This window comes from Labeo rohita, chromosome 14, assembly GCF_022985175.1.
Source record: "Labeo rohita strain BAU-BD-2019 chromosome 14, IGBB_LRoh.1.0, whole genome shotgun sequence".
In the NCBI taxonomy this organism is placed as follows: domain Eukaryota; kingdom Metazoa; phylum Chordata; class Actinopteri; order Cypriniformes; family Cyprinidae; genus Labeo; species Labeo rohita.
Genome location: NC_066882.1, coordinates 12,769,377 through 13,922,809, shown reverse-complemented (window position 1 = coordinate 13,922,809; position 1,153,433 = coordinate 12,769,377). Strand labels below are relative to the sequence as shown.

Sequence of the window (1,153,433 nt, the reverse complement as noted above, 5' to 3'; positions counted from 1 at the left end):
AATCGGTCGGACCAGCAAAAACATTTGGAGTATTATAGACTGCCAAAAGTTATAACAAATCAAGGAGAAGAGTGCCAGAAAAAGCGTTTATGGTTGGCCAAACTGAATCTAGATTTCTAGGGCAAGAATCTTGACAACATTCATGTTTGTTCTTATCATTTCCGGTCAGGTAGATGAAATATTAGGTTAATATCTTAATTAACACTGCTCGTACATATCTTTACCACCTATTAACTTTAGTTTGTCAAAATGTTGTGCTTAAGTCCTTCTTTATATGATTTAGCAGCTTCCACGCAATAGACAGCATAAATTAGCAGTACAATGTATTCAGTAGTACATTAACCATTCAATCCATATTGTAGTCTACATCCGAGTATCACCAATATGTCCGTGCATCTGGGTAACAGACCAAATCGTGAAGTGGAAACTCTCTATTAAATCTTAGTATAAAGTGTCATCATAGCATATATGACCCTGGACCACAAAACCAGTCTTAAGTCGCATGGGTTTATTTGTAGCAATAGCCAAAAATACATGGTATGGGTCAAAATTATTGATTTTTCTTTTATGGCAAAAATCATTAGGAAATTAAGATCATGTTCCATGAAGATATTTTGTAAAATTCCTACTGTAAATGTATGAAAACTCAATTTTTGATTAGTCATATACATTGTTAAGAACATTATTTGAAGAACTTTAAAGGTGATTTTCTCAATATTTTGATTTTTTTTGCACCATCAGATTCCTGATATTTAAATAGTTGTATCTCGGCCAAATGTTGTCCCATCCTAACAAACTATACATTAATAAAAAACTTATTTATCCAGCTTTCATATGATGTATAAATCTCAATTTAAAAAAAAAAATCCCTTATGACTGGTTTTGTAATCCAGGGTCACATATTTCAATATGTTATGAAGCAAAAACTAAGATTAAATTATTAGGGTTGCCAGGTTTTCACAACAAAACTAGCCCAATCGCATTTCGAGGGGGGTACACCAGTAAAAATTGCGTTTCGGGGGTAAAATACACCTTTTGGTAAAATTCACATTCCAGGGGTTAAATATTATGGTATTGAGGTCGCTTCAACCCACGGCAACAGTGTTAATGTAGCCCCATTCCACGGGAAATGTGGACTTGGCAACACTGATTACAATACAGTATTCATAATTTGCATTTTATTAGACAGTCATATTATTTATTTATTTTTGCCAGTCTGATTAGCCTACCACAGACATGGCACGCTTTGCGACAATTACTAACGGTTGGCGGTGGCTATTGAAAAGAGCACGTCGCTGTAAATAAATCGTATCTGTCGCACGATTCTTTTACAAACTCAACATAAAATATTGCATAATATGATTATATCATGGAAAACATGTTGGAAACTTGCATCAATGCAGTAAATGTATTATGTCATGAACTATTTTACACAAAAGGCGCATTCAAACATCTCCTTTGTCACATTCAAACAGGTGATCCCTGGTGAAAAAAACAGCATATGCTGGTAGGTATGTTTTGATGCTGGTTTAAGCTGGTCCTTTGCTGGTTTTTGCTGGTCATGTTGCTGGTCAAGGACCAGCATGAACCAGCAAAGGACCAGCATAAACCAGCAAAGGACCAGCTTAAACCAGCATCAAAACATACCTACCAGCATATGCTGGTTTTTTCACCAGGGATGGCGACGCTGGAGCAGGTGGACACGGCATTTAACTTTCATTATACATATATTATGAACCAACATGAGCAAATAAGGCAGATTTTATATCGTGTACTTCGGAGGAGTGCTACACCAGCCGTAAAACTTCCAGCAAGATGTAGAGGAATGTCTAGGTATTGTAGATCTCCTTGTTTTTATCACCCTAATCCACAATGATATAGTCATATCCATACGGCACCACTGGAGGGCAGTAGTGACACACCTCAGCGAAATAGATTTAACAAGCAATTTGCTCTCTCTTCTTGTACATCGTGTACTGCTTTAAAGCAGAAAGTCTGCCTGTAAAACACAGACTACCTGCTCCACGTACACGAACCGGCGAGTTAAATCCTGGGAACTAAAACAAACAGCTTGGAGGTAAATTACAATGCACTTTTGATGTGCTAACAAAAGGAATTAATTCACATGCGTACCTGTGCAGTCTGCATCATCCTGCCTCCTTGCAGAGCTCCCAGACTTACTGAATTTTCGCCCTCAGTCTCATGCAGTCACTGTTGCTGCAGGCTCACTCTCAATCTTTCTGCGTTTCGGCAATGAAATACAAGCAGCTCTGAGCTTTCGCAAATGAAAATAGGCACTGTTAGGTTGTTTTAAATCTGAAACCGTTACGCCTCAGTATGGATCTGGGTCGGTTTATGTGCATATGAATTTTTAGTTCTTTAATTTCCTATCATAGTCTTAACAGGTTAATATACATAAAGTATACAACATATGTTATTTTTCATAGCTGACATACATAAACACACCAGCGCAGGTATGTGTCTAGAAATAGAAACGAAAACACAAAGGCACATATGAATATGGCATATCATAAGGTGCAGTGACATTGTGAACAGCTTGGTTGAATTTTCAATGACATATGTTTTTATACCTTTCATACCTTATATGCTCCTTGTCTTGTATTATACTAAAAATGAAATGAATTATAACGTTGCTTAGAACGTTTGGTGATATATCTAGATTTATTATTTATTTTTTTATTACTTTTATTTTTCTTCACTTTTTATATGATGATGGTTTTCACACTGCATTTTGTCTTTTTTTCCCCACTGTGTACATAAGAGAAACGTAGAGATTATTTTTCCAGTCTTTATCTTTGCTGTACATGATTTAAAAAACATGAGGGTGAGTAAGTAGATTTTTATTTTGGGCTATTAAGTTGTATTAAGTAATAACTGAAATAATTACAGTAATGAATTTAAATATTTTTACAATTAGTGATGTTTTCCCGCTAAAATACTAGATGCTAGAAAGAAATGTGGCTTCCTCTAGTATCGCATCAAGATAAGTGCTGGTGTCTCATATGATTCCAGGTATTGTGATAAAAGAAACAGGATCCAATATAATAAGCTTTCTGTGGGGTATTTTGAGTTTGTGCTTTGATCATTTACCTCAGGCTTCTAGTGAATTAGATCTCAGTATTGCAGACGAGAGAAGTGTTTTGAGAAAAGATACGGCTGATGAAGATCACATTTAGACAACTGACCATGGATGCGAAAGAGATAAACATCAAGGTGAGTTTTACCTCCTTCCTCCATGGAATGCTTTGTGGCTTCGCGTGGTTGTTTGTCACAGATGTGGCATCTTTTGTTTCAAGATGAAAGCCCTGTGTTTTGCTCTTTTGTTGGTTTCTCAGAATAGATGCATTTTGTATGCTTTCAGTGTAATGTCTTTCAAGGTTTTTCCTTATGATAATTTAAAAATAATATAGTGTGTATGTCTTTTTAGATTTCATATAGCTTAGTCATGCGTCTGGTCTTGTTGGAGCTCAAGTGGTAGAGCAAAACGCTAATAATGTCAAGGTCATTGAGTTTGCTTCTAACGAAAACAAACTGAAATACACTTATTAGGTCCCTTAGCACATGTTTATATGCAGGAGTAAATTAGTAGCAGACAATAAAACTTTTACCAGCTTTATTCAGAAGGAAGTTGCTGGAAAAACACAAAGGAGCGTTAGATTACGTAAATGCAATTTATAGAGCACACATTTGCTTGGATGAAAGAATTGATTGAAACAGTCCCAGACCTGCAATTATGGTGCTAGCAATGTCACTACTTAAATATAGCCGTGTGATATGTGTACAGTGCAGTTCTACACCACATTAAATTCACATAACAGCTTTTAAAAAGGCTAATTTTCAAAGTTCTAGAGGGACTTGCTTAAGCGTAAATACATCGCAAACAATAGTTCATAATATAAACATGCAAATTACTGTAAATGTATTTATGGTAATGTGGTTCCTTATAATGCCTCTCATCCACTATAAACAAGACAAAAAAGGGCCCTGATAAAGGGTTAGGTCATGCAGAACTTCACAAGCAAAAAAACAAAATCAAATTAAATCAGTATTAGTCATAATGTTCTCTATTGTTTTGAAAGGTCTGCATTGAATATGTAGACTACAGTAACTGACCATTTCCATGCAACAGTTTCAGTATCAGCGCAGGTCAAGGACAGATAAAGACACTGTTTATTGAAAAGGACAAGTCTTACAGAAGCAGCCATGTTTGTAAGAATATATATATATATATTATATGTATTCACACATATATGGGTAGTTGACATGAAACGATTCCTGCTTTGTGACTTCAGAGATTCCATCTAGCACTGTTTTACACAGTTAATTATATAATAACAGTTTTTATAACCATATTAATTGAGAGACTAATATTCCATGTGGTTTCAAAATTAATATGCTCATAAAAACGACATGCATAATAATTAAAGAAAAATGCTGTTGAAAATAGTCTGAGAATGAGTATTGAAAGCAAAAAAGTGAAAATGTGAAAAACAGCACCTTATGCATTTATATGTAGTTTAACCCTTCATTTATATGCAATTTAAAAATCTTGATGTTGATTGTTATTGGCAGAAAGAATGGGGCATATGTAAAAATAATACATTATATGAAATAAACCCTAGTTTAAAAAGAAATGTCTTCCATAATGTCAAATCAGGACATGACCAAGTTGTCTACACTAGGTGCCGACTGGGTCACTCAAGACTTAAACATGGGTTTCTACTGATAGCTCCTCCTTTACGTATCTCATGTCAAATTTCTTTGGACTGACATTTTTATAATACTAACAGAAAATAATTTATTTGTTTAAGTGGAATATTTTGCAATGTATCACTTGAATGTACAGTTGAGGTCAAAAGTTTACAGAATCTGCAAAATGTCAATTATTTTACCAAAAAAAGAGGGATCATACATGTGATTATTTTATTTAATACTGACTTGAATAAGATTTTCACATGTAGTCCACAAGAGAAAATAATAGTTGAATTTATTAAAATGACCCTGTTCAAACATTTACGTTTGATTCTTAATACTGTGTTGTTATCTGAATAATCTTTGGTTTTTCAGCATTTTTGTGTATTTGAACCCTCTCCAACAATGACTATGATTTTGAGATCCATCTTTTCACACTGAGGACAACGGAGGGACTCGTATGCAACTACTACAGAAAGTTCAAATACTCACTGACGCTTCAGAAGGAAACCCAATGCATTAAGAGCCGAAAGGGGGTGAAAACTTTTGGAATTCATGGTAAATTCATTGTCGTCTGGGAAAAAGTAAGTATCTTCTGTAGCTTCTGAAGGGCAGTACTAAATGAAAAAAAAAATGATATTTAAGCAAAATAAGAAAAATGTACTCATCTTCATTCTTTTCAAAAATTTACACCCCCTGACTCCTAATGCATCATTTCTCCTGAGTCCCTCAGTTGTCCTCAGTGTGAAAAGATGGATCTAAAAATCATTCTTGGAAAGGGTTCAGATACACAAAAATGCTGAAAAAACAAAGAATGTAGGACCTGAAGGATTTTTCTTAAGAACTGTTCAGAACAAACAAGGTGCCTCGTGAACAACTATCACTAAACAGAATCAAGTGTTGAATGGGGTCATTTTTATAAAAATCCAACTATTATTTTCTCCTGTGGACTATATGTAAACTTCTTTTATGTTAATAAAAGATCAGTACTAAATAAAAAAATTACATGCATTTTGTGTGATCCCTCTTATTTTGGTAAAATAATTAACAGATTCTGCAAGATATGTAAGGTATGTAAACTTACGACCACAACTTTTAGATTTTTAGCTGTCAAGTTCAACTGTTTTATATAATAACTTAAAATTTTATGGATTGTGATGCTGACCTTGTGTTTGTCATGTAAATAACCCCCATGCTAACATGCTGTTAAAAAATTAGTAAACAAACATTGATTGTTATCCATCAACTACCCATACATAATATAAAAAAGACAATTATGACAGTGACCCAGTCACCAAGGATGAGCTAATGTTTTGCCTTATTTTAACAGATTTTTTTTACACAAAGAATGGAAAAAAGCTAAGCGTGTATGGGACATGTTGTACAAATGAAGCTGGTCTACGCATACCCCTGAGCAGCATAGCACCACCGGTTCCCTCCGGTATCTTTAAATTCGTCCCAGCATTCTTGCTATCCACCAGTTGCAGGGCATGACAATCTGACAGATGACCCGTCCTCCCTGGTAATAGTAGGGATACGGCCAAAAGCCGCCCAGGGGCTCGTGGTATCGCCGACAGTAACGGTACCCCCGACGACAATACTGGCAGCAGTAGCCCTGCTCATCTAGGCTGTTGTCCAGCTCCAGCCCGACTTCTCTCTGCAAAGAGAGTGAGTCAACAGGGTCAGAACCGCAGCCAAACAATACCTGCAATCTCACTACAGGGCACATGACTGATGGCTTGATTTTAGCAATAAAAAGGTGCAGCGCTCTGAAGGGGGAATGAAGAGTGATTATGGGGTGTAGACACGCAATGACAAAAAACCCTGTCATGCTTGAATATGTCACAAGGATCAGAGTGGCATTTAAAGTAGATGGTTTTGATATGCCAAGCCAGGGTATCAGATATGATATAATGCCCTTGACCTTTCCATTACGCCGCCGGTGGCATCGCTTGGCTTTAGCATCTCTGATTCAAGTCCCTTAACCCCGCTGCCTGTCCGTTCTCAGTCACAGCGAGTTTGACACTGCCAGCCACCGAGATAATTACACTATTTCTTTCATCCCAGCCCTCCCACTCCCGTAAAAGCGCAGCACTGGTGCCTCGGTCCGAGCAGCGACCCCGGCCTCATTTCGGCTCTGAAATGAGAACCCTCCCCCATGCGCTTTCATGCCCTCCTTTGACTTTGGCATCAAGCGAATGGCACGTTCACACAGCAATTAGCGGGGTAATGATCACCCAACAAGGATCGGTTTATATGCTCTCGCAGGCAGGGTGTGAATTGGTGTAAGGGCTAAATGAAAGCGGAGTGAAAGGTAAATTGGGTAGAATTAATGGCCCTTGGCCCTCTCCATTGTGATCATGTACGCGTGCCCTCTCCAGATTACCCAGGGCTGAGTGCCATGCCTTTGATCAGCCGCTACAACGAGATGGGTTCCGAGAAGTGCCACTTAACTTTCTATCTCCCGTAACTGTTGGAGCAGATAGCACCCTCGACTCGCACGGTTTCATTTGACTGCCTTTCGATCTCCCCAAGCTTACGACGCAGACAATATGACGTTATCCGTCTGATTAAAAACACTGTCATGGACCTAGTCACCTCTGCTGATCTGCATTAGATTGGCAGATGAAGCCGTATCTCTCCAGGTTGTCTGGCAACGTTTCAGACTTCCTGTTGGGAAATGACGCAAATGGACGTGAGGGGAGAAAATCGCTTTGCCCGGATGGAAATGGCATCTAAAAACGGTCATTTGCGGTGTTTGCATTGTATAAACAGGTATATTATTATCATTATTGATCTTTTTGGGCTTGAGATGAAGCACGGTGAATTATAATGTGCCTGTGCATGTGCGAGGGAAGATGCATAATGATGTGCATTTCTCCTCTGGAGTCCCATCTCTCATTATGTTCTCCATAAACGGAGCATGTATGAGTTTCATGAGCTTGCTATGCAATGATGAATGGAGTGAAAATTGCATTCTTCTAATGATTAGACTAGTGCAAGAAAAAGCAGGGTGATGCTTGTACTCTTTGATTTATTACTCTCACAAATGCACGAAGACAATTACTGATTCATAATGTTTGTCAGGTTTAGGGTCAAGAGTGTTGAGACAACAATTCATTTTGGAAACGGCACAAAGCCTGTCACTGTAGCACTGTTTGCTTTATCAGACTTTCACAGAAAAGCCCCCTGCCAGGATGAAAGGTGGATGTTATTTGGGAAAATAAGTTTTTTTTATTTGTCGAGTGAAATGATGTGTGATTAGGATAAAACAAACAGACTATGAATGGTATTGTTCCGCGGAGGTATATTAATCAAACTGATTATCCTTCTTCAATGAGAAAGTGAGTGTTAATAACTTCATGTTTGAGACTTTATGTCAGCGAAAGGAAGTGAAGTACTCTGGGACATGATGTCAGTCATGCATAAACTAGTAAGAGTAATTAAGAACAGGTGCCTATAGCTGACTGTAGCGTTTTGTATTAGCATTACAACGCCTGTCATGTTCTCTGTTATGTTTAGCATTACAGCCCGTAAAGCGTGATGTAGTAGCATTTAATGTGAGGAGGTACGAAATCTCCTCGTTTATTATGGCATGGCACATCATACAGTTGATTCTCAACTTGACACCCTGTGGATTTACTTCATAAACCATGATTACTGAGGGGAAAATTATCTTAAACTTCACACTATCTTGATGCTAATCAAGACACTAGAGAGACACTTTTTCCCAAAAGGATTTGATTGATTATAAAATACATTTAGAGTAAAATTCTTCATGCATCAAATGATTTTTTCAGGACTGTCAAAGTTAACTCATTAACGTCTCAAACATAATTAAATACGTTTAACACGCTATTTGTTTATTTATTTATTTGAGCACATTTTTTTAGTTCGACAAGCTACATATTGTTCTCTTCTGAAAAGTGATTGGGACATATGGAGCAGATTGGAACTGATCGGAGTGCACACAAAAAAAAAAATCTCTTGTGGATGACCCATCTATCAATAAATGATGGAGAAAGTCTCCTTTTAGAGGTTGGTTATTTATAAATCAATTCAGACGTGTTGTTTACAACAAAAGTGAAGCATTTGCATTCATTGTATGGTGGAATTTAATTATCACCGAAGCTGAACGTTCATCGAAATGTTAATGTGAACACCTGCAGAGGACTGCATTGTTATGCTTGTACGATTACACTCAAGTGTGAAGAAAGTTGTTTTATTAATTTTTTTCAGATTTGTATTTCTGTGTGTATTGTTGCTTGAGGTCAGTAAGCTAAATAGTATATACAGGTGCAACTCAATAAATTAGAATGTCGTGGAAAAGTTCATTTATTTCAGTAATTCAACTCAAATTGTGAAACTCATGTATTAAATAAATTCAGTGCACACAGACTGAAGTAGTTTAAGTCTTTGGTTCTTTTAATTGTGACGATTTTGGCTCACATTTAACAAAACCCACCAATTCACTATCTCAGGTGTATATCTCAAAACACCTGCAAAGGTTTCCTGAGCCTTCAAAATGGTCTCTCAGTTTGGTTCATGGGGAAGACTGCTGATCTGACAGTTGTCCAGAAGACAATCATTGACACCCTTCACAAGGAGGGTAAGCCACAAACATTCATTGCCAAAGAAGCTGGCTGTTCACAGAGTGCTGTATCCAAGCATGTTAACAGAAAGTTGAGTGGAAGGAAAAAGTGTGGAAGAAAAAGATGTACAACCAACCGAGAGGACCGCAGCCTTGAGAGGCTTGTCAAGCAAAATCGATTCAAGAATTTGGGTGAACTTCACAAGGAATGGACTGAGGCATCAAGAGCCACCACACACAGACATGTCAAGAAATTTGGCTACAGTTGTCGTATTCCTCTTGTTAAGCCACTCCTGAACAACAGACAACGTCAGAGGCGTCTTACCTGGGCTAAGGAGAAGAAGAAATGGACTGCTGGCCAGTGGTCCAAAGTCCTCTTTTCAGATGAGAGCAAGTTTTGTATTTCATTTGGAAACCAAGGTCCTAGAGTCTGGAGGAAGGGTGGAGAAGCTCATAGCCCAAGTTGCTTGAAGTCCAGTGTTAAGTTTCCACAGTCTGTGATGATTTGGGGTGCAATGTCATCTGCTGGTGTTGGTCCACTGAGTTTTTTGAAAACCAAAGTCACTGCACCCGTTTACCAAGAAATTCTAGAGCACTTTATGCTTCCTTCTGCTGACCAGCTTTTTAAAGATGTTGATTTCATTTTCCAGCAGGAATGAAGATACTTTCCAGAAGGCCAACAATTCACTAAAAATGTTTTTTTTATTGGTCTTATAAAGTGTTCTAATTTGAGATAGTGAATTGGTGGGTTTTTGTTAAATGTGAGCCAAAATCATTACAATTAAAAGATCCAAAGACCTGAACTACTGTGTGCACTGAATTTATTTAATACACGAGTTTTACAATTTGAGTTGAATTACTGAAATAAATGAACTTTTCCACCACATTCTAATTTATTGAGATGCACCTGTATATACTATTAAGCTAACTGACACCAAACAACAATACACACAGGAAATACAAAGCTGAAAAAAATTAATAAAACAACTTTCTTCACACTTGAGTGTAATCGTACAAGCATAACAATGCAGTCCTCTGCAGGTGTTGAATCATCAATGCAGCAAAATTTTTTCTGAACTTTTTCCCAGATCTGTGCCTTGATGCAATCTTGTCTCTAAACTCTACAGGCAGTTCTTCTGACCTCAGGGCTTTTGCTCTGATAAGCATTTTGAGTTGTTAGACCTTTTATTAAGAAGTCTGTGCCGTTCCAAATCATCTTCATTCAAATGAATTTACTACAGGTTAACTCCACTCGAAGTGTTCCTGAGCTAAATTTCAACTGTCCCAGATAAGGGTATGAATACTTGTGCAATTTACTTATTTCAGTCTTTTAATTTTAATAAATTTGCAATTTGTCAAAATACTGTGTTTTTGCTTCGTCATTATGGTGTATGGAGTGTAGATTGATATGTTAAAACAGTTTAACATAAGGCTGCAACATAAAACATGAAAAATATGAAGGGGTATGAATACTTTTGCAAAGCACTGTATAAGTGTTTTTTAAAGTTGTCTTCCCAATAATGCTGGGTTTATCGCATGAACCAACCAGTCATATCCAATCATACTGCAATGGAGGCATTGTCTCACGTGACTTTTTTTTTATTTTACTTGCCGCGTGTCGCTGTTGGACAGTTTTAGTTTAGAAAAAATAGTGGTTTATGAGGTTTTTTATGTCATATTTTGTTTTTTAATTTTATTTTGAATTTTTTTCTCATCCATTTTTTTTTGCATGTAGAGCACTTATTTTGTGGCACCCACAAAAACAGCTAAACCTAATTGTTACACGTTATATTTCCTTATAAAGGACCTATACTGTACCATGTTACCGTATTAATTTAACATGACTTACAAGAATTTTAGAATTCTACGTTTGAAGTGGATTCATCTTCATCGGGTCCTTGACTGCACAGTGCATCTTAAGTTCAGATGGACGTGGGGAGACAGGTTCAATCAGCAGTATGCAATCCAGAATGCTTTCAGCCAGGACGTGGGGTCACGATGCCTACCATCAACAACTGCGGCAGGCACACGAGCCTGAGATTCGACCGGACCCAATCATCAGAGGCTTATCCTCCCAATGTAGGTCAAGGACCATGATGCAATTTCTCAGCGCAGCCAGATGATAGTTATTCAGTTTGAAAGATATCCAGAGCTGTGCTGGCACACAACGCATCAGCGTGGCAGGACTGGGGAAAGGTCAGCCTCGTATATCTCAGGCCTTCTGTCACAGGAACTTTGATGATTATTTATAAAAAGTGCACAACAGGAAGAGACCTGTAGCAAATATGAATTCCCTCCTCCAGCTGCAGACGTCTGCCGGTGGGAGAGCTAAAGAAGGGCTTGTGTCTAGGATCCTCTGAAAGGTCTGGGATATCTGGCTTCCCAGCAGCATCTACATGACTCCAGACTCCAATTACCGGGAGCCACATCCCCTCTGACGTCCACAAAAGCCTTTGTTATCGCTCTGCCCACAAACACAGCCTGCCAGTGCTTAGCCTTGGAATTGGCTGGATTGGTGTGTATTAACCAGCTGATAGAAAGAGAGGATTTCAAAAGGGAAAGGTGGTTTCATCTGGGTCTGCTTTAATTATACGGTACGTTGCGGACCGTGTTGCTGGATGAGGTGGGCAGGCAAGACGTTCCTGGGCCTCTGCAGATAAATGTGCCTTTTTTCCCCCCACCCCAAAGTTCTTTCTTTTCTCAGTCTTCTCATCTCTGTGCTTGGAGGCTAGAAGTCGCACGCTAGTTGGGGAGGTGTATATCGTAGGTGTGCGAAGCATTAGTGCGTGCGACTTCAGGATAATTAATCACAGAACATATGCTTCGCTTCACGAACGCAATAAAGGACACTCTTTGGCCGCCTGATTCTGCATGCCTTGATAATTAAGGCATGATTAATACATTTATCTATTCATTAATGAGTGACCTTGGGAGACTGTCTTTGTACATCACTAACTACATAAGAGAGGCAAGGAAAAATTGTGCAAGGCAAACTTGCTTCCTTTGAAGGCTAAATATCCCTCTCCATTAGCTGTAAGACATTAAGGGAGTCTTAAGTGAACTGGCCTGATTTAAGCAGATATATAGAGCAATTTCAATACCCTGTGGTCCACATGGTCTGTTTTAAGTTCGGAAAGGGAACTTCGATTAATGAACGATTTATACCAAGACTATCCGGCTCAAACGCAGTTTGAACACGTCTTTTAGCTCATACTTACATAGTCGTTTACTGGTAACTGGTCCATGACGTCCCGGGCCTGACGTGGACCTCTCGCCTCCAGCTCTGGGGTCTCCTCCACATCCTCTACATCATGGAACTCAGCGTCTGCGTCATAGAGGGAAAAACGAAACGCTGAAAACTTGCTACTACAAAACTGATATCATGAAAGGCCTCTTTGATCTTCCTTAAGAACATAAAGCCCTCCTGTACTTTAATGCCCTCGTTTGGAAACACAGAAGTTGGTTTGTGGCAAAAAATGTTCTTCAAACATAGTGTATTGTGTCCATGATTAGTTAATCAGTGATTGCTTGGGACATTTCTGGAGCTTTAACCATGATATTTGTTTTTTTTTTTTGTTTTTTGTTTTTTTGGCTTTCTACTAAAGGGACGTACAAGCAAACAGTGGAGAGCAAAAGAAATTACAGACTTGACTCTTAGGTTATTCTGAAACCTTATTACTAGGGTTGAATTGGATTTCGAGGCGGCAAAGCCCTGTTTGTAACCTCTGAGAGGAGATGGGTGGATCCAGTGGATGGGCAGATCTTGGCAAATCTCCCAGATCTTGGAATTCAACAGGAATGTTTTGTTGGAGATTGGCTCTTCAGCAAGGATCCATGTCTGAGAGTCCACCATCTGCATATCCACTTCATCAGTCTCACTCACCTGCAAAAATAATGTACATTTTAATGCCTACACAAATGCATTTTTACCAGGTTATAGATAGTGATGCATGATCTGATGCAGATACTACAAAGGCCAGTATTGCCAATATTTCTGATAACAGTCAATCACACCTATATATTATTATTACAGTATATTATATATTATTATTAGGGGTGTAACGATACACATATTCGTATTGAACCGTTTGGTACTCATTATAAACCAAACGATTCATTCGAATAATCCTATTACAAAATAAAAGAGCTTAAAGTGTGTGAAATATAATGTTCTCAGTGCCACTGTGCTCAACAAGGTAGCCCAAACGAAGTAACAGTCAGTGTGATGTCTGCCCCTCCAACCCCCAAAGAAAAACACTCTACTCCAGTAGGGTTGTGACGATGAGGTAGTTCCAGAGAACTCCCTATCCTCCCAATACGCAAGCTGCATAGGGCCCCCGAAACACCAGGGGGCCCCTTTGCTCTCAAAGATGATTTATTTTTAGTTTCGTTTTCAAGACAGATTCGAGACAGAAGTACACACAGACAAATGTGTTTCATTCATTCATTCATTCATATACACGCATCCCCCATTAAAGCAGGTACTTTTGTATTTCGTTTCAAAACTAAATCTTTTGCCAACTTCTTGTCTTTCTCACCTCATTCGTCAGCTCGACTCGCTCTCCTCGTGTGATAAATAAAATCCGACTCCTGCTGCTGATCTGAGATACGACTGTTGTTTGGCACAGTGCATTGTTCAAAGTAAAAAACAGATCATACTTTATGATGTTAGTTTTAATAACTAATTTTTTTTTTTAAATCAAGGAAATTTCTCTGGCATTTCTTTCTTTTTGTTGTATCAAAAAACGTACCGAACCGTGACACCACTGTGTCGTATCGAACTGAATCATGAATTTTGTGAACCGTTACACCCCAATATTATATATGACCCTGGACCACAAAACGTGCTTGTAGTTATGTAAGGGTCCATTTTTTGAAATTGAGATTTATACATTATTTGAAAGCTGGATAAATAAGCTTTCCATGGTTTGTTAGGATAGGACAATATTTGAAAATCTGGAATCTGAGGGTGCAAAAACATCAAAATACTGAAAAAATGGCTTTTAAAGTTGTCCAAATGAAGTTCTTAGCGTGTATATTACTAATTAAAAATTAAGTTTTACTATATTTGCAGTATTAAATTTACAAAATATCTTAATGGAACATGATCTTTACTTAATATCCTAATGATTTTTGGCATAAAAGAACAATCGATCATTTTGACCCATACAATGTATTGTTGGCTATTGCTACAAATATACCTGTGCTACTTATGACTGATTTTGTGGTCCAGGGTTAAACATTACATTTTAGTATATTAAACACAAAATGAGTTCCAGTAGCTTCTAATGTTATCAATATTGCTTCCTCAGTATTTAAAGGGTTAGTTCACCCAAAAATGAAAATTTTGTCATTAATTACTCACCCTCATGTCGTTCCAAACCCGTAAGACCTTCGTTCATCTTCAGAACACAAATTAAGATATTTTTGATGAAATCCAAGAGTTTTTTGACCCTGCATAGGCAGCAACGCAACTGACACATTCAAGGCCCACAAAGGTAGAAGGGACATTGTTAAAATAGTCCATGTGACATCAGTGGTTAAACCTTTATTTTATGAAGCTATGAGAATACTTCTTGTGTGCAAAGAAAACAAAAATAACGACTGTATTCAACAATTTCTTCTCTTCCCTGTCAGTCTGCGACGTGCATTTACGACAGTACCACAATGCTGCTTGTAAACAAGGCACAGTGCATCTGGGTTCTACAGAGAAGAAAAGTATTCTCGTAGCTTTATAAAATTACGGCTGAACCACTGATGTCATATGGACTATTTTGATGATGTCCTCACTATCTTTCTGGGCCTTGAACATGGTAGTTGCATTGCTGTCTATGCAGGGTCAGAAAGCTCTCAGATTTAATAAAAATATTTGAATTTGTGTTCTGAAGATGAACAAAGCTCTTACAGGTTTTGAACGACATGAGGGTGAGCGATTAATGGCAGAATTTTCAACTAACTCTTTAAATTTGTGCTAAATCGTCTCATAATTTCCATACACTGCACTGCACCAGAGGTCAGACGGCCACTGAAGCTAAATTTGGAGTTAACAACAATTATACAATCAGTTTAAACTTTTAAATAATCTGAATCGTTAAACAATCATCATACAAACCCATCATAATAAATAACCTAATTTACGCTTTAACGTGAATGATGATTCTTTGTCACAGCCTCTGGTTAGTGCTGCAGTCTCTGTTTAAATGAACGTCATGAGTGAGTGTCAGCAGCGTGAACGGTTTACACTGTTCATATTTTTCATTTCAAAGCCTATTATAGGCATTGATTTTTTTTTTCTTCTAATAATAAAACTACTAGTTTAACAAAACACTTAGGATCAATATTTGTACGTGGAGATCAAGGGTAAAGTATTGATACATTAGTTGTGCTTTCAGCCCATATGGTTTGATTGAAACTGACCCAATTCTTTTCATACCCTCCAAACAAATTTCTGCTTGTCAGTTTATTGCGCATACAGGCATGCAAAGTCTCCTTCTCACAGCTCAAGCAAGATAAAGCTGGAGTCTCTGCTTTATACTATTGCCTTGGATCATTTCACTCTCTCTCCGCAGGGAACAGAGAACTAACTGCTGACCATGGCTAAAATATTTAATTTGACCTCTCTTAAAGACCATAGCTGTACCTTCTTGTGAAACGCACTTATTTCTTCCCTAGCTGTGAAAAAAATGCCCTTTTCTGCAGGCACCGGTGGTGTTGCATTTTAATTTGTACAGCAGTCAGAGTACAAAAATATATCTGACTTTAAGATGACTTTAAAGTCTGTCTGCTGTGTTGGTCTAAGGAAGGACTGACGTGTTATTCAATCCTCGGGGCGCATTAAAGTAGGCTGTGGTGCATCCACCCCGTCACCCATTATACAACTAATTATACAACTGATATTAGTGTACTTAATTTGTTAGTTCTGCAGTTCATGAGCTGTTAAGTAAATTATTATTACTTAATGATAGCTATTGTACGTCAGTTTGATCTAATTGAGATCTAGAAAACATCTTTGGGTAATGTAATCACATGAGGTATATGTTTGTTGTGCTTGTAGTTATGTGTAAATAGAAGTACAAACAAACTCTGCTACGTTCCCTTGTTAATTAGCGCAGAGACCAGAGAAACGGCTCACATGACAAATATTTTTACAAGGTGATTTTCTCCCAGTCTAATGCTTAATTGCACATTAGTTAAGCTTGATGTAGAATCCTGAGGCTATTGTCTGAGCTGCTATCATTTATATTAGATTCCCCTCTTTCTCTTCTATTTGCTCTCCCTCTCAGCCCTCTTTTTTTTTCATCCCGCTGCTCTTGTTTTATTAGAAGTCATTTTTGGTGCCGTTTCTTGTTTGTTGGGAAGTGACACGGCGCTGACCTGTAGCAGTTCCAGTTCCGCCTGATTAAAAGCTTCACTCTTTGCGCCTTTGAGACAGTTTCTTTGCTCCGGCCCCCTTTCCCTCAAATCACGCTAAACTAATGATGACTAGGAGGACAGCCTGCATGACTCAAGCGGTGGAGGATGCTGTTTTAGCCTAAAATTAAAAAGAGGGCCAGCGGTGCAAGTAGACCGCTTTAATTGGCCATCTTGACTGTTCAAGCAAAGCGTGCCTTTCATACGGGTAAACAAAGGTTAGGGCACTGATCCTACAACATTTCATCACATTTTTGAGAAATTAGCCAGATAAGTTCAAGGGTGGGTTCTCTTGAGACATCTAAAGGTTGCAAAAGAGCCACTGAAGGGAAAAGAGCAAAGCTGAATTATGTCTCGACCAAGGGGTCAAGGTTTGGCTGAATAGCATGGCCCAGTTAGCATGACCCCTGCTGGTCAATGTTGAAATCACACCATCAAAATGCCTCTTTCTGTACCCAATGGTCATTAAAAAGAAGCTTTAACCAAACATATAAATAATAAGCATTTCATTGTATCATAGTAGTTATTTTGGAGAGTTCTGAGGGCATCAATTTTCTGTGGCTTTTCTGTGGTCACATAGATGGTATCTACACTACCAAAAGGGGCTTGGTTAGATTTTTATTTTATTTTTATCTTTTTATTAAGATTTTTAAAGTTCCACCAAGGCTGCATTCATTTGAACAGAAATAAAGTAAAACAGTAATATTGTAAAATATTATTATAATTTTAAATTTTAAATTTTCTATTGAATACACTACCAGTCAAAAGTTTTTGAACAGTAAGATTTTTGTCTTCTGCTCATCAAGCCTGCATTTATTTGATCCAAAATACAGCAAGATTTTGAAATATTCTTTCTTGTTTTTTATTTGAATATATTTAAAATCGAATTTATTCCAATGACTTCAATGCTGAATTTATAGCATCATTACTCCAGTCACATGATCCTTCAGACATCAATCTAATGTTCCGATTTGCTCAAAAAACATTTGTTACTGTTATTATGTTCAAAACAGCTGAGTAGAATTTTTCAGGTTTATTTAATGAATAGAAAGCTCAGAAGACCAGCATTTATCTGAAATAGAAATCTTTTGTAACATATATTTGTTATATATGTCTTTATCATCACTTTTGATCAATTTAAAGCATCCGTGCTAAATAATAAGTATTAATTTCTCTCTCTCTATACAAAAAGTTTCATTAATTATACTGGGCTTTTGAATGGTATAGTGTATAATGTTACAAAAGCTTTTCATTTCAGATAAACGCAGATCTTTGGATCTTTTTACTCCTCAAACAATCCTGTAAAGAAATGTACTCAACTGTTTTAAATTTTGATAATAATAATAATAATGCTAATAATAATGTTTTTTGAACAGCAAATCAGCATATTAGAATGATTTCTGAAGGATTATGTGACACTGAAGACTGGTGATGATGCTGAAAATGTAGCTTTGACCACAGGAATAAATTTCATTTTACAACACATTCAAACAGAAACCAGTTATTTTAAATAGTAAAAATATTTCAAAATATTACTGCTTTTGCTGTATTTTGGATGCAAATAAATGCAGGCTTGGTGAGCATAAGAGAATTCTTTAAAAAAAAATTATATATTTTATTTCTGTGAGGGCAAAAATAAATTTTCAGCTGCCATTCCTCCAGTATTTAGTGACAAATCATTCTAATATGCTGATTTGATGCTCAAGAAACTTATTAATGTTGAAAACATTATGAATTTGACATAAATATTTTGTTACATTATAAATGACTTTTAATTGATTTAGTGTGTCATTTTTGAATAAAAGTATACATTTCTTCAAAAAAAATTACTGACCCCAAATATTTGAACAGTGAAAAGTTCAGATGCAAAAGCCCAAGTGCTGTCTGAAAATTTCATCTAAAATAATATTTTAATGTTCAGTTATTTCCCTTTAATGGCAATGTATAGGTCCTTTTCTGTGCAATTAAAGTAAAACTGCTGGAGTAAAAATTTTAGATGGCACTAAGAGGCCTTTGCATTTGAACTCTTCATATGACTAAGGTGATCATTTCTTTTAAATAAATAAATAAAACTAAACTGACCACAAACTTTTGAAAAGTACTGTATGGCTAAGTTGATGATTTCTTAAAATAAAAAAAGCTCACCCCCAAACATTTGAACAGTGCTGTATTCCTATAAGGTGATTGGCTCAAAAAAAATTCTGTCCAGAGTACCCATGAGCGAAATGCAGAATTCAAAGCATGTTCTTTCCAAAGGATGCCTCTGAGATGAATAGGAATAGGAAGATACTTTTCTTTGGACTAGTCCGGGGGTTTTCAATTTTTTAATGCCAAGGATCTTAATGGATCCAAGAAATTTAATGCCAAATAAAATGACTCACTTGTGATGATCCCTCTTTCTAAAATATAAAAACAGCTGTTTTGTCTTCTTAAAAATGTTTACATTGTAAAGAGAGATCAACACTTAAAAAAAGGGCTGTGGAAATAAAAAATGATAACGTATTTTAAAATAAAAATGATCTTGTAAAAAAATATGTTTTTTAAAAAAATTGTTTTTTGAAAGCATATCTTTTCCACTAACTCCCCTGCATCCTGCATCTCAGTTTGAAAACCCCTGGACTAGGCAGAATAATTATATAATAAGTAAGAGTATTTTACACTAACATAATTAATTCATGACTTAATGTAAACTTTTTTTTAAGGGAGGAAAGTATAAATAGCAATGACGAATACGGGAAAGAGAGGGTGCACAGAGGTAGTTATCAAATTTATCCTAAGACTCAAGGGCTGTGGGGGAAGACAGGCCGTGATTTCATCGGAGACATTTGGGCAGTTGGAGACCAGTGGGAAGTTCAGGGATTACCGCTTTCATCATTTCCCAGACTGAATAAATTGAAAATGGTAAACAAACTGGCAGCATACAATTTCTGCTTGTCACCTGGTCGTGCTCACAGGCTGCTTTATTTCCTTATCAGTGGCATGCAGTTTCTCCTCAGCCAGCATTGTTTTGTGGTGAAGCGTGTTAAGGCAGCTTGCTCTGGGACCACAGTCGCATGCCCTGCGGCTCAGCTGCACTTGGAGCTAATAATGTGGATTTTAACCTCTACTTCCTTTACATGCTCACAACCTTGGAAAGAATGGCCCGCTCCTCTCTCTCTCTATCGTCCACGCGCAAGCGGTCCTTGGTTTCAATAGCATCCTGATTTATCTCAGGCCTCCATGCTGGTATGTATATAATCAAAGATTTAGAGAAAGCAGGAATGTAAATAGGCAGTTAGCAAGCCTAAATAATTCTGTCACCTTCGTGTGAAGCCCACAGCTTGCATTTTTAGCATTTTACACTCTTTAGTCTGTTTATCCAATAAATGAGAGATCATTTGTGCGAATGTTCTCCTGGTTAGCTGCGTCTTTATGGTAGAAACAGCTTGCTCCATCTTGCACCATGTGTCCCCGTCCCCCCCTCGAGAACCAGGCGCATTGCGCGCTCTCTTTCTGTCTACCCTCTCTCTCTAGCCTCACTGCTTCAGCCCCGGCCAACTCTGATTGATTTCACATCTGCGAAATAAAGCTTAGCCGAAAAATCTAATTAGGTTTCACAATGAGCAAAAAAAAGGGAGAAATGGCAGCGACATATGGCGTTTGCTTCGCAATTAGTATCTGTAAACATGGATTAGACATTAAAACGATGAGGGAGAGAACATGCAGGCTGTTTCTGCCTATAATACCTTCTGTTCCAAGAGTCAACTTGCGACAACAATAGATCATTGTGTTTTTAACACAAACCAGAGAGGTGCGACACTTTGCAGCACTTCCTGATTTCGATATGAACTGCGACGGAAAGAGTTTAGCGCTTTCAAAAACCGCCTGCCATTCTCAGTGACACCGATAAATTGGATGTTTGATTGATAGAATTTCGCCCATCACTCTTGCCGAGCATCACAGACAGCCATTAGAGCAGGAGAACAGAGATGAATCACTTCAGCCCTGAGTCAAGTGAAATTTACGGAGCAAACATCTTCAAATACCATTTTAATGGCTTACCTTTCCCAAGGACCCCTCTCTCTCTCCTTAAGGCTATTTGGGCTGAGGCTTCAGAGGAGATGATTAAAAATTAATATTAGTTCAGGATTGACGGCAAACACCATTTGATGTGTGCCACAAAGGGGTTATGGGATTGTGGACTTTCGGACGGATTCACGGCCACAGGAGACCCAAGTTTATACTTTTGTGGAAAATGCTGGAGGGGATGATGAGACGGTGGGGGTGGGTTTGCTGGTTAGTTGGATTGCGGATAAATGGTGATGGTGGAAGCTAGTTTCATTTTTCGCAAAATTCATGATGATTTTTCGTCCTGTTTTAAGGAAGCAGATAGCTGAAAGATGAGAATACCTCAGCATCGATCATCTTTGAGTCCAGCTTGGGCAGCTCCTTGGTTTGAGCCCTGACGTAGCATCTCTGGTGCTTGGCAAAACGAATGCCCGTGATGCCCTTAAAAGACATAGATGTTAATGAGATTGACTGACAGTTCATTCCACGATTTGGAAAAAAATCAGCATTTGACCTCAAATACTCTCACAAAACACCCCACAGCCTTTTCAGTGCAGCACAGATATAGCGAATGTTATATAACTAAAGCAACGGGAAACATTTCCCAGCCAATTCAAGATTATTGGTCTACAGCCCCAGCCAGTAGAGAGGTATACCGCCAAAGCCATGATTATATGTAGGCAAAGCCCATTGATTTGCAGCACTTATGGTCTGTGTTGCGAAGCTAATCTGTTTGGTGAAGTGAGGAGCTTTTTTCCTGAAAGCCACAGCTGATGGTCTGCCATACAGAATTTGTTGCTTTACACTTGAAAAGAGAAAAACCCATTTTAGCAGGAGCATCTGAAGAAAGTTCTTTACTGTCTGAAAGTAGTCTTCGAAGGGAAATAAAGGCTATCGCGTTACAGACTCTTCACTCGGAAGGATAAAAACAATATCCCCCTGCATTCGGGAATACATTAAGTTGCTCTCGTTTTGCCGTTGTAGCATTAGGAATGTAAGAGTGAGTGCGACGCCGACAAAGCTGAATTATTTCTGCAGTATTAACGGAAGAAGAATCATGCATTCTGTGCTTTTACAACTTCTGTTAGACTGCATACTAACAACTGTCATTTTCACCTAAGCTCACCGGTTAGTAAAGAAACGGTTACAAGAAGAATGAAAAGTGCATTGTTTGTGCCGAAAATCATTGTGACAAATTGCTCTTCAATTTCTGGTAATGGTTTGCTTTTGCACGCAAGACGGACCTATCTTCTGATGAAATGCATTTATTGCTGAGCCTGGTCAACTGGAAAATGGAGAGACTCTTCATTACAGGGATAAAAAATAGGAAAAGAATGTCATTTAAGAAAGAGTGTTGAAGTACAGCTTTGCCATTAGCCAGATTAAATGTGTGCATGCACTGAGACAATTATTCGAAAGGAAGCACCGAATGATGCAATTGGCAGAGAAGGCAAAGGAGCGCTTCTCCAATCATTGGCACATTACTTGTACATAGATGCCCACACCTGTTTCCACCAGTTATTGGTGTGAGAGACAACAAATACTGCTTCCTGAATGCAGGTGAAGTCGAGGGCTGGCGCTAAACCAAATTAGCACTGAACCGAATCGCTCGTAACAACATTACTAGATCTAAGATCCGACTTAATCTGTGTCTGGGAAACTGACCCTGGCAGTATACTGTTTCTGTATTAGGGTGTTATAAACGGGCTTTGACTTTGTTAAGAAATTCCCTATGCATCTTTGCCGACCTCTTGTATCATCAAATGGGTGGTAAGATAGCTCATCTTGTCTTCCTGTAGGACAAACTAATCATTGTTATTCTCCACACTGATGGACAGAGACGGTGATTATCGGCAAAATCATTTAAAGCCTTGCTCTCAGCCGCTTTTGTAACTGTTTTTTACAAGACTACAACGATTGGAGAAAAATGTGCCATTTGTACATTAGGAAATCCTTTTGTTTCTAGCTCTTTTCCACTTTGTGTCCACCTCAGAGTAAAAAATGTGAAAGTCACACTGACAAAGTCAAAGTTATAAGCTGTGCAACTGTCGCATTTGCATAAGCAACCACTCAAAAGTTTAGGGGTCTGTAAGATAATTGTTTATGAAAGAATATTTTGGTGCTTAAGAAATATTTCTTATTATTACCAAAGTTGATCATAGTCAAATTTTTGATACCATAGAATTTTTTTATTCTTTAATGAATAGGTTTTAAAACAACCCAGGCTCATGAAAATACCTGCCTCTGTATATTTTTCTGCAACACCGTAATTACGTACCTTACTGCATGTTTTGCGGCAGTTTCAAAGTGAAATGTCCAGAGAGTGGCACTAAAAAATGTTCCAAACGTGACCGTGGCATGTTTTTAATGTTATTACAGCTACGTATTGCTGTGTTTTTATTACGCTGCTTGAGGTATGTATTGCAGCTGTTTAGAATTAAAATATCCAGGGAGTGTCGCTAAGTGTTAATGCTCTATCGTGTTGGAAATATCCCCTAGAGCAAACCCAACCCTAAACCTAACCGACAGTGTTAACAAATGCAAAAGTGATATAAAAATGCATGTTGATGCAGCTGTGCTATTTTAACTTCCTTATGCGGATTTGAGCTGTTTTGTCGAACTGTTGTTTCACTGGGTTTGTACCGCAGCTCTTCATCACTCAAGTGCAACGCTGCAACAAGTGACAAGCGTAGCTACCAAGCAAAATTACTGATTTAGAAAACTCATGCACATGAAGCTGTATATGTGATGACAACCTTCTAATGTAAGAGTTTTTAAATCACAAAGGATGTTAAAATAGTTTTATAGGTTATAACAATATTCTGCAAGTAATTGTGTGAAAATTAGGCTTTATTATTCAAAAGTCTGTACCTGTAAATCTTACTCAGTTTTGCATAAATGTATATAGAGGCATGTATTTTCATTGAGCATATGTTGTTTTAAAAAATGCATTTATTGAAATATAGAATGTTTTATGACCAGTGATGGGCACGTTACTTTAAAAAAGTAATTAGTTATAGTTACTAGTTACTTCTCACAAATAGTAACTAAGTTACATTATTATAAAAGTAACTAATTACCAGGGAAAGTAACTATTGTGTTACTTTTTAAAAATGTTCAAATATGTAAAATAACTTGGATGTCCCCAATATTAAATATGGTAAATGAATAAAACATTGTACACTAATCTGCGCTATTTTAATGTTGCTGTGGGACAATGTGAGAGACACCTTCCAGTAATGCCTTCATTGCCATCACTGTTTATTATAATGTTACATTTGATCAATTAAATGCAACACTGTATCATAAAAATTTTAATAGAAATAGTAATAATACTAATTAATAAAAAAAAATCTTAAGACCCCAAACTTTTGAATGATAAACAGTGATATAGGCAATGGTTCCTGGACAACAACAACAATAGCTAAATAAATAAATAAATAAATAAATAAATAAATGTAATGGAAATTCACTGGTACTCTACCTTGTATTGCACTAAAATAAATTACTGGAATATTTCCTTTCCTCCTGCTGAAGGACACTTTTGGGTTCATAACACAGTCTACGCGATGTGTCTCCTTGGCTTTCTCTATAAGCTGCTGTTGTGGAATTCTCATCATTACTTTAAAGTTTCTGGAGGACACTCAGAGTACTTGTCTAAAACAATAGAGAAAGGATTTTGCTTGTGTTTCTGTTGGCATTACCACTGCATTTCCATTCATGGGCTGTAGCCTTCAGGCTCTGTGGAGATGGTTTGTAGTTTTAGTGTGTGTAATGACTTGCAACATCCCTCCTTCACAAAAATCAATTCCAAAGTCTGCCCTGAGCCAGAAGTTGCAAGAAGTGCCGAAGAGGCCTCTGTGCTCCAACTCCCCTTTCATTTATATCAACATGTGATTTGAATGATTTTACCTATTCACTTGTTTTCTGGTTTCCCATGGCAATGCCTTGAATGAAACTAATCTCTTTTGTGGCTTTGCTCCACTGACCATAGTAATTTAGAAAGAAGATGGGGCCAGCAACAAGTGTGTCTGAATGCTGATGCGAGATGTCATCGTTGCCAGTTTGCTTTTGCTTAGCACAGTGCTTTTCAGAGATTCAATATCATCAGTCTGAGAGAAAAAGAAAAACGCTCTGTCTGTACTTTGACAGCAGTTCCTAGGCTGAGACTCGGGTTGCAGGAATGTGAGCTGAATCTGTCAAATCACAATGAAAATATTTCACATGTATGTCATAAAGCCTTACATTTTTGAAGTCATGCACCTCCAGGACCTCATCAGTGCCGTTTCCCATTCTGAAAATCTCGATGCGTTGAGCTGGATAGATTTCCATCATGCTCTCAGTCTCCATTCCATCCAGTACAGCTTTATACTGATGATCATATACCTGTTCGGATACATACAACCAAACATACCAAATTAAAAACACAGTGGCAATAGAATATACGATCTGCAGCAATACCATTTCCCATATAAAGCTGATTGGATTTCATTGTGTGAGATAAAACATCAAGTGGAATCTGTAAGCTAAAATTGAGACTTTTTTTTTCTTTTAAAAGGATAGTTTATCCCAAAAATAAAAATTCTGTCATTAATTACTCACCCTCATGTCGTTTCAAAACAGTAAGAACAGAAATTAAGATATTTTTGACGAAATCTGAGAGCTTTCTGACCCTGCATAGACAGCAACACAACTATCACATTTAAGGCGCAGAAAGGTAGTAAGGACATTGTTAAAAGACATTGTTTATCGTAGATGATAAAAATTCATTTACACGTTGTCCCAAAGATTTTTGTGCTAAACGCAAAATAAGATATTTTGAAGAATGTGGGTAGACAAACAGTTGCTGGTCCCCATTTAATTTAATAATATAAATTATCAAATAGATAACGTTCACCAGAAAAAAAAAAAAAAAACTCATTCAGGTTTAAAACTACCTGAAGGAATTGACAGACAGATAATAGACTTTTCATTTTTGGGTGAACTGTTCTTTTAATGTTAATAAAACAACAAACCACAAAGAGAAAAATCACTCACCACTCTTGAACTTTAATAAAAATCTGTGTACAACTGTACAAATATACCGTATAAATATATTGTGTCTCACTGTTTATATTAATTTAATTTCTTGAATGCTACTACTAAATACATACTGTACCTGAAAAATAAAGCACTGTTTGTTTTATTTGTATTATGTTTATTTGTAATGTGTATCTTTGTTCTTATTTTTTAATAGCATAGATAAAATAATGACAAAGATGTTTATCTTCGCTCACTTTGACCTAAACATCTTCTTTTTTGTTATAATGAAAGGCTTTGTTTTTAAAAAAGGGAAGTTAGTTTGGCTGTACTGCTCAGTCAACATGCAAAATAGTAAAACCAACATGAAAAAGAATCATAATAAAATCGTGATATTTCTGAAAAAATATCGTGATATGACATTTTTGCCATATCGCCCACCCCTAGCTAAGAGCTACTGTTTGTGCATAAAAAACCCCTCAAAACCATGACTTTATTCATCAATTTCTTCTCTTCCGTGTTGGTCTTTGATTCTCTAATTGCATCTCATTTTGGAAAAAGCTCTTTTTTCTCCACTGAAAGTCAGTGGGGTCTAGGATTGTTTTAGACCCAACTGATTTTCATTGTTTGGCCAATAACAGTTTTCAGAATATTGTCTTCTTTTATGCTCCACAGAAAAAAGTAAGTTATAGAAGTTTGGAATAACATGACATCATTCTGTAAATGATGACAGAATTTTTATTTTTAGGTGAACTGTCCCATTAATATCAACACTGTTTATCAAACCTTCCCAGTTCCTTATTAACACAAGAATCATATCTTTTGTCAAAGCCAGTCAGTTTGCTCAGGCTGACAGGCAGCATGATTACGACCTCTATTAGCCGCAATAAGTGCGCTTCAAGTAGACTCACCAAATGTCTGATTATCTAAGGTCTCGGAAGGATTTTATGACTTTTCCCGTTGCCAGGCCTCGCAGCATTGCTGTTTATCTCAGCGCTTTCTTAAATGCTGTTTTTGGGCATGCATGGGTGGCTCCTCTCTGTCTACAAAAAATGATTCATGCCCACCAGCCAAAAACCCTGCTATTAATATTTATGTGTGTGTTGTGTTATGATGAGAAATTACACTGCTGAGCTCACCCTCATCTGTCTCAGTGGCAATTCTGAGTAATATGTTATGCTTAGACATAAGGCAAAAGATGCACACACACAGATATAATACTACATTAAGATTAATGTCACAAATCAGCGTGTTTTCTGATTATTAAAGTGCTTTATGCAGTGTAGCATAGAGCAGTAAACACATCATTTAATATCGACTTGTTTGTCAGCTCTGTTGTGGAGAGGGTAATGTATTGAAATTAGCTTGAAAGTAACTTCTGCACGGATCTGCATTTGTATTCATCCATATACAAAGAGGAAGTTATCTAAAGACGTATGTGTATGAGTGTGGCGATGGCAGAACTGATTGGACTACAGTGAATTGTAAAGAGAACGAAATACATAATATTCCATTACTGAGAAGAAGTGGGGAGATATAATGCTTGTATTAGTGCTTCGTTTATTCCAGCATTTCGGTGGGGTGATTTTGCTCTTTATTGATTGAAAAGACTTTCAATCAGTCAGTTTATCACACAAAGCTATCATATGTCTTCAAAAGGTACTTTTGCACTCTTGTTACAGCTCTAGTCTCCATTCATTTTTATTACATAGCTACACAGAACTGAGTAGTTGAGAATATCCAGAAATTCTCCTTTTGTGTTCCACTGAAGAAAGCAATACGGGTTTGGAACGACATGAGGTTGAGTAAATAATGACAGATTTCATTTTGGGGGAACTACCCCTTTAAGAACATGATGAAGAGTTAATGAACTGGGTGTCCTGTGAAGACCTTGTCAGTGTCAATTCAGCTTGAAGCTACTGCAGGCGTTCTTATTGATTAAAATCGCACAGCTTTTTAAATCCCCATTCCCTGTTCTTTTTTTGGTTGTTGTTGCTCTCCTGCATTATGACAGACCTTCCCCTTTAGCATATTTAACCTAACTAATTTTGTCTACCCTGTGCTTTCTTATTCAGGTTACCTGAATAGATGACAAAAAGGCTAGATATTACAATAATGATAATGAAAGTAAATTAGCTCTCAGCATTATGGCAGAGTACTGGAGTTCAAGGCAAAATATGGAGAAATGTATTCATTAGTGCTACATCATGAAGATACCTTAAGCATTGCATTGATTCGTGTGATAAAGTGTTTACTTCTTCAATTTTCAGACACTCAAAAAGCCTACACTCTTAAAAATAAAGGTGCTTCACGATGCCATAGAAGAACCTTTTTTGTCTAAATGGTTTCATAAAGAACCTTTAACATTTTTGTGGCAAAAGAAAGTTCCTCAGATTATAAAAAGGTAAGAAAGAGATGGTTCCTTAAAGAACCTTTGACTGAATGGTTCTTTGTGGAACCAAAAATCGTTCTTCTATGGCATCACTGTGAATACCTTTTAAAGCACCTTTATTTTTAAGAGAATACGGTGATCATGCTACTTGCCTGGCAGGATTAAATATTATTTGATTTAACCATCTTCACGCCAGAATTTACACACAACATATTAAACGTTTTGCAAATAATGGACATTATTACAATATTAACAAATAAAAATAACAGTTTTAAAGGTGTTATTTTAAGGTGTTCATTTATTGTGATTTTAATTGCATAATAAAAGCATACAAAAAAAGCTTCCTGACCTGTACATTAATTCAGATTTCTGTTTACTGAAAGAGAAAAATAAATAACTTATTTTTTTAAAATGTATAATGTAAAATTTTATTTGACCCAATCTAATGTCTTTGAATTATCTTCATTTTAGAGACTTTCTGAAGAAATATTGATATAAGCCAGTTATTCTCAAACTTTTACTTCAAGGCCTCCCACATAAAGTGGTTTTCTGATTATTTTCTTGGCCGATTTCCTTTTTTTTTTTTTTTTTTTTTTTTAAGTGTGACCTGCCCATACCGATTTTTGCCAGTTCCAGAACTATAATTGACAGCATGTCCAAATGAAAACCCTTTGTTTATGCAAAAAAAATATTTACATCATAAAAATGTATTAAACATTACATTTCTTCCAATCTGGACTAAATTACATATATTCTCTATAAATGCATTTACACAGCAAAATTTCAAATGCATAAATAATTATAAAATAAAAATTAGGGCTGTCAAATGATTAATCGCAATTAATCACATACAAAATAAATGTTTGAGTTTGCCTAATATATGTGTGTGTACTGTGTAATTATTATGCATATATAAATACACACAAATTAATGTATATATTTAAGAAAAATATGTTATGTACAAAATATTATATATAATATAAATTACATAAAAATTAAAATAAATACATATACTTGTAAATATTTCTTAAATATAAAACTCAAACATTTATTTTATTTGACAGCCCTTTAAATAATTATATAAGATTAATAAGATATGTTGGGAAAAATGCAATGATACTTTTAAATATGAAACCAAACCACCAGTAGGTGGTGGCAAATGACTGTGAGTCATTTAGTCATTCATTCAACCGATTCGTTCAAAAACGTGGATTCATTTGGTAACAAAACACCGCTGTGTTGCTCGAAGACAGGCAGCAGTTCTGTTGTTGTCAGCAAAACTGAGCAAAAACAGTCAATAATGTCTAAAATGTAAGTCACTTAAAATGAACTTCGTTTATTATCGTTTATACTATTGTATAAAATCAGTGTCACATTACAATCGTGTTGGTATTCGGGGAAAAGTTGTGCTTACCTGTTGCTTACCTGTTGCTTACCTAATATGTTACAAATATTAAAATTTTTTTTTTTTTTTTTTTTTTTTTACTGCAGTATGCATCTTTAACTTTCTATGAGTTTATTTGTTTTGATTTCTGCACAAGTCTCTCTCACATACTCACTCAAAACGGACCGGCTCGGAATCGGCAGACTGACCGGCTGGGGCGATCATGTGGAAAACCGGCTAATTCCGGTCCCTGGCCGATCAATTGGTGCATGTCTAATAAAATCATATAAAATTAGCATGTCTTTTTTTTTAATGCTAAACAACTTATTTTTAAATGATGATCAGGTGTCAACCTAGTTGAGAATCTCTTTATTAATTTTTTTAATTGACTGACAGCCCTATTTTTAACATATGTTTTAACTTGACTTGTACTTCATGTCACTATTTCCTTTTTTTTTTTTTTTTGCCTGCAATATTGATTCGCTTAGTTGGTCTCAAAACAGCAAAAAATAGCTGTATTACAGGACAGAGAAAATGTAATATTGTATCCCTGGGAGATCATAAGAATGTACTGGCGAGTTCAAAGTCTGTTCATGATATATTGTTAAAATCGTCCCTAGAGCCTAGGCCTTGAGTTCTCAATTCCTGCCAAACTCATTACTTTATAGAAGAGGCATTTGAGAGGCACAGTCTTTTGTTTACATTTTTGCAGGTATGTCATGTGACCACCACAGGAGCTTTTCAAGACTTATGACAATCTACGCACTGAGAATTCAAGTAGATTACCAATAATCTACTTCCCGGTGAAGCCACCTGGCTTCAATATACTTCAAGTATTCATGATAGATAACACGTGGAGGACTTTTCAGAGTTCTCTTGTTTACTTATTTTCATCTACTGCATGTCTGATCTCTTAGGTGGCCCAGCATACAGAGACTCTCAGGAGAGACCCACCCTGAGGAGAATTAATAACAGACAAGGAAGCCAATGAAGTCTGAGAGTGGTTTGCATCATCGTGCCCTACTGGTCCCCTGAGGATGCACGTTAAAGGTCGTCCAGACACTGTCACAGGTGAGTGGAGGAGAGAGGCTAGTATGCTCATGACAGCGTGTCCCCTTGTTGTCCTTAAGGGCCTAGAGATATGACCGCCCGTCAGAGCGCAACATGATGGCTGTCATTCAGAAGTGAGACGATGACTTCACTTGTGTCCTTACCCTGCTGAGAAGAAGACCTGAGACGAAGCAGTGTCAGCGGCACCGCCATGGAGTGCGATAAACTCCGGTAATTGAGTTGTTTTTCAGCGTGCGCCTCGAGAATATCTATATTCTTCTCAGAATTGCTATTTTATTTCTGTGCTTTATGGGTTCCTTGTTGTTTAAGGTGTACAAAGCGAGTGAAAAAATCCATCAGACTGGAGGGCTGACAGATGCCACCCAAAGAAATAAACACTAACTGGCTTTCAGTTGCTGCTGAAATATAGTACTTTGACGCCGGAAGTGTGAGTGCAGCTGTAGATTTAGCACTGGTTCGGTTGCAATACGTGAATCACCTGCAGGGTGTGCGGTCGTCTCTTCCCCTCTGCTTCTCTTCGGCAACCCTGCTCTCCACACGCTCCCTGCACTCCCGCGAATGATGATTTAACAACTACTATTCACATGGGTGGTCACATGAGCACAGCAAATTCCTCCCCGGGGTTGAGCTCCCTTCTGAAATGTTGTTATGAGAGTTTTTTTTCTTCCTCCTCCTCTGACTTGCCTATCTCTGTTTTCCACATTTTTTTCCCTTTATTTTGAGTGAAAAAGAAGTACATTTTTCTTAGAGATTCCAAACGAACACAGCTGCAACTGTCACAACAGCCCCCACAGCAACACTGCCACTTTTACAACTTCCCTACTTTCCTTTGGTTTCTTCTGCCATTAGGAAAATTAAAGACACCCTTCATTCGATCGACAGCTTGGCTTTCATCTCATAGAAAAGACGAAGTGACACTAGTGTATGAGCTATAATGAAAGCTGGATTCTTTAAAAAATGAGACACCCTAAAGAAGAAAGAACGAAAGAAAGAAAAAAACTCCAGGGTATATTGCTGTAAGATGAAGATCCCCTCAGGAAATAAGTTCTCCAGATCAGTTGGAGACAGCAGTGCAGATGGCATTCACATGTGCTCAATGCATGTCAAAAGCCACTGTGTGAGCTACTGTGTAGTTATTATTCTAGGAATTAAATGATATTCTCATTTCAACGTGCGCTAAAGATAACAATTCGCCTATTGATGGGCTCTTCATTACCGCCCTGATCAGGTCTGACTCCATTTTATCTGCCCTGAATGGTGCAGATAACAGCGGGTTCATTTCCATCACAGGTTCATCTCTATGAAATGCAAATGGTTTTCCTGTTCCATTTATTTCTGCCTTCAAAAGCCTCAGATATCAGGCATTAGCCGCAGACCGCTCACTATGTTTGTGTTTGGTGGGGGGACAAAGGCAAAGATTTATTTATTATTTTTTTTGCTGTTCTGAGACAAAGGAATTATGGAAGCAGACACCGATGACAAGGCTTGTCAGGCTGTATGACCATTACAGTTAAGATAAATGCGAAGGGAATGCTTTCAGGGCTGCCAGATGCATTTAGTACAGCATCTGGAGATGTCCGATGAAGACAAGCGGTCGCTTTCCCGACAGTCATCTGTTTTGGAACGGGTAAAACGATGGATCGCTAGCTAATATGCTGTTATGGTGACATTTATTCCTCAAGGAGTTTAGGCTTTTGCGCCATCCACTTTCTGTCAGGTTATAGTTTATAGTTTTTGAAAGACCTCCAGAAGTTGGTCTGCATCTGTCTAAATTGAGAGCTCTTGATATCTTTGTAGCCTAGCAGCTACGTTAACCCACAAAGGTCCTGTTAAATGAAAGGCCCAGCATCAAAGGCACATATGAAAATAATAGATACCTCAGATGAAATCTTAGAACACATGCCGTGTAAATACACAAGCTTGTTATTACGGGATGTTTAATTACAGTCGTTTACATAAGGAACCGAGGCCAAGAGCATCTTGTTTTGTAGGGCTCTTTTGTGCCTCTTTCAGTTCTTATTATAGCTCTGTCAACAGCAGAGTTAAAATCAACTTTTGCTTCACCCGAAAGCCACAGCTAACTATTAAAAATAGAAGTGAGCTCCCTTGCGGACATTTTGGATGCAGAACAGAAGGGGTATGAATCACTGCTTGTCTATAACTAGCTACGTTTAATGTGCACCACAAATAATAAACAATAGAGAGTGGGCTGGCACTCATCGCAGTACAAATCACATTAGTGGATGCAGAGTGATGCAATAATGCAGAGCATATTTCTTAACGCTAACTGCGTGCACTCTGATGCAGACAATACAGATGTAATTACTCACACGCCATACTTCACTGTAAATTGTTCAATTGACTAAAAAATACCTCTTTATAGCAAGAAACGGATTCTCTGTGGAATTTTAAATGCATAATTGCAAGCAATTATAGAGAAGGAATTCTAGTAGCTCAATTGTTTGAGAGCTGCAAGCTCATTCCTCTATATTTATACTCTAGAGGTTCACTGAGAATTCCTTCACAGGCGAGGGTCTCTCCGTGAGGGGAGTGCGATGACCCACTTTCCCCGCCCGGATCCCCTGCAAGTCGCTGTCGTTTGCCACGTATGACCACCTTGCTGTGGTTGACTCGCATCTGCAGCTGCTTTTAATTTGCTGGGGCACCCCGGTCCCTTTCTTCAGAGCCAACGCATACATGACTAATCGCACCAGCCATTTTAAACAACTTGAGCTCTCACTGGCGATAAATCACTTTGATCTGAGCTACTGTGCGGGTAATAGAGCTATGTTCAGGAGGGAGGGGAACCGCGGAGCATTGGGAGCAATTGCGTTTTCTCCCTAGTCAGCACGCAATTGTAAGGCAGGCTCAGGGACTGGGACACTGCGCTTTGAATCATTGTTTGCTTTTATGATCTGTTGAAAATCAACAGGCATGTGCCGTTTAATACCCTTCTGGTAGGGCTAACTCACCTAGCTGGCTTAAAAAGTGATATCAGAGTCATAAAACATGCACGTTTTTTGTTATATTTAAGCATGACATAAGTTGAAAGAGATCAACGTGCATATTTGAATGTGTTTTGGGACACTGTTATTCTTTGCAGGAAAAAAAAAAACGTTTTTTTGCTCTGAAGCTTCCAACAGTTGTCCCATAGGAAATAAAGAAAGCCCTTTCAACAGGACGAAAGAACATTTTCAGGACATTGGGTGATGCAACACTCCCAAGCTTCTGCTCTCACAACCATGATTGATATCTCTGTGCTGAAGGGTGGAAACAACTGATGTGGAGTTTATAAATAAAACCTCCAAGAGGTGACAAAAGGACCTTTCCCAAGAATACTGGGGAGTCTCACACTTTTTTTCTTCTCTCCCTCCTCTTCTTTCTCTTATTCCTTTGCGAGATTTGAGTGACTGCTATTGGAGTGAAAAACACACAATGATTCCTGTAATTGATTGTTCCTTTGAATGGCCTCGCAGTGTAAGAATGCAGGCCAATCTTCCGTCATAATAGGGTACAGGATACTGCATGAAATATTCATCAAACGCTGTTCAAAATGCTGGCACACTCTGATTCTTCTTTGTGAATGTAAAACAGATTTCACATAGAAAATATGGAGCTAAATGCCCATCTAAGAGCTGGGTTCAGAGGCGTGTAGCCGCAAAGGAAGTAACCTCTCCTGCTGTGGGAGAGGACATGATGACCCCGATTGTTACTCAGACTCACTAAAAATGACTAAATTGACTGAAGACATTCAATACTCCAGTGGCTAAGTGGCATTCAGACTGCTCGTGAGAGCAAACGCTCTGTGTTTTCAAGCTTTCAGATGCACAGGATAATTTGATTAACAGCATTAGCTGCTAATGAGAAGAGAAATGTAGCTTGGCTGAGGAGAACTATTAAGAAGCTGTTTTCATTTAAAACCATTGATTAAGGTCCAGAAACTACAGGTTTTCTGAGAGACCGTCTATTTTAGTCCACTAATTTGCATGAAAAGGTGCGTAGCAAATGCAAAATAACTCCGCTATGTGTAGCCCACACAACATCTTGGATAAATCTAACAGAAGAAGCTTAAATTTTTAGGCCTAGACAATGGAAAATTGTGTTTATACAACAATTTCCCTCCTAAAAGCATTTGTTTTGTAAGCCTCGCTTCATTCATAGCAGATCTCATAGGAGCTCTTGTCTTGAAAGCAGAATATTACTTATCTGACACTTCATCCTGCAACGTGGCAAGCAGGGAGACCTGAGGCAAGCGTTGAGGCCAAAAAGAGCTTTGGAATCGCTCTGCTCTTAAAGTGTTTTTCAGGCATTACTGCTGCTGCAAAGCCCCAGTGATGGGAGTCATCATGTATCGCTCGCATAGTAACAACATTCTGGTCTCTGTGCTTTTGCCTTGGGTGAACTGAGGGGCAGCAGTTTATTTTGGTCTCTAAAGCCTAGCTCAAGACATAGATCTACATAAAAAGGATTGGAACCAAAGCTTGCCAAGTTTTCCTACTAAGGCTTTAAATGTAAATGCGCCAAAAGTTGTGATCTGAAGGAACGGCTTAGTAGTGGACAGAATAAAAATCTATAAAGACTGCAATAGAATATGTCAAGGCATTAGTTACAAGTTATTATTGTAAGCTCCTAATGTAGTCAACTGAGAAACTTTTCTACATTTTCTTGTATAACGGTTCCACTTTATATTAGGTGGCCTTAACTACTACACTGTAAACAATTTGTTGAGTCAACTTAAACTTTAACCTGGCTGCCTTAAAATTTTAAGTTCAGTCAACTCAAAAAAAAATTTATTATTAGTTAAAATTTATTTAACTTGAAATGTTAAATTATACTAAGTGACAACTTAGATATTTGAGTTGAATCAACTCAAAATTTTAAGGCAGCTGGGTTACTTACCTATCTGTTAAGTTTAGCAAACACAAATATCTAAGTTGTTACTTAGTACAACTTAACATTTCAAGTTGACTAAACTTATTTTAGGTGACTGAACTTAAATTTTGAAGGCAGCAGGGTAACAAATTATTTTCAACAAATTGACTCAACAAATTGTGTCTTTTATTTTTTACAGCGTATGCACTTACATTTAAATTAGGGCTGTCAATTTAAAACGTTAAATAATTAGTTATGAAAAAAACAACGTAATTATTATATTTTTTTAACGCAGTTAACACGCTGGCCCCGCCCCCAGACCTGTACGTCATCTTGTAGTTCATATAGTTGACTGTTGACAAATATGATGCAGGGCAACAACTCCATAAAGCAGTTAACCCTTAAAATTCAAGATATTGGTGCAAAAAATGCCCCTGTATGTGTTTTGTCTCATAATTATATACAGTATATCACATGATATCACACAGTTAGCAAGAGCAATATGCTTTTGTCCCAAATATCACAAGCTTGAATGGGATTGAATGGGATACAACAGTTCAGTAAACAAGAAGTTGATATTGTGTTATATTGTAAACACAATATATGTTTTTGCTCAATTTTGCAGAGTACATATTACTTTAGCAGAATTGTTGCACGTCTCTAGTTTCTGAATGAATCCACGTTTTGAACGAATCATGTGAACCAATGATTCAAAGGCCCATTCATATAGAGCCATTTACTTCATTCCTGAATGAATCAGCCGTTTGAACAAATCGAATGAATGAATGAACGACTCATAAAGATGTTTACCACCGCCTGATGGCAGATTTCGTTTCTTATTTAGAGTATAATTTCATTAAATAATAATAGTAATAATAATAAAACCATTAAAGGGATAGTTCACCCAAAAATATTAATTCTGTCATCATTTACTCACCCTCATGTTGCTGCAAACCCTTCTTTTGTGGATCATAAAAGAAGGTATTTTGAAGACTGTTGCTGTTTTGGTTATCAATGACTTTCATTGAATGAACAAAAAAATATTGAGATATCTTCTTTTATGTCCCATAGTTTATGTTAGGCTGTTGCAGCCTAAATGTTTGTGTGTAATAAATTTTATGTTGAGTTAAATAAAATATTTCTTTCTAAAGCTACAATTTGTAATGTCTGCTTGTAATATATATCTGCAAATATAGCTTTAAATAATCTTTTGTGGGTATTTGAGTCAAAATTATTTTGCAATATTAATTGATCAAAACATCATGTAATTACTTCATTAAAAAAATGTAATCGACTGACAGCCCTAATTTAAATAAAACATTTGATACAACTGTGTACATGCATGTTTTTACATTGTACTTGTATTTTTAAAAATACCTGCATGTAATTAATCTGTAACTAATTTCTGTAATTACATTACAGAACAGAACAGTTGCACTGTTTACCCACTCCTTACACCTTAACCCACCCTTAAACCTACCTACCAAACCTGTCCTAATATAAAGTGGGATGAAATTGATAAATCTATTAAGAATCTGCTATTTTCGCCAAAATATTGCATTTGCATGTATTTAGTAAAATATGGTCTATGTAGCACTACTATGTAGCATGATTAAATACACAACCTAACAAGTATAATGCTTCCATAAATATTCTTCCTTTTCATTCCTGTTTTCTCATATACTGATTACGCTTTGCATGAAGTAAATCACAGTGAATTAGGTTTAAGAACATGTATCTTTAGCGTTGATGATCAAGTGTTTGTACCCTCGCTTGCTATTGGCTCGCGCCTCTCTTGACAGCTAGTTTTTTCCGGTCTCATGCAGAGCAAGTAGGTTCAGAGCTTGGAGGATTGTGTCAACAAAAAAAGTTCTCAATGCCGAGATGGCTTTGAAGTTAACAGCGGCAAAAAGGTGTTAACCGTTGGTGTGTAAATTGAAACACAGTCTTCCACTTACTGAGGGTTTCAAGTGGATAAAGAAGCAGAGAGCTCTCTGAATGTCGTTTTATCACATAGCACATGTAATGTATTATACATGCATCCGGCTATTTTTCACATTCCCAATGCAATCAGCTTTCTTTTAATGTTTCATCATTTAGCCTCATTAAAATCTGTAAATGATGTGCCCAGTTATTAAATGATGAAGAGTTTCAAAGCTTATTGAAAATAAGCTAATACTCTAAGCCAAGCTTTCTGGAGAGCCGTATTCAGTTCTAACCTTGGCGTGCGGAATACATCTGTGTTTACTGCAAATAGCGACACTGTCTGAAGGTTTTTTAAATGACTTTCTTTCAAGAGGTAAATTGACTTGATTTCGCTGTCTGCCGTCAATGCCTCTATAAGCAGAGAGCAAAATTATAGACCTAGGTAGAGCACGAGCAAATCAACACCTCGTGTTTACTCTTCTTACAGACTTTGCCTGTGTCATTAGTAGATGAATGAGCTCCACATCGCTGATGAAAATCATTTCACATTCCAACAGCTTGTGAAAAATATCTGCAAGGTCAGTGGTGCTATTCAATGTACCTCATCTTTGCTGTTCCACCAATCTGATTTCCCTCCCACTGAAAGCTCAGTGGTGAGGAGTGAGATAAAAGATTGACATGTTTAATTATTCAATAATGCGCTAATTAAGCTTTTCGTGCATTTTGACTTCTTTATATAGCTTATTAGGATGCAGACATGACACTGTGATTTGTGTTTTCTGGAGCGATTTATCTCCTCAAGGCTTTGATGAGACGCCACACCTATTGCTTGATTTTATTTCCTTTCTGAGATCACCCTAGTGGTTAAATAAAAAAGACCTGTCTGGACTCTTAATGCTTTCAGTTTTTTACTTTATTCATAGTTTTTGCCTTGTGATGAAAATATATTTTTAATTAGTCAATATATTTTCATATTGATGTTTCCATCATACTGTTTTATGCGCATTTTGAAGTATTGCATCAGAAACGAGTAATGGAAACGCCAATCTCAAAAATAAAAAAAATCCCTTAATTTGCAAAAAGGTTTTTATGCTCGCTTGAGGTCATTTTTGAAATGTGAAAAAGGGTTAATACGAATAATGGGAACTGGAAACGCATTTACTGAATTTCTCCATGTGCATCAAAACAGTCATGTGACTGCGCACTATGGGACGGTATAACCTGACTAACCCATGAACCGATCTTGTTGCACAGCATCTGAAATGTTATGGTCATTCTTAAATGCCCGAGCAAAGTCTGTCATCAAAGTATTTCTGTATAATTGGCTCCCAGAATCTTACACGACTGCAGTCCCAAACAGCAGGAATCCACCACAGAAAGCAAATACCGTATTTATTTTGTTTCGTCTGCTTGCTCTGAGGCGCAAGTAATTTATAATATATTAAAACTGTTATATTCAGTCTTGTCTCCTACTTTTCTTAGTAATATAGTGCCAGTTTATAAGGGAGTGACGATTTTGTTGTCTTAGACTTGTTGCATAGTTAAACTTGCAACTTTGGATGGAAACCCAACTGTAGTCTTATTCTTTTGTTGTGGTGTTGTGTTTTTTTTCATCATATTTTCTTTTATTTTTTCCATCTTGTCATCAAAATCCTTGTAAAGACTCCAGTATGGTTGTGTCTTCAAAACAACCTGAACATATTCCAGTTTCTTAAAACATTAAACAGAACTGTAAGTAGTTCATTGTTATGTGACAGACAGACGCTTCTTGTTTTCTGTTTCACTTAAAAACTGTGGCAGATTGTCTCATATACAACATGTGCTGAAGAGATAAATTATGCACTGATCAATTTCAAGGTGTCTGTTGGTTAGATTGCTGCTATGTCAAGTGAAAAGGCTAGCTATGTGATGTTTTATTTACACACTAGGCCTATTGTCATCTTGATGATTTTCTCGGTACCATGCAAATGTCATGCTTTCAGCAGGTCATGAAAATCTCATTATTTGCCGACATTACGAACATTTTCCTATGCTATAATTTTGTTGTTGATGATTTAAAAGACATGACGCTTAACAACATGCCAGCCCCCAACTAGCATGCAGGTCAATACTTTGCATGCATTGCCTCTCTCATTGGAAATCTTTCAGCTCCCACTAGGAGATGTCAATCATCTTAGTGTTTAATATTTTATCACTGAATCAAGCAGGATCCCCCCAAAGGGCTATTAACTCTGACTGACTAACAGAAGCACATCTGCTGGGGTATGCTGGGAAACTACTTTTGATAAGTGCCACATTGAAGCAACAAAACAACAACCGGTTCAGTCCAGTAATGTCATCACATTGATGGGTGACTGAGTCCATTTTTAAGCTTGTTATATAGATAAAATTCAGAAACTGATCTCATGTCAAAATGGGAAGTTCACCTCGACTACTATTCACATATCAATGACTGTGAATTTAACTCCATATCTGGTTGACAGATTTAACCCTTAATCCATTTGAAATAATGAGGCACATTCTGTGGATCTGGGTGGTGTTAAGAACGGTTTCAAAAAAGATAATCTGATGAAATCTACTCTTATGTGAGAGAGCTGTGTGGCAGGACTAGTTCTTGGCACCCTGTGTAGAATCGAAACGGGATGTGAAAGCTCAATCAGAATCTAAATTGCGCAAGAGAAAAAGAACTGAACTCTGTTCTGTTCTCTGATTTTCAGGGGACGACGTCTTAATGGGAAAGAGGAAGAGGCAATGGATGGTAAAGGAAATGGGCAGCACGTCCATAATGAAGTGGGGAGTATTTTATGTGTGTTGCTTGCACAGACCAAGAACATTGTGAATCTGTATTTGTCTAATGTACTATTTGAGATTTCCCAAAATTTACTGAGGCTAATATGACTTTGCTGTGGAGCGGCTGGTTATGTATAGATTTCAGTCCGGCTGTTGCCAGAGCAACGAATGACCAGTGACATCATGCAATTATTTTTCCCCTTTCTTATTCTTTTTTTCTAATTTGGCACATCTGAAATAGGTGTGAATCATAATAAATAAGAGAAAATGTCTAGTGATTCATATGCAGTAAATGTGATAAAACGAATAATATTAACACAAATCATTATTGAAATAGTTCCAACCTAGGCTTATTGAAAATACATGACTCTATATACATTTCTGCAAAACTGAAAAAACTTACCTATATGTACGAATCACTGCAGTTTCCATTTGAAATTAATACTATTCCTTTTTGAAATTCCTTTTCACACACATTATGATTTACAGGTACAAAGTTTTGATTAATAAAGCCTAATTGTTACACAATTACTTGCAGAATATTATGACTTCAAAACAATCCTGCACAATTTGAAAACTGATACTCTTGAATGCTGTTGTCACATATTTAGCTTCATATGGATGAGTTTTCTTACTCAGTAGGTTTGCTCGTTAGCTCATGTGGTATGGCGAAGAGCTCCGGTACGAACCTCGTAAAACTGTTTCGACAAAACAGCTCAAATCTGCATAAGGAAGTTAAAATAGCACAGCTGCATCAGCAAATGTGTTTTTATATCACTTTTGCTTTTGTTATCACTAACGGGTAGGTTTAGGGCAGTGTTGCCAAGTCCACAGTTTTCCCTTGGAATTGGGATACTTTAACACTGTTGCCGCTGCTTGTTTTTCATGTCCGTGGGTTGATGCGACCCCCAATAAAGTAATATTTAGCCACTGGGATGCTTATTTTGCCAAGGGAACCCCACCAAAAAATGTGTATTTTACCCCCTGGAATGCAATTTATTTATTTTTTGTTGTTGTTACGGGGACCACCTCAAAACATGAGTATTAGTATGAGTAATTTACTGTACTGTAATTCAAGCAATGCTTTCTAGGAAATTAATTCTCTCTCTAACAGGCTTTTAAACCTTCAAACTAAAGGCTTCGCCAAACCAGCATTCAGTTCTTTTTCCACTAACATTGCTATTCAGGTTAAAGTTAGTATTTCTTTGAAATGTGATACTTACTTATAATCAAATTTAAAGGGGGACTTTAAACGAATGATTTTGTCATTAATCACCCCCATGCGAAACCCGTAAAAGTTTCATTCGTCTTCAGAACACAAATTAAGATATTTTTGATGCATTCTGATGGCTCTCTGACCCTCCCATAGACAGCAATGTAATTAATACGATCAACATCTAGAAACGTAGCAAGGAGATCGCAAAAATAATCCATGTGACATCAGGGGTTCAACCGTAATTTTACGAATCTATGAGAATACTTTCTGTATGCAAAAAAAAAAAAAAAAACACAAATAACGACTTTATTCAACAATCCTTCACACTCACCCTAGCACCAGTATTCCCTGAACACGAACAGCGTGTGCTATTTTGAATGCTTGAATGCTTTGAATAATTAGATAATAATTACATTCGTAAAATTACGGTTGAACCCCTGATATCACATGGATTATTTTAGCGATCTCCTTGCTACATTTCTGGATGTTGATGGTGGTAATTACATTGCTGTCTATGGGAAGGTCAGAGAGCTGTCAGAATGCATCAAAAATATCTTCATTTGTGTTCTGAAGACAAACTAAGCTTTTACAGGTTTGGAACAACATGGGGATAAGTGTTTAATGACAAAATTTTCATTTTGGGGTGGAGTAACTCTTTAAATTACAATTCTGCATCCTCAATTTAGTTGTGAATGGCACACAACCATGTTTGTTGTTTGAAGTGAAGCTGTTAACAGAATCCATTAAATGGCTTTTTGTTTATGAATTAATAGTTATGCTAATTAGATTTCAAATCAATTGAATATGAATTCTGTCTTTCTCTGATGTCATTGTTTCTGATATAACAAAAAATGGCAATAGACTTATTACCTCTGCACAGGCTCTCATTTTTCTGTTCATAATACTTAACAGGAATCCAGGGCAGTGCCTGAAAACATATAAAACACTTCTACAGTCGTTCACAATCCACCTGAGAGCCCCTGACTGGCTAGAGCGGATGTGTCATGTTCCCCTGCCTCTGCTTTACAAGGGAACAGTTTGTTTCAGCCAGGTGGAGGTCAGAGACTATTGCATCAGCCCGGTAAAAACACAAGCTCATAAGTGAATAAATGAGTCTGATGAGTGAAATAAAAGAAGATTGCAGACCCGAAAGCACCACCCGTCTGGAGGGGCTTCCAAAGGCAGCTGCTCGGATTGGCCGGTCTGCTTCATTACTGTAATTATTTTCCCACAAGATCTGAAGACCTGAGGATTTTCGACATGTAGAGAGAAGGGGCAAACAAAGATTTGGCCTATTTTATGAGCGCTTTCAGAAAGCAAACAGCGCCGCCATCACGCCTTCCTGGAGTCTATCCATCTTTCCTGCAAGGAGGCCGACACGACAGCCCCAAAAAAAAGCCCAGTTGCTGGACACGGCCTGTAAACAAACCTGCTCGGGGGGGCCGTTCTTTGCCCGGCACCTGCCACTATTACTGGAGAGCAGGTGCAACTGTGTTCATTAAGATACACATCAGGACACAGAAGTCCTTAAGAGCCGGTTGGGGGCACATTTTGCGAGGCTGCCTTGCAAACACAACATAGCAACAAGGTGAGCGAAGTAATTTCAGCTTGAATAATGGGGGGCGTCTCGTGAGCCTGACAGACGTGTGGGGCGAAAGCAATTTCACAGCACCTCTCCGTCGCTGCTCGTGTGATCTATTCGAGGTGTTCGCCGACACCGCGGTCAATATGACAGACACCGGTGGTTCGGGCCTGATAAGGTAGCCTGAAAGAACACGGCTTGGGTGCTGCACGTGCGTCTGTTAGCCACGGTTCCTTAAGAGACAACGGGCATTCAGAAAGGTCAGAAAAATAGATGACATCAGCTTAGTGCAGCAGATGTTTTGGGATAAAGGGCAGCAGCGCTACTACGCGTCTCATTTTAAAGGCATTTGCTTTAAATTCGGCAATATGACAGGCGTCTAATCCCACAGGAGCCAGTAGAACAATAATTAGGACATGGTAAACATGATGGCGGCGTTGGACAACACGCAGTCGCACAGTCAGACGCACACACGCCCATCTTAAACACATAGTAGCGTTGAGAATGATGGCTAACTCTTTATCTTCCCTAAGCTTCTGTAACAACATATGTTTGTAAGTAATTAAAAGAAGTTCCCAAGCGGTTACTATGTCATATTGAAATACAATATGGTGAGCAAATTACCTTTCCACAGCAGTTTATGCAAAGCTAGACACAGGAGACCGCTTTGCCTCTCCCTGCTGCCACATGGAGGGATTGGCAAAGACAATCTCCTGCTCTATTGATGTATTGACTTCTAATTAGTTTGTCAGGAGCTGTACCTTTTAAGAGCATGGGAATAATTGATGATGCCTTACCTAGCAAAATAAGAAAAGCGGGAAACATTTCATATTTCATCAAGTCTAAATAAGGGGAGGCGGGGCTTATGAAATATGCAGTGTTGGTTTGAAATATTCATATCTAAGCTACAGAATTGTGATGCCCCGAGCTGCAATAGTTGCACATTCAGGTTTCATTGTTGATGTCAGCACTTGAGGCGTACTGTGTGTGTGTGTGTGTTTTACACACATTGCTTGCCTAATATTTCCCCCTGACTGCTGTTGAGAAGAGACCCCCTAACAGTTGGGCCTATCATTGTGTTTTAAAGCACCATTATACTGGTCGTTGCTGGATATCAGCAACTACACAGGCCTTAAGTTAGCCGACTGCAGCAGTTCGAGACTGTGAGCCCTCGCTCTCGATCTCCACAGCCCAGACTTCCAGTGTCATTAAGCCCATTACATGCCCTGTGAGAATCTTCACTGCTTCTGCAGCTCAAAGTGATGACTCCTCAAGCAGGAGCGTGAAATATCTGATGCGGAAATTAGAGCGGAGCTTCAGCAAACGCGTTAAAAGAATTGGTTGTTAAACGAGTTACATCCTCAGGAAGAATTTATGCATGACACGGTATAGCGAAGCATAAGGTTTGCATGTCTGTTGACACCTCGGTATTGACAATTACTTACACTCCATCCATTATTGGGTATAAACAAGAATTGAGGAACTATAATGAATAATATCTATGTTTTGCAGTTCTGGTTATTGTAGCAATCTTATTATGAAAAACGCACTATATATTTATCTATTCATTCTGCTGTTTTCTCCAACTCACTGTGATGTTATTGTTTATGCCAAGGAAATCAAGATTGGATTCAGTCAGTTCCAAGAATACTAAACAGTGTGTGCAGATGTTTCTGTGCCTTTCATTTCCATTCCACGATTGTTATTCTAATCATTTCCTAATTAATCCACAACCAGGCACCATGCTCAATAATATCTCTTGGTCTCCACAATAGATTTGGATTTCTCTTACCTTCCCAGGGCTTGGGCTCCATATATATCTCAAGCTGAAGATACATAGGGCCAATACCAGGAATACCACACTCAGAATGATGGCGGCACACTGGTAGGCACGATACCTGGCCTTTCTTTCCTTCTCTTTCCCCATCTCAACCTATAAACAAAGTCACATTATCGTGCATTTGAATATACAGTTGAAGTTTACCTTGCAAAATCTGTGAAATGTTAATTATTTTACCAAAATAAGAGGGATCATACAAAATGCATGTTATTTTTTATTTAGTACTGAAATGAATAAGATATTTCGCATAAAGGACTATTACATATAGTTCACAAGAGAAAATAATAGTTGAATTTATTAAAATGACCACATTTAAAAGTTTACATTCTTAATACTGTGCTGTTACCTGAATGATTCACAGCTGTGCTTTTTAGTTTGTTTAATGATAGTTAGTTCATGAGTAGCTTGTTTGTCTTCAGGTCCTACAAATTCTTTGGTTTTTCAGCATTTTTGTGTATGTGAACCCTTTCCAACTATGACTGTCTAAAAAGATGGATCTAAACATCATACTTTCAGAAGGAAACACAATGCATTAAGAGCCAAGGGTGTAAACTTTTGAACATAATGATGTGTACTATTCCTATATATATATATATATATATATATATATATATATATTTTTTTTTTTTTTTTCATTTAGTACTGCCCCTCAGAAGCTGCAGAAGATACTTACATGTTTCCCAGAAGACAAAATAAGTTAAATTTACCCTGATCTTCAAATTTAAAAAGTTTTCACTCCCCTGGCTCTTAATGCATAGTTTTTCCTTCTGAAGCATAAGTGAGCATTTCAACTTTCTGTAATAGTTGCATATGAGTCCCTCAGTTGTCCTCAGTGTGAAAAGATAGATCTCAAAATCATACAGGTCAGTACTAAAAAATAATAATAATAACATGCATTTTGTATGATCCCTCTTATTTTGGTCAAATAATTAACATTTTGCAGATTCTGTGTGTAAACTTTTACTTAAACTGTACATATGGTGTGATTTCATGTAAAGGTTTCACACACTGAACATATTGTATGCACCACAATACTCAACGAAGAAAGAAATAATCACATAGGCAATTTGAATTCTTCCGAGATCAGAACAAAAGGTCACATTTATTAAAATTGTCCCAAATTAAAAGTTCGTCTGTTCGATTAAATTCCCGGAGCTTATGGCCGCAAATTAATAAAGAGAGGCTTTTGTTCCGGCTGGGTTCCAGGAGGGAGAGTGTAAAAGCTTACTATTCACAGTGGTGTGCTCTGCTATCTCTCAGGACATGGCCAATCAGAATTATGAAATATGGAGGAACAAGCTTCAATTAGCCAACGTCTCTTGCTGAAACAGAAGCTTAAAGAACAGAAATAGCAGTGGTGACTGGGGGGCAGTGGTTATTTAGAGCTTACAGCCCAGACCTCTATGAATGCTTATGGTTTCATGCTTTGAAGAAATACTGAATAATGCACTTTATTATAATAGTAATGTTGAAATGTTGGTGTGAGGTGTCATTTAAATTAAATAAATCTCTAACGAAAAACTAAAAGGTATTTAACACTGTATGTATTGTATTTTAAAATATGAGTTAAAAATGACATATCATGAAAATCTGACTTTTTCCGTGTTGAAGTGCTATAATTGGATCCCCAGTGCATCTACGAACCCAGAAAACGTGACAAAAGACAACCCACTAACTTTGTTTTGGCAAACCTTTATCTGCCAGCATGGTAAAAAAAACTAGCAAGTTAAATTTCGGTCCCCCATGACGTAGACAGGGGATCTTATTGTAATATTACCGCTCCTTAATCTGCACGTTTCCACCCAAGGTGGTGCCATTCTGGTTTTGCAAGCGACAACAGTGTACCAGTTCTAATGCCATGGCAAAAGTTTAAGCAAAGCATGCTTAGTGTTTTGTCATTGGCTGCACTGATGAGCACAGAACACTATTTAGAGTTGCAGCCTCAGATGAGACAAGGGAGCAGTGGATTTATTAATTGATTTACTATATTACGCTGCTGCCACACAGAACTAATATAAACATGGGATTTCTTTCCCATCTGTTTACCTTCACAGATATAACCGACTGTTTTTGTAACTCATGTTTTTAACATAAACTTGTGTGTATTTGACAGTTTAAGCGCAATAAGACATGAAAGAGAACTTAGTTTAGCCATGTAACAGCCACTTTCTGTGCGCATGCTTCAGATGTGTGCGCTCAAAAAACGTATATCAGACTTTTATACTAATATGGTTTAAAACGCATGATTTCAGGACAATAGACATGATAATGAAAACTAAACAGATGTTTTTTGGTATCTGAGGTACAAGCTGTAAAGGCACAGCTCTACTCTAGAAAAGGGGGAGGGGAGCATCAGCTCATTTGCATTTAAAGAGACATGCATGAAAACAGTGTGTTTTAGCTGCCTCTCAAAATTCATTTTCAGATTGATATAATAAATGATCTGTGGGGTATTTTTAGCTGGAACTTCACAGACACATTTTGGGGACACCTAAGACTTGTATTACATATTGTAAAAAGAGGCATAATAGGTCTCCTTTAAAATGTGAGTTAAAAAAGGTTTCCTTCCTTTTGGCTTTTTATGGATTGAGGTAGCATTTTTGAGTTGGCAAGTAAGCAGGCTGTTATTATTAGCACTTTGAAATAAAAAAATTTTTCCCAAAACTGCACATGTCCAGCCAAATTTGCCAAAATATCCTTAAGCACTGTATATCCTTCAGTCTCTGAAATATTTTCTACTTTGCCAAGATATCTGGCTGGACCAAAGCCAACACTGTTTTTTCTGATTATTTTGGTGCGGTCTGTAGAATGGAAAGCGCCAGCATCATTTCTTTCACTTTGTGACAGAATAAATAACAAAATGTGGCAGACTTTATGCAAAATAGTCAAAATGCGGCTTGCGAGACAACGTCTGATTTATAGAGCAGCCTGCAGCTCTGAATAATTTTATTTGTGACAGAAATTGTGACAAGGTGATAAAAAACATCCGGGGCTTAAGTCCCAGAAGCCCACCCCTAATATTGCCCTTGGTGGTGGCTCCTGCGATTGTACTTTATCTCACAGTTTAAGACCGATATCAGATCATGTCATTGAGGATTTACCAGATAGATATTCTTGAAAAGTATGCACGCATATAAATGCACTGAATAAGACAGTTTCACATCGAGTTTGTCATGTGCGCCCTGTTAAAAACATCAAGGCATAAACCCTCTCGCTACGCATGACGGGAAACAGGAGGACAAACAATTAGAGAAGCCTGAAATTCCTCTAAAGAAGAATTTCCCCTTGCATGAAGCAAAAATGCGAATAGAGACGGAGCTGAAATCCAGAGGTTGCATAAGCAGTGGAAACTTGACTGGAGGACAACGTTCCATCTGCTCGGAATACAAATGGCTCTGAAAATATACCGACGGCTGCCAGCAAAACAGTATTAAACCGGTTTAAGGTTAAGAATCAGTGAGGCAATTCTGCTGTAGCGGGATTGAGTCTGAGTCTACAGTGATGAAGGGAGCCGAGGGCCCCCTGCTGATGAGAGAGAGTGACGAAGGGCGAAGAGGAGAAAGAGACAGAGCTGGAGGGAGGGTGCGAGAAAGGAGAGATGAGAGAGGAAAAGGAAAGAAGTTGAAAGAAAGGTGGAGCGAGAGAGGGAATAAGAGAAAAGGAAGAAAAACAGACGCAGTCGACAGTCGTCCTAAGAAGACCATTTTCATCTGAACGGATAAAACGGGAAGAATCCCCCTGTAATGTCTGTTATTTCATATCATTGATGGCCATGGAGATCTTTCTTCTTAAAAGAAATTGCACAGTGTTGTACAATTGCTCAAATCTATATTTATCATCACCAGCTCTATGCTAGACTGAAAGGGTATATTAATAATTCTCTGTTGTTACATTATTTTTGAAAAGAAATCCACCCACTTGATTTTCAGCAGAGCAGGCATATGATTGTATACAATGCTGAGAAGATGATCTTGATTACTTAATTGTAAATCATGTGGAATAATTTGCACAGTAGTAAACGTCTAGCCGTACAGCCGTGCAGAGCGGCGCTCAGCTGGAGAAAAGGCATAGAGTGCAAGAAAGCAACTCAGAAAACTAAACACTCAAAATGCCTTGCAGTCAGAAATAATTAACATTTTACCCCACCTGACATTCACATATCACAACCTTTGAAAAGAGCAATTTAACACAAATTAAAAATCAATCTAAGATTGAGATCTTCCACATATCAAACCCTCTTTACTGAAGCTTTTTAGCATTTAAATATATATATATATATATATATATATGATTTAGTTGTTTTATATTTATACATTACAGAGAGAATCATTATTCCAACTGAATACTGATTTTCTCATGAAGCATTGCATATTTAAATTTTGAGACTTTTCCCCCCCCTTCTTTATAATTTTGTATCATATAAAAAGCTAGTAATACTCACATCTTTGCAAAGCACTTGTTGACTGCTGAAGTAAGGGTTACTCTCCATAACTGCAGCTGGAGCGAAGATAATCTACTCTTGAAACCTTCTTTCACCCAGATGTTCCTCTCACTGGGAACTTTCTTTCCACTGGTAATTTGGGAACCTGATCAAGAGGGAGGGTTCCTCCTTCAGATGGGATGGAATGACTGTAACTACTGTGGTTCTTTTTTTTTGTACACAAAGCAGATGTCCTGACATTCATCTGTGAATGGAGATTTCGCTGAGGTGAGCATTATTAGTCGCTCAGATTATTTTAAAGTTATTTCAACATTCAATCATTCACAATCTAATTCTGCTTATTAATTCTGCTATACATACTTGGTCATTATTAGTAAGAATCTGGAAATGTGGGTTTCAGGTTTACAAAAACAGAACTCGGCTGCTTTTCTTTGCAACATAGCAAGCAACTTTGGACTTTGCAAGCAAACCATCTTTAATAATTAATTGCACAACAGCGTATTCATCAAATGCAAGCACAAGTATCAAAAGCATTAAGTTTCTCATGTTATGAATGTTGACTAACAAAATCAGTGTGAAAAATTTTGCTCAATATGATAGTGGTTCTTTTGAGCTGTGTCTCTGAGGTCTCCACTGTGGATAATGGATAAAAGCTGTTATATTTATAACCTATAGCTTCTGTTATAACACTTCTCTTAGAGCAAAAGCAGCTGACCTCAAGATGTGAGCTGAGATTTGAGGTGCTTGCATACCTTATATTATTTCAAGTTTGACCCAAGCCATTTGGAGAAATTTGACCCTGACTTGAAAAATCAGACATGATGAGTACTTTTACTTGAATATTTTACAAGGCCATCTCACAAAGATGAATGTGAAAGCTCACTGGAACTTACAAGAAGGACTCTGTATGGCGATCAGTCAATGAAATGGTGGGAGACTAGTGTTTAGGCTAATATTTGTCTGCCAGCTTTTTGCAACCAGCTTGACTAAATCTTTACATTCGCACTGGCATTTTCATTTCGCATAACTCATCTGTAAATCTGTTTCAACAGAAGAGCTGGGCTCCCATTGAGAGCCATTCCAACCCAGCGGCGCTCAGGACAGCAGAGGAAGGCTTTCTGAGCCATAAAAAGAAAACGTAAACAACACTTCGGAGAACTGGAATGACATTGAGAGGCCAAAGAAAACAATGTGAAACACTCAGCCAGTACAGAAGATCAAATAGGAGATACAGTAGGGTGATTAACTTGAATTTCTCATTTGCAGTCAGACAGATAAGACATAACTGTTAACTTAACACTTTCTTTTCACCAAGGTTTTCACCTTATACACATTAATGATATTTTTCAGATTTATCAAGCTTATCATCACTATTTCCACTGTTGTTTCATGCACTGTTATGTGAACCGTAAGCTTGTGTTAATGTTAATTAATGGGAACACAGACCACACTGTTTCTGAGAAACCGTCAGTTACTTGCCATCTGCAAACGCTTGCTTGTCGATGCCAGGCACTGTTATGCTTCTCATGAAAGTAGTAAAGAATGCTAACTTAAAGGAGAAGTCCACTTCCAGAAAAAATTTACAGATAATGTACTCACCCCCTTGTCATCCAAGATGTTCATGCCTTTCTTTCTTCAGTCGTAAAGAAATTATGTTTTTTGAGGAAAATATTTAAAGATTTTTCTCCATATAATGGAGTGGTATGGTGCCCAGAGTTTGAACTTCCAAAATGCAGTTCAAATGCGGCTTCAAACGATCCCAAATGTGGTTGTAGATGATCCCAGCCGAGGAAGAAGGTTCTTATTTGGCGAAACGATTGGTTATTTTCATTAAAAAAATACAATTTAAATCTCAAACACTCGTCTTGTCTTGCTCTGGCTGAACTCTGTGTATTCTGGTTCAAGACAGTTAGGGTATGTTGAAAAACTCCCTCAACTTCAAAAAATCATTTCAAAATCGTCTTACATCACTGCAGAAGTACCGACACAGTCTTTGCAAAGTGAACATGCAAAGAAGATCAAACACCCTTAACAAAAAAGGTAAAACAGCGATATATGGCGATTTTGAAGTTAAGGGAGAACATAAGATGGGAGTTTTTGACATACCCTAACTGTCATGAACCGGAAAAAACAGAGTTCAGGTTATAAATTGTATTATTTTTATAGAAATAACCGATCGTTTCGCTATGTAAGACCCTTCTTCCTCGGCTGAGATTGTTTACAACCGCATTTGGGATCGTTTGAAGCTGCACTTTAGCTGCATTTTGGAAGTTCAAACTCGGGGCACCATAGAAGTCCACTAAATGGTGAGAAATGCTGAAATGTTTTCCACAAAAAACATAATTTCTTTACGACTGAAGAAAGAAAACCATAAGCATCTTGGATGACAAGGGGGTGAGTACGTTATCTGTAAATTTTTGTTCTGGAAGTGGACTTCTTCTTTAAGTGAAAAAAAGCAAAACTGTTTACTTAGAATTGACTCGCAAACGTTTTCCATGTTTGATTGTAAAGGGAGCTTCATTTGGTCATGATGAAGCTTTGCTCTCCTACTCAACTCCATGCAGCCCAAAAGCCTCCTCTTCTCATCTTCTCTTTTCTATTGCCAAGGCTGCTTCTGTCAAAGATTCACAAAAGACACCCACACACGCTGCCAATGGAGACCACTACGAGAGCTTGCTGTTTCTAAAAGACTTGGCTGGAGTCACCTGGTTGTGTGATGAAGGGCAAGGAAAGGGGGATGTGAAGCTCATCTCTGGCCAACAAAAGTGAACCTATTAACCGCAGAATACATTTTTCAGGAGAAAAATGCAGGAGAGGAAAATAAGCATATGCAGTCATAGAAAACGATACACTGTTCAATTTAGCACACACAAGATTGAATATTACAATTTTACTTTGGATGAAAGAAATGACGAAGCAAGATTAACAAGCATCTTTCACTAACCTAATAAATAAAGGCATTCAGATGGAGACAGGGTCTTTTTTAATTGAATTAATTGCCATTAGAGTCTAATTGGCATTAAAGCACAATGATGGTATTAAGAGAGCTCTATGAATCAGATTTGTCCATTATATTCCTTGAGAAGAAATGTAGGTCTGGAAGACAAGAACAGGTACAGTCTGGCCCCAAGGTCTGCTAATTGTATTAGATTTCTTAGAGCAAGCAAAGTGAGTCAATAAATATTTGAGGGATAACACTGATTCGGTCTCAGCGGAGAACCTTTGAACCGGCATGCTGGAAAACGAATAAATAGAGTCAAGGATTACAGTGTTGCAAATCTCAAAGTTAGCGCAATCGTCTCCCGCTCCTTACCTTGAGGGAAGAAAGCTGTGCGCTGTGGGATTTTTGCAATTTCTTGCATGGTGGGACAGGTGTATTTACTTTGGTAATTGTATTCCTTTTCCCAATTCATAATGTGATTAAATATTAATGCCATTCAGAGCAGCAGAAAAAGCAGATCTCAGAAATTATCTAGGCAGCCATAATGCAAAACCGTTTTCTCCCGCTTCCCAAGTCTTTGTTATTTTATGAAAGTGCATTGCAGCAATCTGGATAGCAACTCTTTTTCACCATCATGTAGGTTTGCAAAGGTGGTCTGTCACATATAATGGAAAGAAAATAACAGCCTTGACATTTTATCTCCGAGGGCCCTCAGAGTGCAATCACAAAGTATTTTACTTTAAATGTTTTACTAAATCCAATTGACATGTTTTCCCCAGCCGTCCCTTAATAAAAAGCAGATGCCATTGCAAATCAATAGCAGTGTTAATTGTATTTGTACAAACACAAAATACAGTATAGAGGCTATGGGTCAATTGTAATGCATTCTCATAGCTAGATTAGCCCAGAGACTGAATTATTCATTAAATCATTTTAATGCAAGCATTAGAGCACTAAAATATCTTTTTTTTAAGAAGAGTATTAACTTTTACTGCAATGCACTCTTAATTTAATGTCACCTGAGAATGAGTAGAGGGGGTAATTTGGTCGTTTTAATTAGGGATGTAGTTCAAAATAGAATAATGACTTTATTGAGTTTTATCTCACCTGCCTCTTGACTTACTACTTTATGCCCTGAAAACTTCACACTAGCTAACTATTAGGACAGTGCGTTCCCAGCTTCTACACAGACTGCACCTTTAAGATTAATAAGGCGGTTTGGATATAAGACTAAAGAATGAAACATTATTTTATATTTTTAAACTGCTCTACATAGTCATTATAACTCAAATAGACAAAATTGGAAATATAATCAGCCTTCTAAGGCAAAAATGAAATAGTTTTAAATACATTTAAAAATATTACAAATAAATACTGTTACTTTTTTACAGTTTGTGTAAGATTTCACATATTTAACCTAAACGTATTGTCCTTTATAATTTATTCTTCCTGTTTAAATGTATTTTCTTGCCCTTTAAATACATCTTGTCATTTGAAGGTTTGAAAAAAATATATGTTTTTAAAGTTTGGGATCAGTAAGATTTTTATTTTTATTTTTTAAAAAGTCATTTTTGCTCATTGAGGCTGCCTTTACAGTAATACTGTGAAACATTATTGCAATTTAAAATAGTGGTTTTCTATTTTAATATACTTTAAAATAGAATTTATTCCTGTGGTGCAAAGTTGAATTTTCAGCATAAATACTCCAGTCTTCAATGTCACATGATTCTTCAGAAATCATTCTAATATTATGAATTATTATCAGTATTGGAAACAGTTGTGCTGCTCATTTTTTTGGAATCTGTAATAATTTTTTTCAGGATTCTTTGATGAATAAAATGTTAAAAAGAACCACATTTATTTCAAACCAGAATCTTTTGTAACAATATACACTTCAGTTCAAAATTCGGTGTCCGTGTTGTTTTTTCTTTCATTCTTTCTTTGGAAGAAACTAATACTTTTAATCAGCAAGGCTGTGTTAAATTGATTAAAAAAACCTGATAGTAAAGACATATTGTTCTATTTTGAACAAATGCTGTTCTTTTGAACTTTTTAATCATCTGAAAAAATTATCACAGGTTTCAAAAAATATTAAGCAGCCCAGCTGTTCCCAACATTGATAATAAATCAGAATATTAGAATGATTTCTGAAGGATCATGTGACACTGAAGACTGAAGTCATGGCTGATGAAAATTCAGCTTTGCATTACAAAAATAAATTATATTTTAAAGTATATTAAAAAAGAAAACTGTTATTTTAAATTGCAATAATATTTCATAATATTACTTCTTTTCTGAATTTCTGATCAAATAATTAGTACTTTGATGAGCATAAGAGATGCTTTAAAAAACATTAAAAATCATACTGATCCTTTTATATGGCAGCATACATTTTTCATAATATTTTTGAATGGAGATCAAACAATGATTTGTTTGCATAACTCATAATCACGGCATTCATTTTTATGTTAATGAAAGGACTTCTTTGCAGTCTTTGAATTAGCAGTCATATTTTGCATGCTGTACCACGCTGATGAGAGTCTAAATATTAAATATGTCTTTTCTACATGACCAGTGTCCAGAGGTCACAGCGAATGTCCAAGCCCTTGTAGTTATGGCTCGTCATGCAGAGCACTGCGGGATCCAGGAAGAAATCCAAACTCTCACTGCCTTCACTATCAACACCCCACCCTGCCCTTAGGCCAGGCACCAGATTTTTCATGTCAGCTGGCACACACCTTCGTCTCATAAGTAGGTGTTTGACTTTCACAAGTCTCTCTCTCTATCCTGGCAAATGGACTCTTTGCCAAGGTTGCCATATCCTTGGTCTGTGTGGATGTCAGTTAAACATGCAGATTTCTCCTGCTTCACATGGTAGGAATTCCCATTGGGCTTCTATCAATGCTGCTGAATGTCTAATACAAGTTTAATACAAGTTTTTTTAGAGCAGAAAATATCCTCCTAATGACTTCAATTTACATAATTACTCCTCTAGTAAAGACTCATATTAGAATCAATGTGAAAAGGCAATTTCACATGCAAATGTATCTTAAATGGTGAGAAATGCTATTGATAGGTTTCCACTGATGACGAATGAACATTTGAATTTAACAAAATACTGCAACACGTTCAGCGCAAAAAAGCTGTTAATAAGTTTCCCATATATAGTAATATTAGCACGGTCTCTAATTAACTGTATGATATGTTAAATATATACTGGCTTAGGCTGCACTTAACAGTCTTAAATGGTTTAACTCGTGCTTCAGGCTTTACTTATTTGTAAGTGTCAAAAAGACACAACTGTCATTGAAAGAGAGATTTCCCAAAGCATCTGAGCTGTATTTTGATCCAAGTACCGCAAGGCATTACTATTAGTGTGACTAAAAACCTATTCACTATAGGTTAAGAAAGTAAATATTAAACTGGAAAAGAAGAGCTTCTTTTGTGGTGACATTTTCTGAAACTAAATTCGTTCAGAGAAAAACATCTATGACGACAAGTTTTTTTTTTTATATATATATATATATATATAAAGAACAACATATTCAGGTATATCTACATATTTATATGTAAACTCATAATACACACTACCAGTCAAATGTTTTTGAACAGTAAGATTTTTAATGTTTTTTAAAGAAGTCTCTTCTGCTCACAAACCTGCATTTATTTGATCCAAAAATACAGCAAAAGTGGTAATATTGTGAAATAACTTTTTACTATTTAAAATAACTGCTTTCTATTTGAATATATTATAAAATGTAGTTTATTTCTGTGATCAAAGCTAAATTTTCAGCATCATTACTCCAGTCACATGATCCTTCAGAAATCATTCTAATATGCTGATTTGCTGTTCAAGAAACTTTTATTATTATTATTATCATCATCAATATTATCAATATTTAAAACAGTTGAGTCATTTTTTTCAGGATTCTTTGATGAATAGAAAGATGCAAAGATGAGCATTTATCTGAAATAAAAATAAAATTAAAATTAAAAAGTAAAATAATAATATAATCATAATACAATGATAATAATAATAATACAATTTTAATAAATATAAATTAATAAATTATATATATATATATATATATATATATACATATATGTGTGTGTGTGTGTGTTTTTTTGAGCAGCAAATCTGAATATTAGAATGATTTCTGAAGGATCATGTGACTGGAGTAATGATGCTAAAAATTCAGCTTTGAAATCACAGGAATAGGTCAAATAATTTTAATTTTAATTCTTTAAAAAATTAAAAATCTTACAGTTTAAAAACTTTTGATTAGTAGTGTAGTTATATATATATATATATATTTTTTTTTTTTTTTTTTTTTGCAAAAAAAAAAAAAAACTATATAAATACTGTTTAATTAAATAATTTTTATGTATAGTGTTTTTTATTCTGTTTGGCGACGTTAGTGGCACAGAATTACACACTTTAACTTAATTTAACGTTATTTACTAATGATGAGCTTACTGAAACATGTGGACTGAGGAATTATACTGTAACTTGCCGGGTTACTTATGATCTCAAACTCTTTGTTCTGGATTTCATTTCATTTTTATGTTTTATCAGACATTTGTTCCTAAGGACTCTTAAGGTTTCCCATGCCATTCTTTTTTAAAAAGTGCATCCTTATTAGGAAGAAGAAAAAAACATTTCAACTTAACACATAGAGAGAATATAACATCATATCAACACCTTTTAAAACTAACACAAATTAAGCCTACAAGAAACTTACTTCACGGAAACACTTGTTTGATCAGTTTAGCTAGACTGTCAGTGGTGTAGTCAAGAACATCTGTGGTGTAAATCACAGCGCGGTTGGCATCCTATCTTACTCGCACTGTATTAAAAAAGTCACAAATACACCATAGGAGGCTGCTGAGTTAACACCTACATGAACAAAAACATGACATAGATCCTGGTTAATCACCTAGCATACCTAAAGAAAATATTCTTTTTAAAACAGCATTATTTTGTTTCTGACAAAAGTTACGGCAAACCCACATGCACCAACAGACTGCGCTGTGGTGCTCTTGCAAGGATGTTTGAATACCGTTTACAACATTTTCCCATCATTTCCTATCCATTCTCTGTCTCTCTGCAGCATTGTGAATGAAAATGGAAAAGGCCGTTTTAAATAAAGAAGTATTTGATGCAGACGCACAAAGCATCATAATCGCAATGGGGTAATGAAAGAAAACCAAAATACTATGAGTTTTCCTGTGCTCTGCGTGCTCATGTGCATTTCTACAGAGGAACAAAGTAATCCACAGTCTTTTAAATAAAACATTCCTCAGACCCGTGTGAAGAGGGCATCTTCTTTTGAAATATCTCTAAATGTCTCCAAATAACAACAGACACAAAGACTTGCGAAAGAATTTCAAATTCAAATATTTTTACTCTCGACCCAAGATCAACCCACTTTAAAGCCTTTCCCTGATTTTTAACCTGTTCTTCAGTGAACAAATGGTTCAAATAATTCGATCACGTGTACACAGAAGATAGCTGAAGTCCCTGCCCTTGATCTCAAGTCATCATCTCCATCATTCCGAAAGCATCATGACCTCAACATGAATGAAGGCTGCTGTTTACAGTATGAATCTATTGAAATGCGAAGCTGTGAGATGGGAATAGGACGCCAGGGATGGTAAGATTAAAAGCTATTAAGTATTGGCATGTGAACATTAAATGATCAGAACAGATGTTTTAGAAGCACTTGAAAGAAAGTCATAGAGAAAAAAAAGAGGAAGAAGATTGGGTACTGGATTTGCCTTAAGGTTTAAGAAATGGTATCAGACCAAATATACTGTATGTATTAGTTGGTTTGAACTTTGAAGTATTTAAACTACACTGGTATCTCAGATGGCAGATAAAGCACTATTTAGAGTCATTTCTTTTTACATTTCGTTACTGAAGGATAGAAATATATTCTATCTCATTGCAGAAGAGGTTAAAGGGGGCATCTGATGCAAAAATCACTTTTACATGGTGTTTGCATATAAAGGTAATTCTATAATTTTGGGTACATCATATACGTGAAGAATATTTTTTATATATTTTCATCGATATAAAGCCCCAAAACTTAATTTTCTAGTACACAATTATATTTTTCCCAATCACACTACTACATGTTGAAAATGTCATATCTTTTTTTCAAAAATGATGTTTATATCACATACAACCCTGGTATTAAGCTGTCCGATTTTCTAAAGTTGCTCGTTCTACTCTGCATTTAAGCATGAAAATGACCACAAATATAAATTAATTTCATAGTTTTGGCTTCAGTTAGATTAGGTTATTGAGACATTTGGCTGTGCGCTTAAAAAATAATAAGTGTTTATTGTGATATAACTTGTTTTATTTGTGTCCGAACAACCATTGTCAACTAAGTTACCCACTAGAAACCCCCCCTCAGAAAGGTATGGTTTGTCCCATTCTTGCAAAATTTGCACAGTATGATGATATTTCCTCTAGAAGCACATGGATGAAACACTAGAAGTTATTTTCTCTCTCTTTCCCCTAATATTGGTTAAACTCCCTGTGTCAAGAGTGCATTAATTGACTGTCAACAGTGTTACACACTTTGTTAACAATTTTTAGCAAGACAATTTAACTAAAACTCGATCTATTTCTAAACATACCATATGCTCAGCAGTTCTAGGCTTCCATGTTGAGTATAGGCCCAAAACACAAAAAATGTAGTAAAGTAAAGGTAACATGGTGGACAGTAGCAAACATAGATGGTATTTTATGCGCATATTTCTACAGATCACCTTTATTTATATAGCACTTTATACAATATAGATTGTTTCAAAGCAAAGGTCATGTTTGGGTTTTTGGAAAAAAGGAAAACTTTTATCTTCACATTGTCAAATTCTAAATGTAGGGGAGCGCGGGCCACAACCTAACACTTTTTGAATCTCTCAGTTTGTGTAAATCCACGTGGGGTTCAGAGTATAATTTTTTATTTACACACTTTTCTAGTTATTTTCACACTTGTCTAGTACAAATATGTAGCTTTGTTTCATAATTACAGTGTGTACGTTTTTTGTTATTTACCTCAAAAGAAAGGAAGTGAAAAGTGACAACATGCCCCATATGTATGTGTATATTGTAACATGTGAGGGGCACATTGTAACATGACCATATGACAGCTTAAAATGTTGTCTGATCGAATTAAAAAAATATTCACGACAAAGTAAAATATTTTGTCAATAAAATAAAATTATTACATTTTTCAAATTAAATAATGGCGTTTTTTAAGAATGAAAAAAATGTCTAATTTTTGAGGTTCACAACGAACACATTGCAACCATGCGTGGGACGGCTATGATCACAAAACACAGCTATACAGTATAGTTCAAAACAGTGTGCGGAAATAGATGAAACACATTCAGAAAAACACTTCCCTCCCTCCAAACACAGCTCTCATAGAACACGAGACACATAAACGAGCCAAAATGCTTTACATTTCTTGAAATAATAATTTCTCAACATTAAACACTGATTGTCAGTCTTTATTCACCTGTTTCTTGTGGTTTCTCTTTAAAATCCATAAAATTAAATAGTGAAAATTACATTGCTACTGTCATAGAAAAGCATAGTTTAATAATAGCGGGGCAGATTGTGACGCAGTGTTACAACGTTTCCCATCAGCGTGACTGGAATATAAAAGTGGTTAGTGTCTTCTGATGGTTTGCAAAGCATTAATAAACTATCTAAACTGATAAATAACAGTTTAACACTATTTGTCATTTTGAATGAATACTTAAAACTGAGATGAAAAACTTACTTTAGCCAGAAATGTACTTTTACTATGGTAAAATAAATATTCAGCGATATCTTCAATAGGCTTTTGAATTTTGGCGCACTTTTTTCTCTGTATAGTGTTGCTATGACAACTAGTAAACGGCGTACATTTGGTTAAGCTAGTGTGTGTGGAAATATTTAAACCACATGTTACAACTAACCCAGCGTTAGGTTGTGCCCTCCGCTCACCCCTACCCTAATTATAGAATAACCCATAAATATGTGTTAGTAGTGTGTGGACACAACCAACCTATAATGATAAAAAATGCATTTATTCCTTTTTTTAATCTCCAGAAAACCTAAACAGCTGTTATGATTTTCTGAGCAGTATGACATGACCGACGTCAGAGCCACTGAGGACGCAGTGGATTAGTTTTGTTTTTGATGGTAACGCCACCAAATACACAAAAAAACAGAAGAGAGGGGCAGGGTGAGCAGTAGCTCATTATCATTTAAAGAGACATGTCCCGAAATGTGTCACTGTGAACAGAGCTGTTTTTGGCAAGGTAAAATGGATGTTTTACACTACCATTGAGGAATTAAAAAAAAAGTCTGTTGCAGACATTTCATAAAGACGCTAAATAAAAATCTAATTTTCTCCTCCAACTTCAAAATTGTCCTACATCGCTGCAGAAGTACCGACCCAGTGTTTAAAAAGTGAACGTGCAAAGAAGGTCAAACGCATTTGCTTAAAACAGTGACGTAGGACAATTTTGAAGTTGGAGGAATTGTCCTCAAGAAACAATTTCTTTCTATCTTACGACTGAAGATAGAAAGACACGAACAATAAAACAGTAAATTATCTGTACATTTTCGTTCCGGAAGTAAACCTTCTCCTCTTGTTAAATTAATGAAGTCAACCAGGAAAAAAAACAAACCTATTATCTTCAAGGCTTTTCAGGCAATTCTGTGTAATAATATCACAAAAATTGTGGTTTATGAATTATTACTAAAATATTCTGCATCATAAGGGTAACTGGCTGATCATTAAACTACAACTTTTGCCTAGTCTTTGTAATAAATTTTCTAAGGTGAGATTGCAATGCTAAGATCTTCATTTTCATTTTGCTGACTGCAGTGGGTTTAGTAATTGAGTCTTTTAAAGTGAGTTATCCAGAGCCAAATTGAGGGCTGCACTTTGCTGTTTGAGACACTCCTGACAGGACTATTGGTTAAATGAAATATTCTTATTTTCCTCAGTCATTCCTGTGCATGCAAGAAATCGCAAACTGTAAGTAATTGCATCAAATTCTGATATTTTCTGTCACAAACAAAACAGATCTCCTCACCATTCAGTGAAAAGATGCAGCAATCAACTTTGTACCTGTGCAGACGGATAAAATGAAACACAACAGGAATAGAAAACAAATCATGTATAACAAACATAATTTGCATTGCACTGGGTGTATAATACCCTTCAAAAGCAATATAATATATTCACCTGCACTGCATCCAGCCAAATTTCTTTTGTACTATAGCAAGCCTAATAATTCTTGTCTGCCTTGGCTGTAACACCAGGTTTGAGTGCATGCTCTGATTCATCATCATTCATCTATATAATAAATGATAGACACATTTTATAGAACTGACTTATTTACATTTATTATGTGGACGTCATTCAAAGTGAGGTGAGGGAAGAATGGACGTCAGTTTGCCTGAGTGAAATTAATTAAATTTGTCTTCTTGTTATCAATGGGACCAGAACAGCTTGCAAGGGCGTAAAAGTCTTTTTTGCTTGGAAGAGTGAAGTTTAATTGGCAAAGTTTACCAGCCATATTGACGTATGGGGGACATTCTGCATGACAGACGCTTTGTGAATCAATGACAAAGAGTATGTGCATGTTTGGAATATTTTGGATAGATTTTACATTTTCTTTTATGATTTCTCATACCGCTTCGATAGACATGATGCGATAAGATGGCAAGTACAAGCTATTTGTCGGTCCAAGCTGAACGTGCAACTGTTGTGTGACCTGATGCAACCATAGGCAATCAGACAGTATTTATTGTGAAATGCCAATTTTGGACCAATAAAATTTCTAAGTGGGCAGGGCTATAGTGCGATGCCACAGAAATACAAACATGGTCATACTACAGTTGGTTGCTAGTCAGATATATTGTCTTTCTATTTTGAAGAGGAATCTGTTTTCATGCTGCTAGAAATTGACATTCTGCAAGGAAAATACTTTTGTATATAAACTGGAGCAGCGCATAATCATGAACAAGGTGAACAATTATCAACGCATGAATGAAACTCACCCAGAATGCTGACAGTTTCCATCACGGTTTTCCATGCACCATTATCTCTCTCCATGTGGGAAGAAACGGATCATACAGAATAGTGAAATTAACTTCTCCTCCATCTTGCACTCAACTGCCGCATCTTGCGGGAGATGGATCATGTGAGATCCACTGGCTGTCACTTTCAGTGGTAGTCGCCACGTCGCATAAACTTCTGGATATTACGAGTCGCTGTTGTTCATGTCAGAAGTCATGTCCTCTATTGAAAATGAATGACTTTGGTCGTTGCACATCTATGGAATTAGATTTGTCCCATTAATATTGGACGTAACTTCAAAAAACTAATGAAAATCTAAAATGAAAATTAATAAAATGCCTTTGAAACTGGAAAAAAATAAATCACAGGCAAATTTTGACTTTGATTAAATGGCTGGAATCAGAATTTTATGATGGATGAATTTTAGACACATGTATGATACTATAGTCATTTGTAACATCACAACCTAATTATCCCTTACAATGAAGAAAAAGAGCATTTTTGTCCCCATTTACCATTATCAGAAATAAAAAAATATTCTCAGAAAGCACTGGACATGACATATTATATTCAGTATTACTATAACGTAATGCAATAAACCTCCCTAGACTCATTTTCTTTTGCGTTTGATCTCTAACGCAGACAAATACTATTCCTAAAAGCTTTTGTAGTATAAATAATGGCATAAGATACTACAAAAAAAAAAGAAAAGAAAAAAAAAGTATTTTTTCATGTGATTACATTGTTTAGAGCAATAATAAAATGTAAAAAAAAAAAAAAAAAAAAAGATATTTTATTTATAAGTTATGTCCTATGTCCTCAGTAGAGGACATCGGGACTCAATTTTTGACATGAATGAAAATGCATAGGCAAACAATAGAGTCTAAACTAACAGAATGATTTTATATACCATTTTTCTTTATGCAATCCTGTGTGTAAAATGGCCATAAACGGGTTGACTCGATATATACAATGTATCTATAAACTAAATCTAATTTGCATATTAATGTGTTTTTGGGGCAACATAATGAAAAAAGAAGTGTAATAATGGGATAATAACTGACAAGATTTTCATGATAATATATAATATTTCATAGGAATATTGAAATATAATTTCTTTCTCTATTCATTTTTTTGTCTTTCCCAAAATGTGTAATAAACATGCTTTTAGTCCCGGTGTATGAAATCAGCGTCCTGTTTTGTAAGTCATATTTTGATTTGGAACCCTATAACATTTTCCTGAGATGTTGATTTATGACAAAGATTATCACTAAATTAATATTAGACATTTTGAAGACCAAGGAGATGGAGTGGTCATGGTGAAACATCCAAACATTTAGTATCGCTGAAAAGTCCTGAATGTGCTCTGTACAGGACATCCAGACTTAAAACTGTGGCATGTGCAATCTCAGAGAAATTCACTAAAATATACTGTCCTCATTAAGGATGCAGGATCTCAGGAGGTTATGTTGCTAACACGAAATTGGAAATGTTTAGAGATTCTCCGTCACACATGTAAACAACACAACACTGACGTGTTCACTTCCAAGTCAGTAAGCTGTCAATCATCAACATACCAGCCAATGAAAACATTCCACTGCTAGCCCCGCCCCCATGACATATTAATGGCACCAATCTAATTCCATACACATCTATATGAATGCTACTTTAAAACAAAAGCTCAGATTAATATCTAAAAGATAACTTTTATTGCTTGTCATATCTGGTTAGGACACGGAGAGGGTAACAACTCTGTATTCATGAAGTAATTTAACAACTCTGTATTAATGAAAGAATGGGAAAAATACATGTAATACAGTCTAGAAAATGGAAAGACGGTGCTGTTACACACAGTCCCAAGTTATGATTTGTCATATTTTATTCCAGTTCATCAAGTGGGGTAGACAATGCTGGGCTGAGGTGCTGCCAAGTCCTTGAGAACTCATTTATTTGATGGCTTTGCTATTTGATTGCCCTTATGTAACTTCCTAACCTAATTTACATAACACACTACATTAGTCTTGGACACAGGCACCCTGAGTAGGTGCATAATTAGCCTTGTATCAGTCCATTCTGAGTTCTATTTCAGCTAATCACTCTCTGTATTTTGTGAGAGAGGGAAAACCATTATGTTTACATGCTGTAATAGACCACCATGGTGGTCGCTCTCGATTTGAGAAGATATCTAAAACATATGGACAAATTACTGCTACAGACAGTTAACGCAGATAAACGCCTTTTCCTTCAACATAATGGAACTACAGTACTCCATAATTGCACTATAATGAGACAAATCCACAAACTGGCAAATGTAGGCCCATTTTTTCCTCTATAAAGTATAGTTTATGATTTTAAAATTAGTTTATGTATTAGGTTGTTTTTGTAGATGAACATACATATACATACAAATAGACACATATCTACATATCTGTACTGTATATGCTAATACACATAAATTTTTTAGCATGTCAAATTGCTGTAAAAGTATTATGATGGAACTGCAGGGTGTTCATGAGATGAAGATATTTTAAAATAAAAAAATATTGAATTATTAAAACATTAAATTAAAATCTCAAAGGTTATTTTAAGTAAATATTTTAGGTCAAATTTGGTTCTTCTGGCAAAAAAAGTTTGTGAATCCCTGACTTACAGTGTTAATAAATTGAACCTCACTGTAAAGTGTAATGAATATTTAATATTTGCATATTAATATTTAATGACTATTTCAAAATCGGACACATTAAGATTTGCTTTTCCAACTTAGCATGCAAGGTTACGTTTTCAAGAACCGACATGCTCCTAAATGAACAGAGTAATAAGTAAATTATGTTAACAAAAGTGAAGAACTAGATAGGTGACACCAGCACTGCTTGAGGATGCCTATGAAGTTGTGCCTATTCAACAGTGAATATGAGCAACAGATGCGAATGGTCAGGAGAGAAGATGATTTAGCCTCTCTGGCCTTAAAGTGGAGTAGAAACAGATGGAAGACTCCCTGACTCTCCATGGGCACTGAACACATTAAAACACCTCTAAGCCGCAGATGCTTTAACGCTACCTGTGGCGCTGAGCTAAATGTCTCTCGTTTGAGCACTTTCTCCTTGAGTTCATTCCCCCAGTTTCCATTTCCTCCCTGGTCTGTCTCATCTAAAATTATGCATGGTTTTTGTTCTAGGATTTTGCTTATGATTGTTTGAATTTTCCATTATGTCCAGGTGATGGCAATGTTTCAACTGGCTGTGACCAGTGTGTGCAACTGAACTGCTTAAGGCATTGTAAATATGAAGTCTGTTCCAAAACTGATAAAGCCAGTCCACAGCTTCTGTTTACAGCAGGCTTAAGCACTGACATATGTTTTGGAAATGAACATCTGCTGAAGCAAGTGTTAATCCTATAGACAGCCTATTTGACACCCAGGAATCTCTGATATGAAGCATGTTCCCCAATTTACCCTGTGATCCGGCAAACTGGTTTTCAATAATATGCTGAACTTCTAAGCTCCGCCACACTAAATCTATTTATCTGGTCTAAAACGTTAAGCAAGGCTTTTTAGGGGCCATATCTTACAGATGACAAGAGGTAAATCTTTAATCATTGCACTTAGTGTCAGCAGATGCATCCCTACTTATCTATCAAATCCTGTAGATTTGGGTGCCTCAACACTGATGTAACACTCTGCCCTGATGAAAGGACCTCAAGATGACGGTATTTACATGAATGGCAGAGGAGAAAGAGGGCGGCTGTGGTGCCACCATGTGGTGTATGGCTTGTCTGAAGCAATCTTTAGTGGAAGAGCTTACTGAAAACCATTCGTTCTGGCCCACTTGGGATGGTTGTCACAATTATTTAGCTCAAAACAAAATGTCTGAAGCTTGCAAAATAGCTGGTTTTTACTCCATGCTCCACAGTAAATGGTTCCGTCAGAAGAGAGTCCAGACCGCTGGTAAAAACTATTCTACTGAACTCCAGTCCATCAAATTAACATCTTGAGAGGTGAAAAGCTGTGTGTTTTCAACAACAAATTCTTCAAGACATTTTTAACTTCAAAACATTGCTTCCAGCTAAAATACAAGTCCTCATCTATAATACTGCTCTCTTCTAGGGCTGCGACGATTTAAAAAAAAAAAATCCTCGACTGTATCCTGTTGAAAAAAACAGCATATGCTGGTAAGTAGGTTTTGATGCTGGTTTAAGCTGGTCCTTTGCTGGTTTATGCTGGTCCTTGACCAGGAACAACACCAGCAAAGGACCAGCATAGACCAGCATCCCAGCATCAAAACATACCTACCAGCATATGCTGTTTTTTTTCACCAGGGACTTTGCCCAAGTCCAGTAATCGGCAAAATAGCGGAAGTGGTGCATTCCACATATTAAACCTATTTAAAATCATAATAAAGCATAATGCTATTAAGAATTAACAAAGGCAACAATTTTATTAAATAAATATATGCGATACAGCTTTAATATACGCGCTTCAATTATTCACATGCGTGTAGGTTCTGTACATGCGTGTCAGAGCGGCTCAGTTCACAGTAAATACTCAACAACTGTTCTCATTTACATGTGTGGAGCGCATAGATTGTAAAAAATATGGACGTAGTATCCACGACGTCACCCGTAGGTTTCTAAAGAGCATTTTTGCGGGAGTTGGCCGTCGCCATCTTGGAATCGCGTCACTGCACGCCACTCCCAGATAATCGAAAATGGGCAAAGAGGCGGGACGTGGGTGGAGCTGGTTGCTGAAACCATGCCCGCCTAGCGCGACGGTGGTGACAGCAGTGGCAATCCACCTGTCACTCAAGTGGCCACGCCCTAAATTACGCAGAACTTTAAGGCTTAATATAATTTAAACTAATGAGTTATAAAAAATCACCCCCCTTACAGTTGACATGAAGGGCACAATTAGCTACATAGACCAAAACTCCATCTCTGCATGTTGTTGTGAGTTTGAGTTTATTATAACGTTCATTCGGGAACGTAACGTATGCTGCTTCATCAGATATGTAAGGTAAATCATTTATTAACCTACGCAAACACACCCTCACTCTGAGTGTACAAGTTTTGATGTCCACATATTCAAGAAGTTACAGTGGCTGTAGCATTTCTATTATAAAGAAATGACCAAATATTAAAGATTAAGTGGACATTTGAATTAAATGTTGTTGAGTCAATATTCAACCGATTAGAGCGCACAGTAAAGTGTAAAAACCATGTCAGGCCGTTGGCGCCTTCTGCAGGCATTTGTTATAATGCGTAATGCACATTAGCTCTATTGTTTGTAATACATTATGTATTGTAACAGTTTTGTTCAGTAAAACCATATGATAACTTGCTTTTGATACTTCATTTGAACTAATTATATTATTGCTACATTTTAAGTCATTTTAAGTGCTATTGTTCGCTTAGGTCTTTTATTCATATATATATATATATATATATATATACACACACACACATATATATATAATATATATACCAAAATAATCATTAGTGACAGCCCTACTGTCTTCAGTGAAAAAAAAAATATATATTAATCACCATTGTCTGAATCATATGCACATGTTAGCCACTGTTTACAAGTGAAAACAGTCCAACACAGTTACTGTTAAAGATGTTAACTGATAAACTTGTGGATTATTGTGATGTTCTATCAGCTGTTTGAACTCTCATTCTGACAGCACCCATTTACTGCAGATTTGTGAGCAAATGATGTGATGCTAAATTTCTCCAAATCTGTTTTGTTTTTGGGTGAGCAATTCCTTTAAATGCTGCCTGAAGATTGTACATTTGTTTTGCTTACAGCAAACTGTATTGTAAATCTGAAACTCGAGTAATTAGGGTCACGGTAAAACTCTGTTTTGGAACAACACAGAATTATATAACTATTTCCTGTCAAAGCATTTCTCTAAACAACTACATGGCTAAACAGTGCACGAGACTGCACAGAGTCAACATGCAACAATAGAGAGTTAGTAATGAGATTGTTGCTATGGCCACAAAATGCTTTAAATAGTTTGAAAGAAAAGGTTTTTATGAAGAATATTTTGTGGCTTAAGAGTAAAAGAACCATGTCAACTGACCCATAATTACCTTAAGTTAATTTGGCCTTTTAATGGGGCTGTCACTGATTAATTGCGCAAAGTTTTCCTTTTTAGTTCAATGGCACAGAAGTTGTCCCTGACAAGTGATTTATAAAGTGAAAGAAAAAGACAAAGTGGAACACCAACAGCTCTAATAACACAAGGTTTTAAGCTGAAATGTTGTTCATCCTTTGTTCACAGTAACATTTCACTATTTTCTTGGAAACAGATCACTTCTCCAGCAGGTGTGTAAAAACTGCTTCTGTGTTCGGCCTCTCTTTAGAAGAATATGTTTGACTCTGGCTGAACATAATTCAGAGGAAGACATTACTCACTGGTCACTATTTTCTTTCTAAATACAGGCTATGACGTACAAAATATCCATTATTCTTATAGTCTGCAGGGTCCTGAGTACAAATAAACATAAGAGAGGCTCATTATCTACAGTGCACATAATGAAAAATAATTTCTCTGCAAAGTCTTTTACAGCTTGCACGATTATTGTGGAGAGCTGATCGGCAGTTTTATTACTCAGTGAGATTCTTCATCAAATTATCATCACTTCAGGGCTAGGTTGAATACCACATCCTGTGCTCTCATTTTACTCTTTGCATTTTCTTCATTAATTGTAATAAAGCATACAGTGACATACATTACCCACCAAACTATTCCTGTGCTCATCAGCTAAACTTGATTTCACTGTAGACTGTAGGCTAATAAAAAGCCTGTGATTTCAAACAGAGGTTAAATGGTCTTTTAGAATGTTAAAAAAAAGCAGCGCAGGCAGCGCTTTATTAGGAAATTGCAATATTATCACTTTAAAGATATGCTGAGGCGCTTATGTGCAGCTTGCCAAGATTGAAAATGCACCTTATGCTATTCAATATGTCTGGAATGAGCTTGTACATCCGTATTTTAACTGCGGGTATGCTTGAAAATGGCATATTATCAGATATAATCCCAGAAAATAAAAAAGAAAACACTTTGAAAAAGCTTATTCCATTCAATCCAAGGATCTAAAGACCATTATCTGAAGTTCATCAACTCCATTCTCGCAGGCCTACTCTTGTATTAAAAATAAATCAATACGCTCACTGAGAATCTGTGAATTTTCAGCCCAAGCGCTGAAGTAGCAATCAGAGAAATAATGATGAAGAAGTCGGTGGAAATATTGTAGTCCCTGTCTGCTGTCTAGCACTTCCTATTGATTTGGATCCCCACAAACCAGAATGGGCGAATGTGTGAACGTCACACAATGGAATCCATCTGTAAGCGGTACAAAAGACAAATGGAAATTGCCGTACAGTATTCTCGATGCTAGTTCCCTTATTATTATCCTGTGTAATTCATTCAACAGGATTAGCCTGACCGCATTCATTTTCAAGGCTTTCTGCTGAGGCACAAGCATATACATTCGCAGTCATCTTTTTTTGTGATTAATTTCAAATAGATTTTTATTCTTTTTGAGTTTCGCATCTTTGGCATGAAAAATAATGTCAAATATAGATTGAACTCATCCTAGTCTGCAGTACTCCAAGAGCCATTTTAATCATGTTCTTGACAGTCGGAGTAAATTGGATGAGCTGGAGGCTTGGAGATGATACACACAAACTGTGAAGGTCACAGGCAAAAAGCATGTTAGCACTGAGCTTTGATGTGCTCTAAATTTGAGTGAAATTGACAATGTTTTCATATTCAGATGAACGGACCTTGTCAGTGCATACACATCTATTACCGTCACAAAACATCAACCAAATTCAGTGCTGCTGCTGCTGCTCGCAATGAAATAACACTTTCAAATAAAGTTTAACGTGTGAACTACTACTCGTATTCTTTGTTTTCACACCACGTGTGACTCACTTTTTGAGGGCAAATACAAAAGCCAACACGTCTTCCTAACAGCATTCCAAGAAAAAAAAAATTGGATGAAACACTGTGTGCCTGCAGCTACAGAAAAATTAAATAAACAATATATATATACCGAAATGAAACAAGGTGCATCCAGCAGCTGTTACCGGCGCCTTCAATCTCTGGAGAAGATGACCATCTGAGTGGTCAAAGACACTTTCTCAGCTTCCAAGTGATCCACGGAACTATTTAATCATGTCTGGCTTCACCGTGACAAATTGGCACGCAGCGATTGGTTTGGGTTTGACTACTTTAACCATATGGTGGATGGTGATATACGTGGCAGTTATCATGCTCTGACTGATGCCTCCAGAAGAGATGATTGCTTCATTTAGCCAGGCTTTATTGTTGGGGGTAGGAAGGGTGGACGCTGGGATTGTGCGGAAAGGTAACGGTTTATGGAGGCTCTGTGTGTGGCAGTGCACCTGTGGCTTCAGACAGCCGTGAAACCCTGGCTGTATGAAATGGACATTTTCCCGGGCTTTACTTAAAGAAAATGTTAAACCCCACTAATTTAGTCATACTGAGGGACAATTATTCTAATTACAAAGACATATAATGCATACAGTGACTATATCCACAATAGACGCTTTAGTCAGAAGCGACCAGTTCATTAATTAAGCAACTTTGTGTCTGGTGTACGGAGGGTATTGTTATCCACAGCTGGATAATAAAAGGAAGGAATTATTCATTAAACTATTATTCATTCATTGTCTTTTCCCCAAGATGACCTAATATGTGAAACAGGTCCTAATTATGAGGCACATGATATTTAATGGCTAATTTGTACGATGATATGGACGTTGATATTAACATATTGTGGATTAGTCATTGCCAAAACCATGTGGATATGTGGCATTTACAAAAATGTCAGCTAAAGGAATAAACAACCTACTGTGTCTACCCCTTTCACAGCGAAGCACTCATTAGCCTGGAATGTCAGTGTGTGTGTGTGTGCTTACAGTAATCCACAGCTTTTACTCAATGAAGGCACAAATTATAAAATGTTAATGTCCTCTGACTTCAGCACTTGTGGCAAATGATGGTAATGTAGGATATCATTTTGGAATTACTAGTATATGCCAGGAGTGAGAATGAAAGTACACACCACTGACTAATTTGTTCATTAAATTGGCAAATCTAATCACATGGTCATTAGTAATGTGTGTCTGGAAAGGGTGGGCTGATTTTACGACACCCTGTTGCTCCGAGCCAACGACACAGTATCAATGCTCATAAATTGGCTTATCACATTAGGTATTAGCAAAATTAATCTTTCAAACTATTTGTTTCATTAATTATCAATTGGCCTTTGAAGTTCTTCTACAGAACATGTTTAAAAATAATCATTTGAATCACTAAAATAATTTTAAAATAATTATTTTAATTATTTTATTTTGTGAGAATGAAGATAATGAGGAGGGAGACGAGAGACACTAGCATAACTACACAGAAAATTAGTTATCTGAACAAATTCGTTAATAACAATTAATGCTGTAGTTTTTTAAACTTTACAATTGCCATGAACAGGCTTACTTAATTAGAATTTAAAGTTGTGAATATCTGTTTTATTATTATTTTTATCATTTAAAATGTTTGCATTCCTTGAATTGGTCAGCCAACATTCCAAGAGTGCCTTACTTTGTATTATACCTTGGTCTGTCTGAATACTTGATTCTGATTGGCTGGCAGGTATGCATAACCGTTTAATGCACAGGTAGTTTCAAATCACCGTTCTATATCAATGCGCTGCTTAAATTAATGCACACAAACATATACACGTCACTCGCACAGAAAGAGTGAGCAAGAGAGATCAGATTCTGATATTACACACAGACGGAAATTCAGTAGTACCTGAACTTGTTGTTAACGCTGCCCACGACTTATAAATAAAATATATCCCTTGACCACAAAACCACTCATAAGGGTCCATTTTTTTTTATTTATACACAATTTATACATCATCTGAAAGCTGAATAAATAAGCTTTCCATTCATGTATGGTTTGTTAGGATACAACAGAGATACTATTTGAAAATCTGGAATCTGAGGGTGTAAAAAAAAAATCAAAGTACTGAGAAAATCACCTTTAAAGTTGTCCAAAAGAAGTTCTTAGCAATGCATATTAGTGATGAAAAATTAAGTTTTCATATATTTACGGTAGGCAATTTACAAAACATCTTCATGCAACATGACCTTTACTTAATATCCTAATGATTTTTGGCATAAAAGAAAAATCAATCATTTTGACCCACACAATGTATTATTGGCAATTGCTTCATACTGGATCGCTACATTATACTCCTCAGCAGCGATGAGGTAAAAAAAAAATTGCTGTCTGAGTAACTAAACTCACAGTTTCACTGTTTTTAGAGAGAGACACGCAGACAGAGGTAATTTAACTGTCTCTCTCTCTCTCTCTCTCTCTCTCTCTCTCTCTCTCTCTCTCTCTCTCTCTTGAAATCGATAATTAATTTCAATAAATGTTGTAATTAATTAATTCAAATAAACGTTGACTCACCGCACTTTCTCATCTCTGTGTCTGATTTGAAATGGGCAGAAGGCTAAAGCTAGCCATAACCGATGCAAATAACCACCATTTTAACCCTTCCATTCAAATATTGCACTAGTGCTTCTGGTCAAACATCATGAACAGCTTTAGCTTGTCAATGCTGACAAATGGCCATAGTATAATCGGGTTAATGCACAGCTAGCTGTGCATTAAATGATTTTAATGCACTGATTTTAATGCACATTTATTACACGCCTCTGTGGAATACTTGTTTCTGATTGGTCAGTCACCACACTCCAAGGTATGTTATTCCCTGATAACAACTAATAACACAGGATACACTAATACTGGAAGTATTTTTCTTCATGGAAACTTTGCGTTTGGCTGACTAATAAAATTTAGAATTAAATTCAATATTATGAGTGCAATTACTTAATCCTGGTATCGCTTTTATATATATAACTAATTATAAGATAGCTAACAAACTGGTACGATTTTGAAACACTTTGGTCTTTTCGTCTTTATTGCCATAATTATTTATGTGGTGAAATTTTTGTGTAATAAGACAGCGTACCCCTAAAATGTCTGTCTAGTTTGAACTTTAATTTAATTTGCTAGCAATGCCTTTCTTCATGGATTTCAACTTAGATCAGTGTTTTGTGTCTAATTATTTACTTTTGTGGCAACCAGCTATGTAATAAGCGCGATAATGTACATCCAGCTGGTTGTTATCGCATATAACAACTGACTGGATGTACATTATCCCTTACTTAATGCACAGCTAGCCATGCATTATCCCTTACTGAATTTGCTTATTTGTGTTTGCACACACAGCTTCAGAGGTTGGGATTTTTTGGTTACTCTTTCTGCAATTTACATTGTTACGCCAATGGGTGCCAACATGTAAATGTCTTTATGAGTGAATCACTGAAACATTTATTAAACCGATTCATTTAAACACAAAGATTTATTCAACACTGCTTGATTGTGCAGTGGCTTTATTTGTAACTATTTTCATTGGATCAAAAATAATCAAAGTAACTGGCAAAATGTTAAATAGTAGGTTACATAATGTTAATCCTTTCTTGAGCTACTTTATAAAAGCAATATCACACTCAAACAGTAATAATAACTTGAAAGGTAAAAGGCAGCATATGCACAAGAGAATTCCTCGGGGAGGCTGTTATGTAAATCAGTATTGATCAGACCAAACAAGTGCAGTATTGCTGATAATAATGCTTACATACACATAAAATCATGATATGCCCATGATTTCTAAAAACAAAATTAATGATTAATGACGCATCAAAATCTCTCTGATCACTAGCTTATAACACTGGTCAATTTAGTAAATCAATGAAACAAATATTGTAGCATCATATAGAGTAGACTATGACCATTACAAACATTTATACGATAACGGTTTTGTTGCATCTAAAATATATTCACCATCTATAACTCCATTCTCTCATCCTTCATTACGACAAATTTATTTAAGGTTTGTTGATCACTTTTTTGAGATACTTTATTCATTTTGACTTCTATCAATATGTTGGTGAAATTTCTTTGTATTAACAACAAGCAAGCTTGATAACAGACGAATGTGACACTGGAAGCTGATTGGTTTGAATGGTTATGCATTTTGGACGGAAGCTTACATTGTTGCATTGACTGGTGAGTTTAGTAATGGCAAGCGCTTTATGCTACCAAACTCCTTTATTATTCATACAGTGATTAAAAGCTTGCCTGGGTTACTGCGTATGGGGAAAAAAGCATAGATTTTTTATATTCTCTCTCTCCGTCCATCTTCTCATTTCAAGGATGAGGCGTTTGGTTCTGGTTTAGATTGGACACCTGTATTTGTTGGCTGCTGACCTGATAAAAAGGGGTTTCAAAAGAAAAAGTTTGTATTCTCGTCTCGAGGCGATTCTTGCCCTAGCTCCAGACGATCTGTGGGCTATATTGACTTTGTATTAGTTTTGAAATGGATGTACAGTTGCCTAACTTTGCTCTACCTTGTTGCAAAGCAAGCGTACAATGTATTTTACTCTGTAAATAACGAATCATTCTTTGCATATAATGTGGTTTTTCTTCTGACAGCAAAAAGAGCGATACTATGACGTACGTTACCTTTTTTCCTCTTTGGGTTAGATGAGAAAGCCAGATTTTTCTGTTCTGGTTAAGTCAGCTCCTGAAAATTCATTCCATTAGCTTTGAGATTTAGTATTTTCATTTGTCAGTGCAGAAAAGCAAATAAAATAAAAAATACATTTATCGTGCTACATTTATGCCGCTTACTCAAAAGACAAGTAAGACCTGGACTGATGATTAATACCTCCCTTGGGTCACAACACAAGGTGGAGAGCCATTTCATATTAATGGCATCTTATGGCCATGTGTGAGGCTATTTCACGGCCATTTAAAATCACTCCAGAAGGTCGATTATATTTGTTGTTGCTCATATCCATAATTCATGGAGGACAGGGACCTCTTTTGACCAGTGTTTATATAATGTCTTTGAACACCTCACCTTCTCCCTGATCTGTATTCTTCACCACAAATGCAATTTGTTTGTTTCCATTCCATTTTTGTTAAAATGCCACTAATATCAATTACACTGGAGATTGTCTAGCATCTGCCTGCCTATATGCGCAGTATAAAGACTGAGGCAGACAGAGAAGAGGCGTAACCTCTAAGCACAGGATATCTAATTGCCCCGACACTGCTAACACTGCTGGGGCTCATTTGAATGTTTGAGTGAAGGAGTAATTAGACCTATTCATTTGCACACTTCATTTCTAATGCACCTTTTCTTCGCTCTCCTTTATCACTGTAGGGAAAGAGAGAGAGAAACAGAGTGAAGAAAGTTACTAGCTAAACTCATTGCCTCACCTTGTCAGACCAAATTTCACCCTCATAGTTTATTGAGCATGCAGCGCCTGAGATGTTTGCCCTTATACTGCTAGAAACAGACAGGAGTCTGAAGCAACAATACAATAATGGAGCTCAGGTGTGTGTTCATAATGATACCAAAAACCTCAATGTAAACAATCTGACCTGTTTTTCACCCAAAATGAAGTAAAATGATACAAAAGCTGAGCAAAAGATTAAAACGAAACCCCACAGGCTTTAACTGAGAATATTAGTTTTAGTATTTCACTTGAATATTTAGAGGCACATATGGGTGAAGCATGAATACATGACTCTAGTTAGCAACATTAAAGCCCAATTGGATTGCAAATATGAACCTGGGAGCATGTAATTACACAGTTAAATTCAAATGTTTAATTAGATTACCATTTTGTTTGTAGCACATTTGTGAGAAAGAAAACATGGTAGCGTTTACTAAAAGCAATTCCAGTTCGTGATTTCTGTTCATTAAAAAAGTAGTTGCAATATCTGAGCAATGGCCTTTCTGAACGAATCTTTCATTATCATTTTGATTCAAATAATATACGAACGTAACATTTTTTCTCATAGAGATGTTTCTCAGATTGCTGCCTGACTGTTAACAGCATGTTTTCGTATTGTGATTGTGATTCCGGAACTGAAAAGAACCACGTTTTGGCCTCGCACAGCCATGCCGCTCTTTTGATGGAGCAGTCGAGTGGCTGCCGCTTCAGATGTAAATAGACCGTCTTTCCATGGCCCATACTGTCTGACTTGTTGAATGAAGCTATGATTTAGGCTACTAAAAAATAAACCTTAGTTGACTCCCATTCGTAGGCGCTGCCAGGAGGATCTGCCATTTATTCCTTCGAAGGGGTCACTTGTATGTTCAATAATTCATCCGGCATATGTTCAGCTGTCAGTTAGAGCGCTTTGATCTCGCCTGGCCTGTCTCTACCGCTGCCATCAGTTGCCTGTGCAATCATTGTCATACACATTAACACACAGGTTGCATCATCTGTGTGTAATTTGCTTAAATCTGGCATGTATTACTGCATTGATCCGGTGTTGTCTGTGCAATCACAACACCTTTAAAAAGACTGGGTTTGACTACATGCAGAGTGTTTTTATAAACAGCCCGAGAGTGATTTTTTTTTGGAGCAAGATATGAAAAATGAAAACAAACACATGCTGGAATAGTAGAGACACCCTGATGACAACAATATATTCTGACTGACAGAACCCTGCATGTAGAAGAGGGAGGAATCCTCATAAAGGAGTAGTAGCAGCGTCAATCTGTCAGGGTAGCAGAATCAGTGCCGGGAAATCAGGCATATGGGGGCATATTTGAAGTACGGGAGTGCTGCTGAATTAAAATGTCTCTAAAAATACCTGCAGAGAAGGTGAAAACAACAAAAAAACTTTCTTTATAACAAAGACCAAAAATATTGGGAATTTTAGAGATAGCAACACATCGTATATAAAATATAGGGCTGGGTTTTGAGACAAATTTCACAATTTGATTCGATTCTTATTCACAAGCTTGTTATTTGATTCGATTTCTGCTTCAATATAGATTATTCTGGATATATATCAGGTACAATCAGTGTTAATTTTTACAGCAAATTTTGATTTAGTTTTAGTCAGTCTTTTGACTAAAATAAAATTTAGTTTTAGTCATATTTTAGTCATCTGAATTGTTTTAGTTCACTAAATATCATAAGATTTTAGTCAACTGAATCTTCAGTATATTTAGTTGGCTGAAATCTAATGGGTTTAGTTACAGTGTAATGCATTTATTAAGCATTTCTCTAAAATTACCGTTGGTTTGTATTAAATAGGTTTGTATAGGTTTGATATTAAGGTTTACTCAAGATTTTTAATCAGATTTAACTGCTGTGACACGCAACATGCATTTATATTATTAATAATTAAATGAAACCACTTCTCATAAAGAAATAAGAACATGGTCTTCTTTTCAATGAAATGTCAATTGTTATATAAGCTAATTATGCATTCTTTATAACAACTTGTTCACCACATTCTTCATTCTTTCAAGCAGACATATTTATTTCTCTAAATAAATTTAGATTAATCTTTATTAGGGCTAATAAGTGATTCGGTCAAGAGCAGTGGGTGATTTTCTGTCTTTAGTTTGTTGCTTGATTAACATCAATGCCACAGACAACGGCAACTAAATTAGGCTGCTGTCCCTTTAAAACAGAACGCACGGATACAATGTACTGACACACATCTGATATTCTCCCAACTGTTTAACTTCACCTAAAACGTTACCGAGTGTGTATTTCTCCGTTCATTTTTTAATGTTTATGAGACGTGCAGCTTATGTCCTTCCAGATACATCAGTAGGCTATGATATACAGGGTTGCCAGGTTTTCACAAAAAAAAACAACAAACAAACAAACAAACAGCCCAATTGCTTCTCAAAACTAGCCCAAAGCTAGCCCAATTGCATTTCGATGGGGGGGTTCCCCATTAAAAATGGCATTCTGGGGTCTAAAATACACATTTTTGTTGGGGTTCCCCTGGTAAATTCGCATTCCAGGGGCTAAATATGATGTTATCGGGGTTGCTTAAACCCGCGGACATGAAAAACAACCTGTGGCAACCCAATTTTGCGGGAAAACAGCGGACTTGGCAACACTGACAATACAGTTAAAATGTGCTCATCTAACCTTTTAACCACGCAGCAGATTCGTTCTGAATGAATTTCTTCAAAAGATTTTCATCACAGTTTTGTCATTTAAAAAGAGTTTTTGTTTAATGCTGGAAGCAATGGAACCACTTGTGAGAGAGCTGCCATCTGATTTATTTCTTAGCATAAAAGAGGACAATTGTACAAGAGTAATACCAAATTATTGTTTTAAGTGTGAAAACATAGCAGAAGTAACACTGACATTCAAAAACAATGGACTTGTTACAATGTTCCTGAAATAATCAGGTCTGCACTTTACGTTTTCATTTAGTAATGAGTGAATTTTTGTTAGAAAAAGAGCAGGAGAAATACCATGCAAGTTCCTCAGAGCCAACAAAAGCTATGAAAAGAGTGACACTTGCATGCTTGTTGTCACCACTAGAATTACCTACTGTAGCCAAAGCACAATAAACTCATTTAACCTCTTCCAAGGCCCATATTTACAAAATATAGACTTCTGGGAATCCACACTCTGGTCTCAAGAGATCCAAAAGCATCCAAAATGTTCTGGTGTTGCTAGAGGAGGAGTACAGTGAGAAGTGCCTGGTCCCTACAGTGACGTTCAGTGGTAGTAATGCTCTTCTATAGGGATTTATGAGTGGTAAAGGTGTGAGGGAGTTGTACTTTATCAGTGCTGTCATGAATTCACACACCACTGTGTGATATAATACAAAAACTTGAAACAGAAGACGTTACCCTCACCTCATTCCCTGCATTGTTGGGCATTTTTTCAGCATAACAATGAAGATATTCATTCTCCCAAGATGAAAATCCTTCAGTGGACGTGTATTTCACTCAATCTTAACGCTCTTGAGCAGCTGTGGGGGATTCTGTAGAGACGAGCTGAGCAACACTCCCCATTAAAAACCAGGGCATTTAAGGAGGTTGTCCTCCAGGAGTTAAACAGGATAGATGTGAAAATTTGTCATGAACTTGTACACTCAGTGCCAAGAAGTGCCAGAGCAGTATACTTAAAGATCTGGAGGACATACTAAGTACTAAAATCATATATATTTGCTGAATTAAATCTAAATCTATTGCATTTCTGCAATCCTTAATTTAAACAAAATTGGCTAATTTACTTATTTTACAGAAAATATTGGCATATATTTTGTTGTTTTTATTACGTATGTTTAATACATCTTTCCCTGAATTATATTAGCAATCATTAAGAAAATACATCTTTAATATTTATTCAGAGGGGGTGTAGTCATTTATGCTGTGCACTGTAAATGAGAGTCAGTTGGTACTAAATTACTGTAATGCTGAAGGTTAAAATTAACTGATTTGTATACAAATGCTTAAATTACACTTTAATGCCAAAATGGCATTTATTGTTTGAATAATGTAATAAAATTGACAGAATTTGAAATCTGAGACTTTGTTTCATAGTAAAAGTAACAAAGCACAAAGCTCATTGTGATTTATTGTATGGAAGGTGCAGTACAATGTTCCATTCATTAACTGAAACAGGCTATAATCAATTCTTTTGAATTTACGAATCGACATCGTTTAGTAAAAATGAGAATCGATTAAATTTGAGAACTCTATCTTTTTTACCCAGCCCTAATATAAAGGATATAAAAAATAATTCCCTTGTGTTTTTGATTGGATATAATCTGTATGCATTTCAGTAGGTCAATGTTTTGCTGGTTAACATGGTCCATTTAGCCCCTACTGGTAGATTATGTAACTACATCATTCTTCTCTACACAAAATTTGCTCTATTGACAGGCATTGAAAAATAGAATTAATAGAACTGTGCTCTGATGAAGTAAACGTTTTTGAGCAACATACAAATAGTTTTTCATTATTATAAACAGATGAATATATGTTATTTATCTGGTGTTTCTGATATCACAGCATATGAACTGGCAATATAGTAGCAAGCCAGTGAAAGAGGATTGTTGTGATGCCACAAAGCTCTAAATTAACTGGTCACATGACATTTCACAGCTTAAGTGATTGGCTCACAAACAGTGCCTCTGAGATGTTTCTAATATTAGTGTAGATATGACTGAAAAAAAGCAGTCTAAAACGTAAAATTGGGTGATTAGGAGTATGCTCATATTTACAGTACCACCAGATAGTTAAGGGCAGAAAGCTAATAAAGTTACGTTGCCATGGAAACACCCCTCACCAGTACAAATGTCTAAGGAAGGGAGGAGGAGTGTGGAAGAGGAGCTTGCAGAGCACCGTTTCTTTCTCTCCCGTTTCTATGCCTCTCTCTTTTGCTATTCAAATCTTTTGTTATTCAGTTCAAATCAGACTATGAAAAAGTATTACAATGCACAGAAACAAAAACAACAGTAATGCAATAAATAAATAAATAAATATATAAAGGAAGAAAGACAGAAACTTCCAGTTGCACATTTACTCGCTTGAAGCATCTTTTATTTTCTTTTAATTCTACATGTAATATCTACACTATTTAAGTATATAATCTCTGGTTGATCAGCCTGTGGCTTCACTACCTACTGGGAAAAAGACATTTGTTTCTGTTCATAAAAAGCCCCCTTGGTGAAATGCAAACAGTGTTGGCCAGGTGTTTTGCATAGTGTTGTATAATTGGGTACTTTGTGTGGGGTTGATGAATTAGATAATACACACGGAGGTTAAAAACCCTAAATCAGTGCCCAGCCCAAATGTGGGGCACACCTGTGTGCTTTCTAAATATACCTGACACACAAAACTAGGACCCCGATGCAGACTGCCACAGCTAGTGGGCACACTATAAATCTGCATGTTGTTTTGACACCCCACTATCGCACCCCAAGAGCGGTTTAAGGAAATACACATACACACACACACAAAAAAAATCATATTTTGATTAATTTAGTCACCTATTACAATAGAGTAATTTCTTTCCTGGATTTGTGTGATTGCAAAATCATAATCCAAACGGAATGAATGCAACAATCAGTGGTCATTTCCATACACTTATTTCCCATCATCCTTTTTTTCCAATTGTCCATTCTCTCATTGCTTCTCTTGTTTTCATTAATTAACAGGCTGTCCCACTTCACACAGCCAAGCTTAATCAAACTAACAATTAGCTGCAGGCACTTGTAGACCCTCTGATTGATAGCCACAATCCTTGGAGTTTAATTTGAGGGATTGAGTGGGTGCTTACCAGCGCTCCAATCACCCTCAGGGATGTCTTCACAAGGACATTTCAACTGTGATGTGTCAAATTTCTGTCCTACATTTCAACTTTCTGAATGCTGTTAGCAGGTTTTCAAAATGAGGAGATTAAAGATTTTTTAATAGTATATGTACATGCATACATATTTCTGAAAGACGCTCACCAAGGTTGCATTTATTTGATCAAAAATAATCAAAGTTGAAAGCTGAAAACGGTCTCATATTTTTGTGGAAAACATGATACATTTCAGGATTCTTTGATGAATAGAAAATCCAAAAGAACAGTATTTATTTGAAATGAAATCTTTTAAAACATTATAAATGTCTTTAGTGTCTGTTTTGATCAATGTAATACATCCTTGCTTGATAAAAGTATTCATTTTTTATTACTCCAAACTTTTGAATGGTACTGGATCACAGTTTTATACAAAAATATTAACTGTTGTCATTGTTGCTAATAATAATAAAAGTTTATTGAGCAGAAAATCAGCATATTGGAAAGATTTCTGAAGGATCATGTGACAAGTACAATGGCTGCTGAAAATTCAGCTTTGTCATTACATTATAAACTACATAATTAAAAACAGTCATTTTACACTGTAAAAATATTTTCTATTGTATTTTTAATAATAAATAAACATATATAATTATAAAAAAAAACAATAAGATGTTAATAATTCTAGTATAAACTACCAGTCACCAAGCTTGCATTTATTTGATCCAAAATGCAGCAAAAGCAGTAATATTGTGAAATATTTTTAAAAATATATTTATTATTCAAAAATATATTTTAATATATTTATTTAAAATTACTGCTTTCTATCTGAATATATTTAAAATGTATTCCTGTGATTTCAAAGCTGGATTTTTAGCATCATTACTCCAGTCACATGATCCTTCAGGAATCATTTTAATATTCTGATTTGCTGCTCAAAAACATTTATTATTATTATTATTATTATTATTATCATCATCATTTTTTTCAGAATTCTTTCATGAATAGAAAGATCCAAAATCAGCATTTATCTAAAATAACGTTATTTTGTAACATTATACACTATACCATTCAAAAGTTTGGAAAAAAAATTCTACTCAGCTGTTTTCAACATAATAATAATAATAATAATAATAATAATAATAATAAATGTTTGCTTTTTGAGCAGCAAATGAATATTAGAATATTAGAATGACTTCTGAAGGATCATGTGACTGGAGTAATGATGCTAAAAATTCGGCTTTTGAATCACAGGAATAAATTACATTTTAAAATATAATCAAATAAAAAAGTTATTTTAAATAGTATTTTTTTTTTAACAAGTGTACTGTTTTTGCTGTACTTTGAATCAAATAAATGCAGGCTTGGTGAGCAGGAAAGACTTCTTTAAAAAACATTACAAACTTTTTGAACTTACTGTTCAAAAACTTTTGACTGGTTGTGTATATATCATAAAGAATAAAATGTATTGATCTAATTACTTATCATATATGTAGTAAAACATTTGTTCACTTCATACAGCCAGTAATGGAGTTTGTGGCCCGAGTATCTACATTTATACTTCCCTCCATATATTTTCTACATCTCTTGTGGGCCCTCAAAGCATACCCTCTGTTTAATAAGACATAATTTTCCCTCAGCAAACTGAGAGCACTTAATGTCAGTATAAAACTGTGTTAGTTTAACAGCTGTCTGCACAACAATGTGAATGTGCCCAAAGCTTACACCCTCCCCAGCCAAGATCCAATCAGGGTGGAAAGGGATATGAGGACATGATGCATCCAACATGTCTTAAGACAAAATGTCTTAAGAACTGCTTCAAACCCAGCACTACTTAAGACATTTTGTGATATTTCATCGACCTGTTGCCCTGATCCCAACACAAATTTTCCTCACATTTCGTTTTATGGAGAGGTTTAACAAGACCTTTGGACAGAACTAATACATTTTCTTTGAATCTAAGCAGCCTTTCAAAAGACCAAATAAATAAATAAAATGAATAAATAAAATACCTTTTTGAAAAAAATATTTTCAGGAGCAAGAACTACAGCATAAAAAGCACAGAGCTTATTCTTCATAAGTGAGTAAAAAAGTCTTAATTTTTCAAAACATAATTTTAAGTGTGTCATGCATTTAAGTTCAGATAACTGCAACTGCAAACACGCAGCTTTTTATTTCATAAGACATTAATTGATAGACTTGAGTTGTGCAGAATACTTGTGGATTATTGTGATGTTTTTATCAGCTGTTTGGACTCTCATTTTGACGGCACCCATTCACTCTCCACTAGTGAGCAAGTGATGTAATGCTAAATAATGCTAAAAAATTTCTCCAAGTCTGTTGCAATGAATAAACTCATCTACTGGATGAAGGAAGGGTGAGTAAATTTTCATTTTTAGGTAAACTCTTCCTTCAAACGTGTATTTCTAACAACTCTTTAATGGGTTTCTGTCTATATTCCATTCCTAAAATTAGGTGGTATCCAAATGTCAAGTCTCTTAATGCCAGGGCTATTATTTCTTTTGATTGAGTCATTGTTCCAATTCGAGTCCCTCTGTGAGAACGGCACGATCAAGACGCATTTCGGTGACAGAGGTAAAACTTTTTCTCTCCAAACTTGGTAATACAGAGAGATTAATGTGGCAAATCCCAAGGGTCTACAGAAGACTCCGGCATTGTTCCTGACGATGCCCTTCTCAATCCTCGCATTTTTGAAATTTATTAGGGGATTTGTATTCTTAATGACACCTGGCCCTTGCCACTGGAGCAATGTAAATAATCCCATCACCCTGCCCAAACTCATCAAGCGTGGGCTAATCCCTTGTTTAAGGCAGTTACACTGGCTCCACCCATTAATTCCTGCTTCATAAGGACACAGCTTTGCATATATTACACCGCTATGATCTGGTGAACGCTTCCAGCGCGTCTTGAGGAATTCGCACAAGCTCGGAAAGTCAATGTCACTTCCACCAACCGCATAAAGACCTCTGCCACATGATATCAAAGAGCCTGCTAAAACATGCACTTTTAAGTTTAAAACTTCCCATTTGTGACACATCGGTATGAGGTTCAGGCGATGGGATTTGTGTGTTCTGAGAACACAGAAGTTGGATTTAGTGCCAGAGACCTCTGGCGAACAGCCAGACAGAGAGAAAGGAATCAGAACAGAGTTAGCATGTGTGTTCCGTGCTTTGGGTTTAATACGTCCTCCCCGATAAGGAAACAACAACTAGTAAGTCCACTAAATATTATTTTCAAGGTCAAGGGGTTAAAGCTGTCCCTGACGTGGGTAAATCTAAAAATATTCCTTACATAGCGCAATATCTAGGCTGAATATACTATTGGAAGTGAACATTCAGCTAACCCAATAAAGCCTTAAAATGTGTTTACATCGAAAGAATTGAGGCCATGTTGTAAAACTGCAGAAACGCATATGCTTCCTTATAAAAGAAGAGTATCTTATATAAGTCCACAGCACACCAATTATAGACTAAACTACTTTCAGATATGGCAAAACAGACATTTAAACAAATTATCTTTGATTTATGACAATTGACAAGGATTCAAGACAAATGTAAAGCCCACATGAATGAGATCTCTAAAAGAAGAAAAGATCAAACATTTGGCGCTAAGTGTTCTACTTTTTAAAAATGCCTCTATGCTCATCAAAGATATGAAATGCTAGCACAAAGCTTTCTTATTGTATGCAGGTTTAAACAATGTTTTTTATGCCTGTTCAATGAACCATACATAGTTATTGCACATGCATCTGTGGAACAGTCCTTAAAGGCTTAGTTCACCCAAAAATGAAAATTAAACCATTATTTAAAACCATGGTTAACTTGTGTTTACCATTGTTTAACTATAGTAACCATGTTTTTTTAGTTGTATGTGTAGTAAAACCATGGTTAATTTTCATAAAGTCAACGACCTATGTCATCCGCCCCAAAACGGATTCAGTGTACACCAGTTAACACAAGCTAGAGAAAAGTGATTATTACGTATTAAATTTGGATATTTTTCTTACAAAAACACATCGATTCGCTACAGGAGGCCTTTATTTTTCCCCTGGAGCTGTGTGAGGCACTTTTTGTTATGGATGGATGTGCTTTATTGGACTTGTTTTGGACTGTTAAAAAAAGAAACACCCTCCTGCTGCCATTATAAAGGAGCCAGAACAATTTTTAATATAACTTTGATTGGATTCAGCTGAAGGAAGAAAGTCATATACACCTAGGATGCTTTGAGGGTGAGTAAATAATGAGCTAATTTTCATTTTTGGGTGAACTAACGCTTTAAGATACTAACAGTTTACAGTTTACTAGCAGTTTATTTTAGATCAGTATGCACTGAATCGTTTAACGTTGAGCATTGCTGTTTGAGCTGCATGAACTAAAGTTGAAGAGTGAATAAGCACCAGTAAACAGAAGTGCTTTTATTATATCATGTGCTGTGTCAGTTGGACACAGTTTTTAAAACAAATCTACTACTGCTGGAGGATATTTTCTCAAGTAGGTTTTCTTGCACAGTCTGTAGCACTTTAATGAACCTAATTCATGTAGTAAGTAAAGTTTTGAATGATACAGTCAACACATCATTGAGCAAGGCGCCAAAGGTATTGATACGCTTGTCAATACAAAAGGCCATCCACTGTGTTCATTTTTAAAATGTTGTTTTCCCAGGCTGAACGAAGAGAGCATGAAAAATGGAAATTGGACGAGTAATTTCAATGAGTTTGAGCTGGAGCCTGGTCAGAACTCATTAAGAACCAGAGAAGGTCTCCAGCTTTACGCTTTAATTAAGCGTCAATCTCCTCCAAATTTGATTGCGGGAGACATGCCATTATGTGCGGCTTGTCATATTATTCCTCTTATTCAACAATGGAGTTTAAATACGTCCCTTCACCTGTCTCGCAGTGCCGAAAGTCTTGCCACATGAGAATGGATTACACAAAATGAACACAGTACTGCTTCACTTGAGTACTGGCAGTACTGAGAGGTTGTGCACATCTCTCGCCTGAGTGTTCAAACTCCCTGAAAGATTAAATGATAGAAAAGCGAGAGATGAATCTTGGGGCTAGGAGGGAGGCTGGGTGAGCTTGATTGCCTAGGAAATGTGCAATGAATATATCAATGATCTCTGCCACAGCATCCCACTAAAAGATACTGCTGGTGAATTTATGAGTCACGAAACATTCAGGATAAGCTCACATTAGAAATTGCACAGACTGAATCTTAGCTGGGGAAGTCTGAGGCGTTGAATACTACTGGCATGAAGGAAACAGGAAACATTCATTACTGTAGCAGCAGGTAGCTTTGTTTTTCATTAACATACACGGATACACTGCAATAAAACGGTGCTAAACAAGAATAATAAGACTTTCTTTAAATAAACAAGTTTCAGCTGTACAGTGAGGAATAAAAATGGCTTGTTTTGCATCTCAGAGCTCTTTCTTTGTGCAAAACCATGCTGCGTTCACAAACAGTGCATGTTAATTCCGTTGACCTGTTGTATTGGTTAACCCCTAGATTTCTTTTCAAGTTTTTAATTTGTGATGAAATGCAAGTTCTCTCTCGTCACCTTTCCTCATGAACCGGAACACACAATCAACACCTTCGTGCATACGGCTGCCTACCCCAAGATTTGCCATCTGTTCACAAAGCCTACAGAAAGGAACAAAAATTACACAGAGACTTTGTTAAAAAAAGAGATCAAACTAAAATTACAATCAGAGATGCATTCATTACCATCTGACAGGTCGTGGCACAAAGCGTAACATTAGACATCAGACTATTGTCATTCTGCATTAGTGAATGATTATAATATGATATAGCATTAAATCAAAAGCGTCGCTTTTTGATGAAATACCTAAACATAATAACTGAGCTGTGTCCCGGCTCTTGAAGTCACACCTTGATTTTGTCTGAAAATGATAAAGCGAAAGATAACAGTCTCAAACTTGAGCTTCTCAGCCATGCAGACGGGTGGCTTGTCAGATCTCAAGCCTGTCAGAGATTCATCCGAAGTGACAAGGTCTGGGAGAGCAGCGGAAATGAGGGCACTATTGAATTAGAGTGTCAGATATGCTGATACACACACGGGCGACTAACTCGATTTCACCACCAAAGTCTCCATTGTTTGAAAACACATTATTATTAATGAAACTGCATTTTACTGAAAAGATGAAAGGAAAAACGTATCTGTTCTTGGGTTTGTAAAACACTGACTAACAGTGAGATATTCCAGACTGAACTTCACTCGACCAGCTGAAGGAAAAGATTTGGGTTATTTGAAATAATCAACATGTAAATGTTCAACTGAAAGAATATGCTGCATTTTCTCTGTAACAATGTCTATTTATTCATAGGAAACCTTGAAAACGGTAACATCCGTATTGAGCATGAATACAGTATAAAACACTTGCATTCCTCTCCTGCAAGGATTGAGTTTATTAAGATCCTGTCACCAGGCCAACTTGAACATATACTCAGGAACAGTGGTTACTGGCAGAAAACATTTATTATTCCACACCTATCATTTCACATTAGAGTTAAAAAGTAAGATTTTCCACCCATTTTCTGAATATTTTCAATGCTCTAAGGACAAGGAGAAAGTAGCTACAGCATAGTTTCTGATAGTCACCTGTATACTAAAATGATTTTTTCTCCTGTTATGGAAAGTTTCTTATAGAACAATGCCGAGTTTGCAAACAGTAATGATGGGGGGGGTTGTGGGCGGAGCTTATCTGGTTGCAGAATGACAGTTTTCAAGTAGCAGTCTTAGGAGCGATGGAATAAAAGAATAAAAAAAAGCTGAGTTTATATTTCAAAATTCTGACTTTATTCTCGCAATTCCGAGATAAATCTCACAATTCTGATAAGAAAAAACATTCTCTCTTTTCCCCTCGGCTCTGGCTTTTTTCCCCCTGAGAACTGACAAACCTACTATTGTTGCGTTAAATTGAGTTTTAAAGTCCGAACTAGGAGATATAAACCTGCATTTGCGAGAAAAAAGTCAGAACTGTGAAATAAAATAAATAAATGCTATGTAAAATGTTAATAGTAATAGGTTTAAATGTTATGTCATGCTGTAACTGTAGGTCTAATACAATGCGTCTCCTTTGAACAGCAAGTGTGAATATTATGTAGACATATTGTTTAAATCAAATGTATGAGTAATCATAGCAGTTTTCATTCACAGTCCGTCCGTTTAAACATCTGCGTTTAACTTCAAATGGTGTCTTTGACAACAGTATTCTATAAAATTATTTGCATTCCGATTCTGACATCAAAAGGCACAAATATTGTTTTATACATTACAAATATAAAGTGACGTAAAATTGTGTCATCTACTATGAATTTTCATAGTTTCTATTGCAGAGACTATTGCAAAATTAATGCTACAATAAAAAGAATTCATTTTATAAGAAAAAAAGTCAAATGTGAAGGTAATGCATGTCGAATCAAATGATAAGAATGGTGGATTGGTGGTGATTTGTGCTATACATGTATACAAACACATAACATAGACGTATAACTAAATGCTGTTATTCTTTGCTGTATTGAAATACTAAAAGTCAATTAAGTTAAAAATGAGTCGGACTCACTTAAAGGGTTAGTTCACCCAAAAATGAAAATTCACTCATTAATTACTCACCCTCATTTCATTCCAAACCTGTAAGACCTTTGTTCATCTTCGGAACAAAAATTAAGATATTTTTGATGAAATCCAAGAGCTTTCTGAGCGTGCATAGAAAGCAACACACCTGCCACGTTCTAAGTCCCAGAAAGGTAGTAAGGAACTCAGCAAGTATTCTCATAGCTTCATAAAATTACGTTTGAACCTGATGTCACATGGACTATTTTAATGATGTTCTTACTGCCTTTCTGGGCCTTGAACGTGTTAGTTGCATTGCTGTCTATGCAGAGTCAGAAAGCTCTGGGATTTCATCAAAAATATCTTAACTTGTGTTCAGAAGATGAACAAAGTACTTACGGGTTTGGAACAACATGAGGATGAGTAATTAATGACAGATTTATTTTTAGATTTATAGATTCATTTTTGGGTGATCTAACCCTTTAAATCCACAGTGATCATTAGAAGTAACGTCCCAAAAATGAACTTTGGCACCAAGCCTATAGGAATTCATTTCAATGAATATCTGAATACCAACTAAGAGATTCTGTGGCTGAAAGAGTTAAACCTTGTACTCTCTCTGCCATCCATATGGCCACGGATCTCCAACGTCATGTTTTATTAGGGTCCAGTGGTTGTGAACACAAGTCAAATAAAATGAGATAAACAGTGGGTGAGCACAGTGAAATGAAAACGCTCCTCAGCACACTGTTTTAGACGGCATCTCTCACCCTGTTGGCACAGAGCTAATTCTCAATCTTATTAAGATGCTTCCTGCTTTCCACTCCACATTAGACTGAAGAAACAAGCAGAAGAGCTGAATAGCCTCTTCTTGATTATGGAAATAATTGGTCCCATCTCCATATCACAGAACCTCACTCACGGTTGTATTCACTGTACACGTGCTTCATCAACACTGTGTTAATGCTGTGTCGTGGCAGATAATGTTGAATTATGCAGAATGTAAACACTTGAATCAGGATTCACAGGTCTTTGCAAGAGTGTTTCACAATGCACTATGATTCTGCTGCATTTTGGTATGTAATGTAATACATTTATAAATTCAAGTTGTTTTTTTTTTTTTTTTGAGTGAGCGCAGATTTGGACTAAATATAATAATTTAACAATCAACCATGGAGAAGCTCACCCTGGTCGACCACTAACCTAATAACTGCTGGAGATCTTTCACCATCTCCATGGACCCTGGGGTTACAGATCTGGTTCTGAACCCTATTTAGGGGGTTTAACCCCCTGTTCTTTCATCTCAGACCCCCTACAAATTAGTAATTGCATGTGCACCCAAAAAGTCTGTGATTATGTGAATTCTTTTCATGTTTTATGGAAACAGCAGCTGTACTCAGCTTTTTTTTTTTTTTTTGGAAATTAAATTGCAGTCTGAAATCCTCCCCCTTCCCCTTACCAGTCATTAAAAAGTTTGATATTTTAAGCAAAGTGTGCTGCAGAGTTGACATATTTTTGTAAGCCAATCCAGAAGTTAGAATCACCCTGGTTCCTCTGAGAAAAAGCCAAAAGGATTTTTCCATTGGCTTTTGGATTATTGCAAATAAGCTCCGTGGAAAGCTAAAGTTAATGATTCTTAAAGTTTTGTTCATTGTGATAATCTCCATAAACAAACACAACTTGAATGAATTTTTAAGCCTAAATAGAATTGCCAGAAGAAAAAGGATAAATGTCAGCTGTAAACTAACTACATCATGGTCACATGACTTCCCAACAACTCTTTCAGTCTTTACTTAGAAAACATTTTCACTAAAAGTTTTAAGAGCTTAATTACAAACACAGTGAGGCTGTAAAAGCAGACTAGTGAATAGATAAGTTTATCTGTTAGGGTGTGAATTTCTTGAGTTTTCAGGCACTTAACTAAAAACTTGTTCAAAGCTCATTGACTTCAGGATGATGACACTGGAAGTGCTAAAATGCTAACTTCTCCAAGTTCAGGCCTACAAAAATATGTCATCCCTGCACCAGTCTATTATCCTTTCCCTTTTAAGGGGGCTCAGGCCCCCTAGTGGCAGATCCTGGCATAGACGACATTCGCCTATAGGGCGGCACTGTTCTCTATAGGCCATACAACTTGTATACACCTTAACCTATGCAGATAAACATGGAAATACTTCAAAGTTTGAGATCACTCTTTTAGTGAAGATAAACCAAGTTTAGTTAAAGTTGAATATATTTTTATTTTGAACTTTTACTTAGTTACTTTATTGAACTATGCTTGCTTATATCATTCTGCATACTTAATTAACTAAGCACTTTGAAGAATTATTTAAAACTAAAATGACAAAAAAACTTTCATCTTCCACTAATGCTAAAAGCAAACCTGACGAATTTTAATTACTTATATATTCATGACTGTTTCATGCTTTTTAGGACAAAATATAATCCACATCTACTATAGCCTAGCACATACATATTTCTTTTAAAGTATTTAAGAGTGCACTTTCTCATGTAGAGAGATCTCTGGGTGCACTGCAGGTTTTTTTTGGGTAACTCTCAGCCAAAAGGAGTTACAGTACATGCATGAATGAATCACAGAACAATGCAGTTCTTCTCCAAGATGTATGCCGTTTCATTTTGTGAGCATATAGATACTTCATGCACTCATGCCGAAAGTACTTTAACTCTGAGCTGCTGTCAAAGCACTTTCATTGTGTGCAGATAGCAAAATAAGCTATTTTCATGGACAGTTACCCCAGCTGTCTCTACAACAAGCCCAGTTCTCAAGTTTTACATCAAAGATCACCATCATTACGCTAACATTCTTTCATACAGCTCAATTTTGTACAGGAAGATTCACGTATACGGATTTATAAGCACCGTACAAAGACATGAGGAGCCTTATTTGATCCGAGTCAATGGTCAACTGTGAAGGACTCTGCAAAGGAAACAAAACTCTCCAGTTTTCTTTTGTGGGCATAAGTGCTTATACAAGGACATGAATAGACTGGAATTCTTGATTGATTCTATCTTTTACTTCATGCCATTTATTCATCTCTGTACTATAGTTTATTTCTTCAAGATTTGGAGGAATAATACGCTATCACATGTTAGAGTAAATATGCCTCCATGTGTTTTTCTGGTCTGCAGTAAATACTTCAATAAGGTTTGTGCCAGCTAAGAAATGCAATGTATGTTTGGCCTTTGTATGCTTGGCCTTTGCATTGAACTCCACTCTTGACAGTCTAGTGTGATGCAGCTATAATTCTTAGTCAATCTAGATCATTTTATGCAATTAAATTAAAGATGTGATCTGACTTCACAGAAGAAAGTAAAGACAACAGAAGCAGCAGAGACAGAAAACATTGTACTGAATAGAATAAATGTACAAAATACATACAGTTTACATACAAGTCAAAAGTTTACATACAGTGGGTATGGAAAGTATTCAGACCCCCTTAAATTTTTCACTCTTTGTTATATTGCAGCCATTTGCTAAAATCATTTCAAATTCATTTTTTTCCTCATTAATGTACACACAGCACCCCATATTGACAGAAAAACACAGAGTTGTTGACATTTTTGCAGATTTATTAAAAAAGAAAAACTGAAATATCACATGGTCCTACGTATTCAGACCCTTTGCTCAGTATTTAATAGAAGCACCCTTTTGATCTAATACAGCCATGAGTCTTTTTGGGAAAGATGCAACAAGTTTTTCACACCTGGATTCGGGGATCTGCCATTCCTCCTTGCAGATCCTCTCCAGTTCTGTCAGGTTGGATGGTAAATGTTGGTGGAGAGCCATTTTTAGGTCTCTCCAGAGATGCTCAATTGGGTTTAAGTCAGGGCTCTGGCTGGGCCATTCAAGAACAGTCACAGAGTTGTTGTGAAGCTCCTTCGTTATTTTAGGTGTGTGCTTAGTGTCATTGTCTTGTTGGAAGGTAAACCTTCGGCCCAGTCTGAGGTCCTGAGCACCCTGGAGAAGGTTTTCGTCCAGGATATCCCTGTACTTGGCCGCATTCATCTTTCCCTCGATTGCAACCAGTCGTCCTGTCCCTGCAGCTGAAAAACACCCCCACAGCATGATGCTGCCACCACCATGCTTCACTGTTGGGACTATATTGGACAGGTGATGAGCAGTGCCTGGTTTTCTCCACATATACCGCTTAGAATTAAGGCCAAAAAGTTCTATCTTGGTCTCATCAGACCAGAGAATCTTATTTCTCACCATCTTGGAGTCCTTCAGGTGTTTTTAGCATACTCCATGCAGGCTTTCATGTGTCTTGCACTGAGGAGAGGCTTCCGTCGGGCCACTCTGCCATAAAGCCCCGACTGGTGGAGGGCTGCAGTGATGGTTGACTTTCTACAACTTTCTCCCATCTCCTGACTGCATCTCTGAAGCTCAGCCACAGTGATCTTTGGGTTCTTCTTTACCTCTCTCACCAAGGCTCTTTTCCCCCGATAGCTCAGTTTGGCCGGACGGCCAGGTCTAGGAAGGGTTCTGGTCGTCCCAAACGTCTTCCATTTAAGGATTATGGGGGTCACTGTGCTCTTAGGAACCTTAAGTGCAGCAGAAATTTTTTTGTAACCTTGGCCAGATCTGTGCCTTGCCACAATTCTGTCTCTGAGCTCTTCAGGCAGTTCCTTTGACCTCATGATTCTCATTTGCTCTGACATGCACTGTGAGCTGTAAGGTCTTATATAGACAGGTGTGTGGCTTTCCTAATCAAGTCCAGTCAGTATAATCAAACACAGCTGGACTCAAATGAAGGTGTAGAACCATCTCAAGGATGATCAGAAGAAATGGACAGCACCTGAGTTAAATATATAAGTGTCACAGCAAAGGGTCTGAATACTTAGGACCATGTGATATTTCAGTTTTTCTTTTTTAATAAATCTGCAAAAATGTCATCAACTCTGTGTTTTTCTGTAAATATGGGGTGCTGTGTGTACATTAATGAGGAAAAAAAAGACTTAAATGATTTTAGCAAATGGCTGCAATATAACAAAGAGAGAAAAATTTAAGGGGGTCCGAATACTTTCCGTACCCACTGTACACCTTGCAGAATCTTGCAAAATATTACCAACATCTTACCAACATAAGAGGGCTCAGATAAAATGCATGTCGGTTTTTTATTTAGTACTGACCTGAATAATCTATTTCACATAAAAGACGTTTACATATAGTCCAGAGGAGAAAATAATAATTAAATTTATAAAAATGGCCCCATTCAAAAGTTTACATATGCTTGATTCTTAATACTGTGTTGTTACCTTAATGATTTTTTTAGTGATAGTAGTTTATAGTTGTTTTATTTTGTCTTCTGGGAAACATTAAAGTACCTTCTGGAGCTTCTGAAGGCAATACTAAATTTGATATTTAGGCAAAATGAGAAAAATGTGGCTGAAAGAGTATTAGGAATCAAGTGTATGTAAACTTCTGCACAAGGTCATTTTTATAAATTCAGCTATTATTTTCTCTTGTGGACTATATGCAAATGTTTATGTGAAATATCCTATTCAGGTCAGTATTACAGTACATAAAAAATAACATGCATTTTGTATGATTCCTCTTACTTTGGTAAAATAATTAACATTTTGCAGATTCTGCAAGGTGTATGTAACCTTTTGACCCTCTATTTAATAACTGTTAAAGCGACACAGAACATAAAAACTTTCAGAAATTATCATTTTTTAGAAACTCCAGATCATTTCCAAAACACAATGAAATTTCAGTTTCCAAAATTTCAAGTCATTTTGAAAATCATTGTGATATTCATGTGCAGGTAAATGAGCCAGCTTAGGTGTATAAAACACTCAAGCAAAAACTCTCCTATGCATAAAAAATGAGCTTTTTATAACTGAGCTCCTCAGTCAAGACAGAAATGGTACAGTTGGAAATTTCCCAGTGGTACAGCACTTAAGGGAAGCTAATTCTTCACACCTTATTTGCTTTCCACAACTGTATTTTATCTTGGAAGGCAAATATAATCTGTGTTTACTGCATACTCAATTAGACAAATGTACTTGTTTTAGCATGACCAAATTAAGAGATATTGCAATTTTCTCCCATGAAATGAAAATATTACATTCATCTCATGTTTTAATTGTTGAGAGGATTATAAGAATAATGACAGCTTCTACATTCTCTGAGAAAAAAGGTACAAAAGCTATCACTGGGGCATTACCTTTTCAAAAGGTACACACATAGCTATATGATCGATTTTGGTACCTTGAAGGTACATATTAGTATCTAAAGGGTACAAAAGTGCCCCAGTGACAACTTTTGTACAACAAAATCACATTATTTTAACACAAGGTGACTATCCATTACACAGAGAACTCAGTGACGGGTCCTCGTTTATTGATCCAGATCTGTTAAGTTATGCAAAAAAACGTTAAAAATAAAATTTGCTTGATCACAGAGACTTGAATGCACATCTACTAATGTATAATGAATATGTTATTAAGATATAAAAGAAAAGTCTAGAAATTCTAAAAATAAATATATATTAACTCACTGTTTATAGTGTTTTTATTATTAATTAATTTTTGCATTTTATTATATAATGCCTTTGAAAATTCAGGTCAAATGAAGTAATCCCAAAAAACACTTCAAAAATAATTATAAATTTGGCCAAAACAATGACATATTTTTGAAAATAATGATTAATATGTATCTTCAAAGCATTTTTTTAATTATTATTTTTACTTGATGGTTACACCACATGACATTTTAGCACCATTACATCACATTACTTGGTTTCAAAATGTATGAAACCAACATACATATGAAAATGATTTGTCATTTATCCTTATATAAGAAAGGCGGATTGCTAAAATTTATGACATCCCATTACTAAAATATGGATGTGAACATTAAACACCAAACACAAAGAAAACAGCCTATTTTAGTTCTGAGCTCCCTAAAGCTCAGCTGTAAAAAGCAAAGCTACTTCATGCAAATATCCAGTTCATTTCAATTATGTAGCAGGTAAATAAAACGCTCATCTTCATTTATTCAATAACCAGTCAAATGTTTCATAAATATGAATGTGTCATGCTGCATCAACTAACTAACAAACTGAATAATACTTTCCCACTGTTAATATATTATTCTATCCAGATATGTAGAAATTTGATTTCCAGAAATGTAGCAAGCATGCAAACACCTCACCGCAGAGTGTTTATACATGTGTAGGCATATAAAAACCAAAAGAGAAATGTGAAGCAAAGACAGAGGCAGAAACAGAGAAATGGGGTGCAATTTCAAATGAACGTTTACGGACATAAAAAATCAGTGTCATAAATCTAAGCGTTCTATGCTTCTGAAATGTAAATGCACCTGTCTTACACGGCTGACACGCAAGGAGCCACCGCAGTCCCTGATGGAGAAAGAGAGATAGAGCGAGCGAGGAGCCTGACTGAGCCATCATTCAGCAGCTAGGATTCGCCCCGGACATCTGCTGCAGAGCTCAGGCTGAATGAGGACATCTCAGAGCGAAGCTGTGTAACAAGGCCTCCAGTCAGCCAGCGTCTCTTGCTCCCTCTGAGCAGTCTCCTCACTTCCCCGCTGACTGGGGGGCTGGCTATGCATAATGCATGGTCCACAGGTCCTGGTGCATGTCACAGGTAGCCATCAGCCACACTGAGGTGAGCGGCCCAGGGGATTCAGGCAGACGGCCACTGACAGGGGGTCTGTTCATTAAGCAGCAGATGCCAGGGTAGGTCAGGGTGTTACCCATTTAAACGCATCACGGATGAAGCCTACGGGGAATCGGTGTTTGATAAGTTTGGTGTTTATTGAGTTGCCTCACTTTGATGTTTTGGTGAAACTGATTTGAAAAATCAGAATAACAAATGATCATTTTGCATGATTGTCTAATATGGTCTTGCTTGATAAAATGTCTTTATTTGTATTGGCATCAATTATTTAAATGCATTATGTGCAACAGTGAACAAGGGACAACCCTTCCTGGGATTCAGCAATTCATTTTTGTGTCCTCTGTAGAGGACATTTGTAGCTTTTTATTTGTTTATTTTTTATACATGCCACAGTTTTATAGTTTTAGTATTGGTGTCTCTTAAAGGCACAGTATGTCATTTTTGCAGTTAGAGGGTGCATATTCAAAAAACAAACAATAAAAAAACAACGAAACAAAGGCGTAGTCTGATGACACCACGATTGAGTCAAAGACTTTATGAAGACTGTGTACTCCTTATACTTATGAATGGAAGAAAGTGCAACAAAACCAGCTGTGAAAAAGCCCCACCTTTTAAATGAAAGAGCCAACTGTTGATTAGTAAAGTCATCGTGTCACTGCAGCTGCCGTTAGAAACTCCGGTTCCTATAGAAACAGGCAGCATTCCCAAACCCACGCTCATGACTGGGCATGCGCATTGGCTGCTCTGGCCTGAAAAATAAGCCTTTTTAACGATACTGGGAGCATAAGAAACAACACTTATGAGGCAGCTGTTGTCAGATTTCATTGGTGATTTCAAAAACGAAATTTAATTGTAAAGCTGGTGGACCGTTTGGAGAGTTTTATGTTTCCCCATTCAAAAAGATAGGAACTGCACTTGCATGCCGAGAGGGGGCCGAGTGAAATGACTTGCCTTATAGGGACTTTGATTGAGTGTGGAATCATGGGAGTTGTCGTCTTCATCCCCACAGCTGATACAATCTGACAGAACTTGGGTTCAGCTGAAATCAATGGAAGCAAAACGAGGCTGTTGGTGTGATTGCTAATGAGAGACTAGCGCAACGCACGGTTCGAAGCAGCGGAACTTTTATTATGCCACAGTCGACCGCTTCTGCTATTCCTGGTCATGTGCATGTGGGGTAAAGCAGCACTATTTTATCCTACCTAATCTTATGACAAAAACATACCTGTGGGAAATTTTTCGCAAGATGCGAAATAAGTACCAATAAGTACGTATCACTGCAATTTCCAACAGAAATAATGAGGTGGTAAAACAGCAAGCATTTGTAATCGTTTTCGTACACAGCTATGATCACAGCTCCATATGTTTCGCTTTCCAGATGTAACGAGCTTGCTCGGTAGCTCAGCCGGCATAGAATTGGACTTAGGATGTGGAATCCTTGGGTATGAATCCCGTGAAAATCATGACTCACGGTGACAGAGCGTTTTTAAAGTCACATTTGCTTTTGTTCATACTGCGGGTAGATTTAGGTGTAGTGCAGAAGGTGCGTTATTTTAAAACGCCACTCAATAAACATATCAAGACGAAACTGCGGTGACACGTAAAAAAGAAAAAAGCACATAAAATGTACCATAAGTACATTCATCTGTTCCTGGGGGAAAAAACAAACAAACACTCTTTTAGTGCCACTCAGTGGACATTTCACATCTAATATTTCAAAATGCACATGCAGGTACGTATTTCGCGTGTTGCGAAAAAGTTCCCACAGGTACGTTTTTGTCATAAGATCAGATTGGTATTATCATACCAGATACTAGGTAGTATTGCAAGTTCTGTTATAATGCTACTCTTTCTAAGTTTTCTACAAAATAAAACCGGAAATCGAGGGTGTATGGTATAATTGACACATGATGCAATGACAAGAGACAGGCAAACTAGTTCAAATTGCGATTAGGAGAGGGGGTAATAATTTGGCAACGGGTCAAAAATGGACAAAACACCAGACGTAATATAAATTAACATTAAATACATTAAACATTAAAATTAGACCTAGGATGCGGAATCCTTGGGTAGGAATCCAGTGAAAAATATGACTCATGATGAAAGAACTTAAAGATGAGAGATCGAAAAGCAAGTTAAAACGGCATGATTATGATTGCGTTTTTACGTCACATTCGCTTTTGTTCATACTATCGGATAGATTTAAAACATCACAGAGACATTTCAAGTCAGATTAATTTTAATTTCAAGTCAGTTAATTAATTTTTATTATATAATGCTTTTGATAATTAAGGTCAAATAAAGTAATCCCAAAAAAACACTTTAAAAATCATTATAAATTTGGCCAAAAATATGTTTGACATTATTATAAAAATAATGATTAATATCTATATTCAAATTTTTTTTTTAAATTATTTTTACTTGATGGTTACACCACATGACATTTTAGCACCATTACATCAAATTACTTACTGAAAATGTATGAAACCAACATACATATGAAAACAATTTGTCATTTATCCTTATATGAATAAGGTGGATTGCTAAAATTTATGACATCCCATTACTCAAAAAGGGATGTGAACATTAAACACCAAACACAAAGAAAACAGCCTATTTTAGTTCTGAGCTCTCTAAAACTCAGCTATAAAAAAGCAAAGCTACTTCATGCAAATATCCAGTTCATTTCAATTATGTAGCAGGTAAATAAAACGCTCATCTTCATTTATTCAATAACCAGTCAAATGTTTCATAAATAAGAATGTGTCATGCTGCATCAACAAACTAACAAACTGAATAATAGTTTCCCACTGTTAATATGTTATTCTATTCAGATATGTAGAAATCTGATTTCCAGAAATGTAGCAAGCATGCAAACACCTCACACAGAGTGTTTGTACATGTGTAGGCATATAAAAATCAAGAGAGAAATGTGCAGCAAAGACAGAGGTAGAAACAGAGAAATGGGGTGCAATTTCAAATGAACGTTTACGGACGTAAAAGATCTGTGTCATAAATCTAAGCGTTCTATGCTTCTGAAATGTAAATGCACCTGTCTTACACGGCCGACACGAAAGGAGCCACCGCAGTCCCTGCTGGAGAAAAAGAGATAGAGCGAGCGAGGAGCCTGACTGAGGCATCATTCAACAGCTAGGATTTCAACGAGAGGACGTAATAATTTGGCAACGGGTCGAAAATGGACAAAACACCAAACGTAACAAGCTTGCTAGGTAGCTCAGCCGGGATGAAATTAGACCTAGGATGTGGAATCCTTGGGTACAAATCCAGTGAAAAATATGACATGATGAAAGAACTGAAAGATGAGAGATTTCAAGTCAGAACTGCAGTGACACGTACTTTACAAAGCAAACCTTACATAAAACATACCATATGTACGTTCATCTGTTCCAGGGGTAAAAAACGAACATGCTTTTACCACCATGCAGTGGACATTTCTGTGATATAGTCTCTGAGGTAAGATGCTCACGTCAATCAACTATTGTGGGAGCGGCCTCTGTCAGTGTGACGGCATCTGAGAATGACTCGATTTGAAAAAGGGGACATTATTTTTACAGATTAATTAAAAACCACTGCATGGATTTTTATCATTATAGGGTAGATTTGTACATACACTGCCAACACACATTAATGTTCAAACAACACGTAAAAGTAAACTTTGCATCTGATGAACCCTTTAATGAATAGAAGAGACATATTCAAAAGAACAGCATTTATTTGAAATAAAAATCTACATTATAAAAGTCTTTTGTGCAATTTAATGCATCATTGATCAAATTAATTTATTTTAAAAAAAATATTACTGCCCCCAAACTTTGAACAGCAGTGTGTAATTGTATTATTTTTTTTCTTTTATTTCTTATTTATGAATGAAACTACAAAACCATTAATGCTAAAATTCTCTAGAAAATAAATACTTAATATACAAACCACAGGAACAGTATTTGCTTGGAGTGATTACTAGTGTATGTCCATTACCACTACACTCAAAATGAAGACAAGTGTGTAATCTCTGAGCTTTATAAGGAATCTCCTTTGTCTGTCTTAGAAGAATGAGGTGCCATTCTTGGTGGGCCAATTAAAATGATGTCTATAAAAATATAGCATACATTTACCCATAAATGCACTTCGAACAGCACTGTTACACTTGTACTAATAATTCCACAGGTAATTCCACCTTCTGCACATAAATTTGTATGCACCTCTCATAACAGTACAAGTGATGCAGTACTCTTTTCACAGAGCATTTTAAAAGTGTCAGACGTTTTCAGCAGAAACACGTTTGCCGGTATGTTCTACCTCCGGCGTGTGTGCTATTTGAGGGAACAGTGGAACACAACCCAAAGCCCCCTGTGTGAGTCCAATGAAATAAGCATGATTTCTTTTGGGCGAGCAGACATGTGGATTGGGCCATGAGGAAGGTAATGCTGTTAACTCCCTGGCCTCCGCTGAGATAGAGACAGCATCTGCTGGACAGATAAAGGCATCAGTCACAGCTGGGCTCAGTCCCTCCAAACCCCAGTTTTGGCATTTACTCTATCGATTAGGATCCCAAGAAGCTGCAGTCTGCTGTGATAAGAGCAAAATGGCCAAGTCTTTGGAAACGGGGGGGCTTACACAGAGCACAGAAATATTCTCTTTGGCTTGATGTCTCATCTCAGCAGATAAATCACTGCATTGATGTGACCTGGCCCCATTCAGCCACCAACTTTTATTAGCTTCTAATAGGAATGTCATTTGAAAGAGACGAATCTGACAGTTTTTTTTTGCTGAGAATATGTGAGGCTCTGATTTAATATAACCATCCTCCTGTTTTCATAACACAAGAAGAAAGAGGAGAAAAAGCAGTTTCTCTCCTGCTCTCTCGATCCACTTAATAGGAGCCAGATGGGTCACTGCCGTTGTGCAGTACATTTTGTCCTCATCCCCATCGTATATGTCTGAATATATTCTAAAGAGGGAAATCATATTAGTCATTTTCTTTTATCACAACAAACTGAACATGGGGTGAATTTTAAAATAATTTTACTACTTTGCTTCAGGCAGATGTTGCCATTTCCATGTACCTGGGAGCTTCTAACATGAAAATATATATATATTAATTTGTTAATTTAAATATTTCATGTATATTTCCCTTTTTTCTTCCAAACTGTTTAAACTAAATATGCATTCTTTGAAATATTGTTTTCATTTATTATCAGTTTTTTAGAATTAACTGTGTCCACAATCCTTTTTCTATCTCTAGTCTTATCTAACAAAACCCATGTTTTAAAAACATCATCCTGCAGGAAGTGACAATGTCTGATAGGAAAAAAACTGCAAAAACGTAAGTATTAGCATGATTTGATGACTTATTTGTAGCATTAATAGATTTTTCACATTTTAAAACATTCCATCCTGTCTAATGAAAACACATAAATTGATATCAAAAATGGTTACAAAATATTGAAATTAACTGTCTAATTATGTCTAGTTGTCATCATGCAAACTAACACCTAAACCCTCAGTGAGCAATAGATTTACTTCAGCTTTTTATTTCCAACCTGTCCATTTCCTAGCTGGTGTGTAAATAATTTAATCGTAAACGTAATAATTAATACAGTTTAGATACCCAAGCTTGACCTCAGCATATTTCGGAAAGCCTTGTATATAAACACTTGCATACATTACGATAAAGACAAATTAATTTTTAACAGTATCCTTTTATCCTTTTAAGGTACTGAATAACAGGATTGACCGAGAGCACAGCAGAGACTCACAAAGCAAAGGCAAAGCAGAAGAAAGCCAGCCTCATGTTCACAGCAACTCATCACACACATCTCTGGTAGGCTCGCATTGCAATTTCACAAAACACATTCATTCCTCTTTCAAATCGTTCTGCCGACAAAATGTCACATCTGTATACAAAACGAAAACGATGCAAGTATTTTAGTGAATAGAAAATTGCCGGTATCTCAGTGCTATCCTTCCAACAGTTGACATGCACTCGAGGCTGCTTAGATACTGAAAGCATAATGTCAGGCTCTGTAGAGAGAAGGTGATTGCTCTGGAAAACAGGAAGATGCACAAACCTATATGACAAAAATCACATTTACTATGTCACGTCCCTATTTCACCAGTGGAAAGGGTGTATTTATTTTTTAATGCAAGTTCTTATTTGCTTTGGTCTCTGTTGAGTGAATTCCAAAACAGAATCTAGAGAAAGATTAATAACATAAATTAATTTGTAATTAATTAATTCATGTATTTTAATTTTACTTAAAAAGAATTGCAAAAACACACTACTGTTCAAGTGAGAGGGTGGTGAATTTTTCATAAATGTTTTTGAAGGAAGTCTCTTATATAAGCCTGCATTTATTTGATTAAAAAAACACCAAAACAGTAATATTGTGAAATATTCTAATTTAAAATAATTCTTTCCTGTTTTAATATAATTTGAAATGTAATTTATTCCTGTGATGACAAAGCTGAATGTTTAGCTCAAGGCTTCATTATCACATTTTAATAAGCCAATTTGGTGCTCCAAAAACATTTCTTATTATCTTATGTTCATTCGTGTTAACAGTTGTGCTGCTTAATATTGTTTTTTAAAGTGCCTATATTATGGATTTTTGAAAATTACCTTTCATGCAGTGTGTAACACAGCTCTAAGTGAATGAAACTTCCTGCAATGTTTTAAATCTGAAAGTGCTCCATGAATAAAGTTAAAGAGTCGATATCGAGTCATGAAAATTAGTTGTTTTAAAATGACTGTTTTAAGCTGACGTCAACTTGAAACATTAGCATACTGCCCACCCACTTCTTGTGCATGCAGACCTGGGAAAACTTGAATCCCACTACCTCAAACACCATAGCGGATTCCTGTGGAGATGATGATGTGCTCCGCACTGTGAGGGTAAATCTGTTAGGGTATAGTTAGACTATGTCGAAAAACTCCCAACTCATTTTCTCCTCCAACTTCGAAATCATCTTACATCGCTGCAGAAGTACTGACCCAGTGTTTACAAGGTGAACGTGCAAGGAGGGTCAAACGCCTTTAACTAAAAAAAGGTAAAAAAGCGATGTAGGTCGATTTTGAAGTTGGAGAGGAGAAAATGAGATGGGAATTTTCCGACCAACTCTACCTGTCCTGAACTGGAGAGCACAGAGTTCACATGAACATTGCAGAGCTAGACAAGACAAGCATTTGTGTTTACAAAGTGTATAAATATTAATTTTTCCAAGAAAACTTTAAGAAAATGACTGATTGTTTCTCTAGATAAGACCCTTATTCCTCGGCTGGGATCATTTAGAGCCCTTCGAAGCTGCATTGAAACTGCATTTTTAACCTTGAATCCATTGAGCACCAGTGAAGTCCGCTATATGGAGAAAAATCCAGGAATGTTTTCCTCAAAAACCATAAATTCTTTGCGACTTAATAAAGAGAGACATGAATATCTTGGATGACATGGAGGTGAGTAAATTATCAGGAAATTTTTGTTCTAAAAGTGGAGTAATCCTTTAAAAATTCTTGCTCTCATGTACTTTGTAGCATGCAAAACACGTATTTAGTTGTGTGTGTTGTGGTCACTCCACACAGCTTGTAGGTCTCTGGCTAACTGGATAACAGCAATATCTGTTCTCTCACAATTGTCTAGAAATGTGTCGTTGAATAGTGAATGTTTGCCATTGTTATTACTTAGAGTTCTGATAAAGATTAGAGCAAACTTTGGTGTACACTGCAGTGCTGTATCAATACGTTTCTGCATTAGGCTAACGCATAAACCATGGCTGTTTGGGTGTTTACCACTGAACTGTGAGTTAGAGTAATGGTGATTGGCGTTTCGTTTCCGACATGTGCTGCATGCAGTAGACCAATCACAACAGACTGGGTCATCAGACCAATCACCGCATCACCAATCACCATCACCATCACGCAAAGGAGGGGTTTAGATAAATGATTCTTTGAGCGACTAGTCATTGAGCAAAAAGGTAAAAATAAATACATATTATAAGACAATGAAAGTGTTTTGACCTTGTATGCATTTCAACCTGTTGTTGGGGATGCTCAAAACCAAAATGTGACCTTAGACCACAAAACCAGTCATAAGAGTCAATTTTTTGAAATGAAGATTTATACATCATCTGAAAGTTGATGTATGGTTTGTTATGATAGGACAATATTTGGCTGAGATACAACTAACTGAAAACAAGAATCTAAGGGTGCAAAAAAATCAAAATATTGAGAAAATCACCTTTAAAGTTGTCCAAATTAAGTTCCTAGCACTGCATAATACTAATCAAAAATTAAGTTTTGATTTATTTACAGTAGGAAATTTACAAATATTTTAATGGAACATGATCTTTACTTAATATCCTAATGAATTTTTGGCATAAAAGAGAAATCGATAATTTTGACCGATACAATGTATTTTCGGCTATTGCTACAAATAAAGGCCTACCTATGCTACTTATGACTGATTTCGTGGTCCGGGGTCACAAATATAAACTTTTCATAATCCATAATAGGGGCACTTTAATAAACCATGATACTTTTTTCCAGGATTTTTTGATGAGTAAAAAGTTTATAAATTTAAAAACAAAACACCATTTATTTAAAACTGAAATCTTTTGTAACATCCTAATTATGATTGCTGTCACTTTTGAACAATTTAATGCATCCCTACTGATTAAATATTATATATATACACGTCTTATCTTATGTCTTACGGAACCAAAACTTTTGAACACATCATTTTCAGACAGATTTCCCCAAACACTCCTCCTATCTCTAAACTCTTGAACGTAGTGTATAATAATGATAAAATTATTATTATCAGCACTGGTCAGACAAACAGGTAGTCCTGCCCAAACTCACCCATTGTTGAGTCAATGTTGTTTTATCGCTTAAACCAACAAAGGCGATTCTGAAAGTGCAAAAAAGGCACAATATTTCCACTTCTCTGAGAATTAAATCTATGTATGGCTGCAAATTAAACTGAAATAAGTATTCTGTCACGGAAAAAAAATGACACACATCACCTTTAATTAATTTAGCCTATTCTTTATCAGACATATGCAGACATTGAGATTAGTCAGAGCACAGAGCCAAGCAAACCACAGCGACCACAGAGCAGCTGGGATTTAAGCGCTTTGCTCAGGGGCACAACATTAGCGGTCAGAGGATTTGCCCAGGGCAAGATATGAAGCTGGACCTTTCCGCTGGCTCATGGTTGGGAGGTCTTACCACTGATCCAAACACCCCCTTTTTTTATAGGTTCAAAGTGAATTTTGAACTGTTCATATTTCATTCTCACAGGTGTAAATACAATTCACGAGATTGTGAATTCCAATTATCATCAGCGGAAATGTAATTCACGACAGGCTGGAAACCGGAGCAAAAGCTAAAACAGCTTCCCATATCTCTCTCCCCAGGATTCGCCTTCTCGCTGAGTTATGACCCAGTAATAGTCGGGCTTTGTGACGCACTCTAATGACCAGAGAGTTAGAGCTCTGGAATGATCTACGATATTACAGCTTGGCTGCTTTCAGTCTCTTTAAATATCCTGGATTTACCGATCAAGTGGTCCATAGAAAAAAAAAAAAAAAAGGTAAAATATCTCTATGGACAGTATCATTAAACTAAATCAGAAGCGCTGATGACAGGTTGCGTGAGTGAAGTGCAGCCGTTTTCCCAAAAATCCACTTTCAGAGGCAGAAGTCCGTAGATATAATAATGGAGATTCCCCTCGCCCTGGTCTTGTTTACCATGGCTGGTGGTTTCATTGGAATAGCATGTGATTAAGGCGGCCGATATGTGCCGCCACGCGAGGAGTTGTTTGAAAGGCAAGCGAAAAGTTGTTGTTTGGCAAAAACTAGCGAGATTGCCGGCTGCCTGGGGAGTTCACAGGGATCAATACAGCAGGAGTGACAGCACCAGACTTGATTAAATGTGACTGCTACATCTGGCAGCCGTGGCCATTACTTTCCCACTGCCATTCCCTGGGGTCAGGGAGCATGAAGTGACAGTGCCCAAGCAAACCTCCATTACCCCTTTTCCCTGCCCTTACAGGTAGCTCATAGACATGTCAGTAAAATAGTTACATACTCTGGGCTACGGCGCAATCGAGCGCAACAATCGCTCGGCGTGTTTGTTTGCACGTCCGTGGGGGTGTTTGCGCGACAACTGTACGGATCGCGTGAGATAATTACAAAGCTGCATCCCAGTGCCACTGTGCATTAACATTTGCTTTGTGAAATATCTCCCCTCCATCACGGCTGAGCGATAACGCTCGTATCGGAGACAGAATGACATTAGAACAGTGACTGAGGTTGATATTGTTAATCTCCTCGCTCGACACACGCGCCATGCGCGTTCACAATGGATCAGCGTGAAATCAATCCAAAGGGACCTCTATAATGGTGACACACAAAATGCTTGTAAATTGAGAGTGTTTTCAGTCAGAGGCGTAGCTCCAGATGGAGCTCATGCGGTGTTTAAATAGATGCAACATGTGTGGCACCCCAGTCAGTAAATGCAACCTGCTGATACCAAATCACTTCAAGCAGATTAAAGGGGCCGATGTCTTTGCCTCCGTATGAACGTGCGAATGACTATACAGTCATCACTTCTCAAAAGTCGGCAGATTTCCATCTAGTCGCCGGTGGTTATACCGCAATGAAAAACGATCAAACATCAGACATGCAAATTGTACTTCTACTAGCAATGTGCCTGAAGCTGAATACTTTACTCGGAAAGGTACAAATAATGGCTTCTAAATGAATAACGAAACCTGTAGAATGAAAGAAAACATATTTCATTCTCATTTTATTGTGTGCACCTTGACAACATTCAGCTAAGATATATCATACTTCGTTGTTGTTTTTAGGGATTTACAACAGTTTTAAAAGGCCAGTCATTATTGCATTTTTGATGACTGCCGAAGAAGAGAATAAAATAAAAATAATGCCCCAAGCCACTTGTCACCATCTACTGGCATAATAACATGCTGTTATCCTTCGGAACCTGTTACAACGCCGATACTGTTACTGACAATAAAATGTGGCATTACTATAATTTATTATAATTTTATTTTTCAGTTCATCTGAATGGATGCGCAGCATACCTGTATTTGACGAACTATAAACTCTAGTGTGAAGGCACACGACTAGCCGTCGCTTTGTCTCACACACACGCAAAGAAAGATACAGAGGGAGAGACTTGCATACCATGCAGAATTGACACGCTACATGTATATGACATTCTTTACTGTATTCTTCTGTCAAAATAATGGAGCTCCTCTGGAATTCTTCAGCTTTTAAGAACTGCCGGTTTCTCAGGTAGTAGGCGGAACTAATGCACAATTGGCTGGCACTCACCTATTATCGCCCCTGTTGTGATTTCAGCAAATCAGTTCGAGCGAATGCAGACAACGTGATTAATATTCATGAACCCAGCAGCTCATTAATCCTTAGTGCGTTTTATATTATTATTAGTAGTACAATTTATAGTAGTTTTATTTAAATTATCATAATGTCATATTATAATGCTTGACTGACTGATGCTAAGTGTACTTTTCAGATATTTAAAAAATGGTTCCATCAAGGTTTATATATGTATAGTATTCAACATTTAAAGTGGGTCAAAACCTTTCATCAAAGTTGTCCTAAAACCAAAACCATACCCATTCTTTTCTTAGGACAACTTAGATGGACTTTTTTTGATCCACTTCAAATGTTGACTGCTATATAATAGTACATCAGATAGTACTTCATATTATTCTGTTGAGTAAACAAAAAATTTGTTTTTAATTAATGTCCTTAGTACCTTTCTGGGCCTTGAATGTCTGTGTTGCTGTCTATGCAGGGTCAGAAAGCTCTCGGATTTCATTAAAAATATCTTAATTTGTGTTCCGAAGATGAACGAAGGTCTTATAGATTTGGAACGACATGAAGGTTAGTAATTAATGACAAAATTTAAATTTCTGGGTGAACTATTCCTTTAAAACTATCAATGGGCTTTCCATTTAGCTCTGACACACATCTGATTCAAGCCCTGCCCACACCAAATTCTATCCAAATACAGATATAGATAATACTGATGCATACTGATAATGGCTTCACTGCATACCCATAACTACTACAGAGCATCACATGCCATACGCATCTGCTGAGGTTAGCATTCAGAACATGCGTAATTTCAGTAAAGCAATATTGCATTGTTTTTCAGACAGTGCTTCTTTGATTGTTTTTTGATTGTTATATATTCTGATAGAACTGACCCTCGTCTCATATTCATATCAGGGCCTCAAGTGTGAAATGAGAAATGTGCGGGTTACAGACATTTCTCAGAGACTTGTCCTCTTTTGACTTCAATCCTGTTTGAACTCAATCAGGAAATATTCAAATGCATGCTGAGCAGCCTCTGGCCACATCGGAGTTTCACTGTGTTTCAGCGTGATTTTACAGTCTGCGTTGCAGCTGTTGATGGCAGTAGAGCACCTGCTATTGAAGCATCAGCTGGGGGGAAGAGACACACACGGACCGTCTTGGAGTTTCAAAGCAATGGGAGCAAAATGAGCTGTTTATTACGAAGGTGAAATCTTCACGAAATGCACGTCTCAATGGAAAACCTTCCCCTCCCCCTTGGCTCTGCAGTTCTGCTGCAAAACTATTAGTAGCTTCAGAAGTCAATACAGAAGGAGCTCAGGATAAGGTGAAGAAAACACACGGCTTCATGACGTCAAGGATGAAATTGTCTTTTAAAGTGAAAGAAGTGCACTTCACCACTTGCATTTCTAATAAACATTCTAATAAAAGTAATATATTCTGTGGTACAATTTTACAAAAAAGGTTGAAAATATACATTTCTTGCTATTAATCGATTCTCAGTTTGATAAACTGATATTGATTCTTAAATCCCCAATCAAGTTTTTGGTCTATATGCTGTTTAGTTGAACAGTATCTGTAGTAAACATCCCATCTAATAAATTGTTATAATCAATATAATAAGTATCATGTTGGTGGTCATGAATAAACACCAGTTTGTGTTGTGACAGATCACTTCAGCCACCTCTTGTCTATACTAGTTAGAGCATGACATAAATTTGAATAAACATCAAAAGGCATGTTGAATGATTCTGTACAATTTACAGAAATGTGCCATGCCTCATACAATCGCTCAATCAGTGTTTCAACCATGCAAAGATGTCAGTAAAACAGCTTGTAAACAATGTCACATAACGTTAAATTAATTTCTAGGAAAGACATTCATTATTCAATAGTTAGCCAGAAAAACAAAGCCTAGAGGTAAGTACTGCTAAACATATGTGCTCTATTACAAATAATTATGTTGACTTAACCAGTTCTTAAACTAGCGTTTATTTTTTGTTTAATTTATTTATTTTGATAAAAAAGTTTTTATGACAGCCAGTTTAAATGTTTATATGTAAAAAAATAAATAAATAAAACAAATAAAAAAACTGAAGTACAAACATAATTGTTAAACAATGTTTATTAAAACTGATGTGGACTTTAAATGCTCGTATACAATCAGTTCATTTTACCATGTAATATAAGAGTAATATACCAATGGACAGTATTCCCTGTATAATTTAGAGCATTTGAGATTTTTTTTTTTTTTATCCTTGAGAAAAACTGTTGTACTGTACCAGATATAGATTCTAAAGAACTTATATTGAATTGAATCCCAAGCTGTGAATGAAAATCAGATTGTGAATAATTTGTGTTAATACAGTACAAAAAAGGCTCTAGATAAAAAGGATAAAAAAAACAATGAAAATAAATAAATAAATAAAACTTGTATGTATGCATGTGTGTGATACAACATCAGAAAAAAACTAAACTTTACTATTTTTGAATTTTTCAGATCATCTTTCATCAAAGCTTGGTAAATAATGGTCACAGAGATTTACTTTAAACTTCATCAAGCTGATTGCTCACTAAAAACTCCCACAGAGCATTATTTCAGGCCATTTTAAGTCTTATTTTGAAGTAAAAAAGTGTTTATATGTAAATGTTTGAGTTGTTTACTTACTTTTTTTTAAATTAGTCTTCCCATTAATGGCATTATATTATTCATTCAGACCGATTTGCAAACGCAGACAAAGACAAGAGGCAGGGTTTATCACATGAACCAATCTCAGCCGAACATAACCAATCATTTCCAATCATATCATGATGGAGGCACTGCCTCCTCTCATGTGACTCCCCTATTCATTCTCAATTACCCCCCACCAATCTCACTACACGCTTTAGGGGGTCTGTTAAAGGGGTTGCTAAAAAGAACATTATTTTGTGTATTTGGTGTAATGCTATGCGTTTATGCGGTTTAAGGTTCAAAAAACACATTATTTTGTTGCTCCTCTCTGCCTCGCCTTTCTGAAACACATCAGTTTTTACAATCATCCTGAAAAGCACAGTGTGCTCTGATTGGCCAGCTATCCAGTGCGTTGTGATTGGCCGAATACATCAAACGTGTGACGGAAATGTTATGCCCCTTACCATGTTGTGATGCCGTGCGCAACAAGACAAGAACAACAACAAGAAATAAAAACCATTATAAATGAGGCATTTGTTGCATCCAGTGGGGACATAATTACTGATTATAATGACTCATACTGTCTTTTTACGCATAGTGTTACGTTGCATCATGCCATGTAAACATAAAACCATGTCTGCATTTGTAATTGTAGAAACAACAAACAACAAGTAATGCTCTATACTGCTCAAAACTCACATTTGAATAGTCAGTAGCAAATTCTTTAAATATGAAAATGTACTTACAGGCTGTGAGTCAGAAGTGCCAGAGTGTCCTTGCAAAGTTGGAACTGTCCCACTTTATAGAAACAGCCTTTGTGCACAGTCGGGACTGTAGGCCAATCTCCCAGGTTCAGGAAACAATCCTCCATAAAATGCGCTGTGCATTTTGTTGTAAATATAACTTAAGCACTGATTTTATTAGTTGTGTACTCATTTGGAAGGCCAAACTAAGTACATTTGCTTTTGCAAGGAAACACAACATGGCGGCGACTGCAACAATACTACAGCGAGAATAAAAGTTACTCCTTCTTTCTTTGCATATACATTTGGGCAGCGTTATGCAAATCTTTCCACAGAGTGAGGGAGATTTGTGGGGGTGTATTTGAATAAGGCATTTTAGGAAGGCGTGGCTGAGTCTTAAAGAATATCTCTTTGAGTTTGAGACCTTAATATTTGCAACTTCACAGATCTTATATATGCACAAATACCTTGTAACACTCCAAAGACAAAGAAAACATGAAATCGCATCATATGACCCCTTTAAAACTCAATGGGCTCCGGGGAGGCGAGAGAGATGCGGGCTCCCGCTGTAACTTTACCTGCTGGTGTCACTGCTGGACAATGTTTCTTTAGAAAATTGAGTGATTTATACACTTTTTAAAGTTATATTTATACATATTGATTAATTAAAAGAGCGTTTGTATTAACATGGAGTGATTGTTGCACTGGTTGCATATAAAAGCTGCAACGCTGCCTTATGGGATGCCACTGACTCTAATTCTAAGGTTGTCACCCTGTTTTAGCCCATTTCCTCAGGAACAACAAGACTGCAAAGCATTTTAACACACAATTTCATCTAACTGTATCTGGTAGCACACTCCACATCGCCGCTCACCGACACCCACAAGGATTGTGAAAGCAGCATATGGTGTTGCACCGCTGATGAACGCTTGCTCTCGCTACATAATACCTTTTACAACAGCGATGACAAGCTGCAGACTCAGCTGCTGCGGGTCATCAAAATGATTCACGGTGAGAACGATCCCATTTAACCTCTACCTCAAAGCTAGCGTTTCCGAAACCCGCTTCCCAAGTCTCACCTTTCTTCACCAATCTCGCACTTTTAAAGCACTCAACCCCATGGCACAGGAAGTTTAACTTATTTTAGGTCCGGCGATGCAAAGGACGAGAGTGGGCAGCATCTGCCTGAGAGATGAACTTCACCTGTGTGGATAAAAAACACACGCAGTAATTACAGAGCAACTGCCTGCAATTCTGCTCAAAAAGCATTTGACAGAAAAGGGTAGATGAGGCCGTTTTAATTTTGCAGGATGTTGCGGAGTAAATAACTCGCTGTAAAACAGCATTGATGCAGCAATGTGATGGTTCAATTTCTCTTTCCTGAGTGTATCTCACGTTGCTCACTCATGAAGATATTAATTAGCATTATCCTAATGAAGACTGCATTCTTTGAACATTTAAGCATGCAGGTGGAACGATGCAGCCAAATGAATCCTTCTTTACTTTAAAAAAAAAACCATCTGGAATCTTACTGGCCAACATTTTTCTGTTTTAATCATTCTGTATCTGGGACATATATTTATTTATTTACATGCAACATAGCTATAGATATGTTTTAATTACACTATAGCTATAACCTTCTTTTTTTTCTTTCCAACAGGTGTGAAATTAACCCTAGGACCTCCATTAGAGTGGATAAGATGTTGTTGTCTGAGTGGGCAGCCCGGCTCATTAAAGTGCCATTCTTCACAGGTTTGTCATCACAAACAAATCAACACCAAGACTGCTATATATTGATAAACAGTGAGTTTTCAGCATATTCATCTCATTATGAATCAAAATCAAAAATCAGCTATAGATATATAAGGGGTGCATTTCCTCTGAGGAGGCAGTGTCTCCTCAAAATATTGGATGAGAAAAACAATCGTAATACAAAAATAATACAAAATATAACATTAAAAATGTTAAAGCACTAATTTTTCTAAAAGAAACACTGTGTAACAGTGACACCAGCAAGTAAGCTTACAATAGAAGTCCGCGTCTCTCTCTAGCCTCCCCTGAGCCTATTGAGTTTTAACAGACCCCCCTAAAGTGTGCAGTGGGTTTGGTGGGGGGTAAATGAGAAAAGAAAAGAAGGAAGTCATGTGAGAGGACGCAAATGCCTCCATCATGGTATGATGGATGGATGTGACTGGATATGTTTGGCTGTGATTGGTCAATGCGATAAATCCCGCCTCTTGTGTTCGTCTGCATTCACGAAGCAGTCTGAATGAACAATATAATAGTGTTAATGGGAAAACAAATAGTTAAATAGTTATAAATAGTTAATTTATAATAATGACCGCATTCAAAAGTTTACATACACTTGATTATTAATACTGTGTAGCTACCTGAATGTTCCACAGCTGTGTTTTGTTTTGTTTTTTTTTTGTTTAGTGATAGTTGTTCACGAGTCGCTTGTTTGTCCTGAACAGTTGTTCTGCCCGCCGTTTTTCAGAAAAAAATTTCAGGTCCCACAAATTCTTTGGTTTGTCAACATTTTTGTGTATTTGAACCCTTTCCAACAATGACTGATTTTGAGATCCATCTTTTCAAACTGAGGACTAACTGAGGGACTCATATGCAACTATTACAGAAGGTTCAAACAAGCTGTGGATCATTCAGGTAACAACATAGTATTATGATAAACTTTTGAATGGGGTCAACTATTATTTTCTCTTGTGGACTAAAAGTAAACATCTTTTATGTGAAATATCTTATTCAAAATATCATGCATTTTGTATGATCCATCTTATTTTGGTATAATAATGAACATTTTGCAAATTCTGCAAGGTGTATATGTATACTTTTGACCTCAACTTTATATTTATATAAACCTATATTTGCCATTTGTTTCTGTCATAAACATCTTTTGCACTGGCTGAAAAAACAAAAAACAAACAAAAAAAAACAATAAAAAAATACTTAAACCTTTGCAGTCCATCAACAATTTGTTTATTGCCCTCTCTTTGATCTTTTTTACTGCTATCCATTTTGCATATACTCTACAACACAAAAGCTTGAAAGGAATAAGGAATTTGTTGAATGTTTCAAGAATTATATAGAGAAAGAAAATGAAACACAAAGCTATAAAAGCAACACTGCATCTTGCAGAGGTGAGACACACAAATACTGAAACAACATCAGCTCATATAAACCCACCAACAACTGGTTTTCTTCGCCTCCCGACTATTTCCCAATATTCCTCCAACATCGGAATTAATAGCAAGTTATAAAATCTAACAACTCCTCATATGAGACGTGTAACACACGCACTAAAAACCAGGTCAACCTAGATATAACTGCAACCATAAATCAGAAACACCTCTAAACCGCACTGATTTATATGATGGATTGGGCTTTCTGCACTGAATGAGATGGACTAATCGCTAATGTTTTAGAGCAATATTTATGAGGTCCTGTCAGACCAAGTTTGATTTGTAAACACGGGTGGCTGGTGTGGAAGCAGAGGCCAGATTCAAACGGGGTGGAGGAGATATTGTGTGATGACAGGTGAAAGCTACACAGTCTGATCAAGCTCTGTCTTATAGAAAAGATCTGCCAGACCGCAAACACGCTCAACTGAGAACCAATCCCCTGCTACACGGCAATGGTGAGCTCAGCTGATATGAGCCTACAGCCTTTTCTACTGCCGCTCTATTCAGACGTCTGCCATTTCCAATACACAGCGTCACAATGAAGAAACGGCTTTCTTTAAAGTGGAATAGGACACAAAAGAATAAAATACAACAGGACAGAACAGTCAGATTCAGCAGGAGAAGATCATGATGGAATAACCTGTGTACAAAAATGACAGGTATTATGTAGCATAGGAAACATGAAGAAAAAAACAACCAGAATTACTTTTGCCTTCAACATGACGAATCTAGAGTGAAAAACCTGCTTTAAATAGCCTGGTAATGACATAAAATGAAGGAAACTTCAACTAGTCAACTATTTAGATGTCCCATTTTTCTATCAAAGAGGGTTTTGCTTTTTGCATGTCTGAACTGGTGAAAACAGCTACATTATCATCTGTCTGAATCTTGTCTGCTCTGACGTGAAACATTTAGCGACCGTGAGTTACTTGGCGGTTTTATTTCTTAATTTAATATGTCTCGTCTCCCCCTCCGCAGATTCCAGGTGCAGAAACACAACTGCGGTCCCACAGCTGGGTCCGATACGGTGACGGACTGCCACCATGTTCTGCACAAGAGTGATGGCGCAGACGTGTCGCTAGGCATAATGTTTTTATAGACGCCTTGGGAGGTGAGAACCTTCTGACAGGAGAATGCATTCAACTCGACATCAGATCCCCAGGCTCCGGCAAACAGCTGCTCCGATCACCCTAACGCTGAGCAGCAACACCAGTGTGTCTGGCATTCGCCTAAAAATATAGTTTAATTACACAAGCAGACCTCCTTTGGGATAGCGAACGCTTTTAAAAACGCCTGATTGCTGAGTGAGAGTATTCTCGCTCAATTTAGAGAATATGTTCCGTGCAAAATCTGAGCGTTTCTTTTTTAATAGAGTATTTATTCGCATGCTACTGGCAGGGTGTCTGCTCACACCCTGGGTACTGGATATGGGATATTAAAGCTTTTAAATCAAAAGTTTTCTTTTGGATCCCTAATGAATTGAAGAACATCAAAAATTAATGTTTGGGAAATGTGTTACAATCGCCTACAACCAACACATTTAATGTAAAGTAACAGCACTTTTAATTTCCAAAATGTTTATTTGATGGGTTTAGGGGTCTGACACATCAAATTAAAACCTAAACTCCTTCAAAGCAGGTCAAAATAAAATATTTAAAAAGTACACATACTAAGAAGCAATTTACATGCAGCTTATAATTAGAAAATATTTTATTATATTATAGTAGATGTTTTACCAGCGGCCAAATATTAATAAACATTATTGTAGCCTCATAATGAAAAATGACAAGCTTTTAAATTCATGAAAACTGTTCTACATTTGCTCATTCACCAGTATTCTGGAAAGAAAACATTTTGTAATTTTTATAGAAAAATACTGCACAGTAAATTCTGCTGTGCTAAAGTTTTTTTCTACTAAAGTACAGGTTTATCGTTGCATTATATGTAGTTTCACTGTAAAATACTATCAAATTAATGATTTTAGGAAGTAAAAAATATGAACTACCATAAAAGCAAAAAAATGTAAAAATTAGCATTCGCAGATGTCCGTTTCACACATCACATAAAACTATACTGTTAGTTACGTAAATAATTTAGTTTCCTCCTATTTTTGTTATCAGTAATGTACATAACAGAGATTTGTGTTAAATTTAAAAAGAGATTCTGTCATTAATTACTCACCCTCATGTCGCTCCAAAAACCCGTAAAACCTTTATTCATCTTTGTAATACAAATTAAGATATTTTTCATGAAATCCGAGAGCTTTCTGACCCTTCATAGACAGCAACACATATGACACATTCAAGGCCCTGAAAGGTAGCAAGGACATCATTGAAGGAGTTCCCTTCCAGAACAAAAATTTACAGATAATTTACTCACCCCCTTGTCATCCAAGATGTTCATGGCTTGCTTTCTTCAGTCATAAAGAAATGTTTTTTGAGGAAAAGTTCACAGTTCATGTGACATCAGTGGTTCAACCGTAATTTTATGAAGGTACAAGAATAGTTTGTGCAAAATTAAAAAAATGAAAAAGTTTCTTCCCTTCCGTGTCAGTCTTGCACAGTTAAACCACATGGATTATTTTACACAGGGTAACACATGACAAAAAAACATTAAATGTACCACATTAAATGGATAGTTCACACAAAAATGAAAATTCTGTCATTAATTACTCTCATGTTTTCTGTTTTACCACTTGTATTATTACAGTGGTTGTAAGTACATTTTAAGGTACAAAGATTTGAAACACTTATCACCATATTTTTATGTTAAATTACCATTGTTCTGACAGCGCAGAACAGTCACTAATAAAGCTTTTACGACTGTGCACATTTCAGCTAATTTGTGCGATTACAGGCCCAAAGCATCGACTATTGGTAAAACCAGCCAGCTAGTCTGTACAACCATCTTGTGTACACTTTTAATTATAATAAAGGTGGTAATGAACCAGCTTCAAACCAGGAAGTATTCCATGAAGGCATATAGAAATTCACAATGCATCCTTTGTAGTCTCTTTTCTAGAGCTGGAATTAGCACTTTCATTAGTGGAGATTACAGTGTGTTTGTTTGAACTGGCTGGGGTCACATCAAATAATATGTTTGTTTGGAGTAGAGAGGGCTAGGGCACAGGGGAGGAAGGGTCCTAGTTATGAGGAGCAGCGCTTATCTGCACAGCAAACACCCTGAGTGTATCAAAAACACACACATACACAATTTAATCTAGGTTTAATCTAAATTTAATCTAAGTGCAGTGCGACAGTGCTCGCTTGTAAACAAGTCTGTCCTCGGTATATTAACATTTAAGCTGTATCTGTCCTCGTCTAAGGCATCTAAGGGGTAATTTCCTCTGCTGCAGTAACACACCCGGGCTTTACACATCAAAAAGTGACTGTAATATTTGATCGAGCCCCCCCACTGAGACACATATGAACATATTAATCTGCTGGCATATGTCTGATTCTCACAAAGCACTGGATTGTAAGGTCTTTACAAGCTAAGCCAAGAATAGGATTAAATGGCTGAGACCATTTGGAAGTCTCAGATCATATTAACTTAAGTATGGTGGTCCCATGACTGCCATCTCTGCACAAAAAAATAAAAAAATAAAGAGAGAAAGAAAATGGCATTATTATATCTGCGTATGGAATACAGAAGAAGCTAATGTGACAGGTAATATTAAAACCGACCCTATTATTACAGGCAGGAGCTGAGAATCCTGTTCTATCAACCGAACGATGGTGATAGATTTTCCGCCGCTGTCTTTGAAAGTCACTGAGGAAATTACCCGTCTCACATTCCTCAAGTATTTTCATTTGCAAAACATTGAGACTATGCGCCTACCAAATCAAGGAGTTTGGGTGTATTCTCTGATCCACTGAAAAATATGCTGAAAAGCTTGCCATTACTCATTCAGAAATTGTCCTAGTTTTTCATACAGGACCCCTTGAAATATGCAGCACCACATTTGTTGGCTTTTTACTAAAAACCTCGCTGAATCAGTCTCAGTGCACTTTTCAACACAACCCCAGCCACAACAGAGAAGGGGGATAATGCACGCTGAACTTTCCCTCATTCAGCCGTATTAATTAATATAACTGGGTTTGAATCTCATTTTCAAGGTTAGACAGTATTTCCTTCCTCTGCCTGTTCTTAAAGTACGAATTCATCATTAAAATGACTCAAATATTTTTAAATAAAATAGCTCGGAGAAAGCATCACACGGCCCTATTTCTGCATTAGAAGAAAACTGATTCACACCAGAAGGAAGGCACTTCCAGATTCAGCTCTCTTTCCCCACACGTTGGCTCCCTGAAGAATTTATTAGACGCAGCTTCTCTAACAGGAGGCTCAAGCGACTCCTCCTCATTGAATTATAGAGATCATTTCCCATTAACCAATGTAATTAAAAGCAAAAATTCAAGGGCTCTCTCAATGTTAAGATTATCACTTCAAAGACAAGCTGTTGACACACTGGAAACAGTTAACTCCTTAATGAATGAATCATGAGGGTGTGATGTGGTTGGAGAGAGCGTTCACTCCCTCAGCCAGACCTCACTCGTCGTGGTCACCATTAATACAGCGAAAAGAGCGCTTTAGTGTATCTGAATTCCTCCTGTGTAAGAACAGACAGATCAGTGTTCTGCGATAGATCAAGCACAGATCTTGGGCATGGCCTTGATATCCCGAGCAATTAGGGCGGGATTCGGGGCGTCTAATCAGTTTCTTAAATGCAGGAGATCATTAAGCTCTCATTATCTGTGAACGAGGCTGGAGAACACACAGGACGTAATGTTGAAGAAGATCAAAAAATGCACACAGTCAGAAGCTGCGGAGTGACTGCATAAAAGCAGGTCTGGCTCATTTTATTCATTAATGTCTTTAGCCAGCAAGCAAATGGAATTCATGAAATTAATTTATTGAAATTAATTCCAAATGCACTCTGCACCATGGTGATTGCATACCACCAAGGGCATGCGTTTTGGTCCTGAAAGCCTGTTATGAAATTTTCATTATTTAATAAAATGTTCTTCAGCCTGTTGTATGTAAAAGAGGAAGCATAAGGGCCCTCGTTGCGAGACGTACTGTGCTTCAATGATACTATTCATAAAAAAACCTGGTAAACTTGGGAAGAGATGTTGAAATGTTGCTAAAACACAAATCAAAAGAATATCATACATTTCTGCACTCATGGCAATGAGAACGTATATGTTCTTTCTATCTTCGACAAAGAAAGTGTAAACGGTAAAAGCCTTGGGACAGTTATATGAGCACAGATTGTAAAAAAAAATAAAATAAAATAAACTTGGATGTAGTGTCTGTGACGTCACCCATTGGTTTCTGAAGAGAAATTTTGAAGCCCAAAGTGGGCAGAGCCAGCCATCGCCGTCGCCGCACATCACTCCTGGATAATCAAAAATGGGCAAAGGGGCGGGACGACCACACCCACCTAGCGGTGATGACAGCAGCAGCAATCCACCTGTCACTCAAGTGGCCTCGCTCTTAATTATGCAGAACTTTAAGGCCTAATATAATTTAAACGGATGAGTTATATATAAAAAAAAAAAAAAATTCATCCCCCTCAAAATTAGCTGTATAGACCAAAACCACTTTTTGTACCAGGCTGCTGTAAAGTTGGGCATTTTAACATGGGGGGTCTATGGGATTGGCTCCCTTTTGGAGCCAGTCTCGAGCGAATTGCAATTTTAAGTCACTTCCGTGTTGGTTTCAAGAGACCAGAGGTTGCTGCTTGATTATGAGACACTCTTCAAAAAAAAAAAAAAAGATATTTGAAATGATTTTATTTTAAACATAAACCTAAAATCACCAGTAGGTGGCGTCAAATAACTGCATGAGTGAAACATTGAGTCATTTATTCAACCGATTCTTTCAACCGGCCGATTGATTCAATAACGAAACACTGTCATGTGTTGCTCAAAGACGCAAAACAGTTGTACTGTGGCTTGGTTTCGAACTACAGTACGTTTGTTGTCGATATAGAGCAAAAACAAATTGTGTGTCTAAAATGTAGATCATTTAATATTAAAGGCACAATATGTAAGTTTTCGCTGCTAGAGGGCACATATTCAAAACAAACAAAGAGCCAAAGGCGTAGTTTGATGACGCCATGATTGTGTGCGGAATCATGGGAGTTGGAGCCGATGCAATCTGTCAGGACTCGGGCAGAAATCGTGTCCATGGATGAGCTTATGTATTAAAGACTTATTAAGGTCACTGTAGTACAAAGCAGGGTGGGGCTGAAAGTCATGGAAGCAGGAACGAGGACGCTGGACAGCGCTGTTTTATGTCTCGGTGTATGCGTACACTATCTGGTGTGTGTGTGTGTGTGTGTGTGTGTGTTTTTCGATAACGTCAAATCCCATTTCGTTTAAACCACAATTCTAATATTATTGTAGACGATATATGTCACACACACCAAGCAATGAGTTTTTGACAGTATTTTTTTGTGTGTAAACTGAGGCTTGTGTGTACAGTCTACACACAGGTTGCATGGAGTCATTCATCTTTCAACATCTTCGTTTAATGTACAGTGGCTTCTGAATGCATTATTGACTGGGAAGTTGCCAATGGCAACCACTGCTGACTGTGAGATACAGAGAACCCTTCAAAACAATGTAAAGAACTACTGCTTTAAACACATACACATCAATGAAACAGACTGCAGGTGTCCATAATCTGCACTCATCTTTATGCCAGCCCCTCTAAGTCATGTAAGAGATCAGAATGAGTATTCTTCACCTTGGACTCCTCTACATGAGAAAACAGCAGAGGAAGGAATAAATACTAAATTGATTTTGATCAGAGAGACTCTCGTTATTTCTGTCCCACGGCTAAAAGACCGCAGTATAAAAGAGTCGCAGAGTGAAGGAAAGGGACTCATTTGGTGGAAAAGGGTTTCCAAGTGAATTTGACCTATCAGGCAGCATTTAATGAGCACAAAGTCTGTGGGTGATCAATATGCGTACGTTAATTTAAAATTTTAAATAGAATCTGCGCGACGTGTCTTCCATTAACTACAAACACACACAAAAGAATCCCGCCATTCCTTAAAGAATGAACCTGGCTGATTAGATGACTTTATTCCAGGTGAAATAAGCCTTTTGATTAGGAGCAAAGTCACTGATATATTTACAGTTAGGGACTGAACTGCCCAAAAAGCTCTTAATTGTTTATTAATGAGATCTTAATGAGCTCATTACAATTACAGAGCTTTTTGAAACAAACTAAGATAATAACTGCACATGAACAGATGCATTAGCTTGGGAGTTTACTGATCATTTTCTTCAAAGAACCCATGATTAGTGATGCCAGACACTGCTGCAACAAGACAACTAGCTTGTTATGTGAACCTTTGAGGACAAAAGGAATAGTGTAATATGTAATACAACATACAGCTTTATATCTAATGGAGAGAGCAGGGCTTGTTGTCACATAGGGAAGATGAACACAAAATAACTGGCAGACATAAGGACAAGGATATAAGATATGATAATATATGATAATATTAATTGAAATAAGAATTAACTGTGTTCTCAGTTCAAATTAATAGTTCAGTCGCATTTGCGATTCATTGTGTAGTGTAGAGAGCTTCAATGATTATAACTTTGTGAGATTGCTATGAACTAAGATGAGTGACAGCTTTTAATCATTTTTAAGGGAGTTTGTCAATAAGATATTGATTTCATACAACAGTTAAATAAACAAGAAGTTAATATTAAGTGACTTACATTGTCTGACTATAACACTATTGCCTGATTTTACTCTATTTCGTCATCAGAAATAGTTTGAAACAAGTCACAACTGAGCCACTGCACATCTCCATTCAAACACAGCGGTGTTTCGTTTATGACTGAATGTGCGTTTTTAAACAAATCTAGTGAGTCAATGATTCAATTTACCATTCATAACAACAGTCACTTGCTTTATTCCTGAATGAATCAGCCATTCAAACAAATCAAATGAATTATAGGATTCAGTAAATAAATCAGTGACTTGCCGCCACCTACTGGAATATTTAGATTCATTTTTAAAGTATCTTTTCAGTTATTTAAATCATTTAATATTTCTGTATTTAAAATGTTATATTTAAAACATTAATCTCAACATGAATTTATGAATTGATGCTCCTGAAATTTTGACTCTGCTCTTACATTTTTTAAGTTAGGAGCACAAGTGCTGTGTTCCTGAATGTTCATGAATGTTGGATTAGGTCAAGTTGTCACACCAGTTTATTATTTTTGATCTCCTTTTAACATTTAATTCAGCTGTAGAGAATATTAAATGGCAAGCACCATTGTGACAATTTACCCCACACAGGGTGACAACATGTCCTGCACTACAGTTTCAAGGATGATTTCAGTAAATGCTGTATGATGGCAGGCTTTATGACACCTTTTATAGTCTGTTATGTTAATGTAAAACTAGGGAAAGTTTTCAAAATATTTGTTGGATAAAACAGATATTATTATCAGATATCTTTTTGTTTAAGGAATTGCTCTGAAATTTAAATTTAGCTAAACAACCAGTAAGTTTATAATAAGGTTCATTAGTTAACATTAACTAAGAATGAACAATACTTCTACATCATTTATTAATCTTAATATTAATTTCAGCATTTACTAATGCATTATTAAAATCACAAGTTGTGTTTGTTAACATTAGTCAATGCGCTGTGATCCAACATGAACAAACAATGAATGACTGATTAATAAATAGTGTAATAAATGTATTGTTCATTATTCATTCATGTTGTTAACATTAACTAATGTTAACAAATGAGACATTGCAAAGTGTTACCGAAAAACCTATAATATTAAATAGCAGGCTCAAATAGGGGGACCCATGTCTTGTGCTACATTTGTATGGATTTTTTTTTTTAAGTTTTAGATACAAAGGGGTCATCGCATGCTAAAGGGGTCATCGGATGCTAAGTTCACTTTTTCATGTTGTTTGAACATTTATGTGTATTGGCAGTGTATGTACAAATCTATCCTATAATGGTCGATTTTTTACCCTATAAATCGAGCCATTCTCAGATGCCTGTCTGTGTGCCGTCACACCGACAGAGGCCGCTCCCACGATAGTTGATTGGCATGAGCTCTTACCTTAGCCCAGCTGTCACAGTCCAGTAACTTTCCTTGTTTTGATGCCAGAGCAGGGATGTAAGTTAGACAAGAATATCTCCGATTGAGAGATTGAGGTGTTGTGTTTCTGGATGTAATAAGGAACATAGTGGTCGTCATTTACTCCCAACATCTGAGCCGCTGAAGATGCAGTAGATTACGTTTGTTTGTGAAGGGAATGCGCATCCCAATCTACATATATTCGTCTATGTTCGCGCTAATTATTCCTGATCCAGCTTCACTTACAGCAGAAGTGTGTATAAGCGTTTTTTTTAATAAATCTTTGCCTTTCCTTATAATGTGGTAGTTAGGAAGTTTAGCGGCTACATGCGCCTAATGTAAACAAGACCGTCTTTCCACAGAGAGAAGAGGGGGTGGGGTGAGCAGAGCTCATTTGCATTTAAAGGAACAACCCCTTAGAATGAGATGATTTTTGCAGAGCTGATTTTGGCAAGGTAAAAAAGATGTTGTTTTACAAAACCATTGAGAATTTTTAATCAAAGTATATTAGAGACTTTTCATTAAGACCCTAAAGAAACATATCAACTTGTGGAAAATGGGCATCCGATGACCCCTTTAAGAATCCTGGGCTATATTTTTAAGAATGATTTTAATTTAATGGCTTTGTACATTACATTGGTTTACAACTTAAATCCAGCTTAAAGGGTTAGTTCACCCAAAAATGAAAATTCTGTCATTAATTACTCACTCTCATGTTGTTCCAAACCCGTAACCCTTCGTTCATCATCGGAACACAATTTAAGATATTTTTAATGAAATCCGAGAGGTCTCCGACCCTCCCATAGACAGCAAGGGTACTACCACGTTCGAGACTCAGAAATGTACCAAGATGATCGACAAAGTAGTCCATATGACATCGGCGGTTCAACTATGTGAAGCTACGAGGATACATTTTGTGAAACAAGAAAAAAAAAAAAAGGACTTATTCCACATTTTCACCTCTTACCTTAGGGACGCACGTTCATGAGAGTACCCCGACGCATACAGTTGAACCACTTATGTCACATTGACTACTTTGTTGAACATCTTGGTACTTTTCTGGAACAACATGAGGGTAATTAATAACAATTTTCAGTTTTGGGTGAACTAACCCTTTAAAACATGCCCCCATTACTTTCCACATGCAGTGTACCTCACACTTTGCTGATTCATCTACACAGGCTGAAACTACAACAGAACTCGAAACAGACACTTTCAGCCTCATAGTGTCCAAGTGTGTCATCCTTATGATTGGTGGAGCACTGGCTGGTAAGTACGACACCCTGACAGACGGAACCGACGCTGCTAAGGTCAACAGCAGCTTGATGTGCTCTGTCCTCAAGAGTTCCCAGAGCACAAAGTGGATCCAGCCACGTCCCAACTGACCGCTGTGATCTCTGGCCAAGCGGCGGCTCCCTCTGCCTGATCAGACGCCGCACCTCTTGTTGAACGGCCAACTGGCCACTTTCCCTGCAATCCAAGGCCAGGGCTCCTCCTGCTTCCGTATGCTCTCTCTTTTTTTGCCTTTTGATGGCCGCTGACCAGCCGGCCGTGTCTGTGCCCTGTCAGAGGCAGCCATGGAGACTAGGATTAAAGAGATTTTCCAAACGAGAACGGCTGAACATAATCACTTATAATCTCAAATTCTGGGCCTCTTGATAATGAAATTGGGACGCTTGTTGGCCGCGACGGCCGTCCCTTCGGTGTCTAATTTAGAAAGTCGGAGCGATTCTACGCCTGGCAAGAAACCCCAGAGGTCGAAGAGCCAGAATGGAAGGCCGACCGCTAGCCACGTGACCATTTAGTTGGAAAAATGCCTAATAGCAACCTTCAATTTAGTCGATAAAGGTATAATTATTGATCTGCACAGCTGTTAGGGGTGTGGATAAAATGGAAAGCAGAGGAAACCGGAGAACTGCCGCTCAACGTAATGGAGTGAGGGACAAAGTGGGCATATTAAATCAGATCAGGCCAAAAAAAATAATTCAGTGGCGCCCCATCGGACGCTGCGTCTCAAGCTGTCCATCTTTTACAAACTAGAAACAGTACTCTGTTTAATGCGGTTAGTCCTCCAGCGTGCATGCTAAGTCTTCATTTACAAAAACTCCCGGGGCTAAATCGGTTCTCACATATGCCAACTGATGTGAGTCACCGACCACATGCGAGCGCTCGGAGAAACATGTGACCTTAGCGCTTTCCAGTGACCTCTGTTCGGGTAGCCATCACCAAAGTAACGGAGACTAAAGGGTGAGAGTGGGAGGACTAAACCGGGTAAAGACCTTCCAGACTGTCAAAGGTATCGATATCTGCATGACAGCCCCGGGTTGGGCCCCGGGTTGCTGCTGTACTCGGAAAGGAAAAAAGAGGCAAAAAAATTCATGAAGAAAGGCTATGTAAGAAGTAGAGGTGTGAAAATTAAATGTCATTTCTTGACAGCGGTGTCAGAGAATGGTGGTGCTGGTGAAGTGTGACACGGGATTGTTGGCTGACAAGGCAAGAGGGGGGGAATTGTCAACATTACCTCCTTCCCAGCATGCACAGCAGAGTGCGGGGGGGAGCGAGGGTGAGGAACGCACCCTCCACATAGTCACATGCTCCAAGAGAGATGAAAAGAGTCTCTCTTGCACTCCCGCTATCTCTTATTCTCTCTATATATCTCTCGCCGTCTGCGCGCGCGCTGACAACGTCGGTCAGACTGCAAGATAAACAGAATCAGACTCAGAATATTTTCTGTAATGTTTATATTTAGTTGAACACACAGGGAAAAAAATGCAAGTTTTCCATCTACAATATACTTGCAAGCGCACTAGTAAGCCATAAAACCCGTAGCGAGATAAGAGGCGTCTCAGTCTCAGGCTGGATTGCATCGGTTGGCATCAGGTTGAATAATGTGGTGGTGTCTCTCGGAGGTGTTGCTACATGCTAGATACTAAAATTCAGAGATTCCCTGTCTGTCTTGACCTGCTGTGTCTCCATGCAGAATTGATGTGACTTTTACCGTCTCTTCGCCGCACTGCAGCCGAGCGATAGCCTGACTTTCCTGTACACTGTGGTTTAATTAAGCCGTACTCCACTGCGCTCTTGAACCTTCTCCGCTTTAGACAGGATGACAGGGATGATCTAAAGCGAGTCTGTTAATTAAAGACACGCTCCCTGAGTTCAGTGTGGGAAGTAGTATGTGTATAAAGGACTAAAACTAGGCTGTGTGGCTTTTGCGTTTCTTTTCGTTTCTTATAATCAGCATTGTTATCAAAAGGGATAGTCTGTGGGAGTTTTCCACCTGCTAGGGGACGGAGTGGGATTCAGGAGAGACGACAAGCATGAGTCGCGACGCTCCTGAGACGGGACGGCTCTCTTCTTGCTTTCAAAGATATGCTAATAGCACCCAGGCAGCACCTTGATGTCGTGCCTCGCCATCACTTCCTCTGATGCGTTGCATGCCAATCAGAGGCGAGCTTGGCTTTGATCAGCGGGCCACATTAACTGCCCCGGCTCGCCAGAATGGCTCCACTCAATTACAACTAGAGAAGCAGCTACTCCATTACATCCCCTATTCATGAATCATTAATCTGCAGTTATGGTCAATATGGGTTATCATAAAGCGCCAGGGGGGAAATGCATTCAATTGCTTCAGAAAGGAATCTTTGGTCTCAAATCTGGACAGTGAATGACCCTAGAATTCAAGAGTATAATAAAGAAAAGTGTCTAGTTTTCTGCTTTCCCTTAATAATCCAAAGGAAAAATTACTTTTTTATTAAACATTTCAGTCACACCACCATGCCTCAAATTATATGAACTTTTATTACTATTATTATTATTTTATTATTATTATGATTATCATTATCATTATTCAACCTAAGTGAACCTTATAAAACAATAAAAACATAAAATAGCAACAACAGCATTGTCAACATACATAGTTTAACCTAAGCCAACCTTATAAAACAACACATAATAACGCATAATACTACTACTACTACTACTAATAATAAAATTATTATTATTATTATTATTATTATTAATTTATTAAATTATTTTTTACTTATTATTACAACATTTATATAAACTTATATGAATTTATTTTTATTTATTTTTATTACTTTTATAATTTATTATTATTATTATAGTGTTTAACCTAAGCCATAAAACAATAAAATCACATAATTGCAACATCATACTACTACTACTACTACTACTAATAATAATTTATCATTTGAATAATAAATAATTACTACTACTACTACTAGCAGTAGTAGTACTATTATATTGTTTAAACTAAGCCAACCTTTTAAAACAATAAAAGCCTATAATAGCAACAACAACAAAATGTATAATATTAAATAAGAAGAATTTATAATTTTAATGTATAATAATAAAAATAATAATAATAATATTGTTGTTATTATTGTTATTATTATTATAGTAGTAGTAGTAGATTGTTTAACCTACACAACCTTATAAAACAATAAAAGCATATAATTGCAACAACAACAACAACAACATTATTAAATAATAATAATAATGTATCATTTTAATTTACAATAACATTATTATTATTATTATTATTATTATTATTATTATATTGTTTAACCTAGCAATAGCAACAACAATATTGATATTAAATAATAATTATTTATCATTTTAATGTATATTATTATTATTATTATTATTATTATTATTATTATTATTATTATTGTTATTGTTAGTAGTAGTAGTAGTAGTAGTAGTATTATACTGTTTAACCTAAGCCAACCTTAATAAAAGCATATAATAGCAACAACATTAATAATATTTAATGGTAATAGTTTATCATTTTAATGTATAATAATAATAAATTATTATTATTATTATTATTATTATTATATTGTTTAACCAATATTATAAAACAATAAAAGCATTATAATAATAGCAACAACAGCAGCAACAACAATATAGATGTTCTAACAATGATAATAATTATCATAATAACATAACCTAATAATTACAATTATTACTAATATTATTTTAATATTATAATTATAACATACATTTTTAATTAGTTTAGTTAGTATTTGGTGACTAAATCCAAGACAAACAGGTAAACTACTGTTAATAATAAAGTACTAATAAAGAAGTACTAATAAAGTGGAGTACAACAGTTTAGTACAATTAGAGTCTATTGGTTGACCATTGTCCATGTACTTATGGATACCTGAGAAAACATAAAAGGCTAGTAAAAACACCAAATGGGATCTGACAAGATACACTCAAGAAGGCCTCCATTGAAACATTGTGTATTACTCCCCTGTTGTTGGACTTTATGAGAGGACATATCTCTGTTCTCATTCTATGGAAGGTTTTGTTTGGTCTATACCCCTGATCCTGCTGGGCTTGAGTGGGGACTATTTTTATTTGAATTCTCTGAATGACACAAAAATGTCTTTCAAATTCTCAGAACCCAGCTGTGAGGATAGAAAAGAGACAGTGTCTCTTCAGACGGTCACTAGTTCACCTCGATAATGCTCATCCTCCTCATGACTTTGGGTTCCTAGAACCAAATAAAAACTATTTAGGACTGCTATTTTCAAACAATTACTTTAAATACAGTACACAGAGATAAGTGCTATAATCATTCCCAAATCAATGCTTACAGTATGTATGTGCTTTAATTTATAAAAGTCAGTCCCGCTGTGCGGGTATATGCTGTTTTTCTTTTTTTTTTTTTCTGGGTGAATGACAAAGGGCAGGCAAGAAGCTTTCTGGAAGTAAGAGAGCAGTGACAGGAGGCATGTCAATGTCGTGAAGAGTGTACTTGACAAGGAAGACGAGACGAGCAGGAGGCAGATAGACAGCGAGGCACTGGAGCAGAGACTCTCCAGTCTGAGCCCCCTTAAAAATATGCTAAAGCCCCGTTCCTCACTGGCTGCACACGTGTCTGCTTTAGCACTTTCTTCACACATAATGCGCCAGAAAGACAGAGAATACACACAATGAGGAAGAGGCAGAAAAGCAAAGGAAATATAAAGCGAGACGAGGGCTCGTCTACGGGTAATATTAGGGAAAATTAAATTGATGAGTTCATCTCGGGCTCATTATTGCAGTGATGAATCAGATTGCAGGCTTCCCTCAAAGGCAGCTTAATGACTTGGTGACACACATCAGAATGACTTGTCTTCCATCACGGCGTCTTGCCTGGCTCTGTGATGTGCTTAAACAAAATTGATAATTACTAAGTGCTTTTATCAAAGTAATGAATGATATCAATGAGAGGCCATTTATACTGTATTTTGCATGTTCAGTCTCATGATAGGTTAGAAAAACCTGCTGTCAAAGTTAATGTGAATTGCTGGTTGTAATCCATTTTACGGCTGCATGTTAAAAAAAATAAAATAGGATATTGATTGACAAATAAATGTGATTCGGGAATTGATGGTAAAAAGTTAATGTTACATATCAGAGCGCAGTATGAACTAATGAGTTTGCTAAAACGAGGCTTTTCAAACTGGGGCCCAGGTGAATAGAACAGAACAGAATAGAATAGAATAGTTTAGAATAGAATAGAATAGAATAGAAATACTTTTAAACATTTAAAAGCAACAAATAAACATTTACTAAATGAGATCACTTTACTAACTTTATAAGTAACAATATTAATGTGTCATTATGATTCATAAAAATGTCAGAAATCATAGCATTATTTTGGTCTATAGATAATTGTAATTAACAAAAAAAGAAAACTGCATAATAATAAAAAACACTGTTTATAGATTGGTTCTACATCATTATCATATTCATATCAGTGTTAATTTGATATTATTTATACAATATTACCAATTTAAAATTGAAATATTTATAAAAAATATTTAGAATTCACTTTTTATTTTCAGATTTCATATTAATTTTAATATGAGTTTTTAAATTAAAAAACTTACATTTAGTTTTATTAGTCTATTTATTTTGTTTTAGTTAGTCATGTTTCTTATTTTCAGCACTTCTCATTTTTATTTAAGTTTTTCAGTTAATATTTATATTTTATTTCATTTTAATTTTAGTTTTGGTTATTTTGTCATTTTTTATTAGTTTATTTATTTTGATTAGTCTAATTATTTTTTTTCACAAAAGCAACGTTTTTAATTTTCATTTAAGTTTTTAAACTAATATTTATTATTTATTTTATTTCAGTTAACAAAAAACTTTTTTAATGGTTATAGTGTACAATAGGAACACTGCTTTATGGTTCTTGTTAATGTTTCATTATGATTTATATTTACAAAAAAATAGTCAGAAATCTTAATGAAAAAAAAAAAAAAAAAAAAAAACCCTGCATAATATAATTAAAAAAAAATGTTTATACATTGGTATAAACAATTTAAATTTTTGCTATTTTGACATTTTTATTACTTTATTTATTTTATTTCACTTAGTCACCAAGGCAACATTTCTTTTGACAACAGTTCTTCAACTAATATTTATTTATTTTATTTCAGTTTATTTCAGGCAATTTTTAATGGCTTAAGTTTACAGTAAAAACACTGATTCATGGTTCTTATTAATGTTTAATTACGATTTCTAAAAATTGGTCAGAAATCATGGGACTTTTTTAGTCTACTGACAATCTTAATTAAGAGAAAGAAAGCTTTATTCATACAATATTATAGAACCTTTTTAAAATACTACTCTGAATTACTATTTTACTACTCTGAATTAGTATTTTGAACACTACTCTGAATTAACTTTTTATTTTAAGATTTTACATAATTTTTAGTTTTTAAATTAAAAATACATTTAAATTTAAATGTTTATTTAGCTTAAATTTCAAATGTTAATATTTCAACTTCTATTTATTTTAATTTAATTTTAGTTATTTGTCATTTTTATTTGTTTATTTAGTTTTAATAGTCTGTTTAGTTTATTTCAGTTAGTCATCAAAGTAACATTTCTTTCTTTCTTTTTTTTTTAAGAATTATTTTTTGGCATTTTTGCCTTTATTGTATTGGACAGGCCAGATATGACAGGGAGCAAAGAGGGAGAGAGAGAGGGGCATGGGATCGGGAATGGTCCTTGAGTCGGGATTTGAACACGGGACACCTGTAGCGCAAAGGCTTTTATTTATATATATATATATATATATATATATATATATATTTTTTTTTTTTTTTTTTTTTTTTTTTTTCAGTTTTCATTTAGTTTAATTTTTATTATTTTGTCATTTTCATTAGGTTATTTATTTATTTTATTTTTTTTTTTTTAATTCACTTAATCACCAAGGCAGCGTTTCTAATTTTCATTTCTCAGCTAATATTTATTATTTCTTTTATTTCTCTTAACAAAAACCGATTTTTAATAGTTTTAGTTTACAATAACAACACTGACTCGTGGTTCTTGTGTAGGTGCACCTTTTGTCTAACTTTAAGCACTTGAAAACAACATGTATTTTACAGAAACTACAGCTTTTCCTGAGAAGCACAATCACACACTTTAGAACGTTTACAAAATGATCCCTCTGGCTCCTGGATCCAACACACCATCATCATCATCATCATGCACACGTTCAATCTGAAGCAAGATGGCAGCATGACTGTAATTACAGTTGATGTTCTTGGACCATGTCCCACAAAACACAACCCTCCACCCATCCTTCTTCAATCCCCTCTCGTTCTCCTCCCCTCATTTGTGTCTCTGACGTTGTTAATGCCTCGCCGCTAATGGGGATGGCGTCTATTCCGGCCGGCCTTAAAACTTCTGTCTGCCTCCTGTATCCTCTTACTTATCCAATAATGAGACCACATAAGGCGGTGTCTCTATTCATAATGGAGTCAGCGGAACTGTCTTGTGCTGTGTACACATCATAGGAGACAGTGGTAATATTAAGAGATAGATCTAATTGAGAGATGATTAGGGCCTTGTAGCTGACGGACTTAAGAAGCCATGAAGCTCTGTCTCTCTCAATAACACGGCAGTTAAGGAGTCTACGAGGACATCTGAGGCTCCAGACAAGTTATGTACACTCCAAATGCACACCCAGATACAGTTATTTAAAGCACCAGCTTTGGGGCAGTTAATAGTTTTGGTCTTTTGTCTTTCCTTTTTTTTTCTTTTCTGAGTGCTTTGTCTCAGATAGTAGTTGGCTCCATCCTGCCATTATCTTTCTTTCAGAGTCAATCACGTGAAGTCATTTGGCTGTAGACGTTTGAGTGGCTTATTTGAGGATGCCTCTAATTTCAGGAGCAGATACATCAGCATGAGCTGCAGGGTAATTACTGCACTTTGAGCTTCTGAGGGTGCTGGGATAATTCACCTCATGTGATAATTGGTACTGTACATCCTTCATACCAAGAGCATGATCACTATGATCCCCAACATGCGAACGGGTCAGTGACATGTAAGGATGTGCATGATAACAACAACACATTTTTAAAAGGAAGGAAAACACATATGCCGTTACTTAGAAACGTACTCACTGGAAAATGTTGGTTTCATATTTTTCTGAAATACATATATTACAAGCCATTTAAAAATTATTTTCAAAAAAAGTTTTAATTTAATGATTTAAGTAGTGCAACCATCAAATAAAAATAACATTTTTTGAATATGTAAAGGGATAATTAAAACTCTGTCATTATTTATTCACTATCATGACTACAAAAGAAATGTTTTAAAGAATGCTGGTAACTAAGCCACACAATTGAAGTCAATAGGAATTATTCTTTTGTGTTCAGTGGAAGAAAGAAATGTATACAGGTTTGTGAATAAATTACAGGAGGGTGACAAAATTTAAATTTTTGTCTGGACTATGCCTTATATTCATATGCCCTATATCTCATATTCAAGGAAAAAATGGAGTTTTATTTATTTATTTATCCAATTAATAATTAAAAAAGATTTTTTTATTCATTTTGTTAGTAACTCTACACATGAAATAATAAGAATAAGCCAAATTACGTAATATAAATAATAAATAAATAAATACTGTTTATACCATGGTTCTAAGTCACGATCATATTCATATCTGTGTTATTTTAGAAATTATTATAGAAATAATATGGATTTTTAAGAAATATTTCTAGAATTTTTTTTAATTAACTTTTACTTTTTATTTTCATATTTCACTTTAATTTGAGTTTTAGTATTTTATAAATAAAAAATACATTTTAGTATTAATATTTTGCTTTAATTTCAGTTTTAGCAAGTTAATATTTCAACTTCTATTTATTTCATTTCAGTCGCAAGTTTTTCATCTATGTATATTTTATTGTATTTCAGCTTTCATTTTTTACTTTCAGTGTTTTGGTTTCTATTTATTTCTATTTGCCTTTACCTTATTATTTTCATTTTATTTTCAGTAATTTTAATATTTTATCTATTTATTTTATCCAGTTCAATATTACCAATTTTCGTTTTTCAAACTAATATTTATTATTTATATTATTTCACTTAAAAATGATTTTTAACAGATACTAAAAATAACAGATTCATGGTTCTTGTGTAGGTGCACCTTTAGTCTAACATTAGGCCCTTAAAGAAAACAATTTTTTTTTTTTTTTTTTTTTTTTTTTTTTTTTTACAGATACTAAAGCTTCTTTTTTTTTTCAAATTATAATATCAGCACAGTCCTCCTGATATTTCTATATTTTTTCAAACAGAAATGAAAACTTGCCTAATGTATTCAAGTCATTGTATGTACTATCATTTTTTTGAGGTCCATGTCACTGACCCAAATACACCAACAGTGAAAAAAAAAAAAAATGCACACACACATACATACAGACTTTGATCTAGCAGTTAGGCTCTACTGACTGAGTTAAATCACTGAATACATTTCCTGTCACCTAGAGGCCCAGATTTGCATTATACTTGACAAACACTAGGCCCCAAATATCTGCTGTATCTCTGCTATTAATCAAAAGACACAAGAGGTTCCATGAAAGGTTTATTTGCATTCAGCTAAAGCTCCCTCAGCATAGCCCGTGCACCAGGTCCTTCACTGAATTAGTCTGTGATATCATGTGAAGAAGGGAGGCAGGAGTTGTTAAGTGGACTGACTCATCTCTTTATAAATAAGATGTTAAGGGTCTTCTTAAGGAGGTGGAGGAAGGCCAGTGCCTGGCCGTGGGGACACAAACCATCTCTTGGCATTGGAGCATTTGAAATTGACCTCCAGCGCACCTCTGCTAGAGCAGAGCGGGCATTTAGCAAACAGGCGATCAATTACAGCTTTTTAATTGGACGGCCTTTTAATGAGGCTGCCGAATGCGGGGAGCTACACCTCTGTCAACAGAGGTCTCACATAAGGGTGGTCCCCATCACAGCTGTGGCGACTTACTGGACTTACAGAACAACCATTATGCAAAAAGACACAGTGGCGCTTAAAGGAGCCGTTGTCCTCATGGATGCATCCTTTATCAAGCTACATTCTCATCCCCTTAGGGACCTTAAATTGCTTCAGTACGTTTATGGCAAAAGCCCTGTGATGGAGAGTACTGGGAAAAATCCAACAGCACATCATTTTTACATTTATTGCTGCTCTGAACTTTGCTAAGTTCAAGAATTGAGCTCAAGGTGTCTTTCAAAGACCTTACTCAGTGGTCGTGTCAGGATGCTAACCCTTTTTCTGTTACTGATGCTTTGATCACTCACTAACGTTAAACTGAAGAAAATGTATCTCTTAAAGATTTTGGTGTATTGCTTTCATAATATAAGGAAGACACAAAGACATTTCTGACAGTCATCATTACATAAAGGAACAGATCACCCAAAACAAAGGTCTATAATGACAACTCTCTGAAGATTTTAACATGGTAATGGATATGACAATGTTAGTGTATGTCATCTTGGCGGAACTGATCTGCTACGCTGCTGAATTGCTGCTGCAAAGCAAATGCAGGAACTTGCTACTGCCAATACATACTCAGATACAGTACAGTATTTAAGACATACTGTTGCTGCTAGCGGTGTAACGGTACGTGTATTCGTATCGAAAATTTACGCATATGTACTTAACAAATACAGCAAAAAAATTGCGTTTTGACAGTCTTTGATGTGGCATGGCAGATCACTGAATAAACACCTCGGAGAGCAGCTTTGGGGACCCTTATAAACACCAGCATTGACTAGAGTGGCCGTAATCAGCTCCGGTGGCTGTGTCGGAGCTGTAACGCCCCACAGACCTGTGCAGTGTAAAAGAGGAGCATGAGTTAACGCTATCATTCCTTCCCTTTTTACTACTACTTTTAACACGAAATAAGCATGATTGAACATCTCAAGCCTCATATAATCGCTCAATCAGTGTTTCAACCTCAGAAAGACGTCAATAAAAGTCACGTAGCTTTCATTTACCTCAGGAAAATCACTAGTGTCCACAGCTTATTAGTTTGCTAAATTAAGTGTAGGGAAGAGCATTTTGTTATATATTAGACTGTCCCCTGGTTTCACAGACAAGGCTTAAGACTAGTCCCAGAAAAAAAGATAAGTCTGAGCTGTTTCAACTGAAAGAAACTTGCACTGATTGATCTTAAAATATATAAAACATATCAATGCCTTTTTTTTTAAGGAATGTTTATAAAAATTACTTAAATGTCATAATTGAACTGTGGCCTAATCCTGGCTTAGTCTAAACCCTGTCTGTGAAACCAGGCCTATATTCTCTTTATATTTTACTATACCTGTTAGCAATGTCTTAATTATTTAATGTATGTTCAATGTGCAATTTACCTTTGCATAGATTTTTTATTAAGATGAGCGTTAAGACATATATATATATATATATATATATATATATATATATACACAGAGAGAGAGAGAGAGAAAATACAATAAAAACCAGCAAACAAACAAACAAAACAAGTTATATTACAATATTATTTTTTTACATTAACATTACATTTTTATTAAGTTTTTTTACATTAACATGATAAATATTCTAAAACTTTTTCTGGCAAAATTATACTAAGTAACTCTTTAAGTGTGTTTATATATATGTTTAGTTTTTCCCCCTTCTGTACCGGAATCATACCAAAACGTGACATCAAAACTGAGGTACGTACCAATCCATCATGTTTGTGTACCATTACAACCCTAGCAGCTGCACAAGTAGCATATATAATAACCTTTAGCAGATCTAAACAGGTGGAGCTGGAGGGTTTCAGAGGAACTCTGAAAGCACACTGCAAAATGCTCTAGAGAATGCTAGCCAGCCATTTAAATGTAAAGCTGCAAGCTTATTGGCTGCGTATGCTGCAGGAACCAATCAACTTGTGCCAAGTTTCACGCTGTGCATATTATTTTTTTGCATTAATGACCCATCAGTCTGCGCCATCTAAAGTTTCATATGAGAACTTGGCCTTTCTGTCACTATTTACTTAGTTTGTTGTCATTCCAAACTTGAATGATATTGTTTATTCTATTTTTAAAAAAAATCCAATTAAGAAGAAATGACAACAGCAGCATTGAATGCAATAATAAATATTTTAGATACATATAGCATTACTTTTGTCAGTCAGTATTATTTAAAATGTTACTATTATCATTATTTTAATATTACTAATAATAGATAAGTATTTATTTAAGTAATAAGCCTATTTTATGGACAAACATAGTTACTATTATTAAATAATAGGATTATTATTGTTACTTATTATTGTGCTAGTTGATGATTCAAGTTGATGACTTTCTAACAGTCATCATAAAACCATTATAAACTGCTTTTCATTTGAACATCATAACTATTACTAAAAAGAAATACAACAAAAACATTGTAAGTATAAAATAATGAAAACAATATGACAGGTTTGGTATTCTTATTTTTAAGCACTACAAGTTTCTCTCCATCCATCTATGAGGATCAGTTGTTCTTACAGAACTGTAGATACAGGCAGATCCTAGTTGGCTCGTCATAAAAATTGCTGTATGATTCTTGGATTGCACTGCAGATATTTCTTTCCAGGTCAATACACAAAGATTTTCAAGCCGAAAACCTCCGCATTCACTTTTTCCATTTAAGTTCAGCCCACCATTGGTTTTATAGCCTCTTTAAAAGAGTTTTCCTGAAAAACTGCTCATTTCATGAGGTTAATTACATCCGAGGCCATAAAAGTAGGCAATGTAATTCAAAGTCACCGACCAGTGTCTGTCTCCTCACTCATTTTTAAAAGAAAGTACGCCGGTCTCCATCACGCCAAACGGTAATGGATATGGACAGCCGTATTTGCATAGCTTGACTCTGAGACTCAAACTAAGCAGATGAACAAAGAGAAAAAATGTAAATGTGCCGCACTTAAACCAACTCTTCAGACCGCCAAAGTTAAAGCTCTGGCCTCATCTACACTTGACCAAAAGAGCTTGAGCATTTATTTATTTAAAATCAGCCTGAATAAATGGCGCCCTCGCTTCATGTCTATTGAGCCAAAAAGTTAAAACCACGGAATTTCCTTAAAGCCATCTACACACCGGATGTTTTATGGAAGGTTTAACAGTAAAATGTAAAAGGCTCATTAGGTGCTTCTCGGTGCCATTCGGCTCTTATGGGGGCATATGCAATTCATATCTGAAGTGCCACGCGCCGTTCAAATAAGACAGAGGGAATTATGCCAGGGACTCAGTCAGCAGTGTTATTAGGCTGGTTCCAGAAAACTTTTTTTAAGTAGCAGAAGAGTCGAATACTAAAGAAGTCTCGCTAGCTGGAGACAACGGAGGCTCAGCGCGCTCTCATGCCTTCAGCCCCGGGGCATACCGGGATGCCGAGGGTGACTGCAGGTAAACTGATAGGGCACATCATTACCATCCCCACACACACCCCTGTGGAAACCGAACCAAAGCATAAGAAAAGGAGAGCTTCGGCTTCCCATCTGCAATTCAGATGACCCTGCCGCTGCCTGGTTTGTGGGCGCAGAGGGTTTGTGTTCGCGCCGTCACGTCTGTATCCCTCGCCCGTGTGCCGCGAAGGTGAGTGACAGCAGGTGGGGATGTGGACCAATTAAACGCAGGCTGTTTGGTTTGATGAATGTCCCAGTCTGGTGGGCTTGGCGAGAAGCACAGGTGAGCAGAGGCAATGTGCTGCCCACAGCTGTCGCAGTGAATAAGAGCAAACATACTGAGGAGAGATCAGCCATGCCGCAACACTCTGGAGAGGCGGTCTGCCTCTGTCCCGTCTCAAAAACTCTCCGGCTCCCTCACCTGTCTCTCCCTCTCTCCGTTCCTTCGGCAGCCTTATAAACATTGACAGTTATGCTCCGGCGGTAATGAGTGCGGTGTAACCGACTGGCTGGGAGCTCCACATTCGTTCCCCCGACTTCGCATGGCAACCGGAGGAAATGAAACCGCTGCCAAGCGTAAGGAAATAAACTCCCGCTTTGACGCTTTTTCATCAAGTGCGAATTACATGCTAGTCACCGCCCTCTTTAGCCCGTGACTCGTCGAGAAAGGAGATGAACACGTTACATATGCAGTCATTAAGCTTTTATGTCGTCTGTGGCACAGCAGGGGGGTTCGCTCAGATCAGGTACAGTGTTTGCTCCGAAAGCCGGTTCGCGTTTTTCCCCTTTTGCCAGGCTCGGCTGCTACGGATGTCTGCGCCGCCTAAAATAAAATTTCAGAAAACAGATTTTCATGCAAATGGAGGACATTAAAGTGAGCAAACAAAGCACTCAGGGAGATCTACTGCCAAAAAAATCTTGTCAAGGTAACAAAACACTTTGCGAGCTTGGAAAACGCTTTTGTGCCGAACGAACGTCAGATCTTAGAATGAAAGGCTCAGATATGCAAGTTAACAGAAAACTAGAGAGTCTTGACAACACAGACTGAAACCTATCACACCTTGCATACAAAGAGAGATAATAGGAACTGTAGTTCAATTTCATCACTGCCTTAAATAAGGAGAAATTTTCTGACACTATCAATCACTTACAGTACAGTAGTCTAGTTGTGTGCCATTACTTCCTCCACAATTCACACTTGAGGAACAGCATGATTTTCCCTCCTTATTTAGTACAATTATTTTTTTAGCCCATGGTCGCTTAGTCATGTATCTGTATGAAAAAATCTCGTTGCACTGACTGATGTTATTGACTTATCCCATGCAGAATGAGGGCCTAATTATATTTCATGCCATACAACACACAGAGATATTTTCTGGCAAAAACTTCAATGCGATCTTTAAAAGAAAACCCCTTTTTGTACAAAATGATGCCTTTAATGCTTTAATGTAATGCAGCCATTCTACAGAGCGCTATGTAGATCACTAATCGTTATGAGGTGAGAAGGTGAGAGTAATGTGCTAATTTTGCACTTCCCACTAACAACAAATGTTGAAAATAACACCATGTGGTGGATTTGTGGTCATGTATCCCACACATTTATTACACACACACACACACACACACACACTGATGCACTCTTTACAAACAAACCATTATTTTTAAGCTCTACATTCTAGGAGCAAAAAAGGGGATGGAATACAAACGTGCTACTAAATACTGTGCAGTATTTACATTGCATTATACTATTCTTTTTAAAATGTATGCTCAAAAGAAAAGCATTTAACTATACTAATACTACTACATTTTGTTTTACAAAACAACAGTAATACTACAGCACAACTACAACTACTATTTGTGGCTGTATTTATGTCTTTACGTTTCAACTTTAAACCACATAGCTTTATTTGGACAGAAAACTGTAGGGAGACATTAAAGGGGATAGTTCATAAGTCATGTTACTCTCATGAATGCGTGTCAAAAACTGAAGTGGAAGAGAAGAAATTGTTGAATAATGTTATTTTTGGTTTTTTTTGCACACAAAAAGTATTCATAACATTACGGTTGAACCATGTCACATGGACTATCTGAACGATGTCCCTACATCCTTTCTGGGCCTTGAACGTGGTAGCTGCGTTGCTTTCTGTGCAGGTCAGAAAGCGGATTTCATCAAAAATATCTTAATTTGTGTTTTAAAGATGAACAAAGGGGGGTTGGATTGACATGAGGGTGAGTTAATAATGACAGAATCTTAATTTTTGGGTGAACCATGCCTTTAAAGGTTTATGAACAAGTCTCAAAACAAATTTGGAAAGATGGTTGGCTCATGTTGCATTTTCAAATGACCATTATAAGGAACACCAGCCTTTACTGCCACGGAGCCACGATGTGAGCCACTGAAAACACTGGATAATGAACTGCTTGCGTGTAAAAGAACACAGTGCCGCACTTGAAACACACGGTACACAAATATGACGGTTTACTAAGTACCTCGGTTTTAACGTCACGGTTCAGTATGATTTCGGTATAGCAGGGGGAAAAACTAAAGTTTATTATTATTATTTTTTTAAATAAACAGTGGTTTAGTGAACAAGTTGAGTATGCTTTAAGCTACAGGGAGTGCTTTTACATTACAAGGTTACAATGAACAACTTAACCCAAAGTTAAATTTAATTAGTATTTATTTTTTTATACAATAATCAACACTCAACTCAAAAACTTGTATGCAAACATGCAAATTGCACATTAATGAAGTTTTTAAATTAACTTAATCAATTTTAGCATTTTTGTTTGTTAAAAACATTCAATTACACAGTGGCCGACATAACATGTTTCATAACAGATTAATTTAAATAAATATTAAATAATTATTAAAGTAATGTAATGTAAAGTAAATATAATGAGTAGCCTATACAGTGTAATATTTCTCAAAATGCTTTTCTCTAGACTTAATTTTTCTAGTTAACTAATGAGCTGTGGACACTGATGACTTGCTGAGGTAAATTAAATGCTACGTGATATTTAGTTTACAAGCTGTTTAGTTGACGTCTTTCCGCGACTGAAACACTGAGTGATTACATGAGGCATGAGATGTTCATTCATGATTATTTGCATTAAAACTAGTAGTAAAAAGGGAAGAAATGATCGTGCTTTGCCGTTTGAAAGGACCCCAATTTACACTGCACAAGTCAGACTCAGACACGGGAACCGGAGATGATCGCGACCACTTTAGTCAATGCTTGAGTTATACCAGCACGTTTCTGAAACGTCCCAGAAGCAGTGTTTATACAGCGATCTGTCATTCCACAAAGACTGCCAAAACGCCATTTATTTGTTTGAATTTCCTGGAGGGGGTGGGGGGAATGCTGTATTTGTTTGGTACACATGCTTATCGAACCAAGAGACCTGTAATGAAAATTTTTGGTACTAATACGTGTACCGTTACACCCCTAACTGTGTCATATATTCGTCAATGCGATTCTTACTCACATTTGGCACTTGAGAGTGTTCATTTCAGATCTTGGCTGAGATACTATAGATATGCCGCACACAGTTGCTAGATGACGCCGAAAATGTATTTAAAAACACATTTCTGATTCACATGGGTCATATCCCTCAGGTTGAAAAATGTGGCAATCTGGCAAACATAGCAAATCACACAGAGAAATAAGGAAAAATCACATTCCCTCAATATGCATACATACAATATGAAGTTCAGATGCAAACGCCTCTAAAAGCTGTTTGAAATTTTCTTCTAAAATTAGCATTTATTCACAGGCTCCTATGTTTATGTTCAGTTATTTCACTTTATTGGCAATGGAAAGAACCTATTCACTGCCATTAAAAATGCTCATTTTAGAAGAAATTTTCAAACAGCACTTACAGGCTTTTGCATCTGAACTCTTCATATACTTCAGAAACAGCACTGCATGCCGTTCCGAAATACAGGCAGGTGTTGATCCCCAATGCAGCAAATCAAATTGGATTTCAGGAAAGTACAGTGTTCCTCATTCTCCCTCACCTGCTACTCGACCCTGGGGTGAAGGTTGTTGGCCAGTCGTCGTCTGACAAGCCAAATCCCCTTTTCTGAGCGTTTGTGTCTACACACTAATCAGCATCCATTAGCGAATGCAGGGAGCAAAGACCGGCTGGCCTAATTTATGTGAACAGCAACAACAAAGCTTAACACAATCCCAAGGTGTCATCAAAGTGATCCATCTCTCTGGCTAAACACCTGCTGTCTGAATGAAGTCTCTCAGGTCCCACGGCGCGGCTTTCGAAAGCAGGAAGCCGTGTCAGCGGGAGTGAAGGCGCTCAATTCGCATCACCTACACTGCATCTGTCAGGAGTCTCTGTACCAGTCACGACCAGCCCTCACCAGGCTCTCAGAGCTCTAAACATTATTTAATATAGGAAATATTGATGTCAGAGGGAAATAAAAAACAATTGCACAATTCCGAAAAAAGTAGTTGGTGTGTATGCGGCCAGGCGTGGGCAGGAACAAGTGTATAGAATTTTAATATGAGGTCTAGCTTATCTATCTGTGCTTGTTTTCCTCCCATCTGCTCTGACCCGAGTTTGCAGAACGCAGTTGTGTTGGTAGGAATCCGAGGCACTGATTGCTAATTACAGTACTTGCTCGGTTTGTATGGTAACATGTAGAGGGGACTTTGCTGGCGTTGATTACCCTGGGGAAGTGTTACATGTGCACTGCCCCCTGGTGGTTCAATTCAAAATCCATGTCCACTGTTTTTGTATTTAACACTCCTGATTGTTGGAACATAAACTGGTGACTTCAAAATCATAATTGTTAATTGATTTCTGAATATGCCTTATGAAAAGAGAAATGATCTAAAAAGAGAAAGCAGAAAAGATTTATTTCATCATGCCTTTTGTGAGATTACAGCTCAAACACTGCACCCGGTGACAGTAATAGCTTTCGAGAGGAGATGATAAAAGCTTTATTATGATATAGACAACTAACAAAAGATGTCGGGGTTCAAAATATATACACCAGTCATAAAATGCCCATATTTGTTTCAGCGCACACAGCATGGAATTTGTTGCTCTGTCCTGCTGCTCAAATGCTGTTGACAGCAAGCAAGCTTTAATCCAAGAGAGTAAATCCCCTTCTATTCCCCATTCATGCTCCTTCACACATGGGTGACTGGCAGCTGCTTTTGTAAATAATTATAAAGTTCCTGGCAGAAAGCGATCATGTGTTGGAGGCATGTCTGTTCGGCCATGTATCAGAACCTCCCTTTTACCCAGCAGCCCCTTCATCAACAGGTCTCTAAGTGCACTGCGGCTTTCAATATGTAATAAATGCTTGTGCGACGGCTGCTGAATAATGACAAAAAAAGGCTCACTGTACAACTGGCCAGGAAAAAAAAAAAAAAAAAAAGAAAAACATGAATATGCATGATGTTCACTGAGGCTCGCCTCTATGTCTCTAGCTGAAAACTAAATTATTTACAACAGTGATCTCCTGACACAGCACTAAACGACGTGCGTGGAAAAATGTAGACATGAATGCAGACAAAATGTCCTAAAAGCAACAGCTGATATGTCATAACACTGTGCATTAGTGGGATAAATGGATTTAATAAATGATTAAATAAAGAATTATTGCAGGATGTAGCCCTGCATTTTATAATATTTGAGAATACAGATGGCATTAATGTTACTTTTTTGTTTTTAAAACATAAAGCATTGAATCAGACATTATACATTGCGAGAAAAAAAAAACATTTCTTGCATGGGGGCACAGATTAATGTTGTCACACCTGTTACGGTTGTGGTATGCTAGTCACAACAACTGTCACTCTCCTGTGAGACATCCACGGGTGTCAAGATATCATGACAAGTACTTGTCAACAAAAACCAAAATCTCTTTCCATCTCCTTCCCTCTCCATCTAGCAAAATAATATATATATAGTTAACAGCATAGCTCACCAAAAATTGAATACTGTGTTGCCGTTTACTCAGCATCATGTTCCAAACCTGTGTGAGTTTCGTAAGTATAACAAAAAGAGATGTTTAGCAGAACATTCATGCTGTTCTTTTCTATATAATGGATGTGAAAGGAGTAGTTCTCTTCCAGAACAAAGAATTACATATAATTTACTCACCCCATTGTCATCCAAGATGTTCATCTCTTTCTTTCTTCAGTTGATAATTATGCTTCTTAAGGAAAACATTTTACAAATTATCTCCATATAATGGATTTCAATGGTGCTCCCAAGTTTGAACTTCTTTTCTAGCAAAACGATTGGCCATTTTCAAAACAAATTGACAATTTATATACTTTTTAACCTCAAATGCTTGTCTTGTCTTTCCGATGCGCATGTGTAGACCGGGTCAATACAGTTAGGGTAAGTCGAAAAACTCCCATCTAGTTTTCTTCCCCAACGCATAGACAACACATGCACATTGCGAAGACGAGACAAGACAAGCATTTGAGGTTAAAAAGTATATAAACTGTCAATGTGTTTCAAAAATGACCAATCATTTCACTAGATAAAACCCTTCTTCCTCTGATCTTTTAGAGCCATTTGAAGCTGCAATTAAACTGCATTTTGGAAGTTCAAACTTGGGGGCACCATTGAAGTCCACTATATGGAGATAACTCCCGAAATGTTTTCCCTTAAGAAACATAATTTCTTTACGACTGAAGAAAGAAAGACAAGAACATCTTGGGATGACAAATGGGTGAGTAAATCATCTATACATTTTTGTTCTGGAAGTAGACTACTCCTTGAAGTTAATGATGACATTTAAATTTTCATTTCTGGCTGAAGCATCACTTGAAATCTCACTGCTTAAATGTATTTTTAAATATAGGCTGCATACTTCTGTTTAAACATTTCTCACCTCACCTTCTCAGCAAAGAACAAACTCTGCCAGCTTCCAGCAGCTACACAGGAACCACATTCACATTCTGACGAGACGAAGCACATGCTTCCTCTCATCGGAACCGCAGCGCACACCTGTGCGTCTAGTTGTGTGCATCCACGAGAGAGAGAGAGAGCAACTATCTTCAGGCAGTCTCAGTTCACCTGACGCCTCGCCGGAATTAAATTACCACTTGGCCAAGGAGCCGGAGCCGAACAGTAATGAACTGTACTCGTGCCATATGTACCAGTTATGAAGTCAAGATTAGCCGGACGAAAACAGGGGCCGCAGTGATTCGCGGCGGAATTAATAAGCAGAGCCCTAATAGCCCAGCAGTAGCAACATCTGAGCCGTGACTGGCTCTGACAGGCCTCCCCGTGTCGCTTCATAGATGTGTAGCCCTTTTTTGCTGCGAAGCAGGTCTCATTTAGAGAGCATTTCAATAAGCCAGTTTTAAAAAGATGTGACACTCCAGCTTTTCAATTCACATCTGCTTGCAACGCTATTTGGTATTTGGGTGCATTTCATTCTCACCCTTGGAAAATAAAGGCGCTATTTCTGCAAATACAAGCAGAAGCATTTTCACATGGGAAATTGGGAGTACATTACTGCAGAAATGTGTCAAATCCAAATATGGTTAAATTGGAACATTTACATGTTCTCATCCAGGACACAAGCAGATGGTTGATAATTTGTGTGGGTAAAAATATACTGACCTTTAGGAATACGTCGTACACCTTTCTGACCACCGCTGAATCTAATGATGTCTCAGTTAAAAGGCTGTTTTGAGGTTTACCGCTGATCTTCAAGTATTTGAATATTTTTGTACTATTTAAATATAGATTTATTTATGTATGCAAGCACTGGAGGAGACATTATATTAACTAGAACGCTGTAGCTTTTCTGCACAGCACATACATCATATCTGAGTCATGATGTGTTATCAAACTTTACAGAAGAGCAACTTTTAGCACAAACACAGAACTTGACAACTTGAACGTTTGACACTGTAGCATCCTACGGTCTACTCCATTGTGCCAAATCAACAGCATGCTGAGGGATTTCTGCTACACTCAGTGTGCTGTTCCTGTTACTTTAATAAATCTTTCATAAATCTGCAGGGTCTATAGCTTTATTTAACAGAAGCTGTTAAAAAAAACAAACAAACAAACAAAAAAAAAACAGCCAGTTGACTGAGGGGTCACTGGATGTAAAACTCACTTTGACATGTTGTTTGAACAAAAATGTGTGTTGGCAGTGTGTGTACACAACCACCCTATAAAAGATAAAAATCCACCCAGTGGTATTTTTTAATCCATATAAATAATATCCCTTTTTTCCAAATCAAGCTACTCTCAGCGTCTTGGCTGTGATGTCACATAGACCAAGGCCGCTCCCACAATAGTTGACTGACACTGACGCCGGAGCAGGGACGTAGACAAGAATGGCTCCTAGGCGATGGAGGTGTTTTGTTGTTGGATGTAATAATGATCATAGCAGTCGTCATTTACTCCCGACATCTGAGCCGCTGATAACGCAGTGGATTACTTTTGTTTGTAAAGGTAAATCTACCTAAATGCGCAAAACCACTTGCCGAATGAGACCGGATTAAAAAAATAATACATGTCCAAAAAATGGATTTTGAAAATGGAAATTTATTGAAAGTGTGTCCATATTTCATTTTAAGTTCCTGTGTCTTAAGTTGGTTGTTTTTAAGCTTCATACAGTTGAGGTCAAAAGTTTGCATACCCCTTTCAGAATCATTAAAAATGTTTATTATTTTAAAATAAGAGGGATCATACAAAATGCATGTTATTATTTATTTAGTACTGACCTGAATAAGATATTTCACATAAAAGATGTTTACATATAGTCCACAAGAGAAAATAATAGTTGAATTCAGTTCCAAAGTTCACATCCTCTTGATTCTTAATACTGTGTTTTTACCTATATTATCCACAGCTGTGTTTTTTTTTTTTTTTTTTTGTTTAGTGACAGTTGTTTATGAGGCCCTGAACAGTTAAACTGCTTGCTGTTCTTCAGAAAAATCCTTCAGGTGCCACAAATTTTTTGGTTTTCCAGCATTTTTGTGTATTTGAACCCTTTTCAACAATGACTGTATGATTTGAGATCCATCTTTTCACACTGAGGACAACTGAGGGAATCATATGAATTTACTACAAAAGATTCAAACGCACAACTGATGCTTCAGAAAGAAACAAGACTCAATAAGAGCCTGGGGGTGAAAACTTTTTGAATTTGAAGATCAGGGTAAATCCAACTTATTTTGTCTTCTGAGAAACATGTAACTATCTTCTGTATTTAAAAAAAAAAAAAAAAAAAAATGATATTTAGGCAAAATAATAATAATAATAATAATAATAGTACACAATACACATCTCCATTCTGTTCAAAAGTTCTCACTCCTGGCTCTTAATGCATGGTTTTTCCTTTTGGAGCATCAGCGAGCATTTGAACTTTCTGTAGTAGTTGCATACCATTGTTAGAAAGGGTTCAGATACACAAAAATGCGGAAAAACCAAAGAATTTGTGGGACCTGAAGGATTTTTTGAAGAACAGCAGGCATTTTAATGAATTCAACTATTATTTTCTCTTGTGGACCATCTCTAAACATCATTTATGTGAAATATCCCATTCAGGTCAGTACTAAATAAACAAGACCATGCATTTTGTATGATCCCTCTTATTTTGGTAAAATAATTACCAAATGCAAACTTTTGACCTCAACTATATGTAACATTTGTCTAATTCTGCTCCCTACTTCCATATGTTGTGAATCAACATATTGTTAAAGTATATTAAAAACTCTTACCAACCCCAAATTGGAACACTTTAACTTGCATAAATGCATTAAGTACATAAACAATAAGAAGGTGGCTGTTTTAATCTTATTCTAACAACTTTAATACTTACACATTTTCAGCTTTTCATGCACATTAGGGATCTCTTTTAAAGACCAAAAATAAGAATTTGTCTTCATATATTTACACGCTCATCCTCTGATGATCAGAGACTTAAGAAAACAACATTTAATACTAGTTGATATAACAAGCCGCCTATGCTCACTGATTGCATTTGTTAGGAGTCACACGGAAATCTTACATCTAACCTTGCTAGCAACAAATGTGAATCTTAACAGTGTTGCAAAAAATTTACTGCATTTAAGAAAAAATAAAAATTATATATATATATATATATATATATATATATATATAATAGTACAATTATACCTTGAATGTTGTCAAGAACTCAGCAACATTGATCAAGATTATTACTGTTGTTTATCCAATTCTATCCTACCTACAGTCATGGACAAGGGGTTAACACGCGCTCTGATATATTGAGCTTCAGGGATTTCACACACCACAAATCATGTGTGTTATTCTTCATACTTTATGTTAACTGACACAAAAGTGGTTTTGCTAATTAAGTCTGCTTGTGAATTATATATGGCTCGTTTTAATCACTACCGAAGGTGTAACTCCCTAAGTTAACCTTGGTGCTCTGCAACCTCTGACCATGTGCACACCACATTTATTCATAGTATTAAACACATATGTGATATTTTAACTATTTTTTTCCCTCCCACTATTATTATTTTGCTCAGAGGTGTCAAAATGCACTGTCAAATACAGAGATACGATGCAGTTATGTTATGCTTTACATTCATTTGCTTCTAAAAGATGCAGAATGTGTGAAAACTGAATTAATGCAGGACTTGCAGTCATATCAATCATTAATATTCTGAAATAGCGACAGTAAATGAGTTAATAAAGCATGCTTCTGCTTTAAATAATAAAAGTACATTAGATCTAAAGACATTGCAGTAACTACAGTAAAATTTAACTGTAAATAATAATTATTTTGTTCGTATCCCCCTGAGTTTTGCTATTTTAAACTAATGACTAGCCGTCTACATATCACCTGACAATTGTTAGTAAACTCTTGTTGATAGAGGCTCATAAAGCAGCTGCTCTCTCTGAACCATAACATATGGGTTGCCCCAAGATCTCAGGAAACTGGCAGTGGATATAGACAGGCTGGTATCAAAATTTAGCATTAAAACTGACTCCATCTCTGATTAGCTAAATAACTGGATTAAGGACTCAATGGAGGCATAACTACCATAATTATTTGTATGTGACCTTAGAGGACACCATGACCTTCTCATCCTTGGAAGACGAACAAAATGTGTTGCTTTCTTTTTCCAATCTATTCTTTCCCAGTGACTATTAGGTAGACATTGCGACTGCAAATGGACCCAGTGAATTAGGAAGACCAGAATTAACTGCATACATCTACATCGATATGTTCTTCTGATAGTGCAGCAGAGACAGTAATGAGTTGTACTGTCTGTCATGCCATAGGTCTATTAAAGAAACTATTTATGGGTTAGTGAGCACTGGGGACAAGACATTAGGAAAAAATGCTTTGTAAACTGTCTCTGTAAACCAACTTTCTTTATAGCAGACAAAAATATGTAGCAATGACATTTAATAAACCCACAAATAAACAATGTGCATGATATTTTCATCCTTTTCAGTACAAGGCTACCCCAGCTGTCACAATACCTACACTTATATACCTTCTGTTGTACTGTTTTTATTACACCGCATTCATTATTTGATAGGTGTAAATTAGCCTGTTATGAGCACAAGAGACTAACAGAAAAATGTTCAGCCAAATGTTCTTTAAATTTGGTCTTCGAACATTTCAAGTCAGCATAAAAAAAAATAAAAAAAGCACACACAACTGATCGTCATGTTTGTATTCAACAAATTCATCAGCTAGAACTTACTATTAAACTGTCTGAAAACAAGCAAATATTTGTCTAAACACATGTTCTGGATAATACTAATGGCTTGCAATAGCATTTGTGTCTGTTTCCCTAGCATTAATGTTGAGTGTCTTTGTTTGCAACGTCGCATGACACATTGCATCATTTATCACTGCTCAAGTGCAAGTAATTTCTGTCAAATACATAAAGTGATATGTTAATAACATTGCATAACACCCATGCTCAAAAGACCAGCATTGTTTTATGAATACTGGTGCTCTGGATCTGGACAAGACTAGTTTTTCTAGCTTAACCATCTTTATTAGGAGAACTGCTGGCTGAAGTTTTGCTGCCAATAACAATGCTTGTACAACTAATACAACTTTAAAATTTAACTGTACAACTTGAAGGCAAACATAGCTAGGTGTAGTGCTTGGGTAAGAAATTGGACTTTTATTGTTAAAATTTGATTGCGACATCTCAATACAAATTATTAGAAATTAACATGTTAACATTTTTTTTTAAGGACCAATTCTCCCTATTAACTAATCACTTTTTAACATGCATATTACTAGCATTTAGGCTGTTTATCAGTACTTTTTATGCACATAGGCCATGTTCACACAGCAACAGAATACGTTAGTCAATATCGTATTTGAGTCCTTAATACGTTTATGTTCACACACAGTGCGGTTATTTACGGGTGTGACAACCGTATTCTATAACCGAACTCACCTTGTACATTTTCAGGACTCACAACCGCATTGTTGGAACACATGCGCTGTGTGAACGGAACCAGAATGGACAATATATCAGGCAGTGATTTTGAAGGCTGCAAGGCAACTCTAGAAACAGTTTCGGACGGACTTCAGAGGCAGCCGAACGTGACGCCGTTGCTAGGTTACCTAACGGTTAAGTTGTAGATTTTGTAGAAAAACGATCTATAAGACCATTTCGCTAGATGTAAACAACACTGGTCCAGAAGCACTTCCTGTTGTTTTTTATTTTTTTTTATTTCACATATACAAATACATCTTAAAGGTGCTAATGTAACATTTTCATCCAGTCAAATGTTATGTTGCTTGTATTTTTTTGTGATGTTTGTGTAAAGTAAAAAAAAAAAAAGAAAGAAACAGGAAGTGTATCAGGACCAGTATGTTTACATCTGACGAAATGGTCTATACAGTTAAATATAAATGCCTTAATAATCCATAATGACCTCAATGTCATTACCCACTGAAGGTCTGTGCATGGGAGAAGACGACTGGCAGTTACTTTTTGCTTTAAAAAAAATAAAAGCACTGATGCAAGTAATATTGCAGAACAGGTCATTGTTATTAGTGGCTGTTTCGTTATTATTGGTAGTATATTGTAAATATTATTATTCACTACTCATTTTATTAAAAACTATTATTACAAACAATATTATTTATTATGCTTTTTACACTATTACGATTCAAAAGTATGTCATGGTCAAGATCTCATCTATTATATAAAGTAACAATTTTAATTTCACCAGAATATTTTTATTTATATAGCCTATATGACGCACACGCACAGGATTGTGGGAAATCGAAGGCAGCGAAGGATACATCTATGCTGCCTTCAAAATTCCATCAGAAGAAGGTACGTGCCTTGATGCCTTCCTGCCTTGGAATGCTGCCTCCGAAGGTAGCATTTTAGAGCTTTCGGACACAGCCAGAGTATTCAAAAAGTGACTGTTAGCTGCTGTGTGAATGAGACATTTCAAGACTTACACCTGTAAGTAAATGCGGTTGTCAATCACAAAAACTGACAGCGTGAACGTAGCCATATTAATGTCCTATTCCACATGATCATATTTTAGATCCATTAAACCTACCCCATACCTAAACTTAACAACTACCTTACCAACTATTAATAACCAGAAAATTATGAGTTTATTGGGGGAAAATTCTTAAATAATAGTGAACAGGTGTTCCCTAATCTAAAGTTAAAGTTATTAACATTTAATGTTTTTTGAAAGAAGCCTCTTACGCACATCAAGGCTGAATTACTTCAATCAAAAAGCCCATTTCCGCCACTGAATAAAAAAAATTAAAAAAGGTAATTGTTACTTTTCATCTCAAAATTCTGACTTTTTCTCATAATTGCATGTTTATATCTTTCAGTTCTGACTTTGAGATTTAAACGACAAATTGCGAGTTATAAAGTCAGAACTTCGAGATGTAAACTTTTTTAAACTATATAAAATTTTATATATAAATAATATATAAACTTTATTTTATGTAATACTGACATTGTTACTCGCAACTGCAAATTTATATCTCACAATTCTAAGAAAAAAAGTCAGAATTGCAAGTTTGTCAATTCTGAGAAGAAAAAAAGTCAGAATTGTGACTATTTTTGTGACTATTTTTTTATTCAGTGCAGAAACAAGTTTTAAAAAACAGTAATATTGTGAAATATTACTATTTAAAACAAAGTTTCTATATTAATATATTTTAAAATGCAATTTTACCTGATGTCAAAGCTGAATCTTGATCCTTCAGAAATCATTCTAATTTGCTGATTAAGTGCTCAAGAAACATTTCTCATTATTATCAATGCTGAAAATAGCTGTTCTGCTACATATTTTTATGGAAACCGTAATACATTTTTTTCAAGATTTTTTGATGGATAGAAAGTTCAACAGACCAGCATGAACCAGCCTGGAAATCTCATGCTGGTATTTTCAGGAGGTACACTATACTAATATCCATCCAAATATAACATTGGGTTAGGCAGTACACATATATACATAGGTGTAACGGATGGTGAAATACATTAATTATAAAATAGCGAAAGCTGCTGTGCTTTTCCAAAAAAAAAAAATCATCTTTAAAAAGGTCTCTGCCCTCCTTCTGAATGGTAATCAGATGTGCAAGTGTGACAGAAATGTTCAAGCCCCATGTAAAATCAGGGCAGGCTTAAATTATTCCACTTGAGCATATTTAAGAATAAAAGCTTGTATTAGCTTAGATGTGAGCTGGAAAGACATGTTTGGAAACCAGCACACCACCTGATACCTACAACAGGGCTCCAAGCCAACACAGCTCATCCCCTCCGCATGAGGAATATAAAGACATCATTACAGAGCGAGAGAGATAGAGAGACAGATGCAGCCTTCATCCATTCCCTTTCGAATCAAAGCCAATTTCTATTCCTCCTTCACAGTGGCTTGTTGCAGAGAGGGCCATTACTCCAGGAAAAGATGTGCACCACCTCCATATCGCACTGTCACTCTCTCTCCCGGCATAAAAACTGTCCTAGGCCTGACAACTGCCTCTCTACTAAGTTACAGCGGCGTGTTTATACACTGTTTCGGGTTGCAGCTGTCACTTGAAATGCAATATCCAATTTGATTCAATCTATCGGAGTACCTGACAACTGTCTGCCTTCACTTTAACTTAAAGCTCTATTTAGCTATTGATTTATCGTCCTTTTAATGGGCCCCAGTCGGGCCCTCAGCATTGATTAATGCTGCAAACACCGCAGGTGAAAATTTAAACTTTGTGCAGTGTAAAATAGGATATTTGATGTACGCTGTGGGACAAATTAACACTGTCCGATGAACAAAAATGTTGAAATATTTTAAGGTCATAATTCACTGGAAGATTTACTCCGAAGCGCCCCCACAGACGAAGGGATGCACCTTTCCAGACACCCCGCGGGTTTGACTGATGACCGTGTATGATTCAGTGGAGTGGGAAAAAGTGACAGCGAGGCTTCACAGTAACTGGGTAAGAAGTAACAGGCCTTACCTGAAGATAATACATTATCAGAGACATCACAGCACTGACTGGCAGAGGAAAGTCTCTCTCTCTCTCTTTCCAGGGGAAGATTCTGGAGGCGAAGGATGCAGTGATACAGCATTACTAAGTGAGCTCTCTGAGGCAGGCAGTGATTGGATCTTTAAGTGACTCTGTGGTTGAGAGTCTGCTCGCAGTCAAACATTACCCCGCTATCCTATTTGAAATGCCACGGAGGATATTGCGAAGGGTGCAGGTCTGCCAAGATAAGAGACAGGAAGGTGATGACGCTTAATTATCGTTTTGTTCCCATGCAACGACGTTGACTAAAATACACACGTTTACACATGCATTCACAGGCTTTTCAGCTAAACTGTGACAGTAATGTAATGCAATGCTTCATGCTGGCAAATATTCTTAAGTACTTCATGAGTAATCATCACGGTAAATGAAATCGTACTCCTCTTTGATCATCCCCGAGCGAAATACAACTTCCTACATACATTACTTTCGAGCCACGGGAGTGAATCACAAGGCAGCTATATTTTGAATGAACCTCACCTTTTTTGTAGGAGTCAGACGGCTTTGGGCTGATATTCTCGGTTTTGGATTTTGATGCGAGTGAGTGTGCTTTCGAACACAGTCGGGAGAGGAAAGGAATACTCCATTACAAATGGGTTGATTAAGTGCCCTCTGCAGAGCGGCGTAAGTGGCCTTGTGCTAATACAGATCCTAAAGCTCCATCTCTCTCCCTCCGCCACCCATTCTGTGAATGCTCCCAAAGACATTTGTCTCTACTCTCATTTTCTGAAGAGAAATGATTTCTTTCTCTCACTCTCTCTGTCCTTTATTCGTATCTCGGGCCGTTAAGTAGTGAAGCTGCCGGAATTTAGAAGCCATTTTGTATTCACTCCGGCTGGCTTATGTTCGGCTGAATGCAGATCTCTGCCTTCACTTCTCAAAGTCGGATACATTCATATTCTTAATAGAAATGATTACGGATTCAGCAGGAATCGGGGCTGTTTGAATAGGCCGAGCTGTAGGCCGATTTTGCCGTCAAAGAGAACAGAGGAGATCAGGCTTTATTGTCAAGACTGACAAGATTAAGCCGTCTCAAAAAGCTGATGAAGCCCAGGATGGCTCAGCGGGCTGCAGGCCGCATGGAGAATCAAAAGCGTAAACAAGAAGCTGACACTGATGAGGACAGACTGTTTAAGAGGAAAGGTGCATCAAAATAATCATTATTGCAACTTGTACAACTTGTACCATATCAGTAGCCAGTATCTTAATATTTTTTGTAAATTCCTAAATTGCCAGCAAAAGTCTAAGGCTGTGTTTACACTAGTGCGTTTTCATTTTAAAACGCATAACTTTTGCTACGGAGACGTGTTTTAATGTAAACGGACCAAAATGGAGAGTGGCTGCCCACATTCGCTCTCACATGCTCATTGTTGTACCCACAGATATGTATAAGTAGATGCCCCATTCAACCGCTCCAAGCACGTAGATGCATCCGCCATCTAAATAATAGGGCATCTACCCATACATATCTATGGTTGTACCCAGAGGTGGACTGGGACAAAATTTCAGGCCAGGAAATCTCACACTCATCCAGGCCTTCCCATACACCCACAACAAATTTTGAAATCATGGACAATATTTTTTGTATGGCCATCATCATTATCACATAAAAAGTTTAAATTCCTAGGCTAAGTATTACATTAGGACCATGAGTTATTGTTTCATCTTGCCTAAATTACTATTATCTTGCCTAGATTACTATTGTCATAACCAGAGTTTTACTACAGATACCATGGTAAAACAATATAGTGTGGCAAAACCATTGTTAATTTGTGGTTACCATAGTTTAACTAACCATGTGTTTTTGGTTTTATTTTTAGTAAAACCACGGTTAATTTACTTAAGGGTTGTGTTGTTGTCTGCCTTATCTCCCTCTAAACCTGTTTTAAAACAAAGTGAATATTTGTCTGCTAATTCCTTCTCTTTACGATAGCCTGCTGAAAAAAAAAAAAAAAAAAAAAAAAAAACAGCTAAAATCAGCCTAGGCTGGTTGACTGGTCTTAGCTGGTTTAAACTGGAAGTAGCTGGTTTTAGCTAATCTTCCAGCCTGGACAGGCTGGTTAGGCTGGTTTTAGCTGGATGTTCCAGTTGGTCTCCCAGCCTGACCAGCTAAGATCAGCCTGGAAATGGTCTAAAACCAGCCTGCTGACCAGCTAAAACCAGCTAACCAGCTTAGGCTGGTTTTAGCTGGTTTTTTTTTTCAGCAGGGTAATTATGCCCTTTTGTTAATTTTGCAGTAAATGACTGCTACTGCTAACTTTTGCTAGGAGTTTAAAGTGGTCATTGGATACAAAGTTCACTTTTACATGTTATTTGAACATTAATGTGTGTTGGCAGTGTATGTACACATCTACCCTATAATGATCAAAATCCATGTAGTGGTTTTTAATTAATTTGTAAAAATATATATATTTTTAAATCTCTGCAATCGCCTTTCCTAATAACGTGCAGGTTGGCAAGTTTCACGGCTAAACACGTTAAATGCGGCTAAAGTAAGCAATCTCTCAGAGCACAGCTCCTCACTGCACAGAAAGAAGAGAGGGGTGGGGCTAGCAAAGCTCATTTGCATTTAAAGGAACAATCCATCAGAATGGGATGATTTTTGCAGAGCTCATTCTGACAAGGTAGAAAGGGTGTTGTTTTACACTACCATTGAGAATTTTTAACCAAAGTATATTATAGACTTTTCATTAAGACCCTAAAGAATCATATCAACTTGTGGAAAATAGGCAATCGATGACCCTTTTAATGCTTAACTAAGTAAACAAAGACAAAGTACAACAGTACAATTTTAGCGGACGTGTGAATGCGCGGGGCATGCATGAGGTGAATTGCATTGCCAGTCAAGACTAACCGAATCACAATGTAGAGTTTTATTATTAAATGACAAATTCGAAAATAATCACTTTAGTACATTCAGCAGGTAACTAAAAAAATAAATAAATAAAGAAAGAAAGAAATAAAGAAAGAAATAAATTGTAGGGCAGCAGGCCAATTGACTGCCAGGCCACCGGGAATTCTACCGGCGCTCTCGATGGCCAGTCCGCCCCTGTTTGTACCTCTATAAATGGACATGTGACATGCATTTTCGGTTGTGTAGTGTGGACAGAGATCATTTCTGAAACACAGTGAAAACACCAGTGCAGACAAAGATCATTTTCATTTTAAAACACTAGTGTAAACATGGCCTAAAATAGCAATTAAAAAACTATGAAAAAAAGTGCACTGACAAATGTGCAGTTGGTAAACTAAGACGTTTCTAATGGGTGAATAATTAAGTATTTTATTAATTGTCATCATAAATCCACTGTTAATTGTATTAATTATTCATTAATTAATTAATACATCAGTGTAGGGATGTCCCGATCAGGCCACCGATCTGAGTCTTTGAATATTGAGTATCTGCCCATATCGAGTCTCGATCCAATACTTGCCATGTTTCCCATACATTGATTTATTTGTGGCGCCCCACCACAATATCAAAACTGACCGCCACAAATAGATTTTTTAAAAGGCTTTGACTTCATTGAATAAACATGAGCGCTGCACGTTTCAAAATCAAAATACACTCACAGATTATAAGTCTGTGGGAAACGCTGCTTGCAGATATAAAATTTTAAAAAATAAAAATAAGTGTAAACAATAAAATGCAGATAAGGTTAGAAAGCAGAATGCCAGTCTCTCATTTTCATTTATTTATGTATTTTATTATTTTTACTACATAAAAATAATAAAATGTATAAATATAAAATAAAGGGGCAGACTGGCCACATATATAGGGCTGTCAAATAATTCATCACATTAATCGCATACAAAATAAAAGTTTGAGTTTGCCTAATAAATGTGTGTGTACTGTGTGTAATTATTATGTATATGTAAATACACACAAATTATTGTATATATTTAATAATATGTTATTTATGTACTACATATTTATTACATTAATTTCATAAATATTATAATAAATACATTAATCGTTTACATCAAAGTCAGACTGTGATATTTTTACTATATATATATATATATATATATTTATACATACATATATTAGTCAGGCAGGGACAATTATATATATATATGTGTATGTGTGTGTGTGTGTGTGTGTGTGTGTATGTATGTATGTACGTGTACGTGTACGTATATGTAATTTAATTAAAAATAAAAAATAAAAATCACAGTCTGACTTTGATGTAGTCAGGGGAGAATGTAAGTTGATTGCATACAGCAATAAACTTACATATATGATATTTGTAATTAAAATGTTATTTTAGTCAGACAGGGACAATTACCTGGTCAAAAATAGAAACCTGGTGCCCGTCACATGAAGCTGGTATAGTGTTGACAGCTCTGTTGATTATAATAGGAGAGATCTAGTTTTGTAGCACCACACCAGGCTCTTGGCTGTCATCACAATCAGTGGGCCTCTTGTTTCCTGCCTGCTGTATACAATATGTTTGTTTATAATTATATTAATTTATGAGAAATGATTCACAGTCTAGACTGAATCAATCAGAGACTGGATCTGGACTTCAGTAAGCTCATTGGTGACCTTTGATACAGAGTGAATTCAGACAAATTGGGTCACTTTTTGTTGATATGACTGAATGCCCCAATTTACCTGAATTTGTTCTATTGTCTTTGACATGCACTTATTAAACAGGTCCTTTTTTTGAATATGAGCACAACAAATTTTATCCAGATGTAAATTATCAGAATGAGGTCCTTTTTGACCATTCTGAAATGGAGAAAAGTCTATTCATCACCAAAATGAGTGGTCAATCCAGTTGAAGACCATGCTTAAATTATTATGATTGAAATTATGATTGTGTGCCTATGCATTTAACATAAGTCCATATTCTCTGCTGACAGTTCACTAGTAAAGATTTTTATGGGTATATTATATCAAGAGCGCAGATATTTACAAGCTGTGTTTTTTTTAGATCCAGTAAGCACCCTCACTTAATTTCAGCACAGCACTGTGAGATTTCCACCAAAAAGAAAAACTCTCATTTCAGTCCTAGAGCTTAGTTGCTCTGTTAATAGCTGTCACTTTTAAATTAATGTGGATATTAGTGCAACAGCTGTGAGGCTGCAGCAGAATGGAAGTCGGAATTACAACAGAGCCAGACAATGACCTAATAAAAACACAGCTTCACCAAAAAGTCCCCAATAAAATCCCCTCCAATCCCAAAGTGTTTATATCTCTAGGCTTCAACGGCCTCCCTCCCCCTTGTGTTTGTGCGTTCTTTTGACGAAAGCCAAGATACAGACTACGACATTAGTCGAGAATCTCTCGTGCAGTCACATATATTACGTTTTAACGGTGCAGCCATGAATCTTGTTCAACATTTTCATCTCCAATGCAAATACAGCCCTGTGATCGTTCATCAGGCGAGCGTCTCCAAATGCTTACTGCTCCCGTCCGCAAGCATTAATATTTCATCTCGTGAACAAGTCTCGCTTATGAGGCAACACATTTTCATTCTGCTGGTTATCTCACACCGTGCTGGAATCAGGACAAACGCTCCCTCCATCAAATACACAGCTCTTTAAACTAGACCTGAATTGCGTTCTTTATTCATTTGGCGAGTCAAAGCTATTTTGCAATAATCCACACTTCACTTTTTAACGGTTGCGTTATATTAAGGAGGATTGGACAGAAATACGTGGTTGGATGTCTTCGCTCTGCGGGTCTTCATATACCTGCAGGCATTTGCATTTAAAACGGTTCAAAAACTTTTTTGAAACTGATAGATAGAGAGTGTAAAACTCAAACCAACTGTTTATTGTGGGTGTATCGTGTTATACAGCGGAGTCCAAAACCATGATAGCACTATGAAAATCTGGGATTCAAAGATTTCATCTCAAACGTCTCATTATCCCAAAATAAACCCCACCAGTGTGCTAAACGAGAATGAAACAGAAATAAACACAAGGAAATATTGATTCGAGTTTAAATATTTTATAATACTAACCTTATATTACCTTAAAGCTACAGCTAAGAGTAAACTAAACCACTAGAACTTACAAAACATTTGTCCTAGCAACAACATGAACACTGCAACAACAGAACAGTAATAATTGAGCGCGACAACACATAAAAGTAGTGCCTGTTTGAGTGGAATGATATACAGCTTTGCTATGGACCATGACAAATATTAGGAAACCACCAAATATTAGGAATCAACTATTCCAGAGAACATACAGTTAAGGTCAAAAGTTTACATACGCCTTGCGGAATCTGCAAAACGCTCAATGATGCTTCAGAAGGAAACATGATGCATTAAGTGGGAGTGAAAACTTTTTGAATTTGAAGATCAGGGTAATTAAACATTTTCAAAAAAGTGATATTTATGCAAAATAAGAAAAATGTACACATCTTCATTCTGTTCAAAAGTTTACACCCATGGCATAATTTTAATGCATAATTTTTCTTTCTGGAGAATCAGTGAGTGTTTGAACCTTCTGTAATAGTTGCATATGAGTTCCTTTGTTGTCCTCAGTGTGAAAAGATGACCTTAAAATCACAGTCATTGTTGGAAAGGGTTCAAATACACAAAAATGCTGAAAAACCAAAGCATTTGTGGAACCCGAAGGATTTTTCTAAAGAACAGCGGCCAGTTTAACTGTTCAGGACAAACAAGCTATGGATCATTCAGGTAACAACACAGTATTAACATCAGGTGAATGTAAACTTTTGAACAGGGATTGAACAGGATTTTTGAATTTTATAAATTCAACTATTATATTCTCTTGTAGACTATATGTCTTTTGACCTCAACTGTATGTTAATAATGTCATAATCTTACTTAATGTTATCATATAAAATCCACTAATCAAATCACTGATTATGTGATCTCCTTTGTGTAAAAGGGATACTCTTGAATCTGAAGATTTTTCCACAATCTTATGGAGGTCATGTAATCTGGAATACTTTAAATACCAAATCTTAAGAAATTTCTATTTATTTTTCAGTTCAGATTCAAAAAGAGACATTTCAGACACTGTATATGTACACATATTCATGTTTGAAATGCTTAATACTACACCTGTAGAACAAACATCAAAAGACATACTGTTGTGCATTTGCATTGTGCTGTCTCAGACAAACACCTCAGTATAATGAATGAAATGTAATTAAATTCCTGCTCTTAATCTTGAAGTGCCAAACACTCTCTGGAGGTTTTAGCATTGCTTGTAAAGAACCGTGGTGTAATTGAATGCACCTGCTTTTATTGACAGGCTACACCATTACCATCTGATCATCTTAAAGCGACGGAGCTTCAGCTACAATAACGCTTGCAACCTCTCACAGAATTTACATGAGTCTTAACCCGAGAGACGTCTTCCGTCTCTGAAGCAGGTGTTTGGTTGTTGAGTTATTTAGCGTGTTACACCCAGACACGGTTTCGGCAGGCTGTCATCACACTGATCGGCGTGGCATTACCGGCCCCGCGGTAACACTGGGTAAAAACTGCCAATGGCGCACTTTGTCGATCCCCCCTTAGGGCCCCATAACTCACTTAGCAAGTTGGCTGACAATTTGCTAAGAAGCCAAGCACAAAGGAGACGATATAGCCTATGAATGAAAGTGAATTAAAACATCAAAAGCACACCTGATCAATGGAAATGACAGGGTATTTTGTATTGAATCCATGTAGGGTGAATGTTCACAGCACTTGAGTGCATAAGGTTTAATATTACTGCTTCTTCGTCTTTTTTTCCCCCCCAGCCGAAAGTAGAAGCCTTACAATACATTCCTGTATATGGAGTAAAGAGAATCTGAAAATGAATGGTACTGCCTAACTCTCTTTCTAGGGAACCCAGAGTCAATGAGCTCCCTTCAGAATGCAGACACCTGGCCCAGTAATGAACCGCAGCCCAGAAGGGATGAGCTTAACTGGAGCAGAGACTTACAGTGGAGCCTAGCGAGGAACTGTGTCATCCATTGTGTTACTATAGTGAGGAAGCAGTGTTATATCTGTATCTATGTCTGTATTTCAAGTGTTGCTCACTGGGAAGCCTTTTTTCCCCTCACTTGATTATTCTACATCTATTCTCTAAGTGAATAATCTCTAATCAGCCGGCAAAAACGGTCAGAGCGATATTGCATTTCAGCAATGCATGAAGTTTGAGGGTCAACTAAATATTCAAATGACATGTCTTTTAATTCACCACATCTAATCTGATAATGGAACTCCAATTGTGATTTCACAGCACCACCACATTATATCTCTTCGCCGGAGTCTATTAACAAAGCAGAATAAGCCACGTTATTTCACACATATCATGCATATGAATCCGCACAGATTTAAACTCATTACAATTCACCGGCACTTAGGTATTATCTCACGTACGTATTCGGGACCGTCCGACGGCGGGTTGTTTAATGTACCGGAACCGTACGTTACACTCTCCTGCTAATTACGGAACAGTTCAAGGTGACACGGGGGATTTGGTAGGAAGGACGGGGGTGTCAATTCCTCATTCAAGCTGCAATTAATTAGGATGTCACATACTACAAGTGTCCTCAGTCTCATTCCTCTTAATTGATGATTGATAAGGAATTTTGAGAGGAAGCAGATCCTATTTAATGAAGACTGGCAGCTGTTATTTCAAGGATATAACCGATCCCCGCGGCCTTCCCGAAGGTCACGCGGCTCTAATATGTGGTAATTAGGAGAGGTGACATAAGGTCAGCGCCTCAAGCCAGGATCTTTAACTTCTAAAGAACACCCCGCAGGGGTAAAACGACTATCACCTCTATGTAATTTCTCAAGTCTTTGGCTTCATAGCCGCCGCTATAATGACAGCTATGTCAAGCAACAGGCTTTGAACTGTGAGCTAAGCCAATCAGTGCTGCAGTGGCTCGTTTGAGTGCGTCTGATCTCCAGTCGTGGAATTAAAAGGCTAAGGTGAAGACAAAGATTAAGTGAGCTATGCAGTGCCAATGAGCATTTGGAACAATCGCTATCGAGCACACACATGCGCAAATCCGCATAAATACAAAACACACACATGTTCGCTCCACTGCAAATACTCCAGCAGCCAGACGTAAAACCCGACTAAACTCCTAATGACAGTCTCCAAGCAGATTAAAGCTCTCACACCCAAACTCAGCACGGTGCTGTCAGCAGACAGAGGGTGTTAATCAAGGCCAGGCCGAGGCTCGCTCTCATCGGCTTTTATTCCGGAGAGGGTGGTCAAGTCGGCATCGGCCTAAACCTACAGCGGGATCAACGGAGGAGACAAAGAATAATAATTTGCTTGCGTTGGATTGGCTAGCTCGCAAGGGTTAAACATGAGTGGATTAGACATCCAGCACACATCCGTTTCCATACTGTAATCCTCTTAGTGCCCACTCCTAATGTGTTTTTATATCATTCCTATCTCTCACCGAGGTGAAATATCAGATTAGTTACCCAGCTTTGAGTATATCACATTACATTCTTATCTAACAGCGAATGAACGAACGTGAGGGAGATGAGCGAAAAAAGACTGAGGAGGCCACGCCACCTTTAAGAAATACCTGCAAACGAGCCCCTCCCACTCATCTCCCTCTCTTTTTTTTGTTTTACATGGTTATGAGAGTTAATCTCTAAAATAGGTGATTTACTTATGATCCCCAGATTTACTGGTGGATTAGGCTCCCCTGCTCCTTTGTTTACCAGCGCTGGCAAAGATCACCCCTGAATTCAGTGAAGTGGCAGCATGCAACACCCTGGGATTGTTTGTGTATCTATCTGTACGTGTGCATGTGCAGATATTTCTCTCTGATGTTCTCCATAGGAAAAGCTGCACAGAGGCAATTCGGCCTTCCTCTCTTGTCCTGGGAGCCCACCCCGAGGGCAGAGAAAATCAGCCAGCCCGGAATATGCGCATGCAGCACGAAGAGATTAGTTAAAGCATTTACTGCAGCTCAAAGCCAGATTTAAAATGCTACGGTATCTCTTTTTCAGTCACATCTATCACAAGCGCCACCGTTTCAGTAAACAATGGCAAACGATGTTGGCCTTTCGCACCCACAATTTATCTCCTCTGATGGGGAACAACTACTGTTCTGGCCTTTTTGATCAAAACCTGAAATCTCTTTGGTCTCAGTGAGGGAGTATGACTGAATAGAAACAGCCGCAGTTGATGTTAAAACAAAGACTCTGGCAGATGCTACTCAGAACGCTCACACTAAAATGATGTGTCCCTGAGCGCTCTTGTATGACATTTTAGCTGTGAAAAGGAGCATGTATATAGCGTGCGTGAATGCGTACGACACTCGGTCGCCTTGAAATACTAGGTTTCTAGAAACCGAATTCATCTTCTGTGTGTATTTGTGCACACGCCCACACGTACTTTCATACGAGAGTACAGGTCACCTATTCAACAGCCGCTCCCCTTCCTACTCAAACTATAAGCTTTGAGAGCTCATCCTGTCAATTGAAACTTCCTAATAGATAAATGCACAAACATGCACAGAAAACGACTACTCACATCTAATATACATGCCATAATTTATTACATTTTTACAAGTGGACACAAAGATCTGCTATAGCTAACAACACACCTTCTTCTTCTCAGCATATTGTTTTAATGCAGTCTCGTGTAGCCAGACCTTCAGACTGACCGCAGGTAAGGTCTGGGAACCTTGGCCACTTTGAATGGCCAAGGCCCGCCCAAGAGGCCATTTGACTGACAGGTAAAGCAACCAATCAAATATTGTTTTGTGCCACGTCATGTTTAGGGGCGCGGAAATGTCGCCACAATAACAGATTGGTGTGTGTAACACTCTCTGACGTATTTAAAAGATTTTATGGCACAAACTTTAAAAATTTCACATGCTTTTGAAAATCAAACATTTTGCTGATCCTTATAAGTGCTTGCCATCAGTTGTAAACACGACGGCTTTCTTGTTTCGTGAGGGGGTTTGGCGCCACAGCATTTTTGTGTTCAGGTGGAACATTAAAGAAGGCCATGTACACGTCCCGGAAATCCTGTATAATCCAACCAATCCGATGACGACTTTGAAACTCCTGAAGTGTGCCATATCCATCAGATGTTCTGCCAGTGGTCCATGGGCGTGACATCTGACGCTGACACTAGTTTTAAAGAAGCCTTCACTCTTAAAAAATAAAGGTGCTTTAAAAAGTTCTTCACAGGGATCCCACAGAAGAACCATTCAGTCAAAAATTCTTTAAAGAACCACCTCTTTCTTATCTTTTTAATAATCTGAAGAACCTTCTTTCACCACAAATAACCTTTTGTGAAACAGAAAGGCTCTTCAGATGTTAAAGGTTCTTTATAGAACCATTTAGACAAAAAAGGTTCTTCTATGGCATCATGAAGCACCTTTTATTTTTAAGAGTGTTACAGAATGTTTTTTCAATGTTGATCCAAAGCTGGCATCATTTGGAGTCTTCACAAGTACTGGAGTCATCTGTAATTATCGCAAAGGCTGGATCCAAACTGGAGACAGGAAAGCAAAAGGTGAATCACACCTGTTGTTTGAAAGAACAGCCGTTTTAACTTCTATTAATAATCGCTATTGATGTCGGAGGAGAGAGAGGCAGAGCTTAGCGTGTTTTTAGCATCGCATTATTTAAGAAAAAAAATCAATACGAGTACTCTGTGGTACTGTTTTATAAGGAAGAGGCTTAAAAGGAGTTATTCGTGTGTCTGCGAGTTCTTAGAAAGTATTATGTAGCAAAATATCATAGTGACACAGACATCAACCTTACAAAATGTCACTACAATAATTATATCAAATCAAGGATTCCTGGGGTGCTCTGTCTCTAGAAGGATATAAAAACAGCAGGGGATGTCTTTGTAATCTCCAGTGATGCTGAGTTTGACAAAATATCTCGTATATTTGGAGTATATTCTAGGATGAAACGTTGACAAAAAAGACAAAGAAACACATCAAAAATTTAGAGCTGTCTCTCTTACTGCATCCGTTCACAATGGGCTGTAAATAACGTTTTTCGTTGGGTAATACGTTCTGAACTATTCTGTTGCTGTCAAAAAAAGCATGCTGTTTGGAATGCCAGACGAAATTTCTCTCCTTTTTATATTGTGCTGGTGTATGTGTGCGTGTGTGTTCCATTAGACTCTAGCTTTGGGAAAATTACATACGAACAAAACAAATGTTGACACTGAGGGAATTCTATTCGCCTGCACAGCCCACACGTTGGGACCCGAGGGTCTCGAAACCCTGTGATCCTCCCTTGTCCCTGAGGGATGAGTAAACATTGGCTGCCACTGATAGTGAAGGAATTCCCATAACCTGAGGCCATCCCATCCTCCCGTGCGCACTAATGCCTGTTACCTGCAAAGCCAGATAATGAAGCCAGCAGCCATCTCCGGCACAATTACCTTGCGAGAGCCAATGTTTACGAATGCACTTTGCCCCGAGGATATGCCTGGGTGGGGTGGACCACCTCAGATAAAAAGCAGGGGATAAAAATAGACAGATCAATCCAGTAAAAGCCAACCCACCACCACACTTTGACCTATTCTTAGTGCACACATGCACAATGGGACTTCCAACCCTCTTAAGGAGCAAATATATTCATGCACGCTCTATCTGCCTGCATTATCAAGTCAAGCTATAAGCTAGTCTTGCTTGTATACCGCTTCTACTGATCAAAGCTTAACAAAAATCTCATACGGAGAGTTTGCAGAGAGGAAAAGAAAGAAAAAGAGAGGGGTAGAGAGAAAATGGAAAATACGTACAAAAACCACAATCTGCTCAGAACAGACTTTTCAATACTGGATGTGCAATTAGCGCACACTAAACAGCATGCCATGCCTCTCAGAAGCTATTTCCTTAATCCGTACAGCGGGGAGGAGAATGATCCTCCCAAGAAATGAAATCTCTATATCCCTCCGTTTGCAGTACAGCAGCTATCTGCATTGGAAACTGTCACCTTCTCATTGGCCCTTAAAGCACCTTAATCGCTTCAGGCATTATACGGGCTAATTTCCATATTAATTTCTTTCTTCTCCGCCTTTCCCTTTAATTCTCGCCCTGGCGTGAGCCTCGTCCAATGGCGGAAGGGCAAATTGCATTGCGGGGTACATGTGTGGAATCTAAAAAGTCAGCCGAGACACCTCTGAGAACAACGCTCACGTAAACAACACAGAAGCCATTTATAACTCTCCTTTGGGGTAGAGGGAATTGGATTGACAGTAGTCCCGGTGGACAGCTACCTTTATTGATATCACAATCCAGATAGAAAAAAACTGCAATTCCTTGTCACATCGTCGTCTGGACGGGGGAGTCTGGCGGGGCCTGGTTGGCAAAACCTCCCCGGTTACAGCACACTACACAGAGCTCTTTTCTGCCAATGTTTGTCTGAGCTCTCTCATGGGCTTGTTGTAAGCTGTTGTAGACAGCAAACATTATGAGATGTGGAGGGAAAATATGAAAAAAGGGAAAATTGATATATGTGGTGGAGTGTGTAATACACCTATATCACCTGTCCAATATTCTGCAACATCAATATTTGCTGCTGTGACAGGGGTCGGCCCTGATTGTTGCATTTAATACATTTTTAATGGCCTCTTTCCTGAAATGTAGCTTTTTTTTTTTACACTGTAGGTACATTTTTGGAGGGAAAGGGGGGGGCAATCACTAAAATTGCCAAAGCTTCCTAGGTTAGTAGCAATAAGTCTTTGAAGTAAGAGTTGTGCTTCAAGCACTAAGTAACAAATAAACTAGACACTTACAAACAGAACTGCATATTCCACTACAATTATTTCGATGAAATAGTCTCATGGCTGGCAGACCAGCTGTGTAGTTATTGGAATTATTTTATCTATTATTATTTTTATTATTGCAGTCTATTTTTGTGATATTTAATATTTTAGGTTGCTTCCTAACATTGTAAAGCCTGATACATTAAATAATAGTCAACAAATCATATTTTTTTAAAATGGAGCAGTTTACCCTGCATATGCTGATTAGGTATGTTTTAAAGCATGGCTGTTGGTTTAAGCTGGTTTAAGCTGGTCCTAAGCAACTAGCTCCTGCTCAGAACCAGCTCATGACCACCACATGACCAGCTTAAACCAGCTCAAATCAGCAGCCATGTTTCAAAACATACCTAACCAGCATTCTTCTTGTTTGTTTTTTTTTAAAAAGTGTACTGAACCTTTAGACAAACATATAGCAGATTTACATTTAATTTGTCACTTCTACTAACTCTTAAAAAGATTATATTTAAAGTTTTATAATCAAAACTCAATCAAAAGGCAATACAATGATTAAGAGACATGCTAATAAACATTAATCAAAAGCCTGTTGTGTTATATTTGATACAAACATGTGTGACTTTTTAAAATATATATCCTTTATAAAAATTAGCAGCAAAAAGTCATGTGTTCCACAACCTGAAGGTGGACATTTTTAGCATTATATACACTCAACGGACTTTAACTTAAAAGATTACCTAGGCACAGGGCATATTGTGTGCATATCCACCAAATTTTAGATTATTTTATCATTTGTCTTCATTTCTGTTCATGTATCTAATATGACACAATTGGCTTCATAGGGTTAAAACGTACTTACAAGACGTGACGCTTCCTGCCTATGCGAAAATCTGACTATATAATAGCAAAACATGGTAAATGAGAACAGTTTCTCTCTGCTTGTGCGTTTATACCTTCACATGTCATGTCTTCCGTGATGCTTCACCAGACAGCACGCTTTTTTGTTTTTCCTTGTGTAAATATATAGACGTGTCACATTATAATAAACGATTAAACTTGCACTGTTGGCCTCTCATCATCCATGTTTGATAATTAATATACATGAGGAATGGCAGGTCCAATGAGCTTTCGGTGTGGGCGTGGTTACGCAAAATTACGTGTATTCGATTTCGGCTGCTTCCTGTAACACTTAATGCGATAAAGCACCAAACATCCCTCGATTATGCAAGATTTGTCAAATACACAAAACTTTCAGACGTTTTCGTGTAGAAATATAGAAACACTTTTTATTAAATACTTTATGTACTGCTTAATGCAGCGCTTATATGTACAATAATGTTCATAAGCCTATACTAATATAACACCACTAAAGTGATGTCTATATTTTTTATGACACAATATTGCCATTAAGATGACTTTAAGTTTATAAAACATGAATTTGTAAGCCTTAGGAACTGAAAGTGTCATCATCTTTGTCACCAGTTTGAATCCGGCCAGTCATAAAAAACTGTCTCATCACCATCAGAGCTTGTGTAGCCGCTCTGGAGAAACTGCGAATGAGCCAGCCAATTGCTCTCAAATCACTCTAGTGGTACATTTATGACATACATCACAGTGACATGGCGTTGGTGGCATCTCAATTTGGATGAAATTTCTAACCAGAATGCACTGCTTCAAGTCAGATTGCAATTGGATTGTCGCATTAAGTCATAACACACCTGATATGTAGCATTTCATGGTTAGGGCAAGTACACTATAACTTTGAAACATTACAGAGTGTGCTTTCAAAATTTTTCAAATGATCTTGTGGTTTTCGGCAAAAATAAATTGAAAAGTAGACTAGGTTTTGTAATGATAGTAAGACATGTTTTATATAACAGGTGCTGTTTGACCCTGGTGTAAAAAACATATCAGCATGCATTCAAGAAGAACTTTGTGTGATTAAATAGGCTGATTATATAAAGCACTCAAAACTAACACCATCACTGAGAATAGTGTTTTAATTTATCTAACGATTTCTTCTGACCTGTAAGAGCACATAAACACGCTTAGTTCCATTCAGAGCGATGACTTGCACTCTACCCAATGCATCCTTTTTTTCTGTGGATTAAGCTAACAATTGACTGGAGAGACTGAAGGAGATTTGCAGTAATATGAGGGATAAAGCTGGCCCAGCTACTCAAAACTATATATTTAGATATTAGATTAGACAGCCAGATTTAGAGAAGGAAAATAAACAACAGCAATATGTCATTCGCTGGTAAGCCCTTGTGAATAAATACACTTGATGTCACATATGTTCTCTGCACATACTGTCAAGCTGTGCCCAAGACCATTTCAAGTCTGTCCCCTGTTTTCGATGAGACTTTCACCACCCACTGGGTTTCATTTACCTGAAATGATCTAAAGAGAACACAAAGACACACAGGCGCACAAACCTCCTTTACGAACACACAAAAAACGTCTGAAGTGCCCTAATGGCTTATACGCTGCTAATTTGTCTTGACTAGAGAACAGCTGTAAACACACACCCAGGGGGACAAGGCCTGATAAGCTCTCCATCCTGCTGATGCTATCAGACAAAGGGCTGCCCCACCCAGGGCTGCACATTTCCAGGTGTTTTAGCCTACATGTTCTGACATCAATCAGACCCCAGGCTAGAAAAAAGGATGAAAAATAATCATCGAATCATACTGACCATAGAACAGGTGACTCCGAAGGCAACGAGAACAAACCGTGCCGTGCTACTGTACGTTTGAGTGGTTATGATTGTGCGAGGTGGTCTTTGCACTTGTGCTGGCTGCTAAACAAAGGCCACTGATTTCTGCATATAGGGGTAATCAGGGTTGGAATTTCAGCCTCTCATGGTGTATTGAACACATGATTATGCTCATTGTCTGGGTGGTGTGAGGTGAGGAAAGAATGCTAAACATTAGCGCACAAATGAAAAATTAGGAACTGCAGAAACTGAGCCTTTCAAAGTCCTTATCATTTGATGCTGAAAGCCAGTGAACTTATGAAAAACGGTGGGTCTATTCCGGAAAGGAACTAACGTTTGAAATCAAATGTGATTTTTGTGACTTCTATGCTGTATTACATTCAGTCAGGAGGATGTTGGAAATTCCAAACTGTTATCGCCAACCATTGCCTGGAACGCTCAGAAGATGGTGTTTAAGGACACAAAATGGCAGGTTTTGCAGGTGTTCAATTGTTTCGGGCTCAATTCTCAAAGCAACCTAATTGTGTAGGATACAGTGCAAGCTTTCAGTTGCTTTACAGGTGTAAAATTATGACTCATTTACACTCAAAGGTCTCTCCAAACAGGTTCAGAAGTATGTCATGTAGGAACTTTGACTCTTTATATATGAAGAGTTTATTTGTAAAATTTTGTTTGTTTTTTGTTTTTTTTAAATCATGTTGTTTTTATTATGTTATCATGTTGTTATTGTGTTTTATTGTCTTAGTTAGCTGTATTTTTTTTTTAGTTATTTTTACTGTAAATCAAAACAACCGAACTGCAGTTTGGTTGAGATTAACTGGAATACACAATAAAAAAACATGATTTATATAACATATATATATATATATATATATATAGCTTATGTTTGTAAAAAGTACACACACTCTTACACTCTTAACATCAATCAGGCAAGTATTATAACATGATTTAATGATAATCATTATTTAATGATAGAACTTTAATCATTAGAATTAAAACTTGTTAACCATGTATGAATGCATATTTGTCATTTAACTGGCTAACTTGTTACTAAATATATATTGTTGTCATTCAGTTTTTCTGTAAATAAAGGGGAAAAAAGCTAACAATAATACTGATAAGATAATAATAATGCTATAAATTCTACTAATAACAATGCAAAATGTACTAAGGACCACTGAGCTGCTGGATTCATGAATATTAATCAAGTTGTCTGTGTTTGCTCAAACTGATTGGCTGAAATCAAAACAGGGACAATAATAGCACATTACTTCTGCTGTCAAATACAGGTACGCTGTGCATCCTTTGAGATGAATTTAAAAAAATAGCACAGATTGCTTGACCAAGAGTGAAACTTTGAAGCGCTCAAGAAAATATCCACCTATTTCTTCCCGTAAGAATGGGCACAGCCATTTGTAAATTTTATGGTTCTGGCTTCCGGTCTCATCCATGTTGAGGAATTTTTAGCTGTACAAAACAGCTTGTTTTGCTGCTTGATATTGCAAATCAGTGTGTCTTACCATATTATTTTGATGTATTATCTTAATTCTGAGCACACTGGTTTGTAGTGCAAACAGTTTTACCATTTACTGCACATTGTTATTTTTCTCACTATTTCCCTATAGAGGATAATTAACCGGAAGTCTTACCCATAGGCTTACTTCCCCGTTGAAGAAAAAGGTGGATATCTGTGCTAAACTTATGGTGAGTAAAATCTAAGAATTTATTAGCCAATAGCTAATGTTAGACATCATTTAGTCGCATGCGAGTGATTTATTTGCATTGTAGAGGGTTGACTCTAAATTCTAACCTAGTACTAACTATAGCCTAAGTCATTTTATGGGCTCTTCAAGTACAGGTTACCCAAAAGTTAAAATTTAGTTTTCTTTTGTGTTCCACAGAAGAATGAAATGCATACAGGTTTGATGATCACATAATCAAAGGAACAATTCCTTTAAGAGTATTTTGACAGAATTCAAATCTCCATTGTTATTAAATTATTTCAGCTTTCAAACTCATGCCATCAAGAGGTATGTATTAAAAGCCATTACGGCAATTAGAGAGACATGAGTCTTACGGGGATTAAATTTGCCATAAAGATGGTAGAACTACATGTATTAATTGCTATCTAAATGCTGAAATATTCAAATTAATCTTGCATAAACAGAGCACAGTGCTCTTAAACACGTCATACTAAAAGCAAATGGGATGTTGGGTTACTAATTATTAGTCTCAATTGCAGCCGTCATAAGTTCCACAATGAAGTGTGAATACAGCTCAATCTTGTTTGGGCCTAGAGTGGAGTGAAATCTAATTGGTTGCAGCTGTGCCGAGTGCCAGTTACAGTGATGAATCCTACGACGTGACTGGCACCACTGTGTACATTTCATCCCTTGAGTATTCGCTCTCCAGCTTGTGCTGATAGCAAGTCTTTGACATTACGGGGCCAAGCTGGCCATATTATTTTAATCATTTCAAATGACTAATTGCTAATTTAGCGTTAATCTAATAGCAGAGTACAAGTTGCCAATCTAAATACATGCAAATGGTTTGTTTTTCAAAACTCATTCAATTTTGCACATGATTGCAATGTAACTCACAATAAAAATGAGATGTCTTCAAAGTAAAACATCTGACACAATATACACAGTCGGAAAAATGATGACTAAAGCAAACGGTTTTCTGGTATTGTGCCAGTCTTTACTCAGGCTATGTAAACAGTTGCCAACAACAGTTAACAGCAGTTTCATTTCACACTATAAACAATTTTTTCTTCCTAATGAAATCTTAAATACAGCCATCGCTAAAACCTCTCAACGCCTTATAATAGCTTTCAGAGGTTCCACTGGAAACAGTTGTAGTGTTTAAAGCAACATGTTAATAGCATGTATCAATAGTTAAATAGTCTCCATCCACTTGCACTAGCTCTGGCAGTATGAAAAAAGAAGGCTAAGCTGGAGAATTATTCCTGTGTACCTTTTACTGTCAATAAAACATTTAAGGATACGCTTCAAGGTCCTCATCAGCAATGCAGGGTAGTTCAGCTCAATAGACCAAATCTTTTATCATGACCTCTGCTTAGCAGTTTGTACCAGACACAGCGAGGGGCAGGAGATGCTAATAGCGCTCAGTGAGTCTCTCAAAACAACACTCAGTGTCCTAATAAATATATGCATACAAAACAAAAGTAAAATTTTTCGATACAAACACAAACAAAGTACTAAAAATGAATCGTCTGCTATTCAAATCTCTTCTCAGAGTAAATAACACGCCTGCCCTTTGTCGCTCAATTCCACCAAGAGACAAACAACAAGCATTTCAATATCGAGAGCTCCATCGCTGATGCAACAGTGCCCTCCCAGCTTAGCAGGGGGGCTCAGATGGAGAGAGGATGTTTTAACACAGTGTATCAAGGCACGGATAGCAGGGCAAGGCAACACTGAAGATGGGCCTGTCAGTCATCTTGCTGCCTGCTTCCAGCCATGATCATTAGAGGAAATCAAACGCCTGAAATACACTAAGATGAAGACCATAATGGAGCTGTCCTCTTTGTAGCCACATCCAGCCAAAGAAAAGGCCTCCATCTCGTCTGAATTCGAATAAATAACGCTCTCTCTCTCTTTTCCAGCGGACACCTGAAGGTTTGAGTCTTACTGAGCACACATGCTATTCACTGGAAGATAGGTTGCTGCACACTAAGGGTAATAAGGCAGTAACATATCGGCCGAGCTCAGATATTCCTTTCAAAGTGAGCAGAAGGGACTGGCTATAGAAGTGTGCCATGCTTTAGCAGCAACATATAGCATCAAATCAGTTATTCTCTATGTACTGTGGAAAGTGTTGGCTCAAGGCTTGAAGCAAAAAAGTGTCTTAAAGAAGTTCAAAACCACTGCATGATTGAGTGGCTCCCACTGCACAAAGTAGCTTGGGCTGCAGCCTGTGAGCACCTTTGAGCTGCTTTACTTAGCAATTCACACAAAGGGTCCTAGCAGTTAGAGGGGTATATAGCTAAAAACACTACAGCAACTGTGCTAAGAAAGTATTGTTTACATACAAAAAGAAATCTGGACAACCAGATAGCCGGAATCTTGTCTTGGTTTTTCCCACCTTACTAATGTTTTACTTAATTTCCAAGAACTTCAAAGCACTGGTTTTGCTATGCGATGTTATTAGTTGTTGAGAGCCACTGCTGCTTTTTTGATGCAGGGTGCATTTTACACTGGGCTGAATCCATTTTGGCTTTGATGGTCATTTCTGTTCCATTACAACGAATGAAACACAACAAGATTAAAACCATCGTCCATATGCATCATTTACTATTGCAGAATCAAAACCGCCAAATGCTGTTTTCATATCACAAAGGATTCTAAGAATGAAGGAAATCAGAAAGAAAAGCTTAAAAGTAATCAACAAATTCTTCATTTGAGCATATTTGTAACAGCAGTGCATGCAAGAGCTCAATTTGTAGCGTAATGCATTCTGGTGTGTGTTGACATTGCCAAAACAGCTAAATCTATTAACCTTGATGTCAAACTGAAGGTGTGCATCAAAACCTGTGAGCTCACATGATAACAAACAACTTGTCAAGCAGGAGTCCATTTGCACACACACAACCTTTCCCTTAGAGTTTTATTGATGAAACACACCAGAGCTAAATTTTAAAAGGCTAGAGGAAAAAAAAAAAACAATCATCCTCTTTCTACACCATTAAGAATTTATTAAGAGGATATAACTAGCTGTGAAAATACACCTTTAGTATCTTGCCTGTGCCTTGGAAGCTAGGCAAGTTTCAACAGTCAACAGAACAATAGTTGACAGCTGTCCCTAAAGCATTGCAAGCTGGAAACAAACATGAACTGGAATATTTAAAGATGATGACATCTGTGCTTGCTCATGAATATGACTGCTTGAGAACTTGCACGGCTGTATGACAAACAAAGAAGCAATGTCTCTGTGGTTAGTCAACCTCATATGATGTATTCAGGCATTTCAAGTGAAACTTATGCAATGGCACAAGACAATTAAAATCTTATGGATTCCACCCTTCAGGAATATACAGCACTGGTTACTTGTATCAGTGTTTTCTTCACTAACTAACCAACTATATGTATATGACCATGTTAATATGTAATCTTGTTAAAACTTTTTTGTTAAAAAAAATTAATTATATGTTTGCACGTTTCTATTTGTAATTTTTCAATATGCATGTCTGAGCAAAACCAAATACACAAATAAATAAATAAACAAGCAAACAAAAAAACTACTGTCTTCATATCTGAGGTGAAAGTAGTGTCGGCCGCTAGGTGTCAGCCTTGTGACTTTAAACACGATTTACCCTCAACATGCTGTCATGTGTGCACATGACTCCTCACTCTTTGTGCGTTCATGAGCCAGATACTGAGGAATCTAAAAATATAAAAAAGGCGCAATATCACCTATGCTATTCTGACAAGGATTATTCAGTAAAAAAGTTCACTGTAAGTAATCAAAGTAATTATTATTATTATGATTAGCTCAATCTTATAGCATTTCATATCATGTTACGCCCGAGCGCGCCTCTGTTTCTCTGTCTCTGTGTGTTTGTGTGTCAGAGAGAGAGAGAGTGAGAGAGGGAAAGAGAGAGACAGAGAGAGATTGATATGTTGTGGTCGTCATCTGTGATGGGAAAAAGAGGTAGCTCCCTGAAAGATTCGCAATTAGCGCAGATCCAAACGCAAACAGTTGTGTTTACATTGCGCTCCCATTCTTAGGCATGTATGTAATTAATATTTCGTACCACGGCTACACAGCCAATAAAGAACATACTTAATCACTAGAACTAGCGCAACACGTGAATAACCTTTAATATCTTATTACATCTCGTACAGACTAGCCTAGTAAATAAATACGTACTTGCCAAAAAGAAAACGTGTTAGGCGTATTATGACGTGGCTACTTAAATTTGACAGATCTAAAATTAGGCAGCAGCATTAATATCTACTATCAAAGAACACAGCTGATATTCTGTGTGCGAAAGGGTTCTTCCTGTCAGCGGAATAAATAGCTGCACCTAGCGGCTTAGGTCAAAAAAGTATCAACTTAATTTGGAATATATTGAATATAAATCATTAAACTCATCATTATTATGATTAGCCTATTTTAAATTAGGGTCAGCGTAAATCTAGACAAAATGATTAGTTATGTTGAGAACAAAAATCGCGGAAAAGTTTGTGGAGGAAACCATAGCAACAGCAGACCACTGGAGAGCCTTCCGTACTGATAATTATCGAATGAAACAAATCAAATCAAATATTTTAGCTTTTTTTTTTTTTTTTTAATTAATAATGGATTTATTTTGGAAAAAAATATATAACAAGAACTTGGGGTTTTGTTTAATAAGACACGATCTGTGCTGTGTGAACCTTAAATAATTACTTACGGAAATTACTTATAAAACGGTGACCCTCCCAAAAGTCAATAATTGTACTGACACGCTGTATGTTCAGACATAACTAGAACGGATAACATACACTGTGCGTTGCATGAACTAGAGCTAGTTGGCCGAGTTCATAGCGGTAGTTTTGCCCCACCCACCAGCAAATCCAGCTCTCCAGTGTAACCTCTGATTGGCTGTGGGGATTGCGGGTCCTGAGACTGAGCGCGAGACACTGAGCTGTGCATTCGACAGTATGCGCTGAAGATGCGCGCCGTGCGTTTACCTCAGTGAGCCACATTTAAGAACTATATCAAAAACTATTTCGCTTCATCCAGAGGCTGGATATTTCAGACCGGACGCTTTTATTACGGCGAGAGGAGCCCAGCTGCACTTGCAAATGCTTGATTTTTCTTCACTTATCTTTTCTCAGTGTTTTATACGGATTTAGTTTCATTCTTTCTGGACTAAGGCCAGCTGAAATACCTTCATACAAGAAATTGACGCTTGTTGAGAGAAATCTTCAGTGGACAAGGCACCCACCTCTTGCTCGACTGGGAATATCAGTGAATTGTGGACTGGACTGATATTTTATTAATATTGTTTTGCCATATTGTTCCAGTTTTAGAGATTGGACTGTTTTCCGTTTTTGTTCTGAAATTGGAATCTCTGTGGTTTCAGGTGGATATGTGCATGGACATAAATGCGGATCAAGGAGGAGACGTCCTAACTTCACATTATTATATGGATTGATTGGGCATGAGCGATGTTTTAAACTCAATTTCATTCCAAGTGTTCGTCACGAATCATGATACCGAGAGCAAATATTTTTGAATTGGATCCTTTCATTCATTCACAAGTTGAGGACCTTCTAGCGGACATTTAGCCTGCATTTTTACTGAATATTTTCTTTCACTGGCTCAAAATGGTCGGTTTACATCTCGGTTACCCTGAATTACGCAAATGTTCCTGTTGAAGCCATGTTTTTCGTTCACAATGTTTTCACATTCACTGTATGAAGAATTATTCACCAGTTTTCTTCGTATTTTTTTTCCCCCGAAATAATGCAAGACATGGGTGGCCTGATAAGATTTCGATAAAGTAAATGGAAGTTATCGACTGCGTAATCAGTAAGTCAGATGAATTTCATCGCACATACAAACATTTTCGTTCATTTTAAAGGATGCCTACCAGACTGTGATTTTATCCCTTTGACTTATTGGGAGTTTTTTTTTTTACGTCCGACCGAAGTTTAAATGTTAATAAAAGATCATGCAAATGAGCGTGTGAAGGCAGACATCAACAGGTATAATGCATTCCAAGGACATGGATTTCGTACAAATGTTTTTGTGCTTTCTCTTGTGCTGGACTGGAGTCGATGCCGTTTACAATTTGAAATACACCGTGGAAGAAGAGCTGCGGGCAGGCACAAAGATAGCCAATGTGACGGCGGACGCAAAAAATGCGGGTTTTGCACTGGGAAACCGACAGCCTTACTTGCGGGTTATCTCCAATTCCGAGCCGCGATGGGTTAATCTGAGCCCCGCCGGACTGCTCATCACAAAGCAAAAAATTGATCGGGACGCTGTTTGCAGACAGACACCGAAGTGTTTTATTTCGTTGGAGGTGATGTCGAACTCGATGGAGATCTGCGTGATTAAAATTGAGATTATCGACGTAAACGACAACGCGCCCCGCTTCCCCACCAACCACATTGACATAGAAATCTCGGAAAATGCCGCTCCCGGTACCAGATTTCCCCTAGAGGGGGCAAGCGATCCGGACTCCGGGAGCAACGGCATTCAGACGTACACGATTACCCCTAATGATATTTTCGGTCTTGAGATTAAGACGAGGGGAGACGGGTCCAAAATCGCAGAACTTGTGGTGGAAAAGACTTTAGACCGAGAGACGCAGTCTCGCTACACGTTTGAACTCACAGCGGAGGATGGTGGAGACCCCCCAAAGTCTGGGACTGTGCAACTCAACATCAAAGTCATTGACTCGAACGATAACAACCCCGTTTTCGACGAGCCCGTGTACACTGTAAACGTGATGGAGAATTCTCCCATTAACACGTTAGTCATAGACTTGAACGCTACGGACCCAGACGAAGGAACCAATGGCGAGGTGGTCTACTCATTCATAAACTTCGTCTCCAACCTGACCAAACAGATGTTTAAAATCGACCCCAAAACAGGTGTGATAACAGTGAACGGCGTTCTGGACCACGAGGAACTGCCCGTCCACGAAATTGACGTACAAGCCAAAGATCTGGGTCCAAATTCAATCCCTGCCCACTGCAAAGTGATTGTTAACGTAATCGACATAAACGACAACGCGCCAGAAATCAAACTGTTGTCGGAAAACAGCGAGATGGTAGAGGTGAGCGAAAACGCTCCTCTCGGATATGTAATAGCCCTGGTGAGGGTCTCAGACAATGATTCGGGAGCGAATGGAAAAGTGCAGTGCAGACTGCAGGGCAATGTGCCTTTTAGACTCAACGAGTTTGAGAGCTTCTCTACCTTACTTGTTGATGGCCGTCTCGATAGGGAGCAGAGAGACATGTACAATTTGACCATTCTAGCCGAGGACAGCGGGTACCCTCCGCTCAGAAGCTCGAAATCGTTCGCAGTGAAAGTAACGGATGAGAACGACAATCCCCCGTACTTCACCAAGCCACACTATCAAGCCATGGTGCTCGAAAATAACGTCCCAGGTGCGTTTCTGCTGGCGGTGTCCGCCAGGGACCCTGACCTGGGCATGAACGGCACGGTGTCCTACGAAATCATCAAATCCGAGGTGCGGGGCATGTCTGTGGAATCTTACGTTACAGTGAACTCGAACGGCGAAATATACGGCGTTAGGGCTTTTAATCACGAAGATACGCGGACCTTTGAGTTTAAAGTCTCTGCAAAGGATGGGGGAGATCCACCTTTGACCAGCAACGCCACCGTGCGCATCGTCGTACTGGATGTAAATGACAACACACCTGTGATGACCACCCCGCCCCTGGTGAACGGCACCGCGGAGGTGTCCATTCCTAAAAACGCTGGAGTTGGTTATTTGGTTACACAAATAAAAGCTGATGATTACGATGAGGGGGAGAACGGAAGGTTAACGTATTCAATTTCAGAAGGAGACATGGCATACTTTGAAATAGACCAGATAAATGGCGAGGTGCGAACCACAAAGACGTTCGGGGAGAATGCGAAACCATCCTATCAAATAACCGTGGTGGCGCACGACCACGGCCAAACTTCTCTATCTGCCTCTGCCTATATTGTCATTTATCTCTCTCCCGATCTCAATGCACAGGAGCAAATCGGACCCGTCAACCTGTCGCTCATTTTCATAATTGCCCTGGGTTCTATTGCAGTCATCCTCTTTGTCACAATGATCTTTGTGGCAGTCAAGTGCAAAAGGGATAACAAGGAAATCCGAACGTACAACTGCAGGTACCCAAACAATTTTTGATACATCTGTTTTAAGTTACACACAGCCTAGTTCAGTGTGCGAATTATTCACTAATCTTCAGAGGGGTCGAATATTTAAAGGTATCCGTAAAAAACAAATAGAATCAACAGAAGGCCTTACCATAAAAGTCAGATTGCGCTAAACACTTGCTCAGGGGCAGAAATTGCGTGCGCCTGAGGTGGTAACCATAGCAACAGTACGTTGCTCCAGGTCTTTCCCTAATGTCAATATGGAATATAGATATAAACATAAGTAGGCCTACTGTTTGTTGTATCGTATTTAACACTATTTATCAAAGATTATTTACATATCATAAAACAACAGCAACAAAAAGATCGTTTATTTCAGTCATTTTAACTAATTGACCATTTGTTAGGGGCGCCAAAGAACAATTTGTATTGTGAGACACATAACCACCTCAAAAATTACTGACTGAAATTCCACCAAAAATATTTTTGTTTTTACTTGTGGGCATTCAGGCCTGACTTATTGGGTCAGACCTCACCAACCCTCCCATAATTCGCACCCTGGTCTAGTTATCAAGCATATAATTATATTCTGCCAGAAATGAATCAATACCCAGACAGCATACAATGACTAAGACATAAAGAGAGAGCATGTTTGATGTGTATCTTGGCTGTGCACGCGCTGTGTCTTCAACTCTGCATGTGCTTCAGGCCTTGCTCTGCTGCTGCCATTGCTGATAACAGAAGCAAAACAGGAGATCATTACAGTTGTTCATCATGATTATTAAATTAACACTATCATAAATATTACTTAAAAAACATTTTTTTTTGTATTCATAAATTATGATGAAGCTACATGAGCTTAAAATAAATGTATGGGGGGGAAGAAACTAATAAACAGCAGATATAATAGCAAAACCAAAACAAATATTTTACACCACAAAAAATGTTTTCATCATCCTTCCAGCAATCTTAACTAATCACAACAATTTAGCGTTTTTATCTGATTTAGTTCAACTATTATAATTAAAATCAAAGTGGGAAAAATACATTGAGCTTGAAATTAATTGAACTTAAGTACAGTGTTTTTTTTTTTTTTTTTCATTTATTTATTATTATTTTTTTTTAACAGTGATATTGCCATTAAGACATTTTTAAAAAGGGAAAAAGAAAAATAAAGCTAAATGATAGAGTCATCTAAAATAAGGGAAATCAACTTGCACCATTGGTTGATGACTGAAGAAAAAGCAAAGGCCTTTCTTCATACACACCATCTGCATTGAGACTAGTGTAATTTTATGACCTTTAAAATACTATAAAACTATAAAATATTGACTTGTTGCTCAAATTTGGAGATTTTATTTATGGTTTGGCAACATATTATGGTTGTGATCGTAGAGGTCACTATATCAAAATACAATAGCAAGGCCATGGCAACCAAATGTCTGTGGCAACGATCACACTATCATAAAAATAATTACACTCATAAAAGGTAAATCATGCAAATGTATAGCACGGTAATAGTGTTTGACACATGGTGTGTAGGGGAGAATATTATTTTGTTAATCTACTGTAATGTGAATACTTATCAATCTGTAACATTGGCCACTGGGTTGATTTCCCTCTGCTACATTACCACTCAACATTTCCATATAAATTGCTTTTTGCAAATTTAACCTGAAACCATTACCATATTTTTACCTCAAATTGTTGTTGACGTTTCTGTCTTGTAATGCAACAGCATACAGTAAATGATCCATCTTAGCAGAGATGTATGTAAGTGAACATATTCAAGATGGTTAGGCACGCAGAATATCAACCTTGCCGTGATCGGAAGATGGTTGGAGATGGTCTCTGTTTAGATTGCTGTTGTTAACATTTATTTTCCTCTCCAGATAGAAACCTGATGGAGGCTTTCAGCTCTCCCAACAGGGGGTTAGTGAGAGTGCTTTTTTTTTTCTTCAGCTGTGCTCACTGACTTTCCTTTTTGGCTCATCTGAGATTCTTTGGATTGTCTTTACTGTGACGAGAGCCAAACACATATGACCAAACAGACCATAGAGACATGTGTTTATGAACACAGTTAAATAAAAGACCCTGGTGCTGTTGCAGTTTAGAGAACAAAAACAAATGATTTTAATAACACAACACAGACAACGGCATCTAATAATATTCATTACATAATTAACATCATACATAGAGTCTAAATCTCTTTGCATATATTTGCAATCTGCTTTGTCACTGTATCTTTATTGAAAGAAACAAGCTCACTATTACTTCAGTGTCAAATAAGTACATTTTTCGACCAGCTATTAAGCATGCCTTGGACTGCCTAACTTCTTCGAAAAAAAAAAAAGCTTTTAGATGCCTCCTAAAAAGATAAGGTCCTGCACTGTTATCATTTCTCTGAGCCAGAAAAAAGTAAGGAGCGGGGAGACACAGGCTGAATCCAAATGAAAAGCACAGAAAGAGGAGCTTTGTGTTGTTCAGGCAGTGCGGGCGTACCATTAAGCCCAAGCCGTACGTTACGACGAATGTGTGCCCTTCAGAGGACATAAAAAGAAATAAGTGTAAGATTGTTTCAGGCTATAAGATCTAATGATCCTCATGGGGAAAAGTGAGAGGGGTCAGTGGGGAATAGCTAAGACAAAGATTGTTTACTACTACACCAACTCTCCTTATGAGCGCTCGAGTTTATGTTTAGATTGCAACCTAAGCATCCTTTGGGGCAAGATCTCAAAGTTTCTCATTTACTGTGATTAGAATCAAAACCCTCAAATCAAGTTAGCAGTAGCCACAGAGCATAGCTCTGAGAATTGAAATTCACAACCCACCTGCCAGCGGGCGTGTTTGTAACACAAGCGAGAAAAAGCAGACAAATGCGGGCTAAGCTTTGAATATTATTACTTGTGCTCATGATGACGCTTAGGATCAGTTGTCGCTGTGTGTGCTTTTGTGGTTTGGCATGTTTGCATTGTGTATGTGTGTTTGTGACAAGTCGAGCCGCCGAGCATGGAAATGCAAACAAATGAGAGACGTCGGCTCCATCGGCGGCCGGAGGTCGCTCGAATGTGGCCGGTCTCCATTGAATATGGGTCTGGCACCTCAGCCCGAGCCAGGCGAGGACCTGGCGCCGGCTGTGCGTGCAGTGAAGAAGGCAGAGCACTGCTTTATTGAGTCTGTTCAGTTTCTTGTACCTGCGCAGGGTGGCGGAGTACTCCTACGGCAACCAGAAGAAGTCCAGCAAGAAGAAGAAGCTGAGCAAGAACGACATCCGGCTGGTGCCGCGGGACGTGGAGGAGACGGACAAGATGAATGTGGTGAGTTGCTCGTCTCTCACCTCTTCGCTCAACTACTTCGACTACCACCAGCAGACTCTGCCGCTGGGCTGCAGGCGCTCCGAGAGCACCTTCCTCAACGTGGAGAACCAGAACTCCAGGAATGCTGCACCCAACCATGGCTACCACCATACCTTCACAGGGCAGGGCCCTCAGCAGCCTGACCTCATCATCAACGGCATGCCGCTGCCTGAGGTGAGATTTGCTCCAGTCTGCTCCATCCTTCAGCCTGCCACGGCTACCAGCGGCAAGGGAGGGTGGGGTCGAGGGAGAACTGTCGCAGGGCCACTAACCCAATCTGCTTACTGATAGCTAGCTGTTACTTTTACTGGAATTGGGGTGATTTGTGGTTGTTTTTTTTTAAATGCAGGATAGGAAAGTGGAAATGTGGTTTCTTTTAACTAAGCCTTCAATGGTGCTTACATTTCCGTGCTTACGTGCATTATGTGTCGGTGTTGGAAACCTAGGAATAGTTATATTAAAAAAGTGAGCAAGCCGTCATTGGACAGTTGCCAAAGTGGATTATTTGGCCACCTCTGTTTCTGTGCTCTCTTTTTCATGCTGAGCAAAAGAGCTGTAGCCTGAACATCTGCCAAATGCACTGACCTGGCTAATCGGCAGCGCTGCATGTAATTTCAGGTGCAACCATTAAGACCAATCATTACCGAAACAACAATTTGCGCCTAAGTTCTCGATCTCCATGGGTGGCATGCAGTGGCTTGTGTTGAATATCTGAAATGTAAAGGCAAAGTTACATCTGTTTGCAGTAGAGTTACACACATCATAAGCATTTATCACTATGACAGTAATGCAATCAACCAATCAGGTTGCTTTAAGACCTGCATTCTAAACTTTTTATAATGCATCTTATTTGTAAATAATAAACATTTTTCAGATTCAGAAGAGAATGATTTATCATTTAGAAAAATGAGACGATCATAAAAATTTTGTGTTCTGTTTATTTATTTAGTACTGCCCTGAATAAGCTCTCAAATTTCAGATATTATTTACACATATTTCCAGGAAAATTTATGAATAAATAAAACTGAATTTACTCTACTGATTCTCAGTTCTTATGATGGTGTAACTTCCTGAATGAGGAAGTGTACACTGTTGACAAGGATGATCAGTTTCACTTATTATTTAGCCATTTGGGAAATAAAATATAAATGTGTACTTTAAATTCAGTGTAAGTCGCTTTGAATAAAAGCGCCTGCCAAATGTATAAATGTAAATGTGTAAGCACTTTACACAACTTATAAAAGGCAGTACTAAATAATAAACACTTTATATATATATATATATATATTTTGCAAGGGGTATGAAAACTTATGCACTCAACTGTATACTGTAGTGTCAATTATAGTGGTATGGCTGTTTGAATTGTCAGGCGGTACACAAACAGACTGAGCACACAGAAGGAGTTTCACTGCTGGCAAAATGAGATGTTAAATTTGCACCGATCCATTGATTGGCTGATCCAGCACTCTTCGTTGTTTGCAAAGCCAGTGGAAATCAATGAAACACAGTTAATATAGCTCTAATATATTAAAGCTGTCACCAGACGCTCAAAGTTGTATTGGAGATATATTCAGAGAGAAACTATCATCTAGTAGGTCAGACTGTACAGAGGTTAACATAAGACTTAAAACTGCATGCTGGCTGGACAAAGGAATTACGGTGTGTAACAGCAAATGTAGTAGCTAGGCATGGTAGCGTAATCCTTTAATAAAACTACCTAAGCAGCAGGATTAAAGAACATCTATTTTTCTCAGCTGATGAAAAGACAAAGAATTAAGGGAGGGGGGTGGTGTGGGCTGAATAAGCCTGTAGATTGAGTGTGATAGTACAATGAACTCTAATGCGAAGCTTTGTTGTTTCACTGCAACATTAGAAGAGGGAGAGTGAGAGAGTGAGACGGTGTACATATGCATCTTAGTGTCAGATGTCTGGGCCGAGCGCATTTTCCAATTTCATATAGGCCAGTGATTGGCCTGATAAAGGTGTGGGTTTATTTGTATGCTGGTTTCATCATGCGCGGCGCTCCACCTGACATTGACAAACATCCCTTTGACCACGTTTCTGCATATTTCTTCACTAGAGGCCAAAGACGGGCTGACTACAGACGGCCATATCCTTTTCCCCTTTGGTGTGACATTTAGAAAATACAGTGGCTTCCCATTCAACATGCTGTATATGAAAAATGTTGTCAGTGTAATTACGCATCCATTTATGTGGGGCACAATCAAACATTGCAGCTGTTAAATGACCGATAATAGCTCTGTCACGCATTACGAGTCTGGGCTTGGAAGCGTTTGACTCTACAAGTCAGGGTTTCCCAGAGGTCTGCTGAGGACACACTGCTTGGTACACAGTTGTGATTAAGCGTGCATCTCCTTGCCCTGAAATATCAAGGCCTGAAGGCTGTTTTCCAGCGTTTCGTGATTCAGACTTGATTTTGAGATGTGGCTTGTTTGTTTACTTTACAGTCCCAGTTGGAGCTTATACTCGGAAAATGTATGTTTGGAAGAGTGCTATGCCAATTTTTCCAGCAGGAGAAGAAATATTGCATAGTTTTAATTAAAATTACACACTGCCGGCTTATTGATAATGAAAGTAATCTGATAATCTAGATAGCGGATGCACAACATTTCATCCTACTGATATCATCCTTTTGCAAAGCACAGTGTGAACACACAGAGCCCGACACAACAGCAGTGGAATATAAACACCTAACACCGTAAGATTGAAAACTATTGTCTGAGATTTATATTTGTTAATTTAACAGACGTTTTCATCTGAAGTGGTTTGCAAATGACTATTACAATAAAGAGAAATTATGCAATACAAAATCTCAAGGTACTCTCTGAGATCCTTGCCAAGCCAAGATAGGCAGCCAAAAATAACGTTTACATATACACAAAACCAGTGCAAGTACCAGCACAGTATATGCAACATTAAAAACATTTACAATTCATTGACTCATCCTCCAATACCCGACTAATGGATTTAAAATGTTTCAGAGACACCAGATTATGTATCTTATTAATGCTAATGTAAAGTCATTTATTAATGCTAATGTGCTACAAAACATGCAGGATTGAGTATGAAATATGCATAGGCAAGAACTAATAAAAAAGTTAAATTACAAATGCTAATATATAAACAATAAAGTTAAATATATAAAGCGCTAAAACTAGTTTGTATTTCAAGACTCCAGGTAAGCTTTGTGTTTGTGATACTGACTCTCTGGAGATGGTTCTGTGGTGCCAGTCTCTGAGGAGTCAGACACATTGTTTTCAGGAAGCCGTGTGGTTAACCTATCTATGGTTGTCTCCAAAATAAGGTTCAGGCCATAATAGAGATGTGGCTCTCTAGCTGATTATACAAGATCAGTAGCGGTTCCTGCAGCGTAAGCATACATGACAGCCTGCTTAAACTAAAATGAGGCTTCGCTCTACCTGTGACACTCATAATAAGCAAAAATTCTACCAAGTATTGATCTGCATTTCGTTAGTGCTCGGAGAAAGCGTCCTGCTGCTTTATGCACTGAATGTTTAAAGGAGAGTGTGAAGAAGAAAACGTAGTTATTTTACTATTTGTATTTTCTGTCAGAGAAAAACCCTCTTCAGTTTTGGAACAATAATTTAAGCACTGCTCGTCCAGATGCTAGCATTCTGCTACCAAAGAAATTAGCTAATAAATCCCACTGCTAGCATATGGTACTCAGATACAGTTTAATATTTGCGATCAGCCCGTCAGTAAGGATCTGTATATTTGTTTAGATTAATCTCATATGTACCATAGTGATACAGACGTATAAACACGAGAGTTGTCTTTTCATTATAACGAAGCAAAGCTTTGTGTTGATATTACGTTAGCCCTATTATCCAGGTTGTCAAACTAATCAGTAGCATATCCGTCATGCACTTACAGCTTCACAATAAGGCACGTTTTCATGTCACTTTGATTATATAATGCAATGTCACACCACATAAACATAATATACATTTACTTCATCTGCTGCCAATCATTTTAGCCACTTAGGACTGCAGTTAGTCTAATGTTCAGACTCCATTTCTGAAAGAGTGGCTGTTGAATACATTAGCCCTTATTAATGTAGTTAAACCTTTGTTGGAGAACTTTTTGTTTGCCAGACCCTCAGAATTACCAGAGCTACATTATCTGTTGTTTGCATATCACTAATTGCAATTACCTTTTTTTCTTCATGTTTGCATGTTTACAATAGCCCTGCAGTCCTAAAACGTCATGCAAGAATTTTAATTTCTTCTCTATCATTTCCATTATTTTGTAGCACAAAATGGCTTTTTAAAAACCATTTGTTTCACCTTTCAGGTCAGGGTTTTGAAAATGTTTTGACTTAACTGAACCGCTGGGGTTTTGTGTTTCTCTGACTTTCGTCAGACTAAGCCAATTAATCATTCTAAATCCCATACACGATAAGGTAAAGGCCACAGCATGTTGCCTCCCTGAAGGGCTTTCAGAAAAGCTTCACTGAACTGGGCTGCTCTGATGAAGAACTTGGATTTTGCCACTTTCAATTACGTGGGGAATTAATAAACAGAAAGAAAGAGAAGTAAAAGAAGTGCAGAAAAACAACACAGACCGCCAACTACACCTAAACTTGAAATATTTTTTATCAACTTGAGCTTTTTCCGTACTTTCCTTTATGTTATGTGCCAAAGAGCAAAATAGAGACAGTACGAGAGATAGAGCAGGAAGAAAAAGGATAAGGAAGTGAGAGATACGCCTTATCTCAAGTACCTTGCGATGCGTTCTGATTGGATTCTGGCAGATGAAGATGGGAGTTTTCAAAGGAGGTTATATTTGTAAGCCACAGACTGTGCTGGCATTCTGCCTTCAAGAGTCGCCTACTAACAGGAACATTTCCGGATCTAATAAAAGGGCCACAGTTCCATTATAGTACGAATGTTCAACCGTTTGCTGAACTCTGTCGTTCAAGCGAGACATTATTAGAGCGATATAGTCAAGCAAACTCATTTTGTTTCTCGTTTACGATAGCCTGCAGATGAGGCATTCATAGAGCCTCATCTGGAACGAGGAAAAACCCCTAATGCTATCTTTGTGACTTCAGTCATGAGCTGACATAAGCACATCAAAACGCACAGCTTTCATTTAATGTCTGCTCTCAAACATTTAGGACAAAAAGCTGACAACGTAATATCCCCATAGTTCACAAAAAAGAGAGCTGTAATATGAAAGCATTTCTAAATTTTGCAAAGTGACAAACTGGAAACAGAAGACAAATTGCATTTTTTTATTATATAGTGTTGCATATTATATACTGCTTCAGAGCTGCTAAACCATCTTTTTTGGTTTAGACATCTCTGAAGTGTTTTACTGTAGCTCTGTAGCTGAAAATATAAAGTTATTTCTTCAAGTTTAGATATTCTCACACAACCTACAGAATGATTGACTAGAAATTAATGAGTGAAACAGAGAGAGAGAGAGAGACAGAGATTGAGAGAGAATGTATTTTGCAAAAAAAGAAGCATGTGGACATTATGCGTGTTTCATAAGCTACACATCTTCACTTGGATTGATTAACTGGAATGGTTATAAAAGTATTTTATAGTTTTTCCCACTGTTTCTCAAACTATTCTATTCAGGCTTTGTACATGGCAGAATGGTTATTATATATATTAAGATCTGTGCACATTCATGTTTGGACTTTTTAAATTATCTTGCAGGTTAACTTTAAAAAAAAAAACAGTTGGAGAAGAACAGAAATTTTTTTCACACTTTTGCAAAGTAACACATAATGTGTGATATCGCTTAGATCAGGGCGACAAGATGGAACCTGTGAAAAAGGACTTCTGATGGAAAAGTAGCTGGGCAGATACAGATACAGTTGAGACCCACAAGAGAGGAAAATAACTTTATAAATGATTTTCTCTCTCTCTTAGCCTCATCTCTCATTAACACAGATTTAGCTGCCAGCACTGAAAATGCCTGTGGTTAAATTAATAGGATGGGAAAGGTCGGCCTACATTCTCTAACACAAGGCGTTGCCACAGGGAATGACGAACAGACAACTTTCTACATGGTTTATCAGAATACTAGTGTATGTGTTCAATTATATAGAGAGGGTAATGGACAAGGTGCACATTTTTTCTTATTTTAAGCTGCAGATAATGTGTAATATTCACAGTTACATGTGTAGTACACATGTGTTTGAAAGTTGTATGTGTATGTGCACTGACGTGAGCAAATACAGAGCACAAAGAAAATATGAGAAAATCCTAGTGGGTGCTATTCAAACTGGTGGGTTGTATGTGTATGTGCAATCAGATTTGTGAGAGCAGATGTCCTTCCAAATATTTTTATACCTACTTGCCAATTAAACTATCAGGGGATCTGCACATGGATAGACCTTTTAGGGAAATTGAATATCTATTTAACTCTCTGTTTCTTCACGTTCAGTAATTTGCATTACAGTATAAACTATGTTGTCTGAATCATTTTCAAGTGGGAGGCTATAAATGTGCCCAAGTACAGAGGTGGAACGTGATTTTTTTAGAACATGTTCCTTAGTTAAAGACAATATGTAGTGTATTCAGTTGATGGCCAGTTATTCTGGATGTTAACAGGATGTTCCTAACCCCAGTAGTATAGGATACAAAAAGCATTCAGGAGGTATAGGAAGTTCCTGTGGCATTATGACAACAAAAGAAAAGAATAGCCATTATAAATATTGTTTTCCGAGGTAAAAAACAGAGCGACCTTTTGAAGTGGCCAAACTGATTTTTTTTTCTCTACATTTCCGCTGTTCCTTCCATGCCAAGGACTGCATGCATAATTATAAATTGGATATATGAAAGATAGAAGTAAAAAAGAAAGTTTACCATAACAGTTTCTAGCTTTTTCATCTCCACAGTTATACATTACAAAAGCCTTGTGCAGTTTGTTAGAATGTGTGGTATTGCCTCTTTCGCTCCTTTATTTTCACAGATTAATATCTGAACGTGTAATTGTTTATGTATTGATCTGCGCTTGCCTCACTTTGCAGCATCTAATACAAACTTCTGATGTATCGAGTCAATTACATATCAAGAATTCCTCCTTATTTCTTGCCTCTGCTTTTCTTATATTTATGAAAGGAAAAAGTCTTTTTTGAGAGAAATTGCATCATATATCTGCTGAGATTAATTTCTGCATTCACTGGGTTTACGAGAGTAAGAATAACCAGCCCCTTTGTGGGTCTATTGGCAACTGGGTTATTTGTCTAGGTAGGCAGGGTGTGCTGAGTGTGTGGTGAGGTGGCTTAATGAACAGCGAGATTGTTGGCAGGCAGGCCGCTGTATAGCTGTAGCGCTGAGAAAACAGCAGGCCAACATAATTGTGCATTGTTCAGCCATAGAACAGGAGGCAGAGCATGTAATGAGCTGTAGCACCCGCTCACGTCTTTCCTAATGGGCTATGACCAGGTTCATCCTTCCAGGGGCCTTAGCCACTCCAATCATCGCTATCGTCCATTCCCCCTCGACTCTCTTTCAAAGACCCCAATATCCCCCTTCTTCCTCCCTCCCACTTCTGGCTGTTCTTTGTGTTTGTCTTAAAGGAGAAGTCCACTTCCAGAACTTACAGATGTACCCCCTTTGTCATCCAAGATGTCGTAAAGAAGTTATGTTTTTTGAAAACATTACAGGATTTCTCTCTATATAGTGGACTTCTATGGTGCCCCGTGTTTGAACTTCCGAAATGTAGTTTAAATGTGGCTTCAAACGATCCCAAATGTGGTTGTAAACGATCCCAGCCAATGAAGAATGGTCTTATCTATCGAAACGATTGGTTATTTTATACATAAAAATAATACAATTTATATATTTTTTAATGTGAATCTTGTCTTGCTCTGCCTGAATTAGTTTTTTCCGGTTCATGACAATTAGGGTATGTCGAAAAACACCCTTCTCATGTTCTCCCTCGACTTCAAAATCGTCCTATATCGCTGTTTTAACATTTTTGTTAAGGTCTTCTTTGCATGTTCTCTTTGCAAAGACTGGGTCGGTACTTCTGCAGTGATGTAGGATGATTTTGAAATGATTTTTGAAGTTAAGGGACAAAATACGATTGAAGTTTTTCGACATACCCTAACTGTCTTGAACCAGAATACACAGAGTTCAGGCAGAGCAAGACGAGCGTTTAAGATTAAAAAGTATTTTAATTGTATTTGTATTTACATGAAAATAACCAATTTTTTCGCTAGACAAGACCCTTTTTCCTTGGCTGGGATCGTTTACAACCATATGTAGGATCGTATGAACCGCATTTAAACTGCATTTTGGAAGTTCAAACTCTTGGCACCACTGAAATGTTTTTAATTTCTTTACGACTGAAGAAAGAAAAACATGCACATCTTTTAAAGGGACAGTTCATCTGTAAAGGCAAATCCAGTCATTGTGTCGCTTCCAAACCTGTATGATTCTGTTCTTCAAAGAAAGAAACTCATACAGATTTGGAACGACATGTAAATGAAAGCCTTGACACGGGCCAACACGAATCTTGAAAACAAAGTTCAAGTTTAGTGAGAAATATGTTGATGTTATTTGCAAGATGCTGTGAGAATTTTCCTCTGGCTTGTTTTTTCAAGGGGTTGGGAAGGTTTGATCCTGTTTTGCATTTTGATTGCTCAAGCCTCCTGCATAAATGGGATTCCAGTAGGCCTACTTCACCGATTTGTTGTTTCTTGATGTTTTTTTTTCTTTTACCTGAAAGCCTGAGACACGCAGAGCCAAAAGAGCCTGAAAACCCAACAGACCAAAATAAACATCAGCTAGTGAAAAGCCCCTGAAATTGAATGTCTATAATGCAACAGAAAATGCAAAAACGATTTTAAGCTGCGCTTTTTTCGGAGACCACTCCGCAAGACACAATGGAAGTTTGCTTTGACTCTCTCGTCACGTCCAGCGTTTGATGTCCTGCAGCCAGAGAGCCAAAGTTAATGAATGAGATCGGTGTGTTCTGATTTGCTGCTCTGTTTCTGGGCACTGGGCTCTCAGCAGGGGCTGCAGCCTCTCTAACCACATTCTGACAAGACAGCTGCTCTGAAAGAGAGAACGATGAAGAATGTGAGCGAACGAGAAACTGGTTGAGGAGCATCGCTTCTCGACTGTAATGATATGGATTTAATTTGTCCTTGGAGGTGCAGGTCACTCCAAAGACGTGCGTTCGGCCGCCTGAACTTCTGAGACGTCGTTAGCCTAAAGTAAACCGACAGAGCCCGTTATAGCGACAAAAACCTACAAAAACACGCCCCTCGATCCACGAGTTGATCTGTCACAAATATCGCTGGAGGGGGTGGTGTGCGGAGGGGTGTTATTCTCTGTTGGTCTCTTGTTTATTATGTCTTGGGTGTTTCATATAACAAATGGAGAGAGACAGTTTTCTCTCAGGGGTTCTTAGCTTCTCCCCACAGAGCGTGATTAATTGTTATTGTGGTCTATTTTTATGTCGTGTCCTGAAATACGAAGGTGCAGGAGAGGTAGCTTGACAATGTAGCTCGGGGCTCTGGCTGACAGTGTTTGCTTTATGGTATTTTCATATTTTATGGCCCCTGCTGATTTAGTTACTTCAAAACATTGCTCGCCATTAGATAGAACACAGGTACTGGCGAGCCCTTCGTGCCATCGATAGCCCCACGGTCCTGCGCATGTTTTATAGACGTGCTAATGCACCGCCGACAAGCGCGGCTGACAGATTAGGGGACGTCGGAGACTCTTCAGGACTCTCTTTCATCTGTCCATGTCTTAATAATGATTACTCGACAGGCTTAAGACCAGCTTTGACCTTGTCGTGCCCGAGACAACTCACCCTGGTTCAGAGGAGCGCCTGGGGTTTAGCTGCTAGAATGACCATGCTGCCAGGACGGAGACACCGTGGGTAGGCAAACGCTCACAGATAGCAGAGAGATGTTACCTGGGTGCTGCTTACTGGGCTGGATAAGGGAAATAAAGAGAGGCAGGGAGTGTTTCTAATTATAACACTCCAGTCACAGTGCTGTGGTGGGCTGTAGCTTGCATGAGCAACCGCAGAAAGCTGACTTTTGGTTTAATTTGGAAGACTAGCAATAATCCAGACTAAATCTCTTAAAGCTGCAGCTTCCCCTCTGTCGGATTAAGGGGCAGTCTTAAAAGGATAAGAGCTGCTTATCAGTGCTTTCCTCAACACTTCCTAGTGACTTCCAAAAAAAGTGTATATATGAAACTGGATACAGTCAGATAATGTGGCTATTTATTAGCGATTATGTGTCACGTAGAATACGCAGACATGGAAGAAACTACTGAGATCATGTAATATTAGAGCGAATGAGTAAAACAAGCAGTAGCAAGCTATTAATTCCTAAGGCGGGAAAACACAGTATGTTAGGAAGCTTAAAGCTGTTTTCGGTTTAACAACGTTCTCTAAATTTCCTCTAAATATAAATCCGTTTCCATCGGTCACATGTAACCTAGCCTCTTGCAAATCAGTAGGACACGTTTTGTCTCTGTGTTACTATTCAGACATTAATATTTGACTGTTTTTTCAAGGGATAATCATTTACATTTACACTTTTGTCATACCAAAATCATGACTTCTGTCTCTGAAAAAACAAAAATCTGTCACACTTTTAGACATTCAAAAACAAAAACTGTTGGCCAAAATGCTGTATAGCTTCAAAAGCTACATCTACAACAATTAATGTTTAAAAAGTGATTTTTGTCCCTATAAACAAAGACAGTGGACCCATTGACTTCTACTGTATGGACCAAAAACATTGAAATGTATACTTTTATGTCAGGTTTGGAACAGGTTGCTTTAAGTAACTCTTAAAGGAGAAGTTCACTTCCAGAACAAAATTTACAGATAATTTACTCACCCCTTTTTATCCAAAATGTTCATGTCTTTCTTTCTTCAGTTGATAAGAAATTATGTTTCTTGAGGAAAACATTTCAGGAATGTTCTCCATATAGTGGACTTCAATGGTGTTCCCACGTTTGAACTTCCAAATGCAGTTTAAATGTAGTTTCAAATGGCTCTCAACAATCCCAGCCGGGGAAGAAGGGTCTTAACTAAAGAAATGATATGTCATTTTCGAAACAAACTGACTATTTATATACTTTTTAACCTCAAATGAAGGTCATGTAAGAAAGGGAAAAAATCTGCTATTTTTAATTGACCATTCCTTAGTTATTGTTGCAGTGTCTGACAAACAATGCCGCTCTCACGCTACACAACATGTTCTAACGCAGTAACTGACAACATGTCGACAGACATGACAGAGCAGGTTACTTCTGGTATGAAACAAGGTCTCAGCTTTAAAATGTTTTTATTTTTTAAGAAATTCAAACAATAAATTCCATTTTGTGGCTCTTTGATGTGTTGTGACAAACCATTGTATTGCCTCAGTTCATGCAGCACACGTGAACCGATTGTCTTTTCATATTTACTTTAAGCACGAAATGTACATGAATGAAAATCAGAATGTATTTTATTTCCACTGTGGAAAGACATCAATACACAACATTTTTCAAGTTTACGTCCACCTAAGTTAATCTACTCTCCTGTCTGATTTGTTTGTTGGACAGAATAGCAGATTCTGCGTTATGATTGGTCAGATTGCCTGTCAGTCAAGCTGTTTGTGAAGGGTCAATTAAACCAGCATATTAATTTCTTAATAGTAAGGCAGTAGAATAAAACCCCTAAAGGTATGTTTTGAAATATAGAGGTTTTGTAAAATCATCCTTTTCTTAATCCCAGACGCAGCTGTTTTGCTACGCCTGTATTTATTTATTTATTCTTTATTTATTTTATTCCAGAGAATGGACTGACAAGTGGATTGACAGGAATGCATATGTACAGTTTTCACTTTGAACATAATTCTTATTCGGAATGATGGCAAGACAGCTGGAAGTTTTATTTACTCGCTTGATGTAACACCGCAAAACAAACATTTGTAAAGTGGATAACTCTTAGATCTAGAAGGAAGTTGGTGAACAAAGGCTGCGGTTGTCATTACTTGAATTATTTATCTTCTTTTTTCTTTTTTTTTATTTCGCAGCAGCGAGGCACAGAGCAAAATGCGAATGCATCCAATTTGAGCCTGTTTGTTTAAAGCGCCGTTAATGAAGTGTTACTTTTTTCTGTTTTGTTTTTGGCTGTCTCACTGTCAGGGCTGCTAGGGGAACAAGCACTAATCCAGCACGTCATGATACGTGTTGTTTGAAATTGCATGAAAGCGAGAGGCTGCCATGTGTCTCACGGGGGTGAAGAGTGAGAGAAATAGGACTCCGCAGGGGCAGAGGCACAGAGAGCACAACCTTTTTCGGTCTAGAAAGCGAGTATCCAGTGGGGAGACAATCACTCAGGGAGCAATGCAAAAATAGAGGTGCGTGTGTGTAGATTCTTGTTTACAAGGTGACACCTTTTTAACCTCCTATTAACTGCATGCTCCTGAGAGCATCTGTTCTCCACTGGGAGAGGGACGTCACTTGATTCTATCTCTCTGAATTCACCTTAAAGTTACTTTCTGGATGTTAATTAGCGAAGAACCCAACCACACCGGTCTGTACAGGTTTTCAGGTGCGAACCTAACTATATACATGGCCAGAAATCACAAAGTATTGGTTTTGTATGAACAAAAGGAGAGATAAATGTTCTCTATCTCTCTCTAGACCTAACAGTCTCACTGTATTGTTTAGGCTGACCTCGGCTCCAGTCTAACTAATGATCTCTATTAAAGCAGGCCTGTTAACCAGGACAGTAATTATGTCGCATTTATCTGAGGGGCTGTTTGCCAGTCTTGGCAGGTTTGTCAAGCCACACTCTCAGTATGGGAACTATAAAGGTAGACAATTGATTGCGATAATTATAATGAGAAACAATAAAGAGAATAACAAGGATTATACTCATTAAAAAGTAAAAATCGCTTATCATATTAGTGCAGTTTCTTGGCATATACAGACAAAATTGGAATAGATATGTGGAGAGTTTTCAAATAAGACAAGTCAAAGAACGAAGCGGCGTATTTTGTGTCAATAATTACCTGCTACTAAAATCTCCATCAAATCCCCCGTAGATGTTACAACCCCATTTTAAAGACTCATTTTCAAAAAATGTCTTAAATTGCTTATTAACCTACAGCCTGGGACCCCAGGTGTCAGATCTCCTCTGTTTCTGCTAATCAGGGGAAGTGCTATTTTTCAAAGCTCGAACTGAACAAAATTGGAGCTGTTGGAGAACTCTTAGGTTGGCATTATTCTCGTGTAATGAGTGTAAGAGAGCCCAATTATTCCACTTGCCATCAAAACAGAGGAAGATTAACTCTTCTCCACTTTGACACTCTCCAGCAGTACTATCTTTTTATAGATGTTCGCACTGTTGATCTGTCTATGCCGCACTGATGTTATTCCATTTTTTTTGTTCACAGCAACCGCCGCGTGTGCGCATGTGTGTGGCTTTGCGATGCTTTTTAGTGCACGATAGCTTCATCAACAAGCCTGCCACCTGAACAAAAAACACAAAGAGAATCCTGCAGCTCCTATGCAAAATGGCTACGACTTGTCATCCTTCTCTGGAGAGTGGCATTAAAATGCTAAATTAGAGATACAGCCACGCTGCGCCTACGGTGGGGGAACCATTTTTGCCCAAGCTTAGCTTGAATCCCGGTTAAGTGTTGGGTTTTGAAGCTTAAATTGTCCAACTGCAGAGGGATTTCACCACTTTGCTTTTGAAAAACATCTTGTAGATTAAATGGAAAGGCCACAGTTGGAGCCCTCTGAATAAATAAAAAGAGTCCAGCTCTATAGGATATCACATTTTTTATCAGCCTGCATGAAATGGAATTGGCTGCTAATCAGGAGGAGCCGAATAACAAGAGATGAATAAAATGATGCGCCGCTGCTCTGACACGAACACAAACTCGCACTGAATCTGAACAGACACACAGATATGTCAGGTTTCGAAAACCGCTGTGCGTGAGGAAAAATACATAGACGCACACCTACCTAGATGGCTTTGATAAGAGACAATTACCACACATTGTTTACTGCGTTAGACAGATGATTTCAGCTGTTCATTTTGAGGATGTCAAAGTGGCAATAGTTTAACTGACCCTACATCAATGCCGAAATACAAAAGCGATCTTTATCAGCACGAATGCAGATGTACCAGGCCGTATGCTGTTGTTTTTTTTGTCCACGACCCCCTTGTCACCCTCCCCCCAAACCTGTTTAGGCCTAAAGACGGTCTAATACAAATTAAATTAAAGAAAGTCTGCACAGATAATCCTGGTGTGTTTCAGCTGCTGTGGCGGCGTGGGGTCAAGCCCGCAGCATCTGGCCCTCCTCGCCACAGCAAGCCCACAAGCTGCTCGGCTCTCTCTGGGAGCCGGAGCAGAGCAGCACCCCTACTGGCCCACTTAGGAGTGTGTGTGTCTGTACACATGTGGTTGGGCCCAAGATGTGGGAATGTAAAACAAGGGTGTGAGCCTGTCAGCTCACATGTAAAGTGAGCTGCCTCTTATGTGGGTTTATTTGTTTGTACAGTGTTAAAGGAGTGAAGGAAAGGGTGTTAAATAAGTGTCACTGTGCAGTGGGGAGAAGAGGTTTTGAAGCAAAATTCTAATTGAAAAGCTGAAGAAATGCATGCTCGAATTAGCCCCGTATATCTGTCGGCAGTCCCTCGTGTAACGCAACGGTGTAAGGGGATGTTGTTGTGCAGTGGTGATAGCAGACTGTCAGCACCCTGATTAACATCTGCTCATCGGTCTACAGATGAGCCACTGATGTGTGGCAAGGTAAAGCGCCGCTCTCGATCCGATGCTGACAGCTGCTGAAAAAGGCCATTTCAAATATTAGAAGCAGATGTGTCCGGCGTGGCTAAATCTGAGCGCTAACTACTCTTACAGTATTGCATCATGAATTGTGCTGATTGGGTCAAGCTTGTTATGATTACAGTGGAATTTTATCCGTCCCATCTGTCTGTTAGGGCATCACGAGACCATCCAGACAGTACTACGTCTGTCGTCCAGCAGCGCATAGTATGGTTGAGAAGTGCAAAAGGGCATAAAACTACAACAGGAGGTGTTTAGAGGAAAGGCAGGGTTTGTTGTGTTTTATCACAGTGGATTTTCTCACTTTTGCTAGAAAAATGGAGAAAAACATTGCATTGTAACAAATGTAGCCAATTTTAGTGTTGAGTAATAATTAAAATACAAATATATTTGTGACCCTTGGAAACAAAAGCAGTCTTAAGTAGCACAAGCATATTTGTAGCAACAGCCAAAATACATTGTGTGGGTAAAAATTATACATTTTTCTTTTATGCCAATAATCATTATGATATTAAGTAAAGATCATGGTCCATGAAGATATTTGTACATTTTCTACTGCAAATATGTAAAAACTTAATTTTTCATTAGTACTATGCATTACTAAGAGCTTCATTTTGGCAACTTTAAAGGTGATTTTCTCAATATTTTGATTTTTTCACATTCTTAGATTCCAGATTTTCAAATAATTGTATCTCAGGCAGATATTGTAACAAACCATACATCAATGGAAAGCTTTCAGATGATGCATAAATCTCAATTTAAAAAAAATACCGTTATGACTGGTTTTGTGGTCCAGGGTCACATTTACATTTAGATAAATATTAATGAGCCAAGTATTAGCAGATCAGCTTTTTTCCAAATTTATATTGACCCTTTTTAACAGGACTGTAATGACGTGTTTCAACTGTCATCAGCATCGTAAATCCTTGAAAGTTTTTTATATTTATATATATATTTTTTTTAATTCTACACATTTATAACACTATACTTTATATTATATTATCTTTGCATCAAATTACAAAAAAAAACAAAAACTAGTTAATGCTAATGCGAGGGTGTTTCTAATGCAGCATCTATGGGAGGGACAGTAAATTTGACATAGTTCTCTCTTCTGACTGCCGTTATCAGTCTCTCTCAGTTTTTTCCTTTTGTTGAAAGTTGTGAAAACACTACCTGGAGTTTTTATTTTGCTATTTGAGCAAATGGGAATGCAAAAAATATATTTGTGGTACTCACTGCTCTCGAAGTTAACCTAACTAGGACGACTTCTGATGCTGAGAAACCTTGAAATGTGAAAAAGGTCCATTCATATAAAGTCATATTTTCAATGTGTTAATGTAAGACTCTCAAATCCATTTAATGGGATAGTTCACCCAAAAATGAAAATTCTGTCATTAATTACTCACCCTCATGTTGTTCCAAATTAAGATTTTTTTGTTGAAATCCGAGAATTTCTGACTGTGTATAAACAGGAATGCAACTGAAACATTCCCAGGCCCAGAAAGGTAGTAATAATATTGTTAAAATAGTCCATGCGACAATGGTTCAGCTGTAATTATACAAAGCTACGAGAATACTTTTTGTGTGCAAAGAAAACAAAAATAACTTTAACAATTTCTACCTTTCTGGGTCTGAGAGTTTTATTTACATTGCTGTTTATGCAGGGTCAGAAAGATTTCTCAGATTTCACCAAAAATATCTTAATTTGGAACAACATGAGGGTGAGTAATTAATGACAGAATTTTCATTTTTGGGTGAACTAACTTGAGTCTGTGTCGTCTGTGCCAGCGTCACCTCAAAGCGTTTAGACCGCTTGCTAAGTGCTACACCGTAGCTCTGGAGCCTGGATCTGAAGCCAAATATGCGGTAAACATTGTTTGTTTGAATAAGTGGGAAAGGTTGGAAGGATTAGTGAAAGATGATGAAGTTCCACCTGCACCCTACCGCGCCGCTTCCTGTTTGCACATTGCATCACATTGCATTTCCACGCACACCTTCTCATCTGTTAGGGATGTCAATAAGGAGATGTCAATAAGGAGGCTGGCTCAATCCATCTAAGAGAGGGAGGGGGAAGAGAGAGATGAAAAGACAGAGTGAAAAAGAGAAAGTGCACTTGAGGCAGAGACAGACAGGGAGTATATCCGGGGAGACTAAGAGTCTGTAATGAGTTGCTGCAAATTTCCATCCACAGGAAAAAAAGCCTGGAAAGATGCCTTTGTGCCTTGTCATTGTGAAGAGAGGTGCTGTGCTTTCAGCGGGGGAGGCGAATGGGCTGAAAGTGAGGGGGGAAGGGGGACGGTCTGTTAGACATCTCAGTACGCTGACAGATATTTGGGAGAACATACCCCGAGATACTATGTCATTATTTTGGATCAAAGTGTCAGGCGGGTATATGATTTACACTCATAACAAAAGCAGCATCCAGAATGGATGAGTCGGCACTCCCTGCTGGAGCCCAGTGCTGGATATTACACTGATGTAAAGGTGTTCACATCGCTCATCTCTACTCGCGCCCGCCGAATGAGTCTCTGTGTGTATTAGTGAGTGTGTCTGTGTGGGAGAGAGAAACAGAAAGATGCATGACTATGGTGTAAAATGGCTCAATGGTGCTCATCCTGAGCTGTGAATATAACAGGCGAAGCACTCACTCTCTTCATGTTCAACAGTGCAGCTAGAGCTGTTTGGCAGCCATCTATCTTTCTTTCTATCTATGAGCAAACCTCTAATTTTAAGAATGAGCAAATTTAGCACCATTAAAAATGCTAGATGCTACAAACAGTGCTGCTTAAGGATTTTAATTAAAAGCAAAACCTAGTTATATTATTATTTTATGATATATTTATAATATTTGTGACCCTGGACCACAAAACCAGTTGCAAGTCGCACAGGTATATTTGTAGCAATGGCCAACAATATATTCTATGGGTTAAAATTGTCGATTTTTCTTTTATGCAAAAATTAGGATATTAAGTAAAAATCTTCCATGTAGATATTTTGTAAAATTTCTACCTCAAATATATAAAAAAACTAAAAAAAAAAAGATTAGTAATATGCATTGCTAAGAACTTAATTTGGTGATTTTCTCAACATTTAGATTTTTTTAGATTTTTTTTTTTTTAAATAGTTGTATCTCAACCAAATATTATCCTATCCTAATAAACCATACATCAATCAGGTGATCTATAAATCACAATTTCAAAACATTTACGTTTATGACTGGTTTTGTGGTCCATGGTAACATTTATGATTCATTTACACAACAATTCAAAAGTTTGGGGTCAAAAAGTACTCAGCAAGGATGCATTAAGTGACAGTTATTATTAAAAACAGTTTTTTAAAAAATAAATGCTGTTCTGTTGAACTTCCCATTCATCAAAGAATTCTTAAAAGTATCAGTTATCAATATCAGTCCACGAAAATATTAAGCAGCTGTTTTTAAGTAAGAAAACAAAGACTCCGCCTGAATAACCTGTGCGTGTCACATCCATTTATCTACAAGCTAGCGAACTGGCATTGGTTTGTACATACTGTTATTATCTTGCATCAGGACTCTCTTTTTCCATCCCAGGTGAGGCCAGGTGGATACAAGGAGCTTTTTGAATGAAAGGAGTGAATGTCTTTTAGCCCAGGCATTTGAATTAGAATAACATCCCACAGGACTGACTTCTGTTAGTTGCAGCCATTTGAGTTTCATTAGTTTCTATGGCTAAATTATCCTTTGAAAATGCAACATGATATTCAAGGCCCCCCACCCACGCACCTCCACAATCACACACACACACACACACACACATACACCTTCTCTTCTATTATGACCAGTCTGCTTCCTGTAAAACATCCAAGCAGATTGTGAATCTATGAAACACATACACAGACACACTGGAGGTCGAGAAGGATATCGTAACGTCGAAAGAGCTATATATAGTGGACAAAGTATCTGATCAATTCCCAAACACCACAGGCCAACAACAAACAACCCAAGTATTCTTGTAAAAGAGAAATATCAAAGTACACACATGGATACACACACACACGCACACGTACAATACAGTAGATCAGAAAGGAGTGTCAACAATATATTACAATAGCATGACCCTACCCTGCAGGAATGCAGATAGGCATGACAGATAAGGTTATTTAAATCTTTTCATCATGCTAAAAGGCAGAGAGTTCTGACATGCGATGACTGTATGAATTATTAACATAGTTGCTATTAATGTATGCATAATTAATCAAACACAAACTGAATGAAGCTTATAGCCCTTAGTATATGTAGATCGAGTCTATTACAGGATCAAACAGAAGGGCATTTTCTTTCTCCCTTCTCGGTTAACGGTGCAGCTGTTGATCTGGGAAATACCCGTTCCTGCTTTCGTTGTTTATGAGAGCGTTGTGATTGTTTTCTTAAAGGAAATATATCTGCTGCAGTTTGCAGGAAAAGCAACTCTGAATGAATGAGGTAGGAAAGCGTATTGTGTTTACTCATTTGTAACACACTGTTTCGTCCCCATGGAGCGCTGCTTTAGTTAGTGGAATAATGCGAAGCCGGGTATACAGATGTAACCGCAGGATGTTGACTTAAAAATTATTCCTTCACCTTTATTTTGTGCAATTGTGTTTTTTTTTAAATACAAATTGCTTTGGATCAGCCGGGTACAAAAGTAATAAATACAATAACATATAGCCAGTTTAAACCTCCAAAAGTGTTTACCCTTGGAAATGGTTCCCTTTCATAATAAGATGGATTTGCGACGGGCCAAATTGAGTTGAGTGTGAATTGACAGGTGATGAAGTGGAATGATCTCGAGGATATGGCAGCTTATTTGTCACATAGGCTCCCGTAGCGATTGATTTGTTATAATTTGTGTTTGTAGGTAGCCGGCCACTATTAAACGTCAACAAGTCTTCATATTCATCACGGCTCCTGCCGAAGAGGCAGAAATAGAAAGCGTAATCTCATCCCGATGCCAGGGCGAGCCTGAGGCGCTCCTTCACCTCCCTTTATACCGCCGAGCCTCCCTGAGGGCTCACAAGGTCTGGAAGAGAAGGGGTTGGGGTGGGGAGGGGGGTAGAATCTATAATCTAGCAGATGGCAGAGGATCTATGGGAAATTCTATAATCAGGGGTTGGCAACCTAACACCGGGCTGAGGAGCGCCGTGTTTCTCTGAGCTGGGGAAGGAAGGATAAATCCACTCCTACCAGGTGCGGAGATGGAACCGCGGTGGTCCGTTCCTGTCGTCACGGGTGCCGTGCGGAGAGGCTTAGAGATGCCGTAGACCCACCAAAGAGATGGTGTGGTAAATAGAGAAGGCTTTGAGAAAGTAGGAGGCAAGAAAACAATGACAATAAAAATGAAGGAAGGCCTGCGTGTCGTAGAGTGAAGAAAGGGAAAGTGCGTGATGTCTGTGAAGAGCGACTCCATGTTGAGATTGGCATTCAGTTTGCCGGCGGGTGTGAGACTCCCCTGCTCCATTCACGCAGTCAAACGGCACACGCAATTTCTCTGCAGCCACACTGCAGCACTACATTTGTAGACATATAGACATCTCCTAAGCCTCCGTGGAAAATGCCACCCTTGCTACAGGCTCATTTCTGCTCCTATCACTAAGCCCCGCTCAACAAAGCCTGTCTCCAGTTTTGCTTTTTTTAACGAGAAAATAGCTATGCGCTACCTGCCTTTGCCTCATGATAACCTCTCCCCGGTAAGCTCCTTGTGGAAGGAGGTAAATAAACAACAGGACTCATTATGAGTACCGATTTCCTCCCAGCACTCTGGGGACTGTGTAAATATGCCTTAAGATGACTGAAGAGTCAGCTTCCAAATAACGCTGAGCACCAAACCGCTATTAAAATGAGTAAATGGAACAGTTGTATTTTAATTGAGGTCTTTCATATTGCTTTTTTTTTTAGCTCATGTAATACATAATGCTGTTTTAAAATAATTTTTATTTAGCCACAGCATTTGTATTCAGTGGAAGCGCAGTGAGAATGGTTTTCCGCCTCTGACTGTGACATATTAGGAGCATTTGAACTTTAGTGAAGTTGGATAGAAGAAAAAAACAACTCGCTTGATCTTCAAGACACGTTTTTTTTGGTCCCCAACCACTCCTTAAAATGAAATAAGAAATGCTTCAAGCCTTAATTTAACTGCAGAAATGAATTAAAATCAGATTTAATAGGCATTTTATCTACGGTGCTGAAAACAAGGGTACAGTCTGATAATTATTAATCGCTGTGATAGCGTGCAGTTTGAATTACTGCGTAATTTGAATGTGTACGGGCTGATGTATCGGTCTTAGAAAAGATAATACATAAATTGCAGCAGAGGTGTGACAAGTATGTTTTTTCCATTCCTCTGCCACCTGAAGAACTTCTGCTCCGCTCGCTCGGTGCATCTGGCCCCCGTACAATGAATGCTCTCACACCCAGACTACGGAACCAATTGTCACGCTGAGAAGAAGGCAAATCAAATCTCACAGCGGCAACTAAGCGAGGAGATTGCTTTTCCTCTCCGCTGGCTGAAGTTGGACGAGTTCGGTGGGGTGGGTTGTTGGGGTTAGAGGCTGCACGTTAGAGAAAAAGAGAGAGAGAGAGAGCGAGAGAGAGAGAGAAAGAAAAAATGAGGTTAGGGTCTCGTTTACCACCCCCTTTCCATTACTTTCCTCTTCGGCCCTTCCGCCTTTGTTCGCAGAGCTCTTAGGGTGTGATCTGGCCCACCGGACCCTCAAGTATGTGGGAAGAGTACACAACAATAATTAAGGGGATAGGGTGACACCGGCCGCCAAACTGGGGCCGCTCGGATCATAACAACACATTGTAGAACCTGATTAAGTAGCCATTTGTGGCAGCTCGTCTGTAGTTTAAGCAGCCCTCATCTCCGAGCCTGAAACCCGACCTCTGTGAAAGAAATATTGATAGCCCTTATGATTTGATGGCGGTCAGCGGTGTAGGCATACAGTACATTACTTTACAGGAAGATTGCTGCTAATGCATGGAAGCTCTCTGGCATAAAGACCTCTAAGGGCCAAGGGCGCCTCTTAAATGCCCTCTGGCCATCAACCTGAATTAATGAAAAACACAAAGGAGCATTGCGCAATACAGTTGATATGGGTGAAGCTTACTAATTATGATGATCCATTAGCGAATCATCACCACACATCAATAAATGCTTTTGTTGTGGAATAATAGCACTTATCTATCACGTTCTTCAAAGAACGTGTTGATATCTGCTCGAAAATACGCTACGGAAGCGCGTTTCGTAATCTCCAGCAGAGAGAAGTCTCTGTGGAACAGCAGCCGCATTTGCATAACTGAAGCTATTACTCCAATTAGCCCACTCTGATATAAGCAGAGAGATCAAAATGTCAACAGAAGGAAATCTGCTGAGATGACTGAGCCTGCATCATCGATAGCGACTCTTCTCGTAAAAGGGTCAGCGATCCGCGCGGCGTAACTGCGTTTCAACAGGGCTCTCATTTGTTTTAAGTGTCACGGCCGAGGAGAGCGAGAGCAAAGCTTCGTATGCGCAGATACACGAGAAGGACAGCCAGGAATCTCGCTCTCCCAGCAGAGCTCGGAATGGCGCCGCTCAGAACCAATTATGGCCGGCCACACGGAGGCAGATCATTTGGAAATTTGTATACTGTCTTTTTTAATGAAGCTTTCCCCTTGTTACTCAGTCCATTGCTGTTCATTAGTCTTTTTGTGGACGACTGTGGAGATGGAAAGGCTCTGTAATGAGTTCTCACAGGGACTAAAGTAGAGCACAGGTGGCATAAAAAACAAAATTCTCTGCACACATATATATATTTATACACCTGCCCTGTTGGAGTACTGAAATAATTGCTCATGCCCATTACTTTGATATTAATGGAGTCAAGTCGGACAGGAACAAGAAGGCAAATAACTACCTTGTGAGCTGCTACGAGAACAAACAAGAGTATGTTCCAAATTGAGGTCTGCTAATATAATGTTAATTAAAATGGCTTTTTACAAATTATCTCCTTGATTACTATGACTTAAGGTTTAATTAGAGCCACAGCAAACACCCACACGGGCAAGAACATACACACACGCACGCAAGAGAGCGTTAACCTTCAGTGGGTCCAGATTTCACCAGTCCAAAAATCTCAATTAGACGCCTGGTCAGCCGTCACTTGTAATTAAAATATTATCATGCGTGGAGGTAATTAGAGAGTGCGGAGGTGAGACGGTACGCAGCAGCTAATTGACTGGTGATGAAAGAAGGTCTAAGGTGGACAGTGATGAGCATTACCACACTGTTAAACAAGAATGAATTTTGAATGAAAACTGAAAGTATGCGATTCAATAAATCCATTTTGAAATTAATGCCACTAGCATGTCAGTTTCAAGCGTGCACGGTTGTTGACACACGCACATAGGGATTCCTCAGTCACTGTTGATATACACAGATGAAGGAAATGCGCATGTGTTTGGGATCATAGATCTTTATGCAGAGTTATTCCATCTGTGATTATGAGAGCTTGTATCTGTCTCCCAGCAGCTAGTCTGGATGTCCCTGGCTGGCGGCATAATCATTGGTCGTGTTGCACTGTCTGCATTAACCTTCTTATCGTCTGGGTGACTGCTGTTGTCAGGGGGGCTGATGGCTAGACATACCCCTGGAAGGAAGCCACTGACTTCGTTTTCTATCTCGGCTTAGAATCAGCCGAAGTTGAGGCTGAGAGAGGAGGCAGGTTTCTACCCATGGAAAATACCTGAATGTTGAATCTAACTAGCCAGTCAGATTACAAATTACAATTACAAAACAGCCAGTATTTTACTAAATGTACATAAGGAAGAATATTTGTGACCCTGGACCACAAAACCAGTCATGAAGGTGAATGAATTCTGAATGAATAAGCTTTCCATTGATGTATGGTTTGTTAGGATAGGACAATATTTAGCTGAGATACAACTATTTGAAAATCAGGACTCCGAGGGTGCAAAAATCTAAATATTGAGGAAATCGCCTTTAAAATGGTCCAAATAAAGTACTTAGCAATGCATATTACTAACCAAAAATTACATTTTGATATAATTACAGTAGAAATATCTTCAAGGAACATGATCTTAACTTAATATTCTAATGATTTTTGGCATAAATGAAAAAGGTATAATTTTGACCCCATACAATTTCTACAAATATGCCTGTGCAACTCAAAGAGTGTGGTCCAGGGTCACATTTAAGTATCATTATATGAACCAACAGAGCAATAGTCATTAACAGCAATAATTATTTACATATTTGCTTACCAAATATTGATCAGATTTGATGGAAAGTTTGATTCATGGAAATGAATAGAACTTACAGACGTTTAAACCATTTTCTTAAGAGCATGTCTTAACGCTTTCATTCCTGCAAGTCACAAAACAAAGAGGATTGTGAAATTAGTCATGCTGTTAAAGTCTGTGCATAATTCATGACTTTGCTTAATTTCATAACACTCGCAATACCACCACAAATATACTGCAAATACTTGAAATACAAAACACAGTGCTACTGTGTACTTCTAGTCATTTATTCAAAAAGCACTGCTTTCCAGAAGACTCTGAAGTCTCTTTTTCAATGTGGGTCAAAGAGTCATCATATGCAGATCATTGAGGCCTTTTCATCTGCATTTGCAAAGTTAAAAAATCCCCTGGCATGCTCTTAATTTCCTTCCTCCGTTTATTTATTTCTTTGAAATGTTCATATTAGCATCCTCAAAAGTGGTGTGAGGAAAAGCAGCACTCGAAGAGAGGAAACTTTCTTCTCTAACCCCGAACCCCTCCTTCTACTATTCCCCTATCTGGCTTAATGACATTTTGAAGAGCGTGGTCTGACTAGGGATGGTTTTGTGGGTGGGGGGAGGCTGGAGGAGTGACGACAGGAGCAGACTCACTGCAGCAGAACAGGCCACATGTGCTTAGAAAGAGAATGGGAGAGTTTGCCTTTGAAAGCCCAGGCAGCTAACTAGAGTCTTTGTGTAAAATAACATTTCTATTGAAAGGCAATTACTGGTGACATTATTTTGGTTGCTGCATAATTAAATTCATTTTTGTTCTCTCTCTCTCTCTTTCTTTTTCCCTCTCTCTCCCTTTAATTCTGTCTCTTTCCCCCAGACGGAGAATTATTCCATTGACTCCAGTTATGTAAACAGCAGAGCACACCTAATTAAAAGGTATGTCTTTATAAAGCAATCAGATTAACTTATCTTACTCATTTTGATGCATTTGTAAAGCTGTCATATCATACTTCATATTTTAGAATGAGACCTTTTTGCATATTAATTTTAATGGAAGGACATACGGTTATAGTACAGTACATTAGAACATCTATTTATCTTACAGAAAAAAAACTCTGATATGACACTTAAATGGGAGCCCATTTTCGTCACTGAATAAAAAAAGTAGAAATTGTAAAAAACAAAAAAGACTTTTCACAGAATTGTGAGTTTATATCTTGCATTTCTTAAATTTCACAAAAAAATCTGAATTGCAATCACAATTGTGAGAAAAAAAAGTCAGAATTGAAAGATAAAAAGTCGCAATTGCCTTTCTTTTTAGTTTTTATTAAGTGGTGGAAATGGGCTTCCATACTTTTAAGATGGCATTTGTCATAAAAAAAAAATTAAAAACAAAGTTTTTGGTTCATAAATCCGTCTTAGGGTTTGGCCACATACTGTAGGCAAGATATTAATACTCAACATGTTTATAAATGGCCAGTGTTAAGCTTTAATAATTCAGTATCATAAGTGATTAAGCACATCCTCATCGAGTAGTTCTCTTTTCTTAGCCAATATGAATAATTCCATCAAATCCCTGCAAAAACGTGTATACATATTACATGTTAGAGAATATTAAAGCTGTAGCCCAGAGCGGAGGCTTGGGCGGTTAAGCTACATCCATGTAGATGTTAATCAGATAGCTAAATCTACAAGAATTTAAATCCTGGAATTGCAGAGGATTCTTCCTGAGTACACACAAGGAGGGCTTTGTAATGCCACGGAGATAAGGAAAAGGTAACCTTATTTTGCATTGTGGAAGAAAAGCGCAAGGACAATAGATCCTTTGTACTGGCAGGACTTGGCCAGCATTCCTCAGTCCACCTAAAAGGAGGCTATTGACTGACACGGAGCATTGGCATGCAGACATCCCTAATGAAGGTCCTCGGCGCCTGGGGGCCCGGCTGCGACGGATGTGCACTGCCTCTCTTACCTGAAGCAAAAAACATTCCAGTTTACCTCAGTACTGCATTTTTCAAACCAATTACAGCAATTTTATCTTCTGAAAAAAGCATTGCCTATGTTTACATAAACAAAGAGTATTCAAGTGTCGGCTGTTTGGCTCTGCGACACTACAAAGAAATCCCCTCCGGAGCCTGTGGGCGAACAGACTGGGACAGGTGCAATTAGACTGATAAAATCAGAGGCTGCACTACCACCATTGCAGTGACATTGCTAGAATCCTTCTCCCTCTCTCTCTCCCTCCTCTCTTTCTCCTTAGAAGCGGCTACAGAGATGCTTTTGTCTATGTATGTCAGTGTGTGTATGTGTACGCATGCGTTTCTGATCCTCGCTGTTGCTTCAGAGGCAGAATGTGTTCCACTGGGCTAACTATCAAATTAAGGGAAATCAGGCTTGTGCACTGCAGCTGTCAATTGGCAGCTTTTTCCCGCCTCTCGCTCTTTTATGTCAGTGAATAAGGGTAAAGAGGGAAAGCACAATTTGCTCAAATTATTACACCTCTACTTTAAAACTTCTACAAACGTATGTGAACAAAATAAGCTCTCCTTAAATAGACAAAGTGACCTGAAAACCCCATGAAATCGAATATTTGTAGATTTTTGTCGACATTTAAAAGTCTTTCTCTTCCAGGAAAATGAACCATAAATATTGATAGATCTTGTATGCAGGGGTGTAATTCAAGATGTCTGCCTGTGCTGTTTTTTTTAAGATGTCACATTATATATATATATATATATATATATATATACAGTGGCATGTGAAAGTTTGGGAACCCCTTGCAGAATCTGTAAAAAGGTGAATAATTTTAACAAAAAAAGAGAGATCATACAAAATGCATTTTTTTATTTAGTACTGTCCTAAGATATTTTACCTAAAAGATGTTTACATATAGTCCACAAGACCAAAAAAATTGGCTGAAATTATTAAAATAACCCGCTTGAAAAGTTTGGGAACCCTTGGTTCTTAATACTGTGTGTGGTTATCTGGCTGATTTACGACTGTTTTTTGTAATGGTTGTTCATGAGTCCCTTGTTTGTTCTGAACCGTTAAACTGAGCACTTTTCTTCAGAAAAATCCTCCAGCTCCTGCAGATTCTTTAGTTTTCCAGTATTTTTGCATATTTGAACCCTTTCCAGCAGTGATTGTATGATTTTGAGATCCATCTTTTCACACTGAGGACAACTGAGGGACTCAATGCATTTAGAGCTGGGGGGTGAAAACAGGATGAAGATGACTAAATATTTCTTATTTTGTTGAAATGTCATTTTCTACTGCCCTTCGGAAACAACAGAAGACACTTAAATGTTTCCCGGAAGACAAATTAAGTACAATTTACCTTGATCTTCAAATTCAAAAAGTATTCACCCCCCAACTCTTATTTGTTGGTCTGTTCCACAGACAGATAGCTGAAATGATTTTTTTTTTTTAAAACACTGCTGCATTTTTTTTTCTCCCTCAAGTCATTCCAGAAGGTGAATTACATAGAATTTTTGCTCAAAATGTGAAGTTCCAAAAAGATTGAAAGTATGTAGTAGTAGCACTGTTAATAATTCCTTACATTTGCATCATGTTATGACTTAAGTGTTGGTCTGCTCCTCAGACAAAGCCATCAAGTCATATGGACCATTTTTAAAATACTTTTTGGTCATTTTGGACCTTAGTCAATTCATTTTCATTATAGAGCAGCAAGGATATTTTTCAATATTCACATTTTATGTTACACACACAAGACGAAGTCTTGAATGTGTGCAAAATGACAGTTTTCATTTTTGGGTGAACGATCCCTTTACTGCCTCTACAATCAACAGCTATACAAGATGTTTTTTCTGACATAGTCTATTTAAAATGTGGAAACTTTGACCACAGCAACACATAAGAGCTCTGCACAACCATATAGCAGTCACCCCTGATCCTTTTACCCCACCATATCAGAAAGTGAGAAAAGTCTCCTCTTTTCAGCTTTACCATCTGTGCGGCTAAGAGCTAAATAAAGCGTAACACTGGGTGGAGAGACTGAAAGTATGATGAAACCAAAGTTGACAGTTAAATAAAACTTTCTTCCTTTCTCTCTTGTCTTTTCTACTTCACCTGGCTGTAGCACGTCAACATTCAAGGACATGGAAGGAAACAGTCTGAAGGACAGTGGCCACGAGGAGAGCGACCAAACCGACAGCGAACATGACGTTCAGAGAGGGCACTACGCCGACACAGCTGTCAACGACGTGCTGAATATGACCGCACCCCCCAACAACTCGCAGCTACCTGACCAAGGTAAGACAGAAAGGTCTCGACTAGCTTAAAACATCCCGAAAAAAAAAGTATCAAGGCATAGCTTCGCAGGCAGAGTCGGCCTTGAGGCGCCTTGCTAATGCACAGGCAGCACTTCTCTTCCTGGCGTGTCTTTGATACCAGCCCGGGAACATTATTGACGGATGTGATCCACGTCTACAGTCGACTGCAACACTTCAGATCCAGACCTAAATGGCAGCAATTAGGCTGACAAAGGTTGAAGGTGGAAATCTACATATCACGCAGTCTCCTCATGCATAATTCACGCGGATCATTTAGCAGGGAATTAATGTTGATGTTTCTTTTTTTTTCGGCTGCCGTTAAAGACATCCGGTATGTTGGCAGGAGTCAGTAGGAGGTCATGTTCACTCTCAGCTACTGCCACTCAATGCTACAAAGTTATAGAGCGACGAGTGGCAGCACCACAGAGAATCAAAGCGCGGAGAAGACCAAAAGAGGGCTTCGAATGGTTTTATTACACCGATTGTTTTGTGTTGTCATGCTCAATCAGCCTTTGATCTGTGTAATTTAGAACAATGGAACACCTCCAGCGGCCGCTAATAGTCAATAGCGAGAACTCTATTCTTGTCGGATGGAAATTAGTCAACCAATTTTCTGAATTACAATGAGAGCTTGACATTTGCTGAATAGAAAGAGAGCAGAATAAAGAGCATTTCTGAGGGAGGCGAGGTCATTAAAATCGGCAGGACGGTCTCTCAGATTGGAGTTTAAAGAACGTGAGGCATTGTGGGTTGCCTGCGATGTGCAAAATCAAGCCTGTCTGTGTCTGACTCATAGTACTGCTTACAGATCTCAGTGTCTTTTGCTCGGGGAAGAAGAGCCTAATAAGAGAGCCGAGGAAGAGAAAAGACCGAGTTAACAGCTATAAAATAATTTAGCTTGTTCTTCCTCATTGTGGTTTTTTTCCCCTCTGTAAAGCAGGAGCCTGAATTATGTAGAATTGGCAGGTGAACCAATTAAGATCTCATTTGGTCCAGATCGTGTGCTCTATGGCTAATTCCAGCAGGCTAATTAACCAGTTTGCTCTCCAGATGAATTGCAAGACGTATGGCTACCTGGCAACCGGAGAGGATGAAACTTCCTCCCATTTACATTTTATATGTAAATGCGTCAGATGCATCAGCAGATTTGTTTGTTAGGCTTGCCGTGTTGTCTAAGCTATGGAAATGGCTGAGAGGAATTACAAGCCTCTGGCTTTCCATGATGGAGATCTTTCTGCATTTCTTACACTGCCAACTTCCTGTCAGCGTATAATTAACAATGATTAGCGAGTCTCATGACTACAGTTTAAGCGGTTGTAGACGTCTCTCTGTAAGAGAAATGCATATGTAGGACTCATAAAATGCATTCTGACAAACCCTCCAGCTCGGCACTCACGTAATTGGACACAATTAGAAAAATGTACACAGAGAATGTTACAAGTAGATGAAGCCTTTCCAGGTCAGCCATTTTATCATTAGCAAAGCTCTTATCTGCTCATGAGCAAGCAAACATTGAAAATAAAGGATAGCAGATAAGCAAAATGAGCAGGCACTTCAACGTCGCTGTCGTCGGTTTTAACCAAAGCCATTAGACGGTGACAAGTATCAGATACTAATGTCATTTTGAGGCATGTCTTCTATCGTATTATTCTGCAGCAGCTACAGGCCCTTTGTCCCCAATGAAATGCAAAGCAGTGGACATACAGCTCTCAGTGGAGTCTTTATCCACAGCCTGTCTGACAATAGTTCTTACATATCCAGAAATATAAGGTAACTGATTGACCTTCTGGCAGCTATGAGGTTGTTAATCAATGGTTTATGTTTTTGTCTAAATCATCAGCCTACATTATTTCATTATCTCCTACATTATCTCAAAGTTTACACTGTTGTGATTCATCTTGTAACTGCTTGGTTTTAATCATGGCTTAAAATGCCGCTGAAAAAGCAGGTGGGCGCTGTTGCACTTTGTTACTTGCTAAAGTTGCTTGCTGACTCACTGACTCAATTGGCCCAAACACAAAACCAAGGTCGAGAATTTCAAAACCGAGGACGAGACTTCAGAAACCTCAGGTAGATTTGTTACTGAAAATTCTTGTTACTGAAAAGTGTTTGCCAACCTTATTTTTGCGTAAAAAGTGCTACGGTAGAGTTCGTTGTTAGTGCAATAAATTTAGACCTTGACAGAATCACTGAAAACCAACGTGAGGCAGAATTCCCAGCTAGGAAATAGACACACTCATTCACCAGGACACTGAGGCATATAGCGGTTGTAGTGGGAATACCTCTGATCTACCCTTTTACTGTTCTAGTACAGTGAAACAAGCTTAAACTGCAATTGCCAAAGGACATAAACAGAGAGTCTGGATATAAAGACTCTTCTTTGTTTCTCCGTTTTGCTTTTGTTTTCATGTTTTTTTTTTCACCCTCATTCTTCCTGGAAACAAACAGAGGCAGGAAGTTGAGGGATAGCAAGCTCCCTCCTGTCTCGTTCCCCAGGCTCCCGCGCAGTGTAAATGTTTATGATTCACGCAGCTCTTTGAAAAGGTAACGTTTGCACCAGGGACCCAGTGTTACCTCAGATTTAAAATGGCTCCTCCCCAATTTCTCTTTCCATTGTGAGATGGAGTGTGAGAACGGGGGGAAAAAGCCCTCTTAGGACTGTGGTCTCTTAACACACAATACACAAACACTTCCTCAGGGGTGTTTCCTTCATAGCCTTTTATTCTATTACCAGGATCTATGTCTATTTCCTTCAGCATGTGCTCTTTTTCTTTTAAGAATACACCAATTTATACTGGCTTCTGTGGCACGAAACATCACACTTATCTGGAGATGGTGTGTCCTTGACAGGAAATCGTGGGAGACGGTGGTCAAGAGCCAAGACTAATGATTGCATTAGGGCAGAATTACCTACAGTGCTCAGTGAAACGGTGATGAATGGGTTACAATGTAGACGTCAGAGCCTGAACCCTTCCCTCTGTGTTTAAAGCCTCCCAGCTTTGAATTATACATCAGTTTACTAACAAAAGACTCTTGAGGATGATGGTACCCATTATAAATAGCATATTAACGTTAAAAATACTTCCACGTCCCTTCAAGAGCATTTATAGGCCCGAACCAATCTGTGAACCTCAAGGATCGACTGTTGATTTTGTTTGTTCTAGGCCAGAGGTCTGGTTGAAGGCTATTTGTAGAGTTCCCAGTCCCACCAGACAAAATGACAGTCACCATTAAGCTCTTCTTCTCCTCTCTCTTTTTTTCCCACCCCCCAAGGAGATTGAGGAGCTTTGGCAGCTCAATTTGCAGCTGCTGAGTTCCAGCATGTTCCACTCAGAGTGTCCCCGACCCCGGGAGTCTTTTATTCATCAATTCCTCTGTCCCCATGGGCTTGTATCTCCTCCCATGCCCCGGGATTTCACACTCCCTCCACCACCCAGTGCCCCATCAGCAGACTCCGGCTTCTAATTGATTTTGATGAAATTGATAAAAGAGTTTCCCTTTTTGTCTCCATCACCCCCCATGGACCCCCTCCCACCCATCACAAACCCCTCCTCCATAGTCACCCTCTCCATCTCTCCAACCCGCCACTGGCAAGATCTGTATACGTGCCCGTACTGCTCAACTTCCCAGACAGTTTTTCTCATATTAAAAGAATAGACAAGTATAATAGTTTTTGCTCTGCAGTCTCACCCCAAACTTTTAGTTGAACATTTTTTTTTTGCGTGGGGGTCTCTGATCGCCTAATGCAAATGCTGACAGATGTCAAAATGAAGACAGGAACAGACAAAGACAGAGAGAGGACTCAGAGTCAGGTAAGCAGGGTGCAGAGAGCAGGAGAAATGATGTCTTTGACAGTTTGGTGCGGTTTTCTCTTGACTCTGAACTGAACTGCAGCCTCAAGGGTGCATCATGACAGCTGACTTCCCCTAAAAAACTAATATTAACATTTGACTGAAACAGACATTAAAGGCTCACTGAAATTCTGCCTGTTATGAGACATGTAGTTATATTAAAAGCTATATTATTGAGATTTTTTTTATTTTAATTACATTTGATAAAAAATCCACACCTGTTTGCCTTTAACGGGGTCATCGGATGCGAAGTTCACTTTTACATGTTGTTTGAACATTAATGTGTGTTGACAGTGTATGTACACATCTACCCTATAATGATAAAAAACCATGCAGTGGTTTTTAATTAATCTGTAAAAATAATATTTCCTTTTTTAAATCGAGCCATTCTCAGATGCCTGTTGGTGTGATGCCACACGGCCGCTCCCACGATAGTTGATTGACATGAGCGTCTTACCTCAAACCCGCCCTAAATCAGCTGTAACAGTCCGACCTCATTCGTGATCCAGCTTCACCTACAGCAGAAGTGAGTATAAGGGTTTTTTTTAAGAATCTCTGCAATCACCTTTCCTAATAACATGCTAGTTAGCAAGTTTCGCGGCTAAACGTGGCTAAACAGACTCGTCACTCCACAGACAGAAGAGAGGGGCGGGGCGAGCAGAGCTGATTTGCATTTAAAGGAACAATCCATTAGAATGGGTTGATTTTTGCAGAGCTCATTTTGACAAGGTAAAAAGGGTGTTGTTTTACACAACCATTGAGAATTTTTAGCCAAAGTATATTATAGACTTTTCATTAAGACCTTAAAGAATCATATCAACTTGTGGAAAATGATCATCTGATGACCCCTTTAAATGGCTAAGTGCAGTGTTAAAGGGATAGTTCGCCCAAAAATGAAAATTCTGTCTTTAATGTTTTTCCTAATCTGTAAGACCTTTGTTCGTCTTCGGAACACAAATTAAGATAGTTTTGATCAAATACGAGAGCTTTCTGACCCTGCACAGACAGCAACGCAACTACTTCATTCAAGGCCTAGAAAGGTAGTAAGGACATTGTTAAAATAGTCCATGTTATAAGGCTACGGAAATACTTTTTGTGTGCAAAGAATACAAAAATTACGACTTCAGCAATTTCTTTTCTTTTGTGTCAGTCATAAAATGTTTCAGTTTTGTTGCTGTCTATGCAGGGTCAGAAAGCTTTTGGATTTCATCAAAAATATCTTAATTTGCATCCCAATGATGAACAAAGGTCTTACGGGTTTGAAACGACATGAATTAATGACAGAATTTTCATTTTAAATTGGTCAATGAAATGACTCATTAAGATGTTCGAGAAAAAAGTGTTTTGAAGGTATGAGATGAAAAATGTTAATTATGATGATAATTAAATTTCAGTGAAAACATTTTGTTAAAAAAACATGACAAACATAACACTGTATTAACAGTTCACTAACAGAGAATTTGAATAAGAAAAATCTAAAAAGAATACTGTTGTTTTAAATAATCTAATCTTAAATTTAAATGTAAATAATGTTTGAAAAATGCTTTTATTTTTGCATATATTTTCAATGACTACAATTAAAGGACTAGGATTAAAAAGAAGTAAATAGAAATTAACACAGGCTGTGTATGATGCATTCTTGTCTCACAAAAACAAGCTAGGTGGAGCGCAGCACATTTGAACAGAATGTGTTTTTGGCCAGGTCCATCTATGTGTAAAACAGACTAGCGATTAAAAAATAGCACAGACAGAGTGCCTGTGTGAACGCCTCCTTAAACATGCTGTTTATTTTCCTACATTCAAGCGTTTTTCTCTCTATAAGGTGTCAGAGTATTACTGCAAGGTGTTGGAGCTTAGCTCTGCAGCGGTTACCTTCACAGCATTGTGTAAAAATGAGGAAATTAATCGTGTTTTTATTCAGAGCTTTCACGGCATACTCTGGCAGGTAGGCCTTGAGGTCGTTCTCTTTGAAGGTGTGCCTTCCTCTCCAAAATGCGAAAAAGATCTCATACAATCACATAACTCTGAATAGCACTGCTCTGCCTTGAACCCCCAGTCTCCAAAACCCTTCTTCTGAATACTCGGAATAGGGTTTAATCAGCTCAAGAGGGGGCTTCTTATCTTTCTGCACTTGTTATGGGTAGCTTATTGAACATATCAGAGGGGGAAAAAAGGAGCGGTTCATTATTTCTAGGGCTGGCAATGAGGCTGATGTATCTCATTGCGAACCCTCGGTTGACAGCTCATTTTCCAGACAATCCTGGCTTTGATTCATGGAAAGTGAGAAAGAGAGCGGGACGGTGAAGAAGAGAGGGCTCAGGATTCCATTGCTTATTCAGGACCGGTGCTTGTGGCTGTGCGTTAATAATCTCCTCAGAAAACAGGCTGAATCCCAATTGTTTGTTGAACACGTATGTAACTGGGTGCAATTCTGCGCAGATAGGAATGCTGGGAGATTGGCCTCGTGCTCAACACAGAGGAGAAGATTAAGGTGAGGTAATGTGCTGTTTGATAGTCACGGTGAGAAAGAACCGCTGCTCTTCAATCTCAAGTCAATTTGGGAGACTGAAAGGAAGGAGAAATGAAAAAGCGTGCATCTAAGGGTTAATGAGAGAGAGATCGTAAAATAGGAAAAGCATGGAGTGAAGGTTTTAGCTGGATAGACGGATGGGTCAGCTGAAACGCGGCGCCACGTCGTCTGCAGTGTGCCAAATTGCGCTATCCTGATTGATCTGTGTTTTTGGAGAGTTTTCTTTAACTACCCTGGATTTCTTGCCCACCCACCTTTCATCCTCATGTCCATCTGTTCCGTACCCTCTCGGCCCTTTCCGACTCGTGGCCCTTATCCAAACCCACATTACTTTCTCTTGCACTCATGAAAATCCACAGGTAACAAAGCCCAGGGGGGGAAAGCGTCCTCTAGGGTGCAGAAGGTAAAAATGGAGCTAACTACCCCGCATCCCCAGCTAGGCTCTAACTGGAACGTAACTAATAGTGAGGTGAGACAAAGTCCATCCCAGTGGAGGGCTCTTGTACCCTCTCCATGCGTAATGGGCTCATTGTAACAACTGCTACTGGGGAGCACTGGTCTCCAAGTAAGCATTTCTTGTATCCCACCCCAGATTTTTCTACTCATGTGGGGCAGAGCAGAGCTCAACAATTAGGATGGTCTGCTAGCCAGCGCGAGAGATTTCTGGGCCAGTTGACAGGAATGTCACATGTGCTGTTTTGCCACAAAGTTTACATTTACTGATTTTTACATCCATTTCTATGCCTTGCAAACGTTAACATTCGTGACCCTGGACCACAAAACCAGTCTTAAGTAGCATAGGTATATTTGTAGCAATGGCCAAAAATACATTGTATGGGTCAAAATTATTGATTTTCTTTTATGCCAAAAATCATTAGGATATTAAGTAAAGAAAACCTTAAATATATCAAAACTTAATTTTTGATTAGTAATATGCATGGAACTTCATTTGGACCACTTTAAAGGCATTTTCTCAGTATTTAGATTTTTTTTTGCACCCTCAGATTCCAGATTCCAAATATTGTCCTATCTTAAAAAATGTTTAAAGATGACGTATACATATCAAATTGACCCCCTAGGGTCACATTTGGTTTTCTGAGATTTATTCTATTTTGTTGTTGGAAATTATGTTATGAAAACGCTTTTCCGGAACATAAAAAAAAAAAAGCTTTGGTAAGTTAAAATTATAATTTTGAAGTCAAAATTATGACATACTAGGTACATTATTATGAGATAAATTTGTCAAAATTATGACAAGGTTGAAATTGTGAAATACAAAGTCAATTATGACAAATCATAAGTCAGAATGCGAGTCAGAATTGACAAAACTATCAAAAAAGAATAATTAGGATCAAAATTTGACGTCATAATTATGTTGTAGTGCTGTCAAATTATTAATCACGATTAAGTGCATTGAAAATTAAAAAAAGTTTTTGTTTACATAATATATGTGTATACGGTGTATTATTTCTTTATATTTATTTACATATTTATTATGTAAATATAAATACACACACAGATGTATATATTTAATACAAAATTGTTTATATATAAAATATTTTGATTTACAAATATTATAAATTATATATTAATATAATATTTTTTAAAAATAATAAAATGTTTAGAATTTTTTTAAATATAAATGATTATTCGAATAATCACGAATAATCATTTGACAACACTAAATTTGTTATAATTTTTTTTATGCCATAATTATTTATGATTTATCAAAACATGATTTTTTTACGTGTTAGAAATGCTCTTCAATATTCTGTTGATATGTTACATTTTCATGAAAATCTTACAAATACATATAAAAAAAATACATTTCTAAAAAAAAAAAAAAAACAATCTTTTCTCTTGGGGTCAGTGAAATTGTTGGCAAGGCCAGCAGAAGAAGAAAGAACAAAAAATCCTTATTTTTGAGCCCTGTAGGGGTCACATAAATTGCAGATCACACACCGAGAACTAGGAAATTCATCCAATCAGGCGAAATCTCATCAGTGCCGATGCCGAGCTAAACCAGACCCTCATCCTCAGAGCCTCTCTGTTTGACGGGATTGGATTGGACTGTGTAGCGAGTGCTGCCAAAAAGTGAGCTGCGATCGGTGGGCAGGCGGTTTAATAGACGGTAGGATGAGATCCCTGCTGGCACAAAGCCCACAGCACCCACAGCAAGCCCCACTCAACTCCATTAACTCCCATTAGAATAGCTCAGCTCGCTTCACTAAAACTCGACATTCCTGATCCACGCTTACGGACAAAACTACACGCGTGTCCACCGAAATGCGCGCTGATTAAAAGAGCGGACCGCACTCACAAACACACCCACGCTTATACAAACACGATAATCTGTTGCACACCTTATTTACTTTAGCAAATGTCAATTGTGTATTGCATTTTGTTTCCTGGACCGCCGGGGTTCACTCACTCAAGGAAAGATTACGAATAAACTCTGCAGCGGTGAAGGAAGGAAAAAAAAAAATCAGCTGTCTTCTGACAAGTACATTGTACCCGGCAGTTTTCTGTCCAGAATACAAAGAGACATTTATCACTGCAGCTGGGTAGAAAAGAGAGAGGGGGGGTGTGAGTGAATGAGAGAGAGAGAAAAAAAAGAGAGGAGAAAAAGATAGAGGGAAAATACAAGGGAGAACCGGCTGCTCTGTCACTGCGGCAGTGCGAGAATTTCTCTTTTAACCCCCTTTATAATAACGCAGCATGCATCTGAGTGCATAGAAGCTCTCCCCCATTCCCGTTTCCTGCTATATTTCCGGATTTGTCTTCATACAACCCATTACGGCATTCCATTTCTCCCGTATTACGACTCGTGCTGAATCGTAACAGTAAAATGACGCCTCCTGCTCGTAATTACAGCCATTGCGAAAAGGTTAAAACCCTGGGCTGCCGGCCTTTCTGTATCCTGCCACTCTGATGTATATTCATTTGCCCTGGTGTAAACATGAAATGATGGGCTGAAATGCATACGCACACGTAATGCAAACATCAAACAGGCAATGACTGACAGAGTTCACAGGCATGCCTTCATCTCCCCGCTCCTTCATCCTTCTGTCCTCACTGCATCCTCCCTCAGCCCATTGCAGATGATCTCAGTGGGTTAAAATTCAGTTCAGTTTCCCCCTGCATAGAAATGATTTCAGCCGGGCAGATTATCAGCTATTGATGAAAGATTAAAGACAGGAACTGGTGAGCGAGATCAGTTACGGCCACAAACCCTGGGAGCCTCCCCACCTTGCCCAAAGGCTTCATCTCTGTATAAAGTCAGCTTCACAACGCGGAAAACCTTAGTGAACCTTTTACGTGCAAATACCCTCCCTTTTTTCCTCTCAAAGCGGTCAGCTCTCCCCAGAGCTTAAGCAGCCGTTTTCCTCAGAGGAAAAAAGACAGTGTGGTGTGCATTTTGAGTGAGCCACTGCAACAGACTTTGTTTTCCTCCATGCCGCCCCTACGGTCTGTTTTCAAGGCTTCCAAAAAGTGGAGATTGAACTCAATCACTCTATCCTCTGGGTAGCCAATTAACCTTCATGGTTTTAGGGCCCTTGCCCCCAACCCCTTAAAAAGGAGGATAAAAACTAATGGGGGAGGCTGGCTGTTAAGTTTAATGGGAGACAAGGAGGCCTCAAAATGGGTTTTTTAATGATGCTCCCCTGCTCTCGTGCACTATCCATTAAAGAGTAGGCTGGAATGGGCTGCTGCACTGCAAGACTGGAGATCAACACAATCAAACGGGCTAAACATCGCAGCAGGGGCTCAGACCCTTTTTGTCTTCTCATGTCAAAAGATAATATGCAATCTTGCTCATTATTTCTATCACATTAACATCACAAAAGTTCTAAAATGCAGTCTAATAGGTCTCCATCCAAATCTGAGCTGTCACTTGCATGATTCGCATTGCTGATAGATGTCTCATTTAATCTCTGGCCGTTATGAGATCATTAGCCTTCATGTTGAGATTCTCTCGTAGGCTTTGTGATCCTGAAGACTGCTACCCTGTTGTGAAATACAGTAAACCACAGTTACACATGTATAGATGTAAACAAAAAATGTAATAATGGGAACTAACCTCATTCTCATAGCTTGGGGTTGGTAAGATGATGGTTTTGAAACAAGTATGCTACGCTCACCAATGCTGCATTTATTTGATCAACATCACAGTAAGAAAAGCAATATTTTGAAATATTATAGTTTAGTTTTCTGTGTTAGCAAACCTGAATTTTCAGCAGCCATTACTCCAGTCTTTAGCATCACATGATTCTTTAGAAATCAATCTAATATGCTGATTGTTGCTCATAAAACATTTATTATTGTTATCAGTGTTGTAAACATTAAAGGGATTCATTAATTTGTCATTAATTACTCACCCTCATGTCGTTCCAATCCCGTAAGACCTTTGTTCATCTTGGGAACACAAATTAAGATATTTTGGATGAAATCTGAGAGCTTTCTGACCCTATGTAGGGTTAGGGTTAGTCCCAGAAAGATAGTAAGGACAATGTAGAGCTGGGTGATTTGGCAAAAAAATCAAATAAAATAATTAAATCTCGATTTTTTACTATTTTGAGCTAGTCAGATTGAAAATGTAACTACAACATGATTCAAGTAACCTTCTTTATTAACCCTCTATTTAAAGAAAGTTCTATTCCAAGTGCACAACACATGAAGTTGTCAACTTGATGTAAATATAAAACACTTTGGTAAATATCTTTCCAGAAAAGATGCATGAACTGCAACTACATCTTGTACAAACTTGTCTTATATATATTATATGTGCAGAAAAGTTCTCAAAAGTCAAGGTAATTAAAAAAATTCAAAATTACTTAAGTTATAACACAAGTAGACTATTATTAACTATAAATGTTCTGTAAAAACAACGAACAGCAGCTTTCAGCCTGTCATCATGATGCAAACATGAAATATCAGATACACAGTAGTAGTTTTTCACAGGTTTTATATTAAATTGCACTGCTTTTCCATTGTTTATTCTATGTAAACGTGGACACGTTTGACTGTTGCACTCGCGCCTCTTGCAGCGTCTCATGCATGAAACGGCATTCTAAAAACATGGAGCTCAAGTTCAAAGAAGTTCACTCCCATCTGTTTGCATGTTTTTCCTATTCCACTGTCTTTGTCAGCACAAAAGTGCTTGTGTGAATGGCGCATGAGCACATCACACGTGAGCAGTTGATCACATGTACCGTCATGCGGTTGGATCGTTCTTTTCTCTTTACTGTTATCATTGGCGTATTGTCAGTGTCTAACGTTTGGTAATTTTTCTATTTTAAATTGCGATTCTTTGATTTCTAAAAAATGACATTGTGGCAAAACATTACATTCGGGTTAATCGATAAAATCGGAAATACCGCCCAGACCTAGGACATTGTTAAAATAGTCTATGTGACATCAGTGGTTCAACTGTAATGTCATAAATAATAAGTAACGTTCGGCAAAAACTTGGATGCAAGTCATCCTCTCTGTCAAGATCTTCAGACACGTTTATAAAGACTGAAGAATGTATCTACAGCGTGCGTCTCACTGACCCCAACCTTTTGAAAAAGAAAAAAAAAGGAAATAAAAAAAATTAAATAGAAAAAAGTGGTTCAGAAGTATAGTTCTGCACCATTTGTTTGCATATTACGATTTTTGAATAAAATTCATACCCTTTTAAGTGTCATTCAAGCATCCTAATACTTTCTGCAGCCATTTTATAGCATAAATCCAAGCTGCCCACCCCTGCAGTCCCGCACCGCCCCAGCTGAGCTGGAATTGTGAAAGAGCACGAGAGGTGACTGGGGACCATCAGTAGGGCTTCTTAAGACTAGTGGCTTTCTCTGTACTCTGTCTTATTCTTCTGTCATGGATAAGGGCATTTAATGTCACGGCCCTGCATGTGGCCAGGAGTGGGCACCAGGGAAATCCAATTAACTTCAGCCACAGCAACACTGCCCACATTGTGCCTTTCGCAATCCCACCCACCCCTCTGGCACAACCGGGCGCCTTCCATCGCCAGTGACCCACTAACTTCCTTTGACTCGACTCGAGTCTGACATTCGCCTCTGCTGTTTTTCGTCTTGTTTCTGATCTCAGGGTTTTCACTGAGGAATACGCCCCACTGCTGAGCCTCTGCTCGATGCATGACTCATGCTTTCTTTAAGGTAAGCTTTTGCAGCATATAGATGAGCAATCACATATGTCCCCTCCCTACCGTCTGGCTGCGACTCAACGCAAGGTCTGCTGCCATTTCAGCTGCAGTGCCGCTCCGCCTGTCAATTTTGCTCAGTACTACACCGCATTTTGCGACGGTTGGCGAGAGCTGCTGTTTTTGGGCATGTGGGGAGTGAAGACTATTGAAATACTAATAAAAAGGGAGACTGTCCATAGGGATGTGAAAACAAATCGGGGTGTGGCGTCCCTGGTGAGAGGCCAGACGGTTACCGACTTGCACGGCTATAGTGCACCTGGACATGGGTTTCGATGCTGCGTATCACCTTGGTGGTACAATAAGCATCAGGTGAGCCAGCAGGGCTCCTCCTATTGGCTGCCAGCTCCTGTCATGCCGGGCAATGATGATATGACGAGAGGAGGGGGCTCTTCTGTTGCAACCGTCTTTATATGCGTAGGTAAATCAACTCTGAAAAATAAAGACGAAATGGGACGTTAACAAGCAGTCAGTCTGTGTAGAGTCTCCCTGAAAAGATAGAATGTGAAAGAAGGAGAGAGGCACAAGAGGCACGTGGGAAATAATGAGGGAGTCGGTTAAAAGAAAGTAGGCAGACGCAGAAAGACGCAGGCTTGGGGATGAAGAAGAGGGTGAGAAACAGAAGAGAAGAGAAAGACAAAAGAATGAAAGAAAGCGAATGAGATAGGCCAGCTTGAAAAACAAGATAAAACGGAATATAAAACGCATAGCCGAGACTGACACAGTGAACATGCCTGAATGAGAAGGCACACTGCATTAATTATGTAACAGAGTCTATGCAAGCAGGCCGCTCGCACGCGTCTCACAGGGAATGACAGTCTGGAGATATTAGTATTCGGCTGACGCATTTGGGCCCAGCTGTTGAAGAGAAGACACATTGATTTTAGGCACTCAGGTTGCATTGTGTCCAGGTGCGTTTGTGTCAGTCTTAGCTTGACAGGAAGAGGGCATCGGCTTTATTCCCACTGAATAAAACAAGATGCTTAAAAACAACTTAAAAACATTTCACTAGCACAATGGGAGGAAGATGAAGAAATAGCAGTCTGTGGGAGAGGAAGTTAAGGTTTTTAAGGTAACTTTTGGGCTTTAAATAGCCTCGTCTGCTTTGGTCAACCCATGAATCATTCAGTTTTTGATTATGCATATATAGAAAATACATTATAGGGCTGGGTTTTGATACATATTTCACGATTCAATTAGATTTTGTTTCGATATTGGTTATTTTGCACTGTAGGTACAGTACGTGCCAATTTTTCCAAATTTAATACATTAACATTGAAGTGTAAAATTAACTGATTTGTATACAAATGCTTACATTTTACTCAATTAAGTTTTTATAATAATAATGTTACAGCTGCATAATTATATTTGTACTCCAGTTCGTTTTTTGTAATATAAACATTAAAATGGCTGTCAGAAAAACGTGACAGACTTTAAATATAAGTGAAACATAAAAGAGCAGTAAAACTCATAATGAATATGATATATGGTGCATATATTTAGCAAAATGCTCTTCTCCAGAGTTAATTTTTCTAGTTGACTAACGAGTATATGATCATCGAATATGTTTTTTTTTCTTATGTAAATGTGACAATATGTGACATATTGCTTACAAGCTGTTGGAAATGAACAAATTTGAAATCTGAGAATTTGTTTCATATCAAATGTAACAAAGTATAAAGCTTATTGCGATTTAGTGGATGGGAGGTGCTACAATGTTCTGTTAATTAACTGAAAATAGGCTAGACTAACTGAGATTTAAGAATCAATATGGTTTCGTTAAAATGAAAATCAAATTGAAATTGGGGAAAAAAAAAAAAAATATATATATATATATAAACGTACAAATTATATATACTACCATTCAAAATTTTGGGGTCAGAAAGATATGAAGACATTTGTGTTACAAAAGATTTCTATTATAATACTATTTCATACACTTATTTTCTGAATTAAAACAGCCGATTATAATGAGTTAGGCCAATATGTTTTCATTTTTTGAACTCAAATTTTATGCAAGCATTAATTGAATTAAAAATAAACTTAGAAGTAAGGTCAAGTAACAGAGCAAGCAGAAGAAAAACTGTACATTCATCCACCCACAAATCTATTTTTGCCACCCCTGCCCTGAAGCCAGTTACATTCTCTAGGCTGAATGCTTTATGAATAGCAAATAAAGCCCTAATAGAAGAATATCTCATAGGCTTGCTTCAAGTAAAGAGACTGGCCTGCAGATTTCAGAGGGGTTCACTGACTTCGGCAATGTGGTTCTCACAGATGATTTAATTCACTGCAGCCAGTGAGTTTGCGTCCTCCGTTCCACTCCCCCTCCCTCCCCACCCACCCATCCAAACCCTCAACCCCCAAAGCCCAGCCCGTCCCCTTACAGATGTAATTTACTGTCTGCTTTGTCCCTCTCGCTCTTCTCAGACTCAAGGGTTTCAGAGTAAATTAGCTACATTGCTCGGTCAAGCTTAAACACAGAATGCCGTATTTGTAAGAGTATTTAAAGATGTCCTCCACAAACCAATCCTTTTGGAAAAGAAGCGCCGGCTATTGCGACTGGCTGCCTTAGTGTGCGTGCCTCGGTGGCTGCCAGATCTATGAGTCGGGCTAATTTTGGGGCCGCCATTATCAAGAGAACTCGGTGGTTGAGTACCACTACAATGGCCTTCTCTGTGCTTTTGTCCAGAGCTAATGAGCTAATCTGTAATTTCCAAACCCACAGACAAAAATCCTGTTTTCTGTCAAATATTTCCCCATGTTTTATAACAGTGGGTTCTAAGAGGTCGCTTGACCCTATGTTAGCATGCTATCTACTTCTCAGGCCGTGACACTATTCTGAGAAGAGCTATAAGGGTGCAGTGGCACGGCAACAGGGAGATGACGTTGGTTTCTGGCTTTCCTCGAGGGACTCTAACCCTTTAGCTTAGTTCAACTACACATAGTGGCTCTGAAGCTTTGGTTTTCTATATAATAAAGAGCAGAAAACTGGAAGTTACCATGGAAAGCATATATCCTTCATAATCAACCTTTTAATATAATTTGCTAAATTAAATCAATTAAAATATACTGTAAACAGTCATGGCTAAAATATTCTTAAGATGACTTGTGCACAAAATCCACGTTTTCCCATACGGCACGGCCATTTGTACATTTTTTGAGTCTGGCTTCCAGTCTCATCCGCGTCCAGCTATTTTTAGCTGTACAAAACAGCTTGTTCTGGTGCTTGAAGTTGCAACTTGGTGTGTCTTGCCATATTATTTTAATGTATTATCTTAATTATGACACACTGGTTTGTACTGCAAACAGTGTTACAGTTCACTGCATATATATATTTATTTCTGTAAAAACAATATATATATATATATATATATATATATATATTATTTTTATTATTATTTATATAAATTAACTCAATAAATAATGTACAGAATTTGACATTATTACTACTTCTGCTTTCTAGTAAATTGATATGTGTATATATATATATATATATATATATATATTTATATATATAGCTATTCTATTCTATTAGGAATGTGCCTCTTGAAAGCAGATCATAATATTTGCTGGTCTTTTGTATCAAAAAGAATGAAATCCCAGACCGAGTTCATAGTAAATGTTGGCAAGCGATGGATCACAACAGGAGAATATAGCTGTACATAAAGTGCATTTGTAACAATTATTCAGCAATGCTGTTGCAAACAAATAAGGCTACTAAACCATCTCCCGCCATAAAGTAAAGAAATAGATTCTACCTGTGTGAAGCACATGCTCAGCTCATTATCACAACATCAAGCAGTCCATTTGCTAGCCTCCACCCTCCTCTTTCCCAACATAAAGCAGCTCATTTTTGCTTCAAAGTGATTCATAATACAGCATCACGATGTCTTTTTCCCTCATGCCGTTACACAGCTGTTAAGCAGATACTGTTTGTACCAATCTGCGGCTACCGCATTGTTTGTCAGCACCAGTTTAGAAATTCATTCTTTAACTAGGACCAGCCACAGAGGGTCTGACGAGGCGGGAGGAGAGGCGGGGAGACATATTTTGGAGCTGTGGCACTAATTCACACAAAGGCAGCGGTCGAAAAAAACACAGATATAAGTTGAGCTGTCAGTGCGCGTTTGAGGCTAAAGGACTGCAGATGGCTTCACTGAGGAGACTGGCTGTCAGACACACTTACCAGAGCAGGATAGACCAGACCCTGATTTACTTCCTGATAAATTGACTGGTACTAATGTTAAGACACAGAAGCAGGCACAGGGTACCCTTGATTTGCCATCCGTGTGACAGTCCTTAACAAGGCTAAGCAGCGAGTATAATATCCTCAATAATTAATATCCGAGCCAAAGGAAGACGGAGGACGTCAAGGTCACTTTCCTGTATTGAGGGGAGAAGACAGAGAGAAGCAGATGTACAGGGGTAAGACAGAAACAGACTAATTTTCCGAATGGTGTGAAAGAGGGAGGGAGAAAAAAAGGGAAAGACAGGGAGCGAGCAGATGGAGTGAGAATGCTGGAGAGCTGCTCTAGATGGCAAGGTCTCTGCACCGAGTGCCGTCTTCGTGGCTCAGTGACGCATCCTCCTCCACTGTTTGTAAAAACAAGACCATCACACTCCATCTTGTGGTCCCGCAGGGCTGAGGGCTCGCGGCTGATTTATGGTGCACAGACTGAATTGCCTGGCTGGGATGACAGCAGCACTTGGACTCTCCCTCGTGGGAAGCCCCCAGCGTCTGCCTGGCTTGTCTGAGCCTGTGCATGGCAGCTTGCGATAGTGTTAGAGTGGAGACAAGGTTCCCAACATGACCCCCATCCTGGACGGACGTGCCACAAAGCCACCCAGGACCTCCCGGCCATTTCCTCTGCCTGCAACGAATGACGTGAATGAGATGAACGATGCTTGCAGAACGTCACATATATCCAAATAAACCTGACATATGGTTTAATGGTTCACCAATTACAAAGAATAGGCAAGCAGAAAGGTCCGTAGATAATAAATAATAAGACAGATAGATATATAGATAGATCTTTTAGTAGTAGTATTATTACTACTACACATATTTTCACTTATTTTCTCTCATGCCAGTGTTTGCCCTACCTGCAGTGAGAAGAAAGAAATAAAGTGAGCGCCAAACTGATGTCTGCCCTCTCACTCCAGCAGATTATTTCTCACAGGAGCCGGCTACAGCTGTATTGTTTCATCAGTCTACGTGGAACAACAATAGAGAGCAACAAACAAGAAGAAAAATAAGATTTTTGAGGCAGAATGTGTCTAAATATGATTTATACGATCTTTACGCTGAAAACTGCGTCAAAACACGTTCACGTTTAATGTAGTTAATCTTTAAACCGATGCATCATTGTGTAGCTCAGACCGGTTTGATTTATTAGAAACGTCTTGCTTGTTTCTTGGGCTGTTTCACCTTGTTCCTCAAAGAAATGACGTTCTTTCCCCGAGCCCGTAAATCCAAAGTGACTGAATAGTGTCACTGTGAAAACCGCGGGGCCCTGTGGTTGCAATTATATCCCCAGTCGCAGAGTGTGTTTGAGAGGATGTGAGTATGCCCACTTTCCCTCATATACTCTCTGAGCCCGAGCCTATTTAAACAGGTACATTAGCGGCATTTTCTCCGGCCCTCTCTTCCATTACATCAACACTGCGGACCTCCAGCGCTCGTGCCTGTTTTTTCGGAGAGAAAAGAAAGTGCGTTTTCCAAGGAGAAGCATAATAGCTTCCAAACAAGATGAAAGTCTGGCAGTGACACAAAAAATGTTCAGAATTTTTTTTCCAAATTAAAAGCCATTCCTTTTGTTTTGGGTATGCAACACTCAGCCCACCCACAAATTGAGCTCATTTAGTCATATTTATAATAACAGACACTTTTAATGAATTAAAACCCCACTTTATGCAGCAGCATTGTGCAAAATTTAGAGCTCAGGAAGCGACAGACGGTGAAATGTACTGATTTTCTGCATTTTAAAGAATACAAAGATAATGAATTCTGGAAAATGAAGTGCTGCATGCTTAAATCTTATCCATCCAAACTTTTTTCTAGATAGAAAGTTACAGTTATACAGTTACATCCCTGAGGGGATAGTTAATGCATTGTGTTCCTTTGTTCATCTTCAGAACACAAGTTTTTGATGAAATCCAAGAGCTTTCTGACCCTGCATTGACAGCAACGCAGCTGACACGTTCAAAGCCCAAAAAAAGTAGTAAGGACATCATTAAAATAGTCCATGTGACATCAACCGTAGTTGTGTTGCTGTCTTTGAAGGCTCAGAAAGCTCTTGGACATAATCAAAAATATCTTAATTTGTCCTCCAAAGATGAACGAAGGTTTTACGGGTTTGCAACGACAAGAGGGTAAGTAATTAATGACAGAATTTTCATTTTTGGTTGAACTATCTGAATAGAGCACAACCCTGTTACTGGTAGAGAGCAAAGTGCAAACTTTGACCTGCCATGTCTACCTTCAAACTCGCCGTGACCTCTGACCTTCGGTCGCCGGGGCTAAATAAACGAGCTAAGGTTCATTCTCCACCTCATTAGGGGGCAGATCGGAATGGGCTTCTCTCATGTGAAGTAAACTGATTTTGTTCCTCTGCGAGACAGCAGCGGTGGGTTTTTTTACAAAGACAGCCTTTGCATTTCAAGTGGCACTATTTATTATTCTTCAGCCTTGCAGAAAGCAGATTGCGGTACACATATTTAAAACACCTTGTGCATTCTTTCATCCTCTCGGTGCAAAAATGAAACCCCAATATTTCCGATACGTCAGCACTGCTGTGGGACTTTCATCCTTGTGACATTTTTCATAAACTCGGCGCTTTACTTACAAATGTGGAAGAGTGAGAAAAAACATAGAAGCTTCCGCCTCCAGCCAAAGCCAAGACCGTAATTAGTAGGCTTTAAATCCTAGACAGCAAATGCTCCCTCTGACATAGTGCTCTGGACTGTATTTTAAGTCTTTTCCCGGAACTGATTGGCAAGCGTATTTTCCTGATGACTTTGAATAGACATTCTCCGTAGGAGGGCCGTCTGCCTTTCACTGCTCTCTTCTGCACAACTCCAAGATCAGCTGCATTGAAGCTTTAATTGCTTCATTTGTTGGCATTATATTTCTATCTCTCGTAGGGCAAAAAAGATAGGAAGAGATTCTTGTTTTGTCAGGGGTCGACAGGCTGTCATGTCTTACTGCAATTTGTTATGTGGTTTGCACAGACCTTTGAGAGAAACATCTGTGAGTTTTGTGGATAAACCACTGACAGGATGTGAGAGAGCTGTTAATGGCATTCTGCTTTCACGGCGATGTAATTTACAAGAGAATCGCTCCACGGGAGACCCCCTAAAGGACCGAGCCTGAAAAAGACGACAACATTCAATGTATGTACGTGTCCCTCTCGTCATAAGGAACGGGAATTGGAAAATGCGCCCATTCAAGAGGTGAACGCGATTTGAATCTTGTTAAAGTGCCTCCTATTGATCCGCAGGATGCAGATAAATCCATGCTTCTGCAGAAAAGCAGATTCTTATGAAATGAAAGGAGGAATTCTGGGTAGGCAGACTGCGCCTTGGCAGGTGTGGTGTCCTCGGCAGTCGCTCGCTGTATATGTGGATAATGGTGAGACTCACCCTTGTTGCTATGGAGATAACATTGACTTTTGGTGATGAAAAGCCCTTTCAAGATGTGGACTTGTGTGTGTGTTCACAGGGCTTGGTAATTACGGGCTAAATTTGAGCCACTTGAGATACCGTAGTCGATCCAGAGCTTTACTTTCCAATTTATTTTTTACTTTTTCAATTTAATTTCTCCATTCTCCCTGCTGCACGCCCGAGTTTTAGTATGAGGAACCATGCACGTATGTGGGTGTGGATGCTGCTGTCTATATATGTGGGTCAAACCCCTCTCGTAATGCACCGAGACACAGATACACAAACACACGGGAGTTCTCATCTTCTCACATGTGCCGGACATGCAGGAGATCTGAAGTGTCCTCAAACTTCAGTCGGTAATCTGTCAATCTCATCAGATCGCATTTTAAAGGAGTGACAGATTTGGCAGCTGAGATCTTCGAAAGCAACGCTCCAATCTTTAAATATTGATTCAGGGCCCAAAGCTGTGTTGTCCCTCAGAGTCCTGAAAGAGCAGGAAAAGCAGATAATTAGTGATTTTAATTGGATGATCCGTCAAGCTCAGAGTGCCAGATGTAAATGTGTGAATCCTTCCCACAATTTTTTGCTGTCACTGAAGGCTACAAGTGTGTAGCAAGGTCTCAACCCTTGGGCTGATTTACCAATAGGGAAGCTGACAAAATGTGTCAACAAACATCTGTGTGGTAGATTCCCGGGCTATTTTTTATTGACGGGGTGAGAACCTGTCATGCAACGAATCGTTTGGTAACAATTAATCAACAGTAACAGGTGTCCACTGGCTTAATACTGCAAGCTTTATATCAACATTCATCAGTGTGACTTTAGAATGTAATGCTTAAGGAACACACATATATACATACTTAATATCAGAGATTTTAAAAATCACTATCACATATATACTGCATATAACAAACATCGATCTATCTGTCTATCTATCTATATTTTTCACTTTATAAAATTATAGTTTATAGAAAACTTTAGTGAAAATAGTTTAGAAAATGGTAATAAAATGTGACAAGAACTCAGAGTTAAACTTTATCTTGATAATGTCAGATAACTTTGATAGAAAGGCATGTAATGGATTACAATCACCCAAAAACATACTGTTAATATGACAATATAAGTCTGTGGTGTAAAAAGGTTGCATTAGCAATTAAAGAAAAATCACTTAAGCAAAACATGGTCAGGTCAAAGTGTATAACTTGACAGGCCAAAAAAAGCATCCAAAATAAAAGTTAATGTTTGTGCGTGCACTGTCTATAGTTATTATTTATATATAAATACACACACACATGCATGTATATATTTAAAAAAAAATATATATATATATATATATATATATATATAATTTAGATTATATATAAATGTAAATAATTTATATAATTATAAATTAACATTTTTCATCTATATACATGTATGTTTATATATATATATATATATATATATATATATATATATATAATAATCCAACTAACTAATAAACTACACTTAATATCACTAATTTATTGGTTATCAGCTGTAACATTAAAAATGATAAGTTGTATCGCTCTTGATCTGAATTTTTATAACAGTGAATCCATAATTCTTCTTATAATTGCTCTTATTTATTATATGTGAGCGGTGCATGTGAAAACAGCAATCTGAGGAAGCGATTTTGTTATGCAAATGGCATTTGTGTATATTAGCAAACATTTAAGCAGAGAGAGTGCCCTTGTCGTGCTTGTCTAACCAGATGGCCAATAATGAAATATGTATGGAGTCAAAAGGACTCACGCAGAAAGCTGTTTTGGGCTGACTGCTAATAAAAAGAGAGCTGCCTTGATTATTACAGATGCATCTCTTTTAAATAAAAGGGAAGAGAAAGAGGCAGACAGCTCCTCAACTTGAGCGAGAGAGAGCTCGGCTTTTTTGTTGTTATAATGATACAAAAAGCAGCTTGAAAGCCCTTCCCTCCAACACAACAAAGGACAGATCTGTATTAATACTGGCTCAGACAAATCTTTCTTTTTTTAAACTCCACAACAGCTTTAAAACATCATTACATATTTATAACTGCCAGCTAGATGACAGAGACGTAGCACGATGTTCAGCATTTAACAATGAGGCTACTTTGCCAGTGTCCCTTACTGTGAAATCTCTGATTGCACTGTCTAAACCCGCTTTCATCAAGCCTGGCAACAGAGTGAAACAATTACTCACGAGATGGGGATCCACTTTGATTTAGCAGTGTTCTTTTTAAATGCTTTATTAAAAGGTCCTCGAAAGTTGTAGCATTAAAACTTGTTGAAGCAGCAGAGCCAGTTTACGTAAAAAAATAAATAAATAAATGGAGCGAAGCTCTTCTCCATTTCCAGCTCTGACATGTGCTGAAAAGATGAAAGCTCCAAAACAAACTGTGCCTGAAATCCATGAAGAAAACCGCAAATAAGCAGAAGCTGTGCAAACGGCACAATTTAGCCAGCAAAACTAACTCTTACTTTCTCTCTCGCTCTATCTGTGCAGATCAGTCAGAGGGTTTCCACTGCCAAGATGAATGTCGTATCCTGGGCCACTCGGACCGCTGCTGGATGCCCCGAGTGCCGATGCCGGCGAGAGCGAAGTCTCCCGAACACGGCCGCAACGTCATCGCCCTGTCCATCGAGGCCACCACCGTGGACGTACCTCACTACGAGGACTGTGGCACCACCAAAAGGACTTTTGCCACCTTTGGCAAAGACGGGCCGGACGAGGAGCGGGCCGAACAGAGGGGCAGGCGGCAAACAGCGGAGCCGGCCGTCTGCAGCCCCAAGACCAACGGCACAGTGCGCGAGGCCGGAAACGGCCGGGAGGCCGTCAGCCCCATCACCTCCCCGGTGCACCTGAAGAGCCCCCAGTCCAAACCGCCCTCCACCTACAACACGCTGAAATGCCGGGACGCAGAGCGCATAGCCAACCACAGCCTGCTGCGGCAGCCGGAGGGGAAGGACAGTGAGCCGGCCATGCGGGAGATCAACACGCTCCTGCAGGACGGCCGTGAGAAGGAGTCCCCCGGCAGCAAGCGGCTGAAGGACATCGTGCTTTAACCGGCTCCCACGTGTACACAGAGCGCACACACTACTACAAGCGTGTGTGTCGACGTGTGCGTGTGTGTGTATTTGTGTGCTTTTGCGAGCGTCGAGCCGAACGGGCCTGGAGAAGGGAGACACATGTGCAGCACAACGTATTCTCCAGAGACCGAACAAACTAAGCTGAAAATGTGTCTGCGAGCTCAGACTGTCATCGTGGCTTGGTAGTAACAGCAGCGCTTGTACGTTCGTCGCAATCGTCTTTCCGCAGTGGACAGGCTGGTTACTGTGTGCTGCGTGACACGCTCCACCCTGCCCTCACGTCTTACCCCTTAGAGGAGAAAGACTTTCCAGTGCACCGCTGGTGACACCCGAGTACAGTCATGCCTTGTAGACTCTAAAGAGACTTCTAACTTTCTTCTAATGCCTTCTTTGGTATGCAGTTTTCGCTTCAGCTGCCAAACCGCTCACTGTTCCCGAAGAGGACGTGGGTCTCTCCGACGCTACAGACGGCGAGACTCTTCCCGTCTAACATACAAGCAGTCCGACCGCGCAGTTCGATTGCGGGAGAGCGCACAGGAACACTCCTGCAGATCTCATTTCATTTCAGTGGCTTCTCACTGGCCTGATAAGACAAGCTTTCTCTGTTTCCCTCAAGACATTCCAATGTCAGCAAACCATGAGGTCGTTACAGTGCTTATTTTTTATCACAGATGGAGCTAAATGAAGTTGCGCTATCAGCTCAAGCTCACCGAAAAACTGGAATAGGGAGAGACCGATCCCCCAGACTTACAGCCAGATATAAATATATATATATATACGGATAAAAAGAAGGAAAAAAAGAAAAAGAAAAAAAAAACACATCAGACTTGTTGCTTTTGAAATCTCCTGTGCCCTTTCCTGATTGTAGCCAGTGGAGCGCAGTTTACTAGAACTTCGTGCTCTGGTCTTGTACTTTTTTGGATTTTGACTATGGGGCTAGGATAGAAGGGGTCGTCACTTACGTCTTGCTATGTGAAACTCTGTTTAGGGTTTACTACTATCATTTTTAATAATCTGTTGTTATGTGACAATCCCTTTAATGTTTTGTTGCGAAAGTAAAAACTGAAAAAAATAAACATTGGTGTTCAACTAAAGCTACAGTAGCGTTTGTACACAAACACAAAAAGGAAAAAAAAAACATATATGCCAAAATATATTTTATAAATAATTTAAAATGTATAATGAGAATATTTAATGCTGTGTAGTTATTTTATCAGTAAGTTATACTTGAAATTAACTGGCTTTTTTTCTTTCTTTGTCCCCTTTTTATTGACTATGTTATTCCTTTTTTTTATTTTTTATTTTATTTCAACTGATCTTGAATTTTTGTTCACTGTGTTACCCCTGGCAATTGTTGATTGCAGTCTACCTTGTTGTAAAAGAGTTTCTTATTGGTCAGTTCTTGTGCCATCAAGTTTCTGTGTGGGCAAAAAAAAAAGAAAAAAGACAAAAAAAATGACAAAAAAAATCAACACCAACAGTAGTGTGTCAGTACAATGAGCTTAGAGTGAGATAGCAAAAGAAACCAAAAAACTGCAACAAACATTAAACTTTCAAGATAACAGGTTGTTGTTTAATCTTAATACTCAAGTAAGGGTAAGAGTAACACTACCATTTCCAGTCACTCAAGGCGGTTCCACTCATCTCTGAAGTGTTTGAGAGGCGCTAAATGGATATAAGTTACATGTAAAGCAAACCCAGATGCTCTGAGACAGACTTGCTTTGCTATCTATCATCAAGTACAGCCCTCCATTTTTACAGATCATTTAAGAACGCTGTACCAAGCCCAACCAAACAAGTTTATTTTTTTCTGTAAAAGAATGAGAGAGAAAAAAAGAAACCTCCAGATTTGGTGGAATTGCCATAGCGGGGAACGGAGAGAAATTGCAAAATCAGTTTCTTTGCAATACTTGTTTTATAATGTGGGAAGTACAAACAGCAGCAACGTGTGAAAAAGATATAGATCTAGTAGCTGAATGTTTTTTGCTGGTCTCACCAAACAGCTTCTGGCAACATGAAAAACGGAATTATCACTGAATGTATACTGCAGCTTATTATTAAACTATTAAATGTTCTCCACTTTGTCTCCTTGTCTAAATTCATCAGTTCTGCATGTTTCCATCACACTCTTTTTAATTTGCCATCAAATGGCTCATAATGGAATAGATCCGCCTCAACTGGAGAGGAAGAGAGCGAGACGGCATTGTTGAAAAGTAATGAGCGCAACCCGAGTTCAGCATACAGCAATTATCCTTTCTTAAGCGATCTTTTGTCTTGCCATAATTCATTAAAATCTATAATGTGATATGAATATCTACTGTTAATTTTCCTCGAAAGTAATATGCTAATGCGCGTGGCGATGGCGGCTGCAGCGATGAGAATCAAATGAAAATTAGTTTCCGCCACGGTCCGATCCGAAGGCCTCGCTACGGAATCATTCCGCGACATCATTTTGAGATATCCCGATTCTGACTAATTGCTAAAATTAAAAACGACAGCAGGAAACACACCTAGCGCTGCCAAATAAAGCAGTCGTTTGGGAATCATCCAACTGAGGAGTGTCAATTTCAAATGGCTGGTCGTTCTAATTTGCTGAAGTGGATGATGCACGCAACTGGCCAAGTACATCACTACTTGGATTCATACCCAGTGCAATTCAATGCTACTTATCTGTCAAAACAACAACTGACAAAAGATCCCAAGAGAGGGGCGCTCCCGTCACAACTTTTAGGCAGGACCGGGTCCCTTCGCAAAACTGCCAACTGCACTATATTACGATGTTTTAATGGCGTTCAGAATCGGGGTCACTCACAGGACATTACTTCTTAACCCGAGGCTTTAAAGTCAAGCGTCTAATTCGAAAAGGCTTGTAGGCCTCATCATTAGTTCTGCAAACAAACTCAGCGTAATGACCAACAAATGCGTTCTTCCTCCGACTGCTAAATCTGTTCCAATGGCAGCGCACACTGCTCTGAGCTACAAATGAATTATAAGGCATGCCCAAATGAGCCTCGTCACCTCATGTTTAATTACTCTGGATTCCTGTTGGTCAGGGTGAATTCATCCCATTATACAGAGATTTATCTCAAAGGTTACCGGGACGCACATCCATCCTATTAATGTTTCAATTATCATTTTGCCAAATGGTGGAAGGGGGAATCAGAGAACAATTTAAATGATTTATTCCTGACACCGACATGCAAAGAAATAAGAGCGGGAGGCAGGGAGGGAACAAGGGGGGGGAAGGGTGCTACTCTATTCCACCGATACAAAACAGTTTGTAGCTTATTCCTTTGAGTAGGCCCCTCAATCAGTTCCAGCCATCTCCATTCCTGAATTGACCTCATTCTATCAAAAGGACCGCAGCTGCTCCAGCAGCGGGGAAAGGGCTCATTGTGACCCACTGTTTATTCAGGCCAACCTCTGGGACCAGTTCTGTATCCCATATCCACCAAGCAATGGCTGGAGGGCAAACTGAAAAAAAAGGACTAAAAACATTTATCTTTCAGATTCAAATGTGAAAGATTTTATGTTTTTTATTATTATTGTTAATTAAAAAATGATATCAAAACCAACTGCTGTGCTTAATAATATAGACATACCATTTGCTTTAGCCGAAAAGCACTTGGACTGTCAGTACGGTGCTATAACCCAGTCACCCTGCTGTGCCTTTTGTGCAAGTGCATTTTGGGACAGGGCAATAAATCTCAGGGCCAATGTTCTTTCTTTATACTCTTAATTTGGATGCTAATTGTGGAACACATCATGGCATAGAGTTGCAAATAAGGACTGGGCCACAACGGGTGGACTAGCAGCACAGTGAAGGATGTCTTAAAGGGACATCAACCCAAAAATGAAAATTCTGACATAATTTACTCAACAAAACCTAAATTGTAACAATTGCAGATTTGCAGACTTTTGCAGACTTACTGTTGCGAGTGATTTGATAGCTTGTATGAGGAATAAACTGTAGTTTAATTCATTAATACATTAAACTTCACAGAGATTTAGAATTTGATACTTTTTTATGGTTCATTTCTTTACATTTATTAGGGCTTTCTCACGCACATGAACTGATAATCTCCTTCACTTTAATAGCAGTTACAGAATGAGATAAACATGAATAACCATCCAAATGCTGAAAGAAAGTGTACAATTTATTAAAATCTGTATCCTGTCTTATAATCACTCAGTGTTTCAACCCACGGCAAGTCGTCAATATCACGTAACGTCAAATTTACCTCAGAAAAACATTCGGTGACCATAAATTCGTTAGCTACAAAAATGAACTCTAGAGAGGAGCATTTTGCTGACTATATGCACCATATAACATTTGTTATAATTTTTGCTGTTCTTCAATGTTTATATTTATGTTTGAATAAATCCATCAAGTTTTTATGACAGCCATTTAAATGTTTATATTTCAAAAAATTAACTGGAGCAAAAATATAATTATGCAACAGTAGCTGTAATATAAAAAACTTAACTGAGTGTATTTTAAGCATTTGCATACAAATCAGTTAATTTTAACCTTAATAATAATGTAGTACCAACTGACACGTACATTTTAAAGCATTAGTTGAGAGATTGGGCATGTACTGTACCTAATATATAGTTGAAGTCATAAGTTTACATATGCCTTGCAGAATCTGCAAAATGTTAATTATTTTATGAAAATAAAAGGGATCATACAAAATGCATGTTATTTTTTATTTAGTACTGACCTGAATAAGATATTTCACAATAGTTTACATATAGTCCACAAGAGAAATTATAAAAATGACCCGTTTCAAAAGTTTACATACACTTGATTCTTAATACTGTTTTCCTGAAGAACAGCAGGCACTTTAACTGTTCAGGACAAACAAGGGATTTATGAACAACTAGCACTAAACAAAAAAAAAAAAAAAAAAAAAAAAAAACACAGCTGTGGTTCATTCAGGTATTAAGAATCATGATATTAAGAACCAAGAGTATGTAAACTTTTGAACAGGGTCATTTTTATAAATTCAACCATTATTTTATCTTGTGGACTATATCTAAAAGTCTTTTATGTGAAATATTTTATTCAGGTCAGTACTAAATAAATAAAATAACATCCATTTTGTATGATCCCTCTTGTATTGGTAAAATAATTAACATTTTGTAGACTCTGTAAGGTGTATGTAAAGGTTTGACTTCAACTGTATATACAAAATAATTTATAATGAATTGGAAATTGAATCAAATCGTGAAATTTGTGTCAAAACTCAACCCTAATATTTATCCACTGTATCATTTCAGAACACTTTGAGTACAGCAAATACTGTATGAAAAAATTGTTTTTCTGTTATCTTTAAAACTCAAAACCCACAGTCCCAAATTATTTTCACTGTAAAGGCAAGAACTGCCTTGTGTTTTCCACTTAAGAAAAAATCATAAGGGTTTAATCAAGTAAATAACGACAGAACTTTCATTTTGGGTGAACTTTCCCTTTAAGACTGGCTACAGGAGGACACACTATAATAAACTCAGTGGCTGGCTCTGTCTCTGCAACACTCTATCCTCAATAAAAAAACAGTGTCAGATTATTTACCATCAGCAGTGTAGGATATTGTCATTTTAAGTGCGTGTGATATACTGATGTGCTGCTGTGACCGGCTACCTTTCTGGCCTAGACACTATGGCCTTGTGCAGAAGACCAAGGAGGACTTGTCAGGCAGATAATGGCCTCTCCTAAAGATCCACACCTTCAGGCAAGGCCATTATCCTCACCACAGGAGAGTAATCGGATCGACCTGAAGCCAGCACAGAGCCTACCTGCATGCAGTCATACAGCCCATCTGCATGAGGTGCAGGGATGCCTGGGGTGCACAGTAGGCTAGAGGAGGAGTGCCTCTGTGCTGGAAGGTCAGACTCATTTGAAAGTGAAGAACACTGGGAATTGTGGTATTAACAAAGAACTGAGGAGCCCATGTGTGATGTGAATGAGGATACAAATCAAAGGCCTAAAGAAGCAGAGGTGACTCTTCGTTTGATCTATTGTCTGACTCACAGAGCTATATATTGGCTTGGCCTTGCGGAGCGTCTCGACAAGGAAAGAACCTACACCTGCACAAAGCGAGGACTAAACTTAGCCGTGATTCAGATCGGATTTCTCTATTCGTGTTAAGTGCCTCCTGTGCTCTTCTCTGTATTCATCTTATAACTCTGAGATTCTTGAGGGGAAGGATCCGGGAGTGTGAATTGCAGGAAGTCAGAGTTCATTACAATAGAGAATAGGGTTATGGATTTACAAGTTGCAAAACAATGGGTCCAAAGAGTATGGAAGGAAGGAAAAGATTGTCTGCCAGGAAATGTACCCATATAATGTGGCCAATACTAATTCAATCAGTTGCTAAACTGTAGCCAGGTTTGAAATCCAGTGCCAAAAAAGATCTGCACACTGTAAGGAGATGACTCGTCTCACAAGCAACATCACATATGCCAGATTTTTGCAAACTGATGTTCACGAACCCTTAAAGCCTTTTCACACTGAACGTGAAAATTTGGCGTGAATGTTGGGCACGATTGTGCTTTTGAATCGAAACAGTAGATCCCTATGGAGCTATTCACACCAGGCATGATCATTCGCAACGCGAAAAAAAGGCGAGGATTCTTTTTTCATCCTATGTGACAATTTTTCCCCCACCGCTCAGCGATGAAACGGGCTGTCCAATTAGACGCAAGCTTAGATCACATGCCCAGAGCAGCTGCTGTAGCACAAAAGAGCAAAGGTGGTGACGCTGTTTCCAAAACCAGTGAAAATAAAATCATTTCTATTAATTTTCCACTGAACTGTGTGATCTGAAAAGCACTGTTTGGTCGGCGCCACCTAGCGTGCAGGTGTGAATTAGCAGAAGGAGAACGATCGTTTGGCACTTGGTGTGATTTGCCTCGCTTTTTCGCATCATCCTCAGTGCGAAACGGCCTTCAGAGGTCCATTTTAAATGGTTCAGTTGAAATCTCCTGAACTGTGAATAAAAATATACATATAACAAAAATAAAATTACTAAAAAATAAAAAATAAATGAATGCAGCAAGAGAAATAGAGCAAACATGAAATTACTGATGTTTTCAATAGATGCAAAACTCAGAACTAAATAATTGGGTCGTTTTCATTTTATGACATTTGAATAGAATTTGAATGGAATTGGCCACTTCCCACTAAAATGACAGAAAAAGAAATTCATCATAGGCCATGCATTCTAGGAGATTAAAGGAGGAGAATTTACAGATAATGAACTCACCCCGTTGTCATCCAAGATGTTCATGCCTTTCTTCTGTCGTAAAGAAAATTGTTTTTTGAGGAAAACATTTAAGGAATTATCTCCATTTCTTCCATGAAAACTCTTGGAAGATTTTAGCATGGTAATAGATATGACAATGTTAATGTATTTGGTCTTGGTGGAATAGATATTCTATGCTGCTGCTGAATTGCTGCTGCTGTTGGTTATTGCTGTAGTTGTAGATTATTGTTGCTGCAAGCAAGTACAGGAACTTGCTACTGCCAAAGCATATGGCGATACGGTGCTGTGACTATTTAAGACATACTGACATACAATAGCATACAAAATAACCTGTAGCAAATCTATACAGGTGGAGGGATTCAGAGGAACTCAAAGCACGCTGCTGCGAAAGGCTCAAGTGAATGCCAACCAGCCATTTAAAGGTAAAGGTTCAAACTCACTGGCTGTGTGCATGACGTGAACCAATCGGCTTGTGCCAAGTGGTATGATGCTGTGAATATCATCAGTTACGTTAACACCCGTCAGCCTGCGCCATCTAGAGTTTCTTGAAAGAACTAGGCATATAGTGGACTTCAATGGTGCCCACGAGTTTGAACGTCCAAAATGCAGTTTAAATGCAGCTTCAAAGGGATCTAAATGATCCCAGCCGAGGAAGAAGGATCTTATCTAGCGAAACGATCTGTCATTTTTCTAAAAAAAAAAAAATTATATACTTTTTAACCTCAAATGCTCATCTCGCATAGCTCTGCGATGCACATGCGTACTCTGTGTAATCCGGGTCTATACAGTTAGGGTAGGTTTCAAAAATTCTCATCTCATTTTCTCCTCCAACTTCAAAATAGTCCTTCATCGGTGCTTTACTTTATGTTGTAAAGGGCATGTTCACTTTGTAAACACTGGGTCGGTACTTCTGCAGCGATGTAAGACGATTTTGAAGTTGGAGGAGAAAATGAGAATGAGTTTTTCAACATACCCTAAATGTATTGACCCGGATTACACAGAGTACACATGCGCATTGCAAAGCTAGACAAGACGAGTGTTTGAGGTTAAAAAGTAAATAAATTTAGATTTTTTTTTTTGAAAATGACCGACCGTTTTGCTAGATAAGTCCCTTAATCCATGGCTAGGATAATTTAGAGCCCTTTGAAGCTGCATTTAAACTGCATTTTGGACATTCAAACTCGCAGGCACCATTGAAGTCCACTATATGGAGATAATTCCTGAAGAAAGAAAGGCATGAACATCTTGGATGACAACGGGGTGAGTACATTAACTGTACATTTTTGTGCTGGAAGTAAACTACTCCTTTAAGCATTCTTTTAATTTGGTCCAAAAATGTTGAATTTATAAACATGATGAAAAAAGAATGAATACAAATTCTTATAGGGAGTAACAAAAATCCATCAAACTTTACAACGTCAGGCTTTGTTTCCCCTTAAAACTTTCAAACTTTCAAAACTCAGCATTTGTCTTGAAAACCTGGATTTTGTCGTCTTGTTCAAAATACAGTTATGTAAACTGCTTTGAATTTCAATTCATTTTAATGCTAGGCGTACTCTATAGACTCGAATCGCAATTCTGAAAGTTTTCTTCTTCAATTATAAATTCCAGTTCAAGAATTTCCTGAGTTTGAAAGGAATTATTTATTTAATTGTGAATGGTGCACATTGCTAAAAATATTCAGATATATAGAAAAAACCCACAAGACTGCAAAGTTGAGAGTGTGGGAAGATCAACTAGAGTCTGCACTAATCCCATTTCCATAGTAACAGCAACTTTTCTGATTGGATGATCCCTCTTTAGGATGATGTGTAGGTGTAGTATTTTGCTAGGAATCTGACAATTAAAACTGACTTATTGTGGGGCCCACAAATTTGAGTTTTTTTATCTTTTAAAGCTGTCTCACAAAATTTTAAAAAGAAAACCCAACCAAACGTGACTCTGCAGGGCTGGATTCATCTACAATAAAGACATTCTTCAGTGTACCAGGCTAACCAGTTACACAGATACGTACCTATTTGTAGCAATGTAAAGAGGTGAGAAGTTATTCTAGCGAGGCTAAATGCTCAGGCACATCATTAAGAGAAGCATCACAGGCGAATGTGCACTTTGTTTACACACGAACAGGACCTGAGGTCGACCATTACCGTCAGTCACAAGGTTGATTAGCCCTTCCATTTCTCACCTACCATTACAAATTTGACAAACGCTGCCTCATCTGTATGTAGTCCCCACAATATAACCCTAATCAGCCCTGCAAATGAGAAATGACACACTGTTTTGTGTTTACCGCCGGCTGCCCAGATTCATTGTGGCACCGGGAGGAAGCCACCACACAGTAATTGGGCTAAAGGCAGACAGATGATATCATAACCACGCCTGATTCCCTGATAGCTGTGACTCCCTCAGGCTCGGCTGTCTGAGAAAAGTGGCCTTTAGAGAAGCCAGTCTTGAGCTGGCGTACTCATTGCCTGACCCAAGCTACTCCTCGCAGTCCAGGGCATGTAGGACATGGGCCAGAGCGCCTAGAAAACAGCTGCCAATGCCCCCTCTCGAGAGGACAAAAGAGCCGATAGAAGAGCTGGAAATTAAAGACTGGCCTTTCACAGTCTGCATTATCCTCCACGCCAGTCGGGGTGAAGGATCTCTCCCGCTAGTCCGGCGGACGTACTGTATGGATGGGGTTGATTAGTTGACCTAACTTTTTGCATGTCAGCGAAATACTACAGCAACATATGTCACACGCTTGGTATAATCTGAAAAGAGGAGAGAAGAAGAAAATTGAATGAGAGGTGACTACATTCTCCTGGCAGCATAAGAATAGATGGCAGATACGCCAGTCGGCCTTATACAGAGAAGAAGAATCACACGCTAAAAGAACAAGAGCACCTGAGGCTTTTGTATTGACAGGGATCGAATGATCCTGTGAGATCTTTTTTCCGTCTTCTCCATTTGAATCAAAGCTATTATGCTCATTTTTTTCCACGGCCAACAGCCTTTTATATAAACCCAAAAGTGACAATGGAGAGGGCTGAAAATTGATTGGGACTATTCTTTCAACATTACAGTAATTCGACAAGATGGATTGCACTCTCAAGCAAGATCAGAAATGTGCAAAGGTTGGCTAAAATCACAGAGGCTTGTCATGTAACTGTCTCTCTACATTCACGGCTGCTGTATGCTTACAGGGAGGATATAGATTCAATAAGAATATCATTGAATTTCCTTTTATTGCTTTTCATTTGTATTTCCAAAACATTTGTCGCTCAGAGTTTGTTCTACAGTGCCTTGCGGAAGTATTCATACCCCTTCGTTTTTTTTTCACATTTTATGTTGCAGCCTTATGTTAAACTGCTTTGCAAAGCAAGCGATATAAATGCTTCTGAGCTAAATGTCAAGTGTCTCAGAAAAGGGTATAAATACTTATGCAAAGGAATCATTTTCTAATAAATTTGCAAAGTTGTTACAAACCTGTTTTGTGCTTTGTCATTATGATGTATTGAGTGTAGACTGATGTTGGGGGGGGGATAGTATAAAGCAGTTTAATATAAGACTGCAACATAAAACATGAAAGAAAATGAAGGGGTATGAATACTTTCGCAAGGCACTGTATATATTTCAGGTTAGTTTTAAAAACCTTGTTTCAAGGCTATTAATTTTATATAATCTTAACATGTGTGTGTATATATAAATATATACTTGTTATTTTGGATGAATTTAGCTTGTATATACGTATATTAACAGATTTATTATGAGCGTTCATCTAAAAAAAAACAACAGTAACCTAAAATACTGCTATAAGTTCACACTTTCCTGGAGCAAGTTAGTTGACAGCTTCTAATTCTGTGTAAATGTGTTCAGATTACCATTCTTTCCTTCTCCTTTGTGCAAATGAGTCATTACAGCCATGATGACTTGTATTAATAGCTTTTCTCTCTATGTTCGAGCGAGAGGTCTTATTTTAGATGAGGTTTATTACACATCTGTGTGCCATAGTACTGGTAACAAAGCCAACATAATTCACACCGCTTGGTTATACTTCTCATTAATTACACTGTTCATTACAAGGGGACTGGGGTCTAGAGTTGGCCCAAGGTTAGGACGAGCCCAGGGTGTACGTGATACAATGCGGAGGTGAACAGCACTGGGTTGGGGAGATTTGGATGGCACGCAGGGTTTTTTGGCAGGGTGTTGGAGCATGTGTTAATGGCTGAACACCAGGGATAGCTTATGTTAGGAATGATTAGTATTCACTCATCCTGAGACTAGATTAAATTATTAACACACCTGCATCTAAAAAACTACACTTATTTTGCATTTCAACATTTGTTTGAATAATATGCATAACAGATCACACTGTCATTTTTATGTTCCTAAATTATGGTGTCATATAAAACCTTGCCATTTCAAATGCGAGCATGTGACTGACTTAGGACCCTCAAAGCAATATCTGCATGCTTTTATCGTACAGTACTAATCTTAACCAATCAAGTTTGATGTTAGCCTGTTGCTATGCTAACAATGTGATTCTCTAATAAGCATAAGCACAAATACTGGGGAGTCAATTTTAGTTTAACAGATTATATTTTTCTCAACTCATCCATATGAAAATTTTAATAGAACTCATGGCAAGCCTAATTCTGCCTAAACAAAACGAGGTATCTTATCAATACTTCTCATTATGGAATGAAATATAAGATATTTATAATTAACGTTTCTCAACTCATCCACAATCTTAAATGTATTTTTAATGAAGCTCATTGCAATGCACTCTGGAATTGCATAATTCACAAATGCTAAATGCATTTTTTCCTGAAACAACATATCTTGTACTGCTACTACCTTTTGGAACAGGGTTTGTGTCAGGAACAGTGATGGGCATGTTACTTTAAAAAAGTAATTAGTTATAGTTAATAACTGAGTTAGATCATTATAAAAGTAACAAATTACCAGGGAAAGAAACTATTGTGTTACTTTAAAAAAAGTTCAATACATCAAATAACTTGGATGTCCCCAATATTAAATGTTAAATGAATGAAATGCACACTAAATAGAATAAATTTTAATATTGCTGTGGGACAATGTGAGAAACTCTTATCAAATTCAATAAATTATTGTAAATTTTATCAACCCTCTACAGACACCTGAACATATTGTTTGTAATTTAGTGTTTTTATAAAAAAGGAAAAAACAAAAAATAATACTGTTAAGATAACAAAACTACTACGAATTCTGCTACTAAAAACAATATAAAACGCACTAAGGATAAATGAGCTGCTGGGTTCATGAATATTAATCACGTTGCCTGCGTTCACTTGAACTGATTTGCTGAAATCAAAACAGGGATGATACTAGGTGAGCGCCAGCCAATGAGATTGCTGTTTGCATATTAGTTCCACCCACTACCGGAGAAACCGGCAGTTCTTAAAAGCTGAAGAATTCTAAAGGAACTTTTTATTATTTAAAGTTCTATTGAAATTTTGCAAAATTTGTAGGCAGCTTACTAGATCTTTAGACCAGAGACATGCATTTGATTGTTCATTAAAACAGACAACGCTGTGAATGGGCTCTCCACACTACAATGACTTTTAAAGACCTCATGATGCTAGAGCTCAAAGCACTCATCTGGTCATTTTGATAAAGATTACAATGGTTATGCATGATATAATGAAATAATGATTTTCTCCCAGGGCATTCATTTTGTGGAGGGCAAAGTGAAAACACGGAGCATACTGAGCAAATATTTCAGCATTTTGTTATAAACTTCCTGAGGCAGTAAATATCTCCCTATGGTGACCCCGTTGCCCTGAGAAGAGTAAACTCACTGTGTTCTTCCTCAACATCTTGAAGTCTCGCGCCAGTGGGAAAAGCATTCTGCTCTCCGCAGCCAAAGTTTCTATCGCAATGTTGAACTGCTGCCGATAAGCCAGGAAGCTCAAAGACAGAAACCCATCTGTAGGAGAGCTGAATGAAGCAACAGGGATAGAGAATATTTTGACAATGCCAAACAAACAGCTTCTCAGATTTAAACAGTAAACAGATGAAACACTGGCTTGCCCACTAAGATTCATATGCTCTGTCCAGTTTGTTTTCTAATTAATTTTCTGGTTCCAGCCTCAAATGCAGCATTTTTTTGCTTTCAGCTGTCTTTTAGCTTTGTTTCACATCCAAAGAAAATGTTCAGTATCAATAGGAAGCGGTTCGCTTTGATGCTCAGCTCACGTTGGTTTTGGACGAACTAAAAAAAAATGCAGATTATGTTGCTAAATAATGCGATGTGACATAGCCTGGTCATGGCACAGCAAAAAAAGCAAGCAAAGCTACACAGTGGGAAACTTTTGGCCAATTTGTTAAGACAAGAAACATTTAATTATTTGGGAAGCGGCCGTTTGACGTCTAATCTTTACCTACAAGACAAATCGCCAAACTCATTCGTGTTACTGAGGAAAACAACTGAAAACTAGAACGAAAGGAAATTTGCCATCTCATCTTAGATGCATGTTTTTTCCCCCTCCTTCACAATTGCCATGTCTCACTGTCATAGAATAGCCAGAACAACATCATACATGAGTGCAAATCTATAGCAAGATTAAACCGACGTCTCCGTCTCCTACAGATCACGCATTTCAATGAACTGGTCCCTGAATCACAAGCTTTTCATCACAAACTAAAACTTTCCACTTTCTGTGGCATCTAAACAACATTCATGGAGATCTTGTTCACTAATCAACTCCCAATCAGACATTAGCAATGCATGTTTCTCAAGTGCAAAAACCAAGTGGGCAATTAAAGGACAGGAATTGTAGATGCCAGAGTGCACAAGACAATAACACGCACCTGTTAACAAGCACTTAATGGTTTCCTTTCTGGTTTTTGGTTGTTTAACCATTAGTAACAAACTTAATTTCTAACTCTTTTAGAGAGTTTATTGTATTTATAAATGTATAACTAAAAATTCATAATATTATTAACTAACACATTTAAAAACGTAATAATACATGTATAAATCAATATTAACCAGGATTAATAAATGCTGTAAATGTACTGTTAGCTCATAATACCAGATGCATTAAATAATGTTAACAATTAATTGTATCCCTTATTTAATATAAACAAGCACGACATGGGACTAAAGAAATAGAATCTAAACTGTGCGTGTATATAATAGATTTGTTTGTGCATAGTTTAAATTACGTTAATAACAATAAATTGTACTACAAATGTAATATGCCTTTTGCTGGCACAAAATCTGAGATGGCTTTTAAATCAAAATGCATTTAAAGCAACTGTAAACACAAAATCACTGACAATTAACAAAAGGAATATATTTCCATGGTAACCCGCATGAATAAATGAGTAATATAACACAGAGCATTAGTGTACTTTGCAAGCGAGTGTGCCAGAATGGGATTAATTCCATTTGAGAGTAATATTGTGGTCGATGGAAGTCTCTGCTGAACTGTGTGACATCGCACTATTTAGTGGTGCATGTTACCTTTGTTTTCTCAGTTGTTAATTAAAGGTGGAAACAAAAAGCTGAAAATGAGCCCAGAGCTCAGAGGACAGGTGTACGGAGTACAGCGGGAGGACTAAATTGGATTTTGTGTCTCCTGAGCCTGACTTGGGAAGATCATCAGAGGTAGGGCTGTATTAAAAAGAGAGGAGATAGTTGCAAATTATACAGCAGATTACATTTATAGCTGTATTGTTGTCAACTAGTACACAGAAAATGCTGCCTCCCATTAGACTGATGTTTATTTGTGCTATGTCTAATATTTCAGCAGTGGCTGTCTCGCAGAAGAACCACGAAGGTCTATAATCCATAAACAACGTTGCCACCGGGACATTTCCATAACCTTGTAGGGTATGGAGTCTGCCATCGGTTCACAGTGACTGAGAGCCCACTCTGCGATGTTTATTTAATCACGGTGGCCAAATCATATGCTAAATTCAAAGCATCTCAACCGCCAACACAAAGGTCACAGGTTCAATCTACAGTTTGTGGGAAGCGGGAACTGTAGAGCTACTGAAATCACAATAATGCTCTGCTGCTATCGCGCCTGTATTCGCATCACTTAACTTGGAGTTATATAAGGTCCCTACAATTGCTTTCATGACGATGGTAAATAACTGCAGTGGAGAAGCGTGTGTCTGCTGAATCTCCTCATTCAACTTGTTTAAAATGAACAGGAAGACATACCTACATTCAGATGACGCAAGCGACGAGCGAGTGCGTTTCGATGGAACGCTGCAGTGCCATTACAGTGGACCCTGAGGGGATTATGTGATCTATGGCCACTGGGTTTCAGTTTGCTCAGACACAGGAGCATCAGGAAAATACATTTCACTGGGCCACTACAGCAACCGATTGAGAGGAGCAATTTCCTTGCTTGGCTGAAAGAGAAAAGATAAGTGGAGGGAAAGGAAAAGCAAAAAGGCATGAAGTCACAGGGATCTAAATGCAAAAGCATTGGATTCAGCTCAGCCAAAGGCAACAGTTTATTTCATCTTCCTGCACTCTGAAATCTAGATTTAAGATGCTGTCATGTCAAAGAAAACGGAACACTGGCCTGAGAAGCAGAAGCTTTGCGTTAGTGAACGTGTACGCGGCGCTTGCAAACATAATTATGATTTAACAGACAGAAGGTGAGCTAAATCAAACTTCATGTTGTAAAATCACCATCAAACGTCTTGCACAATAAACAAAGCAAACATGATTATAATGTGGTCATATCAACAGGAAAAAAATACTGTAAGACAGCCAAACGCAGCTGTTCTCTTTGAAATGGGCTACTTTATTTCTCTACTTTCTTATAATGAGGTCAAACGTTTTCATTTATGTCATTCACGGTTATATTTAAACTAGTGTTTAAAAGAGTCAGTAAGAAATTAATACTGATATTCAGCATTGATGCATTAAAGGGTTAGTTTCCCTAAAATGAAAATTCTCTCATTAATTACTTACCCTTGTGTCGTTTCAAGCCTGTAAGACCTTTGTTCTTTTTCAGAACGCAAATTAAGACATTTTTGATGAATTCCGAGAGCTTTCTGACCCTCTCTAAAAAAAATGCTGGGTTAAAAACTAACCTAGTGCTGAGTGAAATTTGGGCAAACCCAGCGAGAGCTATTGCTTAAAAATTACTATATTTCTTGCTTAAAAACAACCCAAATAAGTTGGAAATTAACTAATTAATAAATGAACATTTATTAAGTTAAATAAATATTACTTAAATATTTTTAAATTGCTTATTAATAAATGTTTACCTTTTGATTATTGCTCATGCCTTTACAAATGCTGGGTTAAAAACAACCCAACTTGGGTCATTTGGCAACACAGTGCTTGGTAAATATTGGACAGAACACATGCTGGCTTATTTTGACCCAGCTGGTTGGGTTAAATGTTTTTTACCAAACATGCTGGGTTATTTTATTTAAGTCAGCTATTGTTTAAAAAATATTATATTGCTGGTTTAAAATGGACTGGAAACGTACACAGAATTACTAGAGCCAACAGCAATAATCAAAAGATGAGCATTTATTATTAAACAAGAACACATGGACAAAATACAAGACAAATTAAATTTATCTGGGTAAATACAGCATAGTTTACAATATTACATACATTAAAACTCATTTAACATGCATTTTAGACATAAATGTAGCACTTAGGGTGGCATTTTAATTTTAGTGTATTCAAGCGTTCTCTGTAATCACTTTTTACTGCTGCTGTTTGCCGAGGTAACTGCGGACTTTAGATTGTGGCCGCACATTTCACTTGTAGCTGAAAGATGCTGTGACTGACTCCAACCTACCCATAAACAAACAGTACTGACATTAGAGAACATATTTTAACATCAAATTATTATTTATTTTATGCAAGGCAAAAGGCGTTTCCATCTGACGCAGCTGACTGACATCTCGTCCTTTTGTTGTGTTGCATAAAATAATACAATTAACAACACAGTAAAGACGTTATATATGAAATAAAATGTATACAAACCTTTATTTCACTGAAGAAATGCACCAAATTAACAGTGCTGAGAACTGCTCTCTCCTGTAGAGGACTCAAAAAGTAACTCAGTAGCTGGATTGTTTCGTCAGAGACAGGCTCAACCCAACGGTTGGGTAGAAAGAAATAACCCAGCGTTAAAAATGACCCAGCAACTTAGTTACAGAAAAACCACCGATCACCTGGGTTAAAAATATTACAAATAACTCAATAAAATGACCCAACAAGTTAAACCCAGCATTTGGGTTAAAAAAATAACCCAGCGCCTGGGTAAAAATATTAAAAACAACCCAATAAAATGAACCAATAGGCTGAACCCAGTATTTGGGTCAAAAAATAACCCAGCATTTTTTAGAGTGTAGTAACTGTGTGTCCATAATTTATATCCTATTGTGGGTTCATTTTAAGCCAGCCATATAGTAAGTTTTAAACATATTTGTCCATTTTGTCCATATTTCACCCAGTGCTAGGTTGTATTTAACCCATCATTTTTGAAAGTGTAGACAGCAATGCAACTGACATGTTGAAGATGTAGAAAGGTAGTAAGGACATTGCTAAAATAGTCCATGTGAAATTAGTGGTTCAGTCGTAATTTTATAAAGCTATGAGAATACTTTTTGTGTGCAAAAATAAATAAATAAATAAATAACAACTTTAGTACCACATACTCGTGCATCGCTGTCTATGCAGGGTCAGACAGCTCTCAGATTTCATCAAAAATATCTTAAATTGTGTTTTGAAAATGAACAAAGATCTTATGGATTTGGAATGACATGAGAGTGAGTAATTGATGACAGAATTTTTGGGTGACCTATCCCTTTATACAAAACAAAGGAGACAGACTTTTACATTGTTACAAAAAATTCTTTTGTAATTTCCTATTCAACAAAGTATCTTGCATCATGGAAACTACAACAATATTAAACAGCACAACTGTTGATAATAAGAAATGTTTCCAAATCAGCATATTAGAATGATTTCCGAAGGATCATGTGACTCTGAAGACTGATAATGGCTTCTGAAAATTCATTTTTTTTAAACATTATTATACTAGCAACATTGAGTACATTTACTTACACAGTTATTACAACGTAGCTACAGCAGATTTTTGTGTAGTCGATATTTCCTATATTCCTTACAGAAACCAAAATAGAGAGGTGATGCAAGAAAACACTAAAACAAAACTTTATGACTAGTAGGCATTAAAAAAAGTGCATACAGTAAACACAGTAAGACTACTAATTGCACCTGGGTGACAATGAACTGTTCACGCCTCCTTGGATTAAGGACAAAAGCCTAACACGAGCATAGAGACTTCACCAATCCGAGCGTATGCTCTCTGAAGCCAAACCCATTCCATCTGTTTTTATGTGCCACCAACCACAGGCCAGCAACAGGGAATGAGGTGTCCTGCTGACGTTGCCATGGCAATCCAATCTTTCCACCGTTCTCAGACCAGAGTTAGAACATACTGTACTTGGGCACTGGCTCCAGCGTTATAATCTCCTCTGACACACATTCAGGTATAATGTGGTCGGCTACGGCACCTCAGAACAAGTCTGAATGCCTCCACTGCCGTGTTTTCAGCAGCGGTGGCATTCAAACATAATTGTGTTCGCCCCGAAAGAAGCAGAGCAAAATTTGTCATGAGGATAATACCTACAATAATAATGATTATTATGGAGACATCAATCTACAGAATTATACCACAGTCTTTCCTTGGAGCAGCACACTTTGTTTTGGAAACAAAGGGTGCTGTGCGAGGCTGATGAAGGCCTTCATTATAATTGGTATTTGGAATGATTAATGTATACCTCAATTAGGAAAGTGTATGGGACCCACTATAGAAAGCCGTACACGCAGGCTGCTGGAAGGAATGGGTGGTCTCGCCTCTCTCGACAAAACTCATTCTGTCACATCCCATTGTGCTGCGAGAGAACGGCTTGCCGCCTGCTCCCTCTGATTAGTTATTTATTTCGTTTGCGCAAGACTGCATTTATTTATTTATTTTCGTCTGATCATTATTTTCCCATTCCGTAACCATTTCATCAAAAAGATAATTTATCTCTGCCCGCTTTAATGAAGTGATAATTTGGCGATAATTAACATAATCTTGCACCAAAGCAAATTTGCCTAATGACTGTTGTTTTGATAGTCAGAGTCAGAGAAGGAGGGTCCGAAGCAGTGAGGCAGCGTGCCAAATTTTGGGGAAAAGTGCCAGGAGAATCAGAGTGAGACGAAGAGGGGAGCTTCGGGGACATGTAACTTTGTGACCTTAACTCTCTGGAGTGGCTAGGAGACATCAGGCAATTGATTGGACTTGTGTGAGTGATGAAGGATTTATAGGTCACCCGAATGCCCATTTCCCCCGCACAAAGTTTGAGATAGTTGAAGTACGAACTTGGAAGTGCATGATGATAAGAGAAAGTGGGAAAAAAAGAAAACAAAGTTATAAAGCGTACCCTTGGCGAGTGATGGTTTGATGGATCATCAGGTGAGGACGTCTGAATGAAGTACTGTCAGTGACATTTCATTTGTGTGAGATATAATCTTGGTCTTTCTATCGGCTGATATTTAGCTGTTTCATTTCCCTTTCCATTTCCATCAGGTCAGATTAATTTTCTTTCAACTCTGCATCTAAAGCTCTCTCATTACCTCGGTGCCCATCACAGAGCTTATATCGTCCACTGCAGGAGCTTTATTGACCTGATCAAGGTTGGGGGGACGTGTGAATGCATGCTCCTTTTTCTGATTGCCTTCAAATTTACAAGCAAGGCTGAACCACCAATTGCAATGTCCATTTTCCACAAAGTGGACATGGTGAGGGACATTAATGATGCCATTCAGAGCTGTGGTTTCATCAGAGAGGCTCGGAGCAGAGACCATAGCAGATCACAGCCTCAGATAACCGCAAAGAGTTATCTAGCCAATCAGCACCTTCAATGTATGCAAGCAGCTTTTCAGTATTGCGGTCTTTGTGCTAAACTGTTGTGCAATAAATTGATTCTCTCAGCATTTATGATGTAGATAAGGCTGTTGCCTTGGACTTTTAAGTGCCTTGGATGAATTGTGTGATTCAAAGTCAGTTTTTTTCAGGAGTCAGGAAAGTCAGGAATCAGCCACTGTTATGATTGGCTAACGTCATTGCATAGGAAATAGTATCAGCACCCACTCACTATTGCATGTGAGTGTTTTGACATCATAATAAAAAAAATCATTTCCAGACAAAGTATTATGGAATAATTTACTTACAGTTTGAGATGCAGCTGCAGTCAGATCTACACTCTCAGAAACAAAGACACAGTACTGTCGCTGGGGCGGTATCCTAACGTACAAAAGTGAAAAGGTACATCTTTGTACTCTACCTAACCCTAAACGGTACATATTAGAACCTTAAAGGTACATATTAGTACTTTGAAAGTACATATTTGTACCTTTTCACTTTTGTACCTTAGCGTACTGCCCCAGTGACAGAACTGTTCCTTTTTTTCTAAAAGTGTAGTACTGCTTCATCTTTCAATGTTGATTTTTCTTTGTGAACTCTCCATGACACTGTGCCTCGTTTATAAAATAGAATGCTCCGATCAATCTTCAAACACGATCCAGGATGGCATTAAAAATAACCTATCCACTTGTTCTTTACGCTGGGATCCTTCTGATATCTGTACAAAGACACAAAGAAGCTGTTTAAACTAAACGTGTCAAAGCAAACGTTCTTTCACTCCATTGGTCCTATTGACGAGAGACGCAAGCTCGTGGACTGTGTCAGAAAGCGAACACGCATGTGTATACTGTGTCCAGTGCAGAAAAGATAGTGATTGCAATTTCTATTTGCTTTTGACGCGACGCGACACTCGCATTTAGCGTGTCAGCCATTATGCTACTGACTGCCAGTGGGCGGGGCCTATGGTGAGACGATGACCATTTGTCAATGTGTTGCACTGGAGGCGTGTTTATGCAAATGTTTGTGCCCAATGTGATGTCATTTTGCACCTCAGATCAAAACGAGCCATTTTTGGAGCTTGATTAAATAAAGGCTTTGGGCTTTGTTTATAATGAGGAAGACGTTTTAAGCTATAAAACGTGCAGGATGTTTTAATAGTACAAGAGCTCTTATATGCCAAAAGATCAAGGCAAATTTGATTTCTCATGTCATGACCCCTTTAATATAGTTTCTGTCCAAATTTATGGTGTTACTTTCAGTAAAAGTCCGGTTATTTTATTGGCTTGTGATTTTTTTTTTTAATTCAGTAAATGATTGAGTTAAATTAAAAAGTCTTATAAAATTACTTTATACTATTTAATAAAGTGCATCCAGAATTTTTTATTTAAGTTTCAGCCCAGAGTTTTCATTTCGGTGCATTACTAAAATTTATAGATATAGTGCACTGTAAGTCGCAATTAAAAGAATCAAAATGACAATTTGTGAGAATCTGCAAGACGAAGTCACAATTACGTGATACAAAATTGCATTTTGTAAAAAAAAGTAACATTGCAAGACAGAACATTTAGTCACAATGGAGGCTTAAAACCACAATTGGGAAATAAAATAGTCGCAACTGTCTGATTTAAAGTCAAATTTATCCAGCTTTTTCTTGCCGTAAGAGTTGGCACAGTCATTTGTAAATTTTATGGGTTTGCCTTCCGGTCTCATCCACGTCCAGCTATTTTTAGCTGTGCAAAACAGCTTGTTTTGCTGCTTGATATTGCAAATGGTTGTGTCTTACCATATTACTTTAATGTATTATTTTAATTATGAGCACACTGGTTTGTAGTGCAAACAGTTTTACTGTTTACAGCACGTTGTTATTGTTCTTGTTATTTCCCTATAGCAGCTAATGAACCAGAAGTCTCGCCCATAGGCTATTTTCTGCGTTAAAAAAAGGTGGATATATTTTCATTGTGAATTGCAATCACAATTTATGAGATTTAAAATTACAATGTGCAAAATAAATAAAAAAAATCAAAGATATGAAGTTGCAAGCTTTGTATTCTGAGGTAGAAATGGTCTTTTATAATTGTCTTTTACATTTTTTTCTCTCTAAAAGTAAAGAAAAAAAGTACTGAGTACACTTTTACCATTCTGAACCTTGTCAAAACGTCCCTAACCCACACCATTCATTCTTCATTTGAGTCATGCCAATTTGGTCAGTGTGGTTAAACAGCACTTTGAAACACAGGCAAAATGCTGAGCTTATCTGACCTCCCTATGGAACATTTGTCAAAGATGATTTTTCAAACATTTTGCCTGTGTCTCCTTCCCACAAATCTCACCGCCCGCCCCATCTCCTCTGACTCCCTCCATCCTTATTTGCTCTCATTCCTTTTCACAATGCAGGTGCATACAGCTGGCTGAGCAGGCGAATGTGTCTACTGTCCTTGCAACGCTACCCACTCACATTTCATTATCAACAGCCCTTCCATCATCTACTCATATTGACCCTCCTAGTGAGACAAATACATTCTCTATGGCAGCAATAAACTTCTCATGGAGAAACCTGACAGCACCAACTACAATGAAACAAAGTAAGCAATAACGAAGAAAAAAGAAGACAGGACAGTGAGCGTTATAGAAAGTAAAAAGAAGAGATCGGGGGTTAGGGACAGAGAGAAAGAAAGGAGGGTGGCCCTGAGGGGGAGGGAGACAAAGCACCAAAAAACAAACAACAAAAAAAGAATGAATGGGAAAACCTGGATCCAAAGGCAATAAAACAGACAAAGCAAATAAAACCTTATGTTTGAGAACACTGTTGACCAAGGGGCTTTAAACGCATTACGGTCTGTTTCCTTGAACCGTCTTTAGGGTGGCGCAATCCAGCGTGTTGCTGATTGTCCTAAAGACAATGGTGGTCCCCATAAATGACCACCAATTTGTAAACAGAACAATGGCATTCCTGCCAATCTCACCTTGCAGCACCAGGCAGCCAAACTGCTTTCAAAAAGTCTAAGTATCAATTAAGAAGCTTGCAAAGTTTGCGCTGTAAAACAGACTGCATATTTAAACAGCTGGGGATCAGCTCCTATTAAACAGGCTGCCATCACCGCAGCCCCATTGTGCTGGTGTTTAGAAGATTTCCAGCCGGTTGGATGAGCAGAGAGGAGGGGATTTAGTGGAGGAAAGTATCCGTGCTGTAAAATAGCACACACATTGTAAACTGTGGAGAATTTTACTGCATCTCATTCAGGTCAATCCTAAAAAACACCACAAGATAAAAAAATAAACAGTCGAGTTCAAATAAAAAAAGATGACTCAATCAAACATCAAACATGCAGTAGAATGGAAGCCTTGGCTTTGTTATTAAAGCATATTGTGAAATAATATGCTTTATTAACAAGGAAAAAAAACCTCAGAGGATTTCAAACTACCTTGAAAACTGGAAGGAAATGGGATGAGGCACAACTTGAAACCTTACAGTTAATTGAAGCTTTATGAACTTTGTTCAAAGATAGTGGAGGAATGTTTTTCCACAGGGAATATAAAGGTCCCGTACAATTTGATAAATCTATTCTTCGCTGTCTTTAAATAGTCTATGAGGAAACCATTTTAATTTGACCTCCAATTTCCTCTGTGAATCAGCTCCTGTGAGAGTAGTAAGTGTTTTTTTTTTCTTAAATAAGTAATGGTGAATTGATAAGAGGTCTGAGGTAATCTTGAGTCAGATTGACACCTGCCCACAAATGTGGCATTTGCATATCTAAATAATCAATACTAATAAATGTATCCGTTGATTCATAAATACAGCAAAAATACATAAGAAATGGAACGAAATTGATTTGAATGAACATTTGATTCAAATTTTTTAGGTAATATACATAAACACACACATTCGCGTCATGTGTGATGTTGAAGTTTGGAAGTTTATATATATACACTGCCGCTCCAAAGTCTCTTATGCTCATCAGGGCTGAATTTATTTGATCAAAAATACAGAAAAACTGTAATATTGCAAAATGTTAATACAATATAAAATAATGTTTTTATTTTAATATACTTTAAAATATTTTATTCCTGTGATGCAAAGCTGAATTTACATCAGCTGTTACTCCGGTCTTAAGTGTCATATGATCCTTTAGAAATCATTCTAGTATGCTGACTTGTTATTAGAATTTTCAATGTTGGAAAAAGTTTTTTCAAGACTCTCTGATGAATAACAAGTTAAAAAGAACAGCATTTATTCAAAATATAAATCTTTTCTAATAATGTAATCTATGCTATCACTTTTTATTAATTTAAAACATCCTTGGTAAATAAAAGTATTAATTTCTTGAAAAAAAAAAAGAAGAAAAATGTACTGACCCTAAACTTGAACAGTAGTGTATTTCGTTAGAAAACCTGTCTATTTTAAATAAATGCTGCTCTTTTTAACCTTTTGTTGAATAAAGAATCCTGAAAAATAGTATTACAGGTTCCCAAAAAATATTAAGCAGCACAACAGTTTTCAACATTGATAATAAATCAGCATATTTAAATGATTTCTGAAGGATCATGTGACACTTAAGACTGGAGTAACAGCTGATGAAAATTCAGCTTTGCATCACAGGAATAAATTATATTTTAAAGTATATTAAAATAAAAAACACTATTTTATACTGTAATAACTTTTTACAATATTACAGTTTTTTTCCAGTATTTTTGATTAAATAAATGCAGCCTTAATCAGCATAAGTGACTTATTTAAAAACATTAGAAGTCTTACTGATCCCAAACTTCTGAGCTGCAATATATATATAGCACTGTCAATCGATTAAAAAAACAAATGAATCGCACATTTATTTCTGAAATTAATCACAATTAACTTTACCTTACCTTAAAGTTTTTAAAAATAATATTCAAATTAATGCAGAAACAACAAAATCTATTTTTAATATTTGCTAAATATTTATTTTTATGACTGAAGGTGAGTATCACTGATACCAATATTACTTATTACTTATGTCTAAGAAATATTTTTTTTTCTCTAATATTTAACCATTGACTATAGCCATACAACATTACAGTATAATTAAGAGCTCTCAATTTTAAAATTTCTTTTCTTTTATTTTCTTTTGTTCTTTGATTAATAGACATTTAGGCTATTTGGCTGCTATTATCTTAAGGGCCGCCACTGCTGAACGTGGCGTAGATCTGACACGCATGCTCGTAGTTTCATTCGCGCTTTAATATGAAATGATACTGACTACAGCATGCACCACCACATTTATAACGAGCACAGTATATCGGCTGATAGGACAGTCAGGTAAATTCCTTTTTACTGATATATGGCCTGGCAACATCTCATCTGACCACTCATCTCATTTGTGTGTGTATATATATATATATATATATATACACACACACACACACATACACATTCTTGATGTGCAGTAGGCAAACACAAAGCAAACCCACTCTTTGATCAATTTGATTTTCCTATTTTACAATAACACAATCATACATTTTCCTTGTTGTAACAATTCTACTCATCAATTCTTCATCATGACTAATTTCAGCATTGCCTTTCGCATTAAAACATTGATTATCATTTCATCCACCCCCCTGTAACCCCTACAGCAAGACAAACAGCTCATTCATATTTAAAGGCTTTTCAAAAGCGATTACTTAGCCAAGGGGATTTCCAAGTTAAACTGGTTAGATAATGGGATCAGAGACTCATCTATATTCACACAGTACAGCTCTAACACCAGCGCACTGTTGCCAGATTCACAAAGGCAAAGCGTCAAAGCGTTTTCACAGATCTGCGCCTTATAAATGGATCAGTTAATACACAAGTTGTATTAACTGACTGCTTCAGAATCAACATCTTGATCATATATTGGCAATCAGGTTCATCTCATGCCTGCAACTGATGCATACAGAGTCTGTAAAGCACTAGCGGAAGGTGAGAAAATAGTTTGGGGAACGGGGTAAAAAAAAATGCACAATTTTTCTCATAATATACTTAAAAAGCAACATCAAATACAAATGCCTGGTCTAGAGATGCACACAAGAACAGTGATGCACATTTGTAATTTAGAACAGCTATAATCAATCAAAACTTTAAAAAGTGTGAGTTTTTAGGATTTTTATGTTTCTAAATATAAAAACAACAGAGAGCAATATTCAGCATATGAAACATTTTCCTGGCTACTTTTATGGATATCTTTAATAAAAATGTGAATACTGTGCTGCAAAATGAGACACTGGAATGGGGTGCATTATTAAATCTTTGTGTGTGTGTAAAAAAACACGTTCATACATGTATTTGAATTCCAACTTAACCCTTGACACAGTTTACTACTATAAATGTGATGCATTACCACTTTCTGCATTTTTCTTGGCTCCCCCCTCTGTTAGGAATACATTCCCTGTGACATTAATATTAATTTTTGTTATTTTAACAAAGCTGGCAACAGGCATGCGGTGCCCTATGTGAGATGCATTTAGCATCAATGAAGACTAAGTCAAACAGTCAAACACTGGGGAAGAAGTTGACTGTTTTCTTCTCATGGGTTCCATAATAATGAGACGATGGCACACCAATGCCAATTACAATGAGCCTCAGACAGATGCTTTTCACCCCAATAGGACTCCACACATCAGTGATTGTCATGGATTGGCACTGCATAAAGCCAAATAAATATACATATATTACAAAGCTCCTCAAATGACATGCCAAAAATATATAGGAAGATTTAATTCCCATGAATTAAGAAATCATTCCCTTGTGTTATGGCCATGTTGTACTAATTCACCCCCTCATTTTGATGCATTTGAAACGAGGGAACTAATTCATTGTGGCCATGGTTTACTAAAACAAGGGAACAAATTAAGAAAAAGTTATGAGAACAAACTTGCAAGTCAAATGCGTGGACTATTTTAACTGCCTTTCTGGGCCTTGAACGTGTCAGTTGTGTTGCTGTCTATGCAGGGTGAGAAAGCTGTTGGATTTCATCAATAATATCTTAATTTGTGTTCAGAAGACAAATGAAGGTCTCACGGGTTTGGAACATAAGGGTTAGTAATTAATGTCAGAATTTTCAATTTTGGGTAATCTGTCCCTTTAATTCATTGCTGCAATTTAACTACAAATGAAGAAAATCGCAGATTATGGCCGTGATTATACAAAAATGAGGGAAAAGACTGTTAATTTGTGGCTTAATTTGTAAATATTTTTTTTCGCATATCATGTGTGGGGCTCTGGAAAATATATTAAATCAAACGCTTGGGATCAGTCATTTATTTATTTATTTTTAAATTAATGAATACCTTTATTTAGCAAGAATGCATTAAAGGAGAAGTTCACTACCAGAACAAAAATTTACAGATAATTTACTTACTTACCCCCTTGTCATCCAAGATGTTCATGTTTTTCTTTCTTCAGTCATAAAGAAATTGTTTCTTGAGGAAAACATTTCAGGAATGTTCTCCAGATAGTCTCCATAGAAGAGTCTTATCTAGTGAAACGATTGTTTTTTTGTTTTGTTTTGTTTTTTTGTTTTTTAAATGTTAAAAATTTGTTCTGGAAGTGAACTTCTCCTGTAAATTGACCATAAGGGACATTAAATACATTTATAATATTACAAAAGACTTCTATTTGAAATAAATGCTGTTATTTTGAACTTACTGATAAAAAAATGCTTCCACAAAAATATTAAGCAGTACAACCGCTTTCCACATTGATAATAATAAGAAATGTATTTTGAACATCAAATCATCATACCAGAATGATTTCTGAAGTATCATGTGATGCTGAAGACGGCCAACACAGGAATAAATTCTCATTTTAAATGATATTAAAATAGCTAAGTTATTTTAAATTGCAATAATATTTCACAACATGTTGTTCTGCTGTCTTTTGCATCAAATAAATGCAGCCCTTGTGCAGTAAATTAAGAAAGCAGGCTTGTGGCAAGGACGTTTATTACTTATCCTAACAGTGGTCAAATTTTACACAACCCTTTGATATCAGCTCTTTTGATTTGTAACAATAGAAACTCATTTATTGTGCTGGACTGAGCTGAAAAGCCAGCAGCACATAGCAAGCAGGGGTCACAACTGCTTTTAAAGGGAACTGTGAGTGTGTCCTGCTCTAAACACTGCGTGATGAAGTCAAAGCGAGAGCACTAATGCATCAGCAATCAGCCTAGAGGGGCTTGGCACATCATGACTAAAGGTTACAAAACACGCCCGGTCCGTGCTATAAACTCTATAACCTTTCAAAATAACACAGCAGAGAGCGGCGACAGGCAAGCGGCTTCAAATCGCCTCTAATTCACAAATTTGTATTGCATTATAATATGTTCTACTCTCAACTCGCGCTCGCCTACAAATGATGGTCTTCGGGGTGAATGGGCTCTGGTACATTAACAGTTAGAGTGAAAGCAATCATGCCGCTCTGGACAAACTATTCAGATGCCGTCCACAGCTATACAGATATATATATGAAAAGAATTCGTCAACCATCAATATATAGGGCTTCGGGTAGACTGGCATGTAAACGGTTGGAAAATTACAGTGTTTATGAAGAACTGAGGGGCATTGCTAAACCACTCTATATACAGTATATGACCTTGCGGATTATGCAACACGTATGCAAAAGGAAATAAAAGCTTGTACTCCAAACTCATTTCATATCTCGCCAAAGTAATCTACTGTGGAAATGCAGAAAAACACCAACAACGGCGCACAGCTAAAACACGTATGGCTGATGTAGCCTTGAAAATCATTTAAATAATCAGCCATTTTCATCTTTCATCTCACGGCGTCTCAAGCCGCATACATCTCAATATGGAGACGTGCAGGCCTTTTAATCCTAAGATCAGACATGTATTCAAAATGCCTGGCCACCATGTGATGGCTCATTAGTTGTCCATTAGGCCTACCTACCTGACATCAAAGCTGCCACTTTATTGGAGGAGCTGAAATCAAGGGCCTGAATAAGCCGAGCGTCCCTCAGTGCATTGGCTATATTCAGCTTATTCTGAGCAGACCAGCTTTGTTGTCCCGTAGTGACCTGAATAGGTAATGAGGTTCTCAGACTAAGGCCCACGAGCTCTGCAAAGGATGTGGGCCTAATTTGTAATCTGCAAGCTGCTCACAGAAGCACAAGCCTGCCCATTTTCATGCAAACACATACAAACACACATGCCGACGTCGCCTTACGCCCTGCCGCCGAGAGACGCAAATAGAAACGAACAGCCGTACAGACGGCTTCCGAGAGACTGACTTGTGAATAAAAAGCCTTTCTGCTAAGGAAAAGACACGCCGGGTAAATTAAAAGGGAAGTTGAAAGGTCCCTGGTCTGACAGCTGAGATTGGGTTCAGACCAAGGACTTGCCCACTTTGGGAGTGGTGTCAGGCAGGCGCCAATAGGAGCCAGGGGATCGGAGAATCATTTCTTTCTGGCTGGTATTCAGGCTGCATCAGCGCTGGGTACTCTGCTGCATGGACCAATAAGATGAAACTGTGACCTGAATTAATTGGCCCTAAGAGCCGATCGCCAAGGTTACTGCAGGAAATCAAATAGCGGAATGCCACAGGAAGTGCTTTGTTCAGAACACATTCCCACAGGTCACTCCTGATGCCATGGTGATATTAATGACGGCGTTCTGAACCAGCATGTGAAATATTTATCCTTCTTTCACATCAAAAAGCACAGCCAATGCCATTATGGGGGCAATTATTCAAAAATCTGCTCTAGGTGGTCTCAACAGTATCCACCACTATTGAATAATGCATTTCAAATAGTTCATCTTGTCTTTCTGCTTTGATCTTTGCATTACTTTTTTATATTGACAGTGCTAAATGATAACAAAGGCTTAAAGGAATAGTTCACCCAAAAAGTTTGTCATCATTTACTCACCCCCGAGTAGTTCCAACTTTGTTTTTTTCCCCCTGTGTTCTGTAAAACACAAAACGTATGACTTTGAGTTTTACTGCCACAAAATAAACATCATAAAAGATTTAAGATAAAGTCGCAATGTTAAAGCATATGTTCGTAATAGCCATTTTACAGGAATAAAGCCAAGATGCTGTGATGATAAATGTAACATGCATGTGATGATTTAAAGTAGTAATACTGAAAATAAAGTAAAAAACCCAACATTAAAAACAATTTCAAGACTAAAAATATAACATTAACTAACTGAAATAATGTAGAGGATGACTTTAAAATTAGCATCAAAAATAAGCAAAGTTCACAAAAAGATTTTTAATACTTGTTCAAATTAATAACAACTAAATTCTTGAAATTTTCTTACCTAACTTATTTCCATTTTGTTCAGCCCACTTTGTAAAAATTAATTGCGCTTAATCATTTTGTGTTGGGAGTACACAAACCATTTTTGTTGACACAACTAACTGAAATGTGGATGTGTAGTTGCTTTGCATGCAGCAAGACTAAATCAAGTTCAATTTAACAAATGTTTTGTTGAGCCAATTAAAGATTATTTGTTTAATTAAACTTGTTTTAGTCTTGTTGTATGAACCTAGCGCTGTAACATTAAGTCATTAAAATCTCACTATGCTTTTTATGAGAATAAAGTCAAAGGTTTCAGAATAAAATTCTAACATTACATGATTAAAGTAGTAATATTTTTTTTAAAAAGTTGTAACATTGAGAATCAATTAGTTCACCCAAAAATGAAAATTCTGTCATTAATTACTCACCCTCGTGTTGTTCCAAACCCGTTAGACCTTTGTTCATCTTCAGAACACAAATTAAGATATGTTTGATGAAATGCGATGGCTTTCTGACCCTGCATAGACAGCAATGCAACTTCGTTCTACGTCTGTACGCCGACTCCTGCTTTAGCAGCACCACACGTATGTGTTGTGATACTCTCATTAACGACTGACACGTGAGAGAAGTTATTTCTGTCTTCTTTGTATAATATCTTAATTTGTGTTCTGAAGATGAAGGTCTTACGGGTTTAGAACGACATGAGGGTGAGTAATTCATGACAGAATTGTCAAGTTTATGCAAACCATCCCTTTAATGTAAAAGTCAAAATTAATTATTAGAACAATTTCAAGGTGTAGCGTTACAAGTATGAGGTTAATATTTTGAGAATAGGCTTTTTATGAGAATAAAGTCAATACTAGAAAAATGAAGTCCTAGTATGATGAGATTAAAGTCATCACATCACATCAGCATTTCTTTGTTACTGTTCTCAATAGGGAAAAAATGCTTGAAATACAAAAGTATTGTCTTTAACCTGTAATTGTTTTGAAAATAGCCATGCTTTCATGTTAAAAGCATCTTGAAAGAATGCCTCTTTGATGTTACTTGCTTACAACTCTATTCTCAGAATATTTCAGTGCATAATGCCGTAATGCTATGACTTTATTCACGCAAAAGGCTTATTATTAGAAGCTACCATGCCAAGAATCGTTTGACTAAAATGTTTATTAGTTTCAGTGACACGTGTTCCTTCATTCTAATTCATTTTTCATTTAATATCACTAAAAAACCCTCTGTTTAGTTTGTTTTTGGGAAGGTTAAAACATTGGTGTTCAGCATATTGTTTCAGAAATGCAAAATATTAAATACTGAATTTTAAACAATTAGGTTGGTCTTACGTTAAGTTTAACTTTAAGAAAAGAAGCATGACTGTTTGAAAAAAGTAAATCTGATAAATTAATTAGTTTTTAAAAGAGGTAAATTATCTTTAAAATTTCTTGTGTTTGAATCAGATTCAGTCTAATGGTAAGTTTACCCAGATGGCGCATCTTACCCACTGACTCGGATCAACTTACCCTCACCCTGGGGCAAATTGACCCACAGGAACACTTTTTTATAAAAAGCCATATTTTTGGAACCCTTTGTCATAGATACATTCAGATAATTTAAAATGAAAGGGAACATCCTGAAATTAAAAACTTTCATTGTACTTCTGCATCATTTTCTCTTCTCTTGAAGATCACATAAGGAAAAAGTGGCTAACCCACTCTCCCCTTCTATGATTTTCAGCGAACTTAAGCTTGCCATCAGGTTGAAAAGATTGTGGTAAAAGGATGGTGGAAACATAAAGCATAAAGCAAAAAGCATCACAAACTGAACAATCAGGTCTTATTTGCTCGCTGTGTGAATGGGAGTAAAACAAGTTAGATCTCTGGGTGGAACTTTCAGGTGCTCACAGACAGCATACAAACTGTTTGTCAAGGACGTTAGCTTATGGTCAGTTGACTCACTAATACAAATCCGTCTCTGAAACGAGTGAGTGATAATATGTGCATGGCTGTCATTCAGTGTCCGCTTCAACATCTCAGAGGCCATATGGCTATAGATGGCATATTCATATATACGTTTCAATATGATGCACATCCTATCCTTACAATGTTTTTGCCAGCCTCGTTTTACTGTTTTGACAATAATGAGATGGATATGGATGACTCATTACTGAATACCTCTACACACGACTTCACGTCTACCATCTGCATCTCGTCCTGCGGTTGACTGTCATCAGATATAGAGCCGCGACTTCAAATGTTCGATTTCAACGCCGAGGACGCTGAAGGCACTCTTCTACTGCCTTTTAGAAGACTAACGTCTTGCAGTTCTGCGAGGAAAAACACAAGCAGCGCCGGCAGGTTAATGAGACATGTGGAGTATCTGAACATGGGATCACACAGAGTTTTTTTAGCTGACAACGGCAGAGACACTCCTATCAACAGAGGTAGCTCTGTAATTAAACCTGTGCTCTCTTCAAAATGAAAGCCGCATGCCACACGCCATAATTATACATTAAGCACTGCCACCTGGGAGTTCCTCGATAAGCAACCACTTTTCCCCTCATTTTATTCCATATTTAGGGCATATTCAGTTTGTTTGATGAGAGATAAATGGTGTGTGAGGTTGTGAGTCTGATTGGGATGTTATGTGCCGCCGGCCCTGATTTACCTATATATTTGTCCCACGCTTTGCATTTGCACCACGTGAAATGATGGATAGTGGGGCTAGAGCCTCAATGACACTTGTATACTTTAGCCTGTTCAACAGGTAATATGATGGAGAAGGGGAAACGGAAATGACAATCACAAAGCATTCACACTAACATTTAAGTTTGACGTCAGTAAGATTGATACTTTTATACACCAAGGATGCATTAAACAGATCAAGTGTCAGTATACTGCCACATAAAAAAAAAAAAAAAACTCTTTCAAATAATTGTATAAATAAAAAACAAAAAAAAAACTTCTTTATCCCATTAATGAATCTTGCAAACAATAAAATTTAAAAAATAGATGGGTTCCACAAAAATATATTTCTTGAGCATCAAATCATCATATAAGAAAGATGAAAATTCAGCTTTGCTATCACAGGAAGAAATTTCATTTTAAAATATATTAAAATAATACCAAAAAATTACATCAAATAAATGCAGCCCTGGTGAGGATGAGAGACTTCTTTCAAAAATGTCTTTCTTAAAATAATAATAATAATTAATTAATTAAATTCAATCTTACAGACCCCATATTTTGGAAATGTTTTATAACATATCCAATCATATTCTAAACCTGTGGAGGTAAATAGGGTCCAATAAAATCAGTTTCCCCCCCAGACTCTGTTTTAATGGTTCAATAAAAACATACAAATCAGAAAGCATATCTAATTAAACTTATTAACTACAATTTAACAGCAATTTATTCAACAATTAACAAAAATACATTTTTAAGGCCCTATGAAATACATTTATTCAGTTAATTTATTTAACCAAATTCTATGTTTCCCAGAGTAATTTTCAGGATTCCATTTTTATTAAATTTTAATAATAAAAAGAATCTCTAATTAATTAATTTATAAAAAAAATATTTATTATTAAAAAGTATTATTATTACTATTATTTTCAGAAATACTGTGTTGTGCATTTATATTTTTCTGGTAAATAAATTCTACAAATTCTTGAAATTGAGATACATCATATGAACGCTGAATAAATAAGCTTTCTATTGATGCATGGTTTGTTAAGATAGGACAATATCTAGCTGAGATACAACTATTTGAATATCTGGAATATACATATATGCACATATATACTTATATACTTATCATATATATATATATATATATATATAATGTATGTATATATACCCATGCTACTTAAGGTTTTGTGGTCCAGGGTCACAAGTGACAATGAAGTGATCATCAGAGCAGTTCCAGAGATTGTGTTTATGTGTTCATGTACTCGTATATTAAGGCAGCAGAGGCCGAAAACAAAGCGAGCGTCAGGCGACCTTCAGTATGTGTGTAGTAAACAAAACCGTGTGTCTGCGCCATTTATTCAGAGACGTGCAGAACATGCAGGATTCCTATTTAAATAGCATTTTTGCAGCTTAATATTCAAAGATACTTCATATCATGTTTTGATTTAAGTGTACTGACCTGCTTTTGATTAATTCATCCAAAATTTGGCAAATTCTGTGACATTCTGTTATACAGTAAATTCTGTTTTTATGACTGGACTTCCAGCCTGCAAGAAATTGTAGAAAAATAAGAACAAAAAATCACATTACATAAAGAAATCAACATCACTCTTCTGCAATTGCAAGAGACAGCCAAATTATGAACTATTTTGAAAGCTCATTGAAAGTATTAGACATGTAGCGTTGTAATCACTTTCTGTTATTTGACAGGTTATTTGAGAAAACCGTGCTAATTGTACTTATAATTTAACAACAACAATTTAAAAATGTAGTGTCTGGATTTATGTTGCTGACAGAGTGAAGACTTCTTAAATGAAATAGCACACATTTATAGCTGTTCCTCAGTGTGGTGTCATAGGTCAAACTCTGCTGTCTCTGACTGTCTGCTGGTGGATGTGATTTGCTCAAAAGCCTCAATTTTGCCACAAGGCTTGACGCCTGAGTCCTGGGCACTCTAACCTCTGGCTGTATCCTTCAAGGCACAGTGACACTCCGGAGTGGGGCAGGTCAAGCACTTTTCAAGAACAGAGCACATCAGCCTGACAAGACTATCGTCACCCTTGTGTACCACTAGGTCCTTAAAAGGTAGGTTTTCAAACTATACCAATTACTGCAAAGTATTCTGCTTTTGTAAGAACTCCAGGGCAACTCAAGTGTATAAAATGTTGCAAGTTGTAGGGACAGATGGTATTGATCATACCAACCAATTATTCATGTCAGTGGTCAGCAATTGGATGTCAAGAGATTGTACACAGTTCAACTGGCTACTAGCTGCCCGTCCAAAACCCAGCCAAGCTTTGGTTAACATCCACTGAGAAAAGAAACAAATTCATACTATTTTCCTTTGAATCGTTTCTCAAAAACTCTAAAGACAGAGATTTTCTTCTTTTTGCAAATCTTAACTGTTTAACCGATTCCCAGTTTAACAAAATTAAAGTAAAAAAAGTTGCAACGATACTATAGCACAACGTCATCAAGTGTGGAACTGACGTTTTACTGTCATTAGAGTTATACTGCCATTACCATAGTAACACAATGCTTCAACATCAGTAGAAGTTAATTAGGTTTATACAGAAAGAAAATAAAATTTCCGCCAAGTGAAAATAAACACTATTAAGGTAGATATCAACATTTATTGCTTTTTATAGAATAAAGATCATTTTTGTCGTCACGGTCAAAGATCATTGTGACAAACGTGAACAGCATAAATATTTCGCATTAAACACAAGAGAATTCAAAAAAAGAGAGATGTGTGCTAGCTACAAAATTCAAGCACTAGAATGAGTAACTGTTATTTATTATTTATTCACCCTCTCATTATTATCCATTATTTACTCTTTCATTATTATCTATTGTTTATTTACTCTATTTACCTTTTGCTAAAACCGATGCACATGCAGTCTGACTGCCATCATGGTACATTTGTATACGCTGCCGACCAAAAGTTTGGGATCGGTACAATTTTTAATGTTTTTTAAAGAAATGTTGCATTTACTTGATCAAAAATATAAGAAAAAAAGTAACACTGTGAAACATTTTTACAATTTAAAATATGGTTTTCTTTTTTAATATATTTTAAAATATAATTTATTCATGAAGCAAAGCTTAATTTTCATCAGCCATTACTCCAGACTTCAGTGTCACATGATCATTCTAATATGCTGATTTATTACTTTTGTTATCAACGTTGGAAACAGTTGTGCTGCTTAATATTTTTTGTTAACTGATATTTTTCAGGATTCTTTGGTGAATAAAAAGTAAAAAAGAATAGCTTTTATTCAAAGTATAATTTTTTTCTGACAGTAAAAGTCTTTTCTATCTCTTTTTTTATCAATTTAAATCACATATTTCGTGAATAAATGTATTCATTTCTTTCAAAAACTGTAATTTAAATGGTAGTTCTGTTACAAAAGATTTCTATTTTAAATAAATGCTGTTTAACTTTTTATTTATTAAAGAATCCTTAGAAAGATATCTGAAGGATCATGTGACACTGAAGACTGGAGTAATGATGCTGAAAATTCAGCTTTGCATCACAGGAACAAATTTCATTTTAAAATATATTTACATAGAAAACAGTTATTTTACATTGAAATAATATTTCACAATATCACATATTAAAAAAAAAAAAAAAAAAGCCTTGATGAGCATGAGAAATTCTTTAAAAAAAACATAAAAAATTCTACTGATCGCAAACTTTTGAACAGCAGTGTATTTGATTTGTATTTGCGTCTCTTTGTCGTTTAATTCATTCATTCATTTGCAGCTTCCTTTTTTTTTGGTAAGAAATCATTTCACCTCCGATCTTGTACCTGCTGACTCTCTGTTGAGATGTTCGCACTGCTGTTGTTTGTATAGTCATGGTCCAGCCACTCCATGCAATCCCTCTTTGCAGGCATTACATCCTTGTTCAATTTAGTTTCCTTGTCCTCCATTCTGCTTCCTGATTTGTAGACCACTTCCTTGCTTTTCCTGAGCCCTGTCAAATCTCCAGAGAGAGGACTTATTATTGTTGATGACTGCTTTCTTGGGCAGACAGATTCCTCACAGAATGAGGCAGGCGAGGTGACAGTATCAGTACATCCATCCATACTGCAGCACATACCACGCTTACGCTTTCCCAGTTAGTCAGTGAAACAAGTCCAGCATACCTTGTACTGCCTCCAACTGTCTCCAATGTCAGGCTTCAATTCTAGTAGACTTGGTGAGCTTCAGCTTCTTCCTTCAGGTTGTGATCAGCACAATCTCAATTACTTGTAAGGCCCTCAAAATGGCCCTTTAATGAAGGTCTAAAAGTGCTTGAACAAGTTCCCCTCTCTGGATGAGCCATGGATCTGATGTCCGTATACTTGGGTAGATCAGTCTTCATGCTGTCATGGTTGAAGTCATTAAGGAGAAAAGTCTGACAGTGCAAAGTTTCCGTTTGAATAAAGGTGAACTGCAGTTTCTGGGGAACTAAACAGAACTGCAAAAAACTCAAACATAGCAATATCTGAAAGAACTACACAGACACTTTTTTATGTTACTTGAAAATCAGCCTTACTATTAGTTGCCTATAAATATGGAATAGAAGTATTTTAATATAAAAACATACCACTTTAAAATGGGTAGGTATGTACTTCAATATAAACAAAAGAGTGAATCGGGCCGATGAAGTAAAGGCCTGCAGTAGATAATTACATATTCTAGGTCTGGAGAGCAGTGACTGAAATCATTGGCTATATCTCTGCACCAGCTGTTGTTCATAAGAAAACACATGCTGACTTTTGTTTTCTCCCTGAACACTGGGTTATGAGTCACATTAAATAAAGCAAAATCCCTGCTGGCCAGGCTGTCCTGTATAAAAAATACTGTTTTTAGCCATGATATGGTGAAACAAAATGCATTTCTGTGCTTAAACCTGGACTATTCATTTCTATTATTAGCCACAGTAATAGTAGCATCTATAGTGTGCTGTCATTTTGGCATAAATATGAAAATTCTAGATGATAAGCAGATAATTATACAGTGGAGATCAAAAATGTTAATCTTCATCACTGATTTTGAAGGAATATTTGCTGTCACTATATAAAACTGTCTGACTAACATGTTTGACAAAATAACCAGAGAATTAACAAAAACTTTAATTTTGTGGAAAACAGAATGATCAAAATGAGAGAGCAGTAACCAATGTAACACAACTAATACAACTAAAATTTTGGAGGGTTACAGCGGTCAGAAATTAGTAAGAAGTGAGAGGCCTTTGCTTTGAATGATTTCAGCACATCTGTGGCCGCAGGATATCACTAGTTTCTCTGACTTCACTGGTTTGATCTTGTTCCACTCTTGTTCCACTCTCTTCCATTGTTTGGTAACTGTAGTGTATCCCATCAAAACCCAATAAATTAAACTTGCTTTCATCACTAAAGTGAAATTTGAACCAGTTCTCCTCTTTCCACACAACACGTTCCAATTCCAGCTGCAGTGTTGAACCGAATCCCCATTGAGTGCCTACGCATTATCCTGTCATCTCATTCATTTGAGTTATGTGGATGACCAGCCTTTTTGGGGGACTTAAAGGAATTAGTGTCATTGTAAACCTGCAATATTCAAGAAATCACAGATTTGGAATGATCAACTTCTCTTGCAGTGGCTGAAAGGATCATCGCTTTGGCTTTTATTTGGACAGCCTGCTGTCATAAGGGCTTTAGTCACCTTCATGCAATCTCAGTGAAAATTGGAGGAATTCTGCCAGTTAAATAGGGTTTGTTAATATATAATTAAGGAAATTAGCACCAGTTGCTAGATTAACACCAATAACTTGGAGGTATCTGTAAGTGTTCTCTAAATTTTGATCTAATTTTGAGTTCTTTTTCAAACATGGACCAGAAAACCAGTCATAAGGGTACATATTTTGAAACTATACATAATCTGAAAGTTGAATATATAAGCTTTCCATTGATGCATGGTTAGGTTTGTTAGGATAGGACAATATTTGGTTGAGACACATCTATTTGAAAATCTGGAATCCGAGGGTGCAGAAAAATCAAAATATTGAGAAAATCGCCTTTAAAGTTGTCAAAATGAAGTTCTTAGCAATGCATATTGCATATACTAATCAAAAAGTTAAGTTTTGACATATTTATGCTAGAAAATTTACAAAATATCTACATGATCTTTACTTAATACCCTAATTATTTTTGGCATAAAAGAAAATGATCATTTGATCATTTTGACCTATACAATGTATTTTTGGCTATTGCTACAAATATACCCCTGCTACTTATGACTGGTTTTGTGGTCCAGGGTCACATATCTCATTTAAGTTTTTTATACTGTGCTTCAGAATACAATTAATTTATGAAATATGCTTAAAAAACTGCCCTTCTACTCCTGTTATGATAACTTCAAATAGGACTTGGATAATTCCAATGTTTATTAGGGCTGTCAGACGATTAAATTTTTTTAATCTAATTTAATCTAATAATGAATGGGCTTTTGAATCATTAATTCACCTGATTCGTTCAACGTGGATTAATTCAGAAACTAAACACCAATGTGTTGCTCTGAGACATGCAACAATTCTGCTATGGCTTTAAAGGTAATATGTTCTCTGCAAAATTGAGCAAAAACACAATATTGTGTTTGAAATATAACACAATATCAACTTCTTATTTACTGATCTGTTGCATAAAGTCACATTTAAGCTTGTGATAGATCGGGACGACACCAGCACTCGTGCCATATTGCTCTTGCTGCTCGTGTGATATCGTGTGATATGTGAAATATATAAATATGACTATGAGACAAGACATATACAGGGCCATTTTTTACCCCAATACCTTGAATTTTAGATTTACGGAGCCCTGCATCATATTTGTCAGGTCAACTATGACATATAGGATGATGTACAGGTCTGGGGGTGTGGCCAGTGCGTTAAATATTTTAATCACGTTATTTTTTCATAACTAATGTTTATGTTCAGTTAACACGTTCATTGTTAGTTAATGCATTAACAAATGTTAACTAATGAAACTTTATTGTAAAGTGTTACCAAAATCTCTAATATCAGCTGATATGGCACCAATAATTCAATCCTTACATACAAGAGAATTGTAGTATTATTTAAATGCACCCTTGATGATTCTTGCTACCATTCATAATTTAATAGCAATGATCAAAATTAAGCTTGAAATGCTTTGGTACTTTTGGTCACCCAATCAATCAAGGCCTGTCAGCAGAAAGCACCATCAAGCAAAAGTCATCCATTTATTAGTATTCTGAGAGATGCTTGTAAAATACATTGATTTGGCATTGTCATTGCAATCAAACCTTTGCACACAGCCTTTGAAGGATGACAGCAGAAAAAATAAAATGCCTGAAAATATGCTGCACTGCCCCGCATTAGATTATTTCACTCATGGTTGCATTTACACTGGCCATTGTTGACCTTTTGTTGGTGCACTCAACCACATGTGACTTTTCTAATGAGAGTCAGAGGGACAAGGCCATTCTTTTGCTCAGTTTCCTTTTTATGTTCCTATTTCACCTTACTTGACTTCAGTCATACACCAACAATTTATCTGCTGACACTGATCCAATATAACCTCTATGGGGAAGAAAGACGAACTTTGGACAAAATGGTTTCATCAAAGCCAAAGGTTCGCCTCAAGTCACACTAACGCAATTGAAGCAAAGAGACTGTCCAGTACAGATGAAACATGATGTCATCTCCTGTCAGAGAATGCCCTGCCTGTAATTGAAGAATCATCATGGTGAGCAATGCAGGGCCACCAGACCTTCTAGGTCAAGCTACACTTGGGTCTGAAACCTCTTCAAATGTCATTAAAAGGTCAGGCTGGACAACGTCAAGTAAAAGTTTGACACTCAGAGACAAAAAGACATTTATCAGTTTTTAGAAATGTTAGGTTGGCTTATGGCATGTTTTCCTTTCGTTTGAATTACAAACTCTAAATCAGTAAAAATGACTCATGTATCGCCACATGCTGTCTAATTTGCGTTAGCTGCAAATTCACTACAGAATTTATGTGAATAATGTGCCCTCAACATCTGAGAAAACTGAGCCACCGCACCAAAAAAAAGTAAAACAAAGCAGTAATAGTACAATCTCTCTTTTACTTCAGGATTAAACTTCGGTTATTTCACATTTCAAGGCCAATATTCTTGCAGTCCATAACTTGAATTTCTTCATCCATCAAAAGGCACAACACTTAAATGATCACACAAACAAAAAGCAATTCTTTGTCATGAGTCATTAGATTTCAAGCCATTACAGCTACCCTGAAAAATACGCTCTCTTTCCCTGAGTCAATAAAGTACATATATACAGCGCCAAAGGGTGAGTTAAAGACTTAAGGGCACTCATAAGCAAAGCAAAAAGCTGTGAGTGGTCAGTACAGTTGACTAAAATCTCATTTGAGCTCCCAATGCCGTGTGGCTTTGCCCTTTATGCTCCCGTGAATTCATTTTCAAGGGCAAACTTACTGCAAATAATTCATCTCCCAAAACATCCATCAGTCAGGCTCCAGCTCAAACAACTCAAACCTGCCTTTCATAAGAGAGAAAAAAAAAAAAACGACAGAGGTAAGAAAAGAGGCCTCATGATGACTATAGATTGCGTGATGCAGTCTTCGAAAGTGGCAATTTCTCAATAAATGCCGAGTGGTGATTGCTCCAGAAGATAGAGCTCTAATGAAACCCTCTCCTTGCAGGGACAATCAAATCTTTACCAGAATTAATCTAAGAAACTGGCAAGACGTCCTGGACAAATGCTAGTGTGTTTTTGCATGCGCCATCTGTGCTCCAGTCATTTGTGATCTTCCGTTATTTGTGCTAATTGTCCTTAGCATTTTGCAATTATTACCTCTTACATGTTTAGCGAGGATCTTCCAAGCATACAGTCTTCTAGCAAAGCGATGACTCTTTTGTCAGTTGTCAAGGCATGAGCTTAGAAACTAAATGAAAATGGCTTCACAGCAAATTTGGTCCAGTCATCAATGTGGTTCACCAAACAAGAACCGACATCCTTCTGTAATTGATGCGTTTTGTTTTTCAATCGCTCTTGCAGACTGTCTCCGTATCTATTTTTAATTGATCAGACCCATCCCAGGAGATTTGTCCATTAATCATTTGATGGATCCGACAACATGGCAGATATCCAGCTGGAATGGAAAGACAGCTTCAGAACGTAGTTATTTTTACTAAAGTTGGTCAGCAGAACAAAAGGACAGTGCTCATCAAATCCATCTTCACAGTTTTCTACTTTTAATTCCAGTTCAGTATAAAAGGAACCTTTTCCCAACCACTGCATTACAGAGTATAAATACAATACGTTAAAACAACTAAATTTAAGCCAAATGTGGTAATTAATCATAACCAAATAATAAACGGATTGCACTTCATAGGCAGCATCTGAATACCACACATCATTTCAGATGTGAGGACAGAATATGTAACATAAGACAAGTTTTCCTAACTGCTGAGAAAGTTTCATTTTTTCCTCTGTCTGTGGTACGTCTTTATTTAATTGCAATAGCATACTCAAAAAAATCATGCACTTTCAAGACCAACTGAAGTGCGACTGAAGATTGCTCACAATTATAACTTAAACCAACCCTAATCCACTATGCATGTACTAATTAACAGAAACAAAACTGTCTGACAAATCAGAATAACAGCTGTTTAGGAAAGAAGTGTCACTATAACAACACTATTACCGATAAAATACTAATGAGACAAATATCTCCAAAACTCCAAAAATGGTTCACTTTAATTTTTCTACAGCATTCCTAAAACTTATACTACTGAACTGTCAATGAGGATTAAGATTTGGTTTGAAAAGAGTCACCCCTAAAGTGTTGTTACTATTTATTTCTACTCATATTTATAAAAAGCACTGTAGCATGAAATTACGCACAGATAAATGTGCGATTATAAGTAATAAGTCCTACTGAGAAGGATATGTGTGAAAACATTAACATTATTAAACATTCACATCGCTATTTACAGTATATTTGCATATGCGCTAAATTAAAATATGTAAATTACTTGCTTTTTACAAAAAAAATGTTTCAAAAGCATGTATGAGCTGACAAGGTGCAGCTTTGAGTTTGATGTTGCCTGCATTATCCATGAAGGATACTGTGCATACAACATTGCCATACTTTGATCAATAATTATAGTGTACTTTTGTAACTGTTTTTTTATGGAAGACCATTGCCGCCACTGAATAAAAATTTTTAAAAATCAGAATTGCTTGTATCATGCAGTTCTGAGGGAAAAAAAAGTCAGAATTGCGAGATATAATTCACAAAATTTTCTCAGAATTACAAGTTCACAATTCTGACTTTATAACATGCAATTGCAAGTTATTAAGTCAGAAATATGAGATATAAACTTGCAATTCTGAGAAAATAGTCTTTTTTTCCCTAGGAATTGGACAAAGTCAGAATTGTGCGATACAAACTATACAATTCTGAGGAAAAAAGTCAGAATTGTGAGTTTATATCTCACAATTTTCACTTAATTTCTCACAATTGCAAGTTTATATCTCCCATTTCTGAGAAAAAAAGTCAAAATTGTGAATTTGTATCACGCAGTTCTGAGGAAAAAACTGCGATATATTTTTTACAAAAAAAATACTATTTTCTTATAGTTATGAGTTTATATCTTGCAATTCTGACTTCATAACACAGAATTTTGAGTTGTTAAGTCAGAATTGTGAGCTATAAAAAAATTATTTTCCCCCTCAGAATCGGACAGAGTTAGAATTCAAAGATATAAACTCGCAATTACAAGAAAAAAAAGTCAGAACGGTGAGACAAACTATACTCACAAAAAATAATATTTTCTCAGAATTACGAGTTTATATCTTGCAATTCTGACTTCATTAAACACAATGGCAAGTTATTAAGTTAGAATTGTGAGATATAAACTTGCAATCCTGAGAAAATAGTATTTTTTTTTTCTTCAGAATTGGACAAAGTCAGAATTGGGAGATAATAATGATTTGCAATTGTTAGAAAAAAAGGTCAGAATTGAAAGTTTATATCTCGTAATCCTACTTTATAAATCACAATTGCAATTTCATGTTATATCAATCAAAAAATTGATTTTTTTTAAAGAATTGTCAGATAAAAAATTGCAATTACCTTTTTAGATTCTTTATTCAGTGGCGGAAACAGGCTTCCATAGTTTTCACATCGGGAAACACATGCATTAAAATGCTGTCTAGGCAAGATTATGGAAACTTTCACCTCTAAAAAAAAATATACGAGTTAAAAATAGATTCATATATTTTTGTATAACTAACTTTTTTGTAACAAAATACGGTAGCATCATTGTTTAAAATGCTTGCAGAAAGCTTGCAGGACAATATGAGCTAACGCATGACAATGCTGACTACACTGTTGCATGGATTTTCTAGATCGCTCAAGGTCATCTATTATTTCCAGAATACCATCAGTTCATTCCAAAGGATGATTCTGGCCTCTTAAGAGATGCCGCAAGATATAATAAAAGAATATGCTGATGAGGGGGTGGCTGGGGTTTGTTCACAAGCTTTGGTAACTGGTTGGTGAGGTAACCTTTGTCAGCAGGGGGGAGTTGAGGGTGTGTTTGTGGGGTCAGAGCAGAGGCCAGAAGGTCAGACTAGTTCCACAGAGGATTAAAATGGGTAAACAGAAAGCATTAGCACTGCTTTGTGCTGTAGTCTCCCAAGAGCCTCCCGCCTTTGAGAATCTGTGCTCATTGTCCCTAGGCTTGCGGGATGTCAGGGCTAAAGAAGACAGGGGCAGCGGGGTCAAGGGAAAGGTCAGGCAACTTTCTAAAGCCTGGCTGCTCGGAAAGCCCCCGCCCCGTTCCGAGGTGGGGGGAAAAAGGCAACTGTTGCTATGCTGCGACGACTTGGAATATTAAAGCTACTTATCTTGACGCCCCACGAACACAATGACAGCTTGGAGGGCTTCTGATGCATGCTTGATACGCTAATCACACCCTCTCCCCAGGACCACCTCTTCCTCTCGCCCAGCCTCACGTCCTCTCTGCCTCTTCTGCGCACACACGGAGTTTACTTTTGAGTAGCATGCTTTGTGTCTGTGTGTGACAATGTTTATTTTATTACATGGCTGTGAGGGACAGCTCTGCGTCTGAGGCCGTGCTCCCATCACACACCTCCCCGTGCGTGTCCATCTGTGGCCCGCTCTGTGCCGGAGAGTGTGTGTGGAGCAAGAGGGCATGTAGCTGAGCTTAATGACATCCGTGAGGAGACAGATAATGCCAGAGACCTTGATTTAAGGGTATTCAGAAGCCTAATGAATATTTAATAGCATGAGACACAATGCATTCCTCTCAAACTTTTCAATAGTATATAAATGAATACAATTTCCATGATCAGTTATTGTGAATTCCTGTTAGACCAAAACCAACTACAGTGCTGAGCATTTATTTCACAATTAGAGAATCACGCAAGCTTAAATTAAGCATAACTCTTGAAACTCTTGAGTCAATGCATTGATTCAGTTGAGAACACAAGGGAGTAATTCTCTCTTTAATGTCTCGTCTGAATCTCTCATTCCCCTTCATTTATGTTAACCTTGATATGCAGGAAGAACCGCATTTGAGGAAAATATATATGCTCTCTGTTATAGTCTAACATTCAACATGTTTTGCAAATTAACCTTCGACACTTTGGTTATGTCCTTAATGGAAAAAAATGTGAGAGCAGAGAAAACAGTCTGTTCATTTGAGGAGAAAATTGCAACACATTACCTAACTCCTGCAATTTTGTATGGTACTGTACTTTAATATCGATACTCTGTTCCGAAACCTAGTGAGAGTCTTATGGAGACAGCATTTTAAGGCCTCATATGTGCCCTCAAGCTCCAAAAAAGTAGACAACTTAATTATGTTGCCTCTGAAGAAACCTTATTTTGGCCAAATTTTTAAAACAGCATCAAATGTATCCTTTGAAAAAAATCTATAGCAAAATGCACTGCGACTTCACCAGTGAAGGGAATAACGGCATTATAAATAAACTATTTATTGTTTCCCCGTTACAACGCTGTTACCGTTACTGACAATAAAATGTGGCATTACTACAATTTATTATAATATTGTTATCATTTTATTTTTCAGTTCATCTGAATGGATGCGCAGTGCACCTGTATTTGACGAACCATAAACTCGTGAAGGCACATGACTAGCTGTCGCTTTGTCTCACACACATACAAATACAGAGCAAGAGAGCCTTATATACCATGCAGAACTGACGCGCTACATGTAAACGATATTCTTCGTAGTATTTTCATCTCTAAATAACGGAGATCCTTTGGAATTCTTCAGCTTTTAAGAACTGGTGGTTTCTCCGGTAATAGGCGGAACTAATGTGCAAACGGCAATCTCATTGGTTGGCGCTCACTTATTACCATCCCTGTTCTGATTTCAGCAGATCAGTTCAAACGAACGCAGACAATATCATTAATATTCATAAACCCAGCAGCTCATTGTTATTAGTAGTAGAATTCATACTAGTTTGTTATCTTATCAGTTCCATTTTTAGATCCCCCCCCACCCTTTTATAGAAACAATTACAAACAATATGTTAAGCACATAAGTTCTAAGTTCAGTCAACATGACAAATATGCATTCATACATGGTTATTCTAATTACTAGTTGTAGTAATTAGAATAACCATGTTGTAATTGTTAAAATTGCTAAGTTGTAATTGCTAAAATTGAATGCTAAATTATCATAATGTCATATTAGAATGTATGACTGACTGATGTACTTTCAGAAATGTAAAAAACTGTGCCATAAGATACTATATATAGTATATCAGATATTTAATATTAGTCTGGTGAGTAAACTAAAAATTTAATTCATTTAATATTGGGGGCATCCAAGTTATTTGACATATTTTCATATATATTTTTTTAAAGTAACACAATAGTTACTTTCCTTGGTAATTAGTTACTTTTATAATGATGTAACTCAGTTACTATTTGTGAGAAGTAACTAGTAACTATAACTAATTACTTTTTTAAAGCAACATTCCCAACACTTCACCCACAATGGTATCTTTCATAAATAAAATCATTACAAAAGATGTAAAAATTAATTTATATATTTAAAAAAAAAAACTAATAATGCAACATATAAATAAATTATTGGTCACACTTTAAGGTCCAATAATAAACCATTAACTACGACTTTTGCCTCAGTAAACTCCTAATTTGCTAATAATTAGTAAGGTAGTTGTTTAAATTTAGGGAATATGGTCATGCAGAATATGTGCTTTATAAGTACTAATAAACAGTTAATAATAGGCATTCTTAATAAGCAACTAGTTAATAGTGAGAATTTTCCCCATAATTATTTATACTCGATATGCTTAAGTATAGGAAGCCTGTTCACTGCTATCATCACTTGCCTTATCGTCCCTGTTTAAAAAAGATTCAGCCGAGTTACTAAGATGAATAGTGTAACCTTCACAGTATAATAGATATCAACAACAGAGGTACGATCGATTGCTATGATTTGCTGATTTTTCCGCTACATGTCTTAGTATTCTGATGACTGACATTTGTCCATACCGTTGTCATTTCATGTACTTGTTATCAAGCTGAAAAGAGTCCTATCAATAGCAGCACTTAACAGCTTCAACTGACCTTTAAGTGACTCTGTGTGGTGCTAACTTACACTGGCCTACGGGCTTCATCAAACACATTGTTTGCTGGTGTTCAGTAATTTCAGGCTACAAGAGGCCCAAGCACAAGCCATTTTGATGCTTACTGTGCAACCAATGATGGATTGATGGATCAATTTGGAGCTCATTCTCATTTAAACTGAGGAGGAAAGCAAGGCTCTTATGAATCAATATGCTTTAATGATTAATAGAGAAGGAGTGGAGCCGCCTGGTTATTAATGTGTGCCCCTTTTTCAGCCAGTGGCTGTTATATGCCATTACACCGCAGCCAGTTCCAATACTCTGGGTGATTACAGTGGCCGGCTTCTATTTTTCTCCGAAAATAAGCAGAAGATGGTTGAACTTTAAAACTCTCGAGTAAGATTCACATTTGCAACTTGTCTAATGTCCAATATGTAACATTTTCAGAACACTGAATTGTGTCATCACGATCTGGCAGCGGTCCTGAAGGACAGCTGTATCCACCGAGTGCACATTTGATTCATCGGCCCAGCATGCAAAATGCATCCTCCTGCATCGCATTGCGTACGCTTGTGTCTGTTCCCATTAAATAAACATGCAAGAGATAATACCTCCAAGTCTGATTGCTGCTAGACCCATGTCTCCACTGTATACCCCTCGATTACAATCTGCCTGTCTGTAGGCTCAATATTGCATTGTTCCAGAGTGTCTGCCTTCACTGACATCAAAACGAATAACAGTCATTTGCAGGGCTGGCACTTAATCTTGCAGACAGATTGGAGGAAATGAAATTGTACTCCGTAACAAAAAAAGACCTTTGATCATAGAATTCGCTGCCTCTTTCTTATACAAAGCGCTTCTTTGTTTGATTGTAGCAAATTCATACACTTGCAGCTCCTCACCTCCCCCCTGACATCCTCATTTGATATGTTATCTCTTGTTTTGAGATGAAGGCGTTGTATTGAGTGTGTACATGCACGGTGCTTGGTGATACTTCCCCTCATGTAAGTCTAATGCGTTCAGAGAGTCATTACTCATACAGTGTGCATGTATAAATGTATTCTTCCTCATCTGGTAGATGAGGTGGCGTGCATAAGCAGCAGGTATTTCAGGTTAACTAAAACCAGAGTAAGTTTATCTCTCTTGTATAGTTAGTGTACAGTTGGTGTAATCTCATCAGTATTCATTGGAATTCTTGTGAAATATTTCCAAATACAATTTTTGAAAAAGCACTGAAACGATCAATACTCAACATACCGACAGCACATAAAACAATTACATTTAATATCTTTACGAATCCCCTGATAACTGCTCAGTTGGACAGTTTCTGGAATTTCTTTAATTTATGTACATACATTTAAAAAAAAAGTATTTATTATTATATGGGCCATTCTACAGAATGGGTGCAAACTGCTGTCCCGCAACCAAAAAAAAACACATTTAAAAAGCATTAAAATCTTATTTATTAAGATCCTTCTATTATCTGTTGAAACCCACAATAAAATATTAGTAAGCTTGATATTTATAAAATAATCATTTATTGGGTACTCTCAATTGGGAGGTGGATCTCCCAAACCCTAACCCCTAAATTTCAAATTATATTTAAATAATTTTTGTTTTTTTTTTCCATTGTTGTTTTTAAAAGTATCTTCGAAAATATCTTTAAAAAATATATATTTATTTTATATTTTCTTTGTAAATTATGAATCTTTATGTACAAAATGTCATTTCACTACTGAAACAATGTATGTTTTAGTACATTGGCCGAGACCAATTTTAACTAAATCCATACATTTGTAATCAGGAAAAAATTTCCCTCCTCTCTCATAGCAAGGTGTGAGTAGATACGTCTCATAATTTTTAGATAAATGTGTTCAAAAGTCTGAAAATTCTGTGTGTAACTTTAAGGAATGTCACTACTGTACACACCTTTTTTTTCTTTCTTTTGCATATAAGCATGCTTTTTTTTAGGAGGTATTCCATAACATTTAGTTTTTATAGATATACCACTGTTCACCAGCTGTGCTAGCTAACCATGTGCTGATTAGCATCTTTGAGCTAGGTTCAAAAGTATGACATCTTTCTTTTTTGGGTGTTATCCCACAGAATTGTCACGTTTAGTATGTTTTAGTAGTGTTTTAGTATGTAAGTTAAAATTCTGTAATGTGGTTGCTGTCACATTGCATGAACCACTGGAGAACACAGGAGTATGAACTTCACAAGAGCAGTCTTTATTAGACCAAAAATGCAAGGGATACAACTCAGAACAAAACCAGCAACACAGAATGTAGATGTTAGACCAGACGCTAGACACAGGGAAACACAGGGTTTAAGTAAAAGAGACATAACGAGGCTGAAGAGGGGAACACAGGTGATTTACATAGAACTTAACAGGACAGGAAGGACCATATATGAGCATAAAGAAGTGGGAGGGAAAACAAGGACAAGGAGCACATGGAACAAGAGGAATCCAAAACAAAACACACATAACAGTCCTTAGGCGTGACAGTTGCTACCAAAGTGTTACAGTCGCTACCGAAAATGTGCTGTCACAGCTGAAACATAGGATGTTTTCTTAAAAATAAAGTATACTGAATTATCTGAACCAAAAAATAGTTTTTGAATTATCTGAACCAAAAATAGTTTTTGGTTCGATGTATATTCAAACTAATTAATTCTCAACTTCAAAAATCAATTTGATCATATTTTGCCTTTTGCAAAAAAAATTGGATTCAAAATACAAATCTCATAAATTACACTTGAAACATTGTTAAAAATTTAATTATTATGGATTTACCTCTGAATTGTTTTTTATAATAAAATAGCAAAAAAATATTTTTTTCAATCTAGATGTAAGCAAAATCTTAATAGGTCAATATAACCCTTCTAATTCTAAAATTATTATTACTGTGTTTCTTTAGTGACAAATTAGGGGAGAGGACAAATATTCCAAAACTTTTTGAAAATATGAGAATTAACTGCACAGTTACTAGAAATGTGTACCTTGTGTACAATTTTCACACATACACATTTTTTGGAAGAAGTTTCCAACTCTGACTTTGGACCAACTGTGTAGAAAGGCCCATATACAACTGTTTCTATTGCCACTATGTAAGTCCTTTTTGATAAATCTGAAATGATCTCAATTGTATCCTACTAATAGAGTCCAACTATCCTGAAAAGTCTTTGACAGTCAAAGTACATAAAAGCTTTACAGCCAAAACCTCTAAATCTAGTGATGATAGCTATTGGAACAACATTTTTTTACATATTTCAATGGCCTTTACGGTTCACTTGCACAAGTCAAATAGTAACTCTAAAGTCTAACCACGTATAAATGCTATTTCTGCTAAAACAGAGCAAGCTCTACCCTGTGGTATCATTGAGACTGGCTCTTTACATACACTGCTATCTGCCTTGTTACCTTTCCTCTTTAGGGGGCATTAAAACACTGTGCCTATCAGTGCATCCCGCTGCCATTATTTTTTCATTGAGTACCTGCTGCACAGTTGGTAATGACATTTGTATGGCTCCATTGCTTTTCAACCTCATTGCCCTGATGATGATTCTCATTATAACTCCATCTTCCTCTGTGTGCCTCCGAATCAAAACATAATGCAAATAAATCAGACAAAGCCATCAATAACAGCTTAATATGCACATCTTTATCTAATGAGTGTTTGACAGCTGAAAGGCCGGGGGCTCACGCAGCCAATTATGAGGCAAGCACCTTCAAACTCTCAGCTGAAGAGGTGAATCCTTAAACAGAATGAGGCGAGTGTCTGTCTGGCTTTACTATCAAGCAAAGGGCATAAATTGTTAAACTGCATTTAATCTTCAGTGAATGTGTTTTGTTCTATACAGAGCTTCAGTCACTTCTTTTAACACAACATCCATAATAACACACTATAAATAGTGTGAAGCACTTTACTTCTTCATAAAACAACTAAAGACTTATCCGACTGGATAAAGCAAATGCAAAAATAACTAATATATGCACACCTGTCACTGCACATCATCTGAATTGTATATTAATACAAATGAATGAATAATGCTAATGAGTTGGTACAGAAATCTTTATTGATTATAACTAATGATTAGGGCCCTATGATTTGTGATGTGGAAAAGGCAAACGGAGAATCCAGTCATAAAAATGGAATTTACTGTATAACATGGAATGTCACAGAATTTGTCCAATTCGAGATGAATAAATCTAAAGTAGGTCAAAGTGGAGTAAATGGTAAAACTGTTGGCACTACACTCTACAAAATGCTGGGTTGTTTTTTTTTTTTGACCCAAATGCTGGGTTCAGCCTGTTGGGTCATTTTGTTGGGTTATTTTTAATATTTCTACCTAGTTGCTGGGTCATTTTAAACGCAGGGTTATTTTTTTTTCTACCCAACCGTTGGGTTGAGCCTGTCTCTGACCAAACAACCCAGCTGCTGAGTTACAGTCTGTCAGAGCGCGGGCTTTTTGAGTCCTCTACAGGAGAGACCGGTTCTCAGCGCCGCCCATTTGCACTTCCTCAGCGAAATAAAGGTTTGTATATATTTTATTTCATTTATATTCTTTACTGTGCTGTAAATTGTATTATTTTATGCAACACAACATAAGGATGAGATGTCAGTCAGCTGCGTCAGCAGTGATTGTTTCGCAGGATGGAAACGCCTTTTGCCTGGAATAAAATAAATGGATTTTATTCGTTATTGTGCTGAGTTTAATCTTAGAATATAAGTACTGTTTGTTCATGGGCAGTTTTTGGAGTCTTTCATGGCATGTTTTAGCTACGAGTGAAACGCGAGGCCGCGGTCTGAAGCCCTTCACCGGCTCAGATTTCGCCAACACACCGGCATGAGAATTAGTGCAATTTCGGTAAAAAGCAATTACAGAGAATGGTTGAATACACTAAAATTAAAATTCTATTTTAAATGCTATATTTTTTATATCTTGTTAAACGAGTTCAAATGTATGTAATATTGTAAACTATGTTCTATTCACCCAAATAAATTCAATTTGTCTTGTATTTTGTCCATGTGTTCTTGCTTAATAATAAATGTTCATCTTTTGATTATTGCTGTTGCCTCTAGTAATTCTATGTCAGTTTTTATAAGCTGCAGTCCATTTTAAACCAGCAATATAATAATTTTTAAACAATAGTTGACTTAAATAAAATAACCCAGCATGTTTGGTAAAAACATTTAACCCAACCAGCTGGGTCAAAATAAAACAGCATGTGTTCTGTCCAATATTTAGCCAGCGCTTGGTTACCAGACACATTAAATTTACAAATGGTCCACTGTTATGGGAAAAAAAAGGTGGATACGTGTTCATGAACACATAAACAATCTCTAGAACTGCTCTGAGAGTCACTTCATCAGCATTTACAGTTTTGTTTGAGAGAAAAAAAAAAACTATTGTTATATCATGTACAAACAGAAACTTCACATCAACCTGTCAAAATAAAAGCTCAGTTTAACTTGAAGAAACTGTGACAGAAATATATTACTTAATGTAATGATAGTACTACTACTACTAATAAAAAGATTATTAAAACATTATATTTTAAGGAATACTTACCCAAAAAAATGTTCCAGAATTTATTTACCAAAAAAAAAAAAAGTAAAATAAAAGTAAGTACACAACAGTATTATATATACATATATAAATATATATATATAAAAGAAATAAATAAAAAACAATAAATTAATTCTTTATAAAATGAATTAATTAGACATACATGATTACTGATTTGATTAAAGAAACCATTAAATTGGAATCTATAAAATTAATGGAAAACAGAATTTGGTAAAAAATAAAATTTCAGAAAAAAATAAAACATATTTCGTAGGGCCTTAAAATGTCATTTTTGTACAGTTTTTAAATTGTGAAAGGTCAATTCCATTCTGAAATGAAATTATTACTAAAATATTCAGAATTCACTACTATAATATTCTGAACACAACAGGACCTGATTCTCATCTGATTTTCTCTGTATTTTATCAGTCATTAACACTTATTCCCCACAAAACCTTGTACCCTCAAACATTATAGAGAATAAAATGCATATTAAAATACATATATAAAAAGTATATAAGAACATGTATCCTTCAAAGAAACACTACTGTGTCCTGATAAAAATAATGTTATTATAATAGCATAATAACAAGTTCTATTATTATTAACTAAAATAAAATGCTACCTTTTTTAATAATTCCAAGAATTAGTGACAAATCAAAATGTTTACTGAACATTGGCGTCTTTAGTTTAGTCATAGCGCTGTTGCCTCTGGGAAAGAAAAAAATAAAAAATACCCAGTCTGCTTTATGCATAACACTTTCATTTTTTTGTTTTTATACTGTGCTGTACTGCATTGCTGTTGTGCACTGCACTCCATTGAATAATGCATTGTATTGTATTTTATTGTATAATGTTTGCTGTTCCATTGTATATATCATCAACATCTTGGGAGCAATTCACTAAGACAAACTCCTGGCAAATAAAGTCTTATTTTGTCAAACTGCTAACACTGTTATTGGGAACAGAGAAAACATGAGACTGGCAACGGTGTTCATTTACAGCAAGCATGCAATTTGATCACATTTAATGTAATGAGTCTAAGATGGCTACTCTCACTGCCAAGAACACGAAACCTTGCAATACTCTGATGTCTTATAGCGTTTTAAAAAACATACAGTATTAAACTGTTCACTCAAATGTGGTACATGGTAGAAGAGCAGACTGAAGCAGGTAGTGTAATTAGGGGATTCACCACGCGTCTGCACTGAGGGAGGGATGACTGTCATTTGTTGTGATATTCATGCTTCAAGTAAATTATATAGTCTCTTTTATTATCAAGCTTCTTACTTAGCTGGTGAAAAGGAGCACACCATAATCAAAGCCTGCTGATTGCACTGTATTTATTGATGAGCGTAAATCTGACTATAAGGCCACAAAGTAATTACGCTGTCATTCTTAATGAGCTTCCAATTTACACCGCCTGATTGCTAGCGAGTAAAAAGTATTGTTTTTCTATAGCATTCCATAGACTGCTAAAATGAAATATCTAAAAACAGATTATCAAAAGACAATCTACTGTATTTATCGCTGTTAACTAATGACACCTTGTAAATAAACATGGTTGATGAAAGTAAATTGTTTAAAGAGAATGCCTGTGGGAACACTGCGCCGTTTCTTGCACAGAAGCTACGATCTTTAATCTGATCAGCGGCCCTTAAAATAATGAAAAAACGGCTGAGAGAATGAGCGCGGGAGAAAAGTTCTGCTGCGTTGCTGATTTGTTGTGATAAAATTTAGTCTATGAGTCAATGCCACATAAATGATTTAGTAAGCACCGCTGGCTCTCACGCTTTGACACATTTTATTAATTTTTATAATTATTATTGCGAAGACAGAGCCAGCAGCTGGCTGGGCGAGGTTTCGTTATTGGAGTCTGAGCCCCAGAGACAGAGACGACGTAATAGGGAAACAGTCCCTAAACGAGAAAGCGGCCCACTTCGCCCCCCACCTGTACACCCACCCGCTCATTGACACCCACAAATCTCTAAAGAGGCAATCATAGCCACTAGCCCTGAACGGACACGTACGGCCATTTGTCTTTCTGTCATGGTCCGCTCCAGCGCGCCACAGACGCAGGCATGCCAATACTTCACCTTACCCTGACCTTCCCTTCCACACAACACAACAGCCAGAGCGGCGGCCAGTCATGGAGTACGCTCATGAATAAAGAATGACTGAATTATGGCTGAGCTCTATTTGATTTGCATTAAACTATCATCCGCAAAATAGCTCCTCTCTTTCGCTCACGAGGGCTCACAGGCATACGGACACGTGGTGCGGAGGGAGTCTGAATAATGGATATATCAGATATATCAGGTTTACGTTATCTCATTTAAAAGTCAAAACCGAGCCATGTCGCATTTCAGAATTTAGCATTTCAAAAAGTTTGAATGTAACAATTAACGGCTGAAATGTGTGCAGGTACGTAAATAAGCAGGTAAGTAAACGAATAAATAAATATAAACATCATTTTTCTTCTTAGTATTCTTTTTTTTTAAATTTTGTTTTAATGTATTAATTAAATTTGAATAATCAAAAAGCATATCTAATCAATTAATTAATAAAACTTTAACAATGTAATTTTTTTTACTACTTTTAATAATATGACAATATTTTATTAGACTTTTTTCCACATTAAAAGTCTGTTTTTTATTATTATTATTATTATTATTATTATTATTATTATTATTAATGTATTGATTTATTACTATTAATTTATTATTATTATTGTTATTTTGTTTTATTTTTTTTATTATTATTATTATTATTATTATTATTATTAACTATTTTTTATGTTTTGGATTTATTTTTTTATTTTGAAATACATATTTATTTTTGGTGGTAATCAAATGAATGCATTATATTTTGGAATTTCCTTTAAATGTTTTAATATTCAATATTTTACTATTTACTTTTAATTCCTTTGAAATCTAATCAAATAAACAAATTACAAATATTATTATTATGTTATTATTATTATGATATAATATTATTATTTTATTTTTAAGTGCTGCCCAAAAGTTTTACAGTCACAATTAAAATATGGAAAATAAAAATAGTTATAAAGTTATAAAAGTTATAAGTTATAATATATATAGTTATAAGTTATAAAGCTATAAAATAAGGCTTTTAATAATTCATTATTACTATTTCAAGACATACATTCTACTGCACAATAGTAATACATCTACAGGGTATCTGTAGGAATTTTAAAAGCAATTTTAAGACCTTTTTAAGACCTGCACAATAAAATTAATACCATATAAGCAGGGTAGGGAAAGGTCTATGATAACATATTAAACTGTAAAATGACTGTAAAAAGCATGATTTACAGTTCAGATATAGGTTTTCACAAAAACAAAGTTTAATAAAATGATAAACTAATTTTAAGAAAAGGGACAAGTCAAAAATATCAATTACATTAATTTAAACAATTATTATTAGGGCTGTCAAATGATTAATAGCAATTAATCGCATACAAAATAAAAGTTTGAGTCTGCATAATACATGTGTGTGTACTGTATGTAATTATTATGTATATGTAAATACAAACACATTCATGTATCTATTTAAAAAACATTTACAAGTATATGTATTTATTAAAATTGTTATAGAATTTATATTATATATAAATGTAAATATGTTGTACATAACATATTTCTCCCAAATATATACATTAATTTGTGTGTATTTATATATACATAATAATTACACACAGTAAACACATATATTAGGCAACTCAAACTCAAACTTTTATTTTGTATGTGATTAATCGTGCGACAGCCCTGATTATTATCAATTTGCGTGACTCCTAGTTGAGGGTTCCAAGTCATCTTTTCTTAACTGAAGCAAATTAAAAATAATATGGCTTGGCAAATTATATGTTTAAATGTGTTCTTCTGACCATCCAAATAAATTAATACATATGGAAAAAATGGTGCAAATGCCAGTAATTTCCCGAGCACAAACGTAAATCATTTGAATACTCTCCTCCTCCCATAAATTTTGTGTCTGAAAGGGAAACTCCTACAAATGCATATTCAATAAGGTCAAGCACAGAAATAACTGTGTCCACGCATTTTTCAGCACTAATTCTTCACTGTGCATCTTTAGTAAAACCTGACAGTACAATTTTAATGCAAGCTGTTAGTAAAACTGGCCCTTGAAGTTTAATGGTCGCATTAAGCCATATCGCAATTCTGGTCTTTCCGATCTAATGAAATCATAATTAAGACTTTCTTTTACTATTCAACTGACTTTTTATGGCCTTACAATTTAAGGACCCACAAGTTCTTCAAATCTCAAAACTTTTATTTAGACAAGTTGTCATGAAGACTTTTTAGTTCCTCTGCGTATATGAAACAAGTTTTCTCAAATGAAAAGATGAAATGCTGGTGAAGTGACTCTTAGAGAAACTCTTGAGATAAAGTCAATGTGGAGTGTCCTCAAAAAGTCAGACGGCAGATGCTGAAAACACAATGAACATTGCGCATGCTAAAGTATGTATAGTATGTGTAGTACAATAATTACGCCACTCAGAAACACTCAGAACATAAAGACTTCACATTCAAATAGCAGTCTTTTGGCACTTCAATTTTCACAGGCACTAATCCATACAACCTTACTTTTCATTTATTCATCCAAATTCTTCGAAATTCTTTGACAATCATAGAGCCCTATATTTATCTATACATAATGTATGCAGTGTAAATATATCGACACAGGCTTGATGTGTTTATTTCTCTCCAGCAGATAGCTTCATGGCAGCTGTCACCTCACAGCTGTGTCAAACATTCCCCAGCCTCATCACCACATGTCCACTTTCACACACACGGCCCAGCGTCGCACATTGCCAAACTCCAGCTCCAAGTGTGATATTTAAAGGTCACATATTGTAAGAGTCGCAGGGATGTGCGGTCAGACTCGCTGCAATTGCATTAATTACCATGCCGCTGATCACCACAGGCTTGGATGGGGAACAACATGACTCCTTCCAAAAGCATTTTCATTATGATGCCTGAAAAAAAAAAAATCACGCCAGGCTTCTTCTTCTTCTTCTTCTTAAAGAAAAGTACCCTTATTGCTTCTCCAGACCGATATGACAAGCTTTCGCTAATTTACAAATGCACTCCTACTCGAAACCCCATCAAAAAGCGATCAAGTGACAGCGCAGCACTACGTTCAGTAACTGAATGTCTAATTAACTCAATGCAAGGCATTTCTGGACTGGCTATCACACGCTTCCTGCGGGCTGCGATGCATCGCGCTGACCTGATTTGATTGCGCAGGACTATAATGAGCGTCTTAATGCCCCACATACATGCGACTTCCCTCCCCATCTCTGGTCCTGCAACGGGGCACTGAGCGCCGCAGCAGTTCCATGCATCTGCAATCAGGCTGACAGCACATGGTTGATGAGGGTACGACTAACAACCTTCCTCTTGCAGATATTCAAAGGTTAATTTGTTTCCATTAATGATTAAAGGGTGTCCCATTACCTTAACACGGCTTCTAGATGTTTGGTAAATGTTAATTAAGAGAGCTAATTCAGAGTCCTGTCGGGGATGTGCGCATGTGAGACGTGTGGGGGTTTCTGGGAGCCCCCTCTGTCGAAACAACAAAAGTGAATGTCTCTCAAGTCCCCGTCTACCAAAATAGCATTGTCTGATATCAATCAGTGAATCTCGCCTTGAGATCCGAATGACAATAGTTGATAAGAACCATTGTGTATGACTCTTTAAGCCCACTAGCTGGCATTGTGCTCATTCACATTCATTTTGCTAATGAGCCGGTGTAGGGATGGCCTGTGCATCTGCCTGGTGTGGCCTCGTTTCACCACAGTGCAATAAAAGGAGAGAGTTTTGATGACAGAGGCGTTTAAGTTGAACATCAACAGGTGGGCCGCTATTCAAAGCACTGCAGAATGCTGCGAATTGTGTGAACGTGCAAACATCTGCAGAACACAATCAGTTTTAAAGTGCAGATGGGAAGTTCTTGTGTGCATCACAATCAAGTAGCTGTTTTCTGTTGCTGCCAATACATCAGACCATATTTTTACTTAAGGGCGAAAAAACAGGAAAAAAAGAGGCTATTCTAAAAAGACATTTGCTGGAGTGTTTTTGTTTGTGCTCATACCAAAGAGTGTTTTTCCAATCTGTGCCTCTTTCGACAATTCACTTATAATAACTCAATCTAAATATCCCTGAGGCTGATGGGAATAACGCTTTTTAGTTTTTACTAAAGATGGCTGTCAATCGATTCAAATGTTTAAAATAAATCTCATATTTTTTTGTGGTTTGTAGTTTTACATGCATCACTTCTATGTACTTCAATCATTAGATGTTTGATAATTAAATGTGCTGTACGTTTTTTAACACCACACAAAATGTATTTGAGAGTTATCACTAAAACAGATGTCCTTGGAAAGAAGGCAAGAAAAAAAAAATCACATCTCTGTGACAACCCTAGACTCTAGAAAAAAAAATCAAAAAAGAGTCAGGGGAGCGGACTGTGCTACTTTTAATCAGAAAGGCTGAAACACTCTCTGTCTGTCAATCATTTTGAACATTCAGGTTTGCTGATATCGGAGTGTGTGGTGGTTCGGAGACCAAGTTGTGTGGTTAAAGACAGCATAAATTTTGCCACCATAAACCCCCCCCACAAATACAGTCAAAAAGAAATTAAGGCTTTTGAGGAAACCATTCTAGAATTTTCCAAAGGGCTCTACATGATCCCAGCTGAGGACTAAGGGACATGTCTAGTGAAATGAGCGTCCTTTTTCTAAAAAAATATATAAATTTATATACTTTTTAACCACAAATGCTCGTCTCGCACTAGCTGGACCTCACGCGTTACCTTTTTGAACTGAAGAGCATGAAGTCATAGACGTGCATCACAGAGCTAGTGCAAGATGAGCATTTGTGGTTAAAAGTATATATAAGTATACCCTTATTCCTCAGGTGGGATCGTGTAGAACCCTTCGAAGCTGCAGTGAAACTGCAATTTGGACCTTCAACCTGTTGATCCCCATTGAAATCCACTATATGGAGAAAAATCCTGGAATGTTTTCATCAAAAACCTTAATTTGCTTTCGACTGAAGCAAGAAAGACATGAACATATTGTATGACATGGGGTGAGTAAATGATCAGGAATTTACTTTGACAGCCAAGAAAATAATAAAATACATGCATTTTGTATGTACGCTGCACAATGAACATCCAGGTCAAGGGTCACAATGATACAGTAGAGCAGGGCTATCACTTACATTTACTAAAAACCATAAGTAAATAAGAAAGCTACACAATCTTAGCAGATTCTTCCCATCAAGGGGCTGAGGTAACCACTCGCAGTTGTTGTCTTTCTGACAAGCTGATTGTTTTTCTTTGCCTTCTCTGTCTCTCTCTGTGGAGGTAATCCTGTCAGAGGAGAGCGCCATTGAGACAGCAGCAAACCAAACATGGTGGTGACAATAAACAAAAGCAACTATCAGGTCAGAAGACAAAACCAATGACAAACAACAACAAAAACAGGACAATAGTGTGCTTATGTGAAAAGAATCCATTGAAATTCCATTTGAAGATTTGATGGGTTGGGTGCAAAAAACATGAGGAGAGAAAAGAAAGCGTGGTCCACAAGCGTGGGACTTTCAGTGTTATCCTCTGCTGAATTACAAAGTGCAGTTCCTTCCTGTGATCAGTCAGCCCTTGGCAAAACTGGCACGGCTTTCTCCTGCGCTGGGCCCTGGGCACTCTGCCATGATACAAAACTTACTTTGAACCAAACAGCTGTGGGCAGCAGGATTGATATAATATTTAATGTATTAATTACATACACAAAAAAGGGCCATAGCTAGACAGCCTGTCTTTCATGCAAGCAGATGAGCCAGGCGTGTAACTTTAATTTATGAGCCCCTATTCATCCTCCATCTCTGTCCGTTACACTCATTAGTTTGCATTTCCTGTCCAACATCCCTGAGAGAACGATAGGCCATCACACTGCTTCCTGACAGGAAGTACTTTTTGTTTCTTCAAGGACAGATCAAAATTAAACAACGATATGGACATATATACATGTCCGCTCATAGCTTACACAACAGATCTGGTAAACGCTTGATAAATCTCCACGAATAGCATGTGTCCTTTCAAACAAGTCCCGACTCCAGCTATAATGTGATGTATGTCCTTGGTGCCATTGCACTCATTTGTTTTTCTCATGTTGCAGTTCCTGCCAACAAACATACATCAAATTCCATTCGTACATATTACCTGTCTCGTACAAACACAGAACATTCACTCGCTCCACAGGGTCAGGTGCGTCTACACATACACTGGCCAACATAAGTAGCTGGCTTTTCTTTCAAAGAAGTGAATTTAACTTCTGCACAAAATTGGAACATCACATAAAACATCAGCGAATAATCACTGTTTCCTTTCAACGAGTCAAACATAATCGAGAACAAAATCATCACTCCTTGATAAATTAGCACTATATATCACTAAGAAAAAAAGAAGTCACTGAATATAATAATTTTCAAATGTAATAAATTACTTGCGCCTCAGAGCGAGTAGACGAAAGACAATAAATGCAGTCATTGCTTCCGAAGGCGGATGCCTGCTGTTTGGAAACACAGTCATTTAAGACTCTGTTCTGGAAGGCAATTATACAGAAATACTTTCACGACATACTTTGCTTGAACATTTAAGAATGACCATAATAACATTTCAGATGCTGTGCAATCACTGTATTTATGTGAATAGTGGGAGATGGAAATGCGCTAACCGAATAAATTTCTCCATGCGCATCAAAAAAGTCATGTGACTTCGCACTATGGGACGGCAAAACCGGACTAACCAGTAGACCGAGCATGACTTTTTTGATGTGCATGGAGAAATTTATTCGGTTACCGCATTTCCATCGCCCACTATTCACATAACTACGGTGATTGTATCTAGGACTAAACAATATACAGAATTTGTCTCAATTTTCAGACTTTTGGGGATATAACATTTTAAATTAAATTAAATTAAATTATTAAATTAAATTACATTTTTACAATCAGAGGAACCATCATATAACCAAATAGTCTGTAGAATATTTGCTTTCCAGATGTAAAATATCTCCCCCTCTCTCTCTCTCTATCTAAAGTAAGTATTGAACACGTCACCATTTTTCCTGGTAAATTAAAAAAAAAATCACCAGATGTTGATCCTAAGCAATCCATCCATACAAATAAAACAAAACAAATAATTTTCCATTCTAACAGGTTTATTTTCTTTTTCTGAAACCAACTGAGAGTTTCCTTGGCTGTGTTAGGGATCATCGTCTTGCTGAAATGTCCAGCCTTGTTTCATCTTCATCATCCTGGTACTGTAGGTGTTGGGTTGAACCAGCTAATACTAATTTCCACTGACAAGAGGCAGTATTGCTTTCTAATTAATGACAGATTTCAGCTGGTGTCTTGGCTTTCCATGCCTTTTTGCACCTCCTTTCTTCATGTGTTCAATACTTTCCCCCATGTCATTCCATTTTATTACACATAACTTAATTTAATTAATTAATTAACTTAATTTAACTTATGCGCTTTGTTCTCTTCATATGTATAGATGACTTGGGTTGTTACTGTCATCTGGTGAAAATTTCAAGTCAACAGCACCTCTGTAAAAATATTTCCTAAGAAAAATGGCGACGTGTTCAATACTTATTTTACCTGCTGTATATATATACAGGGCCTAAAATTAACACTCGACAAGCGCCGAATGCGAGTAAAAATTGGTGTTAGTGAGTATATGTAACAGTGTCAGTCACCAGTTGGCGGGTAAAACTTTTACGAAATATAACAATGCAACGTAGTAAGAACAGCCAGATTCGCTGTTTCTGACGCAAGCAAATAAAATAATGTTTTCCGAAGACAAGATCCTTGTGATTAGCTGTTCTGTGGATGCGACAAGTAAACAAGCAAATCTAATAATAAGATACAAATGGGCTGATAAGCAGTGTGATGGCCAGCTTGTCTCTACACAAGGTTCTAACAACTTTTACCTGAGAAGATATTGCTGCTTCATTTTGGAAGATTAACTTTTCCTTTCTTTATTCTTCATAACCTGAGAATGTGGCGGCACATACCTGGGGTTACGATGCCTAAACGGTGCAGCAAAATATAGTTTGAAAGGTTGCATGTTTGGCTGTGCGCATATGCTGAGCTACTTCAGACAGCTCACTAGTAGCGCTTCAACGGACAAAAACACATACAATTATCAAAATGCACAGTTTCGACGACTTTCTTTGTACACATAGTCTTGCATGAGATAAAAAATCTTAAATGACCGTAAAGAGTTTGACCTGAGACCGTAAAGCGAAACCTAAAATCATGTACATTAAATGTTATATATTTCAAAGCCTATTAAAATGCATTTAGTCTAACAGAGACCCCAGTAGCAGTATTGGTATCAATACTTACTAATTAGTAAAAAGATGCCATTAACTTACTAATTACTAATACTTACTAATTAGTAAAAAGATGCCATTAACAACATATTTAAAATATACTATCTTTATGATGTTTCTACAGTAATTTGGAGGTTCAGTGTGAAATTATTACAATATAAATATGCGATTAGTCATGATTAATTACAGAAAAATTATTCATGACCAGGTAAAAAAAATAATAAAATCAGGCCGTTACAAAAAAAAATTTGGCCAGTATTTTTAATTTTTAATCATGTCACCAGCCATTGGCAGGTGTGGCAAAAAGTTAGTTTTAGGCTCTGTATGTAAATATATGTATAGATATATATATATAGAAATTTTCTGTTGATTTTCACTAAATAAATGGAAGATATTTATTTTCATCTATACATATCAATATAAAAACAAACAACATCTTCCTGTAAATACTGTTATTAAAAATGTAATATACACAATATATGTTACATTTAATATCCCTTGACATATGAAAAATATCACAGAAGGACATTCATGAATATTTTTGAGTGATGAAGTAAACAATTAAATCATTATACTGAATTAATTCAATGAAATTTGAACTTATTCATGGAAATGAAATCTCTCTTACAAAGCTAGTTGAAAATCTATGAACCATTTTTTTAATGTTCTTATACTGAGTTGAGAGACATGAAATGATCATGAAACTAATCCAAAGACAAGGACTTCAGAAACTTCAATATATGAAGCAAAAAGTGCATTAAAACCATTCCAATATTCACAATTTTGCTCACTTATATAGCGCTGGTATCATTAAGAATATTTAGAGAGGATTCAACTTATTACCCAGCTCTAAACACAGAACTATAAGGAAAACATTAAATACTCAAACACCTTCAAGCATAGCACAACATGAACCACAAGCTTGACTCCATCTTGCGTCATTTTTTACCATTTCTGTCAATAAAACTAGCAAAAAGCCAAATACTGTTAAAGCCAAATAAAAAAGGGAGTACACAGTTCAGACCAATAACAGATTCTTCCATTATACTGATTCTGTACTTAGAGGGGACGGATTGCCTTAAGTGAAAAAACAGAGATTTCTTTTTTCTTCACACTATTGCTCAACACACATACACACCCGCTCTCTATATAAATATATAGATATATAGTTGCTCACTGGCAACAAGTTTTCTCAATAACAGATAGATGCTGTTGCTTAGCAACTGCTGTGAGGCAGGCATGGCTTGTACCTGCTCCTTAAGGCAGACTCCATCTTGTGTGGTTCTCTTACATCTAATTGGTCAGGTGGGTAAAGACTGAGCATGTGAATAACCGCCTTCCCCATTGCAGTCAAGGTCTGTAAATGACAGGTAGCTCCGACATTATTTTAGCATTCTGTCTGTAGAAATGTGCACAAATACACTGCTACTGGCGTGAATAAAAAATGACAGCGTAAAATATGGAAGACATTTATCTCCCAGTAGAGAGGTCCATAAATCCAGTGCCTAAAAGTATCTCGCGCTGCAACAATACATCAAATTTGGCTGGCCATCAGTCCTGATCATTAAGAAATTAATAACTGCGTAAATTATGTTGTACGTTCTACATGGGCTGCAGACGTTGACGTAAAGTTTGATTTACTGTAATAAGCTCAGCTGGATGAAGAAAGGAGAGAAAGTCAGGTTGAACAAGACACTGAAGAGATGACGTACTTTTGTTCTACTTCTGATAATGTACCAGTTACATAGGCAGAAAAGGGTTTATGGATTTAAAGCTATTTTGGTACAATGTTTGCTTTTAATAATTCAATTTCTCAAAACACAGCTCAGCCTCATGCATTTTCATTAGAGGGAAAGCTTCAGAGTTTCATGATTTCCCCCCTACTTCCCCCCCGGATATCCCAGATTGAAAAAGTAACTCTAATTTTAATATGGTTTCTGGCAGAGAAGCGACTGCCCTTTAATTTTTCTGCCCTTCTCACATCCAGTCCTGTGGTCTTCTGAAATCACTCTCAGCTGGAGAAGACAGAGATCTATCAGTCTGAACAGCTCATCCGAACAAAAGGCAAAGAAATACGAGTTAAGAGGGAATATCATTGCTACAGTTCAGAGAATAACCTTGAGGTCATGTGACAGATAAATTATTCCAATGTGTCCCAACTGCGGTAGATTATCATTTATATAGATAAGAAGTGGGCGGAATGTTCTTCAAAAATTCACCTTTTTTCTTTTAAGGAAGAAAGTTATACAGGTTTAGAACAACATGAGGGTAAGTTCTCATTTTAAGATTTAATAGGTCATCCTTAAAAGACAAGTTCACTTCCAGAACAAAAATTGACAATTTACTCACCCCCTTGTCATCCAAGATGTTCATGTCTTTCTTTCTTCAGTCTTAAAGAAATGATGTTTCTTGAGGAAAAATTTCTGGACCGCTATGGTGCCCCGAGTTTGAACTTCCAAAATGCGACTTCAAGCGATCCCAAATGCGGTTGTAAACGATCCCAACCGAGGAAGAAGGGTCTTATCTAGTGAAACGATCTGTTATTTTCATTCAAATAATACAATTTATATTGTTTTATAATGTCAAACGCTCATCTTGTCTTACTCTGAACTCTGTGCATTCTACCTCAGGACAATTAGGCTTTGTTGAAAAACTCAGACCGTATTTTCTCCCTCAACTTCAAAATCGTCCTATATCGCCATTTTACCTTCTTTGTTAAGGCTGTTCGACCTTCTTTGCATGTTCACTTTGCAAAGACTGGGTCGGAACTTCTGCATTGATGTAGGATGATTCTGAAATGATTTTTGAAGTTGAAGGAGAAAATACATTTTTTTTTTTGAAGGAGAAAATAGAAAAGAAAGAGTTTTTCAACATACCCTGTCTTGAGCTAGAATACACAGAGTTCAGGGAGAGCAAGACAAGATGAGCGTTTGGTATTAAAAAGTATTTCAACTGCATTTTTTAAATGAAAATAACCGATCGTTTCGCTAGATAAGACCCTTCTTCCTTGGCTGGGATCGTTTACAACCGCATTTGGGATCGTTTGAAGCCGCATTTAAACTGCATTTCGGAAGTTCAAACTCGGGGCATCAAATCAGTCCATTATATGGAGAAAAATCCTGAAATGTTTTCCTCAGAAAAACACAATTTATTTACAACTGAAGAAAGAAAGACATGAACATCTCGGATGACAATAAGGTGAGTACATTATCTGTAAATTGTCGTTCTGGAAGTGGACTTCGCCTTTAAGGCACCTTGGCATCGTGTGTTGGCCACGGTAATGTTTCCCACGGTTCTCTTATAGGAGTATTTAACACCTCTATGTTTTCCCAGGAATCTTTGATGAACAGACAGTAAAAAGAAATCTTCGTGCCATCCCAAACACCTTCATCATCACTTCTGAGCAATTTAATGCATCTTTGTGGAGTTAAAAGCATTAATTTCTTTAAAAATATATATAATGGATATCTCGCTGACCCCATATTTTTGAACAGTAGATGTGTCTTTTAATTCTTAATTACTCTTCAACAAGTTGTGTCAGAAAATATTCTTAGTATTCTGATGTTAACAGCATAGCTATTTAAAAATCTCACTGAACTCTGGAATCTTATTCAATATTCATTAATGTGAATGCTCCCTCACTACAATAGTCTCTGCTGGTAGGCCCAAGCTGATCAATAATTCAACGCTATATTGGTGCACTGACAGCCAAGCAACACATTCCCATACTTTTTTTCCTGACCTTACCATATCACCTACAAAATAATCCAACAATAAAATATAAAATCAATTATTCTTTGAGCAAGTGCATCACATGCATTATACATTGCCTTAAATATACCAAATCACAAATTCAAAAGAAACCCATGGATGTTCTTGGAAAACATTCCACATCTATCTATTTACAGACTCTACATACAGAATTAACATGCTATTGAAATACAAGACTTTCTTCTTGCCCTTTTAAAATGCCTCTCTCTCACATACACACAAACATAGGTACTCACTCTCTCATACACACATACACACTAGGAAATGCTGTGATGGTGGGAGCCCAAGGGAGGCTATTTTATTTTCAGGTGCTGCAGTGATTGTGTGGGTCATCTGTTGAGTCTAGCTCAATGTCAGCCCCTCCAGGAGAAGAGAGGAGACTCAGGCAGAGCTGAGCAGGGTGGCTGATCACTGACATCTCAGGCCGCATCTCACTCTCCTCTCCACAGGCAGCCAGAGAAAAAGACCACAGCATTTGTGATAAAAGAGGCATTCAGTTGAGAACACCAAAGACCTAATCGGCAAAAACAGCCTTAAGATTGCTCCCGATCCCAGAGGGCAAAAAAATGTTTTTTTGAGAGAGAGATAGTGGATTTCTGTACCCCGCACTAATATTTTTTATTTATTTATTTTCCTCTTGACACATCTTGAAAGAGATTAGGATCCAATTCAATTAAGTTTTATCTGGATGGAAAAAAAAATTCTTGGAAAAAAAAGACAAGAAAGCGATCATGACCGCACTTCAACAAAGCGTTTCACATACTGGGATCACAGTCATGTTTCTGTGTTGCAACAAAGTGGATTTACATTGCAAATCAAAACCCAGATGGGGTCGATTTTGCATTTTAATGCGCTTCCTCTGGAGAGGAACTCTGCCACTCTGACAAGTTTTGGCTGCCCTGGTTTGCTTCCTAAACAACAACCTGTTCTCGAATGGAGAGGAAATGTAAAGAAAGCACCACACTTTTTTTAAAAGAATCAGGTGCGGAACAATTGAAAAAGCAAGAGGATGCCAGCGCTTTATTCAACTTTTTATCAGAGCCTTTTTATCCATCCACTGCAAACACCCATAATTTGACTGATAAACACATATGAAGAACAATCAAAGAAGATTCTGGCAAATCAATGTTTAAGGCTCATAGCGGGCTCACGAACAGCTAATATACAAACGCGAGCATGAACCAGTCTCGCTTTTGAATAAAGTGTACTGTATTCAAACTATTGGAAGAAATTTCTTTGTAGAGCCATTGATTTTCTTCTCTTTTTTGTTTAGCCAACCTTGAAGGAGTCCACCAACGATCCCAGCGAGAGGCGTTTTGTTCATTCTGAATACATCATATTTTCAGCGGGTTCAAAGGTCTGTAGTGCACCGTCTTAAAATAACAGAAAAAGGATGCATGCGATGCGCATAGCCATTTTCGCAGTACTCCACAGCTGTAAGTATTATGCATTTAGATGAAAGTGTTGCGGGAATCTTTTGAGGAGAGAAACCGAGCAGCGTTGCAAACCATCGGAGGTGATAAAGTTCATGCGCCAGGGCTAAACAGAGGAATAGACAATAAGAGTATGCTAATAACGCTCGGCAAACGGCAAACCCACCAGGCATCTCTTCTGGAAGTGCTGTCTTGCATGCGAAATTGTTGATTCGAGTGTTTTTAATTAGAGTCACAGTAAGAGGTGAATTTTTTAATTTCACATCAGGCTGCAAACGTCCACTTAGACATGGCTTCGCAGGTATGGACCCTTTCAGAGGGGATATTATTCTTCGAGCAGTGCTGCTTATGAGCACCTCATCACTATTTAAGAACTGCTGAAGAGGGCATGGTGAGTCTTTATTGCCTACATCCCGCTGTCATCTCTGCATTTCTGCGGGTCATCGAGGCTGCACGGGGGAGCGTGATTAAAACACACGCTGCGGGGTTACGGCGGGTCCGCTCGCTCTACGACGCTTTTTAGAAGAATTCGTAAGTGTTTGTAAATGATGAAACAATACGCGGCGTCTGTCGGAAATGTTGGAAGAATGACAGGTTGTCAATTAAAGTTCTCGTAATCACCCCTGTCACGGAGCTGCCAGATTCCATTACAGCCCCTGCCAGGACGGCGGAGTTTTCACGTTCTTAATTGCGCTGCTCATTTGAGGAAAAAATAAAATGTTTTAAGCAGAACATTGCAGCTAATGTTTTAATTGTGTTTTTATCTTGAGCATCATAAAAAGACAGAGAGAGACATCTTCTCCTGGGAGAGCCTCAGCTGGCAGTATTCTCGAGACTCTGTGACAGCATTAATGAATGACAGATGTGTCCGTCGGATCAAAGATGCCCTAATTTATCCGATTCAAATCTCTCAGGACGTGTAATATGCAGATGCGGAGGGAAACGAGCTGACTGTCTCAATATACCTTTCTCCTGAAAATTAGGTGCGAAATGAAGTGGACGTGTCGAGCTGCACTTCGCAACACGCCTTTCAAAAACGCATGGTCTGCTCGAAACTACTGCTAAAAATAGGCCTTTTGTTCTGATCGTGTCGGTCTTTGTATCTGTACAACCCTTCAAGAAGCTCCAATTTAGCTACCTATCATTTATTAAAAAAAAAACTACTCGTGAAATATGTCTAACAGATGTCCTTATTCTCACGCAAGTAAAGAAGCAATCATTGGTACTAACGTCGTTATTCCAGAACAGTAACACTGAGATGATTTACAACGCACATGGTGCATAACTCACCAAATTTCCTCTCTGAACTTCGGTGAGAGAGTGGACAGCCACAGCAGTGCTTTCTGGGTCACAGCCTAGCTGATCAATGAGCGTGGATAGAAATTTGGGACTTTGGAGACTGCAAATGTAAGCAGCTCTGACCCACTTACAGAGCCATGTGGGCAGTAAAAGGGCACGGAGATAATGAGAAACTGGACAGGCAGTGGCACTGCACAGCATGCAGATGTAGGGTGAGAGATTGCCACTTGCTGACAGGTGCTCCGTCACTAGACAGGCAAATCATGGCCTGCGGTAATCTCTGATTGGCACTTAATGAGCAAACGTCACTGACATGAAGGCCACAACCTTTGGTTGCAAAAGAACGTCTTGGATTGGAAATCTGAATTCATTTAAAATGGCTCCTTGAAAATATCACATCCTTATAGTCAAATAATACACAGATAAAGTAGGAATGCATTGATATATTTTGTTTGTTTCATCTTTATCAGCCAGAATTAAAAAAAAATTGCATTATATTTTTAGACAGTATAATAGAGACATTTCAATATGTATTTTCTTTTTTAATAAACATTACAATTCCAAACTATACTGCCAAAGCAAATTAAAGACACTAGAAATAAAATTTTAAAAACTACAAGTGAATTTAGGCATCACAACAATCATTTTTGGATTTGCTACAACTTACTTTAAAAAAAAGATAAGAAATGAAGATAATACTATTCAAAAGTGTGGAATCAGAAAAAAAAGATTATAACTGCTTTAGGAATCAGTAGGATTTTTAATATTATGCTCATCAAATTTTTATTTATTTGATTAAAAATACAGAAAAAAGCAAAATTATTTGACATTATATATTAGAGTTTTCTATTTTAATATACTTTAAAATCTAATTTATTTCTGTGATGCAAAGCTGAATTTTCATCAGCCATTACTTCAGTCTTCAGTCTCACATTATCCTTTAGAAATCATTCAAATATGCTAATATATAATCAATGTTGAAATTTTTGAAACCTGTGACACTTTTTTCAGTATTCTTTGATGATTAAAAAGTTTAAAAGAACAGCATTTATTCAAAGTCTTTTCTAACAAAGACTTTTCTAACAATATAATTTTTTATCAGTTTAACACATTATTGCTGAATAAAAGTATTGATTTCCTTCAAACAAAGAAAGAAAAAAAAATAGTAACGGTAGTGTGTATTGTTACAAAACAAATTTTTTTAAATAAATGCTGTTCTTTTTAACGTTTTACTCATAAAAGAACATCACGGGTTCCAAAAAAATATTAAGCAACACAACGGTTTCCAACATTAATAATAAATCAGCATATTGGAACACTGAAGACTGGAGTAATGATGAAAATTCAGCTTTGCGTCACAGAATAAAATGTATTTTTAAGTATATTACAATAGAAAACCACTATTTTAAAATATTTCACAATATTATAGTTTTTTTCTGTATTTTTAATCAAATAGCAGAATGAGCAGAAAAGACTTAAAAAACATAAAAAATCTTACTAATGCCAAACTTACACATACACACACTGTTCTTTATGCATATGCAATATTCAAATGGGTATATATTAAAAGTCACCGGTTTAATGCTAAAATGCAGTCTGTCACAGTTAAAGCGACAGAAAAATCTATTCCACTATGCGTAAATGTTAACAGTTCCATTATGATGTGGTCGTGTCTCATGAGGACTGACTGGATATGAGAACGTATGATAAAGACATAATTGAATCGGGCCCCTAGTGTTCTGCTGTAATATAGGGACCTAAGTAATATATTCCCATCCAAAACCTCTTTTAAATCAGTTAAGCCTCCGTAAAGCAGGTCGTCTCAACGTACAACTCAACAAATGTCTTCAGGTCTACCTGGCTCCCCAGCACAGGTGCCAATGCTTTACAAAGGCTTTGTTGAGGGCCTCTCCTCTTATCTCCATCCAGTCAAAGAAACCAACAGCCGATCATAGCTCACGCATTCACACCTCCTGGCATGGCACCTAACATTTGACTTAGCCCTCTATGCCTTATCAAATGTCTCATTAGCATTCCCTAGCCATAGCACTTCATAAAAGGAGCTAGTAATTCCAGGCAGGCTCCCGCTGAGACGACTTCTTCCTTAGCCATTATCAGATCCCTCGTGCCTGCGTGGAGTGTTCTCCCTCCGTCTGTGACCTGCAAACTGTCTGGGCTGGGTTTACCTCACTGCACTGCAGCCATGCGCCTCCACTTTACACTATCCATTCATCAGAGCCGGCCGGAGTCTCCAGAGTTCAATCGTGATGCGACAGTGTTGGGAATCTGTGGTGAGATCTGTGTGAAAGCAGGGATGGAGACGTAATCATTCATTAGCGTATTGAGGTAAATTCACAGGATTTTACACGTAAGGCCTAAAATGATTGATTGCTGAAGAATATGTTTGCATCAAAAGCAGTTAAATGTCACTCGGAAGGTTTATTCCAACCAACATTGCATGGATTATATAAACAGGATTATCAACATGCATAGGCAGGCAATGTGGCTCTTTAGGGCATACGTTTCCACGATTGGATTACACAGGCCTGTTTCATATGCAGGGCACACATGTCTCGAGCAGCAAGAGGCAAGACGCAGGGGTGTTAGTTGATCGTTGGTGAACTGTAAGTATGTAGTGTGCATGGCGATGAGCTGCACGTGAGCCAGTGCACATCACCAGTGATTATATCAGTTACTTATAAAGAAGGGAGCAGCACAGTGACATGACTTTTAATGGCTTCTACTTACTTAACTTGAAGCATTTCAGTCTTTCAACTCTCACAGTTGGAGTTCCGACATAGCCGCCGACCTTGGCTCTGACTTCAGTACTTGGAATCCTTCTTTTTACTTCACAAGTAGAAAAAGCAGAGCTCATTTTCCTTTTTTAATACATCTGCTTTCCTAACATCTCATGAGATTTATACTTTCACATGTTTCTATTTTTTTCATTCACAGAAATTCATTTGCTATTTCGCCGATGGTCAGCCGTAGATGAGGTTCGGAAATTTTTTGAAGCTCTTCGCTAATTTACTTGGTGTTTGGCGATTTAAAAATGTAACTCAGCAGTAAAAAATAACCCTGAAAAACACATTAGATTGCTTTGAAGTTTCAAGCTGAAATCTAAAATCTAAGAAAACACATGAATAAAATAAATTACGTCACAACAGCTGTTTGTTTTTGCTTTTACAAGTAACGCCCCGTAAACAACTTCTTACTGACCTTGTTTTTGAACCAGCATGGGGGACACTCACCACTGCTGATTGCTTCACTTTAGATTATAACAAAAGTCTCAGTCTTCACCTTAGAGAGAATTAGTTCACTCCTAAATTAAAATTCCCTGGTAATTTACTCACCTCATGTCACCCAAGATGTTCATGTCTTTCTTTCTTCAGTCGAAAAGAAATGAATGTTTTTGAGAAAAACATTCCAGGACTTTTCTCCATATAGTGGACTTCAATGGGGACCAGTGGGCTAAAGGTCCAAATTGCAGTTTCTATGCAGCTTCAAAGGGCTCTACACGATCCCAGCCAAGTAATAAGGGTCTTACCTAACAAAATGATCTGTCATAATAAAAATGTGTATGCTTTTTAACCACAAATGCTAATTTTGCACTAGTGGTTAGTTCTTCCTTTGTGTACTCCGGTTCAAAGAGGTAGTGTACCTTAGCTGGGATCACGTAGAGCCCTTTCAACCTGCTGATCCCAATTGAAGTCCACTATATGGAGAAAAATCCTGAAATGTTTTCCTCAAAACTTTCATTTCTTTTTGACTTAAGACAGAAAGACATGAATATCTTTGATGACATGGGGTGAATAAATTGTCAGGAAATTTTAATTATAGAGTGAACTAATTCTAATTTAAAGGGTTAGTTCACACAAAAATACAAATTACCCCATTATTTACTCACCCTCCAGGCATTCAAGGTGTATATGCCTTCCTTCTTTCAGACAAATCCAATTGACATTATACTAAAATTTATCCTGGCAATTCCAAGCTTTAGAAGAACATAGATGGGTGTTTATCTTCATCAATCCAAAACAAGTCCAATAAAGTGCATCCATCCATATTAAAAAATGATAAAAATGTTTTACACGGCTCTGGGGGATGAATAAAGGCCTCCTGTAGCAAATCGACGCATTTTTGTAAGAAAAATATCCATATTTAAAATGTAAGAATCACTTTAATCTAGCTTGCGCCGACTGGTCGTACACGGAAGCAGCTCCGGGCGGATGACATACACTGTAAAAAACAATTTGTTGAGTCAACTTAAAATAATTTGTAACCTGGCTGCCTTAAAATTTTAAGTTCAGTCAACTCAAAAAAAGTTTATTCAGCTTGAAATGTTAAATTATACTAAGTGACAACTTAGATATTTGAGTTGAGTCAACTTAAAATTTTAAGGCAGCTAGGTTACTTACCCATCTGTTAAGTTTAGCAAATACAAATATCTAAGTTGTTACTTAGTACAACTTAACATTTCAAGTTGAATAAACTTATTTTAGTTGACTGAACTTAAAATTTTAAGGCAGCAGGGTAACAGATTATTTTAAGCTGACTCAACAAATTGTGTTTTTTTATTTTTTACAGTGTAGGACATTGGTGTTAAGCATGCGCTGAAGAGTCTGACACAAACCAACATTTGTTTAAAGGAGCAAGGGAAGCAAAGTTTCCTTACTTTAGCAAAGGAAAACGAAAGGAAATCCACCAACATTTTTCTTTACAAATCCGTGTTTTAAACTTCTAATTCGAAACCAGTGCTGTGTTTAGCAATGCCGCCATCTTACGTCATCCACCTGGAGCTGCTTCCATGTACGACCAGTCGGCGCAAGCTACAGTAGATTAAAGTGATTTGTATGTTTTAAATATGGATATTTTTCTTAGAAAATGTTATTATTTATTTATATTATTTACCCCCCGGAGCCACTTGAGGCACTTTTATAATGGATGGATGCACTTTATTGCACTTTTTTTGGACTGATAAAGAGAAACGCCTGTCTATGCCATTCATAAGCTTGGAAGTGCCAGGGTAATTTTTAATATAACTCCGATTGGATTCATCTGAAAGAAGGAGTCATATACACCTAGGATTCCTGGAGGGTGAGTAAATAATGGGCTACCTTTAAGGTATAATTCATCCAAAAATGTCTGACATTTTTTACTCTCTTTACCCTCTTCACCCACCTTTCTTCTGTGGAACACCAGCATTCTTACCATATTACCAGCATTATGGTAATTTACTACCATTCTTCAACATATCTTCATATCTTCTGTAGAAGAAAGAAAGAGTAAATGATGATATTTTTATTTTTTTGGGGGATTTATCCCTTTAAGTCCCAGGATTTAATTTCTAATTATTTACTGACCCTAAAGGGAAAACAAATATACTCTTGTACTTTTCTGTCATTCTGGATTAACAGTTCATACGAACAATCGCTTGTATAACAGTTTTGAAAGAAATCACAATGTGACTTTCATACACACCTACATATGGTTTCCTGCCTATCAACTAAAAAATGTAGATTTAGAAAGAGAAAGATGACGATAGAGATGCCATTCATCTTTAATCGCTTGTGCGCACATGGCGACGATAAGGATCAGCGATATCAAATGAATTCCTCGTTATTTCAGTTTTTTAATTGGGTTCAGTTGATAAAGGAATCTGTTATCTAAGTAGGAGGATGCTTGTGTCTCTGGGCAAAGACAGACGGATGTAAATCGTCGAGAGCAAACATTGTCTCATCGCTACAAGAACGATTGTGCTCGACTTGAATATCTTTTCTTAGACATCAAACTCATTACATGCTGAGGCACCAGACTCAGAGCAACAATGTGAGCAGATCCCTGGAGTTCACTACAAAGGGCAAGAGGAGAAATAAGAAAAATAATAGAATACCATTCAAGGGTCAGAGGGTAAAGTGTGAAGTGGTCTGAAAGCAATCAATCATAGCAAAGGCTCCGCTGGGTGAATCTCCACGGTGCCACCGACTATGATATGCCACGAGGACTTCGCTTTGCTCAAAACAGTCTGCCTTAATTCATGCACAGTCATCAAAGCGGCAGCTGATTATTCCAAGCAATAATTTTCCATTTGATAATGCCATTCAGCAGGCCTATCTCATGCTGCTCAGCTAGCAGGCGGTCGAGGCAACAGTCCCTCATACAAGATACAGGCACTTTATTCAGCTAATTTGTGGCACAAAAAAAAAATCTACAGATGGACTCTATCCAGTCTCAAAATGAATTCCTTTGAGGAGGCCTATTGATCCTGTCTTTTTCTACCCTATTAATGACGCTTTCCCTCACTGCCCTCATGTGGGACGACTGCTGCAACTGATGGAGGGGTGGAGTCTGACAGCCTATAACTGGAGCTTCCAATGCAACTCATGAAGCAGGCCTGGATCCTTTTATGCACAATGACATCTGAGGAGCAAAGTACGTGTGAGAGGGGAGGTTAAGGGGCGCAGCCAGACAGTGCTTTAGCTGTGAACAGTCTCAGTGTAATGCTCTGCTGGGTGCATCACAACAGGAAGAAGGAAAGCACCAAAGGTCATGATACCACAGGGAGAGGACAACAACAAGTCAGAAACCAAAAGCAGCACTAGAAAGGCTGGACTGTGTTGCTGACTAAATGCAGGAAGGGTGAAATATCTGAAACATTTTGATGCGTTCAGCTGTTCAAGAAATAAAAGGGGTCCTGTAATGAAAAATTGAATTCTCCTTGATCTTTTGGAGCTGAAAAACTCTCAATGTACCATACACATCATCAAAGTTTTAGAAATGAAAAAGACTTCCTCAGCTCAGCTAAATTGCAAAACGGTTCTTTCCAAACTTCATTGCAAGCAGCTGAATACATTAATATATGACTGACCACATTTACACCACCCAGTAGTGGTGGAGTAATGAGGAGGAAGTAGGATAGACACCATTATTCCAAATCATCAGAAAATTATGACGCTATTATTGGCTTAACGCTAACAATTAAAGTAAAAAATGTGACCTAAATATGCACCTAATCTTCAGATTTCCAGCATATAAATGAGCAGCTTTCATTTATTGCTATGAAACTCACAGTACAGTATATAAACATAATTCAGCATATTTCTGAGGACTGTTTAGTGACTTCTATCACAATGTGTATGTTTAGCGAAGATGTTATTTTTGAAAGATGGAGCAGAATAAACTACGTTGAGCCTTATAGAAACCATAAGTGTTGTTACATATTTCACTGCAAATAAATCTTTAAGGCACAAGAGGGAAATGAAAATACAAATTACAAGAATTAGAACATGTCTAGAAGCAAAAGTCCTCCACAAAATAGGCAGAAAGCAAGTTTGTACATTCAATCACACAGTGGTCACAAGGTGCTTTGTTGGTAATAATGTAAATTCCTCATACTCCAGCTAAAACAGATCAACAAATCAAAGAGCAGTAGTTCTGTGATAAAAATGATCCGACGGTATAGTAAATACTACTGAAAATCAAATGCAATTTCTACATGAAAAAGTTAGTTCAGGCAATAACCTAAAAATACTAAGTAAATTTTATATTGGTACTTAATTCAAGTTTGTAGAAGTTAAAGTGTATAAACATTATAAAATTAAGACCTACTCAACTTTTCTGATACTGGGGTTCCCATCATGCACTGGGGCATGAATAATTAATAAGGTTGTTTTTTTTCCTGTTTTCCAGCTGTATATACATAGTTTTATAAGTGTATTTGTTGATAGATTTAGTAACTTGAGATTTTGTTACATCTGGAGCTCAATTTCTATTAAAATGACACATTAATGCTCAAAAATGAACCACAGAATGTTACCGTCATTGTGTATTGTGTACCAAGTATTGAAGTCTCTGTGTTTGGATGCGCGCCGCTTTACTGATTATATAGATATGGTGTCTACATGATAGCTTTTGTATAATTTACTTGGATGTTTCTAAGTAACATACACTTTAAAAGCATAGTTTAATTAGGTGCTATATTAAGTAAAATCAAAGTATTGCCAAGCAAACTTTGACCAAGTAAAAATTACTCAAACTTTTACTGGCCAAGCTAAAGTTACTTACTTTCTTTGTTAACTTAGGTAAGATTTTACTTAGTTATATAAGTGAAATTATATATAATTACGTAATATTTACTTTATTTCTTTATGAATATTACGTTCAATAGTAAGTAGATTATACAGATCAATAGCAGTAAAATTTAGTTTTTTAAAGTTAATCCTACAAGTTTTTGTTTTTCAGGGTACTTACATTCATACATGCCTTTATGTAAAAAACTAACGCAAATATATTGTAGATCAGAAATAATCTTGTTTACGTCTGCACATTTTGCTTTGCTGATTTTCTCTATATAAATGATTTGATTGTTTTTCTTGATTGCACTGTATCTAGTACTTGTCTCACAAATCTGTGCCTTAATAGGCTATGAAATTTAAATCACAAAACTAATTGAGGGAGAAACATATGTCTCACGTCACTCATATGAATATATAGTCAATATGTTTCTGTTTTAAATGAGAAACATCACTGACATTGCACAAGCAGAATTCACAGGGGAACTGATTAGTTCATACACTGGAATGCTGCACATTACAAATGTTCTCACAGTATCTATTTGTTCTTTTTTTGGCTAAACAAAGATTTAAAGAAACTTGGTCAAAAATGGGATAATTGCTTTTGCAGAGCAGCAGGTGCTACACAAAGCCAGGAACAGCACACTGACCTATATTGTTATTACTAAACACTAGAACATTTTTTGTATTAAACAACTTTCTGTGACTGCTTCTTAACAATTATATACTATTTTTAGATTGTAAAGTAAGTGCTGAGTTCTAAAACATCATGGTTTTATTGTACAAAACCCTCAATATAACCCCTACAATTAAACCACTAAAGCATATTTTTTTAATTTTAGATAATTTTTTATACAACTGAAACTTTAATGAACACACTAAAATGAATGTTACTGATGGCAAATCTCAGTGAACCTTAATTGGTTTTGAATGCCTGTCATGCTATTCTTCAAACCCTGCAAACATTCACCAGAAAGCTGCCTCTTATTTCATCGCTCCAACACTGCTGTCGGTGATCTTTGGCCAGCATGAGTCAACAGTAATTTTTTTGGAGAGTAGTAGTTTCCTCCATGGCAACCCATCCAAACAACACTGTAGTGAACTTCCAATTGTAGAATGATAAATCATAGGTGAACACGATGTTATTAAGCACTAGAGCAGCCAGAGGCAGTTTTTACGTAGCGTTCTTTGTGTCTTGCCTGATTCTATGTCATGCCCTTGAACTGATCGTTTCCAGACGCCCACTCTTAGGGAAAGTAGCAGTAGTCCTATGTATTTCTGTTTTCCTGACTATGTGGCCAGATGGAGGCTCAAGCCTTCAGAATCCTTTTGTAATCCATTCTCATCTTAGCCTCCACTATTCTTATTCTGAAGACCTTTGAAATCTCTTTTGATGGGGCCATATTGCACTTGAACACAATTCTGTGCAGAACAGTAAGCAAAACTTGTTTTTCTCCATATGACAAATCAAAACAAACTCTGACTGGAACATGTGACTCTTATTAAAAGGTTATATTTAGACTATTTCCATTAACGACTGACTGTTTAAACCATATGTTGAGTAAATATGCAGGAATGTTAATTGTTTTGTGCTGTTTGTTAAATAAACGCACTATGGTTAGAATGTAAATGAAGGCATTACATTCTGAGAGCGAATTTTTGCCTAAATGTGTGATGCTATGCTCTTTGACTTTGGGAAACACACGGTAGATTGAAATGCTTTGAATCTTAAAACCATGAAATTCAAAAGAACGAGAATAAAACTGTGGCTGAATGCCGTCACAGCCTATTTAATCAGTATAACCTACAGCACAACATCAATTCCACAGATACATTACTGCATTCACTAAAGCAAAGCAATCTGACCAAGTTTCTCCTAAATATAGTTACTTCACTGTAAATCTTGTCTAACAAAACTAATGCCACTGCCTCGTGCTCTACGGTGGGGAAAAATACAGAAGCAATGAATATATCAATAAAGGAATCTGTTTATCTGCTCTGTACCTCATACCTGTGAGACTTGGGATCAAAAATAATAAACAATTTTCCTGGTAGCGAATCTACATATTTCCTTTGATTTCCAGCGATACCGCGTAAACAAATAAAAAAGTTATTATGTTGGGTCTATCAAAACACGTACAAATTATATTATTTTTTCCAGAGTTCTGAGAAAATAAATCTTTAAAGGCTTCACCCACACCTCGTACAGAGAGGAACAATTGAAATGAATAATTGAGAGGAAGGGTCTACCACCTGCATTATTGAATGCCTTGGTTTTAGTATGTTATTTACGTAATGCAGGAAGCCGCAGAACACTGGATAAATTCCTCAAGCATGAGCAACATCAAGATGTAGCCCTTGTTTACTTTTTGAAGCGATGAATAATTTCTTGCCTTTCGCTTTGTGGCGGGGGATGGAAATATTTATGTCAAAAAGCGTCCTTCAAGGCATACATTTTCATAATCGCTTTAAAATGACTATTTGTGCATACAAAAATTCAATAAGTCAAATAAGTCAAACCACCTTGCTTACTCATTCAGCCGCTCTGGCAACGCTCAGTTAATATGTTTTGTTTCTTTCCCCCTACACATATGAAAAGATTAATCTATCATCACATATAACACTGTCACTCCACTAAATGATACTCGTTATGAATCATTTTCACAAAATCTTTCTAAAAGGGAAAATTTAACACAACCTCGTTTCCAAGTGAGCCACGACTGAACTGAATGCAACTTATTTGAATGCAACTCAATAATTCCTGTAATTTCTCTCACCATAAATACAGGATGCTGAAGGATGTGGAAATCTCTCAGTACAGTCACGTCTCAAATCTCCAACCAATTCCATACTATGCTCCCCGACGCTATCTGCCAGCCTGAACACTTCTAATATCAGAGTTCACTGGGAAGATAAAGGGAAAACCTGATTAGGGACCCACTTCCCGAATGGCCTCCCACGCACTCACCTTAGTAAAAGAAAAGAAAAAAATTAAGCAAACTAATCGGCAAGGGCTAAACGGATTGCCAGGCGCACATGTTCATCCTAATGCTTAATAAAGCTGGCATAAAGCTGAGATAAGGCAGGAAAAGCTAGAGTATTTCACACTGTACTGAATCTAAATAATAGTGGTACAAACTCTATAATACGACGGCGGTGTTTTACCTGAACCCGCGCCTTGGGTCGCAACATCCGTAAATCTCACAGTCGTGAATTCCTCACCGCTCCGAAGGTCATACGTAGTCACCTCAGATTGATTGTAATTAGTATGGCCCAGCAGTATAATGAGAATGCAGGAGTGCAGCAGAGCTGAGCTCAGGGACCTGTCTGGAAAAGAGGCTGTTGATACGTAGGGCTAATTTGTTAATGAAAATTCTTGGTAATATCTGAAATAAAACCACTGTTGAATAGTGTGCATGGCATGAAATCAGACAGCCTTTGGCTGTGCTCTCACACCACTAGCGCAATTGGTACCGCTGCAATCCAAACGCTTTTTTTCCGCATGAATAATGACTTTGAGGTTATCGTGGCATCTTGCGTGCACAAAGATATTAGAGGTACGCTATTGAAAATGAGATCGAAAGTCTCTGTATTCTAAGGCAGATTCTAAAGGCAGACGGACCGAGCATCAAGTGCTCAAATCGTTCTGACTGATTCAGCCGGGGTAACAATAAGAAGACACAAAGGCCCCAGTAAATGCACAAGCCATTGAAATGCGGGCCAAGATGGATGGCAGTCATTACTGAGGATCTGTATGTATTTCATGGGGCATTTATTGTCTAAAGCTGAAACGGCCACTGCAGTACTCCCACATCTTTGTAGAATGTGAAGGCAAATCTAATATAAGGTGAAGGCTCTCCAGATACACATTGTAAGCTAGTGTTGAGGGGCACAATTGCTCTCCGGCCGACTAGAGAAAAAAGCTATCTTACAATTCAAAGAGACACGAGGGCCGGACAGCGCTGCCCAGGTTATAAAATGCTCGGGGAGAAAAAAATAATTTCATGTTTGTGGAGCTTTGATTAAAGTCCCTCCTTTCCCTCAACTCTCGCTGCGAGTGTGAGCTTGGCACGACTTTAGAAGTCTCACTTGGACACATGGCTGGGTGTGGAGGTTGCAGGTGTTGATTAGACGTCAGGTTCGCTTTAGGAGGCGGAACGGCGCGTGAACTGGCCATTCTTGCGCTTCAAGGACGCAGGTTTGAGAAAGCGCCAGTCTCTCCAGCCACTGTGGAGTAAAACACAAAAGACAGAGAGGTAATCAAAAGCTTTGTATTAATACCAACACCTTCAATTTGACATCAGATTATTGATACATCATCTTTTGTATGCTACATAAATGTCTCTGTGGTACCTTATATTGTAGTCTCATATTGTTGGCTTTTTTGTACACAAATCATTTCGCACACCAATTTCGTCTCATCTACTTTAAAGAGATCTGTTTTGAAACGGCGTATGCCGATCACAGTTTTTGTTACATTATGAAAGTGACTGACATCTTCAAGGTCTCAAATTTAACCGAGCGATATACCAGGTGAGATGTGCTGCATGCAAATTCTTTAGCAAGCCTCCAATACCCACAAGATAGAGTGGGCCCTGTGCCTGGCATTGACATTGTGTTAAAACAACGCAATGGGTACTTGTGTCGCGGTTGCCTAGCAACACAAGCCACTTGGTTATTTATTGAATAAAATGAAAAGAGTGTGTGTGTGTGAGGGGGGAGGTGGGGGGTTCAGAAAAGTCTATTATCCATGCAAATGACTGTTATTTGCCCTATTTTGGCGAAGCTTTTTCTCTCACGACTTCTTGAAGTCTGTGTGATTGGACTGCTCAGATCCTTATCGAGATGACAGGCACCCAAACTGGGGCGAGAAAAGTGGCTTGCAACAAGACATGAGGGCTCTTAACGGGTTTGTGAGAGCGCCTTCGTCCATTAATACGAGGTCTGTTTACTCTACGAACAAACAAAGACATCTGTCTCTGACAATATCAACAGCAGTTGTGGCGTTAAATGTTTACCTTCTTAACTGTAAGAGGTTCACAATATGGCCACTGACAACTAAGAAAATACGAATTGGTTTTGAGAGTAGAGAATGACGAATCCAATCAGAATTGACAGTCTGAATTATTTGTTATATAGTGCTGGTCTTTCAAACAAAGATTTGAATCTTTATTTTGAAGTGAACTTAAGCATATGTCCACAAGTCCATGAACAATCCGTGAATCCTTCCATCCTTCCATTTGCAAGTTCACTTTTTCCACAAAATACAAACATCTAAATACTAAGCAGCACAATTGTTTTCAACACTGGTAATGATAAGAAATGTTTCTTGAGTATTAAATGAGCACATTAGAATGATTTCTGAAGGATTATGTGACACTGGCAAGTTAAGTGGCAGCTAAAAATGAAGCTTTGCCATAACAGGAATAAATTTAAACATACAACTACATTAAAGGGTTCATGACTAAAGAATCAAAATTCCCTTGATCTTTTGACACAAAAGAGGTCATTGTACTGTAAAAAATATTCTGTAAGTTTCAGAACTCTTTAGAGCTTTCTTGTTAGTCTAAAAACAGCTTATGTTGAAGCCAATCTGCCAAAACGATGGTTGTGGAATGTGCCACTTTATGACGTAATAGTGTGGCTAGACACAGCCTCCACAGAAGAAGATCAACGCCTGCTTCAACATTACTGCCTGTTTAGCCCCGCCCACTGATTCATGCATGTAGTGTAAATAATGAGAGGCAAACGCAGGTCTACACAGAAACCCAACAATAAAGATGGCTCCGAAAGACAACAAGACACTATATAATGCCAAGTTGTGGAATGCAAGTCTTTGCATTGCCTTCCTTCTCATCACAATATTAGTGAAATAACTTTATTAAATAACTTTATAGTATACGAAAGATGGCAATATATGAGACTTATAATACATTATAACTATGAGAAATATAATCCATTGTAATTTAAGTGGATGCAACATGTTCATTGTGTTATAAATCATCATACTCTTAAGCTATAACCACAAATACGTAAATATTATAATACATTAAAACTGTTCTTATGAATATTAATAAGATGATATAACATATTATAAGGTTTTTTATAATGCATTATGCATTCATTATAATGCCTTAAAGGGGTCATCGGATGCCCATTTTCCACAAGTTGATATGATTCTTTAGGGTATTAATGAAAAGTCTATAATATACTTTGGTTAAAAATTCTCAGTGGTTGTGTAAAACAACACCCTTTTTATCTTGTCAAAATCAGCTCCGCAAAAATCAACCCGTTCTGATGGATTGTTCCTTTAAATGCAAATGAGCTCTGCTCGACCCGCCCCTTTCTTCTCTCTGTGGAGTGACAAGCCTGTTTACTTTAGCCGCATTTAGCGTGTTTAGCCACTAAACTTGCTAACTAGCACTTTATTAGGAAAGGTGATTGCAGAGATTCATAAAAAACCCTTATACTCACTTCTGCTGTAGGTGAAGCTGGATCACAAATGATTTGTGCGAACATAGATTACAGCAATTTATGTAGATCGGGAGGCGCATTCCCTTCACAAACATTGTAATCCACTGCATCTTCAGCGGCTCAGATGTCGGGAGTAAATGACAACCACTATGTTCATTATTACATCCAGCAACACAACGCCTCAATCGCTCAGTCTCAGAAATTTTTGTCTAACTTACATCCCTGCTCCGGCATCGAAACAATGGTGGTTGGACTGTTACAGCTGATTTAGGCGGGTCTAAGGTAAGATGTTCATGTCAATCAACTAGCATGGGAGCAGCCTCTGTCTGTGTGACATCTGAGAATGGCTCCATTTGAAATAGGGGATATTATTTTTACAGATTAATTAAAAACCACTGGATTTTTATCATTATAGAGTAGATTTGTACATACACTGCCAACACACATTAATGTTCAAACAACGTGTAAAAGTGAACTCTGCATCCGATGACCCCTTTAAGAATACCCTTATAATGTATTATAAATATGGGCTTCATAGTGTTACCAAAATATCTATAAAAAGATATACGTGTTTGTATTAATTAAAATTGCTGGTAGCATAATATAAGATTTTGATCACATACATTCATCAATTATATATTCATCAATTACATAAATCAATTTCTGTGCCTGTACTAATGGGCTTACCTATACAAGACATCAATGAACACATCACCTTGAGACAATAAGACCCTTACCAACCACCCGTTTCACAGAATGTAGGTCAACATAATCCCTTCCACACACACACACACAAATCCAAATGGTGTCTATGGAGTAAAGAGGTCATTGGTGGGGCACTAATCCATGGTCTCAGTGAGTTTCGAATTCAATCTTACTTTTTATAGCATTTTCCTCAAGATGTTCAGGTCCCATATGGTTTCGGGGAGATAGTTTACTGCTAATCTGATCAATGTTCACATTAAGTCATGCTACCCGAGATCTATGGATGAGAGTTTATTATCAATACGGGCTGAGGATTGGGAGAAACGCTCCGGAGGAAGAGATAACAGGAATGAAATGTTGATGCAACCATGGTCTAAGATAACCTTCCATTAAGAAAACAAGATTAGGAAAAACAGAGCTGTAAATTACTTAAATTAGCCTGGGTGAACTTCGTTAAGCAATGGGGCAAATCCCACATAAACGTATTTACTCATTTCTAAAATATGGCTCATATAGGATAAGTGCAAAGTAGATGGAAGCGATCCAAGGACTTGGCAAGTGACGCGAGATCATACTTCAAATTAGCCCCAGCAGAGCTGCTAATCTTCTTTTGGGAAGGCATCAAATTCAAACGTGGACAACATGCAGTGAATGACATGCGATGTTCGTACATCCAGAGCCGTATGTGCGACCCACGCAAAACACATCCATCCCTTGAGGGGAAGAGCTGGCTCTGAGTCAGTGCTGCCTCACTGAGCTCTTCAGATACAGTAAGACTGTAAACGCACTCAATAACACGAGTACTTGCACCTGGTTTGTGTCAAAGGTTAGGCGTTTGTGACAGTGTGCTAACATCGCTACGATGCTGCTCATTGATTCTAGTGCTTTATTAATCATCGTAGCTGCGCCTATAAACAAGGAATACATGCTCGCAGAGGTTTGTTTTGCAGCGAACCGAGAAATGAGGCTACACCTGCATCTAATCAAAGCATCTATCAATGAAACAACATACAAAAACAACAGTTTGGCCTGACTAGCAACACCATAACTCAGGCAAAATTATGGTTTCAAAAGATAATGTTCTAAATTAAATGAGAGGAAATATATTTGCAGACATATTCACATATTCTTCATTCAACTAAGCCCACATCCTGTTTTCTCTCCAAAATCTGGATAGCAAAATAACCACATCTGCACAGCTGTGTCAGAGCCAAAGTGGCGACCTGTTAAACTCATACGCACACAGTCACAGACCCACGCTATCAAACACAAACATTCAAATAAGCATAGTCAGGCGTTTCTGGGAAGTCTGACAACTGTATACTTCAGCCAGATTTACTTGTGCAATTACCTCCTAAATCCCAGCCCACACACGTCTCTCATACTTCCTCTATGATTCTGCACATCCCTCATGTTGGACGATAAGCATTTGAGACAGGAGATTACACAGAAACAAACCTGTTGCCATATTTCACTGGCACTCGTCCATTTCGTAAGGCTGTATTGTCTCGAAATAAAACTAATCCAGTTGTTGACCATTTCTGAGGTCGCCAAATTCGATCTCTCTCTCTAATGCAAACCGTAGCACCTCTGTCTACCCTCTCCACACGTATGCATGTCTCATAATTAATTTCAATCTCTTCATAAAAGGCTTACAACCTCATACATGTGGATCAAGCCTGCTGCACAGTGGCAGGGTAAGTTAATATCTTCACAAGCTGCTGATCCCACTGGAGGGACTTCTAACTGATTAAAGCTGGCTTTAAAGACAATCCTGCACTGACATTCACCTGTATTTAGCACTAATGCTGTGTTTATTACCTGCCCACTGAATGACTTAGAAAAAATAAAAAAAAACAAAATCACTGGACATCACTGCGCCACGAGAGGTTTTCTAAGAAGCTTTCTTCGACTGACAGCTGAAGCAAATCACACATGGAATTTGATAATCAAGTTCAGATAAATGGTTGCATTTCAATTTTACACACTTTATTTAATATCCTTGACTTTGCTGACTCTGTGAGATTTTTACTACCTTGTTGCTGTGGAAACTCTCGGGAATAATTCTATCAAACTGATACTGCCATTGTGAGCAACGAAACTAGACAAAGCCGGTCATTTAAATTTACTTAAAAGAACTTTTTAGCACGTTTTTAAAAACATATTTTATTTGACCACTGATTAACACGCTTTCGGTGGCCTGCCTACAGAAATCATTATTAGCGCCTTATGACCTAAATAGCAATTTTCACGCCCTTTCTTCAGGCAGTCTTGCATAACCTTTTAGACCCATATGCTTGGATCATTTAAAACTGTCTGTTAAATTTCATGCTGAAGCTTGAAAAAAAAAACACTGGGGAAAAAGGTTGCACACAAATTCAAATTTGGTTTGCAAATTTAACGTCTAGGACAGACTGTCATTTTGTAAGCGATGAAACCACATATATACCGTAGTCAATAACCAATATAGTTAGGGTATATTGATATAGCAATGATTTATTTGTCAGCATGATGCCATAACATTCAAGAGTAGCTGTTGTTGTGGAAAAAGAGAATGGAAAACATTTCATTTTGATCATGATTCTTAAGTCTTATCATGACAGCTCACTGCGGTGCTAATTTATGTAAGTGCATGAGGTGGCATAAGTGTCAAAGGCTTTACTGTATTTATACACATTCATGCATATGTTGTGTCTGAAGCCACACTCTGGCTTATTCATTCACATTCATTGCATTGTGAATAACAAGTGCATGAAAATGCATCAATTCAGTCACCACTCGTTGATGGCTGTGCTGTGTGTGAACTTATAGACTGCACACACGAATGTCAGAGATAACTAAACCAATCAGATTTTAAATATTTGTTAATAACCTAATTATTTTTAACAAAACTGATAAGTAGATTAAAAGTCTGCCATTAAGCAGGGCTGTCATCTTAATCAAATTAATGCAATTAATTATGAAACAAACAATGTAATAAAAAATAACACATTTATCCATGTCCTGTAAAATGACTCATTAGGACATTTAACACAGGGATCATGGTAACATTTTACAATAAGGGTCCAATATTTAATGTTAGTTAATGTATTAACTAATACAAATGAACAATGAGCAATACATTACAGAATTTATTTATCTTTGAACATACAGTCGTTCATTGTTAGTTCATGTTAATTCACAGCGCATTAACTAATGTTAACAAGCACAACTTTTGTTAATAATACATTACTAAATATTGAAATTAACATGAACTAAGATTAATAAATTCTGTAAAAGTATTGTTCATCGTTAGTTCATGTTAACTAAAGAAGTTAACTAATGTTTCCAAGATCATACTTGCGTTAAAAAAGAGGTAGAGAAAGAGAGAATAAAACGGGCTTGTAAAACTATAAATAACATAAATATATGAAATATATGATCTAAACAATATACTGACTTCTAAAGGCATTTTTTTGTAACATTTATCAGTGCTTTATTTGTCAGACTCTGAATTATGTTCATTTCAGCATATACAGAAATGTGCAATTAACTTAATCAGTGTATCACGTAATTAATTTAATTAAATGTTTTAATCAAATGGCAGCCCTACAAATAAGCAGTTCTACTATTAGATTTATAATGGGATTGCCAAATGGCAACTGTAAGCACTGTGTACAAAAGTGCAAAAGCAAGCAAGCAAATCTCTCTCTGACCGTTACAAAAATAAAATCTCGGTCCCCTTGATTTTCAATAACAAATAAACACACATTTTAAGCTTTCATAAATATGGGTTTATGAAAAAGAATTTGCAGCTTCAGATCTTGTAATCTGATATAGTCTGAAGTACAGGATAAGAGAACGTCAAATACTGTACAGTCGGCACTAGCATATACAGTTGTGGTCAAAAGTTTTGCAGAATTTGCAAAATGTTAATTATTTTATCAAACTAAGAGGGATCATACAAAATGCATGTTATTTTTTATTTAGTACTGATGTGAATAAGATATTTCACATAATAGATGTTTACATATAGTCCACATTTGAAAATAGTTGAATTTATAAAAATGTTTTTTATTTAGTGGTTGTTGTTCACGAGTCCCTTGTTTGTCCTGAACAGTTAAACTGCCTGTTCCAACAATGACTGTATGATTTGAGATCCATCTTTTCATACTGAGGACAACTGAGGGTTTAAATGCTCATTGATGCTTCAGAAGACCCTCTGGGTTCTGCGGGTGTTTTGGGGTCCTAGAGAAGTTTTGACATTCTAGGGGGTGAAAACTTTTGGAATTTGAAAATCAGGGTTAATTTAACTTATTTTGTTTTCTGGAAAACATGCAAGTATCTTCCGTAGCTTCTAAGCAGTACTAATATATATATATATATATATATATATATTTAGGCAAAGTAAGAAAAATGTACACATCTTCATTCTCTTCAAAAGTTTACACCCCTGGCTCTTAATGCGTCAGTTTTCCTTCTGAAGCATCAGTGAGCATTTGAACCTTCTGTAATAGTTGTGCATGAGACCCACAGTTGTCCTCAGTGTGAAAAAATGGATCTCAAAATCATACAGTCATTGTTGGAAAGAGTTCAAATACACAAAAATGCTGAAAAACCAAAGAATTTGTGTGACCTAAAGCATTTTTCTGAAGAACAGCATGCAGTTTAACTGTTCAGGACAAACAAGGGACTCATGAACAACTATCACTTTTTCATCAAAAAAAAAACTGATGTGGATCATTCAGGTAACACCACAGTATTAAGAACCAAGTGTATGTAAACTTTTGAACGGGCTATATGTATACGTCTTTTATGTGAAATTTCTTATTCAGGTCAGTACTACATAAAAAATACATTTTGTGTGATCCTTCTTATTTTGGTAAAATAATTAACATTGTGCAAATTCTGCATGGTGCATGTAAACTTTTGACCTCAACTGTACATGCATATTCACATAAATATACACATGCTATACTCCTATTTAAAAAATGAATTTTACTTTGCTTTTAGAATCATGCATGCGATTTAATTACCTTTTAACTACCCCAAGATATTTCTAGGGAAATCGTAGCCTGTTCATCCAAACCTGACTGATGACACTACATGGTCATTATATTAAGTCAATCAATTAAAATCACTCATATCATGACATAAAACAACAATCATCAGTAGGTTTGAATAAATCAATCAATCTGTTACTATACATTTCAAACACCATGGTCAAAAATGAGATTTTTCAGCATAAAAGAAACCTTTTCAGCTGTACCTCTCTAGCAGCAGAGCGAGCAGCCAATGAAACGCCACACTCAAACAGATAAACCTGAGCAGGCCAACAACAACAGGATGGATGGCTAATCTCCAGAATCAGAACCAAACCGTTCTTTGCTGTATACTATGGCTGGCTGTCCTTGTTTACATTATTTCTAACGTTCCTAATGATGGGCGGTTTATTTTAGTCTGGGGATTATAGGTAGTATTAGGGTCACTGTTCTGGCGCTCTGTGATCCAGTTCATTATATATCTCTCAGATTAAATGTGTGACTCGGATAAATGCAAAGAATGAATGATTCAAAAGAGAAAATCGCTTCAGTACCTTGTGAGCAAAATTGCTTATGTCCTGGTTCAGGCACAACGTGTTTGTGTTTCCTTCGTGTTTGTCATGCTTGTGTGATGACTATGGCTTGGTTCTCTTGTTGCTTTCATCGGTCCATTGGACCCTCCCAGGGCTGTTGTTGCCTCAGTAATCCCATAGGTACAGTCATATATCATTATGTGATGGGCGACGGTGCGCTTCATCGATTTGGAGCACGGCGTTACAACGCCTTTCAGCGAATCCGTCTCATTTTACTTCAACCGTGCACCACTGTCGGGCCTAGCGAGCGATGCGGAGCCCCATGGACGTTCACAGCTCATCAGCAGTGTTTCATGCGTCGACCTTGCAAATAGTGTTAAACACCTGGAGAGATCCTCTATGTTTAATTACATCTCCTCTCATCCCTCGCGTCCCTCATCTGTCTGTCTCAACCTCTGCATAATGCTAAAAATAAGGAGTTATTTTAAAGCAATATCAAGTTGCAGATAAGGCCAGAAACATACACTATGTTGTTACATTCTGAAATGTGTTTGCTTCAGAATGAATGTTCTGAAGCTTTTTATAACCCAACACAAGTACGCACTGCATTCTCAATGTAGCCGTAAGGGCGTTGTGGTGGGAATTAGCATAAATATGTTATGGTCAGTGTTCTCTTTAAGAGTCAAATAGGGTCATGGCAGAGTAGCAGTTAAGAGAAGAATTTGCTGATCAAGATGTGAATTATTGTTAACTCAGAAGATACTCAGATTATAGTCTTGAAAATAGATCTGATCATGTCTGTATTTCTTGTCTAACTACAGAAATGCCAATCAGCCTGGAAGACACAAAATTTTAGTAATTAATAAATAAAATAATGTAAGCTTGTCCATATGTGTCAATTCTTGTTGGCAGTATTTATTATTTATAATCATTATGAACAAATAAATTAAACAAACAAATGACAGAACAAAGATTTACAATCAAACCATCCATGACAACACAAACCTGGCACATATAGATAGATACAAAAATTCATCATCATTATCTATTATCACTACATATATATATATATATATATATATAGTGAATGATTTTGAAGTGAGCAGTGGTTCATGGTAGGGGTGGGCAACATGATCTAAAATTCATATTGTGATATTTTCCACTGTCCAGATGATATCGATATTAAAATGTGATATGAGGGGAAAAAATTGAGTCACATTTTTGTGAGATATCATCATTACGTCATTAGCAAAAGTTATAGAGTGCCAAATTGAACAAAACAATATAAATGCAAAATCGAGGTGTCTACAGATATAAACAAGTTAGATATAAGAGTTTTTAAGACCTTTTTTAGAGATGCCCCATTCATGATTTTTCATGGCTGATTCTGATCTTTACAAGCAAATTGGGCGATTCTGATACCAATCACCATGCATTTTAATCATGATCCAAACAAAGATGCTACGCACACATGAATTAGGCCACAATCATACAGCAGCAGAATACAGTTGTCAGTCCTGTATTTGAGCCCTTAATAGGGTTAAGTTCACACACAGTACAATTAATGACAACTGCATTCTGTAACCAAACTCACACCCTGTACATTTTCAGGACTCACAACCGCATTCTCAAAATGCACGTGCTGTGTGAAAGGAACAGGACTGGACAGCTAGTTTTCCGTCACGTCATGCGAGAGAGAGATGCTCTGTCGCAAAAATGTGTGTCTACAGTGTTTTGCATGCTTTCATGTGCGGTTTCGAAACTTACAGTGATGGAGAAATAAGCTGTGAGTCATTTTAAAGTTTTATATGTCAATCCAATAAAACTGACAGTGTGAACGTAGCCTTAGATTGTATGATTTCAAGATCTAAGGCAAAAACAGAATGGTCTGACTTTAGATGTGTGAAATTATGCTACAAAAGGTACCTCTGCAAAACAAAAGCAAATGGACTAAAAGAAAATGTAAATTCACTCTATAACAGCAGATGGCGCTTATGGAACAAAATTACATTTTGGGAAATGATTACAATATAGTTTGTCAGCCAAAATAAAATTAAAAGCCAAAAACCACACAGTTCCGATTTATGGATGTTCCGTTATGGACATTTCAAGACTTTGCAGCCACCCTGAAAATTATAATTCATGAATATGTAACAATATCCACAGTATAGCAAAATCTATATCATGGCACAACATAATACCGATAGCCATGTTCATACAGATATAGCTCCCACCCCTAGTTCATGGCTATGATGTAATTACAGCCCACTGGATATGTCCTGTCCACATTTTCAGTTTGAATAAAAATGTCAATAAAGCTGTGCTCAAAAAGCTAACAGGGTTTCAAAAATATCCCAACATAATGACCTATTATGTATAATACAGTGTTTTGTAGTGTATTCTGACAAAGCTGATAGTCCATCAAGTTGTTTGTAAGTGTTTTGACTACACTACAAATCCAATTTCCCCACTTACTTAAGAACATAAAAACATAATCAACAGGGGAAATGATAGATCAAATAAATGCATGAACAAATAATGCAGCCTAATATGCACCTCTATCGCATTTCCCAGTTAACACAGCTCATATAAAGCAGAATGTGTTAAGTAGACGCCTGGTGGATCATTTGTGTATGCAAAGTGGCAGTACACTTTGCAACTGCGTCTCATCGGAAAAGCATAAATGCAAGCAGAGACTCTGCTCTTCGTGCTTTGCTGATATCACACAATACAGAACCATGACTGTTCTGAGCAATTACAATACTGTCATTGTTGAAGTGGAGTGTCAAATACAAATTACTCAAGAGAATGCAATTACAGCCTAACCTGAGAGGAATATGAAACCATAGGCGGGATATGTTTCATTTTGTTCACATACAGCTTGACTAAAGCACAGAAAGAGCACGATTTGGATTCATTAAACAAAGGATGTCAATTGTTGGAGCAGAAGTAACACTTTCTTCTGTTGTGAACTGCAAAGAGATAGTATATACAGTGATAAATATTGTATTTGCCCTGAAACACATTAAAGTGCAGGCTTTTTATTTTAAGACCGAACGCCTTTCATGTAGCTCAGGTACACCGCAGCGAAGAAGAAAAAGAATAAAGAAAGAAATATGACGCGCACGGACTTTTTCACTGTATCACTGCATCCATAATCCGAGGTGATATCTATCCAGTGTTAGACCATTTACTGGCTCTATCTGCAAAAGAGAACAGTAATAGACTGCATACTGGAAAATGGAAATAATTTGTAGTCTGGACTCTCTTCCTAGCCACACACAATATGCTTTGGTCTGTTCTCAGAGGAGCCAGCCTGGAGGAAGAGACCAATCCAACATGCAATTTGGTGCCATTGATGCATGGGTGCAGAACAGCACTTCTTTCCTGAAGTCTGTCGTTCACTCGCAGGCTTGGTGGGGAAACAAGAGGCAGTAATGAGGACAGATGAGGTCTGCAGCGCTAACGGCTGGCTAGCAGTCAGAGCTCTCTCTCATTCTCTCAGTGCCATGCCCAAACACCTCTCGCTTAACTTTCCAATCAATCTCTCTCTTCGTTTCTGGATAGTCCAGCAATTTGGCCTCTCAGGAGACAATGGGTCATGTTTAGGACATGCAGTGTTTTGCTAATTTGACCCTTGTTAGCATTTGGATTTTTTCACATTTCAGTGTTTTCAGTTTTTACCACTATTTTGGCAGCACCAATTAGGTATAGCTGGACTCTGACAGTTTTACTGCATATTTTAAAAATACACCAAATTCCAAATCTGTACGGACAGCTGAACCCCTCAGGCTAGTGTTTTTCTACTTAATGCCTATGGTTGCTCCAAATGAAAAACAAAACTTTACAAAAACACAACAGGTTTGTTTCCTTGACACTAAGTGGCATATAATCGGTTGATTGCATATTCATGCTTTGTTGTTTGTTTGTTTTTTTTGTTCCAGCGGAGCAAATGTGTACGGTTGATAACTCTGCTTGGTGCTATAAAGCTCAAATATGCGGTGGCTTCTCACAAAGGCCCTGTAGTGCTTTCATGACCCTTTGCAATGCTCAGTGCTTGCATCTCTTCATTGTCATCCTCCATTGTGCAGATTTTATGGCCACAGCTGCCACCTGTCCTGTAATGTTTAGTACGTTTTCAATACCACACCCTGTGGCACGGCAAAATGGAGGCTGCCGACAGCCTGCGTGTGTATGTGGAAGCTTTGTTTCTATCTTTTATACACATAGTAATCTGAAGGAATGTAAAATTCTTTAAGACAGCATGCTTCCACTTTTTGGACTACAAAGAGAATAGCAAAATGTTCAACCTTTTACTTATTTTACACTGAAAATTGTATCGAACTCCCCTCTGCACTGTACGTTTATACCCATTAGCCGCTGAGGCAAATCAGACGTGTGCAGAGAGGGGCAGGACATTCTTATTAATGAGTAATTGGCTCTAAAATTAGTTTTATATTGAACACAACACCTTCCTGATCAATAGCGCTGGTCGGTGTGATTAAAATCACTTATCTGGGATAAGTCTCTGCAGTGAAAGGTAGAGGTAATGCACTTCTATTCTTTGCACTGCTCTAAGGTCGATAAAGAGGTGAGCCTTACACCAATGGGCTCCATATTGATGTCAAGAGGAGGGGAGGAAAGAGGAACACACTGCATATCTTACTAACATTTACTGATATTATGGTATCTGGCTAGTGGGGCGGAATTCTATCTCCTGTATTTTGAAGCCCTGCTTAGCCAATTTCACAATGTAATGTATTCTGCAATGAGAGCACTGGAGAGACACATTCTCCTTGAATATAGAGTTCAGCATGGCCATGACGAGCCATTGTGCTATTTTCTTTGTACAGCAAATAAGGTATTCACTTTTTTCTTTCCTTCTTTCTATGTGTTAGTTGTGTCAGCCATAAACCAATATTTGGTACTCACCCTTATGTCACCCCAGATGTATATATAACTTCAGATGAATAGAAACTGAGATTATTAGACGAAAATAATCAATCTTTGTGACTGTGAGTCACTATAATGCAAGTGGATAGGCCTCATGAAGTTGACACTTCAAAACCATTTATTCTCCCTCATGATGGCATGAGACTCATATTGTAAGTTTCTTTTTTTAAGAAATTGCCATTAGGGGTACAAGCACGTCGTGCTGAAACCCAATTTTGATTGAGCATTTTCCACAAAAAAACACTGCAGTGCAATTCTCTGGACTCTCTAGGTCAATAATTATCAAAATTGAAATTGACCCTTTGGGAAGTTATAACAGGGTCCTTTAGAAAAGGGGCCTGTCCAAAAGCCCATAAAGCCTAAACGAAAATTCAAAACTTCACAAAACCCGCTGAGCACATGCGACAAGTGATTTTAAACAAGCACGCAAAGTCTCAGAGATCAGACTAAAGCTGGCGCTATAGTAGTCATAAATGTTAGAAAAACATCCTATTTTTATGGTAAATCACCTGGATTTGACAAAAATGCTTTTTTAATCATTGATTTGGGTGGTTACAGGCTTGCTAAATAATATGTAATGTCTTTTTCCTTATGTGCTTAAATACCTAAAGCGCTTGAACCCCGGTAATCGCTTATTTTTGTTTTCTTTGTGCAAATAAAGTATTCACGTAGCTTCATAAAATTGATGTCCCCACTGATGTCACATAGACTGTTTTACTGCTGTCCTTACTACCTTTCTGGGCCTTGAACGTGGTAGTTGCGTTGCCACATTTTGACGTTTGGTCAGGACCCCTTGGCATCGCTTTTTAATGCACAGGGTACCCCTTTAGCGTCATTTTTCAAAGTGCAGGGACCTCCATTGCTTTAAATAAGAAACCTTTGGTGTCAATATGCTGACATGAAAGGCATTGGAAATTATCATTATGAATAAATTACATATTGGGTCATAATTTTGACATTACTGCATATATGTTGAGGTGTGTTTTTTCTCTGTTCTTCGCATAAAGATATCGGAGGACTTGGAATGCAATGCACTTGTTTGTAATACTTTTATTTTGTAGGTTTGAAACAACATGAGGGCAAGTAATTAATGACAGAATTTTCATTTTTGGGTGAACTACCCCTTTAAGGCAACATCATGAACTAATTGGTGGATCCACTGGGTGGCAGTACTCACAGTTGAGCATTTGCTTTTAAAGCAGTTAAATATGAAAAATATTAATAAAAACAACAGGAGACAAAGGTGGAAACAACAAAAATGGATATGCGTGGGGGTCAGATGGTACTTGCATTTTCACTTGAGTTTTAAAAGAGTACAAGGCAAACACAACAACTCTGAGCTTTGCTCTACAGTAGTGTTTCTCAACCCTAGACCAGGAGTGCTCTCTCTACAGTAGAAATTTTGTTTGTTTCTTTTATATGACACAGCCATTTCAGGTTTTGGAGTCTCTACTAACAAGCCAATAAGTTGAAACAGGTGTTTTAGATTAGGGAGAAACTAAATCCAGCACAACAAGAGTTGGAAACCACTGGTCTACATATTTGGGCAGACGTTTCCCAAAAGCATCACAGAAACCACCAATGGCACCAATGGTCTGTACAGTCTACTTAGGCATACAATGATTTTGGAAAACGCAGCCAAGGTGGAGTTTCACAAAGAAATTAAAGTGCGTATTTGTATGCACGCTTTCATGGTCAGTCAAAAAAAAAAAAAAAGCAGCATCCCTCAGGATACAGGTCTGGCTTTTGGACATATTGCACCACAGCAGTTTTCCATTTCAACTTGGAATGTACAGGCGTCATCTACTACCATCAGTCCAACTGCTGAGACCGATATGACACTTGTCTTTTTTGTCCTTCGCCTTTTGAGCACCAGCAGCTTTCCCGCTATAATTACGCTAATTCTTTTTTGATTGCGTGTTTATTTTCCTTTTTATCTCTTGTGCGGCAGTAAACTTTGTTAATATATAAATGTTCCTCCATACGTGCTGCATTCAGGAATATCATCAACGTCAGAGAAAACAGACTGGGGTGCCACAGATGTCCAGTTAGGCACACATTCTCTCTCCTCTAGTTAGCAGACTCTGGTCTAGCACTTCCACTGGGGGCATTTTAGATTGTTTAGATGGCTGTTTGGGTGAAATGGACTGAATTAGGCGGCGAGAAGAATGTCTTATCCGTGCCAAAGTGCTTCCAACGGGGACGAATTGATGAAAACAGGCACAGCTTTCAAGCCGAGGCTTAGCAAAAACTCCAATATTTCAGCTGGCCAGTAATTCAAATGCCAAGACAACACTGCATATGGCAATGTAGCATAGAGACGTGACATGCTAACACAACATAAAGCTATAAACAAACCTAGAGTGATTCAACCAAATGAGCCACCACTTACAATTTGTTATTGGAAAAGAGGGATTATAGGATTAGGCATGGTAGTACACTTCATGTTACGACATCAACTTTAAATATGTCAGAAAATCTGATGGTATTGGAAATGTGGGAAAATGAGGTGAACGATGTGGGAAAAAATGTGATTTACAAAATCTTTAAACCATGTCTCTATTTACAGCACTGATGGTTTGATGTCTTTAAACCTGCAAATCTTTAAACCAGACCTGTACCTAAACGTCTATGCTTTAGGTTTCTACAATGGTTTCTATCAGCACCAGTGTTAGTTTAGTTGACGAATAATTTTTGTCAACATTTTTTGACAGTTAAAAACGAGACGGTAATGAAACAAAAACTCGTTCTGGATGACAAAAACTATGACGAAAATCTATTGACATTTTCATCAACGAATAAAAACGAGACAAAAATGTTAGGGAAGGATGATTTGGGAAGATATTCATTCAGAACGAATCCGCTGCGTGGTTAGAAGGTTAGATTTGTACGTATGAACTGTATCATAGCCTACTGATCTATCAGGCAGGACATTAGCTAGCATGTATTTGCTGCACATCTCATAAAATGTTAAAAAAAAGTCAATATCTGGGAGTAAGAAAAGAGCAGACACATGGATAAATTTGACGACACAAAAGAGAACTCAGTTTGGTCCAATTTTCTGAGAACAGACACCAAAGCACATATTTCGCATCACATGAATGGAAAAACACAAAAAATGATGTCTGTTTTAACAAGTATTGACCTAAACACACTCGGTTACATCTTCTGTGAACGTAAACAGTTGGGAGAATATCAGATGTGTGTCAGTACATTGCAGCCGTGCATTTAGTTGCTACTGTCTGTTGCATTGATGTTACTCAAGCAACAAAAGAAAGACAGAAAATCACCCACTGCTCTTGACTGAATCACTTTAGTAGCCCTAATAAAGATTAATCTAAATATAAATTTATATAAATAAATATGTCTGCTTGTAAGAATGAAGAATGTGGTAAACACGCTGTTAAAGAATGCATAATTAGCCTATATAACCATTAGTATTTCATTGAAAAGAAGACCATGTTCTTATTTCTTTATGAGAAGTGGTTTCATTTAACTGTAATATAAAGGCATGTTGCAGTTAAATATGTGTCTATTATGATAAAACCTTAATATCAAACCTATACAATGAGTTCCTGTAGATTTAGCTAACAAAAATCGAATGATATTTAGTCGACTAAAACTAGACTAAAAGTAAAAACAGTTCAGATGACTAAAATATAACTAAAACTAAATGCCATTTCAGTCAAAAGACTATGACTAAATCAAAATTTGCTGTCAAAATTAACACTGATCAGCACATATTTGCAAAAAACAAAAGCACTCAAATGTCCCCAGCAACAGTATTTCTTACCGAAATAATTTTCTTTCTGTCCTGTCCTTCTTGTCCTTATAAGATGCCAACCCGGAAACAACATACAGCACTACCGGATTTTGCTATAAGTTTGATATATAATTCATTACTGTTAATAGTGTTCATTGTCTGTTTGATTATGTCATTAACTGATTTTTACCATTCATCTCTGCCATATGTACATCAACTTGACATAGTCACCATTAGTAAGACACTATTTAATATATTGTAGAAACTTAAATTTTCTGTAAACCTGCTTTGCAACGATTTGTATCGTGAAAGGGCGCTATACAAATAAACTTGAATTGAATTGAATTAAATAATGCTGCATAGAATGATATTCTACTGAACAGTGAGTCACAGGAAAGTAAAACATTTGAGAAAGAAAACAACATCAGTGCTAGGAAAATGTAAAAAATAAAAAATAAATAAATAAATAAATAAATAAAAATGATTATTATTACTATTATTTTATTTAATTTTTTTATAATTTTATTAATAATAAAAAAACAGTTAATTCCTACAAAACTTTTTATATTAGAGCTTTTAATAATATTAAAATAACTTTTTTATACCATAATTTCATTATGAATTAAGCATTTAAATTATTTATAATAATTTAAATGCTTTATTCATAATGAAATTATGAAACAAGAAACCAATCAGCTTGTTTCATGTGAACATGGTTCACTACTGTAAAAGTGGCATGGCAGAAACGTTGCACCATTTTAGAAACGTTAAAGTCATTTAGATTGATTTTGCCACAACCAATAGACTTTCTATGTTTGACTCATAAAACAGAAAACTTCCCTTTGACCAATATGATTAAAAAGCTGCAATAGCAATCAGCGCCCAGAGCCTTTAAATCCATTTCCAAATATATTAACAATATGAATAAATTACCCTCATTTAAAAATGATGAATTCTCAGTTGATTCTTAAATTGTAATTAAGCAGTGAGTTCAAGATAGCATGTCCAATATTACTCTAATAGCTTATGGGTTTTTGTTTATTAATTTCTTTTAATATTGGTTTAATATCAAGCGTAATGAATCCGCCAGTTAAAGCTTTGCTATCAAATTGCCAGTACTAATTTGTAAAATGACGCAGTCTGCTGTGTGACTTACGTTGCATACTTCCTAATAGAGCGGAAACTGCTGACAGTGCACTACATTCCTCAGAGGCCTATTGAGCAGAAAATTATAATTAATTAATCATGGAGTGCAGCGCATGCTCTTCCAGATCAACCCCTTGGTTATGGACTCCACCTGGGATGTCCGTAGGGACATGACTCAAAAGCTGCCAATGGCCCTGGCCAAGGCCCACACAAGCTGGAAAGACTGTAAACACAGTCACAGCACTTCCTTTTTAATAATCTTCTGTTAAATATGAGCGTTGTTGTGAATGAGGCCCACCCTTTCTTTCTCAATCAACTAGGACTTTGAATGAAATAAGTCGTTTTATCAAGTACTGTAATTCTTCAGCAGTGTCACTTATGCACAAAGTGAATTTGAAATCTACATCATCAAGAGGAGGAGTGTGAATTGCACTAGACGTTATGTATACAGCAATCTGAGTCTTTACACAAAAGAGCTCATTAGCATACGGCTGGCATACATGTAGTAAATAATCTACTGGTACCTGTAAGAAATTAACATCTGTCGCATTTTAATGTACTGTGCAGATCCCCAATCATAAATCTCAACAGAAATGTTTGCAAAGAACAAGTAAATTACTTTGCAAATGTGTAAATTAATGTCTGTCCATATTAAATCTCAGGAGAATGTCAAGGCTGTATCAAACAACCTTGGAGAAGAAAAAAATGTGGGAGGAGAGAGAAAAAAAAAGATTAATTCTGGCTTTGCAAGCACTTATTTAATAAAGAAACCAAGACATAAAGACAACTTACATTTAAACTTTTAGAAAACTGGACAGTGTTTTGTGTAAAATAAAATAAAATAAAATAAAATAAAATAAAATAAAATAAAATAAAAAAATAAAATAAAATAAAATAAAATAAAATAAAATAAAATAAAATAAAATAAAAAATGAAATAAATAAAATAAAGTAAAATAAAAAATAAGTAAAATAAAATAAAATATAAAATAAAGTAAAATAACATAAAATAAAAAATACAATCAAGTAAAACACCATAAAATTAAATTAAGTAAAGTAAAATAAAATAATAAATTAAAATAAAGTAAAAACAAAATAAAATAAAGTAAAATAAAAAATATATAAAATAAAGTAAAATAAAATAAAATAAAAAATAAATTAAAGTTAAGTACAATACAGTAAAATTAAATTTAGTAAAGTAAATTAAAGTAAAAACAAAATAAAATGAAGTAAAATAAAATATAAAATAAAAGAAATTAAAAAAAAGAAATTATATAAAGTAAAATAAAAAATTAAGTAAAATAAAATAAAACATAAAAAAGTAAAATAAAAAATACAATAAAATAAATTAAAATTAAAATTAAATTAAGTAAAATAAAACAAAATTAAATTAAGTAAAATAAAAAAAAAATAAATAAAATAAAGTAAAATAAAAAATAAAGTAAAATGAAGTAAAAATAAAATAGAATAAAGTAAAATAAAATAAGATAAAATAAAATAAGATAAAATAAAATAAAATAAACTGTTATTTTAAAATTAAATTAAAATTAAAAAGCTGCCTGCAAAAAGTAAAGTGTTAAAAAAAAAAGAAAAGAAAAAAAAAAGATTGTATTTTTTCCTGTTTTTTGCAAACCACCTGTTGAAATGGATTGTAGGAAGTAAAGGCTATTTGTATGTATCAATATCTTGGCTGTTATCCAGACATTTTCTCTCTATATACCTTTTTTAATAGCTTTAGATCAGCCATTTTTCATATTTTCCTTATCCTATGCCATCTGAGATCTATTACAAACATCAGTACTCAATAAATGCAAATGTATCTTCATGCTTCATCTGCTTCAATCCCTGCTGCAGATAATATAGATAATAATCATAACACAAACCCCTCTCACACGTCCACCGAATAAACCGTTACATAGGTCCACAAAAGACAATCCGGCATGCAGTTTACGTCTCTCTCTCTCTTAATGGCGTACCTGTCAGTCCAATTTGAACTGGTGCCGTTACATTTATTGCCCTTCTATCTCTGTTTGAAATAACAGAGCAGAATGCAATCACAACGAACTGATCACACATTACGAGAGATTCAGATGTGCTTCATGGTAATAACTCAGCAGCTGTCTTATTTTAATTTTTCTCCGGAGATGTAAACAAGACTGATAAAGAGATAAGACACTCGTTTCGCCCGTCTCAGGACAGATAAGTTCAACTGAGCCTCCAGAGGGGAAAAAGCTATTTTGATTGGCACACTAAGACAGACAGAGACACAGGTGGTGCCCAAACAGAGACGAAGGGAATCCCTGAAGACTAGATAAAGGCCCTGACAGAGACCTAGCCACTTGCCGCCTGTCTGATCTGCATTTGATTAAAGTTTAAACACGGACACGACAGCACGCCTGCTCCAAATGAACAGCAATAACTCGGTGCGCATCTGACGTCCTCTTTGCTATTTAACTATCAATGAATTTCTTCATATTTATGATTATACACAATCACTAACTTGGGCTCCATGCGAATTCTTGTACCTTCATACTTGCGCATACTGCGGGTTAGGGAAAGCGAAAGACATAACAACATAACAACAACTAGCATCTGACATCTAGAGTACCCTTCACACAAGTAACATTCATTCTGCTCTACACTGAGACAGATCAGAATTTACATTTGCAATAAAATATCTCCAAGTGAGGTTTAATGTGGCTGGTGGTCTGGCAAGGACGGCAGAATTAGCCTCATTCACATTCATTAACCTCATTCACATTCTACAGAGCAACAGAGCTGTAGAGCTGTGTGTCACCATGCCTTGGAGATGATGAATTGCTAATCAGCTGAGAGCTGTCAAGAAAGCCCCAGGAATGTACGATTTACACACTTGTTTGCTCCTGCATTAACCATTTGTAATCAAATCACTATTTATTGTTGGCTCGGTCAGACGCGCTTTATGAGTTGGTGTTGTCACGTCTGCAAGTCGTCAAGAGGAAGGGAGTGTTTCTTATTTCCTGCAGGGAGATGTTAGGTAAGCAGCCAAAGCATCATATTGTGTACAGTATATGCTGTACATCACAATGTTTGAAATGAAGCCATTTATTTTAATCACCTCTGTATAATAATAACGATAATGCAATTTCCAACTCATTACGGTGGTAAAATCTTCATCATTAGGGTTGGGAATCATAAGGAATTTAATGAGCCCATTTCCGGTTCCGATTTCTGTTAATGGTCCTGGTTTCTTAATAATGGTTTCATTAACAATTCGTTTTTGAAGAAAATCTGAACAGAAATGCAAATCCAGTGTCAAATAATGAGATTAATTTAACAGTAATTAAATTTAAACCAATTTTTGTAAAACGTGTGTTTACGCAGACCTTGCAGTGACCTTTCACAGTTTCTTTAGAGGCAGCATAAATGTAATACAATAACTGGTCCTAACTACATATTAAATAAAACTAAAATTGAAAAAAAGTGGTTTTCATTTATTTGAAAACACCACTGTTTTTAATGATTTTCACTGCTTTTAGATGCTGCATAAATATAATTTGATAACTGTCCTTAATATAACAATAAACCGTAACAATGCTAAAAATAAAAAAATGGTAACATTTTAAGTCATTAACTTATTTTTATAAAATGCCACTGATAAAATTCATAATGTGTATCCTTAACTACACATTGCCATATGAACAACCAGTCAGAAACTACATTTAATTAAGTCTCTCAGCTTATGTTTTAAGCTGAGTTTGTTTTACTAAATGTATGTATGCTTTTGATTCACTAAAAAACAGCTTGTTTAGGAAATTACTGTAATTAATTACTCACCTTCAAGTCGTTTCCAACTCATTACAGTGGTAAAATCTTTATCATTAGGGTTGGGAATCATAAGGAATTTAATGAGCCCATTTCTGGTTCTGATTAAAACAATTCCTGTAAAACGTGTGTTTATGCAGATCTTGTAGTGACCTTTCACTAAAAAAATCAAGAAATATCTCGATACTACTACTGAACTGATACTACGACAAAAACATAGAACAACAGGTAAAGCAGCTGAATAACAGATGATCCAAATGGAGGTTATAGTTATTTTATCTATTTAAAAAAAGCATTTTTACCCCCTTTAAAATAAATAATAAAATAATAAAAATCACATGCCAGTGCCACTACACAGGACCATGGTGAGCAATACCAAGCCTACAGGTATGTAGAGATCTTTGCAACTTTGGTAAGTTAGCTAAAAGGATAAAATCAATATAGTAATTTTATTTCACAATAACAATTTATATCATGATATAGTACTTTTTTCTTTGTAATAAGAACATAGATGGAAGTAACAAACTAAAGAACAATTTTCTTATTTTAATTTCTCTGGATTCCGTTTTTTCCATTTAATTTTTTTTCTAGATTCTATTTTAATGCTTACATTAAAAAAATAGGAATCAAAAAGTATGTCTGATTAATTTAAATCATGAAACTTACACAATTTAACAGCAGTTTACCAAAGATTACATTTTTAAGGCCCTATGGAATATTTTTTTTATTATTTTTTCTCAAATTCAGTCTTATTTTGATCAAAGCATATCTGTTTTCCATAAATTTTCTGTATTCTATTTTAATAGTTTCGTTAAATTTTAATAATAAAAAGCATGTCTAATTAATTTATAAAGATTAATTTATTATATTATTTATTTCTTTTGTTTCAGAAATACTGTCTTGGGTGTTCTGGTAAAAAAAAAAAATATATATATATATATATATATATATTTCTGGTAAATATTCCTTAAATATTGTTTTAATAATATCTTTATATTTATAATTTATAATATTTCTGTCAAGTTAAACCAAACTTTTATTTTGACGGGTTGCTGCCTTTAAGTGTCTGTTTGCATATGATATGATGACAGTTTTTCACAAAATAATGGTAAAATGCTCATGAAGTGACACTCAGAGCAGTTCTAGAGATTGTTTATGTGTTCAAGCACTCATATATTGAGTTGGCAGAGGATGAAAACACCACGATTATAACGCGCACTTCAGTATGTGTGTAGTAAACAAAACAGCGTGTGTGAGCCATTCATTCATACAGATACACGCAGAACATGCAGGATTCGTATTTAAATAGCCCAATTCTGCATATACAGTATACAGTATACAGTAAATTCAGTTTTTATGACCGGATCCCCTGATTCCGTCCGCATTTTTCTCTTCGCTTTAACCATAGGGCCCAAAATAAACAGTGTTAATATGCCTCTTATTAAAAGGCATTCCTAAAGTACCGATACTAGTAAAATGCAAAATCGTTCCCTTGTTTTTTAAAAGCAGGATATCGTGATACATTTTTAGTACCGGTATATTGTGCAACACTAAACAGTAAGGACATCGTTAAAAAAGTCCATGTGACATCAGTGTTTCAGCCTTAATTTTATGAAGCTACATAAATACTGTTTGTGCACAGAAAAAACAATGGTTTTATTCAGCAATATCTTCTCTTCTGTGTCAGTCCTCGACACGGGTTCACAAGAACACCACGCTCATGCATATTGACACAGTACACTGTAAAAAATAAAAAACACAATTTGTTGAGTCAGCTTAAAATAATTTGTTACCTTAAAATTTTAAGTTCAGTCGACTAAAATAAGTTTAGTCAACTTTTAATGTTAAGTTGTACTAAGTAACAACTTAGATATTTGTGTTTGCTAAACTTAACAGATGGGTAAGTAACCCAGCTCCCTCAAAATTTTAAGTTGATTCAGATCAAATATCTAAGTTGTCACTTAGTATAATTTAACATTTCAAGTTGAATAAACTTTTTTTTTAGTTGACTGAACTTAAAATTTGAAGGCAGCCAGGTTACAAATTATTTTAAGTTGACTCAACAAATTGTTTTTTACAGTGTACCCAGATGCAGACAACATTGTTGAATAGTCTTTATTTTTGTTTTCTCATAGCTTCAAAAAATTGCAGTTCAACTACTGATTTTATCGAAGTCCTTATTCCTTTCTGAGCTTTGAATGTGGTAGTTGCGTTGCTGTTTATGCAGGGTCAGAAAGCTCTCGGATTTCATTAAAAATATCTTAATTTATGTTCCAAAAATGAACGAAGGCTTTTCGGGTTTGAAAGACATAATTAATGACAGAATTTTCATTTTTGGGTGAACTATCACTTAAATGTGTTTGATTCACTAAAGAATGAAAAAACGAATGAATGCACGGCCATGAAACGGTTCTAAATAAAAGAATACATGACTCTAAAAGGCCGCAGATAAAAGCAAGGGACCAGCAAGCTCTTCCTGCATCTAGTGAAAGAGAGCATCCCCTCTCAATCTCTTAGATTTTCTCTGAAGGCAAAAATGCCACCCAACCGAGTGTCCCCGGGAGGAGTGGCGAGCTGAAGTTAAATCAATAGGCTGACAGCTGAACTCCAGAAAGTCCAGACTGTATCCTAATTAGTGGTCAATATGCAGTGAGAATTTCACTGCCTAATTGTGCTTTGACGTCCCCCACTAGTGGTAACAAAGTGCTTGGGAGGCGAGCTGCAGGGTAGCCTCCCAACCTGTTGTTAATGGCCTGTGATTTAAAAGTTAATGAGAACTGAGTTAAAAGCAGCATTAGCCAAAGGCAACATAAAGTAGAGCTATGTGGATTAACTTTTCATTACCTCCCTCATTACGTGAGCCTGGGGATTAGAGATCCTGGCTAAAAATGAAGCTTAGAAACATCAGGAGTGTGCAACCAAATGCCCCTCAAGAACACCGAGAAGACACGCTGTGAGCGTGCTTGCCACATTCAGACCAACTGTACCTAAAATGACACCTTAGTCTCTTCCATTAGACTGTAACGAGGTTGTGGCTAAAGGATTTAACCTTGAAAACTGCGACAAGTCATAAAAAGGCGTAATGAGGAGCCCATGTCATTTTCATAGAAAGTTCTCAGTGCTTTCTCATTGAGGTGAATTACTTCCCGAATGTCTTTTCCATTCTGTAATGAGCTAAACGGTTGATACAGGATATGGAGCTGAATGAACTTGCTAACGCAGTAACTGTTCTCATTCCACCCTAAGCAAGTGGATTTACTAACTCACACATAAGCTTCAGGCAACCAATAAGAGAACCAATTTTCTCTGAATATTAAGGTAGTCTACATGGCCCTAACATTGGAGACACAATAAAAATACTAACAGCATGTACAGATCTCTTTGTGATTGGTTAATTGTTAGATAGTTAAGCATAATAGTTAGAAGTCTAATGATTTTCCCATCTCCTTTAACACCTTTATCCTGATTTTAAAATTGGCCGACGAACGGCTTGTACGCTGACTTCAGTGACAAACACTCTCCGGTGAGTATCAGGTTTCTGTCTTTCACAGACCACAGCCTGAAATTCAATGAGCTGGAGCTTCTCTGGGTTCGGCTGCTTTAATTAAACTTCAAATAATAAATAGTGAATCTGTCTGTGGTGAAAGGTGACAACAGAAGAGAATGAATGTCGTTGCCGCCAGATTATATAGACCTAATAAAGGATCATATTTAATAAAAACCAGCTCCTCCGCTGATCTTGCTCTCTGAATATCATTTATGAAAATAATTAAAAAAAATAAAATGTGTTAATGAAAGACTTGGTAGAAAAGAGAGGGTATTCACACCAACAAACTACACAAAAAAAAAGTCCATTCAAATTTCACTCTTCAGTAAATTAACCAAGTATAATCTGTATTCAGATTCTATCATTTGCATAAAAAGACAATATCTGCTACAGCATGTAAAAGGAGAGATTATAATGACATTTCTGCTTCTTCTGCATTTATCATGTTGACAGGCTTCATTTAACTCTTCATTAGATAATACCAACCCTTTGGTCACTTACAAGCTTAGAGTATTAAATATTGCACTGTAAATTCAGTTGTCTTTCTGGAAGTGATTTTATATATCTATACACACTACCATTTAAAAGGTTGGGGTCTGTAATTATTACTTATTATTAAACAAAGCTCACCAGGTCTGCATTTATTTTCATCAGAAATACAATAAAAACAGTATATAAACATTTTTACATTTTAAAATAACTGCTTTCTGTTTTACTTGATTAAGATGTAATTTATTCCTGTGATGGCAAAGATGAATTTTCAGAAACCATTACAGAAAGCGACTTCAGAGATCATTCTAATATGCTGATTGTTGCTCAAGAAACATTTCTTTATGATTATCAGTTTGAAAACATTTATGCTCCTTAATATTTTTGTTAGAATCATTATATGATACAATGATAGGATACAATACTTTATGCTTTAACAGAGCTATAGACACAATGCAATAAAACCAAACAGAAAAGAACCCTGAGAAATGATGGTTTAAAGATGCAATCAATAACACATCCTGAAAAAGCCGACTGAATTTCATTGCAATTTGCAGCTAATGCACACACTGTATATCAGTATGATTGTGCAGAACTTTGATTACCATTTGGCTTAAGTTGCGTTTGACATTCTTGGCCATCTTTCTAAAGCAGGCTATGATTCAGAAGCAGAGACTCATGAAGTCAGAAAGGGGAAACAGAATAATTATTTAAAAAGACACATTTGCTAATTGGCAGGTTATTAGCATTAGAGCAGGAGTTGAAAGAAAGAGTGAAAGCAGTGATACAGTATTTTTAAAGGCAAAGACAGAGCTGTTAGAAAAGAGAAAAGCTAAAGGTGTAAATCTAATCTGAATGAATGAGGTCACATCATAGATGTGGCCATCTTTGATCTGACTGGCGAAAATTCCCACCCATTTGATAATTAAACAACTTATTTTTACATTCAAGACCAATTAGGTTTATTAAAATGTATGTGGACTGACTATATCTCTGTGTCACAGAGCACACTGCTAGGTAATCCACAAATTTACATTCAAAATAAGGTATTTCAGCCAGGAAATACCTAATTATGGAAATGTCACCTATATGTATACATACAAAGTATTTAGAAAACAGCCATTGGGCTCGTCTCCAAGTGTGGTGAAAACCTGTCAGGCCTTTTTACCCCATCGAAACGGCCGGTCCTACAGGAGAGAGCTGAAGGTACTTCTTATGCACGTTGTTAATGTTGGCCAGTGACAGGTCCTCCAAAACAATAGCTCATCTTTACAGCACATGTCCCTCGTGACGCCATTTCAACAGCTGATTTCCCCTGCCGGCCAATTAGGTAGGGCACAAAAGACTATAGTAATGGCCTCGGCCCTCTCTTCCTCCAAAAACAAAATGAAAATCACTGCAGACCAAACTGCCAAGGTGAACACCTACAGTGTGATTTATACGCCTCATAAAGAAGTGCCTTGGACAATTTGAGCTCATCCTTTCACAGGCATGCTTTCTCCGGCCACGGCTCCTACAGCGCACTGACAGGGACCAATCGCAATTTACAAAGGAAAAGAGAAGAGCGGAACAGCGCATTGATCCACACCGCTGCAATTAACATTCGGCTGAGAAATATGCCAGATGACTATTTGCAAGAGTGAGTCGTGAGCAAGCAACGAGGGGAAAAAGCGTTATCGTTAATATTCTAAACAGGCTATGCCAATTATCGATCTTTATGCATGTGGTTATGAGGCAGTAATTCATCATGTGTTGTAAACCCCAGGGTAATTAAACAAGCGCAATGCTTATGAAGGCTATCATCAGTTTCTTTGCTATAGCGGTCAATCATCCTATTAAGGGCTTCCAGGAACTTTGCATACTGTCAGGGCAGTGGCAATGCACAGCCTGGGGCTAAGAGACCTAATTAAAAGGTAGCCCAGTGGAATTCTTCAAACCGGTGCCAATTTCAGCTTCTTCTCACAATTCCAGAGTTATTCCTCGGCGCTGTATATCTGTGTTCCGTATAATTCCCAGTGTGTGCTCTCATGCTATCTCTCTAGGCGATCTCCACTCGCAATTCAATATTAAGATTGATAGCTGTTAAGCCACCTCGGGTAGCGAGAGGGAAAAACACGCGCACTGAATTTCATTGATTCGGCGCTGAATTCTAAAATATGAAAGCTTTTTATTTCTTGCTCAGTTCAGTTGTTCAGCAACCGATTTGCAACAAGAGCTGTAAGGCATTGCATCTTCAGCTCAAAACAAATGAGACAATATTCCTGATACAGCACATGACGCTGGAAACAACGGTCCGCCCCTCGGGATAAGACGCTGGGGTTATCCACAGCGTGTGTTTGGTATAATTACATAGCCATTTTGATTTTGTTTTTTTTTTTTTTCATTATAGTAATGTAGCCGTAATTCTCTCTGTATTAATTGACCTCATTACTGTCAGAGGTAGTTGTAACATTAGACTCCCGTGGAGGTAGAATGTGTTTTAATAGTGAACAAATTCGAAAGTTTGTACATTAAGCCTAAAAAAAAAATCCTAGACACATGCTTGCAAAGATATGACTGTGCAACATTTGCCCCTGGTTAAATACACATGTATTCTTTCATTTATTCATTTAGAAAGCCTGCACTTTAGAAAGCCCTTGGCTCGCTAGGAGAAGAAAGTGTGCAAAAATAGATTGCTTGTTGGTGGGACTGTGTGCACTGAGCTGAATGCGAGTGGAGAGGCTTCCCCTCATGACCCATGGCAACCTGTCAGCTCCCCCGTCTCTTCTACTCTTCTTCACCCAGACAGGCAGGTGTGGTTCCCGCTGCTGCTCGGAGGTACTCCATCAACTCACACTAAGACAGACACTCTCCACCGGAGCTGGCTTCCTTACGCTCATTTGCTGTTTAATCAATGCTCTCTGTGCCTGACCTGTCACCACATGGAGGTATCTGTCAATGGATATGGATTATATCTTGCATATGCCATTGAGTATCAATCAAAAGTTTGGGTGAAATAATAGCCTGAGACTGTATCCTTTTCTATGTAAGACCTCTTTCCAAACAAGCCTACTGGGTTCTAAATTATAGGAGGCACTTCTGGTTTGCAGAAATTCTACTTAAAAACACTGAAACAAATCATGTCAAATCATAAGTTTGTGCTACGAATAATCATATCCATCAGTTTGTCTGAACGAGTTGTACATTTTCCTGAAAGGGATAGTTCACCCAAAAACGAAAATTCTGTCCTTAATTACTCTGCCTCATGTCATTCCAAACCCGTGGGATGTTCATTCATCTTTAAAACTCAAATTAAGATTTAAAAAATAAAAATCTTTCTGACCCTGCATAGACAGCAACACAACTACCATGTTCAAGGCTCAGAAAGGTAGTAAGGACATCGTTACAATAGTCCATGTGACATCAGTGGTTCAACCTTAATTTTTAAGTTTCAAGAATACTTTTTGTGCTCAAAGAAAACACAAATGGCACATGGGCTATTTTAATAATGTCCTTACTACCTTTCTGGATCTTGAATGTGATAGCTGCATTGTTGCCTAAGCAGGGTCAGAAAGCTCTTGGATTTCTTCAAAAATTTGTGTTCCAAAGAAGAACAAAGGTTATTCAGGTTTGGAACGACATGAGGATGAGTTATAAATGACAGAATTTTCATTTTTGGGTGAACTAACCCTTTAAAACATGACAGCGAATTACAAATAAAGTCGAAATTATGGGAATAAAAGCAAAATATTAGGAGAATAAAGTCAAAATTATGAGAATAAAGTCAAAACATTACAAGAATAAAGACTAAATATTTCACAAATAAAGTTGAAATTACAAGAATGTTTTGAGAATAAAGTTAAAATTATGAGAAAAAAGTCAAAATATTACTAGAATGAAGTCGAAAATTTTAAGAATAAAGTCAAAATGACGAGAATAAAGTCAAATATTATGGGAATAAAGTCTAAATATTTAGAAAATAAAGTCAAAATTACGAGAATAAAGTTGAAATTTTGAGAATAAAGTGAAAATATTACAAGAATAAAGTCTACATATTTCAAAAATAAAGCTAAACTTACAAAAATAAAGTCAAAATGTTTTGAGAATAAAGCTGAAATTACAATAAAAAAGTCTAAATATTACTAGAATAAAGTCGAAATACTACAAGAATAAAGTTGAAATTATGAGAATAAAGAGAAAATATTACAAGAATAAAGTCTAAATATTTCAAAAATAAAGCTAAAATTACATGAATAAAGTCAAAATGTTTTGAGAATAAAGTTGAAATTATGAGATTAAAGCCGAAATTACGAGAATAAAGTCAAAATAATACGAGAATAAAGTCAAAATACTACAAGAATAAAGTCGAAAATTTTGTCAATATAGCTGAAAATATTAGAATGAAGTTAAAATATTACGAGAATAAAGTCAAAATTACGAGAATAAAGTTATTGTGGTTACTGGGTGGCTGGTGCACTACAAATATTGAATGGAAGATGTTAAATATTATGTCCACTAACTTACTGTATTATACCAAGAATAAAACAGCTTGTGAATAGTCACTCCTATACCTCACTATGTATAATGAGCCCACTTCGACCTTTAGAACGTTTTATTGTTGCTTTTAATTAAATACATGTGAGGAATGAAAGGCTGGAAGCCACAGAGAAAACAGTATAATTTAATGAATTGATTCACATGAATACAGCGATCTGTCACATTACATTAAACAGCTTGAAAAATACATTATTGTAAGTTGTTTTCGTAGTAAGGCTATTCTCGTAGCATTTTGACATTATTCTTGTAATATTTCAACTTTATTCTCGTATTATTTCGACTTTATTCTAGTAATATTACAACTTTATTCTCGTAATATTACAACTTTATTCTCATAATATTCCGAGTTTAATCTCACAATCTTACATTTTTTACAATTTTTAACGTGCCACTAAAACACCATCCTATTACATCTATTGATAATTGTTAAATAAGTTTTATTTTTATCATGTAACTCTATCATCTATCCATCTATAAATTTTAAAAAGTCTATATTTAGAAGCAATGACTGGGGTTGTTTCTTCCCTGTAAGTATAAGGACAACAGCCTCTCTCTGGGCTGTTGAGATGACTTTCAACAGAGCCAAAGATGGATAATTGGATATTCTGTGTAATTTTATGAACACAGCTCAGCTGCTGAGGCTCAAACTCTAGTAAGCAATCCACCTTGGGAAACACTCTTGGGTTCTCGGAGGTATGGATGTCATGAAACAGAAAATAAATTACGCTTAACCCCTTACTCGACTGAACAATTTGATCTCCTCTCATCTACAGGGATATCAGATGAATTATACCAGTGTCAGTGCACAGATTATTTATAGACTAGAGAAGCATGTTGTGCACATGTACAATTTTTCATAAATCAATAATAGATGATGTATTCATATGAACTGAATTTAGCAACGTGTGCATATATGAATGTATCTGTTATTACTTGTCAGAATTAATAAAGCAACTGTTAATTAATGCATCTAATTAGACAAAAGAAATGAGCTCTTTTTATCTAACTATATTTATTGATGTTTTTTGTTCCTTTTCATCATGATGCCTTGTGCTTGTCATATTTTTCTCTGTTCTGTTTCGCTATACAAATGGTTCCAACTGTATGAAATGAATTATTAAAAGACAAAGTGAAGAATAAATTAAAGACAAGCAGAACTTATAAAAACAAAGATTATTTTATATCATAAAGTAACAAATTAAAATGATAATGCATAAAGAAATTAGTATAAAATATATATCAATATATATCAGTATATTGATCAACTATCACCGTCCACAGAAAGTATATGGTAGACTGATTTGTTTATAAAGATGTATTTGAAGACAATAGTTCTATTTAATTACTATTATTATTTTAACTTCCTTACAGAAAACAAACCTCATATACAAGCTGTAGCTCAGCTTTGGGAGTTCTTGCTATTGTTTTTACTTTCTTCTATTTGAATGATGGCAAATTTTCCTTTGTATTCAAAGTGAGTGGCAAGTCTTGCACAGAAACGGCCTTTTCAAAGAGCTGACAGTATGAGTGAGTCTTTTGAAGCCCTCCCATGGCACTGAACATAATGGTAAGTAGAGGCAACTGAGGACTGAAACTGTATGAAATAATAACTACAAGAGTCTGTTAAAGCAGGCTGAGAAAGTAAAAGTTGTATTTCTGTAAAACAGTGCTGACTCAAACAGACTAACCAAGCTATCACATGCAAATCACAATACTTTACCTTTAAATTGCAGTTCACTTAAGCACAGCTCATTAATTAATGTTTGCATGTCTGCTGAGGTTATGGATGAGCAATATCTATCTAGTGTTACAAGTCAAAGTCAGAATGAAAGGAAGAAAATGTGAAAAAAAAAAGGGTGAAAATGAACGTATAGAACAAATCCGCCACACTATAAATCATCTAATTTTTTTATTCACAGGGAATTTTCCACTTTCACATTGGATTTTACTGATAAAATGGACAAGATGTGCCACACTTGTGCTGCATGCTAACATTGTTAGGAAGAGCATCACGAGAAAGCATTTCATTTACCTGTTTTATTCCAAGGCAAATGGAACTGTGTCCTTCTTTGTGGAGCACAAGGTCAGCTGGACATGGAAAAAATACTTTGAATGAGGGACATATAAAAATTTCATAATATTTATTGTGTATCCCTACACTCTAAAAAATGCACAATCACATACATATACACATACAAATGCAGCACTGGGTGAAAAATGGACAAACCCAGCGAATGGGTTGTTTTGACCCAATGGTTGGGTTAAATGTTTAACCAAATCTTCTGGGTAGTTTTATTTAACTCAATTATATTTACATTTATTATTAAGCCATTTAAAAATAAATATATATTTAATTATTATTTATTTAACTTATTAATAAATGTTAATTGCCAACCTATTTGGGGTTCATTTGGGGTTTAAGCAAGAAATATAGTATTTTTTAACAATATTTGAGTTAAATAAAATTACCCAGAAGGTTGGGTTAAACATTTGGGACCCTGGACCTGTCATAACCAGTCATGAGGGTCACCTTTTTAAAATGTATATATGGAAAGCTGAATAAAAAAAGCTTTGGCAGAGATGCAACAATTTGAATATCTGGAATTTGAGGGTGCAAAAAAAATCTAAATATTGAGAAAATCGCCTTTAAAGTTGTCTAAAAGAAGTTCTTAGCAATGCACATTACTAATCAAAAATTAAGTTTTAATATATTTACGGTAGGAAATTTACAAAATATTTTCATGGAACATGATCTTTACTTAATGTCCTAATGTTTTTTGTCATAATAGAAAAATAGATCATTTTCACCCATACAGTGTATTTTTGGCTATTGCTACAAATATACCCATGCTACTTAAGACTGGTTTTGTGGTCCAGGGTCACATTTGACTCAACCACATGTTGAGTCAACCACTGTTAAAAATGCTTTAACCTAGCATTTTAAAGAGTATAGCCTCTCATATTGGCTCATATTAGAGATCGGAGTATTTAATTGTAGATTCTCATTGTCATTTATTATTCATTTAAAACATATAGATTAAATTTGCTGTCATATACCACTCAAAGTTATTTTAAAATACTAATAAATAACATTAACCTGCAAATGAATACTATTTTTTTCCCTCCTGCACATTATAATTCTGTAATGCCCCAAATCACTTGGACCATTTAACATTCTAGTTTCTAGTGTTTTCTTTTTTAATTTATTTAGACAAAACAGTATAGCATTTTAAATACTGGCTATTTACTGGCTCACATAAAAATAATGAACCACTTATCACATCAGACAGAAATGTTATATTGTGCACCCCTATTGTATATTAAAGGAGAAGTTCACTTCCAGAACAAAAATTTACAGATAATTTACTCACCCCCTTTTCATCCAAGATGTTCATGTCTTTCTTTCTTCAGTCGATAAGAAATTATGTTTCTTGAGGAAAACATTTCAGGAATTATCTCCATATAGTGGACTTTAATGGTGCCCCCAAGTTTGAACTTACAAAATGCAGTTTATTTCTTTGCATGTTCACTTTGTAAACACTGGGTTGGTACTTCTGTAGCAATGTAGGGTGATTTTTAATTTGGGGAATTTGTTCTGAAAATGACAGATCATTTTGCTAGTTTAGAGCCATTTCAAGCTGCATTTAAACTGCATTTTGGAAGTTCAAACTTGAGGGCACCATTGAAGTTCATTATATAAAGATAATTCCTGATTTTTTTTTCTCTTTAAGACATGTAATTTCATATCGACTGAAGAAAGAAAGACACAGAACATCTTGGATGACAAAGGGGTAAATAAATTATCTGCACATTTTTGTTTTGAAAGTAAACTTCTCCTTTAATATTATTTGCTTAAACACACAAAGCAAACATTCTGAAAAAGGAAAAAAACATGCATTCAAAATGTCTGCAGTTATCAAACTACTCTCCCCCCTCTTCCCATAATGCAGTGGTGCATTCCTGAAAGAATAATAATGCTCTGAGATTGAACGGGGAATTTGTGAAGAGGGGAAGAGAAGACACTTTGACCTCTGTGATGAAAATTAGTGGGTAAATCAAGGAAGCAATTCTAAATGATTAGTAAAGAATGAATGCCCCCTTTGTAATGGGTCTTCAATATTGTGCCAACGAGGATGTATACCGAAGCACAGAGGAAAAGGCTTTTAAAAATAATCTTCAGCATGGAGAGAGGGACAATTGGCAGGGTATTTAGCACTGATGAAGTAACATATCTGTTGAGTGGGTCTTCAGTTCTTTTATGATGTAATCATGAGATCATGTATAGATGCTAAAACATACAGTTGAGGACTCTGAACAGTAAGTGCAGCAGCTCTACAAAACCCAGTAATCATACACTTGACCTTGCACTTCAGGTGAGAGATACTGGATGACTATATGAAACATCTCTTGTGCTCCTTCTGTTCAACTTCTGTAACAATGCAAACGAATTAATTGAATTAACAGGTATGTGCATTCTTGTATCTGAAATGCAGAAAATATGTGAAGTTCAATCTGGAACTAATAAAAGGTCAGGCAGAAGAGTGAGAGAGCCAATTCATACTCTGCAAGGCTCAAATGAAACTCACACAAAGGTAAATGAAAGTTAAACAATTATCTTGAATTCTTTCTCCTTGACACTGGTCAGTATTTGACTGAACAGGAGTGCTAATTACTAGCCTGCAACGAGTCTAAACTAGCGTTTGAGAGTTTCAAAAATATGGCACCGAGTCGCACTGCTTTGTGATCTTTTTTGAATATACAGTAGTTTCATCCTTGTATTTCAAGGTTGCATGGCTCTGAGATCTTTTTTAATTTGAGTCAATGTTTCATTGTGCAGAGAGGCTGTTGTTAAACTCCCACTTATCAGATCTCTTATTTCTGTTGGACTTTCACAGTAGCACAAGCAAACTTTCAAACACAAAGTAAAGACCTCCACTAAAACTTTTGATTGGGTTGCAGGATCTCGCTGTGAAATAATGTGAGCTGTTTTTTTTTTACATGCAGAGAGCACTGCAATTATCCATGAAAGGCTTTCTTTTCAAAAACAGGCGAGACAAGCTTTCTTTTGAAACTTGGTTCCAATGATCTCTTTCGAAGATGTCTTACACTAATAAGTAGGATTGCTTGATAGTACAACAGCTTGTGTTCTCCATTGCCAAAGTTCAAATGTTAGTTCATTATCTATTGATACTCAATTCATGTTTATTGAAAATTGTTTATTGATGCTAGAATGAATCTGAAGCTGAAATGTCTGATAAATGACAACACTTGCTTGATCTACTCATATAGTGAAAGGGAAACATGGTGTGCTCCTTGCACAAATGAAACCCGTAACCAATGAAATACAAGATGATGTTGTTTTGTACACTCTTAGTCTGAAGTTACAAAGCTCTGGAGCCTCATCGAATGTCATCCTATTTGTCTGATAAATTATTACTGAAACACACATTCTATAAAATCTGCTTTTCATATGATACTTTTCCATGTCTCCGCAGAGTCCTGGGCTCATGGGTTTCAATTAGAGGCAAAGAGGAACACATATATGACCTCCATGTGGAGAACACCCGCACAGCACTCTGGGTAGTCTTTGGAGTGCTGAGACTCTCAATGTAATTTTAGTAAAACAAGGACCGAAAAATCATTGAAGCACTATGACCGCCCTTTACCTGAACTCGGTCCCTTAGAAATAATCTTAAGTATTTCCTTTACCAAAACAAACCACCGGCTCAGCTATAATGCGAGTACTTTTGAAATTTTGACAGAACAATGGCAGCTTTCAAGTCTTCATGTTCCTTAGTGAATTGTCCATTTGGAACAAAAGGCCAAGAAAAGATTTTTTTTTCCTTTACTATCCCTTTACCGGAGACTTCAGATCCTTAAGAAGTTTTCTAAGCTAGTTTCCTGACCTAGCTTTTATGGCACACTTCTTTAAAAAGACAGGAAAGATGTGGAACATGATTGTGTTTAATTGATTAACACGCTGTTCAAAAATAGCTAGCAATAGTTTTTCTGCTTCTGTTTCTTCTTGCAAGCAACATATGTATTACTGTTCAAAAGTTTGGGGTCAGTGAGATTTGTTTTGTTGGATTGTTTGAAAGAAATTGTTACTTTTATTCAGCAAGGAGGCATTAAGTTGACAGTAGTGGCAGTAAGTGACAGTAAAAACTTTTACATTGTTGCAAAACAGAAATCTATTTCAAATAAATCCTCTTTTGGACCTTCTACTTCTCAAAGATTTCTGAAATCTATAAAAAAATATTAAGCAGCACGAAACTGAAGATTGGAGTAATGACTGCTGAGACCAAAAAGAGGCTTCTTCAAAAATATTAAAACAACTTGTCGAACCCAAACTTTTAATGATAGTGTATAACCAACAATATAACTTTGAACTGAATAAAGGCTCTGTTTGTGGCATTAAACAATGTGTAAATATATTTGCTTTTTTGATGTTCTGATGTAGCTTGTATGTGGGCTGAAAGCGCTCTTGATAGATAAATTTAACCATAATGCCATGCTGCACTCCAGGGTTGTGGGGGTGTCCAGCATGCCAGTGGCTGTACAGCAGCTGCTATGATGAGCATCACTGCCCATTGTCCAGAATCTGGCCCATCATACAGCTTGCTGTGATATGAAATGACAAGGTTATGGAGAGATTAAAAAAATAAACAATTTTGCCCCCTTTTGAACTCTGTTTTAACAGTTATAAAGGTAAAACACTATTTTACTACTAATCCTGTATAAGAATTCAGTGGCCAGATAAGACATGTTTCAATAATATCAGCTGATCAGTATATTATCAGTCTGTTTAATATACACACTCACAGATTTTATAACGGGGGAGAAATTCATCATTAACAAGATTCATTGCCACTCTTTGGATGTAAAAACACTAGAAAATCTTTGTCATACCACCCACTCTAGCCATCTTATTTCTCACAAGGGTCAATATATTTTACTCACCAATTATACACTAAAGGTCAATTTTTCCCTGAGATGAATGCATCCTAGGAAGGAGGCAATTAAAGCTGAATATATGCATACAGCAGGGCTCGGAAAGAGAACATTATCTTAAACTTCATTACTGATTCCCTGAAGAAACAAGAATTGGTGATTAATCACACAAGAAAATAAGCAAGGAAAAAAGTACAGTATTTTTTTTCCCTCTAAACTGCTTTCTGCTATATTGATGAAGTCTCAGTTCAAGTCTCAGTCAAGGGAAACTAGCAAGAACTGTCAATCACTATAAAAAGGAAAGCAGTATATAATGTTGTCTATTTTGTTGAAGTACATAATTACACAGAATTACACAAATAAGCTGAGACTGACATAGTTCAGATGATATACTATAAAAGAATATTGATTTTAGTGAGTCATTTACTTTAATGTACAGCGGTGGCCAAAATTATTAGAACGCTAGTATTTTCACTAGTTTAAAAAGTCTGACAACAGCCAGTGCTCCACACAGAGATCTGATCTCATCATCATCCAGTCTGTTTGGAATGACATTAAGAAACAGAACAAACTGAGACAGACTAAATCTAGAAGAACTGTGGCAACGTCTACAAGATGCTTCAAGAAACCTACCTGCAAAGCTACAGTACTGTTAAAGGGGTCATCGGATGCAAAGTTCACTTTTATATGTTGTTTGAACATCAATGTGTGTTGGCAGTGTGTGGACACAAACACCCTATAATGATAAAAATCCACCTGAAGGTTTTTATTTAATCTGTAAAAATAATTTCCCCTTTTTCAAATCAAGCCATTCTCAGCATCTTGTCTGTGTGATGTTACACCAACAAAGGCTGCTCCCACAATAGATTGACTGATACAGCCGTCTTACCTTGGACCCGCCCTGATGAGCTGTAACAGTCAGATCACCATTGTTTTCGATGCCGGAACAGGGATGTAGACAAGAATGGCTCCTAAGTGATTGAGTTGTTCTGTTGTTGAATGTAATAATGAACAGTAGTCATCATTTACTCCCGACATCTGAGCCGCTGAAGATGCAGTGGACGGCTTTTGTTTGTGAAGGGAACGCGCCTCCTAAAACACCTAAATGTGTCTATGTTCGCGCAAATCATTCGTGATCCAGCTTCACTTATAGCAGACTTATAGCAGACGTTTTTTATGAATCTTTGCAATCGCCTTTCCTAATAACGTGCTAGTTAGCAAGTTTTGTTGCTAAATGTGGCTAAAGTCAACAGGCTCGTCACACAGTAGAGCTCATTAACATTTAAAGCAATATCGACCAGAACAGGCTGATTTTTGCAGAGCTGATTTTGACAAGGTAAAAAGGGTGTTTTTTTACACTACCACTGAGAAATTTTAACCAAAGCATGGTATAGACTTTTCATTAAGACCTTAAAGAATCATATCAACTTCATCTGATGACCCCTTTAAAAGTTTTAGGTACTTTAGCTGTAAAATGAGGATGCTGTCAAAATAATGTCATAAATAGATTTTCCTTATTAATTAACTTCTATTAGCTAAATTAAATCAACATTTGGTGTGAGCATCCTTTGCGTTTAAAGCAGTTTTCGTACTAGGTGCACTTGCTCATAGTTTTTCAGATAGCTTTGCAGGTAGGTCTCTTGAAGCATCTCGGAGACGTTGCCACAGTTCTTCTGGATTTAGTCTGTCTCAGTTTGTTCTGTTTCTTCGTGTCATTCCAGATAGACTGCATGATGATGATGATGAGATCAGATCTCTGTGTGGAGCACTGGCTGTTGTCAGACTCCTTGTGCAAACAAAAATCTCACTGGATTATTACAGTTAATGGCAAAATGAATGTTTGGAAATGTAAACTGATATTTTCTGACACACTACAGCAAAAGATAGAAATAACTGAAATAGCCACTGTACTGTATGTGTTCCATTCAAAAATGACTCAAGAATGCTTAAATTTGAATTTTGGAAACACACAGGATATAGAATTGCAATTGCAATTTGGAGTTAATGAAGTTCCAATAAATTCAAACGCACTTGTAACTAGAAAAAATCTTTCTTCAAAAGTGTTGAAAAAAAATGTAAAAAGTTTGGATGGACGGATAGACAGAAACTTTTAAATTCTACATTTGCACAACACTGGTTTTGACCAATAAGAAATCTGTTTTAAAACAAAGCATTTATTCAAAATCACTGGCTATAATGCATATTCATTATTTTTTAATGCTAGTGTTTTAGAAATCCCACATGATTTTAATTGCTTAACTAGTTATGCAAATAGTGTTTTAGTAAGCCATAACGATTTTAAAACCACAGTCACGGGACCTTCGTTCCGGAAAGCATGTATTCTGCTACTGGGAATAATGAGATGTTCCAGTACAAAAGTTAATGGTAAGAAATGACAGTCAATTTCAACCACACGCATCAATTTTTGGAAATACAATAGCACGTCAGTGCCGGATTCAAATATGCCAAGCATATGCCTATTACTAATTTACACATCTATTAGAAATCTGTCACATCTCCATTCCATCACACGTCTAAATGACTGCAGCGCAGACTTCTCATTCTGCGGTGAACTCTCTCTCTTCGCCGCCCACAGGCCCAGCCTTGACACCACAGCGGCTTTTGTGGTTCAAAACCTTTATCTCTGTGTTAGGAGAGCTTCACATATGCATATACACAACCTAGCCACCTCTCTTAACCTAATGCCTATGACACCAACCTAAATCTACAAAAGCAAGAAGCTGAGGTCACTTAATGCCTCAAGTGCTTTTATTCAGTAATTGCTTTCAGATGTTCTTGGGCATCATAAATAGAAATGAAAAACTCAATGAAGAAAAGCACAATTATCCATAAAAATATATTTTACGGTAGATGGTAGTAAAATGTTCACCATGTACTTTCATTTTACACAGCGACTGTGATTTTAAAGGTGTTATAAAGCATTTCCAGCTGAGGATTATAGCAAAAAAGGAGACAACTTGAGTGAACCTGAGCTTAAGTGTCATCCAGAGGGTGCATTCACACAAAGCTTTGCCATAATTTCTGATTATGCTCTTTTAAGAGTCAATACCCCCCGCCACGATGTTAGAGATCAAGTATTTGTAATTGAGCCTCAGTGCAAAGGGGCCATGAATTTCAGTCAATCACAGCCACAGTTAGCTTTTTACCTCTTACCCAATTAGCAATTACTGTGAGAGGGAAATATCTCCTCTTTAGAGCCAGCACTAATGAGTAATAAACTTCACATAAGACTCACTCCACTGCCTCACATAGCAAAAAGGCAACTTCGGCTTCCTTGGGAGCAGTAAGGCACTGGTTCTTTTGTAGATCACAATAAGAAACCACACATACGTGCGATGATGTCCTCGCCTGGGGCAAAACTCTTCATCCGCTAGAGAAGGATGCTAACAATTAACCTCTAAGAGCACAGATGCTACAGTCAGAGTGATGCACCTGATGACAATGGAGGTATGATGAGAGAAAAAGAAGAAAAAACTGATGAAAGGACATGAGGATGCAACGAGAACATTGATATATGGAAGTTACGCTCTCATTCCACTGACACACGGCCTGAACAGACAACTCATTAGCGGCAATTAGCGATGACACAAAGGTCTCACCCACAAATCACTGGATATGCACACACGCTCGCTCCCTCTCTCCAAATCTATTCATGCCATATGAAAGACAGAAGCTTTCTTCTTACTAATTATGGATCTCGTTCATTATCTGAGTGAATCAGGCTGCAGTGCTTTGGCCTTTATCCTCCTGCCCAGCTCCAATCAGCCTGTAAATGAGGCAGAAGAAATGAGGCTGATTTCTGTAATGGAAGGAGACCAACAAAAAGGGACCACAAAGACCCTCGGTGCTACAGGAAATACTGATTCACCTTCCCCCCGAGAACAACAACAAAAAACAGTCTGCAATTTTAATCAAAACAAAGGCAAAAACGAAATAGCAACATTTTAACTAGACCTGCATTTTCTTGGAAGAAAACATCAGTGCATCAGTGCACATGGCAGCAACAGAACAGTGTTTCAAGTATGCTTTTAAGCTTTGTTTGCGTGTAAAAGAAGTACCACATTAAGAAAAAAAAGGATCTTTGCAGATGTTATCATACTTAGAACATGTTGTCTAACAACTGTTTATGAGAATCAATACATAATACAACATCTTTGGAGCGTAAAGCAGATGCAAAAAATGAGGATCAAACGCAATTAAAATTGCAAACAAACGGATATAAGAAGGAACACTGATCAGAATTTATATGCAAACCTCACACCACAAATACAGTTGAGGTCAAAAGTTTACATACACCTTGCAGAATCTGCAAAATGTAAATTATTTTGCCAAAATAAGAGGGATCATACAAAATGCACGCCATTTTTTATTTAGTACTGAATCAGAGATTTCACATAAAAGGCCTTATATAGTCCACAAGAGAAAAAATGACCCTGTTTAAAAGTTTACATACACTTGACTCATTTGCAGCTATTTCAGAGGGTTCAAACACTCACTGACGCTCCAGAAGGAAGAACGATGCTTTAAAGGAGAGGTCCAATTCCAGAACAACAATTTACAAATAATGTACTCACCCTCTTGTCATCCAAAAAGTTCATGTCTTTATTTCTTCAGTCGTAAAGAAATTATGTTTTTTGAGGAAAACATTTCAGGATTTTTCTTCATATAATGGACTGCTATGGTGCCCCGAGTTTGAACTTCCAAAATGCAGTTTAAATGTGGCTTCAAACGATCCCAAATGCGGTTGTAAACGATCCCAGCCACGGAAGAAGGGTCTTATCTAGTGAAACGACCGGTTATTTTAATAAAAATAATACAATTTATATACTTTTTAATGTCAAGCGCTCGTTTTGTCTTACTCTGCCTGGACTGTTTTTGTTACGATTCATGGCAGTTTATGTCGAAACACTCCCATCTCATGTTCTCCCTCAACTTCGAAATCGCCCTATATCGCTGTTTTACCTTTTGTGTTAAGGGTGTTTGATCTTCTTTGCATGTTCACTTTGCAAAGACTGTGTCGGTACTTCTGCAGCGATGTAGGATGATTTTTGAAGTTGAGTGAGAAAATAAATAGTTTTTCAATGTATTTTTTTAATGAATATAACCAATCGTTTCACTAGTTAAGACCCTTCTTCCTCAGCTGAGATCATTTACAACCGCATTTGGGATTGTTTGGAAGTTCAAAATCGGGGCACCATATCAGTTCATTATATGGAGAAAAATGCTGAAATGTTTTCCTCAAAAACCATAATTTCTTTACAACTGATGAAAGAAAGACATGAACATCTTGGATGACAAGGGGGTGAGTACATTATATGTGAATCTTTGTTTTAGAAGTTTGAAGATTTCTCTGTACATTTCTCTTATTTTGCCTAAATATCTTTTTTTTTTTTCTTTTTCATTTAGTACTGCCCTTTAGAAGCTACAGAAGATACTTACATGTTTCCCAGAAGGCAAAAGTTAAATTTACCCTGATCTTTAAATTCAAAAGTTCATACCCCCCGGCTCTTAATGCATCATTTTTCCTTCTGGAGCATTAGTGAGCGTGTGATAGTAGCACATTAGTCCCTCAGTTGTCCTCAGTGTGAAAAGACAGATCTCAAAATCATTCAGTCACTGTTGGAAAAATACAAATACACAAAAATGCCAAAAAACCAAAGAATTTGTGGGACCTGAAGGATTTTTCTGAAGAATAGTGGGTAGTTTAACTGTTCAGGACAAACAAGGGACTCATGAACAACTATCACAAAACAGAAAAAAACAGCTGTGGATCATACAGGTAACAACAGTATTAAGAATCTTTAAAGAAACTTTTGAGCAGGGGAATTTTTATAAATTCATTTTTTCTTGTGGACTATATGTAAATGTATTTTATGTGAAAAATAACATGCATTTTGTATGATCCCTCTTATTTTGGTCAAATAATTAACGTTTTGCAGATCTGCAAGGTGTATGTAAACTTTTGACTTTAGCTCCATCTCAAAAAGTATATATACACTATCATTTAAGTATGGGGCCAGTAAGTTTTTTCTTTCTTATTTTTTCACTTTTATTCAGAAAAGAGTGAAAGATTAAATTGATTAAAAGTGACAATAAAGACTTTTACACTGTTACAAACATCTATTTAAAATAAATGCTGTTTTTGTGGGAAAAAAAAAAATTTTAATCAGCACAACAGTTTTTAATATTGATAAAAATACAAAATATTACTTAAGCACCAAATATCAGCATTTTAGAATTATTTCTGAAGGATCATGTGACACTGCAGACTGAAGTAATGGCGTACTGACTCAGCTTTGCCATCACAGGAGTAAATGACATTTTAAAAATATATTTAAATACAGTAGAAATGGAAATAGAAATACATACACATATATACAATATCATACTTAAATCTCTAAGTTTCTAACTAAAATAAATGAATAAATAAACAATCAGAATTTCTATACTTTCTATATTTTATCTTGCAAGCACTATGAATCTATATCAAGAAACTACAATAAAAGTGATTTCTACTGCAGGCATGTCATAAAAAAGTACTACGACTAACGCTCCTTGTGCAAATCTACATTATTACTGCATTTGAAGGCGTCTACAGGAAATATTTGGTCTCTTGTAAAGGTGCATAAAAAGTGCCTGTGAGAAACATCCTTCCTGACAGGTTGTTTGATGCCTCCAATGTATCTCTTATCAACTTCTCTTCTAGCATGCTTTTATTTCCCTGATATGATGAAGTGGACCCCAGGAGGCGAAAGCTCGGCAAACCGCGGGAGACACCTTACAGCGGCTTCCAGACAGCCTCACATACAAACCTAATTCCTATATTGTGACAATGAAACCATTACTTGCAAAATCCCTCTGAGCTGTATTCTGACAGCTAATTACGACAGTGATGTGATTTATATTGCTCGTTGATACAAGTTCTTCACTAGATTAAAAAGTAAGAAAGTAGGAGTCCAAAGCATAGTTGGTGGATCTTATGTTGCTACTTATATATGCGCTCAGGTGTCAAAGAAAGGTAGTTTAAAGACAGAAAAAATAATGTGAGTGGGCAGCTTTACGAAAAAAAAGAAAGATTTTCTGAGGTCATAATGCAAGGTTAAGTAAAGCAAGATTAAAAAAGTTTTTTCCCTCCCAAAACAGCACTAAAAATGTGTTATTTTTACATGTAAAACTTCTTACGCACACACATATTTCTGCATGTACACTGGAGGATATTTTAGTGTATATAGATGGCAAACTTTTGACAAAAGACTACACGCGGCCAGCGTCCTGATGGATGCTACCACGTCACGCGGTGCATATGACATTCCCCATTAAACTAATTTTCCCCGCCGTGGACTGGCGCTCACACTAGCTATAAGTCTTGCGAAATGGGAAAATGAAATTCGGTTAAACCTCCCATGGATACCAGCTGATTGATGACTTTGTGGTGGTTTTCTGCCGCATGCAATTACAATCGCAATCAGATAGGCAAAGCCCCCCTCCAGCCTTCTAGGGAAGGTTTAGACAGAGATGTCACAGCCGAGACACAACAGCAGGAATTTGATCTCAAATTAGATGTAGTAGATGAACTCGGCATCTGCGGTGCTGCAGATGGAAGAGCTGTTATCAACAACAATATTCATCTCTAGTCACTTTCGCAAAAATAATAAAGCAGCACAAAAAAACCCACATTTATTGCAGCGCGTCTGGTGAATCACAGCACTGAATGCTCCGACAGAACAAAGAGGGGACTGGGGAATGATAAGAAGCCATACTTTCCCCAGGGTTCCTACCAGTGAATTACCTGTCTCACAGTCTCCGCTGAACACTTAGGTCCCCGCAGCCCTTTTGTAACTCTGTCATCTTTCTTCACTTATTTTAAAACTGTCGACAGCCTGTCAATCCTCAAGGGTCTGTGCCATCCATGGGTGACTTTGTTGACTTTAATCTAGCTTAGAGCTTCAGTTAGTTGAATGTAACACCATTTCCCCCACAACCTCCTTCAGATGCATACCAAATTGCTGCTAAATACAAAAATCAGAGGCATTTCAAATCTGCTTATTCAATGTCAAGCAGTATCAGCAGTGTGACATGCTTTAATTAATCTAAAACTATTTTAAACAACATTTTTCTAATTATTGTGGAATTATTACACATGCAACCCTCATATCATTTTAGAGACTATGTGGAATATTTATAAACAAATCTGACACATGGCACAACTATTTCAGTAAATGTAAAAAGCTAAAAGATGATTAAAATGGCGTGAAGTGGAGTCACATGCACATGAAATATATACTTTTCCTTACCAATACACTCAGAAAAAAGGTACCTTTTCAAAGGCTATGAAAATATACCATTAACTTATGTATATTTACATTTTATTCTAAAGCTTTGTAATAAAAAGGTCATTCACCCATTCATCCACCTATCTATCTATTCTGCAAACCGCTTGCCCTCTGTAGGGTCACAGGGGTGCTGGAGTCTATCCCAGTGTCTTGGGCCGAAGCACCCCGGACAGATGGCCAGTCCTGAAAAAGGTCAAGTTCATGTTATCAATCACTATTATTTCAACCTCTTATCTCATGACGAAAATGTAGCTTTGGGAACTTTTTCACAAAATGAGAAGACGCCATGTACGTTCTGTGACATATTCGATTTCGAACATATTCGAAATTTCCAATGAGTGGTACTAAAAGAGTGTTTGTTTTTTCCCCCCGAAAAAGATGAACGTACATATGGTACGTTTTATGTGACTTTGGTTTTGTATGTGTCACCACTTATTTGACTTGAAATGTCTGTCGAGTGGTGCTACAACTGTAATGATCCATGACGTTTTAAAATAAGGTACCATCTGCACTACACCTAAACCTACCAATAGTATCAACAAAATATTTTTCAATCTTTTAGCTCTTTCATCTTGAGTCATGTTTTTCCACAGGATTCGTACCTAAGGATTCCGCATTCTAAGTCCAATTCCATTCCAGATGAGCTACTGAGCAAGCGAAACATATGGTGCTGTAACAATAACAGTGTACGAAAACGATTACAAGTGCTCGCTGTTTTACCATCTCTAGTATTCATTTCTATTTCAAACTGCAGTGATATGTACTCATTAGTACTTATTTTGCGTCTTGCAAAAAAGTTCTCACAGGTACATTTTCGTCATGAGATCAGGTAGTATTATTTATAAAAGGTAAAGCTTACTAATATGGTAAACTGAATGCATTTATTTACATTTTGCAGCCATTAGGGTTGCCCGACTAAAAATATTGGTCAACTAGTAGTCGTTCATTTTAAGCATTAGTTGACTATTATTTGCACTTTAAATAAACCGTATAAATCATAATAATGAGTAATTGGCTACATAGCCTAATAAGGGCTCAAACACACGCAAAAAAAGCTTGCCACAGCACACTGGCAGATATAATAATTATGAATGTTTCATTGAAAAACAGCAAGGAGTCCGCATTAATGTTTTAATAATTTATTGATAAACTAACACTTTCTTTGTTTTCAGCTTAAGAGATGAAGTTTTGTGCTCAAGTTCACAGGGGCCAAGACAGAAAGAGCATCCTGTTTGCTCTCATTATTTTACAAAAGCGCAATGTTTTGTTGTTATCCTCAGTGCACACAAATAAACGTAGATTCAAAAGATGTATTACTTTTATCTTTATAACAAAAATGACAGAGTATTTTAAGAGCTACTATTCAGTTTCCACACTTTGCACAGATGCACATTTTTCTAGGTTAACATTAGATGAGCAGCCATGTAAAGTTACTACTACTTACATATGTCAAATGAAAAGCCATGTTTGAGGTTGATGAATGATAGGTCAGTGTTTGGATGTCCTGCCCCATGTATTAGCACATAGACTAGCCGTTAACAATCTGTCTGTCATGAACTGCATGACTTCGCCACTTTTTTTTCTGTGACTAAGCGACTAATAAAATTTTGGTTGATCCAGCCTCTTCTCATCGACCAATGATTAGTCGACTATTAGAGGGCACCCCTAGCACCCATCTTAATCCAAAGCAGCTTGCACTGTATTCAAGGTGAACATTTTATCAGTTCATCCACTGGCGGTGAATGAAACCCTTGACCTTGGCATTACAAGTGCCTCTACATATACAGGAATGCATTTACTTTGACCTGGCAGACTGACAATCTTGTATTATCTTTTGTACCAGCACATCACGTCGACTCCCTCTGGAAATTTCCAGATGGATTGCTTACTATAGTAAAATGACATGCATTTTCACTGCTGGCTGGAGCTTTGGTCAATGACAGCTCTCAGAGTGGAACTTATGAAAGTCACTTTGAGTCATCAGTACCTCCAAATGGCTCAGTGGGTTGGCACCGCCGCTTCTGACAGGTTGTGCCCCCGCTGCCCCTGTGGCCTAGTCCACTCTGCTCTTATTGAGCACGCTCCGCTCCTCAGCGCTGGCAAATGAGAGCGGAAGCAGGGGGCCTTGGCCAAGTCCCATCATCCAGCAGCTGTGGTCGTTCCTGGCTCTCTTCTCCCTTCTGCACCCACTCCCTCTCCTCTGACTGACATGGGAGCGGAGGGAAGCTATCCAAAAGACATGTACAATTCAGACCAAACTCAGTGCCAGTGCATTTTCTCTTAGAAATTACACTTCTCTGGTTATGGTTTCAATATAAGGCAAATCCCTTTGGAACAAACCCGATCGTTCATCATTGATTGATAAAAGTCATGGAATGTCATGTTACATGATCATCTACAAATGTAACACGTCGATATAAGAAGCTAATAAAATAAAACTGTACAGGAGGAATGCAGGATGAGAAAGAAGAGAGCTAAAGAAAGAAAGAACAGACAAGATTAGGAAATAAGTAAATAAAGCTTTTCAATTGGTAAAAGGTCTGTACTGCTAGCAGTAAATACTGTAATGCTTGAATTCAATGCATAAAATTGTTTGTTTATGTGAAGGCAATATTTCTAAGCAAATGATTTTAACATCCAGTACAAGCTGACTATATTTGTTCTGTGCCTTTCAGGAGTTTATAAGCTGGTTGTCCATGAATCTTTGAGCAGGATGTTTCAAAGCCTTGCCGCTGTCCCCTGTCCTTGCTCTTACATTTCAGGCAAATAAATTGATAGCCAAAAAAGAAATGCTTCGTTGTGTTACATTAAGCCTTTTATGCATGCTGCTCTTATTGGCCAACATCCTTATTGAAATAAGATTCACGTTTCTTAATTTGCTGCCAGCAAATTTGACCTCTTATTCAATTGCTGTGAAAAAAATAAAATAAAAAATAAATATCACATGAATTTCCTGATGTCCTCTGTCTTGAATTATAAGCAAACTAACACATGGGGAAAAGGGAATGGAGGTTAGAAAGAAGGTTGAAAGGAAGGAAGAAATAAATAAATTAAAGAAGGAGAAAGAAAAAGAAAGATTTCAGTAAATGGCTTATACTGCGTACACACACAGAAAGAAAAATGAAAAAGAAGCAAAAAGAAAAGTAAAGTAGGCAACCAAAGAGAAGGTCAGTGCTCCTGCTGAGTACATGCATGCCTGCGCATGAACCCATCTGAATCCTCATAGAGATTAGGCTAATTTTCTCATCCCATTTGTACAGATCAAAAAAGATGGAGAGGGAAGACAAAGCTATAGACATAAGGAACAAACCTGGAATGATAGGGCCTCTCAGGGATTACCTCAATCATATCTCTCTACCTCTCATTTCTCCGTGTGTCATCAGGCATCATTTCTTTTAGGAAGAAGAAAGCAATGATTTAAGGGCCATTTCCAGCAAAAGACTAGTGCAGCCAGCTGCAGGGCTCCTGCTGCCGGCCGTACGGCCTCTTTCCAAACGGAAGCCGTCATGCAAAAATATCTGGCAGGCTCGCAGAGAGGCAGCCTCCTGGGTAATTCAACCTGCTTCATAATTTTCGTATTTATGGGATTCACCTTCAAAATGTAATGTGGCATGTAGGTAGAAGGAGGAGGAGAACGGGATGAGCTAGACAGGATGAGATTCAGCAGGGAGTTGTAAAACGTGCCACCGCCACAGTCTGACACCCAGACATTGCGGTTCTGACCTCTGCGTCCTCACACTGCGCACTTCACCTCCAAAACAGCTGCTAGAGATGTGCTGCTTCTAACATGGCTTTCATTTCGTACAGCCATTTCACAGCGTAAAAGCAGGCGATGTGCTTTCATGAGGCTGAAGTGCTCACACAGACGCACAGATGTGTAAAATGTGTAAAAATCATAGCGCGCTGTTGCCAAGGTGGCATGTTTCAAGGACTTAGACATCGTGAGTGTGATGCCCTGTGACAGTCACTAGTATATTTCATACAAATGCAATATGTGAACATTGATTAGCAACTAAAAAGTAAATTAAAAAACAAATTAAAAATGAAATTACAGTAATGGGAGCGTAAAAGCGGGTTGATCAAGTACACAAACCATGTACATACTCTAATAAAATCTTACTCCAGAACTCATTTTTATGTTTCCTTGAGTAAAAGTACAAAAGTATTTTTTAAAAATGCTGCATCCAACTGCTCAAAATGCCTTTTTAAACAGTAATTGGTCTAATGACATAGAGACACAGACAGGATGGACAGTACATACACATAGCTTTAAACTCAGTCTGACATTACTATTGATATTATAAATCATGAAGTACTTTTCAAGAGCTTTTCAACCATTTCATACAGTGAGCGTAAACAGCTTGCTCTTTTACAGCATACTTAGTTCAAAACAACTTGCAGTTCACTTGCAGGAATTGTAATAGGCAGTGTTGGGCATGTTACTTTAAAAAAGTAATTAGTTACTAGTTACTTCTCACAAATAGTAACTAAGTTACATCATTAAAAAAGTAACTAATTACCAGGGAAAGTAACTACTATGTTTCTTTAAAAAAAAAAAAAAAGTTCAAATATGTCAAATAACTTGGATACCCCCAGTATTAAATATTGGAAATTAATAAAACATTGTACACTAATCGAAACTATTTTAATGTTGCTGTGGGACAATGTGAGAGACACAGGCTTAATGTCACGTTATTGGGGTCGCTTCAACATTTGGATATGAAAAACATCCCACGGCAACACTGTTAACCCTCTGGGGGTGGTCGGTCTCATTTTTTCATGATTGCCGAGAAAAGAACTAAAAAATACTCAAAAGCAAAGGGACTACTTTTATTTGTGTATAGTCATATTAACAAGAAAACAATGTGTTTTTGTAAAATAAATAAAATAAACAGGGTGCACTCTCTGCCGTCTCTGTCTCTGTCACCTCTTTTCACAGACAAGTAAATAAAACAACCTGAATGTCCACGAATACGTGCCTCACAGACATGAGACATGAGAATATATGTATAGAAAGCTTGAAATGTCTACTTTTAAATTAAGTAAGTCACGTTGAAAACAAATATTCTCTGATAAAATAATCCGTATGATACCAATGCGAGCTCCAATTTTTTTCCATCTAAACTCATCTCTAATGTAATCCCATCCACTAGCAGCTCCGCTTTTAAAATTTTAAACATCCACGTGAGACACGTGTACATGTAGGTAAGTGCCCACATCACCTCCATAAAAAAACGTGAACATTCAACCAAGTTCATCTCGGCTACTTTTTGTTTCTGGGCGAAGACCTGAGAAGTACGCAATTTAAAAATTACAGTAACGCACATTTTATTGTAGTAAAAAAGTAATGCTGTTAGTAACACTGTTTATTTATAACGCTGTTATTTCCATCACTGGTAATAGGTTACAGATTACAAATTACCCTATTTAAATAAGCAGTGTAACTACTAAATGTTTTCAACTGTTAATCATTTTAAAACATTTAAAGCAGGCAGGGATAACCTTACAGTAGCACTCAACACTGATTACTGTCAGACTTCTCAAAATCCTCCATTACTTGACTTAAGATTATAAAAAAAATTTAATTTTAAACCACAGCCACCACAAAATCAGACTTTATCACCTTGTTTTACTTTGCAATCATTCTGAGGTTAAATGAGGATTTAAAATCATAGGATATAGTTTAATAGCTATGATACTGTTTTTGAAATCAAATCTTTGCATAGCTATGACAGAAAACATCGTCATCTAACAATTCCTTGGATAAAACAGCTAATCTTAAAAAATAATACACAAACATAAATAGTAAATTAAAACAGTTATCGATTAAGCATGTGTCCTGTTCTGTGTCCTAAACTCCTGAAACATTTGTCTTTAGAGCAGTCCATGCAATTTGGGAAAGAAATCAATTAAATCTGTATGTGTGTGAACATATTCAGATGTAACCCCCCTTTGTAATCTTAGTAACTGTAATTATAGCAGTTACATGTAAAAAAAAATACCTAATTCTGTTATTCCCCAACACTGCAAATAGTCATGTATCATTCATTCACAAACCACAAGCCTCTATTGCCTCACAGATCAAGTATTTGTTAGTTTTAAACAACAGGAACAATATGTTTTTATAAAAGGTAAAATATTATGCTTCGGAAATGAAGTAAAGTTTCACCAAAACCTTTTTTCCAGAGTTTTAAAGATGCCAAATAATAGATACTAAATTGGGGACCAAAGTATTTTTAATGCGCTGTTATTTTGCACCAGAGTAATTTCTTACAATAGTCTTCTCATGATTCTCCAAAAAATGATTTGAGATTAGATATGGGTAAAAAAAAAAAAAAAAAAAAAGCATTGAAGATATCTGAAACGACTATCCATGGTGTTCCTCAAGGGTGTTGTTATAAGTGCAGACGTGTAGATAAACGGAGAGAGGAGAATTGCATCGGACAACCTGCACAGAATGCTTAAATTTATAACTGCCACTGACACTGACAGTGGCTGATGTGGTTGGCTTGTCCTCCAGCTGTAGCGTTTCAGGGAATGTGTCAGGAGGGCACAAGAACCAGGTGCAATTAAGAGTACTTGTGTTTTCATCCTAAGCAGATGAGAATCAAACATTATCTCATCTTAAAGTGGGCAAGAAGAGAATTCTATTCATTAAATGACATTTCCTTATGTTAAATGAATAAATGTACTTCTTTGTTACACCATCGAGAATTAAAGCACTGTTCTGCGCTCCTCAGTATCGGGTAATGAGGTGGAGTGCTGTACAAGCTCATCCATCACATTCAATGTCTGTATGTGACGATCATAGCACAGGACAACAGAGGGCTATTCATGCTGCTCACAACGGCTGGCCAAGCAGAAAATGGAGAGAAAGAGGTCTTTAGAAAATGTTGGTGATCTGTGTAAAACGACTGTGAGCGTGAGCCCCTGATGTCTCATTGACATTGACCTTCATAGTCCACCTGCATTTTCATTGGCTATTCTGAGGAAAATTAAACCAGGTTTTACACACAGATACAATTGAGTGCTTTTTGCATCTGTATCCCTTTTAATATGTCATTGTACTCTCTTTCTCACTTGCAGTTTTAATGGGCTTTATTGGCATGCCGAATAATTGTACATTCCTGTGCCAAAGCATTGCAGCTCAGCTGCTTACAAAGGAAATAGCACAAAACAGCGTACATAAATACTCTTTTCAATACACGACATGGGAAATCAGAGGTAGTTGTCGCACTTTCTGATCTAAATTTGTTAGGTTTAAATAGGCACGTAACTCCAGCTATTTTCACCTATTTCAAAAAAAGGGAAAAGCAAAATCATCTAACATTTAAAATATGACGACTTGCACCAAGCTGACACACAGTATATGAAAAAACACTAATCTGTCTCCATTAAATAGCTGACATTGCCCGAATGTGGTTTTGTTCATTTGTTTACTCAAAACTTTCAAGCACTACTTTTTTAATTTTCAATGACTTCAGTCAGAGATCTTACTTATCAAACAATGTTGTCTCTTTCAAATTTCACGAATAATTTTCATAAGGGATTTGTAACTGTACTGCCTTAATAGTCTGATGTTTTCTACTGTTTAATAAAAAAAAAATTAAAAAACAGAAAAAATATTTGCGAAATCACCCCGAAATCCTTATCTGAAACAAATGATTTGCGATTTTGCGCTCTGAAGTCCCGCACTGAATCAAATGATTTGCGAACCTGCCCCGAAGTTTCGATCTGAATCAAATGATTCATGATCTGCTCTCCAAAGTTCCAATGTGAAGCAAAAGATTTGCGAACCTGCTCCAAAGTTCCAAACCAAATCAAATGAGTCGATACATGCATGATACGTGCTCTGAATTCCCGATCTGAATCAAATGATTTGCGATATGCAAAGTTACAATCTAAATCAAATGATTTGTGAACCCGCTTCAAAGTCCCAAATTGAATCAAATGATCTGCGTTCCAATTGGAGCGCTTCGAAACAGTGAATCACTTCGCGATGCAATGGTTTAACTGATTCGGAGTATGAAAAATCTCAGTTTCACCCATCACGCTTTTTAAAATCGTTACAAGCAATGTCATAATTAAAAAATGATTGGCTCTTTGAATCGCTTGAAATGCATGATCAAAGTTTTAATTTCGCATCTTTGGACCACGTTTACATGACATTGTCAGTACTTCTACCGGCTTGCTCGCAAGTTTTATATTTTATTCGTTTTTTTAATTTATTTTTTTGTTTTGTTTTTTTTGTTTTATTAACTTGAAAAAGCTAAAAATAAACATTTTGTTTTTTAAATTGCTTGAATTTTGCGCAAAAAGATAAAGATAAATAAAATATTAAACATTTATTTCATAGATGCATTGATGCATTCAAGTACCTCTTCAAGAATATTGCTATTTTCAAGTGTTTTCCAGGCCTTAAATTTCAAATTCAAGTACTTAATCCACATTAAGCACCTGATACGCACCCTATCAAATGCTATTGCAAAGAGACCACGATATTGATTAATATTTAGTTTAACCAACATATAAATCCACTGCTAAATAAACTCCCTATTGTTTGTCTTTTAGTTCAAAGCCTTAAAATAACTCCACAATGGAATAAATTCAAAATGACTTTCTTCAACTAACTAATAGTTCATTTGAGCTTTAAATCAATGAATCAGAGAAATTATAGTTTACCACAAAGTGGTAGAAATCATTAGTGGTTTTGTATTCGGCATTGTGCATGATAATGAAGCAAATCTCACACAAAAGCATCATGATCTGCTAATGAGCTTCTGGGTAGCTGACAGATGCAGGAGTTGGGCAGATTATACTAAATCAGTGAATCACTTTCTTCAGCTGTTAGTGGTGAAATTTAAGCCCTGAGAAATGTTGCTTCTGGACATTAAGTGCAGGAGGGTTCAAGAACAAATGTAACTGATGGATCCATCACAGCTGTCACCACAGACACACACTCGTACGCGTACAATATGTATGCGCTCAACATCACACACCACTCATAAATCTCAACTAGCACAAGCCTCTCAGTACAATCTCTCTGTTTTTAAAATGCCGACAACACTGTGGTCAAACAGAAAGCTTCAGTTGTCATAAACAGAAACAGTCTGGTCTTTGTAGACCATGGGGGAGCTACTTAGATTGAATTTCACATTTTGCTTATAATCTCATTGTCCACAGGGAGTATGAAGTTCTCTGTGCATTTGGCTGCCTCAGCTTTTATGCTGTTGTTATTCTAAACTGGCCTGCTAAGTCACCCGTGACCGATTTATGGCACGCAAGCTTGTCCCCTGTGGCACACACTGTACCTGTCAGTCCAGCAACATGGCAAGGGGTGGAGAGTTCAAAAATATATTCATTTTAGACTTGACAAACATGAACTGACGAGTCTGGGTAAGGTAAAAATACATATATATTGTCCACAAAAAGCACAATCATCAGTGTAAGAAAAAGACTATTTGAGTCTGCATGGAACTGCAGTTTATTCAAAGCCTCAGACTGAGTATTTGTGCTGTGAAATGATTTCGTAGTAGTTTGTGAGAGGAAGTGAAGAAGGTTTGTGCACACTTGCTTCGCCAATATATCTATTTTTAAATAGCCTTCACTGTCAAAATCTGGGAAGCAAGTAGGACCCAAAAATAAATGTATCATAATATTTGCAGCATTTTAATATAATATTTACAGCACTAAAAACAACATCAAAGCTAGCATAATACTAATGATAATTACAGACATTTAATAAGATGCTGATTTTACAACAAGTTATTTATTCACAATTTTAAAGAAACTGGGACACTATGGCTTGGTCGTGCATAAGGTTGGGGGAAAAACAAGCATACATTTATGGAGAAATAATTATACAGTATCATGAGTATTACATCATACTAGCCTAATCATCATATGTGACTCTGGATCATAAAACACAAATATGCTACAAGTATTGCTACAAATATACCTGTGCTACTCATGACTGGTTTTGTGGTCCAGAGTCATAGCACAACATATGGTATTTTATCCTAAGGAAATCTGTGCATTTGGGGTGCAAGCTACAGCCTTGACATTGTTTTGTTTTGTTTTTATTTGTGAGGTGGAAATTCATTTCAGTCTTACTTACGAGATCTCCATATGATGAACTGCACAATCAAGCCTCTTCGAATCTGTCAGCGTATCTGTTTTCATGGAAAATCTCTCCAGAAAGGCAGAAACAAGGAAGTGCATCTGCTGCCAAGGACAGGCGCATATTGGAACTGCAAGCGTGGCAACATTATCAGATTAGAACGGAGCAGGCAGAGGCATGTGGTATAATATAGGTTACTGTTTTCTCTCGCTGAAGAGAAAATGTCAACCATGTCTGTAAAGTTGTCGACACGCATCTCGGCTGATACACGGCGACGCTCTTCTGTGTAGAGCTGAATTGGCCTATTGACATCGAAAATGCGAATTTACTTTTTTTGTGTGACGAGCTGAGTCACTACAAAGACATTTTTAAATGACATTTTAGTATCATATAAAAAATCAACACAACTCAGATCCTTTTGAGGGGAAAATCTCAAAGAGAAATGCATCAAACGCATGGGCTTAAAGAGCAAGCCTTATGAAAAGCCTTTTAACTTGTATAAAAACTACTGTACAACTGTTTAGATCTTCAGGGGCATCTTTAAAGAATGCCAAAAAATGAAAGATATAACATAAAAGCAAAAGTAATAAACACACACAGGTTGTTGTCATTTCAGATCTTAAAGATGGGTTGTAGACAAGGTCTGAAAGCACTCAGATATGTTTTCGATATTATTTATATTCAAGCAGCAGAACATTCTCCACAAAAGCTAGTATCCATGACTTGTCCCTAAACCTGAATAATCCTCTGGCCATTGGTGTGGAATGAGTGGTGAGCCTGTCAGCCCCATGCTGTAGCTGATCCCTTCCCCACAAAGATGCAGGGCTGGTGGGACAGGGAGAGAGCACAGGTGGGGAGCTGGAAGCGTCTCATCTCACTCAGAGAGAGGCAGGCTGGCTTAGCCAGCAGGAGCAGGGTTTAGCAAAACTTGCAAATGCCAGCCAACTACCTATTATTTCAGCCTCTCTTCCATTCTCTCTCACATATTTAGAGAGTCAAGTCACATGTATTTATAGAGCTCAGCGCTGTTTAGCAAATATGCTAAAAATAAGGTAAGCAGCATTACACATACACTACACAAACTAAAAACCTAAAAAAAAAAAATTCACATTTTAGCTATAAAACATACATGAAATCTAAGACAGAAGTCTTACTTGTGGATTTAAATGGAGCAAATGAAAATTGTTACCTTACAATGCATAATCACGGGGTGGACAAAAGCTAATGGTTTGAAAACAGAGGCCATGGCAATAATTTGGTCTTTGAAGACCTTTAGACTAGAGACAATAATAAGTCCTGGATTGTACACGCAATTAGTCTAGATGACTGTAAGCAAGGTATAAACAACCAAAAGTCTAATTTGGCCAGAAAAAAGAACAAAAAAATAAATAAATTAAACAATATATATCTCAACAGCAAACCTTAAAGGGGTCATTGGATGCCCATTTTCCACAAGTTGATGTGATTCTTTAGGGTCTTAATGAAAAGTCTATAATATACCTTGATTAAAAATTCTCAATGGTAGTGTAAAACAACACCCTTTTTACCTTGTCAAAATAAGCTCTGCAAAAATCATCCCATTCGGAGGGATTGTTCCTTTAAATGCAAATGAGCTCTGCTCGCCACGCCCCTCTCTTCTCTCTGCTGCTCTGAGAGATTCATAAAAAAAACCCTTATACTCACTTCTGCTGTAGGTGAAGCTGGACCACGAATTATTTGCGTGAACATATACGCATTTATGTAGATCGGGAGGCACATTCCCTTCACAAACAAACATAGCGGCTTCAGCGGCTCAGATGTCAGGAGTAAATGACGACCACTATGTTTATTATCACATCAAGCAACACAACACCTCAATCTGAGATATTCTTGTCTAATTTACATCCCTGCTCTGGCATTGAAACAATGGAGGTCAGACTGTTACAGCTGACAGGTCTGAGGTAAGACGCTCATGTCAATCAACTATCGGCAGAGTGGCCTCTGTGGGTGTGACACCGACAGTCATCTGAGAATGGCTCGATTTGAAAAAGGGGATATTATTTTTACAGATTAATTTAAAACCACTGCATGGATTTTTATCATTATAGGGTAGATTTGTACATACAATATTTCTGTGTAGTGATTACAACAGAAAATCAAATGTAATTTCTACATGAAAAGGCTAGTTCGGGCAATAGTTTTAAAAAACAAAGTAAATTCTATATTGGTACTTAATTTAAGCTTGTAATTAATTTAAGCTTAACTCAACTTTTTTGATACTGGTGTTCCCATCATGCACTGAGCATGAATAATTAATAAGGTTGATTTTTTTTCCTGTTCTCCACTATTTACACAATTGTATCATCTTTTGTTGATATATTTAGTAACTTTTTAAAATTTTTGTTACATCTGGTGTTCATTTTCTACTCAAAATGACACATTCATGCTCAAAAATGAACCACAGAATGTTACCATCATCGTGTATTGTGTACCAAGTATTGAAGTTTCTGTGTTCGGATGAGCACCGCTTTACTGATTATGTAGATAAAGTGTCTACATGATATGTATTGTCACGGGGGCGGAGCAAAGCGACAGACACAGTGGGTGTGACGTCAGGCCTCGGAGAGGCTTTTATTAAACAATAAAACAGAAAGTGTCCAAAAAGGGGGAAAAAGTGTCCAAAAGAAAAAGGGGGGTCTGGTGTCCTCGATGTGACGGGGTTCCGTGAAGGAGGGGTAGTGTTCCGAAGGGAAGGGTCCAGGTAAGGGGCGGAGTCCGGCGGCCGCACGCGCTCCCCACTCAGGTCCGGGGTGCGAGGGGCGGCGGCTTCTCTAGCGGCATCGTCCTCCTCCACCTACGTGGCGCTTCTGGGGGATATCACGGCCCGGCATCTTGGCCCGTCAGCCGTCACGTGTGCGGTCCTCATCCGAACCCGCGGGGTCCGGCAACTCGTCCTGCGGCGCTGGTTCCCTCTTCACCCCTTCCTGGACCCACGAGGACACCAGCGTGCATGCACGGGGAAGAGACCGGTCTCCTGAGGAGAGGCGCGCTCGGCATTTTAACAGCGGCGGTGATGAGGCTTCATTCACATCAGGTGTGCCCCATCACACGCCGCCAGACCTGGATGTTTCAGCGCCCTTCCTCCTCCCACACGCCCACTCCCGTCGGGAGCCTGGTGAAGGGCGGCGATTACCGACGGGGTGCAGCTGACAATAAGGGGGGAGGCAGTCGACTCGTCACAGTATACATGATATATAATTTACTTAGATGTTTCTAAGTAACATACACTTTAGAAGCATGGTTTAATTGAGTGCTATATTAAGTAAAATCAAATTATTGCCAAGTAAAAAATTACTCAAACATTTATTGGCGAAGCTAAAAGTTACTAATTTTCTTTGTTAAATTTACTTAACTTGAGTAAGTACATTTTCCTTAATTCTATAATTGAAATTATATATCATTATGTAATATTTACTTAATTTCTCTTATGAGTTTTAAGTTCAATAGTAAGTAAATTGTACAGAGCAGTAGCAGTAAAATTTACTTAAAATGTATTTTGTAAAAGTAAATCCTACAAGTTATTTTTTTCAGCTAGAAGTGAAAAAACTCTTTATGTTCAAGTGTGCAGAATTATTAAGCAGGTTGTCTTTTACAGATAAAATGAGACACAGAAATGAGAAATATTCAAAACTAATGCAACACAAATTGCAGTCACACTTTATTTTAAGGTCCAGTTCTTGGTATAACAAACCATTAACTATGGCTTTTGCCTCAATAAACTCCTAATTTGCTGCTTTATAATAGTATTAGTATAGGATTAGGGATGTAGAATATGGTCATACAGAATAGGTGCTTTATAAGTACTAATAAAAAGCCAATATGTTAATAATAGGCATGCTATTAAGTAGGGCTGCATGATAAATCGAAATGAAATCGCGATTAGGCAGAAGCTGCTATTGTCATTCATATCTTTCAGTGAAGTACGGTTCTGTGATCAGCAGTAAATCTTCATCTGAAGGCCAGAGGGCGCTCTCGCGCGGAAACACCAAATACGCCCGAAGAAGACACCCATGAAATCACGATCACTGCAGCTGAATAAACAGAAGATTTAACTGTATCCATTGATTCAACATGGCTAATAAACACACGACTACGACAATATATGGTTTATCTGAGTTCTTATTATTATAATTTTCATTATAATAAAGTATATTTATAATACAGTGCCTTTATCACTGCTTATAATACTATAAAATATGTTGTGTGCCTTATTCTGTGTAGGAAGTCAAAGATTCGACTGATGTTATGAAGTGAGTTTGGAGTAAAAACATGTTATTAAATGTGGTATTTTCACATGCTTTCAGATGTACTACCTACACAGAGCCGTAGTTCACTAAGAAGCTACGCAAAGAGCTGTCATTATCGCAAACGATTTTTTTTGATTTCACAATCACGCAATAATATCGTTTATGATTTTTTTGCCGTAACCTTTCAGAGAACTACGACTCTTTGTAGTAATTGCTGCTCCATCTGAAAGCAGGTGATGGAGGTTTACTGCTGATTACAGAACTGGCTTTGTTGACAAACTGCGCATGGAAATCACGTTCGATTAATCGTGCAGCCCTACTAGTAAGTAACTAGTTAATAGTGAGAACTGTTCCCTATAGTAAAGTGTTACAGAAATTGCTAAGTTAAAGCATGACGACTGGACATGAGACTTTCGTTAGGTAAAGAAGCCTAAAAAATTATCCTAATATAATACAAAACGTAATTTTTAAAATTTCTTTTGGATAATACAAATTATTCGAACCAAAAAAAAAGCCCTGAATAGTATAGTATAACATAGTAAATAACAGCTTAAGGAAACATAAATTCTAAAAAATATATACTTTATTTAAATTATATTAAAAAAATCATTTTACAAAAATTATGTACAGAGCTTCACAGCAGTTAAAAACAAGATCGTACCTCTATATAATTCAAAGCTTTAATTTAGCAATGACCCTGAGCTGCAAAAAGCTGCTTTCATAGTAGCACTTATTTGTCAGATTTTAGCACTGAATCCATGCCAAAACCTTACTGAAGATAACACCCAGGTTTTTGGCATGAGTGACAAGGACCCTTAATTATTGGCTAAACTAGGAGCTTGAGGAATATAATACCTTCTGTCACTCTCATTTATATGGAAAAAAGCTTTTAGCCATTTATTGCTCACAAGGCAATCACAAAGATTTATAGCAATGATTAGCACAACTGTGTGTCATCAGTATAATAGATGTTATGTGTCGAGAAATGCTATGTGTTTGAAAAACAGAACTCAAAGGGAGCGCATACAAAGAGTGGTAAAAATGGGATGAAGACAGAATCCTGTGGTACTCCGCAGGAAACAAAAATCAATAAAGAGAAGTTTCCGTCAGGCATCATTATTGTTTGTGAATGCTGCCAATGGAAAAAGTAAACAAGAAGTTATTTTAGTGAATGTTTATATTCACAGCAATTATTAAAGTGATTAATAATGGGGGTAAAGCTGTTGGATTCAAACCCATAACCTTTCAGTTACGAAGCTAACCTATTAATAATAATTAAAAAAAAACACTCTGTACAAACTGTAAGAGTCTTATTATTAAGTGTTTTCTTAACTGTGCCCAGATCTTCAACCACTGCCAGTTTTATCCATACCACAAAAAAGCAGGGAAGAAAGAACCATTTTAGTCTAGTATTTGACTATACAAATACACAATGGAGTGGAGTTTGTCAACAGGCGACAATATGCCAAAAAACAACATTGATGAGAGGCTGAACCCACAGAGACACCCGGTTGTGCGAATCACTGAAACATGCTGAACAACACCTGCAGTTTACTAGCTGACCATCATCACTAAACAAAACAGACAGGCAAAAGAAATAATGAAAACAAAACTGGACATGCTAGAAAGCTTATGCTAATCAAATGAGCTACAAACACACAGATTATTAGGCAAAACAGCTTGCACTACAAACACAGCTGGATGTGCTGGATTTTAAAAAATCATAATGCTTAGCTTTCTCAAACTGAATTGCCTAAATCACCCAAACCGCATATTAACTTAAGATAATACAGAGCTATTTATCGCACATTGACAAGTTTCTCTAAAACTCACTAATGAAGTGCCACCATAAATTACACAGCGTCCTGGAGAGAAAAAAAAATCTGGTTTTGTACAAAATCAGAAGCTGACTCTTGGGAGAAATCTAAGCAAATCGCTTTCACACTTGAGGCCCTTAAAATCTGAAATGTGAAGATGTGCATGCAAAACCTAGATTGGCAGTTTGCTGACATCCACAACACCTGAAACGCCACAGCATCACATTTGTGTATTTACATAGCGAGAGGCTGCAGGTAGATTTATCAAACTCAAAACAGCTTCAGAAATGGAATGAGCCTTTTCTAACCAATGTCACCTCTTTAATCCCAATCGAGTGAGCTACTGTTCAAAGGAATTTTAATGGTTCCCACTTTGAGAGACGTCCATTATAGACATCTATCCATTCTAAACCAAGGACATGGCTGGATAATCAAAGCCATACTCCAAAGAGTATTTTAATAGCATTGCTTGCTTAAAAACAAATCTGACAGGCATAGTTTCACTCTGTGGTAGAGACCTTAAGTAGTTTTTCAGTATATTGGTGAAAAACCGTATCCAACAGCTTTTATGAATACACTTTTTAAATGCATTAATAAAACGTCTTGCTCGAATATATCCAAGTGTCATAAGTAATCACAGCTTTCCGATATACAGCCATATGAATACAAGAGTATGAGTGTGTAAACACATAAGAAACAACAATGGAGGGTCTTTAAAAACCTTTTGTGCATACTACTTTCTTCCACCATGGATTCAAATCTCAAGCTGACTGTTTAACAGCTGAGCCCAAGCCTCTGTTACTAATTTGAAAATGTCACTTTAGAACTAGTAACAAAGGAATGTTGAGTTGCTTCGTTGAAAGTTCATTGTATTATGTAGTGTATTATGAGAGAGAGATGGACTGAGCGAGTGTGATTACCTGCATCTGATACAGCATTCATTCTTCATATAATCATAATAATCTCACATTCACAACAAAACATTAGTTTAAATGTCCATTGAGGAAAGCGATCTCTTTGTGGTACTATCCTTTCATCTGTTAAGGCTCAGTGTATTTGTTTGCTGTGTACTAAAAAGTGAAAGTTGAAAGTAAAATAACTTCCTTGTTTACAACCCTGTTTCAGTCTCTTTCTATATAAAAGTCTTTGCTGACTCACTCATAAAAACAGTCTATTGTCACCAATGGTGAAACAATGTAACTAAACTCCTCACAAACACACAGCGTTTCTCATACTAAATACTATTATTACAAACAATTATTTATATTAAATATTATTTATTGAATAATAATATTTAATAAACAACAACAGCCATCATAAATGTTGCAGCTCTTAGATATACAGCATTAAATTTACAAAAAATGTAACGTGATGAGATTTTGCTCACAGTCAAAACTATTTGCTCTAGAACAAATCAAAGATTAATGAGACCAAAGACTGTTTGGTTTATAGTTTTTATATAAATATTAGTTTAACAATTATAGAGAAATTAGAGCCAACGGCAAATTCCAGAATATCCGGCCAAAGTAAGGCTGCTCTTGGTGGGTTCATGAGCCCTGAACAGCCGCTGATGCCCTGGAGCTCACATTTCCAAAAACATAAAAGCTAATTTTTAAATAGACAATATCTTTATGAACAAACCGCTAATATTGGAAGTCTAAACAAGTACATTCTCAGCTAAACAACTCTTAAAATTACATTCCTTCACACAAAAACAGCATTATTTCTAAAATTATAGTGGATTTATTACTTTATAAATTATTCATGCATTTTTACAATTTGTACAAATATTATATATATTTTACCAAAGAGGACATGCTAAAAATTAACTTTTGGTCGTTTTATGTTTATAAATCTTTAACGTCCAGATTTAATGCATGTACGAAATTTGACTATTTGTATGAGGCTGGCATTGAGTGTATGCACTATTCTACAACCTCAATCAAGTTTCGACTCATTAAAAAGACTCATAATGTATTCATTGTGTCTGTGCTCTCACTAATTTCCCTCACACAAACCTATGCTCCACGTTAATACCGATCATTATTAATTCAATCAATTTTATAATCATTTGACGAGCCAGAGGCTAAGCAAATCTTAGCCAGACTCGACTCAAGATGCGTTCTGCATCGCAATTAGCGCAGCTGAAATCATTGCCCAGCAGAGCCCATTTACATGTACGGCTCTGAGGAGGATGGTCAGAGGATACTGGGATTGCAGCATGGAAAACCTTCAGTGTTGTGCCTAATTACGGTTTTCTGAAACAACACCGGCGGTATACCCAAGAGTGCTTGAGGCCCAGGCCTGAGACTGAAACAGAAATGTTACATACTCTTCCATAATCACTAGGCTTTGATTGCACTTTCCAAGATATTCTGCAGTTCATTAACCTATCCCTAAAAACTCCCGAGACATTTAGCTTAATAGAAAGGACATGCCGGTTTGTCTGCCCTGCTCCTATAACTAAAGAATAACGATAATTAGCAGCAAGCAAAAGAGAGATGTAGATCTACTTTTCCACTGCACAGTTCAGGTTTAATTTGCTCCCTCTGGGCATAACATTAGTATGAAGTGTGACAGGCTAGTCCTTCAGGTCATCTCACCACTCACAGTCCTGCCTAACTCTAATGGCGCAACAGGAGGAAGTGAGGTGACATTTTCAACCACCAAATTCATTTACTATCCTGTCAATGTCCACTCTCCTTGGCGAAATATGCATCTGGTGCTATGTCTTTTTTTACAGGTGCTGTGCAAGAAATTAAATCAGGTATCTTCAAGATTCGCCTTCATTTTATGAATAGTGCGTGCATGCGATTATACCAGCAGCTGGAATTCATGAAGTACGCCCACTATGACACAAGCACTGACACACATAATGAAGATAAATGATGCATGATAATGTGTTATCTAGAGGCCCAACGTAGGAAGTGCGTGATTATCCAATGACAGTAGACTTTCCTGTACTGCCATTGGGATGAATTAGATGCTCATGTGGATGTAAATATGTGGAAACAGACAGAGTGTGACATCATTGTATTCGAGGCTCTTCTGACTGTCAAATGAACCGTGATACCATCTGCTATCCAAACAATAGAAAACAAAGATTTATGCATTTATCCAAAAACAGCATCTAGATAGATGGTTGAATGGCTGTATAGATACGTAGTGTACAGAACTTTTCTCCACTTTCAGCTAAATGCCCTCCTACCCGTTTCAGTAGCTTTCTCGGAATAAATGGGAACAAACTTTTACAAGGTTAGAGTGAAAAAGTGGCGTGCAAATAGATGCTGGACTGATGAGGGGGGCAGATGTTGAATAGTTTGCTAATGTCAGAGGGAGAAACAGCGGCAACGCCTGCCAAGGTACACGGCATTAGGAACAGATACAGGTATACATCCAGCCTGGGCACAAGGAGTTGGAACATGTTGAAGTGGACTTGGCACTTGTGCCAGTGAACAGATGTTAATCCAGGACAGATAATTACATCAGTGAGGGAACAGACATTTTTCCACTTAATTTCCGTCTTTTAAAAAGTGTGACTACTCCCAGAGGAACTTGCTGACAGAACGCCCCCGGACCTGTTTCCTGGGAAGGAGCCCAGGGAGGCTAGCGTGCTGTCTAATAGGTGGGCTTCGCAGCGCTCTTCATCACAGCGGGAGTGAAGAGCGAGAGGGTGGGGGGAGCGCAGCATGTAGAAGATGGTCCTGTAAAATGTCTCTCTTTGTTCTGCTTTAACACCTCCGAAGATACAAAAGTGCTTGTAAGTGCCAGTACTACAATAACACAGATTTATTTTGTCGGATAATTAAATTGTTTCATTGTGGGAGGCTGCCAGAGTTTTGAAATTGAAGCATTTGTTGTTTCCTTTACTTCAAACGCAAATAATTATCTGACTTCAAATGAAAATAGATGTACATGTTTACTCTAATATCATTTTAATTACCTATTAATGTAATAAACCATGATTGTCCCCATCCAATTTTGAGTGTTTTGTCTTTTATAAACATGAGAAAAATAAACTTTGATCAAGATATTATTTCAAGAAGCTTAAAAGGAGTGTACACAAAGAAGGACACTTGAAGGGGCAGTTCAAACTAAAAATTATAATAGTTACTTCATTTTTTCTTTCTTTCTTTTTTTTGCGTGAACTAAGCAATTTTTTAAAGCAATTTCATACAAGCAAGATTTTTAAAAACAAGTATGCATAGAAAATACAGTATATATTCAGATACTTAATAGTATATTAAAATATTTTATACTTTGGGGCTGTTGAATGGTTCTCTAATGCTTCTCTTGAATGTTTATCTAATTGACTCTTCACAAACAGCTTGACCAATCATAAAGCTGAATCCGTTATTCTGTCCGACAAACAAATCAGTCAGGAAAGCAGATTAACTTAGGTGGACTTAAAGTTCAAAAATTGTGTATTGACGTCTTTCTGTGGTTGAAATAAAATACGTTCTGATGTTCATTCATGTTTTTCTCGTGCTTTAAGACAAAAAAAAAGATCGGTTCACATGTCGATTAATCTAATAAAGCAATTGATCTATCACGCCACACTAAAAAGCCACAAAATGGTATTTATTGTTTCTTAAAAAACATGACCAAATTTTAAAGCTGAGACCTTGTTTCATACCAGAAGTAACCTTCTCTGTCTTGTCTTTCGGCATGTTGTCAGTTTCCTCTTTGCTCCACAATGAATTTTTTTACTGCCTGAGCTTATGATGTGTAGTGAGAGATCAGCATTGTTTGTCGGACTAACAGTAACTAAGGAAGGCAGGTGTTTGCAAAGGGTCAACTGGCTGATGAACTTTCTAAGGTGTGCAATTATTTTGAGAGAAACGCATGGCTAAAGTAAATACAGACAGGTCTTGACCGCATTACATGATCATATCACCAAATTTCTGTTATTTCAAAAGTCCTTACAACAGCAAAATAACCAAAACTCACAAAGACACTGACCAAGCAAATAAATACAGTAAAGAATCTGACAAAAAAAAAAAAAAAATCCATGTTTTTGCCACAGAATTTAGTTTTGTTATGTATGGAAAGCATACACTGTTTCTCACACTCAAACGGATACACATATAGTACAGACACACTCTCGCACACACAAAACACGCACAGAAACGTGTTGTTAGCGCTACTCTAACGATTTAATCAGTAAAATAGTTATGACATTTCTCACTAGCAAGGTAATAACAGTGCGGTTGTTGGAGCAGATGAATTTATAGTTTCACTATTAATAGGGACGCTGCAGCTGAACACTGTTGAGAGACGCACAGTCTCAGGTAATTCAAATGCTAAGTCTCACTCTCTCTCTCATAATTTCATTAGTAACATTAGTCTGCTATTAACGGTTCAAATCTCCATTACTACACTACCAGTCAAAAGATTTGTAATGTTTTTTTAAAATTGTCTCTTCTGCTCACCAAGTCTGCATTTATTTGATTCAAAGCACAGCAAAAACAGTAAAATTAAATTTTGAAATATTTTTACTATTTAAAATAACTGCTTTCTATTTGAACATATTTTAAAATGTAATTTATTCCTGTGATTTCAAAGCTGAATATACTCCAGTCACATGATCCTTCATGAAATCATTCTAATATTCTAGTTTGCTACTCAAAAACATAATATTATTATTATTATTATATTATGTTAAAATAAAAATCTTTTTTAACCTTATAAATGTATTTATCATCTTTGATCAATTTAAAGCATCCTTTGCTAAGTAAAAGTATTAATTTTTATAATTTCCTTCCCAAATAATAATAATAATAATAATAATAATAATACTGACTCCAAGCTTTTGAATGGTATAGTGTTATACTGTTACAAAAGCTTTTTATTTCAGATAATTCTAATCTTTGGATCTTCTGAACGGAAAATGTACTGCACGGAAAATGTACTGCATTGTTTTAAATATTGATAATAATAATAATAATAATAATAAATGTTTCTCAAACAGAAAATCAGCATATTAGAATGATTTCTGAAGGATCACGTGACACTGAAGACTGGAGTAATGATGAAAATTTAGCTTTGAACACAGGAATAAATTACATTTTAAAATATTTCACAATATTACTGATTTAACTGTATTTTGGATCAAATAAATGCAGGCCTGGTGAGCAGAAGAGAACAAAAAAAAAAAAAAAACATCAAAAACCTTACTGATCAAAAACTTTTGACCGGCAGTGTAGCTCTAAAATGACGTTGGATAAGATGCGTAAGAAATTAATCCTACTCACAAAAAAAAAAAAAAAAAAAATGGACAAATGGCTTGAAATACAATACTTGAACAATGTCTTGAGGTGTGGTAACAGTAATATAAGCGGAATAATTGACTTGACGGTCCTTTGAACCGCATTACCACCTCAGGTGTGCATTTTTTTTAAATAATTCAACAGCTCTTCGTCACTTCTTCCTTACATATATAATATTTAAATATTATACATACATTTAATTAGTTTATACGTTTATGTAAATATATGGGAACACACTGAATTAAACATGTGCCTCCATACGCTCCTGTTCATAATTATTTGATTTCTTGTGTTTAGTGTAGTGGGTAAACAGATCTGCAGAGTGCTGCAATAATCTTTAAAACATCTCACTTATAAAATATTTTGTGAGAAATAGTGCTTGTTTGCATCCAGATCATATTCAAGTCTGCTTAGCAAACATGTTGCAACTTAGTTTGCTCAACTTGAAATGACATTAAAAGTACAGTGGGTGACTTCACAGGTTTTATGATAGCAGACAAGGGCTGCGGAACTGCATTAGGGAAATTTACAGTCCTAAAGACATTAGGAAATTCATGGCATGGAACCTTGTGATAAATAAAACTCTGATCCAGGTAAACAGGCCTACACTGACTGTCATTGCTGACAGAGGCCGTTCGTGACCTTGCCAAAGCATATGGTCACCAAGAAACCCTGATAACACCTCATCTAGATAGCAAATGTCCTTCATAAATGTCCTCCCTTGTACTGTAAATGGAGGCTAAGTGTCAAAGGAAAATACGGCAATGATACTCAGGGCTCATATATCTTTGTAAACAGCGTCTTTCTATCTAATTTACAGCAATAAAACCCTCCCCGGGAGGAGGCTGGAGAGGAGGTGATGTTTATGTTTTTTTCCTCTCTTTTCTTTTACTCAGCGAGCAGCGCTAAACTCATTTAAAACTGCCAGCTTATTGATTTCTTCTGTGCTGTGATCTGACTCACTGGTCACTCTGGTTCCACTACATGGCTATGGAAGTTATTTGACTAGCCATTTACATCACTCTCATTAAAGCGTGCAGAGAAATTTAATCCTCCTTTCATGCCTTTGTCTAACCTGTGAGGGTGGACTGATGCTGAAAAATGCTTCGCAATGGAGAATAATTAAGTGCAGTCCCTCCTTCTGTGAGGGAAATGAAGTGTACAGTATTGAACTGTGTTGATGGTGGAATAGCTTCAACCGATTGATTAGGGTGAGAACTTAGTTTAATGCCCTTGGAAAGTGCAGCAGATAATCCATTGAGTTATTAATCTGTGAAGGGCCAGAGAGTTCTGAACTAAAATGGCAGATCTCTTGGGAAATCCCATTATGGCCAGAGTGTTAGTCACCACCTGTGTCACCGGGCAGTGAAAGGATTTCAGCCCTAATACGCTGTAACCCATTTCTCCCCTGACCTCAAGTATTACGCCGTTTGACCCGCGGTGTGATAGAGGGGAATTGGCCTGAGATTTGTTTCCTAATGGAATTCATTTTTGGGTTACTTATCGGCTATTGAAACAGAGTAAGGACACAAACGCACAAGTGATTGTCAGTGGCCCCCTCAGCCTGGGTGTCACAAGAATGCTTTGCTACATCATGCCTGGGAAGATCACCGCCAGGGAACCGGGACAGCAAAATAGATTGCGTTTTTCAGAGCTCGATACAACAATGACAGCAAATAATGAATGCCATAACAATGGCATTCCAGGATGGTTTTTCTTTCCAAACATTTTGGTAAGTTGCTGAAAAAATTGACTTCAGCCTGACACTATTTTTGATATCATTAAAATGATGGAAGTTCCCCAGCTGAAGCCCCCAGTCTGGCTAGTCGCAAACAGAGAGCTATGACAAATTCATTTAAAAGGGGTGCAGGTGGCAGAGGGAGGGCTGACGATTGAAAACTGAGCTCCCTTGCTGTCTGATGTTCATACTCCTTGTCAGGACAGTCCATTTATACAATAATACAGTCTGTGTGAATACATAGATACATACAAACACACACAAAGAACAATAAAACAAATATAAATATTCTTAAAAATCTAATAATAATAATAATAATATCTGATTACTCCTGAGTTTTAGGGAACACATATTCACTATTGACTATGACTTTTGCCTCAATAAACTCATAATTTTCCTGCTTATTAATAGTAGTTGTTAAGTTTAGGTATTACGTATAGGATTAAAGGAGAAGTTCACTTCCACAAAAAAAAATGTACAGATAATTTTCTCACCCTCTTGTCATCTCACCCTGTTCATGTCTTTCTTTCTTCAGTCGATAAAAAATTATTTTTCTTGAGGAAAACATTTTAGGAATCTCCATATAGTGGACTTCTATGGTGCCCGTGAGTTTGAACTTCCAAAACGCAGTTTAAATTCAGCTTCAAATGGCTCTAAACGAAGGGTCTTATCGAGCGAAACGATCAGCTATTTTCAAAACAAATTGACAGTTTATATACTTTTTAACCTCAAACTAATACTTTAAGGGATCTAAAATATGGTCATGTAGAATAAGGCAGTAATATGTGCTCAATAAGTACTGTTTAACAGCCAATATGCTAGTAATATGCATGCTAATAAGCAACTAGTTAAAGGGATAGTTCACCCAAAAATGAAAATAGTGTCATTAATTACTCACCCTCTTGTCGTTCCAAACTGGTAAGACCTTCGTTCATTTTCGGAATACAAAGTAAGACATATTTTATTAAGTCCTTTCAAGGCCCAGAAAGGTAGTGAGGACACTGATAAAATAGTCACATCAGTGACATCAGTGGTTCAACCGTAATATTATGAAGCTACGAGAATACTTTTTATGTGAAAAGAAAACAAAAATAACAATTTCATCTCTACCCTGTCAGTCCTCGACAAGCGTTCATGACAGTACCATGCATTCTTGTGGTGCTACTGACGCAGGAGCCATTTTTGTGTTATTTTTGTCTTCTTTGCGCACAAAAATTATTCTTGCAGTTTCATAAAATTAAGGTTGAACCACTGATGTCACATGAACTATTTTAATGATGTCCTTACTACCTTTCTGAGCCTTGAATGTGGTAGCTGCATTTCAGATTTCATTAAAAATATCTTAATTTGTGTTCTGAAGATGAACACAGGTTTGGAATGTCATGAAGGTGAATAATTAATGACAGAATTATAATTTTTGAGTAAACTATCCCTTTAATCGTGAGAATTGGTCCTTAAAGGGGTCATCGGATGCAAAGTTCACTTTTACATGTTGTTTGAACATTAATGTGTGTTGGCAGTGTATGTACAAATCTACCCTATTATGATAAAAATCCATGCAGTGGTTTTTAATTCATCTGTAAAAATAAAATAAGGATTTTTTATGAATCTCTGCGATCACTAAATGCGGCTAAAATAAACAGGCTCGTCACTCCACAGAGACAAGAGAGGGGCAGGGCGAGCAGAGCTCATTACCATTTAAAGCAACCTCGACTAGAACAGGATGATTTTTGCAGAGCTCATTTTGGCAAGGTAAAACAGGTGTTGTTTTACACAACCATTGAGGATTTTTAACCAAAGTATATTATAGACTTTTCATTAAGACCCTGAAGAATCATATCAACTTGTGGAAAATAGGCATCCGATGACCCCTTAAAAATGAAGTGTTACTTTTTGCATTAATGACTGATTGACTGCATATTATGCTTTACATTAATGGAGGGAAATGAGAAACACTAGAAACACCAAAGTGTCAAAGAGGGGGTAGACAAGTTTAACTGAGTTTAATCACCACTAAAAACCCAGCTGCAGAGGTGAGACACCCTTGCTTGATTGGCAATTAGCATTTAGATCAGATATAAAAGAGGTCTGACAACTGCCAGTTTGATTTGGGGTTTTTTAAGCCACAGGTGAGTACTAGCTGAACTCCACGCCAAACAGACTTGAAAAACAGCAAAGTTATTTAATGTTTGGAACAATCTCAACAGCAATGTGAGCATATGCCAAACATGAACAAACTGCATTGGCAAAAATAATCACTGTAAGTCTAAGCTTACTAACAGGAACAGACGACCACTTAACAGAATAGGTGCTAAATGGCACAAATGTACGGCCTCATAAATTACCACAGAATTGCATCAGCACCTCTGTGACCCTGTTACAACAAAATTTGCATGTCAACAGCTACACAAAGCTAAAATTGTTGGCAATAATGTCATTGGTAAACCACTTGGACAAAACCTGGACCAAATGGCCAACTGTTAAACATGGTGGGTATCTGTAATGGTATGGGTTGCCACCTCATGGGAGCTATTAGGTCCAGCGATTGCACTGCACAGTTGTATAACGGCCAACGAATATGAGGCCATTTTACAAGAGCAGGTGCATTCACTGCTGCAAATGCCCCTCCGTTATGATATTCCTGTATTGCAGAGTGATAATCTTGACATCCACATCCCAGATTCAGACGGAACAGCATCAGTCCTATTTGGGAAGCAAAAATATACAAATATATTTGTGAGACACATTCGTTACGACTTTATTGAACGTAGTAGTTGCGTTGCTGCCTATGCATGGTCAGAAAACTCTCAGATCTCATAAAAAAAAATCTTAATTTGTGTTCCGAAGATGAACAAAGGTCTTAAGGGTTTTGAACAACATGAGGGTGAGTAATTAATAATTAATTTTCATTTTTGCGTGAACTATCCCTTTAAGAAATACTTTGACTGTGCTGACCTATACTCAAGAAAGTTTTCTTATTAGCACTGTTATAAAATAAAAAGTTGATTGTAAACAATTAACAAAAAAAAATGCAGAAGTATGAATCTAAAGTTTGAGGTGCTGAGCTGTAGGCACATTTTGATCGTGAGAAGTGATAAATAACACCTATCTGAAGTGCTGCAGAATGCATGAGACGAAACGTCAGCTGAATATTTTAATAAACTGACTGCTAGAACGCATAAGATGTGATGAACAGGGTTTCATCCTAGGTGAAGCAAACTGTCATTTTCTTAACAGAGCTGGGTAGTAACTGATTACATGTAATCTGGATTACGTAATCAGATTCCAAAAATTAAGTACTTGTAATTAGAGTAAGTAACATCTTAAAATACTCATAAGCAGACTACAGTTACTTTTTATTGATTACAATAAATTATTCCCCTTTTTATCTTTTAAACTCATAAAGTTGCAGTTTTAACACAGCATTTGATCAATGGATTTACAAAAATCATTTCAGGTTTAACATTGCATAAATTTGCATAAAATGTCATTTTATTTGAATTATCACTCAGTAGGTTATTTTAACCATGTATTATTATGTATTATTGAAAGGCTTTTGTCTTTCAAACCCTTTAAAATGCACACATTCTCGTTATTGCTTACTTGTATATTGTACATTCTCAAACTTTTTGTCATCCGAATCTGTGGCTGTGATATTAAGGGCATTTTATTGTTTATTTCTATGTTAGCTTCCAAGGGTCATAAGAAAGAAGATGAGGTAAAACTATTCTTTCAACTTCTTTACCTTCACAGCAGTGTACATTCGTTCCTCCATAACAATCAGTGGCTGTTGTAAAATGCAATCTTTACTGCTGAGAAATTGTGGGATATGTTTGATAAAACGTTGAAATCAAAGTAATCCATCTGTTTCCCCGGCTGAACTGTGTGTTCACGCTCCAAAACCGACAAGCAAATTACACTTAGGGCTTTGAGTGTTCGTCCAAACGATCAAACACATACAAATATGTCAAAGTGGCCGGCTTGAAGAGTATTCACTTAAACACAGTTTATGTCTTGGACGTGAACAGCTGTGAGAAAATGGGATGTGTCAACACAATCTCATGAAAGTGCTTATCAATATCACGAGTTCCTGTTTCTATTTGACGTTCTATTTATACGCAGAAATGGACTTTGCGTGCTTATGACACGCAATGGTTAGGCTTAGGAGTGTGGGGTAGGTGCGTATTATACAAACGCCAAAAATTGCGTATCATATGCACACCAAACATGTCTGCATCATATGCATGCCAAAATCAATTTCTGCGTGTAAAAACCCCCTGCACACCGGTGCATTTATAAATTGATGTTTTATATACATTTCATTAAATGATATTTATTACATATTATAAAGCAATGTTAATTAAGCCCCTTATTTGTTTTGTTTATATATAGCCTATATAAAACAAAAAGTACAGATAAGAATACAGTTAAAGTACCGGACCGATAAGCAGTATCGGTAAGAGCAGTAACACTGTTAAAACCTTAACGGTACCCATCCCTACTGACTGCAATTTATGTCATGTAATTTGGAATCAGTTATATAATGTTAGCACAGTGTTAAGAGGATGTGCAATGAGAGCAGGCAGAAAGTAACAGCAAGGGATTGAGTCATGCTCTCTTCTGTGTCCTAGATGTGTTGTTGCGTGCACCCTCTACATCCCAAGAGCAGCTCCATCCACAACATGACTAAAGGATGTCAGCCTGCTCTTCTCCTGTGGCCTGTAGACAGGAATTAAAAGCGTGTCGTTTCAAAAGAATTACGGGCCCTGTAGCACTGACCTGATTGGTGACATTCCAGAGTTGCTAAAACGCTCCTTTGAAATATGTATGTGGAAAAAAAAACATAATTTCCCAGAATGGCTCATGGGAGGACATTCAAAAGAAAGCTGATGTTATAGATGTGTATTTGTATGTAAACTCTTGACACATACTCAGGTGTCAAAAGGAGCAGCAGGAAATGAATCGCTCCATTATGTGCGCCGTATCTCACATAACGTCCGAGCAGCATCTCAGCGTACAAGTGATATTGGAAGTGACAGATGTTGGTAAGCATAAATATTCGCATAGATGCATGAATAGTAAGCAACCAAATGAAGTAATTTTGCATCTCTTCCCATAACATTTACCACCCATCTAACTTGCATACTGACATATGTGAGAGAATCGCTCGCTGCTCAGTGGCTTGATGATACAAAAGCAAATCAGGGGAGTGTGCCTGCTTTGTCAGAGAACACCTTTCCATGGCGTCCGTGTAATCTGGCATGTCAGTAGAAATATGTCAGACTGGCATGTGGCATTTTCCTGCGGTGTTTACTCCTGCTACAAATCAATAGAGCACCATTGTTAATAAGCATGCAATGAAAATCAGTTTGGTGCCCAGTGAACTGAGCTCAGGTTGTCAATTCAACAAGCTGAATGCATATCACATGTTGTTGTTTGGGGTTTGTGTGGTTGTTTGTGCGTGTAACATTATTGAGTGTTAAAGTGCACCGGTACCTCCTTCGTGACCATATTCACCCATTAAAAAAACATACCACCACACACACAGGAAGAAAAAAGCCTTTTGAAGAACACAAGTATCTGAACAAGAATCTCTGTATCGCTTAATAGCAGCAACGGGAAGTGCTAAAGCACACGGTTGGTACAAGGACTCCTTATTTTCTTGGCACATCAAATTTGAATGTCAAAACAAAAACAGCGTTTGGCTAGACTTTTACCCACTTATGCGAGGCTGTCGCACTTTCCGTAAAGATTATCCTCTTATCTGTCCCCAACAGATTAATGAAGGCCTTAAGGAAGACCACATTCAACTACACAAACTCACAATTAACAAATGCAACTTTGGCTCAACACAACTTGCATGTAATTAACCGACGTAGGAGGAGACCAACGCAGATGAGCATTAGAAATAAATGGCCGTCGGGCTTATGTGTGGTCATACAAATGAAGTCATTTATGGTTATTACGGACCCGGTACTAATTAGAGATAAAATGAAGAGTGCGTTGTAAATCCAAGTATCCTCTCCTCTATTCAAGAGAGCCTCAGTCAGTCCTGTGCCTAAGCCTAACATTTTAATCAGTGCACCTCCAGTGCACAAGGCTAGTCCCCTCGTTGATTATTGCAATTCAATTTAGCATATTAATTATAGCCAGTGCCAAAGGGTATGTTCTCTTTTAGCTAGACTAAACCTGATGAGCCTTTTTTTCCCCTAATATATGTTTGCTTATCTGGTACCTCTTTAGCACGTGTTTACATTGTATTGTACTCTGGGAAGAAGTTATCTCAACAGTAACTGTAATTTGCATCATGTTGCCCCAGGACCTTAGTGTAAATGAGTGGCCACCGTGGCGGGAATATATCCTAAATTATCCTCCAAAAAGGGATGATAAGATCAGTGATGTGAAGCGGGGCTAGGTGAGAGATGTGAGGTTCTTGAACTATTACTTGCGGTGTTGGGGAAGCAGCTTATTTTGGGAAGTTAACAGCAACTTCCCAAAGTAAAAACTTCTTATTTGAAAAAGTGATGCAGCTAAAAATATGTAGCAAGCAAACAATTAAGATCCACACACGGTTATACGCCAGGCTTATACCTCTTCAAAAAATCTTTATTAAATTCTGCATCAGAGGTCATAAAAATAAGTGCAAAACGTGCAATAAATGTCTCGAAATGTTTTCGAGACAAAGCTCTTCCTCAGCGCCACATGGATTGGCGCACACCTGCACCACATTAAATATCCTTAATACCTCAATATATAAAAATCCTTAATACCAAAAAATCCAATCATCCAATCATAAACACAGATATCTTATTAATCCATACCAAAAAATGTTTTTACATTTTACAGAAAACAATTCAAAATCATTTCCTCATTCATACCAAGAGGATATAAAATTAAATCTCAAATTAAAGATCCATTTGCACTCTGTGCGCCAATCCATGTGGCACTGAGGAAAAGCTTTGTCTCGAAAACGTTTTGCACATTTGCAGATTTATTGCACTATTTGCACATATTTTTATGACCTCTGATGCAGTTTTTAATAAAGATTTTTTGAAGAGGTATAAGCCTGGTGTATAACTGTGTGCGGATCTTAATTGTTTGCTTGCTCCATGTTTTTTTGGATCTACGCACCGGACTAACTTGAGTTTTAGATTTGGAACATTTGGCGCTGCTCCTCTTCTACGACTTTGTAGCTAAGAATAAGTAGCAAATATACTGACATTATATGTATAAATAAGCACTTACTTGCCAGCAACCCACCAAAATAAAAGCTTGCTGATTTTAGGTTTGCAAATGTTGAAAATTCATATATCTATAAAAAAAAAAAGTGGACAAAAAAGAAGATAAAAAAGTAAATATTAGTATTGTATAATTGTTTTTATTTAATACTCATTTTTTATTTCAAAATATAACAGTATTATCACACTTCATTTTATTTATTGTTTTTCAAAATAATAAAACATAACTATATAAAAATAATGAAAACTATTATTATTAATTTTTAAAATATATTTAATGTCTTACACTAGTGTATGTCCTTTTAAATAAAATGCTGTACACTGAAAATAAAAATCACATGATTTTGAAGTAGAAAGACTGAAATAGTATTTTCTTGTAAAACTTAATCCAATCATCTTTGTTATATTAACAATGTTGGTTTTTTTCAGTGCTTGCAAAGAGAGCAGTATTAACCTTTTTTATGATCATGAGCTTTAATTGTTGTTCATTAAGTCTGCTTTATTAAATACATGGTATTTACTAACCACATAACCTTTATTATCTTAAGGCTTTACATTAATGCTACATTACTGGACATTACTATGAAACACTCTGAAATCACTGAAAACACAATACTTCCTTATTGTAACATACCTTTTTTTAATTTATGAGCTGCTTTAAAACAATATGTACTGATTTGAATTTACAGTAAATATAGCTAATAAAAACAAAACAAAAGCAAGAATACACTAATTTATATAACTAAGCCAGAAACAGTGATAAACAATAAAAAATCATGGTAACATTAGGTTCATTAGTTAACATTAGTTAACTACATGCACATGAACTAAAGAATAAATAGTGCTTCTACAGCATTTATTAATCTTAATGTTGATTTCAGCATTATTAAAAACCACAAGTTGTGTGTTAGCATTAGTTAATGCACTGTAAACTAACATGAAAAAAACAATTAATGTTTTTTTATTAACTAACATTAACAAAGATTAATAGTGTAATAAATGTATTGTTCACTGTTCATCCAGGTTAGTTAATAAATTAACTAATGTTAACAAACGATAACTTATTGTAAAGTGTTACTAAAATAATTCAGTCCAAATAAGGCTTAAAATACCAGATTGATGTGCAAGGACTTAAACAAATCAGTGGTTCATTATTTGAACTGGTTCACTGAAACTTAATCAATGAACTAATTCTCCATAAACTGTTACAAAGACAACATTTGATTTAAACTAAATTTACTTGGCTGAGTGTCCAAAAACAAACAAACAAAAAAGCGCTATTAAAAAACATAGTTAGGTTATTAGTGTTGCTACTTTAAGGTAATAATTCCCCAACACTGATGTTCCTGGTCTTGTTTAGATGTTTGAAACACATTAAAACTTTCTGGGTCACTTAGGTTCACCTTTGTAATCGCACAACAGAAAGTCAAACAAAGCATTTTTAAAAGTGGCAGGTAGTAGGTGACATAGTAACAAAATTAGTGTTAAACAGAGAAGTGTGCATATGTGACGGTGATGAAGTGAACACACCTGCCGTGGCTCTACTTGTGTCTGCGTTAGAACTTCCTTCACTGGTGCCCCCCCTCCCGTTATACTGGCGCGCCTGTCACATCCCCACACAGTGGCAGATGGGGCCTGCTTTTTATGTACTAATCAAGGAGGAATTCGCTCCCTCACAGACATGTCACCCATGACCCCTGCGTCTATTCACATTAATTATTCATCCTCACTGAGGTGAACGCTGCCAAGGGTGGGCCGAGAGAGGAGAGGAGGGAGAAACAGAGGCCGGTGAAAGAGAGAGATCACTCACAGTTCCAGTCGTCACGCTAAAGTACTGCTAACCTCAGCGTGTCCGCCCACTCGCCCCTCTCCCCTCTCCCCCGCAGGACTACCGTGAGGGTCATTACGCGTCAAACTCACCTGAGAGAGACATATGAGAGTTTGGGGGATGGGGGGTGTATTAGTGAACAAAGCGGAAAAAAAAATCTGCAAGAAAGAAAAAAACTCTAAAGTCACATTAAAGTCAGTGCCCATGAAAATCAATGTTATGCTTCCTACATTTAATCAATGTATATAAATAAGACAAACATAGGTCATTTCTCTGCTTTTAGAAAAAAGAGCAATTTCTGAAATGCCTGGTTCTGACAAATCTAAATGTAGCGTTAAGAGACTAATGCAAAATACTGTGCCCACTTTAGGGTCATACGAAACAGCCAACTTTTTGATTTATAAAGTGCATTTTTTAATGACTCTTTAAACATTCTGTCAGAGAAACAGTGGTAGTAAATTGCATAGTGCTCAAAGAAGTCAAGTTTCTACAATTATCAACTTTTTACATTATATATTTGTAAAATTAAAATGGTTAATTACTTCAAAAAAGACAAAGAGAAAAATTACAGGCAGATAGCCTTGAGACACATTTTAATAGCACATTGTCTAACTAAATTAGGGCCCTATGATTTTTCGTGATTTTTCCAGTCATAAAAATGGAATTTACTGTATAACGCGGGATGTCACGGAATTTGTCAAACTTTGAAAGAATTAATCAAAAGTAGGTCATTACACCCAAATTAAATCGCGATATGGACTAGTATCTGTATCTGTCTAGTATCTTAGGCCACAAAAACATCATTTAGATATGAATCCAGCATGTTCTGCCTGTCTCTGTATGAATGAATGCCGCAGACGTGCAGTTTTGTCTTACTACACACATACTGAAGCGCACATGACGCTCGTCATGATTTCAGTGTCTGTCGTCTCATTAAATGAGGACACATGAGCAACATCTCCAGAACTGTTCTGAGTCACTTCATGAGCATTATTCACTGTATTCACGGCAACCCATCAAAGTCAAAGTTCCAAAGTTTCAAATAAAACTTAAAGACATTCTGCAAGAAATATATTACTATTGTTAAGCATAATGTACATCCTCCTCCTCCTACTAAAATTGCTAAAACTTCATTTATTTATCTGCCAATTTTCTAGTAGTTTTTTTGTAAATCACCTTTGTTTGCCGGAAAAAGTTGTTTTTATGTATTAAAATAATTAGACATGCTAAAACACAGCATTTGGTAAGAATAAAACATATGGTGAGAAAAAAATAAAACATTTCATACAGCCATAAAAATTAGATTTTTGTTAAACTTTGTGAAATTCAATAAGTTTCATGATTTTTATTAATTAGACATGTTTCTTGATTAATAAAATTTCATTGAACCATTAAAGAGGAGTCCAGTACAATTAAAATGAAAAAAAAAAAAAAAAAAAAACAGAAAAAATGGAATTTGGGGAAAAACAGAACGGATTTCATAGGGCATAGGCACCAACAAATGTAAATTCTGTTATTAATTACTCACCTCATGTCGTTCCAAACCTGTAAGACCTTCATTCGTCTTCAGAATACAAATTAAGATATTTCTGATAAAATCCCAGAGCTTTCTGACCCTGCATAGACAGCAACACAACTACCACGTTCAAGGCCCATAAAGGTATGTAAGGACATCGATAAAATAGTCCATGTGACATCACACATTTACAAAGCTACGAAAATACTTTTTGTGCATAAAGAAAACAAAATTTAATTCAGCAATTTCTTCTCTTCCATGTTCTTCTTCTCTTCCGTGTTTTCCAGTGTACCAGGATGCATGTGTATGCATACCTCAGTTCAGTAATTAATGACAGAATTTATGAGTGATGGGTGAACTATCCCTTTAAAAAATAAATAAATAAAATGCAGAATGCCAATGCAGAAAAGGGAAGAGGACACAGAAAGATATCCAAAAACAAAATGAAAAAAAAAAAAAATCTAAATAATAATAACAATAACACTAATAACAAAAATGATAGGATTTTGTGTGTTTTTAAAAAACTAAATAATAATAATCCACATTTTTTATCAGCTATGTTAAAGTTATTTACACACTTTGTTTGAGGACATAAAGTAGGGTCTGGATATTTAGTAGCACCAGAAGCATTTTATAGTCCCAAACTGCAAACACCCAGCAGACAACACAGCTGCAGGCGTATGACCTGTAGAGAGATGTTAGCCATAGAAACTTCCTCATTTATCAACGTTAGAGGTTTCTCTCTTTTCTTTCTATTCCTCCCAGGATGAGGGTGTAATTCACTCCTCTGCAGCTAGTGAAAGTGTAAATTGATCCTGGTTGTTTACTACACACAAGCAAAGAGGATGAACGTTTTGTAAAGCAGTCTACATTATTACACTAGTTACGGCGGCGAAACGACACGCTAGCACTTTTCATATGGCGCAAATTGCACATTGCTCTTGCTGTAGCTAGATAATTTATTTAGCTTCACTGATAGGCCTCACTCAGGTCATTAGGAAGCTATTTCCATTTTGCTTTTTGGCCCATTAGTGGCCAATGGAACACAAGGCCAACGTAATACCCTGTCTGAAATGCAAAATTACCTACATTCCATTTACACTGATATACCAGTACACAAAGAGTGCTAATGTCAGATTAAAATTATATATAATGGTGTGGGCCGTGATATTGTGAAAACAACTGTCTGTCAAACTCACCTCCTAGTCTCGCCCATTTCCAGTTGAACTCTTGACATTGCCGTGAATTGCTGTCATTACGGTGTTTATTGGACTTTGTGTGCCCTTCTCCTAACATCTTAATAGATGGAAATGGGAGTGTGTACGCTCCACTGAGCTTCCACCAAGTGACTTTCAGCTACCTTGCAGAAGGTGGGCAAACCAGTGGGGAGTGGGCCATTATGGCAATGTTGTGGTTCATTTGAGTGGCGCGCACTGTGAGAGGAAAACATGATCTCTCTAAGTGGCCAGGGAATTCTGAGTAGTGGGGTCACCGGGGAGGAGTCGCCCGTAAATTACAACTAATTACTGCTTCTATTGAGTCGAGTTCGGCACAACCCTGCCATCACCACACAGACGTGGGAGTGACATTGCACTCCAGCTTCCCTGTGTTGCCTCTCTACAGGCGCGCTGGGCACAGGCAATGCCGCCTGGATGCTGTGATATTCTCGTTCACCTTCAGAGCCAAGAGGAGAGACAAAGGTGCAACAACATATGGACTACTGTTCTAAGAATAAAGCGCTGACAAAATGGAGACGGTGATCCATTGCACTCATATACAACAGTACGTAACTCTTTGAAAATTATGCAAAGCCGATGGGATAGCAGGTGTGCTATTATAATGGCATACAATTAGCAGCTGCAATATACAATTCGCGGCATACACTATACGGTGTTCATTTATAATCATTAACAACAAGAAGAATGAATGATTGCCTCAACCGCAGGTTCATCACAGCCTTCCTATACATAACAAAATGCACACCCAACTGAGTATAGTTCAGCTCAGTAGTTTCTCTAACAGAATTTGTATGCTAATGTTTTTTTAAACAAAAAAGTATTAATATAAGTATTAAATTAAAAAAATAAATATTAATATTATTCTGTTGGATACAAAAAAAAAGATATTTTGAAGAAATGTTTTTTTTTTCAAATTACTATGGAAGTCAGTGTCTACCAGCAACGGTTTGGTTACCACATTTTTAATGTATCATCTTCACAGAGGTTTGAACAACATGAGAGTGAGTAAATGATGCCTTTTTTTTTTCATTTTGAACTATCTTTTTAAGCTGTTTGACAGATTTTTGCAAATATTTCACCTATCCACTTTACACACAAAATATCCTGGTTAAAAGATTATATTGCCCTATCAACAAAGTTATGACAAAAAAAACATCCAAGTTCCTGTAAATTCTTTGGTTTCACATCATTACCTACATGTTTAAAAAAAATTGTGTAAATTAAGACCTTTTATTTTTTTTGCGTATTTCGAGAAATAATAAAAGGACATTTCTTCACTTATCTTAAATGCCATTTTGTTAAAAAAATTTGTAAGAAAAAAGTATTGTGAATCGTATCGCATTGTGTTATGTGAAATCGTTACATACAGTTGACGTCAAAAGTTTACATACACCTTGCAGAATCTGTAAAATGTTAAATGTTAAAATGTTAAGACCCAGGGGGTGAAAACTTTTGGAATTTGAAGATCAGGGTACATTTTATTTATTTTGTCTTCTGGGAAACATGTAAGTAGCTTCTGAAGGACAGTACTAAATGAAAAAATATGATATTTAGGCAAAATAAGAAAAATGTACACATCTTCATTCTGTTCAAAAGTTCACACCCCTGGCTCTTAATGCATTGTTTTTCTTTCTGAAGCATCAGTGAGCATTTGAACCTTCTGTAATAGTTGCATATGAGTCATCCTCAGTGTGAAAAGATGGATCTCAATATCATACAGGCATTGGTGGAAAGAGTTCAAATACAAAAAAATGTTTGTGCCACTTTCATGGCAGTATTGATTTTGTAAGCAAACTCTAAAACCAAAAATGGCACATATCCTTACTAAGGTAAAGGTCACTTCTTGAATGATTATTCACAACCAATATGTGAACAGAATGCTATCCAAGTACGTGCTTAATGCTTGAACCACAGTGTTTTATCTTACAAAAAGAGGTGCAGTGTTGCATGTGGACCAGCATGAAATGGAAGTAAACACAGCCGTGGACACCCACAAAAAATGTCTTTGGTGTATGCTGTAAGTCTGCTGCAACTCCCTTGTCCCTACTTTCAACTATGAAAACTAAAAAAAAAAAATCTGAGTCCATAAAGGGCAGAAGAATCAAAATAAAAGGGAAACCAAAAAAGAGAGAAACATCCTGTGTGTAAGCCTGTGCATCATCCTAGAGCAGAAAATCCCTCTCCTCCTTGTTTTCCTCATGAATGATTCCCAGCTCACCATTTCTACAAAATAATGTATCACACTCGAAGGAGAACTTGGGCTGCATAAGAGGATGGATCTTTTGAGAGGTGTTTACATCCTGCGAGAAGAGAAAACCCACAAGCTATAGGCAGCGGATCAGAGAGCAAAAGACAGAGCTGTGAAAATACTGAGAGAGAAAGTGCGAAAACAGCCAGTGAGGGATATGGAGTTCAGGAAAAATAGCCAGTGCGTGGGAATGTGTGACAGAACTGTATGTGTCACACTAAACAGGACATGTGACTGATGGTAGAAGAGGAAACTACAAGATTTAAGGGCAACATCAAAACTTTCCCCAACAGCCTAGTGTAAAGCATATTGTGGTTTCCCACTAGTGTTGATGAAGCTACTTTCAAACTGTAGCTCGCTAAGCAACAAGACAAAAAAAAATCATAATTTAAACTGTTTAACTGCACTCAAGCTACCTTTTAGAGTAGTTAGCTACAATACAAGGTATTAATAAGTAAGAGATAAATATTCTTATGCTATTTAAAGGATTACTTTACTTCGAGAATAAAAAAATTCCTGATAATTTACTCACCCCCTTGTCATCCAAGATATTCATGTCTTTCTTTCTTCAGTCGCAAAGAAATAGTTTTTTGAGGAAAACATTTCAGGATTTTTCTTCATATAGTGGACTATAATGGTGCTCAACAGATCGAGGTTAAAAAACAAGGTTAAAAATGCCGTTTCAGTGCAGCTTTAAAGGGCTCTAAATAATCACAGCTGAGATATAAGGGTCTTACCTATTGAAACTAAAGACATGAACATCATAGATGACATGGGGGTGAGTAAATTATTAGGATTTTTTTATTTTGGAAGTAGAGTAATCCCTTCAACGACACAAAAAAACTTGCGTAAAATCATTTGCATTTTTTAAGTTTTATTTTTGGTCTTTTTGGGCCCTTAATGGACAGGACAAATAGAGGGTGACAGGAAAGTACTGGCCAAAGAGAGACCTCAAGAGGGGAATCGAACTCAGGTCACCACGAGCACACGTGCTCTATATGTCGGCGCACTTACCACAAGGCTATCGCCGCCGACAATCAGTTGTAGTTTTGCCAAAATATCTGTGACTTGGCTATGTCACTATCTTACATATTTGCATAATGTCTGCCTACTGGCTAGCTGTATGGGCCCACCCTCAAAGGACAGTTGCGTAAAAGATTTCATTATGTTAAAAAAATGTACTTCCAATATTGACTTTATAGTTACTACAGATTTAATACTGTTACTAGCTACTCAAGCCTAGGGAGCTGAAACCCAATTATGGGCGTTACATTTCCAACACATCAGGGCTTTTCAAAAACAGCAGACTCTTAAAAAGACCAACGGAACAAAGCATTTAAGGCCCAAAAGTGAAAAAAGGTGATGCAGCAATGTCCAGTCTGAGGGAAAATGTGTTTTTTTTTACTTTAAATCATGCAAAAGTATTCTAGCAGACCCCAAAAATAGAACTAAGAACTTGTAAATGAGCATAATATGGACTTTAAATGAATTAATGGATTGTTCCTTAGCTCACAAGAACTGTGCGGATGAACGGGTTCACTAAAATGAATCCAAATGCTACATATGAGAAAATGGACTGTCTAGAGCGAATTTGATTATTGTTTCAGCTTGCTTTGCTTTAAAGCTGCGGGTGCAATAAAATGTGAAAAAGTAAAGTGATTAAGTAGCATTTTGTAACAAAAATAATAGGTTGTTATGGGAAAAGCTGCACTACTTTTAAAATGGATGAAAATTGTAATTAGGTTATTAGCTTTATCCCAATACTGATTTCCAGCAGTTTCCTCTGTCTGAGCACATCTCTATATAGCCGTTTTCACACCGAGTCCAGCGCTGCCCTGTTCTCCAGTGGAGGTCAACAGCCACACCCACCTGTATCTTAGCATCACATCTCAGCCTCACTGCAGCACAGCAACAGGCCAACTCTGTCCTTCTCAAAAACCCAGCAGCCCTCAGGCTTTCTCTCTCTGTCCGTCTCTATTTTCTTACTCTTTACATCTCCCTCAGAGAGAAGCTAAATGTGTCAGGAACAACCAGAATACAAATAAAGAAGAGACTGAGATATAGAAACAGGACAACACGGTAACAGACAGAAAATGCGGGAGGACAAGAGAATCCGGGGAAGGAAAGATTGAATGAGAAATGGGACTGATGTGCAGGTGGAAAAGAAGGATAATCGAAGAGAGATGGGGATGGGAGAGTGGAGGCCAGAGCTGATATCCTCCAGCGCAGTCAGCAAGCAAACAGACAGGACAGACATTAACACCTGGTAGGCTGCGGCTTTACTAAAGCCTCTTAGCAAAGCGTGTGTTTAGCTTCCAGAGTATTTCCACTGCATCTGCATAACAGAGGGGCTCACCCCTAACCAAAAACTGCTGCAAACCCACCCAGCCAAGGTGAGGCAGGCCTTCAGCCAGGCTATGTCATTACAGCCTGCTAAGTGTTAGTTTGGTGGAGAAAGCGGGTAATTATCTCATTGTCACACTACTGCTGCCTCGAACAAAGAAAACACACATTATGCTTTATATATTAGGGTGTGTTTACACATGTAGTCGGTTTTCTTGGTTCTGTCGTTCCAGACCAAAAAAGTGAAAATGTTATATTTAAGGCCTAGTTTGTTTAGCGCTCACACTCTCATTTTATAAAGGGGTCACTGGATGCAAAATTCACATTTACTGGTGTTTGCATATAAATGTATCTTATCAGAGTGTGGACACAACCACCCTACAATGATAAAAATCCATTCACTCCTTTAGTTTAGTCCCCAAAAAAACTAAACAGTCTCAATTATCAAGCCGTTTTTATTTTCTGAGCAGTATGACGTCATACTGATCAGGCCCCTCCCACAAACGCTGACTCAGTAGCTCATTATCTTTTAAAGAGACACTGCACTGAAAAACAGGTCGTTGTGAACAGTGTTGTTTTTTATAAAAAGTAAATGTATGTTCCAGACATTTCTTGAAGACCCTAAACATACCACCTTGTGGAAAATGGGCATCCAATGTCCTCTTTAACACTGAACCTAAAGACACAATACAAGCAAACAAAACCAAACCTGCCAAGGTTTGACTATTACTATTATCTTCAGTTGCCTAAAATAATGTCTAAATAGCTATTTGCCTATTACTTTGACTAGCTGTGTGACATGATCCTAAGAGGAAAATAAGGAGGGGAGCAAGTTATTAGATTTTAATGAAAGATTAAAAAGACTTAGATGATTAAAATGTTTTTATTTTGAATAATGGGCACTAATGAATTGTTCACAATAAGACCAGACGTATGTATTAAGAAAGTAAACAGGGTCCATTTCGATTTTATGCTGGATTTAAGGTCTTCAAAAAACATCCTCACATCTCCTGGGGATCAGAGGGGGAAAAAAAAAAATCAAGAAGGCCACAACAAATCAGTATGCAGACGGAGGAAATCTTTCAACTATTAAAAAGTCAGCTACTGAAAATAAATTAAAGTCAAGTGAAAAAAAGAAAGCAACTCTATTAAAAAATCTGCAATATAGTTTCCTTATCAACTCTCAAGTCTCAGTTTGTAAACTGCTTTCACATAAGCTTGATGCAAATGTTTTTCACTTTGCACAACAATAAGACCACACCGTAAAAAAAAATCTGTTAAATTTGCGGTAAAATCTAGCCGCTGTGGTTGCCAGGAATTTTACCATAAAATACAGTAGCAACATTTTAGGTTTTACGGATTTAACTTAAATTTACATTTAAATACTGTACATTTATTAACTGATATAATGTTAATATACCAGCCTATAGACATACTGAAATCTGTTTTGTACCATTGTAATACAATGATAACCACCAAAGCAGGTGGTGATGAGAAAGTCACATGATGAACCAAAGCTCATATATAGAAGGTGCACAGTGTCATTCACAAAAACATTAAACACCATATGAAAAACACATAAAAATTGAATTAATGCAATAAACAGTAATTTAACAATTTTAGATGTAACATACAACCCTAATGTACACAACTGATAAGAAAAAACTAAGAAGTTTTCAACAAAACAAATCAAAATGTGTAATTTATCGCAGGGAATTCTGGAAATGTCAACTTACGGTTATTAACTGTAAATTATACATTTATTTTCACCTGCAACAATGGTATACTACAGTAAAATTAGACGTAATGTACAATACAGTTTTTCACCGTATGCAGTAGGGGAACTTACTGTTAAGCAAAAAAATAGGTTTTTACAGTGCAGGAATGTATGTAAAGATAATAAACATTTTCATGCCATACTGACTTTTCAAATAAAGGAAAAAAGGAAAAGGAAAGGATGTGACATGTGGCCAAGTATGGTGACCCATACTCGGAATCTGTGCTCTGCATTTAACCCATCCAAGTGCACACACACAGTAGTGAGTATTGAACAAACACGCACACACACACCGTGAACACACACCCGGAGCAGTGGGCAGCCATATTGCTATCGCTGCGGTGCCCAGGGAGCAGTTGGGGGATCGGTGCCTTGCTCAAGGGACTCATCTCAGTCGTGGTATTGATGGTGGAGAGAGTGCTGGTTATTCACTCCCCCCCACCTTCAATCCCTGCCGGACCTGGGACTCGAACCCGCAACCTTTCGGTTACAAGCCTGGTTACAAATCTTGTATATAGAGAGGAGCAAAAAGTTTTCTTCTACTACAAAACAGGGAGAGCTAAATCCTACCTGACACCATTTGTAAAGAAATTTGTCTCTGAGATCAAATCAGTATGCAAAACAGAAGAAATCTTGTTTTCCCCAAATTCAAAACAAACTTCCAATCTTAATCTAAATGTCTGATGAAGAGATTAGCTCTGATAAACCAAGTACTATGTGGTAATTCCACCACTGAATAATGAAAGTTCCACTCACCAACACAAACTTTCACATTACACACACACACACACACACACATAAGCAAGGGCGCATTATTCATACTGTGACAAATAGCTCTGTGTCTTTCTTCACAAGTCTTTGGTCTGTTTTTCCCCCCACCATTTTTAAAGAAAAGAGAAAGGCATCAAAGGACAGCGAGCGGTCGACTCCAGCACGGAGGAGCTCAGACTGGCGGCCGCAGATACAGCTAAGGTTAATAGATTGTGGATTTACCAAAATGAAAAGAATATCATATTTACAGGCTACAGCTGTTTGCCCAGCGCTCAACAAAGGTCTAAACGGTCGCGTCACCGCTGTGCTGACAGCGTTCAAAACGCAGTGTGTGTGTGAGAAGTAGGGGGTGATGTGGCAGACACATCTGTGACTGGGTGACCGTGCAGAGCGGGGCACATAAATAGCTCGTATTAAAGACTCCAGAGGGAGAGGCGGCGGCTCTCCCGGTCTTCAGCAGAAAGCTAAAAATGATCATTACAATCATTAAAGTGAATTGACAGGCGGCCACAGAGAGAGGCAGGCACTGAATTCCATCCAGCATCTCTGGGATTAGACTGGCGCAGAGTCCTTGTCAGTAATTCTTCAAGACAAATAGCATGGCTCCCCAGACACCACCCCCTGCAAGTCGGCAGGCAGGCAGTACTAATTAGCAGGGGAGGTGTGAAGGAGAAATCATTACTTTATCCACACAGAGCTCACCCCGCAGTCCCTCGTTCAACGCGGCAGCAGGGGAACGAACGGGCGAGCGCGAAGGAGCGGAGAAGGTGAGAGCAGGAAGTCAAAATGGAGGGTAAACGGCACTAGAAGACGCTCTGCGAAAGGGTGGAGCGAGAGCAAGGATGACCGAAGATGGTGCAGCTTAGTGCCTAGTAATTGCAGATTGATGGCGGAAGCCCGCGGGACGTGCCAGGCACTTTTTTTTGCATACCTGAGTCCTCTCTCTCTCTCTCTCTCTCTCTCCCCGAGAGCTCGGCTTTGTCCCCAGCAGTATGATTCATGAGACTGTTGCTTTTCTCCTGACCCTGGCAGCCCTGCAGCACAAACCATCAGGTACAACTCAAAACAGTTGCACCCTTCAAGATTAATGAGCGAACCCAGTACAGGGCGGAGATGTGGTGCTCTCGCTCTCTCTCCTCCGCTATCACATACAAACACACTCCCTCCCTCTCTCTTCAAAGCCGCTTTCATCTTTAAGTGAGAGAGGCCAACCATGCAACCCACACAAGCTCATCAGGGTCATAGCTTTATGCAGCGAGACACTGATCAACAAGAAAGAGACAAAAAAGAGGAGGTGGAGGAGAGCGGGGAAAAAAATGTGTTGGTGTTGATTTACCTAAACGCTTGCCATTCATGTCTGGACACAAATCCCTGCAGGCATACATGGAGAGCCTACATGCTAACCAAACAGGATTTAGCCTCGACGCTCTCGCTGAGTGGAGACGATCTCCAGGCTCCGTGCTCCTCAACTGCCACAGCTCTCAGAGCGTGCTAAATATTTCAGTGAAGCTCAGATTGCGTGCAGGGTTTTAAATGTGTGATCTTTATTTCATGGGGACAGAATGCCTTAAAACCCCTACAAGCAGCCCTGTTGCATTCCCACCATTTCTGTACTGCACTTTGGCTAAGCGGCACTTAAGAACACAACAAGTTCGAGCTGCGTGCCCCTGCAGCTGTGCCATCCACCTTTACTTTTCTTGAAGGCTACATGCGACGACAACAGAATGAAGACTGCAGAATGAGAAGGCAGTCTTGAGAACAACCGGTGTTAGAGAGATGCAAAACATGGTTGTATGGAGTATTAAAGAGTGATATAATACATTCACACAAACTGTTTCCTTCCACGATGGTAATTTTATTTATGCAAAATATTCAGACATGACATATTACTTTTTTAGGCACTTTTTGTTGCACATTGAGAATTTCATTCTGTAAATATATTTCCAGTTTAGGTTATTCATGTCTATTCACCCAAAAAAAAAAAGGAAATATATTTTAAAAAGAAAACTACAGTATGCTATTTTTTTATTCAGTCCCATTCCAAAGTTTGGGATCAGTAAGATTTGTAATGTTTTTTAAAGAAATCTCTTATGCTCATCAAAGGTCCATTAATTTGATTAAAAATACAGAAAAAAAGGAAAATTATGAAGTATTATTGCAATTTAAAATACCCATTTTCTATTTTAACATACTTTAAAATATTTATTTCTGTGATGCAAAGCTGAATTTTCATCTGCCATTACTCCAGTCTTCAGTGTCACATGATCCTTCAGAAATCATTCTAATATGCTAATTTATTATCAATTTTGTAAAAAACATTTCTAAGGATGAAAATGTTGGAATAAACATTCCTATCCTATTTTCTACAGCTTTTTTTGTCTTTCTTTTTTAATGATTTTCTGGAATCTGAAAAAAAAAACACTGGTGGTTAAAAGTTCATCAAAGCTGTGTTTATATGATTAAAAATACAAAAAAGCAGTAATATTGCAATTTAAAATACTGGTTTTCTATTTTAATATACTTTATTAAATCCTGTGATGCAAAGCTGAATTTTCAGCATCATTACTCCATGCTGATTTGTTGAATAAAATGTAAAAAAAACAGCATTTATTGAAAATAGAAATCTATATAAGTCTTTCGTATCACTTTTTATTAATTTAATACATCCTTGTTGAATATAAGTATTCATTTCTTTCAAAGAAAAAAAGAAAGAAAGAAAGAAAGAAAGTGTAGTGACCCCAAACTTTGAATGGTAGTATATATTTCTATTCCAAAAGATTTCTATTTTAAATAAATGCTGTTCTTTTTAACATTTTATTCAACAAATCAGCATGGAGTAATGATATTAGAAATGTGGTCAAAAACTCTCCATTTCAGTTTACTTCAGTTTATTTCTATTTTTAATCTTTTGACTGCATCATTTATTTGCTCTTTTTATGCTTGTAACAAATTATGTATGAACATTCTGGTATTTTGCACTCCAAACATTCCTAACAAACAAACTTTTTTTTTACTCTATATTCACCCATTGAACAATCTATCAACCTGCCATCCATCCACTGCCCCTCAAAACACATAACGAAAAGTGATAGCGGCCTGGACCACACGCAGAACTCCACCATACTGGCCTGAGTTTGGCAGCTGTGTGCACAGGAGAGAGCACAGTGTGTTATCTGTCCAAAAAGAGGCCTTTCAGCATGTATTCATAAAGGTTCTGTAATGGCATCCTCCGGGAGAACTATTCTCTCCATAGAGTCAGAGAATGAAAGAGAGGAAAGAAGAGAGAGAAGAGGGAGCGATGACTTCATCATGAGCAGAATAGAAATGATGCCCCATTGGGGTCTATTAGGGAGTCTTTACATACAATAGAGGACAGTGGGACTGTGAGGTAGGAGATGCAGTAAAGCCCAGGCTTAGTGTTACTAGGGGATCAGTAATGAGAAGCATCCCGCATGCAAGTCTGATGTCTGGATCTCACTTTTCTTAAAGCAGTGAGCACTAAAAATAAATAAATAAGTGTCTAAAAAACAATAAAAATTAGGTTTACCCTAACTTTGCCTTAAAAAGACTACTCAAAAGAAATATTAAAATGATGCAAAACATCTCTAAATGGTGCAATGTAAATTCAGTGCAACTCAAACTGTGAGTATTTAAGGAGGGGGTCCTCTACTATTAAAAAAAATTTCAGCTACTGAAAATAAACGAATGCTTGTCAGACAAGAAGAAAGTGGGTTTGAGAAAGAGGAAAGTCTATTTAAAAAAAAATTATTTTCTTCTTGCAGATGAGCTGATTTCATTTCTGCATACAGTTTCCATGTTGACTCTTTGTCTAATTGTGTAAACCGCTCTGGCGCAATTTCATGCAAATGTTTTCTGTTTCTTCCGTTTGAACAACAACACGTGTATCGCTGTTGCTTTTTATTCAGCACCATTAGTCTAGCGTAGGGATCAAGGTCGCTGGGAAGAGGGGCCAAAAAAATAAATAAATAAAAGGATCAGAAAATGATCAACAGTATAAAAAAAACACCAAACATTAAATATATGACAGTGACTGATAAGTGAATGCATTGGGGTGCGAAGCAAAACAGGTTAAAAGTCATGTGTCTACATTTCTGTGATTTGTTGATTACCCAAGATAATTTAGCCTGCAAATTAACCTGCATGTGCTATGCTCTGCACAGCATAATTGTAGTTATTATGTTTCAAGCAAAGTATATATACTGATGAGACTTTGATGTGACAAAAGAAGAATCTCCACCAAACACCACTGATGGTGTTTAACAGACTCAAAATCTTCATTAAACATTCACACCTTACATCGGCTCTAGATTCAGTCATCATCATCTGTGAGGTGAAGGAGAGCTGTTCTCTCCATGCTGCTCATTAAAACTAGATTGAAATGGTGCCATTTTCACTTATTGGCTTAATTGTCTGCTTATGTAGCTGGGCCAGATGACAGCGAGGGTGTCAGAGCCAAAGGACATGTTCAGTCCATTCAGACTATTGCCAGATCTCATCACTTATCCTACGTGATTCATACACAGCATGCTGAGCTGGCCTACAGACAGCTTCAATGAGCTCACTCATCAATTATGAGGAGTGAGGTCATAAATCAGTGCCACATTAATCATCAATCAGCTCCTGCACCCTGAACGGAACCTGAGGAACAGTGGCCTGTCTTTCATGTTCACTCGTATGCTCGTTCATGTCTCACGAGAGAGACGAGGACAAGACAACTCCACATACCTGCCTCTGGGCCCTCAAAGAGTCTGATGATAAAACAGCTCCAACATCTTCAGATCATCTGGAGTATCATCAAGGGCATCATGCAACCATGTTTCAAGTGGCGGTCCTGGCCCGTCTGGTGTCTTAGAGAGGATAAAACACGAACACGTGAATAAAAAACTTTTAATATAGGTGTAAAACAGAATCGTTTGGTGGTGCAATTCCTATTTAGCCTTAAAGGATACAATAATGCTTAAAATGATCTATCATGGACGTTCCATTGACTCAAGCTCCTTGGGCATGATGCTTCTGATTACCATGTGTGAGTATATTCACTCCTTAGCGGTAAATGTTTGCGTAAGTGTTGCTGTTTGTGTATGCATGTTTGTCGGCGAGAGATAGACTGTGTGCGTGTCAGTGGCTTTGCGAGTAGGTGTTGTGGTTGTCCCTGGTCCAACTCACTGCATGGTGTTTATATTTCCCTGTTTGGTCGGCATCTGTGTTCGGTAAGGGTATTTTGTATGTGTTACTGAGAGATACATACCAGAGCATGTGTCCTTTTCTCTGGATCACTGTGTCTTCTTCAGCTCAAGGTTTTGTTTGATTGGAGCATTATGTGTAGGAGTTCCCATTCATTCTTCTTTTATTTCTGCCGGAGAAAAGTGATATGTTTATTCAGTTCATCACAACAATTTTCCAGTACAGAAAAGCACCTATTAAAACATTTTCCCTTCAGCACATTCTTCAGATTTGCAGCAATATTTGCATTGATTTTTTTTAATAAGAGAACGACACTATAAGCTAAGTCTGACTAAATTAAAGCAGTTAAGCAAACAGCCACTCTCATGCCTCCATGAATAGACTAAGAACATAACTAAGGTGAAATTTAACTATAAATCAATGTGCATGCCAGGGCAAACTGGTATTACATTCATTTCAACATCTTTTGATTATACTCACTCTGATCTAGAGTTTTAATTTTAATTAAAATAAAATGACCTGTAACACGTACCTGTAACAGAAAATACAAATGTTTAATTCATTTTTTCAACTCAAAGCAAAAATATTTGAGTACAGTTGGTCTTAAATGCTCTAAAGTTCTTTTACTAAAGTATTTTTTAATATATAATAGACTGTTTGAATTATAATTTGCAATTCTAATTTAATTATAACATTTATAAACCACAGGCCCACAGCGAGAAACTGTCCAGTAATTGTGTCTTTGAGTGTTTTTATTGAGTAATTATACAATGAAGTACTGAGTAATATTAATTAACAGCATGAACCTACCATAGTGTTAGGGTTAGAATTAGGGTTTGGTTTAGGGATAGTTGCACGAACATAATTTACTGTTATTACTATAGTAAGTGACGTTACATGTGACATGTCACATAGGCAATGTAAAGTACTGCCTTTCTGTTTATTAAAGACAGGGTAAGTGAACAAGTTCAGAATTTTTGTTATACTGGTTGAAAGTCTCTTCACATCCCAATACCAGTCACTAAGTTAAGTGGTCTAACTGTATTTATATTACATTAATATCATATGTGGAAGGCACAGGACCTTAAAATGTTCGTCCAGTCGCCCTACCTGCCTGTCAACCAGGGTTGCCAGGTTTCCACAACACGCCTCGGTAAAAATCGTGTTCTGGGGGCTAAAATACATGTTTTTGCCGGGGTTCCCCTAGTAAAATTCGCATTCCAGCGGCTAAATATCAAGTTGTTGGGGTCGCTTTAACCCGCGGCAACAGTTTTAATACAGCCCAATTCCGCGGGAAAACCACAGACTTGGTTACGCTATTGCAGGGCGAGCGAGAATAAAAGCGCGTATTATTGTAATATTAAGGTTATCTGACAGCGTTGCATTCGACCAACGCCATTTTTCACCATGTCGCTGGTTAGCACAGCACCAGGCCTGCATGTGCGCCTCGGCTGGGAATCGATTCCAAAAAGAATCGATTCCTCGATTCCGAGGCGTTGGAAATCGAGAGTCGATTCCAAATGTCGGAATCGATTCCATCAGGGGGAATCGACTCCCCATTCACAGCCGTTTTCAGTTTAAAAAAAGCTTATATATGAGCGCCTAGTCACACGATCCTTCAGAAATCATTCTAATATGCTGATATACTGTTCAAGAAACAATTATTATTAGTAATAATCAGTGATGGGAATAACGGCGTTATAAATAAACGGCGTTATTTTTTCAGTAACGAGTAATCAAACGAATTACTGTTTCCTACGTTACAACGCCGTTACCATTACTGCCAATAAAATACGGCGTTACTATCATTTATTATAATATTATTATAATTTTATTTTTCAGCTCATCTGAATGGATGCGCAGCGTACCTGTATTTGACGAGCTGTAAACTCTAGTGTGAAGGCACACGACTAGCCGTCACTTTGTCTCACACACCCAAAGAAAGATACAGAGCGACAGAGTCTTATACCATGCAGAATTGACGCGCTACGTGTAAATGATATTCTCTGTTGTATTTTCCTCTGAAAACAACGGAGCTCCTTTGGAAAACCTCAGCTTTTAAGAACTGCCGGTTTCTCCGGTAGTAGGCGGAACTAATGTGCAAACAGCAATCTCATTGGCTGGCGCTCACCTATTATCGTCCTTGTTTTGATTACAGCAAATCAGTTAGAGCGAACGCAGACAACGTGATTAATATTCATGAACCCAGCAGCTCATTAAACCTTAGTGTGTTTAATATTGTTATTAATAGTAGAATTCGTGGTAGTAACAAGACGTTCATAGAAACACTAAATTACAAACAATATCACCACCAGTCCTAAGTTCAGTCAACATGACAAACATGCATTCATACATGGTTATTCTAATTACTAAAGTTCTAATGGCTAAAGTTGAATGCTAATTATAATTATAATATTATATCAGATATTTAATATTAGTCTGGTGAGTAAACTAAAAATGTAATTAATTTCATTAAAATTACATTCATTTAACATATTTAATACTGGGGTCATCCAAGTTATTTAATTTATTTATTTATTTATTTATTTATTTTAAAAACAACACAATAGTTACTTTCCCTGATAATTAGTTACTTTTATAATGATGTAACTCTGTTACTAACTCAGTTACTATTTGTGAGAAGTAACTAGTAACTATAACTAATTACTTTTCAAAGTAACATTCCCAACACTGCCCACAACAACATTAAAATAGTGTAGATTAGTGTACAATGTTTTAGATTTATTTTATAGTTATATTAAATTAGATTTTTTTTAAGTAACGCAATAGTTACTTTGCCTGGTAATTAGTTACTTTTATAATGATGTAACTCAGTTACTAACTCAGTTACTATTTGTGAGAAGTAACTAGTAACTATAACTAATTACTTTTTTAAAGGTACATGCCCAACACTGGTAATAATAATATTTAAGACAGTTGAGTATATTTTTTCAGGATGCCTTGATGGAGGCCCTGGTGAAAAAAACAGCATATGCTGGTTAGGTAGGTTTTGATGCTGGTTTAAGCTGGTCCTTAGCTGGTTTATGCTGGTCCTTGACCAGCAACATGACCAGCAAAAACCAGCAAAGGACCAGCTTAAACCAGCATCAAAACATACCTACCAGCATATGCTGTTTTTTTCACCTTTTATTTAGGAAGGGTGCTACATTGATCAAACGTGATGATGAAGACATTTATAATGTTACAAAAGATTTCTCTTTCAGAAAAATATTGTTCTTCTGAACATTCTATATATCAAAGAAACCTTCTACTCAGCTGTTTTCAACATAATAATAAAAATAAACGTTTTTTTTTTTTAGCAGCAAATCAGAATATTAGAATGATTTCTGAAGGATCATGTGACTGGAGAAATGATGCTAAAGATTCAGCTTTGAAATCACAGGAATAAATTACATTTTAAACTATATTCAAATAGAAAACAGTTATTTTAAATAGTAAAAAAGTATTTCAAAATAGTTTTTGCTGTACTTTGGATCAAACAAATGCAGGCTTGGTGAGCAGAAGAGACTTCTTTAAAAAACATTAACTTTGACTGGTTTGTACTTCAGTACAAAGTAAACACTTATCGAGATAATCATTTATTCAAATAGTCACCTGCCCTCCACTTTTCACCATGTACCTTTAGACCAGAACTGTAGGAATAAAACAGCTAGCCGGGCATCCCTTGTCGAGCTCAGTTGAACAGCTGGACTGTGGAGTGTTTGGCTGGCAGAGAGAAGGGCACAGCTGGCTTTTAAGAGGAAGAGCTCCTCTTGAGCCTGTGGGAGGTCACAGCCTGCTAGGCCGCAAAGCGCTGCGCGGCAGGAGCCGTGTGTTAATGCAGAAGGCCTGCGCGCTGTGTGCAGATGTTGTTCTGCTTCAGTGGCTGCCTCCTTGCACCTCGCTCTCTTTCCCCTCCTTTTTTGTCCTGTATGGAACTCTACTAAAGATGCACCACACTACCCACATCCTCATGGCAACAGCAATAGTATAATAACAGCTTTGTGGCTTACCTTACATAGGCATAGACCAGTGAAAACACGACAAGGTCACAGCGTCCTTGGTAATGTATGTTTGCTGCCTTTATGAATGTGCCAAACAGCCTTTTCAAAACCATCAATTAAGCAGAGCTCTTAATGACAAATAGCTTTTGACCTTTACTGCTAAACACATCATGTGTAATCACTCAAACGATCCCATTTCATGGCATTTAAACAAACCTCGGTACAAACTGCACAAAAAAACGTCCTTGCGTTCACCCTTACATACGCTCATTTATCGACCACGGCATGCCACACTAATATGGCACTGGCAGGTCTCCATTGTGGTGATGATTCTCTGGAGAAATGGGAATAATGAGACCACATACAGACCCTCTGGGCTTTATGACGTGACACCTGAGGAGCCAACAGAAGTCATCAAACAGCGTCGTCAGCAGTGTCCTGACAGAGATGAATTGAGCGAGTAAGAGTTGAGTGACAGGCCACGCAGTGGGTAAGAGGAGATGGTTCTGAAGATCTCCCACTGTTGGGTGCGAATGTGGCACACGACAACCTCCACAGCTCTGCTTGATGTTCCACAGCAGCCAGAGGAGAAGACACCTTTCAGTGAGAGTTTAAAGGTGAAGTTCACTTCCAGAACAAAAAATTACAGATAATTTACTCACTCTCTTGTCATCCAAGATGTTCATGTCTTTCTTCAGTCATAAAGAAATTATGTTTTTTGAGGAAAACATTTCAGGATTTCTCTCCATATAGTGGACTTCTACGGTGCCAGCGAGTTTGAACTTCCAAAATGCTGTTTAAATGCAGCTTCAAAGAGCTCTTAACGATTCCAGCCAAGGAAAAAGTGTCTTATCTACTGAAATGATTGTTTAATTTCTTTAAAAAAAAAAAAAAAAAAAAAAAAATTTATATACATTTTAACCTCAAATGCTCATCTTGTCTAGCTCTGTGTGAACTCTGTGTATTCCGGTTCATGACAGTTAGGGTATGTTGAAAAATTCCCATCTCATTTTCTCCTCCAACTTCAAAATCGTCCAACATTGAGATATGTTATCTTTTTTATTTGGTGGGTGTGTCAAAAATGTCACCCCAATCAGCAGCAACACATATATAAACCATGCAGTATTAAAGAGACAGCTCGCACAGTGGGTCCATGTAAAGTCATTTACAATTAGAAGATATTAGAAGACATGTTTGTCATAAGAGTTTTATAGTAACAATATAGCATATCAACATGATGATGTAGTTGTTAAATTCTTCAAAAAGAACACAAAGAACGGCCTTCTCAGCTACCATAGTTGCAACTCTAGTGTCATCAGTTTCCGTTTAACCCCTTAGCATTCCTATCAAATTTAACTGAATGCAAAACGTCCCGGAGGTGGGACGTTGGAACGCTGTAACGCTAAGAGGTTAAAAACCATTTTGCTGGGGCTAAACACAGCCCAGGTAACTAAATTATTTTGACAACTCTTCTTAAAGGGGTAGTACACCCAAAAATAAAATTATGTTTTCAAACACTCTTCCGAACCTGTAGAACTTACCTTATTCTGTGGAACACAAAAACATAATAAAAAATATAGTTTCACTATCCTTGCAAGAAGTCTTTCATGCATGTTGCAAAGCATAGATTCTGTCTTTAATGAGCAAGTGCATTCATCTTCTTTTATGTTGTAATAACTTACCTTGATGACCTCAAAAACACATTTAATTCAATACATCAGTAAACAAAAACCTCAGATCACAACATTCACATCAATCTCTGAGCAGAACAGAGATCATCTCATGGTTTTCTGACTTAGACAAGGTTGTCTTCCATAAAGCTGAACTTTATTCACTGCGTGAGGTGATTTGTAAAGCGAACTGCTCATTATTTTTGACACTCATTGAGCCAAACAATTCACGGATGTTGCAAACAAGAAGTATCATTTTTGACAAAATGGTTCTTTTGAAAGCATAACCGCTTAAAGGTTACACACATATTACACAGTTTTGTTGTTATAGTCTTTTTTTGTTATTAATTATGCATTAGAATCTTCCAGGGTGGTATGCTGTCTTGATAAGCTTATCACTCTAGTTGTCATTCACAAATATAAACAATTTTTGTTTAAATAATTCATCAAAATTTAGCAGGAATATTATTATTCAGGATCTACAACACTTTCTGACATTTGGAGACAGGGATCATGTCCTCATTCTGACAATACATGCAAACCTCTGGCCTTTCAGATGCATTATTTAAACATATTCTATTGAGTTTCCTTAACATGGACACGGGAACTAATACATAACACTGATGGCACTGACCCCAGACACTCCAGCACTGAGAATAAACAGAGGCAGGTGACTTTGAGTGATGGTCATCCTCAGACGTGCGTAAGCACACATTCAGCTCAGTCCTCTTTTAACCTTGAGTGTCGCAGACTGAGAACGTGAAAACAATAAAACAGGCTGAACGATAAATCACCTCAGCATTTCGTAAACATTTACACAGTTTCGTTGAGCATCTTATAAGTCATCATCTATAATTCAATGTAAAAAAGTGCCGTAACTCCAATAGTGCTTGGTGATGGAGTAGAGTTAAATGTGAATACAGAATCAAACCGAATGACAGATCTGACGGTGAAACAAAGAGAGGTGCCAAACGAATGAAAGCCTGGGAGTATCTGAAGATCACATAGCACAGCACAAAGTCTGCAAAAGCTGCCTTTTATCTGTGTGATTTTCAACGATTCTTAAATCCCCAGGAGGCTTTGATGACTGGGGGAACGCTTGTCCCAAAGCCTGCTACTGTTAAATGGCATTAGAATAGGGGTGGCAAACACATGGGCCAAGAATTGAGTCGAATTGAGGTTCTAGGATAATTTTAAAGTGAAAAGTAAATAAATAAATAAATTACTATGATATATTCAATCCATGATTAAAAAGAATCTGTCATTAATTACTCACTGTCATGTCGTTCCAAACCCGTAAAACCTTTGTTCATCTTCGGAACATCAATAAAGATATTTTTGATGAAAATCTCCATAGACAGCAAAACAATTACCAAGTTCAAGGCCCAGAAAGGTAGTAAGGACATTGTTAAAATAATCCATGTGACATCACTGTTTCAACCGTAATTTTATGAAGCTATAAGAATACTTTTTATGCACCAAGAAAACAAAAATTACAACTTTTTTCAACAATTTTTTTCTCTTTTCAATGCGCATTCACCAGTATCGCATGCGTCGTGGTGAGAAATTGTCGCAAAATGTAGAAACTAGAAACCAATATGTAAATCGTATTGCAACATGTAGTGTTCATATAAACAGAAATTTCAGAATAATCGTTTTGGGTTCATTGGGACTGACGAAACTTTGTGCAAGAAAACAAACCTTATGTTTCACAGAAAAGACTACTTTTTATCAGTATTGTGACTTTATAATTCAACCCGTCTCCAACCCAGAAAAGCTAAATTATTCCATGTTTGTTGTTAGAAGCAACAAGGGCACAGACAGGGCGGCCGCGACCTCAACCAGACGGAACATCCCAGCCTTATTGACTACTCTGTCACCCGTTCAGCCCGCTTCTGATTTGACATTCCATTAACGGCTCCCGTGGGCTGCAGGTTGACGGCAGAGGAGAAAGCTGGGGACAGCGGGACAGGATTTACGAAGGTGGCGAGCTCACCTCGCCGCTGACCGCACAACCGCACAGGTCATATCCGCATACTGATGTGCGTCGTGCCCTAGTGACTACGATGGAGGCTGAGTGAGGGTCATATTTCATTCTATAGAAATACCCATAAACAGAGAAAGCGCAAGGCTTTGAAGAATGAAAACATGCTTGATCTTCAGAAAAAGAGCAAAGAGTGTAAGAAAAAAAACCTCCATGCTTTACCTATAAAATTTGTGATAATGTACACTCAGCTGTTCATTACCACATGTTATATAATCCGACACAAGGCCATTTTGGTAACACTTTACAAAAAGGTACCTGCTGAAAAAAAAAAACCCCGCTAAAACCAGCTTAAGCTGGTTGGCTTGTTGTAGCTGGTCATTGATGGTCAGCAGGCTGGTTTTAGAGGGGGTTTGGCCACTTCCTTAGCTGGTCAGGCTGGGAGACCAGCTGGAACAAACAACTAAAACCAACTTGACCAGCCTAGCCAGGCAGGGAGACCAACTAAAACCAGCTATTTCCAGTAAACCAGCTAAAACCAGACTGGATGACCAGCTACCACCAGCCATTTGATTTAGGCTGATTTTAGCTGGGGTTTTTTGTTTTGTTTTTTGTTTTTTTTCAGCAGGGTCCCATTAGTTAACATTAGTTAATGTATAATAGGAATAGTTGACACAAAACTTTACTCACCCTCACATTATTCCAAACCTGTATGACTTTCTCTCTTCAATGAAACACTAAAGGATATATTTTGAAGACGTCAGGTAGATTCTTATTGGCTGTCAGTGTTTTTATTATTCAACACTACCCTGCTGGTTTATTCTGGTCCTTGACCAGCAAAGGACCAGCATAAACCAGCTAAGGACCCTTAAACCAGCATCAAAACATACCTACCAGCATATGCTGTTTTTTTCACCAGGGTAACTTGGCAACAATGTTCCCTAGTCTCACAGAATTAGCACGACTATTAAAACTTTAGTCTACATTATCATACTTGGTGTTAACGTCTTTATTACCATTTTGTGACCAAGGACCACAAACCAGTCTTAAGTAGCACAGGTATATTTGTAGCAATAGGCAAAAATTCACTGTATGGGTCAAAATCATCCCCAAGTTTCCTACGCCCCATGAGGCCTTGCGTCAAAAATGGGAGCGTCTTCCCATTCAAAGTAAACAAGCAGGACATGACACTAATTCATTCAACAGTTCACAGTAGTGATGGGCAAATAAAGCCTCTGTTTCAGGAAAAGATTCAAAGCTTCAAGTGTGTGGTTAGTAAAAAATAAAGCAACCAAAAGCCTGTAAAAGAAACTCTGTCAGACATAACATTCACCACACATTCCACAGATCGACTCATGTTACTGGCACAAAAAAAAAGTCTAACAGTGTGTGTGTTTGTTTGTTGAATTTCCGTCTCTGATAAATTTATTTACAAATAAAAACTGTGGCATTAAATGCTAGTAAGAATATCTATATGATGTAATAGAAGAACAATGTACACATATGAAAAAATGAATTTTTTCTCAAAATAATTTGTATTTTTCATATTACTTGTATGACTGGGTATTTAAAAACAAAAATGAATAAGTAATATCTGGGGGCTCCAACCGACACACAAAGTGAGTCACGCACGGGACTGGAGAGAAAGTGAGGCTTTTTTTGTCACTGGTTTCATGATTTCTATGTTAACAACACAAGCCTCGAACCGAGGAAGCCCTAAGCCCGAATCTAGCACACCCCTTAACACAAGCTCCAAAGCCTCGGTTTAAAAGTCTCATCACTAGTTAACAGTCATTCAAGATTTAGCGATCCAGACTTGCTAACGATGTGGGAGCACAGCTTCGAACAGCACATGTTGTCCCTGAGCACTGTAACGACATCTCTTATAATGGTTTGCAACTTTACAAAGAAAACAATGAACCGAAAAACACTTTGCCTCTGGCTAATTAGCACACAAAAATACCATTGGTATACTACTACCGCCACCTCACCGGAAGTTATACCCACGTTCTTTTTTACAGTAGCACCCCTCAGAAACAGTTGGCTAGATTTTTCTTTTATGCCAAAAATCATTAGGATATTAAAAGAGAAGTCCACTACCAGAACAAAAATTTATAGATAATGTACTCTCCCCCTTTTCATCCAAGATGTCATGTCTTTTTTTCTTCAGCCATAAAGAAATTATGTTTTTTGAGTTAAACATTTCAGGATTTTTCTCCATATAATGAACTGATATGGTGACCTGATTTTGAACTTGCAAAATGCAGTTTAAATGCGGCTTCAAACAATCCCAAATGCAGTTGTAAACAATCCCAGCCAAGGAAGAAGGGCCTTATCAAGCGAAACGATCGGTTATTTTCATTTAAAAAATACTATTTAAATACTTTTAATCTCAAATGCTCATCTTGTCTTGCTCTCCCTCAACTCTGTGTATTCTGGTTCAAGACAGTTAGGGTATGTCAAAAAACTCCAACCGTATTTTCGCCCTCAACTTCAAAAGTCATTTCAAAATCATCCTACATCGCTGCAGAAGTACCGACCCAGTCTTTGCAAAGTGAACATGCAGAAGTGCAAACCCTCTATTCTCTGTTTTTATTTAGGCTCCATAAGATGAGGCATGTTACACCTAAAATTTTCTCTTGCCATTTACTGTCACTGTCAGGAACTATTTTTTTTAGTTAGAAGGACAGCATTTAATGAATTTATTCCGCTTTGCTTCGTGCATAACAACGTCCTTCAGCCACGACTTATTCACAATACAGCATAGACTCTCATACCTTATTGCTTACTTAACTATTCTAAAAGTTAATATACAAATAGAGAGTGATGAGATAAAAGTAGCATAATAATCTACACACACATTTTATATAATAATATAATAATAATACCAAGGGGAACAGAAGAATCCTCATCATCTTTACAGTTAGAAATGGACACAAAACGGTGAATAGGGGTTTGACAGACTGTAGTGCCAGCAGGCACCAGCTTTCTATGTTTTATCCTACCCAGCGTACCATCTTGCCACATGAATGGAGCATGCTGGAAACACACTTCTGGGATGGTGCAGCCATCATGATATAAATGTGTTTTATTACAACACAGCTGGTGGGAAAGCTGGAGAGACTTTTTTTTTTCATTCCTTTGGCCAGAGCATCTTGGCCATCTGGCCTTTGCAGACATGCATTGACTGGTTGCCTTACACGCCGGTTAAGACTTACTGAGGCTGGTATATACAGCAAGCCCACAAACACACACAAAATCTTCTCACATTGCTCTCCGAGGACATTCATCTACCTCAAACCGATCTCTGGTTTTTGCGGTGACAAAGCAGCGGGAAGCTAAGCTGCTTGGTTTACGTAGCCACTGATGGATCTCCTTCCATCTCGCTGTCTTTCCCCCTCACTTCCTCCCATAATGGGCCCGTGTCATCCCTTGACATCTTTGTTTGCCTAACCTCCAGGATGCCAGTCGTTTACCACACTTACACACACATACCACCAGCTGCGATCTAACAGTCACGCCACATCACCTGTCCAGATTGGCTGAGGCTGCCATGCATGTGAAAGCGTACGTGTGGATGTGGAGCTGTGTGTGTCCCCAGACATTCCTGCTTCTGATCGATAGATGTGTGTGACTGCGTGTTTTAGCAGCATGGATGGTGTTTATGGGGAGAGAGTTTAGCTCTGTTTGCCTCTCCACTGGAAACAACAAGACACAATCACACTGGGCGGCTGAATAATAAGCGGGTTTATGGAACGTGGCGAAAGCAGTCTACAGCTCTACATGAAACAGCCATCAGGATGCCGGCCTGCTGCAGCAGAACAGCGCTTAATATCAGCAGTCACCTTGCGATGCTTCAAACTATGAGAGAAGGACAGAGAAAGAGTGAAAGCCAGATACAGTGGCCCAAAAAGTGGCTAGACACTTCAGCCATATTTAAAGGGACAGGTCATTGGAAAATTAAAATGTATTTATCATCCAAACCTGTATGAATTTTTCAGCTGAATACAAAAGAAGATATTTTCATGAATGCGGGCAACTAAACAGTTGCTGGTCCCCTGACTGGAAAGAAGAAGAAGATACTATACTGTCAGGAAAAAAGGTACCATGGAGGTACAATTTTGTTCCTAGGGGAACAAAACATATAACGGTACCTTTAAAAGTACTGTACACATTAGGTCCTTAGGGTACAATTATGTACTTAAACACCACGTAGGGGTTTTAAAAGTACATCTAGAGGTACAAAATTGTATCCTTCAGGGAACCACCCCAGTGATGGCCACTTGTACCTTAAAAGGCAGTTTTGCACCTTTTTTTTTCCCTGAGAGTGTATCGAATATATATACAGTGCCCTCCATTAATATTGGCACCCTTGGTTACTATGAGCAAAGGCAGCTGTGCAAATAAATAAATTCTAACCTTTCACTGAAGTAAAACAATTGAAAGTGAGGGGGAAACTCACATCATGAAATGCACTTTTTTAGCACACCAGAGTTACTAGGAGCATGGAATTGTCCAGCCTTGTAGTGATGGGTCATTCTTGAACGATTTGTTCATTTTGAACGAATTATTACTGAACGTTCACTGAACGTGATCAACGTTTGTGTAAGCAGTAGATGTGTTAGGGAGGTAACATGTAACATTTTAATTATATTTTGCTAAAATGAACAAAATTAAGATTAAGATTAAAAAAAGATTTGTTCATTTTTCTGAAGGAGACTCAAAGGTCCGAGTCGGTAAAATGATCCGAACTTCCCATCACTACAGCCTTGACCTTGTGTTCCACAGGATTATAAATACGATGAACACAAATGCCAAATTTCCTTAACCATCAATCACAGTAAGTAAAGAATATAGTTCTGATATGCAAAATAGAGAGAGAGAGAGAGAGAGAGAGAGAGAGGGGTGGGATCGGGAAAGGTCGCGCTAACCACAAGGCTATGGGCGTTGACCTAAAACATTTTTTAAAAAATCCCATTTCCACCATCAGGGCAATAATTAAGAAGTTCCAATCAACTAAAGATGTTACAAATCTGCCTTGAAAAGGACAAGTGTCTATATTGCCTTAATGCACAGTGAGGAGGAGAGTTTGAGTGGCCAAAGACTTTCAAGGATCACAGATGGAGAACTGCAGAGATTAGTTGACTCTTGGGGTCAGAAAGCCCAAAAAAAAAATAGCCCCTACATCATCTATGTTGTACTGAAGGTTTTTAAGAAAAAGCCTCCTTGCTTCACACAGCTCCAGCATATTCAGTTGTCAGAGACAACTGGAACTTCAAACAGGATTGGATTCTATGGTCAGATAAAACTAAAAAAAAAAAAAAGGTTTTTGGCAGCAAACCCACCAGATAGATTTGGTGCAAACAGGGATAAAAAGTAACCCATGCCCTCAGTTAAATATACTGCTGGATCTTTAATGTTGTGGGCCTGTTTTTCTGCCGGCAGTCCTGGACATCTTGGCTTCATGGATTCTCTCAAATACCAACAGATAAAAAATCCAAACCTGACTGCCTCTGTTAGAAATCTTATAATGGGCCATTGTCGGATCTTCCATCAGGACAATGATCCAAAACAAACATCAAAATCAACACAAAAATATGTCTCTGAGCACAAAATGAAGCTTCTGCCATGGCGTTCCCAGTTTCCTACCCTGAACAAAATGTGACCCTGGACCACAAAACCAGTCATATTTTTTGAAATTGAGATCATCTAAAAGCTGCATAAATGAGTTTTCCATTAATGTATGGCTTGTTAGGATAGGACAACATTTGTTCGAGATATACCTATTATCCTAATGATTTTTGGCATAAATGAAAAATCAATAATTCTGACCCATACAGTGTATTTTTGGCTATTGCTACAAATATACCTATACTACTTAGGACTGGTTTTGTGGTCCAGGATCACATATAGAAAATGAGAGGGGTGAACTGAAGAGAAGAAGCACCAACACGGAGCAGGGAATCTGATGGATCTGGAGAGATTCTGTATGAAGAAATTGTCTCTGATCTCTTGTCAGGTGCTCTCCAAACTATTATAGTAGAAAACTCAGAGCTGTTATCTTGGGAAAGATATGTTGCAATAATTGGGTGCCAATAATTGTGTCTGACATAATCTAGAGAAAAACATTAATTTCATAATGAGATTTTCCCCCCACTTTCCATTGTTTTACTTGATAGGTTCGAATTTTGTGAATTTTCTAAATGAAAGATCAAAAGGATAAACAATGCAGATTTATTTTCACAGCCACCTTCGCTCATATATACCAAGGGTGCCAATATTAAAGGAGAAGTCCACTTCCAGAACAATAATTTACAAATAATTTACTCACCCCCTTGTCATCCAAGATTTTCATGTCTTTCTTCAGTCATAAAGAAATTATGTTTTTTGAGGAAAACATTTCAGGATTTCTCTCCATACAGTGGACTTCTACGTGCTGGCGAGTTTGAACTTCCAAAATGCTGTTTAAATGCAGCTTCAAAGGGCTCCAAATGATTCCAGCCAAGGAAAAAGGGTCTTATCTAGCGACGCTACAAATCACATCTAAGTTCATCGTCTGTGTACTCCGGCTCAAAAAGGTAGAGTATGGTATTAAGAATTGTCTGACATCGTTGTACACTTCCTTAGTCTTTGCGTGTTCGCTTTGTAAACACTGGGTCTGTAGTTCCGCCTACGTATTGCGTGACCTTTTGATGTGATTCAATAGTACGTAACGTCGTGCTACACAAGCTTTTGTGCTTAAGTATACAAAAAAAAAATTTCCGAAAAAAAAAATGAGTGACCGTTTTGCTAGATAAGACCCTTCTTCCTTGGCTGGGATCGTTAAGAGCCCTTTGAAGCTGCATTAAAACTACATTTGGAAGTTCAAAATCGGGGCACCTCAGAAACCATAATTTCTTTATGACTGAAGACAGAAAGACATAAACATCTTGGATGACAAGGGGGTGAGTAAATTATTTGTAATTTGTTGTTCTGGAAGTGGACTTCTCCTTTAACGAAGGGCACATACACACTATAAATAAGCCAAATCACAGTATATTTCATTATTATAATGTGTTAGTGTTAAAAAATAATAATAACGCTAATATGCTTGCACTACCTTTATTAAAATAAATGTATTAGAGTTACAAATGCATTAAAATGTAAAATTATTAAATATAAAAACGACTAACTTTGTTATGTAATGCAATGACATTCACTTCCAAAAAATTTTCAGGCCCACTGCATGCTGTTACATCATAATGTCTGGTTTTCAAAACTCCACAATGCCTCTACAGGACAGCAGCGAGCAGTGGTCAGAGTCTTGTCACCACACATTGGCTGTATGCTGGGGGATCAGGCCTGGCATTTGCACCAGTAATGTTGACATGCTTGAGCGTGTGTTTGCTAAAGCAGAGGCAGTCTTGTGGTGAGTCAATCAGACAGCCTGTGACTCATCTGCTCCTCACGTCCATGGCTGACTCTGGCTGATCCTCCACAGATTTTAGGCCATTTGCAATCCTCACATTCATAATATCCTTGTCAATCCATCCATCAATCAGTCCCGCCCAAAGACATTCAGTGTCTGGATGCACAGACATCAGCCCCTATGCATTAATACATTTATGTCATGCTGATGTAGCATCCTTCTCTGATCTGATGTAATACAAATGGTTATTTGGTTATTACATGAGAGGATGACAGCAATATCAACAAGGCTTCAAAAAAAAGGAGCCATGCAAAATTTAATGTGCCTAGACTTTTATGCCTTTGGAATGAAAAAAAAAATCTAGCCAACTGCTTTACAGGTCAGGCTTTGCTAAAGGACTACAAGATAAAAAGCATCTTTGACCTGGCTGTTTGTTGCACGCTCGCACACTCTGATCTCGTAAGTGCAAACTAAGTCTTGTTTCCTCACAGCTGAAGCATTATTAATGACCCAGGGTTGAGGTGAAGGGTTTTAGAGTGATAGCATGCAGGCCTGAATGGAACACCTGCGTTATTTTTTCATGAATGCGTGTGTGTTTGTGTTTTTAGGGTGCAAAAAGAGTACAGACGGAGTGTGCGTCCCTTCTCGAGTGGTCAACACTTTTATTCTAGTGGGTTAGCGCTGTGTGTGTGTCTGTGTTTGAGATCCACTGGGAGTACTTCAGCTGAGGGCAAGAGAAGCAAGAAACTTTGAGGAGGCTTTTATGTACTTTTGAGTGAAACGATCCACAGAAAAGCTTTTATAAAAGCTCATTTTATTCTGGCATCCACTTGCAGGGGGGGAAGGGGGGGGTCACTTACTCAATTATAAGAGTCTTTCCTCTTTTTCGTCTATGCCTTTATCAGTGGAGTTTAACCCTTTAGCAAAGGAATGTTTCAAGAAAAGTTACAGGGATAGTTCACCCAAAAATGAAAATTTTTCCCATTATTTACTCACCTTCAAGCCATCCCAGATGTATATGTGACCCTGGACCACAATACGAGTCATAAGGGTCGGTTTTCTGAAATCTGAAATCTGAATAAATAAGCTTTCCATTGATGTATGGTCTATTAGGATAAAACAATATTTGGCTGAAATAAAGAAAAATCCATAATTTGTATTTTTGGCTATTGCTACAAATAAACCCATGCTACTAAGACTGGTTTTGTTGTCCAGGGTCACATATGACAATCTTCTTTCAGACAAATACAATCTGTGCAAGAAAAATTAATTATAGTCTCTTCAAGCAGCACTACCGCAGTACGCCTTTTCTGTGAAAGGTGCACTACAAAGGTTTCATTTTGCTTTATGAGGACACACTGTTCTTGTCCGCACAGCTCTTGTGTCGTTTAACTTATTGAAAACTTAAAGTTTTGAGATATCTGTATTGAGTCTGAGCTCTACATGCAACAAAGTCAAATCAAGCTTCTTTCTTTTTTCTTCATAGCCTTCATAGACTCTCTCCTTCCCTCAGGTCGGTGGTGCTGTGGCCTAGCTGAAACCAATGCAGGGGGTCTAAAACAAAAAGCAGTGATGGCAGTGACAGACAGCTCTTCTTTATAGAGACCTGTCCACACAGAGGATGAGCCCTACGGCCGCGAAATGCTCTCTGGATGACCACCTGCCTCTGGGAAAGCCTCAGAACACAGGCAGGATGTCACAGTGCTCTAAATCAGATTGAATGAGAATGATGGCTCAGAAAGGAAAAGAGTTACTGGAGAGGACAGAATGGACAGGAGGCATCAGTGCTTTCAGATTAGTGGATATTATTATACACACACATATGCACACACACAAACCTCATTCAAAAGTTGTGAAAGCAGACTCTTATGCTCACTAAGGTTAATTAATTACTTATGAAAAAATAACGCAATTAAACATTTTAACGCAGTTAACATGCTGGCCCCGCCCTCAGACCTGTGCTTCATCTTATATTTCATATCGTTGATTCTATGATGGAGTGAAACAACTTCACAAATGCAGTTATGTACTAAAAATCAAGATATTGGTGCAAAAAATGCCCCTGTATTTTTATATATCACATATCACAAAATATCACACGTGATTTTATACATCAGTTCAGTAAATACGTTGAAATTGTGTTATTTTAAACACACCATTATATGTAGAACATAGAAGCCATAGCAGAATTGTTGCATCTCAGAGCAACACGGCGGTTAGTTTCTGAATGAATCCGGATTTTAAACGAATCATGTGAACCAATGATTCAAAGGCCCATTCATAAAGAGAGCCATTTACTTAATTCCTGAATGAATCAGCTGTTTAAATGAACCAAATGAATGAATGAATCATGAAGTTATTTACCACCACCTGGGGCAGATTTAGATTCTTGTTTAGAGTATAATATCATTTTAAAAAAATGGATAGTTCACCCAAAAAATTTAAATTCTGTCATCATTTACTCACCCTCATGTCATTTCAAATCCTTCTTTTCTGGATAAAAGAATGTATTTTGAAGCTGTTTTTGTTACCAATGACTTTCACTGTATGAATAAAAAATACTGAGATGTTTCTCAAATTATCTTTTTTTATGTTCTATAGTTTTCGTTAGGCCGTTGCAGCCTAAACGTGTGAGTTTGTGTAATACATTTCATATCTAATTAAATAAAACATTTATTTTTAAAGCTACAATTTGTAATGTCTACTTGATACATTCTCAATTGACACAAAAATAGCTTTTAATAATTTTTTGTGGGTATTTTCACAAATTTATGAAACATCATGTAATTAATTAGATTAAAAATCAACTGACAGCCCTAATTTTAATGTATTTTTAAAATGTTCTCTATTCCTGTGATGGCAAAGCTAAATTTTCAGCAGCCATTTGTACTGCTTTATATCTTTGTGGAATATCTTTCATGATTCTTTGATGAATAAAAAGTTCAAAAGTACAGCATTAATATGAAATAGAATTCTTAGCAACATTAAAATCATTACTGTCAATTTTGATCAATTTAATGTGTTATTAAACTAATGTGAACTTAAACTTTTAAACTGTAAAATTTTGTTAAACTGCCCATCCATCAACATATACATCAGATTTTAAGAAATCAACCCTATAACCATCGAGAAGCTAAAAGAATGAGAAGGGTAAAAAAAACCCACTACATGAGCACACGTCGGCATGATTTATGGATATTGTATGGCAGATGTCAGTACAGTATGTCCAGAAAGTGAATGAGCTGATTGACAGAGCTTGAATGTAGGGTGAATAAATAAAAACCAAAAAACAAACAGACACAGCAGCTGTCGGAGGATTAAAACAAAAAAAGTACTTCATATTTACAGACATTCATGATCTTGCTAAGACAGACAAGAATTTATTGTCTGAACAAGACATTCTGTATGAACCTCTAATGAACAATCAAAAACAAAGTAGTATTACTAGAGACTTCTTTCCCCATTTTTCAACAATTCAATCAATTTTTTACATTGCAAAGCACAAAAAGAGGCTAGAAAACTTAAGACTGCACTCTCAGATACACACATGACAGACAGACAGACGCTTGTACAGATCTGGGGAGATGGATGTGTCAGCAGTCTGATTATGAAACGATTCAGATCTGGAACACTTGCGCTTCAAGCCAACATGGTGCACTGCAACGATTCATAAAGATGAACACGCACACACGCACACTAAAAAAAAGTTGAGAGCAGTGGCAGACAGAATGGGCACAGACACCCAACTCTGTATTTCATCTTAGTTTTCATACTTCAGGATGCAAAATACATCATTATTATGTTGTATTCCCGTTGAAGGCCGATCCATCAGAGTGTAAATTGGTGTGGGTGGCTGTACACACGCCCTGGGTTTATAGAGAAATGGAGCACAGCTTCAGAGCCAAAACAGATGAAGTGTGTGTGTGTGTGGTCTTAGTTCATCTTTCAGATCTCCGACAGGGCTACTTATGGGAGCAGAAAATAATAAGGATAATACATTACCAAAAAAAAAAGGCTCTGCTCTCATTATCTCCCATGATTCTAATCTACACAAAACACAAAGCCTTCCATGAGGCCAGGCCTCCATCCTTCACCTCGAAGTTAGAGAAATTAGCAAATCTGCATTTGTGCCAGAAAACGAAACAGGGCAACTGATAATTCAACTTCAACAGTGCCCTGGCATCTAATGAGCTTTCAAAGCCGAGGAGACGGAGAAATGAGCCTGACGTCTGCACAAAACAGAGCGTCTTGTAAAATTAGCTTGCCTTTAATGACCGGCTCACTACAAATGCATCAGTGCTCAAAACAGAAAAACTACCATGCCAGATCACTTGTTGGCCATTGCATCTTGTCTTTTTTTTTTTTTTAAATCCTCCATCTGTGTCAGTGATTTAGCGAGCAGACGCAGAGCAGAAGCGGACATGAAAACTTACTCTAACAAACAAAATGCACATGGCCTGGTCTGCTAGTAAAAGCAGGACCGTATCCTAACAAATCTCCATCGAAATGCACAGATGCAAAGACGAGCGGACAGATGCACGCATGCACGCCTGTACACGTGCGCGTACTCGGAAAAGAGGCAGGGACAGGAACATTTCAACCATTCCATTTCAGTGGTACCCAGCGGACGGCTCCCCAGTGGCAGCGGTACACTCTGAACAGGGCTAGAGACACTCACAGTTCAGAATTTGAAAAAAGAAAGTGTCTTTCTATTCTCTTAGAGACAGACTGACAGAGAGACAGTGAAGATGGTGACAGGGAGATGGAGAAATAACAAAGGGGCATCATTGCCTTCTCCATCTCTAACCACAGTGAAACCAAATGTCAGCCGTCAAAAGAACAATGGAAGTAATGCCTTATATTGTACAGCAGTTTATATTTAGCTTTGTAAACGATGATTTCCAGCATAATTCAGTGGGATTCAAGCAGAAAAATAACATGTGCGCGCTTACTGTGAAGTGAAGGAAAGACAGAGAGCAAACAATACAAAAGAGCACTTCAAACAAACGACAGAGTGCTGTTATCTCCTTCTGACAGTAGTTTTACTTTGCAAACCCATCAATTCAGTAACTGAATAAATGCTATTCTTATGACAAAAAGCAAATAAAACCAGTTCCTGTTTGTGTAATGAGGGTAAGTTGCATCAAAATAACACAGAATTATTACTCAAAAATTGTGATAAAACAGAGCTGGTGGTTTTCTAGGTGTTTCTAATGTTGTTTGTAACCAAACGCACTGAAGATCAGTCTGGATTAAGCTTACACTAGAAGTGATGCAACATTTCCAGCAACTGCAATGGTGTGGGCGCATCAATCGCGAATTGAATTAGGCTAATCGCAAGTAGATTACAAACAAAAAACGCGAATAGACGAGATTTCGTGCCGGGCGACGCGACTGCCGCGAACGCGCGATATACGTCTCATTTGCGTCTTCCGTTTAAGTTAAAAACTAGAACACATCAAGCCGACGGTCGGCCGTCGAGCCGTCGGCGTCTGTCGAGCTAGTTTGTTTGGTGTGTTCCACACGTCGGCGGGAGTTTGCTCCATTGAAAATGTTGAATTGGCGTCGCGGCCGTCGGCGCGAGTGGGAACCCTGAGTGGATGCTCAGTTTAGCGAACGAGTCAGTGCCGGAGAACTAAAGCCCTGGTGAAAAAAACAGCATATGCTGGTAGGTAGGTTTTGATGCTGGTTTAAGCTGGTCCTTTGCTGGTTTTTGCTGGTCATGTTGCTGGTCAAGGACCAGCATGAACCAGCAAAGGACCAGCATAAACCAGCTAAGGACCAGTATAAACCAGCAAAGGACCATCTTAAACCAACATCAAAACCTACCTAACCAGCATCCCAGAATCAAAACATACCTACCAGCATATGCCGTTTTTTTTACCAGGGAGCGAAAATGAGGAAACAAGTAGCTAAGTAAATAAAGAGTCACAGATGGAAGACTGTTCTAATGTTAAGTGATCTTATCCATGCATTCCAAAGTGCAAATATTTTAATAATAACATGAGCCGCTTAAAATAAAGAAAGTTATAAACATAATTTAGGGTGTCTAAAAAAGTCACGGTTTTTGGTGTCCTGTCCTCCACTAAAGCTGTCCCCGGAAATGTCCACGTTTTATAGCACGTTCAAAACAACCCGCAGATACACTGACAGCACGACCTGACAGAATCAACCAAATTTCACAGCCATTAAGATGCACAGAAGCGTGCTGCACTCCCAACGAAATAGACAAGTTTATAATCTAATTCATAAAGATTAAATCATTATCAAAACTACACACTGATGACTGATACCATCTTTGTCATGGAGAACACTTGTTGGTTCGTATTAAGTTCGTTTTATCGTAGGCTATATGTTTGCCCTGGTGAAAAAAACAGAATCTGGTAGGTATGTTTTGATGCTGGGATGCTGGTTAGTTATGTTTTGATGCTGGTTTAAGCTAGTCTTTTGCTGGTTTAAGCTGGTCCTTTGCTGGTCAAGGACCAGCATAAACCAGCAAAGGATCACCGCAGTAAAGATAGTTTGCGGTTTGATATTCGGATTTTTTTTGGCTATAAATGCACAACGCGCTGTCATAAACATGCAAATAATCCCGAAAGTGGTTCTCCATGATTTGTGAATTCTGGTGATGATGTGCCTTTTGGCCGAAATTTTATTTTATTTTTTCGACTCTTAATTTTATAATGCTTATAGCTCCGAAAGTTGGAAACTTAGCAGACTGAAACCAGTGTCATGTGAACCAGCTTGATCTGTGAATTTTTTCACAGCAAAGCTCTTGTCCGTAAAACCCTTGGTAAGTCCGCTATAGTAAGGTATGTGAAAAATATGCGCTCTTCATGTTTAACGTATTTTGCCATTAAACACGCAGACTGCTCAAATACAAAAACATTGTTTTTAAGTCAAATTCGATTTGTGAAAACTTTCAAAATCGCTATTTATTGCGTAACAGTGTTCCTAATGCTCTGCTCTCTTTTTCCTCTATCAGTACTGGTCAGCTGACCCTTCCCTGAGTCATATTATTCACTATTCTGATCTGTGAAAACTTTTACAGTTCAGTACTGGTCAGCTGACCCTTCCCTGAGTCACTAACATCACTATTTTGATGTGTGAAAACTTTCACAGGTTAGTACTGGTCAGCTGACCCTTCCCTGAGTCATATTATTCACTATTCTGATCTGTGAAAACTTTCACAGTTCAGTACTGGTCAGCTGACCCTTCCCTGAGTCACTAACATCACTATTCTGATCTGTGAAAACTTTCACAGTTTAGTACTGGTCAGCTGACCCTTCCTTGAGTCATATAAATCACTATTCTGATCTGTGAAAACTTTCACAGTTCAGTATTGGTCAGCTGACCCTTTCCTGGGTCACTAACATCACTATTCTGATCTGTGAAAACTTTCACAGGTCAGTACTGGTCAGCTGACGCTTCCCTAAGTCACTAACATCACTATTCTGATCTGTGAAAACTTTCACAGTTCAGTACTGGTCAGCTGACCCTTTCCTGGGTCACTAACATCACTATTCTGATCTGTGAAAACTTTCACAGGTCAGTACTGGTCAGCTGACGCTTCCCTAAGTCACTAACATCACTATTCTGATCTGTGAAAACTTTCACAGTTCAGTACTGGTCAGCTGACCCTTTCCTGAGTCATATTAATCACTATTCTGATCTGTGAAACCTTTCACAGTTCAGTACTGGTCAGCTGACCCTTCCCTGATTCATGTAAATCACTATTCTGATCTGTGAAACTTTCACAGTTCAGTATTGGTCAGCTGACCCTTCCGTGAGTCACTAACATCACTATTCTGATCTGTGAAAATGTTCACAGGTCAGTACTGGCCAGCTGGCCCTTCCCTAAATCACTAACATCACTATTCTGATCTGTGAAAATGTTCACAGGTCAGTACTGGTTAGCTGGCCCTTTCCTGAGTCACTAACATCACTATTCTGATCTGTGAAACTTTCACAGGTCAGTATTGGTCAGCTGACTCTTTCCTGGGTCACTAACATCACTGTTCTGAACTGTGAACATTTTCACAGGTCAGTACTGGTCAGCTGACGCTTCCCTAAGTCACTAACATCACTATTCTGATCTGTGAAAACTTTCACAGTTCAGTACTGGTCAGCTGACCCTTCCCTAAGTCACTAACATCACTATTCTGATCTGTGAAAACTTTCACAGTTCAGTATTGGTCAGCTGACCCTTTCCTGGGTCACTAACATCACTATTCTGATCTGTGAAAACTTTCACAGGTCAGTACTGGTCAGCTGACGCTTCCCTAAGTCACTAACATCACTATTCTGATCTGTGAAAACTTTCACAGTTCAGTACTGGTCAGCTGACCCTTTCCTGGGTCACTAACATCACTATTCTGATCTGTGAAAACTTTCACAGGTCAGTACTGGTCAGCTGACGCTTCCCTAAGTCACTAACATCACTATTCTGATCTGTGAAAACTTTCACAGTTCAGTACTGGTCAGCTGACCCTTTCCTGAGTCATATTAATCACTATTCTGATCTGTGAAACCTTTCACAGTTCAGTACTGGTCAGCTGACCCTTCCCTGATTCATGTAAATCACTATTCTGATCTGTGAAACTTTCACAGTTCAGTATTGGTCAGCTGACCCTTCCGTGAGTCACTAACATCACTTTTCTGATCTGTGAAAATGTTCACAGGTCAGTACTGGCCAGCTGGCCCTTCCCTAAATCACTAACATCACTATTCTGATCTGTGAAAATGTTCACAGGTCAGTACTGGTTAGCTGGCCCTTTCCTGAGTCACTAACATCACTATTCTGATCTGTGAAACTTTCACAGGTCAGTATTGGTCAGCTGACTCTTTCCTGGGTCACTAACATCACTGTTCTGAACTGTGAACATTTTCACAGGTCAGTACTGGTCAGCTGAACATTCCCTGAGTCAGTAACATCACTATTTTAATCTGTGAAAAAATTCACAGTTCAATTTGGGTCAGAATAGTGATGTACATGAATCAGGAAATGGTCAGCTGACCAGTACTGAACTGTGAAAGTTTTCACAGATCAGAATAGAGATGTACGTGACTCACGGAAGGGTCAGTTGACCAGTACTGACCTGTGAAGGTTTTCACAGATCAGAATAGTGATGTTAGTGACCCAGGAAAGGGTCATCTGACCAATACTGAACTGTGAAAGTTTTCACAGATCAGAATAGTGATATACATGACTCAAGGAAGGGTCAGCTGACCAGTACTGAACTGTGAAAGTTTTCACAAACCAGAATAGTGATGTTAGTGACTCAGGAAAGGGTCAGCTGACCAGTACTGAACTGTGAAAGGTTTCACAGATCAGAATAGTGATTAATATGACTCAAGGAAGGGTCAGCTGACCAGTACTGAACTGTGAAAGTTTTCACAGTTCAGAATAGTGATTAATATGACTCAGGGAAGGGTCAGCTGACCAGTACTGAACTGTGAAAGTTTTCACAGATCAAAATAGTGATGTTAGTGACCCAGGGAAGGGTCAGCTGACCAGTAGGGAACTGTGAAATTTTTCACAGATCAGAATAGTGATTAATATGATGCAGGGAAGGGTCAGCTGACCAGTACTGAACTGTGAAAGTTTTCACACTTCAGAATAGTGATTAATATGACTCAGGGAAGGGTCAGCTGACCAGTACTGAACTGTGAAAGTTTTCACAGTTCAGAATAGTGATTAATATGACTCAAGGAAGGGTCAGCTGACCAGTACTGAACTGTGAAAGTTTTCACAGTTCAGAATAGTGATTAATATGACTCAGGGAAGGGTCAGCTGACCAGTACTAACCTGTGAAAGTTTTCACAGATCAAAATAGTGATGTTAGTGACCCGGGGAAGGGTCAGCTGACCAGTACTGAACTGTGAAATTTTTCACAGATCAGAATAGTGATGTTAGTGACTCGGGGAAGGGTCAGCTGACCAGTACTAACCTGTGAAAGTGTTCACAGATCAAAATAGTGATGTTAGTGACCCGGGGAAGGGTCAGCTGACCAGTACTGAACTGTGAAATTTTTCACAGATCAGAATAGTGATGTTAGTGACTCGGGGAAGGGTCAGCTGACCAGTACTAACCTGTGAAAGTTTTCACAGATCAAAATAGTGATGTTAGTGACCAGGGGAAGGGTCAGCTGACCAGTACTGAACTGTGAATTTTTTCACAGATCAGAATAGTGATGTTAGTGACTCGGGGAAGGGTCAGCTGACCAGTACTGAACTGTGAAAGTTTTCACAGATCAGAATAGTGATGTTAGTGATTTAGGGAAGGGCCAACTGACCAGTACTGACATTTGACCAGTACTGAAATTTGAGCAGTCTGCGTGTTTAATGGCAAAATACGTTAAACATGAAGAGCGCATATTTTTCACATCCCTTACTATAGCGGACTTACCAAGGGCGTTACGGACAAGAGCTTTGCTGTGAAAAAATTCACAGATCAAGCTGGTTCACATGACACTGGTTTCAGTCTGCTAAGTTTCCAACTTTCGGAGCTATAAGCATTATAAAATTAAGAGTCGAAAAAATAAAATAAAATTTTGGCTAAAAGGCACATCATCACCAGAATTCACAAATCATGGAGAACCACATTCGGGATTATTTGCATGTTTATGACAGCGCGTTGTGAATTTATAGCCAAAAGAAATCCGAATATCAAACCGCAAACTATCTTTACTGCGGTCAAAGGATCAGCTTAAACCAGCATCAAAACATACCTACCAGCATATGCTGTTTTTTTTCACCAGGGTGCTTAAATTTATTTTCAAGATCTGAGGTAAATTATCTATTGTTGCTTTCAGTATGGCTATAAATGTCACGCAAATGATATTCAAACTCACATTAGACACTTTTAACATTGAATAAAGCACATAAACAGTACCTGATTTAATCGTCATAGTTTGTATGTTGTTGTTCCGTTTCTCAAATCGAAATTTCGCGTTTTGCCGTTGCAGCTAGTTAGGAAAAAACATGGAAAAGATACCTTTTATCGCACGTTTGCCTGTAGTGAGGACTGTTACACTCACACAATTATATTTGCAGAAAGCACATACGTGTTCAAAATGAGCCTAAAATGCAAAATAATAAGCCTGATTAGAAAAGATCAATTTCCAAAAGCATAAACATAAAATACATAAACATAAAGTTGTAATTATTGTACTCATAGTTGTGAAAATGTTAAACACAGCTTGAAAATAACGTATTTGTTAAATACAGTTTTATTTATCATATGTTCTCATATTTATTATTTTATTTTTAATGTTTTTCTAAAGCCATAATTTTGTTATAATACTACTGTTTTGATATGTTTGCTATTTGCAGTAGTTACTATTGTATAAAAAAAAAAAACTATGGTAAGTAATTATCAATTATGATAGATGGAACCCACAACAATTAAAAAAACAAAACATTTTGTCCCCGTTTTTTAATTGTTAGGCAACCACACTTGAGATTTTAGTGATATTTTGACCACTGAACTAGAAACTATCCATGATTTCCATCTAAAAAATCTGGTCACCTTAACATTTAACATTCAAAATAGTAATCAAGCGCTGCTTTGTTTACGTTTTGCATATCTGCGTATAGCTCGTATATACTTGTTTTGGTTTCTCCTTTTAAACGCTGTTGCTAATTCCTCTCATGCAGGTGCAGAACGCACCTGTTAATGCTACGTGCCAGTCGGAAACTAACAATGAAATTAATTGTTCTACCTATTAGATTGTTTTTTATTAACGCCTACACATACCCCAAACCTAAACTTAGCCCTTACTATAATACAAAAACAGTTTTACTGATGTACAGTGTGACAAAAATAACGTTAGATTGATGTGCGCATGCCCAGTAGCCACAGCTGTATCCCTTAGCCTGAACCACCAGGTCGGAAGTGGGAACATCCGAGTTGAAATGTAAAATGCTAAAACATGAAATGCTACCGTACGTGTTGAAAACAGCTGACAAAAAGAAAAAAAATATACTGTTTTATAAAGCTAATGTGTAATGGTTTTAAATTTGACACAAGGTTGCTCCACTCCACACTATGCTCCTTTGAAGCAGTGACGTCAATGATGCGTCTGGCTGAATTCAGGGTTGATCGATCTGCCCCGAGTTCGGAGGTCCACTTCAAGTGCCGTTCAAGATGTTATTTCCAAGTAGGAGGTTGGAAAAAGAGTTGTTCAGAATGCAGCAAAAACATTTCAACTCGAGCAGAAAATTTGCATGACACGTTGTCGCACAATACAATCAGCAAAGAGCTTATTGACATTTCCGTTTGTATCAGAAAATGGAGGAAAGCATAGACCAATTTGGAGTAGATGTCACAGTTACGTCACCTGCAGCTGCACGCATTGTGGTGGCAGAAAAACAATGGCAGTCTAACAAGTGGAAGAAAAATCCACAGAATAGGAGAAAAATATATCGTTGTGACTTTGGATGTCAGAATCAGAAAGCAAATAATTTTTTAAAAATACTGTCGTCAAAGACACCATTTGAAGCTAAACACAGATGTTTCAATGGACAGACTAATAGCTGCTATGATTACTTTTAAAGCATAAAAGGGAAGCATAAAAGAATATGCAGTTCATAGGGTACATATTGCATTAGCCCTACAGTTACAGCATGAAAAAATACTTAAACCTATTTAACATTTACCAATTTTAATCTCCCAATTCTGACTTCCTTCAATTTAACAAGTTTGTCAATTCTGAGGAAAAAACTCATGATTCTCAGCCGAAGGGGGAAAGAGAATGACGAGTTGATGTTTCTTATCAAAATTATGAGATATAATCTCAGAATAGTGAGAATAAAGTCAGAATTTTGAAATCTAAACTCAAATCATTTTCTACCATCGGATAAGCTCCGCCCACAAAAACGTTATCACTGTTTGCAAACACAGAATCGGTCTATTATGTGATGATTTTATTCGCGCATGACACACACACACACACACACACACACAAAAAAAAATTCTGCAAGTAATCTAGAGTGATAAAGCGATGAGAATATTTGTTTTGATTTTGGTGTGCACACACCATAATTAATCTGATTTTACACTCTTAAAAATAAATGTACCAAAAGGGGGTTTTAACAACAATGCCAAAACCATTAGTTCCCAGTAGAATCTTTCAGTTAATAGTTCTTCAAAGAACATTTTTTTGTGCGTGTGTCAAAAACATTTTTTCCACTATAAAGATTTTTCAAGAGTGTTTTGAAAATGAATATTCTGCACAGTGTGAGTACAGTCAGAACATATTAAATTTTTAATATACAGTATCCATTTACACTAGTGAGATTTTACTGTGGGTGGATCTACCTAGCACAATCAGTACGTTCTGCACAGAATCAATTATTGATGAAATGTCAAACTCAGTGTGACGGCGGCTACAATTTTTAGAGTCAGGCACCAAAGTTAATAGACTAAAATGTTAGTCTAGTAACTCTAACGTCATTTTTTATGTATATGAATAATGTGTGAATGGCCCACACTCTGGCAGTTCGATCTTTGTATAGAATATACAGTTTTAATCATATCTTTTAATCAATTATTCAACTAAAAATGGATAGGAAAGGATGTTGGTAGAATGAAATAGTACATTGCAGTTTCAGTTCTTCATGTTAAAGTATCTGTATTTCATATCTATCCTCTGCTTGTATTTTCTATTCCACCACAAGAAATGAAAATTGACAGACTGGATCTTTATTGACTGTTCACCTGACGAGTCATCTGCTCTTGTCTATACAAGTCTATCAAAGTCATCTGACTGACCGAGTGTCTTGGTTGAATGTCTGAGTAAGTTAGGACAAAACCATTCAGTTTTTTTTTAGACAGAGAAAGCGTTTAGTGCTTTAGGGGCTGGTTAGGACACAGCGTGAGTCTGCATCGAGAGAAAGCATAATTCATAACTCATTATGGAAATAACACTCAAAAAAGAGACACTTGATTTTTTTTTTCTTTTTTTTGGAGAAAGTGGTTATTATTTAGTATGATATTCTGTTACATACTCCGGTACAGTGTGCATAACCATTTTCACTTTTTTTTTTTTTTTTTTTAGTCACAGATAAAAATAAACTTAAAAGATGTTACAAATATAAATTGCTTATAAGACAATAAACACAATGTCAAGGAAAAAGAAAAAACAAAAAAAGGCAGGGCTATGGAGTCTTACATTACCTAAAAAATAAAACAATGTCCTGAGACAGTTGAAGTTGTTCTCACCCATTTAACTTTGATCTTGTTCCAAGCGCCAATTACAATGTAAGGGAATAAGAGAGAACTAGAGGAGACTTTGGAGAGAATGGAGATTGAATCGCTTGTCAGGAACGGTTACCCTACATGCAAGCAGTCTATTTTGGCAATGATATGCAAAGAAATCACAAATTAAAAGATTGCTCCAGGTCTATACTTAACAAGTTAAAGTGCACCATCATACAATCTGAACTGAGAATATCGAACAAATGTGAATAAATGAGACAGCAGAGGACCCAAATTGGCACTGGTATCTTAATATTTTCTTGCCTGCTTCTGGTCTCTGCCTAACATCCAATTAAAATATTGGATCTGACTTAAAATGTTACACAGTCAGTCATCTGGAGACTCTAACCTGCATTAGGACACATTCTCTATCAAATACACGACACATATATATTAGGCTACAGCGATACACAACCATTATCACAGATGGAGGGGAAGGTCACTGGTATAAAATGACGTTTTCTTAGGAAAGAGGAAAAAGAAATCTATAAATTACACAGTTTCGAAGAATATTTCATAAACATTTGACATTAGCGTTGTAAAAACGACAACATCCCTAAGACCTATAACAGAGTCTGAATGGCTGCACTGCTGCTAGTTTCAGTCTTGCGTATGTGATTCATCACATATTAGTGTGATTTAAATGAAAATCCTCCATGCTTCATTCATTCTCATAATCATCAGATGAAATCTCAGTACAGCAACTTTTTTCCCCTCATAAAAGTTTGGCACGTTTATCAAAACCGATTCTTAAAAAAATCTGGTGCCAGCGACTCTGCCAGTCACACAAAATATGTAACTGGAGCCTGACTGGGAAATAACAATGCATGTCGGAGGTGTCTGCACTGACAGTGTGTGGATGCTGTAATTACCATTAACATGAGTTTAAAATAACCGATAGTGAGAGCCATGAGAGCCGAGCGCAGCTTCTGTTGTGTGGTGTTGGAAACCATTCAAAGGGCAGTTTTAATTAGAAAAGCAAATCAATGGATTGCGATTCGCTGCATCTCGACCTTTTCTCTCTCTCCTGAGAGAGCGTATGACAAACACACAGTGTGAGGAGAAAGCCTGACTAACGGTGGTTTGTTTAACAGTACTGCGCTTGCATTGGGTGTTCAAACTTAACAGTTTCCCTTCATTTTTCCTCAAATGCTGAAGTTTCAGTGTGGCACGTACCAGTATGTGAGTCGGCGTGACTCCAGTCACTGTCTTACATTCTGTTGCCTGCGGTGTTATGGACGTGGGGGGCAGAAAACATTACGGAAAATGACTACTCAGGCCACAAGAGTAAGGGGACGTGGTGGAAAGATTTCACTAATGGTTTTCACAAGAAAACAGCCACCATGTTGTGAACACCGCCTCACTGTCACGTCTAAGGCTGTAACAGGACTCCTCACTAGGATAGGGTTAACGTTCACACGTAAAAGGCTCCGGGCCAAAACTGTGAATAAATACATATTTTGCAAATTGTGAAAGATGAACTTTGATACTACATTTGATAAATACTGTTCTTTGTAATGTTTTGGACAGTTTTCAAACATCAGACTGAGATGGCGAGGTAAATGCGGTAGGTCAGTAAGAGAGAGCTCTTAAGAGATGACCAGTCGATCTCGAAAAAACACTAAGCTACAGTTCACTAAAATACTCTTCTACGAGAGGGCTAAAAGCTAAAAGCACAGTGACTTACAAAGAAATCACGAAGAAAACCTGTGACATGTTTGAAAAGCGAAATGAATGGCATCTCTTTGTTTCACATACCTGCAGATTCACTTAATAAAACCTTTGACTCTGCAAGAGAAACGTCTACGAATGCTTGAAGTGTTTACCGTAGATAAAGAGCAATATCTTTCAACCACCTCAGGTACCTTGTGGCACCGGCAGCTCTTACACAGCACAAATGTGTACACACGGTAGCACTGAAGCTAATATCAGCAGCTTTTTCCATGTCGCTACATATATAGGATCTGTAATGTCTTGAAAGGTGGTGATCAGAGATTAAATGGCTGATGGTGGGAATTGTTTTACTAAAGGGGCAGGTAGAATCAGTCAAGGTTTTGTTCAATCAGCACCCCAAATAAAGTCCTTTTGCTGATATGCATACAGAATCACGCAGTCCTTTATGGTGCTTTTGGCCTTTTGTCAACAAGAGCGTTTTGAAAAATCCAACAGCGAGAGATCAAACCGCAGCCAATCATTGATTGTTTGCAGATAGCGAGGTGGACGTGAGCCAGATCAGGGGAGTTAGCTTCGTGAGATGCGCTGAGATATAAACAGAGCCGCCGTAATCATGAAAATAACAAACAAACAAACCGGCAAATTGAATAGGCCCAAAGCACAAAGAGCATGTAGTATATAAGGCTTCAGAGGGTCAAGTGATCCTGTGATGAAGTGTCTGGAGCTTTGACGCACGTCTTGAGGTTCGGTCTGCGTTCTGTATGCATGTACGTGTAGGTGTGTATGTATGTGAATGCCGAAGGGCTCTCTCTCCATTCCTCTTCAGCCCTCCTCAGTGTTGTCCCCACTCTTGGGTCTTTGGCACTTGGCGAACGTCCTTAGCCGGCAAGCGATCATCGGACCATAGGGTTTGCATTGTGGCGCGAACGGGATCTTTCCAAACCAGTGCGACGGTTGTCTGTTCGAAGAGAAGGAAGAAGAACAGTTAGGTGTGTTCACATTCACAACAGACAGGAGAGTTCAGTTAATAGTTAGAAAGAAGACAGGGAGCAACATTAGACACAACAAAGGCAACGGATTAAAAAGAGAGCAACATAAGATGGTCTGGAGTCAGCTGCTTCGTGTCTGGTGTCATAGTAACACCATTGAGCTCCTGGCTCCAGTCTTGTGCTCGAGAGATCCTCCACCTATAACAACACAGCCTGGAGAAGTGACACTTGATGGGACGCTTCCATACACAAGGACAAAACAGTGCGTACGCAGCTGCACGTACTTATCTTAACGTCCGTAGGAGGTCTGGGTAGCATTTAAAGAGACAACTCATCCGAAAATGAAATTCTGTCACCATTTTTGTGTTCCATGATGACAGAATTGTAATTTTTGGGTGAACTATACCTTTAAAGTTAAATCTATGGAATTCTCTGTTTTAAGCGGATTCTTTTTTTGAAACTAGGCCAGTAGGAATATGATGGAGGCGAGTACTAAATGTGCTAGCTGAACTTGGCAACTGAGGCCAGCCCATTATGGGATCACACAAAAGGCCCTTTCCACTCCAAACATGGTGTAGCGAGAGGCTGGGTGGGGGCCATGTGGCAGGTGGAGTGGACAACCTTCCTCTTTCCCCTGCAGATCGGAGAGCCAACTCCATGCTTAAGCCGCCACACCTTTCCTACCAACCCTGGCAGGTCTACCCGTGCAACTGCCATTACTCAGTGCCAGGTGCCTATGCCACCATGGGCTGGGCATAGTTTAATGGAACAGGACCCATTCATCATGTCAGGTAATGAGTTAGGAGCAAGTGGGCACCACAGTAAAGGTGGATTCATACTTCAAACGAAATTGAAGCCCAGCTCGTTTGCCAAGGTCAGTCACGGGGGCCAATGAGAAAACAAGCTAGAAATCATTTTGAAAAGGCTGTTATATGGCTTTGTCTGGGCAAAGAATTTTTTGTAACAAGACGAAGGTGAAATAAAACACAGTCACTGTGGCCAAGTTGTTGTTGTTTTATTTTTTTATTACTATTGTTACAATGCAGGCGGAAGCTCAGTGTTGGTTGATTATAAAAGCAAGTGCTCTGTGCTAACAAATCCACTTTTTGAGTTTGCCTAGAGCCTTTTAATTCAAGCTTCAGTAGACGTATAAATCTGTCCTAACAAGGATACTCACCACAGGGGAGGGACAATGCTAATAACAAGAGGGTAATACAAAGAGATGGAAGAGATGTGGTTAAGGTAGAGGGAGGAACGGATAAATGAAAAACAGAGCACAAATGGAAAGAGGAAATCCACATTTCTCTGCAGGAGAGGGCGCTGAACTTTGAACTCTGCATGGAAAACACAATATGAGTTGAAATGACGGCTGAGTCTTTCATCGACTTCCACTTCAAAAAGCCAAGCGCCTGAAGGCCTCCAGTCTTTTTCTCTCTGAACTGAATGGGCATTGCACATTGACAGCAGTGATAAAAACAAAGAACTTTCTCGAACTCGTCAGAGCACAGGTCATTTCAGATTTTATTTACGATTTCTACAAAGGGGTCTCTTTAGTAAGGCTCAACATAAAGCATGGTGGCATACTATGTAGTTTAAATGTACAGTATAACTTGAATGCATCTGCTGCTATCCATATAAGGCACTAATATAACAACTATACTACTACTACTACTACTACTACTACTTAGTGTCACCATACGTTCCCCTTTTCCTATACAAAATTAACCATGGATTTACTACAAATAAAACAAAAAACTCATTGTTACTATAGTTAAACCATAATTTAACCTATAGTTTAAAGAGGTCATCGGATGCAAAATTCACCTTTAGGTGTTGTTTGCCAGTGTGTGTACACAAACAATCTATAATGATAAAAATTCACCCAGTGCTTTTTTAAAAACTGCAATAATAATAATCACTTTCTTAGATCAAGCCATTCTCAGATTGATGTAGTTGATGTAGTTCTGCACAGGCCCCTCCCATGACTATTGATTGACACGGCCGTTTTACCTTAGACCCGCCCTGAGTGAGCTGTAAACAGTCTGCCATTGTAGACACCGGTGTAGGGGTAGACAAGAATGTCTCCTAAGTGATTGAGGTGTTCTGTTGTTGGCTGTAATAATGAATGTAACAGTAATGTACTCGTGACATCTTAGCTGCTGAAGACTTATCTGCCTAAATGCGTCTAGGTTTGCGCGAATCATTTGTGATCCAGCTTCACCTACGTAAGTGAGTATAAGGGTTTTTTTTATGAATCTTTGCAAATCGCCTTTTCAAATAATGTGCTAATTAGCAAGTTTAGCAAGCGGCTAAATGCGGCTAAATTTCACAGTCTCTCAGAGAATGGCTCATCACCCCATGGAAGAGAGGGGCAGGGTGAGCAGAGCTCATTAGCATTTAAAGGGACATGCACCTAAATGGGTCACTGTGAACAGAGCTGTTTTTGACAAGGTTAAAAGGGTGTTGTTTTACACTACCGAGAAATTTTAACCGAAGTATGTTATAGACTTTTCATTAAGACCCTAAAGAATCATATCAACTTGTGGAAAATGGGCATTCGATGACCCCTTTAACATTGGTGTTTGTAGTAAAACTGTGGATATATAAATGGTAATCAATATGCCAAAAAAAGATGGTTACCACACTTTTAATACAATTTAACCATGGTTAATTATCATAAGAGACATGCTGGTCAGGATTTCTATATGGCCTAAAATATCCAGGTTTTGGCTTTGCTTTGATTGTAATGGTTGAAACGTACCATGAGAGCTATAGACCAATTCATTGTTTGCAAACAGTGATATTTTTGTGGGCGGGGCTTATCTGGTTGTAGAAAATGATGGTTTTTAAGTAGCAGTCTCTGAAACCATGAAATAAAATAATAAAACAAAGTACATTTGAGAATAACATTTGTGAATATTTTGTAGACATATTCTTTAAATTAAATTTATGCTTCAAAAGTAATCATAGTGGATTTCATCCATAGTCTGCTCGTTCAAACATCTGCATTTAACTTAAAATGGCATCTTTGATGACAGTATTCTATAAAAATGATTTGCATTTTGATTCTGGCATCTAAAGGCACAAAAATTGTTTTTTCTCTTATTCAATGGATTTGACCTGTTTCCCTCCACTTGTTACCAGAGTTTTTCTGCCACCATTATTTGCGCAGCTGCAACTTACGTAACTGTGACGTCCACTACATATTGGTCTATAGAAAGCGGACGGCTCCTTATGCTTTCAAATTGCTACTTTGATGTCATGCAATGATCGGCCTGCGCAGCATTGCTTCAAGTCAAACACAACCAATATGTACAAGTATTTGCATCGCTTTGACCGTTCTCTGTAGATCCCACCTTCTAACGCACCATGATTGGTCGATTATGTAAATGCCTGCATGTTATTGGTCAAACTACTTTTTGATCATGTTTTCAAGTATGAAAAAATGGAAAAGAAAGGCCAAACCTGGATATTTTAGGTAGTATAGAAATCCTGGCCAGGATGTGTCTGGGAAAAAGGGGACTTACGGTCACTCTACTACTACTATTACTAAAATCCAAATATCCAAGCTAATAGTGTCAACAGAAAGAAAATCTACCATTCAAAAAGACTGCTTGGGTAATATGGTTCCTCATGTCATGGCTACATGCTCAGTGTGACACCATGTAGGATGAAGAAGGGGAAAAAACAATTTTAAACAGAGGAAGTACCCACTCTGAGAGCGAGGGAGTGGGTGACAGATGTAATGGTAAACAAAGGCCTAGTCCAAACACTGCCATTGTCTTCCAAGATGCCTATTTTGTAGGTATATTGGATGGTGCCACACAGACTACAGTCTTGTTGCGATCTGGGAGGGATAGTGGCAGTTCCTCAAGTTTGCGGCCAAATTGAAAATGGATGAAAGTATTATGACTTGTTTGAGAGTGGAACACAGGGAGGTTTGGAGCATTTGGCCAGACAGGGAAAATAACATCTATAGAGCAATACTTGAGATAATTGCTCGAGCTCGACAGATTGAAGATGAGATTTAGGTGGGGGAAAAGTCTATGCTTCAACCAAATGGGCAGAAAAGACAAACCAACCACCAAAACAGACTTTCCTCCATCTCTTAATTTGGGCTGAAATGCTCTCTAAGTTTCTGATCTCAGGCACTTCAGTTTAAAATACCCAATCTACAGCAACAATCACACCAACCAGCGGCGATTTCTATTGGGGGACACATAATGAAGCTATTCTCTAAAGGGTGAGCATTCACTTCCACAATAAAAATACACCACTAGACAATTTCAGGAGAACTGTGCCACTGATCACAAATCTGTCAAGTGCTTTTGGGTTTGATGGCTTTTTTACCTGCTTTTCCCGGAGGCACCGTCTTTAGGTTGGATGCACAAAGAAAAAGAATGGGAGTGAAAAAGACTGATGAAAAACTAAGAACATTCAGATTTACGCTAGAGAAATGTCTGTATTCCAGGACTTAATTAAATGATGCTATTGTCTCTCAGTGTTTAGTGGGTGTTGGTGGAGGAGGGGGAGTGAAACGTGGTCAAAACGTCATAATACGTTGCGGAGGGGGATCATGGGATTAGCGCAGATTGGCGAACAACACATTACTAAAAAGCGCACAAGCACTCACAAAGGACTGAGGAGTTGTCGTAGGCTTGTACGCCTATCTGACACTTTGACTGTATGATTGAGTGATAGGCCCCAGATGGCCCCCTGTGCATTCTTCTAAAGAGATTAAACGACATAATGGATTTTGCATTACTGTCATCTGCCTGTAATTACATGAAGTTACATCATCAGGAGAGTCCTTTGGCACAAGGTTTGCTCCATGAATTACAAATAAGCTTCAATCAACACTCGAGTAGTAACTATGTGAATAAACACAGGTAATTATGACAGTGAATAATTTACATGTTTGATGCAATTCAAATATTCAATATGTATGCAATAAATATTAAATGTGCAGAGGCAAATATTTTCAAATAAACACTTTTTGGTTATGCATGTGTTGTTTTGGATAGACCTTTGTGCCAAGACAAAACACACACACACACAGACACACACACATACACATACCGTAATGTGCAAACTTGTATCACTTCATATTTTTCCAGCGACAAAATGTAATAAAGGTGATTAAATCTGTGAGGGCCATATGTCAACACACAATGTTTACCGCTTGTGGGCCGTAGAGGGAGGTAAGGCAGAGAGAGAGAGAACGAGAGAGAAAGCGAGAGCACACACTGCAGCACCAGCAGCTATCTACTCTTCTCATCTTCAGCATGCCTTTGCCAGACTCAAGCTCCATGGGTAATGGAGCACCAGAAACAGGAAATATAAAGAGGATGTGATGGAGGGGAGGGTTATTTCTTTATTTGTAAGTCATGGGGCTAGGAGAGGAAAACCTCCAAAACAGTTTCACAAACCAAGGTTCCCTACAAAACTGAGAGTAATTGTTTTGAGGCAGCAGCGGAGTAAGTTGGGAAGGTTACTTCAGCTGCAGAAATGGAGAATGGAAGGTCAAAGATGTGCCTGACCCTGAGACAGCCGAAAAGGGTGCTTTAAAGCCTTGGAACCTTGATCTGTTGTGGCAAGAAGGTAAAAGCTAAAACATAAGTGGGCATATGTGTTACAGCAAAAAGTGTTTTTGCTTGTTGGCTTGTTTGCTCAAGGAAGAAAAAAAAATCTGTGATTGTTGAACATATGGAAGCTGAATTAGCTCTACAAATCATCTGGATGAAACTTTGTGTACAAAAAACGTATATATATATATATACATATATATACAGACACGCACACACACACAAGTCATATATATACATGAATAACAGGGTCTAATTTGAGGTTGTTTGTCACACTGAGCTATGTTAAATTAGTGTGTTTAAAAAAGCAGCTGTATCTTAATCAAATGCAGAACCCTGGGCATGAGTCATTTAAAAGAGAGAAAAACAAAAAAGAAATGTTGTTCCATGCTAGAAAAAAGGAAATAATAATTATTTGACACTGAAAAATGCTGTGTAAAACAAATAAATAAAAAATAAAAATAACCCTGCTTTATACCTTGGAGCATAAGATCGCTTTAGCGTCTGATCAATGTTGCATTAAAAAAAAAAAATACAGATGTCCAGCCACTTAGTAACTCTGATAAACAAAAATGTCTTTGAAAGACCATATCCTTATGACCTTCTTCCATCTGAAAATGCATTTATTTACTACATAATAAAAGTAAATAAATAAATAATAAATAATAGTTCATATGATTTGTGCGCTACATTTCTTCTACTAAACTCATATAGTAGCTCTATGCAAGGAAAACATGCAAGCTCACTGATAATCTTGACATCCTTGGCATGTTCATGAGACAAGTCGTGATGCCTGATTTGCAAATGAATCGTTCTTTTGAGGCTTATCTTTTCAATAAACTGGGAGATTCAATTAACCGTCTGAACGATTTATTCATAAATTAGACTGATCATGTTTTCCAATTCAACTGATTCTGTCATACACTTTATTTTTAACCTTGAAAAATGAAGGTTCCAGAATGGGGTTTTCACAACAATGCCATGGAAGAACCAGTTTTGGTTCTTCAAAGAACCTTTAAGCGTACAGTTCTTAAAAGAACCATTTTTTTTATTAGTGCAAAGAACATTTTGATAATCCAAAGAACCTTTTTCCAATGTAAAAAAAGTTGCCATGGATGGTAAAGGTTCTTTGTGAAACCACTGATGCCAATAAATATCCTTTATTTTTAAAAGTGTAGATGTGACACAAACTCACACAAAGCTATTGTAGGACTTCAGAAGATGTGGAACGGTACAGCAGTGAACCACTTTTCTGACACCTTTAATGGCACTTTTGCATCATTTTCAGAGCTTGAATTCTCCAGTCCCCATTCATTGCAACTATATGACACAACCAACTGCATTATTTAATATTTCTCCTATTGTGAAAGAAAGTCATACGGATTTGGAATGACATGAGGGAGTAAATGCTGTCAGAATTTTCATTTTGGGGTGAACTAATCCTTTAAGTACTGGCTGATATCCTGGTTCGTTTTCCACATTGAGATGTGAGCTCTTAAGTGCATTCTCTGCCCTAACTAAAGCAAGAGAGACACCAGAAACACAAGTGAGACAAGATTCCGAAATCCTGCTTTAAGTAACTGCGCTCTGCTGAAATTACGGATGTTTAGAGCAAGTGTGGGCATTTGTCAAACTCAGCCATCGCAGATCCACTAGCAGAGCGTGCAAACATGAGCTTTACTCATCAAACTAAGATGGATGGGAGCTCAGATAAGCTGGAGGTCTGGTCCGCATTCTCCCTAAATCTCTCTCGGAGCCATTTCTAAACAAAGATGGGAGATGTGTAACGTCTAATCTGACAGTTTGTTAAGACTCAAACTAATGAAAATAATGAAGTAAGGCAGCAATTAAAATATGCCAAAACTGGTCAGCGCGGATCTGAGTTTTTTCCCCCTTTCATCTAATACGGCTTTCAATCAAAGCCAGGCTCCATTTAGACGCTAGCTACCTTGGATATGTGACCCAGATATTTGATACCAGCATCGCCCTTCGCTTTCCACAGTTTCTACCTTAAAGAGTGCATTAAAGTCTCAAGCTTTCGATAAAGAGCGAGATCCACAGCCTTAGTTAAAAGGCGACGTCTTTAGCTTGCTAGCCTGTTGCCCCCCAGCACTCTGCATTGTCCTGCTCGACTGCACTCTCTCGGCTGGTCAGAGCTGAAAGGAGAGCCAGGCCTTAGAGTAATGTTTCTTGACAGCTCGGCACACAATACGGCACAGGAGAGCTAGAAATCACTACACATGTCGATAAACAAATGCTTATTTTTAGAGGAGAGCCCGATGCACTAGTTTATCTCTGCGGCAGGAAGGCCCTGACAGATCTGTTCCCGGGACAAACAAGGGAAAGGACGAGAAACTACGGCTGGTGTCCAGTGCCGGCAGGCCCAGTATCTTTCCCTTTTACAGGCACAGCAGTAGGACCACGTTTGATGGGATATCAAACGGCTGACGGTCACAGTTGCCAAGATTTCTCACTGGGATCCTCAAGACGGACAAGACAGTCTCTGAGTGGTGGACCAGCTTGGTTTTCAGAAGAGATGGCAGAATTTAAGATCTAAAACAAAAAGTAACTGAAAAGAAGGGAACAGGGAAGCAAAGGAACACACATGCATCAAACCATCAGATGAAAAAATCTTTCCAATAGATCGCAGCCCAAGGCTAATCTACAGTGCTAATCATCACCTCTGCAACACTGTAGGGAGGCAAACTTCAGCAGTGAAACAGTAATGTGCTGAATATGCAGTAACAGAAATACAGCTTCTGCTTTCAAACACTCACCTACCGTTTTGAAACAAGCTGTTTTCGTGCATGTATCTTTAAATGTATTTGTTGCTGAAATCATACATTTTAAACCATATTAGTTTAAAATTCTAATAAATGGTCTTCTGAACGCACACATCCGAAGTACGCACACAGAAAGTGTCTTTCGCACGGCATGTGAGTACTAAACTAAGTACTTCTCTTTCATGTCTTATTGCGCTTAAACTGTCAAATTCATACAAGTTTACTGTATGTTAAAAACACTACTTACACAAACACAAAATCGGAGCGGTGCATTTTTTCATTTGTTTCACAAGCCTGTAGAGAAAGGTTTACCAAAAACACTGTAGGGAAAGTTATAATAAACCCAAACTCACAACAACATGCAGAGACGGAGTCTGAGACACTCCACACATGTAAATGATAACAGTTTGTGTAGCAGCATTTACTGTTAACGGAGCTGCTCTGAGATGCACGTACATAACCTACACGCATATAAATAAAAAAAAAAAAATTTACTGGGTTGTTCTTTTTCACGTTTTCTGGGTTGGTAGATGCACCGGGGACGCGATTACAGCACTTAAGCATGGAAAAAGTCAGATTTTCATGATATGTTGCCTTTAATGTGTTTATGTACTTTATGTACAAGTTATTGTCTGAATAAGTCCTAAAATACGCCATTAAAACCAAGTCGAACCTGACTACATTCTAAAAATTATAATAATTTTTGCCATGAATGATAAATCAACAGCAGCAACATTCCACTGGAAGAATTGTGAGTCCCAAGCATCTAATTGGAACATCTAAATGAATTACTGTGTCCACTAGGGCTGTCACTAACGATTATTTTGGTAATCGAGTAATCTGTTGATTATTCTGACGATTAATCGAGTAATCGTATAATTATAATTTTTTTTTTGTAGTAATAAAAATAGACTTAAGTAAACAATAGCCTTTTAAACGACATGAAATACATGTATAATAGCAATGAGGCAATAATAATCAGTTTAAAAAAAAGTATCAAAAGCAAGTAATCATGTGGTTATTGAACAAAAATGTAAAAATACATAATGCATTATAAACAACAGAGCTAATATACATTACGCATTATAACAAAAGGGCGCCAAACGGCCTGACAATGGTTTTTACACTTTACTGCGTGATCTAATCTGTGTTTAATATTAACTCATCAACATTTAGTTCAAATGTCCACTTAATCTTTAATATTTGGCCATTTCTTTATGACGGAAAAGCTAAGGCACTGTAATTTCTTGAATATGTGGACATCAAAATGTGTAAACTCACTTTATTTTGAAACTGCGATGAACAGTTAGCATATTGAGAAAGATTATGCTGTTTTCTCCTGTGTTTGCGTAGGTTTATAAATGATTTACCTTACAAATCCAATGAAATGATGCATGTTGCGTTCCCAGATGAAAGTTATAATAAACCCAAACTCACAACAACATGCAGAGACGGAGTCTGAGACACTCCACACATGTAAATGATAACAGTTTGTGTAGCAGCATTTACTGTTAACGGAGCTGCTCTGAGATGCACGTACATAACCTACACGCATATAAATAAAGCACATATATTAAACGTGAATTGCAATTGAATAGTAGCGTTTGTGAATTCTTAAGCATTATGCTTTATTATGATTTTTAAATGGGTTTAATATGTGGAATGCCGATTACTCGACAGGAGCAAAACGCAATCGAGGAATCTTTACAGCCCTAGTGTCCACCATAAGCCACTATTAACAACAGACATAGCATAAACTGACAGATCACTATTATCCATGACAAAAAACAAACAAACAAACAAAAACATTTAACCTCAAAAGTGAAAGTACATGTAAAGCATTGATAAATTGAGATGCAAAAACTGTCGTTCTTGGTGCATCATGTCAGCAACATGGCTAAAACATGGGGGGCAGATGGGGCCTCTGGCGGTAACATTGCCCCCCAAGTTCAACTCAGGAAAGGTGAGTGGCTAATCCATTAGGATCATGTGCGCTAGGCACCAAAGAACCATACTGATCCTTCAAAACTGATAGTGACCCAGCAGAGATCTGGCTTGCCAGTGGAATGAGCATTTGGATGGGTTTCCTGAACAACGACCCATGTTTCCACATACAACATTATAAGCACAAAAGAAAATCATTTATCCATAACACACAAGTCTGAATGAACTATCAGCTGTGATTATGCATGTACTTGGAGGTGGCCACATGAAACAGAAGCAAAAGAAAATGGCACAGTTAGGGAGAAGCTTTGATTGACAGTGGGGTGAGTAGACAGAGACGATAGTTAGACAAATGGGTACCAAGATATTGTTTGACAGACAGATGGAAGCGTAAATGGATGGTTTGGCAGCATGATAAGGTAAATAGACTGATGGATAACTAAACAAATAGAGGAAGAAAATGTCTGGTGTGGTTGCTAAAAAAACTTCTGTGATGGGGAAACAAGATAGAAAGATAAACACAGATGGATAGTGTTGATATGACATAGATCGATAGATTCTTCAATCATATTTCTTCTTTCAAATGTGATTGTATTTTGAATGAATCAAGAATGGGTGAGAAGCAGCATGTTGACCGGGACAGACATGCCTTCTCGTCCATTAAATCTGATGTCACATAAGCACTGAGGGGGCGAGAGCTCTATAAATTCACATGATGAACATCACACTGAATATATGTTGAGCAAACACACTCGGATACATAGGCAAACACAAGATGGAAGCTGTGCAGTAAATCAGTGGGTGAGATTGTCATGGAATGTGAAATGAGAGTGATGGAGTAGTGATGTGCGGTGGGGTGGAAGAATGGGAAAATGGAGGGATGGAAGTGATAAAGCTGCTTTCTGCTAACAAGGTCTCAAGATGCCATTTGTACATCTTAATTACTCTTGGCGGAGTGACGTGCTAGAATAAGAGTCATACCGCAAATCAGAGAAAAACTCATAAAATCCAAATGAAAATGACTTTTAAGGGTTATTTCATTCAAAAATGAACATTCTGTCCTCATTTATTCACCCTCAAGTTGTTGCAAACCCATTTGTTTTCTTCCGGGGAACACAAAAGAAGAAATCTAGCTCCATAAAGACCAAAAAAAAAATCGTAAAGTATCATAAAAGTAATCCATACAAACTACTATACACCAAATCCTCTGAAGCCGTATGGTAGGTTTGTCAGATGATCTTAAAATTAAAGACATTCTCCTTGTACTAATTTTATGATACTTCATGATGCTTTTATGTCATTTTTGGAACTTCGTCTTGGGACTAAATGCATAGGAAAGTGCATTCAACACAATTCATACAGTACATTTTGGTACAGTCATACCAGTTTGGAACAACATGAGAGTGAGTATAATGACAAAATATTAATTTGCAGTAATGACAGAATTTTCCCAATAGCCGAGGTATAAAAGTGCGCCACCTGAAGCAGCTCAGAAGGTCACACTAAGACTTTTAAAGATGCCAAGGGAATCGTGTCCAGCAGACTCTTTTCTTTAATGAAATATACAAACGGGCAAAAATAGACCATTACTGCAGCTGCGGTCTGTTTACTAATCCCATCCTCGCGTTGAGATAAAAAAGGATGCATGTGAAAGCAAACATTCAGAATTTTAAATCAAACTCTAACAGGTGACCCATCTATCCAAGTAAAAACAGTTACAGCGAATCCATTAGAGGAACATTTTTCCAAGCTACCAAACAAAAGTCGCCGTCTCTTAAACCTTGTGCCTGGGATTGCTTATGCTTCGCTCCATCTGAGAATACACAATGCAGACCTTCACTTAAATAAAACATTCTGCTTGCACTTTCTTTATTTATTTACTTATCTTTCTGTGGACTTCTTCTCTCACCAAAAGAGCATTAAGATCATGGAGGACTATTTTCACAAAGAACCTCTGACCCATTTGGTGAACGGTCTGGACTGAGTGATGTGTCTTAGGAATAGAGTGAGTTTACGTCTTGAAATATTGATTTGAGAGAACTTGCTTGTTTTGAGCAAATTTAACCACTGATGGTCCGTGTTCATCGTCTTCCTCTCCTATTCTTATCTAAAGGCTGTGCATACCTTGAACACCCTCAATTACTGTTCGACTTCTAATCTGGTCACTTCCTTCCACTTCCTTTTTTAAGTTTTGCTTGCATTCCCTCATTTTACCTCTTGCTGCATTTCTTGCTATTTATTGCTTCCTCCCCCACAAGGCATAAAAGTAGAAGCTCTTTTCTCACTGACCAGGGGGGGTTTGAACTTTTCTTGTGTGTTCGTTTCCTAACCATAGGTTACGGCATATGAAAAGTGACAAGTGTGCCACTAAATCAGTTCGATTGCTGCTCAGATGCAGTTGTGAAGGTGAAATACAACGCAGTCAGATGTCACATGACTACAGGTCTTATACAGTTTTTGCCGTATTATCCGTCAGAACCATTCATGCATGAGCTGAGCTAATTATGGGGATTGCAACAGCGTCTCTTTCAGAATGCCAACGACGAGGGATTGGTTGACCTGGGGGGGAGGTTGTTTTGCTGTGTGTGTGGAGCGACGACACGTCCCCGCAGACCTGTGGGCGACAATGGATTTCATGTGAATGAAATATTCATCAACGTTGACTTATTTATCGGGAAGAAGATTTCTGCAGGGGGGCCCTCAAGAGATCACACTCACATGCCAGCCTGTCGCCACTTTACCCGCAAGCTTTTCAATAAAACAAGCAAACAACACGATTCCAACACCTATAAATAAGTCAGCATTCCTGAATAAAGTGCACTACACAGGGTCTCTCCAAGGCTCTACATCACTCTTTTATAGAGCTGCATGGGCCCGAGCATGCCCAAACAAGACGATAATAAGAGGACAACAACTGCGCTAGCATGAATATGGCCTTGATGCTATGCAAGACGCAACACGGCTCTATGCTGTGGCTATTCTGTATATACGTGGCATTATAAAGGGTAGTTCACTAAAAAATGAAAACTCTGTCATCATTTGCTCACCCTTGTGTCCGTCCAAACTAATAAAAATGTCCTTTGCCATAAAACACAAAATGAGACATTCTGTATAATGCATTCGGTTGATTTTTCATTACAGTGAACTGGAGTTTATATATTACAAAAAAGTTTGCAAAAGCACAGTAAGAAAACCATTGAAGTTGAAAGTGTGATATAGTTCAAGTCAAATTATAGCAGACCAAATTTAAAGGATTAGTTCACTTCTAGAATAAAAATGTCCTCATAATTTTCAAACCCCCATGTCATCTAAGATGTTCATGTCTTTCTTTCTTTCCGAAAAGAAATTTAGGTTTTTAAGGAAAACTTTCCAGGATTTTTCTTCATATAGTGGACTCCAACAGGAGCTAACAAGTTGAAGGCCCAAATTCCAGTTTCAAAGCAGCTGCAAAGTGCTCTACACGATCCCAGCCGAGGAAAAATGGTCTTATCTAGTAAAACAATCAGTCATTTTCTAAAAAAATAAATTAATAAATAAAATAATGAAATTTATATACTTTTAACCAAAAAATGCTTGTCTTGCAATAGCTCGACCTCACATTTCGTAGTCATGTTGGAAAGGTCACGCAAGACATAGGCGAGACATAGTACCGACCCAGTGTTTACAAAGCGAACATGCAAAGAAAGTCAAACACCCTTTACAAAAAAGGTAAAACAACGATGTTGGACGATTTTTAAGTTAGAGGAGAAAATGAGATGGAGAGGAAACACGATGCATTAAGAGCTGGGGGGTGAAAACTTTTTTAATTTAAGGATCAAGGTAAATTGTACTTAATTTGTCTTCCAGGAAACATGCAAGTATCTTCTGTTGCTTCCGAAGGTTAGTACTAAATGAAGGCAAAAAAAAATCCTTCATCCTGTCAAAAGTTTTCACCCCCCGGCTCCTAATGCATCGCGTTTCCTTCTGGAGCATCAGTGAATGTTTGAACCTTTTTTTATAGTTGTGGTTGTGTCCCTCAATTGTCCTCAGTGTGAAAATATGGATCCCAAATTATACAGTCCATGCTGGAAAGGATTCAAATATGCAAAAGATGCTGGAAAACTAAATAAATCTGCAGGGCCTGGATTTTTCTGAAGAACAGTGCTCAGTTTAACTGTTCAGAACAAACAAGGGACTCATGAACAATCATCACAAAACAAAAACAGTCGTAGATCATCCAGGTAACCACACACAGTATTAAGAACCAAGGGTTCCCAAAGTTTTGCATGGGGTTATTTGAATAATTTCAGCTATTTTTTGTCTTGTGGACTATATGTAAACATCTTTTATCTAAAATATCTTACTCAGGACAGTACTAAACAAAGACTAACATGCATTTTGTATGACCTCTCTTATTTTGTTAAAATATTCACATATTCGCAGATTCTGCAAAGTGTTCCTAAACTGTAAGACTCTTATTCCTCAGTGTAGTGCCCTCTGAAGCTGCACTGAAACTGCAATTTAGACCTTCAACCAGTTGCCCACCATTGAAGTCCACTATATTGAGAAAAATCCTGGAATGTTTTCCTCAAAAACCTTAATTTCTTTTCGAGTGAAAAAATACAGACATGAACATCTTGGATGACATGAGGGTGAGTAAATTAATCAGGAATTTTTTTACTCTGGAAGTCAACTAATCCTTTAAGTTGTTATGCTTTAAGGAGAACCAGATCAGATGCCAAGGACATAGGACAGTGAACAATACTTTCTGTCCTAATTCAATTTCATAATACTGAAAAGAGTATTCCTACAGGTATGGAACAGCATAAGGATGAGTAAATAATGGCAGAATTTTCCCTCGTATTTCTTTAAGCACTAAAATAGATTCTATAGAGTTCCCCCGTGTCTTCCTGTCCCTATTCTTCCTCAGTGAATGGCTGTAGTTTCAACGAGCAGTGCCATCCCACTCCACCTTTTCGCTTTCCTGTTCCCCGGGTGACCGAGAGAACTTGATTAAGCGGGCAGACGGGGTTGCTGGGGCACTGTGAATATTCGCAGAGCATTATGCACCAGCTGCCTGGACGTCTGTCAGTGTGAGCTATTGTTAGTGAGTTTGATTAAGTCTCCCGGTAATAACGTCGTTACATGAAATGTGCTGCAGGGGAGCGGGTGAGATAAAATGTGAGACTCACACCTGCCGGCAATAAGCGCACAGTCCCGTCAGCTCAAAACACGTGTACCTACAGAGAAAAAAATCTGCTGCACACATTATAAACCTCCCACAGACCTGCAATGTCCGGTGTTTTTTTCTCATACCGTTTGATTTCAAAGCAAAATTACAGAAGTGTGACCAAAAAACATGTATTTGGACACTGTTGGCCATCAATGGTCAAAACCAGTAGTGCTGTGAAGGAAAATGCACTGCAAAAACAGGTCTCCTGATCCTACTGTTTACACCTGGAAAGCCCTGCCTTGCAGCTACACATCTGAGTCCATAAGCCTTTCCTGGGATCAATTAGTATTAAAGTTTCACCAAGAGTCATAACCTTCATCTTTGCCCACAATAAAAAAAACATACATTAAACAACGCAGCCAACCGGAATCACAATATTCGAAGTCTGTAAGTTCCCCGAGAACAATTACTGCCAACTACAACACACATTTGAGAGTTGATCAAATTAGGATTGGCCTTCACGTGAGGACTCCGCAGTGAACAGATCTTTCCTGTCAGCTCAGTACACCAGGATGCTTTCTTTTCCCATCCCACCATTCCACCAGGGTGTCACAGCCAGTTCCAGCCTGAGGACAGTGCATGTACTGGGCATACCTGTGCTGGCTCTCCCCCATCTCCTGACAGTACCCTTCGCATCACAGCATGGGTCGAGTCATGAGATCTGACAGATGTGCCCTCCATACAACATCTCCCCTTCCCCTACTTTCACAGCCCCCTTTCCCTGCTGCCCGGCAACACCGCCTGACAGCTATCAATATGGATTCCAGCAGAGCTGCAGAGAGATGGCTGAATAAACACAGAGGGAAGGAGACAAAAAGAGGGAAAATCAAAGGCCACACAAGGTAGCCTATTATCCACAAGAACAGGAAATAATTTACCGGCAATTCGTACCTCATTTCGGTTTCTTTTGTGGAGGGGAGCTATTTGTGTTCCAAAAAGACTGCGGAGAAGGCTCTTCACATACATTTTAAAAGTCATACGAATGTGTCAAAATGCCCTGAACTGGTTTGATAATCGACACCTTTTCTCCCTCCTCTCGTCCTCTTTGTCTGTTCAAACATTTCTGATTCTTTTTCATACCATGCTGTACAAAAAGAAAGATCATCATTCAAAATAAGTGTAAATTGGCACAAGTTTATGTTTACAAATGGTTGAACGATTGATGGCCCGTGGAGAGAACTTTTTTTGTTCTGAATAAAACGCAGTAAACTGTGTGTTGTAAATAAAAATATTTACAAAAGCAAAGAAATTTTCCTCAGCATGGTCATCCAGCGAACAAACTGTAATTTGGAATATTTATTAGGAATAGGAATAAAAAAAAAGTGGCACCAGAATCTTTCAAATGATCTATACAAGAAAAACAATGAATTGCTTTTTCCACTCACCGCAATCACTACAATATGCAGAATTATAAGGGTTAAAGCTTTGCAACCTCATAGCAATACTGTCGCACAGTGATTTCCATGTTAATCATAAGATTCCTCAGTGACTTGCATGAGATTTGACCTTTTCATCTAAAACTCAAGTCTGTTCTCATGCTTGCCTCATGAATCATTCGGGAAGTGGTTGAAGCTCACCTTTAGATACATGCTAGGTAGGGCATCAACACATTCGCACAAAATCGTAGGTGTTTGTCAATATTATTCCTGGTTTTTCTTTACACATTACGTATTAACACTACTTATATTCCATCTAAGGCATGCCCTTTTTTATGTTTTATGAATTTTAAAACAAGTTGAAACTTCCTGTTTGAGGAACAGTTGTAACTTGCATGTTTAAAATGTCCATACTTACAGTTGAAATCAAAAGTTTAATACTGTGTTGTTACCTAAATGATCCACAGCTTTTCTGTTTTGTGATAGTTGTTCATGAGTCACTTGTTTGTCCTGAACAGTTAAACTGCCTGCTGTTCTTCAGAAAAATCCTTCAGGTAACACAAATTCTTTTTTGTGTTCACAAAAGCTGGTTTTTCAGCATTTTTATGTATTTGTGCCCTTTACAACAATGACTGTTTGATTTTGAGATTTTAAGGATTTTTCTTAAGAACAGAGCGAAGTTTAACTGTTCAGGACAATCAAGGGACTCATGAACAACAACAAAAAACAACACAGCTGTGGATCATTCAGGTAACAACAAAGTATTAAAAATAATGTAAACTTTTGAAAGGGGTCATTTTTATAAATTCAACTTATTTTCTCTTGTGGACAATATGTTTTATGTGAAATATCTTATTCAGAACAGTACTAAATACCATGCATTTTGTATGATCCCTCTTTTATTTTGGTAAAATAGCTAACATTTTGCAGATTCTGCAAGCCATAAATACTGCATAGAGTATCTTAAAGAATAAAGACAAGGAATATGTGACCCTTCGGTCAGTAAAACAATAGCTGGACAGTGATCAGTCAGACCTGAGAAGTTCAGCACTGAAAAGAGGGCAGAGCAAACCTCCAGTGCAGAAGGTCTGGAGCAGAGAGCAGGTAAGAGACTAAAGGTCCCTCTGTGACAAGTCCACTGAGGGAGGGAACATCTGGTGGACCGGCTGCTCCTCTGGTTAACACACTACCCCAAGCGGCCTATGCACACACACAAAAAACGCGACTAGGATTTCTTTGTATTACAGAAAGCTCTTCGTGCCACTGCACTGCTGCTGTCAAGGCTCCAAATTTGACTCAAAATAATTGCGTTACACACAACACTGCCATACAACAGTCCTCTATGTGGTTTAAAATAAGAACCGAAAGTGCAACCTCATTCAAGGTGAAACAGATGCTCTATATGCAGACAGCGGAAAATGTCACCGTTGGCAGAGATTGCTGCTCCTCTACTTTCTCCGCTGCTCTTTCATGCAGTATAATTCCCATACCTTTCCCACCATTGGCTGCCGAGATGGAGAAAGTAGATCTGAATCCTCCTCACGGCCCTAATGAATAAGTTGAGAACGTGAGCCATGTTCACCCTGTCAACACGAAAGTAATTTACTGCTGTAGCAAGGCTGATCCTTAACAACCTGCATGTTCGCCTGATAAAACACTAGCGACGGGTCTCTCGGCTCACAGCTAAAGACACAAACAAACACATGGTCTGATATAGCTGTGTAGGAACCCTGAGTGAACCCTCAGATGCAAGAGCTTCATTAATGTTGATTTCTTGCCAACAAAAGGCATGCAAGTTACAGGGAGAGAGAAAACCAAGACACAGGCTTTGCGAAGGTGGAAGGGTCAGTACAACAAGCCCGCTGCCCAGCACCAGCAGCACAAACACACACAAACTCACTCATCGCATGCTGTCGACCTGGGCTGACCTTGCGAGCCAGGGTGAGAGCCAGGCCGTGGTTGTGTTAAGCAAGGCTCATCCTCCCTCAGCATCTGTAATGATGGAGCTAATGATCGCTGCTGCTGCTGCAGGCGCAGCCTGGGCCGAGTCGGAGTAATTGCAGGGGATCTGCACCAGACCCGCAGATGATGTCACTGCCGCCAGGTTCAGCCGTCAACAGAACATTTCAGTAAGTTTCAGAAGGCGCTCTCGTAGCAGGAGAAGAAAAGAAAACATTGATCTTCTTTATCAGAGGATAAAAATGAAAAAAACACCAATAAGAGCGGTTGTCTCAAGGAATACAATGAGAGGAGCAGGTGAACATGGAAAGCCTTTCATGTTCCTGAAAGAACAGGCTGAAAAGCGAGAGAAAAAACTGCTGGAAACGCATTGATTTTTCTCATCTTGAAGCGCTAAACTAGCAGCTAAGTGCCAGCGAAGTGAGCCGCTGTCTGAGCACACCAGCTGCACTCCAATCCAAATTGATAAATTTCATGATGCTGTTTCACACTTTATCCTTACTTTATCAATAATTTCCTTCTTGCTATAGGCCGCCGAACAGCGTTATTAGCATAGAGGAACACACACGAGACAAAAAGGGGGAGGAAAGTAAATGGAGCTGAGCAGGAGAGACAGAGAGAGAGAGAGATCTTCCAGCCAGTCAACGGCTGCGGTGTGATTAAAAATAGAAATTGCACAGCAGATTAAATAAAAATAAATAAATGAATAAAACCTATACCCATCCAAGTGACTGGAGCTAATGTGATAGGGATCCTCTCTGACAGAAATCAACTTTTAATGAAGAGCCATGTGCTGGGAGAAATTAGCCATTACCCACAGGAGCAGATATTAAAAGTTTATAAATGACAGTAGTGTTGCTCGTGATTGCTGAGGAAGGGGTGAGTCAGGGGAGCATGGCAGAGGAAGATTTCTTCGCGGCCCGTGCTCTCATCTGTTTACACGTCGACGTGCCAGCGGTCCGTGCGGCGGGCACCCACACGCTCTTGACGAGGTAAATTGCGAGCGTCTGCCCGGCGAAGGCATGCCACGGGAGTGTGCGACAAACATGGCAGAACAAACACACTGTGACGCCTGCACCCCTTCATCACTGCTCTGATCAAATACACCAGGACATTCGGCCATATGGGACCTGGAGATTATTCATACAATCACAGGCCTACATATGGGCTGGAGGGAGACTGGACTCCTGAGGTTTACTCGTGTCACTAGAAATGACAGCGGAAGGAATGAACCGTGTAGAGACAGGGCCGGAAATGAGCTTGCCTCTAAAGAGCAAAGCAAAAGGGCTGAGTAGGCCACAAATGTAAAACATTTTAGCAGGGAAACAGGTACTCAGAAGAGCAGAAAATCCATACATATATATATATATATATATAAAGAGCTGAACGGTACCTTTTGCTACACTTAGTGCAAGTACATATAGTTGAGGTTAAATGTTTACACCCCCCCTTTCAGAATCATTAAAAATGTTATTTTACCAAAATAAGAGGGATCATACAAAAAGCATGTTATTGTTTATTTAGTACTGCCGTGACATTTTACATAAAAGATATTTGCATATATTGCACAAGAAAAAAATGACCCGTTCAAAAGTATACATCCCCTTGATTCTTAATACTGTGTTGTTACCTGAATGATCCACAACTGTTTTTTTTTTTTTTTAGTGATAGTTGTTCATGTGTTCCTTGCTTGTCCTGAACAGTTTAACTGCCTGCAGTTCTTCAAGAAATCTTTCAGGTCCCACAAATTCTTTGGTTTTCCAGCAATTTTTGTGTATTTGAACCCTTTCCAACAATGACTGTATGATTTTGAAAATCCATCTTTTCACACTGAGGACAACTGAGGGACTCATATGCAACTATTACAGAGGGTTCAAAAACTCATTGATGCTCCAGAAGGAAACATGATGCATTAAGAGCTGCGGGGTAAAAACGTTTTGAATTTAGGATAAACGTAACTTATTTTGTCTTCTGGGAAACATGTAACTGTCTTCTGTAGCCTCCAAAGGGCAGTACTAAATAAAAAAAATATGATATTTAGGCAAAATAAGAAAAATGGGGCTAAAGGCACCTCCTAAAAAAAAAAAAAAGAAATGTGCTGTTCACTGTGCCCGAAGAATGTGATTGCAGAAAACTACATACTTTTGTATTGAACATTTGTGGAGCAACATATTTTGTGAAAATAAATCATACAAGTTGTTTATTTTAAAAAAATCTCATAAATGTATAAGGTGTCAAGGGGGGCCTTTTTGGGGGACCAGTGTGGGGTAAAAGGCGCACAGTATTTATACAAATACTAAAATAATGTTTTTTTTTTAAATAATGTTTTAGTTAATACTTGTTCAAAACAACCACTTTAGCAAAGTCTGTACTAAGTCTGTACAGAAACAAAATCATTTCAAAATGTAAAGATTTTTTTGCATACAGTTTGTCTCCATTTCACCCCGGCTCTTAATGCATGTTTTTTCCTTCTAGAGCATCAGTGAGCATTTGGACCTTCTGCAATAGTTGCATATGAGTCCCTCAGCGTCCTCAGTGTGAAAAGATGGATCTCAAAATTGTACAGTCACTGTTGGAAAGGGTTTAAATACACAAAAATGCTGGAAAACAAAATAATTTGTGGGACTGGATTTTTCTGAAGAACAGCAGGCAGTTTAACTGATCAGAACAAACAAGGGACTCATTAACAACTCCATAAACAAAAAAGAAAGAAAAAAAAAAACACATCTGTGGATCATTCAGATAAGAACACAGTATTAAAAATCAAGTGTATGTAAACTTTATTTTTATAAATTCAACTATTATTTTCTCTTGTGGACTATATGTAAACATCTTTTATGTGAAATATCTTATTCAGGTCAGTACTAAATAAACATTAACATGCATTTTGTATGATCCGTCTTATTTTGGCAAAATAATTTACATTTTTAATGTTTCTGAAAGGGGAATGTAAACTTTTAACCTCAACTGTATTTCTTAGCAATCAGGCTCTATTAGATTAATTTTCAATAGATTTGTCAATATAGTACTATGAATTGCAATCATTGCATACAGTTTGTCTCCATTTCACAGTTTGTTTTAACTCATGCACACACACACATAATACATTTTGTGATTTTATCTTGTTCTGCAACTTTACATTTCTAAATATTAATTCTCAAATAAACTGTTCCTAGATGTAGCATAATGATTAAATGCAGGCATTTTTAAGTTAAACTCTTATTTAGTAACTACTAACATTTACACACACAGTAAATAATTAATTACTTAGACTGTGGTGCCCCACCAGTGTGAATGTGATAACATCTGAGGCACTTATCACAACTAAAAAGACATTTATTTATTCCAGAAGTGAAATATGAGGGGGGTTACCATGATAAGGTGAGAAATATTTGACTGTTGATGTCACCTCAACATTGCACCTTCCATAAGGCAACCTGCTTCATTTAGAGTATGTGAAAGCAACATGATGAAATATTTTTTAAATGTAAAAATTTATTCACAGATAAACCGTGGAAATAAAATACTGAGTGCACCTTTAAACATTTATCTTAAGCCTAAAATTATTGAACAATTAAAACATTTCTCTCTCTAATAACAGCATATCTTTGCCTATTCTCCAGCTGCCACTCAGAAAAACATTAAAATAAAGAATTAAATAAAGGCTTGAAAATCTAAAAATGGTGATCAGCCTCTCTGCTGGGCTCTGGTTAAATGAAGATTAAGGCTAAGCCGCAGAGGTGAAGGGCCTGGCGAATTGAGCCCCTGCAAATGGAACATTGCACGGAAATAGACATAATCTCACAAAGCCATATTTTCCATGAGAACGGAATGTGTCAACTTGTCGACCATGAGGCACTGTAAACTCTTTTTGAGCTATCCACTTGGCCCTGAGCAGAACCAATTAGCTTTATTTTGGCAACACGCATTCTTAAAAAGCTAGGCTCTTGACTGCTGGCGCAGGAAGGAGTTGTTAGTTTTCATGTAACTTGAAAATTCTGCTTCCTCCTTTGATCTCTGCTCGAGCCATCAACCCGTCAACATCAAGTGAATTAGTACTTCAGGATTAAATCTTTTTAATCAAAAAGAGCTGTCGTTCAAATGATGGGCAAGTAAAAACATTTTTTATGAACACTCGTCCGCTCCTTTATGCTGACATAGGTATCCTGATATACGAATTGGATATGTGTGTACAAACAATTTAAGATTAAAGCACAGCAATATCGTTCATTTTTATTTTTAGATGCCATCTTACCCATGAAGAAAGGATGTTCCTCCCTTAAGCAGTGAAAATGGCATATTTAGTCAGCAGATTGCACAGATATATTTATTCATGTCATTATTTAGGGTCTGTTAGACATTTGGGGGGGGGGCACAGGAAAGTGAATTTTCTAACCGGCTTCATCTAAAAATGAATATACGCTAAAATTATCCACCGTAACCAGAGCCAGGGAAGAAAGAATAATCATTATGGCATCGTAGAATATATCATCATTTATACGATTCCCGACTTCTCTGTATCTGGGTGTGCAGCTACTCGACTGAATAAGGAGGTGAGACTGTGGACAACAGCACGCTGTAAACTTTACAGGGCATTATAAATTCCTGTCAAGATGAAATCAGAAACCATGAGGGACTAGAGAGAGAAAACAGACATTACCTGCGAGAACACAACGGCATCTCCCCAGAGCTTTCTATTAGCATTTAATTGACAAGGCTTCTTATTCAAACACTCCAGTTGCTCTCCTCCTCCTCCCCTTCCTGCCCTCTGCCACAGGCTCTGCTCTATTCTTAGCTCCCTGCGAAAAACTGTTCCACTTTCTCATTTCTACACACTATAAATTCCTTACATTCGCACGATGAATACTGATCATCACAAATGTTGTGACATTTAAAGGAAAGATGGAAAGCAGACTCAGTGAAGATGCTAGGATCATATGGATGGCTGTCAGAGCAACTCGTCGGCTCATGATTAAACTCAAGAGTTGTAATTTTTTAACTCAACTATCTCATAAGAAAGAGACAGGCTACCCAACAGGCCAGGTTGAGGGCGTCCAACCATACTTTTGTCCAAGGCCGTGTGTGATTTAGCATTGAAGCAATAATGATATTTATTTATTTAGGCACATTCAGAAATGAATCAAGATTGCGTTTTATATTTAAACCCTTTCCCAGAATGCATTAGCTGGGCTGTATTTCTTTGACTTCCAGTAATTCCCATTCAGCCTTGGTACAAGCATAGTGTTTGAAGATCTGGGCTGTTAACACAAAGGTTGCAGGTTCAGTTTCAATTGGTTTGACATCACAAGCCTGTCCGCTTGAGAAAAGGTACTGTACTCCAGGCTCCTTCAGGGAAACTGCCAGCGCAATTAGTGAACTGTATGTCAACTCAGATGAGGGGGCGACTAAAATAGAGGCTAAGCATTCTCAACCTTGCTTGGCTAAAAGCCTCACAAATGTCCCTATAAAAAGATGCAAGAGTGGATAAAAGCGACCAAGGCGATGCCATTCTGATGAAAGAGTTCACTTCCTGTTTACTCCTGAATGACAACTGTACCTAATAATTGTGAGCTCTCCAGGTTGAGGTTAGAGGAAGTGACAACCACATGACAGGAAGGAGTGACCTTGTATTGTCACACTATCTACTTGAGAGAGGGTCAGGGCATCATCAAGTTGCACTGGGGTTTCTTTGATTAATGCTGGCATTAATAAAAGACTATCCCTGTCCAATAAAATGGCTTCAGATAATAGATGTTGCCATTCTAAGCCAATAATAGTGTCTATAATGGAATCAGCAGAGCTGAAAAAGGCGGACTTTCATTTCCTCTTGTGGGCCGTATGTTTTGAACACTCCATTGTTCATCAGCTCCTGCAGCAGATAACCACTGAATTTGCATGTGAATCAAGAATGCTTCATAACCTGTCCTAAACACTGGCTATGCAAATGACATGACCCAGAAAAGGACAAGCATCTTCAATACGAGGCAAAGTTTCGCAGATTTTCTGAAGCACCAAAGGTGCAACAGTGTAGCAACAGTGTCACGCTGAGCCATTGCCTTCACCTTATCAGATTTTGCCAAAAACAACAGGTTGTCAGCGACGGAAAAAAAGGCTAGTATCAACAGTTTGTTCTCTCCAGGGCTGACACATGGGTTGGCTGGTATGCTCAATTTGTGCAACACAGTCTTCAAGGTGAACGTGAGGAAAAACTATAGATGCCACAGCGATTTTTTGAGTCATGATGACAGTCTGAAAGACTGGAGTATAAACGCCAGCTCACCAACGCTGTCTGTCAGCTGTGTTTGAAAACGTCTCGCTATAACCGACAATGTGTGATATTCATCACATAGACAGAAAAAGAATCGCTGATTCAAAGTGAAGCAGATACTAAGGGCAAATGTGGAAGCTGGTTCCCCTCTCAGGCTGGAAGTGGTACAATCCGAATGCTCGAGTTTAATCAGTGAACACGGGGCACGCATGTGTGAAATCATCCATTTGAGGTGTTGCAACAAAAAAAATAAAGAAAAGACATGAATAAATAAAAACAGGAGATGCAGCACAGCAACAGCACAAGCTGTGGAAAGGGAGGTCCATCTCTCTTCTGTCTCTCTAAACCTCAACCATGGGCAGTAAATAAGCTGGCAGTGAAGAGAGAAGGTGCGATGACAATGATGTATGGTCTCAAGTACTCTACAGCCATTCACGCTTGCTCGCTCGCTCTCTCCCTCTGAATCATGGACAACATCCTACATTAGCAAGGCCAGGTTAAGTCTGCACTAATTTCAATTTATTCAATTTGCTGCTCAACAGAAGCGGGAGAATTAAAACTCATCTCCTAGGCCAGGCACATCAGGATGCTCATCATCATCACGTGACATAAACACACACAAAACCAGAATTCCTTTAAGAATACAGTTATAAGATGACCACAACGGTGCACAGGAGTAGACAAACACAGACCATGTGAGAAGACAACAGATGTGGTTTGGTTTTAACCCCATCCTCACAAACACGCCGGTCATGGGTTTGGAACAGTCAGTCCCGGAGAAGTGTGTCAGCGGGATGTCATGGGGATCGGGCACACGCGTCTGCTCAGCTAACTAGCATGGAGTGATGTCGTATCACAGGATAGAGGAGAAAAGAGCTGAATTATAGAGGAGAGAGTTAATTATGGATGGGGAGAGGCAAAGGCTTCGACGCTTACCTGAGACACATGGCTGCTTCAGCGTCTGGAGACACAGCTTGTCCTTTGCTGCGAGATGCGGCGCTGCCTTAATTGAGCATCTGCATGCTAAATCAGATTTTTCTATTTCACAAGAAACGCTGCGACGTGGCTACACTTGTTAGCTGTTTTCTTAACAAAGAATGACAGTGGAAAGTAAGTCTGAAACCAGGATGAGACAGAATTATGATGCAAAAAGATATGATCACACCTCACCCTTAAGGGCATATCTGTAATTGACAGCCGAGACAGATGCTGCAACGATTAGTCAAAAGAGGAAATGAGACTTGCGTACTGATGAAGAGGGGCTCTGAGAGTGATGCGGCTCTTCATTGCGTTTTTAACATTTCTTTGGTGACAATCGATAATTATGCGGACTGGGTTTTTATAACCCATGTCACTGTTGTGGTCTCATATTACATTCTAAAAAAAATAGTGCAACACTTTACATTTACACGAAAATAGAGTGCAACAGACCTACGGTGAGCTACGAGGTTAATTAAAGGAAAAGTTCACTTCCAGAACAAATATTTACAGATGATTTTCTCACCATTTTGTCATCCAAGATGTTCATGTCTATCTTCCTTCAGAAATTATGTTTCTCAAAGGAAAACATTTCATATCTCCATATAGTGGACTTCAATGGTGCCCCCGAGTTTAAACTTCCGAAATGCAGTTTAAATGCAGCTTCAAATGGCTCTAAACGATCCCAGCCAGGGAAGGAGGGTCTTATCTAGTATAACGATCTATCATTTTTGAAACAAGTTGACAATTTATATACTTTTCAACCTCAAATGCTCTTCTTGTTTCATCTCTGCGATGCGCATACATAGTCTGTGTAATCCAGGTCAATACAGTTAGGGAATGTCGAAAAACTTGTTTTCTTCTTCGACTTCAAAATCATCCTACATCTCTGTTTTACCTTTTTTTGTTTGATCTTCTTTGCATGTTCACTTTGTAAACACTGGGTCGGTACTTCTGCAGTGATGTAGGACGATTCTGAAGTTGGGGAAGAAAACTGTCTTGAACCCTAACTGTCTTGAACCAGAAAAAACAAAGTTCATGCAGAGCTAGACAAGACGAGCATTTGGGGTTAAGAAGTATATAAATTGTCAATTTGTTTTGAAAATGACCAATCGTTTTGCTAGATAAGACCCTTCTTCCTCAGCTGGGATCAATTAGAGCCATTTGAAGCTGCATTTAAACTGCATTTTGGAAGTTCAAACTTGGAGCCACCATTGAAGTCCACTATATGGAGATAATTACTGAAATGTTTTCCTCAAGAAACATTACTTCTTATCGACTGAAGAAAGAAGGACATGAACAACTTTGATGACAACGGGGTGAGTAAATTTTTGTTCTGGAAGTGAACTTCTCCTTTAATCAGTAGTATTAGCTTTTGTTTAAAACCTGAGGTGCATTATTTAAACTTTCTTTTTTTTCTGTTTAACAGTGGAATTCTTGGTGAAAAACTACATTACCCACGATTCTGCAGGGAAATCACCACAAATCAGAGAATCGTGACAAGCAAATAGTTATTTTCCTCATTTAAGCAGTTAAACTTACAAAGTTTTGCACCTTTATATTTTTGTTAAATACTTTTTGCTTCAAGTCAAAGTTGTTAATGTGATCTGGTTCATGGCTAATAGCTCTTAAATGAAGACTTTAAAAATGAATAGGTACAATACTTACAGAACCAAGGCCGCTGAAAAAGTTGGCAGGCACTGTTGCACTCTATAATCAAGTTGCTATTACAAACACTTAATGAAAGTTACTTTCTTACTTATTTAAATTTATCAACTGAAAAACACAGCTGAAAAGCTTTCCATTCTCCTATGCTGTGATAAATAGACAGTATAATTCAAGTCAGGTCAGAACGACTAAACTAAAACTGTTAAACAATATTAAAATTTAGGTATTAAGCTATTAAGGTTTATATGAATTTGTATAACATAAATTCTCTTACTGAAACATGTAGTAGAAAACCCATGAAAGATTTGCATTATTTAAAAAATCCACATCCTTTTATACATATTTTGGACTATGGGCACCATTATTTCAATTACATGAAATGGCTGCACTCTGTGAGCTACTAGTGCTAGCTGTTGATATTTTTAACCGCAACCACAACTCGGAAAATAAAATACTGATACGATGACCACAGCTAATGAAAGCGCTTACAGGTGGCAATGGAAGCGTACACTTAAACTGATTTTTCCCCTTAAACTCCTTCAGTAGCCATGGCGTCATGACATGCGTCTGCATGTTTACATCCTGCCAGGAAGGCATCCAGCGTTTCTTGTCTTTTAGCGTTTCTTTCTTTTCTGCCATTTGTAAGCTCTTTCAATAGCTGTGGTCTACTAAAAGCTTCAAAGACATCAGGGCTAAAGTGGAGAACAAAGACGCAGGTCTTTAGGATGTTTTATTCATCCACAGACATCTTCCTGATCTTTTCCCCTCTCGCTAGGAAAGCAATGAAGATTTAAATCACATCTCTTGTTGCCCTTCGACTGAAAATTACAACCAAAAGCGGCAATAAGTTGGCATCAAATCAGTATTATATTTTCAGAATTGTGTGGTGGTAAAAATAACAACAGGTAGTGCCAATAGCTCATCGAGTGCAACCATTTGACATCATCAAAATAATGGCACCCCCCCCGTAGTCCAAAATATGTATAAAACAAGGATTTTTTGAAAAATCTAAATTTTTTATGGGTTTCCTACTAAATATTTAAGTAAGAGACATCATTTACATTATATTGAGCCATACAAGTCTTAATACCCAGGGTTCCCTTTAAAATTAATGTTAGTTTCTACTGAAAATGTCAGTAGTTACGTTTTTTTTTAATATATATGTATTTATTGAGTAACACAATACTTAAACACACTACTTTTAAAAGTAACTTTCCAGCACTATTATTACCTTCCCTACAATTATCAGTTATATATGTCAACGATTTCACCTCAATTAACTGACTTTTTACATTACATTTGTTTGACCTGTTGATTCCAGTTGCTTTTAAAAAGGCAGGACATAAGCAGCAGCACCTGCACTTCCAAAGAATTGTAATGGACTGTCAGTGGACCTGGGGTGGAAAAAATAAGGGTAAAAAAGGAAAAGCAGTGTTGGGGTGGGGGCTGGTGGGAGCACTGCTGGAACTAAAGAGGGGCGTGCCTTGAGCTTGGGAAACAATTCTGCCCCTGGGAAGTCAAGTCATTCTGGATGACATTCGCACGCTGGGCCGGAGGCAGAGGGAGGCGGCATTGTGTGGTGCTGTGGATTGATGATGCCATGCACACTGAACCCAGCAGCTGTAATTAAGAGGTCATGTGTGAAACTTTTATAGAGTTTGCCCTATGCACCGGCATCTCGCCGCAATGTGAAAACTCCTCCGCCCATTTTGAACAATGCCTCTCAGTTCTCTCAATCTCCACTATAATGCTATTCTTAGATCCAATTCTCAAAAACACTATTTGATTATGGCTCTATGTGATAGTTTCATATTTCCTGAAGAAAATATAAGTTGTCCATGACCACGCAACACTCAGTGACACAATGTTAGGTTGTAGTATGAAGAATATAAAATATGAATCAAAATATAAAAGAATATATGCTGATTTGGCGCTCATTTCATGTTATTGTTAATGTTTTTTTGGAAACTATGATACCATTCAAAAGTTCTGTGTTAGTAAGATATATATATGTGACCCTGGACCGCAAAACCAGTCATAAGGGAAAATTTTTTGGTGCAAAAAAAAAAAAAAAAAAAAAAGAGAAAAATGCCTTTAAAGTTGTCCAAATGAAGTTCTTAGCAATGCATATCACTATTTAAAAATTATGTTTTGATATATTTATGGTATGAAATTTACAAAATATCTTCAATCTCCTAATGATTTTTGCCATAAAAAACAATTGATAATTTTTACCCATACAATGTATTTTTGGCTATTGCTACAAATATACCCATGCTACTTATGACTGGTTTTGTGGTCCGGGGTCACAAATAAAAATACACTTATAATGTTTCAAAATTCAAATAAATGCTGTTCTTTTGAAGTTTAAAGTGTAAAAAAAAAAAAAACACTGATAACAGTAAGTTGTAATAATTGAGCACCAATAATAATTGATAATGATCATAAATAAGCACCAAAACAGTGATACAGAAGACTAGAGTAATGGCGGCTGAAAATTCAGCTTTGCCATCACAGGAATAAACTATATTTTATAATATATTTACATATTTACAGAAAGAAGCAGTAGTTAAAAAAAAGTTAAAGTGTGTATATACTACAAAAATCACTGTTCAATAAACTCATGAGAATACAGGGTTATTATTAAATGTTACAATATATATATATATATATATATATATATATATTTTTTTTTTTTTTTTTTTTTTTTTTTTGTTCTTACGCAGTGTCCTTTGTGACAACCCCTTTCAGATCTGCCAGTGAGATCGGGCACTGAAGACACAAAATGGACATCAGCGTCTATCCATCTTAGTCCCATCCCAAGGGTATCTTAATGGCCCAGGCCTAATCCTAGACTAAGGCCTAGCAGCGGGGCCCTTGGCAAAGTTTAGCCTGGAACATCCACTAGTCCCCCTTTCACAAGCCTTAAAACATTCAAAGCCTTCTATTTAGAGAGAGCAACTTTTGTTGGCGCACAAAGAGCCAACCAGAGGTACTTCTATAAAGCGAGCCCCGTTCAAAATCAGATTATTTCCACTCAAATCCCCCTTTCTTCACATGTCAGTTAACTATGTAGTGTCTTTTGTCTCTTTGTGAATAACCCATTTCACTATGATGGCCGGTGGATGTGTATTGCTGCATTTATTGCTACATTTATTCCTAAAGCAAAGAAAGAAGCATATTTCCCCCCCTACTCTATATTTTTTTTTATTCTTTGAAGAAATCTGGGACACATGCCCCTAAGGAACGCAAAGTGCTTTAATTTATTCCCACCTTTTCTCTCTGGCTGCCATCTCCAAGGCCTCTTTCTATGCCCAGAAGTGATTTGTTCAGGCTGGACCATCAAAGCAATTATTGTAGAGGCCTGCTTTCCTATTATGAGGGGAGATGACTGACAACAGCGGGATGGTTGAGGGTGGAGGGCACTTGGCTCCAATTTATTAGATCTGAAAGCTCGTTCCTCATTGGCAGCTCTGCAAATAGTGATACATAAACAAAATGCACGCTGTAAAACATCGCCGCTTTTCAATTACAATATCAGTCATTGTCAGCGCCTCGTTCGCCGCGGTCCGGGTGACTGATCGGCCATTTAAATAGGTCAGGGCACGGCAGACATGCTAAGTGAACGTTTGGGTCAGATGTCAGATCTTGATATAATTAATGTAACACACATGAGAGCAGGGGCTCTTCTTTAGTACGGATCTGCTCCACTGCGCAGCCAGAAAGCATGGCGATTGATGGAGTGAACCACTGGGGCACCAAAAAATATTCTCTCTTTAATGTGACAAAGCCAGTGTCCACCCTAAGGAAAGACGAACGAATTTAAACGAACGAGAAAAAAAGACATAGCATGAAGCTAATAACTCTCACGGCATCGTCTTCAATAAAAGCCTCTTTCCACCGACTGTTTCCTTTCTTCAATTATTTAGGATTTATAAGCACAAACCATCTATTCTGTTACTAAAAGATCCCGTAAAAAATGAATAACCACCCCATCAGCCTTATCGACAGTCATAAAAGTTTTACAATAGGCATAAGAAAAATCCATCCTTCAGACAGGCGGTTAGCACCACTGTAAACATATTAATGAAAATATCTAAGACGGAATAAGCACGCCTTTAAAACACAAGTTTACAACATGCAGCTTCAAAGATTTTTTACATGCTTTTAAGTTAATCAAAACATATGCGAAGTGCAAATGAGCATTACTGTGAGTGTTTGTGTGCGTGTTTATACCTGTCACACAGGCTGACGGAGGGCATGAGTTCGATTAACAGCGTTTTTCCTAAGTCCAGCCGCCTCTAGGTTACCACGTCACACACAGAGACGGTTTTGCCCTACTAAACAGCACGCACGCATGCCTCAGCGGGCACAACCTCCTCATTCCTCAGCCATTGTGCAGGACTATGGGGAAAAAGGTGACCTGACCCAATGAAGAAAGCGCATCTGCTGGGAAAAGAGCTGTGTAGTTGAGGTAATGTAGTGCATCGCTTCATCCTGCAGTTATTTTTCCCTCCGGGGCAGAGAGGTTACTTAGCCACACCGATTCTGGCTGATTCACTGTCCGCAAACCCCCCGCCTTGTGTTCCTGTTGCACAATGGCCTCACGTTCGCATCCACCTATTCTTAATCCATTGTTTCTGGAGACTTGGTTTGTTCAAGCCTATCGTCTATTTTTAAACACATTAGTCATCTCTTACAGGGGAGCCACACAACATAGTAATTTATGGAATTCATGAATACCAAAGGTGTCTTGTGGAGGTTGCCGCAGTTGTTATTTTTCTTGTTTATGCCCCTTTGAATTTTAGAAGAAACGAAACGGCGTTCTGTTCTGTTCAAAAGCATGGATATCAAACTATCACACTGCAAAGTTTATATTCTACTTAAAGAAGAAGTCCACTTCCAGAACCAAAATTTACAGATAATGTACTCACCCCCTTGTCATCCAAGATGTTCATGTCTTTTTTTCTTCAGTCGTAAAGAAATTATGTTTTTCTGAGGAAAACATTTCAGGATTTTTCTCCATATAATGGACTGATATGGTGCCCCGCGTTTGAACTTCCAAAAAGCAGTTTAAATGCGGCTTCAAATGATCCCAAAGGTGGTTAAAATACAATTTAAATACTTTTTTAATCATCTTGTCTTGCTCTGCCTGAACTCTGGCTCAAGACAGTTAGGGTATGTCAAAAAACTCCAAACATATTTTCTCCCAAAGTCTTTGCAAAGTGAACAGTGGGAGTTTTTCGACATACCGTAACTGCCATGAACCGGAAAAAAACAGAGTTCAGGCACAGCAAGACAAGACAAGTGTTTGACATTAAAAAGTATATAAATTGTATTATTTTGATGAAAATAACCAATTCTCGGCTGGGATTGTTTACAACCGCATTTGGTATCATTTGAAGCCGCATTTAAACTGCATTTTGGAAGTTCAAACCCAGGGCACCATAGAAGTCCACTTTATGGAGAAAACTGCTGAAATGTTTTTCTTAAAAAACATAATTTCTTTCCGACTGAAAAAAAGACATGAACATCTTGGATGACAAGGGGGTGAGTACATTATCTGTAAATCTTTGTTCTGGAAGTGGACTTCTCCTTTAATACAAACTAACAGTGGCTTGGTTGGTTCACCCTGATGAAAAAAAAAAAAAAAAAACAGCTAAAACCAGCCTAGGCTGGTTGACTGGTCTTAGCTGGTTTAAGCTGGAAGTAGCTGGTTTTATCTGGTCTCCCAGACTGGCTAGGCTGGTCAGGCTGGCTGTTTCAGCTAAGGAAGCGGCCAAAACCCCTCTAAAACCAGCCTGCTGACCAGCTATGACCAGCTAATACCAGCCTGGATGACCAGCTTAGGCTGGTTTTAGCTGTTTTTTTTCAGCAGGGCAAACATTCAACTAGTGGTCCACCAAGTTCACCGAGCCAAAATTGAGGCACAAAGATAAGCACTGGCTGAAACCCATAACCTTTGATTACTGAGGATATTCACCCATAGCTAAGTATTTAGCACAAGTCCAGCTCCGGGCTCTGAGATCACTTACGGGGGGGGTTGAAACGATGCCAGCTTGTATCCTCTTACTAACCTCCGTGGCCTGTTAAACAAATTCAGACTACTTAGTGGGAACCTCTTGACCTACTTGAAAACGTCATGGTCTGCAAGAACATTAATGAAATTGAATTTGAATAAAATAAAAGCTCATTTGCAATTCCAGAGAGCACTTGGACGCCCCCGTTGGAGTGGAACTTCTCTTGATCAATTACCGTGTCTGCAGTTCACTGACACTTATGCTCTTAAACATTTACTCACAAACAGAAAATGGCAGATAAACAGTACATGTGCATTTATCCCTTGCTGGGGAGTCATCTGACTCTGTTTTCTTTGCTCTCAACTAGGGGCAAATGTAGCTGAAACATTTCTGCATTATAATTTCGCACAGTGTTTATGCATGACTTTCACTTTAGAGCCGAACCGCTGTAAACATTGTTAATGTCAACACCGCTTGGGTCGGGAAACGCATCACAATATTACCCTTACCAGAGCACTATAGATTCAAGCAAGGAAAACACAACAAAATGCACACTACTTCCAGATCAGATTAAATTAAGAAAGCTTAAGAAATACACAAAGCCTACGCTTTGACTTGTAAAAGTACAAGTCAGCCTGTTTAGACCATTTCAAGCGTTAACATATTAAATGCGACATCTTAGGCCAGACTTGATGCACAGAAAAAGATTCCCTTTTAGCTCTACTATGAACTTACACCCGACTAACATTCTTACTAAGTGACTTCAGGTTAATTTCCGCAGAACATCAAGTATAAATGCGTCTAATGTGTCTAGAAAAAGCACAAGATACATTTCACAGGCTCTTGGGTGCTTGGTAAAAGCGTGGAGGTGTCATTTTATTTGCTCTTTAAGCGCTCCAATACGATTGCGTATAGAGACTAATATCGTGTGGGTGAGCCTTCCTTCTAAGGAGAGTAAATGTTGCGGATGTTGTGAAAATGAAAAACAATTACAATGACACATGTTGCACACACATTGCATCACTGCAGAGATGAGAAAACCTAGATATGATTAGCTCTAGGGAGGTAATAGAGAGCATAAGATATCTCCATGATTATTGACTCCGGTTTGATGTACTTTTAAGCGCGTATTAAACTTTTAAAGGTGATGCGTATGATCTTAAAAAACCCTGCTATTTCGAATTAGTATGCAAAGACTGTAAGTGAGCCATTCGTAGGTTGATTCCCTTGAAAGCGCACTGTTGAAACTTTGCTCAACACTGACTCGACCAATAATGTGGTTGATTGACCAATGACAGACAGTGGCAGTGTTTGGGTGATGACATACTTTTGTTGCTTTTCAGATAAAGAAGAAAAGAACAGAGTGTACAGTCACATATCACAACTGCCTCTGAGCCAGAACAGGAGGAAAGAGAAGGGCACTGGAGCAACGAAACCAGTGGGATTAGTGCTAAGTAACTAAATGGGCCATATCACTTTTCCATTACCAGAGAGGAATAGCTATTTGGATGGCTGAAATCTAAATGAAAAGGTGGAGCACAGCTTTAGTGTGGATGTTCATTCAAGTGTAAATGTTGCACACTGCTCAACCTTTTTTTTTAGCAAATGGAAACTTGCCGTCACATCTTTGAGCTCCATCAATAAATAAAGCAGACGCAAATAAACAGATAAATAAATAAATATGAGACGAGTCGCAAATGGGCATCCGTCAGCATTAGTGATGGAGCGATGTCAGCCGGGATCACGCTTGACTTGAGGGGGAGTGCCTGTGCGAGGGAAGATTCCTGCTGATTGCATACACACACGCACACGCACGCACAATTCCCCCTGAGATCAGCTTTTGACCAGACATACAAGCCTCTTCTGCTTTATTCAAGCTCTGTCTGTTTCTCTCTCCCTCCTTTTATTTTTTCCCTGTCTCCTCCTTCTCGCTAGGCTTCCAGATTTTGCCCTCTCTGTGCTCTAGGCTGTGTTCTGCCTCTTTCCTTACATTATTTTTTGTCTTTCTTTTACAAACTCTCTCCACCCCCCACCTCTTTCTTTCAACAGGACTGCACTGAGAGGCAGTGGTGGTGTTAGTGGAGCTGTGTGTCTTTGTGCTGTGTCAGTGCTTTGAAAGCCACCGGTCTGATGGAATTTCTGGTGTGTCCCCACTGTTATGTGCCATCATCAGCTTCTGCCCCATTCAGCACATCTCTGAAGCTTGTGTTGCCTGCTCCCTCAGGCAACACAAGCAAAAACAACTAAAGCTTACACTAGCATTACCTATTATCACTATTAGCAATGAGATATGTTTTACACTCTTCAGTGAAAAATCCCTGAGCCACAAAACCAAAAGCATAAGTAGCTCATTTTTCTTTTATGCCAAAAATCATTAGGATATTAAGTAAAGATCATGTTCCATGAAGATACTTGAAAATGTCCTACCGTGAATATATCAAAACTTAATTTTTGATTAGTAATATGCATTGCTAAGAACTTCATTTGGACAAGTGTAAAGGCGATTTTCTCAATATTTAGATTTTTTTGCACCCTCAGATTCCAGATTTTCTAATAGTCGTATCTCAAACAAATATTGTCCTATCAGATGATATATAAATCTGTTATTCTGTTATTCTTTTTGTTTTAGACAAGGTAGGTGGTCATCTCACATAAAAACTTCACAAGAATCCCTCTCTAACCCTGTGTGCTCTGGCTGGAGAATTCAAAAATCTGGTCAACCTGTAATAATAACTTTATCAACCCTATTTAAAAGTCATTCATACTGTTTTAACATTCATAAACTTTATAATAAGGCTAACATTAGTTAATGTAATAGGTAACACTAAATAATCAAAAATAACATGGTTATTGTTCATTAAACTATTAAAATTATTTTCCGAAAAATTATGAAGAAAATGAACCTGAAAATAAAACAGCAATAAAACAAAATATAAATATTAGATGAAAAACTAAATGATAATAAAAACTAATAATACTAATCTAAAAAAAAGTATAAATATTGCTTTGGCAACTAACTGAATTTAGTTTTAAATTTTAACTTACTAAAATTATTAAAATGAACTAAAACTAAAAATGAACAATTAAACTAAAATTAAAAAAACAATGCTAAACACAGGAATAATACTATTAAAGCATTTAGTAATTTTGGTTAGTATTACTTTCTACATCTACTAATGCACTTTTAACATTTCAGTTGCATATATTAAAATTAGCTACTGTTATTATGAACAAACATGAATTTCCAATAATCATTAATACATTTTAGAAATTACCATTAACCTAGATGAATAAAAATGCTGCGGTAACATTTTACAATAAGGTTCATTAGTTAACATGAACTAAAACTAACAATATTTCTACAGCATTTATTAATCTTAGTTAATGTTAATTTCAGCATTTAGTAATGCATTATTAAAACCACAAGTTGTGTGTGTTAACACTGGTCAATGCACTGTGAACTAACATGAACAATGAACAAAGTATTTTTATTAACTAACATTAACAAAGATTAATAAATAGTGTAATAAATGCATTTTCAATTGTTCATTCATGCTAGTTAATACATTAACTAATGTTAACAAATAACGCCTTATTGTAAAGTGTTACCAACGCTGTTAAAAATTGTTGTTCATTGTTATTTCATATGTAATGCATTTACTGTTAACAAATCAAGACTTATTGTAAAACAAAACCCTTCCTTTTTGATTTTAAAATAATCATGCAAACATATAAAAAGGAGTTTTAATCAAAAAGTTATTGTAATGAAACTATGGGTGTATAAGATGCAGATTCTCTTTAAATCCACCACTCAAATAACTGCAGCAAGACTCAAAATAATAGTGCAATGCACAGCAGAATACACCAGGGGCAGTGTGGAGCACAGACTGTGCTTCAGCTCTGCAGGACACCCCCCCCCCCACCCCCACTCACACTGCAGTGTACATACGCAAGGCCGTTCCAGCAGGACAGTTAGCAGAGACTTACTCTACATTCAGCTGTGACAGGTCACATTAGAGCAGACAAGAGTGCGTCTCTGGAGTATCTTCATATATAGTGTTTCACAGCGCTGAGCTGTTTATTAGTTAATGACTTCTCTCCACGATACTGAGCTTGACTGCCCAACTCTACATTTGAGCTTCAGAAAGTATATTTTTTCCTCTCCCTTAGGCTACATCATTTTGAATAAATACATTTCTCATACAAAGCATAACAGAAGAGCTTCTATACTGAAGTATAAAACAGTGTACAGTACTTTGACGGTAATTCAGTCAAATTGCTACTGATTCACTGCCTATGGCATGTAGACGCTGCTATTGATTCATCAAACACGGACGTGTGTTCTGGTAGGGTGTTGTGCACGAGTCAAACCCTGTGAAAAGAGCACTAGCTGCCTACCCACTCCCATAATTCTCCATACCTACTTATTACACGCATCCACCTCTGCAAATGGAAAGGTAAAATATTCATTCCCATTGCAGCGCCTGACAGATCCCAGATAGTAAGGACACACAAACGCAGACGCTCTTCCGCCGCTATTTGTCTGCGGTAATAGACACCTCACACTGTTAAATTGTGGGGTGTGCCACCAAAAATGGCATTAAAAGCTAGCATTGTCCTTTATTCTCCTCTAGCAGAGGTGAATTCCTGCTGAACGCTGCTTTATTTAGGCCTACGCTGATCGTTATTGGAGCGCTCCCGCTCCAATTCATCATGACTACGGCTTAATTCACTCTGCTGAGGTTTTCGACTGTGGACGTCCCTTCAGAGTATTATCAAACCAATATTTTAAGGATGGGAGAAGTGAGGGCTGTGTTTAAAAAGCTCATTGGGTCTGATTTGAGAGATACAGCTTTCACTTTTTCCCCGAAGTGAGTTATGACTATATTAAGAACATCTCAAGCCGGGAGTGAAATCAATTCCGTAGTGAAAATATGCAAGGCTAAAATCAGATCAAACTCTCAATTATGCGCTGCTGAGGGATATTTGCTCTGGCAAATTGATCCAGTATTGACAATTAGCACTTAAGGTGACCTTTCATAAGGGCCATTTTTTTCCACTTCATGCAAGCGAGTAAAAGAAGTAAGTAAAAACAAAACACAAACCCTTAAAGACTAAAAGCCTTTAGAGTAGCAAAGTAAAGGTGACACCAGAATGCTTTTTTTGGCCTACGTTTTAGTCTTGGTCTCTACTCGCATCAGTTGGAGCTCCCCTCATGCTGGGGGAGAAGGCAGTGGACAAAAGCGGCCGAGCCCGAGGTCCTTTATGGTGCTGTGCAATTGACTTCCTCCTGAAAGGGCTGTCGCCGGGAGCCGACCTGGCCTTCTTCGCACACACACAGAGTGTGAGCTCCTCGAATCCGCGGCCAGCGCTGTGCGCTCAGTGTGAGGGTAACAAGCAGTCGCCAGTTTCTTTTTAGCAGACTTTAGAGGTCGAAAGGCTCTTGTTGGAAATCAAATGGCTCAGGCCGACACGCATTGACGGAAGGAGAAAGGAGCCACGCAGGACTGTAGCATTTTACCAAGATCTGATTTATTCTTTAAGAATGGATGTGTGTCACACGGTCAGCTTGTTTAAGTGCCTCGATAAAACCTCCCATCAGATATACGCTGTGGTTGTTCAAACGCTACATAAAATCCTCATCTTTATCTCTATCGTGGTTCCTCACCTGCACCGACAGATGACCCTCACAGGGTCGTATGATCCTCTCCATCCATCTAAACTTTGACAGAACGCATCTTCACTTTTAGATTTAAACTTTTCCCCACCCTTCTTCCACGGGCTTTCAGGCCCTCATCCCCGTTCTGCACGGCTCCACCCTTTCTTCTGAAGAAAAATATTCTTATCTGTCACAAGCAGGTGATAAGTCTGGCGAAAGCGTCACTGTGCAGCACGTCTCCTTATTGATATCTGGGATCTACTAAGTCATCCACGCCATCGCCGAGTGCACTACCCTCTGGTCCCTTCAGCCCTGAGCAAATCACGTTAGCCCTTCTTCCTGCAGGAGTGCCCTGGGGTGAGCTACATGAATAACATCTATCAACACCCTGAAGTGGAATGCTTGAGGTTTGGGGAAGTGGGGATCTTAGCTGTCAGGCGAAAAGTGTTACAGGCAACACTACTATCTAACGGCTGTGGGTGTGAGAGTGAAGATAAAATGTGTAGGTGGTTGGTTCGGTGCGTGTAAAGAGGAAGCGAAGGGATCAGGGATTAATTGCTCAGGGATTTACAATCACAGTTTGGGGTTTGTAATATGATAACACCGATTAATTATTGCGGTAACAAAGGATGTGTTTCTTGTCAATACTGCAAGGAAGCAGCAGTGACAGCAAAAACAATGGGGGAAAAGACAAGGAGGAAACACAGAAAAAATGGTCTTGCTTCATTAAGAGGCAGAGGTAAGGAACAAATTATGGAGAGATCATTTACTATGTGACAGGGGAAGGGAAGGGAAGGAGAACGGAAAAAAAACTTAATCTTTGTCCGGCTTTCGTATTCTCTACTGTCTTTCTCATTTGCTACTTCACAGATTCATCCCTTTTCTGCCTTTAAAATTTCATGACTGAAAATAGGTAATTTAATCTTCATTAAACATACAAGGCTCACTTTCTCCTCTGCCTGAGCGAATTAACTAGTAGACCAGGGGCAGAACAGACACTGGGGTTCAAATCCCATAACCCTGGCACGCGTTATATCGCCGCATCTGTTTTTAATAAGCCATTTCTCCACGAATCAAAGTCATACAGGGATCCCTGAACCCAGGGAAACTTTTGATGGACGAAAGAATGAAGGTGAAAGCCCAGGAAGGGAAGGTTAGAGATTTTAATGACTTGGAAAGGCAGTAAATAAATAAAATTGTCTCCCTCCGAAATCTGATTGATGTGCCTTTTGGGATGCCCCATATGAAAGAGCTACTCAGCCTGTGGCTTTCATCTGTGACCAGAAAAATCGATGCCAAGGATGTATGAGCAGCTACCTGTCTCTATCCAACAATCTCTTAGAGTACCCTTGGCATTCAAACAGAAGATTTTTAGTGTAGAGTGGACCAGCGGAAGCCTTCATCACAAAATACCACTTTTAAGGTTACTACCTCTGAGATCAGTACAGGACCTTAACACAAGCAAAAATAAATAAATAAATAAATAAATAAAGCCACCAACAAAAGTTTATAAATGCACTGGATGTAACGACTAGGAAAACCGTATTTGCCATATCAGTGCAAAGAATAACATCTCAAGACTTAGAATGGAACAAACAAACAAACAAGAAAAAACAACTTGAGTGTCCACACAAGAATACATGCACTTGATGACTGCACACTCCACATCAAAGCAACAACTGAAGGCCATTAACCTGCGGAAAAGTCACACAATGTGCTACGAGTCAATTCATGCTATTGTGTAAGCCAATGCATCTTTGTTATACTTTTTTGTGAGCAAAGCTGACAGCATTTAGAAAACCTAATAGCAAAATATAGGTCAGATCTGACCAGGGACCCTGCATTAAATCGGTCTTTCAGACCTCTTTTTCATCCCCTGAGTTTTAAATTGGTGACACTATTTAAAATGGATTACCTATTTACCGTATCTCTACTGGCACAGTGCTTGGGTCTGATTTGGAGCTGAAATGGCTGCATGCTCATGGTCCTGTTACCATGTTACCCAAGTTAAAAGGCAGTCTGCTGCCCTAAGGCTGTAGCACGCTGACCTACATCAATGCACCAATGCTTCAGAGCCTAATTAGTAGAACTTGTAAGCTTAGCGTTTTGTCATGTTTGGCTGGTTTCTTTATTGTTACATGCATGATTAATGCAACTATACTGCAAATGCTAAATGACAATCATTAAATCATTTGGCTGGAGATGCTATTGTGTTTAAGGATTCTGCTCATCTAAAGCTGTATTTTAAACGAGTAGCTCAGCCAAAAATGACAATTATGTCATCATTTCCTAATCATCATGTCATTCCAAACCTTTTTCTTCTTCTGCGGAACATAAAAGAAAGTATTCTGAGGTCACTGGGGTCCAAACAACATACTTTTGGGTGAACTATCCCTTTAACTACAAAAAAGTAGCTTCTAAATTGGTAAGCTACAGTTTTAAAGTAGCTTCTCCAACACAGGCTTCCACAAAGTGTTGAAGTGTCAGGCAAAAATGAAAATTCTGTCATTAATTACTCCAAACCTGTAAGACCTTCGTTCATCTTCTGAGAACGAATTAAGATATTTTTGATGAAATCTGAGGGCTTTCTGACCCTTCTGGCAAAGACTGACACAGTAGAAAAGAAGCTGTCGGATAATGTTGTTATTTTTGTTTTCGCACAAAAAGTATTCTCATAGCTTCACGATATTATGGTTGAACCACTGATGTCATGTGGACTATTTTAACAATGTCCTTACTACCTTTCTGGGCCTTGAACATGGTAGTTGTGTTGCTGTCTATGCTGGGTCAAAAATATCTTAATTTGTGTTTCAAAGATGAACAAAGGTCTTACAGGTTTGGAATGACAAGAGGGTGAGTAATTAATGACAGAATTTTCATTTTTTGGTGAACTATACCTTTAAAGCAGATGCTTGTCCTCAAATATCCTTTTTTACATATGCAAATACAAAAGTGCTTTAAAGTAAAGTGTCTTAGATCATTAAATCAATTCATGCAAAGATACTTACATTGCGAGAAAATCCATTGCATGTCTAATTAATGTTGTCTTCAGCTTTAAGTTAATAAATTGTTAGATTTCACTCGCCAGTGATTGAGTTAGAAGCTAAGAATAAGTTCAGCAGAGACACTTGCGTGTTGTATCTTACTACCACTTTATACTAAAACACTCAGAAAAAATGGCTTAGCTCATTCATGAGGGTGTGGAACGAGCCGTTCAGTATTTAAATAAAGTGGGAATACAGTGAATTGGACCACAGACAGCTGCGTTTTCCTCTTTGTCTTTACAGTGCATTATTTCCATTGATATCAATGGATTTGCAGTGTAGCGTAACTCTGTAGGTGCACAAATGCACACTAATTACTAAAGTTCTATCATAAAAAATGCTGATGATATTGATGATCTATTCTGTTGCCTACGTTCGGATAGAGAGTTGAAGTTATTCCTCTTAAAAACAGAGACAAATGCTGATTCCTACAAAAGACATTCTAGCTACACTCAGGATCATGTCACTGAATCTGGAGCCCGAGAGCATTATGACATGTACAAACCCCGCTGATCCAGACGTTGAATTCACACTAATATATTCCAAATGGTTCATGTAGCATATCAGTAAAACAGCAGAAAGCTACAAGATAAAACACATTCACTGACATCATAAATAATGTACATATTCACCAAAGGGCTCAGTGTGGTACTGAATATGCTTTTCACAGGCATTTCTGTAGCGGTGCCATGCACAGGCGTGCAAAGCATAATGGTGAGGGGATTCTGAGTCGTGCACACATTAACAAGTCATTTCAGGCATATAGAATATAAGAAACTGGCATACACACGCTTTATAGACCCACACACTGTGTGTGCAATAAAGCTCTGTCATAGCAGTTCTAAAGTAGGACAGGGCAACGAAAGGCTAGAATCCATTAAAAAGTGAGCATTTTGGTGCTCTGTGCATGGGATGACACTTAAACAGAATGGCAAGCTTTACAGGAAGAGTAAAGAGAGGGAAAAAATCCTTGAATGGGAATTAAAGAAAGCAATGAGCCTTCAGACAGATCATTTCTATTCGCCTTTCACAGGCGTGGACGTGCTGCCATGCTTTATCACTGCAAGGGTGCGCTAGTTAGGTCATCTACTGGAGGATGGCTGGAAACAGAAGAAACTAGCCTGAGCTCCAACTACTGGATGAAAAGTTAATTTCCTCTAAATTAATCTTACCTAATATATGCGAAGAAAACAACCCATCGCTATCTTTTAGATAATGCTCAAATCAATGCACTGATGGAAGTCTTGTTGGCTTTGTTTACTCTGCACTCAAATCAGATTTATTTTTCTAATTTACTCTTTAAACACACCGACATGTTGCCGATAAAGAAATTAAATCAGACAGTTTAGACAACTGTTCCCGCTGCTCATGCCCATCATTAATTATCTTCTACAGATACATCCAAGTTCACTCATTTTAGCTATTTACCCATAATACGTCATATTTTTGCACGTTAACATAAAATGACTATACCAGGGGTTCTCAAGTAGAGGGCTAGGGCCCATTAGAGGGCTTCAAGATGACACATTTTTTTTTTAAATAAGACAAAACAAGTATTAAAATATTTTATTTTATTTTCTCTAGACCTGGAAAAGTAATGTAAATTAATAAAATCTTATAACTCCAAGGGTTTTTTTTTTTTAGTTATGGTAAGCTCTTAAATTTCTTTGTAAGGTTGAAGAAACTTTTTTTTTTTCTTAAATCCTTATCAAGTAAATCACAAACAACTGTAAAAGTCATCTTTAAAAGCCTCTTTATTTTTATGTGACCCTGGAGCACAAAACCAGTCATAACGGTCAATTTGTTTACATTTTGTTAGGATAGGAAAATTTTTGGTATTTGAAAATCTGTATTCTGATGATGCTAAAAAAAAAAATGCCTTTAAAGTTGTCCAAATAAAGTTCTTAGCAATGCATATTACTTAGGTTTTGATATATTTATTGTAGGGAATTTACAAAATACTTTCATGTTTCATGGGACATGATCTTTACCTAATATCTTAATGATTTTTGGCATAATCGAATTTTGACCCATACAATGTATTGTTGGCTATTGCTACAAATATACCCTTGCTACTTATGACTGGTTTTGTGGTCCAGGGTCACATATTACTTGCAATTTTCACTTGTTATTGAGTGGTTAATCTGCATAACAATTTTGGCTGTGTTTTATTGGCTCTGTGTTGAGATTCTGTGACAAAGATGGATCTAAACTAATTAATGCATTTTGCATTGTTATATATCTGATCAGGCTAAAAGATTTCCAAAATTTGCATATTAATATGTTTTCAGTTAATAACAATCAGATTCTGATACTCAAACTGCAATCAATTAAAATGTATGTGAGTTGAAAATGAGAAAAAAAAAAAATCTGATTTCAGGCAGCCAGTCTGAACAAAGCCTAAAAGGGAAAGCTATCTTCTAACTTACACATCCAGTTGTGGAGCTCGGTATAGTTTGTTTAGAGTGCAACCAAAACATTTTTCAAGTCCGGGCAATAAGCAAGTGTTACAGGAAGAACAGCAGGGCGAGTGGGGTAAACATAGGTTCATTTTGTTACCATGGTTAGCACCCGGCCACCGAGGTGCAGAACAGGAAGGGCTTTGATCACCTGCAACAATGACGAAGTGGAAATTGACAGACAGAAAAAGAGAGAGAAAGAGAAAAAGAGGGAGAGACGTCAAACAAGAGGTATTTCAGGAGTTCGTAACCAATTATCCACTCTGAAACTCTCAGTGTTGTCAAACCTCAGCCCACACACTCATCAGAAAAAGAGAGAGGCTGAAAGAGAAAGAGAGAGAGGAAGAGCGACACTCGACACTAGAAAGCGAGCGGCGAGAGAGAGAGACAGAGTATGAGACAGAAGAGAGAGAGAGAAAGAGCACTGGTGAGGTTTAATCTACACACTCTTTTCTCTCCTAAATGTCAGTCTTATTCAAACAGATGTCAGGGAGACTGGGCCACAGAGCTGGATGGAGTAGGTGAGCTCTGAGCATGCGGCTCTCACTTCCTGGCGCTGGCTGGTTGGCAGGCTCTGTCAGGGGGCAGCGCTTGGGGGCCTCGCAGCCCCGCTGAGTGGGAGACAGGTTTGATACAGCATGACACCTTACTTATTCATGCCCTCTTATTAGACCTCCGCGCTGACACAGGGGATCATGGGAAGAACTTTTTTTTTGTAAGACGAGCCAGAAAAACAGTGCAGGGACAAATCAGTGCTGCTGAGCATGCTGGTATATGGAGATTAGGTACAGTGATGTGGCGATCTAAAGTTTCCCCATGCATTTCCTCCTGATGTCTTTTGGCATGTTTTTCTTATCTGGCTTTTCTAATGATGCTGAGGCTTTTTTTTTGTCAGTCTGTACACAACATATATCTTACTGCATCCCAGGAGAATTTCTAATGACACAAGCGGGTTTATGCACTGTAAGCATGCATGGACAAAGACTTTGGGAAAAGACTGACTTATTGGGGCCATCGTACGAGGTTGTTCTGGAAAGCTACAGCAGTTATAGACACTTGTCTGCCCGTCCTTGGCATTTCAATTCAACGTAGCACCTACAGCAGGTGGTCCGCTTCTCCTCCCTTGGGTCAGAGCGATTCATCATGGCAGGATGGAATACGTTAACATTAAGATTATGTTAAACCATTCTCCAAGGACCTAGAGTCTACAATCAATTTCTGTAATCAGTGACTTATGAATGGTAATGTGGCAATGAATCCAGTATGAAAACAGTTTCGGAGCCCTACAGAAAGGGCAATAAACTGAGCCAAATTTTACAAGTGTTACTTTGGGTTTTACGTTGTAAAGGAACTTTAACTAGCACCAAACAAAATAATATACACTACCGTTTAAAAGTTTGGGATTAGTATGGTTTTTTCCAAAAAAGTTTTTTTTTTTAAATACATTTTTTTAAATGCATTATATTGATCAAGATTTTTCACAAAAATATTAGGTAGCACAACTGTTTTCAGGTAGATATTAGAATTGTATTTATGAAGACTGCAGTGTGGCTGCCGAAAATACAGCATTGCCTTCACAAGAAAAAAATACGTTTTAAATGATATTATAGAAAATAGTTATTTTAAATTGCAATAATTTTTCACAATATTACAGTTTTTACTGTATTACTGTACAGTGCCTTGCAAAAGTATTCATACCCCTTTTAAATTTTATATTGCAGCCTTATGTTAAACTGCTTTAAATTACTTTTTTTCCACATCAGTCTACACTCCATATATCATAACGACAAATCACAAAACAGTTATGTGACAACTTTGCAAATTTATTAAAAATAAAACACTGAAATAAGTACATTTCATAAGTATTCATACCCTTAACTTAGTTCTTAGTTAAGGCACATTTACAGCCTCAAGTTTTTCGGGCATGACGCAACAAGTTTTGCACATCAACATTTGGCAATTGCCAAAAATTCTTCTCCTCACCTCTTTACCTCTCAAGCTCTGTCAGCTTGGATGGGGGCTAGCAGACATTTTCAGGTTTCCCCAGAAATATGTGATTTTTATTGATTGGTATGCGCCTTTCCAAATTCATACTCATTCAAATGAATTTGCTACAGGTTAACTTCACTCAAAGTGTGGTAACATCTACAAGCGATATGAAAGCTCCTGAGCTAAATTTAAACTGTCCCAGATAAGGGTATGAATACTTATGCAATGGAATCATTTACTTTTTTTATTTCTAATAAATTTGCAGAGTTGTTACAAACCTTTCGTGCTTTGTCATTAAGGTGTATGGAGTGTAGATTGTTGTGGGGAAAAAGTAATTTAAAACAGTTTAACATAAGGCTGCAACATAACAAAATGTGAAGAAAAAGAAGGGGTATGAATACTTTCGCAAGGCACTGTACACATGCAAATAAAAAATACCAACCCCAAACCACTGAACAGTAGTACACTTGTTTTTTTTTTTTTTTTCAAAGCAATTACTAAGCTTATGAAATGCTTTCATATTTTGAAAAGTATGCAACAGCACCATTAAAGTATCATAAAAGTGGTTCATATGAATATTGCATTATATAAGTCTCCTGAAGCCACACAACAGGTTTATTTGAAAAACAGACAGAGACTGGATATACTTTTATGGTGCTTTTGTGTCCTTTTCAAAGCAAAAAGCTCTAGTGAACATTTTTTGTAACTGCATTAAAAACAACACCACCACCAACAAGAGATACATATTTCAAAACTCCATTTGTGTTTCATGCAAAAAAGGTCATGCAGTTTCGTGAGTACATATAAAAAAATTTAATTTGTAGGTAAACTGTTCTAAAACTATTTAAAGGCATCGAGAAATGCAAAGGTATAAGCAGTCTTACCGTTGCGTGGGGTTCGTTTCCTGCGGTCACGGAAGGCTGCTCCAGACTGCAAGGCCTCCATCAGGCTGTCCATCACGCCCGTCTCGTCACCTTCTGTAAAGAGGACAAAGTTGCCTGTCAGAGCTCAGTTTCATGTACGACACCTTCACATAAACTCCAACTCACATACACAAATCCACACATGTGGTCAGGCTATAAAAAAGCAAGCGTGGGAGTAAAAGGAAAAACCAAAACAGAACAGCAATAAGGCAAGGCAAATGGGGCAGAGGGTAAAGTGAACAGCGCGGCTCCCTAAATGCACGAACGCTTCCAGGCGGCGGCTAACATATGGAGAGGAGCCAGAGGATGAAAGTGTTCACTGATGGCCATTGACAGGTATTCGCTCTGCGGCTTGCACAGGGGAGCTAAGTGCTCTTTACCAAGATTTAGTGTGGAGCCGGTCAATACGGGGGCTTTTTATCATTGTTCGATGACAGTGGGATGTGCCTCGAAAATGGTCATGCCACCGAAGTGCAACGCGTCTCCACGGCAAACCGGGTTTGACTTCTAAAAGACAATGAGACGTGCGGCTCACTCGGTGCAAGGACAAATCCAAGGGAGAAAAAGTCAAATTTTGAATTTATTAATTTATCTGAACAAAATATGGATGAATAAGAGACCCATTTAATTGATGTTGACCATTTTTGGTTAGTTGACCAAAAATATGGTGACCCTCGCAATGTGATGTTATAAAGTCAACAGGTCGTTATGATACTCTATCAGTTGTATAAATACAAAATTAAACAATGTTTTGTAACAATTTTACTGATTTAAATATAGTAATATTAAGATATTATTGAATAATATTTAAATATTAGATTTAAAAATGCTATTAATCAAAAATGTGATTAAATAATTAATAATAAATATTTTAAATAACATTTAATTTGTTCCCCATTCCTTAACATGCAGTCACATTGTTCCACAACTCAGTGTTGTGCATTACCTTGACTTCCATTAGTAATTTTTTCTTGCGTGGGCACAGAACATCTAAAGCATCGGTCAACGATGGGGTTCAGAAATAATCTTTTGGTCTTTTATCTGGGTCATCTATCTTTACCCAGCATTAATGAGACTGAGGGTCCCCACTATATCATAGTGGTCCAGCAGAGGCATTATTTTAAACTAGAATCATTACGGTGACTTATTGTTGCGTGTGGGATCGTTTCATCAATTCTTTTGTGTACATGATCGAGCCGTTCTGTGGAAATATTTAGCGAATGGGTTGAGATTTCGACGTCTGCCTTGGCAGAGAGAAAACGTCTGTGGCGGAGACGCCGGTAGCTTTAGGCAGCAGTTTCAGGCGTGTTAATCAATCTTTTGTTTCCTCGCGCATTCAAAGTCGATGACAGTCAGCAAATTGAATTTATAAAGAGGAAGAAAGTTGACACGGCTACATAATTAATTTCAGAAAATGCCACACACTCGCTACACTGAGGCAGAACCGCACAAGTGCATTTTCAACTGGAAGTACCAGCAGAAATACAAATGTACACATTAAACAAAGGCAAAATATTGCGATTAAAAAGAATAAACAAACAGTAGCAGTGGGATAAAACGAAAATATTTCATGTTCTTTTCAAGCCCGACTTCTACTGTATCGGTTTATACTCGAGACCCTTACTGAAAAATCAAAGAAGGGGTTCACGCAGTGTGCTGTGTTTAATAGCCACCTAGATTAAATCAAGCTAATTAAACTAGCTGTTCCAGAACAAACCAGAGCAGAACAAGCATGGCTTATCTCTAATTGCTCTTCAACACCTTGGCTGATAGCTTTGCTCATTGGTCTAAACCAGGACGTGCATCTCACAGGCTCCTTCCACCAAGTGTGCCGTCGTCCTTCTGAAAGCAATGACAGTTCCTAAAGTAGCTGCATCCCAAAGTTTGCGTCCCCAAAACACGTCCACATCCATCTGGTGCCCAAGCTGGGTGTTCAGGGGGCAGGTAAACATTTATTAGCGGCACCGCGATTCCGGAAACTTCTCGACAGCTCCCTCATTTCCTTCGTTTTGGAGACCTAGACATCACAAGGGGCACCTGACACTTTGATCAATTTGTCCTACTTCTTGCTTGCTTAACTGTAACACAATTCATCATCTGCAATGTCCAGGACAGGAGAGCTGGGAAGGCTGGGTTCAGAGGATCTCAGACACGAGAAAGCAAAATTACTAAAACGGGAAACATGCTCCCAGGCGACCCATGACTGCTCCATTAACAATGTCCTGTTGGGCCATGCTTCCACAAGAAGCAGCTGGACTCTTGATCTCTCCACATGGATCTGAGAGGAACTGCCAGAGCATGTGGTCTACATTATTTCTCGGTCTCATCAGTGCGAGACGCATTAAAAGCAGAGAATCTATTAAAAGAACCAAACAACTGGAAAACAGAAGATGTCTGATGCAATATTATTCAAGGAATGCATTTAAAGCTAACTCTAAGATTAACCAACAACACTGTGGTTTTTGTTTTGTGTCATTTGGACAAATACATTGCTTTTTAAAGAGCAGTTTGAATAAACAAGAGGTTAACAATGAGTATCTTACATTTTTTACACAATGTTTTTTTGCTCTGTCAATGAAAATAATTCCAGACAACACCACAGAAAGTTCCACTGAACTTCTCTGTGGTGTTGTTTAGTTTCTTAATGAATCAGGATAGTAGAATGATTCAGCAACTCACTCATAAAAACAGTCTCTAGTTTTGTCCTTGAATAAATCAGTGTTTTTATATGAATCGGTTGACTAAACTCAAAGAAAGAAATTAATCGGTTCAGATTCAATGACTCACTCATAAGTCAGGTTTTTGATGCAATATTATTCAAGGAACACATTTAAAGATAACTAAGATTAACAAAAAATACTGTGCCTTTTTGTTTTGTGTCATTTTGAAAAAAATAAATATACTGCTTTTTAAACAGCAGTTCAAGTATCTCACATTTAATACACAATGTTTTTGTGCAGTTTTTGCTGTGACAATAAATATAATTCCAGAGTGATTCAGTTGAGGTTTTCTGTGGTGTTGTTTAGTTTCTGAATAAATCAAAATAACAGCATGATTCAGCAACTCAATCATAAAAATGTTTTATAGTTTTGTTCTTGAATGAATCAGTGTTTTAAATAAATCGGTTGACTGAACACTGCCTTTTTGTTGTTGTTTTGTTTTGTGTGATTTTGAAAATAAAATATAGCTTTTTAAACAGCATTTCAATAAACATAAGTTTATCAATGAGCATCTTACATTTTATACACAATATTTTTGTGCAGTTTTTTCTCTGACAATAAAAATAATTTCAAACAATGACAGAGAAATTCTGTTTAGCTTCTCTGTGGTGTTTAGTTTCTGAATGAATCAGAATAGCAGAATTCTACTCACTCATAAAAACAATCTCTAATTTCATCCTTAAATGAATCAGTGTTTTTAAATGAATCGGTTACCTGAACTCATAAAGACAGTCACATGTTTCATGCATGAAAGAATCAGGTTGTTCAAATGAATTTGTTCAGTGAATGATTCAGTGACTCACTCATAAGTCACGTTTTTATTCCTGAATCAGTGTTTAAATAAATTGGTTCAGTGACTGATTCTATTTACTTAAAAAAGACACCATCTGCAGGTGCAATACTAAAAATAAACTCTTATATTATAAATAATACTGCTTATTATTATTCATATTTATTACTGTATTGATGCATATAAAATATGAAACAATTTTCCTTGCATAAAAAACACTTTGGAAATGTTTTGATGAACTAAATTCTGCTTCTGGTTAAAGTTTAGGCCATATCAGAAAAAAACATATATAATTATTAAGATACAAGTTACATATATACATGTTTATATGAGATAAAACGCAGTGTTTCAAAATGCTCAAATGTTTAGTCATACTACCTGGGCTTATTTGCAAAAAATAAAAATTTGTTGTTTCAGACAACTAACTTCAGGAACATAAAGCGAACTCGGTATCTGTACCTCCTCTGTTGTCTGTCCCTGTACTGCTACCTATCTTTTTACTGTCTGAGTATCAGGTGGTTCTCTGCCCCTCAGGCTTCTGCCAAATGTACCAGAATGCCTTGGGGCCCTGTTCAGTCTCTCCAATATATGTATGGGTGCACTATCACATTTTTAATTAGGGGATAACAAGCACAGCCCTCTGCCAGATTTGTGAACTTCACACATCAGATTAGCTTCCCCAACAAGCACCCTGGCAGAGGGTAGGAGCTTATCTTCCACAGCACAGGGGGAGAGAAACGGGGGAGGAAAGAAACAAAGTCAAGTGTCACAACGAGTACGAAAAAGCAGTGGGGGAGAAGGGTTAGTGTGTTAAAACACAAACTTGTGTATTCTCATAGTGTGTGTGCAAGTGCGGCATCACAACATCTGGAGGACTCATGGAGGAGTCATGGAGAAGGGCTGCCGAAGCGAGACTGCGCAGGTCGTAAAACCCCCAGCGAGACACTCGACGGAGCGGACTGGCTGACATTTAATTATTTCTACAACGTATGCACGTGCACGCCTGGCCTCGCACTCTCGCTCTCTTCCTTTCTCGTAGCCGGTATCGACGCCACGCATCTAGTAAAGCTTGTGTGCCGCTGTATATGTAACTGAGCTTTGCTAGAACACTGACTTTGCAGTAAATCATCAGGATTAGGAGATTATGGTGTATGTGAAATCGCCTCATACACCAGAGTGTTAACAGAAGCAGAAACAGTTTTCTTTAACAGAAGCAGAAACTGTTTTTATCTGCTGCATGACCAGAGTTCAGTCTGTTTAAGACTGAGGCGGGCTGAGGATAAAAGGTTACGATGATGTATTCATCATACATTAACGCAAGTTACAGAACAGAGGCACTTAAAAAAGCCAGAAGTCTTTCATGTCACTGAACTGCCTGTCAAATAACAGCATTAAAGAACATAAATTTCTATAAACAAGCAAACTGAAGCAGTATGACTACTGAAAAACTGAGATTAGTAGCTATGTTTTAGCTAAGCTGTTCATTTATGTTACAAGAAAACACCTAAAATCAACGTAAATCATTTTAAATGGAAACTGTAGCCACTGTGGCTGTTTTATTATGTGTCACTAAAGAACTGTAAATGTTTCGATCATAGTTCGATCATAATGTTTTCTTCTGGTTTAAAAAGGGTTTATACATTTTTAGTGCACGTATCTAATTTAATCTCCCATCTTTTATAATATATGTGGGTGAAAACCCAGCCAGTGAGACAAGAAATATATACACATATGCATTTCTGTTTACACAGAAGGAAAGAAATTCTGTAAAGTTCACTACATCTCTATTTGACACATTATAAATTGTGCTATAATATTGTAAAACAATTTTCAACTATGTTTTTTTATCGAAATACGATTATTACAGTATGAAGAAAATACTTTTACTTCAAAATATCACAGTTGTGACCCTGGACCACAAAACCAGTCTTAAGTAGCACGGGTATATTTGTAGCAATAGCCAAAAATATATTGTATGGTCAAAATGATTTTTATTTCATGCCAAAAATCATTAGGATATTAAAGATCATGTTCCATAAAAATATTTTGTAAATTTACTACCGTAAATATATCAAAACTTAATTTTTGATTAGTAATATACATTGGTAAGAATGATTTTCTCAGCATTCAGATTTTTTTTGCACCCTCAGATTCCAGTTTTCAAACAGTTGCATCTCTGCCAAATATTGTCCTATCCTAACAAACCATACATCAACGGAAGGGTTATTTATTCAGCTTTCAGATTATGTATAAATGCAATTGTTTGTGAAATTTACTAGTAATTTCTTAGTGAAAAATGCTTTTTTGCTTATTTTTTAGTGAATAGCAATTATGCAGCAGTGTCAACAATCCCTGTTCATAAATTCAACCTGCTTTCTGTCCATGGCGTTGAACAAAAACAAGGAAGATCGATTAGGAACTCATTTTCTGTTGATTATCATAAAGACGATTGCTCCAGGGAGGCTAAAACACACAAAACTTTTGCCTCTTAAATCTAAACAACAAAGATCCATCCAGAGGACATAATATCTATTACTGTGTCCTCCCAGTGACCGGCCTACAGCCACAGACCCCCAGCTCTCATTTCCACATTAATAGAAGCTAAAAAGCATCTTAAAGCTCCCTGCTTGAAAATTATGAGTAGCCTTCACCATCTCTGTCCCTCCTCGTCCTTCAGCGTTTTTGGAAAACATGTTAATCTATCTGTCACCCTGGAGAAAGGCACCTGTGCAATTAACCTTGCGCATACGTCGCGAACAAAGCCCTGCGTCGAGGAGCCAGGTGCATCTTGGACTTGTTTCCCTCCCGCCACTCTTTGTCAGAGAGATTCCCTTTCACCGCAGCCACTAGAGTGCATTAGCAGCAGTCAACAGTCCTGCCGCTTCCAGCCTCGCACCTGTTATGAGGTGCTGTCTCTCTGGAGGATCTGACACGAGATATGACACCGTGACCTGTCAGCTGGCCTTCTGGAGTGAGAGCACCAAAGCACTCCGAGAGAATGAGCCCGGACTCGGGAGTAATGAAGAAGATGGATGTGGCACCAGACAGGCATTTTGGAGCGTTTTGCTGGAACAGCTTGATGTGAAAACCCACTTATGTCTGTGTGTAATTTAATTAGGGATGCTCACACATCCCCTCCTTGAGTGGGCGCTCCCTCTTCGAGTTCACATAGGCGCCGAGGGGTCTGGGCCTTTAGACAATGAGGAGTGGACAAGGGGACCAATGAGACTGGCGTTTAGAGGTGGCCAGAGCAGATAACTACTCCACCCAGGTTACGTCCGTGGCGACCCTCGTTCGTGGCGGTTGATTGGGAGTAGATGAAAGTGGATCAGATGCGGTGGCTATTTTGCAAGCGTCGCAGAGACAGAAATCTCTAGCCTCTGTGCCCCGGACAGCTGCATGCATGAATAAATAAAGAAACGAAAACAAAAATAAAGTGGATGGATGCTGTATGGCTCTGCATTAGAGGATGTCAGACATGCTTGTTTCGGGAGGAGGAAAATGACAGAGCAGAGAGAAAGGCTAAAGTGTAAACTCCAGGAATAGACTATCATACAGCAGGCCTGGCTTTTGAGAGGCCGAGCTATTTGCATATTCTGCTCACAAGGAGAAATAAAAGATAGCTGAGATCTGTCGTACGTGCTCCACATTTTTCTTGCCATCTTTCCGTATGCTAATGAATCTCCACAGTGGTTTATCAGGTTGGTGATGCTTAGTGATTGTTCCCTGCTCTCCTTGCCATCTGCTTGCTGAGATCACAGACCACATGAGCCAGGCTTATCTGAGAATACACTTCATAAATCATCCGGCGAGTCCGGCACTTACTGTATCTCGTAAGGGACGAGACAAAGAGATCACTGTCTTACTGTAATCCCTATGTATGACAAACAAAACACCTGTGTTTCAAGCACCGTTGTTGTCCTTTCCAAAACCCGTCATTAATTTTCTTCTCTGAGGATTTGGGCTTTGAAAACACGGTGTCCGGGCTCTGCGCGGCGAGCTTAATTATTTTTGAGTGACTGCGGAGTGGCTCTCCTGGTCCGAACTCTTGACGAGGAATTATCAGAATGTAGACCACCCATGGCTGTAAATTAATGACATGCAACAGCGTGAATGTGCGCTCGGAGAGCGGGGAGGGTGCTGGCGGTGGAGGGTTCCTCAGATGTATCCGCTCATTTCTGCTATGACCTGAGGGAGAGTGGGCTAAATTAAGTTAAAGAGGCTTAAAGTGATTAGGACATTTAGTGCTACCCTAATTAGGGATGGCTACACAAAACAGCATTACAAAAAGGAGAAATTTATTTAAGAGGGAAAAAAATGACATATATTTGAAGACGGAAATATTCTCCAAAGGAGATGAAAATGAACATATTATCGTAGAATAATCACAACCTCTCTATCTCTTCATTTCAGAACGTGGAGTCAGACGGGAACACATTAATGGGAATATGGCGGGCTTGCTGGATGTCACCATGACTTACACAGATGCTTATCTCCATAAATCAATGACTTCGCTCCTCGCACGTTAGATATTTAGAGGCGGCTAACGCGTCTCTGGCCAGACTGATGGCAAAATTCGCCATGCTATCATCGCCTTAAGGCACACGGGCATCTGGCTGCTGATACGGCACAAGCTAATATGCGGTTATTTATTAGAATTGATGCACTACAGCAGATAAGCTTGGCGCCCTTGTTGGCGTCTTTCAAGGTAATGACAAAAAAATTCACAATGCCAGCAGTCGCGCGCTCCAAGATTTCCTGAGTGGAATTTGCTTATGCTTGGGAACCAGCGGGCTCTGGGATGTAACGTGGCATTCTTCAAAAGAGGATTGAGCTCCCTGACAGTGGGTGTAAATAACACTGAAGAGCTGATGGGGAGCGCTGATATGCATATAGGACAGACGCTCATTTCTCGGCACCGACACTGAAGCCTGCAGACAGCCCAGATTTAATATGATAGTTAAAATACAGATAATGACATGCCATAGTCGGCTCAGCATTATGCAACGCTACTTATCTGGTCCACTTATTCATAATGACCAACGTGGTAGATGGCATATCTCAATGACTAATTAAAAATCGAAATGATAATTAGAGGAGAGACAGTGGGGTGTGCGGCTTCTTGTGGCTTTCTGTTTGCATCACACAGATTAACATATTCTAAAGTCACGACCTTTATCAGAATTACCTTTCTGCTAGGAGACCTGCACACAGTCACCTGCTGACTGACATATGTGTGTTGTCATTAACGTATATATGTGTGCTTTTTTGAATTATCTTCATCTGAGGGCTATTTTTTAAGCATCAACTACCTTTTTTTAGGTAGTTGCGAAAGTATTCATACCCCCCTTTTTCACTTTTTGTCTTGTTGCTGCTTTATGATAAACTGCTTTAAATTACTTTTTTCCAAATCAATCTACACTCCATACACCATAATGACAAAGCAAAAACAGAATTGTCACAATGTAAAAAAAAATGAAATAAGTACATTGCATAAGTATTCATACCCTTAACTCGATACTTAGCTGAAGCACCTTTACAGCCTCAAGTCTTTTTGGTTATGATGCAACAAGCTTTGCTCATTAGCATTTGGCAATTATCTGCCATTCTTCTCCTCACCTCTTTACCTCTCAAGCTCTGTCACGCTGGTTGGGGGTAGATGCACATTTTCAGGTTTCTCCAGAAATGTTTGATTGGGTTCAAGCCCAGGCTATGGCTAGGCCACTCAAGGACATTCAAGGACATAAAGCTATCTTGCTGTGTGCTTTGGCCCACTGTCCTGTAGGAAGGTGAACCTTCTGCCCAGTGTGAGTTTCTGAATGCTCTGGGCTGGGCTTTCATTAAAGCTATATCAATATTTTGGTGCACTGAGCTTTTCTTCTACTCTGGCGAGTCCCTCTGAGAAATAGCCCCACATCTTGAGTCCGCTACCACCACACTCTACTTGTGAGATGGTACTCTTAAGGAGATAAACAGTGTCTGGTTTCCTTGAAACATGATGCTCGGAATTGAGGTTCATAAGACCAGAGAATCTTGTTTCTCACAGTCTGAGGGCCCTTAAGGTGCTTTTTTGCAAATTCCGAATGTTTTCATGTGTTTTCAAACAATCCTCAGGAGAGGATTGAGTATTGCCAGACCACCATAAAGCCCAGATCGATGGAGTGCTGCATTGATGTTTGTTCTTCTGTAGGTCTCTCCTATCTCCACATATGATCATGGAGCTCATCTAGAGTGACTATCAGATTCTTGGTCACCACTCTAACCAAAGCCCTTCTCCATGAATTGCTCAGTTTGGCCAGGAGGCCAGTTCTAGGAAGAGTCCTGGATGTTTCAAACTTCTTTCATTAAGCACGGAGACTACATGCTTCTGTGAACCTTCAATGAGCAGAACATTTTCTGAACTCATCCCAAGATGTGTGGCTTGATCCTTGTCGGCTGTTAGATATTTTATTGAGAGGTGTGTGCCTTTCCAAATCATGACCATTCAATTGAATTTGTTACAGGTTAACTTCATTTAAAGTGTAGTAACATCTATAATATGCATATATGAATGTTCCTGAGCTAAATTACAACTGTCCCAAATAAGGGTATAAATACTTATGCAATGGAACCATTTAAGTTTTTTTTATTTTTAATAAATCTGCAAATATGTTAAAAAAACATTTTTTTGCTTTGCCATTATAGTGTATGGAGTGTAGACTGATGTGGAAAAAAGTAATTCAAATCAGTTTAAGGCAGCAACGTAATGTGAAAAAAATGAAGGGGTATGAATACTTTCACAAGCCACCGTAATGTGCTGATTTAGTGCTCAAGAAACAGTTGTGGTGCTTAATAATTTGCACTGAAAATAAACCTCAAAAGAACATTTATTTGAAATAGGTTTAAAATTTGAAATGTTTCTTATAAAATCTTGTTTGAGTGAATGATTCAAAGTCTCTTACGAAGTGGACCCAAACGACTTAACAGTGCTCAATAGATTGGAACAGGGCTATTTCGTCTGATTGGTTGTAACAAAGTGTTTCAAATATGTCTGAAAACATCTTACAAAATTCTGTTTGGTGTGATTGTTGGTGGAGAAATTACACTTCACATTTAAAGAATATATAAAGATCCCAAAAAATATAAGTGCAAACAAATTGCTCTACACGCACAAAGAATTAAACTGAACATATCGACTGCCTGTCTGCGACTGAGGGTGCTGAATGGGTTATAGAAAATATTCAGACATAAAGAACAGTATTCATTCTGAAACCCACTGGCAGACAGACCTTACAAAACTGAGCTCAACCACACAGATAATGACAGCTATCATCACATAAAAAATATTCAAAAGAATACACTAATCTTCCTTTTAGCCCTTTAATCCTACACTATTTTTTCTAAACCTTTAAAGGGATCATTTGTACTGTCAGACTGGAAAGTGAAGCTACTTTCTTCCTGACTCTAGCAGATGTGTGCCAGTCTTATTTAACAACATCATTTATTGTACCGTCTGGTTTTTATACGCCGCATGAAAGATGTTATTCATGATGACTCAGCAAGTGACCGCAAACAACAACAACATTCTCCGTTTTCTAACTGACCTAGAGATTTGAAACACCAGCAATGGGGAAAAATGACAGCACAACAAAAATGAGTAGAACTAGCACAAAAATGTCGAAAAGACTTTTAGATGCCAGGAATTGAGCAGAATGAGAGGACAGATTTTCTCCTTCGCCTGTGTCGTGTTTGTTACTGAACTGGCTCGGATGAACAGAATTATTGGACAGGGTCATGTCTCTATTTGTTCTCAGTCAAAACATGTCTCGACTGAGCCAAATTTGTAACATTATATCTGTATAAAAAGACAACAACAGCTGGGTAAACGGTGAGTAGAAAGAGACAAAATAATAAAGGGTTTTGGGCTACACAGAAGCTACACCACTAAAAATATGGCAAGAATGATTTCCTGTGTTTTATGGAGGCCCTTACGCCACGCCTCATTCAGCTCAAACACCACATGTGGCCACAAACACTTGTAGCGACCCGCAACCGTGACCCTGAAACAGCCAGCAGGCTGAGAGACAGCATAGACAGGCGCACAGGAAGTCATATCATCTTTTACTGATGTTTCGCAATGAGCGAGACACCCTGTAAACCCTGTACACAGTTTTATATCCTTCGGCAAAATGGCTGCCCTGCTAGGACAAAACATATTTTCCTAATAAAGACAGAAGGATTAGGTGGATTTAGGCCTATTTTACATCATTCCCCATTTACTTTCAGCGGGTTAAGCAATTTGGTGAATGCTGAACATCTGGTCAGTCTAAGAGAATATGGAAATCCACTTAGAGGAAATTAAAACAAATGGGGGGCCGGGTAATGATTTCATGAGCAATTTCCCATATTAGGATTTCTAATACTTTACAAGAAAAACAGATTTTGCCCCACTTGCCATACACATCAATCAAATGGCACTCAAAATTGCTTGTGGAACCTTGCAAGGACACATTTCCAGACACCGTCTGCGTGACTTTAAAAATACTTTTAAAAAATGGAAATGGTACAGATATTCATTTGCCCAGCTCCGCAGTCCCGTCAAACACATCCTCTTAACCCTAAATGAATTAAACCCTCATTAAAAATGTATCTCATTGTTAATCATGTGCATATGAAGGGCATTAGATATCAATTTGCAAAATGACTTCAAAAATCTCTTTATAGAAATAGTCCTTTGAAAAGGTCTTAAAAACGACTATTAATCAAAAGGTTAGACATAGGTTCTAATGAAAGAGGGCTGTGTGCCAAAAAAAAGGAACTATACGAAGAAAACGAGCAACACAATAGTACTCTCCGAATCTTAAAAACATACATATGCACTTTGGCTAAGCTCACTCATTCTAAAGAAAACCAAAACGATTTTATTTTCTGTTCAGACACCCAACCAAGCTGCTGAATGGTGTTTGATTGCAGTGTTATTGAGTTAATTAATGTTTTCTATGTCTAATAAAGAATACAGGTATTTTTTTTAAACCGCTCACACCCAAACAATCATTGCATGCTTTACTTATTTTAATTTAATATATAAAGAAATAATTTCAAAGAACTGCACTATTCTAATATCCTTCTGTAGGTGATCGAAAACAGCAGGTGAGATCTGTATTCAAGTTTAAGGGAATAACAGACAGATGCTGGTAAGATGGAGCACTTACAGAATATAGCCAAACAAGAAAAACTCAAGAGCCAGAAGGAATTTGTAACAGCTTGCCTTAAAACACAATTATGCATTAACAGACATCAAGATGTATGAATGTTATATAGTCATACTCTACCATCCAAAAGTTTCTGGTGAGTAAGAATATACAAGAAGTTAGTACTTTTATTCATCAAGGACGCACTGAATTGAACAAAAGTGACAGTAAAGATATTTTTAAAAATGCTGTTTTTTTTCAATTCTCTATTCATCAAAGAATCATGAAAAAAAGTATAACGGTTTTGATTAAAATAATTAAAACTAATTAAAATAGCACAACTGTTTGCTACATTAATAATAATAAATATAGCTGCAAGCAGCAATTACGGGGGCAAGCACTAGGTGAGCAAGGCAGCAAGCATCAGAGCAACTAAAGCAATGAGTAACTGAAGCCATTTTAAGATGATTTTAGTCAAAGTCAGTCTGAAGACGATCTGACTCGATTTTGGTTAAAATCGGACGAACGGTCGAGGAGTCACAATGGTATATACAAAATATGTCAAAGCTTTGCAGAAAGATACAGCCTCAGATGTAGTTTGGCATCTTTCCAGCAAATTCGTTGACGTGTTAAAACGAAAACCATTTCGTACATTGACATGAAATCGATAACCATGTTTTGAAAATTTCGTAAAAATCGGACCAACGGTCTAGAAGGAGTTTGAAAAAGTAGGTTTACAACATAAATCAAGATGGCGGACAGGAAGTTCATCCAATTATGGTTCAACCAATTTTGTCCACAAGGTCCCCAAATTTTTTGAGTACTGTCAGGGCATGGTGCCGAAGACACATACCAAGTTTCCTAAAATATAGCATTTTATGATAAAATTCAAAATGGCCAACGCCCAAAATGGCTGACATGGAAAATTGGGTATGGTTCGACTCGGCATTCTGCTCCAAATCCAGATCCAATTTTGTGTGCTTTTTGTCAAATTCGTTGGCGTGTTATTCGACTTAAATTCCATAACTTTTTGTCAGCATGGTCTGAAGATGATTTGTGCAAATTTTGGTGAAAATCAGACAAACCGTCTAGGACAAGTTCGAAAAAGTATTTTTTCGAACTATTAAAAATAGCAACAAAAAACAAAACCTTCGATTTTTACATTTTGGTGTTCATAAACCAAGGAATCAGAGGAAATTTTCCTTCTAGACCATACGGTTCAAAAGTTATTAACATAAAATAACTGAAATTTCAGACAAATGATGGAACTAGAGAGTTAGAGACTCCAAATTTGCTATGGTTAATTTTGAGACTGTCCTCTATCTGTGTGCCAAATTTTATAACTTTCCCGCAAGCAGCTCTATGGGCGGCCATCGACTTCCAGAGTGGAAGAAGAATGGAAGAATAATAAGAATGCTAGCGGATACAATAGGTGCCTTCGCATCTTTGGTGCTTGGCCCCTAATAATAAGATATGTTTCTTAAGAACCATATCTGCAAATTACAATTATTAATGAAGTATCATGTGAAACAGAAGACTGGAATAATGGCTGCTGAAATGCACATAAAACAGCTGCATTGTAATTATTTCAAAAACATTAAAGATCATTTAACCAACCCTGAACGGCAGAACAGTAGTATAGTTTCATATCCATATTTGAATGCAAAAGAAATGCTGATCTGTGCTGAATCATTATATAATGCATCTGAATGTCTACAGAGTCAAATGCACAACGGAACTCACTGACATTCTCTCTCTTTCAATCTAGTGATGACTACAGCAGTTCAATGATAAAAGTCTTTTTATGGGCTCTGACGCTGGGAAAGAGCTAACTAAAGATAAGGTATTCTTACTGCACTAGAGGGTTTGTTATCCACTGTCCTTCCATCTGCATTATTACGAGCTCAGCATTCAATGCGGTCACTTCTTAGGAAACTAGCATGCTTCAGTCATCCTGCGGAAACATGCAGAGTCGAAGTTCTACATGTCATTTTCTCAAATCTAAGGCCACAGTAAAGCGCTGGGCTCAGTGTGACATTTTAAGTTGGAGCTTGAGAAAAAAGCTTTTGGCCAGAGGCAGGAATTTCTGTCTCATTGTAAGGATCAGAATAGCGCAGTGCAGTGAGTACATCGTATCTCTCATGGCAAGAATTTGGCCTGAATTTGCAAGCTGCATCAGACATCTTGACATTTTTTCTTTCTTTTTTAAACTAAACCCACATTGCTTTTCAAACACACAATTTACAAGGCTTATATGCATGTAGATACTGAAATATGGCGCACAGAGGACAATTTGTTCTTCATATCGAACCACTTTTGCTGTAATGCAAACTGAATTAAGCTATTGTCGACATGGCCTCTTTTCATTTCAGAAATAAACTGAGCAAGCTTGCAAAAACTTAATAGTTAACTCTCAACTCCATTTACTAGGCCAAAGGCAATCTGCCAATCCATTATCTGTCTGCTCTACAAAAGCAGTGAACCTGAGATGCTTATCTTTACATGTGACCTACATCTTCTCTGGCAGGGGCCTGTCAGCGTGGCTTCATACTGCTGCCGAGTTGCTCTATACCTTCAGGTAGCAATGCTACAAATGCTCTAGCTAATAAAATTTATCACACAATTTATTCGGCCTGTTTTTTAAATAAATAATGCACATACAGTTTTATGGCCGTTAAAAAATATATCTGGCGTGTAAATTTCCTAAAATCACCCGCCATATGCAGGTGTGACAAAATGTTAGGTTTAGGCTCTTCATACACATAAATGATTTATTTTATGCTTTCTCATAACAGCTGTATTGGTTATCGCTACTGAAATCCCTTCGGTTCCGGCTGGATTTCACACGGGTGTGTTTGGCATTGTAATTACCATCATTGTCGTCAACATTTACTTGACAGATGTCTTCATATTCCTGTCAGTGTTTTCTTAAACTGTGACAGTTACTAAATAAAGACTTTTCATTAAAATATTCTCAGCGAAGTCTAATCTGCCCGTACATTTAGTGCGAGCGAACAGGCGGAGAAGAGTGTGATTTTTCACAGATGAAGTGTGGCCCTGTCCCTCCATCACCATCACCACCCCTGCAGTGCCTAGCACCGTGTGAAATCGTGATCCGGGCTGCAGTCGGGCCCCGGCGGGGCAGTGGTGCCGTACCTTTGTTCATGTCAATCAGCTGTTTCTTCTTCTGCTGTCTCTCTAGTTTCTCTCGCTCAGCTTTCTCCTTTGCCAGCTTGGCTCTCTTGATCTTCTCCTCCATCTCTCTCTTCTTGTGATTCTCCCGCACAGCATCCTGAAGTGTCAGAAAGAGAGAGACAATGAAATTAGAGGGCAAATCAGAAGACTGCGGAATAGAGGGGAAAAGAAAGAAAATTCCAGCACAGTTACATCACTGAAGAAACCCTATAGACAGCACTTTACAGTGTGGAGTGATACAATGGTGAGTCCATACACAATGAGGATAATGGTTATCTGTGGGCCCACACTGAATCTACACCTGCAGAGCTCCACAGACATCAAACATCTGCCATTTGTAAAGAGGACAATGCCTGAGAACAGTGCCTGACATTTTAACATATTTAGATTAGATTTCAGAATGTACAGTTGAAGTAAAAAATTTATATACACCTTGCAGAATCTGTAAAATGTAAATTATTTTACCAAAGTTAAAGGGATCATACAAAATGCATGTTTTTTTTTTTATTTAGAACTGACCTGAATAAGATATTTGACATAAGAAAATAATAGTTGAATTTATAAAAATGACCCTGTTCAAAAGCCTACACACACTTGATTCTTAATACAGTGTTGTTACCTGTATGATGCACAGCTTTTTTTGTTTAGTGATAGTTGTTCATGAGTCTCTTGTTTGTCCTGAACAGTTAAACTCCCCACTGTTCTTCAGAAACGTCCTTCAGGTTCCACAGATTCTTTGGTTTTTCAGCATTTTTGTGTATTTGAACCCTTTTCAACAATGACTGTATGTTTTTGAGATCTATCTTTTCACACTGAGGAAAACTGAGGGACTCATATGCAATTATTACAGAAGGTTCAAACGCTCACTGATGCTCCAGAAGGAAAAATGGTGCATTAAGAGACAGGGGTGTAAACTTTTGAACAGAATGAGGATGTGTAAATATTTCTTATTTTGCCTAAATATCATATTTATTTTTCATTTAATACTGCCCTTTAGAAGCTACAGAAGATACTTACATGTTCCCCAGAAGACAAAATAAGTTAAATTTACCCTGAAATTAAAAAAAATTCACCCCCCAGCTCTTAATGCATAATTTTTCCCTCTGGAGCATCAGTGAGCATTCGAACCTTCTGTAATATTTGCAGTCCCTCAGATGTCCTCAATATGAAAAGATGGATCTCTTTGGAGTCATTGTCGGAAAGGGTTCAAATACACAAAAATGCTGAAAACCCCAAAAATTTGTGGGACATGAAGGATTGTTCTGAAGGTTAACTGTTAAGGACAAACAAGGAACTCATAAGCAACTGCCATTAAACAAAACAAAACAAAAAACACAGCTGTGGATCATTCAGAATCAAGTGTATGTAAACTTTTGAACAGGGTCATTTTTTTCATAAATTCAACTATTATTTTCTCTTATGGACTATATGTAACATCTTTTATGTGAAAAGATGATCTTATTCAGGTCAGTACTACATAAAAAATAACATGCATTTTGCATGATCCCTCTTATTTTGGTAAAATAATTTACATTTTGCAGATTCTGGTGTATGTAAACTTTTGACTTCAACTGTACATGAAAACAGCACATCACTAAATACATTTTAGGGGAAAACATTTGCTAATTTACTTCAGCACAAAATTAATGAATAACTAACTGAATAAATAAATAAATAAAAATGAATAAATAAATAAAACATTATTTCTAAAAATAAAAAAAGGAAAAACGACTATCATTATTGTATAGACTACATACTTCCCTTCCTAAATTCCAAAATCTGCACTGAAAATGTAAAGAAAGTTCACAGATTTCATCTGTACTTGCTTATCTACTCTTGAACTAAAGGCACACAGTTGCAGCTTTTATGCTTCCAGCGAAAAATAACAATGAATGTTGAGAAAAGGAAGCAGACAGCGATTGTCTAATTGAACATCAAGATGGCTCCTGATACTGCCGTTGTCCCCACTGAGCTACAATCTCCATACGCATTAATGTGGAAGCAGATAACACAGCGTCCATCCTGGACGTTTCCAGCAACTGAATGCCAGGATGTGGCGGCGGCGGCGACGGTGGCAATGCTGGCGGGGCACCAGCGAGTGGGAGAGAAAGGCCTGTATACAGAGACGTAGAGATATCGTCCTCCTCCTCTCTTCTTCTGTAAATGCCACGGAGGTGTCAGGCGGTATGAAGACGACAAGAGAGCCGGACAGAGACGCTCAGAGGGCACGGAGAAACAGCAGAGAAGAGAGAATAAGCCACTTCTACATAACCTTTCCAGCACAGCAAAGGTCTCTTCACCCCAGGCCTGCACCACTAACCTGACAGGCCTTGCCTTGAAGGCAGGAATGAGTGTTTTGTGTATGCGTATATGTGTGTGTGTCTTGTTCTTTCTTGGTACGATATAATGAGTGTCGACAGTCTGGCCCTTTCAGACTCCCTTAGGGTTTCCGACGTGCATGTCGTGTTCGGTGCTGAGACACAAGGATCATGGGTACAGTGTGGGAGGAGAAAAGTACAGCTCAACATGGTGGTCAATAGCGGTTCCGAGAACAGGAACCCACACGCTCACTGTCGTTTCTTAAAACAACAAGGACAAGGATGAACGAGAGCGAGAGAGAGAGAGAGAGAGAGAGAGATGCACCTGTTCCAAATTTGCATTTTGCTGCAAAAATATAAGTCAGCAATGAATAAACACAATACTTGTTCTAATAAAAAGTAATTGAGTCAGCATGCATATGGCTGTCCTTCAAAGAGTGCGAAACGGAATTCTATATTCATCTATTCATGACACAGAGTGACAACAAACATTAGCATAAACAATTCTTCCTGTTATTGTGATTTCGCATTTTCAAATAGAGTATTATGAAGCCACTGGATTACGGAGCTCCAAAACTGACAGTTCAATCTCAGTCTTGTAATTGAAGATAGCATCAAACTCATTGTCAAGTGTTAGATCCTTAATTGAAAAATCATTTATTCATAGCGACAAAAATAATTCCTGCTGGCAAAAGTTTTTATAAACAAACAAACAATTCTGACTGCAAACACGATTACACAACATAATTATCTTTCTCTCATCAAACATGCAAAAACCCTAATTACCATGGCAACAAACATGTTTTCAACCCCTTTGCCTGATCCCAATTAGCCCGGGGCAGTATTTATGATATTATCAATTTTCTTAATTGTGTTTTAGGTATTAGGAAGCTTTACATGAGATAAACAACACCCAGAGGGACTGCTTTTGAATATCATTCTCATAGTGCAAAACGTTGGCGCTACTGACTACAAAGGACAGAATCGCATTAGCATAAAGCAAGAACGATGGTGGGATGTGTACGCTTTGCATGCAGCACGTATGTTTGTTTAAGAGAATCAAACGTGCAATTTAGACCATGATCATGTTCTTGCTCGCGGACGGCCCTGAAAAGCATTCATCCGAGCTGCGTGGTCTCACAGAAATTTGTTTCTCGTGGTCACAGTGCCTCTGACTGTTGCAAATTCAAATCGCATCCCCATCGGTCCTCCCTGGCAGGGAAAGCTGATATCTCACGGCTGCAGATACGCTCTATGCAAACGAAAGGTAAAGGTTAGTTTCAAAAAAAGATAGAAGTAAACAGGAAGGATTGAAATCCACACGAAGTCCTGTGGTTGTCAGCGGTGGCCACCAATCAATACGTTAAGGCAAATTAGGCCGGCTAATTGTGTTTGCACACTAAATAATCCAAAGTCATTAAGAAAGCTGATTACAGGGGAAAAAGTCTTCCTTAAAACTCTTTTGGTTAATTAGAGTATTCAGAATGGGTTATTTAAAAATGAGAGAGCTCAATCTGTCTCTCTCTAAAAGGACGATGTTTTTAAAAACATCATTTATTCACATTCATGCCTTTTCAAACCTGTACAAAAAACACAGACTTTAATTGTCTTGTGTTCTGCCGAAGAAATAAAGTCATACAAGTTTGGAACGATATGAGGGGTGAAAAAATGATGACAGAATCGAATGCGTTTTCCTTTCATTTTTGGGCAAATTATCTTTTTAAAACGCAAACGCACAAACCGTGGAAGGATTTGATCAAATTTGCAGTTGGATGAATCACCAACTAGATCTGCTAATACGAAAGATGATAATAAACAAGCAATTTACTTCTAACACCAATCAACACGACGTAACCTCTCGGGAAAAGTGCATTTTATGGAAAAACGCTGTTTGTAGATTGGTAAGGCGACGCTCGGCGGGCTGCTGTCCACAGTAGTGTTTGCACTACTCTAGGAGAGGGATTGCTGCGGAATTGAATTTGCCAATATGGACTCCATCTACCCCGGGTGTGTTTATGCATGCTGGCAAGCACAGGATAGGATGGTGTCCTTCCAGGCAGCCACTGAGGACTAGATGTCTTTGTAAATATATTCGCTGGGTACATGTGCAGCGGAGTGACACTAAGGAAGCGCGCTCTTGCTGCAATCCTGCGTTGTGGATGTGGCTTTGTAGTCTCTCCTGTTTGCCCAGCCTCAGAATAGAATATCTGAATAGCCTCGTCGCACGCTCGCTGACAAAAAAGGGCGGCTCATTTCACAGCCAGGGTCTCTGTATTTCATATTCAATATTTTGGGGTTGGAACCGTCATATATGTATTGCCCTACATGCTGTGCATACACACTTGGCTTCCGGAAAGGGAAAAGTAGGAGAGCGAGAAAAAATGCAGGACAAAAATCCACACCACAGATGGGCCTATTTGGCCAACACTAAATCTACAGTAACTGAAGCACATTTGATGATATTTGAGTTATTTATTTATTTATTGGATCATATCCCCCATTAGTTTTCAACAGGCTGTGAGAGGCCTACAAAATTGCCAAGAGTGAAAAGTGGCCGACGTTGTGTGTGTGTTGACTCAAATATTAGACTAATCTGACAGGACACTCCATTGGGTTTAACTGCGATCACTGTGGTGGAAATGAAAAAGAAGCAGTGATGACGTCACACTGCATCACAATCATTACCATTATTCCCAGGGCTGACATAATAGATAAAGCCAATGGCCCTCGACAGCTGTTTTGTGCAAGCGGCACGTATTCGCGCACACATGTGCGCTCTATTGATTAGTTGAGTCACACTTGTCGTGCACCATCACTGTGGCTCAACCTCTGCTGACTTTATTGGTGTAATCAGTGGCTCACTCAATTAACAAGTGAGACTGTTAGTTCATCACCATCTGCTGCGCTTTGATAAGGCATTAATATACTGATATTCATCCACAGCCGCTAGTCAGGATTACATACAAGACGAAGACGCAGTGGGAGTTTCTCTCTCTCCCTAGCTCAAATCTGGCAACGCACTGGATAAATTGATGGGGCGATCTAAAACAAAATTCACATGCTGAAATCAAATTTCATTTCTATTGACCCTGAAAAGAAATACAGCTAATGGATTCTCTTATCTGAGTGTGCGCGCTTCATGAGAACTGGCAGGCGGGGCTTTTTTTAGTCCTTCCAAATGGATGTGTCACTCAGGCAATTTAACATACAGCAATATGGGTCATTTTTGAGGATAAATGTTGATAAAACTACGAGGTGCCATAAATATGCTATGGTGGAATGCATATTATGCGTACTCTATCATGAATATAAATCTCTTTAATAACCTTTCTCTTTCCCAAAGAGTCACAAAGTACATTTGCAAATATGTGGCTAACATCATGTCATAATCGGACGTGATGTGACAATTATTTATGAGCGGAAGGATTTTAAACCAATGGGATTTCACAGTGGGTGGGGCTTCGAAGCAAAACCAAGCGAACTACTGTACAAAATGCTTGTCAGTCTATCACATTATGCCTGGTTATGACAAAAAATAACATTTCCAGAATAAACGACAAGAGCCGTCGGCTCTTACTAATGCATTATAAGCTCAGTTGGCCTTCTGGAATTTTTACATAAAAGAACGAAAGGAGGAGTAAAACGCCACAAAGGGAATGTTCATGGTGCCACTGGACATCCAGCCACGTTTGTGTTCTCCACCAGCTTTGCTCTTCCCAGCATTGAAGGCTAAATCAGTGATAACTTATTCATAAAGAGCTATTCGCTTGAGAGAATAATTTATTTTCATAGATGCCCCTTTTACAGCCGTTCAACGCTGCATCCTGGAGGGAGCGCCGTGTCATGTGTTGCTAGACTTTGATCAGGGTGAATGAAAGTTGGTTTTTAGATATGCTTGTGAGAGAGGGGTGAGAGAGAAGCCACAGACAAGGAGACCTTGCCATTCACTGTAATGGGTTTTGAAGACTTTGAGCATACCTTCTGGACATCGTGTTATCCTTTTTTTTCTGCTGGAGGGGAGATAAAATATAGGCAGAAGCAGAAGAAATGAAGGAACACTTAAATTTATGTGTAAAAAAAAATCTCCAGAGACTGCTTTGTGCGGACGCATTCTGCCCTCTTCCTCAAGAACATAATAAGGTTCCATTTACAAATCAAAATTACCCACATCCCAGGGTGCCCTTACCAAAGTGAAGCTAAAAACACTGTAAATGTTCTTTGAACTGGACTGCAAATGGACTTTTTCGTGCAGTGTTCTTTACTCAGTAGAATTGCTCAGCATGGAGGTTTCGTCACGTGCAGTAAACCTTCATGCAAAACATTAAACAGCTTTACAGAAAATGTAATATATATATATATACAGTTGAAGTCAAAAGTTTACATACACCTTGAAGAATCTGCAATATAAGAGGGATCATACAAAATACATTTTTGTTTACTGATTGCTGTTCATGAGTCCCTTGTTTGTCTGAAACAGTTAAACTGCCCGCTGTTCTTCAGAAAAGTCCTTCATGTCCCACAGATTCTTTGGTTTTTCAGCATTTTCTGTGTATTTGAACCCTTTCTAACAATGACTATATGATTTTGAAATCCATCTGTTCACACTGAGGACAACTGAGGGACTCATATGCAACTATTACAGAAGGTTCAAGCTCTTTCTGATGATCCAGAAAGAAAAACAATGCATTAAGAGCTGGGGGGTGAAAACCTTTTGAATTTGAAGATCAGGGTAAATTTAACTTATTTTGTCTTCTGGGGAACATATCTTCTGTAGCTTCTGAAGGGCAGCACTATATGGAAAAAATATGATATTTAGGCAAAATAAGAAAAATTTACACATCCTCATTCCGTTCAAAAGTTTACACCCTTGGCTCTTAATGCATAACTTTTGAACTATGAAGCATCAGTGAGCGTTTGAACCTAAAATACACAAAAATTGCTGAAAAACCAAAGAATCTGTGGGGACTGAAGGACTTTGCTGAAGAACAACGGGTAGTTTAATTGTTCAGGGCAAACAAGGGACTCATGAACAACTATCACCAAACAAAAAAAAACAAAAAAAAAAAAAAAAAAAAAAAAACAGCTGTGGATCATTCAGGTAACAACACAACATTAAGAATCAAGTGTATGTAAACTTTTGAACGGGCTAATTTTTATGAATTCAACTATTATTTTTTCTTCTGGACTATATTCAGACATCTTTTTTTTGTGAAATATCTTATTCGGGTCAGTACTAAATAAAAAAATAACATTGCAGATTCTGCAAGCTGTAAATTTTTGACATCAACTGTATAATTGCAATCATTATAAAAGATCAATATTAAAGTATTATAAAATATGTATTTTAAAATTAATATTTTACAAACAAGTTTTAAAACTTGTACGTCAAAACACTCTTTCAGGCAAAAATATGAATAATTAAATAACAAATAAAAAATAAATAACAAATGTACACCCAGCATTCAACAGTCATTTTCTGTAAAGGTTAATATTTTCCATAAAGGTTTCATAAAGTTTCATTTGTATAATCCCTAAGACCCATTTAGATTATAATAAGCAAATACAAGTCAGGCTCTAAGTACCTAAAAAAAAGAAAAATCAATTAGCTGAGAATCTCATATCTTCTTTGTACAGTGAGATGTACTTGAAACGCCTCTCTTGGTTTCACACTCAGTCTGGAAAAATCCCATCCTATCAGCAATAACCTAGTCCTACCTGCCTAAACCCCAAGCAGGGATTTTTTTTTTTTTTTTGGTGACAGGGAGGAGGCGTTGCCTTGATATCCGCCAAATACAGAAGCTAACGAAACTCTGAAAGGATAAGAAGCTTCTGAGACTCTTTTATCTGCATAGGAGCCACTCGTTTGGTAATACATTATACATTCCATTCTCAGCACAGTTTATGTATGCTTTAATCTGTCCAATAAGCCCGTCCTTCCATCTCCTCACCCCTGTGAGGAAAATGTCTTTATCAAAAGTGATAAAATAAGCTAAATCACCACATGCACTGAAGACAAGGCCAGCAGCTTTTACTTAAAACTACTCTTACTGATAAAAACAGTGTATATGTACACAGAAGAGAAAGTGATGAAGTTCGAAAGAGACTTGTGCTTTCACATTCCAAGTGACAGCAGCTGTCAGAACAATCCTAAACTTAATCATACTGCTATCCAGTAACCCTGACCTGTGCTGTCTAGCTGTGGAGAAAGCATTGGAAAAATTAATTAGAATATTATCTGAGTCTTGAAGACTCTTTTGGAAAGCCAGATTTATACACATTAGAGAAAGAACAGGAAATATTCCACTCCCTTCAACCTTGAGAAGTGCAAAGAAGCACTCTGCTCAGGTTGAACCGGTGACGGTGCTGCCGTACTCACCATAAAGAGGTTGCGGAAGTTAGCCAGCTCGCCGAAGAAGTCCTCGATGCTGACGGTGTGGGGGTCGAAGGCGAAGTAACTCCCTAGGCTCTCGTAGAGCTTCTGCATGTTCTTGTGCATGGTGGAGAGCTTCTCGTACTGCTCTCGTGAATGCTTGGAAAAGCCGTGAGAAGGATACGGTTAAGGAAAGACAAGCGGCGCATTGGCGTAGCTATGTTAAAACACATGAACTCTTACAGTGATGGATAAACATCTATAAACAAAGCAACTAGCTGCCCTCCAAATCCTGTTCACAATTCTTCAACAAAGAGGTCACCTACGGAAAATTGAGAAAAAACACTTCTTCCCTGCAGAGGTCAAGCGAAACAAACACAGGCATTCAATAACCTCTCTGTCTAAGTTTGGAGTCATTGGCGCACTGAGCTATTAGCGCCGGTGCAGGAGTGATAGAGGAGCGTTTCATAGTCTGGGGGACTAACACAGATGCTGGAGGGAATAGCTGATTGCAGTCATTGTTTCATTGTTTCTCCCAACAAGAGCGGGGTCAGCGTGCGCCGAACCCTCGTGAGAGATGCGCTCTGTAATTTAAAGAGCAGATGAAGGCAGGTTCTTTCACTCAATGGCTATTGACAGCTCCTGACGGGGATGTGCTATCTTGCAGCTCACGAGGCACACGTGGACCGTCCTCGGCCTCGTAAAACGCACACACATACGCAAACAAACAGGTAGCGCGCGTCAATGGAGCCTCGCTTTCTTTTTGCCGCATGCTTATGTAGCTGTACGTATTCAGCCTCCATTTCCAGCCGATTGTGTTTCCTGGATTCAAAGTGGTGCGGACGACCCGCGTTTGACCTTTCGAAGAAACAGAGAGGCTATATCAAATCCACGTCTGGCATTTTATTCAAGCTATTCATATCAACTGCTCAGACGTGATTCAGATTGTTTAACAGCCATTATAGGATGCGAGTGCTGTCCCAAAAACAGCTCTTTGCAACAGGTTGAATGGAACCATCAAATTCTATTCTTCTTATGTTTTCTGATGTGAAGTTGAATTGAGAGGAAATGTTTTGAAATCATTGAAGGGTTAGTTCACCCCAAAAAAAGACACATGCGTTGTGATACTCTTGTGAATGTGCGTCAAAGACTGGCACGGAAGAGAAGAAATTGTTAAATAAAGTTGTTATTTCTGTTGTCTTTTTAACTTCATAAAATTAAGACTGAATCAATGGATGAAGTCCTTACTACCTTTCTGGGCCTTGAACGTGTCAGTTGCGTTGCTGTCCATGCAGGGTCAAAAACGCTCAAGTTTCATCAATATCTTAAATTGTGTTCTGAAGATAAACAAAGGTCTTACAGGTTTGGAACGACATGAAGGTGAGTAATCAATGACAGAATTTTCATTTTTGGGTGAACTAACCCTTTAAAGCTGAAGTTTGTGATTTGTCAGTGTTAGAATACTTTCTTTTATCCCAGCTTAATATGTAGAGTCGACAATGCCATTTGTAGCTCAATTTTCCTATAAAGTGTAAATACTGTGGCTCTGTGATGCTATCAAAACATTGTTCTGTTTGTTTCAAGTTTGACAAATGCCAAGACAGCAACACTAGATCTGGGGACGGACTGAAACTGTTTGTCCATCTAATAGCAGATGGGCAGAGTGTTCAGGAAACCTGCATGAAAATTATCATTATTTATCATACAAATCTATTTGGTGACACTAGTGTCGCAAAACAACATTTCAACTTAAAAAGAGTTAAATTATGGAGGTCTCGTCATGTACAGTAAACAAAGGTTGATTTCTTGTTCAACATGTATATAAATATTACTAAACGTTTATGCAAAATATTAAAGCGTTTAACAGAAATTTGAACATGTTATTTCACAATGAAAAGTAAACCTAAATTAAATACAAATACTAGAGCTGTCACTCATGTCATATTGCTATTGCTCCCCATGTGATATTGTGTGATACATGCTCCCCATGTGATATTGTGTGATGGCATTTTTTGCACCAATATCTTGAATTTTAGTACATAACTGCATTTGTGAAGTTGTTGCCCTGTATCATATTTGTCAACAGTCAACTATTTGAAATACAAGATGAAGTACAGGTCTAAGGGCAGGGTCAGCGTGTTAACTGCGCTAAAATATTTTTTTAATTAACGCGTTAAACTGACAGTCCTAATAAATACATCCATTTTCTGTGACGCTCCTTAATATTTACCATAAAAGATTTTTGAAGTTTATTTCAAATCGGATTTCAAAAAAAAATAAATATATGTAAATTGCATTGATCGCTGGGGTAATTATAATTCTATAACCTCATTAACCCATTTTAGCATTTCATTCCATCCATCCATGGAACGGCGTGTTAAAGTGAGTAAAGAGTAGAATAATTAGAGCATGAGAAAAATACAAGGATTAGTGTATTCTCTATTGCTACGGCTTACACAAACTATACTGTATTCTCACAATCCCCACCATTCACTGCGCGAGCTCTAAACGCCCAAATGGAAACTGTGTGAGTCTGAATACCTGCAATAGTGTCTGAATGTGTGCACGTCTTTGTCCTTGGGGCTGAGTTTTATGAGCTCTTTTGACAAGTGCAAAATGACTTCCTGTTTCTTTTAAGCTGAAAAATGAAGCAAAAATCCTCAACAGGTTGCGCAACGTTTTCAGCCCCACATACTTTAATATCTTGTATTTGAGCAGGCTCTGCTTAAGACGAGGAATGTGGATATAGCAAAATCAAAGCGATAGAGCTTTGAGGTTTGGTCTCGATTGGATACAGTGCCAAAAATACTGCCTGTGCCTGAGAGAAAGTGTTCGAGTATATATGTGGGTGTGTTTGACAACAGCTCATCACAGTCATACGCAGTTCCACCGGACTGGGCCGAGCCCTCACCGGCTATTATTTCCACATCAAAGATTTGTCACATTGACAACGGCTGACATGCACGGTCCAATATCAGTCCCAGCTTCTCCTCCAAAAGCAATTCCTTCAACTCTTTCTCACGCTTTTTCTTTGCCTCAATCTCTCTCTCTTTTCCGTTACCTCTGTAAGAACTTTCAAAGTACACTCTTCACGCTTCTTTGTCACCTGTGTCACCTCTGCTTCACATGCTGGGGTGGAGAGAAGTTCCTGGATAAAACATTATTCGCTGCCTTCTCCAAAGCAACCGCCTTCTGTTGGTTCTCTCTCTGTCTCCCTCTCCAGCTGTCCTCAAAGCAAAGAACGAACACAAGTTTCCCCAGCAACATCCCGTATTTCACTATACAGAAAGGATGGCGTATCTCTCTTACAGAAATATGTACCTTTTTTTAGCTTTCCGTACAAATAAATAGTCTCTGCTAGATGTTCTGACATGACAGTGCTAGAAAAATAGTGTAAAACTCCCTTTAACCTCATTACTTTACAAAACTACTTTAATGAAATTCCAACAAGAGAAGAGATTCCGCACATCATCCATTCAGTCCATGATAAATGTTTCAAATTCTGCGAGACGGTGTGAAAAACAATTGTCTTACTCTAAAAAATGGCCAGAAAGTGAATTCCAAACACTGCCACCTCTGAAGACCGCCATAAATTACCTTGTTTGTTTACCTGTGTGCTTGTATGAGTGAATAAAATGGTGCATGGCTCCCTTAGGCAAGGCCAAAAAGCCTCCTTAATAAATCTCTCCTAACCCACTTCCATTAATGTTTATTTAATGCTTTTCTATGTGCCTCCTGGCTCTATGCTGAAAGGCAGCAACTAAGCTTTTAGTGTGGATTGACTTTACCCCTCAAGCCCCACATCCAAACTACACGCATCCCGCCTCAGCTCTGAGTGGAAGGTGGCCGCACTCTCGCCGGGCCGGCAACGGGGACCGCATTCATGGATTTAGAGCACTCGCCCAGGCAGAACAGGGAGGAAAAGCAGATTTTTTTGGTGGTTTATGGACATCTAATGGCTTGCCGTCGGGAGATGCAGGAACGGAAAGATATTTCCAATAGCGATGTGGCAGTTGTTGGTGTTTGAAGCAGCACAGACAGAGAATGGCCCTGCAGTGTATGAGAGGGTCTCTGTTTGCCACATGTATTGATCCACTGAAAGTGGAAAGCACTGTTCTCAACATATTATAGGAATAGTTTACTAAAAACATGTTCTGTCATTTTTCACTCACCCTCATGTTGCCACATTATATGGGCAAAAAAATAAACTTATACACGTTTAAAAAGACATGAAGATGAGTGAATTTTGGAGTTCTTAAAAATTAACATTTTATTTACCACTTTAAAATTTCCAATCAATCCTGCCTTAAAATTCATTACACACACACACACACACAATGAACTTTCTTTAAGGCATATGTACGTGTGTGCGTGTAAATTTTTAAAATATTATTACTAAAATATTAATAGTTTAAAAATCATGTTTTCTATTTTAATATATTTTAAAATAGAATTTATTTCTGTGACACAAAGTTGAATTTTCATTAGCCATTACTTGTCTTCAATGTCAAAAGATTCCTTCAAAAAGCATTCTAATATGCTGATTTATTACTTTTGTCATCAATGTTAGCAACAGTTGTGCTGTTTTTTTTTTTTTTGGAAACTGCGATTCTTTTTTCAGGAATCTTTTATAAATAAACAGTTAAAAAGAACAGAATTCATTGAAAATAGAAATAATTTCTAACAATAAAAAATCTTTTCTATCACTTTTTATCAATTTAACACATCCTTGGTGAAAAGTATTAATTTCTTTCAATCTAAATAAATAAATAAATAAATAAATGTACTGACCACAGACCTTTAAATGGTAGTTTATATTGTTACAAAAGGTTTCTGTTTTAAGTAAATGCTGTTCTTTTTAACTTTTATTTATTAAAGAATCCTGAAAAAAAGTGTCACAAGTTCCAACAAAATATTAAGCAGCACAACTGTTTTCAAAATTGATAATAAATCAGCATATTAAAATGATTTCTGAAGGATCATGAAGACCGGAGTAATAGTTCTGAATAATTCAGCTTTGATCACAAAAATAAATTAGATTTTTAATGTTTTACATCGTAATAATATTTCACAATATTACATTTTTTTCTGTACTTCTGATCAAATAAGCGCAGCCTTGATGAGCATTAGAAACCTATTTAAAATGCAGTAAAAATCGTAAACTTTTGACCGGCTATATATATGTAAACCATATGATAGCTTTGACAAAATTTTGGACTTGATGGTAAATAAACAGTGACAGTGAGAGAAAAAAAAACATTTTTTAGTGAACTACCCTTTTAAATCATTGAATGGCACTTACTGTGTACTTGCATCATTCATGACAATGAAAATGAACAGTGCCTCCCTGACTGAAGGACAAGGTGTTCAGTAGATTATGCAGTAAAAAATAAAGGGCCGCCTCATTAACATTCATCTCCACGAAACAATCTGAGTGCCAAATAATGACACTTCCCTTCAGGCAAACATGAATAAAAATAATAGAAGCCCATACTTCCTGAACCCGAAGAAGAGTTTTATCTGTAGCATGAAAATACTGGAGAAGAAAAAAAAAAAGTTGGTTTCACTGTAAACCATGGAAATAATTTGAATTGTACCAAATTGAACGTCACAGTTCTCTAAATTCTTTGAGGGTTTCTGGACAGCATCCAAAGTAATTAACACAACACCTTGGATGGGGATCAACAGAATGCCACCGTCAGGCTTTCTGCCGCACGCCTTTCCAGCACGCCACCATCGCAGTCCTGTCTGCTCTTAAAAGCTGCCAACACAGCCAGGACTGTCAGATAGTATCTCTGCCGCCTCTTCCACGTGTAATTATGCCGTATTGTGCAGCTGTACAAGCAATCAAGCGTCTGAACTCAATCAAAAACTTCGCCCAGACCCTGTTAGGGTACCTCTGGAAAATTTGGAGAGCACGCTACTGATTAATGGTCTATTATTGACAGAAACTCAAGCCTAGCATGCTGTGATTCGAACAGTAATGAGAACAGCCATGGCTGAAACAAATTTTTTAAAAGGGAAAAGTAGGTAATTGCTCAGGCAGTAATGAAGCTGATGAGCGGTGAGATTTTGATGACTCATTTTGTGTGGCTGTGGAATATTTGAGCAGAAAGGAAAAGAATGGGACACATTTCTGCTGATTCACCCGTTCTGAATTGTACACAAGATAGGGAGGCACATTGATTATTCTCTCTGAACCTGAAATGAAATAGAGGCCTTCGTGCAACGCTGTAGACAGACAACTGCTTGTCTAAGCTAATGTCGCATTCACTTCGCGCCCAGACGTGTTAAGAAGCTGTTGTGCTGGGTATGTTTTTAGATTTATCTGACACAAACAATATTACGCAGGAAAAGGGATTTCAAAAAGGACCCCCAAATATAATCTCATATTAAAGACTTTCTAAAATATATAGGCTACAACTATCCATATCATTTGTGACCCTGGACCACAAAACCAGTTATAAGGGCCACTTTTTGGAAATTGAGATTTATTCATCATCTGAAAGCTGAATAAATAAGTTTTCCATCAATGTGTGGTTCGTTAGGATAGGACATTATATGGCGAGATACAGCTGTTTGTAAATCTGAAATCTGAGGGTGCAAAAAAAAAAAAAAAAAAATACTGAGAAAATCAAATGTAGTTCTTAGCAATGCATATTACTAATCAAAAACTAAGTTTTGATATATTTATGACAGGAAATTTACAAAATATCTTAATGGAACATGATCTTTACTTACTATCCTAATGATATTTGACATAAAAATTGACCATTTTGACCCATACAGTGTATTTTTGGCTATTGCTACAAATATATCTGTGCTTAATAATACTGGTTTTGTGGTTCAGGGTCACATTTGTATTTTTAAAAAAGTATTATTATTATAAGTAACACTTTACAATAAGGTTCCATTAGTTAATGAAAATACCTTTGTTCATTGTTAGTTCATGTTCATTCACAGTGCATTAACTAATGTTAACAAACACAACTTTTGATTTTAATAACGCATTAGTAAATGTTGAAATTAACTAAGATTAATAAATGCTATAGAAGTACTGTTAATTCTTAGTTCATGTTAACTAAAGCAGTTAACTGATGTTAACTAATGAACCGTATTGTAAAGTGCTACCATTAGTATTATATTTTCTGTGTTATCCTGTGTATCCAAAAATCTTAAAAAGCTAGTTAGGATTAAAAATAAAAATTCTGTCATTGATCCATTCCAAGCCGGTATGACATTTTTTATTCTCTAAATTATAAAATATATTTTTAATTATGTCTGAATGTTTTTTTTTTAAATGCATCAGGTACTTTTAGCTACTTTTTACTTCATAAAAAGAAATATTAAAAATACACAATGTTGATCTGAAAATAAAATATTTAAATATACAGTAGGCCTATAAATATTTAAAGATATAAACTATCTGGGAAACATTTACTTTCTAGCTGACAGCGAATATATAAAAAATATTAAGGAAAACATTTAATACTTTAATCTAAAAATCAAGCAGGCCTTAACATACATATTTTAAAATCTTTCTTTTCTATTAATGTTCTACAGATGCCAACTGCACGCCTTCAGTTTGAAAACCCCTGACACAACCTACGTTCACACTGTAAATTATAGAATACAGTCATCACACTTGTTTATAATCTAAACGAATGTTAACGTATTCTGTGTGGTAGTACACACCTACAAGTGAGAGCTCACACAGGCCCGCAGACATGCGTCAGCGGGCACACAAACAGACACGAAACAAATGGAAATGAGGTATTTTAACATCCACACCTTCATTGGCACTCAGACTCTCTCAATTCTCTTATCTGTGAGTGGAGCTGACAGCTGAGAGTGAATTCTGCATGCAGATCAGATGTGTTGCATCAGCGCTAGTCTCTTCCTGCAGGGTGTGTGTTCGACACTCCCGCATTAACCTACAGTGCTGGGGGTCTAATTTCACCTCCACACACAGGCTAGTAATTAAAGCCTCGGCCCCCGGCAATAATCGGGATGTGATGTGTCGATGGTAACGGAGAGGCGGCGGATAAGTGAATTCCGTCCTCCCTTCTCGCCTCGCCGGCGAGGTCGGGACCTCTTGTCACATCACGCTCCCTGTCACATCAGCACGGAGAAGCCCTCTCTTCCTCTTCATTTGAAAAATTAAAAGCGGGATTCAGAGTCAATTTCACTGTCAATTTATTCTGCATCTCTGCAAATGAAATATTTATGGATCTGGGAGATGGGTCTCCGATGCTTCTCGCACCAGTATCCAGATGCATGTGAAGTGGAGCTTGTGGAGAGCTGTCCAAACAATCATCAAAACTGCAGGACGGAGCAAACAGTGAGTATGAGGTGCAGGCCAAAGTGAAAAACAGAGGGAAAGAGAGGGTTTATTTAAAAAAAAGAAAGGATTTCAGCATTCCGTGCCTACAGGTGAACTAACAGCACGACTGTGGCTCGGCACATAAAGAAACCTTAGGGCTATGTGTTGATTAGCTACACCAACACAGCAAAGCCATCAGTGTGAAGTTTTCAAAAGCTGGGGGGATTGTATTCTGAAGGGGATCCTGAATAAAGCAGCCTGCTCCAGAACATCATATATGTACATGTAATGTGTCTCAGTGAAGGTCATCTTTTATATTAGTGCTGTTGGCTCTGCTGACCTGTTCTTGACACCAACAGATGTACTGCATCTCACACATTCTCCATCAGGTTCAACAAGTTCTGTTTTATACATCGGCGCCCTGTCACATTATAACAAGTCTTCCACATAAGCTTTCGAAGGATGAGCAGATTCAATAGGACAAATTCCATTTAATGGTGAACAAAAAGGAAAGCACTTAAAGAGAGGATGAGGGATTCATATTATACCTTGATAAATTACTATAGCATTCAAATTGATGTTTAACTGTTAAAAACGCTGAGGTAAATGAAATTTCTGAATCAAATATTTCCTCATTTGGAAGGTGGTAAAAATAAACAAAAAAGTGCACTGTTAGTCCTTGGGTGTACTACAGCAAAAAATATTACTACGATAACTACGACACCCAAGGACTAGGACTATTGAGAAATTCTCATTTTAATCATTTTGCGCAAATTTTACTCAGAATGATAATTACTCAAACCGAATCACAGGGACATGGCATTTAAAACTTTAAAACTTTGGGGTCGGTAAGATTTTTAGATGTTTTTGAAACACAACTTATTTAAATGGGACATTCCATGCAAAATTTTTCACTAGACTAGACTTTTTACATGATGTTTGCATATAAATGTGTTAGCAGTGTGTGAACACAACCACCTTACAATGATAAAAATCCATTCACTCTTTTTTTTAACCTCCCAAAAAACTAAACAGTCTCAATTATCAAGCCGTTTTGATTTTCGCAGCTATTATGATGTCATACTGCTCAAGCCCCGCCCACGGCTGCTGATGGACTGTCCCGTTTTTGCATATTTCTGCCCTCAGACATTTGTACGCTGTCTGCCATTTTCTCTGTTTTTGACAAACAAAAAACGGTGTTGTGTTACATGAACATTGTGGAATTTTAACCAAAGTATGTAGATCCCTAAACGATCAATCATCAATTAAACTTGTGGAAAACAGGCATCCGATGTCCCCTTTATAAATGTCTTGCATTAAATAACTTTAATGCATCCTTGCTGAATAAAAAGTATTACAAAAAAAAAGTGATCCAAAACTTTTGAATGCCACTGTTCATAAGTATTAGGGGTGTAACGGTTCACAGAATTCACAGTTCAGTTCGATATGACACAGTGGTGTCACGGTTCGGTGCATTTTCGATACAGCAAAAGGAAAGAAATGCCAAGGAAGTTTCCTTGATTTTTTTCAAACTATTTTATTTATTAAAACTAACATCGTAAGCATGATTTTTTGAACAATGCAGTGTGGAGAACAACAGTCACATCTCAGATTAGCAGCAGAAGGCGGATTTCATTAATAACGTTGGGCTGACGAGTGATGTGAGAAAGACAAGAATTTGGCGAAAGATTTAGTTTCGAAACGATACAAAAGCACCTGCTTTAAAATATTTTAGACTTTGGAAGGCCTTTTGAATTTTGCCGTTTATCTAAGATGATTTTAGAAGCTTTTTTTAACATTTGTTTCTTATTTATTTGGTTCCACAGTGTTTGCTGATTTTAAATGTTTTATGTTTATACTTTGTGTAAGTTATTTGTTATTTTATAATAGGCCTAATAGGCATGGTATATTTGTATTTGATACATTCTATAATATAAGTGAGTTTGTCATACTGTTTTACTGTTGTCAATTCAATTGTCAATCTAATTCGAAAGTGAAAGTAAAATGTGCACAGGCTCTAACGATCTACCTCACCATCACAACCCTACTGCAGTATTGTGTTTTTCTTCGGGGGTAAGAGGGACAGACATCACATTGCCAGTTACGTTATTTGGGCTGCCTTGTTGAGCCCAGTGGCACTGAGAACATTATATTTCACATACTTTAAGCTCTTTTATTTCCCAAATGTAACAGGATTAGTCAAAAGAATCATTCAGTTTGTAATGCGCACCGAACCGAAAGCCTCATACCAAACGGTTCAATACAAACATGTGTATATGTGTATCATTACACCCCTAATAAATATATATGACCTCCTCATCCAATGTATTTATAGTTGACCAACAACCTTTGAAGGTGCAACTAATGTGTACTAATTCAGATCTGTAATAGGTGCGAATTTACAAACTGTGTGAGTGAAATCTATCCTATAGCCACGTACACCGTGCACCCGATAGTATCCCTCAGGCGAGATGTTGCTTATGCTATAGGTGCCTCGTCTCAGTGCATCTCTTAGCATGCCTTCACCTGCTAGTAATTAAGTTTATCACTCCTAACAAACTGCTCTGTGATTACACGAATTACACAATTGGTTTCAGCGATTGCTATCATACAGCTGCTGAAATGAGAACAATTGCAGGCTTCTTCATTTTAATTGAAAACCACATCGGCATACAGCGGGCTGCTCTGGGAGAAAGAGAGAGATACTAATAATCAAGGTTCAAGGTATATATTTTTTGTTTTTTGAATTATGTTTTCAATTTTATTTCATATAATAATGTGTGGTAAATCACTGAGACAGAAGGGGGGAGAGACAGAAGAAGAGGAAACGTGTGGGCTTAAGCGCCTTAATGGCGGCACAAGCATGCCTAGCTGGTTAAAAGCAATAGTCTAATAAGGTATACCCCCCATTTTACCTTTCCATCAGCGATGATGGTTCAAATGAGTGTGAGAGTGGTTCTCAGGAGGGTGGTTAATATATTTCCTGAGCATGCCTGTAATCAAGACTAGTAGGATTGTTCTGATGGAGTCCCTGCTGAGCTGACTTTGAAGTACGCCTCCAGACGACTAAGTGTTTTAAATGTCAATAGAATTGGAGGTTGTCTTTTTTTTTTTTTTTGGACATATAAAACTTCTGTACAAATAGCTAGTCTAAGCACTTAAATGCTTTTAGCTCTGCACAAATTGGATCGATGGTGAGCACTTTTGCTGCAAAGCGAACCTTTCTCCTTTTTGTTTTCTATTTTATTTCATTTCATTCCTTATCTTGTGGTCGTTATTACTTTAATGAGAGTCTATTTATTTATTCCAGGGAAATCAATTCCGACACTTTCAAATGAACAACTATTTGGATAGGCTGGGCAACCCATCCTCAGGATGTTTGCCAGCCTCTGTGAGACTGTTACATGTGCACACACCCAGAGAGAGAGAGAGAGACAGAGAGAAAGAGAGAGAGAGAGAGAGAGAGAGTATTGATCAGTCTCTTCCTGTTGAAGCAGCAGGGTGCTGTGACAGGCAACAGCTCCATTCAATATCCTTATCATCCTCCCAGTCTTCAGCCTAACAGCAGGTCACACCAGAGCTGAAGAGCTGAAGGAACATTTCGATTCCTTAAGCCAACGAATTCCATTAAAAGACCACTAACTCATTTCTTTGTTCATAGGAACTTCAGCTTAATGAAGTGTCCAGACAAAAAAGAAATCTAGTGAAGTACCTGTGTAGAGCTGGGTGGACCTTAAACTACTTACACAGTCATGATATATCAGTCAGGCAAATAAATGGCTGATATTTGGCCATTCTAATCATCTGCAAATATGCTGGCCATTCTGATTTTAACGTTTTTGAATTAAATGTCTCTTATGCTCACCAAGGCTGCATTTATTTGATCTAAAGTACAGCAAAAACAGCAAAAAATGTAAATATTTTTACTATTTAAAATAACTGTTTTCTATTTGAATAGATTTCAAACTGTAATTTGTTCCTGTGATCAAAGCTAAATTTTTGGGGGGTGGGGGAGAGTGGTTAGAAATTAATAGTTTTATTTAATAAGGATGCTTTAAATTGATCAAAAGTAATGATGAGAAATGTATAATGTTACAAAAGATTTCTATTTTTAGATACATGCTGTTCTGACCTATCTTTTCATCAAAGAAACCTGAAAAAAAAAACTAGTTAGCTGTTTTTAACATCATAATATTAATAATACATGATTTTGAGCAGCAAATCAGAATATAATAGAATAGAATGATTTCTGAAGCATCATGTGACTGGAGTAATGTAAAGCTTTGAAATCACAGGAATAAATTACACTTTAAAATATATTTATAGTAAACAGTAAAAAAATAGTAAAATAGTAAAAATAGTAAATAGTAAAAATATTTCAAATAGTTTTTTAAATAGTAAAAATATTTAAACATTTTCCTGTTTTTGCTGTATTTTGGATCAAATAAATGCAGGTTTGGTAAGAAGAAAGACTTCTTTAAAAACTGTTCAAAAACTTTTGACTGGTAGTGTACATGTAACAGCTAACAAATGTTTTGTTGATATAAATATAAATAATTCAATTTCACTACATATCATACATCTTGATTATTATTTGCCATCAATCACCCTGCTCTCTTAATCTCTCCATGTAAATTTTAACAGCAAAACATGATGACGACAACAAAACAGCTCAGGAACAGATGTTGCATTGAATGCGTACAGTGTGTTGCGAATAAAGGCTGTTGCAATCTATAAAGGCTCATGTTCACAGCTGGTCCAATGAGTAATAATCAGCAAATTTAAGTATGGAGTTCTGCATGCACCCTGCTGGCTATAACAGGGACATTTTTCCTGTGTGCGGGCTCTCTCTGATTAGATTAAGTGCAGACATGATACAAATGAAAATCATATTTACGGTACACCGTCATACATCTACTGCCGACCCATGTCAAGTCTGGGGGGAGGAGAGCGCGCTGGAATAATGGAACAGTCTCCAGTGGAGACAAGAAGGCACAGCCACTATTTTTAGCAAATTAATTTAAGGCTCTGAATAATTAACTGATAATTATCTGGCAATCAAGTGTGAGATAAAATGATCTCTCACAGTTTCTCCAGCAAAAGCTGAGGAGCTTTACAGGGATGTTGAACTGACAAGGAGAATGAGACGCGTATCCTGAAGGCAAGTGGATTTGCGAATCATTAATGTCTAATGAGTGACAGGAAACTGGCGCCCACACAATGTTTGTTTGTGACATAACAGAGGGGATGTGAAAAAGCTGTCTGCTCCAGCCGATGCTGATCAGAAACATGTCACAGAGCTGACGCTCCTTCACGCAAACACCTTTAGAGAGTGTGAACATCCCTCCAGCACCGAAGTGTTTTACAGCGGACAGAGTTACGGGAAATGTTTCCGAGTGCTGCTGTATGCTGGACGGTGATGAAAGCGATGCATTTATTTGTCCTTTCCTATTCAGCACCCAACAGAAAAAGCATCCTCAAATAACCCATATTCTCAAGGCCAAAACATTTTTGAATGTAACTGAAGACATTGCGAGTACTGAGTATTGGTGACAGTACATGGCCTGCACATGGCACTGGCCTTTGCTCATTTTATATGATAGAGTGACGACTTCACACAAAGTTGAGGATATGCAAGGACATAACACGGTTGATCAAAGGTTGTGGATTTCTATTAAACTAAAGACGCAAGAAACCCTGAAGCGCTGCTCATAAAAAAAAACCCAAGAGCTTCTTGACAATGCGAATTGGCGTGTTCTACAAATGCACAGGATGAAGTCAACAAAGCCATTCAGAAAAAAAAGCTAAGGAAAGAACGTTTATAACGTTCAGAAAAATGCAGACTGTCAACCTCCAGAGGAAGTCAGATTAATATAATATATAATCTTCATATATATGTAATGAAAGAATATGAAAACATTTTTAAAATATTACTATACTTCAGATTTAAATCAACAATTATATAAAAAAACAAATTATTATTTAATTGAATGTAATTTAATTTAATTATTTTTTATTCATTCTTGATAAAGCCTAAGATTTAAAAAAAAAAAACAACAAAAACGAAAGGAAAATCACCTTTTTTAGCGAGACATTTAATGCATAATTCTAAGCGGGAAAAAAACATGCCATTTGTGGCTTTAATGCATTACAAATATACATTTTTCAATTAATGGAAATTGCCTACTGTGATGATGTGGCAACATGGTGGAAAATTAGTGTTTTTTTTCCCCCTCCTGGCTTTGTGCACATTAAGTGAAGAGAAAGAAAGAGGGATAGTGAGGGCCTTTATGCCCTAGATAAGTGCACACCAGCCGGCTGGGCACTGACAGCTGATGAATCGCCCAAAGCTATGTGTTTGTGCTTCAACGTGTGAATATCAAAGTGTCTTACAACTAGTCCCCCATAATTCCCTCTATATTCTACCTGCCTCTCGCTCTTCCATTCATCCATCCATCCGTCGTTCCATTCATCCATCCATCCATCCATCCATCGCTCGCTCCTCTTCCCCCCCTTTTCTGAAGCTCTTTAAACATTGTTCCACTGGCATATTCATGTAGAACCATCTGTCAAGCTAACTATATCAACCCGTCAATCCGTCCATCTCGCTGTCACTTTATTTTTTTCCCTCTCTCGTTTCTAGTCCGGTTCTGTGGAGGCTGATATCTAATTTCAAAACACTGTACCTTCTCAGTGGCAGAGAGCTGCAGAGAGACACAAGTACAAATGGAAATGTGGATTGCGCCCAGGCATCATCTGTCTGACAGCTGCTTTCAATATCAAAAAACAAGCCTTTCACAAGCCACATAGTTTACACACAAATAGCAACTCCTTTTTAATACAAGACGGAGAGAAAAAAACTTTTCGGTGGTAAAACGCTTCGGGTGATGGATATGTAACTGGCTGGACACACTCGACTATTGTGTCCTTTACAATATCTAAACGTCTAGGGAAGCTCAATTACTTTGGCTCTTGAGATGCGCATGGCGAGAAGGTAGGTTGACAGGCTACCTACTTCCCACAGTGCAACCTTTTATGAAATCGATGCCGCAGCTAAATGTGGCTTCCCTCCTAACTGTAGCCCCCGTCGACCGAACAGAGAAAAACACCCACAAACAGATAAATCCATCCACTTACCATAACTGTATTCTTCAGCGCCGACTGACAGCGTTAGTATCAGCTACATTAGACATTTTTTCTCCCTGAAATAAAAACTTCAAGAGCTACTCGAGCATCTTGCCGCTAACGAATCGTCTCTCATTATGCTCATCCAGAGTGCTATGGATCAGCTAAAACCTCTATCTGACAAGGCAGTGTCTCAGCGGTGAAAAGGTTTGACACAACCTTGACACGTTCAATGCCTGCACTTTGATTAAGGCCAGGGAAAAGAGTGAAAAATCCATAAATATATCATCAAGCCTCTGCGGGGAGAGCCATGGCGCACGCCGGCAAGCCTGATGCCTGCCCAGTAAACAGACATTTGAAAAGTCCTGTCTTCAACCTGCACAAAAGAACACTCACGTCTATTCTCCAAACACACATCTCAGAGAGACGCTTCAAACGCTTTCAAAGGATCGAAAATGATAGCAGCAGTCCACAAACACCCCGACTTTCACCGCATTTATTTATATAGCTAGAAGAGGTCTGCGAGCCGCGTGAATACTGAGGGTTTCAAAAGAAGAGACACAAAGAGATATGAAAGTCGACACGTTTTGTCCGCAGAGATCATTGGGAATAAGTGAGATTGATTGGACGCGCAGACTGCAGCTACTCCGGGTTGTTTACACAGGAAAAGCCACTCCAGATGCCACCAGCATGGGAGCCGCATTAATCTAAATGGAGCTCGGCACCTTCCGCAGGTGCTGGCGACAGAAACGAGCTGTAGGAAGAAAACAAGCGAACTCCATTTCCATTCGCAGGCCGCCATTTTGTGCACTCGGTGACATTCATTTGCGCAATGAGGGATCTTAGAGTCTCTCCGGCTCCTCTCATTAACATTAACCGCTGCAATTCAGAGCCAAAGCGCATTAACCCACTTACTTTCCTAATTACCTTTCCTCTGCTTTTTATTATCTACTTTCCGTCCGACCTGAGAGAGGTTACTTTGAGAGCCTGCCATTCATTACACGGATGCTCTACGCTCTGTGAAAGAGGCGGAAAAATGTAAAAAATGTATTTATGAGTAAACTCTTCCAAAGAAGCTTGAAGGGCTGAATGGATTCGTTTCAATGTTTTTAGCAAAGATGCATCTCAGTAATGAATCACTTACAGGTTGAGTTGCTTCAACACAAAGAGCCATTCGTAATCAGACCTGTATCTAAGGGCAAATTAGGTGCTTATTTCATACGGGACAGGAACTAGTCTGTTATGAATAGAGACTGGGGGGAAAAATGAAGAGATAAATGGTATTTGCTTTTTTAACGCTGTCTATTTATACATATAGTGATATTTTATGTTATAAAAGATAAGTGTTTTATGCCGCAATCTGGAGCTCTGCAGTAGAAACATCTAAAATCCCAAACCAGACAGGTTCATTTCTTCACTTCCTGTAGCAGACTGCATTAATCCGCGTGAATGCCAAAGCACTCGTTCATTCTGCTTGTGTCATTTATTATGGCAATATAAGAGAAGATATGAACTGAGGAAAAAGCTTTGCTCTTTGGCTAATCGTAATTAGGTGCTTAATTGTCTACATCATATGCATTCTCTTGGTTGCGACTAGTAAACACACAAAGAAAACGTCTTCTTTCCACAAATAAATCAGCCTGAGCAAGAGACTGCAGTTTAACAGTCTCTCTGCTGACAGTAATTACACAAAACATTCTGCTCAATGCATTGATCAAAAAAACAATACGCGCTGAAAAAGAAAACGCCAGAAATAAACCAGAACATATTTGCATTCATTTTCGCATCTATCTTGGTATTGCAAAAACAACAGATATGAGTTCTGACCTTATTAATTTTAGTGTTAATTAAAGCTTACAAAAAGTAGAAAAAAAGCAGGAAAATTACACCAACATTTGGCTAAACAACCAGTTAACTATTTGTTATGAAGACATATTGTAACAAAGTCATATAAAGCACTCACAGAAAAAAAAATAAAACAATAACTTACAATAACTTGCCGCTGAGGCCGTACTTGTCATACTATCCTTAAAGAGGCATCTTTGTACCTTATTTACCTCTACAAGGTTTGAGTAAAGATTTTTCTGGTCGACTATTCGTCCTTTTTAAGCATTAGTCGACTATTAGTCGCACATTATTTAAAAACACCCTATAAATAATAATAAATAATAAATTATAATTATAAAAAGCTTGCCACAACATACTATATAATAATTATTAATAATATATAATAATTATTAACGTGTCAGGGAAAAACAGCAAGGAGACTGCATTAACGTTTTCATAATTTATCGATAAACTAGCGTTTTAAATGTTTTCGGCTTAAGAGATGAAGTCGACGACACTGACTCATCATCTCTGCGGTAATGGATATGCCCTTATGTTTAAGACAGATTACATAATCTGAGAATATTTGTTTTCAGTTTGAATTGGTTCATTTAAAAGTAGGCATTTCACTCTCTATAGATACATTTTTAATGTCTGTAAGGAAAGTATACACAGAGTTTCGTCGCTCAAGTTCACAGAGACCAAGAAAGCGAATCCTGTTTGCTTTATTTTACAAAAGAACAACGTTTCGTTGTTATTCTGAGTGCACACAAATAAACAGAGTTTTTACAGATTCGAAAGATGTGTTACTTTTATCTGTACGACCAAAAATTCCGGAGTATTTTAAGAGCGAGTGAGCGCACCGGCACCTCCATTTGTCATGCGGTAAGCACGCTACAAAAACACTTCAATATCACAGATTTTTCTAGGTTAACATTAAATTGCTACTACAAGCATCTTTCAGATAAAATGCCATATTTGAGGTCATTGAATGATAGGCGAGCGTTTGGATGTCCTGTCCGATATAGACCAGCCATTAAAGATCTGTTCATCACGGACTGCATGACTTTGCCACTTCCTGTGGATTTTTACTTTTTTTTTTCTGTGACGAACAGAACATTTTGGCTGACCAAGCCTCTTCTCGTCGACTAACAGTCAGTTGACTATTAGGGGCCAGCCCTAAAAAGGTCAAAATAGTATATATTACTATTCTAATGTACTAACATGCACCATTTAGGGGTATATAAGATGCAAAGCTATCCCTTTATGAGTACTGCCCCAGTGACAAACTTTTAGAAAAAAATGTGCAAAAATTATACCTTCAGGGTACAACGGCTTGTCACTGGTGCAGTACCCTGCTCAAATGGAGTTAACGAGGTTTCTTGAGTAAAGAAAGCGCTATTCTTATTCAAACGTTAGTTCTTTATTTACCCTTGCACTGCGAAGCAGACGTCTGTCTTCAAACTGCGTGCCGCGGCACTTCTTTCTGAACGGAGGCAGGCAGAGTTATGAGGTTTGCTTCAAAATTTGAGGATCCAATGGCGTTACGAGGTTTAGGTTTAGCTCTTTAGAATGCATTTCATTGGTTAAATATTTGTAAAAGCCACAAACAGACATAACGACGACCAATTGCAGTGATTTAAAAATAATAATAACAACATACATAAGAGATAGGAAGTTTTCGATAAACACTGCGCCTCGGAAACACTGCTCTATGGTACTATTATGAATACATCAGGTGTAAAGAAAGTATAGGGGTGTCCCTTTGAGAGTACTACAAGCTGTTGTACCCCTAAAGGTAGAATTTTTGAACATTTTTGTGTACATTACCATTAAAGTAACAAAAAAATATTGTAAAAATACAATAATAAAAGTAAAAAATAAATGTAATTTTTTTAAATAATTATATATATGTAGCAGTTAGATGTTTCTGAAAATAAAAAAGCCTTATATACTCAAACTTTTTATATTAGCTTAAATAGCATGTTAATCCTATAAATACACATTCATTTTTACCTTTAATTAGATTTCCAGGCGAGGTAAGCTGGAACACCAGAGAACCATCGAACAGAAACGATCCCACAAGGAACTGATAATGCCTCATCAGCCGGTATGTGTGCACACGTGCACAGGCCTGCTTGATTAGCTCATATATATCCTCACCAGGAGGATCCCGAGCCAGGCCTCACGCTGCCACGCGAGATTAGCCATAACTGCTGTTTTATGTCTGCTCTTCAATTTTCAAAATCCAATTTAAAAAAAGGGAGGGGAGGTGCGGGGGCCTCAAACGATCACACGCCCCAATATGAGGCCTATATTTGGAACAATCATTTGGAATTAGTACCGACAATGATTGGAAGCGTTATCAAAAAATACTGACCGGGAACTTTGCTGCTGTTTTAGTACTTTGCATTTCTTATTCGTATGCAAATTGCGACGCTTACTATTGTGTCTTTTATCGTTAGCTAGCAAAGCAGAGCCTGTGTTATAATTGCTGCAATGTTTCATGAAGTAAATTTGGAAAATGAAAGTGTTGTTGCATTCCCAGGAGAGCTGTAGCTGAACCTGTGGCACCGCAGCAGTTGAAAGCGTCCCTCTGAGAATGCTCACCGTCTCGGCTTTCTCTTTTACTCTGAAGCGTAAGAAAGAGTTAACAATCCACTTTAAGACATAGTCAAAGTGAATAAGGGAATTAGAGGAAGAGAAAATCTTATCTCCTTACATCCCCTCTGTCTCGATGAAAAGCTAGGCACTAGACAGATATGGTGTTAGAGCAAATCTCTGAGATATACTTTTAGCGCAAATTGTAACTTGGAACTGACAAGCTTCTTCCTGTGATCTCCCTGAACTGCTGTGAGTGGCAAGTACGTGGCAGAAACCGCATGGCCCTTTCTTCTCTGAATAAGCGCCGTCGTTTTCTTATGTGTTGACTTGCGTAACACATTTTCAGTTTGCAATGCAGAGAAACTCATTCTGCTAAATCAATTATATCAGCAAAATTCATATCAAATAAAACTCTTGTTCATTCAAGGATCTATTTATGTTTTAATCAAATGCCACCTAAAAAAGGCAACATGGGAAAGCAAAATGCATTTGAATATTCTCACAGACGAAAGAAACAGACTATCACATTAGATAGCGGTGAAGATACTCTCCGCCGATTGAAGATAAGCAGATATTGTGAAAGGATTAAGTTATCAAAGAGGATCAAGCTGGTTGATAAGTGAGATTCCTGGCAAATATGCAAGATTGATAAAGAGACACAATGATAGCGCTGTTACCACCGTGCAGATATCACACACGCGCGCTCGCGCTCGGCTTCTGCTAGAGCTAAGAATTCATGCAAGCAACACATTGCTGCGCCAGGCAACGCAACACCCTTATTAGACGCTATATGGAGACCAGCTGGTGATCTGAATTCTGAAGCACCTCTGAGCAGGTCAGTCCTTTTCCCTACGAGACGAACCAAACAGGGCTGAAACAGATGCTCAACCTGTACACAGACTAATGTAATTTATAATTGGAGAAGTGACATAAAAATGAACAACAGAGAAAGAAAAAAAAGAAGGAGGAGAAAAAAAACACACTTTGTAGTGCGTGAGAGGCAAATAGGCTCTGACAGAGCAGCATGTGTGGCAATTACAACTCAGTGGTAGATGAGACCGGATGGAGCGATTTCCAACAGCACTGTGGCCTCCACAAAGTTGCCATTAGAGGCTCTGCTGGGGTACTCTGTCTTCTGTTATTACTGTCTCTCTCGAGTCAATCTACCTCTCTATCATTAGGAACAAAACAAGAAATCTGGGTATTCAACTATTAAAAGGCAGAAGTATAAATCGGTCAAACTCACAAGGGAATGCTTGGGTCATATCGCAGCCCAAAATGAAAAACAAAATAACATTCATTTATATTTCGCATAAATAACTGATATGACTGAGAGAGTGAGAGAGAGAGAGAGAGAGAGAATTTTAAGGACAGTTATGACCACTTTGAATTTAAGACTTAAGATTATTTTCATGGCAATTAAAGATATTTTCCACTAAAATTAAATTAAATTAAATTAAATTAAAATAATTAAATTAAATTAAATTAAATTAAATTAAATTAAATATTATTTACTATTTTTTTATTATTAAAATATTCTTGAAATAAAGGCAGTAAAACAATTAATACTATGCGAACTACACTTTATTTATTTTCCGGATTTAGTGTTATTTTGGGATGAAATATAATTTTTCTTCCCAGTTGTTCTAAAATTCACCCAACATGTTGTTAAATCCTCCCTGTGTATACACTTCTGTTCAAAAGGGATTGTAAGACTTTTTAAAGTTTTTTTTTTTAAAAGGAATCTATTTTGCTGTGTTTATTTGATCATAATATTGTGTAATATTATTACAATTCAAAATAACAGTTGTGCATTTCAATATATGTTAAAATATAATTTATTTCTATGATGCAAGGCTGAATTTTCAGCAACATTACTCCAGTTTTCAGTGTCACATGATCCTTCGTAATCATTCTTATATGCTGATTTATTATCAATACTGGAAACAGCTGTGCTGTTTAATATTTTTTTGGAACATGTGATACTTTTTTATAGGATTCTTTGATGAATAAAACGTTTAAAAGTACAGCATTTTATTTAAATATATATATATAATAAATTTATAAGTCTTCACTATCACTTTTAGCAATTGTTGTTAAAAAAAATATTTCTATTTTGAATAAATGCTGTTCTTTTTAACGTTTTATTCTGAAAAAAAGTTTCACTGGTTCCAAAAAAATAATAAGCAGCACAACTGTTTTCAAAACTGATAATAAATCAGCATCTTCTGAAGGATCATGTGCCACTGAAAATTGGAGTAATGACTAAAAAAAAATCAGAATTGCATCACAGAAATAAATTCTACTTTAAAGTATAATAAAACAGAAAACCTTTTAGAGCACAATAATATTTCACAATATTACATTTTTCTTTCTGCATTTTTGATTAATTAACTTCCTTCTTTAAAAACGGCAGTGTATAATAAAGAAGAGCGCAATAGAGTTTTTTCAATGCAAGCACATCATCAAAGAAAATTAGATTCTGTATTACTAAAACATTTCATTCCCAGCTCACCTACAACTGTGCAATCACATGACCACAGACAGAGAAGCTCATTAAAAACACAGATACAGTATTTAATAGATAACAGCTTCTAGGCTGTAAACGTTGTATGTGGGGTCACACCGAGACTAAGCAGATGAAACTCGGGGTTGGGCTTAAAATATAACAGGTCACGGCTGTAGGTTAATTGCCACAGTGGCAGGGTAACAGGGGCAGGAATAGATGTATGCAGACACTCTAGAGAAGAGAGGGATGATCTGTGTGATGGTTAAGTGCATGGCCGGAATTAAAGATTAGTTGGTCGGATCTGTGGGCAGAGGAGAGGAACGCGGTGTCATTTATTAAAACGTTTCCTATCTCTATGCTCAGCCTTAAGAGGCTATGCCATCTGCTCGCCAAAATTGGTAGAATTTGGCACTATCATCCTACTTTTATGTATATTCTTACTCTCAAAGTTGCTCACTGATGGTCTGTGTCATTAAGCAGACTTCACAGGAAGGCTGTGAAAGACACTTAAGTCACTATTAAAGTTTTATTTCGATCAGCACATCTGTTGCTTTATCGTTTAAACCCAACAAACATCTTTTTGCAAAATGTTGTGCTTTAAAAGTGTACTTGTGTTGTCTTTAAACCACATGCCATTTGATTTGACATTTTGTTATCTCATGCAATAACATTCAGTCACTTTTTGAAGTAACCTACAAGTCCAAATACTTTTTGGGGTCACTTTGAGAGACATTTTAGGGGCACGTGAGGACAGATATAGGAGACAGAGACTGGGATAAGTGTGTCTCTTGATGTGCCGTTTCAAACGGGGAGAAAAAAACTCATCAAGGACTTTGGTTAGAACCATGGGACTCACACCTAAGTGGGTTTGTGAGTTGGCGCAGTGACGTCCTTTTGTTGGTTGATATGTGAATAAATGAAAACGGTGATGTAACATTGATAGCATACAGAGTTACCTCAGCCACCCTTGTGTCAGAGTACAAAAAAAGTCATTATAGGAAAGGCTTTCAGCTCAGGACACAATTACAATGATTAAAGGCCAGATTTTCCACACAAACTAGATGATAATGGATTATTAGTCACCAACAGGGATATAAAAATGGTAAATAGCAAAAAAGCAAGCCAAGGAATACGTATCTTTCTCAGGGTCTCCATAGCATTCAGGAAGGTCAGATGGCGTCTCAGGAAAAACAGCCTGAAACTTTCCTTGTCTTTTTCACAAACAGTCAAAAGAGCAGCACCCCTGTGGGCACCGCTCTCCTGCGTCTCCCTCCCTTCCCTCCACATGCCAGTCCCATTTCACAAGCCTCTGTAGATCTGCCCAGCACCACACACACACACACACACGTACACACCCTACCGTCCCCCATCACCTTGCTCTGAGATGAATGAGATCGCCACTGTCCTCAATCATTTTAATCACTACATTGGAAAATGCCTTGTTCACGGTTATCATTTTTGGGCTGCCTTCTGGCTGCTCTCCCCGCATCTCCGTGTGACAGACTCGCTCTCGCAAAACGCACGCACACACGCGGCTGGCCAAGATATAAGAGTCGCAGCTAACAGATGGTGGAAGATTGGGGGGAAGATTCCTAATTTTGACTCTTCTGCCCTTTTAGAGGGGGCCTAGTTTGAGAATGTAGGTTCAGCATCTGCTTCCTGCCGAACAGAGGCGATGTGCTGAACGCTAGCAGCCTCTCCAGCGCGATGATGCAAGCGCAGGCCAACAGCACAGCCACCTGAGACGCCAGGACTGCACCGCTCTCAATTAAATTAATCATTTATACGGAACAAAAGAGATTCTTTTGTTCCACATTATCACATAAAGATTTAAGCGCTGTTTGGATGAATGAGATTGAGTGTTGGGGATGTTGACTTTATGAATTGACGATATTCTCTTATGCAAAGTCAAAATATACATATTATCAAACCTATATATCTCTAATTAAACTAACTAGACAAAAAATTATAAGCTAAATGTAATTTCTATATTTTTATAATTCCAATTAAACTAACCAAAGTACAATTTATAAACTCAAATCTAAATATTATTAATCCTATATATCATTGAACTAACCACACTAACATTTATAAGCTAAAATTTATTTCTGTATTTCCAATTAAACTAACCAAAGTACAATTTATAAACTAAAATCTACTAACTAAAATGTATAATTAAATAATAATGAATAAAAAGATAACAAAAATAATATTATATACATATTTAAATACATATTAAATATAATAAAATAATAATAATAAATAAAAATAAAAATACAAATAAAATAATAGCTTATTTTCTTATCATCATCATCAATACATACTAATATATTATCACATTTATTCTAAAATTATAATATTATCATTAAAATTATTTATTATGATTAAAATGGATAAAAATGCATATATTTAATATACATAAATAATAAATTATTAAATAATAATTAATAGTTTAAACAGTTTCTTATTCTTATTATTAAACTAATTTATTATAATTAAAATTGATAATAAAATAATAATAAATACAAATAGAATAAAAATAATTTGTCTCAACAGTTTATTCTTCTTATTATCATTATCATTATTAATAAATAATAATTATTATTAAAATAATAACATTATGAAATATATATTAAAATAATATATGATTAAAATTGATAATAAATAAATAGTTTATTATTCTTATTCATATCATCTTCATCATTGTTATTAAATAATAATTATTATCAAAATAATAATATATTATTAAATATATTTAATATACTTATGTGATATATTATTCAAATAAAGTGTATGTGTGTGTATATATACACACACACACACACACACATATATATATTATATCATTTATTATAAATTAAAATTTAATAATTAGATAAAAATAAATTAGATAAAATAAATAAATACATCATTAAATAAAAAAGTTCAAACTGTTTTTTTTCTATTCTTATTTGTATCATCATCATTACTAAATAATAATTATTAAAATAATACATATTAAATATATTTAATATACACTTACTTAATATAACATTAAAATAATTTATTATAATTAAATAAAAAACTAACAAACAAGAAAACAAACAAACATACAAACAATAGTTTAAAGTTTCTTATCATCATCATCATCATCATCATTATGACTATTATTATTATAAAATTATAATAAAATAATAATATTGAATAAACAAAATTAATAGACAGTGTATATTGGATATTATAATCATAATCATTATGATTATTATTATTTTAAAATTATAATAAAATAATAATGAATAAAACTCAAAGACAAAATATCGATTGGATATTATGTTTTAAATAAACAGGGACAGGAAAATTAGACAGAAACAGCTGTTGAAATTCTAAAAATGTTCGAAATGTTCGAAATGTTGTGGCACCGTGCAGCATGGCTCAATGGTTGATTGCAATGTAGACACTTCTAATGCCAATAATGGGAGAAATTTAGTTGTGTCAGGTTGCATGCGTCCTGTGTAGACACGTTGTGAGAACTCTGGTTCACAGAAGAGTGATAGCTGTCACACACTGATGAGTACAAGAGAACAAAGATCATTGCTAACACACCTGAGACGTCAAACGCTTTCCACTTTCTGTCTTTCAGTATCCCCTCCCTAAAAAACAATCCTTCCTGATGGCCTACCTGTGTCCTAACCAATAGCGAGGGAGGGTAGCTAAAATCCAGGGGATCAACTGTAAGTCTTCATCACTAAGAGTCAATCCAAGGTCGGCGCTCGGTTCAGGCAGCTGGAGTGTGTCTGTCTCCCGTGCGCCGCTTAAATGACGAGGCTTACCGTACCTGTGCGAATGTCAGCTTCAATTCAAGACGGCCTGCTGTGTATTCTGCTGTGCTCTGAAATATCATCAGCCTCCACGAAATATGCGGTCCAGAGCTACAGTAAGCACATTATACAACTCTTATGGCTATAATTAAGGTCTTATTATCTGCTGTTGTTAGATATGTGAGGAGATTACACTCTTGTTTTGACAGATCCTCACCACCATGGTGCTTACAATGCCGAGAGAGAGTGAGATTAAATGTGCAGTGTTGCTACAGAATGCTATTATTGTTATGCCATTATAACTCTGCTGTTTAAGTGGTATACAATTGTGTGCATCTTTAATGTGCACAAGTAAATGAGCCTTGCAGATCAGGCGCTGTAACTATTAGGCTACCGAATCAAACCTACACGCAATGAGATGAGGTGGGCGCCGCGACTGGGCGAAGTCGAATGAGTGGCGGCGGAAATGGCAACGGTCCACTGATCATAGCAATCAATAGAGCAGTAAATCACTGCACTAGGAATTTACTCAAAACGATGAGAACAGACAGCTGAGATGCCCATCATTCTGTTAAAGCATCTGATAATTAGGTTTAAAAAAAAAAGTAATGAAAATAAAATAAAATAAAAAATAAAATAATAATACAAAAATAAAATAAAATAAAATTGTTCAGTTATTATTTGAGTTCTCATTTATATTTAATTATCAAACTTGTTTTGCAAGTTTTTTTTAACAAAAAATAGACAAGACAACTACTAAACAGGAAGACATGATAGATATATAGAGATTAATGAATGAATGAATTCCCTTTTAGCAATGCTTTTGTTAAAATTAAATGTTAGTTTTTTATTTATTTGTTTGTTTGATATGATATGATACGGCATGGTATGATATGATATACCATCTGAAACTCAACAGGAGCATAGAAGATTACTGGTCTGGAATTATAAAATTAAAAAAAAAAAAAAAAAAAAAAAAGATATATATATATATATATATATATATATATATATAAAATACAAAATAAAAAAAATGTATTAAAATAGAAAAAAAATACAATAAAATATCTGACTTTCAGAACATTTGCTGAATTCTTTTTTTTAGATTTAATCTAAAGGCTGTCTATAATAAATAATAAAATAAAAAATTATATAAAATAAAAAATGTAATTAAAAATTAAATTAAATTAAAAATAAAATATCTGATTTTTGGCAAAATTCTTCTTTAGATTTAATCTCAATGCTGTCTATAATACATAAAATAATAAGAAAAAAATAAAATAGAAATAAAATATAAAAAATATAAAAATATAAAAATATAAAATAAAATAAAAATACAAATGATATAAAATATACAATAAAATAATAAAAATAAAATAATTACAAATAAAAATAAAATATAAAATAAAATACCTTTTTAAGATTTAATCTCAATATGGTCTATAATAAATAATAAAAATAAAATAAAATATAAAATAATACAAAATACAAAATAAAATAAAAATTAAATAAAATAATAATACAAAATAAAAAATAATAAAAAAAATATCTAAGACTGTCAGATTTGCAAAGTTATTTTTTTTTAGATTTAATCTCAATGCTGTCTATAATAAATAATAAAAAATAAAATAAATAAAACAAAATATCTGAGACTCAGATGATTCTAAATTCTTTACATATAATCTCAATGCTGTCTATAATAAATAATAAAAAATAAAATAAATAAAACAAAATGTCTGAGACTCAGATGATTTACTAAATTCTGTTTTAGATTTAATCTCAATGCTGTCTATAATAAATAATAAAAAATAAAATAAAATAACTAAAATATCTAAGACTCAGAATTCACAAAATTATTTTTTAGATTTAATCTCAATACTATAATAAAAAAAACATAAAATAAAATGAATTAATAAATAAAATGAAATATCTGAGACTCTCAGACGAATTGCAAAATTCTTTTTTAGATTTAATCTCAATGCTGTCTGTAATAAATAATAAAAAATAAAATAAAATAACAAATATTTAAGACTCAGAAGATTCACTTTTTTTTTATTTAATCTCAATGCTATAATATATAATAAAATAAAAAATAAAATACAATGAATTAATAAATAAAATAAAATGAAATATCTGAGACTCTCAGAAGATTTGCAAAATTCTTTTTTAGATTTAATCTCAATGCTCTCTATAATAACTAATAAAAAATAAAATAAAATAAATAAATATATAAGACCCTAAGAAGATTCACAACATTATTTTTTTAGATTTAATCTCAATGCTATACTATATAATAAAAAAAAAAAAAAAAAAAAAAAAACCAATAAAAATAAAATGAATTATAAAATAAAATGAAATATCTGAGACTTGTGAAAAAAACAAAAACTCAGTTGTTAAAGAAATCTCACCTCCTTCCTATGGGACTTAACTGAGAACCTTATGGTTAGACTGACCATTATAAGCACAAAGTTAATGTGCAGAGCACAACAGACCATTTGACGAGCATAAAGGGAGACTGCAGATGTGTAATACTGAGACCCACAGCATTCATTATTTCCCTCAGATTCAGAGAAATGTGCGAGAAAGCACTCATGAGGATGCTGTTTGCATCTGGGTACGTCTACAGGGTCTGGACTATAAATAGTATGCTAAACAGTGTGAAAGACGACTGAGACATCCAAAGAAGTCAACTGTGCTGAACGCTCAGGGAGGGCTGTGTGTATTTCTTATTATGCACTCACTTTTCACTGAGGGCAATTTGTTGTGTTTGGGCTTATTTTTAATGAGGCAAAAAAGGCCTCACACATTCTTGGGTGTAAACACCTGATAAAAGCATTTCAAGAACACAACACAAATGTTGAACAGAAAGGCTTTTTGTTTTCGTCTTCACTGAACACACTGCTTTTGCAATATCATGGCATCATCATAAAGCAAACATGACTCATTTCTCAGCGATTTCAGGACGCATTTGCTAGAATGGGCTCGGCAGAGACGGCGCGTCAGTGTGTGCGTGCGTCTGTCTGTCGTCCAGAGGCGGTATCGTGCTGCTCGTCCTGTGGAAGCATGCGGTGACAAGACACAGCAGCTCTGAACAACCCCACCGCCCCCCTCTGTGTGATTGATGAGGCTAATTTTGTCAATTAATGAAGAAACCCCTGTTGATTAACATCAGATTGCAGTTTGTAACTGTTAGTGCACCAGTCTGTCAGAAATTCATTTTAATTAGAAGTCACCGCGCTGTACTCCGCTATCAGCTACCAGATCTGCTGATCCACATCAGGACACGACTGTTCCTCCTTACACTTCATTTCACCTATTCGCTCAGATTCCTGAGTGCCCACCTGGGCTGGACTTCCTGCTAACGCTGACATTATACATCATAATTAATTTGAACGCGCAAGATAATTAGCAGGCTGTATTTACATAATGAACCCGCTAATTGGTTCATAACAGGCAAATGCAGTCGATATATCCGGCTAATGGCGTGTCTGAGTTCACATATATGAACGGACAGGGAGATGGACGGAAGTGCCACGGGGCTAAATCTAATAGAGGACAAATAGAGATGTACGCCAAAATTCTTTGCTGTTCTTTTAAGGAAGTCGTTAGGCATTAAGTGAAAATGTTTAGACATTAAAGACCCCAGGAAATCGCTTGATGAGAATGCTGTTGACGTGATCTGATATTAAAATAGGACGTTTGAGCAAGACATTTTCAAAGGCTCATTTCTTTTTATTTTTATTGTTTCTAGTAGCCAATAGGGTTCATCGCAGCCATGAAGCATGATTTGCCACTTCTTAGTTTGATAAAAAATGCAACGATATCCATCAATATTTTATTTTTGGTGTTTTATTACATACACTGCCGTTGGGATCAGTACAATTTTTAATGTTCTCGTGTTCATCAAGGCTGTATTTATTTGATTAAAAATACAGAAAAAACTGTAATATTGTGAAATATTATTGCAATTTCTAATATTGGTCTCCTGCTTTAATATACTTTACAATTTAATTTATTTCTGTGACACAGCGCTGAATTTTCATCAGCTATTACTCCAGTCTTCAGTGTCACATGATCCTTCAGAAATCATTTTAATATGCTGAATTACTATCAGTGTTGAAACTGTTGTGCTGCTTAATATTTTTTGGAACTTGTGATACTTTTTCTCTTTGATTCTTTGATGAATAAAATGTTAAAAAGAACAGCTTTTATTGAAATAGAAAACTTTTCTAATAATATAAGACTTTACAATCACTTTTTATCCACTTAACACATCCACAATATATATAAAAAAAAAAAATACTGAATAAACACTGTTCTTTTTAACTTTTTAATGATCAAAGAACCCTGAGAGAAGTATCACAGGAACGTATCACAAAACAGTTTTAAATTGAAATAATATTTGACAAAATTATAATTTTTTTCTGTATTTTTGAACAAATAAATCCAGCCTTAATGAGCATAAAAAGCATCTTTAAAAAACTTATGTATTACAATAATACATAATAAAAATAAAATAAGTAAAATAAAATACAAAATAATAAATAAAATTAAATAAAATTAAAATAAATTTAAATATCTGAGATTCATTTTTGCAAAATTCTTTAAATTTAATTGCTGTCTATAATAAACAATAAAACATAAAATAAAATAAATAAAAAATCTAAGACTCTCAAAAGATGCATCTAAGACTTTCAGAAGATTATTATTATTTTTTTTTTTTTTACTGATCCCAAACCTTTGAATGCCATTAGGGTCATTATTTTTTTAAATATTATGAAAAACTATTATTATCATTATCATATTAATTTAATTATTTTTTATTTTTAATGAACTTTTAATTTTATTCAGAGAACATGCATTAAATTGATCAGCAGTGACAGTAGTATTATATCATATTATGTTACTATTTATAATATTACAAAAGATTTCTGTTTAAAATAAATGAAAATAAACATACTTTTGAACTTTCTATTTATCAAAAAATTCTGAAAGAAACGTACCATGGTTTCTACAAAGGTTTTGAGCATTTTTAATTTATATTTATTTACCTTATTTATTATTTTTTAAATTTTACATGATTGTTTTCAAAGCTGACATTTTTTATGTTTTATTTTTTTTTAAGAATGATTTCTGGATGATGAGGATCACGTGACACTGAAGACTGGAGTTACGGCTCCTGAAAATTCAGCTTTGCCATTACAAGAATAAATTACATTTTAAAATATATTAAATAGAAAACATTTATTTCATACAAAAATAATATGTCACAATAGTACTGTTTTCACTCATGTCTTTAAAATAAACAAATAAATAAATAATAAACTTTTTTTTGTACTTTCGAACAAGTAGTGTTATTGGCCTCAAAGCCAACAAACATGGACTAAAAGCCACATTTTGATTCCGTAAGGTCTTTAATTTGATTTATAATTTGGTCTGACCCTGACGGCAAGTTCACTAATGATACTGAGGGTCTTTTCATCAGCCCACACTCCTGGGTGCTTTATATTCAGCCTCGTACTTTATATTTGCACTAAAGAACAATAAATAGTAGGAGTGGTGAAAATTTCACAGCGTGGACTGGAATAATCGGCAACCGTCCAACTCCGTATATCTTCAGCGTGGACTAAGTACACTTCAACTTTCCATTTAAGAAATCACTGAGGCATCAGTTGTTATATAAGTGCCTTACAGTCATTTCTGCTGAGATATGGTGATAACGCTCATTATGGCAGACAGAAATAAAGTAGCAGCGGAGGCTCTCCGAGGCCGTGTTTATCTTTTCTTTATCGTTTACGGTAACACAATCCAAGCCCAATGCACAGCTCTGATTCTCCGCCGTGCTCCTCCTGCGTGTCCTAAAACAACGCATATGCAAACAGAGGTTTCTAACACTACAATATGTTTCCTCTCTCTCACACATCCCAATTTTCATTTGATAAAGTAATTTGGCGACAATGGTGCAATTCAGCGGCGAGGGGCTGGGATTTCCATTAAAACATCAAATGAAAGTGAAATTACGAGCCATGACGGCGGGTGAGTTGAAAAAGCACAGAAGAGCGAGTCGGTGTCTACAGTGGGATTAACACGGAGCAACAAGTGCTGAGTGCTTTGCATCAAACCCACGGGCCCATGACAAATGAGTAGGAGAAGCTCTGCGTCTATTACCCGGCTTTAAGCCAGTGTCTTCAGGGGTTATAATGAAGTACCGACTGGAGCAAAAGCAGAAAGTTCCAGAGCACGAGTGCTCTCTGTGGATCCTCGCCAAAACCCTCAAGACAACAGGGACACGCTCTCTGTCTCTATCTCTCTCTTTGTCTGCCTCCCTCTCAGATTGAGTGCATTCAAGTATGCTAACTAGATGTGCTATTTTTCTCTCTCTCGAAGTGACGAAAGTCCAGGGTGCTGGTGTAGCGTTCTAGGACTGTTTTTTTTATCCCTCAGGGAGAACAGGGAAACCTGATGTCACTATAAATCAGAGACAGGAAGAGGAGACGGGGAAAACAGGAAGAAACTGTAACGTTCAACTGGTTACAGGCATGAAAGCCTCACTTTTCAGTTTACAGAACTGAATAGTTGTCAGGTTTAAATGCTGATTTGAAATGCTGTTATTGAAATACTGATGAACAGATTTTGTCTTTTCCCAGTGAAGAAGAAATGAATAAAGAATGCCTTTTAGGCATTAGATTTACTAATGCAAAAATGCAACTGAGATCAAACTAAAAGTGGTATTAAAATTAATTCAAATTTACACTGCCGTTCAACAGTTTGAGATCAGTATGATTTTTCTTTTTTTTTTTTTAAAGAATTATGCTCATCCACGTTCTATTTGTTTGATCAAAAATACAGAAAATGAAATATTGCCACTTAAAATGCCAGTTTTCTATTTTAATATACTTGAAAATATTTTTTTTCTATGATGCAAAGCTTAATTTTCATTAGCCATAACTTAAGTCTTCAGTGTCACACGATCCTTCAGAAATCATTCTAATACGCTGATTTATTATCAATGTTGAAAACAGTTGTCCTGCTTAAAAAGAACAGCATTTATTCAGAAATATTTTCTAACAATAAAAATCTTTACTTTTTCACTTTTTTTAAACATATCTTTGCTGAATAAAAGTATTAATTTCTTTCACAAAAAAAAAGAAAGAAAAAAATTACTGAGCCCAAACTTTAAACGGTAGTGTGTATTGTTACAAAAGATTTCTATTTCAAATAAACATTCAACATTTTATTCATCAAAGAATCCTAAATTCTAAAAAATAAATCAGCATATTAGAACGATTTCTGAAAGATCATTTGACATTGAAGACTCGAATTATGATGCTGAAAATTCAGCTTTGCATTACAGGGATAAATTCTATTTTAAAGTATATTAAAACAGAAAACCACTATTTTAATTTGCAATAATATTTCACAAAATTACTATTTTTTCTGTATTTTTAATCAAATAAACACCTTGCCTTGATGAGCAGAAAAGACTTCTTTAAAAAAATTAACATTTTACTGATCCCAAACTTTTAAAAGGCTGTGTATGATATTTTTGTTGAAAAAAGAAAGGAAAAAACGTAATGGCTGACAAAATATATTAAACATAATAATAATAAATTAAATGTTAATACATACAATGCTAAAGATTTATTAAAATAATAAAATAAATAATAATGCAATGTTAACTTTCTTATGGACTGAGGTCGATTAAATTCAAATCAAACTCACGAAGGGAAAGCGAGACGATTTTTCATTCCTTAATTTCACCCGACCTTAGTACACAGGAGCTGGAGTTGCACTCCTATTACCCTACACAGAAAACAGCTGCCCGGAGGGGTTACCAAGATGGCTGCCGAGTGCACCGACTTGCCTACAGGGAGTTTGTTGCAAACACAAGCCGACAGAGCCACAATTAGCACGACAGCAAAGAACATAGAGTCAGTTGCACACTGATTGTGTGCCGCTCATTTACTGAGGCATTTAACTGGCCATTTAACTGGTATTACAGGACTAATAACAGAAATGAGAACAGAACCAAATGATCCAGATAGAACACTATAAAGGACACATTTTTATATAAAACATGACTGCCATTAGACTGTGTCGTTAGAGACTAATACGGCCAGCTCAGATTCCTTATTTGATGTGTGAAGTCATACTGGCATCGAGGCTAAAATGTGTTTTTTGATTAATCATGTTCCAGATTCTGACACTGGAAATAGCAGATATGAAGTATAATTCAAAAACTGATGGACTGGAAGAAGATACAGTGGCGAATCCTATCATCTATGACTCGGAAAAGACGTTTCCTAAGAAAGTGGCAACCACATGCCACTTCAGTAGGATCGGCCTTTATATATTCCCCGTACACCTAATATGCCAACCATGAAATGGAATGTAGCCTAATACAGATCACCACCTCTCGGATGGAATTGGGCAGTGCTTCGCATGTAAATCTACACAGACCTCCTATTTTCTAGAGATGATGTGTTGCACACTGCAGAAGGAATGAAAGGGAGAGAGAGTCGACGGAAGGCTTTCACCTCCACCCTGGGAGTAGTACGCCTGTCAGCCTCAGTCGTAGTGGCCGTGTCAGCCCTGAGCTCCGGGTTAATGGACCTGCCAAATCAGCCCCAGTTTTCCCCCCTCCTAACGAGACACTGATTGTGGAATTTCCAGAGAATTCGCACGCATAATGATAACTCGCATAGAGACGTTTCCATGACTGACTGAGACCGAACAACTACGAAGAATCAGGTCAGGCAATCAGGAAAATTTGATTTATGAAATACGATAGCAGAAATATGCTCGATCTCTTTCAAAGTGTCATTTTCATTAGAGGAGAGTGCAGAGCTGATATGTGTCTCTGGAGGGTGAGGCCCAGACAAATGCTTGTGTGTGACGACAGCGAACGATTTCAGCTGTTTGTCTGTGCTTTAGGGAACGTAATACGATCGAGGCAGATGAACGATCTGAGGGTCTGATCAAGACCGTGGAGGGAGTAAACGTAGCTGTCGTTTGGTAAATGAGTACCATACCCAGCCACTGCTGGGAGCCCGTTGGCTTACGAAGAATATGCAGTGCTAATATCTAAAAGAGGCAAATGGGAGATACAGACAAAAGTGCAAAACGTGGAGTCATGCTAGCGAAATTGAATCATTGACGGTTTATAGCTATTATTATTATTCCTCCCCCACCCGACGGTTCCAGTTTCCGCCAGAGTTACCCTTATAAAACACACTCCCAAATGTCAATTCAATCAATTAAACACGGCAATAATACCACAAATGGCCAAAGCAAAACAGCACTTTAACAATCAGCATCATTCTGCATCAGTGGCACTGATGTTCCATTAAATACCCTTCTAATCATGGCTTTACAAACGCAGCCTCCTCCCAAAGCGCGGAGGGCCGCGCTGAATGGCGGAAGCTTTGAGGATGGGATTTGAAGAGGCAGTTATCGAGCCTCTCTGGTTCGTGCTGAGACTCCCCCAACCAGCCACACATCAAGGCAATCAAGTGCATTAGCATATGCAAAATCCTATCACACAAAACACATGGTTTGGATGCCATTTCCCAATAAACACGAATCTGCTCGCGCCGGCAACATAATCACAGACGCGAGCGCCAAGTCGGTTTTGTGCTCAGACTTCGGCCTTTTGCTTTCTTTATGACTATCATTACTGGAATTGCAATTATTATTTGGTCGCGCTTTTGTTTATTCTGTTCGGGACCAATTAGAATTTGTTAATTAAAATCGTAATGTCTCCTGTGACACGCGGTGAATTAAAGTTAGCCATTGTTGTCGAACAATGCCGTCGCCTGTAGACAATACAGTCCTGGAATAAACAAAAAGGCCATGGAAGGGAACTCAAAGATGTGGCCTGAATCAATCATCTTTTCATCTGTTTACTTCAGTCCGGTTGTGTATCAAAAAAACGAAAGAACTGAGATGCAAATTGCGATTCTATTCCTTTCAAGCAAATTTCTCTACAACCAGAGGCAGACGCTGAGTTATTGTGAGGTAAACATAACCAGCGCAGGATGCCACCACATTCCTCTGACCTAATTCCATAATTAACAGAGGTTTGAGACTAAGCAGAGGCTGGAAACACCGTGCAGGCTGCTGCAAACACATCTTCATCAATTCATTAGAGACTCCGCACCCAAAGGTAAAATAATAATCGGCGCTGATCATTCCTCACCTCGATTTGCATGATCTTCGGGAGCAATCTGTAATGCTCAGACGTGCAGAAAGTCGCACAAGCCGAGCTTTCTAAGAAACCCTATATGACTTGTGATTTACATCAGGCGGATGAAATGTTCTCCCACAGCACTCTGTGTATTTCCGCTTCTCTCAACCCATCAAACATTGCTGCCTAAAGCTACTGGGTCTCCACAGCAGGTATTAAAACACACAGTGAGAATGTGTGCCAGAATACTACAACGCGTAAAAGGTGCTATGCTGGGAATCAAGTGTTACACTGCCCTGCTGAGTGCTGGCCGACACTAAAACCAGGATGGAAACCACAGCCTTTCAAAAAAAAAAGCACAATAGAGCAATGGCCTCAGATATTTCTCTCTCCTCAAGAATGATTGTTTATGCCAAAAAGTTCAGTTATGCTCCTCTGAAAGCAGAGGTTAAGAAAACAAGTAAATCACACATTTCCTATAGAATGACCGGCCTGACTGCTCTAGCACTTCCCTCGGTGGGTGATTTCCTCTGTCTAACGAGGCATTGTGCTCGGGAGCTACGAGAGATGATTTGTTTATAGGCATTTTAAAGAGAGCCACAATAAAGTCCAAAGCTTCAGGGAGTCTTTAAAGAAACGGCGCCCTCTCATCTGAATGGTATACGTTTATGGCTTGGCGGGTGAAAAGGAAAGTTTTATACACATATTCATTTAGTGAGTATGGAACAAATAACCATTTTTATCTCAGCTAATACCGTTTTTTTATTAGCAAATAAATTATTTATTTATTTAGACTGCCTTCTGAAAGAATTCAGGTAATATATGAAATATTTTTAAATTATTTATATATATATATATACATATATAATACATATATTTTTTTGTTTTTTAAAGAAGCATTCATTTGACCCAAAATACAGCAAAAGCAATAATGTTTTAACTATTTAAAATAACTGCTTTCTATTTGAATATATTTTAGTAAGTAATTTATTCCTGTGATCAAAGCTAAATTTTCAGCACCATTACTCCAGTTTTTAGTGTCACATGATTCTTCAGAAATCATTCAAATATGCTGATTTGCTGTTCAAAAACATTTACTATTATTATCAATATTTAAAACAGTTGAATACATTTTTTTCAGGATTCTTTGATGAACAGAAAGATCCAAAGATCAGTATTTATATGAAATAAAAAGCTTTTGTAACATTACAGACTATGCCATTCAAAAGCTTGGAGTCAGTATAATTTTTATTTTTATTTATTTATTTTTTTGGGGGGAAAGAAATTATAGAAATCAATACATTTATTTAGCAAGAATGCTTTAAATTGATCAAAAGCACATTTATAATGTTACAAAAGATTTCTATTTCAGATAAATGCGGTTCTTCTGAACTTTCTATTCATCAAAAAAACCTGAAAAAAAATCTACTCAGCTGTTTTTAAAAAATAATAATAATAATAAATGTTTTTGAGCAGAAAATCAGAATATTAGGAAGATTTCTGAAGGATCATGTGACTGGAGTAATAATGCTAAAAATTCAGCTTTGAAATCACAGGAATAAATTACATTTTAAAATATAATCAAACAGAAAATGGTTATTTTAAATAGTAAAAATATTTAAACATTTACAGTTTTTGCTGTACGTTAGACCAAATAAATGCAAGCTTGGTGAGCAGAAGAGACTTCTTTTTAAAAAAAACATAAAAAATCTTACTGTCCTTTTGACTGGTTGAGTATATACTTTTTTCATTTTCATATATATATACTTACAAAAAAATAAAACATTAATTTTAAAATAAAAGTATGAAGTATTTTAAAATGTAATGACATGTCACACAGATATTTTGGACCGATAAATATAAAGTATTCAGACTTCAAACAGCTCATCTAATCCAAATTTAGATTCAGAACTATCTATTTTTAAAAGTTCCTTTCACACGTCACTGTATTTATTTGAACTTTTCCTTTCCTGCATGTGCTGTGTCATTAGAGAGGTGGCAGCGGGAGAAATTGGCCAGCTGATTGGTGTTTTTCAGTCCCTAGAGAGAACAAAGGTTAAGTTAAATACCAGCGCACTGAATTATAGCAGAGCGAGATCTATTAGGCAGGCCCCCTCATCCGTCAAAACTCAGTATGGACGCCGAACGCCGCTGCAACCCTTTCGCTCTCCATTAAGTTCCCAGTACGCCCGGTCCCCAGGCAGGCCACCGCCAACACTGTCCCTCTGCTGAGTTACAGCTCTCCTGGGGCCACTAGTTCATTTAACAGCCTTTGTGGGGTGCCATTAATTCTGATAGATAGATATCACTAAACTGCTGAACAAACATCCTACTCAGTCATTTGCATACATTACAGTAATGGTGGAAAAAAATAAAGCATTCCTACCGATAAGAGCTGCGCGTATGAGCTACTCCGCCAGTTATTTAGATCGGTTTAAAGCAGAGGATTGTAATAACTATACGGTTTTAATGTATGCTGGGGTATCTTGTATGTATGAAATGCATTTATGTAATGAAAAACTCCCCAACCTCACTGTGAATGCATTTATGAGGATATTCCAGCGATACAAACAACACATCCAAAGCACGGCTAAACTAAAAACAAAAAAAGGATGGAAAAAAGAAAACAATTTCATTGTTCGCAGGTAGTGTGAATTATGATGCACAGGGATCTTCAGTACAAATAACGGAATAAATAATGTACACAAGGCAGTGGGAGTCTATTTCATTCTTCCAAATACACATAATGCATCTGCAACTACTCTCCCATAGCTGACCTAATACTTTAGACAAACATACTCTCGTTCATATTGCAGGAGGGAATATTGAGCAGTCGGTAATAAAAGTAAATTCCTTTATTTGACTCTAAAAACTAACCCTTATGCATATCAGGAGTTTATTTCTCTCTTGCAACAGTGCGCTTGGTGCATTTTTAAACCGGCCCTGATTTGCTGCCACAATCATTTCTATTTAATGGATCAATATATCAACAGTGCATCACCATGTAAGCTAATAAATGCATATTTGTTCCAGAGTCTTAAGCGCCTTAATGTGAATCTAATATGATATTCCCATATTTGGTGAGATTTTTTAATATTGCAAAATGTCACCTCCACACTTTCAGAGGGGTGTGAAATGTGTACTGCTATTATTACATCCCCCCCCCCCCCAAAAAAAGAAGCTGACTCCTACCTAGGTAAAATTCCTCTGCTGCTCTCTCACGGCCTCTCTCTAGTTAAAGCCTTTTTATCTCATAAAATTTGGTACATAGTAGTTCATTCTCTCCTCCTATCTTGCTGGCAGGGCTCTAAATCTGCAGTTTGAGCTGCCATGAAAACTGAAAAGAAACAAATGTTCTGCATATGAAACGCCACAATCGTATTGTGTTGGGTCTCCCTGGAGCAGCAGAGAGTAAAAAAAAAACACAGAATTGTGTGATTTCAGGGTAGATTAAATCACATGGATCTCAAGGCTACAGTTCATAAAAAAAGGAAGAAATCTGAAGATTCCGACAGTGCCCACCTGGAGTAGTGTGATTTGGATGAGTATCTACAGGCAAAGAAAACACTGTAAACAAGCTAACATCTGTCTTTTTCCTCATTCAGGCGAAATTCCTTACCCTCCCCTTTTAAACAAATCCTCAAGCGTGAGGCTAAAAAGCGAAGGTTTTTAAAACACTTCCTGCACTGCGACTCTGCACACCGTAGTCATTTGTCAAAAGGTCGCGTCGAGGTCAAACTCATAAAGAGGCGACCGAGAAGCCTGTTGCTATGGCGAGCAATGGAGCACATCTAGCAGAAAGTGCACGCGCACACACACACTCCTCCACGTTCGCAAATTCAATCACTCCCTCTATAACATCTAGCCTGCTGTCCACAATGGCCGAGTGAAACAGCTTTCGGCCTCCTTTAGCTCAGTGACAATGTCTGCCCTGTCATCCGCAAAAGAGCTGGCGCAGCTGTGTTTGAACGTGCTGTCAGTCAGCATCTCTGCAGCCGGGCTCCGACGCCTCTGAAAACGAGTCGCGACTGGTGCACAATGAGGGTGGAGCCGTTCCCTTTCAGCCACGGCTCTCTCGCTCGCTTTTCTTTCTCCGCTGCTAAAAAACCCCTCTCGAATCATCAAACGGACGTGGCTGCATTCAGCTTAGGCGGCGTGCCGGCTCTGATGACAGATCAGGTGAGACAGGGACGAGATGCGGCCGCGTTTGCACTCGGGGCCCGGTCGGCTTTTACAATCCTCTGGGGACGCCGGCAGGCACCGGCGCTGCCGCAGTGGATCCGCGTCTCTCCATTTCCCCTCACTCAAGTTCCAATCCTCCCCGAGTCCTGCTAATCAATACTGTCACTAAGGCCACAGAGGTATTCTGGCTTGTTTTTTCGTGCCGCACTGCAGGCGAGAGCAGCTCATTGTTCTTAAATCATACAAACCTAAGCAGCCCTCTTTGACTCGGAGCAGATTTTTTAATGCGTGCCGGGGCTATTACTCTTATGCCACCCAAAGTGCCGCGTAAGCCCCCCATAAATCTCGGCGTTAAGCTCGTGAACAAAGAGCTAAAATAAGGTTAACTGCTGTCTTTCCTGTGCTTGGGGAACATATGGGAAGACTCTCAGACTTGATAAGTCATTGATTAATGGTTTTTACTCGTAGTTAATAACGCCGCTGAGGAACGACGGGAATCGCAGCGGGAATATAAAAGTCAGGCCGTCGCTCAGAACTGGTACAAAAGTCAAACTTCACTAAATCTGCACCATTTTCCACCAGCTCTGTTTTGGATCACATAACCATGCACATGTCAGAAAGCAGATGTCAAACAAGTGTCTAACTTCCTCATTTCTTACAGTCCGAGAAGTGCTGTGGCATCTAATTTGATTTGAGGGCAGCGTTTCTGTTATCGAAATGGGAGAGGTGCTTTGAGAGCTGATAGCCCTCAGGAAGTTTGAGAGAGGGGGCCTGTGGCTGGTCAGCAGATGAAATCAGCATGGGGTTATAAGTATAGAAGGCTAAGAAGTCCTCCATTAGAGTCTGTGGGGAGAAAGTTGTGCGGTATAAATAGCTCCCAGGCTGAACTCCCTTTGGAGAGACGAGGAGAACGCTGATAAACATCTCACTTTGAGACAGCCTATCCAAGCCTATCCAGTATTTTTGTCTTGTTTTCCAGTTAAAACATTTAACCACTCCTAAAACAAGATACATTTACTTAGAAAATGTGTGAAAACAAGGCTTATATTCAGAAAATATTCTATTTCTATTTTTTTTCTTGTTTTTTATTGGGTCATTCCACAAAATTGGTACCTTTTCCACTTGGAAAAATTGTCCATGTCCATGAATATCCAAGAAATGAAGACACCTTAAAATGACATGAAACTGTATTGTGCCATCTCAGGCTATGTAATTTACTATTTTATGAATATTTTTCTACCTCATGTTTTGTATTTTTTTTGTCAACCCTGTTACCAACACAAGTGTTGCTAGATACTATTGTTTAATTAGAACTCATACACCACTGAATGACCCACGCATTAGCTCAATAATATACCAAGTGTGACCTTTAAAATGTTTGAATTTTACACAGACAATCAGGGTCAAACCTAATCAATGTCATCCCTGTTACACACGTCAAAGTAACAGGTTTGACGATTTCAAACTATTTTGCTGTATTTTGCTATATTTCTTGATAATAGTCAAGTTTACAAAAGCACATACTGCACACTTTGAAAGGAGTTTACTTGTAGATACTGATTATATTAAATTTAAGAAATCAATTTGCATTTTAAAAATGGTAACAGAATTGACATTGCATGATGCCACCCCTCAGTCAAGTCTCATAAATCATCAAAAACTGAACATTATAGATGGGTGAGAGAAACATGTTTGTGTTTTAAGGGTTGGAATCCTGGTTGAAAGATGATGTAACCTCCAAGTAGTGATGTCACTTGACTGTACATTATTTTACAAGGGTTTTTTGAGGGTAACAGGGCTGACATGAAATCAATAAAATGATTTATATTTTATATAAAAAGCATACTCATGCCAAAAGCATTGCTTAATGAGACTATGTTTAGAACAATATGAAAATATGGTTTTTATATAATTTTGCCTTCATTTTCCAAATTAAAAGTCCTGCTGAAAAAGAAAAATCATAGTGAGGGGCAGATCAAAAACCTTAACCAGCATAAACGCTATTTAAATTATTTAAAATAACATTTATTTGATTTTTATGTAATACTGATGAAACCATACGTAGTATTGCTGTTTTTAAACTGCACATTTATTTGTTGTTATGTTAAATCTACATTTGATTATTTCTTAGGGATGCAAAAGGCACTGATTTTGCAGAATGACCCTATTAGATAAATTAAATCAAGATATAATTTCTTAAACAAGAAAATTAATAAATTAACTAATTTGTTTTATGGACATATATACTGCCATTCAAAAGTTTGAGGTCAATTTTTTTCATTTTGCATTTGCATAAAATGATTAAAAATGACAGTAAATACATTTATAATGCTACAAAAGTTTTCTATTTTTCTTATAATTACTGTAATTATAAAAAATGTTTTCTGAGCATCAAATTAACAGAATGATTTCTAAAGAATCATGTGAAACTGAAGACTGGCGTAATGGCTGCTGTAAATTCAGCTTTGCCATCACAAGAATAAATTATATTTTAAAATGTATTAAAAATGTATTTTGATCAGATAAATACAGCTTTGGTGAGCATAAGAGAAATCTTACTGACCACAACCTTTTGAACCTCCAAATGGAGACGGAGAAAATGGAAAACAAAACAATAATACTGATTAACAATTATTATTTTTCATGGCTTATTGCAAAAGGGACCTCAGCACCTCATTACTGCACAGAAACCTACTAAACTTTTCAGCACAGAAGACAGTAAAATCAGTAAATATACTCAAAGGATATCGACATTTTTTCAACAAACTTATCCTGCTTGTCATCAGTCTTGGGGAAGTTCTGGATGTCGTTCTCCAGTCTCTGAATATGCCGTTCCATTGTGTCCAGGCTGGCTTTCAGGATCTGGGCAGATACTGTAAAAGGCAGAAAAAACAAACAAACAGTGGTTTATGGCTATGCTGCTTAGTTTATGGTCAAAGAAAGACATATATTGAGATCTAAGACAAGAAATGACTCTTGAGTTTACAAGCTCATGTCTAACTTTACTGAGCCATAGTGTACAGTTGGGCTTTATGTGTTATTTTATTTATTGTTAATATTATTTTTTAAGCATGTTTTTTTTTTCTCCTATACTGTGTAGGTGGTAGTTGCCTGCCTATCTCATACTGTTTGATGAACTCCAGTGCTCTTATTTAAAATTCAACATCTTGACAAGCATATTAAGTCCAGCATCTAACTCAGCCCTCAGAAATCTTTGGCTATGAAGTCTGTTAAACACTGCACTGAAGTTACTGTCAAAGGGTTTCTATATCAACTTTTACACTCTAGAGACTTTGATCAGTGACATTATTACTAGAGGCAAAGCATGCCACATTTAATATTGATAAATAATCATGCACAGAGCATATCAGAATAGTGATTCAGGCAACTTCAGTTTGAATTATCACTCATTTGAAGCATTAATAAACCAGGCTGAAAACATAAATTAATAAGGGAGAACATAAATAAGACTACTGGAAATCAAAATCAAATTGTTTTTTGGCTTAAAAAAGTAGTCAACAGATACCATCAACCACTAAACCACTGGAAGGAGGATAAAGCAGTGCACACATGAAATGTTTTTTGTTTGTTTATTTATATCTATATTAAACAAATATTTAAAAAAAATCTCTGAGCTGGGATGATATTGTAGTGATGCAAATTCAATAACTTACAAAACTATAACAATAAACTAATACTGTAAAACAGAAAACAATAAATAAAAAAAATTATTATTTATAGAATACGCAGATTATTCACAACCACCAGATTTAGGTTTAACTAATATGTTTCATCTCCCTTTCTAATAAGTGAATTGGACTTCATATCTTGTTTTTCTTATCACCCTGTACTCGAGCATATATTGGCTGGTTTGTGTTGTAAATCTTGCAGGTGTGCTCAGGTGGACAGGTGCAGTGAAGTGATGCTGGAGTTGCTGACTGCGGCTGCTGTCCTGAGGCTGAGTGGCGTCAGCATGGGTTCAGCTTCATTAATCTCTACATAATCACTGTTTACTGCTCTCCTTCTCTCTCTGCACTCACTGTAGTCCTTTCAAGTCTGGACTTCAAAGCGCCAGCAGTGTCTTAGGGGGATCAGTAGGGATGCGGACACAGTCGTGGCGCCGTTCTGTGATTGGTGTATGGCTTTAGCTTTATTGATACACACGGTACGAATGATCACGGCACAAAAAGGTCTGTCTGAGAGGGTCAAAGCTCTGACTCATCAGAGACATGAGAGGCTTTGTATGGGTCTTAGAGTGGACAAACACTCTTCAAGAGGGTCGCCGTAAGGACATTCTGAGTAAGCAACCCAGGTGCAGATTCTAGCTCATATATTAATTACTTAACTATGTCTAACGCAGGGATGACAAAAGTAACAACAGTTACAAGGGGGGAAAATGACAATGTCAAAATATATATATACTACATATAGTGGCATGTGAAAGTCTAGGAAAGTCCCTTGTTTGCTCTGAACAGTTAAACTATACACTGTTCTTCAGAAAAATCCTCCATGTCCTGCAGATTCTTTGGTTTTCCAGCATCTTTTGCATATTTAAACCCTTTCCAGCAGTGAGTGTATGATTTTGAGATCTATTTTTTCACACTGTTAACTATTAAAAAAGGTTTAAACATTCACTGATGGTCCAGAAGGAAACACAATGCGTTTAAAAGCTGGGGGTAAAAACTTTTGAACAGGATGAAGATTTTTCTTATTTTGTTGAAATATCATTTTTTCCATTTTTTTCCCTTCAGAAGCAACAGAAAATACTTGCATGTTTCCTGGAAGACAAATTAAGTACAATTTACCTTGATCTTTAAATTCAAAAAGTTTTTACTCCCCGGTTCTTAATGCATCATTTTTCCTTTTGGAGCACCTGTGAGTGTTTGAACCTTTTTTTTAATAGTTTTGTTTGAGTCCCTCAGTTGTCCTCAGTGTGAAAAGACAGATCTTAAATCATACAGTCACTGTTGGAAAGGGTTTAAATATGCAAAAGATGCTGGAAAACCAAAGAATCTGCAGGACATGGAGGATTTTTCTGAAAAACAGTGCATACACAGAATAAAGAACCTAGGGTTCCCAAATTTTATGAAGGGGGCTAATGTTTTTGTCTTGTGGACTATATGTACATATTTTATGCAAAATATCTTACTGAGGACAGTACTAAATAAAAAATACAGGCATTTTGTATGACTTCTCTTAGTTTGTTAAAATTATTCACATTTTCACACACTCTGCAAGGGGTTCACAAACTTTCGCATACCACTGTATAACAGAATATATACACAATTATTTGGGGTAATAGGATTATTTATTTATTTATTAAAATTAATTTATTTAGCAAGGATACAGTAAAATAATCAAAACTGACAGTAAAGACAAGTATAATTTTTCAAAAGTTTTTTAATTTGTTTAAAAGTTTTATTTTTTCACTTTTGAACTTTCTATTTGTAAAAGAATCCTAGTATCATAATCGTAAAAGTATCATAATTTCCATTAAAATTATGCAGCTATCGTTTTTTGACATTGTAATATTTCACAATATTATTGTTTTTACTGCATTTTTCATCAAAAATTTTAAATACAGCCTTGGTGAGCATAAGACAATTATTTCAAAAACACTATAAATAAAAAAAACAAAAAAACAAACAAACTCGCCAACACCAAACTTTTCAAAAGTACTGTATAGTACACCCTGCATTTTTTTTTAAAAAGTCTGGTTAGCCTAAATCCATGATTCAATCTCTGCTATTTCCCGAGGTCAGTGCTAATAACATCTGCTTTAACTTTTCCTACTCGACAATAAAGCCAAAATAGGAGGACATTGGGCAGTAGCTACAAATCTACTCAAAGCACTAACAACAATATAAAGGGTAGCCTCCGTGTCATTAGTAGCATGCTGGAGGAAACCCACAACTGGGGATTTACTGTCCCCTAATCAAGGCTTACAAAGCCGAGGTTAACACTCTGTCTGAGGACAGGTCTTGTGAGAGAACAGAAGCAACACAGAGAGAAAATCGAGCGAGAGGGCAAGGGTACAAGTTTAAGCTTTTTCAACGATGCTACAAGCTTGTCAGGCTGGTTTTAAAAGCTAAAACACTGTTGGTTTAAAATACTCTGATGGCATGTTGCACTGATTTTTTATAGGGGGTGAGCGAGAGAATTGTGGGCAGACAGATGATGGAGATGGATAGGCAAGACAGTGTGGTGTGTGCCTCTCTGGACCTGGTACTGGGGGAGCAGCAAGGGTGAGAAAAAGCCAGCTCTGAGTTCAGCTAATAACAGCACTGACTCACTCATCTCACAGGCCTTGCCACTGATGAAACACAAACACCAGGGACCAAATGAAGAAATTTCAGCTCTGTTCCAGAACTGAGCATACATTCTTTGGAGGTAACTTTCTATTTAAAGGAGACCTATTATGCCCCTTTTTACAGTCTCAGGTGTCCCTAGAATGTATCTCAAAACACCCCAGAGATCATTTAATATATAATTTAAAAAATGCCTATCATTTGACTTAGACTGGAACTTTGCGTATCGCAAATCATTTGATCTAGACTTCAAATCACACATTGTAAATTATTTGATTTGAATCATTCAGTTCACAAAATGATTCACAAACCCATTTTGATCTAAATCAAATGATTCGTGATACGCAATTTGAAGTTCCGATCTAAGTCAAATGATTCATGAACCTACTCCTAAATCCAGATCTAAATCAAATTATTCGCAATACATGATTTGAAGTCCCGATCTGAAACAAATGATTTGCGATATGTGTTTTGATTGGAGTGCATCATTTTGCAATGCACTGGTTTCGAAAAGGTCAGTTTCACCCATCACTATGTGCTTTTTAAAATCATTACAAGTAATGTCGAAATTAAAAAAAATAATGTCTCTTTTAATTTAATCTGGCTTTTGCTGATGAATCACTTAAAATTATTGACTGAACTCACAAGTTTACATTAGTCGGAGCGGATCCAGTGTAAATGACTCAAATTGATTTAGTTCATCTGCTCCTCTTTTCGTTCATCTGTTATTGTCTTTACTCACTTAGCTCGCTAGTTTTATGACCTACTGAAATAAGTGAAAAAAATATGTTCTTTAAATTGCATGAATTCTGCGTGAAAAGATATGTGCTTATTAAAAATGAAACACTTATTTCATAGATACATTGTCTTTTAATAATTCAACCACTTTTCAAGTACCTCTTCAGGAACATTGCTATTTTCAAGGATTTTCCAAGCCTTAAATTTCAAAAAGTCAAGTACTTCAAGCACTTTAAGCACCTTGTATGAACCCTGGTTGACATGCTTTGCTCGAACTTTCACCATGGCGTTAGAACTGGTACACCGGTGTCGCTTGCGAAATCAGAATGGCGGTGGCGTGGGTGGAAACGTGCTGATTAATGGGCGGTAATATCATAATATTCTTCCTACATCCTTCCTTCCCACAGACCCGATTATAGCACTTAAACTTAGAAAAAGTCAGATTTTCATGATCTTTCATGATGATGTCACCTAAAATTTAGAAACAAAATGACTCTCAAAAAAATACAGCTATGAAGATCTAATTAAAAATGACTATTTTAACCATATTTTAGTGTGCTAGGCATTTTAAGTCTATTAGGGTGCCCCGCTTTGTGCCTGACAGCCTGATCATTAGCTAAGCAACATGCTAATGCCTAAAGTGGAATCAACTGAGTGAGTGAAATCTCCCATACAGAGCGCAACAAGTGTGACACGCAGATGTAATCAATCACTTCCGAGGTTTCATCTCTGTCAGGATACTGACTTGGAAATCAGCTCCCTACATAGGAAGCTCTCTAGGTTCTGACGCAACCCATTGTTTACTACAAAATAAAGTGATTTAAGACCACACAGCCTAGAGAATCTATGAATAGATACTTCATTTCCCAATGTGAGCACTTAAGAAATTAATTGCTTAGTTTAATTACTACAATAAATAGGATAATGCCACAGTGTCCAGTACAATCAGGATTTGGAACGTTATTATAGCTATAAAAAAGTTGGAGTGGTAACAGTATGTGGTGCTGCATGCGAAAATTAACAGAAGAGGAAAATGTTAATATTTCTTTTGATGTTCCTCTGAAAGGATGGGCTCGTTATGGGTCAGTTTCTGCTTTTCAGCAATAAATTTGTTTGTCTCAGAAGCAGCTTTCCTCTTCTTAATAGAGAGCCCTGCTGGAAGCCCAAGCAGAATAAAACAGGCATCCTTTTGGGATATCATTAGTAAGATTAACAACAAAATAACACTGTTTACAGGGGACCGGCACTGCCGCATTAATAACTTGAACATGCTCATTTCACATGATCTGGAGAGGAGGGGAAAAAAGATAACCCTGAAAAAGATTTCCTGTCCTATTCGCAGTAACCATTTCTGGGACGTGGCAATTTAAACTAATGACTGCGGTCTGCGTGCTTCCATAACACCCACTAACAGTGTGTTCGCGAACATTCGTCACCTTCTCAGGTTAACAAATATTTAGGCTACTGGCTAGTTTTCATTACCAAAGATTCGAACCGCACTTTCAATTTATCGCACGTTCACACAAGGCTCATTCCTGCGTTCCATCTGTGCTATTTATTTTTTAGTCTATGTATAGCCTCTTCAAGGCCAGTCGGTTCAGTCAACCAAAATGGTATCAAAAAAGTTGTTTCTTTATATCAAATCACTTGAAACTGCATGTGAATATCGTCACAGCATGAGCTGAGATCTGAGTGAATTTAAAGATCAAGGACTCGACAGCATTAGTGCCCATTGTGATGGCATTACACAATAAGACAAACTCCTTGCCGGTTGGCTTCTTAAAGATTTACAGTCAGGGTTTAGTGCCTGTGAGCCCTGCCCTTCTGTTCGGGCTTGCACTGTGCGATATTCATTCTCAGAGCCAGGGGACAGACGAGGACTATTTCATTAAGCTCCTTCCCGTCTCCTCTCGCCATAAACTGCCATGAAGTAACGTCGCTTGTCATAAAAAAGAAAGAAGATGCGCTTTGCAAAATACCAAATCATCAGCTGTAATGCCAAGGTGTCAGCGTTACTGTCAGCCATTTGTTGGAGGGCACCATTTCCATGTGAGATTTATAGATAAGGCGTATCAATATTTCATTGCTGTAGCTGAGATGCTCGGATGATACAATGTGAATTGAGATTTATTTCGGAGCAGGATGCCCCGGTGTAGCATAAGGCGTTTGAGATTTAAATAATCTCCAACAACAAAGGCAAACAAAGCATATAACAAAAGACAAGGTCACCCGTGAACAACCATTAAGTGGTTTACAATAGAATTATTGCTTCTTTATCTTCCCGTGCGCGAGGATTTGAATTACACAAGAGAGTTAATGCATGAATGAATGATCGGTATGTATGCATCCATTAAATGTGTATGAATAAGACGAAGAGGAGGAAGCATGTGTGAGCGAGCGAGAGAGAAAGATAATGAGGTACCTAAAGACGTTTATGCATGAAAGCTATGGTCCATCACTTGACATATGTACACTGATAATTGGCAGGAAAGTGGGAAACTTTCATTAAACTCCAATTAGACTGGAGTTCATTGCATTCATCCTGTACAGAAAGTTTGATGGGGAGAAGGAAGCAGAACAGGGTACAGCCAGATTACGTCTTTTAATTTGGTATGTAATGAGTTTGAGGCTCAGGAGACCCTTAAAATAAAGACGTTACAGATACCCAAACTATCCCCTCTCCAATTCTACCTTATTAACTTAGAAGGTAAAATGTAGTTCTTTCAATAATGTCTCTTCACAATGAAAACATGCCTCTCGTTGGACAACAGACGAGAAACTTCAATCTTTAAAACACATACTAAAAACACCATGTCCTCACTGAAGCGAATCTGAGGATTATTGATCTCAACATCCAATAATAACCCCTAAACAAGCAAGCTACTTGTATAAGCATTGAACTGATAGACTTCACCGCAATTTTGAGGCTTTTCTATTTGGTTAATGCAAAGTGAAATCTTTTCAGTTTGTTTAGAAAACATTTGTGCATCTGCCAGCACTCCTTTGGCACTTAAGAATGAGTAAAGGTAATGGGAAACAGACAGCACAGTAATGGCATATACTTGGCACATATACTTCAGCAGTACAAATAGACAAAAGCATATCTACATCTCAACATGAGAGTTTTTCAGGCAGAACAAAAGAGCTCATATCACACTGCATAAAAATGATATGCTTGCGGTGACAAAGTCATGTAATTGCTATCTTATGACTAATATGGTGTGCTAAATGCTGAAATACATTTTTTTTAAATTGAAGCAAACATTAATATCACTAAACACAGAAAGCAGTGTATAGTTTATGCAGAAATCAATTAATTCCAATGCAGAAAGAGTGCAAATCCACAATACATTTTGTGCTGAGCATAATTACTAGTCACCATCAATGGGGTGCTAATCGGATGGAGAGGAAAAAAGCAACAAATCCTTTTACGTTCGCTCCATTTATTATTTTAATACGTGTTTTCCTGAAATCCCTCACTTTGCAAATCATAATTAAGGATTTATTGACTGATTTGATCATTTGAGAGCTTTTGTATTTAAAAACCTTAAGGTTGAAATATGCTTCAAAATGAGCTGCTAGCCACAGGAGATCCCAGCTGATGAAATAAAAACATTTCTGGATCGTTAAGAGTAAATAAAAAGGGATAAAACGAAGACAACAAGGGCTCCGTGAGGAGGGGCACTCTAATACCACTGAATCCATTGTTAGTGAAATATAAACAATCCCACACCGTGTGATTGACTGCAAACTACTTCAACATTTGAAATTTGAAAGAAAAAGGATCAAACAACAGAACCCTAAAACCATAAGCAAATCCCATTTCCCTTCTGAATGAGATGAGAAATTCTAGATTACCCATTCCCATTCACGTCACATCAACAGCACACCTCATGTAATACAAATAGTGGTGAGCTCTGTCTATGCTGGCTGCTGGCCATCAAGCGTGTGATTGGGAATCGTCAGCCTCTGTCCGCTCTCCTTAACGGACGCACATTTTGGAGAAGAGGATTTGCCATACAGGAGCGGTGAGGCTGGAAATAAAAGTGTTCTTTCTCTCCTCAGCTTCCCTTAGGATCCTGTAAACAGCGCTGGCTGGGCGATAACGCCACTCTATTGTGAGAAGCTCCTTAGTTCAATGACATCCCTTCACAACTGAGGCTCTAAAAGGACCTGGATTGGATGCAATTACTTAGCTCAAACTGCAGATAGAGATGAGAGATAAAATGTGGAAGAAAAAAATATATATCCACAGGTCAGAGATCCAAGCATTTCTCTGACCTGAAAGAAAGAAGATTTTTTTTGTAAAAAGAAGGCAGATATCTGTATCAAGCACATATGGAATTGCACTCATACTCTTTAGAAAACATATTGCTTTTGGCAGCCACTGTGACAACAGATAGCTGACGCACCATCTCTGAGGGACACACAAATGGAGCCAATTATAATGCATTTTGATATATGAGAAAGTTTAGACATCAACCAGAGGTGCTGACAATTCCCTGGGAGCGAGAAGAAATCAGACTCTGAGAAAGAGAAAGACGTACAGAGCGTGAGCAGTAAAGAACTGTGCGCAGGCCTATCGATCTTTGCCCTCTAGAAAAGAAAAAAAACTGAAAGCCTTTCAAGTTACACACATGCGTGACTTGTAGTTCTTTTACCACACCCCACGGGCAGAATCGCTAAACTGTCTAACGAGCAGCGAGTGATACCAGTCACATCGGTCGCCTGGCTCATGACAGCCCAAATAAACAACTACCTGAGTAGCTCCGGAGATTCACAGAGGGAAAACAGAAAGGGATGAGTCACTGACAGAGGAATACACCTTGAGCGGGGTCTGCTGGCTATAGGGCCTCGGGGGACACTGAGAGAAGTCTGGGTTGTGCAGGTGCAGGGGGTAGAGGGTGTGGGTGGGCCATGTTTATGTGTTATGAATACCGGTGAACAGATTGTGAAGCTGGGGGATATTTATAGGTAAACACACACCTTTGTCCTCCACTCCTTCACTACCCACATGCCCTTGGGTGATTGTGCCCCTACTAAGGGCGCTAGCACACTAGAGCTTTGATGAAGCTTTTGAGAGATAGGGAAGTGAAGAGAATTTTGAGAGTCTGGAAAGAGCCAGGTTAGGCTGAAATCACTGGTAATACAGTGTCTATATATTATACATATATTATATAACGCATATTTTCACAACAACAAACAATATAAATAATTTCTATCCGAAATGTTCAAGTGTATGTTTCATATTTTATGTTTTTTTAGAAAGAAAGAAAGAAAGAAAGAAAGACAGACAGACAGTCAGACAAATAGATAGATAGATGTTCAAAAGAACAGACAGACCAACCAACCGACTGACAGATAGAGCGACAGATCGACAGACCAATAGAAACATAGACCGACAGACAGATAGACAGACAGACAGACAGATAGATAGACAGAAAGATGTTTAAGAGAAAAATGACACACAGACAGACAGACAGACAGACAGACAGACAGACAGACACACAGACAGACACACAGACAGACAGACACAGACAGACGGATAGACCGACAGACAGACAGATAGATCGATAGATAGACAGATAGACAGACAGACAGATAGATGTTTAAGAGAAAAACGACAGACAGACTGACAGACCGACAGACCGACATACAGATATATAGATAGAAAGAAAGAAAAGAAAGAAAGAAAACTATAGATAGAATTATAGACATAGACAAAACAATCGACAGAACGATAGAACAACAGACGGACAGACAGATTCTTTTGAAAAACTCCTAAGATGTAAACATGATACTAAACTATAATTCCTTCTTCAATCACTTTATATTTGTCTCTCTACATCTCTAATGTACAAAGGAAATAACATCTTTGATTCTTAAGGGGAGGTAAGACGATAGCATAAAACACCACAGAGATTTTGAAAATGTTGCAGAATTTGTAGAGTGGGAGTTAGCTGCTTATTACTCCGCTAGAGTTCACAGATTAGCTTATTTGAGGGGAATTGCGGATCAGTATTCATAAAGTCTGATACAGACAGAGCAAGGAGGGCAGACACATCCATCAATGTTTGAACATCAACTTACTGTTTAATATCACCTCTCTGAACTCAGGCTAACGAATACCACGGCACAGCGTCTATCTTGTAAGGGAATACTTTCATTGGAGAGAAGGATTTCAATGATTGGTATTTCTGAGATAATCGCGCAAACTGCCTCTCAAGAGCGAAGCGCGCTGGGATAAATGAGAAAGAACCAGAGGCTAACTGAAATGGCTCTAGGTGAGAGAACGGTAGTGAGGTTGACTCGTGCCTTCACACTCATTCACGGCTTCAAAGTCATATGCTATCACATGGTGCATGCAACAGACCTTAAAGGGGCACAGTCCATCAGCTGAATGACATTTCAGCACAGAGGAAAGTTTCAGCTCTGTTTGTGAGGCTGATAAGCATGTGGACAGCTTCCATAATACAATGCAGGAAGGCAAGCCCATGAATAAAATATCAATATGTGACATTCACACTGAACCTAGTAAAACACCTTTTGGATTCTTGAAAAAATCATAGTGATAAAAAAGCATTTGAACAAACATGCATCTCTTATTCGGATTTAATTTTCATAAATGTTTTAGAAATGAAGATGACACAAAAATGCTTCCTTATGTGTATATATTGTGAATGTCTCATTGTGCATGATTATCAGAAGCAATTTTGTCACTGCTCTTATTTCTAGCTCAACAGCTCCCTCTGTGAGAAACATCATGACCTGAGAGAGCACATCTGCCCTTATTTAGGAACATTTAATAGAACGTTAACTGATAGTTACCTTTCGGGTTGAAAGAAGCACCTTGAATGTTCATATATGAATCAAGTGTACAATCTAATCAGCTTCAGGAAACAAACAAACAAAAAAGGTCTGCAGGTATAGATGTGCACAGCTGATTCGAGCTGTTTCATAGATTGCCCATTATGTGAAACAATACACCGTAAGGACACACCTGACTTCATTGACCATTTCCTAGCTTTGATTTAAGGCTGAATAAAGCCTCAGTTCATCATTGACACAGTTAATTCAAATAAATGAGAGGCATTGAAAACACACAGCCTCTAGTGTCAGGGTTCTCTGCTCTCGCTGCATAAATGTCCGCCATAGATAATCAATGAGGCTTTGTAATGAAGACTTTTGTTCATTGGGGAAGAGGCTTTTAGATGATCGGTCACACCGGCTTTGTTCTGGATACAGGGCTGGGTAAAACCCAAGAGTTATTTTTAGACGCATGCAACAGCCCAGAAAACACATGAAAGTGAATGCAGCAGCAAAATTTTGACTATTATTAAGAGAAGAGCCATGCACTGAACATTAAACTAAATATTAGATATTATTACACAGATCATTCTGGTCCTAAATGTTGACGCAGTGCTTTACTCATCATAAAACAGCTGTTGAATGCTAAGTTGTTTTGTTTCACGAATAGATGGCTTTGTGTTTCGTGACTCTTTTTTTTCCCCTCATGAAACGGCGCCATTTGCTGCCTCCGACCATTCATCCTCTTCGCAGGGAGCTCTGTGGCTCACGGGCCTGGAGGTACTGGGGAGAGAAATTACATCCGTGGCTTTGCTCTTTGTGTGTCTATTCCCTATCCAGTCCCAATGCATCTCCGCGCGGTGCCACATGCACTGCATTCTGGCCTGCACTCAGGCCTGCTGATTGCTGCGACTCTAGCTTGATTAATGGTGGATTTGAAATGAAAATGATCTATTCATCGGAGGTGTGAGGCAGTCTGCAGTCTTGATTGACTGTCTGCACAGGCCAAGGAGCCATGGCGGAGAGGTGCGCCATTAGAAGAGTTTGCAGAGGAGCGGATATCTCTCCACGCACACCACCAGTGGTGTGCAAAAGCAAAAGAGCTGCAGTGGAAGTGCAATTTAAGGCAGCTTCAAGGACATCAGCGGCCCCCGTTCAGACTCCCTGCTTTTGGGGGCGAGCGGGGTAAAGGCCGCCCGACTCTAATCTGAAATTAAACAGAGAGCACAGTCATCTCTGTCTGCTTTGTGGTCTGAATGCAGCTACTTATCGACATGGCGCTGATTCACAGCCCCCCTGCCGCTCGCGCTGATGATAAACCAAAGTGAATCACAGCCAGCTTCTTCACTCATCTTAAAACAGCAGTAAAATGGGCCCTTAATGAAAACATGACACAGAGATGATTTAAGCATCTCCGTGAGAGTTCTTCCAGCCATGGGACAGTGGCTCTTTGAGGAATTAAGGCGAGACGAAACTGGAAGATGATTAAAATTGGCTATTTTAAATCTAAAGCACTAGACACATGTGAAATCTGACTGATCTGCAAGAAATCCATTTGCATCGAGCAGCGCAAGTCCATTTTTATTGAGTGCTCGGTATCTAAGCTTTTGAGTCTTCCGAGGAATTCGAGCAAGTTGAAGAGGCCTCTCTGAGCGCACTTTCATAGTGAAGCACCAGGCTGCAAACAGCTCTTTTAGATCAATTCTATGCTGTCAGCCATGTGTGTTTAAATCAGCACGGGGGAAACGGTGCGCACACTGTTCCGGGCCACGCTGCCAACTCCGGTGTCTATTAAAATAGATTGTTCTCACAGTGCGTGACCTTCTGCTTGTATTGGTACTGAGGCCCAACATTACTACCGAAATTAGGATACCCTGTGTCCCCCCTTAAGAGCGTAATAAAGTCCATACAAAGTGATTTATATCCCTCCACCAATGAAAAAGGTCAGATCAATTCCCACACCTGCAAGCTCTGTCTTCATTTAGCGCGGTCGCGTGCGGACGTCACGGACCGTGGCATTTGCACGGCAAACACATGTATAAGTAAGTGTATATTCATGATGTGTTTAAAAGGAAAAGTGCCTGGTATTGATTGGAGATTGGATTGCCCATTTGCTTTTTGTTTTGCACCCAGCAGATGCACAGCCTCGAGCATTAGATTGCAGAGCTATAAAGAAGACTCTGTCGCTCGCTCTCTCTCTACCTCAGGCAATCCTTAAACTCATCAGCGTTTTAATGAGACTTTCAAGCAGGGAGATGAATTAACTGCCTGCTTTCTTTTTTTTCTGACTGGCAGAATCCCTACAGACGGCACAAGCAAACAGAGAAGTCAGACCACGCGTTATTTCATATTTTATCTGATATTCACAATAGTCTTATAAACAAATTAAGAGTGGGATCTCCTCCACCTGACGGGGATGGCTTATTACCATTTTTCCCCTCTCTCTCCCTCTAATTTCACAGATTTTACTACATATAAAACACTTTTCCATTTATCTAGGTATGAAACATTTGCTGGTGGCTATATGAGGGATGCCGAAATGCAATAATCTTAAACTCTAAAGGCTGAAATAGTATCTAGGGAGGTCACAACATTATTGTTTATAGGATTATTGCACTTACATTATAGCAAACAACAATATAAGCATTTTAAGGCACATTCTAGATGCAAACTGTGCAACAGCATGTTGTCTTAATTGAAATTGAATTATAAGTTAATGGAGTTTCAACTGTTCTTCTCTGATTTGGACAGGACTTTACAACGATTATTTAGTTTAAAAATATTACACCACACTCTTAAAAAATGCTGAGTTCAGCCTGTTCAGACATTTTATTGGGTTGTTTTTAATATTTTTACCCAGATGGTAGTTCTGGGTAGTTTTTCTGTAACTAAGCTGCTGGGTTACTTTTTCCACCCAGCCGCCGGGTTGAGTCTGTCTCCAATGAAACAACCCAGCTGCTGAGTTACAGTCAGAGTTTTTTACTGTGCTGTAAATTATATTATTTTACGCAATGCAACATACAAGGATGAGATGTCAGACAGCTAGATGCGTCGCAGCGGTCGTTTCGCATGATGGAAACGCCTTTTGCCTAATTAAATTTGATGTCAAAATATGTTATAAAACATATCTCAGTACTGTTGGCAGGTTGTGGAGTTGGTCACGGCATCTTTCAGCTACGAGTGAAACGTGAAGATGGCGGTCTGAGGTTTTGTCTTATATTTTTGTCCATGGTTGTTCTTGCTTATTAATAAATGTTCATCTTTTGATAATTGCTGTTGCCTTTAGTAATTTTTAATTTTAACCCAGCAATTCAGTCATTTTAAACAATAGTTGACTTAAATAAAACAACCCAGCATGTTGGGTAAAAACATTTAACCCAACCGGCTAGGTCAACCCAGCATGTGTTCTGTCCAATATTTACCTAGCGCTGGGTTGCCAAATAACCTAAGCTGTGTTGTTTTTAACCCAGCATTTTTAGAGTGCATGAAGTTGAGTCATAATCTAAGTTAAAAACTGCACTGGAGGAACAATCCTTCTCTGAAATGCTGGTTTGGTCAATAGCTATTTTATACAATATGATGTGACTGTAGGTTTATGTGGAAAATGCTGTTTTACAAGCACATACAGGAGGGGCTAATCAATGAGGGTTTCTTTAGGACAGCAATGGAAGATTCCAGTGATTCTTTTGCAATATGGACCTGAATTGCATGCTATAATTGTTAATATGCTCTAAAAATTGAACTGAGTGATTTTCTGAGAATCCATTTAAGAGCATGCGAAAATCCAACTTTTATTCACCTAGGTAAAATGTCCTTCAATGGTATGACCTGATTCATGTGATCCTTCATCCTAACATCAATCATCTTTTACTGACGTATGTCAGTCTATATTTGACAAACACTGATTCTAAGACCTTTAAACATCCTTGTGCACATCTAAAACTGCATTACCACCTAAAGTAAAAAGATTGATATTGCAAAATGAGGTCTCACTTTGTTTCTCAAAGTTTGATTTTGTTAAAAACGCAACAAACCTATGAGTTGTTAGATGTTGGATGTAACACCCATCCCAAGCCTTCTCAGCCGAACGGCTGCGGGGTGGAGTAGTGTTTGCCTTTCTAAAGTCCTCGTGTCTCTAGGCGGCTTCTATGCCTCGACTCAATTTAATAGCCATTACCTAAGGAGCTCTGTGACTCTTGGCATAACCGGATAACTAACAGCCACAAGCTGCGTGCCCATAAGGCTTTCTTCTTGCATACCCCATCTTTAAAGCTTAATAGTACCCTAACGCTAAGTAGAGAAGATAAGAATAAGAGAGAGAGGCGAGCGAACAGACAGTGTTATTAGCTTGCTGCCTCTTAACGCATCAATAAGTCATGAAATGATGTCTGCACTTTCTGGCTGTTCTTTCTTCAGAGAGAGACAATCAATAAGTAAGCTGTATGCGACTCATTAAGGGGACTTCACTTACGATTATTTAAAAGAAAGGTTAAGATATTTGCATCGCGCTTTGTTAATGGCGTTTATTAAACAATTGGATTAAGGTTCACTAAACCTTCTGAACATGTCTTCTCATAGCGAGTGAAGAGAGACAATTTTGCTCGATTTCACAGTCTGGTGGACCTAAAACGTTAAAGGAATAATTCACCCAAAAATATAAATCTGTCATTATTTACTCACCCTCATGTACACCAGTATTTTTCACAACAATGGAAGACTTGAAGAATATTTTTACAGCTCTTTGACACACTGTGACCACTTCTGTCAAGCTCCAAAAAGGACAAAAAACTCCATAAAAGTATCATAAAAGTGGTTCTGAGGGAATTTTTTTTTTTTTTTTTTTTTTGTAATAATAAAAATATTTGGAAGTAAACAGAGGAACTTTGGGGGCACAATGAAAATGCATAACATTTTTATAATAATTAGGTAATTCAATCCATGGCTTCTAATAAATGTAATAATTACATTGGATTCTTGTCTTTGTTTGTTATACTATTTAAGATATTTAAGACTTTATATTTCACAAAATTGATTTTAAAAGACAACTTACTTGTGCTGTTCACAAACATTGATGTGTGGTTTGCTAGGATAGGACAATATTTAGCCAAGATACAACTATTTGAAAATCAGAAATTTGAGGGTGCAAAAAAATCTAAATATTTAGAAAATCACTTTTAAAGTTGCAAAGCATATTACTAATCAAAAATTAGGTTCTGATTCATGTACGCAAGGAAATTTACAAAATATCTTCATAAAACATGATCTTTACCTAATATCCTAATTATTTTTTGGCATAAAAGAAAAATTAAACATTGATCATGATTTTGACTCATACAATGTATATTTGGCTATTGCTACAAATATACCCGTGCTACTTAAGACTGGTTTTGTGGTCCAGGGTCACAAATATATTTTGCAAATCGAAAAATTTGCACTGTCGAGGCCTGTGTTTGTCTGTTGAGGCCAGTATATAGCCATATTCTCTATGAACTGCAGGTTGTACACTCTTACAAAACAAAACAAAACAAAACAAAACAAGATAAATAAAATAAAATAATAAATGCCAAGGCCTGTGTTTGTCCTTGAAGATATGTGGCCATGTTCACAATAAACTGTAGGATTAACACTCTTACAGGAAAAATAAAATAAAAAAAAATAAATTAAATTAAATTAAATTAAATAAAAAATAATAATAATAATAACATAAAATAACATAAAAATGTCGAGGCCTGCATTTGTCCTTGAAGATTTGTGGCCATGTTCACTAGGATGAACACTCTTACAGGAAAAATAAAAAAAATAATAAACAATAAATAAATATAATAAAATAAAAAATAAAATAAAATAAAAGGCAGGTATAAGGGAGAGCAAATAATAACGAGACTTTTATTACTGGGTGAACTACGCCTTTAAACAGGGAAGGACATGGAATCCTTCTTTGCTCTCAGATCTGTTTACTTGAAGAGTGATGGCTGACCTCCGCATGACAGAAGCTCCTCCCGCTCCTTTGCTTTGACACGCTGGCCTTAGGTGACTAAGAGAGAAAGGAGTCTGAAAGGAGAGAGCAGAGCAGGAGGAGGGGGTGGATGGGAGCAGAGCCATAGCAGCACCAACACCTAATCCCCTCCTCCCGAGATTTTATTGGCAGCTCTAGCAGAGAATGGCAGACACCCATTATAACTTAACACATCAAAATGGCAATGTGGCACACGTAGAAAAGGCCACCTGAAGACAAACACAGCGGCCCTCGCTTTATCTGCTGTGAGCTCGCAGACAAACGCTGCATCAATTTGGCCAACAACAATCGATTCTCTCTCTCCTTCTCCCTCTCGCTCTCTCGATCTGTCTCTGTTCTCTTAACTTTGAAAAGACAAGGCTTCACATGACAATGCAATTAAAATTTCCTAGCAGAACTTACATTCCTGATATTTCTGATTATAGCATTCCACCTGTTGCTCGGAGACGCATATCAAAGTCACAAAGTGACGCCTGGCTGCGTATCGCACGAAACCGTGCCATGGTCACCGTTTTTTTTGCCCTCTCCCCCTTCATTTGCAAAGTGGAACAAGGCTTCCCGCTGAGCCTGGCCCTCCCCTTGCTTATCAGCATGCACAGGACCAGTCTTTGAACCCCAACTCGGTTTCTTAATTTCACATGCAAACACACTGCTACTCATTTTAATATATTTGAATATGGATCACACTGCGCCGTTTCATATCACGGAACAAAACAAGGAGGAAAATAAAATGCAAATCACCTAGATGTAAAGGAAAGGTCACATCTGAAAAATAGTTCGAAGCAGTATAAGCTCATCCCACTGCTAAATAAGTTGGCGAATCATGTACATAATTTGAGTGGGGTAAGGTGTGTCAATGGGTGACTGTCCTAGTAATTATGGTCATGTGGCCATAAATCTAGAAATAGACGATCATATACTCTTGCATTCCGAAACATACAGTCAAACCAAAATTTATTCAGACACCGATAACATTTCTCACTGTTTATTTGCTATAGTTTAGAAAATGGTAATAAAATATGACAAGAACTAACCGTTAAATCGTGTCAGAAATGTCAGATAACTTCGATAGAAAAGGTATTAGATACAATCAACGCAAACTGTTAGTATGACAATATTTACAGTACAAAACTATCAATACTTTGTTAAACAAAAAACAAAGAAATTAGGGCTGTCAAATGATTAATCGCAATTAATCACATACAAAACAAAAGTTTGAGTTTGCCTAATATATGTTTAGATATATAAACATATCTAAAAATTAGTTTTTATTCAATTTGAGTTTTTTTCAGTTTTAGTGTTAGTTATTTTACCACGTCAAGTTAAACTAAATGAAAATGAGAAATGCTGTCTTGAAAACTAACCCTGGCAAGTTGTCACTGGACCACTTACTTAATTTCTTTGACACTTTGGCACTATTTTGATAACACCATCTTCTAAATTTGTGTGGTACCAGTTATCCTGAAATAAACTTAGGAGCATTAGTTTTCCTGTTATCTCAGTTCTCCTTGCCTAGAGGACAACTTGAGTAAAAATGACACAGCTTACCCCACTCTCCCCTACCAAACTATAAATATAATGGCGCTCAAGATTTTGACTTCCCTGATGGTGTCCTTAAGGTCTGTCTCGCAAAGACTAATGGATTCTCACAGCTGATGAGTGGTGTGATTCCTTTCACCTCCTATCAAGGTAGACCGTTTCACACATTTCAACATCCAAAAAAAAGAGGACAGAATCACGACTGTTCACTACTGCTAAAATGTATCCATGGCCTTGCTAAAATGATCTTTCTACCAAACCTGTCCTATAGGTATTAAAAATAAACATAATAAAAAGTAGTTTAATAACAACAACAACAACAATAATAATACTAATAAAACCTCGATGCAATTTCAGAATTACACATTGGCACAGCAACCAATAATAAAATATGACCCAGTTTACCCATTTCAATTCATACGGAGACTAGTTGGCATGAAAGGAGCAGCTTAAATTGTCATCGTGGCATTTCAGCCTGCAATGCAGCAACTCAATATGAGTGCACAAATATAGACAGAACCGTGTGAAAAAATAAAAATAAAGAAGCCTGCCGCCGAAGTGTGACTGGGCCTCCTTCAACTTGGTAAATGATTCAAGCTTACAGGATCAACAACAACCCTTGTGTGTTGTGTGTGATCCCTACCGGAGATGATTTGATTTGTGTGTGTGGGGCGTGAGGGAATACACTAAGTCATGATTGACAGCCTTGATAAGGACCTTTCTCTCCCTATCCTGTGATTTGAAAAATGTCACGCGCCTGATCTCAATTTTGCAGATGACATGCGCCACCAGCCACAAAGGTCAGAGCAGGTTTGGGGACTGCCGTCTTATTGATATCCGCGGCAAACATGAAAAATGGGATTTGAAATGATCCGCCATCTGTTTTAACTAGCGCAAGCTGCTACTTACATCATAAGATAATTACAGTATATAAAAAGGCTGATCTGTGAAGCAGGGCTCCGCTGGAGCGCAGTGCGGTAGGTGAGGGAGTGTCTAAGGCAGCCTGGGAAAGTAGGCAGACATGATATTTACAAGCATTTACCTTTGACTCTGTCGAAAGTCTACCCTGTTGTCCTGCCAGCTGTCAGTGATATGAACAAGGCTTAACAGTAAGGATCAGGCCAGTATTTCAGATTTCTACTTGCTCTGCTAGTCTTTTCATCACTACAAAAAATACTAAATTATTGCCTTTACATTGAGTTTTAAATCTCCTAAAGAAAATTTAGCATTTGTTATTTCATTTTAAAATTAACAAAGAAAATCCAGCTAAACAGCTGGAAATTAGATGTAGCATATCCTTGTTTAGTCCTGGTTAATTAGCCTTTACATTCATTTTTACTAGTCTTAATTTAGTCAATTTTGTCATTTGTCTTAGTACTGTGTCAAATGTACTTTTTAGTTATCACATTCAGTCAAATTTTCCTGATTTTGTTCAGTCAAGTTTTAGTAGACTTACCCCTGGTTTCACAGATAAGGTTTAAGTCTAGTCCTAGACTAAAATGTAGTCTGAGCTGTTTCAAGTGACAGAAACTTGCACTGACTGATCTTAAAATACATCAGTGCCCTTGTTTTGTCTCAAGATTTTCTAAGCACATTTAAAAAACTGACTTCAACGTCGTAATTGAACTATGGCCTAATTCTGGCTTAGTCTAAACCCTGTCTGTGAAACCGGCTTAAATGTCTGGACATTTAAGTCTAGTTTTAGCCAGTGAAAACTTAATGGCATTTCATCATGCTGGATGCAGTAATGGCAAAAAATAGAAAATAAAATTATAGTAAGAAAGAAAGAAAGAAAGAAAGAAAATAATCATTTTGCAAAATTCAATCACAATGATTGTTGTTATTTTTACATTTCATTAGAAATACTGCGCTTTCACAAAGCATAAATCATTAGAATGTGGACTCATACACATTGTTTATTTTACCTCATCTAGTTCATTGATTTATTACAGGCTATTTATTATATAAATTACTATCAAGGATACACTCTCTCTGTCTACATTATGAAAACTGGTAAAAATAAATGAATGAATGAATGAATAAATAAATAATGGCCATTGTTGATGAAATGAACACTTCTTCTCACTGAGAGTCCGTGCTTTGTGTTACTATAAAAAGCCATGGCTTTCAATGAAGGCGAGATGTTCTATGAACTACACGAGTGCTCACAAACACACGTATTTGCCCCAATCCAAATTACAACCATCTTTACAAGACACATCTGAGTTCTATTTGAAAGATCATGCAGTGCACAACTCAGTACCTGGAATATCTTATTATCTCACATACAACTTTCAAAATGTACAAGTGTCAAAACCTGTGATTCTGCTGTGCATTAAAGCAAGGATCCAGTCACTTCCCCAAAACCCTTCAAACGCACGTGTTCTCAGTAACTCCTATGTTCACCAGCCACTAACCACAGAGGTTAAAATTACATAAACAGTATTTAGCCGGTAAGCCTGTAATCACTAAAGTAATTGCAGAAAAAGGGCTGCATTCGAGGCGAGCAATTGTGCATTGTGAGCTTGGGAAATCTGTTGGGGACAGCTGATTTTACATATAAAGTGCCGGATATTACTTCCATTAGATTCGTATTTTTTTAATTATTATTTGGTACTTCAGTCATTTAATTGTGCTCAGAGTGACTTCTTTAGTTGTGGTTAATCATGGCTCAGTTAAGGCCTGTTTCTCATTGCAACAGCAGCTGAGTGCTGCACTGTGGGACGTTATTGGGAAACTACAGTGCTAAACAAAGGTGGCTTGCAATACATTTCCCCCACACAGAGCGAGATTTTAATAACTCTACCAATGTGGAAACAAATATTGCTGCGAGATAAGACGCTGCAGGTGGTTAGACACCATGTTTATCACTGACACTTAACGAGCACACAACAAATAACAACAGTAAAAATGATATTGCTCATTAAAGGATCATTTTTCAAAACATTAAAAAAAAAAGGATCATGGATGTTTCTGCAAAGCCATTAAAATAAAGGGCAAGCGGAGGCATCATGCGGCTCACAGAAACTTCGAAACATTTTAAGAAGAACGTAAATTGTGGAGTCTAACGGTAAAGAAAAAAGAAGAGGGAGGACAAAATAAGATGGAATTGGGCCTGTAAATGCTTTTGTTAGCGGCCAATAGAAAGCACTCAAGCACAGACAAGCTGTAATTCGGTTTCCTTTCACAGCTCGAGCCAAATCCAGGTCATCTCCTGTATGAGGTATGCTTTTCTCCGGCTGTCTCTCACCTCTGCCTGACTGCAAACAACAGACAGCCTGCAAATTGCCAACATCCACTCTTATCTAGTTGCTCTCATGGAAATGAGTGACAGGACATAAAACAGTCGGGATTAAAAGGGGCCAAGACATTCATGATGAGTCTAAATTGTGATGTTTTGCATGGCCAATGCCACTGCCGTACGTTCAAAAAGGCATCTTTACGTCTTGTTTCATCTGAGAGACTGATCTTTTTTCATTGGATGGAAGTGGTTTTTGAAAAAGTAATTAGTATTGAGGAGGAGGAAAAAAAGGTGTCCGTCAGTTTCCTTTAGAAGCATAGCTCTCAACGATTTTAAGACACAAAAACATGGCCATCCGTTCAAATAGACATTTACTGGCTAAAGAACCGGGATTCAAAAACCAGATGACTAAATAAGACATCTGTGCACACGTAAACAAATACTGTCAATGTTGCTCAGGCCAAATCATTAATATTCTGCCTTTTCCAGTATCTCCTGATGGCTCAGTTTGTGGAATCTAAGCAGCCTGAATCAACCTCTTTTCAGAAGCTGGGAGAAGAAGGGAAAAAACAGCAACTACCACTAATAAATTAATGGTTTTAAAATAAAAAACAAAAAAACTTTACAATACTAAGTATACATATGACTGCTTTGTTGTGTTCTATGTGCAACACTACTGCAAGCCTGGCCCAATGGATGCATCCAATATTACATTTTATTTATTCCAAAAGAAATGGGGTCACCAGCAACAACAGCAAAAGTGTGCTTTCATGGACCACTGGAACTTAATTGGAGCACCAGCAAACCAGTCCTCAACAAGTCAAAACTAGTTTCACCTTTAAGTGAACACAAAAAAGCACAGAGAACACAATTTACTTCCATAATGTGTCGTACTGAGAGAAAAAGGGTTTTTCAAAGAGAGAAAAATGTAGGCCAGGACTCGATTTTATCCATCGGCAACTGATTAGATTGAGGAAAGTGGACGGCAAATAAAACCAGACGGTGATGCAAGTGATTTTACACAACTAAACCCCTCTGGAAAACTGTTGAAGCATTATTGTACAAGCACAATTTTTTTTTTTATTATTTTACCAAAATAAGAGGGATCATACAAAATGCATGATACTGTTTATTTAGTACTGACCTGAATAAGATATTTCACATAAAAGATGTTTACATATAGTCCACATGAGAAAATAGTAGTTGAATTTATAAAAAATGACCTGTTTCAAAAGTTTACATCCCCATGATTCTTAATACTGTGTTCTTATCTGAATGATAAGCTGTGTGTCTTTTTTTTTTGTTTTAGTGATAGTCCCTTGTTTGTCCTCAACAATTAAACTGCCTGAAGTTCTTCAGAAAAATACTTCAGGTCCCACAAATGCTTTGGTTTTCCATCATTTTCAGGTTCAAATGCTCACTGATGCTCCAGAAGGAAACACGATACATTAAGATCCGGGGGTTGGGGGGGGCCGGGGGGTTTGAACATTTTTTGAATTTGAAGATCAGGGTAAATTTAACTAATTTTGTCTTCTGGGAAACATGTTACTATCTTCGATAGCCTCTGAAGGGCAGCACTAAATGAAAAAATATGATATTTAGGCAAAATAAGAAAAATGTACACGTCTCCATTCTGTTCAAAAGTTTTCCCCCCCCGGCTCTTAATGCGTGGGTTTTTCTTCTGGAGCATCAGTGAGCATTTGAACTTCTTTAATAGTTGCATATTAGTCCCTCAGTTGTCCTCAGTGTGAAAAGATGGATCTTAAAATCATACAATCATTGCTGGAAAGGGTTCAAATACACAGAAATGCTGGAAAACCAAAGAATTTGTGGGACCTGAATAATTTTTCTGAAGAATAATGGGCAGTTTAATTGTACAGGACAAACAAGGGACTCATAAACAACTATCACTAAACTAAAAACAAAACAAAACAAAACAAAACAAAAACCCAGGTAATTTTTTATAAATTCAACTATCATTTTCTCTTGTGTGAAATATCTTATTCAGGTCAGTACTAAATAAACAATAACATGCATTTTGTATTATCCCTCTTATTTTGGTAGAATAATTAACAATTTTAATGATTCTGAAAGGGGGATGAAAAGTTTTGACCTCAACTGTAAGTCTTCTGAAAGGCCAGAAAATAGCTTATTACTTCTAAATTATGAATGTTTTCTTCATGTCAAAATCATGATAACACTATAAGTGGACCTCAGAAAACAGTGCAAAATAATTAAAAGGGCAGTTCATCACACCTTTAGTGAAATAATTGAATTATTTAAAAAAAAATAAAAATCAACCTATGACTGTTGTTTTAGTTCAATTAAAAACAATTAACACGATTGTTGAGTCAGCTAAGGTGCAGAGTCAAAGTTATGAAAGGAAAGTGTACCGCATTATTACTGTAAGCTATTTATGGAGCATTGCAGAAAGTTGTCAGGACGAGGTTGTTTTGTCTTGCAAATAACCTCAGAGGAAAAGGTTTGACGTTGGTACGGTTTAGTCATGCATGTCATCTGAAGAACTACAGCATTATCTTTTTATTCATCAATTCATTTTCGTTTCCCTTTATTGTTTTGCCTCCAGATGTCCCCCTGATAAAGCCTCTCTGAGATTTGTCACATCTGGTAAACACTCTAATTCAACACTACTTGTTTGTTCACTGCAGCATTCAGAGAGATTCAGTGAAAAAGAAACATTGTAGATGGATATTCCGAGTTGTTTCAAACCTATTTGATTCTGACAGCTTTTGACAGGTCGGACTCAAAAGCTCTATCAGGCTACCAGGTGGAAATAGGAAATGGTAAGATGAAGGTGGAGGGGGCGGAGGGATGTAGGGGAGTCAATAATGAGACACGCTCCTTCACACCCATGGAGAGCTTGGCGAGGGGAGAGCAGCCACATTAAAGTGCTTTCAAGAAAGAAAAAAAAAAAAAAGCTGGCCTCAACCTGTCCAACAATCCCAGCATGCCGAGAGGTTGACAGTGACAGGACGTATTTCTTGCCTGGCAAACAGCATTATTTTCATTTTCTGCTGCATTGTCGACTCTCATCCAGGTGTGCTGTCAGTATTTCTAAGCAGAGCAGTCAGCCTCTCTGCACGTGTCCATCCATGTCTGCGTACCTGCACCGCCGGACAGAGAATGAAAGAGGGGGGGCGAGACAGGGGGCTGCCACATCTCTCCGATATTCTAACAGGCAAAAAAGGGAAGAGGAATAAAGAAACGTTTCATAAAAGCCATCACTCATGCAGGGACAGCTGGGGCAGACAGGGCTGCTTCCTGCTCCTGATATGCCCTCTGACAGACTGTCTACTCTCCCAGCCAGCCTGTTGTGTAGCGGAGAGGACATCCTGCCCTAAAGAGTCAGTCTCACCTCGATTGCAAAACAAATACAAGAAGAGTAGCCTCCTTCACTGGACATTAAGCGGCCATCACATCATAAGCTGCCTGCCGGAGTCAGACATAACGGAAGATGGGCGATGGCTAATGCAACACAATGAAAGAGTAAAAAGTCTTGGTTTTGGAGAATTATTATACATATCAGATTTATAAAGTGAAAAAGATACACAGGTAGAAAGATGGCACTATCCTTGCAATCTTCTGAGGTCCTCCAGGAGACCAGGATTTGTACAGATTTTGTAAATGGTAAAACTCTCTTACAGATTTTTTTTTTTTTTTTTCCCCTCAGATGTTCACTTTGCTTTTAATCTAAAGTGCCAGAATCAGTGTGTGTGTGTGTGGTATGTGTGAGAGTGCTGCCCTCAGCATCTTAATCCAGACATGTTTGGCATGCATGTATGTGTGGTGCAGATAAGGACAGCATTTTTGGAGAGCTGAGCCAAAGCGGCAAATGTAGGGCACATCTCCATGGATTGATCTGCAGGGGGAATGTATTCTGTAGGTGTGACAGGAGGAAGAAAAAAAAAAAAAAAAGAGAGAAGGAGGCACACCTCATTAAAGTCTGACAAAACTATAGACTTTGAGTACTACCAATAAGCAAGACTTTATTAATCTAGGTTCATGTTAATTTCTACATATCACAATATATTTTGTAACATTTTTAGTATTAATTAACATTAATGTAAGGAATCCAAACATGTATTAGCAATTAACAATACTATGTATAAATTAAGGCAGAAGCTACTCATAGTTTTCACGTGATGTCGCACCCTTACAGGAACGCCTACCTGGAGGGCAAAATGAGGCTTTGCTCCACTGACCGCCAGTTATTTTTACATGGTGTTAAAAGGCGAAATTCAGTATATACCTTAATGATGATGCATACTTTGTAGAGGCAAGCTAGTCTGAATGGCCAAGGCCTGTAAAGCAGCCAATCGTGTTTCGTTTTGTGCCGTGTCATGTTTAGCGTTGTAGAAATGTTGCCACAATAACAGACTAGTGTGTAAAACTCAGACATGTTTTAAAGATTCTATGCAGCGAACTTTTTCACATATTTTTCACATATTTTGGAAAATCCAGCGTTTAGTCCTAATAAGCGCTTGCTGTCAAAGTTGTAAACATGGCGGCTTTCTTCTTTCGTGAGGGGGTTTGGTGCCACGGCATTTTTGTTTCCAGGCGCAACGTTAAAAAACGTGACACACGTGTCTCCTGCCGTGTCCAATGACGACTTCAAAACTCCTTAAGTGTTTCCAGGTAAGTGTGCTGTATGCATCAGACGTTCAGCCAGCGGTCCGTGGGCATGACGTCTGAAGCTGAGACTACAGAAGAAGATAAACCCAGAAAATAAACACAATGTGCAAAGTTTCACATTAAATGGTTTCCCATAGAAAACCATTCCAAAGAAAAGTGCACTGCGTTCATATTCCGGTCTCATCTGCTTACTTATATAAAGTATACATGATCAATAAGATGTGTACTGAATTTGATCTTTAAATATCACGGTTTTAAATACATTAAGGCACTTTAAGTGTTTTTCAGTGTGTTTGTGGTGCTGTTCAGTGATTGAAATACTGCAGCGATTGCTTAATATGGATTGCAAATGGCCAAAACATTTTGTTCACATATCGTTTTATTCTTTTGAGAGGTGGTCTAACTATTTTCGGCTTGAAGTTTACAGGTTGCGCTGCAGTTCTATGGATGTTTTGCCCTCCAGGTCTTCAAGGCGGTCACGTGACTGAAAGCTATGAATTTGCACTAGTCAAAATAGCAGTTTTCTTAATGATATACAATAAACATAAATAGTAGTTATGCTATTTATACTACTTAGTGGCAGATATTTGCACCTTAGTATTAGTAGTAGCCTACATTATAAAACAGTTTGCAATAATAACGTTTTAAGTGTAAATGATAACTAATTAAAATTAAAATTATTAAATGGATGCCTCTACAAATACCCCCAATCTAACTGATTAATACCCATGATTTTTCACTTTTCAATTATTTCCTTTATTTTTTTTTTTAAATAAATGCCTTTCTGAAGTGATAAGTGATGTGAAAAGGGAGAAGAACAAGGTTGGCAAAAGGCGGATGCGAACTCGGGTTCACCGCATCAAAAAATTAATGTTAAGCACTTCATTACCTACGCCACTGGAGCTGTTTGACAATGTACGGCTATAAAAACATCGAAGACTGACAGGGAAGAGAAATTGTTAAGTAAAGTCATTATTTTTACATAAAAAGTATTCTCTAGCTAATGATTAAACCACATGAGTCACATGGAATACTTTAAGGATACCCTTACTACCTTTCTGGGCCTTGAACGTGGTAGTTGTGTTGGTGTCTATGCAGGGTCAGAAAGCTCTCGGATTTCATCAAAAAATATCTTAAATTGTGTTCCGAAGATGAATGAAGGTCTTACAGGTCTGGGATGACATGTGGGTGAATAATTAATGACAGAATTTTCTTTTTCCCCCCCTACCCTATAACCAAAGCCACTGGAAAATGAAGATTCCACATTAAAACCATCAAGTAAAAGAAATCAACAAATTATTTTCTAATCCATGTAAAGAAGCTGTTTTGGTACCTGCAATGCAACAATGGGCTACATAATACTGAGCTCATCATATAGAAACAATGCTCTGTAACTCCTTAGTCTCACAGAAAAAAAAAAAGTGTAGGTTACACTTTATTTTAAGGTGTCCTTGTTACAATGTAATTATACACTTAAGTAATATTAATTAACTACATGTACTTACTGTATGGTTAGAGTTAGGATTAGGGTTTGGCTTAGGGTTGCATGTAATTATGCATAATTAACTGTTATTCTAATAGTAAGTACATGTAATATGTGTAACAAGGACACCTAAAATAAAGTATTACCAAAGTGGATAATAGATACATTCACCATAGTATTAATATCCTACAAATTCATTCATTTTTTTCCTTCGCTTGGACTCCAAACTACTTCGCCTGTGGCTATGCCATATACCGAATTGATTTACGAGCACATTTGTGTCATATTTCCCCTTGGATTGTCAGTCTGCCTTGGCACAGAGTCACAATGGAGGCTTGAGGCAGAAAGTTGGTGGCCCCTTCTTTAGTGGGGTTCGGAGGGTGGGTTTAACAAGGCAGATTGGTCAATAAAAGCCGCTCCCGGCCTCCCCAGCTCTATTAGCGAAGGTCAGATGTGCAAAAATACCAACATCAAGAAGAGCCCATTCTCGATGGCGACGGAATCATCATTACCGACTGCCCGCTCGTGGAAGGGACTGCATTAAGCAGGAAATTGTGAGGCAATATCTACGCCTCGGATGGGTTGATACGGCCATCTCAGTTCATCCGCAATATACGCTTTATGCCTATAAACGGGAGCTGCCTTTATTGACACAAACACAATTTAACAGCACTATTCGGTGAGATGACAGGATAAATCAAGGCCACTCTTATATATGTCAGTCAGGTAATGAGAGATATCAGCTGAACGAGAGGTGAGTATTCCTCTCACTGAGACTCACTCATCCCACATCAGTCAGGGAACAGAGAGCGCCCAAAGCAACATTCAACCTGACCCCATTTAAGGCTTAACTAACAGCAGATATATTTTCGGTGTGTTCCCCCTCGCCGAGACATGCGGCTGAACTCCTGATCCCGGCTTGTTCTTTCTGTCCCCAGGGAAATTATCAATCTTTAATTATCCAGGCCCAGCACCAAGCAACGGGGTGGGGAACCATGGTGGCAGAGATGATATTCCCACAACGGACCACTCAGCACTGACGGGCAGATAAAATATTGGGCATATAGAGATACACTCGCATACTTACATTTGCAGGGTGTCCTTGAACTAAAGGATTCTGGTATAAAGCAAAACCCAAATCTTTTTTAAAGTATCTATTTATTTTCTACAGATGGCTTTGAGGATGAGCAGTTCAATGTGACCTTGCGAGAGTGAAGGTTCAGCTGCACTTGAGGATGTAGGATTTTATGTGCCCGTAAAAGCACTTGTTTGATTCCTCAGAAGGTTTTAAAATGGCTCAAGTTGAGTTTTGGTCAGGATTTAGCACTTAAATAGAACAAGACTGGTTTCGGTAGCATGGGTTATACAGCATAAGTTTAATGTGCATTCAGCCAGTCATTACACCAAAAAAAAAAAAAAAAAAATCCAAGTTTTCACATTGAGGAAAACTGAAGGATTCATACGCAACTATTACAGAAGGTTCAAACACTCACTGATGCTCCAGAAGGAAAAAAAACATGCATTAAGAGTCGGGGTGTGAACACTTTTTGAATTTGAAGATCAGGGTAAATTTAACTTATTTTGTCTTCTAGGAAACATGGAGGTATCTTCTGTAGCCTCTGAAGGGCAGTACTAAATGAAAAAAATATGATAGTTAGACAAAATAAGAAAAATCAAATCTCCATTCTGTTCAAAAGTTTTCACCCCCTGGCTCTTAATGCATGTTTTTTTCCTTCTGAAGCATCAATGAGCATTGAACCTTCTGTAATAGTTGCATATGAGTCCCTCCGTTGTCCTCAGTATGAAAAGATGGATCTCAAAATCATACAGTCATTGTTGGAAAGGGATCATATACACAAAAATGCTGGAAAACCAAATAATTTTTTTTCAAAGGATTTTCTGAAGAACAGCAGGCAATGTTCAGGACGAACAAAGGACTCATAAACAACTATCACTAAAAAAAACATAAAAAAATTCAACTATTATTTTCTCTTGTGAACTATATGTAAACATTTTTATGTAAAATATTTTATTCAGGTTCGGTACTAAATAAACAACATGCATTTTGTATAATCCCTCTAATTTTGGTAAAATAATTAACATTTTGCAGATTCTGAAAGAGGGATGTAAACTTTTGACCTCCTGTAGATAGTCAGATAGATAGATAGATAGATAGATAGATAGCAAAGTTACATGGCAAAGTTATTACTGATTTTGATTTATTATTATTATTCCATTAAAAATTCAATTTCACAGAAATGCTGAAACTTCTTTGCAGAAGTATTGTAAACTGAGTGAATGCCTCCATTGTTCTGAGCTGAAGTAGCGTGTCAGAGAGCACTCTGAAGAAATGGTGACAGTCACTGGTAAGAAGCTTTACAGACTCACTTCAGCGAAATGAAAGACTGAAAAGAACAGGCAAAACTCAACACAGCAGTTTTTTCCTGCACTAACATTTTCTGTTGCGCAACTACGCTGAAGACAAGCAACAGCACAAGCGATCAAACTAAAGAGATAACAACGGAGGCAGGCTTTTGCAAGAGCATTACTCTTGCATACTGAATTTTCTGTTGACATACAGCTTGCACTTCACAAAACAAGGTCTTGACCACAATCATCAAAACGCATGCTTTATGACCGCTGTGCTCCAGTTCACTCTAGGATGAAGAACAACCAATACGGAACGGCAGCTGATTCATGTGGCAGCTCAACACCAGGACACCCTCTCTGCTCTTATAATTTTCTCTCTCCTCCTCCTCTTGTCCTAGCTTCGGCTTCCATGAATTACAAGTGCACAAAGTTACTAAACAAGACACAGCCATTTACATTACGGCCAAGACAAATAGAACGAAAAAGGGGCAGCACCTGAACAATTACACTGATTCATTTTCCATATGCAGGGCATGATTAATGTCACAGGAACACTTCTGTTATGAGGCAAGGAATACATATAATAGGGGAAGCCATGCTCTTCCATACTGCAGGCTCTGCCAACTGATTTTTTAGTTTTTTCAGTGTTGTCAAGCTAGGGTGTTGCTAGGCAGTGGCCAGGGTGTTTTGGGAGGCTGAAAAAACTTAGCTGGGGTACCAATTTCAATATCTATGATTGAAACAAACAAACAAACAAAAAACATTTTTTTTACATTTTACATTTTAATGTTTTCAAATAAATCTCTTTTGCTCACCAAATCTGCATTTGATCAAAAAGTACAGTAAATGCAGTAATATTTTTAAAATATATTTTAAAATGTAATTCATTCAAGTAAAGCTGAATTTTATGCAGCCATTACTTCAGTTTTCAGTGTCACATACTTTTAATACTTTTATTCAGGAAGGATGCATTAAATTAATCAAAAGTGAGAGTAAAGACATGTATGCTGCTGATTAAACTTGCTATTTCTAAAAGAAAAATTAAATATCACAGTTTCAACAACAATGTTAAGAAGCAGATACTGTTTTTAAGTTTGATAATAATAATAAATGTGACCCTGGATCACAAAACCAGTCATAAGTACCACTGGTATATTTGTAGCAATAGCCAACAATACATTGTACGGGTCAAAATTATTGATTATTCTTTTATGCCAAAAATCATTAGGATATTAAGTAAAGATCATATTCCATAAATATATTTTCAAAATTTTCTACCGTAAATATTAGGGATGCCCCGATACCGATACTGGTATTAATATCAGTATCGGGCCTGATACTGAGCTCCTGTACTCGTGCTCATTAAAATTTAAAAATATCCGTATCGGTACTCGGAATCGGCAAGTATCCTAACAAACATACATCAATGAAAAGCTTATTTATCCAGCTTTCAAATGATGTATAAATCTCAGTTTCAAAAAACCAGTCCCTTATGACTGGTTTTGTGGTCCAGGCTCACAAATAAGAATAAGAACCATAATTAATATAGCACCTATATAATATGTATACTTTCTTTACAAATGTGAATTTTGATCCATCTGCAGGTTCAGGTTTGTGATGTAATATAACATGTAGAACTGCTACAAGCATCCATCCAACTGCTTTTTTTGTGGGCAGGGAGGTGTAACGGAGCAGCCCAGGAGGGATGAACTTCATGAATAAGTAACGGGGAAAGTACAATGCCACTCTGATTTCATGGTCGCTCCCCATGTCCCAGCCCTTCCTTGAGACTCAGCACATTTCTTCCTATCCTCCCAGGATGATCAAAACACATTCTAATTAGCACCGCCCTTGATGGAGGTGGATGGTAATGGATGAGACAGGAAAGTCGAGAGCTCCTCTGCCCGGAGGGATGCTCGGCCTGTGGAGGCAGGCCATGACCGCTTCTGACCTTTACCTGGGCAACATATTTTTTACAGGCCGGCTGGCACAGAGGTATTAAGGGATGCAATCATGTGTGTCAGGAAGCAGTGGCTAGTCAACATGGGATTGCTAGCACATATCTCCTATCCAAACAGATTTTTTTAAAAGCGAAACCCAAGATTAGGTCGCTGAGGTACATAAAATATTTAACACATTATAAACAAAACCCCTTATGTGGCTCTGTGCTGCCAGGACAGATGAAGAATTGTCATGATGATTATTTTGAAGGAAATGTCAGGTCGAATCAAAACTGACATCAAAATATCATTCTACAACACCCCTTGAGCAATGGATAGATTGCATACAGTAAAAAACTGCACAAGACAGGAGGGGAAGAAAATAAATACAACCAGACGGAGACAGCAAAAGCATGTAAGACAAACATCCTTCTGAATCACATTAACAGATTCAAGCAAATGCCAAACTGTGACTCAGCTTAAAGAATACACAGAATAATGCAATTATGATTGATTAGCAAACAGTTGCTGTTTCAATTCAAATTTGTCAAGACAGTATTCAAAATTACAATAACAATGATACAACGCAGGGCACGAGCTGAAGTATGGTGTAATGCGATTAAAGTTGAGGTCAGATCAAAAGAGCTCAACAATAAGGATGCTCCGCTGGCCCACAGCCAGTTGACAGAACTGTTACATGCCCTATTTGACCAGTGCTGTGTTGCTCCACATCATGCATTTGGTAAATGTTTGGTTTTCTCTGATATGCTGAACACTGCTACTGCAAATTGGACTGATTTAAACTTGTCGCCAAGGTAATGTTACCAAGCTGGCAAACACAATTAGGTTTTGTTGAAATGGCAATAATGACTTGTGACAGTCATCATCAGAATGCGTCATTTAGAATGCACTGAAAATTATGAACCAATCAGTAATGTTTTCCAATGCCATCAATTTCCAGCTGTCACCATAGCTGTGTAATTTACAGCTAGGTATTACTACAAATTAATTAATTGAAATTATTTGTAATATATAGTGGAGATTAAAATTAGGGAACAACCTACAATTTCAAGATCACTGTTTAGTCCTATTTGAAGTTATCCTAATAGGAGTAGACAGGCAGTTTCTAGGCATATTTCATACATGAATTGCATTCTGAAGCACAGTATAAAAAACTTAAATGAGATATTAGAGAACACTTACAAATACTTCCAAGTTATCTGTGTTTATATGGCACCTGGTGCTAATTTCCTTAAAGGGGTCATTGGATGCCCAAGTTGGTTTTATTCCTTAGGGTCTTAATGAAAAGTCTATAATATACTTTGGTTAAAAATTCTCAATGGTAGTGTAAAACAACACCCTTTTTACCTTGTCAAAATCAGCTCTGCAAAATTCATCCTGTTCTGGTCGAGGTTGCATTAAATGTTAATGAGCTCTGCTCGCCCCGCCCCTCTCTTTTCTCTGTGGAGTGACGAGCCTGTTTACTTTAACCGCATTTAGCCGCGTTTAGCTGCTAAACTTGCTAACTAACACATTATTAGGAAAGGCGATCGCAAAGATTCATTAAAAAAACCCTTATACTCACTGTTGCTGTAAGTGAAGCTGGATCACGCCACACCGACAGACATCTGAGAATGGCTTGATTTGAAAAAGGGGATATTATTTTTACAGATTAATTAAAAACCACTGCATGGATTTTGATCATTATAGGGTAGATGTGTACATACACTGCCAACACACATTAATGTTCAAACAACATGAAAAAGTGAACTTAGCATCCGATGACCCCTTTAATTACATGACAAACCCTATTTAACTGGCAGCATTATACTAATTTTCACTGAGACTGCAAGATGGCAGGTCGCTCTATGGTGACTGAAACCCTGTAGCAGGAAGTGGTCCAGATGAAGGCCAAAGGGATGACCCTTCCAGGCACTGCAAGAAAAGCTGATCATTCCAAATCTTTGATTTCTAGAATACTGCAGCTTTACAATGACACTAATCAATTCAAGGCCCCCCGAAAAAGGCTGGTCATCCACATAAGACAAATGCACAAGAAGACAGGATAATGTGGAGACTCTCAATGGGGAATCGGTTCAGCACTGCAGGTGGAATTGCTTGCCAGTTGAAGGATCTGTCTTGGCACGTTTAAGAGAAGTTGGACTGAAAACTCTCTGCAGTGGCCAAGTCTCTCATCAGCAGAAAGAATCAAAACACTAGGCTCACCTTTACTGAGGAGCAATGTTGTGCGGAGAGAGGAGAACTGGTCCAAAGTTCACTTTAGTGATGAGAGCAAGTTTAATTGATTTGGGCCAGATGGGGAACATTATGTTTGGTGTCAAACTGGGGAAAGATTGAACCTCGAGTGTGTAAAGAGTGTGCTTTGGGGATGTTCTGTGCAGGAGTTGGGCCTCTTATTCAGCTACATGGCAAGGTGAACGCAAATGTTTATCAGAACCTCCTTCAGCAGCATGCGGTTCCTTCCCCGCAGCATCTCCCAATCAGCCTGCATTTTTAATGCAAGACAAGGCCTCTGTCACACTGCGAAACAGATAAAGCGGTTCCTTGAAGCTAGGAACACAAAGCAAGGGCCTCTACATTTCCTACTAGCTTCTGACAGCTGTAACCCTCCATAAATTCAATTTGTAATCCTCTTTCGTGCTACAGTGGCTACCGTTCTCTAATTTTTGTTGAAATGCCTTGGTTACTTTGTCAAACATGTTAGTAGAACAGCTAATATTCCTTCAAATTTTGAGATGAAGATGAACAACATTTCAGAAAAAAATCAAGTATTTACATAGTGTTCTCTAATTTTGATCTCCACTGTATATGAAAGTATAATTTTATGGTGAGGTGAATGAAAATGTTAGCATGGCAATAACTCTTTCTGTTCCACTATCTTTGTGGGGATTTTAAGGTTTGGGGCTGAGGAAAGGTATTCTGCAGTCCCCAATCAAGGAAGAACTGAAGGGAGACAATAACTTTCTGAAGCAAATCAGACAGAACTGATTGCTCTTTTCAATCAAGTATATTAAGAGTGCCAGTTCCAACATTTGTAGATGGATATGTGATTATCGAATGTGTGTGCGCAACCTTTTGGAGCAGATCTTGATGCAACCAAAAGAAATCACCTGGTTTGGTCTTCACTCATGCGTGTCGGGGCAAAGTACACTACCCGAGTGCAGAGAACATGGGACATGTGTTGGGAAGCTTATCAGAACTACATACATTCAGAGGACCACGAGAAGAGTCTGGTGTATGATCAGAGTATCAAGGCTTTACACAAAGCTCAAACAGCAGAGATCAGCAGGGTGTAGAGCCGTGTGCTCCTGTGGGCACAGGCAGACCGGGACAGGATAGGGTTTGCAGTGCACCAGTGCTCTTGTGTTCTGGTGTGCAACTCTGGCCGCCTAAAAAAAAACGCTTTGATGGGGAGACAGGGATAAAGTGGAGGAAGTATTATTCTTAAGAGACTAAAATGTACTGTACTTTGTGAGAAATATAGAGTGAGAGACAAAAAAAAAAGAGACAGGAAGCCCAAAGGTTAGCTCTGAGCAGGAAAGAGGAGGGTGAGAAGGAAAAGCAAGAACTTGAGAAAAGAGAGGTAGCAGAATTACAGAGCATGAGGGGTGGTGTCTAAACGTAGCTCAGGGTTAAGGTGAGCTGTGCTACTATGTTAAAAGAAGAAACGGATTCATGTTCTCTCACCACCCTGACATGAACAGAAAGGTCTCGAAAAGATCATTAGCTAAACCTGAATTATTCATTCATGACCGCTTCAACACTTAACCAGGTGGGACATCTGTATGCACTGCATGTAAGACTGCCAGGTAAGGCCTAAAAAGAGTGCTATATATGACATATTTTCACACAGCATTTAATTTTCAGCATTTGTTTGCCAATAAGCATAATTTCATATAACAGTCGAAATTGATTATTTACAGTATACACTAATCAATTAACACATTGTGTGTATATATATATACATACATATATATATATATATATATATATATAAACTGAATTTCTTTAAAAATTCACACATTAACCTTTAAATGCATGAATGTTCTGCCAATCACTATTACATATTCAGGTCTTTAATGACCCTAGCACGGATGGATTTCTAACTGCTGTAATAACAAAAAACTCTCTTGATAATTTAAGAACAATTACAGAAGAATAAAATAAAGCATATTTCGTCATCGTCAGAGCGCACTTCCACAGTACATTCAGCAACTGGCTCACATTTGCAATCTCAAACATATTCGCACAACTATCGTTTTCAGTGACTTCAAAATCAATAGTTGATCGCTGGCAGCTTATAAACCACATTCACCATCAAATGACAGTTACATTTATATTTTATGGCATACAATAATTGCTCTGCAGTACACCCATTCAAACCAGTTCAATTTTTGGTGATAATATTCTTTTGTTTTATGCCTGTGGTGATTGTAAGTGAAACGTCACGTCATTATTATCTATTAAACAGTGCCACCTCGAGGAATAAAGGTGAATTGCATGCACTGAGTCATCAAATATTTTAATATTTTTTTGCACAGAAAAAATAGACACAAATTCACACCTCGAGTCTCTAGCGACCCTATACACCGTTAATAAAACTCTTTTAAATAGACACTTTTAAATTGGATTATTTTTTTCTTGTTTTATTGTTTATAATGAATAGACTGAGGAATAATTAGAAAGTTGATGTCTAACTTTAAAAAATGAAGGAGGGAGAGGGTAGTGAATGACGTCCCGGGTCGCTAAAGACCTGAGGTATGCATTTAAGGGTAAAAATAAATAATAAATGAACTTATATTTAAATAACACGGTTAGATTCTTTAAAATCTAATGCATCAAATTCAGTAATTATTAACACATATAACATTTCATTTTGGAAGATTCTCATGAAGCTGACACTGATTTGCAGTGGCATTCGCTCTAAAGAACTAAATCAGAGGCACAAACTGCTTAACTGTCATTCCAAATTAGATAAAGACCACATAGAAAGGATGGATTCTCTCTGAAATATCTCTGTTCAAAGAATCAGGTTTGTGCATTCATTCAGCCATCTACCTTGACAAAGATACAGCTGGTCTATTCAACAGTGACCGCATCCGTCACAACAAAGCAGTAAATTACTTTTATTAGATTAGATAAGCAATTAGGTAACTAACAAAGTAAATAAAGCTCAAGGGCTTCAACCAAACAGTTCCAAATGGAATTAAAGACAAATTAGCTTATTGACAGGAGAAATTACGCCACTGCCGGGATACGCGCGCCTGTGTTATTTTTTTTTCCCCTGACGGAGACAGACATTCCGTGTGACAATAATACCGGAGATTATTGCATTCACTGAGGGTCTTCATTTCCAAATCTGTTCGAAATGAATGAGAGTTAAGAAACCAGATATTTAAATTCGCAGAAATCTCTCTCAGCATAGTGGGAAGCACTAAAGCTCTTAATCACCGCAAGCCATAATAAGAATCCATTCCACAATGTCAGAACGGCTGTGTGAGACTCTGCCACCATCCCCGCTAAGCTACCTCCCCATTTGGACTCTTAACCTTTCCTGTCGGCCATACTGCGAAGCATATGGGCCCCTTGCGCTTCATTATAGTTCCTTCATCAACCCTCAGAACTGCTCTACACCATTCTAATGAAACTTGTCTGTTCACAGCGTTGGAAACGGCTGGATTTACACATAGCTAAAGGATTAAGAAAGGCTCTTTGGCCATTAACTAGTTTTATTTCATTCTCTGCAAAAGCTCTAATTATAGTCTACGGGGCCAATTGTGTCCAGTCTCCTGGGTTGATCTCTGTAACATTAGTTCATCTAATTCAAGCCATAAAAAGCCTCAAAGCTCACGGCTTAAAAGAAGACCACTGGAGAAAAGCAATAAAGGATTTGTCGAACACCATAAAGCGGCGTGATTTAGATAGACGGAGTGACGTATATAGAATATGAGGGTAAATATCTGAAGGTCACCCCATATTTTTCCAAAGGACGCTGCTGATATCTGCAGATCAGGGGTGATAATGTCTTCGCAAACCAAAGCTGGTTGTTCAATTAACTAGGCTTAACACATTTAAAGGGAATTCTGTTTGATTAAACATGATAACATGCTTACAAGAGGGAAGACATAAAAGGATCGACTTCTGGATTAAAATAAGCACATCTTTATCTAGCCTGAAACAAACATGCAGCTAACCTGAATTACATGGCATTATCACCAAACTGACACTTATAACGCCATCACAAACATGCCAGAAAATGAAGTTGTTTTACTGAAATATTACCTTGTGCTTTAACAGCAAGCATACTGAAAAAGCTGAATGCATTGAATTCCTGATAAAAATCAGTTTATTTTCTATCAACAAGAACTTTCTCTGCTGAATAGACTCTCTATATTTAACTGAAGTATAGCTATTATAGCGGCCACTGTGAACTTTGCTGTTTAAAAAAAAAAAAAGCAACTATCACCAACAATATTCCTCTGTTCTAACACAGATTTGCATGCATTTTATAGAGAGAAAAAACAAATCACCTCATCAACTCATATGACTCACAGTCATTTTCATTATGTCAAGCACTGCAACAGTATTAGTGTCCAGATATAACTGGAGGTTTAGTCACAGTCTTGTAATACGCTACACAATACTGCTAAGGCCATAAATGCAAATGTAATCAGACAAATAAACCAAAATAATTAGTTAAAACTATTATATTGTGCTGCTGTTAAGAAATCCTGTAAAAGTAAGCAAGCATAATGAATAAAATGAAATAAAATAAAAATTCTTACCTTTGCTGGCACTTTCAACATGCACAAGCTCATCAGGGAACTTAAGGATCTCAGCATACTTTTCTTCACATTTCTCGGCTAGAAAGTGTAGAAGAGTCGTATTCTGGTCTGTTGACTTGGTGTCACGAAGCTGCAGAGAAAAGATTCAGAAATGAGTCATGAGTAAATATAGTAATTTGATGAATAATGGGACATTTAAGCAAACTACAACTTTGAATAAACTCTTCATGTACGTAAACAGATACTTGTACTGTATATTTATTATTTATACACACAAGATGACAAAATGACAAAATAGCATATTAGTATTGTATAGGTAGGTTAAAAAGGAATAGCTGAGGTCCTGAATAAGATATTTCACATAAAAGACGGTTACATATAGTCCACATGATCAAACAATAGTTGAATTTATAAAAATGACCCTGTTCAAAAGTTTACCTGAAGAGTCAAACTGCCCGCTGTTCTTCAGAAAAATCCTTCAGGTCCCACAAATTCTTTGTTTTTCAGCATTTTTGTGTATTTGAACCCTTTCCAACGATGACTGTATAATTTTGAGATCCATTTTTTCACATTGAGGACAACTGAGAGACTTATGCAACTATTACTGGAAGTTCAAATGCTCACTGATGCTCTAGAAAGAAAAACGATTCATTAACAGCTGGGGGGTGAAAACTTTCGAACAGAATGAAGATATGTACTTTTCAAGTTCAGGGTAAATTTAACTTATTTTGTCTTCTGAGAAACATGCAAGTGCTTCTGAAGGGCAGCACTACATTAAAAAAAAAGTACATATTCTGTTCAAATGTTTTCACCCCTGGCTCTCAATGCATCATTTTTCCTTTTGGAGCATCAGTGAGCGTTTGAAACTTCTGTAATAGTTGCATAAGAGTCCCTCAGTCCTCGGTGTAAAAAGATGGATCTCAAACAGAGCAACTATACGAGGATGCCTTTGTGGGACCTAAAGGAACTTTCTGAGGAAGAGTGGGGTGGTTTAACTCTTCAGGACAAACAAGGGACTCATGAACAACTATCACTAAACAACAACAACAACAAAACAGCTGTGGATTATTCACGTAACAGCACAGTATTAAGAATCAAGTGTATGTAAAATTTTGAACAAGGTCATTTTTATAAACTCAACTATTATATGTGGACCATATGTAAATAGAATTTATGTAAAATATCTTATTCAGGCCAGTACTAGACAAAAAAATAACATAAAGGCATGTTATATCCACAGAGCAACATGTGTTCAGCTGAACCTAAGCAGGATCGCATCACATATTTATGCGTCGATAGCACTTCAAGGTGTTTGTGCAGAAATCTGACAAATAGGTGTGTCAATAAAGTTGAAATTGGTTGGAGCAGAGTGCACAGAGGCATATTTCCCCCTGTTTACTTATTTACCACGTTTAATTTGAAAAGGAGCTTTCTCCCCCAAACCACAAGCGTTCTTTGTACAAGATTAAGGTGACACGAAAGAAATGAAATATTTAGATCAATACACACCGCTCACACTCTTGCCGCAGGCTGCTGTAGTGTATGCAATAAACTGCCTGAATTTCATCTTAACATCAATCCATATCAAGGATCAGATAAACTGGACCAGAGTTAACCTACATTAACCAAGTTAGTTAAAATAACATCACAATTTTTTTTTAGCTTAAAACATTTAAAACAGAAACCGGTTCCCACAAAAAAGCCACATGTTGTTTTTATAAAGCAAAACCCAAGTTCCCTTGGTGACATAAATCTGTTGCTTGAGAGCTATGGATATGATAAACCAAACATGGAGTGGTGTTGCTTTTTCTTTCCCTCTCTCTTCCATTTGGAGGGCCATGGCTGCAGGCCCACATTAAGCAGTGCACTGGGGCTGGGTGACCTCTTCACCCTCTCAGACTCAAACAGATTGTTTGCTGTCAAGCCTAGACTCCAGGAAGGCTGCTTTCGCACAGAAGATGGCTGCTGAGTCCCGCAGCAGAGCCGGGGAAGGCAGAATGAATCCTCAAGCTGGACTGCACAGCAGATGTGATATTAACCTTTACACAAACTGATGGCAAACTTACGACAGCTGGCACATTTCCCCGTTACACATAATGTCTCCCATAGATTTTCTCTTCCAAAATGTCTCGGCGGATAGAGAGGTGAGGAATTGGTTTTCTGTGGAAAAATGTGGCAGGTACAATGAGCTAAATTAATAAATGGATGCAGTCTTTTGCCTCTTCTCTCTTCATAAATTGTAATGGGTGTGTTTGTCTTAAATAAATGAGACAGGAGCATCCGACCAAATGTAATATAAAAGTCAAAGGAAAACAAATATCAGGCATTACTATAACACCGATCGCATGTGGGATTATTTAAAGGTGACATCATGTGATGGAAAACAGGAATGGCTTTGCTCTTTTAAAACAGATGACTTCTCACAATGCAAAGATTCCCAATTTAGAAAAACTAATTTACAAAATGCCAAAATATAAAATTATTTATATTAACAGCTTTTTTTGTAAATAATCTGTTTAATTAAATTACTAAAAAAAAAAGTGTGGTAGCTTTTCAAAAAAAAAATAAAATAAAATATAACAAAATAAAATCAAATAAAAAAGTCATACCTTTAGAGTCTAAGCAGACTTTTTTTTTTTTAAGTAATAAAAATAAAGACTTTTCATACTGCAATACTTTTACAGTCCCAGCAGACCATTTATGACAACTACAAAAATTATTCCTTTACAAACAGTCAAAACACACACATATTTTTTTCTAAATGAGTTATTTCACAGATTAAAAAAAAAAAAAAAACTTGAATAATTAAATTTAATAAAATACAAGTTTAGTGATTAAAATAAATAAAATGTATTTCATACTGCATACCATTTAGAAATACTGCCAAAATTACTCATTTACAAAATGCCAAAATATAAAATTATTTTTATTGTTTTTTTTTTTTTTTTTTGTAAATAATCTGTTTAATTAAATTACCAAAAAAAAAAAAAAAAAATGTGGTAGCTTTTCAAAATAAAATAAAATAAAGTCATACCTTTAGAGTTTTTTTTTTAATTAAAATTTTGTTTTAATATTTAAATAAAATATAATTTTTTAATATTTAAATAAAATATACATTTAAATAAAATTAAATAAAAATATACATTTTTAATATTTAAATAAAATACAACAAAGTTGTGAATTAAAAAAAATAAAATAAAAATATAGACTTCACACTGCACTGCTTTTACAGTCCAAGCAGACCATTTATGAAAACTGTTTTCTCAATGTACGTTCTAAATGTAATATATATTTCTAAACAACTCGCTTTCAGCTTTTTTAAAGATTTTTTAAATTTTAAATAAAATACAACAAAGTTGTGAATGAATGAATGAATGAATTAATAAATAAACAGACTTTTCATACTGCAATAGTTTTACAGTCCAAGCAAACCATTTATGAAAACTCCAAAAATGATTCATTTACAAACTGTCAAAACACATAAACACATAAAAAAACACATAAAAAAATAAATAAATAAATATATATATATATATATATATATATAATTCATAATATATAATATAATATAATTCATATTGCAACGCTTTTACAGTCCAAGCATGCCATTTATTTTTCTAAACAAGTTGAAATTATTCCTTCACAAACTGTCAAAACATACACATATTTTTTCTAAATGAGTTATTTCACAGATAAAAAAAAGTGATTAAAATAAATAAAATCAAATATTTCATACTGCAAAGCTTTTACAGTCTAAGCAAACCATTTATGAAAATGTTGTTTTTTCTAAATGTATGTTCTAAATGTAATATATATTTATAAACAAATTGTTTTCACAGCTTTTTTATTACTATTTTAATAATTAAATCAAATACAATTCAGTTGTGAATAAAAAAATAAAACAATTAATTTACCACCTGTCAACACACACATATTTATTTTTTTCTAAATGAGTTATTTCACAATTAAAAATAAATATTTTTTAAATAATTAAATAAAATACAATAAACTTTGATGATTAAAATGAAATAAAATAAAGTAAAATAAACCACAGAAAATGAGCAAAGAGTATATAGCCATGCTTATAGACTACGATCAGAAATTTCATAATCCGACCAATCATCTAAGAGCTTGCCAGATTGACCAAGTGCTTACAGTTTAGTTTGTAAAAGTGAGGATGGAAAACGGTCACGTAAATCTACAAAACTGTTTTTGGCACAATAAACCTCGACTAACATCTACACACCTGACCATCAGGCTGTCAACGCTGACAGAATCCCTCGCCGGCAAGCTGTTGGGTCGTGAGTGGATGCTGATGTTTCATTTAATAGCAGGCAGAGATGAGATAAGCCTCCTCTGCCGAACATCTGACAGGAGTCTCTCTCTCCCCTGCTGCATTCCATTACGGCCCATCCCGCGTACGCGGCCAGTCTTCCCTAATGATCTGGGATTAGTTAAATGATATGCACACCGAAGGATTCATTTATCATTTTGAGATGCAAACAAAGGCGATATATTAATCTAAGCACATCGTGACGTATAATTACCTATTCAAAGAGGTCTCGGAGATCAATATAGCTTTTAGCCCTGCAAGGCCTTTGTATCCTTTTCGAAGTGAGAAAGCCTTCCCGAGATTATAAAGCAATTGTTTCCAGGTAGGATGAATTGCTGTGAGCTCAGACTGGAGGAGTCACAATTGATTAATCCATTAGGAAAGCATAATTTAGCCCCTTGCTTTACAGCCCGTTTAGCGGTATTTATCTATTTATCAGAGAGGCCCACCGCACGCTTTTCCACGCCGGGCCACACTAGAGGAATCCCGGCGAAAAGTCCAGCAAATAATCCGTGAATTATTATCGGAATTTCCTGTGGAGTGTTTTCATTTGAAAATGCCACTGTGTTCCAGCATCCATTAGATAAATCGCTTCCAATTTCTCCCTGAGAGATTGGCAATAAATGAGAGCAGACATAGAGACATGCCTCAGCTGCAATCTCCAATATAATACAACACACGCAGCACCTCACAGAGTCTCGCTGCTAAAGATGAAGCAAGGAAAACAAATGAAAAAAACATAACAAAACCAGATCCTAAATGCTGGTTTATTTTCTTCTAGAATGACCCTTTCTTCTACGCAGCTGGCTGTCTAAAATCAATATTGGTTTACAAGGATTGGAACAAAAAACAGAGCACGGAAAAACAACAAGAAATCTAGGCAAACAAACACGGAGGTCTTTCTTTTCTTTCTTTAACCGAGACCGAACCCACGCGGCGCTTGTACGCCCTCCGCGAGGAGCGCGACGTTCGCTGCTGTTTCTGTGGAAGCTGTTGTTTTGTGCGCATTAGTAACGCTCCTCCGACCGGCCGCGTGTGCACATTCACAGTAAATACGGGCTGAGTTTAAAGTCAGCGCCTTTGCAAATTATCTCCAGTTGGATCTACCGCCGCCTTTCTGCGTCGGAATTAAAAACGCACGCGATAGTTAAGGTGGAAGTAATTGTGAATGCTCCGGTGCAGATATCAGAAACGGGGCCGGTTGCCGACACTGCATCCGAATCCTAATGTTGTTTTCTTTATTTAAACAGAATTAAGTTTTGCACCCGCTCAGCCACGGGGTGTTTACCAATCAGCCAGCTAACGTGCAGAACAGCGACAGAGCAGGCGGAGAGATAATGCACTTTAAAGGCTTTGCCATCCGACGCTGACGACCTCAGCATGCGTACGGCATGCCTGCCTCTTCTGATTTCCACAGCTATCACAGGAAACAAGCCTCGCACAGTCTATGTCTTTTAAGAGGGAAAAAACCTCGACCTTAGAAAAAAGAAAACACTTCCTTCAAACTTCCTACACGTTAACTAACTTTGGGTTAGTTTGCCTTGATTTCTATTTGAAATGCCATTCCACCTGATCCAGTCTTATTTTAGTATAAAACATTATTGTAGCTTTTCATTAATATTTTGAAACTGTTTTTTATTTTTAAACTTTTAGCCATGCAGTGTTCATTTTGACAGCAAATTCTGATTTAGTCACAGTCTTTTGACTGAAATGCCATTTAGTTTTAGACATATTTTAGTCATCTGAATTGTTTTAGTTTTAGTCGACTAAATATCATAAGGTAAGTAAGCAGACGTACTTTTTATATAAATACATTTAGATTAATATTTATTAGGGCTACTAAAGTGATTCAGTGATTTTCTGTCTTTTTGTTGTTTGATTAACATCAGTGCCACAAACAATACCAACTAAATTAGGCTGCTGTCCCTTTAAAACTGAATGAACGGATGCAATGTACTGATACACGTCTGATATTCTCCCAGCTGTTTACGTTCACATAAGACAGAGTGTGTTTACGTGAATACTCATGAAAACAGACAGTTCGGCATCATTTTGTGTGTATTTCTCCCTTCATGAGATGCAGAAGAGTACTTGTGCGCTGTGTGAGAGGCGCTGCTTCTGTGTCTGCAATCAGAAAACCGGACTGAATTTAGTTCTCTTTTGCATCATCAGATGTATCCATCTCTTCTCTTACTTGCAGATACTGAATATTTTTGAAACTTAATATAAACTTAACTCAATATATTTTAGTTTTGTCGTCAAGTTTTCATCAGTGAAAAAATGTTGATGAAAATTATGATGAAACTTATTAGTCAACAAAATTAACACTGTAGCAATGTTGTTGTTTTGCCATTTTTAGTAGTTCATTTTTCAGTTTTTGTTTTATTTTAGTACATAAATTAAAAATAAGAAATGATGGCAAGTTGTTGAAATTCAAAAACAAAAAGTTATCAATTGTTAACATTAGATACTGTATTTACTAACATGAACAAACAATGAACATTTATTACACTATTTAATAATCTTTGTTAAGTGGTTCATGGTTTGTTCATGTTAGTTCACAGTGCATTAACTAATGTTAACCAGCCAACTTGTGATTTTAATAACGCATTAGCAAATGCTGAAATTAACATTAACTAAGATTAACAAATGCTGTAAAAGTATTGTTCGTTCTTAGTTCATGTTAACTAATGTATTTAACTAATGTTAATCAATGAACCTTATTATAAAGTGTTACCAAAAAGTTTTATTTTATTTTGTAATAGTTTTAGTTTGTTTAAGTTTTACTCAACTATAATTCAGTAGTGCATTACACAGTTCATAAATGAAAATTATTTTGGCTTTATTTTTGTACTCTTTACTTTATTCCAATCAACAGAAATTTAGAAAGTAAAATATTTATTTGTAATTTGCACACAATTAAAAAAACATCTGTGCAGAGCTGTTTCCTTATTTTAGCACTGCCAGACATTTTAGCACGTTAAGAATAGGTTTTATGTTGATAAGAAAACCTCAACAAGAATACATTTCTCAAGTTATTAAACTACATTTTTCATCTGTAAAACAGGAACGCTTAAAAGTAAAGGAACAAATGCAACTTTCAGACTCATGTCGCATATGTTTCTGCGGGAAACAAATGAAATGCATTTTTAGGCTCATCATCAACCAAAGAAATTGATTTTTGAATTGCATTAGTTATTTATATCTCATGTCATTAAAGTGTATTGCTGAACTCTTTACTGCTCTGATGTTTTAAAAAAAAAAATGCTATTTTGCACCTTGAAACTGTGCAATATGAGTCCTCCAGTGATGTTGAAAGATTTAAGTGGCAGTTATTATTGCCAGACTTTCAGTGCTAATCACATCAGCCTAATGGCCAGTGAAGGGAATACCAAATGAGGGCGAATATGTAATGACTGCCGCGAAATCCGAGGCTACAATAATTGACATGGACATGCGAGGAACATTATATTGGTCTCATTTTCAATGGACATGTAATAGCAAGGTTCATTTCACAAGAGGCCGAATAATGTCCTGAAAATGACCAGCAATCCAACCACAAGGGTTTTCGTGAATGGCATGTTCAATTGACGCTCAGTCTTTCTGTGAATAACATGTTTAAAGATTCAGATATTTATTGGCGGCGACCAGACGCCTCGTCTTCATAATTTGGCGATAAACACACCTCAATGGCACTTGTTGCTATGGACAATGGCTTTTCTATCGCCTGAGGAGCCAAAGAGCTCACTGTGGATTATAACAAGGCTGGCAGGAGTAACTTCTGCAACAGTCTGCCAGTTTTAACCGCTGCCACTCACTGTTTGAAGCCATGTGACAAGTACCACACAAAAGAAATACGCGGGAATGAATGACAGGGGCATGTTAAATCAATCTCATGTGAAGAATCACCAAGGGACGGGTGGGTTGGAACGGGAATAGAGAGGGAGGGCAAGTGTGAGCGTCTGCCGGTGTCTCCACGTCAGTGCACCGGCAACTTGTTCCGTAATCATTCCCCACTGTGACTGCGCTGCTGCTGGAGACGCATGCTGAGAGAGCTAATTAGCACGGCCCTCCACACTGTGTCCGTTCCCCCTCGCACACCCCGCAGCCAAGCTTCCCCACATCCCTTTCACACGTGCGAGGATGCAGCACGCTCACACTTTCATTAGATGGGGATCAATCATCTGCTCACATTGGGTAATCACAATTTAATTTCATGCATTTCAAATTTTAATTTGTTTATTATTATGCCCCAAACTGTCATTACAGAAAGCCACTACTGTGCAGGTTTGTTTTCATCTGCCAAGTAAGATCGGCATTACGAGCAGAGAAAGAGATGAAATATCTGGGTACGTTCTCCATGCCATGAATGAGCAGACGTCTGAGGTCTAAGGTGTGTATGATTCAGCTCATGGAAAATGACATAAACAAATGCTCTGTGCCAAAACATAGTGAGTTGCCTACAGAAGCAGTATTTTAAGACACAATCACAGGCACGCTTCTGATGCAAAGTGACCCAGAAGGTAGGGAACTTAATTATATTGCCTACAAAGATACTCTTTTTGGACAAAAATCAATCACAGAATGCATCCCGGCTTTCTAAGCGGAAGGTAAAAAAAGTTAGAAATGTTGATTATGAGTACATCAAGTTTTAAATACCAAAAAACTAATTATTTAACTGTACTGAAATGAAATCATTTGCACATATGGGACCCTGAACCACAAAAGCAGTCACAAGTCACACGGGTAAATTTGTAGCAATAGCCAAAAATACATTGTATGGGTCAAAATTATCAAGTTTTCTTTTATGCCAAAAATCATTAGGATATAAAGTAAAGATCATGTTCCATGAAGAAATTTTTTAAATGTCCTACGGTAAATATATCAAAACTTAATTTTTGTAATATACATTGCTAAAAACATCATTTGGACAACTTTAAAGGCGATTTTCTCAATATTTTGATTTTGCACTCTCAGATTCTAGATATTTAAATAGCTGTATCTCTGCCAAATATTGTCCTATCCTAACAAAACATACATCAATTCAAAGCTTATTTATTCAGCTTTCAGATGAGAAAACTGCCTCTTATGATTGGTTTTGTTGTCCAGGGTCACATATGTGCGTGCCATGAATTTTTGCACTTATTAGAGTATCATGCCATTACCATAGCAACATAATAACATGAAACTATTGAAATAATTTGTGAGTTGTGTGCCACAAAAGGTTGCTATTTATGTATTGTGTTCCAAATCAGTCATTGATACCATTCCATGACAGTTGTTGTTAGCCGACCCTAACACCAAGAGCAACTACGTTAAATATAACCATTATGATTACTACATAAGCCTCCATACCAACACACAATAACATTCTGTTTAATACTACACTTTGCATTCATTATAAGTGCGTGCTGCAGTTACTTCATCTGCCACTTAAAATTCTCAAGCTCTTTGAAGTCAGGTGGATTCTGATTGGCTGTCAATGCCTGTATTTTTTTTTTCTGTGTTGTGAACTAGAACTAATATTAAAGGATTAGTTCACGTCCAGAATAAAATTTCCTGAAAATTTACTCACCCCCATGTGGTTTTTGAGGAAAATATTCCAGGATTTTCCCCCATATAGTAGACTTCAATGGGGATCGACGGGTTGAAGGCCCAAATTGCAGTTTCAATGCAGCTTCAGAGGGCTCTACACAATCCCAGCTGAGGAATTAGGGTCTTATCTAGTGAAATGATCAGTCATTTTCTTAAAAAAAAAAAAAAAAAAAGTATATATTTTTAACCACAAATGCTCATCTTGCACTAGCTCTGCGATGTGCATGCGTGACTTCACGCATTAAGTGATCATGTCGGAAAAGTCACGAATGGTTAGTTTTTTGTCTCCGGTTCAAAAAGGTCTCATTTTCTCCTCTAATGTCAAAATCGTTTTACCTGTTTTTGATAATGGGAAATGTTTGACTTTCTTTGCACGTTCACTTTGTAAACACTGGGTTGTTACTTCCACCAACAGCATGTGTGACCTTTCCAACATGACTATGTAATGCATGAGGTTGGGCTAGTGCAAGATGAGCATTTGTGGTTAAAAAGTACTTTTTTTTTTTTAATGTAGGTAAAAAAAAAGACTGTTACACTAGATAAGACCCTTATTCCTTGGCTGGGATCGTGTAGAGCCTTTTGACGCTGCACTGAAACGGCATTTTGGACCTTCAACCCTCTGGTTCCCAATGAAGTCCACTATATGCAGAAAAATTCTGGAATGTTTTCCTCAAAAACCTTAAATTTCGACTAAAGAATTCTGGAAGTGAACAAATCCTTTAAAACTTTAAATTACAGTTATTCTACAGTTCGCATACTTAGAAGGTTTTCAGAAGGTATCTTCCAGGGCAGCTTTTTAGATTTAAAAAAAAAGTGAGTGTCTCTTTATTTATATCCTGTAAGAGAGAGAGTGAATAAGAGAAAATAGAGGGTAAAAAAATGGAAGAAGCACTGACCCTTTAAGAGGTGAAATACAGAGGTTTAAGGTGATTAGCCAGTCATTAATTTTATCTGACAAAACTGTGAGCTGATTAGCACAGTGAGGTGAAACCTATTGACATAATAGAAGCAGAGCACAGGGTGGCCAGATATGCAGCCAACAAATCTGCAAACAGTGGACAACACAGTATGAAGTCCCGCTGAGAGAGAGGGAGAGAGAAGGAGGGAAAGATTTCTATCAAATTAGTGAAGCAGACATTCTTTGGCACGTACCACATCAGTTATGTCAGCTTCTCTGGTAATCTTGTTTGAAATTGAATAATCTAATTTACTTTAAGTTATGATGTTCCACTAATTTTCCAGTCAAGGCACTTCCATTTCGTTACTCCCATGCCTCGTTCCTCTTGTTCTTCTCTGTCTCTGTGATCACGCTGATGTTCGTTACTTTTCCACAGAGTCCAGACACTGATGAATCAGGGATTTCTCTCAACAATAGTGGTTTCCAGAGGGGTTCTTTCACAGGAGTGGCAAGGGAAAAGACATAGTGAGCAAAAGGGAGACACCTTAGAGAGACTTCTATTTGGAATAAAAGTACAAATACAAAAAAGGACAAAAGCATCTGAGGGAGAATGTGAAGCACAAAGGGACATTGTAGAACTGAAGGAGGAGAGTTAAAAGTAAAGTAAAGAAAGTAAAGTTGGAATGGTCAGCTGATATCAAAATGTTATTAACAAAAAAAAAAAAACGTTGATAATCTTGAATAATTATTCATGTGACCCTGGATCATAAAACCAGTCATAAGTCGCATGCGTATATTTGTAGCAATAGTCAACAATACATTGTATGGGTCACAATTATCAATTTTTCTTTTATGCCAAAAATCATCAGGATATTAAGCTCATGTTCCATGAAGATATTTTGTAAGTTTACGTAAATATATCTAAACTTTATTTTATTTTTGATTAGTAATATGCATTGCTACGAACTTCATTTGGACAACTTTCAAGGCGATTCACTCAATATTTTGATCTTTTTTGCCCCCTTAGATTCCAGATTTTCAAACAGTTGTATCTCGGCCAAATATTGTCCTATCCTAACAAACCATAAATCAACGGAAAACACATTTTATGACTGATTTTGTGGTCCAGGGTCACATATTTTAGAGCTGTCAGGACAGTTTTTGTTGGAAATTGGATATAAACATCATTCACGTGAATAAGAAAAACTGACAATGAATCATTCAAAATGTCTCCAGGGAATAACAATGTAAAAATGTTAAATAATAATATAATATAATATAATATAATATAATTAATTATTTATAATATAAAATGTTAATAACAATGGAATTAATTAAAAAAATAACTATTATAAAAGATTTAATTCTATAAAAATTGTAAAATAAATAGACTAATTAATTAAAAATGTAACATTTTAAAATTGACATTCACAAAATAAAAAAAAAAAAATGACAATGTTGTATGCACGTTTTGGAACTTGTAAAAGGAGGAACTAAAATAAACCAGGCCTTCTGATAATCTCATAATGGCCAAATATTAACTGATATCAGTGTATCACTACTAGAGTGGAAGATCCAGACAGTCACTGTATTGTGGCAGTCTGGCTCTGAACATTGTGCACTGGGGAAGATCAGTCTCAGCAATGCAGAGATGTGATGCTGGATTATGGCAGAAGCGATGAGGCACAACAGGCATCAGGTGCCCCTCATCACATGCTGCCAGCGAGGCTTGTTGTGTTACCTCTTGGCCACTCGTTCCTGTCACGAGTCTGGACTTGGGTTGCCAATAAGTAAGCCTAGGCGACCGATTTGAAAATGACATTTACAAGCACAGCCCACACTGTTGTCAGGATAAGCTTGGTGAGTCACAGCCTTCGAAATATTCATTGTGCTAAAGCTATTACATTTCTAATTGAATTGTTCCCTCACTGTGATAATGCAAAATGGCTTTTCAGTACCAATAGTATAATCTGTATTCAGCCAATGTTTCAGAAGAATCTCTTTATGAGGATACTGTCAAAGTTAATGTGTGAAATTGGTTATTTTACCAATGTCAGTGTGGCTGAAGGTGCTCAGTCATTTAAAACTGTATTCTTAACAGAGATATAAAGACGGAAAGCGACAGAGAAATAGAGAAAGATGGCCTGTCTACTTAGTATACTTGAACATACCCAATCCGCCCATTTCAATATTCGTCGAAGCGTGTTGAGGAGTTCCACAGAATAACAATCAACCTCCATCGAGACATTCGAAAGATATAAATCCTCAAGAACAATTAGCTAATAACAGACATGAGAGGCAACAGGGACCGAGAAATCTCAGACCACCTAAAGGACTGTCATCTCTGATTGCTCAATTACACATTTTGCCAAAGGACCTTCAGTTTACAGGCACTGATTGTGCATAGATCTTCGCAGTAGTAATTTGTGTGTTTTTAGTCAAGGAAACTATGGGAAAGTCACACTTCAGCACACAGCAGCTGAGGGGCATGGCAGAAGAAAGAGATACCGAGACGCTGCTGGCGACTGGCGGATTTTGCCTACCAATGGCAGACAGCCTGGACTGGAACGCTGGCCAATAGACTAATCTAAAAGCTCAGAGCCTGCCATGAGGCAAGTTTGCTTAGTAAGAATGACAAGTGAAAATCAGAGAGCCCCAGGCTACACCTCTGGCGGTTTTGGGGTGGGGAGTGAGGTAGCTCAGGGAGTTCATTTGTCCGTGAGCTCACCATCCATGCCAGATCTGTGAGAAAGACAACCGGTGCTGGGAGAATCTCTAACAAGCTGAGAAATGATGAAGAGACACCGTGAACATATATGAGGGGGAATAGCGTTCTTCTCTGGTAGATTTCACTTACTTCTCTTTGATCTACATATAGACTGTTTAACAAAGTGGAACGATTATAAAACACAGTTACGAAAAAAAAGACAAAATAAAGGTTCACTCTTTATAAACTCTTCTGACATCTCTACCAGAAAGTATCATGCTCAAACAACCCCAAAAGCGGAGAGCAAATCCAGATTTAATGAATATTATCTGTAATTTAACACCTTTTCATGCTTGTAGCTTTAAAAGGGGCTTTGCTGTGGAGTAAGCCTTTTCCCACATGGTTGATTTCATTTGAAGTTGCCATAATCTTTGTGTGCATTCCTCCGAGTCTACCTTTCCTGAAATATGTCAAATGTTTGCTACAGAAGTTACTTTTTTTGAAAAGTATATGACAGGGAGTCAAGAATCCACAACAGAAGGTTACTTTCTACACTCACACATACTTCTGTAAGATTAAAGTTAACTGAAGCTTAAAAGAACCCAGAAGCCTTGTGTATCTCTGAGAGATGATGGTCAAAGCTACTGGATCTCCATAGATGAAAACATGTTTCACCCATGCCCAAAAAAAAAAAAAAAAAAAACAGGCATGGAGCAGGCTCTGTTCAAATTTTACGTGATATACTGTCTCAAAAAAAAGTGTGTGTAACCATATATGAAGGATTTAGTGGAAAATGTCATTTAGATGTGATGCCGGATTATATATATATTTTGAATACATTATGTCTGAGTGGAGTGACTTCTGTCATTGCAACTGCAGGAATCAGTTGACTGTTTACCGCTGTCTGAAAACTGACAGAGCGGCGTTTGTCTAATAAAGAGTTAGAAAAGCAAGCTTCCTATTCCAAAAACACACCACAAACTGTTAAGTTCACTGGTGGCGGTGACTACGCTTGGCTGTTTCTTTCATAACACCAGATGTTTAAAGAAAAGCAAAAGGACTTAAACACAGCAGCGTGTTTCAAGCCAGTTCTGAGCTAACAACCATGTTAACCTGTAAAAAGCTTGAGGAATATGCAAACGAGATGTACAGCTGGTACAGAGTGTGACTGTGTGAGTCGCGGATCACGGGTCAGCCCACGACCGGCCCTCCCTGATGAGCTCGTTAGCAGGCTGCGGTCTGCCATGTAGGGGGCCATTTACTTGACTGAACTGATTGAGAATGTGGGCATTTCCCTTTGTCCATCAATAACTGCCCAATCAGTGCTCAAGCGAAAAGCTGTCCGAACTGCAGGCACTTCACTAATGTTCCATAAATGTGAGTATGACCAATATGAATGCAGTAATACTTAATCACTTGACATCTCAAAAGAAGAAATAACAAAAGAAAGGATGGGTGAGAGAAAAAAAGAGATGGAAGGAAGGCAAGAAATAAACAAAGGAAAGAAGGGATGCAATACGGAACCATTAGAATGCTCAAATGATAAAAGAACAGAAAGATACTGAAAGAAAAAACTAGAGAAAGAACAAAAAGGAAGGAATGAAAGAAGGAAGGAAGGACTGCAATACTGAATCATTAGACTGCTCATATAATGAAATAAATAGTGAAAGAAAGGACAAAATAAAAAAGGACAGAAGGAAAGAAGGAAGGAATGCAATAACACTGAACCATTAATTGGGAAGGAAGGAAAAGTAAAAAGGAAAATAAAGAAAGAAAAGAAGAATGAAATAATATTGAACCATGAGTCAGGAAGGGAGGAATGAAGGAAGGAAGGAAGGAAGGAAGAACGAAGAAATGCAATTATACTGAACCATAAGTTAGGAAGCAAGGCAGGAAGGAAGGAAGGAAGAAAAAAAAGAAAGAAAGAAAGAAAGAAAGAAAGAAAGAAAAGGAAGAAGAAAGTAAAAAACGAAAGAAAGGAAGGGATGGATGAAGAATGGAAGGAGGAAGGAATGAAGGAATGTAACACGAGGAGGAAGAGGAAAATTAAGAAAGAAAAGAAGAGAAAGAAATAATACAGAATGAATGGCAGGATGGATGGATGGATGGATGGATGGAAGGAAGGGAAAGGAAAGGAAAGGAAAGGAAAGGAAAGGAAAGGAAAGGAAAGGAAAGGAAAGGAAAGGAAAGGAAAGGAAAAGGACAATAAGGAAAGAAAAGAAGAGAATGAAAAATATTGAACCGTGAGTTGGAAAAGGAAGGAAGGAAGGAAGGAAGAAAGAAAGAAAGTGAAAATAAAAACGAAAGAAAGAAAGGGAATGATGAAGGATGGAAGGAGGAAGGAAGAAAGGAAGGAAGGAATGTAAGGAGGAGGAAGATGAAAAGGAAAATTAAGAAAGAAAAGAAGAGAAAGAAATAATACAGAATGGATGGCAGGATGGATGAATGGATGGATGGAAAGGAAAGGAAAGGAAAGGAAAGGAAAGGAAAGGAAAGGAAAGGAAAGGAAAGGAAAGGAAAGGAAAGGAAAGGAAAAGGACAATTAAGAAAGAAAAAAGAGAATGAAAAATATTGAACCATGAGTCAAAAAGAGAAGAAAGAAAGAAAGAAAGAAAGAAAGAAAGAAAAAGAAAAGGAAAATAAAAATGAAAGAAAGGAAGGGAATGATAAAGGATGAAGGATGGAAGGAGGAAGGAAGGAAGGAAGGAAGGAAGGAAGGAAGGAAGGAAGAAATGAAGGAAGGAATGTAATAGAAGGAGGAAGAGGGAAAGGAAAATTAAGAAAGAAGAGAAAGAAATAATACAGAATGAATGGCAGGATGGATGGATGGAAGGAAGGAAGGAAGGAAGGAAAGAAAACAAAGGGAAAGGAAAGGAAAGGAAAGGAAAGGAAAGGAAAGGAAAGGAAAGGAAAGGAAAGAAAAGAAAAGAAAAAAAGAGGAAAAGGACAATACAGAAAGAACAGAAGAGAATGAAAAATACTGAACCATGAGTCAGAAAGGCAAGGAAGAAAGAAAGAAAGAAAGAAAGAAAGAAAGAAAGAAAAAGGATGGAAGGAAGGAATTAAGGAAGGAAGGAAGGCAATAATACTAAACCATGAGTTAAGAAGCCAGGAATGAAGGAAAGAAGGAAGAAGAGGAAGAGGAAGAAGAAGGGGAAGAGGAAAATAAATGAAGAAAAGAAGAGAAGAATTAAATAAAATTGAACCATGAGTTAGGAAGAAAGGAAGGGAAAGGAAATAAAGAAAAAAGAAAAAAATAATAAATTACAAAAAAGGAGGAAGAAATGTAATGTTACTTAACTAAAAAGAAAGAAAGAAAGAAAGAAAGAAAGAAAGAAAGATCTGGAAGGAAGGTAGAACCCAACACATCCATGAAAGCCAATGTGTAAAGATACTGTCATTATGTTTAACTTGTTTAAAAGCTGCTTTATGGTGCACAACGAGCAGCCAGAGCACAGCTGATAAGAGCTATATAGATGTCTACCCTGCTGGCACCTGACAACAGAGCTCAGTGTGTTAGTCCACTACTGCAAGACCCAAGGACAGGCTTTACACCGAAGGTCAAAGAAAATACCGCCAAACGTCGAGCTCTGATGGCCACTGGATCCTCTCCCGCTCAACTGCCCATGCTCAGGGCAGGGTCACCCGTCGGGGTGTCCTCCCTCTGGGCCAAAACACCATCCACCACAAACATGTTTAAAAAAAAGAGAGAGAGAGAGAGAGAAAGAGAGAAAAACACAACTATCTAATGTCCATGTCACCTCCAAACCCTCCATACGTAAACATCTCAATGACAAAACTGCAACTGGTATGGCACCAAACCAAGGAGCAAACACACGCTGGAGCTACTTAAGTGCAGTGTTGAACAAAAATACAACAGAGGAGCTGACAGAAAGAGGTGAAGGACTTCATGAAAATGCGTATGCATGCAGTTTTTAAGAACGTAAACTCCTCATTTTTAATCAAGTGACAATTTGCACGCAAGCACACTTTAAGAGAAAGCGAGATGTTCATCAAGGGCTCGGATGTTTTACGAGCGTAAGCGTATAGTGCTACTGAGATGTTTTAGAGAGCGGCGTAAAAGCGAACGCTGATTAAAGATCACACTATAAAACCCTTAAATGAAATTGCCACAGTATTTTTTGAGAAATTACTTCCTAGTGTTAAAGTGTAATTCAGTGGCCTTTAGAAACAGGTTCGTCTGTGCTCAGAAGTAAATAGAAAAATGTCAGAACAACCATTCAGATAAGCCACAACTGGCTCCAGCTTAAACCCCTGTGGTTGGGACACCTGTGTCCCAGCAGCATCTGGGACGCCTCCGAATAGATGACAAGGCCAGCAAAGAGATGTAACTAAGAGTGACGGTGTAGTTCTGGCTGCCTGGGAACACCGGCAGGGGGGTGGCTGTCTTTCATAGCGGGACCAAATGGCTTCGCCATCCAAATCAGCTTGTAAAACACACAGCCAGATGTCCATCTTACATACACAACAACAGCAGTTACAGCTTTCATACACATTCTGGTAACAGCTAAAATGATCTCAGTAGGGAGGCCTACCTGCCAACTCTATAAATAAACTCAGAAACACACACCTTTCATATTAGAGCAGATATTTTGAAGAATGCTGTCTTTTGGGGTAGAACTGTCAAGTTTGTCTATAACCGTCACCAATCACTAAACCCAAGATGGCAATTTTTATGACAATTTCAGCTTCATGTAAATCTGCTGCTTAATCAGGTTTCAACTTTTACTTGACATTTAGCAGATGATTTAAAGCATATATGTGACCAGTCTTAAGTAGCATGGGTATATTTGTAGCAATAGCCAAAAATACAATGATGGGTCAAAATTATCTACTTTTCTTTTATGCAAAAAATCATTAGTATTTTGAGTAAAGATCATGTTCCATGAAGATACTTTGTAAATGTCCTACTGTAAAATTCTCAAAACTTTATTAGTAATATGCATTGTTAAAAACTTCATTTGGACAAATTTATAGGTAATTTTCTCAATATTTTTATTTTTATTGCACACTCAGCTTCCAGATAATCATGGTGCATCTTGCACCAAATATCGTTCTATCCTAACAAACCCTACAGCAATTAAAAGCTATGTATTTAGCTTTCAGATGATGTATAAATCTCAATTTTAAAAAATGTACCTTTATGACTGGTTTTGTGCTCCATATGTCATCTGAAAGCTGAATAAATACACTTTCCATTGATGCATGGTTTGTTATGATAGGACAATATTTGGCCGAGATACAACTATTTCTGGAGGGAAAATCTGAGGGTGCAAAAAATGCCTTTAAAGCTGTCCAAATGAAGTTCTTAGCAATGCGTATTATTAATAAAAAAATGAAGTTTTGATACATTTACTGTAGGAAATATCTTCATGGTACATGATCTTTACTTAATATCCTAATTATTTTTTGCATTAAAGAAAAATCAATAATTTTGAACCCATACAATGTATTTTTGGCTATTGCTACAAATATACCTGTGCTACTTAAGACTGGTTTTGTGGTCCAGGGTCACATATGTGCCTTGCTCAGTAGTTCTGGGCTTGTACCCGGAAGGTTGTAGGTTCCAGTCCCACAAGGTATGATCCATGATCTATTACCACTGTGTTACCCCAAGTTCCTTTGGATAAAAGCATCTGCTAAATGGCAAGTAGTAAAGTAAAAGCTTTCTGGTCTAATACCCAAAAGTTTGTAGGTTCAAAGCCCTTGTGGGACGATCCATGAGGTATTTAAGTTCTTCAGGATGTTATTGTGAATTCAATGTAGAGCTTAATACATAAGATGTCGTTTTTAAAAACAAATAGAAGGAATTCTGTTTGGTACCTTGCAGAGGAAGCTGACATTGAAGCCGAATGTCTGAGCATTTCTGGAGCCAGAGTTCATGTAATTCCCGACCAGCAGCACCAGCTCCAGGAGCATGCTAAAGCCTTCGCTCTTCTTCACCTCCTCGCATGCGAATGTCACGTTCATGATGTCGGGCCGGATGTTGTTCACCTGCTCCTCAAATGTCAGTTTGAACAGGATCCCATTAAGTCGGGGACGCAGCAGCTTGACTGAGCTCATCTGAAATGGAGAGAGAACTTAACTTTTAAATATCTTCAGTTATCACAACACACAAATATTACTTTTGGAATATAAAATATTTTGGAATGAAATTTGTTATTGTATTCATTTGATGCCTAGCTATTTAGCTTGGCCTAAAGCACAAAAGAAGCAGGAAGTTACTGCATTTTGATTAAAGATTACTATTTTTTTGCTCAGAATACTGCACACTGACGAATCACTCACAATAAAAACAGAAACGAGGTTAAACAAGTCTGAGCCATGGCACAGTTACAAAAACAGCCTATAAACAAAATTAAGAAGTTACTCGTACAATTGGGTTAACGCTGTAAACAGAAATTTTGCTACAAATCTCGTAACAAATAAATGTCAGATTCTGCCGTTCACCTATAATTACATTTAACCGTAATAACAGCAACAATATAACTGGTTGTGGTGCTGAAGTGAGATGACATTTCAGTTAAAAGACAGCGAGGAGGAGGAGGAAAGGTAGGAACGAGGAGACAAAACAACAACAACATGGATCCTACAGGAGCTGCTTGTTGAGGAGGGCGACCTCAGACACTCTCGCTCCAGATTTCTGCATAATCTGACGCTCACAGGCAGCCCAGAGACACAGTCAGGATGTACCATTAACGCTCGCATTTATTCATCTTTATGAGCAAGTTGCCGATCAAAAAAAACCAGAGTCGGCCCCACGCCCCCACTCGCCGCCCCACCCCACCTCCTCCCCTGCACATCCAGATTTGATTTCTCTGTATAAGAGAAAATCACAATAAAAGAGGGTGAGTTGGTGACAGCTCTGGAGGGAGACAAGCTGAGAGTGACTTATTTCCCCAAGGAGCAGTGCGAGGTGGTGTTGATGAGGTGCTTCCACAGCCTGCCTGTATATTACCCGCCTTGAGCTCAGTCACAGGAGGAGACTGTCACAACGTGCTTCATTACGCCCTCCAAAGACACAGGTAGTGAAAGACACAACACAGAGAAAGAGCGAGAGGGTTGTTCTGTTACCCTGCGCTGAATTGATTCCTGTGTGAATCTGCTGTCAAAGGCAGGTTTGTCAGATGCGCCATAATATCAGTGAAGGAACGCATATGCATCTACCTAGATAGATCTGTGCAGAGATCTGACTGCAACTGTAAAGCAGAGCTCTTATGTAAAAGAAAGAGAAAAAGAACAAAATTTTTTGAGGGAAACGTTCACCCAAAAATGAAAATTCTGTCTATTCCACTATCGTTCCAAAAAAACACAAAAAACTATGAGATGTTACATGGAATGCCCTTCTCTATACAATGAAAGAATGCAGCAGCTTCAAATAAAGAAAAACTAAGAAATGTTGATTTCTTAGTCTTATTACTCTTGCTCACAACTCATAGAAAACCAAATGGGCACCAGTTGTTATGACAACGACATAGTTTATGGTAGCCGCAACTATGAGATCCATGATAGAGCAAATCCATCGTTGTATGCATGAATGGACAGATAAATTAATGTTTTATTTATACAGCACCTTTCTTAAACTCAAGGTTGCTTTACAAAAGAGCAAATAAATCAAGGAAACAAACACATACATAAAAACAACCAAACAAAAACGATATAAATTTAGTTCATGGTCCAAACAAACAAATGGGGTTTAAAATCTAATTAGATGAAAATAAATAAATAAACTGGGTTTACAGTCTAAACGGATTTCAATAAATAAACAGCGTTTACAATCTAAATCTAAATAAATAAATCTACATATATATACAGATTTATATAAACAGGGTTTACAATCTTATTAAATTTAAACAAATAAACACAACTTAAATAAATAGGGTTTACAATCTAATTAGATAAAAAAAACAAACAAACAAACAAATAAACAGGGTTTACAATCTAATTAGACTTAAATAAAGAAATAAATAAACAGTTTACAGTCTAAACAGATTTTAATAAATAAACAGTGTTTACAATCTAAATCTAAATAAATAAATCTACATATACAGATTTATATAAACAGCGTTTACAATCTTATTAGATTTAAATAAATAAAGAAATAAATAAATAGTTTACAGTCTAAATAGATTTAAATAAATTAAGAAATCTACAAATAAACACATAGATAAACAGTGTTTACAATTTAATTAGATTTAAATGAATGAACAAATAAATAAATATTTATACAGCACCTTTCTTAAACTTAAAATCTATCTATCTATCTATCTATCTATCTATCTATCTATCTAGTCACAACTTTAAGATACATAGTAGAGCAAATCCACTGTTGAATGAAAAAATGAATGAATAACAAAAGACCAAATAAATCAAGAAAACAAATACATATATAAAAACAAACAAATAATGTAAACTTAGTTTATGGTCCAAATAAATAAATAAAATGTGTTTCCAATCTAAACAGATTTAAATAAACCTAGGTTTACAATCTAATTAGATTTAAATAAATAAATAAATATTATTATACAGTACATTTCATAAACTTTGTAAAGGAGCAAATACACCACTCTCTCTCTCTCTCTCCCTCTCTATCTATCTATCAAACAAACAGACAGAAGTCATAAGAGTCGTCAAAGTTGTCAGCTGCACTGGAATTGACAAGCAAAGGAAGTAAAATCTTAATAACTGGTCACAATTAAATAAAAGCATCTTTTCTAACATCTCTTTTTGCGTCCGATGGAATATAGTTAGCCACGGAGGTTTGGAAGGACACGAGGGTGATTAAATGAAAGAATTGTCACTTTTGGGTGAACTATTCCTTTAATCCAGGTGCGAGTCACATCAAGTGTAGACTTGTGCACTGTGTGGAACTAACTGATGTAGAGAGAAGCTTAAATATTTGAGACAAAGTCAAGACAAAGGCCAGCGTTAATGGGATTTGGTCAATATAGGAAGAAAGTCTAAAAGCCCTTCCAGTTTAAGAACTCGGGACCTAATCACGCTCTGTAGTAAAATAAAGCTCTGTCTTACTCTTCATTATTCATCAAAATCATAGCTTCTGTCAGTCACAACCAGGCTACCAGATTTGACTTGTCATAAAAAATGCCCTTTATATTCTTGGCCTTTTAATTATACATTACTGAGTCTCTTTATATATTGAATAGCGCTGATCCTGCATGGAGCCTGAAGGCAGTCTTCTTTCTCCTGCATGCTCGCTCTCTCTCTGTGCCTAATTTCCCGCTGCCCCCCATTCTGCTTTTCAGCTCAAAATCCTTCACACGGAAGTAGAGGGCTATTGGTGTGAACAACAACAGAAATGGAAAAGAGGGTGATTTTGGTATCAGAGAGAGAGAGAGTGGAGGAGAGAAATAGGCGGAAGTGGAACAGAGATGTGTGAAGGGTTATGCGCTGGAGTGTGACGGAAAGTAGAGGAGAAATAGTGAACCGGAGCCAAAGGAAAGAGAACGATAGAGGAAGAGGGGAAGAAAAGACTAAGAAAATGAGAAGGATAAAATCGATAGGCAATTGAAATGCTGTTTAGTGCGAGATTCTCTCTTTTTCACCAAATTATTGGTGCTGGTGCCAAGCCCAGTGTTTGGCTGTTGATTATAATAGTAGCAAACTAGTTTTGTGTAACAGTTTTGTTTGGCCTCACAGCTGGAGTACTACAGATGCCAACATGCACTAAATACGCACTTCAGTTCACTAGATGTGTAGCACTGAGAGGACGCAGACTCAGAGATGATTCCAGACATTTCTGCAAACCATTATGTGTTTGTTTTTATAATAGAGTCAATATAAAATGAAGTATTGGTATTTAGTTTTCAATTCTGTTATATAAATTATAGTGTTTTTAATGTAATTTTGTGTTCCAATTTCATGCTGTTCCTCTAATGATCCAGAACAGTATTTGTGCCACATAAATTTCACTCTATAATAGCATTTCTGTATTTCTGGGAAAGAAAAAAGTCAAGATAAATATTGACTTTATTATGGATCCAGCATGACACCCACAGATCTAGCTTTAAATCGATTCCACCTTACAACTGCAATGCCATTTATTACATTAAAGCTCTGATGTGACTGTTCATCTTTAACTAAACACTTTCATATGTTGAAAGTCAAAAGTTTACATACACCTTGCAGAATCTGCAAAATGTTAATTATTTTACCAAAATAAGAGGGATCTTACAAAATTTGTGTTATTTTTTGTATTTAGTACTGACCTGAATAATATATTTTACATAAAAGACATATAGTCCACAAGAGAAAATAATAGCTGAATTTATAAAAATGAACTTGATTCTGTTTTTTTCTTGACAGATGCTTTTTTTTAGTGATAGTTGATCATGAGTCCATTGTTCATCCTAAAAAGTTTAACTGCCCGCTTTTCTTCTAAAAAATTCTCCAGGTCCCACAAATTTTTTGGTTTTTCAGCATTTTTGTGTATTTGAGCCCTTTCCAACAATGACTGTATGATTTTAAGATGCATCTTTCCACACTGAGGACAACTGAGGGACTCATATGACTCATATAAAAAAACGTTTACATATAGTCCACATGAGAAAATAATAGGTACTCATATGCAACTATTACAGAAGGTTCAAACGCTCACTGATGCTTCAGAAGGAAACGCTACGCGTTAAGAGTCAGGAGGTGAAAACTTTTTGAATTTGAAGAAGGTAAATTGAACTTATTTTGTCTTCTGGGGAAACATGTAAGTATCTTCTGTAGCTTCTGATAAGCAGTACTTAATGAAAAAAAAAAAGATATTTAGGCAAAATTTCTGAAGCATCAGTGAGTGTTTGAACCTTCTGTAATAGTTGCATATAAATACCTATTATTTTCTCATGTGAACTATATGTAAACGTTATTTATGTGACATATCTTATTCAGGTCAGTACTAAAAAAAAAAAAAAAAAAAATGTTGTATCCCTCCTATTTAGTTAAAATAATTAACATTTTGCAGATTCTGCAAGGTGTATGTAAACTTTTGACCTCAACTGTACTTCTTTAAACAAACCAACACAAAAGGACAATATTTTCTATGGTTTTTATGGTTTTCTGGGAACAGATTTAAAAACTGAAATTCTATATAAATTCTCAGACTTTAGCTGAATAAAAATAACAACTTTTATAATTTATTTTTTGCATTTTATCTTATTTTTAAACATTTATTCTGAAGCCCTAAAATGTGCTAGTGATTTTAAGCACTACAATCTCAGTACTCACCACAATTCCAAACTGCTCTGATTCACAAAGCTCCTCGTACTCATTCTTTAGCTCAGCCAGGTTGTTCAGCTCCTTCTGCTCAGGAAGGTTTTTGATCAGGTTCTGCAAAGAAAAATGTGCAAACACACCCATCAGTGCCACAGCAGAAAACACCTGCTGCCTGCTCATTTGGTGAACTTTCGCAGGGCTGTGAGTGACAGCAGAACACGGTTTAAATGAGGCCATGGCTTTATACGCTATTGTGCCTTATGCTGGTGGTCTGAAATACACTTGCGATTCACATAGAGACTCCCTAATGTTCACATTTTCCCCTATTACTGCACACTGCTGATCTCAGATTGCAGAGAGAGCAAAAAAAAAAACACCTCTTCTTTAAGCGAGTATGCGGCCTGATTGGGCTTTAAAAATCTATGGCAGCTCAATTCAAGGGGAAATATTCATGTTGGTCTTGACTCCATCTTTGTTTTCGTCAGCTTTCTAATATTGGTGGATGGAGTCGGCGCTCTCCAAGGAAAATCCACCCCGGCGCAGCATCACTCTTGGAGCTCAGCCGAGGTTCAAAGTTTTACAGTGCTGAGCAAATGACGTTCAAGGTGACTCTAAGAAATGAGGGAATAAATACCACCCCCACATCCACATCATTTAATATGTCACCGAAACGTCCCTGATGTTTATGGCCTTCTTTTCCTTTCAGACAATTCAAGATGGAAGGGCATATTTGAGCCAAGTTTGCCACTTTACAGATGGCAGGAACTCTATTGCCTCCCTTTTCCCAAAAATAGATTCATATTGCTTGTCCAACTTTGCAATTACCTCTAAGAGTAAAAGCCTGCTGTAGGTGATGTGGGCGAGTGAGAGAACCTTCATTTTTTCGAAATGCTAATTGTGCTCATAAAGGTCAGATGAGTAAATGAAAAGAAGCACAGAAAGCTTTTTTCCTAAAGAAGAGGTGCCCTTTCCATGGGTAGACTTCTTTTCTCATTATGTCCCCTATTTTGGTTGGCATAAGTAAGCATGCTTGTAGTCACATGGCTGGACGTAGCTACTCCTGCTGGGTTACTAACGTATTACAAGCTCCAGCCGATTAGAAGGCCAGCGTGCATGTCATATCTCCAATATACTGTAAGTATACAACTGAAACATTAACAATAACTGCCTTTCTTGTCCTCCCAGTTGGAAGCATGTCCTAAACCCAGTTAAATGCTTTTATGTGGTCTCTCTGAAATAACTTCAAATGTCCTGCTGACAATAATAAGTCTGACGCAACACAAAGCCAATGCACTGACACCTGGATCTTGAACAAAATGAAGTATTTCTGGCGCCGTGAGATTTTTATGAACTTTACTCAAATAAATAATGGATAAGAATTTCTCACGTACAAAGAAATGTTCAGAGAGCGAGTAAGAGAAAGAAAAATGTGATATTACTATAAACTAGGCCTTTAAACTCCAGTGAGTTTGGTACTATTCTCAATAGTAAACACAGACGGCATTGTAGGTTTTTTTTCCTCTCTCTCCGTGAGACGTGTGCTTGCTTTTGATGAGATAATCATTAGCTTTGTTCTTTCTGGAATAGATGAATACATGCATAAGCAAAACACGTTTTTTGTGTGTTTTAAAGATGCCTAGCACATCCACTTTCCCCGGTTCAAAGCAAATCTAGCCTAAAATAAAAATGTGTCAAAAGCCTGTAATTGTCTGGACAATGAGATAAAACTGACGGTTGACTCCATCATCTCAGATGTTAAATTAAATAAATGCGCTGAGAGGCTTTGAGATGTTTCAAAAAAAGCCTGCAATCGAGCAGCAAAGATCAGCCACGTTAGGGGGAGGGATTACGGTAAAGCGGCCTTTCTCTCGTCTGAAAGAGTCTGAGGAACATTAGCCCGGCGGTTCGGCTGAGGAACAAAGCTCCCCCTAAACAATGTATCATTGATTTTGAATGAAGCGCAACAACACAGCAGCACACCATTCAGCCACAGCAATCATCATTGCTAATGTGCCGCCAAATCTCATTATTGGAGTTGAATTTCTCCATCGCCACTTGCAGAGACGAGACAAGCGATTAGGGTTTGCCGTTGCTTCTTTTCCAAAGGCATCTATAGGACAACCCGCCAAATGGAGCAGAGACGGAGGGAAGATGTAACAAATGGGGCTAAAGAGAGAGAAGCGCAAGAACGCGCTTAATTGTTAATACACTCGTCTACGGTTTACATAATTATCGGAGTCCCGCATATTGAGTAAATGACACGCAAGCAGAGCCATATGGGAGGGTTGGTAAGAGGCGGTTGAACCCTGAATGAATCAGTCTGCTCTCTCCAGGCCTCCAGACTCAATCTGCATCTGGGAGGGGGGTTAGCCGAGTACGGGCCCTAGCAGACAAGGCATGCTATGCTAATAATCCAGCCATTTGGACTCTCTCCGCAGGACCAGATACATGCACGCTGTCACGCTTTATTCCTTAAGACGCTGCTTGTCTCAATGTCGTTTCATGACCTTTTTACTAGTCTTTTACAACCTGATTTCATGACGAAAACATACCTGTGAAAACTTTTTCGCAAGACGCGAAATATGTACCACCATGTACATATGTTCATTGTGAAATGTCCACCGAGTGGCGCTAAAAGAGTGTTACTTTTTATTTACATGGTACATTTTATGTGACGTTGGTTTTGTACGTGTCACCAAAGTTCTGACGTTAAATGTCCATTGGTTGGCGCTATAACTCTAATGCTCTGTGCTATTCAAAAATAACGTATTATCTGCACTACACTAGGGCTGAAATGATTCCTCGAGTAACTCAAATACAAAAAACCATCCAGGCAATTTTTTTTTACCTCCAGTCTTTGTTTAGTCCATTTACTGTAACTACACACTGAACACTGTGTTTCCCCATGGACCATTATTACTGATGCACAAACCGATAAACGCTGGATATATTTAAGGCCGTAAATTAATGGGGGTTAGTTATGATGTCTCTAAGTTAGCTATGTTTTGTTAAAGACTAAGTGCCACTTATGCTGTCTCATTCCCTCTCTGTGACACAGAAAGTTAGAAAGTTAGTGAATTTTAAACGAAGACTGCCTCAGCATGATTACAAATGTGATGCTGATTGTATGCAACAGTTCATCAATAAACAAGAAGTTAATATTAAGAGACTTACGTTTTAGACAGCATATTGCTGTTTTTTGCTCTATTTCGCCAACAAATAACCATTCCAAACACAGCCACAACAACAGAATACCTACGTCCCTGTTCAGGCATCGAAAAACAATGGTGATCGGACTGGGTCTAAGGTAAGACGGCTGTGTCAATCAACTATCGTGGAAGCGGCTTCTGTCGGTGTGTTGTCACACAGACAAGATGCTGAGAATGGCTTGATTTGAAAAAGGGGAAATTATTTTCACAGATTAAATAAAAAACACTGAGTGGATTTTTATCATTGTAGAGTGGTTGTGTACACACACTGCCAACACACATTTATGTTCAAACAACATGTAAAAGTGAACTTCGCATCTGATGACCCCTTTAAAAACAAAAAATATATCAATAAATGTAAGTGTGATTTAACTAAGCAATGCTAGTGTCTTAATGTCAGTGGGAAACTGCAATTTCAATGTTGAGTGCAGCACCATATTAAGGTGCAATTACTTGTGCTTTGGTACATTTCCATGTAACTGCTAAAACAAGGAGAGCCTGCAAGTGTAATGACTGCCAAGTTCTTAAATGATACAGGAATTAATCCAGCGTTGGAAGAGGATACAGAGAAGAAAAGCGAGACAGAGAAGACTCAGAATCCATAAATATTTTGACTGATGACAATATCTGTGAGGCTTCCAGCAGTGTACTTTGATCTCTGATGTTGACATGTTCCAGACACACAATCAACCTATGCCAAGTTAACAACTGTAAGTCTTCACTCAGAACAGACACCCCAGTTTTGTTCAGATTAGCATATTACCATGCTATTCTTACAAGTTCAACAGTATACAGTATAGTATGAATACACTATCTTGTATGTGAGTTGTCTGTATGCTTAGAATACCCTGAAGACATTTACCTAAATCTGAAATATTAAACAAAGTGCACCGCATGGAACATTGTATATTACAATGCTACCTTCCATTTCCAGTGATAAATAAAGCCTTTTTGACAAATATCTCTGGCAAACGTTAAGTCGGTTTACACACAAGTAGGGACCAATATCAAAACTCAGCCTGATAACAGTAAATTGATAATTATGCAATGTTATGCCCAATAACCAATTAATGAAATATAGTTTTCACAATATTATTAAAAGAATAAAAGATGAATTTTCATTTTAAGATCTGCAGATGATTACACTTCACAGTGTTATTGAAGATTAACTTTAAATGAGCATTAGATGATGGCAAAAGCAATTTAAATGTAAAAATGAGCATCCATAATTAAACATTAATTTTTGAACAACCCAGATTAAAAAGTTAAAAATGAGAGATAGATAGATAGATAGATAGATAGATAGATAGATAGACAGATATATAGATAGATAACAGCAAAAGTAATGTAAACGTAAAAAAGGGAAATGAACATACAAAATTAAGCATTGCGCTTTAAACGTCACTGATTAAAATGAAGAAGTAACTAATATTGGCCAATCTAATTAATATGGCACAGATATATTGTGCATCCCTATTAAAAAGGCAAATTTTTGCTAGGGATTTTATTTATATAACGATAAATGGAAGGCATTGTGTGACAAATATGTTTAAAACGGAATAATACTGACTGTAAGTGAAACCACTTATTGTAAATAAATAAATAAATTCCAAACACAGCTTTTAAGTTGCGTTTTTACCATCATCTGAATATCCATCAGCAAAGGGTTAGCTCAACGAGTGAGACAGTCTACACAGTACAGGCGGAGGGAAGGAGAACAGCCATTACAACAAGCGCACCATGCTTGGGTAGATGGAAATAAATTACTCCCACGGACGTCTCTCCTCGGCTCAGCAGAGCATATGCCCAACGGTAAAGTCAGAAACGAGGGAAGATCAACAAATCTCAAATTACCCTCCCAGGGACAGCACAATCAATAAAAATGTTCTCCCAGCAATAAACTCTTTATTAAACTGAAAGAATTCACAAAAGGAGGGGTGTATGGGGGGCTGTAACCTTGCCTGTATGTGATGCCAAACACAGAACTCCTCGTTTGAACTAGTTGGGTCTGTTGTGGATAGGACTGAAAGATGCGATTGTCAGTTTGCTGCCTTTATTTATTTATTTTTTTCTTCTAATTGATCTGTTCGTCATTTTTTGGGACGCATTGCCACATGGAGCTTAGTCTTTCTCTTGGCTGAGCACACATGTGAAACATTATACAGTCGCCTTCCTACAGTGCCGTCTCAGCAGGTCTCGGCACAGCTTTCGGTAAATCGTTTCAGGGACCTCTGTTTAAATCAATACCAGAGAATTCTGAAACATACCCAGACAGGCTGAAAATATGAATTCATGACAGGTATATTTGTCAGTTTCAGTAAATATTTTACTTGAGCACATAACAACCTTATTTCGACAAGAATACTTTGATCTCCTCAAAGAAAGCTTATGTATCATGTAACACAAATGACACAATGTGTTGCCTCTTTGAGAAAGAGCAATAAATGTTTCGAGATTAGAGCAAATCTGTTCTTCCGTGTAATGTAGAGCGCATGATTCAGCCTTGCACATGTTGAACGACCCGTTTGATGAGTTAGTCACCTTATCGCTCAGAAACCTAATACACATGCAGTCCTTATCAAACTTAGGGGAAAGAAAAAATAATAATGATAATAAATAAGCAGGGTAATTATCATGACACCGTCAATGCAAACAGCTTCTATCCAATTAGGGAGCAATACGGCATTGGTCTACGAAATTAGGTCATAATTTTATCACAGCTGCGTCTCTCGATTTAATAACACAGCACTCCAATTGCCAGTGTAATCATAGACTACCCAGGAACTTGCACCAAAACACATCTGACTATTTTAAGAACATATACATACTGGAGACAGCAAAAGCCGAAGTTTTAATAAAACAGGCATTTAAAGCAATAACAACCAATCGGTACTTAAGGTGAGGTGTGAGGACCTAAACAGCAGCGCACTTACAGACAAACAGAAAATACACATCCACAGCCACTCAGGAGGGTAATTTTCTTCAATGGGCACAACATGTGACACATTAGAGGGCTGTGCAGTTGGCATTAAGCTAATCTAGAGAGCAGTGCTTTGACAGATCCGAAAGGGATCTCTACTCCCCTAAATCGAACTAACACCTCAGAGTGTCACAGACACAAGCCACAGTTGGCAACTGACAGGCGACAAACCTGGGATGACAGATTCTAAAATCGCATTAAACTAAATGAGAAATAAAAAAATGGATTATATTTGGGTGGGTAAGGGATAGAGCTGGCAAAGCTGACAGACCTGCCATGACATTAATTTTGTCTTTGTAAGGACTTTTTTCCTTCAGGATATGGAGTGCATGAACACCTGAGCTGTCTGTTACATTTTTTGTCTTATATACACCCACATACAGTCAAGATCAAAATTAGAGAACAACCTACAATTTCCTAAATTTTAAGGTCACTGCTTAGTCCTATTTGTAGGCCTGTATAAAAAAACTGAAGAAGAACACTGATCAAAATTAGAGAACATTTACAGATAAGTCAGATTTCCTTAATTATATGACAAACCCTATTTAACTGGCAGCATTCCTCTAATTTTTACTGAGTTTGCAAGATGGCAGGCCGCTCTAAGCTGACTGAAACTCTGCAACAGCAGGTTGTCCATATGAAGTCCAAATGGATGACCATTCTAGCCATTGCAAGAGAAGTTGGTCATTCCAAATCTCAGATTTCTTGAATATTGGAAAGGAAAAGGGAAAGGAAAGGACGTGACGTGTGGCCAAGTATGGTAACCCATATTTGGAATTCGTGCTCTGCATTTAACCCATTCAAGTGCACACACACAGTAGTGAGTAGTGAACAAACATGCACACACACACACCGTGAACACACATACCCGGAGCAGTGGGCAGCCATACTTGGGGATCGGTGCCTTGCTCAAAGGACTCACCTCAGTTGTGGTATTGAGGGTGGAGAGAGCACTGGTTATTCACTCCCCCCACCCTCAATCCCTGCCGGACCTGGGACTCGAACCCGCAACCTTTCGGTTACAAGCCCAACTCCCTAACCACGGCTGCCCTCATTGCAGGTTTACAATGACACTAGCTCATTCAAGTCCCCCAAAAAGGCTGTTTGTCCACGTAAGACAAATGCACGAGAAGACAGGATTATGCAGAGACTCTCAATGGGAAATCGGTTCAACACTGCAGCTGGAATTGCTTGTCAGTTCAGTGCTAAACAGGGAATTTTAAGAGAAGTCGGACTAATATCGTTCTCTGCAGTGACCATGTCTCTCATCAGCAGAAAGAATCAAAAGGCTAAGCTCACCTTTGCTGAGAAGCATGTTGTGTGGACAGAGAAGAAATGGTCCAAAGTTCAGTTTAGTGATGAAAGCAAGTTTCATTTATTTGGTTCTAATGGGAAACATTTTGTTTGGTGTCAAAGTGGGGAAATACTGAACCCAGAGTCTGTAAAAAAGTCAGTGAAAGTACAAAAGGGCAGGAGATAGGCCCTCTTGTACAGCTAAATGGCAGGGCGAACATAAATGTTTACCAGAACCTCCTTCAGCAACCTGCAGTACCTTCCCTGCAAGCATCTCCCAATCAGCCTTCAATTTTCATACAAAACAATGCCCCTATCACACTGCAAAATTGATACAGCAGTTCCTTGAAGCTAAGAACACTGAAATATTGAAACGGCCAGCCCAGAGTCCTAATCTAAAACCGATTGAAAAGCTCTGGAAAATCCTTGGTCGACAAAGTTATGGTCTTAGAAACTATGGAATACTGGAAGAAGAGTCAACCAAGATCAGACCAGCACAATCTGAGAAAATAGTAATGTCCTGTGGCTGCAGATGTACACTTCCTACTTACTTGACAGCTGTAACCCACCAAAATGTTAGCTGTAATCTTCTTTTGTGTTATAGTGGTCACTGTCTCATTTTTATCAATGTGTTTTCCACAAAATAATGTTTTGTGGTGAAACGCACCCTCCTTAGTTACTATTGCAATGTCTGACAAACAATACTGCTCTCACACTACACATCGTGTTCTCACGCAGTGAAAAACACATCACAGAGCAAAGAGGAAACTGACAACATGCCGACAAGCAAAGTCTTAGCTTTAAAATACTGACATTTTTTAAGAAATTCAAACAATAAATATAGTTTTGTGGCTTTTTAATGTGTTGTGACAGATCACTGTATTGCCTTATTAGAGCAATCAACACGTGAACCAATCGTCTTCTTTACTTAAAGCACGAAAAAAACATGAATGAACATCAGAACGCATTTTTTTCAACCATGGAAAGACATCAATACATGCAATTTTCAAGTTTAAGTACACCAAAGTTAATCTACTCTCCTGTTTGATTTGTTTGTTGGACAGAATGGCAGATTTAGCGTTATGATTGGTCAGATCGCCTGCCAATCAAGCTGTTTGCGAAGGGTCAATTCTCTGGTTATTTTGTCAAACATGTTAGTAGAACAGTGGTATACCCACAGTCAATTTTACTTCAAATTTTGAGTGATTAAGATCAGCAGTATTTCAGAAAAAAAGAAGTATTTATATATTGCTTATATAATTTTGAACTCCACTGTACATACAATTACTCACTTGATCAGCATTACACATTGTTGTTGTGCTACTGAATTTGCATTTCATGCAGGGTAGCCTACCAGCACTGTGCCGAAACAAAGCCTCAATTAAACTCAAGGGGTTGAGCAGTCTTTTTTGCTTAGGCATTAATCTAGAAGCCTGGAACACCTCTGTACTTCTCACCCTGTCCTGAATGTACTTTTCACAATATTCAAACGACAGGTAACAATACACCAGGCTGCTCCAGTCACCTGTTGTTAGCCTCAAGAACAAAGGCTGGCACCGTCACCATGCCCTGCAACCAACCAGTGAGCCAGGTAATGAGGGCTCATGAATATGTATGAAGGCAATGCCGAAATGGCAGACGATCCGGGTGATTGACAAACAAGATAAACAATAATAACAAGCAAGGGCAAACACGAAACCCCTAACAGGCATGACTATCCACAAGCATGCTGAGAAGGCCGTAGCTGCGCTGAGGTGAGGCGCAGCGGGAGGGAGAGCTGACAGGGCATACGTCAGGATGGACAACGGGCTTCTCAGAAAATGCTACGAAGATTTCAGTCAAGGACACTACCTTACATCACCCTAATAAGCTATTAATGCGATGCCAGATTTCTAAGGACTCGAGAATGCGATACTGTCATCTCTAACGCCGTGGTGCTGTATCACGCAGGACAGAGAGTGTGGTTATTTGTCATCGTTGCACATTATGTATTGCGCTACATACTTTATTAGCGGCCGTGATGATGCTTTGAGTGGAACAAAAAGAGACTGCGAGGATAGACGACTGAATAATAATCAGCCTGACTCGACACTGTGTTTTTTTATTTTTGATGTAGTTTGTTGAATCAAACATTCATGTTCAATCAAAGTCGCTATGCTGGTTATAAACTATTTAGGCAAATTTTAATTTTAATACAAATAAATACCAATACATTTTTTTATTATTTGTGTGTGTGTGTGTGTGTGTGTTTCACAGAAGAAAAAAAGAAATACATGACATACAGGTAAAGGTTACCAAAGCCAGTAAATGATGACAGTTTTTCTTTTTTTGGGTGACCTATCGTTTTTACATAAAAAGTGTCACTTCCAGAACAAAAACTCAAACAAAAATACTCACCCCCTTGTCATCCAAGGACGATTTTAAAGCTGGAGAAGAAAATGAGATGGGAGTTTTTTGACCTAATAATAACTCTTTTGAACCGGAATACACAGAGTTCCCACAGAGCTAGACTAGATGAGCTTTTGAGGTTAAAAAGTATATTATTTGTCGACTGTTTCGCTAGATAAGACCCTTCTTCCTCAACTGTGATCATTTAGAGCCCTTTGAAGCTGCATTTAAACTGCATATTGGAAGTTCAAACTCAGGGGCACCATTGAAGTCCACTATATGGAGAGAAATCCTGAAAAGTTTTCCTCAAAAAACAATTTCTTTGTGACTGAAGAAAGACATGAACATCTTGGATGACAAATGTGTAAGTAAATTATCTGTAATTTTCTGTTCTGGAAGTGAACTTCTCCTTTAAGCAGTTAAGTCTTCAATATTATGAGACTGACATCACAAATCATAGGATAGCACTAATATTTCGGTATGATTTACTATTTATTAATATTACTACTGAATGCAACTGAAGCTCGAAAAAAAGGCCTTAAGTTATGCAGTCTAGCGTAGGTGTATGAATGAAAAATCTGCAGTTTGGAAACTATTCAGACCATAGGGACTCATAAAGCACACTTCACAAGGAAGGAGTGAAACAGGATTGAGCGTCGCACATTTCCATCTTATCAACCCTGAAATCAAAAATACATGAGGTGCTAAAATGAGAAAAATGGGAAGTATGGAGTTCCTTTGAATACTGAATTGCACAAGGGTACATGTTACATTAGTACATTTCCTTTGCAGTAGTCGGACGGTCAATAGGGATGAATCCTAAGGAATGATTGGCATAATTCATAACAAGTAGAAGGTACTGCAGGAGCATACTAATGTGGGGAGGAATGTCACTCAAAAATGAGCAGTTACTCTTTTGTCTATGATATATAATTACAGAAACTCAGCGGTGACACCGCTCTGCGGTTCAGTCGATGCAGTGACACACATCATGACATCACTGGGGCTCTGGGGAGAACTTGACTGTCAAACACACAGCTGAGGTTGTGTGACGTGCTCCTCATAACACATCGTGATAAACAGAAATCAGACTTTCTTACATGCTTGAAAACTCCTTGTAAGAGGAGAGGACTTTTCACTGTGACAGGCAGACAGAGTTCTGGTAAAGATCAGTACATGAAACAGTGCAGACTGACCAGTAATAGGCAGTGTTAAAAGTGAACTGAGAGAACCTCTTGGGTGTTTGCAGTCTGTGTTGACGGAGACAGTCAGAGAGCACAGAGAGAGACAGGTAGACAGGGCCATCTGACTGACTCATAGCACTAGGCTGAGATGTAACATGCTCAAATCAAGTGTATGACCACATAAAGTGTCAAAAGTACTCAGTCGCTTGGACTTTTTCTGGTTTTGCTGTCTCACAGCAATGGATTACTATGGATTTGTGGATTTGGCCTTTCTGCCACTGATCAACAGACAACAGACAGACTCTTTAATGTCAAAGTCAAAACAAACCGATCTGAAATGAAACAAAATACAACATAATTTCATCTGTATCACTGGAGCAACCAAACGATAAATAATAAAGATGTGAATAGTTGTGCAAGCGCTTTTTTCTCTGTAACAACTGAGGGCAATTTTTACAGATCTGTAGAGATCTTTACTTTGATTTTCACTTTGATCTGTTGTTACGTTGATCAGAATCTGTGGTTTTGTAAAACACCTGGGCACTGAGCAAAAAACAAAAAAAGTGACTGATAAAACTAAATTCAATTCAATTCAATCCACATTTAGTCTCATTTTAGTCACATTGTGGGAACTGAATGACTGAATTAATCAATATTCTATTTTCAGATCATTTAAAAAATATTATTAAAGGATTTACATATAGAAGTTTTAAATCGTAAATACTGTCATGAATGTTTGTGAAATAAACAAACACAAGATCTGACACTATATTCAATACATTCCCACAACTTTTTGACTTCATAACTGCATATAGGGTTCGTTATTTTGATTGTCTTCATGCAGTAATATTCCTTTCTAATACACATCAAGGCGATGCATATTAAAACTCTTTATATATGACTGATAAAAGACTCAGCATCTAATGCATGCATGAAGCATGTTTGCACCAGAGGTCGCATTAACCGAAAATTGTCCGTCACTGACGGAATATTTTTAACAGTGACGGAAAAATCTGAAGGCCGTCCGTCATTTTGATGGATTACAATTTTATCTACTGTAATGGACAATGTTATCTATTGTAAAATTGTAGCTGTAATTCCCACCCGTCCGGTTGATGGCGAGTATGCGCCAATGTAGCAGCAGTGCTGGATCCAGAACAAAAACGGAACTGTCACGAATGTTTTCCTATGCGTTTGATTACGCACAGAAAAGTACACAGAAACTACAACGATCTGTCACGCCACATTAAAGAGCGTCAACACTATATTTATTGCTTGAATTTCCTAATGAAATGGGCAGAATTTGAAATCTGAGACTTTTATATCAAAAGAAACACAAAGCCTAGCCTATTGCTATTTTTTGAAAGGAAGACACACTATGTACTGTTTGTTCATCAACTGAAAACAGCACAGACCAAAAGATAGATTGTGATTTAAGAATCGAATTAAAATATGAAACTTAAAATGACGGGTAATAATAGATTATGATGGAATTTTTACGACCCTGTCCGTGTTTACACATATATCTGTGAACCTCATGAGAGAAGAAACCTGAATAGCAATTAACAGCACTTTATCAGGCCATGACTTAAACATAATATTTAACAAATTGGCCAATTATAGATATGCTGATATTTTTAGTTCAGTGAGAAGTTTGAAAATGAAGATCACACAAAACCACAGCAGGAGTATCAAAGCCCACAGTACTATTTCCTGCGAATAGCTGGCCTTTCACTGAACACATTAACTGAGCTGAACTGAGGTTAGCCCTGCCATAATGAGAGCATGTGAGCTAAGAAGAGAGACGTGCAGTGGGTCATTTTCAAATGAAAGCTATTAGTGTTCATTACACAGCTCCCTGTTGATAGCGCTATACAAAGAGTACAAAGGTTGAGTCCATCTTGAATATGATGTAGATAGAAAAGCTCATTAGAATTCCGAGATAAAGTTTTGCTCCAGGCCAGCACAGAGCCTAAGTACGACCCTTATATAGAGAACGAGCCAGAGAGAAAGAATAAGAAACATCCATCCGTGTGAAAGTAGCGATTGGGCAGCGAGATTGTTCTTCAAAACTCTCTCCCGAGAAAACTGCTGACAAAATCCTTGTTTATCCCTCGGCGTTCCCTTCCTTTATCAAGACTAACCTGTTACTTTGTTTATCGTCATATTGCATTGCATTGGAGTGTGGTCTGTTGTCTATTGTCCTATTCTCAGCACACTATAATGCCACTGGTGCATTATTTCAGAAAGGGCCAGAGCCTTTGAGAGCTTATTAATGATATCTGCATTGTTCTGGCTTTTGGCTTTACTGTGCTTTTGGCATCAGCGGTACAAGGGCATTGAACCAAAAACCACTATCCCCGCATTAAAGTCTTCCCAGAGGGCTGCGGGAAGGTTCTTTGAGAGATTAAGACACCACTGGAGAATGCAAACTTAAGATACTGCCTTCCTGGCAGCGAATGAGAAATCGTGGGGTTTGTTTCTCTAATTATCACCCAAACTGATTACAGAGATTTAGCGCTATCAAAAAAGTGCTGTACAGAAACCTTCAGCCTTATCTTTACACATTTCATATGGGGTCAGCAGGGCGCAGCTGCCAAACTCAGTTGCGCGTGAAAGAAATGGATGTGTATTAATATAAAAGCATGATGGGGATTTGCCTGGGTGGAAGATTTAAGGTTGTGGCTTGAATAAAGCAGAGCGTGGCTGAACCTGGCTTCTTTTGGGTTATGAAGCGGGCGTTCTGAAAGACGCGACCACAATGGCGGCATGCGGACCTTGGTCTCTTTTGCACGTGCCCAGTCTGTGTCACAAATCTACAATGGGACAGAGCGTCTTTGTCAGCACGTCTGCCTTTTTTATGGAGACCTTTGCCTGGACCAGTGACTATAATAAATGCTTTTTTATCTGATTGTTTTGCAGGTCCTTTGTTGTCAGCGGGATGACGGTTCTTTGCTTGCGTGATGAGAAAATGTGGAATGACATCCACAAAGCAAGAAGAACTCCGAAAAGAGGGACAGAGTCAAAAATAAAAATAAAAGACAGAGGCTAAGCCTCATTCCTGTCAGAGAGAGAAAGAAAGAAAGCGAGCGAGAGCGTCTGAGTGAGGCATTGCATTTTTCTCCAGACAATGGAAAGTAAGTGTTTGAGTGCTTGGCTGTGCAGGCAAGCGTTAGATGAGAGGCTTCACACGCCTACTGTATGGATGCTACACCCTGGCAAGCCTGCTGGGGTTTACAGATCTGTGCATCACTGGTATGATCCGATGGAGCTAGAGGAGTTCTGTATGTGTAGGATGGAGTACACCGAACCAATCAGCTGTGGCACAAATGTAGGTGATTGGTTAGTAACACTTGATGCCCTCACTGAGACATCATTTCCATTACATATGAAATTCAGAGGAATACAGCATTTTCTTATTTTGATGGCACCTACACTAGAGTCTATGCTGAATCACAGAATCCTTTGTTTTAATGGGATTAAAACTGTACGCTGTACTGTAATTTGAACTCAAATGTAAAAGGAGAATTCAAAGAAATATATATATATATATGAAGAGTTCAGACGCAAAACCAGCTAAAAGCCATCTCGGTCAAAAATGAGATAATGATACTGAATGATAGTGAATGCTCTCGACACATATTATACGTCCATCAAATGCTTTTACTTCAAACTCGCTAAATTCCAGCCTCAGCCCCATCAGAAGTGCCAGTAGTTACATAGAAACCTATACAAAGTAGCCAGAAAGAAACACTAATTTTAAAGAAATACGTCAGATGGATTTAGAGGCTTTTGCATCTGAACTCTTCATATATATATATCAAAACCAAGATTTATACTGTTTCCTCCAAGCAAGGAACAAAGCAAATACTACAAAATATGACATAAACAGCGTATAATCACTTGTTTTTATAAAGCTGTCCAACAGTGACACTAGCATTTAAAGTTACTGCAGGAGTCCACGTTTCTCTCGCTTCCCCTGAGCCCATTGAGTTTTAACAGACCCCCTAAAGTGTGCGGTGGGTTTGGTGGGGGTAATTGAGAATGAATGGAAAAAATTCACTTGTAAGGAGGCAATGCCTCCATTGCAATGTTATTGGATATGACTGGTTCTGATCGGCTATGATTGGTTTATACAATAAATCCTACCTCTTGTGTTCTGTATTCGCGAATCAGTCTGAATGAACAATATAATGGCGTTAATGGAAAGACTAATTTAAAAAGTATGTAATTAAGTCACACACTTAGATATAACAACATTGTTATGTCAAAATAACCCTTACCAAAAAGTAGTATACTTCAAGTTTATTTTATTAAGTATACTTCAAGCAAAATTCAAGTACATTTTTAGTATACTTTATATAGTAAGTATACAAATATCAGTATACTGGTATTGGACTACCTTTGGACTAAAGTGGCCCACTTTCTAGTATATAAAAGTATACTTTTAAGTATACTTTAAGTATAACAGTAGTAAACTTTGAGTACACAACTACTTTACATCAACACATCAATTAGCTTGTACTGCAACTATACTAAAAGTGAACTCAAAGGTATACTGATAGTTTACTAATTAAATACTTTAGTACATTTTGCTGAATACAAGCTGAAAAAAAAGACTATGGATTGGATTCAGAATGATAATCAAAACATAAAGTCGATCAACACCCCAAAGCTTGACAGTCATTATTACCTCTTCATGAGTCAACAATTTATTCTATAATGTTAAACAGTTTTGATGCTGTTTTATATCTGATGATCCTGTTAGACTACATGTGGAAGCATCTATTGTTCCAGTTTCTTTTTCACTTGTGTTTTTTTCTGTACAGAAGATGTGTATAGTGCCCCCTACTACATCACAATGAAAACACATGTTCTAGAAGCACAAGTATAGCTCAAATATATTTTGACTTTTTCTAAGTATGTCAAGCATACTTAAATGTCATTTTCAGTATACTTCTTAGAAGTCCATAAAGCCCATTTCAGAGAAGTACATAAAAAGTAGACTAAAAGTATGCTTTCCTATTTTTTTAGTTTAAAAGAAGTATACTAATAGCACACTTGAATAAACTGCTTTTTCGTAAGGGAAGTCTTAAAATGGAAAACAAGATCTGTGGGACTTTTTAGTGAATAATAAGCTTGGTAAAATTTAAAGTAAATCTCAGAGTCTGCGACAAGTCGTTACTGAACTTTGAACTTGAGTTCAATTCCAATAACTTTCCTATTAAATACTGAGTCAATACAACATAATTCATATTTATTTTCAAGCAATATAGAAGAGCATTTTCTCATTCTATCATAAACAAGACCACGCTTATTTCTTTCACGTGCAGTCAGTCTGAGTCATGAGTGTGACCACTGGGACATTTACACTCATCTGGCCATCTTTCCTATTTTGAGACGTGACATTTCCTTGACGCAGTGTGAATGATGTCAAGGTAGACCAGCAATCACATGTCTCTACCCTAGGAGAAAGAAAAATAAAAAAGAACAATACCCAGAAGTCTCTCTACCCATATCGTTTGAGTGGTTCAGAGGCACGTCTATCTGTGGCTTCAAGCTCACCCACAAACTCTGCCAACATCTCATCGGCACGACTGAGGCATTACCGGTCCTTCCGGGGAGCCGCAAAAAAGCCTATACCATTACCGCGCAAGGACATAAAACTGGACCTGTGCATTACCTCCTGTTCAAGGATGAGGATATCATCCCTTGGCTATTTGAGTTCCAGGGATGAAGATGGGGCGATGAAGGTGATAAATGTGAGGGGGAGGGATTGGGAGAGTGAGTGAGAGAGGGATAAAGAGAAAGAAGGATGAAACTGAGAATAGAGACAAGGGAAAGAGGTGTGCAGACCTGACAGATGAATCTCCTCTATAAAGCGCAGCTGAATGTGGGAAAAGGTCATCACTTTAGCTCTTCTGCTTCTGTAAAGAGCGACAGGGCTGTCACCTCAGTTCAGGCTTCCACACACCCAGCCCAAACCACCTGGCAATTAAAGGTCATCTCTGCTCCCAGTAACAGCCAAGAAGGGCCAATGTGGACTAGGACATCTAAATATTCCTTATCTCCTTTACCTTTCTCCAGCTTTGAAAGAAGAGCAAGGAGAGAAATACAGAGAGAAAACAACTAAAATCCCTCCCTAAAAAAATGCAGATGAATTCTGGAACTTGGACATGACCGGACCACTTAAAATAAAAGTCACAAATCCCCCTAGTGGTCTCTGAGATAAACGCCAAGCTGTCAGTGGTGAAGCAGAGCTGACTCCTTCAAATCCACCTAATTCACAGTGGTGAAAAAGCCACCAGAGGGTTCGAGGCAAAGGGTGGTCTAATGTAAATGAGATCAACTCTTTCACAGACAGCTGAGGTATCTTTAGTTCAGGAAACACATGCCATTTGCAATTACCACGTTTAAGATGAACAAAAACCACTGAGACAGTCAGGGCGTGAAGAGCTTCCTGAAGGATCATCAATCTTGCCTGTAAGACAAAGGGCAGTGGGAGGGAGGGTGGGGCGGCAGGAGTTTTGCCAAGTCCTGTCCCAAAGCAGCTATTATGAGAGAGTCAAAGTGGAGCTTCTACTGGCCTGGTGAATGAAAGCAGACAGAGTATTGTACACGAAGCACTGCCTGGCATCAAAGACGTCTCTTTTAATGAAGCCTTTCAAACGCACACAGTCATCTGTAAGCATGACGAATCTCTGAGCAAAGACAAACGTAGGACGTTTCTACAAATGCTATTCAGAAAATTCCCATGAATGTCTGGCTTTCGAAAAACAGATTTATCTGCGTTTCGACAAGACAAAAGTTCACACACACTCCCTTTAGTTGCACAAAAATCTAAGATGCGTCAATGTAAACTAAATGCTTGTAAAATAAAATACAAACAAAATAAAATAAAATAAAAATTTTGATGACTCCAAAAAAAGTAAAATAAAATAATAATAATAAAAATATACAACTTGCAGAATCTGCGAAATGTTACCAAAAAAAAGAGGAATTATACAAAATGCATGTTATTTTTTTATTTAGTACTGACCTGAATAAGACATTTCACATAAAAGACGTTTGCACATAGTCCACAAGAGAAAATAATAGTTGAATTTATAAAAATGACCCTGTTCAAAAGGTTACATATACTTAATTCTTTATACTGTGTTGTGCTATAGTTGTTCATGAGTCCCTTGTTTGTTCTGAATAGTTAAACTGGTTGCTGTTTTTTAGAAAAATTCTTTCATGTCCCACAAATTCTTTGGTTTTTCAGCATTTTTGTGTATTTGAACCCTTTCCAACGATGATTTTGAGATTCATCTTTTCACACTGAGGACAACTGAGGGACACATATGCAACTATTACAGAAGGTTCAAATGCTCACTGATGCTCCAGAAGGAAAAACAATGCATTAAGAGCCAGGGGTGTAAACTTTTGAACAGAATGAACATGTGTATGTTTTTCTTTTTTTGCGTAAATATCATATATTTTTTCATTTAGTACTGCCCTTTAGAAGCTACAGAAGATACTTACATGTTTCCCAGAAGACAAAATAAGTTGAATTTACCCTGATCTTTAAATTCCAAAAGTTTTCACCCCCCCGGCTCTTAATGCATCGTGTTTCCTTCTGGAGCATCAGTGAGCGTTTGAACCTTCTGTACTAATTGAATATTATTAAATGAACTGAACAATATTTGAAAAAACCTGAACAGGTCCTTTTTTTTTTATAAATTCAATTATTACTTTCTCTGGTGGACTATATGTAAATGTCTTTTATGTGAAATATCTTAAGTTCAGTACTAAATAAAAAATAATTTGCATGTATGATCACTCTTATTATGATAAAATAATTAACATTTTGCAGATTCTGCAAAATGAAAACTTTTGAAATATATTAATAATAGCGATGGTGCAAACATGCTACACCAAACACAAAATACAGACAAAAACAATAAAAATAGATGTAAATTCAAAAATTCAAATTCAAAACTATAATAACCCCAGCAGGACCTGGACTGGATTTTGACCAGGATGTGTTTGCATTTCATACATTGCCCTGTGAGCGGATAAAGGTTTCAAATGTGGGATCAAGCTGCATTACGTGAAAGTGCCTAGGCACACACAACTCACCTGGATTAGTGCTTCACTTAGCCTCTCTTCATCCACCTGCAGCACGATATCCCGGATCTCTTCATAAGGCAGCCGGAATGATCCCAGGAAAATTGCTGTTCGGAAAGAAAAAAAGAAAAAAATGGAGGAGTCATTTTCTGTCCTTCCACTTTAAAGTGTTAGAGTGTTCAACCGGGCCTCCCTCAGAAATGACCATGGGACAACAACGTCAATAACTTCTCAGGTGGATGGTAAAACACCATTAGAGTGTTTGTTCCACTTCGCGGCGATTGGAAGTGAAAAGAGAAACACAATTTTCTAGCAAAAATAAATAAATAAAAGCAGCTCAAATTACCTCAGATTTGAGGCCCTATCACCAGATAATGACTCAACATCTTAAACTTTCACCCAGGTTGAAATGCAGAGAACCACAGGTGCAATTTACCCAACAGCTGAATTTGATAACCTCCACTGCTTCTGAAGAAAGAATAGTCTGTAATTACAGCATATAGCTTATAGTGCATCAGCGGGGGACCGAACATAATTGTACATTTCTGTCTGAAGCAGTTACTGCATTGAGGTTGAAATTACCTTAACATTTACGTAGATTAAAACAGTCAAGAGTTTTCCAGTAGTGTCTGGAAACAATGCTGAGCAGAACCTGATTTCGTCCAAGGAAATTATCACAGTACAGAAAGCATTCAAGGGCTTGCTCTTGTGTCGTACCACCTACCTCCAAGCTATTTCAGCAAATGTTTGATGGGAACGCATGGCTGAGTGGATCTACTGAAGATGATACGTGAGGGTCTGTTCTCTGAAAGAAGCATTTATTTGATCACATTCCTCCGAATTGCATCAGCCAATGAATGCGAAGGCCCTGCACCATCCAGCTCTCTGCTGTGCAGGTGAACGAGGTCCAACTTCTGATGAACAGTGATTTAATAAACTACCATTCCCACCAGCTGATTGACTGAGTCTCTGTGAAACTATGCTCTATTTTCTGCAATTCATTAGTCGGCCATCTGCGTGTGACAATATGCCGGCTTCTTGAGAGAAAAGAGAGTTCTGTGCTTTTTTATTCAGGAGATGAAGGTAGAGCAAACACGGCTTCATTTCAAAGCAGAGGGCTCATCTGGCAAAAACCGGACGGAGATTCTTATTGCAGCTTCGGCGTGCCAGAATGGACAACGAGGTTTTAAAACTAGCCTAACAACACAATACAGCCTGGCTTTAGGGATATGCTAATGAAGCAGCCATCAGTAGCATGATGAGCCAATCATCAAGAGTATCACATGCCAATAAACAAACAAATGGTTAGTCACTGAATGTGGTGAGTTTAACAACCCCCAGTCAGAACTTATCATATTTGCTGCAAAAAAATTTAATTGGACGACAAATGCTTTCGCCTCATCTGTTGATTCATTAGCATAATTTACACATTCACAGTGAGTGAATTATCCTGAGTTTTTCCTCTAACAAGTTTGTCCGTGACAGATGCATCCCATAATTCATTTCCGTTCATATCCACTCAGCCCAGGGATTTAGTCGCATTTCTAGTTTTTTTTCAACAGAGCAAACCCGCCAAATTGCAAGCATTTAAGCAAAGAGAGCACTTCCGCCCCATATATAAAAATACTATCTACACCAAACCGCCTCCACACACTGGCCAATTTAAAACAACTCTCACTTTGTTTTAAAAGCAATACATCTGCAAAAAAAGAAATGCTGACGGAGGGCCGACGTGACTCTTCTGGAGCTGGACCAAGGATGGAAACCGAATGCTGGGATTGTAAAACATACTAATGGACCACAGAGCTCCGTTGTGTTAATAGAGGAGCATGACTTCATGTAGCGGTTGCCTGCTTTGCTCGGTTCCTCCTACGTGAACTGCACTCTTGACATTCACAGCCTCTTTGTCACATCTGGAATATTGTTTCAGCTGTGCACGGAGCCACACCCGGGTCCCGGGTCCAGAGTAGCAGAACAAATATCCAGCTTCTCTTTACACTCACAATAATGTGTGGGATTGTGTGTGTGCGTGTCTGTGTGGGATTGCTCACAGGCCCCCAGGATCAATGAACTCAGCAAGTTTTCCTATCTAGAGAATTTCATGGCCAAAAAATTAAAGTGTGGGCATTGTCCAGTCAGCCCACAGACTGTACTCTCAGCATGAGGGGAAGACAGCAATAGATACCTGGGGGTATAAGTAACTCTCCCTGTCCAAGTAAAGAGCTGGATTGAGTTGCACAAATACCTTGGGTCATTTCCACAAACCTGGAACAACCTTAGAGGCCCCTATTAAAATAAAATAAAATAAAATAAAAAAATATAAAATATAAAATGAAATAAAATAATAAAATCGGCATTTACGATGCTTTTACACAATCTTTCTGCTTTCCTGTCCCACCTCCCCTTCTCTTTCTCTGTGAAAGATGACAGATTTGTGGCTGAAGTGAATGTGTAACAGCACTCCCACTCGTGTTCTGGCATTAGTTACTCGAAAGCCTGAAGTGATGTGTGTACGCGTTTGTGTTCCATCAAAGGCAGGGTAAAGAACTAGCAGAAATGAAAATGAGAGAACGAGAATGTGAAAGTAAGTGAATGAGGAGAAGAGAGAAATGTCACTGGCATCTTTTCTGTTAGGGCCATCTCAATCTGCTCCAGCTGTAATCGAAGAGGAAAAGAAGACAAGAAAGAAAAACACACACAGGCATAACCCTGACCTTGATGTCATCTACCCTTCAGACACACTAACAGAGCATGTTATATGATTCATGAAAATGGCACCTCTTTTGTTGCATTACTAGTACTGACTGACACAAGAAGATCTATTATTATAGCTCACAGTAAGTGTTAATGATCTGAATAAATTCTAACACTACATACTATATTAATCTTCAGTGCATAACTTATTCCAATATGTGAATGATACAGTGCAGCTTGTTAACAAAGCGTGTGCTAATACTGTTCCATGCAATGAACAAAGAAACAAATCCATTAATTAATCTATCAAAGCTATTTTATCCATTTAGGGACCAGGAAACCATGGGCCATAGGGTTATAAAACCCTAGCAACTGCATTGCAATCCCTTTTATATCACCCAAAATCACTAAAGTGAACTTGCCAAGTGCAAGCAGTATTTTGTGTCTGAAAATGCACACACCTAGTTGTATTTCTATTATCTGTGTTAAACCGAAATACGTATAACGCAATTTAAAATATGTTCTTCAGCAGCAGCAGTACAGCCAGACTCAAAGCTTCATCTTACTCTGTTCGCACATTTAAATTGCATTGATGTATTCAATTGGAATCCAAGTACTCTTCCGGCTAGGATGAAAACAAGCATGGGTAGGACATATACTCAGGTGGCTGGTTATTTTAGCATTTGCTATGAATATTTCATGAAGTGTGATATTGTATATCTAAGGTGTTCTCCTCTCCAAGACAAAGAAGCCAACATTTCCAAAGAAGAATAAAATTGCATTCTCATGCTGCTTTCATCAATCAGAGTCCAAAGAGTCGCAGGCACTCTTGAGAGCACAATGAATTCATACACACACACACACACAAACACACACACACTCCCTGAAGATTCAAGAGGGGGAGAAAAAGCGGCAGTGGAAGAGAGACAGAGTTACTAAATGGCACGAGGGTCTGGCAGGCTGATCAATACGGGCTACAAAACAAGATGTGTTCAGTCTAAACTGACATCAGCAGGTAGTACCTTCTGTCCAGGACGGGGTCAAACTCAGTGTTTCAGTGTCATAAGTAGAACATGTTCTTGTCATATGAGACAAGAATGAATTAATCAATCAATTACAACAATTAATCTCCCTTGGTGCTTTAATTGCATAAATGGAAGTACCCTTGGTTTGGGGGGACTGTTTGGCTTTTTCTGTGGTTAGGATGAGGCAGATACAAAGAAAACGTTTTGTCCTTTTTTCCTGTTATCCTTCTCTGTGTTTACGGTACAACTGATATCAGAGGAATCGGGTAGAATCCATTATCAAAAAACAGCATCCCCAAAACCTGTTGCAGGAAGAGCAAATACTGACGAATGCTGCTTGACAATACAAGAGGATAAGAGGAATTTCAAAGTTGACATGATATGTGGGAACAAGAAAACAAACAAACAGAGGAGAACAGAGGAAAAATGTCAGTCAAAGCCTGACAACGTTGTGGCTATAGATTCAGCAGCCTGAAGTGCCTTCAGTACAGAGAAAGCTGCTTAGATCCATCTTTTCCAGTATGGAGCAAACATACCTAGGACTTTGCTTAAAAAATAACAATAAATAATAAAAAAAAGACAATTCTTTAGAGACAAATGTTACTTCTTTGGAAGGAGGAACAAAAAAACAGATCTGGAGGCTCTTGGCTGGGTGTTAGGGGACACAGATGATATGGAATGCTGATAACTTACACAGATTCTGGGCTGTCTTGGCATCCAGGATTCGCAGCTCTTTCGCTTTTTTCTTGAATTGTGTCATCCTGTCATCTGTTTCTTCCACGTCCTTTTTCACTGAAAGCAAAGAGACAGAACCAGAGGGTAAGCATTAATTATCAAAACCAGTAAATGCATCTGCTTTTTTGAGGGAAAAAGAGAAAACGAGTAGACATTTGCAGACATGCAGGATTTAACGAATTTTAGACATCAAGCATAAACAGAATGACTGCACAAACTGTAATTGCAAGAGAAAAAGTCGATTTTTATATTTTTTGAAGAAAATACTCATGCAGTGCCCTCCACAACCATTTGAGGGTGTTTTGTAAGGTTGCCAGATATACTAAGTGGCTCTTAGCATATTGTTATGTTGTTGCTAGGGTGTTCTGAGTGGTTCCTAAATATAAAAACCCAATATTTGTGTGAGCAAAGATGGATAATCAAGTCATTACACACTACCTTTATGTCCTTTTTGTATTTTGAAAGATTCCGCTGTTGGCTTTCAGTGTATGGATAAAACAGCTTAAAAATTCATCAGAATATAATTTGCGTTGCACAAAAAAAAAGTCAGTCATATATTTGTTAACTAATATCAGAACTGTCAAATCAGATACTTCATTACCATTTTTTTTTTAAATCCTGCATTTCTTTGATCCAAAGTACAGCAAAAACAGTACAATTTTGAAATATTTGTACTGTTTAAAATGTTTTTTATTTGTAAATATTTTTAAAAATGTAATTTATTCCTGTGATTTCAAAGACGAATTTTTAGCATCATTATTCCAGTCACATGATCCTTCAGAAAACATTCTAATATTCTGATTTGAGCTCAAAAAACATTTACTATTATGTTGAAAACAGCTGAGTAGATTTTTTTTTCAGGTTTCTTTGATGAATAGAAAGTTCAGAAGAACAGCATTTACTTAAAATAGAAATCTTTTGTAACATTATAAATGTCTTTATCATCACTTTTGATCAATTTAAAGCATCCTTGCTAAATAAAAATAATAATTTCTATAATTTCTTCCCCCCTCAAATAAATAAATTAAATTTAATTTAATTAAATATAAAAAAATATATACTGACTCCAATGGGATGGTACAGTGTATAATGTTACAAAAGCTTTTTATTTCAGATAAATGCTGATCTATGGATGTTTCTATTCATCAAAGAAAGCTGAAAAAATGATAATCAGCTGTTTTCAACATAGTAACAATAACAAATGTTTTTTGAGAAGCAAATAAGAATATTAGAATGATTTCTGAAGGATCAAGACTGGAGTAATGATGCTGAAAATGTAGCTTTGATCACAGGAATAAATTACATTTTAAAATATATTCAAACAGAAAGCAGTTATTTTAAATGCTAAAATATTTCACAATATTACTGCTTTTGCAGTATTTTGGATCAAATATATGCAGGCTTGGTGAGCAGAAGAGACTTCTTTAAAAAACATTAAAGTGTCACTGTTCAAAAACTTTTGACTCGTAGCATACATTTGAGAAAAATTGGCAGTAGTGTCCGCCTTAGCGAGCATTGCTAATAACAAAAACAAAACCTAAACATTGTATCACATGAGCTGATTGTATTGTTCTGGAATTGGTCTTGTCATCCGGCTAACCAAAATGAAAAGCATGACTCCTGTGCTTTGGACCACACTTTTTATGAGCTCCCGCTGCAGCAATAAAAATGACATATGTTCCTCTCTATAAGGTAATTATACATATGGCACCTCGATAACAGATCCAGGGTGGAAAGCATAAGGACAGAGAAACGCTAGATCATGGCAGATGTGTCACGATTAAACCAAGACACTGATGCACGTCAGACTTCCTTTTTATAGCACGACATATAAAAAAACGAGGGAGGGAGGGATGAGAAGAGAAAAATGAAGGTAGGAGAAAATGGAAAAGGAATAGAGACAGACAGGTGAGACAGACGTATAGAGGCGACGTGCTAAAGAGACCATCGGCGCGTGACTGCGGCGCCGCTCGGTATATTGGAGGGAGATTTTGTGGGCCTGCTATTGACAAACACAGGGCTTGCTCTGTCAACGGCTCAGAGCCATGGAGATAATTGTGTTATTTCTGTAATCCTAAGGAGCAGCAGGCACAGCAGCTTGGAACAGCCCCAAAACAACGTTAATGCCGTACGTGTGCGACTGGTATTCGAGGGACCGGCTCCCTTTGAGGCCTGCTTGAAGAGAGCCTCTCCCTGAGTGACATAATGTGTCAGCGAAATCCTCGGCCGAACCATTGTCACAGTCAACTACCAACTAACTAAATTAGAGTGCAATCAAGGCCGTAGCTCTGGGACCCACCCGTGGGAGAGGAAAAGAGAGAGAGACAGAGATTCTGGGTAATACTCAGGTGAAAACAAAGACAGAAGAAGCCTAGGTTTGGCAGATTGCTTGTGGGAGTAGGAGCGCACCTCAGTGCTAATCATCACAACTCCGCTATTTATTTAAGCCCAAGATGGAAGTCTCCCAGGAAATCGCATACAAACAAGCCTCTCCCAAGAAATCTGCATATGTGAAGGAGCTATCAAAGCAGGAGCATCTCCTAAGCAGGTGGATTTGCTGCTGGCTACAGGCCCTTTGCTGTTGTGTCAATAGCACTGTGGTACTGATAAATGTCTATTTTGGAGTGGAAGTGATGGTGACTCTTGAGCCTGCTCGGTGAGTTTAAACTTTTGAAAGTCTGATTATTTATTTATTTACTTTAGTGCTAAAAGCTCAGGTGTGCTCAGGCGAAATGGATACCAAGTAATTAATTTGTGCAAGCATTTTAACACCCTGGCAGGTGACAGGACTTGCAGTTCCAAAAAGTTATTAATTGTATATCCAATTAAATAAATTTCACAAGCCGATCACACAGTGCAATGGATTTATAGTGTATTTTAGAAACTGGAAGTTTTACTGTGACTTTTACTATGACCTTTCTCAGCTTTTGCACTATTCAGAATTTAATTAAAGGAAACATCAGATGCCCATTTTCCACAAGTTGGTATGATTCTTTAGAGCAGTGGTTCTTAAAATTTTTATATCAAGCACCACCTCAGAAAATATTTGGCTCTGCAAATATCACCATAATGACCAACATTAAAATACAGTAGCGTAATAGGCCTAACTATTCAGCTACAGCTCTGCAGTTCAAAAATGAAGCAGTTTTATTAATAATAATAATATTTATTTGTTGTGAGCCACTATAACATTGTAAATACACAGTTTGAACATTAACACTGCACGGCGTTTACAAACAGGTAAATAAAAAATTTAAATAATGATTAAATTAAAATGTGTTGTACCTCTGTACTGTAAAAAAAAAACTTCACTCTAATGTATTGTGTTTTAACATTCATTTATATTTAATTTAGTGATTCCTCTGAGTACCACTAGTGGTACTCGTACCGCACTTTGAGAACCACTGCTTTAGAGTCTTCATGAAATGTCTGCAACATACTTTGATTAAAATTCCTCAATGGTTGTGTAAAACAACACCCTTCTTACCTCAAAAACAGCTCTATTCACAGTGACCTGTTTCGGTGCATGTCTCTTTAAATGATAATGAGCTATTGCTCACCCTGTTTTTTTCTGTTTAAATTTTTCTGGATTCCATTTTTTTTCCATTTAAATTTTTCTGGACTCCTTTTTAATGGTTAAATTAAATAGTATTTATCAAAAAGCATGTCTAATTAATTAAAATAATGAAACAATTTTACATCAATTTATTAAAAGTTAAACAAAAATTCCATGTTTAGGGACCAATGAAATGTTTTATTTTTTTCCCACCTTGTTTTTTATTGTTACCAAATTCTGTGTTTTAGCATGTCAATTAATTTAATGCATGAAAACAAGTTTAATTTAATCTTTCAATAGCCTTACAAAATGTTTTTTTTTTTCTTTTTATCAAATGAAAGCATAAACCATTAATTTAAGTTATCTTTTCATTAATGATAATTAAACAAATTTTATTTTTTGGCAAATTAAGGGAATTTACTATTACAATTAAACGTTGAAGAAATATTGTATGATTATTCCTTAAAAAATAAGGTTTTAATAATTTTAGTGGTAGTATTACGTACATTGTGTGTATACAATACTAATGTATTTTTGCCACAGTGTGTTTTATTTTGACGGGTTGCCGTGAAAACTTTTAAGATATGACGCTAGTTTTCCTCAAATGAAAAGGTAAAATGCTCATGAACTCTCAGAGCAGTTCTGGAGATGTATTTATGTCCTCATTTAGTGAGACGACAGATGCTGAAATCACAGCGAGTGTCACACATACTTCAGTACGAGCAGTAAACGAAACCACGCATCCATGCCTTTCATGCAGGATTCATATTTAAATAGTCTTTTTGCAGCTTAATATTTACAAATACTACTCCATATCACGATTTGATTTAAGTGTAATGACCCACTTTTGATTAATCCATCCAAACTTTGACAAATTCCGTAACATTCCGAATTAAACCCTGGTGAAAAAAACAGCATATGCTGGTAGGTATGTTTTGATGCTGGGATGCTGGTTAGGTATGTTTTGATGCTGGTTTAAGATGGCTCCTTGACCAGCAACATAACCAGCATAAACCAGCAAAGGACCAGCTTAAACCACCATTAAAACAAACCTACCAGCATATGCTGGTTTTTTCACCAGGGAATTCCGTTTTTATTACTGGATTCCGCAATTCAGTCCGCGTTTTCCGCATCGCGGAAACCATAGGGCCCTAGTATAGGTATGTTTCCACTCAAGAGTGCATTTAGAAAGCTTCAATCTGAGAAACTTGAAGACCAGAGAAAATAAAATATAAGGAAACAGGGCTCCCGAAGGATCTTAATATTTTAGGGGAAGGGCTGCAGGTGAGGGAACAGCTTTCAGCCATATTGTGGAACTCAAGATACCCCCACCACCCCCTTAGGCACATTGTCACACCCTTCCACCAGCTGGCTCTCCCACCTGGGTAGCCCACGCTCTCAGCAGGATGTTCTCAACACATCCTCAGGCTCTTCAGCTGTTAGAGATCCGCAGCCCGCCAGGCCTGCGCCTCCTCAGTCCGAGCAATACTAGATTAATGAAAAACAGACACAGCTCAGCTCATCGCTACTTCCACTTATGGTGGAAAAGGGCATTTTGGGAGGCTTTGTTTTGTTTCTGCAGCAAGCTTGCTGATTCAATTACACTCCACCCTACGTATTTATGACAGAGCTTTTATCTGCAGGCTTGCACCATTTTGTAGTGTTATAGGAAGTGTGATCTTGCAGAACTGAATAACTAGAGAAGAGCAGGACATTTTACTGTTTCTAATACAAATCAACAGAGCACGATGAGCAACAGTTCCCCCCTCTGTCCAGCAATGATGATGGGAACAGGACTTCTGCCAAAAAAGCATGCAAGAAAAACAAGACAAAATTTGTAACAGCCAAGCAAGCTCAGTCTCTTGATCTACCCACTAGAATATGCTTAGAGTATTGACACAAGCAAAGCAGGACGTGTTCAGCACCTCTCCAAGAGGCTAAAATGTCTCCTCCACTTGCTGAGCTTTTATTTGTGTCAAAACTGGATTTTGCTCTGTGTTTTTTTTATGGATAAAAGTATTGAGGCACCTGACCATTAAAGGGTTAGTTCACTCAAAAATGAAAATTAGCCTATTATTTACTCTCCCGGCATTGTAGGTGTATATGACTTCCTTCTTTCAGATGAATCCAATCGGAGTTATATTAAAAATTATATTGAGAATGCCATAGACAGGTGTTTCTCCTCATCAGTCCAAAACAAGTCCAATAAAGTGCATCCATCTATAATAAAAAGTGCTTCACATTGCTTAAAGGGGGGAGTGGTTGAAGAATGAAGACCTCCTGCAGCGAATTGATGCATTTTAAGACGTTGATGTTACGCATGCGCCAGGGAGTCTCGCACAAACCAATGTTTGTTTACAGAAGCAAAGGAATTATTTTTCTTACCAGAACGCATCGCTTCTCTACAGGAGGCCTTTATTCACTCCCCGGAGCTGTGTGAGGCACTTTTTATTATGGATGGATGCACTTCATTGGATAGTTTTGGACTGATGAAGAGAAACCCGCATCTATGCCACACTTTTGGGTGAACTAACCCTTTAAAGCAAACAGGGACTTTAATGACTTTGCAATCTAAACGGCAATTAATATGGAGCTGGTCCCCGCTCTGCAGCTGTAACAGCTTCCACTATTCTGGGAAGGCTTTCGACAAGATTTTGGAGTGTTTCTGAGGGAATTTTTGCCTAATCATCCCATAGAGCGTTTGTGAGGCCAGCCACTGACTTTGGATGAAAAGGCCTGGCTCGCAATCTCATTCCAGTTCATCCCAATGGTATCCGGATGGGGTTGAGGTCACGGCTAGTGAAGTTCTTTCACACATTGGACCTGACAAAATATCTTGTGTTCCTTTGATTATATGGTAAACACAAATGTATTCCTTTTTGTTCCACAGAAAAAGGAGCCTACAGTTTAAAGGATAAAAATCCAATCATCAGTACAGATGAGTAACAAAAAGAAACAAAGATCTGCATTAAGTGCTTCCCTAAAACACCACAATGAAGTGCTAGAGAAATAAAGTTTTATTTGGATGTAGATAAAAGGATGTAGATTAGTTTTGCGTTAAATACAGTAAAAAAATAAGCCGGGCCTCACAGCGTTACAAGGACACAGGCAGTGCCTGCGTATAGTGAAACAAATACAGATGGCTCGTTAAGATTTTATGGAGAACCGCATTTACACAAAGAAGTTAAAGTTAATTCAAGACATGCTGTGTACATGAAGGACATAAATACATGAATGAATACAAGAAAAAGTACTAAATAACTAAATAAGTGGGCCAACTATTGATGAAGAAAAAGCCAGGTGGTTTTTGTTATAAACCGACCGTGAAGAACTGATTATGTTCGGGGTGTTTGGGCGCAATAAAAACAGCAGTATTTCAGAGTGATGCTTCAGTAATGCGATCCATTAGAAAGAAAACACAACGTGGAGAGGTATTCAGGGGGAAGGTGGTTTCAAAATGTTAGTAAAACATTAGCAGTACAAGATTGCTCCTGCCAACGTAATCACATACATGTGTGTTGAGTCCACAGACATTGTTATATGTAGGGATGAGAGAATAGCTCTTGGCGGCAACGAGAGGTGAAATGCAATAGCAATAATAGAACTTACAATAAGAAAAGCAATAAAAAAGGCAACAGAAAAACACACTCAAGTTCACACAAGCCCTTTCTGTGATTTTTGGACAGAGGGCAGCCCATGGGAGCTCCTCATTTCCAAAGTTCTTCACATTTGGGCGTAGAGATTGTTTACTGGACTTGAATCCTTCTGCTGGGAGCTGTCCATGTGATATCTCCCCCCAGGCAGCCAAAGCCTTGAGCATTAGCAAGCTAAACACTACCACATGTTCGCTTCCGGACCGAAATGATTCACCCAAGAGCAGTCACGGAGACGCAGAGCTAGAGATGCTGAGCGGAGGACTGAAAACACTGATGACAGGTCCTCTTAAAATGTGTTCAATGTCCCGGCAAAGCATCAGACGAAGCAGACAATGTGGAGTCTGACTGTCCGCTGGGAAGTGCGTTGTCGGAACGCGCAATCTGTCTGGAATAATCTGACTCATCTACCTCCGCAAAACTGACTGTCCAAACTTGAACAATGCCAATCAATACGAGACAGATTCTTTCAGGAATTAAATCAAGCCTGAGTGAAAAATACTTCGACAGTTACAGTATGGTAAAAAGGAAAGTTTAGTCGGAAACAAAGTTTCTGTCATCATTGTACTCGCCCTCATGTTGTTTTAAAACTAGGAACACAAGATACAAATAAAATAAAATAAAATTAAATTAAATAAGATACCAAAATAATAAAATAAAATAAAAGAATAAAACCAAGGTAGAAAATGAAGATACAGAGAGTACTGATGTAAAAGAAAAGTAAAGTAGGGGCTTTTTTTCATTTCTCCACAAACAGTCGTATAAATAACACTTATTTATTTATTTATGGCCTATACAATGGAAGTTGGTGTAAAATAAAATAAAATAAAATAAAAACTAATATAATAAAATAAAATAAAAGCTAAAATAATAAAATAAAATAAAATAATAAAACCAAGGTAGAAAATGAACATACAGAGAGTATTGATGTGAAATAAATAAAATAAAAAATAAATAAAATAATAAACCTAGGTAGAAAATGAAGATACAGAGAGTATTGATGTGAAAGAAAAGTAAAGTAAGAGCTTTTTTTTTTTTCATTTCTTCACAAACGGTTGTATAAATAGCACTTATTGATTTATTTATGGCCTATACAATGGAAGTTGGTGTAAAATAAAAAAATAAAAAAATAAAAATAAAATAAAATAATAAAACCAAGGTAGAAAATGAAGATACAGAGAGTATTGATGTGAAATAAAAAAATAAAAAAATAATAATAATAATAAACCTAGGTAGAAAATGAAGATACAGAGAGTATTGATGTGAAAGAAAAGTAAAGTAAGGGCTTTTTTTTTTTTTCATTTCTCCACAAACCTTTGTATAAATAGCACTTATTTATTTATTTATGGCCTATACAATGGAAGTTGGTGTAAAAAAAATAATAAATAAAATAAAAAAATAAAATAATAAAACCAAGGTAGAAAATGAAAATACAGAGAGTATTGATGTGAAATAAAATAAAATAAAATTAAATAAAATAAAATAAAATAAAATAATACACCTAGGTAGAAAATGAAGATACAGAGAGTATTGATGAAAAGTAAAGGCTTTTTTTTTTTCATTTCTCCACAAACGGTTGTATAAATAGCAATAGTAAAAGAATAGTATTTATTTATTTATTTATTTATTTATTTAGGGCCTATACAAATGGAACTTGGTGTAAAAAAAAAATAAAATAAAATAAAATAAAATAAAATAAAATAAAATAAAATAAAATACAATAAAAAACCTAGGTAGAAAATTAAGATACAGAGAGTAAGATGTGGAAGAAGAGCAAAGTAAGAAAAAGAGTCATTTTTTCATTTCTCCACATCCTCAGCCAACAAACAACTGAAGTTTAAAAACACTATTTTATTGCAAAATTACAGCTGTGACTATTTCTGCCAGTGACTAAGGCTAAAGAGAGGTCTCTTTCTCAACCCTGCAACCAATTTATTGCCTGGATATAAGCCGACCACAGCGTTCCCACCATCTAGCCTCTCAAATGCATGCTCACACTCTCAAAAAAAGAAATCCTTTAGGGACAAACCTGAAACGCTTTCTTTTTCTTTCATCCAAGTGAACCTCCATTGATCGGATAAGGCCGATCAATAAGAAAAAAACGCACACAAATTGAATCTGAGCACAGCGTAACGAAGATTCTGGCACTGAGCGTTTAATACAAGCTCTAAATTTGGGATGGAGATTTTGCGGCGGAACAGGTGAGTGCATTTTGATGATGCGGTTTGTAAAATTAGCGTCCGGAACTATTCATTTGTATTAGTGAAGTGATTCGAGCTGTTTTCACTCGAGTACCCGAGAGTTTGTCGAGTCTGTGGGCCATAAATACAAGGCAAGCTTGTCTGAATGAGTATAATTCAACCTCTCTCTGACAGATTTCTGATGTCGGGTTATTAGGAGGCATCTTTGCTATAATGACTCACCCCGTTTCCTCAGTCTTGACCTTCACAGTGCTCAGGCAAAGCTGTCTCGCCTCAAGGTGAACGGCACAGAAAAACAGCTGGGGGAGAGGGCCGCGCGCTCCCATCCATGCAATTATCATCATCTTTAACGATAACAAGGGAAAAGGGGGAGGTTAGCGCTAATGATAATTGTGATGGGACGCCAGGTAAAGCTTGATTCCCTTCGAGGACGACGTGATACGCCTGAGAGACTTTCAAAGCATGACCAGGTGCAGGGGTCGCTAATACACTCCCGATTCTCACCCTGGGTTCTCCTGGTAGCCTGTGGAGACTAAGTGGAGAAGAGGCTAGAAAGGTCACAGCCTGACCCAATAACAACCGGCTCTCTAACAGTTTCATTATGAGTGAAAGACACACTGAGACTGGGAAGCTAACAGCTGGACTTGGATAAGAGTCCTCAGGAGGACTGCCAAGCCCTGTTTCTCCTCCTCATGTCAGAAAACTTGTTTACGCTAACCTCCTGTGGTTGTGGGAAACGCAAAGTGCGAGCAAACATACTCGTATCATGAAGCATCCGATGGATTTAGGCCAGATGACAAAGTAATGCTGTAACTTCCACTTAATTTTCGCAAGTGATTTTTGTGGCGTTCGCAGCAGGACTTGCTCAACAGTGGCGATTTCTTTAAGACTGCAAGGGAAGCTCAGCTTCCCCTATAATGTCACAAAATTAATGGTCAAATTATGTACTATTGTATTAACATTTTATTGACTAAAAATTCGTTAGAAAACGTTCATCTCAAAGACGAGTTCGTTCAGAATCAGTTAGATATAGCAGGTCGGCTGACTTGCTATATCTAACTATCTAACTTCTCATACATTCCCGTAGCGTCACAGTGCATTTCCCCGTTGAAGCCCAGCGTCCATTGACTTCAATGCGGCTGCTTTGAACGTTTTTTTTTCAGTGCTTTGAAACTAGACGGTCATTGGATAAACGCTGCGATTATGTCCCGCCCACGGACGCTCAGCGTCTCTGGGGGTGAATGAGGAGCAAATGAGGAGTGGGCTGGCCTGGACTCCGAGCTTCTGCGTGATGATTGGAGGGTCTGTCGAAAGATTGCATCTCCTTTTGACTGACAGCGATTTTGTACTATAAGGAATCGCTGAAGCTATTCGCGCTCAGTCCCATCACGGATTTCTCAAGTTGAGTCGAAATAAAAACTGCTGCAACCTATTTCTTTATATTTGCTTGGCGAAATTGCTTGATTTTCATCATACATTTCACACAATTATACACCACATTCCTTGTTTCACTTTTACAGAGTTTAATATTTTTTTTAGATCGTTCATTCATTCATTCATGTTAATATTTAATGTAGTAATCAATATATATATATAAATTACTACATTAAATATTAACATGGAGGATGACTATAAATTAATATATATATATATATATATATATATAGTAATCTTGAAAAATTTTAACATAACATAATGAAACCTTATATTTCTATTAAAATACTTTATAAATAAATAAATAAATAAATCTCCATAATAACCTTATTTAAATTGCAAAATATTTATACTCTATAGTAGCATCTGACTAAAAGAAAAAATACATCATATTTTGCATAATAAAACTAAAGCTTTTTTTACGATTGTTTGCATTGTGACTTACTTATGACAATAAGGCACATTCTTGTGAATAAATAAATAGACAATTTTATGATGTAGGCCGAAAATGAGCTTCCCCTATTTGACAGACCAGTAGCCGCCACTGTTGCTCAAGCATGGCTTCCTTTATTGGTTTGGAGCTCACTTAGCACGCACATTCATACGGTAATCTGGCAGAGCAGCACTAACAGCTCTTTCCTAGAGTACGGCGCTGTAGCGCGCAAAGCCGATAATAGGTTATCTCCCATATTAAATTCACACGATCACATTTGTGTGAAATGAAAACAGGCGTCTACGCAAGACGATAGATCGTACTGACATTACACCTTATCGTAAGGTCATTTGTGAGAATCCGTATCACCTGGATTTAACAAAGAGGAAGCGTCGACATAATGAGCGAAGGAAATACATCATGTTTTGGAGACGGTGGTGTGAACACGAATGGCTTGTAGTTCTAAGCTGCGGTATTACGGTACCAAGACCCAACTATGTTTTTAATTTCTGGCTAGGCAGCTGAAGAGCGCAAGGAGTGTGGGAAGACTCATTCCTCAGGGCTGTTAACTGGCCACAGAGGGCTTTACAACCATGCCCTTCGGATTCAAACCATCAGCCAATGAGCAACGAGAAGAGATGGTTGGTTTAAGGGCTGGTTTGACCAATTACCTTTAAACCACCAAACTAACTTTCATTCTGTACTGAAAGCACATCCCTGAGGCATATGGCCAACAAATGGTTCATTTCTAGTGTCTAGAAAGAATCTATTATACACAACAACAGTCTATCTTTGTGATAGTGGGGAGTTTTACTGCATAAACTCTCGCTGACCTTTCCCAGGCTGCAACTCTAGAGCAAATAAGGAGCTATTAGTAACGCTTTAGAATAAGGTTTAATTTGTCCGAATTATCATAAACTAACAAACCTTTTTACGGAATTTATTACAGCATGTTAATTTATACATACACTGCTCACTGTAATTTATATGCATAACACATTGACTAATAGTAATTTATACTAATATACAAATACACTGTTTAAATTTGAAACTGAATATTTAAAGGTGAACATTAATCTAGATTAAAGGAATAGTTCAAGCAAAAATGAAAATTGTGTCATTACTTATTCACCCTCACGTCGTTCCAACCCCGTAAGACCTAAGATCGTCGGAGCACAAATTAAGAAATTTTTGATGAAAACGCTGTATGCAGAATGGTAGTAAGGACATTGATAAAATAGTCCATGTTGAATAAAGTTGTAAAGTTTTCTTTATGCATAAAAAAGTATTCTCGTAACTTCTTCAGGGTTGAACCACTGATGTCACATAGACTATTTTAACAATGTCCTTACTACCTTTCTAGGCCTTAAATGTATCGTTCTATGCAGGGTCAGAAAGCTCTTGGATTTCATCAAAAATATCTTAATTTGTGTTCCAAAGTTTATTTTTGGGTGAACTGTCCCTTTAATAATGCTGTAAAGTATTGCTCTTTGTTTCATAATATAGTGCATGTACACAAAAGTACATAAAATGGCATAGAAACCTCACTTCTACAGTCATATGGCCATAAAATGTCCTAAATGTTGTTCATAATTAAGTTGTTAAAATCTGCACTGAAAGAAGAATTTTATTACGTGAATACTTATTCCTGTATTTATTACCTAATCAAAATAACCCAACTGCAGTTTGATTGAGATTAATCAAGAGATCTATTTTTTATTTTACTTTTTATTATTCTTTTTTTTTTTTTTTTTTTTTTTTTTTGTAGTAGTAGTAGTATTATAAATGTCTCCTAGTAAAAAAGTAATAGATTTAAAATGCATTTATTTTATACTAGGTACAGTTCAAGTCTATTAACACACATACTGACATATTGCTCGAGACATACTAATATAAAAATTGTAATTAAACTTTATTTGGAGTACTACTTGTGCACAAAGTACATTTCATAATATTAAGCCTAAAATATGTTTTCATATCACTATTGATGAGGATTGTATGATCTTTAAATAATATCGGTCTTTAAATGCAAATATTTAAAGTGTACCTAAAGTATACCTGCAATAGTTCAACTTTAGCACTATTAGATATACTTAAGTATATCTTTATATGGACTATAGCACTACTTCCACACAACTAAAGTGCATTATAAAATTAGTTTCAAATTAGCAGACTTTAAATATACCAGTTTAGTATATTAAAAGTACAATTGCAGGGTATTTTTATTAAAGGGGTCATTGGATACAAAGTTCACTTTTTCATGTTGTTTGAACATTAATGTGTGTTGTAAGTGTATGTAGACTACTTACAGAAGAAGTAAGTGTAAGGGTTTTTTATGAATCTTTGCGATTGCCTTTCTTAATAACGTGCTAATCAGCAAGTTTAGCGGCTAAACGTGGCTAAATGCAGCAAAAGTAAACAAGCTCGTCACTCCACAGAGAGAAGAGGGGTGGGGCAAGCAGAGCTCATTTGCATTTAAGGAACAATCCCTGAGAATGAGATGATTTTTGCAGAGCTCACTTTGACAAGGTAAAAAGGGTGTTGTTTTACACAACCATTGAGAATTTTTTACCAAAGTATATTATAGACTTTTCATTAAGACCCTAAAGAATCATATCAACTTCGGCATCCGATGACCCCTTTAAGTACACAATATGTAAATGTATTTGTAGTCTCCTTAGCATGAAATAAATGTATATTAAATACATTTTAGTATATTTATTTTTCACTAGGGTCCTTATCCTTGCTGAACAAAAGTATTAATTTATTTATATAAACCACTGTCTGAGATATTGTCAGTGATACAGCAGCACTGCTGGGAACATGGCCTCTTATGACTCCCTGTAGTCACAGGCTGGGTGCTGAGGTTGTGTGGCCGTGTTTGCCTTCTCTGATGGAGATCTGTGGCCTTGAGACCAGCCGCTGTGCTGTGTTGTAGTTGTTAGTCTGGCTGGGGAGGCTTTTAAAAGATCGCTCTATCATCTAACGGGTGGGAGGTTGGGAAAAAAAAGAGTCATTGGAGAAAAAGAAACAAGAACCTGTTAAAGACGGATTTTTTTTCCTCTCTTCTACTTTTTTTTTTTTTATTCAACATGTGGCTGGGTATTATTCTTTCTATTTTGAAGGTTAACCGATAAGTTGATCCAATTTGTTTGCCCTGGTGCGAAGAGGCCTTTGGAAATACTTCACGTGTTGTGCGTGCAAATGTCAAAGTTTGCCTGGAGGATAACAATAACACAAAAAATAAAGTAGAATAAATAAAACGACTTCACTTCAAGGCAGCCTGGCATTACGCTTGTTAGCGCAAGACAGTATTATCTGTCGGAATGAAATCCACAGAAAGGAATGAAGAGTGTAATTGTAAATCTCCACAATCCCACCGAAGGCAGTCGCGGCTGAAATTCATGCACTGCTGCTCTTCACACACCTATGGATCCACTTGTCAACCGTAAACAATTCCGAATGCATGCGTGCGGTTTCATAAGCTTTTCATAGTCACGTCACCGATTCTCAGTCAGCTCACGTCCGACATGAACAGGTGATACGTGGAAGCAGACGCAGCCTGATTAAAAACACTACAGCACAGAAAGACCCCAGTCATGAATTGCATCCAAATACATCCTCTGTACTCATTTCACCTCATTGAGAGAAACCAGGTTGATTATGAGTGTCTGTGCTCATCTGTCTCATTATACGCAGTAGATCAAAGAGCCGGGACAGTTGCGCGGTGATCCGGGGAGGGGAAGTGAAAGACCAGGGCAGGAGGAACAGAACCCAGTATGAAAACATTTCATGTGAGGGAGAGCCAGGGATCCCAGCCCTAGGAATGCAGGAGAGCAGCTTGTTGTTTTTGAAAGCACTCCGTTGGCTCGGGCTCGCGCTGCATGGGACGACCCCGGTCCAGATGCTCAGGGTGGTCGGAGAGGAGCATCTGGCTCGAGCCAAACCTTGGATGCTTTCATCACAAAACTTCTTTCCTTAGAAATGGAGAATTGCAGAAAAGAATTGACGGTAAACAGGAAGTCTCTATCCAGATAAAGCATCGGTAAGCATAGCTTAGAGAAAGCACTCTTCCCTAACAGCCAATTATTTCTGATCTGCCTTCCTAAAAAGCCAGACCCCTCTGTTACATCCTTTAGACTCCATCTTTGATTACAGCCCTCGATGTTTGCTTTAATGACAAAAGCTAGTCAAGCATAATGAGTTATAATGATAGAGCGCGGGGTGAACATTCATTCTGGTAGCGGCTTTGTGTGCCGTCTCAGGTTTGACTCGGATAGTGATTACTGGGCTGACAGGACTTTAAAGTGTAAGCTGTGACCCGCTTCACTTTGGAATTAGTGCGTCCAAGCACACGGCGTCCAAACCGCGCGCTCAACCGTTTCCCCGGCAGGCTGGATTACGAGATGTTTATGGGACCCGCTGTTACCCGCTGTCTGGATTACTCAGGGATTGGATTGTGTATAAACTATGCCAGTAAATGTAGTTATGAGGCTTTACGCTCATAACTTCCTGCTCTTGTTTGTTTTGTAAAAGAGTAGCTCGAGCGCACAGAGAGATAGCCGGGTACTTTTACAGTATTTGTGAAAGATAAGCCCTTCAGCAGACGACGGCACGGCACTTTAATCAAACTCGTACGGCTGGCTTTAACTGGAATATAAAAAGTAAGATCTGGCATTTCTGAAGAATATATGAGGGGTGCTTGCCCGTGTAAAACTTGGCGCCATGATGTGACGGCGTTGCTGTGATGTTCACCAGTGTTGTTATTGTTACCTAAAACTGGAATTATGGAATTACCTAAAAAATGAATTACAATAAAATGTAAATATTAGATAAAAAACTATTTCGAATCATTTTTATTAATTAAAATAAAACTGTAATTTTGTGCTAATTTTGATTTTTTTGAAAAAACCTACTTTTGCAAACTAGTACTAGGTTTTTTGCCTGATCAGAACCAAACCAGTGCAGAAGAATTATCTCGAGCGTGAATATTAATAATTATCAAAAAAGCAGTACGTTTTTGACTTACCAACGCAAAGGGACACTAAAATATATGAAAGACACTTTTCCTAAAACTTTTAAAATAAATTAGATATTTACAACAAACTCGAAATGTAAGACCTAAATCTGAGGTAAAATTTAAAAATATATATAAATAAATAAAAAATAAAAACATTGCTGTTATTATTATTTTGTTAAATAAGCGCTTTGAAAATGGTTAAAACTTGGGAGAAAAAAAAACATCTACAGAAAGGTGTGTGTTAGGGTTTTGTCTGTCACTCAGCCTAATTTTTATTAATGCGGTACATTTGAATATATGTCTAGATTACTTGAAATAATTATTGTTATTTGTATACATAAATCATAATCACACATTAAAATAAAATAAAATAAAATAATAAATTAAAATATATAAAATAAAATAAAATAAAATAAAATAAAATAAAATAAAATAAAATAAAATAAAATAAAATAAAATAAAATAAAATAAAACATTTTAGATGAAAAACTTCAATGAAAACTAGAAATGTTGTTTTGGCAACTACACTGAAAAAAAAAATCACTCATCATATTAAATGAAAAATATTGAACTAGAAAGACTTTTTACAGTATAACCGTAAATACATTTAAATTGAAGTACTAAAATTAAAAACTTCAAATGAAAACTAGAAATGTTGTTTCGGCAACTACACTGAAAAAAAAAAACACTTATTGCGAGTAAATTTCACAAATAATAACAAAGAAATCAGCAAGTAACACATCATATTAAATGTAAAATACTGAAGTAGAAAGACTGATAATACATTTAAATTGAAGTACTAAAATTAATAAAACTGAAATAAAAATATATTAAAGCCAAATAAACATATTAACATAAACCAAGAAATATTATAATATTATATAAATAATACTAAAATAACTGATGTTCACAGTTTACAATGCTATGTTGACTATTGAAATAATTAATGTTATTTTTATAAATAAAATAAAATAAAATAAAATAAAATAAAATAAAATAAAATAAAATACGACTTTACTTTTTTTAAAATAAAAAATAAAAAAACTTTACTGAATACAAGAAACGTTGTTTTGGCAACTACAGTGAAAAAAAAAACACTCAGAAATTGCTAGTAAATTTCACAAATAATTACAAAAATATTGAAGTAGAAAGACTTTTTTTACAGTATAACTGTAAATACATCTAAATTGAAGTATTAAAATTAATAAAACTGAAATAAAATATATATTAAAGCCAAATAAAAATATTAACACAAACCAAAAATATTAGGAAATACTGTAATAGTATATAAATAATACTAAAATAACTGCTGTTCACAATTTCTTTTACTATGCTATGTTGTTGCTTAGCGGTAGCTATAGCATGCATTGGGGAGTTGCTAGTTATATTTCTGTACTAGCCTAGTAAAAGTTAGTTTTTAACTTAATGGTGTTTTATAGTCTAACAAACAGAAACCACAGGTCTGATCAAAAAGAGCAAAATCACACCACTCCTCAATGATTTGAGATATTCACAGCATGTAAACAGTGCAGGACAAGTTGTTCCTCAAAATATAATTCACAGAGATAAGGATTTTTAAAACTATTTTCTTGTCATCCATTTTTTCCAATAGTGTACCATTAAGAAATTCTATCGAATAAAAGCACAAAAATGCTTTTGTAGTGCCTGGTGGCTTTGTAGATCCAAGAGTGGAGCACATACTGAAGTAAACAAATCTATAAACAACATCAAATTACAGCCGGACCTTTACGAGCAAGCCTTAGGGTCACTCGGTTCCAGGAGAGGAAATGTAGCTATTGACTCCGCTCAGGAAACAATTCAACCCAAACAGATATATATTCGAGATCTCCCCCAGCATTCCGGTACAGAAAGAGAGAAGAAGAAGAAGTGCACTTTGAAGGCCCGTGTAATATGATCACGGAATCGCACTGAATTCTTTGAAGGCAGTCAGGATCAATAGAGGATAAGAGTGGCCGTGGCTAAGCGGTGGCGCTGTAAGTCGTCGCTCTGTGATCTAACCGGATCTCTGCTTTCCATCAAAGCCAGACTAAATTAAATGTGAATTACAGAGGTGAAAGCTCAGGACTGAAAAGACACCATTTATCATCAGACAGATGTGTGGTTATCTCTTATTCAGTCTCTTTTCCTTTGGCCTCACACAATGACACATCCTTCTGAGGCAAGGTTCACATCAAATGCTTCTTAACTCCATTTGTGATATCAGAAGAGTCATGCCTATTCAAACGGTTTTTTTATTCCTCGGGTTTTTAGGTCAAGCGGATTTGGAATGCAGCTCCTACAAGTTAAAAAATAAAATAAAATAAAATAAAATAAAATAAAATTTTATTATTATTTTTTGCTTGACTAGTGTAGGTAATAAAGGTTTTGAAAATGCACATTTAAAATAAAAACTACAGTGCAGCCTCATTTTCATTCATGAGGTAAATTTAAATGTTTGTCTGCTTTGACTAAGGGTCACACCTGCCAAATGGGCTCATTAGAGAAACTTAACAAAATAATAGATTACTTTTGAAATAATTACTGTTATTTTTATACATAAATCACTGAAAACACACCATTTGTCATCAGACAGATGTGTGGTTATCTCCTTTTCAGTCTTTTTTCTTTTGGCCCCACACAATGACACATGCTTCTAAGGCTAGGATCACATCAAATGCTTTTTAACTCCATTTGTGATATCAGAAGCCTATTTATTTTTTATATCAAGCAGATTTTGAATGCAGTTCCTACAAATAAAATAAAATAAAATAAAATAAAATAAAATAAAATAAAATAAAATAAAATAAAATAAAATAAAATAAAATGTTATTATTTTTTGTGGGACTATTGTAGGTAATAAAGGTTTTGTAAATGAGTAGAAATGGTAGAGAAACTTAAGATTCCTTGAATTTTTAGGTCAAGCGGATTTTGAATGCAGCTCCTAAAAAATCCTAAAAAATAAAATAAAATAAAATAAAATAATTTGTTAAAATATTTTTTCATGACTATTGCAGGTAATATGCATTTTTAAAATGCATATAAAAAATGCATTTTGAATGCAACTCCTACAAATAATAAAATAAAATAATAAAATGAAATAAAATAAAACAAAATAAAATTGTTTTTCATGACTATTGTAGGTAATAAGCATTTTGAAAATGCATATTTGAAAAAAACGCATTTTGAATGCAGCTCCTACAAATAATAAAATAAAATAATAAAATAACATAACATAAAATAAAATAAAATAATAAATAAATAAAATAAAATAAAATAAAATTGTTTTTCATGTCTATTGTAGGTAATAAGCATTTTGAAAATGCATATTTAAAAAATGCATGTTGAATGCAGCTCCTACAAAAAACTAAAATAATAAAATAAAATAAAATAACATAATTTGTTAAAATAGTTTTTCATGACTATTGTAGGTAAAAATGCATGTTGAATGCAGCTCCTACAAATAATAAAATAAAATAAAATAAAATAAAATAAAATAAAATAAAATAAAATAAAATTGTTTTTCATGACTATTGTAGGTAAAAACGCATGTTGAATGCAGCTCCTACAAATAATAAAATAAAATAAAATAAAATAAAATAAAATAAAATTGTTTTTCATGACTATTGTAGGTAATAAGCATTTTGAAAATGCATAAAAAAAAAACACATTCTGTATGCAGCTCCTACAAAAAAATGAAATAAAATAATAAAATAAAATAACACAATTTGTTAAAATAGTTTTTCATGACTATTGTAGGTAAAAACACATTTTGGATGCAGCTCCTACAAAAAAATCAAATAAAAATGTTATTTTTGTGTGACTACTGAAGGTAATACAAGGTTTTGAAAATGCACATTTAAAATAAAAAATATAGTGCAGGCTCATTTTCATTCATGTAGTAAATGTAAACATTTGTCTGCTTTGACTAAAATTCACACCTGCCAAATGGGCTCATTACAGAAACTTAATAGATTACTTTTGAAATAATTATTGTTTTTTTAATACATAAATCATTGAATCAAGACATTAAAATCTCAACAACTAAACAGTACAGCTCAAAAGAGTTAAAGGGATGGAAAAAACATTCTTTTACGGTTCTGGTTTAACCAGAAATTCATCTGCTAAGTGTTTGAAGCTGCTCCTTTACCTTTTCCATCAGCTTCACAGGGCTGAAGTAAGGCTGGCAGCGAGTTAGACTATGTGCGTATCTGTGCACAAACACAGAAACAGGTTATCTTTTCTTTATTTACTAAGCCTGTCAGGCTCTACAGCAGGTTCATGATCCTCTCTGGCTCTTGGCTCACTCTTGATCTATTCAGAAGACTCTAGTCTGAATCCAAATGTAACATTCACGTCTATGCATTCTCTCTCAGCACGTACAATTCATGTCATTCATACACTGAGCTTTCAGGGTGATATGGACGAGAATTCAACAGACGTCCACTTGAGAGAGAAGTAATGCACCCTTGACTGACACTCACTTTGTGGATCTCAGCAAGGTGTGCAAAAAAAAAAAAAAAAAAAAAAAAAAAATGGGTACAAAACACAGAGACTCGAGGAAAATAACCATAATTTTCTTCCAGGGTGATATGCAAGCTGATGGCTGTCTTGGTTCGCTTATACAACGATAAACAGAAGAATACAAAAGCAGGGTGAGAGAGAGAGAGGAGGAGGACAACCAGAAAACGAGAAGAAAAAATTGAACGAGGCATCATTCAAAAGAAAGCGTAAAGTCTCATTTGAAAGTGAGGTTTGAAAACAGACTACTTAATGTAGCTTAATGTAGCGTGGTAGCAAACGAATCATTCCATATAAAAAGACAGGCGAGAGATGATGATGATGATATGCTTTCACCAAGCAATTGTGTTAAAACACTGTGGCCAGAATATGGCCATTACGAGTCATAAAGAGCTGAAGAAATGCAATCCCACACCATAGCTCCAACATGTAAGTACAACATTTTCCAGCACTTTACCACTTAAATGCTTACAGCTGCCATCTCTTTAAACGCTGCTCTCAGCTTTGATCTTCTTTCTGTTTCAACTTGTGCTAACCGCTCACTGTGAAGCCTCTAAAACTGAGCACTAATACACAGACGCTGATAGTAACAGATCTGTCTTTGAATGAACACAAGTACACTGTGGACACTGGCAAATTACAACAATTTGTTTCCCATCCCGCTCACTTGAATGAGCCATGGATGACCAAATCTACAGTGGGGTCCAAAAGTTTAAGATCACTAGTCATGCACTACCAGTCAAATGTTTTTTAATGCTTTTTTAAGTCTCTTCTGCTCACCAAGCCTGTATTTATTTGGTCCAAAGTACAGCAAAAACAGTACAATTTTGAAATACTTTTACTATTTAAAATAACTCATTTCTATTTGAATATATTTTAGGGCTGTCAAACCATTAATCGCGATTAATCGCATACAAAATAAAAGTTTGAGTTTGCCTTATGTATGTGTGTGTACTGTGTGCAGTTATTACGTATATACAAAGGTGCACAAATTAATGTATATACTTAGGAGAAGTATGTTATTTATGTACAAATTATTTTATTTGTACATAATATAAATGATATAAAAATTATAATAAATGCATATATTTCTTAAATATATACATGGATGTGTTTGTATTTACATATACATAACAATTACATACAGTACATACACATATGTGACCCTGGACCACAAAACCAGTCTTAAGTCGCTGGGGCATATTTGTAGCAACAGCCAAAAATTCATTGTATGGGTCAAAATTGTAGATTTTTCTTTTATGCCAAAAATCATTAGGAAATTAAGTAAAGATCATGTTCCATAAAGATATTTTGTAAAGTTCCTACTGTAAATATATCAAAACGTAATTTTTGATTAGTAATATACATTGCAAAGAACTTAATTTGGACAACTTTAAAGGTGATTTTTTTCAATATTTTGATGTTTTTGCACCCTCAGATTCCATATACTGAAATAGTTGTATCTCGACCAAATATTGTTCTATCCTAACAAACCATACATCAATGGAAAGCTTATTTATTCAGCTTTCAGATGATGTATAAAGCTCAATTTCGAAAATTGACACTTATGATTGGTTTTGTGGTCCAGGGTCACATATATTAGGCAAACTTTTATTTTGCATGCGATTAATCGTGATTTATTCCTGTGATTTCAAAGCTCATGATCCTTCAGAAATCATTCTAATATTCTGATTTACTGCTCAAAAAACATTTTAAATTAAGATTATTATATGCTGAGTAGAATTTCAGTTTTTCAGAAGAACAGCATTTTTTTAAAACAGAAATTTTTTGTAACATTTTAAATGTCTTTATCAACACTTTTGATCAATTTAAAGCATCCTTGCTAAATAAAATTATTAATTTCTATAATTTCATTTCATTTCATGTTACAAAAGCTTATTACTTTAGATAAATGCTGATCTTTGGATCTTTCTATTCATCAAAGATTCCTGTTTTAAATACTCATAATAATATTAAAAATGTTTTTTGAAAAGCAAATCAGCATATTAAAATGATTTCTAAAGGATGATTTCTAAAAACTGGAGTAATTATGCTGAAAATGTAGCTTTGATCAAAGGAATAAATTAGATTTTAAAATACATTCAAATAGAAAAGTTATTTTAAATAGTAAAAACATTTGACATTTTTGTTGTACTTTGAATTAGTGCACGCTTGGTTAGCAGAAGAAACTTCTCTAAAAAACATTAAAAATCTTTTGACTGGCAGTGTAGTTTGAGTCATAGTTATTTTATTTACCCAAAAAAGCCCTACAATGTAACACTGAATCATCTCATGAGTAGTGGACTCATGAGTACGCGAAACAAAGAGAAACCGCTTTAAAGTTCAGACAGCAGCGAGGAGGATGACCTATCCCTGGTAAAGATGATATTGAAAAGAAAATGGACTACCATTACTCTTCCATTATTTATGACAATCACTGCAGAGCAGGTCAGCTTTAGTCCAACTGTCTGGAAGCAAAGTTTCACACCAGCCTTCCTGCCCTCCCGAGTCTTATCTGGACCAGCAGCTCTGGGCGTGTGGGCGACTCGCCCTGAAGATGCTGTGTGGAGAACTATAGGAGCAAAGTGGTAATGATATTTGTCAGGAAAGGCCTAAGCGAACAAAACCACCACGGCAACATCAAACAGAGCCAAAACAGAAGGAGTCTTTAATCTCCCTCACCCAGTTCTGGCAAATCCTTACACTGGCTCACATGGGCACTTCATGGGGCTTGAAAGACAGCTTATGTTAAAAACAGAATCGGTAATGGAATACAGTGCAAATTCTTACTTCACCCCACTCCCACTGTTAATTCTTAAAAGCAACAGAGTGCGAGGGGTTTAAAGAGAAGAGGAGAGAAAAATGTGGAAATGGAAATGCGAACTAGAGGAAAAAGTGTGTGTGTGTGTGTGTGTGTATGTATACATACACATATATATACAGCAGTTCTTTGAATTCTTTGAATCTGATTGGCTGAGAGGTGTGTGATATTCTAGTGATATCAGAACTCCAACCATTTCATTGTTTGTATTACTTCGCGTGTAGTATTTCTCACAGCGGGTGTCATGGCAGACACCCAAATCTACTATAATTAATACATAATACTGTTTTTGTGTCGGAATGTAGTTTTAAGAGTTTTTAGACGAGTATGTACTTGTTTAGATGTCAATGTGTTTTTTTTATAAGGACAATGCTTAAATGGTTTCAGAGAGCAGCCTTACCTCGGCCAGATTTTCTGGAATTTGTCACTGGCTCTGATGTCTCTATAGTGGTTAAACATGAGTTATAATTCATTTTGGGTCAATCTAATGGGCAGTCTTTGTTCTCGTTAATATATTTAACTTATATTGAAAGAGACTGAAACAGGGTTGTAAACAAAGAAGTTATTTTCACTTGTCATCAGAAATCAACCTTAACAGATGAAAGGATAGTACGACAAAGATATCGCTTTCCTCCGCCGAAATTCAAACTAATGTTTTATTGTGAATATGAGATTGTTCTGAAGAATGAATGCTGTATCAGATGCAGGTAATCACACTGGCTCAAAACATCTCTCTCTCATAATATTCTACATGATACAGTGAACTTTTAATATGACAATACAATAAGCTTTCAATGAACTAACTCAACGTTCTTTCATTACTAGTTCTAAAGTGACATTTTCAAATTAGTAACAGAGGCTTGGGCTCAGCTGTTAAACTGTCAGCTTGGGATTTGAATCTGGCGGAAGGAAATAGTTCAGAGAAAAGATGGTTTTTAAAGACACTCCATAGTTGTTTCTTATTTACACACTTGTGCTGTTGAACTGTTGTATAAATGCAATATCACACTCGTAGCCATTATTTAATCATTGTTAAAATACTAAAACAAATATATAATATATATTCAAATTAAATATATTTCTATGCGAATACTTTTAAACAAAATTACAAATAAATGAAGTAACCATTTTGAACATTTTACAGTGGCTCAAACGGCAGGCATGCAGCTTCAAATCTGAGAGAGCAGCCAGTCTTCATTTTCACAAGGTAAGTAATTTCACACAGCATTTATTGAGATTCATCCAGGTTAGGGGTCTGTTAAGGACTCGTGCCTTCCCTCCTGCCCACAATCATGCACTCCTACTGGGACTTCAAACATTCTCCAGGCCCCTCGCTGATCTTTTTGAAAATTCAGGGAGCAGGGCAAACTGTTAGCATTCCACTCAATATGCCAATGTGCCAACTTGCCATATTGCATATTGCAGATATCCACACATATTAAGTACTGTACTGACTTTCCATTTTCCAACGCTTAAGTATTACACTTTTAAAGTAGGGCATCAGTATAAGACAGAACTCTTTTTCCTGACTGTCAATTTCCATCTGACGCAAAGGATGAGCACCAGTCGACCTTTCCCTGGTCTGGCTGAGGCTGAGGTCTACATCATGGCACGAGGAGTTTAAACAGATGTCATTTCTGAACGTTCCCCGTTCGTATCCAAATCTCAACCTAAATTAGCCATGTGACCCTTTTAGACTGTGCTTGAGTCATATGATTTATGTTTAGCCTCAGTGTTATTGAGCTAATTCAATACCTGAGCTGTCCATTGTGCCATGCATTTCTCCTTCATCTTTTTTTTTTCCTTGTGCATTCAAGGTTTCAGGCTATAACCTTCCTATGGAGACTCAATTGTTACCGCTATCAGGGTTATTGTGACTTGGGGCTCTCATTTAATGTGTTTCCCAGTAAACTTAAAAGAAACAAAGGGAGAAAAAAACCCAGACACCTTGCTTTCTCCTCATTACAGTCAAGGACAAGGTACGAGATGCCATAAAATGTCCGCAGGCATTTCCTTGCACATTAATAACTAAATCTAGTCATACAAACTATATACAGCAAATTAGGTGTCAAGATGAAGCCACAATGACTGTCTCGCTATGATACTGTACTATGGAATAATTACTTATTTATATGGCACATTTCAAGTGCTCTAGAATTGATGAGATTATGATAATGCACCATTCCACGATCAGTGAAGGATTTGGTCTGAGGTGAATTGCACGAGAAGAGAAAGGTTTCGTTAGGCTTGTGTTCCCAAAGCCATTTTTCTTCCCTACGCACTGATAATCTGATCAGCAGTTGCATCCAAATTTGCGTCTGTTATGAAACTGCCCCTTTAGTATCGCATGCAAACTGCATCATTACGATTATGAAGGATTTTTTATCTGAAGTGTTAAAACGTGTGTAAAAATATATAACATTAAGGCTAAAAAAATGACTGCTTAGTACTTTTTATACAAAATGACACTGCTATCCACTTCAACAAAACCAAGCCAATATTTTCTTGAGGGTCACTGACTGCAAAAGTGTATTTCTAGATATAATTCATTCCAAAAGAAGCGTCATCATGAGCTGATTAGATCTCAAAATCGATGTAATATTTCAGTCTCAAAGTTCACACAGTATATCTCACACTAATGAATGTAGTTCACAGTTTTGATTAGGAACATCTCCTCCATGAGCTGTTAACAGGGCTGAATTAGTCAAAGCGAGTCTGCCTCATTTTGCCAGGCATGGCAATATGTTTGGCACTACGAGGCATGTTGCAGAGGGAGGAAAAAAAATAAAAAAATTCAATAGCAATGCAATTGTGAGCTAATAGGAATGAACACGGGCACAGTTTCAGTCCAGTCCACTTTAGATTATGCAGTTAAAGCATAGTAATTACAAACACTGGGCACAGTAGCAGCTGCTGTCTGCTCCCCCAGGAAAGAGGATAACACGGTTCCCTATAGCACCATCCAGAGGTCCACACAAACATGTTTCATAACTTACAATTCCCCCATGTCACACCGAATTAATCTGCGCTGTACAAGCCCACTGTATGAGGCGTCTCGTGTATGTGCAACCTATTCCAGCCAGCGCGTACCACAATTTCAAGGGGGTACAAAAGTAAATGAAAAGATTCAAATGCTTTGTTAATTATAAAATAAATAAAACATAAATCTAAAAAAAAATTATTAATGAAACTGGTATTAACAAATGATTCAATTCAATTCAATATTGATTATTTTGAATATTTATCAGATATAGTGCATGGCAAATTTTCTCAAGGAAAAAAAAAACATCTCATATGCATGAGAGTCAGCTGGTACTATTGTACATTACAGTATTGGGGGTTAAAATGAACTTATATGTACACGAACACTTAAATTACACTCAAGTTTTTTTATAATAATACATAATTACATAATTACAGTTCTATTCCAATTAGGGTTTATTTTAATATAAACATCTAAATGGAGGCTGTCATAAAAACTTGACAGACTCATTCACACATAAATTAAATACTGAAGAACAGTAAAAATTATAATGAATACAGCTGAAGTCAAACATTTACACACACCTTGCAGAATCTGCAAAATGTTAATTATTTTACCAAAATAAGAGGGATCATACAAAATGCATGTTGTTGTTTTTTTCAGTACTGACCTGAATAAGATATTTCACATAAAAAAATGTTTACACATAGTCCACAAGAGAAAATAATATTTGAATTTATAAGAAATGACCCCATTTAAAAGTTTACATACACCTGATTCTTAAAACTGTGCTGTTACCAGAAAAAAAATCTTTTGTGTATTTGAACCCTTTCCATAACTGACTCTGTGATTTTGAAATCCATCTTTTCACACTGAGGTCAACTGAGAGACTCATATGCAACTATTACAGAAGGTTCAATTACTCACTGATGCTCCAGAAGGAAAAAAGAGGCGTTAAGAGCCAGGGGTATAAACTTTTGAACGGAATGAAAATGTACATTTTTCTTATTTTGCCTATCATATTTTTTTCAGTTAGTGCTGCCCTTCAGAAGCTACAGAAGATGCTTATATATTTCCCAGAAGACAAAATAAGTTACATTTACCCTGATCTTAAAATTCGAAAAGTTTTCACCCCCCAGCTTTTACTTCTGAAGCATCAGTGAGCGTTTGAACCTTCTGTAATATGGATTGGATATGGATTTCGGTAAGTTATACTCTTTCTTTTAACATATCTTTGGATGTTTATTCATGTTTATTTTGTGCTGAAACTGGTATTAAACAAAGAAGACCAAGGAAATCATCAGTTCTGATATGCTACATCTGTCACTCCACATTAAACATTTATTGTTTGAATATTGTAATAAAATGGACAGAATTTGAAATCTGAGATGTTTCATATCAGGTTCTTAGAGGACCTCAGATGATGCCATCCTGGTAACAATATACAGCACTACAGAATTTTGCTATATGTTTTGATTGCAACATATAATTCATTACTGTTAATAGCGTTCATTGTCTCTTTGATTACGTCAATAACTGATTTTTACCATACATTTCTGTACGTCAACTTGACATAGTCACCACTAGTAAGTTACTACTAAATACACTGTGGAAACTTTAATTTGCTGTAAAGCTGCTTTGCAATGATTTGTATTGTGAAAAGCGTTATACAAATAAACTTGAATTGAATTTCATATCAAAAGCAACAAAGGACTGATTGGAGGTCTGCAACAATGTTCCATTCAATAACTGAAAACAGGCTAGACTAATTGATTCTTGGGATTTAAGAATCCATATAGTTTCGAAAAAATGAGAATCGATTGATATATTACTTGATTTGAGTGTTACTTGAGCCTCACTCTTGGAGCTGTGGTGATAAACATGCCAAAAAGTTTTGGAAAACACTGCAGTAGAACATCAGAATGCCAGCTAACAAAAGAGTGGCGTTTTCTGACACCCTGAAGAAATCAAATTCCGTGCACAACAGGAGAGCGTCGTGAATGCTTGCTCATACAGACAAGCAAAGCACGGTGCACAAAGCATCTATTTAAACACTACAATCTTCCTCATGTCAATCCAGCTTAAGCTATTACACTGTGTCATGGAGAGTGTATCATCACTGCTACCCAGCAGCTGCAGTCCTACAGTGAAGATCACCGTATATCTCTTCAACACTCTTTTTACTCCTTTCCCTGCCTGTCTCAGTACGCCTCTCTCCTTTCTGTTCTTCTTACAAAGGCCAACCGGCTTCCATTTAGAATGTCAGACTAATGGCACATGACTGTCGACATACGCAGCATCATGCGCATTTTAGGATGGGCCGCCAAATGCCACCTTCTGACGGCTAGGAAATAAAAACACATAACGATTATGGAGAGACCGAAGCGGCAAGCAGAGATTTCTGTTTATGTTCTTGGACCCTAGAAATGGAAATAGCAAACGCTTTACCGAAATGACAACAAATCACCCCCTCATTCCAGCGCGATGCACGAGCCCTCGATGGAAGATGACACGACGCTTACAGATCCAGAGGACGCTCAGCTGCTTACTCGAGTTACTCGAGATGTAATCAGCGCTCAAGACGTACAAAAACGTTTGCAAACCCCAGGGTGTCTTTGGCAATCTTCCCAAAAAAAGCAGACAGAGAACACTGATCTCACAGTGTCTCACCTCATTTCAAATCTACAACACCTCCTGCAAAGAAGCACTGTGAAATTTCATGGGAGTTGGGAGTGTAAAATACTATGAATAATTCGACGAAATATTAAAGCGACAGCTATTTTTCTATTGTAACACGATGCAGCTGAGTCAATTTTAAGGGTCCAGTTCATAATCGTTGTAATAGCACAAGAAAAAAGCAACCAGAATTGGTCTTTTTCATGGTTTACAGGAAAAAAAATTCATATGGATGTTGGAAACGACATGAGAGAGTGATGGAATAATGGAAAGAGATTCAAAGCGACGCCTCCCTCGTGCTTCCTCGCTCGTTTTCTCATTCGCTCGAGCCCACGAGAACCAACCTCACTCCATTACAGACGCTACTGTTCTCTGAGGACCAGCCAGACACGAGATGACATCAGTCTGTTCCTAAAAATATCACTGTGTCTGGCCAGATACAAATTCTTATTCATACTACACGCTCACACAAACTACAAATCCACTCACCTCTACGCCAGAGCCTCTCCTTCCATCAAGTTTTGCCTCTAATTATAAGATTCTGGTCTGATGAAGGTCTAAACTACGCTCTTACGCTGCGGGGATGAGACTATTTGCGAGGGCAAAATTGTTCACTCGAAAGCTTCAATTAGGCGAGGGGAAGAAAGGCGGATGGAGCGGTCGGGGGCAGAGAGGGGAGTTGGCAGTCAGTGGAAGACACAACAGTAAAATTGGCTATTAGACGCTGAACTTAATCCACTCCATATCAGAGCATGGCATCTGCCTCCAGCATAGAAATGCCCAGATTAGCAGCGAAGGATAATAAGCTCTTAACTGTATGCATGAGCTCCACTTTAGATTTGCTGTAAACTTGGCATATGGGAGCTATGCAGAAGTAATTCTGACGAGACACTTAGAGAAACTTCCCTTCCTACTCTGCGGTAAAAAAAAAACGAAGCACCGGAGGAGCCGTCTATTTCATTTCTGTCTGTCTGAGAAAGGGCATGTGAGGGAGGCTGGGGTGGGGTTTAATTAACTATTAAGGATGTGATGTCCTGACAAGACCCACGGCGAACCTCTGGCTTTTTGGACGGAGGTACGACGTCGATAATCGTTCGAGAGCAAATGTCAACGTTCCTTCTGAAGAGACGTCAGCCGGAGGGCAGGGAGCCGTTCTCTATATGAAAATCTAACAGCGCGGAGCTGACGTTTCCACAATACGGCCTGTTAGCTTCGGCCTTCAAGCCTGGGAGGGTGCAAAGCAATTTCCAAGAGCGGCTTTCTTTCCCTGTTTTGTGAGGTAAGGGGGACACTGTCTTTATTAGACGTGTGCTTTTGGGTTCACAATGGTTCCCTTCAGGAAAAAACAAGCGGCGGGCGATACTACCTTTAAAGCTCACCCCGGTGCACAGCGCACTCATCCCGCCCTCTCTCTGTTGGATTAAAAGCTCCTAATAGTCCCTAATTATACAAACTCATTTCTTTTTCTCAATGCCTCTGCATTTCTATGGCTTTTTCACGACGCTGTAAACACTGTTTCGGGACCAAATTTAATAAGCTAGCCTAGTGAGAGCCCTCTTTAATGGGAGCCGAGCTTGTTTGATAAGTCTCCATTTCATCACTCACTTTATTAATTAATTATATAAACTTAAAGCAATTTGCCTCCTTAATGGCTTATTTTAGGGGGAGATTTGTGGCCAATTAATTGATGTTGCTGGAGCACAAGTGCTGCTTTGTTTTGCAGTGCACGGCAGAGAGAGAGAGAGGTAATCGTCTACGGATGTGCGGTGGCCTTAAACATCTTTCAAGGATTGCAAAATATAAGGCGAGAAAGAAAATCAAAAGACCATCGTATATATGAAGAGAGCTTGCCATTTGCAGCACCTATTTAAATCTAAATTTAATGAATCTCATAATACAAAAAACGACCCTGGTCCACAAAACCAGTCATAAGGGTCAATTCTTCAATCAATCATCTGAAAGCTGAATAAACAAGATTTCCATTGATTTAAGGTTTGTTAGGATAGGACAATATTTGGCTGAGATACTACTATTTGAAAATCTGGAATCTAAGGGTGCAAAAAAATCTAAATATTGAGAAAATCACCTTTAAATTTGTCCAAATTAAGTTCTTAGCAATGCATAATACTAATCAAAAATTAAGTTTTAATATGTATATTTGGAGGAAGGAAATGTACAAAATATCTTCATGGAACATGATCTTTACTTAATATCCTAATGATTTTTGGCATAATTTTGACCCATACAATGTATTTTTGGCTATTGCTAAAGACTGGTTTTGTGGTCCAAGGTCACATATTTATTTTTTTAATAACTATTACAGCAATGAAAACAAGTCTAAATGGACTAGAAGGACAACTACAGAGAGGACAAATAATGTGACGTGTTTACTAGCATCATAGGATTCTATTACTGCCTGTAATAAATCACATTTCAATGAATGAAGCCTCCGTTATGTACAGATAGTGCACAAAATTGACCATCAGAAAAATAAACCAACTAGTGCCTATTGATCTCACAATAGCAACAACAACAAAAAAACCTCTTGAAAATGTACTTCAATTTACACGAACAGTGAGATGAACTGTTATACAGAGTGATGTAAGTCTTTTGGTAATGGTAAAAAAAAGAGTCCTTGGTGTCATGCCACAGTACAGAAAGAGATATCACTGAATCAAAGATAGAAAAGTGCAAAACTAGCTGCATTGGGTTCGTATTTTCCTGCTTTTTGTCAACAGTGTATGAGATTTAATGATATAGCTCAGCCAATAATAAAAATCATGTCATGATATACTGTACCTACCATCATATGTTCCGTCATATTGTCCTATATACTAAAAATAAAATAAAAGTGGTTTATATGATCTGTGCACTACATTTAAAGTCTGCTGAAGCTATTCAATAGTTTGTGAGGAGCAGAACAATAAAAATAAAATAAAATAAAATAAAATGAAATAAAATAAAATAAAATAAAATAAAACAAAACAAAATTGTTTTAGTTTTAGGTGAACTATTCCTTTAAGGAAAGTGTTTTTATGCAGAACTCCTTCCTTCCCAAACTTTCTGCAAGCTACTTTTCTCTGCATGACACATGGTGTCGGATAGATTAACACATTTCAGGTTACTCCTGTCATGTTAATTCATCTCTCTTCCCTCAGCAAGCCTAATGTCAACATTTTTTAACGTTTCGGGATGTTTCCTACAAAGGCATGCTGTTCGGCTTTGATAAGGTGGGCTTCTTCATCAAACACTCATCTGTTCCTCTCAGCACAGGTCAGAGGAGAATGTTCTGAGGTCAAGAAGAATTTCCAGCAAAAGTAGACCTCTGAGACTCTGCAGCAATGTGCATTTAGTGAGATTTATAGAACAGCAAAAACACAATTACAAATCTGAATTTGAACTAAATCATTTGGCCTCTAGTTCATCATAGTCATGAAATCAGACAATAGCATCTTAAAAGAGAAGTTCACTTTCAGAACAAAAAATTACAGATAATGTACTCACCCCGTGGTCATCCAAGTTGTTCATGCCTTTCTTTCTTCAGTCGTAAAGAAATTAAAAGTTTTTTGAGGAAAACATTTTAAGAATTTTCTCCATAAATTGGACTTCAGCGGTGCCCGTCCAAAATGTAGTTAAAATGCATTTAAAGAGCTCTAAATGATCCCAGCTGAGGAGGAAAGTTCTTATCTAGCAAAACGATAAGTCATTTTCTAAAAAAAAATACAAATTTATACACTTTTTAACCTCAAATGCTTGTCTAGCTCTGGAATGCGCATGTGTACTCTGTGTAATCCGGGTCAATATAATTAGGGTATGTCGAAAAACTCCCATCCCATTTTCTCCTCCAACTTCAAAATCATCCTACGTCACTGAAGAAATACCGACCCAGTGTTTACAAAGTGAACATGCAAAGAAGCTCAAACGCCCTTTAGAAAAAAAGGTAAAACGGCGATGTAGGAAAAAAAATGAGATGGGAGTTTTTCGACATACCCTAACCTAACTGTATTAACCCGGATTACACACATGCGCATCACAGAGCTAGACAAGAAGAGCATTTAAGGTTAAAAAGTATTTAATTTTGTTTTTTTGTTTTTTTTAAATGACCAATCGTTTGTGCTAGATAAGACCGCTCTTCCCCCGGCTGGGATCATTTAGAGCCCTTTGAAGCTGCATTTAAACTGAATTGTGGACGTTTAGACTCAAGGGCACCATTGAAGTCCACTATATAGAGATAATTCCTGAAATGTTTTCCTCAAAAAACATAATTTCTTTATGACTGAAGAAAGAAAGGCATGAACATCTTGGGATGAGCATCTTTAAACATCTTTAAATCTGTCTGGCATGTGGTCCAGTGTATAGAATTAACCCAATCTCTCAAACAAGAATGAACATTCTGGCATTTACTTTATCTTTTATGTCTTACAAAAGAAAGATTGTTATGCTGTTTTGGGACAGCATGATGTTATGGGCATTCGTTACATTTTTACCATTCTACCTTCAGTCCTTTTGTGTTTCAAGGAAGAATAAAGTCATTCAGATTTGAAACGGCAGAATAGTGAGTAAATGAGGACAGAATTTTCTTTTTTTTTATTTAAACTAAACACCTGAACATCAAACATTAACCACTGCCACTTTATTTGTTTGAAAATAACAGTTTTCTGTTCAAACTGACAAATAAAACTAAAAGTTTTTAATCCTACTTTCTCAGTGTCTCCACATTTGTTTTATTTTGCTTTTTCAGCTACCTTAACCCTCTAGAAAACAGCTGATGCTGCAAGGGAAATTGATATGGATGGGAAACCAAGAATTAACAGGATTTAAAGTTGGTGAAGAGGGACAAATGAGCGCATGAATTAATGTGAGAGTGCGGCCGAGACAGTGAAAGGGACGCTTGACTTAATCCCATTCACAGCATTCTCCAGTGCGGCTGGGGAACTCTAAATATGGTAATGAGAAGCAAGAGGCGACCCCGGGGTGGGGGTTTATATGGTTGCTGTGGCGTGAGCGCTGTCTAGATAGTCCAGTAATCCTGTGCTGCTTTGCAACTTAGGCCCTCATGTAAACAGGGGCAGACCCTGTGGCCGGTGTTTACCCACGGCATGGGCGGTAGAGACTGGCTGGGCGCTACTGGAATGCAGCGCCCTATTGTGTGGCCGCTTTTCTTTTGTGAAGTGAAAAATGAAGAGACTATCAATAGGCCGGCGGAGGGGAGGAGGAGCTCGTCATGGCAGCAGGTGCAAGGGATAGCCAATATTTGCACAGCGGTTTCTGTGACACATACTAACTGCAAAATAAAAGGGGGCAACTGTTTTTATTGGCGCTTCACAACACCCAGATAAATCCTGAAGCGGTTACACTCCCCCATCCCCGCCGATCCCACCAGCGCCAAATCATTTTATGTGCTACAATTGCCTAGACGCATCCTGACACATTACAGAGTGTCATTTCAGAGGTCAAGAGTGCACCTCAATCCGGTCCCTCTTTGTTTCCTTTCACTAGCTTTGGGATAAGAGTATCTAAAATGGTCGCAAATAAAATACAGCGATCTCACACATTAATGCACTAGTTGATGAACATAACTGCATCAGCAAAACATATTAATTCCTCAATCAAGGGAAGGATGTTTGTATTGTTGTTCTCTGGGAGAAAAAAATAGGGAAAAAAAAAAAATTATATATATATATATATGTATATATAAAATAAATAAATAAATAAATATATACACACACACACACACACACACACATAAAAAAATATATATATATATATATTTTAATTTTTTTTTTTTAACTGTACTTTCAAATTCTTAGAACTTAAAAATATATATATAGTTACTGACTGACTGTTCATATGATGTGTAGTTACAAATTCATACACACTGCTGTTCAAAAGTTTCAGTCCAGTAAGATTTGTTAGATAATGTTTTTTTAAAGCAAGACTTTTCTGCTCATAAATGATGTGTTGATTTGATTAAAAATACAGAAAAATCAGTAATATTGTAAAATATTATTGCAATTCAAAACAATGGTTTTCTGTTTTAATATACTTTAAAATAGAATTTATTCCTGTGATGCAAAGCTGAATTTTCAGCATTATTACCCTAGTCCTCAATGTCAAATGATTCTTCAGAAATCATTCTAATATGCTGATTTATTATCAATTTTGGAAACAGTTGTGCTGCTTAACATTTTTTTGGAAACTGGTGATACTTTTTTCAGGATTCTTTGATAAATACAACATTAAAAAGAACAGCAGTTATTTAAAATAGAAATCTTTTGTAACAATATACACTGCCGTTCAAAGTTTGGGGTCAGTACATTTTTTTCTTTCATTCTTTCTTTCTTTCTTTCTTCGAAATAAATTAATACTTTAATTCAGCAAGAAGGTGTTAAATTGATAAAAAGTGACAGTAAAGACATATAAGATTTATTTTTTTACTAAATGCTGCTTTTTAACATTTTAATCATCAAAGAATCCTGAAAAAAGAATCACAGGTTTCAACTGTTTCCAACATTGATAATAAAAAGTAATAAATCAACATATAGAATGTTTTCTGAGGGATCATGTGACACTGAAGACTTAGAGCTGGCTGATGAAAATTTAGCTTTGCTTCACAGGAATAAATTATATTTTAAAAGATATTAAAATAGAAAACCATTATTTTAAACAGTAATAATATTTTAGATTTTTTCCAGAATATTTATTCACCAAAAGTAAAAAAAAAAAAAAAAGGATTGATTGGACTCCTAAAGGCCCGTAATCATTAAAACGATTCTCAAATTCTCTACAATTCCCATCCCTCCTTGTCAAAAACACTATAAAATTCCACCCTTACTGGAATCAAATTCTCACATCACGCCTAGCTGCTGTCTATTAAATTTGTGAATCTAATTCAGTGTAACAAAACTGGTGAGTCCTCTCAGGAGGACAATAAAGATTTACTTCTAATCTCTCTCTGTCTGGAGGGCCAAAAGTTTGAGAAGAGCTGAGGCTTTGTGTAAAGATGCCAGAGCATCGACTTTAGCTCAATCCACTTCCTGCACTCATGTCTCACTCCACAAAGCCTACCTCCAATTCCTTCTGCAGCAGCAGCAGCTGCCCACCATGCAGAGCAGTGAAAACCAATAACCTAGGGTACAGTGTTTCACTGCAAATAAGAAATCAGCTTTTAATATGTATAGTTACGGCTCTCGCCGCCTTGAAAAGCAAACAAGCAAAATATCTGCCAACGCTTGACAACCTGCCATTCTCGTCAATGTCACGCCTGTCACTATAGATTTAGCAAATATTTCTCGAAACTGGGAGGTCTTAGAAACCAGGTTTTTGTTGTCTGTTAAAAAAAAACTATGTGGATCTGTGTTGCCTTCTCTCTGCGTTTGAGTGAAAGGATATCGGATGAATGGAAGAGCTGAAAAGAAAGCTCAGGGTCTGTTGAGCGGCTAGTACCAGTATAAGTTGCAGCAAAAGTACAGAGCTAAAATAAAAGCCTCATGGAGACTGGGACTGAAAGCATGTATGTCTTAAAGTAATGGTAGGCCGAGATTGATTGACAGGTAACTAATTGTGAGAGCACAAAGGCTTTCTTTCTCTTTCTCTCGCCCACTCTCTCTCCCCCACTCAAGTCCATAGTTGGACATAAGAAATGAAAGCTTAATCCGTTTCGATGGAAAATCTATCGTAGGGGCCCCGGCCTGTGTATGAGGATTAATACGCTGATGGTGCATATCCTTCAGCGGGGTCGGGCCTGTTGTTCCATCGCTGGTTGCAATGACAGCAATGAATATCATCCCATAAATGCACATAGCCCACAATTGCTTTTGACTTCCATGACAATCCAGTGTGAACATGAATAAAATATCAGGGGGCAGCTAATGACATCAAGCAGAAATGGGTGTCCCGCAATCTGCCTTGGCAAGCAGGGTCAGGGGCAGTGCAGAATGGACGGCAGCCCAGCCACATTGTACACTGTAAAAAGATTAAAGTGAGCTCTTCTATAGGTCAACCACGTGTACTTATAGATCTGCTCAACAGGATATTCTCTTTGATCCCCCTTTCTGTTTTGATATTAATATATGATGCAAGTCTATAAGATTACGGATACAGCAGTGCATGTACTAGGGGGAGATGAGGAAGTGAGGATGCATTCCTAAATTGTAACATACCAAAAAAAAAAAAAAATCACCACATATAGGATGATGACACTATTGAAATCTGATTAATTAAAAAGATAAAAAACATTGAAATATAAAAAACTTTTAACACCACTAAAAAATGAAATAAAATAAAATAAAATAAAATAAAATTAGAGCCGTGAAACGATTAATCACGAATAATCGCATACAAAATAAAAGTTAGGGTTTGCATAATATACTGTGTGTAATTATTATGTATATATAAATATAAACACATTCAAGTATATATTTACAACTATATGTATTTATTATAATTTGTATATAATTTACATTGTATATAAATAAAAGTATTTTGTACATAAATAACATATTTCTCTTAAATATATACATTAATTTGTGTGTATTTATATATGCATAATAATCACACACAGTACATAGGCAAACTCAGACGTTTATTTTGTATGCGATTAATCACGATTAATCGTTTGACTGCCCAAAATAAAATAAAATAAAATAAGGGTCATCAAACGATTAATCACGATTAATCGCATACAAAATAAAAGTTAGGGTTTGCATAATATACTGTGTGTAATTATTATGTATATATAAATACAAACACATTCATGTATGTATTTAAGAAATACTTACAACTCTATGTATTTATTATAATTTTTATATAAATTATATTGTATATAAATAAAAAAATATTTTGTGCATAACATATCTCTTTTGAATATATACATAACAAAATAAAATAAAATAAAATAAAATAAAATAAATAATAATAATAAAATAATAATTCAACCTAAAAACTACTGAAAAAAAAATCTCACATACTATCACATACTATGTGCTGATGCTAATATGAAAACATATGCCATTTAGCAAATGTGTTGAGACGAGAAATCTAAACACAAGACAACTTAGCCCATTTTATTAGCAACTGCATCAGTTCAGGGCAGTAAGTCCACAAAAAATCAATGTAGCCTGAAGCAAACCTTGATATGCTTGGCCAGGTAGGGGAACAGCAGAGGTCAGAGGTGAGAATGCCTCTACAGTACATATTATGGAACATGTGGTGACACGCTATGCAGTAAACTGCAGCAACTGTAACTGTAGCATCACAAATGTCCTGACAATCACGTTGGACATTTGCATCGGCGCCTGGCTTGACAGTTTCCAGGGAGAGCGCCAGCAGGGTGTGAAGGAGAGCAGGATAGAGGTCCTGGAAGGCATGGTCAATGAGCTTTGGACTTGTCCTGAGGCAACACAGTCTCTTTTACCAGGGGAGCGGACCGTGGGACCTAGTGCTCTGTTCCACGCTGTCCATCAAAACCTGCCCTGCTGATTTAGACAGTCATTGTGGTAGATTGGTATTCCCTCCACCTTCTCCCTGCAGCAAAGCCCATCAGTGGACACTGACACTCTCTGGTCTCGCCTCAGGCTACAGAGGAAGAACAGCATGCTGGGATACACAGGCCATCTCTCTCCTGACATTGTGGCTTATGATAAATCATCTACAGAAAAGCCATGTGAAGGAGTCAATGGATAGTGAGGGAAGAATAAAAGCAGTCGGATACCGCACGGATAGCGAGTAATCTTTATAGATATAATAACGCGCATTAGCTCGAGGCCCTAATGCCCTAATCATGAAAACAAAATTAAAACCTTTCCAGCTGTGAATGATTTGAGCTTAATATATATCAGAAAAGAGAGAATATAAAGGGCGCTCAGATTTTTACTCTTGGCTTCAGGGGATGAATGGATCATTTCACAAGTTTAGACATTAGACAGATCTCTGGCAGAGCATCAACCGGCTCTCCGACGAGAAGACCCCTGAGATACTCCGCAAAACTTTTTTGCTGAAATTAATTTCTGCTGTCACTGAAGGATGTGATGAAAATCCAAAAGCAGCCTCTAGAAAAGATCATCAGCTGCTTCTGTAAATGCAGACAGATCGTTCCATTTTGACTGCTCTGCTAATTGATGAGTTTTCATTTTCAAATCGCAGTTTAGCGCCACTACATAATAAAACCTTGCTGATTAAATAATGAAAATAAACGCCGGTGAGGACAGCTTGTGTCAGAGGAGGAATATTCATATACTAATAACTCTGAGAAATCCAAACAACCACTTCGGCGCCAACACAGCGTGCAAAGATTTAGTGAAGAGGTCTTTTAGAAAACTGCTGTTTACCTTTTTTGTATTTCAGAGTGGATACAAAACAACTTAAATGTCATCTCCAGCAGCGCTGAGGTTCTAAGTATATGTTGTATCACACTAGGAGGGCTGATGTCCTCTCTCTATACTTCTCTAAACACAATGGTTTGTATCAGCCCAAAACCAGGCTGACCCCAAACTATCACAGTGATCTTTACACACATGAATAAAAAGAAAGAAAAATGAAATTCTATATTTATTAGGAATTCAGATTTAGGATTAAAGATTGTTTGCATTCTGAATCATTTCTTATTAAAAAAAAAAAAAAACACCTGTCAAAGGTTTTTGTTTACATAATATATGTGTGTGTATACTGTGTATATGTATTATGTATATATAAATACACACACATACAGTATATATTTTGAAAATATTACATTCATATATTTATATTCATAAAAATTATATTATATAAAGTCATTTTTAATACATAAACAACATATTTTTGTATGTGTGTGTATTTATATATACATAATAAATGTGCACAGTACACACACATATTATGTAAACAAAAACAACTAATAATCTCTCTCTCTCTCTCTGTATATATATATATATATATATATATATATATATATAATATAATTTAAATAAAATATTAAAACATTAAAATATTTAAACATTTGTTATAGTGCTCTTAAAATAAACTGATTTAAATCATAAAGAAAAATAACAAGTAATTAATAATAGTAAATAAGCATTTGCTAGATATGAACATTTGACTATATATATACACACACACACATATATATATATATATATATATATATATATATATATATATATATATAATTTAAATGAAATATTAATATAATTAAATGTGTAAACATTTGTTGTAGTGCTCTGATTTAAATCATAATAAAGAAAAATAACTAATAATCTATCTATCTATCTATTTGTTATGTTTATTAAGATAAACATAACTAATAAATAACTAATAATTAATAATAGTAAATAAGCATTTGCTAAATATGAACATTTGACTATATATATATATATATATATATTTTTTTTTTTTTTTAAAGTTTCTTTGATGAATAGAAAGTTGAAAATACATTTATTTGCTATAGATATAGATATAGATGATTTGATATAGATATATCTATCTATCTATCTATCTATCTATCCTTTTCCCAAGCATATTCATATTCACTTAATTCAAACAATATCCCACCAGTAAATGTGTGTGTTTGATAGTATAAGTGCATATTTGCTAATAAGTGCATATGTTTCTCAATTTATTAATGTGGTTATAGCTTGGGCATTTTTTTTTTTTTATGTGACAAAGCTGTTGACTCACAGTGGGCCTGACTTTGAAAATGGGGATGTCACTTCATGCCTCTCAAATGCGTTAAGAGGCTGGCACAGACCTTGTTTCTGCAGCTATTTTGGAGGAAGCAATGCTAAGCATGTTAGCATAAGTAAGACGATTTTGATGGGAAAAGTCACTCGGGGGAACTAAGTCAGATCACATTTCTAGAAGCGATTTAGACCATGTTTGAGTTGTACAATGAGGCTTGGATCACAGCAGAGCACAGCAGATATCGTTCTCTCTCTCGCACGCGCTCATATTGCGAGTAGACAGACCCTTGGCATCCCTATTCACAGGATTAAAAGCAGTCAGAGGAAGTGCTCAAACCTCACCAGCCTGTGCCTTAGCTATTACTCTTTTATTACTCCTCAGAGGATTCTTCATCATACGGCTCCAACATGTCACGGTTCATACAAACTGAGAGCGATGTTTATCTGCCACCATATTTCAGCTTAGCATAGGTCCTAAAAGCTCACATGCACATAAACGAGGATAATACATAGAGCTCTGGTAAGAAATCCCAGCAGTCATACCTGCCAAGAAGCAATATGAAGACGGGTGGCACGAGACCCATTATGCAGAGGTACTGCTCTATGCGATCGTATACGTGTTTGTATTCTAGTCTTTGCGCAGAAATGAAATGATACGTTCCTGATCCAGCACAGGGGAACGGGAGCATCTGTGGTGTTTGAGCCCTGGGCTTCCATGCTCAACGTGGTGGTCCTAATGCAATCCCTCCCTCTGGGTTTGTTAATGGCCCTGCAAAGGGTTTTGGGAGATTCCTATACACTCAGAAAGAGCTGCCCCATAGGATGCGCCAATAAAAAGCTAGCTAAAATAAGGCACAGGCTTTTTGTCTCTTTTTATGTGCGCCGTAAAGCATGAGCGCGTGCATCCACGTGGACCGGGATAGCCTGCAGAAATTAGGACCGTTTCCCCATTACAGATTGTGCCTTTATATAAAAACATCCTGAGAGGCTGAATGCATTAGCTTTGGCTTTTTTTATGGGTCATTTGGTTTAAAGCAGTGCATAAAGATAGCTCCACACTAAGATGCAAACAAAGAGCTTGAAGTGAGGCCTCATGCTGATTATGGAGATGACAACCACTAACATCATCAAAGCTTCCATCATTCATACATGTTATTGTCAGAATGTATACAAGAGAGATGCAGCATACTCGCTCTTCAATAACAGACGCATGTAAACGGTGAACTACTGACCCCAAAAAAACCTTGTCTTGCTCTTCTGTATGTAAACCAAGCTTTCATCCAAAAGCTTGTAGATTCAAGCATGCTGGAACGGACAAGTAAACAGTGTTGCAAAACATACAGATCAAGATATCTCTGGAAAAGGTCAAAACAGAGTCAGAGAGAGAGAGAGAACACGAAGGAGAAAGAAATACAGCAGAACCGAGGAAAGACAATGCTGACCATACATGTGAGTATGTAATCATGTAACAAATTTTGTAATGATAGTGCTACTTTTACCTTATTATCTCAATTTGACATTCTAAAGTTAAAGGAGCTGCCGTTCTGACGTTGAATGGCCATGTCAGTTCATCGTCTGTATATTCTGGTTCAAATAAGTAACTGCTTATCTTTGTCTGAAATCTTCAGACGTTTACATAGACTTTTAATAGGGCTGCCCCCGACTAAAGATTTTGCTGCTCATTTTAAGCTTTAGTCGACTATTAGTCACACGTTTATTAATAAACCATATAAATAATAATATTAAGCCTTTAATTGCCTACATAGCCTAAAGTGCTTAAAGGAGAACACTTTCAGAACAACAATTTACAAATAATTTACTTACCCCCTTGTCATCTAAGATGTTCATGTCTTTCTGTCTTCAGTCGTAAAAAAAATTATGGTTTTTGAGGAAAGCATTTCAGGATTTTTCTCCATATAATGGACTTCATTGGTGCCCCGATTTTTTACTTTCAAAATGCAGTTTAAATGCAGCTTTAAGGGCTCTAAATGACCCCAGCTGAGAAAGAAGGGTCTTATCTAGTGAAACGATCAGTCATTTTTTTTGAAAAATAAAAATTTGTATAATTTTTAAGCACAAAAGCTTGTGTAGCAAAGGCTCTGGGATGCGTGTCCACGATGCTGCGGATTACTAATGGGTTGTTCTTGAATGATTCGTTCATTTTAAACAAATCTTTAATGTGACTTGGGAAGAACGAGTCGTCTCAGGGAGTGATTTGTTCAGTTGCATATGCGCAACATCCTATTAGGTTCTGTACTGGAATTAGTTCACCTGTTTCGAGTCTTTGGGTTTTTCGAGTTGTTCATCTTATATGGGGCTGTGACGTGATGAACAAATGATTTGAACCTGGAAACTTGTCAGATAGGTGAGGTGAACTAATCAAAGATTAAAGACCCAGGTAAATAATGAATGAATCTTTTCTGTTTCTTATAGCATTATAGTTTTGTCTTGTTTGTAGTGTGATCAACGTTTGTAAGCAGTAGACGTGTTAGGGAAGTAACACGTAACATTTTAATTATATTTTGGTAAATTGAACGAAATGACTCGTAAAAAGATTTGTTCATTTTGCTGAACGAGACTTAGCAGTCCGAGTCGGTAAATGATCCAAACTTCCCACCACTACTACGAATCACGTGCAAGTTCATCGTCTGTGTACTGAGTATGGCGAAAAACTCCATCTTATTTTCTCCTACAACTTGAGAGGAGGACATTGTTGTACCTTTTTGTTTGCAAACAGTGGTTTGTAACAATGGTTAATTTAAAACTAGACATTTCACTTTCTATAGATATATATTTTTTTAATGTCTGTAAGGCAAGTTAATTTTGTTTTGACACACTCAAATTCACAGAGACCGAGACGGCAGAAAGCACAATCTGTTTGCTTTCATTATTTTACAAAAGTGCAATATTTGTTGTTACTGTGAATGCACAAAAATAAACGCAAAATCTTTACAGACTCGAGAGATGTATTACTCTTATCTGTGTGACCAAAAATGAGTATTTTGAGGGCTTCCACACTCCGCACAGACCCTTAAATAGAGCACATTCATCTATTTCAGATGATAAGCCATATTTGAGGTCGATGAATGATAGGCGAGCTGCCCGATATACTGTATTAGGCTACCACATAGACCAGCCGTTAACAATTTGTCCGTCACAGACTGCGTGAGACCACAATTTCTGTGGATTTTTATTTATTTTTTTTTTTTAATTTTGGTTTACCAAGCCTCTTCTCGGTGACTAACGGTTAGTCGACTATTAGGGAGCATGCAGCGTGCGTCATCTTCTGCTTGTAAACGCATGCATTGACTGACATGGAAGAGGAAAAATTGTTGAATAAAGTCATTCATTTTATTTTCTACTATTTTGTCCTTACTACCTTTCTGGGCCATAAAACATTTCAGTTGCATTGCAGTCTATACAAAAATATAGTAATTTGCATTCTGAAGATGAACAAAGGTCTTATGGGTTAGAAACGACATAAGGGTAAGTAATTAAAGCCAATTTTTTAATTTTTGGGTAAACTATCCCTTTAACATGAACGTCATAAAATGTCATTTTTCTTTGTATATTTGGAAAACTGTAGCAAATAAAATCCCATGCCTGTCGTTTACAGAAATACTCAAATGCAGAATATGTGAGTGTGTGTAATCTATATGTTTGCTAACAATCTGCATCTGAATGCAATCTTTGATTGATCAAGCAAGCAAAGAAAGAAAAAAAAACAGTAATTGAGTTTCCCATCAGCTCTGCAGTCTTGTAAATTGGCTTTCTTTTCTTTTCATGTGTGAATTGCCTACAAATCAGTTCTAGGGAAGTTTATAGAGATCACGGGATGACTCCACTCTCTTCGGTTCGAACATAAAGGGGCATTTCGTTGAGTAAATACGGCACACCTGGAGCTGATGACTGCACAACTATTCCTGGGCATTTGCACGAGGACTTTTAGCAGGCTATAAACCCTTCCCTGGGATATTACTCTGACTCCAACTTCAATAAAGAAGGAGATTAATGTAGTTGCAAGCAGTTTATTTCTGTATCAGCCCCTGTCCCCGGGCCCTGGGGGTGGAAAACAGGAAGGAGAGAAGTGAGAAGTGAAACCTGAGCACAACATGCCCCAAGTTCAGGCCGATCAATCACAGTAATAAATGTCAAGAAGTGGATAGGTAAAACTAAACTTAATGCAGTCGGTCTGGTAAAAGATGATGATGTATGTGTGAGAGATTGAGGGCATGTCCAACACTGTGTGATGGAAGTGTTAACATCTTCAGTAAGTTTGAGCATTACTGCATGCATGAGACAGGAAAAATGCACAAAGTGCTGCCACAACTTGAGGCAAATTGGGACTGACAGGAATTCGGGAGATAGCAAACAAAGACATCTGACTTGAGCGCCATGTAGGTTTCTATTCGGGGCTTAAAAGTGCCGCATGTCAACATCTTGCATCTGTGTTTCTCCCTACCACAGTTTGAACAGGTCCTAAGAACGCAAGCTATCATGGGATGAAGTTTAGGCTTCAGAAAACTCAACGTGGATGCTCCACGCCAAAGGCGTATAAAAACTCCAACCACGCTCGCGTCAAATCCACACAAACAAACGCGTATTCCCCTGCCGTTTTGAGTGTTTTCAGACAGGATGGATTATGTTAAATGAACACCTATCCATCATGCCCTCACTTGACGACGGTCATGCTTGTTAATTATGCCGAATAATTGTAAACATGCCTATGAATTTAGAATAGAGGATCAAATATCTCCCAGCACATCACAAGTGAGACGTTATCATCATGCACGCTGGTCCTTTGGTGGCTCTTGTGCGTCTCCACTCTGAGCATGCCCATGTTCTGTCAGAGACAGAGGGCACATAGTCCATCTCAGTCTGTCGCCCTGCTTCTCTCTGGCCGGAGATCTGTGGCAGATGGGCAGACAGGGCCTTGGAACTGCCCCGGGGTAAGAGCACAGCTCCCTGTCACCTAAGTTCACCATGGCACTGTGCATGCTGAAATCAAGCCACTTCCCCTCTCCAAATGAGGCAATACATCAGGTGCTGAATAAATGAGTGATGAAATCTTGACAGATTAAAGTGAAAGGGAGAAAAAAAAAAGCCTCAGAGGCCATCTGCCCAACCAGGCTGGACTGTCATGGCAGCGCTGATGGGGAGCGAAAGAGTAGCAAAAGACAAGAGTGGAGAGGGAACAGAGGCATAGCTCTCAGATACTCAACTAGAACATTCTGATCTTAAGAGTAAAGCTGGATATCGCAGACTACTTAATGATACGACATGCACAAAAATTTGGATACGTTTTGACACTTCCTGTCACAAATTGCATTTCTTTAGAAACAAAACATCAAAATGAGTGGTATTGGTAAACAAATGATGCAAGACCTTTTCTCAGAACTAACTTCACTTTTCTGAGACGTTTTTACAACGACTTTTAAGTGCTGTCAAGGCTATTTTAATTGATGTACAGAGTCAGTACCACTCGTACGCCAGCAGAGTAACAGGTGTAATTTATCACTATATGAACATGTTTCACTAAAGTTTCAAAGCCAAAAAGTGATAAAATACTCTGACCCAAATGCCTCAAAACCTGTTTTATAATGGTTTTCATATTAATATTGTTGCTGTTTTATTTTGTATACATTATAATAATACTATAATATTTGTTTAATTTAATTGTTTTATGAAATATCTTATTAATGATCCTCTGGACAGTACAGTTATATAACAAGTTATAATATATATGTTAAATATACATGTTTAAACACATACACTACCAGTTAAAAGTTTTTGGACAGTTTTTTTTAAGTCTCTTCTGCTCAAAAAGCCTGCATTTATTTTATTCAAAGTACAGCAAAAACAGTACAATTTTGAATTATTTTTACTATTTAAAATAACATTTTCTATTTGAATATATTTTAACATGTAACTTATTCCTGTGATTTCAAAGCTGAATTTTAGCAACATTACTCCAGTCACATGATCCTTCAGAAATCATTCTAATATTCTGATTTTGCTTCTCAAAAACATTTATTATATTAATATGATGAAAACAACTAAGTAGAATTTTTTCAGTTTTCTTTGATAAATAGAAAGTTCAGAAGAACATCATTTATCTGAAACAGAAATCTTTTGTAACATTATAAATGTCTTTATCATCACTTTTGATCAATTTAAAGCATCCTTGCCAAATAAAAGTATTAATTTCTATCATTTATTTTCCCCCCAAAATATAAAAATTATACTGACCCCAAGCTTTTGAATGTTATAGTGATCTTTGGATCTTTGGATCTTTCTATTAATTAAAGAATCCTGAAAAATATGTACTCAACTGTTTTAAATACTGATCATAATAAAAAACAATGTTTCTTGAACAGCAAATCAGCGTATTAGAACGATTTCTGAAGGATCATGTGACTGGGGTAATGATGCTGAAAAATGTAGGTTTGATCACAGGAATAAATTACATTTTAAAACACATTCAAACGGAAAGCAATTATTTTAAATAATAAAATTTTTCACAGTATTAGTGCTTTTGCCGTATTTTGGATCAAATAAATGGTGAGCAGAGGAGACTTCTAGTGTACAATGATCTAAAGCACCAAATAAAATAAAAATGACCTTGACAAGAAAGCATTAGTAATAAACACACGATTGTATCAGCATTAAAACTCTTTCCAGATAAGCCTTACATTCTAGCAAAAACCCTATTACTGACTGATCCATGCTTCACTGAAGCACGTTGATTATCATGCTCCACAGCACCACAGAGGGTGTGTCTCAAAAGCAATAAACACGGCTGAGCTTGTTTGCTGATGTAGCAGAATATCTTGTTCCTATATCATAACACTCCTATATAGCATATATATATGTTTAAATAGCTAGCTTGAATCTGTTGGAGCTCTACAAAAGATACTGAGAGGAACACCTCTTGTACAAACTTCAGAGCGCGTAACCTCCCACCAGAAAATGGCTTTAATGTTTTGCATGAGCGCATGTAAGACACAGATACTGGCCCACTTTTGCCAGGCAGACTCCCCCAACTCAGCACATCTCAAAGTTAGAAAAGGCAAGGCGGTTTTTGCAGTGTCTAAGGTGCTTCCCTTAGACACCTTTTCAAGAAGCAGTGCCAGAAAAGGAAAAAAAAAGAAAAGCGTAGAATCAAATGCTTTGCCGGCAACAAATTAGAGCTGAGCAGAGTGCTCCTTTTCAAAAGGCCCTTTACTTTGACCTTGCTTCATGTTAAATTCAATTACAGCACTTTTCTCCAAAGAGGATATTCAGAGCGGCATCGCCTCCGAGATAGCGGCAGCAACATCTGAGGGCTGTATTTCAAAAACACGCTCTTTAATATACCGACTCGCATACCTCGACACAAACAGCGGCTCTTGCTCTGTCACTGTAGATCAGTGCTGGCGCTGCTATTCCATGTACTTTCAAGGGGTAAATTACCCTGCACTCACGATCTGTACACCTCGGTATGATGAAAACACAACAGTACTCAAGGCTGTCATGAAATCACTGAGTGAAATCTTACAGTACAGAGCAAACAAAATATGCGAGAAAAGTCGAGGAGCGCTGCGCTCCTAATTGGTCGACGCCGACTGCCTGGGTGGGAGCTCCAGTCGTCAGGGTGATAAGCGCAAAGGGTCGTCACGCGAGGTAAATGAAAACCCTGAGTGTGGTAGTGACTTGAGAGGATTGTAGTACTCCAAAGCAATCATTCCCAAAAGCAGATTCTGGGGCAGATACTTGGAAAAAATTTAGATGCGTGTACCAATTACAGTATGTTTTCACATGGATGATACGCCATACTTCGAATTTCACCATAAGAAGAAAGCAAATCTATATGAACATATCTGAACTGAATTTATAATTTACGTTGTTCTTAGAGAAAGTTCTCTGTGGCTGCCTCTAGAAATGTCAAAACAAGAAAAACAACATTCAGTTATTAAAAATAGAGGAGAATAATTAATAAAAGACAGGAAGCTAATTGGTGTGTCTATTCTTCACAAACAATATTATTTTAGTGATTTACCATAATTAGGCTTTAATAATGTTAATTACATTACATTACAAGAGTCAAAATTTACCCATTTCTGCTTTGGTGCTGATGATGGTATACTTACAAATGGACTGTGGAGGCAAATATAAAAAATAAATAAATAAAAATAAAAATAAAATAAAATAAAATGATTAAAAAAAAACATTATGGTCACCACCTAATTATCGTGATGCACTAAAATAATATAGTTCATAAAAAAATATATTTTCCTGTATTTTACTAAAAATGAAATGAAATAAAATAAAATAAATAAATAAATGTTATGGTCTCCACCTAATTATGGTGATACACTAAAATAATATTGTTAGTGAAAAAAACAAAATCCTGTATTTTACTTAAAATGAAAATAAATAAATAAATAAATAAATAAATAAATGTTATGGTCATCACCTAATTATGGTAATGAACTAAAATAATATTGCTTGTGACAAAAAATATTTTCCTCTATTTTACTTTAAATAAAATAAAATTAAAATTAATTAATTAATTAAGAAAGAAAGAAAGAAAAACAGAAAGAAAGAAAATAGAAAGTTATGGTCACCACCTAATTACAGTGATACACTAAAATAATATTGTTTGTGAATTTTTCCCCCTGTATTTTACTTAAAATGAAATGAAATGAAATGAAATAAAAATAAATAAATAAAATAAATAAGTTAGTTAGTTAGTTAGTTATGGTCACCACCTAATTATGGTGATGCACTAAAATAATACTGTTTAAAAAATGAAAGCTCATTCAAAATAAAAACTATATATAAACACTGAATAGTACAATATATAAATAAAACTAAAATAACACTGGAAGCAGGATAGATATATAAGGCACTGAAATAGATAAGGCACTGAAAGGAGTATTTTCAGTATCGTAGGCAATGTCGAGAACAAAACCGACTTCCTGCTGGCTGCTGGCCCTCCCACAGATGCAGGAACGGCACTTGGTTTATCCGCCGCATTACCGAACAACATCCCAGCCAAAGCTGTGGGCTAACATCTGTCCTGCCAAAGCAAGCAGCCTTTTTATTTGTAAAGGTAAAACACATTTTTCCAGTACAAGCAGCAAGGGACAACACACAGTCCCAGCAGAGTGAAAAGGCACTGGTCCCACAATGCATCACGCCTTCCTACTGGCCCAGCAGCCTACTGCTGCTCTTGTGGCTAACAGGCTAATGAGCCTGGAAGAGGCTTCGGGCCTAGTGTGCCCATACCGTGGGGCCAGAATATCCCTGCATCCATTGCTTTGGGATCGATTGGGAGTAGCTAGTGTAATTGCCTTGAAAGCAATGTAGCATCATTAGAGGCTAGTCAGAGACGGCATTTGCAGGAATAAAAGGGCAAAGCTAACAGCTTCTCTGCTGCGGTAAAGGTTATTTTTAATCACCAATGAGGAATCCTGGCTTTCCTCATTCTTCAGGACCAATCTTATTCTTCTCTAGTTTGCCTCACCGTCACTTTTTCCACCATCAACCCCCTAGTCCTTGCTCTAGGGAGCAAAGGACAACTGACTGGAACTTTATTAATTACACAATGCTTTGTTTGTGGCGGTGGGCTGACCTTTGACCCAAGAAGAGCGCTGAGCGCAGAGGGTGTACAGTAATTAGAACTGGGCCACTTTTGTATCTTCTGAAGCTCCAAGACTTATGGCTGTGGTCAAGTAGACCCTAATGATCGAGACAAAAGAAGCCAAAAGCAAGCACAGTAAAAATAACTACAACAAAATTACAAATGGCAACAAGTCTCCATCAATTCATTAATTTCAGATGCACTTCTATACTTTTTCTGGAAGAAAAATTGAGGGTTAGAAAAACAAAGTTTCTTTTGTATTTTCTCGCAGGATCGTTTGAAATATTAATCATTGCATTTTGATGATGATGACTATTGTTGTTGTTGATGATAATATTCAAATTAATTAAAAAGTAGCTCATGTGGGTTTTCAAAATATTTTTTTTGCCATTTGTAATGTAGCTATGCTTCAATGTAAACAGTCTTCAAAGTCGTTCATCAAAAAAGTGTATATTGTCTCTCAAAATTAAGAGTCGACTCAGAATCGACTTAATGAGTTGTAATATTTTAGAATATTCTGCCTGTTACCGATCTACGTCACAGGGTAACGTATTAGCATAATACGAACCGTGAAATACGAACACTCCGACCTGCCCACAGACACTTCCGTTAGTGTGTTTACATCATGTTAAGAAAACACTGTGTTCTGCGCTGTGAAAGCAAGTTTGTTTTGTTGTCATTGTCGAAAGATAATACCACAGCAATACCACAGCAATACAATTCAAACATTTTGTTGTGTGCACGTCATTTAACAGAGGATTGCTTATCTTCTTTGGCTTCTATTCTTCTTTATTTGGACCAACAAGCATCTCCGAACCACAACCTGTAAGTACAACTGATACGTTATACGTACATTTACAAGTAAATGCTCAAAATATTTTTTGTGCTAATGATGTATAATGTTACCTAGTGCAGCTTTAAGTTTCCAGGTAAACCACGATATTACTGTCTTACTGAAATAATTCTGATAATTCGCTGTGAACCCACTATGTTCTAAGAGTGTGTCGATTAACGTAGACTATCGTTGTTATAATTACGTTGTATAATATCCACAATTATTGTTTTGTTAACAGTTTACAGTTTAGCAGCTAAACTTTCGCTTTTTATGTCATTATTTTAAGAACGGGTTAGAGGATTATGTTACTGTTTTATGTAAAGGCACATGCTCAGGGTTGCCAGGTTTTCACAACAAAACCCATCCAATTGCATTTTGAGGGAGGTCCCCTGTTAAAAATCCCATTCCGGGGTGTAAAATACACGTTTTTTTCTCTGTGTTCCCCTTGTAAATTCGCATTCCAGGAGCTAAATATGACGTTATCAAGGTCGCTTCTACCCGCAACATCAAAAACAACTGCGGACTTGGCAACACAGATGGCAACAGGCTTGGCCAGCTGACCAATCAGAGCAGAGTAGGCTTATGTAAGGGAGTGGTTTACAGACATTACGCTTAAAACTGAATTGAACGAACTGTTTTGAAATCACCGACAAATGACTCTATGTATAAATGTATATTCTGAAAAACAAAATTCGGGTTTTCTGAGATGCATTTAAATCTGTTGTAGGGGACTCTAACACAACATTAGTACTCTTTAAAAAACCATATGACCTGCTTTTTAATAATAAAAATAATTAGGTAACAATTTACAATAAGGTACGGTACATTTGTTAACATGGAATAACAACAAACAGTTGTATTTTTAATAATGAACATCAACAGACTAATAAATACTGCTAGTTAATATTAGTTAATGCATTAAATATAGTTAACAAATGGAACCTTATTGTAAAATGCTACCATATAATTAATAAAATCATATGCTATTCTTATTCATATTATTAAAACAAACTAAGAAGTTCTCTTTCTAATGGTACAAATTCAAACCGATATGGAGCACACAAAACCAATAGTTTAGTCTTTATTATTTTATATGCTGTTATTTTATATGCTGGGCTGCAGCATGACTGTCAGAGGAAGTCAAACTTTTTTTTTGCTTACCTAACAAAGTTTCACAGACAGAGTGTCCCTGTAAAAATGGGTTTTGTGTGTATAAAACAAATTATTCTGCAAAAAAAAAAAAAAATACCTACTTGCATGTCTCTCTCCAAAAGAAACAAAAGAAATGTTTGGATTTATCAACAGCTTTTTTTTCCAACCCCCACTGCTTCTCTTCCAATAAAAAAATGAGCAATGGAGAAGAAAAAAAAAAAAAAATACAAGACATGAGCTTTTGTTCACATAGTGTCTCTCGCTCTTATCCACTCCATCAATCGAAGCTCTGTTTCCTCAGCTGACAGCAGAAAGACTGACATACATCACACCCGCACGCACCTACACACCAACACACTTTCGCACACACATATACACGCGGCGTTTCAATGCCGAATCTAGGTCAGAGACATTAAAATTTCAACAAAGTCCCTCTGACTTTGGAGGGAAGGTGTGGGGAAACAATTCAGACTGAAGGCCTGGTGTCACTGTGCCGCCATGGGGTCATGCCATTCCCCGGTTACAGTGGCTAGACCTGATGGATGCTGGTACATCAAAGACAGAGAAAGAAGGTTAGATTACGTGACACCAGACACACCAAACCCAGACTGAACCAGGATGGAAATTAGTCCAGTTTCAGTACTTGTCCCTCATAACAGAAGAAAACTAACTGCAGGCAGGCATTACAGAGATTCCTCACCAAACCATCTAAGGGAAAAGGCCTACTAAGAAAACTTTTTCGACACTCTTTCATATTACTGTAGTCTATCTGAAAATAAATGATCTGTAACTCCAGGACATTTTTATTTCTCCCCAAACGCCTACCTCACTGTCCTGTGAATGGCAGGGTTAGGGATGATGAAATATTTGAGGCTGTAAAGTGCGATTGATCACTTTACTCTGGCGGGTGGCCTGTTTGTATGCTAGTTGGAGAAGTAAAGGCAAAGACAGATTATTTCTGGAAGTGTCCGCAGACTCAACCACAGTAGCCACCCGTCCATACAAAACAAAGGAGTCAAAACCAAAATGTGGTTTTTATGGGAGAAAAAAAAATTGAAATGATTTTACCAGTAACTAGTCAATAAAATACATGTCATCTTTTGACTGCGTGTTTTGATCAGCAACTTCAAGGACACTTAAATAAATAGTGTGAGACTGATGAAGTCATTTTCTTTGTCAATCTTCACAGCAGGTCTTCATCTCCCTGTTGAGCGAATGTGTATGCACGCTGCCATTCAAAAGTTTGAATCAGTAAGATTTTTAATTTATTTATCTATTTTTTTTAAGAAGTCTCTTATGCTCACCAAGGCTGCATTTATTTGATTAAAAATACAGAAAAAATGGAAATAATGTGAAATATTACTACAATTTAAAGTAATGGTTTTCTATTTTAATGCTCTTTAAAATACAATTTGTTCCTCTCATGCAAAGCTGAATTTTCATCAGCCATTACACAATTCTTCATTGTCAGTCCTTCAGAAATCATTCATTCGTCATTTTTTTTTTTGGAAACCGTTATACTTTTTAATGGATTTTTTTTGGATGAATACAAAGTTAAAAAGAACAGTATTTATTAAAAATTGTTTTGTTTTTCTAACAATGTAAGTCTTTACTGTGACTTTTATTATCAATTGAACACATTCATGATGAATAAAAGTATTCTTTTTTCTTTCTTTTTTTATGTGTGTACTGATCTCATGATTGTGTAGATTGTTACAAAAGATTTCTATTTTGTATAAATTCAGTTCTTTTAGACTTTTTCTTTACCAAAGAATCCTGAAAAAGTATATTTTGTAAAAAATATAAAATATTAATAAAATATTAAATATTAAAAATATTAATATTAAAACAGTTTCAACATTTATAATAAACCAGCATATTAGAATAATACAGAAAAAAACTCTAATATTGTGAAATATAATTGCAATTTAAAATAACGGTTTTCTGTTTTAATATTTAAAATGTAATTTGTTCCTTTCATGCATCAGCCATTACACAATTCTTCAGAAATCATTCTAATATGCCGATTTGATGCTGCTTTTTTTTTTTTTTTTTTTGTGATACTTTTTTTCTAGATTTTTTGCTGAATAAAAAGTTAAAAAGAGCAACATTTATTAAACAGATTTTTTCTCTATCAATTTAAGTCTTTACTATCACTTTTCATCAATTTAACACATCCTAGCTGAATAAAAGTATTCTTTTTTATTGTTTGTTTGTGTGTGTCTATGTTTACTGACCTCATGGACATGTATATTGTTACAAAAAAAAAAAAATACATATATATATATATATATATATATTAAATAATTCTGTTCTTTTTGACTTATTTATCAAAGAATCCTGAACAGGTTCCAAAAAAAATATTAAGCAGCAAAAACTGTTTTTAATTTTGATAATAAATCAGCATATTAGAATGATTTCTGAAGGATCATGTGACACTGAAGACTGGAGTAATGATCCTAAAAATTCAGGTTTGATCACTGAAATAAATTATATTTTAACGTACATTGAAATAGAACACTGTTATTTTAAATTGTAAAAATATTTCACAATATTACTGTTTTACTGTATTTTTAATCAAATAAATGTAACCTTGAAAAACATTAAAAAACATTAAAAATCTTACTGATCCCAAACTTTTGAACGGCAATGTATACTAAAGAGAACATGCCATCAAAACTGGACAGAATTAGACTAAAACTACCCATTAAAAAAAACTGGACAAGAAAAATAAAAACAAAAATCAGCTTTCTATCATAATTCTGTAAAGCTGTTTTATTTATGCCGTAGTGAAGAAACACGATCACGGATAACATATCAAAACTGGCAGTCTAGGGTCTGAGGACCTAGTGTGTGAAGAAACATCGCCATTGGCCAAACGCAAACATCACAGAAAACTCAATCCCAGCTTGCTTCTGCTGGAAAGAGAGAAGCTGTTTGGGTTGCACCAAACACTGTAAATCCTTCCTTTGAGCAAATATTCCCAGGGCTTACCACCGCTCCACCAGCTCAAACGCAAACACAAAGCGAAAAGTGCACAACTCGACTAATGGTTTGTACATGTTTACAGTTATGAGCAGCTAATGTACTTGCCCCTCTATGTATGTAATGCATTGAAGTGAATCATACAGTACTTATCCACGGTAAATATCACCAAAGAGCGATATTGACTCTAATGTTTCAGCTCTCCCACACACAACCGCCCGTTTCTTTCATTAGACAGGAGCGGTATTAAAAAAAGACTGATCGCCGGGTCGCCGTGCTGGCCGTCGATACGGAAACCGCATTGTTTCCCCATTAATTAACTCATTGAATCATTCAATCATTTATATATTCATGCCATTTCCCCTCCATCACTGTTTTCACAGGCATCCATTACAAAAGTACACACAGAGTGAGATGGAGACCGACACAATGACACAAAATAAATAATGAACATTCGTTTCAAACCACACCACTCGCTTGTGACATTTAAAAATGGTGTCAAATTACAAGCACGATTTTCACCGGGGAACAGAGGGGGTCCTAATTAAACGAACGCTCATTGTTTTTGAAGATACACTAACCTTTTTTTCAGCCCGCAAACAAAGGCCTTAAGTACACCTGAGACGTTATGTCACAGTACACCTTTCTCGCTTCTGAGTAGTACAACATGTCTTATAGTGTGTATACAAAAAAAGCACAAAGCATTTACTATTGTGCCAACAGATGGAAACACACACACACACACACACACACACACAAAGCACTCAAACCGTCTCTCTTTTGATGTTGTGGTAGCAAAGTGAGGAATTCCATGCAGTGCCACATCTCCTACGGCAAGGCCTGTTTCTTTTGCTTTATTTGGCATGGGTTCTATGTACATGTGCCTATCACCCCCCAGCAGCTCTGGAGGACACCCATATCTCCCTCCACAGACACTGCCATCACACCTGCTCAAGAAAACACACACGGCACACGTGTGAAACAATGCCCACCCTGACTTTATCAGGATCTGGAGTAGCGGAGGCCTTTAATAGCCAGAAAAAATGAAAACGGGACTCATTCCTGATGGTTTCATTCGCCAGCTGCCCAACCGGAGGTCACACGTATTGTCTTCCTGCCATCGAAACCAATTACGAAGGAGGAAAAAGCATAAATATATTTTATCCCTCCTTGATTCTGTTTTCTAAATCCTCTTCTTTGCCCTCTTCACATTGTAATTGGGTTTGTGTGATAATGAAGGTCACGTAAGCCGAGCGGTGCATTGTGGTCTATACGTCTGTTCCAGTTCGGAAAGGGCTGCTGCATCCCTCATTATCTGAGGATCTTCTGTGATTCGTGCGTCAGTTCGCATGAAAACCAACCACGCTAACTATAGGAAAGTAGGGACGGGGCCTGTCTGCAGAGTACGTCGCATTGAGGAACCTGCATTAATGGATTCGTCATTAAACAAACCTGCCTTGCATCCGAATAATAAAAAACAACATGGAACAACATTGGCGGTATATCATATAGAGGGTGGCTGTTATTTCAAGTGGTCTGATAAAGAAATCCATGGGGTCTTTTCATTGCTTTGTTGTGCTTGTTAGTCATCTGAGTAGATAGCAGATTGTGTCTTAATTGGAAATCCCACCAGAAGCCTTCAGTAACATAAAATGATCAGCACCTTCGGCGGCTGCTTTTTCATTATAGGGACGTTAGCGTAACTGTAGGTGAGAAACTTAAAAACAACAGGGCAGCCAACTGCTAATTTTTACACAGTTGTTTTTTTCAAGTAATAGTCTTTGTTATAAAAAAAAAAGCATGTAACTCATTTTAAATGAACTTGCTACAGCACTCTATTGAATTTCTAGTATTTAATACAAGTATTATTTATTATTTTAAGGGATTATATGCTACCACTCTAAAGTCTGGTGAAAGAAGTTTCTTGTGCTCACCAAGACTGCCTTTATTTAATCAAAAATACAGTAAATTTTGAAATAATATTACATTAAAAAATGTAATTATTTACTGTTATGGCAAAGCTGGATTTTTAGGAGCCATCAGTCCAGTCTTCAGTGTCACGTGATCCTTCGGAAATCATTTTAATATGCTAATTTGGTGCTCAAGAAATTTTATTTTTTATTCATTTTTTTTTTATTTTATTTTATTCATTTATTTATTTTTTGGTACAAAGCATCATTCTAATATTCTGATTATTTATTTTATTTTATTTTATTTTATTTTATTATTTATTCATTCTTTTTTGGTAACAATGCAAAAGTCTTTACTGTAACTTTTGACAATTTAAATGTGTCTTTGATATCATTCTAATATGCCTTTTTTATTATTTATTTATTATTTATTTTTATTCTATTTTATTTATTTATCTGTAGATAATGCAAAAGTCTTTACTTTCACTTTAGATAATTTAAATAATCACTCTAACAGGCTGATTATTTTATTTTTAATTAATTAATTAACTTATTTATCTATTTATTTAGGTAACAATGCAAAAGTCTTTTATTTTATTTATTTATTTATTTATTTATTTTTGGTAACAATGCGAAAGTCTTTACTGTCACTTTTGATCATTTAAATGTGTCTTTGACATTATTCTAATAAGCTGATTATTTTATTTTATTTTATTTTATTTTATTTTATTTTAGTTTATTTTATTTTAGTTTATTTTAGTTATTTTATTTTATATACTTTTTTGGTAACAATGCAAAAGTCTTCACTACCACTTTTGATCATTTAAATCTTAAGTCTTTGACATCAATTTAATATCCTGATTTATTTTATTTTATTTATTTTTTGGTAACAATACAAAAGTCTTTACTGTAATTTTTGACCATTTAAATGTGTCTTTGATATCATTCTAATATGCCTTATTTTAATATCTTATTTCATTTTATTTTATTTTGATTCCTTTATTTATTTATTTATTTATTTTTATTCTATTTTATTTATTTATTTCTAGATAACAGTGCAAAAGTCTTTTATTTTATTTATTTATTTATTTATTTATTTATTTATTTATTTTTGGTAACAATGCAAAAGTCTTTACTGTCACTTTTGATCATTTAAATGTGTCTTTGACATCATTCTAATAAGCAGATTATTTTATTTTATTTTATTTTATTTTATTTTATTTTATTTTATTTTATTGTATTGTATTTTATTTTATTTTATTTTATTTTATTTTATTTTATTTTATTTTATTTTATTTTATTTTATTTTATTTTTTTTTTTTTTATTTTTTTTTTTGTATACTTTTTTGGTAACAATGCAAAAGTCTTCACTACCACTTTTGATCACTTAAATCTGTCTTTGACATCTATATACTCACACGCACAAACACATAATGATTTGATGAAGGTTACATGTGAAATAATACATTATATAGCTGTCTATAACAGTATAAATTTCTCTAATAGACAGACAGGGCTGGATATTTCGCATATGCCCGTCATAAAGTCAGTGGAACGTCCTGCACGTTTCTCTGGAAATCTGTTTTAAGTTCTCCTGTGAGGATGCTGTAATCCTGTCTGAGGCAATGTTGGACAGGTTTGCATTTTCCTTTACAGGTTATTGACGTCTCATCGGCGCTTATGTGTGTGTGTGTTGCTGACGAAGAAAAAAAACCTCACTGAACAGAAGCTGAAGGGAACAATTTCTCCCCACATCAACAAACCACAATGGACTACAGATCAAACTCCCAACTCCCTCAGCTAGACTACAATTAAGAACATTATTATTTCCAATAAATACCTCACGCAACAATGTTCATCGGCAGCTATAACAGACCTTTGTGTTTTCGGGGTGTATAATTCTGAGGGCAGGTGTGGCCAAACATGACAGCATCCCTCCTCTTCATATATCCAGACACATCGCAGACATGTGTAGAAGAGGGGAGGAGAGGTGAGAGTCTAAGAGGAGGATGTTATGACAGGGTGCTGTGGGCTTGGTCTTCAGCCACCCACAGCGTTCAACGTGCGAGACAGCCAAGAGCTACGCGAGCCGCCTGCTTTCCTCATCCACAGACACTACTGAGCTCTTAATAACCCCAAACAATGGAACCGATACCTCAAACGGGCTTAAGATAAATGAGGAATTTGGGCATGAGGAAAGGAAGATGCATAAGACAAAGAAGGCAATAAATGATGATACATAGAAGATCTTCTAAAATTAGGTTAAGGTTTGAGGGAGAGAAAATGAAAATCCTGAAATGAATGAGTCTCTTCTCAGATGTCAATCACAGCTGCCTGGTAAACTAATTGAAATGAGTGGCATGTTCTACTTACAATGCAGCACTCTGTCAGATTACTCTACAATGATACATCTAATGCTAATGTGATTCTGTCTTGGATGTTTTTAACATGTGCGCATCAGCTAGATGAAATGCAACATTTGACAAACTTGGACTAATAAATACTTTGTTCTCCACCACTCTGTTTACTATAAACAACTAAGTTATTTTTTTACTTAATAGCTTATTTATAATTCACCGCGCCATTATAGAAGTTTGGTTACAAACCATTATTATATAACGTATCAGCATTCCTACGTTCATTAAAGTTCCAATTATTTGATCAAAACTACAAAATATTATTGCACATATTATTGCAATTTAAAACAATAAATAAAAATAATTTTAAAGTTTATTAAAATAGAAACTCACTATTTAAAATTGCAATAATATTTCACAATATTACTGTTTTTCTGTATTTTTAATCCAATAAATGCAGCCTTGATGAGCAGAAAAGGCTTCTTAAAAAACATTAAAGATCTTACTGATCCCAAACTGGAGTAATGATGCTGAAAATTCAGCTTTTCATTACAGGAATCAATTCTATTTTAAAGCATATTAAAATAGAAAATCATTATTTTAAATTGTAATAATATTTCACAAAATTACTGTTTTTTTTAATATATATTTTTAATCAAATAAATGCAAAAAAAAAAAACAAAAAAAAAAACATTAAAAATCTTACTGATCCCAGACTGGAGAAATGATGCTGAAAATTCAGCTTTTCATTACAGGAATAAATTCTATTTTTAAGTATATTAAAATAGAAAACCACTATTTTAAATTGTAATAACATTTCACAGTATTACTGTTTTTTTTTTTTTTTTTTAATATATTTTTAATAAAAAAAACGCAGCCTTGATGAGCAGAAAAGTCTTCTTTAAAAAAAAAAAAATTAAAAGTCTTACTGATCCCATACAGAAGAATAATGCTGGAAATTCAGCATTTCATTACAGGAATACATTCTATTTTTAAGTATATTAAAATAGAAAACCACTATTTTAATTTGCATTGATATTTCAGAATATTACTGTTTTTTCTGTATTTTTAATCAAATAAATGCCAAAAAAAAAAAAAAAAAAAAAAAAAACATTAAAAATCTTACTGATCCCAGACTGGAGTAATGATGCTAAAAAATTCAGCTTTTCATTGCAGGAATAAATTCTATTTTTAAGTATATTAAAATAGAAAACCACTATTTTAAATTATAATAATATTTAACAATATTAATGTTTCTTCTGTATTTATAATAAAATAAAAGCAGCCTTGATGAGCAGAAAATACTTCTTTAAAAAAAAATCTTACTAATCCCAGACTGGAGTAATGATCCTGAAAATTCAGCTTTTCATTACATTAGAAAACCACTATTTTAAATTGCAATAATATTTCATAACATTACTGTTTTTTCTGTATTTTTAATCAAATAAATTAGGCCTTTTTAAATGTATTTTAAAAAAAATAAATCTTAAACTGGGCCTTGATTGCAGCCCAGAAAATAAAAAAAATAAATAAACATAATAATAATAATAATAATAATACCATACCATTGCCATAATATATATTGCATACATGTTTACCATAATGATCAATAAGTTAATTTACAATATCAGTCACTGTTTCCCTATATTTTCTTATTGTCAGACTGAGACAAATACAGCAATGGAATTCGAAAGAACGCTGTTGACCTTTCCTCCACAGCTTGTTTGTGAACAGTCCCTCCGCATAAAGAATCTGGCACAAATCCATCGCCAAACTCGTTTAATCTTCTGAGCGACATCTAACGTTACACGACGGCGAGGCAGTGCGCACTCCTGGGAAAATGTTAAAGCAGTACTGACAGACACCATTACCAGCCAAAGACCACATCGCCCCTGGTATTGAAATACATACCCTCCTCGGGGACATCAAATGTGTGAAAATTAATACTTTGGAATAAGGCCAAAAAAAAAGAACTAAAATGACACATAATTGATTCTCAATCTAACAGTTCACTCGTCGTTTAGAAGCATTTGTGGCTGTCGTCACCTATAAATTACTCTCTCGGTGATGTTTACATTCCCGGGAAGGGGGAAGGAAGGTAATATTAAATAGTCCTGTGTGAGTGCAAGTAGTGCACCATGCAGAAGACGCACAAAGGAAATGCACCCCCCCACCATTACAAAGCACGAGCGCAGGAAACGTTACTGAGGTCTGAGTGCCCCCTACTGTCTAAATATATAAGAGGTCACACCTGGAGTCTTTGTGCTACTGAAAATCAACAGAATAAATAAGTGAAACATATACATTGTGATGTAAATATATTCTTAGGCGTGTGGCGGTTTAAATAGTTTCTTTGGTCTCTGCTGTGTGTTATTACTAAAAAAACGAAACAAAAAGCACACAGCCGTAACTGCATCATTTATGCGTGCTTTAAGTACACACCGCGCCGTGGGACCCCAAAAAGCTGCGGCCGGTAATAACTAGGCATATGTGGATATAAATACACTCACACACGGCAAGCGTGAGCGTTGCAGTAGCAGAAGATAGCTCTCAGGCACGGATCAATAAGGTAGAGTCAAATAGGCTGGCTGTGCGGTGTGACGGCCAAAAACCCTCATCAGCGCACAGTCTGAGAGAGCTCTCCAATACACACTGACTGACAAGCTATCACCTCACAGGATCAGACACAATATACTATCTCCCCCTCCCTCTCTCTCCAATGAGACTCAGACACGCCTTACGATAGAGGACAAGTCTGGGGTGAGTTATGAACACGCTGTACCACCCGGCTATAAAGCGCAGACACTCCTGCGGTAACATTAAGTCCAGTTCATTATGAGGGTAATGATAGCCATTTATCAATCATTAATCACATGCTCTGATGGAGAATATATGGGCAGACAATCAGAGAGAGAGAGGAGGGAGACAGAAAAGTGTCAAATGTAAGTACTTCTGCAAGAAGGATGTTGTGCATTCATTATTATGTGCACAAAAGCCAAACAGTGTTTTGATCAGCATATTCATTAGCTGCTGGATATATTTGTACAACTGAATATTCTTAAAGGTACATTCGGTTATTTTGTATTTGCATTTGTTGGATGTGCGTCCCAGTGCGTGTACTGTAAAATAGTTATAAAGTTTACGGTAACACTTTACAATAAGATGGTATTTGTAACATTAGTTCATGTATTAACTGACATGAATGAACAATGAATATGGGAATACAGGACCAAACCTGCAGAAATTAGAAAGAAAAAAGAAAGAAATGACTTGATAAATACCAAAATAGTTCATTTGTAATAGAATTTAATCCTGAATTATTTTTTATTATATTTTTTACTACGTTTTATTTTTTTACATTTATTTTTACATTTTACTGTACTTATTTAATCTATTTTTTATACTATTTTAATTAATTTATTTATGTATTTATTTCTTTATTTTTAAATAAATTTATTAACATTTATTTTATATTTTATATATCTATATCTATTTATCTATCTATCTATATATACACACACACACATATATATATATATATATATTTTTTTTTTTTTTTTTTTTTTTTTTTTTTTCTTGAGTGCAACATGGAAATGAGGGAGGTGGTCCTTGCGGAGCTCCGGTGCATGATTGGTTGAGAGCTCACGCAAAAGTCTTATACTAAACTAATTAAAATACATTTTAATTTATGCAGGTTTGGTTCTCCATAAACAATACATTTATTTACACTATTTATTTATTTTTTTTGTTAATGTTATTTAATAAAAATACAGTCGATCATTGTTTATTCATGGTAGTTCACAGTACATTAACTAATGATAACAAATACAAAGTTTACATTAAATTGACATCATAAAGCTGAAATTAATAAGATTAATAAATGCTGTAGATGTATTGTTCATTCTTAGTTTATGTTAAATAATGTAGTTAACTAATGTATAATGAACTTTATTGTAAAGTCTTACCGCATTTTTCTTTGGCTAATAATATACTTCAACAGCATAGTCAACAGCTCATAGGAATATTTGATTTTTGTATAATTTAATTTAATTTAATTTAATTTAATTTAATTTATTTACAAGGACAAAAATATGTTCATTACTGTATTACATAATTATATTTATTTATTTATATTTTATTTGTGCTGTTATTGTATTTATTAGCATTTCTTTGTCAGTTTTTTGAAGATTTGGGGAAAAAAAATACACACGCTGCATGTAAAATAAGCAATTATTTTGGCAACTAATGTTTTCAGTCATCATTACAGATGAATTTAACAACTTAAATGTTAATTTATTTGTGTAAAACCTTTTAAATCAAAACAAAAAATACATATCTTTATTGTAGTCATATATCATTTTATTTATTTAATTTAATTTAATTTAATAATTTTACTTTATTTTTTTTCCAGCTAAAGCATTAAAGATGTGTCAAAAAATCTGGACAAAATTAATATTAACCAAAAAATATTACAATTATTATTATTATTATTATTATTATTATTATTAATCATGCCAGTAAAATACTTGAAAAGACAGAGAGAGAGAGAGAGAGAGAGAGTCAAAGAATGAGGGGAAAAAGGAATACAAAGACAGGGGGAGCAAGACAGACTACTGCAGGTTGTATGTCTCACATAAATATTTCAGTACACACGACAGGTAATTCTCTGTGAAGTGAAATATCAAATAACAGAGAAAAAAGAAAAAAAAATACAATCAGAACAGAGAGTATAACAAAGAAATGCAGGGAAAAACAGGACTGAGTTATCTCATACTGAGAGGGTCAGGTCAGAAGCTATAAAGAAAAAGGTTAGAGGTCATGACCCCTGAGCTTTCTTAGGAACATGTAACACACAAGCACACATTAATGCCCAACCCCCCCTTAAACATTTGTACCAATACGCAAAAAAAAACACACTAAACAGTTCCACCCTTCCTTCAGTTCAAGACACCCGTTGACTAAAAGCAGTCCCACAGAGGCAGTCCTAAAAGGAGTCATTCTATCAAGTGTGTCACTAGAGCTTAAAATCTGGGCCATTTGCACTTTCACCTATGTAACAGCAGGGACAAGTCACAGCAGCCCGGGGAGACGCAGACAGCAGTGTATCGACAACATGTGACTGCGAAAAGAAAGTGTTAATGCAGACGAGACACCCTCCCCATGCGCTGCACAGAAGGCTGAAAGAAATCATCATCTCCATGTTCAGGGACCTTTACAGACAGCGAAGATGCGGTCACGTCCAAGCACCTCTCGTTCACTTAACCTGCCGCTATCAATCTGTCGCCGTCACCTACCGTTGCAGCTGAATTGTGTAATTGCTGGCAAGGAACTATTCACATTTCTGATAATGCACTCAATTAATTTCGCCCAATTTGTAAGAGAGCAGATTTGTTCAAACCACGCAAGCTTGAAATCAAGCTTTATTCCCATTATCGCCACGGCCCATCCAGCCACGCTGCTCTCGCACTCTCGTGCCTCACCATAGGGCTTCCTTAATTATAACAGACAGAACAATGAGAGCGGAAGCTGGCCAACGGCCAGAGCAAATGCAGCCACACAGGAGTGTATGTACATACCGAGCTCGAGCCTGAAGCGTAATCAAAAACCCTGCCCCTGTTCAAGAGCGCCACCCACTGGAGCCACTCAAAACAACCACCTGCAGGAACCACAGGGTGTAGAGATGCACAAATTAACTGTGTGGGTTAGGTGCTGTGAGGATTTGGTGATTCAAAACTGCGTTCCTGTTAGGGATGCGCAAAACTCTTCAAATCGATAAGTCAGTAGGTTGAATGACTAGTCGGTTTTATGGAAGTCCAGTATAATTTGCCTAGCTTCAGGTCATGTTCACAAAGTTGGAGAAGCTGCATTTTAAGGGATTTTATAGACACTCAGTGAAGCACCTAGAGGTCATTCCATGAAATCTGGGCCTTTTTTCACTTGGAAAATGTGAAAAATAAAATAAGTTTCATCAATATTTTTTAAATATGCATGAAATGAAGACACCTTAAAATGACAAGAAATTATACGGCTATGTAATTTATTATTTTATGACTATTTTTACACCTCGTGTTTCGGTATTTTTGTCAACCCTGTTACTGACACAAGCGTTAGAACTCATATGTCACTGAATGATAAAGGTAATTGGCTCAATAATATAACGAGCGTGACCTTAAAAATGTTTGAATTTTACACAGACAACCTTTAAAAACTAATTAATGTCATCCCTGTTACCCACGTCAAAACCTGTTACTCTAAAAAGTAACAGGTTTGATGATTTTAAACAAATTTGCCAATTGCTAGTCAAGTCAAGTTTGCAAAAGCACATATTGTACACTCTGAAAGGATTTTACTTGTGGACATTGATTACATTAAATGTAAGAAATAACTGTTTACATATACATTTTAAAAATGGTAAAAGTATTGACATTGCACGACGGCTCTCCTCAGTCAAGCCACATAAATCATCAAAAATAGAATATTATAGAGTGAGAGAAACATGCTTGCGTTTTAAGTGTTGGAATCCTGTTTGAGAGATGATGTAACCTGCTAGAAATGACTTGAATGTATATTTTACAAGGGTTTTTTGATGAGTGCAACAGGGCTGGCATGAAATCGAGGGACACCAATAAAATGATATTTTATTGAAAAAATGCATACTTAAGCCAAAAACACTGCTTAACAATGAGACTATATTTAGAACAATATTCAAATGTGATTTTTATATCATTTTGCAAATTAAACGTCATGCTGAAAAAGAAAAATCATAGTGAGGGACAGGCCAAAAACGAACTCTTGGCAGCATAGAATATGGATTAATATATACTGTAATATGTATGAAATCATAGTGTTGTTATGTTTTAAATTGCACTTTTATTTGTTATATATATTAAATCTATGTTTGATTATTTCTTAGGGACGCAAAATGCACTGATTTAGTGGAATGACCCCTAAACTCTGTAACTTCCAGAAAATCAACAATAATTCATCAACAATCCTCAGAAACTGCCCATACATATGTAATAGAGCAAACATGATCATTCAGAAATCCTTCTAATATGCTGATTTGGTACTCTAGAAATATTTCTTAATGCTGGAAACAGTTGCTCTGCTTAATATTTTTGTGAAAACAGTGATACATTAACAAATTAAATCAATGCATAATTTAAATTCATCAGAAGTGACTGTAACAACACCTATAATTAACAAGATTTATATTTTAAATCATGCTTTTTATTTTACACACTACACAAAAATATTTAGCAGGAAAAACGTGAAAAATTAATTACATTGAAAAATAAGATAAATAAAGTCTGAAGTAACAACTGTTAAAAATTCAGCTGACATCACAGAAAGTTTAATTTGTAATAACTCAAAATACCACTGTTTTTACTGTAGTTGCTTTTGTTTGCAGCTTTAGTGAAAAAAGAAAGAAAGAAGGAAAAAAAAATATTATTTCAACCAAACATTTGACCAGTACAGAGACAGAAAGTGTGTGTGTATATATGTATATATGTATATATGAAGAGTTTATTTGCAAAAACAGATTTTAAAAAATGTTTTTTGATTGTACATTCCAATTAATCTCAAACAGCAGTTGGGTTATTTTGATATAAAATAAAAATAACTAAAAAACAAAGCTAACTAACACAACATAATTATAATTATAATTATAATTATATAATATAATAAACAATAAAAACATGACAACATAATAAAAAACATGACTTCTGAAATGTAAAAGTTATCTGTTTTTGCAAATAAACTCTTCATATGTATATATTTATACAGTTGCGGCCAGAATTATTGACTTCCGTGGTAAATGTGAAAAAAAAAAAAAATAATAAAATAAATCTGTATTCTTAATCCATTTGATCTTTTATTCAGAAAATTACAAAAATCTAACTTTTCACTGAAGTAAAACAATTGCTTTTTCTCACCCTTTTATTCAATACTTTTTAAAATCTTCATTTTCCAAAATAACAGAGTTTTCTCCTATAATGCCTGAAGTAGTTGGAAAACACCTGACACGACATCAGAGACCATTACTTTATAGAATCTAAAATATATTATAAAAATAATCTAGATAACCAAACAAACTAGTTGGTTATCGAACAACAACTCAACGAAACTGACTCATACCAACTTTCTGTAAAGCACTATTCTGTGAAACAATAACTCTGGAAAAGCAAGTCGATATGCTATTTAAAAAATCATACTTCATCCAAAGAGTTTTTATGTTTCATATGTGTGTCTACTGATATGTAAGATTCACCTTAACATCTGAACCCGACCTTGCACTCTCTGAACCAAAAGCTATGCTGCAACCACCAGGCAAGCTTCCATTTTAGCTCGATACCTCCTACACCCCTCGACAGCGGCACACACGCGAACGAACGCACACACTTGTGGCATTCAGTTTCAGCTCAAAGACTAGTAAAGGCTGGTTGCCATGGGGACAGGTGCGTGCACAGCTGATGCGTGTGTGTTCGTGCGAGTGGAATGGTGTGTGTTAGTGGAGCGCGTCACACAGTTCGCGCTCATGACAAACAAGTGTCGTGGACCAGCGGAGAGCGTGAAAGCTCTCACACTGCTGTCTGAATGGCCAATCACAGCACAGCCCCCCAGAAGAAAAGGGTCAACACGTGGTCAAGCCTGGAGGTAGAGTGAGCGACTTTGTCTGGGTTTGTCTCTCTTTTTCTTTCTGTCTCTTACACATTCACACAGTTGGCTTAACCCTTCTATTATTTCTTATATATCAATGTGAGAGGTCATAGTGATTAATTCATTTAAAAATAACACAAGCTACATCTATCAGCTGCTCACTAAAAACTTTCAATCACCTTCTTGCGCTCTCACACTTACAAAATGGAGGTGTGGCACACAAAAGCGATTTTGGGTAAGGTATAATGATAGCTTAATAATAAGCATGTATATTAAATGCATTTGGAAAAAAAGGGCATAACTCTTAATAACAGTTGTCTGTAGCCTGGCCCTCCATTAGCACTTACTCTTGCACTAATGTTCAAATGTCTTTACTGCAAATAACACTGACACAAACTTTGTCTACGCATTTTCCCATGGCAACAACTTCAACTAGATATCAAAATTCAAAACTCTAAATTAGTGAGAGATTTAGTATCCCAAATTAGCTTGTTCATACACCTGACAATGACAACATAAGAACATAACACAGCAATAAAAAAATTATAAAATAAAATAAAACAAAATAATAAAATAAAATAAAATAAAATAAAATAAAATAAAATAAAATAAAATAAAATAAAATAAAATAAAAATAAAATAAAATAAATAGATGCAGGGATCTAAAATAACTTGTTCATACATCTGTCAATGAAAACATAAGAACACAACACAGCAATAAAATAAAATAAAATAAAATAAAATAAAATAAAATAAAATAAAATAATTACAATTAGTGATAGATTCAGGGTCTCAGATTAACTTGTTTATACCCCTGACAATGACAAAATAAAATAAAATAAAATAAAATAAAATAAAATAAAACAAATAGTGATAGATTCAGGGTCTCGGATTAACTTGTTTATACAACTGACAAAATAAAATAAAATAAAATAAAATAAAATAAAATAAAATAAAATAAAATAAAATAAAATAAAATAAAATAAAATAAAATAAAATAAAATAAAATAAAATAAATCTCTAAATTAGTGATGGATCCAGGGTCCCGAAATGACTGTGTTCATACACCTGACAATGACAATACAAGAACATAACACAGCAATAAAATAAATAAAATAAAATAAAATAAAATAAAATAAAATAAAATAAAATAAAATAAAATAAAATAAATCATTACAATTAGTGATAGATTCAGAAATAACAGCAGATTCAGATATAACAGAAATCAAATTAAATTAACTTTAAATAAAAAAAATATATATATATTTTCCATTTTTTTCATGGACAATGGTGATAAACAGCACAAGTTATTGCGTCACTCACAGCTTCGCTGGTCTCCAGCTAGTCTCAGTTTCTCTAAAAAGTCACCTGTCATAAAACCGTGGGGGCGCATTGTGATTTTGTGGCTCTTTTTTTTTTTTGGCATGAGGAATATTCCACGTAAATATTATATTCCATATCCCACACCTAGATAACCTTGATGGCTAACAGCATCCTCTTAGTATCTATATATGCACTTTTTTTTTTTTTTAATCTGATCAACGTGTGGAGGACATAACTCTAAATTAACTTACAGTAAATATACTGCATCATTAATGCAAACAATGACATTTTGATTTTGAAAAAAAAAAAAGATCCATAAAAGAACTCTGAACGCACTAAAACTCTGTAGCAATTGTATCAGCATCAGCCACAGAAAGAAGCATGTTTCACAACCCTAAATGCATTTAAAACAAGCCTCACCAGAGAAATGCATCATAATTTGCCAAAATCTTGGAGTTATTGATTAACAATCCCATCTGCCAGAGCCAGATCATTTCTGGGTATTACGGTTTAGTTTTGTCCCATAATATATACGAGGGATGGCTACCAGCCCATGCTGGCATTCTACCAGTCACAAAGCAGCATGTGCTTGTGAGTGTTGAACCATGATACGATGGGCAACTGGACCAGAGGGGTGGAGAGGGGAGTCAGACAGGCAGCTATCAGTGCGACAGGGGTGCGGAATAATCTGAGGGGACAGCGGCAAGACCCAGGAAGCCCTGGGAAGCGAGGCGGCGCTATCCTCTACTCTCCTGGGTTACATTGTGTCTCATGCATTCAGCGTTAATCTCACCCTGTGGGGACATTTGCTGTTGTGTTAATTACACACCACCAGGAGCATTCATTAACACAAACACACATGCAAACAGACACGCAGAAGTTCACTGACACATTATCATATATGGATATGCATAACACATGTGCACGTCGGATACTAATGTGTAGATCTAAGGATGAATAATTGACATAGCTTAATGTAATGCAGTTTAAACAAACAACATCATTTAAACACATAGACAAACCAATGAGTATCGGCAGACACAACATACAGCATGATATAGGTGTGATGCACCATGATTGAATCGCAACTGGTGGAAAGAAAAAAAAGTGTTTATATAAGGTTTATTATATTTTAGTACCATATTTTAGTAGGTGGTAAAACAACTCACAAGTCAAAAATAAATAAAAAATAAATAAATAAATAAAATACATAAAATTCTAAAATAATAAAAGAAAAGAAAACATCTCTAAATTAGTGTTATATTCAGGGTCTCGAATTGATTTGTTCATACATCTGACAATGACAACATAAGAAGATAACACAGCAATGAAAAATAAAACAAAATAAAACAAAATAAAAAAATAAAATAAAATAAAATAAAATAAAATAAAATAAAATAAAATAAAATATATTTCTTAAAATTTTTCCCCAAGCCACCATTCAAAAGTTTTCTAGGGCCCTATAAATTCCGTTTTAATGTTTCCCAAATGTAATTTTATTTTTTACTAAATTCTTTTTTTTTTTTAATCATTTTAATTTTTTCTGGATTCTGTTTTTTTATTTATTTTTTTTTTTTTTTTTTGGTCATTTTAATTTTTCCAGACTCTGTTTTAATTATTAAATTAAATTTTATCAATCAAAAAGCATGTCTAATTATTCGAAATGATGAAATTAAAAACTAAAAATGGATCTAAGGCCCTATAAAATAAGTTTTTTTTTTCTTTCTCAAATTCAGTTTTATTTTTACCAACATTTTCTTTTCTCCATTAATTTTCTCAATTGCATTTTAATGGTTTCATTAAATTTTAATAATTATTTATAATTATTTTATTTATTTCTTTTTTCCAAAAAATACTGTGTTGTGTATTTACATTTAAAATAAAATAAATAGAAGAATGTACCACAAAATAAAATAAAAGAATGTACCACAGTTTCCACAAAATGTAAGAAGTGCAAGTAATGGCTGCTGAAAATTCAGCTTTACCATCACAAGAATAAATTACATTTTAATATATATTAAAGTATAAACAGTTATTTTATACTGCAATATTATTTCACAACATTATTATAAGAAAAAAAAAACTTTTGAACAGCAGCATATGCACAAAAAGAGATTTATCTAAAGTATATTTTATTTTTATCTAAAGTAGTGGCAGAATAAATGTGTACTAATATATTTTTAAATCAGCCCCGGTCACACACTCACCCACATACAGGCTATCTAACCCACTTAACACTTTAAATACACAAACAGCATGTGTACAATCACAGCATGTCGTCTACAGTGCCACCGTTTGGCTCTTCCACATCCAAAACACCCACCATATTACCACTACCCAGTGCCAAAATAGCCAGACGGGTCTGCAGCTAATGTTCACACAATTAACTCCAGAGCTCAGGGTCTCTCTCCCCCATCCTCTTATAACCTCTTCCTCCCTGCCTCACCCTGCTTGAGACCAGCCCTCATTACTGCTTGCCATCCGCTGACCTCTCACCATGGAAACCCAGCCACACAGCTCGCACACACCTGGGGTTACAACCACAAGCAAATTCGCTCTTCGTTTCCAATCTACGGCCGCCCAGAGACGTTGGAAAGGCCATTGGGAAGAGCTGAGTATATTGCAGCGTCGTGGCAGTCAGCTTGGTTTCTGGACCAGAGTGATGGGCTGGCAGGTGACCCTCTCCACTAGCAGCTGGGCCCGGCCCCAGCCGCGGGCTCTTTAATTGTGCCGCAGGGGAGCCCGAACTCTCTCCCCCTCCGGTCAATTACGGCGCTAGTCGGTTTAGACAAGATCGAGAACGTAGAGATAGAGACAGCGAAAGGGAGAGAGATGCGTTTTGACTGGATTTCAGACAGAGTGAATGGGTTTAAATAGCCATGTGGGCCGAGAGACCCTCCATCACTGCCGAGCACCTGCGTGATAGTTATGTATCGGTCCACTAATGGACTCTGGCATTATGGGAGAGTTAAACATGCTTCAGTAGCCTCAGCACGGGAAGAGGGGGAAAGGCGTCAAACATTCTCTCTGACATGACATAGACCATTAGCACCGCCATCAACATGGCAAACACACGTTACGAGATGCCGATGCCGCACGCCAGCGGAAAAACGGCATTGAGGCGCATGCAGGCGAATCAATTCAACTCGATTGTTATTATAGGGGGAGGAGGGCTGGTGCGCCTCAAGGCCTCGTCCGTATAATGTCACACAACATATACTCACCAACAGTGAGTGAACTACACATACGATAAAACGGGGGATGGGGAGTTTAACTGGAAGGTGCTGTGACTCCACCGTGTCATGCCAATGTCTCTAATCAAATATCAGAGAACTGATGAGAAAATGTAATACAAGGCGGTGTTGGCTGAAGTACACGAGCGCTCTGACGATGACGGTGTGAAATGTGATTAAAATTGAATCAAGGCATATCAATCGTGTGAGGTTAATTTGTATTAACACGCCGAGCCAAAAGTGTGCTTTCAATCCGTCAGATGCCCATGGCTTCAGAAAGGTTAATAAGTTGCCTCACCTCGGCCGAGACGGCGGAGGAAGGAGAGAAGAGGCACAGCGCGCCCATTTAATGCAAATTCAGAAGAGCACATACAGCAATGGTCACATCTGTCCAGAACATCTGCTCTTTTGGCCTCATCTTCACAACCCGTACGAAGAAAAGAACCCTTATACATTGAGTGCAAAATGGTTTTGGACACTTAAGTCACACTTAAAAATCCATGAATGTATGGGAAGCAAGTTTCTGCCACTGAAAAAAACAAACAAAACAACAACAACTGACTTTTTCTTACACTTTTGATTTTTTTTTCCTCAAGTTTACATCTTTTTTTTCTCAGAATTGTAAAATTTAAACACGAAATTGCAGGTTGTAAAGTCAGAATTGCGAGATGTAAACTCGCAGTTCTGACTTTTTTTCTTAGAACTGCATCATATAAACTCGCAATTGTGAGTTATAAAGTAAGAACAACAGGATATAAACTTGTGACTGCAAGAAATAAAGTCAGAATTCTCAATTCTCACAATTCTGACTAATTTTCTCGCAATTGCGAGTTTACATCTTTTTTTCTCAGAATTGCGTAATACGGACTTGCAATTTTGACTTTTTTCTCAGAACTGTTAGATTTAAACTCGCAATTGCAAGTTGTAAAGTGTAATGTGAGATAACTCACATTTCAGACTTTTTCTCAAAATTGCATGATATAACTTCACAGTTGTGAGTTATAAAGTCTGAATAGCGGGATATAAACTTGCAGGTCAGAATTCTGACTTTTCTAGCAAATGTGAGTTTATATCTCACAATTCAGACTAATTTTCACGCAATTGCGAGTTTACATCTTCTTTTTCTAAAAACTGTGTAATACAAACTTACAATTCTGACTTTTTTTTTCAGAATTGCAAGATATAAACTCGCAGTTCTGAGAAATGAAGTCAGAATTGCGAGATAACTCACATTTCTGACTTTGTTCCCCTCAGAATTGCATGATATAAACTCTTAGTTGTAAATTCTAAAGTCAAAATTCTGACCTTTTCCTCGCAAATATGGGTTTATATTTTGCAATTATGACTTTTTTCTCACTGTTGCAAGTTTACATCTTTTTTTTCAGAATTGCATAATACAAACTCGTAATTGCAAGTTGTTAAGTCAGAATTGCAAGAATTGCAAGATAACTCACATTTCTGACTTTTTTTCTTAGAATTGCATGATATAAATTCACAATTGTGAGTTATAAAGTCTGAATAGCAGGATATAAACTTTTCTTCTGACTTTTCTTGCAATTCTGACATTTTCTCAGAATTGTGAGGTACAAACTCGCAATTTTGTGCTATAAAGTCCAATTCTGAAGGGAAAAAAGATTGATATGTTTTCAGAATTTTTTCAGAAAGTTTATATCTCACAATTCTGACTTTTCAAAATTTTTTCGCAAATCCGAGTTCATATCTCGCAATTCTGACTTTAAAACTTACAAAGGTGAGTTTGAATCATGCAATTCTGAGAAAAAAAGTCAGAATTGCGAGAAAAAGTCTGAATTGTGAGATAAAAAGTTGCAATTACCTTTTTTTTTTTCCTATTCAATGTCATTCCATAAGGGGCAAAATATCAAATTAAACAGCATCTGAAATCTTTTCTCAGGCAAGGTGATTTTTAGTAGATGTATGAAGTGAGCAGTGTTTTTATTGTTAACTAAAACAATTAATTTCAAATTGAAATAGCCGAAATAAAACATAAATATTAGATGAAAACTTAAATATATAAATGTCATGCCAACTAATTTAACAAAAAATTGAAAAAAGCTAAATTTTTAAACATTACAATTAAAAATGAAAAAGTAAACGCTAATTCAAAATATTAATAAATACTATTTAATACACTCATATATATAGTAGTATAAAATATTAAATGGTAACAGAATAACACTAATAGTGTGTCTGCTTCAAGTGCTCTGGCAGAGAAACCACAGTTGTAGTTCATACTGCAAACGTTTAATAAAATGTAATAAATAATTACATTTTAAAATGCAATTAAATGCAATAAATGCCACTTGATTTTAAAGTTTACTTCTTTGAGCAACTATAGTCTCTCTCTCCCTGCATTATCTCTGCTGTAAAGCTGACAATTAGCTGCTGGATCAAAGTTTGGAGTCAATCCCATTCGAAGTCACAAATGATGAAATGCTTTCTATATTGCACCCTGTGGCTGTTTGCGAATGGATTTAGTGACAAGACGATGAGAAAAAAAAAATGTGCCAGGATGGAGGCTTGTATCAGCATCTAAGCAGCACACCACAGACACAAACACTTTACTCCAGTCCACTGCCAAGGGCTGACCAACACCTTAGAAAATTGGAAAGAAAAAAAAGGTGAGGAAAAGAAAGGCAGATAGAGAGAGAAAGCATAAATAGGTATCTACTGCTCTGCTGGCTTGGAATCTTGGTAAAGCAAAGCGCACACTACAAGACAGAAGCTTGTCGCTCTTTTATGTTTTAAGATAATAAAAAGCCCAGATTGTAGCCAATTCACAGCGTGCTGCCTATCATCAACTAGTGTGAGGACTTGAGGGAGACTCAGAATTTCTTGATTTCTACCAAACAAGCATTGCTTAGAGTTGGTCAGTATACACATGAGGTCAGAGATCAGGAGAGCAGAAACAAATAAGACAAAATGTCAGAGAGAAGGTCGAGCTGCCAGACCATATGGCTCTCATACATCAAGTAAAGACCTCAAAAGCTGATCTTTGCTGGCGAGAGGTCAAGAAAACTCTCAAAAGCTTTCAAAGAAAAGGAGTGAAATGGTGACTGAATGAAACAGAGAAATAGAAAGGGACACAGATTGACATCTATAGGAATCAGGCCTATATGATTCATCCCAAGTTTAACAACAGCCAACAGAGAACATGCGTACCTTAAAACAAGCTTGTTCCGTTCACTCAAAAATTAAATTTAGTTGCGACTTACTCACCCACATTAATTTCATTTTTTCTACATAATTACAATTATAGTTATGTGCTATATTTCAACTTGTCTGAAGCCATTCAATAATGCTGTGTTAACAAGTGAAGTATTAACGTCATGAATTAATCATGTCATCAGTGTCATAACCAATTAAGGAGTCATTCTTTTGAGTCAGATTTTATCAATGAATCAGTATATAAAAATGGTTTGAATGATTTGTTTATGAACCAGATTGATCTGACTCACTGGGGGTGAAAATTATGAGTGAATCATGACATCAAACAGTGTCACAATAGGCTAGTTTAAGATGTCTAAAGATGTCTAAAGCCAGACAGTTTAGAATGGCACAACAATTTGAATTTTTAGATGAACTACGCCTTTAACTCTCAATACTCCATCCTTCCATCTTTAAAGGGGACATCAGATGCTCATTTTTTATGATTTTTTAGGGTCTTAATGAAGTGTCTGCAACATACTTTGGTTAAAATTCCTCAATGGTTATGTAAAACAACACTTTTTACTTTGTAAAGCTGTTGCGGTGCATGTTGCTTTAAATAATAATGAGCTACTGCTCACTCCGCCCCTCTCTTCCATTTTTTTGTGTATTCCATGGCACGTTACCAACAAAAACTAAACTAATCCAGGGCTCTACGCTTACTTTTCTTTTTAGGAGCACTTGTGCTCCTCACTTAAAACATTTAGCAGCACAGTCAAAATTTTAAGAGCACCTTCTAATCAATAAAATTAGCCATCCCATTACGAAGTGATATTTGACTCCTTAAAGTGCAGTACTACAGACTCTGCACAGAAGAACACAAAGGTGGCTTGTAGGTGTATTTTCATGTTTAATGAGGCTTAGAGGTGGCATGAGTGCAATCAAATTCATAAATTCATGTTGATATTAATGTTTAAAATTTACATTTTTAATATAGAAATATTAAATGATTAAATAACTAAAAATGTACTTTAAAAATGAAACTAAAATTGGCAGTAGGTGGCGGCAAGTTGCTGATTTAATTACTGAATCATTCTTTCATCTGATTCATTCGAATGGCCGATTCATTCAGGAATAAAGCAAGTGACTGTTTTTATGAATGGAAAATGTAACCGTTGACTCACTAGATTTGTTTAAAAACGCACATTCATTCATAAACAAAACGCCACTGTGCTTAAATAAAAATGCGCAGCTGCTCAGTTGTGACTTGTTTCAAACTATTTTTGATAACGAAATAGAGCAAAATCTATAGTGTTATATATAGACTATAATAGTGTTATAGTCTGTTATAGTCAGAGAATTTAAGTCACTTCTTGTTTATTTACCTGTTGTATTAAATCAATATCTCATTTACAAACTCCCTTAAAAATCATTAAAAGCTGTCACTCATCTTAGTTCATCGCAATCTCACAAAGCTCCATTATAATCAATGAAGCTCTCTACACTGCACAATGAATCTCTTATTTACATTCTCCCTACACTTTGTTTACGAAAGGATGTGTGTGATACATCACTCAACGTTGCAAAAACATGTAGAAACCTTTTAAGCTCCCCTCAGCGCAAACACAAATATGTCGCTATAATGATGTCGGGAGAAAATGAAGACTCTTATGTTCCCCTTTACATCTAACTACAAAACACCTGCATCGCTTAAGAGACATTGTTGTTGCTACAGCTGGTGGAGTGCGGAGAAAATGGTGGACAGTGTACTGGCTAAGGGCAGGAATATGCTAATACGGGACAGTTTATCAGCGGTCGTGGGTGGGGCCTGTGGTATGACATCATATTGCTCAGAAATTCAAAACGGCTTTTTATGGAGTATAACACACCATGTAATAGTGAATTTTGCATCCAGTGTCCCCTTCAAGTTGCTTTCAGTGTTTCTCTCCTTGACCTCTATCCACCGCCATCCACGCTAGCCCTCCCCTCCCTTGCTTTTTTCTATCCCCTCCAAAACTCACTCTCTTTTCCCCAAACTGTCTTGTAACGCTGGTCTCCAATCAGGGCGAGGGCTGTTGTGCGGTTGTCTGGGCTTTCGGCTCAGCTTTCCACAGAGAAGAGGCTTTTCACGCCACAGAGTGTGTTGTTGATATTCAGCGAGGCTCCATCTTGAGCACGCAGCACCGGGATTGTTTACTCGACAGGCAGGCGAGGGGAGGCGATGGGGGGGGACGGCGAGCGTGTCGTCCCCTCTACTCTTCAGACCTCTCTCTGCACTCTCTCGTCGCCCTGAACCAATTCCACCTCAGAGTCTCGGGGACAAATTAAACATGATAAGACGTCACCACACAGGCCTAGAGAGCAGGGGGAGAGGATCAGACCGAGATGTGGCCTCGGCAGCATTTTTGATTTGTATGGAAATTAGAAGTCAAACTGCTTGAACAGCCAATAAAGTCGCAGTCTGGGAAATGTAACATTTGGATAAGAGACTATGATGGCAATTACCACTGATAACATGACCAAAAAAAGAAAGAAACAATACAGATGCGGAAAGTAAATAAAATGTACATACATTTGAATGATGCTTCAACAGAGAAAGTCTTTTTTCTGAAATACTAACATTTGTTTTGACCGTACATTACTTAGATCTTTTAGTTTAGTTTAACACTAAACAATGTTAAAGGAGCACACAGCATATACAACATATGCTGCTTACAATATTGATTCAAGTATGAAACTACACGCAACCTTGTGATCCACAGAACAAACTGATTTAGAAAGATTTGAAAATATTATTGTACTCAAATGCGACATAGCATGAGAAACACAGAGGAACTAGTTCCGTTAACATATGCAGGCATGAATATTTCCAAAAGAAACACGCCCATCACCACACCGTGAGCGGGGCGCATCTCTCTAGGGTTCTCAGAGTCCCCATGCCCATGTCTAGGATGCCTCGTTGTGGAAGTAGTTTGATGCGGACCCCCGCAGGGCCTGAGAGGATGTGACTCCAGCCTAAATACATCGTCTCTCACTGTCAAACCCCACGGCAGAAAGAAAATAAAGTTCCTCCCTCCTCTCTACTCGTCTGCCTGGGAGACGATATGCTTCTGTAATGTGCCGTTGTTTTCGTTTTCTTATTTCAGTCTTGTTTTCATTCCCTCCAGGCTTCATGTGGAGGGCACACGTCACTATTTTGAAGAGATGTTGATTATTCATGTACCCCATACTGACAGGAATACTTTAAGTGATCAGGTAAAGCAGGGCCTATTCATCTCAGTCTTAGCTTGTCCAATCATCCCGCGCTACTGTACCGAACATGAGATCATCAGCAAATGCGAAACTATAATAGTAACAGAGATTAAGTTCGTGAATATGAATGTTTTTGTTTTATACAAATCAGAACATCTTCACTGACGTTTTCCCTTCCCTAAGAAATGAAACCAGGATACTTGTCTTATAGCAAGTACTTGCTAAGATAATACGAAAGATCTTGCGGCAGAAAACTTTCATTAATCTTAGGCTTAACAGCTTTGGTGGAGAGCAGTTGCATGATGCATTTAAAAGCTATTCTGAGCATAACACATAATTATAGTGTTTTCATAGACCTCTTTAGACTGGATTTGGACATCCTGTTGCAGTAGCGTACAGCGATTTCATCTCTTAACTTCCCTTAAACTTTCTCGGGGGAAATCATGTGGACAAAAAGAAACCAGTAACTTCCACCTCCTACACAAAAGTCTACGATATATAAACGACAAGCAAAAACTTGCACTTAAACATCCCCCAAATGAGGAGTTATGAGGCAAGGATTTCATTGAAACTTTTAGAGTTTCTTGGAGACAGGTTGCGCGGCATGGTGGTATTTTCAAATGGGCTGTTAAGTGCAGTGGTTGCCCAAATTGCTCCCCTCTGAGGTAAGATGATTAAAGTCAGTGGGACATCCGAGTGTAGCGATATGAGCCAAGAACGGTGGGGTATCCTTCTCAAAATGCACAGACTCCTGTATCCAGGTCACCCCCTGTGGCCTCTCTAATGCACAATAAACTCATTACAGCCCATTAATATTTAACTATCTAATTTTCCTGCATATGTGATTTATTAGAGTACGGCAAAAATGAGCGAGACTGTGGGCCTAGGCTGAGGCGGAGCACAGTGGGCAAACAAAGAAAAATTAGCACGGGCCACATTGGCTTTATTGAGACAAATTGGCTCTGCGTATGAGAGCAATTAGAGAAATCGCTTTCTTTTCAGAAGCATGCCACCAGAAAGCAACTCTCTATTTTTGGTATTAACGCTGCAGAATTCGATAAAGTCCTCCGCTGTCAGCTGAGCAGAATTAAAAGAGCAAAATTCTAGCTTCAACGTCAAAAAGAGGCCAATCAATGTCACTTTTTCCTTGTTGGCCCATCTCGGTGGCGTCCCAGGCAGCTATTTTCTATGTACACTGAAGTTTCAATAACAAACAATGCAATCCGAAAATGATTGCATCATGAATTTACGATTTCATGAAGTAGCATGTCTTCTTCTCCAATACGGTCTCTGAAGCCAACGTTGCTATCAACACTTGCTGAGAAAAAAGCTGTGATTTTATAAAAGTGCAGGTGCCAACCAGCACTGATCTGATGATAGAAAGAGCATGCCATCAAACGAGTGTGTGTTGAGAGAAATGGTGTGTGCATGTTGTGTGCACTTGAGTTTTTAGTGCAAGACTGGGTAGCCTTGGGTCCAGATGGACATGTTGACGTCCGAGGATGAGTGATTTTCTGGAGTGATGAAAGAGAAAGAGAGACGGAGAGAGAGAGAAGAGGGAGAGGGCCAGAGTCATGTGGACAGAGCTGCACTGGCAGATGCTTCCATTCGCAATAAACAGCATCAGCAATAAACAGCTCTGTCCTTAGGGGAGACAAGTGGAATGATCTAACCCCCTGTTCAAAGCGCTTTAGCATGCTGCTTATCAAAAGCCTCCTTTATTATTTTACTGTGGCATTAAGACCAAGCTGTTAATATGAGCCAGGCTGGAGAACAATTCCACTGCGTCCTGCATTCATCTGCCGCAGGGCGTAACGGGATTGGCTTGTATGGAAATAAACATAATTCTAATCAGGCGGTGGTCCTGTGTTATAAAGCCTGGTATGGAAACCTCAAGGATTCCAGTTTCCTTTGATACTGCGATGTGTTATGTTACATAAAATACATTTGCGTCTGTAATGCCTATATGTCATTTTTCAAAGACATAACACTGCTGTCATTACAGATTACAGGCTTGAAACTGACAACAAGGCAATTCAAGCTCGAAAGCCTTGCTTCTGTCTTATATCTAGCAGTCTGTGTAGGGATTTGAGCGAGCATTTCTGGTTTCTCAAAAACTGGTGCAAGAGCTCTCGTATAGAAACAGAATATATTGTGGGCCGCGTACCTGAAACCTTTGATCACAAACAGGTTAAGCCCGATTCCATCATTATAAGGGGAAACGTCTGGGTCATTTCAGGACCCTCCGTAACCCAAGGACTAAGCCTTGGCAGGGGCACACAAGGAATGCTGGGGTACTAAGGAGGAGGGAGGAGTGGAAACAGTTGTTCAGAGAGTTCAGAGAGAATTTGATGAAATTTTGGCTGATGAATAGGGATCATGCCAGGCCCCTTGCGGGGAAGCTGAGGTCCTGAGTCACAGCCATGTTTTTAAAAGTGAAATCTGTCATTGATGCCTTACACAGCTGGCAGATGATCTAAAAAGATAGAAAAATGAATACTGGCACAAGGACCGAATATGAATATGTACAAAAATTACAGCCCGTATATACATGAAGACACTGCGGCACATTTGTTCGATATTATATGACATTCACAGAACGGCATGCATTTACATAAAAAAATTATATTACTATCAAATGTCATTTTAAAATATTTTAATTAAAGGGTTACTCCATCCCAAAATAATTTTTTCATTAATCACTTACCTCCATGGCGTTCCAAACACCGTAAAAGCTTTGTTTGTCTTTAGAACACAAATTAAGATATATTTAATGCATTCTGACAGCTCTCTGACTCTCCCATACACAGCAATGTAATTAACACGATCAACCTCAAGAAATGTAACAAGGAGATCGCTAAAATAATCCCTGTGACATCAGGGGTTCAACCGTAAAGAAAACAAAAACAACAACATTTGTCTCCTCTGCATCACCCTAGAACCATTTTCGAGAGTATCTACTGAACACAATCAGCGTATGCTGTTCTGTGTCAGCCGCACCACATAATACATTGTTTTTGTTCAAATCAAAATGTAAATAAATGTAGAAAATGTATCCGCATGGCTGTTTGGGTTCAGTGGATACTCTCAGTGGTGCGGAGGAGACAAAGAAAGAGATCTGTCAGAATGCATAAAAAAATATCTTAATTTGTGTTCCGAAGACGAACAAGCTTTTATAGGTTTGGAACGACATGGGGGTACAAGATTAAAGGAGAACTCCACTTCCAGAACAACAATTTACAAGTAATTTACTCACCCCCTTGTCATCCAAAATGTTCATGTCTTCTTGTCTTCAGTTGTTAAGAAATTATAGTTTTTGAGGAAAGCATTTCAGGATTTTTCTGCATATGATGGACTTCATTGGTGCCCCGATTTTGAACTTCCAAAACATAGTTTAAATTTTACAAATAAAAAATTGTGTACTTTTTAAGCACAAAAGCTTGTGTAGCACAGGCTCTGGGATGCGCGTCCAAGGGTCGTTCTTAAACGATTCGTTCATTTTGAAGAAGAACGAGTCATCTTGGGGAGTGATTTGTTCAGTCGCGCATGTGCAACATCCTATTAGGTTCTGTACTGGAATTAGTTCACCTGTTTCGAGTCTTTGGGTTTTCATCTTATGGGGCTGTCACGTGATGCTGATTTTGCTAAAATGAACGATATGATTCGGAAAAAAGATTCGTTCATTTTGCTGAACGAGACTCAAAGGTCCGAGTCGGTAAAATGATTCGAACTTCCCATCACTACTACGAATCACATCTTGTAATCACCACAAGTTCATCGTCTGTGTACTCCGGCTCAAAAAGACAGAGTATGTCAAAAAACTCCATCTTATTTTCTCCTACAACTTCAGAATCGTCCGACATTATTGTACCTTTTTGTTTGTAAACAGCATTTGACTTACTTGCACTTTCTTAGTCTTTGTGCGTTCGCTTTGTAAACACTGGGTCTGTGGTTCTGCCTACGTTCCGCATGACCTTTTCGACGTGATTCAATAGTACATGAACGCGCATCCCAGAGCCTGTGCCACACAAGCTTTTGTGCTTAAAAAGTATACAAATTTTTATTTTCTGAAAAAAAATACTGATCATTTCGCTAGATAAGACCCTTCTTCCTCAGCTGGGATCATTTAGAGCCCTTTGAAGCTGCATTTAAACTACATTTTGGAAGTTAAAAATCGGGGCACCAATGAAGTCCATTATATGAAGAAAATGCTGAAATGTTTTCCTTGATTTCTTTGATTTCTTCACGACTGAAGACAGAAAGACATGAACATCTTGGATGACAAGGGGGTAAGTAAATTATTTGTGAATTGTTGTTCTGTCTAATGACAAACTTTTCATTTTGGGATAGAGGAACCCTTTAATTTATAATAAAATAAAGTACTACTAAAGTACCACTTTTGTGCTTGACAAAGGCGCACTTAAAAACCTTGACCTAAAACCATTTATTTGAGCATGGCAAGATGCTGAAAAACAGAATGACCCATTGAAATGGCCTAAGACCTTGAATGGACCAAAAAATAACTAAAAATAGCACAGACAACATGCAAAAATGCTTCCTGTGTGAACAATCCTCAAGTCTCTAAAACTGTGTTTCCATTACCCTTCAAATTGCGCATTGAAATATGCCTGAAGGAAACACGTCAATTTTGCAAAAACTCCCACATATCGCAAAAAAGTTTTTGTGCTCGCATGAGGTGTTTTTCAGGCAATTCAAAAAAAGAATATTCGCAAAACTGCAATGGAAACAGCCTTTTCGCATTTACAGGTCACCTTGTGTACAAGTCACATGATCATGTACTATAACCTCAAAACAAAAAAAAAGCTCATATGATTAAAATTAATGGCTAGTGCGGTGGCTTCGTCATACGTAAATCTACCAACATCCATTGCCATGACTTATCACGAGAGGAAAAAATTACGTTTTAGTCACATAACATCAGTTAAGCATCTCAAAAGTTTTGCGCAAATTTGTAATGGAAACGCACCTTAATACTTAAAAAAGAATCCATGTGACTTTAAGACAAACTTGATAGCAAAATTAATAAAATCAATCTAAATAACCTTCTTATAACATCAACGCAATATCATGCCGTCCTAAATTATTTTACTTTGGGGCATCAAATATTATGCAATTAACCACAGTTAATTTGATCATAATTATTTGATTATTTGGCATATAACGCATAAATGCGAACAAAATGTTTAGTCGCTTGCCAGTTCTCATTCTTGCATTTGCTGTAATATCACACGGGGTATTGCTTTAATCTTCATGACTGATTCTGTGAGAGATATATGGAACTGTACAAATTGACCCTCACTTGCTTTTCATTGCTTTTCCTCTCTCTTTCTCTCTCATCATAGGCTCGCCGGTCATTAAGAGACAAAAATGATGGTAGTCCTCCTTTTAGAGGTCAAGTGCTGCCCTGGGCTCCTCCTTCTCCATGAATTACTTCAGCATTGACACCAATTATTAAAATACATCTTCATTAGATCTCGCTTCAGAGCTCCATCTGTGGAGCAGCCAGGAGCCATCTTCACCACCCCATCGCACTTAATTTACCCAGATCAAACTCATCTATTGCCTGAGCCACTCAAAGTACCAACACGAGCTTGGCTGAGCCGTGGCTTCCCAAAAAACTCCTTCATTTCGGGTTACTGTTAGTCTATGTATGCAAGAGAAAAAAATAAAAACTGCCATACGACTTCATTCAACATCAATTTGCACTTCAAACCGATGCAAAAAACACAGCTTTCCTCACCAAGCAGGAAAAGGGAGGAGTGCGTGCGATCACAGAGAATATCAGTGAAGTGTTCAGGTGCTGCTGTGAGTTCAAATTTCGGTAAGAATTCATATGATGCACCATTTAAAGAAGACGGTGGGGCTGATGTGGTTTATATTTCAAAAGCAACAAGCAATGCATGTCATCACCGTGCCGAAGAGTCAAGCTTCTATTTTCTTGAGAGCGGATGTCAGCGGTGAAGAAAACCTATTAGGGCGAGAGGAGGAGCAAGTTTTGCCAGCATCCATCTTATTTCAGCAGCACATAAAAGCGGAGGCGTTGAATTGCTTTTCAAATGCAGTAGGCCATGCCACACACTCAATCCACCAGTGTATCTGATTTGATCCCCCAAGCAGAAACACAAGCAGAACCATTGATTGATACCACCAAGCGAAGGGAGTCTGGGGGAAATAGGGAATAAGAGTGTGAGAGAGAGGGGGTGGAAAGGCCAAGCAACTGTGGCTACAAGGAAAACAACATTACAATAAAATCGGAATCTGACAAAGAAGAGGATTTAAATGAGGTATGCATTTCTGAAAAAGCTCACAGTGCTTCTAAGGAATGTATTGACAGAAGGTGACTGCCGACAATCATTCTAATCTCCAAGACTACGGTTTGGGACGAAAGGGCGCAGAACACAAGGGGTTTTTCTCAAAAGGTCAAGCCCTGAGCATATTTGCAGAGGACGAACCATTGATTAAACAAGTTAATAAGTAGTGAGTATGTTCTGTATACCAGTCGCTCTCAAACTGAGGTCAAACAGTGGCATGCCAAACTGTTCTGAACTATGACTTTAGAAATATGCATTTTTATTCAAAATATGCTGTTCAAATTGTTATTTCCCAAGTTTTGGATCTATGAAACTTTTTTTACCACAAGACATATTTTTACTTTGACAGTATGAAATGCGAATAGGTAATATTCTCTCTCTCTCCAAATTATCTGGTAGTGTTCTGAAAGTGGTCTTCAAGTTCACAAACCACAATTTTAGTCCATGCTCAAAGAAAGCTGGCTGATCAACAAACACTATTATTTCATTTGACTTGAAAGCCTGTGAGCATTTCGATGTTTGATTTCCTGAAGACAAGCTCAAAAAGTGGTCTGCCTTTGACTGAGCTTTACTGGATTCACAATGTTATCAATAATTAAAGGAGTCTGACAGTGCCGTTCCAAGTGTTTCTACACTGATGGGGGAAGTTTTAGATAAAACTTGCATAACTTCCAAAACTTCCAAACACTAAATATTTGAATTAGAATGCAACATCTGAAGCAGATTTCAAAATAATGTGTTCGCAAACATAGACTTATGTAAATGTTACTATTATTGTGTACATTTTTTTTCAACTACTGCTTTGGTAGCTCTACAGATTTGCAAAGAGTCAAATTAATGGACTGATAAGGGTCTCGCAGCAGCATGATTCATTGTAACTAGAGTGCATTAATACAATTATGTCACTATATGTTTGCTGCACAGATAAATAAATGGTGAGTGATAATATCAATTTCATAATATTATCAAGAAACAAACACTTGCTCTAACTTGCATTCTGTCTGTAGCTTGGCCCTACTCTTTAGAAGCTCAAAAAAGTCTAATTTTCAATACAGTAGGAGTCTGGATTAGAGCTGCACGATTAATCGTTGTTATTGTGATCTGTTGTGTTATTTCTAAATGACAACGATTCATCTGTGTTTATTAAACCTTTGATGAAGTCATACTGGAACATTCAAAAACTATGAGAACAGTTGTTATGTTTAGGTATTACACAGCTTCACAAGCAGTCCTTTCAAGCATTTATAGTTATGATATAAACATGATATTTACAGTAGTGATCAAACTACAGAAAACCATCTGTTGAAAGTAATTTTGCTTCAAACTGGCGCTTCAAATAATGTCTGTCGATTACAATGTTGATTACATGTTTCACCACTAGGTGGACAAGTGACTATAAAAACTGTCATTGAATGGTTCATTCAAGAGATTCATTCAAAAAGCTGACTTATTCAGTAATGAAAAAATGAAGTATTTATGAGTGAGTCACTGAATAATTCATTTAACAGATTTGTTCAAAAATGCTGATTCATTCAGTAATGAAACAAGTGAAGTATTTATGAGTGAGTCACTGAATCGTACATTCAAGAGATTCGTTTAAAAATGCTAATTCATTCCAAAATGAAACAAGTATTTATGAGTGAGTCATTGAATCGTTCATTCAAGAGATTTGTTCAAAAATGCTGCTTTATTCCGAAATGAAACAAGTGAAGTATTTATGAGTGAGTTACTGAATCATTCATTCAAGAGATTTGTTCAAAAATGCTGATTTATTTAGTAATGAAACAAGTGAAGCATTTACAAGTGAGTCATTGAATCATTCATTTAAGAGATTTGTTAAAAAAATGCTGATTCATTCAGTAATGAAACAAGTGAAGTATTTATGAGTGAGTCGCTGAATTGCTCATTTAAGAGATTTGTTTAAAAATGCTGATTCACTCAGTAATGAAACAAGTGAAGCATTTACGAGTGACTCATTGAATCATTATCCCAGAAATCTGTTAAAAAATGCAGATTTATTCAGTAATGAAACAAGTATTTATGAGTGAGTCATTGAATCGCTCATTCAAGAGATTTGTTCAAAAATGCAGATTTATTCCGAAATGAAACAAGTGAAGTATTTATGAGTGACTTACTGAATAATTAATTCAAGAGATTCGTTCAAAAATGCTGATTTATTCAGTAATGAAACAAGTGAAGCATTTACGAGTGAGTCGTTGAATTATTATCCCAGAAATTTGTTCAAAATCTCTGATTCATTCAGTAATGAAACAAGTGAAGTATTTATGAGCAGACTGCTGACAGACTGCAGCAATGAACATTTTGTCACAGCCTCTAGTAAATTAGTTCAGAATCATGGCAGAATCGTGATCTCCGTTTGAACCAAAAAAAATTGTGATTCTCAATTCATCCAAAATTGTGCAGCTCTAGTCTTGGATCTCTTGAAAGACACAGATCCAAAATCCCTGATGATCACTATATCCTTCTTTTGTTAAAAGCTATTTAACACCAGGCCCTTTGAGCTGCGGCACAGACGAAATAGAGGAATGTGAAATGGAGCAGCTATCAATACCAAATCTCAAACAGCAGTAAGACTCGCACTCTGGGGGAAAACTAGATAACAGACGCTCGTTTTGTATACTTTACAGAGGGCAAGAACACATTTACACCTCCTCGACTCATTGTTCATTACTTGGCGGTCTCCAGATAAACACTTTAGCTATAAGCGAGTCGTCGAGAGCGTTTTTTCCTGGCACTTCCAGGCGGACCACACTCACCACTACATAAAGCGGCAGTTGCGCAGACAAATGAAGCAAAGCTTGACCAATGACTGCTCTGCCAGCTCCACTATGAGGATTTATAGCGTGTGGCAAAACCGAGCATCTGCGAGGCCTTATAAAGTAATTCATCCCTGGAGACTGCCAGCTGCACCTAGTCTCAAAAAAAAAAACGCTGGAGACAGGGTGAAGACACCACCTACCACCTCCTCCTCCTCCTCCTCCAACTGGTGCCGTGAAAGTATATTTTAGAGATGCAGCCTTGGCAGTACACTAAGACTCACTCATCAGATGGCAGACAGTTCAAAGTCATTGAGATTACCAGTGGTATAACACCGCTCTCTCTTCCCTTCAGCTGTGAGGTTTACCATTGGTTAATAATCTTTGAATTAAAAGTGGTACGAGGAAGCAAGGTTCTGCTCGTTGTGTGAAAGTTCCCAGAATGGGTCCAAATCACATCTTACTCACTTCAAAGCTCGAGCTGCAGAATTCCAGCTTCATCTTAAAAGAACTGCTGCAACTATCAAACACAGAAAAGCATATTTCATTCATGAAGACGTTCAGTTAGGGTTCAGAAACAGACCTGGGGAGAGTCGAGTCAGTGGGTACGCTTCAGGCGTAATTGATAGGAACTGAGCCAAAGATGGGTCCCAGAGGAACTCCTCAACTCTTACTTATAAAACCCACACCTTTGCAGAGAAAAACTAAAGAAACAATACAAAGTGTAGACAACTGAAACCTAAACACAATTATATCTAAAAAAGGTGCTCGGCTTCACAGGAGCTGGCTGTGTTTTTGTCAGCGTCTCAGAAGAGGAAGTACAAACCCCAGTAGTAATCAGCAACAGTTATATTCAAGAGTCATATAGGCACTTCTGCACATCTTAAACCACCACATTATCCTTAAAGTGTTGCTGGATGGAGTTAAACAGGCCAATATAATGTCAATACTGGAGAATAAAAGGAGCTATCTGGAGCTCTGCCAGTGGGCTAACGCTAGCAAACTCCACAGACCACGGTCAATCTGCTTTCAGATCAGTTCACTTCAATGACTGATCATCTGACCGCCGCTGCACACATGAGCAGACTCTTCAATTGTGCTCAATGTCTGACAGGCCCTCTGCAATGCCCCTTTATAAAACAGGCATTAAAATCTACCGAGGCCACTCACTGTCAAAGGTTCAACTTACTGCCTTGCCGAAGGAAACATCCACTTTATCCTTCTCCGGCAGTGTGAATAAACAAGGGAAGCAAACGGAGAAACAAACTGGCCAAAACAAGAGTGCAACTCTCTGTACTGTAACTTTCTCTCCCGTTCTTTCTTCCTCACTGTCTCTCGAGGGGCATCCAGTGAAGCGGAAAGGCAGCCAAGCTAACCAAGCATGTCTGTCCTCTGCTCCTATCGAAACCCACAGCCGCTTACAGAACGGTTCCCGTGAAGGAAGAGGGATGCTTTGTAAACTGACTCTGTGCTGACATGTAAAGTACACTTCCAACTCTGCAGCTCTGCTAATTGGCACAGAGCTAAACGCTTACTTAATCTGATTGTGGAGACTACATTAAAAAAGGTGGAAACTGAGACAGCTTTATAAAGATAATTAAGATTTCACAGAGACGATTGGTTTCCCAAAAGTTTGGACGGATGGAAGCAGGTATCAGCGTAGCTGAAATGACGTGTGCCTATGTGATTAGGGCGAGAGGCAAAGCAGGTCGTTCTTACCTCTGGATTTAGAAGAGAAGGACAGTGAAAGCTGGCTGAACATGTCCGGGTTCTCAAACCGCTCCTCTTTGACTTTGAGCCAAAAGCAATTTTCCGCCATCTCCTGAGGCACTATCTGCAAGCACAGAAAAACTCCATCAAACACCAGCAGGAATAGAGTAAGCAAGCGACAGCGCACACGTAAGCACACACACATACGCACATATACACATAAGCATGCACACCTGATGCATACAGTCTTCAGAAATCATTCTAATATGCTGATCTGGCAGTCAAGAAAACTTAGAGTCAATGCTGAAAACAGCTGTGCTGCTTAAGAATTTTGAGTACACGTGACACATAGAACAATAGAACGTTATGGAACAACATAACAGTCAACATGAAATCGAAATGTCCAGTATTCACTTTGTTAGCGCACCACCAAAATTTGCCTCTTCTCTAAAATGGCATTTCTTCTCAAATTATGTCAGATTTACAGTTTGAGCATAATATTCTTAGCCAATCCCCTCTAAATGTTAGTTTGCTGCGGGCAAGATAAGGTAAATAAAACCCTGACCTCTATTCAATATTCAGTTTCAGTTTAAAATAAGTCACAATATTGAAGTCGGTATTTACTTCTAGTTCATAATGATTATAAAGTTTGAACCCTTTCCAGCAGTGACTGTATGATTTTGAGATTCAAGGGACTCAAACACAACTATTAAAAAAAGGTACAAACATTCACTGAAGCTCCAGAAGGAAACACGATGCATTAAGAGCCGGGGGTGAAAACTTTTGAACAGGATGTCCAATTTTTTCTTATTTTGTTGAAATATCTTTTTTTCCCCATTTAGTACTGCCCTTCGGAAGCAACAGAAGATACTGTACTTGCATGTTTCCTAGAACACAAATTAAGCACATTTTACCTTTAAATTCAAAAAGTTTTCAAGCTTTCAAAAAGTGTTTGAGTCCCTCAGTTGTCCTCAGTGTGAAAAGATGGATCTCAAAATCATAGTCACTGCTGGAAAAGGTTCAAATATGCAAAAGATGCTGGAAAACCGACAAATCCGCAGGAGCTGGAGGATTTTTCTGAAGAACAGTGCTCAGTTTAACTGTTCAGAACAAACAAGGGACTCATGAATGATCATCACAAAACCAAAAATACAGTCATAGATCATCCATGAAACCACAAACAGTATTAAGTATTAAGAACTTGTGGACTTTATGTTAACATATTTATGTAAAATATCTTACTCAGGACAGTACTAAATAAAAAATAACATGCATTTGGTATAATCTCTCTTATTTTGTTAAATTTATTTACATTTTCACAGATTCTGCAAGGGGTTCCCAAACTTTCGCATGCCACTGTACTTCTAATATACTTCTTAAGGAAAACCACCAGATACCAATCAGATAATGTAATTAAGACTTCTTCGCAACTGATCAGACTACTAAGTATCCTTACAACCCATCAACGATACTGTGAAAACATGTTTTTCTTATTCTCAAAAATATGTGCACATCCCTCGTGTGTGTTTCTGTTTATGTGTGGGATTAGAATCAGGATCAAAGTGATGTAAACCAGCGGAGAGAGGTGGCAGTTTAAACTATGTATTTCCTCCCTTACGGTTTACATATAGTAACCTCCTCCCCCTCATCATCTCTGCCTCATTCTCTCCGCTTCATTACAGAACAAGCATAAGGGAATTCAACTGTGCTACTCGTCACAGTCAAAGCCAACATGTGTGCATGCAATAAATTAGGTGTCGGCACGCTTAGAATTTAAAACTTAAGACTTTAAAGCTATTGTTGTCTTTTGCTGAGAGAAAACTGAAAGAACTCTCCATACATATAAAACAGTCTCCAGTTTACTGGGCTGAAATCTCTAGTAAAGTGTCTCCAAAACACAATAGCATCAAGACCACATACTGGATAGATAGACAGACAGATAGATAGACAGACAGATAGACAGACAGATAGATAGATAGATAGATAGATAGATAGATAGATAGATAGATAGATAGGAGATCTGCATATTGAATAGGTAGATTTTGCACCTGTCATCACCAAAATGTCTGTCACCCCAAGGTGTAACGTATCAATCAGAAACATCATGCTACAATCATGCTACCTTTTTTTCCTTTTATTCTTTTGCTCTGCAATCAACACATCACCACTCAAACCCGAAAGAAAAGAAAATGAAAGGTTACGTTTGGCATGAAATGACACTTGAGAAGACATTTCTTTCTTAATCTCAGCATACATTGTTGCTGTAATTTGTATAATTGCAGCCCAACAACTAGAAAAATATATCCAACAGCATATACATATATATCACTAATTCACAAGAAATCTGTGGGATATACTGTAATTAGAATCTAGATACAATAGCCTGGGAAACTGTCAACATCACTAGGAGTTACTAGATTTATGGATAAAAACAGCTTGCATTCACTTTCATTATAAATGAGATACGGTAATATCCTCAACCTCAATAATAATTTAAAGAAAGTGATACAACTCAAAATGCATCACATCATAACAGAAGCAGAAAACATTAAATCCAAAGATGCGTTAAAAAGCCTTTTAATTATTCAATGAAGTATTTTCAGAAATAAATCTGTAAATTGATTGTGGAAGCATCACTTTTTTAATAATTTAATTTAATTTAATTAAATTTAATTTAGGCAAGATATAATTATTTCTTCATAATGTTTAGTAAGTTTTTAGGATTATGAATATGCTTGTCTAACATGTCTAACGGTAGTCATTCAACTATGATTCATTTGGCTGTTCATCCTGGCGCTTACTTTGCCTCGTGTTCTCGATGATGATCCACATTACTGGACGGTATCAGATTGCAATTACAATCTCACTAAGTCCAAGTGGAAGCGAAAACAGAAAGCGAAGACCGACAGAGTGAGAAACGAACAGTCTCATTAGTGTGCTGCCTCACAAGGGCACTTGTGAAAAAAACCGTGACTCCTCCAAACAGAGTAATTAACACAAGACTCAGCCAGGGTGACCTTGTTCACGCTCAAGCAGCAGAGAGAAATACAGTAGCTTCCTCTCGCCCTTGGGCAGCTACACCCATCTCTGGGCAGAAAGCGAGCAGCTCCAAACGGTCTTAGCCGCAGATGCGAGCAATCATTTACTTTTCCATAAAGGAGTGCGGCTCCCCTGTGTGGGCGTTCTAACGGTTGGAGAAATTACATTACAGCACCTCCAGGCAACAATCTCCGATGTGGCTATTTGAAAGTCCGTTACATGCTTTAGGGAAACATCGGGAGGAGTGTAGGGGCTGGAGTGTTTCCCGACTTTACTGCTGCCGGCTGCTTTCGCTGTCTGACTGTTATCTTCCTCTGTTGTGAGAGATGGAGGGGTCTCCGGTGGGTGATTTAAAATAGCAGGAATCAAACTGATTAGCATTCTCATTTTCACCCTCTCTCACTCTCTCCATCACCTATCACCGTCACATCAGCATAATGACACCTGAGAGATCACAGCATTACCACGCATGACATCACCTCACCCATGTCTGTCCGAGAGTATGAAAGACAGCGCAAACGTATGTGTCAATAAATAGGTGCTATTCTTTAAATCTTCAGGATTTTACCATATTTCATATTTTATCAGCTCAGCCATTTTGCAACTGCTCCAAACCTGGCTAATCCCAACATATTTGTAACAATGTAGTTCACTGAGTTTTAATTTAAGTACTGTATTTCAAAATAAAGCAGCTTCTGTGCTGCACTGATACCAAATATATTTATACATTTGTTAATAATAATCATATTTTTGGCTAGTCTATCAAGTTCAAAATAAAAACAAGCAAATAATATAATGAAATAAATCTAAATAAATAGTGAAAAATAATCAAATGCATTTGAAGTCAAAAGTTTACATACACCTTGGAGAATCTGCAAAATGTTAATTATTTTACCAAAATTAGAGAGCTCATACAAAATTCATGTTATTTTTTATTTAGTACTGACCTGAATAAGATATTTTTCAGCATTTTTGTGTATTTGAACTCTTTCCAACAATGACTGTAGGACTTTGAGATCTACTCATTCAATTTTCAAATATGATAATAAGAAATGTTTCTTGTGCAGGACCATGTGACTCTGAAAACTGAAGCAATTTGCCATTTTAAAAATAAATAGACAATAGCTATTTTAGATTGTAATCATTTGTACTTTTTTATCAAATAAATGCAGCCTTGGCAACCACAAACCTTAAAATATTTTAATGCAATAATTATTTATAAGCAATTTACTCATTCTCCAAACCACACAAGATCAACTTTCCTCTTGAATATAAAAGAAACACTACAAAAATGAGGAGTTTTGCCCTTGGGGCTAAATGCTTTCTGGTTTGTGGCTCTTAAGCTTTTCAAAGTTAAGTAGCCCTGATTTCTACAATTTTTGATCGCTAATTGAGTTTCTTACAAGGATTTTTTTTCTCCACAGGACTCTGCTTGTTGTAGAGGAGCGTATCCTCTCTGCACTGACGCACAAAGAAATTAAAGACAAGGTCGAGCAGAAGCATAAAAAGTACAAATAAATTAATCCAGTTTTCAGACTGTTAAAAGTCCCCAAGGCGATGGGTAAATTAATGATTGAGAGTTAAAAGGAAAAAGACAATGTGAAGAGGTTGACCCATTGAAATCGCATTTAAATGCATTGGAGGATTATGCAACATTGTTTTATATATTTGTGTTTTGTTTCATTTTAACTCAAAAATGTATTTAATTACAACCAGAATGTGTGCGCAAGGGCACTTGAGCTAATGAAATAGTTTACAGCCCGATATCTTGAAAGGGAGGCAGAGTGGCGAGTCGTGAGTCTCATGGCTCAACGCTCTTTTTAATAAGCTGCATGTACTCGTAGGCTTTGGACCATCAACTCCCACTGAAAAAGTCGCACTCTCTTTTTCATCCTTTCTTCTTGTCTTCCTCTTACACGCTGGGAAGGCTAAATTACTGCCACTATTTGCAATTTACTGCTGACCTTGGAGTGTATTATGCGCTTCTCAGAACGCACGTGTTTTTAAACCATTTAAGCTCCGTTTATGCGAACTGTCTTACCTTGGACCAGTTCACCCGCTTCATGACGTTCTCAGGTTTGTAGGTCTTCTTGGGCTTCAGCCCGTAAGGCAGCTGGACAGCAAGCGGAGGAGCCGCCAAAGGCATACCCGGGGGTGGGGGCGGACCTCCTCCAGGAGGTGGAGGCGGTGGTGGAGGTCCAAACCCGGGTGGAGGTGGAGGAGGTGGAGGTCCCAGACTTGCAGGACAAGGAGGTGGTGGTGGAGGAGGTGGAATGCCTCCACTTGGTGGTGGTGGAGGAGGCGGAGGTGCAATCCCCCCTGGTGGTGGCGGTGGTGGAGGAACACCGGCTGCTCCAGGTCCCGCCGCAACCTGTGAAGGGATTAAAAAAAAAAAAAAGAGTAAGAGACAAGAAAAGGGCATCTTAAGAGACCAAACATTCACCTCAACCACTCCCGTTCAGCCTCTACACCCAAAGGCCCATGCTTTTATCACCATTACATGTTTTATCCCATCAGAACTAGCGGGTGAGACAAGGGCAAAGGAGAGTGGAGGATAAAAGACAGAGTGTTTACAGCAGCTGACTTTTCAATTTTAGGAGAGTGCATTAAAACAAGTCTCAAATTCAGAGAAAGTGAGAGATAGGGGTGGAGGGGCTTCTCGCATGCATTAAATAAGAGTTGATAAAAGCAGATGGATGACTTGGGGCCGCTGTGGCCTTCCCTCCGGGCACCGTTTCCCTCAGCAGCACTGAGCATCTGCCTGTCTAGCGTGCAGAGCACCGCCTCCTGAGAGCCAAGTAGGGGCCAGCGCTCAGAGGAGCCTGAGCCCACCGCCTGATCCTCTCACTGGGGAAACTGGGACACTGCAATTCCTGAGGGGCAGGTAGTCACATTGAATATGTAAATAAATAAATGGCAGGTCGGTCGATGTGACCGGTACACTCTTCAGGAATGTACACACCTGTCAAGTGTTTGGGCTCTCAGAGGGGCAATTTGACAAGTGTTGCACAAGCGAATGTGTGTGAGTCTACGTGTGCATGTGATGGAGCGCTTATCTGTGTGGAGACTGGAGTTTTTTTTTGTTTTTTGTTTTTCATCCAGGGTATCTTGTAGCACAAGGTCCAAAAGTAACACTCGCCTAGTGCCAAATGCGTGTAGAAATTGGATTTGGTGAGGAATTAAAATGTGAGAAGCTGTACAATTTAAATGGAAAAAAATAATAAAATTCTACTACAGAATACTTGATGAATTAATATAAATTATTTAATGTCTTTAATTTAAAAAACAGTCTTTTATTTAATTTTGTCTGCAACTGCATGTGCCAAGACAAATGTGGAAAATAAAGCAAATATGAGGACACACATTGATCAATCAATCAATCAATAGTTAGTTACATAACTATAAAATAAAGCATAAAAACCCAAATAAGCAGCAATTTGCATTAGGTCAGGCAAGAGTTAATTGTAGACCCTGTTGCAGAAAATGTTCAGTACACAGACAACAAAACAACGAGATAAAGAAAGATGAAGCTTAAAGGAGAAGTTCAGTTTCAGAACAAAAATTTACAGATAATTTACTCACCCCCCTTGTCATCCAAGATGTTCATGTCTATTTCTTCAGTCAAAGAGAAATTGTTTTTTGAGGCAAATATTTCAGAATTTTTCTCCATATAGTGGACTTCGGTGGTGCCCGTGAGTGTGAACTTCCAAAATGCAGTTTAAATTAAGCTTCAAGGGGCTCTAAGTGAACCCAGCCGAGGAAGAAGGGTCTTATCTAGCAAAAAGACCGGTTATTTTCTAAAAAAAAATTACAATTTATATACTTTTTAACCTCAAATGCTCATTTTGTCTAGCTCTGCGTGAACTCTGTGTATTCTGGATCAATACTGTTAGGGTATGTCGAAAAACTCCCATCTCATTTTCTCCTCCAACTTCAAAATCGTCCTACATCACTGCAGAAGTACCGACCCAGTGTTTACAAAGTGAAGGGTATGCAAGGAGGGTCAAACGCTCTTCACAAAAAAAGGTACAACAGCAATGTAGGATGATTTTGAAGTTGGATGAGAAAATGAGATGTGAGTTTTTCGACATACACTAACTGTTGTGAACCGGAATACACAGGGTTCACGCAGAGCTAGACAAGATGAGCGTTTAAAGTTAAAAAGTATATGAATTGTACATCATTACATCGTTTCGCTAGATAAGACCCTTCTTCCTTGGCTGGGATCATTTAGAGCCCTTCGAAACCACATTAAAAACAGCATTTTGGAAGTTCAAACTTGGGTACCATAGAAGTCCACTTCCTGAATTTTTTTCCTCAAAAAATATCAGTTCTTTACGACTGAAGAAAGAAAGACATGAACATCTTGGACGACAAGGGGGTGACTAAATTATCTGTAAATTTTTGTTCTGGAAGTGAACTTCTCCTTTAACTCTGGGTAACATAAGGCATTATACAGCAGCGTAGCATAACCAGTTTCTATGGGCCTCGTAGGATTCCTGTAAGCTTGACACACACATACACACACACACAATTTAAAAGCCATTTCAGTTTCAGATTAGCAGCGGAGAATGAAAAAGCGACTGACACTGAGGGCATAACTCAAAAGAAACAAACATGGTGAAGTTTATGATGATCATCTGTTATTGTTTTTAAGGCGTAATGACATAAGCGTTCATTCGTTCCGTATGAAACATACTTAACTGTGATTACACCGAATGACAAGATGACAGTATCGATATTTGTTTGCGGATGAAATATGGAAAGCGCTTTGTGTAGACTGATTCATCTCGTTTAATCATAAAGCATAACAGATGAGAGTAAACCATTAGACTTGATTAACATGTAAATTGCCTCTGTAATTTGCTAATAGATTGAGCGTATGAATAGGATGCAGCCACCTGAACCTTTAGCAGTAATGAGAAGAGTAATCGGGCTTGAACGCTCATGCAACTGGTGGCGGCAGGCAGTCGACCTCTCTGCTCCATCCTCTACATCCTTAACCTTGAGCCACAATCCACAGGGTTTTTAAGCTAAATACGTTTTTTTTTTTCTTTATTGGTCCATTTTTTCTTTCTTTCCTGGTAACTGAAGATAAGTGAAGTTCACAAGATGGTCTCCAGGAAAAGAAGTCATTATGGAAGAGTCAGGGCTCAATTCATCCAGTAACTGATAAGACTGAGGGCGGTAAATGTCCTGACAAATCAGCCCTGCTCTGCTCGCAACAGAATAAACAGGTATTTTGAATCATTGATAAAGGGTGGCCAAGTCTCTTTAGCAACAAATGATATGCAAATGCTTCAATTAGAAGTCCCAATAGTCCAGATATGACTTGACCTTTGGATGATTACAAACCATTTTTCTCTCTCCGTTTTTTTCCCCATCCTTCTTGTTCTCAAAACTTACTTTGTGCCTCATTCTCATCACTGCTTAGTGAAAAAGTTTCTCATTTTCTAAAGCAATTCCCCTCTCTGCGCTCTAGCCTCAGTTCAGTTGATTAGGAGAATGATATGCGTCGAGCCACATTTTTATATGCATTACCGAGTGTTTGATTACACAATGCAGGCAGTGGATTGTTTATTAGAGGGGAAATTAAAAAGGTGTAGGAGCATCATGCAGGAAGCTGAGGTCCCTTGACGAGTACCCTGTCCCATGATTATGCGTCTGTCAATCTCCGGCCCGTTGTGACCCATTTTCTCTTTTAAGTTTAATACAAGAGAATGGCAAGCAAATTAGCTGCTAAATTAGAGCACCGTCATTTCCGCATCGCTTTGGCCCTCTGTGGCAGCTTGTGGCGCGCTGCAGACCCTCCAGCCACGGCTCTGGAATGCTAATCAGCCTCCGGCACACAATTTTCTCTAGCCATACCCCTTATTCTCTTTAAACAATATCCATCATTTAGACCAATTTTACAACCAAAACCCATTTTACACAGGAAAACGTTTCATTTAAGGCTCCTTTGGCTTCTTATCTTGCTTTAAAAAGCAATTTACCACCAAAAAGTCTTGTTTGATAAAGGTCTAAGCTGGCCACTGACCTGAATTTTCTGCCTGTCTCTCCCATACCATTCAGCTGCGCTAATTAGCAGTCTGTATGTCTGAAACTATCTGTTATATATGGACAGGACAATATCAAGGAGACAAGCATCCATTTACACTCTCAACGGGTGGGAGGGCACTCTTAGTAGAAACAGTCACAGTTTGGGTAATTAACTAGGGCTAACACACAATTAAACCATCCCAATCTCATCTCCGATGAGCAAGAGGCAAATTCAATTAGATTCGGTTACTACTGAGGGTTACAATACTCTAGTTAAATGGAAAGATGGGGTTTCATTTTCCCTTCCAGCTGGAACTGGCTCTGGGAGCCTGTTCCATCATGTTCCTGGTGCTAGCAACCCAAAAGTAAGGGTTCACTTGATTCATTTACTTTGAAAATCTGTGAAAATTTAAATAATTTTAACAAAATACGAAAGATCATACAAAAAAGTTATTTTTATTTAGTACTGTCCTGTACAAGATACTTTATATAAAACATGTTTACATATAGACCACAAGACAAAAAAAACTGCTGAAATTATTAAAATAAACCCCTTCAAAAGTTTTGTTTTGTTTTGTTTGTTCTGTACAGTTAAAATGAGCACTGTTCTTCAGAAAAATCCTCCATGTCCTGCAGATTATTTGGTTTTCCAGCATCTTTTGCATATTTGAACCCTTTCTAGCTGTGACTATGATTTTGAGATTTATCTTTTCATACTGAGGACAACTGAGGGACTCAAACATAACTATTAAAAATGGTTCAAACATTCACTGATGCTCCAGAAGGAAACACGTTGCATTAAGACCCAGGGGGTGAAAACTTTTGGAATTTGAAGATCAAGGTAAATTGTACTTAATTTGTCTTCTGGGTAACATGCAAGTTTCTCCCGAAGGGCAGTACTAAATGGGAAAAAAAAGATATTTTAACAAAATCAAAAAAATGTGGACATCTTCATCCTGTTCAAAAGGTTTCACCCCCTGACTTTTAATGCATCGTGTTTCCTATAGCATCAGTGAATGTTTGAACCTTTTTTAATAGTCCCTCAATTGTCCTCAGTGTGAAAAGAAGGATCTCAAAATCATACAGTCACTGCTGGAAAGGGTTAAACTAAGCAAAAGATGCTTTGTCTGCAGGACATAGAGGATTTTTCTGAATAACAGTGCTCAAACATCACAAAAAAAAAACAAACAGTCGTAGATCATCCAGGTAACCACAAACAGTATTAAGAACCAAGAACTTTTATTGTAATAATTTCTATTTTTTTTGTGCTGTGGACTATATGTAAACATCTTTTATTTAAAATATCTTACTCAGGACAGTACTAAATAAAAAATAACATGCATTTTGTATGATCTTTCCCATGCCAATATATTCACATAACAGAGACTGTGTTTGGCAAGATTCACCCTCAAAAGCTGTTTATATGCAGGATATGTGGTAAGGATTATGGCCTAATTGTGTAGCATGCATTTGTAATGAATGATTGCACGGCATCTGTTGAGAGTCTTCAGACAATACAGAAAATCAAGGCTCTGGATGATCAGCGAGGGGTGACAGCTTTGATCAACCTGTTGGAAGGTATAAAAAATGCTGATTTTCAAAGATGCTGACGGGTGGCTGCATTGAGCATGCTGGGAAGGCGGAGGGACGGGTTGGGAGAACACCCACCTTGCTGTTTCTTTCGTTGATGCTTTTCTCTGCCTCTCTTAGCTTGTCTCTCTCACTAGTCAACTGGACAGGTGAGGGACATACAGACAGACAGATACATAGACAGACATAGCAACAGTAAGGCAAAGGCAGAGATTTTATAGCTGGAAAAGGAAAAGGCCAACCGCCAACTTTACTGAAGGTCACATGGTAATAAAACTTAGGGACAGCAAGAAATTGGATGCAAGCAGCCTACTTGAACATTATCAAAACACTGTGTTTGCCTACTAACGAAGTAATACAGGGTTTCATTAGCGGTTGTTGTGAACTTTGCATTCATAACATCATTAAACACCCTCACACAGTTCCGGACACAATTGAGCACAACAGTGCCACCCACTTTTTTCAGCGCACTTGGTTCCGGAATTATTCTGCATGTAAAAAATATTTATTAACAACAACGTCGTTAAAGGTTTTGAAGTTATCATTAAAAATCAATTCCCCTATGGGGAAAACAACTATGATTTTTACTTCTGGAACCCGGCTGTTGCACCCATTTTAGACTCCTGTCATTTCCATGATGCTTTTGTTCCACTAACGTCCATTTCAAAGGGAAGTTCAAGGCACAAGAGTGAGGAACACAGTAAATTGGTTGTTGTGCGCTTTTTAGAGTTGCTTCTGGAATCCTGCTCCTTCAAGTCCTTCTCATCATTTCACTGCCTTATGATGCGCTTGGTGAATTTAGCGCGAGCACTTAGATTCAGTGATGCTTTGCTCCCGCTTTGAACTTGCTATGAGCAGCCTCTTTTAAAAAAAAAGAAAAGGGGAAAAATAACATCTTAACAGCCTCTTTTCATTCAGAGGAAGCATACTCTACGGCCTCTAAAATACACTTATATGCCGCAGTTTCCCCATACTGCACGTAGGGCGGAATCAAATATTAAAGACGTGTAATGGAAAAGAAGATGGATACCTTCATGGTGAAGACTTTGATCACATTTGAAATGCTGTCCTTGCTTGTAGTGTTTAGTAAGCTTTGTTTTTCTTGTTTTTCGTATTTCTGACGATATGAAGGGCAGAACAGCAGCCAACACACTGAACACTGTCAAGAAGAACAGCAGCATCTTCATATTCCTTGTGATCGTTTCCTCAAAGAGGGTGAGAAAGAAGGGTGGTGCACACATACTGCATCTCAAACGAATCGGCTTGTAAAGGTGAATGGCCGAGCTGTGTCCCCTGATACTGACCATGGCAACAGCGCAGGGCACATGGCAACCAGCTCTATGATTCAAGCGAAGCGCTGTCCTTATCGGCATCATTACCGCTAGACTTCTTGCCAAATCCATCCCGGCAGTGGCAATAAGACACAGGTCCAGCCTTGCGCTGTACTGCAATGTTACGAGTCCCATGTTGGTGCAGACAGCTGAACGCAGAGCTTTCTGAAACCTATCAGGTGCTGCAAAAGATTTCTCCCTGGGTTCTGAATTATTAAGCGAGCTGCCGTTCGATTCCACACCTTTGACTCTATTCCCTTTCTGTTGAATGTCCAAGAGAAGGGACGAGGAACCCTGGAGAAATGTGTTGCACTTTGTTGCCGTTAATATGACGCAATTACTAACCGCAGGCGGATCGAGATGGGGAAATATCAATGAAAAGAGAGAATATGGCTACATGCTTATTTAAAACTGAACAACTGAGCAGGAGGCCTAATAACGCATGCACTCTCATTAACTCTTAAAAATGCATGAATTATAAGTGCAAAGCTCTTTTATTATTTTATTCTTTCCATTTCGCATTCAGTCTGTCCGAATTTTTCTGTACCACAGCTTTGATGAGCTCATCCGACTATTATTTTCGCATGAGCTGTTGCGTCGGTTTCTCTGAATAATGGCTCTCTTCAATTATATGTTAAAGGCAAATCTGTTGATAAGCATGTCTTTGCTGTCATCTCTTTGTTGTCCTTAAACCTTGTTCACCCTAATGGCATGAAATAATGTGAAATGTCTGACATTCATGCTTTTTGGCTTAAAACTCTGGAAATGTACATGATAATGCAGCCTACTGATGCTTATTTTAGAGACAATGATTATCATACAGAGGTAAAATATGGAGACAGGTGTTCTGAAGAGATGACCTTTGGATCATGCATTTATGCATGATTTATGCTTTTGTTAGTAGAAAATCTAAATAAAATGTATTATACTAATTCATTTACTGTGGAATGCGAAAGTTTGGGAACCCCTGAGTAAGATATTACCTTGTAGTCCACAAGAACAAACAGCTAAAAATATTAAAATAACCCAGATTCAAAAGTTTGTGAACCCTTGGTTCTTAATACCGTGTGTGGTTACCTGTGATGACTTTTTTTGTTTGTTTGTTTTGTAATGGTTGTTCATGAGTCCCTTGTTTGTTCTGAACAGTTAAACTGAGCACTGTTCTTCAGAGAAAAATCCTGTTTTCCAGCATTTTTGAACCCTTTTCAACAGTGACTGTGTGATTTTGAGATCCATCTTTTCACACTAAGGACAATTGGGGGATTCAAACACAACTATTAAAAAAGGTTCAAACATTCACTGATGCTCTAGAAGGAAACACGATGCATTAAGAGCCGGGGGTGAAAACTTTTGAGAAGGATGAAGATGTCCAGATTTTTATTATTTTGTTAAAATATCATTTTGTTCCATTTAGTACTGCCCTTCGGAAGCAAAAGATTCCCAGAAGACAAATTAAGTACAATTTACATTCATCTTCAAATTCAAAAAGTTTTCACCCCCGGCTCTTAATGCATCGTGTTTCCTTCTGGAGCATCAGTGAATGTTTGGACCTTTGTGAATAGTTGTGTTTGAGTTCCTAACATGTCCTCAGTGTGAAAAGAGGGATCTCAAAATCATACAGTCACTGCTGGAAAGGGTTCAAATATGCTGGAAAAATGAATAATCTGCAGGACCTGGAGAATTTTTCTGAAGAACAGTGCTCAGTTTAACTGTTCAGAACAAACAAGGGACTCATGAACAACCATCACAAAAAAAAAAAAAAAAAACAGTTGTAGATCATCCAGGTAACCACACACAGTACCAAGAACCAAGGGTTCCCAAAACGTTTGAAGGGTGTTATTTTAGTCTTGTGCACTATATAAATAAGTAAAATATCTTACTCAGAACAGTACTAAATAAAAAATAACATGCATTTTGTATGATCTCTCTTATTTTGTTAAAATGATTCACATTTTAACAGATTCTGCAAGGGGTTCCCAAACTTTCGCATGTTACTGTATATTAAAATTTTACAGTACAATGTGTTTCAAAACCAAGTTCTACTTTCCATCTTTACCAGACCACCAAAGAACAAGTCAGCATGTGGGTTCAAATGTGGGTGAGCGTAGTCAGTTTTAATGGTGATGTGTTGTGCACCCACAACCTGACAACATTGCGAAACTGTAGTGGGAGAAGAGTTTTACACCGGCTGTCTAATAAAGGGTACAATTTGTCAGCTTTGCGCATGACAACCTATGAGTTTATATCCCTTTCAGATGTGCCAAAACACCCACGGGATATGTGCAACACTCTCATGCTAATATCCCGGTGCTTCTTTAACGAACGCATTATATGTTCTCAACCAGAAGCACCAGAAGTCTGTTGATGCGAGAATGTTCTGGAGCCAAAGCTTTGAATGTGCCTTCAGAGCGCACATTTGGAACGAGTATGCGTCTCCAGGGCTCCGCTTCGCTCCTCTACCTGTTAATGTGCTGGAGATGACTGAGCTTCAAAGAGAAGGAAATCGCCTTGGGGTACGACTGAAGGACACCCAGGGAAAAACAACAGCCGAATGACACTGTGGTCCAGGGAAGCAGGAGAGAGCAGGTGAGCAGTCATTAATGGGGTTGGGGTGTCCGTGAGGAGGGACGCATTGGGTGCACGCAATATGGCTCGGCATGAATGAGCGTAGAAAAGGAGGGATGATGGTGACTGATGAGAAGCGGAGCACAGAGAGGCCTCGGCTCATGAATATGTGTAGGAGTTGAGAAAGTGATGGACGAGGCAGATGGAGGAAAGGAGGGAGGCAGAGTGGGTAACGTGCCGTGATTCGGCTCTCGGGGCAGATGAAGTGCAGGGGTGAGGACTGCACACAAATGAAGTGTCGGGTTCTGAGAAGCTCCGCTTTGCACGGGGAGGAACCCATTCCAGCTCCGCCTCCACTAATGTGGCCATTTGGTAAATCTGTGAGAATGAATGGTGGTTCGAGCTGCCAGGGTCCTTAATGACAGCAACTCATCTCGGTTTGAAGGTGGGGAGGCTCATGTTGGGAGAAGCTGGGGGCAAAAGGGCTCGGAAACACTGAGAGGTAAGTAAACAGATAGACAAAGCGCTGGCTTTTCCGACTGCAATATATTTGGTTTCTGGAAAACTATTTATGCCGTGGATGGCGCTTCACAAATGGTGAGGTTTTTTTTTTTTCCCCCCATTCTATTAAACTCCATAAGCTTGCAAGCTACTTCTTTTGTCCCAAGGCAGCACTAAAATCTAAAATGTTTCAAATTGGGTTTGGTAGGAAATAGCAGTCATTTTGCGGGAGAAGGACTAAGGGTTTTTCTTGACAGGAACGATGATGTGAGAGCCAAAGACGTAACGCAATCCCTCAAAGCGTTGATACAATAGCTAGGAACAGGCTGCGATGGAGCAATTGAGAAAAATCAAATCCAACAATTTGAGGGGGAGATTGGCCCTTTATTAAATCATACAATCCCCCAAGTCTTAAAATACCCACTTAGAGCACCACTGCATTCACGATAAAAGATAAAAAGGTTTCAATTTGACCAAATTAGCAGAGTCTCTCCTTCGCCGCCCCATTAGAAGTTGCATTACCATTCGAAGCAGACAGAGAAAAACTGCTTCATATGACCTCACAACATAGAAAATAAGTACTAGTGATCCTAATGTGCTTGTATAGCTCATTTTCAGGGCATTTGATGAGCTGAGGCTCTGTCAAGTAGGTTTTTATGATGGAGACAAATAATTCAATGCCTGCCAGTCTAATAGCCATTGGAGAATAGTTGCGAGATGAAGAAAGCCAGTCTGGAAAGCGGGAAAAAGTAGGCGTGTTCCTTCACGGATCTGCAGGATAAAGGGCTCTTCTAAGCTCTCATGAGGGAAGATAAGAGAAACCTCAGTGGATTCGAAGCCTCTGAGAGTACAACAAAGCACGTATCGGTTCTGTGGTGTAATCAGTACCAACGGAAGGGTAAACTATGCATGTTAAAGGTGAACACTTGGGGCACGGCATCGGTGGTAGCTTCCATTAGTGCTAACCTGTGTTTAATACCCTTGGGTAGAGAGCGCAGAGCAGCGGAATTGGTCATACCTGGGAGAGAAGAGTGTGTACAGTAGGTTATAGTGCAAGTGTTGTTACCTGGGTCTGCAGGGTGTTGATCTGCGACTCTAGCCCTTTGATTTTCTCCTCCTGCTTTTGCAGCTCGGCCTGCGCCTCCTGCCGTGCGCTGAACTCCTCGTCGAACTGAAAACAATAACGCACATACATATGTGTAAAAAAAAAATTATACACAGCACTGGTACTCAGCTGCAATCACAAGCATACACATAGTTTGTGTGTACCCCCAGTGGGGTTGAGTACTGAACTCTGTACTTTTAAGGATACTGACCGAATTCCATCGGTACTACTGAGTACTGATTAACATTAAATCAATCGGTACCAAATTTCGGTATCTGAGAGCGCATCCGGTCGCGTACATGGAATTTGTCAATTTTTGGATGAATAAATCAAAAGTATGTCTGTCACTTAATTCGAATCGCGATATAGACTACTGTCTGTGAATATTAAAACGCAAAAATTTTAAATATGAATCATGTTCCGCTTGCCGCTTGTATAACCGAATGGCGGAGACACGGTTTTGTTTACATCACAGAACAGCAACAGGAGTCCGAATTGACTTATCATGTGAAGTGAGGAGAGTGACTCGAGCTGACTGGCAAGAAGAGTGAGGTGAGGCAGAAGAAACAAAATGCAAAAGCATCTGTTTGGCAATATTTTGGATTTTGAAAAGCCCCGGATAGCACATGTACGTCTGCAAGATGTCTGTTAAAGATCTCTAGATCTGGAAAGCATCTGCTGTGTACAAACATCTGACAGACGTCTGTAAGATTTTCAGTTTTACATTCTAAATCATAAACATCTTAAAGACATCTAATAGACATCTATTTGACATCTGATAGGAAACGTCCTATGGACGTATTGCAGATGAGCAAACACTCAAAAAAATACATCTTGCAGATGTAAATGCAGACGTCGAATAGACGTCTCTATGATGTACGTGTGCTAACAGGGCTGTTGTCTTTTGTCATTTATCTGTGGTGATTTTGGAAGATTTATTTGGTTCCACAGTGTTTGCTGCTTTTTACTTTATTTAAACTTTGTGTTTTTTATTTTATTTATCCAAGCTTTCGTATTTGTTTTGCTAATTAACATAAACAAGTTTCTTATTTATTTGGTTCCACAGCGTTTGCTGATTTTCAGTTTTGTATACCTAGGCTTATTAAAGTTTGTGCAGCCTAAGTAATTTCTTATTTATATTAAGAATATAATGTGGTCTATTTTTATTTGTTTTGTTAATAAAGGTTCTGTGAGTTTGACATTGTCTTTTGTTGTTTTCTTAAATTGAATCCACAGCAAACTGCGCTAATTTGAAAGTGAAAGTAAAATGCACACTGCTTTTACAAGCTATTTAAAAGCGAAAAGGAAAAGAGGAAAACCCAAACGAACAATTGCTTGACACGGAATTGCCACTAATTTGAAAGTGAAAGTAAAATGTGCACTGCACTTTTATAAGCTATTTAAAAGAGAAGGAAAGGGAGGAAAAGAGGAAAAACTCAAACTAACTAACCTGTTTTGGGCTTATTTTTTCAATTAAATAAATGTTTTTGTTATCACACAGAGAGTAAAGTAGCAAAAAAAGGTACCGTTGGGTACCGTAAATGTGAACGGTACCCAACCCTACTATCCAGTAGTATCTGTGTTACTTTGCCATTAAACTGCAAGCCTCAGATGTCTGGCTGACATTTGGCAGAGTTGGGCAGGAAGCTGAGCAAGAGCATGGATACACTCTCAAAGCATCATGGGATGCAGCTCTTGGCTTGACAACACCAGCAAGTGTTATCTCAGCATCCTCATAAACCTCCAGAGGAAATGTTTCAACTAAAAAAAATTACAATATTGTTCATCGAGGCCTTTAACACGATTTGAAATGGTGCCTGTAAATAGTGTTCCCAGTATGGCACAAACAAGCTTGCAGATTGGAGCATCAGCATTGATTCTGCTTGCACTGATACAGATCATGTTGCTCTGCTGCCAGCTATTGATCAGACGAGAACAATCGATATGCTGTCTCACCGCTCATGGGAGAAAAGTTTGGTGACAGCAGCCTGGTTGCATACCAATAGCGGCACCCAGGGTGATTAATAGACTCACCTTTTTGGAGAATTCAGCCGCTCTCTGTTCGCTTTCTTCCACTTTGGCTTTATCCACACACTGATCTGTCATTCACAAACAGCCGGGTACATGAAAACACACAAGTATATGTAAATTACAAGGTGCATTGTTAACACGATGCTTAAGATTCCACATCAGACACCGAATGAAGACAATCAAAAGAACAAAAAAGCGAACAGAATAAAATGAACCTGTCAGTGTCTCATTCCCCCCTCCCCTCTGGAGATTTGCATTCTGTTCCAGAGGTTTGAGATGTAAATTTAAAAACGGCGCCCCACAAAAATCTGTTTTCAACTCATTAAAGTAAGTGAAGAAGTGAGAAAATCTAACATTTTTTGTTTCTGCAGATGGGTCTGAAAACTTTTAATGAGCCTTTGTTGGCAAGTTACGAAAGTGTTAGTGACAAAACACAAAAGAGGGGCAAAGAAAAGAGAAAAAAAGAGAGGCCAGAAATTTACATCACCCTTATTTTATTAATTCCTTTGGTGTCCAAGAACTTGGATGACAAAACAATTGGCAACAAATGCTTTCCTCCCCAACATTTAATCATAAAACAAATGAAAAAATCCAGGACTGCAAATATAACCAGTACAGCTGAAGTCGTGTTGCGTTTATAAGACATGACACGCCAGCCAGGTTTTGCAGATAATGTTTTATTTATGCATAATGACTGTACCTTATCTTACATGTCAGGTGAGTGCAGGTGTTTCAGACAGGGCTCTCATGGGGACCGGGAAATGATAATTAGATCTACTCCAGGAAATCGCAAACTTTTATCAACCGCAGTTGCGCCTTCCTCAGCGCAGCGTGATTTCACAGTTATGTGAGACAGAGTGTAGTGTGAACCGGTGCAGGATTGTTATAATCATACTTTAGACATCCCATTAAGCCCCAAAAATCTTTCTGGCAGATTTCATTGAAGTGGTATAACTCAATACTGCTCTGAAGCTTTTACCTAAAGCTGGTTACTGAAACCCGAAACTCCTTTTTATTCATTCTGAAATGTTCTGACCACTTTATCAAATGACCATACAGTTCAAGGCAGAATTCAATAGCATGGAAAACTGAATTGTACCAATGAATAATAACGTAAAATGAACTGAGGTGTAGCGTGGCGTTCAACGCAAAGACGTTGTCTTCAAGACCCAGGAGACCTACTCTCAGACTTACCGATGAGATGACTGAAGTCCACATCCAGTCGCTCCCTGTAGGCGAAATCAGGGTCCATCCCACTGCGGTGGAGGACGATCTGGGACACACACTCCTCGATCACCTTGTAATACTGAGGCCTGTAATAAAAAGAACGAGTACAGCGAGAGTGAGGGGGCAGAGTATGACAAGAGACAAAGCCGTTAACTTCATATAAAATACCGCCTTGTGCATTCCTGCGAGGACAGCTCTTCATAAATCATCTGGTAAGACATATCTTTTAATGGTATTTCACGGCATTGAATTAAGGCTTCCTTCGGTACATAATGAAATCACTAACGGCAAAGCGTGCAGCCGGAGAGTGGTTGGGTGACTTTGTCCATTCAAGGTGAAGACAAACCGACATCCGGGCCTCCGTGCTTCCCTCTCTAATTTGCAATCATCTTTGGCAATTAAGGGCAGCAATAAAACCTGAGACGCAAATCTAATCAGTGTAATCTGTGTAATTAGTCGCACAATGGCAGGGAAAACACGGCCTTGTGTTTGGAGGGGTGACAATGACGGGACGGGGAGTAAATGGGTCTGGGACTAGACACTGCCACGGCGCTTAGTGGGTGACCTTTTCCAAGTTATATTACCAAATTTAATTGCAAGTGACATTTAACAAATACAATGTCGACTTAAGCCGAGCTCCGTAGTGGCAAATAATTATGTTCCAAGCATGACCTAGAATGTCTCATGTAGGTATTCAATTTTCCTCCCAGAAATGTGTTGTCCCCTTCTCCCGGCTTCTCGACACAAAACAAGCTTTCGAATTCTAATGAATGAGCATGACTTTAAAAATGTCTCTGTGCTAAATAATTGCACCACAACTCTTCACTAAAGCCACTTAAGTCTAGAGCATTACTTTTTTAATCTCCAAACATTCTTGTTTGATAAACAATATTTGCGAGGGAATATAGATAATCTAATGGATGAACAACAGAGGTTGTTGTCCCAATGTAATAAATTACGCAACAGGAATGCGCTTGCACTTATGTTTTCTTATGATCCATATTTCAGTTTTATTTGCTGCTCTTTATGGTTTGAGTGCTGCTAACAAGAGAAATCAAGATGTCCACTAAATTCAGTACAGAAGGTGGCGCAGATAATATTTAAGGTAATATACAAATAAACAAACATTTCAGGTGCTCTCTGACCATTGCTGTAATTGTTAAAACAGTTTTTGATAACTAAAATTAAGCCAAAATAAAATATAAACATTAGATGGAAAAAAATACTTATTTTACTTCAGTTATTTGTAAAGGCAACAAATATTTATATTTTTAAAAAATACATATTTTTTAGAAATTACAAAAGCATATACAATTGAAGTCAAAAGTTTACATACACCTTGCAGAATCTTCAAAATGTAATTATTTTACCAAAATAAGAGGGATCATACAGAATGCATGTTATTTTTTATTTAGTACCGACCTGAATAAGATATTTCACATAAAAGATGTTTGCACATAGTCCACAAGAGAAAATAATAGTTGAATTTATAAGAATGACCATGTTCAAAAGTTTGCATACAGTTGATTCTTAGTATTGTGTTGTTATCTGAATGATCCACAGCTGTTTTTTTGTTTAGTGATTGAGTTGTTAATGAGTCCCTTGTTTGTCCTGAACAGTTAAACTGTCTGCTGTTCTTCAGAAAAAACCATTAGGTCCCACAAATTCTTTGGTTTTCCAGCATTTTTGTGTATTTGAACTCTTTCCAACAATGACTGTAGGATTTTGAGATCCATCTTTTCACAATGAGGACAACTGAGGAACTCATATGCAACTATCACAGAAGGTTCTAAATGATGGTCCAGAAGGAAAAACAATGCATTATAAGCCAAGGGATGACTTTTTCTTTTTAATTTTAACTTATTTGTAGCTTCTGAAGGGCAGTACTAAATAAAAAAAAAAAAAATACATTAATTAGGCAAAATTAAAAAGAATGTACACATATTCTGTTCCTTCTGGAGCATCAGTGAGCATCTGAACCTTCTGTTATAGTTGCACCTGTTGTCCCTCAGTCCCTCAGTTGTCCTCAGTCTGAAAAGACGGATCTTAAAATCATACAGTCATTTGTTGGAAAGGTTTCAAATACACAAAACAATTGTTCAGGACAAACAAGGGACTCGTGAACAACTATCACTAAAAAATTTGCGGCTCAAGTAAAAACACAGTATTAAGAATCTGAACGGGGACATTTTTATAACATCAACTATTATTTTCTCTTGTGGACTATATGTAAACATCTTTCATGTGAAATATCTTGTTCAGGTCAGTTCTAAATAAAAAAATAACGTGTTTTGAATGATCCTTCTTATTTTGGTAAAATAATTAACATTTTGCAGACTGCAAGGTGTATGTGAACTTTTGACTGTAAATACTAAAACTAAAATTAAAACAAAATATAAAGTATTTATTTATTCAAAATAAAACAAAACCTACATTAATGTACTGCAAAATGCTAAAATACATATATTTTTAAAAAATAAAAGAGCAAATTATAGCATCAAAGAGGACTGCATCTCAATAAACCAGCTATTAAGATATTACTATAATTGGATGTCTCTCTAAGCTCAATGACAAATAACATACCCAAATAACCAAACAAATAATCATATTCATACAATTTGCCAATTCAAGGCCTTGTTGTGCGAGACACGGCAGCGATGTGTAATAAGCGTGCAGAGGGGGCGGACGGGGTGGCTGGAACTGATAGGGCTGAGAGTGTCACCGAGCTCGGCTTAGTGGCAAGGCCCGAAGCTTACGGCTGTCACTGATGTACACCATATCATTATCTCAATAAGCCGCCCTATTTTCTCAACATCCTGGCTACCACCACTGCCGCATGCTGGATAGAACTGGGAAGGAGACGACTGACCCAGAACTGTCACACCCCACCATAGGAGACGGCATATGTCCCACTCATCGGAGCCGCTCTTTCCTTCTCTCTCTGTCTGGCACCATCACTGTCTGCCTCTCATCTCCCATCCAACCCCTGCTCCACACTGCCCATCTAATCTTCACATCAGTCACGGCCAAAAGTAGAAGATGTGCTCCATATACACTCCCTCTGATCTACCTTCTGTTAGAGAGTCTTAGAGAGTTATTGCCCAACATCTTCCGCTGCTCTAAAAAAGCAGTAAAAAGGAAGGCTGAGGGCTGAAGGACATCGCTAACTGTTATTAAATCGTTCTGTTTATTTTATTTCACTTTAAAAACGGTTATTAAACAAATGGAGGGAAAACGTTCCATACAAATAACCAAGGACAGAGCTGAGGGCACAGAGTTAAATGAGGATAAAAGTGTCTGCTTGTTTTGCTGGAATTAAAGAATGGCTTTAAATCAAACGGCGCGATCTATTGGCACCGACAGCTCTCCTTTATGGCTGGCTTTGATCACCGGAGTACCTCCCAACACCTATGAACAAGAGCGACGTTGTCGACTGATGCGGACTGAAGCACAGAGATGCCACCAGCCTATTCTTCCCTCCCTCTCCTTGGAGACTCGGCCATCAAAGCGCACACTGATCTCAAGGGATCCCTTTAATCTAAAATTATAGCCATACAATTTCCCACCCAGCCAATCCAATCTACATAAAACGTCTCACCAGGTTCAAAAGCAAGCAAAGACGTCAATGATGAGAAGTTTATTGAGTGACCACGAAATGCAGATGCATATGAGACTACAAACAAAACTGTGTATTAATCTTTAGATGCTACGCTTGAGAAATATGTTTTAATACAGATATGTCACTCTCTCAGAAGTACTTTGTATCAGATGTTCCTCATTAAATTTCATAACATAAAAACTGAAAGCGAAATATTTACGTTGATATTAAAATGTCTGATTTCTGCGGGATTACTAGGGTGTTTTTTTTTTTTTTCCTCTGGAGAAAAATCTCAGAGGCAGAAGACTTAATTTTCTCGTCACTTAAAGAAACAATTGGAGATTCCATTTGTTATTTTTCTTTCCTATGGGAGAGAGTCTTTAATAAGTGCATACATTTTTAATCAGCGTTTGTAGTGATCCTGTTTTCTGCCGTCAGAGTTACAGACACAGAGGCGGGAGCGATGGCACTGAACAAGAATCTGCCATACTACTTGCTTAATGTGTTTTCTATTTCTCGCTTTTTCCAACAAGCCGGGCTATACATTATTCATGGCTCAAAGTGAGCAGCAACATGTCCATGGTAAATTCCCTCCCTTTCATCGCTTCGCTCTTCCTACTTTATTAAATATTTTACCTCAGCAACAGGTCTGATGCAACAGTGAACTGAAATGATCAGTATCATTTCTTCACTTTCTGACTGACATACAAACTCAGAGTGCAGCTGAACATGCAAAATAACTCTCTCTTATAAATAAATTAGCATTCAGGATATAGCTAAGCAGCAATATGACTAAAATCTTACATCCTGATATGAGTAATATTATATTACTACAATGGCACATATATACACAATAATTATACTTGCTGAAATAACATTACAAATGTGACCCTGGACCACAAAACCAGTCTTAAGTAGCATGGGTATATTTCTAGCAATAGCCAAAAATACATTGCATTGGTCAAAAATTTCGATTTTTCTTTTATGCCAAAAATCATCAGGATATTAAGTAAAGAGATATTTTGTACATTTCCTACTGTAAATATATATAAACTTAATTTTTAGATTAGTAATAAGCATTGCTAACTTCATTTGGACAACTTTTTTTTCCAATATTTAGATTTTTTTGCACAAATAAATATTTCCCAAATTAAATTGTACTTATTTATTTTGATATGAAACCCTGTTTCCACCACTGAATAAAAAATAAAGATAATTGTGACTTTATATCTCACAATTTTGACTTTTTGTCTTGCAATTTCCAGTTTACATCTTGCAATTCTGACTTATGTATGATATAAACTTGCAATTGCAAGTTATAAAGTCAGAATTATGAGATATAAACTCGCTTTTCTGACTTTTTTTCTCAAAATTGCGTCAAGTAAACTCACAATTGCAAGTTATGAAGTCAAAATATTGGGATATAAATTTGAAATTGCAAGAAATAAAGTCAGAATTGCAAGATAAAAACTCACAATTCTGACTTTTTTCTCGCAAATGTGAGTTCGTATCTTGCAGTTCTGACATTTGTTCTCTTACATTTTTTTTTCTCACAATTGTGAGATATAAACTCACAAGTGCGAGTTATAAAGTCCAGTTCTGAAGAGGAAAAAAGACAGATATGTTCTCAGAACTGTGAGTCTATATCTCACAATACTGACATATCTCACAACTGCAAGTTATAAAGTCAAAATATTGGGATATAAACTTGAAATTGCAAGAAATAAAGTCAGAATTCCAAGATAAAAACTCACAATTCTGACAATACTGACATACCTAACAATTGTGTTATAAAGTCAGGACTTGTAAATCTGAAAAAATAAAGTCAGAATTGCAAAATATAAACACAATTCTGAGGAAAAAAGTCAGTATTGTGAGCTTGTATGTTGCAATTCTGACCTTCTTTACTCATGATTCTGAGTTTTTTTCTCACAATTTCAAGTTTATACAATATGCAATACTGACTTTAGAATTCGCAACTGCGAGTTTATATCACACAACTCAAACTAGCCAGACTTCATTTAGTTCATATAAAGTTTATTTCTCACAATTCTGAGAAAAGAAGTCCGAAATGCCAGTTTGCATCACACAATTTTGAAAACAAAAAGTCAGAATTGCGAAATGTAAACTTGCAATTGCAAGAAAAAAGTCATAATTGTGAGAAATGTGACTTTGTGTATTTTTTATTCAGTGGCGGAAACAGGCTTCCATATTTTGATGAGCACAAACCAATTTATGTATTTATTTATTTTAGTTATAACCTGAATTCACATACTCAATAATGCTTAGTTTATAGAAATTGTTTGGTTAACAGAAATTAACTCTTCGCAAACAGCTTGACTGACAGGCGATCTGACCAATCATAATGGCAAATACGCCATTTTGTCTGACAAACAAATCAGACAGGAGAGCAGATTAACTTCGGTGGATTTAACTTGAAAAATTGTGTACTGACGTCTTTCCGCGGATGAAATAAAATATGTTCTGATATTTATTCATGTTCGTTCTTCAAGCAAATAAGATGATCGGTTCACAGGTCGACTGATCTAATAAGGCAATACAGTGATCCGTCACGACACAAAGAGCCATAAAATGGTATTTATTGTCTGAATGTCTTTAAAAAATGACATTTTAAAAAAAGACTTTGTTTCATACCAGAAGTAACCTGTTCTGTCTTGTCTGTTGGTGTGTTGTCAGTTTCCTGTTTGTTCCACAATGTATTTTTCACTGTGTGAGAACATGATGTGTAGTGTGAGAGCGTCATTGTTTGTCAGACATAGCAACAGTAACTAAGGAGGGCAGGTTTTTGCGAAGGGTCAATTGAGAAAAATTAGATGAACAGATAGGTGCAATCTTCTTATCATCACACTGGAATAGATATTGAAGAAAACAGACAATATCACTCACCTGATATAATAATCATTCCTGATGAGCAGCAGATGCTGGAGGATGGATAGGAAGTATGCTTCTGAGCCTGTGTCTTTCACCATGTTGGACAGGAGATGGTAAACCTCACCCATATCAGTACATAGATGGTTAAGGACACAACTGCACATACAGTAATAAAACATGCCATTTCTATACATATGCATATTAAATTGAGAGTTGATTAAAGCGCAGTAGCATAATTCTAAGACGAAAAAAACAATAAAATGCAAGCAATACAACTAAAGGTGAACGGCCATCACTCACTGGAAATTACTTGCTTGTTTTAATTCAGATGGAGGGCTGAGTCAAAGGTTGCTGATGCTATCTTCCTGCATTCTAAAGTATCTTTAGGGATCTAATTTGCTAACATTTGCAAACATAAGATTTTGAAGAAGGTTGTGAAGAGGCGATACCTCTTCTGCCAGTTCATACCCTGGCTCTGGACACGAATCAAACGAAAATTCTTTACGTTTGATTATTTAAAGCAATAAAACATGGATCACTCGTTTCCTTTTTCTATTTATTTATTTCCTGGACTGAAATGGCTTCTTTAGTTTGTCTTGCTTGTGTCCAAAACAGAAGAAATGTGCTCTTAAACTTGCAGAGTATTGATTAAATGTCCAACATCTCCTCTCCCTGAAGAGAAAGGGCAGTGGCTTTCCATGTCTTTAATAGATGTAAGATCAGGCAGTCATCATAGTGTTCTTTTTTATTATTATTATATCAAGAACAAGACACCCCAACCCTCTCTCTTACGTCCACTTGAGTTAAATAAATGACCGGTGATCTATTTTCAATGGTGGCAGCTAAAGCATATGATGATTAACAGTAGCACTCGGTAGCTCATTAATTGTTTCAACTAATGGTCCTACAGTGGAGTTAATATAACAACGCTCCACGGTGTTATAAAATAAAAATCTTTATAAATATAGGCAAAAATAGTTTAAGATATTGTGTGTACATTTGTCGTGCTGCACTGAGCAGAGGTGGGTGAAATATTGAGTCCAGTCATTATATCATGTACTGTAGGTTTTGACAATGTCTGTTGAAATATTTAAACGCTGACTGCAGGGTGATGCACTGGCTCGACTGGAGCACACTTTCTTGAGCCACAACAATCACTCCTTCCCTTCCACTGGGACAGAAATCAAAAAGGTATGGAGACTCAATATTTAGAGTAAAAAACTAAAAGGTACAGCAGGGCTGTTTTCATTTAATTAAAGAAAATCTGCCTCGGGTTAGAGAATTGTATATTCTTTAAGAGAATGTTAACCATAAACCGAGACAGTGAAAAAAACCCAATATACTATATTGTATGTGTAACTCTAAATATTTATGGAACAATAATAAAATGGAACGTTAAGTCTTCCAGCCACTTTAAAAACTGCCCTTGCAGCAAACCAATCTGTCCCAGCATTGCTGTACATTTTCTAATTAACTCATATCATTTCAGTTATGCATAAGGTTGTGAGTGTATCCTGTGTTCTGTCAACTCAATGTGAGAATACAAGCATCTTCAGAGCATTATTGCTGATAACACAGGTGATCTGCTTAAGTGAATTATTTTCTCCACACTTCAAAAGCAGCGAAACGCACCAGAAAGCCGTTCTCTCTATTAAGCAGGGCCACGAGTGTGCACACAGATACGCGCCGTCTGTGCATATTTGTATTTTGGGCATGTTTGCAGTAATATACTGGTGGGGAAGGTGATGCATAAACATGAGCTGTATCAGCATGGAGCTGAGCAATACAAAAGACAGAGAGGGAGGGTCAATCAATCACACTGTCCAACTTTCAATTAATATTCAACAGTTTCCTGAAGTCACTACAGTGGCCTGAACTTACCCAAACCAGAAGTGCTATATTTATACTACTACTACTACTACAACTACTACTAAAAATAATTATAATTATTATATGAAGAGTTCAGATGCAAAACCAGCTAAATCCATCTGACGTCTTTCTTTAAAAAATGCATTTTTATCAGGCTCAGATGTATAAGTCTCTGTGTAAGTACCGGTACTTCTGATTGGGCTGAGGCTGGTATTTTAGCGAGTTTGAAGAAAAAGTATTTGATGGACGTATAATATGTGTCAAGAGCATTCACTCAGTATCATTATCTCATTTTTGACCGAGATGGCATCTAGCTGGTTTTGCATCTGAACTCTTCATATGTTATTATATGTCGATACTCTACTTTAAATGTTTAAAAGTAACTTTTCAATTATGTCAACTAAATCTTATGATAGTATTAGCAGGGTTAGTAGGGCTAAGTTATAGTCAGCAGAATGTCTGTTGGGGGATCATCAAAATATCATCAAAAATAACATTAAAAAAAAGTGTTAGGAGATATTAAGCAGAAAGTCTACTAATACTAATACTCTAATGACTGGTAGCTATTATATAAAATTATTATTAGTAGTAGTAGTAGTAGTAGTAGTAGTAATATTAATAATATTATTACATTTTTATAGACATTTTACCTATATAATATCTATAGGTAAACACCAATAAAAGTATTATTATTATTACCACCTGTAATGATTTTCCATATATAAGATAGGTAAGCATTAATAAAATTATTATTATTATTATTAATCTATAGGTAAACATTATTATTATTATTATTATTATTATTATTATTATTATTATTATGTGTAAATATTTTACCTATGTAATATCTACAGGTAAACATCAATAAAAGTATTATTATTATTACCACCTGTAATGATTTCCATATATAATTTAGGTAAGCATTAATAAAATTATTATTGTTATTATTATTAGAATTTCTATAAATATTCATTAAGCAGTCGGCTAAAATAATAATAATAATAATGATAATAATAATAATAATAATTATTACTTATCTATAAGTGGACATTAATAAAATTATTATTATTATTAGTATACCCTTTACAGTTAAATATTCATAAAGCAGTCTGTAATAATAATAATACTAATATTATTATTATTATTATTATTATTATTATTACTATTATTATATTTACCTGTAGATATTTTACATATATAATATCTATAGGTAAACAATGATTAAACAAATATTATTTATTATTATTATTATTATATAACTCTATAGTTAAATATTAATAAAGCAGTATGACAGAAAAAAAGAAAGATGGTGGGACTGGAAACAAACAAACAAACAAACAAACAAAAAAAATAAATAAATAAATATTTTTGGAATGCTTACACAGTGTATAGGTACTACATATGCAAAATCTCCATAGGTAAATAATAATAATAATATTTATATTTATGTTCATATTTATATTTATATTTATATTTATATATTTATAAAGCAGCCTGATAGAAAACGAGAAGGGAGGGATTAGAAAACGTTTGGTGTTCAGAAAGATAAGGGGGGGAGGGGGCTGAGAAAGACAGAGACCGTTGCTTAGACACGCATATTACACAAGGCACTTACAGATCAATGCCAAATTGTCCTTAGAGACAAATGTTGTGTCTCTTACACAGTTGGCTGCTCACGAAAATCATTAGTCCAGACAGCCTGAACTAAAACTCTGGCTTCTCCATCATTTCAGCGAAGCTTTCCCTCTGAGAGCTTACGGAAAGCGGGAGAAACGATAAAAACCATCAACAAAATCAGCACTAAAACAGTGGAAAATATATGCTTTGCTCTTTTTTGAATTTAGCGAACGGCGTCAAGCTACTTTTTAAAGGCTACTGTGAGGATCCACACAAATCCAGAAGCTACTGCATATGGCTGCCACGTACGCACCTATGGCCTGAAGGGTCAGATGCAGATGTAGAAACAGGGAGAAAATAAGTGTGAACGGATTTCCATAGCCGTGTAGCATAGTCTATCCGCAGATTTGAGGGGGAATGAAACAGAGGAGAGGTGAGCGTAGAGGTTGCTCTCTGTGTCTCTGGAATGTCAGTATAATGAGCTCAGGGCCAGAGAAGGATGCTGGGATATGTGTGCGGTGCGTGCATGTGTTGATGTGAAGAGGTTTGTTTACCACCAGAGTTGCCAGAGGCTGGACTGGAATTGAAAAAAAAAAAAAAAAAATGATTCTCAAATCCCTTCCGAATGAACTGGAGGTCTTGGCTTTAGACCCGTGAGCCGCACCGGGCGCCCTCGCGGCTGCACGCACACGCGAGGCAGCGGTAAAAAGGATATTCCATCTCCGCGCGGATGTCATCTAGTCGGTGAGACAGTTCGATGGAATCCTCCTCCTTATTTTCATTAAACACCTTCAGCTGAATGTCGAGTTCCTCTGTCTCCTTCAGCTCCTGTGATTACAGAGGTTGACATGAGAGGAATGAGTGACTGATGAACGTGTCGTCATATAACATTGGTAATACAGCAGAAACAAAAAGCTGCTTTTTGGACACTTTAAACTCTTTGTACAAGGCCTTGAGTTGACTCGATTTAAGTTTTGTGGCATTTAGTTCATGACTTTGCTTTGGCAGCTTTGAGACCATGCAATCTTCAAATTAATGTAGAAACAACATAAAGACAGTATATTTTTAATATTTTTTAAATATATTTTATGACTGATGGTATCACTGATACCAATATTACTGATGTCTCTAGGAAATGGTTCTTTTTGCCCAATACTTAACCATTGATTAAATTTTTTCTAAAATTAATCACGATTAATCGTGATTAATCCCACCTAAAATTAAAGCTTTTAAATATGCTTTTATATTGCAATAATTTCTCAGTCAACCTTCAAATGAATATATATATAGAAACACTTTTACTTTTCACTTTAAATAAAAATATATTATAGTTGTCAATCGATTAAAAAAAAAATAATTAATCACATGTTTTTTTTCTGAAATTAATGATTAATCCCACCTAACATTAAAATTTTTAAATATTGTTTTAAATTGCAATCATTTCTCATTCAACCTTCAAATGAATGTATAGAAACACTTTTACTTTTCATTTTAAACAAAAATATATTATAGTTGTCAATTGATTAAAAAAAAAAAAACGAATAACACGTTTTTTCTGAAATTAATTGTGATTAATCCCACCTAACAATAACATTTTTAAATATTGTTTTATATTGCAATAATTTCACATTCAATCTTCCAAATGAATGTAAAAACACTTTTACTTTTAGCAAAAATATATTATTGCTGTCAATTGATAAAAAAAACCTAATTAATCACACATTTTTCCAGTAATTAATCATGATTAATTGTGATTAATCCCACCTAACATTAAAGTGTTTAAAAATAATTTTATATTGCAATAATTTCACATTCAATCTTCCAAATGAATACAAAAACACTTTTACTTTTAGCAAAAATATATTATTGCTGTCAACTGATAAAAAAACCTAATTAATCTCAATTTTTTCAGTAATTAATCATGATTAATTGTGATGAATCCCACCTAACATCAAAGTTTTTAAAAATAATTTTATATTGCAATAATTTCACATTCAATCTTCCAAATGAATGTAAAAATACTTTTACTTTTAACTTTTTGCTTTTAGCAAAAAATATATTATTGCTGTCAACTGATTAAAAAACGAACTAATTAATCACACATTTTTCTAAAATTAATCACAATTATTCGCAATTAATCCCACCTAATAATAAAGTTTTAAATATACTTTTACATTGCAATAATTTCACATTCAACCTTCAAATTAATATAGAAACAACAAAGATTTTTTAAATATTTGTTAAATATTTTTTATGACTGAATGTGAGTATCACTGATACCAATATTACTGATGTCTCTAGGAAATTATTCTTTTTACCTAATATTTAACCATTGGCTATAATCATTCAAAACGTTATTGATTTCATCTTTTTTCTTTAGTTCTTTGATTAATAGACATCACAGCTGCTGGGTTATTAGATTATTTGGCTGCTATTACATAAGTCGGAGTGTGCGTCTCCCAATTGATATGGTCGTAAAGATGTTCTGTGACTAAATAAACGCTCAGAAGCTGCAGCTGTTAGTGGACTGGCCAATCCTAGCTGTGCCCCTGCATTAATTGTGTTAAATATTTTCAACACCGTTAAACTGGAAAAAATAACCGCCTGTGTTACAGCGCAAATTTTGACAGCACTAAAATACATGCATTCAAATGTTACACTTTATAGGCATTAATAACCTCAAAACAAGAAGTGCAAATGGAAAGATAAAATGTCTTTGCCCAAACTTCTTATTTGAAGAAGGAAATCCAAAGGAAATCACCTTTAAGTTGATGGTTTGACATGCTAATTTCCAACATTTATTTTTGGTTTACACTGAATTTTTTTTTTGCTTTATGAGTGCGTTTTTTGCAACAGGTGACTTTCGTACAACTCTGGCAGCAATTTAATGACGTCAAGGCTTTGATGTGATTGGTTATCAAGATATGCAGAGGTTGGTCATCTTTGAGAAAGCGGTGCTTGTCAAGTGTTTCAAAACTCAGGTGTCAATTAAAACTATAAGTCTGATTAGTGTTGTACAGCGCTGAGAGTCAATCTGTTTTTCTGTGGTACCCAGATTGTCTTGCTATGTATACCGGTAACATATGCGACGGATCTAAAAGCTTTAGAGAGGGAGAGAGATAAAGAAAGAGCGGATAAAATAGGTGTGCTTTACAACTCCACTATGAATCACTGCTGGTGTAGTTTATGGATGGTGAAAAGCCAAATGTAACCCAATTTCTGTAGTTATCAATCAGTGGACTATACTTCAGGCATGCCATCTGTCTTAAAGAAAGAGCCAATCAGAGAGAAAGAGCGCTCGCAATGCCGCAGTAGGAGGCAGGACCAAGTCTCTCTCGCTCTCCCGCGCACACACACACATCTATCTCCAGAAATGTGTATTTTCATTTCATCAGACACCATTTTCTATCTCTCCTTGAGGATTTAGCGCATCTCATTTGTCTTTCACTTTGTTTCTTTCCCTTTGCACTTGCCATTTTGAGGATACTAAAACCTGGAAACTCATTATTCACAATTAGAGAACAATGTCATATTTAATTGTCCTATTAAACTTCCAAATACATTATTCATAAATTACGATAAGCTCATCATATGCGGGGGTAGATTGAGATAATTATAATAATTGCAGCAATAATATGGGGAGCAGTCAAAATGACTTATTAAGAGTGAGGAAATGCCCACATAAATGAGATGGTGAGTGATGTGCTGGCCTGGTTGCGGGCTTCGTGGCGGCGTGGGGCAGAGATCTGCGTGCTGATTGATAATCATGTACGAGGGGAATGGCCTTTATGAAACAAAGCTGTGCCATTAGGGAGGACGACACTAAACCAGGGCACATTTTAGCAGTTTTCAATAGTTTTGTTCATTTGTTCAAAAGTTTTCATTTGTTCTGTAAAGCAGTTTTTCAGTCTTCAGCTGTTAGCTTTCACTGATGTCATTTTAAACCCAAACTCTTTAATTAGAAAACAACATCTGTCATTTGATGACAAAAATGATGTTGTACATCTGTAGTTGAGGTATTTGTCTATTTATTTACTAACTTATCTTTACCACAAAAGAAAAACTAATTAGCACATATCATATTATAAAAAAGTTCAAAAATAGTACATAAAACAAATAAGTAATGAAAGCAATGAAGTACAAAAATAAAAATTCAAATGGAATAACAGAACAAAAATGATAGAAGAAAACAATCAAATGTCAAAAAAATAATAATAAATATTAAAAATATCACAGAAAACAAATAAGTGATGAAAAAAACAAGTGTCAAAAAATTAATACAAATAACAATAGTGCATAAAAACTAATAAGTAATTAAAGTAATTAAGTACAAAAATAAAACAGAATAAAAGAAAAAAGATCAAGTGTCAAAAAATTAATACAAATTAAAAATAGTGCATAAAACAAATAAGTAAAGAGAGCTATTAAGTACAAAAATCAAGTGTCAAAAAATTAATTAAAAATGAAAAATAGCGCATAAAACAAATAAAACAATGAATCACAAAAATTAAAATTAAAATAGAATTTTTACAAATGAAATACAACAATAAAACAAATAGAATAAAAAAACAAATAAAACAATGAATCACAAAAATTAAAATTAAAAAATAGAATGAAAATGAAGTACAAAAATAAAAATAGAATAAAAGAAAAAAATGATAAAAGAAAATTAATAAAAAAATTACAAATAGTGCATAAAACAAAAAGTAATGAAATACAAAAATAAAAATTAAAATAGAATAAAAGAAAAAAAAATGATTAAAGAAAATAGTGTCAGAAAATCAATAAAAATTAAAAATAGTGTATAAAAAATAAGTTATAAAAGTAATGAAATACAAACATAAAAATTAAAACAGAATAAAATAAAAAAAAATCAAGGGTCAAAAAATGAAAAAAAAAAGTGCAGTAATGAAAGTAATGAAGTACAAAAATTTAAATAGAATAAAAGAAAAAATGATATAAGAAAAAGCGTCTCAAAAAAATTAATAAAAATAGTGCATAAAACAAATAAGTAATGAAATACAAAAATAAAAAATAAAATAGAAAAGAAAAAAATGATAAAAGAAAAAAGTGTCAGAAAATCAATAATAATTAAAAATAGTGCATAAAACAAATAAGTAATGAAAGTAATGAAATACAACAATAAAAATTAAAAAAGAATTTAAAAAAAAGAAAAACAAAAAAAATCAAGCATCAAAAAGCTTATAAAAATTTAAAATAGCGCATAAAACAAATAAGTTACGAAAGTAATGAAATACAAAAATTAAAATTAAATAGAATAAAAGAAAAAAATGCTAAAGCAAAAGTATACTCACAGGTAGGATTTTCTTGAGGCCGCAGCGCAGAAACTCATTTCGTAAGTGTATCCTGAAGTCTAAATCATCGGGGGATGTAACGAGGGCATTGATCAGCTGCATGCAGGCCACCTGTATTCCCACACACACACATAACCACCATTTAATGCAAGCAAATTCTTAGAATCATCCCTTTGGCGATAAATGATTAAAATGTAGCACCCTGCAACAGCCTTATTCATACTGCTCTCATCTCTCATCTTAAAGAAAAAAATCAATATATCACATTACATAAAATAAAATGAATTCATAAGGATGGAACGAGGCAGTTGCCACTGTGAAGGACTGGGAGAGAAAAAAAAAAAAAAAAAGGAAGAAAAGATGCAAGTGGATTAGTAAAGCTGGAAGGAGGGATGGAAAGAGGGAGCAGGCCTGGCTGAACAGATGTGTATTTTTAATTGATTTATCAGATCAGGGCAGTGGGCAGGGAGGAGTGCTGATGGTTCTTAACAGGCTATAAGGTGGCTCCAGGGAGCCGGCCAGGATGAGGAGAAATGTTCTTCGCTTGGTTGATCAATGGAGAGTGGAAAGATCAGTCTTGATGGACATGTGAACAGTCTTCCTATACATTCACCAGCTTTGGCCTGCATGTTTCATTCTCCTGCATGATAGCGGATCTGTCATTCTGACTCTCGCTTGTTCTGCCTTCAAAGATCGGCCACAAAAAGAGAAACCTGACTTGAGTCATGGGAAAGAGAATGCTTGATACGATATTTAGGAAATGACATTTGGAGGATATGCATAGGATTGATTGACTTTTTCTGTCTCTGCAGGGGAAGTTCGAAGGAAAGCTCGAATCAATTCAATGAAACTTATGTGTATGTTTATACAGGGCATGTTGGTTCTAATATGTGCTGTAAATGAAAATGAAACTTCCTGACACAAAACAAAACAAAACAAAAAAAACAAAAATAAAAAACATAACTGAGGAAAAAAATACTACCTAAACTATACAGTAACAAATAAAATAACATAAAGTAAAATAAAAAATAAATAAATAAAATAAAATAAACTAAGAAATACAAATTAACTGTAAATTAATTATAAATAAATAGATCATATAAAAAATAAATAAAATAAAAATAAAATAAACATTAAATTGAATAATTAACATTAAATTAAAATAACAATTTAAATTAGCTAACAAATAAAATAAAATAAAAAGATTAATTCAAAAAATAAATTGGATAGAAAAATAAATAAACATTAAATTAAATAGAACATTAAATTAAAATAAAAAATAAAATAAAATAAATAATTAATTAGAAAAATAATTACAATTAAAGTAAAATTAACACTAAAATAAATAAAACATTAAAACAATAAAATTAAAATTAAATAAAAAAATAAATAATAAATTAGATAAAAAATAAACAAAAATAATAAAATATAAGTAAAATAAAATAAAAACGGGGGGAAGCAAAAATAAACAAACTAAAAATCAAGCGGATAAAAAACTGTCAATAAAAATTAATTGATGTTTAAAAATTCTGCTTTCCAAACTGTGGGAGATTTCTGAGATTAACATGGGGAAAAAAAAAAAAAAATAAAATAAAATAAAAAACTAAAAACAGAGGGAAGCAATAAACTAAAACTAAAAATCAAGTGGATAAAAACTCAAAATAAAAATAACTTATTGTTTAAAAATTCTGCTTTTCACAGCAGTAGTCATCAGGAACCATAAGGCTATTCTTAGGCAGAAATAAAATAAAATAAAATAATACAAAAAAAATGCAAATAAAATATAAACTAAAAAAAAAAATAAAATAAAATAAAATAAAATAAAATAAAATAAGAAAACGGGAACTAAAACTAAAAATCAAGTGGGTAAAAACTCAAAATAAAAATAAATTATTGTATAAAAATTCAGTAGTCTTGGCTGAGGAGCAGCCCGTTGGCATCAGGAACGATAATGCTATTCTCGATTCCTTCTCTTGAAGTCCCAGTAACTCAGGGGAACACAACGAGGCCCATTTTGCTCCCATTGTGCAACATTATGCCTCCACATAAGTTCTTAAACCTTTTCGTATTCCCACTCCAGCAATTATTTCAATTTGAATCACTAAAGAGGCCCACTGAGTGAATCCAGATCGTTCTCGGAGTTCTCCGGAGGGCAAATGCATTTCATCATCAACACATCAGCCTGTTTGGAACGATGTTTGAGATAGGGTGCTGGTGCAGGTTGAGGAACTTATTTTCCTTTATGGGTTGAGCGTGCAATGATGAGCTTCAGCAGCACAGTGCCGGAGGTGGATTCCAGCAGAGTAATTAAAAAACGGCACTGCTGGGACGGTTTTAAGTTTGCGTGCTTGCGTCACCAAAATGGCGTGACGGCAAAACACATTTTAATCACGTTTAAAAAGTCAGGCTCTGCAGCCCATCGCAGGTTTTAAAAGTGTTTAATTTCTTTTAACCGCCAGCGTTGGTGAGGTGTTTTAATTTACTTCACAATTAGTGGCGGTTCTTTTCATTAAAAGCCTTTTTTTCAAGGAGGAAAACAAGGCACCAAATCAAAGGGATTCATTCCTCCCTTCTCCTCGCGCTCGCCCTGTATCGTATCGCCGTCTTCTTTGCTCTCAAGAGCAATGCAAAGATTAGGGATTTGGTTAATGAATGTGTGAGAGTGGCTTGTTGTGCTTGGTCACAGATCACTGCAGGCTGTGGAGAAGCAGAGAATGATAAATACAGGTGTGGTGCTGCATCCTTGCCCTTTTGATTCGGTTCCTCTGAGACCAGCCTGGAGAATGCAGAGGAAAAAGTAAGAAGGGAAGATGATAAAGTAACCATCTCTCAAAAAGAGGTTTTTCTTTTTTTTTGGGTTGTTGTTGTCGCTAGTTTCCAGAGCTCCAGGTTCTTTGTGTGACCTGGTTGGGGCTGATTAGGATTTAGAATACACCTCCCGCTCCATTAGAATAGCCAGCAGCTAGCTTCCATCTTGTGGCGTAGGTGGCAGGGTTGACAGACGACCACAAAACACAGTGAGAGGAGGGATAGGGGGACTTGTTTACATGTCAAGCTGAGCCGGGGTGCAGAAGAGCTTTGAGTGACAGATGTGCCAATTTCTACCTGGCTCCAGCATCAAAAAGCGCATTGAGAGTGAAGAGGGCTCACACATTGACTGACACTAAACAGAGCAGATCTATATCTGCTGCCCTGGGCAAGCAGAATTCTACTAATTATTTGAAATAAGTGAAATAAAACATGAGGACGTATAAAACTTCAAAAAAGTGTGATGTCGATGTGTGTTCTGCTTGACTATTCCTTGCCCGTTCTAGAGAATAACAGATGCAACATTTAAATTCAGACACAGGCTAAAAAATAAAATAAAATAAAATAAAATAAAATAAAATAAAATAAAATAAAATAAAATAAAATAAAATAAAATAAAAATTAAATAAAGCCAATTTTGAGTTTTCTGTGACATGGTTATAAACTAAACTAAAATAAAAGCAATAAAAACATTAAATTAAATAACAGATATTATAGCAAATAAAAATTAATAAAATATAAAATAATACATAAATAATTGAGAAATACAAAAATAAAATAAAATAAAATAAAATAAAATAAAATAAAATAAAATAAAATAAAATAAAATAAAATAGCCAGTTATGAGTATTCAGTGATATGGTTATAAACTAAGCTAAACTAAACTAAACTAAACTAAACTAAACTAAAATATAAACATTAAATAAAATTAAAAAAAAAACAGACAATATGGCAATTAAAAATTAAAAGAATCCAAAATAATACATAACTATTTGAGCAATCAAAAATGAAATGAAATTAAATTAAATTAAATAATAAAATAAAATAAAATAAAATAAAATAATAAAAAAATAAAATAAAATAATAAATTAAAATAAAATAAAATAAAACAATTAAAATAAAATAAAATAAAATAATGACAGCACAATAAAAATTAAATTAAATAACAGATAATATAGCAATTAAAAATTAATAAAATCTAAAATAATACATAAATAATTGAGCAATACAAAATAAAATAAAATTAAATGAAATTAATAAAAGAAAAGAAAAGATCAAATAAAATTAATTAATAATAAAAGAAAAGAAAATAGCAATAATGACAGAGCAACAAAAATGTATTAAATAACATATAATGTAGCAATTCAAAAATTAATAACATCTAAATAAAATAACAAAATATAATAACAGATAATATAGCAAAAAAAATAATAATAAAATCTAAAAAAATACATACATAATTAAGAAATACAATATAAAATAAAAAAATAAAAAATAAAACTAATAAAATAAAATCAAATCAAAAATGATCTTGTCTGAAGTTCTAAAGGAGACACATGGGCAACTAAGATTATTTTACAGAGAATCTCTATGCCTGCTCCACATTAGCATGCAGCATTTCAACACAAAATGCTGTTATTCACTAACCTCTAATAATTAAATTTAACAAAATGCTAAAATAAGTTATAAAATATATAAAATATAAAATAAGGATACTGCTGCATTATTCTTTATAGCAAACACAACCTATTCTGTATGTAAACTTTGTCTATTAAGAAATGAGCCTTATTCTAGACTGTTTTTTAGAACTATAGGTATTCATTTTGCAGCTTATAAAGTCTGTGTTACCTGAGCAAGTATGTATGTGAAAGATACATGAACATGAAGGTAATAAGGTGGTGTGGCAGGTGTGGAAGGCCAGCATTCTGCCTTTCTGTATCTCAGACAGGGCACCAACACTGACCTGTAGCTGCTGGGCTTCGTGGTTCTCCAGCCCCTCCACTATCGGAGCAAACCTCTCCTTATTATTCCTCTCTGCAGCAATGGTCATGGCTGCCAGGATCTTATCCAGACTAAAAAAAACACGAAGACAAAAAACAGTACGTTTAGGTAAACAAGCTTTTTATCAAAACACGATCGTGACACTGGTTTGAAAATGTGCACCCGAGTTGGTCTAACCTCAGTCTTGGACATTTGCTCAGGGGAATTGGAACAAAGTCACAGACTTTAATATAGAGTTATAGCTCACTGGGAGTTTGCAGTACCAAAGCAAGCCTAATGTTCTCCATAGTAATAACAGAAACCTTTTAGTCTACAATATGTGATATTGTGTCAGAAACAAAATCGAAGAGATGCGTTTAGACAGAAGTACAAGGAATGTTGGTGAGAAAGCAAATTAAGGACTTTACAAGGTCCCATGTCTGTTTTGCTGACTCAAGCACTGGTGGATTGCAGCCCATGGCTAAGGGAAAAGAATAACAGAATGCATCATAGACAAAATAATAACTGCAGAACAAATCATCGCTTGTGTAAAAATAGCCCATTCAGGAAAGAAACTGTGTGTATCATTGTGTCTTCCTTTTATCAGTTTAGGAAACAGAAAATATTCTATTCTATATTCTATATATTCTAACATGCAATTCATTCCTTTGATGGCAAAGCTGAATTTTCAACAGCCAATACTGTAGTCTTCAGTGTCATATGATCCTTCTGAAATCATTTGCGCTTTAGCGGATTCAGACCAAACTTGGTATGTTTTATAACAAGTGTGACCTGATGGCACATGAGTAGTTTCAGCACAGCGCCACTTACTGGTCAAAAGATATACAAAATTGACTTTTTTGTTTAGATTTTCAAAACAGTTTCACCAAAAATCATAAGAGTGATCTCATTAGATTCGGAGTAGCATACCAAATCAAACGATACCAAATTTTCATATGTCAGTCATTTCGAGCGTGGACTATCATGAATTTTGTAGTAAAATGCTGTTTTTTTCATGTGCTTTAACGTATTGTTATGAATCTTATAGAATCGATTTTGAGAATGTTATGTAATTTGGCACACGGACAGAGGACAGTCTCCTCATTAACCACAGCAAATTTGGAGTCTCTAACTCAAACTCTCTAGCGCCACCCACAGGCCAAATTTGCACTCATGTTTCTGCTAATAACTTTTGAACCGTAAGGTCTAAAAGCTATTTTTTTTCTTCTTATTCCTTGGCTTACAAGGAAATTGTAATTTCTATTGTCAATATTTTTCACAATTTTGAATTTTCACTTTTGAATTTTAAATTTAAACTTGTCCTAAACAGGTTTGTCCCATTTTCACCAAAATTGCCTCAGATCGTCTTCAAAGCATTTTGGCAAAAAGTTATCAAAAGCTTTTTGATACACAAACTATTTTCGTAAAGCACGTTAATGAATTTGATGAATTTTGCGCAAAAATGGTCATGAGGCTATATCTTCATAACACTTTAGCGGATTCAGACCAAACTTGGAATGTGTTATAAGAAGAATGACCTGATGGCACATAAATAGCTTTGATGCAGTGCCGCATACTGATTAAACGATATTAAAAAATTGACATTTTTGTTCATATTTTCTGAACACTTTGACCAAAATTCATAAGAGTGACCTTGTTAGATTCAAAGCAGTATATCGATTCAAACGATACCAAATTTTCCTACGTCAACCATTTTGAACATGGACTATTCTGAATTTTGTAGTAAAATTCATGTAGTTTTTGGAACTTGTCCTAATCAGGTTTGCCAATTTTCACCAAAGCTGGCTCAGATCATCTTCAAAGCATTCTGGCAAAAAGTTATCAAAAGCTTTTTGATATACCAAACCATTTTCGTAAAGTGCGCTAACAAACGCAAAAATGGTCATGAGGCTATATCTTCGCAACGCTTTGGCGGATTCAGACCAAACTTGGTATGTGTTATAAGAAGCATGACCTGAAGACACATGAGCGGTTTTGATGCAGTGCCGATTCAAACGATACCAAATTTTCCTACATCAACCGTTTTGAATGTCGACTATTCTGAAGTTTGTAGTATAATGCTGTATTTTTCAAATGTTTTAACTTATTGTTATGAATCTTATAGAATCGATTGTGAGAATGTTATGTAATTTGGCACACAGACAGAGGATAGCCTCATCATTAACCACAGCAAATTTGGAGTCTTTAACTCAAACTCTTTAGCGCCACCAACAGGCCAAATTTGCACGCATGTTTCTGCCAATAACTTTTGAACCGTAAGGTCTAAAAGCTAAATTCTCTTTTTTCTTCTGGCTCCTTGACTCATAAAGAGTTGAATGCATGAGAAAATTTTTATTTATATGGCAAATATTTTTTTGCAATTTAGATTTTTCCGAAATATTCACTTTTTTTTAACTTGTCCCAGACAGTTTGTCCAATTTTCACCAAAATTGAGTCAGATCATTAGATTATCAAAAACTTTTTGATATACCACACTGTTTTTGTAAAGCGTGCTAATGAATTTGATAAAGTTTGTGCAAAAAAGGACATGAGGCTATATCTCTGCAACGCTTTAGCGGATTCTGACCAAACTTGGTGTGTGTTATAAAAAGCATGACCTGAGGGCACATAAGTAGTTTTGGAAAAAAAACATATGAATATTGTTTATAAGTTCTGACCAAAAATTATAAGACTGGTCTCGTTCGAACAGTATCTAATTACCATGTGTTGGACTATCTGGGCATCAGTCATTTTGAGTTTTGTAGTAACACTCTGTATCAACAAATGTCTCTAACAGTGGTCTCCAACCCTACCATAGTTCAGAGTAAAGCTTCAACCCTAATCCAACACACCTGGACGAGCTAATCAAGGTTCAAGGATACTTAATTACAGACAGGTGTGTTGAAGCAGGGTTGGAACTTAAGTCTGCAGGAAGGGTTGGAGAAACTTGTTTTTTACTGGGTAATTAAGGACAGCTTCTTAGTTCTTCATTTTACCTCTGTTGTGCTTGGCCCCTATTTTATTAATTATTATAAGTGCTCAATTATTAATAATGGTTATTTTTATTATCAATGTTGAAAACAGTTTTTGCTGCTTAATACTTTTCGTAAAGGCATTCTTTGACAAATAAATGCTTTTACTGTCATTTTTGATCAATTTAATTTGTTCTTGCTAAATAAAAAGTATCCTTTTTTATTTTTATTTATTTATTTATTTTTATTGTACAATACTTAACCCAAAATTTTAAACGATAGTGTATCAGGGGTTCCACAAAAATATTAAGCTTTTTATATATTTTTAAGAAATATAATTAATAAATAAGTATATTATTTTATATTATGATAGAAAGCTGCAGTAGTGTATTCTTCCTTTTGATGATGTTTAAATTTGAAAAAGTCTATTATGTGTAAAAATCTAAATTATGATTTATACAGGCAGGCAAAAAAGCTAATCAACTCTTATATGCGACAGATTATAAAAGCTACATACTAGTGATTTACACCAGATGTTACGTTCACTTGCACATGTCTCTTTATGCCCAAAATCGTTTTGCTTTGCTCCGTCGTGGAAGAAACTGTGGAGAGAAGTTTTGTCGAACAGCTAGGTGTAAGATCCGTGTTTTGTGATCCAGGTGATTAAGTTGTAGTCGTGAGTGGGCTGTACAGAGTCTTTCATGCTGGTTCAAACATGGCTTCAGAATAAGCTACACCTGCTCAACTCCTAAAGAGGGCTTTGATGTGACAGCACTAAACATAAGCCAGTGTCACTGCACAGCGTTTGAGGGGGAAGGAGCTAGTTTCAGCGCTAAGTGAGGTATCAGCATTTTTACAGCTGTCACACAGATCTGCACACTCTCTGATCACCTACACACCCATAAAAAACACTAATCTACTCACCTACCACACACCGACTCACCCAACCTGCACTTAGCATGTGCGCATGAGTCTGTCTGCGTGTGTTTGGTTGTTTACTGAAACAGATCCCGGGGCTGAAGGTACTGATCGTCAGATAAAAATGATCAGCTGCAAACTCAGGTTTTTAATTATTCAACTACAAAACTAACAGCACGTATATGCTTAGCCAGAGGCTTTCTAGCAGGCTAATTTGAGAACGGCGTAGTAAAGTGTACCACTATTGCACTGCAATGGACACTTGCTAAGAAATATCAGAAATATATACACCGCCGTTTAAAAGTTTGGGATCAGTAAGATTTGTAGTGTTTTCTCATGCTCATTTAAAATTCCATTTATTTAATCAAAAATACAGAAAAAGTAATATTATGAAATATTATTGCAATTTAAAATAACAGTTTTCTATTCTATTTTAACTTTAAAATATAATTTATTTATGTGATGCAAAGCTGAATTTTTATCCCTCAGAAATCATTCTAACATGCTGATTTATTATTAAAATGATCAATGTTGGAATTATTTTTGGAGCCTGTGATACTTTTTAGGATTCTTTGATAAATAAAAGTTTAAAAGAGCAGTATTTATTCAAAATAGAAATATTTTCTAACAATATAAGCTTTTACTATCAATGTAACATCCTTGCTGAATAAAAGTATTAATTTCTTTCAAAGAAAGAAAGAAAGAAAGAAAAAATTGACTGACCCCAAACTTTAAATGGTAGTATATATATATATATATATATATATATATAATTTTTATTATTATTATTATTATTATTATTACAAAATATATCTATTTTAAATAAATATAAAAAACTAAATAAATAAATAACTAAAGCTATTAAGCTATTCTTTTTACCGTTTTATTCATCAAAATAGTATCACAGGTTCCAAAAAAGAAAAAATTAAGCATCACAACTGTTTTTAACATTGATAATAAATTCTGATTTCTGAAGGATCATTTAAAACTGAAGACTGAAGTAACGAAAAAAATTCAGCTTTGCATCACAGGAATAAATTCTATTTTAAAGTATATTTAAACAGAAAACCACTATTTTAAATTGCAATAATATATCACAATATTAATGTTTTTTTTTCTGTATTTTTAATCAAAATAATGAGCCTTAATGAGCAGAAAAGACTGTATTAGTAGTAGCATTCCATATACCGTATTTAATGGCACTTCTCAAGGGAAAATACCATAGAAAACCACATCAAATTATACTGAGCTGATGATCTTACATGTTCTCCTCTCCGATGATACAAACAGCAGACAAAATCTTGACAATCTCAGTCATCATATTAGTCTGCTTGGGATCGATCGCCCTTGCGAGGAGAAGGAGGCTTCGTTCGTCCCCCAAGATCCGTTGGAGGCCATACTGAAAACAAAGAGACGTCTCATTTTACTACAACTTGTAAAAATTTTAACATTCTACAATAGATAATCCTTTTAAACTTCAAGCAAACACAACGAACCCCTTGTGTATGAACAAATTTAGGCTTTCTTCTCCTGCAAGAGCCAATTAGGCAGGTGTAGATATGTTTTAGGATAAATTATTTTAAATGAGAACAGGGCAGCAGGGACAAATAATCATATTCCTGCATCTCTGTCTTCCTCACAGGGTGTAATACACTACACTTGACCACAGTTTGAACAGAATAAATTCACTTGGGAGGAGGGGAATAAATGAAATAAATAAAAACATTACAGAAAGTGTTTGAAATAAAACAGCATTCATATTTAACATGGCTGAGGTATAAACTGAATCATTTCAATACCATTTGCATGAAAGCAGCTTTAGAAAATATTAAATGTGATGATTATCTAGAGTTGAACTAGCTTCATTTGTGTTTGCTCCCATTTAATAAAGCAGCAACTATTTCAATCAGAAATGTATTCATTCTCAAGGACAAGTAAGGAGCTGGCATGATTTTATATTCTTTGATATGCTGCTTTGCAGATTTTTCTCTCTTTTTTTTTTTTTACTTGGCACGTGTGGGACACAAAATGATATAAACTACTCATGGTGGAGCTTTTAAATTCTAAACACACCTTATTGTTCATGAAGGCCTTGAGGCACTGAATGAGTTTATGCTGGTTCTTCTTGTCAATGTTCTCTTGCCTGAGGAAAAGAAAATCAGTGAGTAAAGAGTAAGATAAGAGCGCGTGAATGAGCAATCCAAAAGCACTGAAGAAAGGGAATTTCTTAAAACGACAACATCAGAAAGTCCGCATAACTTACTGTTTCTTGTCAAGAAGCCTCTCCAGCACATCCAGAAGCAGTCCAAGACCTTCATGGCCAAAGTTATTCACCCAGCTAAAAACAGAAAGAGACAGGCAAAGAACTATGTTAGAATACATAAGCCCACCAACAAGTGCACTGCAAACAAGTTCATTACAGGTTAGAAAAGTTTGGTTTTGAAGATGAGCTGGGTTCCAATATTGCTTCTCAACTCTGGAAACAGTGAGATTTTTGTAGCTGTTTTTCCCACATCCACATTACAGACAAACAGCACAGGTCATTGTGGCACTTGCAGCATCGTATACCAGATGAGTCATTCTCTGTCTCTCGGAAAATGCCACATGTGACAAGAACATGAGAAAATATCATGATTTTGTTCCTCACGTCTCAGTTACTGTGACAAATTTTCCACATATGTGTGACCAGATGGAATTCTGGAGGAAAGAATAAAATATTTATGCATCCTAGAGACGATATTTGACTTTTTTTCCCCACGCTGATAATTAAAAGTCATTAAAACAGTTTTCTTTAATAGACCGTTTGTATGTCTTTGTACTAAAACACTCACAGTCAACTCTTACATTTGCCATTTTTTAAAAATGATGAGGCCTGGAATCACCTGATTAACACTTCTGAAAACAGATTCATCTAAGAATGCCGCATTGCAAATGAAGTGAAGGAAAATGCAAATGAAACAACTCTTTGTGTGTGGTGCCTTTAGGCAACTTGTGCAGGCCATGCACTCCAACAGGAAGACAAAGCAATGCATGGGAGATAACAGTAAAACTGATAATGGATTGTGTAAGATAATTGGCTATAAAACACAATGTATCTGGAGGCATTAAATGATCTGGGGGGATAAGAATAGGGAGAGATAGAGAGAGCGAGAGAGCTAAGCAGCATGTGATCGCATTTAGAGTATGCCATTAACATCACTTGTTCTTAGCTCCAGATTGTCAATAAACCCAAATACATGGGGCAATTTGTTGCAATAAAGGACCATAAGTCAATGAGTTATTCCTTTCTTTTTGATAATCATAGTGCACAATGCAACATGCATATTAAAGTCATTTGTATAAACCCATATGGTCACACAAGACCTTCAATTAGGGGTGACGCCTGTAGCCCAGGGCAGTTTAAGGCGGCTAAAATGCCTATTTTACAGATCTGCAATTAAATTAGTCTAAAATTACAAAGACAGAGGCTCACCATGCCATTACTCAAAATTCATTAGCGACCCAGCAAACTCAATTTGAAACTTATTACCATTTGCTGTACAGTACATTATAATGGCCCGATTTGTTAATAAAACATAACAGTATAATGTGCAAAATTTATACCCATCTGTTTACAGGGGGCTTGTCGTTTATTGTTTTCAATTTGGTCTCATTGCGTTTCAACTGTTTGTTGAAAGAAAATGCACAGTTTGAGGTCCTTAATGAAAAATTGTGATCTTCGTGAGCAACCTTACCAAGTCTTGAAATGTAAAAGCACTGCTGCTGTGGAGGTAGTTGGTGAAAATGAGGGATTCGAGAACGACGTGGTTGAGTGTATCTAATTTACTTACAATAACAGTGTGGGTTATGGTTTCAGTCTGCAGCAGATGAGTGTTGAAAACATCTGAGGTAGTGTGGTGAGACCCAATGAAACCTTAGCCAGCGTTGACATTGTACCGCTGCGGTCATGTCACTCAACAAAAGCAACAAAACTCTAACCACACTCAACCTAAATTACTAAGCAAACAAGATTTTGCAGAGAGATGAGCCACCAGTTCACAGTGCAAGTTATGCACTGCAGTCAACACTGAAGTGCCGTTTCGGGCAATCCATCTTTTCATATGCAACTATTACAAAAGGTTCAAACTTTACTGATGCATAAGATGGAAACACGATGCATTAAAAGCTGGGGGGTGAAAACTTTTTGAATTTGAAGATCAGGGTAAATTTTACTTATTTTGTCTCCTGGGAAACATGTAACTATCTTCTGTAGCCTCTGAAGGGCAGTACTAAATGAAAAAAAAAAAAACATTTAGGCAAATAAGAAAAATGTACACATCTCCATTCTGTTCAAAAGTTTTCACCCCCAGCTCCTAATGCATGTTTTTTCCTTCTGGAGCATCAGTGAGCGTTTAAGCATTCTGCAATAGTCCCTCAGTGTGAAAAGATGGATCTCAAAATCATACAGTCATTGTTGGAAGGGGTTCAAATACACTAAAGTGCTGGAAAATCAAAGAATTTGTGGGACCTGAAGGATTTTTCATAAGATGACCGGGTAGTCTAACTGTTCAAGACAAACAAGGGACTCATGAATCACTAAAAAAAAAAAACACAGCTGTGGATTATTCAGGTAACCACACAATATTAAGAATCAAGGGGATGTAAACTTTTGACCCAGGTCATTTTTATAAATTCAACTATAATTTTCTCTTGTGGACTATATGTAATCATCTTTTATGTGAAATATCTTATTCAGGTCAGTACTAAATAAACAACAACATGTATTTTGTATGATCCCTCTTATTTTGGTAAAATAATTGACATTTTTAATGATTCTGAAAGGGGATGTAAACTTTTGACCTCAACTGTAACTAATATAGGATATGCATTTAACACAATTATTAATGCACAAATAATAAAACTGTTGTCAATACAAATTTTCATATTATGGTAAATATTACAATTCCACACCACTGTCAAAGTAAATACAAATGCATTTAGGAATTAAAATATCATCCGTTTCTGTTGTGTTGTAATTTTTTTTTTTTAAACCACATTTCGAAAATGTCTGAATTATGATTTTGTGTAATTTATTTAGCAGAACTAATCATAAAAGCCTCTTCAAGCAAAGTTACCCAAATCTAATTCATAAATCAAAAAATGTTATTCCAAAAACTCGTTAGTAATTCCCGAGGGGAACCCACGGCTCGAAAACGCTCATTCTTTTCCAGGTTTTAGGACTACAATTTGAACAGCTTTATAAACATGTAGTGCAGATAATTCAAATTCAAATTAAGAAATCACATAAAGCTATATGCTCATACCACTAACAAGCATGAAAATGGGAGGAAAACGCTCTTTCAAAAGATAACCATGTCAGTAAAAGATGATTGAATTAAAAACACCAGCATGGAGTGCTATCAGATGTGTTTTTTCATCACTCTTAAGGCATCTTCTCTCTGCGGTTAGAGGAATTATGCATCAGTTTAACACGTTTGCGATTCATTAAGCATCTTCACCTGTCTTTCTGTCTGTCTGCAAGTCAATCTTAGATTACCTGTCAGCTTTTCCCGGAAACCCCTGAGTAAACAACGCATCATTTCCTGTCAAATCAGCTCATCAGTGACCTACCCACACTCTGTGGCATGGATCCAGCGATTTGATTTAGACTTATTCATGAAATATTGATTGGGATAATCCTGGAGTTAAGCGGCGGCAAAGCCAGCAGAGTTACTTGACACGAGCAAACACATTTTCTGGGTTAAATGAAACATGCATGACCTGTTAAAGGATACATATATTTATAGATAATACTTCTAAAAAAATCAATAAACTGACAACGCTTAACCTTTTAGTGCACAATGCTTAAATAAATGCATAAACACTGTTGTCTCTATGATAGTAAAATATTTATGTTTGCGCCAGCAATGACAAAATATCACTGCCAAGTAAATTAAATGAAAAATCGGCAACAGTTGTGACAATACAGCCGTAATTAGGTTTGACATTCAATTTGCAATCACAGAGACATTATACCGCTATCATGAACAACACATAATAAATTGCAAATGCATGTAAAAAATCAATTAATGATCACCAGCAGGAGTGTATTGTATAACACCACTTGACGTTCTAAAAGTCAGTTAACTGCCTATATAACTGCAGGTTATTTTCTGACCCCGTGCCTTTATTTTCAGAACCCTCTAATGTCAACCAAAAGCCTGGCTGTTGAGTCTGACATTGTTATTGCACTTGAAGAAGCTCTAGAGTGTTGTGTCATTGAGAACACTCTATGAGAGCAATGCCTTTCAAATTGTATTAGGGCTAAGCCATGGACGGTCTCATTCGACTGCCCGTGGCCTATTCAGCACTGCTCTATTCCACTCGAGGCCCTCTGCTCCTAGCAACAAATTGCTCTCAACATTTCAACCCACCACTGAGCACCAGAACAGTTAGTCACCGACTAAATATTGCAACTGAGGCCTTTCTGCTGTTCATGACAATGTCCATGACTCTGAGTGATGCTGAAATCACAGGGAGGCTCAAGGCAAGGCTGAGAAGAGATTGTCTTCCACGGTTTAAGTACAGTATCTTTGTAATGTCAGGATTGTGAATAAATCAATGAATTACAAAACATTTAAAAAAAAAAAGACAGCAGGCTTCTCATTATAATGTGCCACATTCATTCTTCTAGAATTATCTCAACCCAAGTCTTTCAAGCTATTCTTAACCTGTCTTCTGTTAGCCGAGAAATCTAACATGGATACGGCACATTCATGCTTAAAGGCCATGATGTACTTGAGAAACCAGATGAAAGGTCAACATAAGCGTGCAACGAAGAATAGACTGAAAAAAGAGCAACACATTTTAATCAACACAGTAATAGGACAAAACATCCACAAGTATGATCTACCAACTTAGCAACATAACATTTCAAATTAATTATATTTTTTTGGAACATTTCCAGTCAGTTGTTCTTTCTGCTCTAACGAAGACATTATTTTCTGCTTTTCTGTTCATCCCATGGCTGTTATTTTGATGACAAGGCAAAAGTTTGCTTATCTTTTCCCTCCCTCCGTTTTGATCCGTCTCTTCGAATGAATATGCAGGAGAGAAGTCGTAATTATCTGTGCTGGGTGTAGTGAGTGATGGAGAGTTAAAAAGGGAATGAAAAAAAAATGCTTGGCTGATTTCTTCACAATTGTGAAGTGGACAGACACGGGCAGCCTGTCTTTTCACACAGCCTTTTGCAGACGCATGACAGATACTGGGTTTTGGAGCGTTAAACAGAGACTGAACCCGGTGGCACGCTCGAAGAACAATATCCCTGGTGTCAGTGTTCTGTGATGTGTCTGCCACACACTAGAAGGAAGGCACTGGGGCAAGAACCTGCTCCGTTTAAAAGAGCCGCTGTTCCCTCTAATGGCATTTGGATCCCAGCAGGAGTCTCAATACAGCCACAATGACTGCACATCAAACCACATCAATGCCAGCTTTGCTTCTTTCTGGAATTGTAGGCTGTGAATATGGGGTCATGATAACAAAGAAATAGTGGAAGGTAGCAAAAGTGTGCGTGTACGAGAGAAAAGAGGGAGCAGCAGCAGGATTAAACACATTTAAAATTGCTGGGAATTTGCTTAAGTGATGACTGATTAACAGCATTAACTGGTTTAGAAAGGTTTCATTGATAGTGGGTTTCTAGAAGGTAGAATGTGCAAACAAAACAGAACAGGACAAAACAGAAAAAAAAAAACAGAACAGAACAAAACAAAACTGTACAGAACAGGAAAAAACCAGAACACAACAAAACAAAACAAAAAAAAAAACAGAACACAACAAAACAATACAAAACATAAAGCAGGATTAAACACAATTAAAATTGTTGGGAATTTGCAGGTTAAGTGTTCCAAGTTAAGTGACCAATTTAAGTGATCAATTTAAGTGATCAAATAACAAGGCTTAAAAAGGTTTCATTGATAGTGGGTATTCAGAAAGTAGAATGTGCAAACAAAACAAAACAAAACACAGAAAAAAAACAGAACAGAACAGAACAAAACTGAACAAAAAAGAATAGAACAAAACAAAACAAACAAAAAAAAAACAGAAAAGAAAAGAACAAACTGAACAAAACAAAACCGAACAGAACAAGACCAAAAAAAAAAAAAAAAAACTAAACAAAACAAAACAAAAATCAGAACAAAAAAGAACAGAACAAAACAGAATAGAACACAAAACAAAAAAATAAAGAAACAAAACAAAACAAAAAGACACAAACACAAAAACAGGTTCTTAAATGGACTTCAGAAATTAAAATGGATTTTTACAAACAAAACAAAACAGAACAAAATAAAACAAAACAATGCAACAAAACAAAACAAAAAAACAGAACAAACCAGAACAAAACAAAACAGAAAACAACGAACAGAACAAAACAAAACTGTACAAAACAGCACAAAAAAAAAAAAAAAAAAAACACAACACAACAAAGCACACAACAAAACAGGTTCTTAAATGGACTTTAGAAATTAAAATGTATTTTTACAAACAAAACAGAACAGAACAAAATAAAACAAATCCAAATAAACAAAACAATGCTACAAAACAAAAAAAGAACAAACCAGAACAAAACAAAACAAAGCAGAACAGAAAACAACAAACAGAATAAAACAAAATGGAAGAAAACAGCATAGCAAAAAACAGAACAAGACCAAACAAAACAAAACAAACAAAAAAAAAAAAGAACAGAACAGAACAGAACAAAATAAAACAAAACCAAACAAACAAAACAATGCAACAAAACAAAACAAAAAAAACATAACAAAACACAAAAAACAGGTTCTTAAATGGACATTAGAAATTAAAATGGATTTTTACATAACATAAATACAAACATGCATAAAATGTTTTGCTGTTGCTTTATTTGTAAATTGATTTTTATCTCCTGTCTGCTGCTTTTTGCCGTCACAGCTCAGAATTGTCGCTAATGCAACTAGATAGCTTTGTCCAGATATTAAAAACCTTCATGTCCATGTCTCCCAGTCTTCCTTCAACACTTTCTCACGTTAATGTGCAATCATTTTAATGATCATTTTAATCATTCTTGTGTTAGTGCGAATCAAATCAGAGCTTCATTTCCTGTGTGCTAAAACATTCGCTTGAGCTATGAGGAAGCTGACCCGATGTGAGCCGCGCGGGACAGTTTAACTTAATTCACCAGAGGCCATAAATATTTTAGACTTAAGTTCAAACATCTGGTATTATTGATCTGCTGGTGAAGTATGTCAGAGAGCGGACAGACAGGGACAAGGGAATCAGCCATGACAGTCACCTCGCATGCTAATGGATTAGCGATTCCCTCGTTCAGAAGTCAATGGCGGCGCGCGTGTGTGCTCGCTGCGGCTTTTCGCGCTGCCAAAGGACTGATGTGGGCTGTCACTCAGAAACATGTAGGTCACCTGCTCCTCAATCTCCTGACCCAAATAACTCAAAAACATCAGATACACAGAGGAAAAATAAACCTAAAAATACTCTAATATGGAGCAGTGACATATAATCTATCTATATCACACGTTTGTAATGCTTGTCATGGAATTACGGAATTGCACTCAAAATAAAAAAATACAGACAAAAGAAATCCATATTAGTCAGATCACTCTACCGCACTATGTAATTTTCAGTGTGAGACAAGCCCCCGAAAACCTCCCATAAAAGGTGAGGAGGCTTGACAAAACAATTAATAACAAGAGAAGATGCGGTGAAAATCACAGACAGCCCAAAGATATTGAATTTAGCGTGGCAGAATACTAATTTTCCCCATGTACCTGTGCAATACCATTTCTCACTTAAATCAATATGGAATTCAAATCAGATATCTGAATTATGTATGCCTTGCTGCAGGGCTCCGCAGATACGGCTAGCTTTGAGGTTAACAGATGGTGGCATAAAATGAAATGGGCATCCCGCTTAAAATATACCCAGTCACGAAGGACATCAGGATTGGTGGGTTCCTTTACTGCCTCGAAAAAAGCTCTTCTGTAGCGGCAGATGTGACCACTGCTTCTATTAGAGCCTCTGTAACACAGTCTCAGGTACACCGGCTCGCGCCGACACGAAAGGCTTGACAGGGCGTGCAGGGCTATGACGGCTAAACGCGTGATCAATAATCTTCACGAAGAAAAACAGCATCTATTTTTACAGACCACTTAGCCGCGACGGCAGAAAACCGAATAAGAAGTCCAATCAAACTCTGGGTTTTACATAGTGATAAACAACATAATTAGTAAGTGGCATGTATTTGCACAAATGAAAGCCAGAAATAACTTCACTTCTGAACTTATTAAAATAAAAACACTGCAGTTGTTAAAAATGGTTACTTTCTTCATTAGGCCAAAGCGAATGAGTGGAAAACATTGAATCTCACACTGTAGCTGTGCACGTATGAATTGATAATTTGTCCAACTTCAGTCCTTTATTTCTCCTTGACGCGGGCTGGATCAGGGGAGCTGATCCAGAGCCTGAGGGCCAGAACTAGGTTTCTAATAACATTTGGAGTCTGGAGAGAGAGAGGGAGAGCGGAAACTAGCCGCACAGCACAGGAAAAATGACCTTAGCAGAGCGCCGCAAACTCGGCCTCACTCTTCTGCCACGACCATGCAGACGATTTATTTCACGGACCAACAGGTGAAGTTTTGATAACTTTCTCGGGGTAACTCAACATGCAGTAACTCTAAAGATGTTGGATGTTTTACCTCCAAAGACTGGAGCCTGTCTGCTTCCACTTTTCTGACCTTGACAGCGAGGAAACTACATCCCAGGCCCACAAAGTAAAAGATGATCAACAGACATCACCCAGACAGTTATTTCCCAATACTTATACACTATTAATCAAAGTTGTCTTCTGAGACAGAATTGTCCAATAATTCAAAATGTATTTTATAAAATAATGAACACAGTTGCACTTCACAATATCAGTTTTAGCAGTGCGTGAGTGGATTTTCTTTACTTTATGCCCATCATCAGAATTCAGTTGGAGAAAAAAAAAATTCCACAATGTCAAAACACATTTAGAAAATCAATAGCCAGGTCGCGAAAGAAATAAAAGTTTAAAACATTATAAACATTTTGCAGCAACGTCTCCTGCCATTATCCATCATGACAATTTTGGCTGCCCATTACATTAATAGAATTTCTTTAAGCAGCCTCAGCGAAACATACGCCATGCCCATACACGCACCATTCAATATGGAGAAGTTATTGAATTTTGCCTTGTTTTCAAGTAATCCTTTTTTACTTTAGTAAGCTCTGTTACAAAACTTGGACGTGCCTACATCCTATCCATCAAGCATTCTCGTAAGTGACAGACTTGGAACAGTAACTTTGTGTAGCACACAAAAACACAATACTCAATATCGCTATCGTTTTTAAATCAACACTTTTTTCTGCTGAAATCAAAATTAATTTTGTCAGAGCTGTGGTACAGTGATATCTTACCCAACTTTTCTTTTATAGGTCCCTATAAAAAGGCACAAAATATGATAAAAAAGATACAAATATACAGTATCGCCCACTAATATTGGCACCCTTGGTAAATATGAGCAAAGGGTGGTTGTGAAAATAAATCTGCATTGTTTATTCTTTTGATCTTTAATTAAAAAAATTAATAAAATTCTAACCTTTCATTGAAGTAAAACAGTGGAAAGTGGGGGGGAAATCTCATTATGAAATAGTTCACATAGCCACAATTATTGGCACCCGATTATTGCAATAAGATAACAGTTCTGAGTTTTCTCCTATAATGCCTGATGAGTTTGGAGAACACCTGACACAAGATCAGAGACCATTCCTTCATCCAGAATCTCTCCAGATCCTTTAGATTCCCAGCTCCATGTTGGTGCTTCTTCTCTTTTGTTCACATTGTGTTGATTTTGATGTTAGTTTTGGATCATTGTCTTGATGGAAGATCCAGACATGGTCCATTATAAGATTTCTAACAGATGCAGGTTTAGATTTTTTTTATCTGTTGGTATTTGATAGAATCCATGGAGCCAAGATGTCCAGGACCTCCGGCAGAAAAACAGGCCCACAACATTAAAGATCCAGCAGTAACCCTGGGCATGGGTTACTTTTTATCCCTGTTTGCACCAAACCCATCTGGTGGGTTTGCTGTCAGAAAGCTCTTTTTTATGTTTCATTTGAACATACAAGCCAGTCCCAATTGAAGTTTTAGTTGTGTTTGACAACTGAATATGCTGGAGTTTGTTTTTTGAAGAGCCAGGAGTTTTTTTTTATTTATTTATTTATTTATTTATTTATTTCTTAAAACCTGTGGTGATTTAGGGGCTGTTTAAAATATATATTTTTAGGCTTTCTGACCCCAAGATTCAATTAATCTCTGCAATTCTCCAGCTGTGATCACTGGAGAGTCCTAGGCCACTCAGACTCTCCTCCTCAGTGTGCATTAGGACGATATAGACACATGTCCTTTTCCAGGCAGATTTGTAATCTTTACTTGATTGGAACTTCTTAATTATTGCCCTGATGGTGGAAATGGGGATTTTCAATGCTTTAGCTCTTTTCTTACAGCCACTTTCTATTTTGCAAAGCTCAACAATCTTGTTCTGCACATCAGAACTACATTCTTTGGTTTTACTCCTTGTGATGGATGATTAAGGGAATTCTGCCTTTATGTTCCTCATATTTTTATAATCCTGTGGAACAGGAAGTCTTGGTTGGACAATTTCAGTCACCCTGGTGTGCTACAAAATGTAAATATGAATAAATATACTTCAGAGATATTTTAATCATAAGAATTTCTAGGCGTGGGAATAATGGTAGGAAACATGCAATATCAATTGATTGACTTCAGAAGTTTAGAATTTTGTGAATTTTTTTAATAAAAGATCAAAAAGATAAATAATGCAGATTTATTTTCACAGCCGCCTTTGCTCATATTTACCAAGAGTGCCAATATTATTGGGCGGCACTGTAAATTTGCTTATAGTGCTAAATGCCCTAAGCAAAAATGCAAACAAACAAATTTCCTCCTTTTATTCTCGTTTATTATTTTTATTTTTTTATTTTTTTTCCAGAATTTAGATTATCAGGTCAGCATACTTTTATATATTTACTGGTTGTCAGCAGTGTTATTGTTAAATAATTTCTATAATACTTTACCATAATTACTAAAAAACTATAATTTTTTTTTTTCATTAATTCAAAAAAGCTGAAATAAAATACTTATATTTTTATTTGTATATTAGGTTAAAATTAGAAATATTACTTCAGCAACTAAAATAAAATACTGAAAAAAAACCTTAAATAAAATACATTCTAAAATTACTAAAACTAAAGCTGCAGTAATTATAAATTAAAACTAAATAAAAATAACTATTTAAAAAAAAAAACATAAAAATGACAAAAGCACATAGCAAAATGACTAAAATTAAAAACAAAAGCTAATTCAAAAGTATATTATGGTTAGTATACAACAGATGAATTAAAACAGTTTAGAGATGTTTCAATTCACGATTTGTTTTTATTATTTATTAAAATATGTTTTGGCAACTAAAATAAAATACTGAAAAAAATAAAATAAAACTATATAAAACTAAAATAATTACAAAACTAAAACTGCAATAATTAGAAATGAAAGCTAAATAAAACAAAAATTACAAAAAAGAAAAATTAAAAATAAAATATACTAATAGCACTAAAATGCCACTGATTGAAAGCTAATTAAGGTTAGTACTCAACAGATGAATTCAAACATTGTTTAGAGATGGTTTCAGTTCATGATTTGTTTTCATTATTTATTAAAATATGTTTTCATAGTTTGTGTTGTCCCTTCCATAAAATAATAAAGATTTATGCTGACACTGTTCAAAACCCAACTTTGCCTAGGGCGTTTCAAAACTTTTGGCAGGCACTGGATCATAGTTATTTCTCTCCTCACCCACCATCTTGGATGCACACACACGTATGCACGCAATGCATTATGGGACTGCCTAATAAAGATGCACGCGCTGCCCTAAGAATTTAGCCTAATTTAATTTCCAAAGAGGCAAGGAAACAGCATAATTAAGATGCTTAACTTTTGGAATGGGCAAAAGCCCTAATGACTTAACTGCTGCCTCCATACACATTCACTAGGTTTTAGAACAGAGCAATAGTTTCCCATCATACAAAGCGGCAATACAGGTGGATGTGCGCTTCTAAGCAGTCTGGTGCTTAGAAGAACACACATCGTGACACCTGGAGTGTGATTGTTTCATGGTCTACCATTCGGTACTCGCTCAAAGCCCCGCGTAGGGCTATAGACTTCAGGATCTGAGGCTGAACGGATTCCTGTTAAGGAGTATCAAATCTTCAAAGGCACTAATAAGCCCATTACCTCCCGCACATGTGTCCACGGGCGCTCAGCAAAGGCCGGCCGCATAGGCAGAATGATGGATTCACAGGCTCTGTGGGGCGGCTAGTAGTGTCAGCACATCTTCACTCCAATACACATCTCTGCATCCTCAGGCTCATGTCCCACACTGCTAACTACAACACACGGCTAGCTTACATTCAAAACCTACACTGGGAAATAAATAAATAAATAAGAACTACTACTACTAAAAAAACCCTCTAGGGAAAAATGCAGCAGCTCCACCATGAAGATTTGGACATAATGAAAAGTTGGAGCCAAGTTCAGGTTTGTCTGATTTTCTCCGCCGCATATCTTTGAGCCTGCAGATTCAATACGGAAGTCACAGATGGGATTTAAAGTGGAGTGTAAAAGCGGAGAGCGTAATACCGAGGGCTTAGCACAAGAAAGTGAAAAGTCAAGCCCTTTAGACCAATGGGGCCATGTCGTGGACGAAAAGCGAATTCCTATTGGTGGTGCGTTGATGAAGAATCGGCGCTGTCTGTACGCCACTGGAGATCTTTCAGCGCGAAAGCGCGAGAGCCATCGGAGCTGTTGGAATGGATGACAAAGCTGGAGGGTTTTATGCATGAGTGGGTGTTAAGAAAGTTCTGGATTACTTCTTGCATTGTAATATTGTTTCTGCACTACATTGCACGCCTGTGGCACTGTTTGTACAGCTGCATCAGAAAGAAATAAAAACAGAGAGAATGAAAGCATGAGAGAGGCAAGAGAAAATGGCTGCCATTAGTTACACTGCATATTAACTCTCCATAAATGAGGAAATAAGACCCAATGATTATCTGTTAGTCTGCATTTTGGCAAGTCTCAGAATTCAGAGTTAATGAAACAAGACTACAAGTGTGAAAGAATGATGGATATACAGCGAGAAAAAGCCAGAAGATGAAGAAGTGATTTTAGTCTACCAAAATGAGTAGCAGAGGATTGGGAGGGGAAAAAATATATAAAAAATGAGGTGAAGTGGGGAAAAAGAGAGAGAGAGAGAAAGAAAAAGTGAAATGTTGAAGGAAGACGCTGTATCCCCCCCAAGTACAGCCATCTGTGTATAGATGTCTGAGGCTGTGAGCTCCACACCTGTGAGGGTCTACTGGGAAATGAGAGTCTTCTCCAGCCCAGCCGCCACCTGGACGGCCAAACAGGTGCTCAGCCCAGACAATTAAACTATTACATAAACACAGGCCAACCAATGAGGAAATAAGCAGACAGTACAGGAGCTCAGCTCTTCTTATTCAAACTTTTACTCTGATTTATCAATGTACAAAGCATAGGTGACCCTGGATCACAAAACCAGTTATAAGTAGCTTGGGTATATTTGTAGCAATAGCCAAATGATAGATTTTTCTTTTTGCCAAAAATCATTAGGATATTAATAACATTTCGTAAATATGTCAAAACGTAATTTTTGATTAGTAATATGCTAAGAACTTCATTTGGACAACTTTAAAGGTGATTTTCTCAATACTCGGGACGTCCACAGTGCAACAGCGCTTTATATTGGTGCACTGCCCACAAGGCTATCGGCCCCGATGTGACTAGTATTTTTTTATTCAGTCGATTGGGCTTAACTTGAACACAGAATATTCTTTTCTAAAATTCAATAACAGAAATCTGTTTTTCTGTTTTTCTTTTCTATACTACTAGAGTATATCCCAAGTGTCACAAAAAGATGTGAATGGAAACCTGAAGCTTTTTTTTTTTTCAGGATAATAACAATTTATAAAATTCATACACTACCAGTCAAAAGTTTTTGAACAGTAAGATTGTTGATGTTTTTTAAAGAAGTCTTTTCTGCTCATCAAGCCTGCATTTATTTGATCCAAAAAACAGTAAAATTGTGAAATATTTTTGCTATTTAAAATAGCTGTTTTGTATTTGAATATATTTTAAAATGTAATTTATTCCTGTGATCAAAGCTGCATTTTCAGCATCATTACTCCACTCTTCGGTGATTTTTCAGAAATCATTATAATATGCTGATTTGCTGTTCAAGAAACATTTTTATTTATTTATTTTTATTTTTGAGGGGGGAAAGAAATGACAGAAATTCATGCTTTTATTCAGCAAAGATGGTTTAAATGGAACAAAAGTGATGTTAATGCACGTTACAAAAAATTTCTATTTCAGATAAATGCTGTTCTTCTGAATTTTTTTTTTTTTTTTGAGAAGCAAATCAGAATATTAGAATGATTTCTGAAGGATCATGTGACTGGAGTAATGATGCTAAAAATTCAGCTTTGCAATCACAGGAATAAATTACATTTTAAATAATAAAAATATTACTTTGGATCAAATGAATGAGGCTTGGTGAGCAGAAGAGACTTCTTTATAAAATATTAAAAACCTTTTTAAAAACCAAAAACTTTTGACCATTACTGTAGAATTGTCTTATGACAAACTTAAAGTGAAATTATTAGTATTCCATTACAATAATGTCAACACTTATTTAAAAAATGTGTGATAATTGTACCATTTTACATCCATGAATAAACCATCATCAACCCATTTTGGCACTCCTGCGAGTGCAGTTTGATTATTATGGAACAGAACATGTTGCAGAAATCATGACTTAAAAGAAATTCACACTCATATTTCTCACAGAGGACAGAGATAAGGTATGAACAGACTCATGAGTAATTGCACCTTGGCAAAGTGAAGGAACTTGGGGTCATTTTCATCACAAATTAATTTCTCATTCAGCACATACTGTGGCTTTATGTCCAAACATTTCAAACTTGTACGTAGTCTAGTTCGAGTAAAAAAAAGACCAACGGTTTCAGGGGAAATGAGTTGGATCCCATAGGAATTCAACTTTAAAGCAGACCTAACTTTCTTTCGTCTATGTGGAATGGAACAAGTCCAGTTATTTTTTGATTTCTTGAAGGCTCCAGTAAATGGAATAAAGCTGAAACTGCACACGAAACTGTCCACTTACTTAAACAGCAGTGCATTATGTTCTTGCCAATGGGGCGAACGTCTCAACTACATAAACCCAGAACACTGCAAAGGTTACATTAACATACAGTATTCAGCGCACGGTGGATATTGTTTTGTGATCCGTAATAATTATCTCCACTCATATTAACTATAACGCAAGCAAGCTGGTGAGAAGCTTGAGAAAAAGATGGAAAAAACGGATAGACTGAGGTAAAAGGTGAATGATATCAGCACGTCGAGCATCTCCAAGTATCACGTCACCCCAGGGTGCTTCTCTCCGAGCAAGACCTGACCTTCAGCGGCTGAGTGAGACACCGCTCGGCACCCTCTCTCTGACTGCGTACTCACAAGTTCAGCCATTTGCAAAAGCCCGGAGGGTGGTCCTGGCCTCGCCGGCCCCTGAGCGCAAACTGCCCTTTTACAGAGAGGAAGTGCTGACGCCACTCGTCTTCAGCCAGCAAGTCTGATCTTTACAAACAACCTGTCCTCATGGGGGTACGAAGTGCAGGCTTCTCAAAGAACAATGCTCTGTACCCATTTCCCGTGATTAATGGCGAACGGTGGAGTAAATAATTGGATGCACGGGGCCCCGACGCCACACTGTGATGATCTGATAAAGACAACAGAACGACTTGCCATTCCTTCATTTAATTAGGGCAATAACAAGAGATTACCTTGAGGCACAGTGTTCTACAACTCACATTCGAGATTATGTGTTCTGTGACAGGAAAACAATAGCAAAGTCATTCCGGTGTTTGTGTTCCTTTGACTCGCTGCACTGTACCGCCATCTGGGGAGAAGGGCAGGGGCGTCTATTAATTGCTTTCCAGCGAAAACCACATCTGTTGAGAGCACGGCGCATAATGCCGTCGGATCAAATGGCGGTTCCGCTCGGGTCCTTTCTCCCACTGCGAGACGGTGGACCTAAAGAGATCGTCTGCCTGCCAATTGTGTGATGACCACTTTATATGCTGCGCTCATTGATTCACATTAAGGGCCATCTCTCAGACAGTGCTCTGGTAAATAATTGAGAGAGTCTGCTGTCACATAGTGTTCCCCTGCGCTACTGGGACCAAATTAAATTTGAAAATCCCGTCCATGAGAGGGGGAGCTGAGACGACTTTCTGGGAGAGCAGACTGGGGGAATTGAGACGGGTCTTATTATGAATGAATGAATTAGTGAATGAATGAATGACAGGAGAAGAGATAATAAAAAATGGGCAGGCTGAGAGAAATGCGAAATTATTTTAAGTACTACATTAGGCATGATCAGAACAGATTAAAAAAAGCAAGCGGGAAACGATAGGATACGCACTTTAAGTGAAGGGACTTGAAAGCGAAGGCGCCTGGTCTTGTAGTGGTGGTTGGTGTGCTTATTAACGTTTCAGAGAATGGCTGGCTGTCTGAAGTGTTAAAAAAAGGATTTCCTATCTATTAGAGCTTAATAGATAGAGAGGGGGAGATGACAGGGCCGGGCTCAAAGTGACTGGTGGATACACTCATTTAGCCGGCCCATGCTATGGGCTACGCTCATTTAACCAGAATTGGGGATCCGTACGGACCGCAGGTTAAAAGACTCATTGACGGATTTCCAATTAGTATCCTGAAAGAAATCCTTCAAGATTGCCACATGCAGACAGGAAAATGAGGTTTAACTTCGTTTCACAGTGGTGGCTGTTGAAGTTTCTGAATGTAGAATCTGAATCTTGTTGCAGACTGGAATGGTTAGTGCTGTGGACAAAGTGTGTGAGGAATGACTGACTGACCTGACGGGGTTGCTGGTCAAGGACACGCGCAGGGACTCCAGGCAGTTGAGCAGTTTGTCTTCGGAGATGCCCGAGCGGAGCTCGTGAACGTACTCCTGTGACGAGAGCGTACACTCGTGCTTGCTGTTCCTCAGTCCACCCTGCGGGAACGAGACACATTAAGGGATCAGCCACTGCACCGCTGCGCTTTACACCCTGTTAGGCCTGTCACACGTTAATTACGACATCTTGATCATGAGCTTCCTAAGAAAGATCTCTCTGCTTCTACTCGCAACCTTCATTTTGACAATAAATGAGCAAAAGCATTGGAATCCTCTTCATTTGATGACAGGCAGAAAATAGTAGGAGGGGGAAGTAGTTACCAACACCTGATTTGTGGATGAGGCAGCGCCCCTGCGCTCCCAGCTGTATTCCAGTCTCCAGCAGGTGAGAATGATTACTAACACTCCATAACTGCAGACTCACTTCCTCCCTAAATCAGCAGACTGCCCACCCACAGCACTGACTGACACAGAGCTACCAGCTAGACTAGTCAGCAGGAGCTGCCTCATGCTAATTCTACAGTACACACACAGAGTAATGGGAAATGCTCCCACACACAATATAAAAACAGCAGCATAAAAGTGCTTATTAAAATATATATCATTTTTGGGCTGATACTGTACAGGGGGAACTCTATTGTTGAGTTTCAGGAATAAGCGGCTCAATAGCTAGGTTCACACAGCTGTCAGTCATGTTGGGGAGCTAAATATAATTCATACACAGTTGTGACGACCAACATTCTACAGAAACGGTCCAAAGTCAGAGTTGGAAACGTCTTGAAAAAAATTTCTTTTTCCCAAAAAAAAAAAAGATTTTCTTATATCTACATTGTAAATATATTTTTTGATATTTTATATAGGTAAATCAACAACAACTACATTTTTAACAAAATTAAAAATGTAATTTATGAGATTTGTTGTATTTTGAATTCAATTTTTCTTTGCAAAAGGCAAAAAGTTGATCATACTGATTTCAAAGTTAAGGATTCATCAGTTTCAATACACATTAACCCAAAACTATAATAACATCTTAGTTGATAATTCAGTATACGTTCTTTTTGACAAAACATCCCATGTTTCAGTAGTGAGACTAATGTTTTGGTAGCAACCACATCACATTACAGAATTTTAACTCACATACTAAAACACTATTAAACGTACTAAAATACAAAGAAATAACGTTGTAACTTTGCATAACTGTACTAAAATGTTGTTTATTTCCCCCAAATATGAGGATTATGTGTTCCCTTTTGTCACTACTGAAACAATGGTGACATGTTTCGGATGTGACTGTTTCGGTAGTCACAATTCTATTGGATAACACCCAAAAAACAAAGACGTCACTGCCGAAACTCCACCAAATGTTTCAGTAGTGAAAATTTTAGATACTTTTGAACGTATCTCAAAGATGCTAATCAGCACATGGTTAGCCAGCACAGTTCTGAACAGTGGTATAAATATAAAAACTGGATGTTGGAATAGCTCCCAAAAAAAGTGTGTTCAATTATAGAAAAAAAGGTGTTCGGTAGAAATGTTTTTTAAAGCTACATACAGATTTTTCAGACTTTTGAACACATTTACCTCAAAATGACAGGGCCAATCTGGAGAGAGAGAGACAGTAATATTTCCTGATCATAAATTTATGGGTTTAGTTCAAATCAGTCCCAACCATTAGACTTAAACATACACTGTTTAGTTTACATAAAGTTTCATAATTTACAAAGAAAATATTAAATATATATTTTTGAACGTCACTTTAAAAAATAAATAAATAAATATAGACACTATTAAAAACAACAATGGAAAAAAACACCAAAATAAGTAAGTTGAAATTTAGCGATTAGGATTCGGGACAGCCACCTCCCAATTGTACCCAATAAATGATGATTTTACAAAGCCTACTAATATTTCAAATATTATTGTCGGTTTCAGTAGATTATAGAAGGATCTTAATAAACATCTAAGATTTGAATACTTAAATGCTTTTTAAATGTGTTTTTTGGTTGTGGGACAGAAGTTTTCACCAATGAACTGCATGCTTTTGTGCAATGTTCTTATAACATGGTAAAAACTGACCAACAACTATAATTTGCACATAGGTTAAAATGAATTATGACACTGCAAGGCATTTTTTGATGAAAAACTTCTTAAAAACTAATTAATTGATTTAAAGCTCCAGACCTTGGTAATCAGAATCTAATCAAATGTTTCACAGTAAACTGAACAAAGTAGTCTCATTTGAAAGCGGTTACAAACATTATAAATGTAAGTAAACACAACTGTTCCTAAAATTTCTATAAAGCATTTCCCTATTATACTGTAACCTCTTTGGTAACAATTCATATGTGACCCTGGACGACAAAACCACTCATAAGTAGCACGGGTATATTTTGTAGCAATAGCCAACAATGCACTGTATGGGTAAAAAATATATCAAAACTTCATTTTTGATTAGATATACGCATTGCTAAGAATTTCATATGGACAATTTTAAAGGTGATTTTCTCAATATTGTGATTTTTTTGCAGATTTTCAAATAGTTGTATCTCAGCCAAATATTGTCCTGTCCTAACAAACCATACATCAATAGAATGCTTAATTATTAATTTGGTAACATTACATACTGAAACAATACAAGTACAAAGAGAAATAAAACCAAACCAAACTATTGTGCAAAGGGAATGACTTGCTCTCCATAAAAAGTGTGTTTGATCCACTCATGTATGTTGCTGTATGCACAGTATAAATCTTTGTATACATACGCTACATTTTCATTGTCTTACTCCTTTACTTCAGGCTTTAACTGTTTGCTTTGCACAGATGAAGGCCTTTAAACAAACACCTGGCGTATAAAATAAAACATCATTATGAACAGGAAACGGATAAGAACAAATCAATTTAGTGACAGGTGGGATGTCTTCCCATTCCTTTCTACCCACATAACCATGCCTAGGTGGATTTATTCATGACGCTCGCACATACAAAAATCAATTTCTGCTCAAGCCGCCAAGCTCGTGGGTTTTTGTGACTACTTTCTTCACTCTCGTGCATTAGACAGACAGACAGAGTGAAGATTGTCAATCTGTTACCTGCACTGCACCCCTTGGGCAAAAGAATGGAAAGTGTGCCAAGCTTTCCACTTTTTATATACCACATTATTCCTATTCTTGTCATTTAACTTAGGTTTCTTTTATTTTGATATATTTTTTATTTTTTTCACAGTCGTGTTCTCTCTTATCCAAGTCATCCATGTGTTTCTTTTTTCTTTTGAAGCTGTTTTCCATCTGTATGTTCTGAAAACAACAACCTGCCAAACGAGGCAGAGGAAAAAGAAGAGGGCGGCGGAGCGCAGGGTGGGCTGTCAAAGTCACCCGTGTAGACGGAGGGATGAATTAATGCAGACAGAGAAGTATGTAGGGTAGTATGGAGCGAGTATTAGCGGTTTCTTCCCCGGTACGAATGCGCTTTAATGTCGTCGTCCCAGGATGTGGCTTCCCCAGCAGGCAAGCTGCACTAATAGGCAGTCTTGGAGGAATAAACAGGGCATCTTTGTGACGGAGTCCCATTTCTGCTCTGTCGAGGCGCAGCGAAGAAACTCCGACACGGGCGGCAGCGCTGGTTTATATAGCAACAGGAAAATAAATGAGCCATTACTATAGGCAAGTAGGGGGTTGCGATGGGGAGACACTGTACCGTGTTGAGTCTGCAGAACGTGTAAACACGCAGACAGCGCAGTGATTTACTCTGGTGCGATCAGCAGGTGTTAGTATTAAGTTTTAAGCAGTTGGTTAAGCGTAGGCGGTGGTTTAGAACGACATGGCTGCTTGTTGTTGCAATAAAAGCGGCCTTGATGTTGACTGGCAGCTGCGAATCTGCACTGACCTTGTGTATTCTGATACCATCATTTGTGTGAATGCGATGTTCAAAAAGAAGCTGTGCTGTGCAGAGTTCTTGCATGCTTCCTTTAAAAAAAAAAGTGAGATCTAACTACTCTTTAAATTGAGGCGAACTCACTTAGTCCGTTTTCTCTCTATCGATAGATAAGAACGACTCTTTTTCCCCAAACGCATCTGAGGCGCTCAGGTTGCAGCGATTCAGCTCTTTCTTCTCAGGCAGGTCCTCATACTTGAATTTGTCTTGATCTGGATCCAACTAAAGATCACTCGGTTCATCTGCCTCTATAGTTCAGATGAGGGAATCCGAGGGACCAGATATGACTGGTGTGCTTATACCTGCCTGATAGAAGTAATGGGGTGTGTGTGCGAGAGAGGTTATTACTTCCCTCATTACTGTCTCTAGTAACTGTAGTTGCCCCTGGCTCTTTCCAGACCTGCTGCAGACAGCTATCTCAGATTCACTGAACCACAGGCAGAGCTGCTCTCTGTCTCAATATGAGAGGAACCACATGATGGCTGTGCAACTATGACTATCCTTATATTATTCAGAATATCCTTGGGTTGGAAAAGCAAAAGGTACCTGTATCTTTTCAATTCTGCATAATGTGTACTTCTCATTCTTATTTTTTAAGGTTTGTGCAAATCCCTAATAAAAAGTATTATACTTTGGCACACTATTCATCCCTGATGCACCAATATTCAGGGTTTCTTTTTTCCATCTTATGGCTGCTAACCGATTAAGTTAATTAATATAATATTATCATTTTATATTATAAGTAAGATTTATTAAATTGAAACAATAAAAACTCAAATCAATTGTTTTAAATGCTACAAGTAAATTTAGGCATCAACACATAAAGCACAGTTAAAAAAATATTATAATTATATATTATATTAATTTTGAGATTTACCGAAGGTTAAATTTAAGTTTTAAAAAAATTACCTTTAAGTGTGATGCAAAAGGTAATCTAAATTTGAAAAATATGCATATATGTGACTCTGAACCACAAAAGCAGTCATAAGTAGTGCGGGTATATTTGTAGCAATAGCCAACAATACATTGTACGGGTCAAAATTATCATTTTTTTCTTTTATGCCACAAATCATTAGGATAGTAAGACCATGTTTCATTAAGATATTTTGTAAATTTCCTACAGTAAATATATCAAAATGTAATTTTTGATTAGTAATATGCATTAAGAACTTAATTTGGACAACTTTGAAGGCAATTTTCTCAATATTTTGATTTTTTTGAACCTTCAGATTCCATATTTTCAAATAGTTGTATCTCAAAATATTATAGTATCGCCAAATATTGTCCTATCCTAACAAACCATACATCAGTGGAAAGCTTATAAATTTATCTTTTAAACTTTTTATGCGCGTTGAAAATAAAAATAACGACAACAATAAACAATAATTCAACAATAAACATCTATGAAGGGAAAGCTCTTGGATTTCATCAAAAATATCTTAATTTGTGGTATGAAAATGAACGAAGGTCTTACAGATTTGGAACAACATGAGGGTGAGTAATTAATAACAGAATTTTTATTTTTGGATGAACTTTTCCTTTTAGATAACCAACACTGGCTATTTTTGAGATAGCAATGGCCTAGGAATTGCCCACCGTTGCAACCACATTGCACAAAACCCTAGCACCAACAACACCACTCTAAAATTTAGTGTCAACGAAACAAAAAAACCCTGAGTGTTCCAAACACTTTTTGTGTTTGCTACAAAAATTACTGTAAATAATGAAAAGCAGGGGCGAAAGTGCCTTCTGCATTTCTTTCCTTGCCAAAAACAGGCAGAACCCTCAATCTAACCCACTCTAGAAAGAGTTTCTGGTTTCACTATCCATTGACCTTTACCACTAGAAACCAAAGACAGGCCATAATATGCTGCTTAATGACCCTGGCCAGCTCAATCCGTTGGGATGATATCAACATTACACCAGACCACACTAATCATGCAGACAGCCACATCCACTGGTTCACTGTAATTGGGTTTCTGCTGTTGGCTGAAGAGAACATGGGGGAATGGTCTGTGTGCGGGCACATAGAAAGAGAGAAAAAGAGAGACGGCGATAAGGAGGAGGAGAGACCGACCAGCAGATGGGTTGAGTGCTGGAGAGATAAAGAGAAGAAAAAGAGATGGACTTGGGAAGGAGGGATAGGAGAGAGAATCAGGGCTCAGTGAAAAGACCAATACAGTTCCTTTGACCAAGCCCAAAGTGTTCATCTCCGAGTCTTATTGAATCCTTATTTGTCAATAACAGCATTTCCTGCCAGAAACAATAGTGCAGGGAACAATTACTTCAGTGAGCCTGTCAATTTCACTTTGGTACAGGGACGCAGGCTAGCTATAAGTGTGTATGTGTGTGTGTGTACGTGTTTTTTTTTTCCTTCCTGACTGTGATACGGCCTTGGCACGATCTGATGTGAGAGAGTGCAACTATCGCAAGGGGAGGGGACGGGCCCGCTGCGTTTCTCTGCACCTCCGCATTCTACACCCATTGATAATGAGACAGCAGCAAACTGACAGGCTGCATGGGGACCAGCCACTGGGTGCCACACGCTGTCACAAACAACTGTTTACTATGAGAGGGACAAAAGGGGTCTTCCTCAAGGGGGCGCTAACTGGTTTTAAAAGTCAAATCCACCATCTTTAAAATCCTTAAAGGTGAAGTCCACTTCCAGAACAAAAATTTACAGATAATTTACTCACCCCCTTGTCATCCAAGATGTTCTAGTCTTTCCTTCTTCAGTTGATAAGAAATTATGTTTCTTAAAGGAAAACATTCCTGAATTTTTCTCCATATAGTGGACTTCAATGGTGCCCCCAAGTTTGAACTTCCAAAATGTTGTTTAAATGCGGCTTCAAATGGCTTTAATTGATCCCAGCCAAGGAAGAAGGGTCTTATGTAGCGAAACAATGGGTAATTTTTTAAACAAATTGACAATTTATTTACTTTTTAACCTCAAACGCTCGTCTTGTCTGTCTGAGTGAACTCCGGTACCGGAATTTCCGGTTCAATACGGACAATACAAGTTAGGGTATGTTGAAAACCTACCATCTCGTTTTCTTTCCCAACTTTAAAATCGCCCTACATCGCTGCAGAAGTACTGACTGAAGTGAACATGCAGAAAAGTTCAAACGGCCTTTACAAATAAAAAAGGTAAAACAGCGATGTAGGATGATTTTGACGGGACGGGAGATTTTCGACATACCCTAACTGTATCGACCCGGATTACACAGACTACGCATGCGCATTTGAGGTTAAAACGTAAATAAATTGTCAATTTGTTTCAAAAATGACAGATCGCTTCCCTAGACAAGCAAAAAATACACAGAGTTCAGGCTCAGCAAGAAAAGACGAGCGTTTGAGAATTGCATTTTACTACTGAAAATAACTGATCGTTTCGCTAGATAAGACCCTTCTTCCTCGGCTGGGATCGTTTACAACCACATTTGGGATCGTTTGAAGCCGCATTTAAACCGCATTTTGGAAGTTTAAACTCGGGGCACCATAGCCCATTATATGGAGAAAAATCCTGAAATGTTTTCCTCAAAAAACATAATTTCTTTACAACTGAAGAAAGAAAGACATGAGCATCTTGGATGACAAGGGGGTGAGTGAATTATCTGTAAATTTTTGTTCTGGAAGTGGACTTCTCCTTTAAACCTCTAATTATCAGCAACTGTAAAGTTTCATAAAGGCTGCATTTTTCTAAACAAAAATAAAACTGTAAAAACAGTAATATTGTGAAATATTACAAAATGTCATTTATTCATGTAATGTCAAAATTGATTCTTCAGTGTCACATGAATCTTCTAATATGTGACCCTGGACTACAAAACCATTCGGAAGTGGCACATATTAGTAGCAAAAGCCAGCTATACATTGTATGGGTCAAAATGATCATTTTTTCTTTAATACCAAAAATCATTAAGATATTAAGGTAAGATCATGTTCCATGAAGATATTTAGCAAATTTCCTACCGTAAATACATCAAAACTTCATTTCAGATCAGTAACATGCATTGCTAAGAACTTCATTTGGACAACTTTAAAGGCGATTTTCTGTTTTCAGATTCCAGATTTTCAAATAGGACAAATATTGTCCTGTGCTATATTGACCATACATTAATTGAAAGCTTATTTATTTAGCTTTCAGATTATGTATAAATTAAAAAAAATAAATAAAAAAATATGACTGGTTTTGTGGTCACGCATTCTAAAATGTTGATTTGGTACATTACTTATTATCAATTTTTCTGAAACATTGATACTTATTCCAGGATTCTTTGATTATTTGAAATCGAATATTTTTGTAACACTGCCACTCTTTCCTATTATCTGTGGATTTTTTGCAATGGCTTTCCAAATGATGTCATTATCCAGCTCTGTGTCGCACAGGATACTCCAGAGTAATCTGGGTCCAGATCTGGATCTAGATCGGCAGATGCGGGTCTGTTTGCAGTCAGATATGCGCGGAGAGAGCATGATTACGAGCTGATGGAGGAGCGAGATAGCGGTGCGTCACACATTGTGGATGTAATTTATCTCCGCGTGAGGTCACCGCAGCGGAATAATTCTGTTAAATTACGATTCGTAAGTGAGTGTCACTTTAATAGGGAGTAAACAGATAACCTGCTGCCGATACCCCCGCGACTCTATCTCTGCCACACTTTGCGTGACCTTGTCGAATATCTCGGTGACAGCAGTGAGGGACCATCACAGTAAGAGAAGCGGTTATCATCAGCGTGCACCCATGAGCATGACCGCCAGGCGCACACACGACAACAGGATGTGACTTAACAACTCAAACAGCAAAATCCGACTACAGCAAAACTCCATGGAGAGAGCCGATATGCACACTATGAAACAGCGGGACCTTGAAATAATCTTTTGTGCATTTAATGTCTTGTGTGAATTAAATTATATTAATATTCGGATCCCTCCATAAACACCCGAAATGATTGGTGATAATGGGGTTTTTAATTACCTCTTCTTTGTACATGATTAATGAAAATTACTGGAGTGCCCCACTGATCTTTTTGAAAAATAATACAGATATAATCGTTGCAATTAGTGCACATGAAGCCATATCAAAGCCAAGTGGTTGCAAATGTTTTATTCCATAATTTACTGCTCATTAGGGCATGATTGACAGCTTTTCAAAGGGGGAGCCAGCACCTTCTCTATAGGAAAACAAGCAAACCTACAAAACACAAGCTCACAAGGAAAACACACACACATAAACAAAAAAGCGTCCCGCTCTCTGAAGTTTCCAGAGTCTCTCTGGTCTGAAAGGTCAGCTGAATGCAGCATCAGTTGAGATGCATGGACAATAGCACCCATAGAAAGACCCTGAGGACATCCCCTGCTACTCAATGATAAGTCTTTTGATGTGTCCGGGGAGCTGCACTCACTGGGTTATTTCCCATCAAGACGTGCAGCGTTGCACTTTCTCTGTTCTTAAGAAGAGACAGGAGTGGCGTCCCACAGGGAACGCGTTCTACGTCGTCGTAAAAGAGAAGAGCCACCCTGCTTACGGAATAGCTAACTACTCATTTATCACCTCAGGAAACGTGGGCAGATGTTGAAATATTTACAGGAAAATCTTGTGTTCAAAACAAATTAAGCACTACCGCAGCATCTGCAATATGCTTTGTTCAAGCAGCACATGTTTTCGACTCACCCTAAGACAAATGTGTAAAAAATAATGTAATACAAATGTGTACTTTTAATGACAATGACTATATGTGGTATGAACAACCACTCAGTATGTACAGAAAACATGAATCATTTCAAGTCTGGTATCACAAGCCATTGTTTAACTATGCATAAAAAGAATTAGTTTTAGAATTAGTCATTTAATCATGTCTCAACCTATGCAGGTCACACAGTATATGTATAATTCACTAAAAATAACTAGTTGATTTGAGTTATTTGTTCATGAATCAAACTGCTGTATGTTATTGATTCACTAAAAAAGGAGTTCATACACTCTAAAAACTGCTGGATTAAATGTTTATGTTATATTAAACGTTTGTTAACATTTCAAAAAATGTGTTTTAGGGTTTCATGACACTTCAGCCATCTAATGACTTTTATGAACTAGTTCATTTTAGTGAAAAATGTACACTAGAAGGTTGGGTTAAATGTTTAACCTAGCCTTCTGGGTAGTAACCCAACCGCTGGGTCAAAACAACCATATTTTGTAGTTTGTCCATATTTTACCCAGTTTTTAGAGTGTAAGAGTCATTTAATCAAGAATCGAACTGTGCTGGACACACTGTATATTTATATATAGTTCACAAAAAAAAAAAAAAAAGCTCATGAGAGTTATTTGTTCATGTACATTGGTCAAGCTGTACATTTTTCACTAAAATGAACTGGTTCATAAAAGTCATTAGATTGCTGAAGTGTCATAAAACCCTAAAACACATTTTTTGAGATGTTAACATATATCTACAGGTTGCACATCAGTGAAAACAATAATAGCACTCATTTCATCTTTTATTTAGAGAAAAAAATTTATTTTTTCATTTTTTATTTCGTACTTCCATTTCAAAAAGCAAAGTTAAGCCAACATCACGAAAAGTGACCTATATGTGTTAATTTGGAGTGGAGAATGAGGGTGGAGAGAGCGCTGATTATTCACTCCCCCCACCTTCAATCCCTGCCGGACCTGAGACTCAAACCCACAACCTTTCGATTACAAGCCCGACTCCCTAACCATTAGGCCACAGCTGCCCTAAAACACAGTGGCACGTCTGATCATTAACATGATGACATGACAGATTATTGTGACAAAGATATAGACCGAAAATTTAATGAAGACTAATCAAAGAGTAACCTTGTGATTATTCTTTCTGTTTTAAAATTATGTGTCATTTGTTCTGAGACTGTAGTGGTGGTAAACGTGAAAATATTAACAGAACTTTTAAATGTTCTTCATTTTTCATATAGACCAATATCTCTGCTTATTTCAAATAATAATTTATCAAAACATATTGGATTTGTTCATGATAGTTGTTAGTCTCTATTTAAAAGATTTCTTGAGAGTTCATTATCATTACATTTTTAAAATATATCAAGATGAGCCCTATTTAAAATTTTTTGCTCATATTTTCATATTCATTTGTCTGTATAATAAGTGTGTTGTAGATTTGTTTTATTGGTTGTTTTCTCCCCTCTTCACTCCCACTTTTCCACAGCTTTACACGACCTTTCCTTGAGTGTTTTTTAAACATGATGTGAGAATGAGCAGTGCTAAAACTGGGGTTTCATGACACTTTAATAGGACAACGCTAGTCTCACTATATAAACACAGAGTTCTGGCATGAAACTCCAGATGGCGCAGTCGGTTTAACTCAATCTGATCTACGACATCATTATCACATGGCACAGCTGATTGGTTCTCTCCTGTATCAGTAGCCAATGAGCTCACTGCTCAACATTCAAATATATGACTGCTTGCTGAAGCAGTTTGTAGCGTGCTTTAGAAACCCTCCACCTTCCCCAGCTCCACCTGTATAGATCTGCTACAAGGTGATTTATGTATGCTATATGAGGGTTATTCATTTATGTTATATGTGCAGCTCAGCAGTATTTCTCACATGCTCTCAGCAGCATGTTGTGACAGTAGTACTGGCAGTAGCAAGACTCGATACTCGATACTTGCTCTGCCACAGCAGCAGCGTACAGATCTATTCCGCCAAGACCAAATACATTAACATTGTCATGTACATTACCATGCTAATCCCTCCGAGAGTTGTCATGACAGAACTTCTGACTTGCTATAAAAGAACTGGTTCATGGAAGTAATTTCTTAATGAATCACACTATGCCGGTTGATCTGCTTATTTTTGATTTACTAAAAAGAATCAGTTCGTAAAAGGTCATGAATCAGGCTACACCGGTCATGCTATAAGTTTCTGATTCATAAAAAAAAGGTTCATAAGAGTCATTTGTTGTAATGTGCTTACACTGATCGTGTATGGGACAAGGTATTGCACTGGGATAAAGGTTAAAGTTCACCAAAAAATGAAATTTACCCCAATACTTACTCACCTTCAAGCCAATCTAAGTGTGTATGACTTTCTTCTTTCAGACAAATACAGTCAGAGTTATATATATATATATATATAAATAAACAAAACAAAAAATGTCCTGGCTCTTCCAAGCCCTATAATGGCAGTGAATGGCTGTTGATGTTTTGAAGCCCAATAAAGTGCATCTATCCATCATAAAAAGTGCTCCACATGGCTCCGGGGGGTTAATAAACGCCTTCTGGAGCGATTCAATGCATTTGTGTAAGAAAATATCCATATTTAAAACTTTAGAAACCTAATCTCTCAAATTCACAATTAATTCACTCTGATATTTTTCTTTACAAATCCTCATTTTGTACTTCTAATTCATGACCAGTGTTTTGCTTTGCTTGCCTATGTCCTACATATCTCAACAAAAACTTTTAAATATGGATATTTTTCTTACACAAACGCATAAATTCACAGCCATGTGGAGTACTTTTTATGATGGATGCACTTTATTGGACTTCACAAAATCAACAGCTATTCACTGCCATATAACATTGGGAAAATTTTTCATCTGAAAGAAGAAAGTCATTTACACCTGAGGGTGAGTAAATCATGGGGTAATTTTCATTTTTGGAAATTGGAAATGTGAACTATCACTTTAAAATACACATTATTTTAAAAGAATAGCAATATTACAGATAAATGTCAAGATATGAGCTACACATTTCAGCTCTTAAACCCTTTGGAATGCCACAGACTTCCATTGTAAGTGCATCAGAGTAAATGTGATTTTTGTTTGTTTACTCCTTCAAACTAGAGAATGAGATAACATGACACAGATACTGCAAATTTCTGTTGAACCTGGAATGCTCCTTTAAGTGCATCTGCTTCTGAGCTCCAGTCATGCAGCGTTTCACCCGGTCACAACCACTTAGCTGACTCAACACTACCAGTGTGTTGTGTCACTTTAAAATGGAAACCATCCAACAGCAAATCACTTCAAATCCTCCACCTGCACATTAAAGCACTGATGCTCACTGCATTGAAAGCACATCATACAGAATAGGAAGGTGAGTGAGACCTAGATAAAAACAATGCAAAAGCACTGCACTTACAGCAAAACTATCAGAATCACAATTCAATTCTCCGTTCAAGGGGGAAAACACAGGTCTTGGGCATGAAGCCAAGTTATTTGAGGATGGCAAACAAAGTAATGGCTATGTGTTGATTAAAGAAGGATCCCTGAAAGGCGTCATACAACAGCAGGTGGCACAGCATGATGAGATTAGAGCATTAGAAGCTTTTCTCCTGCCATTCCAATGCAAATACAGAATCTAATACCTTATACATTCAGTTTAATAGGCCCTTTCTCGCCAAGGCTTCAGGGACCAAGACGGGCACAAAGCAGACCGGTAGGTCGAACAAGGACGGTTGACCCAAGGGTCAGCAAAGGTTTGGTCGGGAAAAAAAGCAAAGAGTAATTATTGTCATGAACTTCGCAATTTAGTCAATTTGTACGCTATAAGATTCTATAGAATGACCTTGTGCTTTTTCAAATAACAGGAAGCAAATTATGCAGGAAAATAATTGGCAAAAGATTATAATGTTTCAGAGATCAGAGTATGCATTAACCTCTGTACTGCAGTCCTCAATAAACTGATTTAACATTCTGACGACTTATTGATGTAAGAGTTTTTTTTCCTTCTTCTTCTTTTTCTTGGCCTCCCGGTCAAATAAATGCTTTTCAAAGCAACAGAGCAGAGGCCAAAAGGACATGGTTGGCTTGGTGTGTTTTTTTTGTTTTGTTTTTTTTTTAATAGATAAAAGCTGAAATGTCCAAACACAAAATCCACCGCTGTCAAAAGCAAAGCCTTCAAGTGCACATCAGCACCAAACACTTTTATTTTACATACAAGAAAAAGCCCTTGACAGCTTGTGCTTGCTCACTTTAGCAGGACTTTAACAACACATGATCTTTGTCTCGTCCATCGTTTGACCCTGACAAGGACACACACACACACAACACGCTAACCTCTCACATTCCTGCCATACAATTACATCTGCAAAGGCATTTGTTCAAATGTTTGCTCAGAGTAGCATGAAAGAATCTATAATTCCCAGGGTTTCAAACTGAATTTAAATACCAGATCAGAATTGAAAAACTACAGAAAGAACAGAAAAATTGTCATATCAGATACAAACAGAAACTTCTTTCTAACAATAGAAAGGTCTGTCAAAACAAAAGTTCAGTTTAACTTGAAGAAACTGTGACAGAAATATATTACCAAATGTAATGATATAGTACTATTACTAATAATAAAATCATTATTAAAACATTATTTTAAAGAAATATTTACAGTTAAATTTATTTCATAGAATTTGTTTACCAGAAAAATGTAAATACACAGCACAGTATTTCTGAGGAAAAGAGAATAGAGATGTTTTTGATTATTACAAATTAATGAAACCATTTAAATGGAATCCAGAAAATTAATAAGAAACACATAATTTGGCAAAAATAAAACTAAATTAGAGAAAAATTACTTAAAATGTAATTTCTGTTAAACTTTTAATAAACTGTTAAATTGTTTTTGATTTTAGGTAATTTGACATGCTTTCTGATTAATAAAATTGTATTTAACCATTAAAACAGAGTATAGAAAAATCTAAATGGAATTTGGAAAAAATAAAATAGAATTTGCAAAAAAAAATAAAATAAAAAAAAAAAATTGGATTTTATAGGGCCCTACACTTTCTACTAAAATAAAACAATAAGACAGAAAGTTCATTTCAACATCCAAAACGTAGGGACAATATAAATATCCATAAAGTTTTATCAAGTTTTGGAAATCAAGCGTAGACAATATATATTATACATTTCTCAGCATTTATTTTAAACAGCAGAATACTAAAAATGTATTATCATTTAAATTTGAGCAAATCTCAAAATAAATATATTTTAGAGCTGCAACAGGATTAGTCACGATTAATCGATTCAAAATAGAAGTTTCTGTTTACATTCTATATGTGTATGTACTATGCATATTTATTATACATAAATACACACACATACAAGTATAAATTAAGGAAAAATGTAAGATTTATATGTAAAATATTTATATTTATATTTTATATATATATATATATATATATATATATATATAATAGAAATTATATACAAGTGTTTACATACAAATACATACAAATATCATACATACATACAAATCTGTATATATTTATACATACCTATATCGTATGTAAACATAAAAATGTATTTTATATCGATTAATCGCGACTAATTGTTTTGCAGCTCTTTCATATTGTACATTATATTTTGATGTCAGATTTCACTAGTATTTAAAATGGCTAATTTAAAAGCTTTTATTGTTTCATTTTTAATATTTACTCAAAATAGTGCACTGTAAAAAGTTTTCACTAGTTTCAAATTAAAAACTTAAGTTCAGCAGCTGCCGTAAAAAGTTAAGTTAAACCAACTTAAAACTACTAAAACTAAATTCATTTCAACTCACTACAATAAAGTGAGTTAAAATGACTTGTATTTTTAAGTTGATTTAACTTATGAGTTGAAATGACTTGTACTTTTAAGTTGATTTAACTTAAAATTTTAAGGCAGCTACTAAACTTATGTTTTTAAGTTTAAGTGAAAACTTTTTACATTGTGTAGTACTTTAATATTGTTTAGTTTATTGATTAATATTGTGAATCTTTACCAAAGTGTGTTGTACACAAGTTATGCTGAAGGTTGGGGGAAAAAGCAAAGTTCTAAAGATGCATGTCAAACAAATGCAATAAATTGCGATAAAACATATCTGAAATCAAACTAACTACATCAGTGACCTCAACTGGGTACCAAGAACAAATGCAATTTTATTTGAAGGTGGTAAAGCGTCATTGTCTGAGTCATTCCTAGCACATTCTCCTAAAGATCTGATTGTATGAGACATCTGTGGTGCATCTTATTGATAATTTCCATTTAGAGACCTGCTACGAAATAGGTCAGCATGAAGCAGGCAGAAAGTGCAGTGGGCCTTGAGTGCTTTATTATCAGTTTAAGCAGCAGATTATTGAAGGATATGCCCTTCACTGCAGATTTTTTGGAAGTTTGGAAGTCAAGTCAAGTGTGGACAAAGTCAAGCTGGAGTTTGAAGATGAAATTAGGCCATTTCCAACCTCCCTCTCAAGACCAGGCAGAGACCGAGGGGGAGGAAATCAAGTTAAAAACATTTCATCCCATGCAAAATGGATTCTGTGGAAAAAATACAACTTTTATTTATTTTTTTAATCCAGAAATATGAAACTATCAATAAAACATTACTGAAGCCAGAGATATCTAAACACCTCTCAGTGCAACTCTGAAATTCATGGAAAGATGAGAGGACAAAACCAACCTGTTCCAAACAACTTGAGGCTGTTTACTGATAAATAAAATAAAATTCCGGAGATGAGGACTGCCTCAATAAGCATGGCAAATGAATACATTAATAAAATATTTAGACATCAAAGACAGCTCTCCAAAAAAAAAAAAAAATTATTTGCTTTAAACACATTATGTTGGATTGAAAATAAAATACTATTGCTCTGTAAAAGGGGTTTTAGACAATAGCTTTAAAAATAAAATATTGCTTATCTTATGCAAAGAACTGACATTGTTCTTCCTTATTACAGTTCTAAAACGTTCTAATTTTGCAGTAAAAAACAAGCACTCATACAGCAGTTAGCTGTGGTTGACCAAATCTGAGGCAGGGAGTAAAAGTTTTTTTTTTTTTCCCCCTCCACCGTTTTCACTAATCATGTCCAGTTCTCAGTGGCTCAGCGGTGCTGTGAATGTTTTAAGCTCATAAACAAGCGTTCTTGCATTTTAATCAACCTTTTCAATTAGGAACTAATTAATACCTAACAGGAGGGACGCCTGTCACTTTGAGGATAAGAGACTCCACGAGTCACTGTCTCACTATTACCACACTGAGAAGAAGGAAGAGCGAGAAATTGAGACGCGGCGTCAAAGACCATAAAACAATATTTCTAAATGTCTGTTATTGCCTATCCTGCAAGAAAACAGTATTAAGATCATGTTAGAAGCTCTGCCAACCATCTTAAATCTTGTCAAAAAGCAAAGACTAAAGACGCAGTCTGTCTTCTGAGACAAATCGCTGCGGTTCTACACGGCTGCGCATCACACATCAAACAGTACTAGCTTTCAGGGGATGCTTGCGAGATGAAGCTGTGCTGTAAATTACAGACTCAATCAGCTGATTTCACATATAAGCAGGCTTGTGAATGTTTACAAAAGCAATTTACTGATGTCTAAGTACAGAGACAGTCCATATCTGAAGTTGTTTTAAACATTTAACCATATGCCTGTTTGGAAGCTAAGGTTTCCTTAAAAGGAAAATCAAAGTACAGTTTCACTGATTACCATATGGTCCAAAACAAAAAGAGAACGTAATCTACCTACGTTAGTCTGCGTAAAGAAAGTCATACAGGTTTTAAACAACATAAGGCTAACTTAAAGTGATTTTATTTTTATTTAAAAAAAAAAAAAATACTAGAAAAATATTCGAATACACTAAATGATTTTTAATGTTGAAAAATGCAATTGTTTCTAATAACCCAACTAGTCGATGTCAGAATGGCCAATGTGAGCTACACTACCAGTCAAAAATTTTTTTGAACAGTAAAATTTTTTGGTTTTTTTAAATAAGTCTCTTCTGCTCACCAAGCCTGCATTTTTTTTTATTCAGAGTACAGAAAAAGAAGTACAATTTTAAAATATTTTTACTATTTAAAATAACTGTTTTCTATTTGAAAATATTTTAAAATGTAATTTATTCCTGTGATTTCAAAGCTGAATTTTTAGCATCATTACTCCAGTCACATGATCATCCATAAATCATTCTAATATTCTGATTTTCTGCTCCAGAAACATTTATTATTATGTTGAAAACAACTGAGTGGAATTTTTTCAGGTTCCTTTGATGAATAGAAGAACAGCATTTATCTGAAATAGAAATCTTTTGTAACCTTATAAATGTCTTTATCATCAGTTTTGATCAATTTAAAGCATCCTTGCTAAATAAAATTTATTTCCAATATATCTATATATATATATATATATATATATATATATATATATATATATATGCGCGTGTGTGTGCGTGTGTGTTACAAAAGCTTTTTATTTCAGAAAAATGTTGATCTATGGATCTTTTTATTTACCACAGAAACCTGAAAAAAAGTACTCAACTGTTTTAAATAATAATAATAATAATAATAAATGTTTCTTGAACAGAAATCAGCATATTAGGATAATTTCTAAAGAATCATGTGACACTGAAGACTGGAGTAATGATGCTGAAAATGTAGCTTCGATCACAGAAATAAATTACATTTGAAAATATATTCAAACAGAAAACAGTTATTTTAAAAAAGTAAAAATATTTAACATTTTTACAAATTTGCTGTGTATACACTTTTTTCATAATGCACTTAAACATGGACAACAAATAACTAAAGTGCAAAGATCTCTTAAGTTTTAAAATGTTTTTGTTAAACGTCAAAAAAAAGTTTGAATGCTTGGTTTTTATACATCAACTCATGTGATATTCCTCCACTAAAATTAGATATTTTAGTTTATTTTTCTCAGACTAAAATGGAATTAGTGTGTAGTCCTTTTATGTCAAAGGATATTTTTGAAATGAAATAAAATATTAACACTTAATAATTAAACTCTAAAAATCACCGTAAGCTGCACGAGAAAAGGAGGAAACCTCCCAAACTGGGCTGAAATTCTGCATTAGAGCACAAAAGGCTGGCATGAATATTTCTATTACTGTTGAATTTATTATCCATAGAAATGTGGCTTCCTGCACGCCAGGTAGAGAAGAATGGGCTTTGAAGGTGATCTGCTGCACTGCGTAGCGGAGTGTTTATTTCATCCTTTGGTCAATCAATTGCAAAGGGCAGTCAATCGAGCTCATAGTCTTAAAAGGTCCGTGTGGACTTCCCTATTCAATAAGCGTGAAAGAGAATATAGGCAGGTTGACTCGGGTAACTTCAGTAGCACCTTGAAGGACACCAGAGCCCAATCAAGGCGAGCTGCACTTTTTAGTATATTCACACAGTGTCATAGACTGGTAAACAAGAGGCCCATTTAAAAGGTAAATCACAGCGGATCTCATTTGGGCTCAGCCGGAGTCTCCGCTGAATTGATTGTAGCATATGGGTCTAATGAACTGGCTCCTCTGCAGACAGTGGAGGGGTAGTGCCACCCAAACAGCCTTACTGGGCAGAAAGACCACAGTAAAGAAATAAATGAGTATTGCTGTCTGATGCTCTCCATCTCTCCCTCACGCTTTATTCTTTTCTCCTCCTGAGGATGGGTAAAAACAAGTGTAATCTACGCTTAACAAACAGACTGACTGATCCGAGTCCTCATGTTTTGTTTACAGCGAATAAGTGGATGCTTCAGATTTCAGATTGAATAGGAAGTCTTATAGACGAGGATAAACTCAAACTAGAACTTTAACTAAGTTTAGAGTCCATCAGTAAAAAATTGACAGCGCAGCTGCCAGGGTGCCCCGAGAGAATTGGTGCAGAGATGGAGGAAAGACAGAAAGAGACAAAAAGAAACAGCAAGAACAGAGAAGCCAGTAGTGCTAGTGAACTTGGGGAACTTTTAGTGAGGGCTAAACTGGGCCCCTTGAGTTAGCTGCTAACTGTCGAGGTGGTATTCCTGCTGGGATGAGATGTGTCTGTCATGCAGACCCAGAGACTGACCTGACTTTTGGCTGCTGAACTGCTCAGGGAAGAGAACTGCGGTGATTAATAACACCACAGCTGAGCAGGTGATGCTTCACCGGGCAGTGGCACACCATATTTATATAACAGTGCTGGGGAAAGTTACCTTTAAAAGTAATGCATTATAATATTACGTTACTCCATAAAAAAGGTAACTAATTGCATTACTTTTTTTTTTGTGGAAAGTTACACTACTTTTGTGTTACTTTTTGTCACCTGGGCTGGGCTTGCTTATTCGTTTTTAATAAAAATCCCAAAAGTTATATTTTTGGCAACTGTAAAGGACCTTTCACACCAGAAGTGAAATTAATAAGCTCCACATTTTTCTCAAATAAATTTAAAAGTAAATTCAAAAGTAATGTGTTACTTTACTAGTTATTTGAAAAAGTAATCTGATTACATAACTCATTTTACTTGTAATGAGTTACATATGTATACACACACACCAGTCAAAAGTTTTTGAACAGTAAGCTTTTTATTTTTGAAGTCTCTTCTGCTTACCAAGCCTGCATTTATTTGATTCAAAATACAGCAAAAGCAGTAATATTGTAAAATATTTGTACTATTTAAAATAACTGCTTTCTATTTGAATATATTTTAAAATGTAATTTATTCCTGTGATGTTAAATTTTCAGCATCATTACTCCAGTCACATGATCCTTCAGAAATCATTCTAATATTGATTTGCTGCTCAAAAAACTTTATTATTATGTTGAAAAAAGCTGAGAATTTTTTTATTATTATACAGTATGTGAACATTTACACATATGAATGAATTTAATCCATAATAATAAAATAAGAAATTAAACCTTTCATTCATATAAAGAATTTGGCAAGGATCCATAATCAAAAGTCATGATCATTTACATTGTTACAAAAAAAAACTTCAAATTAAATGCTATTTTCTATTGAAAGAATCCTAAATTGAAAAAATGTGTTGAATTCAAATATGAAAGTATTAAAATATTAAGCAGCAGAACTATTTTCAACACTGATAATAAGAAATGTTTCTTGAGCATCAAATATTATATCAAATATTAGAATGATTTCATGTTACACTGAAGAGTAATGGATGCTGAAAATTCAGCTTCGCAGGAATAAACTGCATTTAACAGAAAACAGTTATTTTAAATTGAAATTTATACCACAATATTAATGTTTTCTTCTCTTATTTTAAATACAATTTTGTGGTGCATAAACTCCAATTATTTTTTTTTAATCGTACCCAAACATTCGAATGCTAGTGTATACAGCAATTTTTATTGCACATTTACATTTTTTTATATTTATTTAAAAACGAAAATATATAACGATACAATATATACACTACAAGTCAAAAGTTTGTGAACAGTAAGATTTTTAATGTTTTTTTAAATAATTCTCTTCTGCTCACCAAGCCTGGTGAATTTATTTCAACCAAAGTACATCAAAAACAGCAATATTTTGAAATATTTTTACTATTTAAAATAACTGTTTTCTATTTGAATATATTTTAAAATGTAATTTATTCCTGTGATCAAAGCTAAATTTCCAGCATCATTACCAGTCTTCAGTGTCACATGATCCTTCAGAAATCATGATAATATGCTGATTTGCTGTTCAAGAAACATTTATTATTATATTACTATCAATATTTAAAACAGTTAAGTGTATTTTTTCAGGATTCTTTGATCAATAGAAAGATCCAAAGATGAGCATTTATCTGAAATAAAAAGCTTTTGTATTATTATACACTATGCCATTAAAAAGCTTTTGACTGGTATTGTATATTACATTATTTATTTATATTTTTTATATATATATATATATATATATATATATAAATTTGTATATTTATGTATGCTTAATGTTTATAAATGAGCAGCCAATAAAGCTACTAGAATCTGGACCTGAATCCACAATGCTAGCTCTTTGTCTCGCACACAAAAATCGAAGCTATGTTTACAGTCGTGTGTACAAACAACGTATATTACCACATACACAAACCAGTGGCACACAAAATCTTTAAAGCCTACCTTAATTACGCCGGGGTAGACGGCACTATTTATCTCGCATACCCAAAGAGGGTCATGTTTGTTTGGTCTCACTACTGTTTTCCACTGAGAGAAATCAATTTAAAATGTTAAAGAGGTGTCAAGTTAGAAAAAACACAACAGCTATTACAGACCAGATATTCATCATCACCTCCGAGGCTCCTCAGCGGACAACGTTGACAGCGTGAGCCACAGAGGCAGCAAGCAACAGCAACCCAACGAGGTGGTTTTCAGCATCTCTCTAAAGGCCCAGTGTCCTAATCAGCGTTATTGGCTTCATTCAGCCTGAGATCTGGGCAAACGCAAGCTGTTTCTCCTCAACATCCGCACCATTAAATCGCTTCCACCTCACTTCTCTGTCCATTCAATAGCAGTAGAAATACCTATTCATCATAGCCACTCTTTTCGCTCCCACCTAATAACAGACGCAGAGATCTTTAACTGCCCATAAACGAAGCCCCCAAACTTCAGAAGGCCTGCATCAGCAGCCTGGCCCGGGGAGGTTCTGGCATGACTACTCTTACAAAGCAAGATTAATTAGCCTGTTGAATGGAGACTTGTCTCAGCTGTGGCAATTTGCCTGTGCTGCAGCCGGCACGGGGCGGCTTTGGGACCTCCCGTGGATTTGCGGCGAGGATGGGGAGTTCCAGCGGGGGCTCTCGCGTCGCTCTCGGCTCAGCTCGGTTCCTCAAGTAGGACACGCCGAAATAAGATGAAGGTGCTCGTTTGGAAAGCCTGAGCCGCCTGGCTAAGTGAAAGCAGGTGAGACAATTACTCTTTGTTAAGGCGCTGGCCGATTTGTTAACGAATGAGACGAGGGATACGAACGAGCCGTCCTCCACATCAAATCTGCAAATTGCTGTTAATTTACTAGCGCTTTAAATAGAAAGTCCATTTTCCGTTCGTTGGCTGAGTAAAAGTATGTCAGGGCTGGATGGAAAATAATGTTAAAAACACATTGCACACATTTATCTGCTACAAGATAGTGAAGAAAGGCTTGTTGCTGAGTGGGAGGGCAAATATCACTCTTTCTTTAGTAGTACAGCTCCGCGGGGAGCGAATTTGTGCGTTTAGGTATGCGTGCGGGCTCTTTTTTACATCGGTGAGACAAGAGTGTCATAGACTTTCATGTGGTGGCCTGCAGGTGATCTTCCACTCAGCTTCTAAGAAATGACAGGTGTGACCTTTCAACAGCCAGCGCTTCTTCCCTCACCTCAAGACTATCTCCCTTTGCACCCTGAGATGAGGATGAGATCATCTCGTCTCTATGAGGACATCAGACGCAGGGATATGCACTCGCACGCGGGACCCCGTGCCACCTCCAGCTACACGGTGCGACTACAGGACTCGCATGAAAAATAGATCACCTAATGCCTTCAGATAGAATCATTCATCAAGGATAGAGCGAAAGATCCTTGCCAGCTACTAGCCTGCTGTGCTTTGTATGATGTAAAATATTCGCTACACACAAAAACCATGCCAAATCTGAGGACCGCAAACCCTCTCCCACTGGTACTGTGTTTACTGGCTTTTTGTTTTCACCTCCATTCCGAGTTGGGCAGGATCAAGAGTGGGCTTGTCTTTTAACACAATGCAACTCAGGCTCATGGGGACTGAGAGCAGGAGGAAGGCTGCTACCCCTGGAGACGGTAGCCATGCCAACTGGAGTTGAGCAACCAAAACCGGTTAACCTTGGTGGCAGCAGTCCAGGCCCACAGGTACGCTAGGTAATGATGTGTCCCCATTTACCCCACCCTCTGTTGATTCTGAACCGCCACTGAGGAATTAGTTTGAGTGAGAGGGCAAAAGTTAGCTGCACTGGAGCAGTGTGCAAGACGACTTTCTTAGCATTTGTTTCTGTAAGTGGCTAAAGTGACCGATTTCTACACTGAAGGCCTTCATTCATTACAATTTTGCACCTTTTTTCTGACATTGCAGGGATGGACCAATATTAAAATTCTATATGGTAAGCTGATAATTATTTTGGTCTTTATATACTTTTAAACCACAAATGCTCATCTTGCACTAGCTCTGCAATGCGCGTCTGCAACTTCAAGCATTACGTAATCACTTGTCATGTGTGGTTAGTTCTTCGTTTGAGTACTCCTCCAACTTCAAAATCATCCAACATTGTTGTTTTACCCTACTTTATAAAAGCCATTTGACTTTCTTTGGACATTTGCTTTGTAAACATGGATTGGTACGTATGCGTGACCTTTCCAATGTGACTACATAATGCATGATGCTGAGCTAGTGCAAGACGAGCATTTGTGGTTACAAAGTATATACATGTTTATTTTTATTTATTTATTTATTTATTTTAGAAAATTCATTTTCACTTTCACTAGATAAGACCTTTATTCCTCAGCTGGGATCGTGTACAGCACTTTGAAGTTGTAGAAAGATGCACCGATTACAATTTTTTTTTTTGGCTAATTCCAATTTTTTTGTGTGACCTGTCGATACCGATTTTTGCCAGTTCAGATTTTCTTTCTATGAACTATAATTGAGAGCATATACAAACAAAAAACAATACTTTTTTCAATTAAAAAAAAAACATAAAAATGTATTAAATAATTACAATTCCCCCAATTTGGTTAATCAGACCAACAGACATTCTCTATAAATGCAATTACTCTGCAAAATTTCAAATGCATACATAATTTTATAAGATTAATGTTTTAAATATTTTTTAAACATGCAAATAAAAAGTTGGGAAAAATGCAATTAAATATGAAAACAAACCACAAATATGCTAATGACTCATTCATTCAACAGATTCGTTCAAATGGCAGAATCATTCAGATACGAGGCAAACGATGAATGGATTTATGAATGGGTTTCAGAATCATTGACGCATTTGAGTTGTTCAAAAGCATGGATTCATTCAATAACGAAACACCGCTGTGTTGCTAAGAGACACGCAGTAGTTTTGCTGTGGCTTTGATTGTAACTATCTTCATCAGCAAAATTGAGCAAAAACAGTCATTATTTTGTCTAAAATGCAAGTCATCTAATTTTAACTTCTTGTTTATTGAACTACTATTATATTAAATCAGTGTCACATTGCAATTGCATTGATATTCAGGTTAATCATCTTGGCTGTGCAATGCTGCGTACCTAAATCAAATATTATATATATATATATATATATATATATATATATATAGATATTTTTTTTTTTTTTTTTACAGCACTATCTTCTATGAGTGCTGTTGTGCTCATTCCAGAATAAAAATTGACAGATAATGTACTCACCCCTTGTCATCCAAGATGTTCATGTCTTTCTTTCTTCAGTCATAGAGAAATTATGTTTTTTGAAGAAAACATTTCAACATTTTTTTCTATATAGTGGACTTCAATGGTGCCCCGAGTTTGAACTTCCAAAATGCAGTTTAAATGCGACGTCAAACGATCCCAAATGCGTTTATAAATGATCCCAGCCGAGGAAGAAGGGTCTTTTTTTTGTTCTGGAAGTGGACTTTAAGTGTGACGTCAAAATGGAACGGCTCGAATCGGCAGGCTGAGCAGCTGGTAACCGGTCCGGGCCGATCATGTGGAAAACTGGCTAATTATGGTCCCTGGCCGGTTGATCTGTACATCTCTACTTTGAAGCTGCATTGAAACTGCAGTTTGAACCTTCAACACGCTGATCCCCATTAAAGTCCATTATATGGAGAAAAATCCTGGAATGTTTTCCTCAACCTTAATTTCTTTTTGACTGAAGAAAGAAAGACATGAACCTCTTGGATGACATGGGGGTGAGTAAATTTTCAGGAAATATTTATTCTAGAAGTGAACTAATCCTTTAATAATACACGTATAGACTATATAGGCTAATACCAATAAATAGTGCAATACTGGCAGATCAATAATGTAATATGGCATTGCTAGATCAATACATTTCATCTGCTTATCTGTCAGTATATCATGCATCAATAATAAACGACTCAAAGAGAATATTAGGAGATATTTCAAAGCCTAAAGGTTCACTATAGCTGATTTTGTTTGGTGCCTGAAAACATGCTAATGAGGGATGTCCAGGAACAAGCAAAGTCTGCCAGCAGAGACATAGTGGGTGGAAAACACAACACTTCAGAGGCTCCAATACAAACAAAACAGAGACAACTTCAGTTTTTGCCTAGACGGCTCTAATTGCCCCCCTACACAAACTGACTCAAGCTGGATGTTACTAGAGATTCATAAACCTTTGACAACACTATTGACAATAGGGATGCATTGATCCCACTGGGCTTTGTTTTCTCTTCTTTGAGATTCTGTGTGGAATTTCAATTGTGTTTGTGCTATAACTACATAAAAAACGAAAACAACAAATAGAAACAATAGACAGAGTGCCAAGGGGAGGGGGAAGTATCTGAAATATACACTACATGCTCCTCTCTATCGTAAGTTGAGCTGAAGGTACCCTGAGGGCCCTCTCTTCTCTTCACATTTACTTCATCAAACCCAAAGTACTTAGTATTTTTGCTAGTCACATTCTTTTCTCTCAGACTAAAAAATATCGGTCCACATACGCAGCCATAAAATCCCACGTCACCTTCAGAAAGAGGGACAAACAACCACGGAGACAACAACAATTGAATTGTTAACGAGATGCTTGGTTAGCTGTGATTTTCTGAGGCGCTGCACACCGTCAATCTGTCTGTTTCGTCTTCTCCTGTTGGCGTGTTTGAATTGGTAAAGCCGAGGCCGGGGGCCCAGGAGTTGCGGGGGGTAAAACGCTCTGTGAGAATTGCGAATTTTGTTTCGAACAGGCGGCTCTGGGAATAGAAGCTTCAAAGCCGAGTCTGACCTGACTTCTCCTCCTGTGTCCTGGCATTTTTTGTGCAGCGGAATGGGAGATGTTGCGTTTGAAGGATGCTCATTTAGAGCACGTTCTCCTGGGGCGCCCCGGCCCGCCGAGGTTTTCTAAGCATCTTGAGATCCAGCACAGCTTGATTCAGATCCAGAGACAATGGAGAGACACAGAAACGGCAGAGGACAAGAGGGAATACACAAGCGTGTTTCCTTTGTACAAGCAAATGAGGGCTGGCATTTCACACTATTGTTGCTGATCTGTTTATCATTCCGTTTTCCTTTTTCTCCTCAACATCGCTACCCAAAACACAACTAGAGAGTGAAAGAGAGGAGGACAGAAAGTAGGATGCTCAAAATGTATGACAGGAAGTTGGCTGTAATGAAGCGAGAGCAGATGTTTCAGGGTTCCAGCAGCAGGTGAGTTCCTTTATGACAGCGTGTGATACAGATGCACTTACGACCATGCACATCAACACAGCCTCACAAAACCTCACAAAACATGTTCTGTGTAATGGCTATAAATAATTCATCTTTTACAGATCTGTACATGGAAATGATCTTGAAGAGAAGAGGATTACAGGTGTTGCATTCCATTACATTCACAAACAAAACATGTTAAAACTAGAGGACACACTTTCTAGGTCTTCGTCATTTAAATCTCATTCAACATTAAAACACATCAGGAACGCAACAAATCCCTTCATCTGAGCCACTGAGTATCTAACTTCATTTTTCAGTATCATTTTCTATTTTTTTGTTAAATAGTGAAGGGGAAAAAAAAACAAACCTGACATTAAGCTTATCAGGGTAGGTCATTTACTTGTCGTCAAACTAAAGTCACCCGTCAAAAAATATTTAAACACTACAGATTCAGTATAAAATATACATTCGCAAAATGGGACGAGCTCTCAGGAATGCCAAGCCATGACTCCTATGTGGAAAATAGAGATATTTTCCAGCCCAATGAATGTGAATAAGCATTAATGTCAAGCTGTGCCACCAGTTAAAAGACTAAAGATAATACTCATTTCCATTCAAAAGGGTCAGTAAGATCTTTACATAAAATACAAAAGTAATGTAAATACTAGGGCTGTCAGTCGCTTAAAAAATGTAATCTAATTAATTACATGATGTTTTGATTAATGGCAAAATAAATTTGACTGAAAATACCCACAGAATATTATTTAAGGCTATTTTTGTGTTAAATGAGCAAGTATCAAATAGACATTACAAATTGTAGCTTTAGAAAGAAATATTTTATTTGATTCAACATAGAATTTATTACACATAAACATTTTGACGTAACGTAAACTATGAAACTTAAAAGATGATATATATTGTTATAAATCATACCTCAACAGGGCTCAAAATTACGACCGTTTTGGTCGCATATGCTCCCGGAATTTAATCTGCGCGACCTCAAAATATATTTGGGAGCATTTGTGCGACATTCACACCAAATGTTTACTCAGCAGCAGAATTCCACTAAACACTGCACTTATTTGCAGTCACACAAGTACATTATTTGCATGTGCTTTAAACCTTGTCGCTTAAACATTTCATTCGCGTGCTGTTCTGACATTGCCCTTACATTTAAAACGTGCGCACTCAAAAAAATAAAATAAATAAATAAAAATAAAAAGCCTGTCAAACAGCGCCTGATTACTGGAGTAAGTTATCTTTCATGTGCGGTTTGGCCCAGGTGTTTTATGTAGCATAATTTCACAAAGCTAAAGAGAAAAAAACAGCATTCTGTTTTTGCTTCAGATATTGAAATTATAATCTAATCTAATTTAAACCAGAATCAGGTTTAAAAATGCAATTGTTGCCTCTAATTTAAATGGCTACAGTAATAGAGAAAATAAACATCTTGTTCATGTACTCATATTTTTTTATTCTTTCTTGTCCCTTTCTTAAGGCAATATATAATTATTTTTTAAAAAAGGCTTTAAAAATCAGCCCATTTGACTGGTGAAGCTATTAATCATCAGGATGTTGCTGGCTGTTCCTTTCAGTTGGCAGTTGTGGTGCTCCTTAATATTCATTGGGTGCTCCTAAATTTATTTGGTGCTCCCAACTTTTTGAATTTGGGAGCACCAGTGCTAGCAAGTAAAAAAGTTAATTTCGAGCCCTGCTCAAAGATATTTTTTGTTCATACGGTGAAAGTCACTTGTAACCAAAACAGCTTTGTTACCAACAGGCTTCAAAATACTTTCTTTATGTTCCACAAAAGAAAGGTTTGAAACATTGAAACTATCCCTTGTGTTTTTATTTTTATTCTTATTTTTTTAAGAAATGATATTCTAAATAAGAAACTAAATCTGTCAGCAGATGGCGGTATATGTCATTTATTCATTCGATTCGTTCAAACAGCTGATTCCTTCAAAAATGAAGTAAAAGGCTCTCTTCATGAATGGGCTTTTGAATCACTGATTCACATGATTCATTCAAAATGTGGATTCATTCAGAAACTAAACACAGCTGTGTTGCTCGGAAATGCACAACAATTCGGCTATGGCTTCAAAGGTAATATGTTCCCTGCAAAATTGAGCAAAAACACATAATATTGTGTTTAAAATATAACACAATATTAACTTATTTTTTACTGAACTGTTGTATAAAATCACATCTAAGCTTGTGATAAATCAGGACAAAATCAGCACTTGTCTCACATTGCTCTTGCTGCCCGTGTGATATCGTGATATATATAAATATGTGACAAAACACATGCAGGGGCATTTTTTGCACCAATATCTTGAATTTTAGGGCAAATTAGAATGATGCCATTCAACATCAACTGTATGATAAGATGACCACATGGGGGCGGGGCCAGTGCATCAACTGGCACTAATTAATTAAGACGTTAAACTTACAGTTGTTCTTTGTTCTTTTGATCTTTCTATTCATCAAAAAAAAGTATTAGTTTCCAACAGAATGTTAAGCATCACAACTGTTTCGAACACTGAAAAATAACAAAAAATGATTCTTAAGCAACAAATTAGCAAATTAGAATGATTTATCAAGGATCACATGGCACTTAAGACTGAAGTAATAAGAAATGGTAATCACAGAAATAAATTAAATAATAACATATATTAAGACTTTTCAAAATTATAACATTTTACAATAATATTTCACAATATTATCACAATTTGTTTCTTCAAGGTAAAAAATGCATTTGATTGAATAAAAACACACAAACACACACACACACACACACAAAATAATAATTCTAAATATTTTTTACCATAGCATATATTTATATACAAAGATAAAAGTATTAAGTCGAAATTTTATGAGATTTCTGGCTTGTCCATGCAGTTTTGAACTTTTTTTGTCCCAAAAAAAAGTGGCAAACCAAGTAATTAAATTTAGACGAAAGATTAAATTCGTTTGTAGCAATGTGCACTGATCATGAATAAAAATTAGATCATGCTGATTTAAATTTTGATTTAAGAATTAAGTCGCTAAACTTGCCTCATGCCAGGGCCGGGTGTTTAATGGCTTTTCTGCACAGACTGTGCTCATGTACACCAAAGACTGACAAGGGTAAAGTGAAACGCAAGAGCTGCCCAATGCCAACCATAAACCCCTCTGAGCTAGAGAGCTTTATAGCTCCGGGCCGACACCCAAGACGAAATATGATTGGGAAAAAAAAAAAGCATTTATATTGGTCGCCGCTTGCCTTTTACCCCCAATATTTGCAAAGAGGAAAACGAATGAGGAAATTATATTACGGAAACCATCGATCAATAGCCACAAATATTGATAAAAGTTTCCCCCTGTCCCAATATCTCATCAGCTCTGTGGTACCGTCTGGAAAAATGCCACCCCCTCTTGTTTGTTGTGCTCACCGACCCTGTTCCCAACTCTCTAATAACCATAAACACATCCACACACACATAAAAAACACACACGTACCACCCCCAGCCACCAGCAGGAGAGCAGGGAGCAGTGTTTACAGGCGACGCGTCACTAGCGAACGGCAGGGATGATCGCGGTAACCTCAGCTGTGACAGGCCGCGCGGGAGGCAGCGTTTACTAAAGACATTGACGAGGACTTGTCTGCCGCCGCAGCTGCTAAAACCTTTTTCAGAAGGAGTGTGAAGGCGGAGGAGGTATCAGAGGTGGCATGACATGCTTTCATGTCTCACTATACTTATTAACGTCACCTGGATTATTTAATCTTTATTGATGCTGACATGTTTGAAGAAAAGCCTGTTGCTTCTTGTTTTCTTTATACTTCACGAAAACTGAAAAAACACCCCTTGTCTAGAGAGATTTCGGTTGTTTTTTTATCTCATTTTTTTGTTTTGTTACAAGGGTCAGCTGAAGTCAAAAGTTTACATACACCTTGTAGAATCTGCAAAATGTTACTTATTTTACTACAACAAGAGGGATCATACAAAATGCATGTTATTTTTTATTTAGTACTGACCTGAATAAGATATTTCACATAAAAGAAGATTACATATAGTCCACAACAGAAAATAATAGCTGAAATGACCCCGTTCAAAAGATTACATACACTTCACATACATTCTTAATACATTGTTGTTACCTGAAAAATCCTTCAGGTCCAACAAATTCATTGTTTTTTCTGCATTTTTGTGTATTTGAACCTTTTCCAACAATGACTGTATGATTTTGAGATCTATATTTCAACACTGAGGACAACTGAGGAACTCATATGCAACTATTACAGAAGGTTCAAATGCTCACTGGTGCTTCAGAAGGAAACACAATGCATTAAGATCCGGGGGGTGAAAACTTTTTGAATTTGAAGATCACTGTAAATTTGACTTATTTTGTCTTTTGGGAAACATGTAACCATCTTCTGTAGCTTGTGAAGGGCAGTACTAAATTAAAAAAAATATGGTACTTAGGCAAAATAAGAAAAATGTACACATCTTCATTGTGTTCAAAAGTTTTCAAACCCCAGCTCTGCAGAAAAAATGCTGAAAAAACAAAGAATTTGTGTGACCTGAAGGATTTTGCTGAAAAACAGCAGGCAGTTTAACTGTTCAGGACAAACAAGTGACTCATGAACAACTATTACTAAACAAAAAACACAGCTGTGGATCATTCAGGTAACAACAGTATTAAGAATCAAGTGTATGTAAACTTTTGAAAGAGAGTATTTTTTAATAAACTACTATTATGGACTACTACTATCTTCTATGTGAAATATCTTATTCAGGTCAGTACTAAATAAAAAAATAACATGCATTTTGTATGATCCCTTTTATTTCTGTAAAACATTTAACATTTTGCAGATTTTGCAAGGTGTATGTAAACTTTTGACTTCAACTACAGATATTTTTTCAGTCAGCCGTAAACACTATTATACTCAAATAAAAATGGTTCTGTGGATCTTATCTCCTGTTAGGCTCAAAAACCGAAAGCCACTCTAGTTTGCAATGAAGTCATCCTCACATCTTTATCCAAATATGCAAGCAATCTTGAATATGAAATCTGATAACTCTTCGAGCAAATTACCAGGCATTGTGTAAATTCGGTTACGCCGTTCATACTTCTCCCTTAAGTGCTGGTAAAATGATCTCCGTGTCTCTTTGTATTTGTGCCAATTCAGATTGTGCCTTTGTACACTAAAGCAGAGCTCTGAGATTAACATGCAAAAAGGTTTGTCTGCTTGCTATGCACCATTGACGACAATGATGTCCCCCCTCCATGGACACAAATTCCCTGGAATTTAATCACCTGAACACAAAGAGCAGTGGAGGAATTCAACCTATTCAGAGGAGGGCTAACATTATCTCATTCAGGGTAAGACAAGCATCACACTCTCATTCTACAATGGGCCAAACAGCACAGTAAATTGGGCTGTATAAAGTCTATAAAATGTTTTGGAGAAGCAAAGCTGGTTAGTGTCCAGGCAAAAAGAGTTTATAGAATTGCAAATGCAGCCAATTGTGCATTCAATGAATAAAAGTTAAAGACACAGACGCACAAAGCTATAAATATCTCCTTTGAGCGAATAAGGAGCTGGAATAATAAAGTATTACTAATTTAACAAATAAAAGAGAGGCAGGAAGAGATAAATGAGAAGAAAATGTGCATTTTGTCAGGAGAGAAAGAAAGTGGATAATTAAAGTGTTGAGAATTAAGAAACTGTGAAAATTTGCAAACTCGTATCTCAAATGTCTCTGAGTTCTTACTAATGCCATTAATCTTCTATTGAAGATATTCACAAATTTTCACTCATCTAGGTAAGTATTGCGGTAGATTTCCCCTGATGGCCACATACTCCAGTGCCAGTGCAGTTCGAGCCCCCACCTAGTCCAGCAGACGCACCCTGGTTCCCTAATGAAGACTCTGCCTCCAAAACAATGAAATAATTGACAACAGCCCCACAGAGCTTTCCGGAAAGACACCCAGTTGAATATTCGATGCAAACGTGCTGCCAAAAACATGAAGGTGGAGTAGCGATAGAAATAACCAAACTAATACAGTAGAAAATAAACAGGCTCCTTGAATATTAAACGCTGGCTTATCTGTATCCCTGACTTGAGAATATTACCAAAAAGCAATTAATTAGAGGCAGGGACTTGACCTTCAGTGTGCACAACAACACACCCCTATGCTGATGGAGACTGCAACACATTAGCTGATGTGAGATTAGAAGGGAAAGAATGAATTAATCAGCTCTGAGTGTGGGATGAGAGGAAGGGTGGAGGATTAGGACAAGCTCGGTATTTCTAGACTTTGGAGCAACCAGACCGAGGAAGAGTCTGTCGGCTCCACGCTCGAACCAGAAACTCTTAAGAACCAACTATTTCAATTACTGTTCAAAAGTTTAGGCGCCTTTCTTCTTTCTTTGAAAAAAGTCTCTTATGCTTACCACACATGCATTTATATTTATCAAAAACGCAGTAATATTGTAAAATATTATTACAATTTAAAAGAAAAGTCCACTTCCAGAACAAAAATTTACAGATAATTTACTCAACCCCTTGTCATCCAAGATATTCATGATATTCTTTCTTTCTTCAGGCAATCAATCAATCAAACAATCAGTTATTTTGGAAACAAATTGACAATATCTACTTTTTAACCTCAAACGCTCATCTTGTCTCGTCTCTGCGATGTGCATGCGTAGTTTGTGTAATCCAGGTCAATACAGTTATGAAAAACTCTCGTTTCATTTTCTTCAATGTCAAAATCATCCTACATTGCTGTTTTACCTTTTTTTTGTAAAAGGCGTTTGATCTTCTCTGCATGTTCGCTTTGTAAACACTGGGTCAGTACTTCTGCGGCGATGTAGAACGATTTTGAAGTTGGGAAAGAAAACGAGATGGGGGTTTCTCAACATACCCTAACTGTATTGACCGTATTGAACGCAGACTTAGACAAGACAAGCGGTTGAGGTTAAAAAGTATATAAATTGTTCATTTGTTTCGACGATTGTTTTGCTAGATGAGACCCTTCTTTTTCAGCTGGGATCATTTAGAGCCATTTGAAGCTGCATTTAAACTGCATTTTGGAAATTCTAACTTGGGGGAACCATAGAAGTCCACTATAAGAAAAATTAGGGAATGTTTTCCTCAAGAAACATAATTTCTTACTGACTGAAGAAAGAAAAACATGGACATGTTGGATGACAAGGGGGTGAGTAAATTATCTGTACATTTTTGTTCTATAAGTAGACCTCTTTGAAATAAGTTTAGATTTTAATACTTGATGCCAGAACTGAATTTTCAGTACTGTAGTCATCTTTATAATATGCTGATATGCTCAAAAGAGCCGCTGTTATTTCAAGTAATTTTTTAACATTGTAAAAGCCTTTACTGTCACTTCTGATGAATTTAATTATGAATTCTTTTACTCATCCCAAACTTCTGAATGGTAGTGTCGCTACAACTTCATACCAGCATAATAAAAAGCACACATTTCAAACGAAGTGCCGGCTGGGGAGCCGTTTTTAAACAATCTCTCAAAATCTGTCATGCTTCTGAGGTTTACGAGTGACTGGCACCCTGACACCCGCCCACCCACATCAAAGTTTATTACAGTTCATCACCTTGCCACCAGCAGAGTAATGACATTTAGCCAATCCTATAAAACCCTGGCAAACCTGCTGGTATAAATCAATGCTCTTCCACCTGCACTTCACATCCGTAACTCAGGCCCCATTCCAGATCATGTTAGATACCGGGCTTTCAGAGCACAAACGTGTGTTTTTGAGCAAAAACATCCCCGCCACCCCCTCCGCCGTGAAAAACAGGATCAATGTGCATCTGTGCTGACAAGCAGTTAATAATAAATCCCATTAGCACAAGCCAGAAATCATTTATTGTGCTTTTTCACTTCCTGATCCGTCTGCTCCCTTATCCTGTACTCCTGCGATAGACACGCAGACTTCAACGGCCCCCAGAGTCTCAGGGCAAGGACGCAGGTCCGCTAGCTGCCACAGCTTGTTATTTCCTCATCAGATATAGCATAGTTTATACAACAATCCAAAACGCACAGCTCTCCGATTCAGCTCGGTCAAGCGCAGTCACGGATTGCCCTCTGCAGGACGCTGATGTGAACTGCAGGTGGAGAAGGTGAGTAAGAGTGGGAGAGAAATCAAGATAAAGAACAGAACCAAAAAATGAAAGTGAGAGAAATAGCAAAAGGACAGTTCAGGGTGACCGTTTATATCAAGAAATCTCAAACATGAGACGGCGGCGCTCCTCCCGTAACACTCACATCCATCCACTCGCTCGACGGGTAGAAGGACTGGATTAATCCCACCACTACAGAAAGGTCAGAGAAAAAGGCTGCAAATGTCAGTGCAGTTGCAAGGACAACCTCTCCACTGACTGTTGCTACGGTCACCATCAAACCACAAACCTTTGTTTGCGTCCGGTCCGGCGACGTCACTGTCATAAAATCAACAAGATTGAAAAGCGGTCAATAACCACCACCGCTGAGAGCCGTTTGAGATCAAACGCAAGCGAAGGACACTTCCACAGCTTCCTGTTTAATGAAGAACTTCATTTCATATCTAAATCCAGCATCCGTGCCTTTGAAACGACCGCATTCATTTTCTGATGGCCAAACAAAATAATTCATCAAGACGAACGTCTGCAGAGATACATTTATTTCATTTATTTTTAAATTCGGTGACTTGCAACAAATAAAATAAAGAGAGAAATGGATAAAAAATGTTTTCCTTGCCTGCAGGTGTTTGTGACAGGAACCTCATAACCAAACATGATGAACGCTAAGCATTGACAGAAAAATTGAGTTTGTCTATCAATAGAGAACACGTAAAAAAAATAAAAAATACGTCGCTATAACACCAATGATGTTTATTTCATTTTGGAAAACCATATCCATTTCATAAGCTTAAATGACAGCCAATTTAGTCATTTTCCATGCTGTCAGTTAATATGCAAAACATAATCAGAGCCATTTCCCTGGTCCCTCAGTGGCGTGTGCCGTGGCACGCCGGGATAACTCTCGTCATGTTGCGTTCCCCTAAACTATCAGCATTATTTACTGTTCCAGACAGGTTGGAGCGAGGGGAAAGGCGAGGAACATCAACACCCTCTCGATTGCATTACAAATGTGATTGACAGGCTTATATTGGCTGGAAAAGCTTGCCACTGCATCCTAATTTGCAAAGTCAGTACAAACTCTGAGAACATCATCGGCTAAGGAGAACAGGACGAGGAAAACAAACTAATGAAGGAGTCTTTTTCCACATGATTTTCCTTCAAATTTCACCCACTTTGCGCTAGTTCGCTCTGTTTATCTTTTTTCACCATTGCAGTCGGCTGCCACCCCCCTTAACACCAGCTTCCCGGTTCTCCATTAATATGGAAGTGAAGCATCTGTTATGGTCTCACTCAACAATTAAAGAGCGCATTCTCCTTATTAAAACAGAGCTCTAGAGGAGCACCAGGAAGAGACTGCCTCCTGCTATCAGACTGGTGTGTTTTCGCACTTAATAAACTACCGTGCTGATACCAACTTAACCCACTTCTCGGCATCTGAGGCCATGAATGGAAAACAGGCCAATTTAGCAATGCTGACCTTAGAGCTTCCGGCTGTAGCTGGGATTTAAGACGGCCTGAGCAGAGCAGCACGCTATACGTTTCCTTCATTGAATGAGGATCAATGAAGTGAAAGTGAAGTAATATAAAAACGCATGTACGCTTTCTTTCTTTAATGATTACTCCTCGGGCAACCGTTTGCTGAAGCGGTGTCAGCCAAGATATACTAATTCTTTATATGGACGAACTCTTGAGGGATGCGAGCAAACTAATCCTGCATGTAAACAACAATTAGTAAATCAATCAAAGCGAAGGGGGCGACGGCGGCGATCATAAGGGATTTTGCGATCACGCAATAGCGGTTCAAAGACAAAGAGGACAGACTGAAGGAACGTTCCGAGTACTGCTTTTAACAGACTGATTGCTTCGCTAAAAAAAATGACGACTGGCATAGCCTGCGGTGTTTGATTAGAAACAACTCCCTCGTCATCACAAGTGTATGATTATGGCATTAGGCCGGATTCTTTGACATCAGGATTTGCAATCAAGAAATTGGCAGAGCGGATCGATGGCGACACCTCGTCTAGAAGGAGCCTGAGAATCAATTAAGCAGTGGCACACGCGTTCAGACATTACTTTTAATCTTCTAATGCACCGTCGTAATGTCGGCCTAGAATATCCGGCCCCTTAAGAGAGAGCATCGATCCCGCACACTTTTAATGCTCGCTCACTTGAAACGTTTCAAAAGCCTTCAAATGTAAGTCAAAAAAGAGCAATTCGGCTCAATATACTGTATATACGGATGATTATTTGAAATGGATAAACGGGAATTATTTCTCGCATAAATAAAATCTATCCCTAACAACCGCAACAGAACGGAGAAACCAGGCGTGACAAATGGGCCTCATGTTTCAGTGCTATTCCTTTTAAGCGTGTAGAGAAAACTGAAGCTGTAATTGTCCAGGGAGTTGACGAATCAATGAGCAAGACATATCAATAAACATCAGAGCAGTTGCTCAAGCAGACAACAGTACCTTAGAAAAAACACCGCTGGGACTACAGACTTTCACAAGGATCCTACGAAGTGTCCACAGGCGCTGGTAGTGATTCACGAGCTATGATTCTAAACTAAAACTATAGGTCTGAGCATATATTTTCAGTTTCCGTCATTGAATCAGTATGTACACTAAAATGCGAAACTTTGCGGTCAATAGTAAATCGATGTAAATCGATGAATCTTCGACATACATAAACGTGTGACCCTTGACCACAAAACCAGTCATAAGGGTACATTTGATAGGACAGGACAATATTTGGCTGAGATACAACGATTTGAGAATCTGTAATCTGAGAGTGCAAAATACTGAGAAATCAAAATCCTTTAAAGGAGAAGTCCACTTCCAGAACAAAAATTTACAGATAATGTACTCACCCCCTTGTCATCCAAGATGTTCATGTCTTTCTGTCTTCAGTTGTAAAGAAAGTTTTTTTGAGGAAAACATTTCAGGACTTCTCTCCATCTAATGGACTTCTATGGTGCCCCTGAGTTTAAACTTCCAAAATGCAGCTCTAAACCATCCCAGCCAAAAAAGACAATTACAATTTACAAACAAATTACAATTTACATACTTTTTAACCTCAAACGCTCATCTTGTCTAGGTCTGTGTGAATTGTTTTTTTTTTTTTCTGGTTCAATACAGTTAGGGCATGTCGAAAAACTCCCATTTTTTCTGTAAACGGCGTTTGACCTTCTTTGCATGTTCACACTGGGCCGGTACTTCTGCAGCGATTTAGGATGATTTTGAAGTTGGAGGAGAAAATGAGATGGGGAGTTTTTTGACATACTCTAACTGTCTTGAACCGGAAAAAACAGAGTCCACGCAGACCTAGACAAGACGAGCATTTGAGGTTAAGAAGTATATAACTTGTCATTTTTTTAGAAAATAACCAATCATTTCGCTAGATAAGACCCTTATTTCTCGTTTCCTCGGGATCGTTTAGAGCCCTTTAAAGCTGCATTTAAACTGCATTTTTTAAGTTCAAACTCAGAGGCACCATAGAAGTCCATTATATGGAGAGGAATCCTTAAATGTTTTCCTCAAAAAAAACAAGTTCTTTACGACTAAAGAAAGAAAGACATGAACATCTTGGATGACAAGGGGATGAGTACATTATCTGTAAAAAAAAATCTGATAAACTACTCCTTCAAGGTTGTCCATATGAAGTTCTTAGCAATGCACATTACTAATCAAAAATTAAGTTTTGATATATTTACAGTAGGAAATTAACAAAAATATCTTCCTTAACATGCTAATGATTTTTGACATAAAAGAATAATTTTGACCCATGTATTGTTGGCAACTGCTACAAATACATCCGTGCTACTTATGTTGTTCAGGGTCACATATACATCTACATGTGCTAAACATTCACCACATGAGGTAATTAACACTCACTTTGTTTAGCTCAATGAACACATTATGTGTAAAATAAAATGTCTGTAGAATGTTCACACTCAAGCACATGTCAAAGGACACACATATACATTTTAACGACAAGGTACAACACAAGGACAACCATTGTGACTCGGGTAAAGAAATTACAACTCAATCCGCTGCTAAAGAAATCTCTTACGATGAGGATGTTGTGGCACTAGAAGTAGAGAATTGAGTTGAGACTGTTGTGTGTTGCGCATCAGGGCTGTGTGTGTGGTTCATTCAAGCAGGAGCCCATCTTTTCTTAATCAGCTCTGCAGTGACAGGAAAGAACGAGAGGAGGGAACCCATTCTGACATTGCTGTTTCAAATGCGCTGTGGCATCCATCTAACCAAGCAATTCCAAAAAGCATCCCTGATCCGATCAGAGTCTTACTTCTTTTAGAAACTCTGTAACACATCTTTGTGTGGTTAGGTAGCATCCCTGCATCGGAACCAAAAAGAATGACGGAAAGAAGCCAAACCCAAAGTTTCAAAACATGTTACACATGAGGATTAAAAATATTCATATATAATCATATGCAAAAATAAATAATTGATTATGAGTCTCTTTGTTTGGTATAATTGGAAAATTAAAATAAATAAATAAAAGTAAATTAATATCAGACAGAAAATGATAAAAAGATATGATATTAAAAAGTAGACTGCTCCCATGCATGAGCCAAAAACAAGCCATTGGCCTTAGGGAAGGAACAGATCGCTTTCTCAATTACAAGAAAGGAAGAAGAAAAAGGAAAAATCAATCTCCCCACATAGGAAGGGAATAAATAAAGCAATAACTGTGTTATGTTTTTTTAGATTAAAGACGAGGGGGCGGATCAAGAGCAAAAAGATGGAGAGAGGTTGAAGCAAAACCCATCCTCAAAAAAAAAAAACAAAAAAAAAAAAAACATGTCTCTTCATCTCTAGAGCAGTCAAAACTCATATCTGAGTTGCAGATATCTCAAGCCATCTCATCCAGCACAAAGCAGTACGCTGGCAGCAAACAAACTTTTCTTTGTTACAACAACACGGCTTTCCATGTCAGTCATCCGCTCATTGCAGAAAAACAAAGAATAGGAAGATGATTCGCTTTTGAGCAAGACACAGACAAAAGCAAAATAATCTCTACCCAAGGCATGGCTCTGCCCCCTTGAAGTTGTGTTTTATTTCAGATGCTCCGAAGAGATTCTGACGGACTATTGTGCAAAGTCTGGCCCAGTTAGGCTCAAGATGGCGCGGCTCTTGAGAGCGTGAGAAAAGATTACACCGAGGCTCAGAGAGCAACCCAATTACAAGTGACAGTTCTCTTAATTTCACCACAGAGAGAGTGTGGTGGAACCTCGGAACCACAGTCGAACTCCATTACCACCCGGCCTAGCCCCATTTCCATTAATAAGTGTTGCTTGAGAGAGTTGCACGGGTTATTTTAAGGGAGGAAGGTGTTGAGGGAGAGCATGGTGCTGCTTGGAGCGTGCTGAGACTAAAGATTTGGGTCTGGCACTGCGCTGCACTTACATCTGGGAGAAACATTCAAACAGGCTGGAAACGGGAGCCCCTGGGGCCCCACGCCTTCTAATCTCAGATGGGCTGTCCTAATTAAAACCGGACTGAAGCTGGACAGAGCTGTCTGTCACGCTGGGGGAAAAAGTCACAAGCCTTCGGCCATGCAGCCGACAAGCGTAAGCACCGGCGCTCAAACACCATGCAAATTATGGCTTTATATCACCCAGGTCTAAAAATCAGGACAGAATTCTAATCGGTGGTTTCGAATTCAATTTTTCAAATTGTCACTAACTGTTTGTTTAATAAAAAACTGAAGAATATTAGTACATTTTCATTACTTCAAAGAGTTGTGCACTGTTGAGAACAGCTAGTAACAAGAGTCATTTTTAGCATGGGTATATTTGTAGCAACACCTAAAAATACACTATATGGGCCAAAATCATTAGGATATTAAGTAAAGATCATGTTAAATGAATTTTCGGAAATTACAAATATCAAAAATTTATTTTTGATTAATAATATGCATTGCTAAGAACTTTATTTGGACAACTTTAAAGGCAATATTCTTAATTTTATTTTATTTTATTTTATTTTTGCACCCTTAGATTCAAGATTTTCAGATTGTTGTATCCTGGGCCAAACCATACATCAATGAAAAGCTTATTTATTCAACTTTCAGATGATGTATAAATCTCAATTTTAAAAAAACTGACCCTTATGACTGGTTTTGTTGTCAAGGGTCACAAGTCATAAATTTAATTATGATTTCATTATAATTTAGTACCACTCAAACGTGGGGTTAATACGTTTTTTTAAGATATTAATACCTTTTATTCAGTAAATTGATTAAAGTAAATGCAGTAAAGACATATATAATGTTACAAAGGATTTTAAATAAACGCTGTTCTTTCGAACCTTCTATTTATTAAAAAAATCATGGAAAAAATGTATTGTTTTCACAGAAATAGAAAGCATCGTTGATGAGAAACCTTTTCAAATGGATTAAAAAAAAATCTTACTGAACCCAAGCTTCCGAACAGGTGCGCAAATATAGAAAATTTTACATACACATAGTTTAAAATGTAAAATTTAAATAGAAGCTGTATTTTAAAAAAGTTAAATTATAAGATATTACAACAAACCTATGAAATACATACATCTCAATCAAACTGCAGTTTGGTTATTTTGATTAAGTAAAAAATAACTAAAAACACAGCTAACTAACACAATAAAACCATTGTAACATAAAACTTAAACTTTATTAAACTCTTCATATGCTAATTTGTTTTGTTTATAAATATACAAAAAACATACAGATTTTATATTTTGCTTCAGCTCTTAGAATAGTCTCAAATAAGCGCACTTATCCGAGAGGTTCCGACGAAGCACCACAAGCTCATTTGAGACTGTTTTGAGCACCTACATAATAAAAGCAGCTGACTGTGACCTGGAATGTGTTAATGGAGATACTTTTGCAAATTCTCCTATTTGTATTTCTAGGTTACAGCCTCACAAAATGTTTTGCCTGAGAGTGTGCGTTATTAGGAAAATGTGCGGTGGAAATATGGCAGTGAAAAGACTTCATTGAGTAGCAAACATCTCTTTAGTTTTGCATGAGATGTTCTCATTAGCTCATTTAAACCTGTTTGGCAGATTATTCTCTTCTTTTGGAGCAATAACATCTCTCTTCCTACCCCCCTATTCGCCCAATCTCTTTTTCTCCTTATTTTTTTGGGCTTTCTTATTATCATCTGTGGAGCATAGCCTCATTATTTTGTTTTTTAAAGCTAGTGAAACAGACAAGACACAAATAAGCTTCATAGGCGACGTCTTTGTGGGCTACAGCTTTGTAATGCCCACTCTCTTTAGGGTTCCAATCATGATAAACACGCTAAAGATCTGCTCGCGAATTGGAAGTTAGCCTGACTTACAATGTTTACAAGGATTTGTAAAGGAAAAAAAGCGACGCGATGCAGTCTAATAAACTGGCGGCAACACAATCAATGGTGAACGTGCGATTACGGAAAAGGCGCAGCAGAAAGTCTTTGTGGCTAAGGCTGAGTCGGTGGTTCTGTGAAACAGACTCAGATTTCATTTGCACCCGAGCAGACGCCGTTCACGTACAAGAACGGGCGAATCAATGGAGGCGTACAGCCAAGATGGAAAGATGAAAAAAAGATCATTTCAATGAATAACATTAGTCTTTTCGATTTCCTTAAAAAAAGAAAAAATCAATGGTCATCCTGCCCTGTAATGACAGAGATCACCTTTGCATTACCGCCCAGTCCTTAGCCGAACAGCTGAATCTTCCTCTACGAGTCCAAGCTGGCTGCGGAAGTAATGGGCACTCATCTGAAAACTGCCTTTGGTCTCACTTTCTAAGGCCAAAAACTCACTCCAGCAGAGGCACAGCCGAGCTCTCTCGCTGTTATCCAGCTCTCTGTCATTTCATGCTTAATTCTCTTACTATTGAACTGGATAAAAAGTTCCCTTCACCTCCCTGCCTCTGCTTCTTAGCTCGGCGATGGAGAGGCATGCGTTCGGACGACATGACAGAGAGAAAAACACACCTTTCAAATGCACGATTGCACGCCCAACTTAACTGCGTGCCATTCTGTATTAGGGTCTGCTGGAGAAGCAATCTGTCTACGACATGCACACACAAACACACACATATGACAGGCCAGCCTTTGAGACGTACACACACACACTCGGCCCACTTCTCATGTGTTACCGGGAGAAGGAGGGAGGGTTTGGTATAATGAGCTTGTTCCATCACGACTCAGTGCCAGAGTCTCTCAGTAGCGCTGTCTGAGGGAAAGCAATGTGTGCCACGCTAACAGATGTGGACTCTCAGCACGCGCAAACACAGACACACACTCCAGCACGCTTTCCCATGCATGAAGAGCGGCCCCTGGGACCTGACTGGACAGCACACATACACTGTTCCGTCCACCCATGTCCATTCCACTCACACTCAAGAACGCCAAGAAACACACATACAAACTCCCATGCACAAACACACACGAATACGGTGCGGTAATGAATGTGGAACCTAGCTGGCATGTTTGTGTACTGGCGTGCTTGCGTATTCGTAGTATAGGAGGCTGCGGATTTACGGGCTAAATCATCAGCCCCCTATGAGCGCTAAATATCTAAATGAGGAAGGGGTGAATGGGGCCGTTTCGGTGTGGGGAGTCCGTGCGCTGTTGCCATGGGGACGCAGAGTGTCACTCAGCATTCCGAGTCCTCGAATTCTATGAGCTAATTCTACAAAATCCATGGACCACTAATTACTTTTATGAGAGACTGCAAAGGCTTAAAGGAATAGGGCACACAAAAATGAAAATTCTGTCATCTTTTACACACCCTCACCAATATGGCTTTCTGTGTTCTGTTTGACATAAAAAGAGATACTGGGCCGAATGTTCACACATTTTTAAAACTGAAGTTGGTGAGGACTAAGGTTTTGGAGCTGCAATACACTATTAAAAAAATAAATAAATCAATAGAAAAAACAGAGAAAAGTACTCTAAAAAACAACACAATGCATAATTCAGAATATGGGTAAAACTACTGAAAACCAATATAGAAAATTCTTTCATATTGTGCTGTTTTTACAGACTTAGTGTAATAAAAATACATTTCGAAGTAAATAAATAATCTATTAAGTTATATTTTAATTTTAAAATCCATATTTAAAAATTATTATTTAAAAAAAATACACCACTAGTCAAAAGTTTTTGAACAGTAAGATTTTTAATGTTTTTAAAGACTCTTCTGCTCATCAAGTCTGCATTTATTTGATCCAAAGTACAGCAAAAACAGTACAATTTTGAACTATTTTTACTATTTGAAATAACTGTTTTCAATTGTAATATATTTTAAAATGTAATTTATTCCTGTGATTTCAAAGCTGAATTTTTAGCATTATTACTCCAGTCACATGATCCTTCAGAAATCATTTTAATATTCTGAGTTACTGCTCCAAAAACATTTTTTATTTTTATTATGTTGAAAACAGCTGAGTAGATTTTTTCAAGTTTCTTTGATGAATTGAAAGTTTAGAAGAACAGCATTTATCTGAAATAGAAATGTAACATTATAAATGTCTTTATCATCAATTTAAAGCATCCTTGCTGAATAAAAGTATTAATTTTTATTTTTTTTTCCAAAAAAAAAAAAAAAAAAAAAAAAAATATATATATATATATATATATATATTCTGACGCTAAGCTTTTGAATGGTATAGTGTATAATGTTACAAAAGCTTTTTTTTAAATTTCAGATAAATGCTGATCTTTGGATATTTCTATTCATCAAAGAATGCTGAAAAAATGTACTCAACTGTCTTAAATATTGCTAATAATAATAATATCTAAAAAAAATTATTGAACAGCAAATCAGCATATTAGAATGATTTCTGATAGATCATGTGACACTGTAGACTGGAGTAATGATGCTAAAAATGTAGCTTTGATCACAGAAATAAATTACATTTTAAAATATATTCAAATAGAAAGCAATCATTTTAAATATTAAAAATATTTCAAAATTTTTCTGTATTTTGAATTTTTAAAAAAACGCAGGTTTGGTGAGCAGAAGAGACTATTTAAAAAAACATTAAAAATCTTACTGTTCAAAAACTTTTGACTGGTATAATACATATATATATATATATATATAATTTTTTTTTTTATTTATTTATTTATTTTTTATCTGTATTACATAGTCCAATTTCCCCAAAAAACAGGTGTGACAGCTAATATTTAAATGTCAACAATGATTTGGAGTACAAAAATTATTCTAACATTAGAAAACCGACAAGTTATTTTTTATACTTCATTATACTTAATGATTTTCTAGGTCAAATTTATTCAACATGATGTAGCTGGTCACAAATGACAGTTTTCATTTTGGGGTAAACCATTTCTTTATGACCCGCAGCATTTTGAAAAAATGCATTTAAACATTGTAATTTGCAACTTGCCTTTTTTTTTCCCCTCTCACAATATGTCATGGTGTCTCATTCGAGACATTATACCCTCCGGTGGCACTCTGTTTACCTCCCTTACACCCAATAAACAAATGTTATCCTGCCCACGCAATCATCTCCACAGTAATGCAACCACTAAATTATTAAGTCTGAGTTCTAGTGGCCTCACCTTATCCAATCACACGAATGCAATATATAATTCAGCACAAACTGCTGCAGTTCTCTCATTATGACTTGCGGTATGATTCCATGCCAGTTTCTGCTATGTTTTCCAATTGACATCTGGGTATATTAATACAATTTCTTTGACAGTGAGATGTATTCATTACCAGTGGACGTGACAACAGGAGGATGCTGGTTGTGGCCGGTTATTTGAGAGGTAAAGTCAGTCGCTCTCCAAACGCCGGCCCTCATTAAGCTCTGAGAGAGACACACGCTGATGCAAAACAGCGTTCCAAACAGAAATCTGGTTGAGCCAGATTATTATTGTGCTCATAATTAGCCACACAAAAAGCAAACAACAGTTCATCAGAAAGCGAAAGTGTGAAAAGATAATGTGGTTTAGCTTATTTTGAATTTCAAAAGGACTGACACGTTCTGAAGACTCTCTGTAAAGCCATAAGCATTAATTCTGCATACTCCAAACATCTGGAGAAAAGGACTTCAATGAGACTACTCCATCAAAAACGACTCCTCAAATAGGTTAATATCAAAATCTTTATGACTGCAACCAAAGTGAACCACACTTCAGGTTACAGAAACAGCTGGTCAGGGAAAAATCCTTAGCTTCACACGTTGCGGATCCACTTGACAGTACTTAAGCAAGATCCATACAGAAATCATCAAGCGTTTTCATAAGTAAATAGGGAATATAGAATGTAATTAGATATTTTATCTTTTTTTCTTTGCCGTTAATTCAGTCTTAGTGCTCAAGAAACATTTCTTATTATCAATGTTGGAAAAAAGTGGTTTGCTGTTTTTTTTTTTTTTCTTTTATTAAAAAGTTTGGATGAATTAAAAGTAAAAAAAAAAAAGAAAAGAAAAAAAACTATTATTGAGCAAGGACACATCGTGACACTGATCAAAATTGACAGTAAACACTTCTATAATACAAAGATTTCTATCTAACATAAAATCTGCCCTTCTGAACTTTCTGTTCATCAAGAAATCCTGAAAAAATTTCCACAAAAAAATTAATCAGCAAAAAATGCAATAATTATAAGTTATTTTAAACTGTATATTTCACAAAATTACTGCTTTTACTGTATATTTGACCAAATAAATCCAGCCCCAGTGAGCATATGAGACTTTTTTTTCAAAATATAACAAAATCTGATTTCAAACGTTAGGAGTGTAAATAAATTAAAATACATACTACTAGTCAAATGTTTTTGAACAGTAAGATTTTTTTATGTTTTTATAAAACATTATCTTCTGCTCACCAAACCTGCATTTATTTGATCCAAAGTACACCAAAACAGTATAATTTTTGAAATATTTTAACTATTTAAAATAACAGTTTTCTATTTGAATATATCTTAAAATGTAATTTATTTCTGTGATCAAAGCTAAATTTTCAGCATCATTACTCCAGTCTTCAATGTCACATGATCCTTCAGAAATCATTCTAATATGCTGATCTGCTGTTCAAGAAACATTTTTGTATTATTATTATTATTATCAATATTTAAAACTGTTGAGCATATTTTTTCTAGATTCTTTGATGAATAGAAAGATCCAAAGATCAGCATTTATCTAAAATAAAACATTTGTAACATTATACAGTACACTATTCAAAAGCCTAGGGTCAGTATATATATATATATATATATATTTTTTTTTTTTTTTTTTTTTTTTTTTTTTAAATTATTAAAAAAAAAACTAATACTTTTATTTAGCAAGTATGCTTTAAATTGTTTAGAAGTGATGATAAATACATTTATAATGTTTACAATTGTTTATAATGTTTAAAATTATAAAGATTTCTATTTCAGATAAATGCTGTTCTTCTGAGATTTCTATTCATCAAAGAAACCTGAAAAAATCTACTCAGCTGTTTTCAACATAATAAATGTTTTTTGAGCAGCAAATCAGAATATTAGAATGAAATCTGAAGGATCATTTGACTGGAGTAATGATGCTAAAAACTCAGCTTTGAAATCACAGGAATAAATTACATTTTAAAATATATTCAAATAGAAAACAGTTATTTTAAATAGTAAAAATATTTCAACATTTTACTGATTTTGCTGTACTTTGAATCAAAGAAATACCGGCTTGGTGAGCAGAAGAGACTTCTTTACAAAACATTAAAAAATCTTTTGACTGGTAGTGTATACAGTATGTTATATATGATTTATTTTAATTTCTTTTCATTTGGTTTATCTGAAAATCTCGTTTTTTGAAAATGCTAATTTTTCGAAATTACTTGTTTTTACCATTATTTTATTAGCCAGACACACACAGGCAGTGTGTGTGTACACAGACACAAATTGACACACACTTAACAAGCTGCATGTCTAGATGTTTTAAGCACTGAGTCAACAACACTTTGCAGTTAAGAGAGTTCACATAGTTCAGGAAGCCCATTACCAAACGCTGTACTTATTTCCATGCCTTCTATAACACGGTTCACTGCTTCTCCTGTGCTTGATTTACTCCATCTTAGGCAGCAGTAGCCAAGAAGGCAAAGCAGTGAGAACAACCCAGAAGGTCACTGGTTCAATCCCCTGAGCTGGCAGCACGCAAGTCAGCTGACCCACCCAGAAGCCATTCCGTCATTGTTCCATAGTACTAGTGGCCTCATGTTGACCCCTCTCTCTTTGAGCAGGCATAAATGTGTACTGAGTTTAGATTACGCTCGGCATAAAAGCTTGTGAATTATGGGTTTTAAACACGGAAGAAAAAAAATCAATGCAGCTTGTGTGAAACAGAATAAAACGGCGTGGTTATATAAACCTAAACATCTCACACGCAAGCGCTGCAGATTCTATTCTGCTTGTGAGCAGTTTGCGAACTGTGCATCAGGCAGGGTTTGGCCCGCTCCCTGCATGAATGTCCTTTGTTCAATAATTTACAAGAGAAATGGATGGAGGGATGGATGGAAAGAGTGGAGCAAGTGACCAGCACTGATTCTGGTGTGTCCGTAGGGAAAGCAGTACATTAGGAAAGCTTTTCTGGAGACAGCCGGCAGGTCTCAGTTGTAAACGTCGCAGAAAGGGTAAAAGAAGCTAGCCTTAAACCCTTCCCGACTCCCTCTTGCCTGCTCTCGCTGTGCAGCCTCCAGCAGGAAGGTGAAAAAAAGAGCTTTTTCCGAGCTTCTCCTCAAATCTCTCCGCATCACATTCTCTCCAGGATCCATTGCGCTTCCAGTTTACATCCTTGCTTTCTTTTTCACATCCCTCCTCACCCTCCTTCTCACTCTCTAGGGAGCCAACAGCATGCAACCAGGCTCTAGTCCTTGCTGATTGAGGGATGGTGTAACACAGGCTGGGCATGTGGGACGTAGGCCTCTAAGCAGAGCTTGTCTAGTGTATAAAGCTCACCTACCTCCATCCCACCAATTCTCTCCTGTCCTCCCCCCTCCCTTCCGCATGGACACTGGGAGAAGTGCCGCCACATCACCTTACAGTGCTTTTCATCACTCGGTGACAGCGTGTCAACTCCGCTCCCCGTCACCAGCACACCATACACACTGATGTTCAGCGTCCTCGGTTGTGCTCCTCTTCAAAACCCCGCAATGTGACATCTGGATAACTTCACCTTGTGCATTCTGTGCTGCTTTCTTAGCACACACACATATTTCTATGCCAAACCTCTGTCCTCAAGACTGGTCACGGCGCCAGGGTGCGATAATGAATGGGTTACAGTGGGTTGGGTGATGGGCTGAAGCGTAGAGGGAGGTTTGTGTGTGTGTGTATGTGTGTGAGATCCCCATATCCTCCACAGACCACCTGTCAACAGCAGCCTGCGTGTATGAGTGACTGGCTGTCAGTGTCAGGCCGGCATACCTGCCTCCAAAACAACCTCATACTCTCCCCACAATTACTGTTGCACATTATTCAGCCGCTCAAATCACTGACGTGCGCAGGGAAGGAAAAACACTATCTTTCTGCTCTCTATATCCCTGTGTCTCACATTTTCTCTACGAGTATCAAAAATGCCACAGTAATTCATAATTTACAAAAAGCATTATACAGAGCTAAATAAAACATTTCTAAAAATAGAAAAAATGAATAAATACATTTCAAATGCTACAACTTTTCCAAATGGATTTGTAAATGGCAACATGCATTAATTTCATTATTGTTTTAAGGCAGTGGTTCTCAACCTTTTTTCCACTGGGTCGCACTATGGTCCAAGTGCAAGTCTCGCAGGCCGCATATCATTTACATATTACGTCACCAATACAAATCAACCAGATTTATGATATTATAAATATTAAGATATCGAAACGATTACATTTACTGATATAAATAAACAGTGGTGTAGTGGTGCCTGAAAAAGTGGTTATACGCATAATTTATTCCCCGGAATAAATTATTCACTGGTTTAAGAAATTTCTGATCGCAAAAACCTGCTTTTTTTTTTCATTTTTAAGGTATTGTTTTCATTTTAATGTACTGACTCAAATTGGTAATCAATAATAATTATTTTTATACCAGTCTGCGCACCTCCCCTGACATGCTCTCGCGTATGAACAGGCAACATTTGGGGTGGAGGAGTGGACGGAGCAGGAGCAGGCGCTGGCGCTGGCATGGGCACATCAGTAGCCCAGTTTGGTGGGAAAACCACAGATTTGGCAACACTGCTGCCTGTCAATGACGTCATATACTCTTGATTTCCAGTATTATTTTGTAGAAAACATAGAAACACCAAAGACGCTTTAGTAGGTTATATTATGCATTTACTATACATAATAAAAGTAGCATTATAACAGAACTTTCGTTTTGCTTCCATGGCTTTCCAGCCCCATCCTGCTTCATACTACAGCGACGGTAATAAACCTTTCATACATTAGCTCATCCATAAACACGATTTCTGCCAAGAGACCTGTCGGATTGCATCGGCTATGGAGAGGAAGACTACAGCTCCCATGATTCCACACTCGATTGCAGCATCATCAAACCCTACACCTTTGTTTCTTTGTTTGTTTTGAATATGCGCCCTCTAGTAGCGAAAATTACATACTGTGCCTTAAAAAAATGTGAGCATAAATTGTTTTCAAATACAATTTAAAAAAGAAGTACTTTGCATTAGATGTACTTAAAATGCATAGTGCTATTATCAGTATTTATTTATTTACTCATTATCTTTATCTAATAATAAAATGTCTATAGGATGTCCTCATTAAGTTTCTCAGTAAACCCATGTGTGTATAGCTGACGGGATAGTGACGAGATGCTTTCTGCAGAGCAATTAAATGGTGCTGCTGTCTCATGGAATGCAATCAGGGAAATCGAATCTACAGGTATCCTCAGTGGAAACAATGGGATTAATGCACAGGGCTGGCTCGGCATTGCATGGCTGCTCTGCCGGCCGGGAGTGAGCTTGTTAAAGTTGATTTATTAGGTCTTGGTTTACACAAGCTTTCCCTGGCAATGCAAGGTCAACTGTAATGGCCCTCTGAATGTGAATAAATCTACAGCTAAGCTAAACCGCCATCCTCTCTCTTTGTTTGCCTCTCTCGGGTACATATGCCTGCTAGGACGTAACTTCAAACTGATCGATCTCTCAGTATGCAAGCTTTTTATTTACATTATCATCCTACATTATGATACTACATCTACAGAGAAAAAGAGAGAGAGCAAGGACTAAGTAAAGGTTTCTTGTGTTGAACAACAGTCAGTTTGAGCAAGCCACTTTAACACACTTAGCAGATCGTTTTACCATGGCGAAAAGGAGGAGCCATGCCAAAAACAAAAGGTTCACAACATGACATGCCACAGATTGACAGTTCATTCTCACATTTCAAAGGAGAAAATATCTATAAACAACAACAAGAGAAAAAAAGTCCCTAAATCAGTGTTTTTTTCCTTTTCCTTTGTCACTTGCTCTATTACAAGTTGTGCATATCAAACATTCCCTACGAGGCACAAGGGAGCAAATTTATTTGTTTTTGGATGTGAGGCATGTACAGGGGGGAAATCATTTCTTTCTTGTCGGCAGAAGTTGTTGATTCTGTTTTGACGCCGCTCCATCACGCCTGCCTGCCCCCTCCTGACATTCACGCACACAAACGGCAGATCATACGGAAGGGGATGTCAGGAGACGAGCATGATAACGGATGCCACACTCCCCACGATCGCACTTTCGCACAACAAACGCGACTGCTCCGGACGAGCGCGACGCAGTCACAGCTTTTTAGTCACAGCTCTTTCTACGAAAGATTCCAGTTCGCTGTCTGCTTACGACCACTTTTTGTTGCCGCTTCTAACAAATGTCCTGTCTGCGATGAAGCTTTTGTCTTTTCTCTGCGCTCCACTGGCTGTTTTCTTATTAAAAGAGTATGTTCGCTAGGGACCGTGCTATTTCAGGGCCTTTCAACATTCCCAAAGCATGAAATCTGTTCAAAAGTATGATAAATCTTTCAAAGCCCTGCAGGCCCGTGCAAACACGACTGTCAATAAGACAGAAAAGTTGCAGAGGCTGTTAACAACCAAGAGAGTCCAGAGTTGAGGCGGGCCGTCAGACTGAGGTGGATGGGTGATGACTGCTGTCCACCCCGCTGTGTGGGGTGACCAGCGGAGGGGCCAGTGCCGGGCCGAGCCCGAGCTTTCAGCTCCACTGCCTTCGGCTAGTTAATGCTGCCTGGAGCCTTTGCTGACTGCAACAGCACCAACCCCTTCCGCTCTCACCAAACCTCAGTGCTCCGCGCTGGGCATTTCATCCTACACCATCAAAAAGAAAAGTCCATCACTTCTGCCCACATGAGACGTGGCTGACAGGCTGTACTCACAAACACACATCTATAGCAGACACTAACATACTAACACAAACATGCCCAAACTATTGTAAGAATATTCAATAATCATCATAAAAATGCAAAAAAAGACTACCGAAACAGTGTATGTTACAGTCCACTGGCTGAGACTGATTTTAACTAGATCCTACATCTATGATCAGGAAATATTAATGTGTTACTCTCTCTCATAGCGACATGGTGAGTATATAGGCCCCATCATTTTGAGGTAAACGTGTTCAAAAGTCTGAAAAGCTGTATATAACTTGAAGGAACATCTCTACCAAACACCCTTTTTCTGCAATGAATCACAGTTTTTTGGGTGTTAATAACGTTTAGTTTTTATTTATAGTGCTAGGTAACAATGTGCTGATTAGCATCTTGGAACTAGGTTCAAAAGTATCTAAAATTCTCACTACCGTAACAGTCATGATCGAACTGTCATAAGTTTCGGTAGTGCCAAAAAGAAACACATAATCCTTTATTTAGAGAAAATAAACAAAATTAGTACAGTTATGCAAAAGTTTTAATGGTTTAGTATGTTTTTGTGGTGTTTTAGTATGTAAGTATAAATTCTGTGATGTGATCGCTAGCAAAACTTATTCAGTCACATCTGAAACAGTGGATGTTTTGTCAAAAATAAAGTATTAAAGCTGAATTACCAAATAAGATGTTATGATACTGTTTGGTTCAATGTATATTCAAACTAATGAATCTATAGCTTTTTGCCTTTTACAAAGAAAAAATTGATTCTAAATACAACAAATCTCATAAGTCACCCTTGAAATGTTAAAACTGTAATTGTTATTGATTCACCTCTGAAAACTTTTTAATAAAATACCAAAAATAGGTAGATGTATGCAAAATTATAATAGGTCAATGTAACCCTTCTTATTAAATTATATATTAGGGGTAAGTTGAGCCAGTGGGTAAGTTGACCCACCCCCTGTATTTTGGCAAATGTACACTTTTACTGTTATGTGACTATGTATTTTGGAATTACACATAATTTCCGAAAGATTGTGAAAAGGTACCATGGCAAGAATGTTTTGACTAAAATATTTACTAGTTTCAGTGATATTTATTCCTTCATTCTAATTTAGTTTTTATTTAATTTCACTCAACAAACTTTCTATTTAGTCTCCTTTTGTGAAGGTTAAAACTTCGGTGTTCAACATATTGTTTCAGAAATGCAAACAATTAAAGACTGAAAATTAAACATAATTTAATTGGTTTTATTTTAAGTTAGCTTTAAGAAAAGAAATTTGACTGTATAATGAAATTTGGTTACTAAGTTAGTTTTTAAAAGAGGTGAATTATCTTTAAAAAAAAACACATGGGTTTGAATCAGATTCATTTAGATGGTCAGTTTTCACCCAGATGGTTCATCTTACCCATTGATTTGGGTCAACTTACCCCTAACGTGGGGCAAATTGAGCTACAGGAACACTTTTTTTATAAGAAGCCATAATTGTAGAATCCTTTGTCATAGACACATTCTGATGATTTAAAATGATAGGAAACATTCTGAAATTACTTCAGATACTTTCATTGTATTTCTGCCTCATTTTTCCTTATCTTGAGTACCACAAGTAAAAAATGGCTCATTTTATGCCACTCTTGCCTACTGTGTTTCGGTAGTGAAAAATTTGGGGAGAGAACAAATATTCCAAAACTTTCTGAAAATACAATATGAAAATAAACTGCACAATTACTTGTAGTGTCTAGTATGTATTGTAGTATTGGATATTATGCAATTTGCATACCCAAACAATTTGTGGAAAAAGACTTTGCACCAATTCTGTAAAATAACCCGTATATAGACACACACACACAGAAATACAAACGGCTGAAACAACAGCCAGTCAATACTATCTAAAAACACCAAAAAAATACACCATTCCAGCTTTAGGTACTGAGTAAAAGTCTCCTTACACTCCTAACAAATTCAAAAAGCCATGAAAGGTCAAATTCATCCACAGAATGGTGGGCAACCTGCCAGACTTACCCACTAAGGTCAAACATTTTTTGTTCTTTTTACTCAAAAAACACCACAGCAAAGTCTGAGTCCAATAGCTGTGCACCAACATCGATCTGTAAGACTGTGTCAATTAAACAAGAAGTTGGACAAACAGCCTTAGCATCCCCAAAAGCGCCTTTGCCGTGTCCGTTTGCCCCAGTCGAGATGTTAATAATAGCAAGGCCGAATCTGAAATACCCCCAGCCTCTCAGCACTCGCTCCTGGGCCACGAGCATTGTAGCAACGTGACGCTGCTGAGACCTACCGGTCAGATTAGCATTAATCTTTCAGCTAATATGGTAAGTTTAATTTTAGGAAATTAACTTTCGCCTACAGGACTCCTCAGAGCCAAAATGAATTACATGTCAAGCTGTAGCCGCCGGTCGTACCTAACTCCGTGGCAAAGCTATCCAAAAGCTCATTGTGTATGTAAATGCCTCTAATTGGAGTTGGCAAGCGAGTGTAACGATGCAATTTTTGTAATGATTTCAGTTTCTCTTGTGGAACATTTAACATAAAAAGACAAATGCATAAAGCCACGTTTAATATAAAAGGATTGGCTAAATACAGGCATAAATTGCTGCTTCTAAAATTACAATTGATTAAGTACCTGAAGTTATTAGCTTGAAATAAAAATAAATAAATAAAAATCAATGTACCGGACCGACTGCGTAATTTCGTCGAAAGGAAAACGGCAGTCGAAACATATGCCTTTGTCAGACAAGCGATCCATGATGAAACCCAATACCTTCCCGTTACAGTAAGTGGCTATAAGAAATCGTATCCCCTGTGTTAATACCGGTCGGGTGCCAAGAGGTGCATAAAGCAGACTGGAGATGGGGGATATTTCCGACCTAATGCAATTAATAAATAACACTTTCAGCAAAGAGGTCATTAACACAAGTTACTGGACTGTTTCCTGCTCTTGTCAGAAGATCAGGCGAGTACACACTGTTTCACTGAACACTTAATTATCAGGATTGGGAGGCTTCCTTGCAACTCAGCGGCAACTTTTCCGACAGTTTTCCCCAGCTGATTACCCAGTCTCCCGTTCTCATTCAACCCCGGTCATTTTTAACATGAACACAGCCAATTTCGTTCTTACTTCTGCAATTAAATGTGAAGTATTTTACTGATGAGCCAATGTGGGATTCAGCGAGCATCACAAAGGCCGATTAGTATGTGCGCCTCAAGGGTTTAATTCCGAAGACAAATGCTTTAAAGCACCATAAGCCGAGAACAGTCTATTGCCGTGATTAGGTACGACTTTGTCTGAGCGATCAAAACGAATCCATTGTGGACAAAGGTTAAAACTGTGATTTATTTTCTAATACTGAAATGTCCAGGAAACTATCCAGTGATATTTCCTAAAAAAATACAAATGCTAAGCATTATGAAATCAGCAGAGGAAACACTTTCAAAGCATTTTCTTTCCAAGGGTGCAAGCCAAAACTCTGTACAAACTACAGATGCTAGCTTAACATTGTTCAGAGGTTAAGGGCTGGTGAGCGGAGACTCAAAGGTGCACCCTGATCAATGAGCAAGTGGCTGCATGTAATGAGAGACCACACCGTGGGGACGCTGCCCACTCAAAGCGAGGGGCAATGTAACGTGATTTAGAAATTGTCTGCTGCCACAAGGTCCCCATCGTTTCCTGTTTCCACTGCACATCCCTAAGGCCTCATTCTGCAACACAACAGAAAATAAATATTGATTCAACAGGCCTCAATGCCAAAGTAACACAAAATCAGAACATGTGAGGGAGGGAGCAGAAGAACACGCGAGAAATAAGGAACACTGGAAGGCTCGAGCTGAAGAATCAACGTGGAGACAAATTAAGAAATTAAGTACCATTTCACTGAAGAAAGGAACAACTAACTTGGCTCATTTATTGAAGCAGACGTGCCAGTATTAAAATCTCACTTAATCAGCTTTCGGCAACGGTGTGTTGGGGATCTGTGAACAATGTGTCGAACAGCTTTGCACCAATGGGAGCAGCTGTAATTTTCTGCAGCCCTTTGCTAACTTACAAGTAATGGGTTTATCTTTGTAGACTGGCCGTGATTGATACAAGCTCCCCAAATCTCCTTAGTTCCCTCTGACGGAGTCTAATAAATACAGGTCAGACTTTCTTCGTATTCTTTTTTGCTGTTAATTCTCTGACACTCGTCTAATAGGATTTATGCGCTGCTCATTTTAATTGTATTGGCGCGTACAGCGAGTCTTTAAACCCTCCTGTTTATCTCAGACACAGTTCTCACATTCAAACCCCATTCACACCAGCTCCACCTGAAAGAACAGGTGCCGGTGCCAATGCGCTGCCGTGGGCTGCAAAGAGGCTAAAGAAGAACTGAAAGAATTCTTCAATAGAAGTCAAGAGAAAAAGGCATAGAAACACATCCAAGGCAGTACATTGAGGGTGACCTTCCACAGGAGTGCTGTAAATAGTTGCGAGTAATGTACACTGCGGCTTGACAATGAAGAAATAATGTCACGACTATGGTTGTCATTCGTGTTTGTGTGTCGTGTGAATCTTGCTAGATCTTTCTGAAAACTTCAGAAGCCTGTACATATATAGAAATAAAATAAACAAATAAAAACAACAACAAGACACAGGATATGTCTAGTAGACTGTATATGTACACATATACAGCTGAAGTCAAAAGTTTACATACACCTTGCAGAATCTGCAAAATGTTAATTTTACCAAAATAAGACGGATCATACAAAATACGTTATTTTTTTTATTTAGTACTGACCCAAATAACACATTTCACATAAAAGACGTTTACATATAGTCCACAAGAAAAAAATAAAAATGACCCTGTTCAAAAGTTTTCTTACACTTGATTCTTAATACTGTGTTGTTACCTGAATGATCCACAGCCGTTTTGTTTTGTGATAGTTGTTCATGAGTCTCTTGTTTGTCCCTTGTTTGTTCTTTAGAAAAATTCTTCAGTTCACACAAATTTGTTGGTTTTTCTGCATTTTTCTGTATCTGATCCCTTTCGAACTATGACTGTATGATTTTGAGATCCATATTTTCACACTGAGGACAACTGAGGGACTCATATTTTAAAGAAGGTTAAAACGCTCACTGATGCTCAAGAAGGAAACACGATGCATTAAGAGCTAGGGGGTGAAAACATTTTAAATTTGAAGATCAGGGAAAATGCAACTTATTTTGTTTTCTGGGAAACACGTAACTATGTTCTGTAGCCTCTGAAGGCAGTACAAACTGAGAAAAAAAAAAGATATTTAGGCAAAATAACAAAAATGTACATTCTGTTCAAAAGTATTCACCCCTGGCTCTTAATGCATGGTTTTTCCTTCTGGAGCATCAGTGAGTGTTTGAATCTTCTGTAATAGTTGCATATGATTCAAATACACAAAAATGCTAAAAAAAAAAAAAAAAATAGAATTTGTGAGACCTGAAAGATTTTTATGAAGAACAGCAGGCCGTTTAACTGCTCAGGACAAACAAAGGACTCATGAACAACTATCACTAAACATGGATCATCCAGGTAAAAACACAGTATTAAGAATCAACTGTGTTTAAATTTTGAATGGGGTCAGTTTTTCTTGTGAACTATTTGTAATAGTCTTTTATGTGAAATATCTTATTTAGGTCAGTACTAAATAAAAAAAATAACATGCATTTTGTCCCTCTTATTTTGGTAAAATACTGAACATTTTGCAGATTTTGCACAGTGTTGTAAACTTTTGACCTCAACTGTGTCAACACAAAAGGGATGAACAGATGTATTACTGTGTTGATTGGATGTCCAGAGGTTAATGTAATTTGTATTGTTCTTTCTATTTCAGTGAAAGCTTTTTAATCTCTGTGCTTTAGTTCTTCTTACGTTACGTCTGGATCTAGACCTGGTCATAACAGTGTGTCTTTGTTCTATATTGACCTACAGTAAATAAACAAGCACCGTTGGAAGTGACGGATGAGGCCTGATCGCCTCTTCGACTTTCAGTAAAACTGCAGCCCTGTTCGAGTATCAAGTTAATTGGTGTCAGTAGCCTCAAAAAGGGCTCTGTCAATCCAGAAATAACCAAGAGGGAGTCTTCTCTTCCCGTTCTTTGGTTATTACAAAAAACTTTTACAGGAAAATTCCCATATGTAACGGAAGGCTCACACAATTTTCGATTTCAGCAGTGCTCTTGCCTTTAATTTGGGGTGTAAGCGTCAAACTTTACCGCTCTGGGGAACGCAGTGAAACATGGCTGGTGATACATTCTCATCATCACAAACCATTGGCAAATGCCTCCTTAAATAAAAGGTGCAATAAATCAGTCTCAGTCTTGGACAAGACGGATGTGATGCGAGCGTGATGAAGGAACAGACCACTCTTTTTAACTAACCCCTAGCCATTTGCTCTTTCGAAAGTTGCGAACGAGTTTAGTTTCTGAGATTGAGAGTAGCTAGTTTTAGGATCTGCCATTAAAATGAAAACCAATTTAGATCTTAGTACCATCAAGACATAATGCATTTAGTGGAGGGAGAAAAAAAAAGATAAAAAGAGATGTGATTCTTATTATCTAATTAATCCTAGCATGGCCCAAGGTTATTTAATTTGTTGAAAGATCATTAACAAGTCCTCATCCGGCAAATAAAATAATCAGGATCTTAATTTGCTCAAATTCAGGAAAGGATTCCAATAAACAAAGGCGGGTGATATTGAAGGCTGGAGATGGCCGTGGAGCTGACGGAATTAGGGGAGCACTAATAACAGAGAACTGTGGGCAACTTAATGGCTCCGACAACAGTGACAATCATTTACACATTGTGCCCACATGACGCCCCATAAACAGGGAAACAAAACATTAAGTTGTCAGGCTGAAATGATGGGTATTTAAGTGACTGAAACATGGTGTGAGGAAATTGTTTTTTGCCTGGGCGCTTTATGTTTGTCTATCACCGCAAACAAACACCCCAAAATAGACAACTGTAATTCATCAAACTGAAATTAAAAACAAAAAGAAAGTTAAAGTGGAGAAAATTGTTTAATGATTATCAGCTGCAAGATAGAGTGATGATCTGGGAAGTGCGAGAGGAAATTACCCGAGTGTCCTACTAAAAGAACAGCACCGTTTCAGGGAACGTATTCAAGGAGAAAGTCCAAATTTGTTTTATGTAACACAATTGGCGCAGTTCAGAAAACAAATATCCACCCGCTGTCAGTTCATGCTGAAATGTAGAAGTAAATGAAGCTTTCATTTGCACCTTTTCTTACTATCCATAATGCCGTGATCACAGCGAGAAATGCATAAATCATTCCGGCAGATTCTGTCTAAGCTGCCGTGGACGTTTCCGGCGCTCTGACCACTATATCCTTAACATCCATCAAATGCAGCCATTAAAAAACCAGCACATACAAAATCTGCTACTTAAAAAAAATCAATCTGTCCCAACGATCGATTTCTTATGTTCCCGAAACCAGCGCGGAATCGATAGGTTGGCGGGGCCGCTTGAAGGATGTTACGGCTATCGCTATGGTAATTCTGAATCTTAAAGTCTACTTTATCTGCAGAACCCAAGACATCTGCAGCACCTGTCATCTGTATTCCGCAAACCTTGAGACAAGATTCATGCCTTCTCATAAAGTCCTGCATCACCCACCCTTGCTTCCTCCCGGATAATGATACAACACAGATCACTTTATTAAGGGAGAAGGTTTTTAAAAAATAGGTACCGTAATAGTACACACAGAGGGAAATGAAAGGAATAAGTTTAGTCCAAAATAAGTGTTGAAGAAAAAAAAAAAAAACTGATCTTAAAGGATGCAAAGGATGTAGGTTGTTTACTAAGAAGATAAATGTTCCCAACTGCTTTTTTCATCCAATTTAAGTGGTCAGCGGACCCAATTTAAATAGTGACCAGCATTAAAAACATAAAAAAATACAAAAATTCTCATTTAATGTCAGAATAACTCCAGGGAATATTAAATTCACTTTCTGATAATGAAGTAAAGTTTCCTTCAGCAGAAGTTTCTGAACACCTCCCAAGTTTCTGAGTTCTGCACTGTTTGTCGCACATACAGATTTCAAAATAGCATGTGGATAAAACTAATAAATCAAAGAGACTTGCTCTCTTGCTAAGATTAAATCCCAAAAAGGTTTCTGAAATGTTTTTTTACAAAAAAGTTGTACACAAAAGCTAATTATTTGACATGCAATTGTGGGTGACAAATACACCTCTGAAAAGGTATTTCCACAATGCAATTTCGTTACCCCCATTCCGCTGAAAAACTGAAAAACACAATGTAAAGTGAATGGCAGTCTAGAAAAGATACAAGTTTCCTAAAACTCTAAAACTCCAATCATATTCATTAAATAGGATTTCTATATAAATTTTTAATGCAATGAACTTAAAATTTCTGCCCGAAAATTAAAGCAAAAATCAAACTGAAATTTTTATTAATGTTATTAGATTTTTATGATTACAAAAGCAATTAAAGCTGCAAGTAGCGTTGAAAAGGCCCACGCACCCGGGCTCACCGCCACCCGGTGGCTTTACAAAAACAGCGAATGGTGAGCAACATGCATTTAAAGTGGTAAACATAGGAGGAATATGTCAAAGTCATTTATACGTGCCAAACTTCCTGCTACCAGCTTGTGGCGCTATGACTATAACTTAATATTGGCATGTAGATGTCTTCAAGCCTGGACTTTGATCAAACATATGAAGTCTGGCACAAATTGAAAATGGTATGTTTGAGTTAGTGTAAAACATGATATATCCTGTTGCCAACAGGATTATAACTGAATATTTGCCTTTAGATGTTTTCAGGTCAGGACTCTTACCAAACATATGAAGTATAGTGCAGACTGGACATTGCATGTTTAAGTTAGTGTAAAACAAGCTTTTTCTTTGTTGCCAACAGGTCGCGCTACGATTATAACATTATATTGGCCTTTGGATGTCTTCAGGCCAGGACTTTTTATCAAACATGTGAAGTTTGGGGCAGATCGGACATTGTATGGCAACTTCCTTCCTTCCTTGGGGAAACATCAAACCTTGTCAGGCCGCCACGGACAGGCCCTTTAATGAAAACTCAAGATCTTCACAATTTAACATTGCAAAGGCCTTTAGAGTCGACTGACCAAATATTGTCACTAAATTCTACGAGGAGTTTGTCAGAGAATAAAACATGCCATTTCATTGTTGCCAACAGGTGGCGCTATGACTATAACTGAATATGGGCATGGCCATGTGCTCGGGATAGGACTCTTATCAAACGTGAATTTTGGTGCAGATTGGACACTGTATGCCTGAATAATAGCAACTTCCTGTTTCATGGCAAAATATCAGAGTTTGTGAGGCCACCATGGACAAGACCTTCAACGTAAACTCAAGATCTTTAAAATTTAATGTCACAAAGGGCTTTAGATTACACTGACCAAATTTGTTGTTGATCTGTATAAAACTCCAGGAGGAGTTTGTTTAAATACTACACCTGAAAATGGCAAAAATGGCATAAAAATTGCGTAGAAAATTAAAAATAACAGACTTCCCGTTATGTTTCCAAGGTACTTTTTTGTAGATATTGGCGTGTTACATGGCGTGTCTACCGAATTTCGTACATGTACGTGAAATGTAGCTCAAGGAGCACTTTGTTGAAATTTCATAGGTGGTGCTATTAAGCCATTTTGACACACCCACTTCTGAAATCCATATCAGATGTAAATTTCCAACACTTTTGGCACGTCTGCAAAGTTTCATGAGTTTTTGAGCATGTTTAGGCCTTCAAAAATGTGATTCATTTTGAAGAAGAAGAAGACACTGAGCGATTCCAAAGGGTCCTCGCACCATCGGTGCTCGGGCCCTAATTACACTTACTTCTTCCTTCAATTGTTGAGACTTAACATCTAGACTCCAACCATTTTTTAAATATAGTTCACAAAAAGGTGTACTTATGCATGTGCCGATCAATGCAATAACGACTTCAAACAAACTCTATTCTAGGCAAATGTCTTTCTAACACACTATTTATGCACAAAAACAAAACACAAAGACCTCAAAATGACGCTCAAACTGATATGTAGCTATTACAAATGTATTACACAATATTGTGTTAGTCTCTCACCTGTATAACTGCAAAGGCAGAGATGTGCATTTGTGCTGTCTAAGAACAAGAACCACTCTTTATTACTAAGGCAATATCCAAGAGGCCTATAACTTCTAGGGAAAATGTAAATGCAAATACGCATTATATTTTAAATAAACGGTAATTATGGCACACATTGTTATGCATGCATATCTAGGTGACACAAATGTAAACTGAAGAATATATAGCAGGATACTGTGAACAAAATGAAAACTAGCGAGCAAATTTCTCTATTTGTGTCTCTACACAGATTCAATTAAGCAGATGTATAATTTAATGTGACTAACTGCAAGATAGCATCATCAGCCAGCATTTACATATAGAAAACAATTAAAGCTTAATCAGTTCACCTGCTGTTTCTTTATGTTTCTGTTTTTGGACTCTTAAAGCAGCAGTTTCAAGAAATGTCATTTGATTACTTTTCAACCTTAACTTAAACTCTGTTGAGACCTGACAGTGTAATCAAAAAAAATAAGAAGACAACAAGTCCCAGTGTGATCTTCACAGAAGGGGCAGTGCTGGCCCAATCATCCGCCACAGCCCACCGTGGCTGGAGCACTCGGCTTCCAGGTGTCGGTGTGCGAGCGTGTGTGTGTTGGCAATGAGGTGCGTTTTACTCCAGTGCTGGAGGAATCCCATGCCGCAGCCAGCCCCTCTCCTCCCTCTCTCTCCGGCTGCCAGGGTAAACAAGCGAGGCCGTGTAAATACCACATCGCCTTATGATGGCTCAGACACGGGAGACGGAGGATCCCCCCGCTGCGGCAGCCAAGCTGACAGTCAGCCAGATGTGGAGGAGCTGCCCAGATAATACAGCACCACACACAGGATGTTCAGGCAGGGCTTTCACTGGATCCCTTGCCAATTCACACGTCGCTCAAACGCTCACATACATGTGCATGCAGATGAGCATCTGAACCAACAGCGTGAGTTCACTAACTCACTCACTCACAGAACTGTCATAATTCCACAAACACCCAAGAACAAACAAGGAAGAAACTTGTTCCTTGTTCCTATACTGTGTATGTTTTCCCTTTGAGCAGGTTCCAAGCATCCCACACTGTGTTTGTCTGTGAGTGTGGGAGTACGCGCACTCACGAAAGCGCATGGAGGCCCCAGGCACCCAGGCCCACATACATTGCTACACAACTCAGCAATCACACCACTGCTCCTTACATGATGCAATTAAAGCAGAGCCCTTGCAGGACTGAACATGTTTACCCAATGCTTCTCCGCTTTGCTGGTGTAAAAATTGCACAATTATTATTTATTTTTTACATTGTTTTTCTCAGCCTAAAGCTGTAAATGTGAAAAATATGCTGCTTTATGACATGTGTTTTTCATACTGTTGTTGTATAAATATACACAATGGGGTTCAAAAGTCACACTGAAAATCTGAGATTCAAAATCTAAAATAATCCTGAATATTAAAAAAAAAAAACAATGGCGATTAATCGCATCCAAAATAAAAGTATTTGTTTACATAATATATGTGTGTGTACTGTGTATATTTATTATGTATATACATGAATACACACATGCATGGACATATTTAAGAAAAATGTTATGTTTATATACTAAATATATTTATATATATATAATATTAATCATATCAATAAAAATATATACATGTAACAAAACATACACTATATGTGTGTGTATTCATATATGCATGATAAATATACACAGTACACACATTTATTATGTAAACAAAAACTTTTATTTTGGATGTGATTAATTGCTAATAATCGTTCCACAGCACTACAGTATTTTGAATGAATAAGAAAAAGAAATGTTGTGCATGTAAAAAAAACACACATCAAACCACATAAAATCAAACAAAATATTTTGCAATTTACATAAACTTTACATTTTGATTTACAACTAAAATTTAATTCTAACATTAATATATCATTTATAATTATATTATTAATATGGTTATTATTATTATTATTATTATTTTCACTATATCCTGGAGCCAGTCCCAGCTTTTTTTGGGCCACTGGTGGGAAGAAACACCCAGGACAGATGGCCAGTCCAATAATATTATTATTCAGTTCTATTCCAATAATATTATTATTCAGTTATACTTTATTTAAACATATTTTTTCTTTATTTTACACCAAAATTTTAAAACTTCACTTTCAATCTGTGATATTGAGCATGCGAAAAACATCTTTGTTCAATGAAGGTGCGCAGCACAAGATGGTATTTGATACATTAAACCACGCAAAATCAAACTATAATAAGTAAATTTTCCATTTGGATTCAAACCTAAAATTTTATGCAAAAATTAATATATAATTTATAACATACATCATTTTGTATTAATAATTCTAACAATATAAATATGTATTAGTAGCATGTAATAATAGCAATTTATTATTGTTATTATTATTATTATCATTATTATTATTCATACATTATTATTCATAATCATTCATTATTTTATTCTAAAATATTTTTTTGTTCATTTTTTTACCAAAATTGTAAAACGTCACTTTTAATCTATGATACATCTTTGTTCAATACATTTTCGCAGCACAAGATGCTATTTGGAACATTAAATTAAGCAAAATCAAACACTAAAATGTTCAACAACTTACATAAATTTTCCATTTTGTATCAATAATTCCAACAATATGAATATATATTAGTAGCAGTAGTAGTAGTAATAAATTATTTATTTATTTAGTTAGTTTAGTTCTTTTTAATTATTATTAATCCATTCATTCATTAAATGCTGGAGCCAGTCCCAGCTATTTTTCGGGCCATTGGTGAGAGGAAACACCCTGGACATATTGCCAGTCCAATATTATTATTATTATTCAGTTGTCTTACATTTTATTCAACAATCTTTTTTCTTGATTTTACACCATAAATTTTCAAACTACACTTAATTTCCTGGATAAAACTTTGGTCTTATACTTCTGCATCCCCAGTGTGCTAAAAATCAATCAAACAAAAAAAAATGCAATCATCTAATCTCTTCAGCCTCTTCAGGTTTGGCCTTTAAATAAGCCTCAGCTGCAGAGATGGAAGAGGAAAAACAAGTTGTTTGTACTGCTTTGTAAATGTCTAAAGACTGTATCAAGTATATGAACTGTACAAAGTCTTTGCAAATTTATGGTTTGCATACAAATGCTAATCAAAACCTCGCTCTTATGTATGAAGTCTCACTCCTCGACAGAACAAAGAGGGCAGAACAAAGCCATCTGTGAGAGGGCCAGTGACAAGAGCGAAATTATGCAGTAGCATCTCTAGGACACCATCTCCTCATGTGTTCTTCGGTGCCTAGATGCAGATAGCACTGCAGGAGAAAGCTCATCCGGGATTCTGCTCGCCTGTGTTTCAGTGAAATACCAGAACAAAGACGACGACAAGGTTTTGTGGGCGAAACGGGCCCGTATTTCAAACTCTGCCCTCCAATGCATCAACAACCAGAGTTTCGCTACTCATCTTTAAACCGTGCACTGAGAAGTCTCTTCACTCAATACCACTTACTATCTTAAAGGTGGTGGAAGAGAGACACATTCCCTCTACAAAGAGCATAAGTCTGTGACGGAGCTCCGGCGGGCACGGGGAAGCGAGCATTAAGAGATGACAGGTATGTAAAGCGAACCTCTGAAGTGTCAGAAGATCCGAGCGCTGATGAGAAGACCAGCGACTCTGACAGCACATCTGAGACTTTCAAATCTGAACATCACACAACCGCTGTAACTGAGTTTAACGTACTCTTGCGCTGCTGCTAACATGTGTACAGCTTGTATACCTGCTTGCATTTATCTGAACGCGACGCGAAGACGCGGCATGAATGGGTATGTGTTTAGGGACAATAAAGCGAGAGCGTGAAATGAGCAGGTGTAGTGCAGAAAGGTAAAGGAACGAGGGACAAAATTATAACCTATCTGCCAGTGCAAATTAATGATGTAGCGGCGTCTTAATCACCTTTTGCTCTTGACAAAGTGCCAGGGGAATAATGATTAGCAGTAATATAAATGTAAGACTTCCATCTCTGAAGTTGGATGGTGAAATCAATGGCAGGCACAGAAACTGCTGCAAAGCAATCAATCACCTTAACTTTTCTGAATCCACTCGCAAGCCTTCCTCGCCTAAAGCAGCCCAGAGGGACTTACGGGAAGAGGAGACAAAGGCATGTCAATAGGGCCCGGTTTTCCATCAAATGTACTCCTTAATCACACACCCTTTAACGCTGTACGGTCTCCGACTCTCCTCTCCAAACCGATAGCCAGTTAGCTTGAGAAAGCACACATCTACCTACTCGCTGCTCTGAATGAGCCCTCATCTATCTCCGCCAAAGGCTCGGATCTCCATTAAAGAGTGTGTGGAGAGGTGGGGGAATGTTTACTCTTTATTGATGCTGTTGTCTCCATTGTCTTGGCTAGACTTGAAAAAGCTCCAGTCATTACTTTCTCTTCACCCTCCTTCTCACTCCAGTCACTGCTCATCGCAAGTCATTGTTCAAACAATTAGCTCGATAAGACAAAGTGAGGGTGCAAAAGGATGTTACGGAGAAATTGAGAGCAAGCACCTTCAGCTGCTCATCTCATTCTGTAAAGCGCTACACCGGATTCATCCGAGAAAACAAAGGAGTCCGCAACTTTGGGGCTCTTTTCAAAGTGTTTCACAAAGAAATTACAATAAAGTCTTTCTTTAGCACAACAAAATGCATCAAAACAACTAACTCGGGGTGTGAAGACAGTGCACTTTTGAAATGTGTCACTTCATCGGCTTCGGAGCCCAGCTGCACTTCCTGCGAACAAGTAGCATTTAACTTTCTGGGGCAATTAAACACGTTGCGCGGGACAATAAAGCTGCGAAACCGGCAAAGGGAAGTCTATGAATAAAGATAAAGCCAAAATTGTCATGACAATAACGAACTGGCGCCTACATCCCGTTTAAGATGACATGAAGGATATCCATCTTAATTGTTGTAATTACTGGACCCCCAGCAGCGAAGGTCTCCGAGTGTGGCAAACACACCCACGGGAGAACATCTTGTCTTCTGTCACTTCTGGTAAATGGCTCTTCTCTCTGACGAGCCCATCTCGTCGCCTCTCCCCGTCTCCCACTCACACATCCAGCTTGATAGCAATTATTTTTGAGGCCATCCCTGGCAAAGCACATTATTTAGATTTCACTTACAATCGAGTTAACTCGCAACTCTCCACCCCTCAGTGAGAAAACGAATCGCTTCATAAGGCGGGAAACGAATGATGTTTTCGGAGGTATTCGCCCAGATTTCTGCCATTTGTATTCTAAGTGCTTGTTTATGGGAACAGGGATCCGGGGCATATCCTTGGGAAAATGAGCTACTTTATACCATTTAAATATATTACAGCCAGAGGCTGTGCACATTTGAGGAAACATCTACGCAGACAGCAGTTAAAAGATACAGGGTGAGATGAATACCCAATGAGTGTGAGGGAACAATGCAATTTCACAAGAAAGGTCAACTGAGGGTCACTACGTCAAACAGACTGCGCCCGTTCCTCTCCAATTGAGAAACCGTGTCATCCGCCCATACTTCGTGGAAGGAATGCACAAGTTCTATTTTAAACTCCCCTGAAGCAGCATGTTTGCATCAAATCCTAAAGCTCGCTCCAGAAACGTCTACGAATGCTGCAGTGGCATTTTCCGTCTTTTGAGGCGAGGGGGGCTGATCAGATCTTCGGGCTGTCGAGACGCGATGTTCCTCGCGTCTCATTCGCTTTCTTTTTGGGGAGCGGATTCAATGGAAGCTCCGTCGAGCCATCATTTAGCCCTGCACCTGTCACTCAGTGGGTGAATGCTGGTTTAAAGTCTCACTGGTTGATGCTCTCTGACTCTGGATGACAGCTGCAAGGCGAATATTGAAGTTTCTCTGTTGGTCTTTGATGGAGTCTGTGTGAGTAAGCATCTGATTTCCCCCCGCACCTCGAGCCTAGAAATTGAATCCGACACACTCCAGCGCACACCTCCCGAATATGCGCTAAATCACACTATAAATATACATTACACACTACAGTGACTGATACTGGTGTTCGACTTAAAAGACGACTTAATTCTCGCAGATTAGACCAACATCACATATAAAACCAAATGACAAGGAGAACATCTTGGACATGATGCATCTTTCTGAAGAGAGTATAAAATTAAAACGCCGCGCTCAGAAATAGATCTCTTAAATATACAGTTTTTATGCAAAAGTTCTTGCAGAATCTGTGAACATATGAATAATTTTAACAAAATAATCATCATACAAAATGCATGCTATTTTTTTATTTAGTACTGTCCTGATTAAGCTATTTTACAGAAAAGATGTTTACATTTTTCCAGCATCTTTCGCATATTTAAACCCTTTCCAGCTTTGACTGTATGATTTTGAGATTTATCTTTTCACACTGAGGACATTTGAGGGACTCAAACACAACTATTAAAAAAAGGTTCAAACATTCGCTCATGCTCCAGAAGGAAATGCATTAAGAGCTGGGGGGTGAAAACTTTTTGAATTTGAAGATCAAGGTAAATTGTACTTAATTTGTCTTCTGGAAAACATGCAAGCATCTTCTGTTGCTTTCCAAGGACAGTACTAAATGGGAAAAAAAAATATTTCAACAAAATAAGAAAAAAATTGGATGAAATCATCCTGTTCAAAAGTTTTCACCCCCCCGGCTCTGAATGCATTGTGTTTCCTTCAGGAGCATCGGCGAGTGTTTGAACCTTTTTTAATAGTTGTGTTTCAGTCCCTCAGTTGTCCTCAGTGTGAAAAGATGAATCACAAAATCATTCAGTCACTGCTGGAAAGGGTTCAAATATGCAAAAGATGCTGGAAAACTAATCTGCAGGACCTGGAGGATTTTTCTGAAGAACAGTGCTCAGTTTAACTGTTCAGAACAAACAAGGCTTGTAGATCCTCCAGGTAACCACACACAGTATTAAGGACCAAGGCTTCCCAAACTTTTACAGGGGGTTATTTTAACAATTTCAGCTATTTTTTGATCTTGTGGACTATATGTAAACATCCTTTATGTAAAATATCTTACTCAAGACAGAACTAAATAAAAAATAACATGCATTTTGTATGATTAGATTCTCCAAAGGGTTTCCAAACTTTTGCATGAAACTGTAAGTAGCTAAAGGCTTTTATAAATGAATACAGCACGGAAAGCTCAGAGTTACTGGTATGTATCAGAAGTACAGGAAGGTATGTGTGTGTGTGTGTACTGCATGGGGAGGTGGGGCTGGGGGTAATGCGTGTCAAGACACATTAGTCTTTAGCGCTAATGTTTCAGACAGATGGAAGGATGAATAGAAGGACGGATAGGCAAGCTGACAGTAGAGAGACACTAGCAAAGGAGGATGATGTGGTGAGGAAAATTCCCCCCAGGAATGGCAGCGTGGAGAGAGAAGTCTTCTCTATTTATAGAGGTGGGACTAGAGAGATGCTCGTGACAGCCATCCACTACCAAACCCACAGCCTAACTAAACCCCACAGAGCCCAGGAACAGCAAACCAGGGCTGCTCACTGCAGGTCAGTTAGAGATGATCACAACTTCAATAAATCATAATCACCATCACGCCAGTTTGCTCTTATAAGGCCCTCCGGACGAACTCCTTTAGGGTCCTCCTGTTTACAGAAAAGTCATAATTTTTTAGAGCCATGCAGCTGGATAGCCCAAGGTGAATTGTCTGACCTGAAACAAATAGACATGCCATGTGCTCAAGGAGCCAAATATACAGCCATTAAGGAGGCATAAGAGGAAGCAAAGTCTCTGGGTTTTTTCCTTGGTTAAAATGAGCAGAACTAAATTCCTAAATTCTTAAAATTTTCTTACCTAACTTATTTCCATTATGTTCAGTCCACTTAAATTTGTACAAATTAATTGAGTTTAATCATTTTGTGTTGGGACTACATGAATCAAAGTGGATGTGTAGTTCCCAGCATGTTTTGCTTAGAGAAATATGTTGACAAAAATGGTCATTTTAAGTTTTTAATAAAACAAAATTACGTTAAGAGTCCTTAAACATGTAATGGCGAGTTATTTTGAGATTTAGAAAAGGTTTGGAGGTTAGAAAAAGTTTTGAGTTTACCACTGTGCAGAATTGTGCTAATGCAACATACATACAACAAGACTAAATCAAGTTGAGCCAGCGAAACATTATTTGTTTAATTGAACTTGTTTTAATCTTGTTGTATGAACCTGAACTAATTGCATGGAAATGTTTACTTTATTTTTAGTAAGTTCACTGAATCATCTAAATTTACAAACTCATACATGTTTAATTAATTTCCAAATTGCTTAAAATAGCAGTGTCCAATAATCTGTAACAACATTAATATCTTTATAATTTGCCAGTGTATGAAATGGGCTGATACTGAACATTCATGGAGAAATAATATTAAATTATTTCTCTAAGGTTCAGTCAAAGTTCCAATATTACTGTAAGACACTATAAACACTGATGGCCTGGGGGAAGAAAAAAAAAAAAATCAGGAAAACATAATCTCTTCACAGAAGGTTGAAAACACTGAAAAACTGTTGCACTCACACTGAAAAGTGGTTCAGCCTTCAACTATTCTTGCTTTGTGTTTTTTATCTAATGCAGTCAATCGGATACAGCAATGCAATACAGAATCGCAAGAAGGAAATAAACAGAGTAGCATGTATGAAACAACTATATCTGTTGCAGTTATATCATCCTACAGTAGATATAGTGTATGTTCAAGTACAATTTTTAGTGGGGTTGGGTGGTAGAAAAACAACAAATATGGCAAATGCTACACGCTGTTACATTTAGAGCTGTGAAATAGCTCGTAATGGTTGGATATATAACACGCTTGTCATTCGCGCTGCAGATGCATTAATAAAGAAGTCATCTCGCCTAATTTAACTTCAGTCAACTTGTGGCCGAAAGCCAAGCGTGAACAGTGCCGGAGCCGACAGTAGCCCAGGGTCCTAATTATGAAAAGTAAAAGAATGATTAAGTTGAGTGCTGTTTAATGACTTTTAACACATTCATTTTGAAGACGCTGTGGGCGTACACTGGCTGACTGCAGATTTGACTTTTAATTCACTCCCACATTCGCAGACCTGTAATCCATGCGCAGGTACGATTATCACTAGAAACACACACAAACATGCAGAAATATTCAGAATTATTCACATACAGCACAAGCATACAGTACTAACCGCCACGTGATCTATTCAAAATGGATGTCATGCTTGCATAAGCACATTCCCTGGGCTGTTTGCAAGACAGTATTAATTTGTTCTTTTTTATTTGGTTGAATTACAATGTGCCTATACAAATTTTTAGAGTTCTGCGGTCCAAGGCTGTTTCTTTAATATTGCTGGATAGTTCAGTGCCAATGCCACTGGCCCCAAGAGTGGAACTGGGGCTGTTTCACATTCAGTTCACACCGATGAAAAAAATAATCATTACTGCTTCAGTCAATAATGAGACAAGGACATGGCAGACAGAAACAGGACAAAAGGAGACGGTTTTCTGTATTAAAAGACGGGCACGCGGTAATGGCAGTGCTCATCTAGAGCTAAACAGGGTGAAAGACGTGAAAGAGCAAAAAAGTTTTAAAGATTGACAGTTGAAAGAGAGTGTATAGTATTTTGTATCAATATACCAGAGTGCTGCTGCAAACCTTCAGCACAGGCAGAGCTCATGCCGGAAGCTTTCCACCGGCACTGGTGCAGAATACTCACTGATTTTTTTTTTGCACTTAATACCAAATGCTTTTTAAAAATCACAGAATAGACAATTGCAAAAACAAGCCCAGATTAAATTTCACCATAGAATAAAAAGGAAAAAACAAACAACAATGTGAGATTTTGATGAAGCATGTTGTTGGGACCATTAAGATTTGCAAGCCCTGCTCTTTCTCATTATTGTAATGCATCTGGACATTTTACCTTTTTACTTTTTATTATTTTGTAATTGCCATTAGTCTCAGAGTCAAACTTTGTCTAATATTTACAGAAGAACATTACAGTATTTATTTATTTTTCTTCATTTCCTTTATTTTACCTTAGTTTCTCATTTTGGTTATATATATACACTGCCATTCAAACGTTTGGGATCAGCAAGACTGTAACACTGTTTAAAGAAGTCTCATATGCTCATCAAGGCTGCATAAATATAATTTTGCGAATATTGCGAAATAAAAGGCAAGGAAAGTACATGATATGTGGCCAAGTATGGTGATAGTTGGTGATTCCCATACTCAGAATTTGTGCTCTGCATTTAACCCATCCAAGTGCACACACACAGTAGTGAATAGTGAACAAACACACACACCCAGAGCAGTGGGCAGCCATATTGCTATCAATATCACCCGGAGCAGTTGGGGGATCAGTGCCTCACTCAAAGGACTCACCTCAGTTGTGGTATTGATGGTTGAGAGAGCACTGGTTATTCACTCCCCCCCACCTTCAATCCCTGCCAGACCTGGGACTCGAACCCGCAACCTTTCAGTTACAAGCCTGACTCCCTAACCATTAGGCCACAGCTGCCCCAAACTGCTACATTTTCATCAGCCATTACTCCAACCTTAAGTGTCATCACATGATCCTTCAGAAATCATTCTAATATGCTAATTTATTATTAAAATTATATATGTTGGCAACAGTTGCACTGCCAAATATTTTTTTGGAAACTGATTTTTTTTTTTTTTTAGGATTCTTTAATAAATAAAAAGTTCAAAAGAACAGAATTTATTCAAAATATAAATGAAGAGTTCAGATGCAAAACCCTTCACCACTTGGCCACTAAAAGCCACTACGGTCAAAAATGAGATAATGATACTGAGTGAATGCTCCTGACACATAGTATACATCCATTAAACACTTTTACTGCAAACTTGCTAAATCCCAGCCTATGTCCAATCAGAAGTACAGTATATATATATATATATATATATATATATATATATATATATAATGTATGTGTGTGTCTTTATATACACATAATAAATATACACAGTACACATACATACATTATATGAACAAAAACTTTTATTTTAGATGCAATTAATTGCTTTATATATATATATATATATATATATTAAGCAGCACAACAGTTTCCAGCATTGGTAATAAATCAGCATATTGCAATGATTTCTGAAGGATCATGTGACACTGAATACTGGATTAATGCTGACAATTCTCACAGGAATATATAAAATTTTCATGTACATTAAAATAGCTAAAACATTACTTTAGATCGTAATAATATTTCACAAAATAATTTTCTGTATTTTTGATCATATAATATACATGGCACTTGACATAAAATAAACTTAAAATGAAATAATACAAATATATATATAAATAAATATATAAAAAACTTTAAACTTATTTCAGCTAGATGCCAAGGCAATATTACCCAGTTCTGCTTAGTTTCTCTCTCTCTCTTTTTTTTTTTTTTTTTTTTTTTTGGCTCTTTTCCATAAATGTCCAAATATTTCTTCAAGCACAATAAAATGAATCATTTCTTTATTTTGGATTTTAAGGTACATTTTCCCAACTGTCGTATTTTCATTATCTTTTTTAATAAAAGGTATATGGAACATCTGAGGTGGTTTTATAGCTTTGTTGGTCAAAATTACTCACAGCAAATGGTCGTCAGAGTGGAGTGCTGCGAGCTCCCTTTGGCAGCTCAGGAATCGCAGACACAGCAGCGCAGCTCATAACACACCTGGATTTACAGGTGTCTGACTGTCGCTGATGTCAGTTTACAAGCATACAAGCACTGGGGACGTGAGTCCGTTGAAAAGCAGCCTGTGACTAGTGGAGTGATGTGAGGAGATTAGAAACAGCGAGAACCACCTGCAAACTCCCATCTCTCTTTTTACATTCTCTGCCCACTCTACATTTTTTCTTCTACAGCTGTATAAACTGCCCAGCTCAACTAATTATGGATGATTTAGTCTGCTGTGGTGGGTTTAAGCCCCATACAGATGCCTAGAAACTGCGCATTGGGCATTGCTCTACACAAGAGAGACAGAGACTTCCCACGACAAAAACAGAATTAACTAAGTGTGTAGTGTAGACTTAAGGCAACGACTGTCTATGATTAAATATGAATGTTTAAGGCACTGTGCTGTGCTGAGGGAACAAACAAACTGCGCGTTTGTATTAAGATTCCTATCGCTGGTCTGCAAACCCGTTATTCAGAGTGATAACCATCGAGCATCCTTTCATGGATGAGAATTTGACAGCACCGACTGATAAAATGCACTTCCAACATGAAAAAAAAAATCTGACTGTTCACCGAGCCGTTAAACGTTAAATATCCTCCACACTTCTGTGCCCCCCAAACAGAGTTAATAAATAACTGCCCTTATAATTCATTTACTGTCTGTGCAAAAAGAGATACGTTCATTTCCATTAATGAAATGCAGAGAGGGGAGAGAAGGAAAGGAAAAAAAAAACAAAAAAAACAGATGATTATCTTTTTCCAAGCCGAGCTTCTTCCTGTCTGTAATGGCTCACTGTGTCTCTTGTGTTGCAGAAAACTGCACAAGCTTTCAAATGAAAATGAAGCCGGATATTCCACAGTGTATCAGTCAGTGTGGCAGAGTTTTGAAGATGCATGAAACAACCTGAGGCCATCAGCAGTTTTCAAACCGTGAGGGTCAGCAAAAAACCTCCTAGATTCTCTCGCCTCTCCCTTCCGCGAAAGCCAAAATCTTTAGAAAGACCAACAGCATCTGTTTATTAAAATGTCATCATTGACTATAGAGAATATAGTGTGCTGCATACATTGTTTATGCTAGCATGGATTATTCAGTAGATACTGTACTGTAAGCTACTCATAATATTCATGTGACTTATGTACACTTAGCTACACGAGAAATTCTAAGGATATTTATGCCATATATCAAGACCGCGCTAAAGTTCAATGCCGCACGTACAAGAACCTTCGCAAGTCAATTTGTCTAGCAGCAACATCCACAAGAAGAATAAGCGCTACAGCTATTCAATTCATCCCTCTTGTGTGTAGCCCCTAACACTACATGCTGCATTCTGAGAATTGTATTTTGACTCTGGCAAAAATATTTCATTTAAGTCAGAGCTGTATGGGGATGTCTTTGAAAGAAAACATGACAGCATTTTCATGTTTGGAGGAACGACAGATTTCAGCTCCAGAAGAAGTCCTTGAAAGTCGAACGGCAACAGCGCATGATAATGGGCTTATCTAAATTCCGAGGCCCATTTGTCTGACTAATTATTATTTCATTGACGAAGCAAGACAACACCTTGCTTGTCCTCTTTCATCCTCGGTGGTGTGCTAAAATGTTTGGGCAAATATTTGGGTAGTGTTATCCTCATGCGGTGATGAAGACAGAACACTCGCCACAGAAGTCAAAAAGAAATGTGTTAACTGTGCCTTCACGAACCGATTAATTTACTGACTTGCATTTAAAAAGAGCAATCAGCTCCTCCATCCATAAAACGCAATAAAGCCAGACCATTGTTCTGTGGATAAAAGCCAATGGCGGTATCCACATCATTATGTTCCTTTGATATCCTGTTTTAATTGTTTCAAAGAAAAGAGACTCACAACTGCCAAACGCAGCGGGTTCAAGCTGTGGGCAAGCATATCAAGGACCCAAAAAAGACTAACACTCAAAGCGGTAAAAGCTCTCGATGTAATCAAGAGATTTAGCCACTCCCTGAATCAAACAGGCATGCTACAGACTTCAAGACGTCTACAGAGCAATAACCATTAGATCAAGCATCCATTTGACATCGGCAGATCAAGAAGCATGGTGTAATACTTCCCGAACACAAGGTAGATTCATCATCTCGGGCGAAGCTAAGCGGTTTTAAACAAGGATCACAAGGAGAGGTCCACCTATAAACAATTACCTCATCCACTTCACATTTGAGCCCACAAATCCCTTTGTTTTCCCTCTCTCATGCAGAAAATTATTTGTGGGTTGGAGGAGTTGGACTGAATGAGCTGCAGGTTTAATTCACTGCCTTTCATTTCAAGAAGATTTTCCTCTCCCTGCCGGGGAACAAACAACCACCATCCATCAAGGAGAATAAAACTTTTTAAATAGCTCTTCCTAAACAGTGGGCTTAAGATAGCCAAATGTTAATAACCAGCTGATGAAAAATTCATCAGCCCAGAATAACACAATTCACCCAAATACCAGCCAAGTACACTATAATTAAAGTGATGCCACTCTGTTTTCATGAAAGACAGGTTTTGGAGAACAAAATCAAATTAAGACCGTTGGAGGGTGCCGCAATTAATAAAACCATGCTTTTCCACTGATAAATACAAAATCTTTGTAAAAAGCAGAAATGGGTCATGATTATCAACAACTGGTCAATCAGGTTGATGATTACATTACATTGCAAAGAGATGCATACAAAAAAATAAAGACATTATTATTGTTCTTATTTTGAATAATTTTGAATGATACAACAATATGAAACTATAATTTGTTAAAGGAATATCTCACCCAAAAATGAAAATTCTGTCATTAATTATTCACCCTCACGTCGTTCCAAACCCGTAACACCTTCGTTCATCTTCGGAACACAAATTAGACATAGCAACGCAACCACCACGTTACAAGAATGCTTTTTGTGCGCAAAGAAAACAAAAATAACAACTTTATTCAACAATTATGACCCACGCTGGCAAAATAAGTCGGAATGAGCAAATTTTCAAAAAAGCGTTCTTTTTATTCTGACATTTTTTATTAAAAAATCCTCAAAATGGTATATGACTTTTTGGAATCTAACAAAAAATGACTGAGCTACAGCCATTTGAAAGCGATAAGAGTCAGCAAAGTTGATCTTGAGAAAACTCAAGTTAGTTTTCTGAAGATTCCAAAGTAAAATCACAAAGCAACATTGCTTATTTTCCTCCAATTCTTTTCTTAATAATATATACTATATAATTAATCACAATATAGCTATTTTTATTTTATCTTTGTTAATAAAAATTAGAACACAGAAGCAAATAAACAGTAGCGTAACCACGAGCAGAGAGCAATCTTTACTTTTATATTTGATTAACACTGAGACAGATCTATATTAAAACCTACTGTAATGCATGGATTCAATATAATATATTCCCCAACTATTAACTAAACGTTTATGTAAGACATAACAGATTATGTTTGTGGGAATCATGCCAAGACATATTTCGCAATAATGTACTTTATTGGGAGATCGCACATTCTCTGAGACCCGCGTCTTATGCACACACTTTGGCAATGTCAGTCACGGCGATCATTCTGTTTTCATCAGCATGGGTTTGAAAATTATATTTGACTGGTTTGGACTCATATCACAGAGAATTCGGTATGAATATTCACAAAGCTGGAATGCTTCACTTTGCATCAACATACCTACAACTTGTGGTGAGAAGCAGCAGCAGTCGTCCAGAAGTGAGCAGAGAAAAAGCTACTCTTCTCAGAAAACACAAATAAAGATAATTTGTAATGTTTAATTACTATTTGGAGCAATGGGATCACTAGAAGAGGGCTTAATAGGGATGTGTGATATTGACAAAAAATAATATCTTGATATTTTATGGGATTTTATCGATAACGATTATTAGATTATATTTTGCTGAGTGTGTTATTGTGCTGGTATCTTAAGGACTACCATGGACAGCTGACTCTTAATTTGTTTGACATTCTTCATATTCTGTGTGGTCGTCAGTTCACACTGATAAAAAATTAATCTTTTCCAATAAGTTTAAATTGATTTTTACCTTTTATGGCCATTTTAATCTTTAAAAAGCCATTTTTTTAAAAGTGTGCATTATCTTTTGACTCAAATTCTTACATTTGGGCTGTTACCGAGCAAATGAAATCAGTATCATCAAAATTAGTCTTTGCAATACAGAGGCAACACAGAAGCTGCATCTGAAGTGGCATTTAAATGCATTTACACACTGTTTAACACAGGTCATGAATGCATTTAACCTGCAGTTACAAATGCATAAATAATGTTTTGATATTTTAAACGTTTTGATATTTTAAATGTAAATAAAACGTTGAATACTGATATTTGAAATTTAAATAATAAAAAGATACGTTAAGTGTGGAATTAAAACCACCAGTAAGTGGCAGCAAGTCACAGTTAATAAGTGAGTCCTCCTAAAAAAAAAACAAAAACAAAAAAAAAACAACAATATCACATTTGTAATCATGGTAACTTTTGGAGAAGAAAGCAGCATTCTTCGTGTAATATTGATTAACTATATGAAGTGGAATAAATCTATACATTTTCTGTCCCCATGTCTTTTGTGATCATTCTAAATGTATTTTAATAGACTGAATCACATAATGAAAGAACGCACTGTTAATGCGTACGCTTGTCTAGACTTCACGTAATGAACGCACTGTACTCTGTAGGTGTTTTGAATGTTTTTTGCAAAATACTCGATAATGTCGAACTGAACAAAAAAACAATTACGATATTATCGCAGTCGATATATGTCGCACACTCTTAGGACTTAACTGAAAATTGTGAAAACCTCAAATTCGACCAAAACGGACATTTTTCACTTTTTTGGCTTGTAGCTTAGAATCATGTGCATTCTGACACATTTTGCCAGCACGGGTCACAATTTCTTCACGTGCTGTCGGCATCAATAGCCTCACTGCGGGTGTCCCGAGTTCGAATCCCGGCTCGTGGACCATTCCCGATCCCACCACCTTCTCTCTCTCTCCCACTTCGCTTCCTGTCTTACCTACACTGTCATATCTAAATAAAGGCATAAAAATGGCAAAAATATATCTTTATACGCAGGAGACAGCTTTCTGACATCGTGATACTCTCATGAATGTGCGTCAATGACTGAAACGGAATAGTAGAAATTTCTGAACAAAGTCGTTATTTTTGTTTTCTTTGAGCTTCATAAATTACGGTTGAACCACTGATGTCACACTGACTAATTTAATGATGTCCTTACTACCTTTCTAGGCCTTGAACATGGTAGTTGTGTTGCTGTCTATGGAGGATCAGAAAGCTCTCGGATTCCATCAAAAATATCTTCATTTGTGTTCGAAAGATGAAAGAAGGTCTTATGGGTTTGGAACGACACAATCATTTTTGGGTGACCTATCCCTTTAACCAACATGACCCATGTGTGCACACTTATACATAGATACATATTCAAAAGATCAGTCCGTTTAGAAAAGTAGCAGCCTAACACATGTGAATTAAGTGCTGAGTAACAGGAAGTGGAAGCTATAGAAAAAGAACATACACGCTTGGCCAATGCAGGACATTACTATGCAGCAAGTCGCTCCATACAGTAGTGGCCGGGAATCACCCCTGTGAGGATTAAATTCAGTGAGCTGAGAGAAAGGGAAAGGTGGTGGTTGTGAAATAAGAGAGTCCAGCGCTCTCTCCGTCCTATTCTCTGCCTCTCTCTCTTTTTTTCCATCTTAGAGTGAATAGGCAGAGGACGCCTCGTTGATTTTACTGCACGCCATCAGAAGCTCCACAAAATCCAGCAGAGGACTGGAGGCCAGGCAGAAAAATAAAGCGAGGGATGAAAAACTCAAGAGCGGTTGAGTTTACGCGAAAGGGAGGGAGTGGACGTCCGAGGTAGACAGACAGGAGAGCAGGGCATTCCTCTTCCCATCTGCAGGCCTGAAGGCAGGAAGCAGGGGCATGGAATATGGCTCATTACACCCAGCCTTCTCTTATCACTGCCACTCTCCATGGAGTCATACCCAAACACAGCTAGCAGGGCACTTCAATTCCCTCTCTCGCTCACGCACATATACACACCCCTTTCGCCGCCACAGATGCTAGGTCTCAGAACACAGCACATCATTATGCCATAATACAATTTGAGCAATCCATGCCTAAAGGACGTTCCCTTTGAACGCATAGCAAATAACCGAGCCGTTCCTTTATGTTCTTAAGAGACAGCAACAATTTTCAGACTCTATGTCAGAGAGATCCACTGACATAAAGATTGGCCATTGTGATGCACGCATTCACTTCCATTTGTGTTCTGAAGCACAAACATTACATAGGAAATTGCTTTGCATCTCGTAACCTTTGTCATTTCAATAGCATATATTTTATTACACTACAGTGCACATATAGTTTACCACAGAGGCCTTTTGCACAAAGCACAACTGCTGCATTGTCAGGCCTAGACATGACAGCCAATCATCTTTCAGAAGCCATTATGATGATCAAGTCCATTATAATGACACAACATCTGGAACAAAGACCTCTAATAGCCAACAGCTGTCGGGTGGAATGACAGCAATTAGTGAGCCATTGACACTACACTCACCCTCTGCTGAAGTGGACAGCGTAATTTAAACCTAGCCTTCACAAACTTTTGAGAATTAATTATTAATCAAATGAGCGAATCATCTGTCTATCTATTTGTAATGGATAGAAGAGTCTATTAAATTAAGCCTGTTCAAGACAGTCGTCTTTATTGAAATGCTAACCTTGGCTGCATGATTCATATAAACCATGAAATATATTACATTTTAAAAATGAGGACCATTAAGTACAACAACAGTTGGCTGAGGCCTTAATAAATTTAGCAACAATGTACAAATGAGCTCGGACAGGAGTCAGGACTTCACTCCAGAGCCACTAAAAGCATCTGTGTGATCAGGCTACCCAAAGAAAGACGGCGGAAATTGGGCATCACCAGCTTGTATTGATTTGTAGAGGACTGGAAGAGACACTAGTGACTAGTCAATGGAGGTCTACTAAAAAGCCTGAGGCAGACTTTGAAAGTGTTAGTGAACTGTGTAAGTGGTCTGTTGAGGACAAACTGGATTACAGAAATATGGAATATTACATAAAGAGAGGCTTCTAACAACAAGCCCAACACTTTGTTAAATGTAATTGAATGTAATAACAAAATAATGTAATTTATTCCTGAAATGGCAAAGGAAAATACTCAGCAGCCATTCTTCAGTGTCACAAACCACACTTGCTGCTCAAGAAACATTTATAATTATTATGTTGAAAACAGCTGTGCTGCTTAATTTTTGTGGGAACATGTTGGTACTTCTTTCACGATTCTTTGATTAATAGAAAGTATTTGCAAAAACAAAGATTCAGCATATCAGAATGTTTTCTGAAGGTTCATGTGACACTGAAGACTGGAGTAACAGCTGCTAAAAAATCAGCTTTGACAATACAAGAATAAATTACATTTAAAATATATTAAATAGAAAACAGCTGCAATCGAATCATTCAATCTGGGTTTCTGCACACCTTATTATGCTCAACGCTAATTAAGAAACTACATAAATGCATGTGGAAGAAAAGATATCAGGGACTACTTTTTTGTAATAAACCATCTCCTAAAGCCTCCCTGCAAAACATCTAGGACAATTAAACATGAATGAAAAAAATAGAGACAGAAAAACATGGTTATTAACTGCCTCTGTAGGTCTTTGGTGATCATTAATAAATATAATTACACCAAACAAAGAAGTCCAATGGTGTAACGTCAGCAACAGACAAAGACCCAATTTTATTATCACGAACCATTAATTACATCTAATGAAAGAAGATATAAGAATGGGGAAAAACTAAACCCTGCTTCCTTTTTTCTTCTTCTTCCTTCTCCATGCAAGTTCTTTTATCAGCACAACAGGGGCATTTATTTTCTCACTTACACATTCAGTCACAGATGTGACATTCTGCTTTATGCCCTCACTTTACTTACAGTATAACTAGCACTGAGCAACGATTAATTCTGATTAATCACATCCAAAATAAAAGTTTTTGTTTATATAATATATATATATATGTGTGTGTGTACTTTTTTTAGATTTATTATGTAAAAAGACACACACATGCGGTATATATTCGGAAAATATTTACATGTATACATTTATATTCATATAATTTATATTATATATAAACTACGGCTGTCAAATGATTAATCGCGATTAACCTCATACAAAATAATAACAAGTTTCCCCAATATATGTGTGTGCACTGTATTGAATTATTATGTATGTATATATATATATATATATATATATATACAAACACACTCATGTATATATTTAAGAGATATTTACATGTATATATTTATTTATTATAATTTTATATAATTTATATTATATATAAATAAAAATATTTTGTACATAACATATTGCACTTAAATATACATTTGTGTGTATTTATATATACATAATAATTACACACAGTACACACATATATTAGGCAAACTCAAACTTTTATCTTGTATGCAATTAATCGCGATTAATCATGATTAATCGTTTGACAGCCCTAATATAAACATTTATTATATATACATAATAAATATAAATATTTAATATATAAACATAACACTTTTCTTAAATATATACTGTACATTCATGTGTGTACACACACATATATTATGTACACAATAACTTTTATTTTGCATGAGAGTAATCGCGATTAATCGTTGCCCAGCACTGATATATAATGGTTGACATCATTGGAAGTGTTTAACTGTTTTAGAAATATATTAGCAGTTTCAAAGATTCTTTGTGTTTTCACATAAGCGATCTGTAGATATGCCAACCTGAAAAACAAAACCCCAAAAAATCCCAGGTAGAAAATAAAAAGTTATGGTAATGCCAAAAGAACACCATTAGCATGCTGAGTTTTGGGAATAGCTAAAAAAGAATCCAGATCATCTGTAGTCGACACTCCAACTGCACTATTCCACAGAGACCGTGACAAAGAGTGTAAAAAAAGCCCAACTACTGTAATTGGTTTTAAAATGGTGGAATTCATTACCGTTGTGCTGCATGTTCAGAAATGCAAACAGGAAAGAAAAAACAGTCACTGGAGGCTTGAACTGATCTGCTTAAATAAAAGCCATAGGGAGATGAAAGGCATAATTCAAATGACAATTTTAGCAGCCTTAGCTCATTTATAACAGAAAGTTGAATATGTTGTGAGTGTAATTGGCATATGATATCAGCTCTCTTTTCTACCGTCGCCTTCTCTTTTGTTCTACCGGCAGGATAGAGACTATGAGAATGGCCAACATCCAAAAATAGATGACGAAAAGTATACCTGACGTCTTTCCAGAGTAAAACAGGCACCAATCACAAAGAGACACTTTTGAGTTCAAAACAGAAACAGGTCAACCTCAAGTCAACTTACAGCAACGTCAAATAACTAAAGTCATCGGTTCAGCTCACCGGATGGCCAATCCTATCCACCTTTTTCTTTAACGTAGAAGTAAGCCTATGGGTGAGACTTATTTCCTATAGGGAAATAATGAAAAGAATAACAACGTGCAGTAAACTGTTTGCACTACAAACCAATGTGTTCGTAATTAAGGTAACACATTAAAATAATATGGTAAGACACACCAATTTGCAATATCAAGCAGCAAAACAAGCCGTTTTGTACAGCTAAAAATAGCTGGATGCAGATGAGACCAGAAGCCATATTAACCATCAGTTTTATCCACACTAACCCGACAAACAGAGTTTCATGTTTTCGTTTAAAATATCAGTCACATCTCATTAGGTCTACTGATCTGATCTGTGAGGGAAAATCTGTATTTGTATTTAGACTTTATATGTGTCCTTATTTGATTCAGAAGAATTTGGCACAGCCACCCGAAGAAAGAAGCGATAGCATATGGCTAAGTTTAAAAATTAATGTGCAGTGTTAGAGAGAGCACCTGAACCACGGAAAGGTGGAGGGGCAGCATGTGGATGTGAGAGAGAGAGAGAAAGAAAGAAAGAAACACCTTTACCACTCTGACATTGAGTGACGAGAAAAAAATTCACAAAATACAGGGTGAGAGACGAGATGACTTGCTAACAGTACAGTTAGACTTTGCATGAACACGTGTTACTTCTAGAAGAGCTAGTTGAATGGAATTAGTTTGACAATGTGTTGTCAGCAGCATGTTTTATGACATGATGAGACCAGAGGCGCCAGTATAAATTATTCAGATGTGATTGCATAAGCAGGATGTCGATGAGGGGTGAGGCAGCTCGAGCCACCAAGCATCCAACAGGAGCTAGAAAAACAGAAGTCTGTCAACAGCCCTTAAACTCATGAAATTTGAACACACACACACAAAAAGACACCTCGTGAATCAAATAAGGACACATAAAAGTATCGATCTAGTCAAAGTCCATATGAATACTGTTGGTAGGTTTCAGTTACTTCCCCTATTTAAAGATCAAACCTCTAACAAATGGCATTGTAGCCAGAAACTGTGGTGTGCAGGTCTGAGAGAAACCCATTAGGTCAATTCCATGGCAACAACGTGTCTTTTTTCTCCATCTCTCACACACACACTGCTGTGGAACTGCATTTTGAAGATACTGACTGCCATCTAGTGGGCATTGGGATTTTCTCAAAGCACGCACTGCACCATCTTGATCCAACTTCTAGCCTCTCTGGAAACAGACAGTTAATCATATGGATTTATACACAAGCATGACAAGACTGAAAATGTGCAAACAGCGTCTCAACTATAAATACACTGAACAAAGGAAGGAAAAAAACAACTAGGAAAAGCTGACGTTTAGAGAACACAATCAAGAGCAAATAAAACTAAAACGCAGCCATCTTGAAGGGTTTATTTCTCCAGAGCCCCCTTGAGAAAAAGTGCAAGGCAGACTAAACGGTTTGTGACCCATCCTTGATCAAACCACAAATCGTTAGGTTTGGCCATTTGGGGAAGTGCTTAAAGTGTGTTTGATGAGCAGATAATGACGGCTCACTGCTGAGCGTCCAAGGATGACGACCATAAAATGTGCAGCCACGAGACAAGCGCCACACCTTATTAGTGCTGTGATTTGCCAACGGGGAGTCTCGGAAGGAGACGTTGGCGTTTTAAAGCAAAGCCGTATTGAATCAACCAGGTACTAGTCCAGCATCTCTTTGACTCCTAAGCTAACGAGGCTGAAATAAACGCAGAGAAATAAAACGAAGAGAAATTCGTGAGCAGTCCCAACACACTCCAGTTCCCGAGCTGTCTGCGTTTACCCTTAAATGTGGCCATACTGTGTTCATGGCTTTATGGTTCAAACTAAATTATCTAGGCGACCACCCTAATTGTGAGAAAAGAGCTGTCTAGAAACCATAGAGCATGTGCCAGACCTAAACGTCCAAAATTAACGAGATAACTTTGGGAAAGAAACACAGACCTCAAAGCTACTTTCATTAAGCTAAAAAAGAAAAGCAGGACTCGTACGGCTAACGTGATGACACTGATGTCTTCGGTTTGGACTGTGGTAAAAATATGCTATGTGCTATAAATACATCACATCTAAGACTTGAAAAGGGCAAGAACGTGAGGAAACGGTGTTGAAAGGTGGTCAAGGAGAGTGACGAGACGAGCCATTACCAGATCTTCTGACCTCATAACGACGCCGGAACACGCAGTCACATCTCGCGCTCAAGAGTTTAGAGCGGGACGAGGAAACTAATAACATCTAGGTGGACGGAGGGTGATCTGATTGACCGCTGGAATGAAAAAAAGAGACAATCGAGGCAGGACAAGGGAATATATTGCACTAGAGCCGGAAAGACGAACGCCAAATGGGCTCCTCTCATAGAGAAGTGGCGTACAATCAAGCACACACGCGCCTACACACAAACAGGGCCCAGCTCTTTTCCCTTTAATATGAGAACACCATGTCCACTCTTGGCTCCCTTTCATCTTCTCTTCATCATAATGAGATCCTGCTCCCCTCTTTTGAAGGCAGGAGCGCTGATTGTTTGTTTCCCATTGAAAGGAAGGCCACGTGGCATAATGCAGCAGTCAGTCAGCAGGCAATGAGACCTTTTCTGTCACCGGTGGGAGCCGGTATTGACATACGCCGCCAGTCTATCAGGTCGCAATTCTTTACGCACATTCTAGACTGCGTGTCCTATATGACAAGACATTCATCCTTCTGATGGGTATGCATTCCCTGCCATGACTTACAAAAGACTTCTGAGAGCTTGTGTGCGATATAACTTTGCACGAAGAGAGAGAGCGTGTCAAAATGTCTGACTGATGCTGGAAGCGCATTTATTAGTGTCGGCTATCATGAAGAGTAGCTTAAACACAAAACAAAACTGTAGGCCGGCTTTATATTAAGGTTTGATAAAATAAATGCTACTTTTAAGTCCTGCCGTTTCCCATATGAAATCAGTAAACCTAGACAGGGTCGGTGAAATACAAACAACTCCGGTCCCTGAAAGCACTGGAAATAGTATTAAAGGTAAATCAATCCTATCGTACTTGACATTTCTATATTAGCACTTGACTGAATGGCATTAAAATTGTTTGCGAGGTTGCGGTTGCACCAAGCAAGCAACTGAAGCATCAGTAGAGACCCCACAGGAGATGAGGTTAGGTGTTGCGATGAATATTGTGCTAGTGTCAATCCGATTTCAACCTGGAGAAACTTCAATATGCCTGAGCTTGGAGACGCAAACAAAACTGAAATTCGTAGGTCTCAGAGTTGATCCCTGGGATACAGCAACAGGACCTACTCAGTCTCCTAGATGCAGAGTCTGAGCGGCTTTTGTGATGAAAAGGGGCAGAAGTAAAAGACCTTCATAAAGCTTGAGAAGGTCTTGTATTATAACCCGCTCAACCTTATAGGTCAATTACTAACATCTTGGCTGCTATTCCATTAACTTGCATTAAAGGAATTTTGTTGTAATTGTGACTCCTACCTTGGTTTTCACAGGAAATTAATTTCTATCAGCACATTATTAGTGGTGTTTTCTAAGTTAGAAAAACTATTATACTATCCAGTAATAAACTTCATAACTCATCCCCCAACCATTTGTGCTGCAGGCATGAATGATACCCTAAAAACCACATAGCTTGTTGGCCAGAGGTGTGCAACTACTCTTCTAAGAAATCAGACTTACAATTTTCACCTAGAGGATGATAAAATTGTTGGAAAAAACTCACAGACTTACACAAAAGGAGAGACAAGAGCTATAGAAATGAATATCATTAAGCTATCACTTAGACTTGTGTCTGGCTTGGGCTTATTATACAACCACCTAATAACCAACCAGACCACCCTAGCAATGCATTAATGCATTAACAATTATATGCATTAACAACTATAACACTTTAGCAACCACATAGCAACACCCTGGCCAAACACCTCAGTATTATGTATTTTCTACTGGCAACTCTCACAAAAAAAAAAAAATAATAATAATAATAATAATTATTATTATTATTATTATTATATATATATATATATATATATATATATACACACACACACACACACACACACACAATATATATATATATAAATATATACACACACACACACACACACATATATATATATATTATTTAAATAATACTAATAAAAAAATATATTAAGGCAACTTTAATTAGAAATGTTAAAAGTACTAAACAACCAAAAAATATACAAATAAAAAATGACTAATACAATTGACAAAAGTTAAAATTACTTAAACTAAACTGAAAATATAATAGTGGCTACTATACTAAGCACATAAATACTAGTAAATAACACCTCAGAGAGCTTTAATTGAATAAATGATTAAAAAAACCTGCTGTTAAATCACGTGTCAATGTCCTTGTGCTAACTGAACATTTACAGACACATTAAAAATCAACAAAGACAAAACCATCATATGCAACACATATTCTTTCAGCACAGATCTTCCATCCTAATTCAAAACTGTCTATAAAAATGAGGAACAGGAACCAAGGGGGTTATTGGCTTTATTTTTTCCATAGGGCACACGTCCTTGGAGCTTTAAAAGACTTCCTATCAAATCAGTTCAGCCTCCAGTACACAATCAGCATTAATGGCCGAACTGAAACAAAGAGACCCTTTCAGGCTGAAGCGTAGTAGGCTGGGATGGTCTGTCCTTGATTTTATTCAAACTTAGCATAGTTAAAAAGGCCCCTCTCCACAGACGCTGACCAGTGCCAGCGAGAAGCAGAGCGAGTGAAAGAGGATGCAGTGCACCCTCACTGCAGAAAAGCCTTTAAACAGTTGCTTACAATGAGCCTGTATGACCATGGTAGGGATGAGCCTTGGAACAGGTGTATACTGGGTATAAAGTCTACCGATAAAACAAGTGGAGCCCACACACAAATGCCAAGGTTATTCATTTGCCTAGGAATACAAATTCTGTGGAGTATACAGAAGCAAAGGGGAGACAAAAAAACGAGGGAGGAGAGGTAAAGGGAGAGGGAGTGAATGAGAACTGTACTGCATCCAACAAAAAACTCTGAGAGCCTGTATAGGATACTCAATGTAACCCGTAATGCAGCACACAGCAAAGACAATAGAAAAAAATGACAATCAATTTTTTTTAAAAATTAACTACTTAATTGCACATTTTCCTGAAATTAACTGCGTTTAATCATGATTAATCCCACCTATGACTATAGCCATTCAACATTATAATATAATTGAGAGCTGTTAACATTTATTAGACTTTAAAAAATAACTTCTAATTTAAGTGAGCTTAACAAACAAGATTAAAAGACATCAAAGCAGCTGGGTTATTAGCTTATTTAGCTGCTATTACTTTAAGAGCAGCTGCTGCTGAACGTAACACGGATCTGACACGCATACTCGTAGTTTAATTTGCGCTTCAAAATAAAATGATACAGGCTACAGCATGCAGCAGTTGTGAGTGGGGTGATCAACCCATGCCCTGTTAAACTGGAAAAAGCAATCGTCTGTGTTAACGTGATAATTCTGACAGCATTAGTTATACATGCTACTTGTAATGTTACTTTTATCAGCTTTGTGGTGATGTTTATGTGCTTTCAACTCACAAATGAACACACCTCCAATTTAAATTAAAGGATGAGACAGGAGACAGGTTTTACTATACTAAAGTAAGGAAACTATGCTTCCTTTGCTCCTGTAAACAAACGTTGGTTTTCATGAGACTCACAGGCGCGTGCGCTACACATACGTCCCATGTCATCCTCTTGTAGCGGCTTCTGTATACAACAGTGAGCACAAGCTAGAGAAAAGTGATTATTAAGTTTTAAATAAAGCTATTTTTCTTACAAAAACGCATCGATTCACTACAGGAGGCCTTTATTCACCCCCCGGAGCTGTATGAGGCACTTTTTTATAATGGATGGATGCACTTTATTGAACTGTTGAAGAGAAACACCCGCCAATTGCTATTATAAAGCTGGAAGAGCCAAAACTATTTTTAATATAACTCCGATTGGATTCGTCTGAAAGAAGAAAGTCATATACGCCTATGATGCCCTGAGGGTAAGTAAATAATGGGCTAATTTTAATTTCTGGGTGCACTATCCATTTAACATCATATCAGAATGTATAAAAATCCTTGATACTAATGGCCAAACTTGTTTTGTGCAAAATAAAGAAATGACCTAAGAACACTTAGCTAAATGTCATTTTTCTTCACCAGGGTTTTGCTCTTTTTCACATATGCTTTTCAAGGCACTTTGGTTCCAAAGAGAGTATTTAAATACAACATACTTTAACATGACGGAAAGATCCATGCCATTTCACCCGATAAAGGGCCAAGTCTTTGTCCCATGTGAAAAGAAGCTAAATCATTTCTAAAATACAAGCTTTGTCCATTATTCTCTTGTCGACAATACCAGGGATTCTCGGAGAGCGGCTGAACTCTAACAGCCCTAGCAGACTCCAGTCCCTGAGGTCTCAGTGGCTCCTCTCTCTCACTCTGCCCACAACTCTAAACGTGTCGCCATGTTTCCGTGGAAACAGGCAGTCTTTCCTAACTGCTGGGCTGACTGTGTGATTATTGATCTCCTCCTGAGGTCTAGAGAGGCTTTGCAGGTCAAGTCATGTGACCTTAACAGGTAACGGTGGAACAGGCCAAGCACTGACTGGGTTTCATGTGCTGGCTGTGTTTTATTTAAGCACAGGGAGCCGTGGTCTTCCATTCCCTCGCAGAGGGGTTCATCAGTTTCACGCCGATAAAACGTGGGCATTTTGACACACAATCTATCATCCTTAGACTGACAATCAAAGCGCAAGCATCTCTGATCAATCGGACACCGCAGAGGGCCGGCGGGTACGCCTAGGCCCCCTTGGGTCACCATCATCATCACCATCAAGCTGCGCTGATACAAAACTGCTGAAGCGCATGTGACTCAGCAGCATGCGGACACGCTGACCAGCGAATCTGAGCCCTGCGAGAGCGTGCCGGAGAAATTTCATCCCTGAGGGAGACGTGGCAGGTCAGTCTGCCTCCAAACCGCACCGACAGCGTGGAAATAGCAATCTGCCCAGTGAGAGGGCGTCATCTTGGCCCCACCGAAACATAGTTTCCACAATAAAACCCAATAAAGGTGGGATATTGGGAAAGAGAGAAACAAAAACAAGGAGAATGAAAGAGCTGACAGCTTCCCTGCAAGCCCTCACCCTCTCCCATCCGTAGGAAGTGCTTGCAAAAGTCAGATGGAATGGCAGGAAGTACAGGAACCTCTGAACTGTGCGAAACTTCTAAATGAGAGGACTTGTTTGTGGTGCACGCTGTCAGACAGTTCTTCGATAGAGACGATCCCCGAGTAACCTTCCTGCTCTATCCTGAGAAGTGATGCAACATTCAAAACATACTTCCATGCTCATCAGCATCGAGCATGTTTTATCGCTGACAGTTTATAGAAAAATCACTCGACGCACAAGCAGCATGAGAGCATTGATTGAACGGGCCATTTCGCTACAAATAAATGAGTCTGTTGCGGCAGCTTATTGCTGTATTGTAAATAACAACATTTACCTGTGCTACCTTATCTTCAAGCTTCCTCACGTACATCTACGGGCCTTTCTCATAGCTTCGGCAACACAATAAAACAGCATTTTAAATGACAAGTGACACTTGCGGAGGCAATAACGGAGCCCCTCTAAATAAATAAAATAAAACAAATAACAAGCAGCCTCATATGGGCTATGGGACCGCACTACATGAGAAATAGTAGAAGCCAGTCTGCAATTACAGCATTACAGAGCTGTGAAATGAGGAAACATTGCCATCGCCCCGACAGTATATATTTATAAAGATTATTACCGTCATTTTGGAGAAAGTGGGGGGCGAGGGGCGAAAGTAAGTGACAATAACAACATGAGCAGCTATGAACATTTCAGAAACAATAGTGACACGCTGTAATGTGACTGGGACAAAGACATGGCTTTGCAAATGGGTTGTGCCGAACGTCCCACTGCAAAATGGAACGTATTTATAGGATGGGGGGGGCGGGGGCGCACTCAATATCTTTTCCGCTGTTCAATCAACACGGAACGTGTGTGTGTGGGAAAATCTAATTAAGTGATACATTCTCAGAACGCTGTCTGGGGGGAAGAATGAACACAATGAAACCCATTTAGATACAGAACATTAGAATAAACAGATTAGATCACAGATTATGATTATTTGCCTAAAAACTATTGCTCATCCCTGGTGTTACAATATTTAAATGCTAATATCTGTTAGGCAGTGATCCATTTCAAAGAAAAACTGCTTAAACTAACAAAAAAGGTCCTAGTTTATTCTCAGAGAGCACAATTGAGAAATCACTCATTTCTAAATGTGCAATTTACATGCAGGGATTGGGAAGGGTGGGGGGAAAAAAAGTAGAACTTCTTCAAATTATAGTCCATAAACTACACTAATGCTGAAAATAAAATAGAAATAGAAAGCCATAGAAATTACTTTTCTAGATATTCTCAAAAATAAAAAAATGAAGAAGAGAGAGAAAGATAGCAAAGACACAGAGATTGCACAACCACAAATCAAAAGCAAATAAATAATTTTGCTACTTACCGCAACTTTGCTCCCAGTTATCTGCATGCAGCGGTCAGCGGAGGGTAGTTAATGTGCAAAAAGACACAAACAGCACAATCATTAGTAGGCCAGAATCTCTCCGGTACTATCTAAGCTCAAGTATTAGAGCTTATACTTAAATCACTGGCACACTGGCCCTTTTCTACTATGCTGCCTACTCAGCTGAGAATTACACACAACTTAACAGGGTGGAGAGAGAGAGGGTTTAGACCGACACCAAAGACAATGTCTGCCATTTTGATGACTGCTTGGAACATAAAGATCATGATCAATTGATCACAGATTGAGTTTTTTAAAAGCAGCTCGCTGGTCATTTTACATAATGACTGGAGAGAAACATCTGATAAAATGTGGCCCTGTACCACAAAACCAGTCATAAGGGTCAATTTTTTGAAACTGAGATGTTATTGATGTATGGTTGATGTTTAGTACACTTTAAGAAAAGTCTGTAAAATACAGCACAATGCACGGTGTTAATTTGAAGAAATGTTGTGCATTGATTTTCACAGGTTTTTACCTGAATTTAAAATTACACATTGTATTTTGTGTTCTTAGGTTGCAACTTAGAAATTACCAGTGCTTTTTTCCCCATTTTTGCAGGTAGAAACTAATAACAAAGTGTTCTCATAAATTAATTATTATTGAACAGCTGTGTCTAGAAACTTGATTTACATGATATGTGTCAGCTATGATTTCCATTTTTTGTGTGTGTGTGTGTGTGTAATTTAGAGGGAAAATGTGAGCCTTTCTATCATGAGTCATAGTTGTTAAAAGTTGCCAAATAAATTTTAAAAATAGCTACATTTGTTGCTAGGTGCTTTTTGAAGAAAACTACACAGGAAAACTACTAGGTTGGTCTGAAAAGCTGCTAAATCTAGCAACAAAATTGCTAAGTTGGCAACACTGGCCGAGATACAACTATTTGAATACCTGGAATCTGAGGGTGTAAAAAACTCGAAATATTGAGAAAATTGCTTTTAAAGTTGTCTAATTAAAGTTATTAGCAATGGATATTACTAATCAAAACTAGAGTTTATATATATTTACGGTAGGAAATTTACAAAATATCTTTATTAAATATTTACTTAATATCCTACTGATTTTTGGCATAAAATAAAATCGATAAATTTGACCTATACAATGTATTGTTGGCTACTGCTACAAATATACCCATGCGACTTATGACTGGTTTTGTGGTGTGACTGTGATTCAAAAATGTCATGTTTTAAAGTACATAAAAATAACACCCTACCTTAACAATCTATTGTTTTCAAACTGCAAATCATTACATCATTATAATCAAGCGGTTTCTATATTCAAGGCATTTTTTGACAGGCAATACAAATGAAATTTTGTACGAATCTGGTAGATTTTATACTAAATTAACCCAAATGTGGTATTTTATTCATGAGCAGATGGTCTCGTAAAATGCCTCCACAGGCCAAAAATCAATCAAATGTCACTGGTACTTTCTATCAAGTGTCAAATTATACATCATATCTCAGAGTTCGACAAAGTCAGCATGTTTTTTTCTTGACCATGCCGTAATGACAGTTGCTGGGCTGAAAAGTTGTTTTTTTTTCTCTGAGAGCAGTCAACTGAAACCAGATTTATCTTAAACAAGTATTATTCTCACTTCTTCAGTAATACCGAAGCGGTAGTTTCTAAATACGATCTGTTTTTTGTTTTCACATAGCTGTACTCCTACGATCAGATTTTTTAAATCAAGGTTTGAGACTATAAGAAAGTCCATTTTAACAGTGTAAATCAATAGAGCGCTGCTTTTGAATTCAATTTTGTATATCCTAGACCCAGGCAAATATGCTCAAACGAATTGTTAAGGCTTTGGGTCTTGACCCAAAACGAAAAGTCATCTGCTTTCGCTATCACCAGACGTGCTGGACGGCTGCCAAATGCTGTTAGCGCCGTGCTGATGAATGTTGTATTTTTACTGCAGCCTGATCAAAAGAACAGACATTATCTTGAAACCACATAAAGAACTGTCAGGGAGGAGCCTGAGGGGAAAAGCTGCTGCTAACATCAATTTACACAAATTTCACAAAACAACACCTCATTGTCACTTTACTGTGGTATTAATGCTGTCAATTCCTGAGGAGCATAGAGAGCGAGGAAAAAAATGAAAACTTAAACCAGATGATGGTAATTGTTGTAATGCAGAATTAGGCAGTCATGTAATATGCTAATTATGAAGAAGCTCTATTATGAAGAAGCTCCTGTAAACAAACTTCTGAAGAAATGTCATCTTATCAAGAGACGGGTATTTATATCCTCATTCCAGCTCTTCTCATGACCATCAAATGCTCCATGATACAAATCTATTCATTTAGTTATTTATTTATTAGCTCCTGTATCCTAGACAGGATCAGTTCATCGCTCAAAAACTGTCATGAATGATTACAAGAACTTGTGCTGTAATTAAGTTTCCATTCCATTTCCGTGTCTCACAGCACCACAGTATTGACAATGTTCAGGTGACTATCTTGGGTAAGACATCTTTTCCTTCCCCCTCAAAGACCCTGCCTAGACACATTCTGTTCCTTACATGAATCATTTTGTTTAAGAGCCAAACAGTAAAGCAAAGTCAAAGCTTTTTATGACACCGGCAGAGCGGGAGAGAAATAACTGTGTTAGTTGTAGACATGCTTTGGCACTCGTGAGGACAATGACACACCTGTCAGACTCTGAAAAAGAGAGAAAGCATTTCATGAAAAGTTAATGGTCAAGGACGTCCGCAGTGCATCAAGGTAACATTGGTTTGCACTGTATGTGGCTTACAGTTATGCTTAGGTTACATACATAAAAAATACAGTCTGCAAAAGATATTTAGCATTTAAAAAAAATGAAACGGGTAAACTTCTACAAATAAGGTATATTTAAACAAGCAAAGGCTGATTACAGAGGATCACAGAAAAAAAAAAACATCTATTATTTTTGTGGAATATATGTGCATACTTGTTTCAAAAAAATATATAAAAAAAAAAAATAAATAATATAATAATAATAATAGGGGTGCACCGATAGGATTTTTTTTTGGCCGATACAATACTGATTTTAACAAACAACTATTGGCCGATTATGATACCGATATGGGTCAACTGTATAAAGTAGGGCTTAAAAACAAAAACAAAAAAAAATTATATGTTCATGAGCAGAATCAGTATTTAAACGGTTCTGTTCCTGCGTTCCTCCGTATTGTTCCCGTTCAAAAGCTGGTTTAAGTAAAAAAAAATACCTGTTAATAACATTATTTATTTAGTCAATTTATTTAATTATTAATAGGGCTTTCAAACGATTAATTGTGATTAATCGCATACAAAATAAAAGTTTGCGTTTACCTAATAAATGTGTGTGTACTGCGTGTAATTATTATGTATATATAAATACAAACATATTCATGTATGCAATTTATATTATATATAAATAAAAATATTTTGTAATAAAATAACACATTTCTCTTAAATATATACATTAATTGTGTGTATTTATATATATATATATACATAATAATTACACACAGTACACACACATATATTAGGAAAACTCAAACTTTTATTTTGTATGCGATTAATCGCGATTAATCATTTGACAGCCCTGATTATTAAAATGAATGCATTTTCATGTATTTTTTAGAGAATTAAAAATACACCTTTAAGTTTCTATGAGGACTATGTATTTAAATATTCATTTAGTATGTATTTGAATATTTAAATGCAAAGGCATTTTCCCTTAAAAAGACATTACAGTTTGTAGATGGCAGTCATTTAAAAGTCTCCTACTGAGACCCCCTGGAAAGTGTGGTGAGAACTCTTAGTTTTGCATGCTGAAGCACTCTAGTGGATGCCTCTAAGAAGAAAATGTTTGTTTCTCCAAAAAAAAAGCATGCGAAGGACTTAACGATGCTAATAAATATGCATTTATATATTACTTTTCCTTGGCAAATAGCTACTGAAAAACGTTCAGTGTGAAGAAACAAAAAAGGTGTGAGCGTATAATATAATGAAAGCATGCACAAATGTGTTGCAAGAAAAGAGGTGTTGGCTGTAAATAATAAAAGGAGCTGTGAACCATGGGAGCTGTAAGTTTCTGTCACACAAGCAATAATATCAGAGCTATCAAAGAGGACAGACGTCGCTGGTGTGAAACTTCTCTATTCTTCCGTCCTTCTTTTATTTCATCGCTCTGCCCTCCTGCCAGGCAGGAGCTGTGGGAGTGTGCCGCACACAGACAGGCAGGCAGGAAGGCAGGCTGCGACAGGAGTGGATCGGATGGGTTTGTTTTCCCACTAATATTTGCTCTGTAAAGCTGTGTGCTGAAACACAATCTACTGTAGGCAGATCGGCACACTCGGGGAGATAGCAGCAGATTAAGTGGGATGGATGGACTCCGCTCTCCCTTCTTTTATTTAGACGGGTTTGGGTTATTAATGCGGAGGTGTGCAGAGGCCGTCTCCGTGCTGTCTGCTCTTGGCCCCTCTCACCCCTGCTAAATTACACCTGCAGCGGCTCAAGCGGAGACCACGGGCCTCCTCTGCCGCCAGACCACCACTTAATTACTCCCACTCGCCAACCAAAGAGAGGACACTGACCCAGTGCAGTCGGAGACAGACAGCACAGGAGCCACTTTCTCTGGACGTGTGTCAGTGTGTGCGTGTAAGCATTAGTTCGTGCAACTCGCAACTCCAAAACACCCTTGGTAGCTACTCGATATACAAAGAAAGTGCATTCGCACAATGACTGCGAAAGTGATCTCTGGGAGGAAAACGGAATGTGAAGGTTTTAGTTACAGTAGTCAAGTGAAAAAACACTTGCAGCAAAAAAGATCCTGCCATCTCATGCTTCCAGCAGCTGTGAAATTTAAAAACATGATTAAAGTAAACATAGAATCAAAATGGACCTATTTATTTTCTCAATACATATGCTAGGTCTTATTCTGCACTATGTAAATATACTAATTTCTGGAAAAAAAAAAAAAAAAAAAAAAAAAAAAAAACCTAAAATAGTTATTTTTATTTATTTATTTATTTATGTTTTAATGCTACATCAGCAACAATGGTTATATTCATGGCGACATTAATAGTATAATTTCAATCCAGAATTTATAATAATTTAACATTTTCATAAGAAGTCATCACTATACAAAAAAATATAAGTAACAAAAACAAGTGACCCTGGAACACAAAACCAGTCTTAAGTAGCATGTGTATATTTGTATTAATAGCCAAAAATACATTTTTACATACAGTTTTTCTTTTATGCCAAAAATCATTAGGATATTAAGTAAAGATCATGTTTCATGACCCATGATCCACCATAAATATATCAAAATTTATTTTTGAGTATTAATATGCATTGCTAAGAACTTTATCTGGACAACTTTAAAGGCGATTTTCTCAATATTTCGATTTTTTTTTTTTTGCACTCTCAGATTCCAGGTTTTCAAATAGTTGTATCTTGGCCAAATATTGTCCTATCCTAACAAACCATTAATGTAAAGCCTATTTATTTATTATTTATTTATTCAGCTTTCAGATGTATAAATCTCATATTCAAAAAATTGACACTTCTGAGTGGTTTTGTGGTCCAGGGTCAAAAATAATAGAGAATTTTTCAATTTAATTAAAAAGAAGAGACATTTTTAAAAATGTCTTTTAATATATTTTCTGAGTAAAAATGATGTATAATATTTAATATTGGGCATTCTATTAAAATATGTTTTAAACTAAAATTTAGAAAAATTGAGTTTTTGCTATCTTTAGCAAAATAACCAGGGTTCCATTCTTTTTAAAATCTAATGTTCATTTTAAATGTCCACAGTCTAATGTCCAATATTTTTCTGTGCTTTCTGAATGTTTTTAACAAAAGAAGGGCAAATCACTGCCAATGAAACATTGTCGAGCTGAGTACAGCTAGAAAAAAAGAACACTACCAAAATTTCCCATCTTTATTAAAAAAAAAAAAAAAAACCTACTTTCAGGCCTGAGAAAAAAAAAGACAGTTTTATAATATAATTGTATTTGGGATGACTCTGGGGGCGCTGAATAACATTTCTCAAATGTAATTCTTAACATCACCAATTTTTCAATCTTTCCCCTCTAACCAGTTTTTATGATGCCAAAAAAATTCAAACGGATAGAGGCAATCCTACTTTTTCTTTTCCATTTGACTCAGAAATGTGTCACATTACAGAAATGGATACATATTCTGTTTCATGTTGATTTCAAGTGTTCGTCACCAGAAAGAGCCATAAACGCTCTTTGACTGATAAATATCAAAAATCATAAAAGACAAGGGCACTTTTAAAATAATCATTTGAAAAAGGTTAAAAATTTGTGCTACTCCCACAAAATCGGCAGCATGCAGATAAGGTACGCAGCTTGGTTAGTAGCTTGAGCTGAATGTTTAAAAAAGGAAGAGGAGGAGGAGGAGATCTCTGGGTGCTAGAGTTGAGCATTACAGGGAAAAGTGTGTTGTGCCTGTGGTAAACATCTCTTATCACATAAAAGCACATCTCTTCCCTAGAATGCAGAGCACACGTTCCAAACCTCCTCCTTGCTTGTCAGAGCGCTGTGTACAGCTTCCACAGTGACATGCTGCTGGTGAGTGCCTCTGGTGGTGCTGAGGGGGCTACAGGGGTGCAGAGAGACAGGAACCCCCTCCCTCTTTCAGCTTTGAGACTACAATACTAATATGTGAATCATATTTCACAATGCATGCCAGGCTCGCAGGGCCGACAATGAGTCTGCAGCAGAATTCAATCATCTCTGATTATCATCATTATTAATAATGCTGGTTAATTATCATAGCCGGGAGGAAAGCTAATGAAAACGGACGCCGAAGGCCAGCCGTCGTGGTGTTTACTCGGAGCCTAACCTCGGCAGGACCTACTTCATAAAAGGAATGAAGAGAATTCGCCCCAAAAGCCTTGGATTACCCCATGAGGCGGTGGCGTTCTAGCCTTTATTCATCTACGGTGATGAAAGAGCCATGTTTCAGCTTACCGAGCAGAGACAGTGATGCGTACCAAATTCTAATGAAAACTTGATCCCCGGCAATATGAAGCTTTTGGAAAGTGCAATACAACAAAAGCAGCCTGATAAGCACCCAGGAAAAAAAAAAAAAAAAAAAAAAAAAAAGGTGAGGAGGAAAAAATACAAATAAATAAATAAGAATAAATAATAAAAGGAGAGCTAAAGGAGGCAGCAATCAAAGATTTGGGGCTTTAGCAACAGAGGCAGAAAGCAGATCAGGTTAAGCTCATTATTCCATAGTGTCTCGTCATGTGGTTCATCCCCACTCTCTCCTCTCTCTGTTTCTCTCTTTCTAAGACCGGCCGCCCCGGGTTTTGTGGCGCACTTACAGATTTGGCTGTTGCAGAAATGTACTGGACCACCATCTCCCGTTTAGTGCTCAAGTCCTTCCCTCGTAGCGGCGCCTTGCGCTCTTCGTTCAGGTTCATATCCTCCTGTAGATGACAATAAAATAGATTTAATCGAAATTTTGTTTAACATTTTCTGAAAATTGTTCTCAATGCACATTCATGACCACAGTAAGGACACCATCCTATAGAACCAAAGTTAGATCGAGTAATAAATCCTTGATATATGTTTATCAATTCCATGACAAGTCAAGGAGATGTTGTATGCACACAAAGAGTCTTTCTCCTGAGATACGCACAGGCTGTATTTCTATGGAGCCACGCTGCCCTCTGGTGAAGAGAAAAGGGACTGAGTGTTCTATGCTTTCAAAGAGCTGTCAGTGTGTGGGTGTCCACAAAAAAAAAAACATTAAATGACTGACAATGTAAATACTTAAGGAGGAAAAGGTGAGGGTTGGCGATTTCAAAGCTACTTGTACATCTTTTCATCAAGCTTTATTTTTTTAATTGAAGGTAACACTTTAAAAAAGCCACTTTTGAAAACTATTACTCTGTGCGTTTGCTACATCTGGCTAACAGAACATCCGCTGGATTGGTGCTAAAGTGAAGGACATCTTTTCAAAGATGAACATCTCAATAGTTTTACATCAAGCCACTGTCTCTCTCCTCTCCCCTCACGTAAAACAAGGCCTTTAATGAATCAGTGAGCCCTGTTGATGTGGCATCTTAATTGGCTCCTTAATCCAGTTCCCGCTCTCCAGTATGATTTACCCATCATAATTAATTATGTCCTCAAAGCTTGGAATTATTAAATCAAAGGCCAGGGCTGGCATAATTGATTCCTTTTATGGAAGCAGCCGGATCCACTGATGCAAAGGTATAAATAAGTGCCTTTATTACTCATCGGCTGCAATTTTAGACCGGTTGTTTCATACTCCAGCTTGAAACAATATAGTGGACAATATAGTGGTGCCTGCGAGTTTGAACTTTCAAAATGCAGTTTAAATGCAGCTTCAAAGGGCTCTTAATGATCCCAACCGAGGAAGAAGGGTCTTATCTAGCGAAACGTTTGGTCATTTTCTAAAAAAAAAAAAATGACGATTTACATACTTTTTAACCTTAAACGCTCGCCTTGTCTAGCTCTGCATGAAAGCTGTGTATTCCGGTTCAAGACAGTTAGGGTAGGTCGAAAAATTCCTATCTCATTTTCTCCTCCAACTTCAAAGTCGTTCTACATCACTGCAGAAGTAGCAACCCAGTGTTTACAAAGTGAACAGACAAAGATCAAACGGCCTTTACAAAAAAAAAAAGTTAAAACAGCAATGAGGGGTGATTTTGAAGCAGCCGGATCCACTGATGCAAAGGCATAAATAAGTGCCTTTTTTACTTATCAGTTGCAATTTGAGACCGGTTACTTCATACTCCAATTTGAAACTATTAATCTAAGTGCTGAGGAAACGTCATAACGTCATCCACAGGAATAATAAAATTACTAATACAGTCCATTAAAGGAGAAGTTCACTTCCAGAACAAAAAATTTACAGAAGTTACTCACCCCCTTGTCATCCAAGATGTTTACATCTTTCTTTCTTCAGTTGTAAAGAAATTATGTTTTTTGAGGAAAACATTTAAAGGGGTCCTATTATGCTCTTTTACAAAGTCTTGATTTTGTTTTGGGGGTGTACTAGAGCATGCTTTCATGCTTGGTGGTTTGAAAATACATTATTTTTAACATAATTTACATTATTACAATACATCTCTCTCAGCCTGGCACATAAGGCTCGATTAGTTCCGAGTTTAAATAAGGCCTGCCTTCCGAAAAACAAAATGTGTTGTGATTGGTTAGCTGTTCCACTGCGTTGCGATTGGCGCACAACTTAAACAGTGTTTTAGTACAGCCACGCCCATGGTCAAAGAAGCAAGTTCCGTGTACAACTGTTAGTGCAAGCTAGATTAAAGTGATTCTTACATTATAAATACGGATATTTTTCTTACAAAAATGCATCGATTCGCTACAAGAGGCCTTTATAATAAAGTTTGGAAGTGCCAGGATAAATTTTAGTATAACTCCGATTGCATTCGTCTGAAAGAAGGAAGTCATATACACCTAGGATGCATGGAGGGTGAGTACATAATACGCCACAGCAGTGTTTGGTCCTGTCATCAGCCTGCGAGATCGCCAATACATGATATCATCGTGCTAATGTATTTATTTATTTACATACTTAGTTTCATTGCCAGAAACCAGCTCCAGCATAAGGCTAAAAGGCCTAACATTATCAAAGAACATCATCACTGATTAGCCTAGCCTATTCTAGTGCAAGTTTATGCATTTTAAAAAACACTCACGTTATAAGTGAAGCTATCTACACTGTATGATGAATAAATCTCTTACCACAAACTGCACGCATCTGTGGGGCGTTACGGCTCCGACGCGCAACCGGAGTAGATCGCGGCTTCGGCATGTGTTTCGACCCCCTGTACTGCACACGTCTGCGGCGCGTTATAGCTCTAAACCGGCCACTCTAGTCAATGCTTGTGTTTATACCCGCCGCACTGCAGCTCGTTGAAGCAGTTCTCTGCGTTGCATCACTAAAGTTGGGCTAATCCCCCACCTTATCCCTACCCTCCCTCCAACAATACAAATTTCCGTGGGCAGGATTTATGCATGCGGAAAACAAACGCTGTAGTCCAAAGGAGCCGTTCGTTGTAGTTCTTGAAAAGGGATTTTTTAAAAACGAAATATCTCCTTTTGGAGTGGACTTTGAGATTTGTAATTTTGTAGATCTTGTATGCCCAAAGATACACCCCACACACTGACTAATGTTCAAAAAGTGAAAAAGCATAATAGCACCCCTTTATGGATCTCTCTATAGTGGACTTCTATGGTGCCCGTAAGTTTGAACAGTTTAAATGCAGCTTCAAATGCCTCCAGCCAAGGAAGAAGGGTCTTATCTAGCGAAACAACTGGTTATTTTCCAAAAAAATGATAATTTATATCATTTTTAACCTCAAATGCTCGCCTTGACTATTGACAGTTAGGGTAGGTCGAAAAACTCCCATCTCATTTTCTCCTCCAACTTCAAAATCGCCCTACATTGCTGCAGAAGTAACGACCCAGTGTTTACAAAGTGAACATGCAAAAAAGATCAAATGCCCTTTTATAAAAAAAGTTAAAACAGCAATGTAGGACGATTTTGAAGTTGGAGGATTTAATGAGATAGGAGATAGAACTGTCTTGAACCAGAATGCACGCAGTTCACGCAGAGCTAGACAAGACGAGCATTTGAGGTTAAAAAGTATATAAATTGTCCATTTATTTAGAAAATAACCAATCGTTTTGCTAGATAAGACCCTTCTTCCTTGACTGGGATTGTTAACTGCATTTCGGTTGTTCAAACTCGCGACCACCACAGAAGTCCACTATACGGAGAGAAATCCTAAAATGTTTTTCTCAAGATACAATTTCTTTACGACTGAAGAAAAAAAGACATGAACATCTTGGATGACAAAGGGGTTGAGTAAATTATCTGTAAATTTTTGGTCTGGAAGTGAACCTCTCCTTTAACAATAAGAGAATACAGTGTGTACGGAATGCGAGTCTGAAGGGCACAGAGAAAGAGTGCCAGGAAAAGGGGTATCAGCAGATCTATCTCTCACTTTAAATTGTTGTGGAGAGTGGCCAAGTTTCCTAGAGGAAAAAAGGCATAATTTTTCATGTTTGATCTTGGTCAATTGGGTTATTTTGCAGTGGGCTTCTGAGGAATTCTTCAAAATAGAAGCAATCTGCTTAGGTTTGTAAGGACAGCCGAAAGAACACTTATTAGTCAAAGTGGCATAAATCAAAATAAGCCAAATGCACTTTTGAGAGTCCAGCGGCGTATACAATGCCAAAAGTTCAAGGAGAAGCTATTTCTCCGTCAATCTGAAAGAAAGAGGATGGGATTGTCACAATTACGTCGCCACTGATATTTCAGTGCATCTAGTGCATTTACTAAATAACTAAAGTACATGCAACAGAAGCCAAAAGTACAATGGGCATCTCCAAAACAGCTAGACGAATGGACAAATGGCATCTGAGTGTGCTGACAAAATGCTCCCCAAGTACAAGGGAGGAAGAAGAACAGTTGTAGGGAGGGTGATTGCAACTGCAGGGGTAACGGTCTGACCTCATCAATCCCCAAGTCCTTCTTCGGACCAGACGCATCTCTCTCTCTATCTGAATGTTAATGGTGCTGGAGAAATAGCTGTGGTTGACTGAATGATGATGCAAACCCGGGTATCTGGCATGTCACATCCTGCTAGCGCTGTTTCTCAGCACGAGAGGCACGTTAAGAGCCCTCACCCGTGTCTTAACACGCCGTCACCCAGCTCATGAAAGGATTTACCGCTGTGCATTTTTATCAGGCCTCGAGTCCAGCTGCGCACACGCACACACAATGGCAAGGACGGCGACACCGGCTCTCTCTCCTTGTGCACGCATTAAGGCAAGAATATCATACGCTTAGTGCCACGGCCACTAACCCCCTTCATCAAAGAGCCAGGGCTTTCATTTGTCGAAGAGCTTCTGTGTTTACCAGAGCCCTTTGATGACTGACCACATTAGTGCACCCTTATTTTTCTTGCACCGAGCCCTGCGCTCCACTGCAATCTCAGAGATCTGCCCACTGGCATTAAAGCACATTTATTTGCATCCGGTCAATACTTCAAGTTTTTATATTGAAGAATGACCTCAAATTTAGTTTTAACACTGATGATGTGAATCGATACCTGCGAGCGCCACCAGCACGCAGGAGGGAAACGTGAGAATGAAAGATCTCCCACAGCTTCATGCATTAGGCTGAATGTGGTTTTGTTTCGTGGCTTATGAATCTTTTCTACATGGAGACCAACTGACTAGCTGATCTATAATCTCAATGTCAATGGTAAGTGGAAGACCAAAACGTTTTTCCCTCAATTGCTTCATTATGATTATTATGCTTTCAATAGAAAAAAAGCCAATTCCGTTTTGTGCAACATGTTTCAGGCCTGTAAACCTGCCTGGCTTGTCAAGCAGCAAATTGAAGCCCAGGTTTAATGTTCCGCTATCTTGAGAACAAAAACAGCAATTGAGAGGTTATGTGAGTGACAGGCAGTTACTAACGCAACAAGAAAATATGGAGGGCCAGGAGTCTCTGGCGGATAGAAGATTGGTGCAAAGATTTGAAACAAATGAACAAATCAAACTGATTATAGCCCACCATGTCAGAAAATGCAAGGCGATTACAGAAAATGTGCTGTATGACTCAGTTTTACGTATGACCAGGCCACCTGGTCACTAACACAATACATTTGAAAACAGTGGGAGGCAGGCGTAGGTTTTACATTTTAAAGCTTTAAAGAAAGACACACTATCTGCCTAACTGCTATAACATTATTCAAAGCAAGTGTGAAGGCATAATTAGACACCAGGGGACGCTGTTCAGCTATATGCACTACTATATTAAAATAATTGCACTTGAAAGAAACTGATTCCCTCTAGACCACAATTCAGTAAGGCAAAACATATAAATACCATGTTTGATATCAAAGATATTTGGTCCCAAGACACAAGAACCAACAATGTTTGATGTCCAACCTGACGCAATATGTCGAAATGCCCAATATTTTATGTGATATCTACAGCACAGCACACAAGTTTTTTGTTTTGTTTTTGTTTTTTTCTTCCTGAATGATGAACTAAATGTTGTTTATTCGTCACCTGCTTCAAAAAATACTTAAGCACACAAATCAAATGGACAACATAATATATGTACACTGCCATTCAAATGTTTGGGATCAGTACAATTTTAAATGATTTTTAAAGAATTCTCTTATGTTCAAAGAAAAAAAAACTGTAAAAAAAAAACCTCTGTAATATTGTGAAATATTATTACAGTTTAAAATTATGGTTTTCTATTTTAATATATTTTAAAATATAATTTATTCCTGTGTTGCAAAGCTGAATTTCCATCAGTCATCAATCTTCAGTGTCTCATGATCGTTCAGAAATCATGTTGGAAATAATATTTTTTTGGAACCTGTGATTTTTTTTTTCAGGATTCTTTGCTGAAAATGTTTAAAAGAACATTTTTTCAAAATAGAAATTTTCTAACAAAGTCTTTGCCATCACTTTTTATCAATTTAACAAATCTCTGAGTTTGAGAAAAATAAAACCTATTTCATAGGGCCTTAAAATTTTGTTACAAATTATTTTGTTACATTTTTTAATAAATTGCTGTTAAATCCTGCAAGTTTCATGATTTTAATTAATTAGACATGCTTTTTGATAAATATATTTTTTAATGTAACCATTAAAATAGAGTCCATAAAAAATAAAATGTTTAGGAAAAAATAAAACAGATTTCATAAGACCCTCTTTATTTCATTTGTGTCTTTGTTTTATTGTAGTTGTCCTTTAGTTTGTTACTTGCATCTAGGTTCTTACAGAAAAAAGTTTTATAAATAAAATAACGATCTCCATTTGAATCACCTATTATTCAGTTCCTTTTCTGTTTCTTCCACGTTTTTTTTTTCGTAGTATCAGTTCAGTAGTAGTATCTTGATATTCTAGTCAGTTATCGTACCAAAGTCAAAATTTGGTATTGTGACAACACTAATACTTAGTATAGTAATATTTCATAGTATTACTGTTTCATTGTATTTTTAATCAAACAAATGCAGCCTTGTTGAACATAACAGACTTTTTTCAAAAATCTTACTAACCCCAAACTGCATTCACTTTTACTAAATGTCTTTGACATATAAAAAATCTTACTGGCCTGCAAACTATATTATATCAAGTACATGCAATTCAATTTTAATTTCTTCCTTTTTTGTTTAGATTAAAAAGCAAAAAGAAATATCAATAGAATGCCACTGCAAGCATCACACTGAACAAAACAGAGCTATTGTTCACCACCCAGATGGTAAGCAGTCCCTTTCCCCACATAAATGCTGCCTCTTTAGAAAAACCTGTCAAAGAATTTGGCTGGCGGGGAGTCCAGTAATCTTTTTGCCTTTGACGCAAGTACAGGTCAATTATCAATGTGTATGGTATCAACCTAATGAGGTGTACAATTCACTGTGGAGCCTGGAAGGCAGTTTAGAGTACATAAAATTGGCACTGAAGATCCATTCTGCTCAGGTGCTGCAAAATTGGCAGAGTTTCCGATCTACAGACAATAAATCCACAGAAACGGTCAAATAATAAAAAAAAGCATCACGGACAGACTCCGCTGTGACAGACGCAGGTTGGGGAGAGCTCTGACCCGAAAAAACTAATACAAAGCAAACATTTTTCTTGTCTGGGAAATAATCCTTCCATTGTTCTGCAGCCAGATTTTGTTATTTGACTTGTCTAGGCCAAAACAAGCATGAGTTCAATTGAGGCCAGTGTATGCAGCAGCCCTGTCGGTTGTGGTGTCTTGGGGATTGAAGGGAGTGTGCGCGGGCGTGTGTGTGTCTATGTACAGATAAACAGAGCGGGAACTTCACAGGTAAGGTGAAGACTGCATTCAGCCCTCACCGCAAGTAAAATAAAACTGTTTAGACAATAATACGCTGCTTCTCCCCATCCGTAACAGTAGCTTGTTCTATCCTATGTGGCGGATACTCTATTGACAGCTGTCAACATATCACACTTAATGACAGAATTAGCGAGAAGAGTCATGCATATAAAAGCTTGGTAGCTAATGTATATTCTCTCCCAGAGGGGACAACGAACAAGTGTCAAGTCTAGCCAACGCTCAGTTAATGCAACCTGTCGGCAGAGAGCGCAAAGCTCTCAAGTCCCATTCTCCACTTGTGATTGACAGCAAAAGAGAGGCGAGGAAAGATAAGGTGTCTTTGACGATCTATGCACTGTAAACGTGACTTCGCAGCTACAGATACATGAGAAAACAAATGGCTATTATGAGTCACCACAGATCTTTGGTTTCAATTCCAGGTAGGAGCCATTATACAAATGACTAAAACAAAAATAACCTACCACAAAAGTACTTCCTTGTGAAAAAGACGTACACTTTAGTAAACTTTCAAAGAACGTTTTAAAAAGAACTTAATACACAAATTAACTTCACACAGTTATAGCCGTCTGGCTATAACTGTTGCTTCGGAAAACATTTTTGAAGTTATCATAAATTTTTTCAGATTAATCTTTAATGTGTCCTGACAGATTGCTGTAGCACCTCAGTTCAAGCAGCACATGAACCAATTACCTCTTCATCTTTACTAGTTATAGCACGAAATAAACATGAAAACATCAGAAGGCATCTTATTTCACCCGTGAAAAGATGTCAATACACACAATTTTTCAAGTTCAGGTCCACCCACATTAATCTACTCTCCTGTCTGGTTTGTTTGTCGGACAAAACAATGTATTTGGCGTTATGATTGGTCAGATTTCCTGGTAATCAAACTCCCAGCGAAGGGTCAATTGAGCAGCTAAGATTGGGCAAAGTTCAGAAATAACTGGGTCTAAAGAAACGTCTGGGCTTGATGCCATGTGCTGCACTTTTCACATTTCTCTTTAAATAGATTTTTAATGATATAAGGCCTTTGTGTCATTTGGAGCGACCACTCATCATGTGGTGCGACCAATAATAGGAATAACTATATTACAATAAAATAAAATAAAATATCTAATTTCTGTGGTTGTGAAATATGAATCACTGCTACAGCATGTTTAAGTGAATGGTATTTTTAACATTTTTTATCAGTTTTATGCAATTTAGTGGAAAAATAATTGTGCTAACTACATTTAAGGCGGTAATGAAATTCTAAAACAAAAATATGAGATCATCATTTACAAAATCTCAAAATAAATGCAAATACTTTGTTTCTAAACACTTTAATTACTGGGAACATCTAAAAAAATTAAGGATGTTAAGGAAATTCACTCATTTAAATTTAAATCATGGTCACACCACGTGACATTTTTTAAGGCTATGACCAATTCATTGAGATGAAAAAACACTAAAATCACTTAATTTAAATTTTAATATGCATTTGTGTGTACACAACATTTTTAATGTTAGAACAATTACAACAGATATTATTTTTTGTATTTAAAAATCGGCCTGTCGAAAATCCTTATACATCAATGACCCATATGTAATTTCATAATTATGTCTAGTCTACTGGTCTTTAAAATATGGTTACGTTTTAATTTTTTTTATAAGAAAATGTTGTAATTTAGTATATATAAAGTCCATTATCTTTAACTGTAACATCAAATAAAACACGAGTTAAAATTATAATCAAGTACTTTATTTGTGCTTTAGTACATTAATCAGCACATCAAAGTAAGTGCATTTAATTACATTTTAAATAGTTTTTTTAATCTGTCATGCTTTAAAGTAAATCTTTATATTTGGCATATTTTTTGTAATAAGCACTCTTCTGTTCCACAAAGGCTTTGCAATAAATGCTGAATGCTTAGTAAAAACCTTGCTGAACTAATTCTATGTTGCTGTGTGCGCGAGGTAAAATGTCACTGAGAAGTCTGGTACTGATGGCCTAATTGACGCCCTTAACACAAGCTCGATGCTTTAATATGTACCAGTGAAAAAGGGCGTCTGAGGTCATTCAGTGCCTGGAGCATGGTGCAGATCCCAGTGCAGATTGAAAACAAACTCACCATCATCTTCTCAAACAAGTCCACAATCTCTTTCTCTGACAGGTTCATGGAGCGATCGTCGAAGAGCGGCTGGGGCACAGGCATCTCGGTCTGGGTGGAGATGGGGTCTGTGGGGTGCTGGATGAGAGGCTTCTCCTTCTTCATGCCTTGCTTTCGAAAACTGGTGATTCTGTCACGCTGGAAAGACAGTTGAGTTAAAGTGAAGTAAATAACTGGTGCAAATGTCAGAACATATAAACACAGTACATGTATCTGACAGTGGAAATGCTAATACCGTGCAAGGCCTTCTGAAAAAAACTGTTTAACTTTTACGAACCTGTGAAAAACCTCTGATGTATTTCTTACTAAGACAGGATGTTTAGAAGAGCTATACAGGCATATAAAGGCTTAAAGGGTTTGTCCATTTTTTGCAGGGGAAACGGCATTTGAAAGCATTTGATTAGACAAAAATCTCTGAAGTTCAACACGAGTCATAAATTTTCAATTCAAAAATAATGCATTAAGTTGATCAAAAGTGACTGTAAAGACATTAAAATATTTCTATTTCAAATAAACGCTGTTCTTTTACATTTTCATTCATTTTCATTCATCAGTTTCCACAAAAAGGATTAGTTCACTTCTAGTATAAAAATTTCCTGATGCTTTACTCACCCCAATGTCACCCAAAATGTTCAAGTTATTCTCTCTTTAGTCGAAAAGAAATCAGAAGTTTTTTTTCCACATAATGGACTTCAATGGAAACCAACGGGTTGAAGGTCCAAATTGCTTTAAGACAAGCAATTTATCTTTTTTTTTTTAATAAAATGGGTGATCGTTTCACTAGATAAGACCCTTATTCCTTGGTTGGGGTCATGTAGAGCTCTTTGAAGCTGCACTGAAACTGCAATTTGGACCTTCAACCCATTGGTTCCCACTGAAGTCCATTATATGTAGAAAAATCCTAAAATGTCTTCCTTAAAAACCTTAATTTCTTTTCGACTAAAGAATGAAAGACATGAACATCTTGGATGACTTGGGGGTAAGAAAATTATCAGAAAATTGAACTAATCCATTAAGCAGCACAACAGTATTCAACATTGATAATAACAACTGTATCTCAAACAAAAAAAATCAACAAATGTGACCCTGGACCACAAAACCATTCATAAGGGTCTTTTTTTCACAATTAAGCTTTCCATTGATGTATGATATGTTAGGATAGGACAATATTTGGCTGATATACAGCTATTTGAAAATCTGTAATCTGAGGGTGCAAAAAAATCTAAATATTGAGAAAATCGCCTTTAAAGTTGCCCAAATGAAATTCTTAGCAATGCATTTTACTAAACAAAAATTAAGTTTAGATATATTTAGGGTAAACAATTTACAAAATATCTTGATGAAACATGATCTTTACTTAATATCCTAATGATTTTTAGCACAAAAGAAAAATCGACAATTTTGACCCATACAAAGTATTTTTGCCTATTGCTACAAATATACCTGTGGTACTTAAGACTGTTTTTGTGGTCGAAGATTTGAGAGTATTCTAACAAATAAATGGCCTCAAAGCTCATACAAATAGACTAATAACCACAAAAGTCTCATTTTCAATGGGGGTCTTTTTTTTAAGTTAGTACAAGACAGTTTTTTTACTTATTATAAAGTTTTAAAATGGTTTAAAGTTCATAGCTTGACATTTGACTCACCTGCTCCCTTTTTACTTTACCTTTCCAAGCTGTGCTTTTAAAAGCACAGGGTGATATTACCTGTGTCATCTTTCCACTTGTTCATGTTCACTTTACAGTCATAATGAATACAGAGACAATATCACAGACAGCATTCTGAACTACATTAGACAGATGTGACTATGGTGTGCTTAAGGATTTTAATTAGAAAGAGATGTGAGCGGCTTCTGCTGGCATTCCGGTCATGGGTTACTGGCTCAGAGAGAGCGAAAACAGACCATGCACTAGTAGTCACTGTTAGTCCGTCATTGAAAACAGAGAAAACATGCATATATGGATAAATTTAAAACAAATGAATTAATAAAATCAAAACACACTCTGTTGTAAAATGCAAGTGTTCAAGGAGAGACCAAAGTCAAAATGAATACAAGGTCTGGCAACTTATCACTAACGATTGCATCAAGTTGCCATATGTCTGCTTGAACTCCAGCTTGCTGACCTGGAGTGAACTTTAGACTGATTGATTATGACGGACCTGATGATAGGGTGATAAAAAGAAAAAAAAAAAAAACAGTTTGCTTTGCTTTTTTGTCTTTGATCTCTCCTTGTCATTCACTTCAATTTAACAACGCTCTGGAAGTCAGGGTGAAGATGAGAAAAAGAATAAAAAAACATAAGAGAAAAGAAAGACAGACAAAATAAAAGAAACAGACACCTTACCATGTCATCAGCCAATGTTTTTATGTGTATGTTCTGTTGAAGGGAAGGGACAACATAGAAATGAGGGCCAATGGAAACACTGCTGTGCCTTTGTGCATGGGAGAACCCATAATCACATGCAAAAAAATGACAGATTTATAAAAAAAAAGCTTATCAGATTATAAACAAACAAAAAACTGCAACAGAGAAAGCTGAACCCACTGCTGGTACAACTATGCATCCACAAACAAACATAAACTAATCTGGCATGTAACGTGGAGTGTGTTCATTTACAACATGACAGCAGGACTAATGAAGATAAATTCTTTAAACATATCACTTCACATCAACTGGCCTTACAAAAGCAGAAATATAGCGTTTATGAGCAAGGCTAACTATAAACACACACTTTCTGCCTTGTATCACAGCAGAGACAATACAGGAAGAAGAGATAAACCACTCAAAGAAAAGGGAAATAGCAAAAGCTTGCCAAGGATTCTTTGGTCCTAGTCTGTCTCCTTTCAACAATGTGCTCATTCCTCAGAATGATCCCCTCAGAATTACATAGAAACTTCAGTTAATCCAAATTACATTTAATATTATTGCAGATTCCAAAATAAATGATGTACCCTACACTCTGAAATCTGATTAAAACCTGTAAAATGTATCAATAAAAAAAAAACAGTAAATTTAAAATTTTAGAATGTAAAAAATTATAAGTCAATAATTCTATTAGATTAATTATTAAGATGCCTGTAGGCTAAACATGGATAGTGAACCCTGCCAACTAGATTAACCAGAATATTCATAATATTCACTAGCAAAACAATTCTAAAGAGCATTTTGCTAATTGTTCTATAATCACTACACAAACAGTTTTAATATTCACATATTATCTAGAGGACTATATGGAGTAATTGTAGGCTACTTTAAAAAATAATAATCATAATAATTTCCCACACCACAAAACCATTAAACTGAACTAAAGAAGGCACAAAATTGATTCAATTCAGGTGATCTGGGCAAACTTCCACAAGACTGTAAGCTAGTCTTTCTTTCTTCAGTCAAAAAGAAATGAAGGTTTTTGAGGAAAACATTCCAGGATTTTTCTCCATATAAGTGAGTGGAATTATATGTATATAAGTATAGTGGACTTCAACGGGGATCAAAGGGCTGAAGGTCCAAATTGCAGTTTCAATGTAGCTTCAAAGGGCTCTACATGATCCCAGTCGAGAAATAAGGGTCTCATCTAGTGAAACGACTGCCCATTATCCAAAATAAAAAGATATAATTTTAACCACAAATGATGGTCTAGTACTAGCTCTGTGATCCACGTCAAAAAACTCCAGGGAGAAAAACTCCATCTCATTTTCTCCTTCAGCTTCAGAATCATCCTACTTCATTGTTTTACCTTTTTTCTAAAGGCGTTTGACTTTCTTTGCACATTCACTTTGTAAACACTGGGTCGGTAATTCCACCTACGTCATGTGTGACCTTTCCAACATGACTACATAATGCGCGCAGACCCCTAGCCAGCTATGAGGTCCAGACCTCAGTAAATTTTTCATGTTCAAAAATAAACATTGTGCTCTCAATTACTAATTTGCTTGAAAACACCTCATATGGATGTCTGGATGACATGTATAATTCAGTTTAGACAGTTTGCAAGAATGTTTAGCGTCCGTGGTATGAAAATTATCACTGCGAGACGCAGCAGGAGTGAACGAGGCTTGAGAGAGTTGTGAGTGAGGGCATGGGCATAGGCACAGCCTCCGTGTTGCCAGATCTAGCTATTATAGGCATTTTTGGACTTATATTTTCCACTTAATTTAACACTTTAGAAAGTTGATAAAGTAGGAAGTTGCAGTTTAGGGTCAGTAATATTTTTATTTTATCTTATTTGCAAAAAAATGTTTAATAATGTCAGTTAATTTTTTTTATAATTTGTTTTTTGTTTGTTTCAATAGCAATATCTGGCAACACTGCATCGCCAGCACTTTCACTGACAGTAATCAAAAAAGCCTACGGACAGGTTATTGCTGACAGAATGCCATATTCGGTAAGAGAAACGCAAAAAATACCATGATATTATCTGTCAGAAATGTTATCAACGCTGTCAAAAACAGTAGCATTTAAAAGGGTTATCGGATGCAAAGTTCACTTTTACATGTTGTTTGAACAGTAATGTGTGTTGGCAGTGTATATACACATTTGCCCTATAATGATAAAAATCCATGCTGTGGTTTTTAATTAATCTGTAAAAATAATATTCCCTTTTTCAAATCATCTGAGTCATTCTCAGATGGTGCTTCCACGATAGTTGACTGACATTAGCGTATTACCTCAGACCCGCCCTAAATCAGCTGTAACAGTCCGACCTCCATTGTTTCGATGCCGGAGCAGGGATGTAAGTTAGACAAGAAAATCTCAGATTGAGCGATTGAGGTGTTGTGTTGCTGGATGTAAAAATGAACATAGTGGTCGTCCTTTACTCACGACATCTGAGCTGCTTTGTGAAGGGAATGTGCCTGTACCCGATCTACATAAATACGTCTATGTCTGCGCAAATCATTTGTGACCCAGCTTCACTTACAGCAGAAGTGAGTATAAGGGTTTTTGCAATCACCTTTCCTAATAACATGCTATTTAGCAAGTTTCGTGGCTAAACGTGCTAAATGCAGCTTAAGTAAACTATCTCTCAGAGCACAGCAAGTCACTCCACAGAGAGAAGAGAGGGGCAGGGCGAGCAGAGTTTATTTGCATTTAAAGGAACAATCCATCAGAATGGGTTGATTTTTGCAGAGCTCATTTTGACAAGGTAAAAGGGTATTGTTTTACACTACCACTGAGAATTTTTAACCAAAGTATATTATAGACTTTTCATTAAGACCCTAAAGAATCATATCAACTTGTGAAAAATGGGCATCCGATGACCCCTTTAACACTAGTACACAGACCTGTAGAACAAGTATATTACAAAATGAAATAAAATACGCAAACACTAACCTCGAAGAAGTCTGTCAGTATAGTCATTAAATTTTCACAAATCATGCTATAAACAATCATAAGAGCACTAGACAAAGTAATAACCTATACAGCAACAGTTCTTAATAAAAACTATAACTACAATATGTATTGTTACATGAATAATAAACAACTGATAAAATGATTCACCCCTAACTATAGTAATGACAATGACTGATTGTATTGCTAGATAAGATCTTTATTCCTCCGCTGGGATCATGTAGAGTCCTTTGAAGCTGCACTGAAACTGCAATTTGTACCTTCAACTCGCCAATCTCCATTGAAGTCCGCTATAATTTCTTTTTGACTGAAGAAAGAAAGACATAAACATCTTGGATAATATAGGGGGTTTTATTCTGGAGTGAACTAACCCTTTAAGAATGTTGAGGTTTAAACAACATTAGACAGCACTTTTTTAAAAATATCCGTTTTGTGTTTCACAGAAGAAAGAAAATCTGATTTTGAAAAGACATTTTTGGGAGGTGAACTCTCTCTTTAATGCCTCAACTGCTAATTTAATCATTTATATTTAGCAGGCATGTTTAATCAATTACTACAACAATAGAATTCCATCCTAGAGAGACAGTACCATGAAAAGTGCTGCAAATCAAAGTTCCACAACTGCTAAAAAAAGTATGAAGTAGTACAGAGATGACTGTGAAACAAGAGAAAAAGTGACTTTTCTGGTAAAGATGGTGGACCAGTGTAGTCTTGCTGGTTGAGCTAATCAATCATCCTAACAGTGACACCAAAACATAGGCAATCCCATGCTGTTTAGCAGAATCCACAACCCAACACATGCTGGTCTATCCAGCAGGGCCTGCAGAATCTCACTGTGAATTCTGCTCTTCATGAAGCAACCCATTACATACATCTTTAAACCTGATCAGTCTGACTGTATTGACCTCAAACACAATTTAAAAAAACACCACTACCCCTCTCCGCCTTCACTCACTTCCTAACAGATGTGCTTTATCTTTTTGGCTACAGCAGGGATAGGCGTTTATGAGATGGAGCACGCAGGGGGAGAGATGGGTCTCCATATGCCGCGCGGAGCGGGATGAGTGTTAACGAGCAGAGCTCCGCGGAGAAGCTGCCATAAAGCAGAACTTCCCGCAGGTTTCCTCACGCTACGGTTAATCTCTCAGCCCCCCGGTCTTGCGCTTACCCAGCCATTATAGCACTGCCCCAGGCCTGCAGGCTGCACACTGCTTTTTGCAACAGTTGGGATGGAAGGGGAGGTTTGATCTGAATGGAGGTGTGTCATGGGAGTGAATCATCCATAATAATACACAAACCTTTAATAACCAGGAACGTATAATGCTTTAAAAGGGTCATAAAGAGGTCGGTACAAAGCCCAAACCAAACTTGCCGACAAAGACTTTTAAGGAAAGATATTGTTCAAATAATAATGACTGAATTGGGATTATTGTATTACAGATCCAACAGCCTGAAGTGGCTTCATAGTGTAAGGCCCTGTATAACACGGATGTGCATTTGTTATTGAAAGTAATTAAAATCCTAAAATCTAATTAAAAACCATTTAACAACTTTGCATAATTGTGTTTTGACTCTAGGGCTGGTCATTAATATTGCAGCTCGACAACACATCAGACAGTCAACCGGGCCAAATATTGCATTATGATTTAACGACACACCTTCAGGGCAACAGAACTTTATTAAATTCTTTATCAAAATAAACCTTTATTCATTACAGAAAATTCCCAAGCCCCCACAATAGCAGTATTAATGCAGCCCCCAGCTCCTGCATAAAGAGCGACATAAATTGCAGTCGAACAGGTCAACACATTACACAACCACTTAGGCCTGAAGTAAACTCTTAAGTTAGCTAATTGGAGACACTCGAGAGAAGAAAACAGCCTCGTTTTGGTTATAGAGTCCTAATGTAAGGCTCACTCGTGAGCACAAGTGCAAATGCTGCTATTATGTGTTCCTCCACTAGATGGCGCACACCATTCAACACATACAGCTGGTCAATTCAATGTTTTACAAAAGCCATTCAAAACGTTAAACGGCCTAACAAACATGACCAAAATTTTGGAAAGGAGAAAGTAGCTTCTAGCTGACTCCATCTGCTTTCCTGGCCAGTCTTACATTGGGAAAACAATCAGAGAGGCTGCAGATAGCAACAAAAAATGCTTTCTGGAAAGCAGAAATCTGGTTATTTTAATTGGTCTTAATTGTACTCAAACAATGGATCGCTTGAACCTTACAGTTCTTGGCAACTTTGCAGACACTCCGTCTCGAGAACGGAGCTTTTGGTGGCCAGCAGCTTCTCTTGTTCACACTCTTCACACAGGGATGTTTTAATTAAATACAGAGCTGGGAAGAGTGCGTCAAACCCTATAATAGGCGTACACAAATATCAGGCTAGATTTCACAGCCAGAATCAAGATATTAAAAAGAATGGGTTTCTAACTGGTCATAAACCTGAGATGTAGATAATCCTGCAGTACAGTAAAGCCCATATCACTCTTGATTAAATATCAGCGCTGCTCACAAAAGCTTTGACCACTACCCTTCTAGAATCAACACTGATTGTTGGTTGTATTTGCCCACAGAGTGAGAACACAAGCCAACAGGATACCAAACAAAAGCCTGATGGGAAAAAAGACAATGGTAATAGCACAAAAGGGGTGGCTATGGGACATGTCAGGTGAATCAATTATTTATAGAGACAAAGGAGCGGAAAATGGCATAAATGATGTTGAATCATTTGCGACCCTGGACCACAAAACCAGTCTTAAGCAGCACGGGTATATTTGTAGCAACAGGCAAAAATACATTGTATGGGTCAAAATCAAATTTTCTTTTATGCCAAAACTCATTAGGATTTTAAGATCATGTTCCATGAAGATATTTTGTAAAATTCCTGCCGCAAATATATCCAAACTTAATTTTTGCTTAGTAATATGCATTGCTAAGAACTTCATGTTGACAACTTTAAAGGTGATTTTCTTAATATTTAGATTTTTTTACACCCTCAGATTCCAGATTTTTTTAAATAGTTGTATCTTGGTTGTATCGTAAATATTGCCCTATCTCAACAAACCATACATAAATGGAAAGCTTATTTATTCAGCTTTCAGATGTTGTATAAATCTCAATAAAAAAAAAAAAAATTGACCTTCATGACTGGTTTTGTGGTCCCGGGTCACATTTGTAAATAAATGCATAATGATTTAAGGATTTAATAAACATTTATGCCAAAAGTACATTGTGCAACCCGTTTAATTGACCGAATCAGGATAATTTAATACACATCAAATTCCACTATCCATTATGAATAATAATATTATTATAAATTTAGTGACACCAACATTGGCTACATTTTAGCAAATCTAAAAAAGCATATGCATTTTAAATACTGTAAATTATAATGTTGTAATGCCTACATTCAATTGAAGTGTTTAAAACTATTGATATACTTCAGTTTTATTTTTGAATGTTTTACTTTTACATTTATTTACATGAATACATGAATAGTTTGTTGTAGAAATTATAGTACACAATCTATAAAGTTAAAATATTTATTTTAAAAAATTATATATATATATATATATATATATATATATATATTTGGGTTAACTATCAATTATTAGCAGGTAAATTAATGAGGGCTTGTCACAAAAATGCCACCACTATGAACATAACTGCCCCATAAATTCAAGACAAAGGGGCAAAAAATGCCCCTGCACAATATTACAGCTGTCGATTAAAATGAAATGTGAAAATGAATAAAAATTGTCAATTTGCGAAATTACTTGCTGTTTTGTGCAGCGTTGAGCCTTATAACCAATCAACGCGTTTCTGTTGAAATCAGGAATGCACTGGCCAATCAGAGGCGGTTAGATTAGTCAGCGCTGAAAGTGTACAAGCTGTGTTGAGTGCACACCCTCGTGAACTGTCCTTTTATAAACAACACACTCTTAAAAATAAAGGCTCCAAAGGGGTGTTTCTGCAGTGATGCCATAGAAGAACCATTTTCAGTTCCCCAAAGAAACCTTCAGTGAATGGTTCTGAAAAACATTTTTAAAAAATGTAAAGAACCTTTTTTTCACTATAAATAACCTTTTCTGCATTTGAAAGGTTCTATGGATGTTCAAAGTTCTTTATGGAACCACTGATGCCAATAAAGAACCTTTATTTTCAAGAGTGCACAGTGCGCATATAAGGTAAATAAAAGATTAATTGTGTAGCTTTGTGATTTTAATGGTAATTTTTGCTTGATTTTTGCAACTTGTGCTAGACTAGAATAAGGTCATGGACTGACATGTTTGTCTGTGAAGCCAGAATGGGAAATGCCCAAAACACAGACACAAAACAAAAACGTTTTTATATTGTTTTCTATGTCAATATTAATAATCATTATTACAATATAATAAGCAATATACAACAGTTGTTTTTTCCTGTGAGCTCTTGTTTTTACATGCATAATTTAGATATAATTATAAACAGTCTATTGTTATTGACAACAGTTTAAAATATGGATTAAAGTAACTGGATAAATGTAAGTATTTGACATTAAAGACACCAGAATATGATGATTACAATAAGGTGATTTGAAAAAATTGCCCTCACAAATGTAAAAAAAATAAAAAGTTCCTGAAAATCAATTTCATGGGGCAATGTTAATTTCTGACCCTGAGTATCAGTCATAACATTTTATAGGTTTATTGGTGCATCCAAAAAAGAAAAAAACTGATTGTATAATACACAGCCACCTGGTTTACTGCTTCAACTCATGGTTTTAGTTGAAGCTTTTATGCATTCATTTACATTAGATGCACAACTAAGGCTGATGCTTACTGATGTGCAATATCCCTGTCCTGAGAGCTCACTTAAGTGAAAATGGCCATGAAAAACAACTCTAATTCAATCCCCCTGCTTTAAACATTGACATTAACATGCTGAAATGCACAATCAGCTGTGATGTTATCTCCAGCTTAAATTAGCCAATATGAAATTGACAAACGGCCATCAATTTTCCACGAGAAAGCAGCACAACACATAGTTTGCAGAGGCTGGCGCTGTGTCAGCCCTGCTGGGGAGTCTGGGGTGATGCCAGACGTGCCTGTTCGCCATCTCTGCAGAGATACTACCGCGGGCCTCATAGATCTGTGTATGCAACTACGGTACATCATCATTTTCGCAACGAGGTAAAGTGGGAAGAGCAGAAGGGGTGGCCGACTCTCTGACTTCATTTTCAATCCGTGGCTTATCTGAGTGTAGCCAGATAAGGCAGGGCCTGCAGATGTAATCTGTCTAATGATATACAGACTTAAGCTCTTTCCGGTTTGGCTTTCTATGGTTCTCCCCCAAACAGAGAAGGAGTCTTGCGTCAACTCGCTCTTTCACCTCAGGAAGCGAAACGGTGATGTCATCATTTCAAATGCACGTGAAATAACAATCTTCACACTCATCCACTCTCAAATCAGTTTCTCTTTTCTGTCTCCTCCCCGTTTTCCCTCAACCTTTGTCCATGTCTTTTTATATCCTGTTACTCGTCTCTAGCATGACAATTCACTACACCGTTGCAAGTAGTCGAGTTATCCGCATTCAGAGTTAATCAGAGCATAATCATAGAGTGACCCAGTTATAATCCGTGATCTGAGGCCACCGCTGGTCGGTGTAAAGAAAAGTGGAAGAACAGAATACAGTCTTATAAGAACTGAAAAGTCACCATAACCAATATCCTCTTCCTATGCATGAGCTCCTTTGCATGATAATGTCATGCACTCACAGTCAAGATAAGCAGTGTTTGCTTTAGAATCTGTATTAATAAAACACTCGTGTACACCGTCAGTCAAAAGTTTGGACACACTTGGACTAAATTTGTTTCTCATGATCTGAAAAACCTTTTGATCTGAAAGTTTAAAAGAATAGTTCACCCAAAAATGAAAAGTCTGTCTGTACATACCCTCAGGTCACTCCAAACGAACACAAAGAAAGTAAAACTTTTTAAAGGATTTTTTTTTTTTTTTTATGTAGTTCTATACAAAAATAGTTCATAGAAACTGCATCTGTCAAGCATCTGTCAAAAAAAAAAAAATTATGAAACTATCATGTTATGCATATTATGTACTAATTTTTTTGGACATTGATTGCACTACAAAAACATCTTACAGAGCCTCAGTCACCTTTGAATTGCTCATTGTAGGCTTTAAGAAATCAAGCATTTTTTTCTGTTCTTCTCTGATATCAGTTAATTACGAAAGCCCGTTTTCGCCACTCATAAAAAATGTTAAAAAAGTCATTGCATCTTTTTCTCACAATTCAAACCTTTCCAAGTCAGAATTGTGAGACGCAATTACTTTAACATTTTTTTTTCTGACTTCTGAAGTTTATATCTCGCAATTGTGACTTTATATAAACTCGCAACTCTGAGGAGAAAAGTCAGAATTACGAGTTTGTGTCATGCAGTTCTAAGAAAAAAGTCTGAATTATGAGATACAAACTCGCAATTGCGAGAAAAAAGTCAGAATTATGACTTTATATCTCACAATTCTGACTCTATAACACGCAAGTTACAACACATAATTTTGAGTTACTAAGTCAGAGTTGTGTGATATAAACTCGCAATTCTGAGAACAGTCTTTTTCCCTCCAAAACTGGACTTTACAACTCACAATTGCGAGTTTATATCTCACAATTTGGAGAAAAAAGTCAGAATTGCAAGAAAAAAGCCAGAATTGCGAGAAAAAGTCAGAATTATTACTTTACGTCGCAATTATGACTTTATAACTTGCAATTCCAAGTTTGTATCTCACAATTCTGGGAAAAAAAGTCAGAATTCCGAGTTTGTATCATGCAATTCTAAGAAAAAAGTCAGAGTTGCGAGAACAAAGTCAGAATTGTGAGATACAATTTCACAACTGCAAGAAAAAAGTCAGAATTACGACTTTATAACACGCAATTGCAAGTTACAACATACAATTACTAAGTTACTAAGTCAGTTACTAAGTCAGAATTGTGAGATATAAACGCACAATTCTGAGAACATAGTCTTTTTTCCCTTAAAACTGGACTTTATAACACACAATTGTGAGTTTATATCTCAAAATTTGGAGAAAAAAAAAGTCAAAATTGCAAGAAAAAAGTCAGAATTGCAAGACTCACAACTGTGAGAAAAAAAGTCAGAATCATTACTTCATGTCGCAATTATAACTTTATAACTCGCAATTCCAAGTTTGTATCTCACAATTCTGAGAAAAAAAGTAAGAATTACGAGTATCATGCAATTCTGACTTTATAACACACAATTTTGAGAAAAAGGTCAAAATTATTACTTTATATCTCACAATTCTGACTTAATAACAGGCAGGCAAAAATAAAATACTTAAGGTTTGTATATTTATTTTTTTCTTTTTACTTATTTTTTACATTTTATATGATATAATTAATTATTAGCTTTGTCAACTCACAAAACCCCTGCAGTTGCCTCACAACCCCTATTTGGAAAAACTCTGAACTACAACATTAATAATGGCTTGCATGCTACAGTGTAAACATTGCCCCGAATTTTCCTGAATTCAACAGAAAAAGATTGCAGTTTCTAGCAACTGATGTCAACGCTGCCTAACTGGTTTCATCATTGGAGATAATGTAATTGTTTCTGGTGTGCCTTGTGGCTTGAGCTTAGTTTTAATTTAGAAATGTGCAGAGTGACTAAAGCTGAATAGACTCTAGAGATGAAAGATAACTTTGCTGCTGTAACAAGGAGTATATTATGCACTGAGCTGTCCTCTAACCACAACACATGACCAACCAAGGTCACCCTTTATGTATCACAGGAACTTGTCAACAATTTTTGTGCAAATCACTAACTTTTGCAAAGTGTGTAGCACAAAGAACCTGTTGAACCAAGCAGCAAACCTCGTAAGAGTTGCTGACATTTTAACCTCAAACATCAGACATAATAAAACGACAGACATCACACTGCTGCTTTAGGAAGTCCACACAATTAAAATAAAAACAAAAAAAAAACGATCATTAACCTAGAGCGAATGTGGTTTGATGAATGCACAAATAATTATACATGTGGGAGGAAGGTACTCATATTCAATGCAAACATAATACCATTAAAGGAACAATAATCCTTTTAGTCTACAGTAAATTATTGAAAGAAAACTGCATGTTAAACTGAGGTATTTGATCTTTCCTCTTGACCATGAAGAGTGAGCTTCACTTCAGCTTGCTAATGGACTCATCAATGTTTCAAGATAGTAAATGCAGTCCTGAATAGAGATGTAATGATGCACTCCGAGCTGGTTGAAATTCAATACAAATATGTGACGATTCAAATCGGTTGAGATGTAAAACGAATCACGATACAGTTGGGGGTAGGAGTTTATATAAAAGTATCTCTGATGGGAACTGACTGTCTTTAGAAAAGTTTAGATGGCATTTTCTTACCTCTGTATAATGCATATTAAAGTAGTGTTCATAAGCAAGCAAAAAAAAAACGCTGTATTGCCACAGTTCGCTGTAAGCGCCACTTGCGGTCAGAGAGTGAAACTGTGTTCTCATTCAGTCCCTCTGCTGTTTTTGTTTCTTGCGAATATATTTTATGTAGTACATGTTCACAAAGCTGAAGTCAGACCTGTTTTAGTTCATTCTGTTTTTGCTTGAAATTTGTAACAATCTAATTTAAATAAAAAACTGTTCATGCTGCATGTATAGAACATTTTTGTTTCAATTGTAATTAGGGCTGGGCGATATGGCAAAAAAATATGGCAAAAAAGTCTCAATTTTTTTCAGAACGTTTGACAGATTCTTGATTTTTATCATTTTTAACTAGTCAACTTGAAAAATGTAACTACAACACTTCACATGACGTTGTCAACATAATGTAAATGTTAAACAAATCACTTGTTAAATATCTTTGCAGAAAGATGTATGAAGTACAACTACATCTTGTACAAACTTGTCTTATACGTATATGTTCAGAAATAATATAAGGAAAAAATCTCAAAAGTCAAGATAATTTAAATTCAAAATGCTCAAAGGTATAACACCAGTACACTATTAATTAACTCTAAATGTTCTGTAAAAACAACGAACAGCAGCTTTCAGCCTGTCACGATGCAAACATGAAATATCAGACATACAGTAGTAGCTCTTTACAGGTTTTTTATTCGATTGCGCTGCTTTCCCATTGATTTTTTATGTAACCATGGACACGTTTGACTGTTGCACTCCACTTCACTAACATCTGGTAATATTTCTATTCAAAAATTACGTTTCCTCAATTTCTAAAAATAAACTGTGGCAAAACATTAAATTCGAATTAAACGATAAAAGCCTAAATTGTAATTAAACTGCAGTGCCTGCTTCTAATTTCAAAAAAAAAAAAAAAAAACACAGACAAAGCTTTAGTTTGTTTATATAAAGATATTTCTTATATTTGTGTTATTTATTTATTTGATTTGGAATTTGTTATTTGTTATTTGATATATAACTCGTAACTGCAATATCTCGCAATTCTGAACTCCAACGTCATTCCTCAGAATTCCAAATTTATCTTACAATTCTGAGAAAAAAGTCAGAATTGCGAGTTTGTATCTTGCAGTTCTGATTTTATTTCTAAAAAAGTTCATTTCATTTTAAACAAAAAGCACAGGCAAAGCTTTAGTTTGTTTATATGAATAGATTTCTTATATTTGCATTATTTATTCTTTTGATTTGGGATTTGTTTTAAATTTTCAATTATGTTTAGTTTTTTTTTGACATATTTCAATTTTACAAAGAGAAATGAATCATTTTGTCCAAACAATACTAAAAGGACACCATTTCATTCATAATTTGTCTTATAAAAAAGAAAAACGTATCATGAAGTCAGTATCACACCGTGAGTTAAGTGAATCCTCACATCTCTAGTCCTGAACCTTAAAATCTGATCTCATCTCTTCCTTCAGCATTGACACATCTAGCAAAACTTTGTTATTCCTCAATTTAGAGTCAAAATTAAAGTCTCCACATTTCATTTTAATTCTGTAAACTGATTCCTACGTGAACCAAGATATTCAATGAGATAATGTAAGACAGGACCTGACTTTATCAATCAAGAACTCTGGAAAGTTAATGCTTTATTTGAGAATGAAGCCTAGTGGTTGGAAAGGGGAAATTTCAAATAAATAAATAAAAGCATTGGTGACATCATCAGAATATTAAAGTGGTTTCAGAGATTGAGCATGTTATTAGATTATGTCTATTAAAGCTGCAGTCCATAACTTTTGGTGCTCTAGTAGTTAATAAACAGAATTACATGCGCCTTGCAGAAGAACATTGTAGCCGGAGCTACTTCTCTGTGTTTATGTCTATGAGGAATCACGCAGGTACTAGGCTACAGCGGTTCCCACCAGAACCAGTCTAAACTAGTCAGAGTACAAAAACGTATTATAGGTGTACCGAAGAGATTCAGGATAAGACAAAACCACGGTTTGGAAAATAGATTCATGATGTACTCACTTATTATAGAATTTTAGTACGTTTTGAACAAAAAAAAGGTTACAGACTGCAGACATTATCATAAACATTTTTCCCTCTTCAGAATAGTGTTCAAAAATCATTCATAGCATAACCAAGAATGTGCATTAAAAAAATGTGCATTAAACCTTAACAAAGACAAGAATTATTGTATGTAAAGTACTGCCTGCTTTGTATAATTTCCACCTGTCTTATTTTGGCTCACAACTGTCACTGTGGACTAAATTTGTATATGTTCATGCCTCTGGCTTAATGAACGGGCCCTTTCTGTATTAAGACATCTGCCCAATCAAACAAAGCTGCAGTGTTCTCAACATGCAAACAAACAGACTCATTTGAATGAAATTAACATGCTAGCATCTAAAAAAAAATTTTTAGGGAATTTGCCTTTGTGTAGCACAACCCAGGAATGACTGATGACTTCAAAATACTGGAGGGGCTCTCATGAAATAACCCATTCCAAAAGCCTTGTTGCCTTAACATGGGAAAAATCTTTGGTGTGTTGGTTATTTCAGGAAAGCTGAGCCAATGTTTATGTTTCTCTGAAACATGCAGAGATATGTTGGTGTGAACAGCTTTTTTTGGACAGCCATGTCAAGTGATTGATTCAAGACTGAGAACCCCCTCCCAAATGACAACATTAAGTGTTCTAAGCTCCAATTCAACTGATACGGCTGCCTCATGTCATGTGACAATATGAGCATTATGAAAAGAGTGTTGCCAGAAACATCTGCTTGAGAGGGTGATGTCAGAATGACCAGGCTGTGCTTCCCCCAGTGTAACTAAAGCACTTCCCTTCCTTACTTCCTGTGAGCCCTGAGACTCTCAACACGTGTTCCACTTCCTGTTAGTTTCTGAGATCCCCAACACCCCTTCTTTGAGTCTAAAATGGCCATCTACAGATGCCAACTCAACCATTTATTCTGTGGTCCAAAAGTCTGAGATCACATTGAAATTTTCAAAATTCTAATTTAAAACTGGAAGTAAAGTTTCGGGAAAAAAAAATGCTGTGACAAATTCTTATAAAATGTATATGAAAAAATTCTGATTTGAACCAAATACTAGGATATGTTTTTTATGCAATTGTTCACTCAAATAATGCAGATAATATAAATTTTTAACAATAAAAAAAGAAAAGAAATAAGCAGACTTCTGAACCCTATATATAAATGCATGTAGAAGGCTAACCTCAAAAGTTTCACAAGAGCGATCAGACCTGCAAATATACATAACCACAATGCACTGTTCATGTGGTTAAAAATATTAGCTGATGTTCCACCCACAGCTGCTATATTCTACACTGTGTTTAACTTATTACCATTTATCTGTATCTGTACAGTATGTTGGCTTATGCGTCCACTACATTAGACATTTAAGATGACCATTATTTGCATACTAATATACAAAATATCCCTGTCTATTATAAAATACCTGTATTAGTAACAGCATAACTGCTTAACAGCATGGGAATAAAAGTCCTCAAGTACCAAGTTCCTATTGTCAAATCCAAGATAGTTTAGTTCTTCATATAGATCATCATTAAGATCAATAATGATAAATTTAAAGGGGTCATCGGATGCCCATTTTCCACAAGTTGATATGATTCTTTAGGGTCTTAATGGAAAGCCTACAATATACTTTGGTTAAAAATTCTCAATGGTTGTGTAAAAAACACCCTTTTTACCTTGTCAAAATGAGCTCTGCAAAAATCGTCCCATTATGAGGGATTGTACCTTTAAATGCAAATGAGCTCTGCTCGCTCCGCCCCTCTCTGCTGCTCTGAGAGATTGTTTACTTTAACCGTGAAACTTGCTAACTAGCACATTATTAGGAAAGGTGATTGCAGAGATTCATAAAAAACACTTATACTCACTTCTGCTGTAGGTGAAGCTGGATCACGAATGATTTGCGCAAACATAGACGCATTTATGTAGATCGGGAGGCACATTTCCTTCAAAAACAAATGTAATCCACTGCATCTTCAGCAGCTCAGATGTCGGGAGTAAATGACAACCACTATGTTCATTATTACATCAGCAACACAACACCTCAATCGGAGATATTCTTGTCTAACTTACATCCCTGCTCCAGCATCGAAACAATGGAGTTTGGGCTGTTACAGCTCATCTGAGGTAAGACGCTCGTGTCAATCAACTAACATGTGAGTGGCCTCTGTCTGTGTGACACCACACCGACAGGCATCTGAGTAGGGCTGCACGATTAATCGCACGATATTGTGAGGCGCGCTTAGTCAATGAAGCCGGTACTTTGATTAGTAGTAAAGCTCCATCACGTGCGTTCAGCTGGAGTGGCAGTTAATGCACAGAGCCGTAAATCACTGACAAGCTACACCAAATCGCGCTCATAATCACAGATGAATCGCATTCGATTATGAGCGCGATTTGGCGTAGCTTGTCAGTGATTTACGGCTTTGTGTATTAATTGCCGCTCCAGCTGAACGCACGTGATGGAGCTTTACTACTAATCAAAGTACCGGCTTCATTGACTAAGCGTGCCTCACAATATCGTGCGATTAATCGTGCAGCCCTACATCTGAGAATGGCTCGATTTGAAAAAAGGGGATATTATTTTTACAGATTAATTAAAAACCACTGCATGGATTTTTATCATTATAGGGTAGATTTGTACATACACTGCCAACACACATTACTGTTCAAACAACAAGTAAAAGTGAACTTTGCATCCGATAACCCCTTTAACATGGCTTGGGAGAGTTGTTACATTTGTTCTAGGGAAACTAAATACAGCTGCCTCAGTTCATTTTTTTCTCACGAGAAAAAAGCAAAGGTTATTTAAACAACATGTGCTTCAACAACACACCCAAGACAATCAAAATTACCCTGAAGAGTACTAAAAGTAAGAAACACCCAAATGTGGCACACCATTTATTTTTACATGTCTTCACAAAACAGCTCACAGCAATGCTGAGAAATTATTCAACTTTGTTTCACACGTTGAATCTGGCCATTCACACCTCTGCTTTGAATGATGCTGCAGAGCCAAGGCCTCCACACCACCTCCCATCTATATCTGTGCTTCCTTTATTAACACAGGTAGATACTGGGACACTGGCTTTCACAACAAAACAGTGTATTTCACTTTAGTCACTTGGAGCATGACTACACAAGGACATGCTGTACTGATCGTCTGCACTAATCTGTGCTCCGTTATGGTATGTTACATAACAGCAGCCAGGCTTATATTCTATTTTAAGAGTTTCATTCATTTGGAATTTAATGGAGGTAAACTTCCATTCAGTCTGTGCTCAGGAATGCCTTTTGAGGAAACGCACCGGTATGTGAATTCCGCTTTCATGACTTCATCCGGTACACTAAGACCCAGCCAACACACTACTGAAGACATTCATTTTTAGAAATGCAGAACTCACATTATTTCAAATTCCAAGTCGGATGCAAAAAAAAGAACGCACTGACACTTAAGAGTGTCAACATCGCATAAGAAAACCGGACAGAAGTGCCAAAGCTGTGTTCATCTTTATTTGGACCACAAACGGAAGCTGTGGATCAAACAGAGGATCTATGATGTCATTCCCGATCTAAAAGTTGTAAACAAATGCTGCATTTTAACTCCCTTCTCTTGCCTCATTTCTCTCCCTGTGAGTCTGATACTGGGGCTGACTGTAAAGATTAGCCCCAGTGCATTACAGAAATCTAACGCTCTGTGATAACGCTCAGCTTGCTCCAGGGGTTATAACCTTCCTCTAATCCAGCTCAGGACAGATTTATCATAAGACCAGTGATGGCTCTCATCCAAACAAATATACATATTCAATGCTGGAATCTATTGGCAACACATAAGTTGTCCATAAATTGCGTCCACCCCCACAGTTAAGCCAGTTCACAATGAAGTCGCCACATCTGTTGCTAGTAGGCGTTTCCTAATGCATAACTGACCATGACTTTTTAAAATTTTAATTAATTAAAATACGCCCAATGGAAACATCGCAAAAAGTTTTCTCTCTCGAATGAGGTGCCTTTCAGGCAATTCGAAAAAGGAATATTTTGCAAAATTGCAATGAAATATTTTTTATAAATTTTTTATAAATTCACCCAAAAAAGAAAATTCTGTCATTAATTAGTCACACCCAAAAATAAGACCTTTGTTCACCTTTGGAACACAAATTAAGATATTTTTGATGAAATATTAGAGTTTTCTGACCCTTCATAGACAGCATCAAGGGTCCTAACACGGTACACGGTACAGAAAAGTAGCAAGGACATGGTTAAAATAGTCCCTGTGACATCAGTAATTTTATGAAGCTACAATATACTTTTTGTGTGCAAAGAAAACAAATGAAGTTGTTATTTTTGTTTTTCTTTGCGCACAAAAAGTATTCTCGTAGCTATGCAGGGTCAGAGAGCTCTCAGATTTAATCAAAAACATCTTAATTTGTGTTCAGAAAATAAACAAAGGTCTTGCGGGTTTGGAATGATATAAGGGTGAGTAATTAATGACAGAATTTTCATTTTTGGGTGAACTATCCCTTTAATGTACTATAACTTCTAAGAAACAAATCATATGTGGCCGCTCTCAAGAATAAGGAGCTTTCCTTGCCATTAATGCATGAATAACCCCTTATTTACACTGCACGCATCTGTGGCGCATCACACATGCCAACTGTAAAATCCAGAAGCATCCCAGAAGTGGCTAGTGCGGTGGTTGCAACATATGTAAACTTACCAACATCTGTTGCCATGATTTATCATGAGAGGAAATAATTATGATTTAGTCGCATAAGATTGGTAATGGAAACACTGTCATCTCGCAATAGTTTTTTTAAGTCAACATTTATAAAATATCACAAATGTTTTGCGCAAATCTGTAATGGAAGCGCAGCTAGGGAGACAGCTGTCTTAATAATTTAATTAATGTTAATTTAAGGGACAACTGGAATATTTTAGTTGACTAAACCGAAAATTTTAAGTCAACAGGGTGACAGATTATTTAAGTTTAGACATTTTTTTTTTGCAGTGTACTGTACATACATTCTGCAATAAAAGTAAAAAAAAAAAATGTGGAATTTTTTTTCCATAAAATAATTATTTAAAAAATGTAATGAAATATATTGGGGGGAAAAAACTTCAAATAATAAGATTTATATTTTACAACTTCTTTATTCTGTAAAGGCCAGTAACTAAAAAATGTTAGGTATTACTACTGATTAAAAAAAAAACAAAAAAAAAAACCAAAGCAAAAGCAGCAGTGCATATGCATCAGCATGAGCAAGATGAGACATGACTCAAACTCACTTTGCTGACAATATCTAACACGATTTTCCGTGCACCATTTTTATCCAAACAAATCCAAAAAAAAACCCCAGCAAAATCATTTTTTCCAACTTTGCTTGATAGTCGCACCTGCATTCTGTTACAAACAAAAGCTGTCACTCAGATCACCAACTCCCACTAACAATGAATGACTTCTGGTTGCTTTGTGCCAACAAGTTACTGTAAGCATGACTTTAGAATATTTGCAGTGCATCAGCCTAATTGAAAAAGCCACAACTTGTTTTGTTTAAAAAGATATACAGTATATTTATTTAAACTACTATTCACAAACATTGCTGCCCTAAAGAATTTGTGATCACTCTAAACATTTGCTGAAAACAGCAGCTATGACTAGCCATATAAGGTCATTTGACCGTGAATCCTCTCTCACCAGTCATTAAAAACTTTGTACATTAAGTATCATCCTTCCCTCCAGTCATGAAGCACCACCCCACTTTTAGCTGTCATAGACGTGCACTCCATTTTCTATCTCTTACAAATACTCTATTTTCCAATGAAATCATACAGTAAACTACAACCAAATATGTTAATGCTACTGTTATACATCTACTCAACAAACAAATGCACTTCCTGCCTTTTACCATAATAGATGCTGGAGACTAACTTGTCGCTGAGAGAAAGCTAAAAAGACTGGAGGATTTTAAACTTGACCACCCTTCTGGTGGATGACTTCCTCATTTCTGCCAAATTCTATTGTGCAACAGCAGAAGTTTTGGACGTCTCATGTACGCAGAAAACTCAGACCATGCCTGGCACTGAATCAACCACAGAGTGGGCAACAGTGAGATCACTAGTATAAGAGAGAATGACATCAGTGCTAAGGCCTGAATATATGCGAGTGTGTGAAAGCCTCAACATCCTCTAGTTTTTTGGGGTTTTTTTTACATTTTTGACAAGGGGCCAACAATATTTCTTGTTCTTCTGATGTGACAAAGCTGCTTGTTCAACCAACAGTGTCAATATATTCAATTAATTAAATTAAAGTCTGTGTTACAAGGATTAAATACTTATCAGGATTTACACTTTATGAATAATGAATTTACATGATTTCTCCATTTGTTTGTGATCACGAGACACATTTTTTAAACAGATTTGTTTATTCACAAATAGCAATTTCTTAGTGATTGCTACCTGTTATTATTTAGAGCTCATATAGTTCAATATAACTAGAAACATTACATTATTGTTCCAAATGCTGTGGTCAGAACCTTTTTTTTTGTAAAGAAATTAATACTTTCAATCACCAAGTATGCATTAAAATTAGTGCTGCCAAATTTTGATTGCGATTAATTGCATCCAAAATAAAAGTCTTCCTTTACATTATATATGTCTGTGGACTTATATATTAATTATGTACATATAATATACATTTTATAAATGATTATGTAAATGTTATACAATTAATTGCGATTAATTGTTTGACAGCACTAATTAAAATTAATCAAACAGCAATTTCTCAGTGATCGCTACTCGTTTTTATTTACATAATTTCTTTACTACTGAAGAAAGAAAGACATGAACATCGTGGATGACAAGGGGGTGAGTAAATTATTCAAAAGTGTGCAGTCAGTACCATTATTTTTTGGAAAGAAATTAATACTTTCAGTCACCAAGTATGCATTAAAATTAGTGTTGTCAAACGATTAATTGCGATTAATCGCATCCAAAAAAAGTATTTGTTTACATAATATATGTCTGTATATATAATATAAATTGCATAAATGATTCTGTAAATATTATGCGATTAATTGCGATTAATTGCAATGAATCATTTGACAGCACTAATTAAAATTAATCAAAGTGACATTGTTGCAAAAAAATCTATAATATTAAGTATAATGTATGATAATATGAAGATTTATCATCACAGGAATAAATAAAATAGCTATTGTAAATTGCATTTTATAATATTACTGTTGTTAATGTTTCTTTTAATCTAATGCAACCTTACTGAACGTAAGACTTTTCTCAAAAAAAAAAAAATCTTTTCATAAACAAACTTTATATAACAGTGAACATTAAAATACAGAAATTTCTATGACTTTCCCTGGAGACTAGAAATGACATTAAAATTCCATTATTCGTATCCAGGTTTTCCAAGACTGTGGGAGCCCGGTTCTTAATTAAAAATGACTGTTGTTGAGTTGCTGTTTTAACTTATTTTAAAGCTTGCAGCCCCATTGGAAATGTGCCGAGGTCCCCTAGCAGGCCTGTGGCCCCCTGGATGAGAACCACCACACTAGCAAATAAAACGTGGGGTGTTTCCAACTTCACAAGCCACACCCACTCTACTCATGGAGCCTTCCTAGCCGTTCCTTGGGAATACAAGGATCTACACACCAACTAATCATAAACAAGTCTTACAACACGCCCATATTCCACCGAATTTGAGGAAGCCTGGAACACAAAAAGTAAGTCGTAGTATCCCTAACCACACTACTTTAAGGGCTCTGTTCAACTACAGCTACAAATATGGCTATCAGAAAGTCTCCATCTGGCTTCCAAAGGTTTACATTCCACAAAGCAAGTGGAGCTCATAAACGGATGGATTCCTGCAGTTCCCAAAAGAGCGCTGTCATTATGAAGCTGGTACAGGACACGCTCATTTGACTGGAGACAAGCTGTTAAGCAAAGTTACAGTGCGTATGCGGATTACACAGACTTAGACACTCATTCACCCCGCTTGATCTGGAACCCTGCTGTGACGATAAGCTCTGTCCGAGACCTTACAAGATGACTAAATGATCTTCAGACAGCTTTGTTAAGTCTGCATGGAAGGCCACAACTTTTGGGAAGTGAGGCGGTCTTGTAAAGTAATTAATACATGCATGAGGAGGCACCTTGAAATAGACTGTCCTACATTCAGTCCCAGCATTACATATTTAGAAAGCGTCAAAGCAAACAAATCCTAGGTCATTAAAAGAAGCATATGAAATATGAGAAGGCTGTGCAACAGTGATGAAGTAATCGGTTCCCCACAGGTATGACATACGGTAATACTAAAATACTTGGCTCTGTGTCAAAACAGTTGACAAATACCTAACACACACTGCTACACAACAGACTGTTCCATTACTACTGACGCCTTTAGTTAGCCATTATACATTTTCTTTAAAAAAAAAAAAAAAATCACATGCCAATGATAAGCTTAATGCTGGACACAACAAACAAATAACTTCATCTATCACATGGCCCTTTCTGCCCTGAGGTCAGTAAGTCAGCAAACTTTCCACAGCGTTAAAAAACTTTCAAAAAGGCAGCTAGCAAGAACTGAAACAAACAGTTCTAGTTTCACTACTAAGACTTTGAGATAAGCGTAACCCTTCATAAAGGTTAGGCACTATCACAAACGCTACTAGAGACCCCACTGACACTCACAGAGTGTTTTGACAGCACATTATCATGAGGTTCAGGGTCCTGTGAAGTAATACACTGATAGGTTCAACAGCTCCACCAGAGTGTGCTGACTGAGCTGGTTAAACTTTGCAGTTAAAACATGCTCCAAGTTTGAGAGTAACTTTGTTGATCGATATAACAAAAATGGTCAAATTCCAGACTGCTAAAGTTGTCTGGATGGACTCTAGAGGTAAAAAAGCCAAATAGGGTGTGGAATTTTTTCGGTTAGGGTCACTGAACAAAAAGGGGGCCTTTTGTGTCCCTCATGAAAGTGTGTAAACAACGACTTTAACAATTACAAGCTGGCACCAACTGTGTTGTGTTGTTACTGGCATTTCTCTTAAGCAAAACGCAGGTTCATTTTACTTTCTTTTTCCATGAGGATGCCTTTCGGCCTTTCCCCAGAATATTAATATTTTTTACTTTCACAAACATGTGACACCCATGTTTCTGCTAAATCTCATACTTGGTTTCACAAAACTAAAAAATTAAAAACAACCAAACAACAACCAAATGAATCCTGAAAATATAACACATACCAGTTTTTTGTTTTTGCTCTCATCCTCATTGGACTTCTTTTTGGAGGGTTTATTTGGGTCCTCCCCTCCTGCTGCCTGCTGATCCATCTTTGGAATGAAACTTCACTTGAACAGTAACTTAGTATTTCCCACGAGTTTGCAAACACTTATGAAAAATTACGTTTCTTCAAAAGCCATGCCATCCACGAAGAAATAAAAAACAAAAATATGAGCTGGATCCAGAACTATTCCATGTAAGTATCCAGTGGAATATTAAGTAACATCTGTGTATGAAGCTGTCCAAAAAATAAGGTGTGGTGATATTCAGTCCAGTCCAAAACAGCTACTCAGAGTCTGGGAAGAAAAAGAAAAGTGTTTAGTCGTGTAAACTATATGAATAACTATAATAAAAGACATAAAGCTATATATACACTGTCAGTTAAGAGCTTGTGAACTTTTATCGGTTTTAATACATCAGTATAACATTGTAATAATCATACGCGGATGCACTTTTGTCATTTAGTAGCGTCAATTTAACAATGCGTTTAGTAAATTAACGGAATTTTACACTCAAGCACTTATATAGTATGTGTAGAAAAATATAAAGATATTTTAGAGTCTCATAAAAAGTCAAAGCAGCTCTGCGAGTTTTATACAAAACGGCATGTCAGTTTATAAAATCAACACATAACTGATTTTATTCAAAGGAGATATGACCGCTGCTATCCAGGCGGTTACTTTCACACAGGAAACTGTTATTCCAGCGCTATGAGGCTTAAAGTAATAGTGTACAATAAAGACATGGGCTCGAAACGCCAAGTCAGTTTACATGGACATAGCGAATTAATATTAAACAGCCGAATAGTCAAATTATAATATAGAAAACTCACAAAATCTCATCCAAGGCTTACCTACACAACCAAACGCACGAGCCAGGCCCACTATTGTCCCCGCCTATGGACGTTTCTTAGTGCTCGCCAACAGTCACATGGTAGAAAGCTTTCAGCACTGATTGGTCAGTTGAATTCTACATCTGTGAGAGGCGGGGTTTCTCCAGTAGTGGGGGAGTGACTGCCTGCTGGAGGAACTGACTGCTATATATATGGATAGGCATCAATGAGTGGAAAGTCAATATTATTTGCATAGCAGCGCAAATCAGTGCACTGGTGTAAAGTAAATATTTTCGTACGCTTAATTTTTTTTCTCAAACTGCAGACGTTTATATTTATTTTAATGTTTCGCCTATGACATTACATATTACTCGTGATAATTATATGAAGATGTATTAAGCTATTTAGTTAATTTCTTCTATTTAGTTCAACAACAGAGGGTCATACAGGTTTGGAAAAGCTTGAGGGTGAGTAAATGATGACAGAATTTATGCACAGATTTTGTCTTTGTTTTTCCTTCCTTGCAAAATGTCTAAAATGTGTCATGTATTTGGAATACTCCCTCAGAAAAAAAGGAAGTGTTTACTTCCAGAATGAAGATTTACTGATAATTTACTCACCCCTGTGTCATCCAAGATGTTCATGTCTTTCTTTCTTTCTTCAAGGAGAAGTTCACCTCCAGAACAAAAATGTACAGATCATTTACATTTACTCACCCCCTTGTCATCCAAGATGTTCATGTCAATCTTCAGTCCACAAGAAATTATGTTTCAAAAAAATTAAAAAACTCCCTTTACAAAAAAGGTACAATACCTTTCTCAATCGAAGCACTAATCGCACATGACTTTTCCAAAGTGATTACGCAGTGCGTTTCTCGGCTGGGATCGTGTAGGGCCCTTTGAAGCTGCTTTTTGGACCTTCAACCCGTTGGCCACCATTGAAGTCCACTATATAGAGAAAAATCATAGAATGTTTTCCTCAGAAAACTTAATTTCTTTGCGACTGAAGAAAGAAAGACATAAACATCCTAATAAGTAAATTATCAGGAAATTTTCATTCTGAAAGTGAACTTCTCCTTTAAAAGGTTGTTGCACTATATTGCACACCCAAAATGAAACAATAAGCCCACAGTAATCATGCTTTCCATTTTTGCACATGAGAACTCTAATAGGTCAAACACTGAAGTACATCTTGTGTAATTTCAAGTGCTTATCAACTTCAGTTTTGTCCAACAACAGATTTTTGCATATTACATAACTTGGAAAGAGATTTTACATCCATATACAGTGTTGATTTTGAACTGCCTGTTTGCAACATGATGTGCGTTTACATAATATGTACTGTTGCAGTAATTCACCGGCAAGAATTCATACTTACATAATACAACACATACTTGAACATATAGTTTTGTGCATAGTTCCTACACAATGTCAGTTCAGTTTTCATTGGTTTACTACAGAGATTAATACAGAAACATTCTCATTCTGCATTTGCGTTGTAGTTACTAAATGTGACCATGCACCACAAAACCAGTCATAACGGTCAATTTCTGAAACTGAAAGGGGTCATCATCTGAAAGCTGAAAAAATAAGCTTTCCATTGATGTATGGTTTGTTAAAGACAATTATTTGAAAATCTGGAATCTGAGAGTGCAAATAAATCTAAATATTGAAAAAAATCACCTTTAAAGTTGTCCATATGAAGTTCTTAGCAATGCATATTACTAATCAAAAATTAAGTTTTGATGCATTTACGCTAGGAAGTTTAGAAAAAAAATCTTCATGGAACATGATTTTTTGCATTAAAAAAATATATAATTTTGACCCACACAGTGTATTTTTGGCTATTGCTACAAATATACCGTGCTACTTAAGACTGGTTTTGTGGTCCAGGGTCACAGATGGCTTAATGCCATTAAGAAAAAGCCAAAAGTCACTGAGGCTTTCATGACAAGCGTGTGCAAATCTTTATTAGGTGGTCACTTCTCACTCTCTCTCTCTTTCTTGTTTTCACACCACACACAGGTTTACAGCATGGTGTCACTAAGTAAGCCTCCTATCGAGTTGCTTTCACAGCTGCTGTCCTCTGGTTTGGATGGCTGCAGAGCATCTATATAAATTACACATAATGCAATAATAAGAGGGTGAATGTTGTGTTGAAGAGACATAATGCAAAACAAAGTCACAGCCGGGATATGTGTGTCAAAATCACTTTAGCTCTCACCTGAACAGTAGCTGAATAGCACTAAAGGTGAAAATACAAACTAATCAAAGTTTATTTGGAGTGTAATGAAGCAAAGAGAATGGGGGATGTCAGGAGCGACAGCAGGAAGCATAAGCTTCACACTTTGTGTACCAGCCCCATCACAGTACGGGAAGAACTTTGAAGGGCGTGCTTTTATTTCAGCCACTCACTTTATCTTTAATCTCCCAGAGAGGGAACGCCACGTTAATTGCTTTTAAATACTCTGGGCCTTGCATTACATACATTATACACAATAAATGATGAGGTCGGGACAATTAATAAAAGAGTATAATGCAATGAAAAATACATTTATATACATTATAAATATGCTTGTTCAGCTTATCATGTAACTATTTATACATAATATATAAAATAAATGTTTTTTTATGTATTTGTTCATTTGTTTGATTTAAATCATTCCTTGAACTGTTTATTTGTTTTATATGGTTCGATTTTTCTTTAAATTTCAGTCGTTATCTTTGTCATATTTTTCTCAGTATTTCACAGTGCGGTTACAGGGTGTAACCACAACAGACATAAACTTGACAGTCTGGTTATCAGCTCCGCACCTGCCGACTTTATACCACTTCCTATGTGCTTCTTCAAATGAACTCTGCATTCGAGCCGATTGAACCGATGCATTAAGAGCTGGGGGTGAAAACCTTTTGAATTTAATTATCAAGGTAAATTATACTTAATTTGTCTTCCAGAAAACTTCTCAAGAATCTTCTGTTGCTTCCGAAGGGCAGTACTAAATGGGAAAAAATGATATTTCAACAAAAGAGGAAAAATTTGGACATCTTCTTCCTATTCAAAAGCTTTCCGGCTCCTAATGCATCGTGTATCCTTCTGGAGCATCAGTGAATGTTTAAACCATTTTTAATAGTTGTGTTTGAGTCCCTCAATCTTCCTTAGCGTGAAAAGATGGATCTCAAAATCATACAGTCACTGCTGGAAAACCAAAGAATCTTTAGGACGTGGAGGATTTTTCTGAAGAACAGTGCTTAGTTTAACTGTTCACAACAAACAAGGGACTCATGAACAACCATCACAAAACAAAAAAACAAAAAAAGTCATAGCTCATCCAGGTAACCACACACAGTATTAAGAACCAAGGGTTCCCAAACTTTTGAAGGGGGTTATGTGAATAATTTCAGACTATAAGTAAACATCTTTTATGTAAGATATCTTACTCAGGACAGTACTAAATAAACAAGAACATGCATTTTGTATGATTTCTCTTATTTTGTTAAGATTATTCACAGATTCTGCAAGGGGTTCCCAAACTTTTCCATGCCACTGTAGAGGATTTACTGTATAAAATGTAATACAGATACTGTAGTGTCAAGAGATATATACTTCTCTATTTATTTATAGGAGTGGTTTGTACATGCAGCATCCTAATGCCAGATCTATAATTAGACACCAGAACCACTTTTCCATTATGGACAGCGATTTCCCATGGTTTGCTTTTGCATTTAACTCAATACTGCCCATATGAGACTGTAGCTTTCAGTGCTTATTTTTGTTCACTAGGCCTTGTCGAATGATTCATAGTGTCACAGGGCAAGACAATGAATTTCCATTTACAAGAGATGAACAGTAAACTCGACTTGTGACTTATAATCATAAGAAAGTCTACTCTGATTACTGAAGTGTGAAGATAACCTTCTGAAGCGTAAGTGAATTGTATTGATCTGGCCCTTTTTTTCACATTATTGAATACTTCAAAGTACTAGAACACAGACCAAAAAATATTTCAGTGTTTGTGAACATACAATTCCTGACAAAATAAGGAAACACCTTGCCAGCTGACTTTAATTTCACAATACACAATCAATAGTTTGATCGCTCCAGAAGTGTACTACAAATATTGTTTTTCATTCTGTGTTCATTTATGTAATGTTCCTCCAAGTTTTCCAGCTAACATACAGCCTACAGAGCACTAGAAACTTCCGACCGTCCGCTGGCTGCCATCCAGCATTAGAAGCTGGTTATAGATGTGTTCAGCTGCTTCAGGCCTTGTTGTAAGCTTAGTGTTTAGATTTGGGAGATAAAAAGAAATATGGTGCTACATTATTTAGGCCTTTCCATCATACTTCATAGAACACCCATTGACTCCATTGGCTGACATTCTGAAAGAACCTGAAAGAATATGCAGGGAGCAGAGATTTCAAACTTTTTAGTGTTTCACCTTTCCAAGGAGATGCCTCAGAAACACTTAACCCTTCACTCCAGGGTAAATGGCTCCATCTGTCATTACATATTCAGCGCTGAGAAGAGGCCATTTTCTAAGCACAGAGAGATTGGAGGTGGGTCAATACACTGAATTTAGAGAAGTTTTAGGTGCTCTTTCATGAATGACATGTCACTGCTGTTGCTGAAGGTACTATCAATAACTGCTGAAACAACAACGCCTCAGCTGTGTGAATTAGTTTTGTGTTTGCAAAAACAGGCGTGGAGTTGACAGCGGTTTGGGAGTGTTAATATGTGGGCATTTGTTCATTAAGCACCACAAATGGTCAGCTGTTACCATATTAATTATTTACCAATGTAACACACTCATAGTGGGTAAGAAAGGGAAAAAAGTACTCTGGGAAAGAAGTTACTATTCACCAAAAATCCTGAAAAAAAAAAAAAAAATCAGCTTTGCTGTTACAATGAATTACCTATTAATTACTTAAAAATACAATAAATTGAAAATCTGTTTCTACTGTTTTTGATCAAATAACTGCAGCCTTGGTAAGCATAAGCAAAAAAAAAAAAAAAAACATCCAATCAGTACTCAACCTCACAATGTTCCAAACCAGTACGACTTTCTTTCTTTTGCAGAAGATATTTTGAAAAATGTGCGAAAATTGACTATAAAAATTAGTGCGGTCTAATGTTGTTTCAGAATCCACTGATATTTCCTAATAATTCCTCAAAATACAGCTGAATTTTTTTTTTTTTTTTTTTTTTTTTTTTTTAGAGAATGTAGTCATACAGGTTTGGAACAATATGAGGGTGAGTAAATGACAATAAAATGTTATTTTTTGGGTGAATTATCCCTTTTTTACACCCAAAGTCTCAGGTGTCTGTGAAGTTTCAGCTCAAAATACCCCACAAATCATTTATTATATCATTTTCAAAATGCCTGTTTTGAGTGGAAGCAGAAACATGCTGTTTTTTTGCATGTTTTTTTTAAATGCAAATGAGCTGCTGCTTCCTGCCCCCTTTTCCTGAATAAGGCTGTGCCTTTACAGTTCAGATACACTGCCAAAAAAACATCTGTTTGGTTTTGATTATCATGTCTATTACACTGAACTCATGAGCTTTAAAGCCATATCAGTTTAAACTTCTGATATACAGGTTTCTAAACGCACACATCTGAAACACGCACACAGAAAGCGGCTGTCACACACTGCATGTGAGTAATAAACTAAGTTCTCTTTAATGTCTTATTGCGCTTAAACTGTTAAATACACAGAAGTTTATGTTAAATCACACATAAGTTACAAAAACACAGTCGGTTGTGTCTGTAAAGGTAAACAGGTGGGAATGAAATCGCATGGTTATATTAGATTTGTGTACAAAAAAAACACTGGGTCAAAACAACCCAGTTTGGGTTATTTTGGTAACCCAACGCTGGGTCAAATATGGACAAAAAAGTTGGGTTAAAAAGTAGCGGGTTGATTTTTATTTTTAGGGTGGTTGTGTACACATACTGCCAACACACATTTATATACGAACAACATGTAAAAGTGAATTTTAATTTAAACATGCCTGGCATAAAACACAGATTTGTTGTGTAATGGTTTTATCTGTGTTATGCTTACTTACCTGGATGCACTAAGCTGTCATTCTAGACTGCATATCTACACCTGATAAGCCTGTGTTGAAAGAGAAATAATCACGAGTGCTGTAGAGGACATATTTTATGACTCTCATGCATTATTAGTACTCATATCAGTTCACTTTTGTAGGCATGAAGTGCCAGCACATGCCATCTTAATTATGACTCAACAATATCAGCTTCCTCTGCTTAAGAAACGCCTTATAAGGCTGTAATCAACTGCCCACAGATACTTATGTGCTTTACCTCAGCAAGTATCAGGCCTACGGGTTGCTATGGTAGCCAGCTACTTAAGGATTCTCCTCTAGGCCACTTTCCTTGAGCAGTGTGTACACGTGACAGAGAAGAGAGATTTGAACAGCAGATTTCCATTTAGAGTGAAGCGCTAAACTGTAAACGAATCTACTATTTCTACTGGCAAATATGCTATTCGTTGAATTACATGATTCCTTCATGCAGTAAGAAGACATTCTTCCTTTTGCTTTGCTAGTCAACATGCCTAAATAGACGACTTATTGTACCTAAAAAAGGAAACTCCTCTTAGAGAAGTGTTATGTCATATCACACTGATGGTACTATCCATAATTTGTTTAGAAAACACCAAGGATTTGGGAGTGTTGCACGTATTTGTGGGCATTACGTTTGTGATACAGCGTTGTTTACACACCACATGGTTAAAGTATAGTTCCTTAAAGTGGGAAACTCCTCTTAGGGAGTTGAGTTTCCTCCCATGTTGCATAAATCACAAAAACTAAAAAAACAATTGTCATCTGACAACTGTATCCTGGCTATATTTTAAAAAGGCACTATTGTTTAGGTTGGGCTCAGTTTGAGCAGGGCGCCCTGACTTACAGGGATTTCAACACAGCAAAATTTGGCAGGCTACACAGACACACCTCACACAATCACTATATTTTCCTGAGGAGAAAAACGTGCAAATGGGACATATATGGCAACTTATAATGCCAGTGTATCTAGCAATGAGACGGTGTGCAAGGAAAAGGCCTCAGCTGCTGTTTCTAATTTGTGAAATCTCACCATGCTTGGTATGGAAGTCATTACCCTCTGTGTTGTGAGGAGCTTACAGAGGAAACGCCACATTGCTGCATTTATTTACAAGTAGAACTGAGAAAACTACTCAAACTGTATTTTCCTGGGCAAAAACTGCACCAGTGCACCTCTTAATTAGAAATCACTTAATGCTTGACATGATTGCAATCAAAAAGCTTTAATTAAAATGCAAATTTAGGGTCTGTATAATTGTTGCTGAGAAAGTTTTTGTTACACCAGAGGATGGTTTTCATTTATGGACATTCTCCAGAAATACATGCTCCGTGCACTCCTCGCAGTTCACACTGTATTGCCACAGTGTTGTGTTGAAGAACGGGCCCAAGTGGATTATTGAAGGCTTTTGTTTCAAAGACAGACAAAAGCAAATTGCTTCAGGGTTCTATGAATATATTGTCTCTACATTCTCTTTATGCATGCAAAATATATCAACACAGTCTTGTAACTATATTGTCATGCTAATAGGGGATTGGTGTTAAATGCATGGAGATAAAAATGAGCTTAAACTTGAACAGTCTGGTTTATTTGATTGGATTGCTTTGGATGGATGGATGGCTAAATATCTAGCTAGCTAGATAGATAGACAGAGAAAGAGTGCATCTCAAAGGACACATAAGGGCAGAATAAGAATGAGTGGGTTTTATCTCATACGTCTGATCATGATCACAGAGGGACGAAGACCTTAGATTGACATAAGTTCAAATCAGAAAACCCATGTCCTAAATGAAAGACACAGCTCCCACGGTGAGATAAATGTTTCAAAAAGACCCATTACGTTCTCTACTGCTGTGATCTCTGAAGAATTGATTCTGACAATGTATAGAAGTTCTTTTTTTTAATAAAATGATTGAAGGTCTGCTAGACTTCCAGTGACTGTAGGAGTGAAAATGCGATCTGAGGCAAATCATACATATCACTTATTGTAATACAATGATAAACACATGTTGATAAACACATGTCGATAAGCATATGGTTTGCACAGTTTACATATGTTCACAACTCAACAGGAAACAGCTGGAGGTTTTTTCTAAAGCAGTTTCCTGCTATACAGATTTCAGAAAGCAGATATGTGTACAGTGTAAATATTTACTACAATACTATGTCTTAGCTGACCCATTCCATGCATCCGTATGAGGCAAATTAGAAAATACACTACCAGGCAAAAGTTTTTGACCAGTAAGAATTTTAATGTTTTACTATTTCAAAATCAGTCAAAAAACATTATATCATTTATCTCGAATATAAATCTTTTGTAACATTATAAATGTTCATTTAAAGCTTCATTGCTAAATAAAAGTATTAATTTCTATATTTTCCCCCCAAAAAATAATTAAATAAATTATACCCACTCCAAGCTTTTGAATGGTACAGTGTGTTACAACAGCTTTTAATGTTACAACAGCTTTTTATTTCAGATAAATGCTGATCTTTGGATCTTTCTATTCACCAAAGAATCCTAAAAAATGTACTCAACTGTTTTAAATATTGATAATAATAATAATACTAAATGTTTCTTTAACAGAAAATCAGCATATTAGAATGATTTCTGAAGGATCATGTGATCCTGAAGACTGGCGTAGTGAAGCTGAAAATGTAGCTTTGATTACAGAAATAAATAAATTTTTAAAATATATTCAAATAAAAAACAGCTATTTTAAATAGTAAAAATATTTCTAATTTTTACTGTTTTTTGCTGTTCTTTGGATCACATAAATGCAGGCTTGGTGAGCAAAAGAGACTTTATTTATCTTTGTTCATGTTAATTAATAAAAATACAAACTGTTCATTGTTAGTTCATGTTAGCTCAGGTCCATAAAAAAATATTAATAGATACAAATTTTAATAATGTATAAGTAAATGTTGAAATTAATATTAATTAAACTTAATAAGTAGAAGCATTTATTTGTTAACAAATTTTGTTAACAAATGCATTTTCTAATGTTGAAAAATAGAACAGTATTGTGATACCAGTTTTTCTTTAGTGGTCTTTTAATCAAAGATTTAGAAAATCAATAGATTTCCTCCTTCAAAGTTTCAGAAGAATTCAAAGCAGTTAAGAAAGAAATGAACAGGAAGGGCAGATGGCCTCTTAGTTTAAGAGAAGTGGTCAAAGATCAACAAGAAAATGCCGCAGACTGCTGGCACTTCAGCTCTCTCTATCTTCCTGTATAATCCAGTGTACTGCACACTAAACTGACCAAAGTAGTACACTATCGTGCTTTTATAAAAAGACTTTTTACAGATGCTTTGAACTGCTCAGGTTTTGTAATTCATCCATGGCTCCATAATGTCATACCTTAGTCTGGGGTTCATTATTAATGAGCATTTGAAAGTGGATCTAAAAGCCTTTGCAGGAAATTACTGTTGGTAATCAGACTGAATATATTTGATTGCATTAGTGATCTACTCTCATTTGTGCAATAACAAGATAATGAGGCTCTGTCAAATTGCTCTGCAGAGTGCTCCAATGTGTACCTGAAGATTTTGATTTAATTTCATGTTACGAGCATCCAAATTGATGTTCTAAATGGTCTTCTAATTGGTAGACTGCTAATCAAAGAACATAAAATTGTAGTAGAAGAAATCTTTAAGAGCAGTTTATGTTTACCAAGTAACTATATGTTGATGTCTCAGCTGGAAAAAATGTTCAAAATGTAGAGTAATAAATTGCAACTAACCATATGTTGTATGTGTGTATATTTAAGATAGCAATACGTCCACAATAGTGGTTTTATACAGCATGCAACATGCTTTTATAATGAAAATGTAAATAAGAAAAAAAAAGAAGAATGAGTGTGTGATCATACTTTTACACAAAAATTCATTAACAATAATTTAATGTTAAGTAACTTACATTTAGACTACAATGGGCCTCATTCATGAAAGTTGTGTAAATATCTGAGTAAAGTCAGACTAATTTGCACATGAAACAGACCTTCCCCTTGGACTCCCTTCTTAGGTTTGGCTCCAGTATATTACATAAACGCAAAGAAGATTAATAGGCCACATGTCTAACAATAAATATTCAATTAATGTGTGTCCACCAAAGCATTTTTTTTAGCCAGCTGGATAAATCCCAGGTGCTCTCATGAAAACTTGCAGCTGGTAGAGCTTGAGAACGTTTTGGTGGCATAGCATTTTTTCCATTTGAGATGCTTTGGTTGCTATAGGTGAGTTAATGCCATATCGTAATTACCGTAATTATGAGATACCAACTTGTAAAAAGTGTTCACGTCATCATAGAACTCGTAATTACAACTTGTAAACTGGGAGATTTCTGAGAGCTACGACTTGTAACCACCTCAGATTCATTAGGCGCTAGTGCTGCATTCACGCCATATCGAAATTACCATAATTTCGAGACGACAACATGTGACGTTCACGTCCTCAGATTCGGAATTATGCTTTTCTATGGCAACACTATCAACACCTAAACAGAGCCTATGTTGGTCAGGTGGTACAGCGGTCATGTGGTTTAAGTCGTAGCTCTCAAAAGACTCCCAGTTCACAAGTTGTAATTACAAGTTCTACAAGGAAGGCTTTTTACAAGTTGGAATTTCGTAATTAGGGGAATTCCGATATAGTGTGAACGCAGCTTATGTTTAGGCATTGACAGTGCAATAGTTTCATGTCTGAGTCCAAGGGTGTGAACAGCTCCCAGTAGAACATCACGTGTTGTCATCTCAAAATTACGATAATAGTTATGATAATGTTATCATAACTAATAGATAATAGATAATGTTAGATCATTGTACAAGTAAGGCTATGTTCACACTTGGCATCCTTTTTGACAAAAAGTTGACAAGGGTGCTTTTTTAGTAAAAAAAAAACAAAAACAATTCGGTGCCTAAAAAAAACAAAAAAATTCAGTGCCTTGCTCAAGGCTCACCTCAGTCATGGTATTGAGCGCACTGGTTATTCACTCCCCCCCACCTTCAACCCCTGCCAGACCTGGGCCTCAAACCCACAACCTTTTGGTTACAAGCCCAACTCCCTAACCATTAGGCCACAGCTGCCCAATAGTTGCTATAACAACAGCTGCAACAGTATGAATGTTGAGAAATGTCGAGAAAAGAGAAAGCTCGCTCTTGCGTTGGCTTTTGTTTTTATTTTTTGGGCATTTTTGCATTTATTTGACAGGACAGTATTTAGACAGGAGCAAGGTGGGAGAGACGGTGGGGGACGGGATCAGGAAGGGTCTGCGAGCCGTGACTCAAAAAATGGACGCCTGAACTCAACACGCTCGAGAACAAAAATCAAAATTCAAAGAATAAAGTCAAAATATTATGAGAATAAAGTTGAAATATTACGAGAATAAAGTTGAAATGTTTAGAGAATAAAGTCAAAATGTTTTGAGAATAAAGCCTGAATGTTTTAAACATTGAAATCGTAGAAATTAAATTTATAAGATTTTGTATAGCCTATATTGCGCATACAAATGGCCTGGATTGATAGCACAGGGAGTTGCCAGGCCACTGGAATTAATTTGAATATTGTTGCATCCGAACGGCCGAATCATCTTACTAGGATGAGCAAGACTCAACTTTATTCTCGTAATATTTCGACTTTATTCGCATAGTATTTTGACTTGATTCTCGTAACTTCGACATAATTCTCAAAATATTACGACTTTAATCATGTAATCTTTTTTTTTTTTTTAACATGGCACTAAAACACCGTCGTAGTTGTGAATTCAGTGTCATTAGTCATTAAAGAACACAGAATGTTTTACAAACCATTTATGGAGTAGCTGTACATTTCTTTTGTACCAACTAACATTTTTAAAATATGAACTCAGTAGTTTATGTCAGAACGGCTTTATGAATGATTTACACAAAAAATTATTCTGCTTGTGTTTCATGAATGATTCACTTATCCAAATATTTGCATGAAATTTGTGTTCTTGTTAGATCAACAAAAAACCCTGCCATTGAAACGTGGTTTCCTGTAGTGTGTTTTACATATTCCATTAGGAGTTAGTGGTTTTAACAAGAATAGAAGGCGACCAATTACCACCGGAGACCAACAGGCACCATAACAGTTTCCATTAAAACCACTACAATTCATTATATTCACTAAAACCATTACAAATTCTGTGGTTTTTATAGTGTTTTCACCATGCGTCATCAATTAGCCATGTTGGTGGCACTGAAAGTAAACAAAACCGAACGAAACTTGCATATTCTGCTGATTATTGCTGCTAAAAATAATCAATTGCTGTCATGTTTTGGGCTGTACTGATCAATCAGACCAGGAAAAACATTTGGAGTACTAAAGACTGAGTTCAAAAAAACGCCTGAGGAACAAAAGGATTTCCAGGGCAACAATCTTGACAACATTTCTGTTTTTTCTTATCATTTCCGGTCAGGTACGTGAAATATTAGGCTAATATCTTATTAATACTGCTCGTATGTATCTTTACCACCTGTTAACTTTAGTTTATCAAAATATTTCACCCTATCCTGCTTACTAAGTCTGTGGTTTATACAGCATAAATTAAATTAGCAGAACAACATATTCAGTACATTAACTGTGCAATCTATGCTGTTGTTTACATCCGAGTTTCGCCAGTGTGACCATGCATCCAGGTAACTGACCAAATCGTGATGTAAGTGCAAACCTTCTATTGTTTTTTGTTTTTTTTCAGCAGGGACAAAGCCACAGTAGAACCATTGCAACACTCACTAGTGGTTTTTCATTTCTGAATGGTTCAGTGCTTTTGAACAAAGTGGTTGAGTGAATTATTTAAGTTACTCATGAATTATTCATAAAAACAGTAACTTGTTCCATTCCTGAATGAATCAGCATTTTTGAATGAACTGGTGAATGATTCAAATCTCAGTAGCCACTTGTTGCTACATTTTGAGCTAAAGCACAGATATGGGGACTGGTACAAACAGTGAAAAAAGTCTTAGTGCTAATGGACTGTTACATCAGCAATTTTGAAATGCTGCTTGACTAAGGGCTTTGAGGACTGCATACTGCATATAATCTATCAGAAAAGATTTACCATATTTTGTGTGGTAAATTAATGGCTGCTAAAAGCATTAAACCAAAAACAGGCATTTGGTAATCAAAATTCTATTTTTCTGCTGGACTATGTTATGTTAATTTTAAAGCATATTGTTCAGCCTATGCAGTGTTGGTTTGCCACTTGATGTCCAACGCAAAACCAGGATCCTGAAGCAAAACCACTGCCCTGAAAGGCCATCCCCCAGTGGATAGTGCCTTGCTCTTTCCCCATCGCTCTCATTCTCTGTGGGTCTCTCGCCCCCTCTCTTTCACTCTTTTCCCATCAGAACAGTGCTGTCTCTCTCTCTCTGACTGGCCCTTTCAGTGACCTCCCACCTACATTCATGATGCTTCCTGCATTCACAATGCCTGTTAAAGCAATCCACTGCAATGAATGAAACTTCCCTGGAAGCTGGACAAAGTTAGCTTTCAGTAGTCCACAGATGGCTTGGGAGTTAATCTGATAACATACACTATCACCAGTGTAGGTATTGATTTGCAGATTCTGCTATTACGCTATTCGCTCTTTCTCTTACCGCTTTGGCTCCAGTGGTCTGAGAAAACTCACAAGCTTTGTAAAACTGATTCTTTCATGTGTTTTTCGTTTTTGCTGTGTGTTACTACAACAAATATATGCTTAGCATCTGCTAGTTATAAGGAAAATATCACTATTCTATAGCCGTGTACTAGCTGTGTATGAATTACGGCATATAAAGTAGTATTCGGCTGGTTATGTGATCTCAAAATGTTTATTTTCACTATCATGAGGCAAAGTAAAATACAATTCTAGACCACTGATAGGAGTGGATTTTTCCACATTAGTGTACATGATTTTAAACATTTTACAAAAGTGCTATTTACTTATTTATGAGTAAAACGGTGCAGAAATTGACTCTAATGCACTCTTATGTGATCAGACAAGCGTAATAACTTGCTCTTCCTCTAAAATGGCCTTCCTTTTACGCTATTGCATAATGTTAACCAATAGCCAAAAAGCTTTTTGCCATTGTTTTATCAAACTCAAGCCTGGCTCTGTATGGGTCTAAATTATCATTTTTTGTTTTATACCAAAAATCAATATTAAGATCATGTTCCAGAGATATTTTGTAAACTTCCTACCATAAATATGTAAAAAAATAATTTTTGATTAGCAATATGCATTGCTAAGAACTGCATTTGGACAACTTTAAAGGCGACTTTCTCAATATTTTGCACCCTCAGATTCCAGATTTTCAAATAGCTGTATCTCAGCCAAATATTGTCCTCCTAACAAACCACACATCAATGAAAAGCTTTTTATTCAACTTTCAGATGATGTATAAATCTCAGTTTCAAAATTGACCTTTATGTCTCGTTTTGTGGTCCAAGATCACATATGTAACAGTCATTAAATCAATCTGAAATACTGCACTTTTAAAAGTATTTTTACATGGTTAATAGGTTGTGCAGATTGTGTGTTTCAGAGGGCTTCGGAGACAGGGGTGTCTGGCTGTGCGAGTGCTGGTAGAAACAATTTATCACAGGACCATTACAGAGTTTAGACTTTCCTCCTACACTGCTACCCTTGCACACCTATTCCGACCGGTCACAGATAGGAGAATTTATTGATCATGACATTGATCTCAGTCTGTATAATTCAATGTAAGTGTCTCACTACAAGACAGAGGAGAAAAACTGTTCTTTCTTCACTGTAAAACCATTTTGTGAGTGATGCAACCTATAAAACACAACAAGTGAAAAACAAACACTATCCCAATTGAGCATGTAAGTGTGAAAAACCACAGTTCATGAGGAGATGAGTGTTAATTTTTTTGATGTAACGCAAAATCCATGTGCATGACAGTATATTATCACAGTTTATTTCACAAGCTTCAATATTTGCGGAAAAACAATGACAGCAGGGAGTGCATTATCTCTATGCTGATTTCATGGACGTTGCCAAGTGCATATTGTCAAATCCAGATATACTGGCAACACAAACAATGGACTAATGTCAATTACAAATGACTTTTTTTTATCAGTTGAGGGGAAATAACATAAAATGCCACTAAACAGTGAATTACAGAGATTTATACACATTATTGCACATGAAACAATTAAGGGCTTCATCTGTTTAATAGATTGATTGTTATGTTACAGCGCCACTTTGAGGATAAAATTGGAACTGCACTCTGTCCACACTAAAATATCACATGTACATATGCTTAAAATATAAATGTATGTAAATATATTAACTTACATATGTATGTATTATATTTATTTTATTTTTATGTATTTTTATTCATTTAAAGGATAAGTTCACTTCCAGAACAAAAGTTTACAGATAATGTTCTCACTCCCTTGTCATCCAAGATGTTCATCTTTCTTTCATCAGTATAAAGAAACTATGTTTTCTGAGGAAAACTAATGGAGAAAATGAGATGTGTTTTTCGACATACCCTAACTGTCTTGACCCGGAGATACACAGACAACGCAGAACTAGATCAGACGAGAATTTGAGGTTAAAAAATATATAAATTGTTATACAGTCTTGGCACCATTTAATTCCACTATATGGAGAACATTCCTGAAATACTTTCCTCAAAAAGCATAATTTCTTTACGACTGAAGAAAGAAAGACATGAACATTTTGGATGACAAGGGGGTGAGTAAATTATCTGTAAATATTTGTTCTGGAAGTGAACCTCTCCTTTAATATTTTTAATGATTATATTTTACATTTTAACTTGATTTAATTGCTGCTAAAATAATACCCTGATTTATTTGCATTCAGGCTATTTTTGCGCCAATGCACTCATCTGGCACCATAGCAGGGGAAGCGTTGGCCATGGAACATGGATTCTATAAACCCATTAACTGTGCAGTCTCAACCCACCCACTTAGTCACACACTACAATAAAGCACCGATCAGTGGCCTTCTCTCCCAGGCTAGAAATAATACACCAATCAGCTACATGAGCCATATCCAGCCAAATGACAACCATTCGGCTGCAAATTACAGCGTTTAACCTTCGTGAGGTCAACAGTCTGTTCTAAGACCGTGCAAACTTTTTTCCAAGAAAAACTTTAGGCATTACATGTGTGTATGTAAGACATCACAAGGCTTGTGGAATGACTTGAATCCATAGTAATAAGTAAATTCCCCTCTGCATTAGATCTATGACAATGTAGTTTAATATTGTATGCCTTCATTGCCCTCTAGGGGTAACTAACAAGCTGGCAAAACAAAGCTTTATTGCGGTGTTTTAATACTATTAGGCGCTCTCATTGATTTTAAAGTGCTTGAGATGTGACACAGAGCAGCTCCTTTAGGAGAGCTTGTGTCTGGCTCCTGTCAAGGTGAGGAGTTATCAGTGCTGGGGAGCCACAGCTCCTGTTAGTTGGTCCGGGTGGGAGCTATAGCCCATTTAATGTTTACTTTCCCTTACGATATTAGAGGAGTTGAGAGTCTGTGCTGGTCCATTAGGATTAGATCTCTCTCTATCTCGTTTTTTTCAATCTTTTCCTCTCTGCTTGCACCTGTCAGCAGTTTCTACACTGGACGGCTAATCCCGGCCCCTGAGAAACTGTCACTAATGGCTTCAGGTAGCACCACCAGGGTCTAAATAGAGCCAAGACCTCACAAACATTCACACGTACACATAAACCCCTTTAGCTATATTCTTTAATCTCCCCTCTTGGAACAAACCCCCATCTTCATCGCCATTCACTCCCATTCGCTAGTCCGTCTTGATGGTTATGGCCCCGGGTCTCTGTGGAGAATGGAAGTGCAATCACAGCCTTTCTGAAGGTTATTACCCAGACCTCACAGGCTTTTCATGGCCCTTTCGGACTCGGGCTGGGAAATGACAATGGTCAGCTCTGCCGAGTCAGAGAAATGGGTGCGCTTCACTTCCATGTGTGGAGAAGCCGGAATGGCAGGGCAATAAAGGAAGGAGATGGCTCTCTCCCTCATTTCGGAGCTGTATCGGTGCATCTGCCAGCACATCTTAGGTGCAACACAACAAGCACGGGCGAAGCAGAATGTGTCAAGCCGGGACTTGAAAAAGTGTGATGGAGTGCTTTCATTAAGAAGCAGAGAAGACTAAATCAGCACGACCTGTGAGATGAACAGGGATGTTCTGCTCACATAATGGCTGATGACACAACAATTCAAAGTTCATAACAGCTCAAATGGTCTGCTTTTCAAACTAAAATATAAAAGCCATCTTTAAGACTATGCCTTGTTTCCCAAATTGAATAATGGTATATCTGTAAAATGTTTATTTTTATGTTGACAGTATATATTACTATTGGAGTAACAGTAGCACAGTATATTCACTACCAGTCAAAAGTTTTTGAACAGCAATATTTGTATGTTTTTTTAAGAAGTCTCTTCTGCTCACCAAGATCCAAAGTACAGCAAAAACAGTACAATTTTGAAATATTTCTACAGGTTAAAATAACTATTCATACAGTTTTCTATATGAATATTCAAATTTTTAGCATCATTACTCCAGTCACATGATCCTTCAGAAATCATTCTAATATGCTGATTTGCTGCTCAAACAACATTTATTATGTTGAAAACAGCTAGCAGAATTTTTTAGAATAGTTTCCTTGATGAACAGAAAGTTCAGAAGAACAGCATTCATCTGAATTAGAAATCTTTTGTAACATTGTAAATGTCTTTATCATCTCTTTTGATAAATTTAAAGCCTCCTTGCTAAATAAAAGTATTAATTTCTATAATAAATAAATATTGACTACAAGCTTTTAAATGTACTAGTGTATAGTGTTACAAAAGCTTTTTATTTCAGATAAATGCTGATCGTTTCTTCTTTCTATTTATCGTAGAATCCTGAAATAAATGTATTCAACTGTTTTAAATATTGATAAAAATAATAATAAAATATACAGCTGCAAGCAGCAATTACCGGGGTTCTCTGACTTAAGGCATTTAAGCATTTAAGGAAAAAGACATTACATATTATTTAGCAAGGCTGAACCCACCTAAATCAATGATTAAAAAAGCATTTTTGGCCAATCCAGGTCACCAGGTCGGGAACGATAGAAATACAGTATTTTTGAGTCCTTTTTAACTGTTGTAGTGCCAACTGTGGTCCAATCCCATTAAGGCTTTGCATGCTTGTTTAGAATCACCTGTCTCATGTGCTCACCAGGTTTTGTGAAGTTTTGAGTTTTCCTTTGGGCTTTATAGGATTTTGTGCTTATTTGGATAGGCCCCTCTTCTAAACGACCCCATTATAGCCTCCTAAAAGGGTACATTTTAACATTTTTTGAATTATTATTGAACTAGAGAGTCCAGAGAATTGTACTGCGGTGGAAAAAAATGAGGACTTGTTCGCAAAAGTAGTTTTTTTTTTTTTTTTTTACATCTTCTCAATAATTTAACAAACGATCTGATTGACAGCAGTGGTTCTAGGGGCAAAGTTGTCCAGAATGAGGAGCTCTATCGTATGATACGAATATCATGCATATGTGTGAAAAACCACGCGATGTACAATCATTTACATTCTTGAAAAATGCGATATCAACCCCCAGGGGCTGACTTCTTTTAAATTTCTCCTAGACTTTTATGCTCACCGAGTTTCGTTCTGATCAACCTCCATTAACCCTGTCTAACAGGTGCTCAAAATTCGTCGGCCAATGGAGGCCATGTTTTTTGAGATACACAAATATCCTTGTACACACCTGTGGCACTTTGGACCAAGACCATGCACACCAATTTTCATGTTTAAAGGAAAAATGGTTGCACAGTTATAGCCATTTTAATGCTTTTTTCCTTATAGTGCCACCAACTGGCCAAGCGCTGCGATTTTTTTCTTGTGACCTCAGATTGAACTTTTATATAAGTGTTCTGAGTTTGGTGAAGATATCTCATTTCGTTTAAGAGTTATACGTATTTTACTAAAAGTGGCCCCGCCCCTTTCAAATGTTTTGGCGTCCCTTTGCGACGGTGAGTCGAAAATTGAACTTGTTTTTGATAATTATTGATATTCACTCTCCAGAGAATCTTTCTGCACTGGCTTGGTCCATGAGCCAAGGATTCCAACAACATAAGACACTTGAGCCTGCGACTGATAGTTTAGGACAGGAGTGTCAAATTCCGGGCCTGGAGGGCCGCAGCCCTGCAGAGTTTAGACGCAACCCTAATTAAACACACCTGATCCAACTAATCAAATCCTTCAGGCTTAATTGAAAACTGCAAAGTATGTGTGTTGGAGCAAGGTTGGAACAAAACTCTGCAGGGTTTGACACCCCTGGTTCAGGAGTTACGAGCGATTTTGTACTTTTGTCCGCAGTAGCGCCCCCGTCAGGCCAATTGGGGCAAACCTTGGTCATGTTGTAGGCTGTGAGAGTACTACCATCCCTCCAAGACTTTTTACGATCAGTTTTACGCTGATATCAATATCAGTTACACTGCTTTATTATATTGCTTTAACTCCTAAAAATATTTCTTGAACAGCAAATCAGCATATTAGAATGATTTCTGAAGGATCATGTGACACTGCAGACTGGAGTAATGATGCTGAAAATTTAGCTTTGATCATAGGAATAAATTACATTTTAAAATATATATTCTAATAGAAAACAGTTACTTTAAATAGTAAAAATATTTCATATATTGATGTTTTTTGCTGTATTTTGGATCAAATAAATCCAGGCTTGGTGAGCAGAAGAGAATTCTTTAAAAAAACATTTAAAAAACCTTTGACTGGTAGTGTAAATATACAGTGTATCTATTTTCCAAGGTCCCTGGTTTGAAAACCCCTGATCTAATACTCCATAATCACGCACCCTCCACCATATTTTTATTATTATTTTTTTAAGAAGCAGAAACTGTTTGCTACCCACAGAGCAGACCAGGGAAAATGGTCATTCAGTGGGCCAAACATAATGTAGCTGATCTAAATGTTTTTGCCCAGCATTTCGCCCCATTGTACCAGTGATGGAAAAGAATGATAATAGCAGCAGAGAGAGGCCTTGGACCGCTACCCTTGGCTCAGAGCAGCCAGGCAATAACTCACCCTAAATTTACATACCCTAAAAATCTCACCAGGCACTTAGAACTGTAGCCAAGCAGCTCCCAGTTTCAAAGCCTCCACCAAACATCAATTATTACATTTTTGTTTGGATCAAGTTTTCAAAGGCCATCCAGATGAGAGGAAACAGCAAAGGGAGGGGTCTGATTCAGTCCGACCCAACTACCCATTACTTTTATCAGCCACTCTAAGAAAAGCACAGACGATCAACGCTTCACATCCAGCCGAAGTAGGGGGGAAAAAATCAATATTTGACGTGCGGCGTTGAAAGGAGGGGGGTAAAAGTTGAAATTATCCTCCCACCAACCAGTGTTTGTTTGTGAGCTCGATGCATAAACACAAGAGACCACGAGCGAGCGAGGGGGAGCCCCTGCCGCGCTTCTGACATCTGCAAACTTAGAAGTGAGAATCTGTGCTGAATTATAAATAAAGGCTGCAGGCAGTAAACATGGGATTATGAGGTAAAATATACGGAAGAGAAATTACACCCGAGATATTAGAAAGCAAACCAAAGTGCAACCGGAGCTCTCGACGCATGCCTTACTAGATAATTAACATTTCTAAATGACTTCTTCCATTGACAGCTGGATGCTTTTGTTATTACGCAGACGAGAATTCGGTGCCCCCACAGACTTGTAATCATCCTGTGGAGATGTCTGAACTGAGAAATCTAGCTTTGATTAATATATATGACCAGGATCATTGCCGGGTATTGATTTGTGTTCCCTTATCCAATTAATGCCTTCACGAGCAGCTCAGACGGGGGAAATTCAGCTTCGACACATGAGAAAGCAATAACGTGAGAGCGCGAGAGACCGAGGAAGAGCGAGAGAGAGCTGACAGGGGCCATAATGGAGCAGCTGCCTACCCATAAATTCACCTTTGAACACCACATCTGACTTACAGCCTATTTGCTAGAAAGATTCATTTTATCAAACACAATAATGGAAATGAATTCACCTCTATTATCGTGCTTGTCATATCAGCGTCTGTGAAATATATAATCGGCTGGTTCCACCAGTCACTCTGCTGAAAAAAATACTGTTACCTTTAAACTCAATTCGGTTGTTTTAGTTAGAACGAGTTTGCCTGGGTTTATTTTGATAAACTAAGGCGTGGCTCACGCTTAAAAGGCTCTTGTCATGTGCAGAAAGGTTAAAAACTGGTGACACTGCCCACACTAGTTTTTCTAAAAGACAAGGTCTGCACATAAAATGCATTTAAATATCATTTTAGGAAATGAAAGAGAATCGGAAACAGCATTGTTCCTGACATCACTAAAACTTTCCTATAATTTATGTCCCGCTAGAGTCCTTAAAATCAAGGTCATCTCGGCTGGTTGCCAGTTTTCTTTATTTGTAAAAATCTAAATAATCTTTTACACAGTCCCTTAAAAACCGAGGAGGACAACCTCTTCAATGAGTGTCAAACATTGTTGTTTCAGCTCTGATTCAAGATGAGACTCCTGTTTAAACAGCCTTGAAATGATGTATTTGTGGCTCTGTTTTCACAGTTAATCTGCAATGTGTTGTGAATGGGGCCTTGTCCTTGTGCATCAACACACTAGAGACCTCTAATACACAGATTGAATTGAATCAAAAGAGAGATAAATAATTTTCATGATGTTTGAAGGTTTTCTGATTTGCATGTCTTGAATCAATTTAGAGATAAAGTTTTGAACATATTTTGATAGCACTTTCCTTGAATATTGTACAAAAGGCCCAAAAGTCTTAAAAAATACATTCGTATTTTTAAGTCACTGAAAGGAGCTGCTTAACATTTAAATTATAATTTTAAGTAGTTCAAACTAATGATAAAAAGCTAGACACATTTCCTGTAGCTCAATGAGTGCCTATATTATCAGTTAAATGACATATGTGACCCTGGACCACAAAACCAGTCATAAGGCTTTTTTATTTCTACATCATATAATATGATAAATAAGCTTTCCACTGATGTATAGTTTGTTAAGATAGAACAATATTTGGCCAAGATACGACTATTTGAAAATCTGAAATCTGAGTGTGCAAAAAAATTAAAATATTGAGAAAATCGCCTTTAAAGTTGTCCAAATGAAGTTCATAGCAATGCATATTACTAATCAAAATTTAAGGTTTTGATATATTTATGGTAGGAAATTTACAAAATGTCTTCATGCAACATGATCTTTACTTAATATCCTAATGATTTTTGGCATAAAAGAAAAATCTATCATTTTGACCCATACAATGCATTTTTGGCTATTGTTACAAATACACCCGTGCTACTTAAGACTGGTTTTGTGGTCCAGGGTCGCATATAAGTAACAGGGTGCACAGAAAATTTCTGAAATAGCTAAACATTACATTTTAGTCATTAAAATAGGAAAAAAATAATATTCAATATATTGTCAAAATTAGGATGTGATTTTAATTGCTGGATACAGCAAAGAAGGTCAAGATCTCTGATGGGTCACAGGCCAAAAACACCATATTAAGGTCTAGAAAAACTCTAATGAGACACCAAAGTGTCCAGTTTTCATTGAATGTGGCAGTTTTACTCATTTTATTTATTTATCAAGCAGCAATTAGGAAGGCTTTTTTTGACAGGTTCTCTGTAATTATATGGAATATTTATTTCATAGCTGTCTGTGGAAAGCAGTAATAAACAAGCTGAATGGCTTTCATATGCTATGTTAGAAAAGAGAACTAAAGTTTACTTGCAGATTGTATGAGGCTGGTGCACAAACATACACGAAAAGGTCTTCTTATATCTTCTCCAGCTCTCAAAACAAAGTGGACAGACCGAAAAATAAAAAATAAAAATCAGAATAAGGCCGCTTCCTGTGTCACAGTGCCATCTTGTGGTTCCCTGGCAAAACTTTGAAACTTTGTTTTCCTAATTAGTCTATACGTATATGAATATTACTGTAGAATCCAAGTTTATTCCAATTAACGTGTGGAGGACCTGCATATTTTTAATTTCTCTGAAGCGCACCAAAAAGCAAGTTACAGCTGTAGTATGTACACGTATCCCATATTTTTAAATTAATAATTTACTGCACATCATATATACTACCGTTCAAAAGTTTGGGGTCAGTAAGACTTGTAATAGTCTTTAAAGTAGTCTCTTATGCTCATCAAGGCTGCATTTATTTGATTAAAAAACAAAACAAAAAAAAACAAAAAAAACAGTAATATTGCAAAATGTTTTTACAATATAAAATAATGTTTTTTTTTATTTTAACATACTTTAAAATAGAATTTATTCCTGTGATGAAAAGCTGAATTTTTATCAGCTGTTACTCCAGTTTTAAGTGTCACATGATCCTTCAGAAATCATTCTAATATGCCGATTTATTATTAGAATGATCAGTGTTGGATAATATCAACAGTTGTGCTGCCAAATATTTTTTGGAACCTGTAATTTTTTTTTTTCAGGACTCTTTCATGAATAAAAAGTTTAAAAAGTACAGTGTTTATTCAAAATATAAATATTTTAATAATACATCCTTGGTGAATAAAAGTATTAATTTCTTAAAAAAAAAAAAAAAAAGAAACAATAAAAATGTACTGACCCCAAACTTTTGAACGGTAGTGTATGTGACCCTGGATCACAAAACCAGTCATAAGGGTCATTTTTTCAAAACTGAGATTTATAAATCATATGAAAGCTGAATAGATAAGCTTTCCATTAATGTATGGTTTGTTAGGATAGGACAATATTTGGCTGAGATACAACTATTTAAATATCAGGAATCTGAGGGTCAAAATCAAAAAATTGAAAAAATTGCCTTTAAAGTTCTTCAAATAATGTTCTTAGCAATGTATATGACTAATCAAAAATTAAGTTTTCATACATTTACAGTGGGAATTTTACAAAATATCTTCATGGAACATGATCTTTATGTAATTTCCTAATGATTTTTGCCATAAAAGAAAAATCAATCATTTTGACCCATACAATGTATTTTTGGCTATTGCTACGAATAAACCCCAGCGACTTAAGGTTTTGTGGTCCAGGGTCACATATTGCTTATCAGTCACATAACTGATAAGACGGCACGTCAAATGTTGTTTGCGGTCTGACTTCTGGTCTCATTCGCATCAGTTATTTTTTAGCTGTACAAAACAGCTAGAGAATGCAAACTGGTGTCTTACCATTTTATTTTAATGTCTTATCTTAATTATGAACACACTGGCTTGTGCAAACAGTTTTACCTTTTACTGCACGTTGTTACTCTTCTGGTAATTTCCCTACAGCGGCTAATGAGCCGGAAGTCTCGCCCATAGGCTTACTTGCGCAACACTATTTTTAGCTTTGGGCTCTGTAGTGCTTGTATGTTATGAGTTAAACAATATAAGGTTCAAACGACAATTTGGTAGATATATGTGGATCTGTTTGCACAGCTAAAGAACATACTAACATACTACTAATAGCAAAGAAGTAAAAGGAAGTTCTTCCTTAGTTCTAGTATAATGAAATCATGTATGCAAGAACTAAAAGTGGTTCATAAATGTAGCAAATCAAATTCAAATTATTTTTGATGTTCCAACACTAGATGGCAGACTTTCTATTATTATCATCACAGAATGAGTCTCAGGAAGAACATATTTATATAAAACAACATATGCTATATGTAACTTATAATTACAATGTATATCTAATATATAAATGTATGTGTTAGTATAATACATGTATACACAAATAACAAAATCTATGTAATTTTTATAAGAACAGTGTCTGAGATGATAACATAGAGGCAGTTTCTGCCTATTAAAATAAAAACTGTTTCAATTTGTGTTACATTCTCCACTGTGCTTTCTCATTTTTGGCATTTTTAGCTATTACTAGCAACACTTTCGTCTGGCAGTGGATGCTTTGTTGCCAACAGTGGGGTGGTGCCAAGCACAACACACGGGAGGTAATCACAACAAAGCAAATGTTTGAAACGGGGCTTTGATTTGAATCAAGACTGCTTATTAAAAACCATTTTTGGGTGGATTCATATTTGTAACTGTTAAATGTGGCACATATGAAACATTAATCAATGATTCATGGGCTGGCAGGACAATGAGCATCTCTGTTGCTGTTTCACATGGGCTGAGACAACTGGCTCTGGGAAGCTCAAACATCCATCTGTCCTATTTTCTGCATATGAATGCCAGAGACATAGTTCTCTTGAGATTGCAGACAGGAAAAGCCCATTCCACACACCTGCCATCACATCCTGGTAGTAGAAAACATCAGAGACAGCCACTGTGAAAAACCAATCCATGCTTATCCACTCCAAAAGACCTAAAATGAGTAAATAAAACAAATTGAAATTAGCAGTGATATGTGCAACTTCTGCTTGCACATACAGGTAAGCACAAATTTAACAGTTAATAAATCATGAAAGGCAAAAGGCAAGAAACTTTAAAGCACACTTTCATTCAGCCTTGCTTATTTTCCTGTGAAGGGACTTTACATGACTGTCACATCACGGTTCAATTCCTTCACTTCTGTGACACAGTGACCGCCGTGTAACATGCCCCTCACTTCCACATCCTCATTTGTTATAACAGATGTCTCTGTTTATATCATTAGCTGGGCAGAAGATCGGGCAAAAGTAAAAAACCAGCTATGCTGCTGTGTGTTTTCTATTGTGAGGCACTTAATGAGACAATAACAAAGCACCTGTGTAACAAGTGTTTCCAGTCAGATTAAAATAGATGTTTTACATCCTCCTCTAGAAATGTTCTCATTTAGAAAACGAGATGGGGGGTTCGTTTTGGCATACCTTATGAATTGAGTTTCCGCTGAAGAAATGATACAGCCCAAGTGCTGGGTTTTCAAGGCTGGCTGAATCGAGACAGTTCGATTTGATCATTACAGAACAGCCTAATGTACAATACTCACATTAAACAACCCACGGCCCTAGAATATTGATTTCCTTCACTGCAGAAAGCAACTTTAAAATTATTACAATTCATCAAATGCTTTTTACATCACAACAGTCATCTTGAATTTCTTCCTAATAATATTCTCAATTTTTCGCACTCCAAACAAATTTCTCTTCGCCTCCACCAGCAACAGAATGAGATTGGCCTTAACATATGATGATAAAACACAAACACATGATTAACACATTCAAACCAATGCAATAAATAACTTGTGATACATCATATTTTATTCAGTAACTATTATTACTGGAAACTCACATTTGTGAGTCAATTTGCCATGAACATCCAATCATTTTTATAGCCCAAATGGCAGGAGCCTTCAGGAAGGGCTTGGATTGCTATTCTGATTGGTGGAGTCACATAATGTTCACAGATTGTCATTAGATCTACTTCCTTTCCTCTGCAATGATGTAGCCTCTAGGAGTAGTGCAGGGGGGTTTGGGTTACAGTTTGCTGGTTATTAGACATTTGGTGGCCCACATCTTTAACAGGTCAATGAGAACTGAAAAATATAGGTTTGAGATTTTAAGAAGAAAGAGACTAGCTAGCCAGTTGCAGACATATTGTTTGCCTCTAGAGGGCTCAGCTGTACCTCTGGCTCAGCTGCTTTAAAACTGCATTCTCCCTATAATGTTGATACCAGAGCTAGCAACTTTGCACCACCAGCATCCGATTTACCACTGTTAATATACAATACTCATGACTTTTTTTGATCCTGTCGTTGTGTAATTGTTCTGGTGCAACCTCACAGGATCAAACAAGGTACGTTGGGAAAAAAAATTGACGCGTGACGTCAAAACAAGGGCTTGGAAAAACCAAAAGATGGAGTTAAGAAGTAATGTGTTTTGACGCACAGGCGTTTATCAGGGCTAAATTTAAACAGGGTTAAAAATTTAAAAACAAAATTTAAACTGGCAAACAACCAATGAACAAATTAGATAATATATCATCCACCAATCACAAAATGAAACAAAAAGTCACACATCTAATTAATGATCTAATGTCACTTAACTCTATGAGGAAAAAAAAGTGAATAAAAAGTATGTAAAAAATGTCATTTATTTTTATAAAGGTCTTCAATGTAGTACTGTGTACTGTATACGTTTATTAAAACTATATGGGTGTTTAGTGACATACCTGTACATTCACATAAAAAAAAGAAGACTGCTGACTTGGCAATGGTCCAGAAGACAATCATTAACACCATGGAGAGGGTGAGTCACTGATGGTCATTACTAAATGGGGTGGCTGTTTACAGAGTGCTGTATCAAAGTATTTTAAATGCAATTTTGACTGGAAGGAAGAAATTTGGTACGAAAAGGTGCACAAGCAACAGGGATGACTGCAAGCTTGAGAATACTGTCAAGCAAAGCCGATTCAAACGCTTGGGAGAGCTTCACAAGCAGTGGACCGAAGCCGGAGTTAGCGCTTCAAGAGGCACCACGCTCAGACGTCTTCAGAAAAAGGGTTTACAAGCCACTTCTGAAACAGAAACAAAATCAGAAGCATCTTACCTGGGCTAAGAAGAAAATGAACTGGACTGTTGCTCAGTGGTCCAAAGTCCTCTTTTCAGATAAAAGTTAATTTTGCATTTCATGTTGAAATCATAGTCTGGAGGATGACTGGAGAGGCACTGAATCCAAGCTGCTTGAAGTCCAGTGTAAAGTTTCTGAAGTCAGTGATGATTTGGGGTGCCGTGACATCTGCTGGTGTTGGTCCACTGTGTTTTATCGAGTCCAAAGTCAATGCAGCGGTCTACCAGGAGATTTTGGAGCACTTTATGCTTTCATCTGCTGACAAGCTTTATGGAGATGCTGATTTCCTTTTCCAGCAGGACTTAAGCACCTGCCCAAAGTACAAAAACCACTTCCAAGTGGTTTGCTGACCATGATATTACTGTGCTTGATTGGCCACTTGCCTGACCTGAACCCCACAGAGAATCTATGGGATATTTTTAAGAGAAAGATGAGAAACAGTCGGTCCGACAACATACAGATGATCTGAAGGTTCAATAGTGCCTCAGCAGTGCCACAGGCTGATCGCTTCCACTGATGCTGTAATTTGTGGCAGGAACACGTAATTTGCTGTAATTTTTGCTGCCGACCAAGTATTGAGTGCATAAATGAACATACTATAAAGAACTTGAACTTTTCTTTTTTGCAAATCTTTTTTTTCGATTGATCTGTTTTTTTCAAGGAAATATTCTAATATTCTGAGATACTGGATTTTTGACTTTCATGAGCTGTAAGCACTAATCACCAAAAAAAACAAAAAACGTTTGAACTGTTTTACTTTACATTAAATGAATCTAGAATATATGAAAGTTCAGTTTTTAAAATGTTACAAACAAAAAATGAACTTTTTCACGATATTCAGATTTTTTGAGATGCACCTGTAGAGATGTACCACTGTGAAAAATATAGATTTCTCTGTTTTTTACTTTTAGAATAGCTTTGCCATCATCTAATGCTCACTTTTATTAATCTGCAAAAACACTCATAGTGTAATAACACACCTGTAATTTTTCATAGCTATGAATATCCATTTTTCATGCTGTACATTACAAAATTGTGATAATTTAATTACCAAAAACAACATTTTATTTTAAACAAAATATATACACTTTTGTAGAATTTCAGTATCTGCAATTTATTGGTTATCGAATGATAACCTGAAAATAATTAAGGGAATGTTTAAAATTTCATAGTATTTTTTTTTTTTCACTTTACTTTTTTTCCTTTATTTAATCATCTCTACCTTGAGAATTATCAGCTTTTGGCTATTGGCCACACTTTTAATACTGGTGCATTGCTTGTTTAAAATGTTAAAAATTTTATAATTTAACAAGAAACAGAAAGAAAGGAAAAAAAGAAGGAAAAGAAATTATGTCTTACCCTGTCAGGTTGTCTCTGTCCCATAAATAGTCTGGCAGGCATATAGTGCCGAAGCAGCAGTGCTCATGGGGGTATCTTTGAATGTTTCTCTGCTCTGTGTACTCTTATCTGGAAGGCCTGCCTCTCAGTTGCCAGTGTTTGCATCCCATGTGCCTCCCTGGTCTGGTAAAGGTTACACAACAAACAGCCCTTGCTTTTTCTGAATTTAAATGGGCAAAATGAGCTGGAGAGTTTCCAAAGTCACATTTGGAGATTCAAAACTGGCTTACATATTTCCACAACACATCCCACAGCAGATTATTCATTCACAATGCATTTCCACAAACATCTGATGAGATGAAAACACTATGTGAAACGTGAAAAGGCCACAGTGAAGCAGCCCACCATGAAAAAAATGACAGTTGAAGGACTCAGCTGCCAAACACAAAGGTTGCTTTCATTAAAAGTACCACTGAGAGACATATAGAAGGCAGTAGGTCACATGCACTACACTGACAGCATGACAATATCTGTTTTCGGTTTAACTAAAACCCTGTAGAAATATCAGAAACACCTAGAAACACAATTGTAAGTTAACCCAGTACATTGTTACAGAACAAAACAAGTGCTGTCAACACTCATGTGATGAATGATTTTCCTTCCTTAGGTTCTCCCATCTCCTCAGTGTTGTTTGTGGTAGTGCAGAGATCAATATCTCGTCGCCTTTTTTCTTTTTCTCTCTCTTTGATGCCTCTGTGTACTGTTTAAAGGCCAGCGTGGGACCACCGACCGTCTACCCCAAGGTTCCTCCCCAATTACGAAGGTGCTTTAATGAGAATATTTTTTTATCTCCAGAGGCTGGTCATGAGAAAGAGCTGAGCTGAAGCTTTTGGTCAAGGGGTTTTTGCTGGCATGTCTCTGATGTATTCCAAGGGGAGTGTCGACTTTGCGGTTTTACACATTTTTATGCATCTTAACCTTCAGAATGACACTGGAACAAACAAGCACTCAAGTGATCACTCACACTTTCAAAACACCAAGAATAAATACTCATAGCGAATACAGAATTCACACCAAACAAGAAAGTTTGTATAAAACGAGCAAGAACGAGTCTGAAATCAAATACAAGACATGAAGACAGCACTGGTTTCAGTCTGATATACCGTGTTTCCATATTAGGAAATATCTGAGCGCCGAATACAGCGATTGGCCAATCAGAATCAAGTATTGCAGAGAGCTTTGTAATAAAAGTCATATCCAAGCCATTTCAACTTGGCACATAACACTGTTGTTTGTTTACATGTCTGTGTAATTAGGTTTGTGTATACTGTGTAATTTCCATGTAAAAGGTTAATGAACAGCAACACTGTATTTGCATGACAGTTTGACAGTGTGCGCATGTATACGTCTTCTTTCTTAGCGTTCCTTCAGAGTTCCCCAACGGTTTAAGCTCGTGTTAACAGGAGATGAGATAGAGAAACACATCCCCTACAGACTAGAAACCCTGAGGCCTTTGTGTGTTTGTGTAACAGCAGGGATAAATCCCTCATATTCCTTTGTACAAAAACAAGTCAAACTCAGGAAGTCTGCCCTGCAGGCCTTGTCATAAGGAGCATCAGAAAAAACACTGAGACTGAGAACACAAAGAGATTTTTTTTCCTTCTTATTCTTTTTTTTTACTTGTAGGTACACTGAACTTCTCACATGGTGGACTAGTTTCTACACTAGTAAAACATACATATAAATTAAATAAGGTCATAGAGAATCATAAGCTCAAACGATTTCATTTAACGAAGCCACAAATCAACTGTGTTCAACTCTTTTTCTATATGATTCACTACAATCATAACAACTTTAATCCTCTTACATATGATATAATACTGGCTCCTCATGTATTTATGAATGCACGACTCAACACAGGCTATTCACGTTAGCGAGGAACATATAAACAACATAGATAACAATAAACCAGCGTTGGAACTTGGCCCACTTCCTCTATTGAGGCACGAGGGAGATGTTCTGCATCATGCAGGCTTATTTACAGGCAGTGCCATCAGAAAGCAATAAATATAGTGAATGAGTCATTTTAGGTGCACAATAGCAGCTCCATTATAATCCACTAACTGCTGTCTGAAGGAACAATTTAGCTTTGATACATACAGTAAATCTCCGCAGGACAAATGTATTCAGGTTGGACATTATGTGTTCACGCTGAAAGCTGCTGGAAAGCAGCTCGATGTAGGAAATGTGGCTTATTTTAGGTATCTCTACTGATCTCCCGTGTCAGAATTAGACTAGGGGTGGGAAGTGGTTAAAAACAGTGTTTTAAAAGCATGCGACAACATAGGAATTGGATCAGTCGGAAATTCTACCATGCAGCGGCAATTATTTAAACTGAAGCTGCCGAGGCAACAACTCTTAGATGTCGTTTGTAGCTTAAAGTAATGATGCAGAGTGTCACATTGTTAAGTAAGTCAGTGGACATGCGATAGAAAGAAAGAAAACATATATACTGAATTTATAATCCTCTCCAAAGAGAAGGAGCGTGTTCAATTGGCAGTAACTAAAAATAAGGGTTTTTGTTGAATTTTGGAGGTGGTGGGACCATAAAAATCTCGATATGAGGCAACATATAACATGATTTCCATTCTCAAAACAGCATAATTGCTTATGCTGAAACATTAGTACAGCACTATTTCAATGGCGTTTTATTGCCACGTTACAAAATATTAAAAAATCTAAACTTACGAGATTAAAGACATAATATGTTAAGAATGAAGTTGAAATTACAAGAATTAAATCATAGCAATTAAAGTCATAATATTTTGGAGTATAGCCTGCGCAAGCAAATGGCCTGGATTTGGAGCACTGGGAGAAGATGAAGTAAAGAGGAAAAACACATGTATAATTTATACTTTGTGATAAAACTGACAGAATTTAAAAGCTGAGCTTTGTTATATTAAAAGCAACAAAGCGAGAAGTTATTGCAATTAGGCTACTGGGTGGCTGGCGTGCTACAAATAATTAATGGAAGATGTTAAATATTATTTCCAATCACTTGCTGTATTATACCGTGAACAAAATAGCTTGTGAATAGTCACTTATATACCTCAGAAAAAACAACAATATAACTTATGTTAAAGAGTTGGAGCCCATGTCAACCTTTAGAACGTTTTGTTGTTGTTTTTAATTAAATACATGTGACGAATAACAGATAGGATGTTTTTGGGGAGTAGGTAGTGGAATTTTTAACAACAACAACAAAAAAAACTTTTCGATATAATTTATAATTTAATGAAAGGACCACTGGAATTTATTTGAAAATATGTGGGATTATTAGCAGAAATCATACCTTGTGTCATACTCGCAGGGACAGTATGCATGGAAATAATTTTTTTGACATCTTCGATTGCATTCATTAGGGCTATTTGTAGTGCACTAGCCACCCAATAATAGCAATAAGCTTTGTGCTTTGTCTCAGCTTTTAAAATCTGTCAGTTTTATAGCGAAATCAATTTTGTATTTACAAAAACTTGTGTCTTGCAATAATGTGTTTTTTACGCTCTTTAATGTGGCGGGACGGATCGCAGTATTCATGTGAATTAATCGTCATTTTGATTACAATGAGACATTCGTTTCATTAAGTTATACTGTTTTCTTTGTGAAAATTCCACCACCTACTACACAAAGACGTTTTTGGCGTCCAATCTTTTCCTCCTCATATGTATTAAATTAAAAACAACATTAAAACATTCTAAAGGTTGAAGTATAATATACGATATAAACATGAAGGAACATCAACAGGAATGGAAAAAACAGTATAGCCTATTTTAATTAAACGAATATTTCACTGTAATCTGAAAGATGACTGATTCACATGCCGCTTAAACTGAGACGAATTCAGTGATCTGTTGTTACATTAAAGAGTAATTGGTACGAATTAAATCTTGTAATTTTGACTTTAATCTCAAAATATTTTGACTTTTTTCCCGTAATTTTGACTTTATTGTTGAAACATTTTGACTTTATTCTCGTAATTTAACTTAATTCTTAAAACATTGAAATTTTATTCTCATAATTTTGACTTTATTCTCGAAACACTTCAAATTTATTCTCAGAATTTTTAATTTATTTTCGAAACATTTAGACTTTATTCTCGTAATTTTTACATTTCCCTTTATTCTCAGAATTTTGACTTTATTCTTGAAATATTTTGACTTTATTCTCGTAATTTTGACTTTATTCTCAAAACATTTTGACTTTATTCTCGTAATTTTGACTTTATTCTCGAAACATTTTACTTTATTCTAATAATTTTGACTTCATTGTCAAAATATTTCGACTTTATTCCCGAAACACTTCAAATTTATTCTCAGAATTTTGACTTTATTCTCGAAACATTTCGACTTTATTCTCGTAAATTTGACATTTCGCTTTATTCTCATAATTTTGACTTTATTTTTGAAATATTTCAACTTTATTCTCGCAATTTTGAATTTATTCTTGAAACATTTTGACTTTATTCTCATAATTTTGACTTTATTCTCTAAACATTTTAACTTTATTATCGTAATTTTGACTTTACTCTCAAAACATTTTGCTTTATTCTCATAATTTTGACTTTATTCTCGAAATATTACAACTTTAATCTCAGATTTTTTTTTTTAACGTGGCACTAAAATGCCATCGTACACTATAAACGTAATTGCTTTTTTTGTAAAGTTGGAATGTGTGTATTGGATCAAACAGACACTGGACTGGAGTACACAGGAAATGGAATGGATTTATTTTATTTTATTTATTTTTTTAAATCAAAGGTCCAGAAATAATGCCATTCTAGATCATTCTGCCCCAAATTAACCCATGACTAGACTATTTTTGATTTTCCAGACTCTGGCAACATTGACGAAGCCATATATTACCAACATTGTGAAAGTATTTCCTGAACAACCTAAAACAGCATGAGGAGTAAAAGCTTATATACAGTAATCTAAGTATTTCTGCCATGCACTGTAATGGGTATGAAAGAAAAAAAGGTCACAAAACCAAATCAATGAAGGAAAAGGAAAATCAGCTTTAATTGGCTTTTAAGGAGAGCTGTGAATCGCATTAGGTCTAGTGTCAGCTCCCACCAGGCTGTTGCTGATAACAGCAGGAGGACTTCATGGCTCTAAGCTCCTCTGATTGCTCTAACACCCAGAGTATTTACCATTCAGACCTTTCCTCGTGCGCAAGACAGAGAGAGACACAGAAAGAGACAGAAAGGGATTTCTTCTCCAGTCTTTAAGCACAGAGGGTCAAACAGAACAACATGCTAACAGAAAGAACAATCCCTTATGACCACAGTCAACCATGCTATGCCAATACAGACATAAAAGAAAACGCTCCATTCTGACATGTTCAAGTCCTGAAAAACATGATTTCTGTTTTTCAAGTCCCTAGCGCATGAGAGCAGTAACACTCTGCTTCTTGTTTTCAACAGAATATTGAAGTAATGGTGAAAGAATTGCAAGTGAATTCATAAGAAATTATAGGAGTTTGTATTCATGGAATTTTTGTAAGTGTGTGCGTGTTGAAACTTTGCAATAAAAAGTAAATGTAGATGCAATAGACGTAGTTCTGCCATAGATACACTCTTAAAAACAAAAGTGCTTCACGATGCCATAGAAGAACCTTTTTTGTTTAAAGGAGAAGTCCACTTCCAGAACAACAATTTACAAATAATTTACTCACCCCCTATCATCCACGATGTTCATGTCTTTCTTTCTTTAGTCATTAAGAAATTACGTTTCAGCATTTTTCTCCATATAATGGACTGCTATGGTGCCCCAAATTTGAACTTCCAAAATGCAGTTTAAATGCGGCTTCAAACGATCCCGAATGATCCCAGCCGAGGAAGAAGGGTCTTATCTAGCATAGTGATCTGTTATTTTAATAAAAATAATACAATTTATATACTTTTTAACTGGATAAAGAACCTTTTACCTTCTGTTTCACAAAAGGTTCTTTGTGGTTAAAGAAGGTCCTTCAGATTATAAAAAGGTAAGAAATAGATGGTTCTTTAAAGAACCTTTGACTGAATAGTTCTCTGTGGAACCAAAAATGGTTCTTTTATGGCATCGCTGTTTTGGCAACCTCTATGGCAACCTCTTAAAGCATCTTTATTTTTAAGAGTGTACTGTATGTTTAAAGTATGTGAAAAGACAACAGAAACACTGAGGTTACTCCCCATGAGCTGAAAAAATACAATAATCAATCATGCAGTGGACCCCAATGAATCTGACCATGTACAAACCTCTGGGCACATCTGGTGCAGAGCAGCAGCAATCACACCTGATTCACTCACATGGATGTAACTGTCAAAAAACAAAAAAAAAAAAAACAAAAAACAAAACAGAAAATCCTTATCAGAACAACTCTGTAAAAGCAGAAAGAGGGAAGCATCTGGTCATGGACATAACACAACCATAAAAAGACTAATCAAACTATGTTAGAGCCTGAAAAACACATGGCTGACAATTTATGTCAAATCCAGAGAAATCGGCTGTGAGCAGCACTGTTCTGCCATGCATAAACCTTGCCATAATGCTGTGCAAAAACTGACATAATTCAATGTTTGTTTGTTTTTTTAACTCTTGTGGCATTGAGTACTCTGCATGGGAAAATACAGTGTTCTTTTACAGTGCATTCTGTGGTTTAACTCATCCAAAAATCATAAATAAAAGTTTTAAGGACCAATTAAATCTGTTTATTGCTAACAAAGTCAGGACTTCCTAAACCACTGCTGCATTTTTATGAGATATGTTTGTACTATTTTATTTAGGATATAATGTTTGCAATGCTTATTTATGAACTTGTTAAGTGAAATATTCATGAATTCAAGTTTTTATATATTTATGTATTTATTAATACAATCCAAGAAGAAGGATTTTGCTGAAGTAAGCCTTCTGGAAGGAATGAAACATTTCTAAAGAGCCACTGTAGCAAAACAGTTCTACATCCGTCTCAAAAGTTGCTACCTAATTCCACCACTGCACCAGTACAAATTATTACTAATGAATGAAAAAAGACTGATTGCAATAAAATGAGACATCTGAGAGTTACGTATGGTTATAAAACAAATGTTTTCCGAGTATTGGGCTGCAGCCCAGCCTGAATATTCATGCCGTTATTCTCTGTGATATGGTCCAGTGCTGATTGCCAGAGAATGTGTAAATTTGCAATTATGTATTTAAATCCCTTTGCTAATCCTGACCATTAATGCCGTTCCCCTGGGATAAAAAGCCCATTAGTGGGGTTCACTTTTTTGAAATACTTTCTTTTTTGTCTTTTAGATTCCTTCTTTTCTCATAAAGACAATATGAAACAATAAAGAACCTCAATAAGTTGAAGTTCGTTCTAACTTGCAAAAACATAAAACGTTATCATTTTGGTGTTTCCCAACTGTGGTTTGTTGGGTAGTATGTTACATCTCACTGACCTTCCCTCCACCAGTCATTCTTCACCTGCTCACAGTGTCTTCCACCAATTTGCTTTGCTCAACAGTGTGGAAACAAGAAACGATGGGCCCTAATAAGTGTCCAGTCTCAAAGCAGCCATTTCAACCGGCATCTTTTACACGCGCACTGGCTATTTATAGTTGATGGACATGGTGGATTAACAAGGATCCCCAGAGTCCAGTTGGAAGAAATTACTTTTAAGGTTTTGGCAAGGTCCAATAGTCCGTTTCAATGTCCACAGCCCAGCTGAGCTTCAGGTTTGAACATTTGGTTCTTATTGCCGACTATATACAGACACCATCTGACTGTGATTCTATGAGAGTGACTTTTGACTACTGTGTGTCAGAAGCTGAAAGTAAAATCAGAAAGGGGGAGTCCAGGTCTGGATACTAGATTCTATGGTTGATGTGTTGTGTTAGGTCTGACAGCACCTATTGCATCAGCAATGCCTGTAATAGTAAATTGTCTGCTGTAACAACTGCTTCAGTCTTACTTGGAATTGCATAGGTGTCCCTGAGACTGCTTTTAAATATTCCAGGGCAGTGTAAGGCTGGAGAATTAGCTGGAACAGAGGAGTGATCCGAGCAAAGGGCAACCTTGATTTTTTAGGCAGCTCCAAGCCCTCATCATTAGCCCTAGTGACTCTCTCTCCCACAGGATCCTACAGTTGGAATTATGTTTTTGTATTTTCCTATTTATAATATCTAAAGAAAAAAAACGATTTTATATTTTTACATAACAATGTAATCAATATTCTATTTATTAAAGCCATGTATGAATTTAATCAAGTTAGTGTTTTTAAGCAATTTACATTTATTCTAAAATTATAACTCAGGGCAGTAAACAATGTATACAATATATTTTATTTGTGAACTTATGTTCAACTATTCTTTTTAATAGATAGCTTTTAATTTTTGAATTTCTTGGATCATCAGTCATCAAAGCTTGGTACGTTAAATACTGGTCACAGAGCTTTATTTTAAATTTCACCAGGCTCATTACTCATTAAAAACTCCCATAGACCATGTTTTATGCCATTCTGAGTCTCACTTTGATGTAATAAAGTGGTTATATGTAAGTGTGTTAGTTGTTTACTTACTTTTTTAAAGTAGTGTTTCCATTAATGCCATTATATTGCTCATTCATACTGATTCGCAAATGAGCACGAACACAAGAGGCGGGATTTATCACATGAACCAATCACAGCCGACCATTATCATTCATATCCAATCATATCGTCGATGGACTTCCGCTGTAACTTAACCTGATGGTGTTGCTGTTTGACAATTTCACTTTAGAAAAACGAGTGATTTTATTTTTTTTTTAAATGTTACATTTTCTAATATTGCGGTTGTTTTATTTTAGTACTATGTTTTTCCCCCTTGCCTCCTCGGAGGAAATGCTCTTGATATAGTTTACATCTTGTGAAATCTGATGACTTTCTGTATAGTCAGTGGTCTATAAGCCAAATGTGCTTTTTGATTAGTGACCTTGAAATAGCACAGAGATAAATATATATATTTTTTAAGTTAATATGGTCTATATATACTACTCCACTCCCCCTTTGGACAGGTTATGCTGTCCTTGTGTTTTGTCCTTTCACTTGAGAGGACTGATACAGTGAGCAGCCATGCAAAGCAGTCCATTCGCATCCAGGGACTGAGGTGATATTTTATATTTATCAGCTATTCACTGAAGATGCTGGGCTTGCTATACAGTCATGACCGAGGGCAAAACACAGAGAGGTCTCTGAAAAAGACTACTGTTACAAACTTTAAAGGTCAGTTTTTTAAATATAAACTTTTATTTTTTGGTATATGTTAACAGATATTTCACCATACGGACCTATACCAGAAGGGAAAACGTGCTATACTAAACCTCTAAATAATGAAAAACTGAGTGGCAGGTAAATATTAAAGAAATCTGTGAAGAAAAGGACAGTCAAAGGTTAAATGCAATAAATCAATGCAAATCTGAATGTATCTTATGTACATACTTAGTATGTATATGCTCACTAGTGGAATCATTTAGCAACCATATGCAAGGACAGGCACTTTCAAATACAGACTTGCAATTCCCATCCGTCCCTGTTGGGATCAGGCTGTCTGGAATCTGATCTGTAATAAGCTGCCGGTGGGACCACAAGGGGCATAAGAAACAATGTTCAAAGGCAAACGAGTGAACATTAGCCTGTAGTAGGACAGTGTAACATCAGGCTTTGTCTCCAGAGAGTGTTCTTCTGAAAGGGAGGTTCCGGCAAGACAGCATGAAAAGCAGGGCTTAAGCATTCACCTCTTTCATCTCATTGTCTTTGGATCGTACCCTATGCCTCTGGCATTGTTTCAATTAGCGCTGAAAGGGCATCCCTGTGAGGAGTACACTGGGTCACATGCCGCCACCTCCCTCTCAATGTTTAATGGCAGCTGGCGAGGAACAAGGTCGAAGCAAAAGCCACAAGAAAGTTCAGACAGCTATTAAGATTATTTCCCGGCTCATTTTCTCTCGTTCGCCAGTCTCCCCCCTCCCTTCTGTTTAAAAATGTCTTCATTTTGTTACAGCTTCCTGCTCAATCCATCTTTTCAGAGCAGAAGATTAACAAGGCAGAGCCGAATCTGCTGGCTGCGTGCATTTTCTTTGAGTACGGGGTAGAGAGTACTTGTTATGGTTCTTGGCACTGTGGACTTGAACACATTTCAAGCTGTTCCTCCATGAGTCGTGCTCCACAACTGAGGAGATATAAAATATTCAGTAAAATGTGGCTTCAGGTACAGGGACATTCGGAAACACATCGATTATTCAGGCCTGGCATCTACATGATGCACAGCAAAGCTCTAATGATTGTTTAGAGTTACATTCACTGAGCTGTGTATGGAAATACTGAAGCGTGAGGTCAAAATTTGGCAGGTGAGCATGGTCCAATTAGCCCCTGCTGGTAGATTCTGTAACTACATTGCGTATTCTCATGTTTCCAGGATAAAATCTCATGTTTCAAGGGTAAAATAATTTACTCACTCCCTTGTCATCCAAGATGTTCATGTCTTTCTGTCTTCAGTCGTGAAGAAATTATGTTTTTTGAGGAAAGCATTTCAGGAGTTTTCTCCATATAATGGATTTCATTGGTGCCCTGATTTTGAACTTCCAAAATGCAGCTTCAAAGGGCTCTAAACGACCCCAGATGAGGAAGAAGGGTCTAGCGAAACGATTGGTCATTTTTTTAGGAAAATAAATTTTTTATACTTTTTAAGCACAAAACCTCATGTAGCACAGGCTCTGGGATGCGCGTTCACGACGCTACGTACTATTGAATCACGTCGAAAGGTCATGCAGAACGTAGGTAGAACTACAGACCCAGTGTTTACAAAGCAAACGTGCAAAAACTAAGAAAGTGCAAGTAAGTTTGTAAACGCTGTTTACAAACAAAAAGGTACAACAATGTCCTCCTCTCAAGTTGTACTCAGTACACAGATGATAAACTTACACGTGATTCGTTGTAGTGATGGGAAGTTCGGATCATTTTACTGACTCTTTGAGTCTCGTTCAGCTAAAATTAATGAATCTTTTTTTCGAGTCATTTCATTCATTTTAGCAAAATATAATTAAAATGTTACGTGTTACTTCCCTAACACATCTACTGCTTACACAAACGTTGATCACACTACAAATAAGACAAAACTATAATGCTATAAGAAACAGAAAAGATTAATTCATTGTTTGCCTGAGTCTTTAGTCTCACCTCACCTCTTATCTGACAAGTTTTCGGGGTGAGTCGTTCATTCATCACGTGACAGCCCCATAAGACGAACAAACTAATTCCAGTACAGAACCTAACAGGATGTTGCACATGCGCAACTGAACAAATCACTCTCCGAGACGACTCGTTCTTCCCGAGTCACATTAAAGATTCTTTCAAAATGAACAAATCGTTCAAGAACGACCCATCACTAATTTGTAGCATCGTGAACGCGCATCCCAGAACCTGTGCTACACGAGTTTTTGTGCTTAAAAAGTATAAAGATTTTTATTTTTCAAAAAAAAAGACCGATCGTTTCGCTGGATAAGACCCTTCTTCCTCGGCTGGGATCATTTAGAGTCCTTTGAAGCTGCATTTAAACTACATTTTGGAAATTCTAAATCAGGGCACCAATCAAGTCCACTTTATGAAGAAAAATCCTGAAATGCTTCCCTCAAAAACCATAATTTCTTTACAACTGATGACAGAAAGACATGAACATCTTGGATGACAAGGGGGTGAGTAAATTATTTGTAAACTGTTGTTCTGGAAGTGGAGTTCTCCTTTAACATTGTGTGAGTTTACTTTGATTTTACAGTGCTGCACAGAAAATAGTTATATTAATAAAACAATAAGCATGTTTTATGAAATGCAAACTGCAGTCAATTAAAAAATATAAATCATAATATATCACAGAAACAAATTACAATACTTGCATAACTGCAATGTGCACCATATTGTGACCTCAATTGCTAAAATTGCACTTGAAAACCATATCCAAAGTACTGAAGTAAGAGTAACTTCTCTCTCCTTCACATATGTAAATACAGAGCCAAATAAGCCAGTCCATTGGCTGTGTTCTCACTGTGTTCAATTCACTCCTCCCTGGAGCCATTTGCTGCATAGAGTGAAAGGGGTCCTCAATGCTATGAAATGTAATTTCTTTATCCAGCCCGCCTGCAGCGCGCACTGGAACACATTTCAATTTAGAAAGGCCTAAACAGCTTCATCAATTATACAGTTATACAGGTAACTCAGAGCATGCAAGGGCATCATTTATGTATGTATATTTTATCCTGTAGATATATTTTCTTTTCCACACAGTGAAGGTGTTCATAACAAAGCAAAAGTTTCACAAAGATGAAGACAAACAATGCATGCAAGCATTTTGGGAATGTCTAGCTTTCAATGCTAAGTGTCCAGCTAATTTTTACTCAAGGGAAGACAAACTGAGCTGCATATTATAATAGTGTACAGGTTTTTATGTTGTGTAAGGTCTTTTGTCATACACATTTTCTATTCAGTTCGACCATAAAGTAATAGCTCCCCCCTCACAAAATGAAACTGTCACCATTTAGTCACCTTTCAGTTGACCCAAAACCAGAAGACTACTGTGGAACATAAAAGGAAAAAGTCAGAAACTCAAAACTTCATGAAACCTGCTGAGCACATACGACAGGTGATTCTAAACAAGCATGCAAAGTTTCAGGGGGATCGAACCACAGCTGGTGCTATAGCAGATAAAAATGATTTAAAAACACTATTTCTATGGGAAATGACTTAAAATTGCAGAAAATGTCCATACCTTCACACATACATTAGATCTTCCCATCATGCAATTGATCACCTCATTCTGAACAACTTTGCCTCTGGGACCAATGGTGTCAATCAAATTGTTCATTAAATATTCAAGATGATTTAAAAAGGCTACTTTTTAAATCATCAAGACTACTCCAAGGTTTTTCACTCAATCTTAACAATTCAAGTGGTACAATTCTCTAGATCCATAATTATCAAAAAAAAATTTTAACTTTACATTTTGGTAACATACAACAAGTTCACTTTTAAGGGGTGTAACCAGTGATACCCAAAAGCCTATAAATCCTTATAGAAAACTCAAAACTTCGTAAGCATATGCAACAGATGATGTTAAACAAGCATGCTACATTTTATGGACATTTGGCACTATAACACTCAAACGTTAAAAATCATATTTCAGTGGTAAATGACCTGGAATTGCCAAAAATTATTTTTTAAACCACTGATTTAAGTGGTTTCAAAGTGTCATGCAGTTTGCAACAAATAATGACAATGGAACAAATGAGCATTCAAAAATACCAAAGTATTACAAAAGTGGTTAGTATATTCTACATCTAAACTTTTTTTTTTTTCTTGAAAGGATAGTGGAGATATGACAGGAAATAAGTGGGAGAGAGAGCGGGGATAGGGTCGGGAAAGGTCCACGAAGCGGGACTCGAACTTGGGACTACCGAAACACAACTGCACCACATGTTGGCACACTGCCCACAAGGCTATCGGACCTACATCTAAACTTTAAGCCTCTGAGAGAGTGAAATTTGTAACCTGGTCTAATGAGGAAAAAACATACCTGTGGAAACGTTTTCACGAGAACGTTGTACCAACAAGTACATATCACTGCAGTCTCCAACAGCAATGTCTACTTGAGGCAGTAAAACAGCAAGCACTTGCAATCGTATTCGTACAGAGTTTCGTAAATGGTTACAGCTCCATATGTTTCGCTTGCCGGACGTACCAAGCTTGCTCGGTAGCATGGAATTAGACATAGGATGTGGAATCCTTGGGTATGAATTCTGTGAAAATCATGACTCACAATCAAAAAACAAGCTAAAACGGCATGCTTGCATTTACGTTTTCGTCATGAAACCAGGCTGGAAATTTAAATAATTATTCACTGAAAATTCATGAGTGAACTTTATGTTTAAGTAGTAATGCCTGATTTGTGAATAAAAATTATTTTGAGCTAAATCTTTTTAATGAATCAGTTAAAAATGTTTTAGTTATTCAGTCACATAACAGTGAGTAAGCTTTCTTTTTTCAGTGACCTATTCCTCATGAAATGTCAATATGCCAAAAGTACAATAATCAGTTGATTTATTTAGCTCATGATTCATTCTCATACAGCATGAAGAGATTATGGCAAAAGCATAATGATGATTTCATACTGTAGACAAAAGTACATACCTCATCTTTCCAGCCCATATAGTTTCCAGATGGTCCTGTCAATACAGTGTTTATCATTTACACTTCATCATGCAATGTGAAATATTGAGTGCCAGCATCTCTTCATATAAGATGCTAATGAAATACAGTCATTAGGCAGGAGTCAATTTCCACCACAATGTAAAAACCAGGCCCATTTTACCATTTATACTTAGTCAATAAGTTCATAGTGCTGTGAGATGTTGTGTCTTAATGTGGATGTAGAACATTTCCACTTGGATGAACACAAAGCCCAGTGTGATGGCTTTCTCAGTCAATTGGTTCACAGCACCGTAAAAAGACCAAATCAATGTCCACAGCCTTTGCTGATGCACATTTTATTGAGGTACAGGCGCAGTGGTGTCAGTTCATTGTCCATTTTGAAAGCTAATTTCCCAGCATGCACTTCCAACCTGGATCTCTGCTAATACTACATTCTAATGCATTTCAAAGCTCTGTCACCCCACACTGAAAAAACTATTTTCACTCAAAAACTGCTAGTAAATTTCAAAAATGAATACAAGGAATTGGCAAGTAACACATTCATTTAAAAGATTAATTCTAACGCATTCATTTATTCCAGAAAGAAAGTTAGCTGCTCTCTTCTACTCTTAATTTTGAACTTTTTAGAGTTTGCAAACAGGTACAAACTTATGGCTGCATTACTAACTGTATACAGTATGTTCATGTCATAACACTTATGTGCGACCTCATTATGCACACACAGGGAAAAAAGCAGATAGAAATATATATTTCATCAGCACAGATGTTTAAGTCTTGATTAATGAGGTAAGGTACTGTCTGATAGTTAACTATGTGCCATTGCTCTCATTTTGGACGCTTGCCTCTAAGCTGATTAGTAAAACAGTGTTGGTGAGCTTGATGACTTGGGTTAATAGAATAATATGACGCAGGGCGTAGCTGCCTGAGAAAACATTATGCAAATATTTACCTTTTCACTTCAGCAGAGCGGGGAAGAGGAAATCTGCATCCCATTTACATCACAATGCCCGGAGTTCAGGAGCAACTGTTTCAAGCCAACACAAACTGTAGAATTAATATTTAAATAAATAAACAAAGCTGTTTATATTAGCTGTTAAGTCAACTACACGTTCACTTAAAAAAAAAAAAAAAAATACAGGGATTAGTCATCCACAGTTTGCATTCATTTCAAAGTCACCCTGAAATAAATCAATCTCCATTTAATTTCATTTTAAACCTTTGACACAGAAGCATCACACACAATTATTGAATTCAACCTTCCAAATTTATATATTAAGGGGTTAGTAAGATGTTTTTGAAAGACGTCTCTTTTGGTCACCAAGGCTGCATTTATTATATTAAAAATTGCTATTAAAAACAGTAATATTCATTATCATAAAAAACAGTAATATTCAGATCATACAAAATGCATGTTTTTTTTTTTATTTAGTACTGACCTGAATAAGATATTTTACATAAAAGATGTTTACGTATAACCACAAGAGAAAATAACAGTTGAATTTTTAAAAATGACCCCGTTCAAAAGTTTACATACGCTTTATTCCTAATACTGTGTTGTTACCTGAATGATCCACAGCTGTGTGTGTTTGATAGTTGTTCATGAGTCCATTGTTTGTCCTGAACAGTTAAACTGCCTGCTGTTCTTCAGAAAATTCTTCAGGTCCCACAATTTTTTTTTTTTTTAGCATTTTTGTGTATTTGAACCCTTTCCAACAATGACTGTATGATTTTGAGATCCATCTTTTCACACTGAGGTCAACTGAGAGACTCATATACAACTATTACAGAATGTTCAAACCACTCACTGATGCTTCAGAAGGAAACAGAAAGCATTAAAAACTGGGGGGTGAAAACTTTTGGAATTTGAAGATCAGGGTAAATTTACCTTATTTTGTCTTCTGGAAAACATGTAAGTATCTTCTGTAGCTTCTGAAAGGCAGTAGTAAATTAAAAAAAAAAAAAGATATTTAGGCAAAATAAGAAAAATGTACACATTTTCATTTTGTTCAAAAGTTTACACCCCTGGCTCTTCATGCATTGTTTATCCTTCTGGAGCATCAGTGAGTGTTTGAACCTTCTGTAATAGTTGCATGAGTCCCCCAGTTGTCCTCAGTGTGAAAAGATGGATCTCAAAATCATACAGTCATCGTTGGAAAGGGTTCAAATACACAAAAATGCTGAAAAACAAAATAATTTGTGGCACCTGAAGGATTTTTCTGAAGAACAGCGAAAAAAACAAAAACCAAAAAAAAAAAAAAAAAAAAAATACACTGCTGTGGATCATTCAGATAACAACACAGTATTAAGAAACAAATGTATGTTTTTGAACGGGGTCATTCTTATAAATGCAGCTATTATTTTCTCTTATGGACTATATGTAAATGTCCTTTATGTGAAATATCCTCTTCAGGTCAGTACTGAATAAAATATAACACACATTTTGTATGATCCTTCTTATTTTGGTCAAATAATTAACGTTTTGCAGATTCTGCATGGTGTATGTAAACTTTTGACTCCAACTGTAATTTTATTCCCGTGGTGCAAAAAGCTGAAATTTTAGCAGTCATTACTTCAGTTTTCAGTGTCACATGATCCTTCAGAAATGCTGATGTGGTTTTTCACATCAATGCTGAAAACAGTTGTGCAAATGGTGACGAATAGAAAGTAAAAAAGAACAGTATTTATTTGTAATAAAAACTCTTATATAATGTAACATTTTACTGTCTTTACTGTCATTTTTGATCAGTTTAATGCATACTTGCTGAATAAAAGTACTGATTTAGTTAAAATTACTGACCCCAGACTTTAGAATAGTAGTATACGTATATAAATAAATAATATATTAACTATTTACAAAATAATAATTTGTACTTATTAGGTACCATTTTTTGTAAACACTATTAATAGTGAAAAGTGCTATTCAAATGAATTGAACTGAAATTGAATCGAAAACCTTTAGTGAAGCATTCCACAAGGCTGACACAGCCTGTCTATTCATTATTGACATGCACCACGAGTCTATTTCTGTGGCATTCTTCCACTCAATGTCACTTTGAATCAAATTAGCTTTCTTATGGAATGTCAATAAATGACCCTTGTTTGGGGCAGAATAAAAATAAATATCATGCCGTTAAGAGGTAGAAAGCCCAGATGAGGTTGAGATGCTTTTAGAGGCTTGTGCATTACCTCATCCTGTACAAATTACTGACTTTTTCCCTCACTTTTCTTCCGTTGTGTCCCTGTGGGACGTTAGGAAAAAGGATCTACATCTCAGAAGCCATTTGAGAGTAGTTCCCAACAATCTTTCAGTTTTGTGGAAAAGAAAAGACGCTGTCCGTTTCTCCCCAGTCTGCTGAGGATCCATTGATATGGAAAGTCATTTGTTACACCTCTGGTGGGAAAGCTTAATGAACTCTCTCAGCAGCCTGTCAGATGAGTTTTGAGACAACTGCATTTCTGAGGTACGCGGGAGACGTCAACTCGAACAATAATAAACCAGGTCCATCTTTTATCAGCGATTCGAAATGAAAAATGCAGAAATTAACTGGGGGGTTTGGCTGAGGTGTAACTGATGATGTGACACTTCGAGTTGTTTGAATGCAAACACGTACGCAGAGGGGGTCCTCAATCTACACAACACCAGCAATGTGTCTAAATTTGCTTATGCAGACTTTTATCATCCCCTTCCTGTCAAGTTATGCTTCTCTTTTCTTTGATGCCAGTCTAAAATGATGATTTAGCTCATGCAGATGACTAGCTTGCCAGAAAACAGTGTTGGGCTTTGGATTTGGGGCATTTATTGTTTTTCTACCTCCTTTTTTAAAAGCTTTCAAGTCTTCACAAGAAAATTCTACATGTCTGTAGATCAAACAGAAAGGGCAGGAAATACTGGTGTTCACATGGCCTTTATAATACACCGCTTCGGGCCACGATGTACGCAATCACCCCTACTCATTCACTTTGATCAAACAGAGATCTGTGGTACTCAGACATGGCAGCAGAATTACACTGCAATGCTCATTTTCTTCTATAAGGTTCTTCTACAAACCAAAAAAAAAAAAAAAAGGAAGTGGTCGGCACACCCTGAGGTAGGATTCACATGGCCAAATAACAAACTTAAAGCACTTTCATAAGGTACATTCAACTTATTATACAGTATTTATCAATAATACCTCTCTATCCCTCAGCAATGTTCTCTGGCTATGCGAGAAACGATCAAGCTTTGAAGTGTAAAATATAAGAAAATATGTAAATTACTACATTTTTTTAACTTCAGTCACAGCTAACCTGCTAAACTTTTCACCCTAGTCTCCTGAAGCCAGATATTTGATTTGTGCATAAAATATAGTCGTCACAGTAGCTTATTCTGGATGTTTACATCCTGAGTGACATGTAAAGCATCTAAATGCAATTTGTTGTGTTTTTACGTGCAATTTCGGGTCAGGTTTATCTGAAATAGATTACACCGATGAAGTTGGTAGAGAAAGTTATCTGTTAGCATTCCTATTCATCTCAATGGCAGTTTCTTGGCTGGGAAGTGTATCCGAAAAAATATGTTATTTTAGCTAATGCTTGCCATTTTTATGTGCAGTAAGCATTAGATGGTCAGCTTTATTTATATAAAATTCAACAAAAAAAAAAAAAAAAAAAAACTAACTTCCTCCACTTTTCACCAGCATTAGTAGCTCGTTGTCACCATTTCCCAGTCTACATTTATAACCATCATCCCACATGGTTATTAATATGAACAGGTTAAACTAGTTTTGACCTAGTCTATTTCCAAGCGAGAATGTCACTCACGTCAACCCTAATATGCTCACTGTGGTACATTCCACATAAAGGTGGACGTAAAGGTCATATATCACTGAAATGGGAGACTATGAAATATGACCATTGATTGCTGAGGGGTGACAGCAGTCTTGAAGGCCTTATTAATCCTCAGAGAGCATTCAGTCAAGCAGGGCTTTTGTAACCCTGAGAAATGGGTCGTCATTACCGCTCAATTACCCTGAAGAACAATTTAGCATGTAATTACTAAAAGGGTTCATTTAACGTTGATAATATACATTTTCGAACAAAGGCATGTGTTGGTGATTAAACAAATATATCAAATTGGAGATAATGAAATGATTACAGAAATGGTCTTTCCAAAGGGTAAAAGTATTTATTAAACTATTAGTATTACTTAATCTAACTTACTTTTTTAACACCTTCCTCATATGACATGTGAGATATTAAGTCTTTTTTGTAAAAAAAAAAATTCTAAGAGATTTAAAGTCAAAATTATGAAGTTTCAAGATTTAAAATCACACAGCAAAATATAAAGTCACAACTGTGAACTGTAAAGTGAAAAATAAAGTCAAATTGTGAGACCTAAACTCACAATTGTAAGATATAGTCAGATTTGTAGATTTAAAGTCACATTTTGAGACACTAAGTCATTGCAAGTCAAAATTTTGAGATTTAAAGTCACATTTATAAGATTTAAAGTCAAAATTATGAAGTTCAAGGCACATTGTGAGATTTAAAATCAAATTGTTAGATCTAAACTCACAATTGTAAGATATAGTCAGAATCATAAGATTTAAAGTCAAAATATTAAGTCATGGTGCAAGATTTAAAGAAAAACAGATTTAAAGTCATTTTAAGATTTTAAATCATGTTAGAGATTTAAAGTAAAAACATTTAGATTTAAAGTCACATTTATGAGATTTAAAGTCAAAATTATAAAGTTTCAAGACACGATGTGAGATTTAAAGTAATATTGTGTGATTTAAAATCACACTGCAAGATATAAATTCACAATTGTGTGACAAACACACATTGTGAGATTTGCTGTCACAACTGTGAAACGTAAAGTGAAAATTGTTTCAACTGTAAGATATAAAGTCAAATATAGTTATATTGTGAGACCTAAAGTCGAATTGTGAGATCTAAAGTCACAACTGTAAGATATACAGTCAGAATCATGAGATTTAAAGTCAAAATTTCGAGATTCAAAGTCACATTGTGAGACATTAAGTCATGTGGCAATTTAAATGTAAAAATTTGAGATTTAAAGTCACATTTTGAGATACTAAGTCATGTTGGAGATTTAACGTCAAAATTTTGAGATTTAAATTACTTTACTGGACTTTTTCTTTATTTAAAGTTTACTTTATTTTAAGGTTAATTTATTAGACTTTAAGTTCAAATTATGAAGTTTCAAGACAATGTAAGATTTAAAGACATTGTGTAATTTTAAATTACACTGATTTTGAGATTTAAATTCACAATTTCAGCCTTATCTGCTTGCCTATGTAAACTATGCATCATTAATGTGGTGATGAATTTGATCTTTTAATATCATTGTTTTAAATATATTAAGACACTTAAGTGTTTTTACAACATTTTGTTGCACTATTTAATGACTGAAATATTGTAGTGGGTGCTTAATATGGATTGCAAATGGTCAAAACTTTTGTTTGTTCACATACCTTTGTTTTATTATTTTGAGAAGTGATCTAAGTATTTTCAGCTGTGAAACAGATTCAGGCTTGTGCTGCAGTTCTATGGATGTTTTGCCCTCCAGGTATTTGAGCCGGTCACATCACTGAAAGCTATGAATGGTAATTAAAGCTAACATTACAATAATGTTACAGTGTGGGCACCTGCGGACCACCCGACGCCTCTTTCTAACCCCAAGGAGATATGTGGCATTGGGTCCATGATGGATCACACCAGCAAGGCAGAAGCCACCAGCACCCAACACATTACACCGCTTTCCCCCCACCCACACAGCAACAGATGTATTTAACACTCCTAAAGTGTGTGAAAGAGAACGGATAAGACCTTGACTCTCACATTCCCTACAATGTTTCATCCTCACCCACATATACATGTACTCACACATAAACTGCCGCTTATCTCACACAAGAGAGCTGCTACCTGTCTGAGCCTCCTGGGGCTCCGGCGTTGATTAATGACACAATCGACTCACTAATTAACACCTGTGCTCGGAGTTTCTAAAATAAGCCAAAAGAAGAGCGGTGGGCCGGGTTATCGATTTCCTCTCCTCCCTCAGCGCAGCCGGCAACACCTCTGAAGTTGATTTCGGGCAAGACAGCGAGGATGTAATTATTGTACTCTTTTACAATCACCAGTCTGTTATTATTCTGAGGTATAATTCATCTCTGTGCCATCATGGTGTAATCTGTCAAGCAGAGCACATTGATAAAAAATGCTACACCTATAAATATGAGATGCAGCGGACAACCACAATCTGCCGTACTATTCAGCTTCACTTTTGCGATCCAGAAACTACAATTTTGTGTTCTGAAGATGAACAAAGGTCTTACGGGTACAATAAAATACGAGGATGAGTAATTAATGACAGAATTTTAATTTTTGGGTAAACTATCTCTTTAAATATGCCTGGCATAAAACGCTTAAATATTGTGTCCAAGAGCAGCACAAGTGTATTGAATTTGCCCCTCAGTCGTGCTTTCATTATTCAAACAGAGGTAACCTGTCATTAATGTTTTGGTTGACATAATTTAGGGGTTGTTGCATAGAAAATTCATTTGTAAACAGCAGAAAACCGTTGCTTAGAGATCCATTAGCATCGAGCTAAAGGCAGAGCAGACTTATTCATCATACTGTCACAGGTATGGATCATGGGTCAGAGTTCCTCCTCTCTCTTCTGAACCTCATCACCTCAACTCCTTGGGGAGAGACTCTCCTCCATTCCTCCGTAATGAGATTGAGAACGAGAGCCGAGGGACACTCTCTCCAGTAATCCTGTATCATATGTTCGCTTTGCTCTGGAGCAAGGATATAAACGCTTTTCTGGTCATGGAATAAAAAAGGTGGGCAGATTTGAGGAAATCCAAAAGAACACGATCAGATTAAGGATATGCAACATACAGTACAATATTACACGTCATGCTAAATGCACAATATGAAATAGGTACGAATTTGTAACATTTCACAATCTACTGAGAAGGTTTTGTTAAACAATATTAGGCATAGTTCATCCAAAATGAGAGTTCAGTCATCATTTATGTCCATACAGTGAAGGTTAATTGGATCCAAAACAGCCATTTTCCCAATATACAGTTGAGGTCAAAAGTTTACATACACCTTGCAGAATCCGCAAAATGTTAATGACTCTACCAAGGTACGAGGGATCATACAAAATTCATGTTGTTTTTTATTTAGTACTGACCTGAATAAGATATGTGACATACATTTTTTTTACATATAATCCACAAGAGAAAATAATAGTTGAAATTATAAAAATGAACCTGTTCAAAAGTTTATATACACTTGATTGGTAATACTGTGTTTTTACCTGAATGATCCACAGCTGTGTTTTTTTGTTTAGTTCCTTGTTTGTCCCGAACAGTTGAACTGCCCACTGTTCTTCAGAAAATTTCTTCAGGTTAGACAAATTGTTTGGTTTTTCAGCATTTTTGTGTATTTGAACCCTTTCCAACAATGACGGTAAAATTTTGAGATCCGTCCTTTCACACTGAGGGACTCAAAAGCAACTACTACAGAAGGTTCAAACGCTCACTGATGCTCCAGAAGGAGCTCCAAAAGTTTTCATCCCCCGGCTCTTAATAAATCGTGTTTCCTTCTGAAGCGTCAGTGAGCGTTTGAACCTTCTGTAATAGTTGCATACGAGTCCCTCAGTTGTCCTTAGTTTGAAAAGTTGGATCTCAAAATCATACAGTCATTGTTGGAAAGGGTTCAAATACACAAAACATACTGAAAAACCAAAGATTTTGTGGGACTTTTTGAAGAACTCATAAACAACTATCACAGCTGTGCATAATTCAGGTAACAACACAGTATTTAGAATCAAGTGTATGTAAACTTTTGAACGGGGTCATTTTTATAAATTCAGCTACTCTTCTGAACTATCATGTAAATGTCTTTTAAGTCAAACATCTTATTCATGCCTGTACTAAATAAAAAATAACATGCATTTTGTATGATCCCTCTTATTTTGGTAAAATAATTACCATTTTGCAGATTTTACAAAGTGTATGTAAACTTTTGACCACAACTGTATCACTTGTCTAACCACTGGTCTGAAACAACACTGGTGCTCCACATAAAGACAGAAAGTCATACGGGTTTGGAATGACAGTGTTTTCATTTTTGGGAGCTATCCCTTTAAGGATGTTGAAAGGATATGTACATCAGAAGAGCATTTCAAAAAGCAGGATAGCTTTCCAAAAGGATCTAAACCAGTATGAAGTATAAAGGAAATATTATAGTCACTAAGAAACATACTGTACTGACCTATAACAAAGCATCAAAAGGGTCTTTTGCAGCTCTGTGCAACTGAGGAAATTCCTAATTAAGAAGTGCAAAACACTTCCAACGCTCAAAAAACCCAGACATGTTTTTGATGTACAAAAATCAAAGTTGCCATAGGGATTTTCAAGAGAAGCAACACAAATATAGAGCTGATGATTAAAACATTCCAAACGATGTCCTATTTTTCCCCCCACCATATTTTATGCACTCAAAGGAGGGCCCTCTATGGAAAATATACCAAAGTGAGATGTCAAACAGCTTCAAACACGCAGAGACAGCTGAGCTCCAGTGTTTGATTAATCCGAAAAAGTGAGTTGTCGCAACAATTACGCCTCTCTTTCTCAGCATCTTCTAGCCTCAGACAAACTAATCAAACACCTCCCATCCTCGAACCTAATATGCTTTCAGTCCTTCAGCTGATAGTAGTTTGTGCTTCTAAAGCAGATAAATGGCAGAGGACCAAGTTACAATTAAACTTAATTAATGTCAACCCCTTTGCTCTTCGGTTTTTGTTAGTGACTTTATTACCAGGGGCACACAAGGGAGAACTCAGTTAGTGGCACTTGTAAGAACAGAAATAGGCCAAAAGTGGAAGTATTCTACTTTTTGTTAATCACTGCCCACAAAAAGAATCCGTCACGGTATTAGCTGTGAAAATGTGTGACACAGATGGTGAAAAACAACTAAAATTACCCAGCACCAAACCGACTTTGCATTGCTACAAATGTAATTTTCTTAAGTATTTTCCAGTTGAAATATCAAAAGCCTCCTTAATGATTTTCATGTTGAATATTGCTTATTTATATTACCCTGTTGCAAATCTATTTTAAGCAATTTCACAAACTTTTGGTAAATTCATGCTGAAAAACAAACAATTTGCCTAGTGGGTAAATGATGACAGAATTTTCATTTTTCTGTTAACTATAAAGATAAGGATATTTTAATATTTTTACTGCCAGAAATCAAGGTAAAAATAGAGATTCAGAAATTCTAGCAGTGTGGTAAAGGGTGCATTATGCAATTTTTTTCTGTCATTTTTTGCCAGATCCTATTTCTCACTTTTTCTTGTCTTCAGTTTTTAATGTGCTTCATTGCTAACAAGCAGTCTGTGCTGAAATTTTTTTGCCTTCTGTTTCTAAAAAAAGAACTGATTTACGTTGCTATGATATCATGACGTCACAAACTTACGTATTTCGGTCATCCCTTTGGACTTGCAAAGCCATTGATGTTTTGAGTAATACACTAACATCCTGCACGGCACATATCTGCAACCTGCCTCACCGTTCATCTAGAGACGATGCACAGCATCCTAAGCAAAAAGACATAGAATATTTATCATCACATCTAAAATTGACCCCTCCAGATTTGGTTTCCACAAAAATATGACTCACTCCACAGAATACTAAAGACTTGGAATAGTATTACACTTGCAGCAGACCATAATCCAGCACTCTGAGACAGTGATGTCTGCGCTAATTCACACTATATTAATCATGTAAGGCATCCTTGTATATTTGACACCTCCTCAGTGTGAACGTGTCTTTGAAAGTCACAAGAAAAAATGGATTTGACGGCAGAACATATTGTACGTTACTGAAGTCTGGTGAGACCTTGATAAAAATCTATTTAACTGGATCTGAGATGAAACTACGTTATACGCCTATCGATTACAGCAGGTTTGTTTTTTTTGAAAACCTCAGAAGAAATGGAGTAGAAGAGACAAAGTAAGAAAAAACAGGCAGTTGGAGCTTCATGCTATAGATCTTTCATGGATATTAGTGCTGTGCTAATTAAAGGGACATGTTCTCAAACCATTCAAGATGAGCCTCATGGGAAATCAAGAGCTCTAACTTAGACTGAGGAAGTATTGGAGGGCTTTGAGTGTTCACATGCCTGTAGTGATTTGTAGAATGCAACAATTAGAGAGGTCCAAACTAACAAAGAAAAAGCTATGATGAAGGATGGATGATATATCTGTAGCACACTAGATGGAGATTTGTATTGGAGATTTGTTTGTAGTCATTTATCATTAGCTCCTTTCTGCCTATTTTTTAAGTTTATTTATGCTCTCTCTTGATTAAACTTTACTTTTCCAAAGGAAAGTTATCTGCTGTATACTAATTCTTTTTATTGTCATGTGTATTTAAGCATTTGTATTATAACAATCATTATATCGGTCTGCTTCACTCCAGAGGAATGCTTGGCCCGCATACAGTAATGGATGCATTTTGTCCCATTTCCTGACGACCATTTCAGCTTCAGAGATAATAACCAAAATAGCAAAATGATTTTCTCCAAAAATAGGGCTTGTAATAAATTGGTTACATAAACTGATACATAACTCATTGTTTTCACTGCATGTCTGGCAAAGACAAAGCACATCTTTCTCCGCTAGGCAGGAAAATCAATGTCTGCCCTTCAGAACAAGATGAAAATCTAACAAATAATAAAACAGCGACTTTCCACAGTTTATGTGCTAGAAAGAAACACACTTGACACAATTTGTCTCTCGTTTTCAATGAATAAAATAATCAGTCATAATGGTGTCTAAACACTAAAACATTGTATGCTCTTAAACAACAAATTTCTCTCAATCAGCTCTCATCATCTATCTATGTTGTCTGAAAGGCTTATAAACCTCCAAACTTAAAGTCTTTTAAACTTTTGTCTATCTGTCTAGTTAAAATGGGTACATGATATGGCTCAGTGGCTTTTCTTAGACAAAGAGACTGAAAGACAAAAGAGATTGTACTCATCTATTAGGATGCCCCTGATGGAATTAATTCAGAGAGTCAATGAATGAAATGAAGTTGATGAGCTGTTAGATATCCACTCCTGATGAACCTTCCTGAATTTAGTCTTCAGCTTTTGGGGTAATGATTTTCACCACAATAGCCCTTGTTCGTTCCAATCTGTTGGGTTAAAAGTGACTTAACCACTGCATTGTTAAGACATTTGTACGTCATATTAGGAGACCAACAAGGAACAAAAAGATCATCCAGACAACAGCTTTGTAAACCTACAGATGCAAAATGTCCCTCTTGATGAGAAGTGGTGCTAAATAAGTGAATCCTTTTGTTATTATTTCCTGTGCATAATGGCTATTGATGAAATTCGTTTACACACAATTCCCTTGTCTCCTTTTTCCCCAAAAGCACTTATTCTCCTCCATGAAACAAGAGAAACATGGCTTAAAAATGACAACTGCGCAACACCATCCATCAAAGTATGGGAAGACATAAAAATGGAAACTGAAATGGCCTGCAAGGTGAAGGTAAAAATATACCTAAAAAGTGAGCTGCCTGAAGTGATTGAAAATGTCATGGACAATTACCTGCATGTCTGCACATTTCAGGCAGTTATTGACACATCTTCAAAAGCAATAACATTGCATGCTAATATGTACCATTAGGAATTATCTTGCTTATCAAATGGGTGTCATATACTGTGTGTGTGGTCCTGGTAAACCCTACATTATGGGGACAAACTGTCCTCACAAAGATGACAATATCCAAAATCCTTGTCCTTGTGAAGAGACTTTTTGGTACCCATTAGGAAACAAGCTTATAAATCATACAGAATGCTTTTTGAAAATCTAAAAATGTAGAAAGTTTCCTGTGAATGACAGGTTAAGGGTAGGGTTGGTGTAGTACGGTTTGTACAGTATAAAAACCATTACGCCTATGGAATATTCACATAAAGCATGGTAACCCAACATGTATGTTTGTGTATACACCGATCAGGCATAACATTATGACCACTGATAGGTGAAGTGAATAACACTGATTACTTCATAACGAAACCTGTTAGTGCGTGGGATATATTAGTTGATGTGTAAGAAGCAGAAAAATGGGCAAGCGTGAGGATTCAAACAAGTTTGACAAGGGCCAAACTGTAATGGCTAGACAGCTGGGTCAGAGCATCTCCAAAACTGCAGCTCTTGTGGGGCGTTCCCGGTCTGCAGTGGCCAGTATCTATCAAAAGTGGTCCAAGGAAGGAACAGTGGTGAACAGGCGACAGGCGACAGGGTCATGGGTGCACATGGGGAGCAAAGGCTAGCCTGTGTGGTCTGATCCAACAGACGAGCTACCTAATGCTGGTTCTGATGGAAAGGTGTCAAATACACAGTGCATCGCAGTTTGTTGCGTATGGAGCTGCATAGCCACAGATCAGTCAGGGTGCCCATGCTGACCCCTGTCCACCACTGAAAGAGCCAACATTGGGCAATTCTGTAGCGAAAACAGAATTGTCACAACTTGGTAAATTTATAAAAAATAAAAAACCTGAAATAAGTACATTGCACAAGTATTCATACCCTTCACTCAGTACTTAGCTGAAGCACCTTTACAGCCTCAAGTATTTTGGCGTATGATACAACAAGCTTTGCACATGAGCATTTAGCAATTATCTGCAATTCTTCCCCTCACCTCTTCACCTCTCAAGCTCTGTCAGGGTGGATGGGGACAGAAGCACAATTTCAGGTTTCTCCAGAAATGTTTGATTGGGGTCAAGCTAGGGCTCTGGCTGGGCCACTCAAGGACATTCACAGGGTTGTCTATAAGCCACTCTTCCTTTGTGCCTAGGGTCATTGTCCTGTTGGAACATGAACCTTCTACCCAGTCTGAAGTTCTGAATGCTGGACTTGGTTTTCAATGAGGCTATCTCTATATTTTCTTCTACTCTGACGAGTCCCTCAGTCTCTGCCACTGAAAAACAACCCCACAGCATGAGGCTGCTACCAGCACACATTACTTTTGGGATGGTACTCTCCAGGTAATGAGCAGTTTTTCAAAGATGTTTGCCTTTCCAAATCATACCCATTCAATTGAATTTGCCACAGGTTAACTCCACTCAAAGTTTAGCAACATCTACAAGCAATATGAATGCTATTGATCTAAATATCAACTGTCCCAGATGGGTATGAATACTTACGCAATGGAATAACTTCAGTTTTTTATTTGTAATAAATTTGCAAAGATGTTAAAACCCTGTTTTTTTGCTTTGCCATTACGGCGTATGGAGTGTAGAATGATGTGGGTAAAAAAGTAATTTAGAGCAGTTTAACATAAGGCAGCAAAATAAAAAATGAAGGGTTATAAATACTTTTGCAAGGCACGGTATACACACTGCTGAAAAAAGCATCTTAGGCCAGCCTATTGCAGTTTTAGCAGGTTGTTTAAGCTGGTCTCCCAGTTGGGTCACACAGGTTTAGCCAGTCAGCAAAGTGATTTCCCAACCTGTCCAGATGACAGGTACATATTAACACTTCTTCAAACCAGCTAATCACCTTAGGGTGGTTAACGTTGTTTTTCAGCAGGGTAAATGAATGTAGCACATTCAAGTCTAGTTTATTTGTGATGTTCATGATTTCTGTTTGCCTCCACTGCTTTTTGTCTATTCCTGACTCTCACAGCTTAGCTTTCCTCATCACTATTTAAACACAGCAATCGCATGTACATTTCCCCAAACTACAGTAAATTCAATTGCTGGCACATGTGAATGGAGAACTCTTTAATCATGATGAGCTCTGGGAATTATGGGATTGCAGGTGCATGCTGAATTAATCCTGCTGGTAAATGTCCAAGTGAATGTCTGCCCCCTCCTCACCTTTCCCGTCCCTTACTCACCTCTCAAGGGCGAGGCTTTATCAGCAACAGCCAGCTCTCCCGCTCCGTCCGCTTACGCCCCAATCTGCTATTGAGTTATAGGGCACATCTTTCTGGCACCCTTCAAAGGGCAGTGCGACGTGGCGTAGAGGCGGAGCCCAAACCAATAGCTGGAGACACACCCCATCTGTCACTGTCAGACCCCATTTTACTTCTCCATCGCAACGCTTTCCAGCTAGATGGATTTACATGCACCTGAGCTGGCCAACACCCCAACTTCCTGTCAGGAAAAAGGTCTCTCCATTTGCAATGTCCACTCTCTGATCGTCATGCAATTATAATTGCACAAACAGATTCACTCCTATGGCATTTCCCTAAATATAAAAAGAAGAAAGTCGATTTAAAAGAAAAGGTATGATGGAGACAATCAAGATAATTATTTTTTTAATCTGATTTCGATATTAGACTCTTTCAGGGATAAAATGCAAGCAATTATACGTTTTTTATCCTATCAGTAGTGGAATAATGATTTCAGACTCTCAATCCTAGTAATGTACGAATAAAGAGACAGGCTCTGGAGATTATTATCTGTTTCCTAATTGAAATCCCTATTCACTCTGTAGGTTTATCATATTCTCATCATCACCATAGGGCATCAGGGGTGTTGATAATAGCATATGCATTTCCAAAACTGCGTAAAATATCACAATTAAGAGAGATTTATTCACAGAGATGTTCTGCAGTGGGTGTTGATTAATTCCTAGTCGTATTTTGTGAATAAAAAAAAACTCTCTGTCAGTTGGTTGTGAGATCCTGTGTGTCTTCCATCACCTTGCTGAAGTGAAACCAGGGTAAAAAGCACTTTTTCAATTGTGTTGACATTAGGGTGTGAATAATGTCGGTTTTGGGGTGTCTGGATCACTTAATTAAGGCTTGAACCCCTTCAAAGTTTGGAGGGTCTTTAACACTTTCTATGCATCTTGTAAAAAGAATAAGCCAAGAGCTTTTCGAGCCACTCATTGGTATGCTAGAAGGAGCGAAGGCTGTCTGGATTGCCGACATGTGAGGACGATTCCCTCATGCAATGTCACAGATTATCCTAAATAAGCCTGTCTAAGCCCATCATACCTGGCCAACCCACAAAGCCAATCAGTACGGGTCTGCGGCAGGTTTTCGCAGCTGGAAAAGTTGCCTATTTTGGAAGCACACATAGTCATCTGCATTTCTTTGAAGTCGAACATTCACCTCTCCAGAAAATGCATGCTTATGAAGATTACAACAAGCGTAACTTCAGGATATAGTCGTCACTGCGAAGATATGTCAATTTGCAAGCCGAGAAAATTGCATTAAAGGCTTTTCACGTACACTGAGAGACACCCACACTTGTTCACAGCCTCAGATTCCCCGAGACCTGCCTGCTAACCTGCTGATTTGGGAAAGAGACACTTAAATGACTTAAATTCTCCGGGAAGTCAATTATGAGTTATGTAATGGAGAGGTCAGGTCTGTGCTGACCAGCCAATTTTAAATTAGATGTGGGGGGAAAAGGAACACGTCAAGGAGAGAAGAACAGAGAGCAAACGGGAGGGGGAGAGAGGTGACTGTGGAGGATACGCACCATGGAAGAAGCGCTGCGGGCACAACGGCGGCAATAGAAATGGAATCGCACCTCCATCAGACCTCATAGCCCATTCCAGCTCTTTTAACCTGTGTCACCCCGTCAGACATTGAGACCTTGACACCATTACCACTGTAAAAGAGAACACAAGGTGCGTTTTAAAAACTCTACACTTCGTCTAACAGTTATAGACTTTTTATGTGAAGCAGCCTCTGACATATGGGATGATACATTGCTCATGTTCTTCTCACCGCGTATTACTAAAACCAGTGGTATGGGTTCTTTAGGTGATCCTGTAAATTGTGTCAGCAGGAGCCTTGTGAAAGCTTTACGGTGCGTTCGGGAGATTGTAGCAGCTATCCGACAATTTTAAGATGCGTGAATAGGGTGAGTCAGGCCGGAGGTGACATAGAAAAGCACTAAACAAATACATCCAATCGCAAGGTGGAACTTTGAAGTTCGACTTTGCATACTGAGTATATCACTCCTGCCTGAAATTGAGTCATCTTCAAAAGAATAGTCAAAAAATTGAGCTGCGCATAAGTGTGGTAAATGTAAGAACGCATACATAATGAAGCGGCTCGTATTGAACTGTAACTCGCATTAAATTGTCAAGAACATTTATATGCAGTTCCCACATCCCACAAATCAGAATTTACTCAAGTTTAGGTTGGTTAGAAAAAAACAGCTTCATTTTGTCACAGTGTGCTGTTATACAACGAATAAAGATGAATCACATTACTTACGTTTTATTCTCCACCTTAGATCTTATTACACCCAAGTGTAAATGTCTAAGTTAATTTCCCCAACCTTACAAAGTTCAGATTACTGGGTTAAACCAATTTCAGTCGTGATATTTAACCAGATCTGCAGTCAATCACAAGAACATGAATGTACATGCATCACTTAAGATTAATATGCCATTTGCCCTTATCTTGTACATTTATTATATGCAGAGTTTCCTTCTATGTGTAAAGGTTTATAGCATGGTTTTATTAAACATCCATCTCAGGGATGGTTTCATCCTGCTTTCTAAGGAGCAGAAGAAGAACGAGCAGTGCTGAAATATGGCTTATGATTGCATTTTTTTCTCCCAGCTGCTGGCAAAGAATCTCCTGTTCTGATGAGATTGAGAATGGCAGATCTACACAGCTCGCCTATCATCTGCCCTTAATAAATCTAAGGAAAGCCTGACAGAAAGATCTCAAATCCACACGTGTGGCACGTCTATCTTGGGTTCTCCAAGCATGTGTGAACGTTCTCCTCAATGAAGCACTCAAGAGTATTTATTTACTTTTGACAGGGCTGGAAGAAATCTGAATTTAGGATCAAAAATATCTTAATTTGTATTCCGAAGATGAGGTATTACAGGTTTGGAACACGAGTGTGAGCAATCAATGACAGAATTTTTATTTTTGCCTGAATTATGCCTTTGAAAATCCTGTTTGGAAATGAAATGGAACTTCAATTCGATTCTAAATGCTCTTCACCATTTAAGCTCCCAGTTTCCCGAATGCTGATATAATGAAAGTTTTTAAGAGATGAAAGTCAAGAGGGCCTATATGTTTTGTTCTGTTTGATCAAAGATCATTGCATGTGTGTGAAACTGTTTTGACCTTGATTCAGCCATGAGCTCAGATGAAAAAGTGTGTGAGTATGTGTATTTGTGTGCAGCTGTTGACACGCCAGCCAGGCTAAGATCAAACAAGCAGTCAAACTGTCAAACTCATTTCCCTTTTTGCCAAATGCGGTACTGTAAGTCAACGCTGTGTGACATCCAGAATGTTGTTTGGAGAATGCCTCTCCACCTACCCTCATACCACAGACGCACATCACAATGAACTGCAGAGCAAACAAGCAGCCTCACTGCGCACTATAAATAATGCCTGGAATTCAAACAGAGGTAGAATGTGAAAATGGTACAGTAAGACAGTATATATATATATATATATATATATATATATATATATATGTTATTGTTTATTTCATACTGACCTGAATAAGATATTTCACATAAAAGATGTCCACATGAGTCCCTTTGAGTTTGTCCTGAAGAGTTGAACTGTCCGCTGTTCTTCAGAAAAATCCTTCAGGTCCCACAAATTCTTTGGTTTTCCAGCATTTTTGTGTATTTGAAATTTGTGGGACCTGAAGGACAGCAGGAAGTTTAACTGTTCAGGACAAAGAAGGGACTCATGAACAACTATCACTAAACAAAAAACACAGCTGTGGATCATTCAGGTAACAACACAATATTAAGAATCAAGGGGATGTAAACTTTTGAACGGGTTATATGTAAAAATCTTTTATGTGAAAAATCGTATTCAGGTCAGTACTAAATAAACAATAACATGCATTTCGTACAATCCCTCTAATTTTGGTAAAATAATTAACATTTTTTAATGATTCTGAAAGAAGGATGCAAACTCCTAGCAAATATTTGATATAAAATGGCGAATATTAAAACATGAGTCACTCTAACTGCACGCTTCAGTAAAAGATCAATAAAAAAAGCAATAGGCTAATGGGAAAATTCTATATGCTATTACCTGTGGGGTCACATATACAGCTCTAGTTTAGGGAACACCGACTAAGAGTTAACAGCCTCATAAACCACAGTGAGCCCCCAGTCCTCCGGGTCAGCTATTCTAGGATCACATCTGGGGCCCACATCCTTCAGTGTCACACATCACTCCAACAACTGTAAATCAATCAGTCACTCAGCTACATTCAACCTCATCTGCTCCGCACACGTCCATCACCTCAACACCCGCACAGCTGTGGGTGAAATTCCACTCCTCGCTTTATGAACATTCGAGCTGGCTATGGTTACAGTTGCCATAGCGATACCGAGGGCAGGGAACAGCAAAAACGATTGCAAAGAATAATATCTAAAGCTGTGCCTCAAATCATATACATTGCATGCTTTCAGTAAACACTATGAATTCAGCCATTTAATGTTCAAACAAGTAAATGTATGAATGCTCAAAGGGTCGTTGCCAATGAATTTTTTAAATAGGAATTTTTTACTACATTAACAGTTTCTAAGTTAAGAGAAATGATGTTGCTGCTAGCTTTAGCATGTTAGCTAACTACATAAATTTTAAAAAGAGTGCCCCAAAATGGCTTTTTTTACATATTATACTTATTAAAAAATGCTGAAACAACATCGGGTGATGATGAAGTATTTAACTTACATGTGAAGTGCTGTCTTTTTCTTCATACAGGTTTCTGCAGTTGCCACTTCCATCATTGTGTCTTTTGCTAAGGTAGCAAAAACAGTAACAATTAAGTACATAAATTGTCCAAAGCTGCTCTTTTTTATTGAACAAGTATTCTACATCATCCAGGTACTCAGTGTATGTATCATAGTGTATATTTTACAGGACTTTCTACTAGCAATTTTCCAGTGCATTTATGTTATAAAATAACTTGCCAGATCTTTATTATTTATCTTTTTGGTGGCCATATTCACTCCCGCTCTTTGTCCCTCCCACCCAGACGTGAACAATCATGAGTCAGTGTATGAATAATAAGCTATTTAATCATCTTTAAACGGTTTCCACTCTTCTGATGGATCTCTCAGCTGTCATCCTCCGTCCTCCTCTTATTGAAGTGTTTTACCTCGCCCTGACATGTTCGCCCATTACCCGTATTTATTGATGCAATACCTCACTCTGGAGACCCGAGGAACTACCATGGCCCCCAGCTGCTTTGAAATCAGGTCATTAGTGTAAATGTGTTTTGTAGAGCTCGCACAAAAGTCATTATTGCCAGCCAAATACAACAAGTGCTTTATGGTTCAGACACATTTGTGTGTAATGAATGGTTTTGGGAATCTTTAGAACCTGTCTTGGGGAAATTCACTACAATAATCTAATATGTAAATACACAGATTCATTAGCTGATGATGCTGTTATGATTACTACAATAATGGATAAATGGATAACACACAGGTTTCCTAAGTCCTATCTTATGCCTACTTCTATTATATCCCAGTTCTTTCATGTTTGTGTAAAAGGGTTTTCTGACTTCAGTTTAGACTGTAAATGGTACTTTCTCCTTGCATTCAAGTCTGTTTTAGATCCTTCATTTGCATGTTGTTTATCTGCCACTTGATTGGACGCTGCATCCCCACATTCCTCCAGCCAGAGCAGGGCGGAATGTGGACATTCAGTCTAATTAAAAGGATTAGATCCATCTGCCCAGTCTTGTGAAACCTCATTTCACTGTGCTGTTTTCCTGTTTTATTCAAATTTACTCCACAGTGTATTTATTATTTAACAGTTTGAGAGAAAAAAAGATACAAACAGGGGTGCACAAGTGTTTTTGTGCATGGATATATAAGTACCAAGAAACTATACCAATAAATATTATAAATATGTGACCCTGGACCACAAAACCACTCATAAGCAGCACAGGTATATTTGTAGCAATAGCCAAAAATACATTGTATGAGTCAAAATTATCTTTTGTTTTTATGCCAAAAATTATTAGGATACTAAGTAAACATCATGTTCCATAAAGACATTTTGTAAATTCCCTACCGTAAATATATCAAAACTTTTTTTGATTAGTAATATGCATTGCTAAGACCTTCATTTGGACAACTTTAAAGGTGATTTTCTCAATATTTCGATTTTTTGGATTTAGATTCCAGATTTTCAAATAGTTGTATCTCGGCCAAATAACAAACCATATATCAATGGAAAGCGTATTTCTTCATCTTTCAAGAAAAAAGACTGCTTTTGTGGTCCAGGGTCACATATATAAATAAAGAAACATTAAATATTAAAAAAAAAATTTACGTTACAACATTAACATTTTTCACTGCACTAATATTTCTGCTGTTCTCCACTGCCATTTTTTCTTTCCGAGGTGCTTTAAGGTGATCTACCTAAAGGCCCATTCACACAAAGAATGATAGCATTGTTTTTATTATCAGTGCGTGTTGCAGTTATGTCATGTGCTGCTTTAAAGGAGACATCGGATAATTCTGGTTAAAATTCCTCAATGGTCGTGTTGAACAACACCCTTTTTACCTTGTCAAAACAGCTCTGATCACAGTGACCCATTTCAGTGGATGTCTCTTTAAATGATAATGAGCTACTGCTGTCTCCACCCCTCTCTTCTGTTTTTTTGTGTATTCGGTGGCACGTTACCACCTAAAACATAACTAATCCACTGTGCCCTCAGTAGCTCTCCTGCCAAGAAAAAAGGGAAGACGCATATGTTCACGTTTACATCCAACTAACGTTACAAAACACCTGCACTGCTTACAAAACGTTGTTTTTGCTACAGGTGCTCAAGCGTGGAGAAAATGGTGGACGGCGTATAACCGGTTGAGGGCGGAAATATGCTAATACGGGACAGTCCGTCAGCGGTTGTGGGCAGGCATGACCAGTATGATGTCATATATATGGCTTGATAATTGAGACTGTTTAGGTTTTTGAGGATTAAAAAAGGAGTGAATGGATTTTTATCATTGTAAGAAGGTTATTTCCACATACTGCTAAAACACATTTATATGCAAACCATGTAAAATTGTTCACTTTAAGCACTCTAGCTCTTTTAATGCAGGATGGCCTCTGATTGGCTGTCCATGTTTTTAAAAACAAAGAAAGTGAAAGTGATTCCTAATGATGCTGTTACTCTGTGCCATGGATACTTTTACAATCAGAACAATTTTAAAACTACAGTTATCAACCTTGGTGCAAACAGGCCTTGATTCTTCTTTAGCCAACAGATATATTAATAAATAAAACTGCTCCACAGGAGTTTCTCCACAGGGCATTAGGTACCTAGAGTGTTTAATAGCAGTATCAAAAATTCTCTCTGAGGTGAACAGAGTTTGCTCAGGTGAAGTGAGGAATGTGTCTCAAGAGGGAGTGCTTGTGGTGTGTTGAGGGATCTGGCAATGCTGTGACAGCTGTGGGAGTAAAGTGAGTGAAAGTGTGAAAGCGAGTCTTTGGAGGTGTTTTCCGCTTTTCTAGGATGTCCCAGTGGCTACCTCAACAGCCTGAAAGTGAGATGAAAGTGGAAAGTTTGAAACACTTGGACAAGGACAGAAAAACGCTGGAATTCGATGTGGATAATTTGACATACCACTGTGAGTACAACATCTGCTAAAGTAAAGGTGAAAAAAATTCAGGGTTTTGATTTATAAATATTAATCATCTCAGAAACACAGTCTCCTGTAATAGGAGTAATAGGACATTGTTACGTTAGACACATCAAACTGTCAAATGTTTGACAAGCAGAAGCTCTCGATGGTATTTCCACATCAGTGAGTTAATGTACAGCACAGGTTCAAGCACAAAATATAACATTTGCACATACATTTTCATGTGCACATACAGCATCAGGAAAAAAACATTTGGACATGCTTAAGCTTATGATAAATGCATAATTTGTTTGCAGATGGCACTCGATTTAATAATTTTTTAGAATAATTTTTAAAAAAGTTTTTTTAAGTGTGGCTTAAGCGCCCAAAAGTGCCCAAATGCTTCTTGCAATCACTCTATGTGTACTGGGACAAATATCAAAGCTACCTTGAAGGTAAACCAGGTTTACATTCCTTTCATCCTCTCTCCTCCATCACAAATCTTCAGACAAAAACGCGGCACATACAGTCGGTCTGGTGCAAAACCCAAATCGGCATAACGCTCAGCTCTGCATAGAATTCCTCCACATGCATCTTTCCCCTCACACTCCCCCTCTTCTGTCTTCCCTTCCTCCTCCAGGGTGTCAGGGGATCTTTTAACAAAACAAATCTGAATGCAGTGTCGAATTATTTCCACTTGACTCAGTGATGTATGAAAGGAGCACTGCAATTAGCAGCACTCTTTGATACTTCTCTCTCCAGTGATCCAGCAGACAAATGCATTACTATACTTGCACCCTGTCTTCACCACTACGATCCAAGCATTCGGATGTGGGTGGGAGTGAAATCTCAGCTGCTCTAACTAAACCCAAAAATCCACAATGCCAAGAGTTGTACACTCCTGGGAGCACCAGACGTCTTGTGTTGGAGTAGCAAGGCAAAGGGTTTAATGAATTATCCAGCTAAGGTGGGAAGCAATTAACCTACATTAGTTTGAGATGTGTTGCTAGCTGTCAAAGAGTATGCAAGGCTGTTTGGTTCTGCAGTCAGCTTATACCAGGATGTGGGCCTCTGAACAGCAGCTTGTTTAAAAGTACATTATACTGTGGCTACTGAAAAAGTGTTGAAGAAAATATTAAGCAGCAAAACTCAACATTGATAATAAGAAATGTTTCTTAAGCATCAAAATAGCATATACAGTTGATGTCAAAAGTTTACATACACCTTGCAGAATCTGCAAAATGTTAATTATTTTAACAAAATAAGAGGGATTGTACAAAATGCATGTTATTTTTTATTTAGTACTGACATGAATAAGTTATTTCACATAAAAGACATTTACACATAGTCCACAAAAGAAAATAGCTGAATCTATAAAAATAACATTCAAAAGTTTGCATACACTTGACTCACATACACTTGTGTTATCTGAATGATCCGCAGCTGTGTTCTTCTTTTGTTTTGCTTTCAAGTTTTCAACCCCCGACTTTTAATGCATTGTGTTTCCTTCTGGAGCATCAGTGAGCATTTGAACCTTCTATAATAGTTGCATTTGAGTCCCTCAGTGTGAAAGATGGATCCCAAAATCATAAAGTCATTGTTGGAAAGGGTTCAAATACACAAAAATTCTGAAAAACCAAAGAATCTGTGGGATCTAAAGGATTTTTTTAGTAAAACAGAAGGCAGTTTAACTGTTCAGGACAAACAAGGAGCTCATGAACAACTATTACTAACCAAATAAAAGCTGTGGATCATTCAGGTAACAGCACAGTATTAAGAATCAAGTGTATGTAAACTTTTGAACGGGGTCATTTTTATTAATTCAACTATTATTTTCTCTAGTGAACTATATGTAAACGTCTTTTTTGTGAAATATCTTATTCAGGTCAATACTAAATTCTGCAAGGTGTATGTAAACTTTTGACAACTGTAAGTATGATTTCTGAACGATCATGTGACACTGAAGACTGGAGTAATGGAATTAATGCAAAACTGTTATTTTGAACTGTAATAATATTTCACAATATTACTGTTTCACTGTATTTTTGATCAAATAAACACAGCCTTGATGAGCATGAGAGACTCAACATGAGCAAAGATGGTAAACTTAGCCAAAAGAAAGCTTTTTATTCAGTAACTTTTTTTCCAATGTAACCGGTCCTCAGATGGGAGAAAAAAACGGTCTTGAAAAGATTAGAAACCACTTGCTTGAGGAAAGAAATCCCCATAGACTAACCTGAGTGTGCCCTACAGAGAGCAAGGGTGTACAGATGAAGCCTAACCTTTTGTACCTTGACAGATCAGTCTCTTTCAGAAAGGCCTTTGTAAGAGCAATAGTTTATGGCGTCTGAACTTTAGAAGAGGGCATATGAGCACAGATGAACCATCTCTGCTCATATAACAACCAGAAGTGCATTAGAATCAGAATCAGACATTTAACGGTCAATGTAGCCTATAGTTTAATGTTTTTAGATGGAAGAAAACTTTTGTTTTCTCTTAAATAAACAGTTTACATATATTAAAATTCTGTCATCATTTACTCATGTTATTTCAAACCATTTGACTTTCTTTTTTTGGAACACAGAATAAAATGTTGGTTTGTCTAAAGATTCCAAGTTTCAAAAAAGAACACAAAGGACGTGAAGCGTCCACAAAAGAAAGAACATAATACAGGACTGGAATGACATGAGGGTGAATAAATAATGATGGAATACTAATAACTTAATATGATTCAGGTCAGGAAGTTATACTTTGTCTTGACAAGAAAAGGTCATATTTGGAGTAAAGGTACAAATTTCGATAGCAAGAACAAAAAAGTTTTGTAATAAAGCAAAAAGCCTATTGTCTTTGTATCTGAGAAAAAAACAGCACTTAATTTAATGCATTTAACATTTAAACTAGCATTTTAATTTGAAAGCATGGGTTTAATTTGTCTTTTAAGAGTCAAAATGTTCTATTTCGTACTCCTACATTAATCAAAATCTAAAAAACAAAACACGAAAACCCAATTATGAATGGTAAATTTGAATTATGACTGCTAAGAGACTGGATGGCCATCTAAAACTTGACTTGAGATTCCAGGTATCATTTGCAGATATATTCCATACTCATTCAAATGCAGGACGTCCAACTTACAGCTAGTTATCTCAAACCATCTGTGACTCTGCTTCCCCATGATAGCCTTCATGCTTCTAAAAATGAAGTAGAAAACCTAAGAATGATAATAAGCTATGTGAAAATCATTCATTAGAAAAAAAAAAAAAAGTCATGACCGTGGACACCTTTATCGGAAGTTCATTATCTCAGCTCTGCTCTTCTCCTTATGACAGACTTATCAGCCGGGGGGGGATTATGATTCGAATGAATTTATGAAATCACATATAATTCCCATATGTGCCTATTAAGCTTCTCTACAGAAGCCCCTCTTCAACTTTCGTGTACCACTGTTCCTTCCCTCCATCAATAACAATCACAGAAAAACAAATGAATTCTAAACCCCTCATTGCTCCTGACCACGCTAGAATCCATAAACACAATGTTAACCAGGCCACATTCTCCTGCGTTAATTTCACACTTGATCTGCTAGGTAGTTTTTGGCTTTATTTACAATATGCATATCATTTCTCAGACATGAGAATCACAAATACAATCAATCGATATGAAGTATTAATGTAGGAGCAGACCTCTCTGCTCTTTGTCCATACAGAATCACAATAGGACTTTACGTTTGGCTGCTATGTAAATTACTTCACTGCTTTTCATTTGGAGTCCACTTACTCTTTCAGGATAGCGTGGTAAACCAATTTCACATCCCGTTTTCATATATCAGCCGTTAGGAGACCTTATCTAAAATGCTTTACATGGCAAAAGGACACCATCATTCCCTGACAAACATGACAACATGACAGCTATTTTCCACGACAGACCCTAACCTAGATGACGCAGCCGATAAAGAACAACAGCAGCGTAAACACTGAGGGAAAGTCAACATCTCTTCACATCAGTCAAACATGATGCAGAATGAAAACACTGGTTGTTATACAAGTGTATGTTCAACCCTGGAGACTGTGCTTAAAAAACATATGCTTAATAAAAAATGTATGTTTGTGAACATCAATTTTATAACATTTTACAAGGTTGAGAAAACAAACAAACAGACAAAAGCTTCTGAAAGTGCAAGAAGAAAAAAAAAACATTGAGGCAATACACTGGATACTATTAACCAGAACGTACTATTACTCCAAACATAATAGTGACACTACGACGTCCTCACAGCCAGAAACTAAAGTTCAATCTAGTAATTACTTAAATACTGTGACACTTTCAAAGTGTGGTGCATCCAAGCGAGCCAATGTGCGTCAAACTATGAAGGTTTTTTTTTTTTTTTTTTTTTTTTTACGGCAGAGAAAAAAAGAACTTCAAAGCGAATGATGCTTAGATTTAATTAAAAGATGCCATGTTATTTTATCCAGAAAATACTTGATAATCTTGTTTTCAATTTATTACTATTACTATTATTAGCAATAATAATAATAGTCAATTTTATGCTACTGCAATATAACATTCAGGTGAACATGGTTTCAAAAAAGCAAAAATATGAATGAAATATTTATAAATACACTTTAAATTATCCACCTTTTTCCTGAGCAGATGATGAACGCTGCCATGATGGAATTATTATTTAAATGTGACCCTGGACCACAAAATATTTTATTTTGGCTGAGATACAACTATTTGAAAATCTGGAATCTGAGTGTGAAAAAAATAAAAAATAAATATTGAGAAAATCACCTTTAAAGTTGTCCACATGAAGTTCTTAGCAATGCATAATACCAAGTAAAAATGAAGTTTTGATATATTTACTGTAGGAAATGTACAAAATATCTTAACATCCTAATGATTTTTGGCATAAAAGAAAAATCTAAATTTTGACCAATACAATGTATTTTGGCTATTGCTACAAATACACCTGTGCTACTTAAGACTGGTTTTGTGGTCCAGGGTCACAAATATATTATATAAAACATTTAAATGTTTAGAATATCATAATTAGAATCATTCTAAGTTACCCTGTGAAATATTTGTTTACAAAGGACTTCATTTTATTTTATCTTCAAGATCAGTGTAAGCACATGACTGAAATATAAAATAAATGATCACAATTATATTACTGGCAATATTTGCTAGCCAAAATCTAATTTACGAGTAAATGGATATAGGGTTTTAATTAAAATGAAGTATTTTTTAAAGCGAAATGTCTTTGGATTTCTGAAGGCTGGTTGACAGGAATAAATATTAGCTGTATGGTTGTGTTAGTTGAAGATTATGTATGTATTTTCAGCTAAACAGGAGGCAACAAAGAGATAAACCAGAGCAGAAAGACAAATGGGCTTATAAAGAGAACAGTGCTGGTTGATTTATACTCATCTTCCAGTGCTGTAAAAATGTACACATGCTGAGAACAAAGCAATTAGACAACTGCTCAAAGTTGCTCACACCTACTGCTTGAAGTTTTGGCAGCAAGCTGCCAGAGAGCAGGCGTACAGCGAGAGGAAAAGCTACCGGTAAACGAGAGCACAGGGTTATCTTTATATACGTAGGCCACACAATGATTTCTTCAAACATTTTCAATCAAATGTGACAATGGACACAGCTGAGCAAGGGGAAAGCGGGAGAAAATGTAAAGGGACTACACAGGATGACAGGGCCTGAGATCACAGAATTGGCACGCTAACTTGGCCTACTTGCACCTGAAAGACGGCATTATCAAGTGTAGAAACACGCTCAAGAGTCTCAAAATGAGCCACAGGAAGATTGAAAAGTGTAACGTCTGTGAGGAAAAGACCTTTAGTGTCTATAAACTTCTTATCTGCTAGCTATGGAAAAAGTCATTGGCTGTTTATGCCACTGTCAAGTGTGGCTCCTGCAAGCAGGGAGATTGTGGGAATGTACAAAAAAAAAAAAAAAAAAAAAAATACAAAATCCAATGAAACATCAAGTTGGAAATTCCTTTCTTGTAGATATGAAAATACAATAACATGTTTCATGTTGGGAATTTTGCCTTAACTTTTTATAGGTGGCAAGCCTGTTCTCTCACTGACTTTTGCCACTCCTGAGCAATCCTGAGCAACTTGTTTCATCATTACAATGTGACCTTTACACGTCATGTTGAGCTTGTCCAGCTATTAATGTTAATGGCAAAGCTCTGAGCATTCATATACACCACAGCTGCTATAGGCTCCATCAAATCTTGACATGCAGGGAAAAGACAAAGAGGTCAGAGACACAAAGGTCAACAAAACAAAAAGAAGAGGATATGTGACTTTGTGGCTGTCCAAGCCCGTATGGCCCTAGTGAAAAATAAATATACTAAAATGTATTTTAAAATACATTTATTTCATGCTTAGTATACTACAAATACATTTACATATTATGTACTTATTAAAATATAAAAAATAGAAATAAAAATATCCTGCGATTGTACTTTTATTATACCAAAATTGTATATTTAAAGTCTGCTAAACTGGAACAAGTTGTTTTGTACTTAATGATTGGTTCATCTCTTGAGTCTTTAAGTTTGAGTCGTTCGTTCATCACGTGACAGCTCCATAAGATGAACAAATGACTCGAAAAATCCGAAGACTCGAAACAGGTGAACTAATTCCAGTACAGAACCTAATAGGATGTTGCGCACGCGCGACTGAACGAATCACTCCCCGAGATGACTCGTTCTTCCCGAGTCACAATAAAGATTCATTAAAAATAAACAAATCGTTCAAGAACGACCCATCACTAATTCGTAGCATCGTGGACGCGCATCCCAGAGCCTGTGCTACACAAGCTATTGTGCTTAAAAAGTACACAAATTTGTATTTTTCAAAATAAAAATGACCGATCGTTTCACTAGATAAGACCATTTGAAGCCATTGAAGCAGCCATTTGAAGCTGCATTTAAAATACATTTTGGAAGTTCAAAATTGGGGCACCAGTGAAGTCCATTATATAGAGAAAAATCTTGAAACGCTTTCCTCAAAAACCATAATGTCTTTATGACTGAAAAAGAAAGACATGAACATCTTGGATGACAAGGGGGTGAGTAAATTATTTGTAAATTGTTGTTCTGGAAGTGGAGATCTCCTTTAACCTAAATTAAAAATATATACTTTTGTTACAGACACATTTTTAAGTTTCCCCCCCCCAAATTATGTTTTAGTTCAAACCTTTAAAAAACAAACATTTATACAAAGCAAAATGATAATACTTTTTCTTTTTACAACTTAATTTCACTATGAACAACATAAATAACAACAAAGTATTTTTCACTTGGAGTTCCACTTAGAATAAAACTAAAACATTTGGTCAATGTTTAAGTGATTTAACTTCAAAAAGACTTTGTTTATAGGACCTTATAACCTTCATATAGTTTATAGGACCTTCTGTAACATATTTTCTGTTACATTAATAGCATTCACAGGAAATAGCTTACTCTTATGTTGAAAAATATGGTGGATTCAGCTATTTGAATGAGGAATTCCCAGCAACCCCAGTTTTTATCTTCACTGTGGGATTGGTGGATATGACTTTCTACAAAGGTTATCATCCTCCCTGAATCTCACAGATTCCAGTGTAATTATGTGTCAGCTAAAGGAAATAAAATATCGGCCTCAAAGAATGAAATATGTGCAGCTATAAGCATTATTTAAAATACTTAGATGTAAAAACACAACAAAGACCTGAAGTGACAAATGAAATGTGCTGAGATGCCTTATCCTGCACAAGTGTTTATTAAGATGGACCAGATACCATGTGAAACCCCACTGTTTGAATTGAGGGGAGCTGGAGGGGTTTGTGGTACAATTTTGTGCAAATTTGCAGAATCGGACCGACAAAACAGGAACATGTGAAGTCTCTCTACATGCTGGAATCAATAACAGTGTGGGTGATTGTAAATATATATAATATAATGCTACAACAGCAAGTAATATGCAATCAATAACCACTGAACTGATAATAAATGGCACATAAAGACTGAAAGATTATTGTGATTATTCATGTACACTGATGTACATACTAACAGACCTTGTTTATTGCATTTTACCCATCACATTAAATGAAAAACAATATATTTTATATTAGCTATTTTAATCTTTAACATATTTAATCCATTCAAACTTAACAGAACTACAGCATTTTACCCTTAAATTTTAAGTGGTATTTAGCATTTCACTCCCACACTGATTCCAAAACCCAATCTAACACCCTTTTAAGTAACTAAGTTGGCTTGGATGCTTGCCCTTAACTGACTTAATATGACACTGAAGGAATTCAGTGCTGTCTGTCAACATAAACGTTCATGAAAGCGTTCCTCAATCAAGCAGTAGTAACTAATTCAAACAGAGCAAGAGTATGTCTAATCACAAAGGAAAAGAAGTTCCAGAAGTATGAAAATGCATGTGTGAGAGCAGATAAAGGCCACAGAGATTGGATTTAAAGAGGAGAGTGGCATCTTTATGCATGAGGGCTTGAGATATGAGCAGGCACATACTGGGGAGATTCATGCTCTCTCAACAGTGTCACAAAACCCTTTGACATCCAAAATTGCATTCAGATTTATTATAAACACTTTTCTTAAAGACCATTTAAGATTTGGATCTTTGAAGAGAAGACTTTCTAATCACATGGATCTATATGAGCACTGACTCTTGACATCAAACAAAATCGCTAACTGTGGCATTCTTGTCATCTGTGGTTTGGCCGATTAGTGATCTGAAGACTTGATATGTACCGTAACAGCAGACAATTAAAAACCTAAACTATTTACAATGCAATAAAACTGCCACTCTGAAATAGTTCAAACAAGGACATACTAATAAAATACAAAGGGTATATACTGTCTAAATACCGTTGAAAAAAGCAAACAGCAAACCTTTGAAATAAAGCAAGTTGCTGGCTCTTTAGTCTGTCATTGTGGATCAGAAGGAGGGTCATCACAGATACTTGAGACTGTAATTCAGTCCTCTGTGGATGAAAAAAGACAATCAAGCTTAATTGTTATGTGCGCAGTATTCAAATAGCGTGAGTGATCTGCATAGAGAACCAAATGAGTGAAAATTTAAACACCTCTTTGCTATGCAAGAATTTGATTAGCTGTCTAAATATGTCTTTGCTGCATTTAGACGATCACAGCTTTTATGATTATTTTATGTTGTAGATTTAACTCTAAGGGCCATCATTCAACACGTTGAAATAGTGCAATTAATTATTTATAAAATAATAAGATTTAAAAAATGGTTTAATTACTGATCCAGACTTGTACATAATTCCAAAATGTAATTTTAATTGTATTTAATGGTCCTGTGTGTATTATGTGTATGAACTTACTTAACCTACTAAAAAACAGAGACATTACATGAAAGCATTAATCAGTGTATCATTTTGTAAAATGCAAAAGACAAGCCTAAACCCTATAGGGATCAGAATAGATTTGTTAATAAATGCTCAGTGGTACCTGCTGGTGGAGTCACTGAGATCTGCAGTACTACAGTAGAGTGAATCAAGAAGGCAACAGGACTCCTGAAGCTGTGAAGGACAGCAGAGACAGACAACGGGGACAAACGGGTGACTTAACAACTTGATTTGTGGCCCAGCCATAGCAGCCAATAGGGCAAAGATGTCACAGCAATTGATATTCGACTATATTTGGTTTCCACTTCTATGCCCCTTCATGGTGTTTGGTCCCAGCAGGGTGACGGATGGATCTCCACCTCCATATGTCAGCAGTCCTATAGGGCTCTTTGTGTCAGCCTACAGCCATGTGAGCACCATACACAAGTGAAACCAGAAAGTCAGCTCAGCATAAAGGTGTTACGGCAGTACTGGCACATGCATCCTTGACACCCCTAAGCTGTGGGGTACAAACACAGTCCAAATATTTTTACTTCAGCAGCTGATATTTTTTTGGGGGTAAAAAAAAAAAAAAAAAATAATAATAATAATAATATTAATAATGATAATTATATATATATATATATATATATACTAAACTTCAAATTTAATTCAATGTGTTACTAATTTACTAATTTAATTCAATGTGTTACCAAATGATTTTAAGAATTGAAGAATGAAGAATTGCTGATTACTCACTAAAAACTCAGACAAATCTTGTTGTCATGCCATTTTAGGTCATATTTTGACATAACAAAGTGCTTATATTTAAGTGTGTGAGTTGTTAACTTAAATTAGTCTACCCATTAAAGCCATTCTATTGCTAATTCAGACTGATTTGTGAATGCAGAATGCGCATGAACACAAGAGGTGGGATTTATCCAGCCCGATCTCACAGCAATTCCTACATATTTTACGAGGTGGCTAATTTGTACAAATTGAAACGGCCTCATATGATTTTAGCGAAAATGTACATATTTTATTACGTATGAATTTGTATGAATGACCGACACCTAACCCCGCTCCTAAACCTACCCGTCACTGAAATCCGAATTCGTACGAATTAGCCACCTCGTAAAATACGCACGAATTGGTCGTGAGATAGTGTTGAATTATTTCTACCTGATGAGAGGTAATTGAGAAAGAATGGGGGAAAGTTATGTGTGATATGACTAGCTATGGTTGGCAATAATTCGTTTCAGGCGATAAACCCTACCTGAACTAATGCGAAATACGTACCAATAACTACATATCACTGCAGTTTCCAACAGAAATGAACACTAGGGGTGGTAAAACACCGAGCACTTGGAATCGTTTTCATACACAGTTATGATTACAGCTCCATATGTTTTGCTTTGAGGTGTTGACCCCCGCCAGATTACTATCCCGCTAGTATTGGTAGGTTTAGTGTTAGGTGTGGGGGACAGGTTAGTATTAGGCAATCTTTATGGATTTCAACGAGAGGGGGGAAATAATTTGACAGGGGGTCAAAAATGGACAACACCAGATGTAATAAGCTTGCTCAGTAGCTCAGTCGGCATGGAATTGGACTTAAGATGCAGAATCCTTGGGTATGAATACTGTGAAAAACATGACTCACGATGAAAGAGAAGAGATCGAAAAACAAGCTAAAACGGCTTGCTTGCAATTGCATTTTTACACCACATTCGCTTTTGTTCATACTATCGGGTAGGTTTAGGTGTAGTAAAGATCGTACATTATTTTAAAACATCACAGAGAATTAGATTTATAGCACCACTCAACAGACATTTTAAGTCAGAACTGCAGTGACAATGTCAAAAACCAACACATAAAACATACCATATATTTGTTCATTTGTTCCGGGGAAAAAAAAAAACTCTTTTAGCGCCACTCAGTGGACACTGTTTTTGGAAACTGCAGCAATATGTACTTATTGGTACATATTTTGCGTCTCGTGAAAAAGTTTCAACGGGTATGTTTTTGTCGTGAGATCTGGTTGGATTTATCACATGAACCAATCACAGCAGACCATAACCAGTCTTATTCCATGGTCTGTCTCAATACTGGATTCTGATTGGCTGGCAGGTATGCAGTAAAACGTCATCGGAGATCGCAGATGTTAAGTTACCCACTTAAACTTATCAACGCTACCCTGTAATTTTTACTGATAAAGAAACCTAGATAATAGATCGCTACATTATATAACATTATAGGTTTTTTAAGTAATTAATTGTTTGTAGAGAGACACAGAAGCACGCAGGTATCACACACACAACTGTCTCTCTCTCGAACTGTAATTAATTGAAATAAATGCTACAATTCATTCAAATAAATGTGATCTTACCGCACTATTTCATCTCTGTGTCTGATTTGAAGCGGGAAGAACGCTAGAGCCAAAATGCCGTAACTGATGAAAATAACTTATTTTTACCCGTTCAGTCAAATACTGCTCTGCAAAGAGCAATACTAGTTTTAACTTGTCTATAACTTGCCAAATGACCATGGAATAAGCGGGATGATTAGCGGCTTGCCGTGCATTAAAGGATTTTAAATGCACTTCGCGTCAGGTCATTTTTTGCCAATTTTTTTATCCAATCATATCGTGATGGAAGCATTGCCTCCTCTCACGTAACTTTCCTCCATTCTTTCTCAATTACCTTCCACCAAACTCACGGCACACTTTAGGGAGTCTGTTAAAACTTAATGGGCACAGGGGAGGCTAGAAAGACGTGGACTCCCGCTGTAACCTTAATTGCTGGTGTCGCTGTTAAACAATGTTTCTTTAGGAAAACAAATTATTTATACACTTTTTAATGTTATATTTTATTTTTCACAACAAATTTTTTTCTCAAACATTTTGAGGGACACTGCCTCCATTGCCTCCTCAAAGGAAATGCCCCGATAGACAGACAGACAGATAAACAGATAGATATCTCATTATACAAAGCAGAATTTTTGGCTGAATTCACTTTGGGATGTTTTCTGAGGCAATGAATTTCATGGTCGTAGCAAAGAACAGAAATACAGAGGGGTTGCTTGTGTTTTCAAGCTTCACATTTCTGATTCATTTTTTTAACAGGCTCTAATGCATCTTTCATAAGCAAGGCACCGTACACCAGAAGCACAAAGATAATTGTAGAGGTGAGCGTTTAATCTCACGTGTTTTTCCCTGAAAAGATTAAAAAGAGCGAGACCTTTATCTCCTTAGGAGACGGTGGTATCAGCGGTGTCATCCGCTGAGAAGATGAATGACTCCAGCTGAGGTAATTTGATGGTCAGGAGCCACAAGTAATTTTTCATTCAGAATCAAATTTCTCATGTGGTGCCTTTTCATCTCGAGTTTAAAAAGGCAAAAACAGCCTCTTTTCATTTTTTTCTGCTGAATGGAATTTCCATGCTGGTCTGGATTATTCATATTTAATTAAAATGTCATTTAATTTATTATTTATAATTTAATTTAATTTAAAAAATATATATATTTTACACTTGTTTGTAATGTAAGATTTGTTTAAATTTTAAATTGTTTTAAATACTGAATTGCTTAAATTAGAACAGGTGTCATGTATATACTGTACTGTATATCTCCTTTATCACATTAAGGTACATGGTATTTACCATTATAAACCAGCATTGAAATATTAACATGAAAACTAGCATGTGTTATAAGCACTTATGTTTTTGTCTCTCCTTCAATCCTGCAAGTACACACACATCTGTGCATTGAAGCAAAGCCTTAAAGTGGTTAGTCCTTCACACTGAGAAAAAGAGAGGAAAAAAATAACTAACATAAACAAAGGCAGAAAAAAAACCTCCATCCCCCTCTCTGATCTCTTAGATCCTCCTCTTTCTGCTCCGCTTCTCAGTGGGCTCACCGCACGCCATCTCCCTGCTTCAAATGCGCTGCTGGCCCTTTAAATCCTCTCCATTATAATTCCTGGAGCGAGCAGCTGGCCATAAAAAAGAGCGAGAAAGAAAGGGAAAAGCACATAGTCTCTTCAAAACACAAACCCAGACACACAGACATGCTTGCTCTCTCACCTATTCTCCCTGACATCTGAGGGTGGGGGGGGCCACTGTGGAGGATTTTCCAGCCAGAAGAAGTGAGCAGGGAAGAAGGCAGAAGAAGTTTCTTCACAGACAGGCACGGATCACTCTGCAAGACAATGCATTCCTGTCGAGTTTTACCTGCTCCTCTTTGGATTTGGTAATTCTGTAGACTGTAAGTTCTTCAAACGGTCTGAGAGAGAGAGAGACTGAGCAAGAGAATGCTCCCTCAGGTCATAAGGATTTTATACATCTTGTCTTTTTTCTTTTTCCAAGGGGGCTTTATAAGGTAAGAAAAGCAGTGTTTTTGATAGCATGTATGGAGTTGTTGTGTGGTTCTTTCTTTGTGTTTATTGTCAGAAATATCATATAGATTTTTTTTTCTTATTATTCTTAAGAGTAATAGTTGGGGGAGATTGTGGGTCAAACATGCAAAAAAAAAATGCATCACTTTGCTTGGACTGTAAACTAACTGTTGTTTCTGTAAACTTGAATTAAAGCTTAAACTACTGTAGATAAGTTTTTTTTTATGTATATATATATACACAATTTCAAAATCATGACTGATGAATTAAAACTTTCTCAACACAGAAAACAGTCAGTCTATGGAAATGTTTAAGAAAAATGCAATGTTCCTCTCCTGACAATTCGAGCAAATAAAAAAAAATATATATATGCAGCATTTTTGAAAGGAGAGATGATGAAAGCTGCTGAAACAAGCTCTTTGCAAAAAAAATTAAAAATAAATAAATAAATAAATAAATATATATATATATAGATATATAAATATATAATATTTTATGGTATTTTTATAGCCTAAGAAAGTGCCTAAGAAATCACATAAGTAATATCCAACCGCACAAAACTCATTAGCTCACAGTAAGGGTTTTCTCTCTATATTTTTTAAAACACGAACAAAGCAAGATTTTAAAGAATTTGAAAGATGTAGAGATTCTCAGTGCTTTTTTTTAATCATATGCAAGCTTTTTAAATAAAGAAAAACATCCAACAATTTACAGAAGCTACATACAGTAACTGTTAAAAAGGAATATGATTTTCTCCCTCCCTCTCTTTCTGTCTGAAAGAAAAAAGTGAAAAGTTTTGCAGCGAGTGCACTCCCTGTTTCACGCCCCATTGCATCCAGGTGTGAACAGGCTGGAGTTAAATTTGCATAATCCCAAAGCCTGGGTCTTGCGACGAGCATCCGCTCTGAGAGGGCGAGACACTGAGTGGAAGCCTATCGAGAATCAGACTAAGGAATGAAGAGAAGATGGAGTGAAGTCATTCTAGATGAAATTACAGGAAAAGTGCTGCGAGTCATGATGATGTAACGAAAGGTACAACTAGTGAAGGTGTGAGACGAGAGTGTATGAGACAGCCAGAGACAGGGTGACTGGCAGAGGAACATGTTGTAGATGCTGCGGTATGTCACATGTTACATGTACACGCGAGCACAGAAAGACTTCTGTGTCTCTGAAAGGCCTGTGGTGTGACTTGCAGGCGGGAGATGACATCCCTTAGCGATGGCACTCACCAGCTCAGTGTGTCAACCTGCAGACACTGTGTGGGCGATTCAGAGCGGACAGAACATGGAGGCAGAGATGAGCGCTGTTTGGGCTGAGCTGTCCGACTCTGAGGTGAGGGGGCGAGAATGGCTGTGAAAAGGAGCCGTGCAGAGACCAGGGTAGAAATCCAGCAGGTGGCTGATTAGCAGGTAGACAGGTCACGAACGTGGAGCAACAGGGCATCGGCAGGAACTTACGAAAAACATACCGGGAGGAGGAGTGTCTCAGAACAGCCTCAGCATGTCTGTTCAGTCCACAGGTCAGCCGTGTGGTGACTGAGAGAAGATGAATATGAGAACGCCAGTATGTGTTTTCACAGACATCTTCTGGTTCCATAATGAAAGTTTTGAACAGAGTATAACCTCAGGAAAAACAGAAAAAACATTACCTCAAAAGACACTAGCAGAGTTTGAAAGAGCAGCTGGCACTGTGTGAAATAAAGACGTCTGTCATGGCACAAACAGTGGGATTTGTAAGGAAATAAAAGATGCGGAGATTGAAAACAAAAGGGGGTTTGCACAGCTCAGATTTAGTCTCTTATTAATAAAGAAGCAGTACAGAGTGTTCAACGCTGAGTTAAGAAATTCAGGCATGAGTACAGCATTTCTACCAATCAGGAGTGTGTGCCAAATCTGACCTCAAAGTCACACCAGCACATCTCAGCAGCAATAGTAATGCAGAGGTCAGGGGCCATTGAGCAAAATACTTGTTATATATAGATTCACTGCATACATCTCTGGAATACTTGATTCTGATTGGCTGACTGAATCTGAAATATTTATGAATAATGATCGTCGGCCACAGCAACACCGGAGCTCAAGAGCTCAACAGTGTCTACATGATAAATATTTCCAATTCTAATACATTTTTCACATGTACACATAATAGAATATAGTACAATAATATAATATAATATAATATAATACTCAGATAAGTAGCCATGCTGATAACACATAACATGACATGACATGACATAAAATGACATGACATAACAATTTAATACTCAAACAAGTGGCCATGCTAATAATATAATATAATATAATATAATATAATATAATATAATATAATATGATATAATATAATATAATATAATATAATATAATATAATACTCAAGTAGCTGTGCTAATATAATATAATAATATAATAATACTTAAGTAGCTGTGCTAATATAATATAATATAATATAAAATAATAGTACTGAAGTAGCTGTGCATATATTTTTTAGAATATTTACATATTAATACATATAAATATTTAACTTTTTTTACAGTTAAACTACCATATGGGCTTGGTAAGCTTTTTTACATTTTTTTTTTTACTTCTCTTGCACTAATTTAGTTAAATATTTACATACTACAATTTTAAATAACTGCTTTCTATTTTAATATAGTTTAAAATGTCACACAACATAATAATATAATACTCAAACAAATAACCATGCTGATAATATAACATAATATAATAATACTTAAACAAGTAGCCATACTGACATAATATAATTAATATAATATAGTATAACACAATATTTTTTCTTAGCATATTTACATATTAATACATATTAATATTTTATACATTTTACAGTTAATATAAACTACCATATGGGGTTGGTAAGACTTTTCTGAAAGCCTCTTGCGCTCATTTTGTTAAATATTGCTACGCTTTTTAAACATAATCCTCAAACAAGTAGCCATGCTGATTATAATATAATATAATATAATATAATATAATATAATATAATATAATATAATATAATATAATATAATATAATATAATAATACTCAAACAAGTAGCTGTGCTGATTATATACAATAATATATTTTTCTCTTAGCATATTTACATATTAATATATGTAAATATTTACTTTTTTTACATTTAATATAAACTACCATAAGGGGTTGGTAAGATTTTACTTCTTTTTTTCATTTTTTTTTTTTTAATTAAGTCTCTTGCACTCATCAAGGCTGCATTTATTTGATCAAAAATACAGTAAAAAGGGAATATTGTTAAATATTACTACAATTCTAAATAGTTGCTTTCTTTTTTAATATAATTTAAAATGTAATTTATCCCTGTGATAACAAAGCTAAATTTTTAACACCCATTACATTTTCAGTGTCACTTAATCTTTCAAAAATCATTCTAATATTGCTTATTTGGTGCTCAAGAAACATTTCCTTAATTATTATCAATGTTGACAACAGCTGTGCACCTTAATGTCTTTATGGAAACTTTGATAGAAATATACTTGCTGAATAAATACATTAATTTCTAAAAATAATTATTTTTAATGTATTTCAAATTGAATACCGTAGCAAACAAATTAAGTATTCTGCATACAATTCAATGTATTAAAGATCCTTAAAAATGTTATGTGTTTAGAAATAATATATTATATTACAAAAAAAAAGAATAACTAATGTTAGTTCATTTGAACCACTTTTTGGGGTTTATTTAAAAAGTCTGCTAATCAGGATTCAACAAGCAACTCTGATACAACATTGTTATTCACCCATTTTGCTCACAACAAACCAGTGCTTGCACCTCTCCCACAAATATTTGTCTGTCTACCTCAGCAGCTCTACTGTGAAAACAAAGAGTGCATACAACAGTATGCAGAGTGGTAGATGGCGAGGCAGACTTAACCCAGGGTTTGCAACAAAACTGTGGGACAGCAGCACAAGTGGTTCGGTGATGTGAGCATGAGCATACAACCGAGAGGTGACAGACTGCTGTGCAGCACTGTGAATGATTGTTCCCGGCCAATTTCTCTTACCATTGAGGTGTGATAAAGGTGCATGCCCTTTGCTTTTTACAAAATGAAAGGTGTACTGCATGTGGGGCACCCGAAAACCCTGAGAGGTCTGAAAGGATGAGAGATCTCGTTAAAAATTGAGCAGTGATAGAGAAACCAGTACATTTGTTCAGAAATGTTCCCAAACATAAACTATTCCCTTACGTTTTTTGGTACTTGACTCTTAACCTGGCAAAAATGATTTCGAGCCTGAGCGCATAGCCAGTGGGCTGTGGTGAAATGAATTTCTTTCCACTGCCAGCTCCCATACAGCACCACAGCAAGAGAAGCACAACATGAAGTGTAACTAATGCGGTTGGGCCACAGCGCCTCATTTAAATGAAGGGCCTGTGGGATTCTCTTCCTGCTCGTGGTTTGACAGATTGAAGCCCTGTTGGAAAAGCCCTACTGAAGGTTGCAACATTGAGCTATTACTTTCAGCGCAATTAAAAGCACATAAAGAAGTCTTTATGGTGTTACTAATTCAGAGACGGCAAAACAGGTTAGCGTCCAGCGAATTAGTGGGAGGGGAAATGGAACGACAGTTAGATCGATGTTTGAAGAAATCTATACTCTATAAAAATCTATATATTGCGCTGTCCTAAAATGTAATGAAAGGCAACATACGAAGCTGTCTTCTAAAACAGCATCAGTACCACCACAGAATCTCATACGTGACCGACATGGAATGTTCTACATAACAGCAAGCATTGTGTATGAGAGTAGGTGGACATACTACAAATAGAGATGTACCCGAATCGGAATACCGTGTTCGGAAAGGAAATGATGTGTACTAGGCAACTCCTAAAGGGAATAAATATGAGATGGGAGAATGAGATCTCTCGCAGTATATCGTTGGGTAATTATACTGTATATAAATTGCATGCATCAGGGATCTGCTATTAATATGCGGGGCACTGAAATCGCTTTCACATGGGGCATTGAAATCGCTTTCGCGATCACACGTAGGGGAGAGTGGGGTAAGATGAGCCATTTTTTACTAATGTGGTCCTCAAGATAAGGGAAAATGAGGCTGAAGTACAATGAAAGTATCTAAAATAATTTCAGGATGTTTCTAATTGATTTAAATGATCAGAATGTATCTATGACAAAGGGTTCTAAAAATATGGCTTCTTATAAAAAAAAGTGTTCCTGTGGCTCAATTTGCCCCAGGTTAGGGGTAAGTTGACCCAAGTCAGGGGGTAAGATGCACCATCTAGGTGAAAACTCACCATCTGACTGAATCTGATTCAAACCCACGTGAAATTTGAAAGATAATTTACCTCTTTTAAAAAGTAACATAATAATCAAATTTCAGTTTACAAAAAGTTGTTCTTTTCTTAAAGCTAACTTAAAATAAAACCAATTCATTGAATTTTAATCTTCAATCTTTAATTGTTTGCATTTCTAAAACAATGTGTTGAACACCAAAAGTCACAAAAACAGACTAACAGAAAGTTTGTTGAGTACAATTATATAAACACTAAATTCGAATGAAGGAATAATTGTCACTGAAACTAATAAATATTTTAGTCAAACGATTCTTGGCATGGGATCATTTCTACAATGTCGAACTGGCCATTAGGGACTACAGGTGAAAAAATATATTTGATTATAATGTGATGAAAAGCATCTTCTGGTTCTGAGAGAAGGATTTGGTGCATGTGTACACTGTCCCTATCAAATAAAAACTATATATGATAAACTAAACCAGTTGTGTAGTATCACATTAAAATATCATTATAAAACGGATAGTTCCGGTCCTTGATTCTGATTGGTTGAGCCATGTTCTAAGCTGTTGTAAATAACTCTACAAACATACACCTTTGTTTACTTCTGTGTTGCTTGGCAACCACTTTGTCACAACCACAACTGTTTATGAGGAACTATTTTGTTTAGCGGAAGAACAGACTTTTTATTCATATCATTAAACTTTATTTGCCTTTTTATTTTGTGAAACCTTACTACGTATATGGAATAACACAAACTAAAGCAGGGAATTTATAACAGCTAAGAGGGTTTTAGGCACTCCACTTCATGACGTGCCTAACAACGCCCCTTAGCTGTTATAAATTCACTGTAAACCACGGCTTCTTGGGGCTTGTTGCTTTAGTTTATACTCCAGAGATTTAACTTGCATTATAGTGGGGTAAGTTAAAGTGCTGGCTCCACTTACCCCACAGCATTTGCCTCACTTTGCCCCATAGCTGGCATTTTGGGAAAAAAAACTAGCTAGCTTACCAATTCAGGCTAATATTTATCTAAATTATTTGCATGGTTTTATATGTTGCTAAATCACCTACATGCATAAATATTTTTAAAGTTAGATAAACGGGTGCCTTCCACTCCTCCCATGTGCTTCTCCTTTCCATAGTCCGGCAGAAATGATGCGTGATTCCAAAATACATGACAGTAAAAGTGTACAGTTGCCAAGATACAGGGGGTGGGTTAACTTACCCACTGGCTCAACTTACCCCACTCTCCACTACTCTGTGTATACCAGCACTTACCACACATTTAACAAGATTAAATGTTTTTCATTGGCGCTCGGGAACTGCAAATCATTTGCCATCACCCTATCAGCCACCTCTCCTTACTCTGTTTATGTGGTAGGTGAAATTTTATGTAGGTTACTGTAATTTAAAAGGCTCCTGCTAGCAAGCAGCTAACCATGTCCCTTTAGTGGCTCCGTGGAATGCGTTATTTGCTTCCAGTGCCAAAATTCTGTAATCATCTGTCCACAAAAATTTTGAAAATTATGTGAAAAGGCACATTTCCAAATGCACATTAAACTCACAGTATGGAGAATTGGAGTTTAATTTGCTCTAAGATTCTGAAAACAACCGATCATGAGCTGTTTGCATGTAAATAAACACAATGCTACAGACTAATAACATATTTTTTTTGCACAGTTAACACAGTTTTTTTGCAATTTGCACTACAAATGCCATATTGCGATTTTGATTTTAGTTCGATTGACGGATACTTTGCTAAAGAAATGCAACAAAACACAATGTTACAGATCTTTTATTTTATGACAGGGGTGTCCAAATTCAGTCCTGAAGGGACTGCAGAGTTTAGTTCCAACTTCCTCCAAGTTTCTAGCTAGTATAAGAACTTGATTAGCCGGCGCAGGTGTGTTTAATTGGGGTTGAAGCTAGACTCTCCAGGACAGTGGCCCTCCAGGACCAAGTTTGGACACTCCTGTGTAATGAGAAGTGTAAGTGTAAGCTTAATGGGAAACACTATATCAAGTCTTCAAAGAATTTGGCCAAAACAAATTGTCTTACGAAGCAGCACAATTAAAATGCCTAACTTTTGTAAACAGCCTTTGATGCCTTCAAATTCTGCCTCCATAATGAGCTCACTAGGTTTAGGAATTGAGCATTTATCTTGCCGCTGTGCATGCTGGTCACTTTGTCACATCCAATGCTAGTACAACAAAGTTGTTCAGCTAAAGCAGAAGATCTCATAACAGCTGGACAGCTTTGACTCATCTAATCCTTAGGGGAGATCTTTCAAAAAGATAATAGGAAGCATACAGAGGTCTAGGCAGGAGGTGCTGTTTCTAATGAAAAAATAATACAATCGCACAGCCATTGGGAACGAATAAGCGCAATACCTGCAGATCAGGAAAATGAAGCATGCAAACAGCACATCCCCAGACTGTACTACATAACACAAGGTCATTTACTTTAGGGATGGATAGTAAACACAAGTAACAACACCCACCAGGACACATCAGTCTCTCTGTCTCTCTCTTTATCTTTTGCTCCACTTTCCTATTCACTAGCCTATGTCACGCATGGCTGGTGAAGCAGTTTTGGGAGGTGGGTGGGGGAGATGGAAGTTGAAGTGGGGATTACAACTGTGCTCGTCAGATAACACAATGTCAGGGAGCGAGGCGGCACTTTTTTCGGCGTGAAATGAGAACACAAGCACATTGGAGCCGTGTAATTCCTCTGAACGCGGAATAAATTATTACCCTCTGTAAGGGCACCCCTTGACTCCGGCCCACTATTGTAGGAACAAATTAAATTCAATAGTGCTAATCACAGCTTTTCAGTAAATGCCTGACTAACGCTCTGACCTCCAGACGGGCTCAGAAACCGGGCCGCGTCGGCCCAGTGTTTGGTTTATTGATATTTCTGGTTCCACGGCAGTTACAAGAGCGCCGATGCTAGCGGCTGGAGATTTGCTCCGCAGGTCAGTTGCCATGACAATTCTGGTTTATTGATCTATTTAGCTTATGGCCTTATCCATTAACCCTGTACGACAGATGATTTTTTTCCTAATGGAAAAACGAAAGCAGCTGCAGTTTCTCAAGAGCAAAGCAGCAGTGGTCAAGGAGGATGCAAACAGCCTAAGGTCACGCCACAGGCATCAGAAATATGCTCATAATCATTAGCGTGACTGATTGACTGACTTGACAAGGGAAGTACAACAGGTCATGAGGATGGAGCCACTGGGTCTGAGTTAAGTGTATTTACCGTAAAATTCCATTGCTATATTTCTAGGACAAATAGAGATATGTCCATTACAGAAGACATTATGTCAGCTCTTGTGACTGTATGGCATTAGTCTAATAAACGATAAAATACTTATGGTCCTAATAAAGGTAGCTCTCCTTATTCTAAAAACAATCAGATTTCTATATTTACTTATGCCTATACAGAAACAGACTCATTTTGTTTCTCTTGATTTAATAGTTCAATTAAGGGAGTTGAATGCCACCCATGTTATTATGTATCTATTTATGAACAAATATAGTATGCTACAGGAGTGACTAGTTCTAGATGGGGCTAGTTGTCTCACTTCCAACTCCAGTGAATATGAACTACCATGTTCAAGGCCCAGAAAGGAAGTAAGGACATTGTTAAAATTGTCCATGGGACATCAGTGCGTCTTCCTCTGCTTGTAAACAAGGCACAGTGCATTTTACATCTGAACCACTATTGTCACATGGACTATTTTAATGATGTCCTTACTACCTTTTCAGGCTTTGAATGTGGTAATTGCATTACTGTCTATGCAAGATCACAAAGCTATCGGATTTCATAAAAAAATATCTTAATTTGTGTTCTGAAGATGAACGAAAGTCTTACGAGTTTGAAACAACATGAGCGTGAATAATTAATGACACAGTTTTCATTTTGGGGGGAACTATCCCTTTAAGAGATACATTACATTACTGTATAACCTGCATATGCTCCCTTCTGTTTGCCAGGGGTTAGAGCCAGAACCAAAAGGTTGAATTAGACATGCATGACCATGCCGACTTGCTCTTTATCTCTGTCTGCACAACCAGCTGCAAGCCCATGCCTCATCCATTACCCAAGCGCTCCACTATCAGCTCATCGGGTCTTCCCACAGCGCTTCCCTGTTTTCCCTTTCTTCTCTGTCTTTATTTTCACCCTCACCTTGATGTCCAAGAAGAAGGTTTCTGGCCACCAATCTTCCTGGCCCAAGCCAGACTACATTAGACACTGTTTGCTCTGATGAATGGCACCAGTGCAGGATTCCTGGAGGTCAGAGAGAATATTTGCATTAGTACAATGGAACATTTCTGTCTGTGTGACTGTTGTGTTGTCAGTGTACCTTCTAGATTGGAGACTACACTCCCTGCTTGAACGCAGCATGAAAGAACACAGAGCTATTAGCAGTTAAATCAGTGTAGAGCCATTCAAGTCATGCAGCATGGTGACTTCATCTAAAAGACTGTTTCTCAAACACCCCGTAAGGATTTTAGGTTCAAGTGCTTTAGGGCACTTCACACTAGAGCTTTTGGGTGTGATCTGAAGCCATTTGTTTTAGTTGAAGTCGTTTGATTGTTGTGAGAGGTTTTCTGCTTTTGATAAGCATCTTGAAATATGTTTTTTTTTTTTTTTTTAAATAAGAATACTTTGTGTATTATTATTATTTAAAAAAAATAAAAATCATTAAAGCTGCAAGCAGCATTGAAGGGCTCACTGCCACCCGGTGGCTTTAGGAAAACAGTGAACGGTGAGCAATATGCATTTAAAGTGGTAAATATAGGAGAGCCATGTCAAAGTCATTTATATCTGCCAAACATCCTGCTTCCAGCTGGTGGGGCTATGACTATAACTGAATATTGGCATTGTCTTCAAGCCAGGACTTTGATCAAACATATGAAGTTTGACATGGTTTGAACATGGTATGTTTGAGTGTAAAACATTACATATCCTGTTGCCAACATGTGGCGCTATAATTACAACTGAATATTGGCGTTTAGATGTCTTTGGGCCAGGACTCTTACCAAACATGTGACATCTAGTGCTGATTGGGCATTGCATGTTTAGCTTAGTGTAAAACAAGCAATTTCCTGCTGCCAGCAGGTGGCGTTATGATTACAACAGAATATCGGCCTTTAGATGTTTTCAGGCCAGGACTGTATGTATTTCGGATGTATTTCAAGTTTGGGGCAGATCGGACATTGTTCGGCTGAGTTATAACAACTTTGGTGAAACTTTGTCAGGCCACCACAGACATAGCCTTTAACGAAAACCCAATTTAACATTGCAAAGACCTTTAGAGTAGACTGACCAAATATAATGCTTAAAACCTGCCACTTCCTGTGGCCAGTAGGTGGTGCTATGACTATAACTGAATATGGGCATGGCCATGTGTTCAGAACAGGCCTCAAACATGTAAATTTTGGTGCAGATCGGACATTGTATGCCTTAATTATAACAAGTTCCTGTTTCATGATGAAACATCGAAGTTTGTCAGGCCAGCACGGACACACACAAAAACTCGAGATCTTCGGAATTTAATGTCACAAGTGGCTTTACACTGCCAAATTACACTGACCAAATTTGGTGTTGATCTGTTTTAATATCTAGGAGTTGTTTGTTTAAATACAACACCTGAAAATGGCAAAAAAGGCACTTCCTATTGGGTTTCGGACTTCATACCAGTGGACTGTTTTGCAAGTACTGGTGTGTTACATCTGTCTACTGTATCTCGTATATGTATGTGAAATGTAGCTTGAGAGGCACTTCATTGAAATATTATAGGTGGCGCCATTGAGTGATTTTGACACACCCACTACTGAAACCCATATCAGATGTGAATTTTCACCATTTTAGTGCGTGTGCAAAGTTTCATGAGTTTTCGAGCATGTTCAGGCCCTCAAAAATGCGATTCATTTTGGAGAAGAAAAAACTGAGCAGTTCCAGTATGGTCCTCACATCATCGGTACTCAGGCCATAATTAAGATAAAGAATTTAAAGTTGCAAAGAAACTAAAGTAGCGCTAGATCTTTGAGGTAGAAGAACAAGTAGTGAAGTAATTTTATTCTCTATAGTTGTTTTTTAGTAAGAAGCAGTGTCTTGCACTTAGAATTATGGAGTGAGGCCAAACTTAGCTATGTTCACACTTGGCGTCTTTTTGAAACTGCCAGCGTCTGTTTTACATTATAATCCTATGGAGTAAACAGTGTTTTCAAAAACGTCCTGAGCGTCTTTTTAAAAGCCACCGCCGGCGTCTTTTTCTGCAGCGAGTAGCCAGAATTTACGTTTCCATAACAACAAGAAAAAATGGAGAAGGTGCCGGTAGATAGACTTTTATTTTATTGTTGTGAACCGACATTCTCCTGCCCGTTAACTTCAAAAACCAATGCACGGCTCCAATAGCCTTGTGGGTCTTTTTCGAGACCCCGCTCGCAGACCGTTCCTGATCCCGTTCCCCCTCTCTCTTTCTAAAACACCAGTGCAAGAGCAAACTTCCTCTTTTCTCGACATTCATACTGTTGCAGCTGTTGTTATAGCAACAAAAGATGCCCTCAGCTGCAACGCTGCCAAACGCTGCCACTTTTTCTTGTCAAAAACAAGTGTGACACCAAGTGTGAACATGGCCTTAGTCCAGACTTTGGATCCCTTAAGCAAAATATGGACTTCATCCACTAAGTGCTTCTAGGATGCTTGTGTATGACATACCACCCACACTGTGAGCTTAAGGGGAGAGCAACTGTACCTCTCCCTGTTTATAAAGATTAATCACAGCTCTTCCTGAATGGACCAGATCCAAAATATACTCGTTTGCAGTGGGTCAACAGTGCCTGAAAAAATCGTTTGTCACTCTGCCGGTGTTCATTGCATTGGAGAGCGCTCCAATTAATGCCGTTATTTCAGGTGTGCTTGAGCAGACTATCTAAAGCCCCATGTGTCTCACTCCATAAAGGTGAGAGGAACATCCTGACCTCACGACACTAGTATGAGAACCCTGGCGACTCATCCAAACTATGTGTTATCATTTGTCACGTTCACTACTCATGCTACGTTTGAAAAAAAAATTTCAAATGCGCAGCATCCATACTATGCATAGTATGCAAATTGTTTCTATGCATGAGATATTCGGACGACACTGCATTCATCACACAGCTTTCAGAAATTGATAAACAGGCATTTGGACTGAAGTGGTTTTGACACTATCAGGAACATGCAATACAACTGAATGAAAGGTCCGATGAAATTAATACTAAGAAGCAAATGTTATTGTTTGCAAGGCTGGGTAATACTGATTAATTTTTTTTTTTTTTAATTTGACAGCAAGTACTACCAAGGTCAATATCACAGATATTCCTTTAATATTGGAAAAGTTTGATTTCTAAGGATTAAATGGCCAGTTACAGTCATTAAAATTTATATTTTAAAGGGGACATATAATGAAAATGTGACTTTTTTCACATTTAAGTGCTATAATCCGGTCCCTGGTGTCTCCACCAACCCAGAAAACATGAGGACAAACCAGTAACTTTGTTTTGGTAAGCCTTTCTCTGCAAGCATGTGGAAAAATGAGCCATTCAGATTTAGCTCCCCTAGTGACATATGAAGGGGATGTCACTATAATATTTTGCACCCCTTAATCTGCACATTTCCACTCACAGCGACAACAAACGACAAACGACAACACTGTACCAGTTCTAACTCCATGACCTTCACAGACATAACAGACTGTGTTTTTTAACTTATGTGTGTTTTTAACATAATCTTGTGTGTATTTGACAGTTTAAGCGCAATAAGACATGAAAGAGAACTTAGTTTAGTACTTACATGCCGTGTGACAGCCACTTTCTGTGTGCTTGCTTTCGATGTTTGTGTTCAGAAAACCATATATCAGAAGTTTAAACTGATATAGCTTCAATATGCATGATTTCAGCATGATAGGGATGATAATCAAAACCAAATAGATGTTTTTTGGCAGAGTATTTGACATACGAACTGTAAAGACACAGCCTTGTTCAGGAAAAAGGGTGCGGGGAGCAGCAGCTCATTTGCATTTAAAGATACAGCCATGAAAAGAGCGTGTATCTGCTTCCACTCAACATAGGCATTTTCAAAATGATACAATAAATGATTTGTGGGGTATTTTGAGCTGAAACTTCACAGACACATTTTGGTGACATCTGAGACTTATATTACATCTCGTAAAAAGGCACATAACAGGTGCCCTTTAAAGCCATATAATAAGCCTAATTATTTTTATAAATATATTTATAAATAATTTTGACTTGACTTGACTTGAAATGTCCCACAAACCCATTACAATAAATGTTACATTTAGCTCTGTCATAATTTAGTGTCAAATAACAGCAAATAACGCTTGCAATTTTCAACATTTCTGCATGCATTCAGATGCTTCTGGGAAAAATTCTCATTATTTTTATAATTTTAATATTTAAATCTCAATATCCTTATGTCAGAAACTACACCACTATACAGTATCAAAAGCACTGATACGCTCAGTCGTGCATATATTAAAAAAGAAAAAGAAAAATTCTTTTTGAAACATATGCTGAGAGGCCACAGCGCACCACAGGACCTCAAAGAGTTCCTCTCCCAGAATCCCAGGAAGACTGGAAACTGTACTCTCAAACACAAGCCATTGTGGTCCTCAATCTCTTTCATGCGAAGCAAAAGCACACACTGACAGTGAGGGCAGGAACAGCTGGAGGCTCTAAAATGCAGTGAGTGACCTCTCCGCACACTTTACTGCCCAAATCGGCAGTAGACCCCTAGTATAGACTTCACAGACAGGTGGAGCGTTGCTGAAGGTAGAATGAGTCAGGACCACCTAAGGGAGAGCTAGTGAAAACAGGGAGGAGAGCTGTGAACTACCCAGCACAACTGCAAACGCACCACAGCCCCTGAGGCGAACAGACAGGAGGGCCTCATTACCTGAGCAAGCTAGAGAGTGTAGCAGATAAATGTGTGAAACAACAAGAAGCAGATCTCAGAGGGGATGGATGGTGTACAGAGACTCGTTTAAGTCTGTGGAAATAATCCACAACCTGATGAGAACTGACACGTCCATCCATATTCATATGGCAGAGGCATTTAATGGACCACATTTATCATCCTGTGGATGCAGGTCCTAATTAGACACTTACTGTACATGCATACACGTGTGAGATGCGTTTTTGGATGTAAGCAGGAAACAGCGTTGTCTGTCACGGATAAGGGAAGCAGAGGGTGACGTTGGGACTGCGACTGCTGCTAAACTTCACTCATTAAATGCTTCCGTTTCCTGGCCTTCATTTCTCTGTCACACCTGAATTCCAGCCCAATTTCTCTGAACTCTCATTTCATTAACCTGAATGGGCACACAGAGAAAAATCACAGGAGCGTTCCTCTGCCAGGAGGCTAATCTTTCTTCTCTGTAGTGACGTCTTCGCATCAGAGACAGTGAAGCAGAGAGTTTCCATTTAGGTTTCAGAAAAATGATGCATTTCAGATAAAATCGTCATTCCATTTTTTTGAGATTCTTTCTCTTAGTACATACAAATTCACATTTTGTTTTAAAAATGCTCTTTTTTTACCATTTAAACTGTGAGATTATTTTAAAGAAATCAATACTTTTCAGAATTAATACAAATATTAATGCTATTTAGTCAGGATGTCATGCAAGATGTTTATGTTTTTCTTTCTTTAGTCGAAAGAAATTAAAGTTTTTGAGGAAAACATTCCAGGATTTTTCTCCATATAGTGGACTTCAATGGGAGCCAACGGGTCGATGGTCCAAATTGCAGCTTTAAAAGGCAAATTTTTGTCTTGAACTAGCTTTGCGATGCACGTCCGTGACTTCACGCATTCATAACCACATTGGAAAGGTCACACATGGTTAGTTCATCACCTGTGTACTTCGGTTCAAGTAGGGTAAGAAAAGTAGGGTAAAAACCTCATTTTCTCCTCCAACTTCAAAATCGCCTGATAAAATTTTTACCTTTTTTCGTAAAGGCTGTTTGCCTTGCATGTTCGATTGTAAACACTGTGACTTTTTTAACTTTAGTCAGTGTGTGGTCACAAGTTACAAATCTCAAAGTCCATCCCAAAAGGAGATATTTTGTTTTTAAAAAATCTCTTTTCAAGAACTACAACGAACGTCTCCTTTGGACTACAACGTTTGTTTTCCACATGCAATGATGTCACAACGCTGTCCATTAGAATATCATTCAAATAAATCCCGCCCACAGAAATTCAAATTGTTGGAGGGATCGTAGGGACGAGGTGGGGGGGATTAGCCTAACTTTAGTGATGCAGCACGAAGAACCGCTTCAACGTGCCGCAGCGCAGCGGGTATAAACACAAGCATTGACTAGAGTGGCCGCTTCAGAGCAGTACAGGGGGTCGAAACACATGCCGAAGTCGCGATCTACTCCGGTTGCACGTCGGAGCTGTAACGCGCCGCAGATGTGTGCAGTTTGTGGTAAGAGATTTATTCATCATACAGTGTAGATAGCTTCACTTATAACGTGGGCGTTTTTTAAAATGCATAAACTTGCACTAGAATAGGCTAGGCTAATCAGTGATGATGTTCTTTGAGAATTTTAGGCTGCTTTTAGCCTTATGCTGGAGCTGGTTTCGGGCAATGAAACAAAGTATGTAAATAATTAAATACATTGGCACGATAATATCATGTAATGACGATCTCGCAGGCTGATGATAGGACCCAACACTACTGTAGTGTATTATTTACTCACCCTCCATGCATCCTAGCTGTACATGACTTCCTTCTTTCAGACGAATGCATTTGGAGTTATATTAAAATTTATCCTGGCACTCCCAAGCTTTATTAACTCCCCTCCGGGGGGTTAATAAAGGCCTCCTGTAGCGAATCGATGCGTTTTTGTAAGAAAAATATCCATATTTAAAACGTAAGAATCACTTTAATCTAGCTTGACAAGTGACGTGGCAGTACTGGAACACCATCTAAGCTGTTCGCCAATCGCAACGCAGTGGGACAGCTAACCAATCACAACACATTTTGTTTTTTGGAAGGCGGGCCTTGATTAAACCCGGAACTAATCGAGCCTTATGTGCCAGGCTGGGAGAGATGTATTGTAAAAATGTAAATTATGTTCAAAATAATGCGTTTTTCGATCCACCAAGCATGAAAGCATGTTCTAGTACACCACCAAAACAAAATAAAGACTTTGTAAAAGAGCATAATAGGACCCCTTCAAAAAAGTATATTAATTTGTTTTTTTTTTTTTTTAGAAAATTAAAGATTATTTCGCCAGACAAGCCCCTTATTCCTCGGCTGGGATTGTGTAGAGCCCTTTGAAGCTGCACTGAAACTGCAATTTGGACCTTAAACCCATTGATCTCCATTGAAGTCCACTTTATGGAGAAAAATCCTACAATATTACCACATTGTTACCACAAAAATGTGTAATGAACACTCACAAAGGAAAGGTCTAAAACACTGAATGGCGGATTGACGATCATGAAATGTCATCCATGGTCCCTGCTGAGAGAGATGGGCATGTGGGACCCTCATGGGAGGGTGAATCTGATAGGCTCCGCTGCTTATTGCACTGACAGCGCAGATCATGTCACAAAAAGACCCATCACAGCTCTCTGCCAGAGCACTGGCACCATCAGACAAGTAATCAGAGAAGTTGGAGCGCTGTCTCAAAGACTGACAACAGACATTCCCCACTGACCCAAGGTCTAACTCTGTACGGGAATACGATGAAGGCTGAGAGGACAATAATAGATACTGAGAAACTTTCTTTTACATCTAACTTTTTTTAATGGTGCTGTATCTAAATGATAATGTATTCATATCTTTGTTTGTTTGATTGTCTACAAATTAAGTGGGAAAAGCAGGTGGGCTCATTTGTTGTACATTTTTTGTGAGATGAAGTACCAATTAGCTTTGCTACGGTTTGATTACAATTAATGTAAATAACAGCCTTGGTGAATAAACAATCAGATGAGCGGTTTTCACAAAAATTACTTGCACAACAAAGCCTATTCTATTAATTCATACTATGGGGCTTTATGTAACCAAGCAACACTGATAACTTTTTTTCCACTACAAACTGTACAGCTAATTATGTCTAAAAAAAAAAAAAAACAGTTGTTGGAAGATGATCTATTCATCATTCAATTAATTCATTTTGTGATCAAGAAGAGGAAATATTTCCCTGCAAATCAGTGTAAACTTCAAAAGCAGCTCTTGTGTCTTAATTATGGCACACCAAAGCATTAAGCTGATAGCTTGGGAAAAATACAGCTAAACCACAGTTTAAACAAATCGTAAATCTGGGGAGAACGGTGGCTAGGGGCAAAGAGGAAGATCAGATTAAAAAATGAGACCATCACGGCATTAAACACATTTCTCAAGGTTTTCAGCAACAGAGAATAAATTTAGCATTGAAACATGATCTAATCTAATGGGTCTTCTGAGATGTCAGAGACAGCCTCCCCCAAGGTTAAAGACTGCATTATGAATTAAAATGTGTAATCCGTGGGCTATGAGGAGTTTCAGCTGAGCTTGACTTTTAATAAAGTTATGAGTTTTATACTTGCAATAAGCCAGTGAGATATACATTTCCACTGAGTTGCTTTTGCACCACATCATAGATCTAGTTTAGAACAATGAGTTTTCTACAGACACTAATCATGATGCAGCATTTGTAAACAGCAAGAAATAAAGCAGCTTGGGAAAAGGCTGTGAAGCATCGCTAATGATTTTACAGCTTTCAAGCACACTCTAAAACCAGACTGATGAAAAAACTTCAGTTTTCATTTAAGTTTAAAGGGGTCATGACATGGATTTTTTTTATTACTTTAAAGGAGAACTCCACTTCCAGAACAACAATTTACAAATAATTTACTCACCCCCTTGTCATCCAAGATGTTCATGTCTTTCTGTCTTCAGTTGTAAAGAAATTATGTTTTTTCAGCAAAACATTTCAGCATTGTTCTTCATATAATGATTTGATTTTTGAAGTTGAGGGAGAAAATACGATTGGAGTTTTTCAACATTTCGCTAGATAAGACCCTTCTTCCTCGGCTGGGATTGTTTAAAACCGCATTTGGGATTGTTTGAAGCCGCATTTAAACTGCTTTTTGGAAGTTCAAAATCGGGCACCATACCAGTGCATTATATGGAGAAAAATGCAGAAATGTTTTCCTCAAAAAACATAATTTCTTTACGACTGAAGAAAGACAGACATGAACATCTTAGATGACAAGGGGTTGAGTACACTATATGTAAATCTTTGTTTTGGAAGTGGACTTCTCCTTTAATATGTTCCTTGAGGGTTACTTATAATGTTAAAAAAAAATTGCACAAAAAACAACCATGTGGAAAAAATATTATTGTCAATGCTCATTCTGACCCTCTGTCTGAAATTACCTGTTTATTTCCAGGTAGACTTCCAATTATTTCCAGAAAATGCATTATGAAATCATTTACTTACAGTTTGTAATGCAGCTGCAATCAGATCTAGTATCACTTCATCTTTGAACAAATGTTTCTCTGTGAACTCTCCATGACACTGTGCTTAGGTTACAAAACAACATGCTCTGAAGTCCTAACAATCCTCTGATACGATCTAGGATGCCATTAAAAATAAACCATCAATTTGTTCCTTACACTGGGATCTTTCTGATATCTGCATAAAGATGCAAACAAGCTGTTTAAACCAAACGCCTCAAAGCGAACGTTCTTTCACTTCATTTGTCCTATTGATGACAAACTTAAACAGGTAGACCAGCGGTCTAAAGCCCAAAGTATACTTTGTTTTTGTACACATGCGCTAGCGTACAGTCGAATGCATAGTATTTCAAAGTATACTCCATTTGATGTTGTGTGCGAACGTGGGCGATGGACACTTGCGCTCTAGATTCATCCATGTCCAGCATCTGCTCTATTTTTCCCCACAAGTTATGACCAATAACAAATATTTTTTTAACTCTTTTAAACCAAAGCTGGGTTATCATTCCCTCTCGCTCACAAGCACTTGTCAGTGTGCACATCTGTTGTTGTTACAGTCTCCGCTGTTTTGTTGTTGTTTTTCCATCTCTTTAGTTTAGTTTTCTACTGTGAAACAACAGCCCAGAACAGTGCTGCCACCTTGTGGAAGAACTGATTACTGCAAAAGATTTAATCATGTGGTGTGTGTACAGTACGGGCGTACTATACTAATGATGAAATTTGCGTCACGTGCACTGTACGCTGACCCTCGCGTATGCGTAAAAAGTGAACTATACTTTGAGCTTAACAGCACTTGTCAATGTCAAAATAAATGAGATGGCCAATCAAATCAAAGTAGGCAGGATTTACTGTTCACAGAAGCAGAGCACAAATTTCAGCTTGAAGGCTAAGCTTTACACTGAAAGAGAGCATGGTAAGACGGAAGTTGCCAATCATTTCATATAAGTCAACTTAATGTAGAAATGTTAAATAAGTGACAACTATATCTAGTGATGCAAACTACTTGACTTTTTTCTCAAATATGGCCATTTTGAGAGAGAGAGAGCGAGAGATTAAAATTGCGTGTGTAGCTGCATCTGTCTTTTTCCACAAACAATGAAACAGAGTTTAGTTAATTTAAAAAACAGCGATTTGGGGGGTATTTATTGGCACAGTGGTTAACCAGAAAAATTAAAAATGGCACTTCTTGCCCAAAAGGTTGACCCCTGTTCTTTAGTAAACAACTGCTATTAAGAAAATGATTGGCTTTTGGCTTAAAGTGAAAGGCGGGATGTCCATTACTACAACAACCATATTTAGCAGTCTGGTAGTTTCTACGTGAATGTCAACCTAGAAAAAAAAATCACATTGAAGGCTTGCAAAATATTCCTGTGGTAATATTATTGCTGACAAATGTAGGTTATTCTAGAGGTTTTTTTCACTTCCATTCACAAACGGCAGCTTTGACCTGTATGTGTGAGCCGAGTCAGATTCCAAACATGTTTTTCTACCGTGGCATCTGTCCAGTCACTGCTTAAGGGCAGTGGGTGATTGAGTCCACATGCTACCACTATATCCCCCTGTGTCTCCATGGACACGGGAACATTACCACAGAAAAGACATAGATCACATCAGCCAGGACAAATGCGTCTCAGAAAATTGCAGAACGAAAACCAAATCCAATTCTTCCAATAATGCAGTTGATCAAAAGTAAAGCATGAATAGAAAAGGTATCTTTTAGAGAGGAAACCAAATGGAATAGCCAGACAGAAACTGACAGTTTTTTTTAAAAGACTTGGACAAAGATTTGGGTAGAATGGAGTAGAGTCCATTCTGATTCATATATGAAGAAATCCAGCACTTAAAAGACATGAAGATCCAAACTGTACAATATGCTTGAATGCAAGCGTTCAAGGAAATTATTAGAGATGTATTTTGATGACAGGTTGTAAGACCTGTAAAACTCCATCTCATATTATGCTAATAGCTCTAAAAATCTGGACAACTATCCATGAGTGTCTAATGACTATCATTCCCCATGCCTTTGGTAAAAAGCGGCCACTTTGAAAATTAATATGCTCTCTGATCACTGGCTTCCTAATGAAAAGCAATTGGCGGCATATGTTTGCAAGTCATGTGCAAAGTGTATGCTGGGACTAATTGAAACCAAGTGATTATCATGCTCTATGAGATGGACTGAGAACTCCCATAATGGTTCATAGTGGTTTTGCTGGAGATTGAGCATAGCAATGCTTGAAGAAGCTCTGATGAAGCTTGTGGCAAATTAAAACAAGCATCTAAAACCCAACATCTTTTCAGGTTTACAGCAGTGTTAGCTTTGTTAAAGTTCATCTGTTTCCATGACAAAGCAGGTTAAAAATACTCAGCTGTAGGTCATCACAGCTCCAGAATTCACCTAAAAATACAAATTTATTCACCCTTATATCATTCCTTTACCTTTTTTTGGGGACCATAATTTGTGAGAAGGAGAAAGGAAAACCTTGTAGTGTCCTATGGACTCTATAATGGACATCTAATGGGTGTTAAGGAGATATTACACTCAAAAATGAATAATCTGTCATTTATTCACCCCCATGTCATTCCAAATCTGCATGATTTTCTTCTGTGGTAAACAAAATAATATATTTTAAAATATGTAAATCAGCTATTCCTATTATTCTCTAGTCTCAGTAGGTCCTTTTTTAAAAGTCTATTTTTTTAGAATTTATCTCTGACTGAATATCATCCGTACATCTGTAATTGTGGTTTCAGAGCCCATGAGGAAAACCAGGACTTTGCTGAGGGTCACATGCGGCACTGTACTTACTGTGAAGAACATAAGGACTCAAATCATGTGTATCAGCAGAGTCAGACCTCTTATGAAGCTTCTCATTCCAGCATGTTGCCCCAAGGTCTGTCTGATAATATTGCAGCTGACTGGGCTAAAATCTATCCAAATTTACTTTCCTTTGGAAGAGTTGGCAGATTGTAGCACTGTATAACACATGTGCAGAGGCTAAATCTCGACCCTCACAATTAGCCAACATAAAAATATGAGAGCTGATACTAAGAGCATTTGAAGTGTATCAAAGACAAGATTGAAAAGTTGTTTGAGTAGCAGAAACATTACAAATAAAATTTTTTAATTTCATTGTATAAAAAATTTTATCAACATCAAATTCTAATAAATAACTTTTTTTGAAAAAATGTTAAAAGATGCATCTGAATTGCAAATCTAAATGATATTTAGGAAATAAATTACTTTTTGCTGTTATGAGCTAAATCATGACTTCAGCAAACAAAACTGGAGCACATGAAATTACAAGCCTTGAAAGAAAACTGTAATAAACAAAAATCTGTCATATAATAACTTCAAAAGAACAGTTATATAATTTCTGCTGTTTAACCAATCAAACGAAAATACAAAAATAACCATTTAACATGAATGAGTCAATCTTGGATTTGTGTGCGTGTGCTTTTTTCATTAGACACAAAATAAAAACAGTTTTTTAAAAGGCAAAACTGTCAGCTTTTTAAAATGGATTTTCAATCATTTTTACAATGTGTGTGTGTGTGACTGTGAGGGTGCCATCTCTGTGATTAATTTCAGGATGCTGATAAAACGAGAGAAAATATCTGAGCTAGTGTTGAGCAAGGAACGGGTGTTAAATATTCTTGTCATTCCTCAGACAGGGACTCAGGGATCAGACAGCGGTATCGGCCCCTGAAAGGTCAGGCTCATTAAAAGTCCCTTACTTGCATCTCAATGATTCAAGAAAAAGCCCAAGCTTTCATTAAACAGGCCTCTGGTATCCTTGCAAACCTTCCCGCAGAGCCATTACCAGCAACCCCAATGGCCTTATGACCAGCCGACAGATGCCGTTGCTGTCAGATGAGAGACAAACACTTTCTATTACATTCAGTTAATTACTGTTTTTCTCTTCATTCACTTTCAGCTATTTTTTGGCTAGATCGATAGAGAAACTGTTGTTTTCTGTTTTGAAGTTTCTAGCTTCTCATTTCATCCCTACCACAGCGGATCTGTGTTTATAAGCTGCCATCCTGGGAATCCCCCAAGCGACTGCCTCTCACTGTATCCCAGCATTTCCACACCTCAGGAACACTCCACTCACACTTTGATGAGTAGCTCTCATGTTCGCAGAGTTACGTGACTGGATTGCTGCGCTGGTACAGTTCTGTCTTTTGGGAATGGTTCTGAGATGCTGTGAAGTTAGCAATGGTATAAGGCAGTTATTATAAATTCATGACGGCTGATGAAGGGGTCAGCCATCTCTCGAGGCTTACAGTAATAAAAAAAAATGTTGTGGTCATCACCCAGTTGAAGGCAACGGCCCAGAATGAAGCAAGCCTCGGTTAACATCCCCCCAGTTACTCCTCTGAAAAGTTCAGAGAGGGGAATTTTATTCTAATCTTTAATTGTATCACCTTCTAAACTTTTTTGCGTTGTCGTTGAAAATTTAGGCATGCTTTAGTACATTATGCTGATGTATTCACCATCTGAAAGCGTTTCTGATGACTAAGAACTCATGGGGGGAGAAATTCAGTCATGAATCTTTCCACATAATCTCGACAAAATAAAAAGGGGAAGTATTGAAAAACAGACAGTAACTACGTAAGATTCAACATAGAGGCACTGTGCATCTCTGTAATCAAGTTCTGTAAAACCTCCATACAATTATAGTTTCACAGGGCAGCAGGTCAATCATAGAAGTTAATTAATGACTTTTTAATTGAACACTGTTGACAGACTGCTTTTGTGAGACATGGCAGGTAATCATACGCGACTGGCTAACTTAATCGTTTCAATGCATGTGAATAATTCTTTTCGTGACCTTAGTGAACTCTTCTGTTGATTGTCTGATTTATTCAACCTGATCTCATGACAAAAACGTACCTGAACTTTTTCAGACGTGAAATACGTAGCGCCATGTACTTTTTCGTGAGATATTCGATGTGAAAGTGGCGCTAATAGAGTGTTCTTTTTTCTTCCAGGAACAGATGAATGTACATATGGTATGTTTTATGTGCCACTGGTTTTGTACATTGAAATGTTCGTTGAGTGGTGCTATAAATCTAATGCTCTGTGGCATTTTAAAATAATGTACCATCTGCACTACACCTAAACCTACCCAATAGTATGAACAAAAGCGAATGTGACGTAAAAACACAATCACAAGCATGCCGTTTTAGCTTGTTTTTCGATCTCTCATCTTCCAGCTCTTTCATTGCAAGTCATGTTTTTTCATGGGATTCGTACCCAAGGATTCCACATTTCAGTCCAATTTCGTGCTGGCTGCATTACCGAGCAAGCTTGTTATATCCATTTTACTGCCTATTTTCGACACCCTGCCAAATTAATCTGCCCCCTCTTGTTGAAATTACTACATGACTGCCTAATCATAACTCCTCCCCCACACCTGAAACCTACCAATACTAGGAGGACAATCTGGTGGGGGGCAACACCGAAACATAAAACGATTACAAGTGCTTGCTGTTTTACCACCTCTAGCCAGTGTAGCAGAATTAGGCTACTTGTACACTGTTGCCACGGGTAGTTTTTGATGTCCGCGGGTTGAGGCGACCCCAATAACGTCATATTTAGCTACTGAAATGCGAATTTACCAGGGGAACCCTGACAAAAAACTTGCATTTTATCCCCCCAAATGCAATTTTTAACAAGGAACCCACCTTGAAACGCGATTGGGCTAGTTTTGAGCAGCAATTGGGCAGGTTTTGTTATGAAAACCTGGCAACTCTGCCTCTAGTGTTCATTTCTGTTGGAAACAGCAGTGATATGTACTTATTGGTACATATTTCGTGTCTTGCAAAAAAGTTCCCACAGGTGCATTTTCGTCAGGAGATCAGGTAGCATTTATTATTCCACTCACATCCACTTTTTCATTCCTGTCACAAATTCCAAGAAATAATTGCTAACATGGGAAATTGTATTAAAGGAGATCTGAGTTTCATGTGTCAATATTTCATGCAGACTAAAGAGATAACTGTCATAGGAATTTGTCTTTCAATGGTTTTCTCCACATGCAGCCCTGAAATAATGTTTCCAAGTTGTCAGAGGATATCACATTTCAGACGAATTATTATAGTGCATCCAAAGGCAACTATAATTATAACAATAATTGAAACGTTATGTTAATTTTAAAATACAGATAAAATACTAAGGCATAGGTATTTTATAAAATACTTCAAAATATAATTAGGAAGTGTGGGGTAAGCAGTTCCACGTTTTACTTCCGTTGTCCAAAATGAAACGGGTAAAGATAAAAAGGACGCAAAACTAATCCTCCTAATTATATTTCAGGAAGCCTTCTATCAACCAAAAATCAGAAGTCGTAGACCATAGAAAGGCCATAGAAGTATGACTAATCAAACTTGCCATGAATTATGTGTCATGGCAAAGGGTAAGCTAAATGCTTGCAAATATATATACAGTAATCAACATTTGAAGTGGATCAAAAAGTTGTCCTAAGACAAGAACGGGTATTGTTTTGGTTTTAGGACAACTTTAATGAAAGGTTTTGATCCACTTCAAATGTTGACTACTGTAAATGTAAATCTAAAATAAATGTAAAAATATATTTAAAAAAAAAACTAATAATGCACCATCCCATTCCAAAGTCTAATCTTGATGCACATGATATAGTAATTACCCTAAGACTTATACTATAACAGACATCGTTTACACCACAGTACATGGAGCTTATCAGTTTTCTTATAGCATCTCATAAATCATAAAAGGCAAATGTAAATCTTTAAATATAAGGAATACATAGCTATAACCACTCTTTTTTTCTATTTCCATTCACCCACCCTCCCCCCTCCCAATGATGGATCTGGACTCTACCACTTTATATAATTAAAACCTTTCATTTTGCCATTAGAGATGAAGAGCATATATACTGTAATACCACTACACCCACCACAGCTTCACAATGGATATTGTAAACATGTAGATGGTCTTATCACTGGCCTGAAATGACAAGTTTGTGTGTTTCAAATGCGACTGCGTAATCTCTTTGGAATATTTGAAGCGATGCTGAATAGCAGACAGCCAAAACAACAGAAACCATGGATTACACCCAGCACGAACAAAAGCAGTGGACCTTTGCCATGGCTTCTTGCCATGGCTGTTCTTTGTGTACCTGAGCCATATATTATATAAACCATTTCACTGAGGATTAGAATGTAATCGGACTGTCTGTAATACACTGTGGTGTTAAGAAGAACATTGATTGTTTAGGTGAGACAGAGAAAGAGAAACATATGGTTTCTCTCCTAGTGAAAGAAAACCAAGAAAGAGAAAGCCAACCCGTAAAGAGCTCAATGGAATGAAGCTCCTCAAGTTCAGAAAGACTTAGATATGAAATTGGCACAGTCGACGTATCAGCCATGGGGCCGTGAGGTTTATACACACAAGCTGATGCTGATGGTACTTGGATGCAAACGTGAGTCAGACACTCAAGGTTGAGAAACAAACTTGATTGCTGCCTCCCTCTCCTGCAACTCTTTAAAAATGCATGTTCCGTTCTAGCACGCTCTCATCATAAGCCCAGCTGAAAAACGAAGCAGGAATGTGAGCGAAAAGCCAGATTTTCTAAGGCGGTTGGACCACATTAAAAAGCGGGGGTGATTCACTTAGCAGCTTTTCTCTTCTATTTCGGATAAACAAGAGGATGATGAGGAAGCCCTGGAGCCTGTGAGGCAAATTTAAACCCATATTGGACTTTTTTCCACTCCAAGAGAGATTTGTATCTTCCAGGGCTTTGGGAAAGAACACAGCCCCTGGTTACACTTTTTTTTTTTTTTTCAAACACTATGCAGTCCAAGTGGAGATTCACCTGGGAGCTTCCACTAAAATTCACTCCATATTTTCTGTGGTAAAAAAACTGAGGAAGACTCACTGATCAGAAAGTTTGACACTGGGAGAAGACACAGTTTGATGGCTGTTTGCTCCTCAGAGTCTGGGGACTGGGGTCATGACTGATCTGCTTGAAACTGAACCAAAAGCGAGGAGAAAAAACACTTCTTCTGAAGTATCAAGAAAGAAAAAGATCCAGTCGAATCCAAGACTCCTGCCTCTGGGATCCACTTGCTCCGGCCTGGCAGGTCTGTCAGGCACAGACTGAGTCCCGCTGGAACCGGAATCAAAGTCGTCTCCCCCAACTGTGACACTCACAGCATTTCAATTGAGCCATCAGTCTGTCAGACACAATGCCTCCCCTTGCCTAGGGATTTAGTGGGTTCTGTTTTTCTTTGTCATGATCACTGTGACAGGCTTCTGTAAAAACAGCATGAAGAACGTATGTTTAATGCATTACGCCTCTGTATTCCCTGACGAATACACCAGTGTTGCCGGCCACAAGCATAAGTTTTGGATGTTGGTGTGCTAGCTCCACAGGCTAGGAAATGCATCCTGGTCTTTTCAACAAATCTATTTGAAGAGTTCTTTTTAAAAGATGCGTTAAAATGGCTCATGACAGACTTCTCTGTCATTATCGCTGACTGTATCTGTCCTTTTTCTCACCTTTCTTGCTTTTTTTCTATACCCCTTCTTCTTCGCTTCCTCTATCTCTGGCAGACTGGGCTCCTGTAAAGAGGAGATAAAGTCCTCCAGCAGGCCAGGCCCAAAGCCTATGTCCCCGTCAGACTTTCTGGACAAGCTGATGGGAAGAACCTCCGGCTATGACGCTCGCATCAGACCCAACTTCAAAGGTGTGACAGAATGTAAACAAACAGGATCTGTAGGGATATATGCAACATAACTTGTGAAACCGGTAGCAGCCTGACAGTAGTGGCTCCTGGAAACTTGAAAACAAGGTGACAGTAGAAAGAACCCAATGACCTGACTGTATGCTGTTACTCTGAATATATTAAGGACCAGGAAGGCTCTTCTAAAGATGTTCTGGTGTTATTACTAAAAGAGAAGTTCACTTCCATTTGATCCAAAATGTTCATGTCTTTCTGTCTTCAGTCGCAAAGAAATTAAGGTTTTTGAGAAAACAATCCAGGATTTTTCTCCATATAGTGGACTTGAATGGTGGTCAAAGGGTTGAAGGTCCAAATTGCAATTTCAATGCAGCTTCAAAGGGCTCTACACAATCCCAGCCAAGGAATAAGGGAATTTCGGTCATAGCAGTCATTTTCTTAAAACAATAAAAATCTGTATACTTTATATATACTTTGAGGCTGACAATTGCTCATTACCATTTCTTTTCATTATATGGAGAAGATAAGAGTTTAGAATATTAGAAAGGTAAATAAGGACAGAATTTCCATTTTTTGGGTTAACTACTCCTATAAATCCCCTTATCTTATAAAGGAGAAGTTCACCTCCAGAAGAAAAAATGTACAGATAATGTACTCACCCCCTTGTCATCCAAGATGTTCATGTCTTTCTTTTTTCAGTCATAAAGAAATTATGTTTTTTGAGGAAAACATTTCAGGATTTTTCTCCATATAGTGGACTTCAATGGTGCTCCCGATTTTGAATATCCAAAATGCAGTTTAAATGCAGCTTCAAAGGGCTCTAAACAATCCCAGCCGAGGAAGAAGGGTCTCATCTAGCGAAACAATTGGTTATTTTCTTTTTAAAAAATTACAATTTATATATAATATATATAACTTCAAATACTCATCTTGTCTAGGTCTACCTGAACTCTGTTTTTTTTCCCGGTTAGGTTATGTCATAAAAACTCCCATCTCATTTTCTCCCCCAACTTCAAAATAACCGATCGTTTCGCTAGATAAGATGCTTCTTTCTCGGCTGAGATCGTTTAGAGCCCTTTGAAGCTGCATTTAAACTGCATTTTGGAAGTTCAAACTCCGGGGCACCATTGAAGTCGGCATTATGGAGAAAAATCCTGAAATGTTTTCCTCCAAAACAGTCATTTCTTTATGGCTGAAGAAAAAAAGGCATCGACATCTTGGATGACAAGGGGGTGAGTACATCTGTATTTTTTTGTTCTGGAAGTGAACTTCTCCTTCAACTTCTCCAAACAAAAGTAAGTGTTAGTCTAAACATATGAAACTTCTTTCTTCTATTTCAACAGGACCACCAGTAAATGTCACCTGTAATATTTTCATCAACAGCTTTGGATCCATTACCGAGACAACTATGGTATGTAATCACACTGGTTCAGTTTTGCTTAATATCACAGATGCAGCATTGCACTTATCTTCTCATGCAACTCAGACCTTGACCTAAAATGCAAAGGGGAATTCCTTCTCTTTCTCTCTATTCTTTCAGACAATATGCGCTTTTACAATTATATTTCTGCTGAGTGAGTATTAGTCGCTTACCTGACTTCTCCTTGTCTCGAGAAGCACATCACTTAGAAGTTTAGAGTCCAGTGGGTCAGCTGATGTGCTGATAATGAACTGTCCACCATGCAATTAAAATGAAAAATTGAGAGAACGGCCAAGATCTTGAGGGGAAAAAAATTAAAGGGTGATATACCCATCCTCTAAGCCTGTGCTTAGCACTAAATGTCTCTGTCAGCAGAATATTTCAGTTGACTGTTACAGATTGCCATTGTTAGCGGTCTGTTAGTCAGCTAACCTGGGATTAGATCATTGGAAATGGAAGACTTCCAGCAGAAATTAATGCCAAGGGAGAACAAGTTATTTACTTGCATCTTAAGACCGTATCTGATTCAGCCTGTGTTAGGTTTGCAATTAAAACATCAGGAAAACAGAACTAAAAGAACATTAAAACTAAAAGGTACATTATTAATAATCAAATTCAGAAATCGACCTATAAGATTTTAGGACCTAATGTTTTCTCCCCCCTCTCTTCCCACAGGATTATAGGCTTAACGTCTTTTTACGCCAGCAATGGAATGACCCTCGGTTGGCCTATAGTGAATACCCTGACGCTTCTCTGGACCTAGATCCTTCTATGCTGGACTCCATATGGAAACCTGACTTGTTCTTTGCTAATGAAAAAGGTGCAAACTTCCATGAAGTCACAACAGACAACAAGCTGCTGAGGATCTTTCAGAATGGGAATGTGTTGTACAGCATTAGGTAAGCAGAAAAGTCTCTCATAGGTTTTAGAGAACACAGGAATTTTTGCATGAAAAATATTCCTTCAGAAATATATGCTAAAGACATAAGCCAAACTAAACCGGGTTGGTTAATAGCACGATTACAATTTGACTGATTATTAATCATAGTAAATATACAATACTTTACATGAAAGATAAGTTGCCTAGAAACAAAAATTTAAGGTTTTAAGATAGTACTTTTCTCATTTTGGTCTTGTTAAGAATTTACAAAGTTTATTCTAAGGGTGGATGGAACTGAAAATAATCATTGCTATGGTGGGGAAAAAATGTCACGTGTTGAGACTAAAAAAGCCTCCACATCAGAGTGTGTAAGTGTAGATATTTTGGGGTTTGAATTTAGGGTTATCACAGCACAAAAGAAATTGGCTCTTCAAAAAAGCACTGGTGGCTTTTGTCTTTCTCGGAGGCACGGCATTACAGCAGGTAATTACACTGTTTTCTCTATCCAAACTTTCTATTAGTGGCGACTCTTCCTCACGGCTAAAACCTTAATGTGTCAGCAGCACGATAAATGAATGTAAAACAAAAAACTGTCAGGCAGCTAGTTTACTATTACCAAGAAGATACAAAAACAACAATTCACTGCCTTGTTTGGGGACTTACTCTGTAATCACAAATCAAAGGGATGAAGTGTACAGCCATACAGATCTAATTTCGTACAGAGACAGTACAAACTGGAATTTTGAATGCTGATGCATTCTGAAATTAGATTAGATGAAAATTAAGTAATCTTTTATTCAAACTCATATTGTTCCAAATTTCTATGACTTTCCTTCTATGGAAAAAAAAAAAGATATTTGAAAGAATGCACAGGTTGTTTTCTATATGCAATTACAATCACTGTGATCTCGAGCTTTCAAAATTGCAAAAGCATCTTGATTTTTAAAAATCTTTTCTGATCTTTCATTCAAGCATCCTTCTCAAAAGAATAATTTAGTCACAAAACACTACTATGCTCATAAACAAGCCACACAAAGCTAACAAATGGTTTTAAGAATAAATGGAATGTAGTGCACAAGTCATATGAACCATTATTGTATTTTTTATGGTGCTTTTGAATCATTTTGAAGCTTCAGCCTTATTCTTATTCACTTAAAGGAGAAGTTCACCTCTAGAATTAAAATGTCCTTATAATTTACTCAACCCTATGTTATCCAAGATGTTCAAACTGTCTTTCTTCAGTAGAAAAGAAATTACGGTTTTTGAGGAAAACATTCCAGGATTTTTTTTCCATAAAGTGGCCTTCAAATGGTTGCCAATGGGTTGAAGCTCCAAAGTTTCAATGCAACTTCAAAGTGCTCTACATGATCCCAGCTGAGGAATAAGGGTCTTATCTAGTGAAACGATTGGTCATTTTCTAAGAAAAATACAAATTTAAATACTTGTTCAACCGCAAATGCTTGTCTTGCACTAACTTGATTTCACACGTTACATAATTACGTTAGAAAGGTCACATGATGTAGGTGGAAGTATTGAAACCAGTGTTTACAAAGTGAACGTGCAAAGAAAGTCATACAACCTTTACAAAAAATGTCAGACGATTTTGAAGATGGAGGAGAAAGTGAGATGGAACTTTTCCCCTACCCTTTCTTTTTGAACTGAAGTACAGAGACAAAGTACTAACAGCGTGTGACTTTTCCAGCGTGATTACACAATGAGTAAAGACACACATGACTGTCTAGAGCTCATTGAAAAACACAGTGTCCACCATTCAAGTCCACTATATGGAGAAAAATGTTACCTGAAATGTTACCTCAAAAAAATCATTTCTTTGCACGACATGAACATCTTGGATGACATTTTTATTCTAGAAGTGAACTTCTCCTTTCAGTTATAGTAAAAGCTTGGTCAGATATTTGTTAATAAAAAGAGAGAGCGAGACATATTGGTGAACAAATAAGGACAATTTTCATTTCTGAGTCTTCTTTGCATTGCAAACTCCTTGGGCCTTTCTCTACCCTCTATTTAACACCTTTTTTCTGCCCTTTGTGGTTTCACACTGACTCTTCCCACTTTCTGCTTTCCCTTTTTGCGCTCTGTCTCAGGCTAACACTCATCCTGTCTTGTCCCATGGACTTGAAGAATTTCCCAATGGACATTCAAACCTGTACCATGCAGCTAGAAAGCTGTGAGTACTCTATTCTTCTCTCCTCTCTTCTTCCCCCATCCCTCCTCTCCCTTCCCCTTTTCACACTCTGCTGCATTCGATTCTTTTGACACTGATATGGAATTTTAATGTATGCAGTGACAGCAATCACCATGAAGGTGAAACACAGTGAACAAATTTAAAAACCTTCTTGTGTGCACTATCAAGTGTTCAAATCCCCGAATCAGAGCTTCGCTGTTACAAGGATACATTTTATGCCTGGTGTTTTGCTTATTTTAAGCAATCTGGCAACCACGCACACGAGCTCGCTCTTCATTGCAACAGCACCGACGATGATCTGAAAACACTGACAAACAATTAAGCTGGAGTTTAGCGATCAAAATGAAAGTGTCACTCAACCAGTCTGTGTTCTGTCATTAGATCTTGACAGTACTGTTTGCGTCTGTGATCGCTGAAACTGAGGCTATAATGTTACTCAACTGCTGTTGTTTGAATAGAGAAACATAGGCCATTGCAATTTGGAATTACTATTAGGAATTTCACTGTTATAATATTTTTCATTTGTTTTACCAGTTTTCATAATATAGACAGAGAGAGTGCATACATTTTTGGTATTAATTTATAAATGTTATTTCACTAAACATTTTGTATTTACTTCGCAACAATAGCTGTTCTATCTAAATTGCTTTTGTTGTTTTTTTTTAATGGGGGCAAAAGAAAAGCATGTTTTTTTTATTATTTAAAAGCAAATGCAAACATATCGAGTTATATATCGAATATCGTAAAAATTGTGACATTATCAAGATATCAAATTTTTATATATATCGCCCAGTCCTAGTGTATAACATGTACAACTGTTGCTATTCACAAATCCTTTTAAGATGCTAATGACAATCCACTGTTTGTCTATTTCACTTGCAAACCCAGTAACCTTCAGCATTATGGAATTAAAAAAAAACTGTCGAAAATTAATAACTCAAAACAGTTTTCTATGTCTCACTGCACAAAAAAAAAAGAAAAAGAAAAAGAATCAGCTAGAGGAAGTATCAACGACAAAGCATCCTCATTTTAAAATTGTGCGTGAAGTGTCCTTCCTTATTACCTTGATAAAAGAAAGAGGGAGTCAAAGAAATAGACTATTCACCACCCCAGTGCCCTCAGAGCAGATAGCATCTTAACTCCTGGAACCAATTTAAAGGATATCAATAATGAAACTTTCATTTCGTGTCCCCTTTATTATGTGACCCACCTCAGTTGCCCAAGAGGCTTTTAATTCCACCTCCCTGAGACAAAAGAACACCCCTTTCTAACCACCAGAAGATCCAAATGAGGTATCTGTGTAATGCAGAAACGCACTGCAGAAGCCACGTCTGGATTTGTCTGTTGGATTATTTGATTTGAATCCCCCATTTACGTGCCATGACCGCAGACAGCACCTGAAGTATTTTCATTCAACATTTAGTGACTCATATGGTTTAAAAGATTTAGGGGGCTACACCCAGACAGCGTGTTTTACAGTCCTTTCCGCGTCCTCTGTATGTCTACAGTATTTATTCAATGAGTGGAAAAATCCCTCCACTGTGGCCGCAGTTAAAAGTGCCCTCCTCTAAGGAGTAGGGTCAGACAGAAAGAGACGCACACAGGAAGACAGGCAGGTTTATTGCCTAACAAAGCGGTTACGGAGGGCATAATCATTTCTGATTAGACAAGAGCACTTTTTTTAGGGCTTTAAAAGCGCCCACTGAAAACTGTTTTGACAAGTGCTAGGACGCAGCCGAGAGGTGGGATCACCTTGTCTGGAAAGGACACATCCTGGAAGAGAAATCTGACGCTGAAGGCAAGGGGTATGGATTAAAGCAAAGGTGTGAACGGTGTGGAAAGAAACAATGGGGAAAGTAAGTTTTAGGAAATTGAGTGTGCATGTGTGTTAAGGGAATACTGTTGGGTAGGTTTAGGTGTAGTGCAGATGGTACACTATTTTAAAACGTCACAGAGCATTAGAGTTATAGCACAACTCAACTGACATTTCAAGTTAGAACTGCGCTGACACATACAAAACACATATGGTCACGTAAAACGTACCATATGTACGGTCATCTGTTCTGGGGGGAAAAAAGTACACTTTTTTTAGCGCCACTCAGTGGACATTTCACATCGAATATGTCATGAAACGTACGTACGTATACATACGTATTTCACAATAAAAGCAATAAAAGGAGTCTATATCTGAAATACAAACTACCATTCAAAAGTTTGGTTTCAGTAAAGTTTTTTTTTAAGAAATTGATATGCATTAAGTATACACTGAATTTATCAAAAGTGAGAGTGAATACATATTACGAAAGATTTCTAGGTCAAATTCATGTTGTCCTTTGAATTTTATATTCATCAAAAAATGCATGGTTTCCACAAAACTATTTAGCAGCACAAGAGTTTTTAACATTACTAATAAGAATAAAAAATATTTCTTGAGCATCATCAGCATATTAGAATGATTTCTGAAGGATCATGTGACACTGAAGACTGGAAATAATAGCTGCTGAAAATTCAGCCTAACTACATTATATTAAAATAGCAAGGAGTTCTTTGAAATCAAAATGATATATATTACAATATTTCCTTCTTACCTTCAATAGTCTTCTTTTTCACTTACACTGCCTGCAACAAGTCAGTTCTAAAAGACTAAGATAATGGGCATATTATATTGCATGTAATGCCTTTTTGATATATATTGACATATGAGACTGTAGGGAAAAAAAAACCTTCCTCTTATTGGAAAACATTCGTATTCCTTGTACTAGTTTGAGTAGAGTGTTTAGAACCACACTAAACTTTTCAAAGACATCATGACATTCAAGGACTTTCAGTCTTCATCCTTTTTTCATGGGTTTGTTTATTTTGAAGACGGAGGGGGGACGGGAGGTTTGTGAATAATAGATGTCTTTGTAAATCCCTGAGGGTCTCTGATAGACATCAATATTATTCAGATTTGTCAAGTATTCTACACTGTTATTGCATGCCTCATGCATTTTTAATAGGCGCCTAATCTCACCATGTACTACAGAACTGTTAGAAATGATGTGGGGGATGTGAAGAAATTCAGACAAGTAGCATGAATTAACCAAAATACAATGATGCAAGAGCGAGATTTTCAATTAATTTGCTTAAATACGTCATGCTGGTCATACTGCACATGATTTCTAGTCTACAATACACTGAGTGTCTATAGCACTGGTCTCAAATTCAATTCCTGGAGGGCCACAGCTCTGCACAGTTTAGCTCCAACCCTAATCAAGCACACCTGATCTAGCTAATCAAGATCTTCAGGATCACTAGAAACTTCCAAGCAGGTGTGAATTGGAGCTGGTTGGAGCTAAACTCTGCAGAGCTGTGGCCCTACGGGAACTGAGTTTGAGACCTCTGGTCTTTAGTGTAATAACCCAGAGCATAACATCTTCACTATTCAGAGGTCTGTATCAAACCTACAATCTATCCATCCGCCACTTTGGTTTGTTGTCTGGTAGATGACCTTTTACACAATGTACAAAGTATGGGATGAAAGAGGAAGCATGACAGGTCCAATTCACACTCTTTTGCAGAGATATGCATTTTTCTATCTTATTCTCTCTGCTTTTTCACAGTCGGCTACACCATGAACGATCTGATCTTCGAGTGGCTTTCTGATAGCCCTGTGCAGGTGGCGGATGACTTGACCCTTCCTCAATTTGTACTGAAGGAGGAAAAAGATCTTGGCTACTGCACTAAGCACTACAACACAGGTACACGTTTCACTATGACCTTCATGCACATCAAATGATATATAAAAAAAAACTATATATACTATGACATAATTGATTTCATGGTCCTTTTATGAATTCTTACATGCATTTAAATGGTCTCGCCAACACATAAACCCGCAATACGATTTTTTAAATATACTCCAGCACTAATTCCCAACCAGAGGTGTAAAAATGCATTAAAAGTTGCTATACATAATTACTTACCTGTTATGAAACTCTTTGTGATCTCCAAGGTAAATTCACCTGCATTGAGGTGAAGTTTCACTTAGAGAGACAGATGGGCTACTATCTCATTCAGATGTACATCCCCAGTCTGCTGATTGTCATCCTATCTTGGGTGTCTTTCTGGATCAACATGGATGCGGCACCTGCTCGGGTAGGCTTGGGTATCACCACTGTGCTCACCATGACCACCCAGAGCTCCGGTTCACGAGCCTCTCTACCCAAGGTAACATAACCAAAATGACTCAGATCCTGTGAGGGGGAAAAAATAAAGAAACAATTCAGAAACTGCAGTTATAAAATAATGAGCGCAATAATGAGACAATCAATAAAACTGAGGAAAAACACATGAGAGCAGAGAGAGGTGGGAATAAGCCTGAAGTGCTTTTTGTTAAATTAGCAGGAAAAGGATGGATTGATTTTGTTTCAGAATATGTTCACTAAAACTCGTTTTATGAATTATGTTCCAAATGCAATCCTGATTCCTCTTAGAAGATTAGTTCACTTCCAGAATGAAATTTCCTGATAATTTCCTCACCCCCATGTCTTCCAATATGTTCATGTCTTTCTTTCTTTAATTGAAAAGAAATTAAGGTTTTTCTCTCATTTTCTCCTCCAACTTCAAAATCGTCCGACATCATTGCCTTTCTGCAGGGAATTTGACTTTCCTTACACGTTCACTCTGTAAACACTTAGTCGGTACTTCCGCCTACATGATTACATAATGCATGAGGTTGAGCAAGTGCAAGATGAGCATTTGTGGTTAAAAGTATCTAAATTGTATATATTTTTTTTAGAAAATGACCGATTGTTTTGCTAGATAAGACCCTTATTCCTCAGTTGGGATTGTGTAGAGCCTTTTGCTCAATCTGCATTGAAACTGCAATTTGAACCTTCCACCCGTTGGTCCCCAATGAAGTCCACTATATGGAGAAAAATCCTACAATGTTTCCTCCAAACCTTAATTTCTTTTTGACTGAAGAAAAAATACATGAACATCTTGGATGACATGAGGGTGAGTAAATTATCAGGAAATTCACATTCTGGAAGTGAACTAATCCTTTAACAATTACAATTCTTTAACAACTGCATAAACGGTCCCTATAATACTCATAAAGGAATATATGTGACCCTGGATGACAAAACCAGTCATAAGGGTCATTTTTTCAAAATTGAGATTTATACATCATATGAAAAAGCTGAATAAATAAGCTTTCCATTGATGTGTGGTTTGTTAGGATAAGACAATATTTAGCCGAGATACAACTATTTAAAAATCAGGAATCTGGGGGTGCAAAAAAATCAAAATATTGAGAAAATTGCCTTTAAAGTTCTTCAAATAGTGTTTTTAACAATGTATATGACTAATCAAAAGTTAAGTTTTCATACATTTACAGTAGGAATTTTACAAAATACCTTCATGGAACGTGATTTTTACTAAATTTCCTACTGATTTTTGCCATAAAAGAAAAATCAATAATTTTCACCCATACAATGTATTTTTGGCTATTGCTACAAATGAACCCCAGCGACTTGAGACTGGTTTTGTGGTCCAGGTTCACATATATATATATATATTCTTACTGCATTTCCAGACTACTGTCAGATTGGATCAGTGAGTGTTTTGAAGCTTAGATTCAGATCAGTTTGGTTCATAAACCAATCATTGGTTTTGTAAAGTTGATCAAGTGATTTAGTGAAAAAGATTTTAGAGCTTGACAGCCATAGTGGATAAGAGTGGACAGGTTTACTCTTTCAAATTTCACATTTGTGTTTGAAGACAGAAAGATAGTCATACAATTTTAAGACAATTTCCGTTAATCTATACATAATTTTAATGTCTGGGTGAACGATTCCTAAAAAGTGACTGATTACAATTATGGTTTTGGGATGTGTTTTCACTGCAAAATTAAACATTATGCGGAGAAGGATAAAGCCTAAATGTAGGCTATAATGCATTGCTTACTAATAGATAATTAGCTTTTTGAATCCAAATTATCACTTACATGAATTCTGTAAGTCTGAGGAACTTGACATACAGTATTATGTATGATTCACACATCTAAACATTCACTATACCGCTGTGCAGAGTCTCTACATGGCGCAGCTTTTCCTGACAAATATCAAGTTAAAAACGTTTAGACTTTTCTTCTTCTTCTTCTGTTTTAATGCGGTTGGCATTAGACTTGTATGTTATAGTGAGAATTAGTGTGGACTCATTAATTAAAATAATAATAATAATAATAAATTAAGGATAAATTAAATTAAATGTAACATAAATTAACAATTGTAAAACTGGACATACCCGTTTTAAACCAAATTAAAATAATGCCTGCTTAAGATGTTTTAGGACTAAAGGCTATGTAAAATGTGCTGTTTTCTGTGTAAATATATCAGTTGATATCAAACAGAAATGATGTGTACAAAGTCAACACAGTCTCTAGCAATGCCTTTATTGATTAGCTATTGATATTAATTTGACCTTGTGATTCCCAGGTGTCCTACGTGAAGGCCATTGACATTTGGATGGCCGTTTGTCTGTTGTTTGTGTTTGCTGCATTGCTGGAGTACGCAGCAGTCAACTTCGTCTCAAGGCAACACAAGGAGTTCATCAGGCTGCGCAAGAAGCAGCGAAGGCAGAGAATAGTAAGTGCGTCAAACACATACACACAAACAAATACAAGCTGTCCTGTCACCCTGGATTACACTTTGACTCGCATCTCTTCTCATTGTGCTCAGCCACATATCCAAACACTGGCAACGGCCACACTAGGCTACAGCTGGCTGTCACATCTTGTGTGGGGGAATTCAGATCAGCCTGTTTCCATAGTGAACAGTCCCTTGTGCTAAGCCCACCGTTTGTGCCACCTTGTAAAGCCTTGCCACAGCCAATTTCCAAAGGCCAGCAACCTGCTTCCTGATCCGAGATCACAGACACTGACTGAAATGCTAAAGAGGCTTCTTAACTTAAAGCTTAGAAAATACCCTTAGGACGTTGGAGAGTAAAATCACTCTGAACACACTGAATGCTAACAGATTTTAAATGTAATTTCTATAAATCCTGAAAAGTACAATTGTGGACTATAATACAGATCAAACCTCAACAATCATATTTAAAACTACTATTGGCTTAAACATCTCGGGTACTTTCTGGGCTTGTACGACAGCGTTCAGCATCCAAGCTCACAGTGCCGGTGATTTACGGGTGTGTTGGTTGGATCTGAATCAATAATGAGAGAAAAATGAGAATAACTCCCTTTAAGAATGAGCGAGTTCTCCTCCTCTTCCTGCCTTGGAGATCTAGGCGGCCATTACTCTTCGTCCTATTCTCTCCCGCCAAGAAAATCTGTGGTCTGAATGATCAATCTGGGTGGTATCGATGCATGGGTCACTGGCTGAGAGAGCTGTTAGGCTGATGGACCAACTACTGGCCAGAATTAATCAATACAACAAATCCTTGGCTTTATCCTGCCTTAATAACACTACAGACAAATTAGGCCACATGTTCCTGCTCAAGAAAACACAAACAGATGGGTGCTGAGAGGATCGTGCCCAGTTCAGGGATGCACAAAACAACATATTTTCTGAATTAACCAGCTGTGGGTTGCCTGAATGTCTAGTCAACTTATATCAGACATATAATTAGGCTGTTTCAGATTCATGTGATGCCTTTTTAGGTGTGTTTATATTTTTAAAAAAGTTGCTGTTATATTAATATTATTTATAGATGTTATAGTATTTATTGTTTTTTTTTTTCATTTTGAATTAGCTTTTAGTTTTCATTTTATTTTTAAGTAAAATATGTGCTTTAGTCATTAGCATTAGTTTTTTAAATATTTCAAATTAGCTTTAATTTTATTTTATTTTAGTAGCTTTAGTACTCATTTCTATGGAAGCCCATTTCCACCACTGACTAATAAAAATTAAAAAAACTATTATTCGCGACATTTTATCTCACAATTCTGACAGAAATGTCAGAATTGTTAGTTTATATCTTTATATTGCAAATTTATATCACGCAATTCTGACTTCATAACTGGCAATTATGAGTTTATATAGCAATTCTGACTTTTTTTCTCAGAACAAAATAAAAAACCAAAAAAGTCTGAATTGTGAGATAAAAAGCCTTTTTTTAATTTATTAGTCAGTGGCAGAAACGGGCTGATATAAACTTGCAATGACAAGTTATAAAGTCAGAATAGCATGATATAAAGTCAGAATTCTGATGTTTTTCTCAGAATCGCGTGATATAAACTTGTAATTGCGAGTTATTGCGTGATATAAACTCACAACTGCAAATTATAAAGTCAGAAGTGTGTGATATAAACAATTGCGAGTTATGAAGTCAGCACTGCATGATATAAATTCGCAATTGCGAGTTATATAGTCAGAATTGTGTGATATAAACTTGCAGTTGCGAGTGATAAAGTCAGAATTGCATGATAAAATTCGCAGTTGTGAGTTATATAGTTAAAACGGCGTGATATAAATTCTCAATTGCAAATTATAAAGTCTGAAGTGCGTGATATACAGTCACAATTTTTCTTTTTCTCCAGTTTGTATTTGTATTGAGTTATAAAGTCCAGATTTGAGGGGAAATAATACTGATACGCTCTAAGAATTGCGAGTTTATATCTCACAATTCTGACTTAATAACTCGCAATTGTGTGTTATAAAGTCAGAATTACGATATAAACTAGCAATTCCGAGAAAAAAAGTCACAACTGCAAGATATAAACTCAAAACTGTGACTTTATTTCTCTCGACCTCTCTTTATTTATATTTCTCTCTTTATTTCTCTTCATAACTCACAACTGTAAGTTTATCTTTAAATTCTGAGAACAAAATCAGAATTATGAGTTTATTTCTCAGAATTGTGAGTTTATATCTCGCAGTTCTGACTTTATAACTCTCAATTGCGAGTTTATATCACACAGTTCTGACCACATCTTCTAAAACATCACAAAAAAAAATTGGCGCAATGGCAAAACCGTCTTTGCTGCTGTGTAAGCCTGTAGGTGTACTTTAAAAGGGAATGAAAAGATGCAAATGTTACAGCTTAAGAAAAAAAATTAAATAAATTACAGGATCTACAACAAAAAAAGTCTAAATGAAGTAAATCTTAATAATCGGCTAATCCTATGTTGGGCAACTAGTTAACCATCCATCCATAATATGTCTTATACATCAGCATGACCATTATCCACTTGTCTAAGAACTTTTTAAAGTTTTGCTGAAGAGTCTGAAAGATAATGGTCGGATTTAGCTTGAGTGAGCACTTTATTGGAGTGTCCCTCAGCAACCTGCAAAGAAGTGTACACTCACAAGCAGTGTTGCCTAGCAACTTGGATGGTGCTGGAGAGCAGCGGCTTGATAGCTGTTGTCTCTTAAATTCTTGTTGAAGTATTTACACAGTTGCCAATATTAATGAAAATGAGTCTGCTCAGCCTGCCTAGAAATGTTACGCACTATTTGATGCTTGAAGATGCACTGAACTGTGCAAAATACATAAGAATGACAGATTGATGGATGGATGGATGCGCTCTATTGATCCCCAGAAGTTAATTTAGAGAAAGAACGAGACAGATGTTCCAAACTGTTATATAACAAGAACTGTGAAACAAAACATTTCACAATGCGCCATGCTCACTGCCATTCTTCCTCATGAAGGATTGAGCGATGCAGCCAGGAAGCTTCGACTCACTACGGAGAGTGAACAAGCTCCCTGGCAACAGCGCCAGCAAATTCAACCAGCACTACAACACCTGTGCCAGGGTAAAAATACCATCTGTGTCCCCATCTTATTTGCCCACCGGCAAACACTGAGTCCCATAAACGCAGAACCCCCTCCATCCTACTGGCCCAGTTCACAGCTGGTATGAACATATACTTCTCAAGTGATCGCTTACAATTGCCGTTTGCTCCTGATAGTAATGCGTCTTCTGTGATTGGATACAGAAATGGATGTTAATGCCAGGTGTAAAATGGGGCATTATTGTCCACACACTTCCCACACTTCCCCTTAAATGCATACAGTGATTCAAATAACATATTATTCTTTAAAACTTTATTTAGTTCTGACCCGAATAAGATATTTCACATAAAAGATGTTTACATATAGTCCATAAGAGAAAATAATAGCTGAATTTATAAAATAAAAATTCCTGTTCAAAAGTTTACATACACTTTAATACTGTGTTGCTACCTGAATGATCCACAGCTGTGTTTTTTTTTGTTTAGTGATAGTTGTTCATGAGTCTCTTGTTTGTCCTGAATAGTTAAACTGCCCGCTGTTCTTCAGAAAAATCCTTCAGGTCCCACAAATTCTTTGGTTTTTCAGTATTTTTATGTATTTGAACCCTTTCCAACAATGACTGTATGATTTTCCATCTTTTCACACTGAGGACAACTGAGGGACTCATATGCAACTATTACAGAAGGTTCAAATGCTCACTGATGCTCCAGAAGGAAACACAATGCATTAAGAGCTGGGAGGGTGAAAACTTTTGGAATTTGAAGAAAAGGGTAAATTTAACTTATTTTGTCTTCTGGGGAACATTTAAGAATCTTTTGTGGCTTTTTAAGGGGAATACTAATAAAAGAAATTTTGATATGTAGGCACAATAAGAAAAATGTACACATCTTCATTCTGTTTAAAAGTTTACACTCCTTAATGCATAGTTTTTCCTTCTGGAGCATCAGTGAGCATTTGAACCTTCTGTAATAGTTGCATATGAGTCCCTCAGTTGTCCTCAGTGTGAAAAGATGGATCTCAAAATCATACAGTCATTGTTGGAAAGGGATCAAATAGACCAAAATGCTGAAAAACCAAAGATTTGTGGGACCTGAAGGTTTTTTCTGAAGAACAGTTTAACTGTTCAGGACAAACAATGGACTCATGAACAACTACCTTTAAAAATATATATATTTATATATATAGCTGTGGATCATTCAGGTAACAACACAGTATTAAGAATCAAGTGTATGTAAACTTTTGAACGGGGTCATTTTTATAAATTCAACTATTATTTTCTCTTGTGGACTATATGTAAGCATCTTTTATATGAAATATCTTATTCAGGTCTTATTTTGGTAAAATAATTAACATTTCACAGATTCTGCAAGGTGTATGTAAACTTTTGACCTCAACTGTATGACTTGGTAATGGTAAATTTAACAATATTTAGCAAATGCACAGATGAGTATTCCTCAAATATGTACTTATGGTAAAGTATTCATACCTCCACCCAGTATGTTTCTTTCCTTTAGACTGTGTTTGTTGAGTGACCCCAATGTGCAGTAGCCCTTTGACCTCATACAAATGGAACTGACTTGTTTCATACTTAAACGTTTTTGCAGCAAAGTTCTTTTTACACGCTAGACTCAGATACGGCCTGGCCATGTTTAATAAGGTAAGCACTGACCTAAAATGTGTTCATAGGTGACATTCACTCACTTTAAAGGGTGTCTTTATCTTAAACCAAACACATCATTATTCCTAGGCACGTGATTGACTGGATTGTTTTTAGGTGCAAGCAGAGGATTTAATGAAGAGCTAAACGAGAACTTAATCTTCTTATCCTCTCGAGGAAAGGGGTAATTTGTCATAGATTGACAGATAAACTGATCCAAATGACTAATTTATATGGCATTAGAGGCAAAGAACTAGGCCAAAGTGTTGTGGAAAAGTAAGGGCAATATTTAAGAAACAAAGCCTTTCTTTAGGTAAAGAAACTATGCAGGAAGCATTCTTGTGACCATCTTCATCCAAATTTTGAAATTTAACAGCATGAATCATGATCTTTGGGATGCTGTAAAAATTAAAAACAATTGAACTGTAAAAAAAAAACATTATGTTGAGCTCTGTCTACCCATGTTGTTGCTGAGACTGATTTTAACTACACCTCTACATTTATGATCAGGAAATATTTATGTGACACTCTCTCTCATAACTACGTGGTGAGTAGATTGGCCCTATCATTTTGAGGTAACTGTGTTCAAAAATCTGAAAAATTTCAATCTGTGTAACTTTAAGGAATGCTACTACCAAACACCTTTTTTTCTGCAATTAAGCAATCTTTTTAGGGAGTTATTCCATAAAATTTAGTTTTTATATGTGTACAACTGTTCAGAATTGTGCTAGCTAACCATGTGCTGATTAGCATCCTTGAGCTACATTCAAAAGTATCTAAAATTGTCACTACCAAACCAGTCACGACCAAAACATTTGGTGGAGTTTTGGTAGTGAAATCTCTGTTTTTGGGAGTTATCCCATAAAATTGTCACTAACGAAAGATGTCATCATTCTTTCAGTAGTGACAAAAGGAAACACTTAATCCTCATATTAGGGGGAAATAAACAAAATTTTAGTACAGTTATGCAATTTTAGTATGTTTTAGTAGTGTTTTAGTATGCCAGTTAAAATTCTGTAATGTGATATGGTCGCTACCAAAACATTACTATCACTACCAAAACATGGGATGTTTTGTCAAAATAAAGTATACTGAATTATCAACTAAGATGTTATGATAGTTTTTGGTTCAATGTATATTCAGACTAATGAATCCTTAACTTTGAAATCAGAAATCAGTATGATCAATCTTTTGCCTTTTACAAAAAAAAAAAAATGGATTCAAAATACATCAAATCTCTTTAATCACAGCTGAAATATTGTTAAAAATGTAATTGTTATTGATTTACCTCTGAAAAAAAGGTAATAAAATAGCAAAAAATATACATTTACAATGAAGATGTAAGAAAATCTTAATAGGTCAATATAACCCTTCTCATTAAATTATTATTACCGTGTTTTGATAGTGACTAATTTGAGCAGAAGACAAATATTCCAAAACTTACTGAAAATACAATATGAGAATTGCAAAATTACTAGAAATGTGTACCTTGGATATTACACAATTTGCAGAGATATATAATTTAAGAAAGACACTTTTTTTCAAGACATTTCCAGCTCTGACTTTGGACCAATTCTATAGTGAGTTTATGCCAAAAACAACATCTTTTTTTTTCTTTTAACTTTTTCTTACTCCACTGGAAGACATTTTTCCTTGTTTTAAATAAAACACTTAATTTCGATAACTTAAATTTTCAGAAAAACAAAACTTAATATGCCATTTTGCTTTGTAAGTAAATGTATCTTAATTTAATAATGTTTAGATATTGGTACACAGAAACAAGACAAAAAAAACAGAAAGAAAATCACTTTTTCCAGTAATGACCTCTAAAATATTACATAAAAGGGTCTAAATGAAAGCTTAGCTTAGCTTAGATTTCACGAAAGCATATTCACTTGACATTTCACTTTTTACATACAGTATCTGCGTTTAAGAATATATTGCCCCCCAAAACTAAACTAGCTCTTTCTCAAACACTAAGTAAAGTTGAGCCCACAATTTTTTTAGTGCTTTTATTCGAAAGTACCCTGCAGTCTCCTGCAATTCCTGTGATGGACTGGCACTTTTTACTGTGTGGCGAAAGCAGCATTTATCAAATGTCTTTGCTGCCTCTAAAAACACTCAAAATGCTTTTCTTCTGTTAAAGGAGGAGGAGCTTGTTCGGGAAAGCCGCGGCTTTTACTTTCGTGGGTACGGACTGGGTCATTGCTTACAAGCGAAAGACGGGACAGCTGCGGAGGGGTCCACCGTATTCGCCCCACCACCCCCAGTGCAAGTGCTGTACGACGGAGAGGCCGTCCGGAAGCGCTTTGTGGACCGAGCCAAGCGAATCGACACCATATCCAGAGCCGTGTTTCCTCTCAGCTTCCTCATATTCAACGTCTTCTACTGGATCACCTACAAAGTGCTGCGACACGAGGACATCCACGCCAACTTGTAATCGCCACTCGTTCATCTTACTGCTTCTTTTCTTTTCTTCTATCTTCTAATTTGAACCAAAACCGCCTATCACGTTCACACTAGAAGTGTATTTCAAAGGCATATTCACTCCAGAAATGCCGTCAGTGCTAAAACCATGTGCTCAGGTGTGACTTCTGGATTTCAAAAAGATTTTAAAGTGCCCACTCAGAGCGAAGGGGGCTCGTAGATGCAAATGCTGCTGTTGGGGGCCTGGCTCTCCTCTCTTTCACATCTTCATTCGAGTGGATTGCACTAATAGCCAGTGCTATTGTCCTCACTTTGTAGGCTCCATTTGAGTTATTGGCTGAAAGATTCTCGGTCGGATAGAAAATATTTGACTTGAATTTTACCACAAGGCGCATCCTTGAATGAATGTTTTTGAAAACCTCAAAACAAATGTGTTTTTTTACATCTTAAAATGCCAAACTAATGGGCTATGAAGGGGAGGATTGGGATTTATTATTCATGGGAACAGTTACAGGGGAATGGTGTACTGTTTTACTAAATAATGAGATTATAAATATATAAGACTGTATAAAGTGTATATATGCAGAGTTGTTCACAGACTGCAGACAGCACAAATGTGTATTTCTTTTTGTCTTTTGAATTTGAATAAATGGATATTCTACCAGGAAGTTGAAGTTGTTTTGTACTGTGGTGCAAAACATTACACAAAAGCATTATTTCAGTATTATGAACTCTATTCAGAGTTAGCTTTTTCTATTAACATTAATCATTCCATTTGGAAAATGCAACAATCCAAATCATTCCATCATGTGTTAAATTGCTTAAACTAATGCCCGAAAGAAACAGATGATTTGTGACGCTCTGTCACTGTGGCAGCACTAGTCTTTAATTGTCAACAAACAGAGACATGTATCACGCATCACAGCTATTCTTTATTACTGCTAGCCCCAAATGTGTCCCTCAGTCAAACATAAAAGCCGTCGTTTATTTTCCTGTCCGGAGAGCCAATGGAGGATGTGCAGAGAGAAAGGTGAAGGAGAAAAGCCTTCGTGCTGAAGAAGGACGGATGAGGATTTTAATGGGAATCACAAGGTGTTTTTTATCAGCTAATGAGTTTGAAAAGGACTCTGCGTTCTTTGCTAATGACAATGAATTAAGGCCGTCAACCTCTGCGCACAGCCCTTTGTGTGAAGAGTAACTAATCTAGTTTTCTGTATGCTAGCATCCCACGGGTGAGTGAGTGTATGTACAGACGACCATGTGGAAAAGGAAACAAAACGCTTTGTGCAGGAAACGATAAATGAAGATTAATGCCGCCCCATTTGTTAACAGATTACCCTGGTTTCTAACACTTAAGCAAGTACTATGCTCATTAAAGTCAACATGAAATGGAAATTCAACCCTATTTCATTCACCTTATTCATCTTTTTACATACATTCTAAATCATAAACATCTTAAAGATATCTAATAGACATCTATTTGACATTTGACAGGAAACATCCAATAGACGTATTGCAGATGAGCAAACTACGTAAAAAATACGTCCTGCAGATGTAAATACAGACATCTAACAGACGTCTCCGAGATGTATATGTGCTTATTAGGGATAATACTGATTTTTCACTAGAGAAACAACAAAAGTTGGTCAAAAACATACATTTACACACAAACTGACCACCAAACGCAACTTTCAGATGCCATATTTATTTTTTTGCTCAACCATAATGAAATGAAATGCACAAAATTATGCGATATCAAAGGCAGAGATGGATACAGGAAGCTAACACTGAATTCGAATGTGCCTTCCCAACTTGAAATGTGTCTTCGAAAGGCAGCATTTTTTCAGTTTTCGGATGCAACGTCTAATGCATTTTTTTAATTTTAAAATGGCATTTTAAAATTAAACCAATCCTTGTCTACACTACCGTTTACCCAGTGTATCAGGAACGATCTCTGTCCACACTACACAACCGAAAACGCATGTCACATGATCATTCGTAATGAGAATGATGTTATTGTTTACACTGCCGTCAAGGAAGGCAGCCACGCCATCGTTTATAAAAAAGTGTCCGTTCTGGTCCGTTTATGCTGAAACACAACATCGGGTTGTGAAACTAAAACGGAGTCGAAAATGCCTAAGTAGTGTAAACACCAGGCGTAACCATAGCAACAAGTTATACGTTTAAAATTAAATGCATTAGTGTACACAGAGCCTTAAAAAATCCTAAAATTCTTAAAAAGTCTATTTTCTCATCTAGAAGGCCACATACAAACTGTATGTTTAAGGAGTGACAACCGCATTTAAATGTGGGAGTGAGTCACGTAAATTAGCGTTCCATGTATGAAACGGCAGTCACTCCCACATTTGTAACCATTTTGGTGTCTTGCAGGAGTAAAAATGAATTTAGTTTGGTATCTTCCATTTCTTTCCATTTTAACTAAACTACCGCTGATAGACTTGCTGTATTTTGTTTATGCTCAGCCAGCTGCTTTAGAGAGCACCGTCTTGCAGTGTTGCCATATCCTCATATTTACAAGTGATTTGGGTATGTTGTTTGGTTTTAGCTTGAGTTAATAAAGTGGCCTCTTCCAGATATGAGAAATATGATTTTTTTGGTGTTATAAAACATAACGGATTTGAGTGTTTTAGTGTTGTTTGTGCTTGTCCTTGTTTGTTTGCTTTTTCTATGAAGATCTGGCAACACACAGGGTTCCACAGGGTTCGTGAGCGCAAGTAGCCCTGTGTCAAAACGTGCTAAGGTTAAGACTTCTTTCACTATTATTTACTTGCATCTCACATAAAGACAAAAGCACATTTTTGATGCACGTTTTAATATGTCATTAACAACTAGTTGTTCAGTCCAGTTCCATACATGCTGCTTAGAACTTCTGTAAATGCAGTTGTCACCCCCATATTTTAGTGAATTATCTGTGTAAGGTGAACTGACAACAAAATTTTTAAGATAAGACCCTTCTTCCTTGGTTGGGATCATTTACAACTGCATTTGGGATCGTTTGAAGCCGCATTTAAACTGCATTTTGGAAGTTCAAACTCGGGGCACCGTATCAGTCCATTATATGGAGAAAAATCCTGGAAACATAATTTCTTTACGACTGAAGAAAGAAAGATATGAACATCTTGGATGACCAGGGGGTGAGTACATTATCTGTAAATTTTTGTTCTGGAAGTGGACTCCTTTAATCTACTCCTGTCTGATTTGTTTGTCAGACAAAATGGCGGATTTGGCATTATAATTGGTCAGATTGCTTGTCAATCAAACTGTTTGCGAAGAATCAAATCTGTTTGTGAAGAATTCAAATTTACAAAATTCTAACTGAAATCTTGAGTGAACCAATTTTTTTTAAATTATTTATTTCTGCAACAGTCACTACGGATACATGTGATATTCACCGCTATTGCAAGAATATAAAAGTCTCTTGAGGTATTAATAAAATGTGTATGAACAGGATAATTCAGGAGTCTCACCTGTCAGCAAATACAGTTGAATGTAATCATAGCAAGTGCGATCATGCATATTGTGCAATTCTACTTGACTTCACGGTTTAAAAAAAATGTCCAGAAATCCAATCCAGCTCTGCATTAACTGCAAAGATGTAGGAGTCCTATCAAGCTATAATGCGTTGCTGTCAAGATTTCAACCTCCGCTCATTTCAAATAAGTGAGTCCGACGATGGGAATGTTTTTTTAATTTAAATACAAACCAACACCCCACTCAAACGGCATCTATCCTTGGACAGTTTTAAGGTTTCTCAATTTAAGCGCATATGGTGGCTTGACATATTCGCTTAAGCCCCGCACACATGCTGACAGTTTAAGTAGATTTTTTTCCAAGAGGAAATCTTGGGGCAATTGGCAAATGTCAGAAAGATTGGCTATTGTATCTCACGATGTGCATTTTCCATGAGAGGCTTTTTGAGTTAACACAGTGGGATACTGCATTTACTGCCACCGAGAAGGTCCACGCAGACCATGAAGGATAGAATGAGCGAGAAAGAAAGAACGAATGAAAGAGAGAAAGAACGACAGAACAAAAAAAGAAAGAGTAAGGATATTTTTCCCATGCAGCAACCCTTTGGTTTTCTTCATTTCCTCAAGCCCTAACCCTTTTGTTACATGGAGTTCTTTGGTTTGGTTTTTAGGGGGCAAACTGTGCCTTTGTAGGATTTAAGAAGATTTCATAAATCTGCAGCCCATGACTGACAAACACAAAATAGGACTGTGATTTATAGCATACGACGACACTCCTCCTGCCCTCCCCTCGATCAGTGTATCTCCCCCCAGTGCTGCCACTATCACAGATACAGAAAGTCTAATGGATTTCAATCACAGAGGAAATCACACAGACGCCTCCTGTGAGATTGTTCCGTGGCTCTTCCCCTCAATAAGCACCAAGGATTCATAAGCTAACATCATTACGCTATACATCCCCACAACATTTACTTCTACAAAAATGTGTGTGCAAGGGAGGAAATGAGAGATGGATAAAAGAGAAAGAGAGACAGAAAAACAGAGAAGCATGCATTCAAGGACATCCCTGAGAGAAATCAATGAAACAACATTCCTCTACATTTATTGATTCGAAATATGCTGTTATGAATGAAGTGTGGCTACAAATGAATGATTCGATATTCTGTTTATCTCACTCTCTCCCTGAAGAATTCAGTTCAAATCGCCACAAAGCAGAAGCCAAATGCATTAGTCATATTCTCTGGGGAGCAACTGAGGTCTTCGCATTTATTGTTCATCTTCATGTAAGCAGTCAATAACATGGGAAGTGGGCCGGGCTGTTGGTGTGATGAATGGGAGGTTCAGATCTTATCCTGGGTCTGTCCTTGCACCATCCCAAGGGAATAATCAACATCTGAGTAGAATGTTAATAGAGCGTTGGGGAAAGTAATATTGTTGGAAACACTTTCTCACTCACATTTCCAGCTAGATTTGATTTTGGGGGGTTGAACTGTGTGTTTGATGCTAAAGATATAACTTATCATAAGTCACCAAAACAAATTCCTTGTATGTGTAAACATACCGCATAAAGAGGCAATAAACCTCTTTCTAATTCTGATTCTGATATATACAAACAAATCCAAAAGTTGAAGTCTATGCTTACCAAAGCTGTGTTTATTTGATCAAGCAGACATAAAAATACTGATAAATATTATTACAATTTAAAATAACTGTTTTCTATACTTTAAAGGGGTCATTGGTTACTAAGTTCAATTTTACATGTTGTTTGAACATTAATGTGTGTTGGCAGTGTATGTACAAATCTACCCTATAATGATAAAAATCCATGCAGTGGTTTTTAATTAGTCTGTAAAAATAATATTCCGTTTTTCAAATCGAGCCGTTCTCAGATACCTGTCGTTGTGGCGTCACACCGACAGAGGCCGCTCCCACGATAGTTGATTGACATGAGCGTCTTACCTCAGATCAGCTGTAACAGTCCGACCTCTTTGTTTTGATGCCGGAGCAGGGATGTAAGTTAGACAAGAATATCTCCGATTGAGCGATTGAGGTGTTGTGTTGCTGGATGTAATAATGAACATAGTGGTCGTCATTTACTCCCGACATCTGAGCCACTGAAGATGCAGTAGATTATGTTTGTTTGTGAAGGGAATGCGCCTCCCGATCTACATAAAGGGGTCTATGTTCGCGCGAATCATTCGTGATCCAGCTTCACTTACAGCAGAAGTGAGTATAAGGGTTTTTTTATGAATCTCTGTGATCGCCTTTCCTAATAATGTGCTAATTAGCAAGTTTAGCAGCTAAATGTGGCTAAAGTAAACAGGCTCGTCTCTCCACAGAGAGAAGATAGGGGTGGGGCGAGCAGAGCTCATTTACATTTAAAGCAGCCTCGACCAGAATGATATGATTTTTGCAGAGTTGATTTTGGCAAGGTAAAACGGTTGTTGTTTTACACAAACATTGAGAATTTTTAACCAAAGTATGTTATAGACTTTTCATTAAAACCCTAAAGAATCATATCAACTTGTGGAAAATGAGCATCCGATGACCCCTATAAACTGTAATCATTCTTATTTGCTATTTTGGATATAGCTGTGCGGCTTAATATTTTTGTGGAAATGGTTACATTTTTCAGAATTCTTTCAAAGACAGAATGTTTAAAAGAACAACATTCATTTGAAAAACTTATTAATAAGTATTAAATTCCTCCAAAATAACCTCAAACTTTTCAACAGTAGTCTACTGTGCACGAAAAAGATACATTGGGATCCAAAAATTGAAAATCTGGGGTACCGTATTGAATTTAAAGTGCCAGTAATGAAATAAATGAATCTGAATGGTCAGATGCTCTTGCTTTCGTTGAAGCACAAGATTTGCATCATTCTCAGTTCAGCTGGATAACAACATTAGGTTTTACACAAACCAAACACAAAGACATTCTGAAATTCTAAGATGTTAATTCTTCAATACACTTTTTTACAGATGTTTTATTCTCTTCTAGTATTAGAAGAGTACAAAACCAAAAACATTCTGATTAGTGGTTCCAGGCTTTTTTGTCCCAATACATGTTAGTAAGTTAGAAAGAAAGAAAGAAAGAATGGATGAATAAAAGAAAAAAGAAAGAAAGAAAGAAAGAAAGAAGGAAAGAACGAACGAATGAAGGAAAGAACAAATGAATGAAAAAGAAAGAAAGAAAGAAAGAAAGAATAAATGAATGAATGAAAGAAAAAGAAAGAAAGAAAGAAAGAAAGAAAGAAAGAATACGAATGAAGGAAAGAACAAATGAATGAAAAAGAAAGAATGAATGAATGAATGAAAGAAAAAGAAAGAAAGAAAGAAACAAAGAAAGAAGGAAAATAAAACTAACAAACAAATGAAGGAAAGAACAAATGAATGAATGAATAAATGAATGAATGAATGAAAGAATAAGAGAAAGAAAGAAAGAACCAATGAACGAAAGAACAAATGAAAAGAAAGAAAGAAAGAAAGAAAGAAAGAAAGAAGAAAGAAAATAAAACTAACAAACAAATGAAGGAAAGAACAAATGAATGAATGAATAAACGAATGAATTAATGAATGAATGAATAAGAGAAAGAAAGAAAGAACCAATGAATGAAAGAACAAATGAATGAAAGAAAGAAAGAAGAAAGAATGAATGAAAAAGACAGAAAGAACAAATTAATGAATGAATAAATCAAAGAAAGAACAAAGGAATGAATAAGAAAGAAAGAATGAACGAAAGAACAAATGAATGAAAGAAAAAAGAAAGAAAGAAAGAAAAAGAATGAATGAAAAAGACAGAAAGAACAAATGAATGAATGAATAAATCAAAGAATGAATGAATGAATGATTAAAAAACAGAAAGAAAGAAAGAACAAATTAATGAATCAATCAATCAAAGAAAGAAAGAATGAATGGAGGAATGAACAAACAAAAAAATGAATGAATGAATGAATGAAACAAAGTTCACCCTCAAACACCCACGATTGAATCCGATGGGCAACTTTGAGAGCTATAGATACAATGCAATAAATTCACAAAATAGAGAAAAGAGTACAAAAGAACAAAAACATTCCCCAGTCTCTGTCCAATTATCAGCAATTGAAGGCTATATCAAACCACTTTTAAAAAGCATTTTCAAACCAAAATCTTAAGAGAGAGATGCCTCAGAGAGACTAGCAGTTACTTGAAAGAGCTACAGAGTTCAGTAACAGAAAACATTAAATATAACAGAGAACAGAGAAACACAGAGACATACTGCAAGAAAATGCAGATGCCTGATCTGTGTGTGTACCTAAGAAAATCTTAAACACATAAAAAATAAATACAGGAGTGGCACAAGACCAGATAACGTCAGACCAATACAATGAGTCAAATCATTCATCACTGCAAATAAGAAGCCGTGGCACTATTTGAAAATTGTGTGGTACACAAGCATCAATCAAACATTAATGAACTGTAACTTTAAAAAATATTACAATTATTCAAACTGCATTTTTAACAACAACACATTTTAGATTATTTAGTCTAAAATATAAAACAATATAATAAAAATTAAAGATTTGTTTAAGTGTCTGAATGGTTTTGCAAGGCACTGTATGTATAGTTTTTGTACGTGTAAGAAGTTAATTGTTTTATATGAGCAGGCTTGTCAAAACGGACTGAAATGTACCTTTCATATGTGGTCATGTCATCGGCTTTCTTTGCCTTTGGGTGTAGTGTGGAGTGATCCTATTTCTCTGATACTCTGTCTTAAGATGTCCCCTGACAGCCTTATAAAGGCTCCTGTCAAGGTCTATTTCTCAGTGAATGTCACATCTACATTAAAGCAACAGGCGGCTTTACAACATACACAACGTTAAACCGTGCATATTATCACTCATATTAAAGAAACATATAAAAGCAATCATAGTCATTACATTCTATAAAAGAGAAATTTTAGTGGGTTGAGTCCAAATCTCTTTCTGTTTCTTTCCTCCTCTCACATTTACTATTTGAGCCAAGTCATGTCTGCAGGGAAAGAGACGTACCCATTACGAAGATGAAAACTAATTTTGGAGGCTAGCTCGGTATGCTTCAGGTGTTCTCCAAGATCAAGTACACAAAGAGGAAAGTATTTTTCTCCTGCCCAGGCGCCCATTCGTCAGAGCCAACCCCCAGGGTGGGTGCCTTAAAAGCCCCTGTAATTGATGGAGCCCAGAGGTCACGATGAGACAATATTTGATATAGAATATAGATTTTTAAAAAACACAATGGGCCCTGTTAAAAACGAAAGGAGGAGGATGAAGAGGAGGAGGAGGGATGGGGGAACAGACAGCCTTATGCAATCGTACCACTCTCCAAGTTCTTTGCTGCAGCAACCCTTTCAATCATTCATCTAGAATTACTCACATGATTGAGGTCTTGCTTTACATTACTTTCACTGAGTTTCATTCAGGCTCAGTCAGACTTAGAGGATAGCAGACAAGAAGAGAATTGGAAAAAGATTGATGTCCTTCCAGAAAATTTGCAGATGATTAAAAAAAAAGCTATCATTAAGCAACATCACAAAAATACTGTTGTTTCCAAACATACCTTAAAATCTACATGGCAGGTGAATACAATAGTGATGATATTCATAAAAAAACAGCACCATTATGACTGAGACAGTTCAATAAACATGAAACTAAAAGAATAGTTCAGCCAAAAATGAAATTTTGAAAACGTACTCACCCATAGGGCATCGAAGACGGAGATGAGTTTCTTCATCAGAAAAGAGTAGGAGAAGTATAGCATACACAACTTGCTCACCAATGGATCCTCTGCAGAGAATGGATGCTTTAGAATGAGAGTCCAAACAGCTGAAAAACATCACAAAAATCCACAAGTTACCCAGAGTCCACCATTTAATGTCTGCATAAAAAACAAATCCATTATTAAGAAGTTTTTAACTCCACTGGTCACTTGTTTCGCTTCTGAATGAGCATATTTAAATGAATCAGTTGAATGAATGACTCACCGTCACATACTTATGGAAGCCTGTTTCCACCACTGAATAAAAAATAAAAATGGTAATTGTTACTTACAGTTCAGATTTTTGTCCCTCACAATTGCAAGTTTACATCTCACAATTCTGACTTTTTTTTCTCAAAATTACATGATACAAACTCACAGTTCTGACTTTTTTTCTCAGAATTGTGAGATATAAACTCGCAATTCTGAGAAGTTAAGTCAGAATTGTATGATATAAGTTCACAATTGCAAGTTATAAAGTCAGAATCGTCGAGACAAACTCGCAGTTGTGACTTAATATCTCACAATTCTGAGAAAAAAGTCAGAAATGCCAGAAAAAGTAATCTCCCAATTCTGACTTTTTTTGTGAGATATAAATTTGCATTTGCAAAAAAAAGTCAGAATTGTGAGTTTCTGATCTCGCAATTCTGACTTTATAACTCACAGTTGCAATTTGTATCTCACAATTCTGAGAAGAAAAGTCATCATTGCCAGAAAAAAGTCAGAACTGCAAGATGCAAATTCCCACTTGCAAGAAAAAAACATCAGAACTGCAAGTTTTTATGTCGCAATTCTTACTGTATTACTTGCAAATGTGAGTTTATATCACACAATTCTGAAAAAAATGTCTATATCTTGTAACTTTGACTTCATAACTCGAAATTGCAAGTTTTTATCTCTCTATTCTGACATCATGACTTGCAGTTGTGATTTATATCTCACAATTCTCAGAAAAAAAGTCAGAATTGTGAGATACAAATTTGCATTTGCAAGAAAAAAACGTCAGAATTGCAAGTTTATCTGTTGCAATTCTTACTGTATTACTCACAATTGTGAGTTTATATCACTTAATTCTGAGAAAAAAATTCAGAATTGCAAGATATAAACTTACTTTTTTCTCAGAATTAAGTGATATAAACTCACAATTGTAAGAAATACGGTAAGAATTGCGACATTAAAACTTGCAATAATTTATAACTCGCAATTGCGATAATTATCTTGCTGAAAAATTCAGAATTATGAGATACAAATTTGCATTTGCAAGTAAAAAAGTCAGAATTGTGAGTTTGAATCATAATTCTGAGAAGAAAAAAAATCTGAATTGTAAGATAAAAAGTTGTAATAACCTGTTTTTGTTGTTTTTTATTCAATGGCGGAAACGGGCTTGCATAGTTCATAACCAACTGGCATAATGTAAACTGAAGACAGTCAAAAGCAAAGAAAAATGTGCTCTTTAATAGCCTACAGTCTGTCTGGAATGCACAAACACAGAAAAGTAAAGTTGTAGTTTGTAAATTCACCAGTAACTTGCATACATAAAAGACTTCTTTACATTAAGTGTCTTCACATTAAGTAAAATGGTCAGAAAAAGTGAACAACTCTGCTTTTCTCCTCCCCCTTACCATTTCTTCCTCTTCTTAATGTCATTACTGCTTTTCTCTCTAACTTCACTCTAACTTTTCTCGCCGCTCGTGTTAATGATTTCACGCGGGGCTGCCTGAGGTGAGCTAACTGAGAAAATGATAGGAAATCATATACCGGTTAGTGCAGTAAGAGGCTCAGGCAATTTCGTTAATTGTTTCGCCTTGTGCATTTCTGTACAGACTCCTTTCTATATCCGCTAAGAAAGCATGCATCCTTTGGCAGCTAGGTGTTTTATTCCACTTCAGGTGTGCATTAGCTGACAACATTTGCAGTGCTGTCTCTGACCATTGATTCTTTTGCAAACCCCTTTTTTTCTTTATCGGTTTAGTTCGTTCAGCTGGGGGAACAGGCAAAAGGCAAAGCTCTTCTCAAAAAGAGAAGATAAAGGAGGAGAGGCAAAAATCGGTTATTATTTATTCACTGTCACATCATTTCCACAGAACTCAAACTAAAAAAGTTTTTAAAGAACACTCACATAGATTTTTAGAAAAAGCAAAACAACTGCTCATTGTGACCACAGGCTGTCAAGCTCCAAAAAGGGCAAAAACAACAACAACAACGAGTACGAGACCAATGACGTATGAAGTTATTGACGTCCAACTTGCGCCATACCGTCATATTTGATCTGAGAGCTGGAGGGGAATACTATCAGTGAATAATCAATTAAACCACATGCTGTTTCTCACACAAACCTATCACAAAGATTCAGAAATCGTTTGGATTACTTTTATAGTGATTTTGTTTTTTGTCCTCAGGATATTTTTATGGAAAAAAAGAAAAAAAATTCCTTGACTACTTCTTTTTCCTCTTCATATGCATTCAGGGTAAACAGAGGATTTCTTCTCCTTGCTCTTTCTCCCCACCCCTTAGACATCCTTCACACTTTAATACCTTGGAGACAGCTGGAAAAGGACAACCTGTGTGCTATTCCTTCGCCATGTTGACACTGAATCAGTGCCGCAGGTCAGCGATGTGAGATGAGAAATAATGACTTTCTGCGGAGAGAGCGAGGTGGATGTTCCTGATTCACAGGCGGTCAGGTTAAAGTGCAATAGCTTTACGGTTTTTACCATTGGCGAAGTGAAGCCAGGACCTCCCTGCAACACACACAGCACTGCACTGCAAGCCGACATCACTAGCCGTCTGTCACCATGACAACTGGCAACGAACACATACATACTGCAAATCCCACTTTATACCTTAAAGGACTCTATATTTTCTTAGATCTATCTACTGAAGGTTTAAATCTCTTGTATATATATACATAGTTAAAAGACAACAGATGAGCAGAAGTCTATGCCTGTTTTTATGCACAAAAAGTCATTGTGAAAAGCTGCAACATTACACTTTGTACTCTGTTCACTTTTTTTCTTATGCATATAAATTCACTAATTCAGTGTATGCATTGTCTTTTTTTTTTTGTCAAATTCTTAAATGTAATCAATAAACTTAAATAGTAAGACACTAGGGCTGTTACCAATCAAATTAAATCAATAAAAGTATCAACAAAATGTGTGTTTGCAATGCAGAGGTGGCCCAGAACCTGCATCTGAATTGGCATTTAGATGAATTTACACACTGTTTAATGCAGGGCATGAATACAGTTAACCTGCAGTTAAAAATGTATAAGTAACATTTTGATGTTTTAAAAAAAGCTCAGTAGTGATATTTGAAATGACTCAGAAAAAAGGAGAAATTTAATTTAAATATAAACCTAAAATTGGTAGTAGGTGGCAGCAGATCACTGCATGAGTGAGTCATCGAGTCATTCATTCAACCGATTCGTTCAAACGACAGATTGATTCAGTAACGAAACGCTGTTGCGTGATGTTCAGAGTTAAACTGAGCACTGTTCTTCAGAAAAATCACACTGAGGACAATTGAGGGGCTCAAACACAATGCAATAAGAGCTGGGGGGTGAAAACTTTTTGAATTTATAGACCAAGGTAAATTGTACTTAATTTGTCTTCCCGGGAAACATGCAGGTATCTTCTGTTGCTTCCAAACGGCATGATATTTCAACAAAATAAGAAACATTTGGACATCTTCATGTTCAAAACAAAAAAGGGACGCATGAACAACCATCACAAAACAAACAAAAAAAAAAAACAGTTGTAGATTATGCAGGTATCTACACACAGTATTAAGAACCAAGGGTTCCCAAACTTTTGAAGGGGGTTATTTTAATAATTTCACCTATTTTTTTGGGTCTTGTGAACTATATGTAAAAATCTTTTATGTAAAATATCTTACTCAGGACAGTACTAAATAAAAAATAGCATTTTGTATGATCTCTCTTACTTTTTTCAAATTATTCACATTTTGACAGATTCTGCAAGGGGTTCCCAAACTTTTGCATGTCACTGTATATATCGCATACCCATAAAAACAAGGTAAAATCCGTAAAAAATATATCAACAAAAAAGTATTAGAAAAAGGAAATACACTGTAAAATGATTTTTCAACACTGGTGATAAAACAACTTTATTGGAGTAAGTGTTGGAAGAAAATACTATTTCAGCCTTTCTATTTGTGACTGCTCTATAATTAAAACCAAAAGTCCTAAAACATGACACCATATCCTGTTGCAGGGTCCGAAGTAATGTCAGATGTTCAAAGTCAATACAAGTGTGAATTTGTCTTCTCTGTCTACTAGAAAGCTAAAAATGAAGAGACACGTCTGTAGCAGGAATAACCTCTGCGCTGCCCCATTGGCTCCACAGAGAACAGGCTAGTGATAAATAAAAAGGTCACTTTCTCCATAGCAATTAAAAAGGGGTAAGTCCTTCTGCTAAATATCACATTGGATTTCTCAGAATGTCACCTGCAGCATATTAATGACCACTTGTGATGTTTCTTAAGGTTAGGCTTGTTTGTTTGTTACATTGTCTTTGCTTGTTGCTTCAGTAACAGACAGACACTGTTTACTCAGATTGTTGAGGGAGCACTTTCCTCGCTTTTCAGCAGATAATCAATACACAAGCTCTAGGTAATAAGCAGAAACCAACAACAGAGACAGTTCAGAGATTTAGACCATGGTTTGTGATATACTGTTTTTATCACCTCAACAGAAATACATTTCAGAAGACTATTGTGACTGGAAGTGCCCAGCAATCATAAAATGCTTTTACTACATTTCACAGCATTGCATTTCGGCTGCAGGTAGATAATGTCGAAATATGATGCTTAAAAATGTTCTGAAAGCCACATAAAGTGTTTTAAGTAGCTTCGAAATGTCAATATATCATTTTTTACAACAAAAACAAAACAAGGCCAGACTGAATCATTTATAGAAAGCTTTATATGGGTTTTAAAATAATGTACTTTGTCTATTCAATAAGGAATCTCAGACACATAATGAAAACAGCAGGCTGCATTACAGTGATTGTGGAAGATTATTTGCCTACTTTCTTACTGAATTGCGGTGCAAATCTATGCAGTAAGGGGTAATTTACCACAACTGCCAAAGATTTCATGTAAATGGTGACTGCTGTGTATTATTTATACTTGAACGTGAACAGAAAACTGTTTTTTCACTGGACAGTTAATAAAAGCACTAGAAATATGCTGGTTTTTCAACATTTTTGTGTATTTGAATCCTTTCCAACAATGACTGTATGATTTTGAGATTTACTTTTTCACACTGATGACAACTGAGGGACTCATATGCAACTATTACAGGAGGTTCAAATGCTCACTGATGCATTCAAAAGGAAAAACGATAAATTAAGAGCCAGGGGTGTAAACTTTTGAACAGAATGAAATTTTTTCTTATTTTGCGTAAATATTATATTTTTTTCATTTAGTACTGGGTCATTTTTTAAAATAAATTCAACTATTATTGTCTTTTATGTAAACGTCTTTTATGTGAAATATCTTATTCAGGTCAGTACTAAATAAAAAATAACATGCATTTTGTATGATCCCTCTTATTTTGGTAAAATAATGAACATTTTGTACTTTTGACCTCAACTGTACTGTGCTTCCCTAGTATTTGTTGAGCAACGTAGCTGTGCATCTCATCATTTTCCCAAACATAATGATTAGTACTAAGCAGGGAGAGGATATATGTCTGTATAACATAAACTAGAGTCAGTTTTGAGTATCTATACAATACATTATTTCCATTGCTATTTTATTTAACAAAAAAAATGTTGATAGTCTAATAGGGGGAACCAAGTGGTACAGAACAGCTCTTGTTGCCACGGTAACCATTGCCTACCAAGGACGGAGAAGTAATAAGTCTATGGGAGTGGCAGGAGGGTGGGGGAGGGTGTTACCAAACCCAAAGGAAGGTGAATAGATGAGAGTGGGAATGTGGTGCAGAGAGAGAAAAAAGATTTAACTGGGGCTCGGGTGAATTGAGCTCATGCACCATTTCTCCACCTCCACCCTCAACTCCCAGTGCCGTCATTATCACTATCAACAACATTTGTCTCTGCTGGGGCCTCCATCATAAAAATCACATCATCTCTCTTTATTACAACTGTGGTAGAGCGGCTCAGGCTTGCCTCATCACCCATGGAGGATGGCGTTTCAGTCCAGGGGCCAGTGATGTGCCGTATCCAGAGGGAAGGATCGAGCTGAAGGAGTTCCTACACCCCATTATTTACCGCTCGCCACCCACTGAGCTGCACGCTGTCCAAACAGGCATTCCCGACAACTCTCTGCAATGTTTCATTTAAACTGCTGGGCGTAGAAAAACGCCGGAAGAGCTCACATTTGTCTTTCCAGACACTGCTCTGTAATGTAAATAAATAAATACACAATGCATGGCAGTTATCTGTCAAGCATTACGCTTTCAGTATTACATTTCCACTTTGCTAGCTTATGTGTGCAGCTGGGTTTTGGTCAACAACAACCCAGAACAAATCCCATAATTGGGGGCGAAACTTAATTAGATGGTTGCCCGCCTCTTGACAGTAAACGGCTGAGGTGAGGAAAACTGTATGAGGCATAACACATAATGAAGCCGAATCTCTTAAGCTGAAAGTTGTGTTGACATTCGCTTGCAGAAGTAGGCAATTCCCCTGACAACTCTGTACAATATTGCTGCACATAATTATTGGCGGAAGTGACATAAACGTAAGAAACAAGAATTTGGTGGTCCCACGCAGTCAGCACTTTAGGGTCACACCACGGCTCGCTGCTAAACCTACAAGGCATACGACTATCATGGTTCCTATAAAACAATAATTAGAAGTTGGTCCCAGAGTAGAATCATTCAGAGGCAGTGCCTTACAGGTTTTATGAATTTGCACTTAAAATAATTCTGGCATAAAGTCCTGCAGGAGCCATTTCATACACATGCCCTAAATTGATTTGTTCAAACAGGATGCAAACTAATTTTGATCCAATTTAGCCCACAGCAAGTGGATCCCATGCTGCTAGGTGTGCTACTCATGTGTAACAAAAAGGAAATGGATTGTGTTGGCTTCATTTAGTGTAATGGACAATGCACAATGGAGTGCACTGGAGAAAAACACCAGAATGCTGAAGCCTGGATTAAGCAATTTGATCCAGCAAGTCAACTGTGCCGTGTGAATGACTATGACAGTGCCGAGAGGAAATCAAACTTTCCCAAGAATTTTGCATTGGCCGTTGTCTAAGAAACCAATAAACTGAAGGATTACTTAGCAGTAATGTATGGAGTATCTTCTAATGTCAAGAAGAAAAAAGCCACCATACACTAACACACACCATATCATAAACATAGAAAAGGAACATACTGATATTATTTAATAATTACCTTACTAAAAAAAAAAAAAATAAACATATTTGTAAGTAAACATATTATGGAGTTAGTTTTCCTGAATTAAAATTCTGTCATCATGTCATCAAAAACAAGATATTTTGAAAAATGCCTTCACCTTTTTTTGTCCCAATGACATTGAAGTGCGTAAATGATGACAGAATTTACATTTTTAGGTGAACTGTCCCTTTAAGACAAAGTTACATATAATATTATAAGTCATGCAATTATTATATAAGTGATGCAACAAATAGCTCAACTTTTTGCAAACAAGCAGCAACACAATATGGCAACTAATAATCTTTGATTTAATAGCCTATTTCACACATAGAGTCTTTACTGGTACATTACCAGTAAATTACTCTTAAAGGAGACCTATTATGCACCTTCTTACAATATGTAATATACGTCTCAGGTGTCTTTAGAACGTGTCTGTGAAGTTTCAGCTCAAAATACCCCATATATCATTTATTATATTATTTTGAAAATGCCTATTTTGAGTGGAAGCAGAAACAGAGTGCACACATCCAAATACACGCACAGAAAGCAGCTGTCACGTGGCATGTAAGTACTAAACTTAGTTCTCTTTCATGTCTTATTGCACTTAAACTGGCATATACACAGAAGTTTATGTTAAAAAACATGAGTTACAAAAACAGTTGGTTATGTCTGTCAAGATAAACAGCTGGGAAAGAAACTGCATATTTATATTAGATCTGTGTTGCATCAGTGTAATCCAGTGTATCCTCTATGGCTGGGACTCTAAATAGTCCTCTGTGCTCGTCTCTGCAGCCAAAGAAAAATTAGCATGCTTTACTCAAACTTTCGCCATGGCGTTAGAACTGATACACCATTGTCGCTTGTGAAAACAGAATGGTGGTGCCATGGGTGGACATGTGCAGATTAATGGGCGGTAATATTATAATAAGATCCCCTTCCTATTTTTACAAGCATGCAGAGAAAGGCTTACCAAAAATGGTTTTTGTGCTTTTGTGCTTTTCCAGTAAATTTACGGCAATTCACTGGTATTACTGTGTGAAAGCGGCTAATCACTGTCAATGTGAAGAAGGCCTTAGATATCGTCAATAACATTTTAAACAAAATTATTGTCCAATTGTGTCTTTCATGTCTTTGCAACAATTCCTCCATCATTTTCCACCACTCAGTTGAACAATGTCAAAGCAAACAATGCGCTGCAACAAAACCCATCACGTTGAAAAGCTCCTTGGATTTTCCTCTTGGCAAGAGAAGTGAGAAGGAAGGTAGATTCCTAAATTTCTTTTAGGATTACACCACCACTGTTGCAGGTCATCGATTTCACCGTGTCTTATTTACCAGCAACACTGCAGTAATAAGCAGTTCTATCTAATTACTACAAGAGCAAAAGATCATTCAGTCTTTACAAAAAGTAGATTGTAAAAGGCCACACTATTACAGTACAGTAATCATGCCGTTCAAGAAGGTCATTTCTGCTCACTCCACGGTGCTTTGGAGGACTGCAAGCAGGATCGTGTATTGATCACAATATTAAAATTGATTTTCTCAAAATATACTAAAGCTCTCTCTCACCTCAGCCTTGTAACTCCTCAGTGAAGGAGTTGCTATGAGATCATTGTTAATAATGTTGGAGAGTAATAAAAAACAAACCATTATTGGAAACCATTTTCAAAGCAACCCAACACTAAGATTATAATTAAGACCATAATTTCTCAAGTTGCACATTTGACAGGCATCTTCATAAAGGAGAGGAGCAGTAAGAAGGGAAGGGGAGGGTGGGGTGGTGCTGTTGTAACCACCGTCCAATATTAGTTTGGTACAACAAGCTCCATCCAGACTAATGGCTATAGCAGGCAGTGAAATATTACACATTCACAAAGAACAGGAAAGGCCTGTGAAAAGGTAATTAGGGAATTTCCAGTGCTTTCAACTTTTAAATAATATAAATCAAATCAATTTCATCTGCTAAAGCTACGGTAGGCTGTTTCATCAAAAGATCACAAGTCGGGTCTTACAAACTACAATAAAACCACACTGGGGAGCCTCCCACCAATCCCACCTCCTGGCCTCCCAGACTTGTTTCCATTTTTATCCGTTATTTCACAACATGTCTATACATAAGCCAGAGGTGACAACCCATTCAATTAAATGGCAAAATGGAAAGTGATGGATAGGCATTTGTGCCCCAGGAAGAAATGAGTGGGCTGTGGGCCTCCACAATCCATTCTTTGAAAAACACAGCTAAGGTGGAGATAGGCAGTCCCTTCCATGCAATGGAACAAACATCAAAAAATGGGAGAATCTATCACTGTTGCAAACCCGGATCCTGCCACACTACTAAAACCAGTTTTGTTACCAGACCCACCGACTGCTTCATCCATCAAGAAGCCCAAGAAAAATTGAATTCTGACATTTGGAGTCCTTTGCACCATTGCTTTGGCTTTGATAGAAACTACTGTGAGTGATAAATTGTTTTTACCATGCCTGCGCCACTTGGTACAACATTTAGGTTGATATTACTGTTATCCAAACTCTTGACATTTGGAAAAAGGTCAGACTTTGTTTCCTCTAAACCTCAATTTTTTAGGCATGGACAGCAAGGAAATGCAGAACTTCGTATCAAAGTATATCCCAGATTATGGAGTGTGTGATAAATTGTGCGTAGATGCTCTACCAAGTGCATTTCACAACAGATCTTTACTTTCCTACAGCTATGGAAAAAAGTGATTACAGTGAATCAATTCAAGTAAATTGATAGTTAGGAAATTAATTAGCCAAGATGAAGAGTGTTCAGCATGCTTACTGCTATTGCTGTTATAAAGATAACAGTCAATTTTGTCTTTTATAACTGCCAACATTTTCAGTGCACTCAACAAAAACACAATACTTATACCAGGAGGTGTACAGCCTAAAACGATAGTAAGACTGAGAGAATAAACATGAGAGTAAATAGCATTCCAATCCATATTTCTACCTAACACCCATGCTTTAAAAGAAATGCATTGAATAGCCTAACTCAGAACAACTTCTTCTTGTTGTAACACAGGGTGAGCTGTAACATCACCAGCTCAACCTATTAGAAATTAGTTACAGTGGTGAATCTGAGAGTAAATAGCATTCCAAGCTATGTTTCTACCTAACACCCATAGTTAAAAAGAAATGCAATGAAAAGCCTAACTCAGAAAAACTTGGTGTTGTAACACAGGGTGAGTTGTAACATCACCAGCTCAACAAATTACAAATGAGCTATAGGGGTGAATCTGAGAGTAAACAGCATTATAATCTACTGTATATTTCTACCTAACACCCATGCTTCAAAAGAAAAGCAATAAATAGGCTAACTGAAAAAAAACCTGGTGTTGTAACACAGGGTGCGTTGTAACATCACCAGCTCAACCAATTAGAAATGAGCTACAGGGGTGAATCTGAGAATAAATAGCATTACAATCTATATTTCTACCTAACACCCATACTTAAAAAGAAATGCAATGAATAGCCTAACTAAAAAAAAATGGTGTTGTAACACAGGGTGAGTTGTAACATCTCCAGCTCAACCAATTAGAAATGAGCTACAGGGGCTGAACCTGAGAATAAATAGCATTGTCTATATTTCTACCTAACACCCATACTTAAAAAGAAATGCAATGAACAGCCTAACTAAAAAAACATGGTGTTGTAACACAGGATGAGTTGTAACATCACCAGCTCAACCAATTACAAATGAGCTACAGGGGTGAATCTGAGAGTAAATAGCATTCCAATCTACTGTATATTTCTACCTAACACCCAAGCGTCAAAAGAAAAGCAAAAAGTTACACAGAATTTAAGATGGTAAATATTTAGTTGACTTGTCAATACGATATACTATAATGCAATATATAGAATATGATTTTACTGCACAATTCCATGTCTCCTGCGTGGAGACCATTTGTTTCTTTGAATTGCAGCGATTAATTTGCTTCTCTTTTCAGTAGCTTTCAGCAGTCTGTAAAAATATACCTCAGGTTTCTTGTCAGATCTCTTTGTACAATCAATCGCAAAGCTCGTTCTGGTTTTAGAGGTCTTTTGTGTGTTTTGTCGCAGCATTCACGTTGAAACCAGTGCTGCCACTCAGTCTTTTTGCCACTCAGTGGGCGGAGCCGCAACCACTCCAGCTGACGGTGACGTCACATGGATACTCTCTATTGCGCACCTGATTTACACTGTGAACACGGAAGTGAAACAACTTGTTGCCCAAAATTCAGTCATTCATCTACACAAACATGAGTGTCTCAGATATAATCTTTATCGGGCTTGTGTCATTATTAGTTCCAGTTTCGGCGCTGGATAATGGACTGGCTTTAACTCCCACCATGGGCTGGTTGCACTGGGAGAGATTCATGTGCAACACCGACTGTGATGCGGATCCTCAGAACTGCATTAGGTGAGCGAGTGACCTGATGACTGCCAATGTTTTACTAAACAAATCATAAAGAAGAAAGAAAATAGGTAAATAGATAGTAATGTTAAATAATTTTTAAACAAAATTTGTATGATTGTATAAGAAAAAAAGTCCTGTGACTGGTCACCAATTCCATAAAAATAAATAAAATAAAATATTAATACCATTTTGCTTTTACTGGCCTGTTTTAAATGTTTATGTGGTGCTCATACAAACTATGCAGTATATAAAATACTTGTAGAGCCAAATTAACAAAAACATTTTGTAGTTAAACAACTATAATGAAACAAAACTATTTTCATGTATAAAAAGGTAAGATCAGAGAATATCATGTTGACTAAGAGAATGAGGAAGAATAAAACTTAATACTTGAATACTGATGTCACATGAGTGACTGCTAAAGCGTGTGATGTACGAGATCTTCTCATCCTGCGTGCAAGAGGGCAAAGGGCCTTTGTGGATCTCATATAGTGCTGTTTTTCACACTTGCACCCTCAGACAATCTGTCCCGTACAGTGGGCAGATGTTCGACCATGATGCCCTGTTCCTCATGCCCTTGTGTGTCCTGGCAGAGAGGAGCTGTTCATGGAGATGGCAGACATGATGGTGAAAGAAGGATGGAAGGATGCTGGATATGAGTTTGTGTGTATTGATGATTGCTGGCCATTGCACGAGAGAGACGCCCAGGGGCGTCTGCAGGCCGACCCAAAGAGGTTTCCCAGTGGAATCAAAAAACTGGCAGATTATGTGAGTATCTGTTGGCATCATGAAAGGCTAGAGAAGGATACATGCATCTGGTTCACATGTGGTATTGGCTAGAATTGAAAGGATGCATCTCCAAAACAAGTCTGTCATCATCTACTAGCTCTCATGTCGTGTGAATACTTATGATATGCATTCGTCACACAAAGCTATCATATAGATTAATAGCTCTAGTTACTATCTGTTGTATGGAAAGAAGCAGCATGGATATTCTGCTAATAATTTTAAATAAAGATTTAATTCTTGTAATAAATTAATTTTATTATTAAAATAATATTTTAAATAATCACTAATAAAATCAAGTAATCATTTTATATCAGATTTTTTAAAAATAATACATGTATTAAATAATTACTATATTAAAAAATGTTTTAATAACCCATTGAGTAATTCATTGTGTTCTAACGGCACATGGAATTTTTTTTTATCTCTTTAATGAAAGTGTCTTCATGTCCACATAAATGTCATTTCAAAGGTGAATTAGCACATATGAACAAAACTGAGAAATGACATTTTGTTGCTATAACTTGGCTTCTCCAAATCTTTTTAGCCAGTTATACATCGCCCCCTACTGTTGTCTTGCTGATATCACAAAAAAAGCTACATTCTGTTCTAACGTAATAGAACTTGTAATAAATATAATAGCTTTATTGTGTTGTAAGGTCCACGCCAAAGGTCTGAAGCTAGGAATATATGCAGATGTTGGCACAAGCACGTGTGCAGGCTTCCCTGGGAGTTTGGGTCATTATGAAATCGATGCAAAAACCTTTGCAGACTGGGGCGTGGATCTGTTAAAATTCGATGGATGCTACATGCCTGACTGGCATCAACTAGGAGAAGGTAGGTCGATATGCAAGTCTCAGCAGTATGCTGATAAGTTGTGAGTTGCTGAGTTTTGCTAATAAATGCTTTTACTATTTCAATGTCTCCCAGGTTATGTAAACATGTCGATAGCTTTAAACCAGACAGGCAGAAGTATTGTATACTCCTGTGAATGGCCATTATATGAGTGGCAACACCAACAGGTGAGTCACATGGAATTATTTTTTATTTTAAAAAACTAATATATATATATATATATATATATATATTAATTCAGTAAGTAACATTTTCACAACGTTGAAATTGAAAAAAGATCTAAAATGAAAAATTCTATCACCATTATGTTGTTACAAACCTGAATGACTTTCTTTCTTCTGCTGATGATGCACACAAAAGATGATCTTTTGTTTTGTTTTTTGGTGTTAATATAACTTGGCACCAAAACATTCACTCCTAAAGACAAAAAAAGATATTTTGAAGAAAAGTGGTAACCAAACATTTCCATTTCTCATTGACCTGCATTGTATTTTTGGTCAATACAATTCATGTCAGTGGGAACTGTAATTTTTTTGTTACCAGCATTCTTCAGAATATCTTCATTTGTGTTCAGCAGAAGAAAGAAAGTCATACAGGTTCGGAACCACATGAGGGTGAGTAAATAATGACAGAATGTTCATTTTTGGGTGAATTATCCCTTTAAATACTTGGAATTTTTGTGTATCTTATATTTCAGCCTGACTATGAGGCAATTCGCAAGACCTGTAACCATTGGCGGAACTATGGAGATGTTTATGACCAGTGGACCAGTGTGAAGAGCATCCTGGACTGGACAGCTGATCATCAGAAGATCCTGGTTCCAGTGGCAGGACCAGGTGGATGGAATGACCCTGACATGGTATGAAGCATCTCATCTGATCATTCTACTCTCAAATCACAAGTTCACACTAGGTAATTTAGAATAAATTAATGTGAGGAATTTAAAGGATCAGTTCACTTCCAGAATAAAAAATTCCTGATGATTTACTCACCCCCATGTCACCCAAGATGTTCATGTCTTTCTTTCTTCAGTCGAAAAGAAATTAAGGTTTTTGAGGAAAACATTCCAGGATTTTTCTCCATTTAGTGAACTTCAGTGGTGGCCAACAGGTTAAAGGTCCAAATTGCAGGGTCTTATCTTAATTCGTGAAGTCATGCATGTACATCGCAGAGCTAGTTTGTAGTTAAAACGTATACAAATTGTAATTGTTTTAAGAAAATGACTGATTGTTTTGCTAGATAAGACCCTTATTCCTCGACTGGGATCATGTAGAGCTCTTTGAAGCTGCATTTTGGACCTTCAAACCGTTGGCCACCATTGAGGTCAACTGTATTGAAATGTTTTCCTCACAAAAATGTTCGACTGAAGAAAGAAAAACATGAACATCTTGGATGACATGAGGGTGATTTAAATCATCAGGAAATGTTTGTTCTGGAAGCGAACTAATCCGTTAAATCATAACTTATGTCTGGTTACGCCTCAAGCTGATCTTAGGGAACTTCGGCCTGAGCCACGATCAGCAGCAGACTCAGATGGCTTTGTGGGCGATCATGGCTGCCCCACTTCTCATGTCCAACGACCTGCGAAACATTTGTCCTAAAGCCAAAGAACTGCTGCAGAACAAACAGATCATTGCCATCAACCAGGACCCTTTGGGCAAGCAGGGCTATCGTACTATAAAGGTAAAGCATCTCAGCCCACATTAGTTTCAAATGGCGGTCTTAACCTATCCTTTGTTTCATTACGGTATCTGTCAGCGAGCTGGAATACATTTATCTTCACATTTATCTTTCACTGAACTGTTCACAGGGTGACAGTTTTGAGGTGTGGGAGCGGCCCTTGTCAAGCAACAGGCTGGCCGTGGCAGTGATGAATAGACAGGAGATTGGTGGTCCACGCAGATTTATCATTTCTGTGGCGACGATGCCTAGTTGGCAGCTCTGCAACCCGAAGTGCAATGTAACGCAGATCCTGCCTGTCTACAAGGAAATGGGTGTCCAGAATCTCTTTTCAGAGGTGACGGTCCAAGTCAATCCTACAGGCACAACACTTCTCACTGTCAGCCCTATCAAAAGCAATCCTTATGACATCCTGTGACATGACTTGGAAAGTAAAACTTTCCAAAGAAATGGGAAATTTAGTATTGCACTGATGTGAGCGAGTTGAACTTCCTGATGTTTTTTATTAAGACTTTTTCCTTTTGAATACTAATGTTGAATCAAATTTTTACATTTTTAAAAGTGCACACTAGGGAATAAAAATTTGAAGTTGTGGTAGTGCATCATTTTACTGTAATTCAGAAAGCACTCTAAAACTTTAACTCTAAAAATGCAGTTTACACTCTACACACCTGTATTACCTATGTTTGCAGTTCACTACAGAAACGTATCATAATTCATCCATCATCATTTTACTTCACTGTGATAACTTACAATGTGTTTAAAGGTTGCACTGCCATTAGAATACATAAAGACTGTCAGGGATTTTACAGATCATTTGGCAACTGATGTATTGTTCTGAAATAGATATAATTGATCTGAAATCAATTTTTATGTAAGTTACTATAATGTGATGTGCACATTATGCTCAATATTAAATAAATATGCTGGTGAAGCTGTATTTCATATATCTCTTGGATCTCTTGTATTTCATATATCACTGGTTGGATTGGCATAAACTGCAAGTTGACTGATTAGTTACTGTATTGGAAATGACATGTAATGATGTGTAATCATGACTTTCCTAAAAATAACTTACGCCTTTCCAAAAAATGAGTTTGTTTTAATAACAGAGTCATAAATATAACAAATTTGAATCCAAAGTTTTTGAACAGTAAGATTTTTTTTTTTTTTTTAAGTCTCTTTTGCTCACCAAGTCTGCATTTATTTGATCCAAAGTACAGCAAAAACAGTAACATTTTGAAATATTTTTACTATTTAAAATAACTGTTTTCTATTTGAAAATATTTTCAAATGTAATTTATTCCTGTGATCAAAGCTGCATTTTCAGCATTTTTATTTCAGTCTTCAGTGTCACGTGATCCTTCAGAAATCATTCTAATATGCTGATTTGCTGTTCAAGAAACATTTATTATTATTATTAATATTTAAAACAGTTGAGTACATTTTTTTCAAGATTCTCTGATTAATAGAAAGATGCAGAGATCAGCATTTGTCAGAAATAAAAAGCTTTTGTAAAATTATGCACTGTACCATTCAAAAGCTTGGAGTATAATTTTTAGAAATCAGTATTTATTTTTTTATTTTTCTTTTAGAAATTATTAATATAAATTATAGAAATTAATACTTTTTTTTAGCAAGGATGCTTTAAATTGATCAAAAGTGGTGATAAAGTCACTTATAATGTTACAAAATATTTTCAGAATCTATTTCAGATAAATGCTGTTGTAAACTTTCTATTCATCAAAGGATCATGTGACTGGACTAATGATACTAAAAATTTAGCTTTAAAATCAAAGGAATAAATTATATTTTAAAATATATTCAAAAACAGTTATTTTAAATAGTACAAATATTTCAAAATATGTTTTTGCTGTACTTTGGATCAAATAAATGCTTGGTGAGCAGAAGACTGCTTTAAAGAAAAAAAACATTAATCTTACTATTTCAAAACTTTTGACTGGTAGTCTATTATACAAAAAATAAACACATTTTTACAAAAAAAAAAAAGGCATTGCTATAGTTCATGCATACATTGTAATAGCACCACCGTGTGTTTTGGAGGCACATGACTTGTTTACATAGTGGGTCAGAGGGTTCATTCCTGTCACCCACACATGCATGAATTACAGCATATGACCAAAAACCATCTGGAAGTTTTTGTGATTATGAACTTTCCATATTTTTTGGGTGGGATATGAGTGACTGACATGTGAGAGCACAAATAGGTTGTCCACTAAAATCAACCCTTTGATTAGGTAAAGTAACTAATTTAATTGGTAATACACAATGAACACAGGTCACACCCAAACCATCCAAATTTTGTGGTATTTTTAATATTTTGTAGTGCTATAGCAATGACTAAAACAGAAACCATTCGTAATGGTCATATCAAAAGAGTCAAGCAGACTTTAGATTAAATGATTTGAATTAACCACATTCAGCCTTCTCAAACAGTACACCAAAGATGCATACAGATCAGTTGCATGCAGCATATGCAAGTACTAACAGATTGCGTGAAACTGTTAAACACAGCCCTGCATGAGCGACAGTATGAAAATGAGCAGGAAGCAAAAGGGGAACTGAGTAACAAGAGTCCTGTGGCTGGGTGGAGTTTTGTCCACTGTTGATCACATTCACAGTCCAGTTTAATAGTCTGCACTCAGTCTGACTGGTTTCAACCTGGTGCCAGATCACAGTGGAAAAAAACAGAGCTCAGGTAAGATTTCTTAGATTTCTTTAATAACCAAAGAGTGTCAAGGACTAAGATTGTGAAATTTGCCATTAGCTGTGACGTAGAATATTGCGGTTACAGAGTGACTGAAACAAACAATTTAAGTTATTTAATATATAGGAACATGCTATATAGAGATTTTAGCAATGTAACAGAAAGCTAATAACTCCATGATTAACTAATCCATTTAAAGTCCTGTTTTTGGTTTTGCACCTTACTGTTTAACCATCCTAATTTATGGTCATACAATAATATATATACGAGTAAAATACCTAAATGACAGTTACAGTTCTCACTACAGTAATATTCCACATTATCTGCTTAATAAATTGAATAAAGGGGGGTCAACTCAACATTCTTGTAGTAAATTAGATGATTCCTGCATGCAAATCTTGCACATTGAAAAGACAAATAAGGGGCCTGTTTTGTTTTGCATTTACCACATGGAATATAAGATTATATGCATTAATATAACACTATTTGCACATGAAAATAGTCCTCTCCACTGGTTTGTCTACTTAACACTTTTCTTTTGCTGTTTCACAAATGTCACTGCATTTTGTAAAAACAGATCCGTAGACTATACCACAGTGGCTTTAAGACAATATTGCGGATTGATAGCATTGTTAATGTAGGTCATTAGCATATATACAGTGCATTTATAGTTCTTCATGTAGCAGATTCTTTTAACCAGCGTGGCTGAAAAAAGTGATCAAATATGAAAAGTACAACAAGGCCATTTTCATTTTAGAGACACGTGCTGTAGTAATATCACCTCTTTCAGCCAGACTGTTTCTATGTTTTTCAACGTAACCTAACATGGATGATACAGGGTGACTAAATGTAAAAAAATTAGGAATCTGACATTATAAACTTCCATTTATCAGGGAATTCAATGTTTATGGTGATTATAGTGTAATGTCATGTTTATATGTATAAACATTTAAACAAATGTCCATACTCCTACACACCTATGTGGACATCATGTTTGCAAGGCTAAATACACGACAAGATACAATCAGGAAAAAAGTGCTTTGCATTTGTACATGACACAATGAAAAGAGTCCATTTTGGTGGGTATCAGTGATATAATGCAAATTGAAATTCCATAGAATAACATGTACTGTAATACTCATCATCATCTGTGACATTTAGTAAGCTATGTCCTGTTTTATACTAAAGTTTAAATTTTTATTAAAGATTTTCCTTTGCTAAACCTCTACAGTAATGTGCTTATTGAAATTGAAAACAATTAAGCATATTATTGCTTAAAATACGTGAGAATATGTGAGTATACTGTGTGTGTGTGTGTGTGTGTGTATATATATATATGTATATATATATATATATATAAGGACTGTCAAAGGATTAATCACGATTAATCGCCTACAAAAAAGTTTGAGTTTGCCTAATATATGTGTGTGTACTGTGTGTAATTACTATGTACATATAAATACACACAAATTAATGTATATATTTAAGAGAAATATATTATGTACAAAATATTTTTATTTATATATAATATAAATTCTACAAAAATTATAATACATATACTTATAATAAATATATACATGAATGTGCTTGTATTTATATATACATAATTACACACAGTACACACACATATATTAGGCAAACTCAAACTTTTATTTTGTATGCAATTAATCACGATTAATCATTTGCCAACCCTAATATATATATGCATACATACAGTATATATTTTACAAATATTTACATTTATTTAATTGTATATTTATATTGATATAATTGATATTATATATATTTGTATTATATAAACAACACATTTTTCCACATATATATATATATATATATATACATATACATGCATGTGTGCATATAAATATACACAGTACACACACATATATATGAATGAAAACAAAAAACCTTTATTTTGGATGCAATTAATCGCGATTAATCCTTTGATAGCACAAACTGCAATATATATGCACTGTTGCTTTTGACTTTCAAATAGCCAAGTGAATAAGCAAAATGTAAAGCACTGGTACAGAGGTGTAGATAAATTGTGGTCTAATGTGGCAGACTATCTTTTGCCCAGTTCCCTCCCTCTGAACATGAGTGATACTCGCAAACTTATCATTCAGGAACCTTACAGACACAGGACACTCTAGAAGGTTCCTGTTGCTCAACATCACTTTCAATGCACGACGAGTCAAAAAAGCAACTTTTTAAACTGTTAACCACAGAGGGTACATTAATGGGTGTGGATTAGTTGTTTCATGCTTAAAAAACACACACGTGTCATAAACATGCATTTACGTTTTACCATTTGGCCTAAAATTAGGACCTACCTGCCTTGCCACTAAGTAACAGTTACAGTCTTCAGTATTTGGTAAATCAACAAATTGCTATTTGTGCAACATTTGCCTGGAAAAAAACCCTGATGTGAAACAGAGACAAGCTTAGCAGTAATAATCTGACTTGTACTGCTTACTGATGCCGATACGAACTGTGTTTCCCCTTCCTCTGTATCACAGAGCAACATTGATGCAACTTCCCTGTGTCAAGTCTTATAAGTCATTGCCCTTTGAAAAAGCTGTCGAGCTTAATGGCTGTTAAAACCAGTACATCTTCTGTTCTGAAACACCAAACCAACCCCAAACCCACACCATTATCATCCAGATGTTTAATAGAGTGTGTTTAATACAGCAGCGGATGATTGTAGTCTTTTAATAGCGAATTATAGAGAGTACAAAGAGTCGACTCAAATGTAAAGTGGTGATAAAGCTCACATTTGTCAGAGTTTTCATCTCAAACTTGTTGACAAGCTTTTGAAGGTGTTAAAAGGCGGTGTTGGTGGCAAAAGAAGAAACCAGGAAATGCTTGCATGCTGTTTAAAATAGGCAGTTCAGTTTCTCTACCACAGAACACAGACGACTCAGCATTTAACGACTATGTGAGAGAAGCTCAGTGCGGAGGCATTGAATGTAATGAGGAACAGAACTAACTGAGATGTTGTTTTAAAGGACACTGAAATACAGGTAACTTCAGCACATGCTTCTCTGGAGTTAAACGTGTTTTTTAATTTCCATATTTTAAATAGAATACAAGAAAGGTATTTGTATATTAAAAAGATATTAAGCAAACTAGACAACCTAGTAGGCCAATCTGTACTGTTTCGTGTAAATGTGTGAAGTTGCGTAGGTTAGAGATTGTAGAGCAAGCCTAAAAGCTGTGTTCAGTTGCATGAACAAGGTCTTTAAATGATTAACAAAAGCTTTTTTTCCTCAACACATTCTTTCTCATCCATTCACTGGATTCAGTGTTTGATTTGTTTGCATAAAAGGAGTGTGTGAATTTTTTGTTTTATATCGTCTACAGATATGTCAACTTACAGTGTCGATTCTGAATGAAAATACTGTTTGTAAGACGTCTGGTTATTGCATTAAAATAAGACGCAGACTTTTTGTGGAGAAGGATGTGAATGTTCACTTTTTGTTTGTAGATAGTGAAGATACATGATGAGTGAGGTTGTGGGTTCACAGCTTAGACCAGAACAGGAAGAAGTGTTCAAAGGAAAGAGATGATCTACAGGAGGAAATATTGGCAACAAAGGATGTCATTGACACTGACAACAGGCCTCATGCAAACCATTCCTAATCAGGCACAGCCGCTTGGATCCATCTTCGGCATTAGACCAGAGCAGACCTAATGGAAAACTGGTTGTGGCATACATGCTACCAGTAGATACTAACATTTGGATATAGAAGTGGTTTCACTGCAGGGAACATTAAAACATTTCCCTTCGGGATGCTTTATAAACATGAAGAGGAAACCCATATTTAACAAAACCAATATGGAGTTACCCATCACTTAATGTTAACTAATAAAATTAAACATGGAGACATGAAATTAAACATGTTTAACCTAACAGTTTGTCTTTTTTTTCCCCACAAAGTACAAATATAAAAGAACATGCCAGACAGCATTCTGGAGGAGATTTTTATAAAACGGTCCCAGCAGAAGAAGAAGACCTCACCTTTAAACTTCAAAGAAAGGCTGTTTGTACTTACACATGATAAGATATCCTACTACGACTATGATGCAGAAAAAGGGGTATGTACGAATTTGACATCTTCTACATTCATGTCTGTTCTTGTCTATTAAATAGTGATGGATAAAACAAAGTCCTTGTCCAACTTCTAATTTTTTCTGAAAACCAACCTCATTCAGATGTACGTCATAATGTGAAGAAAAGGTCTTTACTTTAATGTATTTAAACCACTGTTTAAGTTCCGATATTTTGCGTTTTTAATCATTTTGATAACGTAATCCTCCTACTGACTGTTTAGAAGAGAAAAGGCCTGAAAGGTTATGTGGACGTTGAAAAGATCAGATGTGTGGAGATTGTTTTACCAGAAGACAGCGCACCGCCTGACCGACTCTTTCCATTTCAGGTGGGTCTCTGCAAAAAATAGGCAATTAAAATCATACTTGTCCACTAACTTCAATGGGAACTTAGCATAGATTTAATTAGAAACAATTTATTATGCACTGGTGTACAGTATTTACAGTAATTGTTTTCACTTCCACTTCCCTCATCAATATATTGTACATCACCATGTCTTAGTTTTCAAGTTGAGCTGAAGTTTGTGTCGCTGTATCTAAACGTAAAGTTTCAGCATTTGCTGACTAGTAAGTACAGCCTAAAAAGATCACTCAGGGTACTAGAAATGTGTCTTGTTAGGCTGATAGAGCGCAAGAAGAAACACTGCTAAGGCTTTCAACCATGATAAGAGGCTGAGAGTAACAGAGCAGAAGTGAAACCTTTCCTTTTCAAAGTCTAAAATCAGAGGAACAACAAAACTCAACAGGTGCTGACATTATAAAACTGTCTGGCTGATAAAAGCACTCTACGTAGTTTTAGCAAGTTAAGCACAAAAAAGTGAGTTCTGGATTCTCAGACCACTGACAAAAGAAAGGGCGCCAGGAAATGAATGTGACAAACAGCACTATTTTGTGGTTTGCAGTTTCTCAAAAGATTAACTTTTAAAATCGTTAACCATATGTATCTTTATGAAACAGTACTTGCAACGAAAACATGCAACGTTAAAATAAAAAAAAATAGCTCTAAAAAGAAACCGAATGCAATAAACTGTCCAGTAAATGAAACTTCAAAAAAAAAAGAGGAAACATTTGGCAATAGTAGATTATTTTGAAATGCAACAGTTGATTCATCTATAGGCCAAAGGCATATATAACTTCGTATTGAGATGTATTTGTCTTCTCTCTCACAGATAATCTATGACGAAGGGCCTCTTTATGTTTTTGCTAAGTCGGATCTAATTCGAAAGCACTGGATAAATGAGTTAAAAAATGGTTAGTATGTGTTTTAAGTCATTATCACAAACTCCATTCAAATTAGCATGGCTACATGAAAAGTATGAATGCTTCCCTTAACACACCTTACAAGTCCCCTGTGTTGATTCAATGTAAATGACTTCCAATGTACCTCTCTTTAAGTGGTGCGATTCAACAAGGACCTTATGCAGAAGTATCACCCGTGCTTCTGGGAAGATGGTATGTGGAAGTGTTGTCAGCAGGAAGTGAAGCAGGCAATGGGCTGCAGGGTCCTGGAGACTAAAAATGGAGGTCTGTTACACCAAAGTATAAAATAAATTACTTGTTTGACGAAACACTGAATATACAACGCAAAACTTCTCAGCGTGACAAGTGTACTCCGATTTCCAATGAATGACTCTCACAACCCGGTTACTCTTGGTGAATCAAAACCAGAACGCATGATTCTAGTGAGCCGATTCTTTTAAGTGATTCAAAAGAACAAAACCACTGTAGTCTGTTAATAGAACAAATGACTCTTTTGAGTCGGTTCTTTTTAGAGACTCCAAAAAAGAAATAAATAAATGAATAACAACAATGCACTCTGCGTAGGGTGATTAGTGAACCAATGACTTGATCATTCGGTTCTTTTTTAGTGAATCTTTTAAATCTGCTTTTAACTGTCGGTGTAGCTATGACAAAATGGTGCTACAGATGCACTTTATGCATTTTCTAAGTATTATGTAAAAATATGTTACCACATTTTTTGTTTAGTATTGTTGTTTAATATAAAGTTAAAGGCATAGTTCACACAAAAATAAAAAAAATATGTCTTAATTTACTCAACATCATGTTCCAAACCTGTAGGACCTGAAATGTGAGTAATGTCCTGTGTTGTTTTTTTTTTTCTCTCTTGCGTATGTGTGAGTGTGTGTGTTTCTGAAGAAATAAAGCAATACAGGTTTAGAATGACATAAGGCTGAGTAAATGATGACAGAATGTTTATTTTTGGGTGAACTATCCTTTTAAGCCTTTTTTAAAGCCTGTGTAAGCACTCCTTTTGAATTTTCTTAAATTCATTCATTGTTAACACCGTTTTGCAGTTGTCTTTCTTTGAATATTCTCTAAACTTGCTAGAGAATCGTTAATGGGAATAACGATTCTTTACTATTTCCGTCCCTGTTCAACAAGGCACCATTACTTCATCATTTCAACACTTAAGTATGGTGTAGTATTTAATAGTTAAATCTAACTAAACCACATTTGGATTTATACATCTCAATATTTCTTATCCTTCTTCAAAGGTTTTTTCAAAAGGGGTTCGAAGAATCGTGATTCCAGGAAGCCTCTCCCACCAACACCTGAGGAGGTCAGTTACCAATCTATCCAGTCACGTACCATCAGATGTACTTATGAGAACTGATCTATATTACCCTCCTGCTTTAGGAAAAGCCACCCAGGCCTTTGCCCCCCCAGCCACCCATGGTCACCCCGGGCTTTAGTGTGGGCATGACTGTTGTAGCTGAATATGAATACGCACCAATGACTTCCAATGACTTGGAGCTGAGAAAAGATGAGGAGTACACACTCTTAGAAATCAATGATCCAAATTGGTTTAAAGCTAGAGATAAATACGGGTAAGAGTCGGTTTAAGAGTCTGATTAAGTATATGATTAGTAATTATTGATCTATCTGTTGTGGGCATCAATATATTCTAAATGTGCTAGTGTAGAACGTATTTGATAAACACATAGACTCCTGTCAAATTATTTGCATATCTAGGGAAACTTTTACAGGCTGTGGGCGAATGGTAGTCAGGTGGAACTAGCTGTGCAATCAGGGCGTTCTTTCAGATATGAAAAGCATTACTGATCTCCTACACTGTTTACAGAAAGGAAGGATACATCCCAAGTAACTACATCGCTCAGGCCTTAAATGGATTGGAGAAATATGAGTAAGTATACATTCAAGCACATGGACAGTGGACAGACTACACTCTGTCTACACTAGTTTGAAAAAGTGAACACTTTTAACCGTATAAACACAGTCCAATCACATTTTAACTGATTTTTATCTCATAGCTGGTACTGCAAGAACATCAACCGCAGCCAGGCAGAGAATTTGCTAAAAACAGAAGTAAGTATAGATCAAAAATGTGATTGATTTATCCTCAAAAACAAAAAAATCTGTATATTAACTATGATTATTTAAAAAAATGTAATTATTTAATTAAAAAAAAATGTTTCTTCAGGTCAAAAGTTTACATTCCCCTTTCAGAATCATTAAAAATTGTAATTATTTCACCAAAATAAGAGGGATAATACAAAATGCATGTTACTGTTTATTTAGTGCTGACCTGAATAAGATTTTTCACATGAAAAAATGTTTACATATAGTCCATAAGAGAAAATAATAGTTGAATTTATAAAAATGACCTGGTTCAAAAGCTTACATATGATTGAGTCTTAATACTGTGTTGTTACCTGAATGATCCACAGCTGTGTATTTTTGTTTAGTAATAGTTGTGTCCCCAGGTTCCATAAATTATTTTGTTCTCCAGCATTTTTTGTGTATTTGAACCCTTTCTAACAATGACTGTATGATTTTGATATCCATCGTTTCACACTGAGGACAACTGAGGGACTCATATGCAACTATTACAGAAGGTTCAAATGCTCACTGATGCTCCAGAAGGAAAAAAAAAAACATGCATTAAGAGCTGGGGTGTGAAAACTTTTGAAAAGAATGGAGATGTGTACATTTTTCTTATTTTATTCATATTCTTATTTTTTTTTTTGAGTTTAGTATTGCCCTTCAGAGGCTACAAAAGACAATTACATGTTTCCCAGAAGACAACATAAGTTAAATTTACCCTGATCTTCAAATTAAAAAAAATTTAAAAGTTGCATATGAGTCTCTTAGTTGTCCTCAGTGTGAAAAGATAAATCTCAGAATCATACAGTCATCGTTGGAAAGGGTTCAAATAGACAAAAATGCTGGAAACCCAAAGATTTTCTCGTGTGGAATAAATTTTGTGGAAGTTTATTCAACTGTTCTATTAGTATACTTCTTTTAAACTAAAAACAGGAAAGTATACTTTTAGTCTACTTTTTATATATTTCTCAGAAATGGGTTTCATATACTTCTCAGAAATATACTTAAGATGACATTTATGTATACTTGACTTGTACTTAGAAAAAAGTCTAAATATATTTGGGCTGTACTTGTGCTCCTAGAATCTGTGTTGTATGGTAGGGGGATATTCTGTACAGAATTTCCCAAAAAACACAATTGAAGAAGAAACCTAGACAACATGCTCCCACATGTAATCTAACACGATCATCAGACATAAAACAGCATCAAAATTGTAACATTATGGAATAAAATGTCGACCAATGAAGAGGTAATAATGACTGTCAAGCTTTGGGGTGTTGATCGACTCCATCTAAGTTTAGATTATCACTCTGAATCCAATTCATAGTCTTTTCTCAGCTTTTTGTTCAAAATGTTGTTTATTTTTTTATTTATGAAACTTACTCACATTCAAGCATTTAAAAAAGAACGCATGAAGCTAGAATAAAATGTTTTTGTTAACAAGCAGATACCCTGCTCTTTCTTTTGATGTTTTGTATGTTCAGATATTCATCTAACAAAATATATATACAAATTAATACCTAAATAGGGACATAGTAGTATACTTGAAGTATGATGTAAAGTTCACTTAAAGAACTTGTATACAGTATGAAACTACTAAACTAGTAGTTTACTAAGACTATACTTCAAAGTGTACTAAAAATACTATTACAAGTATTTAATTGGTAAACTATCAATATACCTATGTAAGTTCACTTTTAGTCTAGTTGCAGTACAGGTTAAAAACTTTGATGTAAACTTGTTGTGTACTCAAAGTTTACTACTGTTATACTTAAACTATACTTAAAAGTATACTTTTATATACTAGAAAGTGGGCCAATTTAGTCCCAATGAGTATTGAAATAGTACACTTACGAGTATACTTCTAGTACACTAATATTTGCATACTAACTACATAAAGTATACTTAAAAATATACTTTACTTAAGTATACTTAACAAAATAAACTTGAAGTATACTACTTTTTGGTAAGGGTTATTCAGGTCAGTATTAAATAAACAATAACATGCATTTTCTATGATCCCTCTTATTTTGGTGAACCTTTTTGATTATTCTGAAAGGGAGATATAAACTTTTGACCTCAACTGTATATATATATTGAATGCTGATACATAGGCACACATTTTTTACATAGAAATTATTTTTCTAAAGTGGCACTGCTGTCCTGAATTCACAATTGTTTAATATATTTTTTTAAATATTGTTTTTAAAAAAAAATAGAATAAAGATGGTGGGTTTTTGGTGAGAGACTCTGGCAAATTCACTGGAAAATACACTGTCTCTGTGTTCACCAAGGCTGGTGGGTGAGTTTAAACAAGCCATACATTTGTTTCACAGTTAACTGATCAAAATGAAAGTGGAAAACTGACCCTACGGAAGAGAGATGTAAATCTCTCTATGCAAAACACCTATCATAGGTCAGGTTTCCCACTGTGTAAATTGTCATGGGACTGAGTTGTTCATCTCTCAAGTTCTTTTGTGAGACCAACTGAAGATTTGACTTGAATCCTAAGAGACTGTGAAAATTTCATTTCTTGTCTCTCTCCAGGGAGACTGCTGGCAGCTGCAGACACTACAACATATGCGTCACTGCAGAAGGCCAATTCTATTTAGCGGAGAAGCACAACTTCAGCAGTATCCCAGAACTTATTAATTACCATCAGCATAATGCAGCAGGTAAATCTCATCTTGCATTCGAATACACAGTGACAAATGATGAGTGTAAAAGTATTTAATCAAAGTAAATATGTCTGTTTCAGGTCTGGTGAGCAGACTAAAATACATTGTGTCAGATCGGGCTCGGAATGCTCCCTGCACTGCTGGTCTGGGTTATGGTGAGTTTATATTTGTTAGAGCATGGCAACGCCAAGGTCATGGGTTCGATTCCCAGGGGAATACATGAATTGATAAAACGCATAGCTTGAATGCAATGTAAGTTGTTTTGTGATAAACACATCAGCCAAATGCATACATGTAGTAATGTACATGACAGTTCTCACTATAGTTTGATTAAAACTATGTGCTAAAATTGCCCTCTCCTGATACTTTTCATTCTAGGAAGTTGGGAGATTGATCCCCGTCAGCTTACATTTATCAGAGAACTTGGCAATGGTCAGTTTGGAGTGGTAAAATATGGCAAATGGCAAGGCCGTCATGACGTGGCCATAAAAATGGTCAAAGAGGGCTCGATGTCAGAGGATGATTTCATTGAGGAGGCCAAGGTCATGATGTAAGTATATTCTCTTGTTAAAAATAAAGTATGGTGTCATTAATGTTTTTTTTTTAGCAAGGATTACACATACACACAGATCTATAGAGCTTTCTATTTATCAAATAGTCCTGAAAATGCTCTTCCTATTATGCAATAAAAATATGTGTATTATCACTTTTATTTATTTGATACCACCCTACATCTTAGTTCATCTTATTCTGTCCCATTTTGTTCCATTTATAACACACCTGTACAATTTGTGTCTATTTTTGTTTATTTATATATACACCACCAGTCAAAAGTTTTTGAACAGTAAGATGAAAAGAAGTCTGCATTTAGATTATTTAAAGTACAACAAAAACAGTAAAATTTGAAATATTTTTACTATTTAAAATAACTGCTTTCTATTTGAATATGTTTTAAAATGTAATTTATTATCAGAAAAAAAACATTAATTATTATGATGAAAAGAGCTGAGTAGCGTTTTTTCAGGTTTCTTTGATGAATAGAAGAACAACAGAAATAGAGATCTTTTGTAACACTATAAATGTCTTTATCATCACTTTTGATCAGTTGAAAGCATCCTTGCTATTTAAAAGAATTAATTTCTATAATTACTTTCTCCCCCACCCACCCACCAAAAAAAAAAAAAAAAACAAAAATATATATATATATATATATATACTGACTCCAAGCTTTTTATTAAGATAAATGCTGATATTTGGACATTTCCATTTATCAAAGAATGCTGAAAAAATGTACATAACTGTTTTAAATATTGATAACAATAATAATATAAATGTTTCTTGAGCAGCAAATCAGCATATTAGAATGATTTCTGAAGGATCATGTGACACAGAGTGAAGTAATGATGCTGAAAATTTACCTTTGATCACAGAAATAAATTACATTTTGAAATATATTCAAATAGAAAGCAGTTATTTATGATTTTGCTCTATTTTGGATTACATAAATGCAGGCTTGGTGAGCAGAAATTAATTCTTTGACTCTTCAACTGCCACTCCCATTGTCACACTTTCCAAACTTAAATTTGTATAATTCATGAACGAAAACATTTTGTAATATGATTTTGATGTACATTTTCCATGGCAATGCATTTTCCGTGGTAATGATCTTAAAATGATGAATCTTGTGATTTTTAATTGATAAATAATTTCTTAGGATTTTTAAAGCATGATAAGGAAAAAGGCAACGAAGTTTTTTTTTGTGACAAAGGTCAGAACTCCTGTTATGATGTAGATTTTTGAGGTGCACTCTTGTCATAAATGAATCTATTACTTTTCCTACATAATTTGTAACACAAAACAGTGGTAAAATATCTGTTTAGGAATCTTTTCAACGATAACGTTAACAAACAACAGTTTGTCATGACTAGACTAGGATTTATTTGTAATATGGTGAAGTAAACTTGACGGGACGGGTGACCGTTAAAGGGTTAAAAAACATTACAAATCTTAGTGTTCAAAAACTTTTGACTGGTAGTGTATATACATTTGTGGATTTTATAGACATATCTATGACTAACTGACTGACTGGCTTCTGAAAAAACGTGTCATGCTTTCCACAAAATTGAGTAGCGCAACTGTTTTCAACCTAATAACATAAATAACATAACAAGAAGAAATGTTTCTTGAGCAAATTATTTGACTGATTAATATTAAAATGATTTCCGAAGGATCATGTAACATTTTAAAATATATTACAATAGTAGTAAAATATTAAAATGTAGTAATATTTTTCATGTTAATGTTAATGGTTATAATCTATCATTTTCAACACTAGGAAACTGTGTCACGGAAACCTGGTGCAGCTCTATGGCGTCTGCACGAAACAACGACCCATCTACATAGTCACAGAATATCTTGCCAATGGATGTCTGCTGAATTACCTCCGGGATGTTCTGCAGCACCCCTCAAGTATTCTGCTCCTTGAGATGTGTAAAGATGTCAGCGAAGGCATGGCCTACTTAGAGGCCAATCAGTACATCCACAGAGATCTGGTTTGTGTGTCACAAAAATGCTCCTTGCCAATTGGAAGAAGTGTTTTACCATTACAATGTCTAAAATGTTTTCTTTTTCTCTCATAGGCTGCAAGGAACTGTTTAGTAGACTCAAACGGAACCATTAAAGTGACAGATTTTGGATTGTCCAGGTAATTTATTGCATGGTCCAGACTACTATTTGAGTGAAATTCTCCATACTGACTTTCTAAAAAATTACTGCTGTTTTTACAGGTATGTTCTGGATGATGAATACACCAGCTCCGTAGGTTCAAAGTTTCCAGTGCGCTGGTCGCCTCCTGAGGTCCTACTTTACTGCAAGTTCAGCAGCAAGTCAGATATCTGGGCATTTGGTGCGTCACCACTGCATTTCCTGCAGAACTTTACCTTCTGTCAAAATCGTAGTTTCATTTTCTCTTATGTTATTTGTCTGACAGGTGTTTTGATGTGGGAGGTGTACACTTTGGGCAGAATGCCATACGATCGGTGGAACAACACAGAGATAGTAGAGAAAATTACAGCAGGTCATCGGCTTTATCGCCCCCAGCTGGCCAATGACAAAGTTTATATCATTATGAACAACTGCTGGCATGAGGTAAGTCAAGACATTTTGTGAATCAAAACAGTTATTTGATAATTTAAATGTAGACATGACAAACATAATTTTTTAATTTTTTTTTTTGCAGAGACCAGATGAGCGGCCCACATTCGTGGATCTTGTCACGACCATCAAGGATTTGCTTTTCAACATGTAATACAGACAACTATTGTGCAAGCTTGGACATCAAGGATACAGTCCATCACACCGATAGTCTTGTGTATGTGTATGGCATAGCAAGAATCATTATTAAGTCTTGAATAACCTCCTTAATTTCTTTTATCTAAGGAACCCAGTAATGTGAATTCAGAGTTGTACACTTCTTGGATACATTAGTATGAGTTTAAAATGTTAAAAAGGAGAAAAAAAAGGAGACTGGAATGTGATTTCTCATGTAACGTTGCAGTCTTTCCTTACATTTTCCGCAAAGCTTTGATATATTATGAAATTCCTAAGTTTCATATCTACATCAAAAGCTACGCTTTAATATTACTGAAATGATTAATAACCAGCAGCAACAACAATACAAATAAAAAAATCATGACTGTAATGTACATGTACATATAAATAATGGCTGTGTTGATTTTTATTAATTTGGCTGTGTATTTATATACAAAAAAATATATATAAATAAGTAAACTTTAGTATAACAAAGTACAATGTAGAAGAATTCTTCCATTCTTAATGTGTAAATATATTTTTTCACCTTCTTTTCTGTGGTTGAAATCTGATGGTTATTTAATTACAGACTACACTTTGTCTTTTTCATCAGGCTTTGTATTAAATAAAATGAGAGAAGTTTCCAATATTCCTCTGTCTCGGCTGATTATTGTCACACTCTTTTAAAGCTATTTAAAATTACATGCATTTGTCACCATTAATGTCAGTAAACTTTTGTTAATTTACATAATTTGGATCAAAAGTTCTCTACTTTTAAAAAGTCCCATCTGGTCTTCTGGCCTGGTCCAAAATAGTCTTAACACATATTTCCATGTAAAACAAATGTATTTATTTATATTTTATCATCACATAACTGTTGTTCAAAATAGAAAGTGCAGATTTTAAAAATGTGGAAAATATTAAAATGAAACGCTTGATATTAATGTTTCCATACACTAGTCAAAAGATTTTTTTATAAGATTTTTATAAATGTTACATTTTATAATATTTTAAAGACGGCTCTTCTGGTCACCAAGCCTGCACTTATTTGGTCCAAAGTACAGCAAAAACAGTCCAATTTTGAAATATTTTTACTATTTAAAATAACTGTTTTCTATTTGAATATATTTTAAAATGTAATTTATTCCTGTGATTTCAAAACTGAATTTTTAGCATCATTACCCCAGTCACATAATCCTTCAGAAATCATTTTAATATTCTGATTTGCGGTGCAAAAAAAAAATAATAAAAAAAAATAAAAAAAATATGTTGAATTTTTTCAGGTTTCTGTGATGAATAGAAAGTTCAGAAGAACAGCATTTATCTGAAATAGAAATATTTTGTAACATTATAAATGTTGTTATCATCTTTTAATCAATTTAAAGCATCCTTGCTAAATAAAAGTATTAATTTCTAATATATCTTTCCCCCAAAAAATACTGTATACTGTATATATACTGTATAGTTTTTATTTCAGTAATTTCTGATCTTTGAATCTTTCTGTTCATCAAAGAATCCTGAAAAAAAAAATACTGAAAAATTGTTTTAAACATTGATAATAATAATAAGAATAATATTTATTTTCTTGATCAGCAAATCAGCATATTAAAATGTTTTCTGAAGGATCATGTGACACTTAAGACTGGAGTATAATATGATACTGAAAATTCAGATTTGATCACAGGAATAAATTACATTTTAAAATATATTTAAATAAAAAGCAGTTATTTTAAATAGTAAAAAATATTTCATAATATTACTGTATTTTAGATCAAATAAATGCAGGCTTGGTGAACAGATAAGACTTCTTTAAAAACATTACAAATCTTACTGCTCAAAAACTTAACTGGTAGTGTACGTAAACAGAAGAATTACACATTTTACACAGTTTCACCAAAGTTATTAGCATTTGTCTCAGAAGGACTTCATATAAACAAACGATAAACCCGCTAAAAATGTCCAGACAGACAAGGGGCTGACAATGTTTGAAGTTAATCAAGAGTATCTGGCAACCCGCCTTACAGTCGCTTCACCAGGAAGTTTATTCACACGAGACCAAAACGTCACCGATGGACGATACGAGTGCAAGGTTTGTCAGTTTAACAATTACTTATATTTCTATAGTATTTCAACTGTAGACTTAAATAGTAATATAAACAAGTGCTGAAACATGAAACAGCGTAGCGTAAAATTCATAAAAGCTTAGTGAGCCAATCAAAATCTAGCTAAATCCTTCTAAAAAGTAGCTTCCCTTGTTTGAAAATGCTGTGATTGCGCATTCCCTGTAGCCATAATTGCATAATGTAGAAAAACAAATAGTCTACAGTAAAATCTAATGTTTTATTGTTTTGAAGAACCGACGATGTGAAAAGCAGGCGTGAATCACATGATCCGACTCGCTTCCTTTTCTGTGGCTGTCTAAAGTCATATTGTGCTGCCTACCTAGACATCATATTGGAGCATTTTAAGCTGTGCTTACGATGCCCCAAAATGCCCTCTAGGTAGGTATCTCACTAGGTTTTTATACATAAGCATTTCTGTAACTTTAATGTGTAATGGACTTCAAACTGTATTCAGATGGATGCTGCAAACCGCTCTGACTTCTACATTGGTTTGGCACTTGCTGTCAGCTCGACTATCTTCATCGGTGGCAGTTTCATATTGAAAAAGAAAGGTCTCTTACGACTGGCCAATAAAGGCTCCACTAGAGCAGGTGGGTCAGTACAGTTTGCAGAGTAACCTACCATTGCGCAATACATTATTATGCAGTATTTGAATTGCATTGATTTTTTATGCCTTTGACATTGTGACTGAATTTTTCTTGTGCTGTCTAACCAGGTCAAGGCGGATATGCATACCTGAAAGAATGGTTGTGGTGGGCCGGGCTTATATCAAGTATGACATTATCATTTTATGTATTTATTTGCCACTAGTAAGGCTGAAGTATAAAACATAACCAGAATATGTTAACATGCATAGTGTATGGAGATTCATAGATCTTAGTTACAAAATATTGCTGTGAAACACATGAAAACGTCTATATGGACACTCTAATCACAATCCTTTGTCTTGTCTTGTCATGCGTGTTTTTTTTTTAGTGGGAATAGGCGAGATCGCAAACTTCGCAGCGTATGCATTTGCTCCTGCCACATTAGTGACACCTCTGGGAGCACTGAGCGTTTTGGTCAGGTAAATTTACTCTATGAACAACACCACTTGAAAGTTTGGGATCTCTTATTTGATCAAAAATACAGTATGTGAAATGTGACCCTGGACCACAAAACCAGTCATAAGGGTCAATTTTTTGAAATTGAGATTTATATATTATCTGAAAGCTGAATACATAAGCTTTCCATTGACTTATGGTTTGTTAAGACAAAATTTGGTCGAGATACGACTGTTTGAAAATCTGTAATCTGAGGGGGTGCTAAAAAATCTAAATATTGAGAAAATCACCTTTAAAGTTGTCCAAATGAAGTTCGTAGCAATGCATATTAGTAATCAAAAATTAAGTTTTGTTATATTTACGGTAGGAAATTTACAAAATATCTTCATGGAAAATGCAACTTATGAAAATGCATCCTAATGATTTTTGGCATAAAAAAAAAAAAAATCGATCATTTTGACCCATGCAGTGTATTTTTGGCTATTGCTACAAATATACCTGCGCTACTTAAGACTGGTTTTGTGGTCCAGGGACACAAATATTATTACAATTTATTTCTGTGATGACGTATGATTCTTCAGAAATCATTCGAATATGATGATTGAGTGCTTAAGAAATATTTCTGATTATTATCTATTTTGAAATGTGATATTTTTGTGAAAAATGTCTTTTGTTTCAGGATTTTTGAAGTATAGAAAGTTAAAAAGAACAGCATTTGTTTGAAATGGAAACATTTTGTAACATAAGTGACGTTACTGTCACTACCAGTCAAAAGTTTTTTAAATTGTCTTCTGCTCACCAAGCCTGCATTTATTTGATCCAAAATACATATATTTTTAAATATTTTTACTATTTAACTTATAGAAATTAATAATTTTATTTAGCAAGGATGCTTTAAATTGATCAAAAGTGATGATAAAGATATTTATAATATTACAAAATATTTCTATTTCAGATAAAACCTGAAGAAAAATTCTACTCAGCTGTTTTCAACATAATACTAATAATTAAAATGTTTTTGAGCGGCAAATCAGAATATTAGAATGATTAGAAGGATCATGTGACTGGAGTAATGATGCTAAAAATTCAGCTTTAAAACCACAGGAGTAAATTACATTTTAAAATATATTCAAATAGAAAGCAGTTATTTTAAATAGTAAAAATATTTCAAAATTGGACTGTTTTTGCTGTACTTCAGATCAAATAAATGCAGGCTCGGTGAGCAGAAGAGACTTCTTTAAAAAAAAACAAAAACATCAAAAATCTTACTGTTCAAAAACTTTTGACTGGTAGTGTAAATGAATCCTTGCTAGATGTAAATTTACAAAAGGTTGTACAGACTGATCCGAACATTAATTCTTTGTCTAAAATTTGACTGGATATACAACCTTATTTTTTGTCATTAGTGCTGTGCTTTCATCATACTTCCTGAGTGAGCGGCTGAATATCCATGGGAAAATTGGCTGTTTGCTGTGCATCTTCGGTTCCACAGTTATGGTTCTCCATGCTCCGCAAGAGGAAGAAGTTGCTTCTTTAACTGCGATGGCAGAGAAACTCAAAGATCCAGGTATTCTTCTACCTAGCTTACAAACACACTAAGCATCCTGTAAGCTCTGTGCTATTTTTCATTATACTCATTTTTCTTGCATGTATCACAGGATTCATCGCATTTGCTGTCTGCATTGTCGTCGTCAGCCTGGCTCTGATCTTCTTTGTCGCACCTCGCTACGGTCAGAAGAATGTGCTGGTCTACATCCTCATCTGCTCTGTGATTGGTGCGTTGTCTGTGTCCTGTGTGAAAGGCCTTGGCATTGGGATCAAAGAGCTGTTTGCTGGAACGGCTGTCCTGAAAGAGCCTTTATTCTGGGCCCTTCTCATATGCCTTGTGATTTGTATCAGTATCCAGATAAGCTACCTCAATAAGGCGCTTGATATCTTCAACACTTCTATTGTTACTCCTATTTATTATGTATTTTTCACCACATCCGTGATGGCTTGTTCAGCCATCTTGTTTAAAGAGTGGCTTCAGATGTCCAGCGACGGGGCTATTGGGACTGTTAGTGGGTTTCTTACCATCATCATTGGCATTTTTCTTCTTCATGCGTTTAAGGACATCAAATTTAAATTGGACTCTCTACCTTTATATCTGCACCTTGGCCCTCAAGACAGAACGTGGGACCAATCGTACACTGCTTTGCCAACCGATGAGAGAACTGTTATGGATGAAAGCAATCTGACTAAACAAAGAAATGCAAAGAGCTTCTTTCCTGAGAGTTCAGAAAAGAGGAGTAATGGTACATTTATTACCTAGAATAATATCTTAATGCTTAATGTTTTTGAGTGACTACTAAAATACAGCTTTACTGTTTGCTACTGTACAAGCACACTTTCCAAAACTTTAATACTGTAAGAGTACTTGAATTAGCTTTTTTTTAGTTTAGAAGGAACTTGTGTTACAGATTTTCCATCTATTTCTATTTAAATCTTGCCATTTAACAATTTTATTCAGGTTTTTATGCTAATAATGATCAGTTGTAAATATTAAAATCTTGAAGAAGCAGTACAGGGTTTAAAAATCTGTTGTACGACGTCTTAAATGTTACATTATTTATTCCATGACCAAACCAGCCTTGTTTAGACGATACCTAGGGTTACATTAAGCACCTGAAATTTGTCGACTTAACATTAATGCTTTATCTGTTCAATAAAAGCATTTTTTTTTTTAAATACAGTATGCTTGACTACTTGTACTCTACCACTTAAAAGTTTGGGGTCTCTTTAAGTCTGCATTTATGTGATTAAAATGCTGTCAAAATTGTGAAATATTATTGCAAAATAAAATAACTGTTTTCTATTTTATTATATTTTAAAATGTTATTTATTCCTGTGACGCAAATCTCATTTTCAGAAGCATTACTCTAGTCTTTATTGTCACATGATCCTTTAGTAATAATTCTAATTTGCTCCTCAAGAAACATATATATTTTATATATTATATATTATATATTATATATTACATATATATATTTTTTTCAAGATTCTTTGATAAATACAAACTTCAAAAGAAAAGCAAAAGTCACTTTTGATCAATTTAATGCATCCTCGCTATATAAAAGTAAGCTTTAAAAAAATCTCACAGACCCCAAACTTTTCAAAAGCAGTGTTTTTGTCCTATACAAGTATTAGGGAACACACATCTTTATATTTGCAAAATATTTTCTTAAGCAACAGCCAAACTTCTGAGGTGGTGCATTGTTTCCTATTATTTATCTGAAGTGCCTAATATTTTTATAAATAGCACACTGAAGTATTTAAGGAGTTTGACTGCTTTCTCTTCTGACATTTGTGTACATCATATGAATAACTGCAGGAGGTATTTTATCTTTTTATTTCAAGTCCACATTTCAACACACACTGAATAAGCCACAGATCTTGATGCGTTTCCAGTAAGACAATGGAGTGCCGACTTGGTATGTAGACTGAAAAGAAAGTGAAAGCCGAGCCACCTCCTCAATTCCAGATAAGATTGGTACAAAGGGAGCTTTCAGTTGATGTTTCAATGATGTTTCACTGGGAAATGTCAATATCGACGGTGACAATAAACAGGCTGTGGGACTGGGACATGCATCCATTGATTTTAAATGTATGGCCTTCGCAATAATAAAAAGAACAAAATGAGGCACTTTGTCTTTGAGAAATTAATTGAATCCTGTTGATAGCTGGTGCCTCACAGCTCTTACACTGGCGTGCCAGAGCCTCAGTAAGTGGCTGAATGATGTGGTTTTGTCATTGGCTGTGGTTTTATTAGTCTGTCATGGTCTCAGAGAAGCTTCCTCTACTTCTCTGTGTTTGCTCTAGTCTGTTGAGGATAAATTGACTTGTATCGATAAATCGTTCCACGCAGTTTACAAAACACACCTCTGTCCTGGAGTCAAGCTTCGGGCCAGGCTTGTCCATACACTTCTCCTGCAAAGAAAAACACACTATGAGCTCCAAAGAAATCCACAACTCATGATCTTGATGCATTTGGTAAACAAACTAGACATAATAGTTTTGGAGGACCTGTAACCTGGTTCATCCATTTTGGATTGAGATACACAACTGGATGCAATATACCATTCCAGTTATTACAGAGATATGCATACATTACTAGTCAAAAGTTTGGAACAGTAAGATTTTCAGTATATTTAAAAAAAAGTCTCTTCTGCTCACCAAGCCTGCATTTATTTGATCCAAAGTACAGCAAAAACAGTAAAATAGTAAAATATTTTTACTATTTAAAATAACTGTTTCTTTTTTATTTAGCAAGGATGCTTTAAATTGATCAAAAGTGATGATAAAGACATTTATGTTACAAAAGATTTCAGATAAATGCTGTTCATCTGAACTTTCTATTCATCAAAGAAAAAAAAAATATATATATATAAAATATATTCTGTTTGAATATATTTTAAAATGTAATTTATTCCTGTGATTTCAAAGCTGAATTTTTAGCATCATTACTCCAGTCACATGATCCGTCAGAAATCATTATAATATTCTGATTTGCTGCTCAAAAACATTTATTATGTTAAAAAAAGCCAAGTAGATTTTTTTCAAGTTTCTTTGATGAATAAAAAGTTCAGAACAACAGCATTTATCTGAAATAGAATCTTTTGTAACATTATAAATGCCCTTATCATCACTTTTGATCAATTTAAAGCAGCCTTGCTAAATAAAAGTATTAATTTCTATAATTTCTTTCCCCCAGAAAAACCTTTAAAAAACGTCTGACTTGTACTGTATTTGATCAAAAGTGACAGTAAAGACATTTATAATGTTCCAAAAGATTTTAATTTTAAATAAATGCTGTTTTTTTTAACTTTCTATACTTCAAAAATCATGAAACAAAAGACATATTTTCCAAAAAATATTACATTTCAAAATGTATAATGATAAGAAACATTTTTAAGCACCAAATCATCATATTAGAATGATTTCTGAAAGATTATGTGACACTAAAGACTGGAGTAATGATGCTGAAAATTTAGATTTGATCACAGGAATAAATTACATTTTAAAATATATTCAAATAGAAAACAGTTGTTTTAAATAGCAAAAAAATGCTGTATTTGGGATCATATACATAAATGGAGGCTTGGTGAGCAAAAGAGACTTATTTAAAAAAAAAAAAAAAAAACATTACAAATCTTACTGTTCAAATACTTTTGACTCGTAATTTACACAAGCTGTCGCTACTTATACAAGCTCCGCGACAAAAGAGGGCAGCACATTTGACTTATTACTTAAACTACATACAGAAACATCTTTAGATCATAAACTTGCGCACAATTCAAGCGATCAGACAGGATATGCTGTGCAATGCAGAGTCCGTCTTCTATCATGTCTTCTACATAAAGTGATGCACTACGCAGTCCAGTAGGACAGAAACACAAACTCACCCAGCACACTTCTGTCATCTGATGAACCAGCTGCTGAAACCTTTGCTTTTGAGACTCGACCTCGATAAACTGCTGCAGTTGAGGGTCTGCCGTGACTCCTTGATTATCCATTAGGAAGAAGAATAGCAAACGCTACAAAAAAATCTCTTAATGGTGATACTGACCACTGTATACACTGTTCCAGCGCTATGCTGACCTTCACGTGTCTCGATAGCCAGGAAACAGTAGAGCGGAGCGCCAATTAGAACGCGTGAAATCAAGAGGAAACGGATGTGACTTAAGGTTGCACACGGAAGTTGTAGAAGTCGTAGCACGACAAGGGTGTCAAAGAGTAGTGAGGTTGGTAAGCAGAAAATCCTTTTTTTCTTCGTCTTGTATTTGTACTGTGGTGAGGTAAAAATTGCGACATTGTCTCAATTTAGCAATTACTTGTACGTTTTTGCAGGGTAAATGCATGTGTTAACAGAAATAGTGCGATAGAGATGAATGTCAAGCAAGGTCTTACAGAAAGCTGCTAGCCTAGCCACGTAACGCTAGTTATAAATGTGATTAAACGTTCAGTGTTTTGTTTACACACTCTCTCTTCAATGCTAAAAAAAATGTAGATTTTTACAAATTATGTATATGATTTGAAAGTAACCATATTCATGCACATCTGCCATCTTAGCCAGATGATGTACAAGTTACGTTTGAGTCGTGTTTATCAAAGTAATATTGCATTTATTCGTTTCGTTTGATCATTCTATGCAGTTCCTACATAGTCAAAAATATGGATATTTTTGAATATGTAACATTTGATATATTTTACAGTATTATATTAGCCTAAGCCTGGTTTTGGTTTCACGTACAGCAGCTGTTTATAAGTTGTTTAAATGTACACAGTATTCAAATTGACTGATTCAGTTATTGGATGGATACAACAAAGAATAAACAGTACTATATATATATGTATATAAACATTAAATACTTTAAAGGTTTTTGTTATTCCTGTGAGCTTATACAGCTGTTTTTAACATTGTAGAATTTATTAAAGTTGACTAATTCAATTATTGACTGAAATGTTACTGTTGTTTATTTTAAACACCTGTGTTTTATTTTCTCTTAGATCAGCTTTCTTGGCACAATGGGTCGTCACTTCGGAGATTTGGCCAAGATAAGGCATGTGGTCACCTACAGTATTTCTCCCTTTGAGCAGAGGGCTTTCCCAAACTACTTTTCTAAGGGAATCCCAAATGTGTGGAGACGTTTCAAAACGTCTGTATTCAAGGTTGCACCACGTAAGTCACGTTTGTCTAAAATTCATTAATTGTGTATATGTTCTATAGTATTCTAGCTATAAATTGAAGCAAATACTGTGTGTGACCTATATTTCTAAACAAATCTCCATCTCTGTTTGCAGCTATGGTTCTGATGTACCTGACCTACACATGGGGCAATCGTGTTCATGAACAGACCAAAAGAAAGAACCCTGAAGATTATGAGAATTAACCGTGAAATCGCTCAGCTGAAAATGTGTCCTTGTGTAGCTTCTTGTTCAATAAAGAAAATATTTATGTGAAAATGGATTTCTGACTTGTTGCTACTTAATCAATTTGATTCAGTTTAGTTGATTAATAAAGTACCTTAATATGATCCATCGCTCTCACTCTGACTCAAATGTAGTGTAGTGACTAGTGGTCATCATAAATATTTAAAACACGTGTGTCTTCTGGCAAGTGGTTGTTTTGCTATGTGAAGGCAAGTTTTGTTGTGTTCTATTTTTTTATGTTTTTATACACTACAAGTCAAAAGTTTTTGAACAGTAAGGTTGTTAAAGATTCTTCTGCTCAACAAGCCTGAATTTATTTGAGCCAAAATACAGCAAAAACAGTACAATTTAGGAATATCTAAGTAGAATATTGTTTCAGCTTTCTTTGACGAATAGAAAGTTCTGAAGAGCTGCATTTATCTGAAATATAAATCTTTTGTAACATTATAAATGTCTTTTTCATCAGTTTTGATCAATTTAAAGGGTCCTTGCTAAAGAAAATAATTAATATATATATGTATATATGTGTGTGTGTGTGTGTGTGTGTGTGTATATATATATATATATATATATATATATATATATATATATATATATATATATATATATATATATGTATATATATATATATATATATATAGCATATATAGCTGCATCTCAAAAAATTCATTTTTTATTTCAAAAACTAAAACTTTAATATATTCTAGATGCATTACATGTAAAGTAAAACATTTCAAAAGTTTTTTGGGTTTTAATTTTGATAATTAGAGCTTATGTCTCATGAAAATCAAAAATCCAGTATCTCATAATACTAGAATATTTACATTTGAGTTTCCTTAAATGTCCATCCCTATAGTATAAATTCCAGGTATCTCTTGTTCTTTCAAACCACAATAATCAGAAAGACCGCTGACTTGGCAATGGTCCAGAAGACAATCAATTTGCGGACACTCTCCGCAAAGAGGAGAAGTCACAGAAGGTCATTATTGAAAGGGGTAGCTGTTTACAGAAAGCTGTTTCAAAGCATATTAAAAGCAAAGTTGACTTGAAGGAAGAAATTGGGTAGGAAAAGGTATACACACAACAGGGATGGCTGCAAGCTTGAGAATGCTCAAGCAAAGCAGTGGACTGAAGCTGAAGTCAGTGCGTCAAGAGTCACCACACTCAGACGTCTTCAGGAAAAGGGCTACCAATCCAGTGGTCCAAAGTCCTCTTTTCAGATAAAAGTAAATTTTGCATTTCATGATGGCTGCTTGAAGTCCAGTGTGCAGTTTCTGAGGTCAGTGATGATTTGGGGTGTCGTGACCTCTGCTGTTGTTGGTCCACTGTGTTTTATCAAGTCCAAAGTCAGTGCAGTCATCTACCAGGAGATTTTGGAGCACTTTATACTTTCATCTGCTGACAAGCTTTATGGAGATGCTGATTTCCTTTTCCAGCAGGACTTTAGACAGACAATGTGACGCAAAAAGTGCTGATATATGCTTTGGGTGGGCCTCATCGATTGTAAGACCAGATCTCGGTTGTCACCTAATAATCACCAGAGATATGCTTCGAACTATATGTCCATGTATGGAGTTTATGTGTTTCAAACAACATAAATCCTTTTTAACCTAAGTAATGACATAGTTAGCAACCTCTGTTAGAGTATAATTGCTGTTGTATTGAGAATGTTCGCAGAGCAGCATACGAACTCCACTGAGAGTGTTGAAGCTGACTTTTGCTGATAAAACTGCAAACTATTTTCTTCAATAATTTTTTCTTAAGTTGATTAGACTTTGTTCATCATATCTGGTCCTTGGGTTTTAACTATAAATTCCCCTACATAATGTAATATTGATAATAATAATAATAAAATGTTTCTTGAACAAATCAGAATATTAGAATGATTTTTGAAGGATTATGTGTCCCATTAAGACCGGAGTAATGATGCTGAGAATTTAGCTTTGATCACAGGAATAAATTACATTTTAAAATATATTCAAATAGAAAACAGTTATTTTGAATAGAAAAAAAGCAAAATTTGACTGTATTTTGCCTTACTTTGGATCAAACAAATGCAGGCTTGGTGAGCACCCTGGTGAAAAAAACAGCATATGCTGGTAGGTATGTTTTGATGCTGGGATGCTGGTTAGGTATGTTTTGATGCTGGTTTAAGCTGGTCCTTCGCTGATTTATGCTGGTCCTTTGCTGGTTCATGCTGGTCCTTGACCAGCAACATGACCAGCAAAAACCAGCAAAGGACCAGCTTAAACCAGCTAAGGACCAGCATAAACCAGCAATGGGCCAGCTTAAACCAGCATCAAAACATACCTAACCAGCATATGCTGTTATTTTCACCAGGGCAGAAGAGACTTCTTTAAGCAACATTAAAAATCTTACTGTTCAAAAACTTTTGACTAGTAGTGTACATGATGATGAAATTTAGCTGAACACTACTATGAGCACCCTGGTGAAAAAACCAGCATATGCTGGTAGGTATGTTTTGATGCTGGAATGCTGGTTAGGTATGTTTTGATGCTGGTTTAAGCTGGTCCTTTGCTGGTTTATGCTGGGCCTTAGCTGGTTTATGCTGGTCCTTTGCTGGTTCATGCTGGTCCTTAGCTGGTTTATGCTGGTCCTTTGCTGGTTCATGCTGGTCCTTAGCTGGTTTATGCTGGGCCTTAGCTGGTTTATGCTGGTCCTTTGCTGGTTCATGCTGGTCCTTAGCTGGTTTATGCTGGGCCTTAGCTGGTTTATGCTGGTCCTTTGCTGGTTCATGCTGGTCCTTAGCTGGTTTATGCTGGGCCTTAGCTGGTTTATGCTGGTCCTTTGCTGGTTCATGCTGGTCCTTAGCTGGTTCATGCTGGGCCTTAGCTGGTTTATGCTGGTCCTTTGCTGGTTCATGCTGGGCCTTAGCTGGTTTATGCTGGGCCTTAGCTGGTTTAAGCTGGTCCTTAGCTGGTTTATGCTGGGCCTTAGCTGGTTTAAGATGGTCCTTTGCTGGTTTATGCTGGTCCTTAGCTGGTTTATGCTGGGCCTTAGCTGGTTTATGCTGGTCCTTTGCTGGTTCATGCTTTTCCTTGACCAGCAACATGACCAGCTTAAACCAGCTAAGGACCAGCATAAACCAGCAATGGGCCAGCTTAAACCAGCATCAAATCCTACCTACCACCACATGCTGTTTTTTTCACCAGGGCAAGTATACCATCTTTATGTAAATACTTATGTTTAACAAATTTCATTAAAATATTTCGAGTGCTCAAGCCTTTTTCAATGTAAATGATCAATATCATTGCTGACAAATGTACCCATTTACCCTCCCCCTAAACATATAAACCCTAAACATCGTTATTATTGGCACAATTAACCATAAACTACAAATAAATACATGATTATTGTTTCCGGATGTGCCAATTACAGAAAACACAATGCCAGTACTGCTCAAATGTTTGGGGTCGGTAAGATTTCAGAAAGAAGTCTCTTTTGAAATATTATTATAATTTAAAAGAACTGGTTAGTATTTTAATATATTTTAAAATGTGGTCTAATTTATTCCTGATATAGCAAAGCTGATTTTCAGCAGCCATTACTCCAGTCTAAGTATGAAACGTAATTTATTTGGAAATAATCATACTGACCGCAGACAATACTAATTTCCATTCCTTCCAGTGTATCAATACAATGCCGCCTCATGTGTTTCTGTTCAGTGGCTCAGCGCGCTGAAATGCGCATGCTCGGTTTACCTCAACGTGTAGTGGCTTTTATTCTGACAGTTTACATCGACATTTTCTGTCATAAACACTACCGTATGAATACGAAGATGCTCAGCATAGATACGCCTAACGACTTAACAACTCATCACCTCTAAATAACCACACTTCATTAGATATATGTAATGTTTACAATGTACAGCAGAAGGATTTCCGCTACAGGTTTATATGTAACGGCTGCACTACATAGGTGAGTTTGTGTCCAGTGAATTGAACTTTTCATTATCAAATAAAGCAGTGTGTTTCAACATGGCCAGGCGCAAAGTGAGTTCAAAGCAAGTTCAGCACCCTGGATATTGGGGATGGGATTGACGATGAAGGACTTTAATAAGCATGGGTAACTATGTTACTATTGTCCAAATTAGCTTCTGGGATTTACACACTATTGTGTCAATTCACAATGACTAAGCACTGGCTTTCACGTCCCTCCCATTAGTTCAACTACTGCGTTGGCCGGGGTGTTGGCTTCCTGCTTATGGAGATATTAAGCCCGCTGGTTCGCCTCCGAGCGTCTTTTCTTACTCTTGGACGTTCACTGTCATCTTCTCGTAGACTCTTCGTTCGCAGCATGGCTTCTGAATCCGTCACGCGCTTTGATTTTCTGGTGATTGGCGGAGGATCCGGAGGGCTGGCCGGCGCGCGGCGGGCGGCTGAACTCGGTGCCACTGCAGCCGTGATCGAGAGTCACAAACTCGGAGGTACCTGCGTGAGTAAAGTCCATCCTGCTTCTGCAACACCATATTTCCCATAGAGCCATGTTTAGATGAGTTATTTACAGTAATTGGTCGCTGCATTAGTCACGTGAACAGAGGTGCTTTGAGAAGCCTCCAGATTCAGGGCTTTTTGTGAGATGTTTTTGTGTGTAATGTTTTGCTCCAGCACCTATGCATTTTTGTCTGGTGATATTATTGACTTGGTTTCTCTTCTGCTGCAGGTGAATGTTGGTTGTGTTCCTAAAAAGGTATTTTTCCCCCTTCTATCCTTACAATGAATTAATTAGGTGCATGAAGTGAGTTGTGTTGTTAAATAGAAATGCTCATAAAGTTGTGCTTTTGCTTAATTCTAGGTTATGTGGAACGCATCCACCCATGCAGAGTATCTCCATGATCATGAAGATTACGGATTTGAGGGAGCAAAAGCACATTTCAACTGGCAGTAAGTGAGATGACACTTTCTTGGGGGTTTTTCTGGGTTGTTTGGTTTGGTTTTTGTGGATAGTATGTTGAGTGTAGGATTATGGCAAGCCATTACTACATTTTTAGGAACAAGTACAGGAACATTAGGAACATTACTACAAGTATTTTTAGGAAAAAAAAATGATAGCACTTATTTTTGTGTTACCAGTGTCTGTTTTTTACTAGTATATTTACTATAATTACTCTATAGTTTAATAGTGACTAGTATGTTTTGTTCAGTTTCTCTGCTATTGCAGTTGTTGGTTTATTAGATAGTAACTAGTACTTGTTCATATAACCAGGGTTTGAAATTAACTTTTTTTGACTCACCAGCCTATTTGGCTGCTAAATATTTAAGTTACTAGCCATTTATAACTTTTATTGGCCCAAAAAAAAAAAAAAAAATAAAAAAAATAATAATAATAATAAACTACACTGCCGTCCAAAAGTGTGGGATCAGTAAGATTTTTAATGTTTTTTAAACATTCATAAACACTATATTTACTTGGTCAAAAATGCAGAAAAAACAGCAATATTGTGAAATATATATATATATATATATATATATATATATATATATATATATATTATATTATTTTAATATACTTTTAAATATAATTGCATAATAGCATCATTACTCCAGTCTTCAGTGTAACATGATCCTTCAGAAATCATTTATAATATGATGATTTATTATTAATATTAATATCAATGTTTGAAACAGTTGTGCTGCTTAATATATTTTCGAACCTGTAATATTTTTTCAGGTTTCTTTGATGAATAAAAAGGTAAAAGTACCAGATTTATTTAATAGACATATTTTCCAACAATATAAGTCCTTACTATCACTTTATATCAAGTTAATTAAAGTATTAATTTAAAAAAAAAGAAAGAATAAAAATTTACTTACCCCAAATTTTTTAAACTGTGGTTTATTTTGTTACACATTATTTATATTTTAAATAAATGCTGTTATTTTTAACTTTAGTTTCATCAAAGAATCCTAAAAAATGTATCACAGGTTCCCCAAAAATATTATGCAGCATAACTGTTTACAACATTGATAATAAATCATCATATTAGAATGATTTTTGAAAGATCACATGACACTGTAGACTGGAGTAATGATGCTAAAAATTCAGCTTTGCATCACAGGAATAAAAAAAAAAAAATTACATTCTAATAATATTTTACAATATTACATTTTTGTTCTGTATTTTTGATCAAATAAAATAAAACTGATCCCAAACTTTTGAATGACAGTGTAGATCAAAATCACTGTTTAGATTTAATTATTTTTATTATTAAATCTGATATTAAATCCATTTTTAAAACATTTAATAGTTGTTTATGAATACCAGGCTTCGAACTGTGGCGCCTCGAATGTCTTGCACACAAGACACATCATTCTGTACTTGCGTTCAAGTTCAAGGTGGCAATCCAAAACAGTAAATCTTAAAACTATATAGGCAAAAACCTCATTTCCAGAATAAATGAAAAAGTAAAAGAGAGGGCGATATATATTATTATAACATATATTAGGAATAGTCTTTATGCAAGCAACAATAAAAAAAAAAAACATTTTGTCCTGGAAAATAAATGAAGAGTACACAGTCTTTTAGCCTAGGATGAAGTCAGTATATACAAATATTTGTCCACGGTCATTGTTAATATATGTGAGCAGCATGGCAATCTTCAGATACACTCATAAACAAAAAATGATGTGTTTAAAATTTTACGTGGCATTTCTTGTCCAGTGTGCAACCCTATTGTTGGAAGCTCCTGGTTGGAGGACATAATTTATGAGCCATAACCAGTTAAATTGGCTCACAATTGGTTCACATATCAACTGTTCACTTCTAACTTGTACGTATTTCAGTTACATATCTACTCTACTAGTAATTCTACTAGGGATTAATAGTAATTAATAAGTACCTATTCTGTTTTTGTTCTTGTAAGTAGTTTATAGTAATTAAAAACGAGTACTAGTACTAACATCAGTAAAGTTAATAGTTTTTAAGGAATACATGTAATGACAGCTTGCCATAGAGGATATTGTTTCTGTAAGAAGATGTTGTAATTTGCTTTACAAAAAGGGCTTTTTTTACTCTTGTGACAGTCTAGTCAAGTTCCCGCACGCTCTGATTCATTACAGCTCTCAGTATTTGTTTTGCTTCCCTTTTGTGGTATATAATATCAGTGCTGCTTTAAGTGGATGTGTCTGTCAGACACAAAGGCATGAGGTGGAGTAGTTTGTTTGACTAGAGGTGAGTTATGCTGTAGAGAGTTCGGCTATCAGGATTTCTGTGATATGACAAAGCTAAAAAAAATGGAATAGAGGTCATTCTTTGGGTATGTGTATTTTCAGACTCATTAAGCGCAAAAGGGATGCTTACGTTAGTCGGCTGAATCAGATTTACCGGAACAACCTTGACAAGGTAAGCTGCAGTACGTTACTTTTCACCAAAATGAGCATGGTTTTAAGAGGTCTTATCATGAGAAATAAAAGCAAATAAAACGTCATGTTTAATTGTCAGAGACAGGATGGGAAACCTTGAGAATTTGTATTGATGTGAAGACTGAGAAGTTGTTTGTGGTTGTACACAGGGCAAAATTGAGTCCATTCATGGCTATGCAAGGTTCACGGACGATGCTGAACCAACTGTTGAAGTTAACGGAAAGAAATACACAGCTCCTCATATCTTAATTGCCACTGGCGGCCGCCCGTCCACTGTCAGTGAGGATGACATTCCAGGTTTGTTCATTATATTCATTACAAAAAATGTACCTCTCATCTGCTTTACCTCTTAGTGCATCCTTATCATATGCACTTGTCATTAATGTGATTTTTTTTTTTTTTTTTTTTTTTAATTTACTTTCATAACTTTTTTTGACTGCATCTGCTAAAAACATTATGTAACTTTCAATGTAATTCCAGGAGCCAGTTTAGGCATTACCAGTGATGGATTCTTTGAACTTGAGTCTTGCCCCAAGTAAGTGATTTACTGCTGATTTCTACTTTTATTATTGTGCTTTCTTAGCTTATACTAAAATAAATGATCACTGTATCCATCTAGACGTAGTGTGATAGTTGGGGCAGGATATATTGCTGTGGAGATGGCTGGTATCCTTTCCACTCTGGGGTCCAAAACATCCATCGTCATACGACAAGGAGGGGTAAGAGCCCTATTTATTGTCACCTGGCTAAATTCTACTGTTTCGCATATCCCAAAGTAAGCAATGACTGTGTTCTTTCTTTTCAAGGTACTGAGAAACTTCGATGCCTTGATAAGCTCAAATTGCACCAAAGAATTGCAAAATCATGGTATTGACTTACGGAAAAATACTCAGGTAATTAGTCAAGAGTAATATTAAGTAAGGTATTATGTAGCTGGGCTATCTTTCCAGTGTGATGCATCAGGTTGTTTGGCAGATTTTCAGATACAATCCCCCAAAATATATCTTACATCAGTTTATCCAAATATTCTGGTATTGTTCACAGGTGAAGTCAGTGCAGAAGACTGACAAAGGTGTTTCTGTTACACTGGTGACAAAAGATCCTGACGACAAAGATGCACAGGAGAAGTACGACACCATCCATGAGGTGGACTGTCTGCTCTGGGCTATTGGGAGGGAACCCAACACCGCTGGCCTCAATCTCAGTTCAATAGTAATAATGAATTTTGATTTGATTATTATTATTTTTATTGAATCTGACTAGAATCTGAAACTGTAAATATGATACAAGTTAAAGGGGACGTCCACTTCCAGAACAACAATTTACAAATATTGTACTCACCCCCCTTGTCATCCAAGATGTTCATGTCTTTCTTTCTTCAGTCGTAAAGAAATTATGTTTTTTGAGGAAAACATTTCAGCATTTTTCTCCATATAATAGACTGCTATGGTGCCCTGATTTTGAACTTCTAAAATGCAGTTTAAATGTGGCTTCAAACGGTCCCAAATGCGGTTGTAAATGATCCCCGCTGTGAAAGAAGAGTCTTCTAGAGTAACAATCGCTTATTTTAATAAAAATAATACAATTTATATACTTTATAATGCCATACGTTCATCTTGTCTCACTCTGGCTGGACTGTTTTTGTTCCGGTTCATGACAGTTAGGGTATGTTGAAAAACTCCCATCGCATGTTCTCCCTCAACTTCGAAATCACCCTAAATTGATGTTTTACCTTTTTTTGTTAAGGGTGTTTGATCTTTGCATGTTCACTTTGCAAAGACTGTGTCAGTACTTCTGCAGTGATGTAGGATGATTTTGAAATGATTTTTGAAGTTGAGGGAGAAAATACGATTGGAGTTTTTTGACATGCACTAACTGTCTTGAGGCAGAATACACAGAGTTCAGGAAGAGCAAGACAAGATGAGCATTTGAGATTAAAAAGTATTTAAATTGTATTTTTTTAAATGAAAATAACCGATTGTTTCGCTAGATAAGACCCTTCTTCCTCAGCTGGGATTGTTTACGACCACATTTGGGATAATTTGAAGCCACATTTAAACTGCCTTTTGGAAGTTCAAAATCGGGGGAACCATATAAGTCCATTATATGGAGAAAAATGCAGAAATGTTTTCCTCAAAAAACATAGTTTCTTTACGACTGATAGACATGAATATCTTGGATGACAAGGGAGTGAGTACATTATATGTGAATCTTTGTTTTGGAAGTGGACTTTTCCTTTAAAGGGATAGTTAATTTTTGTCATTAATTACTCGCCCTCATGTCGTTCCAAACCTGTATGACCTTTATTCATCTTTGAGAACACAAATTGTTTCTGTTTCTGCTTTAAAACCCTCTGGAATGCATTTTCACATAGTGTACACACCATTTTATGCGTTTTTTTACAAACTGATGTATCAGTGAAACGTGCCACAGATGGTGTTGATAAAGTTCAGCTGAACACAGAACATTCTTTTAAACCGCAGAAGCTACACAATATAGTATTGTAAGATTTATCTTTGCACTGTATCAGTTGGAGATGAAGTAAGAATAACAGTTGGATGCATTGTTTTCCAGGGTGTGAAACTTGATGAAAAGGGACATATTGTGGTGGATGAATTCCAGAACACTACTCGTGCAGGTGTCTATGCAGTTGGAGATGTTTGTGGTAGAGCTCTTCTTACACCTGGTATGATTGCATGAACACATTCTCATGAAGAATTTGCTCTTACATGCATTAAAATCTTTTGGGTGTTTTGTTTGAATACAGAAAATAAAACAGCTCATTTATACATACTGTACTTTTATTATGGCATAGTACTCAGCAAGTACACTCCGAAACCAATTAAAGGGATAGTTCATCCAAAAATGAAAATTCTGTCATTAATAACTCATCCTCATGTAGTTCCAAACCCGTAAGACCTTCGTTCATCTTCAGAACACACACATTTTTAATGAAATCACATATTTTTTCTGACCCAACACAACTAGTACATTCAAGGCCCACAAAGGTAGTAAGGACATCGATAAAACAGTCCATCAGTGGTTCAACTGTAATTTTATGAAGCTACGAGAATACTAGTGAGGACATCGATAAAATACCGACTGACAGGGAAGAGTATAAATTGTTCAATAAAGTCATTTTTGTTTTCTTTGCACTCAGTACTTTCATAGCTTCATAAAATTGAGGTTAAACCACTGATGTCACATGGACTACTTTATCAGTATCCTTACTATTACTACCTTTCTGGGCCTTGAATGTGCTGGTTATGTTGCTATGCAGGGTCAGAAAGCTCTCAGATTTCATCAAAAATATCTTAATATGTGTTATAAAGATGAACAAAGCGCTTACGGGTTTGAAACGACATGAGGGTGAGTAATTAATGACAGAATTTTCATTTTTGGGTGAACTATACTTTTTATTAAGAGATTTGAAGCTTTAAAACTATTCATTAAGCTTGAGAACATGATGCATGTTATGTGATTTAGTCTTCTTGTGATTCAGTTGGTTTATGTAAATTACACCTTTCACATTGTTTAAAACAACTGATCCTCCCTACATGAGGAAGTTGATTTTGTGCATTTTTTGTTACTCTAGCGACATCAGCTGGTCAGAGTTGATTGGACATGCTTACCATTCATCACATTTTTTATTAAATAGTTTATCGTCTGTTTGATGGGAATGTATATTCTTTTTTTTCTGATAAGCTGTTGTTGTTTGCTGTTTTTGTTTGTATGGATAGTTGCTATTGCTGCTGGCAGAAAGCTTGCTCACCGGCTGTTTGAAGGCAAAGCGGACTCCAAAATCAGTTATAATAACATCCCCACTGTTGTGTTCAGCCACCCACCTATTGGCACAGTGGGGCTAACTGAAGGTGACCTCACATACAAATGATGCTTCCTTACAGTATCTTTAAGATCACTCCATATGGCGCCTTATTATTTTAGTATTGTTTCTATTCTGTTAGTTTTATTGTTTATTCTATATCTATTATTGTGTTTTATTATTTTGTAAATATTGATTTCAGCTTTAGTTTTAGTTATTTTAGTACTTTCAGTTAGTTGCCAAGAAAACATTTCTAATTTTCATTTGAGTTTTTCTGTTTTGTTTTCTCTGTACTGAACACTTACTACAACAGGGTCCACATCTATCTATCTATCTATCTGTCTATCTGTATAGCTATCTATCTGTCTAGCTTTCTAACCCTCACACTCTTCCACATATTTAGAGCCAGATTTACTCTTGTTTGGCTTTAAAAAAACTACTGTCAGGATTTACTTAAAGGATAAATTCACTTCCAGAATAAAATTTCCTGATAGTTTACTCACCCCCATGTCATTCAAGATGTTCATGTCTTTCTTTCTTCAGTCAAAAAGACATTTCAGGATTTTTCTCCATATAGTGGACTTTAATAGTGGTCAATGGGTTGAAGTTCCAAATTGCAGTTTCAGTGCAGCTGCAAAGGGCTCTACACGATCCCAGCTGAGGAATAATGGTCTTACCTAGTGAAACGATCAGTCATTTAAAAAAAAAAATAAAAATAAAAATGTATACACTTTTTAACAACAAATGCTTGTCTTTCACAAGCTCAACCTCACACATTACGTAGTCACATTGGAAAGGTCATGTGTGACGTTGGCAGAAGTAACGACCCAGTGTTTTCAAAGCTAACGTGCAAAGAAGTCAAACACCCTTTACTAAAATGGCAAAACAACAATTTTGGATGATTTTGAAGCTGGAGGAGAAAATGAGATAAAGTTTTTCGGCCTACACTACCTTTGTGAACCGGAAGTACACAGATGAAGAACTAACTGCGCATGACCTTTCCAACATGATTACATAAAGTGTGAAGTCGAGCTAGTGCAAGATGACATTTGTGGTTAAAAGGTATATACATTTATTTTATTTTATTTTTTAGAAAAAGACAGATTGTTTCGGTAGATAAGACCCTCATTCCTCATTTGGGATCGTGTAGAACCCTTAGAAGCTGCACTGAAATTGCAATTTAGACTTTCAACCTGTTAGTCCACTATATGGAGAAAAATCCTGGAATTTTCTTTATTTCTTTTCGACTGAAGAAAGAAAGGATGTCTTGGATGACATGGGGGGGGGGGCATTATCAGGATTATTTTATTCTGGAAGTGCTGCTCTTAAAGGGGTCATCGGATGCCGATTTTCCACAAGTTGATATGATTGTTTAGGGTCTTGATGAAAAGTCTATAATATACTTTGGTTAAAAATTCTCCATGCTTGTGTGAAACAACACACGTTTTACCTTGTCAAAATGAGCTCTGCAAAAATCATCCCATTCGTTCAAACAACAAAAGTGAACTTTGCATTTGGTGACCCCTTTAATAGATTGTGTGGATTAATATGGAAATGAACCTGCTGTGTCTGTGTTCTTTTTAATTCCTGTATTGTCATTAGATCACCAAAGAAACTTTACACTCCCATCAGTGCTTTTATGGGATTATGGATGGTGTGTTCAGTAGACAGAATGACTGATGTCTTAAAGGAGAAGTTCACTTCCAGAACAAATATGTACAGATAATTTACTCACCCCCTTGTCATCTAAGATGTTCATGTCTTCATGAGACATGAGACGTTCTTCTTCAGTTGTAAAGAATTTTTTTTTTTTGAGGCAAATATTTCAGGTTTTCATTTTTCTCTGTATAATGGAATTCAATGATGCCCACGTGTTTGAACGTCCAAAATGCAGTTTAAATGCAGCTTCAAAGGGCTCTAAACAATCCCAGCTAAGGAAAAATGTTCTTATCTAGTGAAATGAACGGTTGTGTTCTAAAAATAATGCACACTTATATACTTTTTCATATACTTATCTTGTCTAGCTCTGTATGAACTCTGTGCACTCCGATTCAAGACAGTTAGGGTATGTTGAAAAACTCCCATCTCTTTTTCTCCTCCAACTTCAAAATCGTCCTACGTCACTACAGAAGTACGGTCGGTGTTTACTAAGTGAATGCACAAGGGGTGTCAAACATCCTTTACAAAAAAATGTAAAACAGCGATGTAGGACAATTTTGAAGTTGGAAGAGAAAATGACGTGGGAGCTTTTCGACATACACTAACTGTCATGAACAGGACTGCACAGAATACGCATGCGCATTGTCCATTTTTTTTTAAGAAAATAACCAGTCGTTTCACTAGATAAGAACCTTCTTTCTCAGCTGGGATTGTTTAGAGCCCTTTGAAGCTGCATTTAAACTGCATTTTGGACGTTCAAACTCGCTGGCACCATAGAAGTCCACTATATTTTTTTCCTCAAAAAACATAATTTCTTTATGACTAAAGAAAGAAAGACATGAAGTCATCTTGGATGACAAGGGGGTGAGTAAATTATCTGTAAATTTGTGGGAAAAAAATTCTGGAAGTCAACTTCTCCTTTAACTAATGGTTTGAGCTACCCTTACAAAATGTATAGAAAATATCATGTTTTACAGATGAAGCAATCAAAACCTGGGGAAAGGACAATGTGAAGGTTTATACCACTTCTTTCACCCCTATGTATTATGCCATTACCACTCGAAAGAGTCAGTGCATCATGAAGTTGGTGTGTGCTGGCCAAAATGAGAAGGTGAGGTCATAGTCAGTTCATTGATCATGCATGAGTATAAATATCAAGAAGGATCAGGAGTGATATTTGAACATTTTTGCTGTTACATTAAGTCATTTTCACTAAGTCACTTTTCTTTTTTAGGTGGTTGGTCTTCATATGCAGGGTTTTGGCTGTGATGAGATGCTTCAGGGTTTTGCTGTGGCCGTTAACATGGGAGCTACTAAAGAAGACTTTGACAGAACCATTGCCATCCACCCGACATCCTCAGAGGAGCTAGTAACACTGCGCTAATTAAATGTTCATATCCCAGTGTGACTCTTCACAACAGCTTTGTTCCAATCTAAACAATAAAATAATACAATGTCTTTGACTATTAGTATTTTGTAAAGACAACAAGCATATATTTGGTGTGTTATATCTCTGGGGTCATGTATTATTGCCAGTGATTAAGACAGACACATTACAATGGTTCATCAGACTGTCTCTCTTATACATTGCATTGTTGTACCCCACCACTCCGATTTTTTTGACAGGTACTATTGTTTGATTGGAACAGGGTCAGATAAAGGCTTGAAGATTTATGACAGCTAAAAATACAGTTAAACCTGTTTATAGTCAAACACTGTTGCTTTACTTTTACATTTTGAAAATTCAGAGAGTTGCTTTCAGTAGTAGTGGGTAGTAAGTAGTGCTTACTCAATATATGTTAAATACAATTGTGGATATGCACAGTTCAGCACTTGGGCATAGACCCTGAATATATATACAAAATAAATTTGTGTATTTGTGTGGTTAATTGATCTTTTCTTAATTTCTGTATTGACATTGTCAATATACTTTTAATAAACTTGTCACTTTTCATAAAAAAACGTATATTGACATAATTTGTCAATTCTTCAATGGCTTAAATTGTATTGTATTTATAAGAGGCACAAAGAGCTAGTGAAGTTATATAAAGCAACTGTTTGGATTCATTAATATGCAAATAAATATTATGATATTTGACAAGTGTTTTCTTGCTTAACATTTACTTAACATCTTACTTGTTCAGTGATAGTTGTTCATGAGTCCCTTGTTTGTCCTGAACAGTTAAACTGACTGCTGTTCTTCAGAAAAATCCTTCAGGCCCCACAAATTCTTTAGTTTTTCAGCTTTCTTGTGTATTTGAACCCTTTCCAAGAATGACTGTATGATTTTGAGATCCATCTTTTCACACTGAGGACAACTGAGAGACTCACATGCAACTATTACAGAAGGTTCAAACACTCACTCATGCTCCAGAAGGAAAAATAATGCATTAAGAGGCAAAGGTGTGTGTAATTTTTTTTTTTTATTTTGCCTACGTATCTTGCTTTTTATATTTAGTACTACCCTTCAGAGGCTACAAGATACTTACATGCTTTCCAGAAGACAAAATAAGTCAAATTTACCCTGATCTTCAAATTCAAAATGTTTTCACTCCTGGCTCTTAATGTATTGGGTTTCTTTCTGGGGCATCAGTGAGCATTTTAACCTTCTGTAATAGTTGCATACGAGCAGTGTTGGGAAGGTTACTTTGGAAATGTAATAGGTTACAGATTACAAGTTACTTGGTTTAAAATGTAATAAGTAGTGTAACTTTTCAATTACTTTATTAAAGTAAAGCAACTTATTACTTTTGATTACTTTTTGATTACTTTTCAAAATTTCTAATATTTTCAACTGTTAATCATTTTGAAACATTTAAACCAGGCAGAGTTAACCTTACAGTAGCACTCAACACTGATTACTGTCAGACTTTCAAAATCCTTTATCACTTGAATTAAGATTATAATAAGTAAGGGATAATATACATCTTTAATGTGCGATAACAACTGGCTGGATGCACATTATCCCACTAATTACACAGCTGCTTGATAGATTATTTAGATGTTTCATCTCAAAATAATTACACACGAAACACTGATCTGAGTTGAAATATTTGAATGCAAAGCTTCCATGAAGAAATCAGTTGCTAGCAAGTGGCAAGTTCAAACTAGACAGACATTTTAGGGATACAGTGCAGTCATACCACTTTTATTACACAACATTTCACCATATAAATAATAAAGTAGTAGTACTAGTTTGTTAGTTATCTTATAGTCCGTTACAGTGTACAAAAAAAAAAAAGGCAGCAGCTGTGTTTGTATGAAACAATAGAGCGAGTCCATAATACCAGCATGACAGAATTAAGAAATTGTACACATAATATTGAATTGAGCTTTAATATTTTATTAGCTAACCAAATGCCAGGAAAAGGCGTTATAGCACCAACTTAAGTTGCCTGGATGAGTCTGTGTTATTAGCTTTTACCAGTTGTTATCAGGGAATAACATACCTTGGAATCTCTTTCTTACCTTTTTGTAATCTGAAATCCGCCACAAAGAACCTTTTGTGAAACAGAAAGGTTCTTCAGATGTTAAAGGTTCTTTATAGAACCATTTAGACAAAAAGGTTCTTCTATGGCATCGTGAAGCACCTTTATTTTTAAGAGTGTGTAATACTGTAATTTAAAGCACGGCCACTACGAATTCACCTCTTATTTACTTCGAGATCATTCTGAGGTTAAATAAAGATTTGAAATCATAACAAGAAATAGTTTAATATCTGTGATACTGGGTTTGAAATCAAATGTGTGCATAGCTATGACAGGAAACACTGGCATCTAACAATGGAAAAAACAATTAATCTTAAAAAATAAAGTTTATGCATAAACCCAATAAGCATGTGTCTTTAGAGCAGTCAATGCAATTTGTGAAAGAAGTCAGTTAAATCTGTATTTGGGGGTGGGTGTGTAAAAAAAAATCAGATGTAATCCCCTTTGTAATCACTGACATTTTTACAAGTAACTGTAATTTAATTACACATTTTTCTCAGTAACTGTAACTAATTACAATTACATTTATTTTGTAAATTACGTAATTCCGTTACATGTAACTAGTTACTCCCCAACACTGCATACGAGTCCCTCATTTGTCCTCAGTGTGAAAAGATGGATCTCAAAATCATACAGTTTGAAAGGGTTCAAAGACACAAAAATGCTGAAAAACCACAGAATTTGTGGGACCTGAAGGATTTTTCTGAAGAATAGTGGGCAGTTTTAACTGTTCAGGACAAACAAAGGCCTCATGAACAACTATCATTAGACAACAACAACAACAAAAAAAACAGCTGTGGATCATTCAGGTAAGAACCTGAAGGTAAGAACCACAGTATTAAGAATCAAGGATATGTAAACTTTTGAGGAGGATCGTTTCTATAAATTCAACTATTATTTTTTCTTGTGAATTATATGTAAAAGTCTTTTATGTGAAATATCTTATGTCAGTGAAGGTCAGTACTAAAAAAATGAAGAGTTCAGATGCAACCAGCTAAAAGCCATCTTGGTCAAAAATGAGATGATACTGAGTGAATGCTCCTGACACATAGTATACATCCATCAAATACTTTTACTTCAAACTCGCTGCTAATCAGAAATGGTCATTTTAAAGAAAAACTTCAGATGGATTTAGAGGCTTTTGCATCTGGGCTCTTCAAACTCATTTTGTACGATCCCTCTTATTTTGGTAAAATAATTAACTTTTTGCAGATTCTGCAAGGTGTATGTAAACTTCTGACTTCAACTGTAGTTGTATACTTGCCATGTTACTTTAACAAGCCAAATGTACACTACCAGCCAAACATTTTGAGTTGGTCAACATACACAACATGGCTGGAAATAAGACAATACCATGATAAAATTCAGATTTAAATTATTTTGTCATAGATTTTTTAATATTCCAATAGCAACAATCACTTAAGTTCTCTCATCACCCAGCACTCAGTGGTTTCATAAAAATAAAACTCTTAAACACATTTTGTTCATTTTTCAGCATTCTTTGAGTATGTGTATTAGTTTCTACACACTGCGTATTTCTAATTAAATGCATCAAGAGGCTTATTAAATGGAAACCTAAAAATATTTAAAGGGAATGTTTGCCCAAGAGCTTAAAGACATCTCAAAAACCTCAAACCATTATGGAAAGATCAAAGACTCGTTTGAAACAAGTTTGCATTGACAAGGAGACAAAAAAGGACCAGGCAAAAATGGGTTTATGAAAAAATTTTTAATGGTTAAAAGGCTTGTATGGCCACTGTTGGATCAAATTAAATATGCTTAAAAACAGTTTTACAATAGGAACGGTGTAACACCATTAAAACAAATTAAGTTACACTTAAAACAAAATCGGTCATGAAGTGAAACAATGAGCTGCTTAAATTTCATTACCCCTGAGTTTCGTCTCAAACGATGGACAGGCAATAAACCTAAAACAGATCATACAGAAGCCCACAAGGTGTTTAACCAGGCTTGACTTGCGTAAACATGACCAATTCAACCTAAACAAAGGAAAACACAACGCGTGTCTGCTGGTACTGGTAATGGCACAGAACAATTCTCTCATTTAAAACCAATACCAAACAATTAGTTTTGAAAGTCCAGTGTCCAAATAGTTTGCGTAAAAAAAACAAAAGAAAACGACGTACAGCTTATAGAGTCACTTTAGTGCTTCTAATATCCACCATAGCCACCTCTTCCATATCCACCACCGCCGCCGCCGCCTCCGCGTGGGTAGGGCCCACTGCTCCTGCCGGAATAGTAGCCGGCTTTCATAGCGCCATAACCCGAAGCCTGCTGTCCATAACCCTCGCCGAAGTCACTGTAGCCATTCCCGTTGCCGTATCCACCGGACATCTGGTCGCTATAGCCTCCACCGTAGCTACTCTGGCTTTCGTAGTTACCATCGTTACCGTATCCGCCATTCTGATAGCCGTAGTCGCTATAGTAACCGCCCCTTCCGCCGCCATAGCCGCCGCTTCCCCGGCCCATTCCTCGGCCTCCCCTGCCGCCGCGACCGCCGGCAGCCTGCATCTCTTGCTTGGTGAGCGCCTTCTTCACCTCCACCTTGTGTCCGCTGATCATGTGGAACTTCATCACGACGGCTTTATCGGCAGAGTCGTTGTCTTCGAAGTAAACAAAACCGAAGCCTCGCTTTTTCCCCGTGTCTTTGTCGGTGATGACCTGAGCCTTCTCGATGGCGCCGAACTGGGAGAAATACTCTTGGAGGTGTTCGTCCTCAATGTCGTCTTTCAGTCCCCCGACAAATATTTTCTTAACTTTAGCTAGTGCCTCTGGCTTACCGGCGTCTTCCCGGGCCACCGCTCGCTTCAAATCCACGTTGTTGCCGTCCACGACATGAGGCCTAGCCGCCATGGCGGCGTCCGCTTCCTCAATGCTCGAGTAGGTTACAAAGCCGAAGCATCGGGAGCGCTGCAGTGGCTGGTTCATCACCACTACGCAGTCGGTTAGCTGTCCATATTGTTCAAAATGTGCCCGCAAGCCTTCATCGGTAGTTTGGACGTTCAAGCCGCCAACGAACAGTTTACAAAGCTGGTTAGTCATTTTCTTACAATGGACGTACTGACTGAGATCACACGCAACGGAAGAAAGAAATCAATGCGTTTGAAACGCGGAGGCGGTTCCTTTTGTGCGCGTCAGCAAACACGTCGCGGGCTCTGATTGGCTACAAAGTAAAGCACTTAAATCAAACCCATCCTCAATTAGCAGGATGCAATAAATCGAAGCTAATTTGTCAATCAATTCGCTTTGGATTTGAAAACGTAATGATTTTGGAAAGATAAAACTTCATGTTTTAATGTGTTATATGCGAACTTGACAGCAGGTGCATTTTTGTTGCAAATCCCGTCGTATTCTGAATCCAGGAAAAATTTGGAAATTTAAAAAGTGATTTTCTAGACCACAGACATTTTTATAGTAAAACATAATTTCTTGGTATACTCAGTATTTTAGTGTCAAATGATCTTTGAGTGATTTTTATATAAAATTTATTTTTCAAATCCCAGAATTGTCCAGTGGTAAATTTTCAGAAACCAGGTGAAACACACATTTTGAATCCCCTTACAAAATAAAATCCTGTCTTAGCCTTAGTTTTAAAACACTGAAATAAAGACATTTTACAGGTCTATGGCCTGGTTACCATATTATGATGTTAATCCATAAGCATCTTGGTGAGCTAGACTACGGTACACAAAGCACAATGCACAAATGTGTTTCAGTGATTCTAAAAATTAAAAAAAAAAAAAAAAAAAAAAAAACAAAAAACACATTATTGAAGAATGGTCTGGAAGTACTATGAAAAACTTGGTCTCAGCTAGATGTTTATGTCTGACATTAATCACTGCAGTAAAATCACTGGTTAAAGATTATTTAAAAGTCTAAGTTGCGAGTGAGATGGTCAGATGTTCTGTAGATTTCTCAGCTTTGTTGCTTCCACCAAAAAGATCTGATGTTTGTATTTGGACCTCTACAACTTGAATGATTTTTGCACATATAAGAGAAAACTTTCTCCACGTCAAGAGCAGTAAAATAATCACATACAGGAAATACAGTATAGTAGACAGTATTAAAATAGTTAAAACTACTATCCAAGCTTAAGCACATATAAAATGAAGAGATTGGACATAAGATCACATACACTAACAGTCAAAAGTTTTTGAACAGTAAGATTTTTAATGTTTTTTAAAAAAGAAGCCTCTTCTGCTCACCAAGCCTGCATTTATTTGATCCAAAATGCAGCAAAAGTAATTTTGTGAAATATTTTACTATTTAAAATAACTGCTTTTATTTGGATACATTTTAAAATGTAATTTATTTCTGTGATCAAAGCTACATTTTCAGCGTTCATTACTCCAGTCTTCAGTGTCACATGGTCCTTCAGAAATCGTTCTAATATGCTGATTTGCTGTTCAAGAAACATTTTTTATTATCAATATTCAAAACAGTTGAGTACACTTTTATCAGGATTCTTTGATGAATAGAAAGATCCAAAGATCAGCATTAATCTGAAATAAAAAGCACTATACACTATACCATTTAAAAGCTTGGAGTATATATTTTTTGTAATTATTAATTTGGGAAAGAAAATATAACAACTTTTACTTTTATTTAGCAAAATTTCTATTTCAGATAGATTCTGTTCTTTTTGAATTTTCTATTCATCAAAGAAACCTAAAAAAAACCTACTCCGCTGTTTTCAACAATAATGTTTTTTGAGCAGCAAATCATAATATTAAAATGATTTCTGAAGGATCATGTGGCTGGGGTAATGATGCTAAAAATTCTGCTTTGAAATCACAGGAATAAATTACATTTTAAAATGTATTAAAATAAAAACATCAGTTTAAATAGTAACAAATATTTCAAAATTTTACTGTTTTGTTGTACCGTGGATCAAATAAATGCAGGCTTGGTGAGCAGAAGAGACTTCTTTAAAAAAAATAAATAAATAAAAATTACTACGGTTAAAAAACTTTTGACTGGTTGTGTATCAGCAAGCCTACCACATGACTGATACTACTATTGCTTGTAAATTCCATTTGTGAATGTTTAACATTCAGAAACCTTTACAAATCATTAAAATACTTGCCATATTGTTTCATTACCAAGGCTTTTGCAAGTAACACATTGCAGTTAATTTTCTTATTGCAAATACAAACTTTTTGCTCCAGAGTATCTAAAATGCATATCATCTGCATGCATCAACACTTAGTACTAATTGTGTAACTGCTGTAGAAAGAGCTGTTTGCCTATGTTATTTAGCCTTAATTCAAAAGTGATGCTTACAATTCCCCTGCCTAATCTAGTGGACCACCTGTCTGTGTGTGCACATGTGCACAAATCCATCTCCAAATAATCCTTAATCTCCCCATCCCTACATATCGCCACAGATTTACCCAAAGGAATAAACTCATTTCATGCACAATCCACGCACAGAAAAAAAGAGAATAGTTTCAATTTTTTTTTTTTTTTTTTTATTAAAATGTAAACATTCATAAAATAAGAATAAAAAAAAATACATTAAGAATTCAATGTCATCACCACTTCAGTCCTTCATTATTTAAATCATAACTAATATGCAGATAACCAAACTCCATGGCCACAGTTGATGTGGGCAGAGTCCGGCATCCAAGGTCGCCTGGGGAGGAAGACAGGAAGAAAAGAGAACACATTAGTCATGCAAGATAAAACAAAAATTTGATCAAGAAAAAAAAAATTAAAAAAAATCCTTTAAGTGGCATATCAAGTCAAGGTCCTAATAAGACGCGGTGTTACAAACCCAAATTCCATCGCACCAGTTCATGTAAAGTCCACTTGACTTATGGATGGGTACTAATTAAAAACTTATAATAAGTAGGAATAAATATAATCCATTTAAGAAAAATTGCAATACTTGACCAACACGTAGTGAAGACAGGTTGATTACATACCTAGATCGCAGGATGATATCCTAATGAGATATTTCAGTCCTATCACAATCGAACCCAGGTACTGAACAGGTTCCCTGTACAAACAAACTGCTACAGCTATTTTGAAGTACTGGAATAACTGAAAGAACACCTATATGTGGGAATCAAGAGTAAATATAAACCATAAACACTATATAAATATATATATACTTATAGACCACTGAAAGTGGGGCAGTGTTGAGTAATAATGAAACTACATGTATATGCTTTATTTACTATCTCAGGTGTGGTGAAAACCCCTTAGTTAAAGTCTATCAGCCAAAACGCCGTCTGAAAGGATAATTAAGCTGTGAAACTTTTATTTAAAAAGTAACATACAATTGCATATCAATGTTTAACAATACTGGATTGATCTGGAGACATAATATACAATACACAAGAGAATGTTGGAAGTAATGATGCTTATACAGCGTTGAACCGAACTCCATGACTGGGTTTCTGCGCTGGTTTACAAAATAAAAGAAAAGACGTAGGCTAATCTATCCCATCATGATAAACTATTTTGGAAAACTCGTGGTGGGTTTTATACATACGAACACAAACTCAAAACTGCATGCGTTAATCCCCCATGACAATGCTAGGCAACAGTTTATATAGAAAACAGATCTACTAAGAATGCATTTTGACAACAAATCGCCAGTGTTGAACAGAACTGAATTTTAAAACGAATGGGTTACGAACAATTCGCATCTTTAAAAAAAAAAAAAAAAAAAAAAAAAAAAAAAAAGAAAAAGAAAAAAAGAAAGCAAGCAACCAGGGCCAACTCTGCTGCATGCCCTAAAACGTGGAAAATAAGTGATATATAATGTATTTAATAGAACATGTCCTACAACTAAAGCTGGTCGAGCAAGTCAGGTTTTTGGGAAGAGATCTTCTTCCTACCTGTTAAGAATTGAGGTCTTTAAGGTATGCTTTCACAGTGTCCGCCATCTCTTGCATGGCCGGGTGAATGAGCCCAATGTGGAAACCGAGAGAACCTAGGGGGACAGCTTTCGGAGTCTTTTTCCAACCCAGCTTTAGTAGCCTCCGTAGCCACCCCTGCCGTAACCAGGCCCGCCGCCGCCGCCACGAGGGTAAGGGGCTCCGCTTCTGCCGGCGTACGTGCTACCCCCCTTCATGGGCCCGTAGCCGGAGGACTGCTGGCCGTATCCGCTGCCAAAGTCACTGTAACCGTTACCACCGCCATAGCCTCCCATCTGATCGCCGTAGCCTCCTCCGTATCCACCCCCGTATCCTCCTCCGTAGCCTCCGCTTCCATAGCCGCCGCCGTAGCCGCCATCACTGCTGCCGTAGCCTCCGCCATAACCACCCCCGTAGCCGCCGCCGTAGCCTCCTCTCCCGCCGCCGAAGCCATTTTGATTCCGGCCCATACCTCTTCCTCCACCTCTCCCTCTGCCGCCCCGAGCTCCGCCGGCGGCCTGGATCTCTTGTTTCGTGAGCGCTTTCTTGACCTCCACCTTGTGTCCGTTGATCATGTGGAACTTGAGCACGACGGCTTTGTCGGCCGAGTCGTTATCTTCGAAGTGGACAAAGCCGAACCCACGTTTCTTGCCGGTGTCTTTGTCGGTGATGACTTCGGATTTCTCGATCATGCCAAACTGCGAGAAATACTCGGTGAGGGTGTTCTCCTCGATGTCCTCTTTTAGGCCCCCGACGAATATCTTCTTGACTTTGGCGAGAGCTTCGGGCTTTCCGGCGTCTTCCCGAGCCACGGCTCTCTTCAGCTCCACGGTTTTACCGTCTACCACATGTGGCCTGGCGGCCATTGCTGCATCAGCCTCCTCTGAGGTGGAGTACGTTACGAAGCCGAAACAACGAGACCGCTGAAGTTGGTCGTTTTGGACCACCACGCAGTCCGTTAGTTTCCCATACTGTTCAAAATGAGCGCGGAGACCATCGTTAGTTGTTTGGACGTTCAGGCCGCCAACGAAAAGTTTGCAAAGCTGCTCCATTGCTGACATATCACTCCGTTAGACCGCCGTAACGACTCTACTGCGAAGAAAGGGCCTTTTTTTAAAACGACTGTCGTCGTGACGCAATGTTCTCTCCTGCAGTAAGACACGCCCCTTCGTTGGAAAAAGGCGGGCTTTGTGGAACTATGTCAGAAACAAACCAAAAGCGCCTATATCATTCCATTTTAAACTTTATTTTTTAAAAACTTTTTCTAAAATAACCTTAATTTTAAAACGCGTTTTCAAATATGCATATTGTCTTCTACAAAGCACAAAGCTTGCAAAATGAAGTATGTACAATTAGTCTGACCATTTGTAATTTATGTAATAGAGTAAAATGTGAAAGTCACTTTAAATAACGCTAACCACATCCGTTTTTCTAAGCATAGGTCCAAAACTGACTTTTTAAAAACCCACAGGCTATGGATTTTATTTATTTATTAATTTTTCTTTCTTTTTTTTTTTTTTTGAAGTAATCTGTCTAGAAAGTGCTAATTCTCAACATTCACCTCTGAGAAAATAAAGATATCTGGAACTAACAGCTTAGATGGAATAAAACATTATGAAACAGATTTCAGGTAAAAGATTCACTATGAATTCACAGTTGACAGTTTCTGGGGCTTTTGTGTCACTCTTGGTGGCATTTTGGCCTAAATAATTTTCTAACACCATATCAGCATCAATAATGATGGCTACTTTATTTATCTAAGAAAATGAATCTATCTATAAGAAAATGGTTTTATCAGTTGGAGTGGTAACATGAAGTAGTTAAACATACCTCATTTTAATGTATTTTTAACATAGTTTATATTTACTCATGTAGGCTATATGCACAGTACAGTTACAAAGCTGTAACTGTTACAGCTGTAACTGTTACAGTGGAAGTCAAAAGTTTGCATACACCTTGAAGAATCTGCGAAATGTTAATTATTTTACAAAAATAAGAGAAATCATACAAAATGCATGTTGTTTTTTATTTAGTACTGACCTGAATAAGATATTTCACATAAAAGACATTTACATATAGTCCACAAGAGAAAATAATAGTTGAATTTATAAAAATGACCCTGTTCAACAGTTTACATACACTTGATTCTTAATACTGTGTTGTTACCTAAATGATCCATAGCTGTTTTTTGTTTTTTAATGATATTTGTTCATAAGTTCCTTGTTTGTCCTGAACAGCTAAACTGCCTGCTGTTCTTCAGAAAAATCCTTCAGGTCCCACAAATTATGTGTTTTTTCAGAATTTTTGTGTATTTGAACCCTTTCCAACAATGACTGTATGATTTTCAGATCCATCTTTTCACACTGAGGACAACTGAAAGATTCATATGCAGCTATTACAGACGATTCAAATGCTCACTGATTCTCCAGAAGAAAACACAATACATTAAGACCCAGGGGGTGAAAACCTTTTGAATTTGAAGATCAGGGTAAATTTAACTTTGTAGGTATCTTCTGTAGCAGTGCTAAATGAAAAAAATACGATATTTAGGCAAAATTAGGCACTGTGTTTCCTTCTGAAGCATCAGTGAGCGTTCAGGACAAACAAGGGACTCACGAACAGCTATCACTAAACAAACAAACAAAAAAAACACAGCTGTGGATCATTCAGATAACAACACAGTATTAAGAATCAAGTGTATGTACACTTTTGAATGGGGTCATGTTTTAGTTATTTTCTTTTGTGGACTATATGTCAACGTCTTTTATGTAAAATATCTTATTCAGGACAGTACAAAATAAAAAATAACATACATTTTGTAAGATCTTTCTTATTTTGGTAAAATAATTAACATTTTATATATTCTTTAAGATGTTTGTAAACTTTTGACCTGAACGTGCATATAGTGTGCATATAGCTTACATGAGTGGATATACATTATGTAAAAATACATTAAAAATGGATTTAACTTTTCATGTTACTACTGCAATCAATAAAACCATTTTCTTACAGATAGAATCATTTTCTTAAATAAATAAAATGTATACACACACATTAATATTTTTTTTTACTAGTTAGTGTCAGGGCGGTGGTAAAGTGTGGTGATATCACAGCAAAACTTGCTTGCAAAACAAAACTGAATTTTTTCTGAAAAAATTTCAATGAGGGGACAGCTGCATGAGCTATCCACTCAGCATGGGCAATAGGAACTGATAGTTGAGATCTGCATAACAGTTGAAGTGTCTGGAGCCAGCACTTTACAGATATTTGGTGACACTTAATGCTGATGGGCGGAGATCATGTCTTTGTATGAGACTGTTCTCACCTTTTAATATGCAAAACACACACATCGTCTTAGTGTGAGGTGAGGTTTCAAGCTGTTATGGCTGCATATTTTGAATTGACCTTAATTTGACTATATGCAATATGACTGGGTTTACTGTCTGTCTGAACACTGTTGCATACTAAGGTAGAAGCCCTTAGCCAAAGGACACAGGAAGAGTGAGGATGTGACTCATGGATTCTGTTTATATCTGGTATTTAACAGTTACAAATCTGCTCAGTGCTTCTGATCAGGTCACCCATAAGGGACGGTAATGCTAGGTTTAAATAGGGCCATGTTGTCTGCCAACTCAGTCTAAAAGCCAAGAAATTTGGAACTGTTGACAAGCTCCCCAGGAACCCCATGAATGTTGATTGATGTGTAACTCCCTCCACCCTCACACATCCTGAAATCAAAAAACAAACTTCTTCTTTTTCAGTGTGCTATAGTTAATGTAATTCCAAATATCTCATTCCTATATGCTGTTTCATAACCATTGTTTATTATAAAGCCCTTCATACCAAGGGCGGTAATTAAACAAACCTTTACAAATAATGAAAAAGCAATTTTGCAAAAATATACAATACAATTAAAACACTATGAATGAAGCTAATACTTTTACTCATGGAGGACACATTAAACTGATCAAAAGTAAAAAACATTTGTTACAAAAGATTTTTTCATATAAATGCTCTTCTTTTGAATTAAGAGAATGACGGTTTCCATAAAAATATTAAACAGCACAACTGAGACTTTTGAAAACATCAAATAATCTTACTAATCCTATGCTTTTGAACGGTATTGTATCTGTTATATCCTATCCAATCACAATTTAAAAACACCATAACAGTTCTGTTTTATACTTAGATGTTACATGTTTTTCTTAAGAAAGGCATTTTCAGTTTTCTGTTAAATTCTGTTAAATGTTCAGTTGCAACTCAGTAGCTCCTACTCAATTACATTTCCAAGGCAAAAAAAATACTGCTTAGAATTTCATTTACACCACCAACTGTATATTTTTTGCAGGTCACAATGACTTAAAAGACTTTAAAATTCTTTTTGTTCATTTTACTGAGCTCTGAACTTTCATAGCAAAATACATGCATTGCAGTGAAAGCAATCATTCTTGAATCTTGGGAAGAGATGTTTTATCATTCACCAGTTTTATATAAAGAAGAGATGTCCAAAGCAGGGTCATCAGGCCAAAGTTGGCCCGTGGTGACCTTTGATTTGCCCTGCCACGCCATATTCACATAAAATGTGTCAAAAATATTGTTTTCACAGTGCATCATCAGTTGGTCATGTTGGCAGCACAGAACATAAACAATGCCACTGAACAGAACTCATAAATTTTGCAGATTATTGCTGCTGAAAATGGTCAATTATTGTCATGTTTTGGCCTGTACTAATCGGTTGGACCAGGAAAAACATTTGGAGTACTACAGCCTGCGTAAAGTTATAACAAATCAAGCAGAAGAGTGCAAAAGACTGTCTGAAGAAAGAAAGCATTTGTGGTTGGTTAAACTGAACCAGGATTTCCAGGGCAAAAATCTTGACAACATTCATGTTTGTTCTTATAATTTCCGGTCAGGTAGGGGAAATATTAGGCTAACATCTTAATTAATACTGCTTGTATGTATCTTTACCACTTATTAACTTTAGTTTGTCAAAATATTGCACCCTAAGAACTTCTCCATAAGATTTAGCAGCTTCCACACGTTTTTCCATGGTTTAGACAATATAAATAAGCAGAACAACGTATTCAGTAGTACGTTAACCGTAAGCAACAGATCATGAATACATTTAGGTTTTCGGGCCTCTGTAGTTAAAGGTTTTGGGTACCTCTCATCTAAATCAATGCTTTTAATTATAAACCACTTAAACCACACAGGTTTCGTCTGGCCAGAAGAGAACTGAGCCTGGTTTCTCCCAAGAATTCTTCTCCATTTCTGTCACCGACGGAGTTTTGGTTTCTTGCCACAGTCTTAATTTTGCTTGACACTTAATTTCTGGTAATATCGTCAACTTGATAACACAGATACTATTTGAACTAAACTTAGCTGACATCACTGAATCGATGAACAGACTCTGTAAAGCTGCTTTGACACAATCTGTATTACAACATGCGCTATATAAATAAAGTTGACCTGACTTGACTATAACTAGTATAACCACTGAGTGGCAATAGAAAGACGAGAGAACGGTGTTGTGTGAAGGATTGGAAACCTCGTGTTTTCTCGCGAGACGTGATTGACTACTGCTGCAGAATTCAAACTAGCCGTTTGAAAGTTCCCGAGCAAGAAAGCGGTTGAGGCAGTTCATTCTTCAGATAAAAGATTGCTATTGCCAACTTTTCAATCTAAAGGTAAACACATTTAGATATGTATTTTGTTATCTGCTGTCGGTTACGTATGACATTAAAAAACATGGTTATTACCAACGTCACTCGATGTTTTTGATCGAAGTTTGCACAGTTAGCTCGACGGAACGAACTAATGTGTTTGATGCTATGGTTGACCAAAAACACTGGTTGTGTCATCATTTACCTACCCTCATGTTCAGACCTGTATAGTTTTGTTTCTTCAATGAAAAACTAAAGGAGAGTCACTGTTATTCTATAGACAAATATGCAATAAAAGTGTATGGGGACTGTGAGGGCTGGACTTCACACACACACACACACACACACACACACGTTTGTTTTTGTGAATTGTGGGGACTTTCCATAGACTTCTATAGATTTTATACTGACCAAACAATATTGTCTATCCCCTAACCCAACCCTAACCCTAGCCCTAGCCCTCACAGAAAACATGTTTGCATCATTACACTTTCAGATAAACATAATTTACTATTTCTAATAATTTTTTAACATTGTATGTCAGAAAATTTCAGGCTTTACTACCCTTGTGGGGACATTTGGTCTCCACTATGTAGCAAAAACAAGTGTACACACACACACACACATATACATTTGTACATACGTTGGTACATAAGAGGCAAAAAATCTACACATGCTTCTACATTGGTAGATGATCATATATATTTTTTGCCTTTCTTTGACATTTCAGATGTCAGATCTAGAAGATGAGATTAAAGTGTTGCGGCGGAAGGTGCAGGAAGGAGAAGAGGCTCTTCAGAGAGCTGGACAATATGGACTTCAACTCTTGGATGACAAAATGGATCTGCACAATAAATTGGAGGAACAACGAATCGAGATGTCCAATGTCATTGAGGTACTGACCCGCCATTTGATCTCCACGATATGATGATATGACAGTCCAGCTGATCAGTGAATGATTCCCTAAAAATGTGCTAAAATGTCATTGTAACAGTATTCTCTAATTGCAGGTTCTGGAACAAGAGAAATACTCTTTACAAAGGGAAGCTGAATTAAAAGCCCGCATGCTGGAGAGTCTGCGATCAGAATTTGATCTTGTCAAAAACCAACAGAAACATCAAATGGAGCAGCAACAAACTCTGCTGGAGAGAAACCATGCTCTTGAGCTCAGTGATTTAAAGAATAAGGTCAGCTTATGTGCTTTAGAAGTATATATTTTTTTCTGTATAATCAGAAGTTGCCAGAGGATTCATTAAAAACAATCTTTCATGCTTTTATCACTTAAAGCTGAAATATGTCATTTTTTTACATTTTAAAATCATTTCTGACAATTGAAAAATGTGGGGACTGTCTGGAAAACTGAAAACTATTTAAATTTTTGCATTTGTTGACACCACTAATAGCAAAACACTTACACACTTTGGGTTTAAGCATACTTTCAAAAATGTTCTTATTGTATAACGTACTGATATAATTTATATCTCATCTGTGGTGCTGATGAAATGTCTTTGTAGTTGGAAAAAATTAAGACAGACTTAGAGGAGGCTCAACTTGCTGAGAAGCAGATGAGACATAAGCTGGACCTGCAGTCTGAAACACTGAACAGCAAAACCGAAGAACTTCGTGTCCTTACAGAACGTGCAAATGAAACAATGTCCTCGGAGATCCTTGAGCTGCAAATGCAGAAGATCGATATGGAATCAGCAATGGTAAAGTAGTTTCCAATCTTTATTTTTAACGAAAGAAGATGGTTTCATAGAAATAAGGAATGTCAGCGTGCCTTTGGTGCTGAAGTGTGACCTTGTTTTGCAGGCAGCTTTGGAACAGGAGCTTCAAGAGGCACGATACAAAGAAGAGCAACTACATTTGGCCAACACCACCCTCCAGAGGCAACTAGAGAGAGTCACAGAAGAGAAGGAAGAAAGAGAGAAAGAGGCAGTGTCTTGCTACAATGCTTTGGAGGCATGTCTATAAGCATTTTCAAGTAAACATGTTTAAAAAAAAAAAACAACAAAAACATGTATTTACAGTACCGTTTAAAAGTATCTTATGGCTCACCAAGGCTGCATTTATTTGCTCAATATACAGTAAAATATTGTGAAATATTATCAGAATTTCAGATAACTTTTTTTGTATTTTGATATATTTGGAAAATTTTAAAAAATCTAAATTTTTCAGCAGCTGTTATCTCAGTTTTCAGTGTCATATTACCATTCAGAAATCATTATATATGCTAATTTGGTGCTAAAGAAACATTTCTTGATATTATCACAGTTAACGGCAGTTGTGCCGCTTGATATTTTTGTTACAACCGTGATACGTTTTTTATGGATTGCTTCTTAAATAGTTGAAAAAAACATTTAAGATATTAATTTTTGTAATTGCAGAAGTTTTAAGTACAATTTTTGACCAATTTAATGCATCCTTGCAGAATAAAAGTATTAATTCCTTAAACATTTTTTTGAACAGTAATGTTCATTGATAAAGAAAAATATGTCTGATAGATCAGTAGACCCGCATGGAATTCTTTCTGTCTTTTTTTTTTTTCTCTTTTTTTGTTTTTAATAAATAAGTAATTTTTTAGTTATTTTAAAAATGTAAAAAAAAATTAACATGATTTGTTCTACTCAATGTAGAAAGCTCGTGAAGCCAACCAAGACCTTCAAATCCAGCTGGAACAGGTCTTGCAGCAGGCACAGGATCCAAACAGCAAAGGCAATTCTTTGTTTTCTGAGGTATAGCATTAAACATTGCTTCTACTATTTAGCTTTATGATATTTATGTCTGCCATGAGCTTTCTTTATAACTAAAGCTTAATTTTAAAAGCAACTGAATAACATTTTATAATACCATGCACTACCTTTTTTGGTTAACAAACCAAAAAAACCTAAAATAAACTGTCAATATGTAGAAATGGTAGTTACTGAATGTTTTGTGAGGTTACACTTAAATTCCTTTGTGATACAAAATATTTGGATTTGCACAGGTAGAGGACAAGAGAGCAGAGATGGAGCGGCAGCTGAACAGCATGAAGCGACAGCATGACTCTTTACAAAAGCAGCATGCTCTCACCAAGCAACATATGCACCGCATGAAGGTAAATAGTGGTTCATGAGATATGCTTTACACTCTGTTTACATTTTCTGACAAATGAAATTGTTTTCATTGTTTCTGCTGTTTTAGATGCAGATAGCCACCCTTATGCAACTCCAAGGCAACAGGGCCGACCCAGCACAGCTTGAACGATTGCAATTCATGTTATCTGACAAAAACAATGAGATAGAAAGCCTGATGATGAAAGTAAGAGAACTGGAGAAAGAGAAGGTGAGCTTAGCATATTACATTCAACATAGAAATGAAACATATTACAGTTTAAGATACCAGTACTAATAACTAATGCTAATGTCACTAACAGATGACTGTTAAAGACCACCATCCACCTGCCCCCTCTAAAGAAGGCGAGCTTATGGATGAGACATATTACACAGATCTATTAAAAATGCAACTTTCTAATTCAAAGTAAGTGTTCTCTCATCATTTGTACTGGTGGTGTTACTTTAGATCTTTTCAGAGCAATTACGATTTGTATGTGTATAGGAAGGATGCAGAGAAACTGAAGGACGAGTTGTCCATGGCAAGAATGAAAGCTCTCTCTGAAAGTCAGAGAGTTTTGGAGTTGGAGAGGAAACTTTTTGGCACAGAGCAAGCACTAAAACAAAGACACAGTGACAATATGAGGCTCCAAGTCAAGCTTGAAGAACTAAAGATGAAATATACACCTAATGGTAATTTCTTCTCAATCTTTGAACGTTAGTTTTCTACATAAGCCAGTTTAGTCTAATAGAGTGCAACAGTCTGGTTCCAAAAGTAACAAAGAAATTAAGGTTTTTGGAAAACATTCCAGGATTTTTCTCCATATAGTGGACCTCAATGGTGGCCAATGAGTTGAAGGTCCAAATTGCAGTTTTAATGCAGCTTCAAAAGGCTCTACTCCATCTCAGTTGAGCAATAAGGGTCTTATCTAGCAAAAGTGTCTTATATACTTTTCAACCACAATTGCTCATGTTGCACCAGCTCGACCTCACATATTACATAATAATAATGTCGGAAAGGTCACACGTGACGTAGGCGGAAGTACCGACCCAGTGTTTACAAAGCAAATGTGCAAAGAAAGTCAAACGACCTTTACAAAAAAGGTAAAACAATGATGTCAGATGATTTTGAAGTTGGAGGTGAACATGAGTTGGAGATTTTCGCCCCACCTTTTTTGAACCGAAGTACACAGACGATACACATCGCAGAGTGCAAGACAAGCATTTGCGGTTAAAGTATATAAATTTTTATTTATCAATCTTTTTTTTTTTTTTTTTTTTTAGAAAAATACAGATCATTTCACTAGATAAGACCCTTATTCCTTGCCTGGGATCGTGTAGAGCCCTTTGAAGCTGCACTGAACCTGCAGTTTGGACCTTCAACCTGTTGGCCACCATTGAAGTCCGCTATATAGAAAAAATCCTGGAACGTTTTCCTCCAAAATCTTAATTTCTTTGTGCCTGAAGACAGAAAGACATGAACATCTTGGATGATATGGGGGTGAGTAAATTATCAGGAATTTTTTATTCTGGAATTGAACTTCTCCTTTAATGAAGGCTCCCTATATATGGGAAAAAATAATTTGGAACCAAGGCCACTGAAAAAGTGGGTGGGTACTTTTGCGCTCTATTGGAAACTGCTGAAATATTTCATCGTTGTACTGCTATTATGTACTGGTATTAAATATAACATTATGTATTCAGAGGTGAACAAAGCACAAGTACAGAAACGCCGCCGGGAAAAGTTTCCTGTAGCTGTTCAGGAGGAGAAATCAGCACCTAGCAAAGAGGAAACTGCAACCATGGATACTGAGCCATGCAAGGGCTCGAGTGAAAATACAGAGGAGAAAACCCTCAGCCATCCCATTGAGAAGCCGGTTGTGATCCCGTTGCAGCCTGCACAACCCACAGAACCCAACCCCGTCATGCCCCGTGAAAGCAAGTCTGTCCGAATCTGTGAGGATCCACCAGTCTGCATTCCTGATGCGCCCAGGTCAGTGCCAACTTCTGCATGCCAACCCTTCTCCTTTCTGCTGCGCTGTGTCAACTTTACAGTCTTTGTCATCTTCCTCTTCCTGGGTTTTATGAGAACACTCACTCCTCGATCGTCACTTCCCGCTCTGCCGTTGCCTCTCAGGAACCCTGTAGCTCGAAGGAACTTATTTTGACATTTAAACCCATGAGAAGATGAATTGTTAAAGGACTGTTGAATCACTGTGAAATGTAGCCTGATATTTGAGTAATATAAATACATAGTTGTCAACCTTTCTCACTTTAACTGTCAGACCTTTTTGAAAGTTGATATTAAAAGTTTAACTTTTAAAGAATCACTCCTGTGGCAGTAGCAATAATGTTAGTTACATTAACTTGCAATAATTAAAATTTTACCTTTTAAAGAATTACTCCTGTGGCAGTAGCAATAATTGTTGTTACAATTAACTAAATGTTGTTTTATGACATTTATATTTTAGCACTTAAGATCTGTATTTTGAACCACCACAAATTGAATGATTTGCCTGTAGGTCTCCTGTAAGTGACTCCAATAGCAAGAATGAGGATCAAACTCATCAAAGCAGTGAAGAGGAGGAAAACTGGAGAACTGAAAGGAAGAGGAAAAAGTACCAACAACCCACTCATGTTAGCTCAGAAAAAACTATGGCAAATGAGTGTGCTCAACAGTAGTTTGGCTAATGTAAAATGTGAATCTTTTATCGTTATTTGTCATATAAAAATATATATTGTGTATGAATTTTTCAGGTGTATTATTTACATCATTAATTATTTTGTGGATTGTCTTGTCTATGCACATGACTTGTAGAACAGTTTACTTTTAATTGTATTAATACACTTTGTGATATAGTGATATAGTAACTATTTGAGCCTGTTTAAATAAAAAAAACATGTCTGATAAGTAATTCATTAACTTATTGTACTCAGCTGCTTCTGTACTTATTATTTTTCTGTTTTTTAATGGCTTCCAAACATACATCTTGCAGAATCATTAAAAATGTTAATTATTTTACCAAAATAAGAGGGATCATACAAAATGCATGTTATTTTTTTTATTTAGTACTGACCTGAATAAGGTATTTATTTGGCTTTCTTTAGTTTTTCAGCATTTTTGTGTATTTGAACCCTTTCCAACAATGTATGATTTGAGATCCATCTCTTCACATTAAGAACCAGGGGTGTAAACTTTTGAACAGAATGAAGATTTCGCCTAAATATCATTTAGTACTGCCCTTCAGAAGCTACAGAAGATACTTAAATGTTTCCCAGAAGACAAAATCAGTTAAGTTTACCCTGTCTTCAAATTCAAAAAGTTTTCACCCCTGGCTTTTAATGCATCGTGTTTCTTTCTGAAGCATCAGTAAGCATTTAGACCGTTTGTAATAGTTGCATATGAGTCCCTCAGTGTGAAAAGATGGATTTTAAAATCATACAGTCATTGTTGGAAAGGGTTCAAATACACAATGCTGAAAAACCAAAGAATTTGTGGGACCTGAGGATTTTTCTGAAGAACAGTAGGCAGTTTAACTGTTCAGGAACAAACAAGAGACTCATAAGCAACTATCACTAAACAAAACCAAAAAAAACAAACAGCTGTGGATCATTCAGCTAACAGCACAGTATTAAGAATCAAGTGTATGTAAACTTTTGACTAGGGTAGTTTTATGAATTCAACTATTATTTTCTATAGTGAACTATATGTAAACATCTTTTATGTGAAATATTCAGGTCAGTACTAAAAAAATAACACATTTTGTATGATCCCTCTTATTTTGGTAAAATAAATAACATTTCTGCAGATTCTTTGACCTCAGCTGTACATGATCAATGAATAGCACATAAGCCATTGTATTATTGTATATCAAGTACAGTATTTGCAATCATCTCACCATTCTCATGTGGTCTTGTTGTTTCTGTAATTCACATATACGTATTTAACAGGAAATTATCTTTAAATTTATAGTAGTGTCCTATTTTAAAAACGAAATATAAAAATATTTTAATCACATTTTCTGTTTTAATAAAGCGATAGGTTCAACTTGCCTTTGATTGCGTCATGTAGAGGCGCATCTTTCTTGAGCCAATCATCGCGACCAGAATGAATGACGTTTTCCGAAAACACACACTTGCGTTTGTCTGATTGGTTCACGTATTCAGTCCAGATGGACTGCGGAAATGCACGTGGGTTCTGGTTGTTTCTTTTTGGATGGTGCAGTCGTTAAACAGCTTGGAACATATTTAGATGTTTTTACCTTAGAATGGGCAAATCCAGAATGAGTTAATTTAGCAATCGTATATCCCCAAAGTTTGGGAATGGATTTTGAAGTTCAGCTGGTCTTTTGTCAATGGATGACGAGTGATTGTTTATCAGTTTATTTTTCATAATTTATTTGCGCGCGTATTGCGATTTCTTTGTTCAGTAATGATGACCAAACGTATAACGCAACAGAAATGGAGACTTGGACTGTCAATCATCTTCTGGCTTGTCAGTCTTCATCTCATATGTGCCCACAATGAGAAGGTAAGATCTGCTTTTGCACATCATAGTATTTATTTTATTGTAATACTTTAATAACAGTAACATTTTGGCTACGCAGTCACCAACAGCCCTGTCTATCAAAGAAGACTCTGATGATCATAGCAAGGGTGAGGAGACACTGTTAGAGGATGAGGATACTGAGGATCTGGAGGTGTTTAGGCCTACAGACAAGTGGCAAACTCTCAAACCTGGTTTGTTTATTCCCTTAAATATTCCCTGTTGTATCCTTAAATAAATAGATGATCAGGAGACTGATTCCTTATTCTATCTTCTACTCAATTTAGGTCATGCAGTTCCAGCAGGGTCTCATGTCAGATTGAATCTTCAGACGGGCCAAAGAGAGGTTAAGATGGGAGAAGAGGAAGATCTCAAATACTGGAGAGATGGAAATAGGTATAGTGACAGAAGAATATAGTGTTTTAAAATAAATACATGTATTAGATAGTAAGTTATGCATCTTTTTTTGTGGACCAGACAAGGGATGATGAACATGCAAAGCCCTTCGTTCACAGCTGATGAGTTAAAAGAGGCTTTGAAAAAGTTTAAAGAAGGAATGGATGATCCTGTGGACACAAAACAAGTATGTTAATTTCAGTTCATCCCATTTTCATTTGTTTATTGAGTTCTTTTTTTAATCAAGATGTTTGATTATAGGATGAAGATGCAGTGAGGGCCAAATATCGCCCTATTGAAGAGCTGAAAAAAGACATGGAGGCACTCGACATGCTTGTGGAGACAGACGTTCAAGTTATGAGGAGGCTTTTAAACCAATTTAATAATACTAACAGCACAACTGAGGAAAAAGTCACAGCTCTTCTTGATTTGGAGTACCTCGTGCACCAGGTCAGGCCTCAATTACGGTTATGAAACTAAACGTCTTTAAAATACAGTTCACTGTTCCTCATTAAATCCCATTTTTTTGTACAGGTAGATAATGCCCAGAATTTGGTGTCCATGGGAGGAATGCAACTGCTAATAAATGCTTTAAACAATACAGACATTCGTCTCCAGGAGAGTGCTGCGTTTGTGCTCGGATCAGCTGTTTCAGGGTAAGTGGCATTTTCTTCATCAAAACTGCTGTTTGCATATGATTTAAAGTGTGGTCACATTTACAGTTAAAGGAATAGTTCACTTCCAGAACTAAAATTTGCAGATAATTTGCTCACCCCTTTGTCATCCAAGATGTTCATGTCTTTCTTTCTTTAGTTGTAAAGAAATTGATTTTTGAGGAACGCATTTTAGGATTCCTCTCAATATAATGGACTTCTATGGTGCCCCTGAGTTTGAACTTCCAAATTGCAGTTTAAATTAGGGGTGGGAATCTTCAGGCACTTCACGATCCGATCCGATTCCGATTCTGGGAGTCACGATCCGATTCCAAAACGATTCTTGATCTACATTTTCCCCCCAATTAATTCTTCTGCTGTGCAAATACATCTTTACAACTTTACATTTGAACCAAAATTACAGTTTCTTTGCTTTTTGTTTATAGTTTGAATCTCTGTATGTCAGTACTGCCATCTTAAAAGTAGGGGTGTGAATCTTTACTGGTTTCATGATTCGATTTAATTACAATTTGTATTATCAACACAATAAAACTATGCATCACATTCTCAGTTTTCAATATTACTGCACATGGCTACATTTTCATATAAATGTAATATCAAATTAATTTTGTGTAAACTTTATTTTTTTGTTATGTAAACAGGCTACTTTTTAAAACAATCATTTATTTAAATTAATTGTTCTTCAAGTATCCAAAAGTTTTTAGACAATAGTTTTTTTTTCATAATTCTTTTTCATTGTGAGTTAAAATGCAGCTTCAAAGGGCTCTAGGAGAAAATGAGATGGGAGTTTTTTTTGATGTAACCTAACTGTGTTGAACCGGAAAAAACTGAATTCACGTAGACATAGACAAGACAAGCGTTTGAGGTTAAAAAGTGTGTAAAGATTGTTTTGCTAGATAAGATCTGCTTCCTCGGCACCATAGATGTCCACTATATGGAGAAAAATCCTGAAATATTTTCCTCAAAAAACATAATTTCTTTATGACTGAAGAATAAAGATATGAACATCTTGGATGACAAGGGGGTGAGTATATTATCTGTAAATGTTTGCTCTGGAAGTGAACTTCTCCTTTAAGTGAATTTTTGTGAGCAAAATCCAGTGATTTCATTAGAAACCCATGTGATCAGGAGGAATTTCCCCACGCAAATGTGGCAACGGGTTCAAGTTCTAGCAGATTCTGTGGAATTTTGCGAAATGTCAGTGTACCTTTACGTTGACGTAATCCATTGTCATCTACATTTTTCTAGTAATCCATCAGTTCAAGTTGTAGCAATAGAAGGTGGTGCATTACAGAAGCTGTTGACATTGCTTGCCACTCAGCGACCAATAACGGTAAAAAAGGTATGACCAACCAGAAATCATGGACTTTATTCTGTTAATAAATAGTTTTTTAAATTGTCAATATCATAAGGGATAGTTCACCCAAAAATGAAAATTCTGTCAATTACTCACCCTCATGTTGTTCCAAGCCTGTAAGACCTTCGTTCATCTTCGGGAACACAAATTAAGATATTTTTGATTAAATCAAAAACTTTCTGACCGTGCACAGACAGCAACTACCACGTTCAAGGACCAGAAAGGTAGTTAAGGACATTGTTAAAATACTCCATGTGACATCATTGGGTTAACTGTAATTTTATTAAACTACAAGAATACTTTTTTGTGTGCAAAGAAAACAACAATTAATGACACAATTTTTTTTTGTGTGAACTATCTCTTTATTGTAGATGAATGCATTATTAACTATGACATTCTGATTTAATACAGGTGTTATTTGCTGTGGCCTCACTTCTGCGTCACTTCCCGTTTGCACAAAGTCACTTTCTGAAGCTTGGAGGTGTGCAGGTGCTTAGCGAACTGTTTCAAACACCAGGGACAGAATCCCTGCGTGTGAGAATCATCACAGTTCTCTATGATATGATCATTGAGAAGGTTAATATTTGTTTACAAGTTTATACCTTGCTACACCACCATTCAGAAGTTTGTAGTCAGTAGGATTCTTGTTGTTTTTAAAAGAAAAAAATGATACATTAAAGTGATAAACAGTGATAGTAAAGAATTTTGAACTTTGTTTATCAAAAGATCCTAAAAAAAGATTCACAGTTTCTACTGTTTCTAACTGTTTTTAACATTGGTAGTAATAAGAAATGTTTTTTAAACACCAAATCAGCATATTACAATGATTTCTGAAGAATCATGTGACACTGAAGACTGGAGTAATGACTACTGAATATTCAGCTTTGCCATCACAGGAATAAATTGCATTTTAAAAGAAATAGATTTTATTTTAAACTAATAATATTTAACAGTATTACTGTTTTACTGTATCTTTTTTTTTTTTTGATCATATAAATGCAGCCTCGGTAAGCATAAGAGAAAATAAACATTAATAAATCTTACCAACCCCAAACTTCTGAAAGGTAAAACTGGTTTGAAATTATTAGTATTAGTATATTAGTAAATTTTTCCATTACATAATTTATACTGTATGTAATTAACTCATTAGTAGACTCATTAACTCATAAGTCACTTGTACTTTGTGTTGCAGGAACTGATATCACAGGTGGGAATGGATGTTATACCAGATTCCTCTCATCAGGAACGTTTGCGACAGTATGCTGAAATCTCCCTCCTGCCCATATTGGTGGAGCAGGGGTGGTGCAGCCTGGTGCCTGAGCTTTTAGCATCACCTGAGCATGACTACAGAGAGAAGGCTCTGCGCACTCTGCTTGCCATGATGGCTCAATGTCAAACTCAATATAAACAGAATCCCGCATTGACAGCCTCTCTTAGTGAACTGCAACAACAGTATCAAGAACTGGTGCTCACAGAGCAGGACGTAGGTGAGCAGGACGGTTATTTTGGAGAGATCCTGGCACTTGTGGACTCTATGGTGGTTAAAATGCAGCAGGTATGAATTGGGACTGCTGCTGCATTCTTGAAACACAATGAATGAATAAAAATTGAAGTTCTGAAAGATGGTTTTGTCTGGTTGCTCCATTATGTGGCATGCAGTTTGGTTTCTTCACCATGCTATTAACAATCAACAGAAGCCCTATAGATGGTATAGATGTTTTTATACACTACTGGTCAAAAGTTTTTGAACAGTATGATGTTGTTGTTGTTTTTTTAAAAGAAGTCTCTTCTGCTCCCCAGGCCTGCATTTATTTGATCCAAAGTACAGATT

The 1,153,433-nt window shown here is 36.9% G+C and overlaps 14 protein-coding genes and 1 long non-coding RNA gene across 33 annotated transcripts; 9 read left to right on the top strand and 6 right to left on the bottom strand.

Annotated features, from left to right (window-relative positions):
* Window positions 1–3,619: 3,619 nt before the first annotated feature.
* Window positions 3,620–49,434, bottom strand: tnmd (tenomodulin). The gene is made up of 7 exons (XM_051127016.1): window positions 49,295–49,434; window positions 44,806–44,946; window positions 25,007–25,147; window positions 21,104–21,202; window positions 13,028–13,187; window positions 12,523–12,629; window positions 3,620–6,370 (listed from the first exon to the last, which is right to left on the bottom strand). Exons 1-7 carry the CDS (start codon window positions 49,340–49,342, stop codon window positions 6,161–6,163), a joined length of 906 nt encoding a protein of 301 aa, XP_050982973.1. The 5' UTR covers window positions 49,343–49,434; the 3' UTR covers window positions 3,620–6,160.
* A 127,880-nt stretch (window positions 49,435–177,314) lies between these two features.
* On the top strand, window positions 177,315–237,683 carry pcdh19 (protocadherin 19). 4 transcript variants are annotated; one of them, XM_051127625.1, is made up of 5 exons: window positions 177,315–180,538; window positions 183,729–183,843; window positions 208,839–208,897; window positions 212,061–212,233; window positions 235,016–237,683. In XM_051127625.1, the coding sequence occupies exons 1-5, from the start codon at window positions 178,392–178,394 to the stop codon at window positions 235,573–235,575; spliced, it is 3,054 nt and encodes a 1,017-aa protein (XP_050983582.1). In that variant the 5' UTR covers window positions 177,315–178,391; the 3' UTR covers window positions 235,576–237,683. The 4 variants fall into 4 exon arrangements, with proteins under 4 accessions (XP_050983582.1, XP_050983579.1, XP_050983580.1 ...); XM_051127622.1 differs by having other exon boundaries at window positions 183,729–184,056; XM_051127623.1 differs by having other exon boundaries at window positions 183,711–183,843.
* Window positions 237,684–311,119: 73,436 nt separating this feature from the next.
* Window positions 311,120–317,349, bottom strand: LOC127176613 (uncharacterized). Its single transcript, XR_007829126.1, has 3 exons — window positions 317,207–317,349; window positions 316,819–316,945; window positions 311,120–311,236 (listed from the first exon to the last, which is right to left on the bottom strand). It is a non-coding gene; the product is annotated as an uncharacterized LOC127176613 (long non-coding RNA).
* A 124,453-nt stretch (window positions 317,350–441,802) lies between these two features.
* On the bottom strand, window positions 441,803–936,483 carry diaph2 (diaphanous-related formin 2). 8 transcript variants are annotated; one of them, XM_051128238.1, is made up of 31 exons: window positions 936,413–936,483; window positions 935,523–935,855; window positions 912,746–912,778; window positions 910,359–910,535; window positions 900,683–900,787; window positions 893,285–893,305; window positions 800,742–800,881; window positions 783,901–783,975; window positions 783,711–783,780; window positions 782,900–783,036; window positions 777,731–777,839; window positions 772,960–773,070; window positions 768,360–768,472; window positions 764,174–764,290; window positions 757,636–757,754; window positions 756,445–756,509; window positions 754,372–754,476; window positions 748,987–749,049; window positions 743,321–743,650; window positions 738,250–738,364; window positions 647,933–648,031; window positions 643,533–643,627; window positions 624,370–624,471; window positions 618,961–619,200; window positions 599,584–599,713; window positions 560,431–560,555; window positions 517,136–517,300; window positions 508,403–508,538; window positions 492,528–492,620; window positions 489,755–489,805; window positions 441,803–444,668 (listed from the first exon to the last, which is right to left on the bottom strand). In XM_051128238.1, the coding sequence occupies exons 2-31, from the start codon at window positions 935,607–935,609 to the stop codon at window positions 444,604–444,606; spliced, it is 3,393 nt and encodes a 1,130-aa protein (XP_050984195.1). In that variant the 5' UTR covers window positions 935,610–935,855; window positions 936,413–936,483; the 3' UTR covers window positions 441,803–444,603. The 8 variants fall into 8 exon arrangements, with proteins under 8 accessions (XP_050984195.1, XP_050984196.1, XP_050984194.1 ...); XM_051128239.1 differs by having other exon boundaries at window positions 936,392–936,451; XM_051128237.1 differs by lacking the exon at window positions 936,413–936,483 and adding an exon at window positions 936,194–936,336.
* A 79,026-nt stretch (window positions 936,484–1,015,509) lies between these two features.
* glra4a (glycine receptor, alpha 4a) lies at window positions 1,015,510–1,062,569 on the top strand. Of its 2 annotated transcripts, none has more exons than XM_051127023.1 (9): window positions 1,015,510–1,016,041; window positions 1,043,457–1,043,590; window positions 1,044,928–1,044,995; window positions 1,045,680–1,045,903; window positions 1,047,990–1,048,072; window positions 1,051,693–1,051,830; window positions 1,052,085–1,052,299; window positions 1,054,570–1,054,719; window positions 1,061,632–1,062,569. In XM_051127023.1, the coding sequence occupies exons 1-9, from the start codon at window positions 1,015,974–1,015,976 to the stop codon at window positions 1,061,923–1,061,925; spliced, it is 1,374 nt and encodes a 457-aa protein (XP_050982980.1). In that variant the 5' UTR covers window positions 1,015,510–1,015,973; the 3' UTR covers window positions 1,061,926–1,062,569. The 2 variants fall into 2 exon arrangements, with proteins under 2 accessions (XP_050982980.1, XP_050982981.1); XM_051127024.1 differs by lacking the exon at window positions 1,015,510–1,016,041 and adding an exon at window positions 1,043,352–1,043,455 and having other exon boundaries at window positions 1,043,505–1,043,590.
* Window positions 1,062,570–1,082,745: 20,176 nt separating this feature from the next.
* On the top strand, window positions 1,082,746–1,087,249 carry gla (galactosidase, alpha). Its single transcript, XM_051127086.1, has 7 exons — window positions 1,082,746–1,082,991; window positions 1,083,582–1,083,756; window positions 1,084,434–1,084,611; window positions 1,084,705–1,084,796; window positions 1,085,327–1,085,488; window positions 1,086,115–1,086,312; window positions 1,086,440–1,087,249. Exons 1-7 carry the CDS (start codon window positions 1,082,831–1,082,833, stop codon window positions 1,086,725–1,086,727), a joined length of 1,254 nt encoding a protein of 417 aa, XP_050983043.1. The 5' UTR covers window positions 1,082,746–1,082,830; the 3' UTR covers window positions 1,086,728–1,087,249.
* A 1,662-nt stretch (window positions 1,087,250–1,088,911) lies between these two features.
* btk (Bruton agammaglobulinemia tyrosine kinase) lies at window positions 1,088,912–1,103,149 on the top strand. 2 transcript variants are annotated; one of them, XM_051127685.1, is made up of 18 exons: window positions 1,088,912–1,089,028; window positions 1,092,978–1,093,135; window positions 1,093,372–1,093,476; window positions 1,094,317–1,094,398; window positions 1,094,543–1,094,671; window positions 1,095,664–1,095,728; window positions 1,095,806–1,095,996; window positions 1,096,251–1,096,313; window positions 1,096,441–1,096,495; window positions 1,098,733–1,098,815; window positions 1,099,061–1,099,188; window positions 1,099,272–1,099,346; window positions 1,099,570–1,099,741; window positions 1,101,527–1,101,743; window positions 1,101,831–1,101,895; window positions 1,101,978–1,102,096; window positions 1,102,181–1,102,338; window positions 1,102,430–1,103,149. In XM_051127685.1, the coding sequence occupies exons 2-18, from the start codon at window positions 1,092,995–1,092,997 to the stop codon at window positions 1,102,496–1,102,498; spliced, it is 1,917 nt and encodes a 638-aa protein (XP_050983642.1). In that variant the 5' UTR covers window positions 1,088,912–1,089,028; window positions 1,092,978–1,092,994; the 3' UTR covers window positions 1,102,499–1,103,149. The 2 variants fall into 2 exon arrangements, with proteins under 2 accessions (XP_050983642.1, XP_050983641.1); XM_051127684.1 differs by lacking the exon at window positions 1,088,912–1,089,028 and adding an exon at window positions 1,090,932–1,092,060.
* Window positions 1,103,150–1,104,520: 1,371 nt separating this feature from the next.
* Window positions 1,104,521–1,108,525, top strand: zgc:101583 (uncharacterized protein LOC494104 homolog). Of its 2 annotated transcripts, XM_051128039.1 has the most exons (7): window positions 1,104,565–1,104,589; window positions 1,104,855–1,105,001; window positions 1,105,078–1,105,213; window positions 1,105,339–1,105,395; window positions 1,105,599–1,105,689; window positions 1,107,073–1,107,233; window positions 1,107,325–1,108,525. In XM_051128039.1, exons 3-7 carry the CDS (start codon window positions 1,105,078–1,105,080, stop codon window positions 1,107,975–1,107,977), a joined length of 1,098 nt encoding a protein of 365 aa, XP_050983996.1. In that variant the 5' UTR covers window positions 1,104,565–1,104,589; window positions 1,104,855–1,105,001; the 3' UTR covers window positions 1,107,978–1,108,525. The 2 variants fall into 2 exon arrangements, with proteins under 2 accessions (XP_050983995.1, XP_050983996.1); XM_051128038.1 differs by lacking the exon at window positions 1,104,855–1,105,001 and having other exon boundaries at window positions 1,104,521–1,104,589.
* Window positions 1,108,526–1,109,038: 513 nt separating this feature from the next.
* On the bottom strand, window positions 1,109,039–1,111,255 carry timm8a (translocase of inner mitochondrial membrane 8 homolog A (yeast)). The gene is made up of 2 exons (XM_051128040.1): window positions 1,111,108–1,111,255; window positions 1,109,039–1,109,632 (listed from the first exon to the last, which is right to left on the bottom strand). Exons 1-2 carry the CDS (start codon window positions 1,111,216–1,111,218, stop codon window positions 1,109,471–1,109,473), a joined length of 273 nt encoding a protein of 90 aa, XP_050983997.1. The 5' UTR covers window positions 1,111,219–1,111,255; the 3' UTR covers window positions 1,109,039–1,109,470.
* Window positions 1,111,256–1,111,298: 43 nt separating this feature from the next.
* LOC127176398 (cytochrome b-c1 complex subunit 8) lies at window positions 1,111,299–1,112,672 on the top strand. 2 transcript variants are annotated; one of them, XM_051128041.1, is made up of 3 exons: window positions 1,111,299–1,111,446; window positions 1,112,213–1,112,384; window positions 1,112,507–1,112,672. In XM_051128041.1, exons 2-3 carry the CDS (start codon window positions 1,112,231–1,112,233, stop codon window positions 1,112,593–1,112,595), a joined length of 243 nt encoding a protein of 80 aa, XP_050983998.1. In that variant the 5' UTR covers window positions 1,111,299–1,111,446; window positions 1,112,213–1,112,230; the 3' UTR covers window positions 1,112,596–1,112,672. The 2 variants fall into 2 exon arrangements, with proteins under 2 accessions (XP_050983998.1, XP_050984000.1); XM_051128043.1 differs by having other exon boundaries at window positions 1,111,333–1,111,450.
* Window positions 1,112,673–1,116,345: 3,673 nt separating this feature from the next.
* gsr (glutathione reductase) lies at window positions 1,116,346–1,127,600 on the top strand. Of its 4 annotated transcripts, none has more exons than XM_051128147.1 (14): window positions 1,116,346–1,116,574; window positions 1,116,937–1,117,090; window positions 1,117,319–1,117,345; window positions 1,117,451–1,117,539; window positions 1,119,928–1,119,997; window positions 1,120,167–1,120,314; window positions 1,120,498–1,120,552; window positions 1,120,637–1,120,736; window positions 1,120,824–1,120,910; window positions 1,121,062–1,121,229; window positions 1,122,592–1,122,703; window positions 1,123,758–1,123,889; window positions 1,126,477–1,126,610; window positions 1,126,734–1,127,600. In XM_051128147.1, exons 1-14 carry the CDS (start codon window positions 1,116,510–1,116,512, stop codon window positions 1,126,881–1,126,883), a joined length of 1,491 nt encoding a protein of 496 aa, XP_050984104.1. In that variant the 5' UTR covers window positions 1,116,346–1,116,509; the 3' UTR covers window positions 1,126,884–1,127,600. The 4 variants fall into 4 exon arrangements, with proteins under 4 accessions (XP_050984104.1, XP_050984105.1, XP_050984102.1 ...); XM_051128148.1 differs by having other exon boundaries at window positions 1,116,348–1,116,574; window positions 1,116,937–1,117,082; XM_051128145.1 differs by lacking the exon at window positions 1,116,346–1,116,574 and adding an exon at window positions 1,116,588–1,116,721 and having other exon boundaries at window positions 1,116,821–1,117,090.
* A 3,107-nt stretch (window positions 1,127,601–1,130,707) lies between these two features.
* Window positions 1,130,708–1,132,124, bottom strand: hnrnpa0l (heterogeneous nuclear ribonucleoprotein A0, like). The gene has a single exon (XM_051128114.1). The coding sequence runs from the start codon at window positions 1,132,048–1,132,050 to the stop codon at window positions 1,131,160–1,131,162; it is 891 nt and encodes a 296-aa protein (XP_050984071.1). The 5' UTR covers window positions 1,132,051–1,132,124; the 3' UTR covers window positions 1,130,708–1,131,159.
* Window positions 1,132,125–1,134,456: 2,332 nt separating this feature from the next.
* hnrnpa0b (heterogeneous nuclear ribonucleoprotein A0b) lies at window positions 1,134,457–1,137,011 on the bottom strand. Its single transcript, XM_051128015.1, has 2 exons — window positions 1,135,857–1,137,011; window positions 1,134,457–1,134,643 (listed from the first exon to the last, which is right to left on the bottom strand). The coding sequence occupies exon 1, from the start codon at window positions 1,136,933–1,136,935 to the stop codon at window positions 1,135,991–1,135,993; it is 945 nt and encodes a 314-aa protein (XP_050983972.1). The 5' UTR covers window positions 1,136,936–1,137,011; the 3' UTR covers window positions 1,134,457–1,134,643; window positions 1,135,857–1,135,990.
* Window positions 1,137,012–1,141,424: 4,413 nt separating this feature from the next.
* Window positions 1,141,425–1,147,537, top strand: spdl1 (spindle apparatus coiled-coil protein 1). 2 transcript variants are annotated; one of them, XM_051127134.1, is made up of 12 exons: window positions 1,141,425–1,141,561; window positions 1,142,268–1,142,432; window positions 1,142,548–1,142,724; window positions 1,143,052–1,143,246; window positions 1,143,350–1,143,499; window positions 1,144,174–1,144,272; window positions 1,144,524–1,144,634; window positions 1,144,721–1,144,861; window positions 1,144,953–1,145,056; window positions 1,145,135–1,145,322; window positions 1,146,334–1,146,622; window positions 1,147,152–1,147,537. In XM_051127134.1, exons 2-12 carry the CDS (start codon window positions 1,142,268–1,142,270, stop codon window positions 1,147,309–1,147,311), a joined length of 1,779 nt encoding a protein of 592 aa, XP_050983091.1. In that variant the 5' UTR covers window positions 1,141,425–1,141,561; the 3' UTR covers window positions 1,147,312–1,147,537. The 2 variants fall into 2 exon arrangements, with proteins under 2 accessions (XP_050983091.1, XP_050983090.1); XM_051127133.1 differs by lacking the exon at window positions 1,147,152–1,147,537 and having other exon boundaries at window positions 1,146,334–1,147,140.
* Window positions 1,147,538–1,148,793: 1,256 nt separating this feature from the next.
* On the top strand, window positions 1,148,794–1,153,223 carry sil1 (SIL1 nucleotide exchange factor). The gene is made up of 9 exons (XM_051128011.1): window positions 1,148,794–1,149,160; window positions 1,149,237–1,149,369; window positions 1,149,463–1,149,571; window positions 1,149,653–1,149,758; window positions 1,149,833–1,150,021; window positions 1,150,106–1,150,227; window positions 1,151,494–1,151,587; window positions 1,152,014–1,152,178; window positions 1,152,795–1,153,223. The coding sequence occupies exons 1-9, from the start codon at window positions 1,149,062–1,149,064 to the stop codon at window positions 1,153,161–1,153,163; spliced, it is 1,386 nt and encodes a 461-aa protein (XP_050983968.1). The 5' UTR covers window positions 1,148,794–1,149,061; the 3' UTR covers window positions 1,153,164–1,153,223.
* The last annotated feature ends 210 nt before the right edge of the window (window positions 1,153,224–1,153,433 follow it).

What these genes read in the sequence shown, in the direction of transcription:
- tnmd (XM_051127016.1), bottom strand. Translation starts at nt 49,342, where the DNA reads ATGGAGAGTAACCCTTACTTCAGCAGTCAACAAGTGCTTTGCAAAGAT. An exon ending in CAAAGATGATCGATGCTGAG is followed by an intron (nt 13,188 to 21,103) that starts GTATTCTCATCT and finishes TTATTTTTGCAG; the next exon opens with GTGAGTGAGACTGATGAAGT. An exon ending in AGTTACCAGTAAACGACTAT is followed by an intron (nt 6,371 to 12,522) that starts GTAAGTATGAGC and finishes CTCTCTTTGCAG; the next exon opens with AGAGAAGTCGGGCTGGAGCT.
- pcdh19 (XM_051127621.1), top strand. Translation starts at nt 178,392, where the DNA reads ATGCATTCCAAGGACATGGATTTCGTACAAATGTTTTTGTGCTTTCTC. An exon ending in ATCCGAACGTACAACTGCAG is followed by an intron (nt 180,539 to 183,710) that starts GTACCCAAACAA and finishes GAGTCTGTTCAG; the next exon opens with TTTCTTGTACCTGCGCAGGG. An exon ending in AGAGCACACCTAATTAAAAG is followed by an intron (nt 208,898 to 212,060) that starts GTATGTCTTTAT and finishes ACCTGGCTGTAG; the next exon opens with CACGTCAACATTCAAGGACA.
- diaph2 (XM_051128238.1), bottom strand. Translation starts at nt 935,609, where the DNA reads ATGGATCAGCAGGCAGCAGGAGGGGAGGACCCAAATAAACCCTCCAAA. An exon ending in AAACATTGGCTGATGACATG is followed by an intron (nt 910,536 to 912,745) that starts GTAAGGTGTCTG and finishes CTGTCTTTCCAG; the next exon opens with CGTGACAGAATCACCAGTTT. An exon ending in GCTGATTGACATGAACAAAG is followed by an intron (nt 492,621 to 508,402) that starts GTACGGCACCAC and finishes TCCTCTTTACAG; the next exon opens with AAGGTGACGAGACGGGCGTG.
- glra4a (XM_051127023.1), top strand. Translation starts at nt 1,015,974, where the DNA reads ATGCTCCCTCAGGTCATAAGGATTTTATACATCTTGTCTTTTTTCTTT. An exon ending in TTCCAAGGGGGCTTTATAAG is followed by an intron (nt 1,016,042 to 1,043,456) that starts GTAAGAAAAGCA and finishes TATCTCTGGCAG; the next exon opens with ACTGGGCTCCTGTAAAGAGG. An exon ending in AGCAGCGAAGGCAGAGAATA is followed by an intron (nt 1,054,720 to 1,061,631) that starts GTAAGTGCGTCA and finishes CTTCTGTTAAAG; the next exon opens with GAGGAGGAGCTTGTTCGGGA.
- gla (XM_051127086.1), top strand. Translation starts at nt 1,082,831, where the DNA reads ATGAGTGTCTCAGATATAATCTTTATCGGGCTTGTGTCATTATTAGTT. An exon ending in GATCCTCAGAACTGCATTAG is followed by an intron (nt 1,082,992 to 1,083,581) that starts GTGAGCGAGTGA and finishes GTGTCCTGGCAG; the next exon opens with AGAGGAGCTGTTCATGGAGA. An exon ending in ATGAGTGGCAACACCAACAG is followed by an intron (nt 1,084,797 to 1,085,326) that starts GTGAGTCACATG and finishes CTTATATTTCAG; the next exon opens with CCTGACTATGAGGCAATTCG.
- btk (XM_051127685.1), top strand. Translation starts at nt 1,092,995, where the DNA reads ATGCCAGACAGCATTCTGGAGGAGATTTTTATAAAACGGTCCCAGCAG. An exon ending in ACCGACTCTTTCCATTTCAG is followed by an intron (nt 1,093,477 to 1,094,316) that starts GTGGGTCTCTGC and finishes TCTCTCTCACAG; the next exon opens with ATAATCTATGACGAAGGGCC. An exon ending in TCCCACCAACACCTGAGGAG is followed by an intron (nt 1,095,729 to 1,095,805) that starts GTCAGTTACCAA and finishes CTCCTGCTTTAG; the next exon opens with GAAAAGCCACCCAGGCCTTT.
- zgc:101583 (XM_051128038.1), top strand. Translation starts at nt 1,105,078, where the DNA reads ATGGATGCTGCAAACCGCTCTGACTTCTACATTGGTTTGGCACTTGCT. An exon ending in GTGGGCCGGGCTTATATCAA is followed by an intron (nt 1,105,396 to 1,105,598) that starts GTATGACATTAT and finishes TTTTTTTTTTAG; the next exon opens with TGGGAATAGGCGAGATCGCA. An exon ending in AGAGAAACTCAAAGATCCAG is followed by an intron (nt 1,107,234 to 1,107,324) that starts GTATTCTTCTAC and finishes CATGTATCACAG; the next exon opens with GATTCATCGCATTTGCTGTC.
- timm8a (XM_051128040.1), bottom strand. Translation starts at nt 1,111,218, where the DNA reads ATGGATAATCAAGGAGTCACGGCAGACCCTCAACTGCAGCAGTTTATC. An exon ending in AGATGACAGAAGTGTGCTGG is followed by an intron (nt 1,109,633 to 1,111,107) that starts GTGAGTTTGTGT and finishes TTTTCTTTGCAG; the next exon opens with GAGAAGTGTATGGACAAGCC.
- LOC127176398 (XM_051128041.1), top strand. Translation starts at nt 1,112,231, where the DNA reads ATGGGTCGTCACTTCGGAGATTTGGCCAAGATAAGGCATGTGGTCACC. An exon ending in TGTATTCAAGGTTGCACCAC is followed by an intron (nt 1,112,385 to 1,112,506) that starts GTAAGTCACGTT and finishes CTCTGTTTGCAG; the next exon opens with CTATGGTTCTGATGTACCTG.
- gsr (XM_051128145.1), top strand. Translation starts at nt 1,116,860, where the DNA reads ATGGAGATATTAAGCCCGCTGGTTCGCCTCCGAGCGTCTTTTCTTACT. An exon ending in GAACTTGAGTCTTGCCCCAA is followed by an intron (nt 1,120,553 to 1,120,636) that starts GTAAGTGATTTA and finishes GTATCCATCTAG; the next exon opens with ACGTAGTGTGATAGTTGGGG. An exon ending in TCGTCATACGACAAGGAGGG is followed by an intron (nt 1,120,737 to 1,120,823) that starts GTAAGAGCCCTA and finishes TTTCTTTTCAAG; the next exon opens with GTACTGAGAAACTTCGATGC.
- hnrnpa0l (XM_051128114.1), bottom strand. Translation starts at nt 1,132,050, where the DNA reads ATGACTAACCAGCTTTGTAAACTGTTCGTTGGCGGCTTGAACGTCCAA.
- hnrnpa0b (XM_051128015.1), bottom strand. Translation starts at nt 1,136,935, where the DNA reads ATGTCAGCAATGGAGCAGCTTTGCAAACTTTTCGTTGGCGGCCTGAAC.
- spdl1 (XM_051127133.1), top strand. Translation starts at nt 1,142,268, where the DNA reads ATGTCAGATCTAGAAGATGAGATTAAAGTGTTGCGGCGGAAGGTGCAG. An exon ending in GAGAACTGGAGAAAGAGAAG is followed by an intron (nt 1,144,862 to 1,144,952) that starts GTGAGCTTAGCA and finishes TGTCACTAACAG; the next exon opens with ATGACTGTTAAAGACCACCA. An exon ending in ATGCAACTTTCTAATTCAAA is followed by an intron (nt 1,145,057 to 1,145,134) that starts GTAAGTGTTCTC and finishes GTATGTGTATAG; the next exon opens with GAAGGATGCAGAGAAACTGA.
- sil1 (XM_051128011.1), top strand. Translation starts at nt 1,149,062, where the DNA reads ATGATGACCAAACGTATAACGCAACAGAAATGGAGACTTGGACTGTCA. An exon ending in GACCAATAACGGTAAAAAAG is followed by an intron (nt 1,151,588 to 1,152,013) that starts GTATGACCAACC and finishes GATTTAATACAG; the next exon opens with GTGTTATTTGCTGTGGCCTC. An exon ending in ATGATATGATCATTGAGAAG is followed by an intron (nt 1,152,179 to 1,152,794) that starts GTTAATATTTGT and finishes TTTGTGTTGCAG; the next exon opens with GAACTGATATCACAGGTGGG.